At 38.1% G+C, this 1,153,433-nt stretch overlaps 11 protein-coding genes and 2 pseudogenes across 36 annotated transcripts; 6 read left to right on the top strand and 7 right to left on the bottom strand.

Moving 5' to 3' along the window:
- The first annotated feature begins 13,957 nt into the window (after window positions 1–13,957).
- Window positions 13,958–15,530, top strand: RTL3 (retrotransposon Gag like 3). Its single transcript, XM_025466272.1, is given in 5 exon segments — window positions 13,958–14,066; window positions 14,069–14,514; window positions 14,668–14,969; window positions 14,971–15,039; window positions 15,041–15,530. Coding segments are annotated over 5 exon segments (1,416 nt in total).
- Window positions 15,531–104,082: 88,552 nt separating this feature from the next.
- LOC112671891 (Y-box-binding protein 1-like) lies at window positions 104,083–105,431 on the top strand. Its single transcript, XM_035712177.2, has one exon. It carries the CDS (start codon window positions 104,098–104,100, stop codon window positions 105,016–105,018), a length of 921 nt encoding a protein of 306 aa, XP_035568070.1. The 5' UTR covers window positions 104,083–104,097; the 3' UTR covers window positions 105,019–105,431.
- A 64,905-nt stretch (window positions 105,432–170,336) lies between these two features.
- On the top strand, window positions 170,337–221,037 carry CYSLTR1 (cysteinyl leukotriene receptor 1). 2 transcript variants are annotated; one of them, XM_049107389.1, is made up of 4 exons: window positions 170,337–170,635; window positions 205,601–205,722; window positions 208,921–208,998; window positions 218,848–221,037. In XM_049107389.1, the coding sequence occupies exon 4, from the start codon at window positions 218,876–218,878 to the stop codon at window positions 219,896–219,898; it is 1,023 nt and encodes a 340-aa protein (XP_048963346.1). In that variant the 5' UTR covers window positions 170,337–170,635; window positions 205,601–205,722; window positions 208,921–208,998; window positions 218,848–218,875; the 3' UTR covers window positions 219,899–221,037. The 2 variants fall into 2 exon arrangements, with proteins under 2 accessions (XP_048963346.1, XP_048963345.1); XM_049107388.1 differs by lacking the exon at window positions 205,601–205,722.
- Window positions 221,038–273,612: 52,575 nt separating this feature from the next.
- Window positions 273,613–283,977, top strand: TAF9B (TATA-box binding protein associated factor 9b). Its single transcript, XM_025466255.3, has 8 exons — window positions 273,613–273,629; window positions 274,905–275,021; window positions 275,651–275,732; window positions 276,046–276,182; window positions 276,446–276,580; window positions 277,891–277,966; window positions 281,002–281,112; window positions 282,001–283,977. Exons 2-8 carry the CDS (start codon window positions 274,971–274,973, stop codon window positions 282,168–282,170), a joined length of 762 nt encoding a protein of 253 aa, XP_025322040.1. The 5' UTR covers window positions 273,613–273,629; window positions 274,905–274,970; the 3' UTR covers window positions 282,171–283,977.
- A 3,394-nt stretch (window positions 283,978–287,371) lies between these two features.
- PGK1 (phosphoglycerate kinase 1) lies at window positions 287,372–309,020 on the bottom strand. Its single transcript, XM_025466254.3, has 11 exons — window positions 308,717–309,020; window positions 302,113–302,163; window positions 298,833–298,988; window positions 298,577–298,721; window positions 294,640–294,743; window positions 293,847–293,966; window positions 290,573–290,687; window positions 290,144–290,323; window positions 288,782–288,959; window positions 288,230–288,328; window positions 287,372–287,855 (listed from the first exon to the last, which is right to left on the bottom strand). Exons 1-11 carry the CDS (start codon window positions 308,779–308,781, stop codon window positions 287,815–287,817), a joined length of 1,254 nt encoding a protein of 417 aa, XP_025322039.1. The 5' UTR covers window positions 308,782–309,020; the 3' UTR covers window positions 287,372–287,814.
- An 18,087-nt stretch (window positions 309,021–327,107) lies between these two features.
- On the bottom strand, window positions 327,108–481,152 carry ATP7A (ATPase copper transporting alpha). 13 transcript variants are annotated; one of them, XM_025466244.2, is made up of 26 exons: window positions 480,885–481,152; window positions 460,862–460,947; window positions 457,894–457,928; window positions 438,318–438,379; window positions 435,521–435,661; window positions 406,326–406,815; window positions 404,903–405,628; window positions 394,749–394,952; window positions 391,208–391,371; window positions 385,859–386,020; window positions 384,310–384,386; window positions 383,707–383,932; window positions 382,373–382,606; window positions 380,892–380,983; window positions 379,524–379,651; window positions 378,171–378,325; window positions 377,823–377,957; window positions 357,303–357,497; window positions 355,571–355,753; window positions 353,112–353,328; window positions 347,485–347,631; window positions 345,372–345,514; window positions 335,694–335,897; window positions 335,053–335,170; window positions 331,590–331,692; window positions 327,108–331,040 (listed from the first exon to the last, which is right to left on the bottom strand). In XM_025466244.2, exons 5-26 carry the CDS (start codon window positions 435,638–435,640, stop codon window positions 330,764–330,766), a joined length of 4,500 nt encoding a protein of 1,499 aa, XP_025322029.1. In that variant the 5' UTR covers window positions 435,641–435,661; window positions 438,318–438,379; window positions 457,894–457,928; window positions 460,862–460,947; window positions 480,885–481,152; the 3' UTR covers window positions 327,108–330,763. The 13 variants fall into 13 exon arrangements, with proteins under 13 accessions (XP_025322029.1, XP_035568067.1, XP_048963340.1 ...); XM_035712174.2 differs by having other exon boundaries at window positions 457,894–457,923; XM_049107383.1 differs by lacking the exon at window positions 438,318–438,379.
- Window positions 481,153–486,931: 5,779 nt separating this feature from the next.
- Window positions 486,932–491,781, bottom strand: LOC112671885 (cytochrome c oxidase subunit 7B, mitochondrial). Its single transcript, XM_025466242.3, has 3 exons — window positions 491,621–491,781; window positions 488,253–488,377; window positions 486,932–487,130 (listed from the first exon to the last, which is right to left on the bottom strand). The coding sequence occupies exons 1-3, from the start codon at window positions 491,658–491,660 to the stop codon at window positions 487,053–487,055; spliced, it is 243 nt and encodes an 80-aa protein (XP_025322027.1). The 5' UTR covers window positions 491,661–491,781; the 3' UTR covers window positions 486,932–487,052.
- A 6,227-nt stretch (window positions 491,782–498,008) lies between these two features.
- Window positions 498,009–562,493, top strand: MAGT1 (magnesium transporter 1). Of its 2 annotated transcripts, XM_025466240.3 has the most exons (10): window positions 498,023–498,235; window positions 512,849–513,018; window positions 516,586–516,703; window positions 536,569–536,709; window positions 537,504–537,644; window positions 539,516–539,605; window positions 540,265–540,328; window positions 549,001–549,075; window positions 553,833–553,923; window positions 555,780–557,759. In XM_025466240.3, exons 1-10 carry the CDS (start codon window positions 498,038–498,040, stop codon window positions 555,793–555,795), a joined length of 1,104 nt encoding a protein of 367 aa, XP_025322025.1. In that variant the 5' UTR covers window positions 498,023–498,037; the 3' UTR covers window positions 555,796–557,759. The 2 variants fall into 2 exon arrangements, with proteins under 2 accessions (XP_025322026.1, XP_025322025.1); XM_025466241.3 differs by lacking the exons at window positions 553,833–553,923; window positions 555,780–557,759 and adding an exon at window positions 562,144–562,493 and having other exon boundaries at window positions 498,009–498,235.
- A 15,060-nt stretch (window positions 562,494–577,553) lies between these two features.
- ATRX (ATRX chromatin remodeler) lies at window positions 577,554–911,167 on the top strand. Of its 12 annotated transcripts, none has more exons than XM_049107200.1 (36): window positions 577,576–577,836; window positions 586,739–586,800; window positions 652,452–652,564; window positions 679,514–679,569; window positions 680,683–680,735; window positions 681,735–681,859; window positions 684,509–684,622; window positions 691,986–692,092; window positions 694,134–694,201; window positions 694,510–697,595; window positions 716,403–716,475; window positions 726,594–726,727; window positions 727,028–727,204; window positions 728,644–728,737; window positions 743,074–743,176; window positions 744,546–744,764; window positions 769,752–769,893; window positions 770,958–771,067; window positions 788,420–788,566; window positions 788,726–788,903; window positions 799,672–799,809; window positions 802,104–802,279; window positions 803,780–803,897; window positions 822,709–822,848; window positions 823,372–823,460; window positions 823,589–823,761; window positions 837,956–838,109; window positions 843,002–843,108; window positions 856,544–856,652; window positions 875,909–876,086; window positions 877,708–877,902; window positions 897,665–897,814; window positions 898,665–898,790; window positions 899,540–899,635; window positions 900,136–900,264; window positions 908,224–911,167. In XM_049107200.1, the coding sequence occupies exons 2-36, from the start codon at window positions 586,745–586,747 to the stop codon at window positions 908,500–908,502; spliced, it is 7,512 nt and encodes a 2,503-aa protein (XP_048963157.1). In that variant the 5' UTR covers window positions 577,576–577,836; window positions 586,739–586,744; the 3' UTR covers window positions 908,503–911,167. The 12 variants fall into 12 exon arrangements, with proteins under 12 accessions (XP_048963163.1, XP_048963165.1, XP_048963157.1 ...); XM_035712168.2 differs by having other exon boundaries at window positions 691,983–692,092; window positions 822,709–822,839; XM_049107199.1 differs by having other exon boundaries at window positions 691,983–692,092.
- Window positions 589,104–592,153, bottom strand: LOC112671883 (small nuclear ribonucleoprotein Sm D3-like). Its single transcript, XM_049107210.1, has one exon. The coding sequence runs from the start codon at window positions 589,648–589,650 to the stop codon at window positions 589,270–589,272; it is 381 nt and encodes a 126-aa protein (XP_048963167.1). The 5' UTR covers window positions 589,651–592,153; the 3' UTR covers window positions 589,104–589,269.
- Window positions 911,168–935,833: 24,666 nt separating the features above from the next.
- Window positions 935,834–945,062, bottom strand: FGF16 (fibroblast growth factor 16). Its single transcript, XM_025466234.3, has 3 exons — window positions 944,364–945,062; window positions 938,177–938,280; window positions 935,834–936,825 (listed from the first exon to the last, which is right to left on the bottom strand). Exons 1-3 carry the CDS (start codon window positions 944,635–944,637, stop codon window positions 936,580–936,582), a joined length of 624 nt encoding a protein of 207 aa, XP_025322019.1. The 5' UTR covers window positions 944,638–945,062; the 3' UTR covers window positions 935,834–936,579.
- Window positions 945,063–960,678: 15,616 nt separating this feature from the next.
- LOC112671880 (PDZ and LIM domain protein 7-like) lies at window positions 960,679–962,081 on the bottom strand (annotated as a pseudogene).
- Window positions 962,082–1,145,790: 183,709 nt separating this feature from the next.
- On the bottom strand, window positions 1,145,791–1,147,347 carry LOC112671947 (microspherule protein 1-like; annotated as a pseudogene).
- Between the last annotated feature and the right edge of the window lie 6,086 nt (window positions 1,147,348–1,153,433).

The following is a 1,153,433-nucleotide window of genomic DNA, read 5'->3' as shown; positions in this document are numbered from 1 at the left end:
GAATATTTAAAAGGATAAAAGCAAATTTCCCACTTCTGGTTGAGACTAAAGGCCACCACATAGGGTACATTGTCCTGCTTGCCAGCATCTTTATTACTCATGTAAAGTATCCTGAGGCAAGGCCACTCACAAGTGATGATTTCTGGGGAGGAAGAAGTTTGGGCAGAGCTCATGTCTCCAGGGTGTGAAAGCTGTTTTCAACTCCTAGTTCTTTAACACTTAACTAGGGCAACAACTGCTTATCATTGACTTCATACAGGTATAAGATAGAAAGCTGGCCTCAGTAGGGACATTTGAATGAGGCTTTGGAGATTACTTTCCACAAGACTGGTCTTTGATTATGTAATATGCAAAATATGGCCATCTTTCTTCTCCTCTTCCTGCTTCCAAAGGCTTTTTACAAAACCTTTCTAGTGGCTCCTACCCCTCAACCCAGTGCTCTCCACTGAAGTATCAATGACTTTACAAAATGACTCACTCTTCCAGGACTCAGTATAAGAGGTTGTATTGGTTTCCTAGGGCTGCCATAACATAAATAGAATAAATTGAGAAACTTATTTTCTCAAAGTTCTACATGCCAGAAATCCAAACTTAAGGTGTTAAACAGGACATGTGCCCTCTGAAGTTTCTAGGGAGTAATCTTTCCTTGTGTCTTCCAGCTTCTGCTGGCTCTTGGCACTCCTTGATTTGTTGATGTATCATCCCAAACTCTGTCTCCATCATTACATAGACTTCTTTCCTGCGTGTATCTCCATATCTTCACATGGTATTCTTATAAGGACACCAGTCATTGGATTTAGGGTCCCCCTTAATCCAGTGTGACCTCATTTTAAATAATCATATCTGCAAAAATTTTATTTCCAAAGAAGTTCACATTTTGAGGTTCCAGGTACATGGGGAAAATTTATGGACACAAAACTGAAGAGTGTTTAATGCATAATAATATATTTTTCTTAGTGGATGAATGATGATAAGTAAAAAATGGCAAATTTTAAGACAGTGGAACTAGAGTAAAAGAGACAGTTTGGGAGACAGAATAGATATTCAAAGGCCTGTAGACTCCTTATTAAACAGGTAAATATACAACTTGTGTTGATTTATTTTTGGCAACACACACAGAGCAGACTGAAGCTTCAGTTACTCTGTAAATGTTAGAATTCTAGAAATATCAAAATTCCATTATACATCTTCATATCTACCTTAGTGGATACCAAGGGTTCTAGGACAACACATGGAAGTTCCTACTCACTAGCATGTTGGTATCATGTATACACAATTACATCAAAGCTTGGGCATTTGGATTCCCAAATTTGGCATTCACTAGTCATGTGTCCTGGAGCAACCATTCAGGACACAACAACTTGTTTTACAGATGAAGAAGCTGAGATCCATTCTGAATACAAGTAAGCTCAAAGTGTAAAGTCTTGACTGTTTCAACAAGGAGAATTTATTTTATGCTAAAATCTCTCTTCTGCTGGCCTACAGCTGCTATCTTGAAGCACCATCATCCAGAATTCACTTTGGGATTAAACCCTGAAAATATTCAGTGTTTCTGACTATTCATTTTAAATGTTAATTCTCCCATGAAGAGAAGCAGGAAAGGTCAGTGACCTATCCTAGTGAGGGTGAGTTTATGTTGGGGCAGAATAAGAGTTAAGGTTAATACCTAGGGAAAAATAATCTAAAAGTAGGCAAGCAGAGTAGAGACACTTAAACATTGTGCTGAGGGAAGATCCTGTCACCAATTTTCAGAACCTAGAATGAGTGAAGTATTTTGACCACACTCCCTGCTAGTCTCCAAATACTATAGCTAATTTCATGGCATTTGTCCTAACACTTTTGAACACCTTTGGAAAAGCATTAAAATTAATCTTTCTTTAAACTAGCATTATCACACCAGCCAATCTCCTACTCCTATTCCTCATACACACATATCTCCCCACCAACTACAAGCATAAACAGGCCAGAAAATAAAATCTTTTCTTAGAATAGTTTTGTTGGATTTGAGTTCCTTCTGCTCTCCTCATCCCAACTGCACACCAACAAATTAACTTATTCAGAGCTGGATTTAAAAATGACAGATGGAGAAACGGAACAAGAATTGCCATATCTGACTCCTTCCTGAAGTTCCTAGTACTTGTTAAAATATAGATTGCAAGGCTCTATTTCTAGAGATTTTGGAAAAGTAGGTCTTTGTTGGGTCCTGGAAATCTGCTTTTTTCTTTTTTAAAGATTTTATTTATTTATTCATGAGAGACACAGACTGAGAGAGAGAGCGAGAGTGAGAGCGAGAGTGAGAGAGAGAGAGAGAGAGAGGCCGAGACACAGGCAGAGGGAGAAGCAGGCTCCATGCAGGGAGCCCGACGTGGGACTGGGTCCTGGGTCTCCAGGATCAGGCCCTGGGCTGAAGGCAACGCTAAACCACTGAGCCACTGGGGCTGCCCTAGAAATCTGCTTTTAAGGAAAAAATCTCAGATTATTCTGAGGCCACCTTTTGAGGACTAGCATTTGAGAGCTACTGAACACCATTGTTTTATAAGTATCTTGTTTAAAATGCAATATACAATTCATATGACATGCAATGCATAAATCTCCAGTGACATTTTACATATGCATACACCCATGTGACCACCACTCTGTTCAATACATAGAAAGTTCCTTTGTACATCTTCCCATTGAATACCCCTTATCCCCAGTGGTAACTACTCTTCAGACTGGTACCACTACCTATTAAATTTGCCTGCTCTTGAACTTTAAAAAATAGTATCATTTACTCTTTTGTTTTTAGCTTCTTTTTCAAATATTTTGTTTATTTATTCATGAGAGACACAGAGAGAGGCAGAGACACAGGCAGAGGGAGAAGCAGGCTCCATGCAGGGAGCCCGATGTGGGATTCGATCCCAGGTCTCCAGGATCACGCCCTGGGCTGAAGGCGCGCCAAAACGTTGAGCCACCGGGGCTGCCCCTGTTTTTAGCTTCTTTCACTCAACATATCTTTGTGATCCATTCTATTCTTGTGTGCAAACAATAGCAACTTCAGTACTTTTTTTTACATCACATAGAATTATTGAATGTCAAAGCTTGAATTGACCTTAAAGATCATGCATCAGGGATTAGAGGTGTAGCTTAAATGTCTATGAGAAACCAGGCAGAAAAAGTTTAAGAGTAAAGCAGGTATGTGTCATGCAATAGGGAGTGGTAGAGACTGCAGAAAACTAAAGAGTGTGTTCTCCATTTAAAGGAAGCAGCCAGTATTTACTCAGGTCCTATTGGTGATTGCTACATGGGAATGTGGACCTAGCATAGGTTTCATAATTTCCCAGAAGTCAGAAATATGTAATTTTGTAGAATCTTCTCATTTTTAATCAACTTTCAAATAAGTACAAACTAATCAAAACAAATCTGCAGGCTATCTCTAGCCCAGAGATAGCCAGTTTGCAATCTCTGACTAATCTAGCCTTCTTAACTTTCAAATAAGGAAATAAGGCTCAGAAATGAGGAAACTTATTCATGGACATACAGAAAGTTGGGGGCAGAGATGAAGCAGCCCAGGATACTAGTTTAAATCATTTAGAGCACAGAGTATAAAGACAGATGCCTTGAAATGAAGTCCCATCTCTGCCAGTTATCAACAATATGGCCCCTTGATACATTATTTAACCATTCTGAGCCTCAGTCTTCAAATCTGTAAAATGGATAGGGGAAATGCCTTTCTTACTGGGTTGTTGTGGGAACAGAATGAGTTAATGTAAAGCTAATGTAAGCGAAGAGATAGTATAGTGCCTAATGCATTAGTATTATCTACCAGTTTTGAGAAGTTAGTTTCTCCAGGACAAACTATTAAATTATGACACCAGGACATTTATAAATTTTCAAACTTCATGAAATCAAACACCTAATGGGTTATGAATGTGAAATGGACGTTTAATCAAAATATATTCGAGTGATTTTTAGCTCAAGAATGAAAAGCATAAGGGCACCTGGGTGGACCAGTCAGTTAAGCATCCAGCTTTTGGTTTTGACTCAGGTCATAATCTCAGGGTCCTGAGATCAAGCCCTCTATTGGGCTCCATGCTCAGCCCGAAGTCTGCCTGTCTCTCTACCTCTGCTCCTCCTTCCTACCCTCTCTCTCATCAATCAATCAATCTTAAAAAATTAATGAAAGGTATAGCTGCCAATAAAAGAACAATGTTTAAATCAGTTTCCCTAATGTGAAGAATAGGCTTTCTGATATTTTTGAAAGTTGGACTTTCACTGTTACTTAACTCTTAATTCTTATTCAACTCTTAGGCCTTTGTTAACCAAAGAAGTGGAATTTTTATTAAATTTTAAGATGATTTATACAAGCAGTTTTTCAGAAATACAGCTATTTTACCTGGTAAATGTAAAAGCTGTGGGGAATTTTTAAAAAGTGTAATCCTAATACCATTCTCTATTATATAGTGCTTTAGAGTTTTTGAAAGCTTCTTTCACAAATATTAGAATCCTAGATTGTTAAAATTAGAAGGCACTTAGGAAATAATCTAATATCCTTCATTTTCTAGATGAGGAAGCAGACCCAGAGAGCTTGCTATCCACCCAAAATCATTCAGCTAGGCTGTGACAGAACAAGAATCTTGATCCTCTAATCAAAGAAAACTAAGATAAAATATAATTAGATTCCAACTGAGAACTGCAATCAGTGTTGGCTGCATTTGTAACACTGGCACAGAGCAGAGAGAGGATGTATGGGCTGGGGAAATCAGCTAAAGCATTTTGGAGGAGGCAGCTTCTGAGCTGGGCCTAGAAAAAGGCTCAGATTTCTAAATGTAGAGAGCTAGTCAGAGGTCATAGACATGTAAACAAAGATAGAGTGAGTGTGCCAGGTGAGCGACACCATGTAGAGACTAACAAGGCTAGTAGGGTATATAATAAAGGAAAAAGGAAGCACTGCTGGAGAAGTTGGGTAAAACTGCATCCTACAGGGTTTTGAATACCAAATCAATAAACTTGGACAGAAGGCCACAGATAGGCAGTAAGTCTCTTTTTTTGTCATAAAAGGATTATCTGTTCTCACATTAAGTGTTCTTGCCACACAGACACACATACACACATATGTACAAAGGGACACAAGAAACTCTGAGAGGTGTTGGATGTGTCTATTATCTTCATTGTGGTAATGGTGTCACGGGTGTTTGGATATGTCTAAACTATGGATATGGTTGGATAAGTCAAATTGTACACAAAAAAATGTGTGCAGTTTTAAAAATATGAATTATAACTCAATAAAGCTGTTTTAATAAAAATGATTCAAGAGAAATGTATACTCATATTTCAAAAATAACCCAAATGCTACAGAAAATGTAAAATGAAAACTAAAAATGCCCTCCATCTTCACTACCCAGAGTCACTTATAATTAACAGTTTCTTATGAAACTTACCAGGAATGCCCCAGTGGGGTTCTTTTTAAGTAACAGTCCTTACTTTTCAAACACTATCTACTGCAGTTATCCTGATTGAGCACAGTGATTAGAGTGCACTATATGTGGGATACACAAATGTTGAAAGCAAAAAGTGGCCCTTAGTACCACCTAGATAGCCTGAAGACAGCTGAAAAAAGAAATCTCTAAATCTTCTTTAAAAATTAAGAAAACCAAAATACCTTTTCAACCCTCTACAAATAATTCATCAGTGTAATCTTTCCCATTTGCACATGCTGGTAGACTCTGGCCTACTGGCATGTGGAGAAAATACACGTGTCCCAGGAATCTGATGTGACTCATCAGTAATATGTTCTGTTTTAGTATTTCAGCCAGGAGATAATCAGACAATAAGATGGGGCCTATTTTTATGTCAGGAATATACACAAATAATTCAATTTTAGATAACCCAGCTGTGCTAGAAAAATCAAATACTGTAGTGACAAGAACAAAAGCATGGCAGAAATGAAATGGAAGGAAATGGGGAAATGGAATTTGATTATGTAAATATGCTCCAAGAGGAAATAATTGAGATAAAATAGCTAAACCAAGAGGTCCATGCTGGGGTTAAGATGAGATAGTCCTGCTTGTTTAATATCCAGTTTAGAGGAGGAGGGGAATTTATTCTAAGCATGGAGTAAATCACAGGCAGGATTACAGAGTGTTAAGAAAACACATATTAAAAAGTTCTTGAAATGTTAAGAGAACATTAAAATATTAAAATCAGCTGATAGAGCATATTCAAGACCTATCAGATATTTTTGAAGGGGGGAGCTAATGTGAGCCTGTAGTTTAGTAAATTAAGAAAATATATAAGGCAGGGACACCTGGTTGGTTCAGTCAGTTACACATATAATTCTTGATTTCTGTTCAGATCATGATCTTGGGTCATGGGATTGAGCCCCACATCTGGATCTATGCTCAGCATGGAGTCTGCTTGTCCCTCTCCCTCTGCTCCTTCTTCTTGCTCTTCCTCTCGCTCTTTCTCTTTCTCTTTCTCTCTCTCTCAAGTAAATAAATAAAATCTTTTTTAAAAATCAGAAAATATATAGGAAAGTTACAAATTGCCAGGATCACATATTTCTTGACCATGTATATGTGATCAATACATGCTTTTTACTGTCATCTCTGTGCTAAATATCAACTTTCTCTTTGAATATCTATGTATCACATTAAGCATCTGTGAATTATACACTTCTTTATATACCCTAGGCTTCGTTCAATTTATTTATTTATAGGCTGCAATTCCTAAACTCTGTGCTTTTGTTTTTGCTGTTTACTCCACTGGGAATGTCTTTTTTTTTTTTTCATTCATTCTAATTTTGCTCTCACATTAGGATGATAAAATCGATAAAATCTTACCTTCCTTTTAAAGTCCAACCCAAAAGCTCAGCTCAAAGGTTACCACTTTTTTTTTAAACCATCTCAGATTCCACCCTTCACTCTTTCTCTTCCCGCCTCACCACATTCACAAGCTCTCTCTTTTTTCCACTTTCATAGGACTTTATCTGATTTTCTTATATGGCATTTAGCACTGGGAAATTTCTTACTTATTTATTCTAAAGTACCTATGTTGCCTGTTTTACTGGCTTGAACACTCTTCGAGAAAAATTCCATGTAGGTTACATCATACACACCCCCAAACACACACACACACACACACACACACACACACACAGCACAGTGCCTTTAACTGCCTGGATGCTCAATAAATATTAGTGGTATAATTTTATTACTAATGGTGGGTGTATATACAAAAAGCTGAGAGGAATTTTGTTTGGATGCACTAGATAAGCTGATACATGAAATTTAGTGGTAATCTCTTTTACCATCAATATAAATTTATTATCAGCTACAACTCAGCAAATGCCTATTGTTAGGTATGAACGTTATTTTTAATCCTCACAACAACTAAGTAATTACCTATTATTACCCTCTACTTTCCAGATGAGGAAAATGAGTCTCAGAGAATTTAAGTAATTTGGCCAGGATCACACAGCTAGTAAAGACCAGAGCTAAGAATTGAACTTTAGGCTTGCCCTAATTCAAAGCCCGCTTTCTGGGACACCTGGGTAGCTCAGCAGTTGAGTGTCTGCCTTTAGCTCAGACATGATCCTGGGCCCAGGGATTTAGTCCCACATCAGGCTCCCTATGAGAAACCTGCTTCTCCCTCTGTGTCTCTGCCTTTTGTGTGTCTCTCATGAATAAATAAATAAAACTTAAAAAAATCACAAAGTCTGCTTTCTTTCTTTTTTTTAAGATTTTTATTTATTTATTCATGAGAGACAGAGAGAGAGAGAGAGAGAGGCAGAGACACAGGCAGAGGGAAAACAGGCTCCATGCAGGGAGCCTGATGTGGGACTCGATCCCCGGTCTCCAGGATCAGGCCCTAGACTGAAGGCGGTGCTAAACCGCTGAGCCACCTGGGCTGCCCCTGCTTTCTTTCCACTAGCATATTTTTTTAAAAACATTTTCACAACTATTATCTCATTTGTACCACACAAAAATGTAAAGTTGGCAGGCTTGGGTATTTGCCCTCCTCAATGTCCCATTCACTGCTGCATCTCTCATCAGTACACTCTAATCTTCCTCTCTAGTCCTACTGAGGATCTATCACCATCCCTTTAGTAGTCTCTGACTCTATATAGACCATACTACTCCCATTGCCTGATTAAGACCTTTACAGGTAAGCCTAAGCACTAAAAAGTAGTCTCCTCCATGTGATATTTAGTATGCTAAACCATAAAATTGTTTTAAGTTCAACTTAATTAACATATAGTGTATCATTAGTTTCAGAGGTAGAATTTAGAGATTCATCAGTTGCATATAACACCCAGTGCTCATTCCATCAAGTGCCTTCATTAATGCTCATCACCCAGTTACCCCATCCCCCATCCACTTCCTCTCCAGCAACCCTCAGTTTGTTTCCTATATTTAAGAGTCTTTTATGGCTTGCCTCCCTCTGTTTTCATATTATTTTATTTTTCCTTCCTTTCCCTTATGTTCATCTGTTTTGTTTCCTAAATACCACATATGAGTGAAATCATGTTATTTGTATTTCTCTGACTGACTTATTTCACTTAGTATAATACCCTCTAGCTCCATCCACTTTGCTACAAATGGCAAGATTTCATTTTGTTTGATGGCTGAGTAGTATTCCATGTGAGATATATATATCTCACATCTTCTTTACCCATTCACCTGTTAATGGACATCTGGGCTCTTTCCATAGTTTGGCTATTGTGGACATTGCTTCTATAAACACATAAAATTAAATTTTATCTTTAAATTACCAAAATGTAGGGGCACCTGAATAGCTCAGTCAGATAAATGGCCAACTCTTGATTTTGGCTCAGGTCATGATCTCAGTGTCATGAGACCAAGCCCCACATCAGGCTCCATGCTCAGTGGGGAGTCTGCTTCTCTCCCTATCCCTCTGTCCCTCCTCCCACTTGTGCTTTCTCTCTATAATTAATTAATTAATTAATTAATTAATTAATTTAAAAAGACTAAATGACCAAAATGTACACATGCTCAGTTTTAAAGCTTCTTCCTAGATCTTCTGATATCTTTCCTTCTCCCTAACCCCACCTTCCTTATTCTACCCTCCTCTCCCCACTCCTCTCTCTTCTGCCTTGCTGATGCCATCAGTTCTGACTTAGTGTGCTTTATGGATGGACCAGCATTGGCAAACCTAAAATACCAGGGATCCAGGAAGTAGATGAGAGAGCCAGATAACTACAAAAAAGATATCCTCACAAGTTGTATTATAGCAAAGTCCCTTAGTCCCTTGTTATGCTGTGGTGGTGGTTCCTTCAGCCCTCAGCTAGAGTGGCCTGTTTAGCACATCAACAGGGTTCAGTGAAGCCAAAGTATTGAATCATTAGGCAAATCTGCCAACACTAGAAGGCATACAGTCTTATAAGAAAATGAAATACAGAGGCAGTGAATGGTATAATCTGAAAGATGTTAAAATGGTATCTCTGTCCCAGAGCATCTTTTCAAACAGAAAGTTTTCGAAGGGGTTGCAGCCTTTCAGAATATCCTATGAAAATGAAAATGCCCCAAGAAAATGTCTTTAGAAACCTAAGAGGTAATATCTCAGGAGGGATTCATTTCCCAAAATGACAGTACATCAAAGGGAAAAGGCCCCCTAAGTATGCATAGGAAAAGAAATAGAATGAGAAGATGGTACATGTCATAAAGGAAGATAAAAGGGTGACAAATTTTAACTCCTTCAGAGTTTTACTAAGATAGACCTTGTTCATACTACTTTACCAGGTTCTCTGGATCCCAGTCATATGAGTAAGAAGAATTCTTAGAAAGATTTGGGAAGGAGCTGGGAACTCCAGCTGTCCTAGTGTTATAAAATGTTGATGACAATGAAAAGTTTCAATCTGTACTAAGCACATTATGGATTAAAATTACGAAAGTGCTGCAAGCTCTAATGCAACCATAGAAATAACATATTGAACAAAATAGACAACATAGCAGGTCTGTCCCCAAGTGTAGCTGGGCATTGGGCCAGAGATCTGTCAAGTAACCTGTCCTATTGACTATTTCCAGGGTAGAAAGAAGGAGGGCAAAAGATTGATTGCTTGAAGATGCAGTTCAGCCAGCATTAGTAAGGAAGATTCTGACACACATGTGAAATGTTTTAGATTGTACATTTGCCTCCCCAAATTATGATCCTTAGTGCAGTGTACACAGTAGAATTTCAAATTATTCAATCTTTCTTTTATCCCTAAGCTAACAATCAGCATATGTAATTTATTAACATAACTGAGCATAACTGTGCAGCTTTTTTATATGTTTAATGAACACATTTATCTTATGCTTCCCTAAAAATTAATTTGCCCAGTTAACAAAACCTCATTTATTTAAAATGTGTTTATAAGCATTATAAAGTCTCCACAAATCTCACAATGTGAGTGTAAGAAGGATTAAAGTGTAGGTGACACATGAGAATTTCAATGTGATTACTTTCCTATTCTTACTTTTACAAATTCAGGATATTAAAATTACTTTAGTCATTCTGACAAAAGTCAGTGTAGCTCTTTTTTTTTTCTACTGAAAAGAAAATAATTCTATAAGTTTAGGCAGTTTGGAATTTGTACTTAAAGATGTTGAATTTGGTCTTTGGTCTTTAGCAGGAGGGTAGGGGTAAGGAGAAATGTCCCTATGCTTCCCATTGGGTAAATATGCCTGTAGGCAAGGCACTGTTCACTGCTTTAGTTTATGGACTTTTAAAAGTCTGTCTTGGTTACTCCACAATCCCCTTGTTAATCAACTCATCTTCCTGCCTAAGTGCCTCCAGTTCTGATTCTAAAGAATTATTTGGTAAATCAATTAATTCATTCATAACTCAGCCAGGAAGGGGGAAAAAAAGCAAGCTTCTGAGTGGTGAAAAACCAATGCCATAAAAGCCTTGCACTGTAGATTTCTTCATATGAGAGCTCCTACTCAGTCCCTACACAATTCCAGCAAGTTCACCTATCCAGTTTACAAATTCACAATTAAAAGTAATGGATTTAAATGAGGTTACTGCTGCTACAGCTTATTATTATTATTATTAACCTTTATTATATGTCACTAGCTAATATACACTGTGCTAAACCTTTTATAATCATTATTTCACTAAACCTTTGTAACTCTGTACAGTTAAATATAATCAATAGCTCCATTTTACAGTTTCATAGACTGAGTTTTAGATTAAATTTTAGAATTAATTTTTAAATTTGTCTATACTTAGTATAAACAAGCATATAGGTAACCATGTGAAGGGCTTTGAGACAGCCTGATAGCAAAAGATTAGAAAAAATACAAAGAAAAAAATTATATGTAGTTGGAAACCATAGCAATTTAGAGGTTTTTATTTGGAGACAGACCACTTTATACCTCAGCAGCTTTCAAGAGGTAATATAGTGTTACAACACAGTAAAGGAGCTTGTTTGTGTACTTATGACCCTCAAACCATTAAAAATAAATTATGTTCAGAATCGTTTACTTAAGAATGGAGAAAGAAGTGTAATGCATGCTATAATTATTTAAATTTTTTAATTAATAAGGTAAACTTCAATTGTGTGTTTTGGATTCTCAAAGGGAAAGCTTTAGTTATCTGAAAAATTCACATTAATAGAACACATCATTCCCAGATGATGGTGGTATTTTTTATGTATGGTATGTTTCTAAAGACTAAAACATTAAAAGGGAGGGAAAGAATATAACTTGATTTGCTAAAGATTTTACTTTCCTTTTTTTATAATCAATGTGAAGCTTTATTTTTATTTTTTAATATTTTATTGGACTTTGATGCCAATATATAGTATAACACCTAGTGCTCATCCCGTCAAGTGCCCCCTCAGTGCCCATCACCCAGTCACTCCAACCACCTGTCCACCTCCCCTTCCACTGCCCCTTGTTCATTTCCCAGAGTTAGGAGTCTCTCATGTTCTGTCACTCTCTCTGTTGTTTCCCACTCATTTTCTCTCCTTTCCCCTATAATCCCTTTCACTATTTTTTAAATTCCCTGTATGAGTGAAAGAATATAATGTTTGTCCTTCTCTGATTGACTTACTTCATTCAGCATAATACCTTCGAGTTCCATCCACGTTGAAGCAAATGGTGGGTATTCGTCCTTTCTAATGGCTAATATTCCATTGTGTGTATGTGTGTGTGTGTGTGTGTGTGTGTGTGTGTGTGTGTGAGATCTTTTCTTTTCAAAGCCTCTGGATTCTGATTCAGTTAGTCAATTTGCTGTAGTTTGAGCATATTCCATCACCAGGGTTTATCCATTATGCTGACTAATGTAGAGCTGAATGTTTTTAAAGGAGACTTGAGAACATCACTAACTAGATGTGTGATTTGAAGTTGCAAAAGACAATTCCCAGTCCCACTCTAGTAAAGAGACAAAAACAGCTCTCCCTTAGCCCTACCTAATTTGTGATTATAATTTGTCATGAGAAGAGAAGGTGAGATCTTGAGTGAGGTCACTTCTCAAGAGGCCAGCCCTTAAGGGGGTACCTGGAATTTGCTTATTGCACCTGAGTGGCTTAAAGAAGAATGAGAACCCTGGGCAAAGGCATTCAAACCGGGGTCCCTGCAAGACTGCTACAAGTACCCTTCAACAAAATTCGCCTCACCCACGGTCTTACCATATTATACCTTGTCTAGATGTATTCATGATAATGATCCCAAGAAAACATTACCGGGAGGGACCCTAGGTACTGAGTAGGTGGGATGGGGAAGGGCCTGAGGGACTGCAGGCTGCCCTCTCAGTGAGAATTAAACAAACACCCCAGTGTGGATGGAGTAAGGGGAGGTTACATGAGACAGACATAAAAAATAAAGTCCCAAACCACTGTGGTCGTTCAGAAATGTTTGCAACTTTTTTTTACAAGGGCAGTGGTATTATTTCTAATTTTCTAGCCAAATATTTATTAAATTAACCAAGGACTGAGTATATGAGCCTGCCTCACATCAGTGCATCATCTCACTTTCCCTGCAGTTTTAAACTGTAAGGTACTGTCAACCCCCCCAACCAAAAAAAAAAAACCCTCTTCCACACTCTAAATAGTTATGTTACAGAGGAAAGTTGGAATGTGTTCTGGGAGTGGGTGTGTTTGTTTGAGTTCAGTGTGTGCTGAAAAGGCAAGCCTCCACAGCCATTTACACATCTTCCTCCTCAACGATGGGTACACAGCTGAGCTCCTGGACTAAGTCTCTGAATGGTAATGTACATTTATAAAGATTATTTTCTTAACTATTTTGAGGCATTTTATAAATAATACACATGTGTCTGCTGAGCACACATATATACTTAGTCAACTTTTGCTTATTTTCTTCTGAGGTTGGTCTTGTGTGGTTACTTTTGTGGTATGATTTCTGAGGTGTCAGAAAGAGTTTATACCTCAGTCACCCAAAAATATCTCTTGGGTTGACCCACCACAGAGCCTAAAATCTCCATATTGCTCAAACATTTTATTTAGTCATTGAAAGCATCTGTTAAAACCCAAATGTTACATTGGGATATTAAGCAGACATAAGATATTAAAGACTATATAAACTAGAAAAGAATAGGGATAAGTTGCTTCTAATGTTAAGTTTCAACAGAAAAAAAGCAAAATGACATACACAGTCTGGATCAGATGTTGTTTTTAAAATGAAATGGGGTCAGAACCAGCATATATGACTCATCTCATGAATGAGCCTATAGTAATAGAAACCCAGCATTGTTAGGCAAGATTTGTTCTAATTTATTTTAAACGAGTGATTTTCCACAGTTTCTGATCCTCAGATCCCACTCTCCTTACAGCGTATCTCATACCTCCCTTGCTGAGCTCCAGAAGCAACCAGTGACCTGGTAATCAACCTTGGTGGGACCCAAATCCCTATCTCTTGAAAAATTCACAGAGCCTGACATCTTTTTGAAAGGTGCTTTTTCTAAATGGAACTTTTAGAAAAACCACCCAATCTCTCTATGTAGCTAACTGCCAAAGATGGTAGAGGACTTAGTAGCTTCCTATATTGTTCTGAAATTGGAGAATAAAATTTTGCAAGCCCGAGTGTAGTGGCTGATGGAAGAAACTGTTGCCCCACAGGCCCAGATATAGAGCTCCAGATGCCCCAAACAGCCAAAGAAGTTGAACCACTTCAGTAACCCTCAGAGTCCCAGGAGCCACAGAAATCCCTAGAAAACCTAGATTTCCCAAAATCCTGAAAGTGCCAAAAATTCCCAGAATTTGAGAAACTCCAAAATCTCAGAGAGCCCCAGGAGGTCCCAGCCTGGAAGCCCCCAGCAGCCCAGGAGCACCAGAAAACACCAATGGTCCAGGAAACCCAGAGGCCCTTGGAACCTCCAGCAGCCCCAGAGTCTCTGGAACTTCCAACAACCCATGAGCCCCAGGAACCTTCACTGGTCTGTAAGCTCTCAGAAGCCTGGAAATCCCCAAATCTCCCAGAAGTCAAGGAACTCCAGAGGCCCCCAGTGGCCCAGGAGGCCAACAAGCCTCCAGAAATTAAGCCCCCAAAGCCCCCAGATATCCAGGATGCCCTGGTGGCCCAGAAATCCTAGAATTTAGAGCACCAGGATCTCGCAAGCGCCCAGGAAACCCACAAGGCAGCAGATTGCCAGGACACCCCAACATACCTGGAACCCCTTAAGCTTCCAACTCTCCAGGAGTCTCTGGAACCTGCAGTACCCCACTAGGCCCTGGATCCTTTAGATACCCAGGAGTTCCTATAGCCCTCATCACCCCAGAAGTCCCTGGAAGGCCTAATAGCTTCTTTGACATCAGCAGCTTCAGAGTTCCAGTCCCCCAGTGGGTTAGAAGGGGAAGCTTTTCCCCCGGAATACTGTTTAGACTTCAGGGGAGATGCTCATAAACTTTCTGAGTTCTTGATTCAATTGAATAGTTACATAAGAGTCAGAGGGCACCTGCATCACACTGAAGCAGCTGTAGTGAGCTTTGTTGGCAACTGCTTCTCAGGTGAGGCAGGAATGTTTTTAGCCCTTACTAGATATCCAAAGTGCCCTGCTGGAGCAATTTGAAAGTTTCATACAAGTGCTCCAGGATACTTTGACAGTCTGGAAAACATGTCAGTCACTGCATCAGTCAGCTGTGCCAATGGGAGGATCCTGCCCATCAGTATATGACCCACTTCCATCTCATTGTTCAAGAGCAAAACTGTGATGAAAGCACTCTCTGCATCCAATTTCAGGAAGGGCTTTCCAGTTCTATCTCAGACTATCTGTCTCACAATAACCCATCAGCCACCAACCTATTTAATCTGATCACTCAGTGCCTAGAAGAGAAACTAAGTAGTAAGACTGATCCAAACCCACAAGGAGCAAGTCCTTCTGAGGAGGGAGGTGGGCCTGAGAATTCAATAGCTAAAAACCAGCCTGTGCAGGCTGAAAGAAATAGCCCACATCTCAGTGAAGCTGAATGGGCCCACTGTTGTGAAAGTCACTTGTGCCTCTCCTGTGGTCATCCTGGTCATTTTGCCAGAGTTTGTTCTGTCAAGCCTTATCATGCACAGCAGGAAGGAAACATCAAGACCTGGTGGTAAGGGGGAATCCAGTCAGGCCAATCTACAAATATGTGCCCCCTTCACTTCCAATATCTATGTCTCATACCCTATGGCTTACTGTTGAAATCTGACTGGGAAGACAACAGTTCTTTTAGCAAGCAATGGTGGATTTGGGCTCCTACAGAAACAGCATTGACCATTCTGTGGTTCTTCAAGAGAATCTGTGCATCTGCAATAATATCTTACTTCTGAAGCTTGAGGTGGTAGATGGACATCTATTGATTAATGGATCCATAAATCAATGAAACAACTCCTGTGGAAGTTGAAATTGGAAACCACGTTGCATAGTTCCAATTTGGGATTATTCATGTGCCACAAAGTACCCTCTGATTCTTGGAATTCACCGGTTTGAAGCACATGATCTAAACATTGAGTGGAGTACACTCACTGTGTCCTTTCCATCCCATTATTGTCACTACAATTGCTTCAAGGTACAGGTAGAATAGGAGATGTCATAATGAAATAATTGCTGAATAATGACTGTGCCTAACAACCTGTTTTCTGTTACCTCAGCTGTCATCAACATTTGCTGCTCTCTGAATCTCCCACGAATGGGGCACCTGGGTGGCACAGTCAGCTGAACTTCCAATTCTTGGTTTCAGCTCAGGTCATGATCTCAGAGTCCTGAGATAGAGCCCATGTTGGGCTCCAGGCACAGTGCAAGTCTGCTTAAGGTTGTCTCTCCTGCCTCTCTCAGCTCCCCACATGAGTACATGCACTGGCAAAGAACGACAAGTACTTGTACAATGACCCTGCCTCTCAGATCATGCAATGATCTCTGATCAGGCAACGAACCTGATGACTTTTGAGTTGCTTTTTTTCACCACCTCTGTATGCTCCCACCTTGAACCCTGCATTAATGTGGAGCTGTCTTGATTACAATTTATACTAACAAGATCTATGAGTATACATATTAGAAACTAACATTGAAAAAATGTAGTTGTTAGTTGTAGTTGACTTTTTTATCAAGATTTTCTTTATCGCAACAAGTGCAACATTTTCTCAATAAAGAAGACAATTTTGCAAGTGATATTTTTAAAAAGTCAAACACTGGCAATTTCTAAAAGTGTTTGAATTATTTCATGGCTTAGCTGAGAGAAGAGGAAAGGGACAAGTACATTGGGAGGAAGTTAATTGGGAGGAAGGGAATTGGAAAAGGCTTAAAGTTTGTGTGAGATCTTGAATATTCCGGGAGTTGTCAAGTCAGTGGGTGATGGAGGGAATGGTTGTGCTGGAGGGAAATTGGGTAAGGTATGAAGGGATGGGGGGAAGGTAGAGTGAAGATTGAAAAGAGGGTTTGGGGAAGATTGGAAGGAAAGTTTCGGAAGGGCTTAGGTGAGGGCTAGGGGGTGCTGAGGGCAGGGATGAGAGAATGATAAATTCTTACAAAAATAAAGGGAGCAGCAACACAGATATTGGGCAGCTTTAGAAGCAAACTTTTTGGACTTCATAAGTCTACCAAACAAAAGTATTGAAGAAGGTAATGAGACCCTTCAGTGACCCAACTTTCCCAGCAAAGTGACAAGGTCTTATTTCCTGCACCAAGGATACTTGTCCTAAGGCTCATGCCTATTAATCTGATTTTGCTTGTGTATAGGAATGGGGTAACAGGAATCAACTTTTAATACATGCAGATTATTAGTAGCCAATTATACCTCTCCCAAATATAGAGATTCCCATGTCCTGCTAGCCATGCTGCTTGCATGACATACAGAGTCAAGTCAATAAAAGGAACTTACAAAAAAATGAAATAAAAAAAATAAAAGGAACTTACTTACTTATGGACCTGAGAGGAGGTAGTGACCTGACTTAAATCACACACAGATACACATTCCCACTGGGGGGATGGAAGGGTAGGATCTTCAGGTAAGATATGATAACTGATCAAAATAAACTAATGCTTTTCCTCTCTTTTTTCAACACTCCTTTTGGAGTCTCCTTCTGAAGCCACTTGAAGGAGATTCTGCCTCTTAGACAAATAATCAAATATATAATCATAACCCTAGAAAAAAAGATAGGTGAGGAACCAATCATTCATTGAGCATCTAATATGTTCCAGCTCTAAAATCAGGCATGTTATATACATTAACTTATGCCTCAGAACAACCCAATGTAGTGGGTATGTTTGCTCCTATTTTATCAATGAGCAAATAGAGTCCCAGTGAGGTCAGTTCACTTGCCCAAAGTGACAGAGTTAGTGAGTAGTGAAGTGTTTGGTATTCACAGCTTGTGTCCTTTCTCCCTAAGGCAGTGGTAAGGGCCAAATGACATTGTGGTGGCAGAGAGCTAAGTGAGATAACCCTGAAAAGGGATGAGGGGACTCAAAATAAAAATTGCAGGGACCATTTGGGTGGTAGTTCTTTCTTGGGGAGTTAGTAGTTCTGTTTCTCCAGTTTCCTTGATCTCACCTCTAACCCCCTCGCCACCCCATTAACCTTCAAACTTTATTTCATCTCTTGGAAGATTTCCTTTTGTTAAACTAATGGCACAGCCCCCTTTCACATAGTTGCATAAATAATAAAATGTGTGATGGTAACAAATATACCAAACTGACACATTATATGAGATGATAAAATTAACAGTAATAACTACCATTTAATGAGCACCTGGGTTTTGCCAGACATTGGGCTAAGTGATTCAGGTATTATTAGACCCTTTGTATAAATCAAAGAAGTCAAACCCCGCTGAGGTGAAGTCAATTGTCAAAGGTCATACTGCTAGGAATTGGTAGATGCTAAAAAACAAACCCTGATCTGTCTCATTTCAGAGCTGTAATTTTAGCCAATACACCACCCTGCTTCTAAGGCTGAATAAACATTATCTTTATTAACTGCTTTAACAGAATTTATTCACTAGACATGATTTATATTACTTTAGAAAAAATATATTAATTTGTTAGTGCATTTATTTATTCTTTCATTTAAGAAGCATTTACTGAATGTCTTCAATGTGTCAGGCAAAGCATGGAGAAAGAGTAAGAGAGGTACAAAGATGTCTAATATATGCCTCGTGGTTCTTGCTCTGATCACACTGAACAGGGGAAGCTGTTGTGCAACACAGCACTCCTGGTACACAGAGGAGAGGGCTAATTTTGCTATGGACCAAAAAAGTATGTTTTGAGCTGGGTCTTGAAGGAATCTCATTGGAAACAAAAGGGAGGGTGTGGTTTTCTAGATTGAATAGAGTGCCCAGAAAAAAAAAAAAAGCAAGTTGGACGGGAAAATAATGGTGTCATTAGAAAAGATAGTTCTATTTCAATGGGGAGTAGTGATGTGTGTACACATGTGTAGGGTAAGTGGTGGGTATTGGTGGGGAGATGAAACTTAACAATTGAAAGTTTCAGGATAAAGACCTATCTACCTGAATAAAGCATTTAAAATTTATCCTATGGGCAATTTGGATTGGGATCTTTGTTTTCTCCTGTGTTAGATTTGGGTGCGGTTGTTTTTTCTCTTTTGTTGCAAAATAATGCACACTCACTGTAAAAAATTCATATATATCAGAAGTTTATAACAAAAAAAGTAATATGCCCCTTATCTCACAAAGTAGTTTTTTAAGTTGGAAGGAAAGATGATTCATTTATATTTTAGAAATTTGATAGCAATGTAGAAAATAAGAAAGTGATAAAGGAACTCCATTATTTTTTACCTTCTTAGATTTTTATGAAGATAGGCTCAAATTATCAAAAGCAAAGATTAAAAGTAAAGTAAGCCCAATTTTCCTTAAATACTGATATTAAATACTTTAATATCTTGCTCATATTAGGAACTCAAAGTATGCAAACACATACGCAGGATGTCCCAACCATCAAAAAATTAAAAACCTAATAATGGGTGAAAGCTCATGAATTATAAGAAACTGTCTTTCCATTTGGAGTTTTTTAGTTTCAAATGTTAAAGATTCTAACTGGAGGGGATTTTCTGAAATTATATATTCTGTAATACTGGCACAGGTACAAAGAAAACAGTTTCCTCTTTAGCTAACTTTTCTAAGTTTAAACTTTAATAGGAAAAGTATTCTATATATTTTGGTAGCCTCCCTTCCTGGTTTGTTTCCTTAAAAAATATTTCATATTTCGGAGGAGGGGCAAGATGGCAGAAGAGTAGGGTCCCCAAGTGACCTGTTCCCACCAAATTACCTAGATAACCTTCAAATCATCCTGAAAATCTACGAATTCAGCCTGAGATTTAAAGAGAGAACAGCTGGAATGATACAGTGAGAAGAGTTCACTCTTCTATCAAGGTAGGAAGACGGGAAAAAAAGAAATAAAGAAACAAAAGGCATCCAAGGGGGAGGGGACCCGCGAGGAGCCAGGCTAAGGCCGGGGCCAGTGACCCCAGGACAGGAAAGCTCCCTCCCGGAGAAGCAGGAGCTGCACCAATCTTCCCGAGTGGAAAGGCACCCACAGGGAGTTAGAGCAGGACCCCAGGAGGGCGGGGATGCCCTCAGGCTCCGTGGGACACTAACAGACACCTGCGCCCCGGGAGAGTGCTCTGAGCTCCATAAAGGGCTGCAGCGGGCGCACGGCTGGACCCGGAAGCAGCTCAGAGGGGCTCGGGCTACAGCTCCGAGGAGAGGCGGCTGCGCGGCGGGTAGCGCGAATCCAACAGCGCAGGCCCGGGAGCACAGGGCGCTGGGGACACAGCCCAGGAACCGGCCTCACCCCGGGACAGTCAGAGGCCGGGAGGGCCCAGGACAGCAAGGACACTCCCGCCCCAAGCTGAGCAGATCAGAAGCCCCGCCCCCGGAGCATCCAGGCCTCTGCAGGCTGAGAGCTCCACAGCTACTGCAGGAGCTGAATCCAGGGTTCCACAGCTGGCCACCGCCACTGTGGTTGGTCCTCCTGGGGCCTCACAGGGTAAACAAACACAACTGAGCCTCACAGTGACCTCACAGGATAAACAGGATAAACATTACTCACTGAGCCCTGCACCAGGCAGGGGGCTGAACAGCTCCCCCAAGTGTTAACACCTAAAAATCAGCACAACAGGCTCCTTCCCCAGAAGACCAGCTAGAAGGACAAGTTCCAGGGGAAGTCAAGGGACTTAAGGTATACAGAATCAGAAGATACTCCCAGGTGGTTTCTTTTTTTTATTTCTGTTTGCTTCCCACACCCTTTTGTTCTTTCTCTTTTTCGTCTCCTTTTTTCTTTTTTTCTTCCTTTATTCTTTTTTTTCTCTTTCCTTCTTTCTCTCCTCTCTTTTCTCCTTTTCCCAATACAACGTCTTTTTGGCCACTCTACACTGAGCAAAATGACTAGAAGGAAAACCTCACCTCAAAAGAAAGAATCAGAAACAGTCCTCTCTCCCACAGAGTTACAAAATCTGGATTACAATTCAATGTCAGAAAACCAATTCATAAGCACTACTATACAGCTACTGGTGGATCTAGAAAAAAGCATAAAGGACTCAAGAGACTTCATGACTGCAGAATTTAGATCCAATCAGGCAGAAATTAAAAATCAATTGAATGAGATGCAATACAAACTAGAAGTCCTAACGACGAGGGTTAACGAGGTGGAAGAACAAGTGAGTGACACAGAAGACAAGTTGATGGCAAAGAGGGAAACTGAGGAAAAAAGAGACAAACAATTAAAAGACCATGAAGATAGATTAAGGGAAATAAATGACAGCCTGAAAGAAAAACCTACGTTTAATTGGGGTTCCTGAGGGTGCTGAAAGGGACAGAGGGCCAGAATATATATTTGAACAAACGAAGCTGAAAACTTTCCTAATCTGGGAAGAGAAACAGGCATTCAAAGGCAGGAAATAGAGAGATCCCCCCACTAAAATCAATAAAAACCATTCAACACCTCGACATTTAATAGTTAAGCTTGCAAATTCCCAAGATAAAGAGAAGATCCTTAAAGCAGCAAGAGACAAGAAATCCCTGACTTTTGTGAGGAGGAGTATTAGGGTAACAGCAGACCTCTCCACAGAGACCTGGCAGGCCAGAAAGGGCTGGCAGGATATATTCAGGGTCCTAAATGAGAAAAACATGCAACCAAGAATACTTTATCCAGCAAGGCTCTCATTCAGATGGAAGGAGAGATAAAGAGCTCCCAAGACAGGCAGGAACTGAAAGAATATGTGACCTCCAAACCAGCTCTGCAAGAAATTTTAAGGGGGACTCTTAAAATTCCCCTTCAAGAAGTCCAGTGGAACAATCCACAAAAACAAGGACTGAATAGATATCATGATGACACTAAACTCATATCTTTCAATAGTAACTCTGACCGTGAATGGGCTTAATGACCCCATCAAAAGGCACAGGGTTTCAGACTGGATAAAAAAGCAGGACCCATCTATTTGCTGTCTACAAGAGACTCATTTTAGACAGAAGGACACCTACAGCCTGAAAATAAAATGTTGGAGAAGCATTTACCATTCAAATGGTCCTCAAAAGAGAGGAGGGGAAGACGTCCTCATATCAGATAAACTAAAATTTACCCTGAAGACTATAGTGAGAGATGAAGAGGGACACTATCTCATACTTAAAGGATTTATCCAACAAGAGGACTTAACAATCCTCAATATATATGCCCTGAATGTGGGAGCTGCCAAATATATCAATCAATTAATAACCAAAGTTAAGACATACTTAGATAATAATACACTTATACTTGGTGACTTCAATCTAGCGCTTTCTACCCTCGATAGGTCTTCTAAACACAACATCTCCAAAGAAACAAGAGCTTGAAATGATACACTGGACCAGATGGATTCCACAGATACTTACAGAACTTTATATCCAAACGCAACTGAATACACATTCTTCTCAAGTGCACATGGAACTTTCTCCTGAATAGACCACATACTGTGTCACAAATCGGGTCTGAACGAATACCAAAAGATTGGGATCATCCCCTGCATATTCTCAGACCTAATGCCTTGAAATTATAACTAAATCACAACAAGAAGTTTGGAAGGACCTCAAACACGTGGAGGTTAAGGACCATCCTGCTAAAAGACAAAAGGGTCAACCAGGAAATTAAGGAAGAATTAAAAACATTCATGGAAACTAATGAGAATGAAGATACAACCGTTCAAAATCTTTGGGATGCAGCAAAAGCAGTCCTGAGGGGGAAATACATTGCAATACAAGCATCCATACAAAAACTGGAAAGAACTCAAATACAAAAGCTAAACTTACACCTAAAGGAGCTAGAGAAGAAACAGCAAGTACATCCTACACCCAGCAGAAGAAGAGAGTTAATAAAGATTCGAGCAGAACTCAACGAAATCGAAACCAGAAGAACAGTGGAACAGATCAACAGAATCAGGAGTTGGTTCTTTGAAAGAATTAATAAGATAGATAAACCATTAGCCAGCCTTATTAAAAAGAAGAGGGAGAAGACTCAAATTAATAATATCATGAATGAGAAAAGAGAGATCACTACCCAACACCAAGGAAATACAAACGATTTTAAAAACATATTATGAACAGCTATACGCCAATAAATTAGGCAATCTAGAAGAAAGGGACGCATTCCTAGAAAGCCACAAACTACCAAAACTGGAACAGGAAGAAATAGAGAACCTGAACAGGCAAATAACCAGGAGGAAATTGAAGCAGTCATCAACAACGTCCCAAGACACAAAAGTCCAGGGCCAGATGGCTTCCCTGGGGAATTCTATCAAACGTTTAAAGAAGAAACCATACGTATTCTACTAAAGCTGTTTGGAAAGATAGAAAGAGATGGAGTTCTTCCAAATTCGTTCTTTGAGGCCAGCATCACTTTAATTCCCAAACCAGACAAAGACCCCACCAAAAAGGAGAAGTATAGACCAATATCCCTGATGAACATGGATGCAAAAATTCTCCACAAGATACTGGCCAATAGGATCCAACAGTATATTATGAAAATTATTCACCAGGACCAAGTAGGATTTATTCCCGGGACACAAAGCTGGTTCAACACTCGTAAAACAATCAGTATGATTTATCATATCAGCAAGAGAAAAACCAAGAACCATATGATCCTCTCATTAGATGCAGAGAAAGCATTTGACAAAATACAACATCCATACCTGATCAAAACTCTTCAGAGTGTAAGGATAGAGGGAACATTCCTCAACATCTTAAAAGCCATATGTGAAAAGCCCACAGCAAATAGAATTCTCAATAGGGAAGCACTGGGAGCCTTTTCCCTAAGATCAGGAACAAGACAGGGATGTCCACTCTCACCACTGCTATTCAACATAGTTCTGGAAGTCCTAGCCTCAGCAATCAGACAACAAAAAGACATTAAAGGCATTCGAATTGGCAAAGAAGAAGTCAAACTCTCCCTCTTCGCCGATGACATGATACTCTACATAGAAAACCCAAAAGCCTCCACCCCAAGATTGCTAGAACTCATATAACAATTTGGCAGTGTGGCAGGATACAAAATCAATGCCCAGAAATCAGTGGCATTTCTATACACTAACAATGAGACTGAAGAAAGAGAAATTAAGGAGTCAATCCTATTGACAATTGCACCCAAAAGCATAAGATACCTAGGAATAAACCTAACCAAAGAGGTAAAGAATCTATACCCTAAAAACTATAGAAAACTTCTGAAAGAAATTGAGGAAGACACAAAGAGATGGAAGAATATTCCATGCTCATGGATTGGCGGAATTAATTGTGAAAATGGCAATGTTACCCAAGGCAATTTACACGTTTAATGCAATCCCTATCAAAATACCATGGACATTCTTCAGAGAGCTAGAATAAATCATCTTAAGATTTGTGTGGAATTAGAAAAGACCCCGAATAGCCAGGGGAATTTTAAAAAAGAAAACCATATATATGGGGGCAACACAATGCCAGATTTCAGGTTGTACTACAAAGCTGTGGTCATCAAGACAGTGTGGTACTGGCACAAAATCAGACATATAGATCAATGGAACATCAAAATGGATGAAAGATCTAAATGTAAGACACGATTCCATCAAAATTCTAGGGGAGAACACAGGCAACACCCTTTTTAAACTTGGCCACAGTAACTTCTTGCAAGATACATCCACGAAGGCAAAAGAAACAAAAGCAAAAATGAACTATTGGGACTTCATCAAGATAAGAAGCTTTTGCGCAGCAAAGAATGCAGTCAACAAAACTAAAGGACAACCTACAGAATGGGAGAAGATATTTGCAAATTACCTATCAGATAAAGGGCTAGTTTCTAAGATCTATAAAGAACTTATTCAACTCAACAGCAAAGAAACAAACAATCGAATCATGAAATGAGCAAAAGACATGAACAGAAATCTCACAGGGGAAGACATAGACATGGCCAACATGCACATGAGAAAATGCTCTGCATCACTTGCCATCAGGGAAATACAAATCAAAACCACAATGAGATACCACCTCACACCAGTGAGAATGGGGAAAATTAACAAGACAGGAAACCACAAATGTTGGAGAGGATGCAGAGAAAAGGGAACCCTCTTACACTGTTGGTGGGAATGTGAACTGGTGCAGCCACTCTGGAAAACTGTGTGGAGGTTCCTCAAAGAGTTAAAAATAGACCTGCCCTAAGACCCAGCAATTGCACTGTTGGGGATTTACCCCAAAGATACAGATGCAATGAAACGCTGGGACACTTGCACCCCGATGTTTCTAGCAGCAATGTCCACAATAGCCAAACTGTGGACGGAGCCTCGGTGTCCATCGAAAGATGAATGGATAAAGAAGATGTGGTTTATGTATACAATGGAATATTGCTCAGCCATTAGAAATGACAAATACCCACCATTTGCTTCGACGTGGATGGAACTGGAGGGTATTACGCTGAGTGAAATGAGTCAGGGACATTAGGACAAACATTATATGTTCTCATTCATTTGGGGAATATAAATAATAGTGAAACGGAATAGAAGGGAAGGAAGAAGAAATGTGTGGGAAATATCAGAAAGGGAGACAGAACATAAAGACTCCTAACTCTGGGAAGCGAACTAGGGGTGGTGGAAGGGGAGGAGTGCAAGGGGTGGGGGTGAATGGGTGACGGGCACTGAGGGAGGCACTTGCCGGGATGAACACTGGGTGTTATTCTGTATGTTGGCAAATTTAATTCCAGTAACAGTAAATAAATAAATAAATAAATAAATAAATAAATAAATAAATAAAATAATTTCATCAATTCTTATTTATAAATGTGGATGGTTCATATGAAGCCCTAAGTAAAGAAGGAACTCAAGTCCACATTAGCACTAAAGAGCGATTTGGGTAGGTAGAATGGCCTAAGAATGATTCTTCTTGAGTTTGGAATAAAGTCTCAATATGACTATGCAGGTTCATAAAGTACTCTCTTGACAATCGATTCCTTTTATTCTAGCCAAGCAAAGGATTTCTTGGTGTCCTTCCTCAAATACTTTTCCACCAGTACTATCATGCCAAAGCAGATAATTTTGACTTTCTAGATAGCCTTTTTATCTGAGGAACTGTGAAAGGAATGGATACCACTGCTTTGATGATCTGCCTTTCTCCTTCTTACCTTGATCAACCATAATCTCAACCTGGCTGTAGCAATAAAATGGAACTAGGAAAACTTTTCTATCAGGTGTTATTGACTGAAAGGGTTGGGCAGGCAGAATTCAATTGGGAGTCAATATACAAGTCAAAATTATATTTATTAATTCAAGTTTTGTGAAGAGTAATGAACAGAGGTTCAATTCCTCTGCTTTTTAAGTTCAGAAAAAGAAACAATGTTTTCTTAAAATCAATGTAAAAATAATAATACACTGAAATAGATACTTGGAGGGAAGAATATCAGGATTAGGGAGTGGCAAAACAATAAAAAATTGGAATGATGAAACAGGACAGAGATAAGCATTTATCTCTCCTATCCTGGACAAGGTCCACGCACTCCTAAATTCTATATCTCTTCTGGAAGTCTCCCTGTTTCCACCTCTATCCCATCCTGGATTCCTGGACATTCCTACTTCAAGCTTTACAAGTTGTGTGCTTCCCTGTTCTCCAGATTTGGTCTCTATTTCCAGTCTTTAAAAGATTATTTCTCTTCCTGCAATAGCCTCTGTGATTTGGCCACAGTTATGCTGTGGCTGTTTCGTTATTTCCAAGTTTCAGCCGCATGTATCCTGAGTTTTTAGATGGTTTCCAGGCTTTCTCTGAGTTATTAACTTTTAAAATTCTGCCTCTCATTTTCTCTTCTGACCCACGTCTGTATTTTGTCAATGTTCCAGTTTCAAAATTTAAGAAAAAAAGACAACTTGATGGATTCCTTCGTTTTTCATCTCCCTAAATGATGTTGAATTTACTGGAATTTCAAAATTCAAAGAAATTGTGAAGGTCATTAAATTCAGTCCTCTTGTTGGAATTTTAATCTATTTCAATTTCCTCAACCTCCCCACCTTAATTGTGCATCCCTCTAACTCTTATAAAGTCTTTTCTTAGATTTAGCTGATATCTTTCTTTCTGTATCTTCCTTCTTGGGATTACACAGAACAAAACTGTTGCCATTGCCTTATGACAACCTTTCAGCTATCTGAATAAATTTACTTTAGCATTCATTCCACTGAAACATCAATCCCTCTCCAGATTAAACAAATCAAGTCCCTTTGACAATTAATTATATGACATATTTTCAAAACCCAACAATTAACATTCTTGTTTTCTTCAAGATATAATAATAATTTATAATTCTATTATGAATTATATAATATATTATATAAATAATCATATAATTCATAATCATATAATCCGATTATATGATTATAATAATAATTATTATTATTATATAGCTTCTGTACACAAAGAAAAGTCCTCTGTCTTGGAGTACTGTATTTACTTTATGGGCATTTATAATATGATTACTAAATATGCTTAAACTTATCTAAAATTTTAGTTTTTGGCACAAATGAGTTTAACAATGGGACAGAAAGCTGGTGACTGGCATGCTTTCCTTAAACAATTTCCTCATCTCCTCTCTCTGCCGAGTTGGTTAGATAACCTTAGATTTTTTTTTCTTTATAGCACTTTCATCACTAACTTATTTTTGTAATTATTTCTTTAATCTTCTTTTTTCAGTAGAGTAGCTCTGATAAAACAAAGAGAAGAGTATAAAATCTGTCTATATGCAGATGCTAACAGAGTGTCTGGCATAATAGGGCCTTCATATATATTTATTGATAAAATGCATAAATAAAAGAATTCTGTTATAGTCCTGAAATTTGAAGAGAACATAGACCCCTGATGTTTTGGATGGATAAACTGATGTCCAAGGAAGTCAAGGAATTTATCCAAGATTACATAGCTATTTGATGAGAGATCTGTAAGTTTATATTTTGGCATCCTTCCTACTCCACTGTTATCTTAAAATTTTAAGTCATGCTCATATTGTTAATCTAGGGGCTCTAGCTATGCTAGTGGCTAAATTGGATAAAAGAAGGCCACCAAGAATAATTTTTCTATCCATTGATTTCTTAATATCAAACCATCTACATGTGAAATGAACATTTTTTAAAAGCATGAAATTGTTGTACTATACTGTTGGTTTGAGTGGAAAGTGAACAATGTTCAAAGGACTCTGCCATCCTGTTCACCATGGGATTTTCATAAAGAATAGACAGAGAGAAACAAAATAGATCAACTTAAGTTTCATGGATAAAAAGATACTCAAGCACTTCTTCCCTAAAATACCACCACTCTAAACCTACACTGTTCAATATAGCAGCTATGAGCCACATGTGGCTGGTCCAAATCAAGATGTGCTCTACATGTAAAATATAGACCAAATTTCTAAGATCCAGTACAAAAAATGTAAAACATCTTATTAATAATTTCATACTATTTGCATAATAAAACAATACTTTGGATATAAAATGTGATATAAAGTTTATTACAATGAATATTACTTATTTAAAAACTTTTTATGTAGCTTTTTAGAAAATTTTAAATCACTCATGTAATAACCATTCGTGATAAAAGTACTCAGAAAATTAGGAAAAGAGAAACTTTCTCAACTTGAAAAAGTACATTTTTAACCCACCCACCCTACAAAAAAAAAAAAACATACTGATAATGTTATACTTAATGGTGAAAGGCTGAATGCTTTTCCTCTAAGATCAGGAAGAAGGCAAGGATATCCACTCTGATCACTTTTATTTCACATAACACTGGAAAATCAATCCACTGCAATAAGACAAGGAAAGAAATAAAAGGCATACAAATAGGAAGAGAAGAAATCAAACTCTTCTAGGATTAATAAGTGAGTTCAGCAAGATCACATGAAAATCAATCACATTCCTATATACTAAAAATGAACGTGTATAAACTGAAATTTAAAAGATAATACCATTTATAATCACTCTAAAGAAAATAAAATGCTCAGGTGTACCTCTAACAAAACATATATGGGAATTAGTATGCTAAAAATCATAAAATCCTGATGAAATAAATCAAAGAAGATCTTAATAAACAGAGCTATATACCATGGTAATGAAGAGGAACACTCAACGTAGAAAAGACCAATTCTGGGACACCTGGGTGGCTCAATGACTGACCCTCTGCCTTTGGCTCCGGGGGTGATCCCAGGATCTCGGGATTGAATCCTGCATCAGGCTCCTTGCAGGGAGCCTGCTTCTCTTTCTGCCAATGTCTGCCTCTCTCTGTGTTTCGAATGAATGAATGAATGAATGAATGAATGAATCTATCTTTTGAAAAAGAAAAGAAAGAAAAAGAGAAAGAAAGAAAGAAAGAAAGAAAGAAAGAAAGAAAGAAGAAAGAAAAAGAAGAAAGAAAAAGAAGAGAGAGAAAGAAAGAAAGAAAGAAAGAAGAAAAAAGAAAAAGAAAGAAAGAAAGAAAGAAAGAAAGAAAGAAAGAAAGAAAGAAAGAAAGAAAGAAAGAAAGGCAGCCATGTGGCGCAGCGGTTTAGCGCCGCCTACAGCCCGGGGCGTGATCCTGGAGACCTGGGATCGAGTCCCACGTTGGGCTCCCTACATGGAGCCTGCTTCTCCCTCTGCCTGTGTCTCTGCCTCTCTCTCTCTCTCTCTCTCTCTCTCTCTGTGTGTGTGTGTGTGTGTGTCTATGAATGGATAAATAAAATCTTTAAAAAGAAGGAAGGAAAGAAAGAAAGAAAGAAAGAAAGAAAGAAAGAAAGAAAGAAAGAAAGAAAGAAAGAAAGAAAGAAAGAAAGAAAGAAAGAAAGAAAGGGACGCCTGGGTCGCTCAGTGGTTGAGCGTCTCCCTTCAGCTCAGGACATGATTCCAGGATTCTGGGATCAAGTCCCACATCGGGCTCCTTGCATGGGGCCTGCTTCTCCCTCTGCCTGTATATCTGCTTCTCTCTCTCTGTCTCTCATGAATAAATAGAATCTTTTTTAAAAAGAAAGAAAATACTAATTGGCTCTCCAAAATGACTTACAAGTTTAATGCAATTTCTATAGAAGTCCCAGAAAAGATTTTTGGAGACATGAGCAAGTTTATTCTAAAACTGATGGGATGTGGATTTTAAGAAACAAATGAGCAAAGAAAAAGAGAAAGAGAGAAACTGAAAAACAGACTCCTAACTCTAAAGAACAAACTGATGGTTATCAGAGGGTAGGTTGGTGGGGGAATAGGTTAAATAGTTGATAAGGATTAAGGAGCACACTTGTGATGATAACAGGGTGATGCATGGAAGTTTTGAATCACTATATTGTACACCTGAAACTAATATAACACTGTATGTTAACTATACTGGCATTATAACAAAAAAGAAAACTGAGTATTTTTTAATATTGTAACTTTGGAAAGCAAATCGTCTCCCTTTTCTTCTTTTTTTTTGTGCTAATTGTTGTTGATTGTGTTTCTTTTTCTATTTTATTTTAGTAAACACTGTATATTTTGCCATGAATGCCCATGAAATTTTCCATTCCATTAGTTAAATGGTCAACAGAAATTTCCTTAAATGCTTTTGCCCCCAATGTACAATTACTGATGTATTTTATATAGTTGCTTTTAAAAATAAGTTAGGAAAACAAATATTCATTTATACTGCCTTATAGTTACATACTAACTGTTCATTGTGTTCTTTGTGTTTTATTAATATGCACTGATATTGTTATATGAGCTCTTTTGATTTCAGCTCAAAAACCTTTTTTACTATTGCTTGTAAGGTGGGTCTTCTAGCAAAAGATTATTCAAGTTTTTATTTAACAAGAGTGTCTTCATTTTACCCTTATTTTTGCAGTTGATGATGAAGGACTGCTCCCCCTAAGATGTGACACCTCACAAAAGTGTTCTCTTTCACCACATCCAAGGAAGGGACACTTGGGTCTTGGCCCTGAATAGTGAGAGAAGAAGGTGACAAATAAGAAAATCATTTGGAGGAATATGAACTAGGAATGATCATCTGCCAATCAGGAGGATATATTTTCCTAGGTATGATGCAGTGCGCATGCATGATGCCCTAAAAGATACAGCCAATAAGAATCCTCTTTGACATGGAGTGGGGGCGGGGGCAGTAACTTGGGTCTGTACCTAGTGGAGGAATGAGCAGAAAGGATTTGGGTGGCAGGTCCAAAGGCACCCCACACTTCTGGAGTCCCAACTCTCTGAGCAGCAGCAGGAGGCACTGTCATCCCCCTGGTAGTACTCGTTGCCTTCCTGATTCCCATATGGATCCTATCACCTGTATCTTGCAATAACCTGCTTCAGTCAAGTTACTTTTTTTTTCAGGCTCTATACGTTTCTTTTTATACTCTCTGCTGCTTTTTGGTTGAAGCATTTGTGCTTTTCTCATATTGAATCAAAGGATTTTTCTTTAGATATTCTATAAATAAATACTTTATTGGCCCATTTTTCTCATAGATGGGCCTTTCCCAAGTCTGAGCTTACTCATTTGATTTTATTTTTTAACGTGTAATAAATTTGAGTTTACATATTTAAATTCATTTATTAATTGTAATTGTTTTGTTTGGGTGTTATTTCTTTTTCATTTTGTTTTTTGTAAGATTTTATTTATTTATTCATGAGACACCGAGAGAGAGAGAGAGAGAGAGAGGCAGAGACACAGGAAGGGGAGAAGCAGGCTCCATGTAGGGAGCCTGACATGAGACTCAATCCCTGATCTCCAGGATCAGGCCCTGGGCTGTAGGCGGCACTAAACCGCTGAGCCACCTGGGCTACCCTTTCATTTTGTTTTTATTTGACTTCTTGGCTTTCTTTTTTTAAGTTTTAATCTAAATTCTAGTTAATTAACATACAGTGTAATATTAGTTTCATGAATAAATAAAGTGTAGGAAGTATTAGGAGTGTATTAGGTATACAATTTAGTGATTCAGTATTTCAATACAACAACCAGTGCTCATCACAAGTGCCCTCTTAAATCCCCATCACCTATTTAACACCACCACCCACTCACCCACCTCCCACCTGGTAACCATCAATTTGTTCTCTATAGTTAAGAATTTTTTCCATAGTTTGCCCCTCTCTTTTTTTCCCCTTTGCTCATTTGTCTTATTTCTTAAATTCCACATGAGTGAAATCACATGATATTTGTCTATGACTGATTTATTTGCTTAGCATAATACTCTGTAGCTCCCTCCATGTCATTGCAAATGGCAATATTTCATCTTTTTATGGCTGATATATATATATATATCACATCTTCTTTATCGATTCATGAGCCAATGCACACTTGAGCTGTTTCCATATCTGGCTATTATAGATAATGCTGCTATAAGCATCAGGTCCTTATCCTTTTTAATTACTATTTTTGTATTCTTTGGGTAACTACCTAGTAGTGCAATTGCTGAGTTGTGGGGTAGTTCTATTTTTGCCTTTTTGAGGAAACTCTGTACTATTTACCAGAGTGGTTGCACCAGTTCCCATTCCCACCAACAGTACAAGAGAGTTCCCCTCTCTCCACATCCTCACCAGCACCTCTTGTTTCTTGTATTGTTGATTTTAGCCATTCTTATAAGTGTGAGGTGATATCTCATTGTAGTTTTGATTGGTATTTCCCTGATGATCTGTGACATTGAGCATCTTTTCATGTACTTGTTGGTCATCTGAAAGTCTTCTTTGGAAAAATGTCTACTTATATCTTCTGCCCATTTCTTTTTTTTTTAAGATTTTTTAAAATTTTTTATTTATTCATGATAGACATAGAGAGAGAGAGGCAGAGACACAGGGAGAGGGAGAAACAGGCTCCATGCAGGGAGCCCGGCGTGGGACTCAATCCCGGGACTCCAGGATTGCGCCCTGGGCCAAAGGCAGGTGCTAAACCGCTGAGCCACCCAGGGATCCCCAGCCACCCAGAGATCCCCCTTCTGCCCATTTCTTAATTGGATTATTCATTTTTGGGTGTTGCGTTTTTAAAGTCCTTTACACATTTTTAGTAGTAACACTTTATAAAATATGTCATATTATAAATATCTCTGTAAGTTGCCTTTTAGTTTTGTTGATTGTTTCCTTCATTGTGCAGAAGCTTTATTTTGATGGTGTCCGCATTGTAACTGTTTTGGACTATGATGAATTGTCTATGTGTATGAATGTGATTTTACTGTGTAAAAGTTATTCCTTTGCTTTTCTTTCCTGCCTTTTTTTCCTTGCTTCACTTCCCTGGCCATTCTCGAATAGACATAGCAAAAGCTGGCACCTTTGCATATTTCATCTTCCAATTAATATTATTTTCAATAATTTATATTAATTATGGTATTTATTACACTTTCATTTTGATAGTCAAATAAATTATTTTTTATAAAAAACAAAATATATATAAAAGTCACAGGATCAGGAATAGTTAAAATAATATTGACAGAAAAGAACAACATAGGTGAAATCACTCTATTTGATATGTGTCTTACCTAATAGCAACAATAATAAAGATAGTGCTATATTGGTGAAGGACTAGATACAAATGTCAATGAGACAGAAGGCCCAGAAAGAGACCCACACAAACATGCCCAACTTATTTTTGACAAAGATGTATAACCCATTGAATTGGTGCTGGAGCAATTGAACCTACATGGGAGAAGGGAACAACATCTTTTGAAAAAAATTAATGTAAAGTGGATCACACACTGAGGAGGGCAGTTAATGGGATGAGCACTGTGTGTTATACTATATGTTGGCAAACTGAACTTCAATAAAATTTTTAATTTAATTTAAAAAGAAAATAAAGTGGATCACAGATTCAAATGTAACATACAAAACTATAAAACTTTTTTTTTTAAATCACAAGAGAAAAATCTCCAGGGTCTAGGGACAAGGAATTCTTAAAGTTGAGAGCAAAAGCACACTATATAAAAGGAAAATTTGATAATTTGGATCTCATCAAAATTAAAAACTTTGGTTCTGTGAAAGTCCATAGGAAGAAGATAGAAAGATAAGCTACAGATTTGGAGATAATATTTTTCCAAAGACACACATGACAAAGAACCAGTATCTAGAATGTATAAAGAACTCTGAAAACTCAATAGTAAAATAAATACAAATAGAAAACAGGCAAAGGGCACAAACAGACAAATCACTAGAGAGGATATACAGATAGCAAGTAAACACATGGAAATTTGTTCAATACCATTAGCAATGAGGGAAATGAAATTAAAACCACACCTACCAGAATGAATAAAACAAGAAATAGTGACAACATCAAATGCTGGAAAGGATACATATAAACTTTTTTTTTTATACACTGATGATGGAAATGTGAAATGATATACTCTTCTGGAAAAACTTCTCAGTTAATTACAAAACTAAATAAGGGCTTATCATACAACCCAATAATTACATTCTTGAGCATTTATTATGGAGAAATGAAAATTTATGTCCAAAACAGTTTTATGTGGTACACCTATGCCATGGAGTACTACTCAGCAATAAAAAGGAATGAACTATTGAAACATGAAACAACTTGAACAAATCTACAGGGAATTATGCTAAGGTTAAAAAAATACTGTCCTAAAAGGTCCCAAATTATATGATTCCATTCATATAGCATTCTTGAAATAACAAAACTATAGAGATGGAGAAATGATTAGTGGTCCCCAGGGGATGGGAATTGGGAGTGTGGGAGCCAAGTGTATGTGGCCATAAAAGGGCAATACAAGGAATCCTTGCAGTGATGGAACTATTTAGTTTCTCCACTGTGGTAGAGAAACATACACAAGAAATAAGACTGTATAGAGCTAAATACTAAATACACATGCACACACACACACACACACACACACACACACACGAGTGCAAGTTAAACCAGAAATCTCTGAAAAAGATTGGTGGACTGGATGTACTTTGATATGCTGGTTGTGCTATTGTACTATAGTTTTGCAAAATATTACCAATGAACATAACTGGATAAAGGGTACACTGCATCTCTCTACATGTTTTGTTAGAACTACATGTGAATCTATAATTATATCAACAAAAATTTCAATTAAAAATTGCTAATATGCTCACATCACATTTCCATTTGATTGTACTACTTTAGAACATTCCCTTTTAATTTTTAAACTAGTGAGTAGTTGCTGAAATAAATACAAATGTTAACACTTTGGAATTAGGTAAAACTCATTGTGATCATGTTTTACTTAAATGTTGTTTGTCTTAATTCATTTCAATTTGATAATACCCACAAGGTCCACCTCCCACATATACATTATCTGCTTAACACCTATAAATAGGATTGACCTTCAAAATATCCTACAACCAGTATGTCATAGACACTAACTAATAAGGTGGGACAATTGTTTCATATAACCATTACAACCATATTAGTGTTATCAGCTAAATATTATAGACATGTGCTTTTAACTTATTAAAATTATTATTTTATATTATAATTATATAATATATTATATATTATTTGCCCAATAATATAATATTTCCTACACGACATACTTTTGGGATACCAGAAAAAACCTACCTTCCTCAGGACAACCAACCAACTCTGAAATAATCAGTAAATATATATGGAGCACTGTTGTAACAGTAAAGATCTTAATGGATTGAAAGTTGCAGGCCTGGATGATTGGTGTATAACCTTGGGCAAGTCCTATCTTCCCCCTAATGATCCTACTTTCAGTGAGAAGAGATTACATGACATAATGTATAAGATTCTTACCACTACAAACATTCTCTGAATATGTTCAGGCAATTATTCCATCTATGCCAAATGAACAAAAAACAAAGAAACAAAACTATAACTGAACTTGCATGCTCAGAGTTCAATTAGTCAAAGAAAAAAAGTCAATATGATGAATGGTTAAGTTTCCACAAGCATTATTTTCCTGTAAGATGATTAGACATTACCAGCTAAGGAGTTAGAAAAGCCAATTACATTTATCTCAAGGCTGCAATGTGATAGCTGTACTACTTTAATCATTTATTTAGGTACTAAAGTAGAAGAAGCTTTTGGGGGTACAAACTTCCTCCTCTTCAATTTCCCAGGGAAGCAGAAAGCTGGGGACCAGACTCAACTCAATGGGTCACAGCCCAACTCCTAAGAGAATAAAAATATAGGGAAAGCAGCAGGGAGGCAGAGAACATAAATCGGTAGTTTCCCAGGCAAAGAATCATTTAGGGAAGGGAGAGGCTGCTCTTAGACCACCTAGATTTATAGCCCAAGGGATTCTAAGTGACCAAGCTAGAAAAATGGAGTCCGACAGACTTAGTTAGGCTCCAACCTTAGGTCCACCACTTACTAAATGGGTGGCCTTATCAAGGTGTTTTGTCTCAATCTAAAAATTGAATAATAATACTACACTTCATTGGAAGGAAAAAGTGAGATAATATGTATTAAATCATCTAGCACAGAGTTTGGTGCATAGAAAATATATAGTAAGTGATAATGCCTGTAATCAAGGTTTTCTTGGAATTCCAGTCTCCACTAACCCACAGGCCAGTTCCCAAATGTTGGCACCTGGAACACAGTGGACAATAAAATCCGGATAGGCATTGTGTGTAAGGCATACAGATCTCACCTGTTGGCTATAGACGTTGATACCTAAAGATAATTGAAAGAAACCAACATAGTTTAGTCCTCTGAGTTTAGATAGAAAAAAAAAAAAAAAACAGAGGAAGAGTAAAGCAAATCAGTGCTCTGTTCTTACCTCCTCCTGCAGCCTCCAAAAGCTAGCCAGCCTACCAAAAGAAGTCTAAGGACTGGGGCATTCAGGTAAGAAATGTGAGAGGAAAGAGAAGAAAATGTACTCAGATGACTATTAGCAATACACACATTGGTGTATAGACTGAAGCTGCTTTTCTGATACCTTACCCAGCAATGTTCTGAAAATGAGAGTTATGATAAAGAGGAGACAAGAACCCTTCAGCAGTAGGAAAGTGAGGCTTAGATGAGGTGCTTTACTTTTGCTTAGATTAGGGCACTCCAATAGGATTTCTGAACTATTTTGCTGACTCCAATTAGTGATATTTCTCTTTGTATTCAAACTTAATCCTAACTTATCTTTAACCTGAAGGGTCTAGAATGAAAACTTACATGGTAGACTGTGACTATGATGAAAGCAACAATGTTTCTGTTGGCCTACCACAATGTCCCCAACTATACCTTTTAAGCAGGTAGCTTCCTTGTGTCACACCCACAAAGTTGTGTTTTCTGTTATAGTGTATTACAACTTCCTCTCTCAGGTTTTACTTGATCAGAGTTCCAAGTGCTTCCTTTTCCAGAGATAACTAAATTTTCCAAGGGAACTCTGAGAGGTACAAAGGAAAGACCTTAATGGTAGAATGGTAAGCTTCCACTCTTTCTCCCAAGTGCTCCTTCCAACACTAAAATCAGTCATAGCTAACTTGAGTAAGTTCTGGCCACACTCCAGGTGGACCTCAATAACAAATATTTATTGAGCCCCTACCATGTTCCAGACACTTTTATCTACATTGTCTCATGCCTATTCTGAAATATAGCCAATCATGTGTTATTACCTCTATTTTATAAATAAGGACACTGAAACAGGAAAGTTAAGTACAATTCTCAGGAACACACGGCTAGCAAATAAAAGTGTTGAGAAATTAAATCAAGACTGTCCTACCATAAGGCTACTATACTTTGTACTACATATAGAATATGGCCTTTTATGAAATCAGAGTGACTTAAAAATCACATTGATTATAAATTCACTGGCCCTGAGAAAACTAGGCAGATTATGCTCCTCACAGAGCCCTTGACAAACTGGCCATTAGCTAGGGAATAAAAGGGAGTCATAATCTTCCAACTCTTTTGCCCTTGCCACTAAAAATCTGACCAAGAAACTGTGAAATAAAAGCAACTAACTCTATTGCTTTAGGAAAATCTTTGCCCTTTCTGGGCCTGTTTTATCTTTGTATGTAAGATATTTGAATTAGGTAATTCCTAATGTTCCTTATGACTCTGAAATGTTATGCTATGAAAACCATTGGTATCATAGAGATTGAGCAGTTTCACAACACAAATTCCAAGCAGCCAGTCCATTCAGTTACTAGGTCCGTAGGCTATTGCTGTATCCCCTTTGCTCCCATGTGGTCTATCTTTAACACAGAATTACTTACATAAGACACTAGACAGAGTCCAAATTGACCTTAATTGGAGTTCTTACCTAAGGATAAAGCTGGAAACTCAGTGGTTGCTCTTCTGAAAACTGAAAAGATCACATCATTAAACTATGTCTAGGGAGGAAAAAAGAAGTTATTCATGGTCTCTGAATATATGCTGTTTCAGTTCCAACTGCTTATGCATTTACATCTGTTTTCATTCATGGAAATGTGATCACCATTTTTTTTTTTAGAATTATAGCAACAGATGGATAACGTACTGTGAAAATCTTTCCATTGCTGTTCTGAATCATGTACTCTGGAAACATCCATGGGACATTTCAAATGACTGATGGCTTTGTAATTATATTTCAGAGGAATGGGCCATGAAACTGAACAGGTGTATGTGTGTGGAAAAACTAGTATATGAATCTAAAGGATTTACCTTCCCAAACTTTTTCTGTTACAGTCTGGCATGAATAAGTTATTTTACTTTCCTGAACCACCTTCTAATTTGAAAAATAAGTGAGTTACACAAACCCAGAATATATGACCTTGCCTGATAAACCAAAGTGAGTTGTATGGCACCCCAAAGAGGAGAGGAAATAAGAATAAATAATTAATATGAGAAAATGAAGAAAAGCAGCACTGACAGATGTAAAATACAAATTTGTGTCTGTACTCCTACCTCATTTCTAACTTCCCAGAAGCAATCAATGCCAACTACTCTTGTTGTAGCATCTTGGACATTTCCTATGCATACATAAAAGTATATTTAATCTCTTTTATATTTTAAATGATGAACACATAAATTCATATATAAAAACATATTAAAATTAAATAAGCAGTAATGTTTTTGTAAAGCATGGTATATTTCTATATTTGTGTTTATTCTTATAAAGGAGCAATCCCGGGATCCCTAGGTGGCGCAGCGGTTTGGCGCCTGCCTTCGGCCTAGGGCGCGATCCTGGAGACCCGGGATCAAATCCCACATCGGGCTCCCAGTGCATGGAGCCTGCTTCTCCCTCTGCCTGTGTCTCTGCCTCTCTCTCTCTCTCTCTCTCTCTGTGACTATCATAAATAAATAAAAAAAATAAAATAAAATAAAATAAAGGAGCAATCCCTAGAAGTAGAATTAAATTTAATATCTTATATTTTAAACTTTTAGTGATTATGCTTTGGTATTATTTTGTATAGGTACTAAAAAGTAACTATTCTATACAAATGTATACCTGATTTTTCATGCTGTAAGATTAGTACCCCTCCAAGATTCACACACACATGCACACATACTTATGTGTAGTTTCATTTTAATTTCAATTGTACCCACAAAAGTTCAGTCTACAATTAGATTAAATTATTTTAAAATACTTGTATATATCTGCAACTCTACTAGTTTTATTTAATTTTTCTTACTATCCTAGGCCTTTCAGTGTATGTGTGCATAATAATTTAGAAAATACAAGTCAACTTATCATGTTTCCAAGGTTTATCCACATTGCAGCATATACTTTGTTCTTTTCTATGGCTGAATAATATTCCATAGTATAGATAAGTCACATTTAATTTATCTGTTCATCAACTGATGGCATTTAGGTCGTTTCCACTTTTGTTTTGTTGTTCATTTGAGTGTAGCTGACACACAAAGTTACATTACTTTCATATATACAACATATTGATTTGACAACTCTATACCTTATGATATGCTCCCACAATTACAACTACCATCTGTCACCATACAATGTTATTACGATGATATTGACTATTCCCTATGCTGTGCCTTTTATCTCCCTGACTTATTTAATCCATAACTGAAAGCTTGTACTTTTCATTTCCCTTCACCCATTTTATCCATCCCCTTATCCCCCCCCCACAGCTATCAGTTTATTTTCTGTATTTATAAGATTGATTCTACTTTTTGTATGCTTATTCATTTGTTTTGTTTTTTAGATTACACATATAAGTGAAATCACATATTTGCCTTTCTTAGTCTGACTTATTTCACTTAGCATAATACCCTCTAGTTATATCTATATTGTTGAAAAAAAGGCAAGATCTTCGTTTTTTTATAGCTGTGTGATATTCTGGAGTATGTGTGTGTGTGTGTGTGTGTGTGTGTGTGCGCATGTGTGTGACATCTTCCTTATCCATCCATCTCCTGATGGACACTTATGCTTCCATACCTTAGCTATTGTAAAGAATGCTGCAATAAAAATAGGGGTGCATACATCTTTTTGAAATTTGAATTTTGTCTTCTTTGAGTAAATACCCAGTAGTGGAATTATTTGATTGTATATTATTTCTATTTTTAATTTTGGGCCATTATGAGTATCACTGCTAATGAACACAAGTGTGCAAGTTTTTATCAGTACACATATTTTCAACTCTCTTGGGAATATATCTAAGAAATATGTGAAAAGTAACTAATGTGAAAGACATTAGACACAAAAGGCACATATTGTATGATTATATTTATATTAAAGAGAATAAGTAAATCCATAGTGAAGATGACTGGTTTCCAAAGCCTAGGGGGAGTGAGGAATAGAAATTTACTCTTTAAATGATATTAGGTTTCTTTTGGTATGATAAAATATTTTATAATTAGTTGTGATGGCTGCACTACACTAAATGTACTAAAAGCCACTAAATTATACACTATTAAATTAGTTCAAATGTTGAATTTTATGTTATGTGAATTATACCTCAAAAACACAAATTCATATACTTTATATTACATTATACAATGTCACATAGTTTTGTTTTTAAACTTTTTATTTTGAAATAACTTGTATTTCCACAAAAGTTGCATAAATTCTTATAGTCTCCATAAACCCTTTTTCCAGCTTCCCTGATGTTAACATCCTACATAACCATTGACAATCATCAAAATAGTATATCACTATACTACTAATAGTTTACTACTATTAACTAAAGACCTCACTTAGTTTCCACAAGTTTTTCAGTAACAGCATTTTTCTGTTATAGGATGCAATACAAAATACCAAATTGCTTTTGCTCCTCACATTTAATCTGCTTTGGTCTGTAAGTGTTCCTCAATTTTTCCTTGCCTTCCATGACCTTCATACTATTGAAGTATATTGCTCATTCATTGAATAGCCTTCATTTTTGTTTTTTCTGAGGTTTTCTCTTGAATAGATTGAGTTTATGCATTTTATGGCAACAATATCACAAAAGCAGTACTGCACCATTCTAAATACATCATGTGAGGAGGTACAAGAAGTCAATGTGTCTTATTTTTGGAAATGTTAACCTTAACTACATGATTAAGGTATTGTGGTCTGGGTTTCTCCATGTAAAGTTACTATATTTTTCCTTTGTAATATGCAAATATCTGGGGGAAGATCTTCAGATTTTGCACATTAATGTTGGCATCCATTGGTGCATCTTGTCTGCAACAATAGTGAATTATTGTGGTGTGTGCCTGATGGCAATTTTCTTTTCTTTCTTTCTTTCTTTCTTTCTTTCTTTCTTTCTTTCTTTCTTTCTTTCTTCTTTCTTTCTTTCTTTCTTTCTTTCTTTCTTTCTTTCTTTCTTTGTTTTTTTAAAGATTTTATTTATTTATTCATGAGAGACACACACAGAGAGAGAGGCAGAGACATAGGCAAAGGGAGAAGCAGGCTCCATGCAGGGAGCAGGATGTGGGACTCGATCCCAGGACTCGAGGACCACGCCACTGGCCGAAGGGAGGCGCTAAATTGCTGAGGCATCCAGGTATCCCCAAGATATTGATACTTTTTTATTCACCTTGTAGGTAGTCTAGCTTAAATTGGAAGTAACCTTCAACAAAACTATTTTAATATTTACTGATTTTAGAATTCCTGTTTGTTTTTGTGACAATTAGTTGATATAAACAATTATATATTATATTTCAGTTTTACTCTTTATTCCTTTTAATTTCTGTACTCTAATTTCTTTAATACATGTCTTCTGACAAAACTACTCACATTACAGGCTTATAGTGTCTTTTCATTGTTTTAGCACAATGTATAAATTAAATAGCATATGCAAAGTTGATTTAAAATATTTGTCAGAGGAGGGGCAAGATGGCGGAAGAGTAGGGTCCCCAAGTCACCTGGCCCCACCAAATTACCTAGATAACCTTCAAATCACCCTGAAAATCAACGAATTCAGCCTGAGATTTAAAGAGAGAACAGCTGAAACGCTACAGTGAGAAGAGTTCGTGCTTCTATCAAGGTAGGAAGACGGGGGGGGAAAGGAATAAAGAAACAAAAGGCCTCCAAGGGGGAGGCACCCCACGAGGAACCGGGCTAAGGCTGGGGCGAGTGCCCCCAGGACAGGAGAGTCCCGTCCCGGAGCAGCAGGAGCTGCATAAATCTTCCCGGGTGGAAAGGCGCCCGCAGGGAGTTAGAGCAGGACCCCAGGAGGGCGGGGATGCCCTCGGGCTCCCTGGGACACTAACAGACACCTGCGGGCCCAAGAGAGTGCACCGAGCTCCCTAAGGGCTGCAGCGTGCATGGCTGGACCCGGGAGCAGCTCGAAGGGGCTCGGGCGGCGGCTCTGCATAGAGGGGGCTGCGCGGCCCGGGAGCAGCTCGGAGGAGCTCGAGCAGAGGAAGAGGCTCCGTGCGGAGGGGGCTGCACCACCGGGAGCAGCTCGGAGGGGCTCAGGGAGCGCGAATCCAAAAGCACAGGCCCGGGAGCTCAGGGTGTCAGGACACAGCCCAGGATCCGGCCTCCCCCCGGACAGGCAGAGGCCAGGAGGGCCCAGGATAGCAAGGACGCTCCTGCCCCGAGCTGAGCAGATCAGCGGCCCCGCCCTGGAGCCTCCAGTCCTTGCAGACAGAGAGCTCCGGAGTTACTGTGAGAGCTGAATCCAGGTTTCCAGAGCTGGCCCCGCCACTGGGGTTGTTCCTCCTGTGGCCTCACGCGGTAAACAAGCCCCGCTGAGCCCTGCACCAGGCAGGGGGCAGAGCAGTGCCCCCAAGTGCTAACACCTGAAAATCAACACAACAGGCCCCTCCCCCAGAAGACCAGCTAGACGGACAAGTTCCAGAGGACGTCAAGGGAATTAAAGTATATAGAAACAGAAGATACTCCCCCCTCTATTTTTTTTTTGATTTCTGATTGCTTCCCCCACCCTTTTTTCCATTTCTTTCTTTTTCTTTCTTTTTCTTCTTTTTTCCTTTTTTCTTCCATTTTTCTTTTTTCTTTTTCTCTTTTCTTTCCTTCTTTCTCCCCTCTCTTTTTCTCCTTTTCCCAATACAACTTGTTTTTGGCCACTCTGCACTGAGCAAAATGACTAGAAGGAAAACCTCACCTCAAAAGAAAGAATCAGAAACAATCCTCTCTCCCACAGAGTTACAAAATCTGGATTACAATTCAATGTCAGAAAGCCAATTCAGAAGCACTATTATACAGCTACTGGTGGCTCTAGAAAAAAGCATAAAGGACTCAAGAGACTTCATGACTGCAGAATTTAGAGCTAATCAGGCAGAAATTAAAAATCAATTGAATGAGATGCAATCCAAACTAGAAGTCCTAACGACGAGGGTTAACGAGGTGGAAGAACAAGTGAGTGCATAGAAGACAAGTTGATGGCAAAGAGGGAAACTGAGGGAAAAAAAAGATAGACAATTAAAAGACCATGAAGACAGATTAAGGGAAATAAACGACAGCCTGAGGAAGAAAAACCTACGTTTAATTGGGGTTCCCCAGGGAGCCGAAAGGGACAGAGGGCCAGAATATGTATTTGAACAAATCCTAGCTGAAAACTTTCCTAATCTAGGAAAGGAAACAAGCATTCAGATCCAGGAAATAGAGAGATCCCCCCAAAATCAATAAAAACCGCTCAACACCTCGACATTTAATAGTGAAGCTTGCAAATTCTAAAGATAAGGAGAAGATCCTTAAAGCAGCAAGAGACAAGAAATCCCTGACTTTTATGGGGAAGAGTATTAGGGTAACATCAGACCTCTCCACAGAGACCTGGCAGGCCAGAAAGGGCTGGCAGGATATATTCAGGGTCCTAAATGAGAAGAACATGCAACCAAGAATACTTTATCCAGCAAGGCTCTCATTCAAAATGGAAGGAGAGATAAAGAGCTTCCAAGACAGGCAGGAACTGAAAGAATATGTGACCTCCAAATGAGATCTGCAAGAAATTTTAAGGGGGACTCTAAAAATTCCCCTTTAAGAAGAAGTTCAGTGGAACAATCCACAAAAACAAGGACTGAATAGATACCATGATGACAATAAACTCCTATCTCTCATTGGTAACTCTGAAAGTGAACAGGCTTAATGACCCCATCAAAAGACACAGATTGTCAGACTGGATAAAAAGCAGGACCCATCTATTTGCTGTCTACAAGAGACTCATTTTAGACAGAAGGACACCTACAGCCTGAAAATAAAAGGTTGGAGAACCATTTACCATTTGAATGGTCCTCAAAAGAAAGCAGGTGTCGCCATCCTTATATCAGATAAACTAAAATTTACCACGAAGACTGTAGTGAGAGATGAAGAGGGATACTATCTCATACTTAAAGGATCTATCCAACAAGAGGACTTAACAATCCTCAATATATATGCCCCGAATGTGGGGGCCGCCAAATATTTAAACCAATTAATAACCAAAGTGAAGAAATACTTAGATAATAATACACTTATGCTTGGTGACTTCAATCTAGCGCTTTCTACGCTCGATAGTTCTTCTAAGCACAACATCTCCAAAGAAACGAGAGATTTAAATGATACACTGGACCAGATGGATTTCACAGATATCTACAGAACTTTACATCCAAACGCAACTGAATACACATTCTTCCCAAGTGCACAGGGAACTTTCTTCAGAATAGACCACATACTGGGTCAGAAATCGGGTATGAACCGATACCAAAAAATTAGGATCGTCCCCTGCATATTCTCAGACCATAATGCCTTGAAATTATAACTAAATCACAACAAGAAGTTTGGAAGGACCTCAAACACGTGGAGGTTAAGGACCATCCTGCTAAAAGATGAAAGGGTCAATCAGGAAATTAAGGAAGTATTAAAAAGATTCATGGAAACTAATGAGAATGAAGATACAACCGTTCAAAATCTTTGGGATGCAGCAAAAGAAGTCCTAAGGGGGAAATACAACGCAATACAAGCATCCATTCAAAAACTGAAAAGAACTCAAATACAAAAGCTAACCTTACACATAAAGGAGCTAGAGAAAAAACAGCAGATAGATCCCACACCCAGCAGAAGAAGAGAGTTAATAAAGATTCGAGCAGAACTCAAAGAAATCGAGACCAGAAGAAGTGTGGAACAGATCAACAGAACCAGGAGTTGGTTCTTTGAAAGAATTAATAAGATAGATAAACCATTAGCCAGCCTTATTAAAAAGAAGAGAGAGAAGACTCAAATTAATAAAATCATGAATGAGAAAGGAGAGATCACTACCAACACCAAGGAAATACAAACGATTTTAAAAACATATTATGAACAGCTATACGCCAATAAATTAGGCAATCTAGAAGAAATGGACACATTCCTGGAAGCCACAAACTACCACAACCGGAACAGGAAGAAATAGAAAACCTGAACAGGCCAATAACCAGGGAGGAAATTGAAGCAGTCATCAAAAACCTCCCAAGACACAAGAGTCCAGGGCCAGATGGCTTCCCTGGGGAATTCTATCAAACATTTAAAGAAGAAACCATACCTATTCTCCTAAAGCTGTTTGGAAAGATAGAAAGAGATGGAGTACTTCCAAATTCGTTCTATGAGTCAAGCATCACCTTAATTCCAAAACCAGACAAAGACCCCACCAAAAAGGAGAATTACAGACCAATATCCCTGTCGAACATGGATGCAAAATTCTCAACAAGATACTGGCCAATAGGATCCAACAGTACATTAAGAAAATTATTCACCATGACCAAGTAGGATTTATCCCCGTGACACAAGGCTGGTTCAACACTCGTAAAACAGTTAATGTGATTCATCATATCAGCAAGAGAAAAACCAAGAACCATATGATCCTCTCATTAGATGCAGAGAAAGCATTTGACAAAATACAGCATCCATTCCTGATCAAAACTCTTCAGAGTGTAGGGATAGAGGGTACATTCCTCGACATCTTAGAAGCCATCTACGAAAAGCCAACAGCAAATATCATTCTCACTGGGGAAGCATTGGGAGCCTTTCCCCTAAGATCAGGAACAAGACAGGGATGTCCACTCCCACCACTGCTATTTAACATAGTACTGGAAATCCTAGCCTCAGCAATCAGACAACAAAAAGACATTAAAGCATTCAAATTGGGAAAGAAGAAAAACTCTCCCTCTTCGCCGATGACATGATACTCTACATAGAAAACACAAAAGCCTCCACTCCAAGATTGCTAGAACTCATACAGCAATTTGGTAGAGTGGCAGGATACAAAGTCAATGCCCAGAAATCAGTGGCATTTCTGTACACTAACATTGAGACTGAAGAAAGAGAAATTAAGGAGTCAATCCCATTTACAATTGCACCCAAAAGCATAAGATACCTAGGAATAAACCTAACCAAAGAGGTAAAGGATCTATACACTAAAAACTATAGAACACTTCTGAAAGAAATTGAGGAAGACACAAAGAGATGGAAAAATATTTCACGCTCATGGTTGGCAGAATTAATATTGTGGAAATGTCAATGTTACCCAGGGCAATTTACACGTTTAATGCAATCCCTATCAAAATATCATGGACTTTCTTCAGAGAGTTAGAGCAAATTATTTTAAGATTTGTGTGGAATCAGAAAAGACCCCGAATACCCAGGGGAATTTTAAAAAAGAAAACCATATCTGGGGGCATCACAATGCCAGATTTCAGGTTGTACTACAAAGCTGTGGTCATCAACACAGTGTGGCACTGGCACAAAAACAGACACATAGATCAATGGAATAGAATAGAGAACCCAGAAGTGGACCCCGAACTTTATGGTCAACTAATATTTGATAAGGGAGGAAAGACTATCCATTGGAAGAAAGACAGTCTCTTCAATAAATGGTGCTGGGAAAATTGGACATCCACATGCAGAAGAATGAAACTAGACCACTCTCTTACACCATACAGAAAGATAAACTCAAAATGAATGAAAGATCTAAATGTGAGACAAGATTCCATAAAATCCAAGAGAAGAACACAGGCAACGCCCTATTTGAACTTGGCCACAGTAACTTCTTGCAAGATACATCCACAAAGGCAAAAGAAACAAAAGCAAAAATGAACTATTGGGACTTCATCAAGATAAGAAGCTTTGGCACAGCAAAGGTTACAATCAACAAAACTAAAAGACAACCTCCAGAATGGGAGAAGATATTTGCAAATGACATATCAGATAAAGGGCTAGTTTCCAAGATCTATAAATAACTTATTAAATTCAACACCAAAGAAACAAACAATCCAATCATGAAATGGGCAAAAGATATGAAGAGAAATCTCACAGAGGAAGACATAGACATGGCCAACATGCACATGAGAAAATGCTCTGCATCACTTGCCATCAAGGAAATACAAATCAAAACCACAATGAGATACCACCTCACACCAGTGAGAATGGGGAAAATCAACAAGGCAGGAAACCACAAATGTTGGAGAGGATGCGGAGAAAAGGGAACCCTCTTACACTGTTGGTGGGAATGTGAACTGGGGCAGCCACTCTGGAAAACTGTGTGGAGGTTCCTCAAAGAGTTAAAAATAGACCTGCCCTACGACCCAGCAATTGCACTGTTGGGGATTTACCCCAAAGATACAGATGCAATGAAACGCCAGGACACCTGCACCCCGATGCTTATAGTAGCAATGTCCACAATAGCCAAACTGTGGAAGGAGCCTTGGTGTCCATCGAAAGATGAATGGATAAAGAATATGTGGTTTATGTACACAATGGAATATTACTCAGCCATTAGAAATGACAAATACCCACCATTTGCTTCAACATTAATGGAACCGGAGGGTATTATGCTGAGTGAAATAAGTCAATCAGAGAAGGACAAACAGTGTATATTCTCATTCATTTGGGGAATATAAATAATAGTGAAAGGGAATATAAGGGAAGGGAGAAGAAATTTGTGGGAAATATCAGAAAGGGAGACAGAACATAAAGACTCCTAACTCTGGGAAACAAACTAGGGGTGGTGGAAGGGGAGGAGGGTGGGGGATGGGGGTGAATGGGTGACGGGCACTGAGGGGGGCACTTGATGGGATGAGCACTGGGTGTTATTCTGTATGTTGTTAAATTGTTCACCAATAAAAAATAATTTATTAAAAATAATAATTATAATATTAATAAAATATAAATAATATTAAACGGCTTAGCAACTAAAATTAATTTCATGAGCTCCCACACATACCAGTTTTACCGACTCTGAATTTTCTATATAAATTATTTTTTCCCAAAATAACTATGTGAAAAATGGTGGAAAAGTAGGATCCCCAAGTCATTTGTCCCCACCAACTTACCTAGATAATTTCAAATCATCCTGAAAATCTATGAATTCGTACTGAGTTTTAAAGAGAGAACCGCTGAAACACTATAGTGAGAAGAGTTCGTGCTTCTATCAAGGTAGGAAGACAGAAAAAATAAATAAATAAAAAAGCATCCAAGGGAAAGGGGCCTGCCACAAGGAGCCTGGCTAAGGCCTGGCGGTGAGTGCCTCGAGGACAGGAAAGCCCAGTCCCTGAGAAGCAGGAACCTTACCAATCTTCCCAGACAGAAAGGCATTTGGAGGGAACTCGGGCAGGATCTCAGGAGGGGCAGTGGAGCCCCCAGGTTCCCGGGGTCACTAATAGAGGAAGTGAGCCCCAGGGGAGAGCATGCACACACCTGGGCGAGCTCCCTAAAGGGCTGGAGCACACTCCCTTTGGGGCCTCTGGAGCAGCTCAGCTTCAGCTCAAGCTGCAGCTCCGGGCAGAGGGCGCTGTGCAGTTCCAGGAGCAGAATTCCAGCAGCGCAGGCCCCAGAGCCCAAGGCACCAGGGGAAACAGCCCAGGATCTGGTGCTCCGTTGGGATAGGCAGAGGCCAGGAATACACAGGACAGAGAGGACGTTCGTGCTTCCAGACGCCCCGAGCTGTACAAATTAGCACACCCAGCCCCAGGAGCATCCAGGCTACTGAGGACTGGGAGACTGTGGCAGTTAATGCTGGAGCTAACTCCAGGGCTGGAGAGCTGGCAGCCGCCACTGTTGTTGTTCCTTCTGGTGTCATCTTGTGCCTGGGACTGAGCGGGCCGCCAGGGAGCAGGGGCCTCACAGAATAAACAGCTTCCACTGAGCTGTTTACCTGACAGGGGGCGGGGCAACTCACCCTGGTGCACACACCTGAGAATTGTAAAAGAAAGACCCTCCCCCAGAAGACCAGCAGGAAGGTCAGGGGAAGAGCAAATTCTTAACCAAGCATGCTGGAAAACTCCAGAGGAAATCAAGGGACTTATAGTATATAGAATTAGAGGATAACCCTCATTGATTTTTGTTTGTTTGTTTGTTTGTTTGTTTACCCCCCCCCCTTTTTTATTCCCTTTTCCTTCCTTTTTCCAGGAAAACTTGTTTTTAGCCACTCTGTACTGAGCAAAATGAGTAGAAGGAAGAACTCAACACAAAAGAAAAAATCAGAAACACAACTTTCTCCCACAGAGTTACAGAATTTGGATTACTATTCAGTGTCAGAAAGCCAATTCAGACACACAATTATAAAGATACTGGTGGCTCTGGAAAAAAAAAGGAATCAAGAGACGTCATGTCTGCAGAATTTAGATCTAATCAGGCCTAAATTAAAAATCAATTAAATGAGATGCAATCCAAACTGGAGGTCCTAATGACAAGAGTTAATGAGGTAGAAGAAAGAGTGAGTGACATAGAAGACAAGTTGATGGCAAGGAAGGAAGCTGGGGAAAAAAGAGAAAAACAATTAAAGATCATGAGGAAAGGTTAAGGGAAATACATGACAGTCTCAGAAGGAAAAATCTACATTTAACTGGGGTTCCAGAGGAGCCAAAAGGAACAAAGGACCAGAAAGTGTATTTGAACAAATCATAGCTGAGAACTTCCCTAAAATGGGGACAAAAACAGGCATTCAGATCCAGAAGATAGAGAGGTCCCCCCCTAAAATCAATAAAAACGGTTCAACACCACAACATTTCATAGTGAAAATTGAAAAATCCAAAGATAAGATCCTTAAAGGAGCCAGAAGACGAGAAATGCCTAACCTTTATGGGGAGAAGTATTAGGTTAACAGCAGATCTCTCAACATAGACCTGGCAGGAAAGATAGGGCTGGCAAGATATATTCAGGGTCCTAAATGAGAAGATAATACAGTCAAGAATATTCTATCCAGCAAGGGTCTCATTAGGAAGAGAAGGAGAAATAAAGAGCTTCAAAGATAGGCAGAAACTGAAAGAATATGTGACCACAAAACCAGCTCTGCAAGAATATTAAGGAGGACTCTGTGAAAGAAAGATGAAGTCCAAAGAAACAATCCACAAAAGCAGGGACTGAAGAGATATTAAGATGACACTAAATTCATATCTTTTAATAGTAACTCTGAACATGAATGGGCTTAATGACCCCATCAAAAGGCGCAGGGTTTCAGACGGGTTAAAAAAGCAAGACCAATCTATTTGCTGTCTACAAGAAACACATTTTAGACATAAGGACACCTACAGCCTGAAAATAAAAGTTTGGAGAACTATTTCTCATTCAAATGGTCGACAAAAGAAAGCAGGGGTAGCCATCCTCATATCAGATTAATTAAAGTTTATCCCAAAGACTGTAGTAAGAGATGAAGAGGGACACTATATCATCTTTAAAGGATCTATCCAACAAGAGGACCTAGCAATCATGAAGATTTATGCCCCTAATGTGGGAGCTGCCAAGGATATCAATCAATTAATAACCAAAGTTAAGACATACTTAGAAAATAATACACTTATACTGGTAAACTTCAACACGGCTCTTTCTGCAATTGATAGATATTATAAGGACAACATCTCCAAAGAAACAAGAGCTTTAAATGATACCCTGGAATAGATGGAATTCACAGATATTCACAGAACTTTACATCCAAACGCAAGTGAATACATATTCTTCTCAAGTGCACATGGAACTTTCTCCAGAATAGACCACATAATGGGTCACAAATCAGATCTTAACCAATAACAAAAGATTGCTATCGTCCCCTGCATATTTTCAGACCATAATGCTTTGAAACTAGAACTAAATCACAAGAGAAATTCGGAAGGATTTCAAACACGTGGATGTGAAGCACCATCCTGCGAAAAGATGAAAGGGTCAACCAGGAAATTAGAGAAGAATCAAATAATTCATGGAAACTAATGAGAATAAAGATACAACTGTTCAAAATCTTTGGGATACAGCAAAAGCATGATGAGGAGGAAATACATCACAATACATACAAGCATCTATCCAAAAACTGGAAAGAACTCAAATACAAAAGCTAACCTTGCACTTAAAGGACCTGGAGAAAAAACAGCAAATAAAACCTTCACCCAGCAGAAGAAGACAGTTAATAAAGATTCAAGCAGAATTCAATGAAATAGAGACCAGAAGAACTGTAGAACAACAAAACCAGGAGTTGGTTCTTTGAAAGAAATAATAAGATAGATAAACCATTAGCAAGCCTTACTAAAAACAAAAGAGAAAAAACTCTAATTAATAAAATCATGAATTAAAAAGGAGAGATCAACACCAATACCAAGGAAAAGCACATGATTTTAAAAACTTATTATGAGCAGCTATACGACAATAAATTAGGCAATCTAGAAGAAATGCACATATTTCTGGAACACTACAAACAACCAAAACTGGAACAGGAAGAAATAGAAAACAGCCAATAACCAGGGAGGAAATTGAAGCAGTCGTCAAAAACCTCCAAAGACACATAAGTCTAGGGCCATATGGATTCACAGGAGAATTCTATCAAATGTTTAAAGAAGACCCATACCTATTCTAATAAAGCTGTTCTGAAAGATAGAAATTGATGGAATAATTCCAAACTTGTTCCATGATGCCAGCTTTGCCTTAACTCCAAAACCAGACAAAGACCCCACCAAAAAGGAGAAATATAGACCAATATCCCTAATGAACAAAGATGCAAAAAATCTCAACAAGATAATAGCCAATAGGATCCAACAGTACATTAAGAAAATTATTCACCATGATCAAGTAAGATTTATTCCCGGGATGCAAGTCTGGTTCAACACTTATAAAGCACTCAATGTTATTGAGCATATCAGCAAGAGAAAAACAAGAGCCATATGATCCTCTCAATAGATGCAGAGAAAGCATTTGACAAAATACAGCATTCATTCCTGATCAAAACTCTTCAGAATGTAGGGATAGAGGGAACATTCCTCAGCATCTTTTTTTTTTCTTTTTTAATTTATTTTTTATTGGTGTTCAATTTACTAACATACAGAATAACACCCAGTGCCCGTCACCCATTCACTCCCACCCCCCGCCCTCCTCCCCTTCTACCACCCCTAGTTCGTTTCCCAGAGTTAGCAGTCTTTACGTTCTGTCTCCCTTTCTGATATTTCCCACACATTTCTTCTCCCTTCCCTTATATTCCCTTTCACTTTTATTTATATTCCCCAAATGAATGAGAACATATAATGTTTGTCCTTCTCCGACTGACTTACTTCACTCAGCATAATACCCTCCAGTTCCATCCACGTTGAAGCAAATGGTGGGTATTTGTCATTTCTAATAGCTGAGTAATATTCCATTGTATACATAAACCACATCTTCTTTATCCATTCATCTTGCAATGGACACCGAGGCTCCTTCCACAGTTTGGCTATTGTGGACATTGCTGCTATAAACATCGGGGTGCAGGTGTCCCGGCGTTTCATTGCATTTGTATCTTTGGGGTAAATCCCCAACAGTGCAATTGCTGGGTCGTAGGGCAGGTATATTTTTAACTGTTTGAGGAACCTCCACACAGTTTTCCAGAGTGGCTGCACCAGTTCACATTCCCACCAACAGTGTAAGAGGGTTCCCTTTTCTCCGCATCCTCTCCAACATTTGTTGTTTCCTGCCTTGTTAATTTTCCCCATTCTCACTGCACATAGATCAGTGGAACAGAATAGAGAATCCAGAAGTGGACCCTGAACTTTATGGGCAACTAATATTCGATAAAGGAGGAAAGACTATCCATTGGAAGAAAGACAGTCTCTTCAATAAATGGTGCTGGGAAAATTGGACATCCACATGCAGAAGAATGAAACTAGACCACTCTCTTTCACCATACACCAAGATAAACTCAAAATGGATGAAAGATCTAAATGTGAGACAAGATTCCATCAAAATCCTAGAGAAGAACACAGGCAACACCCTTTTTGAACTCGGCCATAGTAACTTCTTGCAAGATACATCCACGAAGGCAAAAGAAACAAAAGCAAAAATGAACTATTGGGACTTCATCAACATTCCTCAGCATCTTAACAGACATTTATGAAAAGCCCACAGCAAGTATCATTCTCAATGGGGAAACACTGGGAGCCTTTCCCCTAAGAAGAGGAACACGACAGGGAAGTCCACTCTCACCACTGCTATTCAACATAGTACTGGAAGTCCTAGCCTCAGCAATCAGGCAACAAAAAAGAAATAAAAGGCATTCAAATTGGCAAAGAAGAAGTCAAACTCTCCCTCTTCCCAGATGACATGATACTATACATAGAAAACCCAAAGACTCCACCCCAAGATTGCTAGAACTCATACAGCAATGTGGCAGTGTGGCAGGATACAAAATCAATGCCCAGAAAACTAACAATGAGACTGAAGAAAGAGAAATTAAGGAGTCTATCCCATTTACAATTGCACCCAAAAGCATAAGATTCCTAGGAATAAACCTAACCAAAGAGATAAAGGATATATACCCTAAAAACTTCAGTAGACTTCTGAAAGAAATTGAGGAAGACACAAAGAGATGGGAAAATATTTCACGCTCATGGATTGGCAGAATTAATACTGTGGGAATGTCAATGTTACCCAGGGCAATTTACACGTTTAATGCAATCCCTATCAAAATACCATGGACTTTCTTCAGAGAGTTAGAACAAATTATCTTAAGATTTATGAGGAATCAGAAAAGATCCCAAATAGCCAGGGCAATATTAAACAAGAAAACCATAGCTGGGGGCATCACAATGCCAGATTTCAGGCTACACTACAAAGCTGTGGTCACCAAGACAGTGTGGTACTGGCACAAAAACAGACACAAAGATCAATGGAACAGAATAGAGAATCCAGAAGTGGACCCTCCACTTTATGGTCAACTAATATTCGATAAAGGAGGAAAGACTACCCACTGGAAAAAAGACAGTATCTGCAATCAATAGTGCTGGGAAAATTTGACATCCACATGCATAAGAATGAAACTAGACCATTCTCTTACACCATACACAAAGGTAAACTCAAAATGAATGAAAGATCTTAATGTGAGACAAGATTCTATCAAAATCCTAGAGGAGAACACAGGTAACACCCTTTTTGAACTTGGCCACAGAAACTTCTTGCAAGATACATCCATGAAGGCAAGAGAAATAAAAGGAAAAATGAACTATTGGGACTTCATCAAGATAAAAAGCTTCTGCACAGCAAAGGATACAGTCAACAAAACTAAAAGACAACCTACAGAACAGGAGAAGATATTTTCAAATGACGTATCAGATAAAGGGCTAGTTTCCAAGATGTATAAAGAACTTCTTAAACTCAACAGCAAAGAAACAAACAATCCAATCATGAAATGGGCAAAAGACATGAACAGAAATCTCACAGAGGAAGACACAGACATGGCCAACATGCACATGAAAAAATGCTCCACATCACTGCCATCAGGGAAATACAAATCAAAACCACAATTAGATACCACCAAACACCAGTGAGAATGGGGAAAATTAACAAAGCAGGAAATAACAAAGGTTGGAGGGGATGTGGAGAAAGGGGAACCCTCTTGCACTGTTGGTGGGAATGTGAAATGGTACAGCCACTCTGGAAAACTGTGTGCAGGTTGCTCAAAGAGTTAATAATAGAACTGCCCTACAACCCAGCAAGTGCACTGCTGGGGATTTTTGCAAGATACAGATGCATTGAAACCCCAGGACACCAGCACCCCAATGTTTATAGCAGCAATGTCCACAATAGCCAAACTGTGGAAGAAGATCCGTGTCCATCGAAAGATGAATGGATAAAGAAGATGTGGTATATGTATACAATGGAATATTTTTCAGCCATTAGAAGCGACAAATACTCACCATTTGCTTCGAAGTAGATTAAACCGGAGGGTATTATGCTGAGTGAAATAAGTCAATCGGAGAAGGACAAACATTATATGCTCTCACTCATTTGGGGAGTGTAAAAATTAGTGAAAGGGAATAAAGGGGAAAGGAGAGGAATGAGTAAAAATATTAGTGAGGGTGCCAAAACATGAGAGACACCTCACTCTAGGAAATGAATAAGGGGTAGTGGAAAGGGACGTTTGGTTGACTGGGTAATGGGCACTGAAGGGTCACTTGGCAGGATGAGCACTGGGTGTTATGCTATATCTTGGCAAAGTGAACTCCAATTAAAGAAATTAATAATAAAATTGAATAAAGTAAATTATTTTTCCCCTTTTATGGGAAGATCTTAAGGAAATGAGTAGGAAAAAGAAAACCCTTTCATTTGCAAACCAGTGTACTGACTCAACCTATATCTGCTGTACTTTTAAAATTACATGACTTTGTCTTTTTGCCATTTTTGTTTCCTTTTTCTCTGCTGAGTTGTTTGACAATAGTATAGTGTAAAAATAAAATACCTAGTTCCCTTCAAAAAATAATTGTCATTAATTTATATAATTTTTCTAATGTAACTTCATTAACATGTATTCTTTAGGTTAAACAAAATGTTTACTGGTATTGTAATTCCTAATTATTAATGCGAAATTATCTAAGTTTAATAGGCAAGTAATAATATATTGGGTTGTTACATTTGTTCTCCAAACCGGTGCCATCAAATTTAAATGTTCAATTTTTGTTATTCCTTTTATATCATTTAATTATGCAATTTCATTAATATTTTATTTTCTTTTTTTAATTTATTTTTTATTGGTGTTCAATTTGCCAACATACAGAATAACACCCAGTGCCAGTCACCCATTCACTCCCACCCCCCGCCCTCCTCCCCTTCCACCACCCCTAGTTTGTTTCCCAGAGTTAGGAGTCTTTATGTTCTCTCCCCTTTCTGATATTTCCCACACATTTCTTCTCCCTTCCCTTATATTCCCTTTCACTTTTATTTATATTCCCCAAATGAATGAGAACATATAATGTGTGTCTTTCTCCGATTGACTTACTTCACTCAGCATAATACCCTCCAGTTCCATCCACGTTGAAGCAAATAGTGGGTATTTGTCATTTCTAATGGCTGAGTAATATTCCATTGTATACATAAACCACATCTTCTTTATCCATTCATCTTGCAATGGACACCGAGGCTCCTTCCACAGTTTGGCTATTGTGGCCATTGCTGCTATAAACATCGGGGTGCAGGTGTCCCGGCGTTTCATTGCATCTGTATCTTTGGGGTAAATCCCCAACAGTGCAATTGCTAGGTCGTAGGGCAGGTCTATTTTTAACTCTTTGAGGAACCGCCACACAGTTTTCCAGAGTGGCTGCACCAGTTCACATTCCCACCAAGAGTGTAAGAGGGTTCCCTTTTCTCCGCATCCTCTCCAACATTTGTGGTTTCCTGCCTTGTTAATTTTACCCATTCTCTTGAGTCCTTTATGCTTTTTTCTAGAGCCACCAGTAGCTGTATAATAGTGCTTCTGAATTGGCTTTCTGACATTGAATTGTAATCCAGATTTTGTAACTCTGTGGGAGAGAGGACTGTTTCTGATTCTTTCTTTTGAGGTGAGGTTTTCCTTCTAGTCATTTTGCTCAGTGCAGAGTGGCCAAAAGTAAATTGTATTGGGAAAACGAGAAAAGAGAGGAGAGAAAGAAGGAAAGAAAATAGAAAAAGAAAAACAAGGAAGAAAAAAAGAAATAGAGAAAGAAAAAGAAAGTAAAAAAAGGGTGGGGGAAGGAAACAAATAAAAAAGCAAAAAACAAAAAACTAACAAACAAAACAAAACAAAACAAACAAACAAACAAAAAAAACCATGGGGGAGTATCTTCTGATTCTGTATACTTTAAGTCCCTTGACTTACCCTCGAACTGGTCCGTCTAGCTGGTCTTCTGGTGGAGGGGCCTGTTGTGCTGATTTTCAGGTGTTAGCACTTGGGAGAGCTGCTCAGCCCCCTGCCTGGTGCAGGGCCCAGTGGGGGTTGTTTACCCCGTGAGGCCACAGAAGGAACAACCACAGTGGCAGTAGCCATCTCTAGAGCCCTGGATTCAGCTCCCGCAGTAACTAAGGAGCTCTCCATCTGCAGGGGCCTGGATGCTTTGGGGCGGGGCCGCTGATCTGCTCAGCTCGGGGCAGGAGCGTCCTTGCTGTCCTGGGCCCTCCTGGCCTCTGCCTGTCCCGGGGGGAGGTCGGATCCTGGGCTGTTTCCCCGGCGCCCTGTGCTCCGGGCCTGAGCTCTTGTATTCGCGCTCCCGGCCACATAGCCCCCTCCGCACGGAGCCACCGGAGCCCCTCCGAGCTGCTCCCGGGTCCAGCTGTGCCCGCTGCAGCCCTTTAGGGAGCTCCCCGCTCTCCCCGAGGCGCAGGTGTTTGTTAGTGTCCCAGGGAGCCTGAGGGCATCCCCGCCCTCCTGGGGTCCTGCTCTAACTCCCTGCGAGCACCTTTCTGCCGGGGAAGATTGGTGAAGCTCCTGCTTCTCTGGGATGGAGCTTTCCTGTCCTGGGGGCACTCGCCCCTGCCTTAGCCTGGCTCCTCGTGGGGCCCCACCCCCTTGGATGCCTTTTGTTTCTTTATTTCTTTTTTCCCGTCTTCCTACCTTGATAGAAGTGTGAACTCTTCTCAATGTAGCATTCCAGCTGTTCTCTCTTTAAATCTCAGGCCGAATTCACAGGTTTTCAGGATGATTTGAAGGTTATCTAGGTAATTTGGTGGGGACAGGGGATTTGGGGACCCTTCTCTTCCGCCATCTATGAAATATATTTAATCCATTTATGAATTTAACATCAACTGTCAAGGATGGAATGTTTAACTTGCTCTCTAGTGGAAGTTTAAGGATATTATGAATTACCATTTCCCTTGGGATATTGGTTGAAGGAAGGGTTTACATGGACCCCTAGAGCCCCATCAGCCTGGCAGCTTGAAATATTCAGGTTTGCTTTTTCAAGGTCTTAAAAACATGGAGTGGGAAGAAATGAGCCATCTCTAAAATAGTTGAAAGCATATCATTATAGATATTGTCCTCGTTCTAATTTCAATAAACGTTGTATCTCAATAGGGTTAATCACATTTCATTTCCAAACATTCTTTTAGTTGCTCTCAGGATATCAAGAGGTTTGTGGGACTGAATAGGGGTTCGATCAGGCTAAAGCTAGCAAGTAGTACTAGAACAACTAGGCAAGGATCCTGATAGAATGGTTCCCTACAGGTATTAAACCTCAAAATCCTTTTTTATTACTCTGAAAACAAGGAAGAACCAGGTTTGGAGAAAGCAGATTTTAAGGTATTAATTTTTTTTTCAAAAATATTTAGTGAGTGGGGCATCTGGGCAGCTCAGTTTGTTAAGCATCTGACTCTTGATCTCAGCTCCGTTCTTGATCTCAGGGTCATGAGTTCAGGCCCCACATTGGGCTCCATGCTGGGCATGGAAACTACTTTTAAAAATTTACAGTCACAATATGCACAGCAACATACTAAGCACAATTATAGGGATTAGGTAAAGGGAATAAATGTTTATAAACAAAGTGGAGTTTATACCCTCTGGGAATTTATTTCTAAGAAAGGAAAATCTAAGACTAAAACAGCAATCACACACAAGAGGCAAGTTGTTGGAAGTGCTATGAAGGGTACGAGCAGAGCACTCCAATGATAGGAAACAGTGGAGAGACAGTTCATTTGACATAGACCATGAAGAGTAAGCAGTGTTTTATTTGAAGTTTTTAAAAATTCATAAATTTTAATTATTAAACAAAAAACTCAAATATAGATGTTATATATAAAAATTAACATTGGAGTATAAGAGCACTTTAGCTTGTGATCATTTTATTAACTTTGTAATATGAATTAATTTAAATTTTGCATTGATAGTTTAGATTCATATGAATAAGGTGTGCTCTCCTTTTAAATTCTTAGTATATATGCTGCCAAAGTGAGTATTCCTTTTGAATTCTTTATTGGAAAGCATCAATGTATAATATTTCATTATGGAATTCTTCTGATAATCATTTCCACAAACTATTAGGTATACTACTCCCACACATTTCTCTGCTTAATTATCACACATAGTTTTTCATTAGGGCTGCTATTCCTTCATCCCTCTTATAAGATCCCTTCGTCTTCTCTTAAATATACATTTTACCACTCTCCCATTTACCCTTTTATAACCAGTGTTACAGAGGTTCCATGATCCATTTCTTCAAATAAAACACTTTCCAGACCCTATAAATCATTTTTGTGAGATATAAGAATCCACCAAACAGGGATCCCTGGGTGGCGCAGCGGTTTGGCGCCTGCCTTTGGCCCAGGGCGCGATCCTGGAGACCCGGGATCGAATCCCATGTCGGGCTCCTGGTGCATGGAGCCTGCTTCTCCCTCTGCCTGTGTCTCTGCGCCTCTCTCTCTCTATCATAAATAAATAAAAAAAAAATTAAAAAAAAAAAAAAAAAAAAAGAATCCACCAAACATACCTTAAGCCACTGGCTTAACAAGTACCTTTCCCTAGTGCAACTCACCATTTTACATTAGAATCTAAAGAAAAGTCTTTAAGAATTGAATGAATGAATGTTATTTTTAACTATGAAATATATTTAATCCATTTATAGATTTAATATCATGTAATGAGTAACATGAAAAGTCTATGATGTATAGCTTTAAAAAAAAATCTTACTGAGCTGATGCATGTTTGATGAGTCACTTAATGCAGGACTGACCTTGAACCAAATTCTAGTGCCTCCTACCTGAACAGGCAGCCAATACATATTTAGTGATGAATGAACCAATAGTCCCTTCATTATTTTCTTCTGTTATGTAAACAATGCCTCTGGTAAAATGGTCTGAAAAACAAAAACAAATTTATCAATATCCTAAGGTTTTGCTTCATGTTATAAGAATAATAATGTTGTATAAGGTTTTTGTGTGTTTAGAATTTATTTTACTAATTTTCTAGATGAATGTATAGAATCTTGTAAGAAGATAAATGCCATTTTTAAATATATGTTACTACATTCTGGGGAAAATATATATGTTTTGAAGAATTGGGTTATCTGGGGGTTTATGGAAAAGGACACAAACTAGAAAATGTCCATATTGTACTCTACTGTGGTAATAAAGGATTTTAATTTAAGTATTGTGAAACTGAATATTTCCTAATTATATTTGTGTTATTTAGAATATTGGGAAATAAAGCATGAAAAAATTAAATATATATATAATTTACAATGCAACATGACTATATTTTCAGCTTATAGCAATAATAAAGATATTAAAAAGGCTATTCATTATGTTCATTTAAAATGTGATCTAGAAAATTCCAGAAAGATGACAGAGAAAGAGGATTTTAGGCTCACCTTATCCTATAGATACAACTAGATAACACATCAGTGTAAATGACCCAGAAAACAACCCAAAATCAGACAGCATAAACTCCACAACTACATGTAAATATGAGACCACAATGAAGAGAGTATGATGGGTGCTATCATGCCACCGCTATCAAGAACTAAATGGATTTGCAGCACTGTCTTCAGGAGGGAGGGACACCATGAGCATGGAGAAAGGAGAGAAACAGAACCTCAAAGCAGGGATCCTGCATAGAAAAGATTAATTCCTGTAACATTTGGCTCTGAAAACTAGAGGGGAAGAATTTCATGAGTGCTTACAATCAGCAGGACTTAAAATCTGGAATTTCTTTCTTTTTCTTTTTAAAGATTTTATTTATTTATTCATGAGAGACATACAGAGATGTGGGGGCAGAGACATAGGCAGAGGGAGAAGCAGGCTTCCTGCAAGGATCCCAGTAGGGGACTTGATCTCGGACCCGAGATCATGCCCTGAGCTGAAGGCAGACGTTAAACTGCTGAGCCACCCAGGCATCCCAAAATCTGGAATTAAAAAATATATATATATGCAGGCTTTGCACTTGGAGAGTCAGAGGTCAGCAAAAGGAAACTGAGTGCCTGTCCTTAAAGAGCCAGTATAAGAAACAGCCTATGGAGATACAGCATAGAACCAGCAGTCTGAAAGGTGCTTGGGCTTATAGAATGGAATTATTTATTGATCTCAGAGTGTGTTTGAGCAGACAGATATTGCTCAAGAACTGCTCCATGAAAAAAGTAACTGGCATATGCATTTTCCTTTACCATATCCCACTGGAAAAAACACAGCCACCTGTGGGACGTGCTACCTAACTTGCTAGCCCTGCTGCCCTCCCCACACACACAATGCTATGCTTCTACCAATGCACCTTGGAGGCAGTCCACCTCAGTCCAGTGACTCCAGGGCTTCTCCTGCAGAGGATTACCAGAATTCAAAGCTTGCTAGCTCTGCCACCCTGCTGCACCACCCCTGCACTATGCTTTGGGGATACACCTGCTCCAGTACACTCTTGGCCAAAACCCATATAGGATGGTGCCACAAGCCTAGTAGTGTACAAACAACTCCTACAGTGGTAAGCAGTACTCAAAAGTGACTCTTGAGAGGGAAACAACCACACACAGCAGTCAAATGGAGGTCCCAGCAGTGAGCTGGGGGCAGACAGCTGGTCAGATTTCAGGGCCCACCTACCAATAAAATCTTCTCATGGGACAACACAAGGAAAGTGCCCTGTAATTCAGTGTTACTGCAAATGTGGCAAATGCCTGGTATGACTCAAATTCCAAGGAGTCCCCAAACTGGGCCACTAACACCATAGGGACGAAACACTACATACAACAAGCAAAGAGAGCCATTGAAGATGACTGGGCTGAAGGATAAAGGAGCTCAGTCACAATAGCAAGGTGCATACATCACACATAGGACTCACACTTGAAGGTGCAGGATTTGGAAAACAAGGGACACTGCATGACAGGGCACCACAGAACCTCTTATTCATAAGGCAATTACTTTCAAGTGAAACAGATGTAGCCATCTTTACTTACACAGAGAAACAGACACAGAGAATTATATAAAATAAGGAGACAGAGGAATATGTCCCAAATGAAAGAAGGGGACAAAAACCACAGCCACAGATGTAAATGAAATGGATATAAGAAGTATGCCTGATAGAGAATTTAAAGTAATGATCATAAAAAAATAATAAAGTAATGATCATGAAGACATTCACTGGACTTGAGAAAAGAATGAAGGACCTCAGTGAAACCCTTAACAATGAAATTAAAAAGAAGAAATAACAGATTTAAAAAGCTCAATAAATTTAATTAAAAGTACACTAGAAGGAATAAATAGTAAGCTAAATGGAACAGAAGAACAAATCAGTGACTTGGAGGACATGAGAAGTGACATGAGAAGAAAGGAAGAGAGAAAAACAACAAGTGACTTGGAGGATGGAGAAATGGAAAGTAATCGAGCTGAATAGGAGAGAGGAAAAAATTATGCAAAATTAGAATAGATTTAAAGATCTCAGCAATACTATCCATCATAATAATATTTGCATTACAGGGATCCTAGGAGAAGAAAAGAAAGAAAAGGGAGAAGAAATGTTATTTGAAGAAATAATAGCTGAAAACTTCCATAATCTGGAGAAGAAAACAGATATCTAGATCCAGGAGTTGCAGAGATCTCCAATGAAATCAACCTAGAGAAGTCCATAACAAGACACATAGCAATTAAAATATCAAAATGTAGTGATAAGGACATTTTAAAAGCAGCAAGAAAAATGAAAGCTGTTATATATGAGGGAAACCCCATAAGAATATCAGATGATTTTCAGCAGAAACTTTATGGGTCAGAAGGCAGTGGCATGATACATTAAAGTGCTGAAAGGAAAAAAGGTACAGTCAAGAATACTCTAACCAGCAAAGTTATCATTCAGAGTAGGAGAGCTGAAGGATTTCCCAGAAAAACAAAAGTTAAAATAATTCATTATCACTAAACCAACAGTACAAGAAATCTTAAAGGGACTCTTTGATTGGAAAGGAAAAACAACAAGTATGAGTAAGGAATGTAGGAAGCACAAATTAGCAAAAATAAATATACATGTAAAAATCAGTCAAGGGACACAAAAAATAAAAGGTTTTAACAAATGACATTATAGGGCAGACCGGGTGGCTCAGCGGTTTAGCACTGCCTTCAGGCCAGGGCGTGATCCTGGAGACCCAGAATCGAGCCCCAGGTCAGGCTTCCTGCATGGAACCGGCTTCTCCCTCTGCCGGTGTCTTGGTCTCTCTATCTCTGTGTCTCTCATGAATAAATAAATAAAATCTAAAAAAAAAGAAATGACATTATATACCTAAAACATGTGAAAGGGAGAAAAAAAGGGTGAGTTCAAACATAAGTGACAAATAACTTCACATAGACTGATATGCACAGAGGCTGTTATATTCAAACCTAATGATAACTCCAAATCAGAGACCAGTAATAGGTATTCAAAAGATAAGGAAAAGGGAATCCAAGTATATCAGTGATTAAAACCAACTAATTGTGAGAGAAGAGATCATGAGAAGAAAGGAAGAGAGAAAAACTACAAACTATACCACAAAACAAGTAACAAAATGACAATACATTCATACATATCAATAACTATTTCAAATGTAAATGGACTAAGCACTGTAATAAAAAATATAGGGTCAACATCCATTAAACAAATAACCCAGTTAAGAATGGGCAAAAGACATGAATAGACACTTTTCTAAAGACATCTAGATGGAAGAGATGATCAACATTGCTCATCATCAGGGAAATACAAACCAAAACCACAATGAGATACCATATCACACCTGTAAGGTTGTTAAAATTAACAACACAAGAAAAAACAGGCATTGGTGAGGATGCAGAGAAAGGGGAACACTCCTGCACTGTTGGTGGGAATGCAAACTGCTGCAGTACTCTGGAGAACAGAATGGAGGTTCCTCAAAAAGTGAAAAATAGAATGACCCTATGATCCAGCAAATTGCACTACAAGGTTTTTACCCAAAGGATACAAAATTGTATTTTGTATTCAAAGGGATACATTATACCCTAATGTTTACAGCAGCAGCATCAACAATAGTCAAACTATGGAGAGATACCAAATGTTCATCAATTGATGAATGAATAAAGAGGTAGTATATATGTACAATGGAATGTAACTCAGTCTTCAGAAAGAATGAAATCTTGCCATTTGCAATGACATGGATGGAGCTACAATATATTACATTAAGTGAAATAAGTCAGAGAATGACAAATACCATAAGATCTCACTCATATGTGGAATTTAAGAAAGAAAACAGATGAACATATGGGAAGGTGGGAAAGGAAGAGGGAAACAAACCATAAGATACTCTTAATGATAGAGAATGAATGAGGGTTGATGGAGGGAGGTGGGTGGGATGGGCTAGATGGATGATAGGTATTAAAGAGGGCACATTTTGTGGAGAGCATTGGGTGCTATATGTAACTGATGAATCACTGAATTCTACTCCTGAAACCAACACTGAACTATATCTTAACTGCCAAAACTTAAAATTTTTAAAAATATTAATATGAAAATAAAAAATATATACCATGATGGAATGCATACAAAAAAAGACCCATCTCTCTCGTTTCTTCTTTAATTGGAATTCAATTTGCCAACATAAAACATGTCACCCAGTGCTCCTCCCGTGAAATGCCCCCCTCAGTGCTTGTCAACAAGTCACCCCAACCCCCCAGCCACCCCCCCTTCCACAACAGCCTGTTCATTTCCCTGAGTTAGGAGTCTCCGTGTTCTGTCATCCTCACTGATATTTTCACTCATTTTCTCTCCTTTCCCCTTTATTCCCCTTCACTATTTTCTACATTCCCCAAATGACTGAGACCATATGTTTGTCCTTCTCTGATTGACTTATTCCACTCAACATAACACTCTCCAGTTCCATCCACATCGAAGCAAATGGTGTGTATTTGTCGTTTCTAATGGTTGAGTAATATTCCATTGTTTTTTTTTATTGGTGTTCAATTTACCAATATACAGAATAACCCCCAGTGCCCGTCACCCAATCAATCCCACCCCCCGCCCTCCTCCCCTTCTACCACCCCTAGTTCGTTTCCCAGAGTTAGCAGTCTTTACGTTATGTCTCCCTTCCTGATATTTCCCACACATTTCTTCTCCCTTCCCTTATATTCACTTTCACTATTATTTATATTCCCCACATGAATGAGAACATATGTTTGTCCTTCTCTGACTGACTTACTTCACTGAGCATAATACCCTCCAGTTCCATCCACGTTGAAGCAAATGGTGGGTATTTGTCATTTCTAATGGCTGAGTAATATTCCATTGTATACATAAACCACATCTTCTTTATCCATTCATTTATCGATGGACAATGAGGCTCCTTCCATAGTTTGCTTATTGTGTACAGGGCTGCTATGAACTTTGGGGTGTAGGGGTCCTGGCGTTTCACAGCATCTGTATCTTTGTGGTAAATACCCAGAAGTGCAATTGCTGGGTCGTAGGCAGTTCTATTTTTAACTCTTTGAGGAATCACCACACAGTTTTCCAGAATGGCTGTACCAGTTCACATTCTGACCAACAGTGCAAGAGGGTTCCCCTTTCTCCACATCCTCTCCAACAGTTGTTGTTTTCCTCTCTTGTTAATTTTCCCCATTCTCACTGGTGTGAGGTGGTATCTCGATGTCGTTTGGATTTGTACTTCCCTGATAGCCAATGATGTGGCGCATTTTCTCATGGGCCATGAGAAATGACTATGTCCTTTTCTATGTCTTACTCTGTGAAATTTCTGTTCATGTCTTTTGCACATTTCATGATTCGATTCTTTACTTCTTTGCTGTTGACTTCCATTAGTTCTTTATAGATCTTGGATACTAGCCGTTTATCTAACATGTCATTTGCAAATATCTTCTCCCATTCTGTAGGTTACATTTTAGAAGTGTTGACAGTTTCTTCTGATGTGCAGAAGCTTTTATCATGAATAAGACCAAATAATTCATTTAGCTTTTGTTTTCCTTGCCTTCATAGATGTATCTTGCAAGAAGTTACTGTGGCCAAGTTCAAAAAAGGCATTGCCTGTGTTGTCCTCTAGGATTTTGATGGAATCTTGTCTCACATTAAGATCCTTCATCCATTTTGAGTTAATCTTTCTGTATGGTGTAAGAGAATGGTCTAGTTTCATTCTTCTGCATGTGGATTCCAATTTTCCAAGCACCATTGATTGAAGAGACTATCGTTTTTTCAGTGGATAGGCTTTCCTGCTTTGTCGAATATTCATTAACCATAAAGTGGAGGGTCCACTTCTGGATTCTCTATTCTATTCCATTGATCTATGTGTCTGTTTATGTGCCAGTCTTGATGACCACAGCTTTGTAGTGCAACCTGAAATCCGGCATTGTGATGCCCCCACCTCTGGTTTTCTTTTTTAATATTCTCCTGGCTATTCGGGGTCTTTTCTGATTCCACACAAATCTTAAGGTGATTTGTTCCAACTGTCTAAAGAAAGTCCATGGTATTTTCATAGGGATTGCATTAAATATGTACAATGCCCTGGGTAGCATTGTCATTTTCACAATTAATTCTTCCAATGCATGAGCATTGAATATTTTTCCATCTCTTTGTGTCTTCCTCAATTGCTTTCAGAACTGTTCTGCAGTTTTTAGGATATAGATCCTTTACCTCTTTGGTTAGGTTTAATCCTAGGTATCTTATGTTTTGGGGTGCAATTGTAAATGGGATTGACTCCTTAATTTCTCTTTCTTCAGTCTCATTGTTAGTGTATAGAAATGCCACTGATTTCTGGGCATTGATCTTGTATCCTGCCACACTGCCGCATTGCTGTATGAGTTCTAGCAATCCTGCGGTGTAGGCTTTTGAGTTTTCGATGTACAATATCATGTCATCTGCAAAGAGGGAGAGTTTGACTTCTTCTTTGCCAATTTAAATGCCTTTTATTTCTTTTTGTAGTCTCATTGCTAAGGCTAGGACTTCTAGTACTATATTGAATAGCAGTGGTGAGAGTGGACATCCCTGTCGTGTTCCTGAACTTAGGAGAAAGGCTCCCAGTGTTTCCCCATTGAGAATGATATTTGCTGTGGGCTTTTTGTAGATGGCGTTTAAGATTCTGAGGAATGTTCCCTCTATCCCTACACTCTGAAGAGTTTTGATCAAGAATGGATGCTGCATTTTTTCAAATGCTTTCTCTGCACCTATTGAGAGGATCATATGTTTCTTGGTTTTTCTCTTGCTGATACAATGAATCACATTGATTGTTTTACGGGTGTTGAACCAGCCTTGCATCCTGGGGATAAATCCCACTTGGTCATGGTAAGTAATCTTCTTCATGTGTTGTTGGATCCTATTGACTAGTATCTTGTTGAGAATTTTTGCATATGTGCTCATCAAGGATATTGGTCCATAATTCTCCTTTTTGGTGGGGTCTTTATCTGGTTTTGGAATTAAGGTCATGCTGGCCTCATAGAACAAGTTTGGAAGTATTCCATCTCTTTCTATCTTTTGGAACAGCTTTAGTAGAATAGGTATTGTTTCTTCTTTAAACATCTGATAGAATTCCCCTGGGAAGCGATCTGGCCCTGGACTTTTGTGTCCTGGGAGGTTTTTGATGACTGCTTCAATTTCCTCCCTGGTTATAGGCCTGTTCAGGTTTTCTATTTCTTCCTGTTCCAGTTTTAGTAGGCTGTTTTTTTTTTTCAGAAATGCATCCATTTCTTCTAGATTGCATAATTTATTGGCATATAGCTGCTCATAATATGTTTTTTTAAATTTTTTTTTATCTATTTATGATAGTCACAGAGAGAGAGAGAGAGGCAGAGACACAGGCAGAGGGAGAAGCAGGCTCCATGCACCTGGGAGCCCGACGTGGGACTCGATCCCGGGTCTCCAGGATCGGGCCCTGGGCCAAAGGCAGGCGCCAAACCGCTGCGCCACCCAGGGATCCCTCATAATATGTTTTTTAAATCATTTGTATTTCCTTGGTATTAGTCATGGTCTCTCCTTTTTCATTCGTGATTTGATTATTTGAGTCTTTTCTCTTTTGTTTTTGTTTATCTGTTCTACAGTTCCTCTGGTCTCTATTTCAGTGAATCTGCTCGAATCTTTTTCTGGTCTCTATTTCATTGATTTCTGCTTGAATCTTTATTAACACTCTTCTTCTGGTGGGTGTAAGATCTATTTGCTGTTTTTTCTCTAGATCCTGTATGTGTAAGGTTAGCTTTTGTATTTGAGTGCTTTCCAGTTTTTGGATGGGTGCTGTATTGCAATGTATTTCCCCCTCAGGACTGCTTTTGCTGTATCCAAAATATTTTGAAAGGTTGTATCTTCATTCTCATTAGTTTCCATGAATATTTTAATTCTTCCTTAATTTCCTGGTTGACCCTGTCATCTTTTAGCAGGATGGTCCTTAACCTCCACGTGTTGAGGTCCTTCCAAACTTCTTGTTGTGATTTAGTTCTAATTTCAAGGCATTATGGTCTGAGAATACGCAGGGGACGCACCCAATCTTTTGGTATCGGTTCAGACCAGATTTCTGACCCAGTATGTGGTCTATTCTGGAGAAAGTTCCATGTGCACTTGAGAAGAATGTGTATTCAGTTGCGTTTGGATGTAAAGTTCTGTAGATATCTGTGAAATCCATCTGGTCCAGTATATCCTTTAAAGCTCTTGTTTCTTTGGAGATGTGTTTAGAAGACCTATCAAGTGTAGAAAGCACTAGATTGAAGTCACCAAGCATAAGTGTATTATTATCTAAGTATGTCTTAACTTTGGTTATTAATTGATTGATATATTTGGCAGCTCCCACGTTTGGGGCATATATATTGGTGATTGTTAAGTCCTCTTGTTGGATAGATTCTTTAAGTATGATATAGTGTCCCTCTTCATGTCTCACTACAGTCTTCGGGGTAAATTTTAGTTTATCTGATATAAGGATGGCTACCCCTGCTTTCTCTTGAGGACCATTTGAATGGTAAATGGTTCTCCAACCTTTTATATTCAGGCTGTAGGTGTCCTTATGTCTAAAATGAGTCTCTTGTAGACAGCAAATAGATGGGTCTTGCTTTTTTAGCCATTCTGAAACCCTGCGCCTTTTGATTAAGCCCATTCTCATTCAGAGTGACTATTGAAAGATAGGAATTCAGTGTCATCATGATGCCTATTCTGTCCTCGTTTTTGTGGATTGTTTCCTTGGACTTCCTCTTTCTTTTATAGAGTTCCCCTTAATATTTCTTGCAGAGCCATTTTGGTGGTCTCGTATTCTTTCAGTTTCTGCCTATCTTGGAAGCTCTTTATTGCTCCTTCTATTCTGAATGAGAGCCTTGCTGGGAAGAGTGTTCTTGGCTGCAGGTTCTTCTAATTTAGGATCCTGAATATCCTGTGAGCCCTTTCTGGCCTGCCATGTCTCTGTGGAGAGGTCTGCTGTTACCCTAATACTTCTCCCTATAAAGGTTAGGGATTTCTTGTCTCTTGCTGCTTTAAGGATCTTCTCTTTATCTTTGGAATTTGCAAGTTTCATTATTAAATGTCGAGGTACTGAGCAGTTTTTACGTTTTTAGGGGGGGAAATCTCTCCTATCTCCTGGATCTGCATGGCTGTTTTCCTCTCCATGTTAGGGTTGTTTTCAGCTGTGATTTGTTCAAATATACTTTCTGGTCCTCTGTCTCTTTCAGCATCCTCGGGAACCCCAATTAAACATAGATTTGTCCTTATGAGGCTGTCATTTATTTCCCTTAACCTATCCTCATGATCTTTTAATTGTTTTGCTCTTTTTTCCTCAGTTCCCCTCCTTGCCATCAACTTGTCTTCTATGTCACTCACTCGTTCTTCTACCTCATTAACCCTCCTCGTTAGGACCTCCAGTTTGGATTGCATCTCATTTAATTGATTTTTAATTTCAGCCTGATTAGCTCTAAATTCTGCAGTCATGAAGTCTCTTGAATCCTTTATGCTTTTTTTTAGAGCCACCAGTACCTTTATAATTGTGCTTCTGAATTGGCTTTCTGACATTGAATTGTAATCCAAATTTTGTAACTCTGTGAGAGAGAGTACTGTTTCTGATTCTTTCTTCAGAGGTGAGTTTTTCCTTCTAGTCATTTTGCTCAGTGTAGAGTGGCCAAAAACAAGTTGTAATGGAGAAGGAGAAAAAAGAGTGGAAAAAAAAGAAAAAAGAAAAAAGAAAAAAAGGTTGGGGGGAAGAAACAGAAAACAAAAAACAAGGGGGAGTATCCTCTGATTCTATATACTGTAAATCCCTCGACTTCCCTGGAACTTTCCAGTGCTGCTTTGTCAGTAACTTGCTTTTTCCATGTCCTTCCAGCTGGTCTTCTGGGGGAAGGGCCTGCTGTGCTGATTCTCAGGTGTGTGCTTTGGGGAGCTGCCCAGACCCCTACCAGGTGTAGGGCTCAGTGGGAGCTGTTTATCCTGTGAGGCCCCTGCTCAGTCCCAGGTACAAGGTGACACCAGGAGGAACAACAATAGTGGCGGCAGCCAGCTCTCCAGCTCTGGAGTCAGCTCTTGCAGTAACTACCACAGCTCCCAGTCTGCAGGGGCCTCGAAGCTCTGGGGTAGGGGGCGCCGATCTGCACAGCTCCAGGCCACCTAGCAGCAGTAGCGTCTTTCCTGTCCTGTGTCCTCCCGGCCTCCGCCTGTGCCGGGGGAGTGCCAGGATTTTGGGTGTGTCCCCCAGCGCCCTGGGCTCCGGGGCCTGCACCACTGGAATCGTGCTTCCGGGGCAGACAGCCCCCTCTGTGCGGAGCAGCTGCCTGAGCTGCCGCCCAATCTGCTCCTGGAGCCCCCAGCCGGCCTGCGATCCAGGCCTTTAGGGATCTTGGCCTGTGGTGTGTGGCGTGCTCTCCCCAGGGACACAGTTCCTCTGTTAATTCCCCTGGGAGCCTGAGGGCATCCCTGCCCCTCCTGGGATCCTTCTGAGCTCCTTGGGAGCGCCTTTCTGTCTGGGAAGATTGGTAAAGCTCCTAATTCTCTGGGCCTGGGCTTTCCTGTCCTGGGGGCACTCATCGACTGGCCTTAGCCCAGGTCCTCGCTGGGCCCCCTCCCCTTTGGATGTTTTCTTATTTCTTTTTTTTATTCCATCTTCCTACCTTGATAGAAGCGCAAAGTCTTCTCACTGTAGCATTCCAGCTGTTCTTTCTTTAAATCTCAGACTGAATTTGTAGGTTTTCAGGATGATTTGAAAGTTATCTAGGTAAGTTGGTGGAGACAGGTGACTTGGGGACCCTACTCTCCCGCCCTCTTGCCTCACCTGCCCCTGACAGATTTCCTGGTGTTATTTCTTCGACATTTCTCCATTATGGTTTCTCTTTTCTCCTTTTATGTAACACTATTAGGTGAATATTTAAATTTTCCAATTTCTTCGCATATGATTTTTCACGATGTTCTCTTATTATCCTAAAATTTCTTTGTTTTTTTAAAAATTTTTTTTTTATTTATTTATGATAGTCTCACAGAGAGAGAGAGAGAGGCAGAGACACAGGCAGAGGGAGAAGCAGGCTCCATGCACCGGGAGCCCGACGTGGGATTCGATCCCGGGTCTTCCAGGATTGCGCCCTGGGCCAAAGGCAGGCGCCAAACCGCTGCGCCACCCAGGGATCCCCCTAAAATTTCTTTGTTAATGGTTATGATTTTTCCTCCTTTTCTTGTCATTTTGCGTAGTTGAGTCCTCTTTTTTGTTGTTGTTGTTGATAAGTCTAGCTAACAGTGAATCAATTTTATTGATCTTTTGAAAGAACTAGCTCCTGGTATCATTGATCTGTTCTATTGGTTTTTTATTCTCTATTTCTGCCTTCATCTCTATTATTTCCTTCCTTCTACTGGCTTTGGGCTTTTTTAAATTCTAGCTTCTTTAGGCACAAGGTTAGATTATTTATTTGAGATTTTTCTGCTTCTTGTTTTAGGACTGTATTGTTGATAACATTTCTCTTAGAACAGATTTTGCTGCATCCCAAATACCATTGCATTTTCATTTTCATTTGTGTCTATATATTTTTAAAATTTTTCTCCTTGATATCTTGGCTGACTCATTCATTGTTTAGTAACATGTTATTTAGTCTCCATGTATTTGTGGGTTTCCCAGATTTTTTCTTGTGATTAATTTCTAGTTCCATATTGTTATGGTTAGAAACGACAAATACCCACTATTTGCTTCGACGTGGAGGGACCTGGAGGGTATTATGCTGAGTGAAATAAGTCAATCAGAAAAGGACAAGCATTATATGGTCTCATTTATTTGGGGAATATAAAAATTAGTGAAAGGAAATAAAGGGAAAGGAGAGAAAATGAGTGAAAATATCAATGAGGGTGACAAAACCTGAGAGACACCTGGGAAATGAACAAGGGGTAGTGGTAAAGGAGGTGGGCGGGGGAATGGGGTGACTGGGTGTTGGGCACTGAGGGGGGCATTTGATGGGGTGAGCACTGGGTGTTATACTATATGTTGGCAAATCGAACTCCAATTAAAAAATATACAAAAGGAAAAAAAAGAAAAAATGTAGCTACATTGGGTCCTGAAACTGACCAGATTTTTTTTTAATTTTTTATTTATTTATGATAGTCACACACACACACACACACACACACACAGAGGCAGAGACACAGGCAGAGGGAGAAGCAGACTCCATGCACCGGGAGCCCGATGTGGGATTCGATCCTGGGTCTCCAGGATCCCTCCCTGGGCCAAAGGCAGGCGCTAAACCGCTGCACCACCCAGGGATCCCCAACTGACCAGATTTTTAAAATCAATTTTGATTCAAAATTTAGTTTAAAAAAAAATTAGTTACTGATACACATTATAATAGCACCACCTTGTGGAATATAGTAAAAATTCATGCATGTCCTTACATGGCTGCTCTGTCAGTGGTTCTCAAAGTGTTGTCTGTGTGTTGCTGGGCATACCTGGGCCCATTCAGGGGATCCATAGGGTCAAAGCTATTTTTGTAATAATATCTAGATGTCATTTGCCTTTTTCATTGTGTTGGCATTTGCACTTATGGTGCAAAAGCAATATGGGTAAAACTATAAATACATCAGTATGAATCATGAAAATGGTCTAAAATTATATTATTTGTCCTTGTATTCTTCATTGCCACGAATATGAAGGTTACAAAAAGCCAGTTTACTTAAGAGTATTCTTATGAAGTAGCAAAAATAAAATAACTTGGGACGAAGCAATAGGAACTCATGCAGAGGAATTCAGTTTGTTGTCAATTTTGCTTGCAAGAAATACCTCCAAGAACTAAGGAATCTCTGCCAGTAGCAGAGATTTGTGAGAAGAGAAGAAAGCTGTGTTTTAATCCTCACAGCTGCACTCACCAGCTTTAAGTTTTCTCAACTCATCTAAAAAAGAGATATTCCTAGGAATTGCTAAATTGAGAAATTGTGAATATCAAAATCTGATAATCATTGGCTCTTCTACTTGTCCTCTCTTTCTTCCACTGTCAAGAGCTAAAGCATTTAGTCCTCACAGAAACTCTATGAAGTTGATTTTTTTGTTTTTATTTAATTCTAGTACATTTTCTCCATTGGATATTCTTTCCTGCTTTGCCAAAGATTAGTTGACCATACTGTTGAGATCCGATTTCTGGGTTCTCTATTCTATTCCATTGATCTATGTGTCTGTTTCTGTGCCAGTGCAATGCTGTCTTGATGATTACAACTTTGTAATACAGGTTGAAGTCCAGAATTGTGATGCCTCTAGCTTTGGTTTTCTTTTACAACATTACCTCGCTATTCAAGGTCTTTTCTGATTCCATACAAATTTTAGGATTGTTTGTTCCAGCTCTATGAAAAATGCTGATGGTATTTTGTTGGGATTGTGTTGAATGAGTAGTTTGGGTAGCATAGACATTTTGACAATATTTGTTCTTACAACCCATGAGCATGGAATGTTTTTCCATTTTTTGTGAACCATATGATCCTCTCAATAGATGCAGGAAAAGCGTTTGAAAAAATACAGCATCCATTCTTGAAAAAAACTGTGCAATATAGGGGTAGAGGAATATATCTCAATATTATTAAAGCCATATACAAAAACCCTACAGCAAATATCATGATCAATGGGAAAAACTGAGAGCTTTCCTTCTAAAGTCAGGAACATGATAAGGATGTCCAGTGTCATCACTATTGTTCAAAATAGTACTGGAAGTCCTAGCCTCAACAATCAGACAACAAAAAGAAATAAAAGGCATCCAAGTCAGCAAAGAAGTCAAACCTCCACTCTTCACAAATGACATGATACTCTATATAGAAAACCCAAAAGACTCCACCCAAAAATTGCAAGAGCTGATACAGGAATTCAGAAAATCTGATGTTAAATCAATGCATAGAAATCATTTGAATTTACCATACACTAACAATGAGGTCCAGTGATGTTTTTAAGGGGCTTTTTGAGGTTAAAATTTTGTTTCTTATTAATTTTATTTAATAAACACATTTTTGGAATGCTTACCCTATGCAATGCTTTGGCTTAGGTTACATTTATGTGAAACATAAAATAAGAAAATACTACTTACCAACTTTTTGAGACTTACATTTAATTAGGATGAAGGGCTGTCACCTCTAAAAGTGCTCAGGACTGAAGATGAGTTCTGTGAATCCCAAATACTATAGCAGATTAAAGGAGCCTGAGAAGGGTATAAATAGGATAGTTAAGATGGGTAGGTAGAAGACATAGAACTCAGACCTACATTTTGAAATGGTAAGGTGTAGTTCAGTAGAAACAAAGTGAAGGGGGAAGTATTTCCAATTGCTTTTTTTTTTATTGGAGTTCAATTTGCCAACATATAGCATAACACCCAGTGCTCATCCCGCCAAGTGCCCCCCTCAGTGCCCATAATCCAGTCACCAAAACGCCCTGCCCAACTCCCCTTCCACTACCTCTTCTTCATTTCCCAGAGTTAGGTGTCTCTCATGTTCTGTTACCTTCACTGATATTTTGACTCATTTTCTCCCCCTTCCCTTTATTCTCTTTCACTGATTTTTAAATTCCCCAAATGAATGAGACCATATAATGTTTGTCCTTTTCCGACTGACTTCTTTCACTCAGCATAATACCCTGCAGGACCATCCACGCTGAAGCAAAAGGTGGGTATTTCTTGTTTATAATGGCTGACTAATATTCCATTGTATACATAGAACACATCTTCTTTATCCATTCATCTTTCGATGGACACCAAGGCTTCTTCCACTGTTTGGCTATTGTGGACATTGCTGCTATAAATTTCGGGGTGAAGGTATCATGGCATTTCACTGCATCTGTATCTTTGCGGTAAATCCCCAGCAGTGCAATTACCGGGTCATATGGCAGATCTATTTTTAACTCTTTGAGGAACCTCCACACAGTTCTCCACAGTTGCTGTACCAGTTCACATTTCCAACAGTGCAAGAGGATTCCCCTTTCTCCACATCCTCTCCAACATTTGTTGTTTCCTGGCTTCTTAATTTTCACCATTTTCACTGGTGTGGAGTGGTATCTCATTGTGGTTTGGATTTGTATTTCCCTGATGGCCAGTGATGCGGAGCATTTTCTCATGTGCTTGTTGGCCATGTCTGTCTTCCTTTGTGAAATTTATGTTCATGTATTTTGCCTATTTCTTGATTGGATTGTTTGTTTCTTTGCTGTTGAGTTTAATAAGTTCTTTATAGACTTTGGATACTAGCCCTTTATCTGATAGGTCATTTGCAAATATCTTCTCCCATTCTGGAGGTTGTCTTTTAGTTTTGTTCACTGTTTCTTCTGCTGTGCAGAAGCTTCTTATCTTGATGAAGTACCAATAATTCATTTTTCTTTTGTTTCTCTTGCCTTCATGGATGTATCTTGCAAGAAGTGGCTGGGGCCAAGTTCAAAAAGGTGTTGCCTGTGTTCTTCTCTAGGATTTTGATGGAATCTTGTCTCACATTGAGATCTTTCATCCATTTTGAGTTGATCTTTGTTTAGGGTGTAGGAGAATGGTCTAGTTTCATTATTCTGCATGTGGATGTCCAATTTTCCCAGCACCATTGATTGAAGAGACTGTCTTTTTTTCAGTGGATAGTCTTTCCTGCTTTGTCGAATATTAGTTGACCATAAAGTGGAGGGTCCACTTCTGGATTCTCTATTCTGTTCCATTGATGTATGTGTCTGTTTTTGTGCCAGTACCACACTGTCTTGATGACCACAGCTTTGTAGTGCAACCTGAAATCTGGTATTCTTTTGCCCCCAGCTCTGCTTTTCTTTTTTAATAATCCCCTGGCTATTTGGGGTCTTTTCTGATTCCTCACAAATCTTAAGATGATTTGTTCCAACTCTTTGAAGAAAGTCTGTGCTATTTTGACAGGGATTGCATTAAATGAGTAAATTGCCCTTGGAAACATTGACATTTTCACGATATTAATTCTTGCAATCCATGAGCATGGCATATTTTTCCATCTCTTTGTGTCTTCCTCAATTTCTTTCAAAAATGTCCTGTATTTTTTAGGGTATAGATCCGTTACCTCTTCGGTTAAGTTTATTCCTATGTATCCTATGCTTTTGGGTGCAATTGTAAATGGGATTGACTCCTTAAATTCTCTTTCTTCAGTCTCATCGTTAGTGTATAGAAATGCCACTGATTTCTGGGCATTGATTTTGTATCCTGCCACACTGCCGAATTGCTATGAGTTCCAGCAATCTTGGGATGGAGTCTTTTGGGTTTTCAATGGAAAGTATCATATCATCCGTGAAGAGGGAGAGTTTGACTTCTTTGTCCATTTGAATGCCTATTATTTCTTTTTGTTGCCTCATTGCTGAGGTTAGGATTTCTAGTACTATGAATAGCAGTAGTGAGAGTGGACATCCCTGTCATGTTCATGATTTTAGGGAAAAGGCACCCAGTGTTTCTTCATTGAGAATGAAATTTGCTGTGTCCTTTTTGTAGATGCTTTTAAGTTACTGAAGAATGTTTCCTCTATCCCTACAGTCTAAAGACTTTTAATCAGGAATGGATGCTGTATTTGGTCAAAAGCTTTCTCTGCATCTATTGAGAGGATCATATGGCTCTTGTTTTTACTCTGGTTGATATGATCTATCATGTTGATTGCTTTATGAGTGTTTAACCAACTTTGCATCCCGGGGATAAATTCCACTTGGACATGGTGAGTAATATTAATATACTGTTGGATCCTATTGGCTAGTACCTTGTTGAGAATATTTGCATCTGTGTTCATCAGGGATATTGGTCTCTAATTCTGCTTTTTGGTGGGGTCTTTGTCTGGTTTTTGGATTAAGGTGCTGCTGACCTCATAGAACGAGTTTGAAGGACTCCATCTCTTTCTTTCTGAAGAGCTTTAGGACAATAGGTATGGTTTCTTCTTTATTTTTTTATAAATTTATTTTTTATTAGTGTTCAATTAAGCAACATATAGAATAACACCCAGTGCTCATCCCATCAAGTGTGGTTTCTTCTTTAAACAACTGATAGAATTCCCCTGGGAAGCCATCTGGCCCTGGACTTTTGTGTATTGGGAGGTTTTGAATGACTGCTTCCCTTTCCTCCCTGGTTATGGCCTGTTCAGGTTTTCTATTTCTTCCTGTTCCAGTTTTGGTAGTTTGTGGCTTTCCAGAAAATTGTCCATTTCTTCTAGATTGCCTAATTTCAGAGGAGGGGCAAGATGGCGGAAGAGTAGAGTCCCCAAGTCAACAGTCCCCACCAAATTACCTAGATAACCTTCAAATCATCCTGAAAATCTACGAATTCGGCCTGAGATTTAAAGAGAGAACAGTTGGAATGCTACAGTTAGAAGAGTTCATGCTTCTATCCAGGTAGGAAGACGGGGGGGGGGGGGGGGGGAATAAAGAAACAAAAGGCATCCAAGGGGGAGGGGCCCCTGGGAGGAGCCTGGCTAAGGCCCGGGGGAGTGTCTCCAGGACAGGAAAGCCCCATCCGGGAGAAGCAGGAGCTTCACCAATCTTCCCGGTCAAAAAGGCACTCGCAGGGAGTTAGAGAAAGACACCAGGTGGAGCGGGGAAGCGGTCAGGCTCCCTGTGACACTAACAGAGCACCTGCGCCCCCGGGAGAGCATGCCACACCCCGCGGCCAAGCTGCCTATAGGGCTGCAGCTCACGCCCAGCTTGACCAAGGGGCAGCTCTGAGGCAGCTCGGCAGAGAGCCAACACTGTGGTTGTTCCTCCTGGGGCCTCACAGGGTAAACAACCCCCACTGAGCCTCACAGTGCTCTCACGGGATAAGCAGCTTAAACATCACTCACTGAGCTTTGCACCAGGCAGGGGGCTGAGCAGCTCCCCCAGTGCTAACATCTGAAAATCAGCAAAACAGGCCCCTCTCCCAGAAGAGCAGCTAGACGGACCAGTTCGAGGGTAAGTCAAGGGACTTAAAGTATACAGAATCAGAAGATACTCCCGAGTGGGTTTTTTTTTTTTTCTGTTTGCTTCCTGCACCTTTTTTTTCTTTCTCTTTTTCCTCTCTTTTTTTCTTTTTTTTCCTTTATTTTTTCTTTTTCTCTTTCCTTCTTTCTCTCCTCTGTTTTTCTCCTTTTCCCAATACAACTCGTTTTTGGCCACTCTGCCCTGAGCAAAATGGCTAGAAGGAAAACCTCACCTCAAAAGAAAGAATCAGGAGGGAGGGGCAAGATGGCGGAAGAGTAGGGTCTCCAAATCACCTGTCCCCACCAAATTACCTAGAAAACCTTCAAATTTTCCACAAAATCTATGAATTCAGCCTGAGAATTAAAGAGAGAACACCTGGAATGCTACAATGAGAAGAGTTCGCGCTTCTACCAAGGTAGGAAGACGGGGGAAAAAAGAAATAAAGAAACAAAAGGCATCCAAGGGGGAGGGGCCCCGCGAGGAGCCGGGCTAAGGCCGGGGCGAGTGTCCCCAGGACAGGAGAGCCCCGTCTGGGAGAAGCAGGAGCTGCACCAACCTTCCCCGGCGGAAAGGAGCTCACAGGGAGTTGGAGCAGGACCCCAGGAGAGCGGGATGCCCTCAGGCTCCCTGGGACAGTAACTGAGCAACTGCGCACCCAGGAGAGTGCGCCGAGCTCCCTAAGGGCTACAGCGCGCCATGGGACCCGGAGCAGCTCAGAGGGGCTCCGGAGGCGGCTCTGCGGAGGGGGCTGCGGGCGGTAGCGCGAATCCAACAGCGCAGGCCCTGGAGCACAGGGCGCAGGGACACAGCCCAGGATCCGGCCTCCCCCGGTACAGGCAGAGGCCGGGAGGGCCCAGGACAGCAAGAACGCTCCTGCCCCAAGCTGAGCAGATCAGCAGCCCCGCCCACGGAGCATCCAGGCCCTGCAGGCAGAGAGCTGCCGAGTTACTGCGGGGGCTGAAACCAGGTATCCAGAGCTGCTGCCGCCACTGTGGTTATTCCTCCTAGGGCTTCACAGGGTAAACAACCCCCACTGAGCCCTGCACCAGGCAGGGGGCAGAACAGCTCCCCCAAGAGCTAACACCTGAAAATCAGCACAACAGGCCCCTCCCCCAGAAGACCAGCTAGACAGACAAGTTCCAGGAGAAGTCAAGGGACTTAAAGTATACAGAAGCACAAGATACTCCCCCGTGGTTTTTTTTTGTTTGTTTGTTTTTTGTTTTGTTTTGTTTTGTTTTGTTTTGTTTCGGTATGTTTTGCGTTTTGATTTGTTTCCTTCCCACACCCTTTTTTTCCTTTCTTTCTTTTTCTTTCACTTTTTCTTCTTTTTTTTCTTCCTTTTTTCTTTTTTCTCCTTCTCTTTTCTTTCCTTCTTTCTCTCCTCTCTTTTTCTCCTTTTCCCAATACAACTCGCTTTTGGCCACTCTGCACTGAGTAAAATGACTAGAAGGAAAACCTCACCTCAAAAGAAAGAATCAGAAACAGTCCTCTCTCCCACAGAGTTACAAAATCTAGATTACAATTCAATCTCAGAAAGCCAATTCAGAAGCACTATTATACAGCTCCTGGTGGCTCTAGAAAAAAGCATAAAGGACTCAAGAGACTTCATGACTGCAGAATTTAGAGCTAATCAGGCAGAAATTAAAAATCAATTGAATGAGATGCAATCCAAACTAGAAGTCCTAACGATGAGGGCTAACGAGGTGGAAGAAAGAGTGAGTGACATAGAAGACAAGTTGATGGCAAAGAGGGAAACTGAGGAAAAAAGAGACAAACAATTAAAAGACCATGAAGATAGATTAAGGGAAATAAACGACAGCCTGAGGAAGAAAAACCTACGTTTAATTCGTGTTCCGGAGGGCGCCAAAAGGGCCAGAGGGCCAGAATATGTATTTGAACAAATTCTAGCTGAAAACTCTCCTAATCTGGGAAGGGAAACAGGCATTCAGATCCAGGAAATAGAGAGATCCCCCGCTAAAATCAATAAAAACCGTTCAACACCTCGACATTTAATAGTGAAGCTTGCAAATTCCAAAGATAAAGAGAAGATCCTTAAAGCAGCAAGAGACAAGAAATCCCTGACTTTTATGGGGAGGAGTATTAGGGTAACATCAGACCTCTCCACAGAGACCTGGCAGGCCAGAAAGGGCTGGCAGGATATATTCAGGGTCCTAAATGAGAAGAACATGCAACCAAGAATACTTTATCCAGCAAGGCTCTCATTCAAAATGGAAGGAGAGATAAAGAGCTTCCAAGACACGTAGGAACTGAAAGACTATGTGACCTCCAAACCAGCTCTGCAAGAAATTTTAAGGGGGACTCTTAAAATTCCCCTTTAAGAAGAAGGACAGTGGAACAATCCACAAAAACAAGGACTGAATAGATATCATGATGACAATAAACTCCTATCTCTCAATAGTAACTCTGAATGTGAACGGGCTTAATGACCCCATCAAAAGGCGCAGGGTTTGAGACTGGATAAAAAAGCAGGACCCATCTATTTGTTGTCTACAAGAAATTCATTTTAGACAGATGGACACCTGCAGCCTGAAAATGGAGAACCATTTACCACTCAAATGGTCCTCAAAAGAAAGCAGAGGTAGCCATCTTTATATCAGATAAACTAAAACTTACCCCGAAGACTGTAGTGAGAGATGAAGAGGGACACTATATCATACTTAAAGGATCTATCCAACAAGAGGACTTAACAATCATCAATATATATGCCCCGAATGTGGGAGTTGCCAAATATATAAATCAATTACTAAACAAAGTGAAGAAATGCTTAGATAATAATACACATACTTGGTGACTTCAATCTAGCTCTTTCTATACTCAATAGTCTTATAAGCACAACATCTCCAAAGAAACGAGAGCTTTAAATGATACACTGGACCAGATGGATTTCACAGATATCTACAGAACTTTACATCCAAACTCAACTGAATACACATTCTTCTCAAGCGCACATGGAACTTTCTCCAGAATAGACCATATACTGGGTCACAAATCGGGTCTGAACTGATACCAAAAGATGGGGATCTTCCCCTGCATATTCTCAGACCATAATGCCTTGAAATTAGAACTAAATAACAACAAGAAGTTTGGAAGGACCTCAAACACGTGGAGGTTAAGGACCATCCTGCTAAAAGATGAAAGGGTCAACCAGGAAATTAAGGAAGAATTAAAAAGATTCATAGAAACTAATGAGAATGAAGATACAACCATTCAAAATCATTGGGATGCAGCAAAAGCAGTCCTGACAGGGAAATACATCGCAATACAAGCATCCATTCAAAAACTGGAACGAACTCAAATACAAACGCTAACCTTACAAATACAGGATCTAGATAAAAAACAGCAAATAGATCCTACACCTAGGAGAAGAAGAGAGTTAATAAAGACTCGAGCAGAACTCCACGAATTCGAGACTAAAAGAACTGTGGAACAGATCAACAGAACCAGGAGTTGGTTCTTTGAAAGAATTAATAAGATAGATAAACCATTAGCCAGCCTTATTAAAAAGAAGAGACAGAAGACTCAAATTAATAAAATCATGAATGAGAAAGGAGAGATCACTACCAACACCAAGGTAATACAAACGATTTTAAAAACATTATGAACAGCTATACACCAATTAATTAGGCAATCTAGAAGAAATGGACAAATTTCTGGAAAGCCACAAACTAGCAAAACTGGGACATGAAGAAATAAAAAACCTGAACAGGCCAATAACCAGGGAGGAAATTGAAGCAGTCATCAAAAACCTCCCAAGACACAAGAGTCCAGGGCCAAATGGCTTCCCAGGGGAATGCTATCAAAAGTTTAAAGAAGAAATCATACCTATTCTCCTAAAGCTGTTTGGAAAGATAGAAAGAGATGGAGTACTTCCAAATTCGTTCTATGAGGCCAGCATCACCTTAATTCCAAAACAAGACAAAGACCCCACCAAAAGGAGAATTACAGACAAATATCCCTGATGAACATGGATGCAAAAATTCTCAACAAGATACTGGTCAATAGGATCCAACAGTACATTAAGAAAATTATTCACCATGATAGTAGGATTTATCCCTGGGACACAAGGCTGGTTCAACACCCATAAAACAATCAATGTGATTCAACATATCAGCAAGAGAAAAACCAAGAACCATATGATCCTCTCATTAGATGCAGAGAAATCATTTGACAAAATACAGCATCCATTTCTGATCAAAACTCTTCAGAGTGTACGGATAGAGGGAACATTCCTCAACATCTTAAAAGCCATCTACGAAAAGCCCACAGCAAATATCATTCTCAATGCGGAAGCACTGGGAACCTTTCCCCTAAGATCAGGAACAAGGCAGGGATGTCCACTCCCACCACTGCTACTCAACATACTACTAGAAGTACTAGCCTCTGCAATCAGGCAAAAAAAGAAATAAAAGACATTGAAATTGGCAAAGAAAAAGTCAAGCTCTCCCTCTTCGCTGATGACATGATACTCTACATAGAAAACCCAAAAGACTCCACTCCAATATTGCTAGAACTCATACAGCCATTTGGCAGTGTTGCAGGATACAAAATCAATGCCCAGAAGTCAGTGGCATTTCTATACACTAACAATGAGGCTGATGAAAGATAAATTAAGGAGTCAATCCCACTTACAATTGCACCCAAAAGCATAAGATTGTTAGGAATAAACCTAAACAATGAGGTAAAGGATCTATACCCTAAAAACTATAGAACACTTCTGAAAGAAATTTAGGAAGACACAAAAAGATGGAAAAATATTCCATGCTCATGGATTGGAAGAATTAATATTGTGAAAATATCAATGTTACCCAGGGCAATTTACACGTTTAATGCAATCCCTATCAAAATACAATGGACTTTCTTCAGAGAGTTAGAACAAATTATTTTAAGATTTGTGTGGAATCAGAAAAGACCCTGAATAGCCATGGGAATTTTAAAAGAGAAAACCATAGCTGAGGGCATCACAATGGCAGATTTCAGGTTGTACTATGAAGCTGTGGTCATCAAGACAGTGAGGTACTGGCACAAAAACCGACACATAGATCAATGGAACAGAATAGAGAACCCAGAAGTGCACCCTGAACTTTATGGTAACTAATAATCGATAAAGGAGGAAAGACTATCCACTGGAAGAAAGACAGTCTCTTCAATCAATGGTGCTGGGAAAATTGGACATCAATATGCAGAAGAATGAAACTAGGCCACTCTCTTTCACCATACAGAAAGATAAACTCAAAATGGATGGAAGATCTCAAAATGAGACAAGATTCCATCAAAATTCCAGAGGAGAACACAGGCAAAACCTTTTTGAACTCTGCCACAGTAACTTCGTGCAAGATACATCGACGGAGGCAAAAGAAACAAAAGCAAAAACGAACTACTGGGACTTCATCAAGATAATAAGCTTTTGCACAGCAAAGGATACAGTCAACAAAACTAAAAGACAACCTACAGAATGGGAGAAGATATTTGCAAATGACATGTCATATAAAGGGCTAGTTTCCAAGATCTGTATGAACTTATTAAACTCAACAGCAAAGAAACAAACAATCCAATCATGAAATGGGCAAAAGACATGAACAGAAATCTCACAGAGGAAGACATAGACATGGCCAACATGCACATGAGAAAATACTCTGCATCACTTGCCAACAGGGAAATACAAATCCAAACCACAATGAGATACCACCTCACACCCGTGAGAATGGGGAAAATTAACAAGGCAGGAAACCACAAATGTTGGAGAGGATGTGGAGAAAAGGGAACCCTCTTGCACTGTTGGTGAGAATGTGAACTGGTGCAGCCACTCTGGAAAACTGTGTGGAGGTTCCTCAAAGAGTTAAAAATGTCCACAATAGCCAAACTGTGGAAGAAGCCTCAGTGTCCATCGAAGGATGAATGGATAAAGAAGTTGTGGTTTATGTATACAATGGAGTATTACTCAGCCATTATAAACGACAAATACCCACCATTTGCTTCAACGTGGATGGAACTGGAGGGTATTATGCTGAGTGAAATAAGTCAATCGGAGAAGGACAAACATTATATGGTCTCATTCATTTGGGGAATATAAATAATAGCGAAAGAGAATGGAGGAGAAGGGAGAAGAAATGTGTAGGAAATATCAGAAAGGGAGACAGAACATGGAAGACTCCTAACTCTGGGAAACAATCTAGGGGTGGTTGAATAGGAGGAGGGCGGGGGGGTGTGACTGAGTGGCGGGCACTGAGGTGGGCACTTTATGAGATGAGTACTGCATGTTATTCTCTATGTTGGCAAATTGAACACCAATAAAAAATAAATTTATTATTAAAAAATAGATTTCCTAATTTCTTGGCCTATATGTGCTCATAATAAGTTTTTATATTCTTTTGTATTTCCTTCATATTGGTGGTGATATCTCCTTTCTCATTCATATTTTATTAATTTGAGTCTTTTTTCTTTTTAATAAGGCTGGCTAATGGTTTATCTATCTTATTAATTCTTTCAATGAGCCATTCTTCATTACGTTGATCTGTTCCACAGTTCTTCTGGTCTCTACTTCATTGAGTTCTGCTGGAATCTTTATTAATTCTCTTCTTCTGTTGGGTGTAGGATCTATTTCCTGTATTTTCTACAGCTCCTTTAGGTACAAGATTAGCTTTTGTATTTGAGTTCTTTCCAGTGTTTTGATAGATGCTTGTATTGCAATGTATTTCCCCCTCAGGACTGCTTTTGCTGTATTCCAAAGATTTTGAATGGTTGTATCTTCATTCTCATTAGTTTCCATGAATCTTCTTAATTCTTCCCTAATTTCCTGGATTACCCTTTCATCTTTTAGCAAAATGGTCCTTAACCTCCACGTTAAATCCTTTGGAAGGATTTCAAACTTCTTGTGATTTTGTTCTAGTTTCAAAGCATTATGGTCTGAAAATATGCAGGGGACAATCCCAGTCTTTTAGTATCAGTTAAGACCTGATTTGTGACCCAGTATGTGGTCTTTTCTGGAGAAAGTTCTATGTGCAGTTGAAAAGAATGTGTATTCAGTTGCATTTGGATGTAAAGTTCTGTAAATATCTGTGAAATCCATCTGGTCCAGTGTATCTTTTAAAGCTCTTGTTTCTTTGGAGATGTTGTGCTTAGAATACCTATCAATTGCACAAATCGCTGTGTTGAAGTCTCCCAGTATAAGTGTATTATTATCTAAGTATGTCTTAACTTTGGTTATTAATTGATTGATATACTTGGCATCTCCTACATTTGGGGCATAAATATTGATGATTGTTAGGTCCTCTTGTTGGATAGATCCTTTAAGTATGATATAGTGTACCTCTTCTTCTCTTACTGCACTCTGTGGGATAAACTTTAATTTATCTGATATAAGGATGGCTACCCCTGCTTTCTTTTGAGGAAAATTTTAATGGTAAATGGTTTTCCATGCTTTGATTTTCAGGCTGTAGGTGTCCTTATGTCTAAAATGAGTCTCTTGTAGACAGCAAATAGGTGGGACTTGCTTTTTTATCCAGTCTGAAACTCTGCGCCTTTTGATGGGATCATTAACCCCATTCACGTTCAGAGTGACTATTGAAAGATATGAATTCAGTGTCATCGTGTTACCTATTGATTCCCTGTTTTTGTGGATTGTTTCTTTGGACTTCCTCTTCCTTTCACAGAGTCCCCCTTAGTATTTCTTGCAGAGCCCGTTTGTTGGTCACATATTCTTTCAGTTTCTGCCTATCCTGGAAGCTCTTTATCTCTCCTTCTATTCTGAACGAGAGCCTTGCTGGATAAAGTATTTTTGGCTGCATGTTCTTCTCATTTTGGACCCGGAATATATCTTGCCAGCCTTTTCTAGACTTCCAGGTCTTTGTGGAGAGGTCTGCTGTTATCCTAATACTTCTCCCCATATAGGTTAGGAATCTCTTGTCTCTTGCTGCTTTAAGGATCTTCTCTTTATCTTTGGAATTTGCAAGTTTCACTATTAAATGTCGAGGTGTTCAGCGGTTTTTATGTATTTTAGGGGGAGAATCTCTGGATCTGAATGCCTGTTTCCCTTCCGAAGTTATCGAAGTTCTCAGCTATGATTTGTTGAAATACACTTTCTGGTCCTCTGTCTCTTTTGGTGCTCTCTGGAACCGCAATTAAATGTAGTTTTTTTTTTTTTTTCCTTCTGAGGCTATTTATTTCCCTTAACCTTTCCTCATGATCTTTTAATTATTTTTCTCTTTTTTCCTCAGTTTCCTTCCTGCCATCAGCTTGTCTTCTATGTCACTCACTCGTTCTTCTACCTCATTAACCCTTGTCGTTAGGACCTCTAGTTTGAATTGCATCTCATTTACTTGACTTTTAATTTCTGCCTGATTAGATCTAAATTCTGCTGTCATGAAGTCTCTTGATTCCTTTATGCTTTTGTCTAGAGCCACCAGTAGCTTTATAATTGTGCTTCTGAATTGGCTTTCTGACATTGAATTGTAATCCAAATTTTGTAACTCTTTGGGAGAGAGGAATCTTTCTGATTGTTTCATTTGTGGTGAGTTTTTCCTTCTAGTCATTTAGCTCAGTGCAGAGTGGCCAAAAACAACTTATACTGGAAAATGGGAAAAAGAGAGAAAAAAAAAAAGGTGTGTGGAAGGGGACAAACAGAAAACAAAAAACAAGGGGACGTATCCTCTGATTCTACATACTGTAAATCCCTCGACTTCCTCTGGAACTTTCCAGTGCTGCTTGGTCAGTAACTTGCTTTTTCCCTGTCCTGCCATCTTGTCTTCTCAGGGAGGAGACTGCTGTGCTGTTTCTCAGTTGTTTGCACCTGGGGGAGCTACCCATCCCCCTGTCAGGTGCAGAGCTCAGTGGGAGCTGTTTATCCTGTGAGGCCCCTGCTCAGTCCCAGGTACAAGGCAACACCAGGAGTAGGAACAACAGTGGCGGTGGCCAGCTCTCCAGGTCTGGAGTCAGCTCCTGCAGTAACTACCACAGCTACCAGTCCGCAGGGGTCTGGATGCTCCGGGGCGGGGTGAGCCGATCTGCATATCTCCGGGCGCTCAGGAGCAGTAGCGTCCTTGCTGTCCTTTGTCCTCTCGGCCTCCGCCTGTACCAAGGGGAGCGCTGGATCTTCGGCTGTGTCCCCCAGTGCCCTTGGCTCTGGGGCCTACACCGCTGGAATCGTGCAACTGGGGCTGCGCAGCCCGCTCTGCATGGAGCTGCCACCTAAACCAGTGCCGGAGCCACTTCCGAGACCTTTTAGGGAGCTCGGCCCACTGTGTGTGGCGCGCTCTCCCCCATGGCGCAGTTCCTCTGTTAGTGCCCCTGGGAGCTTGAGGGCATCCCTGCCCCTCCTGGGATCCGGCCTGAGCTCCCTGCCAGCGCCTTACTGTCCAGGGAGTTTGGTAAAGTTTCTGCTTCTCCAGGCCTGGGATTTCCTGTCCTGGGGGCTCTCCCCGGGTGGCCTTAGCCTGACTCCTCGTGGGGGCCCCTCCCCCATGGATGCTTTTTTATTTCTTTATTTTTTTTCCGTCTTCCTACCTTGATAGAAGCATGAACTCTTCTCACTGTAGCATTTCAGCTGTTCTCCTTTTAAATCTCAGACCGAATTCATAGGTTTTCAGGATGATTTTTAAGTTATCTAGGTAAGTTGGTGGGGACAGGTGACTTGGGGACCCTACTCTTCTGCCATCTTGTCCCCAAGTATTTCCATTTGGAAAGCAGAGTAGATAATGGCTTAGAAGCTAAAATAATCACGGTATGTTAGAGGAAGATAGGAACAGAGAATGGCCCAATCTGGATAGGAGGTTCCCCTGGACAAGTACCACCAACATAGCCATACCAGCTGTGTACTGAGCATCTCTAGAGGCTGTCATTCATGTAAATTCTTATGAAAATCCAATCTGAGCTGGAAAGGTTAAGAGCAAAGAAGGTAGATGTAGTATCTTTGAAATTTCCTCTGCCCTTTTACTTATAGAGATGATCGACATTTTTGTCTTACACCTTTTGTTTGGCAAAGTGCTCATTTGAACATAGGTCTTTTTTTGTCTACTTTGTACAAAGAAAAGAGGTTTGAAGATGGTAATATTTAAGAAAATAGTAATGAGAGATTGAATAGGTAAAATGGGTCTACAACATTAATTACATTGATTCCAGTCTTGGTAGTTTGGAATAAACCTTGAAGTGTAATATGGAGTCACAGAAGAACATGATTCAGGATCTTGTTCTTGCTGTCGAAATAAGAGAAGTTTGAACTAAGGATCTATGTATGTGCTGTTCCCTTGGGATTCAGGACCTCACAAAGAAAAAGATACAGCAGCTGGCAAGAAAAGAAGCAAGCAGATAAAATCCCCAGGACCTTAGGGAAGAAATAAATGAGTGCCAGAGAAAGTAGCCACTGAATAAGAACAGGAGCCATGTGCTTGATCAATAATAAGGCATGTGTTTTCCATGACATTGGGTTGGAAGAATAAGATTAGGGTGGAAAATAACTGATGAGCAAAAGGGAAAAGTTAGTAAGTTCTTTTTTTAAAAAGATTTTATTTATTTACTCATGACAGATACACACAGAGAGAAAGGCAGAGACACACAGGCAGAGGGATAAGCAGGCTCCCTGCAGGGATCTCAATGTGGGACTCGATCCTGGGTCTCCAGGATCACAGCCTGGGCCAACGGCAGTGCTAAGCCACTGAGCCACCCTGGCTGCCCGAAAAGTTAGTAACTTCTATACAAGGACATGGCAAAGAAGTCTCTAAAAAAGAGGAAAGTATGGTTTCAAAAAAATAATAAAGCTCTGCTTCCTGACCTCACTAGGTACTGGATATAAGAATCACTCCTAGCAAAGCAATGGTCAGACTGTAAAAAAAATAGTGAAACCCATATGTAATAATACAAATGATTATTTGTGTTATAACCTGTGTTATAACACAGTATATGTTATTGTGGTATTGTGGTATTGTGTGGTATTGTGTCATTGTGGTATTATTTGTGTTATAACCTGTGTTATAACACAGTATGTTATGACATACTGTGTAGCAGATGAGTACATATAGTCATGACTCAGCCTCCAAGACACATGCAAGTCATGCACAGCAGCCAAAAATGCACCACTAGAGAAACTCAGAAGTTCATCAGACAAGACCACCCAGAACAACCTGCCAAGTAGAAGACAGTAATAGATCATGGTCCAGGTTGAAAGTGACATTATGTATGTACAGAGAATGAAGAAAGAACGAAAGTCTACCATAGGCAAGGTCACAAATATTGTAACATAATCAACTTTTAAAATATACTGGGTGTCAAGACAGAGTGCTTAAAAATGCAAGAGGCTGGATACTGTTAGTGAGGATATTTCTCTGATTGCTGAAGATATGATACATTACCAGGATGGCAACCAGCGGCTTCTTGTGGAGGCAATACTGGCAATAGGATTAAAAGTATTAGATTAATTTATTTTTTTATTTATCCTTTTTTAAATTGAAGTTAGATTTGCCAACATATACTATAACACAAAGCGCTCATCTCACCAAGTACCCTTCTCAGTGCCCGTCACCCAGTTACCCATCCCCACCTGCCTCCCCTTCCCCTACCCCTTGTTTGTTTCCCAGAGTTAGGAGTCTCTCATGTTTTGTCACCTTCTGTAATTTTTCCTGCTAATTTTCTCTGCTTTTGATTGTAATCCATTTCACTATTTCTTATGTTTCCTGTATGAGTGAAACCATATGATGATTGTCCATCTTCGATTGACTTGTTTCACTGACCATAATATCCTCTAGGTCGATCCATCAAAGGTAGATATTAGTCTTTTCTAATTGATTAGTAATATTCCATTATATATATACCACAACTTCTTTATCCATTCATCTGTTGAATGACATCCTGGCTCCCTCCACATTTGGCTATTGTGGACATTTCTTGTACAGGCAATGGGGTACAGATGTCCTGGAATTTCACTGCATCTGTATCTCTGGGGTAATACCCAGTAGTGCAATTGCTGGGTCATAGGGTAGCTCTATTTTTAAATCTTTGAGGAACCTTCACACAGTTTTCCAGAGTAGCTGTACCAGTTCACATTCCCAACAAGAGTGAAAGAGAGTTCCCCTTTCTCCACATCCTCTCCAACATTTGTTATTTCCTGTCTTGTTCATTTTCACCATTCTCACTGGTGTGAGGTGGTATCTCATTGTGGTTTTGATTTGTATTTCACTGATGACAAGTGATGCAGAGCATTTTCTTATGTGCTTGTTGGCAATGTGTATGGTTTCTTTGGTGAAATTCCTATTCATGTCTTTTGCCCATTTCATGATTGGATTGTTTGTTTCTTGGGTGTTGAGTTTCATAAGTTCTGTTGAGTTTCATAAGTTCCTTATAGATCTTGATGACTAGCCCTTTATCAGATAGGTCATTTGGAAAGATCTTCTCCCATTCTGAGGCTGTCTTTTAGTTTTTTTGACTGTTTATTTTGCTGTGCAGAAACTTTTTATCTTGATTAAGTCCCTCAAATGAACTTGATTAAGTTCAGTTTTGCTTTTGCTTCCCTTGCGTTCATAGATGTATCTTGGAAGAAATTGCTGTGGCCAAGTTAAAAAAGAGTGTTGCCTGTGCTCTCCTCTAGGATTTTGATGGATGCTTGTCTCACATTTAGATCTTTCATCCATTTTGAGTTTATCTTTGTGTATGGTGAAAAAGAATGGTCTGGTTTCACTATTCTGCACGTGACTGTTCAATTTTTCCATACCATTTATTGAAGAGACTATCCTTTTTCCAGTGGATAGTCTTTCCTACTTTGTCGAGTATTAGTTGATCATAGAGTTGAGGGCCCATTTCTGGGTTCTACATTCTGTTCCATTGATCTATGTGTCTGTTTTTGTGCCAATACCACACTGTCCTGATGATCACACCTTTGTAGTACAGCTTGAAATTCGGTATTGTTATTCTCCTGGCTTTGGTTTTCTTTTTCAATACTCCCATGACTATTCAGGGACTTTTCTGATTCCAAACAATCTTAAGATTATTTGTTCCAACTCTGTGAAGAAACTCCATGGTATTTCATACGGATTGCATTGAATGTGAAAATTGCCCTGGGTAGCATAAACATTTTCACAATATTTATTCTTCCAATCCATAAGCATGGAATGTTTTTCCATCTCTGTCTTCCTCAATTGCTTTCAGAAGTGTTCTGTAGTTTTTTAGGGTGTAGATCCTTTACCTCTTTGGTAAAGTTTATTCCTAGGTATCTTAAGCTTTTGAGTATAATTTTAAATGCAATTAACTACTTAATTTCTCTTTCTTCAGTCTCATTGTTAGTGTATAGAAATGCCAATCATTTCTGGGCATTGATTTTGTATCCTGCCACACTGCCAAATTGTTGTATGAGTTCTAGCAATCTTGGGGTGGAGTCTTGTGGGTTTTTGTTGTACGGTATCATGTCATCTGCAAAGACGGAGAGTTTGACTTCTTCTTTCCTTTTGAATGCATTTTATTTCCTTTTGTTGTCTGATTGCTGAAGCTAGGACTTCTAGTACTATGTTGAATGGCAGTGGTGAGAGTGGACATCCCTGTCGTGTACCTGATCTTAGGGGAAAGGCTTTCAGTTTGTCCGCATTGAGAATGATATTTGCTGTGGGATTTTGGTAGATGGCTTTTAAGTTACCGAAGAATGTTTCCTCTATCCCTACAGTCTGAAGAGTTTTGATCAGTAATGGATGCTGTATTTGGTCAAATGCTTTCTCTGCATCTATTGAGAGGATCATATGGTTTTTGTTTTTTCTCTGGTTGATATGATCTATCATGTTGATTGCTTTATGAGTGTTGAACCAACCTTGCATCCCGGGGATAAATCCCACTTGGTCATGGTGAATAATACTCTTAATGTACTCTTTGATCCTATTGGCTAGTATCTTGTTGAGAAACTTTGCATCCGTTTTCATCAGGGATATTGGTCTAATTCTCCTTTCCGGTGAGGTCTTTGGTTTTGAAATGAAGGTGATGCTGGCCTCATACCAGGAGTTTGGAAGTATTCTGTCCCCTTTTACCCTTTGGAACAGCTTTAGTAGAAAGGTATTGTTTCTTCTTTAAACATTTGATAGAATTTCCCTGAGAAGGCATCAGGCCCTCGACTTTTGAGTCTTGGGAAGTTTTTTGGTGAGTGCTTAAATTTCCTCACTTGTTATTGCCCCGGTTAGGTTTTCTATTCCTTTCTGTTCCATTTTTGATAATTTGTGGTTTTTCAGAAATGCATGCATTTCTTCTAGATTGCCTAATTGGTTGGCGTATACCTGCTCGTAATACGTTTTTAAAATCATTTGTATTTCCTTGGTATTTGTTGTGATCTCTCGTTTTTCATTCATGATTTTTCCATCATCTTTTTCTTTTTAATAAGACTGGCTAATGGTTTACCTATATTATTAATTCTTTCAAAGAACCAACTCCTGGTTTTGTTGATCTGTTCTACAGTTCTTCTGCTCTCTATTTCATTGAGTTCTGCTCATATCTTTATTATCCCTTTCTTCTGCTAGGTGTAGGCTTTACTTGTTGTTCTTTCTACAATTCCTTTAGGTTGGAGATTAGTTTGTGTATTTGAGTTTTTTTTTTTCAATTTTTTGAGGGAGGCTTGTATTGCAATGTATTTCCCTCTTAGGACTGCTTTTGCTGTATCACTAAGATGTTGAACAGTTGCATCTTCATTTTCATTAGTTTCCATGAATCTTTTTAATTCTTCTCTAATTTCCTGGTTGACACCTTCAACTTTTAGTAGCATACTCTGTAACCTCCATGTGTTTGAGTTTCTTCCAAATTTCTTCTTGTGATTGAGTTCTGGTTTCAAAGCATTGTGGTCTGAAAATATGCAGGGGAGAATGCCAGTCGTTTCATATTGGTTGAGACCTGATTTGTGACCCAGTATGTGGTCTTTTCTAGAAAAATTTCCATGTGCACTTGAGAAGAATATGTATTCAGCTGCATTTTGATACAAAGTTCTGTATTTATCTGCGACATCCATCTGGTCCAGTGTATCATTTCAATCCTTTATTTCTTTAGTGATCTTCTGCTTCCATCTATCATTTGCAGAATTTGCTGTGTTGAAGTCTCCCAGTATTAGTGTATTATTATCTAAGTATGTCTTTACTTTGGTTATTAATTGATTGATATACTTGGCAGTTCCCACATTAGGGGCATAAATATTCATGATTGTTAGGTCTTCTGGTTGGATAAACCCTTTAAGTATGATATAGTGTCCCTCTTCATCTCTTACTACAGACTTTGGGATAAAATTTAATTTATCTGATATGAGGATGGCTACCCCTGCTTTATTTTGAGTACCATTTGAATGGTAAATGGTTCTCCAACCTTTTATTTTCAAGTTGGAGGTGTCATTAGCTCCATTTTTTTTGTCTTGTAAATTTTTTACTTTGTAAAATAATAATTTAAAACAAACGTGATGAGATGAGCACTGGGCATTTTTTTAAACAAATTTATTTTTTATTGGTGTCAATTTGCCAACATATAGACTAACACCCAGTGCTCATCCCACCAAGTGACCCCTTCAGTGCCCATCACCCAGTCACCCCCACCCCCACCCACCTCCCCTTCCTCCACCCCTAGTTGATTTCCCAGAGTTAGGAGTCTCTCATGTTCTGTCTCCCTTTCTGATATTTCCCATTCATTTTTTCTTCGTTCCCCTTTATTCCCTTTCACTATATTTTATATTCCCCAAATGAATGAGACCATATAATGTTTGTCCTTCCAGACTGACTTATTTCACTCAGCATAATACCCTCCAGTTCCATCCACGTCGAAGCAAATGGTGTGTATTTGTTGTTTCTAATGGCTGAGTAATACTCCATTGTATACATAAACCAGATCTTCTTTTTTTTAAATAATAAATTTATTTTTTATTGCTGTTCAATTTGCCAAAATACAGAATAACACCCAGTGCTCATCCCATCAAGTGCCCCCCTAAGTGCCTGCCACCCAGTCACACCCACCCCCCACCCTCCTCCCCTTCCACCACCCCTAGTTCGTTTCCCAGAGTTAGGAGTCTCTCATGTTCTGTCTCCCTTTCTGATATTTCCCATTCATTTTTTCTTCGTTCCCCTCTATTCCCTTTCACTATTATTTATATTCCCCAAATGAATGAGACCGATAATGTTTGTCATTCTTCAATTGACTTATTTCACTCAGCATAATACCCTCCAGTTCCATCCATGTCGAAGCAAATAGCGGGTATTTGTCATTTCTAATGGCTAATATTCCACCATATACATAGACCACATCTTCTTTATCCATTCATCTTTCGTTGGACACCGAGGCTCCTTCCACAGTTTGACTATTGTGGACATTGCCGCTATAAACATCGGGGTGCAGGTGTCCTGGGGTTTCACTGTATCCGTATCTTTGGGGTAAATCCCCAACAGTGCAATTGCTGGGTCATAGGGCAGGTCTATTTTTAACTCTTTGAGGAAGCTCCACAGTTTTCCAGAGTGGATGCATCAGTTCACCTTCCCACCAGCAGTGCAGAAGGGTTCCCCTTTCTCCACATCCTCTCCAACATTTGTGGTTTCCTGTCTTCTTAATTTTCCCCATTCTCACTGCTGTGAGGTGGTATCTCATTGTGGTTTGGATTTGTATTTCCGTGATGGCCAGTGATGTGGAGCATTTTCTCATGTGCTTATTGGCCATGTCTGTCTTCCTCTGTGAAATTTATGTTCATGTCTTTTGCCCATTTCATGATTGGATTGTTTGTTTCTTTGGTGTTGAATTTAATAAGTTCTTTATAGATCTTGGATACTAGCCCTTTATCTGATAGTTCTGTTGCATATATTTTCTCCCATTTGGTAGGTTGTCTTTTAGTTTTGTTGACTGTTTCTTTTGATATGCAATAGCTTCTTATCTTTATGAAGTCCAATAGTTCATTTTTGCTTTTGTTTCTCTTGCCTTCATGGATGTATCTTGCAAGTAGTTGCTATGGCCAAGTTCAAAAAGGGTGTTGCCTGTGTTCTCCTCTAGGATTTTGATGGAACCTAGTTTCACATTTATATCTTTCATCCATTTTGAGTTTATCTTTGTGTATTGTGAAAGAGAATGGTCCAGTTTCATTCTTCTGCATGTGGATGTCCAATTTTCCCAGCACCATTTATTAAAGAAACTGTCTTTGTTCCAGTGAATAGTCTTTCCTGCTCTGTCGAACATTAGTTGACCATAAAGTTCAGGGTCCACTTCTGGGTTCTCTATTCTGTTCCATTGATCTATGTGTCTGTTTTTGTGCCAGTACCACACTGTCTTGATGACCACAGCTTTGTAGTACAACCTGAAATCTGGCATTGTGATGCCCCCAGATATGGTTTTCTTTTTTAAAATTCCCCTGGCTATTCGGGGTCTTTTCTGATTCCACACAAATATCAAGATGATTTGTTCCAACTCTCTGAAGAAAGTCCATGGTATTTTGATAGGGATTGTATTAAATGTGTAAATTGCCCTGGGTAACATTGACATTTTCACAATATTATTTCTTCCAATCCATGAGCATGGAATATTTTTCCTTGTCTTTGTGTCTTCTTCAATTTCTTTCAGAAGTGTTTTGTAGTTTCTAGGGTATAGATCCTTTACCTCTTTGGTTAGGTTTATTCCTAGGAATCTTATGCTTTTGGGTGCAATTGTGAAAGGGATTGACTCCTTAATTTCTCTTCCTTTAGTCTCTTTGTTAGTGTGTAGAAATGCCACTCATCTGGGCATTGATTTTGTATCCTGACACACTGCTGAATTGCTGTATGAGTTCTAGCAATCTTTGGGTGGAGTCTTTTGGGTTTTCTATGGACAATGTCATGTCATCTGTGAAGAGGGAGAGTTTGACTTCTCTTTGCCCATTTGAATGCCTTTTATTTCTTTTTGTTGCCTTATTACTGAGGCTAGGACTTCTAGGACTATGTTGAATAGCAGTGATGATAATGGTCATCCCTGTCTTGTTCCAGATCTTAAGGGAAAGGCTCCCAGTGTTTCCCCATTGAGGATGATATTTGCTGTGGGTGTTTCATAGATGGCTTTTAAGATGCTGAAGAATGTTCCCTCTATCCCTACACTCTGAAGAGTTTTGATCAGGAATGGATGCTGTATTTTGTCAAATGCTTTCTCTGCATCTATTGAGAGGATCATATGGTCCTTGCAGAGCTGGTTTAGTGGTCATGAAATCCTTTATTTTTTGTTTGTGTAAGAAACACTTTATTTCTCCTTAGATTCTAAATGACAGTCTTTCTGGGTACCGTATTACTGGTTGCATATCTTGGCCTTGTGGCATGTTGATATATTGTGCCACCGTATTTGGCTTGCCAAATTTATGTAGAGAAATCTGCAGCTTAATCTTATTTGTCTTCCATTGTAAGTTATGGATATCTTGTCCCTTCCTGTTTAAGGATTTTTTTTTCCTTATGTCTGTATTTTGCAAATTTTACTACCTGTCTTGGTGTTGGCCTACTTTTGTTGATTTTTAATGGGAGTCTTCTATGTATGTCTGTATCAGTTCCAAGATAAGGGAAAAGGGAAATTTTCAGCTATTATTCCCTCAAATAAACTTCTGGCCCCCTTTCCCTATCTTCTTCTTCTGGGACTCTATGATATAAATGTTATTATTAGGATTCATGGAATCCCTGAATTCCCTAAGTCTATATTAATAATCCAGTATTTTTCTTTCCTTCATATTTTTAGCTTCATTATTTTCCATAATTTTATCTTCCATTTCACTTATTCATTCTTATGATTCTTCCATCCTTGTGATCATTACATCCAGGTGATTTCCTATCTCAGTTATCACACTTTTCATTTTGACCTGACTAGTTTTAGGTCTTTTATCTCTGTGGTAAGGGATTCCTTGATGTCTTCCACGCTTTTCTTGAGCCCAGCTATTATCCTTATGATTGTTGTTTTAAATTCTGGATCAGTCATATTATTTATATCTGTTTCAATTAGATGACATGACCTTTACTTGCTCTTTCTTTTGGGGTGAATTCCTCTATCTTGGCATTTTGTCTAGGTCTCTGTCTTCTTTGTGTGTTAGGAATGCCTTTATGTTTCTTGCTGCTGAAAGTAATGACTTTATTAAGAAGAGGTCTTATATTGTCCAGGGCCTTGGTGCTTCAGGAAGTTTCTCCGGTGCATACTGTGTGCACTCTGCTTCTGTGATTTGGTAGCTCTTTCCCTCAGATCAGTCCTGAGCAAAGTTTTCCTTGCCTGGAGTGGTGAGTGTTTGGACCTTGGCCAGAGTGTGGTGAGTTTTCACTAGTTGTGCTCTTGTCTGTTTGTTAAATGAGACTTGATCGTATTTCCACTAGAACTGAAGCCTGCAGCACTCTATAGTCAGGAAGTATGATGCATACAGGAGATTTGTGCTGGTCTTCTGAATGAGGAGCCTGTTGCTCTTCTTCTGAAGTACATTTGCCCTAGCAAAGAAGCACCCACCTAGTGTAGGGGTAGAGCTTAGAGTGAGCTTTTTAGGATGCTGCTCGCTGAAGTCAGCCATGTTGGTGTGGGGGATAAAAGTGGTATCAGCCTGTTCTTTCATCCCCAGAAAGGGGTGTTTGCATGACTGCTGTCTGGGAAGCCATCACAGAAGAACAAATACTCTCTCCTCATGTGTACCAAGTGTCTCTCAGATCCCTGCCTTTACCCAGTCTGTGTCTAGGCTGTCTACCTGTCCAACAGTGCAGTGCTCCTAGTTTTATCTCAGGCACACTGGCTGAGTTTCATAACTCCAAGCTTTAGGAACTCTGCAGGATGCTGATCTATTTTGGCCCTCTGGAGGATGGGCTGGTGCTGGTATGTCCCTGAAGGGTAGTCACATGAATGCGCAAGAGCTTGGAGTTTAGAGTACAGTGCAGCAAAAAGCCTGAGCCCGGATTATCTGCCCTCAGCAGGTGTCTTTGCTCCTATGCTTAAGGGGCAAGGGAGTGCCATGGTGCCCACTCTCTCTTTTGTTTCCTGAGAGGCAATGTCACCTCTCCCAAATGCACTCTAAGAAAGGGTAACTGTTTCTCTCAGTGCATCCCAGGGTATCCTCTGATTACTCCATTCACTCCCAGGCCTCTCACCTCCTTCTACAAAAGAATACAAAGCACCCACTGGGCTCAACACCTGCCATGGTGCAGACTTCTAAAACTCTAGTTTTTGAGCTCCACTGTTTATGAAAACTCACAATAATTAGCCCCTCTCATTTTCCCAGTGAATGGCTTTGGGAATGTATTTTCCTTGTGCAATCCTCCATGCTCTTCTCTCTCTCTCTCTCTCTCTCTCTTTCTCTCTCTCTCTCTCTCTTTTTCTCTTTCTCTCTCTCCTCTTTCTCTGATCAGGTCTTCCTCCCCTCCCCAGCACCCATGATCTTTTTCTTCTCCAGATCATGTCTCTGCACCTCCTACCGTCCACAAGGTGGCTTCTTTTCTACCTCTAATTGTGTAATTTGTTCCATCAGTCCTCAGATTGATTTCTTGGGTGTTCAGAATGATTTGATTTATATCTATCTGTGTTCAAGGTACAACACAAGCATAAGGTCCTCCTACTATTCTGCCATCTTAACTCCCCCCTGCCTACAATGTATGTTAACTGACTGGAATTAAAATACAAACTTAAAAAATAACATAAAAATGAAAGTAAAGATAGAATTACCATATAATGCCGTAATCTTTTGGGTATTTACCAAAAGAAAATTAAAACACTAATTTAAAAACATATATTCACCCCTATGTTATTGCAGCATTATATACAATAGCCAAAATATGGAAGTCACTCATGTGTATAACAATAGATTAATGATAAAGAAGATGTGATGTGTGTGTGTGTATAATGAATATTATTCAGCCATAAAAATGAATGTAATCTTGCCATTTGTAAGAACCTAGTTGGATGTAGAGGGTATAACTTTAAGTGGAATGTCTGTCAGAAAGTCAAATACCATACAATATCACTCATGTGGAATTTAAAAAAACAAAACAAACTACGGAAGAGAGAAACAGAAGGAGACTGTAAATGCAGAGAACAACCTGGTCATTTCCTGGGTGGAAGTGAGTGGGAATATGTGTGGAATAGATAAAGGGAATGCAGAGTGTACTTATCTTGATGAACACTGAGTGATGTATGGAATTGTTCAATCATTGTATTGTATACCCAAAACTAATATAACATTGTATTTCAATTATATTAAATTGAAATGGCAAATCCTATGCATGCTAATGTTTGAATAGCAGTGGTTTTGATATGCATTTCAAGTAAGAAATAATTTTAGTATAAAATAAAGAATGATAAATTAATAAATAATAATAGTTTTAGTATAAATATGTACCTTATATATGCTAAAGGAATCTTTATTATTTATCTTAAATTCAAATTTAATTGGAAATCTTATATTTTATCTGGCAACCCTAAATTGTTTCTCTCAATACATATCCTTTTACAAAAGATCACAATATGGCAGCCTGTATTCCTTAGTTCCCTTTTCTTCATCCCCAGACTCAGCTACCACTTAAGACAGTAGTAAGAAGCTCCATTGTCACATCCTCTGCATTTTATATAATAGAAGTAAATTACCTAATTTATCCATCACTGCCCATGAACAATACTTAACAAAAATTCAAAGGATTCTCAGATTTGTTTCACATTGTTTTTACTCTGATATTAGTTTCCTTTAAATCTGAGAGCTTTTTCACTAATGCCTCCTTTGGGAAACTTAAATTTCTGAAATGCAACCTCTTTCCTGGTAAGCAATGCCAATTGGGCCATTAATAAGGATTTCATTTTCAATTAAAGGTGCAGTGCCAAGTCTAACTTTCTGAAGGCACTTAAACATTATGCAATTTGTTCAGAAGCTATTATCTTTGGAAGTGAAACAGGAAGAAAATAATTCTCATTTGCATTTAGGTCTTCTAAAGTATCCTTGCCTAACTTTGGAAAGTTCTAGAATAACCTGTCACTTAAAGGGTGAAAAAAACTCTATTTCATAAATTTGAATTTGTGATTTTTTAAGATTTTGAATAGGTAAGAATTATTAAAAGAATGAGAAACATCAGGAGTGAGTTTCCTCCACTTTTTTTTCCTTTAGTAATCTGGGGTCCTCAGACTTAATCGCATTTTTTCCTATTGAAAAATACTCTCACAATATTCTAACTTGATTCACTTATTATGAATAAGTGTAAGTCACCGTTACCTAGGATGGTTGGAGTCTGCACTCTAAGCCTGATCCTTCATTGCGGCATCAAAGGCTGTGGTTGTTATTAAAGCACATGCCATCAATGAACATGCAGAAAGGAGATACTATTGGGGTGATGGTGTTGGAGGGTTTCCCTAAGCTTCTAAAATCATACTGGACTGGTGCTATCCAGGCTACCAAAAATACGTTGGCTCTAGGACCATTCTTATTCTTTTTTTACTCCTCCATACATCTTTTTAGTAAGATTTTATTTACTTATCCATGAGAGTCACAGAAAGAGAAGCAGAGACATAGGCAGAACCCTGGGATCAGGACCTGAGCCAAAGGCAAACACTCAACCACAGGGCCACCCAGGCACCCCTCCTCCATACAACTTTATTTTTCCTCAAATTGTATTTTGAAAACGTTTCATCAAAATGCTGCAAGAATAGCATAACAAACATGTGTGTATACATTTGATTCTTATAATTTGAAGATTCTGTATGGGTAAATCTGCCTATTATTTCTTATTCAAGTAAATTAACACAGTATTATATTAGTTTCAAGTGTACAATTTAAAGATTCAACAATTCTATACATTTCTCAGTGCTCATAAAGATGAATGTTCTCTTAATCCTCTTTATTTCACCCATCCCCCCATTCACTCCCCTTTTGGCAACCACCAGTTTGTTCTCTGTATTTAAGAGTCTGGTTGTTTTATTGTAGCTTTCCATCTCTTTTCCTTTGTTTCCTAAATTCCATAGAAATTCTCTGGCTGACTTATTCCATCTAGCATTATACCCTCTACATCTTTCCAGGTTGCTTCAACTGGCAAGATTTCAGTCATTTTATGACTAAGTAATATAAAGATATATAAAATATCTTTTTTATCCATTCATCTACTGATGGATACTTGGATTGCTTCCATAACTTGGCTATTGTTAATAATGCTGCAATAACCATAGGGATGCATGTATCTTTTCAAATTAGTGTTTTCATTTCTTTGTATAAATACCTAGCAGCAGAATTTCTGGATCATATTTTTCTTCTATTTTTAATGTTTTGATGAAGCTCCATATTGTTTTCCACAGTGGCTGCACCAGCTTACTTTCCTGCCAAAAGTGCATGAGGGTTGCTTTTTCTCCACATCTTAGCCAACATTGTTTTATTTCTTCTCTTTTTGATTCTAGTAATTTGACAGGTGGAGGTGATATCTCATTGTTGTTTTGATGTGCATTTCCTTGATGATTAGTGATGTTGAGCATTTCTTATGTGTCTATCAGCCATCTCTATGTTTTCTTTATAAAAATGTCTATTCAGTTTCCCTGCAAATTTTTTCTTTTTCAAGTTTTTATTTAAATTCAAGGTAGTTAGGACACCTGGGTACCTCAGTCAGTTAAGCATCTGACTCTACTCAGGTCATTATCTCAGGATCCTGGAATCAAGCCCCGCTTTCAGAGGGTCCCCTCTCAGTGGGGAATCTATTTGTCCCTCTCCTTCTTCCCTTTCCCCCTCTTGAACTCTCTCTTTCTCTCTCTATCAAATAAATAAAATATTTTTAAAAATAAACTCCTGTTAACATACAGTGTAATAATAGTTTCAAGTGTAGAATTTAGTGATTCATCACTTACATACAACACCAGTGCTCATCACAATGACTGTCCTTAATATCCATCGCACACTCAAGTCATTTCCTTGCCCATCTCCCCTCCAGTTACCCCCACTTTGTTCTCTACAGTTAAGAGTTTGTTTTTTGGTTTGCTCATCTCTCTTTCTTTATTCCCCTGTGTCCATCTGTTTTGTTTCTTAAATTCCACATATGAGTGAAATCACATGATGTTTGTCTTTCTCTAACTAATTTACTTCACATAGAATAATAGTTTCTAGCTCTACCCACATCAGTGCAAATGGCAAAATTTCATTCTTTTTTATGGCTGAGTGGTGCATGTGAATATATACTGAATATATAATATTCACAGCTGGGATAATATGTATATATTCTCACAACTTCTTTATCCATCCATCAGTCGATGGACGTTTGGCCTCTTCCCATAATTTGGCTATTGTTGATAGTGCTGCTATAAACATCAGGGTGCATGTGTTCCTTTAAATCAGTATTTTTCCATCTTTTGGGTAAAAACCAAGTAGTACAATTGCTGGCTCATAGGATAATTCTATTTTTCACTTTTTAAAGAACTTCCATACTGTTTTCCAGAGTACTGCACTAGTTCGCATTCCTACCAACACTGTAAGAGGATTCTCCTCTCTCCGCATCCTTGCCAACATCTATCGTTTCCTGTGCTGTAATTTTAGCCATTCTAACAGGTGTGAGGTAATATATCATTGTAGTTTTGATTTGTATTTCCCTGATTTTGCCTATTTTAGTAGCATTATATGTTTTTCAGGTGTTCAGTTGTATAAGTTCTTTCTATATTTGAATATTAGCCTCATTGGGTTTATTATTTGCAGCTATCTTCTCCCATTCATTAGGTTATCTTTTTGTTTTGTTGATTGTTTCCTTCACTGTGCAGAAGCTTTTTATTTTGGCAAAATCCCAATAGTTTAATTTTGCTCTTGTTGAACTCGCTTGAGGAGACATAGGTAGAAAAATGTATGGTCAATGTCAAAAAAATTACTAAAGTTTTTTCTAGGGATTGTATGGTTTCAAATCTTAGATTTAGATCTTTAATCTATATTGAGTTTATTTATGTGTATAGTTTTAAAAGGTAGTCCAGATTCATTTTTTTGCATCTAAACTGTCCAGTTTTCCCAACACTACTTATTGAATAGAATAGATTTTTTCCCATTGTATATTCTTGCTTCCTTTGTCATAGATCAACTGATCATACAAGCATGGGTTTCTTTATGAGTTTTCTATTCTCTTCAATTCATGTATATTTCTATTTTAGTGCCAGTATCATATTATTTTGATTAGTACAGCTTTGTATTTTATATTGAAATCTGGGATTGTAATACCTCCAGCTTTATTCTCTTTCAAGACTGCTTTGGCTATGCAGCTCCTCTTGTGGGTCCATATAAATTTTAGGATTATTTGTTCTACTTCTGGGAAAAGTATTAGTATCTTGATAGGGATTTTGCCTCCTTTCCTATAACCTTCAAATCAATAATTAGTGGAGATTTTATGGTCTTTGCTCACATGCACAGAGCTTACAAAAACTTTGAGTCGAGTTCGATCGGTAGCGGGAGCGGAGAACGGACCCCAGAGAGCCCTGAGCAGCCCCACCACCTGCCGCCGGCCTAGTTACCATCACACCCTGGGAGGAGCCACAGCTGCCGCAGCCGGCCCCAGTCACCATCACCGCAACCATGAGCAGCGAGGCCGAGACCCAGCCCGGCACCACCGGCAGCGGCGCAGGGAGCGGCGGCCCGGGCAGCCTCACATCGGCGGCGCCTGCCGGCGGAGACAAGAAGGTCATCGCAACGAAGGTTTTGGGAACAGTAAAATGGTTCAATGTAAGAAACGGATATGGTTTCATCAACAGGAATGACACCAAGGAAGATGTATTTGTACACCAGACTGCCATAAAGAAGAATCACCCCAGGAAGTACCTTCGCAGTGTAGGAGATGGAGAGACTGTGGAGTTTGATGTTGTTGAAGGAGAAAAGGGTGCGGAGGCAGCAAATGTTACAGGCCCTGGTGGAGTTCCAGTGCAAGGCAGTAAATATGCAGCAGACCGTAACCATTATAGACGCTATCCACGTCGCAGGGGTCCTCCACGCAATTACCAGCAGAATTACCAGAATAGTGAGAGTGGGGAGAAGAACGAGGGATCGGAAAGTGCTCCCGAAGGCCAGGCCCAACAGCGCCGGCCCTACCGCAGGCGACGGTTCCCACCTTACTACATGCGGAGACCCTACGGGCATCGGCCACAGTATTCCAACCCTCCTGTGCAGGGAGAAGTGATGGAAGGTACTGACAACCAGGGTTCAGGAGAACAAGGTAGACCAGTGAGACAGAATATGTATCGAGGTTATAGACCACGATTCCGTAGGGGTCCTCCTCGCCAAAGACAGCCTAGAGAGGATGGAAATGAGGAAGATAAGGAAAATCAAGGAGATGAGACCCAAGGTCAGCAGCCACCTCAACGTCGGTACCGCCGCAACTTCAATTACCGACGCAGACGCCCAGAAAACCCTAAACCACAAGATGGCAAAGAGACAAAAGCAGCCGATCCACCAGCTGAGAATTCGTCCGCTCCCGGGGCTGAGCAGGGCGGGGCTGAGTAAATGCCAGCTTACCATCTCTACCATCATCCGGTTTAGTCATCCAACATGAAGAAATGAAGATGAAATTCCAGCAATAAGAAATGAACAAAAGATTGGAGCTGAAGACCTTAAGTGCTTGCTTTTTGCCCATTGACCAGATAAATAGAACTATCTGCATTATCTATGCAGCATGGGGTTTTTATTATTTTTACCTAAAGACGTCTCTTTTTGGTAATGATAAATGTGTTTTTTTTTTTTTTTTTTAAAGCCTGGTTTTTCTCAATACACCTTTAAAGGTTTTTAAATTGTTTCATATCTGGTCAAGTTGAGATTTTTAAGAACCTCATTTTTAATTTGTAATAAAAGTTTACAACTTGATTTTTTCAAAAAAGTCAACAAACGGCAAGCACCCGTTAATAAAGGTCTTAAATAATTGTAAAAAAAAAAAAAAAAAAAAAAAAAAACCTTTGAGTCACCTGATGTGCACGTTTCTACCTGAGGTTTCAGGCTTCATAGAGATCACCGGAAATTAGAGACAATATAGAGCAGTCCAGTGTGGTGCAAGAAATGCTGGCTCTTGGGCCAGCTGACTGGGTTTGAATCACAATTTGGGCACCTGAGGATGGCATTAACACTCTAACCTTTTTTAAAAATAAAGATTATAGGATCTTCCAGGGAGTGCTGTTTTTGAGATTTAAGTTTATCATCTATGTGAGGTATGCATATATTTCCTGTAGGAGCAATGGATCAATCAATATTCATTAGTTCAGTGCTTATGGCAACCTATAGATCATAAGAAATGACTACCATGAGTAACCAGAATTATTATTTTGTTTTCTGCAACATTTCAGAGTGTTGCAGACATGATACATCATTTCTAGATACCTCAGTCTTAGTTACACTTTGATGATAAATGGGATTAAATTCATTGGACATCTAGGTCTTTTCCAAACACGAAAAAGTGCTGAAATGTTGATTTGAATCTGTTGGTGAACACGCTTTGTACTTAACTGTTTCATAAATTTGCCGTCTAAAGAGTTCTAGTGTGATAGTTCAAAATCGGTTACTCCTTAGTTTTCACTGGAGACTAAGGTTCCTAACAGTGAAAAACTCTGCTAAAATAAGACTGATGGCAGTAAAGAAATCAACTCTGTATATAGAAAGTAGATGTGTAAGAAAAATATAAGAAATGGGAATATATTTTTGTTCAAGGTAAAAGAAAGCAATTTTGTCCTAAATGAGACTGACTGGAAAGAAATGGCTTAGAACAAATTCTGAATGCAAAGGAAGGTGTAGAAGGGTTGTGAAGGGAAATCCTTGGAAAGGAATTTTAGATGTGGTCAGGACAGACTAAGATCGAAGTAAATGGATTTTAAAGTACAAGGGTATAAGACTAAAAGTCTAATTTCTGTTCAAAAGTTTCCTTGATTTGTTGGTCTGCTCTTGATGAGAGCAGCAGTTTTGTCTGAGATGGAATCAGAAATGCGGGGGCAGCCATAACCACAGAAATGGAGACCAGCTGGGCAGAGTCATTGACAGTTGGAACATCAGCTCAATGGGCAGAACTGATCGCACTAGCCAAAGCGCTGACCATAGGAGAAGGTAAACGAATAAACATTTACACCGACAGCAGGTACGCCTTCACCACTGCTCATATCCACAGAGCCCTTTTAATAGAGAGAGAGGGCTTCTGACAGCAGAAGGAAAGACTATTAAAAACAAAATGGAGATTCTTGAACTCCTGAGGGCCCTCTGGCTGCCCAAGGCCCTAGCCATCATCCACTGACACCCCAACTATACTGACACTGATTTACACTGAATCAAAAGCTTGCCTATGACCCAATGCTTGCGTGGCTGGTGGAGGGCTGTAGACTCCAGTATCATCCTGCCAGAGGAACTAGGACGACGGGTCCTATCCAAAATGCATTGGAGTTCTCATATGGGAACAAAGAAGATGGAAGACCTCATACGACTTGCAAAGATCACTATTAAAGACTCTCGAGCAAAGATTGAGCAGATTGTGGCAAGCTGCCACGCATGCCAATTAACTAATGCCACTGCCCATGAATCTAACCTGGGTACCCGGCTCCAGGGGGTACCACCCAGGAGCCTACTGGAAAATGGACTTCACTGAGGTAAAACCTGGAAAATACGGATACAGGTATTTACTAGTGTTTGTAGATACTTTCTCAGGATGGACAGAGGCATTTCCCATCAAACATAAAACAGCACAGACCGTGACCAAGAAACTGCTGGAAGACATCTTACCATGTGGAGGCCGAGAGAATTAGGGCCATTCAAGTTTAACATTGGCACAAGTACAGCCATTGTAGCTTCAGTAGCCATCTCAGGCCACTGTTCCCAGGCCACTGTGACCAGGTACCAAACTCTACCTTACTCTGGCTAGAGAAAAAAAAAACACAAAGCACGTCCTTATCAGAATAAGGAAGCAAGAGCTTGTGAGACCTCTTTACTGGAGATTCTCACACCCCCACCCTTACTTAAAAACCCCACCTTACCCCTAGACCAGCCCATAAAAACCCAGCTGTAACCCATCTCGGGGTCCAAGTCCCTGCTCCACTGTGTTGGGTATACTTGGACCCAAGTTCAAGCTTTCTAATAAACCCCCATGTGCTTGCATCGGTATCAGCTCCTCGGTGGTTTCTCGGATTTGCAATCTTGGGCACAACAACTGAGGTATGGTTTTCCTATTAAGATTGGGTCACACAACGGACCAGGATTCATCTCTAAGGTAACACAGGGAATGGTACTAGTACTTGGGGCAGATTGGAAATTACATTGTACATATAGGCCCCAAAGCTCAGGACAGGTAGAGAGGATGAACAAGGCATTAAAGGAGACCTTAACTAAATTAGCCCTGGAGACTGGCGGGGACTGGGTGACTCTCCTCCCCTTTGCCCTATATAGGGTACAAAACCCCCCATATAAGATGGGACTTACCCCCTACAAGATCATGTTCAGTCTTCCTCCACCTATTATCCCCAATTTAAAACATGAGGTGCTGCTAAATTTGATGATCACCAACTCCTTTTCTTCTTTTGAATGTTACAACAAACCCATGAACAGGTATGGCCTAAGCTGAGGGCCCTCTAAGAGACCAGACCACCCCCGGAACCCCATCGATGTCGGCTGGGTGACTGGATGTGCGTCCGGAGATACCAACACCGGACACTTCAACCACACTGGAAAGGACCCTACATCGTGATCCTGACCACTCCCACTGCTCTCAAGGTTGACGGGATTACTCCCTGGATCCACTACACCCAAGTCTGGCCAGCTGACCCACACGCCGTTCTCAAGGACTTTGTTCCAGAATAGAAAATCCAACCAGACAAAGACAATCCCCTAAAGCTAAGACTGCATCCTTCCCAATTACCTCACTAATATTATTTGCATTGTATCGCCTCACGGCTGAAACTAACCCCCACCAGCTACTTAAACTAACTTGGCAAATCTTTACCCCAAGTTCTATAGAGATAATAACCCAGCTGTCAAGGATACACCCTAGGGGGACCTGGTGGCCTAATCTGACCTTTGACTTATGCGACTCCAAACTCGTTGGGGCCTGCCAAGGCCCCTCAGCTCTCCTTGGCCGGGTACTCGGATGTGTAAGTAAATGAAGTTTAAGCTCCCTCAGTGCTACCTGCTTTTAAGCGTGCCCGGTCCCCTGTCTGTCTGACCATAATAAGGTCTCCAAATGTGATGGCTGGACGGATTACTTCTGTAAAACATGGGGTTGTGAACAAACTGGGACATGTCATTGGCTGTCACAGAATCCAGCTGGCCTTATAAAAATCCAACAAGACGCCACGGGCTCCGCATGCTCGGACACTAAGGGAATGAACTCCCATCTTCTCTGTAACCCAGTCACCATTTCCTTCACAGAGGCTGGGAAACAAAATACAAATTGGGGGATATGACTTCTGTGGTGGCTCTGACTTTACCAAAGCGGGTATGATAATGGAGTCTTATTCATGATTAGACAACTCGAGAAACCACAGGGTCAAACCCAAGGAATAGGCCACAACCCTGTGCTAGTGCCTCCCCAATCTTGGGCAATATCTACAGCACCCCCTTTAAAATCCTCCCACAACCCCTCCAGTTGGGACACCCCAGTCCTGACTCGCCTTCCCCTTGACCTTCTCAACACCCTCTTTGGGCCCTGATGTCCCAGGCTTACAAATTCCTCAACACAACTTAACCCAGTCTTACCCGATCCTGCTGGCTGTGCTATGACATCCAGCCCCCCCCCTTCTATGAAGGAATTTCAATAATGGGTCAATATAAAACAACCACGGACCCTAATACTTGCAGATGGAACCAAAAGCCTGGTAATAAAAGCCTCACCTTGCAATCCATGTCAGGCCAGGGGTTCTGCATAGGCACTCCTCCATGCCACTACCAGATTCTATGCAACGATACATGGCCTATAAACAGTACAGTATCATCTACAGCCCCAAGACAGTTGGTGGGCCTGTTCCGAGGGATTAACTCCCTGCGCTCATGGACAGGTTATAAACAGAAGTGGGGGATTCTGTATGCTGGTTCAACTACTCCCTAGAATCATCTACCATTCAGATGAGCAGGTACTTCAATGGATGGACCTGGGTACCCACAGGCGAAATAAACGGGAACCTATCTCTGCTGTCACCATTGACACTATATTAGGAATTGGTTTAGCTGGCACAGGAACAGGTATTGCCTCACTAGCCACCTAGGCTTCCCACTACAATAGCCTTAGGGCTGCCAATGATATAGACCTAGAGCACATATAGACCTCCATTTCCCACCTCCAAGAATCCCTAACATCTTAATCTGAAATGGTGCTCCAAAACAGAAGGGGGTTAGACCTAATTTTTCTACAACAAGGGGGAGTCTGTGCTGCCCTAAACGAAGAATGGTGTTTCTACACTGATCGCTCAGGGATAGTCTGAGAATCTATGGCAAAGTTCAGGGAAGGTTTGGCTACACATAAATGGGAACGAGAACAGCAACAAGGGTGGTTCGAATCCTGGTTCAATCATTCCCCCTGGCTCACTACCTTGCTGTCTGCCCTAGCAGGGCCCCTCATTATCCTCCTTCTCCTCCTTACCCTCAGGCGCTACATTATCAATAAATTAGTTACTTTTGTCAAAGACAGAGTCAATACACTTCAGATCATGGTACTCAGACAGCAATACCAACCACTGGACCTTGTTACTGAGACCAGCCTGGACCCATGATTGGGTCTTTCCTTAGGTTCTTCTGAGAGGGGAAATGTGGAGGTCGAGAAAATTAAGGCCATTCCACCTCAAGTTTAGTGTTAGCACAAGTACAGCCATCTTAGCTTCAGCAGCCATCTCAGGCCCCTGTGAATAAGAGCTGAAGTTTACTGTAAACTCTGCAGAACGCCCTTGAAAGAGCCAGAAAGTCCCGTATTGGAATGAAAACAGAACTTAAGAAACTCCCCCACCATTTCCCCCATATCGAAATGAAGAAATTCCTCCACCCCTTCTGAAAATTCCCTAGACCACCCCATTAAAAACCCAGCTATAACCCATTTCAGGGTCCAAGTCCCTGCACCGCTGTGTCAGGTATACTTGGACCCAAGCTCGAGCTTGTTAATAAAACCTCATGCACTTGCATCCGTGTCAGCTCCTTGGTGGTTTCTCAGATTCGCAATCTTGGGCACAACACAAGCGCCGTTCCCTCCGGGAAGATTGGTAGGTAAAGTTTCTGCTTCTCCAGGCATGGGCTTTCTGGTCCTGCGGGCACTCACTGCGCGACCTTAGCCTGGCTCCTCTCGGGGGCCCCTACCCCTTGGATGCTTTTTTATTTATTTTTTTCCATCTTCCTACCTTGGTAAAAGTGCAAACTCTTCTCACTGTAGCATTTCAGATGTTCTCTCTTTAAATCGCAGGCTGAATTTGTAGGTTTTCAGGATAATTTGAAAGTTATCTAGGTAAGTTGGTGGGGACAGGTGACTTGGGGACCCTACTCTTCCACCATCTTGCCTATTCCCCCTAATACAGTAGTTTAATACTTCCATACATCATCCTGTGCTCATCTCAACAAGTGCACTCCTTAATCATGGAAACCTATTTAACACATCCCCCACTCACCTCTCCACTGTTAACAATTTCTTCTCTATAGTGAAGAGTCTGTTTCTTGGTTTGCCACTCTTTCTCCCCCCTCCCAACAAATGCTCATTTGTTTTGTTTCATAAATTCCACATGAGTTAAAGCATATGGTATTTCTCCTTCACTAACTGACTTATTTTACTTGGCATAAATACCTTGTAGTTCCATCCATATCATTGCAAATGACAAGATTTCTTTTTTATTATTTTTTTTATTGGTGTTCAATTTGCCAACATATAGAATAACACCCAGTGCTCATCCTGTCAAGTGCCCCACTCAGTGCCCATCACCCAGTCACCCCACCCCCCGCCCACCTCCATTTCTACCACCCCGTGTTCGTTTCCCAGACTTAGGAGTCTCTCATGTTCTGTCTCCCTTTCTGATATTTCCCACTCACTTTTTCTCCTTTCCCCTTTATTCCTTTCACTATCTTTTATATTCCCCAAATGAATGAGACCATATAATGTTTGTCCTTCTCCGATTGACTTATTTCACTCAGCATAATACCCTCCAGTTCCATCCACGTCGAAGCGAATGGTGGGTATTTGTCATATCTAATGGCTGAGTAGTACTCCATTGTATACATATACCACATTTTCTTTATCCACTTATCTTTTGATGGACACTGAGGCTCCTTCCACACTTTGGCTATTGTGGACATTGCTACTATAAATATTGGGGTGAAGGTGTCCCGGCGTTTCACTGCATCTGTATCTTTGGGGTAAATCCTCAGCCGTGCAACTGCTGGGTCATAGGGCAGCTCTATTTTTAACTCTTTGAGGAACCTCCGCACAGTTTTCCAGAGTGGCGGTACCAGTTCACATTTCCAACAGTGAAAGAGGGTTTCCCTTTCTTTACATCCTCTCCAACATTTGTTGTTTTCTGTCTTGTTAATTTTCACCATTCTCACTGATGTGAGGTGGTATCTCATTGTGGTTTTGATTTGTATTTCCCTGACGGCAAGTGATGCGCAGCATTTTCTCATGTGCTTGTTGGCCATGTCTATGTCTTCCTCTGTGAGATTTCTGTTCATGTCTTTTGCCCATTTCATGATTGGATTGTTTGTTTCTTTGCTGTTGAGTTTAAGAAGTTCTTTATAGATCTTGGAAACTAGCCCTTTATCTGATATGTCATTTGCAAATATCTTCTCCCATTCTGTAGGTTGTCTTTGAGTTTTGTTGTCTGTTTCCTTTGCTGTGCAAAAGCTTCTTATCTTGATGAAGTCCCAATAATTCATTTTTGCTTTTGTTTCTCTTGCCTTCATGAATGTATCTTGCAAGAAGTTACTGTGGCCAAGTTCAAAAAGGGTGTTGTCTGTGTCCTCCTCTTGGATTTTGATGGAATCTTGCCTCACATTTGGATCTTTCATCCATTTTGAGTTTATCTTTGTGTCTGGTGTAAGAGAATTGTCTAGTTTCATTTTTTTGCGTGTGGATGTCCAATTTTCCCAGCACCATTTATTGAAGAGACTGTCTTTTTTCCAGTGGATAGTCTTTCCTGCTTTGTCGAATATTAGTTGACAATAGAGTTAAGAGTCCACTTCTGGATTCTCTATTCTGTTCCATTGATATATGTGTCTGTTTTTGTGCCAGTACCACACTGTCTTGATGACCACAGCTTTGTAGTACAACCTGAAATCTGGCATTGTGATGCCCCCAGATATGGTTTTCTTTTTTAAAATTCCCCTGGCTATTCGGGGTCTTTTCTGATTCCACACAAATATCAAGATGATTTGTTCCAACTCTCTGAAGGAAGTCCATGCTATTTTGATAGGGATTGCATTAAATGTGTAAATTGCCCTGGGTAGCATTGACATTTTCACAATATTAATTCTTCCAATCCATGAGCATGGAATATTTTTCCATCTCTTTGTGTCTTCCTCAATTTCTTTCAGAAGTATTCTGTAGTTTTTAGGGTAGAGATCTTTTACCTCTTTGGTTAGGTTTATTCCTAGGAATCTTATGCTTTTGGGTGCAATTGTAAATGGGATTGACTCCTTAATTTCTCTTTCTTCAGTCTCATTGTTAGTGTATAGAAATGCCACTGATTTCTGGGCATTGATTTTGTATTCTGCCACACTGCCGAATTGCTGTATGAGTTCTAGCAATCTTGGGGTGGAGGTTTTTGGTTTTTCTCTGTAGAGTATCATATCATCGGCGAAGAGGGAGAGTTTGACTTCTTCTTTGCTCATTTGAATGCCTTTTATTTCTTTTTGTTGAATGATAAGATTTCATTCATTTTTATGGCTGAATAACACTCCACTGTGTTTTTGTGTGTGTGTATGCCACAACCTTTTTATATTTTAAATTTAAATTAAGTTTTAAATTTTATTTTGTTAATTTTATTTATTTTTATTTAAATTCAATTTGCCAACATATAGTAAAATACCCAGTTCTCCTCACATCACATGCACTCCTTAATGACCATCACCTGGTTATCCCATCATACCACCCAACTCCCCTTTAGCAGCCTTCAGTTTTTTTCCCAGACTTAAGAGTCTCTCATGGTTCTTCTTCCTTTGATTTTTCCCCATTCAGATTCCCTCCTTCTCTTATGGTCTCTTGCAATATTTCTATGTTCCACATGCAAGTGAAACCATATGATAATTTTCTCTCTTCAACTGACTTACTTCACTCAGCATAATATCCCCCAATTCCACCCATGTCAATGTAAATGATAGGTATTCATTCTTTCTGATGGCTAATATTCTTGTGTGTGTGTGTGTGTGTGTGTGTGTGTGTGTTTGTATCTCACATCTTCTTTATTCATTTATCTATCAAAGGACATCTCAGCTCCTTCTACAGTTTGACTATTGTGCATGTTGCTGCTATGAAAATTGGGGTGCAGGGATCCCTGGGTGGCGCAGCGGTTTAGCGCCTGCCTTTGGCCCAGGGCGCGATCCTGGAGACTCGGGATCGAATCCCACATCGGGCTCCCGGTGCATGGAGCTTGCTTCTCCCTCTGCCTGTGTCTCTGCCTCTCTCTCTCTGTGTGTGTGTGCCTATCATAAATTAAAAAAAAAGAAAATTGGGGTGCAGAGGCCCCTTCATTTTATTATGTCTGTATCTTTGGGGTAAATACCCAGTAGTGCAATTGTTGAGTTGTAGAGTAGCTCTATTTTAACCTCTTGAGGAACCTCCATACTATTTCTACAGTGGCTCTACCAGTTTGCATTTCCACCAACAGTGTAAGAGAGTTCCCCTTTTTCTACATCTTCTCCAACATTTGTTGTTTCCTGGCTTGTTAATTTTCACTATTCTCACTGGTATGAGGTGGTATCTCATTGTGGTTTTCATTTGTACTTCCCTGATGGCAAGTGATATGGAGCATTTTCTCATGTGCTTGTTGGCCATGTTTGTCTTCTTTGGTGAAATTTCTGTTCATGTCTTCTGCCCATTTCTTGACTGGATTGTTTGTTTTTTGGGTGTTGAGTTTAATAAGTTCTTTATAGATCTTGGATAATAACTCTTTATCTGATGTCATCTGCAAATATCTTCTCCCATTCTGTAGGTTGTCATTTTGTTTTGTTGTTTCCTTTGCTTTGCAGAAGCTATTTATCTTGATGAAGTGCTGCTAATAGTTCATTTTTACTTTTATTTCCCCTGTCTTTAGAAACCTCTCTTACAAGAAGTTGCTGTGGCCAAGTTCAAAAAGTTGTTGCATGTGTTCTCCTCTAGGATTTTGATAGGTTCCTATCTCACATTTAGGTCTTTCATCCATTTTGAGTATATATTTGTGTATGATGTAAAAAAATAAAAAAATGATCTAGTTTTATTCTTCTTTATGTGGCTGTCCAATTTTCCCAACACCATTAATTGAAAATACTTTTTTCCACTGGATATTATTTTCTGTTTTGTTGAAAATTAGTTGACAATAGAGTTGACGGTTCATTTCTGGGTTCTCTATTCTGTTCCATTGATCTATGTGCCTTTTTTGTGTCAGTACCATTCTATCTTGATGATCACAGCTTTGTAATATAGCTTTAAATCAGGCATTGTGATGCCACCAATTTGGTTTTCTTTTTCAACATTCCACTGTGTATTCAGGGTACTTTCTAGTTCCATACAAGTTTTAGGATTATTTTTTCTAACTTGGAAAAATATCCATGGTATTTTGATAAGGATTGCATTGAATGTGTAAATTGTTCTCAGTAGCATAGACATTTTCAACATATGAATTCTTCCAATCCATGATCATGGAATGTTTTTCCATCTCTTTGTGCCTTCCTCAATTTATTTCAGAAGAGCACTGGGTGTTATGCTGTATGTTGGCAAATTGAACTCAAATAAATAAATATAATTTTTAAAAAAGAAAAATTGCAAATAGCAAAAAACATCTATTTTATTGATGCTTATGTATAATCAAGCCAGTAACAATATAAAAATAATACAATGATAAAAAATAAAATAATTACATTAAGGTATTATTTTTTAAAGAAGTGTTCTGTGGTTTTTAGAGTGCAAATCCTTTCCCTCTTTGGTTAGGTTTATTCCAAGGTGTATTACAGCTTTTAGTGTAATTTTAAGTAGGATCAATTCTTTAATTTCTCTTTCTTCAGTCTCATTGTTAGTGTATCAGAATGAAACTAATTTCTGTGCATTGATTTTATATCCTGCCACGTTGCTGAATTTCTCTATATGTTCTAGCAGTTTTTAGGTTGGAGTTTTCTGGGTGTCCATACACAATATCATGTAATCAATGAAGTGTGACAGTTTGACTTCTTCTTTGTCAATTTGAATGCCTTTTATTTCGTTCTGTTGTGTAATTGCTGAGGCTAGGATTTCTGGTACTATACTGACCAACAGTGGTGAGATGGAACCTCCAGTGGTGGGATGGAACCTCATCCCTGTTGTGTTCCTAAACTTAAAGGAATAGCTCTCAGTTTTTCACCATTGGGAATGATATTCGCTGTGGACTTTTCATAGATGGCTTTTATGACATTGAAGTATGTTCCCTCTATTCCTACACTTCCAAAAGTTTTAATCAAGAAACGTTGCTGTACTTTGTCAAATGCTTTATCTGCATCAATTAAGAGTGTCATATGGTTCTTGATTATTCTTATTAATGTTATTTATCATGTTGATTGGTTTGCGAATGTTGAACCAACCTTGCAGCCCAGGAATAAATCCTACTTGTTCATAGTGAATAATCCTTTTATTTTTATTTATTTATTTATTTATGATAGTCACAGAGAGAGAGAGAGAGGCAGAGACACAGGCAGAGGGAGAAGCAGGCTCCATGCACTGGGAGCCTGATGTGGGATTCGATCCCGGGTCTCCAGGATCACGCCCTGGGCCAAAGGCAGGCGCCAAACCGCTGTGCCACCCAGGGATCCCTGAATAATCCTTTTAATGTACTGTTGGATTCTATTGGATAGCATCTTGGTGAGTATTCTGAAATCTATGTTCATCAGGAATATTGGTTAGTAATTCTCCTTTTTTGATGGAGTATTAGCCTGGTTTTCAGATTAAGAAAATGGTCTCCTCATAGAATGAGATTGGAAATTTTCCTTCCATTTCTATTTGTTGAAAAAGATGAGGAGGGAGAGGCAAGATGGCAAAAGAGTAGGGTCCCCAAATCACCTGTCCCCACCAAATTACCTAGATAACGTTCAAATCATCAAGAAAATCTACGAATTCGGCCTGAGATTTAAAGAGAGAACAGCTGGAATGCTACAGTGAGAAGAGTTCCCGCTTCTATCAAGGTAGGAAGACGGGGGAAAAAGAAATAAACAAAAGGCATCCAGGGGGGAAGGGCCCCACGAGGAGCCAGGCTAATGCCTGGGCGAGTGTCCCCAGGACAGGAAAGCTCCGTCCTGGAGAAGCAGGAGCTTCACCAATCTTCCCGGGCGGAAAGACACCTGCAGGGAGTTAGAGCAGGACCCCAGGAGGGCGGGGATGCCGCGGGCTCCCTGGGACACTAAAAGACACCTGCACGCTGAGGAGAGTGCTCCGAGCTCCCTAAAGGGCTGTAGCGCACATGGCTGGACCCGGAGCAGCTCGGAGGGGCTCGGGCAGCGGCTCTGCATGGAGAGGGCTGCGTGGCCCAGGGAGCAGCTCGGAGGCGGCTCCCACAGAGGAAGAGGCTCCGTATGGAGGGGGCTCCGTGGCTCCGGGAGTACCTCTGAGGGGCTCGTGCAGCGGCTCTGCAGAGGGGGCTGCGCGGCCGGGAGCAGCTCGGAGGGGCTCGGGCAGTGACTCCGCAGAGGGGGCGCGAATCCAACAGCGCAGGCCCCTGAGCACAGGGCGCCGGGGAGACAGCCCAGGATCCGGCCTGCCCCCAGGACAGGCAGAGGCCGGGAGGTCCCAGGACAGCAAGGACGCTCCTGCTCGAGCTGAGCAGATCAGCGGCCCCGCCCCCAGAGCATCCAGGCCATGCGGACGGAGAGCTCTGTAGTTACTCCGGGGGCTGAAGCCAGGGCTCCAGAGCTGGCCGCCGCCACTGTGGTTGTTCCTCCTAGGGCCTCACGGGGTAAACAATCCCCACTGAGCCCTGCACCAGGCAGGGGGCAGAGCAGCTCCCCCAAGTGCTAATACCTGAAAATCAGCACAAAAGGCCCCTCCCCCAGAAGACCAGCTGGACGGACAAGTTCCAAAGGAAGCCAAGGGACTTAAAGTATACAGAATCAAAAGACACATCCCCGTGTTTTCTTTTTATTTGTTTGTTTGTTTTTTGCTTTTTGACTTCTGTTTGCTTCCCCCACCATTTTTTTTCCTTTCTTTCTTTTTCTTTCTCTTTTTCTTCTCTTTTTTTCTTTTTTTCTTCCTTTTTTCTTTTTTCTGTTTCTCTTTTCTTGCCTTCTTTCTCTCCTCTCTTTTTCTCCTTTTCCCAAAACACTCTGCACTGAGAAAAATGACTAGAAGGAAAACATCAGCTCAAAAGAAAGAATCAGAAACAGTCCTCTCTCCCACAGAGTTACAAAATCTGGATTACAATTCAATGTCAGAAAGCCAATTCAGAAGCACTATTATACAGCTACTGGTGGCTCTAGAAAAAAGCATAAAGGACTCAAGAGACTTCATGACTGCAGAATTTAGATTCAATCAGGCAGAAATTAAAAATCAATTGAATGAGATGCAATTGAAGTCCTAACGATGAGGGTTAACCAGGTGGAAAAACGAGTGAGTGACATAGAAGACAAGTTAATGACAAAGAGGGAAACTGAGGAAAAAAGAGACAAAGAATTAAAAGACCATGAAGATAGATTAAGGAAAATAAACAACAGCACGAGGAAGAAAAACCTACATTTAATTGGGGTTCCAAAGGGCACCGAAAGGGCCAGAGGGCCAGAATATGTATTTGAACAACTCATAGCTGAAATCTTTCCTAATCTGGGAAGGGAAACAGACATTCAGATCCAGGAAATAGAAAGAAATAGAGAGATCCCCCCTAAAAGCGCAGGACCAGGAGCACAGGGCGCCGGCGCTCCCCTGGGGACTGACAGAAGCCAGGAGGGCACAGGACAGCAAGGGCACTCCTGCCCGGAGCTGAGCAGATGAGCGGCCCCACCCTCAGAGCATCCAGGCCCCTGCAGACTGAGAGCTCCGTAGTTAGTTACTGCAGGAGCTGAATCCAAGGCTCCAGAGCCGGCTGCTGCCACTGCGGGTATTACTCCTGGGGCCAGTGACCTCACCAGATAAACAGCTTAAAAATCGTTCAATGAGACCTGCAACAGGCAGGGGGCTGAGCAGCTCCCCCAAGTGCTAACACCTGAAAATAAGCACAGCAGGCCCCTCCCCCAGAAGACCAGCTAGACCGAAGGGGAAAAACAAATTATTGACCAAGCAGCACTGGTATCCTCCATGGGAAGTCGAGGGACTTACAGTATACAGAATCAGAGGATACTCCCCCTTCTTTTTGTTTTTGATTGCTGTTTCCTCCCCCCTCCCCCGTTTTTCTCTTCTTTTCTTTTATATTCTTTTTTTTCTTTTTTTCTCTTTATTTTCATCTTTATTCTTTTTTTACTTTCCTTCATTCTCTTCTCTCTTTTCCTCCTTTTCCCAATACAACTTGTTTTTGGCCACTCTGCACTGAGCAAAATGACTACAAGGAAGACTCACCTCAAGAGAAAGAATCAGAAACAGTCCTCTCTCCCACAGAGGTACAAAATTTGAATTACAATTCAATGCCAGAAAGCCAATTCAGTAGCACTATTATAAAACTACTGGTGGCTCTAGAAAAAAAGCATAAAGGACTCAAGAGACTTCATGACTGCAGAATTTAGAGCTAATCAGGCAGAAATTAAAAATCAATGAAATGAGATGCAATCCAAACTAGAAGTCCTAACAACGAAAGTTAACGAGGTGGAAGGACAAGTGAGTGACATAGAAGACAAGTTGATGGCAAAGAGGGAAACTGAGGAAAAAGGGAAAAACAATTGAAAGATCATAAGGCTAGATTAAGGGAAATAAGTGACAGCCTGAGGAAGAAAAACCTACGTTTAATTGGGTTTCGCAAGGGCAACGAAAGGGGCAGAGGTCCAGAATATGTATTTGAACAAATCATAGCTGAAAACTTTCCTAATCTGGGAAGGGAAACAGACATTCAGATACACGAAATAGAGAGACCCCGCCTAAAATCAATAAAAACCACTCAACAACTGGACATTTAATAGTGAAACTTGCGAATTCCAAAGAAAATGAGAAGATCCTTAAAGAAGCAAGAGACAAGAAATCCCTACCTTACATGGGGAGGGTATCAGATTAACAGAAGACCTCTCCACAGAGACCTGGCAGGCCAGAAAGGGCTTGCAGGATATATTCAGGATCCTAAATGAGAAAAACATGCAGCGAAGAATACTTTATCCAGCAAGGCTCTCATTCAGAATGGAAGGAGAGATAAAGAGCTTCCAAGACAGGCAGCAACTAAAAGAATATGTGACCTCCAAACCAGCTCTGCAAGAAATTTTAAGGGGAACTATTAAAATTCCCCTTTAAGAAGAAGTCCAGTGGAACATTCCACAAAAACAAGGACTGACTAGGTATCATGATGACACCAAACTCATATCTTTCAATAGTAACTCTGAACGTGAATGGGCTTAATGACCCCACCAAAAGGAGCAAGGTTTCAGACTGGATAGAAAAGCAGGACCCATCTATTTTCTGTCTACAAGAGACTCATTTTAGACAGAAACACACCTACAGCCTAAAAATAAAAGGTTGGAGAACCATTTACCATTCGAATGGTCCTCAAAAGAAAGAAGGGGTACCATCCTTATATTAGATAAACTAAAATTTACCCCGAAGTCTGTAGTGAGAGATGAAGAGGGACACTCTACCATACTTAAAGAATCTATCCAAGAAGAGGACTTAACAATCATCAGTATATACGCCTGAATGTGGGAGCTGCCAAATATATCAATCAATTAATAATCAAAGTTAAGACATACTTAGATAATAATACACCTATACTTGGTGACTTCAATCTAGCTCTTTCTACACTTGATAGGTCTTCTAAGCACAACATCTCCAAAGAAACGAGAGCTTTAAATGATACACTGGACCAGATGGATTTCACAGATATCTACAGAACTTTATGTCCAAATGCAAATGAATACACATTCTTCTCAAGTGCCCATGGAACTTTTTCCAGAATAGACCACATACTGGGTCACAAGTCAGGTATGAACCTATACCAAAAGATTGGGATCATCCCCTGCATATTCTCAGACCATAATGCCTTGAAATTAGAACTAAATCACAACAAGAAGTTTGGAAGGACCTCAAACACGTGGAGGTTAAGGACCATCCTGCTAAAAGATGAAAGGGTCAACCAGGAAATTAAGGAAGAACTAAAAAGATTCATGGAAACTAATGAGAATGAAGACACAACCGTTCAAAATCTTTGGGATACAGAAAAAGCAGTCCTGAGGGGTAAATACATCGCAATTCAAACATCCATCCAAAAACTGGAAAGAACTCAAATACAAAAGCTAACCTTACACATAAAGGAGCTAGAGAAAAAATAGCAAATAGATCCTACACCCAGCAGAAGAAGAGAGTTAATTAAGATTCTAGCAGAACTCAACGAAATCGAGACCAGAACTGTGGAACAGAACAACAAAACCAGGAGTTGGTTCTTTGAAAGAATTAATAAGACAGATAAACCATTAGCCAGCCTTATTAAAAAGAAGAGAGAGAAGATTCAAATTAATAAATAATGAAGGAAAAGGAGAGATCACTACCAACACCAAGGAAATACAAACGATTTTAAAACATATTATGAACAGCTATACGCCAATACATTAGGCAATCTAGAAGAAATGGACACATTTCTGGAAAACCACAAACTACCAAAACTGGAACAGGAAGAAACAGAAAACCTGAACAGGCCAATAACCAGGGAGGAAATTGAAGCAGTCATCCAAAACCTCCCAAGACACAAAAGTCCAGGGCCAAATGGCTTCCCTGGGGAATTCTATCAAACGTTTAAAGAAGAAACCATACCTATTCTACTAAATTTGTTTGGAAAGATAGAAAGAGATGGAATACTTCCATATTCGTTCTATGAGGCCAGCATCACCTTAATTCCACAATCAGACAATGACCCCACTAAAAAGGAGAATTATAGACCAATATCCCTGATGAACATGGATGCAAAAATTCTCAACAACATACTAGCCAATAGGATCCAACAGTATATTCACCATAACCATGTAGGATTTATCCCCAAGATGCAAGGCTGGTTCAACACTGGTAAAACAATCAATGCAATTCACCATATCAGCAAGAGAAAAAACAATGACCATATGATCCTTTCAATAGATTCACAGAAAGCATTTGACAAAATACAGCATCGATTCCTGATCAAAACTTCAGAGTTTAGGGATAGAGGGAACATTCCTCAACATCTTAAAAGCTATCTATGAAAAGCCCACAACCAATATCATTCTCAATGGGGAAGCACTGGGAGACTTTCCCTAAGATCAGGAACAAGACAAGAATGTCCGCTCTCACCACTGTTATTCAACATAGTACTAGAAGTCCTAGCCTCAGCAATCAGGCAACAAAAATAAGTAAAAGGCATTCAAATTGGCAAAGAAGAATTCAAACTCTCCCTCTTTGCTGATGACATCATACTCTACATAGAAAACCAAAAGATGCCACCCCAAGATTGCTAGAACTCATACAGCAATTTGGAAGTGTGGCAAGATACAAAATCAATGCCCAGAAATCAGTGGCATTTCTATACACTAACAATGAGACTGAAGAAAGAGAAATTAAGGAGTCAATCCCATGTACAATTGCACCCAAAAGCATAAGATACCTAGGAATAAACCTAACCAAATAAAGGATATATACCCTAAAAACTATAGAACACTTCCGAAAGAAATTGAGGAAGACACAAAGAGATGGAAAGATATTCCATGCTCATGGATTGGAATAATTAATATTGTGACAATGTCAATGTTACCCAGGGCAATTGACACGTTTAATGCAATCCCTATCAATATACCATGGACTTTTTTCAGAGTTGGAACAAATTATTTTAATATTTATGTGGAATCAGAAAAGTACCCGAATAATCTGGGGAATATTAAAAAAGAAAACCATATCTGGGGGCATCACAATGCCAGATTATAGGTTGTACTACAAAGCTGTGGTCATCAAGACAGTGTGGTACTGGCACAAAAGCAGACACATAGACCAATGGAACAGAATAGATAATCCAGAAGTGGACCTTCCCCTCTATGGTCAACTAATATTCGATAAAGGAGGAAAGACTATCCACTGGTTGAAAGACAGTCTCTTCAATAAATGGTGCTGGGAAAATTGGACATCCACATGCAGAAGAATGAAACTAGACCACTCTCTTTCACCATACACAAAGATAAACTCAAAATGCATGAAAGATCTAAATGTGAGACAAGATTCCATCAAAATACTAGAGTAGGCCACAGGCAACACCCTTTTTGAACTCGGCCACAGTAACTTCTTGCAAGATACATCCACGAAGGCAAAAGAAACAAAAGCAAAAATGAACTATTGGGACTTCATGAAGATAAGAAACTTTTGCACTGCAAAGGATACAGTCAACAAAACTAAAAGACAACCTACAGAATGGGAGAAGATATTTGCAAATGACGTATCAGATAAAGGGCTAGTAACCAAGATCTATAAACAACTTATTAAACTCCACAGCAAAGAAACAATCCAATCATGAAATCAGCAAAAGACATGAACAGAAATCTCACAGAGGAAGACATAGACATGGCCAACATGCACATGAAAAAAATGCTCTGCATCACTTGCCATCAGGGAAATACAAATCAAAACCCCAATGAGATACCACCTCACACCAGTGATAATCGGGAAAATTAATAAGGCAGGAAACAACAAATGTTGGAGAGGATGTGGAGAAAAGGATCCTGGAGACCCGGGATCGAATCCCACATCAGGCTCCCGGTGCATGGAGCCTGCTTCTCCCTCTGCCTATGTCTCTGCCTCTCTCTCTTTCTCTCTCTGTGACTATCATAAATAAATAAAAATTTAAAAAAAAAAGAAAATGGGCAAAACATGTGAACAGACACTCCATTGAAGAGGATATACAGGTGGTAAATTAGCATATGATAAAATATTCAAACAATTAGCTATTAGGGAATGCAAATTTAAATAATGAAATGTCACTATGCACCTATTAGAATGGCTTAAAAAAGTGTGACAATACCAAATGCTGGTAAGGTCGCAGAGAAATGATCACTGCTACATTGTTTTGGGGATCATTAAATGGTGCCGCCACTCTGGAAATAATTTTGCATTTTTTTTTTTTACTAAACAAAACATGCAACTACCATACAACTCAACCATTAGACCCTTAGTCATTTATCCAAGAGAAATGAAAACTTATGTTTACCCAGAAGACTGTATACAAATGTTTATAATATCCGTGTTCATTAAAAAAACTGAAAACAATCAAAATATCCTTCAACATATGGATAATTAAAAACACAGTGGCAATTATACACCATGGAACACAACTCAGAAATAATTGAACTATTTATACATGCAACAACTTAAATGAAGTTCCAGGCAATTATACTGAATGAGAAATATACAATCCCAAAAGGATGCACACTATCTGATTCCATTTATATAAAATTATTTATATAAAAAAATTAGAGAAATGAAAAAGATTAAGTTACATGAGATTGAGGGATGAGAGTAAGAACAAAGTTGTTGTGGCTATAAAAAAGCAAAATATATCTTTGTGCTGATCGAAATGTTCTGTATCTGACTGAGTGTCAATTTCCTGGTTGTGATATAGTGCTATAATTTTTCGAGAAGTTACCATCGAGGGAAACAGGGTAAATAGTACTCAATATCACTTTGTAATAATACTTACAACCACATTTAAATCTAAACTTAGGGGTACCTGGGTGACTCAGTGGTTGAGCCTTAGACTCAGGGCATGATCCCGGAATCCTGAGATCAAGACCCACATCAGCATCCCTTCAAGGGAGCCTGTTTTTCTCTCTGCCTTTGTCTCTGCCTCTTTCTGTGTTTCTCAGAATAAATAAATGGAATCATTTAAAATAAATAAATAAATCTGCAATTATAAGAACATGTTTTTTAAAAAGAATATTAAATAAGAATATTTTAAAATATTTTAATTTCAATGTAGTTAATACACAGAGTTATACTGGTTTCAGAGGTACAAAAGAGTGACTCAACAATTCCATATTAATTCTCAGCAAGAAAATTTCACTCATCCCACCCACATTTAACCCTTCCCCCCACCCCTCGCCCTTCTTTGAAACCATCAGTTTGTTCTATATAATTAAGAGCTTGTTTCTTGGTTTGTCTCCCTCTTCTCTCACCCCTTGTAAATTTGTGTCTTTTCCTATACACTAACAATGAGTTTGAAGAAAGAGAAATTAAGGAGTCAATCCCATTTACAATTGCACCCAAAAGCATAAGATAACTCAGAATAAACCTAACCAAAGAGGGAAAGGATCTATACCCTAAAAACTACAGAGCACTTCTGAAAGGAATGAGGAAGACAGAGATAAAAAATATTCTATTCTCATGGATTGGAAGAATTAATATTGTGAAAATGTTTATGCTACCCAGGGCAATTTACACGTTCAATGCAATCCTTATCAAAATACCATGGACTTTCTTCACAGAGTTGGAACAAATGATCTTAAGATTTGTGTGGAATCAGAAAAGACCCCAAATAGCCAGGGGAATATTAAAAAAAAAAAAAACAGAGCCGGGGCATCACAATGCCAGATTTCAAGTTGTACTACATAGCTGTGATCATCATAATAGTGTGGTATTAGCACAAAAACAAATACATAGACCAATGGAACTGAATAGAGAACCCAGAAATGGGTCCTCAGCTCTATGGGCAACTAATATTTGACAAAGCAGGAAAGACTATTGCCTGGAAAAAGGACAGTCTCTTCAATAAATGGTGCTAGGAAAATTGGAAAGCCACAGGAAGAGGAATTAAACTAGACCATTCTCTTACACCATACACAAAGATAAACTCAAAACAGATGAAAGATCTAAATGTGAGACAAGGATCCATCAAAATCCTAGAAGAGAACAAAGGCAACACCTTTTTTAACTTGGCCACAGCAACTTCTTGCAAAATACATTGAATCAACGTAATGCTGGCCTCATAAAATGAGTTTGGAAATATTCCATCCCTTTCTATCCTTTGAAACAGCTTTAGTAGAATAGGTATTATTTTTTAAAACATTTGCTAGAATCCCCCTGGATAACCATCTGACCCTGGACTTTTGTTCTTGGGAGGCTTTTTATTCCTGCATTAATTTCCTCACAGCTAATGTGAGGAAAAACTCTTCAGTTTTTCTATGTATTCCTGGGCCAGTATTAGTGATTTGTGGGTTAACAGAAATGCATCCATTTCTTCTAGATTGCTTAAGTTGGCATATAGCTGCTCATAATACGTTTTTAAAATCGTTTGAATTCCCTTCATACTGGTTGTGATGTCTCCTCTTTCATTCATGGTTTTATTAATTTGAGTCTTTTCTCTCTTCTTTTAAATAAGGCTAGCTAAGAGTTTATCTATCTTATTAATTCTTTCCAAGAACCAACTCCTGGTTTTGATGATCTACAGTTCTTCTGGTCTCCATTCATTAAGTTCAACTCGAAACTTTATTATCTCTCTTCTGCTTGGTGTAGATTCTATGTGCTGTTCTTTCTCCAGTTCCTTTAGGTGTGAGGTTAGCTTGTTTACTTGAGGGTTTTTTTCAGTTTTTTGAAGGAAAGTTGTATTGGGATGTATTTCCCTCTTAGGACCGCTTTTGCTGTGTCCCAAAGACTTTGAATAGTTATATCTTCATTTTCATTAGTTTCCTTGAATCTTTTTAATTCTTCTCTAATTTCCTGATTACCTCTTTCATCTTTTAGTAGGATGGTCTTTATCATCCAACTGTTAGAGTTTATTCCAAATTTCTTCTTCTGATTGAGTTCAACTTTCATAGCATTGTGGTCTGAAAATATGCAGGGGACAATCCCAATCTTTTGGTATCGGTTGAGACCTGATTTGTGACCCAGTACATGGTCTATTCTGGAGAAAGTTCCATGTGCACTTGAGAAGAATGTGTATTCAAATGCATTTGGATGGAAACTTCTGTATATATCTGTGAAATCTGTTTGTTACATTGTATCATTTAGGCCCTTGTTTCTTAGTGATGTTCTGCTTAGGAAACCTGTCATTTGCAGAAAGTGCCATGTTGAAGTCTCCCAGTATTAGTGTATTATTATCTAACTATGTCTTTACTTTGGTTATTAATTGATTGATAGACTTGGCAACTCCTACATTAAGGGCATGAATATTCATGATTTTAGGTCTTCTTGTTGCATAGACCCTTTAAGTATGGTATAGTGTCCCCCTTGATCTCTTACCACAGGCTTTGGCATACACCTTAATTTATCTGATATGAGGATTGCTACCCCAGCTTTCATTTGAGGACCATTTGATGGTAAGTGGTTCTCCACCCCTTCATTTTGAGGCTGGAGGTGTCCTTAGATCGAAAGTGAGTATTTTGTAGACAGCATATAGATGGTTGTTGCTTTTTCATCCAGACCTTTACCCTATGTCTTTGGATGGGATCTTTTATCCCATTCACGTTCAGAGTAACTATTAAAATATATGAATTTAGAATCATCATATTATCTATTGACTCCTGTTATTATGGATAGTTTCTTTGGGCTACCTCTTTCTTTTATGGGGTCCCTCTTAATATTTCTTGCAGAGCTGGTTTGGTGGACACATATTCTTTCAGTTTCTGTCTATCCTGGAAGTTCTTTATCTCTCCTATTCTGAATGACAGGCTTGCTGGATAAAGTACTCTTGGCTTCATGTTATTCTCATTTAGTACCCTGTCTATATCATGCCAGCCATTTCTGACCTACCAGGTCTCTGTGGAGTGGTCTTCTATTCATCTGATATTTCTCCCCATATAAGTTAGGACTCTCTTGTCTCTCACTGCTTTAAGAATTTTCTCTTTTGGGCAGCCCTGGTGGCTCAACGGTTTAGCACTGCCTTCATCCCAGGGCATGATCCTGAAGTCCTGGGATCGAGTCCCATGTAGGGCTCCCTGCATGGAGCGTGCTTCTCTCTCTGCCTGTGTCTCTGCCTCTCTCCCTTTCTCTGTGTGTGTGTCTCTCTCATAAATAAATAATAAATAAATAAATAAATAAATAAATAAATAAATCTTTAAAAATACTTTCTCTTTAAATTTGGAATTTGCAAGTTTCACTATTAAATGTTGAGTTGCTAAACAGTTTTGATTAATTTTTTGGGGTGGTCCTCTTTTTCTCTTGGATCAGAATGCCTGTTTCCTTCCCCATATTTGAGAGGTTCTCAGCTATGCTATTTTCATATATACTTTGTGGTCCTCTCTCTCTCATCTCTTCTGGAATCCCAGTTAGACATATATTCTTCCTTCTTAAGCTATCATTTATTTACCTAAGCCTTTCCTCATGGGCTCTTAGTTGGTTTTCTCTTTTTTACTCAGCTTCTTTCCTTACCATCAACTTGTCTTCTGTGTCACTCACTCTCTCTTCCACTTCATTAACCCTAGCTGTTAGAATATCCAGATGGGATTGCATCTGATTTAATCCATTTTTTAATTTCAGCCTGATTAAATCTCAATTCTGCACTATTGAAGTCTCTAGAATCATTTGCACTTGTTTCCAGAGCCACTAGTAGCTTTATAATTGTACTTCTGAATTGATTTTCTGGCTTCATATTGAAATACAAATTATGTAACTCTGTAGCAGAGACTATTTTTTCTGGTTCTTTCTTTTGTGGTGAATTCTTCCTTCTAGTCATTTTCTCCAGTACAGAGTGGCTGTTTGAGTGGGCTGAGTCAACAATATCAACCACGACCTAAGTAAAATATACCCTAGATGATTCCAAAAAGGTCAGAGACCAGAAAATAAAAGAAAAGAGAAAAAAAGAACAAAATAAAACCAAAGGACCACTAAAGTGAGAAACAAATTTTAAAACAAATTAGTAGGGAGCGGGGATGATGGCGGAAGTGTAGGAATCCTCAACTCACCTGGTCCTGCCAACTTACCTACATAGCTTTCAAAACATCCTGAACACCTATGAATTTGACCTGAGAGTTAAAGAGAGAACAGCCGTAATGCTACAGAGAGATAAGTTTTCAATTCTAGCAAGGTAGGAATGTGGGGAAAAAATAAATAAATAAAAAAGAATAAAGTGTGGAGGGACTCCGCGAGGAGGCGGTCTAAAGTGGAGTGGCAAAAGTATCTGGGACAGGAAAGCGAGCCCTGGAGAAGTGGGAACTTTAGATATCTGTGCCAGAGTTTTCCTAGATGGAAAAATGCTTAGCAGGGAAATCGGGCAGAATCTCAGGAGGGGCAGCGAAGCCTCCAGATTCCTAGAGGAAGTGTGCCTGGGGAAAGTGAACCACAAACTGTGGACGAATCTTGGTAAAGAGCTAGAGCACAGAGCCCTCAGGGCATTTGGGAGAAGTCAGTGGGTTAGGTGGGCAAGTTCTGGATGGAGGTGGCTGTGATCCACTTACTTCAAGAGCTGCCACCCCCAGGAGCACAGTTCCAGCAGCACAGAGCCACGGATCCCATGGCACCCAAGGTGACGAACCCAGTGATCTTGCATTCCCCCTGGGACAGACAGAAGTGGTGAGGGCACAGGACAGGGAGAATACTCCTGCCACTGGGTGCCCCACAAGCTGTGCAGGTCAGCACACACCCCCAATAGTCCTCGGAGCAACTAGGCCACTGCGGACTGGGAGACTGCATTATTTACTAATGGAGATCTGACTACAGAGCTGGAAATCTGCCTGCCACCATTGTTGTTTTTCCTCCATGTTTCATCCTGTGTCTGGGAGGGGCGGCACTGCCAGGGAGCAAAGACCTCAGAGGATAAATAGCTCACACTAAGCCTGGCACCCACCAAGGGACAGGGCATCTTCACATAGGCACGCACACCTTAGAATCAGTACAGCAGAAAGAACAGAGGAAGAACAGAATCAGCCAGAAGAACAGAGGAAGAGCAGGTTCGGGATAAAGCAGCACTGGAAAGCTCCAGGGTCAAGGCAAAATTGACGGAATATAGTACATAGAACTAGAGGGTCCCTCTCTTTATTTTTAAATTTTTGTTTTTTTCATTTTTCCATTACAACTGATTTTTATATTAGACTAAAATTTTCCAATATTTTTTTCTCTTTTGCCACCTTAACTACAATATTTTATGAGCTCTTCATTTTTAAGTTTCTTCCTTTTTGACTGTCATATTTCTACAATTACATATCTTACATATATTTTTCACTTATGGATTCCCTTCAACGTATTCAATGTAATTTTGGTAGATATATGAGATATGGGTATTTGTTTTGTGTTTTTGTTTTCTCGGCTTCATTTGTTCTACCATATTGGAAAGTAGTACCTTCTAAAACTTGAACAGCATACACCAAGAACGAATTGGAACACCATGCTGGTTCATTCTGTGAGAATATTCTCCCCTCCTTCCCATTCTGTCCCCCTCTTGTATCTTGTTTATGTTTGGTGGTTAATGTTGGGGATTTCTACAAGTATTACTGGTTTATATAAATTTGGGATTGACCATATTCTAACATACAAAACCAAATACAAAGAACAAAGAGGATCACCCTAGAAGATCCCTCATATAGGCTACAGTCTCCCTCCACTACGACTTCTTCACCACCACCATCTCCCAGCCCTCTGCTTTTTCCTATTTTTTTCTTTTTTCTACATTTTGCTGTTTTGGGGGATTTATTCTTTTTATCTTTTTCTTTTTTTCTTCTTCATTGGAATTTTTGGCCTTTTATTTTTTATTAATTTCTTTTAAAATTTATGTTTCACCTTAGTGCTCCTTGTGTTTTCTTTTGTTCTGATCTGGCTTCATATTCTGGTCTCTGACCTCGTCAGCCTTATCTAGGGTGAAATTTCCTTAGGTCATGGTTGATATTCTTGACTCATCCTGCTCATACAGCCACACTGAACTGGACAAAATGACTAGAAAGAAGAATTCACCACAAAAGAAAAAATCAGAAACAGTAATCTCTGCCACAGAGTTACAGAATATGGATGACAATTCGATGTCAGAAAGCCAATTAAGAAGCACAATTATAGAGGAGGGGCAAGATGGCGGAAGAGTAGGGTCCCCAAATCACCTGTCTCCACCAAATTACCTAGAAAACCTTCAAATTATCCTGAAAATCTATGAATTCGGCCTGAGAATTAAAGAGAGAACACCTGGAATGCTACAGTGAGAAGAGTTTGCGCTTCTATCAAGGTAGGAAGACGGGGAAAAAAGAAATAAAGAAACAAAGGCATCCAAGGGGGAGGGGCCCCGCGAGGAGCCGGGCGGAGGCCGGGGCGAGTGTCCCCAGGACAGGAGAGCCCCGTCCCGGAGGAGCAGAAGCTGCACCAACCTTCCCGGGCGGAAAGGGGCTCGCAGGGAGTTGGAGCAGGACCCAGGAGGGCGGGGATGCCCTCGGGCTCCCGGGGACACTAACAGACACCTGCGCCCCGGGAGAGTGCGCCGAGCTCCCTAAGGGCTGCAGCGCGCACGGCGGGACCCGGAGCAGCTCAGAGGGGCTCAGGCGGCGGCTCCGAGGAGGGGGCTGCGCTGCCCCGGGAGCAGCTCGAAGGGGCTCGGGCAGAGGAAGAGGCTCCGTGCGGAGGGGGCTGCGTGGTTCCAGGAGCAGCTCGGGCGGGAGGGGCTCGGGCAGCGGCTCCGCTGAGGGGGCTGCGCGGCCTGGGAACGCGAATCCAACAGCGCAGGCCCCAGAGCACAGGGCGCCGGGACACAGCCCAGGATCCGGCCTCCCCCAGGACAGGCAGAGGCCGGGAGGGCCCAGGACAGCAAGGACTCTCCTGCCCCGAGCTGAGCAGATTCAGCGGCCCGCCCCGGAGCCTCCAGGCCCTGCAGACGGAGAGCTCTGGGGTTACTGCGGGGGCTGAATCCAGGGCTCCAGAGCTGGCCCCGCCACTAGGGCTGTTGCTCCTGGGGCCTCACGAGGTAAACAACCCCCACTGAGCCCTGCACCAAGCAGGGGCACAGCAGCTCCCCCAACTGCTAACACCTGAAAATCAGCACAACAGGCCCCTCCCCCAGAAGACCAGCTAGACGGGCAACTTCCAGGAGAAGCCAAGGGACCTAAAGTACACAGAATCAGAAGATACTCCCCCGTGGTTCTTTTTCTTTTTTTTTTTTTTGCTTTTTGATTTGTTTCCTTCTCCCACCCCCCATTATTCTCCTTTCTCTTTTTCTTCTTTTTCTTCGTTTTTTTCGTCCTTTTTTCTCTTTCTCTTTCTTTCCTTCTTTCTCTCCTCTCTTTTTCTCCTTTTCCCAATACAACTTGCTTTTGGCCACTCTGCACTGAGCAAAATGACTAGAAGGAAAACCTCACCTCAAAAGAAAGAATCATAAACAGTCCTCTCTCCCACAGAGTTACAAAATCTGGATTACAATTCAATGTCAGAAAGCCAATTCAGAAGCACTATTATACAGCTACTGGTGGCTCTAGAAAAAAGCATAAAGGACTCAAGAGACTTCATGACTGCAGAATTTAGAGCTAATCAGGCAGAAATTAAAAATCAATTGAATGAGATGCAATCCAAACTAGAAGTCCTAACGACGAGGGCTAACGAGGTGGAAGAACGAGTGAGTGACATAGAAGACAAGTTGATAGCAAAGAGGGAAACTGAAGAAAAAAGAGACAGACAATTAAAAGACCATGAAGATAGATTAAGGGAAATAAACGACAGCCTGAGGAAGAAAACTTACGTTTAATTGGTGTTCCTGAGGGCGCCGAAAGGGACAGAGGACCAGAATATGTATTTGAACAAATTCTAGCTGAAAACTTTCCTAATCTGGGAAGGGAAACAGGCATCCAGATCCAGGAAATAGAGAGATCCCCCCCTAAAATCAATAAAAACCGTTCAACACCTCGACATTTAATAGTGAAGCTTGCAAATTCCAAAGATAAAGAGAAGATCCTTAAAGCAGCAAGAGACAAGAAATCCCTGACTTTTATGGGGAGGAGTATTAGGGTAACAGCAGACCTCTCCACAGAGACCTGGCAGGCCAGAAAGGGCTGGCAGGATATATTCAGGGTCCTAAATGAGAAAAACATGCAACCAAGAATACTTTATCCAGCAAGGCTCTCATTCAAAATGGAAGGAGAGATAAAGAGATTCCAAGACAGGCAGCAACTAAAAGAATATGTGACCTCCAAACCAGCTCTGCAAGAAATTTTAAGGGGGACTCTTAAAATTCCCCTTTAAGAAGAAGTTCAGTGGAACATTCCACAAAAACAAGGACTGAATAGATATCATGATGACACTAAACTCCTATCTCTCAATAGTAACTCTGAATGTGAACGGGCTTAATGACCCCATCAAAAGGCACAGGGTTTCAGACTGGATAAAAAATCAAGACCCATCTATTTGCTGTCTACAAGAGACTCATTTTAGACAGAAGGACACCTACAGCTTGAAAATAAAGGTTGGTGAACCATTTACCATTCGAATGGTCCTCAAAAGAAAGCAGGGGTAGCCATCCTTATATTAGATAAACTAAAATTTACCCCGAAGATTGTAGTGAGAGATGAAGAGGGACACTATATCATACTTAAAGGATCTATTCAGAAAGAGGACTTAACAATCCTCAATATATATACCCCGAATGTGGGAGCTGCCAAATATATAAATCAATTATTAACCAAAGTGAAGACATACTTAGATAATAATACACTTATACTTGGTGACTTCAATCTAGCTCTTTCTATACTCAATAGGTCTTCTAAGCACAACATCTCCAAAGAAACGAGAGCTTTAAATGATACACTGGACCAGATGGATTTCACAGATATCTACAGAACTTTACATCCAAACTCAACTGAATACACATTCTTCTCAAGTGCACATGGAACTTTCTCCAGAATAGACCACATATTGGGTCACAAATCGGGTCTGAACCGATACCAAAAGATTGGGATTGTCCCCTGCATATTCTCAGACCATAATGCCTTGAAATTAGAACTAAATCACAACAAGAAGTTTGGAAGGACCTCAAACACGTGGAGGTTAGGGACCATCCTGCTAAAAGATGAAAGGGTCAACCAGGAAATTAAGGAAGAATTAAAAAGATTCTTGGAAACTAATGAGAATGAAGATACAACCGTTCAAAATCTTTGGGATGCAGCAAAAGCAGTCCTAAGGGGGAAATACATCGCAATACAAGCATCCATTCAAAAACTGGAAAGAACACAAATACAAAAGCTAACCTTACACATAAAGGAGCTAGAGAAAAAACAGCAAATAGATCCTACACCCAGGAGAATAAGGGAGTTAATAAAGATTCGAGCAGAACTCAACGAAATCGAGACCAGAAGAACTGTGAAACAGATCAACAGAACCAGGAGTTGGTTCTTTAAAAGAATTAATAAGATAGATAAACCATTAGCCAGCCTTATTAAAAAGAAGAGAGAGAAGACTCAAATTAATAAAATCATGAATGAGAAAGGAGAGATCACTACCAACACCAAGGAAATACAAACGATTTTAAAAACATACTATGAACAGCTATACGCCAATAAATTAGGCAATCTAGAAGAAATGGACGCATTCCTGGAAAGCCACAAACTACCAAAACTGGAACAGGAAGAAATAGAAAACCTAAACAGGCCAATAACCAGGGAGGAAATTGAAGCAGTCATCAAAAACCTCCCAAGACACAAGAGTCCAGGGCCAGATGGCTTCCTAGGGGAATTATATCAAACGTGTAAAGAAGAAACCATACCTATTCTCCTAAAGCTGTTTGGAAAGATAGAAAGAGATGGAGTACTTCCTAATTCGTTCTATGAGGCCAGCATCACCTTAATTCCAAAACCAAAGACCCCACCAAAAAGGAGAATTACACACCAATATCCCTGATGAACATGGATGCAAAAATTCTCAACAAGATACTGGTCAATAGGATCCAACAGTACATTAAGAAAATTATTCACCATGACCAAGTAGGATTTATCCTTGGGACACAAGGCTCGTTCAACACCTGTAAAACAATCAATGTGATTCATCATATCAGCAAGAGAAAAACCAAGAACCATATGATCCTCTCATTAGATGCAGAGAAAGCATTTGACAAAATACAGCATCCATTTCTGATCAAAACTCTTCAGAGTGTAGGGATAGAGGGAACATTCCTCAACATCTTAAAAGCCATCTATGAAAAGCCCACAGGAAATATCATTCTCAATGGGGAAGCACTGGGAGCCTTTCCCCTAAGATCAGGAACAAGACAGGGATGTCCACTCTCACCACTGCTGTTCAACATAGTACTGGAAGTCTTAGCCTCAGCAATCAGACAACAAAAAGACATTAAAGGCATTCAAATTGGCAAAGAAGAAGTCAAACTCTCCCTCTTCGCCGATGACATGATACTCTACATAGAAAACCCAATAGTCTCCACCCCAAGATTTCTAGAACTCATACAGCAATTCGGTAGCGTGGCAGGATACAAAATCAATGCCCAAAAATCAGTGGCATTTCTATACACTACCAATGAGACAGAAGAAAGAGAAATTAAGGTGTCAATCCCATTTACAATTGCACCCAAAAGCATAAGATACCTAGGAATAAACCTAACCAAAGATGTAAAGGATCTATACCCTCAAAACTGTAGAACACTTCTGAAAGAAATTGAGGAAGACACAAAGAGATGGAAAAATATTCCATGCTCATGGATTGGAAGAATTAATATTGTGAAAATGTCAATGTTACCCAGGGCAATATACACATTTAATGCAATCCCTATCAAAATACCATGGACTTTCTTCAGAGAGTTAGAACAAATTATTTTAAGATTTGTGTGGAGTCAGAAAAGACCCCAAATAGCCAGGGGAATTTTAAAAAAGAAAACCATATCTGGGGGCATCATAATGCCAGATTTCAGGTTGTACTACAAAGCTGTGGTCATCAAGACAGTGTGGTCCTGGCACAAAAACAGACACATAGATCAATGAAACATAATAGAGAACCCGGAAGTGGACCCTGAACTTTATGGTCAACTAATATTCGATAAAGGAGGAAAGACTATCCATTGGAAGAAAGACAGTCTCTTCAATAAATGGTGCTGGGAAAATTGGACATCCACATGCAGAAGAATGAAACTAGACCACTCTCTTTCACCATACACAAAGATAAACTCAAAATGCATGAAAGATCTAAATGTGAGACAAGATTCCAGCAAAATACTAGAGAAGAACACAGGCAACACCCTTTTTGAACTTGGCCACAGTAACTTCTTGCAAGATACATCCACGAAGGCAAAAGAAACAAAAGCAAAAATGAACTATTGGGACTTCATCAAGATAAGAAGCTTTTGCACAGCAAAGGATACAGTCAACAAAACTAAAAGACAACCTACAGAATGGGAGAAGATATTTGCAAATGACATATCAGATAAAGGGTTAGTTTCCAAGATCTATAAAGAACTTATTAAACTCAACACCAAAGAAACAAACAATCCAATCATGAAATGGGCAAAAGACATGAACAGAAATCTCACAGAGGAAGATATAGACATGGCCAACATGCATATGAGAAAATGCTCTGCATCACTTGCCATCAGGGAAATACAAATCAAAACCACAATGAGATACCACCTCACACCAGTGAGAATGAGGCAAATTAACAAGGCAGGAAACCACAAATGTTGGAGAGGATGCGGAGAAAAGGGAACCCTCTTACACTGTTGGTGGGAATGTGAACTGGTGCAGCCACTCTGAAAAACTGTGTGGAGGTTCCTCAAAGAGTTAAAAATATACCTGCCTTATGACCCAGCGATTGCACTGTTGGGGATTTACCCCAAAGATAGAGATGCAATGAAACGCTGGGACACCTGCACCCCGATGTTTATAGCAGCAATGGCCACGATAGCCAAACTGTGGAAGGAGCCTCGGTGTCCAATGAAAGATGAATGGTTAAAGAAGATGTGGTTTATGTATACAATGGAATATTACTCAGCTATTAGAAATGACAAATACCCACCATTTGCTTCAACGTGAATGGAACTGGAAGGTATTATGCTGAGTGAAGTAAGCCAGTCGGAGAAGGACAAACATTATATGTTCTCATTCATTTGGGGAATATAAATAATAGTGAAAGGGAATATAAGGGAAGGGGGAAGAAATGTGTGGGAAATATCAGAAAGGGAGACAGAACGTAAAGACTGCTAACTCTGGGAAACGAACTAAGGGTGGTAGAAGGGGAGGAGGTTGGGGGGTGGGAGTGAATTGGTGATGGGCACTGGGGGTTATTCTGTATGTTAGTAAATTGAACACCAATAAAAAATAAATTAAAAAAAATCAATGCCCAGAAATCAGTGGGTGCCATTTCTATACACTAACAATGAGACTGAAAAAAGAGAAATTAAAGAGTCAATCCCATTTACAATTGCACTCGAAAGTATAAAATACCTAGGAATAAACCAAACCAAAGAGGTAAAGGATCTATACACTACAAACTACAGAACACTTCTGAAAGAAATTGTGGAAGACACAAAGAGATGGAAAAGTATTCTATGATCATGGATTGGAAGAATTAAGACTGTGAAAATGTCTATGCTACCAAGGGTAATTTACACATTTAATGCAATCCCTATCAAAATACCATGGACTTTCTTCAGAGAGTTGGACCAAGTCATCCTCAGATTTGTGTGGAATTTAAAAAGACCCCGAATAGCCAGGGGAATATTAAAAAAGAAAACCAGAGCCAGGGGCATCACAATGCTGGATTTCAAGTTGTACTACAAAGCTGTGATCATCAAGACAGTATGGTACTGGAACAAAAACAGGCACATAGATCAATGGAACCCAGAAATGGGCCCTCAACTCTATGGTCAACTAAAATTTGACAAAGCAGGAAAGGCTATCCACTGGAAAAAAGACAGTCATTAAAATAAATGGTGGTGGGAAAATTGGACAGCCATGTGCAAAAGAATAAAACTAGACCATTCTCTTACACCATACACATTTTGATATATATATATATATATATATATATATATATATATCTTTTTCTCTCTCATGAATAAATAAATAAATCTTTAAAAAAGATATTCATCTATGAAGGCAAAGGAAACAAAAGCAAAAATGAACTATTTGGGACTTAATCAAGATAAAAAGCTTCTGCACAGCAAAGGAACAGTCAATAAAACTAAAAGACAACCTAGAAAATGGGAGAAGATATTTGCAAATGACATATCAGATAAAGGGCTAGTATCCAAGATCCTAAGGGAATTGATTAAACTCAACACCCGAGAAACAAACAATCTGGTCAAGAAATGGGCAGAAAACATGAACAGAAATTTCACCAAAGAAGATATGCACAAAGCCAACAAGCTCAAGAGAAAATGCTCCGCATCACTGGCCATCAGGGAAATACAAATCAAAACCACAATGAGATACCATCTCTCATCAGTGAGAATGGTAAAAATTAACAAGACAGGAAACAACAAATTTTGGAGAGGATGTGGTGAAAGGAGAACCCTCTTGCACTGTTTGTGGGAATGTGAACTGATACAGCCTCTCTGGAAAACTGTGTGGAGGTTCCTCAAAGAGTGAAAAATAGAGTTGCCCTATGACCCAGCAATTGCACTACGTGGTATTTACCCCAAAGATACAGATGCAGGGAAATGCTCGGACACCTGCACCCCAATGTTTATAGCAGCGATGTCCACAATAGCCAAACTGTGGAAGGACCCTCGATTTCTGTCAACAGAGGAATGGATAAAGATATGATATATACATATATACATACACACACACACAATGGAGTATTACTCAACCATCAGGAAGAATGAATACCCATCATTTGCTTCGACATGGATGGAACTGGAGGGTATTATGCTGACTGAAGTAAGTCAATCAGAGAAAGACAAACATTATATGGTTTCACTCATACAGGGAATATAAGAAATGGTGAAATGGATTAAAGAAAAAGGAGGGAAAATGATTGGGAAAAATTATGGTGGCAAAACATGAGAGATTCTTGACTCTGGGTTATGAACAATGTGTAGTGAAGGGAAAGCACGTGGGGGCATGGGTTGACTGGGTTTTGGGCACTGAGGAGGGCACTTGATGGGATGAGCACTGTTTGTTATCCTATATGTTGGCAAATTGAACTTCAATTTAAAAAATTAAAAATAAATAAAACAAAGTAGTAAAAATCAGAAAACAAAAACAAAGAAGAAAACATAAAAAATTTTAAAAGTATGGAAAAGAGGAAAAAGAAAAAAGGTGGGAATGGTGGTAGTAAGGAAGTTGTCATGGAGAGAGAATGTAGCCTACAGGAGGGGTCCTAGGGTGTGATCCTCTTGGTTCTGAATGTATTTAGTTCTGTATGTTAGTAGATATAAATCCCAAATTTATATAAACCAGCAATACTTATATATAGTCCCAACATTGACCACCAAAACATAAGCAAGAAAAACAGGGGGGCAGAATGTGAAGGAAGAGAGAATATAATCTCACAGAATGAACCAACATGGTGTTCCACTTGATTCTGGGTGTTTGTTGGTCGTGTTTTATAAGGCATTAATTTCCATCATTGTAAAACAAAATGAAGCAGGAAAAACAAGAAAACAGCCATATCTTGTATATCTACCACAATTAAATTGAATACGTTGAAGGGAATCCAGAAGTGAAAAATATATCTAAGACATTTTAATTGTAGAAGTATGAAAGTCAAAAAGGAAAAGACTTAGAAATGAAGAGCTGGTAAAATATTGTAGTTAAGGTTGGAAAAGAGAAAAAATATTGGAAATTTTTAGTCTGATCTAAAAACAAGTCATAATGGAAAAAGAAAAAATGGGGGAAAAGGACCCTCTAGTTCTATGTACCATTTTCCCTCAGTCCTGGAGCTTTGCAGTGCTGCTTGTTCAGTATATTTGATTTTCCCTTTTATTTCCAGCAGTTCTTCTGAGGGAGTGGTCTGCTGTGCTGATTCTCACATGGGAGAGACGCCCTCCCAGTGATGAGTTCTGGGCTCATTATGAGTTGTTTATCCTGTGAGGCATTTATTTCCTAGAAGCCCTGCGTCTCCCAGGCACAAGATGAAGCAAAGGGGAAAAACAAAATTGGCAGTGGCCAGATTTCCAGCTCCAGAGTGGAACTCCCCGATAGTAACTGAGAACAATCTCCCAGTCACAGTGGCCTAGATGCTCCTGGATGCATCACAGGTGCACTGATCTGCACAGCTTGTGGGGCACCCAGCGCAGGAGAGTTCTCACTTTCCTGTACCCTCTCCTCTTCCATCTGTCCCAGGAGGAACAGAGGATCTCCAGCTTTGTCTGCTTAGGTCCGGGGCCCTGTGCTGCTTGACCCATGCTCCCAGGGACTGCATCTCCCAAAAGGGAATGGAGTACAGCCACCTCCATCTATTGCCAGCCTCCAAGATAAAGTCAGTTCTGGAGCCGGCACAGGGCACATGTGATGCAGGTGCCTGTGCAGCTCAGTCTGTCAAGCATCTGCCTTCAGCTCAGGTCATGATCCCAGGATTCTGCTTCTTCCTCTCCTGCTCCCCTTGTTTTTGCACTTGCTCTCTCTCTCTCTCTCTCTCTCAAATAAGTAAATAAAATCTTTTTTTTTTAGTCCACTTCTTGGTTTTCCTCCTTCTATAATTTTTCCCTTTGCTTACTTTTGCTTCTTCAGTTCCACATAAAAGTGAGATCATATGCTATTTGTCTTTGTTTGATGATTTATTTTGCTTAGCATAATACAAACTACCTCCATCAACATCACCGCAAATGGCAAGATTTCATTATTTTTTAAGAATCAGTAATATTCATATATATATGAATATTTTTAAGGAGTAAGAATATATATCTTACTCCTTCCTTATCTATTCCTCAGTTGATGGAGACTTGGATTGCTTCCATAATTTAGCTATCGTAGATAATGCTTTTATAAACATTGAGGTACATGTATCCCAATGTTTATAAAACATTTATTTGAATTTCCCTGATCATGGGTGATGTTAAACATCTTTTCATGTGTCTGTTTTGCCATGTGTATGTCTTCCTTGGAGAAATGTTTGTTTATGTTTTCTGCTCATTTTTAAATTGGATTATTAAGTTTGGGGATGTTGAAATTTATGTATTATTTACGAATTTTGGATACTAATCCTTTATAGAATATGTCCTTCACAAATATTTTCCCCATTCAGTAGATTGTTTTTAAAATTTTCCTTGATTGTTGTCTTCACTGTGCAGAAACATTTTAATTTTGATATAGTCTCAATGCTTCATTTTAGCTCTTCATTTCCTTCCCTCAAGAGACATATCAAGAAAGACCTTATGGCTGGTGTCAGAGAAATTACTTCCTGTGAAATCTTCTAGGATTTTTCTGGTTTCAGGTTTCACACTTAGATCTTTAATCCATTCTGAATTTATTTTTGTGTATGGTAAAAGAAAGTGGTCAAATTTTATTCATGCATATATTGCTGTCGAGTTTCCTCAACACCATTTGTTGAAGAAACTGTTTTCCTCATTACATATTCTTTCCTTCTTTTTCAAAGATTAATTTACCATATAATCATGGGTATATTTCTAGATTTTCAATGTTCCTCCATTGATCTATGTGTCTAGCTTTGTGCCAGTACCAAATTGTTTTGATTACTAGAGCTTTGAAACATAACTTGAATTCTGGGATTGTGATACCTCCACTTTTGTTTTTCTTTTTCAAGATTGCTTTGGCTATTCAGGATCACTCACAATTTCATATAAATTTTAGGATTGTTAGTTCCAGTTCTGTGGGAAATGCCTTTAGTATATTGATAGTGATTGCATTAAATCTGTATATTGTTTTGGATACTATGGACATTTTAACAATATTTGTTCTTCCATTCCCTGAGCATGTAATGTCTTTTCATTTCTTTTTGTCATTCTCAATTTCTTTCATTAGTACTTTGTAGTTTTCAGAGTACAGGTCTTTCAACACTTTGCTAAGTTTATTCCTAGGTACTTTATTATTTTGGGTGCAATTGTAAATGACATCTTTATCTTAATTTTGCTTTCTGGTGCTTTATTATTAGTACCTAGAAATGCAACAGACTTTTCTATATTGATTCTGTATCCTGAAACTTTGCTGAATTCATTTATCAGTTCTGCTAGTTTTTGGTGGCTTTTTTAGGTTTAATTACATAGTATCATGTCATCTTCAAATAGTGAAAGTCTTCATTATTTTTTACCAATTTACATACCACTTGTCTCTTTTTCTTGTGTTATTTCTGTGGCAATGAGTTTCGGTACGATATTGAATGAAAGTGGTGAGAGCAGAGGGACAGCTAAGATGGCAACCTAGTAGGAGGATCCTAGGCATACTTCTTCCCTTGAATAGAACTAGATAACTATCAAATCATTCAGAAGACCCACTATATTGACCTGGAAATTGATAGAGCAAACTGTATAACTAGGGTAAAAGAAGAGGACACATTGAGGACGGTAAGAAGTACAGATATGTGGTTTGGGGGAGAAATGGATCATGGGTCTATGGAGGGGAGAGAGCACTGGTTATTTAGAAAGATGAGAGAGTGGAGTTCACATGGATACACACAAGGATAGCATCTTCCTAAAACCTTTGGCTGGAAAAATGAGAGGGGCTGATTTTTGTGAGTTTTTACAAGTGAGGCTCAAAGACCAGAGTTTTAGAAGTCCATGGGATTGGCTGGGATAGAGACCTGAAAGAGCTGCTCTACTCCTGGAGAGAAGGCAAGCAAACAACCCCAGGGCAGAATGCAAAATCTGAGTATCACCCAAGGTGCACAGGAAGACTGTTCATACTTCTTGGAGCACATCTTTGAGAAGTGGTATGACTCTCCTGGGACAAGAGAGCTGGTGAATGTCATTTCTCTCCCCTGTCCCTCAGCATGGTGCAAAGACACCCGGCGAGAATGGCTGACCTGACACTGGCTATTTAACCTGCTTTGCTCCAAATCCCGTGCCCTAGAGCTCTAGAATGTCCACCCTTCTGGGTCAAACCTGCACTAGTCTCACTGTGTTAAAACTTTTTCCCAAAAGAGCAGCATAGGTCCCTGCCACACCAGGTTCCTAAAGTTTGGAAATTTAAACATCAGCAGGATTATCTGGGATAGAGTCCAAAGTGCACTGCACTGCTCCAGAGAGGCAAGCAACACATAGAAAGATAGTGTGAAAATAATGATCTGAAAAATGCTTAGGATGCATGAGGAGAAATGTTCCACTCTTCTGAAAATGCATCCCGGAGAACAGCAAACGTGGACTAGCCTCTCTAGGAACAAAGGAGCTGGCTAACACCATTTCCCTCCCCAACTCCTTAGCACAAATCAACTTCAATAAACAACAGAGTGCCAACACTGGCTACCTAACATACTCACACCAAGTCTGCCACCCTGCACTCAGCTGGCACTGTTTTTCTACTGCATGATGGCAAAGGACCAGCACAGTGGACCTTTTCCCCAGAAGACAAGTACAAACACATGCATACACCAATCTACTGACCATAGAGTTCTGCAAAGCTTCAATTCTAGTGGAAATAGCATCTGGTATCCTTTAACAAGCACACTTAGTTAAAACTTATCTCACTTTGGCCAAGGTCCAAACACTGCCCAATGCAGGCAAGGAAAACTCTGCAGAGGAGTGATCTGAGGCATAGAGCACCCAAAAAGACAGGAGCAGAGTACATTCAGCATACACCAGAAACATGTCCTGAAGCCCCAGATCCTAGGCATTATATTAACTCTTCTACATAAAGCCACAAATCTCAAGAGCAGTAACATAACAGGATTTTCTATCACAAAGAAGACAGAGACCTAGACAAATGCCAATTCATCCCAAAAGAGAAACAACAAGAAAAGTTCACAGCCAGAGAACTAATTGAAGCAGGCATAAGTAATATGCTTAATGTAGAATTTAAAGCAGCAATGATAAGGATAGTCATTGGGCTAGAGAAAAGCATGGAAAACATCGGGGGGACACTTACTAAAGAGATAAAAGAGCTAACAACCAATCAGGCAGAAATAAAAAATGCAACAACTGAGATTTGAAGCCAACTGAACATAATGACCACAAGGATAGAAGAAGCAAAAGAATGAATAAGTAATAGAGAAGATGGAATTATGGAAAATAGTGAAACTAAACAAACAAGAGAAAGAAGAATGATGGATCACAAGAGTACAATTTGTGAACTCAGTGACTCCATAAAATGTAATAACTTTCATACCATAGGAATTCCAGAAGAAGAAGAGAGGGAAAAGGGAACAGAAGTTTTATTTGAGAAAATTATAGCTGGAAACCTCCCTAATTTAGGAAAGGAAACATACATCCAAATCCAGGAGGTATGCAGAACTCCCAACAAAATAAACAAAAGCAGGCCAACAACAAGACATGGAGGATTGCTAAAGGGGAAAGGGAGATGGGGTAATTGGATGATGGGCATTAGGAGGGCATATGGTGTGATACACATTGGATGTTATATGCAACTGATGAATTATTGAATTCTATGTCTGAAACTATTGATGTACTATATGTTGACTAACTGAATTTAAATTAACAGAGAAAACTTGCCAGAAACACTGTCAAATTGAGTAACAAAATGGCACTAAATTCATATCTATCAATAATTACACTGACTCTAAACTGGCTAAAGATGAAATGTTCCTATCAAAAGACATAGTGTGTCAGAATGGATTAAAAAACAGGACTCATCTATATGCTGCCTACGAGGCTCATTTTAGACCTCAAGATACCTGCATATTGAAAGTGAGGGGATGGAGAAACATTGATCATACAAATAGATGTCAAAAGAAAGCCATAATAGCAATACTTATATCAGAAAATAAGATTTTAAACCAAGACTGTAAAAAGAGATATAGAAAGAGACTATCCAACAAGAAGGGAAACTATCCAACAAGAAGGGAAATAAAGGGAATTATCCAACAAGAAGACTTACCAATTGTAAATAATTATGCCCCCAACTTAGGACCACACAAATATATAAAATAATTAATAATAAACATAAAGGAATGGATTGATAATAATACAATAATAGGGGACCTTAACACTCCACTTACATCAATGGACATATCATCTAGGCAGAAAATCAACAAGGAAACAATGGCTTTACATGACACACTAGATAAGATGGACTTAACAGATATATTCAGAACATTTCATTCTAAAGTGGCAGTATCAGGAGAGGGGCAAGATGGCGGAAGATTAGGGGTCCTCAACTCACCTGTCCCCACAAACTTACCGAGATAACTTTCAAAACATTCTGAACACCTACAAACTTGAATTGAGATATAAAGAGAGAACAGCTGGAATGCTACAGAGAGAAAAGTTTTCACTTCAAACAAGGTAGGAAGGTGACCAAAAAATAATAAAAAAGAAGTCATGGAGGGAACCACAACTAGCCCAGTTAAAGTGGAGCCACAAAAGCCTCCAGGACAGGAAAGTCCAGCCCTGGAGAATCGGGAACTTTAAAATCCATGCTGGATTTTTCCCTGATGGAAAAAGTACTAGCAGTGAAATCAGGCAGAATCTCAGGAGGGGCAGTGAAGCCTCAAGATTCCTGGAGTCGCTATAAGAGGAGGGGGGCCCAGGAGAAAGCTAACCGCAAACCATGGTCCGATATTGGCAAAGGGCTGGAGCTCTGCAGCCCTACAGGGCATTTGGGATAAGCAAGTTGATTAGGTAAGCCAGCTCCAGATGGAGGTGGCTGTATTCCATTCCCTTCAGGTGAGGCTGACCCTGGGAGCATGGGTCCAGTGGCATAGAGCCCTGGATCCCAAGGCACTCAAGCAGGCAAAGCCCTGCAAATCCTGAATCCCCCTGGGACAGATGGAAGTGGCGAGGGCACACGAAAGTGAGAACTCAGTGCACCCGTGCCTGCAGCCCAGAACATGGGCCAGTGTGGCCTGGGAGACCATAGTTAGTTACTCGCAGGGAGCTGGACTCCAGAGCCGGAAATCTGGCCACTGCCATTGCTGTTTTTTCCCCTTTATTCACCTTGTGCCTGGGAGAGGAGGAACCTCTAGGGAACAAATGCCTCACAGGATAAACAGCTCACACTGAGACACCTGGCAAGGGGCAGGGCATCTCCACCCAGGCACAGACACCTGAGAATCAGCACAGCAGACCCCTCCCCCAGAAGAACAGCTGGAAGAACAGTGGAAAAGGAAGTTTATTGACCAAGCAGCACTGGAAAGCTCCAGGAACAAGGGAATATCAAGGGAAAATAGTACATAGAACTAGAGGGTCCCTTTTCTTTTTTTTTCTTTTTTCCATTGCAAATAGTTTTTATATCAGACTAAAACTTTCCAATATATTTTCTATTTGCCCACCTTAGCCACAATATTTTACCAGATCTTCATTTTTAGCTTTTTTCCTTTTTGACTTTCATATTTCTGTAATTACATGTCTTAGATATATTTTTCACTTATGGATTCACTTCAAAGTATTCAATTTAATTTTGGTAGATATATGAGATACTGATATTTGTTTTCTGTTTTTTGTTTATTCTGCCACGTTTTATTTTCCAAAGGTGGAAGTTAATATCTTCTAAAATACAACCAACATACACCCAGCGCCAAGTGGAACACCGTGTTGGTTCATTCTATAAGATATTCTCTCTTCCATCTTCCATCCCATTCTGCCCCTCTTTTTTATCTTATGTTTTGGTGGACAATGTTGGGCCTACATATAAGTATTGCTGGTTTATATAAATTTGGAAATGAGCATCTTCTAACATACAGAACAAAATACATCAGAACCAAGAGGATCACTCCCCTAGGACCCCTTAGGTAGACTACATTCCCTCTCCATGACAACTTCCTTACAACCACAATCCCTCCTTTTTTTATTTTTCCTCTTTTCTTTATATTTTTTTCTTTTTTCTTCTTCTTTGTTTTTGGTTTCTGGCTTTTGATTTTTATTACTTTGTCTTAAAATTTATCACCTTAGTTGGTCCTTTGGTTTTATTTTTACTGTTCTTTTTTCTTTTATTTTCTGAACTCTAACCTCTTTGGAATAATCTAGAGTGTATTTACTTAGGATGTTGATATTTTTGACTCAGACCGCTCATACAGCAACTCTGCACTGGATAAAAAAACTAGAAGGAAGAATTCACCACAAAAGAAAGAACCAGAAACAATACTCTCTGCCACAGAGTTAAGGATTTGAAATTCAATATGATGTCAGAAAATCAATTCAGAAGTATAATTATAAAGCTACACTTCCGATGGCTCTGGAATAAAGAGCAAAGGACTCCAGAGACTTTGTTACTGCAGAATTAAGATCTAATCAGACCAAAATTAAAAATGCATTAAATGAGATGCAATTTCAACTGCATGGTTTAAAGGCTAGGGTTAATGAGGTGGAAGAGAGAATGAGTGACATAGAAGACAAGTTGATGGAAAGGAAGGAGGCTGAGGAAAAAAGAGAAAAACAATTAGTGCATGAGGAATGCCTTAGGGAAATAAATGATAGCTTGATAAGGAAGAATATATCCTAATTGGGATTCCAGAAGAGGCTGATAGAGAGGACAACAAAGTATATTTGAACAAATCATAGCTGAGAACCTCCCTAATTTGGGGATGGAAACAGGCATTCAGATCCAAGAGATAGAGGATCCCCCCCAAAAAAAAACATTCAACACCTCCACTTTTAATAATGAAACTTGCAAATTTCAAAGATAAAGAGAACATTCTTAACACTGAGCAAGAGAAGAGATTCTAAATTTATGAGGATAAATATCAAATAAATAGCAGACCTCTCAACAGACACCTGGCAGGCCAGAAAGAACAGGCATGATATATATAGGGTACTAAATAAGAAGAACATGCAGCCAAGAATACTTTATCCAGCAAGGCTCTCATTCACAGTAGATGGAAACATAAAGAACTTCCAGGATAGACAGAAACTGAAAGACTATGTGACCACCAAGCTGGCTGTGCAAGAAATATTAAGGGGGACCCTGTAAAAGGGAGAGGAAGCCCAAAGAAATAATCCACAAAAACATGGACTCAATAGGTAACACGATGACACAAAATTCATATTTTTCGATAGTTACTCTGAACGTGAATAGGTTAAATGATCCCAACAAAAGACACAGGGTATCTGACTGGATAAAAAAGCAAGACCTGTCTATATGCTGTCCCCATAAAAACTTCACTTTACACCTAAGGACACCTCCAGTCTTAAAATGAAGTGGTGGAAAACTATTTACCATACAAATAGTCCTCAAAAGAAAGATGGGGTAGCAATCCTCATATCAGATAAATTAAAATTTATACCAAACACTGTGGTAACAGATGAAGAGGGATGCTATACCATATTTAAAGTGTCTATCCAACAAGAAGACCTAAAATCATGAATATTTATGCTGCTAATGTGGGAGCTGCCAAGTATATCAATTAATAACAAATTAAAGAAATACTTAGGTAAGACACTAATAGTGGGAGATTTTCACATGGCACTATCTGCAAATAACAGATCTTCTCAGCACAACATCACCAAAGACACAAGGCCCTTAAATGACACACTGGACCAAATTGATTTCACAGATCTATACAGAACTTTCCATCCAAATGCACCTGAATACACACTCTTCTCAATTGCACATGGAACGTTCTCAAAAATAGACCACATACTGGGTCACAAATCAAGTCTCAACTGATACCAAAAGATTGGGATTGTCCCCTGCATATAGTCAGACCATAATGCTTTGAAACTTCAATTCAATCACAAGAAGAAAAATCAGAAAAAACTCAAACAAATGAAGGCTAAAGAGCATCCTACTAAAAGTTGAATGGGTCAAGCAGGAAATTAGAGGATAATTTAAAAGATTCATGGAAACTAATGAAAATTAAGATACAACCATTCAAAATCTTTGGGATACAAAAAAAAGTAGTCCACAGAGGGAAATATATACCAATACAAGTTTCCCTCAAAAAATTGGAAGAAACTCAAATACAAAGCTAACCTCACACCTAAAGGAACTGGACAAAGAACAGAAAGTAAAACCTACACCAAGCAGAAGAAGAGAGACAATAAATATTTGGGCAGAACTCAATGAAACAGAAACCAAAAAAACTGGAGAACAGATCATCAAAACCAGGAGGTGTTTCTTGGAAATAATTAATAAGACAGATAAACCATTAGCCCATCTTATTAAAAAATAAAAGAGAAACTGGAGGGTATTATGCTGAGTGAAATAAGTCAATCGGAGAAGGACAAATATTATATGGTCTCATTCATTTGGGGAATATAAAAAATAGTGAAAGGGAATAAAGGGGAAAGGAGAAAAAATGAGTGGGAAATATCAGAAAGGGAGACAGAAGATGAGAGACTCCTAAATCTGGGAAACGAACTAGGGGTGGTGGAAGGGGAGGTGGGCGGGAGGTGGGGGTGACTGGGTGGCAGGCACTGAGGGGGGCACTTGATGGGATGAGCACTGGGTGTTATTCTATATGTTGGCAAATTGAACACCAATAAAAAATAAATTTATTAAAAAAGGAAAAAATCTTTAAAAAACAAAAAAGACTCAAATTAATAAAATTATGAATGAAAGAAGAGAGATCACAAGCAATACTAAAGAAATTCAAATGATTTTAAAACCATATTATGTGCAGCTATATGCCAACAAATTAGACAATCTAGAAGAAATGGATGCATTTCCAGAAAACCACAAATTACCAAAACTGGAACAGGAAGAAATTGAAAACCAGAACAGGCCAAAAACCTGTGAGGAAATTGAAGAAGACATCAAAAAACTCCCAAGAAACAAATGTCCAGGCGCAGATGGCTTCCAAGAATTCTATCAAATGATTAAAGACGAAATAATACCTATTCTAAAAAAGCTGTTCCAAAGGATAGAAAGGGACAGAATATTTCCAAATTCATCTTATAAGGCCAGCATTACCTTGATTCCAAAACCAGACAAAGACCCTGCCAAAAAGTAAAATTACAAACCAATATCCAGATGAACACAGATGCAAAAATTCTCACCAAGAAATTAGCCAATGGGATCCAACAGTATATTAATAGGATTATTCACCATAACCAAGCTGGATTTATCCCTGGGATGCAAGGGTGGTTCAACGCTCATGAAACAATCAATGTCATAGATCAAATCAAAAAGAGAAAACAAGAACCATGTGAAACTCTCAATGTTAGATACAGAGAAAGCATTTGATAAAATACAGCATCCATTCCTGATCAAAACTCTTGAGAGGGTAGGGATAGAGGGAACATTCCTCAGTGTCTTAAAAGACATATATGAAAATCCCACAGCAAGTATTCTCAATGGGGAAAAACTGAGAGCCTTTCCCCTAATCAGGGATGACCTAAGTGACAGGGATGCCCACTCTCACTGATGTTATTCAGCATAGTACTAGAAGTCCTAGCCTCAGCAATCAGGCAACAAAAAGAAATAAAAAGACATTCAAATTGGCAAAGAAGAAGTCAAACTCTCCCTCTTCACAGATGACATACTGGATGTAGAAAACCCAAGAGACTCGACCCCAAGATTTCTCGAACTCATACAGCAATTTGGCAGTGTGGCAGGATACAAAATCAATGCCCAGAAATCAGAGGCATGTCTATACACTAACAATGAGACTGAAGAAGGAGAAAATAAGGAGTCAGTCCCATTTACAATTGCACCCAAAAACATAAGATACCTAGGAATAAACCTAACGAAAGAGGGAAAGGATATATACCCTAAAAACTACAGAATACCTTGGAAAGCAATTGAGGAAGATAAAAAAAAGATGGAGAAACATTCCATGCTCATGGATTGGAAGAATAAATGTTGTGAAAATGTCTATGCTACCAGGGCAATTTACACATTTAATGCAATTCCTATCAAAATACCATGGGCCTTCCTCACAGATTTGGAACAAATAATCTTAGGATTTGTATGGAATCAGAAAATACCCCATATATCCAGAGGAACATTGAAAAAAAAAAAAACATTGCTGGGGGCATCCCAACACCGGATTTCAAGCATTATTACAAAGCTGTGATCATCCATACAGAATGGTACTGACACAAAAACAGACACATAGATCAATGGAACAGAATAGAGAACCCAGTAATGGGCACTCAACCCTCTGGAAAAATATTCTTCAACAAAGCATGACAGAATATCCACTGGAAAAAGGACAGTGTCTTCAATAAATGGTGTTGGGAAAATTGGACACCCTCGTACAGAAGAATGAAACGAGACTAATCTTTTACACCATACATCACGATGAAATCAAAATGGCCACAAGATATAAATATGAGACAAGAATCCATCGTAATCCTAGAGGAGTGGGACGCCTGGGTGACTCAGCAGTTGGGCAACTGTCTTTGGCTCAGGGCATGACCTGGGGTCCAGGAGAAGGTCCCACATCGAGCTCCTTGTAGAGAGCCTGCTTCTCCCTCTGCCCATGTCTCTGCCTCTGTGTGTGTGTGTGTGTGTGTGTGTGTGTGTGTGTGCCTGTCATGAATAAATAAATAAGATCCTTATTTTTAAAAATCCTAGAAGAGAACACAGACAACAACCTTTTTAAATTTGGCCAGAGTAATTTCTTATATGATATAACTATGAAGGCAATGGAATCAAAAGCAAAAATGAGCTAACTATTGGGACTTCGGATAAAGAGCTTCTGCACAGCAACAGAAAAAGTCAACAAAACTAAAAGAAAACCTACAGAATGAGAGAACATATTTGCAAATAACATACCAGACAAAGGGCTAATATCCAAGATCTATAAAGAACTGACTAAACTCAAGAAACATCCAAGAAACAAAAAAATCCAATCATGAAATGGGCAGAAGACATGAAAAGACATTTCACAAAATATGATATACACATGGCCAACAAGGACATGGAAAAATGCTCTGCATCACTTGCCATCAGGGAAATACAAATCAAAACCACAATGAGATACCACCTCACACCCATGAGAATGGTGAAAATTAACAAGACAGGAAACCACAAATGGAGAGGATCTAGAGAAATGGGAATCCTCTTGCACTGTTGGTGGCAATGTGAACTAGTACAGCCACTCTGGAAAAAGAGCTAAAAATAGAGCTACCCTATGACCAGGCAATTGCATTGCTGGGGATTTACCCCAAAGATACAGATGCAGTGAAAAACCAAGACACCTGCGCCCTAATGTTTATAGCAGCAATGTCCACAATGGCCAAACTGTGGAAGGAGCCACAGTATCCTTCAACATATGAATGGATAAAGAAGATGTAGTCTATGTATACAATGGAATATTGCTCAGCCACCAGAAAGGATGAATACCCACCACTTGGTTAAACATGGATGAAACTGGAGGGTAATGTGCTGAGTTGAATATGTCAATAAGAGAAGGACAATGATCATATGGTTTCACTCATATGAGGAATATAGAGAAACAGAGAAAGGTATTATAAGAAAAGTGGGGGGGGGAACTGAGTGGGAAAATTAGAGAGGGAGACAAACGATAAGAGGCTCCTAACTCTGAGAAACAAAGGGTTGTGGAAGGGGAGGTTGGTCAGGGGTTGGGGTAACTGGGTGATGGGCACTGAGGAGGGCACTTGATGGGATGAGCACTGGGTGATATACTATATGTTGGCAAGTCAAACTTCACTAAAAACAAATTGAAAATAAATAAAAATAAAAATAAATAAATTGGCAGTATCCACATTCTTTTCAAGAGCACATGGGACATTCTCCAGAAAAGGGAACATACATACAAATCACAAATCAGGCCTCAAGAAGTATAAAACTACTGAGATCACACAATGCATATTTTCTAACCACAATTCTATGAAACTTCAATTCAATCACAAATACATGGAGGTTGAAGAACTACCTACTAGAAAATAAATGTGTCAACCAGGAAATAAAAACGGAAAGAAAAAAATACATGGAAACAAATTGAAACAAAAACATGATGATCCAAACCTTTAGGATGTAGCAAACGTGGTCCGAAGAAGGAAGTATAAAGCAATAGAGGCCTATCTCAAGAATGAAGAAAATCCGAAAATATACAACCTAATTTAACAGCTAAAGGAGATAGGAAAAGAACAAGAAATGAAACCTAAAGCCAACAGAAGATGGGAAATAATAAATTAGATCAGGAATAATGATATAGAAAATAAAAAAAACAATAGAACTGATCATGGAAACCAGTTTATTCTTTGAAACAATTAATAAAACTAATAAAACCCTAGCCAGATGTTTCAAAAAGAGAAGAAAATAACCACAATGAATAAAATCACAAATGAGAGAGGGGAAATAATAGCCAACAACACAGAAATATAATTGTAAGAGAAAATGGTAAAGAAATATACACATATATTCCAAATACTCAGGTAATCTGAAAAAAAAAAGATAAATTCCTAGAAACATATAAACTACCAAAACTAAATCAGAAAGAAATATAAAATTTGAAAACACTGACAATGAGCAAGGAAATTGAGTCACTAATCAAAAATCTCCCAAGAAAAAGAAGTCCAGTGCTAGATGGATTCACGGGGGAATTCTACCAAACATTTATATTTTTTTGTATATTTTTCATTGGAGTTCGATTTGCCAACATATAGTATAACACCTAGTGCTCATCCCATCAAGTGCCCCCCTTAGTGCCTGTCACCAGTCACCCCATCCCCCAGCCCACCTCCCCTTCCACTACCCCTTGTTCATTTCCCAGAGTTAGGAGTCTCTCATGTTCTGTCACCCTCACTGATATTTCCCACTTATTTTCTCTCCTTTTCCCTATAATCCCTTTCACTATTTCTTATATTCCCTGAATGAATGAAATCATATAATGTTTGTCCTTCTCCAATTGACTTACTTCACTCACCATAATACTCTCAAGTTCCATCCACATTGAAGCAAATGGTGGGTATTCGTCCTTTCTGATAGCTGAGTAATATTCCATTTTAAACACATATACTGTATCTTCTTTATCCATTCCTCTTTTGATGTGCACCGAGGCTCCTTCCACAGTTTGGATATTGTGGACATTGCTGCTATAAACATTGTGGTGCAGGTGTCCTGCCGCTTCACTGCATCTGTATCTTTGGGGTAAATCCCCAGCAGTGCAATTGCCAGATCATAGCATAGATATATCTTCAACTCTGAGAAAGCTCCACACAGTTTTCCAGAGAGGCTGCACCAGTTCATATTCCCACCAACAGTGCAAGAGGGTTCCTCCTTCTCTGCATCCTCTCCAAAATTTTTGTTTCCTATCTTGTTACTTTTCACCATTCTCATTGCTGTGAGGTGATACCTGATTGTGGTTCTGATGTTTATTTCCCTTATGGCAAGTGATGTGGAGCATTTTCTTATGTCCTTGTTGGCCATGTGTATATCTTATATGGTGAAATGCCTTTTCATGTCTTTTCCCCATTTCATGATTGGATTTTTTGTTTCTTGGATGTTAACTCTAATAAATTATTTATAGATCTTGGATATTAGCCCTTTACCTGATAGGTGATTTGCAAATATCTTCTCCTGTTCTGTGGGTTGTCTTTTAGTTTTGTTGACTGTTTCTTTTGCTGTGCAGAAACTTTTTATCTTAAGTCTCAATAATTCATTTTTGCTTTTGTTTCCTTTGCCTTCATAGATGTATATTGCAAGAAGTTGCTGTGGCCAAGTTCAAAAGGGTATTGCCTGTGTTCTCCTCTAGGATTTGATGGATTCTTGTATCACATTAGGATCTTTCATCCATTTTGAGTTTATATTTCTGTCTGGTGTAAGAGAATGGTCTAGTTTCATTCTTCTGCACGTGGCTGTCCAATTTTCCCAGCACCACTTATTGAAGAGACTGTCCTTTTTCCAGTGAATAGGCTCTCCTGCTTTGTTGAGTATTAGTTGACCATAGTTGAGGGCTCATTTCTTGGTCCTCTATCCTGTTCCATCTATGTGTCTGTTTTTGTGCCAGTACCACAGTCTTGATGATCTTGATTATCATAGCTTTGTAGTACAAGCTGAAATCCGGTATTGTGATGTCCCTGGCTCTGGTTTTCTTTTTCAGTATTCCCCTGGGTATTTGGGGTCTTTTCTGATTCCACACAAATCTTAAGATGATTTGGTCCCACTATCTGAAGAAAGTCCATGGTATTTTGATAGGGATTGCATTGAATGTATAAATTGTCCTGGGTAGCATAGATATTTTCACAATATTAATTCTTCCAATCCATGAGCATGGAATATTTTTCCATCTCTTTGCGTCTTCCTCAATTTCTTTCAGAAGTGTTCTATAGTTTTTAGGGTATAAATCTTTCCCATTTTGGTGAGGTTTATTCCTAGGTATCTCATGATTTTGGGTGCAATTGTAAATGGGACTGAGTCCTTAATTTCTCTTTCTTCAGTCTTAATGTTAGTGTATAGAAATGTCACTGATTGATTTCTGGGCATTGATTTTATATCCTACCACATTGCCAAGTTGCTGTATGAGTTCTAGCAATCTTGGGGTGGAGTCTTTGGGGTTTTCTATGTACAATATCATGTCATCTGCAAAGCAGGAGAGTTTGCCTTCTTCTTGGCCAATTTGAATGCCTTTTATTTATTTTTATTGTCTGATTGCTGAGGCTAGGACTTCTAGTACTATGTTGAATAGCAGTGGTGAGAGTGGACTTTTCTGTCGTGTTCCTGATCTTAGGGGAAAGGCTCCCAGTGTTTCCCCGTTGAGAATGATATTGGCTGTGGGCTTTTCGTAGATGGCTTTTAAGATGCTAAGGAATGCTCCCTCTATCCCTACTCTGAAGAGTTTTCATCAGGAATGGATGCTGTATTTTGTCAATGGTTTCTCTGTATCTATTGAGAGGATCATATGGTTTTTCTTTTTACTCTTGTTGATATGATCTATCACGTTCATTGTTTATGAGTGTTGAACCAAACTTGCATCCCAGGGATAAATCCCACTTGGTCATGGTGAATAATATTCTTGATGTACCATTGGATCCTATTGGCTAGTGTTTTGTTGAGAATTTTTACATTTGTGCTCATCAGGGATATTGGTCTGTAATTCTCCTTTTTGGTGGGGTCTTTGGTTTTGGAATTAAGGTGATGCTGGCCTCATAAAACAAGTTTGGAAATATTCCATCCTTTTCTCTCTTTCGGAACAGCTTTAGTAGAATAGGTATTGTTTCTTCATTAAATGTTTGATAGAATTCCCCTAGTATGCCATTTAGTCCTGGATTTTTGTGTCTTGGGAGGTTTTTGATGACTGCTTCAATTTCCTCCCTGGTTATTGACCTCTTCAGGTTTTCTGTTTCCTCCTGTTCCAGTTTTGGTGGTTTTTGGTTTTCTAGATATGCATCAATTTCTTCTAGACTGCCTAATTAATTGATGTGTAGCCACTCATTATATGTTTTTAAAATCGTTTGTATTTCCTTAGAATCAGTTGTGGTCTCTCCTCCTTCATTCGTAATTTTATTAATTTGACTCTTCTTTCTTTTCCTTTTAATAAGGCTGGCTATTGGTTTCTCTATCTTATTAATTCTTTCAAAGAACCACCTCCTTGTTTTGTTGATCTGTTCTACATTTTTTCTGGTCTCTATTTCATTGAGTTCTGCTCAAATCTTTATTAACTCTTTTCTTCTGCTTGATGTACAGTTTATTTTCTGTTCTTTCTCCAGTACCTGTAGGCCCAAGGATAGCTTGAGTATTTGAGTTTGAGTTTTTTCCAATTTTTTGAGGGATGTTTGTATTTCAATGTATTTCCCTCTTAGGACTGCTTTTGCTGTATCCCAAAGATTTTGAGTAGTTGTATCTTCATTTTCGTTTGTTTCCATGAATCTTCTTAATTCTTCTCTAATTTCCTGATCAACCCTTTCATCTTTTAGCAGGATGGTCTTTAACCTCTACGTGTTTGAGTTTCTTCCAAACTTCTGTGATTGAGTTCAAGTTTCAAAGCATTGTGGTCTGAAAATATGCAGGGGACAATCCCAGTCTTTTGGTATTGGTTAATACCTGATTTGTGACCCAGTATGTGGTCTATTCTGGAGAAAGCTCCATGTGCACTTGAAGAGAATGTGTATTTAGTTGCTTTCCAATGGAAAGTTCTGTATATATCTGTGAAATCTATCTGGTCCAATGTATCATTTCAACCTCTTGTTTGTTTGGAGATGCTATGCTTAGAAGACCTGTCATTTTCCAAAAGTGCCAAGTTGAATTTTCCTAGTATTAGTATACTATTATCTAACTATGTCTTTACTTTGGTTATTAACTGATTGACATACATGGAAGCTCCCACATTAGCGGCATAAATATTCATGATTGCTAGGTCCTCTTGTTGGATAGATCCTTTAAGTATGATATGGTGTCCCTCTTTATCTCTTACTACAGTCTCTGGTATAAACTTTAATAATTTCTGATATGCATAATGCTACCCCAGCTTTCTTTTGAGGACCATTTGAATGGTAAATGGTTCTCCAACCTTTTATTTTCAGGCTGTAGGTGTCCTTCTGTCTAAAATGAGTCTCTTGTAGACAGTAAATAGGTCTTGCTTTTTATCCAATCTGAAACCCTGTGCCTTTTGATGGGATCATTTAACCCATTCACGTTCAGAATTACTATTGAAAGGTATGAATTTAGAGTCATCGTAATGCCTATTCATTCCCTGTTTTTGTGGATAGTTTCTTTGGGCTTCCTCCTTCTTTTATAGGGTCCCCTTTAATATTTCTTGCAGAGCTGGTTTGTGGTCACATATTCTTTCAGTTTCTGCCTATCTTGCAAGCACTTTCTCTCTCCTAATCGGATGAGTGCCTTGCTGGGTAGAGTATTCTTGGCTGCATGTTCTTCTCATTTAGGAACCTGAATATATATCCTGCCAGTCCCTTCTGTCCTGCCAGATCTCTGTGGCCTGCTATTAATCTAATACTTCTCCCCATAAAGGTTAGGGATGTCTTGTCTCCTGCTCCTCTTGGAAACTAGCCCTTTATCTGATACGTCATTTGCAAATATCTTCTCCCATTCTGTAGGTTGTCTTTTAGTTTTGTTGACTGTATCCTTTGCAGTGCAAAAGCTTCTTATCTTGATGAAGTCCCAATAGTTCATTTTTGCTTTTTTTTCTCTTGCCTTCGTGGATGTATCTTGCAAGAAGTTACTGTGGCTGAGTTCAAAAAGGGAGTTGCCTGTGTTCTCCTCTAGGATTTTGATGGAATCTTGTCTCACATTTAGATCTTTCATCCATTTTGAGTTTATCTTTGTGTATGGTGTACGAGAATGGTCTAATTTCATTCTTCTGCATGTGGATGTCCAATTTTCCCAGCACCATTTATTGAAGAGACTGTCTTCCTTCCAGTGGATAGTCTTTCCTCCTTTATCGAATATTAGTTGGCCATAAAGTTCAGGGTCCACTTCTGGGTTCTCTATTCTGTTCCATTGATCTATGTGTCTGTTTCTGTGCCCGTACCACACTGTCTTGATGACCACAGCTTTGTAGTACAATATGAAATCTGGCATTGTGATGCTCCCAGATAGGGTTTTCTTTTTTAAAATTCCCCTGGCTATTTGGGGTCTTTTCTGATTCCACACAAATCTTAAAATAATTTGTTACAACTCTCTGAAGAAAGTCCATGGTATTTTGATAGGGATTGTATTAAACATGTAAATTGCCCTGGGTAACATTGACATTTTCACAATATTAATTATTCCAATCCATGAGCATGGAATATTTTTCCATCTCTTTGTGTCTTCCTCAATTTCTTTCAGAAGAGTTCTATAGTTTTTAGGGTATAGATCCTTTACCTCTTTGGTTAGGTTTATTCCTAGGTATCTTATGCTTTTGGGTGCAATTGTAAATGGGATTGACTCCTTAATTTCTCTTTCTTCAGTCTCATTGTTAGTGTATAGAAATGCCACTGACTTCTGCGTATTGATTTTGTATCCTGCCACGCTACCAAATTGCTGTATGAGTTCTAGCAATCTTGGGGTGGAGGCCTTTGGGTTTCCTATGTAGAGTGTCATGTCATCAGCGAAGAGGGAGACTTGGCCAACATGCACATGAGAAAATGCTCCGCATCACTTGCCATCAGGGAAATACAAATCAAAACCACAATGAGATACCACCTCACACCAGTGAGAATGTGGAAAATTAACAAGGCAGGAAACCAAAAATGTTGGAGAGGATGTGGAGAAAAGGGAACCCTCTTACACTGTTGGTGGGAATGTGAACTGGTGCAGCCACTCTGGAAAACTGTGTGGAGGTTCCTCAAAGAGTTAAAAATAGACCTGCCCTACGACCCAGCAATTGCACTGTTGGGGATTTATCCCAAAGATACAGATGCAATGAAACGCCGGGACACCTGCACCCCGATGTTTCTAGCAGCAATGTCCACACTAGCCAAACTGTGGAAGGAGCCTTGGTGTCCATCGAAAGATGAATGGATAAAGAATATGTGGTTTACGTATACAATGGAAAATTACTCAGCCATTAGAAATGACAAACACCCACCATTTGCTTCAACGTGGATTGAACTGGAGGGTATTATGCTGAGTGAAATAAGTCAGTTGGAGAAGGACAAACATTTTATGTTCTCGTTCATTTGGGGACTATAAATAATAGTGAAAGGGAATATAAGGGAAGGGAGAGGAAATGTGTGGGAAATGTTAGAAAGGGAGACATAACATAAAAACTCCTAACTCTGGGAAATGAACTAGGGGTGGTGGAAGGGGAGGAGGGTGGGGGATAGGGGTGAATGGGTGACGGGCACTGAGGGGGGCACTTGACGGCATGAGCACTGGGTGTTATTCTATATGTTGGCAAATTGAACACCAATAAAAAATAAATTTATTATAAAAAAATAAAAATAAATAAAATAAATAAATATGGAATTGTGATACCTCCAACATTTTTTTTTTTGCAAATTTGCTGTAGTATTTGGGATCTTCTGTGGCTCCATACAAATTTTAGGACTTTTTTGGTAGTTCTGAGAAAAATGTTGTTGGTATTTTGATAGCGATTACATTGAATCTGTAAAGTGCTTTAGGCAGTATAGGCATTTTTAACAATATTTCTTCTTCCAGTCCATGAGTTTAGACTCATTTGTTTCTAACAAATAGACTATTTGTTTCTCTCATCTTCAATTTCTTTTATCAATGTTTTAGAGTTTTCAGAGTACAGGTCTTTCTTCCTCAATATTTTATTACTTTGAGTGCTATTATAAATTGATTATTTTCTTAATTTATCTTTCTTTTTTTTTATCCTCATCATTACTGTAGAGAAATTGAACAGATGTCTGTATATTGACTTTGTATGCCGTGACCTTGCTGAATTCATTTATCACTTCTAGTAGTGTTTTTGGTGGAGTCTTTAGAGTTTTCTACATATAGTATCATGTTATCTACATATAGTGAAAATTATGCTTCTTCCTTACCAATTTGGGTGCTTTTTATTTCTTTTTTCTTTTCTGATTGCTATGGCTAGGACTTCCAGTACCATGCTGAATAAAAGTGGTGAGAGGAATTAGACCTGAGATTAAAAGAGAACAGCTGGAATGCTACAGAGAGAAAGGTTTTTGCTTCTCACAAGGTAGGAAGATGAAAAAAAGAAAAAAAGAAAAAAGCAGGGTGGGGGAACTGTGACTAGCAGGGCTAAAGTGGAGCAGTAAGAGCCTCTGGGGCAGGAGTTTTCCCTGATGGAAAAGGGCTTAGCAGGAAAATCAGCGAAAGCCTCAGGAGGGGCAGTGAAGCCTCAAGATTCCTGAAGCCACTATAAGAGGAGGGGTGTCCGGGGGTAAGGTCACTGCAAACCACAGTCTGATATTGGTAAAGGGCTGGAGTGCCACAGCCCTCCTGGGTATTTGGGAGAAGCCAGTCAGTTAGGTGAGCCAGCTCTGGAGCTCCCTTTACCCTAGAGCTCGGCAATGGAAGGAGGTGGCTTCGCCCTGTTCCATTCAGGAGAGGTGGTCCCTGGGAGTGTGGGTCCAGCAGCACAGAGCCCCGGATCCCAGGGCACCCCAGTGGACAAAGCCAGGGATCCTGCATACCCCCTGGTAGAGATAGAAGTGGGAAGGGTACAGGAAAGCAAGAACTCTCCTGCCGCTAGGTACCCCACAAGCTGTGCATGTCTGTGCACCCGCACCTGCCCCCAGAGCATCTAGGCCAGTGTAGACTGGGAGACTATGGTTACTTACAGGCAGCTAGGCTCCAGAGCTGAAAATCTGGCCACCGCCATACTTTTTTCTTTCCTCTTTGTTTCACCTTGTGCCTCAGAGACGCTGGGCCTCTAGAGAAAAAAGGCATCACAGGATAAAAAGCCCAAACTGAGCCTATCTGGCAAGGGGCAGGGCATCTCCACCCAGGCAGAGATACCTGAGAAACAGTGCAGCAGATTCCTACCCCAGAAGAACTGATGGAAGTACAGGGAAAAGCAAGTTTACTTAACAAGCAGCACTAAAAAGTTCCAGAAATGAGCAAAAATATTATATAGAATGAGGGTCCTTTTTTTTAAATATTATGACTCATTTTTACATCACGCTAAAAATTTCCAATATATCTTCTCTTTTCTCATGTTAAATACAATATTTGACCAGCTCTTCATTTTTAAGTTACTTCCTTTTTGACTTTTATAGTTCTACAATTACATGTCTTAGATATATTTTACACTTATGAATTCCCTTCGATGTATTCGATTTCATTGTGGTAGATATACAAGATATGGGTATTTGTTTTTTCTTTTTTCTTTGTTCTGCCTCATTTTGTGTTACAATGGTGGACGTTAATAGCTTTTAAAACACAACCAACATACACCCAGAACCAAGTGGAACACCGTGTTGGTTTATTCTGTGAGATTATATTCTCTCTTCCTTCCTATTCTGCCCCCCTCTTTTATCTTGTTTATGTTTTGATGGTCAATGTTGGGGATTTATATAAGTATTGCTGATTTATATAAATTTGGTATGGAGCACCTTCTAACATACAGAACAAAATACCCCCAGAAACAAGAGGATCAACCACTAGGACCCCTCAGGTAGACTACATTCTCTCCCCACAACAACTTCCTCACCAACTCTACCCCCCATCTTTTTTATTTTTCCTCTTTTCTTTACTTCTTTCTTTTTCTTTTTTCTTCTTTGTTTTTTTTTTCTTTTTAGTTTTACTACTTTGTTTTAAAATTGATTTATCAATTTAGTGGCCCTTTAGTTTTATTTTGTTCTGTTCTTTTTTTTAATATTCTACTCTCTGACTTCTTCAGAATCATATAGGGTGTATTTGCTTAGGTCATGGTTGACATCTTTGACTCAGCCCCCTCATACAGCCACTCTGCACTGGACAAAATGACAAGGAAGAATTAAAAAAAAAAAGAACTGGAAGCAATACTCTCTGCCACAGAGTTACAGAATTTGGATTTCAATATGATGTCAGAAAGTCAATTCAGAAGTACAATTATAAACCTACCGGATGGCTCTGGAAAAAAAAAATGCAAAGCACTCTAGAGACATTGTTACTGCAGAATTGAGATCTAAGTAGGCCGAAATTTAAAATGGATTAAATTAGATGCAACCCCAACTGGATGTTCTAATGGCTAAGGTTAATTAGGCAGAAGAGAGAATGAGTGACATAGAAGACAAGTTGATGGTAAGAAAGTAAGCTGAGGAAAAAGGAGAAAAATAATTAAGAACCCATGAGGAAAGACTTAGGGAAATAATTGATAGCTTGAGAAGGAAGAATATACATCTATGTGGGATTCCAGGAGAGGCTAGAAAGAGAGGACCACAAAGTATATTTGAAAATATCATAGAGAACGTACCAATTCTGAGGAAGAAAACAGGCATTCAGTTCCATCAGAGAGGAGCCCTCACAAAATCAGGAAAAAACAGCACGTCAACATTTAATAGTGAAACTTGCAAATTTCAAACAGAAAGAGAAAATCCTTAAAGGAGCAAGAGACAAGAGATTCTTAGCTTATAAGGGGAGAATTATCAGATGAATAGAAGACCTCTCCACAGAGACCTGGCAGGCCAGAAAGGGCTGGCATGATATAGACAGGGTAGTAAAAGAGAAAAATATGCAGCCACAAATACTTTATCTACCAAGGCTGTCATTCAGAATACAAGGAGAGATAAAAACACTTCCAAAATAGACAGAAACTGAAAGAATATGTGTCCACCAAACCAGCTCTGCAAGAAATATTAAGGGGACTCTGAAAAAGAAAGAGAGAGCTCAAAGAAATAATCCACAAAACAGGGACTAAACTGGTAATACGATGACACTAAATTCATATCTTTCAATAGTTATTCTGAACGTGAAAGGGCTAAACTACCCCATCAAAAGATGCAGAGTATTGAACTGGATAAAAAGCAAGACCCATCTATATGCTGTGTACAAGAGACTCATTTTAGACTTGAGGACACTTCTAGCCTCAAAATGAATGGGTGTAGAACTACTTACCATTCAAATGGTCCTCAAAAGAAAGCTGGGGTAGCCATCCTCATATCAGATATTTAAAGTTTACCCCAAAGACTGTAGTAAGAGATGAAGAGGGACACTATATCATACTTAAACGGTCTATCCCACAAGAAGATCTAACACTCATGAATATTTATGCCCTTAATGTGGGAGCTTTCAAATATGTCAATCAATTAATAACCAAAGAAAAGAGACACTTAAATAATAATACACTAAAAGTAGGAGACCTCAACACTGCACTATCATCAAATGACAGATTTTCTAAGCAGAATATTGCCAAAGAAGCAAGGGCCTTAAATGGTACACTGGACCAAACAGATTTCACAGATATATACAGAACTTTCTATCCAAACACAAGTGAATACACATTTTTCTCAAGTGCAAATGGAACTTTCTCCAGAATACACCACATACTGGGTTACAAATAAGGTCTTAACAGATACCAAAAAATTTGGATTGTCCCCTGCATATTCTCAGACCACAATGCTTTGAAGCTAGGATTCAATCACAAGAAGAAATTTGGAAGAAACCCAAACACATGGAGGTTAAATCCTACTAAAAGATGCATGGGTCAACCAGGAAATTAGAGAATAATTTTAAAAGATTCATGGAAACTAATGCAAATGAAGATACAACCATTCAAAAGCTTTGGAATATAGCAAAGGAGGTCCTAAGCGGGAAATATATTGCAATACAAGCTTCCCTCAAGACATTGGAAAAAACTCAAATACACAAGCTAACCTCACACCTAAAGGAATTGGAGAAAAAACAGCAAGTAAAGCCTACACCAAATAGAAAGGAGATAATAAAGACTTGAGCAGAATTCAATGAAAAACAGACCAGAAGAACTGTAGAACAGATCAACAAAACCAGGAAGTGGTTCTTTGAAAGAGTTAATAAGAGAGGCAAACCACTAGCCAAACAAAATGTGAAAAACTCAAATTAATAATATCACAAATGAAAGAGGAGATATCACAACCAATACCAAGGAAATGATTTTAAAAACTTTATGAGCAGCTGTATGCTAACAAATTAGGCAATCTAGAAGAAATGGATGCTTTTATGGAAAACTACAAATTACCAAAACTGGAACAGGAAGAAATAGAAAACCTGAACAGGCCGATAACCAGCAAGGAAATTGAAGCAGTCATCAAAAACCTCCCAAGACACTAAAAAGTCCAGGGCCAGATGGATTCTCAGGGGAAATCTATCAAACATTTACAGAAGAAATATTACCTATGCTATTAAAGCAGTTTTGAAAGACTGAAAGGGACACAGTACTTCCAAATTTGTTTTATGAGGCCAGCTTCACCTTGATTCCAAAACCAGACAAAGACTCCATGAAAAAGGAGAATTATAGACCAATACCCCAGATAAACAAGGATGCAAAAATTCTCAACAAGATACTAGCCAATAGGATCCAACAATACATTAAGAAGATTATTCGCCATGACCAAGTGGGATTTATCCCCAGGATGCAAAGGTAGTTCAACACTGGTAAAACAATCAAAGTGATAGATCACATTAATAATAGAAAGTACAAAAAACATAAGATCCTCCCAATTGATGCAGAAAAAGAATTTGACAAAATACAGTATTGTTTCTTGATTAAAACTCTCCACAATATAAGGATAGAGGGAACATAGCTCAATATCCTAAAAGCCATCTATGAAAAGCCCACAGTGAATATCATTCTTAATAGCGGAAAATTCAGAGTTTTCTCCCTTAAGGCCAAGGACACATCAGGGATGTCCACTTTTACCAGTGTTGTTCAACATAATATTAGAAATTCTAGCCTCAGAAATCAGACAACAAAAAGAAATAAAAGCATTCAAATTGGCAAAGAAGAAGTCGATCTCTCCCTCTTCACCAATGACATGATACTGTACATAGAAAACCCAAAAGACTCCACCCCAAGATTGCTATAACTCATACAGCAATTCAGGAATTGGCAAGATACAAAATAAATGCACAGAAATCAGTGGCATTTCTATATACTAACAATGAGACTGAACAAAGAGAAATTGAGGAGTTAGTCCCATTTACAATTGCATGCAAAACCATAAGATACTTAGGAATAAACTTAACCAAAGAGGTAAAGGATTTATACCCTAAAAACTACAGAACACCTCTGAAAGAAATTGAGGAAGACAGAGATGGAGAAACATTCCATGCTTATGTATTGGAAGAATAAATATTGTGAAAATGTCTAGGCTACCCAGGGCAATTTACACGTTTAATGCAATCCCTATCAATATACCATGGACTTTCTTCAGAGAGTTGGAACAAATAATCTTAAGATTTGTATGCAATCAAAAAGACCCCGAATAGCCAGAGGAACATTGAAAGAGAAAAACAATTCTGGGGGCATCACAGTGTCTGATTTCAAGCTGTATTACAAAGCTGTGATCCTTAAGACAGTGTAGTACAGGCACAAAAAAGACACAGATCAATGGAACAGAATAGAGAACCCAGAAATGGTTCCTCAACTCTATGGTTAACTAATATTCGACAAAGCAGGAAAGACTATCCACTGGAAGGACAATCTCTTCAATAAATGGTGCTGGGAAAATTGAATAGCCACATGCAGAGGAATTAAACTAGATCATTCTCTTATACCATATACAAAGATAAACTCAAAATTGATGAAATATCTAAATGTGAGAGAAGAATCAATCAAAATCTTACATGAGTGGGAAATATCAGACAGGGTGACAGACGTGAGAGACTCCTAACTCCAGGAAATGAACTAGGGGTAACAGAAGGAGAGGTGGGCCGGGGATGGGGTGACTGGGTGACGGGCACTGAGGGGGACACTTGATGAGATGAGCACTGGGTGTTATGCTATATGTTGGCAAATTGAACTCCTATAAAAAATATACAAAAAATAAATAAAATAAATAATAAATAAATAATAAATCCTAGAGGATTTTGAACCTTCACCACAGTAACTTCTTGCAGGATACAGCTTTAAAGGCAAAGGAAACAAAAGCGAAAATGAACAATTGGGACTTAATCAGGATAAAAAGCTTCTGCACAGCAAAAGACATAGTCAATAATATTAAAAGACAGGATGGCAGAAGATATTTGCAAATGACATATCAGATAAAAGGCTAGTATCCAAGATCTATAAAGAATTTACTAAACTCAACACCCAAGAAACAAACAATCCAGTCATGAAATTGGAAGAAGACATGAGCAGACATTTCACCAAAGAAGACCTATGCGTGGCCAACAAGCACATGAGAAAATGCTACACATCACTTGCCATCGGGGAAGTACAAATCAAAACCATAATGAGATACCACCTCACACCAGTGAGAATGATGAAAATTAACAAGACAGGAAACATCAAATGGTAGAGAGGATGTGGAGCAAGGGGAACCCTCTTGCATGTTGGTGGGAATGCAAATTGGTACAGCTACTCTGGAAAACAGTGTGGAGGTTCCTCAAAAACTTAAAAATAGAACTACCGTATGACCCAGCAATTGCACTACTGGGTATCTACCCCAAAGATACAGATGTAGTGAAATGCTGGGATACCTGCACCCCATTGTTCATAGCAGGAATGTCCACAATAGCCAAACTGTGGAAGGAACCATGATGCCCTTCGACAGATGAATGGATAAAGAACATGTGGTCTATGTATACAATGGAATATTACTCAGCCATTAGAAAGGATGAATATTCACCATTTGCTTTGATCTGGATGGAACTGAAGAGTATTATGCTGAATGAAATAAGTCAATCGGAGAAAGACCATCATCTTATGGCTTCACTCATATGGCTAATATAAGAAATAGTTAAAGGGATTATAATGGAAAGGAGGGGAACTGAGTAGGAAAAATAGACAGGGAGACAAAACATGAGAGACTCCTAACTCTGGGAAACAAAGGGTTGCAGAAGGGAAGGTAGGCAGGAGGTTGGGGTAACTGGTTGACGGGCACTGAGGAGGGCACTTGATGGGATGAGCACTGGGTGTTATACTACATGTTGGCAAATCGAAGTTAAATAAAATCGAATGAAAAAAATAAATGAAAAAAATAAAAGTGGTGAGAGTAGACATCTTTATCTTGTTCTTAACTTTATGGGAGAAGGTCCCAGTTTGTCATCATTGATTATGATTAAAATCTATTTTAAATCTTTGATGTTCAATGCACTGGATAACATGTGGCCATGAGTAACTCAAAGGTGGCTAGTGTAATTGAAGGACAGAATTATTTTATTTTATTTTATTTTATTTTATTTTATTTTATTATTTTATTTTATTTTATTTTATTTTTTTATTAATTTACAGTTTAGTTTAAATAACCACACATGGCTAGTGGCTACCATATTGAACAGCAAGAATAATGTAGGGATGTTGACTTCAATGATCTGTACAATCTGTCCTAGGTGGTCTATGCTATTCTGTTCAACAGGTTTCATTCAAACTTATCTGAAATTGTTAATGTACCCTGACCTCTCCAGAAATGATAATCCAGATTTCTTTATACTCATGGGGTAGACCTGAGGCAGGAGGAGGGAAAGTGTTCAAAGCCATATTTTCACAGCTAGATTGTTTTTTTATTTTTTATTTAATTTCAATTTAGTTAACATATAGTGTATTATTAATTTCAGAGGCAGAATTTAGTGATTCATCAATTGCATAGAACACCCAGTACTTATTACATCAAGTTCCCCCTTTTTATTTACTTTTTTATTTAAATTCAATTTGCCAACATACAGTATAACACCCAATGCTCATCCCATCAAGTGCCCTCCTCAGTGCCCATCACCCAGTTACCCCATCCTCCAACCCACCTCCCCTTGCACAACCATTTGTTTATTTCCCAGAGTTACGAGTCTCTCATGGTTTGCCTCCCTCTCTAATTTTTCCCACTCACTTCCCCTCCTTTCCCTTATAATTGCTTTCATTATTTCTTATATTTCACATATGAGTGAAATCATATGGTATTTAGACTGATATTTTATTGTATCTGAGTTTCCATAAGCTCAAATGAAAGGATGAATCAAAGGCATCCCAGTCTTTGTGAATGAACGTACATGTGTGTATATCAGTGTGCTATGAGTATAGTAACACTTTATCTTCCCTTCAAAAGTGTCATTACTATTGATTGTGAAACAATTTCAGTTCTGGAAGGAAAAAATATGATTCCTCTTGATTTAGTGGTAAAATGAATACATCTTGAGACAGTCTCTCTCTCTGGCTTCAGTTTTCTCATCTGAAATATAAGAGAGTTGGACTAGATTTATTTATTTGACATACCAAATAAGTCAGTAAGCTAACAGCTTGGGACAGAATCATTAATTAGACCTGTGATACCCTTGGGAATTCAATTGAATAAAAAGTCTGAACAAAATGATTTTAAGGTCAGTTTTCAGCTCTGTGAGCCCATGTAAGCTATGAATCTTCTGGCTCATAGTTAATGTATGAATGTCATATGAATGAAAATCCTTCTCCAAAGTCCTACTTCACTAAGAGAGAGCCCCCATCCAATTGCATGTTATTTCCCCTCTTCCTTACCATTCCCTACTTGATATTTTCCAACTCAGTAGTAAAGTAAGAACTGAAAGAGTCTGGGAAAATGGGAACGAATAGTGAGAAAGCAGCAGAGAGGCAACAGCTTGAGCATTTTACCATATCCTGAGATGACAGATACTAGATTATGTGATGAAGATAACAGAAAGGAGGATAAAAGATGGAAATGTGAAGGAAGAAGATAAGTAATATGCTCTCAATTATATCAAACATGGTATAAATTGATGCAGCTATACAGGGGAAAGATCCAAATGGGTATGGGTGGGGCACTGTCCTTCCCATCACTCAGGAAGCAGAGAAGGAGTTAAGGAAAGAGATAAGTAGGGGAGCACACAGAATCAGCACAGGGCATCCCCTCTCTGTCACAACTATTGTGGTCCTATCTTGAAGATCAAATATATAACCCCTCTCTCTTTTCTTCCTTACCTGAGTATAAACTTCTTTTCCACCATAGCTCAAGATGACTGTAAAAGTCCAGTCTAGAAGGGAAGTGACAACTCATCCTCTGCCTCCCTTATTACCTTTTCCCTTGGTCTCTAAGAATCCAAACTCAGCTGAAGAAATTCCAGTTATACTGTCACTTTAGTTAGTAAAACTCCCCAGGGGAGGATTAAAGAGTCTGGTCTTGGATCCAAATATTATCTCCCCCTTAAATTTACTTGGATGGCCTTTTCCTCCATCAACCACCAAAACTAAGAATTCTATGAAACAAAAAGAAGATTTCAAAATTCTTAGTTCCCTGGCCTCAGGTTTCCTGTAATATAATTCAGGTACCTACAGATGCAAAGTTTGGGTAAATGTCTTTGTTTCTGGAGCAAGTAGCAAGCCAGTGGGCTATATTGCTGAGCTCATGTTTTACTGAGTACCTAATTAATTATTAATTAGTAGTTATGGGACCATGTTTAAAAGGTGTTAAAGTGAACTTACTTATACCCATCCCCATATAGTCCACCTTTATTTAACTCTATATAATTGATGTAATCAACTCACACCAGGGTCTCATCCATTTTGTTCATAACATCAAGGTGCCACCCCAAGTTCCAATCAAGACCTAGCAGACTGCTATATCCTTATTCTCCAGAAGACAGACAGAGCATCTCATTATTCCAACACCCCAGAGCCTAGCCAAAATCTATGAGTATTTACCTGCCTTCCAAACTCCTAACACAGGACCACTGACAGCAAGCCCACTGATTCCAGGTCATTGCCGGTGTGACAGAAACAAAACTACCTTTAATCTAGTGGAGGCAATGTCTGTTATGGGGATTTTGTGAAATGAAACTCAAACTAAGAAAATTATTTTCCAGAACATAAGGCACCAAAAAGAAAAAGGCTCTTTAGAATGTGGATAGAGCCACAAGTGTAATAAAGGAAAGAGAGACAGAGAAAGGGGGGGGGGAGTGAAATTTCTTTTGCCTAAAATCAAGTTTCACATAATGGCAGTTAGATTAGCATATACTGGTAAGATTGTCTTTCTCCACCTACAAATACTCTAACCATAAAAATTAGAGAGAACTAAGCTGAACAGAGTATACTCATTCCTGCTTCCTATCTCAGAGCAGCTACAAGATTTCCTGAGGATTATGTTGCTGGAGCTAAGCATAAAAGCTTATTTATATACACAACAACTTGCAAGTCTCCAGTTTCTATTCTTCCTCCTTCCCTCTACCCTCCCCTCCCCCACTTTGCACCAGAAAAGTCAAACAGGCGTGCTTTACAGTTTGAGGACTAATCTGAAAAGCGGAAGAAGAATCTGTACACTGGCTAGCATATGTGCCCTTGCCTCTTTCTTCTTGAAAATTGCAGCAACTCATCTTTTCAAAGAAGCTTGCCTAAAGAACAGGCACTCTGTAAATGGAGTGTGCTTTGAGGCCCTTCAGGGTATTCAGATTCATTGTACAGCTCACCAAGAAGTTTAGCTCTACAAGGGACGGGTAGATTGGATTTAATGAAGACTTGGAGCTTGCTTCTCAGAATAAATGCAAAAGGACCCCAAACTCTCAATCTTGAAGGTAGCAGGTAAGATTTGATGTTTCAATTGCTATGACTAAAACAGTATGTAGTAAAATTCTGCTATCGGCAGATTTTAGCAAATTCCCAGTTTAGGGATAACTAATCTGCCTTGCCTGCTTTCAATTAGGCTGCTACCGTGAATTCTCTCTCCTTTATTTATTGGCCAGATATTTGATAATCTAATCAGTCTGTCAACAATTATTGCTTAGTGCTTCTGCTAGGGGCTCGATGTGGCAAAATATAGAGGGGACACTACCCAAGCCTCCAGCACCTTCACAATTAAGTTAGAGATATAAGACATACTTTAGAATCCTATTTTAAGGGCTCAGTGAGATTTCTCTAATCTGTTGTGATGGTGTCCTTCATTGTGGAAAGAAAATAGTGACTGATAAAAGTTAAACAAATAGTGAAGAATGACCTGGTATATTTACAAAGTACTTTCACATTCATTATCCTACTTGAACCTCTCAACATCCTGCATTTTATACAGAGTAAGTATGACAATCCCTGTTTTGCAAATAAGGAAATAGAGGCATTAACAAATTTTCTAACAAACACCATACAACTAGAAATCGACAAGTTGTAACTAGCTACTGCAAATAGATAGCTCTCACAACTATAAATGAATATAAGGAAATTGCATGATCTATTTAATAACTTAGACATATCTGACATAGACCAGGTCTATGCAGAGCCAACACTTCATACATTTCGATCAAAATCTTTGGCCAGGAGCATAATTCTACTTAGCAGCAAAGCAGCTCTTTTCAAGGGTAAACAAATGGATTGGTGAGTACCATCCTTAGAGAAAAGGGGGAAAATCCTTAAATTTAGTAGTTCTGCCCTTCAGTGCTCTGATTGTTTTGAAGACTAGAAAGAGGCCATGACATCATGTATTTATGTACTGAGTATTCTAAAACAAAATGTAAGTAAACCAGGACTTGAGGCTGCATAGTTTTCAAATATATTAGCGAAATTTGCTTCTAGATAATTTTGTTTATAGTATCTATTGCAATCATTCAAAAATATTTTCTATTGTTTTACTCTTACTTGCCTAATTAGAACTAAAAGTGGTCTCTGTTTATATAGAAAATAAATGACCTCAGGTACTACATTTATGTCTTTAATATACACTTAATATAAACTGCTCCCCAGATCCCCATAATATTTAAATGACTGCACTAGTTAATTAATTCCTGCAAATAGCATAAATCACCCTGGGAGTCAGTGAACCCAAACAGAATAGGTTAAAGAAAGTTTTCAGGTTGAGTCCAGTACAAACCCAGCATTTTAGTGTCTTCCTAGCCCAGAATCATCAATTTCATTTTTTCTACTTTCTCTCTCTTACCTTAATCAAACTTTTGATGTGTTTAAGAAGTATTTGTCTGGCATAAAAGCAAGATTCTACCATGGTACATAAAATTATAAATTTGCCTGTGCAGTATCACTGGCTAATAAGGTATTAAAAGGAGGGCACTGATCCTTAAAAAACATATCTAATCTTGTGGATTTGATGCCATGAAAGCTAATTATCATAATCCCTTAAATAATTTAGCTCTGCATAGACCTCTACTTTGATCCATTTTGTTATTTCTTATGTTCTTATTAAAAATCTCAAATCTGAAAAAAAATCTCAAATCTGTTGTAATCCAGTTAAGCAAGTGTCAGTTAAGCTCAACACATTATGTGGCACAAAAGTAAAATGTAGTTCCTGCCGTTGGGGAATTTACAATATTGGTGGGCATACAAGACCCACAGAACATAAAAATATGAGACAGTAAACCAGTGTTATATTTGTAATGGTTAATGAGTTTAGAGAAGAAAGAGAGAAGTGGGCTGGGTTAAGTGGAGAAGGTTTCATAGAGGAGGAAAAAATGAGATAGGCCTAAAATAATATCTAGGATATGGAGAAGTTGGTGAGTGATTAGATATAGGCAGCATAGGAAAGTCAGATCTGTCCCTGAAATTTTGAACCTGTGGTATCTGGGCAGTGTTGCTACTACTATTCATAGAATTAGGTAATTTGGGAATGGAAGTGTGGAGTGTAGGACATGATGAGTTCTGTTTTTGACCTATTGAGTTTAAGGAGATGGCAAAAATTCCAAGAAATAATGTCTTATGGATGATTGGAAACAATGGCCCTGAATATGAAAGATGGGTAAATGGTAGAGGCCAAAGTTAAATCTGAGGAGTGTAACAGCCAATGCCATAAGATTGGCTCATTCTAGAGAAAACAAATCTAACAGATGACCAAGGGCTGAAACCTATACAGTTCATACACTTTTGGTTAAGAGAAAGAAGTCCTGAGAATTAAGAGCCACAGAAATAAAATTCTTCTCTGCAAAATATACCAAGAGTTTTGGAAGAAAGTATTAGGTTATTTGTTCTTTTAAACTTCATCTCCCCAATAGTAACTAGCATAGTGCCTTAGACATACCATGAGCACCGAATAACTATTAAGTTTTTCTAATATAAATAAGCAAGGAGATATTTTGCTTCAAGTATCTTTCAAATTGGACTCTGTCATAAACTCTGCATCTTTAAACTACCTTCCTGCATAGATTTCAATGGGAAGGAAACTGGGCCTGGATAACTGGGACTTCCTCCTAGATTTGCCTTTTAATCAGCTATATGTTCTCTAGCAAGTTATTTCTTGATTTCCTCATATATCCAATGCAATAATGAGCTTATAGAGATATTTTTCAGATCTGCTAAAATGATAAATATGAAAGCAACTTGAAAATAAAAACCACCATCCAAAAAGATTTTGTTTAAATTCCACTCTAGGAGAATAAGACACATAACAAGACTGATTGCATGTAGAGGGAGTAGACCCTGTTACTTTCTGCTCCCAATATTGCACCTTTAAACAGGGACCTCACTCAAAGTAAGCATCAGCAATCTTATCCTACTTTTAAGATGTAAGTAGGAGCCAACCTTCTGATTACCACTAATTCTACCATACCTGTGCAAGCCTCAATGTGAATGCCAATTTGTTCATTTGCATTGAGGAAATACAACTGCTAAGAAGTCTGATGTACTCATAGCAGGTGGTAGTACATCCTCATCCTTACAGAAAAGGCAACAAAGTAAGCCATTAACCTGATTCAATAAATCCAGACATCTTTGTTCTGTTAATTCATGTTACAGTACTGGTGCCGATTATAATTACTTTTGCTTTCAACTGGTAATTCTTCATATTTGGTAGAAAAGACCACTGTATAAACACTACAGAATTCATCTACCCTGCTTCCTCATTTCATCCCATTCCACCCTATTCCATAATAATTCCTCTTTTTGGGGGCCACCAGTTTTTCTTCTGTATTTAGGAGAGAAAAATAGAGAGAAAAATCTTTAAATGTTTGAGAAAAGTTAGTAAGAGAGGGGTCCTGGCAGAAATAAGGGGAAAGAGACAAAACAGAAGAGTAAACATAGACCCTTGAACACTTAGAGTTGATTTTCCTTTTGATGAATAAAATATCATTACCATATTTACAGTGTTTGTGTAATCAATACATCCCAGACATTTGAGCTTCTACTTAAATGTAGCTAATGGAAAAGGAAAAGGAGCTGAAGTCTAGACTCAGAATCCCCTGGAACATTCAGGCTTTCTTTTATTTTTTATCAATCCCTCTTTAAAAAGGAAAGAAAAAATCCAATTTGGAATCACATTTTGAGAAATCTAACATGTAAGACTTACTGAGATTTCTCCTCTATCTCAGATTAACTTTGTTTTTACATACGGTTGTCCTTGTGTTGTCATGGATTTAGCATTAAGTGGAATTAAGCTAACAATGACAACACTAAAACATCTCTGACACATCTTATATACTTATTGTAAAGTCCCTAGGAAGTTCAGGCCTCAGAAAATATAAAAAGCTTCTTTTCATTCCAAATTAGTTACCTATTATGTTTAATCTGAATTTGAATTCTTACTTAAGACAAAGGCCTTCAATACAAGGCAGTCCCCTAGAGAACAATTATCCTGCTTCTAAGATCCAGGCATCTAAATTCCAAGAAGTTAGATACAGGCCTCAGAATCAACTGTGAGCAATGGCCTCAGAACTTAGGTGGATTCCAAGTTGCTGGTAATTTGGTAGAGAACAAGTATCCCTCTCAGAAAGTAGACCCTCTAGTTAATGCTTTACAAAAAGTTCAAAAGCATATAAGCTGTCTGTAACATATTTCTATCACTCAGACTAAGGGTAGAACTATCTTCTACCACAAACACTCATGCACTCCTTAATACCTCTATTGCTATTTTGTGACTGTGCAGTCCCACAAACACTCATGCACTCCTTAATACCTCTATTGCTATTTTGCGACTTGCATTTCCCTTCAAGTCTGTTTTCATGCATCACTTTATTCTGATTATACAGGATAAAACATTTGTGTCATAGTATTATGTAAAGGGACACACTGTGTCATTAGCTCTGAATGCCACAGTCCAGGTTCTTTTCAGGCTCAACTCTTTCTTTGGTTTGGAATCCAGCTGTCTGACAAGAGTGTCCCAATTTGATTGATATAATGTTCGCCCCTTATCAATAAATAAGCTATCTGAGAAAAAACATCTTTGAGTTGTCAACAATGCAGTATTGACTCCCCTGTACTTTCTAATACCAGTGCAAATGCTGTTAAGCATTTTCATGGAAATGCCAAGTTTAAAAGCTAATTATTGGATAATAAGGCTACTGTGATGACAGGTTGGTCTTTCTACTCCCTTCTCCAAAATTATTTATTGCCATGGAATAAAGCCACTGAAATTATTACTGCAAGCTTGGTTGTTTATAGATTAAAACCTGATAGAGGACATGTAGCTTTGCTCCAATTATGGCCATTCACTCAATAAACATTTATTGCACATTTTCTATGTCCAAAAGTTTGTGATAAGCGAGCTTATTGGTTCACAGAGCTTAGGAATTCACAATCTACCTAGGGAAAGAAGATTCTTACACATTACAAGCTACAAGATAGTAGAATACTGACTGACATATAATTGGTACCGGTGATAAACATAATTCAAGTTGAAAGAAGAGAGATAGGAGTATAGAATGGGGTGGTCACCAATGTTTATAGCAGCAATGTCCACAATAGCCAAACTGTGGAAGGACCCTTGGTGTCCATCGAAAGATGAATGGATAAAGAAGATGTGGTATATGTACACAATGGAATATTACTCAGCCATTAGAAACGACAAATACCCACCATTTGCTTTGACATGGATGGAACTGGAGGGTATTATGGTGAATGAAATAAGTCAACCAGAGAAGGACAAACATTATATGGTCTCATGCACTTGGGGAATATAAAAATTAATGAAAGGAAATAAAGGGAAAGGAGAGAAAATGAGTGAAAATATCAGTGAGGGTGACAAAACATGAGAGACATCTAACTCTGGAAATAAACAAGGGGTAGTGGAAAGGGACGTGGGTAAGGGGTTGGGGTGACTGGGTGATGGGCACTGAGGGGGGCACTTGGCGGGATGAGCACTGGGTGTTATACTATATGTTGGCAAATTGAACTCCAATAAAAAAATTAAAAATAAACAAATAAAAGAATGGGGTGGTCAAAGTAAGTGTCAGGAAGCGGAACCTGAGCTGAGCTTAGTATTAGTAGGAAACAGATTCATAAAAATTTACAATTGTATACTGCTTTATATTTTACAAAACAGTTATATTTGCTCATTCTCCTATTTATTATTCATCCATTCAACAAACACTTGTTGTATCAAAACATTAATAAAACATTGTCCCAGCTTATTAACTTGATTGGGGGGAAATCCCTTCGCAACGTGTGTGTGTGTGTGTACTTTGATATCAAGTTGTACACTTTAAATATCTTGCAATTTTATTTGTCAATTACACCTCAATAAAGCTGGGGAAAAATTATCTCTCACCTCCCTGAGCTTACCTTTACAGGATAAGCATCACAAATAACTTTCTCCATTTGACAATAAGGTACATGGAGGATAGCAAAAAGGGCACTGGGGAGTTGGCCAAATAAAAGTAGGGCCCCTTTGAGCTGTAATTTCATGAAAAACAAGTTTCCTGCATCTTGCCACTGCTCAGCAGAAGTATCTGCTTTAGAAGACTGAGCCCCAAGTCACAACCTCCCCCACTTCCTCTTCTGCTTTAGCCCTGCCCTCATCTCCCCATCCCTGTTGGCAATCATCCAACAGATACAGACCATCCGGTGCATGCTAGCATTTACTAGAAAGGTAAAGGAAGTCTTGGGGGAGGCATCAAATTTAGTACAATCATAAAATTCCATCCAAGTACTGATTTAATCTTTCAGTTGCTCCTGTTGAGTCAATTAAAAAACACTCATCATCAGTTTCACCCAAACCTTATAGTCAGACACATCCTTGGGTCTTTGGATTCTCATCAATCTCTGACCTACACCACTTTGAAACCAATACCACACAGTTATTCCTCCAAAGTTGCTTCAGCCCCAACAAACTACTTTTGCTTTTTTTGTTTTAAGCCCTTTGCCTTCTTTAGTTTCTTAAATGTGTGGATTCATCTGCTTCACTCCCCTTACTTTCTTTTCCAGTGATTTGTAGTGTTCATCCAGAGGTCACGGTCCTCTATACTACACCTGATTTTTCAGATTTCTTTTTAATAGACTTTACCCTGCTAGTGAAGTCTATATTTCACTCCCACTTTATGCCATTTTCTAGATGCCTGCACAATAGCACCAATGCTTCCACATCAAAAGCTTGTTTCTACCTCCACCTCCCTAGACCCACACCTTGGGAAATCAAATACTGTATTTCTCAAAAGCACCTACTACCACAATTATTCTTTCAAAGTTGCTCAATTATGAGAGGAAGAAAGCAGAACTGAATAAACTGACTCACTGTCATTAATAGGGCCACTGTCTAAATGGGTATGTCAGACATGCAATCAAAAAGAGTGATTACAGCCCTGTAATAAATAATAGAACCATGAACAAGGGAACATTTGTAAAGAATAACAACTTCAACTTGAATCTTGGAGTATATGTAGAAATTTGCCAAGTTCACCCCTTTGACCATGTAAGGGTGAAAGAGGATACATAGTTTGAGTATCCTCAAGTAGACAAGGCATGATAAGGAACCTGATCTAAGTTGGTGGGAGAAGGCCAGGAGATACTGTAAAATAATAATCAATAGAACATTGAGTTCACACATGAGGAATGAGGTCAAAGAAGATCAAATATGTCTACCCTGATCATATTTGCTGAAGTAACTGGAAGACGTTTAATGTTAATGAAAAATAAATAAAAGTCAGTTGGAACAGTTTATTTGGGAGGGAAGATAATATATATGTCTTTAAGCATGTTAAAATTGAGAAAAAAGCCTAAGATCCAAGAAGAGCAATCTTATAGGCAGTTGAAAATGAGACTAAAGTTCAGGTGAGTAGTTTGTGGGTGAGACAGACATTTGAGTCATCCACATGAAAGTGGTCTTTTTAAACCATGGGAGTTGATAGTTATTCAAGGGAAAGAGAGAAGCAAAGAGCTAAACATCAAACATTTGCATATCAGAGACCTTGGATACACTAACAACCTCAATTGTCTATCTGAAAAACCTATCACTGATGAAGGGAGACCAAAAAGAAAAGTAGCAGTGTGGTAGCAGAACTGGACTGAAGTTTGTAATGCCTGGGTTTTAGTTCCAGCCCTGCCATTAACCATATGCTCTTGAGCAAGTCATCACCACTCCACTCACATTCCCAGGTTTCATTTTTTCACATGTAGAAGTCCATTGGAACAGGATTTTAAAGATCACTTCTGCCTCGTACTACACTTCTTGGAATAACAAAAAGGCACATTCTGCTGACATGGCTGAATAATATAATTTTTTTAAAGAATGGCATAGAATCTCTCCAGACATTAATTATGTTCCTGCCATGTATGCAAAGTACTATGCTAACCACTCTAGAAGAAAACTGGGGAAGTATAAAATAGGAAGTAAAATGGGAAAAATAAAACATAAAGATATGGCCCCTGTTTTCAAGGAACTTGCAATCTAGGTGAACTTACTGGTTTCACTTTCAGTTGATTTACAGTAAGTCATAATTCTGCTGCCAGACTTGTGTATCACTTTAGTTGGAGGAGAAACAATCAGTTTAAATTTAGCTCTCATACAAAGTTGTCCTTATTAATTTTTTTGCTTTGGTAAAATATTCTGAGAAAAATTCCTGTTCCTGTTTCAAAAGTTACACCAAAGGAAAAATAAGAAGTAATATAATAAAAGAACTATACACTAAGGTGATTCAATAAAACAATTTTGAAATGAGTTTGTCTGATTCAACACATTCATTGAGCAAAAAGTGTAATGTTCCTTGCTAAGTTTTATAGAAACTATTCATATTAATTGGATCTGGTCTTTGTCCTCAAAAAAGTCTATAATTCAGTAGTAGAGATTATCACTCTACTAAGTATAGAGTATAAGTATATATAAGTATATATAAGTATATATATAAGAGTAGAGTATATTTACTTTGTAAATATACAAAGTACTATAAGAAAAAATAAAAAGGAGCAGAAATACAAAACTGAATACTCTAGTTGAACCATTGGCCACTGTGCTCAACTGCTCTCCAAGGTTCTAACATCCTGAGAATACCCTGTACTTACCCCTCTTACTTCTTCCTTCCACATCTAACCTTTCTACTAACCCTCTCTTCACTATGCCCTTGAGAGCCTCCTTTCCTTATCCCAAATCTCTTCAAATAATTCTCCCACCACCTCATTGCCTTATGTGAAACCTGATCCTCCCCATCAAAAGTAAACTGCTTATTTTTCTACATCCCATCTACTGTGAGACCTCAAGAGACTGTTGGATGTCTTCTGGCTTTCTAGTGCCAAGTTTAACCATTACTCTTCTACCATAAGGCAAATGCCATTCACCTATGCCACCCTTTAATCTTCCTTATTAATATCACCATCTATTGACCTCCTAGTTATTTTTTCTTAATTCACTGAATAATTTAGCATTTGGCTTATAGTCTCCCTCTCTACCCTAAACCCTGCTATCACCTTTGTATCTTCACCTTTCATATAAACAACCAACCTAGTAAACTGACTTCAAATTTCTTGACCTCCTTATCTAGAACATCCATTCGCATTCCACCTTACCTACTCATTCTATGGCCACACTCAGAGCCTCATTTATTATCACACGACTGAAATCTTAAACTCCAGTGTACCACACTCTGTGATCATGTCTGGTTCCACATCCTCATGAAAGCCTAAAAACTAGGACACAGCTAAGTTACTTTTTGTCCTGTCATTTCATATGGTAAAGAGTGCCCAGATATCACCGGTAGAATTCTTCAAACAATTGAATACACCTTAGAGAAGCAAAATTGATATTATGCTAACAGATTTACAGTAACAGAAGAGATTTTAAGAAGAAATTTAGTACAGAATAGTGGGAAGAAATTTATATTTGCTCCTCTAGGCAATCAGGAGACTCTGAGAATGGAGAATGCATGATCAAGATGGTGTTAGTGAGAGCCACTTCCTCACTGCTCATTTATGAACAAATTAAAGCTTGCTTTCCACACGTATACCTAGTCTGTTCTTTTTCTTTCTCTCTCTCTTCTTTCTTTCTTTTTTTTTAAATTTTTTTATGATAGTCACAGAGAGAGAGAGAGAGAGAGGCAGAGACACAGGCAGAGGGAGAAGCAGGCTCCATGCACCGGGAGCCTGACGTGGGATTCGATCCCGGGTCTCCGGGATTGCGCCCTGGGCCAAAGGCAGGCTCCAAACCGCTGCGCCACCCAGGGATCCCTCTTCTTTCTTTCGTTCATTCGTTCATCCTTCCTTCCTTCCTTTCTTTTATCCTTTCCTTCTTTCTTTTTAGTTCTAAATTCAATAAAACAGTAGATTTCTTGACTCACATGTAAGAAACTATCCAAACTTAGGAGCAGGAGCCAAGAGTAGGAGGACCCTAGGCTTGCCTCATCCCACAAACACAACTAAGTAAATATCAAATCATTCTGAATACCCATGAAATCAATCTGAGGACTGACAGAACAAACTGAAAAAATAGAGGGAAAGTAGAGGCCACACTGTGGAAGGTAGGAGGTACAGAGATGTGATTTGACAGAGAAATAGATCACAGGTGCTGTGAAAGGAAGAGAGCCCTGGTCACAGGGAGAGGGTAAATAGAAATAAAGAGAAAGAGAAAAAGAGAGAGTGAGGAGCATATAGGGGATCACACAAGGAAAACACTTCCAAAACCATTAACTGGGAAAACAAGAGGGGCTGATTTTCATGAGATTTACAACCAGTAAGGTTCAAAGACTGGAGTTTTACAGATACATGGCATGGCTTGTGTGGAACCTTGAGGGCGCTGCACTATTCCTGTGGAGTAGGAGGGCAGATAGCCCATAGCAGATGATGAAATCTGAGAATCCCCTGGAACACACTGGGAAAGACAGTTCCCCCTTCTTGCAGTGCATCTTCGAGAGATGGCATTGCCTCTCTGGAGACAAAAGAGCAAGCAGGAGGCATTACCCTCCTCTGCCCCTTAGCATAGGAGCAGAAACACCTACTGAGGGCAGTTAACCTGAACACTGGCTCTTTGCTTTGCTTTATTCCAAACTCCAGGCCTCTGCACTTTGGTATCACTGCCCTTCTGGGACAAACGTGCATCACACACAGCATGGCAACACCCTCCCCCAGAGGACCAGTATGGGTCCCCATGATACTTAGTCCCTAAAGCTTGCAGTTTTAAAACTCAGTTTGCCTGCCTAGGGTAGAACGCATATACAATGTGCTGCCAGGTAGGCAGACAACCCAGACAGAAGAGAGGGTGAAGCTGTCTGCTTCTGGAGTTTTGTTTCTTGGGAACTGATTACTGAATCAACTTCTTTGCTGATTTTCAGTCTCTAAGTTTTTCTAATTTTCGTGTTTCAGTTTTGGCATTTTTATGTTTCCAGGAATTTATATACTTCTTTCAGACTGACCCAATTGTTGGCATACACTTTTCATGATATTCTGATTACATTTCTGTGATGATGGTTGTTATTTCTCCTCTAATTCTGATACATATATTTGCATCCTTTCTCCTTTTTTTGATAAGTATGAGTAAAGGCTTATCAATTTTATTGATTATTTCAAAGAACCAGCTCCTGGTTTCATTGATCTGTTCTATCATTGCTTTAGTTTCCATATAATTTATTTCTGCTCTAGTCTTTATTATGTCCTTTCTTCCTTATGATTTTAAGCTTTGTGTGTTGTTCTTTTTCTAGAACCTTCAGGAATAAGGTTAGGTTACTTATGAGATATTATTCTACTTCTGTAGGTAGACCTATATTGTTACAAACTTTCCTCTGAGGACTGCTTTTGCTGCATTCTAAAGGTTTGTATTTTCATTTTCATATGTTTACATGACCTTTTAATTTCCTCTTTGATTTCCTTGCTGATCCATTCATTATTTAGTGGCATATTGTTTCTTTCTATATTTCTATTTTTTTTGTATTTTTTTTGAAGTTCAATTGGCCAACATATAGCACCACAATGAGTGCTCATCCCGACAAGAGACACCATCACTTCCCGTGACCCAGTCACCCCATTCCCCCGCCCACCTCCCTTACCACAACCCCTAGTTCGTTTCCCAGAGTTAGGAATCTTTATGTTCTGTCTCCCTTTCTGATATTTCCCACACATTTCTTCCCGTTCCCTTATATTCCCTTTCACTATTATTTATATTCCCCAAATGAATGAGAACATATAATGTTTGTCCTTCTCCGATTGACTTACTTCACTCAGCATAATACCCTCCACTTCCATCCACTTTGAAGCAAATGGTGGGTATTTGTTGTTTCTAATGGCTGAGTAATATTCCATTGTATACATAAACCACATCTTCTTTATCCATTCATCTTTTGATGTACACTGAGGCTTGTTCCACAGTTTGGCTATTGTGGACATTGCTGCTAGAAACATTGGGGTGCAGCTGTCCCAGCGTTTCATTGCGTCTGTATCTTTGGGGTAAATGCCCAATAGTGCAATTGCTGGGTCGTAGGGCAGGTATATTTTTAACTCTTTGAGAAACCTCCACACAGTGTTCCAGAGTGGCTACACCAGTTCACATTCCCACCAACAGTGTAAGAGGGTTCCCTTTTCTCCGCATCCTCTCCAACATTTGTGGTTTCCTGCTTTGTTAATTTTCCCCATTCTCACTGCTGTGAGGTGGTATCTCATTGTGGTTTTGATTTGTATTTCCCTGATGGCAAGTGATGCAAAGCATATTCTCATGTGCTCATTGATGGCCATGTCTATGTCTTCCTCTGTGAGATTTCTCTTCATGTCTTTTGCCCATTTCATGATTGGATTGTTTGTTTCTTTGGTGTTGAGTTTAAGAAGTTCTTTATACATCTTGGAAACTAGCCCTTTATCTGATACGTCATTTTCAAATATCTTCTCCCATTCTGTAGGTTGTCTTTTAGTTTTGTTGACTGTATCCTTTGCTGCGCAAAAGCTTCTTATCTTGATGAAGTCCCAATAGTTCATTTTTGCTTTTGTTTCTCTTGCCTTCGTGGATGTATCTTGCAAGAAGTTACTGTGGCTGAGTTCAAAAAGGGAGTTGCCTGTGTTCTCCTCTAGGATTTTGATGGAATCTTGTCTCACATTTAGATCTTTCATCCATTTTGAGTTGATCTTTCTGTATGGTGAAAGAGAGTGGTCTAGTTTCATTCTTCTGCATATGGATGTCCAATTTTCCCAGACCCATTTATTGAAGAGGCTGTCTTCCTTCCAATGGATAGTCTTTCCTCCTTTATCGAATATTAGTTGACCATAAAGTTCGGGGTCCACTTCTGGATTCTCCATTCTGTTCCATTGATCTATGTGTCTGTTTTTGTGCCAGTACTACACTGTCTTGATGACCACAGCTTTGTAGTACAACCTGAAATCTGGCATTGTGATGCCCCCAGCTGTGGTTTTCTTTTTAAAATTCCCCTGGCTATTCAGGGTCTTTTCTGATGCCACACAAATCTTAAAATAATTTGTTCTAACTCTCTGAAGAAAGTCCATGGTATTTTGATAGGGATTGCATTAAACGTGTATATTGCCCTGGGTAACATTGACATTTTCACAATATTAACTCTGCCAATCCATGAGCATGGAATATTTTTCCATCTCTTTGTGTCTTCCTCAATTTCTTTCAGAAGTGTTCTATAGTTTTGAAGGTATAGATCCTTTACCTCTTTGGTTAGGTTTATTCCGAGGTATCTTATGCTTTTGGGTGCAATTGTAAATGGGATTGACACCTTAATTTCTCATTCTTGAGTCTCATTGCTATTGTATAGAAATGCCACTGATTTCTGGGCATTGATTGTGAATCCTACCACGCTGCCAAATTGCTGTATGAGGTCTAGCAATCTTGGGGTGGAGGCTTTTGGGTTTTCTATGTAGAGTATCATGTCATTGGCGAAGAGGGAGAGTTTGACTTCTTCTTTGCCAATTTGAATGCCTTTAATGTCTTTTTGTTGTCTGATTGCTGAGGCTAGGACTTCCAGTACTATGTTGAATAGCAGTGGTGACAGTAGATATCCCTGTCTTGTTCCTGATCTTAGGGGAAAGGCTCCCAGTGCTTCCCCATTGAGAATGATATTTGCTGTGGGTTTTTCGCAGATGGCTTTTAAGATGTTGAGGAATGTTCCCTCTATCCCTACACTCTGAAGAGTTTTGATCAGGAATGGATGCTGTATTTTGTCAAATGCTTTCTCTGCATCTAATGAGAGGATCATATGGTTCTTGGTCTTTCTCTTGCTGATATGATCAATCACATTGATTGCTTTATGAGTGTTGAACCAGCCTTGTTTCCCGGGGATAAATCCTACTTGGTCATGGTGAATAATCTTCTTAATGAACTGTTGGATCCTATTGGCTAGTATCTTGTTGAGAATTTTTGCATCCATGTTCATCAGGGATAACATGGTCTGTAATCCTCCTTTATGGTGGGGTCTTTGTCTGGATTTAGAATTAAGGTGATTTTGGCCTCATAGAACGAATTTGGAAGTACTCCATCTCTTTCTATCTTTCCAAACAGCTTTAGTAGAATAGGTATGTTTTCTTCTTTAAAAGTTTGATAGAATTCCCCCTGGGAAGCCATCTGGCCCTGGACTTTTGTGTCTTGGGAGGTTTTTGAGACTGCTTCATTTTCTTCCCTGGTTATTGGCCTGTTCAGGTTTTCTATTTCTTCCTGTTCCAGTTTTGGTAGTTTGTGGCTTTCCAGAAATGCGTCCATTTCTTCCAGATTGCCTAATTTATTGGCGTATAGCTGTTCAGAATATGTTTTTAAAATCATTTGTATTTCCTTGGTGTTGGTAGTGATCTCTCCTTTCTCATTCATGATTTTATTAATTTGAGTCTTCTCTCTCTTCTTTTTAATATGGCTGGCTAATGGTTTATCTATCTTATTAATTCTTTCAAAGAACCAACTCCTGGTTTTGTTGATCTGTTCCACAGTTCTTCTGGTCTCTATTTCATTGAGTTCTGCTCGAATCTTTATTCTTCTGCTGGATGTAGGATCTATTTGCTGTCTTTTCTCTAGCTCCTTTAGGTGTAAGGTTAGGTTTTGTATTTGAGTTCTTTCCAGTTTTTGGATGGATGCTTGTATTGCGATGTATTTCCTCCTCAGGACTGCTTTTGCTGTATCCCAAAGATTTTGAATGGTTGTATCCTAAACTCTCTTGCTTTCCATGAATCTTTTTAATTTTTCCTTAATTTCCTGGTTGACCCTTTCATCTTTTAGTGGGATGGTCCTTAACCTCCATGTGTTTGAAGTCCTTCCAAACTTCTTGTTGTGATTTAGTTCTAATCTCAAGGCATTGTGGTCTGAGATTATGCAGGGGACGATCCCAGTCTTTTGGTATTGGTTAAGACCTGATTTGAGACCCAGTATGTGGTCTATTCTGGAGAACGTTCCATGGGCACTTGAGAAGAATGTGTATTCAGTTGCGTTTGGATGTAAATTCTGTAGATATCTGTGAAATCCATCTGGTCCAGTGTATCATTTATAGCTCTCATTTCTTTGGAGATGTTGTGTTTAGAAGACCAATCGAGTGTAGAAAGTGCTAGATTCAAGTCACCAAGTATAAGTGTATTATTATCTAAGTATGTCTTAACTTTGGTTATTAATTGATTGATATATTTAGCAGCTCCCACATTCGGGGCATATATATTGATGATTGTTAAGTCCTCTTGTTGGATAGATCCTTTAAGTATGATATAGTGTCCCTCTTCATCTCTCACTACAGTCTTTGAGGTAAATTTTAGTTTATCTGATATAAGGATGGCAACCTCTGCTTTCTCTTGAGGACCATTTGAATGGTAAATGGTTCTCCAACCTTTTATTTTCAGGCTGTAGGTGTCCTTCTGTCTAAAATGAGTCTCTTGTAGACAACAAATAGATGGGTCCTGCTTTTTTATCCAGTCTGACACCCTGCGCCTTTTGATGGGGTCATTAAACCCATTCACGTTCAGAGTTACTATTGAAAGATATGAGTTTAGTGTCATCATGATATCTATTCAGTCCCTGTTTTTGTGGATTGTTCCATTGGACTTCTTCTTAAAGGAGAATTTTGAGAGTCCCCCTAAAAGTTTCTTTCAGAGCTGATTTGGAGGTCACATATTCTTTCAGTTCCTGCCTGTCTTGGAAGCTCTTTATCTCTCCTTCCATTTTGAATGAGAGTCTTGATGATAAAAATAATCTTGGTTGCATGTTTTTCCCACTTAGGACCCTGAATATTACCTGCCAGCCCTTTCAGGCCTTTCAGGTCTCTGTGGAAAGGTCTGCTGTTACCCTAATACTTCTCCCCATAAAGGTCAGAGATTTCTTGTCTCTTGCTGCCTTAAGGATCTTCTCTTTATATTTGGAATTTGCAAGCTTCACTATTAAATGTCATGGTGTTGAGCGGTTTTTATTGATTTTAGGGGGGATCTCTCTATTTCCTGGATCTGAATGCCTGTTTCCCTTCCCAGATTAGGAATGTTTTCATCTATGATTTTTTTTTCAAATACATAGTCTGGACCTCTGTCCCTTTCGGTGCCCACAGGAACCCCTATTAAACGTAGGTTTTTCTTCTTCTTATTTATTTCCCTTAATCTATCCTCATGGTCTTTTAATTTTTTGTCTCTTTTTTCCTCAGTTTCCTTCTTTGCCATCAACTTGTCTTCTATGTCACTCACTCGTTCTTCCATCTCGTTAATCCTCGTCGTTAGGAATTCTAGTTTGGATTGCATCTCATTCAATTGATTTTTAATTTCTGCCTGATTAGCTCTAAATTCTGCAGTCATGAAGTCTCTTGAGTCCTATATGCTTTTCTCTAGAGCCACCAGTAGCTGTATAATAGTGCTTCTGAATTGGCTTTCTGACATTGAATTGTAATCCAGATTTTGTAACTCTGTGGGAGAGAGGACTGTTTCTGATTCTTTCTTTTGAGGTGAGGTTTTCCTTCTAGTCATTTTGCTCAGAGCAGAGTGGTGAAAAACAAGTTTTATTGGGAAAAGGAGAAAAAGAGAGGAGAGAAAGAAGGAAGGAAAAGAGAAAAAAAGAAAAAAGGAAGAAAAAAGAAGAAAACGAGAAAGAAAAAGAAAGAAAAGAAGAAAAAGGGGGTGGGGGAACCAAACAGAAATTTAAAAAAAGCAAAGAAACAAAAACAAATAAACAAAAACAAAAAAACACTGGGGAGTATCCTCTGATTCTTTATATGGTAAGTCCTTTGACTTCCCCTGGAACTTTCCAGTGCTGCTTGGTCAATAATTTGTTTTTCTCCTGTCCATCTAGGTGGTCTTCTGGGGGAGGGTCCTGTTGTGCTGATTTTCAGGAGTTAGCACTTGGGGGAGCTGCTCTGCCCCCTGCCTAGTGCAGGGCTCAGTGAGTAATGTATCCTGTTTATCCGGGGAGGCCACTGTGAGGCCCCGTGGGGGCTGTTTACCCTGTGAGGCCCCAGGAGGCACAACCACAGTGGCGGTGGCCAGCTCTAGAGCCCTGGATTCAGCTCCCGCAGTAACTACGGAGCTCTCAGTCTGCAGAGGCCTGGATGCTCTGGGGGTGGAGCCACCGATCTGCTCAGCTTGGGGCAGGAGCGTCCTTGTGGTCCTGGGCCGTCCTGGCCTCTGCCTGTCCCGGGGGGAGGCCGGATCCTGGGCTGTGTCCCAGGGTTCCTGTGCTCCCGGGCCTGTGCTGTTGGATTCATGCTCCCAGCCTCGCCGCCCCCTCTCCGCCGGAGCCGCGGCCTGAGCCCCTGCGAGCTGCTCCCAGGGCCGCGCAGCCCCCTTCGTGCAGATCCTCTTCCTCTGCCGGAGCGGCCTCCGAGCTGCTCCCGGGGCGCACAACCCCCTCCGCGCGGAGCTTCCGCCCGAGCCCCTCCGAGCTGCTCCCAGGTCCAGCCGTCTGCGCTGCAGCCCTTTAGAGAGCTCAGCGCACTCTCCCCGGTGCGCAGTTGCTCTGTTAGTGTCCCTGGGAGCCTGAGGGCATCCCCGCCCCTCCTGGCTCCTGCTCTAACTCCCTGTGAGCGCCTTTCCGCCCGGGAAGATTGGTGAAGCTCCTGCTTCTCCGGGACGGAGCTTTCCTGTCCTGGGGACACTCGTCCAGGCCTTAGTCCGGATCCTCACGGGGTCCCTCCCCCTTGGATGCCTTTAGTTTCTTTATTTCTTTTTTCCTCGTCTTACTACCTTGATAGAAGAATGAACTCTGGGCAGCCCCATTGGCGCAATGGTTTAGCGCCGCCAGCAGCCCAGGGCGTGATCCTGGAGGCCCTGGATCGAGTCCCATGTCAGGCTCTCTGCGTGGAGCCTGCTTCTCCCTCTGCCTGTATCTCTGCCTCTGTGTGTGTGTGTCTCTATGAATAAATAAATAAAATCTTTTTTTAAAAAAAAGAGAAGCATGAACGCTTCTCACGGTAGCATTCCAACTGTTCTCTCTTTAAATCTCAGGCCGAATTCCTAGGTTTTCAGGTTGATTTGAAGGTTATCTAGGTAATTTGGTGGGGACAGGTGACTTGGGGACCCTACTCTTTCGCCATCTTGCCCCTCCTCTGAAAAACAAATTTTACAACAAAGTAGTAGAAAATAAAAGGCCAGGAATCCTAAAGAATAAGGAAAAAAAGAAAGGAAAAGAATAAAGAAAAAAAGGAGAGGAAAAAAAGGGGGGAATGGGAGATGGTGGTGGTAAAGAAGTTGTACTGGAGGGAGAATGTAGTCTACCTGAGGGGTTCTTGAGGGTGATACTCTTGTTTCTGAGTATATTACGTTCTGTATATTAGAAGATGTCAGTCCCAAATTTATGTAAACCAGAAATAGTTGTAGCGGGCCCCAACATTGACCACCAAAACATAAATGAGATAAAAGAGAGAGGCATAATGGAATGAGAAATCTCACACAATGGGGATCCCTGGGTGGCTCAGCGATTTAGCGCCTGCCTTTGGCCCAGGGCGTGATCCTGGAGTCTCGGGATCGAGTCCCGCATCGGGCTCCCTGCATGGACCCTCTCTCTCTCTCTCTCTCTCTCTCTCGAATAAATAATAAATAAAATCTTAAAAAAAAGAAATCTCACACAATGAACCAGCACAGTATACCTCTTGGTTCTGGGTGCATACTGGTCATGTTTTAGAAGGTGTTAACTTCAGTCATTGTAGAACAAAATGAGGCAGAGAAAGCAAAAAAACACAAACAAAAACAGATCTTGTATATCTCCCAATTAAGAGTATGTTGAAGGGAATCTAGAAGTAGAAAATATATCTAGAACCTGTAATTGTAGAAATATTAAAGTCAAAAAGAAGAATCTTAAAAATGAAGAGGTTGTAAAATATTGTAGTTCGTGTGGGAAAAGAGAAAAAAATTGGAAATTTACAGTCTGGTATAAAAACGAGTTGTGCTGGAAAAAAAAAGGAGGGGTATCCTCTGGTTCTATATAGTGTAAATCCCTCGACTTCCCCTGGAGCTCGGTCAAGAACTTGCTCTTCCCCTGTACTTCCAGCTGATCTTCTGGGGGAGGGGCCTGCTATGCTGATTCTCAGATGTGTGCACCTGTTAGGTGCACGGCTCAATGGGAATTGTTTATCCTGTGAGGCTCCTGTTCCCTGGCAGCCCCGCTCCATCTCAGACACAGAGTCACACAAGGAGAAATAACACTGGCGGCGGCCAGCTCTCCAGCTTGGAGTCAGCTCCTACCGTAATTACCGCAATCTCCCAGTCAGCACTGTCCTGGATGCTCCAGGGTCGGGGGTGCTGATCTGCACAGCTTGGGGCCACCCAGTGGCAGGACAGTCCTTGCTATCCTGTGCCCTCCTCTCCTTTGCCTGTCCCGGAGGGAGCCCAGGATCCTGGGCTGTGTTCCCCGGCGCCCTGGGATCCGGGGCCTGTGTTGCTGGAATCGCTCTCCAGCGGCCTCGGCCTACAGTCTGTGGCACGCTTTACCCCGAGGTGCACTTCCTCTGTTAGTGACCCCGGGAAACTGGAGGTTCCACTGCCCCTCCTGCGATTCTGCCCGAGTTCCCTGCTAAGCGACTTTCTGCCCAGGAAGAATGTAGTGCGGATTCTTAAGGTTCTTGCTCATCCGAGAATGGGCTTTCCTGTCCTAGAGGCTTTTGCTGCCCGGCCTTAGACTGGCTCCTCGCGGGAGCCACTCCCCAACTTGATTTTTTTTTTTCTGCCTTCGTACCTTGTTAGAAGCAAAAACTCCTCTCTGTAGCGTTCCAGTTGTTCTCTCTTTAATTCTCAGGTTGAATTCGTAGGTTTTCAGGATGATTTGAAAGTTATCTATGTAAGTTGGTGGGGACAGGTGACTTGGGGATCCTACTCCTCCACCATCATGCCCTGCCCCTCATATTGTTCAACCTCTATGTATTTGCGGTCTGTCCACAGTGGTTTGGTTTGTTTGTTTGTTTGTTTGTTTGTTTTTGTGGTTGACTTCTATTTTCATAGCATTCTTGTCAGAAGAGATACATGGCATGAGTTCGATATTTTTCAATTGTTGAGGCTTGTGCTTTGGGCTAATACGTGATGTATTGTGGGGAATGTTCTGTGTGTACCTGAAAAGAATGTGTATTCTACACTTTTAGGATGGAATGTTCTGAATATAAGTAAATTTAGTTTAATTCAAAGCCAGAATTATTTTTTTTACACTGCCCTTCATTGTATCTTGTTACAGTCTGTGTTCTGAAGTCGATTTTGTCCAACATAAGTATTGCTACTCCTACTTTATTTTGACATTAATTTGCATGATAGTTTCTCCATTTGCTCTCTTTGGGTATTCTAAATATTTTATTTATTTACTTATTCACGAAAGACACACAGAGAGGCAAAGAAGTAGGCAGAGGGAGAAGCAGGCTTCCATTGGGGAGCCCCATGCAGGACTCAAACCCAGGATCCTGGGATCACGACGTGAACCAAAGGCAGAAGCACAACCACTGATCCACCTGGGTGCTCCATTCCCTCACGTTCAACCGGCAAGTGTCTTTAGGTCTAAAATGAGTCTTTTGTTGGCAGCATATAACTGGGTCTTCTTTTGGTTCATTCTGACAGCTTATGACTTTTTTTTTAAATTTTTACATTGGAGGTTAATTTGCCAACATATAGCATAACAACCAATGCTCACCTGGCCAAGTGCCCCCCTCATTGCCCATCAAACAGTCACAACAACCCCCACCCACTTGCCATTCCACTACCCCATGTTCATTTCCCAGAGTTAGGTGTCTCTCATGTTTTCTCACCCTCACGGATATTTTCACTCATTTTCTCTCCATTCCCTTTATTCCCTTTCACTAATTTTTATATTCCCCAAATGAATGAGACCATATAATGTTTGTCCTTTTCCAATTGACTTATTTCACTCAGCATAATACCCTCCAGGTCCATCCATGTCGAAGCAAATAATGGGTATTTGTTGTTTCTAATGGCTGAGTAATAATCCATTGTGTACATATACCACATCTTCTTTATCCATTCATCTTTCAATGGACACCAAGGCTCCTTCCACAGGTTGGCTATTGAGGAGAGGGCTGCTATAAACATTGGGGTGCAAGTGTTCTGGGGTTTCACTGCATCAGTATCTTTGGGGTAAGTCCCCAGCATTGCAATTGCTGGGTCGTAGGGCAGATCGATTTTGTTCTCTTTGAGGAACATCCACACAGTTTTCCAGAGTGCCTTCACCAGTTCAAATTCCCACCAACAGGGCAAAAGGGTTCCCCTTTCTCCACATCCTCTCCAACATTTGTGGTTTCCTGCCATGTTAATTTTCCCCATTCTCACTGGTGTGAGGTGGTATCTCACTGTGGTTTGGATTTGATTTCCCTGATAGCCAGTGATGTGGAGCATTTTCTCATGTGCTTCTTGGCCACGTCTATGTCTTCCTCTGTGAGATTTCTGTTCATGTCTTTTGCCCATCTTATGATTGGATTGTTTGTTTCTCTGCTGTTGAGTTTAATAAGTTCTTTATAGATCTTGCATACTAGCCCTTTATCTGATACGTCATTTGCAAATATCTCTTCCCATTCTGTAGGTTGTCTTTGACTTTGTTGAGTATTTCTTTTGCTGTGCAGAAGCTTCTTATCTTGAAGAGTCCCAATAATTCATTTTTGCTTTTGTTTCTCTTGCCTTCATGGATGTATTTTGCAAGAAGTTGCTGTGCCCAAGTTCGAAAAGGGTGTTGTCTGTGATCTCCTCTAGGATTTTGATGGAATCTTGTCTCACATTTAGATCTTTCATCCATTTTGAGTTTATCTTTGTGAATGGAGTAAGGGAATGGTCTAGTTTCATTCTTCTGCATGTGGATGTCCAATTTTCCCAGCACCATTTATTGAAGAGACTGTCTTTTTTTCCAGTGGATAGGCTTTCCTGCTTTGTCGAATATTAATTGACCATAAACTGGAGGGTCCACTTTTGGATTCTCTATTCTGTTCCATTGATCTACGTGTCTGTTTTTGTGCCAGTACCACACTGTCTTGATGACCACAGCTTTGTAGTACAACCTGAAATCTGGCATTGTGGTGCCCCCAGATATGGTTTTCTTTTTTAATATTTCCCTAGCTACTCAGGGTCTTTTCTGATTCCACACAAATATCAAGATGATTTGTTCCAACTCTCTGAAGAAAGTCCATGGTATTTTGATAGGGATTGCACTAAATGTGTAAATTGCCCTGGGTAAAATTGACATTTTCACAATATTAATTCTTTCAATCCGTGAGCATGGAATATTTTTCCATCTCTTTGTGTCTTCCTCAATTTCTTACAGAAGTGTTCTGTAGTTTTTGGGGTATAGATCCATTACCTCTGTGGTTAGGTTTATTCCTAGGTATCTTATGCTTTTGGGTGCAGTTGTAAATGGGATTGACTCCTTATTTCTCTTTAGTCAGTATCATTCTTAGTGTATAGAAATGCCACTCATCTGGGCATTGATTTTGTATCCTGCCACACTGCTGAATTTCTATATGAGTTCCAGCAATCTTGAGGTGGAGTCTTTTGGGTTTACTATGTAGAGTATCATGTCATCAGCGAAGAGGGAGAGTTTGACTTCTTCTTTGCCAATTTGAATGCCTTTTATTTCTTTTTGTTGTCTGATTGCTGAGCCTAGGACTTCTAGTACTATGTTGAATAGCAGTGGTGAGAGTGAACATCCCTGTCTTGTTCCTGATCTTAGGGGAAAGGTTCCCAGTGTTTCCGCATTGAGGATGATATATGCTGTAGGCTTTTCATAGATGGCCTTTAAGATGCTGAGGAATGTTCCCTCTATCCCTACAATCTAAAGAGTTTTGATCAGAAATGGATGATGTATTTTGTCAAATGATTTCTCTGCATCTATTGAGAGAATCATATGGTTCTTGTTTTTTCTCTTGCTGACATGATCAATCACATTGATTGCTTTAAGAGTGTTGAACCAGCCTTGCATCCCTGGGATAGATCTCACTTGGTCATGGTGAAATATCTTCTTAATGTACTGGTGGATCCTATTGGCTAGCATCTTGTTGAGAATTTTTCCATCTGTGTTCATCAGGGATACTGGTCTACAATTCTCCTTTTTGGTGGAGTCTTTGTCTGGTTTTGGAAGTAAGGTGATGCTGTCCTCATAGAATGAATTTGGAAGTACGCCTTCTCTTTCTATCTTTCCAAACAGCTTTAGTAGAATAGGTATGGTTTCTTCTTTAAACATTTGATAGAATTCCCCTGTGGAGCCATCTGTCCCTTGACTTTTGTGTCTTGGGAGGTTTTTGATAACTGCTTCATTTCCTCCCTGGTTATTGGCCTATTCAGGTTTTCTATTTCTTCCTTTTCCAGTTTTGGTAGTTTGTGGTTTCCAAAAATGCGTCCATTTCTTCTAGAATGCCTAATTTACTGGCATATAGCTGCTCATAATAAGTTTTTCAAATTGTTTGTATTTCCTTGGTATTGGTGGTGATCTCTCCTTTCTCATTCATGATTTTATTAATTTGAGTCTTTTCTCTCTTCTTTTTAATAAGGCTGGCTAATGGTTTATCTATCTTATTAATTCTTTCAAAGAACAAACTCCTGGTTTTGTTAATCTGTTCCACAGTTCGTGTGGTCTCTATTTTATTCAGTTCTGCTCGAATCTTTATTAACTCTCTTCTTCTGCTCGGTGTAGGATCTATTTGCTGTTTTTTCTCCAGCTCCTTTAGGCGCAAGGTTAGCTTTTGTATTTGAGTGCTTTCCAGTTTTTGGATGGATGCTTGTATTGCGATGTATTTTCCTCTCAGGACTGATTTTGCTGTATCTCAAAGATTTTGAACAGTTGTATCTTCTTTCTCATTAGTTTCCATGAGTCTTTTTATTTCTTCCCTAATTTCCTGGTTGACTCTTTCATCTTTAAGCAGAATGCTCTTTAAGTTCCACATGTTTGAAATCCTTCCAAACTTCTTCTTGTGATTTAGTTCTCATTTCAAAGCATTATGATCTGAAAATATGCACAGGAAGACCCCAATCTTTTGGTATTGGTTAAGTCCTGATTTCTGACCAAGTATGTGGTCTATTCTGGAGAAAGTTCCATGTGCACTTGAGAAGAATGTGTATTCAATTGTGTTTGGATGTAAAGTTCTGTAAATATCTGTGAATTTAATCTGGCCCAGTGTATCGTTTAAAGCTCTTGTTTCTTTGGAGATGTTGTTTTTAGATCTGTCGATTGTAGAAAGCTCTATATTCGAGTCACCCAGTATAAGTGTATTATTATCTAAGTATGTCTTAACTTTGATTATTGATTGATATACTTGGCAGCTCCCACATCAGCAGCATAAATATTCATGATTGTTATTATGTCCTCCCATTGGATAGATGCTTTATAGTGTCCCTCTTCATCTCTTACTACAGTCTTTGGGATAAACTTTAATTTATCTGAAATGAGGACGGCCACCCCTGCATTCTATTGAGAACCATTTGAATGGTAAATGGTTTTCCAACCTTTCATTTTCAGGCTGTAGGTGTCCTCATGTCTAAAATGAGTCTCTTGCAGACAGCAAAATGTGAGGTCTTGCTTTTTTATCCAGTCTGACACCCTGCATCTTTTGATGGGATCATTAAGACCATTCACGTTCAGAGTGACTATTAAAAGATATGAATTTAGTGCCATCATGATACGTATTCAGTCCCTGTTTTTGTGGATTGTTTCCTTGGACTTCCTCTTTCTTTTACAGAGTCCCCCTTACTATTTCTTGCAGAGCTGGGTGGTGTTCACAAATTTTTTCAGTTTCTGCCTACCTTGGAAGCTCTTTATCTCTCCTTCTATTCTGAATGAGAGCCTTACTGGATAAAGTATTCTTGGCTGCATGTTCTTCTCATTTAGGACCCTGAATATATCCTGCCAGCCCTTTCTGGCCTGCCAGGTCTCTGTGGAGACGTCTGCTGTTTCCTAATACTTCTCCCCATAAAGGTTATGGATTTCTTGTCTCTTGCTGCTTTAAGGATCTTCTTTTTATCTTTGGAATTTTCAAGTTTCACTATTAAATGTCAAGGTGTGGAGCGGTTTGTTGTGATTTTAGGGGGGGATCTATTTCCTGGATGTGAATGTCTGTTTCCCTTCCTATGTTAGGGAAGTTCTCAACTATGATTTGTTCAAATACATTTTCTGGACCTCTGTCCCTTTTGGCACCCTGTGGAACCCCAGTTAAAAGTAAATTTTTCCTTCTGAGACTGTCATTTATTTCCCTTAAACTATCCTCATGATCTTTTAATTGTTTTTCTCTTTTTTCCTCAACTTCCTTCCTTGCCATCAACCTGCCTTCTATGTCACTCACTCATTCTTCTACTTTGTTAACCCTTGTTGTTAGGACCTCCAGTTTGGATTGCATCTCATTTAATTGATTTTTTATTTTGGCCTGATTAGATCTAAATTCTGCAGTCATGAAGTCTCTTGAATCCTTTATGCTTTTTTCTAGAACCACCAGTAGGTTTATAATTGTGCTTCTGAATTGGCTTTCTGACATTGAATTGTAATCCAAATTTTGTAACTCTGTGGGAGAGAGGACTGTTTTTGATTCTTTCTTTTGTGGTGAGTTTTTCCTTCTAGTCATTTTGCTCAGTGCAGAGTGGTTAAAAACAAGTTGTACTGGAAAATGAGAAAAAGAGAGGGAAAAAGGGGGAAAGAGAAAAGAAAAGAGAAGAGAAGAAATAAAAGAAAAGAAAAGAAAAGAAAAGAAAAAAAAGAAAAGAAAAGAAAGAAAAAAGGGGGGTAAACAAACTGAAAACAATAAGAAGGGGGAGTATCCTCTGATTCTATATTCTGTAATCCCTCGACTTCCCCTGGAACTTTTCAGTGCTGCTTGGTCAATAACTTCCTTTTCCCCTGTCCTTCTAGCTGGTCTAGGGGAGGGGCCTGCTTTGTTGATTCTCAGATGTGTGCAGCTGGGGGAGCTGTCTAGCCCCCTGCCAGATGCAGCGCTCGGTGGGAGCTGTTTATCCTGTGAGGCCCCTGCTCAGTCCCAGGTACAAGGTGACACCAGGAGGAACAATATTGTTGACGGCCAGCTCTCCAACTCTGGAGTCAGCTTCTGCAGTAACTACCACACCTCCCAGTCCGCAGGGGCCTGGATGCTCCGGGGGCAGGGGGCGCCGAAATGCACAGCTTGGGGCAGGAGCGTCCTTGCTGTCCTGCGTCCTCCGGGCCTCTGCCTGTCCTGGAGGAGCGCAGTATCCTGGGCTATGTCTCCCAGCGCCCTTGGCTCCAGGACATGCACCGCTGGAATCACACTCCCGGGGCCACCGCAGCCCCCTTCATGCGAAGCCACTGCCTGAGCCACAGCCAGAGCTGCTCCCGGGGCCATGCAGCCCTCTCGGTGCAGAGCCGCTGCCTGAACCGCCACCTGAGTTGCTTCCAGGCCTGGTGAGCACAGCAGCCTTTTAGGGAGCTTGGCACGTGGTGTGTGGCGCGCTCTCCCCCAGGGCGCAGTTCCTCTGTTAGTGCCCCTGGGACCCTGAGGGCATCCCTGCCCCTCCTGGGATCCTGCCTGAGCTCCCTGCCAGAGCCTTTCCATCTGGGAAGATTGGTGAAGCTCCTGCTTTTCCGCGACTGGGCTTTTCTGTCCTGACGGCACTCGCTGCGCAGCCTTAGCCGGGCTCCTCGTGGGGGCCCATCCCCCTTGGATGCGTTTTTATTTCTTTTTTTTTTTTTCAGTCTTCCTACCTTGATAGAAGTGAAAACTCTTCTCACTGTAGCATTCTAGCTGTTCTCTCTAAATCTCAGACCGAATTCGTAGGTTTTCAGGATGATTTGGAAGTTATCTAGGTAAGTTGGTGGGGACAGGTGATTTGGGGACCCTATTCTTCCGCCATCTTGCCCCGCCTTCCCCAAACGTAGAGCTTATATCAATGTAATAAACATCATATAAATAGGAAGCTATTATTGTCTTTCATCTTTTTTACTTATGTGCCACATGGGTCTCATTATGTCTCACTTCCAGAGCACCAGAACATGACAGAGGAAGAAGCAATGTTCTGGTCAGAGGGAGATCCTTATTCACCTTTGGCCCAAGAGTCATTGTGGCTCTGAATATTTTCCTAACATTGGGACATCATTTGATAAACTTTTCTGTATCTAGATTTCGTGGTCTCCAGACAACACTCCCCACTGAAAGAACTGAAAAGAAATGGCTGCTTCCAGGTCTGTGGCAGGATATATACAAGATGAACCTGGGTGGCTCAGCGGTTGAGCATCTGCCTTTGGCTCAGGGCGTGATCCTGGGATCCGGGATCCAGTCCCACATTGGGCTCCTTGCAGGGAGCCTGCTTCTCCCCCCTCTGCCTGTGTCTCCACCTCTCCCTCTCTCTCTCTCCCTCTCTCTCTCTCTCTCTTTCCTCTCTCTCTCTCTCTCTCTCGAATAAATAAAATCTCTCAGCACTCAGGGAAAGGGGTAGTAATGCTGAGGCACTCCCAGAGTTCCCCGGTGGGCTGTTCATTGTGCTAAAGGACTCATGAATGCCCCTCTGACTGTCTTTCTTTCCTTGCTTCACTTCTTCACTCTCACCAGTGCTTCATGGAGTCACCTTGCATATATACCACTTGCACCTGAATCCTTATCTCCAGGTCTGCTTCTGCAGGCCAGCGATTGGAGGCAGGTGGAAGGGCTGAGGGGCCTGAATAAGACTGTGGCATGAGGCGGGAGACGAAAGAGTGAGTGGCGTGGTGGACTTTCCGGGCACGGGTACGTGCACGCGCCCCCAGTCCTCGCTCTCTCGGTAGACTCCAAGCCAAAGCCAACCATACTTCCCACCTTATGTCTTTTGATTACAGTGCTTAGTCCACTTACATCAAAGTAATTATTGATAGATAGCCATTTATTGCCATTTTATTACTTTTGGGAGGCTTATTTCTAGAGATTTTCTATAATTCTTTCTTGTCTCTATTTCATATTTTGCTGATTTTCTTTAGTGATATATTTTCTTTCTCTTTATTCTTTTCAGATTTATTAGTGGCTTTTGATATATGGTTACCATTATATGTGTAATATCCTCTTCTGCATATAGCGTCTATATTAAGTTGATGGTCATTCAGGTTTGAAACTATTCCATTTTCCTCTCCTTATCACATTTTTGGTGTATGTTATAGTATTTTACTACTTCTGTGATTCTTGCCTTTTATTTTTTTTTATTTTTTAATGGATTTCAATTTCCCAACATACAGCATAACACCCAATGCTCATCCTGCCCAGTGCCCCGCTCAGTGCCCATCACCCAGTCACCCCAAACCCCCGTCCACTTCCCTTTCCACTAACCCTTGTTCATTTCCCACAGTTAGGTGTCTCTCATGTTTTGTCACCCTCACTGATACTTTCATTTTCTCTCCTTTTCCTTTACTCCCTTTCACTAATTGTTATATTCCCCAAATGAATGGTACTCAATAGAAAGCAGGGGTAGCCATCCTCATATCAGATAAACTAAATTTTATCCCAAAGACTACACTAAGAGATGAAGAGGGACACTACATCGTACTCACAGGATCTATCCAATGGGAGGACATAACAATTATGAATATTTATGCCCCTAATGTGGGAGCTGCCAAGTATATCAATCAATTAATAACCAAAGTTAAGACATACTTAGATAATAATATACTTATTAGACTTGAACACAGTGCTTTCTGTAATTGACAGATATTCTAAGCACAACATCTCCAAAGAAACAAGAGCTTTAAATGATACACTGGACCAGATGTATTTCACAGGTATCTACAGAACTTTACATCCAAACGCAAATGAATACACATTCTTCTCAAGTGCACATGGAACTTTCTCCAGAATAGACCACATACTGGGTCACAAATCAGGTCTAAACCGATAACAAAAGATTGGGATCGTCCCTTGCATATTCTCAGACCATAATGCCTTGAAATTAGAACTAAATCACAAGAAGAAGTTTGGAAGACATTCAAACATGTGGAGGTTAAAGACCATCCTGCTAAAAGATGAAAGGGTCAACCAGGAAATTAGAGAAGAATTAAAAAGTTTCATGGAAACTAATGAGAATGAAGATACAACTGTTCAAAATCACTGGAATACACCAAAGCAGTCCTGAGAGGGAAAAATATCTCAATACAAGCATCCATCGAAAAACTGGAAAGAACTCAAATACAAAAGCTAAACTTGCACTTAAAAGAGTTGGAAAAGAACAGCAAATAGATCCTACACTCATCAGAAGAGAGTTAGTAAAGATTCTAGCAGAACTCAATGACATAGAGACCAGAAGAACTGTGGAACACATCAACAAAACCAGGAGTTGGTTCTTTGAAAGAATTAATAAGATAGATAAAGCATTAGCCAGCCTTGTTTTATATATATATATAAATTTATTTTTTATTGGTGTTCAATTTGCCAACATATAGAATAACACCCAGTGCTCATCCCATCAAGTGCCCCCCTCAGTGCCCATCACCCAGTCACCCCCACGCCCCGCCCACCACCCCTTCCACCACCCCGTACTTCATTTCTCAGAGTTAGGAGTCTCTCATGTTCTCCCTTTGTGATATTTCCAACTCATTTTTTCTCCTTTCCCCTTTATTCCCTTTCACTATTTTTAATATTCCTCAAATGAATGAGACCCTGTAATGTTTGTCCTTCTCTGATTGACTTACTTCACTCAGCGTAATAAACTCCAGGTCCATCCACGTCGAAGCAAATGGGGGGTATTTGCTGTTTCTAATATTAGCCAGACTTGTTAAAAACAAAAGAGAAAAGACTCTAATTAATAAAATCACGAATGAAAAGGTGATCACCACCAATACCAAGGAAATACAAATGATTTTAAAAACATATTATGAACAGCTATATGCCAATAAATTAGGTAATCTAGAAGAAATGAACGCATTTCTGGAAAACCACACACCACCAACTGGAACAGGAAGAAATAGAAAAACTGAACAGGCTGATAACCAGGGAGGAAATTGAAGCAGTCATCCAAAACCTCCCAAGATGCAAAACTCCAGGGCCAGATGGCTTCCCAGGGAATTCTATCAAACGTTTAAAGGAGAAACCATACCTATTCTACAAAAGCTGTTCACAAAGATAGAAAGAGATGCAATATTTCCAAACTCGTTCTATGAGGCCAGCATCACTTTAATTCCAAAACCAGACTAAGATCCCACCAAAAAGGAGAATTATAGACTAATATCCCTGATGAACACAGATGCAAAAATTCTCAACAAGATACTAGCCAATAGGATCCAACAATACATTAAAAAGATTATTCACCATGACCAAGGGGGATTTATCCCTGTGATGCAAGGCTGGTCCAACATTGGAAAGCAATCAATGTGAGAGATCATATCATCAAGAGAAAAAAACAGGAACCCTGTGATCTTCTCAATAGATGCAGAGAAAGCATTTGACAAAAATACAGCATCCATTCCTGATCAAAACTCTTCAGAGTGTAGGGATAGAGGGAACATTCCTCAGAATCTTAAAAGCCATCTATGAAAAGTCCACATCCAATATCATTCTCAGTGGGGAAACACTGGGAGCCTTTCCCCTAAGATAAGGAACAAGACAGGGATGTCCACTCCCACCACTGATATTCAACATAGTACTAGCAGTCCTAGCCACAGGAATCAGGCAACAAAAATAAATAAAAGACATTCAAATTGGCAAAGAAGACGTTAAACTATCCCTCTTTGCAGATGACATGATACTCTACGTAGAAAACCCAAAAGACTCCACCCCAAGATTGCAAGAACTCATACAGCCATTATGCAGTGTGGCAGCATACAAAATCAATGCCCAGAAGTCAGTGGCATTTCTATACACTAACAATGAGACTGAAGAAAGAGAAATTAAAAGTCCATCACATTTACACTTGCACCCAAAAGCATAAGATACCTAGGAATAAACCTAACCAAATAGATAAAGGATCTATACCCTAAAAACTATAGAACACTTCTGAAAGAAATTGAGGAAGACACAAAGAGATGGAAAAATATTCCATGCTCATGGATTGGCAGAGTTAATATTGTGAAAATGTCAATGTTACCCAGGGCAATATACAGGTTTAATGCAATCCCTATCAAAATACCATGGACTTTCTTCAGAGAGTTAGAACAAATTATTTTAAGATTTGTGTGGAATCAGAAAAGACCTCAAATAGCCAGGGGAATTTTAAAAAAGAAAACCATATCTGGGGGCATCACGATGCCAGATTTCAGGTTGTGCTACAAATCTGTGGTCATCAAGACAGTGTGGTACTGGCACAAAAACAGACACATAGATCAATGGAACAGAATAGAGAACCCAGAAGTGGACCCTGAACATTATGGTCAACTAATATTCGATAAAGGAGGAAAGACTATCCACTGGAAGGAAGACAGTCTCTTCAATAAATGGGTCTGGGAAAATTGGACAACCACATGCAGAAGAATGAAACTAGACCACTCTCTTTCACCTTACACAAAGATAAACTCAAAATGCATGAAAGATCTAAATGTGAGACAAGATTCCATCAAAATCCTAGAGGAGAACACAGGCAACTCCCTTTTTGAACTCAGCCACAGTAACTTCTTGCAAGATACATCCATGAAGGCAAAAGAAACAAAAGCAAAAATGAACTATTGGGACTTCATCAAGATAAGAAGCCTTTGCACAGCAAAGGATACAGTCAACAAAACTAAAAGACAACCTACAGAATGGGAGAAGATATTTGCAAATGACCTATCAGATAAAGGGCTAGTTTCCAAGATGTATAAAGAACTTCTTAAACTCAACACCAAAGAAACAAACAATCCAATCATGAAATGGGCAAAAGACATGAAGAGAAATCTCACAGAGGAAGACATAGACATGGCCAACATGCACATGAGAAAATGCTCTGCATCACTTGCCATCAAGGAAATACAAATCAAAACCACAATGAGATACCACCTCACACCAGTGAGAATGGGGAAAATTAACAAGGCAGGAGACAACAAATGTTGGAGAGGATGCAGAGAAAAGGGCACCCTCTTACACTGTTGGTGGGAATGTGAGCTGGTGCAACGACTCTGGAAAACTGTGTGGAGGTTCCTCAAAGAGTTAAAAATAGACCTGCCCTACGACCCAGCAATTGCACTGTTGGGGATTTACCCCAAAGATACAGATGCAATGAAACGTTGGGACACCTGCACCCTGATGTTTCAAGCAGCAATGTCCACAATAGCCAAACTGTGGAAGGAGCCTCAGTGTCCATTGAAAGAGTAGTGGATAAAGAAGATGTGGTTTATGTATACAATGGAATATTACTCAGCTATTAGAAATCAAAAATACCCACCATTTGCTTCAACATGGATGGAACTGGAGGGTATTATGCTGAGTGAAGTAAGTCAATCGGAGAAGGACAAACAATATATGTTCTCATTCATTTGGGGAATATAGATAATAGTGAAAGGGAATATAAGGCAAGGGAGAAGACATGTGTGGGAAATATCAGAAAGGGAGACAGAACGTAAAGACTGCTAACTCTGGGAAAGGAACTAGGGGTGGTAGAAGGGGAGGAGGGCGGGGGGTGGGAGTGAATGGGTGATGGGCACTGGGGGTTATTCTGTATGTTGATAAATTGAACACCAATAAAAAATAAATTAAAAAAGAAAAGAAAAGACCCTGAAGAGGCAGGGAAATATTGAAAAAGAAATCCAGAGCTGGGGCATCACAAAGGCAGATTTCAGGTTGTACTACAAAGCTGTGGTCATCAATACAGTATGATACTGGCACAAAAAGAGACACATAGATCAATGGAACAGAATATAGAATTCAGTAGGGACCCTCAACTCTATGGTCGACTAATATTCAACAAGGCAGGAAAGACTATCCATGGGAAAAAAATATAGTCTCTTCAATCAATGATGCTGGGAAAATTAGATAGCCACATGCAAACAATGAAACTAGACCATTCTCTTCCACCATACACAAAGATAAACTCAAAATGGTTGAAAGATCTAAATGTGAGACAAGATTCCATCAAAATCCTAGTGGAGAACACAGGCTACACCCTGTTTGAACTTGGCCACAGTAACTTCTTACAGGATACATCCATAAAGGCAAGGGATACAAAAGCAAAAATGAATTATTGGGGTTTCATCAGATAAAAAGCTTCTGCACAGAAAAAGAAACAGTCAATAAAACTCAAAGTTAGCCTACAGAATGGAAGAATATATTTGCAACAGACCTATCAGATAAAGGGCTAGTATCCAAGATCTATAAAGAATTTATTAAACTCAATGCAAAGAGACAAACAATCCAATTATGAAATGGGCAAAAGACACGAACAGAAATTTCACAGAGGAAGACATAAGCATGGCCAACACGCACATGAGAAAATGATCCGCATCACTGGCCATCAGGGAAATACAAATCAAAACCACAATGAGATACCACCTCACACCAGTGAGAATGGGGAAAATTAACAGGATAGGAATCCTCAAATGTTGGAGAGGATGTGGAGAAAGGGGAACCCTCTTGCACTGTTGGTGGGAATGTGAACTGGTCCCACCACTCTGCAAAACTGTGTGGAGGTTCCTCAAAGAGTTAAAAATAGATCTGCCCTAGGACCCAGCAATTGCAGTGCTGGGGAATTACCTCAAAGATACAGAGGTAGTGAAACGCCAGGACACCTGCAGCCCAATGTTTATAGTAGCAATGTCCACAATAGCCAAACTGTGGAAGGAGCCTCGGTGTCCATCGAAAGATGAATGGAGGGCAGCCCTGGTGGCTTAGTGGTTAGTGCCTACCTTCAGCCCAGGGCATGATCCTGGAGACCCAGGATCGAGTCCCATGTCGGGCTCCCTGCATGGAGCCTGCTTCTCCCTCTCCTTGTGTCTCTGCCTCTCTCTCTGTCTCCCATGAAAAAATAAGTAAAACCTTTTTATTTTATTTTTTTAATTTGGCTTTTTTTGTAAAATATTTTTAAAAATTAAAAAACAGAGTGACTAGTGTGGCTGTAGTGTGTAAGATTATTTTGAGAAAAAAAGCATAAAATTATTGGGTTATGAGAAACATGTCTCGGAATTACAAACAGTTCGGCATAGCTAAAATGCTAGGTACACGTAAGAATTAGGTAATTATGTCATCTATGTATGAGGTAATGAGAGCCAGAAGTGATGAAGTAGTATTAGCAATGAAAGGGAATGAAGAGGAATCTGATACTAAGTATCAGATTGGATAAAGACTAGCTGGAACTGGAGCCAAATTGAGATGGAGTTAGATCCCTCCTCCCTTTTCCCTGCCCCAACATCCCAGATCAGTGTTGTTTTCCCTATCTAAAATTTTAACTTCAGTGTCCTCAAGTTTCAGATTCCCAACACCTTTTTGCTATTTTCATCTTGTCCCTATCAGCTTTAGCAAAAGCTTTCCAGACTCTTTCCATTTAACTGAGATGACAGAATCTAATAAATTCGGGAATTGACTGATGTAAACATAAAGTCATTTTAACAGAATTTAAGGCTTGTTAGATACTCTGCAGGATAGATTTTAGGTATTAGCTAAGAAATGGATGGATGTATTGTTGGTCCTGGAACTCTTAACACCATATGATCAAGCATGGTGGGTATCTCATACAAAAGGAAACAACAAAGATGACTAGAGAAGTTTCTCTGTTAGAAGATCTGTAGAATGGTGATAATACTGACAGAACAAGAGATGTTTTAACTTGTTATTGTATAACAAAAGGGGTAAGTCCAGTGAGAAAGAGGCCCTAGAAAGTGGGACTTCACATCATAAGATTAGCACTTAGTTTAAAAACCACTGTCAAAGCTAGAACTTCTGTGTTGCCTTTAGAAGGCTTGACCAAATTTGTATCCTGAGAACAGCTAATATATTCAAAGAGTAAATGAGTATATCTCTCAGATGTTCACCTAAAACTCAGGGTCACCTACTAGTCTTAAATCAAGCTTGCAACAATTTTTATCCATGTCCCTCTTCACTAAATCCATAGATTTCTCATACTACATGTTTTTTTTTTCTAAGACTTAACTAAACTAAGGAAAATGATACCATGACCTTCATACATTTACAGAATGGCAAACTAAATGGAAATTCAGAGATCACATAATATAAACCTATTGAATTGGAGATAAGTGAAGAGATCACAGAAAGTAATTTACTCCAGATCGCACAATGAATCCAACGTAGCCTGAGGTATGATCCAAGTCTTGTGCCTATCATTCCTGCAATCTTTCCTCCATGTTCATTATCTTTTTCCATGCAAGGATTCCCACTAATTTTGATAAGACATTAATGAAAGCATATAATAAGTTGATCAATTCAAATCAGCCAATATTTAAAATACATTGAAGTGTGTACAGCATGAAATACAAAAAGAATAAGACTTGGTTATTCCTCTTTAAGTCTAGTGGAATTGGGGTAGGAATAATGAAGAAGTTTACATTGAAAAACCAGAGAGATGACTATGACACAAAACAATAAATGAAAACAATTATTAAGAAAAGTACAAACAAAACAGCAAGACTTCTATGAAGAACTGCACTAAATTAGATTGAGAGGAAAAGAATAGCTTTTTGTTTAACTGGAAATAAAAAAGAAGCACTATTGCTATCTTCATTTAAGAAGACACCAGGGATGCCTGAGTGGCTCAGTGGTTGAGCATTTGCCTTCAGCTCAGGGCGTGATCCTGCGGTCCTGGGATCGAGTCCCACATAGGGCTCCCTGCAGGGAGTCTGCTTCTCCCTCTGCCTAGGTATCTGTCTCTCTTTATGTTTGTTTCTCATAAATAAATAAAATAAAATCTTTTAAAAAATAGAAGGCACCACCCTGGGGATACTTGTAGATCACCAGCTTCACCAGCTGTACCCAGACCACACTTAGAAAGCACAAAGTGTCTAAGTCATTCTTGTTCATAGGTAGTTCTAATGCAGCAAAAATAAAAAGTATGTATGGTATATAAATTGGGACCTTGTATTCTCAGATTATCTCTGGATCTCATATTTGCCTCATTCACTGGGGCTTGACCAGGTTATTTATAAATTCAGTGGAGGCTAAGGGCTGAAGGAAAGAAGATAGATGATAGATAGATAGATAGATAGATAGATAGATAGATAGATAGATAAGAATGGTAGAATCCAATTACGGCAGAAGCTGCTGTCAGAGACAAAAGTCCTCTAGGAAACTGGAAAAAAAAAAGGCAAAGAGTGAAAGTATTGGGTGCCTGCTATGTGCAAAGATAATAGAAGATACCCCAGAATCCCAAACTTGAGGAAACACTACACTGCTACCCAGTGTGACATGTAATCACTTGTGAACTAAACTATCATTGTACAGCTACCAAGGATGTGTATAACTAGTAATATTACACTTATCGTAGATGGGTATTAGAAATTGATAAACTTTGTCTTTCCACACTAGGAAAAAAATATAAGCTTTGTCTAAACACAAAATTGTGACAGAGTCAAAGTTAATTTTCTTCATAGATGAGTGAAATAATGTAATTTTAGGCTCAGAGATTCTTTTTCATTTGAAATTCAGTCAGTATACCTTATTGATTAAAGAGACTTAGGACAAGCTAAATAAAAAGGGTTTACTGAGTAAAAAAAATATAAAAATCAGCTTAAACCATACTTTACCCAGACTGCTAGTAGCAGGTTACCTATGTCAATTCCTTACTGGGAGAAGGAGGGAAATTCAGAAAGGGAAAAGAAATTGGAGAAGATCTAAAAAAATGATTATCTGAATATAGAGTGGGATCACACAGCAATAATATAGCTATAGGTTCATATTTTTACTTTTAAAACTTGTCTATATTTTATATTTTTAATTTTATTTTTCTTTTGATTTCCTTTTTTTATCCTATGTACTTTTTTTTATTTTTTTAATAATAAATTTATTTTTATTGGTGTTCAATTTACCAACATACAGAATAACACCCAGTGCTCATCCCATCAAGTGTCCCCCTCAGTGCCCACCACCCAGTCACCCCCACCCCCACCCTCCTCCCCTTCCACCACCCCTAGTTCGTTTCCCAGAATTAGGAGTCTTCATGTTCTGTCTCCCTTTCTGATATTTCCTACCCATTTCTTCTCCCTTCCCCTCTATTCCCTTTCACTATTATTTATATTCCCCAAATGAATGAGACCATATAATGTTTGTCCTTCTCCGATTGACTTATTTCACTCAGCATAATACCCTCCAGTTCCATCCACGTCGAAGCAAATGGTGGGTATTTGTCATTTCTAATGGCTGAGTAATATTCCATTGTATACATAAACCACATCTTCTTTAACTTTTGATTTCCTTTTATTTTCAGCAGAGTTCCTTTAAAAAGCCCAGTGTGTTTAAACTTGCTAAGAATAAATTAGAAGGTGCTTATTTTTTTGGTACTTAGGCCACAACTAAATGTAAGTGGCCAGGCTGTGTCGCCCTGTCAAACAAGGATGAAAATTGCCATAGGGGAATACAAATTGAGGGAGGGCTCAGTGTTCAAGTTGCTACCATTTCAGAAAATCCCTTCTTTGTTCATTTCTTTAAGATTTGTTACAATTTGTTAGATTTTCTGATATAGTTTAATTGAAGCATATACTTATGAAAAGTTAACAATACAAACTACAAGACAGTTGATTTCTGAAGGTATATAATATATGTCAAATTACTGATATAAACAATAACTGTTACTATGAGATTTTAGGGAGAAGAGTCTAAAGTCTTCTAATCCATCATTTCTTTTTTTACGATTTTATTTATTTATTCATGAGAGACACAAAGAGAGAGAGAGGCAGAGACACAGGCAGAGGGAGAAGCAGGCTCCATGCAGGGAGCCTGATGTGGGACTCGATCCCAGGACTCCAGGATCATGCCCTGGGCCGAAGGCAGGTGCTAAACCGCTGAGCCACCCAGGGATCCCCTAATCTGTCATTTCTTCAAGGAAAACTGTACTTAAGCCATTCCGGACAGATATATTTGATATTTTTAATGTTCTAACTCTTCTTGCTAGCAAACTAGGTCCTTCGATATGAACTTCCAAATTATTTCCCCTTTGAACTTAATAACAAACAGTTTAGAAGAGAAAATAGGGAAAATACGGTTACATAGAGGAGTATTTTTATAATACTGGGTTCATCTTTAGATACAAAAGCTTCCTGAACAAAGCAACAAATATCTGTGATCAGCTCTGGTCAGTATTCCAAGTTCCCTTCCCTGGGAATTTAAAAATGAATGGAGGGGGAAAAAGAGGCATAGAATCTAATAGCTAGCTCTAAATCTGTCAGTAAGGCTGTGATATCCTATGACACACCCTGGATATGTACTTAAGGCCACTAAGCTCCCATGACCCTTCTGGATTGCTTCTAAGGTCATTGACTTCCTTTTTCAATCTTATGATTTCAGCTTAGGCTTCATCTGAAATTACATCATAAGAGCTGACCACCAACTAGGAAAATTCGTGAAAGGCACTGCAGTGTCAGAAAGAGGTATGGTTCAATTTTCTAAATCAATCTTGTTTCTTCAACTTGCAAATTATCCTAACAAAGTAACTTCCTTTGTCATCTGTACAAAAAGTAATCTTATGTGTGTTTATATTAACCAATTAATAGCCCATTTGCTTTGTTCTAAAATAGTTCTTACCATACTGTATTGTAAACTTTCTATACTGCTGAGTTATCACTTCTCTCCCCTCACCAGACTATGAGCTGCTGGAAGGCAGGTAGGTGATCTTAGGTATCTCTGAATCCATATGATTTGGGTCTTATCATTTGAGGATCACAAAAAAAAATCTATAAAAATGAATTAAATGCTGTTTAAGACAAGCAAAGTCATCATTCATGAAATGAGTGGCTTGGACTAAGTGATCTCTATCCCTCTAGGATTCATTACTCGTTTGAAAGTTGTACAATTTTCTTTTTACGACCTAATATAAGTTATTGATTTGACTAAGTTATAAACAATTGAACCTAAATAACAACATTACTAGCAAAGCTTATTTTGACCTTTAAGGACTGGAAAGTTATTAATGTGACTAATGACCATCCATTTTTCATTAATTTATTTATCAGTTTCATTCACATCTTTTATTCAAAGATCTGGGAAACGAACTAGGGGTGGTGGAGGGGGAGGAGGGCTGGGGGTGGGGGTGAATGGGTGGCGGGCACTGAGGGGGGCATTTGACAGGATAAGCACTGAGTGTTATTCTGTATGTTGGCAAATTGAACACCAATAAAAAATAAATTTATTATTAAAAAAACAAAAAACAAAGATCTGGGAATGTCAAATTTATAATATTTAACAGAAAAATAAATAAGTGATTATTCTATGTCAAGATACAAATGTTTTTTAATCTTATAGTTAGTATTAAGATTTAGTTCCTTTCTTAATATTTTAGGAAGCAACTTTAGGGTCTGAGGCTGAAAAGATTTTAAATTATAATGGAATGCAAAGATAATTCTAAGTGGTTTTAAATGACAAATAATACTTTAAAATGACAAACTACTTCATCATCCATTTATCCATTCACTCAGTTAACATTTATTGAGCATTTATGGTTAAAATACATATGTGTTAACCCTGTGTGACATGCCTTCTTATATGTCAACTAGATAGTCTGTAAGGGAAGATAACATATGCATACAAATCATTGATCTGAAAGAGAAATTTAGAGTTCCCTAGAAAGGAAAATGATAGAAATTACTTTGGAAAGAGGATGAGAAAAGTCTTAGTCAAGAAGGGTGTAATTTGAGCTAAAGGGTAGGTAATTTTTGCATACACATAGATGGAGGAAAGAATATTTCAGGAAAAAGAAATACCATGAAAAGGGGCAGTCAAGTGAGAAAACATGTAGCACATGTCCCTAGCATAGTAAAATATCTGTTTCATTGAACTACAGGATGTGTAAAGGAGAAAAGTGAGAGAGAAGCTAGAAAAATTTAGTTGCAACCAGACTATAGAGAGCCTTAAATATCAGGCCAGGAAGTTTGCACTTTATTCTGAAATCCCTCAGGGACCATTGAAGGCTTTAGAACAGAATATGACATAATTGGAAGCTCCAATATATGGAAAATTATTCTATAGTTTTTAGAAGTATGTAGTGAGAATTGATGGTGGTAGGAATGACAGATGGTAATTATCTCTCAAGAGTAGTTCTTTTTTTAATAATAAATTTATTTTTTATTGGTGTTCAATTTACCAACATACAGAATAACACCCAGTGCTCATCCCGTCAAGTGCCCCGCTCAGTGCCCATCACCCATTCACCCCCACTCCCCGCCCTCCTCCCCTTCTACCACCCCTAGTTCGTTTCCCAGAGTTAGGAGTCTTTATATTCCGTCTCCCTTTCTGGTATTTCCCACACATTTCTTCTCCCTTCCCTTATATTCCCTTTATAAATAATAGTCAAGAGTAGTTCTTAAAACAAAGGTTTTATCAAAAATCTCAACAGCACCATCTAGTGCCTCATCATAAAACTGCCCAATTTGTGGAAAACCTTAGCAACAAGGTTAACAGAGACTTTAATCAGTTTAGGCAGTTCTTTTCCACAATTGCATCTGTGTTCAGAGAATCAACGGTGAAAGGAAAGGAAACTGAGAAATAATGCAGAAGTTCAGAATAGTCAACTCATTTTTCTCTTTGATCTTGATATCCACCTTCAGAATGATTTCATCCTGTTTTTTTGTCATATACCAAGAGTTCTTGGTGAAAAATAATGACCTTTTTTCATTAAAGGGGAAATTGAAGCAACTAGTCAAGTTGTTAGCAGTAGTAAATGTGGAAGTTATATCCTACCTACAACCACTATGATAGTCGTCTGTCTCTGTACCTATAAATCAGAGACAAGATCAGTCCCATCCATTGTTGGGATTTCTTGCATATTCAAGTAGTCTTTACACCTTACTAACCCCAACTGTCTCTTACTAGGGAGAAAGAGCTATGTAAAAACCCAAAAAATCAGATTTTGAACAAATATTATCCACAAAAAAAGATTATCCACCATATTCTACATTGGTGAGTTGCTCCCACTTTCTTAAAGAATAAAAGAATCTTGAGGAACACTAAATATCATTATTTCTATGTTGTCTCATCCCTAGATCTATCTGATCAGAGCTTGGTTACTGCCATAATTGACAGTCTTGATAAAGCTTAACTAAGCTACACCAAGTAACAGCTTCTTGGTGTAAGAGAAATGACCATGTATTGTTGAATAGCAAGACTTTGAGAGTGAGTCTATGAAGAGAATAAGGATGAACATCTACAACAATATTTTTACCCAGAAAATATATTTCAACTATGTATGCTACATCTTTCTTCAGAAACTTAACTTATGGTGCAAATTTTATAAATGTGTTTTACTTCTTTGGAAATTTTCCCCTCATTAAAACAATCAGATAAGCATCAACCAACAGATGTTACCTAGGAAGCCCTCGTCTTGAAAGAAACAAGCATTTTCACATAGATTTTATTCCCCAAGAGAATTCAATGCTCTGCCAAATTAGATAGGTGATGATAGATAAATAGCTATAGATGGTTAGATGGCAGCTAGATGGATATTTATATTTATGGAACTACATCTTCAAAGCTTTGATCTAATAGAAAAACCCAATTCAATGGAAGATATAGGGGGCAGGGAAAGACGGTGGAAAAATAGGATCCCCAAGTCACCTATCCCCAACAACTTACCTAAATAACTTTCAAATCATCCTGAAAACCTATGAATTCATCCTGAGATTTAAAGAGAGCACGGCTGTAATGTGACAGTGAGAAGAGTTTGTGCTTCTATCAAGGTAGGAAGACAGAAATAAATAAATAAATAAAAAAGCATCCAGTGTGTGGGGGGGTGGTAACCATGAGGAGCCAGGCTAAGGCCAGGCTGCAAGAGCCTCCAGTACAGGAAAGCCCCGTCCCAGAGAGGCAGGAACTTTACCAATCTTCCCAGATGGAAAGGCACTCACAGGGAACTTGGGCAGGATCCCAGGAGTAGTGGAGCCCCCAGGTTCCCAGGGTCACTAACACAGGAAGTGCACCCTGGGGGAGAGTGTGCCACACACCATGGGCCAAGCTCCCTAAAGGGCTGGAGTGCGCACCCGGCTGGGCCTTGGGGGCAGCTCAGGCAGTGGCTCAGGCGGCGGTTCCAAGGGGACAGGGCTGCACAGCCCCAGGAGAGCAATTCCAGCTGCGCAAACCCCGAAGCCCAAAGCACTGGGGGACACAGCCCAGGGTCTGGCACTCCCCTTGGGACAGGCGGAGGTCAGGAGGACACAGGGCAGAAGGACGCTCTTGCCGCCCGGCCCAAGCTGTGCAGATCCGCGTCTGCCGCCTCGGAGCATCCAGGCAAGTGCCTACTGGGAGACTGCGGTAGTTACTGCTGGAACTGACTCCAGGGCTGGAAAGCTGGCCACCGCCACTGTTCCTTCCTCCTGGTGTCACCTTGTGCCTGGGACTGAGCGGGGCTACCAGGGAGCAAGGGCCTCACAGGACAAACAGCTCCCACTGAGTCATGCACCTGGCAGGGGACGGGGCAGCTCCCCCAGGTGCACAAACCTGAAAAACAGCACAGCAGGGCTCTCCCCCAGAACACCAGCTGGAAAGACAGGGGAAGAGCAAGTTATTAACTAAGCAGTGCTGGAAAGCTCCAGGGGTAGCCCAGGAACTTACAGTATATGGAATCAGAGGATACCCTGCCTTGTTTTTTGTTTGTTGGCTTCGCCCTTTTTTGTTTCTCTTTTTCCTTCCTTTTTCCAATACAACTTGTTTTTAGCCACTCTGAACTGAGCAAAATGACTAGAAAGAACTCACCACAAAAGAAAAAATCAGAAACAGTACTCTCTCCCACGGAGTTACAGAAATTGGATTACAATTCGATGTCAGAAAACCAATTCAGGAACATAATTATGAAGCTACTGGTGGCTCTGGAAAAAAGCATAAAGGATTCAAGAGACTTCATGATTGCAGAATTTAGATCTAATCAGGCAGACATTAAAAATCAATTAAATGAGATGCAATCCAAACTGGAGGTCCTAACAATGAGGGTTAACAAGGTAGAAGAATGAGTGAATGACATAGAAGACAAGTTGTTGGCAAGGAAGGAAGCTGAGGAAAAAATAGAAAAACAATTAAAAGATCAAGAGGAAAGGTTAAGGAAAAAAAATGACAGCCTCAGAAGGAAAAAAATATATGTATAATTGGGGTTCCACAGGGCGCCGAAAGGGACAGAGGACAAGAAAGTGTATTTGAACAAATCATAGCTGAGAACTTCCCTAACTTGGGGAGAGAAACAGGCATTCAGATCCAGGAGATAGAGAGATCCCCCTCCTAAAATAAATAAAAACCATTTAACATTCCAACCCAACATTTCATAGTGAATCTTGCAAATTTCAAAGATAAAGAGAAAATCTTTAAAGCAGCAAGAGACAAGAGATCCCTAAACTATATTGGGAGAACTGTTATATTAGCAGCAGACCTCTCCACAGAGACCTGGCAGGCCAGGAGGGGTGTCAGGATATATTCAGGGTCCTAAATGAGAAGAACATGCAGCCAAGAATACTTTATACAGCAAGGCTCTCATTCAGAATAGAAGGAGAGATAAAGAGCTTCCAAGATAGGCAGAAACTGAAAAAATATGTGATCACCAAACCAGCTCTGCAAGAACTATTAAGGCAGACTCTGTAAAAGAAAGAGGAAGTCCAAGGAAACAATCCACAAAAACAAGGACTGAATAGGTATCATGATGACACTAAATTCATATCTTTCAATATGCGCTTAATGAACGTGAATGGGCTTAATGAACCCATCAAAAGGCGCCGGGTTTCAGACTGGATAAAAAAGCAAGACCCATCTATTTGCTGTCTACAAGAGACTCATTTTAGACATGAGGACACCTACAGCCTGAAAATAAAAGGTTGGAGAACCCTTTACCATCCAAATGGTCCTCAAAAGAAAGCAGGGTTGGCCATCCATCTCATATCAGATAAATTAAAGTTTATCCCGAAGACTGTAGTAAGAGGTGAAGAAGGACACTATATCATCCTTAAAGTACCTATCCCACAAGAGGACCTAACAATCATGAAGATTTATGCCCTTAATGTGGGAGCTGCCAAGAATACCCATCAATTAATAACCAAAGTAAAGACATAATTGGATAATAATACACTAATACTGGGAGACTTCAACATGGTGCTTTCTGTAATTGACAGATCTTCTAAAACAACATCTCCAAAGAAACAAGAACTTTAAATGATAAACTGTACCAGACCAGTTTTGCAGACATTTACAGAACTTTACATCTAAATACAACTGAATACACATTCTTCTCAAATGCACGTGATACCTTCTCCAGAATAGATGACTTACTGGGTCACAAATCAGGTCTTAACCAAACCAAAAGATTGCGGTTGTCCCCTGCATATTTTCAGACCATAATGCTTTGAAACTTGAACTCAATCACGAGAAGAAATTTGTAAGAAATTCAAACACGTGGAGGTTAAAGACCATCCTGCTAAAAGATGAAAGGGTCAGTCAGCCAGGAAATTAGAGAAGAATTAAAAAGTTTCATGGAAAATAGTGAGAATGAAGATACCACCATTCAAAATCTTTGGATACAGCAAAGGGAGTTCTGACAGGGAAATACATCGCAACACAACCATCCAGCCAAAAACTGGAAAAAAAAGCTAACCTTGAACCTAAAGAAGCTGGAGAAAAAACAGCAAAAAAAGCCTACACCCAGCAGAAGAAGAGAGTTAATAAAGATTCGAGCAGAGCTCAATGAAATAGAGACCAGAAGAACTGTGGAACAGATCAACAAAGCCAGAGGTGGTTCTTTGAAAGAATTAATAAGATAAATAAACCATTAGCCAGCCTTATTAAAAAGAAGAGAGAAAAGACTCAAATTAATAAGATCATGAGTGAAAAAGGAGAGATCACCATCAATGCCAAGGAATTACAAACGATTTTAAAAACTTATTATGAGCAGCTACATGCCAATAATTTAGGCAATCTAGAAGAAATGGACACATTTCTGGAAAACCACAAATTACCAAAACTGGAACAGGAAGAAATAGAAATCCTGAACAGGCCTATCGATAACCAGGGAGGAAATTGAAGCAGTCATCAAAAACCTCCCAAGACACAAAAGTCCAGGGCCAGATGGCATCCTAGGGCAATTCTATCAAACATATATAGAAGAAGCATACCTATTCTACTAAAACTGTTCCAAAAGATAGGAAGAGATGGAATACATCCAAACTCATTCTATGAGGCCAGCATCACCTTTATTCCAAAACCAGACAAAGACTCCACTAAAAAGGAGAATTATAGACCAGTGTCCCTGATGAACACACATGCAAAAATTCTCAACAAGATACTAGCCAATAGGATCCAACAGTATATTAAGAAGATTATTCACCATGACCAATTGGGATTATCCCCGGGATACAAGGCTGGTTCAACACTCATAAAGCAATCAATGTGATTGATCAAATCCACAAGAGAAAAAACAAGAACGATGTGATCCTCTCAATAGATACAGAGAAAGCGGGATCCCTGGGTGGCACAGCGGTTTGGCGCCTGCCTTTGGCCCAGGGCACGATCTTGGAGACCCGGGATCGAATCCCACGTCGGGCTCTCGGTGCATGGAGCCTGCTTCTCCCTCTGCCTATGTCTCTGCCTCTCTCTCTCTCTCTCTGTGACTATCATAAATAAATAAAAATGTTTAAAAAAAAGATACAGAGAAAGCATTTGACAAAATACAGCATCCATTCCTGATCAAAACTCTTCAGAGTGTAGGGATAGAGGGAACATTCCTCAGCATCTTAAAACCCATCTACGAAAAACCCACAGCAAATATCATTGTCAATGGGAAAACACTGGAAGCCTTTCCCCTAAGATCAGGAACAAGACAAGGATATCCACTCTCACCATTGCTATTCAACATAGTACTAGAAGTCCTAGCCTCAGCAATCAGGAAGCAAAAAGAAATAAAAGGCATTCAAATTGGCAAAGAAGAAGTCAAACTCTCCCTCTTCGCAGCTGACATGATACTGTCCATAGAAAAGGCAAAAGACTCCACCCCATGATTGCTAGAACTCATATAGCAATTCGGCAATGTGGCAGGACACAAAATCAATGCCCAGAAATCAGTGGCATTCCTATACACTAACAATGAGACTGAAGAAAGAGAAATTAAGGAGTCCATCACATTTACAATTGCACCCAAAAGCATAAGATACCTAGGAATAAACCTAACCAAAGAGGTAAAGGATCTATACCCTCAAAACTATAGAACACTTCTGAAAGAAATTGAGGAAGACACAAAGAGATGGAAAATTATTCTATGCTCATGGATTCATAGAATTAATACTGTGAAAATGTCAATGCTACCCAGGGTAATTTACACATTTAATGCAATCCCTATCAAAATAGCACGGACTTTCTTCAGAGAGTTGGAACAAATCATCTTAGGATTTGTGTGGAATCAGAAAAGACCCCAAATAGCCAGGGGAATATTAAAAAAGAGACCTAGAGCTGGAGCATCACAATGCCAGGTTTCAGGTTGTACTATAAAGCTGTGGTCATCAAGACAGTGTAGTACTGGCACAAAAACAGACAAATAGATCAATGGAACAGAATAGAGAATCCAGAAGGGGACTCTCAACTCTATTGTCAACTAATATTCGACAAAGCAGGAAAGCCTATCTACTGGAAGAAAGACAGTCTCTTCAATCAATGGTGCTGGAAAAATTGGACATCCACATGCAGAAGAATGCAACTAGACCATTCTCGTACACCATACACAAAGATAAACTCAAAATGGATGAAAGATCTAAATGTGAGACAAGAATCCATCAGAATACTAGAGGAGAACATAGGCAACACCCTTTTTGAACTTGGCCACAGCAACTTCCTGCAAGATACATCCATGAAGGCAAAGGAAACAAAAGCAAAAATGAATTATTGCAACTTCATCAAGATAAAACGCTTCTGCACAGCAAAAGAAACAGTCAACAAAACTAAAAGACAACCTACTGAAAGGGAGAAGATATTTGCAAATGACATATCAGATAAAGGGCTAGTATCCAAGATCTATAAAGAACTTATGAAACTGAACATCAAAGAAACAATGCAATCATGAAATGGGCAAAAGACATGAACAGAAACTACACAGAGGAAAACATAGACATGGCCAACAAGCACATGAGAAAATGCTCCGCATCACTTGCCATCAGGGAAATACAAATCAAAACTACAATGAGATACCACCCCACACCAGTAAGAATGATGAAAATTAACAAGACTGGAAACAACAAATGTTGGAGAGGATGTGGAGAAAGAGGAACCCTCTTGCACTGTTGGTGGGAATGTGAACTGGTCCCGCCACTCTGGAAAACTCTGTGGAGGTTCCTCAAATAGCTAAAAATAGATCTGCCCTATGACCCAGCAATTGCACTGCTGGAGGTTTACCCCAAAGATACAGATGCAGTGAGACAGCAGGACACCTGCACCCCAATATTTATAGCTGCAATGTCTACTATAGCCAAACTGTGGAAGGAGCCTCGGTGTCCATAGAGAGATGAATGAATAAAGAAGTTGTGGTATATCTATACAATGGAATATTAGTCAGCCATTAGAAATGACAAATACCCACCATTTGCTTCAACGTGGATGGAACTGGGGGGTATTATGCTGAGTGAAATATGTTAATTGGAGAAGGACAAACATTATACAGTCTTATTCATTTCAGGAATATATAAAATAGTAAAGGGAATGATGGGGAAAGGAGAGAAAATGAGTGGAAATATCAGTGAGAGTGACAGAATATGAGACACTCCTAACTCTGGGAAATGAAGAAGGGGTAGTGGAAAGTGAGGTGGGCAGGGTGATGGGGTGACTGGGTGACGAGCACTGAGGGGGGCAGTTGATGGGATGAGCCCGGGTGTTATGCTATATGTTGGCAAATTGAACTCCATATAAAAAATATGTAAAAATAATAATAAAATAATAAATAAAATAAAAAAGGAAGATTTACAGAATAGTACTAGAGTAATATGACTTTTAAAAGGAGAGCTAATTTAAGTCTTGAAGATTAACAGGAAGTTCGTTAGGTAAACTGGGTGGAAAAAGAAGGAAAAAGACTTTTCTTAATGCCTGTAAGATTCAAACCCTTCCCCTGTAGGCAAGATGCAGCTGAATCCCTCTTTATTGCCTCATCACCTGTGCTTCCTGCCATGATCAGAAAGTATATATAATGACAATATAAAGTGAAATCTTAGTGCTTCCTGTATTTTTTTGTCTGGTAATAATTGACAAGAATTATATGTTTGTGTGTATATTGTAGGCACCAAGCAGACATTCCTAGAGAAACATGGATGGAGTCGGGAATCTGACAGTATCTTCTGCCAATAATAACAAGTGCAATGACACTATTGATGACTTCCGCAATCAAGTATATTCCACTTTGTACTCTATGATCTCCGTTGTGGGCTTCTTTGGCAATAGCTTTGTGCTCTATGTCCTCATAAAAACATATCATGAGAAGTCAGCTTTCCAAGTATACATGATTAATTTAGCAGTAGCAGATCTACTGTGTGTGTGTACATTGCCTCTCCGTGTGGTCTATTATGTTCACAAAGGCATTTGGCTTTTCGGTGACTTTTTGTGCCGCCTCAGCACCTATGCCTTGTATGTCAACCTCTATTGTAGTATCTTCTTTATGACAGCCATGAGCTTTTTCCGGTGTATTGCAATTGTTTTCCCAGTCCAGAACATTAATTTGGTTACCCAGAAGAAAGCGAGGTTTGTGTGTCTTGGCATTTGGATTTTTGTGATTTTGGCCAGTTCTCCATTTTTGCTGTCCACATCTTACAAAGATGAGAAAAACAATACCAAGTGCTTTGAGCCTCCACAGGACAATCAGGCTAAAAATCATGTTTTGGTCTTGCATTATGTGTCATTGTTTGTAGGATTTATCATTCCTTTTGTTATTATAATTGCCTGTTATACAATGATCATTTTAACCTTACTTAAAAATTCCATGAAGAAAAATCTATCAAGTCGTAAAAAAGCTATAGGAATGATAATAGTTGTGACAGCTGCCTTTTTGATCAGCTTCATGCCATATCATATTCAACGCACCATCCACCTTCATTTTTTACACAATGAAACTAAACCCTGTGATTCTGTTCTTAGAATGCAAAAGTCAGTGGTCATAACCTTGTCTCTGGCTGCATCAAATTGTTGCTTTGACCCTCTCCTATATTTCTTTTCAGGGGGGAACTTTAGGAGAAGACTGTCTACATTTAGAAAGCATTCTTTGTCCAGTGTGACTTATGTACCCAAGAAAAAGGCCTCTTTGCCAGAAAAAGGAGAAGAAATATGTAAAGAGTAATTTAAACCCATTTCCAATGAAAATCAATGAAAAAAGTTTCCCAAATAAGTATTATCTCAAATTATCTACAATAAAAATGAGAATTTACATTAATAAATTGCAAATACTTAACTGAATGTGTGCCTATAAATATATTGCATTTATGAATCCACACTGTTACAGGTTCTAAAGATATTTAAGTGTTAAAAATTCAGTCCACAACTATGAACTAAATTATAAGTGGTTTTTTGATCATTCACTGAAAGGTGAAGAATATTTTTGTCTTGGCATTGTAAAAAATGGATCTGAGACCAAAGGTTTTCCTCTCAAAAGCTTCACAAAGGATAAGAACTAGCCCTTTAAGATACAAAATTAGCAATTATTTCCCAATCATCCTAATATATTCCTTTGCATGCATGCCACCAAATGAGAACTAGAATTACCCAGTTCACGAGCTACATAAAATGTCCTGTCACCCTCTTCCTTTGTAGTATTGACTGACTATGCAAAGTAGGGCCATTTCTTCCAAAACAGAATATGCAAGTGCTAGAACAGCCTAGTATCCAGCCAAATGGCCCAAATGGTTCCATGCAATGTGTATTCTGGAAACTGAGGAATATGAACTTGGTCCAAAGCCAGTTTGTGTCTAATTTTCTTCTGCTCCTGACCCAGGTCCTCAAAAGAGAATGGTGGAGTTTTTGTTGCTTATTGAAGTTCTTACAGAGAATTCTCTCCCTACATGACATACAATTCTTCCTTAAAAACCAGACAACTGGCATTCCCATAAATGAACAGAAGTAATTTAAAATTTATCTAAAGAAGAGGGAAAGGGTTCTACTTTTCTATATGCTTATTATTGGGATCAAAACTAGCTATAGTGTTTTTTCTGAATAAAACTTTGAATGTTCATATTACAAGGTGTTTTAAGAAGTAATTATATTTATGTAAGTATGTCAGAGATTTTGCTCTATGATATGCATTTATGAGTGGAAGTTAATTATAAGTCTTATTATTTTATACTTTTTCTTCTCTATTGGCATGTTAACAGGAATATCAAGGATATGTTTACAGTGGGTTTTATATTACAGTGGAAGCTTTGTTATTAAAACACAACTTGATTATGGCTGAAATATAATATTCATGGGCAAGCTTTTGCTGAAGTGCGGTCTGTTCCTTTATTCTCTGTTTCAAAAGGCATGTTACCTCAGAGGAAATAAATGATAATGGTGAAAAAAATAAAGCTATGAAAGGAAAAGTTCTATCTGAATCTGCCATGTGTATGTTACTTCTATTTCACTACTAATGTTGCAACCCCTTAGGAAAACACTCAAAACAGAAAGAAAGAGGACCTCGAAAGCATAGTATAACTAACTGGTTCCCATCTATTTTTAACATACCTGAGATTTGGCAGTATCAACATTTTTATCCTATACCATATTTTGCTCTTTTGAGATGAGGAGCATACATAATATCTATCAAAAAAAACTCAGTCCTCATTTTTCATGTTCTAAGCTTTTTGCTATTCAGTATGATGTGGTAGAAGAGCACTAAATTGGAAGCTAGAAGACCTGGTTGTTAGGTCTCTATTACTTACTTGTGGTGTAACTTTGAGTGATATAAATTCTGATCCTCAGCTTCTTCATTTACAAAATGGGAACAATAATACTTGTCTTGCCTTTTTTTTTATAAGGCACTTTTGAATCTCAAATGGGATCATAACATATATACATATGTTAAAGTTTTACCTTTAAATAATTTTAAAGTACTTATAGATGGTTTTGTTACTTAAATGTACTGATTCATATTTACAACATGGATTCTAAATTTTGAAAGGTTTAGAACAAAGTATGGGCATAGTTAAATTCTAATTCACATTTTTAAAAAAGGTTGTGTCTTACTTATTCCCAACTCTAGGTGTTCTCCTATGTTCTTACTTCTGCTAGCAATCCCACTTTCTCCCACACAGAAACATACTATAATTCAATCCCCATAAGCTAACCACTAATTTGTTATTCTTTATGTCATTTATATTTATATCTTATACAAAACTATTTAATACTTAATTATTTTCCAATTTTTCCATAGTTGTGTTTTCTCCAGAAGTGAAATCATCACTTTATGGACTTATCAATTCCTGGAGGTTGAAAAATATGCCTATCAGTCATGCTATCTGACAATTACTGAGCTTTTATTTTAATTACCTTACCTATATCACCTCATTTAATGCTTACAATTGTCCTGTAATATATATACCATTCTTATCCCTGTTTTGCTGTTTTAAAAACTGAGGCACTTGTCCATTGTCAGACAGCTAAGGATCAGAACAGGGTTCAAATCTAGACAGTCTGACTCCAAAATTCAATTTCTTAATTTGCTGTGATACCCTGCTGGACAATTTTCTACCTTCAATATAAGGAGTAGAAGTGAAGAGTTTTTTTCAGTGATTTATTAGTTTATTTTACAAAACACACTTAAATAAACTACATGCTTAATTTTTTTAACTACATGAACACATGAATCATGAACTAAAGCCTATGATTTTATTTGGAAGAACATCTTAAGAATATTGTATTCTATCCTATAATATTGATATTAGAAGGACTTTAATGTTTATAAATTCTAATGTCTGTATAATACCCTGTGGCATCACCATACCACCGTGTTCACATGTATTCCTTTGGTTTCTAAGTCCTTTGAAAACTCAAAAGTTACTAAAGCTCATTTTCATTATACACTTGACTTTTTACTTTGTTCAGCCAATATAGATTTGATATCTCAAAAAATAATAATTTCAATTAAGGCAACGCTTTGTATTTTATTATCCAGAACAAACATAAATGGTTTTGTATACTCATCTCAGACTGTAAACTTTGGTTTTCTTTGTTGTCAAAATTTCCTGGGTTTCACTCTACTAATATGACTTTTCATTTATAATTGACTTTTAAATGGTCTTTTGAGATAATTAAATAACTACCTCAATATCAAACTTTACTAAACCTCTAATAAATCTAACAGCAAATTCAGAAACTTGAAAGGCGAAATTAGATTTCAGAGCAATGTAAATTTGTGGGCCCTTTTTAGTAAGCACCACCACACTAGAGGTAGGAAAAGAAGCTCATTTATTCTATTATTCATATGCACAGCCTGGGCTGGATAGCCTTTGTCTAATACTAAAATAGCAAAATGGAGGAAAGCCTGGGAAAATAGCAAGATAGGAGGTTCCTAAACTCACTTCTTCCCAGGGATACATGTAAATAACAGCCATGTCAGTGCAACTAACCCAGAAAATGTCCCAAAGGCTGGCAGAACAGACTCTCCACAGCTAACTGTAGAGAGGCAGCCACATAAAAAATGGTAGGAGAGGCAGAGATCCAGTTGGGAACCAAAATTCTGGTGAGACTTAACCACAAATGGGAGGGATAGGAAAGGAGAGGAACAGACCCCAAACCAGGCACCTCAGACATGAGGGATCTGCAATGGGAAGACAAGCCCACATAACATTTGGCTTTGTAAAAACAGTAGGACTTAACTTCATGAGTTGTTACAATCAGTGGGGCTTGACTTCAGGTACTTTCAAAACCAGCAGGCTGAGCTCTGGGAAAGGAAAATGATAGGAAAATGAGTCCCTACTCTTAAAGAAACAGCATAATAAACAACTCTGGCAAGATACAGCATAGAAGCAGCAGGTTGAAAAACCCTGGGTATATGAAAAAGAGAGGTCTTATTAATCTGAGAACTTGTACTGGAAGGACAAGGATCTTTAGGAGATATATCCAAGAACAAAAAAGCTGGCAGGTGCCATTTCTGTAACCCACCCTCCAACTTAGATACCCAGACACCTTCAGGAACCAGCAAAAACACTTGTCACATAGCTTGCTAAATCTGAGCTCACCACATCCATAGTCTCCTACAGACCTGCCCCATTCAACCCAATCCACTTGGCAGGATTTCCTCCAAAGTGGCTCTGGACAGTTCTCATTTTATAAGCCCCAACAGTGACTAGCACCACTCCAAAGTGATGCTTGCCCTGAAAAGAGGGGAAGATAACCCCCTACACCAGTTAAACTGCAGCCCCAGTAGCAGTCTGGGAGCAGATGTCTGAACTGACTGTCAGCCCTACCCACCAACATAAGACTCACAAAAGGAAACATAAGGAGAGAGCCCTGTCTTTCGGGGTCACTGAAAACTCAACAGATGTACCGGGGCTAACAACAGGACCTGTCCACCGATAAAGCCTCTCAGGAGACAACACAGCAATAGTACCCTGAAGTTCAATGCAACCCACGCCTCAGCAAATGGTCTGAGGGCAGACTTCTAGTCTTATGCAAATACAAGTGCAAGGTGCCACAGACTGGCCTCTTAAAAACACAGGAAACAGATAAGGAAGATGTGGTTTATGTATACAATGGAATTGTAGAAACAAATACCCACCATTTGCTTCGACATGGATGGAACTGGAGGGTATTATGCTGAGTGAAATAAGTCAATCGGAGAAGGACAAACATTATATGGTCTCATTCATTTGGGGAATATAAAAAATAGTGAAAGGGAATAAAGGGGAAAGGAGAAAAAATGAGTGGGAAATATTAGAAAGGGAGGCAGAACATGAGAGACTCGTAACTCTGGGAAACCAACTAGGGGTGGTGGAAAGGGAGGAGGGCAGGGATTGGGGGTGAATGGGTGACAGGACTGAGAGGGGCACTTGACTGGATGAGCACTGGGTGTTATTCTATATGTTGGCAAATTGAACACCAATAAAAAATAAATTTATATATATATTTAAAAAGCACAGGAAACAGACCATGCTTGCAATAGCAAAGAAGGCCACTGTATATGACTGAATGGAAAGCAAACACAACTTTGCCAAATAGAAGGGCACATGCAATACACACGGGAGACATCACTGAAGTACCTGGCTCTGATACACAGGGAACATGGCCTACAGGGCACTACAGGACATCTTCTTCCTAAGGCCAAGAGTTTCAAGATTTGGAGACATGGCTGATTTTCCAAATACATAAAAACAAACAGAAAGTTAAACAAAATGAAGAGATAGAAGAATTTTTCCTAAATGAAAGAAGAGGTAAAAACCACAGCCAAAAAGCTAAATGTAACAGATAAACAATATACCTGAGAAAGAATTCAAAATAATGGTCATAAAGATACTCAGTGGACTTGAGAAAAGAATGAGGATCTCTGTGAGACATTCAACAGAGATAGAAAATATAAAAAAGAGAGAATCAGAGATGAAGAATAACAGAAATTAACAATATATTAGAAGGGATAAATAATAGACTAGAAAATGCACAGGAATGGATCAGCAAGAAGGAAGACAGAATAACGTAAAGCAATCTAACTGAACAGCACAAAATAATAATAATAAATGAAAACAGGTTAAGGGAAGTCAGTGATATCAAGTGAAATAACATTTGCATTATAGAGATACAAGAAGAGAAAGAGAGAGAAAAGGGAGCAGATAATTTATTTGAAGAAATGATAGCTGAAAAATTCCTTAACCTGGGAAGGAAAACAGACAACCAGATTTAGGATGCACAGAGAGCCCCCAACAAAACCAACCCAAAAGAGTCCACACGAAGATACATAGTAATCAAAATGGCCAAAAGTAGTGAAAAAGAGAGAATTTTAAAAGCAGCAAGAGAAAACAGTTACATACAAAGAAAATCCCCTAATTCTATCAGGTGATTTTTTTAGCAGAAAATTTGCAGGCCAGAAGAGAGTGGCATGATATATTCAAAGCACTGAAAGGAAAAAACTGCAACCAAGAATACTCTACCAAGCAAAACTATCGTTCAGAATAGGAGAGATAGGGTTTCCCAGACAAACAAAAATTAGAGGAGTTTATCACCACTAAACCAGCCTTACAAAAAACTTTAAAGATAATTCTTTGAATGGAAAATAAAGGCCATAATCAGGAGTAAGAAAATTAGGAAAGGAAAAAATTTCACAGGTACATACAAACATAATAAAAAATAGTTGATTAATCAATTATAATGCTAGAATGGACATTAAAGCACAAAAGCAGTAAAATAAATCATACCTATAAGAATAACTCTAGGGATTCACAAAATAAAAGAATGTAATATACAACATCATATACATAAAACATTGTGGGGGACAGTAAAAAAATGTGGTGCTATAGAATGAGTTCAAACTTAACTGACCATCAAACTAATATAGACTGCTCTATGCATAGGATGTTACATATCAACCTAAAGGTAACCACAAATCAAAAACATGTAATAGAAATGCAAAAAATAAAGAAGAGTGAAAGAAATCATATCACTGAAGAAAACCATTAAACCATAAGGGAAGAGAGCAAGAGAAGAGTGGAACATAGAACTACAAACCATTCATAAAACAAGTAACAAAATGGCAATAATTACATACCTATCAAATAATTACTTTGAATGTAAATGGCTTAAATGTTCTAATCAAAAGTCATAGGGTGACTGAATGGATAAAAGAAAACATAGGCAATAATATCTTTGCCATCAGCCATAGAAATATTTTTTCTAGATATGTCTTCTCTGGCAAGGGAAACAAGTTCAAGATTAAATTATTGGAACTATACCAAAATAAAAAGCTTTCCACAACAAAGGAAACCATTAACAAAACAAAAAGGTAATATGCTAATAGAAGACGATATATATAAATAATGTATTCAATAACAGATTACTATCAAAAATATAAAAAGAACTTACAGGGGTGCCTGAGTGGCTCAGTCAGTCAAGCATCTGCCTTCAGCTCAGGTCATGATCCCAGCCTGCTTCCCCCTCTCCTCCCCGCTTGTGCTGTCTCTTGTGTCTGTTTCTTTCAAATGAAGGAAATAAAGAATTCTTAAAAATTAAAAAATTAAAAGAATTTATAGAACTCAACACCAAAAATAGAAAATAGTCCAATTAAAAAATAGGCATAAGAATTTCCAATGACATGGTTGAAGCTAGAGTATATAATGCTAAGCAAAACAAGTCAGTCAGAAAAAAGACAAATACCATAGGACTTCACTCATATGTGGAAATTAAGAAATAGAACAGGTGAGCATAGGGGAAGTGGGGGAAAAGAGAGGGAGGCAAGCCATAAGGGACTCTTAACTATAGAGAACAAACAGAGGGTTGATGGAGGGAAGGGGTGGGGAATGGGCTAATGGGTGATAGGTATTAAGGAGAGTACTTGTGATAAACACAAGGTGTTATATTTAAGTGATGAATCACTAAATTATACTCCTGAAACCAATATTACAGTATATGCTAAATAATATAATTTAAATAAAAACGTGAAACATAGAAAATAGAAGTCCCCTCCACTACTTCTCTGAATTATACTTATGCAGAATCTTGGAGAATAGATTTTTTTAAGTAATTAAATAAATAAACTTATCTTAAATAGATTAATGTTATTCATAATGGAGAGAAATTAAAAAGACTTTTTTTTTCTTTTTTAAGGATTTATTTATTCATTTTATTTTTTTTTTAATTTTTTATTTATTTATGATAGTCACAGAGAGAGAGAGAGGCAGAGACACAGGCAGAGGGAGAAGCAGGCTCCATACACCGGGAGCCCGACGTGGGATTCGATCCCAGGTCTCCAGGATCGCGCCCTGGGCCAAAGGCAGGCGCTAAACCACTGCGCCACCCAGGGATCCCTATTTATTCATTTTAGAGAGAGAGCATGTGTGCCGTGTAAGGGGAGAGAAAGAATATCAAGCAGACTTTCCACTGAGCATGGAGCTAGTACAGTACTGGATCACACAGCTCCAAGATCACAAACTGAGCTGAAATCAAGAGTCAGACGTTCAACTAACTGAGCCACCCAGGTGCCCCTAAAAACACATCTTTCTCCTTAATTCCCATCACCCACTTACCCCATTCACCCCACTCACTGCTCCTTCAGGAACCCTCAGTTGGTTTCCCATCATTGAGCATCTCTCATGGTTTGTCTCCCTCTCTGATTTTTTTCCCACTCAGTTTTCCCTCACTTCCCTTATGGTCCTCTGCACTATTTCTCATATTTGGCATTTGAGTGAAACCATAATGATAATTGTGTTTTTCTGACTGACTTATTTCACTTAGCATAATACCCTCTGGTGAAACCATAATGATAATTGTGTTTTTCTGACTGACTTATTTCACTTAGCATAATACCCTCTGGTTCCATCCATATCAGTGTAAATGATAGATATTCAACATTTCTGATGGCTAAGTAATATTCTATTGTACATCTATACCACATATTCTTTATCCACTCATCTGTTGAAGGACAGACAATTCAGCTCCTTCCACAGTTTGGCTATTGTGGACATTGCTGCTCTGAACATCGGGGTGCATGCACCCCTTCATTTCACTACATCTCTATCTTTGAGGTAAATATGCAGTAGTGCAATTGCTGGGTTGTAGGTTGGCTCTATTTTTAACTTCTTGAGGAAGCTCCATACTGTTTTCTAGAGTGGCTATACCAGCTTTCATTTCCATCAAGAATGAAAGAGGGTTCCCTTTCTCCACATCCTTGCTAACATATGTTCCTTCCTGTGTTGTTAATTTTAGCCATTCTCACTGGTGTATAGCGGTATCTCATTGTGGTTTTATCTGTATTTCCCTGATGGCAAGTGATGTGGAGCATTTTTTCATGTGTCTGTTGATCATTTGTAGCTCTTTGAAGAAATGTCCATTCATGTTTTCTGCTCATTTCTTGACTGGATTGTTTGTTTTTTGGGTGTTAAGTTTGATAAATTCTTTATAAAATCTTGGATATTAGCCCTTTATCTGATATGTCATTTGCAAATATTTTCTCCCATTCCATAGGTTGCCTTTTAGTTTTGTTGACTCTTTCCTTTACTGTGCAGAAGTTTTCTATCTTCATGAAGTCTCAATAGTTTATTTTTGCTTTTGTTTCTCTTGCCTTTAGAGATGTGTCTTGCGAGAGGTTGCTGTGGTGGAGTTCGAAGAGTGTGCTGCCTGTGTTCTCCTCTAGGATTTTGATGGATTACTGTCTCACATTTGGGTCTTTCATCCATTTTGAGTTTATCATTGTGTATGGTGTTAAGAGAATGGTCTAGTTTTGTTCTTCTACATGTATCTAATTTTCCCAGCACCATTTATTCAAGAAACTGTCTTTTTTCCATTGGATATTCTTTCCTGCTTAGTCCAAGATTAGTTGACTATAGCATTGAGGGTACATTTCTGGCTTCTCTATTCTGTTCCATTGATCTATATGTCTGCTTTTGTGCCAGTACCATGCTGCCTTAATGATCACAGCTTTGTAATAGAGCTTGGAGTAAGGCATTGTGAGGTTCTCAGCTTTGTTTTCCTTTCCAACATTCCTCCAGCTATTCAGGGTCTTTCTGATTCCAGAAAAATCTTAGAATTATTTGTTCTAGCTCTGTGAAAAATGTCCATGGTAGTTCTATAAGGATTTCACTGAACGTGTAGATTGCTTTGGATAGCATAGATATTTTAACAATGATTTTTCTTCCATTCCATCTCTTTGTGTCTTCGATGTCTTTTATAGGTGTTCTGTAGGGATTTTTAAAAGATGTTATTTATTTACTCAGGAGAGACACACAAAGAGAGGCAGAGATATCTGCAGACAAGGAACCTGATGCGGGACTTGATCCCAGATCCCAGGATCACAATCCGAGCCATAGGCAGATGTTCAACCACTGAGTCACCCAGGCGCCCCAGTGTTCTCTAGTTTTTAGAGTACAGATATTTTACCTCTTTGGTGAGGTTTATTTTTAATGGTATCTTATGGGTTCTGGTGCAGTTGTAAATGAGATCAATTCCTTAATTTATCTTTCTTCTCCAGCATTGTTAGTGTATAGAAATGCAACTGATTTCTTTGCATTGCTTTTGTATCCTTGCCATGTTGCTGAATTGCTGTGTGAATTCCAGCAATTCTGGGTTGGAGTTTTTTGGATTTTCCAAATGAAGTATCATGTCATCTGCAAAGAGTGAGAGTTTGACTTCTGTGCCAATTTGTATGCTTTTTATTTCTTTTTGTTGTCTGATTGCTGAGGTTAGGACTTCTAGTACTATTTTGAACAGCAGTAGTGAAAGTGGACATCCCTGGTGTGTTTCTGACCTTAAGGGAAAAGCTCTCAGTTTTTCCCCATTGAGAATAATACTTGCTGTGGGATTTTCATAGATGGCTTTTAGGATATAGAGGTATGTTCCCTCTATCCCTACATTGTGGAGAGTTTTAATCAAGAAAAGAAAAGATACTGTATTTTGTCAAATGCTTTTTCTGCATCAATGCAGAGGATCATATGGCTCTTGTCCTTTCTTTTATTAATGTGATCTATCACATTGATTGACTTGTGAATGTTGAACCACCCTTGCATCCCAGGAATAAATCCCACTTGCTCCTGGTGAATAATCCTTTTAATATACTGTTGGATCCTATTGGCTAGTATCTTGGTGAGTATTTTGACATCCATATTTATCAGGGATATTGGTCTGTAATTCTCCTTTTCAGTGGGGTCTTTGGTTTTTGGATCAAGGTTATTCTGGCCTCATATAACAGATTTGGAAGTTTTCCTTCCTTCTCTGTTTTTTTGAAGCAGCTTCAGTAGCATAGGTATTATTTCTTCTTTAAATATTTGGTAGAGAAGATGGCGGAAGAGTAGGGTCTCCAAATCACCTGTCTCCACCAAATTACCTAGAAAACCTTCAAATTATCCTGAAAATCTATGAATTCGGCCTGAGAATTAAAGAGAGAACACCTGGAATGCAACAGTGAGAAGAGTTTGCGCTTCTATCAAGGTAGGAAGACGGGGAAAAAGAGATAAAGAAACAAAGGCCTCCAAGGGGGAGGGGCCCCGCGAGGAGCCGGGCTGAGGCCAGGGCGAGTGTCCCCAGGACAGGAGCCCCGTCCCGGAGAAGCAGGAGCTGCACCGACCTTCCCGGGCGGAAAGGGGCTCCCAGGGAGTTGGCGCAGGACCCAGGAGGGCGAGGATGCCCTCGGGCTCCCTGGGACGGTAACAGAGCAACTGCGCGCCCAGGAGAGTGCGCCGAGCTCCCTAAGGGCTGCAGCGCGCACGGAGGGACCCGGCGGGACCCAGAGCAGCTCGGGGGGGCTGGGGCGGCGGCTCCGCAAAGGGGGCTGCGCGGCCCCGGGAGCAGCTCGGAGGGGCTCGGGCAGAGGAAGAGGCTCCGTGCGGAGGGGGCTGCACGGTTCCAGGAGCAGCTCGGTGGGCTCAGGCGGCGGCTCCGCAGAGGGGATTGCGCGGCCCGGGAGCGCGAATCCAACAGCGCAGGCTCCGGAGCACAGGGCGCCAGGACACAGCCCAGGATCCGGCCTCCCGCCGGGACAGGCAGAGGCCGGGAGGGCCCAGGACAGCAAGGACGCTCCTGCCCGGAGCTGAGCAGATCAGCAGCCCCGCCCCGGAGCCTCCAGGCCCTGCAGACAGAGAGCTACGGAGTTCCTGCAGGGGCTGAATCCAGGTTTCCAGAGCTGGCCCCGCAACTAGGGCTGTTCCTCCTGGGGCCTCACGGGGTAAACAACCCCCACTGAGTCCTGCACCAGGCAGGGGCAGAGCAGCATCCCCAAGTGCTAACACCTGAAAATCAGCACAGCAGGTCCCTCCCCCAGAAGACCAGCTAGACTGACTGACAACTTCCAGGGGAAGCCAAGGGACTTAAAGTACACAGAATCAGAAGATACTCACCCGTGGTTCTTTTTTTTTTTTTTTTTTTTTTTTGCTTTTTGATTTGTTTCCTTCCCCCACCCCCCTTTTTTTCTCCTTGCTTTCTTTTTCTTTCTCTTTTTCTTTTTTTTTCGTTTTTTTTCTTCCTTTTTTTTCTCTTTCTCTTTTCTTTCCTTCTTTCTCTCCTCTCTTTTTCTCCTTTTCCCAATACAACTTGCTTTTGGCCACTCTGCACTGAGCAAAATGACTAGAAGGAAAACCTCACCTCAAAAGAAAGAATCAGAAACAGTCCTCTCTCCCACAGAGTTACAAAATCTGGATTACAATTCAATGTCAGAAAGCCAATTCAGAAGCACTATTATACAGCTACTGGTGGCTCTAGAAAAAAGCATAAAGGACTCAAGAGACTTCATGACTGCAGAATTTAGAGCTAATCAGGCAGAAATTAAAAATCAATTGAATGAGATGCAATCCAAACTAGAAGTCCTAACGACGAGGGCTAACGAGGTGGAAGAACGAGTGAGTGACCTAGAAGACAAGTTGATGGCAAAGAGGGAAACTGAGGAAAAAAGAGACAAACAATTAAAAGACCATGAAGATAGATTAAGGGAAATAAACGACAGCCTGAGGAAGAAAAACCTACGTTTAATTGGTGTTCCCGAGGGCGACGAAAGGGCCAGAGGGCCAGAATATGTATTTGAACAAATTCTAGCTGAAAACTTTCCTAATTTGGGAAGGGAAACAGGCATTCAGATCCAGGAAATAGAGAGATCCCCCCCTAAAATCAATAAAAACCGTTCAACACCTCGACATTTAATAGTGAAGCTTGCAAATTCCAAAGATAAGGATAAGATCCTTAAAGCAGCAGGAGACAAGAAATCCCTGACTTTTATGGGGAGGAGTATTAGGGTAACAGCAGACCTCTCCACAGAGACCTGGCAGGCCAGAAAGGGCTGGCAGGATATATTCAGGGTCCTAAATGAGAAGAACATGCAACCAAGAATACTTTATCCAGCAAGGCTCTCATTCAAAATGGAAGGAGAGATAAAGAGCTACCAAGACAGGCAGCAACTAAAAGAATATGTGACCTCCAAACCACCTCTGCAGGAAATTTTAAGGGGGACTCTTAAAATTCCCCTTTAAGAAGAAGTTCAGTGGAACATTCCACAAAAACAAGGACTGAATAGTTATCATGATGACACTAAATTCATATCTCTCAATAGTAACTCTGAATGTGAAAGGGCTTAATGACCCCATCAAAAGGCGCAGGGTTTCAGACTGGATAAAAAAGCAGGACCCATCTATTTGTTGTCTACAAGAGACTCATTTTAGACAGAAGGACACCTACAGCCTGAAAATAAAAGGTTGGAGAACCATTTACCATTCGAATGGTCCTCAAAAGAAAGCAGGGGTAGCCATCCTTATATCAGATAAACTAAAATTTACCCCGAAGACTGTAGTGAGAGATGAAGAGGGACACTATATCATACTTAAAGGATCTATTCAACAAGATGACTTAACAATCCTCAATATATATGCCCCGAATGTGGGAGCTGCCAAATATATAAATCAATTATTAACCAAAGTGAAGAAATACTTAGATAATAATAAACTTATACTTGGTGACTTCAATCTAGCTCTTTCTATACTCGATAGGTCTTCTAAGCGCAACATCTCCAAAGAAACGAGAGCTTTAAATGATACACTGGACCAGATGGATTTCACAGATATCTACAGAACTTTACATCCAAACTCAACTGAATACACATTCTTCTCAAGTGCACATGGAACTTTCTCCAGAATAGACCACATATTGGGTCACAAATCGGGTCTGAACCGATACCAAAAGATTGGGATCGTCCCCTGCATATTCTCAGACCATAATGCCTTGAAATTAGAACTAAATCACAACAAGAAGTTTGGAAGGACCTCAAACACGTGGAGGTTAAGGACCATCCTGCTAAAAGATGAAAGGGTCAACCAGGAAATTAAGGAAGAATTAAAAAGATTCATGGAAACTAATGAGAATGAAGATACAACCATCCAAAATCTTTGGGATGCAGCAAAAGCAGTCCTAAGGGGGAAATACATCGCAATACAAGCATCCATTCAAAAACTGGAAAGAACTCAAATACAAAAGCTAACCTTACACATAAAGGAGCTAGAGAAAAAACAGCAAATAGATCCTACACCCAAAAAAAGAAGGGAGTTAATAAAGATTTGAGCAGAACTCAACGAAATCGAGACCAGAAGAACTGTGGAAAGATCAACAGAACCAGGAGTTGGTTCTTTGAAAGAATTAATAAGATAGATAAACCATTAGCCAGCCTTATTAAAAAGAAGAGACAGAAGACTCAAATTAATAAAATCATGAATGAGAAAGGAGAGATCACTACCAACACCAAGGAAATACAAACGATTTTAAAAACATATTATGAACAGCTATACGCCAATAAATTAGGCAATCTAGAAGAAAGGGACGCATTCCTGGAAAGCCACAAACTACCAAAACTGGAACAGGAAGAAATAGAAAACCTTAACAGTCCAATAACGAGGGAGGAAATTGAAGCAGTCATCAAAAACCTCCCAAGACACAAGAGTCCAGGGCCAGATGGCTTCCCAGGGGAATTTTATCAAACATTTAAAGAAGAAACCATACCTATTCTCCTAAAGCTGTATGGAAAGATAGAAAGAGATGGAGTACTTCCAAATTCGTTCTATGAGGCCAGCATCACCTTAATTCCAAAACAAGACAAAGACCCCACCAAAAAGGAGAATTACAGACCAATATCCTTGATGAACATGGATGCAAAAATTCTCAACAAGATACTGGCCAATAGGATCCAACAGTACATTAAGAAAATTATTCACCATGACCAAGTAGGATTTATCCCTGGGACACAAGGCTGGTTCAACACCCGTAAACAATCAATGTGATTCATCATATCAGCAAGAGAAAAACCAAGAACCATATGATCCTCTCATTAGATGCAGAGAAAGCATTTGACAAAATACAGCATCCATTTCTGATCAAAACTAGGGATCCCTTGGTGGCGCAGCGGTTTGGCGCCTGCCTTTGGCCCAGGGTGCGATCCTGGAGACCCGGGATCGAATCCCACGTCGGGCTCCCGGTGCATGGTGCCTGCTTCTCCCTCTGCCTATGTCTCTGCCTCTCTCTCTCTCTCTGTGACTATCATAAATAAAAAAAAAAAAACTCTTCAGAGTGTAGGGATAGAGGGAACATTCCTCGACATCTTAAAAGCCATCTACGAAAAGCCCACAGCAAATATCATTCTCAATGGGGAAGCACTGGGAGCCTTTCCCCTAAGATCAGGAACAAGACAGGGATGTTCACTCTCACCACTACTATTCAACATAGTACTGGAAGTCCTAGCCTCAGCAATCAGACAACAAAAAGACATTAAAGGCATTCAAATTGGCAAAGAAGAAGTCAAACTCTACCTCTTCGCCGATGACATGATACTCTACATAAAAACCCAAAAGTCTCCACCCCAAGATTGCTAGAACTCATACAGCAATTTAGTAGCGTGGCAGGATACAAAATCAATGCCCAGAAATCAGTGGCATTTCTATACACTAACAATGAGACTGAAGAAAGAGAAATTAAGGAGTCAATCCCATTGACAATTGCACCCAAAAGCATAAGATACCTAGGAATAAACCTCACCAAAGAGGTAAAGGATCTATACCCTCAAAACTATAGAACACTTCTGAAAGAATTTGAGGAAGACACAAAGAGATGGAAAAATATTTCATGGTCATGTATTGGCAGAATTAATATTGTGAAAATGTCAATGTTACCCAGGGCAATATACACGTTTAATGCAATCCCTATCAAAATACCATGGACTTTCTTCAGAGAGTTAGAACAAATTATTTTAAGATTTGTTTGGAATCAGAAAAGACCCCGAATAGCCAGGGGAATTTTAAAAAAGAAAACCATATCTGGGGGCATCACAATGCCAGATTTCAGGTTGTACTACAAAGCTGTGATCATCAAGACAGTGTGGTACGGGCACAGAAACAGACACATAGATCAATGGAACAGAATAGAGAACCCAGAAGTGGACCCTGAACTTTATGGTCAACTAATATTCGATAAAGGAGGAAAGACTATGCATTGGAAGAAAGACAGTCTCTTCAATCAATGGGTCTGGGAAAATTGGACATCCACATGCAGAAGAATGAAACTAGACCACTCTCTTTCACCATACACAAAGATAAACTCAAAATGGATGAAAGATCTAAATGTGAGACAAGATTCCATCAAAATCCTAGAGGAGAACACAGGCAACACCCTTTTTGAACTTGCCACAGTAACTTCTTGCAAGATACATCCACGAAGGCAAAAGAAACAAAAGCAAAAATGAGCTATTGGGACTTCATCAAGATAAGAAGCTTTTGCACAGCAAAGGATACAGTCAGCAAAACTAAAATACAACCTACAGAATGGGAGAAGATAATTGCAAATGACATATAAGATAAAGGGCTAGTTTCCAAGATCTATAAAGAACTTCTTAAACTCAACACCAAAGAAACAAACAATCCAATCATGAAATGGGCAAAAGACATGAAGAGAAATCTCACAGAGGAAGACATAGACATGGCCAACATGCACATGAGAAAATGCTCTGCATCACTTGCCATCAGGGAAATACAAATCAAAACCACGATGAGATACCATCTCACACCAGTGAGGATGGGGAAAATGAACAAGGCAGGAAACAACACATGTTGGAGAGGATGCGGAGAAAAGGGAAATCTCTTACACTGTTGGTGGGAATGTGAACTGGTGCAGCCACTCTGGAAAACTGTGTGGAGGTTCCTCAAAGAGTTAAAAATAGACCTGCCCTATGACCCAGCAATTGCACTGTTGGGGATTTACCCCAAAGATTCAGATGCAATGAAACACAGGGACACCTGCACCCCAATGTTTCTAGCAGCAATGGCCACAATAGCCAAGCCGTGGAAGGAGCCTCGGTGTCCATGGAAAGATGAGTGGATAAGGAAGATGTGGTTTATGTATACAATGGAATATTACTCAGCTATTAGAAATGACAAATACCCACCATTTGCTTCAAAGTGGATGAAACTGGAGGGTATTATGCTGAGTGAAGTAAGTCAATCGGAGAAGTACAAACATTCTATGTTCTCATTCATTTGGGGAATATAAATAATAGTGAGAGGGAATATAAGGGATGGGAGAAGAAATGTGTGGGAAATATCAGAAAGGGAGACAACGTAAAGACTGCTAACTCTGGGTTACGAACTAGGGGTGGTAGAAGGGAAGGAGGGCGGGGGGTGGGAGTGAATGGGTGACGGGCACTGGGGGTTATTCTGTATGTTGGTAAATTGAACACCAATAAAAAATAAATAAATAAATGGTGCTGGGATAATTGGACAGCCACATGCAGAAGAATGAAACTAGACCATTCTCTTACACCATACACAAATATAGACTCAAAATGGATGAAAGATCTAAATGTGAGACAGAATCCATCAAAATCCTAGAGGAGAACACAGGCAACACCCTTTTTGAACTTGGCCACAGCAACTTCTTGCAAGATACCACCGTGAAGGCAAAGGAAACAAAAGTAAAAATGAACTATTGGGACTTCATCAAGATAAAAAGCTTCTGCACAGCAAAAGAAACAAAACTAAAAGACAACCTACAGAATGGGAGAAGATATTTGCAAATGACCTCTCAGATAAAGGGCTAGTATCCAAGATCCATAAAGAACTTATTAAACTCAACACCTAAGAAACCAAAAATCCAATCATGAAATGGGCAAAAGACATCAACAGAAATTTCACAGAGGAAGACATAGACATGACTAGCAAGCACATGAGAAAATGCTCCACATCACTTGCCGTCAAGGAAATACAAATCCAAACCACAATGAGATACTATCTCACACCAGTGAGAATGGTGAAAATTAACAATGCAGGAAACCACAAATGTTGAAGAGGGTGTGGAGAAGGGCGAACCCTCTTGCACTGTTGGTGAGAGTGCGAGCTGGTGCAGCAATTCTGGAAAACTGTGTGGAGGTACCTCAAAGAGTTAAAAATAGAGCTACCCTATGACCAACAATTACACTACTGGGTATTTACCTGAAAAATATTGATGTAGTGAAATGCCGTAACACCTGCACCCCGATGTTTATAGCAGCAATGGTCACAATAGCCTAACTTTGGAAGGAGCCATGATGTCCTTTGACAGATGAATGGATAAAGAACACGTGATATATATATATATATATATATATATATATATATATATATATATGCAATGGAATGTTCCTTAGCCATCAGAAAGGACAAATATTCACCATTTGCTTTGACATGGGTGAAACTGGAGGGTATTATGCTGAGTGAAGTCAGTCAATTGGAGATCGACAATCTTCAAATAGTTTCACTCATACGGGGAATATAAAAAATAATGAAAGGGATTATAAGGGAAAGCAGAGGAACTGAGTGGAAAAATTAGAGATGGAGACAAACCATGAGAGAATCCTAACTCTGGGAAATGAACAAAGGGTTGCAGAAGGGTAAGTGGGCAGGGGGTTGGGGTAACTGGGTGACAGACACTGAGGAGGGCACTTGATAGGATGAGCACTGGGTGTTATACTATATGTTGGCAAATCGAACCTCCATAAAAACAAAGGAAAAAAAAAGAAGTAAAATAACCCCTATTTTCAGATGATACATTATATGTAGAACCTTCTAAAGACTCCACTAAAAAAAATTGTTAGAAATCACTGAGTTCAGTAAAGTTACAGCAAACAAAATCAATACGCAAAATTAAGTTTTGTAGGGCACCTCTCTGGCTCAATCCATTGAGCATCTAACTCTTGGTTTTGGTTCAGGTTATGATCTCAGTCATGGGATTGAGCTCTGTTTTGCACTTTGTTCATTGGGGAGTCTGCTTGGTGTTCTCTCTCTCTCTCTAACCCTTCCTCAAATAAATAAATAAATCTTAAATAAATAATTTGTGCTTCTATACACTAATAACAATCTACAAGTGGAACTAAGTAGACAATCCCATTTATGACTGCATCTCAAAACTAAAATACTTAGGATGGGACGCCTGGGTGGCTCAGTGGTTGGGCGCTTGCCTTGAGTTCAGGTCATGATCCCGGAATCCGGGATTGATTCCCACTTCGGGCTCCCTGCAAGGAGTCTGCTTCTCCCTCTGCCTATGTCTCTGCCTCTCTCTCTCAATCTGTGTCTCTCATGAATAAATAAATATTTAAAAATAAAATAATAAAATAAAATACTTAGGAATAAATTTAACCAAGGTGAAGGATCTGTTTACTGAAACTTTGAGACATTCTTGAAAGAAACTGAGGAAGACACAAATAAATGGAAAAATATTCTGTGCTCATGGATTAGAAGAATTAACATTAGAATAGCTATAACAATAATGGAATCTATACTAGTAACATTTGTCATATTAATAAAACAAACAATTCTAAAAATTTCTATGGAACCACAAAAGACTCCAAATAACCAAAGATCCTGACAAACAAAAAAGGAGAGACATCACACTTCCACCTTTCAAACTGTATTAAAAGCTATAGTAATCTAAACACTATGGTATTAGCACAGAAACCAATATATAAATCAATAGAACAGAATAAAGATCCCAGAAATAAACAGGACATATGGTCAATTAATTTATATCAAAGGAGCCAAGAATATACAAGAGGAAATAGCTTATCTCTTCTAAATGGTAAACTCGACAGCCATGTGTAAAAGAATGAAACTGAACCACTATCTTACACCATATACAAAAATCAATCAAGAATGAGTTGACTTCAACATAAAAACTGAAACCATAGGGACACCTGGGTGGCTCAGCAGTTGAGCCGTCTGCCTTTGGCTCAGGGCATGATCCCGGAGTCCTGGGATGGAGTCCCAGGATCAAGTCCCACATCGGGCTCCCTGCATGGAGCCTGCTTCTCCCTCTGCCTGTGTCTCTGCCTCTCTCTGTGTGTATCTCTCATGAATAAGTAAATAAAATCTTTTTTAAAAAAACCTGAAACCATAAAAATCCTAGGAGATAACATAGGGGGTAAGCCTCTTGACATCAGTTGTGGCAATATTTTGGATTTGACACCAACAGCAAAGGCACCTAAAGTAAAAATAATTAAGCAGGACTACATCAAACTAAAATCCTTCAGCACAGCAAAGTAAACATTAAAAAAGTTAAAAGGCAGGGCACTTAGGTGGCTCAGTCAGGCGACCAACTCTTGGTTTCAGGTCAGGTAAGGATCTTCCAGTTGTGGGATTGAGCCTTGTGTCAGGATGTGCTCAGTGTGGAGTCAGCTTCACATTATCCCTCTCCCTCATTTGCTCTCTCTGTCTTTCAAATAAATAAATAAAATCTTTTTTTAAAAGTTAAAAGGAAACCTATGGAATGGGAGAAAATATTTGCAAATCATGTATCTGATAAAGGGTTAAAATATATGAGGATCTCATTTAATTCAAGAGCAAAATACTAATAATTCAGTTTTAAAATAAGCAGAGTAATTGAATAGTCATATTTCCAAAGAAAACACAAATGTCCAACAGGTACACAAAAAGATGACCAAAAAGACTAAACATCAGAGAAATACAAACCAAAACTACATGAGATATTACTTCACACCTGTCAGAATGGCTCTCATCACACTTTTTTTGTATTTTAATTCCAATATAGCTAAAATAGTGTTACACTGGTGTCAGCTGTACAATATTCAACAATTCCATATATTACCCAGTGCTCATCATGACAAGTGCACTCCTTAAACTCAATCACCTATTTACCTCATTCCCTCACCATCTTTGCATTTGGTAACCAAAAGTTTGTTTTCTATATTTAGAGTCTGTTTCTTGGTTTCTCTCTCTTTTTTGCCTTTCCTCATTTCCTTTGTTTCTTAAATTCTACGTTTAAGTGAAATTGTATGTTATTTGTCTTTCTCTGATTTACTTCACTTAGCATTATATTCTCTAGCTCCATCAATGCTACAAATAGCAAGATTTCATTCTTTTTTATGACTGAATAATATTCTATCATATATATATACCACACCTTTATCCATTCATCCATTGATGGATACTGGGGCTGCTTCCACCATTTAGCTATTGTAAATAATACTGCAATACAAAAAGGGGTGCATTCCCCTTTGAATTAGTGTTTTTGTACTTGGGGGGAGTAAATAGTGTGATTACTAGACTATAGGGGAGTCCCATTTTTAACATTATGAGGAACCTCTATACTACTTTCCACAGTGGCTGCACCAGTTTGCATTCCCACCAACAAAGCAAGAAGTGTCCTTTTTCTCCACATCCTAGCCAATGTTTGTTATTTGCTGTGTTTTTTATTTTAGCCATTCTGACAGGTATGAGGTGATATCTTATTGTAATTTTTTGTTGTTGTTGTTGTTGTTGTTGTTGTTGTTGTTGTTTTTGGTCAGGAAGGCTTATTGTAGTTTTGATTTGCATTTCCCTGATGACTAGTGATGTTGATCATCTTTTCATGTGTCTATAATCCACTTGTATGTCTTTTCTGGAGTAATCAACATAAAGTTCACATCTTATACAAAAATTAACTCAAAATGAAGCATAGAAAACTGAAAATTAAAACACAAAAGTATAAAATTTTTAGAAAAAAAATCACAGAATTCAAGGAAGACTACCTCAGCAACCTCACCTACCAGGCTGCCTCTTACATTCTATTCTTTCCACTTGAAACATCCAGTTGTAGGGTCTCCTTTTCTGGGAAGCCTTCCCTGACCTCTCCAGGGCCAGCTGTCACCTTAATACTCTGTTTCTATATCTCTGTTAACACCTATCACATTATATGCTTACATTTGTGTTATGCACCAGACTGTAAGGAACTAGAGGTCAGAGGTGTTTTGTTTTGTTCTTCTTTGTTTTTGGTTCATCTCTGTTTCCCAATTGCTTGGCACAGTGTCTGGCACAGAAAAAGCCATATACAAGAAAGGGTCCTGATTTATTTTTTTATTTTCTTATTTTTTTAAAGATTTATCTGTTTATTCATGATAGAGAGAGAGGCAGAGACACAGACAGAGGGAGAAGCAGGCTCCACGCAGGGAGCCCGATGCGGAACTCGATCCCGGGACTCCAGGATCGCGCCGCCCGCCAAAGGCAGGCGCCAAACCGCTGAGCCACCCAGGGATCCCCAAGGGTCCTGATTTAGATGACTTCTAGTGTCCTCTAGGGATCCAGCAGTCCCAGGTTAAGTTGGAGCCTGGCAGAGCATAGGCTGTAACCCCATTGCTGTTGCCGGCTGCAGCAAATTGCTCCAAGAGGGCTGGTTGAGCAACACTGGTTAAAAATACTTCAATATGTCAACTATACATCAATAAATACATTTTTTTTAAAGTGCTTTCACTGGGTCACAATGAGCTGTAAGCTGCCTCAAGGGGTGTCTTTAGGAGTCAGCACCGCAGCAGATGTCAAGACACAAATAGAGGACTACCACACTGCCCCCTTGTGACAGCTGCTTTCCCAACCAGAACCAGACCAGGACCTGCCGGCAGGACTACCTAGACTTCCACCGTGGGTGGTGAAGGGGGACCTGGGTCCATGGTGATCCCATCTTGAGATCCTGAATCATAACTGATAAGAAATACTCATTGGAAACGTGTAAGACTTCGAATATGTAAAAGAGCTGGATGATCGGGCAAGAAGCTGGCGTGGAATTAGGACCTTGACCAGTAAGAGGGGCTTCAAGATTTTATTCATTTATTCATGAGAGACACAGAGAGAGAGGCAGCGACATAGGAAGAGGGAAAAGCAAACTCCCTGTGGGGAGCCGGATATGGGACTCCATTCCAGGACCACGGGGTCACGACCTGAGCCAAACGTAGACACTCAACTGCTGAGCCACCCAGATTTTGTGAGAGAGAGAGAGGCAGAGACGCAGACAGAGGGAGAAGCAGGCTTCAGGCAGGGAGCCCGACGTGAGACTCGATCCCGGAACTCCAGGATCATGCCCGGGGCTGAAGGCAGGTGCTAAACTGCTGAGCCACCCAGGGATTCCCCAGCAATCTTAATCCTACCTATAAATTCCACTCTTAGGCCATTATACCCTAAGAAGAACTCGCACCTATGCTCCAAAGACATGTAAATGAGTACTTATAGTAGCAAACTGCCCCAAACTGAAAATGACTCAAATGTCCATCAATAGTAGAATGGATGAATAAATTATGGCATATTCATAAAGTGGAACACTGACAGCAAAAAGAATGATCTACAAGTACACACAAAATCACATATAAATCTGAAAAACAATGTTGAATAAAGTAAATCTGAGAAAAAAATCACAGAAGATCTTCAGGATCTAATGTAGGCAATGAGTTCTTAAACTTCATATCAAAAGCACAATTCATAAAATGAAAAATTGATAATTTTGATCCCCTCAAATTTAAAAGTTTTACTCTGCATAAGACCCTGTGAGGAAGACAAAAAAGACAAGCATAGACTGGAAGAAAGTGTTTACAAAATATATATCTGACAATGTACTAATATCTAAAATATATAAAGAACTCTCAAAAGTCAACACTTAAAAATCCAAACAACCCAATTACAAAACAGGCAAAAGACATGAACAGACCATTCACAGAAGGGAATATACAAATGGCAAGTAAACACATGAAAGGATCTAGAATATTAGTCATTAGGGAAATGCACAATGAGATAACATGACACATATCAGAATGAGTAATAATAAATAGTAATAACACTAAATCTCGTGGCAAAGATGTAAAGAAATTGGACTAATCATACATTTCTGGTATGAATTACACCCACTCTATAAAATAATATGGGACTTTCTTGGGGTAGAAATCCTGGGTGACTTGTTCAGTTAAGCATCTGCCTTCTAGTCAGGTCATGGTCTGAGGTCCTGGGATGCAGCCCAGAGCTGGGCTCCCTGCTCAGCAGAGAGTCTGCTTCTCCCTCTCCCTCTGCCTCTCCTCCAACTAGTGCTCTCTCTCTCTCTCTCTCTCTCGTTCATCCTCTTTCCCTCTCTTAAATAAAATCTTTAAAAAAAAAAAAAACAGTATGAGTGGGACGTCTGGGTGGCTCAGCGGTTGAGAGTCTGCCTTTGGCTCAGGATGTGATCCCAGAGTTATAGGATCAAGTCCCACATCAGGCTCTTGCATGGAGCCTGCTTCTCCCTCTGCCTGTGTCTCTGCCTCTCTCTGTGTGTCTCTCATGAATAAATAAATAAAATAGTATGGGAGTTTCTTACAAAACTAAACACTCGCTAATATGCCCAGCACTTTGGGCACTTATCCCAGAGAAATGAAAACTTATGTCCACAATAAAAATCTGTACATGGATATGTATAACTCCTTATTTGTGAAAGCCAAAAACTAGAAATGATTCAGATGTCCTTCAACATGTAATTTTAAAAACTGTAGTATATTCATACCATGGTATACTATTTGGGGAAAAAAAGCATCAAACTATTGATTCATACAACTTTGATAGGTCTCAGGGGAATTACGCTGACTGAAAAAAAAGCCATCTGAAAAATTTACATACTGCATTATTCCATTTACGTAATGTTCTTGAAATAGCAAAAATATAGGTTAAAGAATAAATTACTAGTTATCAGGGATTAGAAAAAGAGAGAAGGAAGTTGTTGTGGGTATAAAAGTGTAGTACAAGGGATACTTGCAATGGAATATCTTAACTGTTGTTTGTCACATTAAGTTACTCGTGATAAAACACCACATAATACTATACAAATGAGTGCATGTCAAACTGGTGAAATCTGAATAATGTCAATGGATTTATCAATGTCAATTTTCTGATTGTATCTTGTACCATAGTTATGCAAAATGTTCCTTTTGTGGTAAAGTGTATAAGTTGTACATCAGAATCCACAATTATCTCAAAATTTAAAAATTTTACAAAATCAGGATGCCTGTGTGGCTCAGTGGCTGAGCATCTGCCTTCAGCTCAGGTCATGATCCTGGGGTCCTAGGATTGAGTCCCACATTGGGCTCCCTGCAGGGAGCCTATTTCTCCCTCTGCCTATGTTTCTGCCTCTCTCATGAATAAATAAATAAAATCTTTTTTAAAATGTTATAAAATCAATAAAACATAGTGAATGAACTTCAGGCTACCACCAACAGAGATAGAAACTCGAAAAGAAAGAAACTTTGGTGAGCTAAGTGATGAGTTCAGTTCAGGTATATTTTTCCTTAAGTGTTCATATTATCATTCTTCACTTATCTTCACGTATTTAGACTTTTCACCTTCCTAAATATGCAACCTAAAGATTTTGGTGTTTATGTGAGCATCTTCAAATCATTTTGCTTCATATTGTAATATATAAATGTGTCAAATCAGAGGTGCCTGGATAACTTAGTCAGTTAAGCTTCCAACTCCTGACTTCAGCTCAGGTCAGGATCTTAGAGTCATGAGATCGAGCCCCACATCAGGCTCTGCACTGGGCATGGAGCCTGCTTAAGATTCTCTCTCACTCTCTTCCTATGCCCCTCTCCACCACTTGTTTTCTCTCTCTCTCTCTCTCTCTCTCTCTCTCCCTCCCTCCCTCTCAAAAAAAAAAAAACAGAAGAGTATCAAAGCAACATGTTACACACTTTAAACTCAGACAATGTTATAGATCAATTCTATCCCAATTTTTTAAAAAAAATTTCTTAGAATTTGGGGTTTAGGGATCCCTGGGTGGCGCAGCGGTTTGGCGCCTGCCTTTGGCCCAGGGCGCGATCCTGGAGACCCGGGATCGAATCCTTTCTCTATAAAATTTTTCCTAGTTGCCACTCCCGGTGCATGGAGCCTGCTTCTCCCTCTGCCTATGTCTCTGCCTCTCTCTCTGTGTGACTATCATAAATAAATAAAAATTAAAAAAAAATTTTTTTTAAAATAAATAAATAAATAAAATAAAAATTTTGTGTCCATTTGCTTCGACATGGATGGACCTGGAGGGTATTATGCTGAGTGAAATCAGTCAATCGGAGAAGGACAAACATTACATGGTCTCATTCATTTGGGGAATATAAAAATTAGTGAAAGGGAATAAAGGGAAAGGAGAGAAAATGAGTGAAAATATCAATGAGGGTGACAAAACATGAGAGACATCTAACTCTGGGAAATGAACAAGGGGTAGTGTAAAGGTAGGTGGGCAGGGCGTTGGGGTGACTGGGTGATGGGCACCGAGGGGGGCACTTGGCGGGATGAGCACTGGGTGTTATGCTAAATGTTGGCAAATTGAACTCCAATAAAAAAATAAAAATAAAAATAAAAATAAAAATTTTGTGTCATTTTTATACAACAAAATGGTTTATGCACAAAACAAAATAATGAAGCTCTAAGAGAATGTACATTTTCAAGCTGCAAATGTAGTTGGAGTTGGACTATTTGGAGGAACTGGTACAGTAACTACACCAGCAACTGTACCAGCAGTAGTACCAATGCTACATGAAGTTGAAAACAAAGTTCCTGCCAAATTGGCATCATCTTGCATTGCTATTCAATGGGAGGAACCAGACTGTCATGGCTCTCCAATCACTGGATATAACACTGAATATGGAGACAGAAAAATTTTAACTGTTGAAAGAGTAACAGAGTGTCTTCTGAAAAATCTACAGCCTGATACCACATACAAGTAAATTGCTTATATCTTACTTTGGGTAGATGAAGTTTTTTGAGAATTTTGAACTAACCTACATATTTTCTTTTATATAGCCTATACATTTTTGAAAGAGAATTTTACTGTTTTAGAAAAATTTGGCGTTACTATGAGCCAGTTTCTCATTAAAAAATGTCAATACAGATTATGCAAATTCAAGATTTTGGCCTCAAAAATTTGTCTATAATAATTGGTATAATATTATAGTTAATATCCTTTCATAGGATAGGTAGGGACATAGTTTAAATGTAGAAATTTATTTCCCTTTGTAAATCCAAATTAATAGTTTAATTTTTTCTTACCACTAGAATCAGAATTCACGCTATCAATCATTATGGACTAAGCCCTTTTAGCCAATCAATAAGAACCAAAACCAAACCACTACCACTTGATCCTCCACATCTTGATTGTGTGGTCTATGGACACCAGAGCCTCAAACTCAAATGGGGTAGCTCTTCAAGCAAAAGATTACTTTATAACCTTATAAACTACAATCTGTTAATTGGAGATCGATCTGGAAGGTAAACTATCATACTATTTAATATGTATTCTAATAAAAATGTTTTTAAATTTCCTATCTTAAACCATAGTCTAAAGTGGTTTCAATGAACTGATAGATGTGAAAGCAGTACATTATCATGTTAGATATACTTCCTTTAATTCCTACTGATAATGTAGCTATTTTTGCTCTTCTAAAGGACTTCTTCCTTTATATAACACACATTAATACCAAGGAACAGAAGTTACCAAAGTACTATGAAAGACAGCAGCTTGCCATTATGATATTTACAACCTGGTTTTTTTTTCCTTTTGTGTTATACCCACCAGGCTTCAAGTTGATCTATTTAGGCTTTACTGAGGACCCAGTTTCAGGTCAGTTATAGAGAGTTACTTGTACCTAAATAACTGTTGATTAATAATATTGCTTCTTCAATCTTGATTCCCACTCCCAGATTTTCTATCATTTACCACGGACCTTGTCAGACTCACAAAGTGCAGAGACTGAGTGAATATACTCAATACAAATTTAAAATCCAAGTATGTAATGAAGCTGGTGAGGGACCACTGTCTAGTATCTGCACTTTCACCACAACCAAAACTGCACCAGCCATACTTAAAGGTAAGTATTATAAGCTAGATGATGAAGGTTTCATTAATATGAGCTCCAGTAAGTCATATATGAAATTCTGTAGTACAGTTCATTTGAAATGTTGAACAATATAATAGCAAGAGACTCTAGTACTTAATTATTGATTCAAGGTACAATTTAGAATTTAATAAGACTGCAAAAACTATAATGGTTTACTTTTTAATAAGTTTTTATTTAAACTCATTAGTTAATGTACAGTATACTATTAGTTTCGGGTGTATAATATAGTGATTCAACACTTCTATACAGCACCTAGTGCTCATCACAAGAGCACTCCTTAATCCCCATGACCTATTTAATCCATCACTCCACCTACCTTCCCTCTGGTAACCATCAGTTTGTTCTCTATATTTAAGAGTCTTTCTTCATTTATTTATTTTTATAAAGATTTTATTTATTCATGAAAGACACACAGAGAGAGAGAGAGAGAGGAAGAGACAGGCAGAGGGAGAAGCAGGCGTCCCTGTTTCTTCATTTAATTATTACTCTTTTGGAACATGTGGGTGGCTCAGCAGTTGAGCAACTGCCTTCGGCTCAGGGTGTGATCCCGGGGTCCTGGGATCAAATCCCACATCGGGCTCCCTGCATGGAGCCTGCTTCTCCCTCTGCTTATGTCTCTGCCTATGTGTGTGTGTGTGTGTGTATCTCATGAATAAATAAGTAAAATCTTTAAAAAATAATTCTCACTCTTTTTTGTTTTGTTTCTTAAATACCACATATGAGTAAAATATGGTATTTCACTTTCTCTGACTTATTTCACTTAGCATAATACTCTCTAGCTCCATTCATATCCTTGCAAATGGCAAGATGTCATTCTTTTTGTGGCTAAGTAATATTCAACTGAATATATACCACTTTATCCATTCATCAATTGATGGACATCTGGGTTGTTTTCATAATTAGGCTATTGTAGATAATGTTGCTATACACATCAGGATGCATGTATACTTTGAATGTGTATTTTTGTATTCCTTGCGCAAATACTGCAAATGCTGGATCATAATGCAGCTCTTTTTTTTTTCATTTTAAATTTTGTTAGTTGGTAAATGGATAAAGAAGATGTGGTATACATAATGGAATATAAAATATAATATTACCAGTCAATGGACATTTGGACCCTCTCCAAAGTTTGGCTATTGTTGATAATGCTGCTATAAACAGTGGGTTGCATGTACCCCCTTTGAATCTATATTTTTGTATCCTTCGGGTAAATATCTACTAGTACAATTACTGGTTTGTAGGGTAGTTCTATTTTAACTTGTTGAGGAACCTCCAAATTATTCTCCAGAGTGGTTACACCAGCTTTGATTCCTAGCAACAGTGTAAGAGTGTTCCCCTTTCTCCACATCTTCATCAACACCTATTGTTTTTTGTGTTAATTTTAGCCAATCTAAGTTGTTTCTTGTATTATTGATTTTACCCATTATGTCAAATGTGGTATGATACCTCATTGTAGTTTTGATTTGAATTTCCCTGATGATCAGTGATGTTAACAATTTTCATTTGCCTGCCTGTTGGCAATCTGTATGTCTTCTTTGAAAAAAAATGTCTACTCATATCTTCTGGCCATTTTTAATTAGATTGTTTTTATATGTTGAGTTTCATAATGTATTCATTTTAGATATTAACGCTTTATCAAATATGTCATTTGCAGATATCGTCTCCCATTCAGTAAGTTCCCTTTTAGTTTTGTTGATGGCTTCCTATATTCTGCAGTTTTTATCTTGGGACGCCTGGGTGGCTCAGCGGTTGAGCATCTGCCTTCAGGTCAGGATGTGATCCCGGAGTCTGGGGATCAAGTTGCACATTGGGCTCCGTGCATGGGGCCTGCTTTTCCCGCTGCCTGTGTCTAAGCTTCTCTCTCTCTGTGTCTCTCATGAATAAATAAGTAAAATCTTAAGAAAAAGAAGAAGAAGAAGGAGAAGGAGAAGGAGAAGGAGAAGAAGGAAAAGAGAAGAGAGAAGAGAGAAGAAAGAAGAAGAAAGAAGAAGCTTTTTATCTTGATGAAGTCTGAAGTTTCATTTGTCTCAGGACACATGTCTAGAATGAAGTTGCCACAGTTGATATCAAAGAGGATACTGCCTGCTTTTTCCTCGTGGATTTTTATAATCTACTCTCTCACAATTAGGTCTTTAAACCATTTTGAATTTAACATTTTGAATTTAATTTTGTGTATGGTATAAAAAAGTAGCCCAGTTTCATTCTTTTGCATGTTGCTGCCCAACACCATTTGTTGAAGAGACTTTTCCCACTGGATATTATTTCTTGCTTTGTCAAAGATTAATTGACCAAATTTCATTTTGTTATTGACCAATTATCATTTCTGAGTTTTCTCTTCTGTTCCATTGATCTATGTGTTTGTATTTGTGCTAGTACCATATTGTTTTGATCACTACAGCTTTGTGTAATTTCAAATCTGGGATTATGATACCTCTAGCATTGCTTTTCTTTTTCAAAATTGCTTTGGCAATTCAGGGTCTTTTGTGGTTCCATACAAATTTTATTTATTTATTATGGTTTTTGGTGCAATTATAAACGGAACTGATTCCTTAATTTCTCTTTCTCCTACTTCATTATTGGTGTATAGAAATGCAACAGATTTCTGTCAATTGATTTTGTATCCTACAACATTTCTGAATTTGTATATCAGTTCTAGGATAATTTTTTGGTGGATTATTTTGGATTTTCTATATGGAGTATCATGTCATCTGCAAACTGTAGGAGTCTGACTTTTTCCTTGTAGATTTGGATGCCTTTTATTTCTTTTTGTTGTCTGAGTGCTGAGGCTGGGAATTCCAGCACTATGTTAAATAACAATGGTGAGAGTGAACATCCTGTCTTGTTCCTGACCACAGAGGAAAAGCTCTCAGTTTTCCAGATTGAGGATATTAGCTGTGGGTTTTTCATATATAACCTTTATTATGTTGAGGTATGTTCCCTCTAAACCTTTTTTCAGGGCTTTTATCACAAATAGATGTATTTTGTCAAATGCTTCTTATACATCCATTGAAATAATCATAAGGTGCTTATCCTTTCTTTGATTAATGTGGTGTATATCACAATGACTGATTGGGGAATATTGAACCATACTTAGAACCTGGGAATAAATCCAACTTAATCGTACTGAATCATTTTTTTAATGTGTACTTAGACTCAGTTTCCTAATATTTTTTGAGAATTTTTGTATCCATGTTGATGAGGGATATTGGCCTGTAGTTTTTTTAGTGGAGTCCTTCTCTGGTTTTGGTATCAGGATACTGCTGGCTTCACAGAAGGACTATGGAAGTTTTCCTTCCTTCTCTTCTTCTTCTTCTTTTTTTTGGAATAGTTTAAGGAGTATTAACTCTTCTCTAAATGTTTGGTAGAATTCATCTGTGAAGCCATCTGGCCTAGAGGTTGTTTGTTGGGTGTTTTTTGATTACTGATTCAATTTTATTACTGGTTACTGGTCTGCTCAAGTTCTCTATTTCTTCTTCTTTCTCTTTCTGTTTCTAGGAATTTATCCATTTAGTTTATGTTTCTAGGAATTTATTCATTTCATCCAGGTTATCCAATGTGCTGGAATAGTTTTTCATAATATTGTCTTACAGTTTATATTTCAATATTGTTGGTTATTTCTCCTTTCTAGTTTGTGATTTTATGTATTTGGGTCTCTGTCTTTTCTCTTTGATAAGTCTGGATAGGATTTTATCAATTTTATTATTTTTTCAAAAAACCAGCTCCTGGTTTCATTGATGTATTCCATTATTTTTTAGACTCTATATCATTTATTTTTTATCTAAACTTTATTATTTCCTTCTTTTGGCTGTCTCTAGGCTTTGTGTGTTGTTCTTTTTCTAGGTTCTTTAGGTGTAAGGTTGGGTTGCTTATTTGCTTCTTGAGGTAGGCCTTATTGCTATATACTTTCTTCTCACCACCACTTTGCTGGATCCCAAAGGTTTTGGACCATTGTGTTTTCATTTTCATTTGTTTCCATGTATTCTTTTATTTCTTCTTTGATCTCCTGTTTGACCCTTTCTTTGTATGTAGTTTAACCTCTAAAAATTTGTGATCTTTCCAAATATTTTCTTCTGAATGACTTAAAAATACTTAACATTGTGGTCAGAAAATAAGCAGAGGATGATCTCAGTCTTTTTGTGCTTATTGAGACCTGATTTGTGACCTAGTGTCCAATCTTCTGGCTAATGTCCCATGTGGACTTAAAAAGAATGTGTGTTCTGCTGAATTAGGATGGAATGTTCTGAGTATGTCTGTTATGTCCATCTGGTCCAGTGTGTCATTCAAAGCCACTGTTTCCTTGTTGATTTTCTCCTTAAATGATCTGCCCCCTGACATACATGGGTGGTTAAAGTACCCTACGATGAATGTATTATTACCAATTCATTCTTTTTTTTTAACCAATTCATTCTTTATGTTTTCTATTGATTTGTATTTTTGGGTGATCCCATGTTAGGGGCATAAATACTTTCAATTGTTAGAATTCTGTTGGACTAAAATAGCCAAACTGTGGAAGGAGCCTCGGTGTCCATCAACAGATGAATGGATAAAGAAGATGTGGTCTATGTATACAATGGAATATTACTCAGCCATTAGAAAAAACAAATACCCACCATTTGCTTCGACATAGATGGACCTAGAGGGTATTATGCTGAGTAAAATAAGTCAATCAGAAAAGGATAAACATGATATGGTCTCATTTAATTGGGAGATAAAAAAATTAGTGAAAGGGAATAAAGGGAAAGGAGTGAAAATATCAGTGAAGGTGACAAAACATGAGAGACACCAACTCTGGGAAATAATCAAGGGGTAGTGGAAAGGGGTAGTGGAAAGGTAGTGGAACAAGGGGTGGGTGGGGGGTTGGGGTGACTGGGTGATGGGCACTGAGGGGGGCACTTGGTGGGATGAGCACTGGGTGTTATGGTATATGTTGGCAAATTGAACTCCAATTTAAAAAATTAAAAAATAAATAAAAATAAAAGTATATTAAAAAAGAATTCTGTTGGACTATCTCCTTTATTATGAAATACTTCTCTTCTTTCTTTGTATACTTTTTACTGGAGTTCAATTTGCCAACATATATCATCACACCCAGTGCACATCCTGCCGAGGTCCAGCCTCAGTGCACGTCACCAGTCACCCTAACACCTCCCTTTCCACCACCCCTTGTTTGTTTCCCAGAGTTAGGTGTCTCTCATGTTATGTCACCCTCACTGATATTTCAAACTCATTTCCTCTCCTTTCCCCTTTATTCCCTTTCCTTATTTTTTATATTCCTCAAATGAATTAGACCATATAATGTTTGTCTCTCTCCAACTGACTTACTTCACTCAGAATAATACCCTCCAGTTCCATCCACCTTGAAGCAAATGGTGGCTATTTGTCGTTTCTAATGGCTAAGAAATATTCCATTGTATACAGAGTCCACATCTTCTTTACCCATTCATCTTTCGATGGACACTGAGGCTCTTACCACAGTTTGGCTATTGTGGACATCGTTGCTATAAACATTGGGGTTCAGGTGTCCTGACATTTCACTGCATCTGTATCTTTGGGGTAAATCTCCAGCAGTGCAATTGCTGGGTTGTAGGGCAGTTCTATTTCTAACTCTTTGACGAACCTCCACACAGTTTTCCAGAATTGCTGTAACAGTTCACATTCCCACCAAAGTGCAAGAGGGTTCTCCTTTCTCCACATCCTCTCCAACATTTATGGTTTCCTGCCTTGTTAATTTTCCCCATTCTCACTGATGTGAGGTGGTATCACATTGTGGTTTTGATTTGTATTTCCCTGATGGCCAGTGATGTGGAGCATTTTCTTATGTGCTTTTTGGCCATGACTATGTCTTCTTCCGTGAAATTTCTGTTATGTCTTTTGCCCATTTCATGATTGGATTGTTTGTGTCTTTGGTGTTGAGTATAATAAGTTCTTTATAGATCTTGGAAACTAGCCCTTTATCTGATACGTCATTTGCAAATATCTTCTCCCATTCTGTAGGTTGTCTTTTAGTTTTGCTGGCTGTTTCTTTTGCTGTGCAGAAGCTTTTTATCCTGATGAAGTCCCAATAATTCATTTTTTATTTTGTTTCCCTTGCATTCATAGAAATATCTTGCAAGAAGTTGCTGTGGCCAAGTTCAAACAGGGTATTGCCTGTATTCTCCTCTAGGATTTTGATGGAATCTTGTCTCACATTTAGATCCTTCGTCCATTTTGAGTTTATCTTTGTGTATGGTGTAAGAGAATAGTCTAGTTTCATTCTTCTTCATGTGGATGTCCAATTTTCCCAGCACCATTATGAAGAGGCTGTCCCTTTTCCAGTGGATAGTCTTTCCTCCTTTCTCGAATATTAGTTGACCATAAAGTAGAGAGTCCACTTCTGGATTCTCTATTCTGTTCCATTTATCTAATGTGTCTGTTTTTGTGCCAGTACCACACTGTCTTGATGACTACAGCTTTGTAGTACAAACTGAAATTAGGCATTGTGGTGCCCCCAGCTATGGTTTTCTTTTTTAATATTCCCCTGGATATTCGGAGTCTTTTCTGATTCCATACAAAGGCTAAGATGATTTGTTCCAACTCTCTGAAGAAAGTCCATGGTATTTTGATAGGGATTGCATTAAATGTGTACATTGCCCTGGGTAGCATTGACATTTTCACAATATTAATTCTTCCAATCCATGAACATGGAATATTTTTCCATATTTTCCATCTCTTTGTATCTTCCTCAATGTCTTTCAGAAGTGTTCTGTAGTTTTTAGGGTATAGATCCTTTACCTCTTTGCATATGTATATTCCTAGGTATCTAATGCTTTTGGGTGCAATTGTAAATGGGATTGACACCTTCATTTCTCCTTCTTCAGTCTCCTTGTTAGTGTACAGAAATGCCACTGATATCTGGGCATTGATTTTGTATCCTGCCACGTTGCTAAACTGCTGTATGAGTTCTAGCAATCTTAGGGTGGAGTATTTGGAGTTTTCTCGGTACAGTATCATGTCATCTGCAAAGAGGGAGAGATTGACTTCTTCTTTGCCAATTTGAATGCCTTTTATTTCTTTTTATTGTCTGATTGCTGAGGCTAGGAGTTCTAGTACTATGTTGAATAGCAGTGGTGAGAGTGGACATCCCTGTCATGCTCCTGATCTTGGGGAAAGGCTCTCAGTGTTTCCACATTGAGAACTATATTTGCTGTGGGTGGGTTTTTTAGGAGGCTTTTAAAATGTTGAGGAATGTTCCCTCTAGCCCTACATTCTGAATAGTATTGATCAGGAATCGATGCTATAATTTGTCAAATGCTTTCTCTGCATCTATTAAGGGATTATATGGTTCTTTTTTCTTTTTTTTCTTTTTTGAATTTTATGTTAAAAGTGAAAGTTTATTTTTTAAATTTTTTAATGGAGTTCAATTTGCCAAAATATAGCATAACACACAGTGCTGATCCCACCAAGAGCCCCCCTCAGTGCCCATCGCCCAGTGGATCATACGGTTATTGTTTTCTCTTTTTTTTAATAAAATAATTTTTATTGGTGTTCAGTTTACCAACATACAGAATAGGACCCAGTGCTCATCCCGTCAAGTGTCCCCCTCAGTGCCCGTCACCCACTCCCCCCACCCCCTGCCCTCCTCCCCTTCTACCTCCCCTAGTTGTTTCCCAGAGTTAGGAGTCTTTATGTTCTGTCTCCCTTTCTGATATTTCCCACACATTTCTTCTCCTTTCCCTTATATTCCCTTTCACTATTATTCATATTCCCCAAATGAATGAGAACATACACTGTTTGTCCTTCTCCTATTGACTTACTTACTTCACTCAGCATAATACCTTTCTTTTTTAAAAATAATTAATTAATTAATTAATTTAATTAATTAATTTTTTTTAATTTAAATTTTAAATTTTTTTAAAATTCCCCTGGCTATTTGGGGTCTTTTCTGATTCTACACAAATCTTAAAATAATTTGTTCTAACTCTCTGAAGAAAGTCCATGGTATTTTGATAGGGATTGCATTAAACGTGTATATTGCCCTGGGTAACATTTTCACAATATTAATTCTGCCAATCCATGAGCATGGAATATTTCTCCATCTCTTTGTGTCTTCCTCAATTTCTCTCACAAGTATTCTATAGTTTTTAGGGTATAGATCCTTTACCTCTTTGGTGAGGTTTATTCCTAGGTATCTTATGCTTTTGGGCGCAATTGTAAATGGGATTGACTCCTTAATTTCTTTTCTTCAGTCTCATTGTTAGTGTATAGAAATGCCACTGATTTCTGGGCATTGATTTTGTATCCTGCCACGATACCAAATTGCTCTGAGTTCTAGCAATCTTGGGGTGGAGGCTTTTGGGTTTTCTATGTAGAGTATCATGTCATCGGCGAAGAGGGAGAGTTTGACTTCTTTGCCAATCTGAATGCCTTTTATGTCTTTTTGTTGTCTGATTGCTGAGGGTAGGACTTCCAATATTATGGTGAATAGCAGTGGTGAGAGTGGACATCCCTGTCTTGTTCCTGATCTTAGGGGAAAGGCTCCCAGTGCTTCCCCATTGAGAATGATATTTGCTGTGGGATTTTAATAGATGGCTTTTAAGATGTCGAGGAAAGTTCCCTTTATCCCTACACTCTGAAGAGTTTGATCAGGAATGGATGCTGTATTTTGTCAAATGCTTTCTCTGCATCTAATGAGAGGATCATATGGTTCTTGGTTTTTCTCTTGCTGATATGATGAATCACATTGATTGTTTTATGACTGTTGAACCAGCCTTGTGTCCCGGGGATAAATCCTACTTGGTCGTGATGAAAATTTTCTCAATGTGCTGTTGATCCTATTGGCTAGTATCTTGTGAGAATTTTTGGTCCTCTTGTTGGATAGATCCCTTAAGTATGATATAGTGTCCCTCTTCATCTCTCACTACAGTTTTTGGGGAAAATTTTAGTTTATCTGATATAAGGATGGCTACCCCTCCTTTCTTTTGAGGACCATTCGAATGGTAAATGGTTCTCCAACCTTTTATTTTCAGGTTGTAGGTGTCCTTCTGTCTAAAATGAGTCTCTTGTAGACAGCAAATAGATGGGTCCTGCTTTTTTATCCAGTCTGAAACCCTGCGCCTTTTAATGGGGTCATTAAGCCCGTTCACGTTCAGAGTTACTATTGACAGATATGAGTTTAGGGTCATCATGATATCTATTCAGTCCTTGTTTATGTGGATTGTTGCACTGAACTTCTTAAAGGTGAATTTTAAAAGTCCCCCTTAAAATTTCTTGCAGAGCTGGTTTGGAGGTCACATATTCTTTCAGTTCCTGCCTGTCTTGGAAGCTCTTTATCTCTCCTTCCATTTTGAATGAGAGCCTTGCTGAATAAAGTATTCTTGGTTGCATGTTCTTCTCATTTAGGACCCTGAATATATCCTGCCAGCCCTTTCTGGCCTGCCAGGTCTCTGTGGAGAGGTCTGCTGTTACCCTAATACTCCTCCCCATAAAAGTCAGGGATTTCTTGTCTCTTGCTGCTTTAAGGATCTTATCCTTATCTTTGGAATTTGCAAGCTTCACTATTAAATGTCGAGGTGTTGAACGGTTTTTATTGATTTTAGGGGTGGATCTCTCTATTTCCTGGATCTGAATGCCTGTTTCCCTTCCCAGATTAGGAAAGTTTTCAGCTAGAATTTGTTCAAATACATATTCTGGCCCTCTGGCCCTTTCGGCGCCCTCGGGAACACCAATTAAACGTAGGTTTTTCTTCCTCAGGCTGTTGTTTATTTCCCTTAATCTATCCTCATGGTCTTTTAATTGTTTGTCTCTTTTTTCCTCAGTTTCCCTCTTTGCCATCAACTTGTCTTCTATGTCACTCACTCGTTCTTCCACCTCATTGACCCTCATTGTTAGGACTTCTAGTTTGGATTGCATCTCATTCAATTGATTTTTAATTTCTGCCTGATTGGATCTAAATTCTGCAGTCATGAAGTCTCTTGAGTCCTTTATGCTTTTTCTAGAGCCACCAGTAGCTGTATAATAGTGCTTCTCAATTGGCTTTCTGACATTGAATTGTAATCCAGATTTTGTAACTCTGTGTGAGAGAGGACTGTTTCTGATTCTTTCTTCTGAGGTGAGGTTTTCCTTCTAGTCATTTTGCTCAGTGCAGAGTGGCCAAAAACAAGTTGTATTGGGAAAAGGAGGAAAAGAGCCAGAGAAAGAAGGAAAGAAAAGAGAAAAAGAAAAGAAAAAGAAAAACATAAAAAAGAAAAGAAAAAGAAAGAAAAATAAAGACAGGAAAAAATAGGTTGGGGGAAGCTAACAGATATCAAAAACCAAAAAAAAAAAAAAAACAAACAAACAAACAAACAAACAAAAAAACCACGGGGGAGTATCTTCTGTTTCTGTATACTTTAAGTCCCTTGACTTCCCCTGTAACTTGTCCTTCTAGGTGGTCTTCTGGGGGAGGAGCCTGTTGTGCTGATTTTCAGGCGTTACCACTTGGGAGAGCTGCTCTGCCCGCTGCCTAGTGCAGGGCTCCGTGGATGTTGTTTACCCTGTGAGGCCCCAGGAGGAACAACTCCAGTGGTGGCGGCCAGCCCTGGAGCCGTGAATTCAACTCACACATTAACTACAGAGCTCTCAGTCTGCAGGGCCTGGAGGCTCCGGGATGGGGCCCTTGATCTGCTCATTTCAGGGCAGGAATGTCCTTGCTCTCCTGGGCCCTCCTGGCCTCTGCCTGTCCCGGGGGGAGGTCGGGTCCTGGGCTGTGTCCCGGCGCCCTGTGCTCCCGGGCCTGTGCTGTTGGATTCGTGCTCCCATTGGCGCAGCCCCCTCTGCGGAGCTGCCGCCAGAGCCCCTTCAAGCTGCTCTGGGGGCGCTCAGCCCCCTCCGTGGGAAGCCTCTTCCTCTGCCTGAGCCCCTCCAAGCTGCTCCCTGGTCCCTCCATGCGGGCTGAAGCCCTTTAGGGAGCTGGGCGCACTCTCCCCGGGGGCGCAGGCATCTGTTAGTGTCCCAGGGAGCCCGAGAGCATCCCCGCCCTCCTGAGGTCCTGCTCTAACTCCCTGCGGGAGCCTTTGTGTCTGGGAAGATTGGTGAAGCTCCTGCTTCTCTGGGACGGGCCTTTCCTGTCCTGGGGACACTCGCCCCAGCCTTAGCCCGGCTCCTCGCGGGGCCCCTCTCCCTTGGATGCCTTTTGTTTCTTTATTTCTTTTTCCCCCCCCGTCTTCCTACCTTGATAGAAGCGCGAACTCTTCTCACTGTAGCATTCCAGATGTTCTCTCTTTAATTCTCAGGCCGAATTCGTAGATTTTCAGGATAATTTGAAGGTTATTTAGGCAATCTGGTGGTGACAGGTGACTTGGGGACCCTACTCTTCCGCCATCTTGCCCCTCCTCCACCTTTTGTTCTTGTATTGTTTTAGTCCCGCTTCATTATCAGATTAGTACCAGCCTCATGGAGTGATTTTGAATATGTTTCTTCTATTCCTTGTAAGATTTTGATAAAGACTGTCACTAATTACAGTTTTTTTAAATGTTTGGTGGGGTTCACCAGTGAAGCCATGTTGTCTTCGGTTTTTCTGCGCTGGGAGATTTTGTATTCCTAATTCAAATTTCATTCCTATTGTTGGTCTAAGAACATCCCCTATTTATTGGATTCAAGATTCATGATTCAATCTTGGTAACTGGTGCATTTCTAGGAATTACCTGTATTTTTTTCTAAGTTAACTGACTTGTTAGTATATAATTGTTTATAGTAATCTTATCATACTATGTATCTGTGGTTATCTGTTGTATTCTTTCCTTTTCCATTTCTCATTTTTTAAAAAATATTTTATTTATTTATTCATGAGAAACAGAGAGAGAGAGGCAGAGACACAGGCACAGAGAGAAGCAGGCTCCATGCAGGGAGCCTGACGTGGGACTCGATCCCCGGGTCTCCAGGATCATGCCCTGGGCTGAAGGCAGATGCTCAACCGCTAAGCCACCCAGGTGTCCTATCCATTTCTCATTTTTTGTTTTCAAGTCATCTCTTAATGTAGTTAAAGCATTTCTAAATTTTATTTATTTCTGGGGGGAGAAAACTGGTCATTAATTTCAGTGTTATATAATTATATATCCTGGTCTCTATTTTATTTATTCCTGATTTTTCTCTATTATTTTCTTCCTCTACTAAATTTCAGCTTTCTTCTTTTTCTAGTTCCTTGTTGTAATGTTGTTTATTTGAAGTTTTTTTCTTAATAGTAGCATTTAAGGCATAAATTTCACTCTGACATCTGCTTTGTTGCATCCCATAGGATTTGGAATATTATGTTTTCTTTTTCTCTTGTTTTGTGATAAATTTTTATTTCTTATTTGGCCCATTGCTTATGCAAGAGTCTGTTTTTAATATTTACATATTAAATATTTAATATTTTTAAAAAGAAATCTATCTTGAAAATTAAAAAGATAATGACTGATTTAAAAAAAAAGACAATTTGAGTCAGAGTATCTCTTATTTGAAGCTGAGGACAATCTAACCAATAAAATTTCCAAACATAGAGGAGGCAATCACATATTTTAATTTGATCCAAAATGTAGTCTTTATAAGCTCATCTACAAAAATCTTCATCATGCTTCTGAAAGTTAAAAAAGAAAAAGTGTATTATTACCTAGAGGTGAGTTAACAGTTTCTGGCAAACCTTGACTTTCATTTGATGTCACAGTTAACAGCTTTGAAGTGACAATGGGGTCTAATTGTATCACAAGCAAATTGAACTATGCCCTAGAGAGCAAAATGAGAGGAATTCTGAGTAAAAGAATATGATTCTATAGTTGATTGATGAGAGGCAATAGCAGGAAAAAGAATAAGAAGTTTGTGTAATCTCATTGTATACTTGCTTTGTTAGTAATATTCTTCAATGCCAAGATTCAACCTAAAAAATTGAATGATCACAAAAGATATTACAATGCTTTGGTGAAGCTCCTTTCTTCTAATGGATTCATAATTTCTTTTAGAAGTCATTAGATACTATCTCATTCATCCTTACTCCATCCCTGTGATTATTTTTGTTGTACAGATTGGTAAACTGAACTTTTTGTGGTCAATGGTAGTACCTTGTTTAAAACTATCCTTTGGCAAGGAAGAAAAATAAGCAAGCAAGGTTGTCTATTGCAGAGTGAAGGTAATGATACTAGCTGCCTGGAGTGGAACTAGAATCAACAAGGTAAAAGTAACAGGAACCACTTTTAATTCACAATAAAAAAGTTATCATAGGGACTCCTGGGTGGCTCTGCGTTTGAGTGTCCGCCTTTGGCTCAGGGCATGATCCTGGAGTCCTGGGATTGAGTCCCACATCGGGCTTCCTGCATGGAGCCTTCTACTCCCTCTGTCTGTGTCTGTGCCTCTCTCTGTGTGTCTCTCATGAATAAATAAATAAAAACTTTAAAAAAAGGTTATCCTAGCAAGTAAAGGCCCAACCATGGAGTTGGCTGCTCCAAAGATTCTTGAATGTAACTTCTCGTCATTATAAGTTTGGGAGCTACATCTATCAGGAATGCAATAGAAAGGATTCTCCCACTGTTGTCATATCCAAAATTCTATGAAAGTTAAGATTATATGATTCTACTCTCAAATACTGTAAGAGAAATGACACTCTAGTGAGTATTGGTATGCATAAAAAGGTAAAATTATTAGAATAGCTAGAAGTTCAAGAAAATAAATTATTATTTCTTTAATAATCATGACTGTAGGCCCAAGAGGGTAATCTGGACACCAGTTCTTCCACATATTATTTATCTACTATGCTACCAATCCCATGAAAGGACCAGAGATGACTCCCTTACTTTCCTGGAAAAATGAAGAGATAGGAAGGTTTAGCACACCACTTATAAGTGCTGCTGACTAATGAGATAAGTGAATGTATTTATTTTTAAGAGTCTGAAATCAGTATTGATTTATTTTACCACTGGAACCCTATTATACTTGTCTCTCTGGACTGTTCACTCACTCTCCCTCTCTGGCTTGTCTGTCAACCTTCTCCCTGTTGAGTGTGTACCCACATACTGTGTTTGGTGATTATATCACTGTTTGGCTGGACAGCAACTAAAAATCACCCTGGGTGGCCTGACTCCAAAAATAGTATCTACTCATTAGGCCAATGGTTTCTTGTCTATCTGGGAACAATCTGGGAACAACTTTTCTCATTAACGTTCTTTATCTACCCTATCCCATTTTTGTTGCCCTGTCTATGTTTGTCTACATCTCCATTCATGTACTCTTCTAAACAAAAGCTATTATAAGGCAGCAAGGGAAATCTCAACATCATGACATGCCAAAAACTCTTTGCATTATCCATTACAGCACTTATCGCATTCTATTTTTTTAGTATTCCTGTCTGGTTTTTTCCATTAAACTGTGAGCTTCAGGGAAAGAACTGTGGCTTCATCTTCATATCCTCACTGTGTAATTCAGCGTTTGGCATAGGGTAAGTTTTCAATGTGTACTTAAATGAACAAAACTACCAAAATGCTTACTATCAATATGTTCATAGTGAGTATACAATAATCTAGACAATATAGTTTTATACTTGATCAAAAGCATTCTGACCAACATAATATGCCTGGAAAAGAACACAATGCCTTTTTTTAAAAAGAAGGATGAAGCGCTTCTCAGTTCTGTTTTATAAACTCGCTTAGATACTTTGTTTTGTCACACTATAAGAGTGAGTTTGTTAAAAATTTCCTAATCACACTGAGTTACTTTACTGTGAAAATCACAAAGGCTAAGGATTACATAGTCATTTATGGTTATAAAATACATGTACTTAGGTAAGTGTGTAAAATTCAAACTTCTAAAGGACTTCAAACTTTGAAAACAAGAGTGTTTGTTGGGCACAGTCTGGAGATAAATTAGGAGTGTTAGCAGATTTAGAATGAAGGCTGGAAACAAAAAGGATTCAAAATAATAATATAGATACAATAAGCAACATGAAGTAATTTTATGTCTTTATTTTTATGATTTTTATTTTTTATTTTTATGATTTTTAAATTAATAGCATTGTGTTTTGTTTTTATATAAGGAGTGTGTGCTTATAGGAAAAATTTAAATTCACCACTATAAAAACAAAAAATCACTTGTAGAACTATCATAAAAAATAATTATAATTAGCAATTTGGTGATGACTTTCTAGTCTTCCTTTGTTGAATATTATGAATAATTATAAAAGTAATGGTATGACTGATTTAATTTAATAGCTGCATTAAGGGGAGGAGCTAAGATGATAGCATAGGTAGACCCTAGGCTCATCTCATCTCTCAAAAATCACTAGATAACTATCCATTCTAAATACCCCAGAAATCAACCTGAAGACTGACAGAATAAACTCTACAACTAGAGGGGCAACGAAGCCACAATGAAGAAGGTTAGGAAGTGTAGAGATGTGGTTTGGGGGAGAAATGGATCATGGGTGCTGTAGAAGGGAGGGAGCCATGGTCATGGAGAAAGGCAAGAAAGAAGAACAAATGGAATGCATAAGGAGAACACTTCCCCAAAGTCATTGGTTGGGAAAAGCACAGGGGCTGATTTTTGTGAGTTCTTGGCAACTACCTGGGCTTAAAGCCTGGAGTTTTATTTTTTTTATTTTTTTTTAATTTATGATAGTCACACAGAGAGAGAGAGGCAGAGACACAGGCAGAGGGAGAAGCAGGCTCCATGCACCAGGAGCCCAACTCGGGTCTCCAGGATCGCGCCCTGGGCCAAAGGCAGGCGCTAAACCGCTGCGCCACCCAGGGATCCCAAAACCTGGAGTTTTAAAAGTCAGTGGGTTTGGTTGAGGCCAAACCCTAAAGGTACTGCTAGGTCATAAATCAGGCCTCAACAATTACAAAAAAACTGAGATGAAAGCATGCATATTTTCTGACCATAACACCATGTAATCTGAAGTCAACCATAAGAAAAAATCTGGAAAGGCTACAAATACATGGAAGTAAAACAACATGCAATCGAACAATGAATGGGTCAAGTTAGGAAGTCAAAAAAGAAAAATACAGGGAAAAAATGAAAATACTATGGTCCAAAACCATCCCATGGGGATGCAGCAAAAGTGGTCCTAAGGGGAAAGTATATAGCAATACAGGCCCACCTCAAACGGCAAGAAAAAAATCTCAAATATACAACCTAACTTTACATCAAAAGGAACTAGAAAAGGAATAACAAAAGAAGCCCAGAGCCAACAGAAGAAGGAAAATAATAAAGATTAGAACAGAAATAAATGATATAAATAAGTAAAATCTTTTGGAAAAAAATAAATAAATGATATAGAAACTAAAAAAAAAAAAAAAAGAACTGGTCAATGAAGCCAAGAGTTGGTTCTTTTTCTTAAAAAAAAATTTTATATATTTATTCATGAGAGAAACAGAAAGAGAGGCAGAGACACAGGCAGAGGGAGGAGAAGCAGGCTCCATGCAAGGAGCCTGATGCAGGACCCGATCCCAGGAATCTGGGATCATACCCTGAGCCAAAGACAAATGCCCAACTGCTGAGCCACCCAGGCATCCCCAAGAGTTGGTTCTTTAAAAAATTTTTGATAAACCTCTAGCCAGACTCATCAAAAAGAAAAGAGAAAAGACAAAATAAACAAAATCACAAAGGAGACTGGGAAGTATCACCACAGAAGAAAAACAATTAAAAGAGAATTATAAGAGAATTATAAGAGAATATCATATAAAGAAAAACTATATGCCAACAAATTGGACAATCTGGAAGAAATGGATAAATTCTTAGAAACATATAAACTACCAAAACTGAAACAAGAAGAAATACAAAACCTGAACAGACTGATCATCAGCAAGAAAACTGAGTCAATAATTAAAAATTTCCCAACATACAAGTCCAGGGCCAGATGGCTTCACTGGTGAATTCTACCAAATATTTAAAGAAGAATACCTGTTCTCCTCAAACTATTCCAAAAATAGAAATGAAAGGAAAACTACCAAATTCATTCTATGAGGGCAACATTACCCTGACACCAAAGCCAGATAAAGACTCCACTACAAAAGAGTACAACAGGAAAATATTTCTAATGAACACGGATCTAAAAATTCTCAACAAAATACTAGCCAATCAAATCCAACAATTAGTAAAAGAATCATTCATCACAATCAAATGGGATTTATTCCTGGGCTGCAAGTATAGTTTAATATTCATAAATCCATCAATGTGATATACCACATTAATGAAAGAAAACATAAGAACCATATGATCCTCTCAATAGATGCAGAAAGAGCATTTCACAAAGTACAACATCCATTCATGATAAAAACCCGCAACAAAGTAGGTTTAGAGAGAACAGGCATCAATATAAGAAAGGCCATATATGAAAGGTTCACAGTCAATATCATCCTGAATAAGGAAAAACTGAGAGCTTTTCCTCTACAGTCAGAAATAAGAGAGAGATGTCCACTCTCACCACTGCTATTCAACAGAGTACTAGAAGTCCTAGCCTCAGCAATAACGCAACAAAAAGAAATAAAAGGCATTCAAACTGGCAAAGAAGAAGTCAAATTCTCCCTCTTCACAGATGACATGAAAATGTACGGAGAAAACCCCAAAGACTCCACTCCAAGATTGCTAGAACTCATACAGCAATTCGGCAGTATGGCAGGATACAAAAATCAATGCGCAGAAATCAGTGGCATTTCTATACACTAACAGTGAGACTGAAGAAACAGAAATTAAGGAGTCATTCCCATTTACAATTTCACCCAAAAACATAAGATACCTAGGAATAAACCTAACCAAAGAGGTAAAGGATCTATACCCTAAAAACTACAGAACACTTCTGAAAGGCATTGAGGAAAACATAAAGAGATGGAAAAATATTCCATGCTCATGGACTGGAAGAATTAATATGTTGAAAATGTCAATGCTACCCAGGGCAATTTACACATTTAATGCAATCCCTATCAAAATACCATAGACTTTCTTCAGAGAGTGGGACAAATCATCATAACATCTGTGTCGAATCAGAAAAGACCCCGAATAGCCAGGGGAATATTGAAAAAGAAAACCATAGCTAGGGGCACAACAATGCCAGATTTCAGGTTGTACTACAAACCTGTGGTCATCAAGACAGTGTGGTACTGGCACAAAAACAGACACATAGATCAATGGAACAGAATAGAGAACCCAGAAGTGGACCCTGACCTTTATAGTCAACTAATATTCGATAAAGGAGGAAAAACTATCCACTGGAAGAAAGACAGCCTCTTCAATAAATGGTGCTGGGAAAATTGGACATCCACATGCAGAAGAATGAAACTAGACCACTCTCTTTCACCATACACAAAGATAAACTCAAAATGGATGAAAGATCTAAATGTCAGACAAGATTCCATCAAAATCCTAGAGGAGAACACAGGCCACACCCTTTTTGAACTTGGCCACAGTAACTTCTTGCAAGATACATCCACAAAGGCAAAAGAAACAAAAGCAAAAATGAACTATTGGGACTTCATCAAGATAAGAAGCTTTTGCACAGCAAAGGATACAGTCAACAAAACTAAAAGGCAACCTACAGAATGGGAGAAGATTTTGCAAATGACCTATCAGATAAAGGGCTAGTTTCCAAGATCTATAAAGAACTTACTAAACTCAACACCAAAGAAATAAACAATCCAATCATGAAATGGGCAAAAGACATGAAGAGAAATCTCACAGAGGAAGACATAGACATGACCAACACGCACATGAGAAAATGCTCTGCATCACTTGCCATCAGGGAAATACAAATCAAAACCACAATGAGATACCACCTCACACCAGTGAGAATGGGGAACATTAACAAGGCAGGAAACCACAAATGTTGGAGAGGATGCGGAGAAAAGGGAACCCTCTTACACTGTTGGTGGGAATGTGAACTGGTGCAGCCACTCTGGAAAACTGTGTGGAGGTTCCTCAAAGAGTTAAAAATAGACCTGCCCTACGACCCAGCAATTGCACTGCTGGGGATTTACCCCAAAGATACAGATGCAATGAAACGCCGGGACACCTGCACCCTGATGTTTCTAACAGCAATGTCCACAATAGCCAAACTGTGGAAGGAGGCTCGGTGTCCATCGAAAGATGAATGGATAAAGAAGATGTGGCTCTGTATACAATGGAATATTACTCAGCCATTAGAAATGACAAATACCCACCATTTGCTTCAACGTGGATGGAACTGGAGGGTATTATGCTGAGTGAAATAAGTCAATCGAAGAAGGACAAACATTATATGTTCTCATTCATTTGGGGAATATAAATAATAATGAAAGGGAATAGAAGGGAAGGGAGAAGAAATGGGTAGGAAATATCAGAAAGGGAAACAGAGCATAAAGACTCCTAACTCTGGGAAACAAACTAGGGGTGGTGGAAGGGGAGGAGGGCGGGGGGGGGGGGGGTGAATGGGTGACGGGCACTGAGGAGGGCACGTGACAGTATGAGCACTGGGTGTTATTCTGTATGTTGGCAAATTGAACACCAATAAAAAATAAATTTATTATTTAAAAAAATAAAAAATAAAATAAATAAAAGATAAAATAAAAAATAAAAAGATATTAAAAAAAAACAAAGCTGTGGTCATTAAGACAGTGTGGTACTGGCACAAAAACAGACACATAGCTCAATGGAACAGAATAGAGAATCCAGAAGTGGACCCTCAACTTTATGGTCAACTAATATTCGACAAAGCAGGAAAGACTATCCACTGGAAAAAAGACAGTCTCTTCAATCAACAGTGCTGGGGAAATTGGACATCCACATGCAGAAGAATGAAACTAGACCATTCTCTTACACCATACACAAAGATAAATGGATAAAGAAGATGTGGTCTATGTATACAATGGAGTATTACTCAGCCATTAGAAACGACAAATACCCACCATTTGCTTTGACGTGGATGGAACTGGAGGGTATTATGCTGAGTGAAGTAAGTCAATCGGAGAAGGACAACATTATATGGTCTCATTCATTTGGGGAATATAAAAAATAGTGAAAGGGAATAAAGGGAAAACGAGAGAAAATGAGTGAAAAAAAATATCAGGGAGGATGACAGAACATGAGAGACACCTAACGCTGGGAAATGAACAAGGAGTAGTGGAAGGGGAGGTGGGCAGGGTGGCTGGGTGATGGGCACTGAGGGAGGCACTTGATAGGATGAGCCCTGGGTGATATGCTATATGTTGGCAAATTGAACTCTAATAAAAAAAAGATTGAAGCAGAAATAAATTGTACAGAAACTAAGAAAAAAATAGAACAGATCAATGAAGATTACTGAAGTAAATAAAATCAGAAATGAGACAGGAGAAATAAACAATACCACAGAAACACTAATCATAAGAGATTACTGTGAAAAGTATATGGGGCAGCCCCGGTGGCGCAACGGTTTAGTGCCGCCTGCAGCCCAGGGCATGATCCTGGAGACCCTCTCTGCATGGTGCCTGTTTCTCCCTCTGCCTGTGTCTCTGCCTCCCTCTCTCTCTCTATGTGTGTCTCAATGAATAAATAAATAAAGTCTTTAAAAAAAAGAAAAAGTATATGGCAACAAATTGGACAACTTGGAAGAAATGGATAAGCTCCTGTAAACATAAACTACCAAACTGAAACAAGAAATAGAAAATTTGAAAAGATCAGTAACCAGCAAAGAAATTGAATCAGTAATCACAAGACCCCAACAAACAAAAGTCCAGAGCCAGATGGCTTCACAGGCAAATTCTACCACACATTTAAAGAGTTAATACCTATTCTTCTCAAACTATTCCAAAAAAATGAAAAAGGAATGAAAACTGCCAAAATTATTCTATGAGTCCAGCATTGCCCTGACACCATAACCAGATAAAGACATCACTAAAAAATGTACAGGCCAATATTCCTGATGAACATGGATGCATAAATTTTCAACAAAATACTAGCAAGACAAATTCAACAGTATATTCCCTCTGATCAAGTGACTTATTCATGGATTGCAGTGAGGTTCGATATTTGCAAATCAATCAATGTGATACATCACATCACTAAAAGAAAGGATAAGGACCATATGATCATTTCAATAGGTGGAGAAAAAGCATTTAACAAGGTACAACATTGATTCGTGATAAAAAAAAAAAAGCTTCAACAAAGTAAGTTTAAAAAAAAATAAAATAAATAAAAAAAAAACAAAGTAGGTTTAGAGGGAACTTACTTCAACATAATAAAAGCCATATATGAAAAACCCACAGCTAACATCATCCTAATTGGGAAAAAACACAGCCTTTCCCTAAGGTCAGGAGTCAGACAAAGACAACTCTTTAAGGTCAGGAGCCAGACCAGACAACTCTCACCACTTTTATTTAACATAGTACTGGAAGTCCTAATTGCAATCAACAACAGTAAGAAATAAAAAGCAACAAAATCAGTAAGAAAAAAGGTAAACTTTCACTATTTGCAGATGACATACTATATACAGAATACCTGGAAGACTCTATGAAAAACCTGCTAGAAGTGATATACAAATTCAGTAAATCTTCAGGATACAAAATCAATATACAGAAATCTGTTGCATTTCTATATACCAATAGTGAAGCTGCAAAAAGAGAAATTAAGATAATCCCATGTACAATTGTACCCAAAATAATAAGGTACCTAGGAATAAACCTAACCAAAAGAGGTGAAAGATCTATATTCTGAACACTGTAAAACACTGATAAAAGAAATTGATGAAAACACAAAGAAACAGGAAGACATTCCATGTTCATGGATTGGAAGAACCAATATTGTTAAAATGTCCATACTACCAAAAGCAATCTACAGATCTAATGCAATCCCTATCAAAATAGCAAAAGAATTTTTCACAGAACTAGAGAAAATAATCCTGATATTTGTATGGATCTACAAAAGACTCCAAATAGCCAAAGAAATCATGAGAAGGGTGGGTGGGGAACAAAGCTGGATGTATCAAGCTCCCAGATTTCAACCTATACTACAAAGCTATAGTACTCAAAATAGTATGATACTGGCAGAAAAACACATGTATCAATGAAAAAGAATAGGGAACCCAGAAATAAAGTCACAATTATATGGTCAATATTCAATGACAAAGGAGGCAAGAATGCACAATGGGGAAAAGACAATCTCTTTCCAATAAATGGTATTGAAAAAACCAGACAACATGCAAAAGAATAAAAGTAGACCTCTTTCTTACACCATACACAAATATAAACCAACTAGATTAAAGACCTGAAACCAAAAACTCCTAAAAGAAAATATAGGCAGTAAACTCTTGGACATCAGTCTTGGCAATATTCTTCTGGAACTGGCTCCTCAAGCAAAGTAAATAAAAGCAAAAATAAACAATTGGTACTAGATCAAACTAAAAAGCTTTGGCATGGCAAAAGAAGACACCAACAAAACAAAGGCAATCTGCTAAATAGGAAAAGATATTTGCCAATGATATATCTGATAATGGGTTAATATGTAGAATTCATACATCTCGGGGCACCTGGGTGGCACAGTTGGTTAAGCATCTAACTCTTGGTTTCAGCTCAGGTGGTGATCTCACGGTCATGAGATTGAGTCCTGCATCAGGTTCCACACTCAGCAGGGAGTCTGCTTGAGATTCATATTCTCTCTCTTTCTCTCTTAAATAAATAAATCATTAAAAGGTAAGAATTCATACAATTCAATGTCAAAAGACAATCATATTAAAAAATATATACCATGGTGAAAACAGTTTCCAAAAACTTAAAAGATATAAATACCATATGAGCCAGAAATTCCACTTCTGGGTATTTATCCAAAGAAAACAAAAACACTAATTTGATATATGCCACTATGTGTATTGCAGCATTATTTATAGTACCCATGATATGAAAGCAATCAAATGTCCATCAATAGATAAATGGATAAAGAAGATGTAATATATATATAGGGGCAGCCGGGTGGCTCAGCGGTTTAGCGCCGCCTTCGGCCCAGGGCGTGATCCTGGAGACCCGGGGTCGAGTCCCACATCGGGCTCCCTGCATGGAGCCCGCTTCTCCCTCTCCCTGTGTCTCTGCCTCTCTCTCTCTCTCTCTCTCTCTCTCTGTGCCTCTCATGAATAAATAAATACAATCTTAAAAAAAAAATCTTATACACACACACACACACACACACACACAATAGACTATTATTCAGCCATAAACAAGAGTGAAGTCTTGCCATTTGTGAAAACATGGATGGACCTAGAGAGCACTATGCTAAATAAAATAAGACAAAGACAAATACCATATGATTTTACTTATATGTGGAATATTAAACAAAACAAACAAAATAGACTCATAAATACAGAGAACAAACTGGTGGTTTCCAGATGGAAGGGGTTGAGGGGGATGAGCAAAATAGATGTAGATTAAGAGGTACAAAATTCCAGCATAAAATAAATAACTGGGATATAAAGTACACCATAGGGAATATAGCCAACAATATTATAATAACTATGTATGATAACTAGATTTGTCATGTTGATCATTTCATAATGTATATATCTAATCACTATGCTGTATACCTGAAACTAATATAATATCATATGTCAACTATACCTTAGTTTTAAAAATACTATTAAAAAAATAGAAGAATTTTTTAGGTGCAGGGAGGAGCAGAGGGAAAGAAAATCTTAAGCAGACTCCACATCCAGTGCAGAGCCTGATGCAGGGTTTGATCTCATAGCCCTGAGATCACGGCCAAAGCTGAAATCAAGAGTTGGACACTCAACTGACTGAGCCACCCAGATGCCCTAAAACAAAAGAATATTGATATCTTGTCCAAATACATATTTTGTTCATCCATGTTCATATTCAAGCAGAGAATGTAAATATAAATTTTGACATATTCCATTCAGTCTATAAACTTTGAAACACAGAAAATGAAAAGATCTTATCTGCTTAGGGTACATACATCTTACATACAATACTGCTTTAAAAAAAAAGGAATGTGATTTCTTACCTGGGCATTTGAGGCTTTCATAATGAAGTTTTCTTCACTTTTAAGTTTTCTCAAAATGTGTACAAGGGCCTAATGAGATTTTTTTCCTAAACTGTAATGTAAGGAATAATCTCCATAAAACATGTGCCTTACATGATGGCTATTACTGTTACTGGCTGTAGAAAAGGTGTCAAAATGTTGGCCTGCAGGCGCCTGTGTGGCTCAGTGGTTGAGCATTTGCCTTTGGTTCAGGCTGTGGTCCCAGGGTCCTGGAATCAAGTCCCACATCAGGCTCCCCATGGGGAGCCTGCTTCTCCCTCTGCCTGTGTCTCTGCCTCTCTCTCTCTCTCTCTCTCTCTCTCTCTGTCTCTCATGAATAAATGGATAAAATCTTTTTAAAAAATGTTGGCCTGCTGTAAACTTGCTTTCAAAATGTAGGACAAGGAAAATGGCCTTTAATTTATAAATACATTAAGGATGAGAATGGTGAAAGGATTACAGTAAAACAAAGATGTATATGTTGTCTCTCTAAAACTGCTTGATATTTGAAGAGGCCATATGGACACTAGAAAAGAACTGACTGTACCCAAGTTGTCTAATGTTATGTGCAGACTATAACAAAAACTCATACAGAAAAAAAGACTCAGTTTTTGGAAACAAGTCTACCTCAGAACAACAAAAAACTCACCAGAAAGGCACCTAAGTTAAACAAGACTCTCTAATTTCTTTGCCAAAATTTAAACTTATTTGGAATTTAACTTCAATTTCACAAGTTGAAATTCCCTCTGCACTTTAAAATCTTTTTCCCTGAAGGAAAAAAAATTAATTTATGTTGACATCTAAATGCTTTGGAATGTTAAAAAATTATGAATGTTTTAGTCATGGACAGTTTAGTGAATGAATGTATAGCTGCAAAGGACCTAACTGGCTGGTCTACCAAGACAAGCCTCTAGTACTAAGTGAATAGACATTTCTAGAGAACTGAAAACTAACTCCTAAACATCTAAAAACCTGCAATTCCTAATAAGTAATACTTAGGAATATTATTCAAACACCTTTTTTTTGAAAGGACACTTATGTTGATGAAACCATACTGGACTGACACCAAGAATCAGTCTAATGTGGGCTTGATAAGACCAGAGATGCATATCAAGTGAATGTTATGTTAAACTACATTCAGTTTTACCACTACATAAAAGAAAAGAAGGATGTCCTAATGGCTGCAGGCAGTTCAGAAAAACATTACTGGAAAAAAAAGACGAGTAAAAGTATCCTACTGTACCACAGGGCCAAAAGAAACATTTGATTGTTATTTTTTACTAAATATAGGTGATAAATGATATGTCTAATTTGTCATATTGTATTTATATTCTCCTTTTATTATTATTATTTTTTATTTATGATAGTCACAGAGAGAGAGAGAGAGAGAGGCAGAGACACAGGTAGAGGGAGAAGCAGGCTCCATGCTCCGGGAGCCCGACATGGGATTCGATCCCGGGTCTCCAGGATCGCGCCCTGGGCCAAAGGCAGGCGCTAAACTGCTGCGCCACCCAGGGATCCCTATATTCTCCTTTTAAAAAGTCTTATATTTATGTATGTTAAGAATATATACTACAGCCTATAAAATTTAAATATTTAAGAATTAAGATAAATTGCTGTAACAGGGACAGAAATATGAAAAATACTGTCATATTTTCTCACACAAAGTATTTACTTAGTCCTACTATTAATGCTAATTGCCACTGTTAACTAGTCCTATTGTTTTGTTTAAATAATAGCGTGTAAGTACAGAAAAGTAAATAATATGGAAAAACATTATTTTGAATATCTATTTTCATATTTTTATATTAAAGTAAGAACACTTTGTGCAATTATTTATTATATATCATAGGTCTTTTCATCTAATCTAGCTGTGTCCTGTGTTGGCACTCTAGAGGTTGGTCACCCCAACAGTATAGTACCATTTGGACAGGGAATAAAATAATAAATAATAAAATATTTGTAAATTACATAGATAAGAAACTGGTAAACTGTGGTGCCTTCTGTGAAAGATAAATTAGTGTATGGAACATGCCAGAGAGAGTTTCTTTTTTTTATTTTTAAATGTATTTTTAGAACTGTGCAACCTTGTGCCTGTACTACCTAGTCCAAAGGGAGAAAATCATTATTAGCCTTAAACAGTAATTGCACACAGTGAACTGGGAAAGGTGCCGGTGGAAGCAGAGGGATCAGGGTTCCCGCTGGAAACAATGTGTTAAGAACACGTGGCTCTTGGGGGACCAGCCCCAAATTCAAGATGGCTGCCTGGTGGATGACTGATTCAGATGAGCCTGATGAGGTAAACTGGTGCTCAAAACTGAAGGGTCTTCTAACCCCCCAAAATCAGTATGAATTTGTTTTGTGAAGGAAGCCATTAGAGGGTTTTAAAGAAAGGAATATAATTACGTGATTTATGACTCAGAGATCACTTTGGTTGTGAGAAGAACGTGGGGTAGCTCAATCTTGAGGGCCTATTTCTGTATTCTTGGTGAGTACCGCTGTTGGTTTGGACTGTTAGCATGGTAGCACTGAATGAGGATGTGGAGACACAGACATGGTGTGACCTTGGGAGTTAGCCCTGGTAAGACTTTCTATATAGATTGAGTGTGGATTGTGGAGAGAGGGATGCATAAGATGGCTAGCTGCTGTTTCTGACTCGGGTAGCACAGTGTGTCTTTTTGGGATGGAGAACACTAAGGCATTGGTGGATTGTAGAAGAATAAGGAAGAGTTCTCTTTGGGGCACTTTAAGCCAAAGATGGTTAACTAATGCATGGTTTTTTTGGAAGTCACTCAGGTTATTGTGTGGAGACTGGGGAAGGGAGGGCATCTGTGAGGCAAAGTGACAGCCCTGAGTGGGCCTCAGCGGGGACAGAAAGAAAACTACTTGGGGCCAAGGGACAAGGCTAGAGGGGCTCTGGCAGGGATTCTTGCAGGCCTGCAAAGTCTTTAGCTTTTCATCAGTGTGAAATGGGTGAGAATGACAGGGCTTTGAGCTTGATGAGAGTTGACCAAAGGCCTGCTGTGTAGAGGGCAGACTATAGGATAGAGTTGCCAGATTTAGCAAATAAAAATACAGAATGCCAAGTTAAATTTAAATGTGAGATCAACCACAAATAATTTTCCAGATAAGTATAGCCCATGTAGTATTTGGGATATACTTTAGCTAAAAATGTATTCGTTGTTGATCTGAGAAATTTAACTAGGTGTTATTTTACTCAAGGAACCCTATCACAGGGGCAGGTGGAGGGAGCCTCTGCAGGCATTACAGGGAAATGAAAGGGGGCAGAGTAGCAGCAGGGAGGATGTGAGGAGGGGCCACAGAAAAGACAAAGGTGACCCATTTGGTACATTTTACCGGAGAACAACTCTAGGAAGACAAGCTTCTTGGCCCTTCCAAGTGTTGGCCAAGGGCTCCCCAGGGAAGGCTTAACTGTCTCTTCCAAACCTCCTGAGACCGCGGCTTCACAGCTACAGCTAGCCCGGCTCCCCTCAGCCTCCACACAGTTGAGTAGCAGCTGAAAAGCAGCAGGCCTCGGGGCGGGCGCTGTAACCCCGCCTTCCGCACCCCGCAGGGGTGGAGCGTGAGCGAGGAGCCTGCGAGCTGCCCTCTCTCCCCGGATGACGGGTGGCAGGATAACATGGAGTCGGGCAAGATGGCGCCTCCCAAGAACGCTCCGAGAGATGCCTTGGTAAGTGCGAAGGATGAGAGGCGGGGCATGAAGCTCCGCGCTGCTAACATCTTGGGAGGCAGGCCCTGGCGGAGGGCCTCAGGGTGGACGCGTGTGCCCGCTTCAACCCAGTCGGGGCGGCCGGAAGGAGTGGGATTCCGGGGTGCCGTGGACCCCGGGGCGCTTCTCCAGTAGCCCCGCTAGGGGGAGGCTTGCGGCCCGCCAGAGTGCGCGCAGTCCAGCCACCCGGCTTTGTCTCCTGGGCCTTGGGCTCCAGACGCTTTGTCGTCTCACCAGGTCTGTGAGCCCTGACTCTCACGTCCAGTATTCTGATGCTAGCTTCCCCCATCGCCACATCCGAAAATGACAACCAGCTGTAGCCTCCCCTACCTTTTCCGGTGGGAAAGCCAACCCAGGCCTTTTTCTTCTCCTTGCCCCCGCCCCCACCCCCGCTAAAAAAAAGTTTTCAGCAGAGATTAGGACGGGGTTTGGTGTGATCCTGACACTCACTTGAGAGGAAAAGTATATGAGTACAAGTCTGGAGCCCAGAGAACGGGGACCTTTTATCTTAAACATAAATACTACCTTCGGTCTAGTCTTAATTTCTAGTACCTAGATTATGCATCTGGCGTTTTTATTTGAATCCACAGGTGATGGCACAAATCCTGAAGGATATGGGAATTACGGAGTATGAACCAAGGGTTATAAATCAAATGTTGGAATTTGCTTTCCGTAAGTTAAAACACCAAAAATTTGCCTAACTTGTGAATTTGAAAACATTCTTTTATCGTAAGAATATTTTCAACTAAATCGTTTTAACAATCAATATCACAGAATTCAGCCTAAAGCAGTAAAAAGGAGCTCAACCTATGGAAACAGTAGTATTTGTACTGTGATATCGTTTAAAATTAGTCATATTGCTAGGACAATTAGATACTAGAACCAAAATTAATAAATGTTCTAGAAGTTAGAAGAACCTTACATTAAGAAAAGTGACCATAAATATTAAGCTGTTTTCATGTTTAATAATGTTTTGTTCTTAAAGGATATGTGACTACAATTCTGGATGATGCAAAAATTTATTCAAGTCATGCTAAGAAACCTAATGTTGATGCAGATGATGTAAGGCTGGCAATCCAGTGTCGTGCTGATCAATCTTTTACTTCTCCTCCCCCAAGAGATGTGAGCAAATTTATTTGAAGTTCATTTTACTTAAAATTTCCTAAATTGTAGTTCTTTTTTTAATAGTAAATTTTTTATTGGTGTTCAATTTGCCAACATACAGAATAACACCCAGTGCTTATCCCGTCAAGTGCCCCCCTCAGTGCCCATCACCCATTCACCCCCACCCCCCGCCCTCCTCCCCTTCCACCACCCCTAGTTCATTTCCCAGAGTTAGGAGTCTTTATGTTCTGTCTCCCTTTCTGATATTTCCTTTTTTTTAGTTTTTACTAGATATTGCAAGGCAGAAAAATCAAACCCCTTTACCACTGATTAAGCCATATGCAGGACCCAGACTGCCACCTGACAGATACTGCTTAACAGCTCCAAACTATAGACTGAAGTCCTTAATTAAAAAGGTAAGAATTTTTAGTCAACAGTTTTTTTTTTAAGGTGAGATGTGTTAGGGGAATTTGTAAAAAAGCAGAGTCCTGTAGATAGATTATAGATTAAAGACTAGGGATCCCTGGGTGGCGCAGCGGTTTGGCGCCTGCCTTTGGCCCAGGGCGCGATCCTGGAGACCCGGGATCGAATCCCATGTCGGGCTCCTGGAGCATGGAGCCTGCTTCTCCCTCTACCTGTGTCTCTGCCTCTCTCTCTCTCTCTGTGACTATCATAAATAAATAAAAAAATTTTAAAAAAAAACTAAAATAATTTGCTAAGATTTTTTAAATTTATAGCCTTGAAAATACCATGTCTGCAATTAGCTACTATGTTAAAATATAAGATCCAAGATTTTTAGAGCTAAAAGGAACTTTAGTGTTCATCTAATTCAGCAATTAGTGTTCATATCAAGGACTTGATCCTCAATTCATCTATGGAGTTAGTAGCAAAGCTCAGACTGATTCCCAGGTCTCATAACTGCCAGTATTTCCACTATATCAGTTCTTTGTGGCACCTGGTAACAGAGTAAATTATGTACCATCAGGAATTGGACTTGCTTTCTGAAATACAACCTAAGGTTCTCCCACCATTGAAAAAGTTCTCCCCATATATTCAGCTAGCTGCCTTTGTTGTCTGAAATTCTCCTACAAAAGAGTATCTTTCTTTTTAGGTTAAGATATTGACTAGTTAAGATTAAAAGTTGTTGTAAGGATGTTAACTGTTATCCCCAAATAAGACTCTACCCTAAACAAACTACATAGAATTTTATATGTGTGTGTTCATATCCATGTTCATATAGATATGTATTATGTTTATATATGTTTGTGAAGACCCTAGTTTAAAAGTTGAATTTAAAACACTGATGGGAGGGATCCCTGGGTGGCTCAGCGGTTTAGCGCCTGCCTTTGGCCCAGGGCGCAATCCTGGAGTCCCGGGATCGAGTCCCACGTCGGGCTGCCAGCATGGAGGCTGCTTCTCCCTCCTCCTGTGTCTCTGCCTCTCTCTCTCTCTGTCTATAATAAATAATAAATAAATAAACCTTTAAAAAATAAAAATAAAAAAAATAAAACACTGATGGGTTGGGCAGCCCGGGTAGCTCAGCAGTTTAGCGCCGCCTTCGGCCCAGGGCGTGATCCTGGGGACCTGGGATCGAGTCCCACGTCGGGCTCCCTGCATGGGGCCTGCTTCTCCCTCTGCCTGTGTCTCTGCCTCTCTTTCTCTGTGTCTCTCATGAATAAATAAATAAAATCTTTAATAAAAAAAACTCATTTTTTTAATCCCTTAGGGACCTAACCAAGGAAGACTAGTTCCACGGTTAAGTGTTGGTGCTATTAGTAGTAGACCTTCCACTCCTACTGTAGGTGAGTGAGAGAATGAAATGACTTTTCTATCTGGTAAAGAAGTGCCTCGGCACTTGATTTTGAACAATAATCCAAGTCAAAACCTGAGTCAGAAATTCCCAAATATGTGTTGTCATTGATACATTTACTCATCTTCTAATAAAACTATAAACATATATTTGATCAGATTTCAAAATGAGAAAGCCACAAGGAATATCTTGCCCAAATGAGTATAAAATTAGACATTACCCAACGTTGTCATTGGTATAGACTGAGTACCAAAAACAGTTTAAGCTGTGTTCTGCCTCTGTACAAATCAGGCTGCCAGACACTCAGTGCAGTAGCCTACTTGTCAGAAATTGAAGAAATTTGAGTAAACTGGCAAGAGAATGCAACCAAAAGAAAGAACTTTAAAATGTGCAAAAAGCTTAAGTATATCAAATTTTAAAATCAGTATTTTTAATACTAATCTTTTCTAAAGTAGTATTGACCATCCTATATTGCTCCTTCAAGCTGTCTCCTGTGTTCCTTGTGACAGGTCTCCCATCATTCTTAGAGCATTTCTTGCTTTCTGGCACATGTTCTAAGCTTCTTTACCCCAGTCCTGCAACCAGCCACTTTCTCCAAAGAGCCCTGGTTTCTTTTAGTAGAGAATGGTACTTAGAAACCATTGCTTCCTTTTAATGTCATTGTTTAGGTAATAAAACACAAATGGATTTGGATTTCCTGATTTCTTTGTCCTACATTCCTGCTGGATTTCTTTCAAAATTGAAGTATTTTCAGAAATTATCCTTCTCTTTGACCAGTATTGATTTCTTGGAATGCTCTTATAGTTTATAAATTTGAATCCTACAGATGTAATATAGCTCTAACATAGGTAGCATTTGATTTTTGCAATGTGTAGACAATCTCTTCATATTCTCATTTTAACATTTTAAAACCAATCTGGTATATTATACACTTCTAATTTACCTTCATGTGAACTTTGTGGACAGAAATTTACATATATAATTTGTGCAACTTTTTGGTCATATATTATTTGTGGATTCATACTACTTCATTGAATACCAGGTTTAAAAACAAAACTCTAAGCTGTGGTAATCCGTTACACATGTTGGCAAGTTAACCAATTTTATTTTTTTTAAGATTTTATTTATTTATTCATGAGAGACACAGAGAGAGAGGCAGAGACACAGGCTGAGGGAGAAGCAGGCTCCATGCAGGGAGCCCAATGCAGGATTTGATCCTGGGACTCCAGGATCACAATCTGAGCCGAAGGCGGCGCTAAACTGCTGAGCCACCCAGGCTATCCAAGTTAACCAATGTTAGTTATCTGTTGTGATTTTTATCCCACTTAGACATTATACATGTTTTAGAGATTTTTAAATCTAGAATGAGGGAGCCACTAAAACCTAGATGTAAGTTTTAAACTTTAAAAAAATTAATTTTATAAAGCATTCAAGATTTAAGCATCTACTGTGTTCAATTTTAAAGCCCAAATTCCATACTTAAATGTTAACAAATCCTTATGGTAATGGCCAAGAAAACCTCTACCTATTGTGAATTTCCTTGACAAAATAAATACATAACACTGTTTCATTAAAGCTTCACCAAATTCTTTGAACCAATCCTTCATCAGAAAACTTGACTAGGAATGAAGATATGTCAGAGTAAGGCCTCACATTCTGAGTTGGGGAGAGAAAGCACTAGAACCAGATTCCTGGGTACCTTTGAGCTTTCTTCCCCCATTTCCCCATTTAAACTTTCTTCCTCTTTGTCCCTGGGGAGGATAGTTGTAGTTTCTTCAGCAACTCTTCCCTGGGCCGACTGCTGGTTCCAGGGGAAAGGATGATGTATGGAAAGCCTGAATTCCCAAAGGAAAAACTAGGAACAGACATGTTTCTATAAATATATTTTTTAGAGAGCTATATTGTCTTTGAGTCTTGCAAAATTCATTCATTAAGAAAAAATTTGTTGAGTGCCTGTAAGGAGTAAGGCACAAAAACCATATGCTCATAAGGATAAAAAAGTGTCAGCCAAGGCTTATAATCTTGAGAACAAGATAAGATACTAATAAAGGCTCCTATAACAAAGGAATTTCAGAAGCAGGCAATGACTTCTGAGCAAATCAAGGAAATCTTATAAAATAGGGTGGTATTTGAGTTGTACCTGGAATAATGGGTAGAATTAAGATGAGGGGAGTTTGGACTAAATTATCTCCAACATCCCTTTCTGCTTAAAAAAGTACCTGGATGTAGAAAAGGAATAGGACTGGGATGCCCTGGTGGCTCAGCAGTTGAAGGTCTTCCTTTGGCTCAGGGTGTGATTGTGGGGTCCCAGGATGGAGTCCCACATCAGGCTCCCCGCAAGGAGCCTGCTTCTCCCTCCCTCTGCCTATGTCTCTGTCTTTCTCTGTGTCTCTCGCAAATAAATAAAATCTTCATAAAAAAAAAAAGGAATGACTTTCGTGCTCACCTGGGGACCCTAAGAGGTATATTTGATGGGCTTTTTGTTACTTGCATGTTGATTTAGCTTCACAAGCCTAGTAGACATCTTCTAATTCTCAGTAAGTAACAAATTAAAAATGCCACCTAAGGTAATGAATAGCAAAGTTGGGTCTTTATTCTGCTAGTTTTAGACATCCAATTTCACAACTTCATGTAGCTACAATTCAGTGTCAGATGCTGTTTGAAGAGCTTTAGGTAGATTATTTTAATTTTCACAAGAATTTTATGTAATAGGTACTGTTATCCCATTTAACAGATGAGAAAACTTAAGTACTAAGATTAAATAACTTGCCCAAAGACATTCAGCTAGTAGATGATAAAACCCGGATTCAAACTCAAGTAGGTAGGCTCCAAAGCCTACATTCTTTACCACTATACTATCCTCTGAATTTTTAGCATCTATAAACTATTGAGCTTGTACTTTGCTTATTTTGATGAATTTTCTCACCTTTATTAGTTCCCTGTGCTTTGAAGGTAGTTTCTGATATGCCAAAGAGTACAGAATAATGAAGTTATGTAACTAACATGGTATGTTAATTACAACTACAGCAACCCCACAAACAGCATCTGTCCCAAACAAAGTTGCACCTCCAGTGTCAGTGACAAGCCAAAGATTTACGGTGCAGATTCCGCCTTCTCAGTCTACACCTGTCAAATCAGGTAACATGATGGGCGGCAGGTGGGGGTAGGGGTGTTGATAGTGTTTTTCTTTTTTAAAGTTTTTCTGAATTTTAAAATTTGTGAATAATTTTTGATTATAGAACAGTTTATATTCCTATAGCAAGAGTTGTTTTAATATCATACCAGGAAGGTGGCAGTAATGCTACAAATCAGGGTTCTTCAGAAGGGCCTATATGAGCCTACTAAAATTGTATGAAATTTTACATATATGTAATGTTTTGATAGGAGAGAGTATTCAGAGCAATCATCAGATTCTCAAAGAACAATGAATTAAAATAAGCTAGGGTCCACAAATCTAAGGCATTTTCAGGGAAAAGCACTAGGGTCAAAGCTCAAGAAAATAATATAACTTAGTGTATATCAAAAATTATACCTTTACTTCACGGAAGGATACATATAAAGTTGGAATAATATATAAGTAAAATTCTGCTATAGCATGATTTATTACTGCATATATTTAAATTTTACATCTTCTGAAACCTAGCTGTACATAGTAAACTACTTATATAAAATATTGGCATATAAGGGAAATGTGATTCCTAATCTTGAACATGGGCCTTTAGTATGTTCCATGAGGAGTCCAGTGCACTGCTTCCCATGGCTAAGTACTAACTAAAATTTTAGGTAGTTAAGTTTTAAAAAAAAAAGAACTTTAATGTTGTCCTAGATACTAGTTTAAGTACTTTAAAGTATTAAAAAATTATATCCAACTCTTAATGCAACATAAATACCCATTTCTTCTATGATGTAATTGCAATTCATGTTATTAAAGTTCTAATTAGAATTATATTTTGCCTTGTTGAATACTATTTACCATGTTTCTGATTTGGGGTAATTCAGTTTGAGGGTGTTTTCTCCTGTTTACAGTTCCTGCAACAACTGCAGTTCAAAATGTTCTGATTAATCCTTCAATAATTGGGCCCAAAAATATTCTCATTACCACCAACATGGTTTCATCACAGAACATGGCCAATGAATCAAACCCATTGAAGAGAAAACACGAAGATGATGATGATGATGATAATGACACTATGTAAAGAATACAATCAAGATGCATTTCAAATGTTGGTTTGGAGCCCATTATACTAAACTAGAATATTCTATCTTCTCAAGTTTTATCTTAGAAAACTTAAAAGTAGCTGCAGTATTTTTCATATTAGCTTAAACTGTTAGATTTCTCTTTTTTAAACTGTTAGATATCATAAGTAAGCATACCAATGCTTTTTCATTAGGCTTCAAGTAAAGAAGTATTTGTTTCTTAATATTTTGATTAATGTTGAATTCTATAACAATTTTATATTTGGAAGTTTTCTGCCATGTATTATCATGGACAGTAGCACTCAAGTGTCAGCTTCTACAGCCTTATCAGTGGACATTAGTACAGCATAATTTCTAATTTACATTTAAATACTTTTGTAAGGTAAAATAGTCACAATTTTTGTTTTCACCAACTTTTTTGACCAAACCTCTAAATTTAGGAAATATTTTTTGGAAAGGATAGATTTAAAGGGATTCTAAATTCATTTTGAGTGTATTTGTTTCTTGGTATTCCCTAACTTCCCACCTCCTCAACCCAGTTTCTAGATCCCATTCATTTCTGTATCACCTCTTCCCCATAGGCCTAAGTTTCTACCAATACTCTTAGAAGGCCAAAACTTGAACTGAAAAAGTCTAATTCCTAATAGTACAGTTCAGTGTCATTTTCCTATTTTTAAAACCTGCTTTACATGCCTAAAGGTTTGCTTTGCTGTTTTTCTCTCCATATTAGAGCAGTTGAGTTTTATCCATTGCCTTTTACGCTGCTTGAGCTTTCCTCTGCTTTTAACAGGTAGTTTTGGGTCAGTTAGTTTGTCTTATATTGCAAGTGGATAACACCACATATTTCATATTTCTAATGTTAACAGAGATGCCATAGCTTAAAATCTGCCTTGAAAAGTATATTTACACTGGACCTAGGCAGAAACCACTAAAGAGCAAGTGTTTTTTTCCTACCATACATATATATGCTATGTTCACTACTGCTTGAACCCTTCTATTGGTATAATTCATTTTTCTAGCTTGTTGCTGAGGATATCATACATGAGATGGCATCAGACCTGAAAATCCTCTAGAAGGCCAACAACAAAATCAAATCAGTGTAATGTGACCTGCATTTAGGTGTACTATGCATAGGTTTCCTGGTAATGTTGCTAAACACCTTTCATTATTTTCCACTTATACACATGTAAACATCTTAGGGGAAAACATTGCAAAGCTTTCAAAAATATAAATAGGCTTGTTGTTTTTAAGTAAGTTTGACATATTCAATATAGGAATACTTTTGCAGAGTTTTCTAAAATAAATTTTCATATATCATAATTTAGAACTTACAGCCAAGGATCCTCAAACTTAAAGCACAAAGTTTCATGTTAGGATGGTGCTTGATACATTGAAGAGAAATAGTCCAGTGACAGAGAAGACCTGTCTTATCACAGTTTGAGTGTTTTTAGATACTAGGAAAAAGGTGGTATCAAACTTATAAAAACAGGTCCAATCATGATAGGAGAAAGATGTTCATTATATAGCATAGGATTATCATTACTTGAATGTTCTCAGGGAAGCAGCATGTCAAAAAGCCTAGGTTCTAGTCCTGGCTCCATCATTTACCAACTATGTGACCTTACTTCACCTCTGAACCTAGTTCTCAGTAATAGAAAAATAACACCAACCCTGCCTACCTCACAGGGATGTTGTGAGGGTTTAATTGGTATATGAGAAAATTCTTTCAAAATTGTAAAATGGTTTATAACACCAAGAAAGTGTTAATGTATTTGTTCTAAGATTATTAATAAAAAATTGAACTTACCATTTATCTTTTATTTCTGATTTAAGGGATTCAAAGATGAACAAGATCCAGTAATTCTGAGGTCCAACAGGCAATTAAGATTTAATGGGTGACTTAATCTTAAATCAGGGAATTGCTTGCTTTTATTTGTAATCAGCATGTAACTCATAGTGAAGCAAAATAAAAATGATGAGGCTTAAGTCTGTTAAAAACATAACATGCTGTCATTGGTAGGAATTTGTACATATAATTGAAGCTATAGTCTGAATGTTCATCCATTTGCTAGGTCAGCCAGTCTTCAAATGAAGACAGCTTTATCTTGCATAACTCCCTCATTAGGTCTACCTAATATAGCTTCTAGAAGGACTTAAGGCAGTTCTTGTCCTCCAGCTTCCAGGTAGATTTTTTTTAAAAGACATACTGATGATAAATGTGGTGAGGACATTGTTGTCCTTTTACAAGTTCTTCCTTTTAAAAATAGGAAACAAGTGTTTTTGATCTGAGTATGAATATAGGAATACAGCCAGTAGTGGGTAAAATAGAAAACATAATGCACACTGGTCCTAAGGAGTCCTGAGTGAAAGGAAGTACTCGAGAGTTAGGAAAGACAACACTAATCAGAACAGCAGGTACAAAGCAGTGTGTAATATATTAACTACCATGTTTTAATTCATATGTATACATATACATGGAAATATGCTTTTATATGCATTAAGCAGCTCTAGACCAAAGGAAACCATTCTGAACAGTGGCTATTTCTAAAGAGGAAAACTGGTAGCTAAGGGACTAAGGTAAGAAGGTATCTTTTCATTTTATACCCCTTTTTGACTTTTGTATCATGTGCTAGAGGGGGGTTTGGGACATAAAAAGGAAAACAAGGGAAGCAGGAAACAGTGAGCTTAAGAGCTTGAATTAGTTTCTGACACAAAGATTGTCATTTCTCTGTACAGGCATACACATCTATGCTACACTTATGCCTAAATCCTCACAATATTTTATCAAAAATTCCTAATTCTTTATCAAATCAGGAAGCATATCCTTATACTATTCTAGTTTATGTGCTCATAAGTTAATCTTCCTCAACGAGGTTGTAAATTCCTTCAGGACATAAATGCTATCTTAGATTTCCTCCATTATGTCCTAAGCATATTGCAGGTACTCAAATATTTGGCTATTTATGTTTCTCCATCCATTCTCTGGATTAATGACCCAAATAAATGGGGAATAATCCTGAAAGCAGGGTCTAGTAGAAAGCACTTAAAAGGTACAATCAGGGATTGATGGATGGATGGATGAATTGGCAGTTGTGGAATCTAAGTGCTAAGTTTATTGGTATAAAATTCTTTTAATCCCTCTGTACATATGAAATAATAAAATACTGAGGGAAAGGTGATCAGTAGGGGAGAAAAGTCATCAGTATGCTAGAGTTCTAGCCAGGCTGTGACATTAATTTGCTGGATCTATGGGTAGCACTTCTGGGCCTCCTCTACAAAAATAGATCGAATTCCTGCTTCTCATACTAGGGTATACTGTACCCTGTATGCAGAAACATGGTACATTTTAAAATTAACTACAACTGTGGGGACAATATTAAGATGCAAATGAAGTTTTAAAAATTTCAAGTCTTCAAAATGGTTTTGTGTAAAGCAACCACCAAAATTTTCTTCTGCTATTCTTTCCAGAGTTAAACAAATAATCCTAGGCTAGAAGTATCATTTCAAGGAGTGGGACACCATGAAAAAGCAGCCTTCAGAATCAGACAAACCTGGATCTGAATCCCTGCTGTTGCCTACCATCTCTGTGATCCTCCCAAGAGTTTATTTCTCTTCATAAAGGTGAAATACACATCTACTATGTAAAATACTCAGCAGAGGAATTCTGATTAAACATGGCCTTTTGAAATCCCATGTTTACCTTTGCTCACTCCCAAACCTCTATTAAAATAGCAGAAAGAGAAAGGAAGGGAAAGTTACAAGGACAAACGAATCAGAATGACATTAGAATCACTTCTCAAAGACAATTATCATATGGTGTCACTCATATGTGGAATATAAATAATAGTGAAAGGGACCAAAAGGGAAAGGAGGGAAACTGAGTAGGGAATAATATAGAGAGGAAGACTCCTAACTCTGGGAAACAAAGGGTTGCAGAGGGGAGGTGGGTGAGGGGTTGGGGTAACTGGGTGACGGGCATTAAGGAGGGTGCATGATGAGATGAGCACTGGGTGTTATACTATATGTTGACAAACTGAATTTAAAATAAAAAGAGATGATTATATTTAAAAAATAAAATAAAAAAGAAATCACTTCTCAGCCTTTTAGCTAAGATCAAGTGCAAAATGTCATTAGATTTTAAGCAATGACAATAAAGCAAAGCCTTCAAGTCTGAGAAACTGATATGTAGGTGGACATTCTACATATAGCCAAACAAGCAAGTATTAGGGGGTTGAATAAAGATATGTTCAGACATAGAAGGTCTCAAAAATCTTGCCTCCCAGGTATTCTTTCTCAGGAAGCTAGTAGTCTTGTGTGTCACAAAAAGGAAAATAAACCAAGAGGGTAGGGGAGGGATCCAGGAAAGGGGAGATCCAACACAGGAGGTAAAAGGAATCCCCAACAGGGTTACCCCAAAGTGATTTCTTCAGAAAGGAAATCCCAGAGCAACAGCTATACAGCAAACTTAGAAGGCAGCCAGGGCAAATTGCAGTGGAAGCACAAAGGACTCCAGGAGGGATTATCTCTAATAAAAATGAACAGACTTATAAATTTGAACATACTGGGAATGAAGAAGTACATAGAAAAAAAAGAAAACTTCAAAACTTACTAACACCAAAGAAAATAAAAAGGTACATAACACGATCATATCATACAACATAGCTCAGCTGTGAATACTTTTAATCACAATATACTCTATTGATCTAATCTAAGATTGTAATAAGACTATACTGGGCAAATGAAGAAGGGCAAGTATATGTGGAACAGAGGCTATAAGAGAGCTAAATCTTCCCATGTGTTAAAGTAATAAATAGCTTTTTAGAAAAATCAAGAAATTAAAAGTATGTTACTTAGGAACATGGAGGTAAAAACCCAAAAATGCTAAGAGGTAAAAAGCAGTCATCTCTGGGGAATGGGAATCACAAATGGGAGGAATGGGCTGAAGCCTATATTTTGTTGTTGTAAGCCTGAACTTTTTAAACTATGGTCATGTGTAACAGATAAAAATAAAACCTAAAATAAAGCACATGTCACATTATGTGCCATAAAGTAGGACCTCAGTAAAAGAGTAGACGTTTATCTAATCTCCCCTACCACCCCCACCAATGCTGTCCCATTTTTTGCATTCAGAAAGTAGCTGATTTGACAGATTTCTCGAGATTCTGTTCTCACCCTGACAAAGTATAACAGGAAAAAAAAATCCGTTTCAGTGGATACTTTTATTGATTTAATAGATCACCAACTTTGTCTTCCTACCTACCTACAATTGGAATTTCATCTTATTTCCATACTGAGTAGTGAAACAATGACACAGCTATAATCAGAATAAGCTACTTCAAAAAGAAAAGCCAACACAGCTCATTTTCTTCTAACAGGCAAAATATAAATATATGCACTCTAGAATGCACAATGGTTTAGTCACTAAGAAATTCAAATGGGATCCTGAAGAATGTAGGCAAATCCAGGGTGCAGTAAAGAGGAACTGAGATGCTGTGCGCCTGTTTAAGGGTTCCTGGTACTGCATCTCTTGGCCACTAGCTGAATCTTGACGTGAGGGAAGATTTTAGCTAATGCCAAGGAGAGATGCAGCAAGTGCTAGGTTGACTTAGGGACTGTGCACAGGAACCAAAAGGCAGGAAAGTACTAAACACTGCTGAGAGCATCCACCCCAGGAAGGACTTTACCTGTTTTTGAGAGAGCACACATAGACAGCATTACTGTAAGACCCACTGAGCCAGATACGCCTATCTTCCCAATAATACATCCCTATAATATGTCTGCTCTTCCTTAGAATATATGACCAAGACTTGGGTGACTTTTACATCTTGGGTCCCAGGTCTACTTGAGTATAACCTCTCTGGAATAAGTCTTCCTCTATGCCCCTCCCCACACAAAATTGATGCCAAGAAAATTATCTGAAGTTCCTCCATTTGTACTGCCCAGATAATAATGAACACTAATGATAATACAACGTACGATCTCCACTCCATTCTACCCACCTGTCACTGCATCACCCCAACCTTTCCCCCAACAAGTCAAATAACAGGAAGAATCTCACCTTCCAAGAGTTCTAAACTCGCACCACCCCCAGTGCTCACATGGCTGACTTTATCCTCTGTGTTCCATTTGGCACAGCAAGTGGCAGTGTCTCCACCACCTGTTGAATGAAAGCAAAGTTAAAAGGAGAGAAAAGAAAAAATTAAAAAGGACTGGCACCAAACTATAAGACAGTATGCTCTCTTTTTTAAAGATTGTATTTATTTATTCATGAGAGACAGAGAGGCAGAGACATAGGCAGAAGGAGAAGCAGGCTTCTCAAGGGGACCCCGATGTAGGACTTGATCCTGGGATTCCAGAACCATGCCCTGAGGCTCAACCATTGAACCACCCAAGCATCCCAAGGCAGTATGCTCTTAAGCCCAAAAGGTAGATGATGAATCCCCAACTCCATCTCATTAAGAAGGCCCTCCATGAATTGTACATCCGTTCAGCTCTTAAGATTCATCTGGCACCAAGAAACCCAATAAAAGTTGATTATCTCCCTTCAACTTTCCTCTGATCAGAATTCTGCCAGATTACACTGGCATTAACTTTGTAAAGGACCCTTTACCTATGATGGTGATGCAGCCCCTAGCAGTGGCTTTCACCACCTCATCCATGAGGGCTTTGGTTCCTTGGGCAAAAGCTTCCCATTCAAATACACCCACAGGTCCATTCCACACGATCTGCTTAGCCCGAGCAACTGCCTCAGCATATTTCTTGCTGCTCTCAGGACCACAGTCCAAGCCCTAAGGGGCAGAGTTAAAAAAGAAGATGAGCTACCAAGAAAAGCTTCTTAGAGGAGTAATCACCACGTCCACCAAGACCTGAACTCAAGGTTGAACACTAGAGTTTCTTGTAGAACCAAAAAATACCCCTCAGTCCTTAAAATTATAAACCTGCTCATGTCCGTTATGAACGATAAAATGAAAGGGAAAACCTCAGATTAAAACATTTTTAACCACACTATTTATGACTGTGAAGAACTAAGTCAGTAGTTTTAACCTAGGGTTAATTCTACCCCTCCCCAGGGGTCCCGTAGCAATGTCTGGGGATATGGTGGTTGTCACAATTTGAGGAGGGAGGTCAAGTTCTACTGACATATAGGAGACAGAGTCAGGGATGCTGCTCAACATCCTGCAATGTGGAGGACGGCTCCCCACAACTATCTGAGACATCAACAGTGCCAAGGTTGAGAAACAATTATCTAGACTCAGTGGTTCTCAAACTTTGGCATGTGTCAGAATCACCAGAAGGGCTTGTTATAGCAAAAAATTGCTGGGTCCAACACCCAGTTTCCAATTCAGTAAGACTGGGATAGGGCCCAGAAACCTATGTTTTTTAAGTTCCAAAATGCTGCTGATGCTCTTCTTGGAACCACACTTTGAGAAACACTGAACAAAATAATGCCCACATGCTTAATAAGAGGAAAATAAGCAAACTAGTATATCAACATGACAGTTTTATACAGCTATTAAAACGACAATATGTACATGACATTGCAGCCAAATATTTAGTCTTTATTATACACATACATTTTTTCCCTGTTTATAATCAGCATATTTCTGCTATCTTAAGGTTTTCATTAGAGTTCTTATACAGCTTTCTAGGTAACAACATAATCCAGAACAGCCCAAATCATGAAAGTACATAGCACCAACCCCAGCACATAGTTAAGTATTTAACAAACATTAAATAAAAGAAACAAAAAATGGTTTTGCCCCCACATTACTGATGAAGACAGAGGCAATCATGCTTTTCCCCCTCAGATTCCCTCTTGAAGAAGGCCTCAATGCTACATCTGGAGCCCTCTCTGACCGAGATCTCCCGTAGAGATTCTTTTAAAATCCTTGCTGGTTGGTAGAATGAAAGAATGAATGAAATAAAAATGTTTTTGTTCACTTGTACTACCAACCCACCCAAAGTGACTCACCATCCAGCCAGCAGGTATGCCAGAGGCCACAGTGGCTTGGCCAGTCTTGGCATGCTCATCAAACTTTTCAGCAGTGACAAAGTCAACTGGCAAGGTAATTTTCACACCATTCTTCTCAGCTTTGGACATCAGGTCTTTGACGATCTTGGCTCCCTCTTCATCAAACAGAGAAGTGCCAATCTATACAAGGGAGCCAAGATAAAGATCAGCCTCTATACTAAGAACATGATTACCTCACAAAGGAGACAGGAATAAGATACAACACAGTATAAAGAAAAAATTCCAAGACAAAAGATACCAACTTTCCAAAATAAGTAAGAATAGGAGTTTTGAGGGCTCACATCAGAAGCTGACTTTCTTTTTAAATTTACATAACCTGATATTTCTCATGGAGAGCCATTTCACATCCACTTGGCATCGGTTTCCTACCTCCATGTTGTTGAGCACCTTCAGGAAGGTAAAAGCCATTCCACCACCAATAATCATCTCATTGACTTTGTCCAGCATATTACTGATCAGCTGGATCTTGTCTGCAACTTTAGCTCTAGGAGGGAAAGCAATCAATAATCATCACCAAAAGAACAAATGATGGACTAAGGAAGTGATATTACATAGTGCCTGAGTTTTTATATCAAGGCATAGGAACAGAGAAATGTCCCACAAGTTACAAAAGTATTGGCTAACTACACAGGAAAATAGTATGGAAGTTCCTCAAAAAGTTAAAAATAGAACTACCCTATGATCCAGCAATTGTACTACTAGGTATTTACCCAAAGTACACAAAAATACTGATTCAAAGGGATACATGCACCCCAATATTTATAGCCACATTATCAACAATAGCCAAATTATGGAAAGAGCCCAATGTCCACTGACTGATGAATGGATAAAGTTGTGGAGTATGTATATGTGTGTACACACACAATGGAATATTACTTAGCCATAAAAAGTATGAAATCTTGCCATTTGCAATCATATGGATGGAGCTAGAAAGTACTATGCTAAATGAAATAAATCAGATAAAGATAAATACAATATGATTTCACGTATATGTGGAATTTAAGAAAAACAAATGAACATAGGGGAAAAAAGAGAGACAAACCATAAAACAGACTCTTAACTACAGAGAACAAATGAGGGTTGCTAGAAGGGAAGTGGGTAAGGGGATGGATTGAGTGATGGGTATGAAGGAGGGCACACATGATGAGAACTGGGTGTTGCATGTAAGTGATGAATCATTAAATCCTACACCTGAAACTAATATTACACTGTATGTTAGCTAACTGGAATTTAAATAAAAACTTAGAAGAAAATAATTTTAAATAAAAACTTGGAAGAAAAAAACATACTGGCTAACTTTGCCCCATGTTTCTTCAACCAAAAGGCCCATCTGTTTCTAAGAAAATCTCTTAGAGGTGCAATCCTAGACAAAAAGGACTTAGAAGACCTACTATTGTCTAAAGAAACCATGAGACCCAAATACATCTATTTTGCCCCTACTCTCCACACAGAAACCACAGTCAAGACAGATAATTATACCTGAGCAAGACTGCTAATCATGGGATCCCTGAGCCCACTCAAAACTGTCCCACAACTCAGGGTGCCTGGGTGGCAGTCAGTTAAGTAGTCTTGGTTTTGGCTCAGGTCACGATCTCAGGGTCATGAGATCAAGTCCAGTGTTGGGCTCCACACTCAGCACAGTCTGCTTCAGATCTCTCTCCCTCTCTTTCTGACCCTCTTGCCTGTGAACATACTCATGCTCTAATAAATAAATCTTTAAAAAAATGTGGGATAGACATTCTACAGCTCACATGCCCTGCTTCTTCAACAAATCAATGGAATGAAAATAAGAAAAGGGGGACTATTACAGAATAGAAAATGCCTACCAACCAAATACAATGCATGAACTTCATCTGGATCCTTATTCAACCAAGCCAACTATGAAAAGACATTTCTGAGATGACAAAGAACTTCTGAGTACAGGCTAAATGTTAGATGACACTAACAAAAGTGTTAAATTGTGTTAGATATAACATGATGGTTATTTAAAAAGAATCTCTTTATCAGTTATGAGATACATACAGAACTACTAAGTGAAATTATATGTCTAAGACTTGCTTACAAATACTCCTGATAGGGATCCCTGGGTGGCTCAGCGGTTTAGCGCCTGCCTTTGGCCCAGGGCGTGATCCTGGAGTCCCAGGATCAAGTCCCACACCTGGCTTCCTGCATGGAGCCTGCTTCTACCTCTGCCTATGTCTCTGCCTCTCTCTCTCTCTCTCTCTCTCTCTCTCTCTCTCTCTCTCTCTGTGTGTGTGTGTGTGTGTGTGTGTCTCATGAATAAATAAAGTACTCCTGACAAAAATGTCAGTAATTATTCAAACAGGGTTTAGGTATCTGGGGGCTTATACTGTTCTCTCAACTTCTATACATGCTTCAGTGTTTCCACAGTAATGACTTAATAAAATGTAAAATTTCCCCCAAAACTGTTAAAGGTCTAAGAAGACTACACTGGAAGAAAGAGTTGGCAAAAATAAAATAAAATAAAATAAAAAATAACCTCTACATCAACTTCTCCAAAACAGCTATTTCAGGCTGAGCCTAAAACCTAATCATAATCACTAAGTGGTACTCACTTCCATACTCCAGATCTACAAGAAAAATGGAAAACAAAAATCAGCTCAAATCCTCATCTCCATAGAAGATGAGTGTGACCTTATTACACAGTACACAAGAGGAGTAATGCTTCTAGAATACAGATAACAACCTGTACCCGCCTGAATTATTTTTAGAACCCTGAAACTGGACTCATGAAGTCTGAAGAATAACTATGCTACCTGAAATTGACACCCAACTCCAGTCAGCTATCATAGGAAAATGCTGAGTGTGTTCAATCCCATGGGAAAAAAAAAACATAATTATAGAAGGGTCAGTGGCATTCAGCCATAAAGAGGGTGCTACCTAGATAGCCAGGCCAAGTGACAAGAAGTTCTCTTATCCAAGCAGTACTAAGGTCCCTGTCCCCACTCTAAAATTTATCTTCCTAGGTTCTTAACCCGCAATTCTCAAAATTTCTACTCTAAGCCATTAGAGTACCATTATCCACATGATACACTTTCCCACAGGAAAAAATATAAAAAGATATATAATCTGGAGAAATAAGCTCTAAATGATATATTAAATACATGTGAGGAAATGTTCATAGTTACTCTTGCCAGACTTTATGTATGTGAAAGGCTCAAGTGCTTCAAAAATTTAGGTAAGCACCTATGGTGAATCTTTCCCATTATTCCTTCCAAAACCACTTACTATCCTTCTTGTCCCTGTTTTGTCCCAGGAGGCTGACCTGCATGGACTGCATCAAGGGACTCTTGTATCCCTGAACCCTACCCACACATTTATAGATAGTCCCTTTATTAAATTCTCCTCATTGGGCACCTGGGTGGCTCAATTGTTGAGCATCTGCCTTTGGCTCAAGACCTGGGATTAAGTCCCACATCAGGTTCCCTGTAGGGAACCTGCTTCTCCCTTTACCTATGTCTCTGCCTATCTGTGTCTCTCAAGAATAAATAAATAAAATCTTAAAAGAAATAAAATCTCACTTACTCAGTTTGATTATGCTTTCTGACTATAATAAACCACCCAAGTCATAGGCTACTACCATGCAAATACACTAAAGCATGATCTTAAGAGTCCTTCATACCCGCCCAGGATGGCCAGGAAGGGTCGCTCTGGGCATTCCAAGGCCTTGGCAAAGTAGTTCAGCTCCTTCTTCATCAAGAAACCTCCGGCCTTCTGTGGCAGACTGACTCCCACCATGGAGCTAGAAAAGACCAGAGACATTTAAATTTTGGTAAATCCTTACCAATTCTCCCAATTCTAGAAGCCATCTCATCACTGAAATACTTTTACTTCTGAGATTCCAGGAGACCACAGTTTTCATCCGTAAACTGCAACAAAAACAGGTATAAGATGAGGTTTTTGACTAAAAGAGTAGGGACAAAAATAATTAAATAAATAAAATAAAAGAGTAGGGACAAGGGGAACAAGTAAAAAGCAACAATCTTAAGTAGAATTTAAGATACCCAATTAATAGTCTTCAAGTCTATATTAAACAATCAGCCAATTGATGACAACAGGAGAAGATTCCTCAACTTGCTTCCTAATGACAAGATTCTGATCCTACAATGTTAACAAAGGGAGGACTCTACCTGACGTATCCTAAGAGCAATCTCTTCCTGAAGCTTGACAAAAAGCTCCACAATTCTCAACACATTTTACTTTTATTTCCTCAAAAAAATAAGGACCAAGCATACTCAAAAAGAATCACAGTCTAACTGGCAGCTCCAATTAGAGAGAGAAGCTGAAAGGATGATGTTTCATATAATTCATCATTCTATATAATACAGAATTCTCCAAAAACAACCCAGAACTTGGGCTGCTTGAGTAAATAGAGGAATTCTGCTCCTAGCTCAACATCAAAAGACTCTTGGTACCTGTGGGCTCGGTGAGCAGTGCCAAAAGCATCATTGACATAGACATCTCCTAGCTTGGAAAGTGAAGCTCGGAAGGCTTCTATTTTGGCTGACTCAGCTTTAACCTGCAGGAAAAAAAATGGGGAAAAAAAAACACAGAAAATGTTGATGGCTCCAAAGACAATTGTAAAAACATTTCATACCAAGAGTCCTCTTGAATATCTCTAAAGACCCGGAGTTGGCAGGACAGCAATTTTCACAGCTAACAACAGGATCTATTTCTTCTTCCAAATATTCCAGGTCTTGAGGCGTGTGGGTGCCTCAGTGGTTGAGCGTCTGCCTTCAGCTCAGAGCATGACCCTGGGGGTCCTGGCATAGAGTCCGGCATCAGGTTCCCTGCCTCTGCTTATGTCTCTGCCTCTCTCTCTGTGTCTCTCAGAAAAAAAAATCTTCCAATATTCCAGGTCTTTTGGTCACTTCTGCATTCTGCTCTCCTTCATCTTGCCTCAAATTGCAAATTTAAGATTCCTAAACCATGGCTTAACTGCTAATCACACGAGGCTAATCATATCCCACCCACTGGCCTCTCCCAAACTCCTAAAATAAGATTCTGATTATCTTTTCCTTTCCTTATCTTGACTCATATCCTCATTTTAACATATTCTCCTTGCAAAAGTTGGAATTATACCTGATTCAAGCTTCTAGCTACCAAGGCCTTTCTATGGGAAAGGAAAAGAGGCCCTCACACACCTTCTTCATGAAGCTGGAACAGAGAAGGCAGGAAACATGACACAGAAAAGGACCTCAGAAGCATTTTACATATATTAAAAGAGAGTATTCTATATAACCTTCCCTAGAAGTTAGGCCTCTAAGAAAACAAGAAATACCCTTCTACAAAAAAGAAACAAAAAGTAGAAGTAAAACATTATGGCTTTGACATAAGTTATCAGCTTATTATTCAGGATCCCCCCCAACAAAACATAAAGTAGGATGGCAGGATGAACAAAGAATCTCCAGAAATAAACCAAGCAGAGATGCACAAGGGGACATGGCACAGAAGAATACACAGTTCAGGACAGGTGTTCGTTCATTTTAGTCAACACCCACTCACATCCTCCTGTTTCAAGGTGAAGGAGACTGCCACAAAGAACAGGGGCTTTCCTCTAATGACCCAAAGAATGCAGGGGAACTAATACTAAAAGTAAAACAACTATAGAACCCACAAAGTCTTTCTGGAATGGAGTATCATCTGCCACTAGTGACTGGAAGATAATCTGTGTAGTAATGAAAATACTGTCCAAATGGCAGGACACCTGGATTCTAGGCCCAACTCTAACACTAATTTGCTGTGTAACGTTTGGCAAGTGATCTCTGTCCCCGAAATCTTCCCCATCTATTAAAAAGGCATGATAACCCCTAAGAATTTTCTAAGGAAAAAGGGAGCAAATTGAAGCTCTTTATGAAAAAGGCACTATAGAAAGTAATAATCTGAACCCATTTTTCATTTCATAGCGTTTTTTCATTCAGATCTGTCAATAACTAGAAGAAAATGTTCCTCAAAAACTAACGTGAGCACACTGGGAAAAGGAAAAACATTATGTCCTTTTTTTTTTTTTTAATTTTTGAACTTATTACTGGCTCTTGAAATTTCATGCATCAAAAGTCACTGGACACTAAATGTAAAGTTAATTAACTAAAAAAGTCATAAACTAGCACTGTTAGTTCATCATTTCCTGAATAAGTTTTGCCTCAGTTTGCTACCATTTCTAAGTCCTAGAATCTGTGCGAGTTTCACTCTAAAAGGGCACCAAATTTGAGATCATTACTTGACTCCTTCTACTGTACCAAGACTATGCCAAAGGCAAGATAAGGCAAAACTAGGCCCTGAGGTGCTAAGAAAAGAAACTGCTTGAAAGCAGGTACTCCAATGACCTTAAGAAACACCAGAAGTAGAAAAAAATGAGTGGGAAATATCAGGGAGGGAGACAGAACATGAGAGACTCCTAACTCTGGGAAATGAACTAGGGGAGGTGGGCGGGGGTGGGGGTGACTGGGTGACAGGCACTGAAGAGAGGCACTTGATGGGATGAGCACTGGGTGTTATTCTGTATGTTGGCAAATTGAACAGCAATAAAAAATAAATTTATTTTAAAAATTTAAAAAAAATAAAAAAAAGAAATGTAGATGAACAAATAAACGTGAGGTACTACTTCCAGACCTAGCCTCTGAACCTCACATGCTCCCTTCCGTTCTTTCCTCCCACTCCTTCACACACACACATGCACATGCACACACACACACACACACACAGATATTTCTGTCTATATTAGCAGGTGTGTAAATACTAGATGAAAGAAATGCAAATTAAAACCACAGTGACATACCATTTGGGGGAGTGCTATACATGAAAAATATTAAACACTGGCAATATGAGATATGGGGAAAAGGCCCTCTTATACTGCTAGTGGTAATATAACAGAAACACGTTTTGGGAGGCCTCATTTGTCTGTATTCATCAAAATCAAAATAAAATATACTTTCTCAAAAAAAAAAAAAAAGGAAACACCAGAAGTACAACAGGAGACTGAGATACTAGCCTTAGAGAATCTTCTTCCCCCAAGACACTAAAACCTTAAGAGTGGAAAGTTCTAAAGGATAACTTCAGCTTCACTCTACCAATAGGCTACCAATAGGCAAATTCTAAATCATCCTCAAAGAGCCAGTTTTGTCATTTAATATTTGAATTCTGGTTGTCAGGTCACAGTAATCTATTTTGTAGATTATCTATGGTTGCTCTTTTTTATTTGTTTTGAGTGGTTTTTTCCTATGTTCACTTTTGCAGGACAATAGCAAAAGTTTAGGCGTTCCAACAGAGACCATCTACAGTTTGGACTGTATGGCCTACAAAGCCTAAAATATTTATTGTCTGGCCCATTATAGATAAAATTTGATCTAATGGACTGAGCTATATATAAAGCCAAGCAACAGCACTACTGCCTCTAATTTCAGTAAAATGACTGCCTTTCTGAGACTTACATTTCTTTACGAAATGATGACAATACCTGCACTTCCTTATCTTAAAGAGAATTCAAAAAAATGCTTTACACTTCATAAAAAAATGTCTTAAATCCAAGGCAATACCATCATGACCATCATTTACCCAACTACAATCAATTTTCCCATATAGTCCCTAGTCCCCCTTTCCACTTGACTTCGGAAAGTATGTTTTCTGCTCATATAATTCTTTATTATGAAAATCCCAATTATATCACATTTCATCTACAGTTTTAAGAGTACCAAGGTCAACCATTAAGTTAATTCCCCTTCTAAATAATATTACTGTCCCTCCATAACAGACTAGGGTTTGTTGCTTAGAACAACTGTTCAGCCTTGACAAAACAATCTAACTGGCTCTGCTGGAGGAACACCTGGTATAGCATGGACACACACAACTGCCTGTGAATGTCTGCTCTCAGCACTTGGAAATCATAGCCTACCCTTCAATAGGATTATCACACACTGTCAGGAAAAGAATTCTCATGTATCATAGGCCAAGTGGGTAACAAAGAAACAATTGCAAAGGCATGTCCACTGAATACTCATATCCAAATGGTATTCACTTATTTTTCAAAGATATTACAAAACACTTAAGCATGAGAAGGGCTTCTGGGATCCTAGCCAATATTCTATTCCTTGACCTAATTCATCAAGCTATGCATATATATACAAAAGGGCACCAAATGTGAGAGCAATACTTGATTCCTACCTCTGCATCAAGACTATGCCAAAGGCAAGATAAGGCACATATGTGTGTGTGTGTGTGTGTGTGTGTGTATTTTGTTATACTTTCAGTATAAAGGTGTCTAAGGAAAAACTAAATACAAACTACCTCTATTCTTCAGCCTCTTACAGACTCTGTCCTCCTCACCTCTAATAATGTAAAAGTCACAGGTCCTACCTTATTCCCAGAAGCATCTTTTCCCTTCCCTTCTTCCTCCACATGAAAGCGAAGGTTCTCCAGCAGGATGACAGACCCAGCAGCTGGGTCAGCACAAGCTTTCTCCACTTCTTGGCCCACACAGTCCTTTAAGAATAAAACATCCCTGGGGAAAGCAGTAGATGGAGATACTTGAACAGTCTGAAAGAACCAGTAACAACATGCTTCACAACATCTCCTGTCACAGAGTCCACCAGCTTCAGAATCTGGCACTTACTTGCCCAGCAGAGACTTAAGTTCTACAGCAACTGGCCCCAAAGAATACTTGTCTGGCATGGGGACACCATCAGGCCGGCCCAGATGGCTCATAAGAACAACTGACTTGGCTCCATTGTCCAAGCAGAATTTGATACTTGGGATGGCAGCCTTGATTCTGCAACCAAAAAGAGACAGCAAGTAGATCAAGGTTAGGAATTAGTGGGAACTAATTTTACTTATGGCCTTGTAAAACATAAAGACCCTTTTGTCTCTAAACTCCTTCAAATCTATTGTGGGCAACTCAGTGATGGTCCTCAGGTTCATGTTCAGGGGAAGAAGTCCATTATGATGCCAACCTACCTAGGATTATTCAATCCGATCATGTTTTGCTCCTTATTTTTTTTTAAAGTGAAGGAAGTCCTTCTTTTTATTTTATTTATTCATGAAAGACAGAGAGAGAGAGAGAGAGAGAGAGAGAAGCAGGCTCCACGCAGGGAGCCCAACGTGGGACTCGATCCCGGGACTCCAGGATCATGCCCTGGGCTAAAGGCAGGTGCTAAACCGCTGAGCCACCCAGGGATTCCCTGTTTTGCTCCTTATAAAGAAAAGAGTTACCCTAGCAGGACTGAAGCTGCTATGTTTAGAAGGACTTGCTTGCAAGGTTGTCCCTTGGCCAGTGTCTGAGAACCTGGCTTCCAAAGTGGTCCCTCAGTTCTCTGACACAGGCCATTCTAACTGACACTGCTCCTAGACTGTACAAACTATGTGATTTACGCTGAACATCTGCTTTCCTCTAATAGTCTGGAATTTTGTTGGTTGCTAGGCAGAGGGTACTCATATGACCCAGTAAAAATCTTGGGAGCCAAATCTCTTATGGGCTTCTCTGGGCAAAAACAATGCATACAACTACTGCAGTGAGAGCACTGGAGCCCATGCATGGATTCCAGATTTTGTGTTGTCTTTTTCCCTTGCTGATCTTGTCAGGCATCCTTTTGCTATAATAATAAACTTTAGCGATGAGAACTATATGCTAAATCCCATGAGTCCTTTTAGTGAATCACCAAATATGTGGGTGTCTTGGGGAATCCCTGAAACATCCTCTTGTAAGACTGAGGAAGAAATTGAAAATTCCCAAATCTTGAGACCATTAAAGGAAATTTAGGAAAAACTTAAAAATATGTAGTAACTTTTTTGTACCTTATTGATCCTAAGGCACATTTTTTGTAGGAAAAATAAATTCATTATATAGAACATAGGTTCTTTTTTATTTTATTTATTTATTCATGAGAGACAGAGAAAGAGAAAGGCAGAGACATAGTCAGAGGGAGAAGCAGGCACCTTGCAGGGTGCCCGATGTGGGACTTGATCCCGGATCCTGGGATCACGCCCTGAGCTGAAGGCAGATGCTCAACTGCTGAGCCACCCAGGCATTCCAAGACTGTTTTATTTTTTATTTTATTTTTTTTAAGACTGTTTTATTTAGCGTTGTATTCTCAGAGTTGGGAAAGGTACCTGGCATAATAAGAAGCAGTCAATAAATATATGTTGAGTAGATGAATGATTTTCCTTATTATCAATTTTAATTTTTTAAAGACCGGCAAAAATGGAAAGTTAGTATCAAGTTCATAACAAAAATTTGACATGTTTAAAGGAAGTTTAATAATTTTTTGGTTAAACTATAATGTAGATAATATGACCTTTAAACTATGTTCTAGGGCAGCCCAGGTGGCTCAGCATGCTCAGGTTTAGTGCCGCCTTCAGCCCAGGGCCTGATCTGGAGACTTGGGATTGAGTCTTTAAAAAAAACTGTCTCTGCTCTCATGGAAGTGAAATTCTAATGGAGGGAGAAACAATAAACATATATATGTGTGTACACATATGAGTATGTGTGTGTGTTTGTGTGTATCAGGTGGTAATAAGGGTATGGAAAAAATAAAGGTAGAGAGAGAAGAATGACTGAGGAATAGTGGTAAAGGGGATTTTAGATAGGGTTGTCAGGAGTCTCTGATAAGGGGACAGATCAGCAGAGAATGGAATAATAAAAAACCAAGTTATCTTTCTAAAGTATCTTATGCTATTTGACATATACAATAACTCACTAATACCAAATAAAGAAGAAACCTTCATCAAGTCTGAAGTTTGCCCAAAGAAACCAAATTATTCTTCAGGCCTATCCCTTTTCAGGAAGTTCTATTATTTCTAATGCTTCCTTTTGTTATGTCCATGGATTTCTGAAAATGGAAAAATGTGCTCAGACCCGCTTCTCTGCTTGTATTTATTTTTTTGCTTCTCTGCTTTTAATTCATAAAACACCTTGATAGGCATATTTCCAATCTTTTCTGCTGTGTGCTGCAGAAAATAATGAAAATCAAGAAGGATCGGCACTGCCTTGTACAAAACAAAGACCTTCCAGTATGTTGCAGCAGGGATGTACTTGGTAAAAATGCCAGACTCTACCCTGGGGCCAATATCTGAAAAAGTTCTGGGCCTAGAAGATTTAATACCAAAAAAGTTAAATGCCCCTTTGATTAATTTTTTATTGATTACATATTGAAATGATTATTTTGATCTTACTGGATTAAGTAAAATATACTACTTAAAATTAAGTTCACTCAGTTCTTTTTATCTTTTTAATTTAACAACTAGAAAATTTTAAATTCTATGTGGCTCATATTATATTTCTATTAGACAACACTGCTCTAGATTATTGGAAAGCATACCTCTCCAGCTCAAACCCCTCATCTGAAATTTAAAGTTAAACCTTCTTTACTAGATTGTAAAAAAGCAAAAGCAAAAGTAGTACTATCACTTAAAATTGTGGCTTCTGGTTTTGAAGCCAAGATATTTAGAACAGCCTTAACTAACAGAAAATATTACTTCTGAAATCTTTTCCCTTACATCAAAATTCTTAAAAACTGATTTTATCTGGGCCATCTTGAATAGGGGCTTGTAAAAATACATGTACGCTTAAAAATTAATAGTATTAAAAAATCCTCTTGCACAGTTCTTCATTTTACAAGGGAAGCAAAGTAACCTTCAGCTTTGATATTCTTTAAAAATGCATGACCCTAAATTCTTCAGATTTTCAAAAAATGGGGAGAAAAAAAATCACTTTAAGATGACTTTTTAAAATTTCTACATTCTCGTAAGAAAGCAGACCAGATAGTGGGTTTGTGGAAAACCAAAAACATACGGCTTAAGTCACCACAGTTCTGCAGTAAGAAAGGAAAACCATTCATCCTATATACCCCCAGACATAGACATCTTAAACGAAACTCAAGGTTTAGCAGAGACCTTACCTCTGGTTGTTTGTTATCTGGTTGTTCTTCATAGGAACGTTGAAGTCCACTCTAAAAAAGAAACAAAGTTTCAGATTCTCTCAAAGATTAGTAGAAGCACTTTTTAAAAAAATTTATTTATTCATGAGAGACACAGAGAGAGGCAGAGACTTAGGCAGAGGGAGGAACAGGCTCCATGCAGGGAGCCCCATGTGGGACTTGATCCCAGGACCGTGGGACCATACCCTGACCCAAAGGCAGACACTCAAACGCTGAGCCACCCAGGCGTCCCAGTAGAAGTACTTTTAATGAACCAGTCAAATAAGGTGGGAGTCCAAAATCCACCTTAAAAATAATCAGTGGTAAAAAAAATAATCAGTGGTATTAGAAGTCAAGATAGTGGTTAGCCATGGGGTGGGGGACTAGTGACTGGGGATAGGACATCATAGAGTCCTTCTGGGGTTGTCGTGTATTTCTTGACCTGGGTGATTACAGAAATGTGTTTGTTTTGTGATAATTCCTTGAGCTTATGATTTGTGTCCTTTTAGGTATGTTTTTCATACTTTAGAGAAAATTTTAAAAATAAAAACAAACCTAACATCATAAGAACTAGCCCTGAAGACCTGGGAAGCTAAAACCAGTTCCATCTAAAAAGATTTTTTTTACTGGAGTTCCATTTGCCAACATACAGCATATCACCCAGTGCTCATCCCACCAAGTGCCTCCCCCTCAGTGCCTGTCACCCAGTCACCCCAACCCCCCACCCACCTCCCTTTCCACTACCCCTCGTTCGTTTCCCAGAGTTAGGAGTCTCTCATGTTCTGTCATCCTCACTGATATTTTCACTCATTTTCTCTCCTTTCCCCTTTATTTCCTTTCATTATTTTTTATATTCTCCAAATGAATGAGACCACAACCAGCAATTGCACTGCTGGGGATTTACCCCAAAATACAGATGCAGTGAAACGTCGGGACACCTGCACCCCAATGTTTATAGCAGCAATGTCCACAATAGCCAAACTGTGGAAGGAGCCTCGGTGTCCATCAAAAGATGAATGGATAAAGAAGATGTGGTTTATGTATACAATGGAATATTACTCAGCCATTAGAAATGGCAAATACCCACCATTTGCTTCGACATGGATAGAGCTGGAGGGTATTATGCTGAGTGAACTAACTCCATTGGAGAAGGACAAACATTATATGGTCTCATTCATTTGGGGAATATAAAAGGATTTTTATGTGGACCTAGCCATGATAGTAACTAATAATGGCAGCTGGATGGATAAGGGGTAATTAAGGAACAAATTTTGATTCTGATTCCTTTGATACTGTTTCTGGATCCTAGTGAAGCTCGCTGAAATCACTCAAAAGAAAAAAAATGACTGGAAAATAAAAAAAAAATCAACAGAGCATCATTCCTTCTAGAGAAAGCCTGGAGCCTCATGATCAGAAAAAACTCACCGTCCAAGACCAAGTTCACACAGTACTCTTCAAGCAAAATACAGACAATAAAAATAAGATAGCTTCTTTCATGAAAACTGAGAGGAAAGAGTAGAACACGTGATCCTGCCTACCTAACAAACAGGCAATTAGAAGAGAAGTGATCATGATGGCACAAGCAAATATTTTATTGCTGTCTCTCCTTTTTCACCTACCAGATTACTCCATCATTTTTTAAGAACCAATAATTCTTTCCCTTACTTCTGGTTGAACTTCTGAACTCATTGGAACCTCAGCCTATTTCAATCTGACTGAAAACAACAATGTGTGATAGCTAGTTGTTAGGTCTAAATGTTGCCTGCCAAGATCCTGTTTAAATGCTTTCTTTCTCATCTGCAGAATGGGGATGACATCTATCTCACAGTTATTGTGAGAATTAAATGAGTTAGTGTTGAATTGTAAAGGGCTTAGAAGAGTACCTGCTACACAGTAAGTACCATACAAATGGCAGCTATTATGATATATGTTAATGCTTCTCCAAAATCTAATTTGTGTTTTAAAAGGCAGATCAACCATTACAAAAGCAGCTAGCGTCACATGCTAAGGGACTACAGGGAAGATATGACCTAGTCGAGAAGACTGCTACCATGCTTGAGGCCTAGCAGACACTTAAAAAATCCTTAGGCCTATTAAGAAGACCACCAATGTCCTATATCCCCTAGGACTATACTCCAACCCCTACCTCATCGAAAACCTCACAGCCTTTCCAAATGTGGGTTGAGGAAATAATTCTATATTCAAACATTTTAATTTAATATTCAAAAATAAAAGCAGTATACCTCTGAAGAAATATATTCTATTCAGTTTCAGGTTACTTGATTCTGATTCTAAGCATCTTCTCTAAATATCCCGAGCAAGGCTCCTGCCAGCTTTAAAAGTACATTCTGAAGAGGACAGAGTATCCCATTACCTGTGTCATTTTCCCTCTCGCAGCTTCCCAGAAAGGCCCATGGTCAAAAGGGCTAATGGCAACAGGCTGAACACAAGCCACCCTACTCCCAAGCCAGTACAGGAAGGAAATTCTTTGGGCTGAAATATTCAAGACTCTGTGTCATCTATCCAAGCTGCTATGACATAGCTTACTGATGAGAACTGGATGTCTCTTTGCCTGTGGTTTACTCCCCTTCATCACCTCCTAGACTCTCAAGACAGCTTTGCTTTTTAGCTTCCCCTTTCTGAGGACTCTAACACATTAACTGCTCTTGCCTACACATTCCATTTCTTCCAGTCTATGTAAAATATGCACCCCTTCCTTTTCCACTTTCCAGAAACACTCATAAGCTTAGCTTCAGGCATGAACTCAGGTATCATTACACACCTATCAGAATGGCTGAAATAAAAAATAATGACAACACCAAATACTGCTGAAGATGCAGAAAAACTGATCACTCATACTGCTGGTAGGAATATAAAGTAGTGTACCTGCTTTGGAAACCAGTCTAGGAATTCAATATATGACCCAGTGATTTACTCTCGATGTCTACCTAAGAGAAATGACAGCATATGTCCATAGAAAGAATTGTGCAGGACTATTCAATGTTCACAGCAGCTTTATTTAGAATAGCCCCAAACTGGAAATAAACTAGATGTCTTTCAATGAGTGAATGGCTAAACACACTGTGCAACATCCATACCATAAAGGACTACTCAACAATATAAAGAATGAACTACTGATGCATGCAACAACTTGGATAAGCCAAAGGTATTAAGCTGAATGGAAAAAAAAGCCAATCCCAAAAGATTATATACTGTGATTCTACTTATGTAACATTTTTGGAATGACAAAATTTTAGGGGCAAGAAACAGATCAGTAGTTACCAGGGGCTGGAATGGAGGAGTGAGTTAGGGTGTCATGACTCTGAAGAGGTAGAATGAAGAAGGTCTTTGTAGTAATCAAACAGAACAGTTTTGTAACTTGTGGTGGGAGTTACACAGATCTATACCCATGATAACATAGCACAGAACTATACACATTATTCCAAAGTCAACTTCCTACTTTCAATATTGTACAGTAATTTTGTAAGATGTATCTTTTGGGGGAAATTGGGTGAACAAAGACTTCTCTGTACTAACTTTGCAACTTCCTGTGAATCTATAATTATTTTGAAATAAAATGTAAAAAAAATAGAGTTAGTCAAAATAAGAATATCAAGTCTGTCACCTGACGTCTCAGGGGTCCAGGCCCAGTCCCATTAAAAGCTCTCAAAAGGGATCCCTGGGTGGCGCAGCGGTTTGGCGCCTGCCTTTGGCCCAGGGCGCGATCCGGGAGACCCTGGATCGAATCCCACGTCGGGCTCCCGGTGCATGGAGCCTGCTTCTCCCTCTGCCTGTGTCTCTGCCTCTCTCTCTCTCTCTGTGTGACTACCATAAATAAATTTAAAAAAATTTTTAAAAAATAAAAATAAATAAAAAATAAATAAAAGCTCTCAAAAGTACCATGCCCACCCTTGTGTCGCTGCCCGACTAGAAAATTGGGGAATTATGAGTGTCTTTAAGACTTTTTCTCTGCTCAGTTTTTCCTCTCTATATTTTCCACTACATCAGAGCTGTTGTTTAACAAGTTAGAACAGGTTAGAGAAAAACAGTGAGGTTTAAAACAAAACAGGGGTGGAGGGAGCAAGCAAAAGGGAAGTGCTTCACAAGTCCCCATAAAACTGGCAATCTGTGAGGGGAAGACCGGAAATGATACTGCAAATACAAGCGGGGAGATTACTCAAAAGGCTGTAAAGTCAACTGGAATCCTAAAAAAAAAAAATGGAGGTAGAACCTGGTAATTATCCAGTCAGAGGTTTCTGGCTTTCTAAAGTTCCCTCAGCAAATCAGCCTGTTTCCCTTGGCAATTCAAAGCAGGAGCCACAGACTCAGCTAACAGGCTAACATCAGTTTTCTTTCCTAGGACAGAGAGGAGGCCAGTGAAGCAACCACTACTAGGGAGGCCCCATTTCTGAAACACTGCCAGCAACCACCATGTAAAGGCATTGAAACAAAAAGAAATTTGAGCTGAAAAGGCATAGCTGACTAGGCTCTTCCAAAAAGTCCTGCAAAATGTATTCAAAAGAGATACATTAATAATCAAGGAACAAAGTAACTTCCTGTCCACAGGCAAAATAAGCACAATTTATCCAGATTGGGGGGGGGGTCAGATATTGATCTCAACCTTCAGCAGTCTTTTTTCAGCCTGTCTTTGTTTACAATGTTGCATATTTAGAGGATCTGGTTAGCAACCAAAGAGACCCAAATTCTAGGCCTAGCTAGCCACCAATTTGCTAGTTCAGTGACGTTGGACAGGTAATTTTCTATCAGCAAAACAGGACTAGCCAATCATTTCAAGGTTCAGGGTTAATCTGTGTTAAATGAAACTTTGACCCCTTGGACAGCAAGTCGTTTCATGTCAGGTCCAGAGGGAGGAAAGATAAGCACCTCAAGTCCCACTCCTGGGCAGCCCAGTTAATTACTCAAATCAGTTTCCAGGAGAAGATAAACCCCAAGATGGCAATTGTAGGAAGGTGACCAGCATGATGCTCCACCCCTGGTCTTTTGGCTAGTGTTATGTATTTGGAAAGGTCAGTCAGCCTTGAGCCCAGTGAAGATGGGAGGAAATAAATAAAATCTAGCTGCATGCCAAAGTCCACTGCCAGGACTACTGTTTTTCGTAGAATCTATACTGTCTCTTAAGACCACCTAAAGAATAGGAAGGGCCCTTTTCTAATACTAGGATGGCTTTGAATCCTTTGTCCTAGATTGCAAATGCCTAGGTCATTTGGGAAAATGTAGACAACCAGGTGTTTCTCTTGGCTACTGAGTTCTTCTATTTCCACAAGGCAGAGAAGGCCACTTGCAAACTAATAGTGGCCATAATGAAATTAGAGAAAAGAGTAGAGCTGCATTTACTTTTATGGTACCCAGAGTACTGAAATTCAGCGTGCCCTCCTATGTTTAAGCCTTGGGTAAAGGGAGCTTACCTACTGCTTTATGTGTCTGTTAATATCTAAAAGATGCCCTCACTTGAACCAGCCCAAATTGGAAAAGGGGCTGGATCACACCATTCACATGCCTGTCCATCAATCAATCACGTCCCAAAAAGGACAGGGCTGCAAAGGGCTATCAAGGCAAGCCCTATGACGCGGAACGCACCACCCTTGGATCCTATATCAAGGTATATCAACAGTCATTCCATGAGTTACATACCTTACTGTCCTGCACTTTGCTCCTGAATTGCAAATATACCAGACATTACAAAAAGGATAAATATAAAAGCTCCATACACCATACTACTAATTTTGGCATATAAGGGAGAAGTCATGTGGGTAAGTGACCAGGGATCCACAGGTGCAAAGTAGAAGACCCCAAAGTCCATGGATAGCCATCCTCACTTCTAATATCCTGCTTCTCTAGCCATCTGAGAGGTGAGGTTGGAGAACAGCAAGAATGAGCACCCACACCCTGCTCTACCATTACCCAGCATGTGTCACAATTCTGATGAAAACCCCTGTGGCCTGTAGTCCGACGGTGTCATGCAGAGGCCTGTTACATAAGCTCTGCAGGGCCTCCTTCAGTGTGCCCCACCCTTCCTCATCCTCCCATCCCCAATGTTTTAGGAGGTTCTATTCCTGAACATCTAAGTCAACATCTTCTGGGAAAATTACCCTTTTGTGCAGGGGCCTTTGAAATGTGTGCCTTTTCTCATTTATCTGGGATGATCTAGGGCGGTGGGGGAAGGGAAACCAAATGACCTTTCAAGGTCCCTTCTTTGGGGCCTAGGGATTTGCTAGCTAAGCATTAGGTCCCACCTCGCCTGCTGGGAGCTGGAGGCGACGTAAGTGCATTCAGGAATAGGAAAGAGGGCAAAACTGGTCCCGGAATTGAACCCTTCTTTGGTGGATCCACTTCCAAAGGACAAAAACGGCTCCCTTTCTGCGCTGAGGCAAATGAGATCAGAAACCATAAAACTAGGGCAAAGCCTCAGCCACAATGGTGGGAAGCCTCATTCTGCAGGCCTAGAACCCATGGGGCCGAGCCAACGACTAAAAGCAACTTTGGGCAGGGGAGGAAGCAACTTGGCTCTGGCCGAAGAGGCTGCGGCCAAGCCCTTGAGGGAGCAAGAGCAGATGTGTATAATTACCTCATGACGACCCGCTTGCCCTTCACGTCGAGCTTGTCCAGAGTCAGCTTGTTAGAAAGCGACATCTTGGCAATAGAAGGGTTGCGAGGCTGAGAGCTTAAACAGCGGAGAAGAAAGCCGCCTGCGTGCGCTACAACCTCGTGCGGAATGTAGAGAGCGGCCCGGGCCACCCCGCCCCACCTCCCGCCCCGCCCCTTCCTCAGCGCGCAGCGCTATTGGACGCGGCCGAAAGGCGCCAGCACCCTGCCATTGCTCCGAGGCACTGTCTGTCTGCGAGGACACTGGTGAGACGTGCGGTTTTCATTTGTCACGTCTGGCACGTAGCAAGCTGCCCAAGACCTTTGTGACTTGAGGGCGGGAGCTGGAGTCGGTCCACGGAGTTGGCTGGGGGAGGAGAAGGGAACTGGGTGGTGCCTCCGGGCGGATGAGGAGGGAGTGAGACGCCCAAGGCCTCCGCCTAGGTCCCTGCCGCTGCCAAGCCCAGAGCAGCTGCAACGCCCGGCAAAATCCACAGAAGCGCCGTCTCCCACCCCAGGGAATTCTTGGCAGCCCCACCGGGATAGATGCAAATGGCACTTCCCTTTGGAAAACTAATCTGGTTTCCTGGCTCCCCAAAATTGAATTCTAAAGTAAGGCCGCCAATTGCCCTTGATAACTGAGACCGATCAGAATTCGGGAAAAGCTCAGGTCCCTCCTAGATCCCCCTTTTTTATAATAAAAGTTCAATGTAATTGTTCTGATTTTGACACAATGCTAATTGCAAACAAATAGCATTTTTCATATATTAACTAGTAATGGCCACAAAACTCGGAAGTAGATATTGCCTTCCTCATTTTACAGATGAAGTAAATGATGCAAAAAGAGGTTTAGTGACTTGCTTAAGATTTCAGATTTTTCTAAGTGGTGGACCCAAACCTAGGCAGTCCAGATGTAGAGTCCATACATGTAACTACACTGTAATACAGACACCATTGCCGGGAAATAGTTACTCCACGTCCCACATGTTTGTAGAGTTGGCTGGAATTGTAAGCATGATTTGGGGTCCCCGAGAAAAGAAAGACGAGATATAACGACGCCTACAGACCAGTCCGAGGACCCAGACAGAGTCCTGCAGGACCAACCAAGAGTGTCCTTGGCTTCACTCAGGATAGAAGTCAAATGTGAGCCAGCAGGAAGTGAGAGCAGAGTTTATTGAAGATAAAGACAAAGCAGATTCAGATGAAGCATCTGGAAGACTTGGAAAGGAAAGAAGCATGTCTTCTTTTTGTTTGGGGCCTGGGGGGGTTTACTGAGGATGACTGTCTGGTATACGTGTCCCCTCAGGCATCCAGGAACCTGTTAGAACAAAGACTAGGTGTTATTCCTTGGAGCCAGAGGGCCTTAGCATCTAGATGTCTAGCACCAGTGGTCTGGAATATGCATATGATAGCGTCCTCCTTTCACTCTCCTTTCCTCAGATGTTATCTACTCTAGAGAAATCATTAACTCCCAGTCTTTTACAAGGAGGATATCTGCTATTTGCACTACAGGCCATGTGTAAAGTAGGTGGGAGTGCAGGGCCTAACAAGAATAGAAGCAGGAAAAGGAGCAAGAGCAGATTCTTATGGAGTCCTTCAGTTTACCTGTGTCAATAGCTTTCTTGTCATATATGTAAGTGATGAATCACTGAATTCTACCCCTGAATCCAATATTACACTATATGTTAACAAATTAGAATTTTTTAAAAATCTGGAAAAAAAAATAAAATTATACTGACAAGGTAAGGTAAGCAGGGACCGGATCCTTTGGGCCTTATAACCATGAAAAAGATGCAACTTTTATCTTAAAAGCAATGAGAATCCATTTTTGAAGTCACTGTTTTGCCTACCCAACAGCCATTCCCCAGCCACCATCTTCCTTGCTAACAGAAACCTGATTTGATTATTGGGCCCAAGACAAGTACTCAGGGAAGGTAGGTTTATCTCAAAGCCTCAAGAGATGAATCACAATTTACCTAAACTAAGCTTGGCAATCCCATTCCCCTTTGTCATGAATTGGTCTGGGAATGGGCATTTACTGAATTTAGGCAAATGACATACAAAAAGTCAGGGGTGTTTGGAATGTTCAGTGGTTAGAACACATGACTCTTTTTTTTTTTTTTAATCTGAACACATGACTCTTGATCTCAGGTTGTGAATTCAAGCCCCATGTTGAGCAGTGGAGCCTACTTAAAAAAATAAGTCAGCTGACACTTTCTGGGAAGGACTTTGTTCTCTGATAAAAGAGAGAGGAGCTATAGGAGCAAGGTAGTTTTTTGCCCCTGCTCCCAACTTCTTGCTCAGAATGCTGTCCTATAAGAACATCATGTTTGCAATTCATGGTAGTCTTAAAATATGTCTACAAATTATTTGATACTCATCTTTTCAAAAGGCAGAGCCTGAGACGCTTGAATGGCTCAGCAGTTAACTGTCTACCTTTGGCTCAGGTCATGATCCCAGGGTCCTAGGATGGAGTCCCACATCGGGCTCCCTGCAGGGAACCTGCTTCTCCCTCTGCCTTTTCTCTACCTCTTTCTTTGTCTCTCATGAATAAATAAATAAAATATTTTTTAAAAAGGCAGAGCCTGATTCCTTGTCCTTGAATGTGGGCTATACTTACTGATTAACTTCTGACGACCATGAAAGAGGACTTAAAACCATCTCCCTTTTGACCTCAGTCTGTGCTTTCTAACTGATTGAGTTCTTTCCAGCTTATCTCTCTCTTTTTTTAAATATTTTTTTTATTTATTCATGAGAGACACAAATTGAGAGGCAGAGATATAGGCAGAGGGAGAAGCAGGCTCCCTGCGGGGGGCCTTATGCGGGACTCGATCCCAAGACTGATCACGACCTGAGCCAAAGGCAGATGCTCAATCACTGAGCCACCCAGGTGCCCCCTTCCAGCTTATCTCTTAACTCAGGCAAAAGACCTGTGGACAAAGTATCCCCTGATAGGAACTGAAACTACCCCTTAAGCAATAAGGACTGCCTTGAGACAGCAAGCACCCTTTTGATTGACTGGAAGGCAGTGATTTACCTGACCTTTACTGCCTACCTGCATGTACCCACTGACCTTTGTCCCACATTTCCTTATATAAACCTAAAAGTATTTTCAGCACTTGGGAGGCAGTCTTTGAGATGTTAGTCTTCCCAGCTTTGACCTCACTTAAATAAGTTCCTTTCTTGTTTCACCACCACTTATCTCTCTGCCTTTGAATTTTGTCAGTGGTGAGTGGCCGAACCTGGTCTATTTGGAACCCCCAGAGCCAGGTGCTATTGTACCCCTGCACTCCAATTACAAACAATGTGATAGAAATGACTGTGTGTGACTTCTAAGATAGGTCTTAAAAGACATTGTGGATTTTTCCTTCCTCTTTCTTAGATCGTTCACTCTGGAGAAACCAGCTGCCATGTCATGAGGATATTCAAATAGCCTGTTGGAGAGGCCCCTGTGTTACAAACTGAGGCCTCTTGTCAACAGCCAGCAAAGAACTAGGGCTTCCTTCCAGTAGCCATGCAAATAAGCCATCTTGGAAATGGATCCTGCAGGCCCACTCAAGCCTTCAGATGCCTCAAGTTCTGTCCAACATCCTTACTACCATCTCACAAGAGACCTTGAACCAAAACTGTTTCCACATCATGACACATAAAAATTGCATGACACATAAAAATTGTGAGACAATAAATATTTAGTTTTTTAATTAATTAATTATCTGTTGTTTTAAGGTACTAAGTTTTGAGGTATTTTGTTACTTAGCCTTTAAAAAGCTATTTCTTTTCCTTGCTCCTTTCCTTCCTTTTATTCTTGCTAGAACCTGAACTCCTACCTTACACATGCCTTGATATATATCCTCCTTGTAAAGGTCAAGTAGTTAATGATTTCTTTGGGGTCTTTCAGCACAATAGATAACACCTAAGGAGTGACCAGGCAAAGTCTTCATGAACTTTCTCCAAACACATTGGCACCAAGACTCCTTGCTCCAGGGCATAAGTGACTTATGGAGGACACCTAAACACTGATCTTTGTTCAACTAGTTCCTGGATGCCTGAAAGGACATGTACACAGACCATCATTCCTAGTAGAAAACCCCAGGCCCCAACAAAAACAAGACTCATGCTCTTTTCTTTTCCAAGTCTCCCAGATGTTTCATCTGTATCTGCTCTCTATCTTCAAAAAATTCTGCTCTCACTTCCTGCTGGCTCATATTCAATTTCTATCCTGAGCAAAGCCAAGGACCCTCTTGGCTGGTCCTGTGGTACCCACCCTGCATCTTTGGACCCAGCCTGCCTGCATCACTACTGCCCAATTTCTTACCATTGAGATTAACAAACCTTATAATTTTTTAAAAGATTTTACTTATTTATTCATGAGAGAGACACACAGAGAGAGAGAGAGAGAGGCAGAGACATAGGCAGAGGGAGAATCAGGCTCCATGCAGGGAGCCCGATGTGGGACTCAATCCCAGGACTCCAGGATCACGCCCTGAGCTGAAGGCAGACGGTCAACCGCTGAGCCACCCAGGCATCCCACAAACCTTATAATTTAAGCCACATTTCACTGAGTATACTGTTGCTTGTAGCTGAAAATATCTTTCTACACTATCGAAGGGATTTAAGCAAGAGTGGTATAATCAAGTATACATTTTTAAAAGTTTGTTTCTGGGAGGGTTTCACCTCTGCTACCGGGGTAATCTTGGACTCAGTAATTAGAACTAATCCTCCCACTGAGAAGTAGAAAATCTGGACAAATTTTTTTGGACGAATTTTAAAAGCATCTATTCAAGGTATTAGAGAACTACCAAGGTCAGTAAAGTGTAATAAAGAATTATGAAGCCGTGATTCAAGATTAAAATGAAACCCCGAGAAGTTAAGTCCATATCTGGGGCTCTTTTTCTTTCCCATAAGGACATGTACCAACTCCAGAAGAGGCAGAGGAGAGACCTAGCATAACTTTGGTTAGATTCAGGGAACTAAAGAGGAAAAATTATACTTCGGGGCTACCAAGGAAACGGGGCTTTCATAAACCATCAGACTTGGGGTTGTGACCTTGAAGGCAACACCTTAGGAATAAGGGAGAATAGGAATAGATCAGCTTTCATATGAAGCCCAGCTTCTTATCTCAATCCATATTGAATAAAGTGACCTGGAATTTCCTCTAGCTTAGTGGTCCACCAGAAAGAAACAAATATAAACACTTTCTGGAGGAAGACAACATTATCAAAAAGCCTCAAATTATTACTACATTTTTCATATACAAGCAAAAGTTACAAAGTATAAGGGTGTCTGGGTGGCTTAGTTGGTTAGCAGTCAACTCAGTCTCAGCTCAGGTCTCATTCTCAGGGTTGTGAATTCAAGCCCCATGTTGGACTTCACACTGGGTGTGGAGTCTACCTAAAAAAAATACGGGGATGCCTGGGTGGCTTGGTTAAGCATCTGCCTTCAGCTCAGGTCATGATCCTAGGGTCCTGGGATTAAGCCTTGCATCAGGTTCTCTGCTCAGTGGGGAGACTGCTTCTCCCTCTCCCTCTGCCTGCTTTCCCCCCTGCTTGTTCTCTCTCTCTCTCTCTCTCTCTCTCTCTCTCCCTGTTAAATAAATAAATAAATAAATAAATAAATAAATAAATAAATAAATAAAATCCTTTAAAAAAATACAGGGGCACCTGGGTGGCTCACTCCATTAAGCATCCAACTCTTGATTTCGACTCAGGTCATGATCTCATGGATCACAAGACTGAGCCAGGCCTGCATTGGGCTCCATGCTCAGGGAGGAGTTTGCTTGGATTCTCTCCCTCTGCTCCTTCTCTCACTCTCTCTGTCTCTCTCTCTAAAATACATAATAAATCTTTCTTAAAAATTATGAAGGGGGCAGCCCCGGTGGCGTAGCGGTTTAGCGCCGCCTGCAGCCTAGGGCATGATCCTGGAGACCCTGGATCGAGTCCCACATCAGGCTCTCTGCTAGGTGCCTGCTTCTCCCTCTGCCTGTGTCTCTGCCTCTCTCTCTCTCTGTGTCTCTATGAATAAATAAATAAATAATCTTTAAAAAAAAATTATGAAGTATATTACTTATCTATTTCTATTTGTCCCAAAACTCAGCACCTTAAAACAACAACAAAAAATATCTCAGTTTCCGTGGGTCATGAATTCAAGAATAGCTTAGCTGCTTGGCTCTCACTCTGGGTCATTCATGACATTGCAACTATCTGAAGGCTTGACTGGGTCTGAAGGATCTGCTTCCAAGATGGTGCACTCACCTGGTTGTTGGAAAGAAACCTCAGTTTCTCACCATATGGGCCTCTCTGTAGTGCTGTTTGAGTATCCTCATGACGAGGCAACTAGCCTCCTCCAGAATGAATGATTAAAGATAGGATGAGAAAGAATCCATCATGCCTTTTATGACCTAGTCTCAGAAGTCACACACCATCATTTCAGTCATATTCCATTCATTAGAAGTAACCACTGGGACGCCTGGGTGGCTCAGCAGTTGAGCCACCCTTTGGCTCAGGGCATGATCCCAGGATCCAGGATCGAGTCCCATATAGGGCTCCTTGCATGGAGCCTGCTTCTCCCTCTGCCTGTGTCTCTGCCTCTCTCTCTCTCTGTCTCTCATGAATAAATAAATAAAATCTTAAAAAAAGAAGTTACCACTAAATCCAGCCCCACATTTGGGGGTAGGAGTATTGGGTTTCACCTCTTGAAGGGAGAAAAATAGAGGAATTTGTGGACATATATTAAAACCACCACATACATTTTACCTGGGTCCTAATTTTGCTGAGGCCTAGACCTGAAGATATCCTACAGCATATTCTTCAACCCATGAAGAGATGAACATAACAATTCTGAGGAATATTAAAGGCATATTTCAGCCACTGTGGCCACTGCCTACACTTATATCCATGTCTTGCTTATGCTTATATTTTCATGTAATTATAAAAATTTCACAGTTGGTAGCAATTTGAAGATACCACAGGTCCAAACTCTTACCTCCTATATTATAAAAATGCCTTTTAAACTTCTAGCTTCTATTTGAATATTGAACAATGGATATTACATTAAAGGGCATTTAGTTACATTACTGGATATATATACAATTATTAGGATATCACATATACTGTAGTATTAGTTTTAGGGGTAGAATTTAGTAATTCTTCAGTTGCATATAATACCCAGTGCTCATTGCATCAAGTGCCCTCCTTAATGCCCATCATCCAATTACCCCATCTCCACACCCACCTCTCCTACAGCAACGCTGTTTGTTCCCTACTGTTAAGAATCCCTTATGATTTTCCTCTGTCTTTATCTTATTTTATTTTTCCTTCCCTTCCTCTATGTTCATCTGTTTGTTTCTTAAATCCCACATATGAGTGAAATCGTATGGCATTTGTCTTTCTCTGAATGACCTATTTCGCTTAGTGTAATATACTCTAGTTCCATCCACATCATTACAAATGACAGCCCTATTTATCATAGAGAAATAAACATTCAAGATTAGAGAGATTGAATAAATTTTGATACTGCCATGTGATGGAATCTTATACTGATTGCAGCATTTAGCTCATTCACATTCAGAATAACTATTGAAAGATATGAATTTAGTGCCATTGTATTATCTGTAAGGTCCCAGTTTCTGCAGATTGTCTCTGTTTCTTTCTGGTCTGTGTTACTCTTGGGCTCCCTCTTCACTTACAGGATCTCCCTTAATGTTTCTTTGCAGGGTTCTCTTGGTGGTCACATATTCTGTCAATCTCTGTCTGTCCTGGAAGCTCTTTATCTCTCCTTCCATTCTGATGACAGCCTTGCTGGATAAAACATTCTTGGCTGCATATTTCTCTCATTTAGTACCCTGAATATATCTTGCCAGCCCTTTCTGGTCTGCCAGGTCTCTCTGGATAGGTCTGCCATCATTTTCCCACTGTATGTTAGGAATCTCTTGTCTCACATTGCTTTCAGGGTTTTCTCTTTATTTTTGAAATTTTCAAGCTTCACTATTATATGTCGGGGTGTTGATCTATTTTTATTGATTTTGGGAGGGATCCTGTATACTTCTTGGATATGAATGCCTGTTTCCTTCCCCAGATTAGGAAGGTTCTCAGCTATGATTTGCTCAAATATACCTTCTGCCCCCAACACCCTCAGGAATTCCAATAATTCAGATTTTTTTTTCATAGCATCATTTATCTCTCAGAGCGTCTCCTCATGGGCCCTTAGTTGTTCTTCCCTCCTTTCCTCAGCTTCCTTCCTTTCCATCAACTTGTCTTTTAATCCACTTACTCTCTCTTCTGCCTCATTCATCCTAGCTGTTAGAGCATCCAGTTTAGATTGCATCTCAGAGTATTTTTAATTTTGGCCTGATTAGATCTCATTTCTGCACTAAGAAATTCTCTAGAGTCTTTTATGCTTTTTTCAAGCCCAGCTAGTAACTTTATAATTGTTATCCTGAATTCCATCTCTGATATTTTACTTAAATCCATATCCATAGATCTGTGGCAGAGAGCATTACCTCTCTTTCTTTCTCGTGTTAATTCCTCCCTCTAGTCATTTTGTCCAGTAAAGAATGGCTGAATGAGTGAACAGAATCAATATCAATCATGACCCAAGCAAAATACACACTAGACAAATATGTAGAGGTCAGAAACCAGAAAAGAAAAAAGACCAAAGAAAGAAAGAAAGAAAAGAAAAAGAAAAACAAGTGAAGAAAGAAAAAGGATTAAAAGAAGGGGAGAGAGGACATAATCTCACAGAGTGGACAAAACAGGGTGATCCACTTGGACCTGAGTGTATTTTGGTCTGTGTTAGAAGATACTAAATTCCAAAATTATAAAGAGAGCAAAATGTACATATATATGTATATATATATATAATACAAAATGTATATATATCATACAAAAATGTATACAAAATGTATATATATAATACAAAAATAAAATTGAATACAGTGATAGGAAGCCAAAAATTAAGAATATATCTCTAACATGTAATTGTAAAAAATGAAAGTTAAAAAAGACTTAAAGAGGTTTTCTTTTAATAAATTTATTTTTTATTGGTGTTCAATTTGCCAACATACAGAATAACACCCAGTGCTCATCCCGTCAAGTGTCCCCCTCAGTGCCCGTCACCCATTCACCCCCACCCCTCACCCTCCTCCCCTTCCACCATCCCTAGTTCATTTCCCAGAGTTAGGAGTCTTTATGTTCTGTCTCCCTTTCTGATATTTCCCACACATTTCTTCTTCCTTCCCTTATATTCCCTTTCACTATTATTTATATTCCCCAAATGAATGAGAACATATAATGTTTGTCCTTCTCCGATTGACTTACTTCACTCAGCAAAACAAAGAGTTGATAAAATAATAAACAAATTGAAATGGGAAAAAAGAAAAAAATTGGAAAATTTTAAACAGAAAGATAAATGAAACATAAAAAACCCCTAGGGTTCTATACACTATTTTCCCCTAGCACTGTAATTTTACAGTCCTGTTTGGTCCATAAATTTTCTGTTCACCTGTTCTTCTAGGTGATCTTCTGGGGGAGAGGCCTGCTATGCTGATTCTCAGGTGTTTGTGCCTGGTGGGGGGAGCTGCCCCGCCCCTTGCCACGGGGCCAGGCTCTATGTAACTGCTGTGTGTGGCAAGGCTTTCTGTGCCTCTCTGGAGGATGAAAATAAAAATGTCCGTGCCCTAATCTCTGGCCCTGGAGCTGAAAGATCCCAGTGTGTGCCAAGCTCTGCAGATTACTACAGGTATTTTTACATGAAGCCATTGGAACTGTAATTTTTTTTAAAAAAAACATATTTGGAAATGTATGTAGTTAATTTCTCTGTCAACAAATCTGAAATAATAAGAGGTTTTAATTGGAACAGAAAAAAAAAGGATTTAGATGAGGAAAAGAGAAATTTTCCTTTGCCAGTAAAGGTAGAAATAGATTAAGCTTATTTTATTAAAAATATCTGAAATTTTCTTCTTTACAGATACTGAAAAAAATGGATAGAAATCTCTCTGTTTAGAATTATCTATATGGGCCCACCTGGATGATATTCAAGCTCATCTTCCAAACCAGAGTTTCAGTACCAGCTCTTTATTTGTGGGAAAGGGACAATGTCTCCACCTACTTAATATATTTCCTTGTAACCACATACTTGCTCTTAATAATAATATTAGTGATTGGGTTTAAAAGGAAGAGCCAAAATTATTCCTTGTCACTCACAGTGTGGTCTATAGATAAGAAACATGCACACCACTGGGAACTGTCAGAAATGCAGACACTCAGGCCCTGCCCCAGACCTACTGAACCAAAATATGCATCTTAACAAGATCCCTCAGAGATTATTATGGACATTAAACTTTTGAGAAGCACTGGGTTCTGAGAGACAGAGAAAGATAGTGAGGCAGAGACAGAGGCAGAGGGAGAAGCAGGCTCCATGCAGGGAGCCCGAGGCCGGACTCCATCCCGGGACCCCAGGATCAGGCCCTGGACAGAAGGCGGCACTAAACTGCCGAGCCACCCAGGCTGCCCCCAAAATTTAATCATTAAACATTCTTTGGATTTCTCTTCTTGTGATATTTATTTTAAAAATAATAGCAGTAATAATATAACTTAACATGTGTGTAGTTGATTACTGTTTCCAAAGACTTTCATATCTATGATCTCATTTGATATATTTATGATGGGTAACTCACTAAACCAGTGCACCCTAATCATTCTACCAATAAATATGAAGTTAGGGCAATACTGTATTGCTTTTTCCTAAGGACCATTGAAAACTTCAAGAATACTATAGTGCTAATCATTTTGCAATGTATAAGTTTATCAAATCAACACATTGTATACCTTAAACTTTTACAACGTTGTATGTCAGTAATATTTCAGGAAACCTGGAAAAATACTAAGAATGAAATACTGGTACAGTGAGACTCAAATAAATTATGAATTCAAAGTAGACATAAGATATGAGTCATGAGATAAAAAGTAATATAGTGAGGATAAATTTCTTTTTTTTTAAAGATTCCATTCATTCATGAGACAGAGAAAGAGAGGCAGAGGCAGAGACACAGGCAGAGGGAGAAGCAGGCTCCGTGCAGGGAGCCCGATGTGGGTCTCGATCCTGGGACTCCGGAATCATGTCCTGGGCTGAAGGCAGGCGCTCAACCGCTGAGCCACCCAGGGATCCCGTGAGGATAAATTTCTAAGCATAAAATGGTTCATTGAATCCCAGAAGGGATCTGCATGATTGGATAGATTTAATTTTTATGTCTAAAATAACATTCATTCTAATTGTTGAGGTTAAAAAAAGGGGGGTTCTGGAAGCTACATATGTGTTGATTTGAATCAATTGCAACTTAACTTGAGTGAGTTAGAATTAGCCTAAGAAAAGTGAAAACAGCTTAGAGGATCTATTCACTATGAAACTATAAAAACAGGTTTGTTGTAGATGTGTCTGGACACAAATGACTGTAAAGGTTTGTTTGCAGATTAAGAAGGTGACACTGACCCAATGTCACTTACTACAATCATCTTTGATTTTACTATATAATACCTGCAGGAGGAATTTAAGCCTTTGATAAATGGCCTATTGCATCCTACAGCATTTAGGAAGAATAAGGATAAAGCTATTATGGATTATTGTAGTTCTGAATCCAGTCCTAACAATTTTTTGTTTTCAAATAAAGTTCTCAATAGAATCTTTCTAAATTGAAAATTATTAAATAGAGTAACAAGGACAGGATTCTTTTTTCAAAGATTTATTTATGTATTTATGTATTTATTTATTATTCATTCACGAAAGACAGAGAGAGAGAGGCACAGACACAGGCAGAGGGAGAAGCAGGCTTCCCATGGGGAGCTCTATCCAGGACTCCATCCCAGGACCCCGGGATCACACCTTGAGCTGAAGGCAGATGCTCAACCGCTGAGCTACCCAGGTGCCCCTGTAATAGCTTTTTTATGCTGCTTTAAGGGTTAAATATAAAAATGTATAGAAGGACTTAGCAGGATGCTTGGCCCATAGATGTTAGCTAAGAAATTTACCTTCCTTATGATTGAAAGACCTAGGGCAGAAAGAGCAATGGGTGTAAAAGAGAAAGGGCTTTTACTGAAGAGAAGCAGCTAGAAATATAGAGGCCACTAGCTTTGACCACTTCACCATTTGACAAAAGACATTCCTAAAGGGAGACCTGAATTGCTTCCCCCCAAAATTACAGCTTTGTTGATACTTCAAGCTTTGTAGAGTACTGAAAGACAGATTTTCTTTTCTTTTTTTTTTTAAAGACAGATTTTCATTTCATTGCTTACCACCACTCGATATGCCCAACCTAATATCTATAATCTAAGCTACCTGTGGATATCCAAGGCCAAAGTCTACAGCTCTTCAGATCCAGAGAGAAGATTCCAAGTTAGTGAGATGGAGTCATGAAAGGCAAGTTAATATCCAAAGGGGAGAGGAAGTGAAGTAACTGGAGTTTCCTTGCTCTACCCTGCATAGCACTGCCACCTTTTGGTTATTTAATGAATCATACTATCACACACGCACTTCCCCCCCCCCCCCATCAAGGGTCTTGTCTTAATGTGCAGCCTAGTGCTAAGTAACAAATTACTACAAAAATAGTGGCTTAAAACAACAGAAATTTATTCCCCCATAGTTCTGGAAGCCAGAATTCCAAAAATCAAGGTGTAGGCAGGGCATGATCCCTCCAGAAGCTCTGAGGGAGAATCTGTTTCTTGCCTTCTCCAGATTCCGGTGGCTGATGGCCAACATCCCTGAGCTTGTGGCCACATTGCCTCAGCCTGTGCCTTCCTCTTCACATGGCCTTCTCTTCTGTGTGTCTGATCTTCTCTCTCTCTCTTATAGGGACACTTGTAATGGCATTTAGGTCCCACAGTTTAAGATGCTTAATCCAATTAGCATCTGCAAAGACTCTTCCAATTAGGGTTACATTCATTGGTTCCAGGGATTTGATGTGTATATCTTTTGAGGACCCTTCTTTTGGCCTAACATTCATATCTGATCTTTATTATCTTTTAATTAATTGTTGGTAGTTAATATATAAGATCTATTCACTGGCCAGTGATTAAGGCATCACAGAGGACTCTGGGCAAATGGGTATAGAAGAGATATATCAAGGGCAAGAAAGGGCTGAGAGAATAGAGCCTATTTGGTTGTGGTGAATAATTAAGAATTAAGAATAATTCTTTTAATGTACTGTGGATTTGATTGGCCAATATCTAGTTGAGAATTTTTGCATCCATGTTCATCAGGGATATTGGTCTGTAATTCTCCTTTGTAGTGGGGTGTTTATCTGGTTTTGGAATCAAGGTAATGCTGGCTTCATAGAAGGAATTTGGAAGCTTTCCTTCCATTTCTATTTTTGGAACAGTTTGAGAAGAATCGGTATTAACTCTTCTGTAAATGTCTGGCAGAATTCCCCTGGGAAGCCCATTTGGCCCTGGGCTTTTTTTTTCTGGGTGATTTTTGATGACTGATTCCATTTCTTTGTTGGTTATAGGTCTGTTCAAATTTTCTATTTCTTTCTGTTCCAGTTTGGGTAGTTTGTATGTTTCTAGGAATTTATCCATTTCTTCCAGATTGCCCAGTTTGTAAACATATAATGTTTCATAATATTCTCTTATCATTGTTTATATTTCTATGGTGTTGTGATCTCTCCTCTTTCCTTCATGACTTTCTTTATTTGGGTCCTTTCTCTTTTCTTTTTCATAAGTCTGTGTAGGGGTTTATCAATTTTATTAATTCTTTCAAAGAACCAGCTCCTAGTTTCATTGATCTGTTCTACTGGGTTGTGTGTGTGTGTTAATATATCATTTATTTCTTCTCTGCTCTTTGTTTCCCTTCTCATGCTGGCTTCAGGCTTTATTTGCTCTTCCATTTCTAGCTCTTTTAGGCGTAAGGTGGTTGTGCATTTGAGACTTTTCTTATTTCTTGATACTTTCCTGTGATGCAACATACTTCCCTCTTAGGATAGCCTTTGCCACATGTCAAAGATTTTGGAATGTTGTGTTTAACGTTGTTGTGTAATTATCAGCAAATTGTCATTTGCTTCCATGTATTTTTTATGTCTTCTTTATTTTCCTGGTTAACCCATTCATTTTTCAGTAGGATGTTCTTTAATTTCCATGTATTTGTGGTCTTTCCTAATTTTTTTGTGGTTGACTTGTAGTTGCATATCATTATGGTCTGAATATATGCATGGTATGATCTCAATATTTTGTACTTGAGGCCAGAGTGTTACCCCATATGTGATCTATTCTGGAAACTGTCCTTTATGCAGTCAAAAAGAATGTGTATTCTGCTGCTTTAGGATGAAATGTTCTGAATATATCTGTTAGGCCCATCAGGTTCATGGGAGCCTGAAGTAGCTCAGTTGGTTAAGCGTCCAAATCTTGATTTGGCTCAGTCATGATCTTAGGGTTGTGAGATGGAGTCCTTCATAGGGTCCACTCTGGGCATGGAGCCTGCTTAAGATTATATCTTTCCCTCTTCCTCTGCCCCTCCCCTTTCTCTCTTTCCCTCTCCAAAACAAAACAAAGGAAACTGGATCCTATTTTCCCTAGGGCTGAAGCTTTGCAGCACTCTATGATCAGTAGACTTGTTGCTTGTGAGGGTTTCTTACCGGTTTTCTGTGGGGTGGGACTTGGTACACATTGATTCTCAGGCTGACTTGCCCTAGTGTTAATGCACCTGCAGAGCACAGGAGGGCAGGGTTTGGTGTTAGCGGCTCTGGCCTCCACTTGTGGTGCTATTTTGCTCACTTAAGTTGGTCAGTGCTGAAGGGCAGCAGCGGAGGGGGGCCGGGACTCCAGCAGCAGGAATGGCGTTGTTCCTGCTACTTCCTGGAATGCCGGATGTCTACTTCCTGCAGCCGGATGTTTGCGCCTGCCAGCTTCGGGAAACCCTAACAGAAGAGCAAACAATCACCCGTGTCGTGTCCCCGGCTTCAGCCAGATCCCTGCCTTCACTCTGCCTGTGTCTGAGCAGCACAGTACTCCTGTGTTGTTGCTCAGCCGTGTGGCCAGGTTTCAAAACCCCAAAATTTTATTGATCTGTATGTGGCACAGACCCGCACTGATCCTCTGGGAGAGGGTCTCGCTTCACTGTTGACAGGTGCTGGCACGTCCCAGAAAATGGACACGTGACAGCACAACAAAAGGCAAGCACCACGTCTCTCGCCACCTTCAGCCAGCATCCCAGTGCCTGTTAGTGATCTGAGCAGCTCAAAGGAGCCTGCTGGGTCTTTTGTCCCCAGTGAGGCTGCGCCACCTCTCCCAAACGCACACTAACAAGGGGAACGTTTCTCCCTGAGACACCCAGGGAATCCTCAGACCAGGCTGCCCACTCCTGGAGTCTGCCCTCCTTCCCCCTCAGGGAACCCCCTGAGCTTGCCAGTTGACACCCTGACCATGGCACTGACCTCTAAAACTTCAGACTTTGACTTGTCTAGCCCTATGCTCAGGCCAAGGAAACAGCAGCATTTACCACTGTGGTTTGGGTGTTTGGGAAATATTATCCCCAATACTAGCAAGTCTCACAATTGTGCAAGGTGAGTATTCGTATCCTCATTTTGCACTTGAAGAAACTGAGGTTTGGTTAGATTTAGGCAACTTGTCAGTGGTCACTGTTGTAGGCAGCATAACAGCCTCTCAAAGATGCCCAGGTCCCAACCTCCAGAACCTGTGGAAATGTTACTTTATATGGCAAGAAGAGACTTGGCAATACAATTACAGGCATTGTGATGAAGAAATTATTCTGGATCAGCAGCATAGACCCAATGTAGTGACACAGGTCTTTGTAATATGGAGGCATAAGGATCAAAGGCAATAGAAAATGTGATGATGGAAGGAAGGGGCCCTGAGCCAACAAATGTAGGCAGCCTCTAGAAGCTGAAAAAGGCAAGGAACTGGATTCCTTCTAGAGCCTATAAAAATAATACAGACTTGCTGACACTTTGATTTTAGCCTCGAGACCCATTTCAGACTCTGACCTTCAGAACTCCAGAAAATAATTTTTTTTCAGAAAATAAATTTGTATTAAGACACAAAGTTTGCTGTAATTTGTTACGGCATTAAGAGGAAACTAATAGGGGCACCTGGGTGGCTCAGTGGTTGAGCGTCTGCCTTTGGCTCAGGGTGTGATCCCAGGGCCCTGGGATCGAGTCCCACATCGGGCTCCCCATAGGGAGCCTGCTTCTCCCTCTGCCTCTCTCTTTGCCTCTCTCTCTGTGTCTCTTATGAATAAATTGAATAAATAAGTAAAATCTTTTTAAAAAAGAGGAAACTAATAGTCACCCATGTGGTTATGGCTAAGTGGCAGAACTGGGATTTTGCAAATAGCTCCTGTGGGCTCCAAAATCAGTGTTTTTCCTATCACTATGGGGATGTGATGCTTTTTAAAGAAATGGTGGATAGAAAAGTGGAAGGTAGGGGCACCTGGCTCAGTTAAGTGGCTGCCTTCAGCTCAGGTCATGATCCTGGGGTACTGTGACTGAGTCCCACATTGGGCTTCTTGTTCAACAGGGAGTCTGTCTCCCTCCTTAGTCTCCCTCATCCTCACTCACTCACTCACTCTCAAATAAATAAATATCTTTAAAAAATTGGAAAGTAAAAAGCTGCAAAAAAGAGCCGAGGAGAGTCGATCCTGGGGTCTACTTTCCCCAAAACCTCTTCCACATGGCCAGAGGTTTTTCATTTCAGTAAAGTTATTTGGATAAAAAATAATCTTTCCGAATAACTGCAAATACTTCTGGCCATATTTAAAGGTCATTGGCATTTTTGGATGTGTGAAATTAATCTCAGTTTTTGTCCTATTACCTGGTGATGAAACTGGAATGAAGAAATCAAAGTTTTGTTTGGGTGAGGTAAAGCAAGTAATGTAGACGTAATAGTAGCACTTGAGTTTATTGGCAGGCCTGTGGGCATGGAACAGGCTGCTGACAATGAAGGCCACTTCATTGGGGGCCACTCCAGGGCCATGGGTACATTATGCAAGACTACACAGCTTATTTCAAATTTTTCCGGAGAGAAGGCTGTATGGGAGTTCTCAGATTTCTTAAATTGCAGGAGATCCTATTTATAATAACATCATCACTTAAACCTTGTCCTGGAGGCCAAGGCCTCCATTCCTTTCATTCCTTTGAGGAATAGTTGAACTCTGCTCTTCATGTGTTAAAGCATAAATGTTCACTTTTCCAAAGCATCAAAGCCATTGCCATAGTAAGTGAAAACTTGGACTTCCATTGGATTTTTATTAATTTTCTACATTTTGATTGTGTGCACTACCATTGCTATATCAGTTTGATATCAGTGTTGAAAAACTACCAGTTATATTTGCTGTTTATAATCTATTTGTAGATTAGGATTAAAATGGATTTAATCCATTTTTAAAGCTGTGTGAATTTTTCTAAACAGGAACAACTATTTGCAATATGGGTTTTCATAGTGATTAAATCAGTTATAACTCTTATTAGCAACTGAGAGCACATGTTCATATAGCAATGTAAAATATATTAATGAGTATTTGGTAAATTTCAACAGGCTTTTACCATTAGCATAATTTTGTGTTGTACAATTAAGTTACAATTACATCTATAATTTTGGATAACATTCATTGGTTAACAATAAAGTGACAAAAGCTCAAAAAAATTTTTTTTAGCAGGGATGTCGATGCCTAACATAGGAAGCATTCCCCAATAGGAAGCTTTTCTGGTTTTTTGTTTTTTTGTCTGGAAGGTTTTGAAACCTTCCCAGGATATTGCTATCCTGCACATCCTTCTGAGGTTAGTCAAGACACCAATGGAAGAGAGAGTGACCAGCTCAGTGGATTGAGTTCAGTAAATCCACTGAGGGTCAGTAAACCCTGACCAGTTCAGGGATTTTACTCATGTTCAGATATAAGTAAAACCTATCTCATCAACCTGAATGGTCTCAAGACTAAGGGAGAGAAATGAAAATGAGTTTTTCCTTACAATAAGTTAAAAACCCTTTCCTTAACCCACAAAAGTGTTTGGTATAAGAATATATTTGGGGTGGGATCCGCACTGTATAGGGACCCCCAAATGCAAGAAAACCTCTTGTCTCCATTAAGCTCATTTGGGATAGACAATATCAAGAATGTATTAGAGATTACAGAATTCCTTTTGAGGACAACTATATTCCTCTCATTGTTTCTCATCCTCACTAAATGATATAGCAGGTGGAGTGGAAGTGAAGGAAAACAGTTTTCTTCCCTCCCACTCTTCGTGAATGTGTAGTGCTGCCTCCAATCCTACCCCACCATTGAGTAACAGTCAAAAAAACATAACTTAATCCAGGGTAGTTTGGGACTGCTGGAAGAAGAGTTGGATGGTTTAACAAAAGACACACTGACAAAAAACATTTCTCTGCAATACTATAATTATAAATTTGAAGGCACATCCTTGGCAGAAATATAATCAATTACATGCTTATGGAAAAACAAACTACTAAATATCTTAACTGTAGTAGATGATTATTGCACAACATTGTCCACTGCTCTGTTGGGTACCAAACAATCAATGTTTAACAATGTTTAGTTAAACATTTAACTAAAACCACAAGGTTGAGACACCTGGTTTTGGCTACTGATGGTATCCATTATCAATGCCATTATAGAAGCACTTTAAATTGAAGAACAAGATTTCATACTTTTGTGTTTATTTGGTGATTCATACTAGATAAACTTTCGGAGGGACTATAGCAACTTAGTGTAAAAATAGTAATTTGGCATGAATTTATATTTTTAATTTATATTTATTGTACATTTGTCAAAATAATATTTTTAAGTATAGAAAAGTAAGAAATAAACAAGCAAAAAATCCAAAGGGAGTGATTCCAGGAATGTTTTTATTCTTATTAAAATAACCAATAACCAGATGCCTCACCCAAAGAAAATAACAAAATAGAGTAGAATAAATATTAAGAAAAAATAATTTTAAAGCAAGATTCACCAGAAATGGGAAAAAAGTCTCAAAGAACATACATTTTTGATTTTAAGCTGTGTACATAAAAGATATGCACACTTAAATTTTCGGAAACACTTTGTCTACAGTGCTATTTTAAGCATTCTGAAGAAAGAAAACATTTGAAAAAAGAAAAAACTTGTACAAAGTTAAAGCACAACGTAAAATTTTTTGTTCACAAGGCATCAAATTTAACACCCTAAAATGCTGATACTAAGCTAGGAAAAAGAACATCTCTATTTTCACAACTGATAACATACTTCTTTAGACTACGAAACTAACTATCCTAGTTGTGTTTTAACCTTTGAAATTCAAAAGGCATCTTTGGATATTCAAGATAAAAGGTGCCCCATAGTTGAGTCAGAACCAGAACTGGATATCAAAACATCCTTTTTATCTTCAGACTGAGGGCATGGTTACTGAGTGAATACAGAAGAGTGATAAAGGAACAACAAATAAAGAACTTCAAATATTCAAAAATCAAATTCAGATATAAATCCATTTTCCTTCTATATGGTAAACATGTATGTGTACATACACACATATCTATTTATAACATTTGTTCTCACTAGTCACTAGTTATTTAAAGCTAGTTATTAACTGAAAGCAATGTTTTTGATCCAGATTCATCTTTCTCCCCTGGGAATACAGCTGCTCTATGAAGCTAATGGGAGTTCAGGATTACAAAAGAGACTTGGGGTAGAGAATTCAAACGTGGTTACAGATATTTAAAATAGGATTCTTTCTAAACAACATGTTTTCTGTTCTGATAGTAAGGGTTGAAATTAAATCCTTGATTTTTCCCAGATTATAGGGTGCTCTTCTCACTGTCCTAGGACATGTGGGTCCCTTGGCAAGTGGAGGACAAAAGGACAACTCAAAAACACACATAGAAATAAAAGTAGTAACTGGCTATGTTCAAGTGTTTCAAAGACAGAGAAAGAGTAAGGGAGAAGGAGAGGTGCTTCTTTTTTCAAGAGTCTATTGTACATTTGTCATATTAGCTCTTTCTTCTAGAAGAAATAGGTTGTGGTATGAGGAACCACTAGAGTTAAAATAAAAAACAAATATTAAAATTCAAAGTGGAAGCATGGAAGATGGCGTAAGTGTTTAAAGACCCTAGACATACAAACGCATCCATATTTCATTAAAATGGGTTTGCCTTTCTAGATTAATAGCACCTTCATCAATAGTTTCAATTCTCTAAGATAGTTGAGATAAAAATGAGATTTTTCCCCAAATCTGAAAAGCTAACATAGAATATGTTGTAAACTTTTTTTGTGAGTGTATGAAAGGATAAAAGAAAAAGGAAGTAGGAGAGGAAGAAACCCATCCCCCCACTCCCACCTGATTGTAGACTCTGTCCTAAAAAAATTGATTATTAATATTGATTACAGATCTCAAGGGGAGAAAAGAACTAACATTTACTGAGTACAAGTCCTAGGTGCTAGGCATCATGCTAACAGCTTTACGTATGGCAATGAGAACAAAATATTAGGTATTTATTTATTTTCACTTCCATATTCTATATATGAGATCTATCTGGCAATTAATGAAGAATTTCAATAGTGATACAAATACCAGATCTCTGAGCAGTGTATTAACTCCTAGGCACTCAGGGGGATTATTTCTAACTCTATATGGCACTGAGAACAGCCCCTGAATTTGTGAACTATGCTAACTAGTGAGGGCAAATGCTTTAAACTAGAGAAAAGTATAGATTTGGCTAAAAGGTATCACAACCTAGGGAGATTTTCATTTCTGTAGTACAACTTATTGTATTTTTTTGGTAAATGCGGCTTTGTGTAATAGCAGTATTTTAAAGTCATTTTGAGAAGTAATCTAAAATACTAAAATATAATTAAAATCTATTAAATTATATATACCAGCTAAAGTCTTATATTCTCTCCAAAAAAGGACACATTTAGTGAATCCAGGTAACTACATAGGACCCGTATAGGTTAAAGATGGTACTGTTAATCTTTGAAAAAGTCAACTGCAGAAGAGGCTCAAAATCTTAAGTTTTTGGACTAAGGCTGAAAAGACTAAGAACAATTTATAGTGGAACTCAGCAGGAGCGAATTGAAAGGGTTTTTTTTTAAAGATTTTATTTATTTATTCATGACAGACACAGAAAGAGAGAGGCAGAGACACAGGCAGGGAGGAGCAGGCTCCCTGCAGGGAGCCCAACATGGGACTCTGGGGTCACGACCTGAGCCATAGGCAGATGCTCAGCCACTGAGCCACCCAGGCGTCCCACAAATTGAAAGTCTGTACAGAGCTAGGGAGTCAATGAAAGAAAAATCTGATGTATTTTTTACAGGAATGGAAAGATCGGAAACAGGGAACCCTATGGACCCTCAAGGTTTTTGGGGGCTACAAGACAAAGGAAAAAGATATTGGAAAAGTTGTCAGTTATTTTTATCAATCAAAAATCGCCTACACTTAGCTCACTTGAAAGAACAACAACAACAAAAAACTACTGGTGCATCTAAGAAAGCAACCACAAAGACAAAGATGCGGGGAGAATAAGGGGGGAAAAAGCCACTAATAAATAAGGCACATCTATTTTTAAACAGTTTCTACTGTTTTCCTTCTAAAACCACATGCTTTATACAGTGTTTTAAAAGCCCTTGTTCCCCAACCTGGCAGGGATGAGAGCTCAAGAATGTCCTCAAGATCATGCTCTCAGATCTTCAAACTTTTAAGTATCCTTTTTCTTGAGCCTTTTCTTTTTGGTCAAATAAAAAAGTATCTATCACTTTAGCAGCAATTCAGCAATCTTCAATTGTAGGGCTTGTTGTAAATCTTACTGGCCTACATTCTCTGTTTCTAGTGAAAATAAAAAGAATTGGAAATTCACTTTAAATAAAGCTAGGTTAAGAGCCAATGCTCTGAAAAACAATATTTTTGCCATTAGACAAATGCAAGTCAGATAGATTCCCTAACATAAGGGCATGAGACCAATGGAAAATCCTTCCACAATATTTTGAAAAGTTAAGAAGACATCATTAATGCTGTATCAGTGCATAACATCATCAGCTGGATGGCCTGTTACAATGTGGTGTCATCATCTTCCCTGTAGTCTCCCACCAGAAGTGAATGCTTGTCAGGTTCACTGGTACCAATGCTATTTAGGGACCGTTTATCAGACAGTAGTGAATTTATGGAGGCTCTGCTGTAATTAACAATCCGGTCCAGCAAACCCAGTTTAGGAGAATTTCTTGATGTATCATCTATTCCAACATGAACGCTGATTTCCGAAGGCCTTTTCTGTCCCATCTGGCTTCGCGCATGCAGTTCATAATTCTCATAAGTTGGTTTTCTGTAACTGAACATATACAAAGGTACACTAGTTTGAAATAACCAAATGTGAACTAGAAACTTGTTATATTCAAAACTGGAAATATATTTGCCTGGTATGAAATCTACAAAGGTGGTTCCTGTTAGGAAAGTAGCTCAAAAAAATTTTATGGAGTCACACAATCAGAAATTTTACTTCTCAGAGCCAATGCATTACATTCTTACCACACTCAGAGCTAGGTAGAGACTACATAAGATGATAATTACATAGCTAACATTCATTATTTTTTTAAAGATTTTATTTATTTATTCATGAGAGACACGAGAAAGAGAGAGAGGCAGAGACACAGGCAGAGGAAGAAGCAGGCTCCATGCAGGGAGCCTGACGTGGGACTCGATCCTGGGTCTCCAGGATCACACCCTGGGCTGAAGGTGGCGCTGAGCCACCAGGGCTGCCCACTAACATTCATTATTAAGAACAGTTTGGGCCTATCACACAAGAATAAGACCTACCAAGACCGACTGTGGATGATAAAAGGAATATAAAATGCGAACATGAGCAAGCCATCATACTTACAGTTTAAGGAAGAGAGAAGAAAGTACTACTGAAACAGATGAAGCAGCCATTGCAGCAGATCCCATCCAGGGCTGCAAAACCAAACCAATAGGCATAAAAACTCCTAGGAAACAAGTTTGGATTAGTTAGAGCAGACAGTACTAAACAGATTGTTAATGTTTTTCTAATACATAGATACAAATAATTTCCTTGTTTGATAGTTATTCAGCACTTTATAAGTGAAAAATCAGCAGTCACATAAATCTCCACCAACAGGAGGATAGAGTGTTGCTGTGAACATTTCTTGTACATGTCTCCCTGTGCATGTGTTTGAGAATTTCTCCAGGGTACATACCAGAGGTGAAACTGGATTATAACATGGGCACATCTTCTACTTTAGGTGGATATCTGTCAGTTGTTCTCCAAAGTGCTTTGGACCAGATCATAATCCCACCAATAGTGTATGAATTCATGTTCTACAAACTCATCCACTATTTTTAAAAAGACTTTATTTATTTGAGAGAGCAAGAGTGAGTGCATGAGTGGGGGGAGGAACAAAGGGAGAGAAGCAGACCCCTCATTGAGCGGGGAGCCCAACACAGGGCTTGATCCCAGGACCCTTAGATCATGATCTGAGCCAAAATCATAATTTGGATGCCCAATTGACTGAGCCATCCAGGCGCCCCTCCACACTTGGTTTTGATAGATATTTGAACATTTGGCTTATATGATAGGAATAAGATAGACTTACTGTCTTCTAACTTTTTATGTGCTTATCTATATTTTTCATTTTTCTATAATGATCATATATTACTTGCATAATTTTTTTCTACTCTGCCCCTACTTACATAATTTTTTAAAAAATCATTTGCTACATGAATTAATCTTTCTGGATTTTGACTATTCTTTTATTTTTTGTTCCCTCAGCATTTGTGTCCTTGTTTATAAACAGGTTTGTAATTGTTCTAACATCATTTCACGTCCTTCTTTGGCTCTCAAACCAGAGAGAACATGAGAAAGTGATAACTATTTCTCTTCTGTTATTACTAACTCCTGGGGCGCCTGGGTAGCTCAGTTGGTTAAGCATACGATTCTTGGTTTCAGCTCAGGTCATGATCTCAGGATCTCAGGATCATGAGATCAGTCCCACATCAGGTTCTGCATTGGACATGGAGCCTGCTTAAGATTCTCTCTCTCCCTTTCCTTCTGCCCCTCCCCCTGCATTCTCTTTCTCTTTCTCTCTCTCTCTCTCTCTCTCTCTCTCTAAAAAATTACAATGGGGATCCCTGGGTGGCGCAGCGGTTTGGCGCCTGCCTTTGGCCCAGGGCGCGATCCTGGAGACCCGGGATCGAATCCCACGTCGGGCTCCCGGTGCATGGAGCCTGCTTCTCCCTCTGCCTGTGTCTCTGCCTCTCTCTCTCTCTGTGACTATCATAAATAAATAAAATTTTTAAAAAAAATTTAAATAAAAAATTACAATGTATTACTTTTCCTACCAAATCCCTAAGTACAGGACATTTTCAAGTGTTTATTTAAAAATTCTAAATTGTTTTTTCTTGGTCATATTCCTTTATTCGCTCCATCAATCTCCCTCCCTCTCTTTTTCTCCTCCTCTTTTCTCCCCCCCTCCATCTCCCTCCCTCTCTGTCTCTCTCTCTCTCCTGGAACACACATAAAAAACCCTGTTAAAAAAATCCTGTTGGCTATTAGAATATAAAGTGAAGAGCAAACAATTCCCCATATGCTATAACTATGTAAGAAAACAAAAACACTGTAGACATGGCCAACATGCACATGAGAAAATGCTCTGCATCACTTGCCATCAGGGAAATACAAATCAAAACCACAATGAGATACCACCTCACACCAGTGAGAATGGGAAAAATTAACAAGGCAGGAAACAACAAATGTTGGAGAGGATGTGGAGAAAAGGGAACCCTCTTACACTGTTGGTGGGAATGTGAACTGGTGCAGCCACTGTGGAAAACTGTGTGGAGGTTCCTCAAACAGTTAAAAATATACCTGCCCTACGACCCAGCAATTGCACTGTTGGGGATTTACCCCAAAGATACAAATGCAATGAAACGCTGGGACACCTGCACCCCGATGTTTCTAGCAGCAATGGCCACGATAGCCAAACTGTGGAAGGAGCCTCGGTGTCCAACGAAAGATGAATGGATAAAGAAGATGTGGTTTATGTATACAATGGAATATTACTCAGCTATTAGAAATGACAAATACCCACCATTTGCTTCAACGTGGATGGAACTGGAGGGTATTATGCTGAGTGAAGTAAGTCAGTCGGAGAAGGACAAACATTATATGTTCTCATTCATTTGGGGAATATAAATAATAGTGAAAGGGAAAATAAGGGAAGGGAGAAGAAATGTGTGGGAAATATCAGAAAGGGAGACAGAACATAAAGACTGCTAACTCTGGGAAACGAACTAGGGGTGGTAGAAGGGGAGGAGGGCGGGGGGTGGGAGTGAATGGGTGACGGGCACTGGGTGTTATTCTGTATGTTAGTAAATTGAACACCAATAAAAAAAAAAAAAAAAAAAAAAGGAAAAAAAAAAAAAAAAAAAAAGTTGTAGTAGCAGAAAAAAAAAAAAAAAAAAAAAAAACACTGATGCAAAGTAAAAAAAAGACTGGAAGCAAATACACTAAAATGCTTACACAGTAAGATTAAAAGTAAATTCTGTTAAGCATTTGACTCTTGATTTCAGCTCAGGTCATGATCTCATTGAGATTGAGCCTCGTTTTGGGCTCTATGCTTAGCGGGAGTCCACTATAGATTCTCTCTCCCTCTCTCTTTGCCCCTCCCCCACTCATGAGCTTTCTCTCTCTCTCTCTCTTTCTAAGTAAATCTATAAAAGTAAATTTGTTCTCTTCATCAAAAGATAAATAAATAAATTAGTGATAGCATATGGAGAAAGAGATGAAATAATGTGGCAAAGTATTAGTAATTGGTGAATCTAAATAAAGACTATACAGATTTTCATTGTACCTTTTTTCCTTGTTATACATAGCTTTGAAATTTCTCAAAATATAAAACTGGAGGGGAAAAGAAAGTAAATTAAAATAAACCTATCAGAATCCTTATACATTTTATGCCATAATGAACATTGCTCAAAATTACAATTATTGATTTTATTTTTTTAAAGACTGTATTTATTTACTTGACAGAGAGACAGCACAAGCAGGGGGAGCAGCAGGCAGAGGGATAGGGAGAAGCAGGCTCCCTGCTGAACAAGGAGTCCAACGTGGGGCTCGATCCCAGGACCCTGGGATCATGACCGGAGCCTAAGGCAGACACTTAACTGGCTGAGCCACCCAGGTACCTGTACAATTTTTGGTCTTTCACCATACCAGCAGACTACATATAAAAACTGAGCTTGAAGCAAATAATAAGATTAAAACTTCCAATATGATAGATCTCTAATGATTTCAGAGGAAAAAGTAATACTAGCCAATAGTCACATACCAGCAGCTATGGGAATTCCAACTAGATTATAAATGAGAGCGAAAACAAAATTTATCCGAATCCTCTTGACTGTCTTCCTTGATAAGTCAATACTTGCCACTACATCCAGAAGATCATTCTGAGAACAGAAAAATTTGTGATATTAGTGAGAGACTCTAACTTAATAAGTACTTTTGTATTTGATACTGTGATTTTGAAGGTGATGTGAACCTGAGGGTGGGTAATATGAATTAACTATAAATCTCAAATATTGCTAAAAATTTCAGTCAGCCTTGGAAAATGTTTTTCAGGAATTTTCTCAGAGGTCTAGAAAACATTTTTGGGGTTATATGCTGGTATGTAGATTACATCACTTAAAATCATCTCAGCAAGTGTTGTTGAAGATGATTTTTTATAAAGTATATTCCAATCTTATTCTATACTTCAGAAGCTTGGAATTCTCATTTGCTTTGCTGGATTGAAAAAGTCTGGAAGTAATTAGAATGACTTCTCATACTCCCACCTTGAATTCTCCTAATATCAAAGGCTGGGAGCATGTGAATTAGAAGGAAAGAACTGTTCTACTCAATATACTTTACAACATTATCTCTGACCATGTGGAGCAGTGTCACAGACCTCAACATTCAGGACACAGGACTTACCCTTATCAAAACCACATCAGCTGCTTCAAGGGCTACATCTGTACCTGTGCCAATGGCAATTCCTACATTAGCCATAGCCAGAGCTGGAGAGTCATTGATTCCATCTCCTACCATTGCAACCCATTTCCCTTCTTCCTGAAGTTGCTTCACCTTAGCTACCTTATGAGAAGGAAGAACTTCAGCAAACACCTTTGTGATGCCAACCTACGTGAGGAAAAATAAATTCATTTCAATAAATATTACTAGGACCTCAAATACAACACAGCAATAATAAGCATCATTTTTCCACCCATCAGATGTCCAAAATTTTAAAAATTGATAATATCCAGTGATAGTAAGGATATGGAGAAATGAGCTCTTATACACTTTCAGTGGACATGTAAACTGTTATTGTCTTTTTGGAGAGCATTTGGCAGGATCTATCAAAGTGCACACATCATTTGATTGAGCAATTCCACTTCCAGCCATATTCTGGACATAATTATACAAGTATAAAAAGATGCATGTTTGACTTCCAGGAAAGATGGCAAAGTGGGGAGATCCTGGGTTCACCTCATCCCATAGATGTAACTGGATGCACCCATGTCAGTATGAATGGCCCAGAGAATGGTCTAAGGACAGGCGGAATAGACTATCTACAGTTAGGTATACAAAAGAGGCCATGTTGAGGAAGGTGTGGAAGGGAAGACACGGTCTGGAGCCAGGTGGACTCATGGGGAAGTCTGTGGGAAGGAAGAATGTGATGGGCCTGGAGAGGGGAGAGGAACAGATCCCTACACTGGGTGCCCCAGGTACAGGGGCCTGCACAGGGAAGGCAAGTCCACATAGAATTTGGCTTTGAGAACCAGAGGGGCCTACTTTGTGAGTTCTTACAATCAATGGGGCTTAACACCTGGAACTTTAAAAATCAGCTGGTTCAGCTCTGGGAGAGCCAGAGGATAATAAGAAATTCAGTCCCTCCTCCTCTCTCCTCACTTAGCACAACAAACAGCTTCTATAGCATAGAAGCAGCAGTTTGAAAAATGCCTGGGGTATACAGGAGGGAGATTTGTTTACTAATTTCAGAGTGTGTTCAGTAGGGGCAGGGATCTTTGGGAGACTTCTCCAAGAACCAAAGAACTGGCAGGTAGCATTTTTCTCCCCTGCCCCCAGCCTACATACACCAATACCTGTGGTAACTAACATAGTTCCAACTCTCTCCACATAGATTACTAACAGTGTGCCCTGCTGCCACGCAATTCTACAGATCCACCCCTTCCAACCCAGCCAGACTCAGCGGTTTTCCCTGATGACTACAGGTCCCCTCCCATAGCAGGCCAGTACAGACCTTGCTGGAACCCCATGCCCTGACCACACTTTCTCCTGTGGACCTGCCCCCTCCCCTTGGACAGAGCCCATCCAAAACGGTGCCACAAGCCTGGCAGTGTACAAGCAGCCCTGACAGGGGTCAGAACCACTACAAAGTGGCTCTAGCCCCATGCAGAGGGAAATATAATCATACACACAAGTCCACCTGGGGCCCCAACAGTGTGGTGGAGGTAGATATTGGGTCTGATGGCACGCTCTACTCACCAAAGAAAGCTTCTCAGGGGACAACACAGGTAGAGTACTCTATAGTTTGGTGCTACTGAATCTCTTGCAAATACCTGGTCTGACTCAATTCATGCTCAAGATGGCCCCAGAATGGTCCACTAACACCACCGGGACCAAACCTTGCTGCCAACAGGCAAAGAGAGACAGTGTAGACAACTGAACTGAAGGCAAAATGTGGCTCAGCCAAAATAGTCCAGTGCATGCAACACACATAGGAGACACCAGTAAACTGCCAGGATCTAGTGAACAGAGGAGACTGTACTACAGGGTAGTAAAGGACTCTCCTTCATAAGGACACTAGTTTCAAGAGCAGGAACTGCAGCTGACTTTTCTAACACATGGAAACAGACACAGAAACTTAGAAAGAGGAGATAAAGGAATATGTCCCAAGTGAAAGAACAGGACAAAATCATAGCAAGAGAGCTGAATGAAACGAAAATAAGTAAATATGTCTGATAGATAATGGTCATAAGGTCATAGTAATGGTCATAAGGATACTCCCTCGACTTAAGAAAAACAATGGAGACTTCAATGTTACCATCAAAAAAGAGACAGAAAGCATAAAAAAGTAGAGATGAAGAACTTGATAGCTGAAATTAAAAATATATTAGAGAGAATAAACAGGAGACTAGAGGAAACAGAAGAATAGATCAACAACCTGGAGGAGAGAGTAATGGAAAGCAATCAACCTGAACCAGAGAGAGAAAAATAATAACAAAAATGAAAGTAGACTAAGGTAACATAGCAACACTATCAAGAGTAATAACATTGACATTATAGGAATCCCAGAAAGACAAGAAAGGGAAAATGGGGCAGAAAATTTATTTGAAGAAATAATAGCTGAAAACTTCTCTAATCAGTGGAAGGAAATAGAAATCCAGATCCAGAAGGCACAAAAACTCCCAACAAAATTGACCCAAAGAGGTTCACACTAAGACACACAGTATTTAAAATGGTAAAAAGAGGTGATAATGAGAAAATTTTAAAAGCAGCAAGAGAGGGGCACCTGGGTGGCTCAGTTGGTTAAGCATCTACTTTCAACTCAGGTCATGATCCCAGGATCCTGGGATCAAGCCCCACATCGGGCTTTCTGCTCAGTGGGAGCCTGCTTCTCCCTCTGCCTCTGCCTGCCACTCCCCCTGCTTGTGTGTGCTCTCTCTCTCTCTATTAAAAAATAATAATAACAAATCTTTTACAAAAAAATTAAAAATAAAAGCAGCAAGAGAGAAAGGGGAGCCTGAGTGGCTCAGTCAAGCATCTGATTCTTTATTTTGGCTCAGGTCATGATCTCAGGGTCATGAGATCAAGCCCCATATAAGGCTCTGCACTCAGCATGGAGCCTGCTTAAGATTCTCTCTCTCTCACTCCCCCTCTGCCCTCCCTCCCTCTACTCATGCTCGCTTTCTCAGAAGAAAGAAAGGAAAAAAAGAAAAGAAAGGCAAGAGAAAAGAAATCAGGTACATGCAAGAGGAACCCCATAAGACTACCCCATACCATAAATACCAGAAGATATTTCAGAAGAAACTTTGCAGGACAGAAGGGACTGGAATGACACAATCAAAGTACTAAAGGAAAAAACCTACAACCAAGAATACTTTCTTCAGCAATGCTATCATTCAGAATAAAAGGAAAAATAAAGAGTTCCCCCCAAAAGTTAAAGGAATTCATCACCACTAATCTAGCTTTACGAGAAATGTTACAGTGGACTCATTGAGTGAAAAAGAAAGACTGCTGTTTAAAAAAAAAAAGGAAAGACTGTAAGTAGAAGTAAGAAGTAGGAAGCACAAAAGCTAAAATTAAATATATCTATAAAAGTCAGCTAAGAGATTCACAAAATCAAAGGACGTAAAGTGTGACACCACATACCTAAAAAAATAGGGGAGAGGAGTAAAAAACTGGCTTCAAACTTAAGTGACCATCAACTTAATACAGATTGCTATAAGATGTTATATATAAACCTAATGGCAATCACAAATCAAAAACTGGTAATAGATACACAAGAAACAAAGGGAAAGGAATCCAAGTATATCATTAAAACAATCCAGCAAACCATAAGAGAAGAGAGCAAGACAAGAAAGAAGAAGGAGAACTACACAAACAACCATAAAACAAGTAACAAAATGGCAAAAAAAAAAAAACCCATACTATCAGTATGTACTTTGAATGTAAATGGACTAAACATTTCAATCAAAAGATACTGGGTGACTGGATAAAAAAGCAAGACTCATTTCAGACCTAAAGACATATGCAGATCGAAAGTGAAGGTATGGAAACACATTTATCATAAAAAAGGAAATGAAAATAAAGTCGGGGGATCCCTGGGTGGCGCAGTGGTTTGGCGCCTGCCTTTGGCCCAGGGCACGATCCTGGAGACCCGGGATCGAGTCCCACATCGGGCTCCCGGTGCATGGAGCCTGCTTCTCCCTCTGCCTATGTCTCTGCCTCTCTCTCTCTCTCTCTCTCTCTGTGACTATCATAAATAAATAAAAATTAACAAAAAAATTTAAAAAAAAAAAAGAAAGAAAATAAAGTCGGGATAGCAATACTTATATAGGACAAAATAGACTAAGAGACAAAGAAGGTATAATCACAAAAGGAACAATCCAGCAAGATGTAAGAATTGTAAATATTTATGCACCCAGGGTGGGAACACACAAATACATCAAGCAGCTAAGAATAAACATGAAGAAAGTAATCAATAGTAATACAATTATAGTAGGTGACTTTAACACCCCACTTGCCATCAATGGATAGATCATTCAAACAGAAACTCAACAAGGAAACAGTGGCTTTGGACACAATGGGACACAATGAAACAGATCTTTTTTTAAAATTGTATTTATTTATTCATGAGAGACAGAGAGGCGGAGACATAGGCAGAGGGATAAGCAAGCTCCCTGAAGGAAACTCCATATGGGACTCGGTCCCTGGACCCCGGGATCACGCCCTGAGCCGAAGGCAAACGCTCAACCACTGTGCCATCCAGGCATCCCCACAATGGGCCAGATTTAACAGATATACTCAGAACATTCCAACCTAAGACAGCAAAATACACATTCTTTTCATGTGCACATGGAACTTTCTCCAGAATAGATCACATATTAGGCCACAAAACAAATCTCAACAAATTCAAAAAGACTGAAGTCATACCATGCACCTGTTCTAACCACAATACTATAAAGCTAGAAATCAACCACAACAAAAAAACCTGTAAAGAAAACAAGAACATGAAGGTTAGATGCTAAACAGTGAATGGACTAATCCCAAAATTGAAGAGGAAATCAAAACATACATGGAGACAAATGAAAATGAAAACAAAATGGCTCAAAAACTTTGGGATGCAGCAAAAGCTGTTTTAAGAGGGAATGTTAGGGACGCCTGGGTGGCTCAGGGGTTGAGCATCTGCCTTTGGCTCAGGGCATGATCCTGGAGTCCTGGGATCGAGTCCCACATCAGGCTTCCTGCATGGAGCCTGCTTCTCCCTCTACCTGTGTCTCTGCCTCTCTCTCTCTCTGTGTCTTTCATGAGTAAATAAATAAAATATTTTTTAAAAAATAAGGGAAGGTTATTGCAAACAGGCCTACATCAAGAAGAAAAATCTTGGCTACAGTTAGGATGGTGGAGTAGGAGGGGGGCCCTATGCTTGTCTTGTCCCTCAAACACAGCTAAATAAATATGAAATCATTCTGAACACCCAAGAAATGAATCTGAGGACTGAAAGAATAAACTTCACGTCTAGAGGGGGAAAAGTAGCCACATTGTGGAAGGTAGGAGCTATAGAGAGTTGATTTGGGGGAGAAAAGAGCTGTGGGTACTATGGAGAGGAGGAAGCCCTGATCACACAGAGAGGAAAGAGAAAAAGAGAAAGAGAGAGAGAGAGAGCAGTGTGCAGGGGACTGCACAAGAAAAACTCTTCCCCAACACCACTGACTGAGAAAAGGAGAGAGGCTAATTATTACAAGTTTTTACAAGCATCGGAGCTCAAAGTCTAAAATTTTAGCAGTCTGTGCCTTCACTGGGGTCATGCCTAGCAGGCTTAGTGGCATTCCTATGGGGACAGAGAGCAGACGCCTGGGAGTGGACAGCATGATATTAGGATCTCCTGGATCACAACAAGATAAACAGTTCATCTCCTTGGAGTACATTTGGAAAAGGTGGCACTGCCTCACAGGGGACCAAAGAGATAGCAGACACCACTGAGAGACCCTGTTACTTAGCATAGCAGCAGAGACACCTGCTGAAGGCAACTAACCCGGAAGCCAGCTTTTGGCTCTGCTTTAACGTAAACTCCAAGCCCCTACATGGTCATGTGACTGCTTTTCTGGGACAAACTGGCACCACCTACAGCATAGTGAGACCCTCCCCCAGAATATCAGCATGGGTCCTTGCTGTATTGGATCCCTAAAATTTGGAGTTTTTGAAATCCAGCCACAAGCCTGAGATAAAAACACAGGAGTACTGGCAGGCAGACAGATCAGACACGGACAGGATGAAAACAGGGTTCTGATGGAAGCCTGGGACACAAGAAGGGAGATTGTTCGCTCTTCTGTGGGAGATTCCTGAACAGCAGCGAATGCCAACTCCCCTCTCTAGGGAGGACAGGGCAGGGTGATGCCATCCCCACCTAGCACATCAGCATGTACAGACTTCAGTGAGCAACACAGCACTCCCCAGTGTTGGGTAGAGCCGCTTACAAGTTCTGCCTTCCTGTGCCTGCAGGTACATTTTTACCAGGGCTAGTCAGCCTGATAACCAGCCCAGTAGGGCCCTATCCCTGAAGACCAGCACAAACCCACTGAACACACCAAGTATATTGATCATAGAGTGCTACAAAGCTTCAGCTCTAGTGGAAATAAGATTATGTTATTTTAACAAGCAGACCAAAGCACACCTTGTTAAAATGCCACACACTGGACAATATCCAAACACCTCACATGGCAGGCAAGGACAAATTCTGCAGAGGACTGACTTGAGAGAAAGAGCATCCAAAACACAATAGCAGAGTACACACTTGGAAAACACTTTCTGAAGCCTCAGGCCTCTTAATATAGCCATTATTCTAAGGAACAGAAAATATAACAGGCTTTCCTAACATACACCAAAAAAACAGTGCCCTAGGCAAAATGCCAAGACAGGTATTCACCACAAAAGAAAGAACATGAAGAGGTGACAGCCAGGGATGTAAACAAAACAGATATACATAATATACTTGAGCCAAAATTTAAAACAATAATCATAAGGATACTAGCCGGGCTTGAGAAAAGCATAGAAGACACTAGGGAATCCTTATTGCAGAGATAAAGGAATGAAAAACTAGTCAGGCCAAAATTTAAAAAGCTAATAACTGACATGCAAAACCAACTGGATGCAAAGACAATGAGGATGGATGAAAAAGAGGAATGAATCAGTGATACGGAAGATAAAAACTATGGAAGATAATGAAGCTGAAAAGAAGAGGGAAAGAAAAATACTGGATAAGGAATGTAAACTTAAGGAACTCAGCGACTCTATAAAGAATAATAACATTCATATCATAGCTGTCCCAGAAAAAGAAGAGAAGGAAAAAAGGGTAAAAGGTTTATTTGAGCAAATTACAGCTAAAAACATCCCTAATCTGGGGAAAGGAACAGACATTGAAATCCAAGAGGCACAGAGAACTCCCATCAAACTCAACAAACGCTGGCCAACACCAAGATATATTGTAGTCAAATTCACAAAATACACAGAGACAAGGAAAGAATCCTGAAAGTAGGAAGGGAAAAATGTCCTTAACCTACAAGGGAAGATCAGGTTTGCAGCAGATCTGTCCACAGAGAAGATATCTGCAAATGACATATCTGACAAAGGGTTAGTATCCAAAATATATAAATACATATAAAATATATAAAGAACACACAAAACTCAACATCTATTAAAAATGGGCAGAAGACATGAACAGACATTTCTCCAAAGAAGATATACAGATGGCCAGCAGACATGTGAAAAGATGCCTAACATTTCTCATCAGGGAAATGCAAATCAAAACCATAATGAGATATCACCTCACATCTGTCAGAATGGCTAAAATAAACTCGAGAAACAGGTGCAGGTGAAGATGTAGAAAAAAGGGAACGCTTGTGCACTGTTGGTGGGAATACAAACTGGTACAGCCACTGTGGAAGACAGTATGGAAGTTCCTTAAATAAATAAAAATAGAATTACTATGTGATCCAGTAATTCTACTATTGGGTATTCACACAAAGAATGTGAAAACACTAATTCAAAAAAATATATGCTGAGTGAAATGAGTCAATCGGAGAAGGACAAACATTATATGTTCTCATTCATTTGGGGAATATAAATAATAGTGAAAGGGAATAGAAGGGAAGGGAGAAGAAATGGGTAGGAAATATCAGAAAGGGAGACAGAACATAGACTCCTAACTCTGGGAAACGAACTAGGGGTGGTGGAAGGGGAGAAAGGTGGGGGGTGGGGGTGAATGGGTGACAGGCACTGAGGGGGGCACTTGATGGGATGAGCACTGGGTGTTATTCTGTATGCTGGCAAACTGAACACCAATAAAAAATAAATTTATTATTAAAAAACAAAAAGATATATGCAGTGCTATGTTTATTGTAGCATTATTTATAATAACCAAGATATGGAAGCTGCCCAGTGTCCACTGGTAGATGAATGGATAAAGGATATGTAGTATATATAAATACAATGGAACATTATGCAGCCTTAAAAAAGAATGAACTCTTGCCATTTGCAATGATGTACATGGAGTTAGAGACTATTATGTTAAGTGAAATAAGTCGGTCAGAGAAAAACAAATACCATATGATTTCACTCCTATGTGGAATTTAAGAAACAAAAGCAAATGAACAAGGAAAGACAGAGACAAGCCAAAAACCAGGCTCTTTACTATAGAGAACAAATTGATGGTTACTAGCGGGGAGTTAGGTGGGAGTACGGATAAAATTAGGTGAAGGGGATTAGGAGTATACTTACCATGATGAGTGCTGAGTAATGTATAGAACTATTGAATCACTACATTGTACATTTGAGTCTAATATAACACTGCATGTTAACTATACTGGAACTAAAATAAAATGTTAAAAAATAAAAAATGAAAGCACTGTGAAATCCTCCCCCTTAAAAAAAGATATATGTCCAAGGATGTACATCATTATCTGTTTGTAACAAAATCTTCAAAACCACCTAAATATCCATCATTAGAGGAATGTTTAAGTAAATTATTATATATCCATACTATAGAATTCCATGTAGTAATGTTGAAAGAATAAAATAACTTTGTATGTTCAGGTATGGACAAAGTTCCAAAGCATATATGTTGTTATATAAAAAAAGAAAACTGCTGAGTAAACAATCTATAGAAAAAAGATGTAATTTATGTAGAAAATATCAGAATATACATTTGTATGTGAACACACATGCATACGAAATATTGGAAATAAGACTGGACAGGGAGATTGGGAGAAAGATGACTTAAACTTTTTACTTTATATCCTTCTGCATTTTTTATATAAGAATGTATTCATATATTACTGTGTTATTTAGTTGAGGAGGAAGAAGGCATTTTGAAGTAGAAAAGACTAATATGAGAAAAGTTCTGTAGGTAAGGCAAATGTAGGGGGTCAGTAGCAGAAAAATATGTCAAAGTGGTACATTAGGTGATGGTTCCACCAGTGATGTTCAGGATGGAAAGTGCCTGGAGCTCTTGCTGTAATTTAGGCATGAGAGATTGGGTATCTGAGAGCCTGGCTTAGGCTTGCAGCACTGATAAAGAATATGAGCAACATTTCAAAGGAAGTATCAACAGACACTGGTGTATGGTGTAACTGAAGTATTTCATGAATTAAGTAAATGTTTCTTTAGTTATAATAGTAACACACAAAGTCCAAAGTCCTTCCCATACAGCATGCCTACTGTTCTTCAAAGAACCAGATATCAGTACTCAGTGATACAGGAAAATAATAGGTAACGTGAATCTTTAGCACTTGAAAGCAAGAAAAAAACTGTATATGACAGAAGTAGAAGTTACACATACCCTTCACCCCAACAACTAAGTAAACCAATTACCTGAGAAGCAATAGATCTAGCTGTTCTGCTGTTGTCTCCAGTCATCAGAACTACTTCTAAGCCCATAGATTTCAAAATATGGACAGCCAATTCTGCTTCAGGCTTCACTGTATCAGCAATAGCTATTAAACCACACAGCTCATCTAAACAGGAACACCAGAAAATAAGAGTTTGGAATATGATGGAAGTAGGAATAATATTCTAACTTAAAATTTAAGAAAGAAATTAATTTTGTTAAGCAAAGTTATTCAGGCCTTAGCTTAATTCAAAATGTTTCCAAACCCACACAGGCTGTATTCCACAAAATCTGTGACAACCTCCAAATTTAGTTATGAAACTTTCACAGAATGAGGTACCGATTACTAATGAAAGTAGTAATTAGAAAATGAAAAGAGACCTCATAGGATACTAAAAGACTCATTTTCTTTCCTTTGAGAAGTATTGGTTGATAGCACCTATCAACAGTGATAGTTCCTAGCACTGTAGTTCATTTTAAGGCAAATGACACTGAAAACTAATACTTTCTTTTTCTTTTTAAGGTGAAGGGGGTGGATTGAGACAAAACTGACATTTTATACTGGGGGAAAGAAATCACTGCAAGTAGTTATTTTAAAAACAAAACTAAATGGTAGTTTCTGCTTCTTCCTGGACCTAAAAATGTCATAGTTAAGATACTGCCTTCATACTTAGCAAGGATTTTAAATGTTGACTAATCTCATAGCTAGAAATTTACCCAAGAAATAATTTAACAAAAGAAAACACCTAAAACCTGATATATGTTTATCAGTGTTTTTTATAATAAAGAAATATTACAAATAGCTTAAATTTCCAACAAGGGAATGATTATGTTAGTTACAGTATATGATAAATTATGCAGAATTAAAATAAAATTAGAAAATATTTATGAATATAGTAAATAAATGAATAAAGCAAAATATAAGGGTATGTGTACAAGGGAGTTTATTTTTTTAAAGATTTTATTTATTTATTCAAGAGAGACACAGAGAGAGAGAGGCAGAGACATAAGCAGAGAGAAAAGCAGGCTCCATGCAAGAACCCAATGTGGGACTTGATCCTGGGACTCCAGGATCATGCCCTGGGCTGAAGGCAGGTGCCAAACCCCTGAGCCACCCAGGGATACCTGTACAAGGGATTTTACATTTAAAAATTTAAAATTTTATTCAACTGCATTGAGGTAAAATTTATATGCAAAATACACCCAATTAAAAACAATATGTTTGGGCAGCCCCTTAGCGCCGCTGTCAGCCCGGGGTGTGATCCTGGAGACCCAGGATGGAGTCCCACATCGGGCTACCTGCATGGAGCCTGCTTCTCCCTCTGCCTGTGTCTCTGCCTCTCTCTCTCTCTGTGTCTCTCATGAATAAATATATAAAATCTTTTTAAAAAACCAATATGTATACTGATATTATAATTCTATATATGTATGTATTATATATTGTATATTATACATATACAATATACATATTTGGTACATTACATTTTTGGTATCAAAAAAACTAGAAATGGAATACATGTAATTAAAACTGACATTGAATTAGGAGGATGAGATTATAGACATTATTTTATTTTGCTATTACTTTAATGTTATGTCATTTTTAGATTCTTTTTAAAGATTTTATTTATCCATTTGAGAGAAATTGAGTGAGAGAGAGCATGAGCGGGGGGTGGGGGGCAAGGAGAGGGAGAAACAGGCTCTCAGCTGAGCAGGGAGCCCAACATGGGGCTCAATCCCAGTACCCTGGGATCATGACCTGAGCTGAAGGCAGATGCTTAACTGACTGAGCCACCCAGGTGCCCATGATTTTTAGGTTTTAAAAAAACCCTTGATTAGTTTGTTTATTTGTTTGTTTGTTTGTTTGTTTAAAGAAAACCATAGGCTAGGGAGGAAAATAACAAAGCCAGGCAAAAAAAAAAAAAAAACAAAGCCAGGCAAATGTAAGAGAATTCTAAGTTAATCAGTAACAATTATGTATTGCTAACATTTTTACTTTGTATTCAGGCTGCTTTTTAAAAGCCCTTAAGTTCAGATGTCTTTCAAAAATATACATAAAATAATAACTGAGAGCACATCATTGAATCATAGCATACTTACCATCAACTGCCACCAATACAGCAGTCCGACCTTTTCTTTCATGTTCAGTCATGGAATCATCTACATCGTTGTTAATAACAAGACCATTTCTAATCATCCACTCCCGGTTACCAATGAGGACTCTGTACTGCTGAGCATTAAGAGTATCTGAAATAAAGTACAGAAACAACATTTAGTGAGATCATTTAATACTTATAAAAACCCTGCGAGGCACGTTCTTCCTGTCTAACCTTACTCAGTCAATATGTTGTATTTTTGGTAGACTGTAGTCCACAACAGTAATTTCCAAATTTTCAAGAAACACACTCTGCTCTTCTATGCCTTTGGGCCTTTGCACATTTTGCTTTGTCTCCACCTGGAATGTCCTTACCTTCCTCTCCAATTATCAAACTCCATCATATTCTTCAACAGCCAGTTCAAATGTTACTTTCTTGGTGAAGCTTTCCCTTTGATCTTCCACACAACTGAATTAAATTAAAAATATTTGCTATGCCTCAGTAGCTGAATATGGTTGGATGAAAACATACAACCATACTGATATCTAATTTTAAACATGTGACCACTAACTTTACACAAGCCCTTAGAGTTGTCTGGCAATTTTACACTTCCCTAGTCCATTCATTCTCCATTCCTTCTAAAGGGCTATTTTATATCTTCCCTTCTCTAACCCTCATATATGGCCAGATAATGAATCGGCTTCCTACTTTAAAAAGAACTAAAAAGCAATCAAGAGAACTTCTGCAAGCTCTCACTGCCACATCTTTTTTTAAAATTTAAATTCAATTTGCCAACATATACTATAACACCCAGTGTTCATCCATCAAGTGCTTGCCTCAGTGCCCGTCACCCAGTTAGGTCATCCCCCCACCCACCTCCCTTTCTGCAACCCTTTGTTTCCCAGAGTTAGGAGTCTCTCATGGTTTGTCTCCATCTCTAATTTTTCCCACTCAGTTCCCCTCCTTTCCCTTACAATCCCTTTCACTATTTCTTCTAATCAACTACCTATGCCTATGTACACACAAATGTAGCTTCCCTTCTGTTATTATAAACTGCCCTTGCTCCTACTTAAGGCCAACTTCTCCACTTATGCACTAGACCTCTTTCCTTTGCTTATTCTAGAACATTTCTCCAATAATTTTCTTTTTCTACTGCATAATCACATGTTCTATCTTTGTTGCACATAGTCCTATCTTAAAAAAAAAAAACTCTCTTGATCTTACTTACCTCTTTACTACTGCCCTAATTTTCTGCTTCTGTACTGCAGAACTTGGAAGTGTTGTCTCTATTGACTATCTCCAATTCATATCTTCCCATTCTCTTGTGAACCCACTCCAATAAAGCTTTTGTCACATAAGGGACTCCTAACTCTGGGAGGCGAACTGGGGGTGGTGGAAGGGGAGGTGTGTGGGGGGTGAGAGTGACTGGGTGACGGGCGCTGAGGTGGGCACTTGACGGGATGAGCACTGGGTGTTGTTCTATATGTTGGCAAATTGAACACCAATAAAAAATAAATTTATAAAAAAATAAATAAAATAAAATCCAAAAAGGCCACCAAAAAAAAAAAGCTTTTGACTCTACTACTCCAAAGAATTGTTCACACAGTGTACCACTGATCTTTACTTTCATAAATCTAATGGCTAATTCCTGTTCCTCATCTTACTTGCCCTATTAGCAGCATTTAACACAGTTGATCACTCCCTCCTTCCTGAAATACTTTCTTTCCTTGGCTTCCAGCACATTCTTATGAGTTACCTTCTCATTCACCACTTCTTCCATCTTCTTTGCTGATCTCCCTGACCTATTAACCTATCATATTGTAGGACTCAATCCTTTTTTTAAAAAGATTTTATTTATTTATTCATGAGAGATACAGAGAGAGAGAGAGAGAGAGAGAAGCAGAGACACAGGCAGAGGGAGAAGCAGGCTCCATGCAGGGAGCCTGATGTGGGACTCGATCCCAGGACTCTAGGATCATACCCTGGGCCAAAGGCAGGCACTAAACCGCTGTGTAGGACTCAATCCTTAAATCATTTTCCCTCCTTCTTCTATCTATCTACTCTCACTCCTTGGTGACCTTATCCAGTCTCATAGCTTTAAATATAAGCTATACCAGCTTTGTCCAACAGAAGAATTTGGAAATGCTCTTTTTCTACTGTTTAATACAGTAGCCATTAACAACATGTGGCTATTGAGCAGTGAAATGTGGCTAGTATGACTGAAGGGCTGAATTTTAAATCAAAAAAATTTTAAGTTTATTTATGTATTTATTTTATGCAATCTGTACACTCAACATGGGACCCAGACTCATGACCCCAAGATCAAGAGTCACATACTCTTCTGACTGAGCCAGCCAGACAACCCTGAATTTTAAATTAAATACAAATAATTTAAGTTTAAATAGTCATATACAATGAATGGCTATCATATTGGATGACACAGATCTATAAGTGGATGACTCCCAAATCTACATCTCCAACCTACTCTGTTTCACTGAACTCCAGACTTGTATACCCAACTGCCTAGTTGTTATTTCCATTTATATGGCACCTCCAATTGAATATCTAGTAGGCACTCAAATTTAACATGTAAAAAACTGATCTCCTGATCAGTTCTCATCAATATTGCCCTTTCTTTTAAAAAAAAGATTTTTAAAATTTATTTATTCATTAGAGACATAGAAAGAGAGAGAGAGGGGCAGAGAGACATAGGCAGAGGGAGAAGCAGGCTGCATGCAGGGAGCCCGATGTTGGACTCGATCCCAGGACTCCAGAATCATGCCCTTAGCCGAAGGCAGGCGCTCAACCACTGAGCCACCCAGAGATCCCCAATATTGCCCTTCCAATGGTCTTCCCCATTTTATTTAAATGGTAACTTCATCCTTCTAAATTGTTAGGCCACAAACCTTGACATAATTCTTTTTTTTTTCTTTTTCCTTGACATAATTCTTGACTCATGTTTCTCACACACCTCATATCCAATGTTAGAAAATCTGTCAGCTAGCTCTCCCTTCAAAACTCATTCATATTTTGATCACTTCTTATGACCTCTACTATTAACACATTGGCCCAAAACACTTATCTTTCACCTGGATTATGGCAACAGCCTACTAACTCATCTCCCTGCTTCTGCCCTTCCCCTTATTCCTCCAACCATGTATTTTTATCAGAGCATCCAGGGTAATACTTTTGAAACATTAAGTTGGATTCTGTCACTCCTATACACAAAACTCTCCAATGACTTCCCATCTCAAGGGCAAAAGCCAAAATTCTTTCAATGTCCTTACATAATCTAGCGCTGTACTGCTCTCTAACCTCATCTCTTACCCACTTCCCACTCATTGACTCTGCTCTAGGCACAGTGTTCTCCTTGTTGTTCCTCAAACTAGTCAAGCACCCTGGACTTTGGTACTTAACATCCCTCCTACCTGGAATGTTCTTGTCACAGATACTCACATAGGTTTCTCCTTCCCCCTTCTCAGGTTTTTGCTCCAGCACCAACATCTCAATGAGGCCTACCCTGATCATCCTATATAAAATGGGACACAATACTCAACAGCATTCCCTATTCCCTACTTTACCTTCCTTTATTTTCCTCTACACTACTATCTCTATCAGACATATTATATTTTCTTATCTATTTGCTCACTGTTTTGTGTTCTCCCACCAGAAATACAAGTTCCAAAAGATAGTCACTTTGTCTATTCTGCTTAGCTGATTCTTTAGTGTCTTGAACAGTGTTTAACAAAAGGTGTCAAATGAACAAAATTACTATGTGTCAGTATACTTGATGCTGGAACTTCACAGACAAATAATAAAATATAGTTGGGTAGAATCAAGCAGGTAAAGTATTATCATGCTAAAAACAGAGAGTACGTACAATTGTGATTTAAAAAGAGGAGCAAATATCTCTACCTATACATGTCAGTCAGCAAAGGCTTCACTGAAGAAAGAGGTGAGCTGAATCTTGAAGGATGAAAATAAGTTCATGAGGTAGATGCCACTGTAGGAAAGGACATTATCCAGAGAAAACAGTGAATTAAATGATCTAATAGGCGTGAAATGACACAATGTAAAAAGGAACTGTAAGTAATTCCATATAAATGGAACACAGAATGCATGGAGGTCAGTGGAAAAAGACAAAATGGTTGGTGCAGGGAGATAGGAGACATAGCATGGGGAACAGACCTAGAACAAAGTCCAGAGAGACTGGTCTTTGTCCCACAGGAGACAACCAGCAAAGCCAGAATCCCTAACAGAACTGCATTGATAGGGTTTAGGATACATACAAATCTCCAAAACAAAAATTTTCTGAGGGGTAGGCATAACTTTCATTACATTCCTCCAAAGGTTCATTATTCAAAAAATAAGTTATAAAACACTATAATAAAAGGTATTAGTCAGAAAGTTATATAATCATATTTGCAGGTTAGCAAAATCACTCAAGCATAAATGGGTAGGGAGGTGCTATAACACTCAGGTGGGTATATTATGTTTGGGGGCAGATGGACAAACCAACCAGAAATTTAGGAAAACAGGTTTTGGCTAGAGATGTGGATTTTGGAGTGGTGGTAAAAGCCTAGAGGTGGCAGAACAAGCAATAGATATGAATGAGATTGTACACAGAGTATATAAAATAAGAAAAAGACAAAGAACAAAACCCTGAGGATACCCAGTATTTGAGAGAAAGAGAAAAGAGGAATTAGAGGAGGATTGGAAGCAACAGCCAGGTAAGTGACAGGATAATTTAGAGAAAGAATGGTCATGAAATTAAGAGAAGAAAGAACTTTAGGAAGAAAGAAATGGTCAATAGTTCTCAAATGCCTTAGGCATTTGAGCTCATGCAAGATGTGGACTTGAGAAGAAACCACTGGAGTAAGTATTGAATAAGGTCATCAATGCTTAGAATGCTACTTAGAAAACGTAGTTTCAGTAGTATGGATGGGACAGAAGACAGGCTGTGCAATGAATAAGTGAATTAAGTAAACCTAGACTACTCCTTCTAATAGCTTAGATATAAAGGAAAATAAGAGACAGGATACAATCTAGACAGGATTACACTGATATTGATGGAAGAAATGTTTATATGTTTAGGAGAAGGAGCCAGCACAGAATTGGAAAACAAAGAAGCAAGGGGAGTAACAGAATAAGGTCCCTGGAGAATCAAGAGAGGGTGGGATCTAGAGCAAAGAGGAGGGATACCTCTTCCCCTGAAAAAGGAATCATTCTGAGCAAAAAGTTCAAAGAACAAATGTCTGAGAACCTTAATTTTCTATGTGAAAAATAAACTTGATAATTTGCTTAGGGAACTAAGGAGAAGGCCACAGTATCTTGTGCAAGATATAAAAGGTTTAGAGTAGCTGTGATGAGAAATAAAAGAAAGATAGCTGAACTAATATGGAAGATCAGCTAAGACTAGCATTTGTCACCCTATGGTACAATCAAGGAGCACAGTTGGGAAATATTCTCGAGTAACTCAAGTGAAGTGATCAGAAGGCCTATGGTAAAATCATTTGAGAGAATGAAACCATGATGCCAATTTTTGTTTCTTATCTAACAGTTCAGGATTATAAAGTTAGACATCTGTTAATATTTGTCCCATAATTGGTACTATGAAGAAAATTAGCTTACTTGAGAGCTGGGCATCAATAATCATGGAAGATGAAGTTGATGACTGTTCATTATTTGCACCAATTTGAACCAGGGATGCATTTTTAATATTATTTTCCTCTATCTTCCAGTTATCCTTATGTAGCAAGCCTTCAATATTGATGACTTTACAGCTAATACCACAGCCTGGCACAACCTGGAAATCTATGCAGGTACCCAAGGTTTCAGTGTCCAGCTCCTAACAAATAGAAACAGAAGGATTTCTTCTGCTGTTCTAATAATCCAAGATCATCAATAGCACACTCAAAGATTACCACTGGTTAATTCTAAATGTTTAGACACATGCCACATGCCCAGTTAATTCTAAATGTTTAGAACAAAATATCAGAATTGTTTATTTAAATCCCACTCTCTAAAATGTATACCAAGTTTAGAGAAAGAAAACAGGTAAGATTTACCAATATTCTCTGCCTTTTCCAGTAGAGAATTACAAGTTAAATTTTTAATTCTATTGTCAAGTCAGATTTTCTATTCAGTACAGGGCAAAGGGTAACAAAGAACAGGGCCTTTAGTTACCAGAATGCCTCTCTAGTATGATTCTGTGTCCTTAGTAAGCCAAAGAATTTTGGTGGCCATCATTGTTTCCTGGCTCTTTATATCTTCATCCTCTCTGTTGTTTGGTTTGGGTGTAAAGAAGCCAGGTCAGTAATAGTAAATTGGTAAAAAGGAAAGAACACCAATGATAGGAATTGCCATATCATAACTGTAAAATTATGAGATAATTTACAAAGAACTTATACAAATCAATGATAAAAAGATAAATAATCCTATGGAAAAAAACAGGCAAAGGATACAAGCAGAAAGAAATTCAAATAGCCATTGAAAAGATGCTCAGCCTATTTACATAATTATGTAAATGCAAAGCAAACCACCAATGAGTAAATATTTTTTATTTATTAAATTGGAAAAAATAAAGTAAGAATGTGGGGAAATGAGCACTAATAACTTTTGGTGAAAGTATAAAATGGTACAACCCTTCATGTGGGTATTGGTAATATTTGCTATGTAGGCATTGGTCGTATTCATCAAAATTTAACTGCATGTATCCTTTGATCTAGCAATTGCACTGATACGCATTTAACATAAAGATAAACTTGCAAAAGCTGACAAGAACATTAACTGTACATTATAAAAGACAAAAAACCAATCATATAGTAGAATACAATATAGCCATTAAACATAATGAGGCAGATCTATATGTCCTAATATGGAAAAATCATTCAATAAAATAAAACAAGGTACCAAAGATTGGTCACAGTGTGACCTTTCTACATAAAGTCTAAAAAGTAATAAATGCATATATTTTCAGATATGCATTAAAAATGGTTAACAAATGCACACTTTTGGGACTATACTAAAATTTACTGAATTATATAATTTACAATGACCTTTATAGTATGTATCTCAATAAAGCTGCATAGTTATGGTCTGGAAGCAGATTATCCTCTTTCTGACATTGTGACAGAAGGTCAATTGTAGCCTAATGCTATGTCACAATGCCTACATCATTCATCTCATTTAAACTCATCACTCAGGCATTTTACCATCTCACATCATCCTAAGAAGGATTAGTATAGTAAAAAAAGTAATTTTGAGGGAGAGAGAGAGAGACTACATTCACATAACTTTTATTACTGTATGTTGTTATAATTATTCTATTTTATTATTAGTTATTCTTATTAATCTCTTACTGTGACTAATTTATAAATTAAACTTTATCATAAGTATGTATGTATAGGAGGAAACACAGTATATTTGGGGTTCAGCACTCTGCAGTTTCAAGCATCCTATTGGGTCCTGGATTCCCTGTAGATAAGGGGAGACCACTGTATTTTATCTTATTTTATTTTTTAAAGATTTTTATTTATTTATTCATGAGAGACAATAGAGAGAGGGAGAGAAGCAGAGACAGAGGCAGAGGGAGAAGCAGGCTCCATGCAAGGAGCCCGATGTGGGACTTGATCCTGGGACTCTAGGCTCACGCCCCAGGCTGAAGGCAGGCGCTAAACTGCTGAGCCACCCAGGGATCCCAAGACCACTGTATTTTAAAAGACTGCTAATGAATTAACACTTGCTAAACTTTGGAAAGAAGAATTATGAAAGAGGGCAGGGAATGAGGCTTTCCTTTTTCATTATGCAACTCTCTGAACTCTGAATTTTCCTACCATAAATAGGCACTATATTTTAATTTTTTAGTCAACAGGGGTCATCTGTGTGATAAAATTATAATTTCCTTTTCCATCTTTATAGTCTTCTGTATGAAGAAACTAACACATATTATAAAATAAAATGAGAAAATAGAAGTCTTTCTAGCCTCCTACCAACTATATATGTAAATCATAGTCAAACACCAGTTTAGATTTGGTCTGTATAATTTTTGTAGAGGACAACTACACTAATAAATAAAGGAAAAATTGTACCTGTTTGCAGTATTTGGTTATGGCTGCTCCTAGAGGGTGTTCACTATTACTTTCAGCAGTCCCCACGATGGCCAGGATCTTATTGCGTGATATTCTGTTACTTTCCACTAGAATCTTTACTTGATTCACTACTGGGGTTCCATGGGTAATGGTTCCAGTCTTATCAAATACGACTACTTTCACCTGTAAGAAAATTAAAATACACTGTACCTATATGACTTAATATCACTTTCCCAAAAATAAGAAAAAGGTTTATTTTACCATATGAATATTTTGTTTCTTAATAAATTGACCTTTCACTTAATTGGAGTTGAACTGTCTTTGAGTGAGCAAAAGTAATGGAGAATAAGGAAAAAATACTCTTATTTATATCTAATAACCCTCCCTTGCAAATGTTTAACCATACTGTGAATATATGTTAAACAACTAGAACTAATTGTTAATTGTTGACTATTAGTAAGTAAAGAAGAGATGACTCTGCCTCCAGGGAAAGAGAAAGGCTTTCAATACTAACCAGTTCCAGAACTGGAGTGGAAATCTGGGCAGTAGGCATATGATTATAAAAGAAAGGTAATTGTGAGCACCAAATAAGACCTGCTGGTTTGCTATGACTTTATTGGGTCTGGATGAGAAGCCTGGTCTGAGAAGAGACAGCTCAGTGAACCCATGAGGGCAACTGAGCCCAGACTTCCTTAAAAGGAAGAATCTGGAATTAGAGAACACAGTCACTCCACAGTAAATTTGGAATATGAACCTTGAAAACTGAATAGCTTGAGGAAGCAGGATGAAAAGAAAAAGAAAAACTAAATACAAAGCATAAATCTGAACATAAGAAGAAATAGCTATAAAGAGTATTATGGAAACAGCTGAGGAAACTGGAATATGGACTAAAGGTTAGATAACAGTATTATAGCAATGTCAACTTCTTGCTTTTGATCTCTATATTATGATTATGTAAGAGAATGTCCTTGTTCTTAGGAAAGGAGCCTGACATCTGCAGTAAACGGAATACAAGAGTTCTTTATACTGTTCTTTCAATTCTTAAGTTTGAAATTATATCAGAGTAAATAAAAAATCACTATAAAAACTAACAGCTTGTATTCACTGGTTATATGAGGTTCCAAGTCTGTTGTAAGCTGTGTTCTGTGTTTACTACATGCATCTGTATATAGTTTATATATATCCTCATAATAAGAACATATTAGAAGGAATACGGTTTTAGTTGAAGTCAAGCAGCCTTGATTGAAATTGTTGTGGAAATCCTAATATGAGAGAGATGAGGAATAAGATTATATTTCTGAAGTCATAGCTGCAAACTGTCAGCTAGTAGCAAAGGCAAAGAAACTACAATGTTACTACTATAAGCACTATCTTACCTTGAAGAACACAAGCAAAGACTTGCATTTTTCCTGGGCAAATATGTCTTCTATCATCCTTATCTAAAGACATTTTTAATCTAAGCTGGAATAGGACTCCCAAGTTTTTCACATCAGGGTCTGCTCTAAGAAAGAAGACCTGTAGTAGTTTTAGAGATCTTACAGAACTAAGACCAATCCAGAACAGAACCAAAAAAAAAACACCTTTCCTACCTCAACCCTCAAGACAGTCCCAGAAGCAGCTCATGGGATCATGAGAAGAAGCTTCTGCACCATGTGGAAATAATTTTAGATTCTGTTTCTCAAAAGGGGTTCTACTGCCAGTTTGGATGGAACAGTTCTGGAGACTATCTTACCTTATGAGCCATCTCCAATGGCTCGCCACCTTTGATTAGTATGCCATTTTGAGCGCCTACTCCTGTACCCACCATCACAGCAGTTGGAGTGGCTAGTCCCAGTGAACAGGGGCATGCAATGCACAGAACTGTGATAGACGCTTGGAAAGCAAAGCGTATTATCGTTTCTGTTCGGGAGATACTTCTGTTATATCCCTTTAGAAGAAAGGCATGAATTTTGGTTATTGATCTAGAGCTGTATAAAACAAAAGGAACAAAGCTTAACTCTATTTAAATAAAACCACATTTTTCAAGTCACACATAACCTACTTAGCTGCCAACATATACATTTCAGTTACTAGTAAGAAAACACTTTTTTTTCTTGTAGGAATATAAGAAATTGTGACATTACTGGTAAACAAGTCATAGTCCTAAAATTAAAAATTCAATTTTGCTGATTCCTAAGTTACAAACTACACAGTTAACCTAAAGAACATGAAAACACCTGGGTGACTCAGTGGTTGAGCGTCTGCCTTCAGCTAGGGGCATGATCCCAGATTCCTGGGATCGAGTCCCGCATTGGACTCCCTGGAGGGAGCCTGCTTCTCCCTTTGTCTGTGTCTATGCCTCTCTGTGTGTGTGTCTCATTAATAAATAAAATATTTTTAAAAAATCTAAAGAACATGGGCAACCCCAGTGGCTCAGTGCCTTCAGCCCAGGGCCTGATCCTGGAGACCTGGGATCGAGTCCCACGTCGGGCTTCCTGCATGGAGCCTGCTTCTCCCTCTGCCTGTGTCTCTGCCTCTCTCTCCCTGTCTCGCTCTGTGTCTCTCATGAATAAATAAATAAAATCTTAAAAAAAAATCTAAAGAACATGAAAGTCACCTTGTTCCCTCTATATTGAGAATAATGGCTTTTATTAGAGATTTTCAAAAATAGCTGCAAACATGGGACCTAATTCTTAACAAATCTGATCCTGAACAAAAAGAATTCTGAATCTCTACATACTAAGACCATAAATCTGCCTTTCACACTATACTTTAAAGACAATGGAAAAATCACCCAGCATGCAAAGGAAGCTTAATCCTATTTCAGTAAAATTTTCTTGAACATAACAGGGTGAACTGAATATATCAGGTAGTACAGCTCTTAGTGACATTGAATATTTGCTTGTGTGAGTAAATACAATTGACAGCATTAGGGGAAATCTCCTAGACCCCCTTGAACTCATGAGAAAAATTCCTAAGGGATACACATTCCAAAATACTCAGCAATCTTCTTGTTCAATGTGTAATTAACCAATATGAATCATTTAAAAAATTATACTAATGAGCATATATCATGAAGTAGACATGTAGTTTTTATTACTCAACCTGTTCTATTTCTTTTTTACATTCAGAACCACAGTAATAGTGTAATAGGAAATCCATTTGGAAATATTCACAATCTGGTCACTGAGAAATGGGAAAAGTTCCACCCTGCATTACAGCCAACCCACTGTGTTTGAGGAGCCAGAAGCACAGGTGAGATTAGAAGTCACCTGTCCCAACAAAGCCCCATTCCATAGCTCTGTGAGTTTTTATCCCAAGCTTCAACAACCAGAGGGAACGGTGAGAACTGGTAACTAAAATACTGGCATAGGTAAGGGTTTGGCTAAAGGCCCTGAAGAGCCTAAGCACCAAGGAGAGAAAGGGAGATCAAGTAACATATGAAAAGGGGAAGAGACAGGAACTATCATGGGGCCCAATTTCCATTTTAAAAAAATAGCAGGAAACTAGATGATTTGTGGAGGTGTCTGTCATCTGTGGCAAGAGTAAATCCCTCCACCTCATCTAACTCTCTGAAATGTTCCAGAGTTAGAAGACTTCAGTTTGTTTTTTATCCCCTTAAAAGAAAGACCTCTTCTCTCCGACCACTCCCCTCCATTGCCCCCAAGAAGCCACATGTCCTGATCTCACACTCTTCTTTCCGATTTCCACTGTCTGAGTCTAGAGTGAGACAGAGTCCCTCCTCCCTGAACCCAAGATTTAAGGAGTTCTTCCCCAATGCACCAAGGAAAAGTAGCCAGATGAGACTGAACACTAAAGTTTTGGAAAAAAGCACAGATGCAATTCCACAAACTAGAGGCAGTATTATTTATACACAGAGACAGGTTTAACACATTCTATCCAAAAAGGGGCTGTAGGAAGCTGTGGTCATCAAAACAAGCTGTGGTCATCAAAACAGTGTGGTACTGGCACAAAAACAGACACATAGATCAATGAAACAGAATACAGAATCCGGAAGTGGACCCTGAACTTTATGGTCAACTAATATTTGATAAAGGAGGAAACTATCCATTGGAAGAAAGACAGTCTCTTCAATAAATGGTGCTGGGAAAATTGGACATCCACATGCAGAAGAATGAAACTGGACCACTCTCTTTCACCATACACAAAGATAAACTCAAAATGGATGAAAGATCTAAATGTGAGACAAGATTCCATCAAAAGACTAGAGGAGAACACAGGCAACACCCTTTTTGAACTTGGCCACAGTAACGTCTTGCAAGATACATCCACGAAGGCAAAAGAAACAAAAGCAAAAATGAACTATTGGGACTTCATCAAGATAAGAAGCTTTTGCACAGCAAAGGATACAGTCAACAAAACTAAAAGACAACCTACAGAATGGGAGAAGATATTTGCAAATGATGTATCAGATAAAGGGCTAGTTTCCAAGATCTATAAAGAACTTCTTAAACTCAACAGCAAAGAAACAAACAATCCAATCATAAAATGGGCAAAAGACATGAATAGAAATCTCACAGAGGAAGATATAGACATGGCCAACACGTACATGAGAAAATGCTCTGCATCACTTGCCATCAGGGAAATACAAATCAAAACCACAATGAGATACCATCTCACACCAGTGAGAATGGTGAACATTAACAAGGCAGGATACCACAAATGTTGGAGAGGATGAGGAGAAAAGGGAACCCTCTTACACTGTTGGTGGGAATGTGAACTGGTGCAGCCACTCTGGAAGACTGTGTGGAGGTTCCTCAAAGAGTTAAAAATAGACCTGCCCTACGACCCAGTAATTGCACTGCTGGGGATTTACCCTAAAGATGCAGATGCAATGAAACGCCGGGACACCTGCACCCCGATGTTTCTAGCAGCAATGTCCACAATAGCCAAACTGTGGAAGGAGCCTCGGCGTCCATCGAAAGATGAATGGATAAAGAAGATGTGGTTTATGTATACAATGGAATATTACTCAGCCATTAGAAATGACAAATACCCACCATTTGCTTCGACGTGGATGGAACTGGAGGGTATTATGTTGAGTGAAGTAAGTCAATCGGAGAAGGACAAACATTGTATGGTCCCATTCATTTGGGGAATATAAATAATAGTGAAAGGGAATAGAAGGGAAGGGAGAAGAAATGGGTAGGAAATATCAGAAAGGGAGACAGAACATGAAGACTCCTAACTCTGGGAAACGAACTAGGGGTGGTGGAAGGGGAGGAGGTTGGGTGGTGGGGGTGAATGGGTGATAGGCACTGAGGAGGGCACTTGACAGGATGAGCACTGGGTGTTATTCTGTATGTTGGCAAACTGAACACCAATAAAAAATAAATTTATTATTTAAAAAATATATTTAAAAAAGGGGCTGTAGGAACATAGAGGAAACAAGCTACTGATAAACTACTTCCTACTAGAGCAAAGTAACAGTGCATATAAATTCATACTCTCTTAAGTGCAGGCTACACTGCACATTTACTCATACTATCTCAAACATATGGACCCCTAAAAGGGTACTTGACCTAATACAGTGGAAGTGTGGTAATAAGGGTAACATGACATGGTAATGGATGAACAAGCATATGGTGATGCTAAAGCAACAACATACATCAACAAGATAATAATTGTTCAGGAAAAATCCTTTTCCATTGCTGAGGTTACAAATTCAAAGTTACCTATGAACATTCTCCTCTGAATTCTTTTTATTTTCTTTAACATTTTTTTCTTAAGATTTTTATTTATTTATTCATGAAAGACACACACACACAGAGAGGCAAGAAACACAGGCAGAGGGAGAAGCAGGCTCCTCGCAAGGAGCCTGATGTGGGACTCGATCCCTCATCTCCAGGATCACACCCTAGGCTGAAGGCGGCACTAAACTGCTGAGCCACCCGGGATGCCCCCTCTGAATTCTTTTAAAGCTATGGCTTAAAACAAAATAAAAATCCATACCAATAAGAGAAAGGATAAAAATCATGCGATCATTTCAATAGATGCAGAAAAAGCATTTGACAAAGTACAACAATCCATTCATGATAAAAACACTCAACAAAGTAGGTTTGAAGAGAATATAGCTAACATAATAAAGGCCATTTATGAAAAACCCATAGTTAACATCATCCTAGAGAAAAACAGAGAGCTTTTCCTCTAAGGTTGGGAACAGAACAAAGATGTCCACCCTAACCATTTTTATTCAACACAGTACTAGAAGTCCTAGCCACAGCAATCAGACAGCAATAATCAAAAATAAATAAAAGGCAAAATCTAAATCAGTAAGAAGTAAAACTTTCACTATTTGTGTATTACATGATATTATATACAGAAAACCTGAAAGGTTCCACCAAAAAAACTAAATTCAGTAATGTAGCAGGATACAAAAATCAATCTACAGAAATATGTTGCATTTGGATACACCAATAATGAAGCAGGAGAAAGAGAAATTAAGAAAATAATCCCATTTATAATTTCACCTTAATAATAAGATGCCTGGGGATCCCTGGGTGGCTCAGTGGTTTAGCGCCTGCCTTTGGCCCAGGGCGCAATCCTGGAGTCCTGGGATCGAGTCCCACGTCAGGCTCCCTGCATGGAGCCTGCTTCTCCCTCTGCCTGTGTCTCTGCCTCTCTCTCTCTCTCTCTCTCTCTCTGTCTATCATGAATAAATAAATAAATAAATTTTAAGAAAAGAACTGCTTTAAAAAAAAATAATAAGAGGATACCTAGGAATAAATCTAACTAAAGAAACGAAAGGCCTGTACTACGAAAACTAAAACACTGATGAAAAAAATTGAAGATGACACAAAGAAATGGAAAAATATGCCATGCTCATGGAATAGAAGAACAAATATTATTAAAATGTCTATACTGCCTTGGGCACCTGGATGGCTCAGTTGGTTGGGTGGCTAACTCTTGATTTCAGCTCAGGTCATGATCTCAGGGTCCTGGGATCAAGCCCTGTGTTGAGCTCCATGTTCAGCAGGGAATTTGCTTGAGGATTCTCTCCCTCTCCCTCTGCCCCTCCTCCAGCTCATGCTTGCTCTCTCTGTCTTGAAAATAAATCTTTTAAAAAAGTCTATACTACCCAAAGCAATATAAACATTTAATGTAATCCTTATCAAAATACCAACAGCAGGGACACCTGGGTGGCTCAGTGGTTGAGCATCTGCCTTTGGCTTAGGGCATGATCCTGAAGACCCAGGATAGAGTCCCGCGTTGGGCTCCCTGCATGAGGTCTGCTTCTCCCTCTGCCTGTGTCTCTGCCTCTCTCTCTCTCTCTCTCTCTCTCTCATGAATAAATAAATAAAATCTTTTTAAAAATACCAACAGCATTTTTCACAGAACTAGAGCAATCCTAAAATTTATATAGACCCACAAAAGCAATCTTGAAAGAACAAAGCAAAGCTGCAGGTGTCACAATTCCAGACTTCAAGTTATATTACAAAGCTGTAGGAATGAAAACAGTTATAATAATGGCATAAAAATACATAGGCCAATAGAACAGAATAGAAAACCCAGAAATAAACCCACAATTATATGGTCAATCAATCTTCAACAAAGTAGGAAAAAATATCCAATGGGAAAAAGACAGTCTCTTAAGTGGTATTGGGAAAACTGGACAACTACATGCACAATGAGGAAACTAGACCACTTTCTTACACCATACAAATAAATAAATTCAAAATGGGCAAAAGACCTAAATATGAGACAGGAAACTATCAAAATCCTAGATGACAACACCGGCAGCAACCTTTTTGATCTCGGCTGCAGCAACTTCTTGCTAGATATGTCTCCAAAGGCAACGGAAATAAAAGCAAAAATGAACTATTGGGACTCCATCAAGATACAAAGCTTCTGCACAGCACAGGAAACAGTCAACAAAACTAAAAGGCAACCTATGGAATGGAAGAAGATATTTGCAAACAACATACTGATGAAGGGTTAGTATCCAAATTATATAAAGAACTTATACTCAACACCTCAAAAAAATCCGGTCAAGAAATAAGCAGAAGACATGAACAGACATTTCTTCAAAGAAGATATCCAGATGGCCAACAGACACATGAAAAGATGCTCAACATCACTCATCAACAGGGAAATGCAAATCAAAACCACAATGATATATCACCTCATACCTGTCAGAATGGCTAAAATCAACAACACAAGATATAACAGGTATTTGTGAGTTTGTGGAAAAAAAACAACCCCTCTCATACCATTGGTGAGAACTGGTGCAGTGACTCTGGAAAACAGTATGGAAGTTCCTAAAAAGTTGAAAACAGAACTACCCTTCAATCCAGAATACTACTGAGTATTTACACAAAGAATACAAAAACACTAATTCAAAGGAATACATGCACCCCTATGTTTATGGCAGCATTATTTATAATAGCCAAGGTGGAATATTACTCAGCCATAAAAAAGAATAAAATCTTGCCATTTAATTAACAAGGCAGGAAACAACAAATGTTGGAGAGGATGCGGAGAAAAGGGAACCCTCTTACACTGTTGGTGGGAATATGAACTGGTGCAGCCACTCTGGAAAACTGTGTGGAGGTTCCTCAAACAGTTAAAAATATACCTGCCCTACGACCCAGCAATTGCACTGTTGGGGATTTACCCCAAAGATACAAATGCAATGAAACGCCGGGACACCTGCACCCCGATGTTTATAGCAGCAATGGCCACGATAGCCAAACTGTGGAAGGAGCCTCGGTGTCCAACTAAAGATGAATGGATAAAGAAGATGTGGTTTATGTATACAATGGAATATTACTCAGCCATTAGAAATGACAAATACCCACCATTTGCTTCAACGTGGATGGAACTGGAGGGTATTATGCTGAGTGAAGTAAGTCAGTCGGAGAAGGACAAACATTATATGTTCTCATTCATTTGGGGAATATAAATAATAGTGAAAGGGAATATAAGGGAAGGGAGAAGAAATGTGTGGGAAATATCAGAAAGGGAGACAGAACGTAAAGACTGCTAACTCTGGGAAACGAACTAGGGGTGGTAGAAGGGGAGGAGGGCGGGGGGTGGGAGTGAATGGGTGACGGCACTGGGGGTTATTCTGTATGTTAGTAAATTGAACACCAATAAAAAATAAATTTAAAAAAAATCTTGCCATTTGCAACCACATGGATGGAGCTAGACAGTATGATGGTAAGCAAAATAAGTCAGTCAGAAAAAGACAAATACCATATAATTTCACTCATAGGTAGAACTGAAGAACTAAAACAAAGAGTAAAAAAACTAGAGAGAGAGAGAGAGAAAGAGAGAGACAGACAGACAGACAAACCAAGAAACAGACTCTTAACTACGGAGAATAAACTGACAGTTACCAGAGGGGAGGTGATGGAGGGATGAGTTAAATAAGTGATAGGGATTAAGGAGTTAATTTGTCATGATGAGCACTGGGTGATATATGGAATTACTGAAACATTGTATTGTACACCTGAAACTAATACAACACTGTATGTTAACTAGCTGGAATTAAAATTAAAACTTTCAAAAAAATAAAAATCAACAGCTAAAATTTCCTAAAAACCAAAATTTGGTTGCTCATCGGGAAGGCTCCCTCACCAGATGGCTGGTTAGGAGTACTTTTTAAAAAAAGAAGTGAGACTGCTACATGGGGAAAAACTTGTTTGGTTCAGAAAAGGGAGAAAGGATTTCTAGAATTAATCTTCCTTTCTCTGTACTCCATCCAAAATTAGAATCCATCAACTATCATTAATTATGATGCCTATTTTTTTCTTTTGTATATTTTTATTGGAGTTTGATTTACCAACATATAGTATAACACCCAGTGCTCATCCCGTCAAGTGCCCCCTCAGTGCCCATCACCCAGTCACCCCATCCCCCCATCCACCTCCCCTTCCACTACCCCTTGTTCGTTTCCCGGAGTTAGGAGTCTCTCATGTTCTGTCACCTTCTCTGGTATTTCCTACTCATTTTCTCTCCTTTCCCCTTGATTCCCTTTCACTATTTTTTATATTCCCCATATGAATAAAACCACATAATGTTTGTTCTTCTTGGATTGACTTACTTCACTCAGCATAACACCCTGCAGTTCTATCCATGTTGAAGCAAATGGTGGGTATTTGTCATTTCTAATGGTTGAGTAATATTTCATTGTATACATAGACCATATCTTCTTTATCCATTCATCTTTTGATGGACACTGAGGCTCCTTCCACAGTTTGGCCACCGTGGACATTGCTGCTATAAACATTGGGGTGCAGGCGTCTCAGTCTTTCATTGCATCTGTATCTTTGGGGTAAATCCCCAGCAGTGCAATTGCTGGGTCGTAGGGTAGCTCTATTTTTAACTCTTTGAGGAATCTCCACACAGTTTTCCAGAGTTATTGTACCAGTTCACATTCCCACCAACAGTTAAAATGCCTATTTTAGTAATCATCCTATATTTCAAGTAATACTGCATATAATCTTCAACAAAGAAAGAAGTTCCAAAGGAAACCAGCAGCTTCTTAATATAGGCACATGACTTTCTAAGAAGTTAAACTTGAGTTTCCACCTGAAAGAAATTGTTAAGAGGCAACGTGCAAACCTTACACACCACATATGTATGCTTCAATAACATTTTACATTTCTCTTTAAAGTCTTGTCTTCTTATTGCACCTTGACTTTTCCAGTATCAAATCTTCTACCCTATAACCTCTCTTTATGCACTTCCCTCTAACCTCAATTTCCTTATGTTCTCATTATTTGGTAAAACTGCTTTATACTTAAAGAACTATAAATATATAAATATTTATGTAATAAAACCAGAAGATAAAATAAATAAAACTCAAGTTAATTTTCTCTGCAGAGCTGTATGGAAGTGAGGAAGGTGCTCTCATTTAATCCCTCTCTACCCTCCACACTCATGTAGATTTGCTTCCTGTTAAGTCTGTGGTAGGGGAAACTACACCTACTCTTATACTCCTATATGTCCTTGTGAGGTAATATTAGAACCCAAGGGAGGAAAAGCTGGCAAAGCTGTCATATGTCAAGCAATCAATTCTTCTTGAAATGAAGGAATGTTCACTTGGTCTCTCCTAAACAGAAGAGAATGTCCAAGAAATAAAATGTTTAAAAAACCATTGAAGGTCCAACTAACTCCAGTATTGGGTTCCTCTGAGTGCTCATGAAGTGTGTTGAGAGAAAGAAATCAAATAGCAGCATTCAGAAACAGTCCTGGGTAACAATCTGATGAGGTTTCTCTCTCTCTCTCTCTCTCTCTCTCTCATTCATTCAGGGAGAGGTTGCTTTTTTGTGTTGGTTAGGTAGGCAGGAAGGATGCATGGCTTAGACCTTGGTGGTAGTCTCCTTAACAGGTTGGATGCTGTTTATCTCCACAATGGGGCCTTTGTCAGCTCTACTGGCCTCTTTAACCTGCCCTTCAAAGGCTCATGTAATTTCCTCAAAAGTCCTGCTGTGGGTCTCAGGGATGGAAGACCAAGAAGATACCAAGCAAGCCAGTGAAGACAATAAAAATGAAAAATATAGGCTCCTAAACAGAATGCAGCTGAGGGGGAAGAGTTGCCCAGCCAAAAAGTTGGAGGTCCAGTTGGAACAACCAGCCTCTGTCATTGCACCTTGATGGGGTCCCTGGTTAAAGAGTTTGGCCACAATAAACCATGGAATGGAGCCTGGGTCCATTTCAAAAAAGTGCATGAAGACCAAGACAACTGCAATACAGACAAAGCTCTTTCAGTTATACTTGTCCTTTAATAACAATGAAATAGTCATGAAGATGGAATAAAAATCCATCCCTCCAAAACCAATCAGATGTAGAGTCTTCCTCCCTGTTCTTTCCACCAAAAACAAAGAAACTACAGTGAAGACACTATTAACCACACCCACACCAATGGCTTCCCAACACCTGCATCTTTGAAGATTCCTATTGAGTAACAGAACACAGCACTGATTCCAGAGAGCTGCTGGGAGAGCTGGAGCATGGTGAAAATGATGATACGCTGTCAGTAGCTGAGTACTTCTGAAGAGCTCCAGTACAGTGACCTGTTTTTCTTGTGCCATCCTAGCACTCTCATCTTTCATTTCCCCAGTGTCTTGTCTGAGTCACATCCTGGGTGCCCCATGATCACTAGAAGATCTCCTTAGCACTCACCTCTCCCTTTCTGTTAATGGCCAAGAATCTAGGACATTCAGGGCAAAATGGAAGGGCTAATTTGTAGGACAGCTAGAATGATGGTGAAGCCCAATAGCATGGGCCAAAGCTCTTTAGTCACCAAGATGACTTTCAGAACAAAAGTCTGAGCCACCAGAATCCTGGTAACAATACCCAGCTGGTTAGGAATGCCAAAGGGCCCCCACTCCATCTGCTACCATAAAGCATGTAAGAGATACCTTCCCAATGCACATGGACACAAAATCTGTACAGTTATCAGAAGAAGAGGTCAATAATCTATTGGCCCAGGGTCAGCATTTCAACAGACTCTCCTAACTTGGAGGAACCCATAAGGCAGGTACCAGCAACAGCCAATAGGTTGACAATAAGCACTGAATTTCACCTGCCAAAACTATTGACAAAAAGCCCATTGGAAAAGGAGTCAATCAATACTAATGGAGAAGATGGCCCAGACAACGACCAGAGGGCCACAGATAGAGACAAGACAAGGACCCTGAGTTGAGGGAGATTTCTAACCTCTCTTCCAAAGAATTGAGAAACTCCTTTATGACTGTCTCAGGAACACTGATGACTCCAAAGTTGCAGACAAACTAGAAAGAGTCTATTGTATCAATGGAGATAGCAAAGATCAGAAGTGCTATGACCTTCTGTGTCTCCAAGGGCCCTGATTTAATTTTTTTCCAATCTTCAATAAATACCTAGGAATGAGATCCCAGAGACACATCTTCTAGACAATAATCTCTTCAAAATAATAGTGAAAGGGAAAATAAGGGACGGGAGAAGAAATGTGTGGGAAATATCAGAAAGGGAGACAGAACATAAAGACTGCTAACTCTGGGAAACGAACTAGGGGTGGTAGAAGGGGAGGAGGGCGGGGGGGTGGGAGTGAATGGGTGACGGGCACTGGGTGTTATTCTGTATGTTAGTAAATTGAACACCAATAAAAAAATAAATTAAAAAAAAAATAAAAAAATAAAAAAAAAAAAAAAAACAAAAACAAAACAAAATGTCCTTCCTGGCAGCAAGTTTTTCTTCAGGTCCCCAGTAAGGCTCTACATCTCACTCTCACTCCCCTGATTCTAATTGTTTTATCTATCTATCTATCTATCTATCTATCTATCTATCTATATATATATATATCTGTCTATCTATCTATCTATTTATTTTTCTACTTGTTCTTTAATTAACAAATAACATGAAGCAGTGTATATCACGGCATTTTTAAAAATAAAGAAACACAACAAAGACTTTCTTAGTAGTAATGGCTTTATGATGCTAGATTCTTTTTTTAAGATTTTATTCATTTATTCATGAGACACAGAGAGAGAGAGAGAGACACAGGCAGAGGGAGAAGCAGGCTCCATGCAAGGAGCCCGATGAGGGACTCAATCCTGGGACTCCAGGATCACACTCTGAGCCAAAGGCAGATGCCCAAACACTGAGGCACCCAGGCGTCCCTATGGTGCTAGGTTCTTACAAAGTTCTCAAATACTTGAACTTAATGTTCACCTAAGAGGTATTTATCTGTATAGAAACAGCTGGAAGATACTCTCATAGACATGAAAGCTTATGCTCTTTTTTTAAAGATTCTATCCATTTATTCATGAGAGACACATACAGAGAGAGAGAGACAGAGAGACACAGAGACAGAGAGACAGGCAGAGGGAAAGCAGGCTCCCCACTAGGAGCCCGATGTGGGACTCGATCCTGGATCCCAGGCTCACGTCCTGAGCCCAAGGCAGATGCTCAACCACTGAACCACCCAGGCATCCCACTATGCTTTAATATATGTCATATGTGCATGTTTTCACCTATACTAATTCCAATCTTGCAATTTAGGTATTACAATCTCTATATTACAAGTGACAAAACTGAGGATAACAGAAGTGACTTAAAGGTTCTATCTCTAATATCAGGCACAATCCAGGTCTACTTTAACACTTTATAACACCATACTTTAGAGAGGAACAAGCACTAACATTACATTTATAAAGCATTTAACAAATTACAAAGTGTTTCCAATATATCATCTTATTTAACTTTCACAACAACTGTAAGTTATGCAGGATGGATATTATTAGAATCTCACTTTATAAATGAGGAAACTGAAGCTCAGAGAGAAATTAAGTTGACCAATTCCTTGGGCAAGATGGCGGAGGAGTAGGGTCCCCAAGTCACCTGTCCCCACCAACTTACCTACATAAATTTCAAATCATCCTGAAAACCTATTAATTCAGCCTGAGCTTTAAAGAGAGAACAGCTGGAACACTACAGAGAGAAGACTTAGTGCTTCTAACAAGGTAGGAAGACAGGAAAAAAAAATAAAAAAGAATCAATTGGGGGAGGAGCCCCGCGATGAGCCGGGCTAAGGCTGGGCAGTGAAAGCCTGGTCCCAGAGAAACAGGAACTTTAAAAATCTGCACAGATTCTTCCCAGACGGAAAGGTGCTTAGCAGGGAACTCGGGAAGAACCGCAGAGGGGCAGTGGAGCCTCCAGGTTCCCAGGGTCACTAACAGAGGAAGTGAGCCCGGGGGTACAGTACCACAGACTGTGGGCAGAGCTCAGTAAAGGGCTGGAGCGCACGCTCGGCGGGGACTCAGGAGAAGATCATGCGGCGGCTCCAGATGGAGGGGGCTGCGCCCTGCTGCCGTCAGGAGCCACAGCCACGGGAGCACAATTCCAGCAGCACAGGCCCCAGATCCCAGGACTCCAGGGGACACAGCCCAGGATCCTGCATTCCCCCAGGACAGATGGACACGGGGAGGGCCCAGGACAGCCAGGATGCTCCTGCTGCCAGGCACCCCAAGGTGTGCAGATCAACTCCCCCCACCCCAGGAGCATCTAAGCCAGGGCAGACTGAGAGACTGCGGTAGTTACCACGGAAGCTGACTCCAGAGCTGGAGGGCTGGCCGCCGCCAGTGTTGTTGTTCCTCCTTGTGTCACCCTGTGCCTGGGATGGAGCGGGGCCCACCAGGGAACAGGGGCCTCACAGGATAAACAGCTACCACTGAGCACTGAACCTGGCGGGGGCGGGGCAGGTACCCCAGGTACACACACATGAGAATCAGCACAGCAGGCCTCTTCCCCAGTAGACCAGCTGGAATGACAGGGGAGAGCTGGAAAGTTCCAGGGGAAGTCAAGGGATTTACAGTATATAGAACCAGAAGATACCCCTCCCCTTTTTTTCCTTCCTTTCTCCGGTACAATTCGCTTTTAGCCACTCTGCACTAAGCAAAATGACTAGAAATAACTCACCACAAACGAAAGAATCAGAAACAGTACTCTTTCCCACAGAGTTACAGAATTTGGATTACAACTGGATGCCAGAAAGCCAATTCAGAAGCACAATTATAAAGCTACTGGTGGCTCTGGAAAAAGGCATAAAAGATTCAAGAGACTTCATGACTGCAGAACTTAGATCTAATCAGGGTGAAATTAAAAATCAATTAAATGAGATGCAATCCAAACTGGAATTCTTAACGACAAGGATTAATGAGGTAGAAGAACGAGTGAGTGACATAGAAGAAAAGTTGATGGCAAGGAAAGAATCTGAAGAAAAAAGAGAAAAGCAAAAGACCATGAGGAAAAAGTTAAGGGAAACAAATGACAGCCTAAGATGGAAAAATCTACGTTTAAATGGGGTTCCAGAGGGCGCTGAGAGGGAGAGAGAAACAGAAAGCATATTTGAACAAATCATAGCTGAGAACTTCCCTAACGTAGGGAGGGAAACAGGCATTCAAATCCAGGAGATAGAGAGATTCCCCCCCCCCAAAATCAATAAAAACTGCTCAACACCTCGATATTTAATAGTGAAACTTGCAAATTCCAAAGATAAAGAGAAGATCCTTAAAGCAGCAAGAGACAAGAGATCCCTAACCTTTATGAGGAAAACTATTATATTAACAGCAAACCTATCCACAAAGAACTAGAAGTCCAGGAAGGGCTGGCAGGATATATTTAGGGTTCTCATTTAGGAAATGAGAAGAACATTCGGCCAAGAATACTTTATCCAGCAAGGCTCTCATTTAGATTATGAGAGATAAAGAGCTTCCAAGATACGCAGAAACTGAAAGAATACGTGACCACTAAACCAGCTCTACAAGAAATATTAACGGGGACTCTGTAAAAGAAAGAGAACACCCAAAGAAATAATCCACAAAAACAAGGACTGAATAGGTATTATGATGACACTAAATTCATATCTTTCAATAGTAACTCTGAACGTGAAAGGGCTTAATGATCCCATCAAAAGAGGCAGGGTTTCAGACAGGATAAAAAAGAAAGACCCGGGGATCCCTGGGTGGCTCAGCAGTTTAGTGTCTGCCGTTGGCCCAGGGCATGATCCTGGAGTCCCAGATCGAGTCCCATATCAGGCACCTTGCATGGAGCCTGCATCTCCCTCTGCCTGTGTCTCTGCCTATCTCTCTCTCTCTCTCTCTCTCTCTCTCTCGCTCTCTCTCTACATATCTCATGAAAAAATAAATAAAATCTTAAAGAAAAAGAAAAAGCAAGACCCATCTATTTGTTGTCTACAAGAGACTCATATTAGACCTAAGGACACCTACAGCCTGAAAATGAAAGGGTGGAGAACCATTTACCATTCAAATGGTCCTCAAAAGAAAGCAGGGGTAGCAATCTTGCTATTTATCAGATAAATTAAACTTTATCCCAAAGACGGTAGTAAGAGATGAAGAGGGACACTATATCATACTTAAAGGATCTATCCAACAAAAGGAAGTAACAACCATGAATATTTATGCCCCTAATGTGGCAGCTGCCAAGTCTATCAATCAATTAATAGCCAAAGTTAAGGGGGATCCCTGGGTGGCACAGCGGTTTGGCGCCTGCCTTTGGCCCAGGGCGCGATCCTGGAGACCCAGGATCGAATCCCACGTCGGGGTCCCTGTGCATGGAGCCTGCTTCTCCCTCTGCCTGTGTCTCTGCCTCTCTCTCTCTGTATGACTATCATAAATAAATTAAAAAATTAAAAAAAAATAACCAAAGTTAAGACATACCTATATAATAATACACTAATACTGGGAGACCAACACTGCGCTATCTGTAATTGACAGATCTTCTAAGCACAACATATCCAAAGAAACAAGAGCTTTAAATGATACACTGGACCAGATGGATTTCATAGATAATTACAGAACTTAACATCCAAACACAACTGAATACACATTCTTCTCAAGTGCACATGGAACTTTCTCCAGAATAGACCACATAGTGGGTCACAAATCAGATCTTAACCAAAACCAAAAGATTGGGATTGTCCCCTGCATATTTTCAGACCATAATGCTTTGAAACTAGAACTCAATCATGAGAAGAAATTTGGAAGAAATTCAATAACGTGGAGGTTAAAGACCATCCTGCTAAAAGATGAAAGGGTCAACCAGGAAATTAGGGTAAAAGTAAAAAGATTCATGGAAACTAATGAGAACGAACATACAACCATTCAAAATCTTTGGGATACAGGAAAAGCAGTCCTGAGAGGGAAATACATCGCAATACAACCATCCATCCAAAAACTGGAAAGAACTCAAATACAAAAGCTAACCTTGCACTTAAAGGAACTGGAGAAAGAACAGCAAATAAAACCTACACCCAGCAGAAGAGGAGAGTAAATAAAGATTCGAGCAGAAATCAATGAAATAGAGAGCAGAAGAACTGTGGAACAGATCAACAAAATGAGCAGTTTGTTCTTTGAAAGAATTAATAAGATAGATAAACGATTAGCCAGCCTTATTAAAAAGAAAAAAGACTCAAATTAATAAAATCACGAATAAAAAGGAGAGATCACAACCAATACCAAGGAAATACAAACAATTTTTAAAAACCTATTAGGAGCGGCTATACACCAATAAATTAGGCAATCTAGAAGAAATGGATGCGTTTCTGGAAAGCCAAAAAACTACCAAAAGTGGAACAGGAAGAAATAGAAAACCTGAACAGGCCAATAACCAGGGTGGAAATTTAAGCAGTCAACAAATCCTCCCAAGACAAAAAAGTCCAGGGCCAGATGGCTTCCCAGCGGAATTCTGTCAAAAGTTTGAAGAAGAAATAATACCTATTCTACTAAAGATGTTCCAAAAGATAGAAAAGGATGGAATACTTCCAAACTTGTTTTATGAAGCCAGCATAGCATAGCCTTGATTCCAAAACCAGACAAAGACCCCACCAAAAATTAAAATTATACACCAATATCCCTGATGAACACAGATGTAAAATTTTTCAACAAGATACTAGCCAAGACAAGAGAAACAAAAGCAAAAATGAATTATTGGGACTTCATCAAGATAAGAAGCTTTTGCACAACAAAACTAAAAGACAACCTACAGAATGGGAGAAGATATTTGCAAATGACGCATCAGATAAAGGGCTAGTATCCAAGATTTCTAAAGAACTTATTAAACTCAACACCAAAGAAACAATCCAATCATGAAACGGGCAAAAGATATGAACAGAAATCTCAGAGGAAGACATAGACGTGGCCAAGAAGCACATGAGGAAATGCTCCACATCACTGGTTCAGGGAAATACAAATCAAAACCACAATGAGATACCACCTCACACCAGTGAGAATGGGGAAAATTAACCAGACAGGAAATAACAAATGTTAGAGAGGATGTGGAGAAAGGGGAACCCTCTTGCACTGTTGGTGGGAATGTGAACTGGTGCAGCCACTCTGGAAAACTGTGTGGAGGTTCCTCAAACAGTTAAAAATAGATCTGCCCTACGACCCAGCAATTGCACTGCTGGGGATTTACCCCAAAATACAGATGCAGTGAATCGCCGGGACACCTGCACCTCGATGTTTATAGCAGAAATGTCCACAAAAGCCAAACTGTGGAAGGAGCTTTGGTGTCCATCGAAAGATGAATGGATAAAGAATATGTGGTCTATGTATACAATGGAATATTACTCAGCGATTAGAAACGATAAATACCCACCATTTGCTTCGATGTGGATGGAACTGGAGGGTATTATGCTGAGTGAAAAAAGTAAATCAGAGAAGGACAAACATTATATGGTCTCATTCATTTGGGGAATATAAAAAATAGTGAAAGGGAATAAAGGGGAAAGGAGAAAAAATGAGTGGGAAATATCAGAAAGGGAGACAGAGCATGAGAGACTCCTAACTCTGGGAAACGAACGAGGGGTGGTAGAAACGGAGGTGGGCGGGGGGTTGGGGTCACTGGGTGACGGTCACTGAGCGGGGCACTTGATGGTATGAGCACTGGGTGTTATTCTATATGTTGGCAAACTGAACACCAATAAAAAATGAATTTATAAAAAAAAAGATACTAGCCAATAGGATCCAACAGTACATAAAAAATATTATTCACCATGACCAAGTGGGATTTATCCCCGGGATGCAAGGCTGGTTCAACACTTGTAAAACAATCAATGTGATTGATCATATCAGCAAGAGAGAAAACAAGAACCATAGGATCCTCTCAATAGATGCAGAGAAAGCATTTGACAAAATATAGCATCCATTCCTGATCAAAACTCTTGAGAGTGTAGGGATAGAGGGAACATTCCTCAGCATCTTAAAAACCATCTACAAAAAGCCCACAGCAAATATCATTCTCAATGGGGAAACACTGGGAGCCTTTCCCCTAAGATCAGGAACACAACAGGGATGTCCACTCTCACCACTGCTATTCAACAGAGTACTAGAAGTCCTAGCCTCAGCAATCAAACAACAGAAAGAAATAAAAGGCATTCAAATTGGCAAAGAAGTCAAACTCTCCCTCTTTTCAGATGACATGATACTGTACATAGAAAACCCAAAAGACTCCACCCCAAGATTGCTAGAACTCAGACAGCATTTTGGCGTGTGGCAGGATATAAAATCAATGCCCAGAAATCAGTGGCACTTCTATACACTAACAATGAGACTGAAGAAAGAGAAATGAAGGAGTCAATCCCATTGACAATTTCACCCAAAAGCATAAGATACCTAGGAATAAGCCTAACCAAAGAGGTAAAGGATCTATACCCTAAAAACTACAGAACACCTCTAAAAGAAATTGAGGAAGACATAAAGAGATGGAAAAATATTCCATGCTCATGGAATGGAAGAATTAATATGTTGAAAATGTCAATGCTACCCAGGGAAATTTACACATTTAATGCAATCCCTATCAAGTACCATGGACTTTCTTCAGAGAGTTGGTACAAATCATCTTAAGATTTGTGTCGAATCAGAAAAGATCCCGAATAGCCAGGGGAATATTGAAAAAGAAAACCAGACCCGGGGGCATCACAATGCTGGATTTCAAGTTGTACTACAAAGCTGTGATCATCAAGACAGTATGGTATTGGCACAAAACAGACACATAGATCAATGGAACATAATACAGAACCCAGAAATGGGCCCTCAACTCTATGGTCAACTAATATTCGACAAAGCAGGAAAGACTATCCACTGGAAAAAGGACAGTCTCTTTAATGAATGGTGCTGGGAAAATTGGGACAGCCACGTGCAGAAGAATGAAACTAGACCATTCTCTTACACCTTACACAAAGACAAACTCAAAATGGATGAAAGATCTCAATGTGAGACAAGAATCCGTCAAAATCCTAGAGAAGAACACAGGCAACACCCTTTTTAAACCTGGCCTCAGCAACTTTTTGCAAGATACATCCATGAAGGCAAGAGAAACAAAAGCCAAAATGAACTATTGGGACTTACTCAGGATAAAAAGCTTCTGCACAGCAAAAGAAACAGTCAACAAAACTCAAAGACAACCTACAGAATGGGAGAAGATATTTGCAAATGACGTATCAGATAAAGGGCTAGTTTCCAAGATCTATAAAGAACTTCTTAAACTCAACACCAAAGAAACAAACAATCCAATCATAAAATGGACAGAAGACATGAACAGAAATCTCACAGAGGAAGACATAGACATGGCCAACACCACATGAGAAAATGCTCCACATCACTGGTTCAGGGAAATACAAATCAAAACCACAATGAGATACCACCTCACACCCGTGAGAATGGGGAAAATTAACCAGACAGGAAATAAAAAATGTTGAAGAGGATGTGGAGAAAGGGGAACCCTCTTGCACTATTGGTGGGAATGTGAACTGGTGCAGCCACTCTGGAAGACTGTGTGGAGGTTCCTCAAAGAGTTAAAAATAGATCTGCCCTACGACCCAGCAATTGCACTGCTGGGGATTTACCCCAAAGATACAGATGCAATGAAACACCGGGACACCTGCACCCCGATGTTTATAGCAGCAATATCCACAATAGCCAAACTGTGGTAGGAGCCTCGGTGTCCATCAAAAGATGAATGGTAAAGAAGATGTGGTTTATATATACAATGGAATATTACTCAGCCATTAGAAACGACAAATACCCATCATTTGCTTCGACGTGGATGGAACTGGAGGGTACTATGCTGAGTGAAGTAAGCCAATTGGAGAAGGACAGACATTATATGGTCTCATTCATTTGGGGAATATAAAAAACAGTGAATGGGAATCAAGGGGAAAGGAGAGAAAATGATTGGGAAATATCAGTGGGGGTGACAGAACATGAGAGACACCTATGTCTGGGAAACGAAGAAGGGGTAGTGGAAGGGAGGTGGGCTGGGCATTGGGGTGACTGGGTGATAGGCACTGAGAGGGGGCACTTGACGGGATGAGCACTGGTGTTATGCTATATATGTTGGCAAATCAAACTCCAATAAAAAAATATCCAGAAAAAAAAATTAAGTTGACCTAAGGTCACACTGATGGCATATGACAGAGCTGAGATCCCATGGTTTTTTTCAATATTATCTACAGCCCTGTTAGAAAGCAAAGTCATGTTGGGAATGAGACTAGGTATAAAATATAAAAGTTCAGTACTTGCTTTGGGAAAATCATAATGAAAATAAGTTTAAAAATTAAAGAAAAAATTCCTTTCCTGAAGGAAATTTTTATATTTATAGAAATGCAAATGTTATTCTTATTACACTTCCATTCTAGGCCCTTAAAGATAATAGTAATTACTAAAATTATTTTCCAACTAATAGTTTATACAAAAGATTCACAAACTGTTTTGCATATGGTAAAGAGTTGTTACAAGTCACTTACAGGAAAGTAGGTTTCCACAATTTCAAAATTCAGGAATCCAATTATAATCCAAACCAAAAGGGTAGCAATGGAAATAATAACAATAAAGGGAACAAAGTAGCCACTGAGTTTGTCTGCAAACTGCTGGATAGGAGCCTAGAATAATAACAACAACAATAATAATAATACATGTATAAAAGTTTCCTTTTTTGATAATGAATACAGAGTATATTTGGTATTATACACAAATATTTTAATAATCTCCATATTAATGCAACTAGAGTTAAAGGAAAATATAAAAGCTAGGTCAAGATTTATACTGAGTAGTCTTTTAAAAAATACTTTGTTTTTTCTAGGGAATTAAGTTACCTTTGATGTTTGTGCCTCTTCCACAAGTTTAACTATTTGAGATAGTGTTGTTTCAGCTCCAACATGGGTTGCACGGATAAGTAGTGACCCATTCTGGTTAATGGAACCAGCAATTACTGTGCTGCCAGATTTCTTAGCCACAGGCATTGCCTCCCCTGCATAAGGAGTAAAGATAGATTTAGGGAACATAAATAAATACTATCTTGAAACATGTTGTTATTTATTAATTGTCAAAGATATGTGGAAAGTATATTCTTACTTCATGAAATAGAATCTGGATAAATGCCTAGGTCAAAGTTTTCCTCCCTTTTTTCTTATGTCAGTTCTGGGCCAAACCCAGGTATACATACCTTAAACTAGAAAAATCTATTAATTCAGCTCTTATATGCAGACACCTTTAAAGCTGCATCCTAGTCTTAGATCATTGGTTTTAAATATGTTCCCAAGGAGCATTTAGAAATGTGGGAGTTCTTATTTATAATAACTATTGGAGCATGGGGTACTGCTACTCCAATTTAGTGGGCCAGTGTCAGGGATACTAAATGTATTACAATGTGCAAGCAGTCTCCCAGAAGAACTGTCCCACCTGAACTGGCAATAGAACCCTATTGAGAAACACAGATTCCTAAATCATTTCCTCATAATCCATAAACTGAGCCTTTTCTGGGACTATCCTGAGGGTTAAGGCAGGAAAGGTATTACGTTGGTTCTGTTCCAGATTGGCCTTAGTTATCTAAGATCTCCAAAACTACTCTAAAGCTTAATCTCTTAGAGCAGACCCTGATGTGGAAAACCTGGCGTCATATTCCAGCTCAGACCAGACCATTTTTTTTTAATTTTTTATTTATTTATGATAGTCACACACAGAGAGAGAGAGAGGCAGAGACATAGGCAGAGGGAGAAGCAGGCTCCATGCACCGGGAGCCCGATGTGGGACTCGATCCCGGGTCTCCAGGATCGCGCCCTGGGCCAAAGGCAGGCGCCAAACCGCTGCGCCACCCAGAGATCCCCCAGACCAGTCTTTAGGGCAGGAAAACAAAATAGGTATTTGCTCAGGAAAATCTGCCAAAGTCTCTTGGACAACACATTAGAATGAGACAACTTCCTTGGGTTACACATTGTAGTAATTAACAATCTTCAGTGAAAAGAGCTTTCAGTAGCATCATGGAAAACACAAAGTAAATCTACAGAAATTGAAATAATACAGTCTTAAACAGAATTCATATTCTCTTTACTCATCATTTACTCATTCCATAGTTTCTACAAAAAGCTCTCTACCTTTTGTTCCTATTTTTTTTATTAACACTGTGGATTCACTTTACTTTCATGTCATGATCCTCTGAAAGAACATACCTGTGATGAGGGACTCATCTACCATAGAATGTCCTTCAATAACACGGCCATCCACCGGAAATTTGCCTCCTGGAACCACTTTAATGATGTCTCCACGTTGTACAAGTTCTACATCCACTTGTTCTTCACTGGATAGGAATTAACATAAAAAGTATTGGGAAAATATGCTTTTCAGCCTGATCTTTCTGTGCCAACTTATTGGTTCAGGTCAAGCTTGTGGCAGCATAATTGCTATCAATGGAAACTAGAACTAACATGTAAGCTGGAGCTGCAATGTCAGTTCTGTTTACTATTGGGGAACAGCTCAGTACCCGGCACACAGTGGGTGCCCTGTATTTTTGTTGAATAGTGACTGAATGAATAAGTTAAATCTTTAGAAAATAATGTGAGAGGTTGTATTTAACTAAACTATTTATTTATTGTGTAAATTTGCCTATATAATTGTATGAGTATACAAATAAGAAATAAAAAAGAATGAAATTTTTAAAAACAGAATGAAATCTTCTCACGTCTTTAGCTCTAACTTCCAGTTTACAGGTAACACAGGAGTTATAGAACAAGTTAGGTGACACCACAAGGAAGCAGAGTTTGATTCAGACTGCGTGATATTCTACAGGACAAATGATGCATGGTTCTTTAACAAGACACCTGCAAAGGGCGGCAGTGAGAGGGTGTGAATAGGAGGGAAGAGCTGTTCTAGATTAAAAGAAACATGTCAGTCAAATGCTTGACACATGGACCTTGTTTGATTTCAATTTCAAAGAAACAAAACTTTTGGAGACAGAGGCACCTGGATAGTTCAGTCAGTTAAGCATCCGACTCTTGTTCTGCTCAGGTCATGATCTCAGGATGAGATCAAGCCCCACCTTGGGCTCTGTGCTCAGCAGAGTCTGCTTGAGATTCTTTCCCCCTCCCTTGCCCTCCTCATCTGCTCTTCCCTGTCTGCTCCTCCCCCAACTCACACATGTGCTGACTCATGCTCTCTCTTTCACCCCTCTCTAAATAAACAAATAAATAACTTTTTGGAGATAAAAGGAAAAATGAGAATATAGACTACATATTAGATGATACTAAAGTATTGTTAATCTTCTTAAATGCAATATGGTATTATAGTTACATAAGAATGTCCTATTTTAATAGAGGTACTATAGGAATATTTAGCAATAAACCAATATGACTGTAATTTAAAATACTACTGCAACAATGTAAAGATAGGATGTATAAATGAAGTTTGATGAAATGTGAATAACTGTTAAATCTGGGAGATAGATTATGTGGGTTCATTATATTCTTCTCTCTACCTCTGGGTATATTCGACATTTTTCATAAGAAGTTAAAATGAGAAGGGGGAAGAATGAAAATAAATACCTTAGGAGAATATTATCAGAGTCAAGAGTTACAATAGTTGCTTCTGTAGCTTGTAGTGAAATTAGCTTGGCAAGTGCCTCTGATGTTTTTCCCTATAAATGAAAATAAACATGCTAACAATGCTAAGGCAAAAAAAAAAAAAGCTCAGGTTTTACCTAAAATAAAGATATAATACTTAACATTTGCCAAAAAGGTAGCTTTAGGAATATTAATTAGTTCAAATTAGAATATGCTTCACTTCAAAAATATGAAGTATACAAAATATAAAATGTATTATTAGGCATAGTTTATAAGTAAGTAATGTAAATTAACAGGAAAAACTTCAAGAACTCAGGTATATGAGCAAAGGACATCATCAGGCAATTCATTTAAGAAGAAATAAAATAACTGATGTGTAGAAACAGATTTGTTCCTGCTATTAATAGAAGAAATGCAAACAAAAGCAACTCTATGATACCATTTAATGCCTACTAACTAGCAAGAATTTATACAGGAGTTAATCCTGATGAAGTTGTAAAACTACTTCACTAACATATTCTTACTGACAAAAAATTGTTACAACTCGTAGCATGAGCCAAAAAAAGATTTATGCCCTTTACTCATATACTTTGTAATTTATCCTAAGATACTAATTCAATAGAAATTACTATTAAACATGAATATGTTTAATGCAGGATTATCTAAAATTTAAAACTGGGAACAATCTAATTGAGAACAAAACTGAAATGGTTTAATGAGTCACAGCACAATGATTTGACAGAATACTTAGAAAATACCAAATAATTATCTGGAATGCAAAAATAGGGAAAAAACTTTCTAGTGTTAAGGATAAACTAGTATATATACTAGGTTTGCCACTTTCTAAAATATAAAGGTATACAGAACAGAATTAGAAAGTAATTTCCATTATAGCATGGGATTACAGGTGAATTTTTTTTAAAGATTTTATTTATTTATTTATTTATTTATTTATTTATTTATTTATTTATTTATTTATGAGAGACACAGAGAGAGAGGCAGAGACACAGGCAGAGGGAGAAGCAGGCTCCATGCAGGGAGCCCGACATGGGACTCCATCCCAGGCCTCCAGGATCACACTGTGGGCCAAAGCGGGCGCTAAACCGCTGAGCCACCCAGGCTGCCCACAGCTGAATATTTTTTTCCATCATTATTTTAAATCTTGTGGTTACATCAATTTTTCCATTAGAAACGTGATATAAATAAGTACTTAGGAAATCTCTCTCTCTTAAAATAAATATGGATATACTGTACTATTTACAGTATTAATTCCATAAATTTGGTAAATCTTCTAAAGGAATATTTAACTTAAAATATTACCCAAATGAAAAAAAAAATTACCCAAATGGAAGTACTTCTTTTGTTAACTATATAAATCAATGTATATTTCCAATAACTGGTCTAGAAAATATGATCTCTTATCCACTCAAGATGTTAACAAATGTCATCCTTTCTTACTTTACCTTTGCTATATGTTCCAGCCACCGGCCTAGTGCAATAAACACAAATAGCATAGGAGGTGTATCAAAGAAAGTAATAGGGTTTACTTTTGCTCTTTCATACATTGCAACCAGAAGAATAACCAAAGAGTAGGCAAATGCAATGGTGGTTGCCAGCACAATCAGTACATCCATATTTGCTGTTTTATGCTTCAGTGCTTTGTAGGCCTGAATGTAGAAGTACCAGCCTCCAAAAAACTGTAATATAAACACAATAATTATTGCCTTTTAAAAAATGCTGAGATTCACATGTAGCTCAACAACAAAGGTACAGTCTCAATGTTAATTTCCTTTTGCTTTGATCTAATCCATAAACACTACAGAAAGATTTTAAGCTGAAACAATAATGTTTGTATTTTAGCAGGTATGTGTGTATTGAGATTCAAATTGCTATAGAAGTCCTTGGCAGCTGTCCTCTACAACCCAATGGATATTCCAAAATACAAAGAAAGTTAAATGATTCATGGATTTTTCTTTTAGATGCTAGCAAAAACAAGAACTAAGAAAATAATTACATTCTTTTGACAAGGGTTTTTTTATATAAAACTCAGCTCCCCTGCCTGAAATTCAACCTAAGTAGTATATCACAAGCTACTGGAACTGCTGGCTGTTTTCACTGGTAAACATAACTGAAAAGCTTATTTTTTCATTAGGACAGAGAAACATACTAAGTTGTTCTTAAAATCATCATTGCCTTTTATAAGGATCAGAAAAAGGAATAAATTAATTAGATGGAAGTGTTCCACAGTAAAAGTTTATCTAAAAAGAAGAGTTGAAAAAAAATTAAAACATAAAAAATAAATAAACAAATAAAAAGAAGAGTTGAAAACATACAAAAGTAATGTACTTCAGTACCAGGGAGAAATAATAAAAATAATAACATGGTATTATAATTATCACCATAATTTTATATAATAAATTACTAATTAATTAAATATATATTTATAACATACTAATATGAATATAATTAATTTTAATATATTTAATATAGAATATAAAATACAAATGTAACTAAAATATAATCTATTTTATTATTATAACTTTAAAGATGAAGTTATATACAACAGCAGATATGAATTGAACTATTTCTCTGCTTTGTTGTTAAACAATATCCTTAGGAATTAAATGGAATTCATTATCTATTCTAACCACTCAGTTTAAGATTGTTTTTATGAGACATCCAGCATAAAATGATCAAACTTCTGGCTAATATCTGTTTTGCAATTGAAAATAGCCTTGCCTGTCACATTTTGCTATTTTTCATTATTAACATATATACTTATTAACATTTCACTTGCCTGTACAGGTACACACAATAAAAAGGATAGCAAATTCATAATGGACAATCCTGGCAGGATCTGGCGCTCCAGGAACATAGAAGAATGAATGTTGATCATTTCTTCTTGACTCATGTTCTGATTATGGTGAAGAATTGCTAGATGGTGATCCATAACCATCATATATATCATCAGCCCCATCACAGGAATACAGAAAAAGAGGCTCACAAGGAAGGATCGTCTCCACCTTACATAGAAAAGAAAACTCATTTTAGTTAAGTAGCTAATGGTTAAAGATTCTATCTACTATAGGGAAACACAAATTGTGACCACTTCAACCAATATAAGGATGACATTGTAAAAACTGACATGTCAACAGAATGTTAAATTTGTAACAAAGAGGGCACCTGGGTGGCTCAGTCCGTTAAGCCTCCAACTTTTGATTTCAGCTCAGATCATGATTTCAGGGTCATGAGATCAAGCCCCATGTCAGGCTCTGTGCTGAGTGTGGAACCTACTTAAGATTCTCTCTTCCTCTTCCTCTCCCTCATTCTTTCCCTCTTAAAACAAATTTGCAACAAAGAGTCAAAATCTGTTTTTCACTGACACACCAAAAGTACTTACTGTCTTATTTCTCGTTTATGGTCCAAGTGGCTTGCTGACCGATCCTTCTTGACCAAAGAAGCTTCAAAACCTAAGCTCTAAGGAAAGTCACAAGAAAACAATTACTTTACTGAATGTAAAAATATTATAGAGAAATTCTAAGCCACTGTATTGTCATTAAGAACAACTCAGTTATTGAGTGTAAGTCAATAATTGTGAATTAAGTCACTCCGGTGAATGCACAGATGAAGATGTGCTCCCTTTTCTTAAATAAAACAAAGTATTAAAGAAAACTACACATAAGTAAGATTCATATCCATATAGACAGTAACATATACTATATTTTCAACTGCTAGGGAAAATGCTGCCATCTTATATTTGTTGGCAGTGTAGCCCAGTGAAAAAAGAAAGGATGAGCTTTAGAGTCAGAAAGAATAGGCTCAAATCCCAGCTATGACACTTTCTAGCTATGTGATTTTGGGTAAGTAACTTAACTTCTATTAACCTGAGTTTCATCACCTCCAAAATGAAGAGGACAACACTGTTGTGAGAATAAAATTAAGAGGTGAAGCTTTGCAATCTTGGTAACTGGTTCTAATAAATACTGGATAATGCTAGCTTCACAAAGATGTTAATATTATTATCTATACCAATAGGATCTTATTTGAACTATTAATATGCTCCAATTATTATAATACCAAGGCTATACCGCATTAAATCTTTTATTTTTTTTTTATTTTTTTCGCATTAAATCTTTTAAAGCATTTTCACATGTACTACCACTTCAGATTAATTGAAGAACACAAGATAAGTTTCTGACAAAAGGGTTTGTTCCTTTAAATTTCATACTTTTTTTTATTTCATACTTAAAAACACATCTTTTTAAAGCAGCATCAGACCCATAAATACAAAGAACGATCTGATTACTGGCAGAGAGGAGGTAGATGGGAGATGGGTAAAATGGGTGAAGAGGAACAGGAGATACAGGCTTCCAGGTATGGAATGAATAAGTCATGGAAAAAAACATACAACATAGGGAATGCAGTCAATGGTACTGTAATAGTGTGTATGGTGATAGATGTGGTGTCACTACACTTGTGGTGAGCACAGCATAACTACTGAGTTGTTGAATCACTATACTGTATACCTGAAACTAATATAACATTGCTGTGTTAACTATACACAAATTTAAAAAATTACATAATTTGCTTTGACCTAACAATAAAGGATCTAACATGATGCTGCTTGCTTTCTTAATGATTAAATAATCTTATAACAAATTATACTTTATTGCCATTTTCTAAATATTTTTAAAGGATTTGTGGTTCTACCTGCAGTCTGCTCCTGATTAATAGTGCCAGTATGGCTTTGCCTAACTCTTCCTGACAAAGACCAAGAAAAAAAACCATATTATGTTGTAAACATATTTATGTTAAATTGGAGACATGTTAATTGAGAGTAATCAAAGGGACCAGATCTTTTTCATCATATCTGATACAAACCAGAAATGATTCAACGGAGTGCTGACTGAACAAGCAAGAACACAGAAATGCAAAATCTTACCACTTACTTCAACCATATGGATAATATCCCTGGGACCAATAATTTCTGGGTCATATTTAATATGTGCTTTGTTGGTTGCCAGGGCCACAGAGCAGTAGAAGATCCCTCTGTGTTTTGTGAGGATAGACTCTATTTTATGTACACAGGAGGCACACGTCATTCCTCTCACCTGTTAAAGACAAAGGTTTTGTTACTCAGAAATCTACTCTTACCTCCATTAAACATTGATTGTAACATGGGATTAACACACAAGACCTTATCTGCACTATTAATATCCTTCAGATATGTTCATTAGAATGCTGTTTTCATATAAAATTAAATGGAACAAAGATATGGTCCCAGCTGCAATAGGTTAAACAGAAGAGGATCTCACTAAGTCAGTATCCCTCTTCCTGTCATTACTCTGTGATAGAGGATTTGACATCTATTGTTTCCTGTATTTTTAAAAAGATTTTATTTATTTCTTCATGAGAGACACAGAGAGAGGCAGAGGGAGAAGCAGGCTTTATGCAGGGAGCCTGATGTGGGACTCGATTCCGGGACTCCAGGATTATGCCCTGCCAAAGGCAGATGCTCAACCGCTGAGCCACTCATGCATCCCTTGTTTCTTGTATTTAATGTCTTGTTTCTGTCCAGAATTTTTAGTCTTTTTTTATTACTTTTAATAAAAGTTAATGGGTGACAAAAGTATCATACTTTTGTCTAAAAATGCATTTTGCCTTATGTCTTGGGTGAGGTTATAGTTCAGCTTGGTATTAAATTCTAAAATAGAATAGCAGAACTTCTGGAATGACTGTGTGTGAAACTCAGCAAATCCTTTCCCCAAAAAGCAATGATAAAATTGAACAAAAGTTTTAGGGCACCTGGATGGTTCAGTCTGTTAAACATCTGCCTTTGGCTCAGGGTCATGATCCCAGGGTCCTGGGATGCAGCCCTGAGTCGGGCTCCCTGCTCAGTGGGGAGACTGTTTCTCTCCCTCCTCCCCGCTCATGCTTTCTCTCACTTTCTCTCTTTCTCTCTCTCTCAAATAAATAAAATCATTTTTAAAAATTGGACAAAAGTTTCAAAAAACAACCATTTAAAGACTCTGGGAAGTGACTAACAAGTATACAACAAATTACAAAGCTTCTATTCAAGAATATCTACTGAGATGGGATGAGCACTGGGTGTTACATGTTGGCAAATTGAACTTCAATAAAAACAAGTAAACAAAAATATCTACTGAAAGATTATCAGTAATGGTGTAGTAAAGGCCTTTGAAAATTATTTCCTCCATAAAAGCAATGAGAAAACTGGCAAAAACTGTCAGAACCAACTTTTTTTTTGAAATTTGGAAATTAAACAGAAGCTTTCAGCAATCCAGGAAGCATTTATTCAAGAAAATCAGAGGGGGCACCTAGGTGGCTCAGGTGGTTAAGGAGCCAACTCTTGATTTCAGCTCTTGTCATGACCTTGAGGTCCTGGGATTGAGCCCCATGTCTGGCTACGTGCTTAGTAGGGAGTCTACTTGAGGATTCTTTCTTCCTCTCTCTCTCTGCCCCTCCCCCCACTCACACCCTCTCTAAAATAAATGAGTCATTTTTAAAAAAGAATTAAAGGAAAATATGAGAATAATATCTCATCAAATAAATAATATTGATAAAGAGAGATCATTAAAAAGGCCCAATGGACAGTCTGGAATTGAAAAGTACAATAACTGAAATAAAAGCAGTACTTGGAAATGTGTAGCTGTAAATGTCAATATTAAAAAATAAGAAAGATCTCAAATAAATAACCTAACCTTCCATGTTGAGCTACTAGAAAAGAAAAGCAAACTAAACATAAAGTGAGCAAAAGGAAGGAAATTAGATTAGAATGGAAATTAATAAAAGAAAGAATAGAGAAAATCAATAAAACCAAAAATTATTTTTCTGAAAAAACTGACAAAATTGACAAACTTGGTAGACTGACCAAGGGAAAAAGAAAGAAGACACGAATGCTTAATATTAAGAATAAGGAGTAACTGCTAACAGGCAAGGCATTTCTTTCTTGGGTTAATGAAAATCTCCTAAAATTAGATATGGTGAAGGCACCTGGGTGGCTCAGCAGGTGAGCGTCTGCCTCTGGCTCAGGTTGTGATCCCGGGGTCCTAAAATTAAGTCCCGCATCAGGCTCCCTCCCTCTGCCTATATCTCTGCCTCCCTGTGTGTCTCTCGTGAATAAATAAACATCTTTTTAAAAAAATTAGATATTGGAGGCAGGGGAAGATGGCAGAAGAGTAGGGTCCCCAAGTCACCTGTCCCCACCAACTTACCTAGATAACTTTCAAATCATCCTGAAAACCTACTAAGTCGGTCTGAGATTTAAAGAGAGAACAGCTGGAATGCTACAGTGAGAAGAGTTCACGCTTCTATCAAGGTAGGAAGACGGAAAAAAAATAAATAAAAAAGCATCCAAGGGGGAGGGGCCCCGCGAGGAGCCGGGCTAAGGCCGGTCGGCGAGAGCCCCCAGGACAGGAGAGCCCAGTATCGGAGAAGCAGAAACTTTACCAATCTTCAGGAAGGAAAGGCGCTAGCAGGGAGCTTGGGCAGGATCCCAGGAGGGCAGGGATGCCCTCAGGCTCCCAGGGGCACTAACAGAGGAACTGCGCCCCAGGGGAGAACGCGCCCCACACCGCGGGCCGAGCTCCCTAAAGGGCTAGAGCGCGCGCCTGGCGTGCCCTGGAGCAGCCCAGGCGGCGGATGTGGATGGACCTGGAGGGTATTATGCTGAGTGAAGTAAGTCAATCGGAGAAGGACAAACATTATATGGTCTCATTCATTTGGGGAATATAAAACTTAGTGAAAGGGAATAAAGGGGAAAGGAGAGAAAATGAGTGAAAATATCAGTGAGGGTGACAAAACATGAGAGACACCTAACTCTGGGAGATGAACAAGGGATAGTGGAAGGGGAGGTGGGCGGGGGGTGGGGGGGTTGGGGTGACTGGGTGATGGGCATTGAGGGGGGCACTTGGCGGGATGAGCCCTGGGTGTTATGCTATATGTTGGCAAATTGAACTCCAATAAAAAAATTGTTTTTAAAAATTAGATATGGTGATACTTGCACAACTCTGAAGATATAAAAAAAACAAACACTGAATTGTACACTTTAAAAGGGTGAGTTTTGTGGTATGTGAATTATATTTCAATAAAGCTATTATGTTTAGAAGTCTTTAAAAATAGGGGCGCCTGGGTGGTGCAGTCAGTTTGGCATCCCACTCTTGATTTTGGCTCAGGTAGTGATCTCCAGGTAGTGAGACTGAGCCCTGCATTAGGCTTTACACTAAGCATGGCATCTGCTTAAGATTTTCTCTTCCTCTCCTGCTGCCCCTCTCCCTACTTTCCCTTTCTCTAAAATAATGTCTTTTTAAAATTTTTTAAATAAATAATAAAAAATAAACACCCATCCATTCTTTTTAATAGCTGCTTAGTATCCCACTATACGAATGTACTGTAATTTATGTAACTAGTCCCCAGTGATTCATTTAGGTTTTTTTCCTATCTTTTGCTATAATAAAAAATATTATAATGAATATATTTGCACTCATGTCATTTCATACATTTGCAACGATTTCTGTTGGATAACTTCCTGTGAGTGGAACTTCCAAAGCAAAGGGTATGTGCAATTTTATTTTTAATAGACATTGACAAATTCCCTGAGAGCCTGTATCAATTAACTCTCCACCAGCAATACATGAGAGATCACAAACATAGTGTTACCAAAATTGTGTATGATCTTTACCAACCTAATAGGTGAAAAAGCATTTCAATGCAGTTTTTATTTGCTTTATTCTTATTACAAGTGAGGGTGAACATCTTTTCATATATTTAAAATGGTAATATTTTGGATTTTCTGTGAACTGTCAGTTCATATCCTTTACTATCTCCCTTTTGGGTTGTTGGTTCTTTATTATTATTATTGATACCTCTTTATATAATTAAGAAAATTAATCTTTATCTATGATAAGAAATAAATTCAATTTACTTGTCTTGACTTTGTTTATGGTGTTTTCCTTCCAAAACGAAATTTTTATGTACATGAATTTATCAATCCTTCCTTTTATAGGTTTTGTATGATATTTAGAAAGGCCATTTCCACTCTAATATTATTTTTTAAGCGACAGATTAGATATTGTTATTGTGGCAAAGCTGGGTGGAAGCTTCATAGAAATTCTCTACTAGTTTTGCAACTTTGTGAGTCTAAAATTATTTACACAATGGATTAACAGACTTGCATATAGTAAAACAAATACACTAAAATGTTATTGGGGAATCTAGGTGGAGTGTATAAAGGTGTCTGCTGTACAATGCTTTTGACTTTTCTGATGTGTCAAGTTTTTATAATAAAATACTGGGAAGGGCAGCCCCGGTGGCGCAGCGGTTTGGCGCCGCCTGCAGCCTGGGGTGTGATCCAGGAGGCCCGGGATCAAGTCCCTCGTCGGGCTCCCTGCATGGAGCCTGCTTCTCCCTCTCCCTCTGCCTGTGTCTCTGCCTCTCTCTCTCTGTGTGTGTGTCTATGAATAAATAAATAAGATCTTTAAAAAAATAAATAAAAATAAAAAAATAAAAAAAGATTAAAAATAAAATAAAATACTGGGAAAAGAGCTCTAAATATTTCTTCTAGTAATTTCATGTTTGTTTTTTTGCATTCAAATTTCTGACTGAGCTGGAACTAATCTTGGTACAGTGTTAAGTGTTTTGTTTTAATTGTTTAAGTTATACAAATAAAATGCAACTCGTTGGATTGGAGAAAATGATCATTTTAAACCATTTTAAGCCTTAAACCTGGTTCTATGACTTCATTTATAAAATTTCAGTCTTCGGTGCATCTGAAATTTATTCTTTTCTATTCCTACTTGGTAGGAATCATACTATATTTAAAAGTTGATTTTTGGGATGCCTGGGCGGCTCAGTGGTTTAGCACCTGCCTTCCGCCCAGGGCATGATCCTGGAGTCCTGAGATCAAGTCCCACATCAGGCTCCCTGTGTGGAGCCTGCTTCTCCCTCTGCCTATGCCTCTGCCTCTCCCTCTCTCTGTGTCTCTCATGAAAAAAATAAATAAAATCTTTTAAAAAATAAAATAAAAGTTGATTTTCATTTCTTTATTCAAACCTAAATCTTCTTTTTTTGGTTCTTAATAGAGTTATGAGTATCTTTTACATTCCATGCTCAAAGGCCACCATTCCATTAAGTTATATCTTATCCTTCTATTTTCCATTTTCCTTAACTTTTCTTTTATGTCTTATTTTCCCAACCCTTAAATACCTTTGGAACTATTTTCTGAATCCTCCCTAAGTTTTCCTAGAAATTGTATTAATCACATAAAAATAATTACTTACAACAAGTTCTAAAACACCATCTACTTCATCAGCATTTTCTATCATAGTGGCTCCAAATCCAAGCTCTCGGATGAACTCAGCTATCATTGGAGGTTGTATAACAACAGGATTGTATCTTACTTCTGCCTTGCCAGCCATCAGAGCCACAAGTACAGAATATATTCCTAGAAGCATTGATAAGAAAAACAATTGAGATAATATCCTTATAAAAAGAGTAATACTATTAGTTTTTTTCACTTGTAAAAGGATTAAAGTGAACCTAGAGACATTTATTACTTAATTTTTATATAGTCTTGAACCCAAACAAAACTACTTTGAAAGGGGGCCACGACTTTTTATTATGGAAATTTTCAATTACATATACCCAAAACAGAGAATAACATAATAAACTTAATACAACCATTGCCCAGTTTCAACAATTATCAATAATACTAGGGCTAGGGACACCTGGATGGCTTAGTCAGTTTTGTAGCTAACTTGATTTCAGCTCAAGTCAGGATCTCAGAGGTCCTGGGATCAAGCCCTACATTAGGCTCTGTGCTCAGTGGGGAGTCTGCTTGAGGATTCTCTCTCTCTCTCCCTCTCTCTCTGCCTCTCCCACAATTCTCTCTCTCAAATAAATAAATATATCTTTTTAAAAATTACAATTGTGGCTAATCTTGTTTCATCTATATTCCTATCCTTTTACTTCCTGCACTCTACCTCCAATTATTTTGAAGCAAAACCCAGATAACATTTCACATGTAAAAATCTAAATACATATCTCTAAAAGACTCTTCTCTTAAAAAATACCTATAATACCATTATCACATCTAGAATAATTCCTCAATATCACAAAATATCCAGGCAGAATTTATATTTCCAGAATTGTCTTGTAATTATTAGTTTATCTAACACAGTTTGTCTTTTTAAATTGGGATCCAAATAAGATCCATGAATTGTAATAGATTGAGACTTTATCATATAAATGTAAAGCATTTGTAGAAACTAACTTAGAGACCTACAGAAAGGATCTCAGGCACTTAAGGAAATCACTGCAGTTACAGCAAAGAATCCAAGAATGTACCAACATGCACATTATAACATAAATAATAGTCATTTCTTACAATTATCAAATATGACTGACACACACTAATATAAAGTATTCTTATTTATAGGGGTAAAAAGTGCCATACTACTTGTCAATAAAACAAAGGAGTTCATTTTATCACAGTTATCCTGTTCTGTAGCACAAGCCTTTTATTAACAACCATCCTACTTCTCTAGGCCAGCTATTGCTGTCATTGCCAGGAAGAAAATTAATTCTGCATAGCAGAAATGTCATCTCTTTCCAGTAATCTATGGCACTTGGTGACTGACAGGGGATCCCCTAATGGGGATCAATAGTCCATAGGTCAACTCTGCAGTTTGATAAAAAGAAAAAATAATAACTTAATAACTTAATATTAACTTAATAGTTTTAATAAGAAAACAAAGTACCTATATAATCTAAGTTTTCTATATAAAATGCTTGCATTCTGGGCTCTGTGGATACCAAATAATTCAGAGGATCAGTTCATAGGAAACCATCAGTAATAAGAGTAGGTTATAGAGAAAGTAGGAAAAATCTTTTTTGCTCCAATTGCATGTAATCTATAGCCTAACAGAAAGAAAAGGGAAAATCTGACTCTCAAAGATAGGTTTCATAAGTACATAAATTATGGATAATTTTTAAAACTCTTACTTCAAACTATAATTAGAATTCTATTCATTTTTAGAAATATAATGCAAATTAAACTGAGACAACCAGTGTTACTTAGTTTTTAAAAAAGTAAATATAGTGACCCTAGCTAGGCCAATGGTATTCCTAACTGGGTAAAGAGGTGGTAAAGGGGATAATAAGGAGCAACTGGAAGAATCAATCAGCACAATGGATTTTTTTAAGGGATTCATGATTGGCATAGGCATTGCTTATCTCATGAAAAGGGCTATTTCTGGATTGCCAAAAAAATAGTTGGTCCTAAAATTAGACAGGAACCTTACAAACTTCCTTTGCTTTCATTTGTTTGTAACCTCCCAGCCTTCCTCTTTTAATCATTCAAAGGGCACCTGGGTGGCTCAGTGGTTGAATGTCTGCCTTTGGCTCAGGTCGTGATCCCGGGGTCCTGGGATCAAGTCCCACATCGGGCTCCCATGGGAAGCCTGCTTCTCCCTCTGCCTATGTCTCTGCCTCTCTCTCTCTCTCTCTCTCTCTCTCTCTCTCTCTCTGTCTCTCATGAATAAATAAATAAAATCTTTTTTAAAAAAGCATGATACAAGCTTCAGCCTCAAATGCATTTTAATTAGATAAAACGGAGACTGAAATGACAGGCAAAAATGACACAATGCAGATAAAGTAATAACTGTATAACATACACTTTGTTATAATTTTCTGGCCTTTATATATAAAGTAAGGTATGTGTGTATATGTGTGTATATATACACACATACATATATATATATATATATATGGAATATATAAGGCCTTTATATATAAGGCCTGTGGACCACAAGCTTGTATTACTATTACACACTTTGAGTTATCTTCCCACAATAGAAGGGATAAGCTGATATTAATCTTACTTATTTGGCCCTTGTGACTAAGGGCACGTATTAAGACACTGGGGCTAGGGCTGCCAAAGTACCAACTTCAGTCTCATTAAACATAACTGTATATCTCTATCTATAGTTAACAAATCTTTTTTTTAAAGATTTTATGTATTCATGAAAGACACACAGAGAGAGGCAGAGACATAGGCAGAGAGAGAAGCAGGCTCTATACAGGGAGCCGGGACGCGGGACGTGATCCCAAAACTCTGGGATCACACCCTGGACCAAAGGCAGAGGCTCAACCGCTGAGCCACCCAGGCATCCCTAACAAATCTATTATGTCACAGTGTGAAGCCAATTAATATGAGTGCAAACTTATAACACAAAACATTTGAGTTTGATTGAATAAAAAAAAAGGTTTGCTGTAAATTTTCTAAGATTTTGTAACCTAGAGTTAAAATTTGTAGAGAATATTAAGTAACTTTTTAAACATTTTTACTGCAAGCAATGATCAGTGATCAAACTGTTGGAAGAGAATAACATAATTCTAAACAAACTTGGTTCTGGTCTGGTTTTTGGTCCAAGTACATTAATATTGAAACTAATGGACTGTGGTTATTAGGTTTAAGTGTAGTTTTATCAGAAAATTGGTATGTTTCTTAAAATCCATTGCAACCAAGGTCCATAGAGAATAGTAACCTTATATCTTTCCTTCTGCTGTTTTCCTACAAATTTCATTGATATTAAAATGTGATCATGAGGTAAACAAGATAGGAACTTGGGAACTAAGGGAACAAAACACAAAAACTGGCTGTCAGAAAGTCAAAGTTGTCCTGCACATCACTCATATGCAGGACTTCATAAGGCCTTTTGTGGCAAGAACCACAAAAATGGTTACAAAACACCTAAGAGAACAAAAAGGACAGAGTCCTCAAATCAATACACAAAATGAGAGGCTTCAAGAGTGTCTCACCTTCTTCTCGTCTTAAATTCCGTTCAATGTTTGCTACACAGGAAGCACAAGTCATACCAGTGACCTGTATGTAACACTTAGATGAAGTCTTTGTCTCCACATCGTGAATTGGTGTCATCATCTTAGTATAAAATTCATTAGTTGAGGTCAAAAGCGGCATTTCCGATGAGGTCTGACCTATTATTACCAATGGCTCATTTATATCTGGTGGACAGGGAAAGATTCTTTTCATTTGAGGTACTCTTCAGTTGCATCCTTGTCATTCATCACAATCCACACCTCTAGACACTGTCAATCCATTCCTTTAAAACCAGCATGGACCTAGAGCTCTCAGCACTGTTAACTTTTATACTTTCCAGAAAGTGACTTTGAATTCCAGTACTGCCCATCCCAGTTCTCTAGAAAACCTGAACCAACTGAATAAACAAAACATTGGTTATACCAAGTTCTTTGGGGCACCTGGGTGGCTCAGTGGATTGAGCGTCTGCCATCAGTTTGGGTCATGATCCCAGGGTCCTGGGATCGAGCCCCACATCAGTCTTCCTGGTCAGGGGGGAGTCTGCTTCACTCCTTCTCCCTGCCCCTCCTCTCTTATGCTGGCTCTCTCTCTCTCAAATAAATAAATAAAATCTTAAAAAATGAACCCAAGTTCTTCTAGCTATTATCTCTACTGCAAACCCCAGGTAGAGAGTAGTTTGTTGATGGATAGCTCTTATTTTTATAATGAATTTTTATTATCATGTTAATGATTTGCATACTGACATTAAAGTAACTCATGATATAGTAAGTAGAACGAAAAGCAATTTATAAAACAGCACTGCAGTATGATGTAATTTTAAAACTTTTTGTGTATATGTATATATGAGACCATACATAAGAAAGTCAAAATATTAATGGTGGCTATTTCTGAGAAATGGGGTTAAGGCAGGAATAGAATGGACAGATGAGGGGCACCCGGGTGGCTCACTGGTTGGGCGTCTGCCTTTGGCTCAAGGCATGATCCCGGGGTCCTGGATCAAGTCCTGCATCGGGTTCCCCACAGGGAGCCTGCTTCTCCCTCTGCCTGTGTCTCTGCCTGTGTGTCTTTCATGAGCAAATAAATAAAATATTTTTAAAAAGAATGACAGATGAACACATTTTCTCTATAGACACTTCTGTATTGTTTGAATTTTAAACACTAATATATAGTATTTTTTTACATTAAAATGTCTTTGTGGACAATAGAAGAAAAGGCAAGGAGTAAGTCTGCAGTAATCTTTGTTCTGTGCAAAGGAATATTTGGGGGGTGCCTTTGTGACTTAGTCGGTTAAGTGTCCGACTCTTGATTTTGGCTCAGGTCATGATATCAGGGTCGTGAGACTGAGCCCCATGTCAGACTCTGTATTGGATGTGGAGCCTGCTTAAGATTCTCTTTTCCCCTCTCCCTTCACCCCCCCCCCACAGTGTGTGCAGGCACGCACACGCTCTCTCTCTCTAAAAAAAATATAAAGTATAATAAAATAAAAGTAATATTTGGAAAATCCCTCCATACAATGTTTATGCACTGTGGAACAATGGAAGCTCCTATCATCCAGAAGATACCCCGCAGTCTCAGAAAATCTACCATTCTGTTTGAATTTATCCACAGCAGTATTAATCACCTCCAAGAAGGGAGAAGTTATTCTCTCTAGCACATCCATGCACTTCCAAAGCTAAAGATTTTATACTCTCTTGCAGAGACAAAGAGTAAAAGAGATGACGTGGAAATTTTCAGGCACCTAACTTGTTCTTTCTTCCCCTTGGGCAAAAAAACTGGTTCAGGTCTATTTGGCTAGCCCATAGAGGAATCCCTGCATCAGGGCTGGTTTTCAGGACGTTAAAGAAGGCATATTTTGCAAAAACTTTAACCTAACCATTTAACTCATAAATAATGATATAGATTTCCCAAATCAGTATAGTAATAGCTCTTAAATTTTAATGCACATATAATAACCTGGGGGTTTTGTTAAAATGCAGATTCTGGTTCAGTACATTTAAGATGGAACCTCAGATCCTGCATTTCCACCACTCTTCCAGGTGATGGCACTACAGCCAGTTGGGTTACAGCAAAGGACACTAATCACAATGGACTAGATACTCACAATCCCAAAACTAGTCAGTCTCTGGTCTTAAGAAAATCAATTTAGAAAACTATACTAATTCATTCAGATTATGAGAGCATTATTTAGAAGACAGAAAAAGTTACCAAATACTATTGTTATCTTAAAGAATTCAAATTTTTAAAATTTTTAAAAATTTTTTAAAAATTTTTATTGATTTATGATAGTCACAGAGAGAGAGAGAGAGACAGAGAGAGAGACAGAGAGGCAGAGGGAGAAGCAGGCTCCATGCACCGGGCACCGGGAGCCCGATGTGGGATTCAATCCCGGGTCTCCAGGATCGCACCCTGGGCCAAAGGCAGGCGCCAAACCGCTGCGCCACCCAGGGATCCCTATCTTAATTCAAAAAGGAAGTTCATTTGCTCAAAGAAAATAGCTGTGGCTTTGAAAAAATACATGATTTTAATCCATCCAAGAGCTTACTTCATTCTCTCATAATTACTATAAAGACTTAATTTTGAACTTAGATACTGGAAAAAAAAGTTTATACTGCTAATTACTTTAGGTCCTGTTCCAGAGTAATTCAGGTATTTCAGGTACCAGAGATAACCCATAATACAATCTGCAATTTTCATACTCTGGTAGTATAGTATTAAAATAAGTCATAGAGGTAGTTCCTTTTAGCTACCTTGGCATGACCTCTCAACAAAGATCCATAAAATTGTGCCCTTTACCCCAGTGAGTGTGGCAACCAGAAATGCAAAAGTTTTCATCTTCCACAGAAGCAGTGCAGGTGTTAAAAAGCCACACTGAATTAAAGGACTACTTTTCTTCAATTAGATTTTCTATAGGCTCTAGCAACATGGCGTATGCTTAAGTGAATTCAAAAGGAAGGAAGGTTGACTTTCCTGCACTTGAGGCAACAATCAGAAAAGATTCCAAATATTTCAAGAAAGAGTTTCCAATCTCATCCTCAAAACTGGTGGGATCAGTGTCTGAAGTAATATGAAAATCAAATAATAGATTAAAAAGAATTAAGAACATCATTTCTGCAACATACTCTCAAATGATTCAGAAAAAGTGTGTGTGTCTATGTGTCTGTCAACAGATAATTATAAAACAAATGTGGTAAAATATTAAAAATGAGGGAATCTGAGAGAAATTGGTAAACAGGAATTTTTTTGTATTACTTTTGCAGCTCTTCTGTAAGTTTGAAATTAGAAATAAAAAGTCACAAAACAGGAAAAGAATTTGAGTATTTTTATGCTTTAATTGGTTAGTGAAGACTTAACTTCATATATTATATATCTTTTTAAGAGAATGATGAGATTAATGATCATGATAAAAAGAACTTCCCATGCAAGGGTGGTGCAGTATTTGCAAGTCAATCAATGTGATACATCACATCAACAAAAAAAGGAAAAAAAACCCATATGATCATTTCAACAGATGCAGAAAAAGCATGACAAATTACAATATCCATTTATTATAATATACTCTAAAAAATGTAAGTCTAGAGGGAACAAACACACTGCAATGTAATAAATGCTTTATATGAAAAACCCACAGCTAACATCATACTCTATGGTGAAAAACTGAGTTTGTCCCCCTAAGATCAGGAACAAGGATGTCTGTTCTCACTACTTTTATTCAACATAGTACTGGAAGTCCTAGCCACAGCAATCAAACAATAAAAAGAAATAAAGGCATCCAAATTGTCAAGGAAGAAATAAAACTTTCACTTTTTGCAGATGACATGATATTACATAGAAAACCTAGAGTCCACCAAAAAACTACTCATAAATGAATTCAGTAAGGTCGCAGGATACAAAATCAAGGTACAGAAATCTGTTGTATTTCTATGGAAAAAAACCCATATGATCATTTCAACAGATGCAGAAAAAGCATGACAAATTACAATATTCATTTATTATAAAATGAAGCAGCAGAAAAAGAAATTAAGAAAGCAATTCCATTTACAATTGCATCAAAAATAATAAAATACCTAGGAATACACTTAGCCAAAGAGGTAAAAGATCTGTACTCTGAAAACTATAAAACATTGATACTGATGAAAGATATTGAAGACAACACAAAAAAATGGAAAGACATTGCATGCTCATTGATTAAAAGGAAAAATAAGGGCAGCCCAGGTGGCTCAGAGGTTTAGCGCCACCTTCAGCCCAGGGTGTGATCCTGGAGACCAGGAATCGAGTCCCAAGTCAGGCTCCCTGCATGGAGCCTGCTTTTCCCTCTGCCTGTGTCTCTGCTTCTGTGTGTGTGTGTGTGTCTCTCATGAATAAACAAATAAAATATTTTTAAAAAGGAAAAATAATATTAAAATGTCTATTCTACACATCTAATCTAAGCAGTCTACACATTTAATGCAATCCCTACCAAAATGCCAATAGCATTTTTCACACTAGAACGAACAATCCTAAAGTTTGTATAGAACCACAAAAGACCCTGAATAGCCAAAGCAATCTTAAAAAAGAAAAACAAAACTGGAGGTATCACAGTACCAGACATCAAGTTATATTACAAAGTTGTAGAAATCAAAATATTATAGTACTGACACAAAAATAGACACATAGATCAATAGAACAAAATAGAAAGCCCAAAAACAAATCCAGAATTTATGGTCAATTAATCTTTGACAAAGGCAGCAAGAATATGTAATGGAAAAAGTCTCTTCAACAAATGCTGTTGGGAAAACTGGATAGCTACATGCAAAATGAGGAAACTGGACCACTTTGTTACACCATACACAAAAATAAATTCAAAATGGATTAAAGACCTAAAAAGATCTAAATGTGAGACAGGAAACCATCACAATCCTAGAAGAGAATACAGGCAGTAACTTCTTCGACACTGGCCATAGCAACTTTTTTCTAGATATGCCTCCTGAGGCAAGGGAAACAAAAGGAACAATAACTATTGGAAGGACGTCAAAAGAAAAGCTTCTGCACAGCGAAGGAAATAACCAACAAAACTAAAAGGCAAAAAAAATAAAAAATAAAAAAATAAAAAAAACAAAAACTAAAAGGCAACCTACTGAATGGGAGAAGATATTTGCAAATGGCATATCCAATAAAGGATTAGTATCCAAAATATATAAAGAACTTATCAAATTCAACACCCAAAAACAAATAAGCCAATTTAAAAATGGGCATAAGACATGAACAGATATTTCTCCAAAGAAAACATACAGATGGCCAACAGACACATGAAAAGATGCTTAATATCTGTGATTATCAGGGAAATACAAATCCAAACTACAATGAGATATAACCTCACACCTGTCAGCAAGTGTTGGCAAGGAGATAGGAGAAAAGGAACGCTCTTGCATTGCTGGTGAGAAGGCAAACTAGTGCAGCCACTGTGGAAAATATTATGGAGGTTCTTCAAAAAGTTAAATCTAGAACTACCCTATGATCCAGCAATCACACTACTGGTTATTTACCCAAAGAATATAAAAACACTAATTCAAAGGGATACATGCACCCCAATGTTTACAGCAGTATTATTTACAATAGCCAAATTATGGAAGCAGCCCAAGTGTCTATCGATTGATGGACAGAGAAAGTGTCATACACACACACACGTATATATACACATATATGTATATATACACATATACATATGCATACACACATGAACACACAGAGGAATATTATTTAGCCACAAAAAATGAAATATTGCCATTTGCAATAACACAGATGGAGCAAGAGAATATAATGATAAGGGAAATAAGTCAGAGAAAGACAAATACTGTATGATTTCACTAATATATGGAATTTAAGAAACAAATGAGCAAAGGGGCAAAAAAGAGAAATAAATTAAGAAAGATTCTTAATTATAAAGGATAAACAGATGGTTACTAGAAGGAGGGTTGGGAGGATGGGTTAAACAGGTGATGGGGATTAAGGAGTGCACTTGTGATGAGCACCCAGTGATGTATGGAATTGTTGAATCACTATGTTGTACACCTGAAACTATTGTAACATTGTATGATAACTAAACCTGAATTAAAATTTTTAAAAATAAAATTAAAAAAATAATTCACCAATGAAGAAAAAAAACACCTCATATTTCTCTATCTCCTTTAACTTTTACAGCCCACCCAGGATTAGTGTGTCATAAAGACAAATCATGCAGGCCCCTCTCTGTCTGGAAAAGGATTATGGTGATAGGTTGTGAGGCCAGGATCAGCATTGACACTGATATTCAGAAAATGGACAGCCACCATTCTGATGGCATCTTAAACTCTGAATGATCTCTAGCAGAAATACAGAATGCAATCACTTGATATCAACATTTTATCTCAATAATATGGGTCACTGTAGTCACAACTCTATCAGTTCTTTTATGATGACATTCACTGTGCCAAGTTTTTTGTTTGTTTGTTTGTTTGTTTTTACTTATTCATCATGACCATTAATGTGTTTGTTATGACCCCTAATGGATGTAGGGCACATAACAGGCTCCTGGTAATTATTTGTCAAACAATTAATTCCTGGGGCCCTTGGCAATAGTTGGTTAAGGTAAAAGCCATTGTTAATGTTACTGAACATGTTGCACTCATGGATCCTGAGGACTAAGTAGATGATAGACATGGTACAAGAGACTATCAAATACTCCTGAATTCCACTTACTAGTCTGACCAAAATTTCTCCTATTGCTAAAATATTACATATTTGAAGCCATAGGAGGTAGCTGGAAATTTACTTTTACTCAGCTCACATCTGCTATATAGAAACTCTTAAATGCCATCTTATATTATTTAATATTATGATATATATAATTATATAATATAATATAGATTTAATTCAGAGAGTTTATTTATGGAGGTCACTGTGGAAAATTATTTATGCCAGTGCTTCTCAAACTTTAATGTGCACATGAATTACCTGGAGAGCTTATTAAAAAAAATAAAATGTAGATTTTTAGTTAATGGGTATGCAGTGAGTCAGAGAGTATAGTTCTAAGAAGCTCCCAGTGATGGTGCTGCTACTGCTGATCTGTGAACAATACTTTAAGCTGCAAAAATACAGACTCAGATGAATAGGATAAATCCCTTTTTTTAAGATTTTATTTATTTATTCATGAGAGACACAGAGAGAGAGAGGCAGAGACATAGGCAGAAAGAGAAGCAGGCTCCTCCATGCAGGGAGTCCGATGTGAGACTTGATCCCAGGACTCCAGGATCACGCCCTGGGCCGAGGGCAGGCGCTCAACTGCTGATCCACCCAGGCATCCCAATAGGATAAATTCTAATTTGGGGGTCCAATCTGAAAGTCTGTAAGGTTCCTACTTACAATAATGCCAGATATTAGATTTTACTTTTAAAAAGTATATCACTTTTATACTATATGTGTTATAAGTTGATATGATTTGAGTTCCTAATTTAAGAAGCACAGGAATATCACAGTATAAGTAACTTGTCTGATTATTAAGGTAAACTAATTTATGTGGTGTCCATTATGCATCATATATGCCAAATTATTTTAATATAAACTCTGAAGAATAATTCAACATTATGAGTTAGCAAAATGTGAATCAGTTTCAAATATTGTCATTTTGAAAATTTTAAAAATTATAAGCAATGGGGGCACCTGGGTGGCTCATTTGCTTAAGCACCTGACTCTTGATTTCCACTCAGGTCATAATCTCAGGGTTGTGAGACTGAGCCCCGTGTTAAGCTCCACTCCAACTTCTCCCTCTCCTTCTGCCTCTCCTCTGTGCTCAAGCTCTCTAAATAAATAAAGTATTAAAAATTGTAAGGAATGATAGATACAACTAAATTTTGCTGAAACCAATTTTATTCATTTTTTATGGCTTCCTGATACAGTTTTACTTCAGTATTTCCAACTAAAAATTTTCTTCTGGTTTCATAATTATTTTCTTTTGCAATTATGGATCTCCCAGGTACTTTGTTCAGACTTTTAGTACCGAAGGCTCTTTAACATTTCAGTATTCTATTTGAATTTTCTAATAAGGAATTATGTGTCTCCTTTTTAGAGCACAAAAACTTTGGTCTTTTGAGATTTTTCTTTATTAAAGTCAGAATTCTAGGTGACAGTGTGAAGTGGTTCAGCCACTTTGGAAATGTATGGAAATTCCTGAAAAAGTTAAACATTCACCCTTTGACCCAGAAATTACAACCCTAGGTATACACTCAAGAGAAAAAAATATATATTCATGTAAAAACTCATACACAAATGTCCTTAGCGGCATTATTCATTAAAAAAGAAGTAGAAACAACCCAAATTTCCATGAACTGATGGGGAAACAAAACAAGGTATATAAATACACATATTTATATATTTATATATATACGTATATATTAACTGTAGTTTTATTTTTTAACTGTAGTTTTAAATTTAGACATTCATATATATATTATATATACTATTTAGCAATAAAAAGAAATGAAATATTGATATATGTTACAAACATAAGATAAACATTTGTGTACCTTGAAAACAATATACTAAATGAAAGAAGTTAGACACAAATGGACAAATATCCTATGGCTCCACTTATATGGTACCTAGAATTGTCAAATTCATAAAGATAAAAAATTGAACAGTAGGGGGATCCCTGGGTGACTCAAGTGGTTTAGCTCCCGCCTTTGGCCCAGGGCATGATCCTGGAGTCCCAGGATCGAGTCCCACATAGGGCTCCCTGCATGGAGCCTGCTCCCTCTACCTGTCTCTCTCTCTCTCTCTCTCTCTCTCTCTCTCTGTGTGTGTGTGTGTGTGTGTGTGTCTCATGAATAAATAAATAAAATCTTTAAAAAGTTGAACAGTAAATAACAAGGGCTAGGGGAGGAGTGAGGGAAATGAGGAGTGACTGCTAATGAGTATAGGTTTCTTCTGGGGTGATGAAAACGTCATAAAATTAGATAGTGGTAACGGCTGCAAAACTCTGAATATACTAAGAACTACTGGATTGTATACTTTAAAAGGGTAAATTTTATGGAATGTAAACTACATGTTTACATTAAAAAGTGAGAATTCTATGATTTCCACCATTTGTCATGAATATGAAAAGTAAGAATATTTAGTATGTTTCTGGGTCCTCTTCCAGTGACATTTATCTACCACAATAATTTGAGCATGTGTTTGATATAATTTTTTATGCTTCTCAGTTTTAGTGAGCTTGAAAAAAGAATATAGCTATTTAATATCCTTCATTCTGATCAGAATAGCAAAAGTTAATAACATTATCTGGAAATTAGTTATATTGTTTTTCTATTTTATTTACAGCAGGAAATTTCATTAGAGCATTTCCAATTTAATTCAAGCCTAGGTTCAGTTCTAGTTCAAAATAACAAGTTCACATAGGCAAATTCATTGAATATTCGTTTTTGGTTTCAGTTCAAGAGCTATCAGGAAATAGACTTTTAGGCAGTTCTAGAGTCAGTTTCATTTGAATGTCTAAATTTAAAACTAAGTTTAAATTCTATTATTTATATCTACCTTTTTTCTTTTCAAAATAGCATTTGCTTCTCTAATAATACATGTATACATATATCCTTGTCACAAAAAACAAAACACATAGGAAAGAAAGTACAATGGAAACAAATATCACCTTTATCCTACTACTCATATAATAACCACTGTTAAAATTTTAGTTCATGTCCTGCCAGGAATTTTATTCACTTATATACATAAACAATATACACATGGCATAAATCCTTATATATGTGTTTATAAAATTTCGATCATACTGAATATAAAGATTTTTAGCTTTTTTTCATTTAACAAAATATCTCAGACACTTTCCTGTGACATTAAGTATCAGTATTAAAATACTGTCATTTTTTATAGTTTTATAACATTTCATCATATGGACATATCATGATTTAATGTTTCTAGTTTTTAAATATTACAGATAATTATGCAAACATCCTTATGCATCTTTGTATACGTTGCTGACTACCTCTAGAGGACTTACTTCGAAAAACTTGAATTGCAGTGCCTATTACTCACTTATTATTGATGAAAGCCAAAGAATCCAAAATAGGAAATACAAAACATTAGAGGAATCTGAGAAAAAAGTGATAATTACCTGACAAGGCAGCATCAAATCCCATGTCTTCTATTGCTTCTCTCAAGGTTTCTGGAGAGGTTAGTAGAGGATCATACTCAACAGTCCCATTGCCATTTGCAAGAGATACTCGTATGGATTTTACACCTTCCTTTTTTGATATGACACCCTCAATAGACTGCACACAAGAATTACAAGTCATGCCATCAATGTTTATTACAGTTTCTTGAGTCAGAGGATGGCTAACTATGTTCAAAGGAATCTTTTGAAGAGGTGAGCTGGAGGGAGAGTTTGAGGTACTCTCAACTTCACTAGCAATACTAACTCTGTATTGTCCTGGTGATATGGCCTCTATTGCTTTTCTCAGGGTTTCTGGAGTGACTAAGCTTGCATTGTACTTTACTATGGCAGATCTATTCTCTAAAGAAACTACTATGCTGCTTACATATTGGAGTGTAGATAAAGCACTTTCAATATTTAACACACATGATTTACAATGCATGCCATCTATAATGAAAGTGACTGTTGAATCACTGGTATAAGATGGACTCCTTTGCTGAGATCCTTCTGAGGATTTGACTGGTGTATTCTTTAGGCGTTCTATATCAATAGCTCCCAATTTCAGGTACTTGGGCTGTTTTTTGATGAAGGCTGGAAAGCCCACAGCTTCAATCTGCTTTTTTATTTCCTCTATTGTTATAAGATGAGGTTGATAACCAATAGTAGCTTCTTGGTTGTCCAGGGAGACTAGTTAATAAAAAGAGAAATATTATATCAATATTATATCAATACCACACACAATTGTTTCTCTGTCTTTGTTATCATCATCCTTTAAGATATTTCAGTTCTTTTCAGAAAATGTTATTGACAACAGACTGGAAAAAAAGCAAAAAATATGACCACTATATCTACAGTCTCCAAGTTTCCACATGCCTGAATAGAAACGCATTAGAGGTAGAGAGGACCACATGCATGTTGCAATAAAAACCCTGAAATCCAGGGATGCCTGGGTGGCTCAGTGGTTTAGTGCCTGCCCAGGGCGTGATCCTTGGAGTCCCGGAATCAAGTCCCATGTTGGGCTCCCTACATGGAGCCTGCTTCTCCCTCTGCCTGTGTCTCTGCCTCTCTCTCTCTCTCTCTCTCTCTCTCTCTCTCTCTCATGAATAAATAAATAAAATCTTTAAAAAAAAACCTGAACTCCATGAACTGCCACTCAAGCTACCTTTTTTACTTGTTTAATACTCATGTAATTTTTCATTATAATCATTAACTTTACCCACATCAACCCTGTGAATACCCACATTGTACCCAGACTTCAATGAAACAGTAAGTATTCTAGTCCACTGGGGCCAAAATCCATGCTTAGGTAAAGTAAAAACCTCAAAGACCAAAACAGAAAACTAAGCTCACAAGACAATTAAAAAAATAACACAAGATATATTACCTTTAATTCGCTGAACACCTTGCAGCTTCCCAATTTTTCCTTCAATGGTGCTGGTGCATGAATGGCAGGTCATCCCTTCAATTTTCATCTTCAGCATGACTTCACCTGCTTGAGCCATACTGTAATCTTCACAGGTTCCTGATTTTTTCTCCAGAGTTCTAATATCTAAACTGAGATCTGGAAGCAGCTCTATTATCTGATTGGCATTCACTATAGAAGGGATTAATGTCACCACTATAGTTCTTTGCTGAGGGGAAATTTTAATGTCTGTCACACCCTTGGTCTTGAGCAATGTGTTTTGGATATGATCCCATGGCAGAGCCAGTGAACCAGCAACAGTCAGAAACACAGTATCAGTTAAAACAGGGAGAGGATTAGGATTGTGGAGAACAGCATCAAAGCCCATGTCATCAATAGCTTCCAGTAGGGTCTTTGGAGTCTGTAGTTTAGGGTCATAAATAATAGTTGCATTTTTTTCTTCCAGTGAAACCTTTTGGAAGAAAATTTCAAAAGTCCGTTTAATTACATTTCATGGCCTAGAACTTAAAAAATTGCAATCATCATATCACATTCAAGAAGAATGCAACAAATAATTCAACCTGGGAGTTTCTCTATTAGTTCTCTTCTTTATTATTCTCTTTGGAAAGAAACAGACTACCAGTCAAACAGTACAATGTCTCCTGTACTTATAGGAATGATAAAATTATATGTAGGTGTATGTGACTCAAGTACTAATTGTGCACTTGAAATATACACATCGACAAACACACCCTAGAATTTCACAACAGAGTATAAACTCCTTCTTACTATCTCCTTTCACAAATTATTCCAATACTTTACACTCTACCAATTCAAAAGATAATAAAAAAACAGGATCAGTTGCAGAAAATAAAAGGTGATATGAAGTTTAAATTTTAAGATGTTCAATTAAGATAACTTTGGAAGAAAAGATATAAACATGCTAGTTTATGATTAAAGGTAGTACTGTAAGATTTTGTAGCATATATTCCTATAACTTTCTAAGTTACTACAGCCTAATATTACTTTTATTCAAAATAAGAACGTGTTTATTGTTTTGCCTGATTCAATGATAAAAACAATGACTGGATTCCTAAAGCTGAGCTACTATATAATTTTACTACTACCATGACTGCATTGTATATATTTGGCTGACAGCTTACAAAAGTTAATGATACAGTCATACACACAAACACATATGTACAAACACACAACTACTGGGCTGGGAGTCAGAAGATTTGAGTTCCATAAAAAATTCTCCACTTCGGGCACCTGGGTGGCTCAGTTGGTAGAGCATCTGCCTTTGGCTCAGGTCATGATCACAGGGTCCTGGGATCGAGCCCCATGTCAGGCTCCCTGCTCAGTGGGGAGTCTGCTTCACCCTCTCCCTCTGCCTCTCCTCCTGCTTGTGCTCTCTCTCACTCTCTGACTCCCTCAAATAAATAAATAAAAATCTTTTTAAAAATTCTCCACTTATTAGCCAACCACACTCATTAATTCTGACATCTGAAAAATGGGGAAATATGCCCTATAGTCTTCTAGGGTTGTTATAAGGATCATATGAGTAAATAAAAAGTAGTTCTTTGCAGCAGTGAGTTAAAGGTAAACACTGAACAACTAATATTTACCGAGCACTTATTATATGTGCCAGGAATCAGGATTCTCAAGACACAAAGCTGAGCGTGACACAGTCACAGGGAACAAAACTAGAAAAGAAAATACAGAAAACAGACATGTATTCATCCCGGGAATATGGTTCAGAAAAGGCTCCTTAGGGGAGCCTTTTATTATCTCCCTTAGGGGAGATAATATCTTCATGTAAAAGGACAAACAGAAATCAGCAAGGATGCATGAGGGAGGAATTCTAGACAAATGGAAAAAGTAGATAAAGATCATAAGCAAAAGAATTAGGCAACTAATTTATTATGGGGCCCCTTTTCTGCCAATAATGGTTTGTAATAGGGAGCTATGAAAAAGTTAAACAAGGGAATGACATGATTGTTTTAGCATTTTAGAGAAGAATCATTTTGGAGACACTATAGAAGATGTGTGTGGGTGGAATGGAGTGACAGGATGGAAGATCAGTTAAGAGACTACTGCAATTGTAATACTGATACAGAGAAGATAGATATTAAGGCATGAACACTGGGGACAAAGAAAAAGGGGGCATTTCCAACATATATTTGGTGCATTTGCAAGGGCAAGAACTAGTAAGGAGATTATAGAGAATAAAGGAGATGATTACGATGACTTATATGTTTATGGTTTGGGCCAATAGATGGTGTTGTCATTAACTATTATGAGAGAGAGAGGAGGAAAACTGGAGGAAGTTAAAAGTGGAGGGAAAAGAAAGATGACAAATTTAGTTTTGGATTCATTGATTTTGAGAGGCAAGAGGGTATTAATGTTCTAAAAGCAGTCAAAATATGGGCATTATTATTATTAATACTATCATTTTGGATTCCTGGTGAAAACCTTTGTTCTATAAATAAAAGCAACCCCAAAATATAATTAAAAGTAATTAAGAGTCAGGGCGCCTGGGTGGCTCAGTCAGTTAAGTGTCCGACTCTTGATCTTGGCTTGGGTCTTCATCTCAGGATCATGAGTTGAAGCCCCGTATTAGGCTCCATGCTGGGTGTGGAGTCTACTTTTTTAAAAAAAAGTAACTGAGAGTAGGAAATCTCACTTTAAACTCAAAAATAGGGATGCCTGGGTGGCTCAGTGGTTGAGCATCTGCCTTTGGCTCAGGCTGTGATCCCAGGGTCCAGGGATCAAGTCCCGCATCAGGCTCCCTGCAGTACCACAACAGTCTGCCTATGTCTCTGCTTCTCTCTCTGTGTCTCATGAATAAATACATAAATAAAAATGTAAACATTCAGGGGCACCTGGGTAGCTCAGTTGGTTAAGCACCTGCCTTTTGCTCAGGTCATGATCTCAGGGTCCTGGGATTGAGCCCCAAGTTGGGCTTCCTGCTCAGCGGGAAGTCTGCTTTTCCCTCTCCCTTTACCCCTCCTCCCAACTCATGCCTGCTCTCTCTCTCTCTCTCAAATAAATAAAGTCTTTAAAAAAAATTTAAACATTTGGGACACCTGGGTGGCTGAGCGGTTGGGCATCTGCCTTTGGCTCGGGATGTGATCCCGGAACAAGATCAAGTCCCACATCAGGCTCCTACATGGAGCCTGCTTTTCCTCCCTCTGCCTGTGTCTCTGCCTCTCTGTGTCTCTCATGAATAAATAAATAAAATCTTTAAAAAATTTAAACTTTCAAGCTAAGGAAGAAGATGGTGAACAGATGAGGGGTAGGGAAGGAGGGGCAGCACAGGGGACTATAGTGTCATGGTTGTGGTGATAGTTAAATGAATCTATGTACATGTGTTAAAATTCACCCAACTAAAAAAAAAATAATAGAACTGTATACCAAAGAAGTCAATTTTACTGTATGAATGGTTTTAAACAAAAAAATTAAGATTAAAAAACTCATTAGTTGTATTAGCTAAATTTCAAGTGTTCAATGGCCAATGTAGCTAAGTGGCTGCCATATGGTACTGGGTCTATATAGAACGTTTCCATCATTGCAGTACATTGCATTGGACCATACTGCTTCAGGCTCTAGTGTATTTTATGATAAAGTACCAAACTTTTTTAAAAGGGTGGGAATTTTTCTCTTTATGTTTAAATACACATTATATGGTATTTTTTAAGATTTTATTTATTTATTCATGAGAGAGAGAGAGGGAGAAAGAGAAAGAGAGGCAGAGACACAAGCAGGCTCCATGGAGGGAGCCCAATGTGGGACTCAATCCCGGGACTCCAGGATAATGCCCTGGGCCAAAGGCAGGCGCTAAACCGCTGAGCCACCCAGGAAACCCTATATCATATCTTTTTAAAAAGATCTGGTTTCGAATAATTTCCACCCCCTCAAAAAATGCTAATTTACCAACATGCCCAATGAGAAACTATTCTTAAAACTGACTATATAAGCAAACCCACTTTCTCACTACATGGTTTGCTGTAATTTCTACTGCATTAGCTTATATTCTAATTATAATAGGCATAAGGAGATAAGGAAACTAAGTATATAAAATACTTTATTAAAAAGTTATATTACCTTATGTTGTTTTCATGCTGTAGACTAAAAACATTTCCTCATTTAGTAACTTCTATTTGTGTGTTTTAAAGCTGGCCAACCACCCTTAGCACAAACAAAAATGTTCCCCTTTTGAGTAACGTCACTTAACTTTTCCTCTGAATGTTAGATATCTAAAGGTATCTAAGAGTTAGATATCAAAAAGTCATATAAGAGTTAGATATCAAAAAGACTTTTCAAGCCTAAAGTCTCAAAGGAAACAAAAACAAGCAGCACCTCTGTTTCTTTTAAGAGGAAATTCATATAGTGATTATCACAATACTGTTCTAGATACCAAATCCTTAGGCAGGAAGCTTAAAATAACATTTATTTATTCAACAAATATTTACTAGGTGCTTATTATGTGCCTGGCACTGTGCTAGCTGCTAGGATACAATGGTGAGCCCGGAAACTGCTGGTAGCAATATGATTCTGGGTCAGCTTAACCCTTTCACATTAACCCTACCAACAATTATCACCTCCACCTATTCACCACGTTATTCCAAAGTTTCATCAGCCTGTCTTGTTCTCTCAATCTTTCATTAAGAGCCAATGCTGTTAATCACACTAATAGGAATTTACCCCAAATATACAAATGTAGTGATCCAAAGGGGCACCTGCACCCCAATGTTTATAGCAGCAATGTCCACAATAGCCAAACTTTGGAAAGAACGGAGATGTCCATTAACAGATGAGTGGAAAAAAAAAACAGATGAGTGGATAAAGATGTGACATATATACACACATACAATGGAGTATTACTCAACCATCAGAAAGGATAAGATCTTACCACTTACATCAACATGGATGGAACTGAGTATTATGCTGAGAAATTAAATAAGTCAATCAGAGAAAGACAATTATATAGTTTCTCTCATATGAAGAATATAAGAAACAGTGCAGAGGATGATAGGGAAAGGAAGGGAAAAACGGAATGGAAAGAAATCAGACAGGGAGACAAACCATGAGACTCTTAACTATGGGAAAGAAATTGAAGGTTGCTGGAGGGGAGGTCACTGGGGAGATGGGGTAACTGGGTGATGGGCATTAAGGAGGGCATGTGATGTGATAAGCACTGGGTGTTATATGCAACTGATGAATACTGAACTCTATATCTGAAACTAATGATGTTCTATATGTTGGCTAACTGAATTTAAATAAAACAAAAAAAGAACCAATGCTGTTTTTTCTATTTTCATAAGAACTATTCTTCCATTAAATCAACAGTTCCTCTAAAAATAAACATGTAACAGGCTACAAATTATGAATGTGACTTGTAGGAAGGACAAAAAGAGGAAGACTATTCGCTGTATTTAGATGAAGGCAGAAGTGGAAGAGAAGAAAAGAAAAGAAATCAAAAATACTCTGTGGCCTCATAGCATTAACAGTGGAGTAAAGGGGTGCTAAATGCCCACAGGAATTGTAAAGATCCATTATTTTAATGAGTATGGTATTCTTTACTGAAATGTTTAAAACATGAAATTCAAGCACAGTATACTTTATCTGCATGTGATTTCTATATAATTTGCTCTCAAGTAGGATGAAAGCTAGAACTTTGGACAAGTTACCCTAACTTAAAGGACTTCATTTTCCTAAGAGACCAGTTTAAAGTTTACTTTCTTACATTTTCATAACAACTCAACATAAAAGTAATCAGAGGTTTTTCAGACCTTGAAAGGATTCGGTCATTTTATATAGACCAAAGTCATTAAAGTGAAATGATTCATCAGTTATCTTGAATTTCTAATATATTTGATTCACCAACCACAAATAGTTTTGACTCAACTAAAAACTATTTAAAATACATAGGAGACACTGGTCATGCATGGTGTCCTCCATCATGAGTCCCCGTAGTGTGGCCTGACATATCCATAGCCCTGAGGGGAAACTTCTTCTGCCCTGCCCCAAGCCTGGCTCCCCATGGGCTCCGCGATTGCCCACCACCTCCCCACCTCACAGAAGCAGGTTATACAGACTCCTCTCCTCTCATGACCATTTGCAACTCTTCACCAGGGGTCTTCAGCTGACAGTAATGAAACCTGAAGGCCCATGCAAGAAAGGGTAACATTTTTATTTTGAAAGTGAGGTTTCCACCATTTGCTTCGACGTGGATGAAACTGGAGGGTTTTATGCTGAGTGAAGTAAGTCAATCAGAGAAGGACAAACATTATATGGTTTCACTCATATGGGAAATATAAAAAATAGTGAAAAGGATTATAGGGGAAAGGAGAGAAAATGAGTGGGAAAAATTAGAGAGGGCGACAAAACATGAAAGACTCCTAACTCTGGGAAATGAACAAGGGGTAGTGGAAGGGGAGGTGGGCGGGGGGATGGGGTGACTGGGTGACAGGGAATGGGGGGGTACTTGGCGGGATGTGCATTGGGTGTTATACTATATGTGGCAAATCGAACTCCAATAAATAAATAAATGAATAAATAAAACATAGGAGACACTGGGTGTTCTGTATGTTGGCAAATTTAATTTAAATAAAATATTTAAAAATGAATGAATGAATAAATAAACATAAAATATATAGGAGGAACCTGATATAAATTACACATTTTATAATACAAATTCTATTATTATTTGTTGAAAACAATAATATTAATCAAGCGATACTCTACTTTGATGCTTCAATACAGAGTACTGAAAACTAAAAGTCATTAATATAAACTGTTCAGTACTAGCACAAAAATAGACACAAAGATCAATGGAACAGAATAGAAAACCCATAAATAAACCTATGCTTATATGGTCACTGAGTCTATGACAAAGGAGGCAAGAATATACAATGAGAAAGAGACAGTCTCTTCAATAAATGGTGCCAGGAAAACTGGACAACAGCATATAAAAGAATGAAACTGGATCACTTTCTAACACCATACAGAAAAATAAGCTCAAAATGGATTAAAGACCTAAATGTGTGACCTGAAATCATAAAAATCTTAGAAAAGAACACAGGCAGTAATTTCTCTGACATCAGCCATTGCAACATTTTTCTAGATATGTCTCATAAGGCAAGGGAAAGAAAAGCGAAAATCAACTATTGGGATTACACCAGAATGAGAAGCTTTTACATAGCAAAGGAAATAAACCAACAAAACAGAAAGGCAACCTACCAAACGGGAGAAGATCTTTGCAGATAATATATCCAATAAAGGGTTAGGATGCAAAATATATAAAGAACTTATCAAACTCAACACCAAAAAAAAAAAAATCCAAATGAAAAATGGGCAGAAGACATGAATAGACATTTTTCCAAAGAAGACATACAAATGGCCAATAGACACATGAAACGATGCTTCAAGATCAGTGATCATCAGAAAAATGCAAATCAAAACTACAGTGAGATATCACCTTACACCTGTCAGAATGGCTAAAATCAATAATACAAGAAACAACAGCTGTTGGCGAGGATGTGGAGAAAGGGGAAATCTCCTGTATTGTTGGTGGGAATCCAAACTGGTGCAGCCACTCAGAAAAATAGTACAGAGATTCCTCAAAAAGTTAAAAATAGAATTACCCTATGACCCAGCAATTGCACTAAGTATTTACCCAAACAATACAAAAATATTAATTCAAAGGGATTCATGTACCCTGATGCTTACAGCAGCATAATCTGTACTAACTAAATTACAGAAATAGCCAAAGTGTCCACTATCTGATGAATAGATAAAAAAAATATGGAACAATGGAATTATCACTCAGCCATAAAAAATGAAATCTTGCCATTTACAACAATATGGATGGAGCTAGAGAGTATTATGCTAAGTGAAATAAGTCAGTCAGAAAATGATAAAAACCATATGATTTTACTCATATGTGGAATTTCAGAAACAAAACAAATGAGCAAAGAGGAAAAAAAGAGACAGAGACAGAGAGAGGGCAGCCCCAGTGGCTCAATGCTTTAGCGCCGCCTTCAGCCCAGGGCCTGATCCTGAAGATCCGGGATCGAGTCCCATGTCGGGCTCCCTGCATGGAGCCTGCTTCTCCCTCTGCCTGTGTCTGTGTCTCTCATGAATAAATAAATAAAGTTTAAAAAAAAAAGAGACAGAGAGAGAGGCAAACCAGGAAACAGAGTCTTAACTATGAAAAATAAACATAATGGCTACCAGAGGGAGGTGGGTGGGAGGATAGTTTACATAGTTGATGATGATTAAGGAGTGGACTTGTTGGGATTAGCACCAAATGTTGTATGGAAGTGCTGAATCACTATATTGTACACCTGAAAGTAATAATACACCGTATGTTAACTAACCAGAATTTACATAAAAAGCAGGAAAAAAAGAATATTGGACAGTACAGATTTCCCATAGAACTCTTCCTTTACAATATCCCCTATTATTGCTTAATGTATTACATTAGGTGTGATACATTTGTTAAAATTGATTAAAGTTTCTATTTTATGAAAAAAATTCAAAAACCAAATTTTATAATTTTTTAAGTTGTAGCATTGTTTTTTCATACACTAATCTGTAAACTGAGTGCATTAGCAAAATTTTCATTGCTAATATATTATCATTTTGTTCAAAAATATAACTAATGCATAGTTATTCATTATGAAATATTTAAATATAAAACCATACAAGGAAATAATGAAACTCTCCATCCATACCATTCCTCCACTGCTAGTTTTTTATATTGAATTTGACCTTTTTTTGAAATTTGGGATAAAGTTCAACTAAATCAGAAACCTAACCCTCTTCGAATAATCGAATAATTGACTCTACATCTTCATGGATGGATGATTATCACCTAGGAATTATATTAAGCAAAATGCCGGTTTTACTCTAATACAGTGTTTGAAAAACACAATGTTCAAAGCTCTATCATTTGTCATAGCAAAAGTTAGCAAATGAAGAAAGTTCCAAATTGAAATAAAGATTCAGCTCTATATGCTGATATGGCACAATCTTTAAGATGTATTTGCTAAGTGAAAAAAGCAGGGCAGCCTCTGTGGCATAGCGGTTTGGCACCTGCCTTCAGCCCAAGGCGTGATCCTGGAGTCCTGGGATCAAGTCTCGCGTTGGGCTCCCTGCATGGAGTCTGCTTCTCCCTCTGCCTGTGTCTCTGCCTCTCTCTCTCTCTCTCTCTGTGTGTGTGTGTGTGTCTCATGAATAAATAAATGAAAATCTTTTAAAAAAGAAAAAGAAAAAAGCAGGGCACAGATAATACATATGGTATATGTGAAAAGTGAAAGAAAATGGAGTCATTTATGTCAAGGGGTTTTAGAATGGAGCCAGAAGGCCATTAAGGAGATGGGCCTTATACATATCCTCACCTGGTGGAACCATGAACTTCTAAACCGGGACAAACAACAAATATTCCAAGGACTCTCCACAAACATCAACAACTTACCATATTAACAGACTTTTGCTTAGTGATAGCCTTAGCAATCAATTATGTTTAGCTAAAATAAGTTTTCTGCCACCAATACCAATCAAAATTCTTTGTAAACAATGTGTACAAGCATTCCTCTTTGCCTTTAAAAACCACTGACTTGGGCAGCCCTGGTGGCTTGGCGGTTTAGCACAGCCTTCAGTCCAGGGTCTGATCCTGGAGACCCCAGATCGAGTCCCATGTCGGGCTCCCTGCATGGAGCCTGCTTCTCCTTCTGCCTGTGTCTCTGCCTCTCTCTCTCTCTCTCTCTCTCTCTCTCTGTGTGTGTGTCTCTAATAAATAAATAAAATCTTTTAAAAAAACTAAAAATAAAAATAAAAAATAAAAAAATAAAAACTACTGACTTTTGTTCCCTAGAGGAACACAATTTGTGTTGCTATCTAAATCTGTGCTTCATGAATTGTAATCCTGAGACCCCAAATAAATGCTTTTATTTTAGTTCTTCCTCTTTTCTCAGTGGACATATGCTTTCATTTATATAAAAGGATATATGTAGATAGATATAGATAGATACACATATATACATATAAACCATTTTACATTCATAATCTATTTCCGGAAGGATACATACATTAGCAAACTAATAACTGGTTTCCATTGGGAGGGGGATTTTACTCTGTGTTACTTTTTCAATTAAAAAAAAAACTGTTGGCAAATCGAACTCCAATAAAAAATATACAAAAATTTAAAAATAATAAAAAAATTAAAAACCTGTTATATCAACTATACTTAAATTTTTAAAAACCAGTTAATTTTAAAGGGGGGCAAGGAATGTATTGGTCCACAGGATGAATTTGGTAACTGCTAGCATCTAGGTGGCCATTTTTTAAAGGATAATCTAAATTAGGTGTATGGACTGCAGCCTTTACCTCAGTAAAGGGAAAAAGCACTCAAAATGTTACCAGTATCAATTTCAAGGACAAAAGTAATTTGGTAATAAGGCATTAATCTTTGGAGTCATCCAGTACTTATATCTAATTAAATTTGTTTTTACATTTCCACTTTCAAAAATGCCAAATGATTCCAGAGAAAGACCTTCATATCATCTGCCCATTTTTACCCTGAACAGACCACTAGAGTGATTAAGTTAAACTTTGGGTTAATCTCTTTAAAGTCTCCAGTCTTCACACTGACAAGACAAACAAGAGTATTATACTCATTTATAAACTTCACAAGATAAGACCATTTCCCAAAATGTATTTAAATGCTGATGCTGCAAAGAGAAATAATCACATTACTTCTACTTATTACAAAATTAGAGACATCTTGACTATTCAGTTCTCCTTGAATTCTGTTAAAGCTCTAATCTGTTCCACTGTAGCATTTTTTCAATAAAACAACCCCACTCAATTTAAGATCACAATTACATTACCTCATATCGGGGTTTTATTCCAAACACAAGAGCTCCTTGATTTAGTTGAAAAAATGTCCTCTTTAAATCTGTTTTCTTTCTTTTTAAAAAGATTTTATTTATTTATTTTAGAGAGAACATAAGTGCATGTTCCCGTGCCCACCAGCCAGGAAAGGAGCAGAGGGGGAGGAAGGGGGGTAGAGGAGAAAAAATTTCAAGCAGACTCCCCACCGAGTGGGAGCCTGAGACAGGGCTCTATCTCATGACCCTGAGATCATGACCTGAGCCAAAATCAAGAGTTGGACGCTTAACCAACTGAGCCACCCAGGTGCCCCATCAAATCTGTCTTCTAAAGTGACTGCACATTAGTCTTAATGGTAATCTCAGCTATAACTATGATCCAGAAATTTTCAACCTTGAGTTCTTAAAAAGTAACCAATAGGGGCACCTGGGGGGGGCTCAGTGGTTAAGTGATCCTGGGGTCCTGGGATTGAGTCCCTGTGGGTAGCCTCCATGCTCAGCAGGGAATCTGCTTCTCCCTCTGCCTCTCTCTGCCACTCTGTGTTTCTCATGAATAAAAAATAAATAAAATATTTTAAAAAGTGACCAATATTTATGTATTAACATGTTGAGTTGCATTCTGACTATAAATTATGTTTGCACATGAAAATTTTCTATGTAATGCCTAGAAAGAAGTGAATCCACCTTTTTAAAAAAACTTTTATTTTTTAAAAGATTTTACTTATTTCTTCATGAGAGATACAGAGAGAGGCAGTGACATAGGAGCCTGATGGGGGACTTGATCCCAGGACCCCAGGATCAGAACCTGAGCCAAAGGCAGACACTTAACCACTGAGCCACCCAGGTGCCCCATAAATCCACCGTTTATGGCCTCTGAAATGCAAACATTTTAAGGGCTTTCCTTAAGAAAAATAACACAAAACTATAAATAACAAAATTCAGTACAAAAGTAAATATTTCAAATGAGTAACAAAATCACAAGTTACAAAGTTTAGAAAGCTGCTAAATACCATAAAATCCTGATATACCTATTTTCTTTTCCTATATTTTCATGTATATTCTCCTATTTCATTTCTTTTTTTAAAAAATTATTTATTTGAGAAAGAGAAAAAGAGAGAGCATGAGCTGGGGGAGAGGCAGATGCAGAGGGAGAAGCAGATTCCCTGCTGAGCATGGAGCCCAATGCAAGGCTGCATCCCAGGACCCTGGAATCATGACCTAAGCCAAAGGCTGGCACTTAACCAACTTAGCCACCCAGGCACCCCTCTCCTGCTTCATTTAACAATAACTTTTTAAAGGCATTTTCAAAAAGAGAAAAGAAAGATAATTTAGCTATCCCTGTATGTCAAAATATTTTTTATTAATGATAGCTTAGTAAAGTTCCTTTCAATATCACAACTAGGTATTAATAAATTTTTAGAGCTGTTGTCAAGTTTGGGAAAACTATCAAGTTTCTTTCATATGTGTACTAGAAAAGTTCAGAGAATTTCAGAGAAGTTTACTTGTGTACTGATTAGTATTAAATACTCTTTGAATTGATAACAATCATTTACCATTTTTACACTGGACCCTACATTTTTAAAAGATTTATTTATTTATTTATTTATTTATTTATTTATTTATTTATTTTTTATGAGAGAGAGAGAGAAAGAGAAAGAGAGAGGCAGAGACATAGGCAGAGGGAGAAGCAGGCTCCATGCAGGAAGCCTGATGTGGGATTCGATCCCAGGACTCCAGGATCACACCTTGGGCCAAAGGCAGACGCTAAACCGCTAAGCCACCCAGGTGTCCCGGCCCTACATTTCTGTGTCATGATACTGAGTGAGTTGGTAATATGGGTGGTAGGAGCATTATTGGAAGACATTCCTACATTAGAATTCCTAGCAAAAATTTCACGATACACAGAAGTGACTACCACATTTGGCCAAATATTCTACTAATCCCAAACCAAACATCCCCATCTCAACCTTTCCTTAGTCAGATCCCCAAAATACCCATGGCAAATCTAATATCACTCAACACAAAGGGAAAGTCTAACAGAGGACAAGTTTAAGTGGAAATAGACAATGGACTTAAATGCTTGTGCTTAAAATATTTTACTTTTGCAAAAACACATAACCATGTGAACAAACTGCTAAGACTCCCTCCAGAGTCTCAGAAGGGGTCAATACAAGTGAAAGGCTATGAAACTTAAACTTCACAATAAATCTGTCTCTTGGCCTAGAATACTAGGCATTTAGTAAAATATTTTTAAAGGAAAGAAAAAAGAAGAAAGGTTACTAATAATATATACTATATCATCTGGGCTTTTGACTGAAGGAGGAGAGGCAGAGCTAGGAAAAAAAGGTTTGTGTCTTTTTATTTTCAGCAAATTATGAATGTGCCCTGGAAAGTATAGCTTATCTATCACTGGACTCCATATAAATCACTGTTGATAACACAAAGTGCTTTCATATTATATTACTGCTACTTTTCCAAGTTAATCCAATTCAATTGTATTTTTCTGACCTTAAACAGACTTTATTAAGTACAGGGGAATTCTAGGAAGATGCAGGAAAAATAGCAGTCTTAAATATGAATGGGGTGCAACAGACTTTTTTGGAAAATCTATATAGGAATGTACTTGCAAATGTCAAGCAGAATCCCTTCCTTTAGGGATCCCTGGGTGGCGCAGCGGTTTGGCGCCTGCCTTTGGCCCAGGGCACGATCCCGGAGACCCGGGATCGAATCCCACATCGGGTTCCCAGTGCATGGAGCCTGCTTCTCCTTCTGCCTGTGTCTCTGCCTCTCTCTCTCTGTGACTATCATAAATAAATAAAAATTAAAAAAAAAGAATCCCTTCCTTTAGTTATACATGAATATGTGGGAAAAACATATTAATCTAAAATAGTTGGCCATGCAAAGAGTTGGAGATTCTAGAAAATACACTAGCTGTTAGTGGACAATAAGCACCTAAGTCATCTGAAAAAAAATTATGTGAACTAGTTTTTGGATGGTTAAAATAGCTTTACTGCAGTTAGCACAGACAATTAGTTAGATTCAGCTTCTATTTTGGCCCTCCAAGATCAGCTACCTTGGATCAAGTAGAGGAGGTTTAACTGCTTTCATTTGAAGATAAATCAAATGTAGGTGTCATACTTATTACTCAATGAAATTAAACAACTAATTTTTAAAGATATGGGACTGAAGGGTGCAGAGCTACTTTTATCATCATTTTTTCTAATCAACAAACTGGAAAATATCCATCTAATTGTTGGATAGTTACGATCAGTGAAAAAATTACAAAATGTAATTGGGTAAAATCAATGTAGATGGGTAAAACTTAATGTTTTAGATTAATTAAAAGGCAAAGCTCTCATAAGTATCTAGCTGATCTGGGGATACATCAGATATTCTAGTCCAAATTTAATGACTCATGTACTTAAAAATATAATGATCTTCTGATTATTAGAAGAATCCATTGATCTCTGAATTTAAATGTTGTGCTAAATCTGATTGTGCTAGGGCAGCTCAGGTGGCTCAGCAGTTTAGCGCCGCCTTCAGCCCACGGCCTGATCCTGGAGACCCAGGATTGATCCCATGTCAGACTCCCTGCATGGAGCCTGCTTCCCCTCTGCCTGTGTCTCTGCCTCTCTCTCTCTCTCTCTTTCTCTCTGTGTGTGTCTCTCATGAATGAATGAATAAAATCTTTTTAAAAATCTGTGCTAAATGCAGCTGGACAAAATTCCTTTTAAAATATTAATATATACTCTGGGTAGTGTGTCTAAAAATGTACCTTTTGTATGTAGATCTGAACTACTCATAGGAAAACCACTTTAAGATTGATGCAATTGATCAAATTTCAAGGTTGCATTAATTTCCACCATCACTGTAACAAATATTGTATAAAAGCAAAATTATAGAAAACCTCCAGTAAATAGAACCACCACCAATACAAAGTTGTTTAATGATGTGAAAAACTCAAATAACACATTGAAATAATCAGTACATTACACAAATGAGGAAACAACTCAGTTAAAATGACATATCTGGGGATTGACTCATTAAGCTGCGATTGTGAAATAAGTTCAAGAGGCAGTAATTCATAGTATAATATTTAAGATAAAGCAGCCATATGTTACTGTCATGATAGTAGAAATTCCTAAACTTCTGGCAAGAAAGCAATATTGTTTCATTCCTTTGGACTCTTAGATACAAACTGGAGAGAAACGGGAGAACAGGAAAGGAACCAAACTGAATGAAGCATGAAAGAGTGCTGATATTAGCTACACTCCAAACAGTGCTGAGAATCCTGAAGAGTAACAAGGAAAGAGGCAGGGGTGGGCAGCAAAAAGGTTTGGAAATGGTATTGAGATATACTAGGAAATTCCATGCACTAGTCAGGGACTTCTACCTTAACAAAGTACAACAGGCAGAAAGGCCTATATTAACTCTTAGAAGCATCAGCAAAATACATTACCAAACACAAATGATGAAAATAAACAGCAAGGATTCTCCTGGGGGTAGGTAGAGGGAGGTTCCTTGTACTAGGCTCTCCACTTTTGTGTATGTTTGAAATTTCTCATTAAAAGTTAAGTACTCAAAAAAAATAAAATAAAAAATAAAAAAATAAAAGTTAAGTACTCACACACAAAAAAATAAAGTTAAGTACTCAGGGTGTCTGGATGGCTCAGTTGGTCAAGCATCTGACTCTTGATTTCAGTTAAGGTCATGATTTCAGAGTTGTGAGATTAAGCCCTACATGTGGATCTCTGCTCAGTGGGGAGTATGCCGCCCTCCTCACTCACCCCCACCCTTCCCCTACTTATATACACTCTCTCCCTAAAATAAATAAATATACCTTTAAATAAATAAGTAAAAGTTAAGAACTCAGTTGATGGACATTTGGGTTGCTTCCACAATTTGGCTATTATAGATATTGCTACTATGAACACTGGGGTGCATGTATTCCCCTAAATTAGTATTTTTGTATTTTTTGAGTAAATAGAGATAGTAGTGTAACTGACTAATGAATGGATAAAGATGTGATATATATATACATATTTTATATATATATATATCTCACGTGTGTGTGTGTGTGTGTGTGTGTATACATAGACACACTATGGAATATTACTCGTCACCAAAAAGAATGAAATCTGGCCATTTGCAATGACATGGATGGAGCTAGAATGTATTATGCTAAGTGAAATAACTCAGAGAAAGACAAATACCATATGATTTCACTCATGTGGAATTTAAGAAACAAAACAAATGAGCAAAAGGACAAAAAAAAAAAGAGAAGTAGAGGCAAACCAAGGAACAAACTCTTAACTACAGAGAACAAACAGATGGTTACTAGAAGGGAGGTGGGTGGGGAATGGGTTAATACTAGATGGAGATTAAGGGATATGTTAGTTGTGATGAGCACCAAGTATTGTATGGAAGTGTTGTATATTGTACAACTGAAATTAATATTACATTGTATATTAACTAACTGGAATTTAAATAAAAACTTTTTTAGGGATACTTGGGGAGCTCAGTGGTTGAGTGTCTGCCTTAGGCTCAGGTCATGATAATCCTGGGGTCCTGGGATCGAGTCCTACATCAGGCTCCCCAAAGGGAGCCTGAGTCTCCTACTGCCTATGTCTCTGCCTCTCTCTCTGTCTCTCATGAATAAATCATAAAATCTTTATTTTTTTAAAGATTTATTTATTTATTTATTTATGATAGACAGAGAGAGAGAGAGAGGCAGAGACACAGGCAGAGGGAGAAGCAGGCTCCATGCCCGGAGCCTGATGTGGGACTCGATCCCGGGACTCCAGGATCGTGCCCTGGGCCAAAGGCAGGTGCCAAACCACTGAGCCACCCAGGAATCCCCCATAAATCATAAAATCTTTAAAAAAAAAACTTTTTTTAAAAAAAGTATGTACTCTGTGACCAAGTAGGCTTTACCATGTGAATGCATGGCTGGTATAACATTTGAAAATGAATCAATGTAATTCACCATATTAATACCCTAAAGAAGAAAAATAATATGGTCATCTCTACATGAAAAAAAGGAACTTGAAAAATTTCACCATCAGGGATCCCTGGGTGGCTCAGCGGTTTGGCGCCTGCCTTTGGCCCAGGACGTGATCCTGGAGTCCCGGGATCGAGTCCCACGTCAGGCTCCGGGCATTGAGCCTGCTTCTCCCTCCTCCTATGTCTCTGCCTCTCTCTCTCTATGTCTATCATAAATAAATAAATAAATCTTTAAAAAAAAAGAAAAATTTCACCATCCATCCATTCATAATTAAAAACAAAAGCTCTTGGGACACCTGGGTGGCTCAGCAGTTGAGCATCTGCCTTCTGCTAAGGTCGTGATCCCTAGATCCGGGATCGAGTCCCACATCAGGCTCCTGCGAAGAGCCTACTTCTCCCTCTGCCTGTGTCTCTGCCTCTCTCTCTTTCTCTGTGTCTCTAATGAATAAATAAATAAATCTTTATAAACAAACAAACAAAAACAAAAAGTTCTCAGAAAACTAGGAATGAAAGAAACTTCCTTAACCTGATATACGGCATCTGCAAAAAACCCTACAACTAACGTAATACTTAACGATGAATGACTGAATGCTTCTCCCCACCCCTGCCATGATCAGGAAAAAGACAAAGATGTTCATTCTTATCACTTTTTTTTTAAAGAAAGGCAGACTGCCAAATGCAGCACCCCGTTTGGATGTGTAAGGAGTCTTGGAAGCTTGACTATCCTACATTCTTCTATAAATGGACCTTGAGAGCTTGTTTGGAAGTTCAAGCTGGGGAGCACAGCTACTTGTATATCCTTGACCAAAGAACTGTCTTCCTTTATCAGGGAAGGTCATACTCTTCAACCAAGCATGCAGCTTTGGGAAGGATGCACATGGAGTAGTGAGGCAGGAAGGTGATACCCGCCTAGCCAGCCAGATCAGCTGAATCAACCTTTGCAGTCAATGGGGTGACAGATGTTGCAGCCCGATCACCCTCACATTCCATTCTTACCACTTCTATTCAAAATTGTAATGGAGGGATCCCTGGGTGGTGCAGCAGTTTGGCGCCTGCCTTTGGCCCAGGGCGTGATCCTGGAGACCCGGGATCGAATCCCACATCGGGCTCCCGGTGCATGGAGCCTGCTTCTCCCTCTGCCTGTGTCTCTGCCGCCCCCCCCCCTCTCTGTGACTATCATAAATAAATAAAAATTAAAAAAAAAAAACTCAAATGTTCCTTCACCTTAAAAAAAAAAAAAAAAATTGTAATGGAGGGCAGCCCGGTGGCTCGTCGGTTTAGTGCAGCCTTCGGCCCAGGGCGTGATCCTGGAGACCTGGGATAGAGTCCCATGTCAGGCTCCCTGTATGGAGCCGGCTTCTCCCTCTGCCTGTGTCTCTGCCTTTCTCTCTATGTGTTTCTCATGAATAAATAAATAAATAAAATCTTAACAAAATTGTAATGGAGATTCTATCCAGTTCAATAAAGCAAGAAAAAGAAGTCATACAGACTAGAAGAAAATAAAATTCTTTATGCCCTGATGACATAATTACTTATGTAGAAAAATCCCAAGGAATCTACAAAAAAGCTAATTATTATGACAATTTAGCAAAGTTCAGAATACAAAGTCACCATACAAAAATGAATTGCAGGGAACCCTGGGTGGCGCAGCAGTTTAGCGCCTGCGTTTGGCCCAGGGCGGGATCCTAGAGACCCGGGATCGAATCCCACGTCAGGCTCCCGGTGCATGGAGCCTGCTTCTCCCTCTGCCTATGTCTCTGCCTCTCTCTCTCTCTCTGACTATCATAAATAAATAAAAATTTTAAAAAATGAATTGCATTTCTATATGCTTATAATGAACAAATGAAACTAAAATTTAAGAAACAGTACCATTTAAATATCATTAAAAAACATGAATTACTTAAATATATACCTAAAAAATATATTCAAGATCTATATGCTGAAAACTATAGATCTCTGATAAAAGAAACCAAGGAATACCTAAATAAATGGAGATATATATCATATGTAGATTAGAAAATTCAATATTGTTAAGATATTAATCCCAGGGCAGCTGGGTGGCTCAGTTGGTTAAGCATCTGCCTTTGTCTCAGGTCATGATCCCAGGGTCCTGGGATGAAACCCCACATCAGTCTCCCTGCTCAGCAGGGAGTCTCTTTCTCCCTCTCCCTCTACTCCTCTTCCTTGTTTGTGCTGGCTATCTCTCAATTAAATAAATAAATAAAATCTTTATAAAATTTTTTTAAAAGATGTTAATACTATCCAAACAGATCTACCGAATCAACACAATCCCAATCAAAATCCTAGCAGATATTTTTATAGAAATGTATAAGCTGATTCAAAAACTTATATGGAAATGAAAAGGAACTTGCATAGTCAAAACAATTTTCAAAAGAAAAAAAAAGTTGAGGAAACACAATATCTGATTGTAAGATTTATTATAAAGCTACAATAACCAAAACTTTGTGGTATTTATTGGCAAAAGGAGAGAAACACAGATCAATGGAACAGAACTGAGCATACAAAAATATACCCATAAATATGTGGTCAACTGATATTCAAAAAAGGTACAAAGGCAATTCAATGCATAAAGGATAGATTTTTCAACAAATGGTGTGTGTTGGAAAAACTGGACATTTGTATTAAAAAATTAACCTCAACCCATATATCAAATGTGTACACATTAATTCAAAATGAGGGGCACCCGGGTGGCTCAGTCAGTTAAGCATCTGACTCCTGATTTCAGCGCAGGTCATGATCTCAGGGTGGTGAGGTCAAGCCCCACATCAGGCTCCACAGTGAGCATGGAGGCTGCTTAAAATTCTCTCTTCCTCTGCCTCTGAACCCCCTTGTGTGCACTCATTTTCTCTCTCAAACAAAAACGAATCATAGACCTAAAATGATAGAATTTTAGATAACATAGAAGAAAATCTTTGTGACCTTGGGTGAGACTAAGATTTCTTACACACGACACCAGAAACCTGACTCATAAAGGAAAAAAGTAGATAAATTAGAATTCATCAAAAGTAAAAACATCTGCTCTGGGAAAGATACTTTTAAGAGAATGAAGACAGGGGGAGCTAAGATGGTGGTTTAGTAGGAGGACCCTAGGCTCATCTCATTCCTCAAACACTAGATATCTATCAAATTATTCTGAATACCCAAGAAATTAACCCAAGGACTGAAAAAACAAATTCCACAAGTAGAGGGAGAGAAGAGACCACATCAAGGAAAGCGGGAAGTGTGGAGATGTGGTTTGGGGGAGAAATGGATTGCAGGTGCCACAGAGGTGCGGGAGCCCTGGTCAATGGAGAAAGGCAAAAGAGAGAGGAACACACAGGGAAATGCACAAGGAGAACACTTCCCCAAAGCCATTGGCTGGGAAAATGAGAGGGGCTTATTTTCATTAATTCTTAGAACCAGCAGGGCTTAAAAGACTGGAGTTTTAAAGGTCACTGGTTTGGCTGGGATAGAGCTCTGAGGGCATTGTGCTGCTCCTGGAGAAATGGCAAGCAAACAACCCAGGGGCAGACACCATGATCTGAGGAACACCTGGGGCACACATGGGGGGAGATTATCCACTCTTCTTGGAGCACATCTGTGAGAGGTAGTATTCATAGAGACATCTCTCCAAAAACAAAGGAGCTGGTGGGTCACTTTTCCATCCCCTGCCCCTCAGCATAAACACACAGCCACCCAAGCAGGGCTGTTTGGTCCCAACGCTGGCTGCCTAACCTGCTCGATCCCAGTCCCATGCCCCTGTGCTCTGGCACAACTGCCCCTCTCAGTCAAACCTCCTTCAGTCCCAGCACAGCAAAACCCTCTCCCAGAAGAACACTGCAGGCCCCTGCCCCCATCATATCCCTAAAGCCTGGAGTTTTAAAAGTTAGCAAGCATGGCTGACATAGTAGAGCCCAGAGGCTACTGTGCTGTTCCTGGAGAGAAGGCAGGCAAACAATCCATAGGCAGATAGCATGAAAACAGTGACTGAAAATGCCTAGGGCAACACAAGGGGGAGATTATTGGCTCTTCCCGGAGTGATTCCTTAGAGTAATAACCACAGAGACCCCTCTCCAGGGGAAAAAGGACCTGTCTGGCACGATTTCCCTACCCAACCCCAATAGCATAAACACACAGCCACCTGCAGCAAATAGCACAGTGCTGACCCTGGCTGCCTAACCTGCTTACACCAGGTCTCATACTGCTGTGCTCTGCCAGTACTGCCTTTCTCAGTCAAGTCTGCCTCAGTCCCAGCACAGCAAGCCCCTTCCCCAGAAGACCAGTGGAAGCCCCTGCCCACTGCATGTCTCCTGACCAGACAGTTCTGCAAGGCTTCTATGCTAGTGTAAGTAGTATCAAGTCTCATTTAACAGCAGACCAGAAACTAATTAAAACTCTCCACACTCTGACCAAGGACCAAACACTGCCCACTGCAGGCAAGGAGACCCTCTCCAGACAATTGGCCTGAAGGACAGAGCAGCCAAAACACAGCAGCAGAGTGTACACAGCACACACCAGAGACATTTCCTAAAGTGCCAGGCCCTGACAGTAAATGATCTCTTCCTCATAAAGCCATTATCTCAAGAGCACAAAACATAAAAGGTTTTCTAACACAAAAAAAGAAGACAGAGACTTAGACAAAATGCCAAGATAGAGGAATTCATCCTAAATGAAACAGCAAGATAAGGTCATGGCCAGAAATCTAAGCAAAACAGATATAAGTAATATGTCTGGTGGAGAATTTAAAGCAACAATCAGGGATCCCTGGGTGGCGCAGCGGTTTAGCGCCTGCCTTTGGCCCAGGGCGCGATCCTGGAGACCCAGGATCGAATCCCACGTCGGGCTCCCGGTGCATGGAGCCTGCTTCTCCCTCTGCCTGTGTCTCTGCCTCTCTCTCTCTCTGTGACTATCATAAGTAAATAAATAAAAAAAAAATAAAGAAAAAAAAAAAAAGCAACAATCATAAGGATACTTGCTGGGCTTGAGGAAAAAATGGAAGAATTCAGAAAGGTCCTTGCTACCAGATAAGAGTTAAAAAAGAATCACTCAGAAATGAAAAATGTAGGGTGCCTGGGTGGCAGCGTTGGCTGAGTGTCCAACTCTTGGTTTCAGCTCAGGTCATGATCCTAGGGTCCTGGGATCAAGCCCCATATTGGGCTCCCTGCTCAGCAGGGAGCCTGCTTCTCCCTCTCCCTCTCCCTGACACTCCCCCATTTTGTGCATGTGTGCATGTGTGCTCTCTCTCTCTCTGTCAAATAAATAAAATCTTAAAAAAGAAGAATTAATAAAATTGATAAACCTCTATCTGGACTTATCAAAAATAAAAGAGGACTCAAATAAACAAAATCACAAATAGGAGAGGAGAAATAACAACCAACACCACAGAAATACAATTAAAAGAGAGTATTACGAAAAACTAGATGCCAACAAATTGGACAACCTGGAAGAAATGGATAAATTCCTAGAAAAAATATAAACTACCAAAACTGAAACAGGAAGAAATAGAAAATTTAGTAGACTGGTAATCAGCAAAGAAATTTGAATCAGTTATCAAAAATCTCACAAAAATACAAAAGTCCAGGGCTAGATGGTTTTATGGGGAATTCTACCAAATGTTTAAAGAAGAGTTAATACCTTCTTCTCAAACTATTCCAGAAAAAATAGAAACGAAAGGAAAACTTCCCAATTCCTTTTATGAGGACCACAATACTTTGATACCAAACCCAGATAATGACACTACAATTGGGATCCCTGGGTGGCGCAGCGGTTTGGCGCCTGCCTTTGGCCCAGGGCGCGATCCTGGAGACCCAGGATCGAATCCCACGTCGGGCTCCCAGTGCATGGAGCCTGCTTCTCCCTCTGCCTGCGTCTCTGCCTTCTCTCTCTCTCTCTCTCTCTCTCTGTGACTATCATAAATAAATAAAAAAAAATTTAAAAAAAATGACACTACAATTAAAGAGAACTATAGGTCAAAATCTCTGATGAACACAGATGTAAAAGTCCTCAACAATATATTAGTAAATCAAATCCAAGAATATATTTTAAAAAATCATTTACCACAATCAAGTGGAATTTATTCCTGGGATGCAATGTGGTTCAATATTTGTAAATCAATCAATGTGATACATCACATCAACAGAAGAAAAGATAAGAACCATATGATCCTTTCAATAGATGCAGAAAAAGCATTTAACAAAGTACAACATCCATTTATGATAAGACCTCTCAACAAGTAGGGTTAAAAGGAACATACCTCAACATAATAAAGGTCATTTATGAAATACCCACAGGTAATACAATTCTCAATAGGGAAAAAACTGAGAGCGTTTTCTCTATGGTCAGGAACAAGACAGGGATGTCCACTCTTACCACTATTTAGCATAGTACTAGAAGTCCTAGCCTCAGCAATCAGACAACACAAACAAATAAAAGGTATCCAAATTGGCAAGGAAGAAGTAAAACCTTCACTATTTACAGATGACATGATACACCATATAGAAAACCTGAAAGACTAGACCAAAAAAAAATGCCATAATTGATACATGAATTCAGTGAAGTTGCAGGATACAAAATCAACATACAGAAATCTTTGCATTTATATACACCAATAATGAAGCAGCTGAAAGATAAATCAAGGAATCAATCCCATTTGCAATTGCACCAAAAACCATGAAATACCTAGGAATAAGCCTAACCAAAGAGGTAAAAGATCTGTACTCTGAAAACTATAGAACACTTAGGAAAAAAATTGAACAGGACACAAAAAAATGGAAAAATATTCCATGCTCTTGGATTGGAAGAACAAGTACTGTTAAAATGTCTATATGACTCAAGCAATCGAAACATTAAATGCAATGACTATATCAAAATACCACCAGCATTTTTCAGAGCTGGAATCAACAATCCTAAAATGTGTATGGAACCAAGAAAGACCCCAAATAGCCAAAGCAATCTTGAAAAAGAAAAGCTAAGCTGGAGGCATCACAATTCCAGATCTCTAGTTATATTACAAAGCTGTAGTGATCAAAACAGTATGGATCTGGCACAAAAATAAACACATAGATAAGTAGAATAGAATAGAAAACCCAAAAATGAAAAATATATATATAAGTAAATAAATTAAAAAATAAATTAAAAAAAAAGAAAACCCAAAAATGAACCCACAATTATATGGTCACTTAATCTTTGACAAAGCAAGAAAGAATATCCAACAGGAAAAAGTCTCTTTGACAAATGATGTTGGGAAAGCTGGACAGCAACATGTAAAAGAATGAAACTGGACCACTTTCTTACACCATATATAAAAATAAATTCAAAATGGATTAAAGACCTAAATGTGAGACAGGACCATTAAAATCCTAGAGAAGAACACAGGTATAACCTCTTTGACACCAGTCATAGCAACTTCTTACTAGATACGTCTCCTGATGCAAGGGGAAAAAAGGCAAAAATGAACTAATGGGACTTCATCAAGATAAAAAGCTTCTGAAAAGCAAAGGAAACTTTCCATCAACAAAATTAAAAGGCAATCTCTGGAATAGGAAAAGATATTTGCAAGGGACATAACTGCCAAAGGGTTAGTATCCAAAATATATAAAAAAGTTAAAAACTCAACACACACACAAAAGAAATCCAGTTAAGAAATAGGCAGAAGATATAAACAGACATTTTTCCAAAGGCTTACAGATGGCTAATAGATACATGGAAAGATGCTCAACATCAGTAATCATCAGGGAAATATAAATCACAATTACAATGAGCTATCACCTCACACCTGTCAGAATGGCTATAATGAACAACACAGGAAACGTGTGAGCAAGGATGCAAAGAAAGGGAAACCCTCTTATACTGTTGGTGGGAATGTAAGCTGGTGCAGCCACTATGGAAAAGAGTACAGAGATTCCTCAAAAATGTAAAAACAGAACTACCCTGAGGCACCAGGGTGGCTCAGGTCATGATCCTGGGGTTCTGAGACTGAGCCTCACATTGGGCTCCCTGCTTAGCGGGGAGCTTGCTTCTCCCTCCCCATCCACTTGTGGAATCTCTAAAATAAATAAATAAAATCTTTCAAAAAATAGAACTACCCTACAATCCAGCAATTGCACTATTAGGTATTTACCCAAAGAATACAAAAATACTATTTCGAAGGGATACATGCTCCCCGATGTTTACGGCAGGATTATCAACAATAGCCAAATTTTGGAAAGAGCCCAAATGTCCATCCATTGATGAATGGATAAAGCAGATATAGTATACATATATATACAATGGAATATTACTAAGCCAAAAAAGAATGAAATCTTGCCATTTGTGATAACACAGAGCTAGAAAGTATTATGCTAAACAAAATAAGTCAAAGATAAATATCATGATTTCACTCACATGCGGAATTTAAGAAACAGACAAATATGAGGAAAAAGAGAGGAAAACCAAGAAACAGATTCTTAATTATAGAGAACAAATTGATGGTTACCAGAGGGGGATGGGGTAAATATGTGACAGGGATTAAGGAGAGCACTTGTGATGAGTACCAGGTGTTTGTTGTATGTAAATGTTGAATCACTAAATTGTACCCCTGAAACTAATATTATACTGTATGTTAACTAAATGGAATTTAAATAAAAACTTAATTTAAAAAAAAACAGAAGGAGGGGTGCTTGGATGGTTCAGTCAGTTAAGCGCCAACTCCTGGTTTTTGGCTCAGCTCATGGTCTCATGTACCATGGGATCAAGCCCAGTGCTGGGCTCCATGCTCAGCAGGAAGTCTACTTGAAGATTCTGTGCCTCTGCCCCTCCCTACTGCTCATGTGCACACTGTCTCTCTAAAATAAGTAAATAAATCTGTTTTAAAAATAGAATGAAAAGACAAGCCATAGACTGAAAAGATATTTGCAAAAAAATCACATATCTAAAAGAAGATTTATTTGGAATAAATAAAGAACAATCAAAATTGAATAAGGAAACAAAAGAAAAACAGCAAAAAATTTTGAGAAAAGTTTTTACAGCCATTTGACCAAAGAAGGCATACAAATGCCTAACAAACACACGAAATGCTCAACAGCATTAGCCATTAAGGAAATGACAGTTAGTGTGATACCACTACACACCGACTAAAATGTCTATAACTAAAAAGACTGATAATACAAAGTGTTGGAGAGAATCTGAAAAAGCAGAACTCACAAACATTGCTGGTGAAGATAAAATAGTACAGCCACTGTGGTTAATCATTTGCCAGTACCTCAACAAATGAAACACACACTTACCATACAATGGAATAAATCCAATCCTAGGAATTTTCCCAAGAGAAAACATATGTCCAAACAAAGACTTGTGTGAACACTCAGAGCATTGTTTTATATAATCACAAAAAAGTTGCAACAATCCGTATGTCTTTCAATGAATGAATGGGCAAACAAATTTTGGCACATCCACAAAATGGAATACCACTCAGCAAGAAAAAGAAAAGAACCAGTGATACAAAAAATAATATAAGTAGATCTCAAATGCAAGATGTTACATGAAGGAGGCTAGATTCAAAAGGCCATATGATTCCATTTATATGACAGTTTTTAAAAAGTAAAATTTGGGGCATCTGGGTGGCTCAGTTGGTTAAGCATCTGCCATCAGCCTAGGTCAAGATCCCAGGGTCCTGGGATCAAAAGAGCCCTGCATCGAGCTCCCTGCTCAGCAGGAGCCTGCTTCTCCCTCTCCTCTCCATTTGTGTTCTCTGTCACTATCTCTGTCTGTCTGTCTCTCTCTCTAATAAATAAATAAAATCTTTTTTAAAAAGTAAAATTTATAGAGACAAAAAAACAAATCAGTGGTTATGAGGGGCTGAAAGTAAGGAGGAGGAATAACTTCAAAGTAGGGTTACCAGATTTAGCAAATAAAAATACAAGATACCCATGGACACGTAACTCTTGATCTTGGGGTCATGAGTTCAAGCCCCATGTTGAACATAGAACTTACTTTTAAAAAATTAGAATAAAATAAAACATATAAATAAAATTTTTTATTAAAAAACACAAGACACCAAGTTAAATTTAAGTTTCAAATAACAAATAATTTTTAGTGTAGGTATATCTCATGCAATATAATCATCCTAAATTGTGGTTCCAGGGCCAGCACCACTAGAATTAATTGACTATTTGTTAGAAATGCAAACTCTCAGGCCCCATCGGACCTACTAAAACAGAAACTCTGAGAGTAGGACCCAGCACTGCATGTTTTACCAAGTCTTCTAGGTGATTCTCACAACTAACCAGGTTATGGTTTGAGGACCACTACTCACTGTATCTGTCACTGGCAATAAAGAACCATAAGAAGTGATTATGAAGAGAAGGTGGCACATGAACCTATTTAATAAATCAATTCATCATCATAAAATACTAACTAAACAGCCAAAATGTGTATAGTAGGTTCTCTGAGAAGGGACCACAGCAGTGAATCCCAACTGAGGGCAACTCTGCCCACAGAGGATATTTGGCAATGCCTAGAGACACTTCTGGTTGTCATAAGTGCAAGCAGGAAAAGGCTATTGGCATCCAGCGGGTAAGGCCAGGGGTGCTGCTAAACATTCTACAACGCACAGAGCAGCCCTCAGACAATAAAGAATTATCCAACCCAAGATGTCAACAGTGCTGAGATTGAGAAAGCTGGATGATAAAGATTAATCAAAACATTTTTTACCCCAAAAGCTTTAATTTCAAAGACATTTTTATGAACATGGAAATAGAAAGTTTAAAAAAGTAATGACAAAACATAATTTGAGGTTTCTCATACTAAAAATACTAGAATTAAAAAAATAAATAAAAATAAAAATAAAAATACTAGAATTATTCTGAGAAGAATTTATAGAGACTAGCAATACATAGCTAATACATCAATTGGTGGTAAGAGGCACCTTCATGATTAACTTTTTCAGAATTTATGTGATAAAATAATTCAGAGACAACCAGTTTGAGAACATATGCAAATTAAAATGCATCTGTAGACACTGTATGACCAGAAAACACTGGCCCAGGAATCACAGAACTTGAGTTCTAGTTTTGCTTTCGTAATAGGTAACTGTAATTTAGCACAGGTCACCTCATTAATCTCAGCTTCCATTTGCTAATCTGTAAAATGAAGAGGTTACGCTCTGGTTTCTCTTCAGATCGCATGAAGAGGTTAGATTATTGAATTCATTATGTAAGAGCCTTTGTAGCTTTAACATATGTCTATGTCAAAAAAATGAACATGGGAAACATTCCAAATTTTTTTTTTAAGATATGAGGGGGGATGGCATCATTATATTCCTTGTAGGGTAGTTTTATATTGACTTTTGGACTTTGGTTCTTGTGTTTATAAGGTGTAAAACAAAGCCATTTAGCTTATCTATTTATAATGGTTACAATTCAGGTTCATTATAGACAAATTAGAATATATAGTATTAAGATGGTTTGACGAGGTCAATTTTATTTTTGCAATTAAAAATTGAAATGAAGAGGTGCCTGGGTGGTGCAGTCAGTTAAGCATCTAACTCTTGGTTTCGGCTCAGGTTATGATCTCAGGGTCACAAAATGGAGCCCTGCATGTGGCTCCACATTCAGCATGGAGTCTGCTTGGGTTTCTCTCTCACTCTCTCTCTACCCATCCTCCCAACCCCTACCCACTCTCTAAAATAAATAAATCTTTTTTAAAAAACTGAGTGAACTGGGCACCTGGCTGACTCAGTTAGTAGAGCATGTAACTATTAATCTTGGGGTTGTGAGTTCAAGTCCCATGTTGGGTGTATAGGTTACTTAAATAAATATATATACATATTTTTTAAAAACTAGAAACATTTAAAAAATTGAAGTAAAAAAGCTTAGAAAATTGCTGTTACACCTTGTATGCATGTACTTAAGGAAGACTACATTATTATTTCACATAATTGTCACACTATATAAGAGAAGAAAGCCTACAACCCTTTACCTGAAAACATATATTTTAGTTCAGTATGAAATTAAGAGTAATAAAGAGTATATTAGCATCTATACACTTAGAAAAAAAATCTATAAATATACAACCATAATAATGTCAAGATTCCATTTTCAGATGTTTTAAGTTGAAAAAAATATATAATTTTGTATTTTTTTATAAAAAAAGTTAAAGGGGCAAAGAAAATATATTAATCTTCTCAGTTTTTATTATCAAACATGTCAGTGTGTCTGCTTCAATCTCAGTGTTAGAAGCAATTTTCTAGAATTCCAGTCAACAACATTTGACTTCACTGATTTCCAAAGACAAACTTACTTTAATATGATATACACCATTCAGATTTCCAATCTGCTGCTCAATGGTCCAAACACAGGAATCACATGTTATCCCCTCCACAGAGATGGTGACCGAATCCACACTCATACTTCGATCCATCTTGATTTCTTCTTTACATTCCTATTAGAAAAAATGAACTCACTAATTTCAGCCATGGAAATAATCCTTCCTCAACTTTTCCCCCACCTTCTCAACTGAAAATATTCTACTAATAAAATGTTGTCAGCATTCTTGTCTCTCATCTCATTTTACTCTCCCCTCAAGACCACTGATTTAGCTATTCCCTTGGAATAGACTTTCTTCCAGATACCTGCTTAGTTAACTTCCTCATCTCTTTCAAGTCTTTACTCAAATCTAATCCCCTTAATGAGTTTTACACCGACGCCCTGCTTAAAATTGCAATACACATCCCTTCTACACAAATACACTCTGATTCCCCTTACATCTGCTATATTTTGTCTTTTTATAGAACTTATTATCTTCTAATACAGTCTATAATTTAGTTACCATTTGTTGCTTATTATCTGTTTTCCTGTGGCAGTTTTAAAAGATGCTCACAAAGTCTTCATTACTCCTTTCAAGAGGTGGAATTTAAATCCTTTCCCCTTGAATGTGGCCTGTGTTCAGTAACTTGTTTCCAAACAGAATATGGTGGAATAGACAAGGTATGACTTCCAAGAGTAGATTATGAAAGGCACTGGGGGAGGAGGGAGTCACTGTGGATTCCTCCTTGTCCTCTTCCCTGAATGACCCGATCTAGAGGAAGCCATCTTCTACATCATAAGGACACTCAAGTAGCCTTAGGGAGATGTTCATGTGGCAAGAAATTGAGGCCTCCTGCCAACAACCAGATGAGTGAACCATTTTAGAAGCTGATACTTCAGACTTAATTAAGCCTTTAGATGCCTGAAGCTCCAGTCCACATACTTACTACAATTTCATGAGATATCCTAAGCCAGAACCACTCAGCAAAACCACTCCCAAACTTATGACTCACAAAAACTATAAGATAATAAGTGTTTGTTCTTTCAAGCCATTACATTTTTAGGTAATTTGTTACACTGCAATAATTAACTAATATATGTCCCACTAGAATGAAAATTCCATGAATGCAGCAATCTTTTTTTTCCCACTGATGTTAGTTTGAACCATGTGAAGTTGCCATTGTTGTGTATCAAAATAGTCAAATACTGCCAATTTCATATAGATGAACCTAATATATCCCATGAAAACAGTGTTTTCCTCTGGTGAGGGGAACTAAGTGGTTAGGGGATAAGAATGGGAGAAAAAATTTCAGTATATGACCTTTTGCATCTCTTTTTAAAGTTGAGACATAATTGACAAAACATTGTGTAAGTTTAAGGTGTACAATGTGTTGGTTTGTAGGATTGTTGGTTTGTAGGATTAAAACCATTAGCTAACACCTCTATCCTATCACTTAATCATTTCATTTTTTGTGGTGAGAACAATTAAGATCTAGTTTCTTCTGTATCTTCTAAATTTTGTACCATGAAGATGTATTATCTATTCAAACACACACACACACACACACACAAAGGAACAATGTACCTGAAATAATAAAAAACAATAATAGGGATGGGCGTTTATAGCTCAGGCATTCTGAGATCCCTGGTCTTGTTTGGAATGTATAAAAAGAAATAAACCTTAGATTTTGTTAACAATACATGTTAAAAATTTAAAGGTACTTAGTAGGAGACTAGAAATAGAATATATAGCTTCCAAAATAGTAGAGGGAGAAAGAGAATAAAGAAAATTAAATTATGCCAATAGAGAGCAAGGAAGATAAATGAAAATTACAAGAAAAGAAAAAAAACTAAGAACATATTTCTTTAAAACTATTTTCTTTAATGGATTATATAAAATGATTATGATAAAAGCAGCTAGAATCAGGCTTAAGAAATTATTCAGGAATAAAACCAGAGACTTCCCAATATAGATCTAGGGGCCGGGATCCCTGGGTGGCGCAGCGGTTTGGCACCTGCCTTTGGCCCACGGCGCGATCCTGGAGACCCGGGATCGAATCCCATGTCGGGCTCCCGGTGCATGGAGCCTGCTTCTCCCTCTGCCTGTGTCTCTGCCTCTCTCTCTCTCTCTCTGTGTGTGACTATCATAAATAAATAAAAATTTAAAAAAAAAGATCTAGGGGCCTCTCTTAGAGCACTAGAAATTATTCATGTTTAGGTAAATTAGAGGGTTTAATTAGAAAATGTTTAATTACAGGACGCTTGGGTGGCTGAGCAGTTGGGTGTCTGCCTTTGGCTCAGGTCATGATCCAGGGTCCAGGGATTGAGTCCCACATCAGGCTCCCTGTGAGGAGTCTGCCTCTCCCTCTATCTATGTCTCTGCCTCTCTCTCTGTGTCTCTCATGAATAAATAAATAAAATAAAATCTTTTTTAAAAAAGAAAGTGTTTAATTATGGAAGAAAAATTTTATTTGGAAGAATATATTAGCTCAATGTACAGAACTTGCAAATTATATAGATTTGCAACAAAAAGTTTTGCAAAGATTATAAATTATGTAGAAAGGACCATTTTGTCTAAGAGGGAAAAGAGTGGCACAGCGGTTTAGCGCCGCCTGCAGCCCAGGGTGTGATCCTGGAGACCCGGGATGGAGTCCCACATAGGCTGCATGGTGCCTGCTTCTCCCTCTGCCTGTGTCTCTGCCTCTCTCTCTCTAGCTGTGTCTCTATGAATAAATAAATAAAATCTTAAAAAAAAATAAGAGGGAGAAGAGAAATACTGAAGTAAAACTTACCCAAACCAGTGATGAGGGAAAAGAAGAACAGGAAATAACCAGTTATCATGAGATGCTATCACCTGAAATTGAAGTACAAATAAAAAAAAAAGTCTTAGGTCCAATAAAATTAATCCAATATTCATTAGGGTCTCCATGACCTGGGATAAAGATCTTGTTGTGTGACCATAATAAAAAATTAGAGACAAAGTATTTCTCTTAGACTTATTTGTCAAAATTAACAATGGCCAACTACAGAACTCAAAAGGTATTATACAAATACCATGATTTACATTGACTCTATTTTGCCCCAAAAGTAGTTTCTTTAAAAACACCAAACTACAAGAGGGCAGTAATTTTAAAAATCAAAACACTATGTAAAAGGATCTTTGGAAGGACTCATAAATATTATATCAGTAACATTAGTTAACTCCAGAGAGGGAAAGAGACTGGGTGGTTGGGGAAGCTTTTGCATTTTGTATATTTATTAATGAGAGAGACAGAGAGAGAGGCAGAGACATAGGCAGAGAGAGAAGCAGGCTCCCTGTGGGGAGCCTGATGCAGGACTCGATCCCAGGTCTCCGGGATCACGACCTGAGCCAAAGGCAGACGCTCAACCACCGAGCCACCCCAGGTGCCCCTAGGAAAAACTATTTAAACTGAAACATCTCTTGGAATAAATTTATTCTGAGTGGTATAAAAACAATTACTACATCATCCTAGCTTTGCTAAGTTCAGAGAAACAAACAGAAACTGCTGCTGACCCACATCCTCTGCTCCTAACAAAGCAAGTTAAATGGACTCTTCTTATTTCTTTGATTTCGTTGGAGCTTTGAACAACTGGACCAATATAATTTCCAAATATCCAAAACCACAGAAGTCCTTTGGGGATAATTTTTTTCAAATGTTAATTCATTTTCAGCACATATTTTTCATTATACATGTTCTTTTTTTGAGATATAATTCGAACACTATAAAATTCACCCTAAGATGTACAAATCAGTGCTTTTTAGTAATTTCACAAGGATATGCAACAATAATGACTATGTAATTGCAGAACATTTTCATTACCTTCAAAAAAAACTCCATACCCATCAGCAGTCACTCCTTGGTCCCTTTACAGCTACTGGCAAAAATGAATCTACTTCCTATCTCTATGGATTTGTCCATCCTGACAATTTCATAAAAAGGGATTAATTCAATATGTGGCTTTCTGTGTCTGGAACTCTTTCCCTTAGCATAATATTTTTAAGGTTTAACAATGTGTGGAATGTATCTGTACTTCATTGTTTTCACTTGCTTGATGGCATCTTTTGAAGCAAAAAATACTTATTTTTTGTGAAGCCAAATTTATCAATTTTGTCTTTTGTTGCTTGTGCTTTTGGTGTCCTATGTAAGAAACGACTGCTACACTGAAAGCCATGAATATTTACTTCTATGTTCTAAGAGTTTGGTAGTTTCAGCTCCTATATTTAAGTCTTTAAATCAACTTTGAAAAAAAAATAAATAAATAAATCAACTTTGAGTTAATTGTTGTACATGATGTATAGTAGGGATCCAAGTTACATTCTTTTACGTGTGATGTCAAGTTCTCCCAGCACCATTTTTTTAAACAGCTTTACTGAAATAAAGTTCGCATATAATTCACACACTTAATGTGTAGAATTCAGTAGGTGTTACATTCACAGATATTTGCAACCATTACTACAATCAATTTTACAATATTTCTTTCACCTTAAAAAGCCTGATACCCTTTAATTATCACCCTCCCATTTCCTAAGCCTCTAACCCACTGCCAGGCAACAATTAATCTTTGTGTCTGTATAGATTTTTCTCTTTTGGACATTTCATATGAATGAAATCATACAATATGTGACTGGCTTCTTTCACTTAGCATAATGTTTTCAAGGTTCATTCATGTCGTAGCATGTATCAGTACTTCATTCCTTTTCATGACTGAATTATATAAGGATATATCACATTTTGTTTATCCATTCACCAACTGATGGGAATTTAAGTTGTCCCTATCTTTTGGTTACCGAGAATAAGGCTGCTATAAATATTTATGTACAAATTTTTGTGTTTTCATTTCTCTTGGGTAAGAGTGGAATTGCTGGGTCCTATAACTATGTTTCAACTGAGGAACTGCCATATTGCTCTCCAAAGCAGCTGTACCATTTTACATTCCTACTAGCAGCATATAAGGGTCCTAATTTCTCTAGCTCCTCATATAAACACTTGTTATTATCTGGTTTTTTATTTTAGCCATTCTAGTAAATGTTAAGTGATATCTCATTGTGGTTTTGATTTGCATTTCCCTGATACTTAATATCTTTTCATGTGCTTATTGGCTATTTGTATATCTTTTTTGGAGAAATCTCTACATGAGTCCTTTACCCAAATTTTTTAATTGGGCTTTTTGTTTTTTTTTTGTTGTTGAGTTGCAGGATTTCTTTATATATTCTAGATATTAATCTCTAATCACATATATGATTTCCAAATATTTTCCCCTATTCTGTGGGTTATCTTTTCACCTTCTTGATAGAGTCCTTTGGTGCCCAAAAGTTTTTAATTTTGATGAAGTCCAATGTATCTATTTTGTTGTTGTTGTTGTTGTTGCCTCTAATCATTTTTTAACTGAGATATAGCTTATATATAGCATTATATTAGTTTTAGGTGTACAACAAAATGATTTGATATATATGTATACTGTGAAATGATTACCACCGTAAGTTTATTTAGCACTTATCACCATGTGGTTAAATTTTTCTTCTTATGATAAAAACCTTTAAGATCTCTCTTAGCAACTTTCAAATACACAATGTAGTACTGTTAACTATAGTTACCATGTTGTACATCATATACCCAGAACTTATTTATCTTATAACTGAACATTTATATCTTTCGACCACCTTCACCCATTTCACCCATCTCCAACACTCACCTCTGAAAACTCAACAATCTGTTCTGTAGGAGTTTGCTTTTTTCAGATTATACATATAAATGAGTTTACATACTAATTTGCCTTTCTCTGACATACTTCATTTAGCATAATGCCCTCAATCCATATTGTTACAAGTGACAGAATTTCCTTCTTTTTAATGGCTGAATAATGTATGTACATATACACCACATTTTCTTTGACCGTTTATCCATCGAAAGACACTTAGGTTGTTTCCATGCCTTAGCTATTGTAAATAGTGCTGCAATGAATATGGGTGCAGACATCTTTCAGACAGTGATTTCATTTTTTTTATAAATACCCAGAAATGGAAATGCTGGATACAAAACTAAAAGACAACCTACAGAATGGGAGAAGATATTTGCAAATTACCTATCAGATAAAGGGCTAGTTTCCAAGATGTATAAAGAACTTCTTAAACTCAACACCAAAGAAACAAACAATCCAATCATGAAATGGGCAAAAGACATGAAGAGAAATCTCACAGAGGAAGACATAGACATGGCCAACATGCACATGAGAAAATGCTCTGCATCACTTGCCATCAGGGAAATACAAATCAAAACCACAATGAGATACCACCTCACGCCAGTGAGAATAGTGAACATTAACAAGGCAGGAAACCACAAATGATGGAGAGGATGCCGAGAAAAGGGAACCCTCTTACACTGTTGGTGGGAATGTGAACTGGTGCAGCCACTCTGGAAGACTGTGTGGAGGTTTCTCAAAGAGTTAAGAATAGACCTGCCCTACGACCCAGCAATTGCACTGCTGGGGATTTACCCCAAAGATGCAGATGCAAAGAAACGCCGGGACACCTGCACCCTGATGTTTATAGCAGCAATGTCCACAATAGCCAAACTGTGGAAGGAGCCTCAGTGTCCATCGAAAGATGAATGGATAAAGAAGATGTGGTTTATGTATACAATGGAATATTACTCAGCCATTAGAAACGACAAATACCCACCATTTGCTTCGATGTGGATGGAACTGGAGGGTATTATGCTAAGTGAAATAAGTCAATCGGAGGACAAACATTATATGGTCTCATTCATTTGGGGAATACAAATAATAGTGAAAGAGAATAGAAGGGAAGGGAGAAGAAATGGGTAGGAAATATCAGAAAGGGAGACAGAACACGAAGACTCCTAACTCTGGGAAACGAACTAGGGGTGGTGGAAGGGGAGGTGGGCGGGAGGTAGGGGTGAATGGGTGACAGGCACTGAGGGGGGCACTTGATGTGATGAGCACTGGGTGTTATTCTGTATGTTGGCAAATTGAACACCAATAAAAAATAAATTTATTATTTAAAAAAAAGGAAATGCTGGATAACATGGTAGTCCCATTTTTAATTTTTTGAGGAACCTTCATTCATACTATTTTCTATATATTCATTTTTAAAATGTAAAAACTTAGAAAAGCTGAAAGAGGGGTACCTGGGTGGCTCAGTTCGTTAAGCAACTGACTGTTGATTCAGCTCAGGTCATGATCTCAGGGTCATGAGATCAAGCCCTGCTTCGGGCTCCACACTCAGCAAGGAGTCTGCTTGAGATTCTCTTACCTTCCCTGTCCCTCTCTCCATCCCCCCACTTGTATGCTTTCCCTCTAAAGATAAATAAATAAATCTGTTTTCTAAAAAAGAAAAGCTGAAAGAAAAATTCATCACTAAGCTCACCATTCTGTCTTAATTTCATTCAACTAGCATTAATTATGGAATAATTATATGGTATGACTTATCGGAAATTGATTCATAAATTAGTCTACTTGTGTTATTTTATTCTTTATATTTATTTTTATTGAAGTATAGTTAACATACAATGTTACATTAACTTCCGGTATACAATATAGTGATTCAACAGGTCTATGTATTATGCTATGCTCACCACAAGTGCAGCTACCATCTGTCACCATACAACACTATTCAATACCATCGACTGTATTCCCTATACTATATCTTTCATCACTATCACTTACTCATTCCACAACTGGAAGCCTTGTGTTATTTACTTTTATTTTTTTAAGTTTATTTTTCTTTTTGTAATCTCTACACCCAATGTGGGGCTCAAACTCAACCCTGATCAAGAGTCACATGCTCTACTGACTAAGCCAGCCAGGCACCCCCATGTTATTCACTTTTAAAGTTATGGCTAGGGATCCCTGGGTGGCGCAGCAGTTTGGCGCCTGCCTTTGGCCCAGGGCGCAATCCTGGAGACCTGGGATCGAATCCCACATTGGGCTCCCAGTGCATGGAGCCTGCTTCTCCCTCTGCCTATGTCTCTGCCTCTCTCTCTCTCTCTCTGTGACTATCATAAAATAAATAAATAAATAAATAAATAAAGTAAGTTATGGCTAAAGCTATTACAAATGTGATAGGTAACAATTCAGTTGTGTCCACTACTACTTCTTATGAAACCAGTATTAAATTATTATCTATTTTTACATGGACTTACAATATTTATTCAATATAAAGGAATACATTTTGCCTAATTTTTAATGACCTGAAGAAGCCTGTATTCAAGGTAAAAAAAAAAATCAAAACCACAATGAGATACCACCTCACACCAGTGAGAATGAGGAAAATTAACAAGACCAAAAACAACAAATGTTGGAGAGGATGTGGAGAAAGGGGAACCCTCCTGCACTGTTGGTGTGAATGTGAACTGGTGCAGCCACTCTGGAAAACTGTGTGGAAGTTCCTCAAAGAGTTAAAAATAGATCTGCCCTACGACCCAGCAATTGCACTGTTGGGGATTTACCCCAAAGATGCAGATGCAATGAAACGCCGGGACACCTGCACCCTGATGTTTATAGCAGCAATGTCCACAATAGCCAAACTGTGGAAGGAGCCTCAGTGTCCATCAAAAGATGAATGGATAAAGAAGATGTGGTTTATGGATACAATGGAATATTACTCAGCCATTAGAAACGATAAATACCCACCATTTGCTTCGATGTGGATGGAACTGGAGGGTATTATGCTGAGTGAAATAAGTCAATAGGGGAAGGACAAACATTATATGGTCTCACTCATTTTGGGAATATAAAAAATAGTGAAAAGGAATAAAGGGGAAAGGAGAAAAAATGAGTGGGAAATATCAGAAAGGGAGACAGAACATGAGAGACTTGGGATCCCTGGGTGGCGCAGCGGTTTGGCGCCTGCCTTTGGCCCAGGGCGCCGATCCTGGAGACCCGGGATCGAATCCCACGTCGGGCTCCCGGTGCATGGAGCCTGCTTCTCCCTCTGCCTGTGTCTCTGCCTCTCTCTCTCTCTCTCACTGTATGCCTATCATAAATAAATAAATAAAACATGAGAGACTCCTAACTCTGGGAAACAAACTAGGGGTGGTGGAAGGGGAGGTGGGCGGGGGGTGGGGGTGACTGGGTGACGTGCACTGAGGGGGGCACTTGATGGGATGAGCACTGGATGTTATTCTATATGATGGCAAATTGAACACCAATAAAAAAATAAATTTATAAAAATATAAAACAACAATACACATTAAAAAAAAGAAAAAAATAAGAAAAATCATGATCTCTAATGAAGCACACTGCCAAAGATTTTCACATTCTGATATCTATGATTTACAAATCTACATGTAAATATAAGTTGTCACTGCCTTATGAAACTCTGTCTGCCTTTCTCTAGCCAGAGCAGCTGCTGCCAATAAGATAAAATCTGAACCTTTGAATAAATGATAAGTGAAATAAGGGAAGTAGGAGATCTGAATTAGTTTAGAGGAGCTATAACTAGCTACTGTAGATGAAAAAAATTTTCCACATTGCCTGAATTTACTATTATGATTATTCAAGATTTAAAAGTTATATTAATGCATATATTCCCTTTTCCCCAAACTTTTATTATAAAAAATTTCAACCATACAAAAAAGCTGTAATAGTACAATGAACATCTACCTGCATATCCTCTGCATAAATTCAACAATGGTTAACATTTTGCTATATTTGTCTTATTTTTCTAAACTATTTGAATGTAAATTTCAGAAATCATAATACTCCAGCATGCATTTCCAAAGAAAAAGAACTCTCGCATAACCACAATACTTTATCAAAGCTAAGAAAATTAATGATTGTACATCATTGAATACAAATTCTCTATTTATGTTTTCCCAAATGTCCCAAGAGCATCTTTTATAACTTTTATTTTTCCCAAATCAAGATCCAGACAAAGTTCACACACTGAATTTGGTTGTGTTTGTTTTAGTCTCATTTAATCTAAAACTGCCCCTCTCCTATCCCTAGTCCCCCATGGACTGACTTTTTAAAGAATCCAGGTCACTTATCTTAAGAGACACTCTATCCTCTTTTTAAAACACAAACTCCACGGATGCCTGGACGCTCATCGGTTGGGCATCTGCCTTCAGCCCAGGGCCTGATTCTGGAGTCCCAGGATCGAGTCCCACATTGGGCTCCATGCATGGAACCTACTTCTCTCTCTGCCTATGTCTCTCTCTCTGTGTGTGTCTCTCATGAATAAATAAATAAAATCTTAAAAAATAAAATAAAATACAAACTCCTCTTTGATAGTTTAAGAGACTCATAGCTAGAATTATATCCCCTAATAACTATGAAGCCCAGATGGGACAGGAAAAGCAGGTAATTGTGAACAAATGATACCTCAGATGAAGGGAATTCATGGGCCCAGGTGAAACGTCCAAAGGTGAGGTACTTAAGGCCAACATAAAGGCATCAGGGGCTAGGGAGAGGGTCACTCTCCCTAGCAGTAATGGGTATAAAAAGGGAAGCAGAGTAACATCTAAAACAAATGATCCTATCAAAATGTTGTCTAGTGTCAGTCCTCTGCCTTATAAAGGAGACCCTTTCTCTTTCCTCTTGTAGCACATGGATGCCTGCCTCTAGGACAGAACACTTAGACTTAGTACTATGTAACTCAGATATGTTATGGGTCAAATGGGGCTTTTGAAGGTTGATCTAGGCATACTACCAAAACTAAATTGTTTTATGGGAAAATGTCAAGTTCAAACAGAATTGGTAACAAACTTTTAGACTATAATACATTCATCAGATGAAAGCTAGTTTATCTGGTTATTTAGAAATGTAATACTGAAATACGGTTTTCTAATAGGGTATGTCCCAGACCAAAGTACTGGAGCATCTCTCAGGCTTACTGAGGAACTGAGAGAAACTTAAATAGAAAGGCACTTTTAACGTAACTGGATAGGGACACCTGGGTGGCTCAGTGGTTGGGTGTTTGCCTTTGGTTCAGGTCGTGATCCTGGGGCCCTAGGGTCCTGGAGTCAAGTCCCACCTCGGGCTCCGTGCAGGGAGCCTGCTTCTCCCTCTGCCTATGTCTCTGCCTCTCTCTCTGTGTCTCTCATGAATAAATAACTAAAATCTTAAAAAAAATAAAGTAACTGGATAATTCACCTGGAAGTATGTATTGAAGAGAGAATTTCTGAGCACAAATGAAAATTACATTAATATAGCCACATTTCTGCCTAAATCCTAATTCAAACATGTTAAATCATCTATGAAAATATGTATTTCCTCCTGCCTTCATAATTCACCTGCATTTTCTCTTCAAAATTCTACTCAAATTGTCCTTTACACACAAAAGCTCAGAAGAATTCCATCTCCCTCATACTACTCCTATATGTATAACTAATTGATTTTGTCACATATGCTACGTCCCCCTTTTGAATTTTAAATGTCTCAATGATAGGTACAAAGTCAGGAACATATTTTATAACCTCCTACTGTACTTAGCAAAATGACTCAGAAAACAGAGTAGGAACATAAACAATTTCATATGGTATGGAAAAACACGTAGGCTTCTGGGAGATCACAATATCAAAGAACAAATCTGACATGCGGCTATTAGGAATGAAGTAACTCTTAGAACAACAGCATCCAACAACACTGAGGGAAATAACTTCTGGTTATTAAAATATTTTGAGCCACTCCCTAAACACACATGGTAATCACCATTAGAAACATTTTCTAAGAGGAAGAACAGCATTATGACTAGATCATCATCTCTGGTTTTAGAAACAGAAACTGAATGAGTTGAATACAAACATGATACATATATATGGAGTCTGCTCAAAACCACTTCTTAAAGCTGATCACAGAAGCTCAAATATCATTTTTAAGCCCCCTAAAATAATTAGCCTTCATAATTTTGGAATGGTTTCTGCATTAATAAATTGTAATTAAGTAAATGCAAATTAAAACCACAATGAATATCATTTACATCCATCACGTAGATAAAAATTTCAAAATCTGGCAATACCAAGTGTCAGTGAGGATGTGAAGCAACAAGATCTTTCCTATTCAGCTGCTGGAGAATGTAAATTAGTACAACCATTAGGGAACCTGTTTGGTGATATCTGGTAGAGTTGAAGATATGCATATACTACAACTTAACATTTTCACTCCTAAGCATATCACCCCACACATGTGCAGAGGAAACATGAACAAGAATGCTCATTGCAATAGTGTTCCTAATAGTTAAAACTTTGGAAATGTCTGTCAACTAGAAAATGGAAAAATAGGTGGTGGAAAATATATATATAATGGAGAATGATACAGTAGTTAAAATAATGAACTAAAACATGGTTCTTGCTGGGAGAAGGGGAGATTTTACCACGAAAAGGACATCTGGCAAAGTCTGGAGACACTTTTGGTTATCACAACTGGGGAATAGGAGGAGATGCTACTGGCATCTAGTGGGCAGTGGCCAGGGATACCACTAAACATCCTTAAAAAACAAGAAATCCATTCACAGGGGTGTCTGGGTGGCTCAGTCAGTTGGGTATCTGACTTGATCTCTGCTCAAGTCATGATCTCCGGGTCTTGAAACAGAGCTCTGCATGGGGCTCTGTACTCAACAGGGAGTCTGCCTGAAATTATTTCTCCCTCTCCCCCTGCCCCTAACCCCGCTCACACCTGCTCGCTCTCAAAAATAAATAAATCTTTAAAAAAAAGAAATCCACTCTTGAGCTTGAGAAACTAGAAGTATAAGCAGCAGCGTGGATAAATCTAATTAACATAGTTGAGGCAATAAAAATTTTCACAAGGACACAAAAGTCTAGAAACATAAAACAATACCATATATTGTTTCTGTATGCATACATATGTAGTAATGTTAGTCAAAATATAAAAATGTGCATGGGAATAACAAATGTCAAATTCAGAAGTTTGGGGAGGGAGGAAGGGATGCAACTAGAGCACAAAGAGGAATTTCAACTATATATGTAATGTTTAACTTCTTAGGCTGTGTAGTAGACACACACTTATCTTACAGGGCTTTCTATACTCTGTTGACCTAAATTCTTTTATTGTAAGAATTTTTAAAAGGAAAATAAATGAATGAACTTGGTAGGCATTATGCTAAGTAAAATAAGCCAGACACAGAGAAAAACTGCATGATCTCACTTATATGTGGAATCTAAAAAATGTCAAACTCATAAGTAGAGACTAGAAGGGTGATGACCAGGGCCTGGAGGGGGGTGCAGTGGAGGAGATGAAGAAGTGTTGATCAACGGTACAAAGTTTCTCACTCATTATCAGGGAAATAGAAATCAAAACTACAATTTGATATCACCTCACACCAGTCAGAATGGCTAAAATTAACACAAGAAACAACAGGAGTTGGCAAGGATGTGGAGAAACTTTTGGCGGAAATGCAAACAATGCAGCCAATCTGGAAAACAGTATGGAGGTTTCTCAAAAACTTAAAAATAGGGACGCCTGGGTGGCTGAGTGGTTGAGCTTCTGCCTTCGGCTCAGGGCGTGATCCTGGAGACCTGGGTTTGAGTACCACATCAGGCTCCCTGATATTATTCAGCCATAAAAAAATGAAATCTTGCCATTTGCAATGACATGGATGGAGCTAGAGAGTATTATTCTAAGTGAAATAAGTCAGATAAAGACAAATGATTTCACTCATATGTGAATTTAAGAAACAAAAAAAGAGGGGCAGTCTGGGTGGCTCAGCGGTTTAGCGCTGCCTTCAGCCCAGGGCGTGATCCTGGAGACCCGGGATTGAGTCCAGCGTCGGGGTCTCTGCATGGAGCCTGCTTCTCCCTCTGCCTATGTCTCTGCCTCTCTCTCTGTGTGTCTCTCATGAATAAATAAATAAAATCTTTAAAAAAAGGAACAGACTTTTTTTGTATATATTTTTTATTGGAGTTCTATTTACCAACATATAGTATAACACCCAGTGCTCATCCCATCAAGTGCCCCCCCTCAGTGCCCCTCACCTAGTCACCCCAACCCCACCTCCCCTTCCACTACCCCTTGTTCGTTTCCCAGAGTTAGGAGTCTCTCATGGTCTGTCTCCCTTTCTGATATTTCCCACTCTAAATGAATAAATCTTTTTTTAAAAAGGGCACTTTACATAAAAGGGCAACATTTCTTTAAACAAAATTTAAAATAGTGGGTACTAGAGAAAAACTGATGCTTACCAGAGCGGAACTAGGTGAAGGGATGGGTTAAACAGGTGACAGGGATTAAGAAGGGCACTTTTTGTAATGAGCGCTGGGTGTTATATATAAGTGTTGAATCTATATTGTACAGCTGAAATTAATATTACACTGTATGTTAACCAACTGGAATTTGAATAAAAACTCTTTTTAAAAGGTAGAAAGTTTCAGTTATATAGGATTAATATCTGGAGATTTACAGCATGGTAACTATGACTAAAAATATTGTATACTTGAAATTTGCTAAGAGAGATCTTAATTGTTCTCAAAAAACAAAAAAGGTAACTGTGGGGTGATGATTAATTAGCTTGACTGTGGTAATCACAATGTATAGGTATATCAAAACATCATATTACACACTTTAAATATATATAATTCTTATTTGTCAATCATACCTCAATAAAGCTGAGGAAAAAACATTTCTAAAAAGCCAGCTTATTTTAGGGGGAAATAAAGAAGAAAAATAAAGGGAATGTGCAGAAATTAAGAGAAGTGTTACTAAATTTGAAATAATTCAATGTGAGACTAATGATAAACATATAAACAGCCCAAATCCCCCTATTATACCATTTTATAAAAACAATCTCGATGTTGTTAAACAAACTGATGATTTCTAGCTGTGCAAACATTAAACCAGCTGCCTTCAAGGTATCTATATAATATTTCCAAATCTATTTAATTGTTTCCTACCCATTTGCTTTTATTTAAAATCACTATCACCTCTAGGGGCACTTGGTTGCTTAGTCTACAGAGCATGCAACTGTTGATCCTGAGGTCATGAGTTCAAGCCTACAGCTTACTTACAACAAAAAAACAGCAAGATAAAATTACTACCAACTCTAAATTGCAAACAAAAAGGGAAAACATTAACTTCTCTATTGTCTTATATAATGGCACCTCTTTCTTTTTTTTCTTTTTTTTTTTTTAAATTTTTTTTTATTTATTTACGATAGTCACACACAGATTGAGAGAGAGAGAGAGAGAGAGGCAGAGACACAGGCAGAGGGAGAAGCAGGCTCCATGCACCGGGAGCCCCACGTGGGATTCGATCCCGGGTCTCCAGGATCGCGCCCTGAGCCAAAGGCAGGCGCCAAACCGCTGCGCCACCCAGGGCACCTCTTTCGTTTAAATTGTGTAAGCCTTTATGGGACACCTGGGTGGCTCAGTGGTTGAGCGTCTGCCTTTGGCTAAGGGCGTGATCCTGGAGTTCTGGGATCAAGTCCCACATCGGGTTCCCTGCAAGGAGCCTGCTTCTCCCTCCGCCTATGTCTCTGCCTCTGTGTCCCTCATGAATAAATAAATAAATCTTTAAAAAATTGTGTAAGCCTTTAAAATGAAAATTGATCTCACACTTTAACCTATTTTCAAAATACCAAGTACCTAATCTCTTCCATCAGACAATTGTCATTATATAAATAGAGGATAAATATTCTAGATGAAACTGCTGGAGTAGACAAGCACGTTTTCAAAACATAAGTTGACCATTCCCAAAAGATTAGGAGTCAATACTTAAGACATATTAATAAGGTCAAATAAAGAACAAAATAGAACATTCAAATTGAGAAAAGTTAATGTGTCTTGTTGGTCATTTTTGTGACTCCTGGGCTAATTATTGCCTTGCTACAAAAGAGCTGTCCTTATAATAACAATATAGATGTTTCAATTTCTTGTAACACTGAATAGTTGACAAAACCATCATATACATGAATTTCTCAATTCTTCCATAAAATAGAGTGATAGTCTCCTTTTAAAATTAAGGGAGCTAACACTCAGGCTTATTCACCCTTATATAGACAATTCAGGCTGAAGTCCAGACCTAACAATAGCCTCAAATGAATAAATAAGGCAGTGTTTGCAAAATGCATAAAATAAAACCAGCCAAAGGTTTGGGGGTAGGGTGGGGAAAATGCTTGAGAAGTACTGATATCTTTCAATGTACACAGGTAAGGACAGGTTCTAACCAAACTGAGAAATAGTCCTCAAGTTACTAGGTGCCTTTCCACCAGGGGCTGAGCATCTGCTGCAATGTCAATAACAGACTAGAGGGAAAAACATGTTTTTAGTACAGATAAAAATTTTCATTGCCTCAGACAACACCATTGTTATCCCAGAAAAGTAGAGGGTAGTAGGATTCAACTATCTGACAATGAAATGTGTCAGATACTTTTCAACCATATTATAGTATAATATGGTATTGCTGTAGCACTCACTCAGATTCTAAGAAGACTGTTTGGTATGATTTTCCCCCCTGTCAAAATAATGATCTAACTCAAGCTTGTCAGATACAATCTGTAGGTAAATAACAGACTGCTTGCAATGACATCACTTTCTTCATAAGGAAAAATCCACCTTACAATTTTAGTTCTAAGACAAAACAGGGACACGTGGGTGGCTCAGCGGCTTAGCGCCTGCCTTTGGTCCAGGGCGTGATCCTGGAGTCCCGGGATCGAGTCCCACATCGGGCTTCCTGCATGTAGCCTGCATCTCTATCTATGTCTCTGCCTCTCTTTCTCTCTCTCTCTCTCTCTTTCTCTCTCTTTTTCTCTCTCTCTCATGAATAAATAAATAAAACCTGCAAAAAAAAGCAAGTGTTTTTAAAAAAATAAGACAAAACAGTGCTACAAACCATGATGAAGAAACATCAAATATCTATGAAAAATAAAAGCAACTGTCGGTATTTAATCATTATAGAGAGTAAGTAGAAAAAGCATTTATTTTATATTCGCTATAACTGATTAAGAATAAGAAAACTGTAAATAATAAAAGTTTGGTGAGGCTGAAAATAACAACTCGGTTTGACCAAACTTTTCAAGTGTATTATTAATTTTATAAAAAAACATTACTAGGGGCACCTGGGTGGCTCAGTGGTTGAGCATCTGCCTTTGGCTCAGGTCGTGATCCCCAGGTTCTGCTCAGCGGGGAGCCTGCTTCTCCCTCTCCCTCTCCTCCTCCCTCCCACTCATGCACTCTCGCTCTTTCTCAAGTAAATAAATAAAATAAAATAAAAAAAGAAAGACCAATGTATCTATTCAATATGGTCAAGGGTGCAGAAAAATATTCTACCATACTGTCAGTGAAGTGCAAATCATTATGGCCTTTTTTGGAGGGCAATTTTGCAATACCTATCAAGATATGACCCAGCAATTGTACACAAAAGAATCTAAACTACAAAATATACAGATGTAGAAGGCTATAGGATAAGTAGTTAAAACGGTCAAAACTTGGAGACTCTCTAAATGTCTGTCAATACAGAAATAGATAAACTGTGATGCATTCATACTATAGAAGACTACACAGCTGTTAAAGAATGAGCTAAATCTGTCTTGATTCAACTGAAAATGATGAAAGCGTATCAATGAATAGAAAAAAGTTTAGAAAGATACAAACTATTAAAAATAATTACCCTTTGAAGGGGTGACTTTTTTTTACTTTATATACTTCCATATTATTATTATAATTTCATGAAAATAAGCATGTAATACTTTAGTATTCAGAAAAATATAATAAATAAAAGACTAAAATTTCCAAACATATTTTCTTTGCTGGAAATGGATGCATATATTTTTTTTCCTAGAGCTTAGACATTTGCAGATAGCTTTTTTTTCAAATACAAAAGAGGAAGAAAGTCACATACAGTTCTTATTTTTAAAAACAAGCAAAGGTTAAGGATGACCAAAAAAAAGAGATTGCAAAAAATAAAGGAAATGAGGAAAAGAGGAATATGAGCAGACTGATAGAAAACCTACAGAAAGGAATTCTTTTAGTGCTGGGCATGAAAACAATGAGCAGAATATGATTCTGTAATCTTAAATTGGAAAGAGAAGTGAAAAGAAAAACTGAGATATAATTTCCTTAGTCACAGAAGGGGAGTTTAAAATAAACAGCAGCAATAAAAAAAATCTCACTACAATTAGTTTTAAAAACCTAGGAAAATCCACCTGTAATCAGGAAATTATACAAAGCCTCAAGAGAAAGATGAACAAACCAGTTTCTAAACTGCCTGATTGGAATCTTTGGAATAACTAGGAAAACACACAGCATCTCCTAATAATCTGACTTTAGGAATAAATTTGGGACAAAGGAATTTGCAAAATTTCTATAACCAAATTAATTGAATCTTCTCCAAAATTAGTAATATAGAAAGTCTATCAAATTAGGAATAAGACACATAAGTTACACTAAACCCTATGAATAGGGACACCTGGGTGGCTTAGCGGTTGAGTATCTGCCTTCGGCTCAGGGCATGATCCTGGGGTCCTGGGATCCAGTCCCGCATCAGGCTCCCCACAGGGAGCCTGCTTCTCCTTCTGCCTATGTCTCTGCCTCTCTCTGTGTGTCTTTCATGAATAAATAAAATCTTTAAAAAAAAAAAAGCTCTGAATAAGCAATTATAGAGTCTTGCATGTTAAACGAAGATTTTGACATTAGGAGATAATACGGTGGTTTGGAGTTCAGAGAATCTCTTTTTCAGACTCAAGAACAAGCAACAGCAATAAATCTGCCTTGGGCAAAATAACTTTAGAGTTATGCTGCCTTGATAATCAAGATATTATGCTCATTTCAACTTCCCTAAAAACAGTAAAACTGATAAATCACTTTTCTGACCATTCTTCCTACTCAAAAGGCTGAATGAAAGACCTGGATTGCTACCTTGTCACATCATTTCCAATCCTTGGACTTATAAATTGACATTGTTCTCAGAGAAACAAATTCTCTTAATAAAATAAGCTTAATTAATAAGCAGAGAAATATAATAATTTATTCTCATAATCTTTAAGGTATCTCATATAAAGATATTTTATATTTAGTTTAAAATAGCATGTAGGGCAGCCCGGGTTGCTCAGTGGTTTAGGGCTGCCTTCAGCCCAGGGTGTAATCCTGGAGACCCGGGATTGAGTCCCACATCGGGCTCCCTGCATGGAGCCTGCTTTTCCCTCTGCCTGTGTCTCTGCCTCTCTCTGTCTCTCATGAATGAATAAATAAAATCCTTTAAAAAAATCCTATTCATATAGCACCTCAATATCTCCCTGAAAAAAAATTTAAGACTTAGTAATAAACTTAATGCGTATGAAGATATTGTGAAAACAAGTTAATTCTACCCAAATTAATCTATACATTTAAGAGAATCAGTGGGATTTTGAGGTAAGTAAAATCTGACACAATGATCCTAAGGTTGATATGAAAGAATAAAGAATAAACATCTAAGAACGCACAAATTGTGAAAGAATGGTAAGGGGAAAGTATGTATATGTATATATTTACACACTAAAATATGACTTTCCATATATCACTATATATAAAATAGAGACAGCATTTCCTTTTTTTATTAGGATTTTATTTTTTAAGTAATCTCTACACCCAATATAGGGTTCAAACTCACAACTCTGAGATCAAGAGTCCCATGCTCCATGGACTGAGTCAGCCAGGTACCCCAACACAGCATTTCAAGTAGGTGAAGAAACAGTGGCTCACTTAACAAATAGCATTGGGACAAGTGGTTAATCATTTTAGAAAAAAATAAAGTTAGTTTCCTGTTATATATCTAAACTAAATTTTAGATGCATTGCAAATTTAAATGTGAAATACAAAAGCTACTGAAAGAAATTATAAGCAAAAATTAGTATAATGTTGTGATAGAGAAAGCCTTTTTTAAGCATGATACCAAAGGCAAGGACATAAAAAATAAAACCTTCTGCATAGGGAAAAAAGCACAGATAAAAGATAAATAACAAATTATAAAAATGGACTAGCAATATATATGATAGGCAAGTGATTAATATCTTTAGTATACAAATATCTCTTACACATCTATAACAAAAAGATGAGCACCCAAAAGAAAAAATGCACAGTGGAAATAAGCAGGCAACTCATAAATGAAAAAATACAAATGGTCATAAAGTCTCACTCATGGAAGATAAAAATAAGCAGATAATCATTTTTCACATAACAGACTGACAAAGCTTAAAAAGAATTTTAATAACATCTGGTGTAAGTGTGGTTAAATGGACACACTCCTACACTGTTAGTGGGAGCATGAAATGGTAGCTTTCTATTTTTTTTTAAAGATTTTATTTATTTATTCATGAGAGACACAGAGAGAGACGCAGAAACACAGGCAGAGGGAGAAGCAGGCTCCATGCAGGGAGCCCAACGTGGGACTCGATCCTCCTGGGTCTCCAGGATAATGCCCTGGGCTGAAGGCAGCATTAAACCGCTGAGCCACCTGGGCTGCCCAAATGGTAGCTTTCTGAACAAAAGTTGGCAGTATGTTATCAAAAGTCTTAAAAACTATTAACCACTTTTATATATGTTACTGGAAGTATATATTTGTACAACTTTTCTGGGGGCCATTTTGGCACTATTTATCAAAATATTTAATGTATATGCCCTATAACCTAGCAACTCCACTTCTAGTAATTTTATATAAAAGATATGCTCATAAAGATATATATACAAGAAGGGAAACCTGGGTGGCTCAGTGGTTGACCATCGGCCTTTGGCTCAGGTTGTGATCCTGGGGTCTTGGGATCGAGTCCCGCATTAGGCTCCCTGCAGAGAGCCTGCTCTCCCTCTGCCTATGTCTCTGCCTCTCTCTGTGTCTCTCATGAATAAATAAATAAAATCTTTCTAAAAAAAGATATAGGGACGCCTGGGTGGCTCAGCAGTTGAGCATCTGCCTTTGGTTCAGATTGTGATCCCGGGATCCTGGGATCAATTCCCGCATCGGGCTCCTTGCACGGATCCTCCTTCTCTCTCTGCCTCTCTCTGTGTGTCTCTCATGAATAAATAAATCAAATATTTTTAAAAAGATATATACACGTATATGTATACATATATATATACACACAAGAATATTCATTGAAGCAGTTTATTATTATAACACAGAACCGAAAACCTAAATATTAATCAAAAAGGAATTAATTTAAATAAAATACAGCATATTCACACAATGAAATATCATACAACCATTTAAAAAATAAGGTAGGTCAATATTTCTTGATATAAGATGTACAAGATATGTTAAATGGAAGATGGAAACTGCAAAATAGTGTGTACATACATATATAGTAATATACATATTATATATGCATATATATTATATTATGATCATACAGAGTATGATCCCATGTGCAAAAGAGAAAAAAAAAGAGGCATTACATAGGCTTGAAAATGCACTGAAAATTTTTGAGGAGTATACAAGAATCTGCTAACAGTTTCTTAGAGAAGGGGGCTGGGAAGTCAGAAAATTTTACTTTTCACTTTTGTATTGTAACATTTTATCACTATGAACATACATATTACCTTTGATTTAAAAAATGAGCTTAGGGATGCCTGGGTGGCTTGCCAGTTGGGTGTCTGCCTTCGGCTCAGCGCGTGATCCTGGAGTCCCAGGATCGAGTCCCACATCGGGCTCTCTGCATGGGGCCTGCTTCTCCCTCCACCTGTGTCTGTTTCTCTCTGTGTCTCTCATGAATAAATAAATAAAATCTTTTTTTAAAAAAAATGAACTTAGAAAAAGTGCCACTCTCTGATCTGGAAGAGTTAGTTGTATGATACCTGATGTTTATGAGAAGATTTAAATTTATTTTTAAAACGATATTAAAATAGGGGCACTTGGCTGGCTCAGTAGGAAGAGAGTGCAACTCTTGTCCTTGGGGTTGTGATTTCCAGCCTCATGTTGGATGTAGAGATTACTTAAATTTTTTTTAATATTTTTTAAAAGGCACTAAAAATGAATGAGCCTTTTGAAAATTTCAATGACATGGATGGAGCCAGAGAGTATTATGCTAAGCAAAATAAGAAAAACAAATACCATAGGATTTCACTTATACGTGGAATTTAAGAAACAAAACAGATGAACATATGGGAAAGAAAGAGAGCCAAACCAGAAAACAGACTCAACTACAGAGAACAAACTGAGGGTTAGTGGAGGGGGAGGTGAGTGGGAGCATGAGTTAAATGGGTTATGGGTATTAAGGAGGGTATTTGTGATGAGCACTGGCTGTTGTATTTAAGTGATGAATAACTAAACCCCCTACACCTGAAACTAATATTACAAAGTATGTTAACTGGAATTTAAATAAACTTGAAAAAAAGAAAACATTCTCTGGAAAAATATCTTGTTCCCTCTAACATTTAAACTTTAAGATACTTACAAAAGGAAAGCATTTACCTTATTTTAGCACCTTCCATCCTGGGCTGCCTGTACTGCAAGATAAAAGCTTTTCTGTAACAATCTGAGGAGCTCAAGTAGTTTGCTTATAACATTTATCATTAACTTACCCATATGGTTTACTGAATGATCAAGCAGTAGTAAAAGTTCATCTGATATGATCAGCAAATTCCAATGAAATGAGAAGGCTTTTGGTTTTAACATAGAATTCCCCATTTTTTAAATGAAAAAGGCACTTCTATGACTTTCCATATGACATTACAGTTAATAAAGTTGCATTTACTTTCATTAGGTGAATTGCACTTTATATGCTACCAAGTTGATAATACAGATTTCGGGGGAGGGGAATAATTAGTTGCCTTTATTTCTACTTATGAGAGTTGACAGACCAGAATGTATTTAACCCTCACTACATGCCTGTTACTTTGGTGAGAGTTGGCAACAGAGGTTGGGGGTGGGAAGGATGTGAGAACCACTTCCAAAATTCCCTCATGCTATCCCTTTATAGCCAACACTTCCCTGAATCCTGGCACCCACTGATCTGTTTTCTTCTTTATACTTTGGCTTTTTCAGATTGTCATATAAGTGGAATCACATAAGGCTACATAAGCCTTTTGAATCTGGCTTCTTTCACTTAAATACATACTAAGATTCACCTGATATTGCATGAATCAACAGGCAGTTCCTCTTTTGTCATGGGGTAGTATTTCACAGTATAGGTATAGAACAACCTGTTTATCCATCAGTTGAAATAACTGGGTTGCTTCTAGATTTTAGTGATTAATACTTAATAATGCTGCTCTAAATATTCAGATATAGGTTTTTACATGAACATAGGTTTCATTTCACTTAGAAAGCTAGAAGAATTGCTGAATCATATGGCAAATATATGTTTAATTTCATTAAAAAACTAGCAAACTCTCTTCTAAAGTAGCTGTACTATTTTTCATTCCCACTAGCAATATCTGAAAGTTCCAGTTGTTCTGTCTTGCTAACACTTGGTATTGCAGCTTTGTTTTGTTTTGACATAGGTGTATAATGGTATCTCACTATAATGTTTTAAAGTATTTTTTAAAGCACTGTTAGGTTCACAGCAAAATTGAACAGAAAGTATAAGATTTCCCATATACTCTTCCCCTCCCATGTACAATCAACCTTCTCCACTATCAACATCCTGAATCAGATTGTACATGTTACAATCATCACTGTGGATTTAATTTACATTTCTCTAACGGTTTTCATTTGCATCAGCCTAATTTGCATTTACTTTATTTGCTTATTTGTATGTCTTCTAGATGAAGTGTCTATTCAGAGCTTTTGCCCATTTTATTATCGGGTTATTTTCTAATTGTTGAATTTTGAAATTTGAGGGTTTTAAATTTTAAAACCTACAATTTTTCATCAGAAATGTTATTTGCAAATATTTTCTCCCCATCTGTGACTTGTCTTTGCATTTTCTTTCATATGACAAAAAATTTTAATTTTAATAAAGTCCAAATAACCATTTTTTCATGTATGGATTGTGCTTTTAGGATAATATAGATTTCTAATCACATTTCTTTGTTCATGTCTTTTTGTATGGAGTAACAGTTCTCCTAATTAGCAGCCTCAGTCACAAAGGCTGAGAACAAATAAACAAAAACTGCCACTAATATTGTTTAATGGGTACAGAGTTTCAGTCTGGGAATACTAGAAAAGTTCAAGAGACAGATGGTGATGATGGTTGCATAACAACATGAATTTACTTAATGCCACTAACCTGACACTTAGAAAATGGTTAAAATGGTAAAATTTTGTTACCATAATAATATAACTTTACCATAATAAAAAGGAAAAACTGCAACCAAGCAACAATATGTCAGGGATGTCTATGTTCCAAAGCTCATACATATTTGTTAAAACACTTCAAGCAGTACTGAAACCAATGCAACAGAGCCAAAGGTTCACTTTGGATCCATGAAAGATGAATGAAGATTCTTTTCCAAGATGAAAAATAGACAAAATGAGCCATGTAGAAAAGTTGTCTCTTTTAGTCCTCATACTCATAAGGCAGATAGTATACTACGCTTCTTTCTTTTAAAAAAAAAAGATTTTATTTATTCATTCATGAGAGACACAGGGAGAGAGAGAGGCAGAGACACAGGCAGAGGGAGAGGCAGGCTCCTCGCAGGGAGACCAATGTGGGACTCGATCCTGGAACTCCGGGATCACGCCCTGAGCCTGAGCCTGAGCCAAAGGCAGATGCTCAACCACCCGGGCATCCCCGCTTCCTTCACAATAAAAAGAGCTGAGGCTTGGAGGGCAAAGTTGCCTGTTCAAGGTCATACTTGAGTCAGTAAATCAAGGAGTGAAGATGAGTAGAAGCTACCAGACAATCCAATCCCAGAGCTCTAACTGTAGACCATTCCCCTGTACTACCTCTAAATCTCTGAAGAATAACTCTCTCTTCAGCTTTTATGTTTAAAATTTTTTAAGTTTTAAGAATTACAAATAATTTAACAAACATTCCTTGGGGATTGTTGAATGTAATTTCACTACATTGGTTTCCCACAATACATTGAACAAAGATAAGCTACATGTAATTTTACTTTGCAATGGAGTAGATAACAGCTCTAATCTAAAATCAAATGACCTCATGTCAAATCCTGGCTCTGGCTTTGTGCTGAAGTAACTTACGCATTTTAGTTCATATGAATGAAATTTCCAACTTGGGGTGATAAAATCATAGCACTAGAAACTTGTTCACTCAAATGTGCTGCTTTTCTCATCTTGAGGTTTCATGATATAGGTAAGTTCACTGATACTGTGAAGACCTAGTAATGCTTAGAATACTTTGAATCTCTATAAAAGTTAGCTATTAATTGTAGGGTGGTTTTTTTTTTGCTATTATTGTTTATAAAAAAGAGTTACCTTGGACAAATCTATAAAATATAAGTATTTAAGAGCACGTGTTCCAGAATCAGTCTACCTTGGTTTGAATCCTGGCTCTGTCATTTGCTGAATTTAAAGCCCTGGACCTGTTAATTTGTCTCTTTAAGCTTCAGTTTTCCACAGCTGAAAAATAAAAATTATTAAAACATTGCTGTAAGAATAAAATGAAACAATCTATGCAAATTGCTTAGTACAGTCCTTCATATACAGTAAGCCATCAGTGCACATGAACTGGGTTTTGGGGTTTTTTTAAGATTTCATTTATTTATTCATGAGAGACACAGAGAGAAAGGCAGAGACATAGGCAGAGGGAGAAGCAGGCTCCCTGTGGGGAGCCAGATGTGGGACTCGATCCCAGGACCCCGGGATCACGCCCTGAGCAGAAGGCAGATGCTCAACCCCTGAGCCACCCAGGCATCCCGAACTGCTATTGTTTTTTTATTAGCAATGTCAAAATGTGCCTATAGCATTAGGAATCAAATCATAAAAAGGGCATTTTGCAAATCTGCAGAGACAGCAATACTCTAATCAATTCATAGAGAACTGTCACATCTCTTATTTGATACTCATAAACATTGACCTCTCCATTAAAAGCTACCCTCTGCCAGTCTCTTAATATCACAATCTTCTTGTTTTACACTTTACCATACTGTGTATCACTACTTGATATCTATGTACTTTAATTATCTACTATCTGTCTTCCCCTTCCAAAACGTAAGCTCCATAAAAGTAGGGAGGCATAATGTTTAAAAACAGACTTGAGAGCCAGACTGTTTGATTCCTATCTCTGCCACTTGCTATGTGTCCTTGGGCATGTTACTTAAGTTCTGTGCCTCAGTTTCCTTATCTATAAAACAGAGATAACAACATCTGTTCCCACAGGGTTGTAATGAGAATTATAAGACTTTATATATATAAAGCACTTAGCAAAACAGTAAGCACTCAATAAATGCTATTATTATTGACCTGTCATTCCAGTAGCCTGAGTAGTCCTCAGCACAGAGCAGGCACCCAATAAATATTAACCGAGTAAAATAATAATAAGAGCTTAATGATCCAATTGGAGCCAGTCTTACAGCTCAAGACATCCCTAAAAGAGTTGGAAGCAAAGGAGAGGGACTGGGAAAGGTGCTTTCTGCAGGGTCAAAACCTCTGTTCTGACCCCATCTTCCACCCTAAGTATTAAAGCCTGCTAATCACCATGGGGCATGATGTAAATTCTTTTTTTTTTTAATTTTTAATTTTTTTTTATTTATGATAGTCACAGAGAGAGAGAGAGAGAGAGGCAGAGACATAGGCAGAGGGAGAAGCAGGCTCCATACACCGGGAGCCCGACATGGGATTCGATCCCGGGTCTCCAGGATCGCGCCCTGGGCCAAAGGCAGGCGCCAAACCGCTGCGCCACCCAGGGTTCCCCATGATGTAAATTCTAGAGCTGCCTTTGGCAACTAGTAAGTCCCTGGGCACCACATCTCCTTTCTCAACATTCATCAAGAGGTTACCATGAACAGTATTTTGCACATATTACCTCATTTAATCCTTACAACAATCTTGAGGTAAATACTATAATTGCCTCCATCTTACAGATGGGAAAACTAAGGTAGAAATAGGTTAAATAACTTGTTCACAGCCACATTATTCCCCAGGGTAGGATGGGGAAACAAGCAAGAGGATCACCTTAGTGTAGCAGGAAACAGAAGAGACCTGAGGGGTCCAACCCTGTTCTATCAGTTATTTTTTTTAAAGATTTTATTTATTTATTCATGAGAGGCAGAGATACAGGCAGAGAAAGAAGCAGGCTCCCTGCAGGGAGCCCGATGTGGAACTCAATCCTGGGATCCCAGGATCTTGCCTTGAGCCAAAGGCAGGCGCTCAACCACTGAGCCACCTAGGTGTCCCTGTTCTGTCAATTTTTAAAACATTTCCTTTATTTTCAGCCATGGGTCTCCTCCTCACCTTTCAGTAATAAATACTTACCTCCAAATTCTGAACCTCTCATGGGTAATATGATAAAAGACCTCACTTTCATTGATATCTCCCTTTGCAGGCAAGATTCCCCCTCTTCTGTTCCCTATGTTCCACTTATGTGTTTAAACCTTTCGTCTGCTGATGTTACTCTTCTGTTCTCTTTGTCCTTGTGGGTTTAAGCCTTTTAAAATGTCTTTACTATCGGGATGCCTGGGTAGCTCAGTGGTTGAGCATCTGCCTTTGGCTCAAGGCATGATCCCAGAGTCCCGGGATCGAGTACATCGGGCTCTCTGCGTGGAGCCTGCTTCTCCTCCCTCTTCTTATGTCTCTGCCTCTCTCTGTGTGTCTCTCATGAATAAATAAAATATTTTTTAAAATTTGTTTACTATATCATATTAGTGGAGTTTGAGACAGACAAGAGCTAAACATGTGTGGTTGGGTGGCCATATTTAACTCCATATACTACTTTTATGATTTTTTTTCAAATAAAGATTTAAAAACTGGAAGATGATGCTGATAGTAGGTAGAAATATGGGTAAAGGGGAAGATAATAAAAGGGAAAAGTAATTAAAAGTTACTGAGTTACTATTATATGCCAAGGATTTTAAAATACTATAATCCTAACAACCATGTTAAACTGTCCTCCTTGGGCACTTGATGGGATGAGCACTGGGTATTATACTATATGTTGGCAAATCAAACTTCAATAAAAACAAATGGAAAAAAATAAACTGCTCTCCTTTTGAATATGAAATTCAAGTTCAGAATAATGAGAGCTTCTTTGCCTAATGCCAAGAAGCTAATGAATGATAGAGTCTGATTCTAAGTCACATCTCTTAGACTCCCCAAAAGTATGTTCTTTCCTCTAGAAACAACAGTTTCTTTGTCTAGAAACAACAGTTCAGGCAAAAGATGAGGGCCTGAACTAAGATAACAGTCATTAAAGTTGAAATAGGGAGTGGGTTCAAGAGATTCTTTGCATATACTATAGCAGCAGTATAGCACTGCTCTCAAGTACTCAACTATAAACAGAACACTAGTGATCAGCTTTGTACAGGTATTTGCAAATACTAATATTCACACATGGCATTTTGGTGACAAATACAATTTAACATGAATGTCCAACTTCACTCATTCTGAAAAGACACACAAACAGTATCCCCCCCTCCCCAAACAAACATTAAACTTTCCAATTCTTTCCATTTCTCCTACTTCCTTATCATTCCCTAGCTGTTTTTTCCTTCTGTTTCTTCTGAGTAGCTATTCTTTTGATTCTGGTCCCCAAAGTTCTATAGAATCCCCTCCCTCTGGTCCCCTACCTGGTGCAAACACATACATTCTAGCAACGTTTCCTCCCCAAGTTAAAACTGCAACTGGTTATACTGTCCTGAAAGTAAGTGTTGACTAGGTGCCTTAACAGTGAATCAAGAAAAAAAATATCCTTTGAGTGCCTATTTCTCTGAAACATATGACAGGTCTCAATAAGTATTTACTGAATTTAAAATGGGTTATTTATTTATTATTTTTCAATTTAAAAATGGGTTCCTTGAGTGCAACTTACAGAACATGGAAACAGTGGGTTTTCTGTGTTTGGTAGCAGCAGTCCTAGCAAGGGGCTTCGTATGGGTTTGGGACTCCAGGGAACAAATGAAAAGTCAGGAGCTGACTGGCATGCTAGGAGATGGAAGCAGGACCTTCCTGGTGATCCCGCACCTCAATGATAAAGCCATGTTCTTTGCTCCCACTGTGCTATGCCCGGCCTGCCTAAAATACTGGCTGTCCTTGCTCTGCTTCTGTGCAGGGTTCTCTGTTGTAGGGCACTAAGTGAATATACCAAAGGCCCCTTCTCTGGGTGCTTCACTGAGAATCAGTGGCCCTAGCTTGTAGACTGTAGCAGCCAGCTTCCTAGGTGGATTGGGAGATGTCACCAGCTTGCGTACTTCATTGCCAGCAGGATTGGGGAGCATAAGAGAACTACTCACATTTTGTTCCATTTAATACCTACGTTTCTGTTGGGAACTATGACTGTACTCATTCTGTGGAACTTTTTTATGTGAAAGGACCAAGAATAATGATCTTGGGACGCCTGGGTGGCTCAGCAGTTAGGCGTATCTGCTTTCGCCCCAGGATGTGATCCTGGAGTACCAGGATTGGATCCTGCATCGGGCTCCCTGCATGGAGCCTGCTTGTGTCTCCCTCTGCCTTTGCCTATGTCTCTGCCTCTCTCTTTCTGTATGTCTCATGAACAAATAAATAAAAATCCTTAAAAAAAAGACTAATGATCTTACTATGGGACACCAAACAGAATCTAGGCTGTATCATGCCTGCCTAACCCTTAAAATTTTACTACTAAAGATAGCAAAGGACCTTCCTGCTGCTTTTAAAATCCATTTTGTGGGGTGCCTGGGTGGCTCAGTTGGTTAAGCATCTGACTTCAGTTCAGGTCATGATCTCACAGTCCTGAGATGAAACTTCATATCCAGCTCCCTGCTTGTGGGGAGTTTGCTTCTCCCTCTCCCTCTGCTACTACCCTATCTCTCCTGCATGCTTACATGCATGCACATGTGCACTCTCTCAAAATCTAAAAAAAGAAAAAAAAGAAAAAGAAAAAAATCAATTAAAATAAAATCATTTTGTGCTATTAAGATGCATATGTCAAATTGAAGAGAGAGACTCAGATCATTAGATTAGAAAATAATTTTAGAATCCAACATCCACCATCTTTCAATGAAGAGGCCTTTCATTTTTTTTTTGAAAAGGCCTTTTTTTTTAAAGATTTCATTTATTTATTCATGAGAGACACACACAGAGAGAGAGAGAGAGAGGCAGAGATGCAGGCAGTGAGAGAACCAGGCTCCATGCAGGGAGCCTGATGTGGTACTCAATCCCGGGTCTCCAGGATCACACCCTGCACCGAAGGCAGGTGCTAAACCACTGAGCCACCCAGGGATCCCTGAAGAGGCCTTTCAAAGATGACTTTACCATACAGAAAAGATGGACTGAGAAAACAAAAATTGACCCTGACGCTGAATTACAATAATAATTGCACAACTGCATAAATGAACTATTAATAGACAATGGGTGAATTTTATGGTATGTAAAATTATACCTCAATAAGCTACTTTTAACCAAGAAATGGGTTCCTTGAATAGTTGTTTCTCAGTTGATTTTGAAGATGAACCATGTTTTCTCATAGAAAGAACATTATACATGATGGCTAGGTTCACATATTGATCTTCAGAAGTTTCTTGGCTAGGTTCACAGATTGATCTTCAGAAGTTTCTTGGCAATAATGAAGCTAGATTATATATTAATAGTATTTTAGCACTGACTTTTATGAAGAAATGCACAGTGAGTTCCAATTAGGAAATCAAGATGCCAACAGACACTTATCTCCTATTTACATTTTCAGCTCTAGAAAAGATGTCTTTGCCCCATGCAGGCAGTGATAGGGGTAAGTGATGCCTATCTTCAACAACAATAACAAGTGAACTCATGCCAGGTCTTTCATAGATAATTAAGTCAGGTCCTGGTATTCTGCTTAGGAAAGCAATATATTACTGAATGAAATACTTGATATATTTTACAAGGTCTTTTACACAAAATCTGCAATATAAAAATAGTTTTGGGGCACCTGGGTGGCTCAGTCAGTTAAGCATTGGACTCTTGATTTCAGCTCAGGTCCTAATCTCAGGGTCCTGGGATCGAGCCCCGTGTCAGCCTCCTCACTCAGTAGAGTCGGCTTGTCTCCCTCTCCCTCTCCTCCTGCTCATGTGCTCCCTTGAATGCTCTATCCCTTGCTCTTAAATAAAACAATCTTAAAAAAATAGTTTTGAGTGAATTAATTCTGATGCACTGCTGATGGGAACACAAACTAAAACCCTGTAGGGTTTCTAAAAGATAATTTGGCAATATTTATCAAAGCCTGAAAATATGCATGCCCTTTTAACACAGAAATGCCAATTTTTTAATTTATTTATTTTACAGAGAAGGAGAGAGAGAGAGAGAAAGAACAAGTAGGAGGAGTGGCAGGCAGAAGGAGAGGGAAAAGCAGACTCCCCACTGAGCAGGGAGCCCAATGCAGTGCTCGATCCCAGGACCCTGGGATCAAGACCTGGGCCAAAGGCAGATGCTTACCTGAGTAAGCCACCCAGGTGCCCCACTTTTGGAAGAATTTATATCATAATCTTAACAACAGCTACTACTTAGATGATAGAATTAGGGTAATAATCACTTTCTTCATTCATTCAGTCACCAAATATTTATTAAATTCCTACTATATTTCAAGTACTATTCTAGATGCTGGTGATAAAGCAAGTGAAGAACATAGACACAGTTTACACCATCATGGAGTTTACATTCTCATGTGGGAGATGGACAGTAAGCCAACAAAGTAATATATAAAATCAAGTAGTGATGTTATAAAGAAAAAAACAAAACCCTGTAAAGACAGATATCAAAATATTGCCTAGATTTTGTTTTTACATTGACCATTTACTAATTTTCTTTTTTTTAAATTTATTTATTTATGATAGTCACAGAGAGAGAGAAAGAGAGGCAGAGACACAGGCAGAGGGAGAAGCAGGCTCCATGCATCGGGAGCCCGATGTGGGATTCGATCCCGGGTCTCCAGGATCGGCACCCTGGGCCAAAGGCAGGCGCCAAACCGCCGCGCCACCCAGGGATCCCTACTAATTTTCTAATAAGAAAAAAAAGTATTTCTACTTATAAAAAAGTTAACGTATTTCAGTGATACATTTGGAGGATTCATACAATAAGGGACTGGACCAAGACACATTTAAGACCTCTGAATGACTAAAATTTAAAGGGTAGACTTCAGTTATCTGGAAAATTCACTTCTGTGAAATTCCTCATTCCTCACCAATGCTTAGTAAAAGGTACTACAGATCACAAAGACCCTGGACTGCACTGGAGGCTCAATTTCATGGGATCTTCAGAGGCTCACTTAAAACTTCTCTACAGATGAGCCTATTAAACCCCCAAAAAGCTATTTACTTTCAATTCCAAAACTGTAGATCTACAACTTCAGAGACATTTGTTGAGATCACTTTATGGAGATGAAAAAAAAAACTATTGCTTTTTACAAATGTATATAGTGAGCCAAGGCTTTCCTTGGTTCTCTGAAACCATGAAAGGTTTTGTTGTTGTTGTTGTTGTTGTTGTTGTTGTTGTTGTTGCTTTAAAAAGATTTTACTGGGATGCTTGGGTGGCTCAGCGGTTGAGCTTCTGCCTGTGGCTTGGGTTGATCCTGGGTCTGGGGATGAGTCAGGGAGCCTGCTTCTCCCTCTGCCTATGGCTCTGCCTCTCTCTGTGTGTCTCTCATGAATAAATGGATAAAATCTTTAGAAATAAAAAATAAGAAGATTTTACTTATTTGTTTGAGAGATGGAGAGCGAGAGCATATGAACGAGGGCGGGGGGCAGAGGGAGAGGGAGACTCCACACTGAGCAGGGAGCCCAAGATGTGTCTTGATCCCAGGATACCAAGATCATGACCCAAACTCTAAGGCAGACGCTCAACGACTGAGCCACCCAAGGGTTCTTTTAAGGCAAAAGAGTCTAGAATAAAGGCAAAAGGGACCTAGAGTTGAAAGCACAGAGACATGAGCAGAATATTCTGGAAGTCCAAAGGAGTAAGTTTCTAAGTGCAGCCTCCATTGATAAGTAAAAATATGTATAAAGTGTTTGAAATTACAAATACATCTAGGTATCATAGACCCTCCTATCAAGAGAAAAAAAAAAAGCATGGGAATTGATGATGACTATTTTAGTGACCTATCTCTCCTCTGGACAAGTCTGCCTCTTAACTAACAAACTACACTCAGAAAACTGTGAAGCAGAGTTAGAGGTATAGCTAATGACACCAGGAGACAAGTACACACAGGGATGAGATCTATAATTTTGGCTTCATTAATACTGTTAAATCAGCCAAACCATAAACGCATCAGGTAGATTTATATCACCAACACCATGCACACTAACATTGAACTTGTGTTGAAGGAAACTGTAATACTCAGTACATGTGGTATACCTTGGTGACTCATCTTGCTGATTATGCAAAAATATCTCCCCTATCAGGTAAGAATATAATTAATCTTTCCAGGACTTGAAAAAAAAAGTAGTTAAAATATTGGTAGAAAAACTATTTTGTCTTGGGGCACCTGGGTGGCTCAGTCAGTTAAGCATCTGCCTTCAGTTCAGGTCATGATCTCAGGGTCCTGGGATCGAGCTCCACAGGGAGCCTACTTCTCCCTCTCCCTCTGCCACTCGCCCTGCTTGTGCTCTCCCTCTCTTTTACTCTCTCCCTCAAATAAATAAAAAAAAATTTTTTAACTGTTTTGTCAGGGATCCCTGGGTGGCTCAGCAGTTTAGCGCCTGCCTTTGGCCCAGGGCGTGATCCTGGAGTCCCAGATCCTGGAGGATCTAGTCCTGCGTCAGGCTCCTGGTATGGAGCCTGCTTCTCCCTCTGCCTGTGTCTCTGCCCACCCACCCTACTCTATGTCTATCATAAATAAATGAATAAGATCTTTAAAAATAAATAAATAAAAATAAAAGGTTTTTTTAAAAAACTGTTTTGTCTTCTTAGAGATGGAATATTTGTATGCTATGACTAAAACATAAAAATATGTATCTATTTTTCAAAATAGTTTGACTACTCCTAACATGCATATTTTTCATATTTTTTTATCAAACCAAGGTTCAAAGAACAATTTTCAGTATGAAGCAAGCAGACACCCTGTAAATATAGTCCAGATCTATATCCCCACCCACACCCAACCCCTTAATTCCTTTAATGACCTGTTTAATACACTTCAGTTAACGAAGGTGAAAATCTGATAACATTCTCTCCTGTTCAAAGTTCAATCACCATCAGAACATATAAGGATGAAAAACTATGTACTAGGAATGTACGGGGAGTTCAGCTTTTAAAAAGAGACTAGAAGTTCCAAATTGTCAAAAGCAACTGTTTAGCTGGGTATTTTTTGATACACATAAATGAGAATGAATTCAGAAAAGGCCTATATCATTCCATACCCTTTAGAGTTTTTAACTGGGAAGTTTCAACTGCTTTGTTTTTTTGTTTTTTAAGTAGGCTCCACACCCAACATGGGGCTTGAACTCATGAAACCTGAGCCAGCCAGGCACCCCTCAAGTGCTTTGTTATCACAAGCAAGCAGAAGCCATAATAATACACAATAATGAGTTTGATGGAAATGCATGGATTAACCTGAAAAGCTTCACATCATTATTAGAAACCAAGTTCATAAAAAGTGGATAGAGCATGAGCAATATAAAAAGACAAAAGGAAATAAAATGCCAGTTGAACAGAGAAGAAAAATTGTGTGTGGGAACAGGAAAACAGGTTTGCCTAGTCAAAATTGAGGGTGTAGGTGAAAATAGAATATCACAAAAGAAACAACAACAACATATCCTTACATTCACACAGCACATTTCTGTTTACAAAGAAGTGCTTCATAAATTATTTCATTAGAAACAGCAAGGATATTCATTAAGCAATTCATTAATTTGATATACATTAAAAAGAAAATCTTTGGCACCAGACAGAGTTGGACTTGAATCTAAATTTTGCACCTTAGTAGCCATATGACTTTCAGCAAATTGTTTGAGCTGTTTGATACACAATTTTCTCATTTAAAAACATAGATAACAAAAAAAAAAAACATAGATAACTTACTCATGGGACTGTTGAGAGAAACATTATGAGGTAATACATGTAAAGTGCCAGGCTCATACATAATTCCATTTCTTCTTCACCTTACTGATACTGCCAAGTTCCTAGTATCTTCTAGATTCTATACTAGGCCCAGCTGGGAATAAAAAAAGTGAATGAATACAACATAGGCTCTGCCTTCAAGGAGTTTAGCAATGCATGCTACACTGGTGATCTAAAGGATGAAGGAAGGGAGTTCAGTGAAGACTTCATAGAAGAGATATTTTGTGTCTTTTTTTCCTTTAAAATATAACGAATAATCAAAAAAAATATATATAAGGAATAAACATCAACTAGAGAAAAATATAAAACATAGATAAGCAAATATAAAAATAAACAACAAATCAATCTACGACCAAGAGATAACTACATTAACATTTTGAGGTAGGGGTGTGTGTGTGTGTTGTGTTAGTTTAGGAGATAAACACACACAGTTTTAATAAAAATTATGTACTGTGTTTTATGACATGCTTCTTTTTATTCAAACTAAAATTTTTGTCAGTGAATAATAATAAATAATAGTACTTAATATTTTTGTCAGTGAATAATAATAAATAATAGTACTTAATATTTTTTACTATTTTAATCTTCACAACTTAATGGGATAGGTACTAATATTATCTCCATTTACAGATGATGAAATTGAGACAGAGAGGTTAAGGAACTTTCCCAAGGTCACACAGCTAGTAAGTGACAACCAAAATCTGAACCCAGTAAGTTTGATCCAGAGTCTGTGCTTTTATTTTTGAGAGAGAGAAGAGAGCAGGAGGAGCAGAGGGAGAGGGACAAGCAGACTCCCCCAATAAGCGTGGAGCCAAAGCAGGGTTAGATCTCACAACCCTGAGATCAGGACCTGAGCTGAAACCAAGAGTCTGACACTTAACCCACTGTGCCACCCAGGTACCCCTACCATAAACTTTTAAAAGAGTATAGCCCAGAAAGGAAATGATTAGGGACTAAATGGAGATACAGAAGAGGGAGAAATGTTGATAAATATCAAGAACTAGACAACAGGGGGGCCTGGCTAGCTCAGTTGGCTTAGCATGTGACTCTTCATCAATGGGGGTTGTAAATTCAAGCCCCATATTGAGCATAGGGCTTACTTAAAAGAAAAAAGGTAACTAGACAACAGACTTGGTAACCTGACTCAATGTCGGGGCAAGGAAAAAAATAACTCTTGGGTTTCTAGGTAGAGAGGAGTGGCATTATTAGTTTCCTTTTATAGACAGAAACAAAGGCCCAGAAACACTAATTTGTCCAAGGTACAGTTTGTTAATAGCAGAAATGGAACTTAAACTCTAGACTATCTCCAAAGTCAGTACTCTTTTTTTTAAGATTTCATTTATTTATTCATGAGAGATACAGAGAGAGAGGTAGAGACACAGGCATAGGGAGAAGTAGGCTCCATGCAGGGAGCCTGATGTCGGACTCTATCAAGATCACACCCTGAGCCGAGGGCAGACGCCCAACCACTAAGCCACTCAGGCATCCCTCAAAGTCAGTACTCTCCACTACAAGACAACACATCAAGAAAGAATATTATGCTACATTTTATATAGCACTCTATAATCTATAAAGTGATTTCAACATTATTTCACTTGATACTCTTAACAACCTATGAGTGAGGGCAGGTATCACCATTTTACTGATGAGTACACTTAAATAGAGTAAGAAACATGATGTAACCCTTAAAATCCTCAAAGATCTAAATTTCATCTGTTGGATTACAGAAGAGCCTCAAGGTGGGAAGTGAGATTCAAGTGATGAGCTTGGGACTACCTGGGCTGCTGAATGTTGTAGGTATTGAGAAGAGAAAGGGGCTAGAAATAGAAATGGTTTGGGTAGGTTTCAACACAGCCTATTGTATAAGTCCACATCATAATATTTATAGACTTACATATATTTATAATATTTATGTACTAACAATGTGATTGCTGCCCCCAGAGTTGTGTAAGACAATAGCCCTAGATGAACAAAAGAAGTCTCCAACCTGCAGATCAGGATCTACTGGTAGGTCTAGGAGTCTTGCTTCATGGAGCCCCAAGGTGGCTTCCAATAATGTTTTCTCCACTCTGCTACAACCCCTTTCTGCCACACATCCCAGCTAACATTCCCAGAGTGAAAGGGAGAACAGTACAGCCAGCAACTACTTCTCAGGAACTACAATGATTGTATCTGCCCTAATCTCAAGACTCAGATTAAAAGAAGGTCCACCAGGAGCACTGGCTGGCTCACTCAGTAGAGCACATGACTCTTGATCTCAAGGTTGTGAGTTCAAGCCTCATTTTGGGCGTGGAACCTACTTTAAAGAGAGAGAGAGAGAAATAAAAAGAAGGCCTTCCATATAATAAGGTTGGAGATCACCTTGATAAAGGATTGGGAAGAGATGAAAATGGTCTGATGTAATCAATCATTTCTACTTATCTGGCAGGAAAAAATTCTAGAAAGTGCCAGAATAACAGTATTCTGTTAAACCTCCTTAGAATATGATCACACTTACATTAAAGTCAAAGGTAACAAGAAACAAAAGGCAGATCATAACAAGCATTCATTTGGTAATCCACTCATGCCTTAAACCAACTGAGAGAACACTAACACAGATTATAGACAAAACTTACTATATCAGCTTCTGACCAAGTTATGTTTAGGTAAAATACAAAACTTGGACAGAATAATCTAGTCGGATGCTTCAAATATAGAAGATAATCTGAAACTGACCAGATGACTCAAATGTAGAATAAAACCTAAAATAACATTGGTAGTCCTCAAGTGGTCATGTCAAGTAACTGCAGTTAAGTTTCTTTTCCTCATATCTGGACAAAGAAAACACACTATTCTTAAAAGAACACAACTGAAAACAAAGGCGAAGCAAGTGTACTCTGTAGTGCTTGAAGATACAGAATGTATTTCTTTCTCTTGCCTAACCTCCTTCTTGCACTTCCACTGACACATTGCTCTCTAGTGCTACTTGGTGCTACTAGGGTTACTAATCCCAGCTGCTCTGTGTAAATATCATTTTATTGCTTACATAGTCCTGTCACTAAGAAAACTTAATACAAAATTCTAAACTCAGGGGGCACTTGAGTGACTCAGTTAAGCATCTGACTCTTGATTTTGGCTCAGGTCATGATCTCAGGGTCATGAGCTGAGGCCTGCATGGGGCTCCAAGCTGAGCATGGAGCCTGCTTAAGATTCTTTCTCTCTCCCTCTCCCTCTCCCTCTGTCCTGCCCCTCACATGCGCTTTCTCTCTCTCTCAAAAAAAAAAAAATTCTAAACCCAGGTAACAATTAGAATGAAAATGGGATCAAATTGAGGCCTATGACTCCAAAGCCCATGCATGCTAACCCTCTCCAAAACACCCTATCCAAGGAATTTACCACAGATTAAATAGCTGCTCAAAGCATTCAAAAGATGGCTGTATTAGAAAATCCTAGTCTTCCAGGCAGCCCGGGTGGCTCAGCGGTTTAGCGCCTGCCTTCAGCCCAGGGTGTGATCCTGGAATCCTGGGATCGAGTCCCATGCCAGGCTCCCTGCGTGGAGCCTGCTTTTCCCTCTGCCTGTGTCTTTGCCTCTCTCTCTCTCTCTCTGTCTCTCATGAATAAATGAATAAAATCTTTAAAAAAAAAAAAAGAAAATCCTAGTCTTACTTCTCATGTTTCTCCTAAACTCTCATACTAGTACCACATTCACAACACTTCTGACACCAGATGTTTGGCAGTTTTCCCCTACCAAGTAATTCTCTGTAACACCAGCAGGGTATCCTACAATTTAACTCAATTCTTAGGCTATCCACCTGGAGATAGAGTTAGAGATAGAGTCAGATCCCCCAGGAGATAGAGTCAGATCCCCCAGGTTAAGGGCTTAATCCCACAAGACTGCTCCCACCCCACTTTCCACAGACTTAAATAGCTATTCAAAGCATTCAAAAGATGGCTCTCACCTATCCCTTTCAAAACTCTTCCCCAACATAAAATCTCTACTACAATCAGGAAGTACCCTCACAGCCATATAGTCCATGCTTGCCATTTCTTTCTATGATTTTGTTTAGCTTGGTTCCCTCACCTGGAATGCTCTCTTCCATATATTTAAATCCTATCACCTCACTCATCTGTAAACTCCAGAAAAGCAGGACCATATCTGCTGTACTGACAAGCATATCCCCAGTACCTTGCAAATCATAGCTACCCAAGTAACTGCTGAGTTAATCAATGAACCCAAGTCCCACCTCCTCCATGAAAAACATGTCAAATACTCATACCCACTTACTTTTTAAATTCTGAAGACCCTTGGAATCAGCATCATAGTTTAGTACCTAATTACTCTGTAATTGTTTGGTATTAGATTTCTTTTTCTGGCTAGACATTGGAGCATATGCCTTATGCTTCTTTGCATATCTTACAGAACCCACATAAACACTAGATATACAACAAGCACACAATAAACACGTATTCATTGGAGTGCTGACATAGGATCAGCACTATTTTGCAGAGTAGGTTAGACATACATAAAGCCTTCTCTTCTGCCTATATTTTGTATTTAATAAATCATTCAGAAGTATGTTTCAGCATTCAGCAATTAGAGAAATAATCCAGAAAAGTTCAATGGCCCAGGGTCTGTAGCTCACTAATTATACAAGTAGATCATCATGAGTTTTCTCAGTAGAGAAGCAGGAAAAGTACATCAGGGTGATTTGACTTGATAAGTGTCATAACTAGTTTTGAGATATGATGTTAGCTTACTGTAGGTGTACGTAGACTACTGTGCCCTCCTAATCTGAGTTTTCCATATTTCTGTGGTGTCATTTGGAAACTAAATATTGCCTGCAAATACTGATTGATCAATATATTTCTCCTACAGTCCACTCAATTTGTATTACTGCAAAACTATAATTTACAATTTTATTATATAGGTAGGTTGCTAACATTACTTTAACAGTAAATAATTTTTTTAAAGATTTTATTTATTTGTTCATGAAAGACACAGGGAGAGAGAGAGAAACTGGAGGGTATTATGCTGAGTGAAGTAAGTCAACCGGAGAAGGACCAACATTATATGGTCTCATTCATTTGAGGAATATAAAAAATAGTGAAAGGGATTATAGAGGAAAGGAGAGAAAATGAGTGGGAAATATCAGTGAGGGTGACAGAACATGAGAGACTCCTAACTCTGGGAAATGAACAAGCGGTAGTGGAAAGGGAGGTGGGCGGGGGGATGGGGTGACTGGGTGACAGGCACTGAGGGGGGCACTGATGAGCACTGGATGTTATGCTATATAGTTGGCAAACTGAACACCAATAAAAAATATACAAAAAATAAATAAAAGAAAGTTTTTTAAAAAGAGCAAATCCTAAGACTGATTCTGAAATTTCTGAAATCTATTCATGACTTTCTAACATTGCTATAGAGCATTCCAATAAAAATACAAAAACAAAGAGAAAAAAACATAAAAAAAGATTTTATTTATTTATTCATGAGAAACACAGAGAGTGGCAGAGACACAGGTGGAGGGAGAGGTAGGCTCCTCGAGGGGAGCCAGATAAGGGACTCAAATCTTTAATCTCGGGACTCTAGGACCACGCCCTGAGCGGAAGGCAGACAATCAACCACTGAGCCACTCAGGCGTCCCTTTTTTTTTTTTTTTTTTTGAATAAACATTCTTTCTTTTACAAAAAAGATAAAAATAAACACACAGACCATTTCTCTTTTCTTCATGGGAGACTTAGAAAATACAAAAAAAAAAGACTAACCATTTTAAACGTTAGGTCTTTTAGCATATCTTTTTTTTTATTTTATTTATTTATTCATGAGAGACCCAGAGAGAGAGAGAGAGAGAGAGAGAGAGAGAGAGGCAGAGAGAGAACAGGCTCCATGCAGGGAGCCCGATGTGGGACCCGATCCCCAGATCCCGGGACTCCTGGACCATGCCCTGCGCCGAAGGCAGTCACTAAACCTCTGAGCCATCCAGGGATCCCCCTTTTTGGATATCTTTAAATAATGTAATTAGCTAAAAACAAAACTATGAGTCCTTACTTACGAATTTAGTTTGAATATATCAAGGAAATTCTGAGCCACCAATACTTTATTTTTTTTTATCATCAAATCTATTTGCTCATTCATACTTTCAAAGAAGATAAATGAGTTATTTCTCCCTTTAGGACAAACAAGGAACTTAATTCCAATAGAGTTAATTTTGCACAAATGTCTACTTTAAAAAAAATACAGTTCCATTATGTAAGGTAAGAACACAGGTTCTGGGCAGCCCGGGTGGCTCAGCGGTTTAGCGCCTCCTTCGGCCCAGGTCATGATCCTGGAGACCCGGGATAGAGTCCCACGTCGGGCTCCCTGAATGGAGCCTGCTTCTCCCTCTGCCCGTGTCTCTGCCTCTCTCTGTGTGTGTCTCTCATGAATAAATAAATAAAATCTTAAAAAAAAAAAAAAAAGAACACAGGTTCTAAGACCAGACTGACTGGCTTTAAATCTCAGCCTAGCCACTTGCCAGGTCTAGAAATAAAATTTGGCCCTATGAAAGAATATGTCAACTCGTACCAAAGCGCAAACTATAGACAAAATACCAGATTCATTTTATCACACCAGAGGAATGATCAGTTCTAGTCTCCTTCATTTCCGTGCACAAAAAAAAAGTTTCAAGATCCCATGACTTAATACTTCCCCCAAAGTTAAGAAACAGGCACTTGTGCGTTATTTTTGTAATAAACACAGTGGACACACTCTTATGCAATCCTAATCATACCTTAAATTCAAGGTCAAATAATATACTGCACTAAATAAATTATTATTTTTTCTGTCATCATATAGTGAATTTAACACTTTAAAACTATATGAAGGGATGCCTGGGTGGCTCAGTGGTTGAGCATCTGCCTTGAGCCCAGGGCGTGATACCAGGATCCCAAGATGGAGTTCCACATAGGGCTCCCTGCAGGGAACCTGCTTCTTCCTCTGCCTACGTCTCTGCCTCTTTCTCTCTGTGTCTCTCAATAAATAAATAAAACCTTTAAAAAAAACTATATGAAGACTACAAAGGTTTTTTATGACTAAAAGTCATCCAATTACCACCTAGCTAGAAACAGAGAAGCCAGATAAAACACTTTGCTTTTGACAAACAATACTTGAAGACATGACACCAATTTGATTGCTAATACATAAAAACCCACTTACAGCTGTGATTAGAAATTAATACCAAGATACTGCGGCTGTAAGTCTGAACTAAAAACTGATACTTAGAATTAATGGTGAAATGGCATAGTAAAAGAACAGAAAGCATTTGTTGGCCAAAATGAAATTGGTCGTATATAAATAATATTAATAGTAATGTTTTAATAATATATTTATTAATAATCAATACAATATACTTTATATTGATAGCATTATTTTTTTTCCATTTTTCTGATAGGTTGTTAGCCTTTTTTTTTTTTTTAAGTAGGCTCCATGCCCAGCATAGAGCCCAATGCAGGGCTTGAATTCACAACCTTGAGATCAAGACCTGAGTTGGGATTGTATCAGATGCTTAACCGAGTGAGCCACCCAGGCACCCCTTAATAGCATTATTACTAATTGATTTAATAATTCAATTAGGGATCCCTGCGTGGCGCAGCGGTTTGGCGCCTGCCTTTGGCCCAGGGCGTGATCCTGGAGACCCGGAATCGAATCCCACGTCGGGCTCCCGGTGCATGGAGCCTGCTTCTCCCTCTGCCTGTGTCTCTGCCTCTCTCTCTCTCTCTCTGTGTGTGACTATCATAAATATATTTTAAAAAAATAATTCAGGGATCCCTGGGTGGCGCAGCGGTTTGGCGCCTGCCTTTGGCCCGGGGCGCGATCCTGGAGACCCGGGATCGAATCCCACGTCGGGCTCCCGGTGCGTGGAGCCTGCTTCTCCCTCTGCCTGTGTCTCTGCCTCTCTCTCTCTCTTTCTCTGTGTGACTATCAGAAATAAATAAAAATTAAAAAAAAAATAATAATTCAATTAGATTTCTTAGAGCAAATAATCTTATTATCACAAAAAAAGATACCTTTTTTCCTTACCAATATAAGTGCAAAGATCAACAAAGGAGATAACACTTGGAACTACTTTACAACCAAGCTTTGTAACCTTTTGTTAGCTCAAGGATCAATTCTTAAGTATTCTCATGACACTAGAAGTCAGCTACAAATTAAATAGTCCTGAGAATTTTCTTTAAAGGGCTCTGCACTATGGAATTCTTTTTCTCTGTCCTTATATCTCTGTTGACAGTTTTTCAGGTCTTAACAGAAGCCCTCTTAATGCTCTCCTCTCCTAAATGGCAGGTAGCACACTTAAATGAACACTCAAGAGAGTGGAAACCATCTTCTTCACAACTCCAAGAATATACAATGCCCTGCAAACTCTCAGATCAGAGTAGAGGAGGGAAGTGATTCCAGTATTTTTCCCTCCCAATCTTTGGGACATCAATGCCCAAGCAGAATCATCAACAATTACAAGAGCATAAAACAAAACATTTCTTAAAAACAAAATGGCCAAGTTAAAACAATTCCCCTAAGATGTAAAATAACCCATTAAATTTCAATTAGTATATTATGAAAATGTACTCCTGAGTATAGGTCTGGAAAATTGGATTTCTGCACTAGAGAATTAGAGTAAAAATAGGTTTAAAAAACATAGCTGTACAATTCTAAATGTGGACAGAAAACATGAGACAAAGTACAATTAACTGGCTCAAAATGGGGATATTTTATCTTCATTTTCTTTAAGGAAAGAAATATTTGTGAAAACTAATGTAATCTACCAATATCCCACACATTTAATTCAACAAAGATATGGAAATCATTTCGATTTTCTAACAGTGCTGAAGAAGCTAGGAACATATTTATTAAACAAGAAACATCCTACCCTTACACTTTAATGAAACACATTCTTAAAGTATTCTGATAGTTTTCTTGCCATACTGCTTCAGCAAGTAACCAAGCAAGTTATATCACATTAAATTGACCTGAAGACTAAGATTTATAAGTAAAAAACATGATTGCTGGGATGGTAAATTGAACCAAAATAGGCTTGTTGCCTCTCTCTCCTGCCCACCACCCACCTCCACCCACACTTTGATTTATGTTTTAAGAAAGATCACAACTTAGAAACAAAACTCTGTAAAACCTTTAACAAAGATGAGTAGAGGGAATTTTAAAATTCCCAAATATTATTCTCACCTGTGCCAGTGCCTGTATCACCTCAGACAAATCTCTTTTCACAGTTTAATTTCCCAGCTGGCAAATAAACATTATTTTCAGTCATTGGAATGTATCAAAATTCTTGATTAAAGTTAGTCAATATTGGGGCACCTGGGCAGCTCAGTCAGTTGAGCATCTGCCTTGGGCTCAGGTCATGATTTCTGGGTCCCGGGACCCAAACCCTGCCTCAGGCTCCCTACTCTGAGGGGAGTGTGCCCCTCCCCTTGCTCCCACTCCACCCTACCCCCGCTCCTGCAATTTTCTCACTCTCACACTCTCTCAAATAAATAAATAAAATCTTTTTAAAAAAATAATAAATAAGGATGAGATACGCAAAGTATTCAATCAGTGGGGCTGCTAGAACCCACTGTCTTCATAACTGAACTAAACCAACTTGATTGCATACTCATTTGAGGCCAGGGACTCCATCCTATTTCTTGTGTATACCTCCTACCACCCCTACACCTTAATATCACCCAATTCAACGTTCTGCACACATTAAGACTCAATGTGTCTTAATTGAGACCATATTTCTGTAGATGAACAGACTCTAAAACAAAAATCAGATGCTGAAAATACGAACTTGTGAACAACAAAAAGAGTTGTTGGTGCTTAGAATAACCTCAACGTCTACAACAAAAAGTGTCAAAGATAAAGATGCCACAGAGATGGAGAATAACTTTACTGGGAAAGGGGCGGAATGAACAAAATGAAATGGAAATAAGAGTGTTCTCTCAGTTTAGCTTATGCTCCCAGAGCGAGACAAGAAGAAAAATAATTTTTTTACATTATTAATCGTCATCAGTCCATACGACTTCCAATACCGGCCACGGACCTTCTTGTACCTTCAACTAATTAGGTAACATAGGCCACTGGATAATCAAGACAGTTCCCCAGGAGGGTACAAGGAAAGTGACTTGGGTCTGGATTCAATCTCCCCTCGATTATCCCCTACTAGGAAGATAAAACGTGAGGGTGGTAAATACGAGAGTCGTGGAGAAGTGAGAGTTTGGAGACTGCCCCTGATTAAAATGACCCCACTACACTCCGTAGTAAAGACTGACAATACAGAACACCTCTCCAGTAGAAGGGGACTACAGGAAGACAATATAGGACTTACCTGGTTTTTCTTTACTATGGTTAAACCTCGCGAGCTATGCAGCCCGTGGCAGCCGCAAATCCACGCACAGGCTCCGATCTCACACACCGGGAGAAGAAACAGTAGTGGTGGCGTGGAAGGGGGGTTGCGGGGAGGGGGGCGGCGGCGTCTGAGCCGCGGCGGCTGCGGCAGCAGTGGCGGCACTCCCACGGTTTCTCTTCCTCCACCCACCGCCGCCAGGGCCTGTGGCCTTTACTCGTCCTTTCCTCACTCCCCCCACTTCCGGGTGACGCCCAGGCCGGAAGCAAGGCCTGAGACGCAGAGTGAGGGACGCGTCACGTGAAGAGGGACAGGAGCCCCAGAGTTGAGCTTCTCCCGCCCCCTACTGCCCCTGGGTTGACACGCAGCCTGGGGCGGAAGTCTTTTTGGCGCGGCAGAGACCTCTCCTTCCCCCATCACCAAAAACAAAACAAAACAAAATCCCACCAAAACCTGTATCGTCTGTAGTAGCCTAACCCCAAGCCAAGAAGTACCATAGACCTGTTTGCAAATCATCTTCTGCATACTTCAGCCCTTCCCAGCGTGAAATTAACGTGCTGCTGTTACTGTGTAGCCTAACTCCAGTTGCAATTCCAAAACTATGAACTTGCACTCGTCCCTCTATTCAAAAATGATCTCAAAAAAATTTATGATTTTTTATTCATGCTTTTGAATTCATAACCTTTATGTGTGTGTTGGAGTTGGGGCAGGCGTCTCACCTCATGCCTACCTTCATATCACCAATCTAAAGCTTTGAACCACTTGCCCATTTATCCATTACTTGTCTATCATTCTAAAAACCTAGAGGATTCCAAGGATGCAAAGAATGTTAGAGTATCTACCACCATGAGTTTAGAAAGAAATGAGGGATCCCTGGGTGGCGCAGCGGTTTGGCGCCTGCCTTTGGCCCAGGGCGCGATCCTGGAGACCTGGGATCAAATCCCACGTCGGGCTCCCGGTGCATGGAGCCTGCTTCTCCCTCTGCCTGTGTCTCTGCCTCTCTCTCTGTGACTATCATAAAGAAATAAAAATTTTTTAAAAAAGAGATGCATAAAATGTTGCAATATGATGCACTGTTACAGAAAGCGTTTGAGAAAAATGTACTCTTTTAATCCTGTTTTCCCATTTTCACATTTTAAGAAATGGTAAAATCCTAATTTTTTTTAAGATTTTATTTATTTGAGAGAGACCACAAGCAGGGGGGCAGACTCCCCGCTGAGCAAGGAGCCCCATGCAGAACTCAATCCCAGAACCCTGGAATCGTGACCTGAGTCAAAAGCAGACACTTACAAAGCAGACACTTGGCCACCCAGGAGCCCTAAAATCCTAAGATTTTTAAAACAGTGAATATTAACTTTAAGAGGGACAGGCTACATCTCACTAAATTCGTAGTGAGGTGTGATCTTTTCATATTTCCTTTCATTGAATATCTGTCATGAGATGTATGGGGAAATTATTTTTTTTAATTTTTATGATAGAGAGAGAGAGAGAGAGAGGCAGAGACACAGGCAGAGGGAGAAGCAGGCTCCATGCAGGGAGCCCGACGTGGGACTCGATCCCAGATCTCCAGGATCACACCCCAGGCCAAAGGCGGCACTAAACCACTAAGCCACCAGGGCTGCCCTAGCCAGTTGGTTTATAACTACAATATTATCAGTTAAGCTTACAAAGAAACTCACTAAAAATGAAAAACCATTAATAAAGCCTTATCAGAGTCTCAAATTCACCAGCTAATTTTTATATAAAGTTTATCATTATGAGCTGCAAGACTATTATGTATATAATAGTTGAACTTTTCCCTCACTATAAAACACCTCACATCTCTAAGTGCATCATCCCTAACCTCCCTTTATCAATGCATAAGCATACTAACAGTTTTATACATACTATTAACTAGTTTTCAAATAGAAGTGAATATCAAGTAATCGAGTTTTCTGGTGTTGAGCTGATAGTAGGTGCCCCCAAAATGATTATAAAGTGATATTAATATATCTCAAAAAAAGTTAATAGTCACAAGGGTGAGAACTCAATATCTGTTAGTATCTAGTTCTTAATAAGTTTAATGAATTTTTTTATTTTTTTTATTATTTTTTTTAAGATTTATTTATTTATTTATGATAGACATAGAGAGAGAGAGAGGCAGAGACAAAGGAGGAGGGAGAAGCAGGCTCCATGCCGGGAGCCCGACGTGGGACTCGATCCTGGGACTCCAGGATCGCGCCCTGGGCCAAAAGCAGGCGCCAAACCGTTGAGCCACCCAGGGATCCCTAATGAATTTTTTTAATTAAAGATTTGAGAGAGTGAGTGCATGAGCAAGCTGAGAAGGAGCAGAGGAAGAGAATCCTCATGCTGACTTCCCACTGACCACAGAGCCTGACATGGGGCTTGATCTCATAATCCTGAGATCATGACCCAAGTGGAAACCAAGAGTCCGACACCCAACTGACTGAGCCACCCAGGTGCTCCAAGTTTAATGAATCTAAAAGAAAACATATAGTAACATAATTTACAACGAAATTAAGAATGGGATTTATGACATTTACCCTAATTTAAAAGAATACTTCACAGCCCTCTAACACAAATAACATTTAAGGGATTGGCAATGCTTCTGAAGTCACTTCCCTACATTCTTCAAACGTTCAGATTTTTGATCGAAGACTAATTTGACAATCTTCCCACCCTAGATACTAAAACTCCTGGGACACCTGGGTGGCTCAGGGTGTGATCCTGGAGTCCCGGGATTGAGTCCCACATCGGGCTCCAGTCCAGTATCGGGCTCCCTGCATGGAGCCTGCTTCTCCCTCTGCCTGTGTCTCTGCCTCTCTCTGTGTGTCTCTCATTAATAAATAAATAAAATATTACCAAAAAATAAAACTCCCACTGATGCGTTTTGGGATAAACTGAGTGCATTTGTGAAAGGATAAAGCTTTGACTCTCAGTACATTAGGAAAGCTGCAAGGTCAGAACATTGTGAGGACACTAATTTAGACCTGTATTACTGCTTCATTTCTAATAGTGGCCAAGACCATTTTAGAATTACTCATCAGAACAAGATTAACTACAAAATTAAGCTTTAAGTCTGTTCAAAAATGTCACCTACCACCACCAGGTATTATCACACAAAGCAACATATATGCTGGCAGATGAACAGACATTTTTGAATGCCGTATTCTTTTGCCGGTAAGAATAGTTGACAATTATCACTTACCTGAAATTGGTACAAATCATATTGAGAATTATCTGTAGGGGTGTCTGAGTGGCTTAGTCAGTTAAGCGCCTGCCTTTGGCTGTCAGGATCCCAGAGTCCTGGATCAAGCCCCTCATCAGGCTCCTTGCTCAATGAAGAGCCTGCTTCTCCCTCTCCCAGTGCACCCCTCCTCTCCCACTCGTGCATGCAGGTGCGCTTGCGCTCTAATAAAAATCTTAAGAAAAAAAAAGTTTCAACAATGCCCCAACTTCCTCCCCAAATCTCCCAACTCCCAGCCCCCAGCAATGGTACAACTGTATTGTCCTCTTAAGCACCAAGCGATCCAGTCTACGGAGGCAGGGAAGATTCCATTCATGGGGAAAAAAAGCAAATTGGAAAAAAATAAATGTTCCTGCTCTCCAGAAGGAAAACGTAGACGGAGCCGCCAAGCTCCAAGCCTGCCTCGGGCTGCCCGGCTGGAGTTCCTGGGGGGGGCATTTAGGCCGTTGGCTACATTGATGTGACCCCCCCCTCCTCTTTTTGGAATGATCTTTTTGGCATATGTTGGATTTGTTTTCTTTTCGGTTTTATATGTACAAGGGCTGTCTTCTCAAGCAAAATTTACCGAGTTTCCGCGGAACGTGATGGCAACTGAGGGGCAGAATGTGGAGATGTCCTGCGCTTTCCAGAGTGGCTCTGCCTCGGTGAATCTGGAGACCCAGTCATGGTTCCTGTGAGGGCCCGAGGACCTAGAGTCTGGGGCCGAGGTGACTGGTGCCCAGGTAGCTGAGTCGCACCACCTGCAACACCCCATGCGTCTGACCGGATCACCCCCTTAGTGCTCTTCGTGCTCTCAGCGGTCCTGGAAGTCCCTGGGGACCAGCCTGGCTCTTAGCGTGAGCGGTGTTGGGGATGCCAGGGAGTGAGCTGAAATGTGTCCTGGCGACATTACGTTAAAACCAAGGAGGTGGGACGCCTGGGTGGCTCAGCGGTTTAGCATCTGTCTTCGGCTCAGGGCGTGAGTGATCCTGGAGACCTGGGATGGAGTCCCACGTCGAGATTTCTGCATGGAGCCTTCTTCTCCCTCTGCCTGTCTCTCTCTCTCTCGGTGTCTCTCATGAATAAATAAAATCTTTATTATTTTTTTTTAATTTTTATTTATTTATGATAGTCACACAGAGAGAGAGAGGCAGAGACAAAGGCAGAGGGAGAAGCAGGCTCCATGCACCGGGAGCCCGACGTGGGATTCAATCCCGGGTCTCCAGGATCGTGCCCTGGGCCAAAGGCAGGCGCTAAACCGCTGCGCCACTCAGGGATCCCTAAATAAAATCTTTAAAAATTAATTAATACCAAGGAGGTAGTCATGTTGTGGTCTTTCCCGATTAAAACTGAAGATAACCTCCTCCTCCTCGGAAGAAGAGGAAAGAAAGAAAAAAAGAAAATGACTACTATTACCTGTAGTCATTAGTAATCCTCAATGCCAATTCAGGAATAAAAAAGTAAATAATGGAATGTTGAAACTTCCTTAGCACTTATTTTGCTTAATCACATTTCAGGGTTACATGCAATTGAATACTTCAGTCCTATTTTAACATGCTTTCTAAATGATAGCAAGCGTTCGTTCAAGTTTTATCAAATACTGGCACTATCACGTAGTTACTAATCTTGCAAGCACTTATTTTGCAAGGACATTCAACTTTTCCTTCTCAAGGAAATTACTTACTGGATTTGATTGATGCGTTTAATGAGAAAACAGAACATATTGCCAGGAGAGCATTCTAGTATTTCATATAATTAAAAATCTTTCAAAGGTTTGGTTATGCATAAATCCTTATCTACATCAGGTAAGTTTGGGGAATCCTAAAAGTCATTCATCTGATAACTTACTGCATAGGTAAGTGAATTTAGGAATCTCTAATTTAGCTTACATAGATTACTCCACTCAAATTCCATTTTCTGCTTGCGCACTATCAACAAACATGAGGCTTTTTACACCTTCAGCCAAGGAAGTAATGAAGTACATGGTACAGATGTTTTCTTCATTTAGCATCTTACATACAAAATCTAAAGTCATACTGAATTCAGAATATATATCAAAAAGTTGGTATAATTACAGAGCCAACAGCAGGTCACCACTGATAGTAACTGGAGAAGTGAAAATAAACTTTATTTGGCAGATCCTTTAATAGCATCATAAACATCTTAAATATAATGAAAGTTTCAAAGCTCCAAGATAAATGTCAATGGAGCCAAGGAGCTACCTAATCTTCAGATGTCCTAGGAGTTCATATGATAGGACCACTCTTCCCTTGGTCTGGTGACACCCCAAGTTCTCTTGGCAGGAGTAAAAAGGACTTAACAATGCCAATTTCAAGTGTAAACAAATTAGAGGTGAAAGTAGTAAGCATATTCAGTATCTACTCAAAGATGACCTAATATAACTCTGTGATCAGTTATTCATGAACTTTAATTTCAGCCTACTGTAAAGTTGACTTCCAGGTAACAGCCAAATTTTACTTTCATACTACTACCTCAGAAAGAAAAATTATTTAAGAACTTGTAAAGCATCTGACTTTAATAGTAACACTAAAGTTAAATAAATGAAAAGTGAGGGCAGCCTGGGTGGCTCAGCGGTTTGGGGCCATCTTTGGCCCAGGGCATGACCCTGACATCCGGGATCGAGTCCCACGTCGGGCTCCCTGCATGGAGCCTGCTTCTATCTCTGCCTTTCTCTCTCTCTCTCTCTCTCTGTGTGTATCTCTCATGAATAAATAAATAAAATCTTTTAAAAAAAAGAAAAGTGATCAAGCTTGGTTTCATTACAAAAGAAACAAACCAACAATGAAGGTTTCAAATGTACTTTATTTCTTAAATCATGCCATATTTTAGTAGGTGCACAGTGCTTTCTCCTGGCATCAATTATGAGTTGGTTTTGAAACAATTCATTATTATACCAGCTGGGATTACTGATCCCTCCATTCCTTTGGGGTGACTCTGCCAACAGGGGACAGGTTCCATTCTATTCCAATTTGTGTTGCTGTCTGTAAGAATTAAAACACTATTAGTTATAAATGTTTAAACCAGAATCCACTCTTCCTTGGAGACTATTTCTTAAAAGTGACAAAGCTACTCTACAGGTTAAAAACACACAGAAACTCAGCTGGGATGTAGTGCCTTCCACGTAGGCCAAAGCTAATTGCTGTCCTAATTCGTTAGAACAGTACTGTTTGATAGGGTGTCCTGAGATGCAAGAAATGTCTAGATCTTCACTAACACAATAGCCACATAAGGCTATTGAGCAACTGAAATATGGCTTGTATAACTGAACAATTGAATTTTTAATTAATTCAAATTTTTACTTCACATTTCTCTACTACCTCAAAACATTGCTTCACTCAACCAGAACTACCCAAATACTGCCAAACATTACTTTTATAATATCCTTTCATCAAGGAACACCACCTCCAAAAGTGACCCCGATCACACATTTGTTCACCACCCATTTACTCTTCTAATTAAGTACACATATCTATTTTAACAATATATTTAAGGAAGGTTGAAAACAAGAATGAAAAGCCCCATTAATAAAAATCTTTGTTTATAAAGGCAAGGGTTGATAGGTATCTCTTAAGAACTGTATGTATGTATGTATTTATCCTACTTTTAACCAACAAGTAAAACTGGTAAGACTAAAACTAAAATGAAAGCAAGTCACTTTACATCTCATCCATAATATTTTGTACTCAGTTCTGGGGTACAACAGTTTCTCTTCTAAAATTCTTTTAGAAGAGAAACTGATTAAGCGAAGGACGGTGACCCAAAGATGGTGAAAACCCTGGAAATCATGTAACAAAAAGTGATTAACAGATCTAAGGATATTTAATCTAAAAGATAAGATCCAGGAGACATGATAACAATCTTCTAATATCTAATGGTTGATACAATACATGGAAACGGGATCAGAATTTGTTGCAAGAAAATGATGGGTAGAATATGAATGCTTAATGCTATGGAAGATATTCCTGCAGTGGGTGGGTAATTACATCAGGAAGTCTTTGAAGTCCCTCCTAACTAGAAATGTATACTGTGTGAAAACATTTTGAATACATAAATAGGAAGAGAAAAACATCTAACATAGAAAATTATCAATCGACAGTACTTACATATGCCCATACAGCAATACAGAAAGTGGCTCCACTAGCTAATACAGCATTACCATATTTATCATGGAAATCAGGTGCCCGTTTCTGGTGACTCTGCCTTGCCATTGTTTGTGGAATGCTTTGAACTTAAAAAAAAAAATACAGAAGTGTATCAGTTACAAGGAAAAGAGAACATGTAATTGATATTGCTAATCAGGAAAGCAAAGTTATCTTTATAGTATTATGTTCAATAAAATGTTAAAACGCATTGTAGCTAAAAGCAAAGTAGTGAACTTTAAAATGCATCAAAGATAATTTGACAGATGTATAGATATGTGAGAAAAATATGTCAAAATTTAATCGTACTTCTGCAGTGCATATGTATTTATCATACAATTCTTCCAACTTTTCTGTCTGAAACTTTTCATAATAAAATCTTAGGGGAGGGATTCCTGGGTGGCTCAGCGGTTGAGTGCCTGCCTTCAGCCCAGGGTGTGATCCTGGAGACCCAGGGTCGAATCCCATGTCGGGTTCACTTCATGGAGCCTGCTTCTCCCTATGCCTGTGTCTCTGCCTCTCCCTCTCTCTCTCTCTCTCTCTCTCATGAATAAATGGATAAAATCTTAAAAATCAAATCAAATCAAATCAAATCAAATCTTAGGGGATAAAACAGAACAGGTGATGCCAGTAGCATTCACTACAAACCTCTGGAACTTTCCTCCTATTCATAATATGAATATTTAGGACTTAAATTTTCACTAGTTTAACTCTGCAGTGCTCAACAACTTGACAACATAAAAAGGTAAACCCAAAATGAATTTTGAATGAAAGCACATTAAATGTTTATGACCTTACAATTACAAAAAAAAAACCTCCAAAACTAGAGTAAACTTGATTTTTTTTAAATTACTAATAAATGCAACACTTGCTGAAAGAAATGGAGTATATGAAAATATGTAAGACATAGACCCTGTCCTCAAGTAACCTGCAGTCTATAGGATACGAGATTTATATACACAAATCACTCTAAGTAGAATATTAGCTAAATACTTTGAACAGCAGGTAGGATTTGCTTATGTAGATGAAGGAAAGGGAAATCTGAAAAAAGGTGGAGGAATAAAAAGCCCAGTGTACTACAAAACCAATTATGTATGAAGAACAAGGTATATAGACAAGTAATAGGAATAAAACTAGAAAGGATAATGGAGGGCTACTCTTTTGGTAGAGGCAAAGGTTTTTGAGAATGATATTAAAACTTTGCCTTACTATTATTTTAGTAGAATGAGTTTTAAAATTGCCTCTAGAGGCTCTTAAGAGAGCTTGCTTGGCAAAGAACCAAAACTGCAAAATATGTATTTCCAGATTTTTTTCTCTTCCTAAGTATCAGATCCTTATTGTTTTACAGCCTCAAATGGTACTTACATAATGGAAAGCATATATTTTTTTAAAGATTTATTTGAGAGACCGAGAATGTGCAAGGGGAGGGGTAGAGGAAGAGAAGCAGACTCCCCGCTGAGTACGGAGCCTGACTTCTGCGGACCCCAAGACACTTGAGATCACAACCCTAGCTGAAACCACGGATTGGAGGTTTAACACGCTGAGCCACCCAGGCGCCCCTGCAATGTAAAGCATATTTAAAAAACAGCAAGGTGGGACACCTGGGTGGCTCAGCAGTTAAGTGTCTGCCTTCAGCTCAGGGCGTGATCCTGGAGTCCCGGGATGGAATCCCACATCGGGCTCCCTGCATGGAGCCTGCTTCTCCTCTGCCTATGTCTCTGTCTCTCTCCGTGTCTCTCATGAATAAATAAATAAAATCTTTAAAATAAATAAAAAACAGCAAGGGTGCCTGGCTGGCTCAGTCATTTAAGTTTCTGTCTTTGACTCAGATCATAATCCCAAGGTCCTGGGATGGAGCCCAACATTGGGCTCCCTGCTCAACAGGGAGTCTGTTTCTCCCTCTGCCCTTCCCCCTGGCTTGTGATCTCTCTCTCTCTCTTTCCAATAAATAAATAAAATCTTTTTAAAAATTTAAAAACAGCAAGAAAAAAAGAAAAAAGAAAAAGCAACGTCGCCCATTCGTTAGCATTTAAGAATATAACGGCTTCTATGTGATACAGTGGGTTATTTCAGGATAGTTACTTGGCCATTAATGATTTCTCCTCTTAACTGCCTTACAGGTTTTCTTTTCTTCTTTCATACATGGGATGAGCAAATTTAGAAACATTTCACAACATATTCTGCTCTAAAGCAGTTAAAAAGTGAATGTGTGAATTCTACATTGAAAAAAAAAAAACAAAAAACTCCTTCTGAGGTACAAGGCCCTACCTACTCAAAGGGTAAATAAATAAGTTAAAATTACGAAACAATTCTGCAACATCTCGTGACCTCAAAATTCAGGTCACCCAAGTGGATTTCTTTAGACCTCTCCACTGTAATAAGAAATGGTTACTATTATCTATTGGTAATCTCATATAATCCTCAACAATTGTATGAGGTAGAAATAATTTACTAACCCCCTATTTTACAAAGGAGGAAAATGAGGTTCAGAGAAAAATCCCTTGCCCAAAGTGAAAGAAATAATAGATGTGGCTTTTGAAATATTGAAAAACAAGCTGAGCAACTCTTTTTTTGGTGACTGTCAAAGCTGTTTGAGTGTTTAGAACTCAGTCTCGTAATACCTTTAATGACTCTAAACTGAAAATAAAAGGATAGCTAAGTGGTAATTGCTTAAGGTCACTTTCAATATTAAATAACTGCTCACGTTACTCAAGGTCACCTTCACTGCAAGTCAAGTACGGAAATGAATTGTCTCTTTCCAATATAATGCATTCTCAATACACACGTCTGGTCTCAAAATTCGCTCGTACCTGCCTGTTAGATGAGAAAAAAATTACAACTATTTTCCTATAAGCTAATACTCAATTAATAAACAACAAAAAAACATAAAAGCTGCAGTGTTGTCTCCTTGCAATGAAACCAGAGAAAGAGCTAGATTTACAGTATCCTTCCATTACAGTTACAGGATTAGAAAAGGAGGTTCTTCTCTTTGAGGGTAAATGTATCCTCAAAGCTAAAATTTACGAAATTACTGAAGGAATGAGTAGTGTCCACCAAGAATCTCCTTCCCTGAAATCGTATTAAGCGAATTTTAAAAAACAAAAAACTATGCTATGACTCTGGTAACAGAAAATGAGCTGAGAACCAAAACGGAAACACCAGGCGATAAAGTTAAAGCTAAGGACAGCTTCCCAATTACTTGGGGCGAGGTCGGAGACCTCGCATTTTTAATTAGGAAATCGGGATGTAGGTGGAAGGAAAGGGCGCGAGAGACTACCAGGACAAATGCGTAAAAGGCGGTTGGAAATTATTTGCTCATAATTTTTGCTTACCTCGGAGACGACTTAGAGCGTTTCTGGCCACGGGAAACATCCTGAAGCTGAAGGCAGAACGGTGCAAATGCGGTAACTGCTTTGCTACAACTTCGTGCTAAGTACCCTTGCAAAGAGCCCTGAAAAACAAAATGGCTTCCGGCTGGGCTCTTTAATGAGATTTAGAGAAATCTCGCGAGACCTGTAAAAGAAAACCCCAACTTTATGGAAATTTTAATCCTCTTTACAGGCAGGAAAGATAAAGGTTTTTTGGGAAATGTAGTTTCACGCTTCGTAGGTGAGAGATGATGGTATTCAGTGAAGAATGAGAGAAACTCCACCACCACCACCACCACCTTGGAGCCAGGTTTAAGGCTGTGCATAGGAAAACTGAGATGCTGATCTTAGACTGAATAATCAAAGGCCCTAACTTCAAGATGGTGTTTCAGAGGCTTGAGCTTGTATTTCGCTCCACACTAGGAATTCTTTTGAGTCCCCCAAACTTTCTTCACTTCTCTAATTTTTTTTAATCTCCTATATACTATATACTATATATATACTATATACTCCTATATATATATACACACATACTGATTTAACTTTTAATTTTGAGATGATTTCAAATTTAGAGAAAAGTTGCAAGAATAGTAAAAATAAATAAATAAGTAAATAAATAAATAAATAATAAATAGTAAAAAAAAAATATGTAGATAAATGGGTGATAAAGTAAATACAACAAATGGATTGTAGAATGGATATTCAGAGTACAATTATTTCACTTTTTCTGTTCTTTTTTTTTAAGATTTATCTAAAATCTTAACCTTTTTTTTTAAATGACTTTATTGCACTGGGTTTCCATGAATCAGAGACAACTTTTAACCATTAGGTGTCCTGACTTCCCATTTGTGAAGAGTGGCATGACTCTGACCAAGAAGTATGGTCCTTTTCATGGGTATTTTCCATTTTTTTTCTTAAGTAGAAGCCCAATTAGAAGTTATTTATTTGTTGAATTGGTTGTTTATTGATTAGCAATAGTGCAGATCTCATGCTAATTGGGAGTTCAGAGCCAAACACAAGATCTGGCATGACGGCAAACACTTTATAAATCTTTTTAATCAAGTGAATGAATTTCAGAGGTGTTTAGCAAATCTAGTTTAATAATATATTAGCTTCATTTCTGACTACAGATTGAGGCGGGTGCACACTCTTTGTACCATATGCAATTGTTATATCCCAGACATCAATGATACTCACATTAAGATCTTGAAAAATTTCCTTAAGGGCAAGATACTGGACGTAACCATGAAAGACAGATAAATTCATGAGAGACACACAGAGAGAGGCAGAGACATAGGCAGAGGAAGAAGCAGGCTCCACACAGGGAGCCCGATGTGAGACTCAACCCGAGACTCCAGGATCACGCCCTGAGCTGAAGGCAGATGCTCAACTGCTGAGCAACCCAGGTGTCCCCACTTTTTCTGTTCTGTTTCTGATATTTTCATAATAAAATATTGGTGGTGAGAGGAGAACACCTAAACACCAATTGCCAAGGTTCACCACTTGGATAATATTTTGCCGCGTGTGCGTTCTCTCTCTCTCTCTCTCTCTCTCTCATATATATATATATATAATTTAATATTGATACAATACAGCTCATATTCCAATTTCATCAACTGTTCCAGTGTCTCTACCCAGAATTCAATCCAGATCCCCATATTGAATTTAATTGTCATGTGTCTTTAGTCTCCTTTAAAATTGAATAGTTCCACAGCCTTTTCTTTTTCTCACTACAGGTAATCTTTATTCTCTCAGTTTTACATATGGAGGAAGTGAGGTGCAGAATCTTAAATGACTAGTAGAAGATAAAATTATCAGGTGTAAGTGGAAGAACTGGTAACAGACCTTCTGACTCCACAGTTCTGTGCTCTCAGGCAATCAATATTTTTGAAGAGTATAGGCCAGTTATTTTATAAAAGTTCCACATATTGTGTGTGCTTGATATTTTCTCATAATTAAATTCAATTTATGCACTTCTGGCAGGAGTACTACATAATAGATGTGTCTTCTTTTTTTTTATATATATTTTTATTTATTTATTCACGAGAGACAGAGAGAGAGAGAGAGGCAGAGACACAGGCAGAGGGAGAAGCAGGCTCCATGCACCGGGAGCCCGACGTGGGATTCGATCCCGGGTCTCCAGGATCGCGCCCTGGGCCAAAGGCAGGCGCCAAACCGCTGCGCCACCCAGGGATCCCATAGATGTGTCTTCTTAGGGCATCTTTCAGGAAGCATAAAATGTTCCATTATTGTCTCATTATTGCCAACTTTAATCATTTGGTCCAAAGAGTGGCTTCTAAGTTCCCACACTAAAGTTACTGTTTTTTTCCTTTGTAATAAAACAAGTAATGTGAAGAATACATCAAGACTATGTGAATATCCTGTTCTTCATCAAAATTTCACTCACTAGTTTTTGTATCCACGGATGAATTTGCCTAAATCAATTATTAGTATGAAAGTTTCATATGGTAATTTTTCTATCATTCCTTCTATATTTAATATTGAGTGATTTTTAAAAGATTTTATTTATTTATTCATGAGAGACAAGAGAGAGAGGCAGAGCCATAGGCAGAGGGAGAAGCAGGCTCCCCATGGGAAACCCAATGCAGGACTGGATCCCAGGACCCCGGATCCAAGGGATCTGCCCCAGGGATCACGCCCTGACCCAAAGGCAGACGCTCAACCGCTGAGCCACCCAGACATCCATATAATGAGTGTTCCACTGTAGGGAGGAATTTTATCCCTTCTCCAATTTATTTGTTCATTATCGATATGGATTTGTAGATTCAGTAGTTTTAATCGATTGCTATTATGATTTATTTTAGTTACCAATAGTCTGAGATGTGATCAGTAGAATTCCCTTCAAGCTGTCTTATATATATTTTTAATTTTTTTACATGACTTAATTTTTTTTGTTTTTGAGCACGGGTTTATTTTCTGACACAAGATGGTCCAAGTTCATTTGTAATTTTGCTACCCCAGCACTGGAACCAGCCATTTCTCTAAGAAGCCCTAATTTCTTTTAGAGATGGTATTTAGCAACATATATTTGGTATCAGGTGTGCTCATTGATATCAGAGTGTCATTGCTTCTAGTCCTTTCAGCAAATAGAGCTAGGAATATATATTATGAATGATAAATTTATACTAATAATTCCAGTTTCAGTTCAATCACAAAAGTTATTTTTTACTTTCCTTCATTTCATATTTGTTTTTTTTTAAAGATTTATTTATTCATGAGAGACAGATTGAGAGAGAGGCAGAGACATAGGCAGAGGGAGAAAGAAGCAGGCTCCTTGCAGGAGCCCGATGCGGGACCAGATCCCAGATCCCAGGATCACTACGTGAGCCAAAGGCAGCCGGCCAACCACTGAGCCACCCAGGTGTCCCCCTCATTTCATGTTTGTATCTCCCTTCTTCCATGCGAAAATCCTGGCTCTCAATATCATCAATGTTTATGCATATTATACATAATAAATTTTTCGGAATTGCTGTAGTCATATCACTATGAAAAACAAACCTACTTAGTAGAATTCAAGATTTGCTTGTAGTTTTTTTTCTTTTGTCTAATAGTATATAATCAAAGTGGTGTGTTCAAAAATTATTCAGATTAGATTTTTTTAAGACTTTATTTATTCATGAGAGACACATACAGAGAGAGAGACAGGCAGAGACACAGGCAGAGGGCAAAGCAAGCTCCATGCAGGGAGCCTGACATGGGACTCGATCCTGGGTCTCCAGGATCATGCGCTGGGCTGAAGGCAGCACTAAACCGCTAAGCCACCCGGGCTGCCCCAGATTAGTTTTTTTCTTTAGTGTGATTGTTTTTCATTTGAGATAATGTCAAGCTACCTTTTTCTGTTTGTATTCGATTTAAATTTTACCACATTCTGGGACGCCTGGGTGGCTCACTGGTTGAGCGTCTGCCTTTGGCTCAGGGTGTTGTCCCCCGGGTCCTGGAATCTAGTCCCTGCAATGAGCTCCCCTTGAGGAGACTGCTTTTCCCTCTGCCTATGTCTCCGCCTCTGTGTCTCTCATTAATAAATAAATAAATTTTAAAAAATCTTCACTTTGCATTTACAAATTTAAAAAATGAATTGTAAAATCACTGTCATATGCTTGAAACTAATGTAACATTGTATGTCAACTGTACTTTGAGAAGAAAAATAAAAATTTTAGGAGCTCCTGGGTGGTTTAGTCGGTTAAACGTCTGACTTTAGCTCAGGTCATGATCTCAGGGTCCTGGGACTGAGCCCCAAGTCAGGCTTTCCTCTCAGTGAGGAGTCTGCTTCTCCCTCTCCCCCTCCCTCTCCCTCTACCCTGCTTGTGCTCACATTCTCATGCTCACTCTCTCTAAAATAAATAAATAAAATATTTAAAAATTAAAAAAATTAAAACCTATCAACCTAGAGTGTTCTGCCATGGTCTCTCCTTGGTCACTCCTTGCTCTGCATGTACAGGGGCCAGTTTGTAAACCAACAATGTGCCATAGTATATTCAATCAGTCTCCTGTATTTGAGCATTTGGTTAGTTTTGAGAGTATTTCAACTATAAATAGGGCTAAAGTGAATAATGTTTGCACATATATTCTTACTTTTTGGAGTAGTTGCCTAGAAATGGGATTGCTGGATCAGAGGATAATTGTGTATGTAGTTTTGCTAGGTACTGTCAGCTTACCCTCCATAAATATACCATTTTGCATTCCCACCAGCATTGTATAAGGGTATGTGTTTCCCTACAGCCTTGATGATGGCATGTATTGAATTTTTGCCAACATGATAGGTGAGATTTCTGTGTTCTTTGAAAACTTACCTTAAATTTTATTCATTCAACTTACATGCAGTAAAATTCATTCCTTTTTGGTGTACCCATCTGTGATAAAGGAAATAACAGTTCTACCACCACAAAAATCTCCTTGTGTAGCTCCTTTGTAGCCAACCTCTCTTTCCACATCCAGACCCAAATAGTCACTGATCTATTCTCTGTCTCTTTAAGTTTGTCTTTTCCAGAATGTCATATAAATGGAATCACACAGCTGTCTCCACATACTTTTAATTTTTATTATTCTTGTGAGTGTCTGTTTATGTTTTAAAATGTTTTTCATATCTCCAGATCACATATATCTACTCTAGAACCAGTATTTTCCCTTCCATACGCATATCCTTGTCTCTCCAATATAAGGAAATTCTTTTTCTCTGTGCATACATGTGCATGTGTTTCCCAGTAGTTATAGGATTTTCACACCATGAAAATGAATCCAAATTATAGGCAACTGATTTTATTTTGTTGGTATTTTTCCTCCTGAGTATATTATTCTTCTCTAGTTAAATCATCCCAGTTTTACAACCCACTATGATAAACAGAACTGGACCAAATGAGTGGAAACTTCTTCAGCTATGTAGGATTTTTATTATTTTTTACATAGGGGAATTGATATTTAATGAAAATAGACTCTGACACAAAAACTAGAAAGAGACCGGCACTTGAGCGGCTCAGTGGTTGAACATCTGCCTTTGGCTTAGGGTGTGATCCCCAGGTCCTGGGATAAAGCCCCATATCAGGCTCCCCGCAGGGAGCCTGCTCCTCCCTCTGCCTCCGTCTCTGCCTCTCTCTGGGTCTCTCATGAATAAATAAATAAATAAACTCTTAAAAAATTAAAAAGACAGAAATACTTCCTTACAACCTTAGTTTCGTGCTCATCTCCCAAATAAAATAATAAAAAGATGGCATTTGCTGTCTATAACCTGAAAGTTAAGTCCTTGTCTTAAAGTAATAAAAGATTTAACTTTTAAAATGCCATGAAAAAACTTTGAAAAATAACTTTTGATGTCTGCTCTGTTCACTGCATATGGCACAGTTCCTGGGACACAGGAGGTATTCTACAATCTCTTGCCTGTTTACTTTTAAAAATATTCAGTAATATTGTGTATTTCTTTCCTGCTTTTACTTTTTTCATCTTGATTTGAAAAACTTTAGGGGCAGAATGAGGGTATAATATAGCTAACAATCATGTGGCTAGGTCCAAGTTTTCTAGAATATTACACAAACAAGGTGGGTTTCCAGGACTTCTAAATGACTGGGGGAAAAAAACCCTGTTTTAAAAACTTTAAGCCATTTTGGACCAGAGGAATAAAACCCCAACCCGCAATGGTTTACAACTGCGCATGCGCATGCGCCCTTGCAGCCGCATTAAACGTTTCATATTTACATAAATGAAAGGGGCGGTTAATCAACCTTAGCGGACCAATGGAAAACCACCAGATTATCCTTTTTCTATTGGCTAACGGAGACCAATTAGAAGTGAACCATCTTTTAGCGTGCCTCTAGCGTAGAGCGTCGTGACGTAACGTGAAGGGTCGCCCAGTAGGGCTGAGCTGGACCAATGAGGAGGGGTAGTGGGCTGGTTTGCCTGTTCTCACGCCCAATACACAGACACAGCCCGAGGAAAGTTTGGCTTCTCGGAGAGAGAGGAGCGAACATGGCAGCGCGTTGGTGGCTTTGGTGTGTCTCCGCGAACATGGCGGTGGCGCTGCTGCTCAGTTACGGGGTTCCCTCAGCCTCTGCCCAAAGAAAGAAGGAGGTGAGGACGATGTTTCCAACACGGCTTTCCCCAAAAAGTGGGGCTTGAGAGGGTCGGTACTCCTTCCCATCCCCTTTCCTCATTGATTCCGTCTTTCGGTGGCTCCGGTTTCACCGTTTTTAAGAGTTATGGGGTTTGTGAGAGAAGAAACTGTAACTCCTTGTCTTCTAGGAAGGTAGAGTCTGAGAGGGTGGGGTAGGTGACAACCTGGCTTCTATAGGCCTGTGCATGCACATAGCTGAGAGTTTTGACACTACTTTGAGCTTGGGCCCCACCAGGTGGTAGGAGAAATTTGACTCTAGGTCCGGCGGGGGTCGGGTGGGGTAGAATATCTTGAATCTTTCTGCTGTCAGTAGATGCAACTCTCTTATAGACGTCTAAGAGCTATATGTTTGTGACATTTTCGCTTCAGGAATGTGAGAATTAAACTGAAAAGCTAAACTATGCTAGATTTATGACACTGTACAAATAATTGATTCAAAGCAATTTACTGGGATGGAAGCTCTTTAGCCATTTTCAGTCATTTACCAATATCAAACATGCCAGGCACTATTGTAGGAGCTTGGTATGCATAAGTGAACAAAACTAAGATTCCCTCTGTGGAATTTACCGGCTATCCAAGTAGAGGAGATAAAATATTCTTACCGTTAAGCGATCCAAACAAAGGTATTTTAACATTGTGTTTTGAAACATGACTTAGAGCTTTAGAGATTACTAACGACTATTTATATTATTTATGCTCCCTAATTTAATGGATGAAGAAAACTGAATCCTAAGCTTACACAGTTACTTGTTGCAGAACAAGGACTACAACCCTAGGTCGGTCAGTCTTATGCTAGTTCCTGTACATTTTGTACTTCCTCTAGTACACAACACCTGTACACGCACTTTTAAAATACCATTTAGGCATCTCGGGTGCTTGTCAACTTGAGCTGAACTTAAAGGAACCTATACTTTCTGTTTCTGAATATTTGTACTATAAGATAAGAAAAAACAAAAGCCGGCAAATTAAAATGAGTTACTAAGTTGGCAGAGTAAAATAAAAACATACCGTTTGCAAAGGTATAGTGAAGTGAACAGGCTTTTTTTCAGAGGATTCCAAGACATTTTTACATGGGTAACAAGATATAGAGCAATGCTTTATATTTTAGATGCCTTTTATGTAACCCCCCCCCCACAAAACCACCTATATATAAGTTCATATGTATGTATAGAGAAACTTTTGTGAAGATACACAACAGTCTTAACAGTGGCTATCTCTGGGTAGTTGGGATTGTTCATTAGAACACTTTCACTTTTTACCTCATGTGATGGTGTTGTCTGAATTTCTACAGTAACCACTTTTTATAAATAAGAAAACTGAAGGTTTTTAAACAACTATTTCATCCAGTTTAATTATATTTATTCATTAAATCTTTCATTGGAATAGAAGCAGAAGGGCCTAGCAGGAGGTAGACTATTTTAAAAAGGAATCATCAATAAATTATATGCTTTAAAACAGTTGATTTTATGTTAGGTACACTTTATCTCAATAAAATAGTTTTAAAAAGAATCAGAGCAGCCCGGGTGGCTCAACGGTTTAGCGCCGCCTTCAGCCCAGGGTGTGATCCTGGAGACCCGGGATCCAGTCCCACATCGGGCTCCCTGCGTGGAGCTTGCTTCTCCCTCTGCCTGTCTCTGCCTCTCTCTCTGTCTCTGTGTCTCTCATGAATAAATAAATAAAATCTTTAAAAGATTTTAAAAAAGGAATCAGATTCTAACTCCTTTCCCATGATGCCCACTTTTCAGACCTTTATCACTCTTACAAATCTATTGCAATACTGCCTAACTGGTCATCCTTGAACCAATCCTTCATAGTATTGCCAGAGATGCTAACATTAAAATCTGAAAACCTTTTAACCCATTTTTCAAAGTATAAAAGGGCTTCTGTAGCCTGACCCTTGTCTGCTTCTTCCAGGCTTATCTCAAGCTCCTTCCTGTACAAGTCATTCTGAATTACCTGCCTTCCTTGATATTTCTATATTCTCTTGCAAGTGTCTGTATTTGCTGGACTTCTGCCAGAGTATTTTCCTTCTCTCTCACCCTACCCTCTCATTCACCTGAGGATTCCTACTCTTCAAGTCCTAGCTCAAATATCTTTTTCCTCAACCAAGCTTTTCCTAGTCCCCCCCCCCCCAAGTGAATGGAGATGAATTCAGTACATCGTATTGATGAAATTTTGGAATATAGATGAGGTCTGGAGCCTACAAACAAGAAAGAATTCTTGAGACGTCTTTGGTGCAAAATGGTGGTTTTATTAAAGCACGGGGACAGGACCCATGGGCAGGAAGAGCTGCTGCCCCGGGCCTGTGAGGGGTAGCTGATTATATACCTGGGAGTTTGGAGGGGTTTGATGATAGCTGTACTAAGGAATTTTGGAAGCAAGGTTACCAGGACCTTTTTTAAAAAATATATTTTATTTATTTATTCATGAGACACACACAGAGAGAGGCAGAGACACAGGCAGAGGGAGACGCAGACTCCACGCAGGGAGCCCAATGTGGGACTTGATCTCAGAACTCCAGGGTCATGCCCTGAGCTGAAGGCAGACGCTCAATTGCTGAGCCAGGCGTGCTGAGGTTTCCAGGACCTCGAGGGCCTAGCTATTGTTGGGAAAAGGTCACTTATTACAGTCTAATAAAACCTGAGTCATGAGACCCTTCAGATGTGTATCAGTGGGCCATGTGCTTGGAGGATGATTGCCAACACGTATCTTGGCAGTTTAGAGATAATGGAAATTTCTAAAGGAAATTTTATATGTTAAAGTAGACCTATAGGCACCTGGGGGTTGGGCTAAGATTACATTTTGCCCTTAGCAAAGTATTAATGTCGAGGCAGTTGAGTCTGTAGAGGAATGTCCATGTCCCTCTGCCTGTTTCAAGGACTTATCAATGTGCTGCCCTGAGCTAGTCCTCTGTTCCTCATCAATATCATCATTGTTCATAAATTAGTCTTCCTCATTAGATAGTGAGCATCTCAAATATACTTTTCTTAAAATATAGATACCTTTAAGTTAATTTTTGTTTTCCTGGCATCCAGAAGTACCAAAAAAGGTCTTTGATAAACACGAAATAATCTGTTCTTTCACTTGCAGTTTGTTTAGGTTACACAACCTAAAATTGGATTCTCATCAGTAAACAAGGAAATAATATAGATGATGTAGTTTTTATCCCTTTCCTCTGTAACCAAGGATGTTTTAGGCTATTTTTTTTATTCATTCACGAGAGACACAGAGAGAGTGGGAGAGACATAGGTAGAGGAAGAAGCAGACTCGCTGCAGGGAGCCCAATATGGGACTCAATTCAGGGATCCCAGGATCACTGCTTGAGCCAAAGGCAGATGCTCAACCACTGAACCGCCCAGGTGCTCCTGTTTTAGGCTATTTTTAAAAGATTATTGTGGGGCACCAGGGTTGATCAGTCAGTTAAACGTCCGACTCTTGGTTTAGGCTCTGGTCATGATGCCATGGTCCTGGGATGACACTGCATCAGGCTCCCTGCTCAGCGGAGAGTCTGCTTCAGGATTCTCTCTGTGTCTCCCCCCCCCTCCACTGTTTTCGCATGCATGCATGTTTTCTCTCTGTCTGTCTCAAGTAAAAATAATTTTTTTTAAAGAAAGATTACAGTGCTACTACTGAGAGACAATTTTAAAATACAGGTGTTCTGTTGTAGAACACTTACAATTTTTGAAAGCATTTTTTTTTGAAATCCCACGTCTATCCACATAGTAGACATGGCTTTATTTTTTCCAAGATTTTATTTATTTACTAATGAGAGACACAGAGAGGGGGAGAGACATAGGCAGAGAGAGAAGTAGGCTCCCTGCAGGGAACCTGATACAAGACTCATCCTAGGACCCCGGGATCACGCCCTGAGCTGAAGGCAGATGCTCAAAAACTGAGCCATCCAGGTGCCCCTCTAAATATTCCTTTCAAAAAAAGACACTTTTGGGGGCACTTGGGTGGTTCAGTCATTAAGCATTTGCCTGTGGCTCAGGTAATGAATGATCCTAGGGTCCTGAGGTCCAGCCCCATGTTGGGCTCCCTGCTCACGAGGAGACTGCTTTTCTCCCTCTCCTCCCTGCTTGTGCGCTCACTTTCTCTCAAATAAATAAATAAATAAATAAATATAAAAAACATTTTTCATAAACTAATATAATTAAAAATCACTCAAGTTCCTACTGGTTGTCTATTGTTAAATGTAATGCTATCCTACTTATCTGATTGTTTATACCTATAACAGTGTTTTCACCAGAACATTGACTTATACTCTAATATTTATTCAATATCTTCTACATTGCAGTCACAATGGTTTATGTGCATTATCTATAATCCTCACAATAACCCTGCACAGTAAGTATTAACCCCGTTAGAAAGGTGACGGAAGAGGGAACTCATGTTGAAAGAGAGAGAGAGGGATCCCTGGGTGGCGCAGCGGTTTGGCGCCTGCCTTTGGCCCAGGGCGCGATCCTGGAGACCCAGGATCGAATCCCACATCGGGCTCCCGGTGCATGGAGCCTGCTTCTCCCTCTGCCTCTCTCTCTCTCTCTCTCTCTCTGTGACTATCATAAATAAATAAAAGTTAAAAAAAAAAAAAAGAAAAAAAAAAAAAAGAAAGAGAGAGAGATTGGGGACTTGCCCAAAGAATATAGCTCTAGAGACTGAGCTGGGGTTCTGTCCATGACCTGACTCTAAACCATATGCTCTCTGATAGCCTACAAAGGCTTCTTTTGCAATGACTTTATTTTATTTTATTTTATTTTATTTTTTATTTTATTTTATTTATTTATTTTTTAATTTAATTTTATTTTTGATTTATGATAGTCACAGAGAGAGAGAGAGGCAGAGACACAGGCAGAGGGAGAAGCAGGCGCCATGCACCGGGAGCCCGATGTGGGATTCGATCCTGGGTCTCCAGGATCGCGCCCTGGGCCAAAGGCAGGCGCCAAACCGCTGCGCCACCCAGGGATCCCTTTTATTTCATTTTAAAGATTTTATTTATTCATGAGAGAGACACACACACACACACACACACACACAGAGGCAGATACACAGGCAGAGGGAGAAGCAGACTCCATGCAGGGAGCCTGACACGGGACTCGATCCCAGGTCTCCAGGATCAGGCCCTGGGCGGAAGGCGGTGCTAAACCACTGAGCCACCCAGGCTGCCCGACGTATTTTATTTTTATAATTAACTATATACCCCTGTGGTAGAAGGGAATTTGTCCTTGCATCTGGTGTCATTTTAGGAAGGCAGCATGATAAAAATGAAAAATTATGGCTTTTGATAAAATGATCCATGTATCTTGATCTACTTCTGGAATTCTGTAATAAGAAAATAAAATGAAATATGGAAAACAGTGAATGCACATATAATGAAACCTGTTAAAAATAATCATAATAATGCTAGGATGATAGATTCCCTTGCCTCTTCTGTTTTCAAAAAAAAAATTTGTAAAGTCTTAAAGAGCATATGTATATATTTTTTAAATTTTTTTTATTATTGGAGTTCAATTTGCCAACATTTAGCATCACATCCAGACTCATCCCACCAAGTGCTCCCCTCAGTACCCATCACCCAGTCACCCCAACCCCCCGCCCACCTCCCTTTCCACTACCCCTTGTTAGTTTCCCAGAGTTAGGTGTCTCTCATGTTTTGTCACCCTCATTGATATTTTCACTCATTTTCTCTCCTTTCCCTTTATTCCCTTTCATTAATTTTTATAATCCCCAAAAGAATGAGACCATATAATGTTTGTCCTTTTCCGATTGACTTACTTCACTCAGCAGAATACCATCGAGGTCCATCCACGTCAAAGCAAATGGTGGGTATTTATCATTTCTAATGGCTGAGTAATATTCCATTGAATTTGTAGAACACATCTTCTTGATCCATTCATCTTTTGAAGGACACCGAGGCTCCTTCCACAGTTTGGATATTGAGGATATTGCTGCTATAAACATCGAGGTGTAGGTGTTCCGGCTTTTCACTGCATCTGTATCTTTGGGGTAAATCCCCAGCAGTGCAATTGCTGGGTCCTAGGGCAGATCTATTTTTAACTCTTTGAGGAACCTCCACACAGTTTTCCAGAGTGGCTGCACCAGTTCACATTCCCACCAACAGTGCAAGAGGGTTCCCCTTTCTCCACAACCTCTCTAACATTTGCTGTTTCCTGTCTTGTTAATTTTCCCCATTCTCACGGGTGTGAGGTGGTATCTCATTGTGGTTTTGATTTCTATTTTCTTGATGGCCAGAGATGCGGAGCATTTTCTCATGTGTTTGTTGGCCATGTCTATGTCTTCCTCTGTGAGATTTCTGTTCAAGTCTTTTGCCCATTTCATGATTGGATTGTTAGTTTCTTTGCTGGTGAGTTTCATAAGCTCTTTATACATACTGGATACTAGCCCTTTATCTGATAGGTCATTTGAAAATATCTTCTCCCATTGTGTAGGTTGTCTTTCAGTTTTGTGGACTGTTTCTTTTGCTGTGCAGAAGCTTTTTATCTTGCTGAAGTCCCAATAATTCATTTTTGCTTTTTTTTCTTTTGCCTTCATGGATGTATCTTGCAGGAAGTTGCTGTGGCCAGGTTCAAAAAGGGTGTTAACTGTGTTCTCCTCTAGGATTTTGATGGACTCTTGTCTCACATTTAGATCTTTCATCCATTTTGAGTTTATCTTTGTGTATGGTGAAAGAGAGTGGTCTAGTTTCATTCTTCTGCATGTAGATGTCCCAATTTTCCCAGCATCATTTGTTGAAGAGACTGTCTTCTTTCCAGTGGATAGTCTTTCCTGCTTTGTCGAATATTCGTTGACCATAAAGTTGAGGGTCCACTTTGGGATTCTCTATTCTGTTCCATTGATCTATGTGTCTGCTTTTGTGCCAGTACCACACTGTCTTGATGACCACAGCTTTGTAGTACAAAAGCTGTGTTGTAGTACAACCTGAAATCTGGCATTGTGATGCCCCCAGCTATGGTTTTATTTTTTAATATTCCCTTGGCTATTTGGGGTCTTTTCTGATTCCACACAAATCTTAAGATGATTTGTTCCAACTCTGAAGAAAGTCCATGGTAATGGAATATTACTCAGCCATTAGAAACGACAAACACCCACCATTTGCTTCGACGTGGATGGACCTGCAGGGTATTTTGCTGAGTGAAATAAGTCAATTGGAAAAGGACAAACATTATATGGTCTCATTCACTTGGGGAATATAAAAATTATAGTGAAAGGGAATAAAGGGAAAGGAGAGAAAATGAGTGAAAATATCAGTGAGGGTGACAAAACATGAGAGACACCTAACTCTGGGAAATAAACAAGGGGTAGAAGAAAGGGAGGTGGGTGGGGGGTTGGGGTGACTGGGTGATGGGTACTGAGGGGGGAACTTGGTGGAATGAGCACTGGATGTTATGCTAAATGTTGGCAAATTGAACTCCAATAAAAAAAAAGAAAAGAAAAGAAAGTCCATGGTATTTTGATAGGGATTGCATTAAATGTGTAAATTACCCTGGATAGCATTGACATTTTCACAATATTAATTCTTCCAATCTATGAGCATGGAATGTTTTTCCATTTCTTTGTGTCTTCCTCACTTTCTTTCAGAAGTGTTCGGTAGTTTTTAGGGTATAGATCCTTTACCTCTTTGGTTAGGTTTATTCCTAGGTATCTTATCGTTTTGGGTGCAATTGTAAATGGGATTGACTCCTTCATTTCTCTTTCTTCAGTCTCATTGTTAGTGTATAGAAATGCCACTGACTTCTGGGCATTGATTTTGCATCCTGCCACAGTGCTGAATTGCTGTATGAGTTCTGTCAATCTTGGGGTGGAGTCTTGGGTTTTCTATATATAGTATCATGTCATCTGTGAAGAGGGAGAGTTTTTCTTCTTCTTTGTCAATTTGAATGACTTTTATTTCTTTTTGTTGCCAGATTGCTGAGGCTAGGACTTCTAATACTATGTTGAATAGCAGTGTTGAGAGTGGACATCCCTGTCTTGTTCTGATCTTAGGGGAAAGGCTTCCAGTGTTTCCCCATTGAGAATGATATTTGCTGTGGGCTTTTCATAGATGGCTTTTAAGAGGCTGAGGAATGTTCCCTCTAACCTTACATGCTGAAGAGCTTTGATCAGGAATGGATGCTGTATTTTGTCAAATGCTTTCTCTGCATCTATTGAGAGGATCATATGGTTCTTGTTTTTTCTCTTGTTGATATGATCTATCACACTGATTGCTTTACAGTGTTTTTTTTTAATTTTTATTTATTTATGATAGTCACAGAGAGAGAGAGAGAGGCAGAGACACAGGCAGAGGGAGAAGCAGGCTCCATGCACCAGGAGCCTGACGTGGGATTCGATCCTGGGTCTCCAGGATCGCGCCCTGGGCCAAAGGCAGGCGCTAAACCGCTGTGCCACCCAGGGATCCCTGCTTACAGTGTTGAACCAGCCTTGCAATTGGGGATAAATCCCACTTGGTCATGGTGAATAATCTTTTTTTTAAATTAAAAAAAAATTTTTATTTATGATAGTCACACAGAGAGAGAGAGAGAGAGGCAGAGACATAAGCAGAGGGAGAAGCAGGCTCCATGCACTGGGAGCCCGACGTGGGATTCGATTCCCGGCCTCCAAGATCGCACCCTGGGCCAAAGGCAGGCGCTAAACCGCTGCGCCACCCAGGGATCCCCATGGTGAATAATCTTAATGTACTGTTGGATCCTATTGGCTAGTATCTTGTTGAGAATTATTGCATCCATGTTCATCAGGGATATTGGTCTATAATTCTGCTTTTTGGTGGGGTCTTTGTCTGGTTTTGGAATCAAGGTGATGCTGGCCTCATAGAACGAGTTTGGAAGTACTCCATCTCTTTCTCTCTTTCTGAACAGCTTTAGTAGAATAGGTATGGTTTCTTCTTTAAACGTTTGATAGAATTCCCCTGGAAAGCCATCTGGCCCTGGACTTTTGTGTCTTGGGAGGTTTTTGAAGACTGCTTCAAAAAAAAAAAAAAATGAAGACTGCGTCAGTTTCCTCCCTGGTTATTGGCCTGTTCAGGTTTTCTGTTTCTTCCTGTTCCAGTTTTGGTAGTTTGTGGTTATCCCGAGATATGTCCATTTCTTCTAGATTGCCTAATTTATTGGCGTATAGCTGCTCATAATAAGTTTTTAAAATTGTGTTTCCTTGGTCTTGGTGGTGATCTCTCCTTTCTCATTCATGATTTTATTAACTTGAGTCTTTTCTTTTTAATAAGGCTGGCTAATGGTTTATCTCTTATTAATTCTTTCAAAGAACCAACTGCTGGTTTTGTTGATCTGTTCCAGTTCTTCTGGTCTCTATTTCATTGAGTTCTGCTCCAATCTTTATTAACTGTCATCTGCTGGGTGAAGAGTTTATTTGCTGTTCCTTCTCCAGTTCTTTTAGGTGCAAGCTTAGCTTTTTGTATTTGAGTTCTTTCCAGTTTTTGGATGGGTGCTTGTACTGCGATATATTTCCCCCTTAGGACTGCTTTTGCTGTATCCCAAAGATTTTGAATGGTTGTATCTTCATTCTCATTAGTTTCCATGAATCTTTTTAATACTTCTCTAATATCCTGGTTGACCCTTTCATCTTTTAGCAGGATGGCCTTTAACCTCCACATGTTTGAAATCCTTCCAAATTTCTTCTTATGGTTTAGTTATAGTTTCAAAGCATTATGGTCTGAAAATATGCAGGGTACAATCCCAGTCTTTTGGTATCAGTTAAGACATGATTTGTGACCCAGTATGTGATCTATTCTGGAGAAAGTTCCATGTGCACTTGAGAAGAATGTGTATTCAGGTGAGTTTGAATGTAAAGTTCTGTAAATATCTGTGAAATCCATCTGGTCCAGTGTATCATTTAATGCTCTTGTTTCTTTGAAGATGTGTTTAGAAGATCTATCAATTGTAGAAAGCGCCATATTCAAGTCTCCAAGTATAAGAGTATTATTATCTAAGTATGTCTTTTTTTTAAATTTTTATTTATTTATGGTAGTCACAGAGAGAGAGAGAGAGAGAGGCAGAGAGAGAAGCAGGCTCCATGCACCGGGAGCCCGATGTGGGATTCGATCCCGGGTCTCCAGGATCACGCCCTGGGCCAAAGGCAGGCGCCAAACCGCTGAGCCACCCAGGGATCCCTAAGTATGTCTTAACTTTGGTTATTGTTTGATATACGTGGCAGCTCCTGCATTTGGGGCATTAATATTCATGATTGTTAGGTCCTCTTGTTGGATAGATCCTTTAAATATGATATAGTGTCCCTCTTCATCTCTTACTACAGTCTTTGGGATAAACTTTAATTTATCTCATATAAAGATGGCTACCCCTGCTTTCTTTTGAGGACCATTTGAATGGTAAATTTTTCTCCAACCTTTTATTTTCAGGCTGTAGGTGTCTTCATGTCTAAAATGAGTCTCTTGTAGACAACAAACAGATGGGTCTTGCTTTTTTATCCAGTCTGAAACCCTGCGCCTTTTGATGGGGTCATGAAGCCCATTCACGTTCAGGGTTTCTATTGAAAGATATCAGTTTAGTGTCTTCATAATACCTATTCAGTCCCTGTTTTTGTGGATTGTTTCCTTGGACTTCCTCTTTCTTTTACAGAGCCCCCCTTAATATTTCTTGCAGAGCTGGTTTGGTGGTGACATATTCTTTCAGTTTCTGCCTATCGTGGAAGCTCTTTATCTCTCCTTCTATTCTGAATGAGAGCCTTGCTGGATAAAGTATTCTTGGCTGCATGCTCTTCTCATTTAGGACCCTGAATATATCGTGCCAGCCCTTTCTGTCCTGCCAGGTCTCTGTGGAGAGGTCTGCTGTTAACCTAATAGTTCTCCCCATAAAGTTTAGGGATCTCTTGTCTCTTTTTGCTTTAAGAATCTTCCCTATCTTTGGAATTTGCAAGTTTCTCTATTAAATGTCATGGTGTTGAACGGTTTTTATTGATTTTAGGGGGGGGATCTCTCTATCTCCTGGATCTGAATGCCTGTTTCCCTTCCCATGTTAGGGAAGTTCTCAACTATGATTTGTCCAAATACACTTTCTGGTCCTCTGTCTCTTTCGGCGCCCTCTGGAACCCCAAGTAAATGTAGATTTTTTTTCCTTCTGAGGCTGTCATTTATTTTAGTTGCTGAATAATTCATTTGATAAACCTCTAACTTTTCTGTACTATAATCCTTCGTTGTTCTTACTAATTAAAGTATTAAATAATAAATAAAAGGAAATGAAGGGTAATTGCAACATTTTATTCGAAATGAAGGGTAATTGCAACATTTTATTCCTTTACTTTTGAAGGTTGTATCTTTGGAAGATAAAAGGATATCTGGGGAATGCATAGTGGGACTATGCAGAGTAAATACTGTAGAAAAACAAAATTTTTATTTCTCAGCCATAGCTTTCAGTACTCAAACAATGGGCTCTTGATATGGATGAAAGCTTCTCTAAGGAAGAAGGTTCGTCAATATTAGAGATTTACTCCAATCAATAAAGCTTTCAACTGAAGAAAAGTGAAATTCCTTTATAAAACAATGTACTAGTGAAGACAGAGGACTAGTGAAAGAAGTGTCTAGGACCTGTACTCTAAAAATTATAAAACAGGGACGCCTGGGTGGCTCAGCGGTTGAGCGTCTGCCTTCAGCCCAGGGCGTGATCCTGGAGGCCCGGGATCGAGTCTCACATCAGGCTCCTTGCAGGGAGCCTGCTTCTCCCTCTGCTTGTGTCTCTGCCTCTCTGTGTGTGTCTGTCATGAATAAATACAATCTTTAAAAAAAAAAACTATAAAACATCGATGAATGAAATTGGAGACGACACAAACAGATGGAAAGATATTCCATGCTCATGGATTGAAAGAACAAATATTGTTAAGATGTCCATGCTACCCAAAGCAATCTATAGATCTAATGTAATCCCTATCAAACTACCAAGCATTTAGCACAGTGATATGTGTGTGTATATATATGTGTGTGTCTATATATATGTATATATAAAATGTTATTCAGCCATAAGAAAAGAAAAATCTTACCATTTGCAGCAACATGGATGGAGCTAAAGAGTATAATGCTATGTGAAGTAAGTCAGAGAAAGGCAAATACCATATGACTTCATTCATATGTGGAATTTAATAAACAAAACAAAGGAAAAAAAGACAAGCCAAAAAACAGACTATTGACTATAGAGAACAAAACAGATGGTTACCAAAGGGAAAGCAGAAAGTGGAAGGGGGGAATGGGTGAAATAGGTGAAGGACATTAAGAATACACTTATCTTGATGAACACTGAGTAATGTATAGAATTGTTGAATCACTATATTGTACACCTGAAGCTAATATAATACCATACTGGAATTTTTAAAAAGTTATCTCAGAATTATTAAGATGTTATATTTGAGTTAACTGAAATATATCACATTCTTCAATCATTCCAGGAAGATCAGGTCGTGGTTTATTATTAGGAATGACGTATTTTTTCTTCTTGTTCATCTTTTTTTTTTTTAAAAGATTTTATTTTTATCATTCATGAGAGACACAGAGAGAGAGAGAGAGAGGCGGGGGGGGGGGCATAGTCATAGGCAGAGGGAAAAGCAGGCTCCATGCAGGGAGCCTGATGTGGGACTTGATCCTGGGACTCCAGGATCACGCCCTAGGCTGAAGGCAGGCGCTAAACCCCTGAGCCACCCAGGCATCCCTTGTTCATCATTTGAATAGCTTAATGTTTACTTAATTTCCCTATGTTAGACATAGATATTTATTTAAAATGTAGTCCCTCCTCATAAGAATGAGAATGTAGAGCAGTAGTTCTGAAACTTCAGTGTATTCCATAGTGTAGTGGTTATCACATTCGCCTCACACATGAAAGGTCCCTGGTTTGAAACTGGGCAGAAACAGCTTTCTTGGCGGCCTGGTTTCCGTAGTGAAACTTCAGTGTATATAAAGAATCACTTGGTTTACCTGTTAAAATTTCATATTCTCGGAACCTACTCTAGACCTACTGAATCAGATTTACTGGAGGATGGAACCTGGAAGTCTTAACACGTAACAGGCTCCTTTATACCAACCACACTTGGAGAAACATGGGTCTAGAAAGTTTATTATCCTTTATGCTGGAAGCTTGCTCTGGGAAGTTTTGGTTTACTTTATTGCCATGCTTTTTTTTGTATTGTATTCTGATCAGTACTAAATTAAAAAATTGAATATATAATAAGATTATAAAAACTTAAATCATACTGTGAAAATTCTTTTAAGTGTACAACAGTGGTTCTCAATAAAGGAGGAGGGGAATTTTACTCCCTGGGCCTATCTGGCAACGTCTGGAGACATTTTTGGTTGTTGCAGCTGAAGGTAGAGGTACTACTGGTATCTGGTGGGTGGAGATCAGGGATGCTGCTCAACATCCTTCAATGTGCAGGACAACTCCCAACAACAAAGAATTATCTGGCTCAAGATGTCAGTATTGCCACTATTGTAAAACCCTGGTTTAGAGTGATCTGTTTCCTCAGTATCATTGTTCCACAAATCTTGTTAATTACTTGTTATACCAATCTTTTGAGAGTGTATATCTTTCTCTATGGGCTTAGAGTTTATATTTGGTTTTCCATTTGTGGACATATTCATTTTATGGCTCTTACCGGAATTATTTTGTATCTACTACAAAACTAATTTTGGTTCTAGGTCTAAGAATTCTTTCCCTATCCCATGATCCTTAAATGTTCTCTCCTAATTGTTTTCCTAAAAAAATTTTTTTAAGTAAGCTGTACACCCAGTGTGGGATTTGAACTCATGACTCCAAGATCAAAAGTCACATGTACTACTGACTGAGCCAGCCAGCTGCCCGTTTTTCTTCTTTCCTAAAATTTTTATAGTTTTCATTTTTATGTTTAAGTATGTGATCAGTTTGAGTTAATTTTTGAATAGAGTGTAAAGTTTAGTTCAAGATTCATATTTTTGACTACGGATGTCCAGTTGCTCCAGTACTGTTTCTTGAAAAGGCTATCCTTCCTTTAGTGAGTTTTTGCAACTTTATGAAGCATCAATTGGCTCTACTTAATGGAGGTCTGTTTCTGGGTTCTCATTTCTGTGCCATTCATTCATGGGTCTATTCTTTCATCAGTACCACTCTGCATTGCTTATTAGAGCTACATAGTATGCCTTAAGATCAGGTAGAGTAATCCTCACATTTTATTCTTTGTTTTCAAGATTGTTTTAACTATTTGTTTTTTTATACATGCGCTTTTTTGGGTTTGGTTTGGTTTTTAGAAGCAAGATCTTATACAAAACTAGCTGATTGATTTAACTCAACATTCTTTGTAATCTTTGGCAAATGAAAGGTTTTCTGATTTTATATTTTATTTATTAGTAAATAATTCATCTCAACAATATATCTGATTAAACTTAATCATGAAATGATATAATTTTAAGAATCGTTATCATTATCAGGCTCAATTATCAGATTCTATTTTTAGGTCACTCACAGTTTCTGTTACCTCTGCTTGTTAGTCTTGGTTTAAGTAAGTTTTCTCGTTAAAAGGAACTTCAAATGCCATGCTGAGAGCATTAATGCTACACTCCTCCCTTTTTTTAGATGGTGTTATCAGAAAAGGTTAGTCAACTGATGGAATGGACCAATAAAAGACCTGTAATAAGGATGAATGGAGACAAGTTCCGTCGCCTTGTTAAAGCCCCACCAAGAAACTACTCCGTTATTGTCATGTTCACTGCTCTCCAACTTCACAGACAGTGTGTCGTGTGCAAGTATGTACTTTCAACTACACTTTAAAATTAAATAACATAAACTTTTGACCGTTTCTCTATCCCAGAAGATCCGAATTAGTTCAGTGGGTGCATAAACAATTATTGTATATACCTTACTTAGGATGACTGTAGTAACATATATTGCCCTTTTACAGTCATTTCTTGGTTGCCCACAATAGTAGGGGGAAGAAAGAACAAGGATAAAGTATTGTTGTAGCCATAATAGGAATAACTTAAAAATGAATAATCATCATACAAATTGGTATCAACTTACATAAATATATGCCAATGGGATTGATGTAGTATTTTATTATTTGTAAATGCTTTCAGTTTCATATTCTTATTTTATACAATAACCCCAGAAGGTAAGTAAAACAAATATTCTCTCACGAAGAAATAGGTTCCAAAACCTTTTAACTGGTTTACACAAAGCTAGAGATAATTATTAATGCAAATGCAATAATGGTAGCTACATTCCAGATTTGGAATTACAAGAGAACAGTTTTAGAAAATAAAGATGTGTGATTTTGAAATGTTTTCTTTTTTTATATTATTTTGTAGTGATTATAAAACTTGGAAATGGAGACTAATCTCACTTAAACTTTCATCAGACCATGGTTTATTGATTTGATCTTACTGTTTCTGAATGATCTTAGGAACAGATTGATATTTCTTTTAAAAAAGGACTTTGGGGATGCCTGGGTGGCTCAGTGGTTGGGTGCCTGCCTTTGGGATCCAGGATCAAGTCCTGTATCAGGCTCCCTGCGAGCCTGCTTCTCCCTCTGCCCGTGTCTCTACCTCTCTTCCTCAGTCTGTGTCTGTCATGAATAAATGAATAAATCTTTTTTTATTATAAATTTATTTTTTATTGGTGTTCAATTTGCCAGCATATAGAATAACACCCAGTGCTCATCCTATCAAGCGCCCACCTCAGTGCCTGTCACCCAGTCACCCCCACCCCCCGCCCACACCCACCTCCCCTTCCACCACCCCTAGTTTGTTTCCCAGAGGTAGGAGTCTTTCATGTTTTGTCTCCCTTTCTGATAGTTCCCACTCTAAATGAATAAATCTTTTTTTAAAAAGGGCACTTTACATAAAAGGGCAACATTTCTTTAAACAAAATTTAAAATAGTGGGTACTAAAAAATAGAATAGCTTTTGCTTTTTGGTGTTTTTTTAACTTACATTTTTAGATCAATATGTGTGATCTGAGAATTCATTTTAAATGAAATGACAAAGCTACCCTGTGAAGAACTAATTTAATAAAATCTTGAAGGCTTTTCAAATTCTGACAGCCTGGGCTTATGTGAAGGAATAGACAATTTTTTTTTAGAATATGCATTATGATACCCCAAGACTTGCTAACTTTCCATCAAGGATTTTCCCCTCAGAGGTAGAAGATAGTTAAGGTATTTGATCCCAGAGTACTTATTTTATTTTATTTTATTTTATTTTATTTTATTTTATTTTATTTTATTTTTTCCAGAGTACTTATTTTTGGGCACCCTATGCTGGATAGCAGGTATTAATTATGCATAAACTTAAAATCTAGAATTACTCTTAATTTAGTCATTTCAGCAATCAAGAATATACAAAAATGTTAGGGAACAAACACAAACTCCTTCATAATTCTATATTAAATGCAAATACATGATATTTTTATTAACCTAAGTTTTTATTAGTATCTTTATATAAGATGAAATTTAAAATTAGCTCATATTTTCCTAAACACACTCAAAAAATAAAAAATTGGGCAGCCCGGGTGGCCTTCGGTGCAGGGCGTGATCCTGGAGACCTGGGATTGAGTCCCACATCAGGCTCCCTGCATGGAGCCTGCTTCTCTCTCTGCCTGTGTCTCTGTCTCTCTTTTTTTCTCCCTCTCTGTCTCTCATAAATAAATAAAAATCTTTAAAAAATTAACAGTAATGTGTATAATACTATGTATTTGGTGCTATCAGGATGAGAAGTATAAGATGCCCTACCCTTATTATATGGCTAGTGAAATGAGTTCCACACATGAAAATTTAGCAATATAAGGCAATTTCAATTAAGTACCAAATGGATTATGTATATAATACTACAAAATTTCAGGGAGGACATATAACAGGAAGATTAAGGTTGGCCTAATGGAAAAGAAAGGATTTGTATTAGGGCTAGACAGATGGATCAGATTTAGATAGAAGTACGATATTTTGGTTAGAAGTAAAGGTGTGTGCAAGGATACAGAGATCATGGTAAATAAAGTGCTGGAATTAAAAGATCCTGTTTTATATTGATTAGTAGTAAGGCTGCATAAAAGTTAGATGCCTTATTGGAACTAGGTGATAAAAAATACTTGAGGGACGCCTGGATGGCTCAGTGGTTGAGCGTCTGCCTTTGGCTCAGGGCATGATCCCACAGTCCCTGGATTGAGTCCCACATTGGACTTCCTACATGGAGCCTGCTTCTCCCTCTGCCTATGTTTCTGCCCCTCTCTCTATGTCTCTTATGAATAAGTAAATAAAATCTTTAAAAAAAAACTTGAATAACCAGTGAAAAAACTTGGAGACTGTTCTGAAGGTGGTAGAAAAGCAACAATAGTTTTTGAGAAGAGTAGGAGTTTCAGGAAAGTAGTAATTATGAAGATTGTTGTATATTGCAGCATAAGAAGGATTGGAAGAGGAGAAACTAGAGTCAATATTTTAATATTCTAATGTCAGATATTAAGGATCTGACTTTAGCTGATAGCAATGAAAATAAATAGGAAGAGATGGAATTAAAAGATAATCACAGGGATCCCTGGGTGGCACAGCGGTTTAGCGCCTGCCTTTGGACCAGGGCGCGATCCTGGAGACCCGGGATCGAATCCCACGTCGGGCTCCCGGCATGGAGCCTGCTTCTCCCTCTGCCTGTGTCTCTGCCTCTCTCTCTCTGTGTGTGACTGTCATAAATAAATAAAAAATTAAAAAAAAATAAAAGATAATCACAAATGAAAAATTATCAGATCTTAGAAACTGAAAACATATGGGCAATAAGGGAAAAGTCAAACATGATTCGAGGTTTCAATCTCAATTCTCTAGATTCTTTCGCACTAAGAATTCATCTGACTGTATTTTCATTTACTAAATAATAGCATGTTATATGATAGATTTATAAAATGGATTACTCTTATAGTTTACTTTCTCTGGAAATACTTCAACCTTGTCTTTTTGAACACCTAGAAGTAATTTAAGGATTAAAAAGTTGTTGTACAAACAATTAGCTGGAGTTTTCCAGTGACTACTTAAAGAGCTTTGAAATAAGAAGCACAAAGTATGAAGCTGAGTCAAGTAACTACTTTCTGTTGGAATCCCCAACACTTAGGATAAGGCTTCTTTTATGCCAAAACAATGACAGTGTTTTCCAAAGTTTGTCCTGACCCTTTCAGCAGAGCCTTACTGGTGTTTCTCTGTCTCTGTCTGTCTCTCTCTCTCAAAATATTTCTCCCGTTGGAAACACTGCTATTGCTTCTTTGGCTCTGTTTCACTGCTGATAAACTAGATTGCTGTTAAAAAATGTTTTATATGTTCATAAATCTGATTGTATCCAGGCAAGCTGATGAAGAATTCCAGATCCTGGCAAACTCGTGGCGATACTCCAGTGCATTTACCAACAGGATATTTTTTGCTATGGTGGATTTTGATGAAGGCTCTGATGTATTTCAGATGGTAAGATCTTTGGCTTATTTTACTAAGTAGGGATAAGTTAACTCTAGATAAAGTGGAATATATTTTTTTTCAGTGGTCACAAGAAGTTTTATTTATGTATTCCTTGTTATCTAAGTATACTGGGTATATAATTCATATTGCTTTCAGGTACACAGCATAATGATTTGACAGTTCCATACATTACTTAGTGCTCAACATGGTAAGAGTAGTCACTATCCATTCCCACACAATATTATTACAATATTTGACTATATATCCAATGCTATATTTTACATTTTTGTAACTTATTTATTTTATAACCGGAAGTTTGTTCCTCTTAATCCCCTTCACCTATTTTGCCCAACCCCCCATTCTTTCTGGTAACCACAGGTTTTTTCTTTGTATTTCTGAGGCTGTTTGTGTGTTGTTGTTTTTTTAGATTCCACATATAAGTGAAATCATATAGTATTTGTCCTTCTCTGTCTGATGTATTTCACTTAGCATAATACCCTCTAGGTCCACCCATGTTGTCACAAATGACAAAATTTCATTCTTTTTTTATGACTGAGTAAGAGAGAGAGAGAGAGGGGATCCCTGGGTGGCTCAGCGGTTTGGCGCCTGCCTACGCCCGGGACGTGATCCTGGGGTCCTGGGATCAGGTCCCACGTCAGGCTTCCTGCATGGAGCCTGCTTCTCCCTCTGCCTGTGTCTCTGCCTCTCTCTCTCCCTCTCTCTGTGTATCTCATGAATAAATTAATAAAATCTTTAAAAAAAAGAGAGAGAGTGTGGGCAGCTCAGGTGGCTCAGCGGTTTAGCATCGACTTCAGCCCAGGGCCTGATCCTGGGGACCTGGGATCGAGTTCCACATCGGGCTCCCTGCATGGAGCCAGCTTCTCCCTCTGCCTCTCTCTTTCTCGCTCTTTCTCTCTCTCGAATAAATAAATAAAATCTTTAAAAAAAAAAGAGAGAGAGTGTGTGTGTGTGTGCGCATGCGCACACATATATACACATATACGTGTACACCTTTTTTATCCATTCGTCTATAGATGGACATGTGGTTGCTTCTGTATTTTGTCTGTTCTCTGCCATAAATCGGAATGCATATTTTTTTCTAATTAGCATTTTCATTTTCTTTTTTTTTCATTTTCTTTTTTTTAAAAGATTTTATTTATTTATTCATGAGAGACACACAGAGAGACAGACATAGGCAGAGGAAGAAGCAGCCTCCCCACAGGGATCCCGATGTGGGACTTGATCCCTGAATCCCAGGGGTCACGTGATCCCAGAATCACGCCCTGAGCCAAAGGCAGATGCCCAACCGCTGAGTCACCCTGGTGTCCCAGCATTTTCATTTTCTTTGGGTAAATACTCAGTAGTGGGAGGCCCTGGTGGCTCAGCGGTTTAGCGCCGCCTTCCGCCCAGGGCCTCTCTCTCTCTGTGTGTGTGTGTGTGTGTGTGTGTGTGTGTGTCTCATGAATAAATAAATAAAATCTTTAAAAAAATACTCAGTAGTATAATTCCTGGGTGATGTGATATTTCCATTTTTAATGTTTTGAGGAAGTTCATACTGTTTTCCATACTGGTTGCACCAATTTATATTTCCACTAGCAGTGCACAAGGGTGCCCTTTTCACCACATCTTCACCAACATTTGTTATTTCTTTTCTTTTTGATTTGAGCCATTCTGACAGGTGTGAGGCAATATCTCATTGTGATTTTGATTTGCATTTCTTTGATGATTAGTGTTGTTGAGCATCTTTTCATGTGTCTATTGGCCATTTGTATGTCTTCTTTGGAAAAATGTCTATTCAGGTTCACTGCCAATTTTTAATTGGATTGTTTGGTTCTTTTTGGTGTGGAGTTATGTAAGTTCTTTATGTATTTTGGATATTAACCCTTATTTTGGATATGTCATTTGTAAATGTCTTCTCCTGTTCAGAAGGTTGCCTTTTCATTTTATTGGTTTCTTTCACCATGCAAAAGCTTTTTATTTTGGTATAGTTCTAATAGTTTCTTTTTTATCTAATTTCCTGAGGAGACATATGCATTATGTTGCTATGGCCAACATCCAAGAAATTACTGTATATGTTTTCCTTTAGTTTTATGGTTTCATATCTCACATTTACATCTATTTTTAAAGATTTTATTTATTTATTTATTCATGACAGACACAGGGAGAGAGAGGCAGAGACATAGGTAGAGGGAGGGGAGCCTGATGCAGGACCTGATCCCAGAACCCTAGGATCATGACCTGAGCAAAAGGCAGACACTCAAACACTGAGCCACTCAGGTGCCTGTCACATTTAGGTCTTTAATCCATTTTAGGTTTTTGTATGTGGTATAAGTAAGTGGTCTAGTGGTCTAGAATGAAACTCATTCTTTTCATGTAGCTTTCCAGTTTTCCCAGCACCATTTGTTGAAGAGAATGTCTTTTCCCCTTCGTATATTCTAGCTTCCTTTGTCATAGACTCATTGATCATATAAACGTTGGTTTATTTCTAGGCTCTCTATTCTCTTCCGTTGATCTATGTGTCTGTATTTGTGCCAGTACCACAATGTTTTGATTACTTAGCCTTGTAGTATATCTTGAAATCTGGGATTGGTATACATCTGGCTTTGTTCTTTCTCAAGATTGCTTTGGCTGTTTGGGGTCTTTTGTGGTTCCATACAAATTTTAGGAGTATTTTTTCTAGTTCTGTGATAAATGCTGTTGGTATTTTGATAGGGATTGCATTGAATCTATAGATTGCTTTGGGTAGTATGGACATTTTAACATTACTCTTCCAATCAATGAGCATGGTATATTTTTCTTTTTGTATTATCTTCAATTTCTTTTACCAATGTGTCATGGTTTTTGGAGTAAAGTTCTTCCATTTCTTTGGTTATAGTATTTCCTAGGTATTTTATTCTTTTTGGCATAATTGTAGATGGGATTGTTTTCTTAATTTTTCTTTCTGCTACTTAGCTACTGGTGTATAGAAATGCAATGGACTTCTGTATATTAATTTTGTATTCTAAAACATCACTGAATTCATTTACTAGTTCTAGTAGATTTTTGGTGGAGTCTTTTAAGTTTTTCTATAGATAGCATATTCTCTGCAAATAGTGACAATTTTACTTTTTCCTTACCAATTTGGGTATCTTTTATTTCTTTTTCATGTCTGAGTGGGACTTCTAGTACTATCTTGAATAAACATGGTGAAAGTGGATTTCCTTAACTTGTTGCTGATCTTAGAGGAAAAGCTTTCAGTTTTCTACCATGGGATATGTTAGCTGTGGGTTTCTCATATATGACCTTTATTATGTGGAGGTATGTTCGCTCTAAAGCAACTTTGTTGAGTTTCTATCATGAACAGATGTTGTATATTGTCAGATGCTTTTTCTGCATTTGTTGAGGTGATCACATAGTTTTTATCCATCTTCCTGTTATGTGAGATATTATATTGATTGATTTGTGAATGTGGGATATTCTTGCATCCCTAGAATAAATTCTCATTCATTGTGGTGAATGATCCTTTTTAAAAAATTCTTATTTATATTCAATTTGCTAGCATATAGTATAATACCCAGTGCTCATCTCATCATGTGCCCTCCTTAATGCCCTCATCCATTTATCCTGTTACCCCCCCACACACACACACACCTTCCCTTCTACAACCCTTTGTTTGTTTCCCAGAGTTAGGAGTCTCCTCATAGAGAGGAAGACATTCCTAATTTTTCACTACTCAATTTCCCCCCATTCCCTTTGGTCTCTTTCACTATTTCTTATATCCCACATATGAGTGAAACCATATGATGATTGTCTTTCTTCAATGGATTTATTTCGCTCAGCATAATACCCTCCAGTTCCATCGTCAATGATCCTTTTAATTTATTGTTGAATTCAGTTTGCTAATATTTTGTTGGAGATTTTTGCTTCTGTATTTATCAGAGATACTGGCCTGCGGTTTTCTTTTTTTGTAGTGTCTTTAATCTGGTTTTGGTTCAGAGTAATGCTGGCTTTATAGAGTAAATTTAGAAGTTTTCCTTCCTCTTCTATTTTTTGGATATTTTAAGAATAGGTACTAATGCTTCTTTAAATATTTCATATAGAATTCACCTGTTAGCCATCTGGTCCTGGATTTCTGTTTGTTGGGAGGGAATTTTTTTTTAAGATTTTATTTATTTGTGTGTGTGTGTGTGTGTGTGTGTGTGTGTGAGAGAGAGGGGGGGGGTGGGGGGAGGGTGCATGCATGCACAAGAGGGAGAGGGAGAAGCAGACTTCTAGCTGAGCAGGGAGCCCAACATGGGGCTTGATCCCAGGACCATGGTATCGTGATTTGAGTCAAAGGCAGGCATGACCATTTTAATTTCATTACTAGTAATGAGTCTGTTTAAATTTTCTACTTTTTCCTGATGCACTTTGGAAGATTGTACATTTCACGAATTTAGCAGGTTTTTCAGTTGTCCAAATTGCTGACCTACAATTTTCAATAGTATTCTTTTATAATCCTTTGTCTTTCTGTGGAGTTGGTTTTTATTTCTCCTCTTTCATTTCTGATTTTATATATTTTCATCCTCTCTTTTTGTCTTGATGAATCTGGATAAAGTTTTATAATTTTTTTTTCATCTTTTTAGAGAACCATCTCTTGGTTTCATTGATCTTTTCTATTTTCTATTTTTTTTTTAGTCTTTATATCTTTATTTCTGTTCCAATCATAATTGTTTACTTTCTTTTTTTTTAAAGATTTTATTTATTCATGAGAGACACACAGAGAGAAAGGCAGAGACACAGGCAGGGGGAGAAGCAGACTCTATGCAGGGAGCCTGATGCGGGCCTTGATCCCAGAACTCCAGGATCATGCCCTGGGCCAAAGACAGACACTAAACCACTGAGCCACCCAGAGACCCCCCTATATACTTTCTTCTACTGACTTACGGCTTTTTTTGCTCTTATTTTTCTAGTTCCTTTAAGTGAAGGTTAGATTGGGATTTTTGTTGTTGTTGTTTCTTGAGGTAGGACTGTATTGCTATAAATTTCCCTCTTAGAATTGCTTTTGCTGTGTCCCAAAGATTTTGGACTGTTATTTTTTCATTTTCATTTGTCTCCATGTATTCTTCAACTTCCTTTCTGACTTCTTTGTTGACCCATTGGTTGGTTGTTGGTGTATTTCTTTAGATTCCATGTTTTTATGTTTTTTTCTAGGTTTTTTTTTCTTGTAATTAATTTCTACTTTCATACCATTGTGATTGAAAAGATGCTTGATATGATTCCAATTCTCTTAAATTTTGAGACTGGTTTGTAGCCTAATTTATATGATCTGTCTATGAGAATATTCCAGGTGCACTTGAAAAGAATGTGTATTCTGCTGGATTTTTGGATAATGTCTGTTAATCCCAGCTGTTCTTATGTGTCATTCAGATACTTTAGAGTTACTGTATTTTAATTGATTTTCTGTCTGGGTAGTCTATCCATTGATGTTAGTGGGATGTTTAAAGTCCCCTACTATTATTGGATTACTGTCAACTTTTCCCTTTATATCTGTTAATCTTTGTTTCATTTATTTAGGTGCTCCTATGTTGGGTGCATATTTACAATTGTTATATGCTCTTGTTAGATTGATCCCTTTATCATTATGTAATGTTCTTCTTCATCTCTTGCTACAGTATTCTGTTTTAAGTCTATTTTCTCTCATATAAATATACATGGATTTTTTTTCCTGCTTCCATTTTCATGGAATATTTTTTCTGTTCCTTTACTTCCAGTCTGTGTATGTTTTGGGGTCTGAAATGAGTCTCTTGTAGGCAGCACATAGGTTGTTCTTGTTTTTTCTATCCGTTCAGTTACCATATGTTTTTTGATTAGAGCACTTAGTCTAGTTAAAGTAGTTATTGACAGGTATGTATTTATTGCCATTCATTAATTATTTTCTGGTTGTTTTTATAGTTCTCCTTTCCTTATTTTCTTCTTCACTTCCCTTGTGGTTTGATGGATTTGTCTAGTGTTATGCTTGAATTATGATGTCCTATTTTATATTTTTTTAAGTTTTTGTGTAATCCAAAACTAATTTTTGTAGATATAATTGATTTTACATCTTTTGTGTTTTAACCTCCATGCTGGCTTTATAAGTGAGTAATCTGCCTTTACTATATTTATGCTTTCACTATTGAAATTTACTCATTTCATGCTTTTCTTACTTCTAGTTAGAGCCTTTTTCCACTTAAAGAATTTACTTATCTTTGATTGTAAGTTTGATTTAGTTGTGATGAACCTCTAACTTTATCTGTACTTCAATTCTGTTGATAACCTTGCCTAGTAGAGTATTTTTGGTTGCAGGTTTTTTTCCTTTAGCACTTTGAATATATCATGCCACTCCCTTCTAGCCTGCAAAGTCTCTGCTGAAATATCAGCTGATAGCTTTATTCAGCTTCCCTAGTATGTTACTGTTTTCTTTTCTCATGCTCCTTTTAAAATTATTATTAATTCCTGGCATTTTATTTTATTTTATTTTTTAATTTTTATTTATTTATGATAGAGAGAGAGAGAGAGAGAGAGGCAGAGACATAGGCAGAGGGAGAAGCAGGCTCCATGCACCGGGAGCCCGACGTGGGATTTGGCCACGTCGGGGCCAAAGGCAGGCGCTAAACCACTGCGCCACCCAGGGATCCCTTCCTGGCATTTTAATTATTATGTGTCTTTCTGTGGGACTTACTTGCGTTCATCTTGTTTGGGGGTTTCTATATTTCCTGGACGTGGATGTTTTTATTTCCCCATAGTAGACAAGTTTTCAGCTCTTATTTCTTCAAATAATTTTTCTGTCTCCTTCTCTCTTCTTCTGGGATCCCTATAAGTGCAAATGTTATTACACTTGATAATGTTATAGTGATCCCTTAAGCTGTTCTCTTTCTTTTTTTTTTTTTTTTGCTGTACTCTTTCTTAATTACTCTTTTATCCTTCTGCTGTTCAGTTTTGTTGCTTTCTATTACCCTGTCTTCCAGATTGCTGATCCATCCTTGTGGCTGTTGATTCTCCCTACTGTATTTGTTTCACTCTTTTTCAGTGAGTTTGGCTTTTTCCTTTATTTGGGACACATTCCTCTATCTCCTCATTTTGTCTATTTCTTTGTGTTTGTTTCTGTGCATTAGGTAGGGCAACTATATCTCCTACTCTTGAAAGTAGTGGCCTTGTGTATAAGAGGCCTCATGGTGCTATGTTGCACAACCACCCCTGTTCACCAGAACCAGGTGCTCAATATGTGAGCTGTGCTGTCCAGTTGCGAATGAGCTATGATTGCTGTGGCCATGTGGGTGGGCAGCACTGGCCGTCGGCTTAATTGGCTTTAGTGACCTCCTTCACCTACTGCAGCTGCACTGGGCAGGGTTTGCTTCCAACACTGTAGAGAGGCCCTGCTGCAGCACTCATTGGCTTGTTGTTGCATAGGTCTGGCCTTAACCCTGGTTGTCTACAGCTATGTGCTGCAATAGCTGGAGATGCAGGGAAGGGCAGGGCTGGCTCTTTGTATAGTCATCTAAGAGGCTCAGCTTTAAAAATTATACGAATGCTGTTGTGTGTGGTTATCTCCTTCCCATCCCAGGGCAGGAGTCACTTTGGAGGGGTGCCAGTTCCAACTGAGGCTGCCTGCCAGGTGCAGTGTGACAGGAGCCACTTTGGGGGGGTCATCTGCCATGGCAGATGAGTTGAGTGGGGAAGGTCTACAGGGGAACACCAGGACCAGGAATGTGGCAGTAGCAAGGTAGATGGAGAATATTTGAACTGCCTCCCACAAGTGTCTGCCTATGTAGGCTAGGGGAGGGCAATATAAATAGTACTTGCCAGCCCTTTTGTTTCCAGAGAAATCTGCAGATCCCTGCCCCTCTAACATGAATCCTAAAATTAGTGAATAAAATTCCTTCACGTAATCCCCAGGTGCTTTTCAAACTGCTGATTGTATATTTCACACTGAGTGAGTGTGCTCTTTGAGGACAAGGATTCATTTTCCTTTTTCCTCTTACTCTCCTAGAATTAAACCCCACTGATTTTCAAAGCAAGATATTATGGGGACTTATCTTCCCAGCGTGGGCCCCCAGGGCCAGGGATGTGCCTTGTGGGATCTGATTGATTGCCTTGCTCCCCTGTTCTTGTGATGTCCCTTCTCTTTGTGGTTAGTTACACTGGGGGTTTGGTTTCCAATTGCATCTCCATTCCTCCTATCCTTTTGGTCTTCTATCTATGATCTGCTATGGAAGATCTGTTCTCTAGTCTTCAGATTATTTTCAGAGTTAGTTTCCAATACATGTAATTCCTTACATGGGACAAAGTGAGTTTGGGATCTTACTATTCTACCATTTTCCTCTGACCACAAGAAGTTTTCTTTGTTTGCAATTTTATTAGTTTCAGAGGTAGAGTTTAGCGATTGATCAGTAATTGCTCATTACATCAAATGCCCTCCTTAATACCCATCACCCAGTTACCCCATTCCCCCAATCTGCCTCCCCTCCAGCAACCCTCAGTTTGTTCCCTGCAGTTAAGAGTCTCTTATGGTTTGTATCCCTCTCTGATTTCTTCTTATTTTCTTTTTCTATCCATTCCCCTATGTACAAGTTTTGTTTCTTAAATTCCATATATGGGTGAAATCATATGATATTTGTCTTTCTCAAACTTATTTTGCATGGTGTAATATTCTATAGTTCCATCCATGTCACTGCAAATGCTAAGATTTTATTCTTCTTGATGACTGTGTAATATTCTATTGTATATATACCACCTTTTTTATCTATTCATCTGTAGATGGACATCTGGGCTCTTTCCATAGTTTGGCAACTGTGGACATTGCTGCTATAAATATTAGGGTGCATGTGCTCCTTTGACCACTATGTTTGTATCCTTTGAAAAAATGCCTAGTAGTGCAATAACTTGGTCATACAGTTACTCTATTTTTAAGTTTTTTTTTTTTTTAATTTTATTTATTTATGATAGTCACACAGAGAGAGAGAGAGAGGCAGAGACACAGGCAGAGGGAGAAGCAGGCTCCATGCACCGGTAGCCTGATGTGGGATTCGATCCCGGGCCTCCAAGATCGCGCCCTGGGCCAAAGGCAGGCGCCAAACCGCTGCGCCACCCAGGGATCCCTATTTTTAAGTTTTTTGAGGAACCTCCATACTGTTTCCCAGAGTGGCTGTAGCAGTTGTGCATTCCTACGAACAGTGTAAGACGGTTCCTCTTTCTCTGCATTCTCACCAACATCTGTTGTTTCCTGAGTTGTTAAATTTAGTCATTCTCACTGGTGCAAGGTGGTATCTCATTGTGGTTTTGAATTGTATTTTCCTAACGCTGAATAGTGTTGAACATTTTTTTCATGTGTCTGGTGGCCATTTGTATGTCTTCTTTAGAGAAATGTTTGTTCATGTCTTCTGACCATTTCTTTGTTCTTTGGGTGTTGAGTTTGAAAAGTTCTTTGGAGATCTTGAATACTAGCCATTTATCTGATACAACATTTGCATGTATCTTCTCCCGTTCTGTAGGGTGTCTTAGTTTTCTTGACTATTTCCTTTGCTGTGCAAAAGCTTTTTATCTTAACGAAGTCCTAATAGTTCATTTTTACTTTTGTTTCTCTTGCCTTTGAAAATGTGTCTAGCAAGAAGTTGCTGCAGCCAAAGTCAAAAAGGTTGTTGCCGAGCAGCCTTGGTGGCGCAGCGGTTTAGCGCCGCCTGCACCCCGGGGTGTGATCCTGGAGACCCGGGATCGAGTCCCACATCGGGCTTCCTGCATGGAGCCTGCTTTTTCCTCTGCCTGTGTCTCTGCCTCTCTCTCACTCTCTATGAATAAATAAATAAATCCTAAAAAACAAAAAAAGGTTGTTGCCTGTGTTCACTGCTAGGATTGTGTTGGATTCCTGTCTTACATTTAGGTCTTTCATCCATTTTTTAGTTTATTTTGGTATATGGTATAAGAAAATGATACAGTTTTATTCCTCTGCAGCTGGAGGAATTTTCCTCCTCCTCCTCCTAAAATTGGAATTATCCAATTTTCCCAGTACCATTTGTTGAAGAGAGTGTGTTTTTTCCATTGGATGTTCTTTCCTGCTTTGTTGAAAATTAGTTGACCATAGAGTTGAGGATCCGTTTTTGGGTGCTCTATTCTGTTGCTGTGATCTAGGTGTCTGTTTTTGTGCCAGTACCATACTTTCCTGATGATTAAAGATTTGTCATACAGTTTATTTTTTTATTTTTATTTTTTTGTCATACAGTTTAAAGTCCAGAATTGTGATGCTATCAGCTTTAGTTTTCTTGTTCAACACTCTGTTGGCTATTTGGTGTCTTTTCTGGTTCCATACAAATTTTAGGATTATTTGATCCAGCTCTGTGAAAAATGTTGATGGTATTTTGATGAGGATTGCACTGAATGTGTAAATTGCTTGGGGTAGCATAGACATTTTAACTATTTATTCTTCCAATCCTTGAGGATGGAATGTTTTCCATCACTTGTGTCTTCCTCAATTTCTTTCATGAGAGTTCTATACTTTTCAGAGTTCAAACACTTTAGCTTTTTGGTTAGGTTTGTTTCTAGATATCTTAAAGTTTTGGGTACAATTCTAAATGGGATCAATTCTTTGATTTCTCTTTCTTCTGACTCATTGTTAGTGAATGGAAATGCAACTGACTTCTGTTCATTGATGTTATATCCTAACACTTTACTGAATTATTGTATGAGTTTTAGCAATTTTCAGGTGGAATCTTTAGGGTTTTCAACAGAGTATCATGTAATGTGTGAAGAGTGAAAGTTTGTTACTACTTTGCCGATTTGGATGTCTTTTCTTTCTTTTTTTTGTCTGATTGCTGAGACTAGGCCTTCCAGTACTATGTTGAACAACAGTGATGAGAGTGAACATCCTTGTTGTGTTCTTGACCTTAGGAGCAAAGCTCTCAGTTTTTCCTGTTGAGGATGATATTTACTGAGGGTTTTTTGTGCATGGATTTTATGATATTAAGGTATGTCCCTCTATTCCTACACTGTGGAGAGTTTTTATAATGAAAGGATGCTGAATTTTGTCAAATGCTTTTTCTGCATCTGTTGAGAGGATCATATGGTTCTTGAACTTTTTTTAATGTGTTGGATCATATTGATTTATTTGCAGATGTTATACCACCCTTGTAGGCTAGGAATAAATCCCACTTGGTTGTGATGAATAATCCTTTTAGTGTACTGTTGGATCCTTTTAGTTAGAATCTTGGTCAGAAATTTTGCATCCATGTTCATCCAGGATATTGGTCTGTAATTCTCATTTTCAGTAGGGTCCTTGGTTTTGAGATTAAGGTAATACTGCCCTCATTGAATAAGTTTGGAAGTTTTCATTTCTATTTTTTGAAACAGCTTCAGAAGAATAGTAATTAATTCTTCTTTACTTTAAAAAAATTTTTTTTATTCATTTTTTGAGTCCTTTCTTTTTTCTTTTTGATAAGCCTGGTTCGGGTTTTATTGTTCTCATTCCTCAAAGAACCAGTCCTAGTTTCATTGATCTCTTCTACTTTTCTTTCAATTTCTGTTTCATTGCTCTAATCTTTATAATTTCTCTTCTCTTGCTGGTTTTAGGATTTATTTGCTATTCTTTTTCTAGCTCCTTTAGGTGTAAGATTAAGTTGTATATGTGAGACTTTTCTTGATTATTGAGAAAGGTGTGTACTTGCTATATACTTCCCCCTTAGGAACACCTTTGCTGTATCCTAAAGATTCTGTACTGTTGTTTTCATTTTCATTTGTTTCCATCTATTTTTTAAATTCTTCCTTAATTTCCTGGGTGACCTGTTCATTCTTTAGTAAGATGCTCTTTTTAATTTTTTAAAAAAGATTTTATTTATTTATTCATGAGAGACACAGAGATAGAGAGAGAGAGAGGCAGAGACAGAAGCAGGCTCCATGCAGGGAGCCCAATGTGGGACTCGATCCTGGGACTCCAGGATCACGCCTCAGGCTGAAGGCAGGTGCCAAACCGCTGTGCCACCCAGGGATCCCCTAGTAGGATGCTCTTAATCCTCCATGTATTTGTGTTCCTTCCAAATTATCTCTTCTGGAGAATGTTCCATGTGCACTTGCGAAGAATGTGTATTGCCTCAGGATGAAATGCTCTGAAGATACCTATGAAGTCCATCTCGTTCAATGTGTCATTCAAAGCCCTTGTTTCTTTTTTTTTCTTTTTTTTAATTTTTTATTTATTTATGATAGTCACAAAGAGAGAGAGAGAGAGGGGGCAGAGACATAGGCAGAGGGAGAAGCAGGCTCCATGCACTGGGAGCCCGACATGGGATTCGATCCCAGGTCTCCAGGATCCCGCCCTGGGCCAAAGGCAGGCGCCAAACCGCTGCACCACCCAGGGATCCCAAGCCCTTGTTTCCTTGTTGATCTTCTGCATAGGTGATCTGTCCATTGCTGTAAGTGGGGTGATAAAGTCCTTTACTCTTATTGTATTATTATCAATGTGTTTCTTAAATTTTGTTATTAATTGGTTTGTGTAATTGGCTGCTCCCAAGTTAGGAGGATAAATATTTACAATTGTTAGATCTTATTTTTGGATAGATGTTTTAATTTTGATATAGTGTCCTTCTTCATCTCTTATTACATTCTTAAGTTTAAAATTTAGTTTGTTTGATATAAGCTTTCTTTTGATATCCATTAGTATGTAAATGGTTCTCCACCCCCCTCACTTTCAAACTGGAGGTGTCTTTGCATCTAAAATGAGTTTCTTGGGATCCCTGGGTGGCGCAGCGGTTTAGCGCCTGCCTTTGGCCCAGGGCGCGATCCTGGAGACGCGGGATCGAATCCCACGTTGGGCTCCCGGTGCATGGAGCCTGCTTCTCCCTCTGCCTATGTCTCTGCCTCTCTCTCTCTCTCTCTCTGTGTGTGTGTGACTATCATAAATAAATAAAAATTAAAAATTAAAAATAAATAAAATGAGTCTCTTTTAGACAGCATTGTTTTTTAAAAATATTTTGTTTATTTTTTTATTTAATTTTTTTTAAATTTTTATTTATGATAATCACACAGAGAGAGAGAAATGAGAGAATTTCTCATAAAATTTTATCTTTTTTTAAAAGATAAAATCTTTTAAAAAAAGACGAGAGAAATGAGAAACAGAGAGAATGGCAGAGACAGAGGCAGAGGGAGAAGCAGGCTCCATGCAGGGAGCCTGATGTGGGACTCAATCCCGTGACCGCGGGATCACACCCTGAGCCAACACCAGATGCTCACTCGTTGAGCCATCCAGACATCACATTGTTTTTTCTTTCTATTTCTCTGCTTCTTTATTTGCTATAATTTTGTTTCTATATCACAGATTCTGTCTTCTGCCTTTTATCCTAGCAGAACCTCCATTTTTTACTCCATCTTAGTAAAAGCATTTTTAATTTTGGCCTGATTAGTTTTTAGTTCTTTTACTTCTCCAGTAAAGGATTCCCTAGTGTCTTCTGTGCTTTCTTCAAGCCCAACTAGTATCTTTTTAATTGTTCTGAATTCTGGTTCCGACATCTTATATCCATATTGATTAAATTCCTGGGAGTGAGTACTGCCTCCTGTTCTTTCTTTTGAGGTTAGTTTCTCCATCTCATCTTTATGTCCAGAAAAGATTAGATGAAAGAGAGAGACAAGACAAAAAGAGCAGGGCAGCCCTGGTGGCTCAGTGGTTTAGTGCCGCTTTCAGCCCATGGTGTGATCCTGGAGACCTGGGATCGAGTCCCATGTTGGTCTCCCTGGGGGCCAGCTTCTCCCTCTGCCTGTGTCTCTGCCTCTCTCTGTGTGTCTCTCATGAATAAATAGATAAAATCTTTTAAAAAAAGACAAGAGCAAAAACAGTACCAGAAAAATACAAACAAATCAGAAGTAAACAAAAACAAAATCAGAAAAAATGAAACAAGAAGCAAAATTGAACAAAACAATGAACTAAATCCTGGCTGTATTTTGGTTTGTTTGTTAAACTAGATCCCAAAATAGGAAAAGAAGAAAAACTTACATATACATACACAAAAAAATAAAATATAATGGAAGGAAACCAAAAAATAATAAATAAGTAAATATAAACAAAATTAAAGATTTAAAAAAGAATTAAATAAGAAAATAGCTGAAAAAATAATATAATTGAAAGACCAAAGAATAAAAATAAGAAGAACCACCCGTGAAAGCTATTTGCTCCACAGCTGAAGTTTTTCACTTCTCTTTGGTAAATTTGGTGGTAGCTGGTTGCTCCTGGTGATCTTCTGGGGGAGGGACCTGTTGCTCTGATTCTTAGGTGTCCCTGTTGGGTAGAATTGCCCCTTCCTTGCCAAGGGGCCAGGCTCAGTGTCAGCCCTTCCCAGATAGCACTCCGTAGCACTGTTTTGCTCCCTTAAGCTTTCAGCACCAATGGGGGGATGAAAATAGTAGCACCCCAATTTCTGAAAGTTCATTCTTCCCACTCCAGTGAGCCCTCACAGAAAAGCAGTCAATCACTCTTGTCTCCCTGGTTTCTATGTGAATTCCCTCTTCACCCAGTCTATGACCAGTTGTTTTTATCTCAGGCACCTGACCCTGTTTTGAGTCTTCAAACTTTATAGACAGACTCCTGTGACCTGGACCTCTACTGTTTCCCCCCTTCTTCCACCCCAGGTGAAAGAGGGGTGTCTTTGCCTTTATTTGCCTTTTTCTGGGCCCTTGCCCAGAGAGTTTGCCTGATCATGCACTGGTTTGAGTTTTATTCCAACACTGAGCAGAAAGCTGGCTCATAAGATCGCTGTTTGCAGCCAGCTTCCCTGCTCAGACACATGAGAATTCTACCACACTTAGGCATCTCCGTTCTTTTTGTGACCCTAGAGATGCTGAGGCCATGCTGTGCCACGTGGTTTCTGCCCTGCTTTGCCACTTGAACCCCTTTAAGGCAGGGACATTCCCCACCAGAGCAGACTTCTGAAAGTTCTGATTCTGCCTTCCACTACTCATAACACTTTCTGGTAGCTGACTTAAGGAAGGTCCCTCCACTCTGCAGTTTATCTTCTGATATATTGCCCTGAATTTACGTTTCTGCACCTCCTACCTTACAAAAAGTTATTGCTTTTCTATTTGTAGAATTACAGCAATTCTTTTCTTAGAGCTCTGGTTGATTTTGCAGGTGTTCAGAATGATCTGATAACTACTTTGCTGAATTCCAGGGACCAGAGAAAATTAGAGTCCCCTACTCCTCTGCCATCTTAACTCCCCCTGGCTATGAGAAGTTTTAAATAAGACTTGTCATATATGAGATCTAGAGTAATTAGTGAAATAAAAGCTAAACTTGAGCTAGCTTTGCAATGTCATGGTCAATGCTAACCTCTTAGAATATAGAAAATGGGTAGTAACCAAGTAGGTTTTGTATTTTTTTATTGTATTAAACTATGTATAATACAAATGTTACCATTTTAACCAGTTTTAACTCTACAATTTATCAAATAACTTTTTAAAAAAGATTTTATTTATTTATTTGAGAGAGAGAGAGAGAGAGAGAGAGAGTGCACAAACAGGGAGACCAACAGGTAGAGGGAGAGAGCTAACAGGCTCCATGAGCAGGGAGCCCAGTGTGGGGCTCAATCCCAGGACCCTGGGACCGTGACCCAAGCCGAAGGCAGACACCTGACTGACTGAGCCACTCAGGCGCCCTCAAGTAACTTTTTAAATCGCATTGTGAATCCCACCATTATGCCACATTGTGCTTCTAAGTGTAACTAGGTCTGTCTGCCCTCGTTTCCTGACTTAGTGGAAAATCTTCTTGTGCATAGCTTAACCCTTTTCCTGTATTCTGGATTCCATACCCATTGGCTCCATCAATCGTGACTTCTTGCACCTGTATTTTTAAAATTAAGGGGGTTTTATTTTAGAGCAGCTTAAGGTTCACAGAAGATTTTTTTTAAATTTTTTTTTAAATTTATTTATGATAGTCACACAGAGAGAAAGAGAGGCAGAGACACAGGCAGAGGGAGAAGCAGGCTCCACGCACCGGGAGCCCGACGTGGGATTCGATCCCGGGTCTCCAGGATTGCGCCCTGGGCCAAAGGCAGGTGCTAAACCGCTGCGCCACCCAGGGATCCCAAGAATTTTTTTTTAATAAATTAATTTTTTATTGGTGTTCAATTTACCAACATACAGAATAACACCCAGTGCTCATCCCGTCAAGTGTCCCCCTCAGTGCCCGTCACCCATTCACCCCCACCCCCCACCCTCCTCCCCTCCCACCACCCCTAGTTGGTTTCCCAGAGTTAGGAGTCTTTATGTTCTGTCTCCCTTTCTGATATTGCCCACACATTTCTTCTCCCTTCCCTTATATTCCCTTTCACTATCATTTATATTCCCCAAATGAATGAGAACATATAATGTTTGTCCTTCTCCTATTGACTTACTTCACTCAGCATAATACCCTCCAGTTCCATCCACATCGAAGCAAATGGTGGGTATTTGTCGTTTCTAATGGCTGAGTAATATTCCATTGTATACATAAACCACATCTTCTTTATCCATTCATCTTTCGATGGACACCGAGGCTCCTTCCACAGTTTGGCTATTGTGGACATTGCTGCTATAAACATCGGGGTGCAGGTGTCCCGGCGTTTCATTGCATCTGAATCTTTGGGGTAAATCCCCAACAGTGCAATTGCTGGGTCGTAGGGCAGATCTATTTTTAACTCTTTGAGGAACCTCCACACAGTTTTCCAGAGTGGCTGCACCAGTTCACATTCCTACCAACAGTGTAAGAGGGTTCCCTTTTCTCCGCATCCTCTCCAACATTTTTCACAGAAGAATTTAGGGGCAGATATGATTTCCCTCATGCCCCCTGCCCCCACACATAGTGTCTCCCATTATCAACATTCACCACCAAAGTAGTACGTTTGTTACAGTTGGTGAACCTGCATAGACACATCATAATAACTCAAAGTACATGGTTTACATCAGTATTCACTCTTGTTGTATATTCTTTAGTTTAGACAAATATATGATACACGTCCATCAGCATGGTATTATAAAGAGTATATTCACTGCCCTAAAAATCCTCCATACCCTGTCAATTCATCCCTCTCCCCAACCCTTTGTAACCACTGATGTTTTTACCATTTCCATGTTTTACCTTTTCTAGAATGTCATATGTTAGAATCATGCAGTATATAGACTTTTCAGGTTGATTTCCTTCACTTAAAAATAGTATTTAAAGGATTACCATGTCTTTTCATGACTTGATAGCTCATTTTTTTGTTTTGCTGAATCATATTCTATCGTCTGGATGTATCAGAGTTTCTTTATACATTTCATGTATTGAAAGACATCCTGATTGCCTCCAAATTTTAGCAATTATGAATAAAGCTCCTCATAAACATCCATGTGTTGTTTTTGTGCAGACATAAGTTTCTAACTCCTTTGGGTAAATATCAAGGAGTATGATTGCTGGATCATATGGTAAGAGTATGTTTCGTTTTGTAAGAAACTGCCAAACAGTATTCCAGAGTGCCTGGATCATTTCTCATTTCCAAAAGCAATGAATGAGATTCTCAGTTGCTCCAGGTACTCAGCGGTATGTGGTGTCAGTGTTCTGCGTTTTGACCATTTTAATAGTTGTATAATGGTATCTGATTACACATCATGTAGAGCATCTTTTTTTTTTAATAGGTAAAGAAGACTTTCTTCTTTTCAAATTTTTATTTAAATTCTAGTTAACATACAGTGAAATATTAGTTTCAGGAGTAGAATTCATTGATTCATCACTTATGTGCAACACCTAATGTTTCTCATATAACAAATGCCCTCCTTATACTCATCACCTATCTAACCCATCCCCCCTACCTCCTTCCATCAACCATCAGTTTATTCTCTCTCCTTTCTTAATATTTATTTGTTTATTTATGAGGGAGAGAGAGAGAAAGAGAGCGCACAAACACAGAGGGAGAGGGAGAAGCATTTAAAATTTTTTTAAAAAGAGTTAATTGCTATACATACCTTATCATGGATCTATCCCTCAAACAAGGCTTCATATAAAAAGCAAATTGTAAAATAATATAGTTAATATGAGACCATCTGTGTTAAAGCAGACAGAAGGTCGGGACACCTGGGTGGCTTAGCAGTTGAGCATCTGCCTTCGGCTCAGGGCATGATCCTGGAGTCCCAGATCAAGTCCCACATTGGGCTTCCTGCAGGGAGCCTGCTTCTCCCTCTGCCTGTGTCTCTGCCTCTCTCTCTCTGTCTCTCATGAATAAATAAATAAAATCTTTAAAAAAAAAGCCGACAGAAGGCAATATTGTGTTTTCTGTTGATGTACACACATTTAAATGAATAAATTTAAAAAGATCTAGAAATAATAATAGTGGCTGCTAGAATTGACTTCAGTTGGTCCTTATAACCCTGTAATTTTTAAAATTTCACAAGGGATATGGGTTCATATATTACCTAGATTTTTATACATTTTTTTTAAATCTAAAAGTGGTATAGTTAAATATTGAAGATTTTGGTTTAGGGGCACCTGGCTGGCTCAGTTGGAAGAACATGTGACTTTTGATCTCAGGATCATGAGTTCGAGAGCCCCTACATTGGGTGTAGAGATTACATACATATATACATAAAATTTTTTTTAAAAGATTTCATCTTAAAATTTGGGCAGCAGTTTGGTGGAGTAAACACTGTCCACCATCTGATTCTTAGCTTTTCATATTCAAAAATTGAATTTTTAACAATGTAGCCATAATTTATCTAGTTCTGGAGATCTTGTGTACACTCACCAAACTAAAAACTAAAAATCCGTGGACATTGGTAACTAAAGGACTCATTTATTAATTCATTAATTTGCCATATTATACTGCCAAGGAGACCTAAATAATCATATCCATTAATCACCATACCCTACTTCCTTATGGGAAAGTCTAAACAATTACTGTTAGAAGGTTCTATTATGAGTATAAAATCAAAGCAAGGGAGTTGGAATGTTTTATTGTTTGATGTCTTTAAATTATAATTGTCTTATACAAGCTAATCTCCTTTACAGGGTTACCTGTTGAAGGGACTTGAATATTTGCATCTGTTGGTCAGCATCTTTTCCCAGAGTTAGGCTTTCTATTTTCTGCAAGTGTTACAGTTATGTCAGGAAAGATATAATGCAGATAAATTAGTTATGGTTTCTTTTCTTTAAGATTTTATTTATTTATTCATAAGAGACACAGAAAGAGAGAGAAAGGCAGAGACACAGGCAGAGGGAGAAGTAGGCTCCTAGCAAGGAGCCCGATGCTGGACTCAATCACAGAACTCCAGGATCATGCCCTGAACCAAAGGCAGATGCTCAACTGCTGAGCGATCCAGGCACCCCAGTTATGGTTTCTTTACCTTAGTAATTCCAGCGTTGTCTTCTTTAAGCATACTATGGTCTCATTGTAGAGAATTGAAAAATGTGATACTTAACCAGTAAACACTTATTATTCTTTTAGAATTAACTGTTCCTGCATATGACTACCATTTTTATTGATTTTCACTGCAATTTTAGAGAATTATGTTGTTTACTCAAAACAGAATGTACCCTATTTGGAGCTTACTTCAGCTACAAAAGGCAATTATAGTTCTTGCAAATGTATTCTTTTTGCATAATTTCTGAACAGATTACAATGTTTTTTATATGGGAGATTATCCATTCTAAGGGAGTAAAGTGTAGGTTTCTTAGCTAGGAATAAATATTTGGTCAATAAAATGTATAAATTAAGGTCAGTGGCAGCCTTGGGTTTGAATCTTAAGTTTGCCACTTAACCGCTTTCCTTAGGCAAATCACTTAACCTGCCTAACCCTGAGCTTCCTCACCTTTCTAAAATGCCTAAAATTCAAGTTAATATTTACTGTTGAGATTATTTTCTTGATAACTTATATTTTCATGGACTTCTTTCTTTTTCCAGCTAAACATGAATTCAGCTCCAACTTTCATCAACTTCCCTGCCAAAGGGAAACCCAAGCGAGGTGATACATATGAGTTGCAGGTGCGTGGTTTTTCAGCTGAACAGATTGCTCGGTGGATTGCTGACAGAACTGATGTCAACGTAAGTTTCCCTACTTTGTAGAAAGTTACTTTTCCATTATCCACTTCCATTCTTACTAGGAGGTCCTAATTGGTCTCGTCCCCATATCACTGAGGTGGTAATAGTTTGGCAGACCCTTCATAAATAGCATTTAACAGAATCATCCTGATTATAAAACATCTTCTATTACCTTATTGAATTTAATATGGAAACCACTCCTTTGACCTTATTTATTAATAAGTCCATAGACTATCTAGGGGTACTTGGCAAATACTTATTAATCTAAAATATTTTATGTTATAAACAAAATATTATATTTATCCCATCCCATTTTAGGATACATTATAGACTATTTTGATTAGGATGAAAAGAAAAAACTAAAATTTTCCCTGAAAGTATAACCATACTAATTTTTTTGAAGTATTTATCTATTTATTTATTTTTAAAAGATTTCACTTGTTTATTCATGAGAGACACACAAGAGAGGCAGAGACACAGGCAGAGGGAGAAGCAGGCTCCTCGAGGGGAGCCTGATGTGGGACCCGATCCTGAGACTCCAGGACCACGCCCTGAGCCGAAGACAGACACTCAACCACTGAGCCACCCAGGCACCCCTGAGGTTTTTATTTAAATTTTAGTTAACATACAGTGTAATATTAGTTTCAGCTATAAAATATAATGATTTAACATTTCCCCAGTGCTCATGACAACAATAACCACATTAATTTTGATTACTTTCATTTCAAATTGGTTTGACCTATATAATTAATAAGTAAATTTTATACATAAAACATTTTTTCTTTCCTTTCCATTAGATTAGAGTAATTAGACCTCCAAATTATGCTGGTCCTCTTATGTTGGGATTGCTTTTGGCTGTTATTGGTGGACTGGTGTATCTTCGAAGAAGCAGTATGGAATTTCTCTTTAATAAAACTGGATGGGCTTTTGCAGCTTTGGTGAGTGAATTTTTTTTTCAATTTTTAAAAAGATTTTATTTATTTACTTGAGAGAGAGAGTATGTGCAGACAGAGGGAAAGGGAAGGGACATAGGGAGAGGGAGAAGCAGACTCCCCATGATCAGGGAGCCTGATGCAGGGCTTGATTCTAGGACCCGGGGATCATGACCTGAACTGAAGGCAGATGCTTAAACTACTGAGCCACTTAGGTACCCCAGCATGTGAATTTTAATAATTTTTAAGATTTTATTTATTATTTGAGAGAGAGCAAGAGTGATAGAGCATAAGCAGGGGAGTGGCAGAGGGAGAGGGAGAAGCAGGATCCCTGCTGAGCACAGAGCCTGATGTGGGGCTCTATCCTGGGACCCTGGGATCATGACCTGAGCCGAAGGCAGACATTTAACCAGCTGAGCCATCTGGATGCCCCATGAGTGAATTTTAGAACAAAAATTGTTTACATGTATATAATGTTGTATGTCAAATGTATAAAAATTAACATTTTATAAGTTTAAAATAAATAAGATGTATTTTATTTATTTATTTATTTATTTATTTTTTTTTTAAAGATTTTATTTTTTTTTATTTATTCATGATAATCACAGAGAGAGAGAGAGAGAGAGAGGCAGAGACACAGGCAGAGGGAGAAGCAGGCTCCATGCACCGGGAGCCCGACGTGGGATTCGATCCCGGGTCTCCGGGATCGGCCCTGGGCCAAAGGCAGGCGCCAAACCACTGCGCCACCCAGGGATCCCAAGATGTATTTTAAATAACAGCATCCCTATATTTGATTTTTTTTCAATAAAATTTACACATTTCTCAGGAATACTGTCTTGTGTAAAGCAAGACAAAAGTGTTTCAAATACTGATACAGAAAACTATTTAGGAGATAAATTATTTAAAGAACTATGATAATTTAAATAATTCTGTATTTAGATAAGTAGTAAAAAAAACAATGATTTTTAGATACTTTGTAATATATCTAGAAAGATAACAAGCTCAGAAAATAAACCACCAAGGGCCTGGGTGGCTCAGAGGTTTGGCGCCTGCCTTCGGCCCAGGGCGTGATCCTGGAGTCCTGGGATCGGGTTCCGCGTCAGGCTCCCTGCATAGAGCCTGCTTCTCACTCTGCCTGTGTCTCTGCCTCTCTTTTGCTCTGTGTCGAATGAATGAATGAATGAATGAATGAATGAATGAATAAATAAATAAATAAGTAATTTGCATACAATATTGTACTGTTAGGTAACATTTTGTTTTATTTCTTACCTGTAAGAAGGGATTTTATATGGTTTTATTTCTTTTTTTAAGATTTTATTTATTTATTCATGAGAGGCACACACGAGAGAGAGAGAGAGAGAGAGAGAGAGAGAGAGAGAGAGAGAGAAAGAAAGAAAGGGGACTTGATCTTGTGTCTCCAGAATCACACCCTGGCTGAAGGTGGCGCTGAGCCACTGGGGCTGCCCTATGTTTTTATTTCATGCCTTAAAATCAGTCTGTTTCCTCCATTATTTTATTAGGATGGCCAGAGTTTGGAGGAACTCGTTGTACTCCATTTTGGTTCAACCTAAATGATAGAATGTCACCCCTAAGAAAATAGGCAGTTCTTTTGAGAATAATCTTCTTAAAGGCTTTTCAGTTTTTAATTTTTAAACATCTGTCAGTTTATTTGTAATTTTAAAAAAGGGTTTTCCTTTCAGAGTAAATACTACTGATTGTTGTGAAATATAAACCTTAATAAAAAATTATTCATCTGAAAAAAAATTTTGGCTCATGTATTACTTGAACAGACGTACTTTTCATAAACTTGTTAGTCTAATCAGTATAGGAGTGGCTGAACCATGTCATATAAGTATTTCCTTACTTTTGTGTCCTAGTGCTTTGTGCTTGCTATGACATCTGGTCAAATGTGGAACCATATAAGAGGACCACCATATGCTCATAAAAATCCCCACACAGGACATGTGGTAAGGAAAGTCTAGAATTTCTTTCTATTATATTCCAAAGTTAACCTTAATAATTATTATTTTGTGACACCATTGCCAAGATATAAAGGAACTAGGTTTAGTTTTGACTTTTCAATTCTCTTGGATAATGAGCTTCACTTACTGAAATGTGCTCTTAAAAGTGGAAGGTTCCTTACCTAAAGACTCACATTTGGTGAGTCCTTTTGACTAAGCTGGCTAAGAATGAAAGTCTGCCTTGAACTAAATAGAATAATTGCTCAAGTACTTGAGCATCTACTGTTTCTAGGCACTGGGCTAAGTATTATTATGGTGATAAACAAGAAAAATCTTTGTCTTCATGGACTTTACATTATTATACTTGTACACTGAAATACTAGGTTTCTCATTATATTCTGTTGTTGAAAACATAGTATAAATACAATGAAAAGATGAATAATAAATGACACAAGTAGTGTTTATTTTGTCCATTTTATTTATTGATGAATGCCACAGACCCAATGTCTATATATTTCAGGTTAATTAATAATTTACTAGGGCTTGAAAATAGCCCATTTTAGGATTTTGAATGAAATTCAAAATTTCATTCAAATTCAAATTTTTGAATACCAAAAGTTAATATGTATTTAAAGATTCAATTTTGTCTTTTTTCTTCCCTCCAGAATTATATCCATGGAAGCAGTCAAGCCCAGTTTGTAGCTGAAACACACATTGTTCTTCTTTTTAGTATCCTCTTTTTATAATAAGTCCTTAGTGCTGCATTTTAATTTATCTGTTTTCTCACATTCTCATATTTTCTCTACAGTGATTGAGGCTGCTCTCTTATTAATGCAAGTTGTAGTATCTTTAGAATCATATTTCTATGTCATCTATCTTAGTATAATCAGCTGAACACCACCAGAGACAAACCTGCAGTCTAATAAAGCCAGGTTTATTGATCATTTCTGCAAGGAAGACTGCACACCGAAGAACCATGGGACATCTTACCTAAGGAAAGATAGAGTTATTATAAAATTTGGAGGAAGGGTGAAGCTTAGGTAAAATGTAAATGAAGCAATGTTTTAATAAACTTAAAGAAAAACAACCAGGCTAAGTGAAAAGGGATCAGCATTGGGTCTGGACTGAAGTGGACACAGGGTTCTGTTTCTTGAAAACTATACAAAATTCAAATGAATATGGGATTTTGTCTTCACAAACTTTATATGAAGCTCTGTACTTTAGTTGTAAATCAGGACTATTTAGAAATTCTACTTGCATGTTGAATGACTTAGATCCTCCAGGCAAGAATGGATTGTTTCCTTCTTAGTAATATAATTTGAATCAGTCTACAATTTTAGACATCTTACTCATTATTGAATAAGAAAACAGTAGTTACTCAAAGACAGGAGTTATTTTGACATTTTACAGCTGCAGCATGTCCTAAGTAGAAATATTATTTCCTGTAAAATTTGTAGCTGCTTTTTATGTGTTGTCCCATTCTCTTGAATGGCAGGGCTGATTGTTACTTTCTCACATTTGAAAATTGATGCCTCTGTAAGCTGCAAGGATAGTTAACAGTAACATCAGATAAGGAAGAGTCTAAATTTCATAGTATTACTGAACACAGTTTCTCTCTCCTCTCCCAAATATATAAGCAGTGATTCTCTAGAACAAACCAACAAGTTAAACAAATGTAACGATTCTAGATTTCTAGAATTGTACTTCTCGCCAAGGGGTACTAACAGTGACATATTGGAATTAGTTGTAGCCCAAGCTGTTTATTATTATCTATCTAATAATAAATATTCCCTATGATGAGAAGTTAAACTGGAAGAAAAATATTCAACCATATGTTCTTTCAAATCCTAAAATTTATTTCTTATTCAGAATAGCTTATTTAAACTAAAAAAAAGTTCATCCACTTCTCCCATCCCTTACTGCTCTGCTCTGGCAACAACCCATCTGTTATCTATATGTATGAGTGTGTGTGTGTGTGTGTGTGTGTGTGTGTGTGTGTCTGTGAAATTTGTTTTCAGATTCCACATATAAGAGAGATCATACAAATTTGTCTTTCTCCATCTTACTTATTTCAAATTATTTCAAAATTTAAGTTGAAAAAGCTTATTTATTGTTTGGTGTATTAACTGTTATAACTTGGAAATTTTTCAGTGTCTGGAAATGGTCTCAATGGTTTGAAATTGAACAATGTAGCAAAAGAGCAGATATAATTATAAAACAATAAGTTATCTGTGGTTTATTGTTCTGTAGCTTTGTCCTAATTTTTCCAAAAAAAACTTGTATTTCTCCTTCATTTTTAAGAATATTTTACCATGTATAGATTTCTAGATTTCTTTAAGCACTTTGGAATTGTTATTTCATTGTCTTTTACTTCCATAGTTTCTGGGAAAAATCAGATTTAATTCTTATTGTTCTTTGAAGGCAGTGTATCTTTTATTCTCTGATGGATTTTAAGACTTTTTTCCTAATATTTTTATTTATATTGCTTCTATTTTCTGGGTGGCAGAATTTCCTAAATCTGTGGGTCAGTACTCTTAATTCATTTTGGTAAATGTTTGGTTACTGTCTCTTCAGTATTGTTTTTCTCCTATTTTCTCCATCCTCCCCATCCATGGCTTTCAACTGAGAGCCACTGTATGAACCTTGTCATTCTTTCTGGTAGAACCTGAACCTTAATCATTGTCTCCTTAACACTGTAGGACTGCCAAAATTCTCTCCTAAGTTTTGTCCTAAATTTTTAAGTATAATTATACAAGAAGTTTAAGACATTGAAATATTCTTACTTTTTCCTTCTGTCTAAAGGTTAAACATTATTTAAGATTTCACATACATTTGGAACAGATAGCAAGCCTATTGAAATACAGCATTTCTGTCCTTTCCAAGTGTTAATTTAGATTCCAGTTAACATACAGTGTAAATTTAGTTTCATGTTTAGAATTTAGTGATTCAACACTTATATTCAACACCTGGTGCTCATCACAAGTGCTCTCCTTAATACCCATCACCTATTTCACCCATCCCCCCATCCACCTCCCTTCTGGTAACCATCGGTTTGCTCTCTATAGTTAAGAGCCTGCTTCTTGGTTTACCTCTCCCCCCCATTTTCATTTCTTTTGTTTCTTAAATTCCATATATGAGTGAAATGATATGATATTTGTCTTTCTCTGGATGATGACTTATTTTGCTTGGCATAATACTCTCTAGGTCCATCCACATCGTTGCAAATGAAAGATTTCATTTTTTTAATAACTGGATAATATTCCATTATATATATAAGCTACTTCTATATCCATTCATTAGTCAATGAACATTTAGGTTCTTTCCACAGTTTGGCTATTGTTGATAATGCTGCTATAAATATTGGGGCACATGTATTCCTTCAAATCAATATATTTTTTTTTTATCCTTTGGGTAAATACCTAGTAGTGCAATTGCTGCATCGTAGGGTAGTTATATTTATAGTTTTTTCAGGAACTCCATACTATTTTCCAGAGTGGCTGCACCAATTTGCACTCTCACCAACAGTGTAGAAGGGTTCCCTTTTCTCCATACCTCCATTCCCTTTCACCAACACCTGTTGTTTCTTGTGTTGTTAATGTTAGCCATTCTGACTAGTGTAAGGTGTTATATTCCATTGTAGGGGTTTTTTAATTAATTTATTTATTTATTCATGAGAGACACACAGAGAGGCAGAGACACAGGCAGAGGGAGAAGCAGGCTCCCGTCAGTGAGCCTGATGTGGGACTCGATCCCAGGACCCCGGGATCATGACCCGAGCCAAAGACAGACACTCAACTGCTGAGCCATCCAGGCATCCCTATTTCATTGTAGTTCTGATGTGCATTTCCCTATGAGTGATGTTTTTTTTTTTTCTTTTTTTTTTCACATTTTTTTTTATTGGTGTTCAATTTACTAACATACAGAATAATACCCAGTGCCCGTCACCCATTCACTCCCACCCCCCGCCCTCCTCCCCTTCTACCACCCCTAGTTCGTTTCCCAGAGTTAGCAGTCTTTACGTTCTGTCTCCCTTTCTGATATTTCCCACACATTTCTTCTCCCTTCCCTTATTTTCCCTTTCACTATTATTTATATTCCCCAAATGAATGAGAACATATAATGTTTGTCCTTCCCTATGAGTGATGTTGAGCATATTTTCATGTGTCTGCTGGCCATCTGTAGGTCTTCTTTGGAAAAATAGCTATTTGTGTCTTCTGCCCATTTTTTAACTGGATTGTTTGATTTTGGATGTTGTGTTTTATAAATTCTTTATATATTTTGGATACTAACCCTTTATTAGATATGTCATTTGCAAGTATCTTCTCCCACTCCATAAAGTGCCCCTTTTTGAAACATTTATTTAGTTTTTAGAGAGAGAGCATGAGTGAGGGAGGGAGAGAGAGAAAGAGAAGCAACTCACTGCTAAGTACGAAGCCTGATGTGGGACTTGATCCCACGACACAGAGATTATGACCTGAGCCAAAATCAGGAGTTGGACACTTAACAAACTGAGCCACCCAACCACTCTTGTAGATTGCCTTTTAATTTTGTTGATTGTTTCTTTTGCTGTGCAAAAGCTTTTTATCTTGATAAAGTCCCAATAGTTTATTTTTGGAAATACAACTTTTCTTGTAAGTTTGGTCAATCATATGCAAAATGGGGATTTTTTTTTTAGGGTGATATTTTCCCCCTTATTTTGTTTTTGATTTCTTCGTAGTGGTTAGGAAGGCTTGCGTAATACTTTCTGAGCAATTATTTTGCTAGATTCTGTGAATGCATGATTTGTCTAAGGAGCTTATAGTGTTGGGATAAATAGAGATTTACAAGTTATAAATACTGCCTTAAATACTGTGTACTTGGGCAGCCTGGGTGGCTCAGCAGTTTAGCACCACCTTCAGCCCAGGGCCTGATCCTGGACACCCCGGATCGAGTCCCATGTCGGGCTCCCTGCATGGAGCCTGCTTCTCCCTCTACCTGTGTCTCTGCCTCTCTCTCTCTCTCTCTCTCTCTCTGTCTCATGAATAAATAAATAAAACCTTTAAAAATAAATAAATACTGTGTACTGGGTATGATGGTGAGATGATAAATAAAGCTATTTAACTTTGTTAGAGGTAGGAAACTTTATGGAAGACTAAAAATCCCTTATTTTTTAAATGGTCACAAAGCCTAAAGACTCAAAACTCAAAAGTTACCATGTTGATAAGAACTAATAGAATGATACTGCTACTAGCTAGTAGTTATGAGTTTGGAAAATATCCACATATTTATCATTATTTTAACATTGTATAATTTACTACATGATTAATAAAGCAAATTATATGAGTTGCCTGATCCACTAAGCAACTTAAAATTATATTTTAAACATTTTTCTTTGATTACTGTATTCATGCAAAAATGTTCACAATTCATAAGTGCAGTGTATAGTTTGATAAATTTTCAGAAAGTGAACACAGGGATCCCTGGGTGGCTCAGCGGTTTAGCGTCTGCCTTCAGCCCAGGGCATGATCCTGGAGTCCCGGGATCAAGTCCCACGTCGGGCTCCCTGCATGGAGCCTGCTTCTCCCTCTGCCTGTGTCTCTGCCTCTCTCTCTCTGTGTGTGTCTCTCATGAATAAATAAATAAAATCCTTAAAAAAAAAAAGAAAGTGGGGATCCCTGGGTGGCGCAGCGGTTTGGCGCCTGCCTTTGGCCCAGGGCGCGATCCTGGAGACCCGGGATCGAGTCCCACATCGGGCTCCCGGTGCTTGGAGCCTGCTTCTCCCTCTGCCTGTGTCTCTGCCTCTCTCTCTCTCTCCGTGTGACTATCATGAATAAATAAAAAAAAAAAAAAGAAAGTGAACACAACTCTGTAACCAGCACTCAGTTGATGAATTAAAACTTTACTCATATCCCAAAGCATCTCCAATCTCATGACTCCCTCCTGATTGCTAACTTCCTACCCAAAGGTAACTACTTTCCTGATGGCTAACGATATGAATTAGTTTTACTTATTTTTTAACTTTACACAAATGGGATTATACATTAAATATATTTAAGTTAAAAAAATAAAACAGCAGATTAGAAAATTTTCACTCGTGATCTAAAACCCTAATATTAGAATCTAGGTTTATTTTTGCATATTCACTTCCATTTGCTTGGTTGTTTTGGAGGGGTGTTCCTTTGTTTGTAGTTATAGACATACTTAGTATGCAGTTTGGTTTATTAATATAGGCATTTTCTTTTTCTTTTTTAAAGATTTTATTTATTTGAGAGAGAGTGAGCACAAGCTGAGGGAGGGGCAGTGGAAGAGGAAACCTTACTCAGGGCTTGATCCCCGGACCCTGAGATTATGACCTGAGCTAACGGCAGACACTTAACTGACTGATCCGCCCAGATGCCCCCTCATAAGCATTTTCTATGTAGTTGTATGGCCTTTATAGTTACAAAAGTTGCATGAGAATTACAGGTAAATAAAATAAAGGCAAGGAAAAGGAAAAATAGTGATCATTCTTAATATTTATAGAATGGGTATATCATAATTCAATTATTATTTTATCGTTGAATGTTGCAAAGAATGTTTACTTGCATATAAAAGTAATTTGGCATATCTTCAAATTCCCAGAAGTAAGGTTTGAAGCAAGGTGTACAAATCTGTCAGTTTTTCTTGTCTGTTTTTTTGGAAAACAGTCCAAACTGTTTTCCAAAAGGTTTTGGCGTAAAAAAAAAAAAGGAAGGAGGATTGCTGTCAAAATATGCGCACTGATAGCTCCAACAAATCTATCATTATGTATTCTCATTTTTTAAAACTAATTCAGTAGGCAAAGAAATTTTAGGTCATTGTTTAAATTACTTTGGACAATAATAAAGTACATAATTGAAACATTTTCCCACAATTTTGGAATTATGCCTCATTTTATGCAATTATCTTTGCTTTCATCTTATTAAATATACTTTAATTCTACTAGCTCTTTTAATAGCATACTTCTTATATGTAATAGAATACTACTTACTCTAGTTTCTATTCAGTTCTCCCATAGTAACATTTAATCATGATTAGGTATTTATTATTTATTTCATTACTGATATCCTTAACTAGATTGTAAATTTGTCCAAGGAAGTGTCTGTCTTTTGTACAGCTTTTAAATTCCAACAGCTAATAGTGCCTGCCAGGTAATAGTGTCAGTAAAAGTTTAAAGAGTCAGTAAATGGGCGCCTGGATGGCTCAGTCAATTAAGGGTCCAACTATTGCCTTTGGCTGAGGTTGTGATCACAGGGTCCTGATATTGAGCCCTGGGTCGGGCTCCATGCTCAGCACGGAGTCTGCCTGAGGTCCTCTTCTTCTCCTTCTCCCACTGCCAGCCCCCACTCTTTCTCTTCTCTCAAATAAATAAATAAAATCTTTTAAAAATAAAATGAAACAATGCATATACTAGTAAATCACAGCTCTTGTTAACTGAGAACACACAAAGACATTGGTGGTATATTGCAGGATAGAAAGCTCATTCTAAGAAAACGTATATGGAGCACCTGGGTGGCTCAGTCGGTTAGGTGTCTGCCTTCAGCTCAGGTTGTGATCCTGGGGTCCTGGAATTGAGTCTTACATCGGGCTCCCTAATGGGAGCCTGCTTCTCCCTCTGCCTGTGTTTCTGCCTCTCTCTCTCTCTGTCTCTCATGAATAAATAAAATCTTAAAAAAAAAATACCCTGTAACAAAAGCCTATAGAAATGATCAATCTTTACATGTATCTGGATATAAAGAACCTCAGTAAGAAAAAATAATCATTGGAGAAGACAACTTGTCTAAGCAACTAAAGGCATGATGAATGGGCATCATCCCTAAAAAAACGGCTATTGACAAGAGAGTACAAGATGGTAGTGAAGGGATAACTAGACAAGCTATACAGCCAATTATAAATACAGGCCTTACCTGAATACCTATTTTTCCCTTTCTGTTTAATCATACTCACATGAAGTAGCCTACAATGTGCATGAGTGTATGCAGAATTGATTTGGGCATTTTTTTTTTAATTTATTTATGATAGTCACAGAGAGAGAGAGAGAGAGAGGCAGAGACATAGGCAGAGGGAGAAGCAGGCTCCATGCACTGGGAGCCCGATGTGGGATTCGATCCCGGGTCTCCAGGATCACGCCCTGGGCCAAAGGCAGGCGCCAAACCGCTGCGCCACCCAGGGATCCCGATTTGGGCATTTTTAACTGCTGTTTGTATTTACTAAACTGCAGTGTGAATCTCTTTTCTACTAGAACACATTATATTTACTTTAAAATTCAACTCTGCTTATTTTAGCATTCAACCATGCCATGTTTAACTTATTTGCATGAGCAGGTATGTTTTGTATTTTTTAAAAAGATTTTATTTATTTATTCATGAGAGACATAGGGAGAGAGGCAGAGACACAGGCAGAGAGAGAAGCAGGCTCCATGCAGGGAGCCCGACGTGGGACTCCATCCTGGGTCTCCAGGATCAGGCCCTGGGCTGAAGGCTGCGCTAAACCACTGAGCCCCCCGGGCTGCCCTATTTTGTATTTATGTAGTTCCCATATTAAGGTGAATAAAAGTGAGGTAATGACATAATAGGATTCTCTTTTTTATTAGAATAGGACAAACTTAAGTAGTTTAGTAGTAATTTGTGCTTTAGAGGTTGATTGTTGACATTTTGGAGAATTTTTGAAAAATTACTTTTTTTTGAAAAGTTATTTTTAAAATAAAAATTAGTTGCTGTTCTTTCCAAATGGTGCACATTTCAAGTGTATTATGGAGGGTGGTTGAATATTCAAAAAGGATGTTTTAAAATTTATTAGGGCACCTGGGTGATGGAGTTGGTTAAGTGTCCAACTCTTGATTTCCGCTCAGGTCTTGATCTCAGGGTTATGAGTTCAAGCCCCACATTGGGTTCCATGCTGGGCATGGAACCTACTTAAAACAAAACAAAATAAAATAAAGTATATACAAGGCTGGAGCAATAGTTGAAAGAATGTCCAAGAAGGTTATTTCAAAGTACATGTCAGGAGAACTCATTTCATCTGTAAATTATAGTGGGACAGACATTTGTTTAAAATACTGATTTTCATTTGTATAAATGAAGTAATTTTCCAATCTTAATATTTTTTATTATACCTTCATAGTAAATAATTGTAATGCTGTATAGATACAAGATTCCCTATTTTATTTTTTAATCACCCATTTTTTATTAAAGTAAAATTCACATAACATAAAATTGTTTTAAAGAGCAATCCAGTGACATTTAATGCATTCATAAGGATTCCTTATTTTAGTAATAGTTTTCTTATAATTGAAAGTTGAAGATTTATATATTCATTGTAATTTTCTAAATGAAAGAATAGGAATATTAAAGTGCTATGTCTTTTATGTCTGTGTGCATTTCTCCTTAAACAATTTTTCTAAGATGGTGGGGTTACTTTAGGGATGGTGCTGTTATGTGAAGCTGCTACATCTGACATGGACATTGGAAAGCGAAAAAGTAAGTTATGCCGAAATGTAACAATTCAACATTTATTTTTTATTTAATTTTAATTTTTAATTGAAGTATAGTTGACAATGTTATATAACAGTTCTGCCTTTAATACAGAAAATAAGAATGTCCTCTTTTTTTTTTTTAATTTTTATTTATTTATGATAGTCACAGAGAGCGAGAGAGAGAGAGGCAGAGACACAGGCAGAGGGAGAAGCAGGCTCCATGCACCGGGAGCCCGACATGAGATTCGATCCCGGGTCTCCAGGATCACGCCCTGGGCCAAAGGCAGGCGCCAAACCGCTGCGCCACCCAGGGATCCCTAAGAATGTCCTCTTAATCATTTCCCCACCTTAGTTATTTCATATTCTTAAAAATGTTATTTTATATTCTTTATTATTTTAAGAATAATATATACTAACTGTAAAAAATGTGAGGGGAACTAAAAAAAAAATGTGAGGGGAAGTCAACAGGAAACATTTAGGGGGAGAGTTCCCCATTATTCCATCATTGAGAAGTAAAAATTTTATTTTATTTTATTATTTTTTAATATATTTTTTAAGATTTTATTTATTTATTCATGAGAGAGAGAGAGAGAGAGAGAAAGAGAGAAAGAAAAGCATAGGCATAGGCAGAGGGAGAAGCAGGCTCCATGCAGGGAGCCCAACATGGGACTCGATCCGGGGTCTCCAGGATCATGCTCTGGACTGAAGGCGGCACTAAACCGCTGAGCCACCCGAGCTGCCGAGAAGTAAAAATTTTAATGTTTTAATAGAGTTTCTCACATTTACAAAAACAAATGTAAAGCTGCTTATAAGATTTTGAATCTGGGACATCTGGGTGGCTTGATTGTTGAGTGTCTGCCTTTGGCTAAGGGCGTGATCCTGGGGTCCTGAGATCAAGTCCCACATCCGGTTCCCCACAGGGAGCCTGCTTCTCCCTCTGCCTATGTCTCTCATGAGTAAATAAATAACATCTTTAAAAAATAAAATAAGGGGATCCCTGGGTGGCTCAGCGGTTTGGCGCCTGCCTTTGGCCCAGGGCGAGGTCCTGGAGTCGCCCGATCGAGTCCCGCATCAGGCTCACGGCATGGGGCCTGCTTCTCCCTCTGCCTGTCTCTGCCTCTCTCTCTCTCTCTCTCTCTCTCGAATAAATAAATAAAATCTTAATAAAATAAAATAAGATTTTGAATCTTGTACCCCCCCTTGTAACTGGAGTTAAGTAATTAACTGATAAATATTTCCCTACACATAATTTAAAAGTTGTACTTTGTGTTGTAATTTACTTATCCATTCTGATTCTGCTAAACATTTAGGTTTATTCCCCTAACTTCCATTATAATAAATATTTCCTTAGGGACTTCCATAGTATATTAAGCTTTATTCTCATTTCAATTAATTCCCCAAGGTAGATTTCTAGAAGTAGAATCACTGTAAAGTCCTCTATATTCGTATTTTTAATCCCCTTGATGTTTTAAACTGATGATGCCAAATTGTTTCCCCAGATGTTATGATAGTTTAGATTCCTACTAGTGATATTTAAGAATTCTTGTTTAAAAGAAAAAAAGAGGGACGTCTGGGTGGCTCAGTGGTTGAGCGTCTGCCTTTGGCGCAGGGCCTGATCCTCGAGTCCTGGGATCGAGTCCCACATTGGGCTCCCTGCATGGAGCCTTCTCTCTCTACCTGTGTCTCTGTGTCTCTCATGAATAAATAAATATTTATTTAAAAAAAGGAGGGGATTCCTGGATGGCTTAGCGGTTTAGTGCCTGTCTTCGGCCCAGGGCGTGGTCCTGGAGTCCCGGGATCAAGTCCCGCATCGGGCTCCCTGCATGGAGCCTGCTTCTCTCTCTGCCTATGTCTCTGCCTCTCTCTCTGTGTCTCTCTCATGAATGAATAAATAAAATCTTAAAAAAAGAATGCTCATTTTACAGTAATTTTGTCATGACTAGCTTAGCTCATTAAAAATGTGTGTACATATCTCCTAATCAGATAAGGGAAAATGCTCCATTTTTTTTTTTTGTACTTCTTTGGTTATTAATGAAGTTGAATGGTTTTTTTAGACATTTATCAAGCAGTTTGTGTTTTCCCTTCCATAACAAGTCTTTTTGTCTTTTGCCATTTATTATTCTTAGCACTTTTTCTGTTGGTTTGGATGGACTCTTTATATATTTATTTTAAATATTTATATATAGGGGCATCCCCGGTGGCGCAGCAGTTTAGCACCACCTGCAGCCTGGGGTGTGATCCTGGAGACCCAGGATCGTCCCGCGTCGGGCTCCCTGCGCATGGAGCCTGCTTCTCCCTCTGCCTGTGTCTCTGCCTCTCTCTCTCTGTCTATGAATAAATAAATAAAATCTTAAAAAATATATTTATATATATGTATATATTAAAATATGTTTAAATCAGAGTTTTTCTTTTATGGCTAAAAAGGTAAATGTCATCAAATTAACCCAGTTAAATATAGTATGTATACTTTTTCCTTTGAAAAAAGATGATGGCACTGGATTTCAAATTTGGGATATTCTTATTTTGCTGAACTGAAATGAATTTTTACATATTGCAAAAATAAAAGTAGTATATTAATTTTTTAATCTAGTCAACATCTTTTCATTGCCTAATTTTTAAAAACTTGCCTATTTCAGTATTCATTATTGGGAAAAGCCCCTTTGGATACTACACTGGTAGCATGAATTTAAATTAGAAGACATTTTGGTGACATATTAAAATAATCACGATTTGATCTACTCCTAAGATTCTAACCTAATAATCACAAATAATAATAATTACTTAACATTTATTATATAGAAACTGCCCTAAATACTTTTAGATATATTATGTGAAAAACATAGAATACATATATATATATATACACACACACACACACACACACACAGAGGGGTGTGTGTGTGTGCGTATTAGATAATACAGACTTCTTTTTTTAACATTGTATTTATTTATTCATGAGAGACACACACAGAGAGGCAGAGACACAGGCAGAGGGAGAAGCAGGCCCTATGCAGGGAGCCTGATATGGGTCTCAATCCCGGGACTCCAGGATCACACCCTGGGCCGAAGGCAGGTGGTCAACCGCTGAGCCACCCAGGGACCCCTGATAATAAAGACTTCTAACACAATGGTCATGTGTTAATACTCAGAAAGAATATATATTTAAAATTTACATTTTAACCCCTAATCATATTATGTGAAAATTTTAAAAGGAAAAAGAATTGTGCCTAAGTATAACAAGACTAAGAGTTGTTTTTAGTGTCAGGCAATAAGTATGTTTCCCTAGAACTTCCACTGTTGTAGCACACATGCTTTCCCACATCCCCACCTTTATGCTTCTTAGCCAGTCTTAGTCTTAAGACTCGAAGAGCCTCTAGTTATGAGAATCACACTTGAGCACTGTGGGGTCAGCATCCAGAGTTAAGTTTTTTTTTTTTTTTTTTAAGATTTCACCTATTTATTCATGAGAGACACAGAGAGAGTGAGGCAGGCCCCATGCAGGAAGCCTGACATGGGACTCGATCCCCGTCTCCAGGATCACAACCTGGACTGAAGGTGGCGCTAAACCGCTGAGCCACCCGGGATTGCCCCTAGAGTTAAGAGTATTAATTGCTATGCTAAATCACAGCACATGAGATTAATGGAAAGAGCTCTGAATTTAGGACTAGGATTCATGGTATTTTCCTCCTCATTATTCAAATGAGGAATCCATGTTGAATGAGTTCCTTATATAGGCATTGTAGTTACCTATAAATAAAGTACTTTCAACTGAGGCTGTCACAGTGATATTGTCAGATGTCTTTAAGTCAATACAATAAGGCCACTTTTAAGACTTCCGAAGAAATTTCATAAGTGAGTGATTTATTGTCAGTAGTAAAACTTTCTAACATTAAATTCTTGTTTAAAGACTTATTTATTTATTAGAGACCAGGCGAGTGCTCACATCATTTGGGGGAGAGGGAGAAAAGCAGACTGCCGAGCATGGAGGCTGACTTGAGGTTCAGTCTCACAACCCTGAGATCATGACCTGTGCTGAAATCAAGAGTTGGATGCTTAACTGAGTCACCAAGGCACATCTCTCACACTAAATTCTTCACTGTAATGGCTTTAAAGAAATTTTTTATTTCATTTATTAAAAGATTTTATTTATTTGACAGCACAAACAGGGAGAGTGACAGGCAGAGGGAGAAGCAGGCTTCCAGCTGAGCAGGGAGCCGGATGCAGGACTTGATCCCAAGACCCCAGGATCATTACCTGAGTCAAAGGCAAATGCTCATCCACTGAGCTACCCAGGCACCCCAGGAATTTATTATTTCATGCAATTAAATTGCACAAGTGTATAAATGGAACTACTCTATTATATTGTAATGGATCAAATTAAATGGAAAGACAGATTCCTGAAGATATAAGAATGGGCATGAATGGGACGCCTTGGATGGCTTAGCGATTTAGCGCCTGCCTTCCACCCAGGGTGTGATCCTGGAGTCCCGGGATCGAGTCCCACATCAGGTTCCCAGCATGGAGTCTGCTTCTCCCTCTCCCTGTTTCTCTGCCTCTCTCTCTCTCTCTCTCTCTCTGTCTTTCATGAATAAATAAAATCTTAAAAAAAAAGAATGGTCATGAAAATTTTTTGGAACATTGAGGTTTACCACTAAATTATGTCCTTTGCTTTTCATTCTTGGAAGTGTAGACTAAAATTTACGCCCTAGTTCTTTATTATACTTAACATGCTCGTTTTACACTTCTTTTGTTTTTCTACAGTAATGTGTGTGGCTGGTATTGCACTTGTTGTATTATTCTTCAGTTGGATGCTCTCTATTTTCAGATCTAAATATCATGGATATCCATATAGGTATGATTATTTTACATTTATATAGTGACAATGATTAGAGTTGATGTTGCTCTTTTTGCTTTACCTCCAAAGTATCCTAGCTTCCAAAGCAGACATAGGCTTTAACTTAGGTATGTTGCATGTAAAAATTAACTCAAGATAAATATTATATATTGGACAATAGTATGTGATTTCTCAGGAACATCTTTGAGGGTCATTCTTACATCGTCTAATTTAATCTAGAAATCTAAAAAACATTTAATGATTAGAATATTTTATACTTTGCATACTCTACTTTCTCTTGAGCAAATGATTTTGAATGTATTTTAAAATTACTCACACCTCTACTTTTCAGGGCTCTTTAGAGCATAAACAGAACATTAGATTAGAACCCAGTTTATAGAGAGTATAAGAAAGATTGTTTAAGAAGATCTAATTGGATCTTCATAGAGATCTCTAAGGCTCAGGAAAGAAATTACTCTCCTGATCATAAATTCTTGATTTTATTTTGTTAATAGTCACAAGAAAGGTACCTACATAATGGGGGATGTTGTGAGTTTTAAAATCTGAGTGCCAGGTACCATAATTCATGTTCTTTTAATGTAACAATGTTCTGTTGCGTAAAGGATTATGAACAATAAAGATAAAGTATATCAAGTGATACTTTTGAGAGAATTCATTCTTCATATTACCTTTAACATGTTTTTAATAGATAATTTTTAAAATCTACTTATTTAGAGAGAAAGCAAGCGTGTGTACAAGGAGAGGGGCAGAGGTAGAGGGAGAATCTCAAGCAGGTTCCATGTCTAGTGCAGGGCCTGACTTAGGGCTGAATCTCACAATCCTGAGATGATGACCTGAACAAAAGCAAGAGTCAGGTGTTTAACCAACTAAGCCATGCAGGCGCCCCCTTAGTGGACAATTTTGAACAATTCCCTGATTGATTCATTTTGACATTGCTGCATGTCTTAATGACATGCATGTTAATGAACAATATAAATTAATCTTCTTTAGCATTTTTCTTGCAAAATTAATTTTATTTCAATTTTTTATTTAAATTCCAGTTAGTTAACATATAGTGTAATATTAATTTCAGGTGTACAATATAGTGACTCAACACTTCCTTACAATACCTGATGCTCATCAAAAGTGTATTATTTAATCCCCATCACCTATTTAAGCTATCTCCCCTCCCTCACCTCCATTCTGGTAACCCTCAGTTTGTTCTCTATAGTTAAGAGTCTGTTTCTTGGTTTGCCTCTCTTTTTTTCCTTTTGCTTGTTTTATTCCTTAAATTCCACATATGAATGAAATCATATAGTATCTGTCTTTCTCCAACTGACTTATTTCACTTAGCATAATACTCTCTGGCTCATCCATGTCATTGCAAATGGCAAGATTTCATTCTTTTTATGGCTGAGTAATATTCTGTGTATATATGCCATATCTTCTTTACCCATTTGTCAGTTGATGGACCCTGACAAATGTAACTTAATTGTAAGAACAAAACCTATCAGAACTTTTGATTCTTGATTTATTCTTCTATGTATGTCATTTTAAAATAACTTATCCTCTATAGATATAATACAACCTGGATACAAGGGTAATCTTGCTGGATTTCTGTTGTTTATTTTATCACCATGGTTGATCCAATTATTAATCAGTATCTCTTCATGAGATATTTTAACAAGTTAATGTCTATTTCCTTCTCTCATAAGATTATCTTAATATCTTGGTGTTTCTCACTTTTTGTTATTAATACTCAGTTTATTAAATGTGCACCCAAATGCTCTTTTGTCTAAAATCAAGATATTTATTAGAAATAAAGCCTTTTGTTTGTTCAGAAACTAATAGATTCTTTAATATTTTTGTTTCAGCTTTCTGATGAGTTAAAGAGGATCCTAGAGATATGTAGACACTGGAGTAATGGAAATTGAAAAATGTATGTGTGTTTGAAAGGAAGAATGTAATTTGTGTATTTTGTATTACCTCTTTTTTTCAAGTGATTTAAATAGTTAATCATTTAACCAAAGAAGATTTGTAGTGCCTTAACAAGCAATTTCTTGTCAAAATCATGAAGTATTTGGATACAGTTCTCTTAACCTTCCCTTCCTGATGAACTTTATGTAACATTTAATTTAGTAGAATTAAGTACATTATAAAAATTTTATAACTACATTTTAATTAGAACAGGGTTCAAAACTGCTTTAGTTAACTATTTGCCACTTGATTTTATATTATCTTATCCAAAGATAGAGGAAAAAATAGTCCTGACCAGGTGTTCCTACATATGCCTCTTACAAATGAATGCATCAGGATGCATTCTTAGCTGTTCCATCTTTGCATGGATGTGTATACTTTGTACATCTTTCCTTTTGGACAGAGAAACTGTATGTGCTATGTGATCTTCTGATACTTCTAGCCTGTAGAAAAGAAGACTAGCCAGTCCTCCCCCTCCTTCATGTTTCCTACTGAAATACAGTGTTGGCTATGCTTCTTGGTAACTGTAGACATTAAAAAGTCTAAGTACAGAAAAAAAAGTCTAAGTATAGGATTATGATTTTTGCATGAGTGTGGTGTTAACTACTTTTATTTGGAAAGATTTCAGGTTCATTCTGTCTCCTTAGTTTATTTAAGGTAGGCCTCTATTAAAAACATAGCTTAGTGCTAAAATCAGTGTAACTTCAAAATGGTCTAAAGTGTTTCTACAAATTAGAGATTGTCACTTACTTCATTTGTACCTCATCAAAAAATAGGTTCATCTAGTTAAGCATATTTCATTAACCCTTGTATTTAGGAAAAGGACTAGGTTTGGAAAAGCATATCCTGATATACTGAGTTGTTGCCTATGAATAGAAAGTAAATTGTTTCCTGAAAGTTATGTTTTTGCTATTATTTTAGCCTTCATTCTTTCACTTTAAGTGGAGAAACAGTAAACATTTGAAGAGGTTTTGAGTTTTGTCTTTTTTTCTGTCAGTGGAAATAACCATAGATGCTAACAAAATATCTGTGAAGAATGAAAGTTGATGGTTATCATTAGATCTAGCCATAACCTCCCCCATAGTTATGAAAAGTATCCTGAAATTTCACTATTATAAAAGTATGATAATTACGGTTGTGAAAAATTTTTAAAGAAATCAAAGAAGTATTACATTAAAGTGATATTCTGCCTACTATTCACCATCTAACAATTCTCCTATGTGATCTAGAAGTCTTGTATAATAGAGATTTGCAGAAAAGATGAATTGCCTAAGAAGAAATGTTTTACATGGGTTTTTTGTTTTTGTTCCAATATTTGTTGGGTCAGGGCATATATTTGACCTTTTACTCTTTAGTGGATCCACTTTTGTCAAATACTTCCCTATACATTGTGTGATTCTGGATTCCTTATCTGCTGTTCTTGCAATTGTCTCAGGCCAAATAAATTTATGCTGTGATTCTTATGAGATTTGTATGAAGATGCCCTGATTTGTACAGACTGACCAGGGTAATACTACTGCCATGTAATCTGTATAGCTTTAGATATGTGCCATGAGCATTGAAAGAATGACACTTTTTTGTATTTGCTTTTTCTCCCTTAAGATCACATTTTTCTTGTGCAAGGAGAAGAATTGCATTCTGGCTAAAATCTGTAGAAAGCAGATTTACTAAACTTAGAGTTACTTTTGTGGAAATTTTGAAATTCACTTTCATCTGAAGTGCCTTAAGTAGACTCTTAATTTACTTTTCTAGTAATGTTTTAAATATTTGTTATGCATTTAAAAATACTTTTCAAAATTACACATTGTAATAGCAAAGATAATCAAGTGTCTGGCTGTTTGCTTTTTGACCATATCAATAAAATTTTACAATCTAAATTCTTAAGCTTATTTATTAACATATAAAGAGGGGTGAATTTAAAACACTAAATTAGGATTGTAATATTAGGTTATTTCATTCTTTTAAAAAACATTTATTTAAGAGAGAAAGCACATGAGCAGGGGGTGGAGCAGAGGGAGAGAGAATCTCAAGCAGATTCCCCCTAAATGCGGAGCCCAATGGTTGGTCACTTAACAGACTGAGCCACCCAGGTGCGCCTAGGTTATTTCATTTTGAGGTTATAATTAAGTTTCTTACTGTCCTGGGATGCCTGGGTAGCTCAGCGGTTGAGCATCTGCCTTCAGCTCAGGGCATGATCCGAGGTCTGGGGATCGAGTCCCACATCAAGCTTGCCGCAGGGAGCCTGCTTCTCCCTCTGCCTATGTCTCTGCTTCTCTCTGTCTCTCATGAATAAATAAAATCTTTTAAAAAAGTTTCTTACTGTCCTAAAGACAGTAAACTTGATAGGCCAATTTCCTTAAGTATTTCTAAATTGAGATACATTCTTCCAGGATTCCATGTTATCTTTCATTAATGTTGTTGCCCATTAGGTTAGTCAAAACAGCCAAGATAAGTAGATGAATAGCTGTCTTCAATGATTGGTCTAGTTCTGTACCAGTCAGTGAACATTGTGACTAGGTAATTACCTTTTTGTACTAAATAATTGATTTGAAACAGTTACTCAGATTTTCAAGTTATGTGAGACTGGACAATAGTACATTTCCAAACATAGAATGGGAACACTGGACAGGAAGTAGCGAGATCTGGCTTTTAAACAGCTTTTAGTCTTTCTGTCTAGCTATATGACCATAGGCAAGTCACTTGAAATAGGTTCTCTCAGGACCTATTTCCTTAATGTGAGTGTATTGGATTAGTTACTTCAGTGTTCTTGTAGCACCACTGTTTTAGGCACAAAATATTAAAAATATATTTAAATTTGAATTGAAATTTAAATATCATTTGTGATATTCGGGTTTGGTATTGAATTAAATCCGTTGAAGTGTAGGATGTTTTGTAATCAGACTTCTGAAGAAGCCCTGAAATGTTTGTAGAGGCCATTATAGCTGCAAGTTGTTTAATATACATTGACATTTTTTAGAAAGGATATACTTGAAACCAGTATGTTAATATCAGATCTTGATTCAAATGACCAGGTATAAGCAAGAATGAAATCAATAACTGTATGCTAATATTGACTTACAGCTGGAAAAAACTTATGATGCCAATTTATGATGCCTGGCCATGGCTCTGCAGCCAGCAGTTGCAGGTAGAGAACTTCAGGTCTGAAGTTCTTTTTGTGACCTTCAATTAAAATTAATGAAATGTTTTTCCCCCTCAAACACAGCTCAAACATAATTTCTGGGAAGTTTTCCTGATCTCCCACTTTGGGTTCTTTACCCTTCCTCTTTTACTTAGTGCATGCTGATCTCTGTTATTCTATCTTGTAATTACCAGTTTTCTCCCATAATCTGTAATTTCCTTGAGAACAAGATTATTGTCTTATTCATCTTTGTATGCTCATTTTCTAAGATGCCTGCATAGTACATGCTCAGTAAATTTTCAGATGGAATAAAGAAAAAAAGATCTTTGTTCTTGAGTTCTTTACACTTTGTGGTGGAAATAAACATATAAACAAATGCAATCCTATGTGCTGGTAGGAGAATATGTGTTATGGTTCTAGAGAAAGGTTTCATTACTTTCTTGGGGTTGGGGTGGGAGGCAAAGGGAGAGGTTTCTGTGACAGAAATCAAAATTTTATTTTTTTGAAAGATTTTATTCATGAGAGAGAGAGAGAGAGAGAGAGAGGCAGAGACACAGGCAGAGGGAGAAGCAGGCTCCATGCAGGGAGCCCGATGTGGGACTTCATCCCGGGACTCCAGGACCACACCCTGGGCCTAAGGCAGGCGCTAAAACGCTGAGCCACGCAGGGATCCCCAGAAATCGAAATTTTAAAGGATGATTAGTCCACAAGATAGATTTTTATGGTACTGAAATGCCAAAATATTCTTTCTAGTATTACTTTAGTACTTAAAATCTGAAGTCAGAGTCTTTCACATCCCGAGTCATGCCCAAGGTACATGGTACTTGAAAACTACTAAATGAACAAAATGCACACTTTAAAAATATTACCACCTTCATCCCTTTTCTTTTTTTAAAATTCTTTCAACATATCTCATTTTAATTACCTGTTCCCAAGTTATTTATAACTCTGAACATCTTATATTTATTAGTCACTTGTATTTCCCTTGCAAATAATTTGGGTCTCTATCAGATTCTCATGGAGTCTTCTTAGAACTGAGTTGGGGAAACTTTAGGGAAACAGAAAGAGAGGAGAGTAGGGAAATCTGAGGAGAAAAGGAAAAAGAGGGAGGGAGGTTTCTAGGACCAATTCCAGGACTCCTGAAAACCCAACTTATTCTCTTTCTCCATGGTTAGATTTTTCTCCTCTCTCCTCCCTGCTTTTCCCCACCAGATGTAAAATTCATTCTCACAAGGCTGACCTCTTTTCTTTTGAGATTTTCTTTCTTTTTATTTATTTATTAGAGCGGTGTGTGCAAGGGGGAAGGGGCAGAAGGAGAGGGAGAAGAGTCTTAGGCAGACTCCCTGCTGAGCACGGAACCCAGATGCAGAGCTTGATAGCATCACCCTGAGATCGCGACCTGAGCCAAAACCTAGAGGCAGAACCTTAACGACTGTACCACCCAGGTGCCCTGATACTTTCTTAATCATTCCATTTGGAAAGATTCAAGCCATAAGTACAAAGAATTCTTAATCCTTCTTTCTGGCCCTTTTTTGGGGGTAACATTGAGAATAACATGTAGATAGATGACTGTGACAATTTAATCTCAGATTTTTATAAAATACCAATGTTTTGGTAATATAAAAAATACTGAGGTAACAGTATTATCATTTTGCTATAGTATCATACATAATAGTTTCAAGTCCCAATAGCTAAGCAGAAGAAAGGAAGATAGAATTCCCTAATAGTGACTAGCTCGCTAGTTCTGTCAAATGTAAATGCACATTACGATAGTATTATGAATAAATGGCTGGAGGAGTTAAGATAGTGGATGACCCTAAGCTTGTCCCTTGAACACAGCTAGATATCAAATAATTCTAAACACCCAAGAAATCAAAGGTCTGAGAGAACAAACCTGCAAATCAACAAGTACAAAAGCGACCACCTTTTGGAAGGTAGGAAGTGCAGAGAGAATTGACTTGGGGCTGATAGAGCTGTGGGTACGAGAGCGGGGAAGGAGCCTGCTTATGGAGGCCACTGCAAAGTAGTATAAGCAGAAGAGCACACAATTTGAACTTTTAAAAGTCTGCTACAGTGGGGGACATCCCTAGCTTAAAGGTGTTCAGGTAGCAAAAGGGGGCAGAATCCCAGGAGTGACAGCAGGGTCTGAGGATTCCCTGGGTTACAAGGACAGGTGGTGCCAATGTGCTGCACTGTTTCCAGGCAGAGAAGGAGGAAAGCCAACTGAGAGCAGCGGTTCTTGGCTTTCTGCTATGTTTTGCCATAAACTGTGTACTGCTGTGTGGTTGTTCAACTGCTTCCTGGGACTGGCTGGCAAACAGCAAAAGGGTGGCAAGATCCTCCATCAGAGGAACAGTGCAGGTCCATGCCATGGGAATCCCCAAAATTTGGAATTTTGAAACTAATTTGCATGCCTGAGATAAAAATCCTTGGACACAGGCAGGGTGAATGCAGGGTTCAGACAGAAACCAGGGACACAAGAGGGGTGACTGAATGCTCTCCTGTGAGAGCTCACTGAAAAATAAGGTGGCAGGAACTGTCCGCTTGGGATAGAAAGCAGGGTGCTGGCATATTCATCCCTCCCATCAGAGTTGAAACCTCTTAGGGATCAAAAGAGTGCCACCTAGCAGAGGATGGAGCCTCTTACACAATCCACTCACCCTTGCACCCTGAAGCCACACTTCCACTTGAAAGGAGTGTCTGAGAATCAGCCCAGCAGGCTCTTCCTGGAAAAGACCAGCACAAACAGCTTACTCCCACCAAGTCACAGATTGCTACAAAGCTTCAGCTCTATAAGAAATGGGATCTAGTGTCCTTTTTACATTTATTCTTTCTTTTTTATTTTTTCATTTATTTCCTTATTTTGAAAATTCCTTTTATTTTTAATTTTGTAAAAAATATTTTGTTTAATTATTTATGAGAGACACAGAAATAGAGGCAGAGACACAGGCAGAGGGAGAAGCAGGCTCCATGCAGGAAGCCTGATGTGGGACTCATCCAGGGACTCCAGGATCATACTCTGGGCTGAAGGCAGGTGTTAAACCGCTGAGCCACCCAGGCAACCCAACTAGTTTATTTTCTGTTGTTTTTTGTTTCATTTTGTATCTTCTTTTGTTTTCTAGGCAAAATGATGAGATGAAGAAATTCACCCCAAAAGAAAGAACAGTAATTAGAACTCATCGTCAGGGCTTTAATCAATAAGGAAAATGTCTGAACTAAAATTTAAAAGAAAGATTATAAGGATACAATCTGGACTTGAAAAAGCATAAAAGACACTGGAGAATCCCTTACTGCAGAGATTCTAGTCCGACCAAAATTGAAAATTCTATAAGCAAGATGCAAACCCAAAGGGAGGACATAAAAGTGAGGATGGATGAAAGAGAGAAGTGGGGGGATCCCTGGGTGGCTATTATGAATGAATGAATGAATGAATGAATGAATAAATAAATAAATAAAGAGAGAGAGAAGTGAATCAGTGATACAGAAGATAAAATTATGTGGGGCACCTGGATGGCTCAGTCAGCTAAGCATCTGCCATTGGCTCAGGTCATGATCCCAAGGTCCAGGGATCAAACCCCATGTCAGGCTCCCTCCTGAGCAGAGAACCTGCTTTTCCCTCTTCCCTCTGCTCATGCTCTCTTTCACTATCTCTCTCTCTCAGATAAATAAATAAAATATTTTTTAAAAAGAAGATAAAATTATGGAAAATAATGAAGCTGATAAAAAGGAGGGAAGAGGTAATGGATCACAAAGGTAGACTTAGGGAACTTAGTGACCTATTACAAAAATAGCATTTGTATCATACAAGTCCCATAAGGTGAAGAGAGAGAAAAAGGAGCAGAAGGTTTATTTGAACAAATTATAGCTGAAAAATTCCCTAGTCTGGGGAAGGACACAGACATCAAAATCTAAGAAAAGGGGTAGCCCCGGTGGCTTAGTGGTTTAGCGTCGCCTTCAGCCCAGGGCGTGATCCTGGAGACCCGGGATCGAGTCCCACGTCGGGCTCCCTGAGTGGAGCCTGCTTCTCCCTCTGCCCACCCCGCACCCCGTCTCTAATAAGTAAATTTTTAAAAAATCTTTTTTTTAAATAAAATTTTTATTTATTTATGATAGTCACACACACAGAGAGAGAGAGAGAGAGGCAGAGACACAGGCAGAGGGAGAAGCAGGCTCCATGCACGGAGAGCCCGACGTGGGAGTCGATCCAGGGTCTCCAGGATCACGCCCCGGGCCAAAGGCAGGCGCCAAACCGCTGCGCCACCCGGGGATCCCAATTTTTAAAAAATCTTAAAAAAAAATCTAAGAAGAACAGAGAATTCCCATTATATTTAACAAAACCCAACTATCACTAAGGCATATATATTATAGTCAAATTCACAAAATACACAGACAAAGAAAGAATTCTGAAAGCAGCAAGGGAAAAAACGTCCTTAACCTACAAGGGAAGACAGATCAGGTTTACAGCAGATATGTCTACAAAAACATGGCAGACCAGAAGACAGTGGTAGGAAATATTCAACATGCTTAATGTGAACAATATCCAGCAAGGCTGTCATTCAGAATAGAAGGAAAGATAGAGTTCCTCAGACAAACCAAAACTAGAGTTTATGACCACTAAGCCATCCTTGGAAGAAATTTTTGGGGGGACTCTCTTTTTTTTTAGATTTTATTTATTTATTTGAGAGGGGAATGAGGGGAAAGACAGAGAGAGAATTCCAAGCAGACACAGAGCACAGAGCCCAATGCAGGGCTTGATCTTATAACCCTGATATCATGACCTGAGCTGAAAGCAGTAGTAGGACATTTATTCAACTGTGCCACCCAGGCATCCTGAAGAATCTATGAATGGAAAAAAAAAAACCCAAAAGCAATGAAGACTAGAAAGGAACAGAGACCATGACCAGAAACACCAACTCTACAGGAAACACAATGGCCCTAAATGTGTTTCTTTCAATAATCACTCTGCATGTAAATGAATTAAATTCTCCAATCAAAACATACAGGGTATCAGAATGGATTTAAAAAAAACAGGACCCATTTATATTCTGCCGACAAGAGACTCGTTTTAGACCTAAAGACACCTGCAGATAGAAAGTAAGGAGATGGAGAAACATCTATCATACTGATGGACATAAAAAGAAAGATTAGTCATACTTACATAAGACAGACTAGATTTTAAAACAAAGACTGTAATGAGATAAAGAAGGGCACTATATCATAATGAAGGGGTCTATCCATCAAGAACAATTAACAATTATGCCCCCAACTTGGGAGCATCCAAATATATAAATCAATTAATAATAAACATAAACACATTGATAATAATACAACAATAGTGGGGGATTTTTAACATCCCACTAACAGCAAATGAACAGAACATATAAATAGAAAATCAACAAGGAAACAATGGCTTTGAATGACACACTGGATCAGGTGAACATAATACATATATTCAGAACATTTCATCCAAAAGTAGCAGAATAAACATTCTTCTCGAGTGCACATGAAACATTCTCCAGAATAGATCACATACTGGGTTACAAATCAGGCCTCAACTGGTACAAAAAGATTGGGATCATACCATGCATATTTTCAGATCATAAGACTATAAAACTTGAAGTCAACCACAAGAAAAAATTTGGAAAGAACTCAAATACATGGAGGTTAAATAACATCCTACTAAAGAATGAATGGGTTAGCCAGTAAATTAAAGAAGAAGTTTTTAAGAATACGTAGAAGCAAAAAAAAAAAAAATAATAATTTGAAAGCAGGGTAGTCCAAAACGTTTGGGATGCAGCAAAGGTAGTCCTAAGAGGGAAGTATATAGCAATACAGGCCTATCTCAAGAAGCAAGGCGAATCTCAAATACACGAACTAAACTTACACCTAAAGGAGCTAGAAAAGGAATAGCAAATAAAGCCTGAATACAGCAGAAGGGAAATAATGATTAGAGCAGAAATAAATGATATAGGAACAAAGAAAAAAAAAAACAGATTACAAAACTAAGAGTTGGTTCAGGGGGCCCCTGTGTGGCTCAGTTGGTTAAGCATCAAACTGTTGACTTTGGCTCAGGTCATGATCTCAGGGTCATGAGAATGAGCCCCACATGGGGCTCCACTCAGCAGGGAGTCTGTTTTTCTTTCTCTCTCCCTCTCCCAATCACCTCTCTCTGCCCCCTACTCTCATACTCTCTCTTTCAAATAAATAAATCTTAAACATAAAATAAAATACTAGCAAATCAATCAGTACATTTAAAAAATTATTCACCATGATCAAGTGGGATTTATTCCTGGACTGTAGATGTAGTTCAAAATTTGCAAATCAAACAAGGTGATATACTACATTAAACAGATGAAAGCATAAGAACCATTTTATCCTTTCAATAAATGCAGAAATAGCATTTGACAAAATACAGCATCTTCTCTTGATAAAAATCCCTTATCAAAGTAGGGATAGATGGAACAAACCCCAATATCATAAAGGCCATATAGTGAAGACACATAACGAATATTATCCTCAATGGGAAAAAACTGAGAGCCTTTATCTTATGCTCAGGAACAGGATAAGGATATCCACACTCACTATTGCTATTTAACATAGTACTGGAAGTCTTAGCCTCAGTAATCAGACAACAAAAAGAAAGAAAAAGCATCCAGATGGGCAAGGAAGAAATCAAACTTTCACTTTTTGCAGATGACATTATATTCTATATAGAAAACTAAAAAGACTCCACCAAAAAAGTGCTAAAAGTAATACATGAATTCAGCAAAGTTGGAGACTATAAAATCAATCTGCAGAAATCTGTTGCATTTTTATACACCAAAAATGAGTAGCAGAGAAATAAATCAAGGAATCGTTAGCATTTACAATTGCACCAAAAAAAAAAACCACAGGAGATATCTAGGACAAAACCAAACTAAAGAGGTAAAAGATTTGTACTCTGAAAACTACAGAACACTTATGAAAGAAATTGAAGAGGATACAAAGAAATGGAAAAACATTCTATGCTCACAGGTTAGAAGAACAAACATTGTTAAAATGTCTATATTAATGAAAGCAATCTACACATTTAATGCAATCTCTACCAAAATACCACCAGAATTTTTCACAGAGCTAGAACAAACAATCCTCAAATTTGTATGAGACCACAGAATACCCCAAGTAGCCAAAGCATTCTGAAAAAGAAAAACAAAACATCACCATTCCATATTTCAAGCTATATTATAAAGATGTAGTCATCACAACAGTATGATACTGGCACATACACAAAAAAAGACACAGATCAATGGAATAGAATAGAGAGTCCAGAGATGGACCTATAGCTATACGGTCAACTGATCTTCAACAAAGCAAGAAAGAATACCCAATGGGGAAAAAAAAAACCAGTATCTTCAAATGGTGTTAGGAAAACTGGAGAGCAACATGCAGAAGAATGAAACTGGACCACTTTCTTCCACCATATACAAAAAAAATTCAAAATGTATGAAAGACTTAAATGCGAGACAGGAAACCATCAAAATCCTAGAGGAGAATACAGGCAGAAACCTCTTTGACCTCAGCCATAGCAACGTCTTACTAGACATGTCTCTGGAGGCAAGGGAAGTGAAAGCAAAAAGGAACTATTGGGAATTTATCAATATGAAAAGCTTCTGCAGAGTGAAGGAAACAAACAAAACTAAAAGGCATCCTGCAGAATGGGAGATGATATTTGAAAAATGACATCTATGATAAAGGGTTAGTATCCAAGATCTATAAAGAACTTGTCAAACTCAATGCCCAGAATACAAATAATCCAGTTAAGAAATGGGGAGAAGACATGAATAGACATTTTACCAAAGAAGACATCCAGATGGCTAACAGATAGATGGAAATATAATCAATATCACTCATTATCAAGGATATACAAATCAAAACCATAATGAGATACCTCACACTCATCAGAATGGCCAAAATTAACAACTCAGGAAACAACAGATGGTGAGAATGTGGACAAAGGGGACCTTTCTTCTACTATTGGTGGGAATGCAAACCGATGTAGCTGCTCTGGCAAACAGTATGGAGGTTCCCCAAAAAGTTAAAAATAGAACTACCTTATGATCAAGCATTTGCACTAATAGGTATTTACCCAAAGTACACAAATATACAATTCAAAAGGGTACATGTACCCCGATATTTATAGCAGCATTATCAACAATAGCCAAACATGGAGAGAGCGCAAATGTCCATCAACTGATGAAAGGAGAAAAAAGGTTATATAGATACACAATGGAATATTATTTACCCATCAAAAACTGAAATCTTGCCATTTGCAACAACATAGAGAGCTACAGTGTATTATCCTAAGTGACATAAGTCAATCAGAGAAAGAAAAATGCCATATGATCTCACCCGTATGTTGAATTTAAGAAATAAAACAGATGAACATATAGGAAGAGGACAAGAAAAAAATGGAGAGAGGGAAACAAGCCGTAACTCTTAACAATAGAGAACAAACTGAGGGGGATGCCTGGGTGGCTTAGCGGTTGAGCATCTGCCTTCTGCTTAGGGCATGATCCTGGAGACCTGGGATCGAGTCCCACGTCGGGCTTCCTGCATGGAGCCTGCTTCTACCTCTGCCTGTGTCTCTGCCTCTCTCTCTCTCTCTCTCTCTGTCTCTCATGAATAAATAAATAAAATCTCAAAAAAAAAGAACAAACTGAGGGTTGATGGAGGGAGGTGGGTGGGGGTTGGGATAGATGGGTGATGATTATTAAAAAGAACACTTGTGATGAGCACTGGGTGTTGTATGTTAATGAATCACTGAATTCTACTCCATAAGCCAATATTGCACTGTATGCTAACTAAAATTTGAATTAAAAAATAAAATTATGACATGAAAAAGGGAATAAACGTAATAAAAGATGTGCAAGGCATGGGCAGCCCGTTGGCTTAGCGGTCTAGCACCACCTTCGGCCCAGGGCGTGATCCTGGAGACCTGGGATGGAGTCCCACGTTCGGCTTCCTGCATGTAGCCTGCTTCTCCCTCTGCTTGTGTCTCTGCCTCTCTCTCTCATGAATAAATAAAATCTTAAAAAAAAAGATTTGCAAGACATATACTGAAAAGTACAAAACTTTGTACTTTTATTGTGTGGGTAGCTGGTGCCAAAAACAGCAGAGCAGACTTTGTTCCCAAAACAATGTGTTTATCTATTTTGACCTGTCCCTTGGTTCCTGGAAGGAATGGCACAAGGGGCTTGCTTTACTTTCACCTAATTCAGAAGTCTCTCAGAGCAGAAAACGAACAATGAACAGAGTGTTCCTTGAAAATATTTTTTTAAAAGATTTTATTTATTTATCCATGAGAGACACACACACACACACAGAGAGGCAGAGACACAGGCAGGGGGAGAAGTAGGCTCCATGCAGGGAGCCTGACGTGGGACTCCATCCCAGGTCTCCAGGATCACGCCGCAGGCTGAAGGCGGCACTAAACCACTGAGCCACCCGGGCTGCCCTGTTCCTTGAAAATATTGAAAGACAAATGAACAAGCACCTGCTGCCTGGGTCAAAACATTGCAGTTGTGACAAACAATAGATGCACCAAAAATCTGGGGAAGAAAAGCTGAGAAGCCACTTCCTTTGAGAAACAAAAGTTTTATATACCCCAAACAGGATACATACTCAGAAAAGATGTAAGAATTCTCTAAGCTTTCACCCTTGGCAGATATTTATGCTCATTGTAAGCAGGAATTAAAGACTAAGGCAGAGTTGTAAACAGACTAAGTATGCTCCAGTGGCACAACTGGTTCATACACACTACTTACACATAAATAGTTTAGAAAGCTCACTAAGCAAAAACTGCAACCTATAATGCATGACAACAAACTGGGAAAGGAGGAGAATCTGGTTTCCAAAATTGTCACATTATGATATTCAAAATATTTAGTTTTCAGTTGGAAAAAAATTATGAGACACATAAAGAAATAAGAAAGTATGGCCCATTCATAGGGAAAAAAAGAAATGAACAGAAATTATACTTCAGGAAACCTATATTGTACTTCCTGGAAAAAGACTAATTTTTAAAAGATTTTATTTATTCATTTGAGAGAGAGAGAGTGCACAAATGAGTAGTAGGGGCAGAGGGAGACAGAGAAGCAGACACCAGGCTGAGCAGGGAGCCTGATACAGGGCTCAATTCCAGGACCCTGGGACCATGACCTGAGCTGATGGCAGACACTTAAGCAACTGATCCACCCAGGTGTCCCCTACAAAAAAAGACTTTAAATCAGCTATTCAAATTATGGTCAGAGAGGAAAAGGAAACCATGTTCAAAGAACTAAAGAAAAGCAGGTGAGCAATGTCTTGCCAGACAGAGAATATCAATAAAGAGATAGGTCATAACAACAATAAAATGGTAATAATATGAGTATGGGATGATGTGTTAACTAACCTTTATTCTGGTAAACATTTCACAATGTATATCAAATCATCATGTATATCTTTTTTTAAAAGATTTTATTTATTTATTTATTTGACAGAAAGAAAGAGAGAACAAACAGGCATGGAGAGTGGTAGAGGGAGAGGGAAGAGCAGACTCCCTGCTGAGAACAGAGCCTGATGTGGGGCTCCAGCTCAGGACCCTGGGATTGTGACCTGAACTGAAGGCAGTCACTTAACCAATTGAGTCACCCCAGTGCCCCTTATGTTGCATATCTTAAAAGTATATGATGTTATATGCCAATCATGTCTCAATAAAGCTGGTAAAATAAAACACATTAGTCTCGGGGAAGAATAAAAAAATAGATATCAGAAAAAGGAACCAAATAGAAATTCTTGAGCTGAAAGATACAGTAATGGAAATGATTTAGTACCTCAAAAACACATTTGGGCAGGCAGAAGAAATAGTAATCAGGAAGATAAGTCAAATGATACTCTACATAGAAAACCTAAAAGCCTCCACCCCAAGATTGCTAGAACTCATACAGCAATTTGGTAGCGTGGCAGGATACAAAATCAATGCCCAGAAATCAATGGCATTTCTATACACTAACAATGAGACTGAAGAAAGAGAAATTAAGGAGTCAATCCCATTGACAATTGCACCCAAAAGCATAAGATACCTAGGAATAAACCTAACCAAAGAGGTAAAGGATCTATACCCTAAAAACTACAGAACACTTCTGAAAGAAATTGAGGAAGACATAAAGAGATGGAAAAATACTCCATGCTCATGGATTGGCAGAATTAATATTGTGAAAATGTCAATGTTACCCAGGGCAATTTACACGTTTAATGCAATCCCTATCGAAATACTATGGAGTTTCTTCAGAGAGTTAGAACAAATTATTTTAAGATTTGTGTGGAATCAGAAAAGACCCCGAATAGCCAGGGGAATTTTAAAAAAGAAAACCATAGCTGGGGGCATCACAATGCCAGATTTCAGGTTGTACTACAAAGCTGTGGTCATCAAGACAGTGTGGTACTGGCACAAAAACAGACACATACATCAATGGAACAGAATAGAGAACCCAGAAGTGGACCCTCAACTTTATGGTCAACTAATATTCGATAAAGGAGGAAAGACTATCCATTGGAAGAAAGACAGTCTCTTCAATAAATGGTGCTGGGAAAATTGGACATCCACATGCAGAAGAACGAAACTAGACCACTCTCTTTCACCATACACAAAGATAAACTCAAAATGGATGAAAGATCTAAATGTGAGACAAGATGCCATCAAAATCGTAGAGGAGAACACAGGCAACACCCTTTTTGAACTCAGCCACAGTAACTTCTTGTAAGATACATCCACGAAGGCAAAAGAAACAAAAGCAAAAATGAACTATTGGGACTTCATCAAAATAAGAAGCTTTTGCACAGCAAAGGATACAGTCAACAAAACTAAAAGACAACCTACAGAATGGGAGAAGATATTTGCAAATGACCTATCAGATAAAGGGCTAGTTTCCAAGATCTATAAAGAACTAATTAAACTCAACACCAAAGAAACAAACAATCCAATCATGAAATGGGCAAAAGACATGAACAGAAATCTCACAGAGGAAGACATAGACATGGCCAACACGCACATGAGAAAATGCTCTGCATCACTTGCCATCAGGGAAATACAAATCAAAACCACAATGAGATACCACCTCACACCAGTGAGAATGGGGAAAATTAACAAGGCAGGAAATCACAAATGTTGGAGAGGATGCAGAGAAAAGGGAACCCTCTTACACTGTTGGTGGGAATGTGAACTGGGGCAGCCACTCTGGAAAACTGTGTGGAGGTTCCTCAAAGAGTTAAAAATAGACCTGCCCTACGACCCAGCAATTGCACTGTTGGGGATTTACCCCCAAAGATACAGATGCAATGAAATGCCGGGACACCTGCACCCCAATGTTTATAGCAGCAATGGCCACGATAGCCAAACTGTGGAAGGAGCCTCGGTGTCCATCGAAAGATGAATGGATAAAGAAGATGTGGTTTATGTATACAATGGAATATTACTCAGCCATTAGAAACGACAAATACCCACCATTTGCTTCAACGTGGATGGAACTGGAGGGTATTATGCTGAGTGAAGTAAGTCAATCGGAGAAGGACAAACATTATATGTTCTCATTCATTTGGGGAATATAAATAATAGTGAAAGGGAATATAAGGGAAGGGAGAAGAAATGTGTGGGAAATATCAGAAAGGGAGACAAAACACGAAGACTCCTAACTCTGGGAAACGAACTAGGGGTGGTGGTAGGGGAGGAGGGCGGGGGGTGGGGGTGAATGTGTGACAGGTACTGAGAGGGCCACTTGTTGGGATGAGCACTGGGTGTTATTCTGTATGTTGGTAAATTGAACACCAATAAAAAATAAATTTATTATAAAAAAAGGAAGATAAGTCAATTACAACTATCCAGCTGGAGACACACAAAGAAAAAAAGAATAAAGAAAATTAGCAGAATCTAAGAGACGTGTGACAGAATCAAGCACAACAGTATACACATAATAAGAGTCCCAGCAAAAGAGCAGAGAGAGAATAGGCAGAAAGAATATATATATATATATATATATATATATATATATATATATAATTTGATGGGAGACATGAATCTACACATTTAAGAAGTTCACCAAACTCCAAGTAAGATAACACAAAGAAATCCATACCAAGGGATGCCTGAGTGGCTCAGTAGTTGAGTATCTCTGCCTTTGGCTCAGGGTGTGATCCTGCAGTCCTGGGGTAAGAGTCCCTCATCCGGCTCCCAGCAGGTAGCTTGCTTCTCCCTCTACCTCTGTCTTTGCCTCTCTTTGTGTCTTTCACAAATAAATAAAATCTTTATTTATTTTTTTTTTTTTTTTTTTTTTTTTTTTAATTTATTTATGATAGTCACAGAGAGAGAGAGAGAGAGGCAGAGACACAGGCAGAGGGAGAAGCAGGCTCCATGCACCGGGAGCCTGATGTGGGATTCGATCCCGGGTCTCCAGGATCGCGCCCCGGGCCAAAGGCAGGCGCCAAACCGCTGCGCCACCCAGGGATCCCTAAATAAAATCTTTAAAAGAAAGAAATCCATACCAAGATAGGCAGACATGCAGAGAATAATGAAAGTACCAAGAGAAGACTGATTTGACACTTAAAAGAGATCCTCAATAAGATTAGCAGGCAATTTTTCACTAAAAACCAAGGTCGAAAAGCCCTGGGATGATATATATATTACCGAATTAAAAAAAATATATGGGGATGCCTGGGGTGGCTCAGCGGTTGAGCGTCTGCCTTTGGCTCAGGTTGTGATCCTGGGGTCCTGGGATAAAGTCTCACATCGGGGTCCTTACAGGGAGCCTGCTTCTCCCCCTTCCTGTGTCTCTATGTCTCTTATGAATAAATAAATGAAATCTTTTTTTAAAAAGAAAGAAAATATGGGGATCCCTGGGTGGCGCAGCGGTTTAGCGCCTGCCTTTGGCCCAGGGCGCGATCCTGGAGATCCGGGATCGAGTCCCACGTCAGGCTCCCGGTGCATGGAGCCTGCTTCTCCCTCTGCCTGTGTCTCTGCCTCTCTCTCTCTCTGTGTGACTATCATAAATAAATGAAAAAAAAAGAAAGAAAGAAAATATGAACCAAGAATTTTAGATTTGATAGGTAAAACAATCCTTTGAAAATGAAGGAAAAAATAAGACTTTTGCAGATAAACAAAAGCACAGAGAATTTTCCTTTAGTAGATCTGCCCAACAAGAAATACTAAATGAAGGTGCGGGCACAGGGGGGTAGGGCTGCCTGCTCTGCAGGACGCATAGGCCCCCACCGTGAGGCCCGCCCCCCGGAGACCGCGAGGGGAGGGGTCTCTGTTCTGCACAGCTCCTGGAACAGTCGGCCTGAGTCCGCGCATGTGCGCGTTCCTGGCCCCTCCACCCGTCTGCTTGGAGGTGCACCTGTGCTGCCCCGTAGAGGGGAGACTGTCCACTTATCGGCCCCCCTGCTCCGTGCCAAATGGCTTCCCCGGGGTCGGCAGGGCCATGTTCCACACCTCATAGCTTCCACAGTAGCAGGTCAGGTACCTTTGAGCTTGAGGGAAGTTGGGCTGGGCAACCAAGCCACTGGCAGGTGCGACGTGAAACAGGGAGCCTCCGGGAGGAAACCCGCCGCTCAAAATCAGTTACCGACCCCGACAGGGAAGGATATGAGGCTTACTTGAGTAACTCAGCCCGTTAAGAAGCCGTCGTCACCCTGGACTCTGGTTCAAAAAACTTTCGACTTTCTCTCGACTTTCTCCATGAAATAAAATTTCTTACTTTGTTAGTTGGGCTTGCTTATGGTTTTGCCATTGCTTGCATGTCCTGTACTGCAATTCTGTTATTCCCAAATAAACCAGTTTTTGCCAGTGGGGGAAAAAAAAGAAAGAAAAAATTAAAAAAAAAAACATACTAAAGGAAGATCTTTAGATTGAAATTAAAGTACACTAGAGAGTATCTCAAAACCATATGAAGAATTCAAGATCACTAGTAAATGTAACTACATGGGTAAATATAAAAACCAGTATTATTGCATTTTTTAAAAGATTTTATTTATTTATTCATAGAGAGAGAGAGAGAGAAGGAGAGAGAGAGACAGGCAGAGGGAGAAGCAGGCTCCACGCAGGGAGCCTGACGTGGGACTCCTTCTCAGGGCTCCAGGATCACACCCCGGGCTGCAGACGGCGCCAAACCGCTGCACCACTGGGGCTGCCCAGTATTATTGTGTTTTTTTGTTCACAACTCCTTTTTACTTTCCCATAGATTTAAATAATAATCATAAAGCAATAATTATAAATGTATGTTAAAAGCATGCAATGCATAAATCTGTATTTGATAACTATATAGGAGAGGATTAAAAGTATTAAAAGGACAAGGATGGAGCTGTATAGAATCACTATTTACTATTGAAGTTAAGTTGGCATTAATTCACACTATAGTGTTGCAAGTTTAAGGTATTTATTGTAGTTCTCAGGATAACCATTAAGAAAATAATGTAAAAATACACAGAAAAGGAAATGAGAAGGGAATCAAAATGATATAGTCCAAAAAAATCAAACACAAAAGTGAGTAGTAATGGAGTACATGACAAAGAAAGTATATATGACACATAGAAAATAAATAGCAAAATAGCAGAAGTAAATTCTTCCTTATCACTAATTATTTAAATATAAATGTATTGATTTCTCCACTTAGAAGGCTGAAAATAGCAAAGTGGGTTTTAAAAAGCTCATAATCCAACTATAGGCTGTCTACAAGAGACACACTGTAAATTCAAAGACACAAATAAGGGGATCCCTGGGTGGCGCAGCGGTTTAGCGCCTGCCTTTGGGCCAGGGCGCGATCCTGGTAGACCCCGGATTGAATCCCACATTGGGCTCCCGGTGCATGGAGCCTGCTTCTCCCTCTGCTTCTCTCTCTCTCATGAATAAATAAGTAAACTCTTTAAAATTTTTTATTTATTTATGATAGTCACACAGAGAGAGAGAGGCAGAGACATAGACAGAGGGAGAAGCAGGCTCCATGCACCGGGAGCCTGATGTGGGATTCGATCCCGGGTCTCCAGAATCGCTCCCTGGCCCAAAGGCAGGCGCTAAACCGCTGCGCCACCCAGGGATCCCTAAATAAAATCTTTAAAAGAAAAAAATTAATAAAACAATAAGGAAGATCTCTAAGGAAATAGAGGGCTTGAACAACATTATAAACCAACTACAATGACGGACTTATACAGAACACTCCACCCAACAATATCTTCTCTGACTACAATGGGACAAAACCAGAAATCAATAAAAGAAGGAAATTTGGAAAATTCATAAGTATGTGGAAATTAAACAGCATAATCTAATTAAACAATTGATGGGTCAAAGAAGAAAACACAAGGGAAGTTAGAAAGTTATATGAGATGAATGAAAACAAGAACATAACATACAAAAACATGTGATATAGGGAAAGTATTGCTCAGAGGGAAAGTTGTATCTGTAAATGCCTAAATTAAAAAGAAGAAAGAACTCAAATCAATAACCTAATTTTATAACTTAAGTAACTAGAAAATAAGAAATTATAGGTATAAAATAACCTAAGTAATATAGAAAATATATAGAAGTAATACTAAAGATTAGATTAGAAGGAAGACACACAAAATAGAGAATAGAAAAAAAAGAATACAGAAATAGAAAAACAGACAGATGTTGTTTTTTTGAAAAGGTCAACATAAATCACAAATGTTTAGTTGCACTAAGAGAATTAAATGGCTAATATTAGAAATGAAACTGAGGATATTACTACTAACATCACAAAAATTAAAAGGATTATAATGGGATACTATGAATCATTGTATGCCAAAAATTACATAATCTAAATTAAATGGACAAATTTCTGAAAACAAACACACTACCAAGGCAGCCTTGAAAAGAAATAGAAAATCTAGGAGTATATGGGTGGTGCAGTCCTTTAAGCATCCAACTCTTGATTTCTGTTTTAGGTCACGATCTCAGTGTCCTGAGATCAAGCCTCACATCAAGCTCTATGCTCAGCATGGAGTCTGCTTAATATTATCTCTCCCTCTCCTTCTGACCCTCCCCCCCAAGTGTGTGCAAGCTCTCTCTCTCTCTCTCTCAAATAAATAAATAAATAAATAAATAAATAAATCTTATAAAAAAGAAAATCTGAACATATCTTATAAAAAGTAAGATCGACTCAGTAATCAAAAACCTCCCCGAACCCTCTAGAACCGATAGTTTCACTGAATTCTATAAACATTTAATGAAGAATTATCACCAATCCCTCTCACAACCTTCCCAAAAATAGAAGAGGAGGAAGCACTTTCTAACTTATTTTATGAGGTTACCATCACCCTGATAACACACTCAGACAAAGATAACACAAAAAAGAAAACTACAGTTAACAATACTCTTTGAGGGCACCTCGGTAGCTCAGTGGTTGAGCGCCTGCCTTTGGCCCAAGGTGTGATCCCAGGATTCAGGATCGGTCCCAGGATGGGATCCCTGCATGGAGCCTGCTTCTCCCTCTGCCTGTGTCTCTGCCTCTCTCTCTGTGTCTCTCATGAATAAATAAATAAAATCTTTTAAAAAATTTTGCCTGTGTCTATCAGATTGTCAAAATTTTCCATTGAAAAAAGGCTCACTATTTGCGATTTCAGTGGAAAGCAGTAACTCTTTCACCTAAATACAATGGGAGCATTTTCAAATTTCAAGAAAATTAAATGAACTAAACTATATATGTCAGAATAAATTTGGAAATAAAATTAGAAACTATTCAATTTTGAAAACTAATTTGTGACTTGCAGACATTAGTAGTGGACAATTAAATTAGAGAACATGAAAACTGGAAAGGCTTTTTAGAGATCATTCAGCCAAACTTCTGTAATGAGGAGAAAATAGACCTTGATTGGTTGGTTTGTAAGCTAAACTTTACATCAGATTCGGAAAATGATCGTGTGTGTTTCAGTTGGCAGTTTCGATTTTATTCAGTATTGGAAGAACTGCATGAAGATTTCAAGTTGGTTTTATATATATTTTTGTAAGCATGCTGGCTAGAAAAGTAAAGAACTTGATCATAATCTAGAACATAGAAAAGAAAATATATAGGATGGTCATACAGATTAGTGTTTAAGAATGTGGTTTCTGGTCTGAATCTTGGCTCTACTACTGTGAGACTTTGTGTTTTGGTTTCCTCATCTGGAAAATGTAGTTAACAAGGGTCTGTGTGCCTCAAAGAGAATAGGGATTACATGAGATAATCCGGATAAAGGATTAGCATAGTGTTGGGTATATACTACACTCTCAGTAAATGTAAATTGCTGTTATTGTTTCGTCATTATGTCAAAGAAAAGCGAATGGATCAAAAAGCATTTTCAGAATAAAGTCAAAATACGTCACTAGCACTTTCAGGTCATTGGGATTGAATCGGAGCCCCTATGAAAAGGTGGAGGGGATCAAATGACGTAGACCGCCTTAGCAACAGGCCCCCAAAGAAGGTGAATTTCAGTAGCCAATAAGAGTCTGAGCTGTGGAAGAGGTAGCCAATGGGTAACGGAAAGAAGAAGAGGGAGGACGCGCCAATTCTTCTGCCTGAGCCTCGGCCCAACAAAATGGCGGCGGCGGCAGCGTCGCTTTGTTTCCGCGGCTCCTGCGGCGGGGGCAGTGGTAGCGGCCTTTGAGCTGTGGGGAGGATCCAGCACCAGCTATAGTGACGACTAAGAGTCCATTGCATTTCTGTTGTAACCCAGGGCCGGAGAGCGCAAAGCGGCGCTCCTACGGTCGTTGAAGCTACAAGGCGTTGAAGTGAAAACATGACTGCTGAGCCCATGAGGTAAAATACAACCCCGTCTCACGGGTCCTAGCGGTCCGGGCCTATGCGCTTTCTGAGTAGTGTGTTTGGGAAAGCTTTGGCTTGGTGAGTTAGGCTTGTGTGTTGCTTAGCGGAAAGATATCGTTTTCTCTTTTAGGAGAGAAGGGTTTCGGAGTTTCGGCGGTAGGCTCTAACCCGGGGTGGGGGTGGGGGGGGCGCGGCCTGGGGTGTTGGGCTCTTCCTTCAACCTCCCCGAACCGATGAAGCTTAGTTGCCCTCGTGTAGTTTATTCTTTGGTGCCTGTGGAATTGAGACCCGTAAGTCGGAGGCGGATTTGGTATCCCGGTCGTTCTTCCTAATCTTTAGGCCTGGAAACTGCGTTGGGAAGGAGAGGAGGTTGGGGGGGGGGAGGGGGGGAGGGGCGGGCGGGAGGGAGGATGTGAGATTCTGGGACGACTTAGTGGCGTTTGGATAGCAGGAGAAGGGAAATACCTCAGCTTTGCGGATTTTTTTTTTTTTTTCTGCAGCCCCTGGGGACAAGCTCTTTTTTTGGGTTGAACAAGTGGGTCTCGCTAGCTTTTCACGTTCCTTCTCTACTACCGATCCTAAAGGGTATCCTTGGATTTATCTCTAGGCAAGGCGGTACTATGCAGGGTATACCCCAGTATACTTTTTGTGAAGTCCAGTGTTAATGGGTGGTAAGGCAGATCTCAAATCTTTCTCCACTTTCTGGGCAAATTTCTAGCAAAAGTAATCAGACCCTACTTTTAAAAAATTTATTCCGTTAGGAATGAGGAGCAGGTTAATGTGGGTCGATGGGAAGATTTATTGCAAGGGAAGCTGTGCCTGCCTGGCAGGCCTCTTACCAATCAAGCACGTTTATTAGGTTGAGGTTGTTTTTCTCTTGCGCTTCTGATTTGCCTCTTGATAGTGTCTAAAAATATAAGTTGTTAATATGAAATGTGTACTACTTTTACACAGGTGGCTGGCTGGCTGGCTTGCTTTTCAGGCTGTTTGACATCTGACTTTTCATCCCTTGTGAATTAAGTAATTTTTCTGCTCAGAAACGTATCCTTGGCGCGTAGTGGCAAAATAAAACTACAGGGAGCATGGATCAGAATTGCATTGGTAGTTGGCAAAATTTGCCTTTGAGTAAGTATTGTGACAGTTTAAGCTTTTTAGTGCACTTTACCTAGCATGTAGAATTTGGGTATGAGCCTGTGACACTTACGCCTATTTTTCTACATTAATAAGCAGTAGATAGAAGATGTTTTCCTTCCCCTGAAGAGAAAATATACTTTAGTTCTTAGGTTCTAGGTCCCTAGCTGTGTAAAGATTCTCGTCTTTGGTTTCTGAATTTATGTTAATTGGTCCAACTACAGTAAATCTTTATTTATAGGGTTTTGGGTACTAAGAAGTAGCCAGTACAACTTGTTGGCTGGGTGTTAGGTGCTCAAGTTTGTTTACGTGAAAGATGTACCTTACAGTTAAATTTAACCTCTAGATTTTACTGAAAGTCTCAGGAAAAGGAGACTTCATTCATTTTATGCCAGGAACAGTTTTTTTTTTTTAAATTGGTCTTGAAGAGTGCGTGCTCTTGACCTTCACCTGTATAATCCTAATTCTCAAAACAACCCTATCAGTTAGGTACTTCGTGTTTCTCATTTTACAGCTGAGGAGTAAACTGAGGCATAGAGTCAAAGAACTTGACTAAAGCTATATGGCTTGTAACTGGTGGAGCTAGAATTTAACCTAGTCTTGACTCTAGAATTTATGTTCTTTTTTTTTTAAGATTTTATTTTTTATTCATGAGAGACACAGAGTGAGAGAGAAAGGCAGAGACACAGGCAGAGGGAGAAGCAGGCCCCATGCAGGGAGCCCGATGTGGGGACTCATCCAGGGTCTCCAGGATCACACCCTAGCCTGCAGGCGGCACTAAACCGCTGCGCCACCAGGGCTGCCCTAGAATTTATGTTCTTAACCACAAGGCATTAATGCCCCCTTGAGCTTCCGTGACTAATGTGATTATGATCATTTTAATTTAGCCCAAGTATTACAATGGAAGAACTTCATGTTGGCTGCTATTGTGGTTATTTGTTGTAGGTCTTAGAGTTTGTAGCTGTTACAATATTTTGCATTGTATGTATAGATGAGATAATGAGAATAACTGAAACCTTAATTCCAGTAGAGTCATAAACTGCATGAAAAACCCCTGTAAAGGACCACATATATAAATGTGAATTTAAAAATGTATGATGCTCCCTGATTATTTACTGTGAAAGAGCTCCAAGTGGGTGTTCAGAACTGTCTCAGGCTGAGGTGTCCTTCATCCCAAGTCATAATCATAGTCAAAGGATAATATGACAGGTAGTGAGTTGAACCCACAATACTGAATCACTCTTGATTCTCTCCTAATGTGAGATAGAAATAATAAGAGCAATTATATACATTGTCATTAATTTTATTTTGCACAGTAGTTCAGATTTTTTCTGTATCAGAATTTTTGTTGAGCACTTAAAAATAGGAGCAAAGATTTGTTCTGATTTTTACTAGTGTTCCTAAAAAAAGAAATTTTCTATGATTCTGTGGTCAAAGAATAGCCAAAAGGCAAAAAGAGAAGGAAATAAACTGATGACCTGGCTAAACATACGCTGAAAAATCAGTGGCTCAGTCTTTAAAAGGTTTTATTATTATTTATTTATGTTTTTAAAGAGTTATGTATTTTATTTTTTTAAAGATTTATTTATTTATTAATGAGATAGAGGCAGAGACATAGGTAGAGGGAGAAGCAGGCTCCATGCAGGGAGCCCGATGTGGGACTCGATCCTAGGACCCCGGGATCATGCCCTGAGCCGAAGGCAGATGCTCAACTGCTGAGCCACCCAGGTGTCCCTGTGTATTTTATTTTAAATAAGATTGGCTTGAAATATTTGTCATTATGAAAGATGAGCTTATTATTGACAGATAAACTTCATTTTTGTATGAAGGTCAGAGATTTGAGGGGACTTGACATTCTTTTTTTATGATTTTATTTGAGATAGAGCACACAAGCGTGGGGGTGGCAGAGGGAGAGGGAGAAGCAGATTCCCCACTAAGCAGGGAGCCCAATGCAGACTTCATCCCAGGACCTCAGGATAGTGACCTGAGCCAAAGGCAGACACTTAACTGACTAAGCCACCCAAGCATCCCAGAACTTGTCATTCTAATCCTTATGGCAGCTGATTATTTGAAAAGCTGAAAGCAGTATAACTTGTAATTGGTCTTAAATTTTATTTATTTATTTATAAATATTTTTATTTATTCATTCATTCATTCATGAGAGAGAGAGAGAGAGGCAGAGACACAGGCAGAGAGAGAAGCAGGCTCCCTGCAGGGAGCCCAACATGGGACTCGATCCCGGGTCTCCAGGACCCTGGGCCAAAGGCGGCGCCAATCCGCTGAGCCACCCATGCTGCCCCTATTTTATTTTTTAATTAATTTATTCATTTTTAAGTAAAGTCTGTGCCCAATGTGGGGCTTGAACTCACAACCCTGAGATAAAGAGTCACATGTTCCACCAACCGAGCCAGTCAGGCACCCCAAAGGCTTAAATTTTATTTTATTTTATTTTATATTTTTTATAGGCTTAAATTTTATTTTTTTATTATTTTTTTAAATTTTTATTTATTTATGATAGTCACAGAGAGAGAGAGAGAGGGGCAGAGGGAGAAGCAGGCTCCATGCACCGGGAGCCTGACGTGGGATTTGATCCCGGGTCTCCAGGATCGCGCCCTGGGCCAAAGGCAGGCGCTAAACCGCTGTGCCACCCAGGGATCCCTAGGCTTAAATTTTAAAAGGCAGAAGTTATCTAAATGGAGAGATGCTGGGAAAATGTTTTAGAAAATATCTGTTAGGTTAGTAATTCACAATCATTGCATACTAACCTAATTGTGAAATTTTGAAAAATGTTATCTGTGAAATATTTGCATTCCTACTAAGTGGAAAGTATTAAAGCCAGGCTGTGGAGGGGGAGTACATGCAGTTTTTATAAAGGTTTTGAAAGCATTTAAATACCAGTTGTTTGGTTATGTTGCTGATTGGGTGAAAAGAAAGATGTTTGTGACTTTAATTTTGATCATGCCAATTCTCATTATTGGCAACCTTTGGTATTAGTTGACCATAAGCTTTCAGTTATATAATGTATTTCTAGAGAGATTAATGTAGTACTTACAGGAATTTCTGTGTAGAAGCAGGTGTATGAAATAATTTTTTGTGCAAGAAATAGTGTGTATTTATGTGTCTGTTTCACTTTTGGAGTCTGAATAAATTTATGGATTGTATCAGACAGTTCCTGGGTTTACATGAAGTCCTTTGCTCCAGAACTTGAATGTTCTCTTGAACATTGGCAAAAACCATTCAAATGGTTTAAGCCATTGGAAAATGATGTTTAGATCTTCTTTTAGGAATGTTGAATATATTACGACAGTAAAAGGAGCATTTAAGATTTCTCTGTACCTGTATGCTAACGTTTATCTTATGATTGGCTTGATAGTTGACATGGGAGATATTTATTCTCCATTTCTCCATGTGTAAAATGGGAGTAAGTTTGATATTGATAAAGCTTGCAGTTGTAGAGGAAGGAGGAACATGGTTATAACAGTGGTTCCTAAAAGGCAATAAACTAAAGCTCTTTGTGGTCTTTGCTAATTTTTAACTGTTTTAAGAGTGTAAAGAAGTCCTGAGATTAAAAGTTTCAGAACTACTCGTGTAGAGGAATGAACACTGAACTCTGAGCCCAACCTGGGTTTTCTAGGTATAGCTCTGTTGCTTAACTGATGGTAGAACCTTGGACAAATTTACCCTTTCCAGGCTTCAGCTTTGTCATTTACACAATGAACCTGTACTAGATGTTCTATAAGGTTACTTAAAAAAAATGGGGGCACCTGGCTGGCTCAGTCAGTAGAGCACATCAGTCTTGATCTCAGGGTTGTGTTTGAGCCCCATGTTGGGCATGGAATTAAAAAAAAATAAAAAGTAGTCTGCTTATGCGAATGTTGATCACTTTTTATTTTACTTTGGGAGGTAGGAAGAAGGGTATTGATGAAGGGAAGTTTCTTTTTTTTTAAATTTTTTTTAAATTTATTTTATGATAGTCACAGAGAGAGAGAGAGAGAGAGAGGCAGAGACACAGGCAGAGGGAGAAGCAGGCTCCATGCACCGGGAGCCCGACGTGGGATTCGATCCCGGGTCTCCAGGATCGTGCCCTGGGCCAAAGGCAGGCGCCAAACCGCTGCGCCACCCAGGGATCCCAGATGAAGGGAAGTTTCTTTAGCCACATACGCATTTTTTTTTTTTTTTGTCCTAAAATTTCCATCGTAAGGATACAGGCCTTTTGTTGCTGATATATTCTGTCATAGTATCATGTGCAAATATTTGTGCAAATACTGGAAACAAAACAGTTTTTGCTGAGAAGTTTGTTAATAATTGTGGCTCAGGTGCAGCTTGGGTGGTGCAGCGGTTTAGCGCTGCCTGCAGCCCAGGGCTTGATCTTGGAGATCCGGGATCGAGTCCCACATCGGGCTCCCTGCATGGAGCCTGCTTCTCCCTCTGCCTGTGTCTCTGCTTCTCTCTCTCCTGCTCTGTATCTCTCATGATTAAATAAAATAAAATCTTAAAAAAAAATTGTGGCTCAGAATATGTTCTATTTTGAAATATTATATCCAGTATATTATATTCCTGCCCTTTTTCTTTTCTTTTTAAGGATTTCATTTATTTATTCATGAGAGACACAGAGGGAGAGGCACGGAGGGAGAAGCAGGCTCCCCATCGGGAGCCTGATACAGAACTCCATCCAGGACCCCGGGATCATGACCTGAGCTGAAGGGAGATGCTCAACCACTGAGCCACCCAGGAGCCCCTGCCCCTTTTGTTTAAAGATTTATTTACTTATTTTAGAGAGCATGGGGGAGGAGGGACAGAGTGAGAGGGAGGGAGTCTCAGGTGGAGCTTGTGGGGCTTGATCTCACAATCCTGAGATCACAGCCTGAGCTGAAACCAAGAGTTGGATGCTCAACTGGCTGTACCGTCCAGGCACCTACTACTGAAAAGACCTTTATTCTGGCCAATTGTGCTTTTTGCCCTGGGAAAAGATTCTTTGAATTGTGCGCTATAGCCACTATTTTCAGATCCTGTGTCTTGAGACTTTGTCTTTCAGGTTTTTTTTTAAAGATTTTTATTTATTTATTCATTAGAGGCAGAGGCATAGGCAGAGGCATAGGCAGAAGGAGAAGCAGGCTCCATGCAGGGAGCCACCCAAGCATCTGTGTCTTTCAGTTTTGTCTTGGTATCTATAGTCCAGCTTTCTTGTTAACTGTTCTGTACAATATTTGCTTAAGAAATTATTGGAATGGCAGTGATGTTCATGTATTTATATCCTATACTTAATATTTTGGGAGAATGTGTTATTAGTTGATCAAATACTTGAGTATCAACTAGGGGCCAGCACTGTGCTAGGGTATGCAAAGTTTAATAGGAAAATTCCCACCTTTTTTTTTATCCTTTATTTTTATTTTTATTTTTTAATTTACGATAGTCACACACACACAGAGAGAGAGAGAGAGAGGCAGAGACACAGGCAGAGGGAGAAGCAGGCTCCATGCACTGGGAGCCCGACGTGGGATTTGATCCCGGGTCTCCAGGATCGCGCCCTGGGCCAAAGGCAGGCGCCAAACCGCTGCGCCACCCAGGGATCCCAAATTCCCACCTTCTTATGGCATTCTTAAATCTAGAGGGAGATACTAGGTAAATAAGCAGGTAAAAAAACAGTGCTAAAGTGGAAGTATATTGATTTTACTGGGTATCAGAAATGAAAGAAAGCCTAATTTTGGGGATGTCTAGGAAAGTTTTACAGAGGATTTTGGATCTTGAAGATGGAGTTAGCAGTGAAGGGTTGGCTGTTTCGAAAAAGAGCTGCCCAGGGAGAGGGATTAGTATGGCTGAAGATTAGTCTTATTTTCCATATAGCAGAGGAAATTAGACATGTACACAAATAATTTTGAAGCAGAATATAAAGTGATAAATGATATAGTAGGTAAAAACTAAATTCAGAGTAAGAGGATATTTCTGATGGGAGTCCAGGGAGGGCTTTATAGAGAAAGTATTGAATCTGGCCCTTGTAGGATGGGTTTTGACAAAGAATCCTGGGGGAGATTCTAGATGTGAGATAGAGCAGCTTGAGCAAAGGATTGTTGTATATATTAGTGTTTTCTCTTTGGAAGCAGGTCAACTTAAAATTTTTAACTCAATTCCTGGGCAAATATTGTGTAATTATTGTGCAATTAGTATATTTTCCCCCAGCTTTATTGATATATAATTGGCATACAAAATTATGTAAGCTTAAGGTATGCAACATGATGATTTGATACATGTATATATTTTGAAATGTTTATCACAATAAGGTTAGTTAACACATTCCTTACCTCATAACCATTTTTTTTTATGGTGAGAATATTTAAAATCTACTCTCACTGAGTGAAGTAAGTCAGTCCGAGAAGGACAAACATTATATGTTTTCATTCATTTGGGGAATATAAATAATAGTGAAAGGGAATATAAGGGAAGGGAGAAGAAATGTGTGGGAAATATCAGAAAGGGAGACAGAACGTAAAGACTGCTGCTAACTCTGGGAAACGAACTAGGGGTGGTAGAAGGGGAGGAGGGCGGGGGGGTGGGAGTGAATGGGTAACGGGCACTGGGGGTTATTCTGTATGTTGGTAAATTGAACACCAATAAAAAATAAATTAAAAAAATAAAATCTACTCTCTAGCAACTTTCAAGTATGTAATACAGTATAGTTAACTATAGTCATCATGCTATACATTAGATGTCCAGAACTTATACATCTTCTGGTGTTAACTTTGTGGTTTGATGATCTTATAAAAGCCACATGTGCCCTTTGTAAATGAGCCTGATAATTTCATTTTAGAAGAACTGTCAAAAGTATTTTCCACTTTTTAAAAAATTTCATTTATTTATTCATGAGAGACACACAGAGGCAGAGACATAGGCACAGGAAGAAGCAGGTTCCCAGGAGGGAGCCCGATGCGAGACTTGATCCCAGGATCCTGGGATCATGACCTGAGCCAAAGGCAGACACACAACCACTGAGCCACCCAGGTGCTCCTATTTTCCACTTTTCTTAAAGCTTGTGTAGAATTTAATGCACAGATTTTGATAGACTATGATTGTTTGAAGTCTATCCTTATTTGTCTTATTTTGGTCATTTGATGTGGTCAGTTGACTTTTGGAAAATAATTGATTTATAAGGTCCAAAATAAAAAATAATTTATTTTCATGTAATACTAGATTTGTTATTTTGCTTATTTAAATTATATTATTTTTGGTTTATATGATAGCATTCCAAACATGGTTCTACTATGATGTTTGTTTTGAAAATGCATCTTTGTTCCAACAAGATTGATACATTGGGGAACAACTTGAGCATAAGACAAATTTTGCATTTTCTTATGCAGGATTTTGCCTGCAGGGCCAGGGATCAGCCAATTATGACCATCAACCAGTGGCCTGTTTTTGTAAATAAAATTCTGTTGGAACACACCCAAGCCCATTTATTTATATTGTCTGTGGCTGCTTTTGTACTACAATCTCAGAGTTGGATAGTTGCAACAAAGACCTCTGGGCCCACAGAGCCTAAAATATTTACTATCTGGTCCTTTATAGAAAGTTTTCCCTAGGTGAATGCAGGAAACTATACCCAGCTGAACTGAACTGCATTAAATATATGCATATACATGCACACAACTCACACCTCAAACATTTGTTGGCTAGCTCAGTGCACCCCTTGTGTTATAAGCCACTCCTATCCACATCTTTTGTTACAGTTTTCCACCCGATTTCAGATAACCCTCCTTCCATCATTTCACAGTAATTCATGAGCTGCAGTCCTTATGATGTACTTCCACAAGCAAACTTCAGGTCTTTTTCAAGGTAAAGTGCTATATTTATTGTTGTTTGTGTATTTCTTAATCTCCTCATGTGTAAACTGTGTAAAATTGTGCTGTCATTTTTGTTAGGTTTCTATCTTTTTAAAAATTGTGTCACTAGGGACGCCTGGGTGGCTCAGCGGTTTAGTGTCTGCCTTTGGCTCAGGGCAGGATCTTGGGATCCGGGATTGAGTCCTGCATTGGGCTCCCTGTGAGGAGCCTGCTTCTCCCTCTGCCTATGTCTCTACCTCTTTCTCTGTTATCTCTCATGAATAAATAAATAAAATCTTAAAAAAAATTGTATTACTGATGAAGTTTTTTGAGTGTTGTGCTTCTAACCCCATTTTCCCTGTGAATCCTATGGCGTTTATTGCACAATTTTGCATAACCTGTTGATTTTTAGGAACTCGTGGTATGTGATTTCAGAACTGACTGTAACTGTCATCCTGCAAAAAGAACTGATTCATTCACCAGATATTTCTTGGGTTGTGTGAAGTTTTTTTTTTTTTTTGGCTGTGTGAAGTTTAAATGAGTCAGAGGACACAAAGCTCTTAGATTAGTGTCTGGGATATACTGATTACTCAAATATTAGTTATTACTGATTACTATTGTCATGTGCCAAGAACTGTTCTCAAAGTACTGCTTAGATGAACAAGACAAATTAAAGCCTTGTCCCCATGGAGCTTATATTATACTTCAAAAAAATTTGTATTAATATACATTTTGGTTAGTAAATTAGTCCTATTCCCATAAAAATACATTTGGTATTTTTTAAAAAAGATTTTATTTATTTATTCATGAGAGACAGAGAGAGAGAGGCAGAGACATAGGCAGAGGGAGAAGCAGGCTCCATGCAGGGAGCCTGATATGGGACTCGATCCTGGGACTCTAGGATCATGCCCTGAGCCGAAGGCAGACGCTCAACTGCTGAGCCACCCAGGTGTCCCCAAAGACATTTACTTAAAACAACTTTCTACTCAATGTCTCATTGATCTCATGCAATATTTTATTGAATGATTTTTAAAAATGTTTTTAATAACTGTAACTTCAGGAGATGAATCTGATCTACCTTCAAGGAGATAATCATCTTCTTCTTACTATATTTCAAAATAAAAAGTTAAAAAATATAAATTCAGACTTAATTTGCAAAAATGGTATGCAGATTCTTATAGGCCATTCACCCAGATTCAGCAATTAGTAATTTTTTACATTTGATTTATCATTATGTCTATATTATTATTATTATTATTATTATTACTTTTAAGATTTCATTTATTTATTCGTGAGATGCACAGAGAGAGAGGAAGAGACATATAGGCAGAGGGAGAAGCAGGCTCACCGTAGGGAGCCCAGTGTGGGACTTGATCCCAGGACTAGGATCACGCCTTGGGCCAAAGGCAGATGCTCAACCACTGAGCCACCTAGGCGTCCCTTTCTATATTATTTTGAGTCATTTGAGATTAAATTGCAGACATGCTCCTTTACCCCTGAATACATACATGCATACATACATACTTATTTATTTATTATTTTTTTGAATACTTTAATACAGTATGTATTTCCCAAAATAGAAATATTCTCTTACATAGCCTCAGTATAGTTAGCAAAATTAGAAATTAATATTGATACATTTCATTTTTTTAAAGATTTTTTTAAAAAAGATTTTATTTGAGAAAGAGAGCAAGCACATGTGCACACTAGTGGGGGAAAGGGGCAGAAGGAGAGGGAGAAGCAGCCTCCCTGCTGAGCAGGGAGACCAATGCAGGGCTTGATCCCAGGACCCCGAGATCATGATCTGAGCTGAAGGCAGCTGTTTAACTGACTAAGCTACCCAGGTTCCCTAAGATTTTATTTTTAAGCAATCTCTATATCCAACTTGGGGCTTTAACTCAGTAACCCTGAGATCAAGACTCACATACTTCACAGACTAAGCCAGGGACCTCCATACAATACTGTTTCTAATCTACAGACATTACTTCTATTTTGCCAGTTGCTTCATAATGTCCTTTCTAGTGAAAGACAAAAATTTCTTTTATTCTTACCCAGCATCTAATTCTGGAGCATGCATTGCAATTCATTGTCATGTCTCTTTAATCTTTTCTTTGGAGCACTGCGCCTTGTTTTTTTTTTTTTTTTTTACCCCTTACATATTTTTGAAGAACATAAGGTAGTTAATTTGGGTTTGTCTGATATTTCCTTGTAGTCATGTATTTTGCTAGAAATACTATGAAGTGATGTTGTGTCTTTCTCAGCACATTTTATCAGGAGGCATACAATATCTTTGCTTTTACTATATTTTAAAATGTATTTTTTTTAAAAACACCACCATATTTATTTAGTTTAACATTTCCCCTGATCTAAAGAGAAAGATGTCAAAAGAAAAGCTAGAACATATACATAAGCATACATCCCCTCTGAACCTTAGATAACCTAAAAGGAAAAATAACAGCAAAGTTCTGTTCAACAGATAAATTTATCTCCGCTTCTGGAAGATGTTTCCACGCCCCATTCCACGTCCTCTTCCTCTTGCAGCCACTTGAGCTTTCAGAATAGCAGCTTTCCCCCGGCCAGCTCCTGAGCCTTGGTTTTTGTTTTTCATGCTCTTTAACATGGGTACATTTTTCAGCATGTCAGGCAAAATGAGAAAGCGGATCTTGCTGCCACGGATGTACACCTGCTCCAGCTGTGCCACTCGGCCATCTCTGTATGTGACTGTGATGTTGGACATCTGGCAGTTCATGTTGTCTTCCGCCTCAATGAGCTTCCCACGATACACCTCGCCAGTGTTTGTCTCACATGTCACGATGTGGCCCTCGGCTTCGTGAAGGACTTTAATCGGCACACCAATAGACATCTTGGCAGGAAAAGAGTTCTCACCAGCTCCGGCCTACTCTTCCTTCCCCGGGCCGCAGCAACTCCGGCGATGGCCAAGGCGTGAGCCGAGCGAATGGCGGGTCTCGCGCTCCCCTGTATTTTCTTTTAATATGATTATCAATCAGCTCATTCTCTGTCATTTAACTTAGATATTTGAAGCTAGGTTTGGTTAATTTGTATAGAATTGGAGAGAATTTGCCCACCTCTTACTTTTTTTTTTTTTTTTGCTTTTCCCTTTTTCCACCATCTTCATGCAGCCCCAAAATTCAAAACCACAAAACACCCTATTTATGAATTTTCATTGTGTATTCTGAGTGTCTGCTAAAAATAGAGAATCAAGGGTGAATGTTTCTTTTTTTTTTTTAAGGGTGAATGTTTCATATTAAAGTGACCGTACTTGTTATTTGTTAAGTATGTGAAATAATACATTTCTTTCAAAGGCTGACTATATCAATACATCCAATACAGCTTATTGAATATCTCAACTTAGACACTGAGGAGAAGATATTGGAGGGTACTACATGACTTCAGGGTTGCTTTGTGTTTTTTTTTTTTTTCGGGGTTATATTTTTAATGCTCAGCAAATCACCACTCTTTTCTTTTAAGGAATGCCTGAGCAGACATTATCTCCATTTTAATAAACATTTATTATTTCTCTGTACAAGGCAATTTGTTATTTCCCACATGGGAAAATGATGAACCCAGACCAAATTCCTTCTTTGAAGAGCTTATACTACAGTAGAGAGTACTCTGAGTTTTATTTTTTTTAAAATATTTTATTTATTTATTCATGAGAGACACAGAGAGAGAGGCAGAGACAGGCAGAGGGAGAAGCAGGCTCCATGCAGGGAAACTGACATGGGACTGGTTCCTGGGTCTCCAAGATCACGCCCTGGGCTGAAGGCAGCGCTAAACCACTGGGCCACCCGTGCTGCCCCGTATTCTGAGTTTTAAACAAGGAACTATAAGCAGAATGTATTGATTACTATAAGAGAAGTAAAAGAAAATTCAGTAGAAGAGGGGAAAGGGAACCTTCTTTGAACTGAGTTGTGGTATGATTGGAAAGTCATGTGTGAATTATTTTGCAGAGAGCTTTGAATGCTATGCCTAGGAGTTTCATACTTTATGAACATGGGAAGCCTTTGAATATTTTGAGCATGGAGTGACATCTGAGTCTACTCAAGTATGTTAATTATTTTTTTTAAGGATGTCAATTATTGAAAATACTAAGAGCATTTATTTATTTATTAATTATTTATGTAGTCCTTTAGACAAGGAATGTATTTAGGAGAATATAGACGTACATATGTTTAACTCCCATACCCCCTTAAAGTATAGTAGCAGATGCTAAGTACCAGCAGAGTGCTATTGATATATGGTATAAGAACACAGTAGTTTAGTATTTGAATCAGGTAGAATGAACTTGGGTAAAAGAAGGAATTTCAAGGCAGGAAAGGATGACTTTTGGGAACTTCTTCCTTCTTCCCCATTCCAATAGATATTAAAAAAATTAAATGACTTGTGTTCCTAAATATTGCCACCCACTTATTAGTGTATTCCATGATGTCTCTGACATCTGAATTCTAAGCAATAACCTGATTATTCTGGATGGGAGCTAGGGTTACCTGCCTAACTTGAAGGATGAATTGTGGAAATAGGTGCTGTTTTCTGTCTCTAAAATCTAAATGTCTTAAAATTGTATTTTTTTTCTGCAGAGAAAGAGAACCACTGTTCTCACCTAAAGACCCTTTTCTTTCTCTTTTTTTTTTAAAGACCCTTTTCTTACAACTCCTTACAACAGGAATAAAATTTTGCTTTGCTTTCTTGATGTTGCCAGATTCTTTGCCTCTTGCTTTTTTTTATAAAAAAGATTTATTTATTTATTCATTCAGAGAGAACGAGAGAGAGGCAGAGACACAGGCAGAGGGAGAAGCAGGCTCCATGCAGGAATCCCGACCTGGGACTCTATCCCAGGTCCCCAGGACCACACCCCGGGCTGCAGGCAGCGCTAAACTGCTGTGCCACCGGGGCTGCCCACCTCTTGCTTTTTGAACAGTGCCTTTGGGGAAGGATGGGTTGTGGTATATGGTTGGAATGAACTGTATTTATTAAAGCAGAAATCAGTGTATGAGGTAAGATGAAACATTTCTTGAAGGGTTTATTTTTTTATTTTTTAAAATTTTTAAAAGATTTTTTATTTATTTATTCATAGACACACACAGAGAGAGAGAGAGAGGCAGAGACACAGGCAGAGGGAGAAGCAGGCTCCATGCAGGGAGCCCGATGTGGGACTCGATCCCGGGTCTCCAGGATCACACCTCAGGCTGCAGGCGGCGCCGAACCGCTGCGCCACCGGGGCTGCCCAGTTGAAGGGTTTAGTAATTAGACCTTACATGTAATTACACCTTACCTTATATATATATAATAGAAGTATACTTGCTCTAATAGAGATATATATATATATTTAGATTTTATTTCTTTATTTATGAGAGACACAGAGAAAGAGGGGGCAGAGACAGGCAGAGGGAGAAGCAGGCTCTTTCCAGGGAGCCTGATGTGGGACTTGATCCCAGGACCCTGGATCATGACCTGAGCCAAAGGCAGATGCTCAAGTACTGTGCCACCCAGGTGCCTCTTTACTTTTATGTTAAAAAAAAAAAAGGCTGGAATGTTCTTAGTCCTCCATTGTGTCTTTTTTTTCTTTTCAATTTTTTATTTAAATTCTAGTTAACATATAGTGTAATATTGCTTTCAGGAAGTATTCATTGTTTCTTTTTTTTTAAAGATTTTATTTATGTATTTGAGAAGAGACAGAGAAGGAGTAGGGGCAGGGACAGAGGAAGAGGGAGAGGCAGACTCCCTGCTGAGCAGGGGGTCTGATGTGGTGCTTGATCCCAGGACCCTGAGATCATGACTTGAACCAAAGTCAGATGCTTAACTGACTGAGCCACCCAGGTGCCCCCTTCTTTGTTTCTTAAATGTTTTGGAAGGTTGACATTTTTTTTTTAAGGTTGACATTTTTTTAAAAGATTTTATTTATTTATTCATGATAGTCACAGAGAGAGAGAGAGAGAGAGAGAGAGAGAGAGAGAGAGAGAGAGAGAGGCAGAGACACAGGCAGAGGGAGAAGCAGATTCCATGCAGGGAGCCTGACGCGGGACTTGATCCCGGGTCTCCAGGATCACACCCTAGGCCAAAGGTGGCGCTAAACCCCTGAGCCACCCGGGCTGCCCCCTTAAGTGCTTTTAGACTAAAAATAACACGAAAATAATAAATCACAGAAATATATTTTCCTGGCAACAAATATGGCAAATATGGAGTTAGCTTACACTTGCATGCCTATGAACTCTTAAAACAGATTTTAGAGATTTTTCTTATGCTCACAGGGAGAATGGTAATGGACAAATATTACTGTTTCCGTCCTTGTTATTTGTATATCTCTTTTTTTTAGTTAAGATAAAATGCAAAATCTAGTATCTTAACCACTTGAAATTGTACAATTCAGGGGCATTAAGCGCATTAAATATATTCACCATCATTGCTCTCTGATTTTGGAACATTTTTCCTTTACCCCACAAAGAATCCCTGTATCTCCCAATATTCTGCATCATCTGTCCAACTCTAGAACTTTTTCGTCATCTCAAACTGAAACTCAACTTGTTAAAGAGTAACTTTGCATTCCCCTCTCCCCTGTGTCCCTGGTAACTACCATTTCACTTTCTGTCTCTAATTTTAACTATCTTAGATATTTCTTTTTTTTTTAAAGATTTTATTTATTTATTCATGAGAGACACACAGAGAGAGAGAGAGAGAGAGAGAGAGAGGCAGAGACAGGGGCGGAGGGAGAAGCAGGCTCCATGCAGGGAGCCTGACGTGGGACTCCATCCTGGGTCTCCAGGATCACGCCCTGGGCTGAAGGCGTGGCGCTAAACCGCTGAGCCAAATCGCTGAGCCACCAGGGCTGCCCAGATATTTCTATATAAGTGGAATTCTACAATATTTGTCCTTATGTGTTTGGCTTATTTCATTTAGCATAAAGTCCTCAATGTTCATCCATTTTGGAGCATGTATCAGAATTTCATTCCTTTTTAAGGCTGAATAATATTCCATATTATGTATGTATGTACCATATCTAGTTAATCTATTCATTCATCTGATGATGGACATTTAGGTTGTTTTTATCTCTGCTATTGTGAATTGTGCAACATTGGTGAACAAACATCTGTTCAAGGCTCTATTTTCTGTTCTTTTGGGTATGTTTCTAGAAGTGGAAGTCTAGCTTTAATCTTTTGATGAACCACTAAACTGTTTTCCATGGTGGCCATACTATTTTACATTCCAAGTTGCATTGTATAAGAGCAAGAATTTTTCTACATTCTTGGTCAACAAAGCTTTTTGTTTTGTTTTGTCTTTCAGAAAAGTGAGCTCATACAGTTTATGTTAGAGTTAATTTAAAAAATGTAGTTGACTGTCAACTATACTCAAAATTTTAAAAAATGAGTTGACAAATAAGAAATAAAGAGGATTACAAGGTACAAAGTTCTGGTTATAAGATAAATAAGTCATGGAGATGCAAAGTACAGCATAGAGAATATAGTCAATAAGATTGTAATAATATTGTTTGGTATAGATGATAACTACACTTACCATGGTGAGCACTGCATAACATATAGAATTAAGTCATTATGTTGTATACCTGAAACTAAGATGACACTGTATATTATTTATACTTAAGTATTTAATTTTTTTAATAGTCATACTAACAGGTGTAAAGTGTTATTGTAGTTTTTATTTGCATTTCCCTAAAGACTAGTGATGTAAAGCCTCTTTTCATGTGTTTATTGGTATATCTTCTTTGGAAAAATGAAGTCTTTTGCCCAGTCTTAAATTGGGTTTATTTATTTTTTTGTTGTAGGCGTCATTTAATAATTCTGGATATTGGTGCGCCTGGGTGGCTCAGTCAGTTAAGCATACAACTCTTGATCTTACCTCAGGTCTTGATGTCAGGAATGTGAGTTCAAGCCCCACATTGGGCTCCATGCTGGGCTTGGAACCTACTTAAAAAATTCTGGATCGTAATCCCTTATGAAATAATATGAATTGTGAATATTTTTCCTGTTCTCTGGGTTGTTTTTTTTATTCTTTTGTGAGTGTTCTTTGATGCATGAGTTTTCAGTTTGGATGAAGTCTAAGATAATTGATTTTTTTCTTCTTTGTATGACTGTTTGGTGCCATCCAAGAAATCTAAAGTCATGAAAATTTATTCCCCTATTTTCTTCTAAGAATTTATAGTTTTAGCTCATATGTAGGTCTTTGATCCAATTTTTTTGTTTTTTTTCTTTGATCCAATTTGAATTAATTTTTAAAAAGGATTTTATGTATGTATGTATGTATGTATGTTAGAGAAGGAGTGGGGAGGGGCAGGGGGAGAGAGAGAATCTCAAGCAGGCTCCATGCCCAATGTGGAGCCCTGTGTGGTTGGGGCTTGATCTCACAACCCTGAGATCATGACCTGAGCCAAAATTAAGAAGAGTTGGATATTTAACCGACTGAGCCATCCGGGTGCCTCAAGATTTTATTTTTAAGTAATCTGTATGCCCAATGTGGGGCTTGAACTCAAAACCCCAAGATCAAGAGTCACATACTCTCCTCACTGAGCCAACTACAAGCCCCTTAAATTAATTTTTGTATATGGTATAATATAGGGGTCCAACTTCATTTTTTTGCATGTGGATATCTAGTTATCCTAGCACAATTTGTTGAGGAGACTGATCTTTCTCCACTAAGCATTCTTGGCATCCTTGTCTGATATCAGTTGACCATAGATGTATGGATTTATTTCTGGGCTTTTTGTTCTCCTCCATTGGTCTATATGTCTATCCTTATGCCAATACCATGCTGTTTTTGATTACTTGAGCTTTGTAGCAAGTTTTGAAAGTGATAGTATTCCAAGTTTGTCTTTTTTTCAAGATTGGTTTAGCTCTTTGAGGTCCCTTGAATTTGCATATGAGTTTTAGTATTGATTGTCCAATTTTAGCAGTAGTGACTATTGCAGTTTAATAGAGATAACATCAAATCTGTATCATTTTGGGGAGTATTGCTCTCAACAATATTAAATCTTTTAGAACATGAGATATTCCATTTAATTGGAATTGTTTAATTTCTTTTTTTGATTTATTTTTTGTAGTAATCTCTATACCCAATGTGGGGCTTGAACTCATGATCTTGAAATCAAGGGTTGCAAGCTCTTCTGACTGAGCCAGTCAGGAGTCCCTGGAATAGTTTAATTTCTTTTTTTTTTTAAAAGATTTTATTTATTTATTCATGAGAGAGAGGCAAAGAGAGAGGCAGGCTCCATGCAGGGTGCCCGATGTGGGACTCAATCCCAGGACTCCAGAGGCAGATGCTCAACCACTGAGCCACCCACGTGTCCCTAATTTCTTTTTTTTTTTGTTAATTAATTAAAAAATATTTGCTTATTTATTCTTGAGAGACAGAGAGAGTGAGAGAGGCAGAGACATAGGCAGAGGGAGAAGCAGGCCTCCTGCAGGGAGCCCGATGTGGGACTCAATCCGAGATCCCAGAATCATGCCCTGAGCCAAAGGCAGATGCCAAACTGCTGAGTCACCCAGGTTTCCCTGTTTAATTTATCTTAAGCAATGTTTTGTAGTGTTCATTGTACAAGTTTTGAACCTCTTTGATTAAATTCATTCCTGTATACTTCTTGATGCTGTTGTAAATGAGAAGTGTTGCATTGTTCATTGCTAGTGTTTAGGAATATAACTGCTTTTCTGTGTGTTGATCTTTTATCCTGCAAGTGTGCTGAATCCATTTATTATCTTAAATAGTTTTTTTGTGGATTTTTTTAGGATTTTATTTTTTATTTTTTTCTTTTTTCTTTTTATTTTTTTTATTTATGATAGTCACACAGAGAGAGAGAGGCAGAGACACATGCAGAGGGAGAAGCAGGCTCCATGCACCGGGAGCCCGACATGGGACTCAATCCCGGGTCTCCAGGATCGCGCCCTGGGCCAAAGGCAGACGCTAAACCGCTGCGCCACCCAGGGATCCCGGATTTTCTTTTTTAAAAGAGATTTTGTTTATCCATTTGACAGAGATAGAGCACCAGAGAGCACAAGTAGGGGGAACAGCAGAGAGAGAGAGGGAGAAGCAGGCTCCCCACCAAGCTGGGAGCCTGACATGGGGCTCAATCCCAGGACCCTGGGATCCCTACCTGAGCTGAAGGCAGATGCCTAACTGAGCCACCCTGGTGCCCTAGGTGTTGAATTTTGTAAGATGATTTTTCTGTATCAATTTAGATGATTATGTGATTTTCCCCTCTTTATTTTATTCTATTTATGTGGTAATTTATACTGATATATTTTCATGTCACACTTTGCATTCCTGGGATAAATCCCACTTGGTCATGGTCTATGATTCTTTGATGTGTTAATGAATTCTATTTACTAAGGTTCTGTTTAGGATTTTTCCACCACTAGCTGGCATTTTGTTTAGGACTTTTGTATCAATATTCATAAGGGATGTTGGCCTGTAGTGTGATGTCTTTGTCTGATTGTGGTATCAGGGTAATGCTGGTCTTGTTGAATGAGTAAAGTGTTCCTTCCTCTACTGTTTTTGGGAAGAATTTGAGAGGGGATTCATTAAATATTTGGTGGAATTTACTAGTGAAGCCACCAATCATCCTGAGTTTTTCTTTTTTGGGATGTTTTTGATTATCAACTCAAGTAAAGAGTTTGAATAGTTACAAATAAAAAAAAAGAAAAAAGTAGCATTTGTATTTACCCAATGTGATTGCTTTTACCATTATTCTTTATTTTATAATATAGCCCCACTTTACACTGTGGTGGTGTTTCATTTGAGCCTGATGGTCTCCCTTTAGCATTTCTTTTTTTTTTAAGATTTTATTTCTTTATTCATGAGAGACACAGAGAGGCAGAGACATAGGCAGAGGCAGAAGTATACTCCCTGTGGGGAGCCCAGTGTGGGACTCAGTCCCAGGACCCTGGGATTACACCCTGAAGGCAGACACTCAACCACTGAGCCACCCATGCATCTCAAGAGGGAGATAGTCTTAAGCAGACTCCATTCTCAGGACCCTGAGGTCATGACCTGCGCCGAAACCAGGCAAGTGTCAGATGCTTAACTATGCTACCCAGGTGCCCCTTTTTCCAGCATTCTAGATTTGTCATCTCACTTTTCTGGTTTCCATGGTGTTCAGCTGTTAATCTTAATTAGAATCCATTGTACTTGTCAGTTCTCACTGATTTTGAGATTTCCTTTGTCTTTGACAGTTTAATTATATTTTGTCTTACTGTGTTCTCTATTTATCATTCTTGGAATTCATTGACCTTGGATATTTAGATTCATGTATTTCATGAATTTGGGATGCTTTGACTATTAGTTAAATAGTCTTTCTGCTCCTTTATCTTCTCTTCTGTTACTCTCATTATACATGTGTTATCTCACAGGTCTCTGATGCTCTGTTCATTTTTCATCATTTTTTTTTTTACTTTCTGCTTCTCATATTGGGTAATCTCAATTGGTGTTATCTTTAAGTTTACTTATTCTTATCCTTGGTCAGATCTTCTGTTGAACCTCTGTAGTGAATTTTTCATGGCTGCTATTTTATTTTTCAGCTCTAAAATTGTATTTGGTTCCTTTTTAAACTGTATTTCTTTGTATTTCTTTTAAACTTTCTTTCTTTATTTCTTCGTATTTTCTTTGTATTTAAACTTTATTTCTTTAAACTGTATTTCTTTGTATTTCTTTGGTAAGATATGCCAGTTTCTTTAGCTCTTTGAATGTATTTAAAACAGTTGATTTAAAGTCCTTGCCTACTAATTCTAACATCTGGGTCTCCTCAGGAACAGTTGTGTTAATTTTTCTTTTTTTTCCTGGGAATAGACCATACTTATTTCTTTGCATACTTCTAATTTTTTTGTTGAAAACAGATACTTTGAATATTGTAATATGGCAGTTCTGGAAAACATTTTCCCCCCATTCCCAGGGTCTGTTGTTGCTTCTTGCTGTGGTTTTTGCTTAGTGAACTTTCTAACCTATTTTCACAAAGGCTATATTTGTTATGTGTGGATACTGAAGTGTTTGTTCTGGTAGCTTATTGGCCATTTTTTGACAGAGCTTTCCTTAAATACATACAAGTAAAAAACAGCCCCAAAACAAACAAAAACCCATACCAAAGCAAACCAGCTCTCTTTGCAGATTGTCTTAGTGTTGGGCTACTTTGCCCAACTCTCTCTCTTTGCAGATTGTCTTAGTGTTGGGCTACTTTGCAGTGCTTCGTTCATTTAAAACTTTTGTAACTCTCACTTTCTGATTAGGTAGAGTCTAAAGGTCAGCTAAAGGTGAAAGTTTATGGCCTTTTCTTGTCTTTTCTGAGCATGTGTCCAGCCTTAGGCATAGGTGTGGCCTTCCAAATTCCTAGGTATGTGTTGGAGATATATATACATATATATATATATATATATCATATATATATGAGTTCGATTTGCCAACATATAGTATAACACCTAGTGCTCATCCCGTCAAGTGCCCCCCTCAGTGAAGCTCTTTGGAGCTCTTATTCCCTTCTGTATTTGTATCTGGCTTCTTTCTTCCCATCCTTTTATATCTGTCAAGTGCCTGGCCCACTTGTTATCCCTTGCCCTGGTAGCTGTGGATATTATATTTGCCTTTACATGCTTTAGACAAATCTTGTTCGTCTTAGGAACTTGCTCCTCCTGAGAAAGTTCTGAGATGGGTGAAAGAAAGCCCCAATCCCAGTCTGCCAGATAATGACTGAACAGGTCAAAAGATACCACCACAATTCTTTAAGAATAAGATCCACATCATACCTTTGGCACCTGGTTCACTAGGAATGTGGGCCACTATCTTCATGGCTGCCATCTAGCCAGGGAATGGGACATGGTAGGTGCATACAGTTAAAACACCACAGTACTCTTGTACTGAAGTTCAGCACCTTTTTCTATTAACTATTTCCTGTTGGTTGTAGGCTTTTTTTAAAAATAGATTTTATTTATTTATTCATGAGAGACACAGGGAGAGAGAGGCAGAGACACAGGCAGAAGGAGAAGCAGGCTCCATGCAGGGAACCTGATGTGGGACTCGATCCCGGGTCTCAAGGATTAGGCCCTGGGCTGAAGGTGGTGCTAAACCGCTGAGCCACCTGGGCTACCCTGGTTGTAGGTTTTGGATGAGATTCTATAGCTCCAAAAAAGTTGACTCAGAAATTTTATGCTAGTGTAATTGTTACCTTAGTGGAGAGACAGAATTTTGGAGTTACTTGTTCGATCATTGTATATGACATCATTCCTGGTATGTTTGTTGTAATCCCTATGCCAGTGCCACATTTTCTTAATAACTAGAGCTTTTATGAAATCTGCTAGGGCATGAATGCCCACATTGCTCTTTGTACTATCTTGGTAATTCTTGAGCCTGTACTGTTCTATATTATATATCTCTTTTTATGTTTCTAAATTCTTTGATAAATTTTTTATTCTATTTTCATAAACATTTCATAGGCCTAATGTGAGCCAGGGATTGTTTTAGGTCAGGGTTTTTCAGTCTTGGGATTACAGACATTTTGGTCCAGATAATTCTTTGCTGTGGGAGGCTGTTCTATGTATGCATTGTATTCCTGGCCTCTGCCCAGTAGATACTAGTAACACCCCCCCACCAGTTTTGAAAACTGGAAATGTTTAAAGACACTGTCGGATGTTTCCCATGGGTAGTGATGATGTGGAAGTGGCACAGTCCTCCTGTTTGATAACCACAATTCTAGATGATAGGGATTCATAGATAATTAATATTAAGCTAAGGGGAGGAATAAATGACTGAAATACACTGTGATGTGGTTAAGTACACTTACAAAGATACAAACCAAGAAATGTGGAAGAATAGCAAAAAATTGCCTTGGAGTGTTAATGGCAATATTTTCCAGAGAGAGTTGGCAGTTTTGAGTTGAGACTTAAGGGAAGGTGGTAGTGTTGGCAAGGAGAGGAGATATTCTAGGTGGTGCAAAGGTCATGTCTAGGGACTTGATAGAAGGGCCCTTTTGTGCCTTGAGAACAGTGAGACTGGGATGCCTGGGTGGCTCAGCAGTTGAGTAGACCTGCCTTTGGCCCAGGGTGTGATCCTGGAGTCCCGGGACTGAGTCCCACATCTGGCTCCCTGCATGGAGCCTGCTTCTTCCTCTTCCTCTCTCTCTCTCTCTGTGTCTCTCATGAATAAATAAATAAAATCTTAAAAAAAAGAATAGTGAGACATTAAGTGTAATTGGAGAGTATGGGAGGTAGAGGTGAAAAAAAAGAAGGTTATTTGGGTTAGATTTGAAAAGAGTTTTTTTAAAGTTTTGAAGAAGGCTTTTTATGCTTTATTAATATATCACTTTATGCCTTTTTATATTGTAGGCAATAAAATATAAAAGTCTGTAGAGTAATATGATCAACTTTAAATGAACAATAATGATTTAGTGAATGATTAAAATTACATAGTAAATATCACACTCAAGAAAATAGCTGTGATCTATAAAGTAGGAAAATAGGAAGGGATGGCGATTTATAAAAACTAAAACTGGATGTTGGATATTATTCTTAAATCCAACCACCCTTTGGGTAGACTGTTTTCATCCTGTATTTGTCAAGTTCTTAAATATTGTCATCACTGATGGTGATCCTTGGTATTTAAATAGAGGAATGAAGTGGGAAAATGTACAAGGTTGTATACTTTTTTCTTTTCTTTTTTTTTTTTTTAGAGATTTTATTTATTTATTTATGAGAGAGAGAGAGAGGCAGAGTCACAGGCAGAGGGAGAAACAAGCTTCCTGCAAGGAGCCTGAAACAGAACTCGATCCCAAGACCCTGGGATCATGCCCTGAGCCAAAGGCAGAAGCTCAACCGCTGAGCCATCAGGTGTCCTAAGGTTATATATATATATTTTTAAAGATTTATTTATTTATTCATGAGAGAGACAGACTGAGAGAGAGGGGCAGAGACATAGGCAGAGGGAGAAGCAGGCTCCATGCAGGAAGCCCGATGTGGGACCCGATCCTGGATGACAGGATCACGACCTGAGCCAAAGGCAGGCGCCCAATCGATAAGCCACTCAGGCATCCCAGATTATATATTTTTCTTTTTTAAAAGATTTTATTTATTCATTCATGAAAGACACAGACAGAAAGAGAAGCAGAGACACAGGCAGAGGGAGAAGCAGGCTCCATGCAGGGAGCCCGATTCAGGACTCGATCCCGGATCTCCAGGATCATGCCCTGGGCTGAAGGCAGTGCTAAACTGCTGTGCCACCGGGGCTGCCCTACAAAGATTTTTTTTTTATTTATTACACACACACACACACACACACACACACACAATGTGCACGAGCTGGAGGGAGAGAGGAAGAGAGAATCTCAAGCAGATTGTGTGCTAATGGGACTCAATCTCATGACCTGAGATCACAACCCAAGATGAAACTAAGAGTTGAAAAAACAACAACAAAAAATGACACCAAGAATTGGATGCTTAAGTGTACCACCCAGACATCCCTCCTTAACCCATCTCCCCCTACACTTCTGATAACTGTCAGCTTGTTCTCTATAGTTAAGAATCTGTTTCTTGGGATCCCTGGGTGGCGCAGCGGTTCGGCGCCTGCCTTTGGCCCAGGGCGCGATCCTGGAGATCCGGGATCGAATCCCACATCAGGCTCCCGGTGCATGGAGCCTGCTTCCCTCTCTCTCTCTCTCTCTGTCTCTCGCTCTCTCTCTGTGACTATCATAAATGAATAAAAAATTAAAAAAAAAAGAATCTGTTTCTTGGTTTGCCTCTTTTCCCCCTAGGCTGGTTTGTTTTGTTTCTTAAATTCCACATATGAGTGAAATCATATGGTGTTTCTTTTCTGACCTTGACATTTTTCTTTGAGGGAAAGAGGGGCAGAGGGAGAGAAAGAATCCCATGGAGCCCAACGTGTGGCTTGATCTCACAACCCTGAGATGATGACCTGAGTCGAAATCAAGAGTTGGACTGACCTACCCAGGCACCCCTGTATTTTTGAAAAATACAGTCTAGGTGTTTTTTAATTTTTTATTCTATTTTTATTTTTTAAAGATTTTATTTCCTTACTCATGAGAGACAGAGAGAGAGAGAGATGCATGGGATCCCTGGGTGGAGCAGTGGTTTAGCACCTGCCTTTGGCCCAGGGCGTGATCCTGGAGATCCGGGATCGAATCCCACGTCGGGCTCCCGGTGCATGGAGCCTGCTTCTCCCTCTGCCTGTGTCTCTGCCTGTCTCTCTCTCTCTGTGTGACTATCATAAATAAAAATTAAAAAAAAGAGAGAGAGAGATGCAGAGACACAGGCAGAGGGAGAAATAGGCTCCCCATGGGGAGCCCGATGTGGGACTTGATCCCAGAACCCTGGGATCATGACCCAAGCCAAAGGCAGATGCTTAACTGACTGAGCATCCAGGCTCCCCAAATCATACTACTTTAAAGCAAGGTTTCTGAATAGGATCACTGTTGACATTTTGGGCTAGATAATTATTTATTGTGAGGAGATTCTTGTGTGTATCATAAAATGTTTAGCTTTATCCTTCATCCTTTATCCACTAGGAGCCAGTGATAATTCCATTAACAGTTGTGACAACCACAATTATTTCCAGACATTGTCATAAGTATCCAGAGGGTCAAATTGCCCCTGTTGAGAACTGGTGCCTTATAGTCAGTGCTTTGTCTTATCTCCCCCCACCAAGGTTCTTTTAATTCCTTGTATATGTGCATATATACTGTTCACTAGTTATAAATAGTTGTGATTCAATTTGGAAATCCGTTTTTTTTTTTACTTAAAATGTTTTTATACTTATTTTTTCTATTTATTATAGTTTATTGCATAAAATTTACCATTTAACCATTTTAAAATCTACAATTCATAAACTTTACCATTTAACCATTTTTTTTTTAATGATAGTCACAGAGAGAGAGAGAGAGGCAGAGACATAGGCAGAGGGAGAAGCAGGCTCCATGCACCAGGAGCCTGACGCGGGATTCGATCCCGGGTCTCCAGGATCGCGCCCTGGGCCAAAGGCAGGCGCTAAACCACTGCACCACCCAGGGATCCCCCATTTAACCATTTTTAAGTGTACAGTTCGGTGGCACTAAGTACATTAAGTGTGTCATGTAACCATCACCACAATCAATTTGCAGAACTTTTTGAGTATCCCAAAGAAAAACTGTTTACCCATTAAATGGTAAATCCTTATTCCTTCCTCCCCTAGTTCCCTGGTAATTTCTGTTCTGCCTTCTGTTTCTTTCATAGTTAATTAAAAAAATTAAGAAATATTTTATTTGAGAGAGAGAGAATGAGGGCATGAGGGAGGGGAGTGACAGAGGGAGAGAGAGAGGAACAAGCAGACTTAGCACTGACTCTGTACTAGGCCTGATCTCATGACCCTGACTGAGATCATGACCTGAGCTGGAATGAAGAGTTGAATGCTCAACCGACTGAGCCACCCAGGTGCCCCTCTTTCATAGTTATTTTTAGTCCATTTAGTTGTACGTAATTTGCTCAACTCTGCTTACTGATTAAAATTCTAATTTATTTTTTGTAATATGACAACAACTTTATACTTAAATGCTTCACTTTATTTTTTAAAAATATTTTATTTATTTATTCATTAGAGACATAGAGAGAGAGAGGCAGAGACACAGGCAAAGGGAGAAGCAGGCTCCATGCAGGGTGCCCGACCTGGGACTCGATCCCGGGCCTCCAGGACCACACCCTGGGCTGAAGGTGGTGCTAAACCGCTGAGCCACCCGGGCTGCCCAAATGCTTCACTTTAGTTTATATTCTTAAGAGAGGGATTAATGAATATAATGTTTTGAATGTTTGTTTTTTTTGTTCATTTACCAATGGCTTTCTAAAGAGTTTGAAGTTATTTACACTGTAAACAGAATGCGTGAGTACTCATTTCACTGTACATTGGATATTATTGCTATTTCAGTTATAGGATATTGGACATATTGCTACTGGACATTATTGGAAATTATTGCTATTTCAGTTGTAGGGTATTAAGAGGTACCTTGCTATAAGAGGTTAAAGATAGTCTAACACATTTTCCTAATTGCATCTTTTATAAGAAATGTTTCTATTCTCTGCCCGTATTCCTTTGATGACAAGATTTTTTAAATGTCTGATATTTTAATAGAATACAGATATTAAAAAAAAAAGAATACAGATATTATTTTTTAAGACAGTGCATGAGTGTGGAGGGGCAGAGGGAGTGGTAGAGAGAGAGTCTTAAGCAGGCTCCATACCCAGAGCCTGATGTTTTGCTCAGTCTCACAACTTGAGATCATGGCTCGAGCTGAAATCAAGAGTCAGACACTTAACTGACTGAGCCACATTGGCGCCCCCAGATGCTAATTTTTTATATTTGCTGGAAGTGTTTTTCCTATTATTTAAATTGTTATGTTCTTGAAACTTAAGCATAACTTTCTTGGCTTAGTTTTTTCAGTATAAAAGAAAGATTGTAGTGGGAAAAGAGAGATAATAGCATTCAGTGGAACCTAGAAGTAATTTTTAAAAATATTTAATTTATTGGGCAGCCCCGGTGGCTCAGTGGTTTAGCGCCTCCTTCAGTCCAGGATGTGATCCTGGAGAACCCGGGATCGAGTCCCACGTTGGGCTCCTTGCATGGAGCCTGCTTCTCCCTCTGCCTCTCTCTCTCTGTGTGTCTCTCATGAATAAATAAATAAAATCTTTATAAAAAAAGTAAAATAAAAATATTTTATTTATTTATTTTGGAAAGAGAAAGCAAGCATGAGTGGGGAGAGGGAGAAGTAGACTCCCTGCTGAGTGGAGTACTTCATGCACCTTGATCCCAGGACTCTGGGATCATGACCTGAGCTGAAGGCAGACCATTAAATGACTGAGTTACCCAGGCACCCCTAACGAGAAGTAATTTTTTATGTCACTGTAAATTTTCTTTTAAAATATTCACAGTCATGGGATCCCTGGGTGGCGCAGCGGTTTAGCGCCTGCCTTTGACCCAGGGCGCGATCCTGGAGACCCGGGATCGAATCCCACGTCGGGCTCCCGGTGCATGGAGCCTGCTTCTCTCTCTGCCTGTGTCTCTGCCTCTCTCTCTCTGTGTCTATCATGAATAAATAAATAAAAAATCTTTAAAAAAAAAAAAAAAATATTCACAGTCATAATCTAAGAATATACTGTTTATACTATTTAATAATTGAGATTATTCTAACTTGTTTTATTTCTGGTGTTATATTTGAATTTTCCATTTCTCTAAAACATAGCTCTGAAAAAGTTTTTAAAGATTTTATTTATTTTTATTATATATATATATAGAGAGAGAGAGTGGAAGCATGAGTCGGGGAAGGGGCAGAGGGAGAGGAGAGAGAGAATCTCAAGCAAACTCCCTGCTGAATGCAGAGCCCGAAGCAGGATTTGATTCCATTACCCTGAGATCATGACCTGAGCTGAAACCAAGTCAGACACTTAACCCACTGAGCCATCTAGGCTCATGTAATGATGATTTCAGAAGTGAGGTTATTATGGTGCTATTATGCTATAATATAGCTATAAATAATATCTGTTTTGAGTGCTATTGTGATAATGGCATATATAGTATTTTGCCTTCTAGGAAATTGCTAGGAGTATATCTATAGATAAACAAGAGATAGGAATTAAATGTCTCAGTTTTCCAAAAAAATTGCTGAAGAAAAATTCTTTTCTTTATGTGGATACTATTCATATTTAATGATATCCTTCAAAGGAAGCTTGGGTATGGTTCATATTGCCTTAGTTTTGAGTAGTATGGCCTAGGCATGATCAGTTTTTAAAAGTGAAGAGTTCAAAACATTTCCTTTTATTAATGTTTGTTTTATTAAGGTTATTGTTAAAACCAACATTTACTTGTGTAATGATAGATAATAACTTTTTGGTATTTGCTGTGTGTGTGTGTTTTTCTAAAAATTAGGAAACATGACAGAGGGAGGTAGTTTCGCCTTACTTTTATATGATAGATCTTTGTGAGGATTGTTCAGTTTCCTGATTTTGATGGGATGCTAAGTTAACAAAGATAAACAGCAGAATGATTGGCACAGGAGATTTATTATATGACATACCTTCCATTCGGTGATGATAGCTAGTTCAATTTCTATTTATACGTAAATTATAAGAGAATGAAATGACTTTGAACCTTTGGATAGTGTAAAGTAAATCAGAGTATTTTCAGGTCATGGAACATAGTGTAACTAATAGAATGAAATATTGAAAAAGCACTGGACCAAGACCATGCTTTCTATAACTTTTAGTTCTGGGTCTTTTGATAACTGTATGACCCTGGGCCTCAAGGTTTTCCTTTTTATCTTGTCCAGTCCCTCATTTTAAAGTGCTTTTAGCTCTAAAATTCTATCTCTATGTTGCGTTATATAACAATCCTATGAGGTAACTTAGATTAAAAGAGGAAGGCAGTAGCATTTCAGCAATATGGTTTGGGGTTGAGTCTCAAGTGAACTAGAGTTTTCCTTTAGTCTGAGGATGGTATGAATTAAAATGGAAGGATGCTGTGATCTTTACGTTGCAGAGGGAAAGGGAATTGCTGATTGATTTTTATTTCTAGGAGTGGACATGGAGCAGATTTGCTTTTTCTTCTTTATTTTTTTTAAGTAATCTCTTTGCCCAGTATGGGGCTCAAACTCATGACCTCAAGATCAAGAGTTGCATGCTCTACTGATTGAGCCAGCGAGGTACACCCCTCAGCTGATTTATTCTTTTTTTATTTTTATTTTTTTATTATTTACTATTTATTTATCTATTTTTAAAGATTTTATTTATTCTCTCATGAATAAACAAGTAAGATCTTTAATAAAAAATTTTTAAAAATAAAAATAAAAACAATTAATTTTTAAAAGATTTTATTTATTCATGAGAGACACTGAGAGAGAGAGAGAGAGGGGGAGAGAGAGAGGGAGAGGAGAGAGGGAGAGGAGAGAGAGAGAGAGAGAGAGAGGGAGAGAGAGAGGGAGAGGAGAGAGGGAGAGGAGAGAGAGAGAGGCAGAGACACAGGCAGAGGGAGAAGCAGGCTCCATGCAGGGAGCCCAATGTGGGACTCGATCCCGGGTCTCCAGGATCACACCCTGGGGCGAAGGCGGCACTAAACCACTGAGCCACCTGGGCTGCCCAAACCTTTACTTTTTAAGTAGTCTGTAATTAGGATCTGGCTAAGGTATGATTTAGGAGTTATCATCTGTATTTAGATCCTGGCTCCACAATTTATTTTTATTGTTATTTTGAGCAAGTTACCTAACCTCTATACTTCAGTTTTCTCATGTATAAAAGATAATAACAGCCACCTATTTTATAGAGTGATTATGATTAAATGAGATAGTTAAGGGCTTGGAACAGTGCTTGGCATGTGGTACTCAGTAAATATTAACTGTGGTTTTTATTTTCATCTGTGTGTATATATGTTGTTGGTGGTTGACTCTTCTGTACAAGCACCCAGTGAGGTGTAAGGGAAAGGGACACTGAAATTAGTGACTTGGATGTATGAAATGAATTCATGGACAAGCATTAATCTATGTTTAATTGAATGTAACTGAAAAAAATAAAAAAAAAAGGAATGTAACTGGATGTGTGTGAGTTTAAACTATAGATTTCCTTTGTTTTTATTTTTTAAAGATTTTATATGTTTATTCATGAGAGACACAGAGAGAGGCAGAGACACAGGCAGAGGGAGAAGCAGGATCCATGCAAAGAGCCCGATGTGGGACTTGAACCCGGGAATCCGGGATCATGCCCTGAGCCAAAGTCAGGTGCTTAACCGCTGAGTCACTCAGGCATTCCGATTTCCTTTGTTTTTAAAGATTTTATTTATTTCTTCATGAGAGACACAGAGAGGCAGAGACATAGGCAGAGGGAGAAGTAGGCTCCCCTGAATAGCCTGATGTGGGACTGGATCCCAGGACACTGGGATCACAACCTGAGCCAAAGGCCGACGCTCAACCACTGAGCCACCCAGGTGTGCCTACACTATAGATTTTCTTACTTTTGTAAAGATGTATCTATAAAACTTTGAGTGCCTGCTGTCCACTGGTTACTGTGCTAGGATGTAGGACGCTGAACTAGGTATTAAAATAGTATTCTATATATTGAACTTTTTTTTATACTGGAAAATTGCAAAATTATGAGCATATTCAAAAGGAAGAAAATACCCAAAATTAACTGTTAGAAAGCTTCAGAAATTATCATCTCATTGTTAGTTGAATTTCATATATAGCCATCCAAGTCCCTCCTCACTGATTTATTTTATCTATCTACCTATCGTTTATTACTTAAAAGATTTTATTTATTTATTCATGAGACAGAGAGAGAGAGAGAGAGGCAGAGACAAAGGCAGAGAGAGAAGCAGGCTCCATGCAGGGAGCCCGACACGGGACTTGACCCTGGGACTCCGGGATCATGCCCTGGGCAGAAGACACTCAACTGCTAAGCCAGCCAGGCGCCCCTCACAGATTTATTTTAAAACAAATTTCAGACATCATATTATTATAGGAAGACATATTTTACTTTGTTTTTATTTAAATTCTAGTTACTTAACATATTATATTAGTTGCAGGTGTACAGCTTAGTGATACAACACCTGTTGCTCATCACAGTAAGTGCACTCTTTAATCCATATTACCTGCTTCACCCATTCCCCCACTCACTTCCCCTCTGGTAACCATCAATTTGTTCTCTAGTTAACTGTTTCTTTTTTTAATGCTTGTTGATTTCTTACATTCCACATGTTAGTGAAATCATATGGTACTTGTTCTTCTCTGACATATTTTTGCTTACTGTAATACTATCTAGCTCCATCCTCCTTGTCTCAAATGGCAAAATTTCATTCTTTTTTATGGCTGAGTAATATTCCGTGTGTGTGTGTGTGAGAGAGAGAGAGAGAAAGAGTGAGAGAGTGAGAGAGAGCGAGTGCGTGAGAGAACATCTTTATCCATTCATCAGTTGATGGACATTTGGGCAACTTCCATAATTTTGCTATTACAGATAATGCTGCTATAAACATTGGGATGCATGTATCTCTCTATGAATTAGTATTTTTGTATTCTTTGTGTAAACATCTAGTAAAACAATTGCTGGATTATAGGGTAGTTCTATTTTTAATTTCTTGAGGAACCTGTATACTGTTTACCAGAGTGGCTGCACCTGTTTGCATTCCCACTAACTAAAAGTTTTCCTCTTCCTCTGCATCCTTGCCAACACCTGTTTCTTGTGTTGTTGTTTTTAGCCATTTGACATGTGTGAGGTGATATCTCATGGTAATTTTTGTTATTGTAAAACAAACCATACTGTGTGGTGTTTGCCTAAACTGAAGTATTTGTAAAAAAGTTGATTTTTTTTCTTGTTTTCAATACTAAAAGAAAGTTGCCTGCTTGATTTCTTTTTTTTTAATAGAGGGAGGGAGGGAGAGAGGGAGAGAGGGAGAGAGAGGGGGCAGGGGGGAGAGAGAGAGAGAGAGAGAGGCGGTGAAAGGGCAGAGAGAGAATCTTAAGCAGGCTCCCCACCCAGCTGGGAATCCGGTATGTGGCTGGATCTCACAACTCTGACATCATGACCTGCGCTGAAAATCAAGAGTTGGATACTTAACTGCCTGAGCCACTCAAGCACCCCTACCTTCTTGATTTCTTTTAAGTGATAGTGTTTTTGGTGTTTGGAGGTCATTAATAATTGTAGGTGAGAATGTTTATACTGTCATATTATTGAAGTGTAAATTTTTCAACTTTTTGTTATGAAAATTTTCAAACTGATGCCAAATTTGAAAGAATTTTACATATACTCAACACCTGGATCTAACCTTTAACATTTTATTGTATTTGTTTTGTTATTTATTTATTTTTATTTATTTAAATGATTTTATTTATTCATGAGAGACACTCAAGGGGGGGGGCAGAGACACAGGCAGAGGGAGAAGCAGGCTCCATGCAGGGAGCCCAACATGGGACTCGATCCTGGGTCTCCAGGATCAGGCCCTGGGCCGAAGGCAGCACTAAACTGCTGAGCCACCCAGGCTGCCCATGTTGTATGTGTTTTATTATGCATTTATCCATCTCTGTTGATGCAGCAGTCTATCCTGTTTTCTTATTTCAAAGTAAATTGCAGAGATTAGTATAACTGAAGTTTAGTTTTTTAATGTCGCCTTTTCAATCAGGGTGTTAAGAGATTTCTTGTTTTGTATAAACTTTATTGTTATGAATGACCATTTATATCCCAAGTTTCCAGTTATGACAAGGTGTAGTGTTTGGTTCCAGTGCTTCTCATTTTGAACTTTGCTTCTATACACTCTAAACCTTTATAAGAATATTTTGCTTAAGTACTAGTAATTCATACTTAGCCAAATCTTTTAATTTAATGTATAATGAGGGTTTTGAGTTTGTACTTTCACTGGTCTTTAAAAAAACTATTCTGAGATGTAATTGTATGTCCCATATTAGTAAACTAATATGCAATTTTAGGGCTCTCTTTTAAACTTTTCCATTTAAGAACTACTCTGAGGGGTGCCTGGGTGGCTTAGTTGGTTAAACGCCTGCCCTTAGGCTCAGGTCATGATCCTAGGATAGAGCCCCGATTCCTGTTCCCTGATCATTGGGTTGTCTGCCTCTCCCTCTGCCTTTGTTCATGCTCGTTCTTGTGCTCTCTCTCTCAAATAAATAAATAAATAAAATCTTTTAAAAAAGTACTCTGAGGGCCAAAGTCACCTTTTTAGTGTTTAGCTCTTTTCTTTTTTGATCTTGGTCTTTTGTATTGTGTCTAAATATACTTTGATCCCCATATGGCTGTGTAACTCATGACAAAAAAGTCATTTGCTATATTAGATTGTTTTGAATACTCATAGTAGCCATATAATAAATGCCTATTGAATAAGTGAGACAAATTCATCAGTTCTTACCCTTAATTGAATTTTTGAAGTTTTCCTTTAGTTTTTATCATCAAACTTAATATATGAAGGATAGAAAGATGCTTTTGCTCTCTGTAGAAAGAAAAAGTATGAAGTTTATATTCTCAGTACTTGATAGGTATATTTTTAGATTTAAGTTATTGAATGTAAACAAATAATGAGAGTTTGAGAACATTCATACTCTGAATATATTATTTAATTTGGAAAAACTTAAGACAATGTAACATTAATACTTCTGCACCTACTACCTAGCTTTATGAAATCTTGTATTTCACGTTTCCTTTTTTTTAAAGATTTTATTTATTCATGAGAGACACACAGAGAGAGGCAGAGAGACATAGGCAGAGAGAGAAGCAGACTCCCCACAGGTAGCTTGATGTTGGACTTGATCCCAGGACCCCAGGACCACAACCTGAGCTGAAGGCAGACGCTCAACCAATGAGCCACCAAGCTGTCCCAGATTTCTTTTAAAGAAAAAAAAAACATTAAAAGATAATAGAAGTGAGGTCTTATATTTTCTATATACATGTACATGTATGTATAAATTTTTATACATCCATAAACTTAAACATTATTTAGGATTTTTCAGTTTTATGAGTTTGACATCATTATGTCCATATTATTTCACAACTTGCTTTTTTTGTTCAGTGTTTTTTGGATTTTGAGGTAGACATAGACCTGCAGTATCTAGTACAATAGCCATAAAATATCTGTGGCTGTTGAGCACTGGAAATGTAGGTATTATGAATCGAGATGTGCTAGAATTCTATTTGCACACAGAATTTAGAAGCTTTGGAATGAAAAAATATATAAAAAATATTTAAATATATAAATATATATTTATATAAAATATATCTCATCAGTTATTTTGTATTGGTTACATAATGAAATGATAATGATTTGGGTACAGTGGATTTAAATAAGATTAAAATTAATTTTACCTGCTTGTTCTTTTCTTTAAATGTGGCTTTTATAAAAATTTTAAGTTATGTGTGTGGCTCACATTTATGGCCTGCATTATATTTCTGCTCATTTTTCATTCCTGTTTAGTATAAGTATGGCTATACTGTAAGTTACAGATCTGTCACTGATGGATATTTAGAAATTTTTCAAATTAATTTGGTGCAATTAAAAGGTGTTACCATGAATGTTTTTAAACGTGTTTCCTTTGCACATATGTTAGTTTCTTTTTTTTTTTATGTTAGAGTTTCTTTAGGAGGTCAATTTTATTTTTTATTATGAGATAATTGCCAAATTGTTTACTGTAATGGTTTTACTCATTTATAGCTCCATTGGCAGGTTGAGAATTTTCTTGTTCTACAGTTCTTTATCATGGCCAGTGTGATTTTGAAGACAAAATAAAACTTAAAACTTACATTAAACAGCACAAAAAGCATTGGTAATTCTTGAAGTGAATGTAAAATAAGTGTCAGTTTATTTTTCTTAGTGCATCTTTTGTAATAGTCAATGCACATAGCCCCCCTCTGTTTTTGTAGTACTTCTGTTCTGAACACATAAAAACTGATTTTAAAATTTAATAGCTGTGCTATATATCCCATTGATAGGCTGGTATAATAGCTGTGCTATATATCACATTGGTAGGCTGTCTTTAAGTGTAATTAGGTTGAAAAAATTTACAGCATCTTTACATGATGGAATATGTTGCTGCCATTAAAAATTATGTTTTAGAAAAATATTTATAATGCAGGAAAATATTCACAGTATATTAACAGGAAACGTGTGTTTTTTCCCCTGTGATTATCTGTGGATGGTGGGATTTTACATGACATTCTATTTTGTACTTCATGCTTTTCTTTATATTATGCTTTCTGTCCTGGATTCTTTTTTTAAGATTTTACTTACTTATTCATGAGAGACACACAGAGGCAGAGACAGAGGCAGAGGGAGAAGCAGGCTCCATGCAGGGAGCCTGATGCGGGACTCAATCCCAGGACCTGAGCTGAAGGCAGACACTCAACCGCTGAGCCACCCAGGCGTCCCTCTATCCTGGATTTATTAAGAAGGAGGATGTGGAGGAAAGTCCTTAGCAACAATAAGCTAAAACTTTCACACCTAGAATATTATAGAGAAGAGATGTGAATAAAGGAGCTGTAATTTTTTCATTTTAAAAGAGAAGTTAGTACTTTTTTTCTATTAAATATCAGGCTTTCTTTAAGGTACAAAAGGAACCAAACTATAGGCACACAATACTATAGTCTGATATTTAATAGAAATATTGTGTGCCTGTTATTTTGCCAGCAGTAGAGGAATGTTTCAAACAATTTCTCATAAATTATTTAGTGATTTTCATTTACATGAAATATATTTCATTTACATGAAATATAAAAATATAGCAAATGACTTTTTTGTGGAAAATGGATTCATTTCCAAACCTTTGGAGTAAAATTCAAGGAGTTTGAACTCAACTTGTTTTTATTTTGTTTTTAAGATTTTTTTTATTAAGTACAATCTACTGTCCAACGTTGGGCTTGAACTCATAAACCCAAAATCAAGAGTTGTATGCTCTAGGGTAGCCTGTTTCTGCCTCTCTCTCTCTCCTGTGTGTCTCTCATGAATAAATAAATAAAATCTTTTGTTTTTTAAAAAAAGGGCAGCCCAGGTGGCTCAGCGGTTTAGTGCTGCCTTCAGCCCAGTGCCTGATCCTGGAGACCTGGGATCGAGTCCCACGTCGGGCTCCTGGCATGGAGCCTGCTTCTCCCTCTGCCTGTGTCTCTGCCTTTCTCTCTCTCTTTCTCTCTCTCTCTCTATCTTTGTGTCTCTCTTTAATAAATCAATAAAATCTTAAAAAAAAAAAAGCATTGTATGCTCTGCCAACTGAGTCAGATGCCCCAAGCTCAATTTGCTTTTAGTCTCAACTTAATTTCATTTGGAATTACATGATATAGTGATAGATTTGGGTTCAAATCCAGTTCTCTTGCTTTGTAACCTTTAGAAAGTTCCCCAGTGTCCCGAGTTGTTTTTCATCTGTGCAATGGAGACAATACTTAAATGAAAATATTTATGAGATGTCTAGCATAGTGTAAGCCCTTAACAAAACTGAGTTGCTTTCTCTCCTTCCTATTTTTCAGAGTGGATGCATTTAATAGCTGGAAACAATTTCATGAAAGAGCTGTGAATAACTCTGATGTACATAACAAAAAATTATAGAAGTTATCCTATAAGTTGTTTTCTGATTTCTCATACCATCCCCCTCAGGTGTATCTATTTCCTGGAACATTCTAAGTTAAACTAAAAACTGTAGTTTCAAAGATTATCTAATTAATATGTTTATATATCTTTTGTCTCTAGCATGATGGTTTTATTGTTTGTGTGAAAAAATTAATACTATTTGAAGCCTTAATTAGCGTTTGTCAAAACTGTATAGTTAGTGCTTGCATTCAGCAAGATTTTATCTGATTCAATTTTTGATGATTGGGAAATAAACTTCATTTTTATCTGGAGAGATTTGCTTTTTAGAACTCCTTCAAAATTGAATAGTGATCCACAAATTAAATGATAACCCGAATAGCTTACAGATGGACTTAGTTAAAACATTGAACATTTAGCTATATAGGAATATATGGTTTTCTCTTATCATAGAAAACCTAGATTCTCTTTTTTCCCCCATTTCCTCTTCACCAAAAGAGAAAGGAGTGTTATTTAAACTGGTTCCAGGGATCCCTGGGTGGTGCAGCGGTTTGGCGCCTGCCTTTGGCCCAGGGCGCGATCCTGGAGACCCGGGATCGAATCCCACGTTGGGGTCCCAGTGCATGGAGCCTGCTTCTCCCTCTGCCTATGTCTCTGCCTCTCTCTCTTTCTCTCTCTCTGTGTGTGACTATACTAAATAAATAAAAAAAAATTAAAAAAAATAAACTGGTTCCAGTATTCTTTGCACTACAATACATAGGGATATAGATTCATTTCTATATCTGAATCAATTTCTAGAGGAAAATAGTTTTTTTTTCTTATAGTGGGCAAAGTAAAACTGCATTTCTGCTTCCTTCTACAATTTTTAATTTAAATTACAGTTTATTTTCTCTTTATTCTATATAAAATCATTACATTTTTCTCTCTCTTTTTAAGTAAGCCCTATGGCCAACATGGGGCTTGAACTCACTACTATCAAGAGTCACAAACATGTTCAGCTGACTTAGCCAGCCAGGGGCCCTTCTACTCTTTTAATAGAGGAAACATTCGTGGTTTAGTGTTGGTTTTTCAAGATATATTTGAGGAAATTTCTCCAGCAAACTTTGCTTCTTAAAATGGAGGTTATCAGTATTCCTCAATGCAACCTATGGATTCAGTGCAATCTTATCAAATTACTAACAGCAATTTTCACAGAACTAGAACAAATAATACTAAAAATTGTATGGAATCACGAAAGACCCTGAATAGACAAAGACAAAGCAGTCTTGAGAAGGAACAATAAAGCTGGAGGTATCCCAATTCCTGATTTCAAGATGTATTACAAAGCTGTAGTGATCAAAGAAGTATGGTACTTGCCCAAAAATAGGCACATAACATCAATGGAACAAGATAGAGAGCCCAGGAATAAACCCACAATTATTATGGTCAGTTGAATTATGACAGAGGAGGGAATAATATTCAATAGAGAAAAGACATTCTCTTTAAGAAATGGTGCTGGGACAACTGGACAGCTACATGTAAAAGAATGAAACTGGACCAGTTTCTAACACCTTACACAAAAATAAACTCAAAATAGATTAAAGACCTAAGTGTGAGACCTGAAACCGTTAAAATCCTAAAAGAACAAAGGTAGTAATTTCTCTGACATCTGCTATAGCAACATTTTTCTGGATATGTCTCCTAAGACAAGGGAAACAAAAGCAAAAATAAAATATTGAGACTATATCAAAATAAAAAAGCTTTTGTGCACCAAAGACAACTATAGACAGATAAAAGGCAACCCTACTGAATAGGAGAAGATATTTGCAAATGATATACTTAATAAGGGGTTTATATTCAGAATATGGCTAACAGACACATGAAAAGATGTTCAACATCACTAATCATCAGGGAAATGCAAAGCCAGAATCACAATGAGATATCACCTCATACCAGTTGAAATGGTTAGAATAAAAAACACAAGAAATCAGGTGTTGGTGAGGATGTGGAGAAAAAGGAGCCCTAGTGCACTGTTAGTAAGCACTGTGGAATTTGTATAACCGCTATGGAAAACAGTATGAAGGTTCCTCAAAAAATTAAAAATAGGTACCATGTGATCCAGTATTTCCACTACTAGGTCAAGGAAAATGAAAACATTCATTAGAAAATATATATGTACTCCTGTGTTTATTGCTGCATTATTTATGATACCCAAATTATCTATCAGGAGATGAATTGATAAGGAGACATACACAGAATAGTACTCATTACTCTTCAAAAAGATTGAAATTGTGACATTTGTGACAACATGGAGGGATCTAAAGGTATGCTAAGTGAACTAAATGAGATTGAGAAAGGTAAATACCATATGATTTCATTCATATGTGGAATGTAAAAACAGTACAGATGAATAAAAAAACAGAGAATCAGACCTATAGAGAACAAACATGATTTCCAGAGGGAATGGAGTTGGAGGGTTGGACAAAATGGGTGAAGGTGAGTGATAGATACAGACTGCCAATTATGGAATGAATAAGTCACAGGAATAAAAGTTACAGCATAGGGAACATGGTCAGTGGTACTGTAATAGGATTGTATAGTGACAGATGGTAGCTGCACATGTGTTGAGCATAGCATAATATATAGTGAAGTCGAATCACTGTGCTGTACACCTGAAACTAATATAACATTGTCAACTATACTCAACAAATAAGAGATAAAGAGGTTAGCAGGTATTGGAAATGAAGTAAAGAGTTTTAACCCTAAAGGAAGATAAAATTAGATGTAGTCAGAGATTTTAAAAGTGTTAGAAAATTATAGTAATGGAAATCCTCCTGTCCTAGATTAATGTTGGGCTACTTGATAGCCTTTCTTCACTATTAGATTCTGAGTTATTATAGTATTATTGACTATATTCCCTATGCTGTACATAGGGACATCTTCATGTACTTATTTTGTAACCTTGAGGAGAGTGAAATGGAAGTTTTTCAGGCGGGAGATGTTTGTGAAGATGAATTGCTTTTGCTTTGAAATTTTAATGATATACAGGTGATTTAGAGGATTTTCAAAAAAGCAGGAACAATTAGAAAATTATATCTTAAAAAAAAAAAAAGAAAATTATATCTTTTAGTCCTATTCACTTATATTATTACTCCTAGATTACAAGATTACAACTCATCTTTCCACTGAGGCACATTGAAAGAAACAGGCCTATACAACTTTTTCGGATGTTAAAGCCAGACCTGAAAATTAGAAACTCAGGATTTTGGCTATTTCTTAATGTCTTTTATTTAGTAATTATGAAATGATAACCATTTAATAGGTTTTTAAAGAACATTTTATTTACTTGAGAGAGAGAGACGGAGATAGCAAGAGAGAGCACAAGCGGGGAGGAGAGGGAGAAGCCCAACACAGGCCTCGATCCCAGGACTTGGGGTCATGACCTGAACTGAAGGCAGATGCTTAACTGATGAGCCACCCAGGCACCCCAAAACCATTTAATAGTTAAAGAACATATGACATTTACATTCTGTGAGTTGGCATTGATTTAAATTCTCCATGATTGGAGCCATCAACTGAAAATAAATGAATGAGGAAGTTTAACTAGAGAAATAAATAATTATTTATAGCTTTTGATGGTAAAACTGTCATAGAGTGAGGTTACACCTACAGGGCAAGATTCTCAACTATCTGTATGAGTACACGCAGAATAGGAACTTTAGTTGTGTTGACATAGGAGGATTAGGTTTAGTTAGGTTTGTTGTATTATTTTCCACTCACTTATCAGAATGCAGAACTTATTTTCTCTTGTTTCTTTATAATTAAGTCCTCTCAATGCTAATCTTTTTTTTTCTCAATGCTAATCTTAATGTAACTTTAATTTCTAGGCATGGATTACATAATTAGTTTCCCTCTGACCAACTCTTTTAAATTTTTCCGTTCAATTATAAAGTATTACAAAAGACTTAATAAAGTTTTAAGATGGCTTCTACAGAATTTAGAACCACTATTTTGCTTTTTAACTCAAATGAATTTGATCCAAGTTTTTAAAAATATTTTATAAATTTATTTTTTTATTGGTGTTCAGTTTGCCAACATATAGAATAACACCCATGCTCATCCCATCAAGTGCCCCCCTCAGTGCCTGTTACCCAGTCACCCCCACCCCCGCCCACCTCCCCCATCTCCCCCTGATCCAAGTTTTTGTGAAAAAAGAGATTGCCTCCTTTTTGTTTTAGGGAAATGTTCAATGATACTCCAGAGATTTTCAGTGGCTCTTTATATTCAGGATACTTATTTATTAAGGACTACCTTTTAATGTATTTTATTTTAGGACTTGAGAATGTTTAGATTTTAGTAATGCCTTGTTTTTTGTTGTAAATTTTGGATTCTGTCCTAGAAAAATAAACTTCATCTTCTAAGATGATTATTCTGTAGGCCCCATGCTGGATGTGACTTGTCATCTCATATACTTAATTTTTATGTTTTTAGATGGCTGAGAGACCTCAGTGAATATTTTTTAGATGATATAAAATAAATACCAGCATTATTTCCTGTTTCAGTATTTTTGTTCCCCTCCCTTTTTTTCTTTCTGTAAAGGAACAGATGTATGTTATATTCCCTCAAATTCTTCAAGCAAAATATGTTGATATTTCACAAGGGCCAAAAGAGGCATGTAGGCTTAAAAAAGTTTTCATCTGGGATGCCTGGATGGCTCAGCGATTGAGCATCTGCCTTTAGCCCAGGGCGTGATCCTGGAGTCAGAGGATCAAGTCCCACATCGGGCTCCCTGCATGGAGCCTGCTTCTCTCTCTGCCTGTGTCTCTGCCTCTCTCTCTGTGTCTCTCATGAATAAATAAGTAAAATCTTAAAAAAAAAGTTTTCATCTTTTAGAAGATAACTGAAGAGATCTCTGAAGAATTAAAAGGGAAGATACCTTTTAACTTCTCTTATTTATGGCACAAACTTTGTACCAGACAGGTCCATTGGTTCTTCCTCTGTCCCACTATAAAATTTATGTTAAACAATATTAAATAGAGTAATAAGGTTCAAGTTGAGTTAAAGGCCAAAAAAATCTTATCACAGAGAATAGAAATTATAAAAACCACATTGTAAAACTTTGTGCCCTGGATACACATAAATGATGGATACTGATTTTTTTTCTTAATATTGAATATGGAATTTTTCAGGAAGCAGAGCTTCATGTTAAGTTACAATATCCTAGGATGAGATCTTGAATAGAAGAAACTTGTACTTTTTCTGTCTCATTCTTAATATATTATTCAATAAAGTTTATTGCTTTTTGGTCTCATATTCCAACAAAGTAATCATCTAGCTTGACAGGTAAGTTTTAAAAAACATATAGATAACATAGATTTTTAATTTGTTTCTGTTCTGTAGTTTTATAATCTCTGTTAAACAAAAAAAAGTTCAACTAGTTGCAGATTACTTCCTAATTACTATTTTTAAAACTAAATATTGTCAAATGTCCTCAGATATCTTAAGACTTTTAGTTTGAGTTAGTTTTTTTTTCTAGTTTAAAAACATTTTAAAAATTTGATTATAGTTGACTTATTCCCATTCTTTTTTGGAGGAGAAATTGTATGAAAGATCAAAATCCCAGTGCAGTTATTGTCAAAAGATTTGCTAACAGTTCAGTTAATGACCAAGTCACTTTTGAAAAAAAAAAAAAAAAAAGTTTAACCTCTATGCCCAGTGTCGGGCTTGAAATCATAACTCTGGGGACGCCTGGGTGGCTCAGCGGTTGAGCATCTGCCTTCAGCCCAGGGCCTGATCCTGGAGACCCGGGATCGAGTCCCGTGTCGGGCTCCCTGCATGGAGCCTGCTTCTCCTTCTGCCTGTGTCTCTGCCTCTCTCATGAGTAAATAAATAAAATCTTAAAAAAAATCATAACACTGTGATCAAGAGTTTCATGCTCTTCCGACTGAACTAGCCAGGTGTCCCAAGGTTACTTTTTGAAAATGCTGACTTTATTGATATAAATCACATATCATACAGCTTATCCCTTTAAAGAGTACAGTTCAGTGTTTTTAGTATATTCATAAACCTGTGCAGCCATCACTACAATATTCATTATTTCAGTAAGAAACTCTGTACCAATTAGTGCTCATTCCTCATTTCCCCCCACATCCTCTACCCCAGTTCTTAACAACCACTATTTTACTTCCTGTTGTTAGGTATTCTGAACATTTTGTATGAAAAGGATCATACAGTATGTGGTATTTTGTGACTGGCTACATTCATTTAGGATGTTTTCACAGTACATCCATGTTGTAAAATGACTCAGAACTTCATTCCTTTTTATCACTGAATAATATTCCATTCATCATTCAATGGATATTTGGTTTGTTTCTACTATTTGGTTATTATTTATCGTGCTGCTGTGAATATTCATTAATAAATTTTTGTGTGAGCATGTATTTTTATTTACCTATTATACTGAGAAGTAGGAATGCTCTTTCATATGATAATACTGTATATAACTGGTTTTTAAGGTGGCTGTACAATTCCCTTTCATAACAGCTGTGTATAAAGGTTCCAATTTTGGAGTTCCCTGGGTGGCTCAGTCAGTTGAACATTTGACTCTTGATTTCAGCTCAGGTTATGATCTTGGTTGGAATCATGAGAGAGAGAGCTGCGCGTGGGGCTCTGTCCTGGGAATGGAACCTGCTTGGGATTCTCTCTCTCCTCCCTCTGATCTACCTCCCCTCCCCCACTTATGCTTGAACACTCTCCCTCTCTCTTAAAAAAAAAAGGTTCCAATTACCACATCCGCACCACCACATTCTATTATCATGTTTTTGATTATACACATTCTTGTGGCTGTGAAGCAGCAGTATCTTGCAATTATTTTTATATTGGCAAAATATATACAATATTTATCATCTTAACTATTTCAAAATGTGCAATTTGGTGATATTAAATACATTTACAACATGTAATAAGCACATATGCTCCCAATTCTTGTTATTCCAAACAAAAACTGTTTTTTTTTTGGTATATTTTTTAAATGGAGTTCGATTTGCCAACATATATTATAACACCCAGTGCCCCAGTGCCTGTCATCCAGTCACCTATCCCCTTACACACCTCCCCTTCCACTACCCCTTGTTTATTTCCCAGAGTCAGGAGGGTCTCATGTTATGTCACTCCCTCTGATATTTCCCACTCATTTTCTCTCCTTTCCCTTTATTCCTTTTCACTAATTTTTATATTCCCAGTTTTAATGAAACCATATATTTGTCCTTCTCTGATTGACTTACTTCACTCAGCATAATACTATCGAATTCCATGCACGTAGAAGCAAATGGTGGGTATTCGTTGTTTCTAATGGCTGAGTACTATTCCATTGTATACATAGACCACATTTTCTTCATCCATTCATCTTTCGATGGACACCAAGGCTCCTTCCACAGGTTGACTACTGGGGACATTGCTGATATAAACATCGGGGTGCAGGTGTCCTGGTGTTTCACTGCATCTGTGTCTTTGGGGTAAATCCTCAGCAGTGCAATTGCTGGGTCTTGGGTAGCTCTATTTTTAACTCTTTGAAGAACCTGCACACAGTTTTCCAGAGTGGCTGTACCAGTTCACATTCCCACCAACAGTGCAAGAGGCTTCCCCTTTCTCCATATCCTCTCCAACATTTTTTTAAATTTATTTTTTATTTTTTATTTTTTATTTTTTTTCTCTCCAACATTTTTTGTTTCCTGTCTTGTTAATGTTCACCATTCTCACTGGTGTGAGGTGGTATCTCATTGTGGTTTTGATTTGTATTTCCCTGATGACAAGTGATGCAATGCATTTTCCCATGCAATTGTTGGCCATGTGTAGGTCGTCTACTGTGAAATTTCTGTTTATGTCTTTTGCCCGTTTCATGATTGGCTTGTTTGTTTCTTAGCTGTTGAGTTCAATAAGTTTTTTATAGATCTTGGATACGAGCCCTTTATCTGATTGGTCATTTGCAAATATCTTCTTCCATTCTGTAGGTTGTCTTTTAGTTTTGTTGACTGTTTCTTTTGCTGTGCAGAAGCTTCTTATCTTGATGAAGTCCCAATAATTCATTTTTGCTTTTCTTTCCCTTGCCTTTATGGATGTATCTTGCAAGAAGTTGCTGTGGCCGAGTTCCAAAAGGGTGTTGCCTGTGTTCTCCTCTAGGATTTTGATGGAATCTTGTCTCACATTTAGATCTTTCACCCATTTTGAGTTTTATCTTTGTGTCTGGTGTAAGAGAATGGTATAGTTTCATTCTTCTGCATGTGGATGTCCAGTTTTCCCAGCACCATTGATTGAAGAGACTGTCTTTTTTTCCAGTGGATAGTCTTTCCTCCTTTGTCGAATATTAATTGACCATAACGTTGAGGGTCCACTTCTGGATTCTCTATTCCATTCCATTGATCTACATGTATGCTTTTGTTCTAGTACACACTGTCTTGATGACCACAGCTTTGTAGTACAACCTGAAATCTGGCATTGTGATGCCCCCAGCTATGATTTTCATTTTTAATATTCCCCTGGCTATTCGGGGTCTTTTCTGATTCCACACAAATCTTAAGATGATTTGTTCCAACTCTCTGAAGAAAGTCCATGGTATTTTGACAGGCATTGCATTAAATGTGTAAATTGCCCTGGGTATTGTTGACATTTTCAAAATATTTATTCTTCTAATCCATGAGCATGGAATATTTTTCCATCTCTTTGTGTCTTCCTCAATTTCTTTCAGAAGTGTTAGGTAGTTTTTAGAGTATATAGATCCTTTACCTCTTTGGTTAGGTTTATTCCTAGGTATCTTATGCTTTTGGGTGCAATTGTAAATGGGATTGACTCCTTAATTTCTCTTTCTTCAGTCCCATTGTTAGTGTATAGAAATGCCACTGATTTCTGGGCATTGATTTTGTATCCTGCCACACTGCTGAGTTGCTGTATGAGTTCTAGCAATCTTGGGGTGGAGTCTTTTGGGTTTTCTATGTACAGTATCATGTTATCTGCGAAGAGGGAGAGTTTGACTTGTTCGTTGTCAATTTGAATGCCTTTTATTTCTTTCTGTTGGTGATTGCTGAGGCTAGGACTTCCAGTACTATGTTGAATAGCAGTGGTGAGAGTGGACATCCCTGTTGTGTTCCTGATCTTAGGGGAAAGGCTCCCAGTGCTTCCCCATTGAGAATGATACTTGCTGTGGGCTTTTTGTAGATGGCTTTTAAGATGCTGAGGAATGTTCGCTCTATCCCTACACTCTGAAGAGTTTTGATCAGGAATGGATGCTGTGTTTTGTCAAATGCTTTCTCTGCATGTATTGAGAGAATCATATGGTTCTTGCTTTTTCTCTTGCTGATATGATCAATCACATTGATTGCTTTACGAGTGTTGAACCAGCCTTGCATCCCGGGGTAAATCCCACTTGGTCATGGTGAATAATATTTTTGATGTACTGTTGGATCCTATTGGCTAGTATCTTGTTCATAATTTTCCATCTGTGTTCATCAGGGATATTGGTCTATAATTCTGCTTTTTGGTGGGGTCTTTGTCTGGTTTTGGAATCAAGGTGATGCTGGCCTCATAAAATGAGTTTGAAAGTATTCCATCTCTTTATGTTTTTGAACAGCTTTAGTTGAATGTGTATTGTTTCTTCTTAGACGTTTGATAGATTTCCCCTGGGAAGCTATCTGGCCCTGGACTTTTGTGTCCTGGGAGGTTTTTGATGACTGCTTTAATTTCCTCCCTGGTTTTTGGTCTGTTCAGGTTTTCTATTTCTTCCTGTTCCAGTTTTGGTAAATTGTGGTTTCTTAGGTATGCGTCCATTTCTTTTTTTTTTATGCGTCCATTTCTTAATGATTGTTTAGTTTATTGGCGTATAGCTGTTCATAATACGTTTTTTATTCATAATACGTTTTTAAAATTGTATTTCCTTGGTATTGGTTGTGATCTCTCCTTTTTCATTCGTGATTAATTTGAATCTTTTTAAAATAAGGCTGCCTAATGGTTTATGTATCTTATTAATATTTTCAAAGAAACAGCTCCTCCTTTAGTTGATCAGTTCTACAATTCTTCTGGTCTCTATTTCATTGAGTTCTGGTCGAATCTTTATTAACTCTCTTCTTCTCCTGGGTGTAGGTTTTATTTGCTGTTCTTTCTCTAGTTCCTTTAGGTGCGAGGTTAGCTTTGTGTATTTGCGTTTTTTGTAGCTTTTTGAGGGAGGCTTGTATTGTGATGTATTTCCATTTTAGGACTGCTTTTGGCATATCCCAAAGATTTTGAACGGTGGTATCTTCATTTTCATTGGTTTCCATGGATCTTTTATGTCTTCTCAAATTTCCTGGTTGAACCATTCATCTTCTAGCAGGATGCTCTTTAAACTCCATGTGCTTGAGTTTCTTCCAAATTTTTTCTTGTGATTGAGTTCTAGTTTCAAAGCCTTGTGTTCTGAAAATATGCAGGGGAGAATTCCAGTCTTTTTGTATCAGTTGAGACCTGATTTGTGACCCAGTATGTAGTCTATTCTGGAGAAAGTCTCACGTGCACTGGAGAAGAATGTGTTATTCATTTGCTTTCGGTTGCAGAGTTCTGTATATATCTGTAAAACCATCTGGTCCAGTGTATCATTTAAGGTTTTTCTTTGGTAATTTTGTACTTAGAAGATCTGTCATTTGCAGAAAGTGCCGTGTTGAAGTCTCCCAGTATTATTGCATTATTATATAAGTATGTCTTTACTTTGGTTACTATTTGATTGTTATACCTGGCAGCTCCCACATTAGGGGTATAAATATTTATAATTGTTTGGTCTTTTGTTGGATAGACCCTTTTAGTATGATATAGTGTCACACTTCATCTCTTACTACAGTCTTTGGGATAAACATTAATTTATCTGATAGAGCATGGCTACCTCAGCCTTATTTGAGGACCATTTGAATGGTGGATGGTTCCCCCCCCCTTTAAAAAAGATTTATTTATTTATTCTTAGAGACAGAGAGAGAGGCAGAGAGACAGGCAGAGGTAGAAACAGGCATCATACAGAGAGCCTGACGTGGGACTCGATTCAGGGTCTCCAGGATCACGCCCTGGGCTGCAGGCGGCGCTAAACCGCTGCGCACCCGGGGCTGCCTATTCTCCCCCCTTTCATTTTCATGCTGTAGTTGTCCTTAGGTCTAAAATGAGTCTCTTGTATAGACATAGCCAGCAAGCACATGAGAAAATGCTCCACATCACTTGGCATCAGGGAAATACAAATCAGAACCACAATGAGATACCACCTCACAGCAGTGAGAATGGTGAACATTAACAAGACAGGAAACAGCAAATGAGGGGATTTGGAGAAAGGGGAAGCCTCTTGCACTGTTGGTGGGAATGTGAACTGGTACAACCACTCTGGAAAACTGTGTGCAGGTTCTTCAAAGAGTTAAACATAGATCTGCCCTATGACCCAGCAATTGCACTACTGGTGATTTACCCCAAAGATACAGATGCAGTGAAACGCTGGGACACCTGCACCCCGATGTTTGTATCAGCAATGTCCACAGTAGTCAACCTGTGGATAGAGCCTTGGTGTCCATCGAAAGATGAATGGATGAAGAAGATGTGGTCTATGTATACAATGGAATATTACTCAGCCATTAGAAATGGCAAACACCCACGATTTGCTTCGACATGGATGGACCTGGAGGGTATTCTGCTGAGTGAAATAAGTCATCAGAGAAGGACAAACATTATATGGTCTCATTCATTTGGGGAATATAAAAATCAGTGAAAGGGAATAAAGGGAAAGGAGAGAAAATGAGTGAGAATATCAGTGCGGGTGAGAAAACATGAGAGACATCTAACTCTGGGAAATGAACAAGGGGTAGTGGAAGGGGAGGTGGGCGTGGTGTTGGGGTGACTGGGTGATGGGCACTGAGGGGGGCACTTGGTGGGATGAGCACTGGGTGTTATGCTGTATGTTGGCAAATTGAACAACAATAAAAAATATATAAATAAAAAATAAAAATAAAATGAGTCTCTTGTATACAGCAGATAGATGGGTCTTGCTTTTTTTATCCAGTCTGAAACCCTCCGTCTTTTGATGGGATCATTTAGCTCTTTCACGTTCAGAGTTAATATTGAAAGATACGAATTTAGTGTCATTGTAATACCTATTCATACCCTGTTTTTGTGGATTATTTCTTTGTGCATCCTCTTTCTTTTACATGGTCCCCCTTAATATTTCTCGACGAGCTGGCTTGGTGGTCACATATTCTTTCAGTTTCTGTCTATCTTGGAAGCTCTTTCTCTCTCCTTCTATTCTGAATGAGAGCCTTGCTGTATATAGTATTCCTGGTCGCATTTCCTTCTCATTTAGTTCCCTGAATATATCCTGCCAGCCCTTTCTGGCCTGCGAGGTCTCTGTGGAGAGGTCTGCTGCTAATCTAATATTTGTCCCCATATAAGTTAGGAATCTCTTGTCTCTCACAGCTTTAAAGGTTTTCTCTTTCTTTTTGAAATTTGCAAGTTTCACTATTAAATGTCGGGGTTTTGAACGTTTTTTATTGATTTTGGGGGGGACCTCTCTATCTTCTGGATCTGAGTACTTGTTTCCCTCCCTAAATTAGGGAAATTCTCCTCTATGATTGGTTCAAATATGCTTTCTGGCTCTCTTTCCCTCTCGGCGCTCTCTGGAACTCCAATTCTACATAGATTTTTCCTTTTGAGCCTATCATTTATTTCCCTTAACTTTTCCTCATGGTCTTTTAATTGTTTTTCTCTTTTTTCCTTTGTGTCTTTCCTTGCCATAGACTTGTCTTCTATGATGCAAATTTTTTCTTCTACCTGATTAATCGTTTTCGTTAGGACCTCCAGTTTGGATTGCATCTCATTTAATTGGTTTTTTTTTAAAGATTTTAATTATTTATTCATGAGAGACATACAGAGAGAGAGAGGGAGGCAGAGACACAGGCCGAGGGAGAAGCAGGCTCCATGCAGGGAGCTGGACGTTGGACTCGATCCTGGGTCTGCAGGATCACACCCTGGGCTGCAGGCAGGCAGTGCTAAATCGCTGTGCCACCTGGGCTACTCTCATTTAATTGATTTTTAATTTCGGTCTGATCAGATATAAATTTTGCAGTCATGAAGTTTCTTAAGTCCTTTATGCTTTTTTCCAGAGCCACCAGTAGCTTTATAATTGTGCTTGTTAATTGGCTTTCTGACATCAAATTGTAATTCATATTCTGTAACTTTGTCGCAGAGAGAGTAGTGTTTTTTATTCTTTCTTTTGTGGTTAGTTCTTCCTTCTAGTCATTTTGCTCAGTGCAGAGTGGCTGTATGATTGGGCTCAGTCAAGAATATCAACCACAACCTTAGTAAATTTCACCCTAGATAATTCTGAGGAGGTCGGAGACCAGAAATTGAAATCAAAGATCAGAATGAAATAAAACATAAGGCCACTAAGGTGAAAAAGAAAATTTAAAACTAAGTTGTAAAAAATAAAAGGCCAAGAATCCCAAAGAAAAAGAAAACGGGATAAAAAGAAGAGAAAAAAGCAAAAGTAAAGAAAAAAAGGAAAAAAGAATAAAAGGAGGAGCACTGGGAGATGGTAGTGGTGATGAAGTTGTTGTGGAGGGAGAATGTAGTCTCCCTGACGGGTCCTAGAGGGTGATCGTCTTGGTTCTGAGTTAATAAGTTCTGTTTGTTAGAAGATGCTCAAATTTATATAAACCAGAAGTACTTAGAAAGCCCCAACATTGAAAGGAGAAAAAATGAGTGGGAAATGTCAGAGAGGGAGACAGAACATGAGAGACTCCTAACTCTGGGAAACGAACTAGGGGTGTCCGAAGGGGAGGTGGGCAGGGATGGGGGTGACTGGGTGATGGGCACTGAGGGTGACACTTGATGGGATGAGCACTGGGTGTTATTCTATATGTTGGCAAATTGAATACCAATAAAAAATAAATTTATAAATAAAAAAAAGAAAGCTCCAACATTGACTACCGAAACACAAATGACATAAAAGAGGGGTTCAGAATGGGAATGAGGAATCTGGGCATCCCTGAATGGGTCAGTGGTTTAGTACCTGCCCCTTCCTTCCAGGTAGTGATCCTGGAGTCCTGGGATAAAGTTCCACATCAGGCTTCCTGCATGGAGCCTGCATCTTCCTCTCCTTGTGTCCCTGCCTCTCTCTCTGTGTCTTTCCTGAATAAATAAATAAAATCTTTAAAAATGAAAGAAATCTTACAGAATAAACCAGCATGGTATACCACTGGGTTCTGGGTACATTCTGGTCATGTTTTAGAAGGTATTAACTTCTGCCATTGTAGACCAAAATGATGCAGAGAAAATGAAAAACACAAAACAACAAAAATTATCTTATATATCTCCCAAAATTAAGTTGAGTATGTTGAAGGGAATCTAGAAATGGAAAATATATCTAAGACCTATAATTATAGAAATATGGGAGGCAAAAAAAGAAGCCTAAAATTGCAGAGGTGGTAAAATAATGTATTTAAGGTGGGGAAAAAAGATAAAAAAAAGGAAATTTACAGCCTGATATAAAAATTAGTTGTACTGGAAAAAGGAAGAAAAAAAATAGGAGGGGTGTACCCTCTAGTTCTATATACTATAAATCCCTCTGACTTTCCTTGGAGCTTTCCAGTGCTGCTTGGTCAAGAACTTGCTTTTCTCCTGTCCTTCCAGCTGGTGTTCTGGGGGCGGGGTCTGCGTGGTGATTCTCAGGTGTCTGCACCTGGGGGAGTTGTCCTGCTCCCTGCCGGGTGGGGGTCTCCACGTTCCGGTCTGCGTGTGAGCTGTTTATCCCGTGAGGCCTTTGTTCCTTGGTGGTCCCTGGCACTCCTCCCAGGCACAGAGTGACACCAGGAGAAACAACACTAGCAGCGGCCAGGTCTCCAGCTCTGGAGTCAGATCCCCACGGTAAAGCGGCCAGGTCTCCAGCTCTGGAGTCAGATCCCCACGGTAATTAATGCAGTCTTCCAGTCCGCACTGGCCTAGATGCTCCCAGGCTGGTGCAGGTGTGGTGATCTGCACAGCTTGGGGGTGCCCAGCCAGGAGAGTCCTCGCTGTCCTGTGCCCTCCCCGCCTCCGCGTGTCCTGGGTGGAAACGCAGGATCGTGGGCTGTGTTTGCTCAGCACCCTGGGATCCGGGGCCTGTGTTGCTGGAATCGCATTCCAGGGGGCCACGGCTCCCGAGGGCAGCAGGGCGCAGACACCTCCTTCAAGATCCACTCGCCTGACCGACCGGCTTCTCCCAGATGCCTCACCGGTTGCATGCATGCTCTCACCCTTTGAGATCCGCCCAGTTTGTGGCGTGCTTTCCCCCGGTTCGCATTTCCTCCTAGAAACTGGACGCTCCACTGCCTCTCCTGTGAGTCTGCCCAGTTTCTCTGCTTTCTGTCCAGGAAGAATGCAGTGTGGATTTTTTAACGTTCCTGCTTCTCCGTGGCTGGGCTTTCCTGTCCCAGAGGCTTTAGCTGTGGGTCTTAGCCCTGCTCCTAGTGGGGCCCCTCCCTCACTTGATTCTTTTTTTTTTCCACCTTCCTCCCTTGTTAGAAGGGAAAACCCTTCTCTCTGTAGCGTTCTGGCTAGTCTCTCTTTAAATATCAGGTTGAATTCATAGGTTTTCAGGATGGTTTCATAGTTATCTAGGTAAGTTGGTGGGGCCAGTTGAGTTGAGGACAGACACTACTCCTCTGCCATCATGCCCCGCCTCTCCCAAACAAAAACTCTGTATCGACATGGACAATTTCTTTCATTCATTCATTCATTCATTCATTCATTCATTCATTTTATTTATTTATTTATTTATTTATTTATTTATTTATTTATTTATGAATGATAGTCACACACACACACAGAGAGGCAGAGACACAGGCAGAGGGAGAAGCAGGCTCCATGCACCGGGAGCCCGACGTGGGATTTGATCCCGGGTTTCCAGGATCGCGCCCTGGGCCAAAGGCAGGCGCCAAACCGCTGTGCCACCCAGGTATGCCCGACATGGATAATTTTTTAATTAAATGGTGCTGAGTTAACTGGATATCCACATGCCAAAGATTGAAGGCTGGACTCTTAATCCCATCATATATAACAACTCAAAATGAAGCAAATAGCTAAATTTGGGAGCTGAAACTATTAACACCTCTTACGGGAAAGCATAGGGGGCTAATCCTCGTGGCCTTGGACTTGTCAGTGATCTCTTAAATAAGATGTAAAAAACTCAGGCAACAAAGAATAGATCATTTGAACTTCATGAAAATGAAGAACATTGTGCATCAAAGGATGCTGTCAAGAGAGTGAAAAGACAACCATAGAATGGAAGAAAATATTTGCAGATCATATATCTGATAAGGCTTTGATATCTAGAATACATAAAATACTGTTGCAACTCAGTAACAGAAAGAAAACTAAAAAATGGACAAGGTACTTGAATAGACATTCCTTTAAAAATTGTGGTAAAATAACATAAAATTTACCATCTTTTAAAAGTTTGTTTGTTTGTTTATTTATTTATTTATTTATGACAGACACAGAGAGAGGCAGAGACATAGGTAGAAGGAGAAGCAGACTCCCTCCAGGGAGCCTGATGTGGGACTTGATCCCAGAACCCTGGGATCACACCCTCAGTCAAAGGCAGACGTTCAACCACTGAGCCACCCAGGTGTCCCAAATTTACCATCTTAACCTTTTTTCAAGTGTATATTTTGTAGTGTTAAGTACATTTCCATTGTTTTTTTTTTTTTTTTTTTTTTTAAATTTTTTCTTATTTAATTTTTTTTTAAATTTATTTATGATAGTTACACACACAGAGAGAGAGAGAGAGAGAGGCGCAGAGACACAGGCAGAGGGAGAAGCAGGCTCCATGCACCGGGAGCCCGACGTGGGATTCGATTCCGGGTCTCCAGGATCGCGCCCTGGGCCAAAGGCAGGCGCCAAACCGCTGCGCCACCCAGGGATCTCTCCATTGTTGTATAACTAAATTCGAGAACACTTTCATCTCGAAAAACTGAAACTCAGAAAAGAAAAACGAAAAACGGATGCTTTTGCCATTAAACAACAACTCTGCTTTTTCACTGCCATCCCTTTACTTGTAATCAGTATCTTTGTATTTAAGGTGTGTTTCCTGAAGACAGCATATAATTGGGTCTTGTTTTTTAATCCATGCTGACACCTGACTATATTTACACTGATAATATGACACACTCTCTTAGTTGATATATTTATTTATTCATATTTATTTATTTATTTATTAGTTGATCTATTTAGATCATGTTTAAAGTGGAATTTGATATATATTTGGATCAATATCTGTCATTCTTGTACTTGTTTCCTTTTTTATATTCCCCTTTTTCATCTTTGGTTTTAATTGAACATTTTATATTCATTTATTTTCCTCTTTTAAATTATAAATTATGCGTTTTTAAAAAGATTTTATTTTATTTTTTCATGGGAGACACACAGAGAAAGAGAGGCAGAGACACAGGCAGAGGGAGAAGCAGGCTCCATGCAGGGAGCCTGTTGAGGGACTCGATCCCAGGTCTCCAGGATCAGGCCCTGGGCTGAAGGCGGCACTAAACCACTGAGTCACCCAGGCTGCCCTAAATTATGCTTCTTATTGTTTGCCTTTAGTTGCAGTATACATTAGTATCTCGTTTAAGTCTACTTTTAAATAACAGTACAGGTTTCCCCTGCTATCTTAACATAGAGTGTTCCTATGAAACCTTCCATAATCTGAAATAGCTTACAACGAAGAAGCAATTACCATATATGGAAATGATTTTGAGCATTCCCAGATCTGAGAAATAACCTCTTTTAGACTTTTCTGATACAAAATGTAGTAATCATTTTGCTATTGAATTCACAAAATAAATTGAGATAAAGCACAAATGCTCACAGAGACAGTTAAAAGTTGAGAAGCTCCGTGTAGTTCCCTGGGGAATGAGCTTGGCAGTGCCACTATTCCTGGTTAGGTTGTGCATTGTATCTGTAATAGCCTGCTGCAAAACAAATGCTAATTGCTCTTTTCACTTTTGTCTTTTTTCATTAAAGTGAAAATCCTCTTTGAAAATTATTGAAAACAAATACTAATAATGTAGGTGTTTCATAAAAGTGGCATGGCACCTGAGTGACTTAGTTGGTTAGGCATCTGACTTGATTTTGGCTCTGGTGATGATCTCAGGATTGTAAGATAGTGCCCCCAAGTAGGCACTGGGCATGGAGCCTACTTAAGATTCTCTCTTTCTCCCTGGCTCTGTTTCCTTCCTTTGACCCTCCCTCTCACATGTGCATGCGTACTCTCGCTCTCTCTCAAAAAAAAGTGGCATACCATAAACTTTAGAAAAGCAGGGTATAGCTGTACATTACTTCACAAGCTGAATAGGTACCCGTAACAGAATATTCTCAATTCCTCTCCTTACTGATAAACTATTATAATCACCCAATACATTTTTGCTATTATTAGCTTGTACAGTTACCTATTGGGTCAGTTAAAAATAAGAAACAGAAAAGATGTTAATATCGCTTTCGTTTATTCCTTCTCTAATGCTCTTCTTTTTTAAGTGTAGGTCTGTTTTTGACCTGTATAATATTTTTTCTATCTGAATAACTTTTAACATTTCTTGCAAGGCAAGTCTGCCAGTGACAAATGACTTCAGTTTTTGTTCGTTGAGAAAGACTAGTTTGTTTTCACTTTTGAGGGAACATTTTTCTGGATACTATTCTAGCTTGGTATGTATTTTTTTTTTCTTTCAACATTTAAAATATTTTATTCCATTCTCTTCCTGCTTGTGTGGTTTCTGACAACAGATCAGATAGGATGCTTATCTTGTTCCTCTACTGATAAGATGTCTTATTCTTCTGGCTTCTTTTAATATTTTTGTCTGTCTTTGGTTTTCTGTTGTTTACATATGATATAGCTATGTGTAGATACCTGGTATTTATTCTGGTTTGATATTCTGTGTGCTTCCTGCATTTATGGTATCTGTTACTAATTTTGGAAGATTTTCCCACCATTATTATTTCAAATATTTCTTCTGCTCCTGTCTTTTTTGTATTCCCATTACATGTATGTTACAACTTCAGTAATTGTCCCACAGTTATTAGGTTTTCTGTTCCCTTTTATTTTTTTTCCTTCTTTGTACTTCAGCTGGAAAGTTTCTCTCTCTTTCTTTTTTCTTTCTTTCCTCTTTCCTTCTTTTCTTTTCCTTTCCCTTTTCCTTCCTTGGTTTTTGAAAAGTTTCTGTTGACCTATCATCAACCTTCACTGTTTCTTCCCTCTGCAGGTTCCTTGATTATTTCCTTCCCTATGTCCAGTCTCCTAAAGAGCACATCACAGGCATTCTTTATTTCTTTCACAATGTTATAGATTTGTAGCATTTCCTTTTGTTTATTTATTATAATTTTCCTCTCTCTGCTTACATTATTTGTTCTTGCATGTTGTCTATTTGTTATTTCTTTCATTGGAGTCCTTACCATATTAGTCATAGTTATTTTAGATTCCCCTATCTGATAATTCCAAAGGTCTGTGTCTTAAGTCTACTTTTGATGCTTTCTTTGTTTCTTTAGATTCTGCATTTTCTTGTGTTTTTTTTTTTTTTTTTTGTTTGTTTGTTTTGCCTTCTGGCATGACTTGTAATGTTTTGGAAAGCCAAATACGGTTTTTCTGGTAATGGGAGTTTAGGTTATTAGGCTTTTAATGTGAGCCTTTATGTTAATCTGGATAGTAACTGGGCTATGTGGTATTTGCTGTAGCTGTAGGTACCAGACGATTCATTTTTTTATAATTCCTTTGTTTTAATTATTTTTCTCCCCAATTGTCTTTTAGTTTTGCTAAGAATTCATTCCTTTTTTTTAATGTAGGCTTCATGTCCAGTGTGGATCCCAGTGTAGGGCTTAAAGCATTACCCTGAGATCAAGTCCTGAGCTGAGATCAAGAGTTGGATCCTTAACAAACTGAGCCACCAGGCACCCTGCTAAGAATTCCTTTTTATTTTTTATTTTATTTTTAAAGATTTTATTTATTTATTCATGAGGGACACACAGAGAGAGGCAGAGACACAGGCAGAGGGAGAAGCAGGCTCCACACAGGGAGCCCGATGCAAGACTCGATCCCAGGTCTCCAGGATCACACCTGGGCCAAAGACAGATGCTCAACCGCTAAGCCACCCAGGCATCCAAGAATTCCTTTTTAAACAGAGTCTATATTGTGCTTTCTCGTTTGAAATTCAGTTATTATACTGAATCTATGTTGATGTGGTGATAAGGAGTTGATGAGGGATAATATTCTATAATCTTATGAATAAATCTTCATTAATTTTAATGGTTCTGAGTCCCTAGACTAAGGCGTTCAGAAGCGTTTCTTAGCTATGCCCCACCCTTAGGTGAGACAGCCACACTAGAGGAGGCTGAGGTCGTCCAGTTGCTCTCCCTCTAGGTAGATTTTGTCCTATTAAAATTTACCCCAAAGATACAAATGCAATGAAACGCCGGGACACCTGCACCCCGATGTTTATAGCAGCAATGGCCACGATAGCCAAACTGTGGAAGGAGCCTCGGTGTCCAACGAAAGATGAATGGATAAAGAAGATGTGGTTTATGTATACAATGGAATATTACTCAGCTATTAGAAATGACAAATACCCACCATTTTCTTCAACGTGGATGGAACTGGAGGGTATTATGCTGAGTGAAGTAAGTCAGTCGGAGAAGGACAAACATTATATGTTCTCATTCATTTGGGGAATATAAATAATAGTGAAAGAGAATATAAGGGAAGGGAGAAGAAATGTGTGGGAAATATCAGAAAGGGAGACAGAACGTAAAGACTGCTAACTCTGGGAAACGAACTAGGGGTGGTAGAAGGGGAGGAGGGCGGGGGGTGGGAGTGAATGGGTGACGGGCACTGGGTGTTATTCTGTATGTTAGTAAATTGAACACCAATAAAAAATAAATTAAAAAAAAAATAAAGTAGTTTGCTTTGTGCTCGCGTCGGCAGCACATATACTAAAGTAGTTTGCCTTGAAGGCATGACTTTGGTAAGAGGCTGCTTTGGATATATTCCAGTATGGCTACTTCCCTCTCCTGCTCAGGGCACAAGAAGATTTACTGCAAATCTAAACTGTGAAAATCTGAAAATCTTCTGGGGGCTCCTGGAAGTAAAACCCAGGAAAGTTCATTCCCCCTCCCCAAATTGGGACCCCTTGATTTTTTTAACTCTCAAATTAATTAATACTTGGCCTCTAACAATTCATCAGTTACCATAAAGTGTTCCTATACAGATAAGCTGTATCAGCCTACCTGCCTGGTTTTCTTGTTGATTTGCCCTGTGATTTCAGTTCTCTAGAGGGTGTATGATAATTTATTGCTTTTCAGTTTGTTCATCTTTTTTCTTGTTAGCCTAAGAGTAAGGACTTCTAAGCTCCTTACATGTTGTAGCTGACTGGCTAATTTTTTTTTCTTTTTTTCCCCCTTAAATAAATGGACCTATATAAAATGGCATAATTGACTGCGGCTTTAATTTTGGTGCTCTCTTTTGTTTTAAATGCTTATATTATACCTTTCAGGTCTTGGCCATTATGAGGATCAGGTTCTAATTTTAGTTGAAAGTTTTAGGAATTGATTTTATAATGATTTGCTTTTCTAATCTTTGTTGTTGGTGCATCCATGTGAAGATAGTGTGGTAAGTGCAGTAAGCATGAGTAGTAAAACCAGAGAACTCAGGTAATTTTATGTGTCCATGAAGTGCTTTATTAAAAAAATTAAACCCAAACCAATAAGTATATATGAAATAAATATGAGTATATGAATTAATATGAAATAAAGATGACAATGTAGAAAGATGGAAATACTTTGGAAAAGTACGCTGTAGTAACTGAAAGTACTTTTGTGAACATCTTAATATATCCATAGTCCTTTTAAGTATTTTCAGTTTTGAGGATTATCCATTAGGATAACTTGCTTTCTGTTTACTAAATTTTATTAGTCACTGTTGCTTGAATTCCCCTAAGGGGTTCGGTGTAGGGTAGGCTTTGGAGAATAGAGTTCCTGATTTTCTATTTAGTAGTTGCAAGTGAAAATTATTTAACTCCCTCATTGCAGTCAGCAAATATGTGCCTTTCTGAGTCTCAGTTTCCTGAGTAATAAAATTCTCATGCAGTTTAAATCAGGCCAGTGTATAAAATATCAAATATTAAAATTTGGTAAGGTTATGTACGGAAACCCAAGACATATGGACCCACTAAGAAAAATTCCACCATTTACCCTAACAGCTGCTCTTCTGGTAGCTGATGTTCAGTGGCCTGGTAGAAACCTGCATGGGACTATATCACATTTGGGAATAAACTCAAGGCATAACAATTTTATAGACAATTAGACTATTTCATAGGCTTATATATTTAATATTTGATAGCTTTTTTAAAATTTATTATTTTTTAAAATTTTATTTATTTATTCATGAGAGACACACAGAGAGAGAGGCAGAGACACAGACAGAGGGAGAAGCAGGCTCCATGCAGGAAGCCCGATGCGGGCTTGATCCTGGGACCCCGGGATCATGCCCTGAGCCAAAGGCAGACACTCTCAGCTGCTGAGCCACCCGGGTGTCTGTTCATTTTCCTTTGTTTCCATGTCCCTTTTTATTTCTTCTTTGATTTCCTGGTTGACGCATTCATTGTTTACTTGCATGTTATTTAACCTCAATGTATTTGTGGTCTTTCCAGATTTTTTCTTATGTTTGACTTCTAGTTTTATAGTGTGGTTAGAAATTATGTATAGTATGACTTCAGTATTTGTGAATTTGTTGGAGTTTGTGGGCTAACATGTGAAGATAAGTTTTATTATTCAAATAATATGGCAATTAAAATTTAATGGTATTTCCTTCAGAGTTTTAAATTCTTAGAATTTTGTAGATGAAGTCCCATTTGAACTATTTTTAGTCTGTATATTGATTCATGTGGCTCAAATTCACTCATTTAGCTGCTATATATAGTATTCTGTTATGTGAACAGATAGTATATTCATTTTTTGTGTGTGTGAATAATTGAGTTATTTCCAGATTTTCTCTAGTGTAAGCAGTGCTGCAATTTGTACATTCTTTTTTCATATCTTTAGCGGCCATGTGCAACACAAACCTCTTTCTTTTCCTAAAGATTTCTGTATCTGAGTGTGAGAGAGCAGAGGTGGGGGAGAGGGGAGTATGAGGGGGGACAGAGGGAGAAGGAGAAGCAGACTCCCTGCTGTGCAGGGAGCCTGATGCAGGGCTCCATCCCATGACCCTGGGATCATGACCTGAGCTGAAGGCAGACACTTAACTGAATGAGCCACACGGGTGCCATGCCCCCCCAACACAAACTTTCTAGTAACTTTATAATATTTGCCTGATATATCAGACACTTAAAAAATATTTAGTTTTTTTTTTTAATTTTTTTAATTTTTATTTATTTATGATAGTCACAGAGAGAGAGAGGCAGAGACATAGGCAGAGGGAGAAGCAGGCTCCATGCACCGGGAGCCTGATGTGGGATTCGATCCCGGGTCTCCAGGATCGCGCCCTGGGCCAAAGGCAGGCATCAAACCGCTGCGCCACCCAGGGATCCCAATATTTACTGTTTTTAAGTGTGTGATTCAGTGCCTTTAAGTACATACATTGGCATTCTTGTGCAACTGTTCTCCATTTCCAGAACTTTTTCATCATTTGCAACACAAAACTTTACTCATTAAATAGTAATTGTGTATTTCCTCCCCTTTCCAGCCCTCTAATGTGCTGTCTCTATGAATTTGACTGTTTCAGGAACCTTAACTAAGTGGAATTATACAATATTTGTCCTTTGTTGTGTTTGACTTATTCATTTAGTATAATGTTTTCAAAGTTAATTTATATTATAGCATGTGTCAGAATTTCGCTTCTTTTTGGGGAATATTATTCCTTTTATTTCATGTATTGTATTTTGTTTTTCCATTCATCTGTCTTTGATGGATGTTGGTTATTTGTACCTTTTGGCTCTTGTAAATAATGCTGGTATGAATGTTCTTGTGTAAATATCTGAGTCCCAGCTTTCATTTCTTTTGGATATATACTTGGAGTTTTAATTGCTGGGTCATATGGTAATTCCATGTTTAACTTTTTGAAGTATTACCATACTGTTTTTCTACCAGCAAACCATTCAGTATTCCTACCAGCAGTACATTTAAGGTTCCAATTTCTCCACTTCTTCATCAACACTTGTTATTTTTCATTTTTTTTGTAATACAAATGGATGTGAAATGGTATATCATTTGGTTTTGATTTGCTTTTCTCTAATGATAATGATTGGCAATGTAGAGGCTCTTTTTGTGTGCTCATTGTATATTTGTACCTCTTTTCTTCTTGAGAAATACATATTTAAGTCATTTGCTTATTTTTAATTTTTTTTTTGTTGAGTTCTAGGATTTTCTTATATCCTGTGGATATTAATACCATTTCAGATATATGATTTGGAAATATTTTCTCATACTCTGTGGGTTGTCTTTTCACTCTGTTGATGGTATCCTTTGATGCACAAAAGGTTTTCATTTTTTTCTTTTGTTGCCTTGTAGTTTTGGTGTCCCATTCAAAAAATCATCATGAAATCCAATGTCATGAAGATTTTTCCCCATGTTTTTTTCCAGTAATTTAATACTTTCAGCTACTGTGTTTAGTTCTTTGATGCATTTTGTGTTAATTTTTATATGTGATGTCAGGCAAGGGTCCAGCTTAATTCTTTGGCATGTCTATATCCAGTTTTCCCAGCACTATTTGTTGAAAGAACTGCCCTTTCTCAGTTGAATGATCTTGACACCCTTGTTGAAAATCACTGGCCATATCTACACAAGGGTTTAGTTTTGAGATTTCTGTTCCATTGGTCTGTATGTTTGTTCTTACGTCAATACCACAGTGTTTCAGTTACTTTAGCTCTGCTGTTTTGAAATAAAGAAGTGTGAGTTCTTGAACTTTTGTTTTTCATGATTGTTTTGGTTTTCAGGATTCATTGAGCTTCTCCATGAATTTTAGGATGGGTTTTTCTGCTTTTGCAAAAAATACTGTTGGGATTTTGATAGGAGTTGAAATGAATATCTATGTCATTTGTGTAGTATTTTCATTTTAATAATATGAACTTTTTCTAATCCATCAACACAGGGTATCTTTCCATTTATTTGTGTCTTTAGTTTCTTTCAGCAGTAAAAACACTGCTGTTTTGCAATTTTTAGTGTACTAATCTTTTGCCTCCTTGGTCAAATTAATTCTAAAATATTTAATTGTTTTCAATGCTATTGTAAATGGAATTGTTTTCATAGTTTCCATTTTGGACTGTTCAATGTTAATGTATAGAAATGCAACTGGTTTTTGTGTTTTGATTTTGTATCTACTAACTGTACTGAATTTTGTTATTAAGTCTCTCAGAAATTTTTTGTGATTTATTTAAGGTTTTCTTCATATAAGATTCCATGTGTGAACAGAGATAATATAACTCTTTTCAGGCTGGATAATAATATTTTTATCTATACTATTTTAAACAGTCATGAAGTGAACAAAAATTTTTAAGTATTTACTGTTCATTTTTCTATGACAAAACCATTTTGGTCATTATGATCATACCCATGATCATTTAACCGAATTTCAGAGACTGTATGGTCCATTGTTGTGTCTTTCTTTTGCTTGTTTTTTTTAAATTTTTTATGATTGTCACACAGAGGAGAGAGAGAGAGAGAGAGAGAGAGAGAGACAGAGAGGCAGAAGCAGGCTCCATGCACCGGGAGCACGACGTGGGATTCGATCCCGGGTCTCCAGGATTGTGCCCTGGGCCAAAGGCAGGCGCTAAACCGCTGCGCCACCCAGGGATCCCCCCCATTGTTGTGTCTTAAACACAGCAGCCCATTTATGGGAACAGGTAGATGAATGAGATGAAAGTGAAAAATAGTTTTGTAAGGCATTATTATTGAATGAAAGTGGGTAATAAATACACAGACTTTTTCTTAAAACTGCATATGAATATATATTTATCTCATAATAAAAATATAAGTGACTAGTTCTTCTAAACATATATATCTCCAAAATAATAGTACAGAAGAGTACACATATAATATCTGGAATTCCACAGTTTGTCATGGAAATAAAGTAGTAAGACATTAAAGGGAAAGAACACAGCCTATAGTTAAGAATACTGACATCAGGACTCAATTTGTTTAAATCTAGTTATTCATTATATGGTTAGCTTACAGGAAGAATTAAATTTTTTTTGATCTGCTTGCAGATAGGTCAGATTTCGCAAATCATCAGTATCAGGCCAGTATTGAAATTGTGTGACTGTCAGCATGAAGGCTGAATACATTGTTCCTCAATGGAGATTTTTAACTACTCTTAAAGGATGGTTTTAAGGACTTACTTAGCATCTACAGTTAAGTAATGTACATAGTATTGATTGAGTCAGCTTCACATTTGGTAAAGGCCTGAGGAAGAGTGTGACAGACATGTCTGGATTTAATAAAAAATATCATTTTAATAAAGTTCACAATTATAAAACTGGTAAGTTAACGTTTATGGTTTTTGCCGTAGGACTATGGGCAGCCTGGGTGGCTCCGCAGTTTAGTGCTGCCTTCGGCCCAGGGCCTGATCCTGGAGACCCGGGATTGAGTCCTACGTCGGGCTCCCTGCGTGGAGCCTGCTTCTCCTTCTGCCTGTGTCTCTGCCTCTCTCTCTGCATCTCTCATGAATAAATAAAAAAATAAAAGGAATATTGTGTAGTTTACAAGAGGTTTGATAAATGTTGCTTTTTTAAACAGTTGGTTTGATGTGTTTATTTTTTTATTTTATTTTATTTATTTTATTTATTTTGTTTTTATTTTTTTAAAAGATTTTATTTATTTAAAGATTTATTTATTCTTGAGACACAGAGAGAGAGAGAGAGAGAGAGAGAGAGAGAGAGGCGGAAAAGCCGGCTCCACGCAGGGAGCCCGACGCGGGACCCGATCCTGGGTCTCCAGGATCACACCCTGGGCTGAAGGTTGCTCTAAACCGCTGGGCCACTGGGGCTGCCCCTGTTTGATGTGTTTAAAATACCATCTCCACAAATGAGACTTACACAATTACAAGGATCATCTGTCAACTGTGATTCTAGAAATGAGGCAGATTTTGAAAACTAACATCAGAGTTTTTATATGCAGATGAGTATTTTTCTTCTAAGTGTTCGCTGTAGGAGACCATGCTGATGTCAGTGATGTCATTCCTGAGGACATTTTTTGAGAACCCTCCTATTGTAACCCATTTAGATGTCGTGCAAGAAAATAAATCTTCAGATATACTTCAGATTTTGGCAAAAAGTAATTTGAACCAACTTGATAACTTGCCATATTTGACTCTAAATGACATTTGGCTATTTGTAAAAAAAAAATCAAAACCACCCTCAAAGAGGGAAAATTTTTCCAATAAATGGGCAAAATTTTTTAGGTATCAAAACTTTTTTTTTACTATTTGGCTTCTACCCGGTCTCGTAATTTATAATATTGCACAAATATGTTTTTCTAAAAGTGCTATCCTTCACAGAAGGAAAGATTTCTACTGATTGTATACAGTTTTAATTTTTTGCATTTGTTGGTTATATATCAATGGATTACACTGATTTATCCATAGTCCTGACCTTGGCCAGCTGCAGCACGAATTCTTGTGGTTGGGTTTCTGTGAATTCTAGGAATGAGTGAGACAATGATTATACTGCTAGTTTGCTGTACTCCTTTCTAAAGAATAACTTTTTGTTCTTTGTAATCTATTGATGGGACAAGATGTAGAATGACATTCATTCTTATTTTTGAATTTTCGTTACAAAGACTGTTGGGTAGGGCAGCCTGGGGTGGCTCAGCGGTTTAGTGCTGCGTTCAGCCCAGGGTGTGATCCTGGAGACCCAGGATCGAGTCCCATGTTGGGTCCCTGCATGGAGCTTGCTTCTCCCTCTGCCTGTGTCTCTCTCTCTCTCTCTCTCTCTCTCTCTCTCTCTCTCTCTCTGTGTGTCTCTCATGAATAAATAAAAATCTTAAAAAAAAAAAAAGCAAGGACACTTGGGTAGATGTAGCATCTTTTGCTCTGGTTCCATTTTCTAATTTAAGATTAAGGGCTCTGAGTAACTCAGTAACTTTTCATACATTTAAGTGTTTTCAAAAGCAAGATTATGGCAAAAAGTAGAAATTAGACCAAGTCTTGGTACCTTTATTTTAGAAGCAAGTTTGTTTCAAAGGTTTGTAAAGCAAAAAAATAAGCTCTCTTCATCAAAACAAAACAACCAAAATCCCACACAATAGCATGTCTTTTATATCTCGTTTCTTTTTCTTTCCCTTCATATCCTGGGTTCTCCCTAGCCAAACATAGGACAGTGGTGCAGAAGGGACTATTGGAGTTGGGGTGGGCCCAGTGCACTGCTTGAATGGGGATGGTTCCTGGCCCAGTAACCAATAACATAGCTCTTAGCTGATTCAGTGTTTTAATTTTCATTCTGTTGATTATTAGTGAGATTGCAGTGCTTTTTCTGCCAATTTTTTGTTACATGTGAATTTCCTTTTAAAAAATTATTTCTGTTTTTTATTCATTATCTACTGTGACTTCAATAGCTTTAAAAATATAATGAGGATGTCTTTATCTCCTTATATTCAAGTTATTTGCCTTTTACATTTTGGTTATGGATATTTTTGGAAGCGTATGCACAAGTTTTATTTTTTTATGTAAATATGTAGGTATATTCTTGAATTTCTACCCCCTGCGTTTTTATTGAACAAATTCACTATTTAAACCAATTTAGTTTATAATTCAACTTTTTTTATAATTCAACTTTATTAAAGAAAATTTATAATATTAAAAAAAGAAAATTTATAATACTGTATGTATTTGTCACACTTTGTAATTCTAGAACATTTTCATTGCTCCATAAACTAGCCTGTACCTGCCAATACTAATCCCCTGGAAATCACTGATCTTAATGTCTCTTTAGAATTGCCTAATCTGGACATTTCAAATATGTACATGGAATCATCCAATATGTGGCATTTTGCACTTGCCTTTTGTAGCAAATATTTGCAAGTGTTATCTCTGTGTTAACATGGATGGATATTTCACTGCTGTTTTCAGGACATAAAATTCCATTGCTTATTTATCAGATGGTAAACACGTGGGTACTTTTTTTACTTTTTTGCCTATTATGAATATTACTGCCATTTGTGTACAGTAGTTTTTGAGTGGACATAGGATTTAATTCTTTTGGATATATATCTAGGAATGGAATTACTGAGCCGTTTGGTAACTGTGTTTATTAACTTTTTGAAGTACTACTAAATTGTTTTTCAGAATGACTGCACCAAGTTACATCTCCATGAGGAATGTCTGTGGATTCCAGTTTCTCTACACTCATGCCAGCCCTTGTTTTTCATTTTGAAAATTATTATATCCACATTACTGAGTGTGAAATAGTGTCTTGTAGTTTTGATTTGCATTTTTCTAATGATTAATAATCTTGAACATTTTCCATGTGTTTACTAGTGCTTTGTATATCTTCTTGGAGAAGTGCTTATCTATATCCTTTGCCCATTTGTAAATTGGGTTCTTTCTATTTATTGTTCAGTTATAAAAATTATTTTTTAAAAGAAAAAGGTGCTTTTAAAGGAGATATATCATCTTATTGAAGAATATATATATTCTGTAAAAGGATGGTAATACCTTTTCAGATATATGATTTGGATTTTTTATATATATGTGTATATATTTTTTTATTGAAGTTTGATTTGCCAACATTATAGTATAACACCCAGTGTTCATCCCAAAAAGTAGCCTCCTCAGTGCCCGTCACCCAGTCACCCCATCCCACTGCCCACCTCCCCTTCCACTTCCCCTTGTTAATTTCCCAAAGTTAGGAGTCTCTCATGTATTTCATCCCCTCTAATTTTTCCCCACTCATTTTCCCTCCTTTTCCTTATAATCCCTTTCACTATTTCTTACATTCCCCATATGAATGAAACCATATGATGATTGTCCTTCTCTGATTGACTTATTTCACCCAGCATAATACCCTCCAGTTCCATCCACATCGAAGCAAGTAGCTCTACTTTTAACTCTTTGAGGAACCTCCACACAGTTTTCCAGAGTGGTTGTACCAGTTGACATTCCCACCAACAGTGCAAGAGGGTTCCCCTTTCTCTACATCTTCTCCAACATCTGTTGTTTCCTGTCTTGTTAATTGTAACCATTCTAACTGCCGTGAGGTGGTATCCTATTGTGGTTTTGATTTGTATTTCCCTGATGACAAGTGATGCAGAGCATTTTCTCATGGTCATGTGTATGTTGTCTTTGGTGAAATTCCCGGTCATGTCTTCTGCCCATTTCATAATTGGATTTTTGTTTTTTTGGGTGTTGAGTTTAATAAGTTCTTTATAGATCTTGGATACTAGCCCCTTATTTGATATGTCATTTGCAAACATATTCTCCCATTCTGTAGGTTGTCTTTTAGTTTTGTTGACTGTATCCTTTGCTGTGCAAAAGCTTCTTATCTTGATGAAGTCCCAATAGTTCATTTTTGCTTTTGTTTCTTTTGTCTTCGTGGATGTATCTTGCAAGAAGTTACTGTGGCCGAGTTCAAAAAGGGTGTTGCCTGTGTTCTCCTCTAGGATTTTGATGGCATCTTGTCTCACATTTAGATCTTTCATCCATTTTGAGTTTATCTTTGTGTAAGGTGAAAGAGAGTGGTCTAGTTTCATTCTTCTGCATGTGGATGTCCAATTTTCCCAGCACCATTTATTGAAGAGATGTCTTTCTTCCAATGGATAGTCTTTCCTCCTTTATCAAATATTAGTTGACCATAAAGTTCAGGGTCCACCTCTGGGTTCTCTATTCTGTTCCACTGATCTATGTGTCTTTTTTTGTGCCAGTATCACTGTCTTGATCACAGGTTTGTAGTACAGCTTGAAATCCAGCATTGTGATGCCCCCGGCTCTGGTTTTTTTTTCAATATTCCCCTGGCTATTCGGGATCTTTTCTGATTCCATACAAATCTTAAGATTATTTGTTCCAACTCTGTGAAGGAAGTCCATGGTAGGGATTGCATTGAATGTGTAAATTGCCCTGGATAGCGTAGACATTTTCACAATATGCATTCTTCCAATCCATGAACATGGATGTTTTTCCATCTCTTTGTGTCTTCCTCAATTTCTTTCAGAAGTGTTCTGTAGTTTTTAGGGTATAGATCCTTTACCTCTTTGGTTAGGTTTATTCCTAGGTATCTTATGCTTTTGGGTGCAATTGTCAATGGGATTGACTCCTTAATTTCTCTTTCTTCAGTCTCATTGTTAGTGTATAGAAATGCCACTGATTTTTGGGCATTGATTTTGTATCCTGCCACACTGCCGAATTGCTGTAGGAGTCCTAGCAATCTTGGGTTGGAGACTTTTGGGTTTTTTGCATATGGTATTGTGTTATCTGTGAAGAGGGAAACATCTTTGCCAGTTTGAATGCGTTTCATTTCTTTTGGTTGCCTGATTGCTGAGGCAAGTACTATGTTGAATAGCGGTGGTAAGAGTGGACCTCCCTGTCGTCTTCCTGATCTTAGGAGAAAGGCTCCCCATTGAGAATATTTGCTGTGGGCTTTTTATAGATGGCTTTTAAGATGCTGAGGAATGTTCCCTCTGTCCCTACACTGTGAAGAGTTTTGATCAGGAATGGATGCTGTATTTTGTCAAATGCTTTCTCTGCATCTTTTGAGAAGATCATATGGTTCTTGTTTTTACTTTTGTTGATAACATCTATCATGTTGATTATTTTACAAGTGTTGAATCAACTTTGCATCCCAGCGAGAAGTCCCACTTGGTCATGGTGAATAACATTTCTAATGCACTGTTGGATCCTATTGGCTAGTGTCTTGTTGAGAATTTTTGCATCTGTGTTCATCAGGGATATTGGTCTATAATTCTCATTTTTGGTGGAGTCTTTGTCTGGTTTTGGAATCAAGGTGATGCTGGCCTCATGAAGTGATTTTGGAAGTATTCTGTCCCTTTCTATCTTTCGGAACAGCTTTAGTAAAGTAGGTATTATTTCTTCTTTAAAAGTTTGATAGAATTCCCCTGGGAAGCCATCTGGCCCTGGACTTTTGTGTCTTCGGAGGTTTTTGATAACTGCTTCAATTTTCTCTCTGGTTATTGGCCTGTTCAAGTTTTCTCTTTCTTCCTGTTTCTGTTTTGGTAATTTGTGGGTTTCCAGAACTGCATGCATTCCTCTAGATTGCCTAATTTGTTGGCAGATAGCTGCTCACATATGTTTTTAAAATCCTTTGTATTTCTTTGGTATTGGTTGTGATCTCTCCTGTTTCATTCATGATTGTATTAATTTGAGTATTTTTTAATAAGGCTGGGTAATGGTTTATTTTATCTTATAATACTTTTAAAGAATCAGCTCCTGGTTTAGTTGATCAGTTCTGCAGTTCTTCTGGTCCCTATTTCATTGATTTCTGATCAAATCTTTATTATCTCTCGGCCTCTGCTTGGTGTAGGTTTTATTTGATGTTGTTTCTTCATTCCTTTGAGTTTGAGGTTAGCTTGTGTATTTGAGTTTTTTCCAATTTTTACAGAGGCTTGTATTGCGATGTATTTCCCTCTTAGGACCATTTTTGCTGTATCCCAAAGATTATGAATGGTGTATCTTCATTTTCATTAGTTTCCATGAATCTTTTTAATTCTTCTTTGATTTCCTGGTTGACCCATTCATCTTTTAGTGGGATGCTCTTTAACCTCCATGTGTTAGAGTTTCTTCCAAATTTTTTCTTGTGATTGAGTTCTAGTTTCAAAGCACTGTGGTCTGAAAATATGCAGGGGGAGCATCGCAATGTTTTGGTATCAGTTGAGACCTGATTGTGACCCAGTATGTGGTCTATTCTGGAGAAAGTTCCATGTGCACTTGAGTTGAATGTGTATTCAGTTGCGTTTGGATGTAAAGTTCTGTAGATATCTGTGAAATCGGTCTGGTCCAGTGTATCATTTAAAGCTCTTGTTTCTTTGGAGATGTGCTTAGAATATCTGTCATTTGTAGAAAGCGCCATGTTGAAGTCCCCTACTATTTGTGTATTATTATCTATGTCTTTACTTTGGTTATTAATTGATACACTTGGTAGCTCCCACATTAGAGGTATAAATCTTCATGATTGTTTAGTCTTCTTGTTGGATAGACCCTTTAAGTATGGTATAGTGTCCCTTTTCATCTCTTTCTACCGTCTTTAGGATAAACTTTAATTTATCTGGTATGAGGATTGCTACCCCAGTTTTCTTTTGAGGATCATTTCAATGGTAAATGGTTCTCCCCCCTTTCATTTTCAGGCTGGAGGTGTCCTGAGGTCTCAAATGAGTCTCTAGTAGATAGCAAATTGTTGGTCTTGCTTTTTTATCCCGTCTGAAACCTTTCATCTTTTGATGGGATTATTTAGCTCATTCATGTTCAGAGTAACTATTGAAAGATACAAATTTAGTGTCATCATAATACTCTTTAAGAATCTGTTTTTGTGGATTATTTCTTTGGGATTCCTCTTTCTTTTACAGGGTCCCCCTTAATTTTTCTTGCAGAGTTGGTTTGAGGGTCACATATTCTTTCAGTTTTTGCCTTTATCTTTATCTCTCCTTCTATTTTGAATGTCAGTCTTTCTTGATAATGTGTTCTTGCCTGCATGTTCTTCTTGTCTAATACCTTAAATATATCATACCAGCCCTTTTTGCCCCGCCAGGTCTCTGTTTAGAAGTCTTCGGTTAATCTGATATTTCTCCCCATATAAGTTAAGAATCTCTGGTGTCTTGCTGCTTTCAGGATTTTCTCTTTATCTTTGGAATTTGCAAGTTTCACTATTAAATATCGAGGTATTGAACGGTTTTTATTGATTTTGTGCTGATTTCTCGTGGATCAGAATTTTTGTTTCCCTCCCCCAATTAGGGAGTTCTCTATGATTTGTTCAAATATACATTTTGGCCCTCGTCCCTCTCGGCATTTTCTGCAACCCCACTTATACGTATATTCTTTCTTCTGAGGCTATCATTTATTTCCCTTAACCTTTCCTCATGGTTTCTTAATTGTTTTTCTCTTTTTTTCCTCACTCTCCTTCAGTACCATCAAGTTGTCTTGTATGTCACTCACTATTTCTTTCACTTCATTAACCCTAGCTGTTAGGACATCCAGTTTGGATTGCATCTCATTTAATTGGTTTTCAGTTTCAGCATGATTAGATATAAATTCTGCACTAAGAAAATCTCTAGAGTCCTTTATGCTTTTTTTCCAAAGCCACCTGTAGCTTTATAATTGTGCTCCTGAATTGGCTTTCTGACATCAAATTGTAATCCATATTGTGTAACTCCATGGCAGAGAGTACTGGTTTTGCTTCTTTCTTTTGTGGTGAATTCTTCCTTCTAGTCATTTTGTTCAGTGCAGAGTGACTGTGTATGAGTGGGCTGAGTCAAGAATATCAACCACAACCTAAGTAATTTTCACCGTAGGTTATTCTGACAAAGTCAGAGACCAGAAAATGAAAACAAAGATCATGAGCAAACAAAACAAAAGGATTGCTAAAGTGAAAAACAAATTTTAGAACCAAGTATTAAAAAATAAATGGCCAGAAATCCCATAGAAGAAGAAGAAAAAAAAAAAAAGAAGAAGAGAAAAAACCAAAAGTATAGAGGAAAATGGGAAGAGGGGGTACTGGGAGATAGTGGTGGTGAAGAATTTGTGGTGGAGGGAGAATGTCGTCCTCCTGAGGGGTCCTAGAAGGTGATCCTCTAGGTTCTTAGTGTATTAAATTCTGTATGTTAGAAGATGGTGAATCCCGAATTTATATAAATCAGCAATACTGGGCAGCCTGGGTGGCTCAGCGGGCAGCCTGCATGGCTCAGCGGTTTAAGCGCCTGTCTTCCGCCCAGGGCGTGATCCTGGAGACCCGGGATTGAGTCCCACTCGGGCTCCCTGCATGGAGCTCTGCCTGTGTCTCTGTCTCTCTCTGTGTCTATCATGAATAAATAAATAAAATCTTAAAAAAAAAATAAACCAGCAGTACTTGTAGAAAGCCCCAACAATGACCACCAAAACATAATCGAGATACAAAATGGGGGCAGAATGGGAAGGAAGAGAGAATATAATCTCACAGAATGAACCAGCATGGTATTCCACTTCATTCTGGGTTGCATGCTGGTCATATTTTAGAAGATACTATCTTCTTCCATTGTAGATCAAAAGTAGGAGAGAAAAGATAAAAACACCAAACAAAATCCCTTATTTCATATATCCTAAAATTTAGTTGAGTATGTTGACGGGAATCTAGAAGTGAAAAATATATCTAAGACATGTGATTATAGATCTGTCAAAGTCAAAATGGAAGAAACTTAAAAATGAAGATCTGGTAAAATATTGTAGTTAAGGTGGGAAAAGTAAAAAAATATTGGAAATTTTTAGTCTGATATAAAAATGAGTTGTCATGGAAAAAGGAAAAGAAAAGAGGGGGAGACCCTCTAGTTCTATATACTGTGTCCCCTCGATATTCCATTGGTCCAGAGCTTTCTAATTTTGGTTGGCCAAGAACTTGCTCTTGCCCTGTTCTTCAGCATGTCTTCTGGGGGAGGGGCCTGCTGTGCTGATTCTCATTTGTGTGTGCCTGGGTGGTGATGCTCAGGCAGGGTGCTGGCTCAGTGGGAGCTGTTTATCCTGTGAGGTCTTTGTTTTCTGGCGGCCCCACCTGTCCCAGGTACAAGGTGAAACAAGGATGAAAAACAATGGTTGTGGCCAGATTTCCAGCTGTGGAGTCAGCTCCCAGCAGTAACTACCTCATTCTCCCTGTCTGCACTGGCTTTGATGCTCCCGGGTGACGCGGGTGCACTGATCTGCACAGCTTGGGGGTGCCCAGTGACGACAGAGTTTTCGCTGTCCTGTGCCTTCCCTGCTTCAGCCTGTCCCAGAGAGAGAGCAGGATCCCAGGCTTTGTCTGCCTGGGCACAGTGGCAGCCAGGGCCCTTTGCTGGTGAGACCACACTCCTGGGGCCAGGGCTTCCGAGGGTAATCGGGCACAGTGAGCTCCCTCCTGAGCCTGGCACCTAACCGCCTGGCTTCTCCCAAATACCCCGAGGGCTGCAGCGCTCGAGTCCTTTACCGAGATTGGTCCCAGGTTTCCAGTGAGCTTTCCCCTGGTGCACTTCCTCTAATAGTGACCTCAGGAATCTGGACGCTTCACTGCCCCTCATGAGATTCTGCCCGATTTCCCTGCTAAGCACTTTTCCACCTGGGAAAACTCCAGTGCAGATTTTTAAAGTTCCCGCTTCTCCAGGGCTTGGCTTTCCTGTCCCAGATGCTTTCCCCTCTTCGCTTTAGCCCAGCTCCTCATGGGACCCCCTCCTTCACTTTATTTTTCTTTCTTTCTTTTTTTTCCGCCTTCCTACCATGCTAAAAGGGAAAACTTTTCTCTCTGTAGCATTCGATCTGTTCTCTCTTCAAATCTCAGGTCTAGGGCAGCCCCAGTGGTCCAGTGGTTTGGTGCCACCAGCAGCCCGGGGTATGGTCCTGGAGACCTGGGATCGAGTCCCACGTTGGGCTCCCTGCGTGGAGCCTGCTTCTCCCTCTGCCTGTGTCTCTGCCTCTCTCTCTCCCTGTGTCTCTCATGAATAAATGGATAAAATCTTAAAAAAAAAATCTCAGGTCTAATTCGTAGGTGTTCAGGATGTTTTGAAAGTTATCTAGGTAAGTTGGTGGGACCAGGTGAGTTGAGGACTCCTACTCCTCCGCCATCTTGCCCTCCCCTCCTATATGATTTGAAAATAGTTTTCAGTTGTATGGCTTGTCTCTTCACATGCTTTATGGTATCTTTTGATACACAAAGATTTGAATTTCAATGAAGTTAGTTTTATGTATTTTTCCTCTTTTCAATTTAGGAAATCTTGTATTAGAAATGGGATACATATTTATTTTTTGCATTCTTTTAAGCTTTTAACTTTCAATACTCTCTGGGATTACAGATGTACTTATTATGTAACTTAGCAGATATGCTGTAAGAATTTAGTTACGTAAATATTTCCCTGGGAATCTGTGTGCTCTTCTAAGTCCTATTTTAGATTTTCTTCATCTTTCTGTCATTTATACAATTATTCTGTGAAAAGCTGAAGGTGGAGTGATAAAAAAACTACAGAGGCCTTCCAGGGAATGTTTAGTAAATATACTCGATACATTACTTAATTATTATTTTATTTTATTTTATTTTATTATTTTTTTAAAAGGGCACAAACCCTTTAATTTTTTTTTTATGATAGAGAGAGAGAGAGAGACATAGGCAGAGGGAGAAGCAGGCTCCATGCACCGGGAACCCAACGTGGGATGCGATCCTGGGTCTCCAGGATCACGCCCTGGGCCAAAGGCAGGCACTAAACTGCTGCGGCACCCAGGGATCCCCTTAATTATTATTTTAAATGATATAAAGCAAAATCTCATGAATAATTTACTCATGTTTTCAGATCCTTAGTGAAATTGTGAAAATTCATTTTTTAACTTTTATTTTTAATATGCATTCTTTCAGATCACTTCCAATATAGATATGTTTGCAGTTTGTTAGAACTTTTCATTTGATTAAATACGTGACAGGCTAATTAAGGAAGTTCCTTAAATTTTTGTTTTGATAGTGAAAGCAAATTGAATACGTTGGTACAGAAGCTTCATGACTTCCTGGCACACTCATCAGAAGAATCTGAAGAAACAAATTCTCCTCCAAGACTTGTGATGAACCAAAGCACAGGTAAATTGAAGAATAATATGCAATATCTTCTAGTTTCTTTCCTATTTATTTTTGGGAGGGAACAGATATTGAAGGCTTTATTAGCCCTTCTGAATCTAGTGTTTAGCTAATATCTGGTATTGGAGATTTTAATTTAGATAAGTAAAATGTCAGGTTGTTTGGTTATAGGTGCTTAGAGAAGGATGCACTATGGTTTTATTCATAATGGAGATATAGAGTGGGTGATAAATGTTCAGTATAAAATATAGGTAGTAGAAGAGGTGGAAGCAGTATAGAAATGTGTTATTTTAGTTATTTATGTATTATGAGTTACATTTTTACATTGATAGCTTCTCTGAGTAGAATTGGTGCATATTTTTTTTAAATAAAAAGAATAATTCCTTTATGTTTCCTTTTCTCCTTTTTAAAAGTATCCTGTATCATGTGATGATCTTTTGTTTTGAGGTTTTCAAGGGTAGCTACATATACAAGTTGAATACACTCATACGTACACATATGCATCACAAATGCAGTATGTACAAGAAGTATAAGAGGGGTAGACTGCAGTGAGAAGTGGCTGCACAGTTTGTATTCCCAGGAACAGTGCACAGGGGTTCCTTTTTCTTTATATCCTTGCCAACACTTGTGGTTTGTTTGTTTGTTTCTTTCTTTCATTCAACACTTGTGGTTTCTTGTGTTTTAAATTCATCCATTCTGACAGGTGTGAGATGATATCTCAATGTGGTTTTTAAAAAATACTTTATTTATTTATTTATGAGAGACACAGAGATAGAGGCCAGAGATTTAGGCAGAGGGAGAATCAGGCTTCCTGCAGGGAGCCCAATGCAGGACCCAATCCCAAGACCCCAGGGTCACAATCTGGGCTGAAGGCAGATGCTCAATCAACTGGGCCACCCAGGCGTCCCGCATTTTGGTTTTGATTTGCATTTCCCTAATGATGAGCAATGTTGAGCATCTTTTCCTGTTGGCCATCTGTATGTATTCTTTGGAAAAATGTCTGTTCATGTCTTTTGCCCATTTTTAAATTGGATTCTCTCTGGTTTTTTTTGGTGTTGTATAAGTTCATTTAAAAAAATATTTTATTTATTTATTCATGAGAGACATAGAGAGAGAGCCAGAGACATAGGCAGATGGAGAAGCAGGTTCCCTGGGGGAGATCCTGATGTGGGACTCATTTAGTCCATTTAGCATTTAGTCCATTTGCATTCAAAGTAGTTAATAATTATCGGCATTTTAAAAATTTTTTATGGTTTTTGTAGTACTTCTGTCTTGCTCTCCTCATTTCATTCTGTTCATTAGTGATTCCTTTCTTATATGTTTTGCATATCTATTACCCGTTTTTGACTTGTAGTTATCATTATGCTTATATATATTATCTTCTGCGTATAGCAGTCTGTTTTAAGCTGGTGGTTGATTAAGTTTGATTGGTTGGTTCTGAACGCACTAATGTTTTACTCCCTCCTGCCATGTTTTTCATATATGGTATCTTATTTTTCATCCTTTTATTTTGTGAATTCTTTAAAAAAATTTTTCATATGTATTCTTTTTAAATTTAATTTAATTTAATTTTTAATTTGAATTCAATATGCCATCATAAAGTCCATCATTAGTTTTGGGTGTAGTTTTCAGTTATTGATCAGTTTCATATAACACCCGTTGCTCATCACATCATGTGGTCTTCTTAATGCCTGTCACCCAATTACCCCCATCTCCCCTTCAGCAACCTTTAGTTTGTTTCCTAGAGTTAAGAATTTCTTATGATTTGTTTTCCTTTCTAATCTTTTTCCCCATTCAGTTTCATCCCTTTCCCTTATGATCCCTTGCACTATTTCTCATATTCCACATATGTGTGAAATCATATGCTAATTCTCTTTTCTCCAATTGACTTATTTCTCTTAGCATTTTTTTTAAAGATTTTATTTATTTATTCATGAGAGACCCAGCAAGAGGCAGAGACACAGGCAGAGGGAGGAGAGGCAGGCTTCATGCAGGAGCCTGATTGGGGACTTAATCCCAGAACTCCAGGATCATACCCTGAGCCGAAGGCAGACGCTCAGCCACTGAGCCACTCAGGCATCCCATAAGGCTAGTTTTGTAGTGACAAATTCTTTGAAGTTTTGTCTGTCTGGGAGCTCTTAATCTATTGCTCTACTGTGAGTTGTAGCGTTGTTGGTAGAATACTCTTTTTTTTTTCTTCAAATTTTTATTTAACTTTTAGTTAACATATAGTGTAGTATTGGTTTAAGGTGTAGAATTTAGTGATTTTTACTTACATATAACACCTATTGCTCATAACAAGTACCCTCCTAAATACCTATGACTCATTCAGCCCATCCTGTAACCACCTCCATCCATCAACCCTCAGTTTGTTCTCTGTCATTAAGAGAGATGGTTTATTTTCCTCTCCCACTTTCCCCTTTCCCATATATTCATCTGTGTTCTTTTTAAATTCTACATATGAGTGAAATAATATAGTATTTGTCTTTCTTTGACTTATTTCACTTAGCATAATATACTTCAGCTCTAGCCATCTCAATGAAATGGAAGATTTCATTCTTTTTGAAGGCTGAGTAATAATTCCACTGTATAAATAACATATCTTCCTTATCCATTCATCAGTGGATGACATTTGGGTACCCAGTAGTGCAATTGCTAGGTCAGAGGGTAGGTGTATTTTTCTCTTTTTGAGTAACCTTAATACTGTTTTCCAAAGCAGCTGTACCAGTTTGCATTCTCTTCAACATTGTAAGAGTACCTTTTTTCTGCATCCTTGCCACCATCTATTGTTTCCTGTGTTAATTTTAGCCATTCTGACAGGTGTGAGGTGGTATCTCATCATGGTTTTGATTTGTATTTCTCTGATGAGTGATGTTGAGCATCTTTTCATGTGTCTGTTAGCCATCTAGATGTCGTCTTTGGAAAAATGTCTATTCATCCCTTCTGCCCATTTCTTAACAGGGTTGTTTGTTTTTTGGGGTGTTGAGTTTGATTATTAAGTTCTTTATGGATTTTGGCTACTAACCCTTTATCACATATGTCATTTGCAGATATCCCTCTTTTTCCATAGGCTACCTTTAAATTTTATTGTTTCCTTTGCTGTGCAGGAAGGTTTTATTTTGATGAAGTCCCATAGTTCATTTTTCCTTTTGTTTCCTTTGTCTCTAGTCAACATGTCTAGGAAGAAGTTGCTACAACTGACTTGAAAGAGATTGCTGTCTGTGTTCTCCACTAGGAATTTGTTGGTTTCCTGTCTCATCTTTAAGTCTCACACATTTTGAATTTCTTTTTTGAGTATGGTGTAAGAAAGTGGTCTAGTTTTGTTTTTCTGCATGTTACCTTCCAGTTTCCCCAACATCATTTGTTGAAGAGACTGTCTTTTTTCCATTGGATATTCTTTCCTGCTTTGTCGAGATTACACAAAGAGTTGTGCGTCCATTTCTGGGTTTTTTATTCTGTTTCATTGATATTTGTCTGTTTTTGTGCCAGTACCATACTGCCTTGATCACTACAGCTTTGTAAACATACAGCTTGATGTCTGGAATGTGATGCCTCCAGGTTTCGGTTTCTTTTTCAAGATTGCTTTGGCTATTCGGGGTCTTTTCTGGTTCCATACAAATTTTTAGGATTGTGTTTTTAGTGTTGTGAATACTGCTGCTGGTATAGTGATAAGGATTGCATTAAATGTGTAGGTTGCTGTAGGTAATAAAGATATTTTAACAATGTCCTCCAGTCCCTGAGTATGGAATGTTTTTTCATTTCTTTGTGTCCTTTTAATTTTTATTCATCAGTGTTTTATAGTTTAGAGAGTATAGATCTTTTACCTCTTTGTTTAGGTTTATTCCTAGGTATCTTATGGTTTTTGGTGCAGTGTAAACAGCAACGATTCTTTTTTTGTTCCTGCTACTTGATTATTGGTGTATAGAAATTAAACATATTTCTGTACATTGTTTTTATATTCTACTCCTTTGCTGAATTCATGTATGCTGGCATTTTTTTTGTGTGTGTGAAATCTTTCTGGTTTTCTACATAGATCATCATCTCACCTGCAAATAGTGACAGTTTGACCTCTTTGTTGCCGATTTGGATGCTTTTTCTTTCTCTATTTTGTCCCAATTGCTGAGACGAGGACTTCCAGTAGTATGTTAAATAGTAATGGGAAGAGTGGATATCCTTGTCTTGATCCTGACTGTTGGGAAAAAGCTGTCAGTTTTTCTCATTTGAGGATGATACTAGTTGTGGGTCTTTCACACATGGTCTTTATGATGTTGAGGTATGTTCTATCTATACCTTTTCTGTTGAGCAAAAATGGTTGCTGTATTTTGTCAAATGCCTTTTCTGCCATCTTTTGAGAAGGATCATGTTTCTTATCCTTTCTTTTATTAACATGGTGTATCACATTGATTTGCATATATTGTACCACTCTTGCAGCCCAGGAGTAAATCCCATGTGATCATAGTATATAGGCGTCTTAATGTATATGATTAAATTTGCTATTGTCTTGAGAATTTTTGCATCCATGTTCATCAGGGGCATTGGCTTCCTTTTTAGTGGAGGTCTTTGTATGGTTTTGAAATGAAAGTGATCCTGGTTTCAGTAGAAGGACCTTGGAAGTTTTCCTTCCGTTTCTACTTTTAGAGCAGTTTGAGAAGAATAGGCATTAACTCTTCCTTAGATATGTGTGAAAATTCTCCTGGGAAGCCATCTGGCTCTGAACTTTTGTTTTTTGGGAGATTTTTGTTAATTGATTCAGTTTCTTTGCTGGTTCTCAGTCTGTTCAAATTTTCTATTCCTCTTTAAGTAATTTGTATGTTTCCTGGAATTGACCCATTTCTACCAGTGTGCCTGGTTTGTTGGCAAGTAATTTTTCATAACATTCTGTTACAATTGTTTGTGTTTTTATGACGTTGGTGGTCATTTCTCCTCTTTCATTGGTAATTTCATTTATTTGGATCCTTTCTCTTTTTTTGAAGGGTTTTTATTTATTTATTTATTGATGAGACACACACAGAGAGAAGCAGAGACATAGGCAGAGGGAGAAGCAGGGTCCTTCTGGAGAGCCTGATGCAGTACTTGATCCCTAATCCTCAGGATCACACCCTGAGCCTGAAGGCAGAGACTCAACTGGGACACCCAGTTGACTGGGACACCCAGGCATCCCTCCTTTCTCTTTTTTAAAGTCTGGCGAGTGGTTCATCAATCTTATTAATTCTTTCAGTGAACCAGCTCTCAGTTTCCTTTTGTCTTATTCTGTTGTTTTTTGTTGTTGTTGTTGTTGTTGTTATTTGTAAATCCCTTGTTTCGACTCCAATATTTATTATTTCCCTTCATTTGCTGTCTTAGGATTTTTTGCTGTTCCTTTTCCAGCACCTTTAGGTATAAGTTTAGATTTTTTTTTAAAGATTTCTTTATTCATGAGAGACAGAGAGAGGCAGAGACACAGGCAGAGGGAGAAGCAGGCTCCAAGCAGGGAGCCCGACGTGACACCCGATACTGGGTCCCCAGGATCACACCCTGGGCTGAAGGTGCCACTAAACTGCTGAGCCACCAAGTTTGGGCTCAACAGGCTGCCCAAGTTTAGGTTTTTATTTGAGACTTTACGTCCGTCCGTCCTAACTTCCTTCCTTCCTTCATTTATTTATTTTTAAAAGATTTTTATTTGTTTATTCATGAGAGGCACACACACACAGAGAGGCAGAGACACAGGCAGAGGGAGAAGCAGGCTCCATGCAGGGTCTCCAGGATCACACCCCCAGCTGAAGGCGGCGCTAAAGCGCTGAGCCACTGGGGCTGTTCATGTGCTTCCTTTTTTAAAAAAAATTTTTTTAAATTTTTTATTGGAGTTCAGTTTGCCAACATTTAGCATGATAACCAGTGCTCATCCCGCCAAGTGCCCCCCTCAGTGCCCATCACCCAGTCACCCCAACCCCTGCCCACCTCCCCTTCCACCACCCCTTGTTCGTTTCCCAGAGTTAGGTGTCTCTCGTGTTTTGTCACCCTCACTGATATTTTCACTCATTTTCTCTCCTTTCCCTTTATTCCTTTTCACTAATTTTTATATTCCCCAAATGATGAGACCATATAATGTTTGTCCTTTTCCGATTGACTTATTTCACTCAGCATAATACCCTCCAGGTCTATCCACGTGGAAGCAAGTGGTGGGTATTTGTCGTTTCTAATGGCTGAGTAATATTCCATTGTATACATAGACCACATCTTCTTTATCCATTCACCTTTTGATGGACACCGAGGCTCCTTCCACAGTTTGGCTATTATGGACATTGCTGCTATAAACATCGGCGTGCAGGTGTTCTGGCTTTTCACTGCATCTGTATCTTTGGGGTAAATCCCCAGCAGTGCTATTGATGGGTCGTAGGGCAGATCTACAGTTTTCCAGAGTGGCTGTACCAGTTCACTTTCCCACCAACAGTGCAAGAGGCTTCCCCTTTCTCCACATCCTCTTCAACATTTGTTGTTTCCTGTCTTGTTAATTTTCCCCATTCTCACTGGTGTGAGGTGGTATCTCATTGAGGTTTTGATTTGTATTTCCCTGATGGCCAGTGATGCGGAGCATCTTCTTATGTGCTTGTTAGCCATGTCTGTGTCTTCCTCGGTGAGATCTCTGTTCATGTCTTTTGCCCATTTCATGACTGGATTGTTTCTTTGCTGTTGAGCTTAATAAGTTCTTTATAGATCTTGGATACTAGCCCTTTATCTGATAGGTCATTTGCAAATATCTTCTCCCATTCTGTAGGTTGTCTTTTAGTTTTGTTGACTGTTTCTTTTGCTGTGCAGAAGCTTTTTATCTTAAGTCCCAGTAGTTCATTTTTGCTTTTATTTCCTTTGCTTTCATAGATGTATCTTGCAAGAAGTTGCTGTGGCCAAGTTCAAAAAGGGCATCCTGTGCTCTCCTCTTGGAGTTTGATGGATTCTTGTCTCACATTTAGATCTTTCATCCATTTTGAGTTTATCTTTGTGTATGGTGTAAGAGAATGGTCTTGTTTCATTCTTCTGCGTGAGAGTGTCCAATTTTCCCAGCAGCATTTGTTGAGGGAGACTGTCCTTTTTTCCAGTGGATAGTCTTTCCTGCTTTGTCGAATATTAGTTTACCATAGAGTTGAGGGCCCATTTGTGGGTTCTCTATTCTGTTCCATTGATCTTTGTGTCTGTTTTTGTGCCAGTACAAATAAGCTTTCTGCCCTGTTTTGTCTTCTCTTTTTGAGATCCTTATTATGTAAATATTCTATCGCTTGATTGTGTTGCTGTATTCCTTAAATCTGTTCTCATTTTTTATTCTTTTCTTTCTCTTGTGTATCTTAATTACCTTCCAGTACTCTTTCTTCAAGTTCATTGATGTGTTTTTTTGCTTCGTCTAATCTACTACTTATTCCCTTTAATATATTTTTAATTTCAGTTATGGAGTTCTTCATCTTTGCCTGGTTCTTTTTTTTTAAACTTTTTTTAAAATTTTTATTTATTTATGATAGCCACACAGAGAAAGAGAGAGAGAGAGAGAGAGAGAGAGAGAGAGAGGTAGAGACATAGGCAGAGGGAGAAGTAGGCTCCATGCACCGGGAGCCCGACGTGGGATTCGATCCCGGGTCTCCAGGATCGCGCCCTGGGCCAAAGGCAGGTGCTAAACCGCTGCACCACCCAGAGATCCCTGCTTGGTTCTTTTATATATTTTATATCTCTTTTTGGGGGTTCTCAGTGAGATCCTCCACTCTTCTCAATTCTAATGAGTATCTATATCTAGGACTATTATGTTAAATTTTCTCTCAGGTATGTTGCTTATTTGTGTTTTCCTTCTCTTCCTGTCATTTTTTGATTTTTTTCATTTGGGGCATAATCTTCTGTCTCCTTGTTTTGTCTAACGCTCTGTTTCAATTTGTGTGTGTTAGGAAAGACATCTGTGTCTTCTGTACTTGTCATTAGTGGTCTTATGAATAAGACGTCCTATAGTTCCCTACAGTGCAATGTTCCCTATTCACCAGAACCTTGCACTTCAGGGCTGTCTCCTGCACGTGTTGTGTGTACCATACTGTTATGACTGAGCCACATTTTGTTTCAGTGCAGTCGGATCCAGTGTGTCTCCTTGCCTAATATGGGTAGAGTTTGGTCTCTTCATTGTTCCTAGGTCAGTGTGGGGATTGCTTGTGCTTGTGTTGGCTTATATGAGAAAATTTGCAGGACACACTCTTAACTACAGTGTTCTCCTTGTATTGTCGCCTGAGACTTGCATAAATGGGCCTGCCATCATACCATTTGTCTGCCTTCAGCCTTCTGTGGGACTGCATTTCAACTAGTCTTTGTGCTTATTTGTCTATTCTCCCAGGGCATGAGTCACTTTCGATTGGTTCTGGCCACTTTCAGGTTTGCTTACACAATTCCAGGTTTTTTTTTGGTGCCTCTTTAGGGGGACCCTTGCTGGGGTTGGTTTTCAATGTGGCAGATTGGAAGAGGTAGGTGAGTAGGCCAGGCCTGTGGTATTAACAAGGTATGCACTAATCTGCTCCGGATGGGACCTGGAGCTGCTTTGGAGAATTCTTTTGGTGGGCATGGTGTGCTGTTTGCAAGCTAGATGGAAAGTGTTCACTGGTTCCCAAAAGTGCCATGATATCTGGACTGGAGATTGGGGAGGTAAGTGGTACCTGCCCACTCTTGTTCTTTAGTCTCCTAAAGTTCTCTTCCCTTCCTGTGCAGGTTCTGAGATTAGTAAATAAACCAGTTTCCTTACTATATACCTTAGGTGCTTTTCAAACTACTGCTTATATGTGGTATCTCACCAGGGTGATGTCTCGTGCAGGCTCTTTAAGGGCAGAGACTCAGTTTATTTTTGCTCTGTGGTTTTCCCAGAGCCCTGCCTAGATGATTTTTAACATTCAAAATGTTGAACCCCACTGATTTAAAAAATTTTCAATGTTGAGTTCCTCTTATTTTCAAAGTGAAATGTTATTAAGATGCATCTTTCCAGCGCAGGGCCTGCGTGCCTGGGGAGCCTGATGTGGGGTCTGCTCCTCTTCCTTCTCTGTGCTTGCAGTTTCCCTTCCTCCTACAGCGAGTCTCTTGGGTCAGTTTTTTTCCTAATCGTGTCTATGACCTTTCTTCCATTTTCTTTGTGGCCTCTTCTCTATGAGTGCTGTGGAGAATCAGTTTTGCCAGTTTTTGGCTTGTTTTCTGTGTTATTTACACTGATATAGGTGTCATCTAGGTATTTCCATGGGTGGAGGGGAGCTTAGGACCTACCTACTCTGTCATCTTCTCCTAAAGATGATATTGATACTTTTAATTCTAATTTGTTACCACAGATTTAATGGTAATCTTCTTTTTGTATTTTAACTTCTCTCTGTAACAGAGAGAGAGAGATCTGGTCCTCTTATCCTCAATTTTTGTACTCATTTGCTCAGTCCTCATGGTATTTACCTAGTTTCAAATTTGCTAACCATACAATTACAACAGAGAAACCTAACTAGCATTAAGTATTTGTTTTAAACTTTCTTTGTCTTTAGCACGATGTTATATTGTCAGGGTTCTGTGTCAAGTAGGTTGTTAGGAGAATTCTGCCTCTGGTTGTGGCAGACTAGCTTCATTTGCTTCCACAGGCAGATTATCTCCCACAAACACCAATTACAAACTTGGGCCAAAATACTGAAAACAGTTATGTGAAGGAATTGGAAAGTGACAAAAAGCAGACACAGTTGGGAGGGGAGTTGACACATGGAAAAAGGAAATACTATTAGTGAAGTCCCAGTTGTTGTGCTTTTTTTTCTTTAAGGAAAGTGCTGGTTACTCAGTGAGTAGCTGTTAAGACTTGGATAGAAATCTCCATTCATATTGGATTAAGTATGAAGAAATTTAAGGGGACCCTAGCAGCTTTTGTAAAATGAGGGAGAAGATTCCTTTCAGAAGAGAGCTATAAGTTAGGAACTCCAAAAGCTGAAAAAACTCTGACTGTATCTGTGATTTAAATGTTCAAGTGTAGTCCAGAATCCAGGCAGCTCAGTTAGGGGTAAAAAAAAAAAAAAAAAAACAGTAGAAACCTTTTAGTTGCTTCCAATACAGGGTAAATAGTTTTTGGTTTGATTTCAGCTCAGTTAACTATCTCCTCATAACAGAAATATCAAACTCTTTGGAAGAATATAATGGGCTACAGCATCTTCACTTTATCTTTGTAAATGACCAGTACCAATCCAAAATACTAGATAGATGAAGAAAGAAGAAATGTGACCTGTGCTCAAAAGGAAAGACAGTCAATTGAGACCAATCTACAGGTGACTCAAGTGTTAAGATCAGCAGACAAGAACATTAAAGCAGCAGCTACAACTGAGCTCAAGCACAAAAAGGCAAATACATTTATGATGGACAGAGAGATAGGAAATCTTATCATAGACATAAAAAACTGTAAAATCCCATTTTTAAACTCTAGAACTAAAAAATATAATTTTTGAGTAACAAATTATTGTACTTAATTGGAGATTAAAGGCAGCAGTATAAGTGTCAGTGAATTTGATGACGGACTAATAGAATTTATCCATCTGAAAATAGAAATCATTAAAAAAGAAAGTGTACTGGGGCAGCCCAGTGGCTCATCGGTTTAGCGTTGCCTTCAGCCCAGGGTGTGATCCTCGATACCCAGAATCAAGTCCCACGTCCGGCTTCCTGCATGGAGCCTGCTTCTCCCTCTGTTTGTGTCTCTGCCTCTCTCTCTCTGTGTGTCTCTCAGGAATAAATAAAATCTTGAAAAAATAAAAAAAATGTGTACTGAGCACTTGTTCTTCATAGCCTTTCCCCAATAAAACTGTATAGTCCTCAAACACATGCAAAGAATAAGAATGTGTAACCCGTGCTCAGGGAAAAAAAATCAATAGAAATTCTCAGTGGGCCCAGTGTTTTGTTGTTACCTATATACTAATCTTGCACATATTTCGTTAGATTTTTAGCTAAATTACTTCTGGTATTTGGGGTGCTACTTTAAATTCTGTTGCTATTTGTATTTTAAATTTTATTTGCTTAATGCAGATATGTAGGAATTCTCTTTATGTTGACCTTGAATCCTGTGGACTTGCTGGAGGGAGGATTTTTGTTTGTTCTCTTTTTTTGTCTTGTAGATTCCTTGGAATTTTCTACTTAATCTTGTCTGAAAATAGGGACAGTTTTATTTTTTCCTTTCATCTGTGTGCATTTTAATTCCTTTTCTTGCCTCATTATGCTGGGCAAGAGTTTTTGTATTTTCCATTTTTATCTTGAAGAAGAATGGTGATGGTAGACCTTCTCTTGGTGTTTCTGAATTTGGTGGTAAAGTATTCACTTTTTTACCATTAAGTATGATCGTTTCTCTATAAATAGTTTTTATAAATACTCTATCAAGTTGAGAATGTTTCCTTCTTTTCCTAGTTTTCTGGCAGTTTTTTACAGCGACATATATATTTATATATATTCAGATAATTATAGATTCACATGCAGTTATAACAACTAATACAGAGGTCTTATATATACTTTGTCCATTTTCATCAAAATGATAACATTTTATAAAACTATAATATATTACTGTAATCAAGTTATTGGTATCTATCTACCAGTCAGACTCAGATTTTCTACGTTTTCCTTGTACTTGTGTGGGTTTACTAAGTTTTATACAATTTTATTACTTGAGTTGATTCACATACCCACCTTCACAGTCACATATCCACCCTCACAGATTACTCATCTTGCCCTTTCATAATCATACTCACCTCCTTAGCCTGACTCCTACCCAGGCCTAAATCCTGGCAATCACTAATCTGTCCTCCATTTCTAAAGTTTTATCATTTCAAACATGTTACATAAATGGAATAATATGAATGTACATATTAGGATTTGGTTTTTTCACTTCACGTAATTCTGTAGAGATTCATCTTGAGTTGCAGCATGTACCAGTAGTTATTTCCTTTTTATTGCAGTGTAGTAGTGTTCCACAGTATGGATATAGCACAGTTTCTTTAAAGGACGTCTGGGCTGATAACATATTTGAGCTATTACAAATACAACTGCTTGTGAACATTTGCGTGAACATTTTCATTTCTCTAGGATAAATGCCTGGAAGTGCTGTTGGTGGGTCATACGATGGTAGCTTGTTTAAGATACTTGTAAACTGTAAAGTGAGTTTTAGAGAGGACACATTACTTTTATATTCTCAAAGCAATGTATGAGAGATGCAGTTTCTCTGCATCTACACCAGCATTTGGTATTACCACTATTTCCTTTTTAATTTAATATATTCTGATAGTGCTATCTTGTGGTTTTAATTGGCATTTCCCTAATGACTAATAACACTTTTAACACTGTTATTGAGATATGATTTATATAGCATGAAATTTACCCATTCACAGTATACAATTAAGTAGTTTTTGTATTTCACAGATATGTGTAACCATCACCATAGTTAATGGTATAACATTTTTATCACCTCAAAAGAACCCCCCCCCCCCCCGGCCCAAGCACCCTTGCTAATCTACTTTCTTGACTTTATGGATTTCCCTGTTTTGGACTTTTCTTATGAGTGGAATTGTGTAATACGTGATCCTCTGTGACTGGCTTCTTTCACTTAGTGTAATGTGCTCAAAGTTTATCTATGTTGTAGCATGTTTTAATACTTCATTTCTTTTATGGCCAAATAACATTCTCTCATATGACATTTGTTTAATCTGTTCATGGATATTTGTCTTGTTTCCCCTTTTGGCTATTATGAATAATCCTACTATAAACATTTGTGAACAAGTTTGTGTATGGCAGTATATTTTCATTTTTCTTGAGTATATACTTAGGAGTAGAATTGCTGGGTTATATGGTACTTATGTTAAGTCTTGAGGAAATGCCAAAGTGTTTTCCAAAGTTGCTGCAACTTTTTATATTCCCACTAGCAATGTATGAGGGTTCTGATTTCTCTGTATCCATGCCAACAATTATTATCCGACTTTTGATTTTAGCCTTCCTAGTGCATCTGAAGTAGTGTCTCATTTTGGATTTGGTTTTGATTTACCTCATGGCTAATGATATTGAGCATCTTGTCATGTGCTTGTTGGTAATTTGGTAATCCTTTGCCCAAATTTTATGTGGGTATTTGTTTTTATTATTGATTTTTAGAATCCTTTATATACTCTAAACTTTTTATTATGATTAAATTTACCATTTTAATCAATTTTGAGTATACAGTTCTCTAGCATTAAGTACATTCTTAACATTGTGCAAACATCACCGCCTCCTATCTCTAGAAATTTTTAAAAATAATTTTAAAAGATTTTAATTGCAATATAGTTAACCTACAGCATTATGTTACTTTCAGGTATACAATATAGTGATTCAACGTTTTTGTACATTGAATAATGTGATAAGTGTACTCTTTATTTTCCCTTTTGAATTTAATTTTTTTTATTGGAGTTCAATTTGCCAACATATAGCATAACACCCAGTGCTCATCACGCCAAGTGCCCCCCTCAGTGCCCATCACCCAGTAATCCCATCCCACTGCCTACCTCCCTTTCCATTACCCCTTGTTCATTTCCCAGAGTTAGGTGTCTCTCATGTTTTATCACCCTCACTGATCTTTTCACTCATTTTCTCTCCTTTCCCTTTATTCCCTTTCACTATTTTTTATATTCCCCAAATGAATGAGACCATATAATGTTTGTCCTTCTCCAATTGACTTATTTCACTCAGCGTAATACCTTGGTGGTCCATCCACATCGAAGCAAATGGTGGGTATTTGTCGTTTCTAATGGCTGAGTAATATTCCATTGTATTCATAGAACACATCTTCTTCTTTTTTTTTTAAATTTATTTTTTATTGGTGTTCAATTTACTAACATACAGAATAACCCCCAGTGCCCGTCACCCATTCACTCCCACTCCCCGCCCTCCTCCCCTTCTACCACCCCTAGTTCGTTTCCCAGAGTTAGCTGTCTTTACGTTCTGTCTCCCTTTCTGATATTTCCCACACATTTCTTCTCCCTTCCCTTATATTCCCTTTCACTATTATTTATATTCCCCACATGAATGAGAACATATAATGTTTGTCCTTCTCCGACTGACTTATTTCACTCAGCATACTAAGCTCCAGTTCCATCCACGTCGAAGCAAATGGTGGGTATTTGTCATTTCTAATGGCTGAGTAATATTCCATTGTATACATAAACCACATCTTCTTTATCCACTCATCTTTTGATGGACCCCGGGGCTCCTTCCACAGTTTGGCTATTGTGGCCATTGCTGCTATAAACATCGGGGTGCAGGTGTCTCGGCGTTTCATTGCATCTGAATCTTTGGGGTAAATCCCCAAGAATGCAATTGCTGGGTCGTAGGGCAGGTCTATTTTTAACTCTTTGAGGAACCTCCACACAGTCTTCCAGAGTGGCTAAACCAGTTCATATTCCCACCAACAGTGCAAGAGGCTTCCCCTTTCTCCATATCCTCTCCAACATTTGTTGTTTCCTGTCTTGTTAATTTTCACCATTCTCATTCTCTGGTGTGAGGTGGTATCTCATTGGGGTCTTGATTTGTATTTCCCTGATGGCCAGTGATGTGGAACATCTTCTCCTGTGCTTGTTGGCCATGTCTATGTCTTCCTCTGTGAGATTTCTGTTCATGTCTTTTGCCCATTTCATGATTGGATTGTTTCTTTGCTGTGGAGTTTAATAAGTTTTTTATAGATCTTGGATATGAAGCTTTTATCTGATAGGTCATTTGCAAGTTTCTTCTCCCACTCTGTAGGTTGTCTTTTAGTTTTGTTGAGTGTTTCTTTTGCTGTGCAGAAGCTTCTTATCTTGATGAAGTCACAATAATTCATTTTTGCTTTTGTTTCTCTTGCCTTCATGGATGTACCTTACAAGAAGTTGCTGTGGCCAAGTTCAAAAAGGGTGTTGCCTGTGTTCTCCTCTAGGATTTTGATGGAATCTTGTCTCACAGTTAGATCTTTCATCCATTTTGAGTTTATCTTTGTGTATGGTGTAAGAGAATGGTCAAGTTTCATTCTTCTGCATGTAGATGTCCAATTATCCGAGCACCATTTATTGAAGAGACTGTCTTTCTTTCAGTGGATAGTTTTTCCTGATTTGATGAATATTAATTGACCATAAAGTTGAGGGTCCACTTCTGGGTTCTCTATTCTGTTCCATTGATCTATGTGTATGTTTTTGTGCCAGTACCACACTGTCTTGATGACCACAGCTTTGTAGTACAACCTGAATCTGGCATTGTGATGCCCCCAGATACGGTTTTCTTTTTTAAAATTCCCCTGGCTATTCGGGGTCTTTTCTGATTCCACACAAATCTTAAAATAATTTGTTCTAACTCTCTGAAGAAAGCCCATGGTATTTTGATAGGGATTGCATTAAACGTGTAAATTGCCTTGGGTAGCATTGACATTTTCACAATATTAATTCTGCCAATCCATGAGCATGGAATATTTTTCCATCTCTTTGTGTCTTCCTCAATTTCTTTCAGAGATGTTCTGTAGTTTTTAGGGTATAGATGCTTTACTTCCTTGGTTAGGTTTATTCCTAGGTATCGTATGCTTTTGGTTCAATTGTAAATGGGACTGACTCCTTCATTTCTCTTTCTTCAGTCTCATTGTTAGTGTATGGAAATGCCACTGATTTTTGGGCATTGATTTTGTATCCTGCCACACTGTTGAATTGCTGTGTGAGTTCTAGTAATCTTGGGGTTGATTCTTTGGGGTTTTCTTTTTATTTTTCTTAAAGATTGATTGATTGATTGATTGATTGATTTATTTATTTATTTATTTATTTATTTATTTATTTATGAGAGACAGAGAGAGAGAGAGAGAGAGAGAGAGGGGCAGGCAGAGACACAAGAGGAGGTAGAAGCAGGCTCCACGGGAGCCCGACGTGGGACTCGATCCCAGGACTCCAGCATCACTCCCTAGGACAAAGGCAGGCGCTAAACCGCTGAGCCACCCACAGATCCCCTCTTGGCGGTTTTCTATGTACAGTGTCATGTCATCTGGGAAGAGGGAGAGTTTGTTGTCATCTTTGCGAATTTAAATGCCTTATTTCTTTTTGTTGCCTGATTGATGATGCTAGGACTCTAGTACTATGTTGAATAGCACTGGTGAGAGAGGACATCCCTGTCGTGTTCCTGATCTTAGGGGAAGGGCTCCCAGTGTTTCCCCATTGAGATATTTGTTGTGGGCTTTTTGTGATGTCTTTTAACATGCTGAGGAATGTTCCCTCTATCCCTACACTCTGAAGAGTTTTGACCAGGAATAGACGCTGTATTTTGTCAAATGCTTTCTTCGCATGTATTGAGAGGATCATATGGTTCTTGTTTTCTCTTGCTGATACGATCAATCACATTGCTTTCTTTACGAGTGTTGAACCAGCTTTGCATACCGGGAATAAATCCCACTTGGTCATGGTGAATAATCTTGTTAATGTATTGTTGAATCCTGTTGGCTAGTATCTTGTTGAGAATTTTTGCATGTGTGTTCCTCAGGGATATTGGTCTATCATTCTCCATTTTGTTGGGGTCTTTGTCTGGTTTTCGAATTAAGGTGATGCTGGCCTCGTTGAACGAGTTGGAAGTATTCCGTCTCTTTCTTTCTTTCCAAACAGCTTTAGTAGAATAGGTATGGTTTCTTCTTTAAACGTTTGATAGAATTCCCCTGGGAAGCCATCTGGCCCTGGTCTCTTGTGTCTTGGGAGGTTTTTGATGACTGCTTCCATTTCCTCCCTGGTTATTGGCCTGTTCAGGTTTTCTATTTCTTCCTGTTCCAGTTTTGGTAGTTTGTGGTTTTTCAGAAATGCATTCATTTCTTCTAGATTGCCTAATTTATTGGCGTATAGCCACTCATAATAAGTTTTTAAAATCGTTTGTGTTTCCTTGGTATTGGTGGTGACCTCTCCTTTCTCATTCACGATTTTATTAATTTGAGTCTTTTCTCTTTTCTTTTTAATACGGCTGGCTAATGTTTGATCTCTCTTATTAATTCTTTCAAAGAACCAACTCCTGGTTTTGTTGATATGTTCCACAGTTCTTCTGGTCTCTATTTCATTGAGTTCTGCTCAAATCTTTATTAATTCTCTTCTTCTGCTAGGTGTAGGATCTTTTTTTTAAAAAATTATTTATTCATAGAGACACAGGCAGAGGGAGAAGCAGGCTGCACGCAGGGAGTGTGACGCAGGACTAGATCCTGGGTCTCCAGGATCACACCCCATGCTGCAGGTGGCGCTAAACCACTGCACCACCCAGGCTGCCCTAGGTGTAGGATCTTTTTGCTGGTTTTTCTCCAGCTCCTTTAGGTGCAAGATTAGCTTTTGTATTTTAGTTCTTTCCAGTTTTTAGATGGATGCTTTTATTGCAATGTATTTTCCCCTCCGGACTGCTTTTGCTGTATCCCAAGGATTTTGAACAGTTGTATCTTCATTCTCATTAGTTTCCATGTATCTTTTTAATTCTTCTCTAATTTCCTGGTTGACCCATCTTTTAGCAAGATGGTCCTCAACTTCCACGTGTTTGATATCCTTCCTAACTTTTTCTTGTGGTTTAGTTCTTGTTCTGCACAGAGCCTCCGCCTGAGCCTCTGCCGGAGCTGCTCCTGGGGTCCCGCCAGTCGTGTGCTCCAGCCTTTATGGAGCTCGGCTGGTGCGTGGCTCAGTCTCCCGCCAGGCGCAGTTCCTCTCTTAGTGACCCTGGGAGCCTGTGGGCATCAGTGCCCCTCCTGGGATCCTGCCCGAGTTCCCTGGGAGCGAGTTTCCATCTGGGAAGATTTGTAAAGTGTCTGCTTCTCCAGGACTGGGCTTTACTGTCCTGGGTGCATTTGCCGCCCGGCCTTAGCCGGCTCTTCGCGGGGCCCCTCCCCCTTGGATGCTATTTTATTTCTTTATTTTTTTCTGTCTTCCTACCTTCATAGAAGCCTGAACTCGTCTCACTGTAGCATTCCAGCTGTTTTTTCTTTCAGGCCGAATTTGTAGGGTTTCAGGATGATTTGAAAGTTATCTAGGTAAGTTGATGGGGACAGGTGACTTGGGGACCCTATTCTTCCACCATCTTGCCCTGCCTGATCTCTCTAGAACTTTTTATCTTCAAATGAAACTCTGTACTCATTAAGCACTAACTTCAATCCTCTTTTCCTCAGCCCCTGGCAACTGTCATTCTACATTATGTCTGTATAATCTTGACCAGTTCAGAATACTCCTATAAGTCGGAGGTGTAAAATAGTTTTGTCCTTTTGTGTCTGGCTTATTTTACCTAGCATAATGCCTTCAAGGTTCATCAGTTTTGTGGCATGTATCAAAATGTCCTTCCTTTTTAAGGCTGAATAGTGTTCCATTGTATGTATATAGCATATTTAGTTTGTTATTCATCTGTCACTGGTAACTTGGGTCAGATATATGATTTGGAAATATTTTCTTCCATTTTAGTGGTTGTCTTTCATCTTCTTCATGGTGTCCTTTGAGGCACAAAAGTTTTAATTTTGATAAAGTAATCTGATTTTATTGTTTATTTGTGGTGTCATATTTCAGAATTCATTACTAAATGTGAAGTCACAACAATTTACCCTTTATTTTCTTCTTTTTTTTTTAAAGATTTATTTATTTATTCATGAAAGACACACACACACACACACACACACAGAGAGAGAGGCAGACACACAAGCAGAGGGAGAAACAGGCTTCCTGCAGGGAGCCCGATGTGGGACTCATCCTGCATCCCAGGATTATGCCCTGAGCTGAAGACAGATGCTCAACCCCTGAGCAACCCAGGCGTCCCTCTTTATTTTCTCCTAAGAGTTTTATAGTTTTAACTCTTTAGGTCTTTTATGCATTTGGAGTTAACTTTTATATGTGGTGTGAGGCAGGGCTCCAAGTTCACTTTTTGCATATGGATACACAATTATATTAGCATCACTTGTTGAAAAGACTATTTCCCCACTGAATATTCTTGGCATGTTTATTGAAAATCAGTTGGGATGGGATCCCTGGGTGGCGCAGCGGTTTGGCGCCTGCCTTTGGCCCAGGGCGCGATCCTGGAGACCCGGGATCGAATCCCACGTCGGGCTCCCGGTGCATGGAGCCTGCTTCTCCCTCTGCCTGTGTCTCTGCGCCTCTCTCTCTCTCTCTCTCTGTGACTATCATAAATAAATAAAAATTAAAAAAAAAAAAAAAAAAAGAAAATCAGTTGGGAGAAAAAAAAAGAAAACCAGTCAGTTGTAGACAATGTGATTTTATTTCTACACTTTCAATTTTCTTGACTGATCTGTATGTCTATCCTTTGCCAGTAACACACTGTATTATTTACATTTGTAGTAATAATTACAGTTGTTTTATAGTGAGTTTTGATATCATGAAGTGTGAATCTTCCTATTTTGTTTTTTGTTTTGAAGGCTGCTCTGGCTATTCCCGTTTCATTCTTTACAAATATTATAATGAGCTTGTCAATTTCTAGAAAGAAGTTAGCTGTGATTCTCAAAGGAAATTGCATTGTATTGGTAGATGAGTTTGGGGAGTATTGCCATCTTAATGTTATGTTGGATTGTTTTCTTTATTTTCAGGTCATTCTTTACAAGTAAGTAGAAATACAATTGATTTTTTTTATATTCTTGTGTTTTTCAATCTTTCTGTACTCTTTTACTAGTTCTAATAGTTATTTAGTGGGTTCCATAGATTTTCTATATATATTAGATAATTTCATCCCTAAAGAGAGATAGTTTTACTTCATTCTTTTCATTCTTGATACCTTTGATTTCTTTCTCTTGACTACTTAGTCTGGCTAGAATTTCCATTACAATATTGAACAGAAGTGGCAAGAGTGGGAAAAAAAAAAGTGGCAAGAGTGGATTTCCTTTCTTGTTTCTGATCTTGGGGAGGAAAGCATTCACTCTTTCGCCGTTTTGTATGATGTTAACCTGTCAGTATTTTGTAGTTAGTTGAGGATGTTCCCTTTTTTCCCCAAGTTTTTTTAAAATTAAAAACAATTTTTTATTGAAGTTTGATTTGCCAACATATAGTATAACACTCAGTGCCCATCCCATCAAGTGCCCTCCTCAGTGCTTGTCACCTAGTTACCCCATCCCCATGTCTGCCTCCCCTTCCACTACCCTTTGTTCGTTTCCCAGAGTTTGGAGTCTTTCATCTTTTGTCACTCTAATTTTTCCCACTCATTTCCCCTCCTTTCCCTTATAATTCCTTTCACTATTTCTTATATTCTCTGCATGAGTTAAACCATATAATGATTGTCCTTGTCCATTTGACTGTCTTCACTCAGCATAATACCCTCCAGTTCCATCCATGTCAAAGCACATGGTGGGTATTTGTCGTTTCTAATGGCTGAGGAATATTCCATTGTGTGTGTGTGTGTATGTGTGTGTGTGTGTATGTATGTGTGTGTGTGTGTGTGTGTGTGTGTGTGTGTGTGTATATATATATATATATCACATCTTCTTTATCCATTCATCTGTCAAGGACATTGTGGCTATTTCTACAGTTTGGCTATTGTGAACATTGCTGCTATGAACATTGGGGTGCAGGTGTCACAACGTTTCACTACATCTGTCTATTTTTGGGGTAAATCCACAGTAGTGAAATTGCTGGGTTGTAGAATAGCTCTATTTTTACCTTTTTGGGGAACCTCTACACAGTTTTCCACAGTGGCTGCACCAGTCTGCGTTCCCATCAATAGTGCAATAGAGTTCCCCTTTCTCCACATCCTCTCAAACATTTGTTTTTTCCTGGTCTTGTTAATTTTCACCATTCTCACTGGTGTGAGGTGGTATCTCATTGTGGTTTTGATTAGTATTTCCCTGACGGCAAGAGATGTGGAGCATTTTCTCGTCTGCTTGTTGGCCACTTGTATGTCTTCTTTAGTGAAATTCCTGTTCATGTCTTCTGCCCATTTCATGATTGGATTTTTGGTTTCTTGGGTATTGAGTTTGATATGTTCTTTATAGATCTTGAATACTTGCCCCTTATTTGATATATCATTTGCAAATATTTTCTCCCATTCTCTAGGTTGTCTTTTAGTTTTGTTGACTGTTTCTTTTGCTGTGTAGAAGCTTTTTATTTTAAGTCCCAATAGTTCATTTCTGCTTTATTTCCTTTGCTTTCATAGATGTATCTTGCAAGAAGTTACTGTGTCCAAGTTCAAAAAGGGTGTTTTCTGTGTTCTCCTCTAGGTTTTTGAGAGATTCTTATCTCACATTTAGATCTTTCATCCATTTTTGAGTTTATATTTGTGTATGGTGTAAGAGAATGTCCAGTTTTATTCTTCTCCGTATGGCTGTCCAATATTCCCAGTACCATTTATTGAAGAGACTGTCCTTTTTTCCAGTGGATATTCTTTCCTGCATTGTCGAATATTAGTTGACAATAGAATTGAGAGCTCATTTCTGGGTTCTCTATTCTGTTCCATTGATCTATGTGTCTGTTTTTGTGCCAGTACCACACTGTATTGATGATCACAGGTTTGTAGTACAGCTTGAAATCTGGCATTGTGATGCCCCCGGCTCTGGTTTTCTTTTTCAGTATTCCCCTGGCTATTCAGGGTCTTTTCTGATTCCATACAAATCTTAAGATGATTTGTTCCAACTCTGTGAAGAAAGTCCACGATACTTTGATAGGGATTGCATGGAAAGTGTAAATTGCCCTTCGATAACGTAGATATTTTCACAGTATTAATTCTTCCAATGCATGAGCATGGAATGGTTTTCCATCTCTTTGTGTTTTTCTCAAATTCTTTCTGGAGTGTTCTGTAGTTCTTAAGGTATAGGTCCTTTACCTCTGGTTAGGTTTATTCCTAGGTACCTTATGGTTTTGGGTGCAATTGATTATTATTATTATTTAATTTCTTCTTCAGTCTCATTGTTAGGGTATAGAATCGCCACTGATTTCTGGGCATTGATTTTTGTATCCTGCCACACTGTCGAATTGCTGTTTGAATTCTAGCAATCTTGGGGTGGAGTCTTTTTGGTTTTCTATGTACGGTATCCTGTCATCTGTGAAGAAGGAGAGTTTGACTTCTTCTTTGTCCGTTTGAATGCCTCTTGTTTTTTTTGTTCTTTTGCTGAGGCTAGGACTTCCAGAACTATGTTGAGAGGGGACATCCCTTTCGTGTTCCTCATCTTAGAGGAAAGGCTCTCAGTTTTTACTTATTGAGAATGATATTTATTGTCGGCTTTTCACAGATGGCTTTTAAGATAGTGGGGGAAAGTTCCCTCTGTCCCTACACTCTGAAGAGTTTTGATCAGGAATGGATGCTGTCTTTTGTCAAATGCTTCCTCTGCATCTATTAAGAGGATCATTTGATTCTTGTTTTGTCTCCTGTTGATGTGATCTATCACGTTGATTCTTTAAACGAGTGTTGAACCATCCTTTTATCCGGAGGATAAAGCCCACTTGGTCATGATGAATAATCCTCTTTATGTAGTGTTGGATCTTATTGGCTGGTATCTTGTTGAGAATTTTTGCATCTGTGTTCATCAGGGATATTGTTCTGTAATTCTCCTTTTTGGTGGGATCTTTGTCTGGTTTTGGAATCAAGGTGATGTTGGCCTCATAAAACGATTTGGGAAGTATTCTGTCCCTTTCTGTCCTTCAGAATAGCTTTACTATAATAGCTATTATTTCTTCTTAAACGTTGGATAGAATTCCCCTGAGAAGCCATGTGACCCTGGTCTTTTGTGTCTTGGGAGGTTTTTGATGACTGCTTTAATTTCCTCGCTGGTTATTTTCTTGTTCAGGTTTTCTCTTTCTTCCTGTTCCAGTTTTGGTAATTTGTGCTTTTCCAGAAGTGCATCCATTTCTTCTAGATTGCCTAATTTGTTGGCATATAGCTGCTCATAGTACGTTTTTAAAATCGTTTGCATTTCCTTGGTATTGTTTGTCATCTCTCTTGTTTCATTTGTGATTTTATTAATCTGTGTCTTTTTTCTTTTTAATAAGGCTAAGGATTTATCTTATTAATTCTTTCAAAGAACCAACTCCTGGTTTTTTTAATCTGTTCCACAGTTCTTCTGGTCTCTATTTCATTGAGTTCTGCTAGAATCTTTATTAATTCTCTTCTTCTGCTGGGTGTAGGATCTATTTGCTGTTTTTTCTCCAGCTCCTTTAGGTGCAATGTTAGCTTTTGTATTTGAGTTCTTTCCATTTTTTGGATAGATGCTTGTATTGCGATGTATTTCCCCCTCAGGACTGCTTTTGCTGTATCCCAAGATTTTGAATGGTTGTATCTTCATTCTCATTCGTTTCCACGAAACTTTTTAATTCTTTTCTAATTTCCTGGTGACCCTTTCATCTTTTAGCAGGATGGTCCTTAACCTCCACGTGTTTGAAATCCTTCCAAACTTCTTCTTGTGATTTCGTTCTAGTTTCAAAGCATTATGATCTGAAAATATGCAGGGGACGATCCCAAACTTTTGGCATCGGTTAAGACCTGATTTGTGACCCAGTATGTGGTCTATTCTGGAGAATGTTCCATGTGCACTTGAGAAGAATGTGTATTCAGTTGAGTTTGGATGTAAAGTTCTGTAAATATCTGTGAAATCCATCTGGTCCAGTGTATCATTTAAAGCTCTTTTTTCTTTGGAGATGTTGTGCTTAGAAGTTCTGTGATTTGTAAAAAGCGCCATGTTGAAGTCTCCTACTATTTGTGTATTATTATCTAAGTATGTCTTTACTTTGTTTATTAATTGATATACTTGGCAACTCCCACATTAGGGGTATAAATCTTCATGATTGTTTGATCTTCTTGTTGGATATTCCCTTTAAGTATGATATAGTGTCTTTCTTCATCTCTTTCTACAGTCTTTCGTATAAACTTTAGTTTTTCTGATTTGAAGATTGCTACCCCAGCTCACTTTTGAGTACCAATTTGAATGGTAAATGGTTCTCTGCCCTTTTATATTCAGGCTAGGTGTCCCTGGGTCTAAAATGAGTGTCTTGTAGATAGCAAATAGATGGATTTTCCTTTTTTTATCCATTCTGATACCCTGCGTCTTTTCATGGGATCATATTTCCATTTACATTCAGATTAACTATTGAAATATATGAATTTAGTGTCATCATAATACGTATTTGGTCCCTGTTTTTTGGATTTATTTCTTTGCACTTACTCTTTCTTTTACAGGTTCCCTCTTAATCTTTATTGCAGAGCCAGTTTATTGGTCACATATTCTTTCAGTTTCTGCCTATCTTGGAATCTCTTTTTTTTCTTGGAATCTCTTTATTTCTCCTTCTATTGTGAATGACAGCCTTGCTGCCTAAAGTATTCTTGGCTTCATGTTCTTCTCATTTATTACCCTGAATACATCATGCCAGCCCTCTCTGGCCTGCCAGTCTGTGTGTAGAGGTCTTCTGTTAATCTGATATTTCTTCCCATATATGTTACGAATATCTTTTCTCTTGCTGCTTTCAGGATTGTCTGTTTATCTTTGGAATTTGCACGTTTCACTATCAAATGTCAAGTTGTCATTCTCCTTTTTTATTTATTTTATTTTATTTTATTTTATTTTAAAGATTTATTTATTCATTCAGAGAGAGCGAAGACAGAGGCAGAGACACAGGTGGAGGGAGAAGCAGGCTCCATGCAGGAAGCCTGATTCGGGACTCGATCCCGGGTCTCCAGGATTATACCCCAGGCTGCAGGCGGCGCTAAACCACTGCGCCCCCAGGGCTGCCCCATTCTCCTTTTTTAAAATATATTCGTAAATATTTTATTCTTTTTGATGCTAGTGTATATTGAATTGTTTTTTTTAATTTCATTTTTATGTGGTTATTTGTAAGTACATAAAAATAGAATAGATTTAATAAAAATCTTTAGGGTGAACGGTTTTTATTGATTTTTTTGGGGTGTCCTCTCTGTTTGATTTGAAAGATAGTCCCTTTTGTTAAGGGTCTTTTAAAATATACTTGTTTTTTAAAAACCGGTTTAGGTTCTCAGAAAAGTTGAATGAAAAATAGAAGGATTTCCTATATCTTCCTCCCCACACATGCATAGCATCTCCCACCTTCGATAGGTTGCACCACAGCTGTATATTTGTTACCAATGATGACTGTACACTGAGAAGTCATTATCACACAGAACCCACATTTTGCCTTAGATTTCACTCTTGGTGTCATACATTCTAAGGATTTTTGACACATGTATCATGATATGGATCTTCCGTTATTTTATCATAAAGTTTCACTGCAGTAAAAATTCTATGTATCCATTCTTTTTTACCCCTTAGTTCCTGGCAACCACTGATGCTTTTAGTGTTCATGTAGTTTTGCCGTTTCCAAAATAATGTTATAATAGGTTTCCTTTCTCAGATTGGGTTCTTGGTAATATGTATTCAAGGTTCCTCAATCTCTCTTTATTGCTTCATAGCTTATGTTTTTTTAGTATTGAATAATACTACATTGTCTGGATGTACCAGGGTTACTTTATCCCATTCACCTTCTGAAGAAACGGTGGTTATTTCCATATTTTGGCAGTTATGAATAAGGGTACTTACGAAAACATTTATATAAATAAAAAAGGTGTTTATGTAAAATTAAAGTGTTCAGAAGCATCTGTGTACAGGCTTTTCAATGGATTTAGTTTTCATCTTATTTGTGTAAATATCAAAGAATGTGATTGCTGGATCATATGGTAAGAGAATGGTTAATTTTGTAAGAACCTGCTGAAATGTCTTTCAAAGTGGTTGTACCATTTTCCATTTTCAAAAACAGTTGAGTGAGAGTTCTATTGGTCCACATCCTCACCAACATTTGGTATTGTCATTGTTCTGCATTTGTCCATTGATTGTGTAGTGTTACCTGATTGTTTTAACTTCCAGTTCCATCATGACATGCATCTTCTCATATGTTAACTGTGTATTTCTGGTAAGATGTTTTCAGGTATTTTGCCCATTTCTAATCATGTTGTTTATTATTATTGAGTTCTTTGTATCTTTTAGATAGTAGTCCTTTATCAGATATGTCTTTTGTATTTATTTTCTCCCAGTCGGGGATAAAGACTTGTCTTTTATTCTGTTGAAGTTTGCTAGTACTTTGTTGAGGATTTCTCTGTCCATATTTGTGATTGAGTTCTTTAGATTTCTCTGTTTGTGGTTCCTTTACTGGTTTTGGTATGATATTGGTCTCAAAAATGTTAATTGGTGAATATCTCTCCTTTTTATAATAGAAGAGTTTGTGAAGAATTCTTTCTTTTGAATTTTGGTACATTTCAGTGGTGAAGCCATCTGGTCTTTTACTTTTCTTTGTGGGTATTTTTTTGATTACCAATTCAGTCTCTTCAGTTATACGTCTATTCTCACTGTGTACTTATTCTTTAGTCAGTTTTGTTAGAGTTTATTAATTTGTCTGTATTTTGTTATCTAATATTTTAGCATATAATTTTTCATGATATTCGTTTATAATCCATTTTTTTCTTTAGCTAATAAAGTCCCCTTTTTAATTTCTGATTCTAATAATTTGAATTTCGCTCTTTATTTTCTTGTCAGTCTAGCTTAAGGTTTGTCAATTTAATTCATCTTTTTAAAGAACTTTTAGTTTCAGTGATTTTTCTGTGTTTTCTATTCTGTTTCATTAAATTTAGGTCTAATCTTAATTATTTCTTTCCCTCTGCTTCCTTTATGTTTAGTTTGCTATTACCTTTCTAGTGTCTTAGGTGAAGGGAATAAAATTTATTTAATATTATGATTGGATTGTTAGGCTAAATTTTCTTTTGAGAGAAAATACCTTAGAAAATTACAATAGGAAATATTTTGATACCAAACTACTATTTTTAGCAACTTAGTACTTTTGAAGAAGGGGGTTAGTGTGTCAAGGGAGAAAATTCTAAGAATATTTTAATGTGAGTAATGTATTATGAGTAGTTGTACTTCATAGACTGAAAAAATGGATTCATGGAGTTGTAGTTATTGGTGTTCTGTTTGATAATGTTTTGAAAAGATATATTTTTTATTTCTTCTCTTTTAAGAAAAAGTCGGTGGTTCTGGAAATAACTCAGATATGATGGAAAACAGCAAGGAAGAGGTAAGATTAATGTGAAACATTTAAAAGATTTATTAATTGCTAATAACCAACTAGAGTGTATGTTATCAGATTTTTTTTAAGATTTATTTATTGTTTTAAGAGAGCAAGTGAGTGCAGCAGGGAGGAGCAGAGAGAGAGGGAGAGAGCAGAAGCTGAGCATGGAGCCCAACTCTGGGCTGAGTCTCATGACCTTGAAATCATGACCTGAAACCAAAACCAAGACATGGACACTGAACTGACTGTACCACCCAGGCACCCCAGATTGCTTCTCTTTAATACATGCATGTGTTTAAGTTTACCGTTATGTCAAAACATTATGACACTTCATTTTGGGTGGGTGTTTTTTTTTTTTTTTTAGAAGGTGTTCATTGTTTTTATTATTGTGTGGTTCACTTTAGCAATATACCTAAAGTCAGACAATTGAAGGCTTGCTAACAGATATTTGTTTGAACATAATTATATTGCTATAGTGGTGCCTAGGGTGATTGTTATGGGCATGACTCCATGGTTCTGAGATCTCTCAAAACTGGATATTTAGAGTATGTTAAGCATCATTATAGGAATCCATTCTAGTGTCCTTCACCTATGATACCCAGGCTTATGCTGTGGTTTTGTGATTCTTTCCACCTAGTGTAGAAATTTTAATCCAAAAAATATACTGAGTATATTGGCAAAATGAAGTTAAACATAGTATTTCAAAGCAAAGTGTAGAAGGTACTTTGTACTATATGTTAGGATAGAGAAAATGACAGTTTTTAGATCCTTAAAACTCCCTACATCCATTAGGATCAGATTACTTCTATACCTTTGTTTTATATTTGTTGCCTTGGACCAGGATATTGATACAGCAGTGCATCCTATCCTATACCACAAAATTCAACGGTAACAATTTAATTAAAAAAAAAACAAACAGGAAATTAATCTTAAATCAAGGAAGCCTGAGAATAAATGAGAATTGGTTTTTTTGAAGCTTCTTTTAAAAAATATTTTAGACATAAAAGTGATATCCCATTATATTACTATATCAGAGATATTGGTATAGGGAAATAGTTAATTGTAGGGATGTTTCTTTGAGAGCTGTATTAATTTTTTAAATTTATTTTTCACATTTAGGGAGCTAGCTCTTCGGAAAAATCCAAATCATCAGGATCATCACGATCAAAAAGGTTGGTTGATGTTGAAGGGAAAACATTTTCAGGTTGTTTTTTTTCCTAAGAATAATAATCTTTTATAAAATTCAAGCACCCTTGTTCTAACTTAGTAAACTATTTTATACAAACATACACATTACAAACTGGACAGTATAGTATAATGAATCCTCTTATATTCATCAGTTAACTTCAACAATTATTTATTCATTCTGACTTTGAATTTTACTGGAATTTTCCAAGGAGGATTTATTGTGCCTTAGTGGCCCTTGCAATATGTAGATCATTTTTTTTAGATCATATATATTCTCACAAAATGGACGGAGGGGAAAATGAAATGAATGCCTCCTGAGGCAATATGGGTTTTTAAGGATTATGTCAAATTGTCCAGGATGATGAGGAGGGGTAGCCATTTTACTTATGAGGAAGTTATAAGGAGATCATAGCATGGTAAAAATACTTCTCTTTGTTAAAATGTCAAAATGAATTGTACATAAGCACTGAAATGACTTCTAATCATACTTACAAAGCATAATATACTGTGAGGTATAGATTTTATTAGAAGTTTGCAGTTTATTCTATTGGGCATTTTTAAAAATTTTTAAGTAGGCTCCACACTCAGTGTGGGGCTTTAACTCACAACCTGGAGATTTAAGAGTCGGATGTTCTATTGACTGAGCCAGCCAGGTGCCCTGGACATTTGTTGTTTCTTACCAGTGGGAATGTCTCTTAATAAACACAGCTTGCTTTATATTAACATCTCTAAAGTGGTGATTCTTAGAGAGGAGATCCCTTCATGATCCCCCACAGTAGCTTTTTCAGAGCGAACATACCCTGGTCCTACCCTAGACCTACTGAGACATAATTTTCAGTAATACGATACAGAAATATGTGTTTCTGTAGGTGAGTCTGATATGTATCTCTGGTTAAGAGCAACCATTCAATTTAAATATGTTCTTTGGTTCTTATTCCAATTGTCAGAAAGTCCGTAATTCTATGAACTTAATTCTTTCATAGGAAACCATCAGTTGTAACAAAGTATGTCGAATCTGATGATGAAAAACCTTTGGATGAAACTGTAAATGAAGATGCTTCTAATGAAAATTCAGAAAATGATATTACTATGCAAAGCTTGCCAAAAGGTAATGTGTGTTGATTTTTCATAGGAAGTTAAAGTTGAAATGTATTTTTAAATGTCATTATAAAATTGGAACTTGATTACTGTTAGCTGTGTGTAAAGGAACAAAACTAGCATTTTAATTGTAGTTGTCTGAAAATGTATTAGAATGGTAATGATAATGTGTGTTAGGAGGTTAAAAACTTAGTATATTTGCAGTCAGCTTTGATAAAGAACAAAACTTACTTTCTTTTTCCATTGGGTTTTAGAAAAGGGATTTAAGTTTCCAAATTATATTTGAATGTGGAAGTTTAGTATAAATGTTTATATTAAGTTTTGGTTCAGCAAATTTAAATATGCTTATTTTAGAGGAAAATATAATGAATATTCTGAAAACTTAAAATATTTAAATTCTGGTTTAATCTTATTCCATTCTTAAATTCTTTAAGACTAAAAGCTGAAGTTAATTATCAAAGATAGATTTAGATGTACTTCTTGTAATTATCTCTTTAAAATACCTTGTCACGTGCCCTTCAACTGTTGTAGTTCTATCCTTAACCTCGTTAATTAGATTGGGGGAAAAAAGTCAAATGAAAATCTTTGATGTTTCATAGCCCAAGTCTGTGAGCAGTCTGATTATATGATAAGAGTAGTGATAAAAGTCTTTGTAATATCATGGTGTTTCAGAGTCAAAAGTTAAATTCTTTCTTTATTAATAATATATATGGAAGTATCTTAGCAGAATTTTCAAATTTATCCTTATAGATCATTTATAGTTAGTATTTACTAAACTTGGTTCTCTGTCTACATTTATATTTTTGTGACACATTTTGGAATATGAAAGTTTAAAAAAATGGGGGGAAGGAGCTTAAGACATTGCTTGACTAGGACCAATTAGGAGTTTTAGTAGAGGAAATATGAAATGAGGAAAAGGGATGAATGAGAGAAAGCAGAAAGATAGAAGGAAAATCAATGGGCCCACCATTTACTTGGCTTTTCAAATAATCCGTGACAATTTTATGCAATGGTTGGTGGCCAGGGGCAGAATCAACTATAATAAGGGAATGTGAGTCCTGTAGGAAGTGACTCATTTTGGATTGTTACATTCTCAGTGGTTGTCACTGCAAGTCCTTATGATGGTCACTGGGTGAGGCAAGATACAGGAATTCAGATCTTTCTTTTAATGAAACTGTGGAGAAAAGTAAGGGATGTTTCTAACCTGAATTAGTCATAACTCTCCCACCAAACCAAGAATAAACCCATTTCATAAGGTAGAATTTGGGTGATTATTATTACTATAATACTATCTTGAGTATATATAGGTACCAGGCTCTTAGAGAACTAACTCATTTAATTGTCAAAGCAATACTGTAAGGTAGTTATTGTTTCTACTTGTAGAGATAAAGGAACAAATTCAGACCTCAAGGCACTTTTCCAAGCTTTAAATTGAGAAACTAGGTCTGCCTGAATCCAAAGCCAGTGAGTGCTCTTTCCACTCTACTGCTTTGCTTCCATTTGGAGAAGAATCTTCAGAAATAATTCTTTTTGTTAATTATAAATCTTGAGCTTTCTCAAATGCTATGGCTTCTTTGAGAGTATATATGTGAAATGGTTGTTGTAAATAGTTTTTTTTTGTGTGTGTGTAGGTTATCTAAATTCGCCAGTTTGTAAAAACTCAGTCCTCTATATGCCTGCTTTCCCCTCCTTTTTTTCAGAGTCTCAGAAATACTTATAATTAGATGCTATACCTTGCCAAAAATCTGCTTGCTGAATAACATAGGCCCATGTTTCAGGGAGACCACCCCTGAAAACTATCAGGTTTTACTTTCTTAAGTGTTGCCAATAATGCCCAATTACTAAGCCCAGCAATGTAGGTAAATGTGAGACCTGGGTTCTTTTTACTATGCTCCTGCTTTATTTGCTCTTGAGAGATTATAATGAAAAATTAATAACCTGTCTTCTCAGTTCACATGTTTTATAACTAAGAAAGTAAATTCTTTCTAAATTTTTCCATAGAGACCAATAATCGATCTCATTCTGCAGTTTATTGTTAGAGCAGTTGGGCTTACATAGGCAATCTTTTGTTTAAGACTCTTTAAGGACTTTTCAGGTACTAAAAATTTGACACACTAGTTGGGAAATGCCTCAGAATAGGTATAGCATTAATAGCAGAATTAACTTCTCACATTGCCTCCCACTGTCTTCCCCCAAAGCAATATAAAAAACCCTTAAAAACCTTTTTATGAGCTTTGATTTGGATTATGATAAGAATAGGATGTCTTTTAAAAATTTTCCTTCGGGTACTTCTATTTTATAAACTTCTGGAACTTAGCATGGGTGTTCATACTCAAAACAGTTTTTGTGATAGGCACTATAAAAATTCATAACTGGGCTGAGGCTTTCTACTTTATTCAGACATTTCTGCTATAATCAGTTCATAATACCCCTATCCTATTTTTATTAGTTATATTTGAACAAGTAATCTGATTGCTGACACCTGGCCCTTTTATTATTTCCCTGTTTTATTTATTCTTGAGAGGTCCTTATACAAGTAGTGAAAACTTGAAAGAAACAAAATTATGTACCAGCAATGTTGGCTTTATCTGAACTGAAGTCTTGTACTTCATTTGCACATTTAATATGTGTAATGGTTTTTTAAATGAAATCATTCTAGGTACAGTGATTGTACAACCAGAGCCAGTGCTGAATGAAGACAAAGATGATTTTAAAGGGCCTGAATTTAGAAGCAGAAGTAAAATGAAAACTGAAAATCTCAAAAAACGCGGAGGTAAATACAAGTGAAAATGAAAACATGAGTTTAAATTGCTGTTTATGACCATATTGGAAAATCTGATGTGCTTATTAAAAATACCTCCAGTTTTCTGCCCATTGTTTATTAAAAGCACTACTTAAAAATAACTTCAGTTTCTCTCTGAGCTCTGAAGCAGAAAAGGTTAAACTCTGTTTATCAAAATACCTTTGCCTTCAGTGGCTATATAGTTATCTCAAGAAGCTTAGCATTTCCTTCTTGCATATTAGTTCTGTAATGCTTATATAATGCCAAAATACCATGTGTTCCTTCTCACCCCAAAAGAATTTCAGATTTGGACAAAATCTTGCCTGTGGCTTTTGGGTAACTTTATATATATCTAGTACATTGTTTCACAGAGTTACCTGTGCATTAGTGTTATTTGGGGTGCTTGTTAAAAATGCAAGTCCCTTAACTCCACTAACAAATTAGAGTTTTTGGGGATGATGTTAAGAATGAGCCCCATTTTGTTCTTTTGTATGTTAAAGTTGGAGATCTACTGATGTAAGGATAATAACATAGAAATGAATAGGAAGGAGAAGGGAGCTAGAGCTAGTAACCTTCCTTCCACCTGTCTCAGCCATCTCTTCTTTTGTCTGTCTACCCCCACTTATACACACACTGTGTTGACTAATCATCTGTGGAAAGTTTGCATAAGGAGGATTCATTTAGAAATTTATAACAATGGAGTATATTTCCCATTTGTTTGTGTGTGATTTTTAAATAGTGCCTGTATATTTTCTGGGCAGATTTCCAGAGCCATAATCCATGACTATAAAAGGAACAGATCTCTAAAAAATAGAACATGCCACTAAATTTTAAAGTAGAAGTGTAATGGAAGCATGTCTATTTAATATTTATCATGTTACCTGTGTTTTATAGCATAGTACTTATATCAGTGAAATTTTGTGCAGATTTTTATTTCAGTGCTATATGATTATCTTTTTTTTATTTTGTTATTTATTTTTATTTATTTATTTATTTTTGCTATATGATTATCTTGATGGAAATAGAAAATATCTGTATTTGTTATATATATATATTTTTGGATTAAATAACTCATTAGGTTGTTGGAGAAAAATCAAAGAAATGTTGTTTAGTCTTTTGTCCACAAGGGGGTGTTCTCCTTTCAAGCATATGGAAGATTTATGGAAAATGTAGTTCATACTAGGGAAACTGCCATTGCAGCAACAGAGCTCACCAAAGTTAAACAGTTCTCTTAAAAACAAGAGAATTAGCAAGTAGAAAGTGATGGTAGGGATCAGTAGCAAGAGTCTGGAGAACAGATCACTAAGTGTACTACATTGTATCAATATTAATATCTAAATGGAGTCTTTTGGAGAGGGACTCTGGTGCAGTCAGTATCTAGAATGTGTGTAAGGGCCAAAAGGAGAATGAAAAAAGAACCACAGTTGTTGGGGAAGGTACTCTTAGTGCCACTTAACTATGCTACTGGTATTTGGTCTGAGCTGATATATTTGGAACATTTTATTGAGTGTTTTGTGTAAGAATGTTTATATTGTGGTTAATGAGATATGTTTGTTTATAGCCATATAGTAGCACCTAAAATCTCTCATGTTAATCTTTGTTCTAATGATTTTCTACATCTTTAAACTGTCAGAAATCACACAGGAAATTTAACTGTCTTTACTTATATATAGTATGAATAAATTAGTGATCTGAGGTACTGAATTGCTAGTTAATATTCAAACTTCCTAGGAAAGTTAGTTCTTTTTTTAAAATTTAAATTCAATTAGCCAACATATAATACCTCATTAGTTTCAGATGTAGTGTTCAATAATTTATCAGTTGGGTATAACACCCAGTGCTCACTCATCACATCACTTGCCCTCCTTAATGCCCATCACCCCAGAAAAGTTAGTTCTGTATTTGAAATTCTGTAATTTAGGAAACTACTAAGAAAGTAAACTATACATAAAATAATCTTGTATTGACTTAAAACAAAATTAAACATAAAGATACAGCTATATCCACCAATTCAGGAGCTACTTTAAAAAAAACACCACAGCCTATATGTATACAATGGAATATTACTCAGGCATTAGAAACAACAAATACCCACCATTTGCTTTGATATGGATGGAAGTGGAGGGTATTATGCTGAGTGAAATAAGTCAATCGGAGAAGGACAAACATTATACGGTCTCATTCATTTGGGGAATATAAAAAATAGTGAAAGGGAATGAAGGGGAAAGGAGAGAAAATGAGTGGGAAATATCGGAGAGGGAGACAGAACATGAGAGACTCCTAACTGGGAAATGAACAAGGAGTGGTAGAAAGGGAGGTGGGTGGGGGGTGGGGGTGACTGGGTGACGGGCACTGAGGGGTGCACTTGATGGGATGAGCACTGGGTGTTATGCTATATGTTGGTAAATTGAACTCCAATAAAAAAAAGAAACAAACAAAAAAACACCACAGCCTTTTGACAACCTTTTCCCCAGTTTGTTAGGAAGTGTATTTTACACCTAATTTTTCTATCTGGCATAATAATTTTATTTTAAATTCCAGTATAGCTAACAAACTGAGTTGTATTAGATTTAAGTGTACAGTTTAGTGTTTCAACAATTCCATACATCACACAGTGCTTATCTTGACAAGTGTGCTCCTTTATTCCCATTACTTATTTTACCCATCCCTGTACCCACCTCCCCTCTGGTAACCATCAGTTTTGTTATCTATAGCTAAGAGTCTGTTTCTTGGTTTATGTATCCCTTTTTTCTTTTGCTCATTTTTTCCCCTTAAATTCCACATATGAGTGAAATCATATGGTATTTGTTTTTCTCTGACTTATTATCCTTAGTATTATACTCTATAGCTCTAGCCATGTTGTTGCAAATGGCAAGATTTCATTATTTTTTATGGCTGATAATATTCCATTGTGTATATATACACCATATCTTCTTTATCCATTCATCTTTCAGTGAATACTTGGGATGCTTACATAATTTGGCTGTTGTTGTAAATATTGCTTCTATAAACATGTGCATGTGTCCCTTTGAATTAGTGTTTTTGTATTTTGGGGGCTAATACCCGTAGTGCAATTCCTAGATCATACCTCTGTTTTTTACTTTTTGAGTAATCCAGAGTGGCTGCATCAGTTGACATTCCCACCGATAGTGCAAGAAGGTTCCTTTTTTCTCCACGTCTTTGTCAATACTTGTTTTTAATTTTCTTGTTTTTTTAAAATATTTTGTCTGACAGAGAGGAGTGTGTACAAGCACAAGCAGGGATAGTGGCAGGAAGAGGGAGAGGGTGAAGAAGAACCCCTGCTGAGCAGGGAGCCTGCCATGTGGCTCAATCCCAGGACCCTGGGGTCATGATCTGAGCTGAAGGCAGACACTTAACCAACTAGCCACTCAGGCGCCCCATCAACACTTGTTTTTCTTACTTCAGCTGTTCTGATAGGTGTGATGTGATATCTCTTTGTGAGGTGATATCTCTTGTATTTATGATTTGCATTTCCCTGATAATGGCTGATATTGAGGATCTTTTCATGTGTCTGTTGGCCATCTGTTGTTTTCTTTGGAGGAATGTCTGTTTATGTTCTCTGCCCATTTTTAATTGGATTGTTCATTTTTTAAGTGTTGGATTCTATCAATTCTTTATATATTTTCGATACTAACCCTTTATCAGATATCATTTGCAAATATCTTCTTCCATTCTGTAGGTTGCCTTTTAGTTTTGTTGATTGTTTCTTCACTGTGCAGGGAAGCCTTTTATTTTGGTGTTATCCCAATAGTTTATTTTTGCTTTTATTGCCCTTGCCAGGCGACAAATCTAGAAAAGTGTTATGATGGCTGGTGTCAAGACATTACTGCCTGTGCTCTCTTCTAGAATTTTCTTTATTAAAGATTTTATTTTTAAGTAAGCTTTACACCCAACACAGGGCTCAAACTCACAATTCTGAGATTGAGGGTCACATGCTCCACTGGCTGAGCCAATCAGGTGTCCCTCTTCTAGGATTTTTATGGTTTTAGGTCTCACATTTAGGCATTTAATCCATTTTGAGTTTATTTTTGTGTACAGTGAAATAAAATGGTCTAGTTTCATTCTTTTGGATGTAGCTATCACGTTTTCCCAGCACCATTTGTTGAAGAGATTTCTTTATTTCTTTCTTTAGTTTGTCTTTCTTTTTTCTTTATGTATGGATTTCTTTTTTTCTTCTTTGGTTTGTGCGTGGTTTTTTGATTTTCTTTCTTTCTTTCTTTCTTTTTCTCCTTCCTTCCTCTCCTCCCTCCCTCCCTCCCTCCTCCTTCCCCTCCTCCCTCCCTCCCTCCCTTCTTCTCCTCTCTCTTCCTTCCTTCCTTCCTTCCTCCTTCCTTCCTTCCTTCCTTCTTTTCTTTTCTTTTCTTTTCTTTCTTTTCTTTTTTTCTTTTCTTTTCTTTCTTTTGTTGAGACTGTCTTTTTCCCCACTAGATAGTGTTTCTTGCTTTGTCAAAGATTGACTATATAATTATGGTCTTACTTCTGGGTTTTCTCTTTTCTTCTATTGATCTTTGTGTCTGTTTTTCTGCCAGTACCATGCTGTTTTGATTACCACAGCTTTGTAAATAATTTAAGTCTGGAATTGTGTTACCTTCAGCTTTGGTTTTCATTTTCAAGATTGGTTTGGCTATTTGGGGGTCTTTGTGATTCCATATCAACTTTAGGATTGTTCTAGCTCTGTGAAAAAATGCTGTTTGTATTTTTTAAGGATTGCATTAAATGTGTAAATTGCTTTGAGTAGTTATAGACATTTTAATAATACTTGTTCTTGCAATCCATTAGAATGGAATGTCTTCATTTCTTTGTGTCATCTTCAGTTTTTTATATTAATATTTTATAGAATTTTCTCTTTGGATCTGTTAAAATGTGTTGAACTCCTATGAAGATGCCTCTTCCATTTATACACTATATTATAATCATTAAGATATCTCACAACTAAAAATAAAAATGTAAAGTGTATATATGTAGAAACAAATACATAAAATAACATTTCACCATTATTCAATATTGGCTTCACATCCCACTTAAATATTGGTTCAGTCTTACTTCTCCATTTCCTCCTCCTCCTCTCCATTTTTTAAAAATTTATTTATTTATTCATGAGAGACACACAGAGAGAAGCAGAGACATAGACAGAGAGAGAAGCAGGCTCCATGCAGGGAGCCCGATGCGGATCTTGATCCCGGGACTCCAGGATCACGCCCTGGGCCAAAGGCAGGCACCCAATCGCTAAGCCACCTAGGCTTTCCCTCCTATCCCTCTAATAATGAATATTTTGAAGTTTCTGTGCATGTGTATGTTTTTATATTTTTCTTACACATGTTTATTCATAAAGCATTTATTGTTCACTTAAAATATACAAAGTAGTATCCTGTGTTTATTCTTTTCAACATTTCACATTCAGCATTGCTTTTGAAGTGTGTCCATCTCAGTGAAGGTACGGCTGGTTTTTTATTTTCCACTGCTATGTAGAATTTTGTTAAATGAGTAAACTGTCCATTTCCCAAATGGAAGTTATTTCCAATTTTTTGTTTTCAAAGTTTTCCGTTTTCCTACTTAGTGTGCAATGAATACCGTGTATATGATTTTTTGTGCATATGTGGGAGAAATTCTCCAAAGGATCACTTAGTTTTGTTTAGTTTTTGATATATTGCAAAAGTACATAAAATAAGCTTAATATTTATTATGTTAACATTGGATGAACATTCATAGTCTAGCTTTTGTCTTGTTAGTGTATCTTAATGCAGTCACTATTGAAATGAAGCACACTATGCATTTGTTTCTGTTAAAACAAATACAGAATATATGAGTACTCAAGATCAAACATTAATATGGGACAGTATAATAATAAAATACTAGAAACTTATATAGTGAGTCTTCAAATTCTCCATATTGTCCTGAAAAGTATGATGGTGCTGTTAAAACTCGTAAAACTTTTTTAACTTCTGCAAATAGGAATATTTGTCATAATGTTTGGGTCCGTGGTGCTTTGGACCTAAAGAATAAGAAAAAAACAAAATAGAAAATTGAAAGGGGGCAGCCCCGGTGGCTCAGCAGTTTAGCGCCGCCTACAGCTCAGGGCGTGATACTGGAGACCTGGGATCGAGTCCCACGTCAGGCTCCCTGCATGGAGCCTGCTTCTCCCTCTACCTGTGTCTCTGCCTCTCTCTCTTTCCTCTCTGTGTATTCTCATGAATAAATAAATAAAATCTTTAAAAAAAAAAAGAAAATTGAAAGGTTAGAAATGTGTGTATTGTTTTGTCTTTTATTTAGAGATAGATATAGCTTATTCTTTTAATTGTCTCTCCTTTTTATTTGTGAATGCAGGCATTTTCATTGGCCTGTTTGGAATCATAATCTACCATTTTACTTGTATCAAGATCTTGGTTGCACATCAGAATCTCTGTAAAACTAAAAAAAAATAAAGTTTAGTAGATTCTCATTCAGTAGATCAGGGGTGGGAATGGCTGTCTCTGCTTTTAAAAAGTTTCTTCAGATGATTCTGATGTTTAGGTCAGATTGTGAAGCACTGCTCTAAGCAGGACTAGGGGTGAGAGTGAGGTAGGAGAGATTTCCTCTTTGTTGCATTGGGTCATCTTCAGACTGTTTTCCGGTAGACACTGTGGAATGGGGCTCTTCCTCCCTCATCTTCCAAGTCATTTTCAGGTTTTGCTCTCAGGATGGATAGATATTTCTGCAAGTCTTATTTGTCCTTAATTGGAAATAGTAGACAGTGCTGACATTGAATGGATAGTGAAATACACATATAAGATAGGGTAGTGGGGATTATGGATAGTATTGAAGTCAATCTGAGGTAAGAAATTGGTAATTTAAAATTATCAGGTTTTCACATACTATATTGGAAGAGTCTGTGCTGACATATTCATTTTGAGGGTAAAAAATTAATGGCATACCTAACTTTTAAGTATAAGGAAAAGACTATTCCACATATGTCACTGGCTTCCCCATTCTTTAAGAACTGATAATTTATTTGCAAGGCAATAGCAAAGTGAAAAGAGCTCTTGACCCTATTTTTAGAACTTCTCTTATGGAGTCTCTTCATGTTTTATCAAGTTATTGTGAGAAATAGGATTTGCATCTGTAAAAGGAGACAGATTAGGATTTGTAGTTCTGGAATTTGCCATGATTGTCATGTTTTTAGTAAGTCTATAAAATTATTAACCTTTTGTGTCCACAATGTCAACTTTTCTAAGGATTATCAAGTATTTAATTTCCAATATGAAAATTGCAAAATGCTGACTAAAGTAAATATCTTTTTTTTTATGTGTGTGTGTGTGTGTATGTCTCAATAATGGTGACTCCTTTCTCCTAGAAGATGGGCTTCATGGGATTGTGAGCTGCACAGCTTGTGGACAACAGGTCAATCATTTTCAGAAAGATTCCATTTATAGACATCCTTCACTGCAAGTACTTATTTGTAAGGTATGTAATGATCTGTTTATAATTCATTCCACAAATATCTGAATGTTTACTGTGTGTTAGACTTTTGGTTTATGGTGTCAGACTTTTGGTGCATAGTGATGAAGGAGATGGAAATGGTCTCTGTTTTTGGAGGGCTTATATTGTAGTGGAGAGGACAGACATTACAAAAAGCCCATTAAGTGCCATGGTAGGGGAAGTATTGTGGAGTATGGGAACATTCAGGAAGCCTGTGTACTTTGGAGTTGGGTAGGGAGGTCTTTATAATGTAGATAATATAAGCTGGCATCTAAATATAAATAGGAATTAGCCTGGTGAAGTGAGATTGACTCAGCATATTGTAAACAGAGGCAACTTGGTATCCAAAGGCTAGTGAGTGAAGGAGAGCATGGTGTGTTGGCAAATCTTAAGAGTATATGTGTATGCACATGTATATTGTATAACCTTCCCTCTTTTTTATTTAAAGATTTTATTTATTTATTCATGAGATAGAGAGAGAGAGAGAGATTGAGAGGCAGAGACACAGGCAGAGGGAGTAGCAGGCTCCATGCAGGAAGCCTGATGTATGGGTCTAGATCTTGGGACTCTGAGATCACGCCCTGAGCCACAGGAAGAAGCTCAACCGCTGAGCCATCCAGGCATCCCTATAACCTTCCCTCTTATGTATTCTAATTACCCAAATCTAAACTTTCTGCATGGGGCAGGGTTTTGGCGTGAGTTCAAGATGATAGAGTTAAAAATGTCTCTTATGTGTTGAAGATAGTTTTAACAGTCTAAATAATAAATTACTCTTTTATTAGTAATATCTTGGAGTTAATTTTAAATATCTATAATATCAAGGTTACGATTTCCCTAACTCATTACTGCTAAGATTAATTCTGTGTTAGTTTGTTTCCCAACAGAATGCCTCCTTGAAATGCTGGGGCAAACCAGATTTTCCTGAGTTGCAGTTCTATCTAGGTCTTCTATTGTATGAATTTTTGATATAGACCTACTTAAGTGGACTAAATTTACTTTTCCCTCTAGCAATTTGTGTCCCTCCATTCTTTGAATTCAGCCAGAAGCCTATTTAGGGGACATGTTGTAACTTCTAGTTTTAAAATGGGATAGCTGACTTTTATATTGCTAGATTTGTAATGTGTATTTCCTTTTTCTTCAAATATATATAATTGGGTTTTTCTAAGGACCAATCTGTTGAACCTAATTTGTTTTGGTAATCAGTACTGTCATCAGTAGGCATGGAACCTTCCCTTTCTTCAGACTTAGTGAAAATGATTTTAAAGTCAGTCAGACTTGGATTTGAATACCAGCTTTGCCTGTCACCTAATTGTATGACTGGAGGAAATTTACTTATGTATTAGCCTTTTCTCTCAAGTTGGGTGTAATACTTCCCTATCTTGCCTATGTTTTGAGATTTAAAGAGAATGCATCTTTTTTTTAAAGATTTTATTTATTTATTCATAAGAGAGAGAGGGAGAGAGAGGCAGAGAGAGGCAGAGACACAGGCAGAGGGAGAAGCAGGCTCCATGCAGGGAGCCTGACGTGGGACTTGATCCCAGTCTCCAGGATCACGCCCTGGGCTGAAGGCGGTGCTAAACCGCTGAGCCACCCGGGCTGCCCAAAGAGAATGTATCTTAATGTAGGATAATGTTTCTTAGCTGTACGCATGGTAGCTGTCTATATATGAAGGCTACTAAATACGTTAAGTAGCAGCAACACCTAATACATTTTATGTAGAGGTTTAGTAGCTAGTATTATGAAATCAGAAACTTGCTTTACCAAAATCTTTTATAAACTTTATATAAGGAATAGTGATACTTGATGATATGGGAATATATTTCAAGGGATTAATTTACTGAGATATTCCTATGTCTGTAAAATACTAGTATTGGATAAGGTAGTAGTTTGCTTTGATTCTCTAAAACATATAAATACACACACATTGCCTTTACTTTTTTTAATGACTTAAAAATAAAGTTTTTGTCATTTATGAATGCTATCCATTTTGAATATAAAATGTCCCCTTCCCCTTTTCTTTTAATAGAATTGCTTTAAATATTACATGAGTGATGATATTAGCCGAGACTCTGATGGAATGGATGAACAATGTAGGTAGGTAATAAATCAAGATGAACTAAAACTCAGTATTGCCTGCTTCTTATGGGGGGAAATTCTTACATAGTATGTTATTAGATCCATTTTTTATAGTATCATCATTGATGTCTTTAATGGATGGTTATTCTTTTTCACAAAACCTTAGGTTTATGTCTGTTTTAGGTTTCCGGTAAAGAATAAGCAGGTGACCCAAAGTACTTTACTATTAAAGTTCCTGGCAGGAAAATTTAAATTTCTTTAATAATGGAAAAATTTAAAGTGAGTTTCATTTTAGAATAATATTTTCATCTTTTAAATAATTTCAGGTGGTGTGCAGAAGGTGGAAACTTGATTTGTTGTGACTTTTGCCATAATGCCTTCTGCAAGAAATGCATTCTGCGCAACCTTGGCCGAAAAGAACTCTCTACAATAATGGATGAAAACAACCAGTGGTATTGCTATATTTGTCACCCAGAACCTTTGTTGGACTTGGTCACTGCATGTAATAGTGTATTTGAAAATTTAGAACAGTTGTTGCAACAAAATAAAAAGAAGATAAAAGTTGACAATGAAAAGAGTAATAAAGTATATGACCATACACCCAGATTCTCTCCAAAGAAAAATAGTTCCAATTGTAATGGAGAAGAAAAGAAATTAGATGATTCATGTTCTGGTTCAGTAACCTACTCTTATTCAGCACTAATTGTGCCCAAAGAGATGATTAAGAAGGCAAAAAAACTGATTGAGACTACAACTAACATGAACTCCAGTTATGTGAAATTTTTGAAGCAGGCAGCAGATAATTCAGAAATCAATTCTGCTACAAAGTTACGTCAGCTTAAGGCTTTTAAATCTGTGTTGGCTGATATCAAGAAAGCTCATCTTGCATTAGAAGAAGATTTGAATTCAGAGATTCGAGCTTTGGATGCTCTAAACAAAGAGAAAAATACCAAAGAGCATAAGGTCATAGATGCTAAGTCTGAAACAAAAGTACGAAAAGGAGAAAAACCCGGTGCTTTGGAAAGGAAGGATATTTCAAAATCCGAAGCTAAACTGTCAAGAAAGCAGGTGGATAGTGAGCACATGGATCAGAGTAATACAGTACAGGAACAAAGAGCAAATAAAAGTGTCAGTGGTGAACATAAGAAATCTGATAAAAAAGAAGAACCTCAGTATGAACCTGCTAACACTTCTGAAGATTTAGACATGGATATTGTTTCTGTTCCTTCCTCAGTTCCAGAAGACATTTTTGAGAATCTTGAGACAGCTATGGAAGTTCAGAGTTCAACAGATAATCAGGGAGATGGCAATAGTGGAACTGAGCAAGAACTGGAGAATTCTTCTGTAAAATTAAATATTACTTCCAAAGACAACAGAGGAGGTATTAAATCAAAAACTACAGCTAAAGTAACTAAAGAATTATATGTTAAACTCACTCCTGTTTCCCTTTCTAATTCTCCAATTAAAGGTGCTGATTGTCAGGAAGTACCACAAGATAAAGATGGCTATAAAAGTTCTGGTCTGAACCCTAAGCCAGAGAACTGTGGACTTGGACAGGAAAAGAATGATAATGAGCATTTGTTTGAAAGTGAAGTTCCATTACTCTCAGAAGAATCTGATCTTCGAAGATCTCCACGTGTAAAGACCACACCCTTGAGGCGACAGACAGAAACCAATCCTCCAACATCTAATTCAGATGAAGAAAGTAATGAAATAGTTAAGGAGAAACAAAACCTATCAGTTCCAATGAGAAAAAAGGATAAGCGAAATTCTTCTGACAGTGCTATAAATAATCCTAAACCTAATAAATTGCCTAAATCTAAGCAGTCAGAGATTGTGGATCAGAATTCAGATTCTGATGAAATGTTAGCAATCCTCAAAGAGGTATCCAGGATGAGTCACAGTTCTTCTTCAGATACTGATATTAATGAAACTCATACAAATCACGAGAAGACTTTATATGATTTAAAGACCCAAACAGGGAAAGATGATAAAGGAAAAAGGAAACGAAAAAGTTCTACTTCTGGTTCAGATTATGACATTAAAAAAGGCAAATCAGCTAAAAGATCTATAATTTCTAAAAAGAAACGACAAAACCAGTCTGAATCGTCCAATTATGACTCAGAATTAGAAAAAGAGATAAAAAGCATGAGTAAAATTGGGGCTGCCAGAACAACCAAAAAAAGAGTTCCAAATAAAGAAGACTATGATTCTTCTGAAGATGAAAAACACAGAAAAAAAGGAATGGATAATCAAGGGCAGAAAAATTTGAAGACTGCCCATGAAGGATCATCTGATGATGCTGAAAGGAAACAAGAGAGAGAGAATTTCTCTTCAGCTGAAGGCACAATTGATAAAGACAGAACAAACATGGACTTAAGAGATCAAATCTCTAAGAATCAACAGTCAGGTGTTTCTTCTGATGGTGCTGATAAGCTGCCTTCAGGAAAGGAGGCTAGTTTTAATTCTCCAGAAGATAAAAAGGTTGCTGAAACTAAAGAAAAGAGTAAGCATTTGAAAACTAAAATGTGTAAGAAAGTACAGGCAGGCTTATCTGACATTCTTGAGAATTTCCCAAAGAAAGAACAGAGTGATGAATCCTCTGAAGATGATAAAAAGCAGAGTAAAAAGGGAACTGAAGTAAAAGAAAAGAAAACTACAGACTTGAAGAAAAGTACAATTAAGATGGAACAACAGTATGAATCATCATCTGATAGCACTGAGAAACTACCCGAGGGAGAAGTTGTTTCTCCTTTTCCTAAAGGTATAAAACAAAATAAGAATGATACAACTTATGGAGAAAAGAAAAGTAAAAAAACAAAAGATAAAACTTCTAAAAAGAAAGGTGAAGTATCTGATAATGCTGAGAAATTACAGGGAAAAAGAGATAGTTGTGATTCTTCAGAAGATAAAAAGAGTAAGAATGGGGCATCCAATAGAGTGAAGAAAAGATGTAACTTGTCTGAAAAGAGTTCAAGGAAGAGACAAGATTGTTCATCATCTGATACTGAGAAATATTCCATGAAAGAAGACGGTTGTGATTCTTCTGATAAGAGACTGAATAGAATAGAACTGAATGAAAGAAGAAATTTAAATTCAAAGAGAAATACCAAGGAAGTACATATTGGCTCATCATCTTCTGATGGTGAGGAAAGTTCTGAAGACAATAAAAAGCTAAAGAAACAGAGAACTTCAGCAAAAAAGAAGACAGTCAATGTCAAGGAGAAAATGAGAAACTCCCTAAGAACAAGCACTAAAAGGAAGCAAGCTGACATTACATCATCATCTTCTTCTGATATAGGAGATGATGATCAGAATTCTGTAGGCGAGGGAAGCAGTGATGAGCAGAAAATTAAGCCTGTGACTGAAAATTTAATGCTATCTTCACATACTGGATTTTGCCAATCTTCAGGTATGCAAAAATACATAAATTCATAATTTGTACTTTTATCCTCTTGAATACCTACATTGTTTTCCTTGAAGCCAATCAAATGCAAGGTTACTGTTTAGGCAAAGGCCATTTAAAAATTCTTTAAAGATTTGCTAGAAAGCCTGCCTTCATTTATTCTTATGCCATTATTGGAAAGTATTTCAAATATTGTTAGTATTCTGTATCTGATATACCAGGTTTGTTGGGTAGATAACAGAATTTCTTTACCAATGTTTAGTGATTTTTCTGGAGTAATAAACAGTAGTTTATGAAGGAAAATCAGACCTCTGTCAGTCGTTCAGTAAGTATATATTCATGTAATGGAGATGTGTGCTTGGTGCTGCTATAACATAGTGTGTGGAAGTTTTAACTGCCTTGCCATGCATATGACTTTTTATGTAATCTCTGCACCCAGTGTGGGGCTCAAACTCACAACCCCAAGATCAAGAGTTGCATGCTCTTCCAGCTGAGACAGCCAGGCACCCCTGCATATGACTTTTTAAATTGGACAGATTAACTTTTTGTCTAGTGAATTCTCTGAAAATTAAATTTACATCATTAAACCCATTGCTGATGCTTGTCAATTTTTTCTAATCACATGAACAGATGTTTCTGTCTATAACAATAACAAAATAAAAATCCAAAAAGTAGATGAATTACCTTACCTTGAGGAGATAGAGACTAGGACAGTTAGGGTTTGGGTCAACCAGTTAGTAATACCCCCCCAAAATTAGAATTATAAAAATAATTTTTATCACTGTTGCAGTTCCTAAAAATCAGTTGTATAATAAATGTGCATGTGTCACTTCATTTTAAGTCAGTAAACCTGTCAGTTAACCAGGGACATGTTAAGCAAACTTATTCATTCATTCATTAAAAAAATTATTTATATTCTAACTCCAGCATGCTTGCTTAATTAATTAATTTAACCAATACATGTAGCATACAGTGTTATATTGATTTCAGGTTGTACTATATATAGTGGCTCAGCAAGTCTGTATATTAGTACTCATTGCAATAAGTGTACTCTTAATCCCCTTCACCTGTTTCAACCATCTTGTCCCTTCCCTTTGGTAACCATCAGTTTGTTCTCTATAGTTAAGTGTCTGTTTTTTTGTCTTTTTTCCTTTGTTCATTTGTTTTGTTTCTTAAATTCTACGTATGAGTAAAATCATAAGGTATTTGTCTTTCTCTGACTTACTTAGCATTATGCTCTCTTGATCCATACATGTTGCAAATAGTAAGATTTCATTCATTTTTATGGCTGAGTAATACTCCACTGTGTATATACATGCCACATCTTTATCCATCTATCACTGGACACTTGAGTTGCTTCTATAATTTAGGTATTGTAAATAATGCTGCAATAAACATATGCATGCTTACATCTTCATGAATTAGTGGATTTCTATTCTTTGGTTAAATACTGGCAGAATTACTGAATCATATGTTAATTTTGTTTTTAGTTTTTGAGGAATGTTCATACTATGTTCCACAGGGGCTGCACCCGTTTGCATTTCCACCAACAGATTCCTTTTTCTCCACATCCTCACCAACACTTTTTATTTCTTGTGTCTTTGATTTCAGGCATTCTGACAGATGTGAGATGATATTTCATTGTGGTTTTGATTTACATTTCCCTGATGATGAGTGATGTTGAGCATCTTTTCATATGTCTATTGGTCATTTTTATGTTTTCTTTGGAAAGATGACTGTTTATGTCTTTTGTCCATTTTTAATTGGGTTATTTGTGGAGTTTCTTGGTGCTGAGTTGTAGAAGTTTTTTATGTATTGTGGATACTAATCCTTTATTGGATATATCGTTTGCAAGTATCTTCTCCTATTCTGTAGGTTGTCTGTTAGTTTTGTTGTTTCCTTTGCTGTGCAGAAGCATTTTATTTTAATGTAGTTCCAGTAGTTTATTTTTGCTTTTGTTTACCTTGCCTCAGAAGACATATCTAGAAAAATGTTGCTACAGTGGTTGTCAGAGAAATAACTGCCTATCCTCTCTCCTAGGATTTTTATGGTTTCAGGTCTTACATTTAGGTCTTTAATCCATTTTGATTTATTTTTGTGTATGGTTTCAGAAAGTGGTCCAGTTCCATTCCTTTGTATGTTGCTGTCCAATTTTCTCCACAGTATTTGTTGAAGAGACTTTTTCCTGTTGCATATTCTTGCCTCTGTTGAAAAAAATTAATTTTGTTGAAAATTAATTAACCATATAATGTTGAGCTTAATTCTGGTCTTTCTTTCCTGTTCTCTTGAGCTATGTGTCTGTATTGTGCCAGTACCATACTCTTCTGATTACTCCAGCTTTGTAGTATATCTTGAAATCTGGGATTGCGATACCTCAAGTTTTGGCTATTCAGAGTATTTTTTTTATTCCATGCAAATGTTAAGATTATTTGTTCTAGTTCTGTGAAAAATGCTGTTGGTATTTTGACAGGGATTGCATTAAATCTGTAGATTTTAATTTTAATAATATTTGTTCTCCCAGTCCACGAGCATGGAATATCTTTCCATTTGTTTGTGTCATCTTCCATTTCTTTCATCAGTGTTTTATGGTTTTCAAAGTATAGTTCTTTTACCTCCTTGGTTAACTTTATTCCTAGGTATTTTATTATTTTGGTGCAAATGTCAGGACAGTTTTCTTAACTTCTATTTCATTATTAGTGTATAGAAATGCAGTGATTTTCTGTACATTGATTTTGTATCATGTGACCTTACTGAATTAATCTATCAATTCTAGTAGTTTTTTGATGGAGTCTTTAGGGTTTTCTATGTATGGTATTATGTCATCTGCAAATTATGAGTTTTAGTTCTTCCTTACCAATTTGGATGCCTTTTATTTTTTTGTTGTCTGATTGCTGTGGTTAGGACTTCCAGTACCATGTTGAATAAAAGTGGTTTGAATGGATATCCTTGTCTTGTTTCTGATATTAGGGGGAAAGCTCTTAGTTTTCATCATGGAGTATGACATTAGCTTTTAGTTTTTCATATATGGCCATTATCGTGTTGTGGTATATTCCTTCTAAATCTATTTTTTGAGAGTTTTTTTTTAATTATGAATGGATTTTATACTTTGTCAAATGCTATTTTTGCATCTATTGAAACGATCATATGATTCTTTTTTTTAATATTTTATTTATTTATTCATGAGAGACACAGAGAGAGAGAGGCAGAGACACAGGCAGAGGGAGAAGCAGGCTCCCTGCAGGGAGCCTGATGTAGCATTTGATCCTGGGTCTCCAGGATCAGGCCCTGGCTTGAAGGTGGCGCTAAACCACTGAGCCACCTAGGCTGCCCTGATCATATGATTCTTATGCTTTCTCTTATTGATGTGACGTATCATATTGGTTGATTTGCAAATATGAATCTCACTTGCAGCCCAGGAATAAATCTTACCTGATTGTGTGAATGATTTTTTTAATGTATTGTTGGAGTCTGTTTGCTAGTATTTTCTGGAGGATTTTTGCATCTATGTTCTTCAGAGATACTGGCCCGTAGTCCCCCCCCCCTTTTTTTAAGATTTTATTTATTTATTCATGAGACACACACACACGCAAACACAGAGGCAGAGACACAGGCAAGGGAGAAGTAGGCTCCATGCAAGGAGCCTGATGTGGGACTTGATCCCGGGTCTCTAGGATCACACCCTGGGCTGCAGGTGGCACTAAACCGCTGCGCCACCGGGGCTACTCCCCCCGTAGTTCCCTTTTTTAATCAGGTTTTTGTATCAGAGTAATGCTGGCCTCTTAGAATGAATTTGGAACCTTTCCTTCATCTTCCATTTTTTGGAATAATTTGAGGAGAATTGGGTATTAACTTCTTAAAATATTTAGAATTCACCTGTGAAGCCATGTGGTCCTGGACTTTAGTTTGCTGGGAGTTTTTTGCTTACTTATTCAATTTCACTGTTGGCAGTCGATCTGTTCAAATGTTTAATTTCTTTGCAGTGAAGGTTTGGAAAGTTAAATGTTCCTAGAAATTACTCAATTTCTTCTATTTTGTTCAATTTGTTAGCATATAGTTTTTCATAATATCCTCTTACAATCCTTTCTATTTCTGTGTTGTCCGTTATTGTTTCTCCTCTTTCATTTTTGATTTTCATTTGAGCCCTCTCATTTTTTTAAAGATTTTATTTATTTATTCATGAGAGACACAGAGAGAGAGAGAGAGAGGCAGAGACACAGGCAGAGGGAGAAGCAGGCTCCCTGCAGGGAGCCCGACATGGGACTCGATCCGGGGTCTCCACGATCGGCCCTGGGCTGAAGGCGGCGCTAAACTGCTGAACCACCGGGCTGCCTGAGCCCTCTCATTTTTTTGATGTGTCTGGCTGAAGGTTTATCAGTTTTGTGATATTTTCAAAGAACCAGCTTCTGGTTTCATTGATCCATTGTTTTTTTTTGTTTGTTTTTTGTTTTTTGGTTTGTATTTTATTTATGCTCTAAACTTTATTGGTTCTTCCTACCACAGGTTTTTTTTTTTTTAAATTTTTATTTATTTATGATAGTTACAGAGAGAGAGAGAGGCAGAGACACAGGCAGAGGGAGAAGCAGGCTCCATGAACCGGGAGCCCGATGTGGGATTCGATCCTGGGTCTCCAGGATCGCGCCCTGGGCCAAAGGCAGGCGCCAAACCGCTGCGCCACCCAGGGATCCCCCTACCACAGGTTTTGGGTTTCATCTGTTCTTTTTTTTTTTTTTTTTTGGTAGCTTTTTTAGGTATAAGGTTATGTTGTTTATTTGAGTTTTTTCATGTTTCTTAAGATAGGCTTGTATTGTTATAAACTTTCCTCTTGCTGCACGCCAAAGTTTTTGGAGCCTTGTGGTTTCATTTTCATTTGTATCCTTGCATTTTTTGATTTCCTCTTTGATATCTTGGTTGACACATTCATTGTTTAGTAGCGTGTATTTAACCTCCATGTATTTGTGTTTATTTTAGATTTTTTCTTGTGGTTGATTTCTAGTTTCATACCATTGTGGTTGGAAAAGATGCCTGGTATGACTTCGATCTTTTTGAATTTGTTAAGATTTGTTTTGTGGCCTAACGTGATCTATTCTGGAGAATGTTCCATGTGCATGTGCAAAGAATTGTGTTCTTTTTTAGGATGGAATATTCTGAATAAATCTGTTAGATCCATCTTGTCCAATGTGTCCTTTAAAGCCACTGTTTTCATGTTGATTTCTCTTTGAATGACTATGCATTGATGTAAGTGGGGAGTTAAAGTCCTCTTCTATTATTGTGTAGCTATTGAATACTTCTGTTTGTTATTAGCTGTTTTATGTTTTTGGGTGCTCCAATGTTGGGTTCATAAACATTTATGATTATACCTTATTTTTGGGTTGTACTGTTTATGATTAAATGGTATCCTTTTTTGTCTCGTTAAAATCTTTGTTTTAAAGTCTGTTTTTTCCATTACAAGTATTGCTACTTGGTTTTCTTTTTACATCTATTTGTATGATGAATGTTTTTCCATCCCTTCCCTTTCAGTCTACATGTGTTTTTATGTCAGATGTGAGTCTTTTGGTATCATATAGATGGGTCTTCTCCATTTTAGTCGTTTTGCATCTTTTGATTGGAGCATTTAGTCCATTCACATTCAAAGTATTTATTGGTAGGCATGTATTGCAATTTTGTTGTTTTATGCTTGTTTTTGTAGTTTTTCTCTGTTCCTTTTTTCTCTTGATCTCTTCTCTAATTGTTTGCTGGCTTTCATTAGTGATGTGCTTGGATTTCTTTCTCTTTGTTTTCTTGCACATCAGTGGTTTTTTGTTTGTGGTTGTCATTAGTTTTATATATAACATCTGCATGTAGCAGTCTATATTAAGTTAATGGTTGCTTAAGTTTGAATCCATTCTAAAAGCACTAAATTGTTACTCTGTCTCCCCTCCCCCATGTTTTAGATATATGGTGTTTTTATATTTCCTTCTGTTTTGCAAATCCCTTGACTGATTTTTATTGACATACTTTTTACTGCTTTAATGTTGCCTACTTTTCTTATTATGATCTTACCTTTCCACTCAGAGAATTCCCTTTAATATTTCTTGTATGGCTGATTTAGATGAATTCATTTAATGTTATTTGTCTATGAAACTCTATCTCTCCTATTCTAAATGATTGTCTTGCTGGAGAGATTATTCTTGGTTGCAGTTTTGTTTTCCTTCAGCACTTTGAATTTGTCATGCCAGTCTCTTCTAGCCTTCAAAGTTTCTTCTGAAAACTGTTCATATCTTTATGGAATTTCCCTTGCATGTACCTGTTTTCTCCCATTCTTTTTAAAATTCTCTTTTTATCACTACATTTTGCTGTTTTAATTACTGTATGCCTTGGTGTGGACCTTCTTGGGTTGATTTTATTGGGGACTCTGTGTCTGCTGAATCTGGATGTATGTTTCTCTCCCCGGATTTGTGAAGATTTTTCAGCTATTATTACTTCAAGTAATTTTTCTGCCCCTTTTTCTTTTTCATGTCTTTCTGGGGTCCTTAGAATGTTCCTCTTACCATGCTTGTTGTGTTACTTTGTGGCCTAAATCTATTTTCATTTTTAAAAAAATTTTTTTTTATTTTTTATTTTTATTTTTATATATATATTTTTTTATTTTCATTTTTTATTATTTTTTTCTCCCTTCTGTTCAGCTTGATTGCTTTCCATTACCCTGTCCTGTAGGTCAGTGGTCTATTCTTCTACTTTCTCTGTTCTTTTTTTTTTTTTTTTTTTTAATTTATTTTTTATTGGTGTTCAATTTACTAACATACAGAATAACACCCAGTGCCCGTCACCCATTCACTCCCACCCCCCGCCCTCCTCCCCTTCTACCACCCCTAGTTCGTTTCCCAGAGTTAGCAGTCTTTACGTTCTGTCTCCCTTTCTGATATTTCCCACACATTTCTTCTCCCTTCCCTTATATTCCCTTTCACTATTATTTATATTCCCCAAATGAATGAGAACATATAATGTTTGTCCTTCTCCGACTGACTTACTTCACTCAGCATAATACCCTCCAGTTCCATCCACGTTGAAGCAAATGGTGGGTATTTGTCATTTCTAATAGCTGAGTAATATTCCATTGTATACATAAACCACATCTTCTTTATCCATTCATCTTTCGTTGGACACCGAGGCTCCTTCCACAGTTTGGCTATCGTGGCCATTGCTGCTATAAACATCGGGGTGCAGGTGTCCCGGCGTTTCATTGCATTTGTATCTTTGGGGTAAATCCCCAACAGTGCAATTGCTGGGTCATAGGGCAGGTATATTTTTAACTGTTTGAGGAACCTCCACACAGTTTTCCAGAGTGGCTGCACCAGTTCACATTCCCACCAACAGTGTAAGAGGGTTCCCTTTTCTCCGCATCCTCTCCAACATTTGTTGTTTCCTGCCTTGTTAATTTTCCCCATTCTCACTGGTGTGAGGTGGTATCTCATTGTAGTTTTGATTTGTATTTCCCTGATGGCAAGTGATGCAGAACATTTTCTCATATGCATGTTGGCCATGTCTATGTCTTCCTCTGTGAGATTTCTGTTCATGTCTTTTGCCCATTTCATGATTGGATTGTTTGTTTCTTTGGTGTTGAGTTTAATAAGTTCTTTATAGATCTTGGAAACTAGCCCTTTATCTGATATGTCATTTGCAAATATCTTCTCCCATTCTGTAGGTTGTCTTTGAGTTTTGTTGACTGTATCCTTTGCTGTGCAAAAGCTTCTTATCTTGATGAAGTCCCAATAGTTCATTTTTGCTTTTGTTTCTTTTGTCTTCGTGGATGTATCTTGCAAGAAGTTACTATGGCCGAGTTCAAAAAGGGTGTTGCCTATGTTCTTCTCTAGGATTTTGATGGAATCTTGTCTCACATTTAGATCTTTCATCCATTTTGAGTTTATCTTTGTGTATGGTGCAAGAGAGTGGTCTAGTTTCATTCTTCTGCATGTGGATGTCCAATTTTCCCAGCACCATTTATTGAAGAGACTGTCTTTCTTCCAATGGATAGTCTTTCCTCCTTTATCGAATATTAGTTGCCCATAAAGTTCAGGGTCCACTTCTGGATTCTCTATTCTGTTCCACTGATCTATGTGTCTGTTTTTGTGCCAGTACCACACTGTCTTGATGACCACAGCTTTGTAGTACAACCTGAAATCTGGCATTGTGATGCCCCCAGATATGGTTTTCTTTTTTAAAATTCCCCTGGCTATTCGGGGTCTTTTCTGATTCCACACAAATCTTAAAATAATTTGTTCTAACTCTCTGAAGAAAGTCCATGGTATTTTGATAGGGATTGCATTAAACGTGTATATTGCCCTGGGTAACATTGACATTTTCACAATATTAATTCTGCCAATCCATGAGCATGGAATATTTTTCCATCTCTTTGTGTCTTCCTCAATTTCTTTCAGAAGTGTTCTATAGTTTTGAGGGTATAGATCCTTTACATCTTTGGTGAGGTTTATTCCTAGGTATCTTATGCTTTTGGGTGCAATTGTAAATGGGATTGACTCCTTAATTTCTCTTTCTTCAGTCTCATTGTTAGTGTATAGAAATGCCATTGATTTCTGGGCATTGATTTTGTATCCTGCCACGCTACCGAATTGCTGTATGAGTTCTAGCAATCTTGGGGTGGAGACTTTTGGGTTTTCTATGTAGAGTATCATGTCATCGGCGAAGAGGGAGAGTTTGACTTCTTCTTTGCCAATTTGAATGCCTTTAATGTCTTTTTGTTGTCTGATTGCTGAGGCTAGGACTTCCAGTACTATGTTGAACAGCAGTGGTGAGAGTGGACATCCCTGTCTTGTTCCTGATCTTAGGGGAAAGGCTCCTAGTGCTTCCCCATTGAGAATGATATTTGCTGTGGGCTTTTCATAGATGGCTTTTTTTTTTTTTTTTTTTTTTTTTTTTTTTTTATTGGTGTTCAATTTACTAACATACAGAATAACACCCAGTGCCCGTCACCCATTCACTCCCACCCCCCGCCCTCCTCCCCTTCTACCACCCCTAGTTCGTTTCCCAGAGTTAGCAGTCTTTATGTTCTGTCTCCCTTTCTGATATTTCCCACACATTTCTTCTCCCTTCCCTTATTTTCCCTTTCACTATTATTTATATTCCCCAAATGAATGAGAACATATAATGTTTGTCCTTCTCTGACTGACTTACTTCACTCAGCATAATACCCTCCAGTTCCATCCACGTTGAAGCAAATGGTGGGTATTTGTCTCATAGATGGCTTTTAAGATGTCGAGGAATGTTCCCTCTATTCCTACACTCTGAAGAGTTTTGATCAGGAATGGATGCTGTATTTTGTCAAATGCTTTCTCTGCATCCAATGAGAGGATCATATGGTTCTTGGTTTTTCTCTTGCTGATATGATGAATCACATTGATTGTTTTACGGGTGTTGAACCAGCCTTGTGTCCCAGGGATAAATCCTACTTGGTCATGGTGAATAATTTTCTTAATGTACTGTTGGATCCTTTTGGCCAGTATCTTGTTGAGAATTTTTGCATCCATGTTCATCAGGGATATTGGTCTGTAATTCTCCTTTTTGGTGGGGTCTTTGTCTGGTTTTGGAATTAAGGTGATGCTGGCTTCATAGAACGAATTTGGAAGTACTCCATCTCTTTCTATCTTTCCAAACAGCTTTAGGAGAATAGGTATGATTTCTTCTTTAAACGTTTGATAAAATTCCCCTGGGAAGCCATCTGGCCCTGGACTCTTGTGTCTTGGGAGGTTTTTGATGACTGCTTCAATTTCCTCCCTGGTTATTGGCCTGTTCAGGTTTTCTATTTCTTCCTGTTCCAGTTTTGGTAGTTTGTGGCTTTCCAGGAATGCGTCCATTTCTTCTAGATTGCCTAATTTATTGGCGTATAGCTGTTCATAATATGTTTTTAAAATCGTTTGTATTTCCTTGGTGTTGGTAGTGATCTCTCCTTTCTCATTCATGATTTTATTAATTTGAGTCTTCTCTCTCTTCTTTTTAATAAGGCTGGCTAATGGTTTATCTATCTTATTAATTCTTTCAAAGAACCAACTCCTGGTTCTGTTGATCTGTTCCACAGTTCTTCTGGTCTCGATTTCGTTGAGTTCTGCTCGAATCTTTATTAACTCCCTTCTTTTCTTGGGTGTAGGATCTATTTGCTGTTTTTTCTCTAGCTCCTTTATGTGTAAGGTTAGCTTTTGTATTTGAGTTCTTTCCAGTTTTGGAATGGATGCTTGTATTGCGATGTATTTCCCCCTTAGGACTGCTTTTGCTGCATCCCAAAGATTTTGAACGGTTGTATCTTCATTCTCATTAGTTTCCATGAATCTTTTTAATTCTTCCTTAATTTCCTGGTTGACCCTTTTATCTTTTAGCAGGATGGTCCTTAACCTCCACGTGTTTGAGGTCCTTCCAAACTTCTTGTTGTGATTTAGTTCTAATTTCAAGGCATTATGGTCCGGAATATGCAGGGGACAATCCCAATCTTTTGGTATCGGTTCAGACCCGATTTGTGACCCAATATGTGGTCTATTCTGGAGAAAGTTCCATGTGCACTTGAGAAGAATGTGTATTCAGTTGAGTTTGGATGTAAAGTTCTGTAGATATCTGTGAAATCCATCTGGTCCAGTGTATCATTTAAAGCTCTCGTTTCTTTGGAGATGTTGTGCTTAGAAGACCTATCGAGTATAGAAAGAGCTAGATTGAAGTCACCAAGTATAAGTGTATTATTATCTAAGTATTTCTTCACTTTGGTTAATAATTGATTTATATATTTGGCAGCTCCCACATTCGGAGCATATATATTGAGGATTGTTAAGTCCTCTTGTTGAATAGATCCTTTAAGTATGATATAGTGTCCCTCTTCATCTCTCACTACAGTCTTTGGGGTAAATTTTAGTTTATCTGATATAAGGATGGCTACCCCTGCTTTCTTTTGAGGACCATTCGAATGGTAAATGGTTCTCCAACCTTTTATTTTCAGGCTGTAGGTGTCCTTCTGTCTAAAATGAGTCTCTTGTAGACAGCAAATAGATGGGTCCTGCTTTTTTATCCAGTCTGAAACCCTGCGCCTTTTGATGGGGTCATTAAGCCCGTTCACATTCAGAGTTACTATTGAGAGATATGAGTTTAGTGTCATCATGATATCTATTCAGTCTTTGTTTTTGTGGACTGTTCCACTGAACTTCTTCTTAAAGGGGAATTTTAAGAGTCCCCCTTAAAATTTCTTGCAGAGCTGGTTTGGAGGTCACATATTCTTTTAGTTGCTGCCTGTCTTGGAAGCTCTTTATCTCTCCTTCCATTTTGAATGAGAGCCTTGCTGGATAAAGTATTCTTGGTTGCATGTTCTTTTCATTTAGGACCCTGAATATATCCTGCCAGCCCTTTCTGGCCTGCCAGGTCTCTGTGGAGAGGTCTGCTGTTACCCTAATACTCCTCCCCATAAAAGTCAGGGATTTCTTGTCTCTTGCTGCTTTAAGGATCTTCTCCTTATCTTTGGAATTTGCAAGCTTCACAATTAAATGTCGAGGTGTTGAACGGTTTTTATTGATTTTAGGGGGGGATCTCTCTATTTCCTGGATCTGAATGCCTGTTTCCCTTCCCAGATTAGGAAAGTTTTCAGCTAGAATTTGTTCAAATACATATTCTGGCCCTCTGTCCCTTTCGGCGCCCTCGGGAACCCCAATTAAACGTAGGTTTTTCTTCCTCAGGCTGTCGTTTATTTCCCTTAATCTATCTTCATGGTCTTTTAATTGTTTGTCTCTTTTTTCCTCAGTTTCCCTCTTTGCTATCAACTTGTCTTCTAGGTCACTCACTCGTTCTTCCACCTCGTTAACCCTCGTCGTTAGGACTTCTAGTTTGGATTGCATCTCATTCAATTGATTTTTAATTTCTGCCTGATTAGCTCTAAATTCTGCAGTCATGAAGTCTCTTGAGTCCTTTATACTTTTTTCTAGAGCCACCAGTAGCTGTATAATAGTGCTTCTGAATTGGCTTTCTGACATTGAATTGTAATCCAGATTTTGTAACTCTGTGGGAGAGAGGACTGTTTCTGATTCTTTCTTTTGAGGTGAGGTTTTCCTTCTAGTCATTTTGCTCAGTGCAGAGTGGCCAAAAGCAAGTTGTATTGGGAAAAAGAGAAAAAGAGAGGAGAGAAAGAAGGAAAGAAAAGAGAAAGAGAAAAAAAAAAGGGGGAAGAGAAAAAAAACGAAAGAAAAAAAAAGAAGAAAAAGAGAAAGAAAAAGAAAGGAGAAAAAAAAAGGGGGGGTGGGGGAAGGAAACAAATCAAAAAGCAAAACAAAACAAAACAAACAAAAAAAAACCAAAACAAAACAAAACAAAACAAAAGAACCACAGGGGAGTATCTTCTGATTCTGTGTTCTTTAAGTCCCTTGGCTTCTCCTGGAAGTTGTCAGTCTAGCTGGTGTTCTGGGGGAGGGGCCTGTTGTGCTGATTTTCAGGTGTCAGCAGTTGGGGGAGCTGCTGTGCCCCTGCCTGGTGCAGGGCTCAGTGGGGGTTGTTTACCCCGTGAGGCCGCAGGAGGAACAGCCCCAGTGGCGGGGCAGCTCTGGAAACCTGGATTCAGCTCCGGCAGGAACTCCGTCTGCAGGGCCTGGAGGCTCCGGGGCGGGGCCGCTGATCTGCTCAGCTGGGGCAGGAGCGTCCTCGCTGTCCTGGGCCCTCCCGGCCTCTGCCTGTCCCGGAGGAGGCCGGATCCTGGGCTGTGTCCCGGCGCCCTGTGCTCCGGAGCCTGCGCTGGTGGATTCGCGCTCCCGGGCCGCGCAGCCCCCTCCGCGGAGCCGCCGCCCGAGCCCCCCCGAGCTGCTCCGGGTCCCGCCGTGCGCGCTGCAGCCCTTAGGGAGCTCAGCGCACTCTCCTGGGCGCGCAGTTGCTGTTACTGTCCCGGGGAGCCCGAGGGCATCCCCTCCCTCCTGGGTCCTGCTCCAACTCCCCGCGAGCCCCTTTCCGCCCGGGAAGGTCGGTGCAGCTCCTGCGTCTCCGGGACGGGGCTCTCCTGTCCTGGGGACACTCGCCCCGGCCTCAGCCCGGCTCCTCGCAGGGCCCCTCCCCCTTGGAGGCCTTTGTTTCTTTATTTCTTTTTCCCCGTCTTCCTACCTTGATAGATGCGTGAACTCTTCTCACTGTTGCATTCCAGCTGGTCTCTCTTTAAATCTCAGGCCGAATTCATAGATTTTCAGGATAATTTGAAGGTTTTCTAGGTAGTTTGGTGGAGACAGGTGATTTGGAGACCCTACTCTTCCGCCATCTTGCTCCTCCCCTCCTCTCTGTTCTTTTTTTTAAAATTTTTTTATTTATTTATGATAGTCACACACAGAGAGAGAGAGAGGCAGAGACACAGGCAGAGGGAGAAGCAGGCTCCATGCACTGGGAGCCTGACGTGGGATTCGATCCCGGGTCTCCAGGATCGTGCCCTGGGCCAAAGGCAGGTGCTAAACCGCTGCGCCACCCAGGGATCCCATACTTTCTCTGTTGTATTATTTATTCCTTCTAGTGTATATTCAGTTTCAGTTATTGAATTCTTCATTTCTGATTGGTTCTTGTTTATGTTTTTTACCTCTTTGTTGAGCATCTCTGTGAAATTCTCTACTCTTTTCTCAATTCCAGTGAGTATCTCTATGACCATTACATTAAATTTTCCCTTAGGCATATTACTTCTTGTTTTGTTTAGCTCTCTTGCTGTGATTTTGTCATTTTTTTTCATTTGGGACATATTCCTTTTTCTTATTTTGTTCAATTCTCTGTGTCTCTTTCTATATGTTAGACACATGCTCTTGTAAGTAGTGGTCTTATGAAGAGCAGGTCCTGTAGTGCAATGTCCCCTGTTCACCAGAACTTGACACTTCTGGAATGTCTCCTGTCTTTGTTGCACATACCCTAATTTTATGGCCGAGCCTCATTTGTCTTCATTCCAGTCATCTACAATGGCTCTGTTTAACTCTAGTGGGCAGGGTTTGGTCCTTGTGTTGTTATGGGCCTGTCTGGTAGTTGCCTTGGGCTTGAGTTGAGTCAAGCTCATATCTTGTGTCGATAGCTCAGAACTGAAGGGTATTCTCCCCATGTTGTCTCCTGTGAAATTTTTGTTGGTAGGCTGAGCTTGCTGTCAGACCAGATGTCTGCCCTCAGCTCCCTGCTGGGGCTGCAGTTGAACTCATATGTATGCTTATCTTTCCTTCTGCCCCAGGGTGGGAGTCATTTTGGAATGGTGCTGGCTACTCTTGGGGCTGTAAGCACACTGCCTGGTTTGTGTTACTTCTTTGGGTGATCTCCTGGCAAGGGTGTGTTGGTGGGGACTGTCTGTAGAGGAATATGGAGGCAGCGGGGTGTGTGTGGTGCCAGCAAGGTTCATACCAGTCCTCTGTGGAAGGTATCTTGCAGCCACCTGAGAAAACTGTCTAAAGGCCATGTTGGTGTGGAAGGGGTAAGTCTACAGAAGACATAGTGGGGGTGGGGCACACTTTTAGCAAGGTATATGGAGAGTGTTGGTGCTGTGTTGGTTCCTGCAGGTGTATGTATGTGTATCTAGGCTGGGGAGTGGGAAGGGAAATGATATCTGCCAGCTTTGTGGTCTTGCAGAAGTCTCCCAAAGATCCTTGTCCTTCCAGCACATGCTCTGAGGTTAATAAAGAAACCTCCTTCTTGTATACCCTAAGTGTTTTTCAAACTGCTGTTTGTATGCTATATCTCAGTGGAGTTGTTTGTTGTATTATCTCTTAAGGATGGGGACTCAATTTTCTATTGTTCCCTGGTTCTTCCAGAGTTGAGCCTGCTGAGTTTTAAAATTTCATGTGTGAAGCCCCACCAGTTTTAAGTTCATGGGAAGTTAGATCCCTCTGGTTTTCAAAGCCAGGTGTTCCTTAGATTTGTCTTCCCGGTGTGTGGGTCTTTCATGCCTGGGGTGTATAGCTTGGGGTCTGCTCTCTTTCCCTGTATATGCCTGTGGCATCCTTCCTTTCCTCTGACAGACCCACAGGTCACTTTGGCTCCCGCTGCGTCTTTGCCCTTTCTACCCTCTTCATGTGGAGTCTGTTTTGTCAGTCTTTAGAACATTTTCTTTTTTATTTATACTGATATGGCTGTTACGTAGATGTAACCATAAGATGAGGTGAGCCTGGGATCCTCCTACTCTGCCATCTTCACCAGAAGTCCACCTGAACATTACTTCAAAATTTTTATAAAGGAGATTTTAGGTTTAACTGTGTTCCAGCACAGGCAGAATGCTTAGATTTTTCCTTTCATTCCTTGAGTTAGGATTTTCCATTTATCCCAATTGTATTTTGTGCAATTAACTTGAATATTGCTTTTTAAATTTTTTATTTTAAAATACTTTAGTTACCATTGACTGGAAGCCTTACCAATAATATAAATAGTTGATTAACACATATTTTGTATGTATTATATACTGTATTCTTAAAATAAAGTAAGCTACAGAAAAGGGAATAAAATCATAAGGGAGAGAAAATATAGTGTATTACAAAAACTACATGTACAAGTGGACTTGTGTAGTTCAAAGCTGTGTTGTTCAAGTCTCAACTGTATGGTAGAATAAGAGATTGTTTGTATTCAATCTAATACTTACTTAGATATCATATCAATGTTTTGTTACCAGGTTAGTTGGGAAAACTCTTATTACAGATTAGAGTGTAAGAATAATAAATTGTGAGTAGTTACATGGAGTATTATCAGTGGCAAAGTGTAGGTGATTGAATTAATCTTAAACTTCAGAAAACTGGTTTACATGATTAAACATCTTCCCTAATGAAATCAGCATGTTTGATTTCAATTGCTAGTTTTCATTTCCCAAAATGTAACTTGATTTGACACATATGAGAGGTTTCTATGATATACCTCTCATGTTTGGAACTATTAATATCTAGTATAATAAGTAATATGTATTCATTAGATCTTAAGAGATGGCAATGTATGGCAAATATTTGTAGGGTGCATTTCCCAAGAATTCCTTCTTTGCGCATTAGTCTAGATCACTGTGTTCCATTTTGATCATTGTGTTTCATGTAACTTTGTTCTGAAGGACCATTGTGCTGATCAGGAGGTGGTCCTTTTTCACGTATGTATCCACAGAAGCCTTGAGAATTGAGCTCTTCTGCAGATGACAATCTCTCAACTATTTGGTGGAATAAGCCTTATTGGCATTTCCTTTACCCTGAGTATTTCCTAAGAACTGATTACTTTAGGGATGCCTAGGTGGCTCAGTGTTTGAGTGTCTGCCTTCAGCTTAGGGCATGATCCTGGAGTCTGGGGTCCAGAGATCGAGTCCCACATTGGGCTCCCCACGGGGACCCTGCTTCTGCCTCTGTCTATGTCTGCCTATGTCTCTGCCTCTCTCTCTCTTTGTATCTCTCATGAATAAATAAATAAATAAAATCTTTAAAAAATACATCTTTAAAAAACCTGATTACTTTAGGTAAAAAAAAAGATAATTTTGCTTGGGAATTAACACATCTAAAAATTGGCCTTTGTAAAAATGCCTAAGCAGAAAAAAATTATGAAGGGTGTTAAAATAAGCACTATAAAAAGTACTGTGTTTCAAGATAAGTTTGTATGTGAGTCAATGACAGGTGACATTCCTTGATAATTTGTATGCATTTATGAACATAGTATATTTTCCTAATATGTCCAACTTAAAGGAACAATATTTTTGAACTTCTAAAATGCCTCCCCTGCTCTCATATATTTAGATGATTCCAATTTATTCAGCCATAGTTGGATATTCTGTTACGAGGCCAGTAGTTTACTTGAAAAATTGGGACTTAAGAATGGCATGAGCAACCAAAATGAAGCACTTGGTCCTAGGAGTTTGAGGAGTTCGCAGTCCAGTGAACAAGATAGACATAGATAAGTCATTATTTAAAAAAATACCAGAAGACATATATAAAACAAAAATGGAGCTGTGTGCTAAATATAGCAAGTGAGCCATTTAATCTAAATATTAGAAGAAGACTTAGAAGAACAGGTAGCATTTGAACTCAACTTTGAAGGATGTGTCAGATTTTGAAAGGTATAATAGAGGAATAACAGTAATATTCCTAGTAATATTTCATTTGCAGATTGGTCTGCCTGAGGTATTTATTGTGAGTTTGGTAGGATATTCTAAGATTTATTTTTGCCTTTCTATATTCACCATATTTCTATCCTGAACCTATAGTTGTCATTGTTCTTTATGGATTTTTTTCTTCAACATTTTCTCCCTATTTTTAATTATAAAGCAATTTCATTTTATTTTTAAAAAGATTTATTTATTTATTTTAGAGAACAAGACCAAGAGGGAGAGAGAGAGTGATTGTGGGAGCAGGAGCTTGAGTTGGGGCGGGGAGAGGGAGAGAGAATCTCAAGAGGGTTCCACACTCAACATAGAGCTGGATGTGGGGCTCGATATCCTGGCCTTGAGATCATGACTTGAGCCAAAATCAAGAATCAGAGACTTAACCAATTCAACCACCCAGGTGCCCTGAAAGCAATTTTAAATAAACAGAGAAGTTTCTGTCATTAACATTGTACTATCTTTTGCTTTATCACATATCTATTTATATATCCTTCTTTTTATCCATCAATGTACCTATTGTTTTTGCCTTTTTAACTGTTCATTTTGAATTATAAATTCACAGGATATTGCAAAACAGAACAAAACCATACAGGGAGGTGTTGAACGTTCATTCAGTTTCTCTCAATGGTGACATCTTATATAACTGTAGTACAATGTCAAAACCAGGAAACTGAAGATTTATTGCAATTTCACCAGTTTTTCATGCACTGATTTGTTTGTACTTGTATGTATTTGTAAGTATAGTTCTATGCAATTGCATCACATGTAGCTTTTTATAACCACTACAACCAAGATACTTGAATGATTTATCACAAGATTCCCTTGTGCTAGCTTATACTTATCCCCTTGCTTGTCCCCATTCTTAACCCCTGGCAAGTGTTAATTTCATTTTCATCTCTAATTTTGTTATTTTGGGGTAGAATCACGAAGTGATTGGCTTTTTTCATCAATGGCTTTTTTCACTCAATGTAATGCTCTTGAAATCCTTGCTGCATTTCAATATAAATGGTAAACATCAGCATACCACTCCCTAGTTACTTCAGCTTTATTATTTAGTATTAATAATTTAGTATTTAGCATTAATTTAATATTCAGTATTATTTAGAGGTCACAATATAAGTTTGTTTTTGAGGTAAAATTTACATACAGTGAAATGCACAAATCTTGCCTTCTTTAGGTTTTTAATCAAAAGGATAGCAATGTAGCTTTTTTATAAGGAAATCAATTTTACTGTTCTTGAATATTTCTCTTGGTAATTCTGGTCATGAGTATGATACAGATTTAAGTATATTTTTCTTACTTGCTACTACCAAAATATTTATAGTAATTTTGCTATTCTTTAATTTAACAGGATAAATTAAAGATCTCTTTATTTTTTTAAAGTTCTCTTAACTTTAAACTTAAAATGGATCACTAAAATGCTTACTTATTATAGCAAGAAAGTTATTGTACTGTGATGACAGATGATAAAGACTTGTTACTGGGAAGGATTAGCTTTAGAACTGTTGTATTCTGGGAAGGAACTTTGAAATACATAAAACCCAACTATTGTTTTACTGCTGGTACTTAATAAATTCCCTATTGTGCTTTCCCTATAAATTTTTTTCTCATGTTTTAGATCCAGAGTACAGTTTAGAACCCACTATTTGTGTTAAAATTTTTGGCTTTCAGTTATATTTTACATGATTTTACTTATGTAGATAATTTAAAGCTAATTTTAAGTACACTTTTTTCCCCTCAAGGAGATGAAGCCTTATCTAAATCAGTTCCTGTCACAGTGGATGATGATGATGACGACAATGATCCTGAGAATAGGTATGATTCCATCTATAAGGACTTTAAAAAGATTATAACACACCCTAGGCGTGGGCAGAAACAGCAGCAACGGAACTGCAAGCCGGTTGTAAAAACCAGGAGTACCCGCCTTAGAAAGACTCGCTCACAGTCTTCCTGCAAGTTTGAAAGAAAGCCCAGAAAATGGGCTAAAGCTCAGAAACCTTAAAAGAAAGTAAATATAAATATCAACACACCTAGCATAGGGTGTGTTATAAATACAGCACTGTCAATTTTACGTTCCCATGTAAATTGTGATAATTTTTTGAGAATATTTTAATTTTGGCAGATTATTTTATTGATGAAAGTAAATCATATCTCAGTAAATTGGTGACAACAGACTTCTCTTTCCTCAATATTTGATTATTGTTTTTAATTGCCATCTAATATAGTGGTCCGATTTATTAAGACCCATTCAAAGTGAAAAAAAAGGAGATTGCTCAGATATGTAAGATTAAGAAATTCTTTTCAAAATAAGTATCAATTTACAAAGTATCCAGACTGATGTGGATTTTAAACATTTTTCAGATAAAATAGTATGATAGTATTAACTTTAATAAGATTAAAATAGTGGGTTAGAAGTAAACAGTGGAGCCTGTACAGGTAGATTCACTTAACCTAAGGGGTGGCTGGGAAAAGAAAAGAATACAAAGCACACCCATATCCTAAGGCTAAAGAATAATGAAAATAAATGTATTAAAGAATACAACCCTAATTTTTTTTTTACCTATCTTTTAAACCATTCCTGAAATACAGTGTATGCCACACTTATATTTTCAACAAGATTGTGTGATATAGTAGATGGAATTTTGGAATAGTGGGGATAAGAGTATCTGATTTCTAGTTCTAACTCCTCTGTGTAATTGTGCGCAAGTGACTTAACTACTCTGCAAAAATTTTTTGATTTCTAAAATGAAAAGGTTGGATGAAATTTTCTCTGATAAATTCTAACACCAATTATCCATGATAGACTTAATGGTTTTACTAAGGAATACTATATTAACCATTTATTCCTAATAAGTTATAATATTAAAAAAACATGAAAATATGCATGCAGTTGTGTCATAATTTTGTAGGAAATCGAGTTAGTAATGCTGTGGGTGGCTGTTATTCTAGCTCTGTTTTCTTTATCTTTTTGATGCTGATAGGGTTTTCTGTTTCTAAGATCAGCATTCTTCTAATAGTTTTTATTAAGATAAATGAACAATTTTATTTTGTACTTTAAAATAGAGATTCATGGGCACAGTGATTCAGATGCTGCTTACCTACTTTTTTAATAAAAAAATCTATGTATTCAGTTATTTTATGAGATGGGGTGGGGCCCAGAATGGAATGGTAAATAAAAGCCTACATTTTATTCATCAGCAATTTTTATAATACACGATTATAGCAAGATTATGAAAGCATTTAAAAATTCTTTTTTAAAAAAATTCTCTTTTAAAATGCTTTAATTCCTCTTTATTTAGACTAATTTGTTTTCCTGTAAACCACGAGGACTCAAATTGTTTTTTACTCAAATGTTATTAAAAAGCTAATAATGCTTAAAACATGCTATATTCTAATTTAACTATATGAGTGATGAATCTTAATCTCATATTTAGCCACCAAATGGGAGTATCATTAAGGTATGATAATTTTATATTTGTGTTAGATCTTGTCAAAATATAAATATCATTTTCATCTTTTAAGTTGCTTGATTATATCTCTCTGTAACTGGCAAGTATTTTATTGGAAGATATATTTAATTCCATCTTGTATTTGTGATTAAAAAATACAACCCTATTCAGTAGTTTGGAGAAGAACTGAATGTTATCTTGGACATATTTTTCTTTATACTTATTTTAATGTGCCTGTATAAAACATATCATTAATAACTTGTTTCATTTTCAACATACCAAAGAGGTATTTAATACCCACGATGGGAATACAGATTACCTTCTGGAACTATTTTAGCATAGATGATGTATTTGAGCATATTTGAATATGCACTAGGCAACTTTTAAAAATTTATTTTGTGGAGCATGATTAAGTCTTGGAGTTATTTTTACCAATTTCACAGTTTTTGAGTAGGATGTATTTTAGTACACAGTATATTGTAATTGTGTGTAAATTTGTACACAATTGTGGAATTGTGTATAAATTATGTATACATTTCATATGCCTTGATTATTTAGCAGTGTTAATACATTTTCAGTGTTGACATTTATGGAGAGGTAAATAGTGTATTAATGCCAGTGCTTAAGTGTTTGGATGCAATAAATTTCTATAAAACTTTTTTCTTGTTCAAGAATTTAATTTTAATTATAATGTATCTTTTCATGAAAGTTGAAAAAATTTGTTAAGATCAAGATATGGAGGGTAGTTTGTAGCCAAAGAAGTTCTGATATTTCTGAAATTGAGGCAGTGAATACTTAGACTTTTCTAAACATGTTACTTATATATGAAATATATACTTATATATATATTTATAAGAAAGTTTTATAGTGGATTTTAGTACTGTTTGTATCTTTTCTATTTTTAAAGCGATGATAGTTTTTGAGGTCATTTAAAATACTTAGCCATGTCCTGAATATTTTAGTAGGTGGGAATATATAAATTTGTTATTTTAGCATACTGTTTTGTAGCATTCATATTTGAAAGTAAATGTATGCTATTGTGAGATAAAGTAGTCTAACTTGTAAATTTTGCGTTTAATTGCGTTTATTTAATAAACAATGAAAAAATAGGTTGATAGTTTAACTTTTTCTTTTGGTTGAGCATTTTAGAAAGAAATGTAAATAGTAGACTAACTTTATAGTTTGAATTTTGTATAATTGAGAATTTACGTAGATTTTTATAGTTTAGACTTTACTTTTTGAAAGGGAGAATAATGTGAAACAGTTTGTCAGGTTTTATAAATGATACATGTAATTTTAAAGTCAGTTATTTGAATATGCCATTATATTAATGTTGCCTTTTAAATACCTATTGTGTTTTGAGTTGGTTCTTTCATTGAAAATACATTCATGTAATTTTTTTATTGTTGCATATCTACATTCAGCTGGCATTGAAAATACATTATGTTTCTTAAAAGGGATATTAAGACCAAACATTTTCTGATGTCCTATATTTGAATTACCTGCACTGTGAATTAGCCCCAGTGATAAGATGGTAGTTTATTCAACTTTGAATTAGCCTCAGTGATAAGATGGGAGTTGGTTCAAGTTTAACAGTGTTAGTGTTGAGGATCATTAAACTGGGCTTATCTTTAGAAGTTGCATACTAATAAACCAATGAAGAGTCCATTCTCTCAGAAAAAGAATTATTTTCAGTATGTTCTTTATTTATAGATTTTTTCTAAGCAAATATTTTTTATTCCAATTTTGACTAAAAGATGAGATTTTTATATAGATACCCTCCCCTGACACACACATACAAATATTTACCTTATAATTGAAGAATGTTTAATTGAGGCTAGAAGTACTCCATAGTTTTTCTCATAATTTCTTTCTTGTTGGGGCTAAATACTTACTACATAGAAGCAAAATTTGATATGAAGATTGCTTAAAGGAATTGCCCATTATTATTGTTTTTTAAAGGTTTTATTTATTTATTCATGAGAGACACAGAAAGGCAGAGACATAGGCAGAGGGAGAACAAGCTCCCCGTGGGGAGCCTGATGTAAGACTTGATCCCAGGACCCCAGGATCATGACCTGAGCTGAAGGCACACACTCAACCACTGAGCCACCCAGGTGCCCTGGAATTGCCCATTATTAATAGAAGTTCTCCTTAATTATAGTGGGACTACACTGTAGCTTTAAACATTTCCAATTATTTTGTTATTTGGTGATAATTTACTTTTCAACTGGAAAATATACAAATGATTGTTTTTTCCCTACTAGCTTGGTGGGGTATTCTGTTGGTGAAGGTTCTGTGCTATTAATTCAGCATATTTTCAGAAGTAATTAATTGTTCCTGGATGTTGTTCATGCTAATGAAGATATTTAATGACTGGTTTACCTGATTTCAGCAATGTTTAATGCTGGCTTGAATATATTCTCAAGTCCCTTCAGCAGAAGCCTTTTCATTTGGTTTCCATTTTTAATCACTTTTCAGAATATTCATCTTCTACACTTGTCTTTATCTAGTCTTTATACGAATTTGCTAAATCTGGAATAATTTTTTTCTCTGTGAAATGTTCTTTTATTCATGGTTGTCCTGTTTGGTCACCAAAATTGCTTTGGTTCCCCTTTATTGTTTTGAAAAACAAAGCTAGTATTTTAAATGAAGCATTTTACTTATTTTTATGTTTGAGTAAGGGTTTTAAATTCCAGCCATTTTAAGGTAACTCTTTTTCAGTTTACTTTGTTTTTATAGTGCAGGTAAGTATTGTAAGTCATTTAAGTATATATAGATGTTTAGTCAGTAGGTAGGATCCGTTTGTAGATAACTGGTTGCAGTTGCCATAAGATCTTTTTTTATGCTAGAATTTTTAGCAAGGAAAGAAATATGGTCAGTAGTGGTGATATTTCTGCTTAAGATTTAAACATTATATTTAGCCTTCCTTTCCTGTTCTCTGTTCTTTGGTGATATTGTAAGTTTTAGAGAGCGGAAAATAGCCCCCTCCTCCCCCAAGAGAGTTTGCATTTTCTAGTGTTAGCAAAAATGATTCCTTTTTTTGACAATTTGTGTCTCCTTTGTCTTTAGCTTTGAAGTTTTAGGTAAAAATGAGATGAATCAATTTTGTTGTTACCTTTCAAGTATAAGAAAATATTAAACTAGTTCTTTAAGATGATCAAATTTTCTAAATTTATATCAATGTTAATAAAATTTTTCTTGTTAAAATTTCCTCTGAAACTGCCTTAGATTTTTCATAAAATCAGGAAATGTACATTTTGTGATTCGAGTTTATTCAAACATAATAGCCTTTGTATAAATTGTTAATAAACTATGGGTTCTTAATTTCATACAGCTTTTATATTTCTACTTCCAAGATTTTTTAAAAAAGTTATTTGATACTAATTTTCCTGGTACCCTCACTAAAAAGAGAACAGTGCTGTTTTTTCATTAACTGCAAACATTGTAGGACATATGACTAAAATGTGTTTCAAACCATTTTTTAGCTTTTTGATTATTTAGTTACATCATTATGTCATAAACTCCACCATTTTTGAGTATAGATCGTTAATTTTATAGAAAGGTTCATATCAAGATTACTAATTTTGAACTAAGGAGTTAAAAATACTAATACAGATTTTGAAGATGAGGAATTCCATGATAATTCATGTTTTAGTTTATATTCTTAATCCTGAAGCATATAACATTTGTTACTGCCTCACACTTTATTAGAAGAAGAAGGCTCACCACCTTGTTCTCACAAAAAATTTTCAACATTCTTTGGCTGTAGTCATTTGAATTATTTTACATATCACCATTTTGAATATGGTATGGTATTTTAGCATAGCATATACTTAGGTACTTGTTTTATATCTCTAAAGGGTATGCTTTTAAACCTATAATCTTATTCAGAATTCTCAGTTTAAACTAATTTTATTGTGATCTTGTGCACAAATGTAAACAAAATTTTTTTTTCCATCTTTGTGTTTGGATGCACCGTAGTTTTTGGCCTTCTAAAAGTATATTTTTCATTTAGCCATTTTCTTCAAACCTGTTTTCAGAACTTTTTAAAGATAAAACAGTAGATTTTAGGGATGTATCTGAGATGGCCTATTAAGTGCATTTTAGAAATGGAGCATGCTGGACTAAAGATTTTGAGAACTCTTATTTTTATTTTTTTAAATTTTTTTAAATTTTATTTTTATTTTTACTTTTTATTTATTTATGATAGTCACACAGAGAGAGAGAAAGAGAGACAGAAACACAGGCAGAGGGAGAAGCAGGCTCCATGCACCGGGAGCCCGACGTGGGACTCGATCCCGGGTCTCCAGGATCGCGCCCTGGGCCAAAGGCAGGCGCTAAACCGCTGCGCCACCCAGGGATCCCTAGAACTCTTATTTTTAAAAATTGAAGCTTCAATTCTTTCATTTCTAAGTACATATTTGGAGATCAATGAAATACAGATATCTTTAGGAATATGATTATAGTAAATTCACCAAGTGCTCATAAGCATAGTAATAGTGAATGAGTAGAGAATATAGCACTGGCATAGTAAAATTAGAGAATATTGGGATTCAGGATCTTAGGTGCCACTTCTGGCTTTACCACTAACTAGCTTTGTTTCTTTGACCATGTCATTTTCCCTTTCTAAGCCTGTTTCCTCATCTGTAAAATGACAGAATTGGATTCTAAGGTCCTTTTTTCTAGCTCTAACATTTTGTGTTGCTTTTGTAATGGCTGTTTCTTTAAAACCTCCATGGTGCAACAGATTCCTCTCTTGATTGCTCCTAACTTAGAAATTTAATGTTTTGAATTACTGATTTATGTATCAGCAAGAGGTAGTTTACTTTCTTTCCCTGTTTGAGTGCTTTTGTGAAGAACATTATGTGTTTTCTTTCTTTCTAGATAGGATCAGAATAACTTAAGGCTTTCTTGGCTTCCTTCTTTCTCTCTCTTTCCTGCTTGCTTGTTCGTCTTTGCATTGTTGGGCTTATTCCTTATTTTATTATTGGTTTCTTTTAGTAGATGAAGATATAAGGGGTAATAAGACATTATTGTGGTATTATATGATTTAGAAGCCTTAGCTTGTTTGGGTTTTGGGGTTCTATTATTCTCTCATGCACCAGTTCCGATCATTGTTTTTTTTTTTTTTTTTTTTTTTTTTTGTGGGTTTTTACCCTTCCTCCCATATTGTTTTGCTTTCTCCCCTTCTCCCTTCCCTTCCTTTCAGGAAAATGGAGGAGTGGCTCCATTACTTCCAGCTCTGCCCAGGTTTTCTGCCACAGAGTGGCACAGCCTGTTCCTCTAATGCTTCTGATAGAGTCGTGACTGCTTTGGATGCTACACCTGCCCCAAGATGTAATATTGAGCATTGAGATTCCAGGGGGGCAGTACCTTGTTGCCTGGATGATTTTCTCAGAAACGTCTTGGAAAGCCTCAAGAAAGGAAACTTCAGAGCAAACAAATCAACTAGGGATCATGACTATACATCCATCACATGTATACCAGCATGGGTCCAGCCGAGGCCTCCAAAATGATGCTTTGCCAGCCTCAGCTGGTTCTCAAGTGATGATGTCCTTGAAGTCTCTGTGGCCCGTGACTCAAGAGTTAAGGTAGTGGAGTTTCCCTTAAAGCATCTCACAGCAGGCTTTGTAGATGGGACACATCTCACCTCAACATGTTTGCTGACTACTCAGGTTGAAGTTCATCCTCAGCCCTTAGGTCCTTCAAATTAAGTTCTAACTTTGAGGTGTAGGTTACGGGATAGGCTAGGTTTATGATATAGTGTGTCTTTGACATAGTGGACTTGAGCCATCAGTCATGCAAAATGATTTAATTTCATTCTTTTTTAGCTTAATATACATGGCTATACATTAGGATTTCCATTGGTCAAAAGGTGTTAGAAGGTAAATCTAAAGTATCTTAGGGAGATAAAGCTAAGGGAATCTCCATCACTCTGTATGTAACTTTTCAGTTTGGAGAAAAATGAACATTCTCTGAATTTTGTATTATTTTTCTGCTTCTAAAGTGATTGTGATTGTTCTTAAATTATATTCTTAATGAAGGTTGTTGATTGATAAATCATGTAATTTTTCATTGTATGGATCTCATTGAATTTTCCATGATTTATTATGTAATTTCACAGTTGATATAAAATTGTATTTTATTATCTCATGTGTATATTTCTCAGTTATTTCATGACAGTCTAGAACTTGAGTATAAATTAGGTAGTTTTTTATATATTTTGATTTTCCATTTAGTAGACCTATTCTTAGGAGGCTAGAGTTTGAAAGAAGAAAAATTTTATGGTTTCTTAAAATTAACCAAGTTTTACAGATCATATAGAATTTTAGACCTTTTTTTGAACTTGTAAATACAAACAAACCAGATAATAGAAGTAACCATTAGTGTAACTAGATTAGTATTTGTATTTTTATTGGTTATTATTGTACTGCCCAAATGGTGATATGAGATCTTGTAACTGCAAGTGAACTATGTTTTCCTACTTGCAATTTATTATTCAACATTTTACATTTATGTGAGTGTGTGTGTGTTTGTATACACACACATTCATTCCAAAACATTGTTTTTACCCAAAGTGGTTCAAGAAAGTTTTTCCTTGTCCATTGGAAATGACAAATGTAGTATGTATTTTTTTTAAAGATGTTATTTATTTATTTATGAGAGACACAGAGACATAGGCAGAGGGAGAAGCAGGCTCCCTGTAAGGACTCAGTCCCAGATCTTGGGATCACACCCTGAGCTGAAGGCAGATGCTCAACTGCTGAGCCACACAGGCGTCCCTGTTGTACATATTAAAGATGATTTTAGAAAGGTTTTCTAAACAGATGCTTTTATTAAGTTTAAAGAACCACCCTTTATTCTGAAACTGTTTCCTAATTTGTGGAGGGTGTGTTAAAATAGTCTTTATTTTATAAAATGATGAAAATGAACAGTATTTGGCTTTAAATTTTTAATTTTGGCAAAGTGAAAAGTTGACAGCCCTATATTATTATCCATTTAAAAAAGTTTACTGTGTACAATCCAAGTCAGCGAACCACTGATACAGAAGTGTAATAACAACACTTTATAACTCAACTCCAGTAAGATTTATATTGGAGTGATCTAATCTTCACTTTATTGAAACACAAATCAGATTAAAAAAACCCTCAAAAAAGCAAAATCATCCGTTGTTTCCTTTAGCACTTGCTAACACTCTGTGTTGTATAAATATTTCGGATCTATCTCATTAGGAAAGAAAGTATCAAAAGGCCGATAATAAGTACTTAAGAAGTGATTACCTATTTTACTTCAGTCTGTTTTGGTGCCTTTGCTATATATCTTTGAATAAAACTAGTAATAAGGAGTTTCAAATCCAAAAATAACAAGTGCAAAACTATAATTCCAGCTGCAAATTTTTGACTGAGCTAGAGAGTTAATCTTGATTGTAGAGTGGTTGTTTATCCCGTAAGAGTTATTGTTATTTCATGCAAAACTGAGAATCATGCTACCTTCCTTTTGAACCTTTCTGTAAGGTATTCTGTGACTTACGAATTTATATCACAAAGATACTGCAGGTGCAAAACACCTCATTGTATACAAAAGCCGCATGATTGCTTTTATCTTATATTTTCAGATGTTTTCCTTAGGGTAAACATGGAAATTTATTAGGAATATATTTTATTTTAACAAAATATGTCATTAAAGAAGTATTTTTTTATACTTTTAGGAGTAGATTTTTCTATTAACAAATTGGTCTTTGAGGAACATCTTGAGAAATTTTGGTATGAGTGAGGCTACTGCACTGACTACTTTTTTTGGAAAGTGAAAACTCATTTATGTTGTTTTATGTTCTTTTACCATGTATATAATTAATAGCACTCATGCCCCTTATCTGCCCTAGTTTGAATATTATTAGGGATTTCTGATTGCTTCAATACTTAGTATATGGTATTTGCTTTCATTTCATTAACAGAATTTATGAAGTAAATTGAAATTTAAGTGCCAAAAATACTATCCTCCAGTTTGAGGCACTGTTTCATAAGAAAGTGGTTTATTACACGTTGATTTTCTAAGAGTATGTTTTGCTGTCGAATAATATTCTCATGTGGAGTTTTGTCTTGGAATGCCATTTGTCTGAATAAGTTGATTAATTGTTGTGGGCTTGTCTGATATTATAGTTGTCGGATGATGGCAGCAGCATAAATATAGGATTGGAAGATTATGCAGCATCTAATTGCAATTGTTCAAAATAGTGGAAATGTCCCTCAGATTTTTAAATATATCACAGAACTATTTATAATTGGAAAAAAAATAAGTGCTAAGAGATTTTCAAAAGTTTTGTTTGGTAGCTTAGGTTAAAACATGGTTTTGGTAGTCTTTTAATGACAGTATAAAATCTTTTTACATGTTTATTTCTATTACGATACTGAGAATTTTTTTTTGAATTTGTTACACTTCACCACCAAATATATAGTTTTTTTTACTGTCTTTTTACTCAAGAATTGCCAAGAAGATGCTTTTAGAAGAAATTAAAGCCAATCTTTCCTCAGATGAGGATGGATCTTCAGATGATGAACCAGAAGAAGGGAAAAAAAGAACTGGAAAACACAGTGAAGAAAACCCAGGAGATGAAGGTCAGCTCCAAAGAGAAGTACAGAATGTCATAACTTGATTGCTTGACCAGTTCAGTCTTTGAGGACTATGAAGTTTCATAATATATGCATTTGGAGTTTAATAAAACATTTAGAACCTTACTATTACCTTACTCCTTTTGAGTGTCTGGTAATAATTGTACACGTTTTGTTAGTTATTGCCAATAAACAGATGATTTTTAAAGCAAAATAATTTTTACCTTTTAAAAAATCTACAAGTGTCTATTGGTGATATTTAATTAATAAATCTGAAGGGTTTACTGATTTATTTTCTCCATTTAGGAACAAAAAATCAAGTCAATTATGAATCAGATTCAGATTCTGAAGAATCTAAGAAGCCAAGATACAGACATAGGCTTTTGAGGCACAAACTCACTGTGAGTGATGGAGAATCTGGAGAAGAAAAAAAGATGAAGCCTAAAGAGCACAAAGAAGCCAAAGGCAGAAATAGAAGGAAAGGTAAGACATTTTAATTCTGAGTGTAAAGAACATATCATATTTTTTTAAAGGTAAGAAGGGAGAGAGAAAGAGGAGGAGGGCAAAGGGAAAAGGAGAAAGAAAACCCCAAGTAGGCTCCATGCTCAGCAATGAGCCCGACGTGGAGCTTGATCTCATGACCCTGGGATCATGACCTGAGCTGAAATCAAGAGTCAAACACTTAACTGACTGAGCTACAGGTGCCCCAGTAACACACTGGTTTTATAACTAATTATAGTAATGAAATTTAAATATATCTGGACCACCTGTATTGAGTATCAGCACACTGGTAAAAGCCATTCTCTTACATGGGAGTGAAATAAGAATTTAGAGTGAGAAGAGAACCCAGAAACTTGAGAGATGACACGAGGAATATTGATTGCCTGTAACTGCAGGAAGAAATAATGCTTTCCTAAGGAAGAATAGAAGATGTAATTAATTTGGGTAGATTTATTATATGCAAAGCTTGTACGCAGTCAGTTTGAATTTTCATTACATTAAAAGTCTGAATCCTTCTGCATTGAGTGCTTGCATATTTCTAGCATCATGGTAAATATTGAGAATATAAAAATGAATAAGGAAATCATTGTCTTCTATGATGGTTTTCAGCCTGGTTACACATCTGGACTACTTTGGGGATTTTGAAATATATATATGACAAGACTCCATCCCAAGCCAATTATAGTATAATTGGTGGTGGTGAGACCTAGGTATCTGCATATTTTATAAAGCATCTCTGATATGTAGCCAGAGTTTGGGGTCAGTAGTTTAGTAAGAATTTTTGACATTAATATTACATGAAATTATAGCACTATGAGAGATGTTTTTTATGATAGAGGTGTTGTATAGTATGGCACAAAGGAAGATTCACAACCCGAGCTGAAGGCAGATGCTCAAGAACTGAGCCATTTGGATATCCCTCAGGTTTTAATTTCAGTCCCCAATCTCCCTGCTATTGTTTCCTTTTCAGAGTGCTTAGGTCATTTCTTTATGTATTCTCTTCATAGTTTCTAGTTGTTATAAATGGTAGAAGAGTCTGTATTTGCCCTTACTCCATCTTGGCCAGCCTACTTTGCTTCTTTTGAATAACCAGAATTCTTTTTAGTTGATTCACTTTTGGTAATAATGAATTTATTTTACTGATGGTTAAGTTCTTTTGTTAATTCATATACAGTTAATACTTATATTTTAATATAGAACCATAGTTTTATAACTAGTTGGAATACATTTGAATTATTTTTATAAATATTATTTGAGTTATTAACTGGTCTAAGCTATATGATGTGCGGTATCCACAAATGTATATGCTATGGATATTCTCATAGTGATTCATGTTTTAAATATGATGGTATTGACAAAATAAATGAATTGCATTTCTCTTGGAAAATATTTAATAACTTAAATTTTTTTTTAAATTTAAGTAAGCAGTGAAGATTCTGAAGATTCTGATTTCCAAGAATCAGGAGTTAGTGAAGAAGTTAGTGAATCTGAAGATGAACAACGGCCCAGAACAAGGTAAGTATCATATCACAGTTTCAAAAATTGTAGGAATCTTTTCTTTTTAAATATTTTGTTTATTTATTCATGAGAGACACACAGAGAGAGAGGCAGAGACATAGGCAGAGGGAGAAGCAGGCTCCATGCAGGGAGCTGGATGTGCAACTTGATCCCAGGATCATGCCCTGGGCCAAAGGCAGACGCTCAACCACTGAGCCAACCAGGCATCCCAAATTGTAGGAATTAATATGAATAACCATGCTTCAAGTTATCTGTAGAAAGGTTGCTGTTACTAACAAAGTAAAATATGTAATACTTTGATTTGAAACCAATTGTGAAAATTACTAATTTAAAAAGAGTTGAACATATAAACATTTCTGGTTGATTATGTGTTATAAACCAAGTGGGCTTTCAGTGTGCAAAAACACTCTTGCCTGTAATTTTTGGTTGTTATGGGAGGATGCTATAGTGTAGTAGATTAGAGGTTCTGTAGACAAAACTACCTTCTGGCTATGCTATTTGTTATTTGTATGAATACTCTGTGCTTCAGTGTCCTCGTCCTTAAATTGGGGGATTACAATAGTACTTACCTTATTGATTATTATGGGCATTGAATGGGCTTATAATATGCCTACTTGGCAAATAATAAATATCCCCTGAATGCTAATTACTAGTCTTGGTAGCATACTAGTATTATAGTATTTAAGATTTGTTTGTTCTCTTAATACACATAGCTACTGATGTAGATTAGTAGCTATTTAAAATTCTGCTTACTTTTTAGTATAGTATTTTAGATAATACTAACCATTCTAAGAATTTTTTATTTCCTCCAGAATATTGCACCTTGGCCTTTTGGCTAAAATCAAGTGTATTTTCCCCAGAACAATATTATCCATTTATAATTTATTGAATGGGCTGTTTGAATTTATGTAAATGTGATATGTGTGTCTGCATAGGTGTCAATACTTGTAAATTTTAAAACATTTGAGATCTTTTTAGATTATTACATACGAGGTTGTGCCTGAAGTATAGCAACATATTACATTAGGGAAATAATAGGATACAAAGAGAGAGTTTTAAAACTGAGAATTCACATAACACAAAACACACCATTTTAAAGCGTAGAATTCAGTGGTTTTTAGAGTATTCACAAAGTTTTTCAGCCACCACCACTATCTAGTTTGAGAACATTTTCATCACCATAGAAAGAAACCCTGTACCCATTTCCCATTCTTCCTGCCCTCCATTCCCTGGCAAAAGCTAATCTACTTTCTTTATGGATTTACCTTCTGGACATTTTATATGATCAGTTTCATATAGTGTAAGTATCTTTTTAATGAATGGATTCTTTCAGTTTGCACAATGTTTTCAAACTTCATCCATGTTTAGCTTTAGTACTTTTATCTTTAAAATTCTTTTTAGATGACCGTAAAATACACGTGACATAAACTTCACTATCTTACCCATTAAGTGTATATTTCAGTAGTGTTAAGTATATTCACATTGTTCTGAAACTAGTCTCTTAGCTTTTTAAATCTTGATAAATAAACTCTCTTCACATAAAACAATAACTCCCCTTTCCCCCATATCCTCAAGCAACTACCATTCTACCTTCTTCTGTCTCTGTGAATTTGATTCTTGTCAAACCTTATATAAGTGGAATCATATAGTATCTGTTATATTGTTGTGGCTGGCTTATTTCACTTAGTACAATAGCCTCAAGTGTCATCTATGTTGTAACATGTATCACGGTATCCTTCCTTTTTAAGGCTAAATAATGTACCACTGTGTGCATTTACCACATTTTGTTTATCTTTTCATACATCATTCAACAATTGTCTTACTTGTACCCTTTGCTATTGTGAATAATGCTGCTGTGAACGTGAGTGTACAAATATCTCTTCAGTCCCTGCTTTCAGTTCTTTTGGTTTTATACAGCCAGGAGTAGAATTGCTGGATCATATATGATAGTTCTAAGTTTAACTTTTGAGGAACAGCCACATTGTTTTTTGTAGTAGCTGTACCATTTTACATTCTTACCAACAGCATATAAAGATTCTACTCTCTATATATCCTCACAAACACTTGTTCTTTTCTGTTATTTTGGGGGGGCTGGGAGGGGATACTAACCATCCTAATGATTGTGAGGTCATTGTGGTTTTAATATGTATTTTCCATAATGGTTAGTGATATTGAGCCTCTTTTCATGTGGTTTTGTGTGCTCTGGGTTAGATGAGACAGAATTCTGTCCCTTGGGCATCTGCCAGAAAAGCCAGAACGTTGGGAGCAAGTCTTAGTCTTTACCTTCCTTCCTGGAGAAGGAGCTGTGAATTGGGCAGGTTCCTGCTGACCTCATTGAACTGAGTAGGAAAGTGGGTACAGCAAGTATGAGTAGAGATGCTACAAAATATCCAACCATTTTAAGTGTGACTCTTGGTTAGGGTGTTCACTTGGTTGCTAAAGATTCTTAACTGATTTATAGAGTTCTCATAAAGTTAGTTTTTTAGCATATGTTGTTTATTTTGGCTTTCTGTGGGAGAAAAAGAGCCTGGAGTTTACTAGTTGCCATCTTTCCTGTGGTCACCTGGCTATTTTATTACTTTTAACGGCTGAATAATATTCCATTGTATAGATAATAACACATTTTATTTATCCATTCATCATCTGTTGATAGACATTTGGCTTGTTTCTATTTTTTGGCTATAATGAATACTGCTGTGAACATCTGTATATTATTTTTGCATAGTCATATGTTTTCATGTTAATTCATAGGAATATACCTATTAATGGAATTGCTGGGTCACATTGTGCTCAGCTTTCTTTTTTTTATTTTTTAAATTTTTATTTATTTATGATAGTTACAGAGAGAGAGAGAGAGAGAGAGGCAGAGACACAGGCAGAGGGAGAAGCAGGCTCCATGCACCGGGAGCCCGATGTGGGATTCGATCCCGGGTCTCCGGGATCGTGCCCTGGGCCAAAGGCAGGCGCCAAACCGCTGCGCCACCCAGGGATCCCATGTGCTCAGCTTTCTAAGGGAACCATCAAATTGTTTTGCATACTGGCCTGGCCCATCATTTTACATTTCCACCAGCAATGCACCAGAGTTCTAATTTCTGCACATCTTCACAAACATTTACTATTTCTGATTTTTTTGATGATAGCCAACCTAGTGGGCATGTGGTAACATCTCATTGTGATTTTGATATACTTTTCCCAAATGATTATTGATGTTGAACATTTTTGCATGTGTTAACTAGCCACCTCTATCTAAATTCTTTTACTAATTTTTAATTGTGTTGTCTTATTATTGATTCACAACAGTGCTTTATATGCTGGATATAAGACCCATATCAGAATCCATTGCTTAATCCAAAGTCATAAGGATTTATGGCTCTTCATTGATGAATTTTATAGCTTTATCTATTATATGTAGGACTTTGATCATTTTTACCCTACAATCTTTATGAAATTTTATGAAAATAAGCTTCTAGGTTTGTATGTTTAGATGGTTTTCAGTATTTTCTAGTATAAATACTTTTCATAAAAATATTTGTAGGGGCACCTGAGTGGCGCAGTCAGTTAAGTGTCCAACTCTTGGTTTCAGCTCAGGTCCTGATCTCAGGGTTGTGAGATTGAGCCCCACATTGGGCTCCATACACAGGGCAGAGTCTACTTGGGACTCTCTGTCTTCCTCTGCTCTTTTCTTCTGAAACAAATAAATCTTAAAAAATATTTCTATACTCACACATCTAGAGATATAGAAATATTTTTATTAGGCATTGTTCTTTTTTTTTTTTTTTTTTTTAGGCATTGTTCTATATATACACACATGTGGGTATATTGAGACACTTGTTAGATTACTTCACTCAGTAAATTACTGAAATAACACTGTTGAGTCCAAATTGCATAATTTTAAGACTTTTGTCATGCATATTTTCATCTTTTTTCCTAAGTTTTTAAAAAAATATTTATTCATGAGAGAAAGAGAGAGAGAGAGACAGACAGAGGCAGAGGCAGAGGGAGAAGCAAGCTCCTTGCAGGGAGCCCGATGTGAGACTTGATCCTGGATCCTGGAATCATACCTTGAGTCGAAGGCAGACAGACACTCAACCACTGAGACACCCAGGCATCACTTTCCCTAAGTTTTTATTTAAATTCCAGTTAATATGCAGTGTAACATTAGTTTCAGATGTAGAATTTAACGATTCATCACTTACATATAATAACCAGTGCTCATCATAACAAATGGTTTCCTTAATACCCATTACCCATTTAACCAATTCTCCCACCCACCTCCCCTCCAGTAACTGTCAATCTGTTATCTATAGGCCAGAGTCTGTTTTCTGGTTTGCCTCTCTTTATTCTCCCTATGTTCATCTGTTTTGTTTCTTAAATTCCACATATGTGTGAAATTATATTTGTCTTTCTCTGACTGACTTATTTCGCCGAGCATAATACTGCTCAAACCATGTCATTGCAAATGGCAAGATTTCATTCGTTTTGATGACTATTATTCCTTTGCATGTTTGTAAATGTACATACATACACCAAATCTTTATCCATTCATCAGACAAGGAACATTTGGGTTCTTTAGATAATTTGGCTATTATTGATAATGCTGCAGTAAACTACAGGGTACATGTATCCTTTCAAATCGGTATTTTTGTATCCTTTGGGTAAATACCTAGTAGTGCAAATGCTGGATCATAGGGTAGCTCTGCTTTCAACTTTTTGAGGACCCTCCATACTCTTCTCCAGAATGGCTGCACCAGTTAGCATTCCTACCAACAATGTAAGACAGTTTGCCTTTCTTCACATCCTTGCAAATACCTCTATTTTCCTGTGTTGTTAATGTTAGCCATTCTGACTAGTGTGAGGTGATATCTCATTGTAGATTTGTGTATTTTGCTGTTGATGAGTCATGTTGATTATTTTTTCATGTGTCTAAGGCCATGTGTATGTCTTCTTTGGAAAAATGTCTTTTTGTCTCTTCCCATTTTTTAACTAGGTTATTTGTTTTTTTGGTTGTTGAGTTTTTTTTTTTTTTTTTTTTTTTTTTTTTTTTTTTTTTTTTTAATATTTTTAATTTTTATTTATTTATGATAGTCAGAGAGAGAGAGAGAGAGAGAAGCAGAGACACAGGCAGAGGGAGAAGCAGGCTCCATGCACCGGGAGCCCGATGTGGGATTCGATCCCGGGTCTCCAGGATCGCGCCCTGGGCCAAAGGCAGGCGCCAAACCGCTGCGCCACCCAGGGATCCCCTGGTTGTTGAGTTTTATGCATTCTTTAATATATTTTGGATACTAACCTTTATCAGATGTCATTTACATATATCTTCTCCCATTCCTAAGGTTGCCTTTTAGTACTGTTGCTGGTTTCTTTCACTGTGCAGAAATTTTTTATCTTGATGAAATCCCAATATTTTATTTTTGTTTTTGTTTCCCTTTCCTCAGGGTACATTTCTAGTAAGAAGTTGCTATGGCCAATGGCAAGGTTACTGCCTGAGTTATCCTCTCCTGTCTGATATTTAGGTCTTTAATCCACTTTGAATTTGTTTTTGTGCATGGTATAAGAAAATGGTATAGTTTCATTCTTCTACATGTTACTGTCCAGTTTTCCCAAAATCATTTGTTGAAGAGACTTTTTTCCATTGGACATTTGTTCGTGCTTTGTTGAAGATGAGCTGACCATATACTTGTAGGCCCATTTCTGTTTTTTTTATTCTATTCCATTGATCTTTGTTTCTGTTTTTGTGCTAGTACCATACTGTCTTGATTACTACAGCTTTGTAATACAGCTTGATGTCTGGAATCATGATGCCTCCAGCTTTGCTTCTCTTTTTCAGGATTGCTTGGGCTGTTCAGGGACTTTTGTGGTTCCATACAAATTTTAGGATTGTTTTAGCTCTGTGAAAACTGGTGGTATTTTGGTAGGGATTCCATTAAATGTGTAGTTTGCTTTACGTAGTATAGACATTTAAGAATGTTTATTCTTTGCATCCATGAGCATGGAATGTTTTTCCATTTCTTTTTGACATCTTCGATTTCTTTCCTCAGTGTTATACTTATCAGAGTTCAGGTCTTTTACATCTTTGGTTACATTCATTCCTAGGTATCTACTATTTTTAGTTTGGTTGTAATGGAATTGACTCCATGATTATTCTTTCTCCTGCTTCATACTGTTTGTGTAGAAATGCGAAGAATTCTGTATGGTGATTTTGTATCCCAAGACTTTATTCAAATTGCATATCAGTTCTAGCAAGTTTTTGGTGGAGTTTTTCAGTTTTTCTCTATAGAGTATCATGTTATCTACAGACAGTGCAATTTTCACCTCTTCTTGTTGATTTGGATGTTTTTTCATTCTTTTTGTTGTCTGATTGCTGAGGCTAGGACTTCCAGTACAGTTTTAAATACCAGCAGTGAGAGTGGACGTCCATGTTTTTGTTCCTGACTATAGAGGATAAGCTCTCAGTTTTTTTCTCACTGAAGATGATATTAGATGTAATTTTTTCTTTGGTCGATTTTGGGTATTTATATAAGTATTTTTTTTCTAATTGTTTTTGTTGAAGTTCGAATTGCCACCATATAGTATAATACCCAGTGCTCCTTCTATGCCTACACTCTGAAGAGTTTTGATCAGGAATGGATGCTGTATTTTGTCAAATGCTTTTTCTTCATCTATTGAGAGGATCTTATGGTTCTTGTTTAGTCTCTTGTTGATGTGATCTATCACGTTGATTATTTAACGAGTGTTGAACCATCCTTTCATCCCGAAGATAAAGCCCACTTGGTCATGATGAATAATCCTCTTCATGTAGTGTTGGATCCTATTGGCTAGTATCTTGTTGAGAATTTATGCATCTGTGTTCATCAGGGTTATTGGTCTGTAATTCCCCTTTTAGGTGGGGTCTTTGGTTTTGGAATCAAGGTGATGCTGGCCTCATAGAACGAGTTTGGAAGTATTCTGTTCCTTTCTATCCTTCGGAACAGCTTTAGTATAATAGGTATTATTTCTTCTCTAAACGTTTGATAGAATTCCCCTGGGAAGCCATCTGACCCTGGACTCTTGTGTCTTGGGAGGTTTTTGATGACTGCTTCAATTTCCTCACTGGTTATTGGCCTGTTCAGGTTTTCTCTTTCTTCCTGTTCCAGTTTTGGTAATTTGTGGTTTTCCAGAAGTGCATCCATTTCTTTTAGATTGCCTAATTTGTTGGCATATAGCTGCTCATAATACGTTTTTAAAATCGTTTGTATTTCCATGGTATTGGTTGTGATCTCTCTTGTTTCATTCATGATTGTATTAATTTGTGTCTTTTTTCTTTTTAATAAGGCTGGCTAAGGATTTATCTTTCTTATTAATTCCTTCAAAGAGCCAACTCCTGGTTTTGTTGATCTGTTCCACAGTTCTTTCGGTCTCTATTTCCATTGAGTTCTGCTCAAATCTATTTTTTCTCTTCTGCCTGGTGTAGGTTTACTTGCTATCCTTTCTCCCAATTTGTTTAGGTGGGAGGTTAGCTTGTGTATTTGAGTTTTTTTTCAAGGTTTTGAAGGAAGCTTGTTTTGCAATCTATTACCCTCTTAGAACCACTTTTGCTGCATCCCAAAGATTATGAACAGTTGTATCTTCATTTTCATTAGTTTCCATGAATCTTTTTAATTCTTCTTTGATTTCCTGGTTGACCCATTCATCTTTTAGTGGGATGCTCTTCAAGCTCCATGTGTTTGAGTTTCTTCCAAATGTCTTCTTGTGATTGAGTTCTATTTTCAAAGCACTGTGGTCCAAAAATATGCAGGGAAGAATCCCAATGTTTTGGTATCAGTTGAGACCTGATTTGTGACCCAGTATGTGGTCTATTCTGGAGAAAGTTCCCGTCCACTTGAGAAGAAAGTGTATTCAGTTGCGTTTGGATGGAAAGTTCTGTAAGTATCTGTGAAATCCATCTGGTCCAGTGTATCATTTAAGGCCCTTGTTTCTTTGGTAGTGATGTGTTTAGAATATCTGTCATTTGCAGACAGTTCTGTGTTGAAGTCTCCTACTATTTGTGTATTATTATCTAAGTATGTCTTTACTTTGGTTATTAATTGATTGATATACTTGGCAGCTCCCACATTAGGGGCATAAATATTTATGATCTTTAAGTCTTCTTGTTTATATATCCTTTAAGTATGATATAGTGTCCCTTTTCATCTCTTATTACAGTCTTTGGGATAAACTTTATCTGATATGAGGATTGCTACCCCAACTTTCTTTTGAGGACCATTTGAATGGTAAATGGTTCCAGCCCTTCATTTTCAGGCTGGAGGTGTCCTTCGGTCTAAATTGAATTCTTGATGACAGTATATAGATGGGTCTTGCTTTTTTACTCTTGATACCCTTCATCTTTTGATTGGGTCATTTAGCCCATTAATGTTTAGAGTAACTATTGAAATATATGAATTTAGTGTCATTGTATAATGTATTCAGCCTCTTCTCTGTGGATTGTTTCTTTGGACTCCCTCTTTCTTTTACAGGGTCTCCGCTAATATTTCTTTTAAAGCTGGTTTGGTGGTCACTTATTCTTTCAGTTTCTGTGTATCCTGGAAGCTCTTTTTCTCTTCTTCTATTCTGAATGAAAGACTTGCTGGATAAAGTATTCTTGGCTGCATGTTCTTCTCATTGATTACCCTGTATATATCATGCCAGCCCCTTCTGGCCTTGCAGGTCTCTGGAGAGGTCTGCTGTTAATCTAATATTTCTTCCCATTTAATTTAAGAATCTCTTGTCTTGCATGAGTTCAAGAATTTTCTCTGTATCTTTGAAATTTGCAAGTTTCACTATTAAATGTTGAGGTGTTGTATGGTTTTTATTGATTTTTGGGGGGTCTTCTCTATCTCTTGGATCTGAATGCCTGTTTCTTTCCCATGATTTGGGAAGTTCTCAGCTATGATTTGTTTAAATGTACTTTGTGGTCCCTCCTCTCTCTCTCAGTCTCTTCTGGAATCCCATTTAGATGTATACTCTCCTTTTTCAAGCTGTCATTTATTTCCCTAAGCCTTTCCTCATGTGCTCTTATTTGTTTTTCTCTTTTTTCCTAACCTTTCTTCCTTACCATCAACTTGTCTTCTATGTGACTCATTCTCTTTTCCACTTCATTAACCGTAGTTATTAGAACATCCAGTTTGGATTGCATCTCATTTAATCTGTTTTTAATTACAGCTTGATTAGATCTCAATTCTGAAGTAAAGAAGTTTCTGGAGTCCTTTATGTTTTTTTTTCCACAGCCACCAGGAAGTTTATAATTGTACTTCTGAATTGAATTTCTGACATTGTATTTATTTATTTATTTTTTATTTATCTATTTTTCTGACATTGTATTTAAATCAAAGTTCTATTACTGTGTGATAGAGAGTACTGTTTCCGTTTCTTTCTTTTGTGGTGAATTTTTCCTTCTAGTCATTTTGTCCAATATAGAGTGCATGTATGAGTGGGCTGAGTCAAAAATATCAACTAAGACCTTAGTAAAGTACACCCTAGATGATTTCAAAGAGGTCAGATACCAGAAAATAAAAAAGGAGAACAGAAGAAAATAAAATAATAGGACCACTAAAGTGAAAAATTTTAAAGTAGTAAAAATAAAAAGCCAAGAACCAAAAACATAGGAGAAGAAAAAAGAAAAATATTAAAAAAGGAAAGAAAAGAGGAAATAGAAGAAAAAGGGGGGGGATGATGGTGGTGAGGAAGTGGTAGTGGAGAGAGAATGTAGTCTATCTGAGAGGTCTTAGAGGGTGATCCTTTCGGTTCTGATTGTATTTTGTTTTGTATGTTAGAACATGCTCAATCCCAAATTTATATAAACCAGCAATATTTATATAAAGCTCCAACATTGACCACCAAAAGATAAAAGAGGGGAGCCGAATGGGAAGGAAGAGAGATTATAAGATCACAGAATGAACCATCATGGTATTCCACTTGGTTCTGGATGTATGTTGGTCGTGTGTTAGAAGGTACTAACTTCCACCATTGCAATTGAAAATGAGGGAGAAAAAACAAAAAACACAAAAACAAATATGCATATCTTGTATATCTAATTGAATACATTGAAGGGAATCTAAAAGTGAAAAATATGTCTAAGACAGATAATTGTGGAAATATGAAAATGGAAAAAAAAACTTGAAAATGAAGAGCTGGTATAATATTGTAGTTAAGGTGAGAAAATGGGAAAAATTTCGGAAATTTTCTTCTGATACAAAAACTAGTTGTAATGGAAAAAAAACCCCACAAAACCACACAAAACAGAAAGGATCCTGTTGTTGTATATAGTATTTTCCCTGAGTCCTGGAGCTTTCCAGTGCTGCTTGGTCAATAAACCTGCTCTTCCCTTGTTATTCCAGCAGTTCTTCTGGGGGAGCGCTCTGCTGTGCTGATTCTCAGGTGTCTGTGCCTGGGTGGAGATGCCCTGCCCTTTGCCATATGCTGGGTTCAGTGTGAGCTTTCTATCCTGTGAGGCCTTTTTTCCCTAGAGGCCCCGCCTCTTGCAGGCACAAGGTGAAACAAAGAGGAAAAACAATGGCGGCAGCCAGATTTCTAGTTCTGGAGTTGAGCTCATATCAGTATGAGTTACTGATACTAACAGCAGTATCCCAGTTCTCACTGGCCTAGGTGCTCTTGGGGGCAGGTGCAAGTGCAGTTGCACTGATCTGCATAGCCTGTAAGGCGCCCAGCGGCAGGAGAGTTCTTCCTTTCCTGTGTCCTCCCACTTCTGCCTATCCCAGGTGTAAAGAAGGATCGCTGGTTTTATCCACTTGGGCAGCTTGGAATCTGGGTCTTGTGCTGCTGTATTTGCACTCCCGCGTATGTCTTTCCATAAGGGAACGGGGTACAGCCATCTCCATCTGGAGCTGGTCCGACTAAGCAACTCGCTTCTCCCAAAAGCCCCAGAGGGCTGCAGCTCTCCAGCCCTTTACCAACACTGGACCGTGGTTTGCAGTGAGCTTTTCCCCAGGTACTCCATCTCTTACAGTGACTCCGGGAATTTTGAGGCTTCACTACCCCTCCTGCTATTTTGCCCAATTTCCCCGCTAAACAATTTTCCATCAGGAAAAACTCCAGCGTGGATTTTAAAGTTCCCACATCTCCTGGGCTGGGCTTTCCTGCCCCTGAGGTTTTGATGCTCCACTTTAGCCCGGCTACTCCAGGTTCCTCTCTCCCACTTTATTCTTTTTAGATTTTTTTTTCGCCTTCCTACCTTGTTAGAAGTGAAAACTTTTCTCTGTAGCATTCCAGCTGTTGTCTCTTTAAATCTCAGGTTGAGTTCATAAGTGTACAGGATGTTTTGAAAGTTATCTAGGTAAGTTTTTGGGGCCAGGTGAGTTGAGGACCCGTACTCTTCTGCCATCTTACCCCTCCCTCTTAGATGTAGGTTTTTCATTTATGGCCTTTATGATATTCAAGTATGTTCCCTGTATCCCTACTTTGTGGAGGGTTTTTATCATGAGTGGATGCCGTAATTTGTCAAATGCTGTTTCTCCATCTATTTAGAGGATTATATAGTTCTTATCCTTTCTTTTATTAATGTGGTTTATCATGTTGATTTGTGAATATTGAATTGCCCTGGTAGACAAGGAATAATAAATTCCACTTGATCATGGTCATTGAGTCTTTTAATGTACTGTTGAATTAGATTTGCTAGTAGTTTGTTGAGAATTTTTGCATCCATGGGTCATCAGGGATAGTGGCCTACTTGTAATTCTCTCTCTCTCTTTTTTTTTTTTTTTGAAATTCTCATAATTTTAATGGTCAATAGCTTCTGGTTGGCTCTGGATGGTACAGTTAAACGATATACTTAAAGACCTACCCCCACCCCCACCCCGCAAGCGCATTCACACCCCCTCAGTAGCGTTGCCATCAACATTCCATTGCCTGGTCAGACTTCCACACCTCAGACCCCCTGTGGGTTATGGAAATCCACATCTTAGTGTAATGAGTTGAAAAACCCTTGGTACACCTGTGACCTGTGTTATTTTTTTTAAAATAACAAATATTAAACCAAACACCTTCCCAGGCTCCGCTGCCTCACAGAGCAAAAAAATGTTACTGTGGCAATCTGAATACTCTTGTCTCTCCTGGGCTGGGCTGTAATTCTCTCTTTTTTAGTGGAGCCTCTTTGGTTTTGATATCAGATTAATACTGGCCTCCTAGAATGAATTTGGTAGTTTTTCTTCCAGTTCTATATTTTGGAATGGTTTGAGAAGAATACATATTAACTCTTCCTTCACTTGATCTTAGCCAAAAGGCCGAGAAGCGATACATATTAACTCTTCCTTAAACATATGGTAAAATTCCCCTGTCAAGCCATCTGCCCCAAGATTTTGTGTTTTGGGAGATTTTTGATTACTCATTCAATTTCTTTGGTCTTATTGGTCTGTCCAAGTTTTCTCTTTCTTCCTGTTTCAGTTTTAATAGTTTATATGTTTCTAGGAATTTATCCCTTTCTTCCAGATTGCCCAGATTGTTGGCACAGAATAATTCATAACTTTATCTTACAGTTGTATTTTCTGTGGTCGTTATTTCTCCTCTCTCATTTGTGATTTTGTTTATTTGGATCCTTTCCCTTTTGTTTTCGATAAGTTTGGCTCAAGGTTTATAAATTTTGGGATGAATTTCTCTGTCTTGGCATTAGTCTAGGTCTTTTTCTTTGCGTTAGAAAAGCTTGTCACGTTTCTTGCTTCTGAGAGAAATGGCTTTATAAAAAAGAATCATATACTGTCCAGGGCCTGCTACTTCAGTAAGTACCTCTTATGTGTCTGTGCCTATGCTGAGGTGTGCAGTTTATGGGGATTGTCTTCTGCTGGTTCTTTTCTCCCCAAACATCCAATGCCACCTCTCATAAATGCACTCTCCCAAGAGGGAACAATCTCTCCTAGTGCACTTTAGGTGATCCTCAGATCATGCCATCTGCCTGTGAGTTGCTTTCCTGTCTTCTAAGAGCAGGGCAGCACTTTCAAGTCTATTTCAGCCAAGCCCAGGGACCTTTAAAACTCCAGTCTTTGAGCTCCCTGCTTCCAAAAACTCATGAAAATCAGCTCCTTTCATTTTCCCAGCCTATGGCTTTTGGGACTATCCTCTTTGCACATCCTTGTGTGCTCTACCCTCTCTCACCTTTCTCTCTGACCAGGGCTCCCTCCCTTCTGCATCACCCATGATCCATTTCTCCCCTAAACCACCTCTCTGCACTTTCTTCTTGGATGTGCCCTCTTCTCTCCCTCTAATTGTGCTGTTTGTTCTTTCAGTCTTCAGGTCTTTCCTTAGGTCTTCAGAACGATTTGATAATTATTTACCTGTGTTTGAGGGGCAATACAATCCTAGGGGTCCTTTTACTATTTTGCTATGGTAACTCCCTTTTGTCATACCTATTTTCAAACTGTCTTATAGAAGTCATTTTTTTCCTTCCTGCAGCATAATATGTAATTAACCATTTTCTCACTTTTTCAACAATGAAATAGTTTGTAGTCTGTTACGTAGAACATATATCTTAAGGAGTATTTTGGTCCATTTTTAGCTAATTTTTATATATTATGTTAGATAGATAGGGGTCCAACTTCATTCCTGTGCATGTAGATAACTAGTTGTCTCAGTACTACTTATTAAAAAGATGTTTTTTTTACCTCTTGCATTTTCTTGACATCCTTGTGGAAGATCAGTTGATCACAAATATAATGTTTTATTTCTGGACTCATATTTCTCTTTCATTGATCTGTATGTCTGTTATTTATGCCTGGAATGTGCTGTCTTGATATATGTAACTGTTTACCAGCCTCTAAGCCCAGAAGTACTTTTTTGCCAACGGCTGTTGTTACTGTTTTCTTTTTTTAATATATGTGCACTTATATGAAGAAAATAGTATCTAGCCCTTATAATCTGCCTTTTTTTTAAGTAATGGTGAATATTTTTCATTTGTATATTGGTTATTAATATTTCTAAAGACCCTCCATCCATCTTTAAAAAAATTTTAGAGAGTGAGTGGGGGGAAGGGGAGAGGGAGAGAGAAAATTTAACGTAGACTCTACATGGTTCTGGATCCCGTGACCCTGGGATCTTGACTTGAGCCTAAATCAAGAGTTGGACGCTTAACTGACTGAGCCACCTAGGTATCCTCATCCATCTTTTAACTGATGCTAAACCTCTCCTCTGAAAAACTTAAAATGTTGATCATTGGATTAAAATTAAGGGTTATCAAGTGAAGATTTTTTTGCTTTTTGTTTTCCTTGTCTTTTTAAGGAATGTACTCAAAGGTAAATTAGCTGTAGAATAGTATGTAATTAATTTAAGGAAATTTGTCATAAGGTATTTCATATTGCATTTTAAATGTTCTTTAGATCTGCAAAGAAAGCAGAATTGGAAGAGAATCAGCGGAGTTATAAACAGAAAAAGAAAAGGCGACGCATTAAGGTTCAAGAAGACTCATCCAGTGAAAACAAGGTAATGACGTTTATTATGTGCTTGAGTTACAACTACAGTAGAGTAGAAGTAAATATGTTACTACTTTTTCTGCATTCCATTCCTTAGTTTAACTTTGCTGGTTTATTTATATTTTAACACCTTTGTGGAAGGATTGACTTATTGAATGTATAAATATGCAAAAATAGTATGACACATTACTGATTTTTTTTCTGTTCCTTAACTAAATCTGATGGAAATTTTAAGTTGCTCTTATTCATTATTTTACACTCTTGGTGCTATAGAATTGATGAGAATTATTCTATTTTCTTAAGACATAAAACATTTTATTCCGAATAATGATTCATGTGTGAATAAATTTCTTTCAGAAATGATGCTAGCAAATTCATTTCATATATATAAATAAGATTATGTAAAGTAGAATTTCTCTGTAATATGTTTCATTCTGACACTGTTCTCCTTGTGGGGAGGGAAGGTTCATTTTTTTTAAACGATCCTTTTAACAATTTCTAATTGTACATTTCAGGGGTCTTAATTAAATTCAAAATTTAAAACTCTGTACCAGACCCTTGTAAGCTCATCCAGTTTCTTTATTTATGAATTTGCCTATTTTAAGTACTTCATATTAAGTGGCGTCATACGATATTTGTCCTTTTGTGTCTGGCTTATTTCACTGACAGTGTTTTCAAGGTTCATCCATGTTGTAGACTGTATCACAATTTCCTTTCTTTTCAGTGCTAAATAATATTCCATTATATGTATATATCACATTGTGTTTATTCATTCATTTTATATATTTATTTATTTATTTATTTATTCATTCATTCATTTGTTGATGGACATTTGGTTTGTTTCCATCTTAGGGTATTTTGAATAATGGTATTGTGAATGTGGGTGTAGAAATATTTTAGTCCCTGCTTTTAAGTATTTTGGTTATAACCTGACTTATGGCATTGGTAATCATTTGGTAATTCTGTGTTTAACTTTTTGAGGCACCATCACTTTGTTTTCCCAGTGTACCAGGCTTCCAGTTTTTCTACATTGTCACCAAAACTTATTATCTTTTTATTTTTCTAATAGCCATCCTAATGGGTGCATGATAGTATCTCATTTGTGGTTTTGATTTAAATTTCCCTAATGATAAGTAATGTTGAACATCTTTTCACATGATTATTGGATATTTCTGTATCTTCTTTGGAGACATATCTTCCTGTTCCTTTGCCCCCTTTTCTGGGTTGTTTTTTAATGTTCTTTTTTATTGTAGAGTATAATTCTAAAGCTTTTAATTATGTTTTCTTTTACCTTTTCTTGGTATATTAATTATTGGAATATGAAATGGGTAAATTAGACAACTTTGTGGTATTTACCTCTGGTCATGTAAATTCCATAGAGTAATTCTGAAGAAGATAAAGAAGATGATGAAGAGGAAGAGGAAGAAGAAGAAGATGAAAATGATGATTCCAAGTCTCCTGGAAAAGGCAGAAAGAAAATTAGAAAGATTCTTAAAGATGATAAACTAAGAACTGAGACACAAAATGCTCTTAAGGAAGAGGAAGAGAGGCGAAAACGTATTGCTGAGAGGGAACGTGAGCGGGAAAAATTGAGAGAGGTAAACCAGTTTTTTAGAATTTCAAAAAATGTGTCTTTCTTAGATTCACACACACACACAGATATTAGTATTTTAAGAATAGCATGTTGTAATCACATTTTTAATTACAGTTGCTTTTCCCTATTGGTATTTTATGCAGCTTTTCTTTTTAAAGATTATATTTATTTATTTAAAAATAGAGAGAGTGTGTGTGCATATGTATGCCACGAGGGAGCAAATGGAGAGGGACAAGCAGATTCTGCACTGAGCATAGAGCCCAGCTTGGGGCTTGATCCCATGAGCCTGAGATCATGACCTGAGCTAAAATAAAGAATGGTTGCTTAACTGACTGGGCCATCCAGGTACTCCTATTTTATGCAACTTAGAAATCTTCATTAGGCTATATTAATATAATTAGATACTTGAAAAGGTTTGAGATTCTTGAGTGATCACCAAAGTGTGTTTTTTCTGGGGTAGAAAATGTTTAAATATTATTGCTTAAATTCATAAAATATTTTGATTTATTTAAATAAACTTTTTTATTGTGATAGATGTCAAGCACATGTACAAGCAGAGTATTATAAATCTCCGTGTACCATATAACTCAGCTTCAACAGTTACCAATACATGGCCAGTCTTATTTTATCTATTCTCTTCAGATTATTTTAGAGAAGTCTAAGAAATCATGCATTCTGTCTATATATAGTCAGAATATATTGTCAAAAGATAAGGACCCTTTCGACATTATTATAGTACCATTTTACACTTAAAATTATTATTAATTTCATAGTATCATCAAATATCTAGTTAATATTTCAAGTTCCTTCATTTTCCTCACAAACATATTAGTGGTTTTTAAAGATTTATTATTTATTTGAGAGAGACAGGGCAGGGGTGGGGGAGGAGGGCTAGAGGGAGAGGGAGCGAGAGAATCCCAAGCAGACTCCCCGCTGAGCATAGAGCTGGTGCAGCTGCTGCAGGGCTCCATGTCATGACCCTGAGATCATGACCTGAGCCAAAACCAAGAGTTGAATGCTTAACCAACTGAGCCACCCAGGTACCCACGTATTAGTGGTTTTTAAAAATAGTTGGTATGAATTAGGATAATAAGAAAGTCTTGCTATAGGTCATGTTGCTTTTAGATGTTATACCTCATAAGTCTATTTTTATTTTGAATATAAAGATTTCCATTTTGCATTTTTTCTTTCTTATAGTACATGTGTTTAAAAAGCTGGATTATTTGTGTAGAATTTCCTGTATTTTGAGCTTTGTCGGTCACATTCCTGTGGTGTATTTTCACTGGCTCTCCAATATGTCCTATAAACTGTTGGATATAGAGTTCTGATCAGATTTAGATTTAGTTCTTTTTTGGCAACAAAACTCATGGGTGGTAATATATACCTCTTGCGTCTTACCTAGAGGTACTTCTAAAAGAGGTTGTCTCTCTGTGATGTTATTTAAATTTTATTTTTAAAATTTAAACAGTAGCATTTGATAAATAGACATTAAAGTTCTATTTATCATTTTCTTCTTCTGATCCTACCAGTATACATACATGCGTTTCATATAACTGCTGTCACTGGATGTGGTATATGCTGTATTTTCCTCTCCCTTTTATTTCACGTAATTTACATATATATTAACATGTTTCAGGTACTTTTAGTTTTTTTATAATGTTTTCTAATTAATTTTTTGGTTTACTAAATTGAGTATATGTGCTTTTTAAAAATCAAGTATTACCATAAGGCTACATTGAAAAAAAAACAATAGTCTTCTGTTTTACCCAGACTCTTCTCACAGGTCATGACTCAGTTCTAGCTATTCTTTGCATTTACTTATATATTTTTGTTTGATATGCTTATAATGCTATTTCTTTATTTCTGTTTTAGATAATACCATTATTATATGATAGTTATGGATTTAGTTTTCATATACTGCCTGCCAGACCCTTTCCTCCTCTCATTCTCTTAGTATGGTTATTCCACAGTTCTGGTGCAATCATTTGTCCCTGTTTGCATGACTGTAACTATGTAAATATTCACAGCAGGGCTACATAGTGTATATTGCATGTATATTTCATACACACACATACGTGTGTGTGTGTGTGTGTGTGTGTGTGTGTATATATATAGAGTATATAATGATTACATTCCTATGTATATTCTTTTTTTTTCTTTCCCTAGAGTTAATAATGTTTTGGATTTTTTTGTCTTATTTTCCGTATATCATTGACTACTGAATTTCCTATTTAGTAAAATCCTAAAATTCCTCAGTAACTTTAATACATCAGATGATTGATCAGTTTAGTTTTTTTCTGAAATGACACCTGGAGCCTTTTCCCCCCATTCTAATCTGGTCTGTTTTATCTACTTTTACTATTCTGGGAATTTCTTCACCCACCTCTTGTTTTGGATCTCTTATTTCCTAGATACTTACTTTCCCATGCACCTTACTTCCCAGAATTTTTCAAGTGGATTAGTCACCTCACTTTAATAACGGACTAATTTGATGATCTGGTAGGTCTGACTGTTCAACCAATTTTCCTGCTTTCACTCCACACTTCTGAACTATTTGTGTTAACTGGTGCCTCCTTTTCCTTAACCATCTGAGGAATATAAAATATGTGACTCTTGTTGGCTTTCTTCACTACAGGAATATAAGTTTCAGCCTTATTTTGTTATGTCATTTGACATTTGTCCATATGCCTTTTAGCTTTCACAGCTCTGTTGATATTTCATTTCTGCCAGGATCTTCCTTTTTTTTTTTTAACCTGTGGGATTATAACGTTTCTGTTCTATTATATCATTTCAGTAAAGAACTATTTCATTCCACCATTTTGAGCCACTTGCAATGGTTTTGCTTAAGTAAACTTTTCCAAGAAATTTAATATAGTTTTGTATAGCCACCAATTATGTATGATGTATTTCCTGTATCAAGTTCACAACCAGAGAACTTTATCAAAGGCATATTTCCAAGTAGCCATTACCACAATTAAGATGTAGAAAACTTTAATCAGTATTTCTTGGTCAGTCCTCAACCCCATATACCTAGCTGTAGGGAATCTGTGATCTACTTTTATCACTGTAGATTATATTTGCCTTTTTAAAAGTTTCATATCAATGAAATCACATAGTATATTATGTAATTTTCAGTTGAACAATTTTGAGATTTATCTATGTGTTTCAGGTACTTTATTGAGTACTATTCCAATGTATGGATAGGCTACAGGTTATTCACTAAATTGATGAACATTTGGTTATTTTTGGCTTATGGATCAATTTGTTATAAATATCTTTATACAAGTCTTTTTGTAGAAAGATGTTTTTGTTTCCCTTGGGAAAATACCTTTGAGTGGTATTACTGGGCCATAAGGTATGTGCATGTTTAATTTCAAATTCCATTTGTTTGTTGCTGGTGTATAGGAAAATAATTATCTTTTGTATATTAACCTTATATTCTGCATCCTTGCTGTAATCATTAGTTCTAGATTGTTTTTATCAGTTCTTTTGGATTTTCTCTGTATGAGATCATTTCATCTGTGAACAGAGTTTTATTTCTTCCTTCCCAATCTGTGTACTTTTTTAAATTGCTTTTCTTGTTTTGTTGCATTAGCTAAAATTTCTGGTACAGTGTTCAAAAGGAATAGTGAGAGGATATCCTTGCCTTTACTTGACCTTAGTGTGAAAGATTATAGTTCTCACCATTTAGTTTTATGTGAGCTGTTGGATTTTTGTAGGTACTCTTTATCAAGTTGTGTAAGTTCTCCTCTATTTCTCATTTACTGTGAATTTTTATCATGAATGGGTGCTGGATTTTTGCTGCATCTGTTGTTAGGATCATGTGATTTTTAAAGCCTGTTGATAATGATGCATTATGTAAATATTTGAATGTTGAACCAGTGCATATCTGGGATAAATCCTACTTGGTTATGGTGTATAATTCTTTTAATACATTTTTGGATTTTATTTGGTAACAGTTTGTTGAGGGTTTTTGCACCTATGATTATGGGAGATACCGATTTGTAGTTTCACATCATGTCTTGGTATTAGGGTAGTGATGGCCTGATATATTAAATTAGGAAGTGTTCTCTCTGATTTATCCTCTAAAAAAGATTGTAGAAAATTGGTATAATGTCTTCCTTAAATGTTTGTTGAATTTACCTGTAAACCCACCAGTGGTGCTGTTTTGGAAGGTTATTAATTATTGACTTAATTTCTATAACATATATAATCCTATTTAGATTGATGATTGGCTTTGTTTTCTGGTGTGGCTATAACAATTTGAATTATCATCAGCAATATATGGGAATTCAATTTCTCCATGTCCTACCAATATTAGTTATTGGCAGTTTTAAAAATTTCAGCCATTTTATTTTGTTTTATTTTATTTTATTTTATTTTATTTATTTTATTTTTAAATTTCAGCCATTTTAATAGATGTGTAGTGTTATTTCATTGTTACTTTAATTTGCATTTTCTCTGATGACTAATGAGGTTAAACATCTTTTCATGGGGTTAATGGCCATTTATATATCCTTGTGATGTGTTCATTCAGATATTTTGTTCTTTTTTTGTGTGTGCAAGGAGTTTTTGTCTTTTTATTTAGTCATGATCTTTATTTTGTATACAAGTCATTTTTCAGTTTATATATATTTTTCCTTTGTGGCTTCTCTCTTTATTTCTTTAGTGGTATCTTTCAAAACTTTAAAAAGCAGAAGTTTTAAACTTTGATGAAGTCTTACTTATCAGTTTGTTAATTTTTCTCTCCTTTCTGTTGCACATGTGTGTGTCCCATTTAAGAAATCTTGGTTTACCCCAAAGTTGCAAATATTTTCCTCTCAAAATCATATACTTTTCAGTTTAAGTTTGTGATTTCTTTCATGTTAATTTTAGCATGTTAATATATGTGACATATAGGTGAAGATTTGTATTTTATTCTAGTAAGTTATTCTAGCATTATTTAAGACTTATTTCTCCATGTAATTACTTTGGATCTTTGTAAAAAATCAACTTATCACATATTTGTGAATCAGTTCCTCTATATGTCTATCCTTAAACTAAAACCACACATACTTTGATAATATAACTTTATATTTTATAGTAAATCTTGATATCAGATACTGTTACTCCTACAACTTTGTTCTACTTTTTTTTTTTAAGATTTTATTTATTCATGAAAGACACAGAGAAAGGCAGAGACATAGGCAAAGGGAGAAGCAGGCTCTCCATGGGGAGCCTGATGTGAGACTTGATCCTGAGACCGCGGATCACGCCCCAAGCTAGGGGCAGGTGCTCAACTGCTGAGCTACCCAGGCGTTCCTTGTTCTACTTTTTCAGAATTGTTTTGGCTATTGACTGTTATTTCCATTTCCATATAAATTATATTTTAGTATCATGTTGCCAATTTTCATAAGAATCCTTCTGGAACTTTTATTGGGATTGTGTTGGATCTTAATATCAGTGACCTCTTAGCAGTATTTGTCTCCTGTTACATGAATATAGTATGTCTCTCCATTTATTTAGTTTTCCTTTGATTTCTCTTAGCAATGTTTGATACTTTTCATTGTACAAATCTAACATATATTTTGCTAAATTTATCCCTAAGTAGTTCATGTTTTCTGTTGTCCTGATAAATGAAATGTCAAGTGATTTAATGACTTTGTATTCTGTGATTTAGCTAAATTCTCTTAACTAGTTCTGGTAGCCCTTTTATAGATTCTTGATAATTTTCCACCTTCATAATCATGTTCATACATAAATAATCACTAGTTTACTAATTTTACTAATTTCTTTCAAGTCTATTGATAATTTCTGTTTTACTTATTTATTAAAGATTTTATTTATTTATTCACGAGAAACACAGAGAGAGAGGCAGAGACAGAGGCAGAGGGAGAAATAGGCTCCACGCAGGGAGCCCGATGTGGGACTTGATCCCTGACCCTGGGATCATGCTCTGAGCTGAAGGCAGATGCTCAACCACTGAGCCACCCAGGCGTCTCCGATAATTTCTGTTTTAAAATTATGAATGGATGTAATTTCTCTCTTGCTCCTTTTTTTTTTTTTTTTTTAAGAGAGAGAAAGAGTATGTGTGACCGGTTGGGGGGGTGTGCAAAGGGAGAAGGAGAGAGAACATCTGAAGAAGGCTCTGTGCTCAGTGCAGTGCCCAACACAGGGCTTGATCTCACAACCTTGAGCCACAGGCACCCCTAAGTTTCTCTTTTTTAATTGAAGTATAATTGACATACAATATTATGTTAGTTTAAGTGAACAACATATTTGGCATTTATATACATTATGAAATGATCAGCAGTGTAATTCTAGTTGCCATCTGTTCACCAGAGTTTTATTACAATATTTATCAATATTTATCAATGTAATATTTTATTACAATATTTATCAATTATCAATATTATTGATAATATTACCTATATTGTACAATATTTATCAATATTTATCAATGTAATATTTTATTACAATATTTATCAATTATCAATATTATTGATAATATTACCTATATTGTACTTTAATTACCTGTGACTTATTTATTTTATAACTGGAAGTTTGTACCTCTTGATTGCTTTCACTTCACTCATCCACTCTACCTCCCTCCCCTCTGGCAACCACCAGTTTGTTCTCTGTGTTTGAGTGTGTTCCTATTTTATTTTGTGTATAGATTCTACATATAAGTGAAATCATATGGTATTTGCCTTTCTCTAAATTTTTTCGCTTTGCATAATACCCTCTAAGTCCATCCATATTGTTGCAAATGGCAAGGTTTTATTCTTTTCTTATGGCTGACTAATGCACACATGCACACATAGCACATCTTTATTCATTTGTCTATCGATGGACACTTAGGTTGTTTCCATATCTTGGCTATTGTAAATAATACTGCATTGACCATAGAGGTGCATATATCTTTTTTTGGAATTAGTGTTTTCAGTTTCTTTGGATAAATACCGAGAAGTGAAATGTGGAATAGCTGGATTGTATGGTAGTTGTATTTGATTATTTTGAGGAACTTCCATACTGTTTCTCATAATAGTTGTACCAATTTTTATTTTCACATAGTAGTGCACAAGTCATCCCTTATTTCCACATCCTCACCAACACTTGTTATTTCTTGTCTTTTTGATACTAGCCATTCTGATTGGTGTAAGGTGATATCAAATTTTTGCTTTGATTTGCATTTCCCTGATGATGAGTGATGTTGAGCATTTTTTTCATGCATATATCTTCTTTGTAAAATGTCTGTTCAGGTTCAGGTTCTCTGTCCATTTTGTCAGATTGACTCTGTGTGTATGTTGTATAAGTTCTTTATATTATTTATATATATTCTTTATATATTTTAGATGTTAACCCCAGGTATATCATTTGTAAATATCTTCTCCCATTGAGTAGGTTGCCTATTCATTTTGTTGCTGTCTTCCTTCGCTGTGCATAAGCTTTTTAGTTTGATGTAATCCCAGTTCTTTCTTTTTACTTTTTGTTACCCTTTCTTGAGGAGATAGATTCAAAAAGGTATTTATAAGACTATGTCTTGCAGTTACTGCCTATGTTTTCTTTTAGGAATCTTATGGTTTGATGTTTTACATTTAGAACTTTATTTTGAGCCTGTTTTTGTGCAGGGTATAAGAAAGTAGTTTAGTTTTATTGTTTCTCATGTAGCTGTCTAGTTTTCCCAATAACATTTATTGAACAGCACATCTTTTTCCCATTGTACAGTCTTATATCCTTCATAGTAGATTAATTGTATAAGTGTGGATTTACTTCTGAGTTCTCACTTTTTTGGTTTTTTTAAAGATTTTATATATTCACGAGACACAGAGAGAGAGAGAGAGAGAGAGAGAGAGAGGCAGAGACACAGGCAGAGGGAGAAGAAGCAGGCTCCATGCAGGGAACCCAATGTGGGACTTGATCCCGGGGCTCCAGGATCACGCCCTGGGCTGAAGGCGGTGTTAAAACTGCTGAGCCACCCGGGCTGCCCTGAGTTCTCACTTCTATTCCAATGATCTATATATCTTTTTTTTTTTTTGTGCTAGTACCATACTGTTTTGAGTACTCTAGCTTAGTAGTGTAGTTTGAAATCTGGTGCTACTTGCAGGTACTTCTAGTTTTGTTGTTTTTTTCCTCAAGATTAGTTTGGCTATCTTTTGTGATTATATACAAATTTTAGTATTCCTTGTTTTAGTTCTATAGAAAATGCTGTTGGTATTTTGATAGAGATTGCATTAAGTCTTTAGATCACTTTTGGTAGCATGGACATTTTAACCATATTCTTCCAATCCATGAGCATGGTATATCTTTTTGTATATTTATATCATCTTCAATTTTTTCATCAAATATACAATAATAGTTATTGTATTATTTTGCTCTGACTGGTTTTTACAAAATATTTTCTTTCTTTTGAAGTCCTACTGTATCTATTCTTTTCCTGAGTTTGATAAGCATTTTTATGACCATTATTTTGAACTTCTTATCAGCTAGATTGCTTATCTGTTTTGTTCTTTTTTCTGAGGTTTTGTCTTTTTATTTTGTTTGGAACACATTCTTCTGTCTCCTCGTTTTCCTCTTTGGTTTTATTTTTATGTATTAGGTAAAATAGCTCCTGCTCTTGATCTTGAAGGAGTGGCTTTATGTAGAAGGCATCCTCTGGGGCCCAGAAGTGCAGTCCTCACTATTTACCTGAACTAGGCCCTCTGGGGCTGTTTCTTGAAAGGGCTGCCTTTGTATGTCTTCCTGTTGTGGCCAAGCTGAGGCTGTTGTAGATGTGCTGGTGGTTGAGGTTAGCCACCATTGTCCCCAGGAGCCATCACTCTCAGGAGCCACTTTGGAGGGGCACCAATTCCAGTTGAGGTGTCCTGTTAAGTGTGGTGTGGTAGGAACTTGGTTGCCTGTCTCCTTGGTCTCCCTCCACACTCTGTGCTCACACAACCTGTGACCTAGCATTTCTATCTCAGGTATATGTTCCCGTTTGGACTCCCCACCCTTTCAGACTCCTGTGGTGTGCTGCCACACCACTGCTCCAGGCGGAAGAAGAGGGGGTCTTCCCAGTTCTGCCACTTGCTGGGCCCCCGCTTGGCTAGTGGTTGCACCGACTAGGCCACCGTTCATGGTTTAAGGGAACTCCGCGGTGAGAATCCACTCCTGGGCTCATTGATTATAGCTGATTTTCTCACACCAATGCTTGGGAACTCTGCCACTTTCAGCACTCCCACGCCCTGGTCTTCCTGTGACCCCAAGGATCCTGAGACCGCACTGTCCTGCCTAGGATTCTGCCCCTGCTTCACCACCTGAGTGCCTTTAAGGACTTCTAAAGTTTCTGATTTTGTGGTCCACTACTATATCACTTTCTGGTAGCTGGCTGACAAGGCTCCCTGCCTGTCCAGTTTATCTAACTATATATCACATCAGATTCACTTCTCCATACCTCCTACCTTGCCAAAAGTAGTTGCTTTTCTTTTCTTTTTTTTTTTTTTTTTAAATTTTTTATTTATTTATGATAGGCACACAGTGAGAGAGAGAGAGGCAGAGACACAGGCAGAGGGAGAAGCAGGCTCCATGCACCGGGAGCCTGACGTGGGATTCGATCCCGGGTCTCCAGGATCGCGCCCTGGGCCAAAGGCAGGCGCCAAACCGCTGCGCCACCCAGGGATCCCTTGCTTTTCTATTTGTAGTGTTGCAGCTATTCTTTTCTTAGATCTCTGGTTGAGTTTGCAGGTGTTCAGAATGATTTAATAGCTATCTAGCTGAATTGCTGGGACCAGATAAAACTAAGATCTCATACACCTCTGCCATCTTGGACTCTGGGTAGTATAAACATTTTAACAATGTTTGCTCTTCCAGTCCATGAGCATGCAATGTTTTCCCATTTCTTTGTGTACTATTCAATGTCTTTCATTAGTTTTCTTAGTTTACATATTACAAATCTTTTACCTCTTTTTTTTTTTTTTTGGTTTATTCCTAGGTATCCTATTGTTTTGGATGAAGTTGTAAAAAGGCATTATTCCTTGATTTCTTTTTTTTACTGCTTCATTATTGGTATATAGAAATGCAACAGATTTTTGTACATTGACTTATGTCCTGCAACTTTGCCGAATTCATGTATTCTAGCAATTTTTTGATGGAGTCTTTTGGGTTTCCTATATAGAGTATCATGTCATCTGCAAATAGTGAAAGTTTGACTTTGATGATTTAAATGCCTTTTGATTATTCTTTGTTGTGTGATTGCTGTGGCGAAGTCTTCTAGTATTATGTTAAATAGTAATGGTGAGTGTGGACATCCCTGACTTGTTCCTGACCATAGAAAAAAGGCTCTCAGCTTTTCCTCATTGAAGATATTAGCTGTGGGTCTTTCATATATGGCCTTTTTTGATGTTGAGGTATGTTCCCTCTATCTCTGCTTTGTTGAGGATTTTTATCAAGAATGGACACTGTAATTTGTCAGATGCTTTTTCTGCATCTGTTGAGAGCATCATATGGTTCTTATCCTTTCTTTTATTAATGTAGTGTAGCACTTTGATTGGTTTATGAATATTGAACCATCCTTGTAGCTCAGGAATTAATCCCACCTGATTGTGGTGAATGATCCTTTTCATAAGCTGTTGAATTTGATTTGCTAGTATCCTATTGAACATTTTTACATCCATGTTCATTAGGGGTATTGGCTCCTGATTCTCCTTTTTAGTGGAATCTTTGATTTTTGGAATCAAGGTAATGCTGCCTTTGTAGAATGAGTTTGGTAATTTTCCTTCTGTTTCTATTTCTTGGAACAGTTTGATAAGAATATTATTAATTATATATTGTATATAATCATGTTACATTATAATAGCTTTAAGAATAAAACATCAATATTATTTACTATTAAGTGTTAATATTAACTAATAAGAATAGTTTATTTTTTATTTTTTTTAATAAGAATAGTTTATATAATATTATAGATATAGTACTAGTATAGTAGTAGTATTAATTCTTCTTTAATTATCTGTTAGAATTCCTTTGGGAAGCCATCTGGCCCTGGACTTTGGTTTACTGGGGGAGTTTCAATTACTGATTCATTTTCTTTGCTGGTTATAATTCTGTTCAAATTTTCTTTATCTTCCTGTTTCTGTTTTGATAGTTTGTATGTTTATAGGAATTTGCCCATTTCTTCCAGATTGCACAGTTTGTTGGCAAATAATTATTTATAATATTCTCTTAGAATTATTAGTATTTCTGTGGTGTTGATTGTTTTCTTTCCCCTTTCATTTGTGATTTTATGTATTTGGGTCTCTTCTCTTTTTGATAATTCTGGTTAGGGATTTATCAATTTCTTCTTTCCAAGAACCAGCTCTTAGTTTCATTTATCTGTTGTACTGGTTTTGTTTGTATCTATATCATTTATTTTTACTCTAATCTTTATTATTTCCCTTCTTTTGATGGCTTTATGCTTTATTTGCTGTTCTTTTTCCTTTAGTGTAAGGTTAGGTTGTGCATTTGAGGCTTTTCTTGCTTCTTGAGGTTGCCTTATATTGCCATGTAGTTCCCTGTTAGGAATGCCTTTGCCGCATCCCAAAGGTTTTTGGGCTGTTGTGCTTTCAATTTCATTTGCTTTCATGTAGTTTTTAATTTCTTCTTTTATTTCCTCCTTAAACCAATATTCATTCTTTAGTAGGATGTTTTAACCTCCATGTATTTGTCATCTTTCCAATTTTTTTCTTGTGGTTGACTTCAAAATTCTTAGTACTGTGGTCTGAAAATATGCATGGTATGATCTCTCCGTTTCTTTTTTTGTACTTGTTTAGGGCTGATTGTGACCCAGTATGTGATCTATTGTGGAGAATGTTCTGTGTGCTCTTAAAAAGAATGTGTGTTCTGTTGCTTTAGAATGGAATATTCTGAATAAATCTGTTAAGTCCATCTGGTCCTGTGTGTCATTGAAAGCCATGATTTCCTTGTTGATTTTCTGCTTAGATGACCTTTCTGTTGCTGTATGTGTGGTACTATAATCCCCTACTACTTTTGTATTATTATCAATGATTTTTTATGTTATTAATTGATTTATATATTTGGGTGCTCCCAAGTTGAGTATTTAAATATTTACAATTTTTTGATCTTCTTGATTGATAGAGCCCTTCACTATGATATAATGCCCTTCTTCTCTTTTTACATTCTTTAGCTTATAATCTAGTTTGTTTGATGTAAGTATGTCTTGCTTTTTTTGGTGTCCATTCAGATGATTGATGGTTGTTTATCCCCTCACTTTCAATCTGCAGATGTCTTTTTTTTAAAAAAAAGATTTTATTTATTTATTCATGAGAGACACAGAGAGAGGGAAGCAGAGACACAGGCAGAGGGAGAAGCAGGCTCCATGCAGGGAGCCCGATGTGGGACTCGATCCAAGGTCTCCAGAATCAGGCCCTGGACTGAAGGTGGCACTAAACCGCTGAGCCACCGGGGCTGCCCTGCAGATGTCTTTAAATCTAAAATGAGTATTCTGTTTACAGTATGTAGATGGGTCTTGCTTTTTTTAAAAGATTTTATTTATTTATTCATGAGAGACAGAGAGAGAGGCAGAGGCAGAGGAGGAGCAGGCTCCATGCAGGGAACCCAATGTGGGATTCAATCCTGGGACTCCCAGTATCACGCCCTGGGCTGAAGGCAGGTGCCAAACCGCTGAGCCACCCAGGGATCCCAGGGTCGTGTTTTTTTTTTTTTTTTTTTAATACATTTCCATATCCTATGTGTTTTGTTTGTCCATTTACCTTCAGAGTGATTATTGAAAGATACCAACATAGTGCTGATTTGTTACCTGTAAAGTTGATGTTTCTCAGGATACTTTCTTTTTTTTTTAAGATTTCATTTATTTATTTGACAGAGAGAATGCACACATAAGCAGGGGGAGAGGGAGGCAAAGGGAGAAGCAGATTTCCCCACTGAGCAGGGAGACTGATGCAGGCTCAGTTTTAGGACCTTGGGATCGTGGCCTGAGCCGAAAAGGCTGATGCTTAACCCACTGAGCCACCCAGGCACCCCTTTCATGATAATTTTTGTTCTTTTCTAGTCTTTGTTGCTTTTGATCCCTCCTTCCCCCCATTTAAAGAGTTCCTGTTAATGTTTGTTCCAGGGCTGGTTTAGTGTTCATGAACTCCTTTAGATTTTGTTTGGCTGGGAAACTCTCTTTGTCTCCTTGTATTCTGAATGACAGGCTTGCTGGTTAAAGAATCCTTGTCTTCATGTTTTCTCCATTCACTGCAATGAGTGTCCTACCACTCTCTTTTGGCCTGCCAAGTTTCTTTGTATGGATCTGCTCTGAACCTGGTCTGTCTTCCCATATCGGTTAAGGATTTTTTTTTCCTTGCTGCTTTCAGGATTCTTTCCTTGTCTGTGCATTTTGTTAATTTGACTATGATACATACGCCTTTGCAAAGGTTGGGTTTTGTTGAAAATAATGAGAATTCTCTGTTTTTCTTGGATATTGATGTTTGTTTCTTTCCCCAGATTGGAGAAGTTTTCAGCTATAATTTTCTCAACTAAACCTTCCTCTTTTTCTCTGTCCTTCCCAAGTTAGGGACGTTTTCAGGTATAATTTACTCAAATGAATCTTTTGCCTGTTTTTTTCTGTCTTTATCTTCTTGGACTCCTATGATAGGAATCTTACTCTGTTTTAATAAGTTGCTGAGTTCCCTATGTCTACCTTCATGATCCCTCACCTTTGTTTTCCTCTTCTTTTTATCTTTGTTGTTTTCCATGATTTCATCTTCTATATCACTGATTTATTTCTCACGTTTGTTCAACCTTATTGTTACGGTATCCATTCATATTTGCACCTCGGTTACAGCATTTTTTATTTCAGCTTGATCTTCTTTTAGCTCTTTTATCTCAGAAGTAAGATATTCTTTAGTGTCTTGTATGCTTTTTGTTTAATTCCAGCTATAATCCTTATAATTGTTATTTTAAATTCTACTCTCACTTATATATGTATTTATTAAATCCCTGCCTGCCATTTCTTTTTGCTCTTTCTTTTTGGGTGAATTCCTCTATCTTGTCATTTTGGATATAAAAAACATAAAAAGTAAAAAATAATTTTTAAAAATTAAAAAATAGATGAAGCTATGTATGTTTTGGTCTGCTTGTTAAGAGAGGCTTGGTTGGAATAAGAAAGGAAAAAAAGATAAACACTTAAGAAATTATTATTATTATTTTTAAAGATTTATTTTTATTTATTTATGATAGACATAGAGAGGCAGAGACACAGGCAGAGGGAGCCCGACGCAGGACTGGATTCCGGGACTCAGGATCGCACCCCGGGCCAAAGGCAGGCGCGAAACCGCTGAGCCACCCAGGGATCCCCAACATTTAAGAAATTAAATAAAAAATTTGTTCTTTCTATATCCAAAAAAAAAAAACCAGAAAGAAGATCAAAACAAAACCAAAAAAAAAAAAAAAAAAAAAAAGAAACCCAAAGGAAGCTAGATTTTGTTTCCCCTACATCCGAAGCCTCAAGCACTCTTTGATCAGTAGATTTGCTGAGGAGAGGTTTGTGTTAACCTGCTTGGGGAAGGGCCTGCTGCTCTGGTTTTTAGGTGGATTTACTTTAGCGGAGATCCACCTGCAGGGTGCAGTGAGTGGGCCAGGGTTCATATGGCAGCTCTCTTATGGATTTGGTGGCACTGTTTAGCTCATTGAGGTCATAATTGTGTATGGGTGTGGAGTGAAAATGGCTTCCTCCTATTTTTCTTGTTTGAGGAGTGGAAAATTTGCCCCTGCCATTCTTCAGGAAGCCTTCACATATGCTCAGTCACCCCTGTTTTGTCCCTGGCTTCTCTCAGGTCCTCCTCTTCACCCTTTCCTTGACTGAGCTGTTTGCCTGCAGGGCGGTACAGGACTCCTGTGTTTTGTTACAGGAACAGCTGTGTTTCAAAGTCCCACACTTCATAGACCCCCATGGCATGGATTCACGCTAGTCCTCTATGGGAGGGTCTCTGCACTGTGTCTAGTGCCAGCTTGTCCCAGAAAACAGTCATATGATGGCATATTTGTTCTTTTTATATTCTGGATATTAATCCCTTATCATATATGTGATTTGCAAATATTTCTCCCATTTTGTGGATTACCTTTAAATTTATTGATGTGTCCATAGCATAAAAGTTATAAAATTTGATGAAGTCCAATTTATCTATTTTTTGATTTCATTGCCTGTGGTTTTGGTGTCATACTGAAGACATCGTTTCCAAATCCTGTTATGAAGATTTTTCCTTTTTTCCATTTTTACTTTGGGCAATCATGGTAATATGCTGCTGAATTTGGTTTGCTAGAATTTTCTTGAGGATTTTTTAATCTGTATTCATACAGAATCTGTAGTATTCTTATAGTTTATCACGATTTCAAATTAGTTTATTGCTGATTTTACTTAGTGAATTCCAAAGTGTTCACTCCTTTTCCGTTTCATTGAACAGTTTGAAAAAGATTGGCATTATTTTTAAAATATTTGGTAGAATTCATCAGTGAAGCTATCTGGTCTTATTCTTTTAAAGAATAAGACCAGGTAGAATAGGGACTCCTGGATTCTTTTCTTTTCTTTGTTTCTTTATTACAGATTGAATGTTCTTACTGGTTTAGTGGTCTGTATAGATTTTGCCCTCCTTCATGAGTTTCTTCTGGTAGATTGTGTTTCTAGAAGTTTTTCTATTTCATCTAGGTTATTTTGTTGTATTTTTCATAACTCTTTTTCTATAAAATTGTGCTAGTAATGTCCCAGTTTTATTTCAGATTATAGTAATTTCCATCCTCTCTTTTTGTCTTAGTCAATCTAAGGTTTATGACTATTTTACTTTTTGAAGAACCAACTTTTGATTATATTGATTTTCTTTTTTCCCCTAGTGTCTGTTTTACTTGTCTACTCTAATCTTTTTTATTTCCTATCATTCACTAGTTTGGGTTTAGTTTGTTCTTCTTTTTCTACTTCTTTCAGTTGTGAGTAGAAAAGATACTTTTTATGATTTCAGTCCTTAGAATTTTTAAGGCTTGTTCTGCACCCCATCATGTGGTCTGTCCTTCAGAATGTTTCACATGCGCTTGGTGAAAATCTGTAACCTGTTGTGTGAGTGTTACATATATGTCTGTTTTGGTAGATTGTTTTATAGTGTTGTTCAGGTTTTCTATTTTCTTATTGATCTTTTTTCTCTTGCTTTATGCATTTTTGAAAGTAGAGTGTTGATGTCTCCAAACTATTATTATAGAACTCCTTTTAATTCTGTCAGTATTTGTTTCATATATCCTAGGGCTCTGTTGTTGGTGCCTATATGTTTATGAGTGTTATATCTTCTTGATTAATTGACTCTTTTATCAATATACAGTATCTTTTTGACAGTTATAATAGTTTCTTGACTTAAAGTCAAGATTTGTCTGATGTCTACATAGTCACCCATGCCTTCTTAGTTATGGTTTTCATGGAATATCTTTTATCATTCTTTCATTTTCAGCCTGTTTCTGTCTTTTGATCCATATTGAGTCTTTTGTGGATAACCAGTATTTACCTCATCTTTTAATTCATGCCTTTTGATTGAGAATTTAATCCATTTCTATTTTAAGTAATAGATGAGTAATAATTTACTTCCACCACTTTGATACCTTTTGTATGGCTTACTGCTTTTTTCCATCATTTTCTCCACTGATGCCTTCTGTTTTTGTTTAGTTGACTTTTTAAAACAGAGATGTTTTGATTCCCATCTCATTTTTGTACATAATCATTAGATACTTTCTTTGTGGTTACCATGGGGTTAAATACAACATCCTAAAGTCATAGTGATATAGTTTGAATTGATATGAAATTAATTAAATCATATACAAAATAATACAGCTCTATTCTCCGCTTGTATATTATTCACGTCACAAATTACATTTTTTTAAAATTTATTTATTTATGATAGTCACAGAGAGAGAGAGAGAGGCAGAGACACAGGCAGAGGGAGAAGCAGGCTCCATGCACCGGGAGCCCGACGTGGGACTCGATCCCGGGTCTCCAGGATCGCGCCCTGGGCCAAAGGCAGGCGCCAAACCGCTGCGCCACCCAGGGATCCCCCCCAACAAATTACATTTTGATATATTTTATGCCCAATAACATATTTCTAATTATCTTTTATGCTTTTGTCTTTTTAAATGCATAGAGAGCAAGCCTAGAGTTACAAGCCAAAATTGCAACAATAGTGGGTTTCATATTTGCCCTTTTCCATATTTCTTTCTTTCTTTTTTTAAAGGATTTTATTTATTTACTCATGAGAAACACACACAGAGAGAGAGAGAGGCAGAGACACAGGCAGAGGGAGTAGCAGGCCCCATGCAGGGAGCCCAATGTGGGACTTGATCCCGGGACTCCAGGATTACACCCTGGGCCAAAGGTAGTGCTAAACCGCTGAGCCACCCAGGCTGTCCTTTATTTATTTCTTTATACATCTTTGAGTTACTATATAACATCATTTCATTTTAACTGAACACTTTCCTTTAGTATTTCTTGTTTAGTTTTAATGAACTCCCTCAATTTAGGAGTATTTCCATTTTTTTCCTCTTTTTTGAAGGATATTTTGTTTGATATAAATTTTTCAGCTGACAGTTATTTTATTTGAAAACTTTAAAATATATTACTGGGTTGCCTGGATGGCAAAGTCAGTTAAATGTCTGATTATTGGTTTTGGCTCAGGTTGTGACCTCAGGGTTGTGAAATTGAGTCCTATATTGGGCTCTGTGCTCTGCAGGCAGTCTGCTTAAGACTATTCCTTCCTCTGCCCCTCCCCTCTGCACTCTTTCTCTCACTTTTGTGCTCTCCCTCCCACTCAAATAAATAAATAAATCTTTATTTTTTTTATTTTTATTTTTATTTTTTTTAATTTTTATTTATTTATGATAGTCACACAGAGAGAGAGAGAGGCAGAGACACAGGCAGAGGGAGAAGCAGGCTCCATTCACCGGGAGCCCGACGTGGGATTCGATCCCGGGTCTCCAGGATCGCGCCCTGGGCCAAAGGCAGGCGCTAAACCGCTGCGCCACCCAGGGATCCCAATAAATAAATCTTTAAAAAAATTATCACACTACCTTTTAGCCTCCAAGTGTCTTATGCAGAGTCAGCTGATAATGTTATTGATGATCCTTGTATCTGACAAGTTACTTCTCACTTGCTACTTTCAAGATTCTCCTTGCTGTGCCTTCAAAACTTTGATTATAATGTGCTCAGTCTGGGTCTCTTTTAGTTTATCTCATTTCTAGTTTGTTGCATTCCTTGGATTTGCAGATTCTAGTCTTTACTCACTTTTGTGGAGCTTTGGGCCAGTATTTCCTCAAGTAAACTTTCTGCCCCTTTCTCATTCTTTTCTTTGACTCTCATGTATATGTCAGTCCACTTGATGGTATTCCACAAGTCCCTTAGTCTTTTATTTTTCTTCATTCTTTTTTCTTTCTGCTCCATAGGTTGATAATTTCAGTTGCCACCTTCATGTTTGTTGATTATTCCATATGCTCATACTATTGTTAAATCCCTTTTGTATTTTTATTTAAGTATAGTTGATATACAGTCTTTTAATTTAGTTTCAGGTATACAGTGTAGTGATTGAATAACTTTACATGATAGTATTCTCAACATCAATGATCATCAGGAAAATGTACATTAAAAACTACAATGAGATACCACCTCACACCTGTCAGAATGGCTAAAATGAAAAACACAAGAAACAATAAGTGTTCATGAGAATGTGGAGAATAATGAACCTCCTTGTGCTGTTTGTTGGTGGGAATGCAAATTGGTGAAGCCATATTGAAAAACAGTATGGATATTCCTCAAAAAATAAAAAATAGAGCTACCCTATGATCTAGGAATCACACTACTGGATATTTACCCCTATGTTTATAGCAGCATTATTTATAGTAGCCAAACTATGGAAGCAGCTCAAGTGTCCATCGACAGATAAATGGATAAGGCAAATTGTTTTATATATACATATATAAAATTCAGCCATAAAAAGAATGAAATCTTGCCATTTGCAACAACATGGCTAGGGATAGAGAGTATAATGCTGATCGAAATAAGTCATTTAGAGGCCAGTACTATATGATCTCACGCATATGTCAAATTTAAGAAACAAAACAAATGAGCAAAGAAAAAAAGACAAATCAAGAAACAGACTCATAACTATAGAGAACAAACTGATGGTTACCATAGGGTAGGTGGGCATGGGGGTTTGGGGAAGTAAGGGATGAGGAATAAAGACTACAATTTTGATGGTGAAAAAAAATAAAATGGTAAAAAAAGATAGATTTTCTCCTCCTGCATTCAGGATGAAGATTCACTAATCCCCAATCCAAGGACAGTACTTAAAAAACAAAAATATGCAAATCATTAATGAACATAGTGATTCAAAGTCTTTTTTTTTAAAGGTCATTTGGAACTTGACTTGCCAAGGACAAATAACCCCAAGATTTTATTTATTTATGCATGAGAGAGGCAGAGACTTACGCAGAAGGAGAAGCAGGCTCCCTGCAAGGTGCCTGTGGAACGCAATCCCGGGACTCTGGGATCACAACCTGAGCCAAAGGCAGGTGCTCAACTACTGAGCCACCCCAGGTGCCTGTTTCCAAAGTCTTAATTAAAGCTTTGTGTATTAATTTTCTAGTTATATGTTAAAATATTACCACAAACTTAGCCTCTTAAGACAATATTATTATCTCATAGTCCTGTAAATCAAGAATTTCAGAGTGACTTAACTGAGTATGGCTCTACTGGGTCACCTGCTCAGTGTCTGAGTAGAAATTAAGTTTTATTTTTTTTTAATTTTTTATTTATTTATGATAGGCACACAGTGAGAGAGAGAGAGAGAGGCAGAGACACAGGCAGAGGGAGAAGCAGGCTCCATGCACCGGAAGCCCGACGTGGGATTCGATCCCGGGTCTCCAGGATCGCGCCCTGGGCCAAAGGCAGGCGCCAAACCGCTGCACCACCCAGGGATCCCAGAAATTAAGTTTTAGCCAGAGCTTAGATTTTCATATAAGACTTTGTGTACTTTTTAGGGTCTCTTCTTGTCAGAATTCAATTTTTTGTAGTTGTAGCATTGACGTCCTTAGCTCCTAGATACTTCTCTCCACAACATGGCTTCGAGACTAGTAAAAGAGTATTTCTTACGCTTCAGTCTGTTAAAGGGCTCATTTTGATTAGGTCAGGCCCTACCAGGAGAATCCTATTTTTGATTAAAACAAACCCAACTGATTACTAACTCAATTATGGGAATGGCACCCTATCATATTTACAGATCTCAACCGTACTCAAAGCGATCAGACAATACAGGATGTTTACTCCAGAGGATGGGATCTTAGAGACCATTTTAGGATTGCAGGCACTACACCTTGCAAAAAGGACAAGACATTCAGGGAATTTTCCATTTTGAATTATGGATTTGACCCAGTGATAGGAATCTTGGACACATCCACGGAAGGGTATAATAAAAACTTAGTGAATAGTTAGTCTGTGTCAGTTACTTTGCATGCATTGTCTTATTCAATCTCCACAACTTCATGAGGGCTGTTTATAATCTTTCCCAGTTAGTAGATGAAAAAAACTGAAGCTAAGAGGGTTTAAGTAACTTGTGAAAATGGAGTTTGAATCTAAATGGACTGTGGTATTTATACTTCACTATGGTGTCACCTATTATTAATCTTGATTTGTCTATTTTACAGTTTTATGTAAGTGCAGTATCTATTCAGGTAATTTATCACAGATTTGTGACTTATGTTTTATTTTTTTTGCATGCAATAATGATAATGCAGTTATGGTTTAAAAAGAGAATTTCCTTTTAAAGAGACGTTGAAAACATTTAAGATGGAACTCCATGCTTTCTCAGTTTTGCTTCAAAATCACTTGTGGGATCTGAGGAGCTGGATGATGAGTAGGAAGCTATCAGTGAAAACAAATTGACCAGAAGTTGGTAATATTTGAAACTGGATAATGGGTAGTAGGGTTTATTATGCTATTCTGTCTAATACTTTTTTACATTTGAAAATTTCCATGGTGAATATTATGTAATCCATAGTTTCAGTTTTAAATAAGAAAGAAAATACTTGGTAAATTGTATTCCTTCATTATCATAATGTCTGTAATATTAAAATCATGAATCTTATAAAAAATAAAATCATGAATCTTTATTGATTTACATGGAACCATAAAAATATTTGTTTATATAAGCATTTCCTTCATTAAAGTAGTAGTGTGTAGTGGTTAAGATCAAGGACTCCATAGTGCCTGACACTCTGGGTATCTTAGTTATTGTGATATTTAATCGTTGTATGTCCTTGTGTAAGTTATTTAACTTCTGCGTCTTTGACTTTTTATTTGTAAAATGGGAATATTTGTACCTATCTTATACAGTTCTTGGGTGTAGTATGTAATGGATAGACATAGGGATAAAACAGTAAAAATGTACAGAGATAGGGAGATAGGTATATTCATATCTTATTTATTTATTATCTTTTTAAACTTTCTTTTATTTTTTATTTTGTTTTGTTTTGTTTTTATAATAAATTTATTTTTTATTGGTGTTCAATTTACCAACATGCAGAATAACACCCAGTGCTCATCCCGTCAAGTGCCCCCCTCAGTGCCTGTCACCCATTCACCCCCACTCCCCGCTCTCTTCCCCTTCCACCACCCCTCGTTCGTTTCCCAGAGTTAGGAGTCTTTATGTTCTGTCTCCCTTTCTGATATTTCCCACACATTTCTTCTCCCTTCCCTTTTATTCCCTTTCACTATTATTTATATTCCCCAAATGAATGAGAACATACAATGTTTGTCCTTCTCCGATTGACTTACTTCACCCAGCATAATATCCTACAGTTCCATCCATGTTGAGCAAATGGTGGGTATTTGTCGTTTCTAATGGCTGAGTAATATTCCATTGTATACATAAACCACATCTTCTTTATCCATTCTTCTTTCGATGGACACCGAGGCTCCTTCCACAGTTTGGCTATTGTGGGCATTGCTGCTAGAAACATCGGGGTGCAGGTGTCCCAGCGTTTCATTGCATCTGTATCTTTGGGGTAAATTCCCAACAGTGCAATTGCTGGGTCGTAGGGCAGGTCTATTTTTAACTCTTTGAGGAACCGCAACACAGTTTTCCAAAGTGGCTGCACCAGTTCACATTCCCACCGACAGTGCAAGAGGGTTCCCTTTTCTCTGCATCCTCTCCAACATTTGTGGTTTCCTGCCTTGTTGATTTTCCCCATTCTCACTGGTGTGAGGGGGTATCTCATTGTGGTTTTGATTTGTATTTCCCTGATGGCAAGTGATGCAGAGCATTTTCTCATGTGCATGTTGGCCATGTCTATGTCTTCCTCTGTGAGATTTCTGTTCATGTCTTTTGCCCATTTCATGATTGGATTGTTTGTTTCTTTGGTGTTGATTTTAATAAGTTCTTTATAGATCTTGGAAACTAGCCCTTTATCTGATACGTCATTTGCAAAAATCTTCTCCCGTTCTGTAGGTTGTCTTTTAGTTTTGTTGACTGTATCCTTTGCTGTGCAAAAACCTCTTATCTTGATGAAGTCCCAATAGTTCATTTTTGCTTTTGTTTCTTTTGCCTTCGTGGATGTATCTTGCAAGAAGTTACTGTGGCGAAGTTCAAAAAGGGTGTTGCCTGTGTTCTCCTCTAGGATTTTGATGGAATCTTGTCTCACATTTAGATCTTTCATCCATTTTGAGTTTATCTTTGTGTATGGTGAAAGAGAGTGGTCTAGTTTCATTCTTCTGCATGTGGATGTCCAATTTTCCGAGCACCATTTATTGAAGAGACTGTCTTTCTTCCAATGGATAGTCTTTCCTTCTTTATCAAATATTAGTTGACCATAAAGTTCAGGGTCCACTTCTGGGTTCTCTATTCTGTTCCATTGATCTATGTGTCTGTTTTTGTGCCAGTACCACACTGTCTTGATGACCAGAGCTTTGTAGTACAACCTGAAATCTGGCATTGTGATGCCCCCAGATATGGTTTCTTTTTTAAAATTCCCCTGGCTATTCGGGGTCTTTTCTGATTCCAAACAAATCTTAAAATAATTTGTTCTAACTCTCTGAAGAAAGTCCATGGTATTTCGATAGGAATTGCATTAAACTTGTAAATTGCCCGGGGTAACATTGACATTTTCACAATATTAATTCTGCCAATCCATGAGCATGGAATATTTTTCCATCTCTTTGTGTCTTCCTCAATTTCTTTCAAAAGTGTTCTATAGTTTTGAGGGTATAGATCCTTTACCTCTTTGGTGAGGTTTATTCCTAGGTATCTTATGCTTTTGGGTGTAATTGTCAATGGGATTGACTCCTTAGTTTCTCTTTCTTCAGTCTTATTATTAGTGTATAGAAATGCCATTGATTTCTGGGCATTGATTTTGTATCCTGCCACGCTACCAAATTGCTGTATGAGTTCTAGCAATCTTGGGGTGGAGGCTTTTGGGTTTTCTATGTAGAGTATCATGTCATCGGCGAAGAGGGAGAGTTTGACTTCTTCTTTGCCAATTTGAATACCTTTAATGTCTTTTTGTTGTCTGATTGCTGAGGCTAGGACTTCCAGTACTAGCAGTGGTGAGAGTGGACATCCCTGTCTTGTTCCTGATCTTAGGGGAAAGGCTCCCAGTGCTTCCCCATTGAGAATGATATTTGCTGTGGGCTTTTCGTAGATGGCTTTTAAAATGTTGAGGAATGTTCCCTCTATCCCTACACTCTGAAGAGTTTTGATCAGGAATGGATGCTGTAGTTTGTCAAATGCTTTCTCTGCATCTAATGAGAGGATCCTATGGTTCTTGTTTTCTCTCTTGCTGATATGATGAATCACATTGATTGTTTTACAAGTGTTGAACCAGCCTTGTGTCCCGGGGATAAATCCTACTTGGTCATGGTGAATAATTTTCTTAATGTACTATTGGATCCTATTGGCTAGTATCTTGTTGAGAATTTTTGCATCCATGTTCATCAGGAATATTGGTCTGTAATTCTCCTTTTTGGTGGGGTCTTTGTCTGGTTTTGAAATTAAGGTGATGCTGGCCTCATGGAACGAATTTGGAAGTACTCCATTTCTTTGTGTCTTTCCGAACAGCTTTAGTAGAATAGGTATGGTTTCTTCTTAAACGTTTGATAGAATTCCCCTGGGAAGCCATATGGCCCTGGACTTTTGTGTCTTGGGAGGTTTTTGATGACTGCTTCAATCCTCCCTGGTTATTGGCCTGTTCAGGTTTTCTATTTCTTCCTGTTCCAGTTTTGGTAGTTTGTGGCTTTCCAGGAATGCGTCCATTTCTTCTAGATTGCCTAAACGTTCTTTTAAATAAGAAACTAAATTTAGATAATTGTTTCCCTTTTGCAGTTAGAAGATATTGTATGTTGTCGTGTTTTTTGAGTCTCTGTTTCTCAAACCAGTGTTTCTGAAAATTTTTCCCTTTCACAACACATATTTACACTGTTTTAGAGTGGGAGTCATTTGGCATTTTGGGTGGAACAGTTCTTGTTTGAGATTGTCTTTTATATTATTGAACATCTGTATTTACCTTCCTTTCTGCTTACATTAAATACCAGTCCTGATGATTATTTCTCAGAACCTTAAAGTGCCCTTGCACATTTTCAGATGTCTTCTAGAAAAATAGAAACATCCTTGGTTGGGATCCATTTGTTTACTCAAATTTGTAGAATGGTACTAAAGGTTATTTTAGAGCACTGTTTTTTTTCCACAGCTTTTCCTGTCATGTGTGTTAGTATATATTGGATGAGAACTAATGAACTAAATTACTGATATTTCCACAGTGGCTCAAAGTCTTGTACAAGTATTTAATTTTGAAAAACATATGTTAACCTGTGATCTATTGTGATCTTATTGAGGCAAAGTATTGGATATATGGTGTGTAAGTAGATGTGTCTCTATTTTGGAAAATTTCCCTTAGTAATAGTACTACTTCAACATTGCTTGAAAGATTTCTGTGAGTTAGCTAACTGTAATTCCCTTTATTGTAGGTGATAGAAATTGAAGATGCTTCACCCACCAAGTGTCCAATAACAACCAAGTTGGTTTTAGATGAAGATGAAGAAACCAAAGAACCTTTAGTGCAGGTTCATAGAAATATGGTCATCAAATTGAAACCACATCAAGTAGATGGTAAGAAACAATTGTATAATTAAAGCATTTTTAAAGTAGGCACCATGCCCAGTAGAGCTCAGTGGGGCTTGAACTCACAACCCTAAGAGCTGACATCAAGAGTCAGAAGCTTAACCGAGTCAGGTGCCCCATGATTAAATCATTTTTAATTAAGTTTTACCAAATTTGGTGTTTCCTGTGTGCCTCTCATCCTGCTAAGCACTAGAGGCACATTTGTGAGCAAAACAAACGTGAACCCAGCCTCCTATAGAGCTCATAAATTAATGAGGAGACACAATTCAGTGCAAAGAAAATGAGTGTTATAGAAGGGGAAATAAGTAAGTGCCCTTTACAAATGGGTATATATAGCAAGCGCATTTCACATAGTCTACAATGATTGGGTAAGGGCAGCTGCAGGGCAGGTAGAGGTACCACCATTAGCTAAAAGCCTTCTTTAGGAAATCCTCTTTCAACATTTGTGAGTATGCTTGTTAATAGTATTCTAACATTGGTATTTGGGAACAAATTATCAAATTAACATCAAATTAACAAATTATCCCTATTCTTGTTTTGTTAAAGTGGAATCAGTAAGGCAATTTTTAGTGTGCGTGTGAATGAATTCATAAGGAAAGTTCTACAGCTCTACTCCTTGGGTAATGAGCCCCTTTTCTTGTTTAGTCTTTACTGTTGAATAAAGGGAGAGATAATAAATTATCTCCTGGGTTGTTTTACTAATCAGCTCAATAAACTTGAAAGAATATTTGATAGGAATCTATAAATTAGATAAAATTATAGATCATGTTTCTATTTTAGATTATTCAGGTTTCTTTGGATTGTCCCAGGGAATGAAGGTTTGCTGTAATAGATAAGATGAATGAAAGAAAGTCACCCTGTTGTCTACTTCAGTTTACTGTCTTTTTTTTTTTTTTGCAATTAACCTTAGTAAGTAATCTCCTATATATTTATGAGATTCTTTATCTCATAGTTAAATTCTATTTCTTAAAGTTTTAGTTATGTTTTTGATATATTTATGAAGGAATATTTTTAATGTGGATCTTTAAACTTAATGAATATGTCATTTTTAGGTGTTCAGTTTATGTGGGATTGCTGCTGTGAGTCTGTAAAAAAAACAAAGAAATCTCCAGGTTCGGGATGCATTCTAGCACACTGCATGGGCCTTGGTAAGACATTACAGGTAAGAACATGAAGATATTCTCTTCTTACGCATTCATGAATTCAAGAATTTATATTGGATTGTATTCTGTGTCTGAGGCAGACTTAATGGGGTCTGGAGACCCAGCAGCAGTAAACAAGAATAACAAGATCCCTCTCTCAGGAAGCTTATATTACAGTACAGTTGAGAAATTTTAATCAAATATGAAATATGTACTTTCAGGTAGTTAATAAGAGAATAAATAGGGAGTGCAAATTTAAGAAGGTGATCTATGAGGAAGGATTCTAATTAAGTGAAGGAATGGGGTTATAAGGCAGAAGCAGTAAAAAACTGTGAAGAATTTGAGGTGGAAATGAACGTCTTTACAATTTCTAACACACTGTGATCCTATAGTAATGAGAATGTAAAGTATTTTTCACTATTAAAAACACTTTATTTATTTAAATTCAGTTTGTCAACATACAGTATAATACCCAGTGCTCATCACATCACGGGGCCCTCCTTAATGCCTATCCCCCAGTTACCCAATCCTCTCCCACCTCCCCTTTAGCAACCTTCAGTTTGTTTCCCAGAGTTAATAGTCTCTCATGGTTTGTCTCCCTCTCTGATTTTCCCCATTCAGTCTCCTCTCCTTCTCTTATGGTCTCTTGCACTATTTCTTATATTCCACATATGAGAGAAACTGTTTGATACTTGTCTTCCTCCAATTGACTTATTTCACTTAGCATAATGCCCTCCAGAACCATCCATGTCGATATAAATGGTAGGTATTCATCCTTCCTTATGGCTGAGTAATATTTGATTGTATGTGTATACCACATCTTCTTTATACATTCATCTGTCGAGGGATGTCTCGGCTCCTTCTGCAGTTTGGCTATTATGGACATTGCTGCTATGAACATTGGAGTGCGGATGCCCATTTGTTTCACTATATCTGTATCTTTGGGGTAAATCCCCAGTAGTGCAATTGGTACGTGATGGGATGGCTCTATTTTTACCTTTTTTGGAGGAACCTCCTTACTGTTTTCCAGAGTAGCTGTATAAGCTTGTATTCCCAACAGTGGAAGAGGGTTCCCTTTTCTCCACATCCTTGCCAACATTTGTTGTTTCCTGTCTTGTTAATTTTCCCCATTTTCACTGGTGTGAGGTGGTATCTCATTGTGGTTTTGATTTATATTTCCCTGATGGCAAGTGATGCAGAGCATTTTCTCATGTGCTTGTTGGCCATGTGTAGGTCTTCTTTGGAGAAATGTCTTTTCATGTCTTCTGCCCATTTCTTGACTGGACTGTGTTTTTTGCGTGTTGAGTTTGGTAAGTTCCTTATAGATTTTGGATGCTAGCCCTTTATCTGATATGTCATTTGGAAATATCTTTTCCCATTGTGTAGGTTGCCTTTTAGTTGTGTTGACAGTTTCCTTTGCTGTGCAGAAGCTTTTTATCTTGATGAAGTCCCAATAATTAATTTTTACTTTTGTTTCCCTTTCCTTTGAAGACGTGAAAACTCTGTGAAAAATGTCCATGGTATTTGACAGGGATTACATTGAATGTGTAGATTGCTCTGGGTAGCATAGACATTTTAACAGTATTTATTCTTCTAGTCCAAGAATGTGGCATGTTTTTTTCATTTCTTTGTGTCTTCTTCATTTTCTTTCATAAGTGTCCTATAGTTTTTAGAGTACAGATCCTTTACCTCTTTGGTGAGGTTTATTCCTAGATATATTATGGTTCTTGGTGCAGTTGTAATTAGGATCGATTCCTTGATTTCTCTTCTGACTCATTGTTAGTCTGTAGAAATGCAGCTGAGTTCTTGCATTGGTTTTGTATTCTGCCTTGTTGCTGAATTGCTGTATGAGTTTTAGCAATTTTGGAGTGCAGTCTTTTGGGTTTTCCACATAGAGTATCATGTTATATGCAAAGAGTGGAAGTTTGCCTTCTTCTTTTCCAGTTTGGATGCCTCTTATTCCTTTTCGTTGTGTGATTGCTGAGTCTACGACTTCTAGTACTGTGTTGAACAATAGTGGTGGGAGTGGGCATCCCTGTCATGTTCTTGACCCTAGGGAAAAAGGTCTCAGTTTTTCCCATTGATAATGATACTCGCTGTGGGCTTTTCATAGATAGCTTTTATGATATTGAGGTATGTTCCCTTTATCCCTACACTGTAGATAGTTTTAATCAAGAAAGGATACTGTATTTTATCAAATGCTTACTCTGTGCTAATTTAGAGGATCATATGGTTCTTCTGTTTTCTTTTATTAATGTAATCTATCATGCTGATTGACTTGCGAGTATTGAACTACCGTTGAATCCCAGAAATAAATCCTACTTGGTCATTGTGAGTAATCCTATTAATGTACTATTGGACCCTACTGGCTAGTATCTTGGTGAGAATTTTGACATCCATGTTCATCAGGGATATTGGTCTGTATTTCTTTTTTATGGAGTATTTGTCTGGTTTTGTGATCAAGGTAATGCAGACCTCATAGAATGAGTTTGAAAGTTTCCCTTCCATTTCTATCTTTTGAAACAGCTTCAGAAGAATAGTACTAATTCTTCAAATATTTGGAATTCCCCTGGGAAGCCATCTGGCTCTGGACCCTTGTTTCCTTGGAAGGTTTTGATGACTGCTTCCATTTCCTTGCTAGTTATTGGTCTGTTCACATTTTCTATTTTTTCCTGTTTCAGTTTTGGTAATTTATCAGTTTCCAGGAATGCATCTTATTTCTTCCAGATTGTCTAATTTGATGGCATATAGTTGCTCATAATGTGTTCTTAAAATCATCTGTTTATCCTTTGTGTTGGTCATAATTGTCCATGTTTCATTCATGATTTTGTTAATTTGAATCCTTTCTCTTTTCTTTTTGATAAGTATGGATAGAGGTTTATCTCTTATTTTTTCAAGGAACCAACTCCTAGTTTTGTTGACCTGTTCTACTGTTCTGCTTTCTGTTTCATTGATTTTTGCTCTAATCTTTATTATTTCTCTTCTCCTTGGTTTAGGCCTTGCTATTCTTCAGCTCTTTTAGGTGTAAGGTTAGATTGTATATTTGAGATTTTTCTAATTTTTTTGAGAGAGGCTAATATTGAAATGTACTTCCCTCTTAAGACTACCTTTGATGTATCCCATAGATTTTGAATAGTTGTGCTTTCATTTTCATTAGTTTGCGTGAATCTTTTTCATTCTTCTCTAGGTTGACCCATTCAATCTTTAGAAGGATGCTCTTTAACCTCCAAATGTTTTAGTTCCTTCAGAATTTCCTCTTGTGTTTGAGTTCCAATTTTGAAGCCTTGTCGTCTGATAAAATGCAGGAAATGATCCTGGTCTTTTCGTATCAGTTGAGACCTGATTTGTGACCCAGTATGTGGTCCGTTATTGAGAGAGTTACATGTGCACTGGAGAAGAATATGTATTCTGTTGCATTAGGTTCAAATGTTCTGAATATATAACCCGTGAAGTCCATCTGGTTCCATGTGTCATTCAAAGTCCTTGTTTCCTTGTTGATCTTCTGTTTAGGTGATCTGTCCATTGCTGTGAGTGATGTGTTGAAGTATTATTATCAGTGTATTTCTTTACCTTGGTTATTAATTGGTTGATATAATTGGCTGCTCCCAAATTAGCATAAATACTTATAATTGTTAGATCTTCTTGTTGGATAGCCCCTTTAAGTGTGATATAGTATCCCTCTTCATCTCTTACAACTGTCTTTGGTTTAAAATTTAATTTATCTAAAAAATTTTTAATTTATCTGATATGAGAATTGCTACCCTAGGTTTCTTTTGAAGTCCATTTGTATGGTAAGTGGTTGTCTACCCTCTCATTTTCAGTTTGAAGGTGTCTTTAGGTCTAAAATGAGTTACTTTTTTGAATATAGTGAAAGGAAGCCAGAAGTGGAGAATATATCTATAAAATATAAATGTAAAAAATAAAAGTTTACAGATACTTAAAAGAGCTGATAAGAAACCAGTTGCAACAGGAAAAAAGAAAAAATGGAAAATTTTAAACTGAAAGATAAGTCATAAGAAAAAACCCCCTCGAATTCTATATAGTATTTTCTCCTAGCACTGGAGTGTTCCAGTCCTTTTCGGTCAAATAAACTTGCTATTCACTTGTTCTTCCAGCTAATCTGTGGAGGAGGGGCCTATTGCACTGATACTAAGGTTTCCCTGCCTGGGTGGAGTTTCACTGTCCTTTGCCCAGAGGCCAGGCTCTGTGTATGCTGTTTGCTGTGTGTGGCTTTTGTTCTTTGAAGGCTTTCTGTACCTCCTTAGAAGGTAAAAATAAAAATGGCCGCACCCCGATCTCCAGCCCAGGAGCTGAAGATCATGATATGTGTCAAACTCTGCAGACTCCTTTGGTACATGCTCACTCATATCCTCCCCAGGGGAAGATAGAGGGACACTGATTTGTGCAACATGCAGGGCTCTGGCAGTGAGGGTTCTCACTCATTCATGTGTTCACCTGCTCCACCCCTCCTGGAGGAAGCTGAAAGTTGCCTCGTTTCTGTCTATTCCAAGGCTCTGGGACAGAGAGTGTTCACCTGTTTGCACACCTGCTTCTCCTCTCCCAGAGGAAAGCAGAGGATTGCTGTATTCCACTCCTTTACAGGGACACAACATGAAGAGTAGTTGCCCAGTCCGGTGGTGGTTCAGGGTTTATTACAAAACAAGCTGAGAACCCTCTCCTGGGCTCACTGACCTAAACCTGTTTCCCCTCTCAATGCTTGGAAACTGCCGGCTCAGGCACCCCTGTTCTTTCTGTGCCTCGGGATTTTGAGACCCCATAGTCCCACCTGCCATTTTGTCCTGCATCACTACTGAGCATCTTTCAGGCCAGGAAGTCTCTCACTGAAGTAGATTTCTAAAGTTCTTGATTTTGAGCCCCACGTCTCTATCATTTTCTCGTATCCAGCTTACAAAGACTCCCTCTGCCTGCTGTTTATCTTCTCATATATCCCCTCCATTTTTCTTCTCCCCACTCCTACCTTACAAAAAGTGGTCACTTTTTCATTTGTATAGTTCCAACCATTCTTTCCTTATATCACACATTGAATTCATAGGTGTTCCGGATGATTTGAGAGCTAGCTAAATTAAGGGGACCAGATAAAACAATGACTTCTATTCTTCCTCCATCTTGCCTCAAGTAGAACACTTTTTATTTTTTAACCATTTTAAACATTGTTCTTGCCTTTTAAGATTTTTTTTGTTCCAAGACTTTATTTAAATTCAAATTTCTTAATATGTAGTTTAGTATTGGTTTCAGGAGTAGAATTTATTGATTCATCACTTACATGTAACACATAGTGCTTATCACAGGTGCCCTCCTTAATGCCCATCACCCATTTAGCCCATCCTTCCACTCCACCTCCCATCACCATCCTACTACCATCTATAATTAAATCTTTTACAGTTTGCTTCCCTCTCAGTTTTTAATCCTATTTTTTCTTTCCCTTCCCCTCTGTTCATCTATTTTGTTTCTTAAATTCCACTCGAGTGAAATTACTTAGATTTACCTTTCTCTGACTGACTTATTTCACTTAGCATAAACACTCTAGTTCTATCCATGTCCTTGCTCATGCCAACAGTTCATTCTTTTTGTTGGCAGAGTAATATTCCACTGTATATATTTACCATATTTAAATTTTCCACTCATCAATTAGTGGACATTGGGCTTTTTCCATAATTTGGCTGTTGTTGATAGTGCTGCTATAAACATAGGGGTTAATTTGCCCCTTCTAATCAGTAGTTTTGTTATCCATTGTGTAAGAATAGAGTTGCTGGATCATAGGGTAGTTCTATTTTTAACTCTTTGAGGAACCTCCGTATTGTTTTCCACAGTGGCTGCAGAAGCTACATTCCCAGGAAAAATTTAAGAGCTTCCCCTTTGTCCACATCCTTGCCAACATCTCGTTTCCTAAATTGTTAATTTTAGCCATTCTGACTGGTATGAGGTGGTATCTCATTGTGGTTTTGATCTGTTTTTCCCTGAAGATGAGTGATGAACATTTTTTCATGTTTTAGTTAGCCATATGTATGTCTTCTTTGGAGAAATTTCTATTCATGTCTTCCTCCCATTTCTTGCCTGGAAATACATTTTTTGTGTATTCATTTTGATAAGTTCTTTATAGATGATGGATGCTAGACCTTTATCCAGTATGTCATTTGCAAGTATCTTCTCCTATTCCATAATTTGCCTTTTAGTTTTGTTGATTGTTTCCTTTGCTTATGCAGAAACCTTTTATCTCAAGTCACAATAGTTCATTTTTCCTTTACTTTCTCTTACCTCTGTATACGTGTCTAGTAAGAAGTTGCCATGACCAAGGTCAAAGAGTTTGCTGCTTGTGTTCTCCTCTAAGATTATGATGATTTCCTGTCTCACATTTATGTCTTTCATGCATCTGGAATTTATTTTTGTGTATAGTAGAAAAAGTGATCCATTGTCATTCTTTTACATGTTGTTTTCAAGTTTTCTTGGCACCATCTGTTGAGGAGACTGTATTTTTTCCATTGGATATTCTTTCCTGCTTTGTCAAAGATGAGTTGACCATATAATTGTGGGTCCATTTCTGGGTTCTTGATTCTATTCCATTGATCTTTGTGTCCTTTTTTTGTGCTAGTACCATGCTGTCTGGATGATTACAGTTTTGTAATATAGCTTGAAGTTTGAAATCATGATGCCTCCAGCTTTGTTTTTCTTTTTTCAAGATTGCTCTGGTTATTTGGAGTCTTTGTGTTTGCATACACATTTCAGGATTGTTCTAGCTCTATGAAAATGCTAGTGGTATTTTGATAGGGATTACATTAAATGTGTAGATTGCTTTTGGTAGTATAGACATTTTAACAATACTTGTTCTTCCTTCCTTTTTTATTTAAGATTTTTTATTTATTTATTCATGAGAGAGACACACACACAGAGAGAGAGAAAGAGAGGCAGAGAAAGAGAGAAGCAGAGACACAGGCAGAGGGAGAAGCAGGCTCCATGCTGGGAGCCCGACATGGGGCTTGATTCCAGGTCTCCAGGATCACACCCTAGGCTGAAGGTGGCGCTAAACCGCTGAGCCACCTGGGCTGCCCTGTTCTTCCTATTCTTGAGAATGGAATGTTTTTTCATTTGTTTCTCTTCAATTTCTTTCATAAGTGTTCCATATTTTTCAGAATACAAATCATTTACAAAACTCTTTCTTTAGGCTATTCGAAGGTATCTTATGTTTTTTGGTGCACTTACTGTAAATAGGAAAGATTCCTTGATTTCTTTTTGTTGCTTAATTATTCGTGTATAGACATGCAGCTGATTTTTCTAAGTTGATTTTATATCCTGTGACTTTGCTGAATTCATATATCAGCTTTATCAATATTTGATGAGTCTTTCCAGTTTTCTACAGCGTAAGTAACATGTTGTGTGTGAAGACTGAAAGTTTGAAAACTTCCTTGCCTATTTAGATGCCTTTTACTTGTTTTTGTTGTCTGATTGCTGAGGCTAGAACTTCTGGTACTGGGTTGAACAGTAGTGATTAGAGTGGACATCTCTGTTATGTCCCTCACCTTAGGGGAAAACTCAGTTTTTCCCCATTGTGAATGATATTAGCTGTCAGTCTTTTTTTAAAAAAGATTTTATTTATTTATTCATGAGAGACAGAGAGAGAGAGAGAGAGAGAGGCACAGACACAGGCAGAGGGAGAAGCAGGCTCCATGCAGGGAGCCCGATGTGGGACTCGATCCTGGGTCTCCAGGATCACACCCTGGGCTGAAGGCGGTACTAAACTGCTGAGCCACCCAGGCTGCCCTGTCAGTCTTTCATATATTGCCTTTATGATGTTTAGGTTGGTTCTGTTCTATTCCTATTTTTTAGTGGTTTTTATGAAGACAGGATGCTGTAATTTGTCACATGCTCTTACTACATCTATTGAGAGGATCATATGGTTCTTTTCTGTGCTTTTATTAATGTGGTATATCACGTTGATAGATTTGTTGTATTGAACGCCCCCAAATTGGCTTTTAAGGTTTTTTTTTTTTTTGGCTTTTAAGTTTTTAATTCCAGTTAGTTTATGTACAGTGTTATATTAGTTTCATATGTCCACTATAGTGATTCAGTAATTCCATGTATCACCTGGTACTCATCATGACAAGTGCAGTACTTAATCTGCATCATCTATTTAATTCATCCCCCTTACCACCTTCCCCTCTCATAACCATCAGTTTCTTCTTTAAATTAAGGACTTGTTTCTTGATTTGTCTCTCTGTTTTTCCTTGTGTTCATTTTAGTGTTTCTTAAATTATACATGTGAGTGAAATCCTGTGGTATTTTTCTTACTCTGACTTACTACAGTTAGTATTTTGTTCTCTAGCTTTTCCTATGTTGTAGTAAATGGGAAGATTTCATTCTTTTTTATGGCTACATAATATTCCTGTGTGTGTGTATGTGTGTGTCTCTCACATCTTTATCTGTTCATCTATGGATGGACACTTGGGCTGCTTCCATAATATGTGCTGTAAATCCTGCTTTTTTAAACATAGGGGCACATGTATGCCTCTGAATTCGTGTTTTCCTGTTTTCTGGGTAAATAACCTGTAGTGTGATTGTTGAATCATAGGGCAGTTCTATTTTTAATTTTTTCATGAATCTCCATTCTGTTTTCCACTATGGCTGTACCAGTTTGTTTTCCCACACATAGTGCAGGAGGGTTCCTTTTTTCCACATTCTAGACATTACTCATTTAACTTGTGTTTTTGATTTTAGCCATTTTGACATGGGTAAGGTGGTATGTCATTCTTGTTTTGATTTGCATTTCCTTGTTGATGATTGATGTGATCTTCTTTTTTATCTTGCTTGAAATAATATTTATTTTTAAATTTTAAGAAGTTTTTTTTATAATAAATGTATTCTTTATTGGTGTTCAATTTACCAAAATACAGAATAACACCCAGTGTTCATCCCATCAAGTGCCCCCCTCAGTGCCCATCAACCATTAACCCCCACCCCCGGCCTCCTCCCCTTCCACCACCCCTAGTTCGGTTTCCCAGAGTTAGGAGTCTTTATGTTCTGTCTCCCTTTCTGATATTTCCCACACATTTCTTCTCCCTTCCCATATATTCCCCAAATGAATGAGAACATATAATGTTTGTCCTTCTCCAATTGACTTACTTCACGCAGTATAATACCCTCCAGTTCCATCCATGTTGAAGGAAATGGTGGGTATTTGTCGTTTCTAATGGCTGAGTAATATTCCATTGTATACATAAACCACATCTTCTTTATCCATTCATCTTTCAATGGACACCGGGGCTCGTTCCACAGGTTGGCTATTGTGGACATTGCTGCTAGAAACATCGGGGTGCAGGTGTCCCGGCGTTTCATTGCATCTGTATCTTTGGGATAAATCCCCAGCAGTGCAATTGCTGGGTTGTAGGGCAGGTCTATTTTTAACTCTTTGAGGAACCTCCACACAGTTTTCCAGAGTGGCTGCCCCAGTTCACATTCCCACCAACAGTGTAAGAGGGTTCCCTTTTCTCCGCATCCTGTCCAACATTTGTGGTTTCCTGCCTTGTTAATTTTCCCCATTCTCACTGGTGTGAGGTGGTATCTCATTGTGGTTTTGATTTGTATTTCCCTGATGGCAAGTGATGCAGAGCATTTTCTCATGTGCATGTTGGCCATGACTATGTCTTCCTCTGTGAGATTTCTGTTCATGTCTTTTGCCCATTTCATGATTGGATTGTTTGTTTCTTTGGTGTTGAGTTTAATAAGTTCTTTATAGATCTTGGAAACTAGCCCTTTATCTGATATGTCATTTGCAAATATCTTCTCCCATTCTGTAGGTTGTCTTTTAGTTTTGTTGACTGTATCCTTTGCTGTGCAAAAGCTTCTTATCTTGAAAGAAATTGAGGAAGACACAAAGAGATGGAAAAATATTCCATGCTCATGGATTGGCAGAATTAATATTGTGAAAATGTCAATGTTACCCCGGGCAATTTACAAGTTTAATGCAATCCCTATAAAAATACCATGGACTTTCTTCAGAGAGTTAGAACAAATTATTTTAAGATTTGTGTGGAATCAGAAAAGACCCCGAATAGCCAGGGGAATTTTAAAAAAGAAAACCGTATCTGGGGGCATCACAATGCCAGATTTCAGGTTGTACTACAAAGCTCTGGTCATCAAGACAGTGTGGTACTGGCACAAAAACAGACACATAGATCAATGGAACAGAATAGAGAACCCAGAAGTGGACCCTGAACTTTATGGTCAACTAATATTCGATAAAGGAGGAAAGACTATCCATTGGAAGACAGACAGTCTCTTCAATAAATTGTGCTGGGAAAATTGGACACACATGCAGAAGAATGAAACTAGACCACTCTCTTTCACCATACACAAAGATAAACTCAAAATGGATGAAAGATCTAAGTGTGAGACAGGATTCCATCAAAATCCTAGAGGAGAACACAGGCAACACCCTTTTTTTGAACTCAGCCACAGTAACTTCTTGCAAGATACATCCACGAAGGCAAAAGAAACAAAAGCAAAAATGAACTATTGGGACTTCATCAAGATAAGAAGCTTTTGCACAGCAAATGATGTTGATCTTCTTTTCTGTGTTTCTTTGCTGTTTATCTTCTTTGGAAAAATTTCTATTTCTGCCTTACATACATTTTTTAAACCTGAGTATTTGGGGTTTTTTTGGTGTTGAGTTTTATTTTATTTTATAATATTTTATTCTTTTATTCCTGAGAGGCACAGGGAGAGGCAGAGACCTAGGCAGAGGGAGAAGCAGGCTCCCTGTGGGGAGCCTGATGTAGGAATCAAACCCAGGACTCCTGTATTAGGACCTGAGCCAAAGGCAGACGTTCAACCTGAGCCACCCAGGTGTTCCTGGTATTGAGTTTTAAATATTCTTTCTATATTTTGGATACTTAACCCTTTATCAGATACGTCATTTGCAAATACCTTCTCCCATTCTGAAGGTTAACTTTTAATTTGACTGATTTCTTTGCTTTTTGGAAGCTTTATATATATATATATTTTTTGGAAGCTTTATATTTTGATAAAGTCCAGTAGTTTATTGTTTTGTTTCCGTTGCCTCAGGAGCCATATATCTTAAATGTTCCCATAGCTGATGTCAGAGAACGCACTGCCTGTGCTCTCTTTAAATATTTTTATGGGTTTAGTCTCACATTCGGGTCTTTTATCCTTTTTTTTTCTTTCATTGATTTTGAACTTATCTTTTTGTGTTGTATAAGAATGTGGCCCAGTTTCATTCTTTTGCATGTCACTGTCCAGTATTCTCAACACTGTTTCTTCAAGAGACTGTTATTTTCCCATTGAGTATCCTTTCCTGATTTATCAGAGATTAATTGACCATATAATTGCAGGTTTATTTCTGGGTTTTCTATTCTGTTCCGTTGATCTGTGTGTGTATTTTCGTGTTGGTACCCTGCTATTTTGATTACTACAGCTTTGTAATATACCTTGATGTTTGGAATTGTTAATACTTTTCTTTATAAAAAAAAGTTTATTTATTTATTTTAGAAAGAATGATAGCATGCATAAGCAGGGTGGGGGGGTTGAGGGACAAGTGGAGAGAGAATTTGAAGCAGACTCTGCTGAGTGTGGAGCCTGTCACAGGGCTCAGTTCCATGACCTTGAGATCATGACCTGAGCTGAAACCAAGAGTCAGACATTCAACCAACTGAGCTACCCAGGTGCTCTTTAATGTTTTGCATTTATATTTTCACGATTGCTTTTGCTATTTAGGATCCTTGTGGTTCCATACAGGTTTTAGGATTGTTTGTTCTTGGTATGTGAAAAATGCTGGTGGTATTTTGATAGGGATTGCATTAAATGTGTAGATTGCTTTGGGTAATGCAAACATTTTAGCTGTATATGTTCTTCCAATCCATGTACATGGGATGTCTTTCATTTCTTTGTTTCATCTTCGATTTCTTTTATCAGTGTTTTTACTTTTCAGAGTACAGGTCTTTCACCTCTTTGGTTAGGTTTATTCCTAGGAATCTTACTATTTTTGGTGCAAATTTAAATGGTATTGTTTTCTCAATTTCTGTTTCTGCCTCTTCATTATTGATGTATAGAAATGCAACAGATTTCTGCTTGTTGATTATTTTGTCCTGTGACTGTCCTGAATTTGTTTATCAGTTATAGCAGTTTTTCAGTGGAGTCTTTCGAGTTTTATAAAGTATTATGTCATCTCAAATAGTATAAGTTTTACCTCTTCTTTGCTGATTTCAGTGCCTTTTGTTTTTTTGTTGTCTTATTCCTATGGCTAGTGCTTTTAGTACTATGTTGAATAAAAGTTGTGGGAATGGACATCCTTGTTTTGTTCCTGATATTATGGGAGATGTTTTTAGTTTTACTCACTTGACGATAATGGAAGCTATGGGTTTTCCATGTATGGTCTTATGTTCAGTTATGGCTTCCTCTGAACCTACTTTGTTGAAGGTTTTTATCCTGACTGGATGTTGTAGTTTGTCAAATCCTTGTTCTGCTTCTATTGAAATGATTATATGGTATTTATCTGTTCTTTTATTGTGATGTATCACATTGATCGATTTGCCAGTATTGACTGACTCTTGCAGCCCAAGAATAAATTGTACTTGATCGTGGTGTATGATTTTTGAAATTGCATTATTGGATTTGGTCTGCTAGTATTTTGTTGAGCATTTTTACATCAGTGTTTACCAGGGATATTAGCCTGTGGTTTTCCTTTTTGGTGATGTCTTTGTTTTCAGAATCAGAGTAATGCTGGCCTCATAGAATGAATTTGGACGTTGTATTCCTCTTTTGTATTTTGGAATAGTTCAAGAAGAATAGATGTCAACTCTTTTTAAAATGTTTGGTAGAATTCACCTTATAAAATCATCTTTTCCTGGTCTTGTGTTTCTTATGGCTTTTTGACTTACTGATTCAATTTCTTTGCTGGTTATGGTTCTCATCAAATTTTCTATTTCTTCCTGTTTCAGTTTTGTCAATTTATATTTTTCTAGAAATTTATCCATTTCTTCTATTTTGTCCATTTTTTAGCATATTGTTTTTCATACTATTATAATTATTTGTATTTTTGTAACATCAGTTCTTATTTCTCTCTCATTTGTAATTTTAGTTACTTAAGTACTTTCTCTTTTTTTATTTCTCTGTCTAGGTAGAGGTTATCTGTTTTATTGCTTTTTATCGCAAGGAATCTGCTCCTTGTTTTGTTGATCTTTTCTGTTTTTTTTTTTTTTTTTGTCTTTCTGAATCATTTAGTTCTACTGTAATCTTAATTATCTTCTTCCTTCTGCTTGTTTTAGGTTTTGTTTGTTCTTTTTCTAGCTTCTTTAGGCATAAAGATTGGTTACTTATTTCGGATTTTTCTTGCTTAAGATAGGTAGTATTGCTATAAACTTCCCTTTTAGAACTGTTTTTGCTCTACCCCAGAAATTTTTGATTATTGTGGTTTCATTTACATTTGTTTCCATGTAGTTTTTTATTTCTTCTATTTCCTGATTGATCCATTAATTGTTTAGTATCATGTTACGTAATTTCCATGTATTTGTTATTTTCTAATTTTTTTTCTTGTGGTTGACTTTTAGTTAAATAACATTTTGGTCAGAAAAGATTTATGCTGTGACTTCTGTCTTCTTGAGTTTGTTGAGGCTTGTTTGTGGACTAATATTTCATATTCTGTAGAATGTCTCATGTGCACTTTAAAGAATGCGTGTTCTCCTGTTTTATGATGGAATGTTTTGCATATATTTATTAAATCCATCTGTTCCCATGTGTCATTCAAAGCCAATGGTTCCTTGTTGGTTTTCTGTTTAGATGATCTGTCCATTGATGTAAGTTGGGTGTTAATATCCCCAGTATTATTGTATTATCTTCAAAGAGTCCCTTTATTTTTGTTATTGATTGTTTTATGTATTTGAGTTCTTCCCTGTTGGATGCTTTTTAAAATTTCCCTTTTATTGTATACTGTCCTACTTTGTCCCTTGTTCCATCTTTGTTTTAAAGTCTATTTTGTCTCATATAGGTCTTGCTACTCTGGCTGTTTTTTGTTCATCCTTTTGAGTGGTTGATATTTCTCTATCCCCTCATTTTTAATCTTTAGGTTTGTTTAGGTCTCAGATGAGTTTGTTGTATGTAGCTTAGGGATGGGTCTTTTTTTTATCCATTCTGTCACCCTATGTCCTTTTTCGGAGCACTTAGACCAGTTACATTTAAAGTAATTACTGATAGTTATCATTTTATGTTGTTTCTGAAGATTTTCTTTGATCTTTTCTTGTCTTTTTCATGTTTTGCTGATTCTCTTTAGTGATATATTTCAATTTAGTTCTCTTCATTCTTTGCATGTTTATTCATGGGTTTTTGATATATGGTTACCATTAGAGTTGCATATAGCAGTCCATATTAAGTTGATTTTTGTTTAAGTTTGAACCCATTCTTTACTCCTTTCTTCCACATGTTTTCAGTGTACGGTATCATAGTTTACATCCTTTTATTTGTTTCTTTACTGATTTTTCACAGAAATATTCATTTTTAATCCTTTTGTTGTTTCTTCCTTTATCCTGCTACTTTTAGTCTCTCCTTTCAACTGAAAGAGTTCCCTTTAATATCTCTTACTTCTTCAGTTTTTCTTTGTAAGGGGAACTCTTTATTTTACCTTCTATTTTGAATGATAATCTTTCTGGATAGAGTATTCTTGGACACAGATTTTTCCCATTCAGCACTGTGAATATATGGTGCCACTTTATTTTTGCCTGCAGTTTCTGCTTTAAAAGCTGCTGGTGTCTTATGGGTTTTCCCTTGTATGTTACTTCTTTTATCTTCTTTAAAAAATTTTTTCGCTATATTTTGCCAGTTTAATTATAGGATGTCTTGGTGTGTGTGTGTCTGTTTCTGTTGATTTTATTGGGAGTTCTCTGTGCTTCTTGGATCTGGTTATCTGCTTCCTTCCCCAAATTACAATAGTTTTCAGTTATTTTTTCAAATTTTCTGTCTTCTTTTCTCTCTCATCTTCCTTTGGTAGTCCTATAAGAGAAACATTATTGTTTTGTTTTGTTTTGTTTTGTTTTTAAAGATTTTATCTATTTATTCATGAGAGACACAAAGAGAGAAGCAGAGATATAGAGGGAGAAGCAGGCTCCTTGCAGGAAGGAAGCCCAATGTGGGACTCTATCCTGGGACTTTGGGATCACACCCTGAGCCAAAGGTAGACACTCGAGACCGATGAGCCATCCAGGCATCTCACATTATTATGTTTGATGGAGTCACTCAATTCCATAAGTCTTTTCTTGTTTTGCATATTATTTTTTCTCTCTTTTGTTTAGCTTGATTACTTTCCATTACTCTGTTATCCGGGTCATTAATTTGTTTCTGTGCTTCTTCTAGCCTGCTTTTCATTTCATCTAACTTGTTTTTCATTTTGTTTATTGAGCCCTTTTTTGTAAAAAAAGATTTTACTTATACTTGAGGGGAGGATAAAGGGAGAGGAGAAGAAGGCCCCACCCCCTACTGAGCAGGCAGCCCAAAACAAGGTTTAACCCCAGGTCCCTGGGATCATGACCTGAGCCCAGGGCAGATACACTTGACTGACTGATCCACCAGGGAGCCCATCATTTTGTTTATTGAGCTTTTTATCTCTGATATGTTATTTATTATCTCTCTGTTAAGGATCTCACTCTTGTATTCCTCTCTTTTCACATGTCCAGTGGGTATCCTTATGATTATTCCCTTAAATTATATATCAAGCATATTAGTTATATCTATTTCACTTAGATCTGTGGCCATGGCCTTGATGTGTTCTTTTATTTGGATAGATTTCTCTGTCTTCTCATTTTGTTTATGTCTTGATGTGTGTTTCTTTGTGTTGGAAATTTGAGCTCTGTTTCCTGTTCTTTAGGGTAATGGCCTTATGAAGTAAAGGTCTTGTAGTACTGTGTCATATAGTGTCCCCTGTTTCCTAGGGTCTGATGCTTGTGGGAGTGTCTACAGTGTTTGCTGTGTGTACCTTGTTGTTTTGTCCTGGCCACTTTATCCCTTACAGCAGCTTTCTGCAAAGGTTCTCTTTGCCTGTTGTTGGCATTTTTTGGTTCCTCACCTGAATGTGGTATATTTTAAGTAGATGTGCTCAGGTCTGCTTGTGAAATGAAAGGTGTTGCAACTGCTACTGAACTGAGATCCTGAAAACCCATTGGGGAGACATGGTGTGAGCAGGGATTTGGGTGGGCCTTCTTGGGTAGAGGGCTTTCTGTCCTGGGACTAAGGGAAGCATAACCCTCAGGAATGCTTTTGCTGGAATGCTGGCAGTTAAGGCTTAGTCTAACCAAGTTAGTTAATGAGTGTTGATGCTCTTCCACTTCCCACAGGTGGCTTTGTGCTTATGCTGAAGGGAGGAGATGGGGAAATGATGTTGACCAGTTTCTTCATTCCTGGAGGGGTCTCTTTGTGAATGCTGTTTCCCTGGGATGTGGTCTGAGATGAGCTAATATCTGCCCCTCTGTGTGCCTCAGGCACTCTTCATTTCGCTATTTTCACTGTTTCATTTGTATGTCCATGCACTGCTTGTCTTCTTTCCAAGAGCAGCACAGTGTCCTCTAGGCTATATCCCAGCCATGCCCTCTGATGTCAGGTCCCACTGTTTGCACAAACTCACCAAATTTGGCCCCCTCACTTTCTAAGCCAGTTGCTTTGGGGATTCATTTTCCCTGTATCCTCCCCTGTGTGGTAATCTGTCTCTCCTTCTCCACGACCACATCTTTCCTCCTCACCCTGGTGGCTATGATCCATTTCTGTCCCAGACCACATCTCCATACTTTCTACCTTCTTTGATGTGGCCTCTTCTCTACCTTTAGTTGTGGAGTTTGTTCTGCCAGTCTTGAGGTCAATTTCTGGGGTGTTTATATTGATTTTATAGTTATTTTACTGTATTTGTGGGATGGAGTGAGCCTACGGTCCTCGTACTTTACCTCCATTTTCCCGAGTTATCAATTCAGAATACTTTAAAATGGAAAAATACTGCATGACACCATTCTCTTCTAAATGGTCAATAGCAGTTTCTGAAAGTTTGTGGGAAGGGGCATTGTGCAAACCCGGGACTTAGTTGAAGTTTTGGTATGGTTATTTTTTTATTTCATTATTATTATTGATCATAGGATCATGGAGCTTTGGAGTTGGAAGAACCTTATACATCATGTAATCAAACTCCATCTTTTTATATATTATATTTCTTTCCTCATACTTTGCCTGGTTAGGAACTTGTGACCTTTGGTTGGTTGCTTTATTGTTTGAAGGTAAAAGAAAACAAAACTAGTAAATCGTAAGATTGTTTTATTTTAACTTTTCTCGAGATATTTTAGTTGAATGTGGTAACTTAATTTGTTTTCTTGTAGGTGGTAAGTTTTCTTCATACAGTTCTTTTGTGTGACAAATTGGATTTCAGCACAGCTTTAGTGGTTTGTCCTCTTAATACTGCTTTGAATTGGATGAATGAATTTGAGAAGTGGCAGGAAGGATTAAAAGATGATGAGAAGCTTGAGGTATTATATTTTAAATATTTTCTTTTATTAAAATAACTGCATGAAATTCATACAATAAACAAAAAGATTAATTACCAGTTATGCATATTTCCATGGTAATGTGCAGTATTCCTACATTCCTAATAGTTACCTTTAAAAATCTTTATTTTCCCACAAAAGGTCTCTGAATTAGCAACTGTGAAACGTCCTCAGGAGAGAAGCTACATGCTGCAGAGGTGGCAAGAAGATGGTGGTGTTATGATCATAGGCTATGAGATGTACAGAAACCTTGCTCAAGGAAGGAATGTGAAGAGTAGGAAACTTAAGGAAATCTTTAACAAAGCTTTGGTTGATCCAGGTAATATATTAACAGACACTGAGATAAATTAGCAAGTTGAATAGAAAATACGCTGATGTTCTGTTTAACAAGCAACATACTAAGTGTCTGGTTTTTGTTTCATTTGTCCTGGTTTTTTCCTTCTTTCTGTTTCTTCTATAATTTTATTATGGTAAAAGCTCTCTTAATGTTGCCAGTTTTTCAGAATTCAGTTGCTGAGTCTGCAAGTGTTTGAGGTTTTTAGGGGAGATCTTGTAAACAACACAAAATGCATCAGGTGCCTAAGTCACAATTGCAGTTTCTTCCAATTGTCTGAATATTAGATGGAAACAAGACATCTCTCCTACTCTTAAAACAATTAAGTTTCTTTCCCAAGTTTATGTAATTAGAATTGCTGCATGGTTTTTCCCTTTGTTTTAAAGCATCATTACTAGAGAAGGTTGATATTTGTAATACTGTCTATCCTTATGACAGTAGTCCTCATGATGCAGGATCCAAATATTTAATTTTTACTTGGCACTTCAGCAAGTTGTATTATTTGCAAAACTAATTTTAAATTATTTGTATCTTTTTTCTTTTTATTTAAACTTTATCATTTAAGTATTTTATGAAACATTTATTGAGGCTTTAGATGTGTGTTAAAGTCTGATTTTCACTGTCAAAATAACAATATTCTTTAGAATCCATCAGTTTGCCTCTTTTTTTAATTAAATTTTCTTTATTTTCAGGTTTATTCAGGTATAATGAACAAAGGTGTAAGATACTTTAAGTGTGCAATGTGATGATTTTGATATGGGCAATACATTTTGGAAGTGTTACTGAGAGTTAGATGGAAAAGGAAAGAAGTCTCAGTTACTTTCACTGCCTACATTAAAGAATTACAGGAGAGCAAAATGAAAGAAAAGCAGTTTTATTAAAGTACTCCAGGGAGAGGTGGGCTACTCAAGAGAGACAGAAGCCCAGAAACTCCTGGGTATGGGCTTATATCAGTTTTTGGGGGTTGGGTTCTAGGATCATAACATTTGAGTGACAGACCTGGATTATATAATAATTAGCCAGCTATCCATGTCTATTCCCAAGCTATATTTGAAATGCCATAATGGGGTAGAAAACCACAACATTATTTCTATTCTAGAGACATAGGTCAAATAACGGTAAGTGGCTGCTTTCTGCACAAGTGCAATAAGCACAACAAACTTAACTCTTCCTCTTTTGGGATGTTGTAACCACATACCAACTGCTAGATAGGTGGAATGAGGTAGTCCCTGGGTGGTCTGTGGTTAGGGTTCTCCATCAGGACATCTAAGATCCATTCTCTTTTTGTTTAGGCCTGGCTTCCAGTCTAAAGAAGGATTCACCCCTTTGAGTAACATCCATGACGACCTCACATATTGTCTCCTCCCATTTTTTTTTTTTTTTGATGAGAGCATTTAAGTTTTGCTTTTCTAGCAAATTTTAATTACACAGTACTGTGTTATCAGCTATACTTACCACTTTATAAATTAGATTCTCAGACTTTATTCATCTTATAACTGAATATTTATACCGTTTTGCCTCTTTTTTAAGGTAATGATGTAATTAACATGTACCAAAGTAACTTTGCCATTGTAAATCTAAGGCTCAGTAAGTTTATCTTTTTTCCGTGATTAAAGTATTTGTCTGAAAGTTCTTTGGTTATTTTATCATCAGAGAACTTTAAGCTAGTGAATATTGCAACAGATTTTTAAGAAATTGCTTTGGAGTAGTTAAAACAACAGTTTAAGATGCTTAACATTGTGATTTGTTTATGAGGAAGTAAATTTTTAATACCTTAAATCTTGTGACATGAATAAGACTTGTTATTTCCATGTAAATTAGTAACATCTTAAAAATATTTTACTTTGGAATAATTTTTTACAGAAAATTTGAAATGATAGTAAAAATGCTCCCATATTCCATGCACCCAGATTCCACACTGTTTACATGTTACATTGCCATGGTAGATTTGCCGAAACTAAGAAATTGATACATTGGTGGCATATATTAACTAAACTCCAAACTATATTTGAATTTCACCATTTTTTATGTCCACATTCTGTTTCAAGATCTGATCTAGGGTATACCACAGTGCATTTAATTGTCATGTTTCAACAGTCTTGTTTAGTCTATGGCAACTTTTCAGTCTTTAGTTTTCATTATCTTCTCAGTCCTTTAGAAAGTTCACCCTAGTGTGTGTTGTTTTCCTTATAATTAGATTCTGGGGTTATAGGTTTTTGAAAAAATTTACCAGAGGTGAAATACCTTTCTCATCACATCGTATCAAGGGTACATTAGATCTACATGACATTACTGGCTCTACTATTTTCACTTGTCTCTACTCTGTTCTTTGGAAGTCAGTCACTAAGTCTAGCTTACCCAGGGTGGGAGAAGGCAGGAATTAATTAAGCTCTGTCTCCCTTAGTGAGCATTATTTGTACATAAAATTTGGAGTTTTCTGTAAGAAAGATTTGTCCTTTCCTACTTAGTTATATAATGAGTCATTGATGTGTATCAGCATAAACTAATCATATATTATTAGTTTATATGTTAAGATTATAAACTAATGCCTTGTTATTTTGTTGTTCAAAATGTTCCAAATTGGCCATTTAGGAGCTCTTTGAGGTTTGTAGATTGGTTCCTGTATTCCTTTGATACTTCATACTTGTTGTTGTTGTTGTTTTAAGCCCTTCATTATTTTCTGGTACTTTAAGGTACTCCAGGCTTATGTTGTATTATCTCTGTCCCCTGCTCCAGAATTCACCATTTCAGTAATGTGCCATGGTTCCTTTTATTGAAAAATGGTATTTACAAACCAAGATCTGAGTATTTGGGGGTGTTTCTTGCTACTGGAGTATCATTGCTTCTAGGTTCTCTCAGCAGACAGAACTAGGTGGTATATGTACAAATCTACATCTATACACAAATCTATCCCTTTGTGTGTGTGTGTGTATAGAGATAAACTTGATAATGGTGTCTTTGACTCCAATCCATTATCACAGTGTTCATTTTCATCTCTGTTAATCTGTTACTTACCTTTTCAACTATGAGAATCCTGGCTCCAGCTATCTGCCATCCATTTATTTATTTGTTCAGAGTCATTATACATGTAAAGCAATTTCAGAATTGTTAACTTGTACCTCTATGAAAAGCAAGTTTACCAACTATAGTACAGTGTTTATGTGATTGTTTTTGTCTATAGCTTTATAATTTATGGTTAAAATATTTTCTAAGTCACTTAGATCAGTTCCTTTGTTTTCTTATTTGTATACATTAAAGTTTATTCTTTGTAATGTAGACCTTATTGGGTTTTGACAAATGAATAATCTGTTGATAGCCTCATTACTATACTTGCCCTTTTGTTTAATTCATAGCACCATTACTTTAAGCCATGCTAAGCATTTATTCATCATGAGTATTAATCTACATTAATCTACATTATCTACATTATATACATTATCCCACATTTTAATGACTAGAGTTTACTGCAGTAAAAACACACATAACATAAAATCCATTTAACCATTTTAAATTTTGCAATTCAATGACATTTAGTATATTCACAATGTTATATAACTATCACAACTATTTTCTTGAACTCATTTTCAAGAACAACTCTTTTCTTGAACAGCATTTTTCATCACTTCAAAGAGAAATTCAGTATCCATTAGCAGTTACTTCCAAATGCCCTGTCCTCCAGAAACTATCAGTGTACTTTTTGTCTCAGTGGACTTGCCTTTTCTGGACATCTCGTAAAAATATTTCCAGACATTTTGTATAAGTGAAATCATACAATATCTGACTTTTTTACTTACCATAAGGCTTTCAAGCTTTATTTGTATTGTAGCATGTTACCAGTACTTCAATCCTTTAAACACACACACAATGTTAATTCAAGATACTGTTTAATTTAAACAATAAAATAGATCTATGTAATTATGTAAAATAATGACAAATTTTCATGGTTTATTGAACTATCTTTCAGTCAGGCTTAATTTTTGAGCAGAACTTTTTTCCAAGCCTCTTGCTAAGACCCTTTTCTTTTTTTTTTTGTTTTGTTTTGTTTTGTTTTGGTTTGTTTTTTTTTGTTTTTTTTTATTTTTTTATTTTTTTTTTATTGGTGTTCAATTTACTAACATACAGAATAACACCCAGTGCCCGTCACCCATTCACTCCCACCCCCCGCCCTCCTCCCCTTCTACCACCCCTAGTTCTTTTCCCAGAGTTAGCAGTCTTTACGTTCTGTCTCCCTTTCTGATATTTCCCACACATTTCTTCTCCCTTCCCTTATTTTCCCTTTCACTATTATTTATATTCCCCAAATGAATGAGAACATATAATGTTTGTCCTTCTCCGACTGACTTACTTCACTCAGCATAATACCCTCCAGTTCCATCCACGTTGAAGCAAATGGTGGGTATTTGTCATTTCTAATAGCTGAGTAATATTCCATTGTATACATAAACCACATCTTCTTTATCCATTCATCTTTCGATGGACACCGAGGCTCCTTCCACAGTTTGGCTATCGTGGCCATTGCTGCTATAAACATCGGGGTGCAGGTGTCCCGGCGTTTCATTGCATTTGTATCTTTGGGGTAAATCCCCAACAGTGCAATTGCTGAGTCGTAGGGCAGGTATATTTTTAACTGTTTGAGGAACCTCCACACAGTTTTCCAGAGTGGCTGCACCAGTTCACATTCCCACCAACAGTGTAAGAGGGTTCCCTTTTCTCTGCATCCTCTCCAACATTTGTTGTTTCCTGCCTTGTTAATTTTCCCCATTCTCACTGGTGTGAGGTGGTATCTCATTGTAGTTTTGATTTGTATTTCCCTGATGGCAAGTGATGCAGAGCATTTTCTCATATGCATGTTGGCCATGTCTATGTCTTCCTCTGTGAGATTTCTGTTCATGTCTTTTGCCCATTTCATGATTGGATTGTTTGTTTCTTTGGTGTTGAGTTTAATAAGTTCTTTATAGATCTTGGAAACTAGCCCTTTATCTGATATGTCATTTGCAAATATCTTCTCCCATTCTGTAGGTTGTCTTTTAGTTTTGTTGACTGTATCCTTTGCTGTGCAAAAGCTTCTTATCTTGATGAAGTCCCAATAGTTCATTTTTGCTTTTGTTTCTTTTGCCTTCATGGATGTATCTTGCAAGAAGTTACTGTGGCCGAGTTCAAAAAGGGTGTTGCCTGTGTTCTTCTCTAGGATTTTGATGGAATCTTGTCTCACATTTAGATCTTTCATCCATTTTGAGTTTATCTTTGTGTATGGTGAAAGAGAGTGGTCTAGTTTCATTCTTCTGCATGTGGATATCCAATTTTCCCAGCACCATTTATTGAAGAGACTGTCTTTCTTCCAATGGATAGTCTTTCCTCCTTTATCGAATATTAGTTGCCCATAAAGTTCAGGGTCCACTTCTGGATTCTCTATTCTGTTCCACTGATCTATGTGTCTGTTTTTGTGCCAGTACCACACTGTCTTGATGACCACAGCTTTGTAGTACAACCTGAAATCTGGCATTGTGATGCCCCCAGATACAGTTTTCTTTTTTAAAATTCCCCTGGCTATTCGGGGTCTTTTCTGATTCCACACAAATCTTAAAATAATTTGTTCTAACTCTCTGAAGAAAGTCCATGGTATTTTGATAGGCATTGCATTAAACGTGTATATTGCCCTGGGTAACATTGACATTTTCACAATATTAATTCTGCCAATCCATGAGCATGGAATATTTTTCCATCTCTTTGTGTCTTCCTCAATTTCTTTCAGAAGTGTTCTATAGTTTTGAGGGTATAGATCCTTTACATCTTTGGTGAGGTTTATTCCTAGGTATCTTATGCTTTTGGGTGCAATTGTAAATGGGATTGACTCCTTAATTTCTCTTTCTTCAGTCTCATTGTTAGTGCTCTCCAGAGCCTCATGACTGCATTCTCCCTGTACTTTGTCTAGAATGATTTTTACTATGGCTATTTTCAAATCCTACCACCTCATTAGAATGAGGTTTTCCAGAAGATATATTTCTAAGCTTATTATTAAAACTTATTTCTTTTAAACATTAAAGATTTTAAAACTTTTTAATGTTATAATGTTATATACATCCCTATCTTAGTAAACAATATGAATAACATCTTTTAGCATTTTTTGTTGACTCAGGGTTATTCATGAGTATATTTACTTTTATTGTTTCTTCTTACTTTTATTCTCTCAGATATCCTTACTAAGGGTAGGGCCTCCTTTCCTTTCATTGCCACACTAATAAATAGTTCTTTTTAAGTTAAATTATAAAAGCAATACATATTCTTGAGCAAAATACAAACAGAAGGAAAAGGTGTATATTAAAAAGTAAAAGTTCCCAGCCTCCTGTCTCACTGTTGTTTCATGTATATCCTTCCAGAAATTTTTTGTGTTTATGCAAGCAAGCATGTATTTTTTTGAGATACACTTGACATATAGCATTATAGTAGTTTCAGGTATAGAACATAATGATTCAATATATGTATATATTACAGAATGTAATAAGTCTAGTTACCATCCAGTCACTGCATAATTTTAATTTTTTTCTTGTGATGAGAACTTTTAAGATTTGCTCTCTCAGGAACTTTTGAGTATATACTACAGTATTGGTTTTTTTAAAAAAAGATTATTTATTTATTTATTCATGAGAACACAGAGAGAGAGAGAGGCAGAGACACAGAGGGAGAAGCAGGCTCCATGCAGGGAGAGCCAGACGTGGGACTCGTTCCTGGGTCTCCAGGATCACACCCTGGGCTGAAGGCGGCGCTAAACCACTGAGTTACCCGGGCTGCCCTATACTACAGTATTGTTAATTATGATTATCATGCTGTATATTACATCCCCAGGACTTATTTATCTTGTAACTGGAAGTTTGTAACTTGACCATCTTTACCCATTTCACTCATCCCTATCACCTGCTTCTGGCAACCACCAATTTATTCTCTGTATCAATGAGTTTATTTTGTTTTGTTTTTAGATTCCAAAAAAGTGAGATCATACAGTTTTTGCCTTTTTTTGTCTGATTTATTTCACTTGATGTAATGCCTTAAAGATACATTCATGTTGTCACAAGTGGTAGGACTTCCTTTTTTATGGCTGAATAATATACTATTTTATACACACACACACACACACACACACACACATCTATCTATCTATCTCCCACATTTTCTTTATCCATTCATCTGTCAGTGGACACTTAGGTTGTTTCTATGTCTTGGCTATTGTAAATAATGCTGCAGTAAGTATGATAGCACAGATACTTCTTTGAGATAATGATTTTGTTTCCTTGGCTATATACCCAGAAATATAACTGCTGGTTCATATGGTAGTTCTACTTTTCAATTTTTGAGGAACCTGCATAGTGCCTGCACCAGTTTATATTCTTAGAATAATGCACTAGAGTTCCCTTCTCTCCAGATCCTCACCAACACTTGTTATTTCTTGTCCTTTGAGAATAGCCATTCTAACAGATGTGAGGCGATATCTCATTGTGGTTTTGATTTGTATTTTCCTGATGATTAGTGATGTTGAGGTCTTTTTCATGTACCTGTTGCCCTTTTATAAGTTTTCTTTTGAAGAATCTCTAATCAAATCCTCTGCCCATTTTTAAATCAGATTGTGTGGATTTTTTTTTCAAACATGTATTTTATATTGCAGTGTTTAGAGGCCCAAGACTACTTTCAGGTTCAGTAATTTACTAGGACTCATAGAACTCAGAAAAGCTGTTATACTCATGGTTATGGGTTATTATAATGAAAGAATACAAATTAAAATCAGCAACAGGAAAAGGCCTTATAAGACAGGGTCCAGGAGAGTACTAAGGCTGATCTGGCAATGGAATTCTGCAGACAGCAGTTACTTCTCCCAGCAATGATACATAACAGTGAGTACACAGTTTTGCTAACCAAGTACACTTATACAAGCCTTGTTTAGAGTTTGGGCTTGGTCATGTACACATGTTTGACCACCCATGTGAGTGATCTTGATCCCTCCAAAGGTCAGGAAGATGCCACATGGCCCAAAGACCCCCCCTCACCTCATTAGGCTATCTGGTGTGTATCCCAAGCCATCCAGGTAAACAAAGACCATTTTCTCAGACAGGACATTCCAAGTTTACAGGATACTTCCCAGGTGCTGAAGGCAAAGGCCTAACCTTTCTTTGGGCAGGATTAATCCTTTGCTACATCTATCTATACACAGATAAAATTACCGTTTGAGGTGGTTGTTTAAATACAAGTAGTATCATAATATAGATTCTGCAACTTGCTTCTTTTTATTTAATAATGTATTTGGCATATCTTTCCAGGTTAGTACATAGAAATCTATATCATTAATTTTAGTTCTGTAACATTCCATTATAGTTTTATTAATGCCTTTTGAATAGCTTTTGGGTTTTTTTTCAATTTTCCACCAAAACAAACAATGCTTCAGGGAATATTTTATGTATCTTTGGGTGTGTGTGGAAGTATACCTTTAGGATAAATTCCCAGAAATTGAACTGTGAGTCAAAGGGTACATACATTTTACATTTTAATAGATACTGTAAAGTTGTCTTCCAAAATGTCAGATAGTAATTTAGTCTCTCACAAAGATTGTATGAGAGTACTTGTTTTACCATGTCCTCATGAACACTGAATATGGTGGTGAAAATCATTTAAGTCATGTGTAAAAGGCAATTTTTTTCTTTGGAAGAATTTTAGGATTCAAAAAAACCAACATGTAGTCTTTTAATACAAAGTTAGGTATAGATTTTAGTTTTTAAGTAAAGTAAGTAATTTAAAAATGTCAATATTTGTGTAGCTCCATGTGAAAACTGATTAATAATTATATATATTTTTTGATTAACAATTATATTATTTGATCAATCATACTGAAGCATTTACTTTTGAAATGATGTAGAAGATAAATTTTCCCTAATGCCTAACAGATGGAGAGTAATTTGACAAAATAAGTATTTAAGTAGTATGTATGTTAGCCAGCAAGCAAATTGTGTATAAATGATACTTTAGAAAACAATAATACATTATTTTAATAAAGCATATGTATTTCTTTGAAAGAGTTACTCTCAGCTGTAAGATCTTTTATAGCTTAGAAAGTGTTCTTCCCACCCACTCCTCCCACCCCATAGCCATGTAACAATTAATTTAGCTATCTTTTATCAGGTAAATTTTCTGCTCTGCAAATATTGTTAGTTATTTGGAATGAATTAAATGGAAGATACTCCAGAGTCTATTGTGATTTATTTTTTAAAATATTTTATTATTTATTAGAAAGAGAGAGATTGAGAGAGAGAGAGCACGAGTTGGGGCAGAGTGGGGGACAAAGGGAGAGGAAAAAGCAGACTCCCCACTGAACAGGGAGCCCGATGTATGGCTCCTCTATCCAAGGACCCTTAGATCATGACCTGAACCAAAGGCAGACACTTAACCAACTGAGCCACCCAGGTGCCCCTCTGTTTTGATTTATGTAGTATTTCTTAAAGTGTAACTTTTGAAATTTGTCTTTTCATGTATATATAAATTGCTAGTAGTCTTAGGCATTTGTGTTCACTTGATACACTAGTGCTAAAATATATCTTTAGATACTGTTTTCCAATTAAAAAAGATTTTATTTTTTCAAATACCTTAAATCTGTTGGGAGAATCTTCTCACTTTTTTTAAATTATTTTTGTTTATTTTTGTATTCTTAAAGAATCTTAAGTACCGGGATCCCTGGGTGGCGCAGCGGTTTAGCGCCTGCCTTTGGCCCAGGGCGCGATCCTGGAGACCCGGGATTGAGTCCCACGTCAGGCTCCCGGTGCATGGAGCCTGCTTCTCCCTCTGCCTATGTCTCTGCCTCTCTCTCTCACTGTGTGCCTATCATAAATAAAAAAAAGAAAAAGAAAAAAAAAAAAGAATCTTAAGTACCATCTATACTAGTACTTTAATACTCTACTCTTGGGATGTAATTAATACTAGTTAATGCCACATTACAAAATACAACAAATACAGCAGCAGTTAAAATGTGACAATTCTTGGGACACCTGAGTGGCTCAGTTGGTTAAGCATCTGCTTTTGGCTCAGGTCATGATCTCAGGGTCCTGGGGTTGAGCCCCATTTCAGGCTCCTTACTCAGTGGGGAGTCTGCTTCCCCATCTCCTTATACACTTCAGCCTTGCTTGTGCGCTCTCTCTCTCTGGGCTCCTCTCAAATAAAATCTTTTAAAAAAAAGAATTTATTTATTTATTCATGAAGGACAGAGAGAGAGAGAGGCAGAGACACAGGCAGAGGGAGAAGCAGGCCTCATACAGGGAGCCCGACGTGGGACTCGATCCCCGACTCCAGGATCATGCCCTGGGCCGAAGGGAGGAGCTCAACCACTGAGCCACCCAGGCATCCCTCAAATAAAATCTTTTAAAAAATGACTATTCTTATGAGGATATTGTTTTATCTTCCCATAAGAGCAGCACTTTAAAGAGTTAACTTATTGGGATGCCTGGGTGGCTCAGTGGTTGAACTTCTGCCTTTGGCTCAGGACGTGATCCCAGAGTTCTGAGATCAAGTCCCACATTGGGCTCCTGTATGGAGCCTGCTTTTCCTCCCTCTGCCTATGTCTCTGCCTCTCTCGGTGTCTCTCATGAATACATAAATAAAAATCTTTAAAAAAAAGAGTTAACTTATTTGCTTAAATGAATTAATTACACATTCAATTTTAATTACATTTTAAATTTTATTATATACTAATTAAATGTTGTTTTTCTATACATTTTTATAGGCCCAGACTTTGTTGTTTGTGATGAAGGCCATATTCTGAAAAATGAAGCATCTGCAGTTTCAAAAGCTATGAATTCTATACGGTCAAGGAGGAGGATTATTTTAACAGGAACACCACTTCAAAATAACCTAATTGAGTGTGAGTTAATATCTCCAGTTATGCTGTAGAGTTGGCATGGCCTCAGACACATTTCTGCCACTTTACCATTTGCCTTTCTTCTGTCTAATATAGTCTCTGACTATGATCTGGGTAGGTCCATCTTAGTCTGCTGTGAAAGAATACCAAACATTTCAAGTGGAATGCTTTATAAATCAACAGGTGTGCCATTTTGAATGTTCAAATATAAACATAGCATTTAAAATCTATAAAAATTTTCAGAAGTCTTAATGATTGCTTTGAATGCAACCAATGAATGCATTGGTGACTATCCAGGAGATATTGTAACAAAATACATCTTTTTTTTACATTTTTAAAATTTAAATTTAGTTTGCCAACATATAGTATAACACCCATTGCTCATCCCATCAAGTGCCCTCCCTTTCACCCAGTTACCCCATCCCCCGCACCTCCCCTTCCACAATCCTTTCTTTATTTCCCAGAGTTAGAGGAGTCCCCCATGGTTTGTCTCCCCCTCTAATTTTTCCCACTCAGTTCACCTCCTTTCCCTTATAATCCCTTTCACTATTTCTTACATTCCACATATGAGTGAAACCATATGATGATTGTCCTTTTCTGACGGACTTATTTCACTCAGCATCTTATTTGAGAGGAGATACTATAGGAAAATGAAAAGAAATGCCAAGTATGAATGTTTTAGGAATGTGGAGATGGGAGAAGAACTGTGTTGAATCTGTGTCAGCATAGAATTTGTTGAGACTGAGGACAGATGATATGACACTAGATAACTTGTGAATTTCTCTTATTTTCATATGTGTGGTGATACTTAAGAGGGAACATGAATTATTCAGCAAATAACAAATTAAAATTTCCTATTATAATCCATTGTAATAGCTTTTTTATTTTTATGTTATTTCCATTCCTTTAGTGTATAGTAACTTTTTTATTATTTGTAAAACTGGTTATTATTTCACTGTAACCTAAATTTTATCTTTATCTGTTCCAGTTTCACCTTTTTCTGTTACTCCATTTGTAGAAATGCTGTTTCACATTGCAAAAAAAAAAAATATTAGTTAGAAGAGTATTAGGATACAGTGAAGAAAGCAAACCAGTGGTGTTTGCCAATGAAATTCACATCCATATAAGTATGTTCCCATGGAACTTTGCTTTAAGTGTCACTCTAAGTGAAACTGCATATAGAGTTCATTTCTAGTTCTTTTTAAATTGTTTTTAAAGATTTTTTATTTATTCATGAGAGACAGAGAGAGAGAGAGAGAGAGAGACAGAGAGGCAGAGAGGCAGTGACACAGGCAGAGGGAGAAGCAGGCAAGCAGTTCTTGCCTCCAAAGGTCTCTGGGATCATACCCTGGACACTGAAGGTGGCGCTAAACCGCTGATCCACCCGGGCTGCCCTAGTTCTTTTTTTTAATATATTTTTTATTGAGGTTTGATTTGCCAACATACAGTATAACACCCAGTGCTCATCCTGTTACATGCCCTCCTCAGTGCCCATCACCCAATCACCCCATCCCCCTGCCCACCTCCCCTTCCATTTCCCCTTGTTCGTTTCCCCATGTTAGGAGTTAGAGAGGGTAACAAAACATGAGAATTCATTTCATTCTTGATTGAACTGCCCTTAATTCTCAGTATTATTCATGACTTTTTAAGGGCTGTGCTATAATGAGAATATAGTCTAGCTTACTGTTAAAATCTAATTGTGTTCTTTAGAATTTTCTAAGACAGTCCTTTGGATCCTATAAATATCAATTTTGATGTAATAACTGCTAATAAAATTGTATTGAAACAGTGAAAAGAAATGCCATTTCACATTGGGGTCCTATATAGTATAGGGCAGCTGATAACTCTATTAAGGGTTTTTGGAACTAGATCAGTTAATATAAAGTTTGATACGGTGGCTTATTACCTGATTTTATTATTTTGATTCAGTATCTATGTATTTTCCACAAGATACCTTTGCTGACCATAAAATAATGGTTAGAATTATAGGATACTTATTATACTCTATATCTGTTATAAAGAATAGTGAATAAGAATAAAATGTTCTTAAGTGTTGTTTTTAAACATTCATGTCTAGAATTTAGGGATGGTTTTTATTTGAATATCTCATCTGGCCTAGGTAATCCAATTCTAGATTAGGTTTATAACCAATGTTTAGTCTATACTCAGTTTGCTGTTCTTTCTTTTAGCCTAATTCTAATAATTCCATGCATGTATTTTTGACATGAACATTTTATTAATTTTTTAGTTTCTTTTAGCCATTATTATTGTTAGTGAACTAATGTCTTCTCTCTTAGATCATTGCATGGTTAACTTTATCAAGGAAAATTTGCTGGGATCCATTAAGGAGTTCAGGAATCGATTTATAAATCCAATCCAAAACGGTCAATGTGCAGATTCTACCATGGTAGATGTCAGAGTAATGAAAAAGCGTGCTCACATTCTCTATGAGATGTTAGCTGGATGTGTTCAGGTACAAATACATTCCATATAAGAAAATATTGTTACTTTGTTCTATTATAATCCCACAGTGTTTTCTGAATTTAATTATTTTGTGTTTTTCTCCCTTTTTTCAGTCTATAGTTTTATAGTTAAATCTCCTTGCATTGTCTTCAAAACTGAAATTTGTACTTTCAAAAAAAGACTTCCATTTAGAGCATAATTGATTAATTCATTTGCCATGTATATAGTTTCATATTTTAATATATTAATGTTTAGATTCGTTGTCTTTAAGATAGGGAGTATGTAAAAGGAACATAGCTGTTATGATTAAAAAATTCCTACGCTTATTCTAATTTTATAGTAGAGTGGCTTGAATCTCACTTATTTGAAAGAGTGTAGGAAAGGCAATTATGAATTGTGAGGGGATCCATTTTTTTTCATTTATTTATGATAGTCACACAGAGCGAGAGAGAGAGAGAGAGAGAGAGGCAGAGACATAGGCAGAGGGAGAAGCAGGCTCCATGTACCGGGAGCCTGACGTGGGATTCGATCCCGGGTCTCCAGGATCGCGCCCTGGGCCAAAGGCAGGCGCTAAACCGCTGCGCCACCCAGGGATAGGGGATCCATTTTTAATGTAATTCTGAAGAACCAGTTTCATTACTTTGAAGTCGTACATTATCCTAAGTGAGTTAATACTGTTTACATACAGGTATTTAGTGAACCTGTTTTAATGAGTAGATAAGTATACAGAGATTGAGCCAGTAGTTAGTAGATCCCAGAGTCTGCACTTTTTCTTCAGATGCTAGGTTTAATTGTCGCTACAAAGATGTAACAAATGAGCTAGACTGTCCTTCTCCCTGGATATTCTACCATCATATAAGGCAGTCATCCTTTTTGTTCAGGTTAGCCACACTAGCAAGTCCTTTGTTTCTGTATTGCTGCTACTATCTAGGCAGTATATTCCTGGTCTGGGTAGTCATTTGTACCTAGCACATTAGTGTTCGTTCTTTCTCGTTTCTATACTTAAACGGTAATAAGAGTTATACATTGCTTGCTTTCTCAACTGGGTAAACAGTTCCCCTAAAGTTGTGTTATCCTCTGGCATACTGGCACAACTTACTCAAAGGACAAACCAGACTGCATCAGACATTGATTCATTGCTTTTAGTGTTTGATTAAAGTAGGTCATTTTCTTAACACTGCTTACTATACTCCTACCCACTTTTTTTTCTATATAGAGGAGACAATTTGAAAAAAATACTCACATGACCATTTCTGTTTAAAACCTGCCTGGTATGTTGTAGTATCTTTATCATATTGTGTAACCATATGAAATATATTAACTACAATCATATAATGAGGATTATGTGATTAAAAATGGTAAATATGTTTAAGAAAATGTTTTCTTATATGTTCAGTACCTATTTATTTATATGTATCTTTGAGTTGTAAGTAGTGATGATTCTTGGAGCAGTCAATTCCCAACATATATTTAGGTTAACTAATTTCATTCTCTTCCTTGTTAATTACAGAGGAAAGATTATACAGCATTAACAAAGTTCTTGCCTCCAAAACATGAATATGTGTTAGCTGTGAGAATGACTCCTATTCAGTGCAAGCTCTATCAGTACTATTTAGATCACTTAACAGGTAACAAATAAACTTACTGTTTTTATCTTCTAAGGACGTTCTTTTTCTGATGAATGATGTTGTCTTAGTAATTTTACCATGTAAATTGTTATTTTTCAGTTGTGCATTTAAATAAAATGGATATGTTTGTTTTGTAAGAGCATAAAATATTTCTAATTTTAAAAACACCAAATTGTAAACCAAGGAACAAACTGGTGAAAAAACATACACAGTGTATTGGCATAATGCCTTTAATTTGTAAAGAGCTTTTATTTTAGGAAAATTATTAGTATGAGTAAATCCATAAAAGAAAATATATAGAATTCCAGTGTATTATTTAAAAAATTGAACCACAATAATGAGACATATAATTCAAATCTATGATATCATTTGTCATTTATCAAATTGACAAGAGTTGAAGGAAAAGAAGCAAAATGAAAGGCAGGGCATATGTTATGCTCTTAACGTTGGAGTAAAAAAATATACAAATGCCTAAAATATCCCAAAATGTTAACAAATCTTTCGATGGATTCATTATGAGGATCTTTTAGATTGTTTCTTATTATTTTCTATGGGCTTTTAAAAAATACAGTGAATAGTTATTATTTTATCATCAGTAAATTCATGTGTCTGTATGTGTATGTCTGTGACTGTATGCCGAAGATTGTCACTGTTCACAGAGCAAAACCTAGCCTCTTTTTGGAGTGGGATTTCTTACTTGTAAGTCATCTTATTCTGGTACTTTCCCCAAGTGATATATGAAGTTTATTTAGGGGATACAGGTTATAAAGTACCCATTAGCCATTATGGATAAAATAAATTACCAAAAAAATCATAGGGGATGGAAGTGTGTACAGAGATCTTAAAATAATACCATATTTCATATCATTACTAGTTACAGTGATATACCTTGTAACAGCAGTGCATTTAATTTTAATTTCATTAATTTTTTAAACAGCAGTGCATTTTGTTTTTATTTTTATTTTTTTAAAGATTTTTTAAAAATATTTTATTTATTTATTCATGAGAAACATAAAGAGAGGCAAAGGGAGAAGCAGGCTCCCCGCAGGGAGCCCAATGTGGGACTTGATCCCAGGATCCTGAGGTCACAACATGAGCCAAAGGCAGATGCCCAACCACTGAGTCACCTGAGTTCCCCAAAGATTGTTTTATTTATTTATTCATGAGAGACAGGCAGAGACATAGGTGGAGGGAGAAACAGGCTCCCTATGGGAGCCTGATGTGGGACTTGATCCCAGGAACCCGGGATCATTCCCTGAGCAGATACTCAACCACTGAGCCACCCAGGTGTCCCAACAGCAGTGCATTTTAGATAACAGAATAATATTGATCGTCCTCAAGAATTTGCTTTGGGGAAAAAAATTTGAGGGCAGCCCGGGTGGCTCAGCGGTTTAGCGCTGCCTTCAGCCCAGGGCGTGGTCCTGGAGACGCAGGATCAAGTCCCATATCTGGCTCCCTGCATGGAGCCTGCTTCTCCCTCTGCCTGTGTCTCTGCCTCTCTCTCTCTCTCTCTCTCTCTCTCTCTGTCTCTCACGAGTAAATAAATAAAATCTTTAAGAAAAAAAAAATTGAATGTTAGTATTTTACAGAACTCCTTTTTTTTCTGTTTTATAAACACAGATTTTTAGTGACTTTTGGAAGAAAATCATTATAATTAGGCATACATTTTCATTTGTACATCAGTCAGAAGCTGTTATATTTATTGTACCATTATGTTTTGAATGACAAAAATTGGAGACATAATTAAGTAACCAAATGTAGTTATCCCAATAAGAAAGCTACTGTGTTGTTAAACAGAGAGATGTCCAGACCTATCTTTCATTAATATCTGAGTAATAAAGTATACTAGCTTTGGTCATTTAATATTTTTTCCATTTAAAATTTTGTTCTATCATAGAGAAAATACCAGCTACAGTGTTTTCAAATATTAGAGAATCACTTGTCTTTAATAACCAACAGTAAAATATTAATAGCTCATGTATAGATCTTAAAGTGTACAGTTCTGAAGCAAGTGCATTATTTAAGAATTAAGGAGGCCTCATTCTTTGTGATTTTATTTGATATCAAATGTCTAAAGTACTAATAATTAAAAGCTTCTAAACTCTGAAAAATATAATTGTTTTAAAAAGTTTTTATATAAATTCTAGTTAACATATACTAGAATATTGGTTTCAGAAGTAGAACTTAGTGTAATATCCAGTGCTCATCAAAACAAGTGCTCTCCTTAGTACTCAATCACCCATTTAGCCCTTCCCTCAATCACCTCCCCTCCAGCAACCCTCAGTTTCTTCTCTGTAGTTAAGAGTCTCTTATTATTTGCCTTCCTGTTTTTTATTCTTTCCCTGCCCCATGTTCACCTATTTTATTTTGTAAGTTCCACATGAGTAAAATCATAGTATTTATTTTTCTCTAACTTATTTCGCTTAGCACAATACACTCTAGCTGAATCCACATCCTTGAAGATGGTAAAATTTTATTCTTTATTATGGGTAAGTAATACCATTGTATATGGACACTGTCTCTTCTTTATCCATTCATCAATTGATGGATGTTTGGCTACCAATGATAATGCTGCTATAAAGATCGAGGTGCACATGCCCCCTTCAAATTAGTATTTTGTATCCTTTGGGTAAATACATAATAGTTTAATTGCTAGGTTATAGGATAGTTCTACCTTCATACTGTTTTCTAGAGTCACTGCACCAGCTGACAATCCCACCAGCAGTGTAAGAGGGGTCCCCTTTCTCTGCATCCTTGCCAACGTCTGTTGTTGCCTGAGTTGTTAATTTTAGTCATTCTGACAGGTGTAAGGTAGAATCTCATCGTGGTTTTGATTTGTATTTTTCTAATGATGTGTGATATTAAGCATCTTTTCATGTGTCTGTTAGCCATTTAGGTGTCTTCTTGGGAAAAATATTCATTCATTCATTCTGCCCATTTCTTCACAGAGTTATTTGTCTTTTGGGGTGTTGAGTTTGATTGTAAGTTCTTTATAGATTTTGGATACTACCCCTTTATCAGATATGTCATTTGCAGATATTTTCTCCCATTCCATAGGCTTCCCTTTTTTAGATTTGTTGATTGTTTCCTTCACTGTGCAGAAACTTTTAATATTTTTTTAAACAAGATTTCTTTATTTATTTTTGAGAGAACGAGAAAAAACTTGAGCGGGGGGGAGGCCAAGGGAGAGGAAGAGAGAAAATCCCAAGCAGACTCCATGCTGAGCATGGAGCCTGACACAAAGCTTCATCTCATGATCCTGAGATCATGACCTGAGCCAAAACCCAGAGTTGAACACATAGCTGACTGAGCCATCCAGATGCCCAGGAAGCCTTTTATCTTCATGAAGTCCCAATTGTTCATGTTTGCTTTTGTTTCCCTTATGTCCAGAGACGTGTCTAGTAAGAAGTTGCCACAGCCAAGGTCAAATAGGTTGCTGCCTGTGTTCTTTCCTAGTATTGTAATAGTTTCCTGTCTCACATTTAGGTCTTTCATCCTTTGTGAATTTACTTGTGTACATGGTATAGGAAAGTGGTCTAGGTTCATTCTTCTGCATGTTGCTGTCCAGTTTTCCCAACACCATTTGTGGATGAGACTGTCTTTTTTTCATTGGATGTTCTTTCTGGCTTTGTCTAAGATTACTTGAACATACAGTTTTGGGTCCATTTGTAGGTTTTCTATTCTGTTCCATTGATCTTTGTATCTTTTTTTATGCCAGTACCATGCCGTCTTGTTGACTTCAGCTTTGTCATATAGCTTGAAGTCCAGAATTGTGATACCTCTAGCCTTGCTTTTCTTTTTCAGGATTATTTTGGCTGTTCAGGGTCTTTTGTGGTTCCATACACATTTTAGGATTATTTATTCTAGTTTAGTGAAAACCGCTGGTGGTATTTCGATAGGGATTGCACTAAGTGTGTAGATCGCTTTTGGTAGTACAGAAATTTTATTTTATCATTATTAATTTTTAAGATTTTATTTATTTTTTGAGAGAGAGAGAGAGTGCACACAAGCAGAGGAGGGGCAGAGAGTGAAGCTGATTTCTGTCTGAGCAGGGAGCCAGTGTGGGGCTCCATCCAAGGACTCTGGGGTCATGACCTGAGCCTAAGGCAGACACTTAATTGACTGAGCCACCCAGATGCCCCAGTATAGACATTTTAATGATGTTTGTTCTTCTAATCCATAAGCATGGAATGTTTATCTGTTTCTTTGTGTCCTCTTCAATTTCTTTCATAAGTCCTATAGTTTTCAGAGTACAGTGTAGTGTATCTTTTACCTCTTTGCTTAGGTTTATTCCTAGGTTTTTTCTTTTGCTCATTCATCACTGGGATTGATTTCTTGATTTCTCTTTCTGCTGCGTCATTATTGTTGTATAGAAATGCAACAGATTTCTGTATGTTGATTTTGTATCCTGTGACTTTGCTGAATTCATGTATTAGTTCTAGCAATTTTTTGGTGGAGTCTTTTGGATTTTCTCTTAGAGTATCATGATATCTGTGAACAGTGAAAGTTTGACTTCTTGCCAGTTTCGATGCCTTTTATTTCTTTTTGTTGTCTCATTTGGAGGCTAGGACTTCCAGTACTATGTTAATGGTGAGAGTGCACATCCCTCTCTTATTCCCAAACTTAGAGGAAAAGCTCTCAGTATTTCCTATTTGAAGATGATATGAGCTGTAAGTCTTTCCTATATGACCTTTATGATGTTGAAGTATGTTTCCTGTATCCCTCCTTTGCTTTTTTAAAAATATTTTATTTATTTATTCATGAGACATACACTGAGAGAGGCAGAGACATAGGCAGAGGGAGAAGCAGGCTCCCTGTGGAGCAGGGATGTGGAGCCCGATGTGGGTCTTGATCCCATGACCCTGGGATCACACCCTGAGCTGAAGGCAGACTCTCAACCACTGAGCCACTCAGGCACCCCTGTATCCCTCCTTTGTTGAGGGTTTTTATCAAGAATGTATGCTGTATTGTGTCAAATGCTTCTTGTGCATCTATTGAGAGAATCACATGGTTCCTATCATTTCTTTTATTGATGTGTTGTATCACATTGATTGATTCAAATCAATCAGTGAATATTGAACCATTCTTGTAGCCCAGGAATAAATCCCACTTGATCATTGTGAATGATTCTTTGAATGTACTGTTGGATTCCATATGCTAGTATTTTGCTGAGAATTTTTATATCCGTGTTCATCAGGGATATTGGCTTGTACGTTTTTCTTTAGTGGAGTCTGTCTTGTTTTGGAAGCAGGGTAATGTGGGACTCCTAGAATGGGTTTGGAAGTTTTCCTTCCATTTCTGTTTTTTGGACTAGTTTCAGAAGAATAGGTATTGATTTTCCTTAAATGTTTAGTAGAATTCCCTTGGGAAGCCATCTAACCCTAGACTTTTTTGGAGGGTGGAGTTCTTTGATTACTGATTGAATTTTTATTTATTTATTTTTATTTTTTTTATTTTATTAATTTATTCAGGAGATACACAGAGAGGCAGAGACACAGGCAGATGGAGAAGCAGGCTCCATGCAGGGAGCCCGATGTGGGACTCGATCCCAGGTCTCCAGGATTGTGCCCTGGGCTGAAGGCAGGCGCTAAACCGCTGAGCCACCCAAGGATCCCCAACTGATTGAATTTCTTTGCTATGTTTGATCTGTTCAAATTTTCTATTTGTTCCTGTTTTGGTTTTGATAGTTTATGTTCCTAGGAATTTATTCATTTCTTCCAGATTGCCCAATTTCTGGCATATACTTTTTTCATAATATTCTCTTATAATTTTATTATTGTAGTAGTGGTTGTAATTTCTCCTCTCTCACTTATAATTTTCTTTATTTGGGTCCTTTCTCTTTTCTTTTTGAATAATTCTGGCTAGAGATTTATAAATTTTATTAATTTTTTCAAATATATCCTGGTTTAATTCATCTGTTCTGTTCTTTTTTGTTTCTATATCATTTATTTCTGCTCTAGTATTTATCATTTCCCTGCTACTGGCTTTATGTTTAATTTGCTGTTTCTTTTCTAGGTCTTTTAGGTGCAAGGTTAGGTTTTGTACTTGAGACTTTTCTTGCTTCTTCAGGTAGGCCTGTTTTGATGTATACTTCCCTTCTATGACTATTTTTACTGCATCTGAAAGATTTTGGACTGTCATGTTTTCATTTTCATTTGCTTCCGTGTATTTCTTTTTTCTTAATTTCCTGGTTTACTCAATCATTCTTTAGTAGCATGTTCTTTAATCTCCATGTATTTGTAGTCTTTCCAAATATTTTCTTGTATTTGATTTCAAGTTTCATAGCATTGTGAGCAGAAAATATGTGCGGTATGATCTTAATCTTTTGTACTTCTTGAGGCCTGATTTGTGACCTAGCATGTGTTCTATTCTGGATAATGTTCCCTGTGCACTGGAATAGAATGTATATTCCCCTGCTTTAGGATGAAATGTTCTGAATACATCTAAGTCCATCTGGTCCAGTGTGTCATTTAGAGCCATTGTTTCCTTCATTTTCTGCTCAGGTGATCTGTCCATTGCTGTCAGTGGGGTTTTATTTATTTATTTATTTATTTATTATTTTTATTAATAATAAATTTATTTTTTATTGGTGTTCAGTTTACCAACAAACAGAATAACACCCAGTGCTCATCCCATCAAGTGCCCCCCTCAGTGTCCGTCACCCATTCACCCCCACCCCCTGCCCTCCTCCCCTTCCACCACCCCTAGTTCGTTTCCCAGAGTTAGGAGTCTTCGTGTTCTGTCTCCCTTTCTGATATTTCCCACACATTTCTTCTCCCTTCCCTTATATTCCCTTTCACTATTATTTATATTCCCCAAATGAATGAGAACATACAATGTTTGTCCTTCTCTGATTGACTTACTTCACTCAGCATAATACCCTCCAGTTCCATCCATGTTGAAGCAAATGGTGGGTATTTGTCGTTTCTAATGGCTGAGTAATATTCCATTGTATACATAAACCACATCTTCTTTATCCATTCATCTTTCGATGGACACCGAGTCTCCTTTTCAGTGGGGTTTTAAAGTCCCTTACTATTATCGTATTGTTATCAATGAGTTTCTTTATGTTTGTTACTGATTTTTATATTTGGGTTCTCCCAGATTGGGGACATAAATACTTAAAATTGTTGTATCTCCTTGTTGGATACACCCCTTTATCATGATACAGTACCCCTCTTCATCTCTTGTTGCATTCTTTGGTTTAAAATCTAGTTTGTCTGATGTAAGTATTGCTACTCTGGCTTCCTTTTGACATCCATTTGCATGGTAAATATTTTTCAGTCCCCTCAGTTTCAATCTTCAGGTGTCTTTAGGTCTACAGTGAGTCTCCTGTAGGCAGCCTATAGATGGATCTTGGATTTTTTAAAATCCATTCTGACAGGGCAGCCCCCGTGGCGCAGCGGTTTAGCACCGCCTGCAGCCCAGGGCGTGATTCTGGAGACCCTGGATTGAGTCCCATGTCGGGCTCTCTGCATGGAGCCTGCTTCTCCCTCTGCCTGTGTCTCTGCCTCTCATTCTCTCTCTGTGTCTCAATGAATAAATAAATAAAATCTTTAAAAAACATCCATTCTGACATCCTGTGTCTTTGGATTGGAGCATTTCGCCTATTTACATTCACAGTGATTATTGATAGATGCTAATTTAGTGCCATTGTATTAAATGTAGTTCTGTGTCTCTGGAGATTTTCTCTGTTCCATTGTAGTCTTTGTTGCTTTTAGTTTTTCTTCCTCAAAGTATCCCTTTTAATATTTCTTGCAAGGCTGGTGTAGTAGTCTTAAACCCCCTTTAACTTTGGGAACGTTTTTATCTCTCCTTTTGTTCTGAATGAAAGCCTTGCTAAAGTATATTTGGTTGCATCTTTTTACTATTCAGCACGTTGAATGTATTATGCCAGTATCTTCTAGCCTGCCAAATTTCTCTGGATGGATGTGCTGCTCCCTTTGTCTTCCCTTTTTACATTAGGGATTTCTTTTTCTTTTTTAAAAAAGTTCTATTTATCTGAGAGAGAGAATGGAGGTAGGCGGAGAGGGAGAGAGAAAGAGAAAATATCAAGTAGATTCTCCATTGAAGTGCAGAGCTCAGTGTCTGTTGAGATCATGAACCAATCCAAAATCAAGTTTTGGATGCTCAACTAACTGAACCACTTAAGCATCCTAAAGATTTCTTTTCTGCTACTATTTTTTAGGATTTTTTCCTTACTCACTGTATTTTACTTTACAAATTTTACTATGATATGTCTTGGTGTTGCTTTGCTTTTGTTGATTTTTTATAGGAGTTCTCTGTGCCTTCTGCATATGGATGTCTCTTTCCTTCCCCAGATTAGGGAAATTTTTAGCTATAATTTGCTTAAATAAACCTACTCCTGTTTCTCTTTCTTCTTCTTATGGAACTCCTATGATACTATTGTTATTACGCTTTATGGAGTTTAACATTTCCCTATGTGTACATTCATGATTTCTTTCCCTCTTCAGCTTCATTATTTTCATAATTTTATTTTCTGTATCACTTATTTGTTCTTTTTCCATCCTTCTGGTCATTATGTCCAGTTGGTTTTGCATTTCAGTTATAGCATTTTTTATTTTGGCATGGCTAATTTTTAGGTCTTTTATCTCTGTGTTAAGGGACTCCATGGTGTCTTCTATTCTTTTCTCAAGCCCAGTTAGTATTCTTATAATTGTTGGTTTAAATTCTGGTTCAGGCATATTACTTATATCTGTTTTAATTAGATCCCTGCCTGTGACCTCTTCTTTTTCTTTGTTTTAGGATGAATTCTTCCACTTTGGCATTTTGTCTCAGTCTTTATCTTCTGTGTGTTAGGAAAGCCTATTCTGTTTCCCACTCTTGAGAGTAATTGCTTTGTTATGAAGCATTCATATACTGTCCAGGGCCTGGTGCTTCAGGAAGTGTTTCTGGTCTACACTGCTATTATGTTTTGGCTGCTCTTTCCCTCAGGTCTAAAATGAGAAACTGCAGAGTTTTGTCCTTGCCTGCAATAGGGAGTGTTTGGACCTTGTCCAGTGTGTGGTGAGTTTTAACTAGTTTTTTTTTTTTTTTTGGTCTACTTGTTCAAAAAATCTAGTTCCTATTTCCCTTAGAGCTGAAGCTTTGCAGTATTCTATGGCCAAGAGACTTGGTGCATTTGGAGGGTTTGTGCTGGGTTTCTGGTGGTGGTGGTAGAGGGGTGACGCTCCTGCTCTGAGTCTTAGGTACACTTGTCCTAGCAAAGAAAAAAAAGAAAGAAAAACCACCTGCAGAGCGCAGAAATCTGGGGTTTGGTGTAAGCAGTTTAAGCCTACACTGTTGTCACTATGTTGCTCACTGAAATTTGTTTGTGCTGGTGGTCAGGGGTAAAAGTAAAAATATTTTCAGTCATTTCTCTCATCCCCAGAGAGGGAAGTTCGTACCTCCCAATGTTCAGGAAGCCCTTGTAGTAGAGTGAACAAACTCCCCTCGTTTGTCCCATGTTTTCCTGAGTTGTATGCCTTCACCCTGTCTGTGTCTGAGCGTCTGCCCACCTGGTGGTGCCATGCTCCTGTGTTTTATCACAGGCACACAGACTGGGTTTCAATATTTCAAAATTTTAAGTACCCCAGGATGCATGGACCTGCACTGATCTTCTAGAAAAAGGTCTTACTGCACTGTGGCTGATGCTGCTTTGTCACAGAAGGGTAGTTACAGGGATATGCAAGGGCTTAGAGTTTATCTTAAAGCACAGCAAGAAGCAGGTTAGCTGCCCTCAGCAGATGTCTCTATTCCTTTTTTTTTTTTTTTAATTTTAATTTTTATTTTTATTTATTTATGATAGTCACAGAGAGAGAGAGAGAGAGGCAGAGACATAGGCAGAGGGAGAAGCAGGCTCCGTGCACCGGGAGCCTGATGTGGGATTTGATCCCGGGTCTCCAGGATCGCGCCCTGGGCCAAAGGCAGGCGCCAAACCGCTGCGCCACCCAGGGATCCCAGATGTCTCTATTCCTATGATAAATAATGTGGCAACACATTGGCACCTGGCTGCTCCTCTTTTGTCAACATAGAAGCAGTTTCATTCTCCCAAATGCTCTCCAAGAAAGAGAACTGTTTCCTACTTGCAAGCCGGGGGATCCTCAGATTACACTTCTGCTCCCTGGCTTCTGCCTTCCTTCTCCACAAGAACACCTTTTTGCTAGCCAGTTTCCACCCCAATGATGGCACAGACTTTCTAAACTAAACTTCAGACTTTGTGCTCCTCTACCACTTGTAAATACTTGTGATAATTAACCCCTCTCATTTTCTGTATCAGTGGTTTTGGGGAAGTGTTTCTCTTGTTTCTTAATGTCTGTCTCTCTCTCTTTTTCTCTTTTCCTGATCTGGGCTTCCTCCCCTCTGCAGCAGCAGCAGTTCTTTTCTCCTCTAAATCACGTCTCCTTACCTCCTAATGTCCATGATGTGGGTGGCCTCTTTTCTCTCTAGTTTTGCAGTTTATTCTCTCAGTCCTCAGATCGATTTCCTCAGTGTTCAGAATGGTTTCATATTTATCTAGGTGTTTTCATTGGAGGAGGCAAGCATAGGATCCCCCTATTACTCTGCCTCTTAACTCTTTCTAAAAAGTATATCTGTCAAATTATCATCTGGTGTCATGAATCTTTTAGTAGTGAAAATGTTTGGGGCTCCACTCAATTAAATGTGTTTTAGTTTCCTTAAAGTAGCATAACCTGATTTAATACTCCTTTTGAAAAAAACCTTCCATAAAAGGCCAGGTGGGTTATGTTAAAGGCTACAGTTTTTCTCCTGAAATGTCACCTGCATATTTCTCTTGCATTTAAAATGCTTGGTGTTTTTCTGTTACACATTGTAAAATTTCTTTTGTTTCTATATTTGTCTCTTTCTAGATTCTATTTAGTTTTAAGAAGTTCCCTTAAATTTTGCTTTTTATATTAGGAACAGTTTATGTTAATATTAGTAGTAATAATTTATAATATATTTAATATTTATAGAATTAACGTCGTAAGAAGCTGAGTTTTCATGAATTTTAAAGTCCTCTTAATTTTCTTTTGTTCCTTTTTTCAGTATAATCCTGCAGTCTTCCATTTATCATCAGTTATCAGAAGTTTATATTTACATGTAAGCCTCTGCCTTCAGTAAACACTTCATGTTTTAAAATTTGGATACTTAGTTTTTTTAAGTTTTTATTTAAATTTCAGTTAGTTATGATACAGTGTAATATTTTTAATACAGTATGGTGTAAGATATAGTGATTCAACGCTTCCATACAACACCTGGAGCTCATCACAAGTATACTCCTTAGTGCCCATAAGCTATTTTAACCTATCCCCCCAATATTCATTAGTTTGTTATTTAATTTTTTAATCAGTAAACATTAGTTTGATTTTAACATAAGTCAATATTAAAGTCCATATAGTGTTTTAAGGCATGTAAAAATGGAGTACATGAAAAGACAGAAAATATTTTAAAATCCTGTATCTGCGAATGGATTAATAACCAGAATATATAAAGAACTTCTACAACTCAGGAACAGTATAACTCAACACAATTGGAAAACAGGTGAAGGACTTAAATAGACATTTCTCCAAAGAATATGTACAAATGGCCAAAAGCACATGAAAAGATGCTCTACATCATCACTGTTTATTATGGAAATGCCAACATCAAAGCACAAGATACCATTTCACACTTAATAAGATTCCTATTGTCAAAAACAAGAGAAAAAGCAAGTATTGGCAAGGAAGTGGAGAAATTATAACCCTGGAGCATTGCTGGTGGTAGTGTAAAATGGTACAGCTGCTATGGGTAAAGCAGTGTGGCCATTCCTCAGAGTTAAACAGAACTATTTCCATAATGATCCATCAACTCCACTTCTAGATGTATACGCCAAATAATTGAAAGCAGGAACTTAAACCGATACTTGCACACTCATGTTTGCATAGCAGAATTATTCCCAATAGCTATAAAGGTAGAAGTAATCCCAATGTCCATTAATGAATTAATTAATAGATGAATACAATGTTATTATATATACACACACACATACGTACATACCATGGGATATTAGTCTTAAAAAGAAAGGAAATGCTGACAGTTTACAATATTAATGAATCCCAAAGATACCATGATAAGTGAAATAAGCCAGACACAAAATGAATACTGTTTGATTCTACTTAGAGATACCCAGCGTAGACAGATTCATAGACGCAGACAGTAGTAGTTACCAAGTTTTGGCGTAAAGGGAAATACAGAATTATTTTTAGTGTGTACAGAATTTCTTTCTAGGATCATAAAAAAGTTTTAGGAATGGAGTGTTGATGTTTGTACAACATTGTAATTATACTCAATGCCAATGAATTCTACTCATAGAGAACATTAATATGCATGGGTTTCCAAGTTTATAAGCCCTACTAGTGACTATAAATCATGAAAACCACTGGTCTAAATGATAGTCAACATCATTGGAAATGTAAATCAAAACCACAGTGGGATATTACTCACTAGGATTACTATAATCCCAGAAATAGAAAAATAGGAAGTGATGAGGATGTGGAGGAATTGGAACCCTGTTTTGCTGATATTGAATGTCAAATGGTGTAATTTATGTGAAGCAAAATTTGATAATCAAAGGTTCAGTATAGAATTACCATATAATACAGCAATTATACTTCTGGGTGTTTACTCAATAGAAAGGAAGACACACAAAGATTTGTACACCAATGTACATAGCATCATTATTCCTAATAGTTAACAGCTAGAAACAACCTATATGCCCATCAACTGGTGAAGTGTTAAACGTATTTGATATATGGATATCATAGAACATTATTCAGCAATGAAAAGGAAGCAAATGCTGAGAAACGGTACAACACAGAGCAACCTTGAAAATATATGACAAGTGAAAGAAGCCAGTCACAAATGACCAGGTGTTGTATGATTCTATTTATATGAAATGTCCAGAGTAGGCAAATCTATAGAAGCAAAGTAGATTAGTGGTTTCCTAGGGATGTAAGAAAAATGAAGTTGAGGGATAATGGCTTTAGGGGTATAGGGTTTTTGTGGAGGTGATGAAAATGTTTTAAAAACTGGATTTTGGTGATGGTTGCACAACTCTGAATACACTAGTGAATTGTAAATGGTAAATTGTGAACTATATTTGAATTAAACTTTAAAAAAGCTCAGTGGCTTTTTTATCTATAGAAGTTGTATTCAGTTAGCTTCCAGCTAATTGTTTGTTCTTTATGACTTCCTGTGTCTTGCATATACTTTCAAGATTGTCCTTAACATTTCTTTAAACAAAGTAAATAGTTAGAGTCTATGTCTGATTATTCCAGTTTCTAAAATCCTTATAGATTTCTTTCATCTCTTTAATTTCTGTCAGTTTTGGGGATCCCTGGGTGGCTCTGGTTTGGCACCTGCCTTCGGCCCAGGGCATGATCCTGGAGTCCTGGGATTGAGTCCACATCAGACTCCCTGCATGGAGCCTACTTCTTCCTCTGCCTGTGTCTCTGCCCCTCTCTCTATGTGTGTCTCTCATGAATAAATAAATAAAATCTTTTTTTTTTTTTAAAGATTCTGTCCGTTTTCAGGCATGCTGCGTTGTTTCCATGTGTGTTTAAGTACTTTTGACCACAAGGTCCTTATATCCCTTGGAGTATGTCATAGTTATTTGAGGCCTAGGATAAAGTTTGATTACTCCAGAAAGGATTTGCTGTTGTTTCTGCTAGGCATCTGGGGATATTATTAGTCTGAGATCCTTAATATTACAATTTGTGCTTGAAGCACTCTTAAGTTAGTAGGATTTTGGGCAAATGATGGGGTATTTGATGATATGAACTGGGGTCTCCCTGGTACTTAAAATATTCATTACTTTGTTTCTTCTACTTTCTGCATAAATAAAATAAGCATACTGCAAGGAATGTTAACCAGTTGTAGTGGTCTTTGCATGATAGTTCAAGGGTGGTAGTTTTTATATGAGATTCCTATACTGTGTGACTAATTAGAAGATGGTATGACTATAAGATTTAGATTTAGACTTCAGATAAAACAAATATTTAAACATCAAAACTAAGCCATTTGCTTAAAGTCAACTTATAGGACCTGCATTGATGTATTGAGGCAATGAAAGAACTGATATTAATGAGATACTGTTTTCTTCACTTATTGTTCATTATATGTAGAATTCTTGGTACCTCTTGGTAGTTATTGTTTAGGTTTTAGGCTTTTCTAAGTCCTTCTTATGTTTAATAATGGCCTTGAGTCCTACAAGTTAATTGAAGGACCACTGGAGGAAAAGAAGTCAGATTTCTGAGATAGTGTAAAGGAATTATTTGATTAGTAAGGATTTTATGGTGCAACTGTGGAATTTCAAAATGTGTTTCCAAATTCTTTAGAGGCCAAACCACTCCCAAAGTTCTTTAGATCAGCACTTTTTAATCATTTATGTGGAAAATTCTTTGAAGTAGTTTTCAGGACTTGGAGAAACTATAAAATTTATTGACATATCCATGGTATTTTATTATGATCCTCTCCAATTCCTGCTTTATTATAGATGTATTGATCATCAGAATACTGCAGTGAGACTGGCTTTTATAATAGTATAATTATAATTTGTAAAGAGTCAAGAGGGGAATCGAATATAAAAAGCTTTTTAGTCTTGTATTTTTGGAAAGTTTGCTTTAGCTCTTTTGTCTTCATCCTTCAATAGCCTTGAAGGGCACTTAAGGCAGTGTGGTAGGCTGAACGATGGCCACTTGGAGATGTCAGATCTTACGTAGGTCCTGGAAATTGTGATACCTTATAAGAAAAGGGGATTTTTTTTAGAGGTGATTAAACTAGGGATTTTAAGATGAGCAGATTGTCCTGGATTATCCAGATGGCCCCTAATTCCATTTGCAGGTAACTTTGCAGGAGAGAGGCTAAGGCGATTAGATATACACAAACAGGAGGAATTGTGACCACAGAGGCAAAGACTGATGTGGCTGCAAGTCAGGGAATGCCAGCAGCCACCGTATGCCTGAGGAGGCAAGGAACAAATTCCTGGAAGTTCCAGAGGGAATGTGGGTGGCCCTGAGAACACTTTGATTTTGGCTCAGTAGGACAGATTTTGGATTTCTGATTTTCCAAACTATGAAGGAATATATTTCTATGGTCTTAAGATTTTGGGTTTGTGGTAATTTGCTATAGCAACAAACTATTTGAAGCAGTGAGTTTTCCCCAACCATTCTTTTTATGACTTGTATTCTAGTTTGCAGCACAAGCATCTGAGAAGGTTCTTAGAAAGTTTAGATTTCTGTGTCTCATCACATATCTAGAAAATCAGAATTTCTAGGATTCGACTCCAAGGATGTGTATAACACATTGCCCAAATGATTCTGATGTGTACCAAGTTTGATAAACATTTCATTAGGATGCCAAATTGATTTCCTCTTCCTGTTGTAGAAAATTGCCATTAATTTGATGGCTTAGAACAACACAAATTTATTCTCTCACAGTTCTAGGGGTTTGAGGTCCAAGGTTAGTGTTACTGGGCTAAAGTAAACAGGGCTGGTTCCTTCTGGCTGCTCTAGGAAGGGAAAGCGTTTCCTTGTCTTTTTCAGCTTCTGGTGGCCACCTATATTCTCTGTATTCAAAGTATATCACTCTAGTCTGTATACATGTTATCACATCACTTTCTCCAACTCTCCCTTCTAGATCCCTCTTATAGGGACTATTGTTGCATTGGACCTTCCTGAATAAAATTAAGAGGGTCTTCAATTTTGGGTCCTTATCCTGACTGTATCTGCACATTTCCTTTTTCCATATACAATAACTCATGAGTGGTTTGGAATGTAGGTATATTTGGGACATCATTATTCAGTTTACCACAGATCCCATGATAAAATCTCATGTAAAAACTAGATGTAAGTAAGGTTCAATAACAGATTGTCATGATTGATTATGTATTCACCTATACTTTTTGGGTATATTTTCCAGATAAAGTGATTTGAGTCAGAGAATGATTCAATAATAATTATCAATGCTCTTTTGAGTAGAGAACATTTTTCTATGGATATTTATTTGGCTAGCTTATTAACATATCCTTTTTATGTGGTTCCCATTTCCCACAGAGAATATCAACTCTATTATAAATCAGTGGTGTAGGTAGAAGAAACTGTTTTTTCTCCCTTTTAGGTAGAAGTTTTTTTCCCTTTAAAAATGTCCTCCCTTTTCTTATCTTAGCCAGTTGGCTTAAAAGTCTTACGAAGTTTTTCTATAATAGAAGATATTTATGATATGTGCAAGAGTAACTTTTGCCCCCACAAAACAAAAATTGGCTTTTAAGTTTTTCTTGGAGTATAAAATGATAAAGTTTAGATTACCTTTAAAAAAAACTCTCTTTAATTTTTTTAAGAGAGAGAAAAAGGGGGAGGGGAGGGTGGTGGGAGAGGAAGAGAGAATCTTAAGCAGACCCCAGTGTGGAGTCTGACAGAGGCTGAATCTTATGACCCTGAGAGCATGACCTGAATCAAAATCAAGAGTCACACACTTAACCAGCTGAACCATCCAGGTGACCCTCCTTTACATCAATTTTAAAAACTCAGAAGGTGTTCAGTGATAGAACAGCTGGGTACAAGATCAACAAGAAAATAGAGGACTTGGAAAATACTATAAACCAACAGACTTAGTAGAGCACTAAAAGAATACTCCATTCAGTTACAGTAGAATACAGTTTCCTTTCAAGTGCATATGGAATATTCTTCAACATAGTCCATATCTTAGACTTAAGATAGAATTAACATAAAAGGATAAAATCACACAAAATGTTTTCTTTAACCACATGGGAATTAAATTACAAAGCAGTAACAGAAGGAAAGTTAGAATATTCACAAATGTATATAAATAACACACTTCCAAATATCCAGTAGATCAAAGAAGAAATCACAAGGGAAATTAAAATATATTTAGACATGGATGAAAAACAAAAGCACAAGGTACTAAGATATGGGATGCAGGTAAAGCATGCTTAAGGCAGGAAAATTACAACTGTAAATACCTATAATTTAAAAATAAGAAAGATTCCAAATTTATAATCTAACCATTTACCTTAAGGAACTAAAAGTAAGAGCAAACTAAACCTGAAGCAAGTAGAAGGAGGAAAAAACACAGATAATCCCTGAAACCAAAATTTGGTTCTTTGAAAAGATCAACATGATTGGTATCTTTTTGGTTGTACTTGCAAAGTAATAGAGGAGACCACTAAACTCAGGAATGTAAAAGAGCATCATTACTGATATTACAGAAATAAAAAATTATAAGGGAATGCTATGAACAGTCATGTATCAAGAAGTTAGATACCTCATTTTCACAGCAGTTATTTCTATCATACACAGTGGAAATACCTCTTAATAAGGCAAAATAATCATTATCAGATTTTCATGAATTTTTATTAGTGTTTTATATCATTAAATTTTCTCTTGCCATGAGAGGAGGCAAGACGTACCAATGATTGGTGAATTTACATCTTTTAAAACTGTGACCAGAAAAAGGTTATTGCTTAAATGCTGCCTTTTTCATTTAATCAGCTTTGTTTTGCATTTTACCCCCTTGATAAGTGTCTTATAAATGAAATTTGCATTCATTTCTTTTTTATTTTGCTTTGATAGAAAAAATTTTGTTGAAATGACTCTGGGCTGAAGAAATGTAATGTTTTCAACATGAAAAACAATTTTTAGTATTTTTTGTGTAAGAATAATTGGAGAAGAGTTCCTAAAAGATTGGATACAAACAGGCTTTATTGAAAACAAGAGCTTTTAAATTTTTATTTAAATTCCAGTAGTTAGGGGTGCCTGAGTGGTGCAGTTGGTTAAGTGTCCAAGTCAGCTCAGGTTGTAATTTCAAGCCCCACCTCAGGCTCCTCACTCAAGGCAGAGTCTGCTTCAGTTTCTCTCTGCCCCTCACTTTAATAAAATAAATTTTAAAATTCCAGTTAACATACAGTGTAAGTTTAGTTTCAGGTGTACAATATAATGATTCAACACTTCGATATATCACCCTGTGTTCATCATGACAAGTGCACTCCTTAATTCCTATCACCTCTTTAACCCATCCCCCCACTCACCTCCCCTTTGCTAACCTTCAATTTTAAAAGAGGAGTTTGTAATCTATAGTCCACAGATGGAATTATGAGGGGGGTATGTGAACCTGAATAAGAAAAAATTCACATTAGTTTTACTAAACGCTAATGAAAATTAGCATTTTTTCCAATTATAATGTGGGCAATAAACCATAGTAGTATTAGTGATAACTTTGCTGCCAATTGAAATCAACTAGTTCTGTTGTTACTGATATCTCAAAATTATTTATCTTTATCAAGACTTCAGAATTTCAGATAGTTATTAGACTTGCTGCTATATTTTGTTATTTAATGCATTAACAAAGTACACATTACTGTATCACAAATGTTTAATATTTTGATAATTTATATATAATTGGTTTCTTCTGCTCTATTTTATGTTTCAAAACATGCAAAGAAAGATGTCTATAAGCTTCTCTATACTGCCAAAGGAGTCTATGGCGCAGATACAGTTAAAATCTCTAATTTTGAAACATTTTCATATAGAGAATTCTTTTTTCTAAGTTTTTATTTAAATTTCATTTATTTAACATACAGTATAATTAGTTTTATACTAATTAGTATAATTAGTTTGGTGAATCAGTACTTCATACAACACCCGGTGCTCATCACAAGTGTACTCCTTAATCCTCATCATCTATTTAACCCATCCCTCCATCCACCTCTCCTGACATAGAGAAGTCTTATAACATTAACTACTTTTTTTTTGATTAGGTGTAGGGAATAGCAATGAAGGTGGACGAGGAAAGGCAGGTGCAAAACTTTTCCAAGATTTTCAGATGTTAAGTAGAATCTGGACTCATCCTTGGTGTTTGCAGCTGGACTACATTAGCAAAGAAAATAAGGTAAATAAGGTAACCTAAAATTGATTAAAATTTATCTGTTGGAAACATAATAACTTTAGGAAAAAAGGTTGATCTATATAGACTTACTGTATATTGGAATTTTCCTTTGCTTTGTGGTATAGTAATTCAACCTATTTTATTTCTAGTTAATTTCTATGTTAGAATGTATTACGATTATGGAAGGAGCATTAAATGTTGTTCTTAACATCTTGCATAACCATGGTAAAATGTTCAAAATTTAAAACTTAATATTAGGTCAATAGTATTAACCAAACCAGAGACTTTCATTGAATTTCATCACTTTTTATGTACCTCTGACCTTTTTCTTTTCCATGTTTCAATCCAAGACCTCACAATGCATTTAGTAATCATATTTGTGATGTCTCCTTTATTTTTTCTAATCTGTGGTAGTTCCTCAGTTCTTTCTTATCCCTTGACAATTAACTTATCCTCAGGTAAAGTAAACATCATTATAATTTCCAATATAAGTTGAAATAAACTATTAAAACATTCATCATTTTTTTTCCTCTAGGGATACTTTGATGAAGACAGTATGGATGAATTTATAGCTTCAGATTCCGATGAAACCTCCATGAGTTTAAGCTCCGATGATTATGCAAAGTAAATTGAATAATTTTTGTGTCCTGTGTTGACACATTTAAAATACCTAATTGCTAATTGTCCTCTCTTACTTGGCATTTGCATCTTTACTGTGCTTTCCTAACAGTTTGGATTTGTTCCTTTTATAGAAAGAAGAAAACAAAGGGGAAAAAAGGGAAAAAAGATAGTAGCTCAAGTGGAAGTGGCAGTGACAATGATGTTGAAGTGATTAAAGTCTGGAATTCACGATCTCGAGGAGGTGGTGAAGGAAATGTGGATGAAATAGGAAGCAATCCTTCAGTTTCATTAAAGCTGGAAGAAAGTGAGTCTAATGAATGTTGCCTTTATAATGGAACATTGATTTAGAAAATATCATGTCTATGGTTTTTTCAAGTATTAATTTAACCTTATTATTTCACTCAAGGGAGTATTTTCCTAGATGCCCTTAGTAATAAGCATCTAGGATAATCAGGTCATATAATAACAAATATCTGGTGAATGTTTAATTACAAGCAAGCCATTGTGTTCTGATATTTGAGAGAAAAGGAAGAAAGGAAAACTAATGTTTATTTACATGTATATAAACTAAATGCTGTATTTTCATTCCATGTATTAGCTAACTTAATTCCTGAGCAGACATGCAATGCTGTTGATATCTTTATTTTTATAAATGATTAGTAGAAGTGAGATTTAGACCTAGATACATCCAGTTTCAGAGTCCCAATGGTATTTTCACTTAACTACATAGAAATAACTGGAAACATTTCATTTAATTGAGTATGTGATTAACTTTATACAATGAAGCTAGTGTTGATGTTTCAGCCTTTGTAATTCTTCATAATCTATAATTGTACACTTTAAATTTTCCCCTTTTCATGTACGATTTAACACCTCTTTTAAAAATTATTTTTATTTATTTTTTAAATTTAAATTTTAGGTAGTTAACATATAGTGCAATATTTCTTTCTATAGTAGTTTCTGGAGTAGAATTCAATGATTCATCACTTAACACCCAGTACTCATCACAAAAAGTGTTCTCCTTAATACCCATAACCCATTTAGCCCATCCCACATCCACCTACCTCCATAAACCCTCAGTTTGTTCTCTATCCTTAAAAGTCTCTTCTGGCTGGAAGGGAGATGGGTGAGGGGATGGGCATTAAGGGCACTTAATGTAATGAGTACTAAGTATTATATGCAACTGATGAATCACTAAATTCTATTCCTGAAACTAAACACACTATATGTTAACTAAATTGAATTTAAATTTAAAAAACTTTTTAAAAAGAGTCATTTACGGCTTGTTTCCCTCTCCTTTTTTTCTTTTCCCCCTTCCCATATGTTCATCTGTTCTCTTTCTTAAATTCCGCATACGAGTGAGATCATATGGTATTTGTCTTTCTCTGACTGGCTTATTTCACTTAGCATAATACACTCTAGCTCCATCCGTGACATTAAGAATGACAAGATTTTATTCTATTTTATGGCTGAGGAATATTCCATTTATTTATATATATACCACACCTTCTATAGCAGTTTGTATTCCCATCAACAGTGCAAGAGGGTTCCTGTTCTCCACATCCTTACCAACACGTATTGTTTCTTTTATTGTTAATTTTAGCTGTCCTGACCAGTGTAAGATGGTATTTCATCATGGTTTTGATTTGTATTTCCCTGATGAGTGATATTGAGTATCTTTTCATGTGTCTGTTAGTCATCTGTATGTCCGTTTTGGCAAAGTATCTATTCATGTCTTCTGCCCATTTCTTACCTAGATTATTTGTTTTTTTACATGTTGATTTTGATAAGTTTTTTGTAAATTTTACGTACTAACCCTTTATCAGATTTGTTGTTTACAAATATCTTCTCTTGTTCCATAGGTTGCCTTTTAGTTTTGATTGTTTCATTTTCTGTGCAGAAGCTTTTTATCTTGATGAAGTCCCAGTAATTCATTTTTGCATTTGTTTCCCTTGCCTGTGGTGACATTTCTAGTAAGAAGTTGCTATGGCTGGGATCCCTGGGTGGCGCAGTGGTTTGGCGCCTGCCTTTGGCCCAGGGCGCGATCCTGGAGACACAGGATCGAATCCCATGTCGGGCTCCCAGTGCATGGAGCCTGCTTCTCCCTCTGCCTGTGTCTCTGCCTCTCTCCTTCTCTCTCTGTGTGACTATCATAAATAAATAAAAAAATTAAAAAAAAAAAAAAAAGAAGTTGCTATGGCTGAGGTCAAAGAGGTTTCTGCCTATATTCTCCTCTATCACTTCTTTAATTTTGCCTTTCTCTCCTTTCCTAGTTCATGAGTGTACAAACAAGTGAAAGTATGAATTTTCTAATGTTGTCTTGACCTGTATCTACACTTGAAGGATTTGTGTTGAGGCTCCATATACTCATAGTGCAGCCTAACTGGGTATCTAGGAACTCCACTCCAAAGCTGGGAACAGATACCTGAATATTTGAAATATTATATATCTAAAGACAAAGCAGTGTAAATAGCTCTAAATATTTGTAATTTGAGAGTCATATAGCAGAGCAATCACTGTGAAGAAAAGAAAGATATGGAAGCCAGCTAGGTGAGTGACCCTGAATTCAAACAAACGTGGCTGGTTGTAGGCCTACACCTGAAATAATTTGGTGATTTCTTAATAAACATCTCTTTTCAAGAGAATAGGGGGCAGAAAACGTATGTGGAAAAATAATAGCTGAAAACTTCCTTACTCTAGGGAGTGAAACATATCCAGATCCAGGACACACAGAAAACTCCCATCAAAATCAACAAAAGCAGACAAACATCAAGACATACTGTAATTAACTTTGTATAATATAGTGATAAAAATATTTTAAAAACAGCAAGAGAAAAGAAACCCTTAACTTACAAGGGAAAACCCATAAAGCCAGCTGGAGATTTCTCAAAAGAAATTTGACAAGCCAGAAGAGAGTGACATGATATATTCAATGTGCTGAATGGAAAAATATGCAACCATGAATACTTTATCCAGCAAAGCTGTCATTCAGAATAGAAGGAGAGTTTCCCAGACAAACGAAAAATAAAGGGAGTTTGTTTCCACTAAACTAGCCCTGCAAGAACTATTAAAGGGGACTCTTTGAATGGGAAAGGAAGACCAAAAGTGACAAAGTCCAGAAAGGAACAGAAAATCTCCAGAAACAATGACAAAACAACTAACACAATGGCACTAAATTCATGTCTATCAATAATCATTCTGAATGTAAATGGACTAAATGCTCCAATCAGAAGACCTAGGATGTCAGAATGAATTAACAAAAAAACAAACAAAACCATCAATATCCATCTATACGCTGCCTACAGGAGACTCACTTTAGACCTACAGACACCTGCATATTGAAAGTGAGGTGATAAAGAAATATTTATCTTGCAAACAGATGTCAAAAGAAAGTTGGGAGTAGCCATACTTATATCAGACAAATTAGATTTTAACCAAAGACTGTAACAAGAGGTGAAGAAGGGCACTATATCATAATAAAGGGGTCTATCCAACAAGGAAATATAACGATTGTAAATATTTCTGCTCCTCAACTTGGGAAAACCCAAATATATAATAGAATTAATAACAAATATACAGGAATCCATTGATAATAATACAGTAATAGTAGGTGACATTAAACCCCACTTACATCAGTGGACAGATCATCTAACAGAAAATCAAAAAGGAGACAATGGCTTTGAATGACACACTGGACCAGACGGACTTAACAGATATATTCAGAACATTTCATCCTAACGCAATAGAACACACTTTCTTTTCAAGTGCACATGGAACATTCTCCAGAAAAGATCACATACTAGGTCACAAACCAGGCCTCAGGAAGTACAGAAAGATTGAGATCATACCATGTGTATTTTCTGACAACAATGCTATGAAACTTGATGTCAGCCACAAGAAAAAATTTGGAAAGACCAAATACATGGAGGTTAAAGAAGATGCTACTGAAGAGTGAATGAATTAACCAGGAAATTAAAGAAGAAATAATGGAATACATGGAAGAAAATGAAAATGAAAATATTACAGTCCAAAACCTTTTGGATGGAGCAAAAACAGTCCTAAGATGCAAGTATATAGCAATATAGGCCTACCTCAAGTGGCAAGCAAATTTTCAAAAACACAACTTAACCTTACACCTAAAGGAACTAGAGAAAAAAGAACATGAAGCCTAAAGCCAAGAAAAGAAGGCAAATAATAAAGATTAGAGCAAATAAATGAAATAGAAACCGAAAAAATCCACTAGAAGAGATCACTGAAACTAGGAGCTGGTTCTTTGAAAAAATTAATAAAATTGATAAACCCATAGCCAGACTTAACAAAAAGCAAAAAGAAAGGACCCAAATAAATAAATTCACTAATGAGAGAGGGGAGATCACAACAAAGACCACAGAAATACAAAGAAGGTAGTATTATGAAAAATTGTATACCAACAAATTGGACAACTGTAAGAAATGGATAAATTCTTAGAAACTTATAAATTTCCAAAACTGAAACAAGAGCAAATAGAAAATTTAAACAGATTGATAACTTGCAATGAAATTGAAGTAGTGATCAAAAAATGCCCAACAAACAGAAGCCCTTGGTCAGATGGCTTCCCAAGGGAATTCTACCAAACATACAGAAGAGTTCATACCTAATCCTCTCAGACTATTCCAAATACAGAAAAGGAAGGAAAAATTCCCAATTCATTTTATGAGGCCAGCATTACCTTGACAGCAAAACCAGATAAAGAGTCCCCTAAAAAAGAGAACTGTAGGCTAATATTAAAGATGGACATAGATGCAAAATTCTCAATAAAATTCTAGCAAACTAAATTCAACAATACATTTTCAAAAATTTTTCACAGTGATCAAGTGGGACTTATTACTGGGTTGCAAGGGTGGATCAGCATTCACAGATCAATCAACACAATATACTACATTAATGAAAGAAAGGATAAGAACCATACAGTTATTTCAGTAGATGAAGAAAAAGGATTTGGCATCATACAGATCCATTCATGATAAAAAACCTCAACAGTATAAGTTTAGAGGGAACATACCTCATTATCATAAAGGCCATACATAAAAAACCCCACAGGTAATATCATGCCCTATGGGGGAAAACTGATTGCTTTTCCTCTGTGGTCAGAAGCAAGATAAGGATGTCCATTCTCACAACAGTTATTTAACATAGGACTAGAAATCCTGTCCACAGCAGTCAGACAACAAAATGAAAGAAAAGGCATCCACACTGGCAAGGAAGAAGTAAAACTTTCACTATTTGCAGATTACATGATACTCTAAATAGAAAACTCAAAGGCTCAACCAAAAAGCTGCTGGAACCGATACATGAATTCAATAACATGGCAGGATACAAAGTCAATGTAGAGGAATCTGTTGGATTTCTATACACCAATAATGAAGCAGCATAGACAGAAATTAAGAAATCAGTCTCATTTATAATTTTACCCGAAGTCAAGATAGGTAGGAATAAACTCAACCAAGAAGGTGAAATACCTGTACTCTGAAAAGTATAAAACACTGATGAAGGAAGTTGAAGAGGACACAAAGAAACAAAAAGACATTCCATGCTCATGGATTGAAAGAACAAACATTTTCACAACGTCTATACCACCTAAAGCAATCTACAAATATAATGCTATCCCTATCAAACTACCCAGAGCAGTTTTCACAGAGCTATAACAAACAATCCTAAAATTTGCTTGGAACCACCAAATACCCCACATATCCAAAGCAACCTTGAAAAGAAACAAAAGCTGGAGGCATCACAATTTCTGTCTTCAAGTTGTATCATAAAGCTGTATTAATCAAAATAGTATGGTTTAGTGCAAAAATACATAGATTAACGGAACAGAATAAAAAACCTAAAAGCGAGCCTTCAACTCTATGGACAATCTTTGACAAAGCAGGAAAGGATATCTAAAGGGAAAAACAGTGTTTCTTCAACAAATGGTGTTAATTGTGAAAACTGGACAGCAACATGCAAAAGAATGCAATTGGACCGCTTTATTACATTTTCCACAAATAGAAATACAAAATGGATTAAAGACCTAACTGTGAGATTTGAAACCATAAAAATCCTAGAAGAGAACACATTCAGTAATGTCTCAGACATTGGGTATAGCAAGCTGTTTCTAGATATATGTCTCTTGAGGCAAGGGAAATAAAAGCAAAAATAAACTATTGGAACATCATCAAAATAGCTTCTGCACAGTGAAGGAAACAGTCAACTAAAAGGCAACCTTCAGAATGAGAGAAGATATTTGCAAATTACATATCTCAGAAAGCGTTTGTTTCCAGAATATATAAAGAACCTCTAAAACTCAACACTCAAAAAGTGAACAGTCCAATTAAAAATGCGCAGCAGATGTGAATAGACATTTTTCCAAAGAAGACATATATATGGCCAACAGAGACATGAAAAGATGCTCATCATTGATCATCAGGGAAATACAAATCAAAATGACAGATATCACCACGCTTGTCAGAATGGCTATGATCAATACAAGAAACAATAGGAGCTGGTGAAGGTATAGAAAAAAGGAACACTTGGGCACCATTGGTGGGAATGCAAACTGGTACAGTCACTCTAGAAAACAATATGTAGACTGATCAGAAAGTTAAAAATAGAACTACCCTATGATCCCATAATTGCACTATTGGATATTTAACCAATAAAATACAAAAAAAAATTTAAAGGGATATATGTATCTCTATGTGTATAGGAGCAATTATCAACAATAGCCAAATTATGGAACAAGTCCTCATATCCATCTGTAGACAGATAAAGAAGAGATGATACACACACACACACACACATACTATGGAGTATTAATCACTCAACCATCAAAAAGAATGAAATTTTGACTTTTGAAACGACATGGACTAGAGAGTATTATGCTAAGCAAAGTAAGTCAGTCTAAGAATAATAAATATTATGATTTCACTTATATGGTAGAATTTAAGAAACAAATTGTACCAGTAAAGGGACAAAAAGAAAGAGAGATACAAACTAAGAAACAGACTCATAACTATAGAGAACAAAGTGATGGTTACCAGAGGGGAGATGGGTGGGGGAATAGGTTAAATAGGTGATGGAGATTGAGGAGTGCACTTGTTATTAGCATAGGATGTTGTATGAAAGTGTTGAATCACTATACTGTACACCTGAAATTGATACTACACTGTATGTTAAATAACTGGAATTAAAATAAAAACTTTAAAAAATATACAACATTTCTCTCTTCATTACCTCATTGGAATAGGTAGATAACAGCCTAACTCCAAACCTTGGCTTACTTCTCTTAGAAATCAGGGGGATAGTAAAAATCAAACTACCAAATTTTCCTCCTTGTTCTTCTCTGCTGTTGTCCCATAGAGACAGTTTATTATTAGTGTTATTTTTCCAATTGGTTTTGAAGAGTATTTTTCTAAGAATTGTAAAGGAATGGTTCTAGTTTAATAAGAAGCCCTCTGTTATCTCCTTCTCTGCTCTCCCTGTCTGACTTTTCATTTAAATTTCTCCTTAGTCATCTCAGAATTGGAAATAAATAGCTTAAGATTTATGTGTTCCTGCAGATGGTTTTCTTAAAATATTCTTGTTGAAATTTTTTTGGTAACTTAGAAAGAGAGGGAGAGTAGCCTAACCAATATATCTCACCCTGTACTATAAATGGGTTAAATAAAAGTATGCTGAGGTCTTCATCTCTTCATCACTTAGAAGTGCAAGTGGGGTCTAAGGCAGCTGGGTCATCTCCAGAAATGAGTAGCCTCTTCCATTTCCTCCTGGTATGTTATATAAGCATTACCATGTATGTCATAATGTGAAAATGTTTGGAAAGAATTGGGGTAGAGATCAGTTGGCTATGTGTTATGAACTTAAAAGCAGATAGGGAAGGCTGTGGGTTCCAAATGACAAATTTTGACTACCTGTCTGAGGTCTTTGTTTCATTTTAGGTGTGTGCAGTCAAATAGAGATCATTCATATATAGGTGTATTTTATGTTTTCTTCAGCTGTGTACATTCATAGCTTATCAGAAATATTTTCCAGAACAAATGATAAAAATCTATTTTGGGGATGCCTGGGTGGCTCAGCAGTTAAACATCTGCCTTCGGTTCAGAGCGTGATCCTGGAATCCAGGATCGAGTCCCACATCGGGCTCCCTGCATGGAGCCTGCTTCTTCCTCTGCTTATGTCTCTGCCTTCTCTCTCTCTCTCTCTCTCTCTCTCTCTCATGAGTAAATAAATAAAATCTTTTTTAAAAATTTTATTTTTGTTTTTTAGATCTAGATGAACTCCAAGTAGGGCTGAGAAGATCATAGTATATGGACATATATAGCTGGTATTCTGTAACTTTTTAAAAACATAATTACTTTCTTATAGGAACTGTAAGAAAACCCAAATAGAAAGTATTTAAGGGCCAAACTGTTTTATTTGAAATTTGAAATAGATATTAAATAAGTAGACGGCTATAATTGAGCTATAATAATATTCTCACTGCATATTTCATTTTTACTTCTAAGAGTTGCTATTTAACTCTTTTTATAGTAGCTTTCTAAATGTTTACAGAAACAACATCTTGAATAAGTCTTTTTTTAAAAAATTATTTAACTTATTTATACATGAGAGACACAGAGAGGCAGAGACCTAGGCAGAGGGAGAAGCAGGCTTCCTGCAGGTAGCCCAATGCAGGACTCCCATCCCAGGACCCTGGGATCATGACCTGAGCCAAAGGCAGACGCTCAACCACTGAGCCACCCAGTTGCCCCTTGAATAACTCTTTTAAGTTAATTTTATATTATCCTCATTTCTGTGTTTTGGTATTTTATTTAGGACAGTTTTTAAATTAAGAAATGAGTATAAAAACTACTTCAATTATTCAATTTATAGCAATCAATTGTACTACTAGGTATTTATACCCCAAAGACACAAATGTAGTGATCTGAAGGTGCACCTACACCCCAGTGTTTATAGCAGCAATGTCCACGATAGCCAAACTATGGAAAGAGACCAGGTGTCCATAGACAGATGAATGGATAAAGATGTGGGGTGTGTGTGTGTGTGTGTGTGTGTGTGTGTGTGTATAATGAAATACTAGTCAGCCATCAAAAAATGAACTCTTGCCATTTGCAATGATGCGGATGGAACTAGAGGGTATTATGCTAAGTGAAATAAGTCAATGAAAGAATTATATATTCTCACTCATATGTGTAATTTAAAAAACAAAACATCATAGGGGAAGGGGGGAGAAAAATAAAACAAGATGAAATCAGGGAGACAAACCATAAGAGGCTCTTAATCATAGGAAACAAACAGGGTTGCTGGAGGAAAGGGGAGTGGGGGATGGGGGAATTAGGTGATGGACGTTAAACGGGGCATGTGATATAATGAGCACTGGATGTTATAAAGGACTGATAAATTATAAACTCTACTTCTGAAACTAATGAAATATGCTATATATCAATTAATTGAATTTAAATTAAATAAAAACCAAAGTATTCAATTATTATTTTGCCATTTTTAGATTAAGCCTTATTGATGAGCGTTCACGCTTTAAAATGTATATAATTCATTATATGGATATAAACTTTTGTGACAGAGTCCTATATTATGTAGGACCATAGTATTGGCACTAATATACCACATTTATTCATTCAACAAATATTTATTTGAATGTTTAATATAGTCTAGGCACTGCTATAGAACCTTGAGTGATCTCTGTCAACAAACTGCACTCATGGAGCTTAACATTCTACTAGTACTATATAGATACATAATACTTTCATGATATTGCTACTTTTTTCATAAAACTGTAGTGTATCTTGTTGCAAACATGCTAGTTATATATATATATATATAATATATATTTAGAAAAATATGCTTTAAGAAATTAGGGATAAAGTTGTTGCTTTTTATTTGTATTTCTTTTGTGTCTTTTAAGAATTTTGTGATACCCACAGTGGATATTAAGGGGGGTAGTTCTGATTAATTTATGGTGTCTTATCATGTACATAAGAACAAAGTTATAACAGAAGTAATAGTTAATCCATGTGGATGTTGAAATAAGAATATTCAAGATGAAATACCTGTTTTTAAGTTTTAATTACATATTCAGGATATTTATTAACTGGAGTAGCCCTTATTTTTCTGGATCAGTTTTTATTTTTTTTTAGACATTACTGTAAAGTAATGTGATTATATCCAATAGGATCAAAATTGGAATGGAATGTTTTACACAGAAGTTATTGCCTATCCTAAGCTTTGAGATTTCTTACCAACTGCCCATTTTTACTAACTTTCTGCTAGCATGTTTTGTTTTTTTTTTTCTGCTAGCATGTTTTTATGGCTAACATTTTCACTTTAGTTAAATTACTTTAGTAAATTTGGGTAACCATTACAGAAGTTATGTGCAGTCTGTAGAACTGCAGAATTTTCTAAAGGCATTTGTTATTTGCAAGTTTTAGAAATTTAGTTAACATTTGCTTGATAAGCTGTTTGTCAGTGCTCCCCAAGACCACCGTCAGGTTCAGTGATTCCTAAGACTTAGCATATAGTTATATTCAGGTCTACAATTTATTACAATGAAAGGGTACAAAACAAAGTCAGCAGAGGGAAAAGCAGATGGGGCAGAGTCCAGAAGAAACCAGGCATAACTTTCTAAGAGTCTTCTCTCAGTGGAGTCACCCAAGATGTACTAATTTCTCCAGAAATAAGTTATGATATGACTTATGATATCTTATCATATGAATGATATCATAAGTTATGAATATGAATGTTATGATATGTACTAATTTCTCCAGAAATAAGTTATGATATGTGAAGTGTCATCTACCACAGAAGCTCATTAGGGACCAAATATGTTTCTTATGTGTTTTAAACACACTGCCTGATTTTTACCAAGTCTCAGAATTCAAGAAGAAAGAAAAAACAGGTGTTCAGAACACTTGTTTGCACGTTGTACAAACAATCTGGGCACAGCGAGCCATTCTTATCAGGGAAACTTTTAAAGTAGGAGCTATGTACCATTCAAGTGCCCAGCCCATAGCCTAGGGCCAGCCTTGCAAAGGAGGCTTTTCCAGATGAAATTTCAGTTGGTTTGTGAAGGATAGTGAAGCATAAAATGTTTGCCAGGCAAAGAAAAGAAGAAAATAATATAAGACATACAAGGAAAGGTATGGATTCTTGCAAATATGTGACATGTTTAGTGAGTAATGAACTCTTTATAAGTAATGGAAATCGCCAGGACCCAGGCACTGGTAATTTAAATAGTAATTTCAAGAAGATAGGCTATGGAAGCCTTAGGGATGTGCTAGTCTTAGAAACTAGTACCTTTAGTTTTCACCTACTCAGGGATAGGATACAAGGCCTTGAGCCCTTTATAAGGTGGAGAGTTCTTCAAACCCAGATTAAAGCTGAATCTCTTCAGTCTGAATCTAAGGCTGAACCTCTGTATACCCTTCAAAGGATAAATAGTCCATTGAAGAATAGGATAGAAAAAAATTTTCCCATCAGTTCAGGGAGATGACAAGGAAGCATATCTGTTTCACCCTAGTCTCTGGGTTGAGAAAAATAGTTTTCTTGGATTCATAATCATGGGCTTACATAGCTTATGATTTGAATTGACATTACTTAGTCTAAAAATCTCAAGCTGATGGGTTGCCTGGGTGGCTCAGTTGGTTGAATCACCAGCTCTTAATTTCAGCTCAGGTCATGATCTCAGGGGTGCAGGATTGAGCCCATGTCAGGCTCGTCCCTTAGAAGGGAGTCTGCTGAAGATTCTCTGTCTCCCTCTCCTTTTGTCCCTCTCCCCCCATACTTGCACATGTGCATGCTCATGCTCACTCTCTCTCTCTAAAACAAATAAATCTTAAAAAAAATAAAATCTCAAGCTGAAATACCTCAGAAATAATGTTGAGTTGTTGATCCCCTGGAGCACCTGGCATAAACAGATGTAGAATAAGTGTAGAGATGTATGACCTCTACCCAGGATTCTCACATATTACAGCTATACTGAAAGTGAAATGAAAAATTAAAATGAGAGAATACCTAAGAAAACAATGAACTAAGAAAAGTTAACAACAAAATATATTAGCAGTCAGCCTGTCAAAAGTTAATACATGAAATGAACAACATATTTAGATTCTAAAGGGCCTCAGGTAATAGGAATATTTGATAAAGACTACAATTAGAATTATGTTTAAAGTAATAATTTTAAGAAATAAAAAATAAAAATAAAAAATTTTATGCCAGAAAATTTAAAACTTAGATGAAGGGATCCCTGGGTGGCGCAGCGGTTTGGCGCCTGCCTTTGGCCCAGGGCGCGATCCTGGAGACCCGGGATCGAATCCCACGTCAGGCTCCCGGTGCATGGAGCCTGCTTCTCCCTCTGCCTGTGTCTCTGCCTCTCTCTCTCTCTCTCTGTGTGTGACTATCATAAATAAATTAAAAAATAAAATAAAAAATAAAACTTAGATGAAGCAGGCAATATTCTAGAAAAATATAACAAAATTGAGTATTCATTTGATAGTAGCCATAAATTAGAAATTATCTAAATATCTATGAGACTAGTGAGGAGATGTTTATAGTGCCTATGAGATGAGCTAATAAATGATGGTATATTCATGCAGTGGAATTCTACATAGCAGTTAGAATAATTGAATAAGTCTCACTTTGAGTGAAAAAATGAAAAACTACGTTTAGTGAAAAAGTAAGTCATAGAAGAATACAAACAGTTTGTACTTTTACATGTACTGTGAAAACGTGAAAGATAATGTACGGTTTAGGGATACATGTGTAGTGAAAATATAAAAACATACACAGAAATAATAAATACATAATTTGGGATTTTATTTATTTTGATATATAATACATTTTATTCTGTTCTTTTACATATTTTTAGTATATTTGACAGACCATATTATAGTAGTTCCAGGTGTACAACCACTTATTTGACAAATTTGTACATTATGCTATATTCACCACAATTGTGGTTACCATCTGTCTTGCTACATTGCTATTACAATATCATTGACTTTTATTGACACTATCATCTGCCTTTTATTTCCATGACTTAGTTTGTTCTCTGTATTTATAGGTTTGATTCTGCCTTTTGTTTGTTTATTCATTTGTGTTGCTTTGTTCTGTTTTTAGATTCCTAGGACTTATTCCATAAAGGGAGGATTATATTTCTCTCCCCTTTACCCATTTTGCCCAACCCCACTCCCTCTCCTCTGGCATCCCTCAGTTTTTTCTCTTTGTTTATAGGTCTGATCCTGCTTTTTGTTTATTCATTTTTTAAAATTACATTTGCGAGTAGAATCATGGTATTTGTCTTTCTCAGTCTCACTTATTTCACATACCTTAATACCCTCAAAATCAAGAGAGTATTAGAATTTAGGATTTTAGAGACCTCTCAGAAAGAAGGTAGGGAAAGAAGAGAATGAGATTGGGTATGGTCATATAATAGGTGCCAACTGCATCGGAAATAGATTTAGCAAGTGGTAAGATATAATGAAGATGGGATATGGGAATATGGCTGTTCATTATATTCTATATACTTTTGTGAAAATGTACGATATATATAACAAAAATATGCAAAAATTTAAAATGCTTTAAAAAGCAATTGAGGAACGGTACAAAAACACATAAACCTTGTGTTCCCAATTTTGAATTGAATTGTTTATGTTTAGATACTTAATAAATTATTTTGTTTTACTTTCTTCTTACATCTTTTATAATCAAAGTTTGTAGGGGAAAATAACAAAATGATTTAACATGATATGGTCATTCTGGGATCAATCCCTTTTTGTTTTCCAGAATTCTGTTAGGACCGTGAAATATTTCCTGCTCCTAAGATTGTTTTTCTCTTGATCTCTCTCTCAGTCTGTTTTCTTCCCTCCCTCTTCTCCTCCCTACCTCTATCTGTCTCTCTTTGGTTCTTTTTCTCTCCTAGTCCCTGTCTTTGTGGGTTTATATTGGGAGTTATACTCTCAGTGCCTGGAATGGGAGGGGGGGCTTTGTCTCTTTAGGGTCTCTGATTTTCTAGCCCCCCCCTACTCCCAGGCACTGTTTCTCATAGTTGTACTTTCTCAGAGTCTTTTGCTTACTCTCTCACTTGATTTGCCTGCCCCCCTTCAGTGTTTTTCTTCCTTTGCATTCTTTTGTGCCTGTTTGTATGTCCCACTCCCTGTCTCTTTCTCTCCCTCTCCTAGGGTGGGTTTGTCCCTTCTACTCCACTCCCCACTTTTTGTGTTTTCCTCATAGTAAAGCTCTCTCTTTCCTGGGGTGGTATTTTTTTCTCTTTTTGCAAGAAGGTGCCCTCCTTCTCCCTCATCCTCCTTTTCTGTCTTCTTCCTTCCCTCCTCCTCCCTTCTCTTTCCTCCCCACCTCTCCCCACCCCCTCCTATCTCTCTTGGTCTCTTTCTTAATCCTTCTCAGGATCTATGAGTTTCTTTCCTTATTTGTCTACTTATTTATATTTCATTTATTTTATTTAGGTAAAGCTACTTCCTCTTCTAATCCAAGCAGTCCAGCTCCAGACTGGTACAAAGATTTTGTTACAGATGCTGATGCTGAGATTTTAGAACATTCTGGAAAAATGGTACTTCTCTTTGAAATTCTTCGAATGGCAGAAGAAATTGGGGATAAAGTGTAAGTTTCTCCTATTTTTATTATATAAATGAGCCTTTTTATAAACTTTCTATTATGTAAACAGTTTATTTGAAGAAATTTGTTTTGTTTTCTCCCTTTCTAAAGATGTAATTTATTTAGTAGTGTATTAATAGACAACTACTTTCCTTCTAAGCCACTAGTTCTGAGTACATATTCTGGTTATTTCTTCAGTGCTGTTTTCCATTTCTGGCTATTGCCCCTTGAACTTATTTCTTTGAGCCAAGCCTCTAGTGAATATCTATATTTCACTATCTTTAAAATTATTTTTCAGTCCATGCAGTGTGGTTCCTACTTTATTGAGATTTTTTCCCCTAAGTCATTTAGTTACCTTTTAAACCCCAAATCTAGTGGATACCTCTCAACTTTATTTCACCTCTTTGATTATTCTCTTTCATTTCTCCTTTGTTTTTGTTCTTGTTTGTTTTACTTAAAGCATTTGAGTCCCCATTCACTTCCCTGCATTCCTGCGCTCCAATCTCATTGTTCAAATTATTATTCAAAAAACATACTTTTAAAATTTTGAACCAGACTTACTGTTTAGGTTGTTATAAGGTCTCAACGCGATCATAAAATATTTTTAAAATGTATCTGTGATTCTTTTAATAACAATTTAACATAAGGCTTAAAATAAACCTTTTATCTTAAATTTCAAACTAAAGAAACTAATCTTTAACTTTATTGGGAAGAGATAGACCCACTATTAATATTTCTATACCATCTTTTAATATACCTTTACTGTTAACACATTCTAATATACTTGTATGTCTTTTCACTGGATAGTGAATTATTTGAAGACAGACTGTTTTATTATTTTTTATTAACCACTATACCTTGCATTTAGTAAGTACTCACTAAAATTGGTTTTTGTTGTATATTGCCTCTTTATTTATACAGAAACAAGTGGTTCAATAAGGGATGATGTTGGCCTGGAATGGAGTGGTAGTATTGGAGGTAAAGGTTATATTTTGAAATAGAAGCAATAGGATTTGGTACATTAATGTAGGGCAATAAGAATGAGAGAGTAGTTAAATATGATTTCCAGACTAAGTGGCTGGTAGATTATGGTGTTGCTTACTAAAATGGAGAACAATAGTAAAGAACTAAGTTTATTAAAGTTAATAAAAAAAATTCTGCTCTGGCCATGTTTGAGAGGCGTATTAGATATCTGTGAGAGATGTAAGTAGAAAGTGGGTATTTGAATTCAGAGTTCCTAAAAGTTCAGGAGAGATTATTGCTGTGACATGCTCATGCTTTTTTCTGCTACCAACTTCTATAGTTTAAAATTAATATTTGGGGGGTACTGTACAAGAATTCTAAGAGTGTGGAAGAGATTTTAGTGGTCTTTTAATTTCCTAACCACTATAAGAATCTCCTGTACCATGTTCATCATAGCTGTTCTAACCTCTCCTGTGGTAGAACATTTGCCATTTTAGAAGGTATAGTTGAATACTTCAAATTTTTAGAAATTATATCCCTATATTTAGTTTGTACTTTATCCCTATATCTGTTTCCCTTGGTTTGGTTAAAAATTGAACATATCTGCTGCCTGTTTTTATACTCTTAGAGTGAAGTTTTAAAGTTATAAGCCCAACCAATAGACATTATCAGTGTCAAGGCTATAAAACTATGCATTTCCGTAACTGTGATTACCACTATTTTTTATTTGTCCATCATTTCCTTATGGAAATCTTCACACATAAAAATAGCAGAAAAAAATTTATAGTGAATACCCATATACCTGTCACCTAGAATCTATACTATATTCTATATTTTAGTGTACTTTCTTTATTACATAAAAGTTTATCGATGCATCTTATTTTCCTGATGCCTTTTAGTGTAGGTTGCAGACATCAGTACTACTGTTTCAATTGTCTCCTCTTCGAAAACGGTGGGCTTATCTGTCTTGTCACTTTTAGCTTCCTCTTCTGAGTTAATTGATCTTTTCTTTATATGGCATAATTTCAGGCCTGACCATATGGTCTTGAACATACTTGAATTTTTTAGCACCCATCTTAAAATACAGTCACAGTAAACAAAAATACTTCAGCTGAGTTTTGATTAACACAGAGTTATAGTGAAGCTCGTTTTTCTTTATTGTGGACTCTATACTTCCATTCATGGAATCCAATAGAGAGGTTCTCCAATACCTAAATAACACTGGTGGCTCATATTAAACTTATGGCCAACTGAGACTCATTTTTTTTAAAGAAAAACTGCTGTCAAATCAGATTCCTCTATTCTCTATTTGTGTAGTGGATCTTTTGACCCAAGTGAAAACTTGGTATTTCATAGGACAAGAGATAAGTGAATTTTTGTGATTTTTAACCAGTGGTGTGTTGATAAATGTTTGACAACTGACTCTTCAAAAAATGATAACAATAGAGAATGCAAAGAAGTAAGAAAAGCTGATATCTATGATAAAATACTCTTACCATGAACCAATTTTAAGCTACCAACAGTGGTGGGAAAAAATGCTAACAATGACTTTCTTGTTTTAAGCAAGTTACAGCTAACTCCAGTACACTACTGGTTTCAGTCCAGCTCTTCTGACTTGTTTTCCATGATTTAAACATGAAATTTTTATTGAATTTTAATTTCCAGATTTTTGATATGTATGAATTTGATTTGTAGTGCTTCTGTATTTTCATATGGGCCATTAATAAAATAGATAAAGCCAGAATAGTTTGTATAAGTATGAAAATTATTACCAATCAGGGCAGTAGTTTATGTTATCTGCAACTACAAAAGTTAAGAGATAACCATTAGTATGTTGCCACTTAGTCCTAATAACACCTATTTCATAATGAGATTTTTCTGAACTCAGTTCCAGGTTCCCAGAACCAGCCTTAATGTGGACTCAAGTCAGCCCTTTTCCAAAATAGTAGCCCAGATTCCAGATTAATTTCAGTTAAATAAATAATTAGTATTTCTCAGAAATTAAGTTTCCCAGTTATAAGAACTGCCAAAAACTTAATTTGTCGTTCATTAGGAATTGATTCAATAAAGTTTTTGATTCTAGGAAAAATAATCAGTCGACTGAGGGATCAAGACTGTTGGTCGTTTACACTGAGTACTAGGAATACATTCATTTCCTTACCAGTATTCTGGGAGTACCAACTGGGAGACAGTAGACCCCTGTTGTGCAGAGTTTAGGAAGTCATACAATAGCCAATTCACATGTTGTTAACTCCAATAGCTGTTTCATAACTGGAGTTGTTCTTTTTAGTTCTACTAAATCTGAAGACCTCTAGCAATGAGTGTTGAAGGATCTTCTGGAGTCATAAAAGCATATCTTTCCTATAGTACAGCTTTCAAAATCAAATAAAACCAAACAATATGCTCGAACAGGTGTCTAGTTCCTTGTATACTGACCTACTTTGCATATATAAGGGAGAGAACAAACCCTCCTTTATCCTTTATTCTCTTCCTAGACTTTTTCCATTTCCTGTATATAATTATGTCCACTTCTCACCAGTGGAATAGATGAGAGCAGTGGTTTTCAAACTATTTCTCAGAACCCATGAAAATTGGTGAAAAGAGGAGGCTAGAGCAGAGGCTGAGGAGCCAGTGACGCTTTTACCTTCTTCTTCCACCAAGGCCTAAAGCACCTTGCTTGCTTGCTTGCTTGCTTGCTTGCTTGCTTTAAAAAGATTTATTTATTTGAGAAAGAGCATCAGTTGGGGGTGGGTAGGAGGTGGGGTTGAGGGAGATAGAATCTCAAACAACCTCCCAGCTGAGCATGGAGCCTGCTGTGGGGCTCAATCTGTTAACCTTGAGATCATAACCTGAGCCAAAGTCAGAGTCAGACATTTAACCAACTGAACCACCCAGGCACTCCTACTTAATAATAATAAATTAAAGTCTTGATTTACATTCCAGTTAGTTAACATACAGTGTAAGGTTAGTTTCGGGTTAAACGGATGATGGAGATTAAAGGATGCACTTGTGATGAGCACCAGATGTTGTATGGAAGTGTTAAATCACCATATTGTACACCTGAAATTATTTATTATATTTTGATACCACATAAGACTTCATGTGAACAAATAATTTCATGGCTAAAAATAGGGGTTAGAAAATACTGGGATAGAGAATCAGGAATCTGCAGACATATTTGAGATGGAGCAACAAAGAGTTTTTAGACTGTGTACAAGTCTAAAATTACTTGAATACTTTTATTAGGAAGACTTTTTTCTTGTATTCTCTAAATAGTTTCTTTTGTATACTACAAATTTTTAATTTTGATGAAATCCATTTTATCAGCTTTTTTTTCCCATAGATCATACTTTTGGTGTTAGGTCTAAGAATTGTCTAATCCCAAGTTTCTAGGATTTTCTTCCTTGTGTTTTTCTAAACATTCAACGGTTTTACATTTTAACATTAGATTTATACTCCATTTTGAATTTTTTTGTATAAAGTGTGAAGTATAGGGCAAAATTCTTTTTTTTTTTTGCATATGGATGTTGAATTTTGCCAAGACCATTGTTGAAAAGATTATCCTTTTTCCACTGAATTGCCTTTACTTCTGCGAAACACTATTTAGTTAACTATATAGTGTGGCTCTATATTTGGATTCTATATTCTGTTCCATTGATTAGCGCTTGTCCCTTAATCAGCACTACACCATTCTGATTACTCTATCTTTGTAAGTGTTGAAAACATGTAGTTATTAGGCCTCCAACTTTTTCTCTTTCAAAGTTGTTTTGGCTACTCTGTGCGCTCGTCATTCTTTAGAATCAGCTTGTTAATTTCTCAAAATTCCTACTGTGGTTTTGATTAGAATTGTGTCGAATTTATAGGTTAATTTGGGAAGAAGTGATATCTTTACTTTATGAACCTTCTAATCCATGAACACTAATCCATTTTTTTAGCCTTGTTTTCAGCCAGTCTCTCATATCTCTGGACTTGATTGAAGATTTTCTTGAATTGGCCAGTAGGGAAAAGACAGAAGATAAAGATAAACCTCTTATATATAAAGGTGAGTTACATACAAGCTTTTCTTTTTTTTTTTTTTTTTTTTTTTAAACTTTTATTTATTTATGATAGGCACACAGTGAGAGAGAGAGAGAGGCAGAGACACAGGCAGAGGGAGAAGCAGGCTCCATGCACCGGGAGCCCGACGTGGGATTCGATCCCGGGTCTCCAGGACCGCGCCCTGGGCCAAAGGCAGGCGCCAAACCGCTGCGCCACCCAGGGATCCCCATACAAGCTTTTCTATATCATAATTTTGAAACCTTCATTTAAACATATTATACAATCATTTTAACAATAAAAGAAAAAATAATCTCTAGACACACAACTTTTACATACACATTTTTTCCCTGCACATTCTTCTTGTCCTTATCTATATAAATATGGTCATTATTATTGCAATTCTAACATGAAATAAGATTTTTTGTTCTTATAAAGAGTTTTATTGACATAATTCAGATATCATTCAGTTCATCCATTTTAAGTGAACAATTCAGTGGCTTTTAATCTTTTCATAGAGTTGTGCAACTTAAAAAAAAAGAGTTGTGCAACTATCACCATAATTATCAACTGTTTTAATCACCACCAAAGAAACCCTGTACTCTTTAGCTATTACCCTCCTACCCCTGCCTTCCACTTCTTTAAATCTTAAACAGTCACTAATCAATATACTTTCTGTTTCTACAGATTGACCTATTCTGGAATTTTCATAGTAATAGATTCATACAATATGTGGTCTTTGTGACTGGCTTCTTTCACGTAGTATGTTTTCAGGGTTCTTCCATGTGGTAGCATGTGTCAGTACTTCATTTATTAGGCCATAAAGATCTAATAATCCATTGTATGGATAATACCCACATTTTGATTGTACATTTATTCATTCATAGATATAGGGTTGTTTTCACCTTTTAACTATTGTGAATAGTGCTGTGATAAATATTTGTATGGAGGTTTTTATTTGAGCATCCATTTTCACTTCTTTTGGATATATTACTTAGGAATGGAATTATTGGGTCATATGGTAATTTTAACTTCTTGAGGAACCACCAAACTGTTTTCTACTGGCTGCACTATTTACATTTCCACAGGCAGTGTATAAGGGTTCCAGTTTCTCCACATCTTCACCAATACTTAGCTTCTGTTTTGTTTTATACCTCAGAGGTATTGTGGGCTTGGTAAAGGCCATGCAATAATGTGAATACTTAAATAAAGGGAGTCAAATTGCATATAAAAGTTATGTTTACGTTATGCTGTAGCCTGTTAAATGTGCAGTAGGATTATATCTTTTAAAATGTGCATACCTTAAGTAAAAAATACTTTATTGCTAAAAGTTGCCAACCATCATCTGAATTTTTCAGCAAGTTAGAATTTTTTGCTAGTGGAGAATTTTATTTATTTATTCATGAGAGATGCAGAGACATAGGTAGAGGGAGAAGCAGGCTACTATCAGGGAGCCTAATGTGGGACTCAATCCCTGAACCCCAGCATCATGCCCTGAATCAAAAGCAGGGCTCAACCACTGAGCCATCCAGGCATCCTATCTGATCAGGGTTTTGATAGGGACTACATTGAACTTGTATTTCATTTTAGGAAATATTACCATCTTAATATTAAGTCTTCTGATCCATAAACATAGGATGTTTTAGCATTTGTTTAGATCTTTAATTTTCTTTCACCAGTATTTTGTAGTTTCTAGTGTATACATATTACATGTCATGTGTTAAATTTATTCTTACTTATTTTATTCTTTTTGGTGGTATTGGTTTTTTTAAGATTTTATTTATTTATTCATGAGAGACACAGAAAGAGGCAAAGACAGGCAGAGGGAGAAGCAGGCTCCCTGCAAGGAGCCCAGTGCAGGACTATCCCAGAACCCTGGGACCATGACCTGAGCCAAAGGCAGATGCTCAACCACTGAGCCACCCAGGTGCCCCATTTTTTGTGGTATTTTAAGTGGAATTTCTGTAATTATATTTTTGGATTGTTCCTTGCAAATGTTTAGAAAAATTGAGGTTGGTATATTAACTAATTTATTAATTCTAACAGTTTTTAAGTCAATATTTAAAGGATTTTTCCATATACAGGATTGTATTATTTGCAACTAGAGATAATTTTCTTTTTCCTTTCCAATGTGGATTACTTTTATTTCTTTCTCTTACCCAATTTCCCTAGTTAGAACCTCTAGTACAGTGTTGAAGTGACAAGAGCAAACATCCTTTTCTTGTTCTTAATCTTGTGGGGAAAGTATCTGATCTTTCACCATTAGTATGATGTTAGTTGTGGTTTTTTTCGTAATGCTGTTTATCAAATTGAGGAAGTCCCCTTCTATTTCCAGCGTTTTAATTGTTTTTTTTTTTAAATCATGAATGGTGTGGGATATTGTCAAATGATTTCTCTGCATCTATTGAGATGATCATTTGGGTTTTTACAATTCTGTTTATCTGGTGCGCATTACTTTGAATTGCAGATGTTAAACCAACCTTGCATACCTGGGATAAATCCCACTTGGTCATGATGTATAATTCTCTTTATATGTTGCTGGATTCTGTTCACCAGTATTTTGTTGAGGATTTGTGTATCCTTATTCATAAGACATAACTAGTTTTCAGTTTTGTTTTCTTTTAATATCTTTGTCTGGTTTTGATATGAGGCTAATACTGGCTTTGTTTAATGAGGTGGGAAGTATTCCTTTCCCTATTTTTTGATAGAGTTTGGGAATAATTGTTATGAGTTCTTTAAATGTTTGCCAGAATTCAGCAATGAAGCCATCTGGACCTGGGTTTCTCTTAGGGGTAGTTATCATCATCATCAACAACATTATTAGAAAATATATCGAAACATAAAATTTATTAATATTTTGTCAGTGAAAAAGCAACCTATAGAATAGGAGAAAACATTTGCAAATCATGTCTTGTAAGGAGTTAATATTCAGAATATATAAAAACTACTGTAATTTAACAACAAACAGATAATCCTTTTCAAAAAAAATGGGCAAAAGATTCAAATAGACTTTTCTCTAAAGATAATATACAAATGACCTACAAGCACATGAAAATATGCCCAACATCATTAATCATGAGAGAAATGCAAATCAAAACCACAATGAAATACAACCTCATACCTATTAGAATGGCTACTGTCAAAAAAAAAAAAAAAAAAAAAAAAAACGAAAAAACCCAGTAAATAAGAGGTTGGTGATGATGTGGAGAATTTGGAATATTTGTGCACGACTGACAGGAATGTAAAATGGTAACAGCCACTGTGGAAAACAGTATGGCAGTCCTCAAAAAATTAAAACTAGAATAAATATGATCCAACAATACTACTTCTGGGGATATACCCAAAAGACTTGAAAGCGTGGTCTCAAAAGAGAGATTTGTACAGCCATATTCATAGCCACATTATTCATGATAATGAAAAGGTAGAAACAAATCAAGTGTGTATTGGATACACATTATTCACAATAATGAAAAGGTAGAAACAATCCAAGTGTGGATGACTAGATAAACAAAATGTGGCATATACACACAATGGAACATTTTTCAGCTCTTGAAGGAAATCTTGTCACATGCTACAACCCTGAAGACATTATATTAAGCGAAATAAGCCAGCACAAAAAAGATGAATACTGTATAATTCTATTTACTTCAAATATCTAGTCAGACTCAAAGAGACAGAAAGTAGTAATGGTACTTACTGTGGGGAAAGAGTGAATGGGGAGTTGTTGTTTAGTGGGTATAGAGTTTTAGTTTGCATAATGAAATAGTTCTGGAGATCCATTAACACACCTGTGAACTATACACTTAAAATGGTTAAGATGGTAATTTTATGGTATGTGTGTGGGTTTTTTTTTTTTCCACAGCATGAGATGTTATATAAGCCAAGTGCTAGCAGAGATTGGGTACTGAGTTTTGTTTGTTTTGTACCAAATCTTTCTGCTTTGTCTGTCTTTTGTTAAAAATGCTAATTTTAAAAAACTGGTAAGAAATAATGGGACAAGAAATTTAAAACTCTGTAATGATTTACTTACTAAGACAGATTTCTATCTAAAATCAATGGACATTAAATTAAAAAAATTATGAGTATCTACCAGCTATTATGCCAATGACTAGGAAACACAGTTTTAGTCCCTTTCTTGAGGAGTTAATAGTCTAATGGTGAATACAGATACTAAAGACAAAAAAAATTGAATGCCCAGGAAATTGAGGGGAAAGTATTTCTGTGATTGATTGATTTAAAAGATTTTATTTATTTATTCATGAGAGAGAGAGAGAGAGAGAGAAAGAGAGAGGCAGACACAGGCAGAGGGAGAAGCAGGCTCCATGCAGGGAGCCCAAGGTGGGACTCATCCCGGGTCTCCAGGATCACACTCAGGGCTGCAGGCGGCGCTAAACCGCTGCACCACCAGGGCTGCCCTATTTCTGTGATTTAAAAAGGGGTTGTTCTAATCCTCTGCCTCGAAATATTTCAGACAGTTCCTTAGTATGCCTTAACCATATTTTTCCAAATCAGTCTATTAATAGGAAAAAAGCCAAATTGGGAGGGGAGAGATAGGAAGAGAAAAAAGTTTTTACCATTTTGAGCACTTTTAAGTGTATAATTATATGGCATTAAGTACACCCATAGTACTGTGGAACCGTCACCACCATTTTAAAATTTTACTTTTGCCGAGGAGCAAATCCATGAAGCTCCTTATGTTGTCATAACCAGAAGTTCCTCTCCCTGCAAATTAAATTTTGATTTTTTTCACTGATCATTTCATAAACATTTTGATGTCACTACATATATGATGTTATGTATATTACTTTCAGCTCTACAACAGTCTGTCCAGTAAAATTGTAATTTACTTAACTATTTCTCCATTATATTATATCAAGATTATTATATTGAATTTTTCACTATTAATAGGTAGTCTACTGTAGGAACCTGATGATAGTAGATTTTTAAAATTTTCTTTGGGTTAAATATCCATGTAAAATTAGAGACTTTAAGGTATACTATTTTTCTATTTGAGAATAATACAGTATATGTTATGAATACTATTTATGGTACTCATATTTCTTTATCTAAATATTAAAGTTGAGGGACGCCTGGCTGGCTCAGTTGGAAGAGCATGCAACTTTTGATCTCGAGATTGTGAGTTCGATGCCCATGTTTTTTTTTTTTAATTTATTTTTTATTGGTGTTCAATTTACTAACATACAGAATAACCCCAGTGCCCGTCACCCATTCACTCCCACCCCCCGCCCTCCTCCCCTTCTACCACCCCTAGTTCGTTTCCGAGAGTTAGCAGTCTTTACGTTCTGTCTCCCTTTCTGATATTTCCCACACATTTTTTCTCCCTTCCCTTATGTTCCCTTTCACTATTATTTATATTCCCCAAATGAATGAGAACATATAATGTTTGTCCTTCTCTGACTGACTTACTTCACTCAGCATAATACCCTCCAGTTCCATCCACGTTGAAGAAAATGGTGGGTATTTGTCATTTCTAATAGCTGAGTAATATTTCATTGTATACATAAACCACATCTTCTTTATCCATTTATCTTTCGTTGGACACCGAGGCTCCTTCCACAGTTTGGCTATCATGGCCATTGCTGCTATAAACATCGGGGTGCAGGTGTCCCGGCGTTTCATTGCATTTGTATCTTTGGGGTAAAACCCCAACAGTGCAACTGCTGGGTCGTAGGGCAGGTCTATTTTTAACTCTTTGAGGAACCTCCACACAGTTTTCCAGAGTGGCTGCACCAGTTCACATTCCCACCAACAGTGTAAGAGGGTTCCCTTTTCTCGGCATCCTCTCCAACATTTGTTGTTTCCTGCCTTGTTAATTTGCCCCATTCTCACCGGTGTGAGGTGGTATCTCATTGTGGTTTTGATTTGTATTTCCCTGATGGCAAGTGATGCAGAGCATTTTCTCATATGCATGTTGGCCATGTCTATGTCTTCCTCTGTGAGATTTCTCTTCATGTCTTTTGCCCATTTTCCATCTGGTCCAGTGTATCCTTTAAAGCTCTCGTTTCTTTGGAGATGTTTGCTTAGAAGACCTATCGAGTATAGAAAGAGCTAGATTGAAGTCACCAAGTATAAGTGTATTATTATCTAAGTATTTCTTCACTTTGGTTAATAATTGATTTATATATTTGGCAGCTCCCACATTCGGGGCATATATATTGAGGATTGTTAAGTCCTCTTGTTGAATAGATCCTTTAAGTATGATATAGTGTCCCTCTTCATCTCTCACTACAGTCTTCGGGGTAAATTTTAGTTTATCTGATATAAGGATGGCTACCCCTGCTTTCTTTTGAGGACCATTTGAATGGTAAATGGTTCTCCAACCTTTTATTTTCAGGCTGTAGGTGTCCTTCTGTCTAAAATGAGTCTCTTGTAGACAGCAAATAGATGGGTCCTGCTTTTTTATCCAGTCTGAAACCCTGCGCCTTTTGATGGGGTCATTAAGCCCGTTCACATTCAGAGTTACTATTGAGAGATAGGAGTTTAGTGTCATCATGATATCTATTCAGTCTTTGTTTTTGTGGAATGTTCCACTGAACTTCTTCTTAAAGGGGAATTTTAAGAGTCCCCCTTAAAATTTCTTGCAGAGCTGGTTTGGAGGTCACATATTCTTTTAGTTGCTGCCTGTCTTGGAAGCTCTTTATCTCTCCTTCCATTTTGAATGAGAGCCTTGCTGGATAAAGTATTCTTGGTTGCATGTTCTTCTCATTTAGGACCCTGAATATATCCTGCTAGCCCTCTCTGGCCTGCCAGGTCTCTGTGGAGAGGTCTGCTGTTACCCTAATACTGCTCCCCATAAAAGTCAGGGATTTCTTGTCTCTTGCTGCTTTAAGGATCTTCTCTTTATCTTTGGAATTTGCAAGCTTCACTATTAAATGTCGAGGTGTTGAACGGTTTTTATTGATTTTAGGGGGGGATCTCTGTATTTCCTGCATCTGAATGCCTGTTTCCCTTCCCAGATTAGGAAAGTTTTCAGCTAGAATTTGTTCAAATACATATTCTGGCCCTCTGTCCCTTTCGGCGCCATCGGGAACACCAATTAAACGTAAGTTTTTCTTCCTCAGGCTGTCGTTTATTTCCCTTATTCTATCTTCATGGTCTTTTAATTGTTTGTCTCTTTTTTCTTCAGTTTCCCTCCTTGCTATCAATTTGTCTTATATGTCACTCACTCGTTCTTCCACCTCGTTAACCCTCGTCGTTAGGACTTCTAGTTTGGATTGCATCTCATTCAATTGATTTTTAATTTCTGCCTTATGAGCTCTAAATTCTGCAGTCATGAAGTCTCTTGAGTCCTTTATGCTTTTTTCTAGAGCCACCAGTAGCTGTATAATAGTGCTTCTGAATTGGCTTTCTGACATTGAATTGTAATCCAGATTTTGTAACTCTGTGGGAGAGAGGACTGTTTCTGATTCTTTCTTTTGAGGTGAGGTTTTCCTTCTAGTCATTTTGCTCAGTGCAGAGTGGCCAAAAGCAAGTTGTATTGGGAAAAGGAGAAAAAGAGAGGAGAGAAAGAAGGAAAGAAAAGAGAAAGAGAAAAAAAAGGAAGAAAAAAACGAAAAGAAAGAAGAAAAAGAAAGAAAAAGAAAGGAGAATAAAGGGGGGTGGGGGAAGGAAACAAATCAAAAAGCAAAACAAAACAAAACAACAACAAAAAAAGAACCACGGGGGAGTATCTTCTGATTCTGTGTAGTTTAAGTCCCTTGGCTTCCCCTGGAACTTTTCCGTCTAGCTGGTCTTCTGGGGGAGAGGCCTGTTGTGCTGATTTTCAGGTATTAGCAGTTGGGGGATCTGCTGTGCCCCTGCCTGGTGCAGGGCTCAGTGGGGGTTGTTTACCCCGTGAGGCCGCAGGAGGAACAGCCCCAGTGGCGGGGCCAGCTCTGGAAACCTGGATGCAGCTCCGGCAGGAACTATGGAGCTCTCCGACTGCAGTGCCTGGAGGTTCCGGGGCGGGGCCGCTGATCTGCTCAGCTGGGCAGGAGCGTCCTTGCTGTCCTGGGCCCTCCCGGCCTCTGCCTGTCCCCAGGGGAGGCTGGATCCTGGGCTGTGTCCCGGCGCCCTGTGCTCCGGGGTCTGCGCTGTTGCATTCGCACTCCCGGCCTCGCAACCCCCTCCGCCGAGCCGCCGCCCGAGCCCCCCAGAGCTGCTCCTGGAACCGCGCAGCCCCCTCCGCATGGAGCCTCTTACTCTGCCCAAGCCCCTCCGAGCTGCTCCCGCCCCGCAGCCCCCTCCGTGGAGCCGCTCCGAGCTGCTCCGGGTCCCGCCGTGCGCGCTGCAGCCCTTAGGGAGCTCGGCGCACTCTCCCGGGGCGCAGTTGCTCTGTTACTGTCCAGGGGAGCCCGAGGGCATCCCCGCCCTCCTGGGTCCTGCTCCAACTCCCTGGGAGCCCCTTTCCGCCCGGGAAGGTTGGTGCAGCTCCTGCTTCTCCGGGACGGGGCTCTCCTGTCCTGGGGACACTCGCCCTGGCCTCATCCCAGCTCCTCGCAGGGCCCCTCCCCCTTGGAGGCCTTTGTTTCTTTATTTCTTTTTTCCAGTCTTCCTACCTTGATAGAAGCGCAAACTCTTCTCACTGTAGCATTCCAGGTGTTCTCTCTTTAATTATCAGGCTGAATTCATAGATTTTCAGGATAATTTGAAGGTTTTCTAGGTTATTTGGTGGAGACAGGTGATTTGGGTGACCCTACTCTTCCGCCATCTTGCCCCTCCTCCTCGATGCCCATGTTTTATGTAGAAATTACTTAACTAATAAAACTTTAAAAATAAATACATAAATAATGACAGTTATCAACAATATAAAGAATACATTCAGGTTTCCTTTCTAATAAAAGAGAACTTTTTATTATTTAAATCTTTTCTGCAGATAATTGTATAGTATTTGAATGATCAGAATCCTGTTTTTCATTTAACAGCTATTGAGATATAAGCCTATTTTTGATGAAGAAATATTTTCAAAAAGGTTATATTGTGGCCGTTTAAAAATTTGAAGTATAACTGACACACAGTATCCTATTAGTTTCAAGTGTACATCATAGTGATTTGATATTATTATATATTATGAAACGACTTCCATGATGTCTAGTTACCATGTGTTCACTGCACAGTTATTACACTACTATTGACTATGTTCTTTATGTTGTACATTACATAACATGACTATAGCTGGAAGTTTGTACCTCTTAATTCTGTTCACTTTTTTTGCTCATCCCCTAGCCCCTTCCCACTCTGGTAACCAACAATTTGTTTCTTGTATCTATGAGTCTGTTTCTGTTTTTTGTTTGTTTGTTTGATTCCACATATGAGTAAAATCATATGATATTTGTCTTTCTCTGACTTATTTTGCTTAGCATAGTATCCTCTGGGTCCATCCATGTTGTCACCAAATGGCAAGATCTCATCCTCCTTTATGGCTGAGTAATATTCTAGTGTTTGTTTGTATGTGTGTGCGTATTTTCTTTTATCATTTTACTTTATTCTTTTAGGTGCTTCCATATCTTAGCTATTGTAAATAATGCTGCAATGAACATAGGGGTGAATATATCTCATTGAATTGGTGTTTTCATTTTCCTTGGAAAAATACCCAGAAATAGAATGATGAATCATAGTGTAGTTCTATTTTAATTTTTTGAGGAACCTCCATAGTGGCCATACCAATTTTACATTCCCACTAACAGTGTGTAAGGATTCCCTTTTCTCAACATCTTTGCCAACACTTGTTATTTCTGTCTTTTTGATAATAGCCAGTCTAACCTGTGTGAAATGATACCTTATTGTGATTTTGTTCTGCACTTTACTGATGCCTAGTAATGTGCATCTTTTCATGTGCCTGCTGGCCATCTTTATGTCATCTTTGAAAAAAATGTCTGTTCAAGTCTTCTACCCATTTTTAAATCATTTTGTTTGGGTTTTTTGATATTAAATTGTATAAGTTCTTTATATATTTTTGGAATTGAACTCCTTATTGGGTTTATGATTTGCAGATATCTTCTCCCATTCAGTAGATTGCCATTTCGTTTGTTGATGGTTTTCTTCACTGTGCAAAAACAAAAACTTTTTTTGTCTGATGGTACCCTAAGTATACTTGGAATATAGTGCTGTTGTTTTTAATTTTAATTTTCTAGTTCTGTTGATAATATTGATAATGTTTTCTATTATTGTAGTCATTTTAAATATATTTTTAGGAAATAAAACCCTAATAGCATCCTGTGCAAATTATAGGCAGATGGTATCTTTTATTTTTTTATTTTTATTTTTTTTTAATTTTTATTTATTTATGATAGTCACAGAGAGAGAGAGAGAGAGAGGCAGAGACATAGGCAGAGGGAGAAGCAGGCTCCACGCACCGGGAGCCCGACGTGGGATTTGATCCCAGGTCTCCAGGATCGCGCCCTGGGCCAAAGGCAGGCGCCAAACCGCTGCGCCACCCAGGGATCCCCTCAGATGGTATCTTTTAGACAGGTACATTGGTTGCTTAAGTCACTATAGTAAGTGAAAAGGAGCATTTGCTCTTTATTTGATACTATTCCACATACTATGTCATTGATTTACTAGGATATTTACCTAGTAAAAAAAGTAGAATTACTTTTTTTCCCCCCAAGCAAAATCTTACATGGAATTACATTGGGTCTGGGTTGTTAAAGAAGTGAAGAGTTCTCTCCTCCTTCCCTAAGTGGGATTAAGAGTCATCACTAAGCCACTGCCTCATTAGCACACCTCAAATTAGCTATTTACAAAACCCATAAAGTATTCCAGGGTTCATTTTATTTTGTGAGTATAGCGTACTTACCATGTGCAAGGCACAACCTAGGTGCTAAGAATAAAGAAGTTAAAAAAAAGAGAACATATCCCTAACCTCCTAAAGGCTACATTTTTGTTAGGGAATACCAATAAGAAACAAATACATAGTTTAAAAATGCAATGGAGAAATAATGAAATACTCTAACAGTGATAGGGAGTTTTGGGGGACAGTATATAAATTGTTCAGGCAAGGCTTTACTGATGTCCAGCACAGAACTAGACTTGTGGTAGGTCCATAGTAAATATTTACTGAAGTGGCAGGGTAATACATTGCACTTATCTGGATATTCTTTCCATATAGAATTATGCTGTGGTGATGCATTTTTATGTGCCCATTACATTTAAGTGCTTGGTATATACTGGCACTTTTTAATCTTTATCATTCCCCCCCTTCTTGGTTTCTAAGGCCTTTCCTTATTGATGTATCTTTAGCATATATGTATATGGGTAGTGTGTATTTGTATTCCTTGCTTTGACTATGGGTAAGTATAATGTTGGCTTAAATGGGTATTTCTGTTATTTGTTATTAGTTTTATTGGTTCAACTCTATGTTTTGGCGGTACTTTATTATCTGAAAGACAAAGTACCAGAAAAGTTTACCATTTTATTCTACTACCATGAATAAATAGAAAATGCCCATTTTACTATATACCTGTAATACTAGAATTACCTTTTCCCCATATTTAGTGGATAAAAACAATTGTTATTGTAATTTGTATATTTCTGAAAACTGGCAAGATTGAATATTTTCCCGCATGGTTGTTAGTTTATATTTCATTTAATAAATTATCTTCAACAAGCATTCGTTTTAACTACTAATCAGTTTATTTTTTGTATCACTACTAATACTACTACTACTGCTGCTGCTGCTGCTACTGTTACTACTGTGTACTGCACACTGAACTAGGTTCAAGAGATATTACAGGAAATCATATTAAAGAGATGATCACATATAAATGTGCCATAGTAGAGACAGACATAATTTGATAATGGGATTTATGGTGATTATATTAAGTATCCAATGAGCTTAATTACTGTGACGGATACTATTCTAAGGGTTTTTTTTTTTATCAACTCGTTTAAAAAACAGTAACCCTATGCAATAGATGCTCAGCTATCTCCATTTTAAAACATAAACACATTTTCACATTTTCTAAGTGAAAATGCTAGTAAATGGTGAGCCTGGGATTTTAAAAAAATTGATATCTCTGATGACTAACCTGTACTGACTTTATCACTTTTTAAATGTTAGATTCACAGAAGTGGTAGGGCAGATTATTCGTGTTATCAGAGAAAGGTATGTTGAAATACTTTAAAAATATTAATATCATATTTAATTTTTATGATTAGCATGTTAAATTTAATAATTACCCTGTTCAGGTGAACAATTTAGAAATTTGACTCCAGCCCCTTTTTCATCCATCTATTTCAAATTCTTTTTTTCTTTAGCTGCATATGCCTTTTTTTTCCAATTGAAAGAAATAAAACTTGTAAATAAATAGACTTTCTTACCAATTACAAAATTTTCAGCAAGGGAATTCCAGATTTTCAGTGTAAGTAAAGATATGGATAAGTAATAAACATGTTGAAAGCACCTTTTAAACTAAGTACTAAATTTAAGTAAAAAGTTTGCTGAAAGGGATGCCTTGGTGGCTCAGTGGTTGAGTGTCTGCCTTTGGCTCAGCGCATGATCCTGGAGTTCCTGGGATCTAGTCCCACACTGGGCTTCCTGCAAGGAGCCTGCTTCTTCCCTCTGCCTGTGTCTCTGCCTCTCTCTCTCTCAGTGTCTTTCATGAATAAATAAATGAAATCTTTAAAAAAAAAACCAAACAAACCTAGAATCCATTAAAAAAAAAAAATTTTAGGGGAGCCTGGGTGGCTCAGCGGTTTTGCGCCGCCTTCAACCCAGGGTGTGATCCTGGGGACCCAGGATCGAGTCCCACATCCGGCTCTCTGCATGGAGCCTGCTTCTCCCTCTGCCTGTGTCTCTACCTCATTCTCTCTCCATGTCACTCATGAATGAATGAATAAAATTTAAAAAAAAGTTTGCTGAAAGACATAAATCTCAGTTTTGTCGGTTTGTTTTTATGTTAAGATTCTAGGATGTGACTCTGAAGGGGAGATTAGTAGTATTATGTTTATAGGTAAAAGAATTGGAATGGAAATCATGTATAATAAAGTATGAAAATATTATAGTACTTTTAGTTTCAATGTAAGTCTTAGGTAAATTTTCACCTCACAGTCCAAAAGTTGATCAATATCAACTTGTTAAAAAGGAAGGAAACCTGGCCATTTACAGATTTAATCAAAAGCAAGCCTCATGAACATAATGCAGTTTAACCATTTTCTTTTGACAGTTTTAAAGGATTCTAATCAAGGAAATCTTTTAAGAAATTCACATGTAGATGAAATACTTTTTAAAAGTACCTTTGCTATTCAGTATCTTGGAAATAATCTGTAGTGAATTAATTTGTAATATAGTGAATTATACTTTGATTTAAAAAATTATATTTTGCTATGCAAATAAAATACGTATAACCAGATTTTAAATGGTGAGCAGGGAAGAAAATCTGTTATTACTAGCAGAACAATATATATCAAATCTCTCGTTCCTTTTGTTGTTAAATTTTCAGGTGAAGGGAAGTGGCTGCGAAACATTGACTATTACCGTTTAGATGGTTCTACTACTGCACAATCAAGGAAAAAATGGGCTGAAGAATTTAATGATGAAACTAATGTGAGGTAGGAAACTTTTTGTGTGTATAGATAATTTTTTAAAAATAATGGTAAATCTGAGACTCCTGGGTGGCTCAGTTGGTTAAGTGGCCAACTCTTGATTTCCGCTCACAACCGGATCTCAGAGTGGTAAGATGGATCCCCACATCGGGCTCTGTGCTCAGCTCAGAGTCTGCTTGTCCCTCTGCCCCCCGCCCCCATTTCACACTCTCTCACAGTCTCTTTCTCTCAAATAAATAAATAAAATATTTTTTAAATCCCCCCAAAATATTTAAATCTACATATAGTAAAATTCACTCATTATAGTGTGTATTTTTACAATTTTTGACATGCAAAATAGTCAAGATATAAAATGGTTTCATCACATCTCAAGAAATTCATTCATGGAATCATAGAGTTGGAGCCTTTTGAGTCTCACTTCTTTCACATTACAAAATATTTGAGATTTATTCATTTTATTGCATATGTCAGTAGTTTCTTTTTATTGTTGAGTAGTACTCTATTGTATGGGTGTATTACAGTTTGTTTAGGCATATCCACTTGAGAGATATTTGAGTTGTTTCCAGATTTTGGAATTAAAATTGAAGCTCCAAACATTCATGTGTCAATTTTTGTGTGACCTATTGATATTTCTAGGAGTGCAATTGCTGGGTTGTATGGTAAGTTTGTGTTTAGCTTTGTAAGAAACTGCCAATTAGTTTTCCAAAGAAGTACAATTTTGCATTCCCATCAGCAGTGTATGAGAGTTCCAGTTGTTCTGCATCCTTGTCAGCGCTTGATATTATTGTGGGGTTTTTTTTTCCCATTCTACTAGGTATGTAATTGTATTTCATGTGATTTTAGTTTGCATTTCACCAATAATTGATACTGAGCATTTTTTTCATGTGCTTATTGGCCATTTTTATATCCTCTTTGGTGACAAATCTGATAGAGGCTTTCAGAATTGACAAAATATTCCTGATCTCTTTATCTTCTGCAGAAATTTGAATCTTATACTTTAAACCACTGTAGGCATGGCGTGTGTTATATATGTGTTGTTGATGCTGCTTTTAACTATTAGCAATTAACAGGCTTGAACTGCATTTGGAAGAGAAAAATATATATATATATATACATTCATATAAACATATGCACACACACATACATATGAAAGCATGGTCTTTAAAAAAACATTTTCTAAAAAAAAATAAAAGATAAAAAAACATTTTCTTAGTTTAATGACAAGAAGGCCAGAGTATGCCTTAGTAAATCTTTTAAAGCCTAAAAGATACCATGCTGTGTATGTAAAACATGTTTTAATTCTAGCAGAGTCCTGAGTTACACTTAGGGTTAATGCTAGAGAAATTCCAGGTAGACCATAGGAAGAATATATTCTATTAGGTATTTAAAATCCATATAGTCTGGGAGATCTTACAAAGGAATGGTTGAGTACAGTTAAGTTATACAAGCATGATTAAATAACTGTTTAAAGAGTAAGTACATTTTTGTGTTCTGTTTGCCATGTTCCTAAAAATTATTTCTACATGAAGTAATTTTATTTTGTAATCCTCATGTAGTCTGTCAAACAAACTAAACCTTCAACTTACACGGTTTCCTGAATTTGTAAGTATCACAGAAACATGCCATTCATATTTGATGACCATTGGGGAACAACATTGAGATTTGGATGCTGTACTGTCATCTTGGTATACTTACTAGCATATTAACTGCCCTAAATATATGACTAAAAGTATCTGATTCAAATTCATCTTCTCCCTCTCCTTCCCCCCATGTATGTATATATATATATATATATATATATATGTGTGTGTGTATGTGTGTATATATACGTATATATTAGAAGAGTTACTCTTGAGTAGCTAAACCTGTCGAGATTAAGTCCACAGATGTTAGAGATTATATTTGTCTGTCTATATTCTGTTTTCTCATAACTCAGTAATTTTCAGAAAACATAATAAATATTATTACGGTAAAGTAGTTGGAAAGACACATTAAGATAAACTTTAAGATAATGACCATTTCTAATGCTGTCTTGTGAGACCAGGGAGAAGGTTTCAATCTTGGGTCCCTAGTTATCTTTAATACTGTTCTTTTTAACTTTTTATTTAGAAATAGTTACAGATTCACAGGAACTTGTAGAGATAGGCAGTGAGGTCCTGTGAACACTTCATGTAATTTTCCTTTACATACCTATAATTTCAAAAGCAAGAAATTGACACTAGTTCAAAGTATATATCTATGCCTTTTTTTTTATCACATATATAGATATTCTGTAACAACCCCTTAAATCAGGTATATAAACTATCACCACGGAGATTGCTCTCCTACTACCCTTATATAGTTTACACTTCTTTCCACTGACTTCACCACTATCCCTAACTTCTGGCAATAACTAATTTGTTTTCCATGTTTATAATTTTTCACATCAAGACTGATATAAATGACATCCTACTATGTGTGATCTTTTGAGATTTTTTTTTCATTCAGTATAATGCCCTTTAGTTCCATTCAAATTGTCCTGTATATCAATAGTTCGTTCCTTTTTATTACAGAGCAGTATTCCATGATATGGATGTATGGATTTGTTTAAGGCAACCTGTACATCTATTGCAGAGCATTTTGGTTGTTTCGAGGTTTGGCTCTTACAAATAAAGCTGCTGTAGCTGGAGAGTACCTAGATGGCTTAGTCGATTAAACATCTGGCTCTTGATTTTTGCTCAGGTCATGATCTCAGGGTCCTGGGATTAAGTCCCATGTTGGGCTCCCCACTCAGCAAGGAGTCAGTTTGTCTTCCTCTCCTTCTGTCCCTCTCTGCCTGCTCTCTTTCTCTCAAATAAATAAATCTTAAAAAAAAAAGCTACTGTGAATGTTGTGCATACAGATTTAGTGTAGACTTGGAATTTCATTTCTCTAGTATAAATGCCCAGGATATAATAGCTAGATTGCAAGGTAAGTAACTTGTTTAAGAAACTGCCAAGCTGTTTTCCAGAGTAGCTGTACCTTTCTGCATTCCCACCAATAAAGTGTGAAAGATTAAGTTTTTCTGCATCCTCACCAGCATTTGGTATTATTTCTTTTTTTTTTTTATCTTGGCTGTTCTGATGAGTGTGTGGTGGTATCTTATTCTGTCTTAAATTTACATTTCCCTGATAGCTGGTTATGTTGAACAGTGTTTTCATAAGTTTATCTGATATCTGTATATCCTCCTTAGTGAAATGTTTGTGTCTTTTGCCCATTTTGTTCAGTTTTCAAAATTCTTTTTTTTCTTCAAAGTTGGAGTTTATTTTTTTAAATTTTTTATTTAAATTCAATTTGCCAACATACAATATAACACCCAGTGCTCGTCCCATCAAGTGTCCTCCTTAGTGGCTGTCACCCAGTCATCCCATCCCCATCTCCCCCATCCTCCTCCTGTTCTGCAACCCTTTGTTTTCCCAGAGTTAGGAGTCTCTCATGGTTTGTCTTCCTCTCTAATTTTTCCCCACTGAAAATTCTTCATATGAGTTAGATATGAGTCATTTGTCTGATAAGTGGTCTGCCAGTATTTTCTGCCAGTCTACAGCATGTCTTTTCATCCCCTTCACAAGGTTGTTCACAGAGCAAAAGTTTTTAGTTTTGATCAAGTCTATTTTGTTAATTTTTTATATCCTGTTTTTGGTGTGAAGTCTGTGAATTCTTCCACAAGCCCTAGGTCATACAGATTTTCTCTTGTGTTCTGGTTTTATAGTTTTACATTTTACAATTTATATTTTATGTTTAAGTCTGAGGTACATTTTGAGGTAATCTTCTAGAAAATGTGAGATTTAGGTCAAGTTCATTTTTTCTCTTTCTCTTTTTTATGCCCATGCATATCCAGTTGCTCTTAGCATCATTTGTTAAAAAAAGCCATCCTTTCTCAACCAAATTGCTTTTGCACTTTTGTGAAAAATCAGTTGGCTATACTCGGATGGGACTATTTCTTGGTTCACTGTTCTATTCCATTGTCTGTATGTATGTCATTCTGCCATTGCCACATAGTCTTGAATATTGTAGCTGTAGATTAAGCTTTAATGACAGATTGAATGACATCTCCTACTTTATTCTACTTTTTCCAAATTGTTTTAGCTAGTCTAATATCTTTGCTTTCATATATAAATTTTAGAATATTCATTCATATATCTGCAAATGTCTTGCAAGGCTTGTAATAGGAATTGCATTAAATATCTTAGCATTGCGGGGGGATTGATATTTTTGGTATATTGAACCTTCTGTGAACATATTTTTTTCTATTTATGTGGATCTTTTATTTCTTTCCTCAGTGTTTATAGTTTTCAGCACATAAGTCCTATATTTGTTTTGTTAGGTTTACAGTTAGATTTTTTAATTTTCTGAATGACTATATATGATGTCATGTTTTTAATTTGGGGTTTTGCATGTTCATTGCTAGTATGAAGAGATGCAATTGACTTTTGTGTTGATCTTGTTACCTGAGATCGTGCTGAACTCACTTACTTGTTCTAGGAGTTTATTTTTTAGATTTTTTGAGATTTTCTACTAGACCATTATGTCATCTGCAAGTAAGGATAGTTTTACTTTTTCTACCTTTCTGATCTGTATGCTGTTTATTTCCTTTCTTGTTATACTGCACTGGCTACAACTTCAATAATATGTTAAGTAGCAATGATGAGAGTGAACATTCTTGCATTCTTCATATTAAGAGCTTTCAATGTTGATTAACTATGTTAGCTGTATAACTTTTTTAGATATTCTTTATCAAGTTGAGGAATTTCCCTTCTGTTTCTAGTTTGCTGAGAGTTTTTATTTGAATGGGTATTTAATTTTGTCAGATGCTTTTTCTTTCTCATTTGATATTGATGTTTTCTTCTATAGTCTGTTATATGGTATATTATATAAATTGATTTTCAAATATTGAACCAGCTTTGCATCCCTGGAATAAACCCCATTTGGTCATGGTATATAATTATTTTTTATACTAAAGGTTCTATTTGCTGATATTTTGTTGAGGGATGTTTATGAGATATTGGTCTGTATCCAGTTTTTTTTTTTGTACTGTATCTGATTTTGGTATCAGGATAGTATTGGCTTCATAAAAGGAGTTGAAGTGTTTTTTTCCTTGTATTTTCTAAAAGAGACATAGAATTTGTGTTGATTAATCTTAAATTTTTGGTAGAATTTATCAGTGACATTTCCTAGCTTTGAATATTTTTTGGAAAATTTTTAAATCACTAATTCAGGATCATTCAAATTATTTCATGTTTAATGAGTTGTGAAGTTTGTGCTTTTTGAGGAATTGTTTCAACTAAATTTCAAATTTATGTATAGAATTGTTCATAACATTCCCTTATTATTGTTTTTATATCTGCAGGGTCTTTTTTTCTTTCATTGTGATGGCCTTTCTTTCATTGATACCATTGGTAATTTATGTATTTGCTTGTTTGACATAAATTTGCTAGAGGTTTGTCAATTTTATTGGTCTTTTCAAAGAACCAGTGTTTTGGTTTACTGATTTTTCTGGTTTTTTTTTTTTTCCTGCTTTCAGTTTCATCTTGCTTTGACTTTATTTTGCTCATCTTTTTTTACTTTGTTAAGGTAGAACTTTGGATTACAAATTTAAGACTTATCCTTTTTTCTAATGTAAATATTAAGTACTGTAAATTTCCCTCTCACCATTGCTTTAGCTGGGCCTTATATTGACATGTTGTATTTTCATTTCCATTCAATTTATTGTTATTGTTTTCTTGGCGACTTCCTTTTTGACTCATAGCTAAAAAGTATGTTAATTTCCAGATATTTGAAGATTTGCATTATTTTGTTGTTACTCCAGTTTGATTCAGTTCTGTGCAGAGAACATGTTCTGTATGATTTTAGTTCCTTTAAATTTGTTGTTTTGTTGTATGGCTGAAGATATGGTATATCTTGGTATATTGTATATTAGCCCTTGAGAAGAATGTGTATTTTGCTGTTGTTGGGTGTTGTATTCTGTAAATATTGATCTGATCTTCTTTGATGGGGTTATGTTCTTCTTTATCCTTGCTGATTTTTGTCTAATTGGGTTATCGATTTTTGAGAGAGGGGGGTTGAAGCCTCCAACTATAAATGTGTATTTTTCTGTTTCTCCTTTCAGTTTTGCTTAAATTTTCAACTATGTTGTTTGGTGTGTACACATTTAGGGTTGCCGTGTCCCTCTCTATCCCTTGTTATTTTGTTTGCTCTGAGACCTACCTTATCTAATATTAATATAATCACTCCTACTTTATTTTGATTGCTGTTTATATGGTATATCCTTTTTAATCTTTTTACTTTCAACCCACCTATTTCATTATATTTGAAGTGAGCTTCCTGTAGACAGCATATGTTTGAGTCATGTTTGTTTGCTTGTTTGTTTTACCTATTCTTTTGGTCTCTCTCTTTTTTAAAAATTTTATTTAAATTCAATTTGCCAACATATGGTATAACACCCAGTGCTCATCTCATCATGTGCCCTCCTTAATGCCCTCACCCAGTTACCCTGTACCCCCCACCTCCCCTTCTGTAACCATTTGTTTGTTTCTCAGAGTTAGGAATCTCTCATGGCTTGTCTTCCTCTCTAATTTTTCTCCACTTAATTTACCCCCTTCCTTTATGGTCCCTTTCACTATTTCTTATATTCCACATATGAGTGAAACCATATGATAATTGTCTTTATCCAATTGACTTATTTCACTCAGCAAAATACCCTCCAGTTCCATCCATGTCAGTGTAAATGGTAGGTATTCATCTTTTCTGATGGCTGACTAATATTCCATTGTGTATATATATGTTGGTCTCAGCTAAATGGTGTATATAAATCACTTAAATCTTTAATTGAAATATTGACGAAAAACATGTTAGTTTCAGGTATACAGCTATTTACAATTAATATAAGGCTTCAGGCTGCCATTTTATTTTTTGTTCAATTTATTCTCTTTCTTTTTTCCTGATTTCTTATTCTACCCTTACTTTTACCTTTTATGAAATTGTATTTTTATTCATCTATAGTATACTTTAGTGTATCTTTGTGTAACTTTCATAGTGGTTGCTTTAAGTATTACATTATAGGGACATAATTTATCATAGTCTACTAATGTCATCAGTTTACCATTTTGATTGAAATGTAGAAATGTTATGCCCTTACATTACTTTCTCTTCCCCATTTATAATTGTCTTAAGTATTTTCTCTACATAAATAGATTACCACATCTGAGAGTGTAATAATTTTTCTTCAATTATTAAACATAATTTAGAAAAATTAGAAGGAAAATCTATTTTATTCACTCATAGTTTTTGTTCTTTTTATTGTTTCTTCCTAATATGTCAGTGTTCCTTCCTAATGTTTCAGTATTTCTTCTTTATCATTTCCATTCTCTCTAGAGAGAAATTTCTTTAGTCATTCTTTTAGGGCAGATCTGCTGGCAACAAATTTTCTGAGTACCTTCATATGAGAATTTCTTGATTTGCCCTTCATTTTTTAAGATTATTTTATTTTAGATGGATATAGAATGATGGGTTGGCAGTTCTCTTCTTTCAGCACTTGAAAAATGTTATACGACTTCCTTCAGGATTTCATAATTTCTTATGAGAAACCTGTTTTACTGAGTTGGGTTTTTGAATTTCACATATAAGTGATACCATGCAGTATTTGTCTTTCTCTGACTTATATCACTTAGTATAATGTGCTCAAGGTATATTCATGTTGCCACATGTGGCAGGGTGTCCTTTTATTCTCATGACTGAATACTGTCCCATTGTATATATACCACATCTTTTTTATCCATTCATCTGTTGATGGGCCCTTAGGTTGTTTTTATATCTTGGCTATTGTGGATAATGCTGCACTAAACAGGAGAGTGCGTATGTCTTTATGACATCTTACTTTCATTTTTTTTGTATATATACCCAGAAATGGAATTACTGGATCATATGGTAGATTTATTTTTAATATTTTGAGGAAACTCCATATGTTTTTTCATAGTGGCTAAGCCAATAAGGGAATGTAGATTACAATATTTTATTATAATCTCTAAAATTCCTAAGGGACTAGAAATTATTCCAACCAGTTAAAAGAAATGATAATTATTTAATATGATAGAGAGGTGTTAATTGTTGCTACAGTGGCAACCATATAACAATATATATGTATTGTACATATATATAATTACAATATATGAATATCAAACTAACATTGTATGCACCTTAATTTTACACACTACTTTATGTTAAATGTATTTAATTTTTTAAAAACCTTCTGTTTTTCAAATTGTTTTTCTTTCCTGTCAGTAGGTCCTGTTTCTTGCTTCTTTCAAGATTTTTTTTTATCTTAGTTTCAGAAGTTTGACTATGGTGTGTCTTGGTATGAGTCCCTGTTTGTTTTTCATTCAACTTCTTGAATCTGTAAGTTTGTGTTTCATCCTAGATTTTGGTAATTGTCAGCCATTATTTCTTTCAAATACTATTTTAACTCCCTTTTAGGACTCCAAATGAGAAAAACATTAGATCTTAGATTATAGTCCTATAGGTCCCTGAGCTGATGTTTTTTTCCCCAGCTTTTTAAAATTTGATTTCTACCTGTTGTTTATTTTTTTATTTTTATTTTTATAAATATTTATTTATTTGAGAGCTGGAGAGAGAGCACGAGCAGGAATGAATGGCAGAGGGAGAAGGAGAAGCAGAACTCCCCTCTGAGTGGGGAGTCTGACTTGAGTCTCAGGCCCGGGGCCTTAAGATCATGACCTGAGCCAAAGACAGACACTTAACTGAGCTACCCAGGTGCCCCTTTGCCTGTTGTTTAGATTGGGTCATTTCTATTGATCTGTTTTCAAAGTTCCTAAATCTCTGTTCTTTATATTCTGTTTAGTCCATCTGTTGAGTTTTTTATTGTATTTTTCAGTTCTAAAATTTCCATTTGATTGTTCTTTATGTCTTGTATTTCTCTGCTGAGGCTGTTTGTTTTTGTTTTTGTTTTTCATTTGTCTCAGGTGTGTTAATAATTGCTTAATGAAGCATTTTTTTATAAATGTAGCTACTTTTTCCATCTTTGTCAGACAATTCTAACATTTATGTCATCTCAGTGTTGGTGTCTCCTGCTTGTCTTTTCTCATTGAAGTTGAGATTTTACTGGTTCTTGTTATGACAGAGATCTATTTTATTTTTTTTATTTATTTTTCATTTATTTATTCATGAGAGACACAGAGAGAGAGGCAGAGACATAGGCAGAGGGAGAACCAGGCTTCCCTGCAGGGAGCCTGATGTGAGACTTGATCCCAGAATCCTGGGATCACAACTTGAACCAAAGGCAGACACTCAACCACTGAGCCACCCAGGCACCCGAGACAGAGATCTATTTTAACTGGACATTTTGTTTATTATGTCATGAGACTGTGGATCTTACTTCAATCTTCTGTTATAACAGACCTCTTTTGACACATGTTCTGATGGAAGATGAGGTGTCCCGCCTCATTTACTGTCAGTAGAGAGTGAGAGTTCAGTCTATCCACTAGGTTGCTGCTGATACTATCCTGGCTGGGAGGGTGTCTCTGACACCACTTTGGCAATGTTACAACTATGTGAGAGTAGCAGTCTGAACTCCCCACTTAGCCTTTAGTGACAAGGGTAGAAAGATACCATATTTTTCTGTACTGTTTGACTGGAATTGAGTGGTTTTAATGTTTATTTTAAAGTTTTCTGTCTTTCTGGGATTTCCCTTGTGTGGTCCTTTGGCTAGAGAGAGCAGGATTTTTCTTGGAGATATCTGGCAACATCTACTGGCATTTCCAGGTTGCTGGGTTCTTTAGCACTCATTCTGGGATGTATGAGACAAAAGGAAAGCCTGTGGAACTCAGTGCCATGTTGTTCCTTAGGACCCAAGGTCCCTAGCCAGTCTGTCTCTTTCTCCTCACTTTTCAGAAACTTTTTATGATTGTTTTATATATGATGTCCAGAGTCTTTAGCTTTACTTATTGTGAGGAATATATAACAGTATGTCTACTCTCATCTTTTCAGAAGAGTAAGTCCAAAGGTTCAGCTTTTTAAAGATTGTTTTATCTGTCATTTGGCAAACATATATATGTGTGTGTTTCTGTTGTATATATGCCCAGTAGTGAGATTGCAGAATAATAGATACGTGTATGTTCAGCTTTAGCTTATATTGCCAAAACAGTTTTCCAAAAATGATTGTACCAATTTGGACTCCGTCCAGTAGCATATAGGTGTTTCAGTTGTTCTTTATCCTCATGATCACTTGACAGTGTCTGTTTTTTTTTAAGCTGTTTTGATAGATATGTACTGGTAAGGCTTGATTGTCTTAATCTGTACTTCCCTGATAACTAATTCCAAGTGGCTCATAGGTTTAAATGTGGAAGGTAAAACAAAAGTTTTAGAAGGAAACAGCAAAGAATATTTTCGTGATCTGCATTAAGAAAACTTTCATAGGGGTGCCTGGATGGCTCAGTCAGCTAAGAGTCCGACTCGTGATTTCAGTCCAGGTTATGATCTCAGGGTAGAGAGATCGAGTCCTGTGTTGGTGGTTGGGGGAGAGGGGGGGTGTCCACACTCAGCACGGAGTCTGCTTGAGATTCTCCCTCTCTCTTCCTCCTTCCCTCTGCCCCTTCCCCCCTTACATGCTTGCTCTGTCTCCAACAAAAAAAAGAGAAAAGAAAAATTTCATAAACAAGACACACAAAGTACTAACCATAAAAGGAAAATTGATAAGTTGAACTTCATTAAGAATTCTAGTCATCAAAGGAATTTCATATTAAAACCTAAAAGGCAAAGAGTGCCTGGGTGGCTCAGTCAGTTAAGTATCTGACTTTTGATCTCAGCTCAGGTCATGATCTCAGGGTCATGAGATTGAGCTCTGCATCAGACTCCATGCTCAGTGTGAAGTCTGCTTGTCCTTCTCTTCCTCCCCCTGCTCACTCTCTTCTCTCTCTCTCTTTCTCTCCTCTCTCTCAAATAAATAAATAAAATATATTTTTAAGAAAATGAAAAGGCAAGCCACAAAGTAGAAGCTATTTTCTCATTTTATTTTTTTTATTTTTATTTATTTTTTATTTTTTTTATTTTCTCATTTTAAAAGATAATATGGAAAAACGCACAGACAGTAAATGTTAATATTTGTAATTCAGTAGGCCAGATATAACCATGGTTAGAGTTTCTGTGCTAATACAGACATACCTTTTGTTTGTTTTGAGGTTTGTTTTCATTTTTTTTATTGAAGTAAAATTAACATACAGTGTCACATTAGTTTCAGGTATAGAATATGATTCAACAATTCTATACATTCCTCAGTGCTCATCAAAATAAGCATAGTCTTGATCCTCTTTATCTATTACACCCCTCCACCACCCACTTCCCCTCTGGCAACCATCAGTTCTCTGTATTTGTATTTAAGAGTCTGGTGTTTTGTTTGTCTCTTTTTTGTTCATTTTTTCCCTTAATTTCCACATGAGTGAAATCATATGGTATTTGTCTTTCTCTGTCTGGCTTATTTCACTTAGCAGTAAACTCTCTAGGTCCATCCATGTTGTCTCAAGTGGCACGATCTTGTTCTTTTTTATAGCTGAGTAATATTCCATTGTGTGTGTGTGTGTGTGTGTGTGTGTGTGTGTATAGACACACACATACCACATCTTCTTTATCCATTCATTTATCAGTGGACACTTAGGTTGCTCTCATATCTTGGCTATTGTAAATAGTGCTATTATAATTAAACATAGGGGTGCATATATCTTTTTTGTAGTAGTGTTTTCATTTTCTTTGGGTAAATGCCCAGTAGTGGAATTACTGGATCATATGGTAATTCTATTTTTAATTTTTTGAGAACTTCCATACTATTTCCACAGTGACTGTACCAATTTGCATCCCCACCAACAATGCACGGGGGTTCTTTTTTTCTCTACATCCTTACTAACACTTGTTATTTCTTGTGTTTTTGGTTTAGTCATTCTGACAGGTGTGAGATAACTCATTGTGGTTTTGAATTGTAGCTCCCTGATGAATAGTGATGTTGAGCATCTTTTCATGTGTCTATTGATCATCTTTATGTCTTATTTAGAAAAATTTCTATTCAGATCCCCTGGGGAACCCCCTTGAGTTTTTTGGTGTTGAGCTGTATAAGTTCTTTATATATTTTGGATATTAACCCCTTATTGGATATGTCATTTGCAAATACCTAGGGGAAGCTACTTTCAATACATAGATCCAAAAAGGACCCTTACCCAGAATATACAAAGAATTCTTAAAAATGAGTAGGATAAACCATATATTCCCATAAAAAGATGAGAAAAGAACTTCAGAAGGGCTTTATGGTATGCCGATGGCCAATAAACATCTGCAACAAAAAGGTACTTCTCTTTTTTTATCATCAGAGAAATGCTTAAAAACATTTTTGAGGGATGCCTGGGTGGCTCAGTGGTTGAGCCATCTGCCTTTGGCTCAGTTCATGATCCTGGGGTCCTGGGATCGAGTTTCGCATCAGATTCCTGCAGGGAGCCTGCTTTGCCCTCTGCCTATGTCTCTGCCTCTCTCTCTGTGTCTCTCATGAATAAATAAATAAAATTTATTTAAAAAACTGTTTTGATAAACTGTGCGAAAGTGTTTCAGTGAAGAGAGGGTAGTCTCTTCCACAAATGGAATTGAAACAATTGGATATTCATAGACTTAAACAAACCTTGACCTAACCCTTACCCCTACTCAGAAATCAAGTCAAATGGGTCATAAATCTGAATGTGAAACATTATACTTGTTTATGAAAGCAGAGAAGAAAATCTTCAGGAACTAAATTTAGGCAAAGATTTTTTTTAGTCATGACACCAAAGTGATACAATCTATTAACGAAAAAAGTTAATAATTGGACAATCAAAATTAAAACCTTTTGTCTATGATGACCCTGTTAAGAAAAGGAAAAGACAAGCCACAGACTTAGAGAAAATATTTGCAAAATAGCATATTTAATAAAGGGATCATATTCAGAATGTATAAAAATTCTTTAAATGTAACAGTAAGAAAACCTGTAATTTTCAGTTAGAAAATTGACAAAGGACTGCAACTGACATTTCATTTAAGAGGATCTATACACAGCAAATAAACGCTTGAAAAAATGTTCATCATTAGCCAATAGGATAATGTAAACTGAAACCACAACAGGATGGCACTTCATATTTATCAGAATGGCTAAAATAAAAAATAGTAACACTACCAAATGCTGGTAAGGATGCAGAAAAAGTGGATCTCTCCTACAATGCTGATAAGAATGTAAAATGGCACAGCCACTCTTCCTGGAGAACAACTTGGTGGTTGTTTTTTTAAAAACTAAACAATTAACCATATTCTTACCATTGAACCTTGCAGTCACACTTTTGAAAATTTATGCCAGAGAAATGAAAACTTATTTTCATATAGAAACCTATACACAGGTAGGTGTCCATAGCAGCTTTATTTGCAATAGTCAAAAACTGGAAATAACCCAAGTGTCTTATGACATGTGAGTGGATAAACCAATTACGTTATATCTATATCTTGGAATAGTACTTCACAATAAAAAGGAAGGAACTATTGATACTGATCCATAGAGCTTGGATGAATCTCAAGGGCATTATGCTGAATGAAAAATGCCGCTTTCAAAAGATTACATACTATATAGTTCCTTTCATATGGCATTCTTGATGTGACAAAATTATAGTGATGGAGAACAGATTGGTGGTTGTCAGGGATTAGGGTTGGTGGGGAGAAGGTGTAAATATTAAGGGATAACACGAAAGAGGATTTTTTTGTGGTGATGGAACAGTTCTATGTCATGCTTTTGATAATGGTTGCCTGATCCTACATATATGATGAATTTCATAAAGCTATACACCAAACAAAAAAGTACTTATAAGAACTGGTGAAATCAAATAAGCTTGAGTTCACAGTATTGTACCAACATTATTTCCTGGTTTTGACAATGTACTGTAGTTATATAAGTTGTTATCATTATCCTAATGAACTGGATGAAGGGTACATGTGAACTCTCTAAACTACTGTTAGGAATTCTTGTGAACTGAAGCTATTTTTTTTTAAGTTTACAATTAAAACAGGTAATACCATGAGTTATCAAGGATCTGGAACAGTTGAAACTCTCACACACTGCTGGTGGTAATGTAAATTGGAGTAACCACTTTGGGGAACTATTTGTTCAGCTTTAACAGTGCTATATACATACCCCATGACCCAGCAATTCTACTCTTGGGTATATCAGAAATGCTTACATGTCCAAAGCATATACCCAGAAGGTTTATAGCAGCATTATTCAAATAGTTTATATTTTAATGCTGATGTATTAGTGTTAGGAAAATCTAAAAATATCCTGGTTAGTTTATCTCAGTATGGATTTACATATTCCATACTGAATAATATTAAAGGTTAAATAGATGTAAAATATTCTGAATACTTGTTCATTTACTTCACTTTATTTTTCATTGGGCATAAAATTACATAGTTTTGTTTCCCATTTACATGGTTTTATAAACCAGAATATGTCATTGATCACATCAGTACCATGTAAATAAATGCCTCCATTATTGTAAATTAGACTGCAGATTTTTTTTGTCTTGTAATTGCACTCCTTTAGTGCAGTGACTGGATATTTTTTCATCTTTTGTATTAGCAGTCTAGCTCAGGGATGCATAGCAGCTTCATAAACATGCTTTTATTAAGCCCATTCAACTCTTAATTACTGGATAGATAACAAACAATTGTGAATCTCTCTATGAGGTTTCCTGTTTTTTTTCTGTGTGTGTTTGTGTGTGTTTTTAACCTACATAGTTTATGCCATTCTATATGCTTGATCGTTTCACTGGTATGGAATAGATGTAAACAACTGGAATAATAATGGAGACCCAGTTGTTCATAATCCCTTAAATATGTCCACTAACTAAAGAAAGCACAGTTTGTTCTCTATAATGAGTATTATAGAGAAATATAAAGAAGAAAATATCATAATTCCACTGACCCAAGAGAACTGTTAACATTGTAAGCATGTATGTTTTGATTTTTAGTGCAGATGCAATTATACTTGATAATGTTCTATATCCTGCTTTTTTCACATAATATTATAGATTTTTATTCGTAATGTAACTCATTGAATAGGTAGAATGTAATCTAGTCCTCTGTGCGTACATATTCTTTATTTTCAACCTTATGATCTCATAAATAACAGTGTGAATAAATATATATTCTTATATTTCTGATCATTTCTATGGCCTATATTCTCAGATATGTGATAGCTCCAAATTAATATAAAACATGAATTGAGGGATCCCTGGGTGGCGCAGCGGTTTGGCGCCTGCCTTTGGCCCAGGGCACGATCCTGGAGACCCTGGATCGGTCCCACGTCGGGTTCCCGGTGCATGGAGCCTGCTTCTCCCTCTGCCTATGTCTCTGCCTCTCTCTCTGCCTCTCTCTCTCTCTCTCTCTGTGACTATCATTAAAAAAAACAAAACAAAACATGAATTGAGTACCTGTGTTTATTTTGTATGGGATTTTTCTTAATTGTAAGCTCTTTCCTGTTACTTAAATTTTGAGCTTCTTCACATTTTAGTTTGTTTGTTTATTTATTTATTTTTTAAGATTTATTTATTCATTCAGTCAGAGAGAGCGAGAGAGAGGCAGAGACACAGGCAGAGGGAGAAGCAGGCTTCATGCAGGAAGCCCGATATGGGACTCCATCCCGGGTCTCCAGGATCACACCCCAGGCTGCAGGCGGCGCTAAACCGCTGCGCCACCAGGGCTGCCCACATTTTAGTTTATAATGTATGTATAATCGTATGGCATTTTAGTCATTAATTTCCCTTCATGAAATTATAGAAAGTAAGGCTTGGTGTATAAAAGCATTTTATAGAGAATTTTGAGAGTTTATTATCTTCCAAGGGTTTTCTCACTCTTAAGTTGGCCAACAGTAAACAAATCATATAGTCATCCAGTAGAATATTGTTTAGCTACCAAGCTTGATGTTTACCAAGAAATTTGAGGAAATGCTCATAATATGAACTATGTACACAGATATTACCATATCTGTGTAAAACCAAAACTATATATTCTTAGAAAAAAGAAACCTGGGCAGCCCCGGTGGCACAGTGGTTTAGCACCGCCTGCAGCCCGGGGTGTGATCCTGGAGACCCAGTATCGAGTCCCACGTCGGGCTCCCTGCATGGAGCCTGCTTCTCCCTTTGCCTGTGTCTCTGCCTCTCTCTTTCTCTCTGTGTGTCTATGAATAAAAAAAGAAAAAAGAAACCTTAGGAAATACACCATAATTTGAATGGAGGTTGTTTCTGGGGATTGGAACTGAGTAGTTTTTTTCTTTAAATTTGTTTATATTTTCTTTTTTTTTATTTTCAAAAAATGTTACATAAAATCTTTCTAAATTAAAGTTTTGTTTACATCAAAGTAATATATTTACATATTCTTAAAAAACCATTCTGTAAGGGTTGAGATCAAAACCAGTCCCTTGACCATCACCTTCCTACACGTGATGCTTGACTTACTGCAGGTAAGTTTCAACTGGTTCAACTGGTTTCAACTCTTGGCAATTTTTCTGGTATTTACTTTCATATATCCTTTCTAAAATCTAAGGTGGGAATTTACCCACATGTACACACACACTTTTCCTTATTTTCTCAACATATTTTTTATAATATTGTCAAAATCAATTTCGACAATTTTGACTATGTAAATAATCACATGTAAGCCATTTACAGTACTGTGATTACTTTTCTCTTTTTATGCACATGTTTATTTTTGTTCAGGTAATGGTTTCTTTTTTTTTCAGGTAATGGTTTCTTTTTTAACATTTGCTTAGTTTTCTGTGAACCTATCAACTAATTCATTCCCAAAATCTCAGATATATAAATTCTTGTGTTCCAACACAGAAGGTAATCTATCAGTTTTTCTTTTTTTTTATATTTATTTTTTATTCTTTGAGGTTTTTATTTAAATTCTAGTTTGTTAACATATAGTGTAATATTGGTTTCAGGAGTAGAATTTAGTAATTAATCACTTATATATAATATCCAGTGCTCATCACAATTACCCTCCTTGATACCCATCTCCCATTTAACCCTTCCCCCACCCATGTCTCCTCCAGCAACCCTCACTTTGTTCTCTATAGTTAAGAGTCTCTTACAGTTTGCCTCCTTCTCTTTTTTCCCTTCCCTTTATGTTTATCTGTTTTGTTTCTTAAGTTGTACACATGAATGAAATCATTTGGTATTTGTCTTTCTCTGACTGACTTATTTCGCTTAGCATAATACACTCTAATTCCATCTATATCATTGTAAATGGCAAGATTTCTTTCTTTTTGGTGGCTGAGTAATATTCTTGTGTGTGAGTGTATGTGCCTACCACATCTTCTTTATCCATTCATCAGTCCATGGACATCTGGGCTCTTTCCTTAGTTTGGGTATTGTGGACATTCCTGCTATAAACATTGGGGGTACATGTGCCACTTTGAAACAGTATTGTTATATCCTTTGGCTAAATACCTAATAGTGTAATTGCTAGGTCATAAGGTAGTTTTATTTTTTTACTTTTTGGGGAACTTCAATACTGTTTTCCAGAGTGGCTGCATCAGTTTGCATTGTGTAAGAGGGTTCCCCTTTCTCTGCATGTTTGCCAACATCTGTCGTTTCCTTTGTTGTTAATTCTAGCTATTCTGACTGATATGAGATAGTATCTCATTGTGGTTTTGATTTATATTTCCCTGATGATGAGTATGTTGAGCATCTTTCCATGTATCTGTTAGCCATTTGTATGTCTTCTTTGGAAAAATGTGTATTCATGTCTTCTGCCTATTTCTTAACTAGATTATTTATGTTTTGGGTATTGAGTTTGTTAACTTCTTTATAGATTTTGGATACTAACCCTTTATCCTCAATTCCGTAAGCTGCCTTTTAGTTTTGTTGATTGTTTCTTTCACTGTGCAGATTTGTATCTTGATGAAATCCCAGTAGGTCATGTTTGCTTTTGTTTCCCTTGCCTCAGGAGACATGTCTAGTAAGGAGTTGCTGTGGCCGTTGTCAAGGAGGTTGCTACCTGTGTTCTCCTCTAGGATTTTGATGGATTCCTGTCTCACATTTAGGTCTTTGATCCATTTTGATTTTATTTTGTGTTTGGTGTAAGAAAGTGGTCCAGTTTGATTCTCCTACATGTGGCTGTCCAGTTTTCCCAGCACTGTTTGTTGAATAGACTTTTTTCCACTGGATATTCTTTTCCTGCTTTGTCAAAGATCAGTTGACCATAGAGTTGAGGGTCCATTTCTGGGTTTTTTATTCTGTTCCAATGATCTATGTCTGTTTTTGTGCCAGTGCCATACTATCTTCATCACTATAGCTTAGTCATATAGCTTGAAGTCTGGAATTATGATGCCTCTAGCTTTACTTTTTTTTTTTTTTTCAAGATTGCCTTGGCTATTTGGGGTCTTTTGTGGTTCCATACAAATTTTAGGATTGTTTGTTTAGCTTTGTGAAGAATTCTGGTCATATTTTGATAGGGATTTCATTAACTATGTAGATTGCTTTGCATAGTATTGACATTTTAACAATATTCTTCAAGTCCATGAGTATGAAATGTTTATCCATTTCTTTGTATCCTCTTCAGTTTCTTTCATAAGTGTTCTATAGTTTCAGAGTACAGGTCTTTTACTGCTTTGGTTGGGTTTATTCCTAGATATCTTACAGTTTTTGGTCTTTTTTTCTTTTTTGAACACATCCTTCTTGAAACCCTCTGTCTTCTTGATTTGATTTTAGCTACTTTAGTAACTTGCATCTATCTAACTTCTCTCCCTATGTTTTTTACACTATATTATAATTGCATATCATTCACCACTACTACACTTAGGCCCTTGGATATTGTCCTTCATTTTGATGTACTTAGTGCTTGCTCATAACAGTACTGTACAGAGTATGGACTTTTGAGTTATACATTGATTTTCTACATTTACTCAGAATCTATGAATACCTTGTAAACATGTGCTTTCCATATGTATGTTTATTCCTAAATCAGACTCTCATTTTCCAGCAATAAGATTCTTCCTGCGCATGTAAATCATCAACCTGACTCCTTAGACATGTCTTGTTTTCTTCAGTAAGTGAGAAAAGAATTCTTTGAATTCCTGATTGTTCAAAAAACTGCCTTTGGAATAAAAGGTCATATCATAATTAAAATATCTGTGAAGCACTTATTACTAAAGTATTTATGCATGTTTTTATTTTCAGAGGACGATTGTTTATCATTTCTACCAAAGCAGGATCTCTTGGAATTAATCTGGTAGCTGCTAATCGAGTGATTATATTTGATGCTTCTTGGAATCCATCTTATGACATCCAGAGTATATTCAGAGTTTATCGCTTTGGACAAACTAAACCTGTGTATGTATATAGGTTCTTAGCTCAGGTGGGTTTACAAATTACATTCTTTTTTTGTAGTGAAAGTTTGGGTGAAATTGATAATATTTTTGGAGTGCCAAACATACATGCATCATAGAGAAGCAAATGAAATTGAAAACAACAACCCTAACCTATACATAAATTAGTGGAAGTCAATTTTGGCTTCTCATGATTTTCTGTTTTGTAGTTCATCCATGTCTATAATGTCAACGTTCTCAGATTGGGATGGATTTGCATGGGTAAACAGTTTTGGAATTTTCTTGCTTGTTCAGGAAAGTTAAACGTTTATAGTTCTTTACTTAGCATACATAGAAAAGCAAGTAAGTTAATCTAATTTGCTTATAGATGTAAAGGTCAAATGATAATTGTTTTTAGTCCCTACTAGATACTCTCTTAATTTGAAGAATATGGGTAAATAGGAAGAAATGGTTAACTTATAATAACAAAGAATCATTACAAAGAATGTTTAATACTTTATAGAAAAGAATTAAAGTAATTTCCTTTAAATATAAACTTAGATGTTAAAAAACAAATTGAAATTTAAGAAAAATGAGAAAATCAAAGAGATGGATGCAATATAAGGTAATACAGATTTATAGAATCAAGTTGAATTTTTGCTGGTACATCTGTTTTGGGAATACATGCTATTCTTTTCACCTGCCTCCAACTCTGGGCTTTTGAACCAGAAACTGAATTTTATTGGTGGATCGATCCTTGCTCATTTGATCTTCTTTAGTACTTAATATAATTGGCAAGCTGTAGTGTAACCCCCTTCCTATCATTTAAGCTAAAAGCTCTTTATAGATAGAGCATTGTATTTGTTAATTTTCTGTCCTGGAATTCTAGAAAATAAGACTTGATAGACTATTTATAATGATTATTGAGAGTTTATTATGTTCCACTGAGAAGGAATTAAACTGCTCTCTTGAATTATTATTTTTATAACCCTCTAAAATCTTATTTCATGCACTTCTTTATTTCTGTTCACCTTGGTGACTACTCTTCTACTAAGTACAGAAATATATATATATATTTCACACCTCTGAGGTGATACTGTCCCTTGAGTCTGGGTACAATCATTGGAATTGCCTGGAGCAAGTTTAAATACTTGTCACGAAAGCTTCTGAGCTTCATCACTTTGTATCCAGCTGCATCCAGGCCTGAGGCGGTGGCCACTTGACACCAGTAGCCACTTAGTGCCCCTTTGGATCCTGAGCAGAGAAGCAAGGCTTGGGGGAGGAGGGGGTTGGGAGCTGATACTGAGTGCCTACAGCATCTACTCTGTCTTCACTATTCAGAACTTGTAACTAAAATATTTAAAGAAACTGATTTTAAATGCAAATTAAAGGGCAAATGTTCTCAAAAAAAAAAAAAAAAGGCAAGACCTGAATGCATATTGGTCAGGTAATAAAGAATGATTATCAGTAATGTAGTTTTCTTTTTTGTCAAGGTAAACTATGGTGAACAGATGAAATCTCTCATGAATTAAGCAGCATTGCTAATAAAACTTCCTTTATGGCAATGTATTACTATGAAGTTTTGCTGTTTTGTATTAACCAGTAATTTCTCCTTAAGTTTCATGTGTACAAAATTTATTTATTTGTATATTGTTCCTTCTTTTTACAAAGGGCACCATGGAAGATAAGATTTATGATCGGCAAGTAACTAAGCAGTCACTATCTTTTCGAGTTGTTGATCAGCAGCAAGTTGAGCGTCATTTTACCATGAATGAGCTTACTGAACTTTATACTTTTGAGCCAGACTTATTAGATGACCCTAATTCAGAAAAAAAGAAGAAGAGGGATACTCCCATGCTGCCAAAGGTAAACATCTTTAGATTATTAGCTCAAACAAAACCTACCATGGACCAAAGATATTTTACTATTACAGTAAAAGTTAGTCATTTGGCTAAGGCTCAAAGTCAGAATTTTCCAAAGAGAACAAAGTCATATTTAAATCAGAGAGTGCTTGGTCAGTTCTCCACATAACACCACAAAAAGATAGTGTAATCTGAAATACATGTTCTATACCAGTAAAAAGTTCAGCCTTGTAGAAAAGTTTCTGAGTAGAAACCTTAAAGGAAACAGTATGTTTCTCTTTTAATAATCTCCAGTAGAGTGCATACATAATTTTAATATTTCTATATGAAATTCCTTAACATTTTTTGCTGTCATATAGCAGTTAAGAATCAGCAAAAAAAAGTGTCTCTTACTTGATATTTTTCACTGTCATAAAGCAACTAAGACTTTCACACTTGGAAAAGGATGCTTAGAAGTAATCTTGTCAAGCCCTCATATTTTATGTAAGTGGGGAAATCTAGGGTCAGAGATATTCTGACTCGCTCATAGTTTCCAGCTAATAAGTGGCAGAGCCAGAAGTAGTATCTACATCTGTCTTCTGGCCAATTGTTCTTGGACTTTAAAAAAGACATTATTGGGCAGCCCCGGGTGGCTCAGCGGTTTAGTGCCACCTTTAGCCCAGGGCACGGTCCTGGAGACCTGGGATCGAGTCCCACGTCAGGCTCCATGCATGGAGCCTGCTCCTCCCTCTGCCTGTGTTTCCCCCACCCCACCCCACCCCCATCTCTCATGAATAAGTAAATAAAATTTTTAAAAAGACATTAGTTAGATTAGTATAGAAATTTATTATGATAGTACATATCATTTTGACCCTTTTGAACATAGAGAAAGCCATATATTCTCTGGTCTAAAATAATGATCTAAATATATTTAAACCTGTTTTACTTAATCTAAAAGGCCATTTTAGGGGGAATTGTTGGGGGGTTGCTTTCCCCGTTGTGTTGGCTGCAAATTCAAGCACTTAATATTCCTTGTAGCTGTTAAGAGAATTGGGAAAGTAGCTACCAGGTAATGGTGTTATTCTACCAAAGTCACTTTAGTCATTTGTTTAAAAACAAAACAAAACAAAACAAAAACCCAAAACCTCATATATCTTGGTTCTTCATATGATTGGATACATTTAATTAAAGCAAAAGGTAATTGTAATAAATAACTATCTAATGCTAATATAAATCAGTGATTTCTCCAGTTAACTTTTAATGTACATGTCAAAGTAATATGAACATTAAACGTTTGGAGTTTTTTTTAAATGTCTTTTTTCTATATTAAATTTTTTTTCTAATCAGTAAACTATTCTTCCATTTAAAGTTTACTGATAAAGCACCTAGGAAAGAGTTTTTTGTGACAACCTCTATCAGATCCCTTTTATAATGATCTAGGTCCACATGGGAGTTTAAATCTACTGTTTTTATGTTACATTTAAAACACTTCTTTAAAGAGTACCATTTCATTTTAACATTATGAAATACTAAATTGATGGTGATTTGGCTTTCTTAGTTATATCATTATAGAACGTGAGTGGGATCTTGAATAGTCTTTGGAAAATTTTCTGTATGTGAATTTGTTTGTATACCTTTAAAAACACAGAAACACAAATGGAATCATACAATATGTACTCTTCTGCAACTTGTTCTTTTCACCTAGGTGTTTCTTAAACATCTTTCTATATTGGTACATGTACTTCTGCTTTTTAAAAAGCAACTGCATAGTGTTCATTTGCCTTGATTTGTTTAATTCTTATACCCCAGCAGCTTTCTTATTAGTTAACTTAATTCTGGTGTAAGAAGTATTCTTTTAAGGACTTGCACATATGTTTATGTTTATAATTTTAAAGATATTGAAGTTTCCCTTTTCAATTTGAGAATGATTTTTATCTAATTAGCATATTTACTAAAATTATTCTTAATTTTAAGCTTCAACTTTTATAAGAAATACATCACAGTTAGTAATATCTCTGATAGGAAGCAAATATTCCACTTTAAAAGGGAATAATTTCTGATTTTAGGAATACTTGTTTAATTTGGTAAACATTTATTTGCTGTCTTTGAGGTGTACTGTGAAGGTATACTAAGAGCAAGACATTGTGCTTTAAAGAAGTTTTTAAAAATCCAGCAGGAAAGAAATGCTATTTAATGTTATACGATGTCTGGGAAAAAACATCTGTTTTATAACTTGGCACTCTGAGTTGTTAAAGGTGTCATGCATTTTCATTTATAGACTTTACTTACTATATTTTGCTTTTGGTGCTATAATTCTTTGCCCAAGAACAAAAAGGAAAAGGAATATTGAATGCTACATTAACACAAAGTGCTTCAACTCTCCCACAGCTCTTCCCAAAAGGAAAAGAATAGTTGACTTTTAGTGATTTATTACTGGGTTTTATACTGTGTGCTGAACAGTTTGTTGAGATTATCTTCCTTAATCTAGCAGCAACTGAAAAGCTGGTAATGTTGTTTTCATTTTTAAGTTGAGGAAATTAAGGTTTGAAGAGGTTATGTAACTTAGCCAAATTTACCCACCTACTTAGTGGTGCAGCTGGCCTTCAAACCAAGTCTGCCCAACTTGAAAGCATGTACTCTTAATCGTTATGTACTTTTTTTAAAAGATGTTATTCATTCATTCTTGAGAGAGAGAGAGAGAGATTGCAGAGACATAGGCAGAGGGAGAAGCAGGCTGCCTCTAGGGAGCCTGATGCAGGACTCAATCCCAGGACCCCTGGGATCACGACCTGAACCAATGGCAGATACACAACCAGGTGCCCCAATCATTATGTACTTTATTGCTCCCCAAATAGAGATTAGAAAGTTAAGGTCAAGTATTAGAAACAAGGCAGAGGACCTAGGATTCCTAGAATTGAATGGCTTTAGGATGCTTTATTTTATTTTAAATAAAACTGGGTTTTAAAATATAGAATGCCTTCACAGTTAATACCATTGTGTGATGTAACTGTTGAGATTGTATAATATAGCCAGTTTAGCTCATGGCTTGTGATGTGGTAAAGTCCTCAAATTTATAGAAAACTTTAAAGTTTATACAGGACTTTCTCCTTCATATTCATTTACCTTAGGAAACTGAAGTTTAGAGAGTTTGTGACTACCAAAGTGTACATGACCAATAAGGGTTAGAGCTAGAACTTGAACTTAACAGTTTTCAAATTGTATTCCAGGGAGCCTCCAGTAATTAGCAGAGGTACTCCAAGACTACCATGTGGCTAAGTGAGTAGTGGAAGGCCAGACAGGCAGCACTCCAAACACCACATCCTGTTTCAATCAGAGTCCTTCTCCTTTTATCTCTTTTATGCATTGGGCTGCAACATAAGATTTAATTTTTTTTAAAGATTTAATTTAAAGGGAGAATGTTAGTTCTTTTTTTTTCCCTTACTGTCTGCTTTTTATTCCCATAACTTATTCAGTACTGGTGCCTTTCTAACTATCACAGTAACTAAGAACTGTCAGGGATCTAAAAGGAAATACAAAGGATATTGTATGAGATTTACCTGAAAGAGGTGATACTCTATTTGGGGAGAGAAAAGTAACGTTCTTTAAGAAAAAGAAGGAATTGCTGATGTAACTGCTACTGAATGTGTTTGCCATATGCTATATGGTTAAAAAATGGAAGATGGAGCATTCAGGTACAGTTTTAGTGGAAAAAAACCACACTGGCCTATAAAATAGGTGGTTAGTATTTGGTTGGATTAGGAAAGAATGAGGTTTGAATGCAGGATGAAACAATTTGGGCAAAAAGAAAGATGATGATTTATGTACCAGACTCAAGGTATGATAAAGAAATTGACCAGATAGAGTTAAAATTGGATGTGTGAGTTGTGGGTAAGGTGAGGCCAGCTTATGGAGAGCCATAAAAAGTAAATGGAGGTATTTGGATTTAAAATAGTATTCATGGGGTGCTTGGGTAGCTCCTTTGGTTAAGCTTTGGTCTAGGATTAAGCCCAATGGCAGGCTCCCTGCTCCCTGCTCCGTGGAGAGCCTGCTTCTCCCTCTTCCCCTACTGCTCCCCCAGCTTGCGTGCTCTCTCTCTCTCTCTCTCTGTCTCTCTCTCAAATAAATAAATAAAATCCTAAAAAATAAAATAGTATCCACTATAAGTTCATAAACGGACCTGTTATATGATAAATGTGGGCTTTTAGAAAATTAGCCTGGTAGTAAAATGCAGGATGAGGACCTACATATAATATAGGTGATGATTATGGAGTTAATCAAACGCTTCAAGAAAATAAATGAGAAAAAAAAAAAAAAGAAAAAAAAAAGAAAATAAATGAGAGAACTCAATAACTGATGATAGACTGTAGATTTCAATAGATAGGCAGTGAAAAAATTTACCTAAATAATGAAGCTTATTTACCCATTCATTGATTAAAAACTTTTCAGGTACCTGCAAAGTACCAATCACTATGCTGGTTACTACAGATACATTGGTAAATAAGACTAGGTTCTTGGGATCCCTAGGTGGCTCAGTGGTTTAGCGCCCGCCTTCAGCCCAGGGCGTGATCCTGGGGTCCTGGGGTCCTGGGATCAAGTCCCACATTGGGCTCCCTGCATGGAGCCTGCTTCTCCCTCTGCCTGTGTCTCTGCCTCTCTCTCTCTCTCTCTCTCTCTCTCTCTCTCTCTCTCTCTCTCTCTCTCGGCTTCTCCCTCTGCCTGTGTCTCTGCCTCTGTGTGTGTGTGTGTGTGTGTGTGTGTGTGTGTGTGTGTGTCTCATGAATAAATAAAGACTAGGTTCCTAATCCTAAGGAGTCTAATCAGTATACTGTAAGCAAGTAAATAGAATTAAAGTTAAGGGTCCTATAATATAAATCAGTACAGACATTAAGGAAGGAATATTTAGCTCTTTTTTGGAAAAGTTGGAGATGGGGAGTTGACATTAGGAAGACTTAAACTGATGTTGAAAATGGAAGTGAGTAGCTGTTTGCATTGCGATAAGGGCCAAAGGTGAAGGCCCTTCAAGAGGAAGAGCAGGAAAAAGAAACGTGCATCAAACAGCATGGCAAGTTTTAGGAGCCTCAAGTAGTTTAAAAATAAAAGAGTAAAAGAAGATAGTGGTAGAATAAGGAAGGGTAGGCATGGAGAAGAGGTAAGAGAAAAGACTGGAGAGACAGATAGGAATCAGATCATAGAAATTAGAGTTTGGGCATTGTATTACAGGCTGTTGGATCAATTATAATGATTTTAAGAAAACCAAAATCAAATTTTTCATTTTAGAAAAATCACTTTGGGTATCAGTATTCAGGATTGATTGGAGAAAGGGAAATAGATGCAAAGATACTTTTTAGGATGCTGTTTTTAATAGCATTTTATAGTCCAGATAAGAGTGGTAGTAATGCAGGCCTGAAGTAAGGTGGTAGCAATAGGGATAGAGAAGTACCAAGGACAGTGTAAGTACTCAGTAAATGTATTTAACTTTATTCCCTAGGCTTATATTTACAATTTTACTTAACTTTGCCCACTACTGTTTGGTTTTGATTTCCTTTAATAAGTTGAAAATTGGTCCTCTCTGAAATAGGTACAAGTGGATATTTTGATATTCATAGAGATTTCTTGGTATTTGAACCTGTTCTTATTAGAGACATTTCAGAGTTGGTTCCTATTATTATAGTACAATTTCAAATACCTTCCTTTTTTATACATCATGTTTAAGATGAAAGACTGATAAAAATGATATATTTTCATTTCCCCTTCAAATTGTTTTTATCTAAATAATTAAACTGCATGCCTTTTTAAGATAATTTTCATTGTCCTTTGATAGTTCTGAGAATGTTTATTTTCAACTTGGTATGTGATGATTATATTTTTTTCTACCTTACCACTTCCTCCTTAATTATTATATGATTCCTCTTCCTGTATTTCTGTTGTTTACTTTCTTTTACTTCTCTACTTTCTTTTTAAAAATTTTTTTAAAGTTAGATTTAATATCTCAGACTTAATTTATTAACCACTTGACTATTTTTCTTGTGTTTTTATCTTTGCAGCTCTTTAAAGGCAAGAACTATATCCTTTGTTCCTTTTCTTTCATTCATAGTGAATAATATAATGCTGGCACTTTTATATGGCCTATTTTTGAAATTCAAGTAGCCTTTGTAGTGATATTTAACTAAACTTTTTATTGTTCCTTAATGATTCATATGTCATTGAAAAGCAGTGTCAGACTTACTATTGCAGGTAGTAAAATTAAAATGAAGAGTGATTTGTCTGTCACAGCAGGTATGTGACAAAAAGAGAATTGGAGCTTTAATTTGTATTTTCAGTTCTGTACTGAATTAGCTATCTTAGCTCTGTTTTCCACTCCACCTCAGAAATTATATTTTTAAATCCCCTCATTGGTTTCTTGCTGTTGTTGGTGCTGTTTTTCTTTTTTTGAAATGTAAGTCTTGTAGACCTGTGAACCCATTTTTAAATATATTGATTTTAGGGTCCCCTGAATCATGTCTACAAAGTGTTGTTACAGCTCTTTAGTTGTTCAAGGTAATAATGTTTTTCAGCCAGTTTGAAACTTCTAACATGATCTAAACTTAAAGTTTAACATAAGTTTCTAGTGATAAAGATTTATTGACTGATTATTTTTTTAACTGTTAAAGTAATAACTTGCTTCTGTTAACGTTTATGTAGAGACTGTGTTAGGGAAAGTATCTTTTCTGGTAAACTTATGAATTACACATATCAGAGATGAAAATCTTGGTCAGGGTCATGTTTCATAATATGCTTAAGTGAGTATGCAACCTAAGCTCTATACCCTTTATTAAGAAAACAAAAGTCAGTAACTTTGGTATAAAAGTTTTTTTATACTTCCTTTTCTAGCACTGTACTGCCTATGTCTTTTTAAAGGTATGCTGCATGTTGGTAATTACAGAGATAATAAAATGGGAGATTTAAACTTAAGTATCCAAAGTGAGGCTTTAGATTTGCTTCCTCTACCCTGATCTTGTATATAATTTTTCCCTTTGTCTTTATTCCTTTATTAAAGTTTTAATATCTCAGAGCATGGTTTGTTGAACAGAAATGTTATTGGGCAGTGTTAATACATGGTTTTACCTTAGTCTTTTTTAACATTAGAGAGAAATATGCTCACTAAAATAATTTGATGTGAAGTCTAAAATTGCTGATCAGCCTATTTAGGGATCTTTCATACATTTACTTTTAGGAATAAAAGTTTAAAAGGACCTATTTAATTGTAGGGCACGTGTCAGTAACCTTTAGCATATTAACCACATGGTGGCACATAAACACAATTTTTGTTGACCGAGAAGGAGCCATGCTCATAATTGAAGCCTATATGAGGTTTGTTGTTACTGTTTCCTACTTTTCTGTCTCTTTTATCACAAGTTACATGTTTATTATTTAATAAACAAGTTCTAATATTGTTTCTTTTTATCCAGTGGCATAAAAATGATTATTCATCTGAATAAGCATAGACCACCAGAAATCATAATGTATTCTAGAGAAATTGTTTTAATTTTACAATTTCTTTGTAGGTTATAAAAGTCTCCTATTTAGTGTTTTTTTCGGATGGTTGATACCAAATAAAAAGAGCAAATGGTTTAAGCCTGTTACTTTTTCCATATCACTCGTCAACTGTCCTTTTTAGGATGTAATCTTAGGCAAGCCACATAAGCTTTCCAAACCTCACTTCCCTCAAGAACATAAAAAGATAGTAGTACCTTTCTCACAGAGGACATAATCCACATAAAGTCCCATGCCTAACACATAGTAAGTGCTCAAATGTTAGGTGCTATTTTTGTTTCCATAATTGTTGCTAATACTGCATTATACTGGGTTCATTTCTCTGAAACCAGTATAGACATACATTTTTGGAATTTCAGAGGAGTCATGAAGTCCTGATCCTTAGATTAAGCTTGACATATGACAGATTAGTAAAGACTAAAAACATTTAAGAGCCAGAGACCGTAATCTCAGCTAGACTGCAGAAGAGACAGTTTATTTGAGTCTTGAATTCTTCTAGAGATCAATTATAATCAAGAGTGAATAATACTAGATTTTAATGATATTAGCATGCATTTGACCATGAACTACAACCCTTTCTAACATTCAAGAATTTTCTTTCTTTTTTATTTTTAAGAATTTTTTCTTAAATAACACAATTGTAGAAGAATTGTCTGTTATGACCAGCTGATACCTCTGTAGTAATTTTTTATTCTTTCTTAAATAACACAGTTATAGAATTGTCTATTGTTATGACCAGCTGATACCTCTGTAGTAATTTTTTAAAGTGAAGAAGTGCTTTCTAGTGTCCCTCCATATACCATTATACAGTAGACCATGTTTTATTTATTTTAAAGATTTATTTATTTGAGAGAAAGAGACTGAGAGTGCATGAGAGGGAGAGGGAGTGAGGGAGGGAGAGCATGTTTGTAAAAGTTGGGGGAAGAGCAGTGGGAGAAGCAGACTCCCTGCTGAGCAGGGAGCCCAGTTCAGGACCCCTCGATCCCAGGACCCTGAGATCATGACTAAGCTGAAGGCAAACACTTAAGCAACTGAGCCACTCAGGTGCCCCTGACCATACTTTTTTGCTGCTTGGTATCTTATTATATCCCCTTATAACACAGAAATTAAGGATCCAGGGTTACCAAGTATTTTTGGGGAAAACATTTGGGTTAAAGGGACTTTGGTGCCAATGATGCTCCTAAATAGCAGCCTCCCTAACCCTGGCAAGATGCCTTGCAAATCACTGCTAATGGAAACATCAGCATCTATGAGGCCACTTTACTGGCAGAGTTGGGGATGCAATGCGAGCTTCCATTGGGGAGGATGTAAGGTAGCCTTCAGGAAATGTCTTCTTTTGAATGACTAAAAATATCTGCTACTCAAGATTCTGGAAATTCTGAAATTTAAAATACCAGGTCTGTATTTAGTAAATGCTTACTGATTAAATAAAGTGGCAAGAACTTTTTTGGTTTTGTAGACAGATTAAAAGATATCTGTTCTTGTGAGACTCCTAACTCTAGGAAACGAACTAGGGGTGGTAGAAAGGGAGGTGGGCGGGGTGGGGGGGTGACTGGGTGATGGGCACTGAGGGGGGCACTTGATGGGATGAGCACTGGGTGTTATTCTATATGTTGGCAAATTGAACACCAATAAAAAATAAATTTATTAAAAAAAAGATATGTCTGTTCTTTCTAGATTATAAGCTTCCTACTACTGGCCTGTTAGGGTAAGGATTGTGTCAGTGAATCTACATCACTATATTCCTAGCACCTGGCATAATACTTAGCACATAGCAAGTATTCATTAAAAATGTGGCAATTAAAAAAAAAAGAAAAATACAAAAAAAATGTGGCAATTGAATAATGAATTTCTGTCCTATAATTGCACGTCAACGATTGTAAGGCAATGGTTGACATGCCTTTAAAATAGTGTTTTTTCTTGTGTGTAGTTCTTAACACTAAGAGTAATAGCATCTGAATAGCATCAGAATCACCTGGCGGCTTGATAAAAATTCAGATTCCTGGCTTTATGTAAGACCTACTGAATCAGTTTCTGGGAGTGGGCCCTGGGAATCTATATTTTTAACAAGGTCCACCCTGGTTTTATGGATACAAGGTATGTAGTGGTGTGATTTGCCTTTATTATCAGCTAAACCTTTGAATTAAGAATAACAATAAACAGTAGCTAACATTTATTGAGTGCTTTTTATGCCAGGCACTGTACAAAGGGCTTTACTAGTATTGAATTATTTAATTCTTATAGCCACCTTACAAACCCTGTACAGTTTGTTTTTATCTTACAGATGACAAAATTATAACAGAGAAATGATGGCACCTGCATTTGATCTCAGTGTCATAACCAGACCTCATACCCTTTTTTTAAAAACATTTTTAAAAATTTTATTTATTTATTCATGAGAGACACAGAGAGAATGACAGTGAGAGGTAGAGACACAGGCAGAGGGAGAAGTAGGCTCCATGCAGGGTGCCCGACATGGGACTCAATCCTGGGTCTCCAGGACCACGACCTGGACCGAAGCCAGCGCTAAACCACTGAGCCACCCAGGCTGCCCAGACCTCATACTCTTTAACCGCTATACTATGCTGACATTAATTTCTTATGTGATTAAACTTGTGGGAGAAGTAAACTGAGGCACTCTCCTTTGATATGACTTCAACTCCATTTTTTTCATTTCCAGCTTTCTTTTTCATTGAGATTTAATTGATGTGTAATAGTTTTAGGTGTACAACATAATGATTCAGTATATTTATATATTGCTAAATGATCACTACAGTAAGTCTAGTTAACATACATTACCACACAGTTACAATTTTTTTCTTGTAATAAAAACTTTTAAGATCAACTCTCTTAGCAACTTTGAAATGTAGACTACAGTATTATTAACTACAGTTGCCATGCTATACATTACATCACCAGAACTTACTCATCTTACCCTTTGACAAACATCTTCCCATTTCACACACACCCTCAGTTCCTGGTAACCACCACTCTACTCTGTGTCTATGAATTCAGCTTTTTAGATTCCACATAGGTATTTGTAAACTTTCTCAGTCTGACTTATTTCACTTAGCGTGATGCCCACAAGGTCCCTCCATGTTATTGCATTGACAGGATTTCCTTATTTTTTTATGACCAAATATTATTCTTTTGTGTATATGTACCACATTTTCTTTATCCATTCATCCATCAGGGGAAACCTAGGTTGTTTCCATGTCTTGGCTATTGTAAATGATGCTGCAATGAATGTGGAGGTTCAGGTATTTTTGAGTGTTTTTCTTTCCTTCTGATTAATACCCACAAGTGGAATTACTAGCCCATAAGCTAGTTTTATCTGCAATTTTTTTGAGGAACCTCCATGATATTTTCCATAGTGGTTTTACCAATTTGCAATCCCACCAACAGTGCACAAGTGTCCCCTTTCCTTCACATCCTTATACTTTTTTTTTAAAATTTAAATTCAGTTTGCCAACATATAGTATAATACCCAGTACTCCTGCCATCAAGTGCCCTCCTTAGTGCCTGTCACCCAGTTACCCCATCCCCCCACCCACCTCCCCTTCCACAACCCTTTGTTTGTTTCCCAAGGTTAGGAGTCTCTCATGGTTTGTCTCCCTCTCTAATTTTTCCCACTCAGTTCCCCTCCTTTCCCTTATGGTCCCTTTCACTATTTCTTATATTCCACATATGAGTGAAACATATCCTCATATATCCTGATCACTACTGTGACTTTATGAAAAAGCATTTTCAGTGCTATCAAGGTGTGTAATACTGAGGAATGTAGATTTCATCCTTTAGTTACTACAAAATCATAGAGTAGCAAAGCTGATTCTAGTCCTTTTTAAGTATCTTGGATGCTGAACTCATCTCTAGGCCTGAGTCAGGTACAGCATAGTCATTAAGAACAGGAGCCCTTGGAAAAGACCACCTGGGTTTGAATCTTGACCATCACATTATTTGACTTCTTTGTGCTTCAGTTTCTTGATCTGTAATTCTGAGAGATTTATGTTGTTACTCTTCAAAAATCTCATCCTCTTCGTTTTTATTTTCATCTCCTTCTGAGACTGTTAATAGTAAATGCCTGCCCTTCTGCTTTTATTTATTTTTAAATTTTATTTTTTCATGAGACACACAGAGAGACAGAGACATAGGCAGAGGGAGAAGCAGGCTCCATGCAGAGAGCCTGATGAGGGACTTGATCCAAGGAGTCTAGGATCATGCCTTGGGCCGAAGGCAGTGCTCAACTGCTGAGCCACCCAGGTGTCCCTGCCCTTCTGCTTTTAGCTTCCATATCTTATAGCTTTTCTTTTGCCTCATTCTGATCTCCCAACTCACTAAGTTAATTTTTAGCTATGTGTTTTCTGCTTTTTATATTATCCATTGAATTATCTATTTCAGTGATTATTTTTTATCCTGAATATTTCATTTTTGGCTCTTTTTAGATAATTTTTGTTTGAATTTCATATTCATGATACCTTTGCTTATATCCTTGAGTATACTTTCATGCTTATTTTGAATTATTAGTACATTTTGTTAATAACTCTGCTTCAAATGGTATATGGTACCAGTGTTGTCACTGCAGGGATGGGGTGTGTATATATCTGTGTGTTTGCTGTGAGTTCCTGGAATTCATGTTTCTTTTTCTTTTCTGTAGTTTCCGTGGGTTGATTGTGGTGGGAGAAAGCCAGCAGCCCATGCTGATTCATGATATTAAAAATCTCATCAATTATATGGTGATAATAATAGTATGTACTTAATAGAGTTACTATGAAAATTAGCTATTCCATGTAAATTTCGTAAAATAATGTTAGCATGCAATTATGTATTCAGTTTAGCTTTAAAGAAAATCTACAGATGTGACTTGAATTCAGATCCCAGCTTTAGAAAACTGTTTTGAAAAAAAATAGAAAACTGTTTTGATAGGCTAAAATATACAGCTAACTAGGGGTAAAAAGGAAAATGTCCCATCTTTCAGACTTTGTACTGTCCCAGAATTCTCTCATTGTCTAGTGTTGTCAATCTCTGTTATTGCAAATAAAATAAGGAAAAAAATGGTTAATTAAAACTTTTTTTCCTATTTTGAAAATTTCCAAATGAGAAAAATATAATGAATACTCATATGCCCATCACCTAGATTTAGTGATTGTTAATATTTTGCCACATTTGCCTCCCCTATTTCTTTCTTTCTTTCTTTCTTTCTTTCTTTCTTTCTTTCTTTCTTTCTTTCTTTCTTTCTTTCATGAGTGGGGTGTGGGGAGGGGCAGAGGGACAGGGAGAGAGAAAATCTTAAGCAGGCTCCTTGCTGAGTGCAGAGCCTGATGCAGGGCTCGAACTCACAACCTGAAATCATGACCTGAGTTGAAATCAGGAGTTGGATGCTTAACCAACTGAGGTCCCAAATTTTGTATAAATATATTATATTTATATATTAAATAAAAACAAATTGTACAGGGTTTTTGTAAGGTGGCTATAAGAATTAAATAATTCAATACTAGTAAAGCCCTTTGTACAGTGCCTGGCATAAAAAGCACTCAATAAATGTTAGCTACTGTTTATTGTTATTCTTAATTCAGAGGTTTAGCTGATAATAACGATAAAGGCAAATCAGACCACTACATACCTTGTATCCATAAAACCAGGGTGGACCTTGTTAAAAATATAGATTCCCAGAGGAGTCTCTCATGTTTTTTCACCCTCTCTAATTTTTCCCACTCATTTCCCCCTCCTTTCCCTTATAATCCCTTTCACTATTTCTTATATTCCCTGTATGAGTGAAACCATATGATGATGATTGTCCTTCTCCAGTTGACTTATTTCACTCAGCATAATACCCTCCAGTTCCATCCACGTCGAAGCCAATGGTGGGTATTCATTGTTTCTAATGGCTGAGTAATATTGGTGTGTGTATATATATACATACACCACATCTTCTTTATCCGTTCATCTGTCAAAGGACATTGAGGTAGAGCCTGTGGTCTTAACCACTATACATAAAGTCTCCTAGTTTACAATAAACATATTAATTTAAGTCTTACCATTAAATTTTCCTCTGAAATTAAAAAGGCTGACACAGATCTCACAGGTCTTTTTATCAAATCAGTTGATTCCAGCAAAATTATATTGGTGTTTATATTTCAGGCAATCTTGTCATGAAATTGTCTGTTGTAGAGAGATACCTGGAAAGCAAGGCTATATGTCCTTTCATTTTTTTCATTTTCATTTAGAGGAGTTCAGAAGGATATAACTAACGTGTTGGAATGATCATTGATTCTGAATTTCAACATAAGGTACTTAAGTACCACAGGATCTGTATATTAATATCCTAAAGTATGTTACTTGTTTGGTTAGGTTGGCTCATTCAAATATGTCATGTGACATTCTAGGAGTAGTGGAAAATTAAGCTGTGATACTTTTGGGGGGGATTAAGTAGGTGAATGCCTCCTTCTGTCTCTTCAGTTACTGATGTTTTCATGACCAAGATTTTTACATCATACTCATTATTTTGGACCCATAAAAGAATATAAATTGCATGAGAGATTTGGTCAATATAAGAATCACTAGGTGACCTTATTTATATATTATTATTTTACCTTTCTTCTTTTAATGTTTTCTTTCTTTAAGATGTAATTTGAACTGCTAAATATTTGTTTTCATATGTCTTCTATCTATATCCTTTTTTATATGCTATACATACCTATAGTTGAGTTAGGGGATGTTAACAGTATTTATGAAATAAAAAGGTAATATGAACTCCACATTGTATAGCATGAGAATCAAGTTCTAATTCAAGCTCTACTTGGAAAGCTACAACCTCTAGAAAATCACTGCAGTCATATACAGTCTTCATTGACACTGTTTACCTCATAGTGAATGGCATGTGGCTTATGTACAAATTATAATGGATAACCAGTTTTTAAAGGTTAAATGCTAAATATACTATCTAGTTCTTTGAGAACATTGTTACCAAAGGAGACTTTGGCTCTTAAGTTCCACCAAAGTCAGAGTGGCAGGCCTGCTTTTGCCTTCCTTGAAACTGACAAGTTCTGTGGTTGTCACTATCTTATTTATACCTATAATTTGGGAATCTGGATATATTTTGAATGCTCTTTGGCAAAAGTTAGGTGCTCTTGACCTAAAAATATGATATGAGGTTTATGTGAACTTTATTCAGTATCTCTCTGGTTACTTATCAAATATGTTGCTTTTTTTTCCAGTGTAGTTTGGGGAAAAACAGGCTTCAGATTTGAAAGTAGAAACTTTTTTTGTAAGATTTTATTTATTTATTCATGAGAGACACAGAGAAAGAGAGAGGCAGAGACACAGGCAGAGGGAGAAGCAGGTTCCATGCAGGGAGCCCAATGGGGGACTTAATCCTGGGACTCCAGAAACACGTCCTGGGCCGAAGGCAGGTGCTAAACTGCTGAGCCCCCCAGGCGTCCCAAAAGTAGAAGCTTTTTTTTTTTTTTTTTTACAAGGAATATTAAGTTTCTTTACTAAAAATCTAGACTTATTGAAGTAATAAAAGGAGTTTTTTCATAGCTTTTTGAATGAGTCCTATGGCACTTAAGTATTCCAGTGGCGTTTTATTTCCAGATATTACAGAACCCAAATTCAAAGTGATGGCAAGCAAAATATTTTGAAACATGGCAAACCCCCACCCCCACCCTCAGGCAAAGACTTGATTGTTTTTAAAAATTTTATTTTCAAGGTTGTATTTCAGGATTGATTAGATAGGAATTTCTGTCAGCTTGCCAAATACTTTAAACTTCTAAATAAATTAACTTAAACATTTAATTTATCATTAATTTTGTTTTATTAATTAAACTAGTCATTTTTAAAGCTTAAACTAACGTAGCTGTTAGCTACCATGCTTTTTCTCAGCTTGTAAGCTTTTTCACTTATTGAAGGAAAAGTAAAGTTTAGACAAAGAAAAGGTACACATTTGGATATAATTTAAACCTCATTTTCACGACTGTTGGCCTAGTGATTGTAGATTCTGTTCCAGTATTGTTTTCAATAATAGTGTTGCTATAGCAACTAATAAATGCATGCTTCAAAGAGAAGAAACAAAAAGCCTCTCCACCGATTGTGTTGTATATTGGGATGAAATTTTTCTTTATTGTATGATTTGCTGTAGACTTTGCAAAACTGTTTTTCCCAAAGAAATATTCTGAGAATCCTGATACACATTTTTTTTTTTGCTGTCTTAATCTAATCATCTGTTTTCTTGTATTAACAATGCTACAGTTAATTTACAAAGGGAAAGATGTAGAAAGAATTTATATTAGAAATTCTGTATCTTCTTTCTGTTATTTGTGTCTTACACAGCACTCTAGAGGAAAGAAAGATTTTTGATCTCCTGTTTCTGAACTATGTAAATGAATTTTGTTCCTATAAAAGTCAGTTAGCTTAACACATGTAGTGTCTTTTCTTTGTTAAAATGAAGATTGTGGTAAACATACTTATTTAAGTCCTTGAGTATTATCAGCATAGTAATATCAACTATGTGTAAATACACTAAAAATACACTGAAATACACTAAAATTTGTCCGTTAACCTATTTTGTTGTAGATTTAGTAATAATGAAGAATTGGAAGTGGCCTAAATATTAATAAACCCTTAAGTAGGAGAATAATTAAATAGATTATAAGGTATATCTATATGATTTATAAGCACCTTGCAGCCATTAAAAATGATGATTTGTATTTGATGTAAAATAATGTCAATGAGGGAATCCCTGGGTGGCTCAATGGTTTAGCACCTGCCTTCAACCCAGGGCGTGATCCTGGAGTCCTGGGATCGAGTCCCACGTCAGGCTCCCTGCATGGAGCCTGCTTCTCCCTCTGCCTGTGTCTCTGCCTCTCTTTCTCTCTCTGTCTTTCATGAATGGATAAATAAAATCTTAAAAAAAAATAATGTCAATGAAAAGATATTAATTCAGAAAAGTAGTTTCAAAACTATAGTACAGGGCAGCCCCAGTGGCGCAGTGGTTTAGTGCTGCCTGCAGCCCAGGGTGTGATCCTGGAGACCCGGGATCGAGTCCCACATCAGGCTCCTTGCATGGAGCCTGCTTCTCCCTCTGCCTGTGTCTCTGCCTCTCTCTCTCTCTCTGTGTTTCTCATGAATAAATAAATAAATAAGTCTTTTAAAAAAAAAACTATAGTACAATCCCATTTTTATGTAAAAGCATGTTTGAATGTAAGTGTAAAGTGTAAATGTGTGGAGAAATATATGACAGATAATACCATTAGTTATCTCTAGGTTTATAATAGGAAATTAGCATTGTTTCCTTAAATTTTTAAAAAAATTCTTTGAAAAGAAAGGAGCATCTGTGGCTAGTAGAAATGATCTGAATGGTTTTTTGGTTTGATGTTAGGAGGGAGCTAGTCTTTTAGGAAAAGGGTCCAAAATTCTTTAATGAATCAAAACAAAGTCACATGCACTTTTCCTCTGACTTGTTGGCATTTTAGTTGATTGTGGATCAAAATGAAAGTTATTGCATGGACAGAAGCTGAGCTTTTACCATAATTGACTTTAATAAGGCAATCATGTTTGACTGGAGAAGATAGATCTTAAAATCTGAAATTGGTGGGGAGAATACATTCAAATGTTTTGGAAGTGGAGTTTCCTAAGATGAGTATCTCCTAAAGATAAATGGTAAAATAGTTCATGTCAGGTTTATTGAAATTTTTGGATAATAAGGACTGACTTGATAAAACTCCCTGACAGTTAAGACATTTTTTAAAGAATGAGAGTGTGTGTGCACATGCCTGCACATGCACATTGCATACATGCATCTCTGGAAAGGCTTTCTTTCTAACCATAAGAAAGTAATTAATGTATGAACTGTTGTGTTTATAATTGAGAAATAAATACTACACTTAATTGACATAAGATTTATTTCCACAGAATTGGGTGTTTCATCTAATTCTGCTATTCTTATAACATCCTGTTATACATGTGAGTGGAGAGGATTTCATTTTGTTTAAATGAGAGTCATAGCTAGACTAAATTATTATTCATTATTACAGAGAGAATTAGTGGCACAGCTGAAAGTAAATTAAGTTCCTAGCACAATTTTCTTGGTCTTTCCCTTAGGAAAAGGGAAATTTTGTTTTCTTAGAGAAATTAAGTTATTTTGACTATTGCTAAGAACATCACTTATTGCTAGACAGAAGTAAAATTAGGAACTATTCGTAGAACATTTCTACCTTGTTATTTATTTGGTATTTTGTAGAATAGCTAACTTTTTTTTTTAAGATTTATTTATTTATTTATTTTTATGGTAGACACAGAGAGAGGCAGACACAGGAGGAGGGAGAAGCAGGCTCCATGTCGGGAGCCTGACGTGGGACTCGATCCTGGGACTCCAGGATCGCACCCTGGGCCAAAGGCAGGCGCCAAACTGCTGAGCCACCCAGGGATCCCCAAATAGCTAACTTTTCTAATTGTATTTGTCATGGTCACTTGCTAAAAATGAGTGTTATCTGGTTTTAATGTATACCTCTCTCTTGAGTCATAGTTGGGGGGTGATCATGGGAGACATACATCTGAAGAAGCACCATCTTTTAATAGAATTTGATTCGTATTGACCTATCTCCCTGCCTACCTGGTCAGTAACTATGAACTTCGGAGATCTGTCTAGTGATGATAAACTTGTTTTATATGGCATAGGCATGGGAAGTCAGCTTTCATGACAGATTTCTACACTGATGTAGAAGAGAAATATTTAGCATTTCAAGAAAACTAAACCTGTTAGCATCTATGTATTCCACCATTCAGCTTTCTTGAGCCCTCTCATGTATGGTCTAATGTTCTTGACTTTCAACAAAAGAAATATCATATCATGTCAAAATGATAAAATCTCAATTACGGCTGTATTCATTAGTGAAATAAATTTCTTTTGTCTCATGGAATGATGATATAATTATTTTAAGTGCTTAATTGGGGTAGCAAGATAAAGAGTTGTTTACATGAAACAAATATTCTGATTATTTGGAATTAGTGTCAGCATTTCCTATTGTACAGGAAAAAAATCTTAAGGCCTCATGATCTGAATTTTTCATCTTAAGTTATGTAACAGACATTTGAGTTCCTACCATGTGTTGCACCCTCTACTCTGGGAGTAGATGAAGATGTAAGGACAATTATTTTCAAGTGTGAGATTTGTCTATGCTGAAACTTAAGGCATTAAACATTACTAGATGTAGATTAAATTTAAATTTAACGGAATATATACCTCTGCAACCTTTCCTTTGCTCTGTAATTACATTCCTTTCACTAGATTCATACTCAATTTAGAAAGTGTGTTTTAAGAGAACTTGCTGATAGAAGCTATGAAAAATGCTTTTGTAAAGTGATTGCCTTTTATATATCTAGGTTTTCATCTGTGATTTCTTAATAAACAACTTGTGAGTATTTTAATTTTTTATTAGCGAGTAACATATCTGTGGTTCACTTTAATCCCTGCCTCCCAATCTCTTTTCATCTCTCTCTCATAATCATAATTACACAGAGCAAGAGTTTGGTGGTTCTTACTAAGTATATAAATGATTCCAATTTTTAAGCTTTAAAATTTTTAACCTTAAAAGACTGACTTAAAACACTGTGACTTTAAAAAAAAAAAAACACTGTGACAAGAAAATGATAAACAGTGTATATCAGTTTAAATTTGACCCATGGGTCTTTACAATATAATTTATATTTGACCTTTCTACAATTGAAATATAAGGACTCTATGTTCTATTGAAACTGTCTTGTAGCTATTTAGGTTAATTTATATTTGCTTTTCATTAATATAGTGGTTGGTGGCCATAGTGATTGTGAAAATAAAGTTGTTACATATGTATAAAGAGGAGTTGCCATGATTTTTTAGCAGAAGCATTTAATGTAATCTCTGGTGTAAGCAGACTTATATTAACATATATTATCAACTCAGAACAAATACAAAACAGAATACATATGAAAAAATTAGAAAAAAGTTGTAGAAAAAAAACACAGTAAAACTACATTTAAAAAATTGCGAACCCCTAAAACATGCTTATATAAACATTGTTATATAGAAGTTCTTACATAAGAGGCTGGTGTTGCATGTATTGTGACTGTTTTCTAAGTAATTTATATGATATATATCAGAAATATGTGTAGCAGCCAGCCAGTGTCTAGTTTCTAGTCTGACAGTAGACCAACGAACTGTGGAGATAGGATCCAGAGAGAAAAAAATAATTCTTTGTTATTTCAACCCCTCTAAACAGGACACCATACTTGCAGAACTTCTTCAAATACATAAAGAACACATTGTAGGATATCATGAACATGATTCTCTTTTGGACCACAAAGAAGAAGAAGAATTGACTGAAGAAGAAAGAAAAGCAGCTTGGGCTGAGTATGAAGCAGAGAAGAAGGTAGTTCATTCAAAATGCTTTTTGGTTTTGGTTTTTGTGTTAGTCATTTGGAAGAGCAGTAAGAAAAGGATCACATTTGGAACAGGTAATAATAATAGGGAGTCTTTAGGAACAGAATCCTAAATATGAGTTTGTTAATAGGCTTTGGCTACCTTTGGTAGTAGAGTGGGAGGAAAGGAAAGAAGAAAATAGTTTCCACTTAAAGAGTAGTAACCCCATTTCTGCTTAGCACTTGCTGAATTGAGAGATTACTGGGAAGCTATATATTTAGCATCACTTAACTGCTGTCAACACCCTCACTCTAGTAATAGATATACAGGAGCTTAGTGTTTGGAGGTAGGAGGAAATGTTTCTTTAGCCTATACACCATGAAATCGAAATTTTGACTGAATGTCAGAACGCAAAAATATTACATTATTGGACATTAATGTTAGTCTCCAACAGCAACATTATTTTAAATAGTTCCATGTCTGTTTTAACACCAACTCACTTGAGCAAAAATGTGCCTGAGCATGGGAAACCTTATCCTAATACCTGAATTCTTTTTAAAGTCCTAACTCATTGTACCAAACTTCTTTAACGTTAATGTGATGTTAGGAGTCTCATTAGAATTCTCTGAGTTGCCCCATTCTGTGGGAATTATCAGAAAAAAATAATACACCTTTAGGGGTTAAAGCTTTCCGTGTAATAAGATCTTGGTTTCGAGTGAAAAGGGTGTTTTGTTTGTGTGTGGAAGAGTGTTAATAATTTCTTAGATCTGAGAATGTGGATTCTTTTCTAAACCAGTAGGTGATGCAGAATTTCAAGTTTTAAATCACAGTGTGGAAAGTGCATAATTTTTTGTTTTTAGGGACTGACCATGCGTTTCAACATACCAACTGGGACCAATTTACCCCCTGTCAGTTTCAACTCTCAAACTCCTTATATTCCTTTCAATTTGGGAGCCCTGTCAGCAATGAGTAATCAACAGCTGGAGGTAAGTTGTGAAGTACAAAAGTAGTTTAACTTGAGTTAAAGGCAATTTCAAGTGCCCTGTTGTTGAGGGTTCCCTGTGCAGGAATATCACATTCTCCAAAAGATTACCTCTGAATAGACCAAGAAATTTTTCTCTTATTTGTTGACCTTTTTGAACCAGCATAGTATAGTAAAATGTGGTTTGTTCAGAGCACAAGAGAATTAGGCCTTGATTTAATGTTGTTTGAATTATTTTAATTAAGGAACAATAGGGCACCTGACTGACTAGGGAACTAGCACTTCTTCAGTTATAAAATATTTTGAATAAACAAATTAGCTTGCTTAATGTTTGAAAATAGGATAAATACATTTATATTCTGATGCAGTGTAGATACAGCATTAAATATATGATAATGTCCAGTATTATGAAATAAGCTATTTAAAACTAGAATTAATTATGAATTAAATAAGAAAGATTACGTTTTATTATACCAATAATGTAATAACTTAAGTGAATTTGTGATTTCCTTTTAAAAATGTACTTATGGAGTCCTTTAAATTGATAAACTATTGGTGCAGACCCAAACTTTTATCTTCTTAACAGGACCCTCACTGGTAAGTTTTGCCCACTTTATTGATGCTGCATTTTGCTGCTTTTTAATTATTTGAAGAGTTTTAAAACCAACTGCTATAAATTGACAGGAAGGATCCCTATACTTTACAACCATGTGTCTTTTATATGTCCTATATAACATTCTTGCATTCTTCTAGGACCTCATTAACCAAGGAAGAGAAAAAGTTGTGGAAGCAACAAACAGTGTAACAGCAGTGAGGATTCAGCCTCTTGAAGATATAATTTCAGCTGTAGTAAGTTATTTGGCAGTTATCTTACTCCAACTTGCTATTTTTGTTGTGTCATCCCCCACCCCCAGCCCTTTTGTTTTAATTTTTAATTGTGGTTTGCTTCACTCTTTCTGTAGAGAAAACAGCATAATTCTTATAACTTGATTTGGAATGGTAAAATACCAGTAAACTGGATAATAGTGTCAAGCTATACTTTAGCCTTTTTACCTAAATGTTGGCACAAAAGAGAAGTGGGTAATATCTAAGAATTGGGAAATCAACCAGAGAAATGTATGTGTTGTTTACATAAACATATTTTATCAGTTGCACAAATTAAATCCAAGTAGTTTCATTCCAGAGATAGCCAAACCTTGTACAACAGTGGATAACTTAGTACCATGTTTGTAAATCTTTATTTTCTTTAGAAAAAAAGGAAAGGGGGAAATACCTTTTAAAATCCTGAATATTTTTGAGTATCGTCAATTCTGCTGCAATAAGAAGTAAATGGAACATTTTTCTTTTAGTGGAAGGAAAACATGAATCTCTCAGAGGCCCAAGTACAGGCATTAGCATTAAGTAGACAAGCCAGCCAGGAGCTTGATGTTAAAAGAAGAGAAGCAATCTATAATGACGTACTGACAAAACAGCAGATGGTAAGAGTTTGACTATCTCTAAGTTATGTCCAATTTTTGTAATTTATAATAATGTGTTTGTGTGACATCTATGTCAATAACCATCCTCCCCTCATATAGATGTATGACCATTGGCTTTTCCTAGAAGAAATTTTGTCACAAAACTTAGTAATTCTCGAGTAAAGGTAATATCTTGGTTATAAGTTACAAAAGAGCAACAAATTCCTAAATGGGTCTCCTTGAAATTATATAGGCTCTTTTCCACATAATTTGAATTTCTGTGTATTGTGGATATCTAAAAAGGAATTTTTGCCAGGATTTAACCATATTTACCATTTTTTGTATTTTTTTTTTACTGGAGTTCAATTTGCCAACATATAAAACCCAGTGCTCACCCATCAAGTGCCCCCCTCAGTGCCTGTCACCAAGACACCCCCACCCCCCGCCCACCTCCCTTTCCACCACACCTTGTTTGTTTCCCAGAGTTAGGTGTCTCTGATGTTCTGTCACCCTCGCTGATTTTTTTCTCACTAATTTTTTCTCCTCTCCCCTTTGATGCCATTCACTATTTTTTATACCCCCAAATGAATGAGACCCTATAATGTTTGTCCTTCTCCAATTGATTTATTTCACTCAGCATAATATCCTCCAGCTCCATCCACGTTGAAGCAAACGGTGGGTATTTGTCTTTTCTAATGGCTGAGCAATATTCCATTGAATACATAGACCACATCTTCTTTATCCATTCATCTTTCGATGGATACCGAGGCTCCTTCCACAGTTTGGCTATTGTGGACATTGCTGCTATACACATCGGGATGCAGGTGTCCCGGCGTTTCACTGCATCTGTATCTTTGGGCTAAATCCCCAGCAGTGCAATTGCTGGGTCATAGGGCAGATCTATTTTTAACTGTTTGAAGAAACTCCACACAGTTTTCCAGAGTGGCTGTACCAGTTCACATTCCCACCAACAGTGCAAGAGGGTTCCCCTTTCTCCACATCCTCTCCAATATTTGTTGTTTCCTGTCTTGTTAATTTTCCCCATTCTCACTGGTGTGAGGTGGTATCTCATTTTGGTTTTGATTTGTATTTCCCTGATGGCAAGTGATGCACAGCATTTTCTCATGTGCTTCTTGGCCTTGTCTATGTCTTTCATAGAGATTGTGAGATTGTCTTTCATGTGAGATTTCTGTTCATGTCTTTTGCCCACTTCATGATTGGATTGTTTGTTTCTTTGGTGTTGAGTTTAAGAAGTTCTTTATAGATCTTGGATACTAGCCCTTTATCTGATAGGTCATTTGCAAATATTTTCTCCCATTCTGTAGGTTGTCTTTTAGTTTTGTTAACTGTTTCTTTTGCTGTGTAGAAGCTTTTTATCCTGAGTAAGTCCCAATAGTTCATTTTTGCTTTTGTTTCTCTTGCCTTCATGGATGTATCTTGCAAGAAGTTGCTGTGGTCAAGTTCAAAAGGGTGTTGCCTGTGTTCTCCTCTAGGATTTTGATGGACTCTTGTCTCACATTTAGAGCTTTCATCCATTTTGAGTTTATCTTTGTGTATGGTGAAAGAGAGTGGTCTAGTTTCATTCTTCTGCACGTGGCTGTCAAATATTCCCAACACCATTTATTGAAGAGACTGTCCTATTTCTAGTGGATAGTCTTTCCTGCTTTGTCAAATATTCGTTGACCATCGAGTTGAGGGCCCATTTCTGGCTTCTCTATTCTGTTCCATTCATCTGTGTGTCTGTTTTTTTGCTGGTACCACAATGTCTTGATGATCACAGCTTTGTAGTACAACTTCAAATCCAGTATTGTGATGCCCCTGGCTTTGGTTTACTTTTCCAGTATTCCCCTGGCTATTCAGGGTCTTTTCTGATTCCACACAAATCTTAAGATGATTTTTTCCAACTCACTGCAGAAAGTCCATGGTATTTATATAGGGATTGCATTAAATGTGTAAATTGCCCTGGGTAGCATGGACATTTTCACAATATTAATTCTTCCAATCCATGAGCATGGAATATTTTTCCATCTCTTTGTGTCTTCCTCAATTTCTTTCAGAAGTGCTCTGTAGTTTTTAGGGTATAGATCCTTTACCTCTTTGGTTAGGTTTATTCCTAGGTATCTTATGCTTTATGACATGCAATTGTCAATGTGATTGACTCCTTCATTTCTCTTTCTTCAGTCTCATTGTTAGTGTATAGAAATGCCACTGACTTCTGGGCATTGATTTTATATCCTGCCACATTGCCAAATTGCTGTATGAGTTCTAGGAATCTTGGGGTGGAGTCTTTTGGGTTTTCTATGTACAGTATCATGTCATGTACAAAGAGGGGGAGGCTGACTTCTTCTTTGCTAATTTGAATGCCTTTTATTTCTTTTTGTTGTCTGATTGCTGAGGCTAGGACTTCTAGTACTATATTGAATAGCAGTAGTGAGAGTGGACATCTCTGTCGTGTTCCTGATCTTAGGGGAAAGGCTCCCAGTGTTTCCTCGTTGAGAATGATATTTGCTGTGGCTTTTCATAGATGGCTTTTAAGATGCTAAGGAATGTTCCCTCTATCCCTACACTCTGAAGAGTATTGATCAAGAATGGATGCTGTCTTTCGTCAGATGATTTCTCTGCATCTATTGAAAGGATCATATGGTTCTTGCTTTTTCCCTAGTTGATATGATCTATCATGTTGATTGCTTTATGAGTGTTGAACCAGCCTTGCGTCCCGGGGATAAATCCCAGTTGGTCATGGTGAATATTCTTAATGTACTGTTGGATCCTATTGGCTAGTATCTTGTTGAGAATTTTTGCATCTCTGTTTTTCAGGGAGATTGGTCTATAATTCTCCTTTTTGGTGGGGTCTTTGTCTGGTTTTGGAAATAAGGTGATGCCTCATAGAATGAGTTTGGAAGTATTCCATCCCTTTCTATCTTTTGGAAGAGCTTTAATAGAATAGGTATTGTTTCTTCTTTAAACATTTGACAGATTTCCCCTGGGAAGCCATCTGGCCCTGGACTTTTGTGTCTTGGGAGGTTTTGGATGACTGCTTCAAATTCTTCCCTGGTTATCGGCCTGTTTAGGTTTTCTGTTTCTTCCTGTTCGTTTTGGTAGTTTGTGGTTTTCCAGAAATGCATCTTTTTCTTCTAGATTGCCTAAATTATTGGTGTTCAGCTGCTCATAATATATTTTTAAAATCGTGTGTATTTCCTTGGTATTGGTGGTGATCTCTCCTTTTTCATTCATGATTTTATTAATTAGAGTCTTTTCTCTTTTGTTTTTAATAAGGCTGGCTAAATGTTTATCTATCTTACTAATTCTTTCAAAGAATCAACTCCTGGTTTTGTTGATCTGTTTTACAGTTCTTCTGGTCTCTATTTCATTGAGTTCTGCTCGAATCTTTATTATTTCTCTTCTTCTTGGTGTAGGTTTTATTTGCTCTTCTTTCTCCAGTTCCTTTCGGTGCAAGGTTAAGCTTGTGTATTTGAGTTTTTTTCCAGTTTTTTGAGAGATGCTTGTATTGCGATGTTTTTCCCTCTCAGGACTGCTTTTGCTGTATCCCAAAGATTTTGAATGCTTGTATCTTCATTTTCATTAGTTTCATGAATCTTTTTAATTCTTCTCTAATTTCCTTGTTGACCCTTTCATCTTTTAGCAGGATGCTCTTTAACCTCCACGTGTTTGAATTTCTTCCAAATTTCTTCTTGTGATTGAGTTCAACTTTCAAAGCATTATGGTCTGAAAATATGCAGGGGACAATCCCAATCTTTTGGTTTCAGTTAAGACCTGATCTGTGACCCAGTATGTAGTCTATTCTGGAGAAAGTTCCATGTGCACTTGAGAAGAATGTGTATTCAGTTGTGTTTGTATGTAAAGTTCTGTGAATATCTGTGCAATACATCTGGTCGAGTGTATTATTTAAAGTTCCTATTTCTTTGAAGATGTTGTGCTTAGAAGATCTGTCATTTGCAGAAAGCGCCATGTTGAAGTCTCCCAGTGTTAGTGTATTATTATCTAAGTATGTCTTAACTTTGGTTATTAATTGGTTGATGTCTTGATTGGCAGCTCCCACATGAGGGTCATAAATATTCATAGCTGTTAGGTCCTCTTGTTGGATAGATCCTTTAATTATGATATAGCATCCCTCTTTATCTCTTACTGCAGTCTTTGGGATAAACTTTATCTGATAGGAGAATTGCTACCCCTGCTTTCTTTTGAGGACCATTTGAATGGTAAATGGTTTTCCAACCTTTCATTTTCAGGCTGTACATGTGTCCTTAGGTCTAAAATGAGTCTCTTGTAGACAGCAAATAGCTAGGTCTTTTTTATCCAGTCTGAAACCCTGTGTCTTTTGATGGGGTCATTAAGCCCATTCACGTTCAGAGTTACTATTGAAAGATATGAATTTAGTGTCATCAGAATACCTATTCATTCTCTGTTTTTGTGGTTTATTTCTTTGAGCGTCCTCTTTCTTTTAGTGTCCCCCTTAATATTTCTTGCAGAACTGATTTGGTGGTCACATATTCTTTCAGTTTCTGCCTTTCTTGGAAGCTCTTTATCTCTCCTTCTATTCTGAATGAGAGCCTTGCTAGATAAAGTATTCTTGGCTGCATGTTCTTCTCATTTAGGACCCTGAATATATCCTGCTTGCCCTTTCTGGCCTGCCAGGTCTCTGTGGAGAGGTCTGCTGTTAATCTAATCTCTCTCCCCATAAAAGTTAGAGATCTCTTGTCTCTTGCTGCTTTAAGGATCTTCTCTTTATCTTTGGAATTTGGAAGTTTCACTATTAAATGTTGAGGTGTTGAATGGTTCTTATTGATTTTATGGGGGGGATCTCTCTATTTCTTGGATCAGAATGCCTTTTTCCCTCCCCAATTTAGGGAAGTTCTCGGTTATGATTTGTTCAAGTATGCTTTCTGGTCCTGTTTCCATAAAGGCAGAACCTTTTGGTGCCCTCTGGAACCCCAATGAAACGTAGATTTTTTTTCCTTCTGAGGCTGTCATTTATTTCCCTTTACCTTTCCTCATGGTATTTTAATTGTTTTTCTCTTTTTTCCTTAGCTTCCTTCCTGGCCATCAACTTGTCTTCTATGTCACTCCCTCTTTCTTCTACCTCATTAACCCTCGTCTTTAGGACCTCCAATTTGTATTGCTTCTCATTTAATTGATTTTTAATTTCGTCCTGATTAGATCCAAATTCTGCAGTCATGAAATCTCTTGAATCCTTTTTGCTTTTTCTCAGAGCCACCAGTCGCTTTATAATTGTGCTTCTGAATTGGCTTTCTGACATCAATTTATAATCCAAATTCTGTAACTCTGTGGCAGAGAGTACTGTTCCTGATTTTTTCTTTTTTTTAAAGATTTATTTATTTATTCATAGAGATGCAGAGAGAGAGAGAGGGAGAGAGAGAGAGAGGCAGAGACACAGGCAGAGGGAGAAGCAGGCTTCATGGGACTCGATCCAGGGTCTCCAGGATCACGCCCTGGGCTGCAGCGGCGCTAAACCACTGCACCACTGGGGCTGCCCTGATTTTTTTTCTTTTGTGATGAGTTCTTCTTTATAGTCATTTTGCTCAGTGCAGAGTGGCTAAAAACGAGTTATACTTTTTAGAAGCGCAAACTCTTCTCTGTAAGTTTCTAGTTGTTCTCTCTTTAAATCTCAGGTTGAATTTCTAGGTTTTTAGGATGATTTGAAAGTGATCTAGGTAAGTTCGTGGGGACAGGTGATTTGAGTACCTTCGTCCTCCACCATCTTTCCCTGCCCACCCATGTTTATCATTTTTAAGCAACTTCCCAAAATAAGTATACTTTTTAATATATTTAACTTGAGAGTAAAAGAAAGTGGAACTATACATGATATATTTCACAAGTTCCTACTAAACTATGTAACTCTTTAAAAAAACTAGCATATTCCAAGACCTTTGATCCTTTTTCCCAGCATAGTTGTTTGCCAGCCATCTCTGCCTTTCTTTTTTCTTTTTTAAATAATAAATTTATTTTTTATTGGTGTTCAATTTACTAACATACAGAATAACACCCAGTGCTCATCCTGTCAAGCGCCCTTCTCCCCTTCCACCACCCCTAGTTCATTTCCCAGAGTTAGGAGTCTTTATGTTCTGTCTCCCTTTCTGATATTTCCTACCCATTTCTTCTCCCTTCCCTTCTATTCCCTTTCACTATTATTTATATTCCCCAAATGAATGAGAATGTATAATGTTTGTCCTTCTCCGATTGACTCATTTCACTCAGCATAATACCCTCCAGTTCCATCCACATTGAAGCAAATGGGTATTTGTCATTTCTAATGGCTGAGTGATATTCCATGTATATATAAACCACATCTTCTTTATCCATTCATCTTTCGATGGACACCGAGGCTCCTTCCACCGTTTGGCTATTGTGGACATTGCTGCTATAGACATCGGGGTGCAGGTGTCCCGGCGTTTCATTGCATCTTTGGGGTAAATTCCCAGCAGTGCAATTGCTGGGTCCTAGGGCAGGTCTATTTTTAACTCTTTGAGGAACCTCCACACAGTTTTCCAGAGTGGCTGCACCAGTTCACGTTCCCACCAACAGTGTAAGAGGGTTCCCTTTTCTCCGCATCCTCTCCAACATTTGTGGTTTCCTGCCTTGTTAATGTTCCCCATTCTCACTGGTGTGAGGTGGTATCTCATTGTGGTTTTGATTTGTATTTCCCTGAGGGCAAGTGATGCAGAGCATTTTCTCATGTGCATGTTGGCCATGTCTATGTCTTCCTCTGTGAGATTTCTCTTCATGTCTTTTGCCCATTTCATGATTGGATTGTTTGTTTCTTTGGTGTTGAGTTTAAGAAGTTCTTTGTAGATCTTGGAAACTAGGCCTTTATCTGATACGTCATTTGCACAAATCTTCTCCCATTCTGTAGGTTGTCTTTTAGTTTTGTTGACTGTATCCTTTGCTGTGCAAAAGCTTCTTATATTGATGAAGTCCCAGTAGTTAATTTTGGTTTTGTTTCTTTTGCCTTCATGGATGTATCTTGCAAGAAGTTACTGTGGCCGAGTTCAAAAAGGGTGTTGCCTGTATTCTCCTCTAGGATTTTGATGGACTCTTGTCTCACATTTAGAGCTTTCATCCATTTTGAGTTTATCTTTGTGTATGGTGCAAGGGAGTGGTCTAGTTTCATTCTTCTGCATGTGGATGTCCAATTTTCCCAGCACCATTTATTGAAGAGGCTGTGTTTCTTCCAGTGGATAGTCTTTCCTCCTTTATCGAACATTAGTTGACCATAAAGTTGAGGGTCCACTTCTGGATTCTCTATTCTGTTCCATTGATCTATGTGTCTGTTTTTGTGCCAGTACCACACTGTCTTGATGACCACTGCTTTGTGGTACAACCTGAAAGCTGGCATTGTGATGCCCCCAGCTATGGTTTTCTTTTTTAAAATTCCCCTGGCTATTCGGGGTCTTTTCTGATTCCACACCATCTCTGCCTTTCACTGTGAAATTTCAACTATTGACTCCAGGGAATCAGTTTCCGTGGCATAAATTTTTACTTCGAAACCACTATAGAATTACTAATTTTAATTATCTTCTGAAATTTGAGACACTCCAGGTAGGAATTATTCCCAGTTCAAGGGCTTTTTCCCTTTGGTATTTGTCACTAAATATGTTTGTCATTATGTTCAATATTTAAAAGAATGATGAAGAAATGAGATTTGGCAAAAAGTGCTGTAACTAATACTTGAGACTAATCATAGTGCAGGACAGGTTACTATGGCAACTAACCTAAATGCTGCTTGCAATAGAATAGTCCAGTCATTAAGAGAATTTAGCTCTAAATGATGTTACTTGATGTTTTCTACAGTAATGTTCCTATGAATGCCTCAAATTAATAATGGTGATAACAATAGTATATTTTCCTTTTGGTATGGTACACCCTTACTAAACTGATTTTAACTTAAACTTGATACCTGAATCTTTGAGAACTTGTAACAGCTCCCGTTTGTCTCTCTAGTTAATCAGCTGCGTTCAGCGAATACTTATGAACCGAAGGCTCCAGCAGCAGTACAATCAGCAGCAACAGCAACAAATGACTTATCAACAAGCAACACTGGGTCACCTCATGATGCCAAAGCCTCCAAATTTAATCATGAATCCTTCTAACTACCAGCAAATTGATATGAGAGGAATGTATCAGTCAGTAGCTGGTGGTATGCAGCCACCACCCTTGCAGCGTGCACCACCCCCAATGAGAAGCAAAAATCCAGGACCTTCCCAAGGGAAATCAATGTGATTTTGCACTAAAAGCTCAAGATTGTTAAAATCATAGAAAGATCTTTTATTTTTTTAGGAATCAATGACTTAACAGAACTCAACTGTATAAATAGTGTGGTCCCCTTAAATGCCAATCTTCCATATTAGTTTTAATTTTTTAATAGGGCATACCATTTTTTCCTGACATTTGTCAGTGATGTTGCCTAGAATCTTCTTACACACATTGAGTACAGAAGATATTTCAAATTGTTTTCAGTGAAAACAAGTCCTTCCATAACAGTAACAACTCCACAGATTTCCTCTCTAAATTTTTATGCCTGCTTTTAGCAACCATAAAATTGTCATAAAATTAATGAATTTAGGAAATAATACAGATTTATATATTCGTTCTTTACATATAAAAACACACAGCTGAGTTCTTAGAGTTGATTCCTCAAATTATGAAATACTTTTGTACTTAACCCATTTCTTTATTAAAGTGATTGAAATGGTTTTAATGTTCTTTTGACTGAAGTCTGCAACTGGGCTCCTGTTGTATCATCTCCGTGATTGAAAGTTAGAAACTAAAGGTTATCTTTGACACAGAATTGTGTGCAATATTCTCAAATACTACTGCTCTAAAACTTGGAGGAGTCTTGGCAGTTATCTTTGCATTGTATAAACAGCCTTAAGTATAGCCTAAGAAGAGAATTCCTTTTTCTTCTTTAGTCTTTCTGCCATTTTTTATTTTCAGTTATATGTGCTGAAATAATTACTGGTAAAATTTCAGGGTTGTGGTTTATCTTCCACACATGTATTTTCTCTCTTCTGGCACTCATATAAAGCACATCTCTTAACTGCTTGGTGCCAGTGCTAGTGCTTCATCCTGTTGCTGGCAGTGGGATGTGGACTAACAAAATCAAGTTACAGCATTTTAGGAGGTTAAGGATGATGGTGTGGTTGTAGGGTCACACCCTGTTTTATAAACAGTATCAAAATGGCAGAACCATTGCTGACTTTTTAAGTTCACGTAAGGAATGTGCTTTAATAATTCCCAGTACTGTCAGTATTTGAAATAATTCCTCTGAAAGATAAGGATCACTGGCTTTTATGCTCTTCCTGTTTTCTGTCATCATCATGTTCTTTTTCCCCAACTCCCCTGTGTTATTTTAAATAAATTACATTTCAAAGTTCTTTTTTTTTTTTTAGTTTAGATCTGTGAGGCAATTTTCTGATCAAATTAATTCATCTAATACCCTTTTTTGAAGTTTTACTAGAAAATCATTGCATTGTTGTTTTTCTTAATCCAGGCCTATAAAAAAGACCTGTAAGTTTATTCATGTACAATTTGGTTGCTTGAATTTCTTGAAGAAAAAGATTGTTAGACTATGGGAGTCAACTCAATATGGCAAACCATTTTTGAGATGGTGTTGTAACAGGTAGTGAAAATAGCTAAGGAATTTCATTAAAAAAAAGTTGGGTGGAGGAATTGCTCTAGGTATCACTGGATTAGAATGAGTTTAACATTAGCTAGAACAGCTTTGAGTTATTTGGGTGAATAGATTTCCATTTTTATCTTGAAAAAACTTGTGGCAAACATCTAAAAGCACTAGGTTTATGATACAGAATTTGTGAGGTTAGGTGGATCCACTTAACACACATCCTCTCCTCCCCATTCCCCCCACCCCCGTTTAACATGGTGATTTATCACTAACAAATTCCATGTATTTGGATATTATGCCAAATTGGATATTTGATTATACATCAAATTTACTTAATTGGGGTGGAGAGGAGAGGTGTATTTACTCTAGAAGCGATGAAAAAGACAAGATTTATGAGATAAATATTTGAAGGCAATACACTCTGGCCAGCTGTTTTCAGTTGGTTTTTCTACAAGTCCAGAATACCTTAAACCTGATATACTAGACCTGGGAATTTTCAACATGGTCTGATTACTTGTTCAAAGACATGGATGTAAAAATTTTAGGCAACCTTCTAAAACTTTTTCACCATGGATGAAACTATGACTTAAGGAGTAATACATAGAAAGGATTAATTGGAACTAAGAGAGTTTGAAATAAAACTTGGACCACTTTGCATACACTCTTCTCACTTGACATTTTAGCTACATAATATGTACTTTGAGTATAACATCAAGCTTTAACAAATATTTAAAGACAAAATCACATCAATAAGATACTAAAAGGCTCATTTTTATATTTGTTTTAGATGTTTTAAATAGTTGCAATGGCTTAAATGACGATTTAAAATGTTGCTTGTAATACAGTTTTGCCTGCTAAATTCTCCATATTTTGTAACCTGTTTTATTTCTTTGGGTGTAAAGCGTTTTTGCTTAGTACTGTGATATTGTATATGTTTTGTCCCAGTTGTATAGTAATGTTTCAGTCCATCATCAGCTTTGGCTGCTGAAATCATACAGCTGTGAAGACTTGCCTTTGTTTCTGTTAGACTGCTTTTCAGTTCCGTATTGAGTATCTTAAGTACTGTAGAAAAGATGTCACTTCTTCCTTTAAGGCTGTTTTGTAATATATATATGAGGACTGGAATTGTGTTTTTAAAGAAAAGCATTCAAGTATGACAATAATACTATCTGTGTTTTCACCATTCAAAGTGCTGTTTAGTAGTTGAAACTTAAACTATTTAATGTCATTTAATAAAGTGACCAAAATGTGTTGTGCTCTTTATTGCATTTTCACAGCTTTGAAAATCTGTGCACATATTGTTTCATAGAAAATGTATAGCTTTTGATGTCCTATTTAATGGTGATTCTTTTGCACATTTAGTTATTTAATATTGGGAGGTCAAAAAGTTTGGTTTTTGAATCTGTTATATACTAAATTCTGTAAAAGAAGATCTCTAACCTCAAAAATAATTTACATACCAGGAAGCCTATGTGTGTTTGTGTTAGTTTTGGTTGTCTCTTTGTAATCCAGCACCATTTCCTGCTTTCCAAAAGCTGCATCACTCATTTAAATCGAGCAGGACTACCAATCCACACTTGATAGAAAAGCTGCTTACCCTCCTGAAGCCATAGCAAGTTGATGGAAGCCTTATTACCTGGCCTCCAAAGACGCTGAATATTTTGTAGTCTTCCTTTAGCTATGCCCATTTTCCCTCTATCACAAAATCAGATACTTAATATCAGTGCCCCAAACAAAACTAAAATAATTACTTATCTCAGTACCCTTGTTTCCTTTGAGGGTGGCATGCTGTGAAGCTATACTTATTCTAACAGTAAATTAGGTAATTCTTTTACATGTTTATTTCACTAAAAATTATGTGCAGGTTATTACCCACCTTATTATACCAGATTTAGTCTCAAGTGACTTAGCTATCTCCACATCAAATCTACCCTAAAAGATGAAAATTCTTCCACCATGGATTTTTTTCAAGTCTGTAACCTGTGCCAATCCCAAAGGAGTTACCAAATTTCAGAAATGCTTTTTGTTTGTGCAACATTTTATATATGCTGTTATATGGAGGTGAATAAAAATTTAAAACCCAAAATATATATTGTTTCTAAGCTCAATATCTGCTAGGTAACCAAACTCTGCCCACACTACTCCTGTTGGATATAATGAATGGCCCCACCCACCCCCACTTAAGAGTTTTACTCCCCAGAGTATGTATTGCCATAAACTTCCTTTACACTATATACTGCCACCCTCTCTGTGGAATAATCTTCCTGTCACCATTGTGTAGGCTAACCAAGGCAGTCACCCTTCCTCTCCTCACTTGAGATCTCTGATAGTGACCACTACATATGTTCACCAGGAAAGCACATAAATTGAGGCCTTTATTAAAGATAATGAAGATAAAGCTGTAATTGAAGGAATGAAAGAGTAAGACAAATCCTAAAATACTGCAGGCCCTCTTTAATACTCAGAATGCCACATATTCCAAGCAATCTCTACCCTATAGCACTCCAAATTCATCTCACCATTTTGCCCTCACTTTCTCCCTGGTAGAAACATAGGGAGGGCAATTGGCTCCAATCTCCTTTAGCTAATCATGTCAGATGACTACCAAGAGATTTCTATCTGTTGAACAGACTCCGCGCTCTCCCTATAGTTCTTACATCAAATACATGTTAGTTTTCAAGAAAGGTGAAAAGATGGACATCAGATGCAAGGACAGGATTTGTTTTCAGGTATATGAGGATCAAGTGTAGTATTGAAAGAAAAGGAATAAAGGTAGAGAGGAATCGAGAAAGACTAGATTGGAGTGGATTAATAGAGGACCTTGAAATCCTGAATAATTCAATAGAGGATAACAAGTGTTTGAGATGGTTGATGTCTTCAAAGTAGCAGTAAAGATGGTGATTTGGACAGAGATAATTTGAATGCCTTAGAATGCAAAGTGAAGATCAGAGACAGGAAGATAATCCAGGAATTCAGTGATGAGACTATAGACAATTTTAAGGGAAAAAATCATTAGGGGTTGTGTAAGGGTGAACTTTTTAAGTTGCAAGATAAAGCTGTTATTTCCTACTCTTACCCAAGAAGCCCACTTTTCTTCAGGATTTCTGATTTTATGTGCAAAATGTCACTCTTTGATTACCCTCTCAAGCCTAATGATAAAACCCTTAGTGGCATTCCTGTTCTTGTTTTTTTATTACTCCTAACTATACCCTTAAATGTATATACAGAAAGTGAGTTTGGTCCACTTAACTAAATTGAGCGTAATTCTATTTCTTTCCTCAAGCTAGTTCTTTAAATGGACAAATCCATTCCTTGTAGTTCTTCTTGAGACCCATCCATTCCAAGTGCTAGTATCTATTATCACATTTAGAAGGTTTCTTTGGTATTTTCAAAGTGCCTTGTGGTTATTATGTTAACCTGTATATAACATATCTGTGAAGAAAGAATAGTTACATTCTTAGGACAGTTAAAAGAACAAAGTAAAATCCATTGCACATAGGCAGAAAACGTTAGTTACTTATCTGGGTCTTTATGTTTCATTTGGAAAATAAGACTATAATAATTTTACTGAAGGCAGGAGCCTGGACCAGGTGATTTCCTGAGGTCCTTTTCAGCTCCAAGACTTAACCGTGAGCAAAGCACAATTTGAAGCCAAAAGGCAATGAGTTTGTCTAAGGTTACATGGTGAGTTTGTGAACAAAATTAGAAATCCCTTGCCTTTGGTTAACGCTCTCCCAGACTAAGGTATACCTTATCCTCAGTTTAGAAAAATGAGAGGTCTGACCAGCATTTAATGACAAAGGTAAATCAAGTTGTAATGGGCTCTAATTACCACTTCCACAACTATAACCTCCTTTATCTTTTGCCCAGAGGCACTCCCAGTGCTTGTTTTTTACTGCCTCTGGAACTCCGAAAATGAAAAAACATGTTTAAGGATGATTCTTACATCTTTTTGCCCGATTGGTTTATATACATGACAAAACATCAAGGTAAATATAAGCCCACTTCTGTAAAGTCAGCTTTTAATGATAACTTCCCATTGTATTCATAGCTATAAAGCCCAAATTAGGCCAATGTTTAAATTGTCTGATCTGGATGAAGTTTATAGTAAGGCAATATTTGTTTTTATTGACTCATGTTGCAACACAAATAGCATACTTTTTGAAATGTGGATTTTATAAAGAATCAAATATTGTGACAAAAATAGAAGAGTGAAATAGTAATCATTTTTTTCTGTAGCTACTTGTCCTTAATGCCAGTAGCAAAGCAGGTAGAAGACTGTCTAGCTTCCTGAATATATTTCAGTGGAAACAAAACAAACTTAAGAAAAAAGAAACGTGGCTAATATAAATCATCTGAGGTCTGTTCATTCCCAGCTCTTGGTAGGCTTTCAACTATACAGCATGGAGGCTTTAGTGATACAGGCTTGCTTGAACACTTAGTAAACCTTTTGTTAGCAAGTTTTCCTGCCCTCTCTTTCCTTATCTTGCACACCATACTGGATATGAAGCTCAAATGAAGTGTCTGCCGGCAATTTTTTCCTTCTTCGATTTTATTTATTTATGCTTGAGAGAGAGAGAGAGAGGCAGATACACAGGCAGAGGGAGAAGCAGGCTCCGCTCCATGCAGGAGCCTGACATGGGACTCCATTCCGGGTCTCCAGGATCCCACCCTGGGCTGAAGGCGGTGCTAAACCTCTGAGCCACCAGGGCTGCCCCAGAACTCATTTTAAATACAGTGGCTTCCTCACAAGTTCAGTTAGACACCAATTGAGAATACTAAAGGTAGAAGTATTCTGAACAAAGTTTATTTTTTGTGTTTCTACCTGATAAAGTTTAAGTACCATTTGAGCAAGGTCTTAAAAGATAGCTAGAACGTGGATATGTAGAGATTAAGGAGGATAGAATCTCAAAGGAAACAGCAAACAAACATATGTAGGCAGCAAAGAATAGAATTCACAATAGTATAGTTCCAGGAAATGCCATGCTTCTGTACTTGTGCACATAAGTTTATAGCCCCATTTAAGGCAATAGCTGTAATGCACAATTTGTAGTTAGATGGTGTGGTAGGAAGAACAATGGAGCCCCAAAGATGTCCACATCTTAATCTCAAAACCTATGAACATGTTAGGTTATGGCATAGTACAATTAAGGTTGTAGGTATTAAGGTTGATAATCAGCTGACCTTAAAATGAGGAGCCACCTGTATCATCCAGGTGAGCGCAATATGATCACAAGAGCCCTTAACAGTGGAAGAGAAAGGCAGAGGGAATAATAAGTAAGTAAATAATTCTCACCTAGAACCTCCAAAAAGGAGTACAGTTCCATTGACACCTTCATTTCAGCCCAGTGAGACCCATCAGACTTCTACCTACAGAAGTAAAAGATCATAAATGGGTGTTGGTGTAGGCCACCAAGTTTGTGGTTATTTGTTATAACAGCAATAGGAAACTAATACAATGGTTATTTGTGTGAGTACTTGATCAATGTCCTGATCCCCTGCTAGATATGTGAGCTCCTTCAGTGCAGGGACCTATGTTCACTTTAATATCCTTGGCGTCTGACAGAGAAAAGGTGTGGGTAAAGTGATGAATTTATGTGTGAATGTCTTGGTAGTCATGTCGTTTTTTTTTTTTAAAAAAAAGATTTTATTTATTCATAAGAGACACAGAGAGAGATGCAGAGGCAGAGGGAGAGGCAGGCTCCTCAGGGAGCCCAATGTGGGACTCAATCCCGGGACCCCAGGATCACGCTCTGAGCCGAAGGCAGACACTCAACCACTAAGCCACCCAGGCGTCCCTTGGCAATCAAATCTTATCTGAGAACATTATGGCAATTTCAATAGCATCAAAATCTGTTTCTGTGTGCCCACATGTATGTATGTATGTATGTATGTATGTATATATACAAAGTGAACGAATATATGTATACACACACACACATACACATATGTCTGTTCTCTTTCACTTTGGGTCTCTTTGTCTTCCTCCTTTCCTTTATTCTCTCTTCTCTCTTCCCTCTTCCTTACTTCTGTCCCTATTTCTTAATTGGCCATAACAAAGGATTGAAGTACACCTTGTAATTCTCCATCATGTTTATGGAATAGAGTTTTACATTTTACGTTCATAGTTTTTAAAAAGAAGTAATATAGTGTATTGCACTGAAAAAATGCTTTATCCTCAAGAGTCCCTTTATTTATTACCTATTTAATTTGTATCAGTAGGTAAGTGATCCTTGATAGAAGTTTCTCATTTCTGATAGGATAGTGTGTAGAACCCAGGGGCAGAAACATCCCATAGAAGCTGTCCTGTTATACCTTTCTATTAGGAACTTGTTCTCTGATTGCATGGTCCACACTGTCTAAACAATATAATTTCCTCGAGAGGAAATTGTTTGACGTTTACCCAGAAAAAATCAGATGCCCCATTAGTACCAGATTATTCAGTCTTTACCTTGGTTCCATCCTCTGTCTACTGAATTTTATCATAAAGATGTTTAATGTTTGAATGGGATGCACTGGAATCCTGGGGAAGGCATAAGACCTATTGTTACTACAGAGCTCAGCCCGTTCCACAAAACAGGATGACTTAACGAAAAGTAAAACTTTTGATGGGAAAGTTCTTGAAATTTCTAGTGATTAAGAACATTTAAGGAAATCTTCATTCCTAAAATTGGAAGGACCTGAGCTAGGTCAGTGCTTCTCAAGCTTTAATATATATGTGCAAGTCACCCAGGGACCACACTTCAAGGAACAAGGAGTTAACAGATCTAAGACAGTCAGTCAGAAATAGGGTATCTGCATTCTGCATGGAGGAACCAGAAAGTGGGTGTTTCTAGAACCAGAGTCTCAGAGAAGGTGTCTGAGCTTTCCTCTCCTCTCCGGGAGATACAGGGCATCCTGGTAGGTCTCTCATGTGTTAGGGTCCCCAGAACCAGGCACTGGGGAAGTTCCCTGGATATGTATCAGGGTAATTAACCCTAGCTGCCAAAACACAATTTGACACCAAAACACAATTTGAAAACAATTTTTGGATGAATAGAAAAAAGTCTCAGATGACATACACCACAATGTTAAAGATGATAGGGAATGAAAATACGGCTACTTTTGTTTTCTTTTTTGCCGATCTGTATTTTCTGATTTTTCTGTAGCAAAAGAAAAATCTCTGGAGACAAGAAAGAGGCAGAGACATAGAGGGAGAAGCAGGTTCCCCACAGGGAACCTGATTTGGGACTTGATCCCAGGACCCCGGGATTCACGCCCTGAGCCAAAGGCAGATGCTCAACAGCTGAGCCACCCAGGCATCCCAAAAACTACTCTTTAAAAAGGAATATGTATTACTTTTATAATAATAAGGAAAAAGCTTGCCAAAATCAAAACAAATCCAATCATATCCTGCATGTAATTTTTGCTTGAATAACGATAATAGCTAACACTCATCAAGTACTTACTACACACCAGTTACTGTTTTATTTCACAAATATTATCTTATATATTACTTGCAACAATTCTGATGTAGGTACTATAATTTCCTCTAATTTGCCATTGGGAAAACAGGCAGAGAGAGGTTTAAGTGACTTATTAAATTTTAAGGTAAGTGGCAAAGCCAGAATTTGAGCCCAGGCACTGATGATTCCAGAGCACATGCTCTTAAATACTATTCTATATTACCTCCATTAGAGTACATACAAAGCATATTTTTTAGGCCTCAAGGTCAATCCTAACCTAAAAACAACCGCTGAGTCTTTCCTCTGCTTTTCCCTTAAACCATAGCCCTATCTCCCCTTTCTCTTTTCTGTTAAACCTTTTGAAAATGTGGTCTATACTTGCTTCTTCCAGTTACCCTCACCCTACTCTTTACTCCTCAGGCCCAGCCATGTGCCTTCTCCAACTCTGCCACAGATGATACTTTCTTGACAGAAACCCATGATATTCTAATCACCAAAGCCTATGACTTTTTCTCAAAGAAAATCCCACAACTCTGTGGACTAGAGTCACAACAAAATAATTATTTCTAAACCCAGCTGCCTAGAAACCCTTCTAAGCACCCTTAATAAGCTGCCTACTACCATCTTCTCCACACTCAGGAGATGGCCTTGCCTCCTAATTCACTGAGAATGACAAAAGCATCAGGTCAGAAGCTTTCATCCTCCTTTCACAACACCTCTTATGTTTCAGTGTCAGTGTCTTCCTTCTGGCAAGAAATGAATTCCTCAACCTGTGCTATGGGACCAAATTCCTCCCTTCTCCTTAGGAGATCTGACTGTATCCATCTTTCCATCTTTCCTACAATTTCAACCTCCATCTGCCCAATCCTGATCTCTTCCTGACTGGATAACTGCAGTAGCCTCTTAATTGGTCTTCCCCTCTTCATCCAACCCATCTTTCACACTGCTTCCAGAGTGATAATAAAATGCAAATCTGATCATGTTACATTTCCTTAGATTGCTTCCCCACCATATAGCAGCTCATATAATAGGGAATGTAATGATATATTCTTCACTAAATTCCAAAAAGTCATCAAAACTGCCAGGGTGCTTGGCCTCTTTAGCTTAGGATTTCTATGTCCCACTCCCCAGATGTGCCTTGATGAGTAGTGTGGGAGGAACTAGTGGTTGTTTTCTCTGGCAGTTGACTGCAGGGTTTTGAATCATTACTGTGCAACCAATTACTGTGCATGGAAGCAAAAAAACTACAGGGTAAGGGACAGCGGGCTGCAGGGCAATAGGATTTCTCTCTGCTTTTGGAACTCTTCTATTATACTGTAAGTTTCACCTGAAGTGAAGTAAATGAATATTTGTTAACACCTACTGGGTTCCCTGCAGTGTGAAGGGTAAGATAAAGAAGTTATAGACAATTGCTATGGTCTGGATTCCGGCATTAAGAAGTTTGTGTATTTTTATGTATCTCTTATTTATGAATTATCTTCTGTGTGCCAGGCATTATCCTGTTATTTACAAACTCATTGTGTCATTTAGTCTTGTATTATGCTCCATTTTATAAATGAGAAAACTGAGACTTGCCAAAGGGTCACACACAGAACATGGAACATCCAGGTTTCAACCCAAGTTGGCCACCTACAAAGCCCCTTATTCTATTTTTTTAAGTGGCACTTCTTGCAACCTGTTTGGGAATATAGGGTTGCTGTTCTTGTTTTTTTTAAATATTTTTATTTATTTATTCATGAGAGACAGACAAAGAGAGAGAGAAAGAGAGAGAGAGAGAGAGGCAGAGACACAGGCAGAGGGAGAAGCACGCTCCGTGCAGGGAGCCCGATGTGGGACTTGATCCCGGGACTCCAGGATCACACCCTGAGCGGAAGGCAGGCGCTAAACTGCTGAGCCACCCAGGGATCCCCCAGGGCTGATGTTCTTGATATGAAGACAGCACATTGGAGTAGTATATGATCAGGTGGTACTTGTGGTACTGATAAAGACAAAATGATGTGAAGAGTCTAGGATGGAAGTTTGGTAAACTCTGGAACCAATTTTGATTCTGCCACTAATTAGGTATGTACCCTTAAATATATTACCCTCTTCAGGCATCAGTCTCCCATTTTTTATTTTTATTTTTAAAATTTTAATTCCACTATAGTTAACATACAGTGCTATATTAGTTTCAAGTGTACAATATAGTGATTCAACAATTCTATATATTACTCAGTGCTCATCACAGTAAGTATACTCATAATCCCCTTCACCTATTTCACCCATCCCCTCACCCACCTCCCCTCTGGTAATCATCAGTTTGTTCTCTATAGTTAAGAATCTGTTTCTTGGTTTGTCTCTTGTTTTATTTTTCTTTTTAAAAAGATTTTATTTATTTATTTGAGAGAGAGAGAGAGAGAAATCACAAGTGGTGGGGAGGGTCAGAGAGAGAGGGAGAAGACTCCCCGCTGAGCAGGGAGCCAGATGCAGGGCAGTCCCTTTTTTCCTTTGTTCATTTGTCGTTTCTTAAATTCCACATGTGACAGAAATCATATGGTATATTCCTTTCTTTGACTGACTTACTTTACTTATCATTATACACTCTAGATCTATCCATGTTGTTGCAAATGACAAGATTTAATCTTTTCATGGATGAATAATATTCCATTGTGTATACATGTCACTTCTTTTTAAATTTTTATTTTATTAAGTTTTTATTTTAATTCCAGTATAGTTACCATACAATGATATTAGTTTCAGGCATACAATGTAGTGATTCAAAAATTCTATTCATTACTCAGGATTCATCATGATAAGTATACTTACTCTTTAATCCCCATCACCTATTTCACCCTTCCCCTCCACCTCCCCTCTGATAACCATCCATTTTTTCTATAGTTCAGTCTGTTTCTTGGTTTGCCTCTCTCTCTTTTTTTTTTTTTTTTGGCTTTTTCATTTTATTTCTATAAATCCATATATGAGAGAAATCAATTCATATTTGTTTTTCTCTGATTTATTTCACTTAGCATTATACCTAGCTTCATCCATGTTATTACAAATGGCAAGATTTCTTTTCTTATGGCTATGTAATATTCTATTGTGTGATACCATTTATCAATTCATCTATGAATAGGCAATTGTGCTATTTCCATAATTTGGCTATTATAAATAATGCTGCTATAATCATAAGGGTGCATTATGCCTTTGAATTAGTGTTTTTGTATCTGGGAGATAAATACCCAGTAGTGCAATTCCTGAATTGTAGGGTAGTTCTATTTTTAATTTTTTGAGGATCCTCAGTACTGTTTTACACAATGGTTTGCACCAGTTTGCATTCCCACCAACAGTGCACAAGGATTCCTTTTTCTCCATCCTCAGCAACAATCATTGTGTCTTATAATTTTTATTTGAGCCATTCTGACAGGTGTGAGGTGATATCGTGGTTTTGAGTTGCATTTCCATGTTGATGAGTGATGTTGAACATCTTTTTAAGTGTTGGCCATCTGTTTATTTCTTTGGAGAACTGTCTTCTGCCTATTTTTAATTGGATTATTCATTTTTTTGGTATTGAGTTTTTTCAGTTCTTAATATATATTGGATACTAACCCTTATCAGATATGTCATTTGCAAATATCCTATTCACTAGGTTGTATTTTGGTTTTGTTTATTGTTTCCTTTGCTATGCAGAAACTTTATTTTGGTGTAGTCACAATAGTTTATTTTTGCTTTTGTTTCCCTTGCCTCAGGAGACATATGTAGAAAAAAGTTGGTAGGTCCAATGTCAGAGAAATTACTGCTTGTGTGTTCTCTTGTAAGATTTTTATAGTTTCAGGTCTCATATATAGGTCCTTAATCTATTTTGAGTTTATCTTTCTGTATGGTGTAACCCAGCGGTCCAGTTTCATTCTTTTGCATGTAGCTGTCCAGTTTTCCCAACACTATTTGTTGAAGAGACTTTTTCCCATTGCATATTCTTGCCTCCTTTGTCAAAGATTAATTGACCATAAAATATAAGTTTATTTCTGAGCTTTCTTTTTAAAAATATTTTATTTATTTATTCGTGAGAAACACAAAGAGAAGGCAGAGACATAGGCAGAGGGAGAAGCAGGCTCCCCACAGGGAGCCCAATGTGAGACTTGATCCCAGAACTCCGAGATCACACCTTGAGCCAAAGGCAGATGCTCAACCGCTGAGCCACCCAGGCATTCCACGGACTTTCTATTCTATTGATCTATGTGCCGATTTTTGTGCTAGTACAATACTGTTTTGATTACTAGAACTTTGTAGTATAACTTGAAGCCTGGAATTTTGATGCCTTCAGCTTTGTTTATCTTTTTCAAGATTGTTTTGGATATTTGGGGTCTTTTGGGTTTCCATACAAATTTTGGGATTGTTTGTTCTAATCTGGTGAAAAATGTTGGTATTTTGATGTGGATTGCATTAAATTTATAGAATTCTTTGGGTAGAATAGATATTTTAACAATATTAGTTCCTCCAATCAATGATCATGGAATATCTTTTCACTTGTTTGTGTTATTTTCAATTTCTTTCATCAATGTTTTATACTTTTCAGAGTACAGGTCTTTCACCTCCTTTTTTAAAAAAAAGATTTTATTTATTTATTCATGAGAGATACAGAGAGAGGCAGAGACAAAGGTAGAGGCAGAGGGAGAAGCAGGCTCCATGCAGGGAGCCCGATGTGGGACTCGATCCCAGGAACACGGGATCATGACCTGAGCCCAAGGCAGATGCTTAACCACTGAACCACCCAGGCATCCTGGTCTTTCACCTCCTTGGTTAAGTTTATTCCTAGGTATCTTATTGTCTTTGGTGCGATTGTAAATGGGATAGAGTTCTTAATTTCTCTTTCTGTTGCTTCATCATTAGTATCTAAAAATGCCACAGATTTCTGTACATTGATTTTCATTTTGTATCCTGTGACCTTACTGAACTCATTCATCAGTTCTAGCAGTTTCTTGGTGGAGTCTTTTGGGCTTTCTATATAAAGTATCATGTCTGCAAATACTGAAAGTTTTAGTTCTTCCTTACCAATTTGGATGCTTTTTATTTCTTTTGTTGTCCGAGTACTGTCGCTAGGACTTCCAGTTATTATGTTGAATAAAGGTGGTGAGAATGAACATCTCTGTCTTGTTCCTGACCTTAGCAGAAATACTTTCAATTTTTCACCATTGAGGATGATGTTAGCTTGGAGCTTTTTATATATGGCCTTTATTATGTTGAGGTTTTTCCCTCTAATCCTACTTTGTTCACAGGTTTTATCATAAATGGATGTGTTACTTTGTCAAATGCTTTTTCTGCATATATTGAAATGATCATATAGTTTTTATCCCTTCTTTCATTGATGTGATTATCACATTGATTGACTTAAGAATATTGAACCATCCTTGCATCTTGTGAATAAATCCCACTTGATTGTGGTGAATGATTTTATAAATGTATCATTGGATTTGGTGGGTAATATTTTGTTGAGGATTTTTACATGTATATTCATCAGAGATATTGGCCTTTAGTTCTCTTTTTTTGTAATGTCTTTGTCTGGTTTTGATATCAGTGTAATGCTGGTTTCATAGAAGGAAGTAGGAAGTTTTCTGTTCTCTTCTACTTTTTGGAATAGTTTGAGAAGAATAGGTGTTAACTCTTTAAATGTTTGGTAGATTTAACCTGAGAAGCCATTTGGTCCTAGACTTTTGTTCACTGGGAATTTTTTGATTAGTGATTCAATTTCATTGCTAGTAATTGATGTATTCAAATTTTCTATTTCTTTCTGTTTCAATTTGGGGAGGTTATATGTTTCTAGGAATTTATTCAGTTCTTCTAGGTTGTCCAATTTGATGGCATATAGTTTATCTTACAATATTTTGTATTTCTGAGGTATTGATTATTATTTCTCCCCTTTCATTTTTGATTTTATTTTTATTTATTTGAGTGCTCTCTCTGTCTCTCTGTCTCTCTGATGGGTCTGGACAAAGGTTTATTGATTTTGTTTATCTTTCCAAAGTACAAGCTTCTTGTTTCACTTATCTGTTCTATTGTTTTTTTAGTTCCTATTTTGTTTATTTTTACTGTAATCTTTATTATTGCCTTTCTTCTGATGGTTTTTGGTTTTGTTTGTTATTTTTCGAGTTGCTTTAGATGTAAGGTCAGGCTGTATATTTGGGATTTTTATTTCTTCTTGAGGTAGGCCCATATTGTTATAAACTTCCCTCTTAAGAACAGCTTTTGCTGTATCCCAAAGACTATGGACCATTGTGTTTCATTTTGCTTTATCTCCATGTATTATTTGATTTCCTTTTTGATTTCTTGGTTGACCCATTCATTGTTTAGTAACATGTTATATAACTTCCATGTGTTTGTGTGCTTTCCAGGTTTTTTCTTGTGGTTGATTTCTAGTTTCATAGCATTGTGGTTGGAAGAGATGCATGGTATGACTTCAATCCTTTTTTAATTTATTGAAATTTGTTTTGTGGCCTAATATGTGATCTATTCTGGAGAATGTTCTGTGTGTACTTGAAAAGAATATGTATTCTGCTGTTTTAGGATAGAATCTTCTGAATATGTCTGTTAGATTCATCTGATACAAATGTATCATTCAAAGTCACTGTTTCCTCGTTGATTTTCCATTTGGATGATCTATCCAATGATGTATGTAAGGCGTTAAATTCCCTACTATTATTTTATTATTACTTATTACTTTCTTTATGTTTATTATTAATTGCTTTATGTATTTGGGTGCTCCCATGTTGGGTGCATAAATATTTACATAAATGTTATATCTTCTTGTTGGATTGTTCTGTTTATGTATATATAGTGTCCATCTTTGTTTCCTGTTACAACCTTTGTTTTAAAGTCTATTTTTTCCAGGGATGCCTGGGTGGCTCAGCAGTTGAGCATCTGCCTTCAGCTCAGGGCGTGATCCTGGAGTCCTGGGATTGAGTCCCACATCGGGCTCCCTGCATGGAGTCTGCTTTTCCTTCTGCCTATGTCTCTGCCTCTCTCTATGTTTCTCTCATGAATAAATAAAATATTTTTTAAATGTCTATTTTGTCCAATACAAGTAGTGTTACTCCAGCTTTCTTTTCATATTCATTTGCATGAACAGTGTTTCTCCATCCCTTCACTTTTAATCTGCATATGTCTTTAGGTCTGAAATGAGTCTCTTGTAAGCAGCATATGGTTGAGTCTTGTTTTTTATCCATTCTGTCACCCTATGTCTTTTGATTGGAGCATTTAGTCCATTTACATTCAAAGTAATTATTGATATGGGTGTATTAATTGCCTTTGTTACTTGTTTTATGGGTTTTTTAAAAAAGATTTTATTTATTTGTTTGAGAGAGTGTAAGCATAAGCAGGGGTGTGCGTGGGGAGAGATAGAGGGAAAGGAATAAGCAGACTCCCCACTGAGCAGATAGCCTGATGCTGGGCTCAGTCCCAGGACCCCAAGATGATAACCTGAGCCAAAGGCAGACGCTTAACTGACAGAACCACCTAGTTGCTCCATTTCTATGGTTGTTTTTGTAGTTCCTCTCTGTTCCTTTCTTTTCTTGCTCTCTTCGCTCATGATTAGTTGATTTTCTTTAGCAAAATACTTGGGTTTCTTACTTCTTAGTTTTTGCATATACGTTTCTAAAAGATTTTATTTATTTGTTTGAGAGAGACGGAGAGAGAGAAAACAAGGGTGGAAGGGGCAGAGGGAGAGAATAAACAAGAAGACTCCCACTGAGCACAGAACCTGGCATGGGCTCAATCTCACAACCCATGAGATTAGGACCTGAGCCAAAACCAAGAATTGGACACTTAACCAACTGAGCCACCCTTGGGCTCACCCCTTATTATGTTTTTTGACTTGTAGTTACCATTCAGTTTATATACAGCATCTTGTGCATATAATAGGCTATATTAAGCTAATGGTCGCTTAATTTTGAACTCATTCTTTACTCCTCTCCCCTCCATGTTTTAGATATTTGGTATTATATTTTACATCCTTTTATTTTGTGTTTCTTTTGATTGATTTTTACAGATACACTTAATTTTTTGCTCCTGTGCTTCCTATTTTTCTTACTCTTACTTATGGTTGTTTTTTTTTTTCCCCCGTTCACATTATGCCCTTTAACATTTCTTGTAGGGCTGGTTTTGTGGCCATTAATTCTTTTAAATTTTGTTTATCTGAGAAACTATTTATCGTTCCTTCTATTCTGAATGCTAGCCTTGCTGTACAGAATATTCTTGGCTGCAGACTTTTTCCCTTTCAGCAATCTGAATATATTGTGCTATGCTTTTCTGAACTGCAAAGTTTCTGCTGAAAAATCAGCTGACAGCCTTATGTGGTTTCCAATTGTCTTTTGTTGCAACCTTTAAAATTCTTTATCACTATTTTTTGCCATTTTAATTACTATGTGTCTTGGTATGGACCTCCTTGGGTTCAATTCATTCAGGATTTCTGTGGCTCCTGAATCTGGATCCCTGTTTCTCTCCCTAGATTTGGGATTTTTTCAGCTGTTATTTCTTTAAAAATTTTTAAAATTTTTAAAGTTTTTATTTTAATTCCAGTTAGTTAACATACAGTTATATTAGTTTCATGTGTACAATATAGTAATTCAACACTTCCATATATCACCCTGTGCTCATCACAAGTGCACTCCTTAAACCCCATCAACTATTTAATCCATCATCCCAGCTATTATTTCTTAGATACATTTTCTCCTTCTGGGATCCTTGTAATATGAATGTTGTTATATTTGATGGTGTTATTGAGTTCTCTAAGTCTATTCTCATTATGCCACATTTGTCTCTCACCTGTTCATCCTATTCCTTTCCATTATTCTATCATCCAGGTCACTGATACATTCCTCTGCTTCCTATAGCCACTTTGTATTCCATCTATTGTATTTTTAGTTTCACTTATTTAATTCTTCATCTATAATGTTATTTTTAATCTTTTTTTGTCAAGGGTCTCACTGATGTTCTCCACCCTTTCCTGAATTCCAGTGAGTATCTTTATGATCATTACTTTAAATACTCTATGAGGTATATTATTTCTGCTTTGCTTAGATGTACTGCTGTGATTTTGTCCTGTACTTTCATTTGGGACATATTTCTCTGTCTCTTTATTTTGTCTATCTCTCTGGGTCTGTTTCTGCATTAGGGAAGTCAGCTAAGTCTTCTACTTTGAAAGTAGTGGCTTTAAGCAGAAGAGTTCTGTCATCCACTATGGTGCAGTCCCCTGTTTACCAGATACTGGTATTTCAGGTTAGTCTCCTATATGTGTTTCTGTCATCTTCTGTTGTGTCTGAGTCACTTTTTCTTTCCATCCAGGTATCTGTACTGTGCTCGCTCTCTGTGGTGTTAGTGGGGCCCAGGCAGGCTAGCTGTGAGGTGGCACTGACCACAGGAGGGCTGGAGGCAGGGTGGTGTTAGCAAAATTTGTGGTTATTCCAGGGCTGGGGCCAGTAGCCATGGAGTGGGTGAGTCCTTAGGTGAATGCATGGTTGGGTGAGGGAGTCAAATGCTGCCTGCCATACCCTTTGTTCCTGGAGAAGTCCCCCATCACACTTTGAAATCCTTATAAACAGATCTTCCTCTTATTTGTCCCAGGTGTTGTGAAAACTGTCATTTCTATGTTGCCTCTCTGAGGGCAGCTGTCTCTTTAAGGGTGGGGACCCAGCTATCTCACCCTCTGGGCTTTCCCAGTGCTGAGTCAGCTGATTTTTTAAAGTTCTAGACTCCAAGTCTTGATGGTTTCACAAACACAGAATTCAGCTCCTCTGATTTTCAAAGCCAGATATTATGGAGATTCATCTTCTATGTGGGTTCCCTGGTGAGAGGAACCATTTCTTTCTCCTGTCTGCATCCACAGCTCCCTCCCTTCTGCAGGCAGCTCCCAACCACTGTTTCTGCTCTTCCTAACCTCTCAGATACAGCTTATTTACATTTGGTTGTGGAGTTCATTCTGCAAATCTTCAGCTCACTCCCAGGTTTATTACATGGATGTGAGTGATAGATAGTTGTAAATGTGGGACAAGGTGGACTTAGGGGCCTCCTACTCCACCATCTTCCCTATTCCACATCTCCCTCCCTCCCTTCCTCCATCCCTCTCTCTCCCTTTCTCTCTCTCTTCCTTTCTCTTTTATCTTTCTTTTTCTTTATTTTTTCTTTTTCTCCTTCCTTCCTTCCTTCCTTCCTTCCTTCCTTCCTTCCTTTCTTTCTTTTCTTTTCTTTTTTCTTTTCCAGTACAGTTAACATACAGTGTTAAATTAGCTTCAGTTGTACAATATAGTGATTGAAAAATTCTATATATTACTCAGTGCTCATCAAGATAAGTGTACTCTTAATCCCCTTCACCTATTTTACACCCCCCATGCATCCTCACTCTGGTAACCATCAGTTTTTTCCCTATAATTAAGTTTGTTTCTTGGTTTCTCTCTCTCTCTCTCTTTGGTTTGTTTATTTGTTTTGTTTCTTAGATTCCACAAATGTGTCAAATCATATGGTATTTGTCTTACTGTGACTTACTGATTTTGCTTAACATTATACTTTCTGGATCCATCCATGTTGTTGCAAATGGCAAGATTTCATTATTTTATGACTGAATAATATTCCATTGTGTATATACACCATATTTTTTATCCAGTCATTTATTGATGAACACTTGGACTGCTTCCACAATTTGGCTATTATAAATAATACTGTAATAAACATAGGCATGCATATATCCTTTTGAATTCGTGTTTTCATATTATTTGGATAAATACTCAGTAGTACAATTACTGGATCACATGGTAGTTCCGTTTTTAATTTTTTGAGGAACCTCCATACTGTTTTCCACAGTGGCTGCATCAGTTTGCATTCCCACCAATAGTGCATGAGGGTTCACTTTTTGTAACATTTGTAAAATGCCTAAGTTCTTGGGCCATATTCTATTGGGGCTTGGTGTTTTTATTATATATTTGTGAGGATCCTATAGTCAGTGTATTTAAAGATTTATTCATCTATTTGAGAGAAAGAGAGAGTAGGGTGGGGAGGGGCAGGAAGAGAGGAAAAGAGTCTCAAGCAGACTCTGCAGAGTGTGGAGGCCATTTCAGGACTCAATCTCATGACTCTGACATCATGACCTGAGCCAAAACCAAGAGTCAGATGCTTAACTGACTGTACCACCCAGGCACCCCTAAAGATAATAACTTTTTAATACAAAAATATTAAAGAATACCTGTGACAAATGTTTCCTTAGGATTTTTTTAACCTTTTAATTATATTATTTTTTATATTTAGGAGTTTACAAACTTGCTGATATTTTCCTTAATAGTTTCATCCTTTACGTGTATGTTTAGGAAGTTCTTCAAGAATTAGAGAAATCTGGACATGTTGCAAAGGCAAGGCTGTGTGGAGGAATTAGAACCAAATATGCAAAGAGAAAGCGGAACACTTTCTGAAAGAGGAGGAAAGGAAAAATGAATCTAAAGCTTGCTAGAAAGAAATTAGGAGACCTAAATAAATGAAAAGACATCCTATGTTCCGGGACTGGAAAACTAAAATGGTGATTCTAGGGACACCTGTGTGTCTTAGTGGTTGACTGTCTGCCTTTAGCTTGGGTTGTGATCCCAAGGTCCTGAGGTGGGAAGCCTGCTTCTCCCTCTGCCTGTGTCTTTGCCTCTCTCTGTGTGTCTCTCATGAAAAAAAAATGGATAAAGTCTTTAAAATAAAATTTTAAATGGCAATTCTCCCCAAGTTGATCTAAAAGATTCAATGCAATCTCTATCAAAACCTGGAACACTTCTTTGTATAAATTGACAAATTAATCCTAAAATCCATATGGAATTGCAAGTGATCCAAAATAACTAAAACAGTCTTGAACAAAGTTGGAGACTCCCACAGTCTGATTCAAACCTTACTCAAATCCATGATTACTTCATGACTATGTGGTACCATCATGAGGATAGACATATAGATCAACATTTAAAACTGAGAATGCAGAAGTAAACCCATACAGCTATGGTCAAATGATTATCAATAATAGTGCCAAGACTATTCAATGAGGAAAAATACAGCTTTTTAAGCAAATGGTGCTAATGCAAAAGCATCAGGGCATACAACATGCAAAAGCATGAAGTTGGAGCTCTACCTCACATCATATAGTTGTGTCTGGAATATATAAAGGAATCTTATAATTCAAGAGGTTTTGTTTGGGATGATGAAAAGTTTTGGAAGTAGATAATGGGGATGGTTGCACAACATTGTGAATATAATTAATGCTAACTGAATTGTACACTCAAAAATGGTTAAAATGTTGGGACACCTGGGTGGCACAGTCAGTTGAGTGTCTGACTCTTGGTTTCAGCTCAGGTTGTGATTTCAGGGTCATAATATTGAGCCTTGCATCATGTTCCATGCTCAGTGTGGAGTCTGCTTGAAATTCTCTCTGAATCTCCTTCTGTCTCTCCCACTCACATGCTCTCTCTCTCATAAATAAATAAATAAATAAATAAATAAATAAATAAATAAATATTTTTTAAATGCCTAAAATGGCAAATTCTGTTATATTTATTGAATCACAATAAAAGATTAAATTTTTTTAAAAGAAGAAAGCAAAACCAAACATAGCAAAAAATGATTGATAGGAAGCCACAATTAGATGGCTTGGGTCTTAGTAAAATGTTGAGAGTTTTCATCTACAGAGACCAGAGAGTGCCTGATCCAGAATAGGCTGGAGCTGAGAGCTGGAGACACATGGAAATTTATATTGTCTCACATGAATTAATGCGATGTTTACCACCTATTCTCATGACAAGAATTTCTTGGGAATTTGTTAAATATACAGATCAGTGATTCTTGAAGTTTGGTTAAGGACTCTGGGGGGTAGTTTGTGGTTCCTTCCCTTTCTAATTACAAGAGAAACCAAATTTTCTTCCTGTACTTCAGCCAAAAGAGCATATAGCAATATATTGAATGCAGAAGCATATATAAGAATATAGCTGTCTTCTATTAAGGGAGATATCAAAGATTGGAAAATAATACCACTCACTAAATTTTTTAGAATATTGCTATTTTTCATTAAAATGTGACTTATATTGATGTTAATGTATTTATTATTTTAAATGAATTATTAGATAATAAACATTTTGAAATAAAAAAATTTCAGTTTCTAATATGTTAAATATCAATAGCTATAGCTCACATAAACAAAAGCTCTTGGAGGTCCTTGATAATTTCTAAGTATGTAAGGATTCCTCAGAATAAAAAGTCTGAGAACCATTGATATAGATAAGCCTCTCATCTGGAAATTCTGATTTAGGAAGTCCCAATAGAGTCTGTATTTTTAGACAATTATAACAGTTGCTGAACAGAGTTTGGTTAGCACTGAGTCAATATAAAGGTGTTTAAGTGTTAGGGACTTTTATGATAGCTACAGTGAATGCCAGACAGAATCAAAACTAAATGAATAAAATGATTGTCAAGCAGAAAAGGGCTGATCCATTTGAGGTTGACAAGACTATATTTGCAGTGGAGCCATTTAATGACCCAATTTTCATAATTTTCTTAAGAAATGTTGGTACTTCAGGAGCAGAAGCAGAGAAAGTGGGCACTTTTTAAAAATTTTTATTTATTTATTCATGAGAGACACAGAGAGAGAGAGAGAGAGAGGCAGAGACAGAGAGAGAAGCAGGCTCCATGCAGGGAGCCCAATGTGGGACTCCAGGATCACACCCTGGGCCAAAGGCAGGCGCCAAACCACTGAGCTACCCAGGGATCCTGAAAGCGGGCACTTTAAACTGAGTTGGATGGGGCTTTGGTTTGGGGCTAAGTTACCCTGTAACTAGCTAGATATATAAATGATATTCAGATTTTATATTGAAGAGGCTATACTCTGGGTTTATATTGCAGGAGAGTTCTGGAACCTATTGGGTGTGGTATAATAGTCTAAGAGGGATGCCTGGGGAAATCTATAGTGTTAAGTGAGGTTAGGATGGTGTGATGGGTTTTAGAAACTTAGAGCATTTGCAACTGGTGAGATACAGGAAACTTAGAAACCAACAAAGCAAGCATGCATCTGCCAACAGGGGTTTAGTGTGTGGAACGTTAGTCTGTGGGCTCAGAGGACACAACTATAAGGAAGAGAAATGAGGATAAGGGGTTCTGGATATGTGGAACTTGGGTGACACTGTTCATGGTATGGTTATGGGAACCTAAAGAAGGGAAGATCTTGGCACCCTAGGATGCCCTGCTAAAATATAACTAAAGTAGACGTTGAATAAAGGCTGAGAGATTCTGTTGATTTACTTCATACCAGGTTCATTCAAAGATGGAGTTTCCAAGTAGGTGCTCTCATTATATGTTCTTAGGAAGAGGCCAGCATTTGTAGGGCATGACTATCTCATGTACCACTTTGCTTTCTGGAACCTGTCTTCCTAACTAGACTATGTCATGAGGAGAGGAATGTTTGTCTTATTCTATAGCTTTAAAGACATAGTAAGTGCTCAGTAAATATCTGTTACATGAATGAATGATGAATTTGGAGTCAAAGAGTTATAGGAAGTAAAGGAATCTGGATGTAAAACATGGTTGGTCTGATTCCAGGATCTGAAGAACATGCTATTTGTGTCTTTTGCTTCATTGCCAATGATAAAGAACAAGGCTGGTCCCACACCTTGTCTGGAAATTGGAAAGAGATGCAGAGGGGAAACAGCCTATGCTGGGATGGAGGAGTGGAGAGAGACTATTGAGGATTAAGGAGATAATTGGATATCTCTGCAATTGCCACCAGAATCCTAATGTAGAAAGACCTATTAGAAAGGTCTTCCATTTTCTCTTAAGAATAGTGTGAGCTCTAGGAATGACAAACTAAATTATGTTCTGATTCTTCTGCAGAGCAAGGGAACTAAATAAACCGGGAACATATTGTTCCAAAGGAGAGGATCTCTTTTCTCTGGTTCCTTTCTCCCTAACCTCTCACATTCCGCTTCAACAGATCCCTATTCTTGAAGTGCTGGAAAAAGGCAATGTAGCTCCAACTACTCCACTGAGAAGGAAAGCAGTCCCCAAGGGCCAGCCTCTTCAGGAGAAGGAAGGTTAGGTCTGTACTCCAGGCAACTTGGACTGAATCCATGTGACCTATGGTCCCACTAGGACCCTGAGCCTGATGGATTTCTGACTATGCAGCCAAGGATTTGGTGGCTGAGCACTGCAGTGACTTGAAGGTAGATAAATTCAAGTTCTTTTATTATTTCAAGACTTTGATTAAATTTCTTTTGGAAAGAGTCTGCTTTGATTGTTCTGATAAGCTCCTTGTGTCTGGCCTGGTGGGTTCAGTCTCTGCTTGTTTTTTGAGCATGAGCAACATTCATCTGTGGCAGTGGGAGTGAAAAGAGATGTGTAGGGAGGGGAAAGAGAGTCTGGTAGCTACTGGGAATATTGTAGGGGCTGGCCCTGGGTTGAGCTTTTTTCAGAACAATTAAAGCAGTAAAGTCATCCCCGTTCTTTCCTCTCCTCACTCCCACCTCCCTATCACCAAACTTGAAGCTATCTCTTAGAGGATAGGTGTAAAAGTCACATATAAAATCTACATCTTTGAAATACAAAACCTAAAGCCTCTGTCAAGGTTTTCATATAGGATCACAGTGGCCAATGGGCCACCAGTTCTTATACCAGATGCTTTGAGGCTGTGGAAACTCCCAGAGTAGTTGTTCCTAACATTTTGGGAGAAACTTTGAGAACCAGTGAAAGGTTAAATGTATATGCACATAAAAATTGGTATATTATTTTGAGAATTTAGTTTCAGGGAAACTTCCATGGGTCTTTAAGGACATTGTGAACCCCAACCATGGGGGTATTTTTTTTCTTTTTGCCTGGAATAGCAGTTGGGTATCACTCTTAGCTGTCTTATATATTCTTTCTTGGAGTATTATTGGTGTTCAGGAAAAATCTGGGGGTCCCACAGAATATAGAATTAGTAAAATAATTTTTACTATTTACCATTTTGCCATTTTAATCCAATATTCACCCCAACCCCTCTATATGATACCATATTCTTGTCAAGGGGTTGTCTAACTTCTGCTTAAATACTTCCAGTGACAAGGAATTCATTATCTTTCCTGAGACATACTGTAGTTTGTCATTGTGCCATTGTGTCATTGTACTTAATAAAGTATACTTGGAAATTAACATTAGTTTAGATGATTCTTTTATATAATGTATTTGCTCTCTCTAGCCCGGCATTTGTATCATACACATATTTACAAAAGGTGTCTATGTCTGTCCTTTCATTCATTCATTTGCTCATTCATTCTTTCAACCAATCATGTGTCTATTTAAACCAACATTTCCTAAGTGTTTGTTTTGTTCTGGGAATACCCTAAACACTGGGAGGGGATGCAAAGATGAAATAGAAATGGTCTCTGAGCATATTTTCATCTAAAACCAAAGTTCCAGAGTTTACTATTCTAAAATTCCTTCCAGGTTAGCACAAATTACTTTTGTCCTTTAGGGATATGGTGTCAATCAGCTGTCAACTGATCTAGTGGTACTAGGTCATCCATCTTACATTTCCATTTCCAGAATTTACCTTTTTCATCTTTTTGAAAATGGGAACAGCTGCCCATTGACATTTTCTGTCCATGTGCCCCATTCATTGTTATTCCCAAGGTTCAATACCAAGAGTGCCTCCCCTATGAACTCCTGGACCCTGGGACCCTACACCATTCTATTCTTTTGCCCTGTAATTTCACTCAGAGGAGAAAGGTAAGGCCTAACCCTAAGATTTGGGGCCTTTCCCTTTTTCATTACAGTGGCATTTTCCTTGTAAATCCTGCCCTGTAATATCATGCTGTGGCCTTGCCAGGCTCATATCAAGTGACTTACTAGAGTAACACTGGCCTTACTCACAGGTAAGTGCCACTTCCTATTGGTTAAAACAGACTTGATTTCAGTCTTCAGAAGTGCTGTGAATCAAAAGTTATAGGTAGCTGACCATAGATAATACAGGTAAAATTTTGGTTTAAGATAAAAGTATGATGTTCATTAAAAATGTGCTAAAAAATGGCACACAGCTGATGTTTACTCTTATCCTAGAGACCTCTAGAGGACACGTCTCATCCCTGTAGCTTAACACAGATATTGTCATCAGCCTCTCTGCCTCTCCAAATTCTGTTGGTTCTTTACAATTGGCATTACCCTTTTCAGGAAACTTTTCCTACTCACCCTTGCCTTGTGAGATCTTCATCTTGGTGGATCCATTGGTGAGCATTCTAATCTATGATCATAATCATGCAACTTAGCACTTTTATCATATAATCTTATTTGCTATCTCATGTATACATTCTTTTATGTGTGGTTTCTCTATTGAGTACTTAGATTTGAATGAGCTTTTAGACTTTTGGATTTTGATTTTTAAGTAAGCTGCTACCTAAGCTAGTTGTTTCATCTCTACAATCAGTTGGAAAAACAGTGGATGCCTACAAGATGTGACTGAGGAGCATCAGCAGGAACTAGCCTAAACCTAAAAATTTTCCCACCTGTCCTTCATGGTGTGTGGGTACTCAATGAGACTTTTATTCCCTTGGTTGTTTTTTCCCTGACAGCATATGCTTTGAAAATTCAATAACCCTATGCTCCTGAGTTAATATCAGTAAAGAGGCTAGGAATTTTAAACCAAGATATCTCAGGGGCTCCTCTGGAGAAGAAGGAGTTCCAGGAATGCCATCTCCACTTGAACTAGAGCAACTCTATTTTTGTTTTATGGACTAAAGTTATCCTAAAACTTTATTTATAAGCTATTCAGCTGCAAAAATAATTCTTTTTGAAAACCATTTCTTTTGGGCACTAGATTTCAACATGTATCCTGCACAGGAATCCTCTGGAAGGCTTATTAAGATGCAGATTGCTAGGCCCCACCCCACAGAGTTTCTGATTTGGCAGGTCTAGGGTAGGGTGTGACAAATTACATTTCTAACCAGCTCTCAGCTACTGCTTCTGGTCAAGAGACTATACACTCTGAGAACTACCTCTTTAGGGAAATATGTTATCAGCTTCCCAAAACTCTAGGAGAAGCACTGGCAGGGGATGGGTGTTGGGGCTGGAGAGGGAGTGAGAGGATTCTTCCAAGAAGGGAAATTGGTTCAAAAAAATAGTTGTCCCTACTGATTGTTCTTTATTTTGAGTCCCTTTATCTTCATATCTAAAGTAAGGCCTTCAGGCTTTGGTCCCTAACCAAATCCCAAAAGAGGGTCCAAGTTTTGTCCTAAGCATAAATAGGGGCTTCTGTAAGAGCTATTGGTCCAGGCTTTCCTGAAGCTTTGATTCATCACTAAGTTTAAAGTCATAGGACCAGAAAGGACTTCAGATAAGTCCCCTAAATAATGCTGATGTTGTTGGTAATAGGTCATCTAGGCTAGGTAGTTTGATGCTGACATCAGGAGATTCTAATAAGTTGGAGAAAAAGAAGCCAACCAGCCTTCTAATCCTACTAAATATACAACTCAATAGAATTAGACAATGGTTACAATATAAAATTTTATTGCCAATAAAAGCCTTTAATAACTCATTTATCCTGTTTCAGTAGGACCTTATTCTTTCTGATGAAAATCCAGTCATAGCATCTCTCATTAAAAATAAAATTATTTTGAAATAAATAAATATATAAAATAAATAGCATATTCATTTCATAAATAGTTTGTCCTTATGCACAGTATCCATGCTTACATTTTAATATCATTTTCTCACAACCTACCCCATCTCCCACTTCCAATGGCAGGAAAACTGCATGTCAGGACAGATAAGAAATCTCCAAAGCCAATGCAGGGATGGCCTGCACCAGGGTCATAGCCCCAAGGATTTTAATGAGACTTTTCTAAAGCTCTGTATGTAGCATCTATGGCAGATTCCTTGGTCTTTCATTTACCCATTGTCAAAGTATTTGGGTAGATTGTGGGGCATGATATCCCTGGCCCTTGGGAGGGGCCCCCATTCTTTCTTGTGCCACCTCAGGGGAAAGAACATGAGTAAAGAAAAAATGTATATACAAGATTCCCTCCAGCCCACCCCTTCCACCCGTATCCCTCCCTCAAATAACCCAACTTTGATATACACTTTGAACAAGGGAATAGCTGGGTTGAGTTGAACAGGAAGTGCTTCTCTGTTATCTAAATTGATAGGTAAGAGGGTTGAAAAGCTATGAGTATAGTGCTTGCAGAGACAACTGTGGACCTAGAGTATGGGGGTCACAGAGGTCATACTAGGGGTCCATTATCTATAGCGGAAGAGGTCTCTGGACATGGAGGGCAACTTAGAAGGATCTACTGGCCTGGGCAAAAAGTGAGTGAATTTCTGGTGTCGTTTAGTCCTGTATCCCTCCCGGGGTGAGCCGTCTTTATTCAAGGCCACATAATACTGTCTCTCCGAGTCCAAGTGTTTGTACAAGGTGGAAGCATAGGTGTTGTACCAGTTTTCTTCAAATTGTTCCCGGAAAACACATTCACGTGTGAGTTTCTTCTGTGAGGGTGAGAAAATAAAGCAGAGCCTATTAAATGACTATTTCTCCCATCCCAACTTGCTGAAATAGCAATAGCACATTGTTATAAGAAAAAGTCAGTCCTATCTCCCAGTATTCCTGAGCATCTTCTTTCAAAATAGCACAAAACAGTCCTGTCTGTATTGCCTTCATCCTCTTTCATGAACCACACAGAAATATTTTAGGTGACATCTTTCCTGAAGGCAGGAGACTGAAGGACATGGTCTCACCTGGTTCTTTGAACCTGAGAATTTCTGCTATGGCCTCCCAGTGCTCCTCTGGCATCCAAGTTTTCTCCCTACTTAGGGCAAATAATGTCAAATCCATTGAGATTACAGTCAACCATGTCAACTAACAGGCAAAGGCCTTGGGTCTATATAAAGCTCCATGGGAGGTGAGTTGTGATCTCTCCTAATGAAGGGTCTCAGGCTTGTCAGTTGGAAAGTTCAGAAAAGATCTCCTTGAAAAGTTCCTCCAATCCGGCTACTTCAAGCTAGCAGTTCCTGAGGCAGGTCTCTTGCCTCTGTCCCTTTTCACACTTGATTCAGCTGGCATACTACTTGCTGGGGTTGCCAAAACTGAGTGCTGGGGACAGGCCTATCTCTTAGGTGTCAGGGAAAAATTTGCTCTGATTTCATGGGGTGCAGGCAGCCAGAAAGCATGCTATAGGACTCAAAAGGCAAGCCCAGGAGTTGGGATCCCCTGAAAGGGTTAAGGTCAGCAAAGTCACTCACCATTCCCCAGCTCTGGGCTAGCTTCCAGAATAGAGAACATGTACTGCAGCCAACCCAATCCTAGCTGGGGACTTAGGGCTGTCACCAGACCCTGGAACCCTCACTCTTCATTTGTTTGTTTCATTTGGCCTCTGGGATTCAGCTGAAGCAGCCTGGAAACCAGGGACTGTGTTTTTAATCTCAGAATCTCAATCTGAAGGCCAGCTCTTCCACTGCCTATTTTTTGTGCCAGCTATCTGCTGCTCCTCTAGGTACCATTAAAATTCGGAGGTGCTCCTCAGGAGTATAAATGCCCCCAAACCGTTATAAACTGTTGACAAACCAGCACAGCTTACTATTATCATGAGACTAGCTGGCCCACTAATGGAAAAGGTGAAAGCAAATGTAGCACAGAAAAGCTTATGCTTTGATGGGAACTGAACGAGTGAAAGTGTTATATAGCAAGCTCTTAGGCAGCCAAGAAGCAACTAGATGACACTAATCCTTTGCAGTAGATAGAAGTATTTCAAGTGCTAGATAAATGTTTTTATACTTTTTCCTTACATAGTCCAAACACTGGTGGTAATAGCCTCTGATGAAAAGAAAACCTTCAACTTACCGACCCATACAGTTCTCCTCGCTCATTCATTCCTAAGTACAGGCCAGAGTCCACTCCCCGGATGCTGATCAACCCCACAGCCAGACTAATAAACTCCAGGATTCCTAGAGCAAAAGAATGAATGCCATTTCTATTATTGATGTCAAGCTAAGAGGAAGCTGTTCAGGTGACATGAGCTACTGGTCATTTATCCCCAACTGGAAGCCAGCCCTGTATGCCTTTGGTGAGTTACCTTATGAAATTATCTTTTGCAGCAAGAATGAAACCTCAGAAAAGTTGCTGAGTCTCTCTCTGGGCTTTCGTTTTTCCATATATAAGATGGGTGAAACAATTTCTTAACACTCTTAGACAAATGAGGAAGAGACCATGAGAAGGCTTTGGCTATGAAAGCTCCATAATTACAAGGTACTATTGATGTTAAATACTGCCATTTCAAGAAATGGGAGGGTAGCTTTCTACATGGAAGAATGTGGCTAGATTTCTGTATCTCCCCAAAGTCACTTCCCTCCTCCCTAGCTCACACAGCATTACCTTGTTGTTCTCTAGGCTGAATTTCTTTTGCACCTTCTTAGCTCCCATGTCCTTAAAGCCACATGAGGCTGTCAACTGCTTGTAGCTGACTCTAACAAAGGCCACACAGTCCACTCACTAAATCTGTGTCTCCTGCCTATGGCACAAGGAAAAACATGGCCTGGTGAGAGCTTTCTCCTAAAGTATGCTTTTAGCCAGTGCAGTCCCAGGCTGACAAGGCTGTCATTTTCCCCCTGTCTCTTTAGAATTTTAAGTTTATCCATGGCAAAGAGTTTGCAGGTAGTACTGGATTTGATCCTGACTTGATACTGATACAACTTTAAGGGGAAAGTTTGGAAGACATTCAGAAACATCCCTCTACCTGACAAAGTTAGAGATGAGGAATTGAAAATGTTTTAATTTACCCAGCAGCTCTAGGAGGAAAAAAAGATATCAACTTCTAAGAGGGAAAAAGGACCCAGAACTTAAATCCCAATGATGCTGAAGACTACTATTTTGTCTTAAGATGGTATATCTGTTATTCTATGGATATAAACATAATGGTCAAGTAGATTCCTCTTTGATATTCCTGTGTCTAACCATGTTTTTCAACATACAGACCAAACTTGATATGGTTGACTCACAGAGGCAACCAAAGGTATGAAATGAGCTCAGATCTGGCTGCTTTTCTTACCCCAACTACATAGGGAGTGTAATTGATTCCTTAAAGATTACTTAACAAATTAAGTGGTTAATTTTGAAATCAGATTCAAAACTCCAGTGGGAACTCTCCTTAAAAGCCCCAGTGATTTGTGCTGGTATATGGGTATGCAGGTGTGGCAGCTTTAGGGTACATGTTTCCATGGCCCAGTTGGAGCTCTTGGAAGAACGCAAAGTTCTGCTGCCATTGTATTGCCTCTAATGCTGAAATCCTTTAAGTTTTATTTTCAGGTTGTTCTTAACTCTTATACTACAAGAAAGGAGTTTTGGGAAAGGAGATTGACGAAAGATGATAGGAAGAGAAGGGCAAATAGCTAGTGTCAAGTAGGGGTTTAGGAGGAAGTGATTTAAAGGATCAGAACCTTTAGCTGCAAAACATAAGTGTCTGATTTTGGCTCTGCTTTGTTTAACATTTTAATAAATGACTTGTAAGAGGACATAGGGGAACTGCCTACCTCAGTTCTAGAAGATGTATAGCTGAGAAGGTGACACAATCAAAATCCAAAGCAATTGCAAGAGGGTGGGAAAATGAGCTGACTCCAACCAAATAAGCTTTAATTAGAGTAAATGTAAAGTCCCAAACTTTGGTCCCCAAACTGATTACTCAAGAGGTTTTGTATTTGTGTTTTGTTGGAGGATGGTGAGCCTCAAGCACGGATAGTTGAGTTAATCATACTCCTTGTTTTATGGCCTATTTTCATAATTGGTCTGTACAAGGGCTTTTTATTTATCTATTTCTTTCTATTTCCATACTCTGCTCCTATCCTCTTCCCCACTTCAAGCAACCATGTATACTTTCTTGAAAACATGTAATATTCCTATGTGTTTCCATGCATTTTCATTAAATACAAGTCAGCCCACCTTTGGAATGAGGAGATGTGGCTTAGCAGAACATACACAATGATGACTAAGAGATTTAACTGGACAGGGTAAGCTTAGGATGGGTGATTCATGATATTAAAAAGTTCATGTACAACTAGTCATGTAAAAATGAAAATTTCTCACAAAACTAATGTGAAACAAAAAAAGCTGATGTGATCTAAGGCTGCACTGACAGAGGTCTAGTAACTGGCATAAGGGAGGAGACTGGGGATACCTGGGTGGCTCAGCGGTTGAGCATCTGCCTTTGGCTCAGGGCATGATCCTAGAGTCCTGGGATTGAGTACCGCATCGGGCTCCTTGCATGGAGCCTGCTTCTCCCTCTGCCTGTGTCTCTGCCTCTCTGTCTCTCATGTATAAATAAATAAAATTTTTAAAAAAGGGAAGAGACTTCCCCACTCTGTTCTGCCGTAGACCACACTGAGAGTGCTGTTTTTAGTTCTTCTGTGTTTAAAGTGGTCTATGGAAAAACAGGAGTATGTTCAAAGGAGAGTGGCTAATATGGCGAGGAAGCAAGAAACCAGGTTATGGTTCAGTTCTGCGTGCTAAACTTTGAGGGATACCAACCTGCTGGAACCTTCAGTTTTTTCCTTTGCTTAGACAAATTGCTTCTGAGCTTCAAGTCTTAGTTCCCTCATTCTCTAAGTATCTCATGGCTCTGATAGCCCTGAGCTCATTAAGTAGCAGAGGGCAGCTTGTGATCTCACCATCCAAGACCTGGTGTGAGAACAAATCATGAAACACAAAAGGTGTGGCCATTTGAGTCACTACAGTTTTTCTCCAACTCTCTGTTAACCCTGATGCCAAAGGACAGATCATACAGGAAGTCACTTGGGTTGTGTCCAGTAACCGGGGTCTCCAACAGCTGGAATCATCCCTGTCCAGCTGTCTTTGGGCATCATTTTCCTTTGCCAACTTTCCTATTAGCTGGATTCAAACTGTGGGAACCCAGTGGCACATGATGATGGAACAGATATACCTAAACCTCCTGAATCCCAGCCAGCATGAAGGGAGAGAGAAAACAAGCCATTTTCACATTTTCCCAGTTACAGTTGGAGGGGGGTATTAACAGCAAAGTGTGGAGGTAAAATATTAAGTAGACAATGTTTGTCTCCAGTTCTCTCACCCCCTTCCAGGTCCACAACCTCCCTTCTATTCTGCCTCATCTTGACCTGTCCATCTCAGGTTCTGGCCTTTGCTCCACAATTTCCAAACTCTTCTTACATCTTTTTCCCCATGGCCTCAGTCAAAACATATCTGTCCTGAGCCCCACTGCTTCAGAACCTAGCTAGATGGTGGGCTAATGTGTCATTGAATCTGGTTCCATAACTTGCCTGAGTGCCCTTGGTCATCCTTTCAGGCCTTCTGGGCCAAGACAGTGCTGCTTTGGCATCGTGACAAATGAGAACCAGATTGCTCAAAACCCAAAGCAGCTGCATTAGCCTGCTCCATCACACCTGGTGGGAGGCCTCTCCTCCAGGCTGACTCCCAAGCTCTGCTCTGCCAGTCTACAGGTGCCCCTCAGGAATGCCAGGATCCCCATGAAACTCATGGAAATGCCACCTCCTGACTACTGATTGCAGAATGGAGTGGGAGAGGGGGGAGCATAGGCTATGGCAGAAGGTTATTATTTGGAGTTGTGGCTGCTCTTGGGCTTAGCTTAACTTGTTCTGAACACATGGATTCCAGGGTAATCCTTGGGGGCCCTGCTCTCCAATTACAACAAATAGTTATTTACTTTACATGGCCTTTGGAGACTACCTCCTCCCCCCAAGCAGAAATCTATAATATTTTATATCTTAAGTCTGGCCTACTTTACCCTGCTGGAATGTTGACTGCTAAAGCACTTATGGAATGTAAAAGTTTCGATTTATTGAATACCCTGGCTGATTAACTCAAATGTGGAGGGAGGAGAATTAGCAAACTCAAACACCACCTCTTTCTTTGCCAAAAGCTAAACTGAGAAAGAAAGAGTAAATGTGTGTTTGAAAGTTGGCATTGGAGGTTACAAAGAGACAGCTTTGACTAGTTATCATTTCCTTTACAGGAAATACATGGAACGGCCAGGAAACCAGGGAAGGAGGAAAGGGAAAAAGGTGGTGCAGAGGTGGTCTCAGGCAGTGTTATTTTAAAAGGCAAAACCAAAAATGAAGCAGTCAGTTAAGCAGCAATGAAAACATCCCTTCCTCCTGCCAGTTTTATTTCTTTTGGTTTCTCCTTAAACTTACCCTTAGCAGGCCTGAGAGATGAAAAGAAATCAAGATGTGTCCTTAGGGAGGTAATTAAAGACCACTTATCCCAAGAGCCTATTACTAATTTATGGTGACCTTGTAGGTTATTGAGCTCAGCTTAGGCAGAGTCAGACGAATACTAGCTGCTGGAAGCCAAGCTCATAGTTTCCCCACCTCTGATGCCCCCACCCTACATTTCTCCATCATTTCATGATTTTTCTTTTTATATATCAGAAATGAGCTACTTCAATATCTTTAGGCCATTTCTGGGAGACTTTGGGAGGTTCTGAGGCCAGGGTGGGAGTCCCACTCCTGAAGAGGAACAAAAGGGAACTGCAAAGTCACAAGTGATGGAAGGGAAAGGAGCCAAGTTGCGTCTCCCACTTCCCTGACCCCACCTATCACCCTTTTGAGGACCTGCTGCAAGTTTATACAGACACCTGCACCCCTCCATTACTCCCACCCACCTCACACACAACCCACTGTACGCCAGGTCGGTGAGTGCCTTTTTCCAAGATGACATAGACCTCATTAGAGTTCCTGTTTGCTCCCAGCAAGGAACACCAGCCCTGACCTTAAGTTGTTTGCTAGACTTGGCCTTGCCCAGGAACTGGCCTCTGGGAGCTGCCCCCTCCACCCCTCCCCGCCTTTCACTGTGCACTCCAGATGCAGCTCTAGCAAGGCAGGGGAATAGGAGGATGGGGCGGTTTGGGGGGGGGGAGACGGGGGAGGGTGGAATAAAGAAGGGAATGGGTATCATGCTTGAGGGGTGGCAATGCCTCTTACTGGCTTAAGGATAGAAGGTGTCCTTGGGCCATAGGGTTCTTGGGAGGAAGTAGAGGGCACTGGGGGATGGGGCTCCCAGTAAAGGTAGCTGTCACAGCACCTGAATTATGGTTTAGTAGTGATAGGAAATTGAAAATAAAAATGGCCAAGTTACTGAGGAATGAACACATTTGTTTAGAAACCTAATGATCTCCAATCCACATCAAGGTTTTACTAATTATGTTTTGTCTGTGAGACAGGCAGATGTGCCATTTAAACAATCTGCCGGGTGTTGGGCAGAGAAAATCCTGTTAGGTTGTACATTTCCTGTCCTGAGCTCAGGAGACACCTGTTTCTGGGTTTGGGAGTGGGCCCAGGACCACTTCCTCACTGTGAGGCAAGGGGTCCAGAGGTATATACAGGCAAAAGCTGACCTAGGGAGGTCCTCACACACTGGACAGCGGGAGGCTGTCCCGGTTTCTCCAATACCCAGCACGCCTTGCTGCCTGGATTGGCCTCCACCCCGGGCAGAGCAAGCCAGAGGCAGGCAGGTGCCACGGCTGCCCAGTCCCCGTCTCCGCCAAAAGCGACTCCGGCTGGGGCCGCCTGCCCACCACATCCATAGCCCACAAAGGCGTCTGCTCCAGACAATCCGCCACGGCCATGACAACCCTGCTGCCCTCGAGACCCCGCGCTGCAGCCACGGTGCCTGGCGTCCTCGGCGAGTGCTCCCCTTCTCCAACTCCACCTGCTTTCATCCTAAGCGCAGCGTCCAGTGTCAGAACGATTCCCTCGCTATGGGGGAGGGAAGAAGGGTGGAGTGGGGAAAAGAGAGGCTGCACCTCAAGGTGCCCCCGCCTCTTCCCGAGAGCGTCTGAGGGTGCCAGGCGCCCTGACTCCGCGCTACTCAGGTTTGCACCATCCGATCCCGCCTGCCCCACGTCCCTAGCGGTCTCCCGCCTAGACGCGCCCGGACGGCACCGAGCTGGGGGCAGCCCACGGCCCCCAAGCCCAAGCCCCGAGCCGTTGGCTCCCCAGAGAGCCGTCTGCTGGCTTCCCGTCCCTCCCTGCCGCGTCCTCACCGAAACGACTGTGGTCGTGGCGGGTGCCATGCACTGTGCCGTTGGGGAAGATCTCCAGGTGGAAGCCGGTGCGGCAGTAGAGCTGGCGGCGCCGCAGGATCCCCTTCAGGTGGGCGAAGTCTGTGGGCGAGCCGCGCTGCAGCTTCCCCTCAATCTGGCCCAGGCGCTCGTTCAGGAAACCCGAGGAGTCAGCTATGGGCACGTTCCCCACAGACGAGGAGAAGCCGTGCAGATCCCAGTCCAAGGAGGCGAAGACCCCCCCCACCTCCGCCATGGCGGGGTGCGCGGGGCCGAGTGGGGGCCGCGGGGCGCGAACTACCTCTCCGCTCGGCGAGTGCAGGCGACTTAGCGGCGCTTGTTCTCTCCCTCTCTCGCTCCGCGTTCTGCCTAGCTGCAGTTGACGTCTGTTCGCGTCCAAGGAACTTCTCAGCGGCGGGGCAACGAGCTCCTGACCTTGCTCTCAGTCAAAGTGGCGCTTCCCCTACGCATCCATCTCCCTAGGCCTCTCATAGCTGGCTTCCTCGAGCTATCAGATGCAAATGGCACTTTATATACATACGCACTCCCCTTACATTGACATATTGGATATTTAAATACAAGCCACACCTCACTGGCATCCCCTCGGAGATTGGAGTGTGGTTCCCCCCCCCCTTTGTATCCATTTGGCTCTTTTTGGAAGGGAGGGGGTGAGGGAGGAGAGAGCGAGCGAGCTTCACTCCCTCTTTTATTATGAAAAAAATGGCAGGAAAAAGCTACACATTGCAGTGAGGCATAACTGCTTTTGGCAGGTTTTTCTGAAACTGCTGATGAAATAACGGAGCCCAGTGCGTGGAGACTGTTGGCGCCCACGGCCACTCGGGCTTGTTGAGTGGAGGTCTGTTGGCTGCGCGGGGGCAGTTCCCACCTCCCGCGCGTCTTCGGGCTTCTCGCGTTTGGAAAGTGGCTTGAGACCAGGGCTGCTGGGAGTTCACGCGTTCTTGAGCCCTTCTTGTTCCCAGGCTGCTCGAAAACCGCAGAAAGGGCGCTTGGCCTGGGACAGGAGCTCCCTGGTTTCTTTGTTCTGTTGCCCATCCCGTCCCACTCCCCACCTGTAGGTGGGTGGGGGCTGAGGAAGTGAAAAATCCGGAAGCGAATAAAGTTGCAAAATTTGGGAATGGGGGTGGTAGCGGTCCCTGCCGGCACCGAGGCGGGGACTTTAAGGGGTCTGGGAGGAGCAGGAAACCCCACGGAGGAAAGACTTTTTTTTTTTTTTAAGGGACGTTTACAGTTTAGGAAAAGTATGGGGGAGTAAGAAATAGAAAGTGATCTTTTTGTAAAATGATCTCCACCGGCTTTCTGGGCGCGCCTTTACAAGGCTCTCGAGAGCAAACTCGGTGAGAGGCCATTGGAAGCCTAGTGGGGGCTTCCACCCACTTCTTTTCTTGTTGGAAACAGGTGTTTCCTTGCTGTGTCCTGTGCCCTGCTCCGAGATATTCTATTATGAAGAGCCGCAGTTGGAGCAAGATCTGGCGGCTTTCAAGGGCAACCCGTAACGTCATGAAGATTTGGGGAGCAGGTACCCAGACTGCCCAGCTCCCCCACACCTCTGCCCCCACCTGAACCCTGGGGCTCCTCTCAGGCCCTGGTGCTCAGCGTCCTGCTCGCCTATTAAACTGCGTTGTTGCCTGCAGTTTGCACCCGCAGCGGGCTCTGGCTGTCTTACAGTCTCCGGCAGAAGCTGATCACAGCCAGCACCTCCACCTCCACCACACTCCTGTCTTTGCAGCGCCTCCTGCTGGAGAACCCATGTCTCATGGCCAGTTCGAACTCCGGGTCTCCAGGAAAGAAAACCAATTTAACTCAATTCAATTAGTGCAATCTGATTCCCGCTCCTGGGCACCCACGTACACTGCAAGCTCACTTTCTGGAACTGCCTGCAGCAGTTCTTGGTTTGGAACATCGTGGCTTGGTTCTGGTGTGTCTCCTTAGCTCAGACAGAACCGCCTGAGCCAAGCACAATATCCAGCACATAGTAGGGGCTCAGAAATCATCTTCTGTATGCTCCCAGTAGTAGGGAACACAGATGAAAATGCTCTTCCCATTGTAGGGGACACAGAAATGCAAAAGATGGCGTCCCTATTGGAGTATTGATGGATGAAATGACAGGCTATCTGGGATTTACTTTAATCCAGAGTGAGAAGACAGAAGGAGTGGAGGTATAGATGCAATAATACTATTCATATGTTACTAATTGTTGAAGCTGGCTGATGGATCCCTGGATGTTCATTATAAATTCCTTCTGCTTTATATAAAAACATACACATGTGAAATTTTTCCTAATAAAAAGCTTTCAAAAGCAGGACTGACATAAAATGAGGAAATCCTTCCTTCCTTCTTCCTTCTTCCCTTTGAAGAGTTCACAGATCTAGTGAGAAGGTAGGGCTGAGGGGCGGAGGTTAAGATAAATATATAAAAGACTAGAGGGCCTGGGTGGCTCAGTGTTAAACGTCTGCCTTCAGCGCAGGTCATTATCTCGAGGGTAGCACCCCCCACTTACCTGGGAATCGGCTAGTCCATTTCCCCTCCCCCACCTCAGGCTCTCTCTGTCTCTCTCTCTCAAATAAGTAAAATCTTTAAGCGACTAGAATACCAGGTAGTATAAGGTACAGAGTGCTGTGTGAATTCAGAAAGTGAAAGAAGACCTATCTGGAGGGGTTTAGGGCTGGATTCTGGGCCAAAGTGTGGCCTTTGGTTTGGATGGACCGCCAAGGGAAAATGGGAAGGATTTTGCAAATTCCAGTGGGCCACTTCCAGGAAGGGGAAAAGAGTAACAAAGCAAATGGGACAATTTAAACGATAAAGACTAATTCTTGGGAGTTTCAGTGAATGTCACATGAAATGATGTGGATGAAACTGCTTTGAGAAGTATGTGATTGTAAAGGATTTAGATGTCTCTGTGATGATATAAATAACACACTGATAATGGTGAAAGGTCATTTCCTCAACAATTACTTCAGGGAATTTCTGTACTCTTTGTCACCCAACATTCCCAAAGTCACCAACCACAGTTGCAGATCTGGTGTCCTTGCTGATCTAAGGTCAGAGATATAAGCTTTCTATCTGCCTTCTGGGGCTTTTCTGAGATTAAGCTGGCCAATGATTCTATTTTAAAGATTTAATTAATTTATTTATTTGTGAAAGAGAGCAAGTGGAGGAGGGGCAGAGGAAGAGGGAGAGAGAATCCCAAGCAGACTCCGTGCTGAATGGAGAGCTGATGCGGGCTGGATCTCACAAACCAGAGATCATGACCTGTGCCCAGACTGAGAGTGGATGCTTAACCGACTGAGCCACCCAGGTACCCCCTGATGATTCTATTTTAAACAATGTTTCCATGAAGTGGCCCAATTGAGAGCACTTTTATGAAAGTTATTTAATTTTCACAACATTGTGGGTAGCAAGTGCCACATCCCTATTTTAGAGGTGAGGTTAGGTGACTAGCACAGAGTTGTATAGCTAATAAGCAGAGTCATAATTTCATCTCAGATCCACTGGGGGCAAATTACTCTCAATTTATGGGCCTTGGGATTATACAAAGATCAATGTGTTGAGGACAGTGAGATTTCAGAATATTTTGGTATTTTGGTTTCTAGAAAACCCTCAGCAGGACATAACCTCTGGCCAGGGTTGAATATATGGGATGAGAGGAAAATGTACATAAAAAAAGAAGCAACCCCACATTGGGTTCAGGACAACACTTTTGAAGTGAGGATAACGTCACAGTGGTATTGTGAGGATGAAATGAAATCACTGATGGTAAGTGTCCAGCATTCTGTCTGGTATAGAGAAGACACTCAACACATCTGAGATCCCATCCTCCTTCCCCGATATCTTGTAAGGTTGACATGAAAAATAAAGCAACCTATGTGAAAAGGACATAGAAAAAAACACCTTAAGAAAAAAGAGTAACTGGGTGATGGGCACTGAGGAGGGCACTTAATAGGATGAGCACTGGGTGTTATACTATATGTTGACAAATTGAATTTCAATTAAAAAATGTAAAGAAAAGTGCAAACCATAACTGCAATTAAAGTTTCAAAAGAAAAAAAGAAAAAAGAGAGTTCTGACTCAGGCTATAAGTGACCAGAAACTGAGGGCAGCCTGCTGAGATCTGTTCCTTGAGAAGGATATAATGAAGTTAATAATGCTCCTACTCACTCTCACCCCCCCCACACTACCCTCCTCAGGAGGTGGGAAAGGTTGTCTGAATTTGTTGCTTAGCCTAGTTCTTAATTTTCCCTACAGCATATGAATGTTTTTTCCTTTTTAACTTACTTTCCCGGAGAGGGGGCATGGGGAGCTATATTGCTAGGCAAATCCTGCAGGGAGCATAGCTGATAACACCAATTGCTTCTATTTACTAAGCACTCACTTTGGGTTAAGCATTGCCTTAGGTGCTTTACATGCATTATCTTCCTAAGCCTTATCACAATTCCAAGAAACAGTTTTATTCCCATTTTACAGCTGAGGATGCTTGAGGCCCAAAGATATTCAATAATTAGTAGCAGAGGCTAGACTTAAACTGTTGATTTTAATTTAGGACCTAACCCTGACATTACACTGCCTCAATCTATTTACTTCAAAAAGAACTTATATTGCTCCTTTGTCCTTTGTTCCTGCTTTTCCTTTCCTTCTGCTTTCTTTGTGGATGGTAGTATATAGTATAGCAGTTGCACATTTCATCTTTGCTGTCAGACTGCCTAGGTTCAAATCCCAACCTAAAGCCATTCTAGGTGTTGAAGCCTCAGCCTTGCTGGATAATGGTGATGAAGAAGAAGATGATGATAATAATCATGACTGCCTAGGGTTGCTGTGAGGTTTTATTTATTTTTAAAAATATTTTATTTATTTATTCATGAGAGACACACAGAAAGAGCAAGGCAGTGACACAGGCAGAGGGAGAAGCAGGCTCCATGCAGGGAGCCTGACGTGGGACTCAATCCAGGGTCTCCAGGATCATGCCCTGGACTGAAGGCAGTTCTAAACCACTGAGCCACCGGGGCTGCCCTGCTGTGAGGTTTTAAATGAAATCATACACAGAATGTACTTAAAACTGTGCCTGGCACATATTAAGTGGTCATTGTTCTTAGTATTATTTACATCCTTCCTGGCCCCAGTCATATTTCCTCCCCAGCTTTCCTTAAACCATGCTCATTTTTTCCTAAGGCAGAGATGAGAACACTGGCCGAGTCACCCCAAAGCAATCAGTTCCAATTCTATTATTCCTTCTCTGTGATATTGGGTCAGTCTTGTTCTCTCTGGGCTTTAGAGGCCTGTCTCAGAAATGAGGTGACCAAACTGTCACCTCTCTGTGGGTAGGCAAGTAATGGGAAAGTGGCAGTCTGAGAAAAACAGGAAATGACTCTTCTGTAAATTCCATATACTGAGCATTCAAAGTGCCTGGCATTATCTAAGTGCCTTACATTTCAATCACATCATACCACCACCAGGTAGGTGCTATTATTATTCTGATTTTCAACAGATGGCAAAACCAAGGGCTGGAAAGATTAAGTAACTTGCTCCAGGTGATGCAGATTATAGGTGCTGGGGCTGAAATTAAGACCCTGGAGAGTGGCTTCAGAGTCCATGCCATTGGTCACTACACTACTCTGAAAAGTGTCGGAACCTTTTTCAAGAGACAGTGTTATGATGTTACCCCATCTTCTTCTGGACAAAGAAAGTCCAGGGTAAAAGAGCAGTCAGTTTTTTCTCCCCCGGTGGTTTATGGTTGAGTGTGAGAAGTCTACAAAAAGTCAGATGACATTCCAATTTCCCCATTCCAACTCTAGGGCCCAAAGAGGAAATGAAGTCTCTTTAGCTGGAACAAGCCCCCATCTTACCTGTGTGGTTGGCTTCCTGCAGTGAGAGTCAAGTCTCAAGTCTCCTTTGTCTCAGCCATTATTCTCCCATGGGCCTACCTGCAATGGGGGTAGGTAATGAACCATTTATTCTGGATGTAACTTGCCATTAGTTGGCAGGTGATGACATCTTTGTGAAATGACCTCTTAGTTCTGTGAGAGGAATGGGACACTGTAGAATGTGGCTCTAACCCTGGCAAAATGGATCAGTTCTCAGCCTGGCATGTGTGACTGTGAATGTGAGTATCAATGGTAGATGTGTAGGTTCAGAGCTGGGTGTTGGGAGAGAAGTATGAGCAGACTCTGATTGTATTGGTTTTCCCAACACAAATACATGCTTATATTTGTATATGACACTAGAAAATTTGCTGTTATAGCAAGAATTGTGTGTTTAAGGTGTGAATAAGTGGATAAGAGTATATGAATCTACAGAGCTCTTGCTTATATGATATATAATATGATGGTTGATGAATATATATGATGGTTGTGAAGCTAAGTTTGAATCCAAAGTCACTTCTTTTTTTTTTTTAAACCTGAGATGATTATTTTAGTCCTACAATCTGATGACAAGTTTATTTCAGGAGATGCAGAAGCCAGTTGGAGGGGGGCTTCTCTGAGGTCCCAGTTTCCTTGGAGCCTTGCTGAGGTAGCCTTTTAGCATCTCTTTCTCACATAAATGAAGGGGAAAAGCAGGGTCTTCAGATCAGCTCTTTGCTTTCTGGCTATGGCCTACAATTAGCAAGATTGTCACTCTGCTTTGCTTCTCTGTCCCTAAAACTGGAGACTTTATCCAATTTCTGTGAGGGGTTTAAGTCTCATCAGTTACACTCTGATTTCTGGGAAATTCAGCATTTATTTGCTATGTTTGAAGCTATAGAAAGAGACTAAAGGTTCTGGTCTTCCCACAGAACTGCTGGTGCCACAGGCTTCCCTAAGGATAGGTTGAATAACCCTTTGCAAAGAAAATCACTGCAGGGTACAAGAGGGCAGAACAGAATTAGCAAGGAGTTATAAGTGTAGTTCATAGTCAATAGTTACTGGAGCAAGACACTAGGAAGAAATGTACATCTTGATTGGAGTGACTGTGGTCCTAGCTCTTGCTGCACTAATGTCTGGGACTTTGGCTAAACTATTTCTTAACTGTGGACGTCAGTTTTCCTAACTATGAAAAGAGGGGCTGGACTAGATCAGCCTACTCAAACTTTTATTTTTTAACTGAAGTAACCCTAATGACAGAGGAGTAGAAACATGAAATCCTCAGCATGAGTAGGGGAGAGGGGTGAATGGGGGTAACTCAAAGCAGCCTACTGTGAACTTGAAGTATCTTTGAGGTCTTATCCTAAAAATGTGTAAACTTTGCATTTTCCTATATGATAGAGCCATATTATTTTAATACAGAAGTATTTTGAATTTCTTATATTCTAGCAAAATTGACACTCTAAGGAAGCATTCCATGTTTATTCTGTGGCTTTGTGGATCCCCTGGCACACTGCCATGGACCTCTAGAGGTGTGCATACCCCAGTTTAAAAGTTTGGAAGTAAATGATTAAGATTCCTTCCAACTCTGACACTCTGTGTTTCAGTGACCTGGGAATACCTTTGGTGTCTTCGATAGCTGCACCCTTGGATGCTGGAGGTTTTTAATTTTTAAATTTTATTTTTTTATGGCTGTGTCTGAACACTCTGTTTTCTAGCCAGTTATGCAAAAATAATGGAAACCCCTGATTTTGTTTCTAGAACAAGCATCTCCAGTGTTTCTTTGCTGAGCCCCAAATACAGGCTCAGGCTTATGCTAAGTGTCCTAAGGGAGGTCAAGAAGGACATTTATGGTACTATTATGGAACATAAATTAGGTTACATGAAGCAACAGAGGTTAAGAGTTTGATGAATTAAATACTAAATTGTGTGGTGTAGATTTTAAGTGCTGTAGAGGTTAAGAAGCAGAACACAGATGTGGGGATCCCTGGGTGGCGCAGCGGTTTAGCGCCTGCCTTTGGCCCAGGGCGCGATCCTGGAGACCTGGGATCGAATCCCACGTCGGGCTCCCGGTGCATGGAGCCTGCTTCTCCCTCTCCCTGTGTCTCTGCCTCTCTCTCTCTCTCTCTCTCTCTGTGACTATCATAAATAAATAAAAATTAAAAAAAAAAAGAACACAGATGTGCTTCCTGGAAGAGGTAATAGAGCAAGAGAGGGGTTTTGAAGAATAAGCATGGTTCAGATAAATGGAGTGGAGGAAGACTGGCATTCCAGGTAGGAGGAGGGCATGAATAAAAGGCCTAGAGACTATCAGGATTGTGGCCTGCTTAGGTCTATCCCAGAGTCTTGCTCAGTAGCAGGAGGCATGGATGGCTGAAATAGAGTCTTTTCCCCTCTGGGCATGAGTTATTAGCTACTTATCAGTCCACTGTCTTTTTTTTTTTTTAATAGGAGGCTGTAACTAAGGTTCAATCCCTCTTCTGCAGGGAGTAGGAAATCCTTGGAAGAAAAAAAAATGACTCTCAAAAAGGGATTTGGGAGAGAGAGTGGAGCATAAAAAATATCCAAATGACCTTTTGTACACTGTCATTCAATCCAATTTATTATTAGATATAGGTTTATTCTATACGCCATTAGATTTCTGGTCTTTTGGGTGCATGTTATTTCCTCTGGATTTCTTTTTTTTTTAATTGAAGTGTAGTTGACATACAATATTATATTAGTTTTAAGTGTATAACAGTGATTCAATAATTATGTACATTATAAAATGCTCACCATGATAAGTGTAGTTACCATGTTAATGTGCAAAATTACTACAATATTATTGGCTATGTTCTCTATGCTGTGCTTTTCATCCCTGTGACTTATTTATTTTATAACTGAAAGTTTGTATCTCTTAACTCCATTCACCTATTTCACCCTCCTGCTCCTTCCCTCCAGCAGCCACCAGTATGTTCTCTGTATTTATGAGCGTGTTTCTGGTTTTTGTTTGTTTGTTCATGTGTTTTTTTTAGATTCCATATAAAAGTGAAATAATATGGTATTTGTCTTTTTCTGTCTGACTACTTTCACTTAGCATAATACCCTTGAGGTCTATCCATGTTGTCACAAAGGGCAAGATTTCATTCTTTTTAATGGCTGATTAATATTACACACACACACACACACACACTCACACCCCACATCTTCTTTATCCATTCATCTATTGATGGACATCCTCTGGTTTTCTTTATATTGATAAAAATTCATTTTGAGGGACCCTGGATAGTGCCTGCACAGTTCATGTGGTTCAAGACAGCCTAGAGCACACGGGGGTTCAAAGCCTCTGTCCATGTCACCTCAGAACATAGTGTGTGGGCTAGAGTGAAGGGACCTGTTCAGGACCTGCTGGTGACTGGAGATGGTGATACCAGAACTGCCTCAGAGCATAACTTAAGGAGAGACACACCCAATTGGAGCAGATTCAGTGTTAAGGGGAGGTTTTGACAACAAGCCCAGGGAGGACTAGATTGTAGGTTGGCAGTTAGGACCAGGTTGCCTATAGCAGGCAGACATAGGTGTCTCTGCAGGGTGCAGAGCCAGCATCCAGGTAACCTGGTAGCAGGCTTTGGATAAGAGTGTAGGTAGTGAGTTGTGTCAAGGAAGTGCAGTTGCAGGTGGCAGGGACACATTACCAATAGTTTAAAAATCCAAACAAAGTGGAAATATTAATATGACTAACAAAAATAAGGAGGTGATGGGAGAGAAAACAGATGGAGATAAATAAGTGATGATTTTTAACTACTTTATTGAAGCATAATAACATATAAAAAGCTGTACATATTCAATATATACAACTTGATGTGTTTGGGGTAAATATATACCCTTGAAACTGTCACCATAATCTATGCCATAAACATATCCATCACCTGTGAAAGTTTCCTCTTATCCTCTTTATTTTTTTGATTATTATTGCTATTATTTTTGGTGATAACACTTAACAGATGATCTTCCCTCTTAGCCAAATTTTATGTATACAATATGATATTATTAACCATAAGTACTATAGTGTACAGTAGATCTCTAGGGCTTATTCATTTAGCATAACCGACTGCTGATTTATTTATCTTTTCTACCAGGGAATCAATTGATAACATCTAAAATTGAAATATGTAAATTTTAAAGTACTCCAGGGGCACTTGGCTAGCTCAGTCAGTAGAGTATGTGACTCTTTTTTTTCTTTTATTTTTATTGGAGTTCAATTTGCCAACATTTATCATAACACCCAGTGCTCATCCCGCCAAGTGCCCCCCTCAGTGCCCATCACCCAGTCACCCCAACCCCCCGCCCACCTCCCTTTCCACTACCCCTTGTTCATTTCCCAGAGTTAGGTGTCTCTCATGTTTTGTCACCCTACTGATATTTTCACTCATTTTCTCTTCTTTCCGTTTATTCCCTTTCACTAATTTTTTATATTCCCCAAATGAATGATACCATATAATGTTTGTCCTTTTCTGACTGACTTATTTCAAATATGTGACTCTTGATCTTGGGGTCATCAGTTTGAGTCCCATGTTGAGCGTAGAGTTTACCTAAAAATTTTTAAAAGTACTCCAATTGTCAGAAAGGACCCAGGCTGGGTAAGGATTGGAGGGAGTGTCAAGGAAGCCCCTTCCCCCCTCAGTGCTAGAAGAATTTGGATACCTAGGGAATGACAGGGCCTCAGATATTGAAGGAATAAGATAGGAGCTCAATCATAGGAACTAGGTATAAGGCAGGAACCTAGAAATCAGGGAAGGGACAAGAGCCTAGTTACTAGAACTGGAATTATGAGATCACAGCAGGGCCAGACACTACTTACTTGAGCCTCAGCTGGTGAGGTATGGATGGAAATGTCTTATATTTCCTCCTGATTCAGAATATAATAAATCTTAGAGTCCAAGCTTTGTAGAAATGGAGGGGAAATAAAACCTATCAGTGGGGGTTAGGTGGCATTGGAAGGGGCATGGAGCTGGACAGGTCATCACAGTGTGATCCAGACAAGATCACATGACCATATTACCACTCAAAATGCCTGCAGCAGGGTCTAGAGATTATGTTTCCTCATTTCCTGCACCCTCGATTCTCTTCACCTCCCCAAGAAAAGAGCACAAAATTGTTCTTTCATGGCATTGCTTTCACTGTCTGGACCTTTCCAAGACCAGGCTTTTCTTGATTAGCATCTCAGGCCCATAGTGGAGGATGAGGTCACCCTGGTATGAGATGAGATGACAGTATCATGACTTGACTGGCCATAAAACAACTGGTTAAAAGCTAAATTTTGTAATCTCATAGTTTACCAAGGGGTTGTGTAGTTCAAAGCAATAACCATGACATGAAACTATTTGTAAAATTCTGACTTTCTCCTGAACTGAGTGTGGATTAGGGGTTGGTTATGGTGGTGTAAGGGAAGGGAGAACTAAGAGCTGGGGAAGGCAAGCAAGGAAGGCCCAGATGGCTCAAGGGTGAGACCAACATTCATGGTTTCTCTAAATGTGACAGGGGTCTCCTCTTCTGCAGATATAAAACGCTTTAAGATTTCCAAAGCAGAGGGTGCTTAACCTACTGACCCAACCTAGGAAAAAATAGTAATCCCAGTAGGAATTGCTTAGCTGCCTAAACCATAACTGGGTTTAGGGGCAGCTGTCTGCTTGTGTGGGGCAGGATGACTTGCCTTCCACCAACGGTTTGGAGCTGGGCCATTCTGGGGGCTGACAGCCTTGGGATTAGATACACACTGTAACTGGTGGGTCTCAGGCTTAGTCTCTGAGTCCAAGAGTGAATTTGTATAAGATATGAAATATCAGGTAAAGGACAGATATGCAGTGGAGAGTACCGGATGTGGAATCAGAACTGAGTTTGACTCCTGGCTTTATCACTGGCTGTGTGAATTTAGGCAAGGCATTTAATTCTCTCCAGTTCTGTTTCTTCCACTGTAAAACTGAAGCAATAATTGAATTTACCTTTTAGGTGATTGTGAGACTAAAATGCAATTTAATTTAATTTAATATGGGTATGTATATACATATTATAAAATTGTCCATGAAGGTCTCACTGTTACTAATGGTAACTAGTTAGTTGCACAGTGATATGTATGTCAGGGTCTCTGTGGTTCTACATTAGTGGGTCTTGTGATTATTTTTCATTTCCATGACTGCTCAATACAGTGGTTTTTGAGAGGTGGGGAGGTGGGTTAAAGTAACTTTGCAGCAATAGAGGACTGTTTTATGAATGCATACTCCTTCATTGACTTTTCCCCTTTTTTATCATTTTTTCAAAGGATGGGAGGCAGCATGGTATGGAGTCAAGTCAGACAAATGGGGTTTGAACACCAGGTGTATCACTCAATGGCCGTAGAACCCCAGATGAGTCATGTTAACTTCTCTGAGCTTTATTTTACCATTTTCAGAGTACAGGTCTTTCACCTTCTTGGCTAAGTTTATTCCTAGGTATTTTGTTGTTTTTGGTACAAATGTAAATGGCATTGTTTTCTCAATTTTTCTTTGTGCTGCTTCTACACTACTGTATAGAAATGTGACAAATTTTTGTACATCAATTCTGTATCCTGTGATCTTACTGAATGCATTTGTCAGTTTTATTGGTTTTTTTTTTTGTAGAATTTATGGTTTTCTCTATATAGTATCATGTCATCAGCAAATAGTGAAAGTTTTACTTTTTTCCTTACCAATTTGGATGACTTTTATTCCTTTTTTAAAAGATTTTATGTATTTATTCATGAGAGAGAGAGAGAGAGAGGCAGAGACACAGGCAGAGGGAGAAGCAGGCTCCACTCAGGGAGCCCAACATGGGACTTGATTTCTGGATCCTGGACTTGATTTCTTCCCCCTGAGCAGAAGGCAAATGCTCAACCGCTGAGCCACCCAGGTGTCCCTTATTCCTTTTTCTTATCTGGATTGCTGTGCTTAGGACTTCCTGTACCATGTTGAATAAAAATGGTGAGAATGGATATCCCTGTCTTGTTCCTGACCTAAGGAACATTATACACTATTGTGTATAATGTTAACTGTTGGTGTTTCATATATGGCCTTTTTTATGTTGAGGTATGTTTCCTCTAAATCTGCTTTGTTGAGAGTTTTTATCATGAATGGATGTTGTACTTTGTCAAATGCTTTTTCTGTATCTACTGAAATGGCCATGTAATTCTTATCCTTTGTTTTATTGATGTGATGTATCATGTTGATTGACTTGTGAATATTGTACCACCCTTGCATTGTGTGAATAAATCCCACTTGATTGTGGTGAATGATTTTTAAAAATGTATTATTTGATTTGCTTTACTAGTATTTTGTTGAGGAATTTTGCATGCATGTTTATAAGAGATAATTGGCCAGTATTTCCCTTATTTTGTAATGTCTTTTCCTGGTTTTGGTATTAGGATAATGCTGCCTCATAGGATGGATGTGGAAGATTTCCTTCCTCTTCTATTTTTTGAAATAGTTTGAGAAGAATAGATATTAACTGTTCCTTAAATTTTTGGTAGAATTCATTCATGAAGCCATCTAGTCCTGGACTTTTGTTTTTTGTTTTGTTTTAAATATTTATGCCTGGATTTTCCCAGGGAATTTTATTTTATTATTTTATTTTTATTTTCTATTTAAATTCAATTTAGGTAACATATAGTATATTATTAATTTCAGGGGTATAATTTAGTGATTCATCAGTTGCATATAACACCCAGTGCTCATTACATCAAATGCCCTCCTTAAAGGCCATCCCTCAATTACCCCATCCCACCACCCACTTCCCCTCCAGCAACCCTCAGTTTGTTTCCTAGAGCTAAGAGTCTCTCATGGTTTGCCTCTCTCTGTGTTTTCTTTTCTTTCTTTTTTTTTTCAGTTTGTCTTTTTTAAAAAATTTTTTATTGGAGTTCAATTTGCCAACATATAGCATAACACCCAGTACTCAATCCATCAAGTGCCCCCCTCAGTGTCCATCACCCAGTTATCCCAACCCCCTGCCCACCTCCCTTTCCACCACCCCTTGTTTGTTTCCCAGAGTTAGGTGTCTCTCATGTTCTGTCACCCTCACTGATATTTCCCACTCATTTGTGTTTTCATCTTATTTTATTTTTCCTTCTGTTCCCCTCTGTTCATCTGTTTTGTTTCTTAAATTCCACACATGAGTGAAATCATATGGTAGTTATCATTCTTTGACTGACTTATTTCACTTGGCATAACGCCATCCGGTTCCATCCATGCTGTTGCAAATGGCAAGATTTCATTCTTTTAATGGCCAAGTAATATTCCATTGCATATATATACCACATTATCTTTCCATTCATTCATCTGTCAATGGATATTTGGGCTCTTTCCATAATTTGGCTATTGTTGATAGGTGCTGCTGTAAACACTGGGTTGCATGTATCCCTTTGAATCAGCATTTTTGTATCCTTTGAACATATTTTCTTTCTTTCTTTCTTTCTCTTTCTTTCTTTCTTTCTTTCTTTCTTTCTTTCTTTCTTTCTTTCTTTCTTTCTTCTTTCTTTCTTTCTTTCTTAGACAGAAAGAGAGAGGGGAGGGGCAGAGGGAGAAGAAGAGAAATCCTCAAGCAGACTCTCCACTGAGCATGGATCCTGGTGTGGGGCTCAATCCCAGGATCCTGAGATCATGACCTGAGCCAAAATCAGGAGTCAAACCCTTAACTGACTGAGCCACTCAGGCACCCCTGTATCCTTTGGATAAATACATAGTAGTGCAATTGCTGGGTTTTAGGGTAGTTCTATTTTTAACTTTTTGAGGAACCGTCATACTATTTTCCAGAGCCCTTTTCATGTAGTGGTCATGGTTCCTTTAGTTTTCATCTGAGAAACTTTTTATCTCTCCTTCTATTTTGAATGATAGCCTTGCTGGATAGAGTATTCTTGGTTGCATATTTTTCCCTTTCAGCACTTTGAATAAACCATGCCACTTTTTTTGCCCTGCAAAGTTTCTGCTGAAAAAGCCACTGATAGCGTTATGGGGTTTCCTTTGTATGTAAGTGTCTTCTTTAGTCTTGCTGCTTTAAATTTTTTTTCTTTGTCACTACTTACTGCCATTTTAATTGTTATTTGTCTTTTTCTTAACAAAAAGATTTTATTTATTTGACACAGAGAGAGCACAATCAGGGGGAGTGGCAGGCAGAGGGAGCAAGAGAAGCAGACTCCCTGCCAAATAAGGATCCTGATACAGGGCTTGATCCCAGGACCCTGGGATCATGACCTGAACCAAAGGCAGATGCCCAACTAACTGAGCCACCCAGGCACCCCAAGCGTCTGACTCTTGATCTCAGCTCAGGTCTTGATCCTAGGCAGAGGGAGAGAGAGAAGCAGGCTCCCCACTGAGCAAGGAACCTGACATGGGGCTCAGTCTCAGGACCCTGGTATTATGACCTGAGCTGAAGGCATATGGCTAACTGAGCCACCCAGACACCCCTTAATTACTATGTGTCTTAATGTGGACCTCCTTTGGTTGATACATATATTTTTTTTCTTTGGTTGATATTGTTGGGGGATCTCTGTGTCTCCTGGAGCTGGATATCTGTTTCCTTCCTTAAATTTGGGAAGTTTTCAGTTATTATTTCTTTATTTTTTTTAAATTTTATTTATTTATGATAGTCACAGAGAGAGAGAGAGAGAGAGAGAGAGAGAGAGAGAGAGGCAGAGACACAGGCAGAGGGAGAAGCAGGCTCCGTGCACCGGGAGCCCAACGTGGGATTCGATCCCGGGTCTCCAGGATCGCGCCCTGGGCCAAAGGCAGGCGCCAAACCGCTGTGCCACCCAGGGATCCCTATTATTTCTTTAAATAAATTTTTTTTGCTCCCTTCTCTCTTTCTCCTCTTTCTGGGATCCCTATAATGCAAATGTTCTTATGTTTGATGGTGTCACTGTGTTGCCTAAATATATTCTCATTTTGCATATTTTCTTGTCTTATCTGCTCAGCTGGATTACTTCTCATTACTCTGTCCTCCAGGTCTCTAATTAATTCTTCTGCTTCCTGTAGCCTACTATTTATTCCATCTAGTGTATTTTTAATTTCATTTATTGTGTTCTTCATCTCTGATTGGCTCTTTTTTTATCTCTTTGTTAAGGGTCTCACTGATATTCACCACTCTTTTTTCAAGTTCAGTGAGTGTCTTTATAACCATTACTTTATTTTTTTTCAGGACACAGCTGGATACAGCTTTATTGTGGCAGTGGATGTGAGCAGGGGTTGGTGTGGTCAGCACCAGTGTGTGGAAGGAGTGGGAGGAAATGGAGGGAGTGTGGGGAAATGAAGGGGATGGGGCAGAGCCCAGGGAACCCCAGGCTCAGGCCAGGAGTTGTGGTTGGGGTGACCTTTGCCAGCCCTATCCAGAAATCTGGGCCGATGACTCCAGAACTGGAGCTCCCTCTGGCTGGGCTGGATGAGGCAGCAGTGGACAGGAGGGGCTCACACATGGGAGAAGGCATGGCTCTTGCAGAGGGGCTTGTCCTTCTTAGAGTAGAAAGTCTTTCCTTCCAGGTTGATCTGGCATATCGCACACGTGCCAGCTGAAGCCCAGCGCCTCCAGGAAGCGGTCCCCAGCATCCATCTTGAAGTCACAGCCCTGGCCAAACATCTTCTCATAGTCTTGCTCGCAGTAGGGTGCTCCTTCTTCCATGTAGAAGCCCCTTTTCCGAATGGGTGTCTTGCAGGCCGCACAGGTGAAACAATGCATGTGCCAGGTCATCTTTAGGGCATGCATGATCTCGCCTGTGATCTTTTTCTTGCACTTGGCACAGCTGGGTGCATAGCGCACATCATAGCAGGGTGGGCAGAAGATGGCACCCTTCTCCTCAAAGAAACCGCCCTCTTCCAGGACCTTCCCACACTGGCTGCACACAAATTCCTCGGGGTGGTATGCATGGCCCAGCGCAACCAGGTATCGGCCCCGGATGACCAGGTATCGGCAGTGGTGTTACACGAGAGTCTTGCCATTGTTGTCACCACCTGCTCCCTGTGCCCCCTCCGGCGGCTGCCTGCACGATGGAGGTGCGGTTCTGCAGAGGTGTGGGTGTGGCTGGCTGGCTGTGCCGGGTGAGCACCGTGCTGGTCTTGTCCGGAGCATAGCGCTCAGCAAATCCAGGATCCACAGCCCAGGGTGGGTGGCTGGTGGGGCTGACGGTGGTAGGGCCAGCCCAGGGTTCCTGGGGTGTAGCTGAAGCTGGGGCTGGGGCTTCTGTCCTGGGCACCTGGCTTGATTTCTTCAGGTGTTCCTCATCCGGGTCTAGCATGAACTCGGTGCTCGTGAGGTGGGCAAGGATGCGGAAGGAACGAGACTGGCTTGTCCCGGGCCGAGGCCACCAGTCCTCTGTGTCCTCCATCAGCCGCTGCTTGCTGGCATCTGGGACCAGCGGCCGGAGCGGCTGTCCATTCTGCTGCAGGGCATTGTCAGCTGGCAGGGGTACCCCAAAGGGCCGGGCCGTCTTGTTGAGGGAGGCGCTGGGTGCAAAGGTGTACCACGGGGGATCCGCGGCGGGGGCCAGGGCCTTCTGCAGTTTGTTCTGAGCTGGCTGGGCCCTGCTGAGACCCAGGCTCAGGTGCTCCCCGCAGGCACGAATCTTGTTCTGGGCTTCAATGTGCGTCAGGCCCCCCGCATTCTTGCCATCTATGCTCAGCACCCAGTCACCCACAGCCACACCGGCCTGTGCAGCTTTGCCTCCAGAAGTGAGCCTGGAGATGGAGAGGGGCACATTGAAGTCCTTGCCCCTCTGCAGCTGAAAGCCCCAAGGTGCGGGCCCCTCCAGCACCACCTTGAAGGAATCCATGGCGCCTGCCCCTACTCGGCCCCGCGGAGGCGCTGCTCGGTGGCTGGCCCCAAAGAGCCGCGTTGGGATCCACCACCGGTGTTCTCTAACCATTACTTTAAATTCTCTCTCAGGCATGTTATTTATCTCCATTTATTTTGTTACCTTGCTGTGATTTTGTCATGTTCTTTCGTTTGGGACATATTCATCTCCCTCCTCATTTTGTCTCTCTGAGGAGACAGAGTGTTAGGAAAGTAATCTACATCTCCTATACTTGAAAGTAATGGACTAATGAAGAAGATATCCTGTAGTGCTCTTCAGTGCAGTGTCCTCTGTTCCCCAGAATCTGGTTCTTCATGGGTACCTCCTATGTGTGTTATGTGCATCCTGCTGTTGTGAGCCACTTTTTCCTTCAGTCCTATCATCTGCAGTGGCTCTCTTTGCCTTTTGTGGGTAGTGTTTGGTCACTGTGATGTTAGGGGGCCTGTCTGGGGATGCCTTGGGCTTGAGTTGAGCCGAGTCAGGCACTTATCAGAGACAGAATAGCACCAAACTGCTGGGTGCTTTCCCTGTGTTGTCCTCTGAGAGGCTTTCATTAGTGGGCAGGGCCTGCAATTGAGACCAGCTGTCTGTCTCCAGCCTATTGCTGGATGGTGTGTGTGTTGTTATCTTTCCTTCTCCCCAGGGAAAGAGTAACTTTGGAGTCGTGCTGGCCCCTGTTGGGGCTGCTTACACACTGCCAGGCCTGTGGCACCACTGTGGATGGGCTCCAGCTATGAATGTATTGGATGGTGTGGATTTGCAATGTGTTGAGGGGGGCTGGGTGGGAGTGTTAGCAAGTTCGGTAATGAGTATCTATACCACACTGGTTCCCACAGGTGTCCATGTGTTTATGCTGGGGGATGGTGGAAGGAAATGGCACCTGCCAGTTCCTTTGTTCTTGGAAGAGTCTCCCAGTGATCTCTATCCTTCTGAGACAAGCTCTTAGTTGATTAAACTACTCTCCCTCTCATATGACCCAGGAGTTGTTGTTGGTTTTTCAAACTGCTGAACTGCTGCTTCTGTACTGTATTTCTATGGGGCTCTTTGTTGTGCTGTCTCTGTAAGGGTGGGGACTCGGCTTCCTCTTGCCCTTCTGGCTCTCTCAGAGTTGATCCCACTGATTTTTAAAATTCTAGGTTTTAAGTCCCACTGATTTTAAGAACTCACGAAATTCAGGCCCTCTAGTGTCCAAAGCCAAATATTATGGGGATTCATCATCTTGGCAGGGGCTCCCCAGGATGAGGGTCTGTTTTTTCCCCCTTTCTCCTGTGGCCAGGCCCAAGGGTTTGTTTAGCTCCCAGCCTCGTCTTTACCCTTCCTATTCTCTTCAATGTGGCCTCTTCTCTGCTTTTAGCTGTGGAGAGTTTGTTCTTTCAGTCTTTGGGTTGTTTTCTGGGTTATTTACACTGATGTGATTGTTATCTAGTTCTATCTGTTGGATAAGGTGAGCCTAGGTTCCTCCTACTCCACCATCTTCACCAGAAGTCCTGGGCTTCATAATTTTTGACAATGGTTTACCTTAGTTGGGCTTAAGGAGTTTGTTTGTTTGTTTATTTATTTATTTATTTATTTATTTATTTATTTATTTATTTATAAAGGAAACTTAGCTGAGCTATTGCCATCAGAACTTGTCACCCTTAAACAAATAGGCTGAAAGGATAGCCCAGAGATAATGAACAATGTCCTAATGGGGATATTCAGGCAAGACTGGCCATTAAGACTTGCCAAGTTTCTCTTTGCTTAGCAAGTTGCTCTATGTTAGACAACAGGAGTCAGTACTAGTGTATTATTAAGCGGAGAAAATCTTAAGGCTGATTACCATCTATATCTACATTCACCTGCCATTTCTGCTCTTCAGAATTTCTGTACTTTTGCCTCTTCATTATTTACTGTTTCTCATTTGTTGTGGCTATGAAAATAATAAATACACTGGCAAGGATTTAGTCTAAAGTCAAGTAAATTGGCTCCAGAAAGATTCTTTTGGGTAAAGCCTTCAAACTCTACTGTATAGATATTGACATCTATTCTGACTTCTTAAGACTTTTTTCCCCTTTTCTTTTCATTCTCTTCTTTGTTCCAGATATATAAGGTTGCTAGAGAAGTGACCTCTGGATGAATGAGGTGTTATTCATTTGGATTCTGGAAGGTGGCTCTCATCTTGATTCAACAGTTTTCCTGTTGGCTTGGGCTCCCTTCTCCTCTGGGGCCAGTGAGATCCACTGCTATAGGTCAAAGGTGGCAGTCAGATAGTAGAGGTGTATACATCATCTCAGTTCAACTGTCTAGGTAGACCTGCCCTAAGGGGGCAGTTTCTAGGGACATCAAGAAGAGGCCTTTTTCTGTGGTCATCAAGACAGTGTGGTACTGGCACAAAGACACATAGATCAATGGAACAGAATAGAGAATCCAGAAGTAGACCCTCAACTTTATGGTCAACTAATATTCGACAAAGGAGGAAAGACTATCCACTGGAAGAAAGACAGTCTCTTCAATAAATGGTGCTGGGAAAATTGGACATCCACATGCAGAAGAATGAAACTAGACCACTCTCTTTCACCATACACAAAGATAAACTCAAAATGGATGAAAGCTCTAAATGTGAGACAAGAGTCCATCAAAATCCTAGAGGAGAACACAGGCAACACCCTTTTTGAGCTCGGCCACAGTAACTTCTTGCAAGATACATCCACGAAGGCAAAAGAAACAAAAGCAAAAATGAACTATTGGGACTTCATCAAGATAAGAAGCTTTTGCACAGCAAAGGATACAGTCAACAAAACTAAAAGACAACCTACAGAAAGGGAGAAGATATTTGCAAATGACGTATCAGATAAAGGGCTAGTTTCCAAGATCTATAAAGAACTTATTAAACTCAACACCAAAGAAACAAACAATCCAATCATGAAAAGGGCAAAAGACATGAAGAGAAATCTCACAGAGGAAGACAGACATGGCCAACAAGCACATGAGAAAATGCTCCGCATCACTTGCCATCAGGGAAATACAAATCAAAACCACAATGAGATACCACCTCACACCAGTGAGAATGGGGAAAATTAACAAGGCAGGAAACAACAAATGTTGGAGAGGATGCAGAGAAAAGGGAACCCTCTTGCACTGTTGGTGGGAATGTGAACTGGTGCAGCCACTCTGGAAAACTGTGTAGAGGTTCCTCAAAGAGTTAAAAATAGACCTGCCCTACGACCCAGCAATTGCCCTGTTGGGGATTTACCCCAAAGATACAGATGCAATGAAATGCCGGGACACCTGCACCCCGATGTTTCTAGCAGCAATGTCCACAATAGCCAAACTGTGGAACGAGCCCCGGTGTCCATTGAAAGATGAATGGATAAAGAAGATGTGGTTTATGTATACAATGGAATATTACTCAGCCATTAGAAATGACAAATACCTACCATTTACTTCGACGTGGATGGAACTGGAGGGTATTATGCTGAGTGAAATAAGTCAATCGGAGAAGGACAATCATGGTCTCATTCATTTGGGGAATATAAATAATAGTGAAAAGGAATAGAGGGGAAGGGAGAAGAAATGGGTAGGAAATATCAGAAAGGGAGACAGAACATGGAAGACTCCTACTCTGGGTGGTGGAAGGGGAGGAGGGCGGGGGGTGGGGGTTACTGGGTTGCGGGCACTGAGGGGGGCACTTGACGGGATGAGCACTGGGTGTTATTTTGTATGTTGGCAAATTGAACACCAATAAAAAATAAATTCATTATTAAAAAAAAAGAAGAGGCCTTTTTGTTTTGGTGGTATATGGGGGTTAAGAAATGTGACATTTTCCCCTTTGAATATAATAAGACCATTTGGGATAGATATTTTCCTTGCTAAACTATCTTTGCTCAGGCCCCTTGGGGAATGGCAGAAGGAGCTAACATCTGTGCAATATAGGTCAAACAGCAAGTAGGCTGGGAAAGCCCAGCAATTCCTTCACAACAGTTGAATCCCAAGGCTCCTGAGCCTGAGCCAACATGTCTGGGGAAGCAAAAGGGGCTGGCCCAGGGGAGACTAATGCATGTGTATGGACATGTATCTATGTGCGTATGTGTGCCCAAGACAGTGCAGAATGGGGGTTGGGGAGAGGAATAAGACAACCAATCTGTACTATAACTTAGGGCCCCAAAGCTTCCTGGGATTGCATGTTTTTCTTTTTCATTCATGCAGCCATCTTTTTTTCTTTCAAATCTTTCTCCAGGTTCTTTCCTTTCTTTTCTCCCTCACTTTTTCTTTTCCTTCTCAATTTCTCCTTTGTTTTCTCCCCTCCTTCTCTCTTTCTAGGATGGCAAAGGACACCTGGACAGTTGGATGCTGGAGAAACATCTTTGAAAACAGGAGACTAAAAAAAAAAAAAAAAAGAAAAGAAAACAGGAGAGTGTCATCTTGCTGCCTTTCACCTCTGTAATTCAGGGATTTCCAATTCATCCATTTAGGCTCTGTGTCTCTTCTTCTTGTTCATTTTGGGAGGCTGAATGAAAGCACATGAGCTGCAACTCTCTCCTCTGATAACCCCGCTTCTCTGCATTTTTCCTTGACTCACTAGGGAGAATCACACATCTTTTTGGATGGAGCACTTGGCTGGAGGCAAAGGACCTGGCTCCTGTTCCCAAGCTCTACTCTATACTTTTGGTGTGACCCTGGGCAAGTTCCTGTACTCTTTGGGGCCTTAGCTTCCCTTTCAATAAGTATGATAAATGGAAAGGAAAATCTTTGGAGCCTGCACTCAAAAGTGATGCTAATTAGAATACTAGGGCTTCCAAAATCTTCTTAGCCCTTGCCCCACCCCCTTCATTCTTACCTCTCTTCCTCCCAGGAAACAGTTAGTTAAGTGAAAAGCCACACCCAAGGCTATGGTCTGAGTAGAACAGAGTTAAGTTTCACTTCTTAGTTTAAAATATGTGATCAGAAAGAGTCCCCAAGCAAGAGGAGTGCAGGGGAAAGGTTCTGAAAGTGTAGGAATTTTATAGGAATAAAAACAAAGTTATCTCTCTGACCTTTTGTTCAAAGGTCCAGGATGAAGTGTTTGGATTGGTGTTAAACAGGAAGTTTAACTGAGAAGCAGGCCATTTTCCAGGTAGTATTTGGGGTGAGGGAACCGTTGATCTGAACAGGACATAACTTGGCTGTACTGTGTGGGAATTTGTGAGCCCAGTTCTTCTTTCCTTATGACTGGGCACCTAGCAGCAGGGGTGTAGGTCTGCTTTGGTTTTTCTGTGAAAGAAGCAAGAACAGGAGCCTCCATGAAGGCTTACAGCTGCCTTCCAAGGAATTTCAGTGTATCTGGGAGCACAGAGGCTGAGTCATATTTTGGGAGAGGATTGTGTTTTTATACCCTCAATGCAGGGTGTTGCCATAATATTAATCATTATTATGGTTAAAAACAAATAAACTCATCCTGCAGTTATGACAAATCTGTGTTTTGGCTCTTTCTTGCCCCTGCATTGTCCTTCTGTTAGCTTCTGCCTTAGAGAACCAGAGTTTAACTCCATATTGCCAGAATAGGCAACTGCCTTTCTAACATCATTTTTTGAGATTGCACATTAAATACCTAATTTAAAAAATTCCACATCTATTAACTAATATCTATAATTCACTGTATCAAAATTATTTAAGATAAACTGTGCATATAAGTGCACAGATATTAAGTGTACAAATCAATGAGTTTTGACAAATGTTTACTTCTATGCAAGCCAAACATCTATCAAAATTCAGAAGATTACCATCACCCAAAATATTATTCCTTCTCAGTCAATCCCCAACTTACCCCATAGGCAACCATTGTAATTATTTTTTTCTACCATGGATTATTCTGCCTGCCCTTGGAGGGTATGAATTTTTTTTTTATTTCACAGAAACCCTTATTTATTCAAATATACAACCCAGTTTTCTTCTCTAACAATCCAGAAAATTTCATTCAATATATGTAGAATGGAAATACCTGTCTTCAAAGGGTATACTGTACTTTCCACATACATAATTATCACTAAAAATGAATCACATGCATTTTTAAAGAATACACCAAAGGTAGTTCTATTCAGAGACTAAGACACAACCCTACTTACCCCCCTCTTGCCCCTCCTCTGCTCTCACCTTTATGGAGCCTATGAAAACCTAGGGGCTGGGGGCTGCTAGCACACTAGTTTGCCTGGGGTCAAAGCATCTGTTTTCTCTTTCTTCTGGAAACTTTACAAGGCTCTGTATGCATAAAGTACCCATCAAGGAAACTCTGGTTGAATAGGTGACGGAATTAACACTTATCAATTACTCATGATATATCAGGCCCTGCATTAGGCATTCTCCATATGTGATATCATCTAGCCCTCGAACCTCTGAATAAATTATCATTATCTTAATTTGACATGTCAAAACCCAGAGACTTCAGGTTAAATGATTTGCTTAAGGTCACAGTGCTACTTAATAGTGGTCTAGTGGAGTCCGAGTGACTTTTCTGCACTTTCCTACACTGAATGTACAGTCACGTGGAGTTAAAGTCCCAATTTCTCAAAATAAGTGATATGAAAGGATGGTACCATTGCCTAAATGGAGCACAAGTAATAAAATTTAGTTTTGGTAAAATCTGGTATACTTGTAGGAAAATTGTATTGCTTATCTCCAACTGAAAAAAAATAATGTTTGAACTCTAATTGATGGTATGCATGCCAAAATGTTTATGGGTGAAATGTGCTGATGCCTACAATTTTTTTTTGAAATTTAAAATTATAATTTTTATTTCTTTGGTTTTTATATCTGTATCTATTTTTTCTTGGTTCCTAAGGATATTAACAAAATTAATATATTCATTTTAATCCACAAATGTTGGCAAATTGAATTTAAATAAGAAAAAGAACTGCAAATACATCTTAAGCCTTTTGCAGTAAAGGCACTGTTATAATTGTTAATATTGTAATTTATTTTTAAATGAGGAAATCAAATTAATCAAATGAATTAGGATTAAATGGGATTATGCTGATTATCTGAGATAATGTTGGTCAAACACTTAATGCAATGCCTGGCACACAGTGATTATATTTTTAGAATGGCAGCTACTATTATCTGTGTAAGTATAAAAAATTATTAGGGAAGGTATTTAGTGCTAACTGCCATGCTAGTGTCTACTGTGGATATGTCTTTTAGACGGCCTTGCTGATCAGAGTTACGAGAGCTTGTTAAGTTGAGAATAAAGGAGGAAAAGCAAAGAAAATACACATTCAGGATCTTTTGGGGGGCGGGCAGTGCTGCCTTTGAAACAGTTTTTGGTGGTTCTAGGACTAACTTGTCTTCTTTTTTTAGGTCCCTCCATTTCTGAAAGTCAGTACATAATGTGATTCCCTTGAGTTTTCTGGTTTTTATTCTCCTCTCCTTGAAATAGTTCTTTCTTTAAGATGCCTTGGTTGTATTGTATATGACCAATATCATTTGTAGTATCAGTTTCCACTTTTTTGGTTTTTACTATTTTGGCAATCACCAGTGTGATGTATTGTCCCTGATGGCCAGTCCCCAAGAGTGCTACAGCTTATCTAATCTACATTTATCTAAATATTACTTAAGACTAGGATCTTTTTGAATTACACTGTTCTTTCCCTTTTCTGGTCTTTATTGCTCTTACAGTTTGTAACACACCATTTAGCACATTATTTCCTGCTCGTACCACTCACGTTAGATGATAGTGAACAATTTGAAAGTGGGGCCATATCTTGGATAAGCTTCATAGTTCATATCAATCTAATTTATGCTATTGCTTGTCACAGATCCTCTTCTCTGAGACACATTTCCCAGGTTCCTAAACATATGTATTATTAGTTCATATAATTGTCAAAGTATAATATAGGTATTATAAAAATAAGTTCTGGAAGACTATGAATGCCTCTCTTCCCCCTTTATTAGGACTAGAAATACAATTTAAATTCTCTTAGTATTTTTCTTCACTCATTTGTTTTGTGCTAAGTGACATATATATTTTTTGGTAAATGATGAATGCAAACAAAGCAGCAGTTTATGCTACAAAATACATTTTCCTTCAAGCCAGAAGAATATGGAAACTTGCCTACATTAATGAAAAAAATCACTAGTTTTTATTTTTAATGTTTCTACTTTAAAGTTTATTGAGATTATCCCAGACAGCATTAAACTTGAGGCTTCCAGGTGAAAAAAAAAGTTCAAATACTCCTTAAGCCTCATTATTTACTTTTATCTTAATATTAATGGACTTTTACTATTATTTCCTGAGAGAGGAAGGGGTGAAAGGAGAGATCGTGAGGGTCCTGGACATTTGGCTAGGGAGAGATTGTCCTGAAGGGGAGAGAAGGGCACAGATAGGGGATATTGGGGCATTGCAGACAAATCACCAACCTGTTGGTTTTTCCATGGACTATTCGTAAACACAGGTCATGGCTATTGCTGCAGGGGTTTTGTGACTGTGGGGGAAGGCAAGGGAGGGGTAAAAGGAAGATCATTTAATTTAATGAACCGTTTTCCTAGTGTAGACCTCAAGCCCTGGCTCTAGGGCAACAGACTCAGGCCTCAAAAAAGGAGAGAGATAACTGTCTGCTTGTGTATTTGGGCCATTTTGGGCTGAGTCTATGGGCATTGGGCAATTTTTATGAGTCACATCTTGGCTTTAGGGCCCCTGGTTCTCACAGAGTTGAGAAAGCTGAACCAGTTTGGGAACTGCTGAGTATCTGAGGAGAAAGGGAGAGTGTGCGAGGACTTGGGCATAGTGAAAGACATCAATGTTAGGGTAAAGGATGCCCTTAGATGTAATCCATTCTGTCAGGCTAAGCCCCCAAATTGATTTTACCCAGTGACCCAGAAACACATTTTGCCTTTTTCTAGACACCCCTCCCCAATTTTAACTGGCTACTTGGAGTTTAGTTTCTACTTAGTGTAAGCCATATGGTTATAGGGTGTCAGGAAGGCTCACATGTGGCTTGGATAGTAAAGAGTGGGGGTTCTCTCAACTATTTTTTTGGTGTTTTGCTGTTTCGATATAAAAGAACACAATTGCTTCTGCTTTCTACAGCCTGCCTACTCTATGGGGAGAGGAGAGAGGGGTTCTGATGAGCTTAATGCCTTCTGAAACCTGGTGGCTTGTGGTAGCCACTCAGGACTGGGGCCTGGCATTGGCTTTGCCAGGCTGGCCAAAAGGTTGCTTTCTCACAGCTTTCAGAGCCAGTCACAGGTGATTGTACCTCTGGGGGTACGGGGAGGTAACTCTCAGCCTATTTTGACCAAATTAAAAAAACAGAAACAACAGGCTCAATGCTGCCTTATATACATAGGCATAATGGCAAAAATGTGGCAAAAATGGCACCTCTTCAGAAGCTGTCCCTCACTTCCCTGGTTAGATAGCTCCTTCCAACCGCAGCCATATCACTGTTAATTGTCATCACAACACCTATCACTATCTCAAATTGTCATTTGATTATTTGGTGTTTATTGCCTTCTCCATCCCCCGTCTCATGTATGTTCCATGAAAGCAGGCTGTGTTGGGTTCCCTACTGTATCTCCGGAATCTGGCAGAATTGAGCAGGCCTCTTCTCTGTCTCCTGAACACACCCTACATATCTTCACTTTGTACCTTTGCTCAAAGTATTTCCCCTCTCTGGAATGTATTTTTCCCTGTCCACTCAATCTGCAGTGTTGAACTTATTGTCCCATCTCCTCCAGAAAGGCTTCCCTGATCACTTCAGCCCACAGAAACCTTTTCTTCTCTGGCTGCTATAGTATTACTGTCTTTGCTATGTATTTGGCTAATTCTTTTTTTACTGTCATGTGTTCCTTCTCAAATGTTTCTTTTGCATTGGTCTTACTTCTCCAAGTAGATTGTATCCACAATACTTTCCAGCTTTTGATCAGGGCTAGATCTTTCTCACTTCAGGGTAAATGAATTTATGCTCATTCAGTGATACAGATAATGCATCTGGACATAGGAAACAGTTTCTTTGTGTGGTCTAAGGAGCATATGCTGCTTGTCGATTTTTTTTAAAGATTTTATTATTTATTTATTTATTTATTTATTCATGAGAGACATAGAGAGAGGCAGAGACACAGGCAGAGGGAGAAGCAAGCTCCCTGTGGGGAACTCGATGTGGGACTCGACCCCAGGATCCCAAGATCACACCCTGAGCCGAAGGCAGATGCTCAATCACTGAACCACCCGAGTGTCCCATGCAGCTTGTCTTTAAATGCAGATTCCCAGGTACTACCTACAAAGTTTCAGGATGGATAGTTTGGGATGGGGCCCTGGAATCTTTGTTTGAAAGAAGATTCTTCTGATACACAAAGTTTGAGAGCTAGTAATTTGCGGAGACCGATCCCTGGTTCTGGCTCAGCTACTAACCAGCTATGTGACTCTGGGCAACTCACTTGTCCTCTCTGGGCTTCTTTTTCCTCATCATAGGATAAAGGGGTGAAGGGGTTGGGCAATGTGGCCTTTCAGTTCTGAAAATCAGCAAGTTTATGTTCTGTGAAATCCTGGAAGGTGAATTCTTTGGCTTACGTATCTTAGAATCTCAATTACAGCATATTCAAATATAGTACATTAAAGGTAGTAAGTGCTTAATAAACACCAATGAATGAATTAATGGAGAAAGTAGCTGTGAAACAGCTATGAGGAAACTTGCAACAATCCAGGAACAATAGTGTAGTGGACTACATTACACAGGCCTGAGTTAGAATCTCCATCTCTGCCAAGTAAATTGTTTTTTCCAACACTCCATTTCCTCATCTGCAGATTGGAGGTGTTAATAGTACCTACTACATAAGGCTGTTCGAGGATGAAATGGGAAAATATCTACAAAAAGCTTAGCATAATGTCTGACATATAGTAAATATTTAATATCTTTGTTTTCAATTAGATCACCCCAAAGAGGAGCAAATGATTGCTTTTCAAGGAGGCAGAAACTGAATTTCAACCATATCCCAGACTGTTCATGTCTCTACCTTTCCCACTAGCCTGCAAGTTGAAGGGGAAGAACAATGGATGGTGTGGGAAGCCCATAGAGGCCCTGACTATGAGGGCAGGACCTGGAAGCCTGGCATATCTGACAGCCACAGCTGTAAGGACCTGATTTAGAACTTGGGAGTGATTGGCTGGGGTCTTGAAGTGTGCTATATACCTTATCTGTGGGCTGGGAAAACCAAAGTGTCAGAGCATCATGATATTTATCATCAGGGGTACAGAGACAGTATGGGGCTTTGAACGAGAGTATTTGGGTTCAACTTTTAGTTCTTGCAGGAAGCCTTCCTTGACCTTGTTGTACCCCCACATCCCTATATAGGTCAGGTGCCCCTTCTCTGTGTTTCCACAGTGCCTACTATTTCCCTTATCATACTATTTGGCTGTGTCACTACCCCTGTCAGCTATAGTACACTGAGCTCCCTGAGAATGAAGTCAATGACTTGACATCTCTGTACCCTGGACAAAGAGCATATTGTTTGAATAGAGCAGATGTGTGGAAAATGTTTTGGAGCTCAAGTCAAATGATTAGCTGATATACTGTTAACTTTGGGCAAGTCAATTAACCTCTTTAAGCCTATAAGAGGTTGGATAAGAGATGGGATAAAAATTTATTAGGGTAAGAGAGAGAGAGACAGTGAGAGGCAAACCAAGAAACAGACTTTTAACTATAGAGAACAAACTGATGGTTACTAGAGGTGAAGTGGGTGGGGGTTAAATAGGTGACGGAGATTGATGCTTGTCATAAGCATCAGGTAATATATGGAACTGTTGAATTAATATATTTTACACCTGAAACTAATATAAAACTGTATGTTAACTAACTAGAATAATAATTAAAACTTTAAAAAAGAACAACTTATCTGGAAGGAGGGGGCAAGATGGCGGAAAAGTAGGGTCCCCAAGTCACCTGCCCCCACCAAATTACCTAGATAACTATCAAATCATCCTGAAAACCTACGAATTCGGCCTGAGATTTAAAGAGAGAACAGCTAGAATGCTACAGTGAGAAGAGTTCGCACTTCTATCAAGAGTTATAAAATTTGGATTACAATTCAATGTCAGAAAGCCAATTCAGAAGCACAATTGTAAAGCTACTGGTGGCTCTAGAAAAAAGTATAAAAGATTCAAGAGACTTCATGACTGCAGAACTTAGATCTAACCAGGAAGAAAGTAAAAATCAATGAAATGAGACGCAATCCAAACTAGAGGTCCTAACCATGAGGGTTAACGAGGTAGAAGAACGATTGAGTGACATAGAACACAAGTTGATGGCAAGGAGGGAAAAGGGGAAAAAAGAGAAAAACAATTACAAGCTCATGAGGATAGGTTAAGGGAAATAAATGACAGCCGCAGAAGGAAAAATCTACGTTTAATTGGGGTTCCTGAGGGCGCCGAAAGGGACAGAGATCCAGAATATGTATTTGAACAAATCATAGTTGAGAACTTTCCTAACCTGGGAAAGGAAACAGGCATTCAGATCCAGGAAATAGAGAGATCTCTCCCCCAAAATCAATAAAAACCACTCAACACCTCGACATTTAATAGTGAAACTTGCAAATTCCAAAGATAAAGAGAAGATCCTTAAAGCAGCAAGAGACAAGAGATCTCTAACTTCTATGGGGAGAGATATTAGATTAACAGCAGACCTCTCCACAGAGACCTGACAGGCCAGAAAGGGCTGGCAGGATATATTCAGGGTCCTAAATGAGAAGAACATGCAACCAAGAATACTTTATCCAGCAAGGCTCTCATTCAGAATAGAAGGAGTATAAAGAGCTTCCAAGAGAGGCAGAAACTGAAAGAATATGGGACCACTAAACCAGCTCTGCAAGAAATATAAAGGGGGACTCTAAAAGAAAGAGAATGCTCAAAGAAATAATCCACAAAAACAGGTATGAATAGGTATCATGATGACACTAAATTCATATCTTTCAATAGTAACTCTGAACGTGAATGGGCTTAATGATCCCATCAAAAGACCAGGGTTTCAGACTGGATAAAAAAGCAAGACCCATCTATTTGCTGTCTACAAGAGACTCATTTTAGACATAAGGACACCTGCAGCCTGAAAATGAAAGGTTGGAGAACCATTTACCATTCAAATGGTCCTCAAAAGAAAGCAGGTATAGCAATTCTCCTATCAGATAAACTAAAGTTTATCCCCAAGACTGTAGTAAGAGATGAAGAGGGACACTATATCATACTTAAAGGATTTATCCAGCAAAAAGACCTGACAATCATGAATATTTATGCCCTGAATGTGGGAGCTGCCACGTATATCAATCAATTAATAACCAAAGTTAAGACATACTTAGATAATAATAAACTTATACTTGGTGACTTGAACGTAGCACTTTCTACAATCGACAGATATTCGAAGCACAACGTCTCCAAAGAAACAAGAGCTTTAAATGATACACTGGACCTTACATCCAAACGCAACTGAATACACATTCTTCTCAAGTGCACATGGAACTTTCTCCAGGATAGACCACATACTGGGTCCCCAATCAGGTTTTAACCGATGCCAAAAGATTGGGATCGTCCCCTGCATATTTTCAGACCATAATGCTTTGAAATTAGAACTAAATCACAAGAAGAAGTTTGGAAGGTTTTCAAAAACGTGGAGGTAAAGGACCATCCTGCTAAAAGATGAAAGGGTCAACCAAGAAATTAGAGAAGAATTAAAATATTCATGGAAACTAATGAGAATGAAGATACAACCATTCAAAATCTTTGGGATACAGCAAAAGCAGTCCTGAGGGGGAAATACATTGCAATACAGCACCCATCCAAAAAATGGAAAGAACTCAAACACAAAAACTAAACTTGCACCAAAAAGCAGCTGGAGAAAAAACAGCCAATAGATCCTACACCCAGCAGAAGAAGAGAGCTAATAAAGATTGGACCAGAACCCAATGAAATAGAGCAGAAGAACTGTGGAACAGATTAACAAAACCAGGAGTTGGTTCTTTGAAAGAATTAATAAGATAGATAAACCATTAGCCAGCCTTATTAAAAAGAAAAAAGACTCAAATTAATAAAATCATGAATGAGAAAAGAGAGATCACAACCAACACAAAGGAAATACAAATGATTTTAAAAATAAATTTTGAGCAGCTATATGCCAATAAATTAGACAATTTTGAAGAAATGGATGTATTTCTGGAAAACCACAAAGTACCGAAACTGGAACAGGAAGAAATAGAAAACCTGAACAGGCCAATAACCAGGGAGGAAATTGAAGCAGTTATCAAAAACCTCCCAAGACACAAAAGTCCAGGGCCAGATGGCTTCCCAGGGGAATTCTATCAACGTTTTAAGAAGAAACCATACCTATTAACTAAAGCTGTTTAGAAAGATAAAAAGAGATGGAATACTTCCAAAATCGTTCTATGAGGCCAGGATCACCTTAATTCCAAAAACCACCTAATTCCAAAAGACCCCACCAAAAAGGAGAATTACAGACCAATATCCCTGATGAACATGGATGCAAAATTCTCAACAAGATACTAGCCAATAGGATCCATTAAGAAGATTATTAATTAAGAAGATTATTCACCATGACCAAGTGGGATTTATCCCTGGGATGCAAGGCTGGTTCAACACTCGTAAAACAATCAATGTGATTCATCATATCAGCAAGAGAAAAACCAAGAACCATATGATCCTCTCAATAGATGCAGAGAAAGCATTTGACAAAATACAGCATCCATTCCTGATCAAAACTCTTCAGAGTGTAGGGATAGAGGGAACATTCCTCAACACCTTAAAAGCCATCTATGAAAAGCCCACAGCAAATATCATTCTCAATGGGGAAACAATTGGAGCCTTTCCCCTAAGATGAGGAACAAGACAGGGATGTCCACTCTCACCACTGCTATTCAACATAGGACTAGAAGTCCTAGCCTCAGATATCAGGCAACAAAAATAAATAAAAGGCATTCAAATTGGCAAAGAAGAAGTCAAACTCTCCCTCTTTGCCGATGACATGATGCTCTACATAGAAAACCGAAAAGACTCCACCCTAAGATTGCTAGAACTCATACATCAATTCAGCAGTGTGGCAGGATACGAAATCAATGTCCAGAAGTCAGTGGCATTTCTATACACTAACAATGAGACTGAAAAAACAGAAATTAAGGAGCCAATCCCATTGACAATTGCACCCAAAAGCATAAGATACCTAGGAATAAACCTAACCAAAGAGGTAAGGGTCTATACCCTAAAAACTACAGAACACTTCTGAAAGAAATGGAGGAAGACACCAAGAGATGGAAAAATATTCCATGCTCATGGATTGGAAGAATTAATATTGTGAAAATGTCCATGCTACCCAGGGCAATTTACACATTTAATGCAATCCCTATCAAAATACCATGGACTTTCTTCAGAGAGTTGGAACAAATCATCTTAAGATTTGTGTGGAACCAGAAAAGACCCCGAATAGCCAGGGGAATATTAAAAAAGAAACCATATCTGGGGGCATCACAATGCCAGATTTCAGGTTGTACTACAAAGCTGTGGTCATCAAGACAGTATGCTATTGGCACAAAAACAGACACATAGATCAGTGGAACAGAATAGAGAATCCAGAAGTAGACCCTCAACTTTATGGTCAACTAATATTCGATAAAGGAGGAAAGACTATCCATTGGAAGAAAGACAGTCTCTTCAATAAATGGTGCTGGGAAAATTGGACATCCACATGCAGAAGAATGAAACTAGACCATTCTCTTATACCATACACAAAGATAAACTCAAAATGGATGAAAGATCTAAATGTGAGACAAGATTCCATCAAAATCCTAGAGGAGAACACAGGCAACACCCTTTTTGAACTTGGCCACAGTAACTTCTTGCAAGATACATCCACGAAGGCAAAAGAAACAAAAGCAAAAATGAACTATTGGGACTTCATCAAGATAAGAAGCTTTTGCACAGCGAAAGAAACAGTCAACAAAACTAAAAGACAACCTACAGAATGGGAAATGATATTTGCAAATGACCTATCATAAAAAGGGCTAGTATCCAAGATCTATAAAGAACTTATTAAACTCAACAGCAAAGAAACAATCCAATCATGAAATGGGCAAAAGACATGAACCGAAATCTCACAGAGGAAGACATAGACATGGCCAAGAAGCACATGGGAAAATGCTCTGCATCACTTGCCATCAGGGAAATACAAATCAAAACCACAATGAGATACCCTCACACCAGTGAGAATGGGGAAAATTAACAAGGCAGGAAACAGCAAATGTTGGAGAGGATGTGGAGAAAGGGAACCCTCTTGCACTGTTGATGGGAATGTGAACTGGTGCAGCCACTCTGGAAAACTGTGTGGAGGTTCCTCAAAGAGTTAAAAATAGATCTGCCCTATGACCCAGCAATTGCACTGCTGGGGATTTACCCCAAAGATACAGATGCAATTAAACACTGGGACACCTGCATCCGGATGTTTATAGCAGCAATGTCCACAATAGCAAACTGTGGAAGAAGCCTCGGTGTCCTTCAAAAGATGAATGGATAAAGAAGATGTGGTTTATGTGTACAATGGAATATTACTCAGTCATTAGAAATGACAAATACCCACCATTTGCTTCAAGGTTTATGGAACTGGAGGGTATTATGCTGAGTGAAATAAGTCAATTGGAGAAGGACAAACAATATATGGTCTCATTCATTTGGGGAATATAAAAAGTAGTGAACGGGAATAAAGGGGAAAGGAGAAAAAATGAGGGGAAATATCAGAGAGGGAGACAGAATATGAGAGACTCCGAACTCTGGGAAACGAAGAAGGGGTGGTGGAAAGGGAGGTGGGCGGGGGGTGGGGGAGACCTGGTGATGGGTTGAGGGGGGCACTTGATGGGATGTGCATTGGGTGTTTTGCTAGATGTTGGCAAATTGAACTCCAATAAAAAAAAAGGAACCACTTATCTTCACTCAGCATAATACCCTCCAGTTCCATCCACGTCGAAGCAAATGATGGATATTTGTCGTTTCTAATGGCTGAGTAATATTCCACTGTGAAATAAGTCAATCTGAGAAGGACAAACATTATATGGTCTCATTCACTTGGGGAATATAAAAAATAGTGAAAGGGAATAAAGGGGAAAGGAGAAAAAATGAGTGGGAAATATCACAAAGGGAGACAGAACATGAGAGACTCCTAACTCTGGGAAACCAACAAGGGGTGGTGGAGGGGGAGGTGGGCAGAGGGTGGGGGTAGCTGTGTGGTGGGCACTGAGGGGGGCACTTGATGGGATGAGCACTGGGTGTTATTCTATATGTTGGCAAATTGAACACCAATAAAAAGTAAAAAGTAAAAAAAATTTAAAAAAAGTAAAAAAATAAAAAAACTTAAAAAGAATAAGAAAAAAGAACAGCTTACCTTGCAAAAGATGCCTAAGGAGTCCTTTCATCCTTGGTGGAGCTGGTTTGAACCAGTTATTGCGATGAACACTGGGTGTTGTGTGGAAGTGTTGAATCACCATATTGTACGCCTGAAACTAATATTACACTGTATGTTAACTAACTGAAATTTAAATAAAATCTTAAAAGACCCACAATTTACCAGGGTTATTGTGGGGCCCAGGCACTTTTAGACTTCTTTCTTGTCCTCCCTTTCCAACCCCCTAGCCTTTGTGACCTTTACCTAAATCTATTTACCACTCCCTTAGGACTCTAGTTTCAGTTCTCTTGGCTCTTTAATCACAGAATCTGGGAAAGAAATTGATGCTAATGTGTCAATGGGTTTTAATTGGATGATATATTTACATTTCAACAGGGAGTTTTCCTGCTTCAGGAGGAATGAGTAATGGTGGATTCCAGGTGCTTTGGGCAAGGGAAGGCTGGGTTTTGTTATCGTTAGGGGGCCTTCAAGCCATTTCTCTAATTGCCCTGGTAGGGCGCCACCCACTTTTTTTTGTCTACAAAAGGTTTGTCGCTGCAGTTTATACTATGTTCACATGCAGAAAATGCCTAAGGCATCTAGGGCCAAACTTGGGGATTCTCTGTCTTTCTTTTTAAAGATTTTATTTATTTATTTGAAAGAGACCCTCAACTTTATGGTCAACTGGAGAGAGAGAGAGAGAGAGAGAGAGAGAGAGAGAGAGAGAGAGAGAGAACAAGGGGGGAGGGTCAGAGGGAAAGGGATAAGCAAACTCCCCATTGAGCAGGGAGCCCGAGGCAGGGGTTCCATACCAGGACCCCAGGATCATGACCTGAGCCAAAGGAAGACGCTTAACCAACTGAGCCACCCAGGTGCTGTGGTTGTTGTTGGTGGGGGTGTCGTTTGTTTCTTGTGAGGCTTCCGAGAGCACACAGAACCATTCTCTAGCGATTTACCAGTGCCTTCTCTGATTTGAGTCACATTGAGAAAGCTTGATGAGTTCTGTACCAGGCTTGGAGATGGGACCTGGGCTCCAGAAAAGCCACTTGTCTGGAAAGATTATTTTCGCTAATCCCCCTAAGCAGCTCCTGAGGCTTTTCACATGCTCACAGAATAGCCTAGGTCTTCATTGGGGTCCAGTGTTAAACTCCTTTGGAAAGAGGTATAATTCTTGGGTAAAAGTTCCTCTGGTACTATTAATATTGAACAGAAATAAATTTTGTGCCTAAAATATCAATGCAAACAATTTCATGTGAATTGAGGACCAGGAAGGGAAGGTATGGGGTTTACTGGCTGAGGGTAGTTTGAGTTTGCAGGTATGGGCAGGGCTGGGGTAAGGATGCCCTGTATGAACTGTGGGCATGGGTATGTATTTTGAATGTGCATGCCTTGTATGCATATTCTATTAATTTGTCCTTTTGTTCTTTCCAGGATTCTAAAGTGCAAGATTTGGCTAAGAAAATAAATTGTTCTTCCTTCCTGCTTTATATGTGAATAAAACCACACCTAAGTTTCTTGGATCATTGTTCTTCATTGTGTTGAGATCTGAAATACTGAGGGCATGATAGGTTGCCACTCTGGGATTCTGAGTTTTCCACTCAGAATGTGGAGTGGAGGCCTTGCATAAATTTTGGGAAAGTGATCCAGGAAACGTTGGACCAGAACTTGCTAGAGGCTAGTTGTCTTGTGGCTGATAGGTTATCACAGGGTTTGCCTGCCATTTCTACTCTTCTGCCTCTTGCCCACTTCTTCAGAGGAAGAGTGAAGAGGGAAAGAGCTGAACTTCACTTCCCTTCAATTGGAAAATACCTTGTTTCCCAGCATATGTGGGGTTAGTGCCCACTAGGTTGTCCCATACCTCAGCCCCTGCCAGGAGTGCTGATAAAGCCTCCACTCATATGTGTATTGGAATTGTATCCTTTCTCTATGATAGACTCCGATGACTCTATTTCTTAATGGGGCTGGCTTAATATGTAAATGTGGATACTAAATGTATTCATGGGCCAAGAGGTGATTGACAGGTGATTTACTTTCATTGTAGTGGGATTATAAATCCTTATTGAGCCAAGGGCATCAGAAAAGGGGCTTGGAATTCTGTTGGCAGATAGGCTAGGAGCAGGCTGAGAGGGGAAGAATCTCTTTGGGGATGAGACTGGGAGTTGCCAAGTAGGAATCTGAAGGCCGAATCTAGCATTCACATTTTATGTGACTTGAACAGTGTTTTAAAACATTTTGAATTGGTTACCCACATTTAAAAATTCAGAAACCAAAATTAATAGGATCATATAACACTGGTGCAAGCTTGATAACAATTATATTGAGTAGTAGCTGCCACATTTAGGCAGGATCTGCACTTTCCAGTTTTCCACAGTCCCCCATTTTCTTACTGGATGCATTATATCTTGTGTGCTTCTCTTATTTAGACTGTCTGGCTCCTGTAGACCAATTTGTGATCCCTGGACTTTTAACACTCATCATGGTTGGATAGGTCTTATGGGGAGATTCTGCTGCAGGAGATGAGTAGTAGGGCCTGAAAAAGAAAGCCTGAGAGAGGCAGCCTGGGTTCACCATTGAGCATTCTGTCAGGCAGAGGGATCACAGTATTAGGGAACCCAGAATCCAGCATCTTGTGAAGACCTGAGCAGGAAGTATTGAGGGAAGGGATATTCTGGAAGAGGACAGAGGAAGATAGAGCCAGACTGCCTGAGGTCAAGTGACCCTGCCTATAGTTCTACCTCAATGACTTCCTATTGTTCTTAGGATAAAGACAAACAGCTTTACAATGGTCAGCAAGATGTATGGTTCAGCCTGACAATGTTTAACTTTATCTTGAGCCCTGTGCTTCTAAAAAAAAAATCCTTACCATAAGACCATCCTGGAACATTATAGACCAGACCCACCTCTACCCTTTCTGAATGACTCAGATAAGACCCACCCCAAGTTTTCTCCCTCTTCTTTCATACATTCTTTATTCACAAACACTGTCCCTATTACAATAGCCTGAATAAAATCATGTCCTTAATTGTGTGGATTTTGTCTTTCATGGTTTTGGCACTGTTGCAAGCATGCTATGAAGGCACACACACGAGTCATGTCTTTTCATAATGTCGGGTTTATTCAATCAAAAAGCAAGGTTAACATAATAAAAAAGGTTTAGGATTCCAAACTCAATGACATTTCATTATGCATTTATCTTGGTTTCATATATGGCACCTGGAGAAAAGCGCAACACAGAGTCACACAATAAACAAGATACAACAAAGGGTAAGGTGTTAACAAACCTAGTGCAAAGTCAGTCCTTGTGTGTGCAATTGAGATGAGGCCTTGGTCCTGTCCATGTCAGCTCTTGGCAGGTGCTGCTTATTATGTTTAAGCAATGGAGAATCACTGTTATGTTCAGAGATCAATTGGGCAGAACCCTTGGTGGCAGCTACCTTTTTGATGTGGTCAGATATGAAAGGGTTAGCATCTGGAGAGTCTGACAGTTTGCTGCAAAAATTCTCCCCTTTTAAAGGAGTTTAATCAGTCTTGCACCTTTGCAGACCCCCTCTGGTTCTGCTGCTTGTCAGTTCAGGGTGTCAGCCTGTGCTGGTTTTGGCAATATCTCGTCTTAGTTCCAACACCCTTGGCTGCTTACATCACTATTTGGCATGTCACTGCTTGACCTGAATGACTCCATCTTGCTCTCTACTCAAATGGGATTGGACCTTACCTTCACATCCATATTTATTCAACTGAGGTAACAAGTCCTCTCAAAACCCTTTGTGTTCCTCTTCTGACCTGTGATCTGTGGACTCAACAGTGAGTCCAGCTCCAGATTCTGTGTTCCAGACTATTGTCCACTGCTAGAAATGTAAAGATTTGATTTTGATTATTTTTAAGGACTTATTTGATTTCTGGTGCTGGCTTCTTTTGGTTTCATGACCTGACCATTCAGTGATCTCTGTAAATAGATTAATGGTTTATAGACATCTTGTTTCTGTTGTTTGAAAGAAGACAGTACCTGGTCAGTCTTTTCTATTTTGAGCTCAGATCAATTAAGAATTCCATGCTCACCAGGAAGAGAACAGCTCTTTGATATGGATCAGTGGGTTTTTAAATTCAGTGTTTACATTTGACTCATACTGAAATTTTAGAATTAAAGCTACAAGCTCTCTTTCTGTGTCTGTATGTTTATATATAATTTAGAAAGACCTCGATCTTTCAATGTGTGAATGTGTAATATTTTTCTACCTTTGGGTGGTATTATTAAATTATATTATAAAATCTCTTAAAAGGCATTCTATTCTGATTGGCTTAGAAATGAATAAGTGCTTGTATAAATTGAATGTTCTTAAAATTTCCAGAAATTAAGAAAATTGCATTGTATTGGATACTTATAATGTACTAAACAAAAGTGTTCTTATGGAAACCAATTCAAATATTTTAAGAATGCAAATTCTCATAATTTAGATAAATCTAGCAAATGACAGTAGTTTAATGTTTTCTTTTTTTAATTTAAGTTCAAGTAGCCAACATATTGTACATACTTAGTTTCAGATGTAGTGTTCAATAATTTATCAGTTATACATACCAACCCTGTGCTCATGATATCATGTGCCCTCCTTGATGCTCATCGCCAAGTTACCGCATCTTCCCACTCATATCTCCTCCAGCAGCAGGTTTGTTTCCTATAGTTAAGAGTCTCTCATGAATTGTCTTCCTCTCTGATTACTTCCCAGTTTTCCCTCCTTTCCCCTTATATTCCACATATTGGTGAAACCATGTGATAATTGTCTTTCTCTGACTTATTTTGCTCATCATAATACCCTCCAGTTCTATCCACATCAATGTAAATGATAAGTATTCATCATTTCTGATGGCTAATATTCCATGGTATATATATATAGATACATTGTATGTATATACCACATCTTCTTTAAACACTCATCTGTCAATAGACATCTCGGCTCTTTCTACAGTTTGGCTATTGTGGACATTGTTTCTATGAATATTGCAGTGCAGATACCCCTTCAGACCACTGCATTTGTACCGAGTAGTGCAGTTGTTGGGTCATAGGGTGGCTCTATTTTTAACTTCTTGAGGAACATCCACACTGTTTTCGACAGTGACTGTACCAGCTTACAGTCCCACCAACAGTGTAAGAGGGTTCCCCTTTCTCCACATCCTTGCCAACATTTGTTGTTTCCTGTCTTCTTAATTCTAGCCATTCTGACTGGTGTAAGGTGGTAGCTCATTGTGCTTTTAATTTGTATTTCCCTGACAAAAAAGGATGTGGAGCATTTTTTTTCCATGTGTCTGTTGGCCATGAATATGTCTTCTTTGAAGAAAAGTTTATTCATGTCTTATGCCCATTTTTTGACTAGATTATTTGCTTTTTTTGGGGGGGAGGGTGTTGAATTTGATAAGTTCTTTATAGATCTTGGACACTAACCCTTTATCTGATATGTCATTTGCGAATATCTTCTCCCATTCTGTAGGTTGTCTTTTAGTTTTGTTGACTGTTTCCTTTGCTGTGCAGAAGCATTTTATTTTGACAAAGTCCCAATAGTTTGTTTTGCTTTTTTCCCCCCTGCCTTTAGAGACATGTCTCATAAGAAGTTGTTGTGGCCAAGGTAAAAAAAAAATTGCTGCCTGTGTTCTACTCTAGGATTTTGATGGATTCTTGTCTTACATTTATTTATTTATTTTTAAAAAGGTTTTATTTATTTATTCATGAGAGACAGAGAGAGAGAGACAGAGAGAGAGGCAGAGACACGGACAGAGGGAGGAGAAACAGGCTCCATGCAAGGAGCCCGATGTGGGACTTGATCCCAGGAACCCAGGATCATGCCTTGAGCCAAAGGCAAACACTCAGCCGCTGAGTCACCCAGGTGTCCCCTCAGCACCATTTATTGAATAAACAGTCTTTTTCTCCATTTATATTCCTCCCTGCTTTGTTGAAGATTAGTTGACCATAGAGTTGAGGTCCATTTCTGGTTTCTCTATTCTGTTCCATTGATCTGTGTGTCTGTTTTTGTGCCAGTCCCATACTGTTTTGATGATTACAGCTTTGTAATATAGCTTGAAGTCTGGCATTGTGATGCCCCCAGCTTTGGTTTTCTTTTTCAACATTCCTCTGGCTATTCAGGGTCTTTTCTTGTTCCATACAAATTTTAGGATTATTTGTTCCTACTCTGTGGAAAATGTTGATGTTATTTGATTGAGATCGCATTGAATGTGTAGATTGCTCTGGGTAGCATACACATTTTAACAATATTTATTCTTCCAATCCATGAACATGGAATGTTTTTCCATTTCTTTGTATCTTCCTCAATTTCTTTCATAAGAGTTCTGTAGTCTTTTTTAGAGTACAGATCTTTTACTTTGGTGAGGTTTGGTGAAGTCCTAGGCATCTTATGGTTTTTGGTGCAATTATAAATGGGATCAATTTTTGATTTCTCTTTCTTCTCCCTTATTGTTAGTGTATAGAAATGCAACTGATTTCTGTGCATTGATTTTTATATCCTGCCATATTGCTGAATTGCTATATGGGTTCTAACAATTTTGGGGTAGAGGCTTTTGGATTTTCCACATAGAGTAACATGTCATCTGTGAAGAGGGAGAGTTCGACTTCTTCGTTGCCAATCTGAATGCCTTTTATTTCTTTTTGTTGTCTGATTGCTGAGGCTAGGACTTCTAGCTCTATGTTGAACAACAGTGGTGAGAGTGCACATCCCTACACTGTTCCTGACCTTAAAGGAAAAGCTCTCAGTTTTTCCCCATTGAGAACGAGATTCGCTGTGGGCCTTACATAGATGGCTTTTGTGATATTGAGGTATGATCCCTGTATCCCTACAGTGTGGAGAGTTTTAATCAAGAAAGGATGCTATGTTTAAGTCAAATGCTTTCTCTGCGTCTATTGAGAGGATCATATGGTTCTTGTCCTTTCTTTTTTTAATGGGATCTATCATGCTGATTGATTTGTGAATTTTGAACCAAGCTTGCAGCCCAGGAATAAGTCTCACTTGATTGTGGTGAATAATCCTTTTAATGTACTGTTGGATCCTATTGGCTAGTATCTTGATGAGAATTTTGGCATCCACATTCATCAGGCACATTAGATGTAATTCTCCTTTTTGGTGCAATCTTTGGTTTTGGGATTGAAAAGAATGAGTTTTGAATTTTTCTTTCCATTTTCTTTTTTTTTGAAACAGCTTCAGAAGAATAGGTATTACTTCTTTACATGTTTGGTAGAATTCCCCTGGGAAGTCATTTGTTGTTTTTTGGGAGGTTTTGATTACTGCTTCAATTTCCTTGCTGGTTGTGAGTCTATTTAGATTTTCTATTTCCTCCTGTTTCAGTTTTGGTAGCTTATGTGTTCTTAGGAATTTTTTTCATTTCTTCCAGATTGCCTAATTTGTTGGCATATGTTGTCTCAGACTTAATATATTCTTAAAATTGTATTTCCTTGGTGTTGGTCATGGACTCTCCTCTTTCATTCATGATTTTATTAATTTGGGTCCTTTCTCTTTTCTTTTTGATAAATCTGGCTAGAGGTTTATTGATCTTATTAATTCTTTCAAAGAACCAGCTTCTAGTTTTGTTGATCCATCCTATAGTTCTTATGGTTTCGATTTCATTGATTTTTGCTCTTACCTTTTTATTTCTTGTCTCCTACTGGTTTGGGCTTTATTGGATGTTCTTTCTCCAGCTCATTTTAGTATAAGGTTAGCTTGTGTATATGACATTTTTCTAATTTTTTGAGAAAGGCTTGTATTTTAATGTATTTTCCTTTTAGGACCGCCTTTGCTGTATCCAAAAAGTTTTGAACAGTTGTGTTTTCATTTTCTTTTGTTTCCATGGATTTTTAAAGTTCTGATTTAATTTCCTGGTTGACTCATTTCTTCATTAGTAGGATGCTTTTTACCCTCCAATTGTTTGTGTTCCTTCTAACTTTCCTCTTGTAATTGAGCTCAATTTTCAAAGCATTGTGGTCTGAAAATATACAGGGAATAATCCCAATATTTTTATACCAGTTCAGATCTGATGTGTGACCCACTACATGATCTATTCTGGAGAATGTTCCATGTGAGAATAATGTGTATTCTGTTGCTTTGGATGGAATGTTCTGAATACATTTGTGAAGTTCATCTGGTCCAGTGTTTCATTCAAAGCTCCTGTTTCCTTGTTGATCTTCTGCTTAGATGATCTGTCCATTGCTGTGACTGGGGCATTAAAGTATGCTACTATTATTGTATTATTTTCAATGTTTTTCTTTAATTTTGTTATTGATCGGTTGATATAATTGGCTGCTACCAAGTTAGCAGCATAAATATTTATAATTGTTAAGTCTTCTTGTTAAATTGACCCTTTAAGTATGATATAGTGTTCCTCTTCATCCCTTACTAGAGTCTTTGGTTGAAAATCTAATTTGTCTGCTATGAGGATTGCTACCTCAGCTTTCTTTTGAGGTCCATCAGCATGACAAATGGTTCTACCCCCTCATTTTCAATCTGGAGGTGTTTTTAGGTCTAAAATGAGTCTCTTGTAGACAGCGTATGAATGTGTCTTGCTTTTCTATTCAATCTGATACCCTCTGTCTTTTGATGGAAGCATTTATCCCATTTATGTTCAGAGTAATCATTGAAAGATATGAATTTAGTGCCATTGTATTACCTGTAACGTTCGTGTATAGATTGTCTCTGTTCCTTTCTGGTCTGTTACTTTTGGGCTCTCTCCTAGCTTACAGGTTTCCCCTTAATATTTCTTGCAGGGCTGGTTTAGTGATCACAAATTATTTTAGTTTCTGTTTGTCCTGGAAGCTCTTCATCTCTCCTTCCATTCTGAATGACAGCCTTGCTAGATAAAGTATTATTGACTGCATGTTTTTCCTCATTTAGAGCCCTGAATATATCATGCCAACTGTTTCTGGCCTGCTGGGTTTCTGTAGATAGGTTTACTGCCAGTCTAATGTTTCTACCCCTGTAGGTTAAGAACCTCTTGTTTCAAGCTGCTTTCATCATTTTCTCTTTGTCTATGAAATTTGCAAACTTGACTATTATATGTCAGGGTATTGATCTATTTTTATTGATTTTGGGGGAGGTCTTTCCTACCTCTTGGACTTTAATGCCTGTATCCTTCCCCAGAATAAGGGAGTTCTCAGCTATGATTTGCTCAAATATACTTTCTGTTCCTCTCTCTTTTTCCTCTGGGACTCCAATAATTCTAATATTCTTTCACTTTATGGCATCACTGATTTCTCGAACTCTCCCCTCATGGTCCATTAGTTGTTTTTCTCTTTCTTTCCTCAGCTTTATTCCTTTCCATTAACTTATCTTCCGTGTCACTTACTCTCTCTTCCACTTCATTTATCCTAGCTGTTAGAGCATCCAATTTAGGCTGTATCTCAGAGTATTTTTAATTTTGGCCTAATTAGATTTCATTTTTTGCACTAAGAGATTCTCTAGTGCCTTTTATGCTTTTATCAAGCCCAGCTAGTAATTTTATCATTGTTTTTTTAAAATTTTATCATTGTTATCCTGAATTCTAGCTTTCACATCTTACTTATATTCATATCAATTGATCTGTGGCAGAGTATTACTCCTGGTTCTTTTTTTTGTTGTTGTGAATTCCTCCTTCTAGCTATTTTCCCAGAGAAGAATGGATGAATAAGTGAAAAAAGTTAAAAGTATCAACCATGACCCAAACCAAGTATACACTAGAGAAATCCAAAGAGGTCAAAAACCAAAACAGAAAAGGAAAAAAGACAAAAAAAGGATTGGGGGAGAGTATAATCTCCCAAGGTGGACAAGACAGAGTGATTCACTTGATCCTGAATGTATTTTGGTCTTTATATTGGAAGGCACTAAATCCCAAAATTGTAAAGAAAACAAAAGTTATATCCATACAAAAATTATATTGAATACAATGAAAGGAAGCCAAAAAAGAAGAACATATCTAAAAAATTGGAAGTGTAAAAAGTGAAAGTTAAAAAAAGACTTAAAAACACAGAGTTGATAAAATAAGAAACTAGTTGAAAAGAAGGAAAAAGAAAAAAAAGGAAACTATTAAAGTGAAATATAAACAAATCATAAGAAAAAACCTTGAATTCCAGATACTATTTTCCCCTAGTGCTTGAGTTTATGGTCCTGAGTGGCCTGTAAACTTGCTGTTCACCTGTTCTTCCAGCTGGTCTTCTGCGGGCGGGGGCGGGGGGGGGGGTCCTGCTGTGCTGATTCTCAAGTGTCTTTGCCTGGGCAAGTTGTACTGCCCTTTTTCAGGGGGCTGGGATCAGTGTAAACTGGTTGCTCTTTATGGCTTTTGTTCCCTGAAGGGTTTCCATACCTCTTTAGAGGGTGAAAATAAAAATGGCTGTGCTTCGATCTCTAGACCTAGAGCTGAAAGATCACTGTGTACACCAAACTCTGCAGACTCCTGTGATGCGTGCCTACACAGATCCTCCTGGGGGAAAGGTGGAGGGTTGCAGCGTTCCTGCGGTTTGCAGGTCCCCCACTCAGTGGTCTCCTAATTGGGCTGTGATTCCTGGTTTAGGGCAAACACTAAGCTGATAGCCCCGTCCAGGGCTTGCTTACTGTAACCTGTTTCCCTGCTCCAATGCTTGGGCACTCTGCCGGCTCAAGCACCCTCATTCTTTCTGTGACTCTGGAAATCTCAAGACCCCACTGTCCTACCTAAGATTTTGCCCTGCTTCACCATTGAGCACCTTTCAGGCAGGGACATCTCTCAATGGAGCAGATTTCTAAAGGTACTGATTTTGCACTCTGGGGCTATATCAGTTTCTGTGTCCAGCTTTTGGAGGCTCCCTTCCCCCTTCCCCCATTTATCTTTCAACATATCCTCTCAGTTTCGCTTCTCTGCACTCCTATATTGCAAAAAGCAGTTGCTTTTCTATTTGTAGAATTCCAGCCATTCTTTTCTGAATTCATAGGTGTTCAGAATGATTTAATAGTTATCTAGCTAAATTCAGGGGACCAGATCAAACAAGGTCCCCTACTCTTCTGCCATCTTGCGTCCTCCTACCTGGCTTGGTTTTTATGCAGATTTCTCCTGCTCTAGCTTCTTTCTGGTCTTCCAAATGACATGATTTCCTTCTGTGATGCTGGCTAAGCTTTCTGGTGTTGTTTGGTGTCCCAAATCCTTTGGTATTTAGAGCCAGGCTTTTGGGCTGGGTAGTGTCAGAACCCAATCTAGGGTTAGGGTTAGGGTCCAGGAGATTGGAGGGTCCTCTCTGCTAGCAGTGTCAATATTTGCATTTAATAAAAACAACCATGCTTTTAAAAAATTTATCAGTGTTGGGTATAATATAAGCATACATTTTTATTCTACTTGTGTATGGTCTTCTTAAATTTATACAAGTTTACTGATCACAGGAGCTAGCAATACTTCTAGTAAAGGTTTAAAATTATGAAAAATCTAAATTTGTGTTTAACCAAATAAATCATTAATTTGACAAACTCTATTTCAAAAGTAATTATGTTTTGTAGCATGTTAGCTTGAAGATAATTTCCGAAGTCTTTAGGTAACTTACAACCTTGGACTATCACTAAATTGAGTGGATTAATGTATATTCATTATATATCTTAGAAAGCTTCTAAGATAGAATACTGAAACATTAATTATTAAGCATAATTTTAAGTTTATATACTTTGCATCTCATTTTTGTATGCTATAGAGGCTATATATAGTTAGGCTGTTAATAAATGTATTCATTTTTACCATTTTAAAAAGTTGAACTGTAAGGGTTGTATACAGATATAGAAAGTTGTACAAGGTTTGTGGAAAGAGTTTAATTTGTTCAAGCTGGCTAAAGCCTTATTTGCTTATTTATAAGATTTTTAAAAAGAGCTTTAGTATCAACTATTATAGTGATGCAAAACTAGATTTGGAGGGCTACCTGAGTGACTCAGTCAGTAAAGTGTCTGCCTTAGGCTCAGGTCATGATCCCAGGACACTGGGATCAAGCCCTGCATCAGGCTCCCTCCTCAGTGGGGAGTCTGCTTCTCCCTCTGCTTCTCTTCCTCCACCCACTTCCTGTTTGTGCTTTCTCAAATAAATAAATAAATAAATAAATAAATAAATAAATAAAATCTTAAACCTAGAATTGGATTTTTTCTCTGTTAAAATGACAAATTTTTCTTGGATTATTGGTCTACTCTTAGTAAGAGGATGTAAAATATTATTCTTTACTTTCTATTTCATTTGCCTAGAAGACAAAGTTTCTGCATCTTGCTAGAATAACCTTCTATGGTTTTTATTGACTTTATGTCCTCAATTAAGAAAAGAGTGTCTTCTTACTTAGGAAAGAGATATGGTTCTTTATAACCATGTTACCTCTTATCTGTACTTTTCAAATCTTCTGTTGTTAAATTCATCAAATAGGTAGCCAAGTATCATTTCCTAGCAACCCATTATCCTATATTAATCAAGTGTTCAAATATCCTGACAACTTTTAATATTTTGGCTTCCCCAAATCTAATATTAAATATCGTTTGCACCTACATCTGTTTTTCAGATTTCTCAGAGGGCTTGAGGAAAATTTATAACAGAAAGGAGTTGTTCTTTTACTTGTAAAAATAGAACTGTTAGAGATAATTGAGTTTATTTGATATATGACTCTTGATGAGTTTTGCAAATTGAACTCCATTAAAAATTTTAAAAAGCTAGTAAGATTAAGAGACAAAAGTAGTAAAAATAACTATGATAACAACAATTAGTTAAGAGATACACAAGATAAAAATATGTAAAATATGACATCAAAAGCATAAAACATTGTGGGAGGAGAGAGTAAAAACAATGAGCTTTAGAATGGAATCAAATAAATGTAAGGTGTTATTAATTTAAAATAGACTGTTATGGATATGTTATATATAAGCCACATGGTAACCACAAAGCAAAAACCTATAGAAGATACACAAAAGTTAAAGAAAACGGACTATAAGCATACCACTAAAGAAAGTTATTAGAACCACAAAGGAAGAGAGAAAGTAAAAAGGAACAGGGAAAAAAACTACAAAAACTGCTAGAAGCTAATTAAAATGGCAATAGGCAAATACCTATTGATAATTATTTTAATATTTAAATATAAATGGACTAACTTCTTTAGTTAAAAGAGACAGACTGGCAAAAAAAAAAAGCTCATCTATATGCTGAGACTCACTTTAGATATAAGGACACACAGAGACTGAAAGTGAAGTGATGAAAGAAAATATCCCATGCAAATGGAAACCAAAAGAAAGCTGGAATAGCTATTAGAAAAAAGAGACTTTAAAACAAAAACTAGGGATGCCTGGGTGGCTTAGCGGTTGAGCATCTACCTTTAGCTCAGGGTGTGATCCCTCAGTCCTGAGATAGAGTCCCACATCAGGCTCCCTGCATGGAGCCTGCTTCTCCCTCTCCCTCTGTCTCTGTCTGCCTCTCTCTCTGTGTCTCTCATGAATAAATAAATAAAATCTTAAATAAAATAAAATAAAACAAAAACTATAATAGGACAAAGAAAAGTATTACATAATGATAAAGGGGTCAATCCAACAAGAGGATATAACATTTGCATATTATGATACAGAGGAGCACCTGAATATATAAAACAAATATTAATAGCTATAAAGAGAAAAATAGAGAGCAATACAATAATAGTAGGACTCTTTAATATCCCACTTACATCAATGGATACATCAACCAGACAGAATATCTGTCTGGCTGTTAAGGAAACATCAGCCTTAAAGAGTATTTTAGACTAGGTGGACTTAACAGATATTTATAGAACATTCTATCCCAGAGCAACAGGATACACATTCCCCTGAAGTGCAAATGGGACATTTTCCAATATAGATCATATGTTAAACCATAAAGCAAATATTAATAAATTTGAGGATTGAAATCATATGAAGCATCTTTTCTAATCACAATGGTATAAAAGTAGAAATTAATTTCATGATAAAAACCTAGAAAATCCCCAAATATGTGGAGAATAAACATCATGCTATCCAACAACGAGCAGTCAAAGAAAAAATTTAATAAATCAAAAAATACCTTGAGACAGATGAAAATGGAAGTGTAACATATCAAAACTTATAGGATGCAGCAAAAGCAGTTCTAAGAGGGAAGTTCATGGCAATAGAAGCCTCCCTCCAGAAACATGAAAAGTCCAAAATAAGACAACCTAATTTTACACCTCAAGGAACTAAAAAAAGAAGAAATAAAAAAGTTCAGAATTAGTAGAAGGAGGGAAATAACAAAGATCAGAGTGGAAATAAATGACATACAGACTAAAAAAAATAGAAAATTCAATGAAATTAAGAGCTGATACTTTGAAAAGATTAACAAAATTGACAAACTCTTGGCTTGACTCATCAAGAAAAAAGGAGAGGACTCAGATAAATAAAATCAGAAATGGAAGAGATGTTATAACTGGTACCACAGAAATACCAAGGATCATGAGATTACTGTGAACAATTATATGGCAACAAATTGGAGAACATAGAAGAAATGTATACATTCCTGGAAACATACAACCTACAGAGACTGAATCATGATGAAATAGAAAATGTGAACAGACCACTACTCATAAATAGAATAAATAAGTAATCCAAATTCTCCCAACAAATAAAAGTTCAGGACCAGATGGCTTCATTGATAAATTCTAATAAGCATTCAAATAATTAATACCAATCTTTTTCAAAAAATAGAAAAAAATAGAAGAGGGAAGATCTCTTCCAAACACATTTTACAAGGCCAGCATTACCTTGATATCAAAACCAGACAAGGATGCCACCAAAAAACTTACAGGCCAATATTCCTGATAAACATAGATGCAAAAATCCTCAACAAAATATTAGCAAACCAAACCAAAAAAATATTAGCAAACCAAACTCAATGGTATATTAAAAAGATCATTCACCATGATCAAGTAGGATTTATTCCAGGGATGCAAGGATGGTTCAACATCCATAAAACACTCAATGTGATACAGCACATTAGCAAAATGAAGGATAAAAATAATATGATTATCTTAATCTAGGAATGTAGATTCCTATATATATAGGAATGTAGATTCATATATAAACCATAGCTAACCTCATATTCAACAGTGAAAAGCTGATAGATTTTCCTCTAAGATCAGGATCAAGACAAGACTGTCCGCTCTTACTACTTTTATTTAACATAATATCAGAGGTTCTAGTTACAGCAGTTAGGTAAGAAAAAGAAATAAAAGACATCCAAATTGGAAAGGAAGAGGTAAAACTGTCACTACTTGTAGGTGACATGATATTATATATAGAAAACCCTAGACTCAATTCAAACAACTGTTAGAACTAATAAACTAATTGAGTAAAGTTGTAAGATACAAAATCAATACACAAAAATCCGTTGTGTGTCTTTATAATGAACAAATAACAAACTATCATAAGGAGAAACTAAGAAAATGATCTCATTTATAATTGTATCAAAATATCTAAGAATAAATTTAGCAAAGGGGGTGAAAGACCTATATATTGCGAACTACAAGACATGAATGAAAGAAATTGAAGAAGATGCAAATAAATGGAAAAATATTTTATGTTTGTTCATTGGAAGAATTAATATTGTTAAATTGTACATATTGCCCAAAGCAATGAACAGATTCAGTGCAATTCCTACGGGCACTGAGGGGAGCACTTGACGGGATGAGCACTGGGTGTTATTCTGTATGTTGGTAAATTGAACACCAATAAAAAATAAATTTATTAAAAAAAATTCTAATGGTATTTTCAGAAGAAATTCTAAAAAATCCTAACATTTGCATGGAACCACAAAAGACCTCAAAAAAAAAAAAAACAAAAAACAAAAAACAAAAAAACAAAGCAATCTTGAGAAAGAAGAACAAAGCTGGAGGCACCACGCCCTCTGATTTCAAACTATATTAGTAAGCTATAGTAATTAAAACAGTATGGTATACATACTGTTTTATTTAAAAAAAGAATGCAAGGATATTTTCAAATTAGAAAATCTGTAAGTGATATTTATCACCTTAACAAATTTGAAAGGGAAAAAAATTTGATCAACTCACAAATACAGAGAATGTATTTAAAAAAAATAAAACAGTATGGTATTGTCATGGAAACATACATATAATCAATGGAACCGAATAGGGAGTGTAGAAATAAACCCACACATATATGCTCAATTAATTTACAACAAAGAAGGCAATAGTATACAATGGTGAAAAGAGGATCTTTTCAATAAATGGTTCTGGAAAAATTGGACAGCTGCATGCAAAAGAATGAAATTGGTCTGCTCTCTTACATCATATATAAAAATTAACTCAAAATTGTTTAAAGATATGCATGTAAGACATAAATCTGTAAAAATATGAGAAGAAAACAGGCAGTAAGCTCCTTGACATAGGTCTTAGTGATGATTTTTTGAATCTGATACCAAAGGCAAAAGCAATAAGAGTAAAAATAAAGAGATGGGACTACATCAAGCCTAAAAGCTTCTACACAGTGAAGGAAACCATCAACAAAATGAAAAGATAACCTACTGAATGGGAGAATGTAATCACAAATCATACATCTGAAAAAGGCTGGTATCTAAATATATAAAGAACCATACAACTCAAAAGCAAGAAAAGTCTGATTTAAAAAATGGTCAGAAGATCTGAATAGACATTTTTCCAAGGAAGACATGCAGATGGCCAATAAGCACATGAAAAGATGTCGACATCATTAATCATCAGGTAAATGCAAATCAAAATCACAGTGAAATATCACCTCACACCTGTTAGAGTGGCTATTGTCAAAACAACAAAAAATAAAAGTATTGTCAAGGATGTGGTGAAAAGGGAGCCCTTGTACACTGTTGGTGGGAATGTAGTTAGGTGCAATCACCATGGAAAACAATATGGAGGTTCCTCAAAAAAATTAAAAATATAACTAGCATATGATCCAGCAATCCCACTTCTGATGAAAATGCTAATTCAACCAGAGGGGAGGCAGGCAGGGAGATGGGTTAAATGGGTGATGAAGATTAAGGAATGCACTTGTCACAATGAGCACTGGGTGATGTTTGGAACGGTTGACTCACTATATTGTATACCTGAAACTAGTATAACATGATATGTTAACTAACTGGAATTAAAATAAAACTTAAACACTAATTCAGAAAAAGATATATGCACTCCCATGTTTGCTGCAGCATCATTTACCCTAGCTTAGATATGGAAGCCACCTAAGTGGCCATCAATAGATGAATGGATAAAGAATCTGTGGTGTATATATACAGTGGAATATTATTCAGGCACAAAGAATGAAATCTTGCTGTTTGTGACAACATGAATAGATCTTGAGGGTGTTATACAAAGTGAAATAAGTCAGAGAAAGACAAATACCTTATGATCTCTCTTTTATGTGGAATCTAAAATAGACACACACACACACACACACACACACACACACACACAAAACAAGCTCATAGATACAATGAACTGAATGGTGGTTTCATGAGGTAGGGATTGGGTTTGGAAGAAATAGGTGAACTGGATTTTTTTAGTTTAAATTAATTGAAGAAAAAGTTTAAAATTTCCTGATGGCACTTTAGCAATCAGGACAGGCACAAAACTGAATATTTTGAGTTTCTACTGAGGTTGAAGAGGGCAATACTCTGCCTTCTTCTTTCAGCTCATATACTATAAACAAGAGTCCTTTTTGGATATACTTAGTGCCACTTTTTTTTTCAATTTTTTGTTCATTTTGTTGGTACTTTGCTGCTTAAAATGGCCTCATATGTAGTACTGAAATGCTATATAGTGTTCCTAAGCACAAGACTGTGATGTCTCTTACAGAGAAAATTTATGTGTTACATAAGCTTCACTCAGGCCTGAGTTATAATGTTGCTGGCTGTGAGTTTAATATTAATGAATAAACAATATATATTAAATGAAGTGCCTTTAAACAGAGGCACACATTAAATAAGTTTATGTATTGATTGGTTGATGAGCATATTGTGACCAGAGACTCACAGGAACTTAACCCTGTATTTCCCTAGGAGTAATGATGCAAGATCATTAGTAGTTGCACTACAGCAAATAATGAGAATCAACTGTACTTTGCTTTCTTCCTTCATAGCATTGATTACAGGTTTATGTTTATTCATGTAATTTTTTTTTAATTTTTATTTATTTATGATAGTCACAGAGAGAGAGAGAGAGAGGCAGAGACACAGGCAGAGGGAGAAGCAGGCTCCATGCACCGGGAGCCTGATGTGGGATTCGATCCCGGGTCTCCAGGATCGCGCCCTGGGCCAAAGGCAGGCGCCAAACCGCTGCGCCACCCAGGGATCCCTATTCATGTAATTTTTAAATGTCTATCTCCTCCTCTAGCATTTAAACTTCAGGAGGACAGAGAATAGGATTGTTTCATGTTATTAGATTTCCAGAACCTGATACAGTGCCTAATACAGAGCTAGTATCTGGTAAAAATTGTTGAAGAATAAGTGAGTGAATGAGTAAACAAAGTGCCCACAGCTACGTGGCACAGAGGAAGGAAGGAGTCAGGGAGCCAGGCAGGTCATTATAAAGGGAGGTTGCAGGCTGGGGTAGGAGAGACCATTGGTCTCTTACCTTTATCCATAGTAAATCTTGTCCTAGAGTGTTGACTATGCTCAGTGTATAATGAAAGGATTTTCCTTTGAGACTAAGATGTTCAGAGGTCAAAGCAAAATAGCATCTTCCTTTAAGTAATTTATTTTTTTGTTTTTTTTCCTTTAAGTAATTTAATATCCTTTCATTTGGCTTACAGTGAAAACAGTCAAAAGCAGCTCCTACAACCTTGTGGCTGCAAATACTATATAAATTTAGGAGTGGGATGGGGTTTTCTTCTTTCTTTCCATTGGAGACACCAAATGGGCTCTCAGATGTGAACACAACTCATTTTGGGGTATTTTTTTTGGTGTTCAATTTGACAATATATAGCATATCATCCAGGGCTAATCTCATCAAGTGCCCCCCTCAGTGCCCATCACCCAGTCACCTCCACCCGCCGCCACCTCACTTTCCCGTGCCCCTTGTTCATTTCTCAGAATTATGAGTCTTTCCTGTTCTGTGAACCTCACTGATGTTTTCACTCATTACTCTCCTTTCCTCTTGATTCCCTTTCACTACTTTTTACATTCCCCAAATGAATGAGACCATATAATGTTTGTCCTTCTCCAATTGACTTACTTTACTCAGCATAATATCCTCCAGTTCCATCCACATTGAAGCAAATGGTGGGTATTTGTCATTTCTAATAGCTAAGTAATACTCCACTGTATACATATACCACATCTTTATCCATCTTTCGATGGACACCGAAGCTCCTTCCACAGTTTGGCTATTGTGGACACTGCTGTTATAACATTGGGGTACAGGTGTTCCAGCGTTTCACTGCATCTGTGTCTTTGGGGTAAATCCCCAACAGTGCAATTGCTGGGTCTAGGGCAGTTCTATTTTTAACACTTTGAGGAACCTCCACACGGTTTTCCAGAGTGGCTGTACCAGTTCACATTTCCACCAACAGTGCAAGAGAGTTCCCTTTCTCCACATCCTCTCCAACATTTGTGGTTTCCTGTCTTGTTAATTTTCCCCATTCTCACTGGTGTGAGGTGGTAGCTCATTGTATTTTTAATTTGTATTTCCCGGATGGCCAATGATGCAGAGCATTTTTTCCTGTACTTGTTGGCCATGTCTATGTCTTCCTCTGTGAAATCTCTGTTCATGTCCTTTGCCCGTTTCATGATTAGATTGCTTGTTTCTTTGCTGTTGGGTTTAATAAGTTCTTTATAGAACTTGGATACTAGCTTCTCCCTTCTCTTATATTCCCTTTCAGTATTATTTATACTCCCCAAATGAAGGAGAACATACAATGTTTGTCCTTCTCTAATTGACTTACTTCACTCAGCATAATACCCTCCGGTTCCATTCAAGTTGAAGCAAATGGTGGGTATTTGTCGTTTCTAATGGCTGAGTAATATTCCATTGTATACATAAACCACATCTTCTTTATCCATTCATCTTTCAATGGACACCGAGGCTCCATCCACAGTTTGGCTATTGTGGACATTGCTGCTAGAAACATCGGGGTGCAGGTGTCCCAGCGTTTCCTTGCATCTGAATCTTTTTTTTTTAATTTTTTTTAATTTTTATTTATTTATGATAGACAGAGAGAGAGAGAGAGAGAGAGAGAGAGGCAGACACAGGCAGAGGGAGAAGCACGCTCCATGCACCGGGAGCCCAACGTGGGATTCGATCCCGGGTCTCCAGGATCGCGCTCTGGGCTAAAGGCAGGTGCTAAACCGCTGCACGACCCAGGGATCCCCTGCATCTGATTCTTTGGGGGTAAATCCCCAACAGTGCAATTGCTGGGTCGTAGGGCAGGTCTATTTTTAACTCTTTGAGGAACCTCCACACAGTTTTCCAGAGTGGCTGCACCAGTTCACATTCCCACCAACAGTGGAAGAGGGTTCCCTTTTCTCCCCATCCTCTCCAACATTTGTTGTTTCCTGCCTTGTTAATGTTCCCCATTCTCACTGGTGTGAGGTGGTATCTCATTGTGGTTTTGATTTGTATTTCCCTGATGGCAAGTGATGCAGAGCATTTTCTCATATGCATGTTGGCCATGTCTATGTCTTCCTCTGTGAGATTTCTCTTCATGTCTTTTGCCCATTTCATGACTGGATTGTTTGTTTCTTTGGTGTTGAGTTTAATAAGTTCTTTATAGATCTTGGAAACTAGGCCTTTATCTGATACGTCATTTGCAAATATCTTCTCCCATTCTGTAGGTTGTCTTTTAGTTTTGTTGACTGTATCCTTTGCTGTGCAAAAGCTTCTTATCTTGATGAAGTCCCAATAGTTCATTTTTCTTTTGCCTTCGTGGGTGTATCTTGCAAGAAGTTGCTGTGGCCGAGTTCAAAAAGGGTGTTGCCTGTATTCTCCTCTGGGATTTTGATGGAATCTTGTCTCACATTTAGATCTTTCATCAGTTTTGAGTTTTTCTTTGTGTATGGTGAAAGAGAGTGGTCTAGTTTCATTCTTCTGCATGTGGATGTCCAATTTTCCCAGCACCATTTATTGAAGAGACTGTCTTTCTTCCAATGGATAGTCTTTCCTTGTTTATCGAATATTAGTTGACCGTAAAGTTGAGGGTCCACCTCTGGGTTCTCTATTCTGTTCCATTGATCTATGTGTCTGTTTTTGTGCCAGTACCACACTGTCTTGATGACCACAGCTTTGTAGTACAACCTGATATCTGGCATTGTGATGTCCCCAGATATGGTTTTCTTTTTTAAAATTCCCCTGGCTATTCGGGGTCTTTTCTGATTCCACACAAATCTTAAAATAATTTGTTCTAACTCTCTGAAGAAAGTCCATGGTATTTTGATAGGGATTGCATTAAACGTGTAAATTGCCCTGGGTAACACTGACATTTTCACAATATTAATTCTGCCAATCCATGAGCATGGAATATTTTTCCATATCTTGGTGTCTTCCTCAATTTCTTTCAGAAGTGTTCTATAGTTTTGAGGGTATAGATCCTTTACACCTTTGGTTAGGTTTATTCCTAGGTATCTTATGCTTTTGGGTGCAATTGTCAATGGGATTGACTCCTTAATTTCTCTTTCTTCAGTCTCATTGTTAGTGTATAGAAATGCCATTGATTTCTGGGCATTGATTTTGTATCCTGCCATGCTACCAAATTGCTGTATGAGTTCTAGCAATCTTGGGGTGGAGGCTTTTGGGTTATCTATATAGAGTATCATGTTATTGGTGAAGAGGGAGAGTTTGACTTCTTCTTTGCCAATTTGAATGCCTTTAATGTCTTTTTGTTGTCTGATTGCTGAGGCTACGAATTCCAATACTATGTTGAATAGCAGTGGTGAGAATGGACATCCCTGTCTTGTTCCTGATCTTAGGGGAAAGGCTCCCAGTGCTTCCCCATTGAGAATGATATTTGCTGTGGGCTTTTCGTAGGTGGCTTTTAAGACGTTGAATAAACTTCTCTCTATCCCTACACTCTGAAGAGTTTTGATCAGGAATGGATGCTGTATTTTGTCAAATGCTTTCTCTGCATCTAATGAGAGGATCATATGGTTCTTGGTTTTTCTCTTCCTGATATGATGAATGACATTGATTGTTTTACGAGTGTTGAACCAGCCTTGTGTCCCGGGGATAAATCCTACTTGGTCATGGTGAATAATTTTCTTAATATACTGTTGGATCCTATTGGCCAGTATCTTGTTGAGAATTTTTGCATCCATGTTCATCAGGGATATTGGTCTGTAATTCTCCTTTTTGGTGGGGTTTTTGTGTGGTTTTGGAATTAAGGTGATGCTGGCCTCATAGGACGAATCTGGAAGTACTCCATCTCTTTCTATCTTTCCAAACAGCTTTAGTAGAATAGGTATGATTTCTTCATTAAATGTCTGATAGAATTCCCCTGGGAAGCCATCTGGCCCTGGACTCTTGTGTCTTGGGAGGTTTTTGATGACTGCTTCAATTTCCTCCCTGGTTATTGGCCTGTTCAGGTTTTCTATTTCTTCCTGTTCCCGTTTTGGTAGTTTGTGGCTTTCCAGGAATGCGTCCATTTCTTCTAGATTGCTTAATTTATTGGCGTATAGGTGTTCATAATATGTTTTTAAAATCGTTTGTATTTCCTTGGTGTTGGTAGTTATCTGTCCTTTCTCATTCATGATTTTATTAATTTGAGTCTTCTCTCTCTTCTCTTTAATACGGTTGGCTGATGGTTTATCTATCTTATTAATTCTTTCAAAGAACCACCTCCTGGTTCTGTTGATCTGTTCCACAGTTCTTCTGGTCTCGATTTCATTGAGTTCTGCTCAAATTTTAATTAACTCTCTTCTTCTGCTGGGCGTAGGGTCCATCTGCTGTTTTTTCTCTAGCTCCTTTATGGGTAAGGTTAGCTTTTGTATTTGAGTTCTTTCCAGTTTTTGAATGGATGCCAGTATTGTGATGTATTTCCCCCTTAGGACTGCTTTTGCTGCATCCGAAAGAGTTTGAACGGTTCTATCTTCATTCTCATTAGTTTCTATGAATCTTTTTAATTCTTCCTTAATTTCCTGGTTGACCCTTTCATCTTTTAGCAGGATGGTCCTTAACCTCCACGTGTTTGAAGTCCATCAAACTTCTTGTTGTGATTTAGTTCTAATTTCAAGGCATTATGGTCTGAGAATATGCAGGGGACGATCCCAATCTTTTGGTATCGGTTCAGACCCAATTTGTGACCCAGTATGTGGTCGACTCTGGAGAAAGTTCCATGTGCACTTGAGAAGAATGTGTATTCAGTTGCGTTTGGATGTAAAGTTCTGTAGATATCTGTGAAATCCATCTGGTCCAGTGTATTATTTAAAGCTCTCATTTCTTCGGAGATGTTGTGCTTAGAAAACCTATCGAGGGTAGAAAGAGGTAGATTGAAGTCACCAAGTATAAGTGTGTTATTATCTAAGTATTTCTTCACTTTGGTTATTAATTGGTTTAAATATTTGGCAGCTCCCACATTCGGGGCATATATATTGAGGATTGTTAAGTCCTCTTGTTGGATGGATCCTTTAAGTATGATATAGTGTCCCTCTTCATCTCTCACTACAGTCTTCGGGGTAAATTTTAGTTTATCTGATATAAGGATGGCTACCCCTGCTTTCTTTTGAGGACCATTCGAATGGTAAATGGTTCTCCAACCTTTTATTTTCAGGTTGTAGGTGTCCTTCTGTCTAAAATGAGTCTCTTGTAGACAGCAAATAGATGGGTCCTGCTTTTTTATCCAGTCTGAAACCCTGCGCCTTTTGATGGGGTCATTAAGCCCGTTCACGTTCAGAGTTACTATTGAAAGATATGAATTTAGTGTCATCATGATATCTATTCAGTCCTTGTTTTTGTGGATTGTTCCACTGAACTTCTTCTTAAAGGGGAATTTTAAGAGCCCCCCTTAAAATTTCTTGCAGAGCTGGTTTGGAGGTCACATATTCTTTCAGTTGCTGCCTGTCTTGGAAGCTCTTTATCTCTCCTTCCGTTTTGAATGAGAGCCTTGCTGAATAAAGTATTCTTGGTTGCATGTTCTTCTCATTTAGGACCCTGAATATATCCTGCCAGCCCTTTCTGGCCTGCCAGGTCTCTGTGGAGAGGTCTGCTATTACCCTAATATTCCTCGCCATAAAAGTCAGGGATTTCCTGTCTCTTGCTGCTTTAAGGATCTTCTCTTTATCTTTGGAATTTGCAAGCTTCACTATTAAACGTCGAAGTGTTGAACAGTTTTTATTGATTTTAGGGGGGATCTCTCTATTTCCTGGTTCTGAATGCCTGTTTCCCTTCCCAGATTAGGAAAGTTTTCAGCTAGGATTTGTTCAAATACATATTCTGGCCCTCTGTCCCTTTCGGCGCCCTCGGGAACACCAATTAAACGTAGGTTTTTTTCCTCAGGCTGTCATTTATTTCCCTTAATCTGTCTTCATGGTCTTTTAATTGTTTGTCTCTTTTTTCCTCAGTTTCCCTCTTTGCCATCAACTTGTCTTCTATGTCACTCTCGTTCTTCCACCTCATTAACCCTCGTCGTTAAGACTTCTAGTTCTTAACATCTCATTCAATTGATTTTTAATTTCTGCCTGATTGCATCTAAATTCTGCAGTCATGAAGTCTCTTGAGTCCTTTATGCTTTTTTCTAGAGCCACCAGTAGCTGTATAATAGTACTTCTGAATTGGCTTTCTGACATTGAATTGTAATCCAGATTTTGTAACTCTGTGGGAGAGAGGACTGTTTCCTATTCTTTCTTTTGAGGTGAGGTTTTCCTTCTAGTCATTTTGCTCAGTGTAGAGTGGCCAAAAACAAGTTGTATTGGGAAAAGGAGAAAAAGAGAGGGGAGAAAGAAGGAAAGAAAAGAGAAAAAGAATAAAGGAAGAAAAAAAGGAAAAAAGAGAAGAAAAAGAGAAAGAAAAAGAAAGGGAATAAAAGGGGTAGGGGAAGTAATCAGAAATCAAAAAGAAAAAGAAACACGGGGGAGTATCTTGTCTTTCTGTATGCTTTAAGTCCCTTGACCTCCCCTGGAACTTGTCCGTCTAGCTGGTCTTCTGGGTGAGGGGCCTATTGTGCTGATTTTCAGGTTTTAACACTTGGGGGAGCTGCTCTGCCCCCTGCCTGGTGCAGGGCTTAGTAGGGGTTGTTTACTCCATAAGGCCCCAGCAGGAACAGCACAGTGGCTGCGGCCATCCCTGGAAACGTGGATTCAGCTTCCACAGTAACTAAAGAGCTCTCCGTCTGCAGGGGCCTGGATGCTCCAGGGCCGGTGATCTGCTCAGCTCGGTGCAGGAGCGTCCTTGCGGTCCTGGGCCCTCCTGGCCTCTGACTGTCCCGGGGGGAGGCCGGATCCTGGGCTGTGTCCCCGCGCCCTGTATTCCCGGGCCTGCGCTGTTGGATTTGCGCTCCCCGCCGCGCAGCCACCTCTCTGTGGAGCGGCTGCCCGAGCCCCTCCGAGCTGCTCCTGGAGCCGCGCAGCCCCCTCCGCGCAGAGCTGCCAGCCGAGCCCCTCCGAGCTGCTCCCTGGTCAATGCGTGCGCGCTGCAGCCATTAGGGAGCTCGGCGCAGTCTCCTGGGCGCGCAGGTTTCTGTTAGTGTCCCAGAGAGCCTGAGGGCATCCCCGCCCTCCTGGGGTCCTGTTCTAACTCCCTGCGGGAGCCTTTCCGCCCAGGAAGATTGGTGAAGCTCCTGCTTCTCTGGGACAGAGCTCTCCTGTCCTGGGGGCACTTGCCCCGGCCTTAGCGTGCTCCTCGCGGGGCCCCTCCCCCTTGGAGGCCTTTTGTTTCTCTATTTCTTTTTTCCCCGTCTTCCTACCTTGATAGAAGCGCGAACTCTTCTCACTGTAGCATTCCAGCTGTTCTCTCTTTAAATCTCAGGCCGAATTCGTAGATTTTCAGGATGATTTGAAGGTTATCTAGGTAATTTGGTGGGGACAAGTGATTTGGGGACCCTACTCTTCTGCCATCTTGCCCCTTCTTAATGGCTCATAATACGTTTTTTAAAAATTTTTTTTATTTATTTATGATAGTCACAGAGAGAGAGAGAGAGAGAGAGAGAGAGAGGCAGAGACATATAGAGACATAGAGAGGCAGAGGGAGAAGCAGGCTCCATGCACCAGGAGCCTGACGTGGGATTCCATCCGGCGTCTCCAGGATCACGCCCTGGGCCAAAGGCAGGCGCTAAACCGCTGCGCCACCCAGGGATCCCATCATAATATGTTTTTAGAATCATTTGTATTTCCTTGGTATTGGTGGTGATCTCTCCTTTTTCAGTCGTGATTTTATTAATTTGAGTCTTTTCTCTTTTGTTTTTAATAAGGCTGGCTAATGGATTATCTATATTACTAATTCTTTCAAAGAACCAACTCCTGGTTTTGTTGATCTGTTCTACAGTTCTTCTGGTCTCTATTTCATTGAGTTCTGCTTGAATCTTTATTAACTCTCTTCTGCTGCATGGAGGTTTTATTTGCTGTTCTTTCTCCAGTTTTTTTAGGTGCGAGGTTAGCTTGTGTATTTGAGATTTTTCCAGTTTTTTTTTTAGGAATGCCTGTATTTCGATGTATTTCCTTCTCAAGACTGCTTTTGCTGTGTCTCAAAGATTTTGAACTGTTGTATCTTCATTCTCATTAGTTTCCATGAATATTTTTAATTCTTCTCTCCTTTCCTGTTTGACCATTTCATCTTTTAGCAGGATGCTCTTTAACCTCCACATGTATGAATTTCTTCCAAATTCTTCTTGTGTTTCCATTCAAGTTTCAAAGCATTATGGTCTGAAAATATGCAGGCGACAATCCCAATCCTTTGGTGTCAGTTGAGACCGGATTTGTGACCCAGTATGTGGTCTATTTTGGAGAAAATTCCATGTGCACTTGAGAAGAATGTGTATTCAGTTGCATTTGGATGTAAGGTTCTATAATATCTGTGAAATCCATCTGGTCCAGTGTATCATTTAAAGCTCTTGTTTCTTTGGAGATGTTGTGCTTAGAAGATCTGTCGATTGTAGAAAGCGCTACGTTCATGTCACCAAGTTTAAGTTTATTATTATCTAAGTATGTCTTAACTTTGGTTATTAATTGATTAATATACTTGGCAGCTCCCACATTAGGGGCATAAATATTCATGATTGTTAGTTGCTCTTGTTGGATAGATCCTTTAAGTATGATATAGTGTCCCTCTTCATCTCTTACTACAGTCTTTGGGATAAACTTTAATTTATCTGATACAAGGATTGCTACCCCTGCTTTCTTTTGAGGACTTTTTGAATGGTAAATGGTTCTCCAACCTTTCATTTTCAGGCTGCAGGTGTCCTTATGTCTCAAATGAGTCTCTTGTAGACAGCAAATAGCTAGGTCTTGCTTTTTTATCCAGTCTGAAATGTTGCGCCTTTTGATGGGATCATTACGCCCATTCACAGAGTGACTATTGACAGATATGAATTTAGTGTCATCATGATATCTATTCAGTCCTTGTTTTTGTGAATTGTTCCACTGAACTTCTTCTTAAAGGGGAATTTTAAGAGTTCCTCCTTAAAATTTCTTGCAGAGCTGGTTTGGTGGTCAGTTATTGTTTCAGTTTCTGCCTCTCTTGGAAGCTCTTTATCTCTCCTTCTATTCTGAATGAGAGCTTTGCTGGATAAAGTATTCTTGGCTGCATGTTCTTCTCATTTAGGAACTTGAAAATATCCTGCCAGCCCTTTCTGGCCTGCTAGGTCTCTATGGAGAGGTAGGCTGTTAATCTAATACTTCTCCCTATATAAGTTAGAGATCTCTTGTCTCTTGTTGTTTTAAGGATCTTCTCTTTATCTTTGGAATTTGCATGTTTCACTATTAAATGTTGGGTGTTAAACGGCTTTTATTGATTTTAGGGAAGGATCTCTCTATCTCCTGGATCTGAATGTCTCCTTCTCTCATCAGGTTAGGGAAGGTCTCAGCTATGGTTTGTTGAAATACACTTTCTGGTCCTGTGTCTCTTTCGGCGCCCTCTAGATCCCCAATTAAATGTAAATTTTTCCTTCTGAGGCTGTCATTTATTTCCCTTAACCTTTCCTCATGTTCTTTTAATTTTTTTTCCTTTTTACTCAGCTTCCTTTCTTGCCATCACCTTGTCTTCTATGTCACTCACTCTTTCTTCTACCTCATTAACCCTCGTCCTTAGGACCTCCAGTTTGGTTTGCATCTCATTTAATTGATTTTTAATTTTGGCCTGATTATATCTTAATTCTGCAGTCATGAAGTCTCTTGAGTCCTTTATGCTTTTTTCTAGAGCCACCAGTCGCTTCATAATTGTGCTTCTGAATTGGCTTTCTCTCATCGAATTGTAATCCAAATTCTGTAACGCTGTGGGAGAGAGTACTATTTCTGTTTCTTTCTCTTGTTGTGGGTTCTTCTTTCTAGTCCTTTTGCTCAGTGCAGAGTGGCTAAAAACAAGTTGTACTGGAAAAAGGAAGGAAAATGAGAAAACAAAGGGAAAACAAATAACAAAAAACAGAAAGAAAACCAAAACGGAACAAAACAAAACAACCAAACCAAACCAAACCAAACCAAACCAGGAGGGGTATCCTGTGATTCTATATACTGTAAGTCCCTCAACTTCCCCTGGAGCTTTCCAGCACTGCTTGGTCAAGAAGTTGCTCTTCCCCTGTCATTCCAGCTGATCTTCTGGGGGAGGGCCCTGCTGTGCTGATTCTTAGGTGTGTGCACCTGGGGGAGCTGTCCTGCCCCCTGCCAGGTCCACGGCTCAGTGGGAGATGTTTATCCTATGAAGCCCCTGTTCCCTGGTGGCCCTGCTCCATCCCAGGCACAAGGTGACACAGGGAAGAACAACAAGACTGGCTGTGGCGAGCTCTCCAGCCCTGGAGTCAGCTCCATCAGTAACTACCGCAGCTCCCAGTCAGCACTGGCCTCGATGCTCCCTGGGGCGGGGCCGCTGATCTGCACAGCTTGGGGCCGCCCGGCGGCAGCAGTGTCCTTGCTGTCCTGTGTTCTCCCGGCCTCCTCCTGTCCCAAGGCGAGCGCCGGATTCTGGACTGTGTCCCCCGGCACCCTGGGATCCAGGGCCTGCGCTACTGGAATCATGCTCCTAGGGCAGTGCAGCCCCCTCTGCGTGGAGCCACCACCTGAGCTGCTCCTGATGCCCCGCTGGGCCTGTGCTTCAGTCCTTTACTGCGCTGGGCAGGAGGTGTGTGGCGTGCTCTCCCCCGGGGCGCCCTTCCTCTGCTAGTGACCCCGGGAACCTGGGGTCTTCACTGCCCCTCCTGGGATCCTGCCCAAATTCCCTGTGAGCGCCTTTCCATCTGGGAAGATTGGTAAAGTTCCTGCTTCTCCAGGACTGGGCTTTCCTGTCCTGGAGGCTCTCACCGCTGGCCTTAGCTAGGCTTCTCACGGGGCCCCTCCCCCACTGGATGCTTTTTTATTTATTTTTTTCTCTCTTCCTACCTTGATAGAAGCATGAACCTTTCTCATTGTAGCATTCCAGCTATTCTCTCTTTAAATCTCATGCCGAATTCATAGGTTTTCAGGATGATTTGAAAGTTATCTAGATAAGTTGGTGGGGACAGGTGACTTGGGGATCCTACTCTTCCGCCATGTTGCCCCGGCCCTCCCTTTTGGGGTTTAAAAATGTTAAGATACTCCAGGCAGAGGCCTGGAACACATCTCTCTATAAGATTTTTTGAAATTAAATCACTCAGGCCTTTGTAGGCATCCTGACATAACATGGCTAGACAGATACTCATTTTGTAATCCCAGATGGTAGGCAATGAAGCATAGTCCATCTATCAGAAAGCCATCTTGAGGAGCCAGCCAGCTGGGCCATTGTGGAAAAGAATTGAAAGTAGATCTAGGGCCAAGTCAGGGAAAGCCATGTCCATCTTAGTAAAGGAGTGTTTGAAAGCTGACCTTATGTGTAGGCAGAATATTAAATAACCTATGGTGTGGTCACCTGTGTAGAACGTTTTCAGGGTTATCAGGAAGGGTCCTCTCACTCTTATTCCTTAATGAGATGTTTTTTTTTTTTTTACATTCAAACTTATAGTCATGCTTGTTCTATTCCCCTGGACAGAACTTCCTTTTTTGTTAAAGCCATGCTAAATCTTACCTATCATTCAGGGCACTGCTCCCCTAAGAAGTCTTTTTGGATATTGGATCTTAGTGGTCTCTCTGAAGTCCACTGTCTGGGCACCCTAGGACTGCTTTGCATGTATACTGCCTGCCTTTATCAGTGATAAACAGTGATATAACTAACATTAATGGCTCTGTTGATGTTTTTCTGAAGGACATTATATGCTATTGGAGGACAGGGATCATGTCTAGCATTTCTTTTGTATTCTCAAGATTCCTAGGACAATCTTCTGCACAATTTTGGTTCTTAATGAAGATTTATTCAACAAATGGAGTCAGCCAGTCAATCTTTGTGAGGCCTTTTCTACCCGCCTTATTTGGATGGGACCTGTATTTCGCCAGGACATATATTGCCTTGAAAGTTGACTATATTGGAGAGACAACTCTGCAGAAAGGAAGTTTGAGTGGTAGGGGCTGATGCAAATATGATTATTATCTGGGCTGTATCTTTACCAACGAAGCAAAAGTTGTTTTTGGCATCCAAGGCCAGCAAAAACACACTTGTTCTGCAGATAGAGATTGTGATTTTGTGCCCTCCATTATCTTTTTGGTTTCTTGTTTCCCGTGATATTCAGTACCCTCTTGTTCATGATCCCCCCCACCCCTATTCCAGCTGTTCCTTTTAGCTGTGTTTATATAGCTCATATACATGCATATTGCTATTTCCCTCTTCATGTTTGCTACAGTCCAGACTTAGCTTCTTTCATCTATCTTAATCAATGATACCGGCTGATTCTCCAGTATCATATTTTAAGATCTTTTCTATAACTCTGCTGCCAGTCTGCCCAGATCAGGGTGTTTTTTCCTAATGACCAGGACCCTGGATAGGTGGCTGGATTTCCTTGTGCCTCAGTTGGCCCCTGGGACAGTCCAGGCACCCCCAAAATGACTTCTGCAACTCACCACAGGTTAAGGCCAACCCATGGCTCATTGGTTAGTAGGGCCAGGTATCTTTCAGCTTTGATGTTCTTCAGCTTCCTCCTGTCTCAGAAATATTTGCCTTTTAGATTAATTTTTACCCCAGTTACATGATTTATTTTGTGAGTATCCAAATGCATACTTGGCTATTTCCTGTGCATATTTTGAAGCTTGTTCTTTTCTGCATGCTTCCCATGTCTCTGTTTCTCTGTTTTTTTTCCTCTGTGTTCCTTTCTACTGACTCTTCTTTCCTTTATGAGGGTAAATTACTCTCACTCATAGTAAGTAGTGTGACTAGTGCTTCTAGAACTGTGATGGGAACTGTGATTGTAAAGTCCCCTTTCAAAAGTCCCAGGCAAGGGAGAATTAGAGCATTGCCTTTAATTGTTGTCTTAATCAAAAGGCCCCCATGGCATGGGTGGACATTGTGGTGTTTGGGTCCTGTCATTCCTCCATTGCCTTATTTTCTACTTTATTCTCTATGTATAGCTAAAAGAAGCATATTCCCTCATCTTCAGCCAATTTCTTACATTCTATGTCAAACTTTCTCAACCTTGTACTCTTGATATTTTGGGCCATGTAGTTCTTTGGTGTGTGCGCGTGTGTGTGTATGTGTGTGTGTGCTGTACTGTGCATTGTAGGATGTCTAGCAGCATCCCTGGCATCTGTCTACTAGATGTCACTACACCCTCTTACCCAGTTGGGACTCTCACCCAGTTGTGACAACTTAAAATGTCTCCAGACATCAAATGTCCCCAGGGGGTGGGGGTGGGGGAGGCAAAATCATTCCAGGTTGAGAAACACTTCTCTAGGTTCCCTCTGCCTAGGTCCCTAGTCCTTGACAGATATTCTCCTTTTATTCTAGCCCTTTCCCCAGCCTCACTGGGAAGTCTCTGTCACTTGGCTAATAAAGTCATCATGGAAGTAGTAAAGGGAACTCTAGACTTGTGAGACTTGATTTTCATTGCTGGGTCCACCACTTACTATGTGATCCTGAACAAGTAACTTATTTCTCAGTTTACTCATCTATAAAATGGAGACTATAAAATAATCTTGCACCAGAGTTTTTCTGAGGGTTAAATACCTTTCTTCGTACTATTGTTAACCATTGCTTTTACCATTCATCAATTCAAAAACTGAAATGATGGTGAATAGAGCCAAGGGTAGAGCTGGCAGTCTTCACCAGCGCTCTAACCCACAGTGGTATAGGAGAAGAAATCCACGTACCTGGAAAGAAGAAAAATAGAAGCATTGGTTTCCAAATGTAGTTGAGCATCAGAATCATCTGGAGATATTTTGGACAGGACAGTCCTGAGCTATACCCTAGGTGTCTTGAATGGCAATATCTGGGTGTGGGACAAAGGATCTGTAACAAATGAGCTCCTCAGTAGATTCTGATGACAAACCATGTTTAGGTACCGCAGAGTTAGATTATCTTTAAGGTTCCTTCTAGTTCCAAGAGTCAGTGATTGTATATTTCTTTTTATCCTGTTGAGTATTATACAAACTGAAATTGTACCTTCCAAGCATGATTGTAGGGAATTTTCATTAACTTTTTTGGAGACTGGAGTTGACGAATGTCACCTTGTTCTAAGAGAATAGTTTCTGGAGGCACACCTGATCTTATAAGCAGGGAAGAAGGAGGCAGCCCCATGCAGCATCAATCAGTAGGTTTTTTTCACTTAATTAAGGAGCACAAAACTACAAACTGGCTGGTGAATAAACTTCAGTTAGTGGCCCAAAGACTATAGGTCAGACTGGGCCAGGAGAGAAGTTGGCCAGAGTCCTTGAAAATCTCTCTGATTGGCTAGAGAAGTGACTGCAAGGTTGGTCCAAAAAGGTATGCAACCCCAATGGGTAAATCTCTGGGACAAAAAAGGAAAGGGCCTTTCTGTTCTAGAAGATTAGGAAGGCTTTGGAGGTAAAACAGGACATAGTCTAGAACCTAGGGTTCCATGTCTTAGTGGCTTGCTTTAGCATTGACTCTCTCATCCCAGATAGTGCTAAAGTGTTTGGAATATCCAAATATGTTTGGCAATTTGAAAAAAGTGAATTGTCCAAGAAGAAGGAATGGGGATGGGATATCCCATTAACTATGTCAGGTCAACCTGTGGAACTACTTGAGTTACTTTAGGATTAGAATTCAATATTAAGTCAAATTAGCTGGGTCTGTTTGTGTCTGTTTTCTGATTTTCTTGGTTCCCTGGTAAAAACTCTTTTTTTTTCTAACACTATATTTTTATTTTTTGTAATTTTAAAATAACTTTTATTTTAAAATATAGAATCATAATATGTTGCAAAAATAGCACAGAGAGTTCATGTTTGGCTTCCTCCAATGGTGAACTATTAATAATTATAGCACATTACTGAAGCCAAGAAATTAATTGGCACAATATTATCAACTACATCACAGATTTTGTAAGTCTTTGCGTTAAAAACTCTTTTTGACAAATACCAACTGTGTCTTCATCAACTAACAGAAAAGAGATATTTTCCACACTATTAGTTTTCTATTGCTATGTAACAAATTGCCACAAATTCAGTGACTTAAAACAACATAAACTTACTATCTCACAGTTTCTGTGGCACAGGGTCACAGTACAGATTAGCAGGTCTTCTGTTCAGAGTCTCACTAGGCTGAAATCAAGATGTCCATAAGGCTGCACTTTCTTTTTTTTTATAGTATTTTTTTTATTGGTGTTCAATTTACCAACATACAAAATAACCCCCAGTGCCCGTCACCCAATCACTTCCACTCCCCGCCTTCCTCCCCTTCTACCACCCCTACTTCGTTTCCCAGAGTTAGCAGTCTTTACATTATGTCTCCCTTTCTGATATTTCCCACACATTTCTTCTCCCTTCCCTTATATTCCCTTTCACTATTATTTATATTCCCCAAATGAATGAGAACATATAATGTTTGTCCGTCTCCAACTGACTTACTTCACTCAGCATAATACCCTCCAGTTCCATCAATTGAAGCAAATGGTGGGTATTTGTCATTTCTAATAGCTGAATAATATTCCATTGTATACATAAACCACATCTTCTTTATCCACTCATCTTTCGATGGACACCGAGCCTCCTTCCACAGTTTGGCTATTGTGGCCATTGCTGCTATAAACATCGGGGTGCAGGTGTCCCGGCGTTGCATTGCATCTGTATCTTTGGGGTAAATCCCCAACAGTGCAATTGCTGGGTCGTAGGGCAGGTCTATTTTTAACTCTTTGAGGAACCTCCACACAGTTTTCCAGAGTGGCTGCACCAGTTCACATTCCCACCAACAGTGGAAGAGGGTTCCCTTTTCTCTGCATCCTCTCCAACATTTGTTGTTTCCTGCCTTGTTAATTTGCCCCATTCTCACTGGTGTGAGGTGGTATCTCATTGTGGTTTTGATTTGTATTTCCCTGATGGCAAGTGATGCAGAGCATTTTCTCATATGCATGTTGGCCATGTCTATGTCTTCCTCTGTGAGATTTCTCTTCATGTCTTTTGCCCATTTCCTGATTGGATTGTTTGTTTGGTGTTGAGTTTAAGAAGTTCTTTATAGATCTTGGAAACTAGCCCTTTATCTGATATGGCATTTGCAAATATCTTCTCCCATTCTGTAGGTTGTCTTTTAGTTTTGTTGACTGTATCCTTTGCTGTGCAAAAGCTTCTTATCTTGATGAAGTCCCAATAGTTCATTTTTGCTTTTGTTTCTTTTGCCTTCGTGGATGTATCTTGCAAGAAGTTACTGTGGCCGAGTTCAAAAAGGGTGTTGCCTGTGTTCTTCTCTAGGATTTTGATGGAATCTTGTCTCACATTTAGATCTTTCATCCATTTTGAGTTTATCTTTGTGTATGGTGAAAGAGAGTGGTCTAGTTTCATTCTTCTGCATGTGGATGTCCAATTTTCCCAGCACCATTTATTGAAGAGACTGTCTCTCTTCCAATGGATAGTCTTTCCTCCTTTATCGAATATTAGTTGACCATAAAGTTGAGGGTCCACTTCTGGGTTCTCTATTCTGTTCCACTGATCTATGTGTCTGTTTTTGTGCCAGTACCACACTTTCTTGATGACCACAGCTTTGTAGTACAACCTGAAATCTGGCATTGTGATGCCCCCAGCTATGGTTTTCTTTTTTAAAATTCCCCTGGCTATTCGGGGTCTTTTCTTTTTCTTCTTTTTTTAAAAATTTTTTTATTGGTGTTCAATTTACTAACATACAGAATAACCCCCAGTGCCCGTCACCCATTCACTCCCACCCCCCGCCCTCCTCCCCTTCTACCAACCCTACTTCGTTTCCCAGAGTTAGCAGTCTTTACGTTCAGTCTCCCTTTCTGATATTTCCCACACATTTCTTCTCCCTTCCCTTATATTCCCTTTCACTATTATTTATATTCCCCAAATGAATGAGAACATATAATGTTTGTCCTTCTCCGACTGACTTACTTCACTCAGCATAATACCCTCCAGTTCCATCAATTGAAGCAAATGGTGGGTATTTGTCATTTCTAATAGCTGAGTAATATTCCATTGTATACATAAACCACATCTTCTTTTTTTTTTTTTTTTTTTTTTTTTTTTTTTTTTCCTTTTTTTTTTTTTTTTTTTATTATTGGTGTTCAATTTACTAACATACAGAATAACACCCAGTGCCCGTCACCCATTCACTCCCACCCCCCGCCCTCCTCCCCTTCTACCACCCCTAGTTCGTTTCCCAGAGTTAGCAGTCTTTATGTTCTGTCTCCCTTTCTGATATTTCCCACACATTTCTTCTCCCTTCCCTTATTTTCCCTTTCACTATTATTTATATTCCCCAAATGAATGAGAACATATAATGTTTGTCCTTCTCCGACTGACTTACTTCACTCAGCATAATACCCTCCAGTTCCATCAATTGAAGCAAATGGTGGGTATTTGTCATTTCTAATAGCTGAATAATATTCCATTGTATACATAAACCACATCTTCTTTATCCATTCATCTTTCGTTGGACACCGAGGCTCCTTCCACAGTTTGGCTATCGTGGCCATTGCTGCTATAAACATCGGGGTGCAGGTGTCCCGGCGTTTCACTGCATCTGTATCTTTGGGGTAAATCCCCAATAGTGCAATTGCTGGGTCGTAGGGCAGGTCTATTTTTAACTCTTTGAGGAACCTCCACACAGTTTTCCAGAGTGGCTGCACCAGTTCACATTCCCACCAACAGTGTAGGAGGGTTCCCTTTTCTCTGCATCCCCTCCAACATTTGTTGTTTCCTGCCTTGTTAATTTGCCCCATTCTCACCGGTGTGAGGTGGTATCTCATTGTGGTTTTGATTTGTATTTCCCTGATGGCAAGTGATGCAGAGCATTTTCTCATATGCATGTTGGCCATGTCTATGTCTTCCTCTGTGAGATTTCTCTTCATGTCTTTTGCCCATTTCCTGATTGGATTGTTTGTTTCTTTGGTGTTGAGTTTAAGAAGTTCTTTATAGATCTTGGAAACTAGCCCTTTATCTGATACGTCATTTGCAAATATCTTCTCCCATTCTGTAGGTTGTCTTTTAGTTTTGTTGACTGTATCCTTTGCTGTGCAAAAGCTTCTTATCTTGATGAAGTCCCAATAGTTCATTTTTGCTTTTGTTTCTTTTGCCTTCGTGGATGTATCTTGCAAGAAGTTACTGTGGCCGAGTTCAAAAAGGGTGTTGCCTGTGTTCTTCTCTAGGGTTTTGATGGAATCTTGTCTCCCATTTAGATCTTTCATCCATTTTGAGTTTATCTTTGTGTATGGTGAAAGAGAGTGGTCTAGTTTCATTCTTCTGCATGTGGATGTCCAATTTTCCCAGCACCATTTATTGAAGAGACTGTCTTTCTTCCAATGGATAGTCTTTCCTCCTTTTTCGAATATTAGTTGACCATAAAGTTCAGGGTCCACTTCTGGGTTCTCTATTCTGTTCCACTGATCTATGTGTCTATTTTTGTGCCAGTACCACACTGTCTTGATGACCACAGCTTTGTAGTACAACCTGAAATCTGGCATTGTGATGCCCCCCAGATATGGTTTTCTTTTTTAAAATTCCCCTGGCTATTCGGGGTCTTTTCTGATTCCACACAAATCTTAAAATAATTTGTTCTAACTATCTGAAGAAAGTCCATGGTATTTTGATAGGGATTGCATTAAACGTGTATATTGCCCTGGGTAACATTGACATTTTCACAATATTAATTCTGCCAATCCATGAGCATGGAATATTTTTCCATCTCTTGGTGTCTTCCTCAATTTCTTTCAGAAGAGTTCTATAGTTTTGAGGGTATATATCCTTTACATCTTTGGTTAGGTTTATTCCTAGGTATCTCATTCTTTTGGGTGCAATTGTCAATGGGATTGACTCCTTAATTTCTCTTTCTTCAGTCTCATTGTTAGTGTATAGAAATACCATTGATTTCTGGGCATTGATTTTGTATCCTGCCACGCTACCAAATTGCTGTATGAGTTCTAGCAATCTTGGGGTGGAGACTTGGGTTTTCTATGTAGAGTATCATGTCATCGGCAAAGAGGGAGAGTTTGACTTCTTCTTTGCCAATTTGAATGCCTTTTTTTTAAAATTATTTATGATAGTCACAGAGAGAGAGAGAGAGAGAGAGAGAGAGGGGCAGAGACACAGGCAGAGGGAGAAGCAGGCTCCACGCACCGGGAGCCCGATGTGGGATTCGATCCCGGGTCTCCAGGATCGCGCCCTGGGCCAAAGGCAGGCGCCAAACCGCTGTGCCACCCAAGCGGATCCCTTGAATGCCTTTAATGTCTTTTTGTTGTCTGATTGCTAAGGCTAGGGCTTCCAGTACTATGTTGAATAGCAGTGGTGAGAGTGGACATCCCTGTCTTGTTCCTGATCTTAGGGGAAAGGCTCCCAGTGCTTCCCCATTGAGAATGATATTTGCTGTGGGCTTTTCGTAGATGGCTTTTAAGATGTCGAAGAAAGTTCCCTCTATTCCTACACTCTGAAGAGTTTTGATCAGGAATGGATGCTGTATTTTGTCAAATGCTTTCTCTGCATCTAATGAGAGGATCATATGGTTCTTGGTTTTTCTCTTGCTGATATGATGAATCACATTGATTGTTTTATGAGTGTTGAACCAGCCTTGTGTCGCGGGGATAAATCCTATTTGGTCATGGTGAATAATTTTCTTAATATACTGTTGGATCCTATTGGTCAGTATCTTGTTGAGAATTTTTGCATCCATGTTCATCAGGGATATTGGTCTGTAATTCTCCTTTTTGGTAGGGTCTTTTTCTGGTTTTGGAATTAAGGTGATGCTGACCTCATAGAACGAATTTGGAAGTACTCCATCTCTTTCTATCTTTCCAAACAGCTATAGGAGAATAGGTATGATTTCTTCTTTAAACGTTTGATAGAATTCCCCTGGGAAGCCATCTGGCCCTGGACTCTTGTGTCTTGGGAGGTTTTTGATGACTGCTTCAATTTCCTCCCTGGTTATTGGCCTGTTCAGGTTTTCTATTTCTTCCTGTTCCCGTTTTGGTAGTTTGTGGCTTTCCAGGAATGCGTCCATTTCTTCTAGATTGCCTAATTTGTTGGCGTATAGCTGTTCATAATATGTTTTTAAAATCGTTTGTATTTCCTTTGTGTTGGTAGTGATCTCTCCTTTCTCACTCATGATTTTATTAATTTGAGTCTTCTCTCTCTTCTTTTTAATAAGGCTGGCTAATGGTTTATCTATCTTATTAATTCTTTCAAAGAACCAACTCCTGGTTCTGTTGATCTGTTGCACAGTTCTTCTGGTCTCGATTTCGTTGAGTTCAGCTTGAATCTTTATTAACTCTCTTCTTCTCCTGGGTGTAGGATCTATTTGCTGTTTTTTCTAGCTCCTTTATGTGTAAGGTTAGCTTTTGTATTTGAGTTCTTTCCTGTTTTTGAATGGATGCTTGTATTGCGATGTATTTCCCCCTTAGGACTGCTTTTGCTGCATCCCAAAGAGTTTGAACGGTTCTATCTTCATTCTCATTAATTTCCATGCATCTTTTAATTCTTCCTTAATTTCCTGGTTGACCCTTTCATCTTTTAGCAGGATGGTCCTTAACCTCCACGTTTTTGAAAACCTTCCGAACTTCTTCTTGTGATTTAGTTCTAATTTCAAAGCATTATGGTCTGAGAATATGCAGGGGACGATCCCAATCTTTTGGTATCGGTTCAGACCCGATTTGTGACCCAATATGTGGTCTATCCTGGAGAAAGTTCCATGTGCACTTGAGAAGAATGTGTATTCAGTTGCGTTTGGATGTAAAGTTCTGTAGATATCTGTGAAATCCATCTGGTCCAGTGTATCATTTAAAGCTCTCGTTTCTTTGGAGATGTTGTGCTTAGAAGACCTATCGAGGGTAGAAAGAGCTAGATTGAAGTCACCAAGCATAAGTGTATTATTATCTAAGTATTTCTTCACTTTGGTTAATAATTGATTTATATATTTGTCAGCTCCCACATTCGGGGCATATATATTGAGGATTGTTAAGTCCTCTTGTTGAATAGATCCTTTAAGTATGATATAGTGTCCCTCTTCATCTCTCACTACAGTCTTCGGGGTAAATTTTAGTTTATGTGATATAAGGATGGCTACCCCTGCTTTCTTTTGAGGACCATTCGAATGGTAAATGGTTCTCCAACCTTTTCTTTTCAGGTTGTAGGTGTCCTTCTGTCTAAAATTAGTCTCTTGTAGACAGCAAATAGATGGGTCCTGCTTTTTTATCCAGTCTGAAACCCTGCACCTTTTGATGGGGTCATTAAGCCCGTTCACATTCAGAGTTACTATTGAGAGATATGAGTTTAGTGTCATCATATCTATTCAGTCCTTGTTTTTGTGGATTTTTCCACTGAACTTCTTCTTAAAGAGGAATTTTAAGAGTCCCCCTTAAAATTTCTTGCAGAGCTGGTTTGGAGGTCACATATTCTTTCAGTTGCTGCCTGTCTTGGAAGCTCTTTATCTCTCCTTCCGTTTTGAATGAGAGCCTTGCTGGATAAAGTATTCTTGGTTGCATGTTCTTCTCATTTAGGACCCTGAATATATCCTGCCAGCCCTTTCTGGCCTGCCAGGTCTCTGTGGAGAGGTCTGCTGTTACCCTAATACTCCTCCCCATATAAGTCAGGGATTTCTTGTCTCTTGCTGCTTTAAGGATCTTCTCTTTATCTTTGGAATTTGCAAGCTTCACTATTAAATGTCGAGGTGTTGAACAGTTTTTATTGATTTTAGGGGGGATCTCTCTATTTCCTGGTTCTGAATGCCTGTTTCCCTTCCCAGATTAGGAAAGTTTTCAGCTAGGATTTGTTCAAATACATATTCTGGACCTCTGTCCCTTTCGGCGCCCTCGGGAACACCAATTAAACGTAGGATTTTCTTCCTCAGGCTGTCATTTATTTCCCTTAATCTATCTTCATGGTCTTTTAATTGTTTGTCTCTTTTTTCCTCAGTTTCCCTCTTTGCAATCAACTTGTCTTCTATGTCACTCACTCGTTCTTCCACCTCATTAACCCTCATTGTTAGGACTTCTAGTTTGGATTGCATCTCATTCAATTGATTTTTAATTTCTGCCTGATTGGATCTAAATTCTGCAGTCATGATGTCTCTTGAGTCCATTATGCTTTTTTCTAGAGCCACCAGTAGCTGTATAATAGTGCTTCTGAATTGGCTTTCTGACATTGAATTGTAATCCAGATTTTTGTAACTCTGTGGGAGAGAGGACTGTTTCTGATTCTTTCTTTGAGGTGAGGTTTTCCTTCTAGTCATTTTGCTCAGTGCAGAGTGGCCAAAAGCAAGTTGTATTGGGAAAAGGAGAAAAAGAGAGGAGAGAAAGAAGGAAAGAAAAGAGAAAGAGGAAAAAAAAGGAAGAAAAAAGGAAAAAAGAGAACAAAAAGAGAAAGAAAAAGAAAGAAAGGAAAAAAGGGGATGGGGGAAGGAAACAAATGAAAAAGCAAAGCAAAACAAAACAAAACAACAACAAAAAAAAAGAAAGAAAGAAAGAACCACTGGGTATATCTTCTGATTCTGTGTACTTTAAGTCCGTTGGCTTCCCTTGGAAATTGTCCATTTAGCTGGTCTTCTGGGGGAGGGGCCTGTTGTGCTGATTTTCAGGTGTTAGCAGTTGGGGGATCTGCTCTGCCCCTTGCCTGGTGCAGGGCTCAGTGGGGGTTGTTTACCCCGTGAGGCCCCAGGAGCAACAGCCCCAGTGGCGGGGCCAGCTCTGGAAACCTGGATTCAGCTCCGGCAGGAACTCCGGAGGTCTCCGTCTGCAGGGCCTGGAGGCTCCGGGGCGGGGCCGCTGATCTGCTCATCTCAGGGCAGGAGCATCCTTGCTGTCCTGGGCCCTCCCGGCCTCTGCCTGTCCCGGGGGGAGGCCGGATCCTGGGCTGTGTCCCGGCGCCCTGTGCTCCGGGGCCTTCGCTGTTGGATTCGCGCTCCCGCCCCACAGCCCCCTTCCCGGAGCCGCCGCCCGAGCCCTCAGAGCTGCTCCTGGAACCACGCAGCCCCCTCCGCGGAGCCTCTTCCTCTGCCCGAGCTCTTCCGAGCTGCTCCGGGCCCAGCCGTGCGCGCTGCAGCCTTTGGGGAGCTCGGCGCACTCTCCTGGGCGCGCAGTTGCTCTGTTACAGTCCCGGGGAACCCGAGGGCATCCTCGCCCTCCTGGGTCCTGCTCCAACTCCCTAGGAGCCCCTTTCCGCCCGGGAAGGTTGGTGCAGCTCCTGCGTCTCCCGGACGGGGCTCTCCTATCCTGGGGACACTGGCCCCGGCCTCAGCCCGGCTCCTCGCAGGGCCCCTCCCCCTTGGATGCCTTTTGTTTCTTTATTTCTTTTTCCCGTCTTCCTACCTTGATAGAAGCGCGAACTCTTCTCACTGTAGCATTCTAGGTGTTCTCTCTTTAATTCTCAGGGCGAATTCATAGATTTTCAGGATAATTTGAAGGTTTTCTAGGTAATTTGGTGGAGACAGGTGATTTGGAGACCCTACTCTTCTGCCATCTTGCCCCTCCTCCCAAGGCTACACTTTCATCTGAGGCTTCATTCCTCTTCTAAGCTTGTTGATTTTTGGTTGTAGGACTTGCTGTTTCCCTGTGGTCATAGGACTGAGGTCTCCATTTTTTTCTGGCTGTTGTCATAGGACCACTCTCAGTGCTATGGGTTAACTTCAGATCCTTGCCATGTGGCCCCCTCCACTGGCAGTGTACAACACGATTTATTTGTCTCTCTGAGACCAATAGGAGAACCTCTGCTGATTCGAGTATATCGAACTTATTTTAAGTGTACACTTGATTAGGTCAGGTCCACCTAGGATAATCTTTTTTTTTTAAGATTTTATTTATTTATTCATGATAGACACACAGAGAGAGAGACAGACACAGAGAGAGAGAGGCAGAGACACAGGCAGAGGGAGAAGCAGGCTCCATGCAGGAAGCCAATGTGGAACTCGATCCCAGGTCTCCAGGATCACACCCTGGGCTGAAGGCAGCACTAAACCGCTGAGCCACCTGGGCTGCCCCACCTAGGATAATCTTAAAGTCAACTGATTAGGAACTTTAATAGCATCTGCAAAATCCCTTCACAAGACCACCTAAATTAGTGTTTGATTGAATAAATGGGAGAAGATATATATATCAGGGACTAAAAGTCGCACATCTTAGATTCTGCTTACCATATACAACTTGGTCAAGAAGTATGGTGATGGGCCCCAGAGAGAAAATTGTCCAGGGCTATGGGCAGATTGTGTTTGGGTTAGGGCTTCCTCTACTTTGCTATGTGTAGTAACAGGGAGTGTTAGGCAAATCTTTTCAGCAACTTGGCTCCTCTTGGAGAGGGGAATGATGTCTTTGGTCGTGATCTGTGCCATCTTCTCTTTCCTACCTTAAGTTGCTTATTTGGCTTAGAGGGCAAATATTCCAGTCAGTCTTTCCCCCACCTATGATTTTCAAGGAGATTGGACTGTGATTTGAAACAGAATCAAGGGCAGTGTGGTATAGAAGAAAGGTACTTGACAGAGACTTTTCCAGCCCTTTGCAAGTGTTCTTTCTTCAGGTGAGAAAGGAGTCACATGACCATGAAGGAAGTGCTATAATTTCAGGCTAGGGTGACTGAGTGCCTAAGAATGTGAAGGCTGGAGAAAATTGTCTCTTTTGGGAGAAAGAACAGACTCCTATTGGTGTGGGGACCTCAGAAAACCTAGGAGACAATCTATGAATTTGTGTGTATGTGGAGATAAGATAGGAAAGAGGAGATGCAATATTGGCCACTAGCCTACTTCTCTTAAGAGCAATGGAATGGGTGGGATTTGCTATAGTAACAATAATAATGATGAGCTTTTGGGACTATTTTCTATATGTAGGCACAATTCTGAGTTTACTTGTATTTTTTTAAAGATTTTATTTATTTATTTGAGAGAGAGAGAGAAAGTGCACAGGCAGGGGGGAGGGCCAGAGGGAGAGGGAGAAGCAGACTCCCCACTAAGTGGGGAGCCTAATGTGGGACTTGATCCCAGGACCCTGAAATCATGACCTGAGCTGAAAGCAGCTGCTTAACCAACTGAGCCACCCAGGCACCCCTAAGTGTTTACAAGTATTAACCACCCCCCGAATCTTCTGAGGTAGGTGCTATTATTTTGCCTCTTTTATAGATGAGGAAACTGAGACACAGAGAAGTTAAATGCAAATAATTCTAAAGTACAGTTAATAAGATGCATGCTAAAGTAATGTTTATGGCAGCAATGTCCACAGTAGCCAAACTGTGGAAGGAGCCTCGGTGTCCACCGACAGATGAATGGATAAAGAAGATGTGGTATATGTATACAATGGAATATTACTCAGCCATTAGAAACGACAAATATCCACCATTTGCTTCGATGTGGATGGAACTGGAGGGTATTATGCTGAGTGAAATGAGTCAATCATCAGAGAAGGACAAACGTTATATGGTCTCATTCATTTGGGGAATATAAAAAATAGTGAAAGGGAATAAAGGGGAAAAGGAGAAAAAATTAGTGGGAAATATCAGGGAGGGAGACAGAACATGAGAGACTCCTAACTCTGGGAAACGAACTAGAGGTGGTGGAAGGGGAGGTGGGCGGGGGGTGGGGGTGACTGGGTGACGGGCACTGAGGGGGGCACTTGATGGGATGAGCACTGGGTGTTATTCTCTATGTTGGCAAATTGAACACCGATAAAAAATAAATTAAAAAAAAACTCAGGAGAATAATAGGGAGGACAGAAAACTCAGCTATCCTTCCCCTTGAAAGTTCTATGCTTGATACTGCTATTCAAGTAAGAATCTGACTGCTTCCTATATCCTGTCATTGGCCTGAAAACCCTCCAAACCTGAGTAATAGCTCTGGTAACCTGACCTTCAGGCCTTAGTTTTCTGCTATTTTTTGGCCCCATTTCTCAAAGTTATTGGGTCTGGGAGTTCATCCTTGGCTCTCTTCCAACTTCAGACAGGAGCTAAGTTGGGATCATAATGAGAAGAAGGGATCACCTCCTTGCATAAGCCCCAGCAGAAGGTAGTCTTTTTGGAGGACTGAATTAATAGCAGGTAGAAAAGAGCTAAGTGAAGATAGGCACTGATGTTCTTTGTATATGGGTGTCATTCACATACTTTGAGCACATTAGCCAGTATGCCTCTTGGCATCCCTAGTACCCCTGCTTCAGTGGTTGTTCATACACATGTAGACTCATGCCCAGATCCTTCCTGTGCCTGCTGTGGAAGTTCCCCGCCCCTCTACACACACATACATTCTTCACATGCCACTCCCATCAACCTTAATTTAGATAACCTTCAGACTCAGGGAAAAGAGTAGAGGATAGGGCCTGGAAAGGCAGTGTGTGTTTTAACTGCTCTGTTGTTCTTCTTGGAACATTCTTATCCACTAATCAAGGGCAAACTGTACCTTGGGTCTGAGGCTGAGGGATAGTGGTCTGAACACGTTTATTTTATACTTTGTCATTTATTTTTAGATAAGGCTTTTCATTTTCTGTGCAAACCCCTATGGAGTCAGGCTAGGAAGCCACTATTATCTTTGCTTTCTAGTTTAGAAAACTCTGAAGTGATTTGAGCTAGGTAGACTGAGGAGTTCTGGGATGCTCATTTTCAGTCTAGAGCACTTGCCAGTTACCCACACAACTAAACTCAATTCTTGGAGGTCCTGGTTCCTAATTCAGGTAAGCTTTTAGCACTTAAGGGAGACATTGCTAGGGCCAGGCTGAGCTTTGTTTGCTCACGATTCTGTTTGCTTTGCTTAGGAGATGGTAGGGAGATCAGAGAGCTGGGGACTGGAGCCTCTGTGAGAAGGAAAGGAGGGGCTTGGGATTTGGGCCCAGGAATTCCCATCAGGAATGAAACACTTTCCACCTGCTGCCACATAAAGCGCCTAACTCCATCATGGAATTTGCATGCAGATAGTTAGATCAGACTTTGGAAACAGAGGATGAAAAATGAGTTTCCTTCTTTCTGTTCACAGAGGCCAGCCAAGAGCCAGAGCTAGAGCCAGGCCTCTGGTCATAAACTAAGCAACAGAACCAGTTATTGGTTTCAAGTCTGACTGCCTCCTCTTATAAGGACTTTGGAACTTGGAAAGACTCCCTTACCCTTTATAAATGAGCAGAAAGAAGTATGATTAAGACCCCAGATAGAATGGCAGGTATTCAAAGGTAGAGTGGGAGGCCAAAAGTGCTACTTAGAATGTATTTAGTAATTTTACTACTTTAATTTTCTTATTATGTCTATGAAAAACTTGCTGGGAAAGACCTGATTCGGAAGGGTGGAGGTAAGGATTAGGTAGGCAATATCAGGTATTAGGTAGGTACTGGGTGCCTTGGAATTATGGGCTGAGAGCTTAAAGAGATATAACTCCCTGAGGCCCAGGGACAGCCCAAAGCTAACCATGACAAGAATGTACAGGGAGACTAACCCTCTAGTCAAGTCTTGACCAGATGGGAGTTGAATATATAACATGTGGCCTAATCAAGGTACCAGTCTTTGACTCTTGGCTCTTCTACCTACTAACTATAGGACAACAAACATGTCTGGTTACCCCTCTGGGTCTTAATTGCCTTTTATGTTAAATGGGGATAATGCTTATCTACATCACAAGATTGTTGAGAGGATTAAATAGATCTAATAAATGTGAAAAGGCCTTATAAACCATAAAGCCTGATGTAGATATGAAGGGTTTATGTCATTACTACCACATGGTCCTCTGGCTTTCCCTAATTAGTACCTCTAGGAGGGATTAAGGAAATCCTAGGATCAAGGGGTGACCTCTGAAGAGGAGAAATGCATGTTTGGGGAGGCTGAAGCTCTTCCAATGATATCTGCTTCCTGGAGTGTATGTTCACTTTGTCCTCAGGGTGAAGGTGTCAAGTTGGGCCTTTTGGGCCATAACTCCCTTTTGGATGTCATCCTCAGTTGCCTCTCTGCCTGGTTGAAATTTAAGTTGGCAAATTAAACTAACTCTGGGAGTTAGAGTCCTAGTAAAGGCTAGTCAGCTTTATATCAAAATAAGGATTGGCTTCATAAACAATGGCTGGGCTAACAATCAGCCCAGCCAGAGAGGCAATGTGGAGTCAGGGAAGAGCACTTGACTAAGGAGTCAAGTAAGAGGTTCTGCTCTGGGTTTGCTCCTGACCAGCTGTGAGACTTTGCATGAGACTGAGAATTATGTGTACATTATAAAATGAGAGAGAGAATGTAAGAACTCCTTTTAAGCTGTAAGCATATAAATGGAAGCAGTTTTTATTACCTATGTGATGTAGGGAATTATTATTTTATCCTCAGGTATGATGTATTTGGTTGCAAAGGGGACCAGACATGTTGGATTGGTTATATTCCATTTCTGTTTATTAGATAAAAAATTGAAAATGCGGGATCTATTTTTTTATCATCATTATCATATTTGAAGAACAGGTATATTCAATAGTGGAGGGGACCTTAAAGATCTCTGCCCAGATATGTGGTATATTTGGGGGATGTTGGAAATGTTCTGGAATTATAAGGGATGATGTTTGCATTACATTGTGAATATACTAAAAAACCCACCAAAATACTTTATGGCAAATTTTATTTCAATTTTTAGAATTACAAAAAAAAAAAAAATCCCTGCCCAGAAGTCATGAGGGTAATTAAGCCTAGATTTGAAGCAGTGAGAACAGGCCCAGAGCAGGTAAATTAAAAATTGCTCTTTACTGTATGAACTGTATACTTGTGAGAGATAGGGGAGTCTTTCAGGTGGTGTGTGTATAAGAGAGACTGATTACTTAGATATAAAAGCAATGCATCCCAGAAACAGTCAGGATGGAATAGCATTGATAGTGGGTGTGGAAATGATGTGCAGTTTTTGGGAATCTCAACTGAAGGATCCCTAGTGGTTCCAGGGATGAGTAGCCCACATTTACTTATCAGAGGGGTGGAGGTGTCAGTTACTGTCGTAAATGCAAATTTAGGTTGACCAACCATCTTGGTTTGCCCAGAACTAAGGGGTTTCCTGAAATCAGGGTCTTTCTTTTTTTATTTTCTACAAGACTATTTTTTCCAGCTTTAGTGAGGTATGATTGCCAAATAAAAATTGTATATATTTAGGTTGTAAATGTGTTTTTTATTTTATAACTGAAAATTTTTGTTTCTGACCAATAACCTAAGTATCCATCCCTGGATGAATAGATAAAGAAAATGTGTTATATTTATATAGTGGAATATTATTCAGCCATGAGAAGGAATTCCTTCCATTTGTGACAACATAGATGAACCTGGAGGACATTATACTGACTGAAATAAGCCAGACACAGAAAGACAAATAATGATATCTGATATCACTTGTATGTGGAATTACAAAAAGTTGAACTTATAGAACCAGAGAGTAGAACAGTGGTTTCCAGGGGCTGGGGATGAGGAAAATAAGGAGATAGGGGACTTTCAATGTTAAAAGTGGGAATGTCCTAGGCAAACCAGGTTGCCCTAAAACTGGTACCCCTTTTAGCAGAGAGAATGAAAGGGCCTGAGGAATACTTTACAACCCTCTGGTTTAGAAGAAAGTGAAATGTCATCTCTAGTTAGGGTAGGAGAAAACCACTCAGAAAAGAAACTAGAAGGAAAAAAAATTCTGAGTGATACTAGGCAATGAAAGCCATTGTCAAGATGCTGGTAAATGAGAAACTATGTCAGAGGTGACAAAGAAGGTCTTTTGGTGTACCTCTGGGCCTTAGAAGTAATAAAGGGTACCATCCACAGAGGATAAAATTTGGGGGGAAACAGCTCTTTTCCAGTTTTGCTACAAAGCATAAGGAATGTTTATGTAAACCAATAAACAGGGAAGAACTAGGTTCCTGGCTCTCTGAGTCTAGAGCTAGATTGGTGGCTTGCTCTGTTTTGAAGCTGACAGAGGTTATCTCATTTAGCTCTCAAGCAGTCAGTTGAAGTTAGATTTCCTTTGGGACCTGAAGTTAAACTAAGGCATTAGTTTAAATGTTTACTGAATGCCTATAGTGAATTAGATCATATACTACAGTGTATTAGGGATAAAATGGTAAACAAGATTGACATGATCTCTGTCTCTGTGGCAGGTAATCATTTAAGTCCTACAAGAGAAGTATGGAGCCTCAGAGGGAAAATAGGAGGGAAACCTAACATGGTCTCTGGAGTCAGGGAAAGCTATCCAGTGGAAATGAGATCTAAGCATAGGCCTAAAGGATAAATAAGGATTAGTTAGGGGGACAGGCATCCCAGCCACAGGGAACAGCATGGGCAAAGACAAGGGAGAGATCATGTGCATTTGAAGAATTATGGTGTGATCCAGTATAGCTGTAGTAGGCTGTAATTCTGCTGGTGTGGTCTACAAACCATCTGCATCAGAGTTACACAGATTGTTTTTTAAAACTCAGATTTCCAGACATACAGTAGTGGGGTCTATGAATCTGCATTTTAATTTGTTCCCTTGGTGATTCTGAGGCATTGCAGTGTTCTATATAATCTAGATGGCAAGCATATATACATTCACCTATCAAGAAAAAGAATGTGTGTGTGTGTGTGTGTGTGTGTGTTTATATGTGTGTGCATTTAGGAACCAAATAGGTGGTTAGAGAGGGAGGGAAGCACCAATGTTTTGAAAGGCCTCTTTCTAACCTTGTTTGTAAGTCAAAAGACTTTTCTTCCTAAGGTCAAAGTCTCTGGGGATCAGCTACCCCAGGCCTCTCAACAGGGCCGAGTGGATCAATATCTGGGTATACCTGTGATGCATTTAGGGTACACTGGTTGGGAAGCTCTGCTGTTGGCCATGGTAAGGAGTACAGATTTTGCCCAATAGGGAATGGGGATCCACTGAAAGGTTTTACAAAGGAAGTGACTTAAACTGACTTGTTGCTTATAAAAATCATTCAATTCAGAGAGGGAGATTGAATTAGAGTGGGACAAGATTAAAGATGGGAAGATTAGTTAGGATAATATTACAATAGTCAAGTTCTTTAACTCATTTGACCCAATATATAAAAATATATTGTTTTGCTCAAGGATTAGAGGTTAATAAAGTTCTCTTAATCTCCTTGTTTTCTTTATGCCTGATATAATCAGGCACTGTTATGAGTGTCAGGAGTTGCCAGGAAAAGATTCTGTCCCATAATTGAACTTAACTGATTATAATGGCAAAGATTCATCCTCCTACTTGAAATTTCTTAAATTGGAAATATGAGAAGCTGAAGGTGATGGAGGTCTTGCCTTATGGTTGGCTCTGGGTTTGGTTCATGGGATCTCCCGCACTGAATAGGAGGGATGAGATCAGAATCCCTGAGATGGAGTGCAAAACCAGAAGCCAGCAAGATGCCAATTGGTGCATAAACCTGAAAAAGTAGAAGTACCAGAAGGCAAAGGATAGCTGGCAGTGGAGAACAAAGTGCCCAAGGTGAATGAGGCATGTTCTGGCTGACCCATGTCCTATTCTGCCAGTTCCCTTGGGATCTGTGGACAGTGATTCATTGCATCGATGGATGGTAATCTTGAGAGCACAAAAGGATTTGGAGAGGACAATGGCATATGAGCTCAGGAATTTGAAAAGCTACTTGTATATGAAGCATTTCTCATTTGGGGAGGAGCCTGGCTCCTGGAGATGTGTATTATAGTCTGACCTCCTGGAGCCAGCATGGCCTGCTCAGGGTCAGTCTTCCCACCCTAATTAAGACTTTTGCTGCACGTAAAAGAAACAGCTGCTGCTATCCATAGTAAATTAAGCACAAATAAACCTGCTCCTCATTCTGTCTCCTGGTTTCCCATAAATGCCTGAAGCCTAGCCTTAGAGTTGGTATGTACTTTTAATTATTTCAAGAGCTGGCATCGCTTGCCTCATAGTAAAAGTGTCATGAAATTACTGTAAGGTTGTATGAGTTTGGGCCATAAATCTTATTCACTTCAGCTACATCTCATACCTTAATTCACTGGAGTATAAAATGCCATTTACACTGGTTCTTAGTTCACTTAATCATAATTAAATGACCTCAGAGGGCAGTAATTCATTGAGGCTCTGGCTTTGATGTGACACAAATAACAAACTTTGTTTGCCATGTGGACAGGTTCCTCCACACTTTTACATTGGCCACAGACCTCATGGAGCATATAATGTTGGCTTTTTGGTGTGGGCACGTGCTCTGGTTACACGGAACATCTGTGCTGCAGATGTGGTTGAAAGGACCAGCTAAATGGTCCCCTTTGGAATTTTGTTGCACCATCTTCAGGGCCTTCTAGGCCTTCCTTTGGTTCCTTTCAGTTCTCCAAAGAATGAATGTTTACCCAGGTTAAGCCTAGATAAGAGGTGATGTGGGCACTTCCTTTTTCAGCTTTTCATTCTTGTGTTATTCTCTTTCTAAAGTGACTAGAGGATCAGTGGCTCAAGGGCTTTAAGATTTTACCTCCAAGCGTAAAGCTCTCTAAGTGCTTGTCCCTATTCATGATGAGTTTCCTGGGATCTAGATCCTCAAGACCAACAGTTCTGGGGATCATTGCCATTTGGGCACTTCACTTACCTTTGTCTTCCCATTCAAATGAATTTCTCTCATTTTCTCCATCATCATCAGTGGCACTACCATCCTTTTGAGCTCCCAAGTTCTAACCTCTGAAGCTTGTGGCAGGCAAAATAGTACCCCCAAAGCCCCAAAGTTGTCCACATCCTAATCTCAGAACCAGTGAATATATTAGCTTACAGGACAAAGGAGAATTAAGGTTGCAAGGAATTAAGGAATTAGGGTTGCTCATCAACTGACCTTGAAATGGCGAGTCTACTGGATTATCCAGGTGAGCCCAATGTAATCACAAGGGTCCTTAAAAGTGGAAGAAGGAGACATAGGGAGAGTCACAGGCAGATGTGACTAGGAATGAAAGCCTCAGAGAGATGCAATGCTGTGGGCTGTGAAAGTGGGGGAAGAGAGTCACAAGGCAAAGAGTGTGAGTGGCTTCTAGAAGCTGGAAAGGGTAAGGAAAATAATTCTCTCCTTGAACCTCCAAAAAGGAGTACAGCTATGCTGACACCTTGATTTTAGCTCAGTGAGACCCATATCAGACTTCTACCTACAAAACTGAAAAATCATAAATGAATGTTGTTGTAATTTGGTATAGCAGCAATAGAAAACCAATCTAAAGCCCATTTTGACTTTTCCTTTTCACCATATCTAATTAGACCGTAAATCTTGTGGATCCGTTTTCAGCCACATCTCTAAGATTCTTATCGTTCCCCTTGATATTTTCCACCTGTCTTACAACTTGTCTTCTTTTTTTTCTGTATATTTTTTTTATTGGAGTTCAATTTGCCAACATATAGCATAACACCCAGTGCTCATCCCGTTCAGTGCCCCCCTTAGTGCCCGTCACCCAGTCACCCCCTCCCCCACCCACCTCCTTTTCCACTACAACTTGTCTTCTTTCATGGACTCCAAGTTTCTTTGCTCTAAACGATCCTACATATGGATACTAGAAGAATTATTCTCAAATATGATTTTCATCATATTATTCTTGCTTAGGAATAAGCTATGGCCTTATATTGCATCAATTCCCAAATTCTCATTCTGGCCTTGACATTTTCACCAGTAGAATATGAAGTTCATAGGAAAGCACTTTGCTATCTACAAATCATTTATATAAGTGTAAGGAATTACTATGAAAAATAAGGGACTTCTAATATCTATTGCTTGCTAACAAGGCCAATATCTTGCTTTGTTTCTTATTCAGAAAAGCTTGTTTTACACAGGAAAGAAACTAAGGTACAAATCTGTTCTCACATCCTACCATACTATTATTTTGTAAGTGCTATCAATAGCTCAGTTTTTCAAGAGTTTTTTTTTTTTTTTTTTTTTAAGAAAGCTTCCTGTTTCAGTTACCTATTGCTGTACAACAAACTACCCCCAAAATTAGTGGCTTGAAACAACAGCAATTTATTATTTCTCATGACATGGGTTTGGCGGATGGGTTCTTTTGTTTAAGGGATATTTGTTGGGATCAGTCTGTGCCTGAATTTAACTGGTGCTGAGCTGGGGTGCCTTGGTTCTCCTCCATGTGTTTTCTCTCTCTGCATGATATCTTGTCTTTCAGGGCCTAAGTAGCCTATTCCCTTTTCCAGCAGGATTTAACCCAGGCTTTGTTATAGCATGGCAGCTGGGCTCCAAGAAGGAACATTCCTAGAAAATAAGCCTCTATTTGTATCATGCTTGCTAATATTTCACTGGCCAAAGTCACAAGGTCAAGCCCTGAGTCAGTGTGGGAGGGAACTACAAAGAGCATAAACACTGGGAGGAGTTATTCATTGGGAGCTACCAATATGTTTACCACAATTCCTTCTTTTTTTACCCTTTTTTTTCTTAATCAGCAGGTTATTTTTTTAGAGCAGCTTTGGTTTACAGAAAAATTTAACAAACAGTGCAGAGTTCTCAAATCTTCTTCCACTCACAATTCCTCTTATTTTTAATTTTTATTCTTAACAAATAAAAATAGTATAAATTTAAGGTATACAATGTGATGTTTTGATATATACTGTAAAATGATCATCACAATCAGACTACTTGACATATCCATCACCTCCCCTAGTTATGATTTTTGTATAAAAAATTTACTCTCTTAGCAAATTTCAAGTATGCAATACATTATTACTACCTATAACCACCATGTTGTATATTAGGTCTCTGGAATTTACTAATCTTATATTTGAGAGTTTGTACCTTTTGATCAATATCTCCCTTTTCTTTCACCTTCAGTCTCTGGTAACCACCATTCTCTGTTACTATAATTTTGACTTTTTTTTTAGATTCTACATGTAAATGAAATCATAGGATATTTGTCTTTCTGTGTCTAGCTTATTTCACTTAGTATAATGTCTTCCAGGTTTTACAAATGGCAAGATTTTCTTCTTTTTACAGGCTGAATAATATTGCATGAATGTGGTACATTGGATGTGTTACATTGGATGAACCAATGTTGATACATTATTATTAGTTGAAATCCAGAGTTTACATTAAGTTTCACACTTTGTGTTATAGAGTTTAATGTTTTTTGACAAATGCACAGTCATATATTTAACATTATAGTATTATACAAAATAGTTTCACTGTCCTAAGACTCTTGTGATCCACTTATTCATCTTTCCCTCCGTTTCCAATCCCTGGTCACTACTGAACTTTTTATTGTCTCCATAGTTTTTCCTTTTCCAAAATGTCATATAATTGTAATCATACAGTATGTATCCTTTCCAGAGTGGCTTCTTTCACTAGTAATATGTAATTAAGATTCATTATTCCTTTTGTTGTCATTTGGTAGCACAAGCAGATCAGAGGTAGACCAGACTATAGCCTCAAGGCCTTCTCCCTCTTGGGATTTCTACCATGCATTGTTTTTGGAAGACATTTGAATAGTTTTTCATGAGGAACCCAGACAGGATGGGAAAATAGGCAGACAATTTTTCTAGCCACTGGTGTGTCTGGCTAACTTCTGAATAACAGCTGTGGTAGATTGTTAAAGTAATTGTCCCTAATGAATCATGCCTCCCAGGATCTATGCACTCTTATGGTTCTCTTCCACATTGATGCTTGGCCAAGTAACTTGCTTTGGCTTTTGGATGTAGCAAATGTGATATAAACAGAAGCTTGAAAAACCCTTGTGATTTGTAGCTGCCTTCTCCTGCTCCTGGGATTTTTTCTGCCACTAAATGAAAAATACTAGGCTGACCATCTTGAGGATAAGAAACCACATTGAGAGGCTGAGTTGACAGATAGTACCAACTGCCACATATGTGAGTGAAGTCATCTTAGACCATCCAGCCCTAGCTGAACTATCAGGTAGTTACAGCCATATGAGTGACCCAAGAGAGTCCAGTAGTGGAAGCACCCAAATTAGTCCATCCCAAACTCCTGATTCCCAATATTTGTGAGCATAAAAAATGATTGTCTTTTGCTACTAAGCTTTGAGGTGGTTTGTTACAAGCAATAAATAATTGCTTCAATAATTTGAGTTACCATTATGGATCATTAGCTAAAACTGGCTTTCCTATACATATGCTGCCAGGACCTGAACAAATACAGATAAGAGTATTTAAATCTTGAGGGAACCAAAAATTTACATTCTTTTGAAACTAGAAAATGTTGTTCTTAAAGAGGTCTCCTTTATTCCCCCATATCACTGACACTTATTAAGAAGTTAATTTTAACCAACATATAATAACTCTCTGGTGTCAGACTTAATTTTTCTCCTAAAAAACATTTATTTGAGGGGCATCTGGGTGGTGCAGTTAGTTAAGCATCCAACTCTTGGCTTCAGCTCAGATTGTGATCTCAGTGTTTTGGAATTGAGACTTGCAAGTCAGGCTCTGTGTTTAGCATGGAGTCTGCTTAAGATTTTCCTTCTCCCTCTGCCCCTACCCCTGTGCTCTCTCTCTCTAAAATAAATAAATAAATCTTAAAAAATTTATTTCCAAATTGTTGGCACACAATGTTACATTAGTTTCAGGTGTACAACTTTATGATTCCACAACTCTACAGGTTATGCTATGCTCACCACAAGTATACTCTCATCTGTCACCATACAATGCTATTATAATATCATTGACTATTATGCTTTGCCTTTCATCCCTGTGACTTTTTCATCCTATAACTGGAAGTTTGTATCTCCCATTCTCCTTCACCCATTTTGCCTATTCCTTTCATCCTGGCAACCATCAGTTTGTTCTCTGTAGTTTATTTATTTATGTATTTATTTATTTATTTATTTATTTTATTGTAGTTCGATTTGCCAACATATAGCATATCACCCAGTGCTCATTCCGTCAAGTGCCCCCCTCAGTGCCCGTCACCCAGTTGTAGATTTTTTTAAAAAGATTTTATTTATTCTTGAGACACACAGAGAGAGGCAGAGACATAGGCAGAGGGAGAGGTAGGCTCCCCATGGGGAGCCTAATGGAGAACTCGATCCCAGGCCCCCAGGGTCACGACCTGAGCCAAAGACAGATGCTCAACCGCTGAGCCACCCAGGTGCCCCGTGTTCCCTGTATAATGGATTTTTATCATAGCTCTCCTACTTACTAGCTGTGTGACCTTAGATTGGTTACTTAACTTTATTGTGCTTCAGTTTCCTCATCTGTAAAATCAGCATTATAATCTGTCTCCTAAGTCTGAGATGATTAAAATTATATGATTCAAATAAAGCACTTATAATAGTGCCTATCACATATTCTAAAACAATATTAGTTTTTGTTATTATGTAATATGGACAGTATCTCAGACCCTGAAGACAGCTTCCTGTCAGACCAGGCCTCTCTTAGGACTTTAAAAAAGTCTTAAAAATAAACTCAAAATAAATTAAAGACATAAATGTGGGGCCTGAAACTATAAAAATCCTAGAAGAGAACATGGACAGTAATTTTTATGACATCAGGTATAGCAACATTTTTCTAGATATGTCCCTTAAAACAAGGGAAACAAAAGCAAAAATAAACTATTGGTAATGCATCAAAGTAAAAGATTTTGCACGATGAAGGAAACCATCAACAAAACAAAAGCCCAACCTACTGAATGGGAGAAAATATTTTTATTTATTTATTATTTATTTTTTCATACTCCAGTTTTTTTATTGGTCACTTACATGCCTTGTGCCAGCATTCACAGAAATCCAAAGGTCATGATTTTTCACTAAAATAATCTGTTGTTTTTCAGCTTACCTCATCCAATAGCGTTTCTCTCCCAATTATGGATCCATAATCACAGACAAGGACAACTTTACTGGGAACAGATCTTGTCTAAAGGACAGCAACAGCCTGGTATCCTCAGATTCTTCAGTAGCAGATGCTGCCAGGACACTTGGGGGCAGCCAGGTCCTGAGGTGGTTGTGTTCCATCAGTCATGACGCCAGAATCCTCACCAGAAAGCTCAGCTTCAAAGTCATCCTGGAATCTTCAGCCAGCACTACTGCCCAACTGGAATTCATCTACTGAAATATACTGGAGACCAAATAAGAGATCAGATATCCTTGGGGTGCCTGGGGGAGCTCAGCTGGTTAAGGGTTTTGATCTTCCGGTCCTCAGTTCCAGCCAGACAAAGACAACAAATAGCCTTTATTTTTTAAACTGTGCTTTAGGGATTAACTCACAACCTTGAGATAAAGAGTCTCGTGCTCTGGGGCGCCTGGATGGCTCAGTTGGCTAAATGGCTGCCTTTGGCTCAGGCCATGATCCCAGAGTCCTGGGATGGAGTCTCTGGTTGGGCAACCTGTGCTCTCAAATAAAAATCTGTTCATTTGTTTTGCTTCTTAAATTCCACATATGAATAATATCATATGGTACTTGTCTTTCTTTGATTGACCTATTTTGCTTAGCATAATACTCTTTAGCTCCATCCACCTCATTGCAAATGGCAAGATTTCATTCTTTTTTATGGCTAATATGTATAGAGTTGGTATATATATATATACACACACACATATATGTATATATATCTTTATGCATTAATCAGTTGATGGACATTTGGGCTCTTTCCATAATTTGGCTATTGTTGATAACACTCCTATAAACATTGGGGTACATGTATCCTTTCCAATTATATTTTTGTATTACTACAATGTGATAACAAATGTTATGGCTAGGATGACCACATAGTTTATTTCCTAAACTGGGACACATCTGAGAGTGAGACTTCTATTAAATAATCATATTAGGACAATAAGTATAAACTGAAACTGTCGAGGAGCAAATCCTAGTCATAATGCTCTTGAAAGTGACTACCAATGAATATCCAATTAATTCTTCATGAAGTGTAAGTGCTAGCAGCTTCCAACATATCTCTTTCTAGAAGGAATTGTATTTTCACTTGGGGCTTTAGGTGACCTAAGAACTTTTGGATTTAAAATAACACAGTTGTGACAATACTAGGGTTCATTAGCAGTGGAAAAAGTTAGAGCAGGAAGTACCTTTCTTGGGCTCCTCAAATTCTACTAGGCAGGTGGTTATCTTCTCTGCCAATCTTTTGGGGGAAGTCAGTAGTTTTGGGCTCCTATGAAACCCTTTGATGGCAACTCTCTTTTTTACACATGAATCATCAAAAGTGGCCATATGACTGAAACAGGTGAGTCACCTTGACTAATTAGTGCTAGATGTTCAGCTTATAAGTAAGGTAGGTAGTTGGCATTTGGTTTCCAGAGCTATTTTAACACCAGCAGATGGTGCTAAAATGTACAATTTCTCTCTCTTAAAATAAATACCTAAATTTTCCTTAAAATCATAAGCTAAATAAATGTAGGCATATTAACTAACTGTTCTGGAAAGTTCAGATGAGGATTATGCTCGTCACTATTTAATTTCCTTAAGCTGAGCTCCACCTGAAATGTAGGGGCCCCTTATACATCCAGGTTCCTTTCAAACTAAATCACTTTTCTTTCAGTTGGAATGTCACCCACAGGGAGGCAATTAAAACACAGATTTTTATCTCATGCCCCAACTGGGAAACAAAACTTAACCAGAGATCTATCTACATAGCTCAGTGAAGATGATTGCTACTTCTTGAGGTTTTTAGTATTATTTCTTCCCAGCAGAGTAACAGTCTCCCAAGGAAAAAACATTCTTCTTAATTTAGGACTCTTTTCTCATAGACATAAAGAACATCAGAGCTTATAGGGCACTTAGCAAGCATGCAAGCTGTAGCTTTCCAACTATTAGCATTGGAACATTTTTTTTCCTACTGGAATCTTTCATGGAAGCTGATTTATAAAACAGATGAAAGGTGAACTGCTCTGTTGAAATGTGTGTTGGGGGTCTGGATTTGTGCTCTCTTGGCCTCTCCTTCACTTTCTCATCTATGAGGTAGCCATTGAGGCATGTGCTCAAGCTATGCCTTTGAGTTTAAACCCCAAGGCTCCACAGAACAGTTTGAAAACTACAATTGCATTCCAACTTCATCATTTACATAATGGGAAACTGAATCCAGTGAGGGGAATGCTCTAGGGCATAAAAGATGGATGGAAAAGCCAGTTAGTCTGTTTGTCAGGGTTAGAGTTCATGCACATGTACAGAGCTGGTATTGACCTCTTGTTTCTCTGGAGGCTCCTGGAACCTGGAACCTCCAGGTTCTCTGGAGCATCTTGTGAATGGATGTAGATGTGTACAAAGATCCTGTTCTACTTATAACCATATTTGATATTTTAATAGTGCTCCTTCAGTTCATAACCCTGGGAGAAGTGTAACCTCCCCACCTTTGCCAAAGATACTCTTGGGTTAATACCTCATGACACTCTGATACATACCCTCAGTAGGTACAGATGGTACACTCTTGTTTTAGCTCAAATAAATTTATGAAATCTTCCGCTTAACTTAAAGCATCCTAATGTTACCTTTTTGCAAATTTCTTCTCTCCTATGTACTTGGGCTTTGGTGCTAAGGAGAAAAAGACCTGCTGATATTATTCAAGACAAGATGCTTTATTCAGATGTATAATCTTCAACTACAATGAACCACTTTATTCCTTTAATATAATGCAAACTTTCCTTCCTTTGAACAGAAGTGTCATTCTCCATGGGCTGTATATTTTTGGGAAGGAGATTAAGGCAGATGTCTAGAGATATATGCCTTCTCAGTGAAGTGGGTACCTGAAGTTTTGGAGTGGGGAGCTCCGGTTCCAAGGGTTAATGAGAAAATAGGCTTTAAACCAGCAGGCATGGCCCAAGATATATATGCCATGGAAACATACTCAAAATGCCTTTTGTCAGGTTCTCTTAAACACGATGCCAGATGATCTCAGGGACTCAGGTGAGTGGTATCCACCACAATGTGACTGGTACTCCTGGAATTGTATGACTCTGAGGTAATAAAGATGGTGTTATTTTTAATTTAGTTTTTTTTTATTGGAGTTCGTTTGCCAACATATAGCATAACACCCAGTGCTCATCCAATCAAGTGCCCCTGTTAGTGCCTGTCACCCAGTCACCCCAACCCCCCACCCACCTCCCTTTCCACCATCCCTTGTTTCTTTAGCAGAGTTAGGTGTCTCTAATGTTCTGTCACCGTCACTGATATTTCCCACTCATTTTCTCTCCTTTCCCCTTTATTCCATTTCACTATTTTTTATATTCCCCAAATGAATGAGACCATATAATGTTTGTCCTTCGATTGACTTACTTCATTCAGCATAATACCCTCCAGTTCCAACCATGTTGAAGCAAATGGTGGGTATTTGTCGTTTCCAATGGCTGAGTAATATTCCATTGTGTATATATAGAGACCACATCTTCTATATCTATTCATCTTTCCATGGACACTGAGGCTCCTTCCACAGTTTGGCTATCCTGGACATTGTTGCTATAAACATCGGGGTGCAGGTGCCCCGACGTTTCATTGCATCTGCATCTTTGGGGTAAATCCCCAGCAGTGCAATTGCTGGGTCATAGGGCAGATCTATTTTTAACTCTTTGAGGAATCTCCACACAGTTTTCCAGAGTGGCTGCACCAGTTCACATTCCCACCAATAGTGCAAGAGGGTTCCCCTTTCTCCGCATCCTCTCCAACATTTGTTCTTTCCTGTCTTGTTAATTTTCCCCATTCTCACTGGTGTGAGGTGGTATCTCATTGTGGTTTGGATTTGTATTTCCCTGATGGCCAGTGATGCGGAGCATTTTCTCGTGTGCTTGTTGGCCATGTCTATGTCTTCCTCTGTGAGACTTCTGTTCATGTCTTTTGCCCATTTCATGATTGGATTGTTTGTTTCTTTGGTGTTGAGTTTAATAAGTTCTTTATAGATCTTGGATACTAGTCCTTTATCTGAGAGGTCATTTGCAAATATCTTCTCCCATTCTGTAGGTTGTCTTTGAGTTTTGTGGACTGTTTCTTTTGCTGTACAGAAGCTTTTTATCCGGAGTAAGTCCCAATAGTTCATTTTTGCTTTTGTTTCCCTTGCCTTCATAGATGTATCTTGCAAGAAGTTGCTGTGGCCAAGTTCAAAAAGGGTGTTGCCTGTATTCTCCTCTAGGATTTTGATGGACTCTTGTCTCACATTTAGATTTTTCATCCATTTTGAGTTTATCTTTGTGTCTGGTGTAAGAGAATGTTCTAGTTTCATTCTTCTGCATGTGGATGTCCAATTTTCCCAGAACCATTTATTGAAGAGACTGTTCTTTATCCAGTGGATAGTCTTTCCTGCTTTGTCGAAAATTAGTTGACCATAGAGTTGAGAGGCCATTTGAGGATACTCTATTCTGTTCCATTGATCTATGAGTCTGTTTTGTGCCAGTACCACACTGTCCTGATGATCACAGCTTTGTAGTACAACCTGAAATCTGGCACTGTGATGCCCCCGACTCTGGTTTACTTTTTCAGTATTCCCCTGGTTATTCGGGGTCTTTGCTGATTCCTCAGAAATCTTAAGATGATTTGTTCCAACACTCTGAAGAAACTCCATATTTTGATAAGGATTGCATTAAATGTGTAAATTGCCCTGGGTAGCATTGACATTTTCACGATATTAATTCAACCAATGTATGAGCATGGAAAATTTTTCCATCTCTTTGTGTCTTCCTCAATTTCTTTCACAGTGTTCTGTAGTTTTTAGAGTATAAATCCTTTACCTCTTTGGTTAGTTTTATCAGTTATGCTTTTGGGTGCAATTGTAAATGGGATTGACTACTTAATTTCTCTTTCTTCAGTCTCATTGTTAGTGTATAGAAATGCCACTGATTTCTGGGCATTGATTTTGTATCCTGCCACACTGCCGAATTGCTGTATGAATTCTAGAAATCTTGGGGTGGAGTCCTTTGGGTTTTCTATGTATAGTTTCATGTCATCTGCAAAGAGGGAGAGTTTGACTTCCTCTTTGTCATGTGAATGCATTTTATTCTTTTTGTTGCCTAATTGCTGAGGCTAGGACTTCTTTTTTTAATATAAATTTATTTTTTATTGGTGTTCAATTTGCCAGCATAGAATAACACCCAGTGCTCATCCCGTCAAGTGCCCCCCTCAGTGCGCGTCATCCAGTCACCCCTACCCGCCACCCACCTCCTCTTCCACCACCCCTAGTTCGTTTCCCAGAGTTAGGAGTCTCTCATGTTCTGTCTCCCTTTCTGATATTTCCCACTCATTTTTTCTCCTTTCCCCTTTATTTCCTTTCACTATTTTTTATATTCCCCAAATGACTGAGACCATATAATGTTTGTCCTTCTCCGACTGACTTATTTCACTCTGCATAATACCCTCCAGTTCCAACCATATTGAAGTAAATGGTGGGTATTTTTCATTTCTAATGGCTGAGTAATATTCCATTGTATACATAAACCACATCTACTTTATCTATTCATCTTTCAGTGGACACCGAGGCTCCTTCCACAGTTTGGCTATTGTGGACATTGTTGCTATAATCATCGGGGTGCAGGTGTCCCGGCGTTTCATTGCATCTGCATCTTTGGGCTAAATCCCCAGCAGTGCAATTGCTGGGTCGTAGGGCAGGTCTATTTTTAACTCTTTGAGGAACCTCCACCCAGTTTTCCAGAGTGGCTGCACCAGTTCACATTCCCACCAACAGTGGAAGAGGGTTCCCTTTTCTCCCCATCCTCTCCAACATTTGTGGTTTCCTGCCTTGTTAATTTTCCCCATTCTCATTGGTGTTAGGTGGTATCTCATTGTGGTTTTGATTTGTATTTCCCTGATGGCAAGTGATGCAGAGCATTTTCTCATGTGCGTGTTGGCCAGGTCTATGTCTTCCTCTGTGAGATTTCTGTTCATGTCTTTTGCCCCATTTCATGATTGGATTGTTTGTTTCTTTGGTGTTGAGTTTAATAAGTTCTTTATAGATCTTGGAAACTAGCCCTTTATCAGATACGTCATTTGCAAATATATTCTCCCATTCTATAGGTTGTCTTTGAGTTTTGTGGAATGTTTCTTTCGCTGTGCAAAAGCTTTGTATCTTGATGAAGTCCCAATAGTTCATTTTTGCTTTTGTTTCTCTTGCCTTCATGGATGTATCTTGCAAGAAGTTACAGTGGCCAAGTTCAAAAAGGGTGTTGCCTGTGTTCTCCTCTAGGATTTTGATGGAATCATGTCTCACATTTAGATCTTTCATCCATTTTGAGTTTATCTTTGTGTATGGTGCAAGAGAGTGGTCTAGTTTCATTCTTCTGCATGTGGATGTCCAATTTTCCCAGGACCATTTATTGAAGAGACTGTGTTTCTTCCAATGGATAGTCTTTCCTCCTTTATCGAATATTAGTTGACCATAAAATCAATGCCCAGAAGTCAGTGGCATTTCTGCCATTTATTTTTTCAACAAAAATAAATTTGTTGCCTGATTGCTGAGGCTAGGACTTCTAGTACTATGTTGAATAGCAGCGGTGAGAGTGGACATCCCTGTCTTGGGTTCCTGATCTTAGGGGAAAGGCTCCCAGTGCTTCCCCATTGAGAATATTTGCTGTGGGCTTTTCATAGATGGCTTTTAAGATGTTGAGGAATGTTCCCTCTATCCCTACACTCTGAAGAGTTTTGATCAGGAATGGATGCTGTATTTTGTCAAATGCTTTCTCTGCATCTAATGACAGGATCATATGGTTCTTGTTTTTTCTCTTGCTGATATGATGAATCACATTGATTGTTTTATGAGTGTTGAACCAGCCTTGCATCCCGGGGATAAATCCCACTTGATAATTGTGAATAATCTGTTGGCTAGCCTATTGGTTAGTATCTTGTTGAGAATTTTTGCATCTGTGTTCCTCAGGGATATTTGTCTATAATTCTCCTTTTTGGTTGGGTGTTTGGTTTTCGAATTAAGGTGATGCTGGCCTCATAGAATGAGTTTGGAAGTATTCCCACCCTTTCTATCCTTCGGAACAGGTTTAGTAGAATAGGTATGGTTTTTTCTTTAAACGTTTGATAGAATTCCCCTGGGAAGCCATCTGGCCCTGTACTTTTGCGTCTTGGGAGGTTTTTTGATGACTGCTTCAATTTCCTCCCTGGTTATTGGCCTGTTCAGGTTTTCTATTTCTTCCTGTTCCCATTTTGGTAGTTTGTGTTTTTCCAGAAATACATCTAGATTGCCTAATTTATTGGCATATAGTTGCTCATAATATGTTTTTAAAAGTGTTTGTATTTTCGTGGTATTGGTGGTAATCTCTTCTTTCTCATTCATGATTTTATTAATTTGATTCTTTTCTCTCTTCTTTTTAATAAAGCTGGCTAATGGTTTATCTATCTTATTAATTCTTTTTAAGAACCAACTCCTGGTTTTGTTGATCTGTTCTATAGTTCTTCTGGTCTCTATTTCATTGAGTTCTGCTCGAATCTTATTAATTCTCTTTCTTTGCTGGCCATAGGTTTTATTTGTCATTCTTTCTCCAGCTCTTTTAGGTGCAAGGTTAGTTGTGTATTTGAGTTTTTCCAGTTTTTTGAGGGATGCTTGTATTGTGATGTATTTCCCTCTCAGGACTGCTTTTGCTGTATCCCAAAGATTTTGAACTGTTTTATCTTCATTTTCATTAGTTTCCATGAATCTTTTTAATTCTTCTCTAATTTCCTGGTTGACCCTTTCATCTTTTAGCAGGGTGGTCTTTAACCTCCACGTGTTTGAAGTTCTTCAAAATTTCTCCTGTGATTTAGTTCTCGTTTCAAAGCATTATATTCTGAAAATATGCCAGAGAATCCCAATCTTTTGGTATTGGTTAAGACCTGATTTGTGAAGAATGTGTGTTCAGTTGCATTTAGATGTAAAGTTCTGTAAGTATTTGTGATATCCACCTGGTCCAGTGTATCATTTAAAGCTCTTGTTTCTTTGGAAATGTTGTGCTTAGAAAATCTGTCAATTACAGAAAGCGCTGTTTTAAAGTCTCCCAGTATTAGTGAATTATTATCAAAGTATGTCTTAAGTTTGGCTATTAATTGATTTATATACTTTGCAGTTCCCACATGAGGTGCATAAATATTCATGATTGTTAGGTCGTCTTGTTGGGTAGATCCTTTAAACATGATATAGTGTTCCTCTTCATCTCTTACTACAGTCTTTGGGATAAACTTTAATTTATCTGATATAAGGATGGCTACCTTTCATTTCTTTTGAGGACTTTTTGAATGGTAAATGGTTCTCCAACCTTTTATTTTCAGGCTGTAGGTGTCCTTATGTCTAAAATGAGTCTCTTGTAGAGAGCAATAGATGGGTCTTGCTCTTTTATCCAGTCTGCAACCCTGATCTGATGGAATCATTAAGCCCATTCATATTCAGAGTTACTATTGAAAGATATGAATTTAGTGTCATCCTAATACCTATTCATACCTGTTTTTGTGGATTGTTTCGTTGGACGTCCTCTTTCTTTTACGGAGTCCCCCTTAATATTTCTTGCAGAGCTGGTTTGGTGATCCCATATTCTTTCAGTTTCTGCCTATCTTGGAAGCTCTTTATCTCTCCTTCTATTCTGAATGAGAGCCTTGCTGGGTAAAGTATTCTTGGCTGCATGTTCTTCTCATTTAGGACCCTGAATATATCCTGCCAGCCCTTTATGGTCCGCCAGGTCTCTGTGGAGAGTTCTGCTGTTAATCTAATAGTTCTCCCTATATTAATTAGGGATCTGTTGTCTTTTCCTGCTTTAAGGATTTTCTCTTTATCTTTGGAGTTTGCAAGTTTCATCTATTAAATGTCAGGGTTTTGAACGGTTTTTATTGATTTTAGGGGGAGGGGATCTCTCTATTTCCTGGTTCTGAATGCCTGTTTCCTTCCCCAAATTAGGGAAGTTCTCAGCTATGATTTGTTGAAATATGCTTTCTGGTCCTGTGTCCCTTTTGGCACCCTATGGAACCCCAATTTTAGATTTTTCCTTCTGAGGCTGTCATTTATTTCTCTTATTCTTTCCTCATGTTCTTTTAATTGTTTTTCTCTTTTTTCCTCAGCTTCCTTCCTTGCCATCATTTTGTCTTCTATGTGACTCACTCTTTCTTCTACCTCATTAACCCTGGTCCTTAGGACCTCCAGTTTGCATTGCATCTCATTTAATTGATTTTTAATTTTGACCTGATTAGATGTAAATTCTGCAGTCATGAAGTCTCTTGAATCCTTTATGCTTTTTTCTAGAGCCACCAGTTGCTTTATAATTGTGCTTCTGAATTGGCTTTCTGACATCGAATTTTTATCCCAATTTTGTAACTCTGTGGGAGGGAGTACTCTGATTCTTTGTTTTGTGGTGAGTTCTTTCTAGTGATTTTGCTCAGTGCAGGGTGGCTTAAAATGAGTTTTCCTGGAAAAAGGAAGAAGAAAAGAAGAGAAAAACAAAACAACAACCAAAAAAACAAACAAACAGAAAAACAAACCAAGGAGGGGTATTCTTTGATTGTACATACTGTAAGTCCCTCGTCTTTGCCTGGAGCTTTCCAGAGCTGCCTGGTCAAGAACTTGCTCTTCCTCTGTCCTTCTAGCAGTCTTCTGGGGGAGTGGCCTGCTGTGCTGATTCTCAGGTGTGTGCACTTAGGGGAGCTGCCCCTCCCCCTGCCAGGTGGATGGCTCAGTGGGAGGTGTTTATCCTGTGAGGTCTGTTCCTTGGCAGCCCTGCTCCATCCCAGGCACAGGGTGACACCAGGAGGAACAACCTCACTGGCAGAGGCCAGCTCTCTAGCCCTGGAGTTAGCTCCTGCAGTAACTACCACAGCTCCCAGTCCTCACTGGCCTGGATGCTCCAGGGGTGGGGGGGTGCTGATCTGCACAGCTCAGGGGCACCCTGCAGTGGGAGAGTCCTTGCTGTCCTGTGCCCTCTCGGCCTCCACCTGTCCCAAAGTGAGCACTGGATACTGGGCTGTGTCCCCCGGCACCCTGGAATCCAGGGCCTGCGCCCCTGGAATCACATTCTTGGGGCCATGAAGCCCCCTCCGCCAGGAACTGCTGCCTGAGCTTCCCCCAAGGTCCCACCAGGGGTGTGCTCTAGCCCTTTACTGAGCTTGGCCCACGTTCTGTGGGGCACTCTCCCCTGGGGTGCACTTCCTCTGTTAGTGACTTTGGGAACCTGGAGGCTCCACTGCTCCTTCTGCAGTTCTGCCTAAGTTCCCTGCTAAGTGCTTTTCTGTCCGGGAAGAATCCGGTACAGATTTTTTAAAGTTGCTGCCTCTCTGGGACTGGGCTTTCCTGTCCTGGAGGCTTTCACCACCTGGCCTTAGTCCAACTCCTCGTGGGGGCCCCTCCCCAACTTGATTCTTTTTAAAATTTTATTATTTATTTATTTATTTATTTATTTGATTTATTCCATCTTCCTACCTTGTTAGAAGTGCAAACTCTTCTCTCTTTAGCATTCCAGCTGTTCTCTCTTTAAATCTTAGGCCAAATTTGTAGGTTTTCAGGATGATTTGAAAGTTATCTAGGTAAGTTGGTGGGGACAGGTGACTTGGGGACCCTACTCTTCCACCATCTTGCCCTGGCCTCTCAAGATGGTGTTCATTAAGTTTACAGCCTCAACTTCTGGGAGAGTACATTCTAACATGGATGTATTTGTGTGGACAAATCATAATTATTAGGACCAAAAGGATCCATAGAGATTATGTAGTTCAACCCTCTGATTTTACAGATGCATTTTTAAAAATAGTTTGCACACCCAGTGGGGAGCCCAACACAAGGCTTGAAGTCACGATCATGAGATCAAAACTTGAGCTGAGACCAAGAGTCAGATGCTTAACCAAGTGAACCATCCAGGTACCCCTTACAAATGAATTTTAAAAGCCCAAATAATATAAAGGGATTCCACAAGGCCACATACATGATGGAAGAATTTTGACCAGAAGTCAGGCTTCCTAAATCCCACTTGATTGATCTTACCAGTGCGTGGTCCTTCATAAGTATAAGGATCATGAATCCAGTTCTCCAGTGGGAAGTGGAGCTCCATGAATGGCAATAAAGTTTTTGTATTCTTCAGTTGTATTTTGAAGTGTGAAGAGCAAGATGCAGGTGTTGCTAGAGATGCTGGGGACCTGGAGGGTCTGAGGAACTGTATCTGGGTTCATCATAACAACCCGGGAAATCTCAGGCCCAGGTGAGTGCTAGAGCCTTTACTAATAGGCTCAAAAGCTTAATATAAAGCATGGGAACATTAAAAAAAAGATATGCCTCATTACCCAGCAAACTCTAAGACCACCCTTAGTGATAGGGGATGAACCCCAAGCACTGGCAGATTTTCTTATCACAGACTTGAGAACCTAAGATAATTTAATATACAAAATAATACAATTAAACAGACTCCTCAGGCTCAGCTTCCAGTCTTGTTCATTTTTTAAAAAATCATTTTTATTTTTTAAACTTAATTTCAATTAGACAACATATCATATATACCTAGTTTCTGACAGTCTCATTCACTTTAATAAATATAATTTAGGTAACACTAACATCATGAAAAACAACATTCTTCTCGTGAATAGACGTAGACTGCAAGAAAAATGATCACATGACTTAGCCTTGGCAAGCAGAGAGAAAGTACTAAATTTGGCCCTTATGAAAATGGGTTCTATAAATGGCTGGTCATCACACAAGTAATAGGGCTTGTTCAACACTCTGTGCCTGTGTGTGTGTGTGTGTGTGTGTGTGTGTGTGTGCATGCTTGCATGTTTAGGTTATAGATTTACAGATGTTGGCTCTCAAAATAACCTTATTTATCCCAAGCCCTTTCTTCTACAAATGGTAAACAGTGAGAATGATAAATAGGCAGTGACTTGTCCAAAGTCATGCAATGCATCAATGACAAAATTTAGGCTAGATCATAAGTCTCTTGACTGCCAGTCCTGTACTCCTCCCTTCCCACTTTTCTTTGCACTGGGCTGATAGGATTGAGGCACTCCTCCCACAAGCCATCATAGTCAACCTTAGTTATACCTCTATCAAAATAAAACTTTGCTTTAAACAGTGGCTTTTGCCTGTTATCTTTGAAAAAATATCCTTTACTATAGCAACAGGATTATCTGGAGACTGGAACTGGCCTATATTAGGCTACAAAACCCCCTACAGCTCTTCAGACAAATCCTCAGTGAAGCAAAAAGATAGGCAGGAGAGCAGTGTGCATATGGCTATAAAAGGCCATATGAAGAGTAACCCTCAGTTGGAAGCCATATGATGCTTTGAAGTAGGTGACAGTGGCATTAAGGGAGTTTGGTGTGACCATTGTGATTGATTAAACATTTATTAAAGGCCAATTTTATATCAGATAATTTGGTATGGTAGAAGAACATAGCTTTTAGCATCGGAATGCCCAAATTTTACTTAGACCACTTGCTAGAAGTGTGATCTCAGGTCATCTTATATTTCTTTCTTTTTTTAAAGATTTATTTATTTATTTATTTATTTATTTATTTATTTGAGAGAGAGAGAGAGAGAGAGAGAGAGAGAGAGAGGCAGAGACACAGGAGGAGGGAGAAGCAGGTTCCACTCCGGGAGACTGACGTGGGAATCGTTCCCGGGACTCCAGGATTGCGCCCTGGGTGGAAGGCAGGCGCCAAACCACTGAGCAACCCAGGGATCCCCTCTTTCTTTTTTTAAAAAAGGATTTTTTTTATTTGTTAGAGAGAGAGAGAGCATGAGCCAGGGGGACAGGCAGAGGGAGAGAGACAAGCAGAACTCCCCGCCCCCGCCCAAGTAGGGAGACTGATGATGCAGGGCTTGATCTCAGGACTCTGGGATCATGACCTAAACTAAAGGCAGATGCTTAACCAACTGAGTCACCCAGGCACCCTGGTCATCCCATATTTGTGAACCTTAGTTTTATCATTTATTAAATAGGAAGAGTAATAGTAGTTATCTTCCAGGGTTGTTGAGAGTTTAGATGAAATAATATATGTAAGGTGCTTATTTAGCTTCTAGTATATAGTGAGTGTGGAATAAATACTCTTTATTTGCTATGTGGAATGAAGAAGTGAATATGTAAGAGCTAGCTTACCAAAGGAAATTGATTTCTTTTTTGGATTGATTACTGGACTTCCAAAGAGAATACATTAGTAATCATGTATATTGGCTTCTGTACACTTTTTTGTGGCATCTTTGTGGATAAAATGAAGAACCATGGGCTGAGTGATGGAGTAGCATTTTAATCAATGATATGAATGTAGATATAGTGATATAAGCAGTGATATGATTAAATTGCAGTTGACAGAAAGCTGGGGGAAAGAGCTCATATGTTGGATGTCAGAATCAAGAGGTAAAAAAATTCTTGGATAAGCTAGAATAACATGTCAAAACAAACACAATTACATTAAATATGAACAAAATAGGTCCTGCTTTCACAACTACAAATGTCTAGGACAGGGAGATCTGACTGGATTACAAGTCTTATAGCTAACACTTGGGTGTTGCAATTGACAGAAAACACAGTAATGAGCTGAAATTATGACATGGCTACTAAGAAAAGCTACTAAAACCACAGGCCACTTTCTTGGTATGCAGATCAAAGGAAAGCTAGCTGCAGGGTACGGTAGACCTTAAGAGATTTTCTACCTCTTGTTTTCTTAGGGCACTGTACTCTGCTGGTTCTCATACTGATTCTTTGTTTATTCTCCAATGTCATTTGAGAACTCTTCCCCTGTCTCTATTTCTCCACACCCTTAACTTTATTGAGGTATGATTGATAAACAAAAATTATATACATTTAAGGTGTATAATTTGATATTTTGATATATGTATACATTGTGGAATGATTACCACAATCTAGCTAATTACCATAGTCTTCCATTAAGGAATAAAATCTACTTATAATTGCACCAAAAGTCATAAAATACCTAGGAATAAACTTAACCAAAGAGGTGAAAGACCTGTACTCTGAAAACTATGAAACATTAAAGAGGACACAAAGAAATGGAAAGGCATTCCATGCCCATGGATTGGAAGAAAAAATATATTTATTTATTTATTTATTTACTTATTCATTCATTTATTTTCAAGCCACATGTGTAACTTTATTTTTATTTATTTATTTATTTATTTATTTATTTATTTATTTATTTATTTATCTTTATTGATGTTCAATTTGCCAACATATAGTATGACACCCAGTGCTCATCCCGTCAAGTGCCCTCCTCAATGCCATCACCCAGTATCATTTACTTATTTTTAAAACATCTTATTTGTGGAAGAAAAAATATTGTTAAAAGATCTATACTACCCAAAGCAATCTACACATTTAATGCAATCCCTATCAAAATAACACCAGCATTTTTCACCGAACTAGGAGAAACAATCCTAAAATTTGTCTGGAACTATGATAGACCCTGAATAGTCAAAGGAATCTTGAAAATGAAAAGCAAAGCTGGAGGCATCATAATTTCACACTTCAAGTTATATTACAAAAATACAGTGATCAAGACAATATGGTACTGGCACAAAAATAAATATATAGATCATTGGAACAGAGTAGAAAGTCCAGAAATGAACTCACTACTATATGGTCAATTATTCTTCAACAAAGCAGGAAAGAACATCCAGTGGGAAAAAGTCTCTACAACAAATGGTGTCGGGAAAACTGGAAAGCTACATGCAAAAGAATGAAACAGGACTACTTTATTATACCATACACAAAAATAAATTCAAAATGGATGAAAGGCCTAAATGTGAGACAGGAAACCATTAAAATTAGAGGAAAACACAGACAGTAACCTCTTTGACATCCACTGTAGCGACCTATTACTAGATATCTCTCCTGAGGCAAGAGAAACGAAAGCACAAATAAACTATTGGGGCTTCATCAAAACAAAAAGCTTCTGAACAGTGATGGAAACAATCAACAAAGTAAAAGGCAACCTTCAGTGAGAGAAGATATTTGCAAATGACATATCTGATAAAAGGTTAGTATCCAAAAGATATAGAAATCTTACAAAACTTACCACCACAAAACCAAATGGTCCAAATAAAAAAAATGGGCAGTAGACATAAATAGACATTTTTCCAAAGAAGACATACAGATGACCAACAGACATGAAAATATGCTCAACATCACTGATCATTAGAGAAATACAAATTAAAACTACAATATCACTTCACACCTGTCAGAATGGCTAAAATCAACAACACAAGAAACAACCGTGTTGGTGAGGATGTAGAGGAAGGGGAACCCTCTTGCATTGTTGGTGGGAATGAAAACTAGTGCATCCACTGTGGAAAACAGAATAGAGGTTCTTCAAAAAAGTGAAAAATGGAACTACCCTAAGATCCAGCAATTGCCCTACTAGGTATTTACCCAAAGGATACAAAAATACTAATTCCAAGGAATACATGCACTCTGATGTTTAGAGCAGCATTATCTACATTAGCTAAATTATGGAAATAGCCCAACAGTCCACTGAAAGATGAATGGTTAAAGAAGATGTGGTATATATAGACAATGGGAATTTTATTCAGCCATCAAAAGGAATGAAATCTTGCCATTTGCAATGACATGGATGGAGCTAGAGAGTATAATGCTAAGCAAAATAGGTCAATCAGAGAAAGACAAATACCACATGGTTTCATTCATATGTGGAATTTAAGAAACAAAACAAACAAACGAAGGGAAAAGAGAGAGAGAGAGAAACCAAGAAACAGACTCTTGACAATAGAGAACAACCTGACGTTTCGCAAAGGGAAGGTGGGGGGGAATGGGTTAGATAAGTGATGAGGATTAAAAAGTACACTTACCAGGAGGAAAATAAAATAAAATAAAATCTAATAAAATAACAAACTATCTGTATTCCATTTAATTGAATGTAGAACATTTTATTTAACAAGTTTCCTATTTTTCTCTTTTAAGATTTTATTTAAATTCAAGTTACTTAACATATAGTTAGCATTTGGGGAATATAAATAATAGTGAAAGGGAATAGAAGGGAAGGGAGAAGAAGTGGGTAGGAAATATCAGAAAGGGAGACAGAACATAAAGACTCCTAACTCTGGGAAACGAACTAGGTGTGGTGGAAGGGGAGGAGGGCGGGGGGTGGGGGTGAATGGGTGACGGGCACTGAGGGGGGCACTTGACGGGTTGAGAACTGGGTGTTATTCTGTATGTTAGTATTAATTTCAGGAGTAGAATTTAGTGATTCAGTACTTGCATATAACATCCATGCTCAGAAAAACCGTGCCCTTCTTAATGCCCATCACTCATTTACCCCATCCCCCCACCTCCCCTCAAGCAACCTACAGTATGTTCCCTATAGTTAAGAGTCTCATATGCTTTTCTGCTTTCTCTGTTATTTTATTTTTCCTTTCTTCCCCTATATTCATCTGTTTTGTTTCTTAAATTCCACATATCAGTGAAATCATATGGTATTTGTCTTTTTCTACTGACTTATTTTGCTTAGCATAATACACCCTAGTTCCAACCACATCATTGCAAATGGCAAGATTTCATTCTTTTTGATGGCTGAGTAACATTCCACTATATATATATATATATATATATATATATATATATATATATATATATATCTCACATCTCACATCTTCTTTATCCATTCACCAGTTGATGGACATATGGACTCTCACTCATTATCAGGAAAATACAAATCAAAACTACCATCAGATACCATCTTGCACAAGCCAGGATGGCTAAAATTAACAACTCAGGACACAATAGATGTCAGTGAAAATGTGGAGAAAGGGAAACCCTCTTACTCTGTTGGTGGGAATGCAAACTGGTACAGCCACTCTGGAAAACAGTGTGGAGGTTCCTCAAGGTAAAAATAGAGCTACCCTAAGATCCAGCAATTGCACTACTAGGTATTTACTCAAAGGATGCAAAAATAGTGAATTGAAGGAGCACATGTACCCCAATGTTTATAGCAACATTATCCACAATAGCCAAAATATGGAAATAACCAGTTCCTATTGATGGCATTTGATTTTTTTTTAGCTTCTTGCTTTTACTAACAATTCTGAATGCAGAGTTTTATTCACTTTTCCCCCCACTTATTTATTCTTATAAACACATTTTGTTTTATTTGAGTATAGTTGACAGACAGTGCTACATTAGTTTCAGGAGTATGACAGTGATTTAACAACTCTATATATTATGCCGTGCTCACAAGTGTAGCTAGCATCTGTCACCATACAATGCTATTACAGTATCATTGACTATATTCTCTAAGTTGCATCTTTTATTCCCATGACTTATTCATTCCATAATTGGAAGCCTGAATCTCTCATTTACATTCACCCATTTTGCCCCAACCCCCACCTTTTCCCCCCTGGCAACCATTTGTTCTCTGTAGTTGTAGATCTTATTCTGGTTTTGAAAACATCTTACTTAAACACAGCTCAAATATCAATTTCTTGAAATAGCACTTGTCAAAGTAACTAAGTGCATAGTTTTTATACCTATATCTTTGCACAGTTCTCTGATGATCTTTTCCTTAGATCACATTCTCCTGATGAGAATTACTAAGTCAAAGAGTATGTATTTTTCAAATTTTAATATATTACCAAACTTTACTTCAGAAATGGTGCGAAGGGCAGCCCGGGTGGCTCAGTGGTTTGACGCCATCTTCAGCCCAGGGCCTGATCCTGGAGACCCGGGATGGAGTCCCACGTCAGGCTACCTGCATGGAGCCTGCTTCTCCCTCTGCCTGTGTCTCTGCTTCTGTGTGTGTGTCTCATGAATAAATAAATAAAATCTTAAAAAAAAAAGAAATGGTGTGAAGACCTTTTAATTGACAAGATCTTATATCCACAGCTATCAACTTGTAAGGCCAGTCCCAGAATCCTGTGTATAAAACAGCATGCAGGACCATATGTGAATAGTGACAAAGGTAGGACAAATAAAAGAAAGTGCAAGGTTAGGAAAAAAAGTCAAAGGGAACTACTGAAATGAAATCATTGGAATTTAGCCCCACCTCTTGCCATATAAAAACTAATTAAGAGAGAAAAATTAAGTAAAATAATACCATTGTTGGTTTAGCATTGCTATGGTTGTAGGAAATACGCATTCATACATTGTTCATGGAGTAAAAATTGGTACAACTTTTATACGGGACAATTTGATAATATATTTTAAAAGCTTCAAAGTTCTTGTTCTGTAAACTACCAGTTCTACTTATAAGATTTTATCCTAAGGAAAGAATCAATATGAACAAAGGTTTATGTGTATTGGTTATTTAAAAAATTGGTATGGGGGCAGCCATCTGTCAAATTTTAAGGAAATATATTCAGATATACAATTTGTACCATATGGAAAAAAATCAATAGAATTTGAGGTACAAATGTAAAAAGTAAACTATAAAGGTATTATAAGAGAAAATAGGATATTTGTATAGCTTCTCTTTGGTTTTCTAAATGTTTATTTTTTATAGCATCCTGTTTTTATTTCATGTTTATTATAACTCTGAGAATAATAAAAGTTTCTTTCTGCTCTTTTCTTTCTTTCACTGACTTATTTTATTTGCTTGTTTTGTTCTTTAATATAGGAGGCTTTCCTACAGGGGTAAGGCTTACCAACTGGTGATCTTCAGTATAAGATGACTGAGAACCTGGCTAGTTTACTAGAGACCCCCCCCCCAATGACATAATCTATATAGGTCTTTTCTCTGGGAGTAGTTCCAGTTTTTTCAGAGATGAAATCTCCAATTTCCGATCTGGAAAATACGTATCTGGTTGCTGGTGTTCTTGGAACTAAGGTATTTGGGAGTTGGGGAAATGAACTTCTTTAAAAATTGTATCTAGTGCCCTCACTTTCAATATGGTGCCCTTTTCCTACCTCTCACTCTACCTGGGACATCTGAATCTGGGGGCTTTTGTGGATCGATTTTTAAAAACAAACTTCTAGTCTCTTGCCAGAGCAGGGAAAATGTATTTTTCTGGCTGAACAGGATGAGGGAAGGAATCAGAGTGTTCTAATAGCATTTCTTACACACTTCTTACACCAAATTCTCTGTTTTCAGGCTCTTGATGCATCCTGCTTTCTTTGGTTCAGTGCTATATCTAATTTCTGAGCTTTCCAGGAATTCTGTGGTATGCATTGTCTTGCTTCTCATTTCATATCCCCACCTTCTGCCACAGGCACATGCTTTTCAGCTTTTTTCAGCTCTGCTAATGTGCATCTGCTTTCCATTTTTTAAAAATGTATTTACATAGCTCATTGGTTGCTGCTTTTATTCCTGTTCTCTTTGTCTTTGTGGATTTATATCCCTTAAAAAACTCATTTCCTTTTATTTTAGTTAAGTTTTAGAAGGGTTAATAAACTTGTATTTAATCTGTCATGTTTAATGAGAAGTCCTTAAAATGTATTTATTAAAATGAAAAATTCACATGCCCTTTGACCTGGAAATCTCACTTATGATAGTTTAAATGTCAGAAATAAAAGTGCCAGTAAGTTTACAAGGGTGTTTATTGAATTTTTTTTTTTTGTAATAGTAACTACCTGAATGTCCACTGATAGGGAACTAGTTATGTTACATTATGGTATGTCTATATTATAGATTATTGTGTAGTAGTTGAAAGGAATAAGGCAGATTGACTTGGAAGGCTGCCCATGACACATTGCTGGGTAAAAGAGAAAGCTCTAGTAACCCCATTTTTGTGAAAGAAAATAAACTCATACTGTATGTTTATATATTTGTATATGTGAAGGAAAATTATGTAAGGATTCACACTAGATTTTCACAGTGGTTACATTAAGGGGATAACTTTGGAGAGGGAGTGAAAGAATATATTAATTTAACTTTAGGGACTTTTATATTGTCTTTGAATTGCTTCAGTTAACCTGTGTTTCTTTTGTCATACAAATGACAAAACATACATGTTTTAAAAAAGGTATGGATGCAAGAATGTTCACTGCAACATTGTCTATGATAGTAAGAAATTGGAAAATGATTGTTTAACAATAAACACTGGTTGTATATGTTTGTAATATCTGTATGGCAGAATATTATATACCTATTATGATCTTTTAAAACAATGTTTAACGTTGCATTAAAATAACCACAAATAATGCAAGGTGAAAAAAGTAGGATATGAAATAATACGTACTTTGTAATTACAATGCTGTGATTTATTATTTTTAATATATATATATATATTTTTTAAAGTAATATTTACACCCAACATGGGACTTGAACTCACAGCCCCGAGATCAAAAGCCGCAGGCTTCACCCACTATTGGCCAGTCTAGTGCCCTTCCAATATTGTAATTTAAATGTATATGCATTTAAAAGGCTAGAAGGAAATTTGCTATATTGGTTATTTAACACTGTATAACAAACTTAGTAATGAAAATGACAATCATTTATTTTTATCTCTCAGGAGTCTAAGGATAGACTGGGCTCAGTTACTGGGCTCACAATCTTTCACACAGATGCAGTCAGACAACGGCTGGAACTAGAGAAATCTAAGGCTTCCTCCTTCACATGTCTGGAAGTTGATGCTGGTTGCTGGCTAGAAACTTGGCTGAGGCTTTCAGCTGGAACACTTACATATGGCTTCTCCATGTGTCCTGAGTTTCCTCATAGCATGATGGCTGAGTTCCAAGAACAAGTATCTTGAGAGAAAGAGAGCAAGTGCTCCAGCATGAGCCAGATGAAAGCTATATTGACTTTATGACCTATCGCTAGGAGTTATGCAACATCACATTCACTGCATTCTATTTATTAGAAGCAAGTCACAAGCCTATATTCTAGAGGACAGGAACTAAATTTTACTTCTCGATGGGACAAATGTCAAAGAATTTTTGAACTTTTTAAAAACCACCATATATGTTAATATGCTTATAGTCAATGTTAATATTATAAAAGATTTACATTTTATTCTTTATTCTTTTTTTGAGTTTTCCAAATTGTTTACAGAAAATATATATTATTTTTAAAATAAGAGGAGAAAAGATAATAAAGTGCCATAGAGTAAATAAGAGAATGGGACAGTTAAAAGACCTAAATTTTAGTTTTAGCACTGCCACTAACTCATTGTAAACCTTGGGCAAGTCCCTTCCCCTCTTGGGGCCTCACTTTCTTCATCTACCACAATTAAAGGTTTGGACTACACGATCCCAGAAGGCTTTCCAAATGCTAGAATTTTCAGGACTTTTTTTTGTGACACTAGTGGATTCTGGCTCTTCCTTCCTACTTACATTTGCATGATCCTCTTCTGTATATTCTTTCTATTTTGGTGTTTCCCAGGGTTCCACCTTAAGCTTGGGAGCTTGACCTCATTCGTTCTCACCATATTTCCTACTCCCTTTGCTACACTTGCCCTGTGGAGATGCAACCCAGGGTAAGTCCAAGTTCTCACCATTTCTTGGCTCAACACTCAGGCTGTTGGAAAACACACATGCACATGTACATGTATACACACATACACATACACACATCAATTTGGAGCTAACAGAAATTTATGGTTTCCCATTCTCAGCTAGGCCCAACCAGCTGCACAGCATCCCTTCTGTATGTCATTTTTGACATTCTTAGGGGCTATTCTGTGTTTTCAATTTTATTCTTAATCTCTTTTTCTATCCTTTCTCTTTTCATTTGTGGAAGTTGACTTCATTTCCCACTTGACTGTGAATGTGGAGATAGTCAGGCAAGACCTCTCTCAACTTCCTCTCTTACTACTTAAAATTTCAATTTTATCTGGACTTGTTATCTACTCCTTTCCTCTGTCTCACTGGTGGGGGTATAGCTTCTCCTGCTGTGTGTGTATCTCTCTCTCCAAGCTCTGTATCTCATTCTATCTTGCTTCCTCAGACATTTATGTGATTTATCACCTCCACCCATGTGCACATAATTCTGTATCTTCAACCATTTTACTAGCTCTCTTCAACTTATTGTTGGTTGAAATATTCTATAGATATCAATTATATCCAGTTGATTGAGTGCTATTGAATCCAATTATGTCTTTACTGATTTTCTGCCTGTTGGATCTGTCCGTTTCTGAAAGAGGAATGTTGAAGTCTCAAATTATAATAGGGGATTTATCTATTTTTCCTTGCAGTTCTATCAGTGTTTATCTCACATATTTTGGTACTTTGTTGTTAGGTGCATGCATATTAAGGATAGTTATGTCTTTTTGGATAATTGACCCCTTTATCATCATGTAATGCTCCTCTTTAGCCCTGATATTTTTCCTTGGTCTGAAGTCTGCTTTGTCTGAAATTTATAGCTTTCTTTTAATTCAGCTTTCTTCAGCTGAAGAAAACTTTTTCAGCTTTCTTCAGCTTCATCTTTCTTTTGATTAGTGTTAGTGTGGTATATCTTGTTCCATTCTGTTCCTTTCTTTTTTGGGTGTGTGTGTGTGTGCTGTAACATGTCTAAAACACAGCTTACTTCTCTGCCCTCAGAATCTCCCACATCTCCATGGAGGTACAGAAATTTTCTAAGTATCCTGATTATACGTTAGGCCTGTGATTCTAGATTGCCTTGAGACTCCTGGATTTTAATCTATAATGCCTATTTTTGGCTCTGAAATGCTGCTGTAGAAGGAGGCTGAGACAACTGCTCCACATCCTGTGTTAGATAGAGCATGAGCTTTTAAAACCCTGAGGCTGCTGCAGAGCTGATTTGAGGAGCATATGGGGTAATTGAGTATTGTTCAACAGACCTAATAAGGATAAGAGCTTCACATGGGGTGTATATTACTTACTGAGGTCTGTTCACCAGGAAGATTAATCTGTCACTATAATGCCCTGTGGAATGCTGAAATGTCTGGCTCTCAAGGAGAGTGACTCATAATTGATGATCTCTAAGCTAGAAATACCTCTTTTTTAAAACCTTTTTTTTGTAACAATTTTATTTTATTATTATTATTTTGTGTTGAATAGAGCCACATTGGTAGTTATCTATTTTTTAAAAGAAGATTTTATTTCAGAGAGAGAGAACATATAAGCAGGGGAGGGGGCAGAGGGAGAGGGATAAGCAGACTCCCTGCTGAGCAGGGAGCCTGATGTGAGGCTCAGTCCCAGGACCCTGAAATCATGACCTGAGCTGAAGGCAGATGCTTAACCAGCTGAGCCACCCAGGCACCCTGGTAGTTATCTATCTTAAACTTTTTTTTATTGAAGTGTAATCCTTTTATTTTTAATCTCTATGTATATCTTTATATTTAGAATCACTGCATATCTATGTGTCTATTTTTATGTCAGTACTACACTTAATCTCTTGGTAACCACAAAACAAAAACCTACAATAGATACACAAAAATAAAGAGAAAAGAGCCCAATCATTACACTAAATAACACCATCAAACCACAAGAGAAGAAACCAAGAGAATAAGAAAAGAATAGAGAAGAGCTACAAAACAACCAGAAAACAATTAAGAAAATGGCAAACAAGCATATACGTATCAATAATTACTTTAAATGTAAAAGGACTAAATTTTCCAATCAAAAGAAATAGGATAGAGGAATGGATAAAAAATAATAAGATCCTTCTATATGTTGCTTACAAGAGACCTACTTTAGATCTAAAAACACACACAGACTGAAAGTGAAGTGATAAAAAATATATACCATGCAAATGAAAACAAAAAGAAAGCTGGAGTAGCAATACTCATATAGAGGCAAGCTAGACTTTAAAACAAAGACTGTAACAAAAAACAAAGGTAATTATATAATGATAAAGGGGTCAATGCAAGAAGAAGATATAATATTCATAAGTATTTATGCACCAAACATAGGAACACCAAAATATATAAAGCAAATATTAACAGTCATAAGAGGAGAAGCTGACAGTAACACAATAATAGGTTACTTTAATACCCCACTTGCATTAATAGATAATTTGATCCAGGCAGAAAATCAATATGGAAACATCAACCTTACATGACGTATTAGGCCAGATAGGTTTAATAGATAAATATAGAACATTTTATTCAAACATTGCAGAATATATATTCTTTTCAAGTGCACATGGAACATTCTCCAGAATAGTCACATTTAAGATCACAAAATGAGTCTAAGTTTGAAGTCATGACAAGCATGTTTTCTGACCACAACAGTATGAAGTTAGAAATCAATTACAAGAAGAAAGTGGAAAATCATATGATATTTGTCTTTCTATGACTTCACTTAGCAAAATATCCTCTAGATCCACCCATGTTGTTACAAAAGGCAAGATCTCATCATTTTTAATAGCTATTTTTACTATTATAGCTTTGTAATATAGTTTAAAATCAGGAAGTGTGATGCCTTCAGTTTTGTTCTTTTTTCTCAAGATTGATATTGCTATTTGGAATATTTTGTGGCTCCATACAAATTCTAAATTTGTTCTATTTCAGTGAAAAAGTCATTGGACTTATAATAGGCATTGCATTGAATCTCTAGATTGCTTTGTGTAGTATGGACATTTTAGCAATATTCATTCTTCTAATCCATGGGCACAAAAGAACTTTCCATTTATTTGTACTCTTTTCAATGTTTTGCATCAATGCCTTACAATTTTAGTGTATAGATATTTGCCTCCATGGTTAAATTTATTCCTAGGAATTTACATTTAAAGTAATTATTGATGGGTATGTATTTGTTGCCATTTTATTGTTTTCTAGTTGTTTTTGTAGTTCTTCTCTGTTCTTTTAGTATTCTTTTGGTTTCTTTCCTTGTGGTTTTCTTGATGGTTTTCTTTAGTGTAATATTTGGGGTCTTTTCTCTTTATTTTTGTGTATGTATTGTAAGTTTTTATTTTGTGGTTATAAGATTCATATATATATGTCTATTTTAAGATTATAGTTGCTTAAGTTTGTATATATTATAAAAGCACTACATTTTTACTCCTACCACGTTTTAATATTTTTGGTGTCCTATTTTACATCTTTTTATCTTGTGTAACATTTAAGTTCTTGTAGTTACAGCTAATTTGACCATTTTTGTCTTTTAACCTCCATGCTAGCTTTTTCAGTGGCTGATCCAAAACCTTTCCAATATATTTGCTTTTACCAGTGAGATTTTAAGATTTCATATATTTTCTTACTTCTAGTTATGGCTTTTTCTTTCCCATTCAGAAAAGACTCTTTAACATTTCTTAAAACATTGCTTTATTGCTGATGAATTTCTTTAATTTTTGCTTGTTTGGGAAACCTCTGTCTTTCAACTGAGAGATAACCGTGCCAGATAGAGTATTCCTGGTTTTAAGTTTTTCCTTTTCAGCACTTTAAATATATTCTGCCACTCTCTTGTGGCCTGCAACATTTCTGCTGAAAAATCTTATGGCTTTTCTCTTGTATGTCACTATTTGTTTTTCTTTTGCTGCCATTGACTCTTTTTTTTTAAGCTTTAACTTTTACCATTTTAATTATAATATATCTTGGTGTGGATCTCTTTGAATTCATCTTGTTTTGGACTCTGTGCTTCTTGCATCTGGATATTTGTTTTCTTCCCTAGGTTAGGGAATCTTTTATCCATTATTCCTTCAAATAAGTTTTCTGCCCCTTTCTCTCATTTTCCTCCTTCTGGGACCTCTTTAAAGTGATTGTTAGTATGCTTGCTTTTGTCTCAGAGGTCCCTCAAACTATCCTCATATTTTTTGAGGGAGAGAGAGAGAGAAGGAGTAGGCAGGGGCAGAGGGAGAGGGAGAGAGAGAATCAAACAGGCTTCATGCTCAGTGTGGAGCCCAATGTAGGGCTTGATTTCATGACCCTGAGATCATGACCTGAGCCAAAATCAAGAGTTAGATGTTTAACCAACTGAGCCACCCAGGCACCACATCCTCATTTTTAAAAAATTCCTTTTTTTCCCTCTTCTGATTGAGTGATTTTTCACTATCCTATCTTGCAGATCACTGATCTGTTCTTCTGTATCATCTGATGAGCTATTGATTCGTTTAAGTTATTGTATTTAAGTTATTGTATTCTTCAGCTCTAATTGGTTTGTTATCATATTTTAAAAAACCTTTGTTGATATTCTTTTTTTAAAGATTTTATTTATTTATTTATTTATTTATTTATTTATTTGACAGAGAGATAGGGAGAGCCAGAGTCCACAAGAAGGGGGAATGGCAGAGGGAGAGGGAGAAGCAGGCTCCCTGCTGTTCAGGGAGCCTGATGTGGGGCTTGATCTCAGGACCCTGGGATTATGACCTGAGTTGAAGGCAGACTCTTAACTGACTGAGCCACCCAGGTGCCCTTATTTGTTGGTATTCTTACTATGTTCTTCCATCCTTATCCTGAGTTCAGTGAGCATCTTTATTACTTTACAGTGAAAACTTTATCAGTAAATTACTTATTTCTCTTTTGTTAGGTTTTCTTCCCTGGGGTTTTATCTTCTTCTTTCATTTGAAACATATTTCTCTGTTTCCTCATTTTGTTTTTCTTTGTTTTTGCTTCTATGAATTAAGCAGAACAGCTACCTTTCCTAGTCTTGAAAGAATGGTTTTCTGCAGAAACATCCGCTGTGCAGACTGCATGTGTCTGATGGCTTTGCTGGGATAGCTGGAGCTGGAGTGGCATGGACTAGGGAGTCCTAGAGCATACTACACTAGGGCTACCTTATAGGGATGGTTGGAGCTGGAGCAGGTACAGGCTGGGTAGTCTCTGATTGTGCCATTCTGGGGTTGCCTTGGTGGGATGGCTGAAGCTGGAGTGGACATGGGTGTTGGAAGGTGTTCTAGGCCATGCATGCTGAGAGTACCTTAGGGGAGTGGCCAGATCTAGTGTAGATCAGGTAGTCTTGCATGTGTTGCATCATGGCTTCTTTGTCAGGGTAGCCTGGGCTGGAGTGGGCATGGGCTGGGACAGTCCCAGGGTATGCCATGCTGAGGCCATCTTGATGGGACAGCTGGAGCTTGGATGGGCATGGATGAGTGGTGTTCTGGGTTGTGCTATATTGGGGCCACCTTACTGTGATGGATGGATGGGCATAGGCTAGGGAGGGTTCTAGTATGTGCTGCACAAGGGCTTCCTTGGAAGGATGGCTAGAGCTGGGGGTGTTGTGTATAGGATGTGCTGTGCTGTGCCAACTAGGGGGCATGGCTGGAGTTGGTGTGGTCCAGGGGCCCAGGGTGAGCTGAAGCATCCCTAGCAGACAGGTTAATGAGCCTGGACCCTGATTCCATCCATACTATCAAGATGGAGATGGGAGGATAAAAATGTCACTAACAAGTGCCTTTGATACCAGGGAGAGTTACAACAGTTCTCTGCCCATTTGGCAGATGTTCTAGAGTTAGTAAATGGATTTTATTCACTTAGAGTTTAGTTGCTTTTTTAAACTGCCTTTTTTAGGTGCACCTCAGGGTATGTGAGTCTGTGCATAGGTCCTTCAGTGATATATTTTCTATACTCAGGTTGTTGCAGTGGGAGTAAAGTTCCCTTTGTTACTGTGTCTCCATCTCTCCTACCCTTCTCTATGTGGTCCCTATATCATTTTTGTGTGTGTGCACAGAAGCTGTTCAATAAGCCCTCAGTTCTTCTTCAGGAAGAATTGCTCTATATGTAAGTATAGATTCAATGTGTCTGTGGAAGGAGGTGAGTTCAGAGTCTTCCTATGTCACCATCTTAGAACACTGTATTTTTTTTAAAAGACTTTATTTATTTATTCATGAGAGACACACAGAGAGAGAGAGAGGCAAAGACATAGGCAGAGGGAGAAGCAGGCTCCATGCAGGGAGCCCGATATGGGATTTGATCCCGGGTCCCCAGGATCACGCCCTGGGCTGAAGGCAGCACTAAGCCACTGGGCCACCGGGGCTGCCCTGACCACTGTATTTTTGCTTTCTTGATAATGTCCTTTGATGCACAAAAGTTTTTAACTTTGGTGAAATCCCCAGTTTATTTTTTCTTTTATTGCTTCCACTTTTGGTGTCATTTGTAAGAATCTGTTGCTAAATGCAAGGTCACAATAGTTGAGTTTTGCTAACACTATTTCTTTCCCCATTGAATGGACTAGCCACCCATGTATATAATCAATTAGTCATATGTGTATGGATTTATTGCTGGACTATCCTTTTCCCCCATTTATCTATATATCTATTTCTTTTAAAATATTTTATTTAAATTCAATTTGCAGATTTAGTATAACACCCAGTGCTCATTCTATATATGTTTCTATGCATTACTGCACTCTTTTGATTGCTGTAGCTTTTTAGTAAGCTTTGAAATCAGGAAGTATGAGTACTCCAAATTTGTTTCTTCTTTTTCAAGATTGAGTATTTTGGCCCCTTGTGCTTCCATATGAGTTTCAGAATCAGCTTTCCATTTCTGATAAAAAGCCTGTTGGATTGTTGATACTGATTGCATTGAATCTGTAGGTGGCTTTGGGTAGTACTGACATCTTACCAATAATGAGTCTAATAATCCATGAACATGAGATGTATTTTCATTTATTTACTTCTTTCATTGCTCTCGTCAATGTTTTGTAGTTTTCAGTGTATAAACTTTTACATCTTTCCTTAAATTTATTCCCGGGTATTTTATTCTATTTGATATTGTTGTAAATGGAATTGTTTTCTTAATTTCCTTTTGGATTGTTCATTACAAGTATATAAAGATACAACTGGTTTTTGTGGCCTAATCTTGTATTTTTGTACTTTGCAACTTTGTTGAGTCATTTATTGACTGTAGTAGACTTCTCGTGGACTTTTTGGGATTTCCTATGTATAGGAGCATGTCATCTGTAAAAAGAGATATTTTTACTTCTTCTTTCCAATTTAGATGTGCTTTATTTCTTTATCTTGTCTGTTTGAACCGACTAGAACTTCCAGTACAATGTTGAATAGTGGTAATGAAAGCAGGCATCCTTATATTTTTCTTGATCATAAGGGAAATATTTCAGTCTTTTACCACTGAGTATAATGTTAGCAGTGCATTTCTCATAAATGCTCTTTATCATGTTAAAGAAGTTCCATTCTATTCCTAGTTTATTGAATGTTTTTTATCAGACCATCTATTGAGGTGGCCACGCATTTTTTTCTTCAGTCTATTAATGTGATGAATTACATTGATTTTCATATCTTGAAGCACACTTGCATTCCTATTAGCAATAATCACACCTTGGGTAAAACTTATTGGCTACGATACTGCCACTGTGCAAAGCTCCACACTTGCATTCCTGAGATAAATCTCACTTGGTCATGGTGTATATTCCTTTTGATAAGTTGTTTTATTTGGTTAGTAGTACTTGTTGATTTTTGTGTTCTCTTCTCATAAGGGATATTGATCTATAGATTTCATGTGATGTCTTAAAAATTTTTTAAATTAAGTTTTAGATTTTATTTCTAGTATAGTTGACACTCAGTGTTATACTAATTTCAAGTGTACAATATAGCGATTCAGCAATTCTATACATTACTCAGTGGTCATCATGATAAATGTATAATTTAATCTCCATCACCTATTTAACCCACCCCCCACCTACCTCCCTCTGATAATCATTAGTTACTTCTCTGTTGTTAAGAATTTATTTCTTGGTTTGTCTCCCTCTATCTTTTTTTCCCTTTGCTCATTTGTTTTCTTTCTTAAATTCCACCTATGAGCGAAAACATGGTATTTGTCTTACTCTGATTGATTTATTTCATTTAGCATTATACTCTATAGCTCCATTCATGTTGTTGTAAATGGCAAGATTTCATTTGTTTTTATGGCTGAGTAGTATTATATATATATATATATGACATCTTCTTTATCCATTAATCATTTGATGGACATTTGGGTTTTTTCCACAATTTGGCTATTGTTGATAATGCTACTATAAACACCAGTGTGCATGTATCCTTCCCAATTAGTATTTTTGTATCCTTTGGGTAAATAATTAGTAATGCAATTGCTGGCTCATAGGCTTAGTTCTACTTTAAAATTTTTGAGGAACCTCCATACTATTTTTCAAAGAAGCTGCACCAGTTTGTATTTCCACCAACAGTGCATGAAAGTTTCCCTTTCTCTGCATCCTGTTATTTCTTGTGTTGTTGATTTTAGCCATTCTGACAAGTGTGAGATGATATCTCATTGTAGTTTTGATTTGTATTTCCCTGATGATCAGTGATGTACAACATTTTTTCATGTGTCTATTGGCCATCTGTATGTATTCTTTGGAAAACTGTCAATCCATATCTTCTGCCCACTTTTCAGTTTGATTATTTGTGTTTTGGGCATTGAGTTTTAAAAGTTCTTTATATTTTGTGGATACTAACTACTTATAAGATATGTCATTTGTGGGCTGGGAGGAGGGAGAATGGTGAAAGAGTAAGGGACCCTCATTTTATCTGGTCCCTTGAATTCAGCCACGTATCTATCAAATCATTGTAAACATTTGTGAATTCAACCTGAGATCTAAGAAAAGGATTGCTGTAATTTTACAAATAGAAAGGCAACCAGTTTTTGCAAGGCAGGAGGTGTGGAGAGTGAATCTAGGGGATATATCAGAAGATAAACCTTAGAGGAGGGAACCTCTGTATGATGGCTGCTGGAAAATGATATAGAAATGGAGTGCAAAACTGGAACTTGTAGAAGGCTGCTTCTGTGAGGGACTTCCCTGCCTGAAAGGTATTCAGGTGGCAAAGTGGGGCAGAATCCTAGGTGGGAAGGTGAGACCTCAGGATGCCCAGGGACACAAAAGGAAAGAAGATGGCTGAGTGCAGCAGAGTTCCTAGACATTGGAGTGAGGAAGCCAGCTACAATTAGTGAGCTCTGGAGTGCACTCTCAGCTAGGTCTTGCCAAACCATGAATCATGGCATGATCAGGGGACTGCTATTGAAGCAGGGCCCTGAAACGCAGTGGAGGCTTCCTCCTTCCCCCAGGAGGAGTGGCACAGGTATGCACAGGTTTGGGCAATCTCTACAGAGCAGGGCATAGTGAACAGCAAAGCCACAGTGAGAACCCCTCACCCCCCACTGAGAGGATTGGTACGGGTGTGCATTGCAGGAGTCTACAGAGTTTGGTGCACACAAAAGTGATTACTTTTCTCTGAGGGTGCACTGAAGAGTGGGAGCTGCAATTATTTAGCTTGGGGGCTGGTGATTATGGCCCTGCCATTTTAACTTTTATTTCATCCTCTAAAGCAGTGTCAAAAACCTTCAGGGAATGAAAGCCACGTAGGGCAACCCAAAGCAGCTTAAACTGACCCCAGCTTCCTGGCAAAGGGTGGTGCAACTCTGCTCAGGCAAAGACACCTGAGAATCGGCAACAGGCCCATCCCCCAAAAGACCAGCAGAAACAGGCTAATACCAAGTTTATGGATCACACAGAACTGAAAAACTCCTATGTTAGGGGAAAATAGTGTATAGAATTTGAGTTTTCTTTTCATGACTCCTTAGTCTTTCAGTTTAATTTTTTCTTCTCCTTTTTTTCCTTTTCAACTAGTTTATTTTATCAACTCTTTTTTAGCCTTTTAAAAATTTTCATTTTTACATTTACATTTTAGAGATATATTCTTCATTTTTTTGCTTCCTTTCACTGTATTTGATTTTATTATTGTATATGTATTTTTTCTTTCTTCACAATTTTGGAATCTAGTATCTGTTAGCTTATATTCTCACTTCTCCCCCCCTTTTTTTCTTTTTCAGTTTCTGATCTCTTCAGATTTGTCTAGTGTATACTTCGCTTGGATTGTGGCTGATATTTACGATATTGTTCTCTCATTCATCCATTCTTCTCTGGGAAAAATGACTAGAAGGAGAAAAATCACAACAAAAGAAAGAACCAGAGGTAATACTCTGCTATAAATTTAGTCAATATGGATATAAGTAAAATGTTGTACCTAGAATTGAGAAAAATGTATGTAAAGATACTAGCTGGCATTGAAGAAAGCGTAAAAGACACTAAAGATTATTTTAGTCAGAAATAAAATAATTAAATCTAATCAGGTCAAAATTAAAAATATTTAACTAAGATGCAATCTAAAATGCACACTCTAATGGCTACAGTAATTGAGGCAGAAGGGAGAGTCGGTGATAGAAGACAAAGTGATGGAAAGTAAGGAAGCTGAGACAAAGAGAGAAAAACAGATCATGAGAGGAGGCTTCGAGAAATCAGTGATATCATAAAGTGAAAATATTAGAATTATTGGGGTTCCAGAGGAAAAAGAGAGAGGGAGAGAAGGTATATTTGATCAAATAATAGCCGAGAACTTCCCTAATATGGGGAAGGAAACAGGCATTCATGGCCAGGAGGCACAGAGAACACTACTCAAAAATCAATAAAAATAGGTCAACAATTTAACATATAATAGTGAAGATTGCAAATTTCAGAGACAAAGAAAAGATCCTGAAAGCAGCTCAGAACAAGAGGTCCTTAACTTATAAGGGTGGAAATATTAGACTGGCAGCAGACCTATCTACAGAGACCTGGCAGGCCAGAAAGGGCTGGAATGATATTCAGGGCTCTAAATGAGAAAAACATGCAGCCAAGAATACTTTATCTAGCAAAGCTGTCATTCAGAAAGGAAGGAGAGATAAAGAGCTTCCAGGACAAGCAGAAACTAAAAGAATTTGTGATCAAATTCACAAATTTGACCAACCTTGCAAGAAATATTAAGGGGGAACATATAAGCTAAAAGAGAACACAAAGCAGGATACCAGAAAGGAAGAGAGACATTCTATACAAACAGTGATGTTACAAGTAATACAATGGCACTAAATTCATATCTTTCATGGTTACTCTGAATGTAAATGCACTAAATACCTCAATCAAAAGACACAGGGTATCAGATTGAATAGAAAAGCAAGACCCATGCATATATGCTCTCTGCAAGATACTCATTTTAGACCTAAAAACACCTCCAGACTGAAAATGAGGAGGTGGAACCATTTGTCATGCTGATGGACTTCAAAAGAAAGCTGGAGTAGCAATCCTCATAGCAGACAAATTAGATTTTTTTGGTATATTTTTTATTGGAGTTTGATTTGCCAACATATAGTATAACACCCAGTGTTCATCCTATCAAGTGCCCCCCTCAGGGCCTGTCACCCAGTCACCCCATCCTCCCACTCACCTCCCCTTCCACTATCCCCTTGTTCATTTCCCAGAGTTAGGTGTCTCTCATGTTCTGTCACCCTCTGATATTTCCCACTCATTTTCTCTTCTTTCTCCTTTAATCTCTTTCACTATTTTTTATATTCTCTGAATGAATGAAACCATATACTGTTTCTACTTCTCCGATTGACTTACTCCACTCAGCATAATACCCTGCAGTTAACAAATTAGATTTTAAACCAAAGACTGCAGTAAGGGATGAGGAGGAAGACTATATCATACTTAAAGGGTCAATCTAGCGGGAAGATCTAACAATTATAAATATTTATGCTCCTAACTTGGGAGCAGTCAATTATATCAACCAATTAATAACCAAATTAAAGAAACACATTGATAATAATACAGCAATAGTAGGAGACTTTAACACCCCACTCATAGCAATGGACAGATCATCTAAGCAGCAGAAGATCATCAAGGAAACAAGGGCTTTGAATGACACACTGGACCAGATGGACTTCACAGATATATACAGAGTATTCCATCCTAAAGCAACAGAATACACATTCTTCTCACATGCACATGGGACATTCTCCAGAATAGATCACATAGTAGGTCACAAATCAGGTCTCAAAAAGTATGAAAAGGTTGGGATTATTCTCTGCATATTTTCAGACCACAATGCCTTGAAACTTGAATTCAATCGCAAGAGAAAATTTGTAAGGAACTAAAATACTTGGAGGTTAAAGAGCATCCTACTGAAGAAGGAATGGGTCAACAAGGCAGTAAACCAGAAATTAAAAATTCATGGAAACAAATGAAAATGAAAACACAACTGTTCAAAACCTTTGAGATACAGCAAAGGTGGTCCTAAGAGGAAAGTACATAGCAATACAAGCATTTGTCAAGAATATAGAAAAGTCTCAAATACACAAGGTACCCTTACACTGAAAAGAGCTGGAGAAAGAACAGCAAATACAGTCTAAACCAAATAGGAGAAGAGAAATAATAAAGATTAGAGCAGAAATCAAGGAAACAGAAAACGAACAATAGAACATATCAACAAAACTAGAAGTTGGTACTTTGAAAGAATTGATAAAATCGATAAACCCCTAGCTAGACTTATCAAAAAGAAAAGAGAAAGGACATAAATAAGTAAAATCATGAATGAAAGAGGAGAGATCATGACCAACACCAAGGAAATATAATTTTAAGAATATATTAAGAGACACTATATGCCAACAAATTAGGCAATCTGGAAAAAATGGAAAAATTCCTGGAAACATACAAACTACCAAAGCTGAAACAGGAAGAAATAGAATACCCAAAGACACCCATAATCAGCAAGGAAATTGGAGTAATAATAAAAAGTCTCTCAAAGAACAAAAGTCCAGGCCCAGATAGCTTTCCAGGGGAATTCTACCAAACATTTAAAGAAGAACTAAAACCTATTCTTCTAAAGAAGTTTCAAAAAAAAAATAGAAAGGGAAAGAAAACTTTCAAACTCCCTTTGTGAGGCCAACAATACCTCAGTCCCAAAACCAGACAAAGATCCCACCAAAAAGGAGAATTGCATCCAATATCCCTGTTCACATGACACCAAAATTCTCACCAAGTTACTAGGCAATAAGATCCAACAGTATATTAAAAGAAATATTCACCACGACCAAGTGAGATTTATTTCTGGGCTTCAAGAGTGATTCAACACTCACAAATCAATCACTGTGATACATCACATTAATAAAAGAAAGAACAAGAATGATATGATCCTCTCAATTGATGCAGAAAAATCGTTTGACAAAATACAACATCCTTTCTTGATTAAAACTCCCCACAGTGTAGGGATACAGGGATCATACCTTAATATCATAAAAACCATCTATGAAAAGCCCACAGTGAATATCATTCTCAATGGGGAAGAAATGAGAGCTTTTCCCGTAAGGTAGGGAAGGAACACAGCAGGGATGCTTACTCTCACGATTGTTGTTCAACATAGTACTAGAAGTCCTAGCCTCAGCAATCAGACAACAAAAAGAAATAAAAGCCATTCACATGGCAAAGAAGTCTAACTCTCCCTCTATGCAGATGACATGATACTGTATATAGAAAACACAAAAGATGCCACCCTAAAATTGCTAGAACTCATACAGCAATTCAGTAATATGGCAGGATACAAAATCAATGCACAGAAAGCAGTTGTATTTCTATACAGTAGCAATGAGACTGAATAAAGAGAAATTAAGGAATCAGTCCCATTTATAATTGCTCCCCAAACCATAAAATGCCTAGGAATAAACCTAGCCAGAGAGGTAAAGGATCTATACTCTGATAACTACAGAACACTTATGAAACAAATTGAAGAGGACACAAAGAGACGTAAAAACATTCCATGCTCATGGATTGGAAGAACAAATATTGTTAAAATATTGCTCTCTGCTATCCAGGGTAATCTACATGCTTAATGCAATCCCTATCAAAATACCATCGACATTTTTTCACAGAGCTGGAAGAAGTTTCCTAAAATTTGTGTGGAACCAGAAAAGGCCCTGAATAACCACAGAAATGCTGAAAAAGAAAACCAAAGCTGGTGGCATCATAACGCCAGACTTCAAACTATTAGAAAGCTGTAATCATCAAAACAGTATGGTACTGGCACAAAAACAGACACATATGGCAGCCCCGGTGGCTCAGCGGTTTAGCGCCACCTTCAGCCCAGGGCATGATCCTGGAGAACACAGGATTGAGTCCCCTTCCTGCATGGAGCCTGCTTCTCCCTCTGCTTGTGTCTCTGCCTCTCTCTCTCTCTCTCTCTCTAATAAATAAATAAAATCTTAAAAAAAACAGACACATAGATCAGTGGAACAGATTAGAGAGCCCAGAAATGGACCCTCAACTCTATGGTTAACTAATCTTCTACAAAGAGGCAAACAATATCTAATGGAAAAAGGACAGTCTCTTAAAAAAATGGTGCTGGGAAAATTGGACAGCCACATGCAGAAGCATGAACCTGGACCATTTTCTTACATGATACATAAAGATAATCTCAAAATGGATGAAAGACCTAAATGTGAGACAGGAATCCATCAAAATCATAGAGGAGAACACAGGCGGCAACTTCTTCAACCTTGGCTGCAGCAACTTCTTGCAAGAGAGGTCTCCAAAGGCAAGGGAGACAAAAGCAAAAATGAATTATTGGGACTTCATCAAGATAAAAAGCTTCTGCACAGCAAAGAAAACAGTCAACAAACTAAAAGGCAATCTATGGAATGGGGAAGATATTTGCAAATGACAAATCAGATGAAAGGCTAGTATCCAAGATCTATAAGGGAATATAAGGGAAGGGAGAAGAAATGTGTGGGAAATATCAGGAAGGGAGACAGAACATAAAGACTCCTAACTCTGGGAAACGAACTAGGGGTGGTGGAAGGGGAGGAGGGCGGGGGGTGGGGGTGAATGGGTGACGGGCACTGAGGGGGGCACTTGACAGGATGAACACTGGGTGTTATTCTGTATGTTGGCAAATTGAACACCAATAAAAAATAAATTTATTATTAAAAAAAGAACTTATTAAGCTCAACACCCAAGAAACAAAAAATCCAGTCAAGAAATGAGCTGAAGGCATGAACAGACATTTCTCCAAAGAAGACATACAAATGGCGAACATCAAAAATTGCTCAACATCACTTCGCATCAGATAAATGAAAATCAAAACTACAATGAATTATCATTTTATACTGGTGATAATGGCTAAAATTAACAAGTCAGGAAACAAAAAATTTTGGCAAGAATGCAGAGAAAGGAGAACCCTCTTACCCTGTTGGTTGGAATTCAAACTGGTACAGTCACTCTGGAAAACAGTATGGAGGTTCCTCATGAAGTTAAAAATAGAGCTACCTACTGTATGACCCAGCAATTGCACTATTAGGTATTTACCCCAAAGATATAAATGTATTGATCTGAAGGAGCACCTGCATCCCAATGTTTATAGCAGTAATGTCCACAATAGCCAAAATATTGAGTCATGATATTCACCAACAGATGAATTGATAAAGAAGATGTGGTATATAATACAAGGAATATTACTCAGCCATCAGAAAGGATGAATACTTACCATTTATATCATCATGGATGGAACAGGCAGGTATTATGATGAGTAAAATAAGTCAATCAGTGAAAGGCACTTATCATATGGTTTCACTCACATGTGGAATATAAGAAACAGAGCATAGGATCATAGGCAAAGGGGGAGAAAACTGAATGGGAAGTAATCAGAGAGGGACAGAAACTATGAGAGACTTTTAACTATAGGAAACAAACAGGATTGCTGGAGGGGCTATGGGTGAGAGGATGGGGTTTTATGGGTGATATAATAAGCACTTGGTGTTTTATCCAACTGACTAACTATTGAATTCCTACACCTGAAACTAATAGTGTACTTTATGTTGGCTAGTTGAATTAAAAAAAAAACAACAAAAAACAGATATCTTATTTGCAAATATCTTCTCCCATTCCAAAGGTTGCCTTTTAGTTTGTTGATTGTTTCCTTCACTGTGCAAAAGCTTTCTATTTTGATGTAGTCCCAATAGTTAGTTTTAGTCTTGTTTCCTGTGCCTCAGGAGACACATCTCATAATAAGTTGTTATGGCCAATGTCAAAGAGGTTACTGCCTATGTTCCCCTCTAGGGTTTTGATTGTTTCCTGTTTCACATTTTAGGTCTTTTATCATTTTGAATTTATTTTTGTGTATGACATGAGAAAGTGGTCATGTTTCATTCTTCTGCACGTTGCTGTCCAGGTTTCCCAGCACCATGTTTTTTTTTAAAGATTATTTATTTATTTATTTATTTATTTATTTATTTATTTATGATAGACATAGAGAGAGAGAGGCAGAGACAGGAGGAGGGAGAAGCAGGCTCCATGCTGGGAGCCTGACGTGGGACTCGATCCTGGGACCCTAGGATTGCGCCCTGGGCCAAAGGCAGGCACTAAACCGCTGAGCCACCCAGGGATCCCCCCAGCACCATGTTTTGAAGAGACTGTCTTTTTCCCATTGGATATTCTCTCCTGCTTTGTTGAAATTAATTTACCATATGGTTGTGAGTTCATTTCTGATTTTCAATTATGTTCAATTTATGCATGTGTCTATTTTTGTGCCAATACCATACTGTCTTGATGACTAGCTTTGTCATATAACTTACAGTCTAGAATTATGATGCCTTCAGCTTTTCTTTTTCAGGATTGCTTTGGCAAAAAAAAATGTTTTGGCTATTCCAGGTCTTTTGTGTTTCCATACATATTTTAGGATTGTTTCAGTTATGTAAAAATTCTGTTGGTATTTTGATAGGGATTAAATTAAATGTGTAGATTGCTCTGAATAGTGTAGACATTTTAACAATGTTTTCCAATCCATATGCATTGTATATTTTTTCCTTTTTTTGTTTCCTCTTCAGTTTTTTTTTTTTTTATTTATAGTTCTGTTGTGTTGTCATCTCTCTTCCTTCAATTTTTGGTTTCATTTATTTGGGTCCTTTCTCTTTTCTTTTTGATAAGACTGGTTAGGAGTTTATAAGTTTCATTAATTCTTTCAAATAACCAGCTCTGGTTTCATTGATCTCTGCTGCTGCTATTTTTTTCTATATCATTTGTTTCTGCTCTAATTATTTCCCTTCTTCTGATTTTAGGCTTCATTTGTTGTTCTGTTTCAAGTTCATTTGGAGTAAGATTAGGTTGTGTATTTGAGATTTTTCTTGTATCTTGAGGTAGGCCTGTATTGCTATCTACCTCGCTCTTACGACCACTTTTACCACTTTTACCACATCCTTTACCACATCTCAAGGATTTTGGACCATCATGTTTTCATTATCATTTTTTCCAGGTATTTTTTCGTCTCTTCTTTAATCTTCTTGTTTACCATTCACTGTTTAGTAGGATGTTCTTTAATATCCATGTATTTGTGGTCTTTCCAAATTTTTTTTTGTGGTTGACCTCAAGTTTCATAGTGTTGTGGTCAGAAAATATGCATGGTATGACCTCAGTCTTTTTGTACTTTGAGGCCTGATTTGTGACCTAGTATGTGATATATCCTTTGAATATCTCATGCGCATTTGAAAAGAATGGGTGTTCTGCTGTTTAGGATGAAATGTTCTGAATACATCTGTTAAGTTTATCCGGTCCAGCATGTCATTCAAACCATTGTTTCCTTGTTGATTTTCTGCTTAGATGATCTGTCCATTGCTGTAAGTGGGCTGTTAACATCCTCTACTATTATTGTATTGTGATCAATGAATTCCTTTATGTTTGTTATTAATTGTTTTATATGTTTTTGTGTTCCCAAGTTGGGGGCATAAATATTTATAGTTGTTAGATATTCTTGTTGGATAGACCCCTTTGCTATATATAGACCCCTTCTTTGTCCCTTGTTGCAGCCTTTGGTTTAAAATCTAATTTGTCCAATATAAGTATGGCTACTATGGCTTTCTTTTTATTTCTTTTTTTTTCTTTCTTTTTATTTCTATTAGCATGAAAGATCGTTCTCAATCCCCTTGCTTTCAATCTTATGTGTCTGTAGGTCTAAAGTAAGTCTCATGTAGCCTGCATATAGATAAGTCTTGTTTTTTAATCCATCTCCTGCCATCAAGTCTTTTGATTGGAGCATTTAGTCCAATTACATTCAGAGTAATTATTGATAGATATGAATTAGTGTAATTATATTATTTGTTTTGTCATTGTTTTCCGAGATTTTCTCTGTTTCCTTCTAGTCTTTGTGGATTTTGGCCTTTTTTTTTTCCAGTCAAGGAGTCCCCTTTAACATTTCTTGCAGGGTTGATTTTGTGGTCATGAACTCCTTTATTTTTTTGTCTGGGAAACTCTTTAGCTAGCCTTCTTTTTTTTTTTTAATTTTTATTTATTTATGATAGTCACAGAGAGAGAGAGAGGCAGAGACACAGGCAGAAGGAGAAGCAGGCTCCATGCACCAGGAGCCTGACGTGGGATTCGATCCCGGGTCTCCAGGATCGCGCCCTGGGCCAAAGGCAGGCGCTAAACCGCTGCGCCACCCAAGGATCCCTTAGCTAGCCTTCTATTCTTAATGACAGCCTTACCGGATAGAGTATTGCTGGCTGCATATTTTTTCCCATTCAGCATGTTGAATATATCATGGCATTCTTTTCTGGCCTGACATGTTTCTGTGTAGAGATCTGCTAATAACCTTGTTTGTCTTCCCTTGTAAGTTAGAGACTTATTTTGTCTTGCTGCTTTTTGGAGTTTTTCTTTATCTCTATATTTTGCAAATTTAACTGTGATATGTCTTGTTGGCTTGATTTTGTTGTTTTTGATGGAAATTCTCTGTACCACCTGGATTTGGATGTCTGTTTCCTTCCCAAAGCAAGGGAAGTTTTTAGCTATAATTTCTTTAAATAAACCTTCTGCCCCCTTTTCCCTCTCCTCTTCTTCTGGTAATCCTATGATATGAATGTTACTACACTTTATGGAGTCACTGAGTTCCCTAACTCTACATTCATGATCTAAAATTTTTCTTTCCTTCTTCTTTTAAAATTAACTATTTTCCATAATTTTGTCTTCTACATCACTTATTCTTTTCTCTGCTTCTTTACCCCTGTGGTCATTACATCCACTTGGTTTTGAATCTTGGTTAATGCATTTTTCAATTTGGTCTGACTAGGCCTTTTATCTTTGGGGTAAGGGAATCCCTAGTGTCTTCTATGCTTTTCTCAAGCCCAGCTTATATACTTAGGGGTATTGCTTATAATTCTGGATCAGGGACACCTGGGTGGCTCAGCAGTTGAGCATCTGCCTTCAGCTCCTGGCATAATCCTGGGATCTGGGGTTGAGTCCCACATTGGGCTCCTTGCAGGGAGCCTGCTTCTCTCTCTGCCTGTGTCTCTTCCTCTCTTTCTCTCTGTGTCTCTCATGAATAAATAAATAAAACCTTAAAAAAAGAATTCTGATGAGGAATATTACTTATATTTGTTTCAATGAGATCCCTGGCCTTGACCTTTTCTTGTTCTTTCTGTTGGGATAAATTCATCTGTATGTCTCTGTTTTCTTCTCTGTGTTAGGGAAACCAGAACTTGTTATGCTTTCTGCTCCTCAGAAATAAATAAGAGGTCATATATACTCCAGGGCCTTGTGCTTCAGGAAGTGTCTCTGGTATATGCTGTGTGCACTTTGCCACTGCGTTTTGACTATTCTTTCACCCAGGTCAGTCTCTGTAGAGTTTCTCCTTGCCTGCAGTGGGAAGTGGTTGGACCTTGGCCAGAGTGTGGTGAGTTTTAACTAGGTGTGCTTTGGGTTGTTTGTTAAAGGAGACCTGATGTTATGTCAACTAGATGCTATTTGCAGAACCCTATGGTCAATAGATAAGGGGGTGGTTCGTGCTGGTTTTCTAGGGGTAGGGTTTCCTGGTTCTTAGACAAACATGTATGAGAAAAACAGCAACTGCAGAGTGCAGCAGGATGGGACTTGGTTTAAGCAGGTTAGGCTATTCGTATTGGCACTGTGCTATTTACTGAAGTTAGTTTATGCTGAGGGGTGGAAGAGGAAAATTGTGTTAGCCAGCTCTCTGTCTCTGGAGAAAGGATGCTCTATGCTAATTGAGAAGACCTCCCAGAAGAGTAAACAATCTCCCTTCATGTGTCCCAGGCATCCCTCATATCACTGCTTTCACACTGTCTGTGTCTGGCAGTGCAGTGCACCTTGGACTCTATCCCAGCCAGGCTGGTTGAGTTTTATTTTATTTTTTATTTTTTAATTAATTAATTAATTAATTTTAAAAATAAATTTATTTTTTATTGGTGTTCAATTTGTCAACATACAGAATAACATCCAGTGCTCATCCCGTTAAGTGCCCACCTCAGTGCCCGCCACCCAGTCACCCTCACCCCCCGCCCACCTCCCCTTCCACCACCGCTAGTTCGTTTCCCAGAGTTAGGAGCTGGTTGAGTTTTAAAACTTCAAGCTTTAGGGACATGGCATGGCTAGACTCCACCCTGGTCTTCTAGGGCAAGGTCTCCACTGCCCTGGGACTGATGCAGATTTGATCCAGAAGGACAGTCACACCAAAGTGCAAGAGCATGGGATTTGGAATAAAGTCAGCAAACAGCCAGTGTCCAGATAACCCTCCTTCAGCAGGTGACTTTACACCTATGCTGAGGGGAAAAGGAAGGGAAGTGGTGCCCACCTGTTCCTTTGTCCCTGGAGAGGCAATGCCATCTCTTCCATAGGGAGGCTGAGAAAATTAAGGCCATTGCACTTTAAGTTCAGCATTAGCACAAGTACAGCCATCCCAGGCCCCTGTGAATAAGAGCTGAAATTTACATTACTTCAGTTACAGGAAAAAAACCCAGTTTACAACTTAACGTCCTAGAAAGCCCCATATTAGAATAAGAACAGAGCCCAAGCCAAGGGCAGGAAGCCCCATATTAGAATGAGAACAGAGCCCAAGCCAAGGGCAGGAAACCCCATATTAGAATGAGAACAGAGCTCAATCCCCTTGAAAGCCCCATATCAGAATGTAAACAGAACTTGAGAAATTCCTCCACCCCTTCTGGCAGTCCCCTAGACCAGCCCTTAAAACTAAGCTGAAACCCACCTCGGGGTCCAAGTCCCTGCTCTGCTGTGTCTGGTATACTTGGACCCAAGCTCAAGCTTGTAAATAAACCCTTGTGTGTTTGCATCGGTGTTGGCTCCTTGGTAGTTTCTCGGATTCTCAATCTTGGGCACGACATTCCAGATGTGCTCAAAGAGGGGGGAACCATCTTTCCTAGTGTGTCCCAGGATATCCTCAGATTGCACTGTCTGCTCCTGGGTTTTGTATACTCCTTCTCCACAGGAGCACTGCAGTGCCCTTAGGGCTTCACACTGGCCATGCTGTGGACCTCTAAAGCTCTAGTCTTTGAGCCCTGCTAGTTGTAAAAACTCAGAAAAATCAGACTCTTGTTTTCCCAGTCAATGGCTTTGGGGAAATGTTTTCCTTGTGCAATACTCTGTGACCAGGGCTCCCTCTCCTCCACAGCACCTGCAATCTGTTTCTCCTCCTAATCATGTCTCTGTACCTCCTCCCTTTCATGATGTGGCCTCTTCTCTCTTCTAGTTGTGCAGTTTGTTCTGTCAGTCCTCAGACTGATTTCTTGGGTACTCAGAATGATTTGATATTTATCTAGCTGTTTTCAAAGGATGAGGCAAGCCTAGGGTCCTCCTACTGCTCTGCCATCTTTTCTCAACAATAGATAGCCTCCTCAAGGTCCTGGAAACCTTGCTTCCAAAATTCCTTAGAGATTTATGCTATCCCTAGCCCCCTCCCAACTTGAAAGTATATAATGAACCACTCTTCATGACCCCAGTACAGCTCTTTCTGCCCATGGGTCCTGTCCCTATGCTTTAATAAAATAACCTTTTTGCATCAAATATGTCTCAAGAACTCTTTCTTGGCCATCAGCTTTGAATCCTCACATCCTTCCTATATCATATACCCCACACTTTATGCCTGCAGGCCAAAGCACAGTCCCCATATCACCTGGCTCTTGTAGCCAATGGGGCTTCCATTCACAAGTTCCCCTAGGAATGTGGCAAACAAATAGTTATTTACCAACTATCCCCTCAGGGCTCAGCACAAAGAGAACGGACAAAAACACCCATTTATCACTCTTTCCTTGAAATGTATTTGTCCACATACTTTACAAGCTAATGCCTGAAGGTCAGGTTTCTATCTTAATTCATATCTAGGGACTGACTACAATCCGCCCCAGAGATGGGAAAGCCAGCAGACACCTCCCCCCACCTTCTCTCTCCAGACCACTACAACAATAAAACTAAATTTCCAGTCTCTCCCTGGAATGAGCTTATACACACATCTAGTGACTTACATTTTGCAGCTTCCACTTGAGGAATAAGTCCCTAGATCACATGGCTCTGATAGCCAACAGGGATGCATTCATGAACTGAAATGAAGGGATGCTAAGTAGTTACAGAAAACATATGGAAGTATAAAACTCACTAGGTAAAGTAAATTATAGTTAAATTCAGAATAATTTAATGTTGTAATGGTGGTGGGTAAATAATTTTTAACTGAAGTATAAAGGTTAAAAGACAAAAATATTAAAAATAAGTATAACTATAATACTTTTTAATGAATATGCAATGTAATAATATTTAAATTGTGACATCAAAAACAAAGTGGGAGAGAGGCACTTTTGTATGCATTCACAGTTAAATTCTTATAGCTTACAATAGATTGTTATAAATGTAAGATGTTTTCTATAACTCACATGGTAACCACAAAGCAAAAGCCTATCCTAGATATACAAAAAATAAAGAGAAAAAAATCAATGCATACCATTACAGAAAATCATCAAATCGAAAGGAATAGAGCAAGAGAGTAAAAAAAAATTGCAAAATAATAAAAAAACAATTTATGAAATGGCAATAGTAAGTCCGTACCTGTCAATAATGACTTTAAATGTAAAAAGACTAAATTCTCTAGTCAAAAAGCATGGAGTGATTGGATAGATAAAAACAAAGCAAAACAATACAAAAACAAGATCCATCTATATGCTGTCTACAAGAGACTCACTTCAGCTTTAGGGAAATACAGAAACTAAAAGTGAAAAGATGGAGAAAGATATTCCATGCAAATAGAAACTAAAAGAAAGTAGGAGTAGCTAAACTTATATATGACAAAATACACTTTAGGATAAAGACTGTAACAAGATACAAAGAAGGTCATTATATAATGATAAAGGTGTCATAAACCAAGATGATATAACAAGTGTAAATATTTATGCACCCATATAGGAGCACCTAAGTATATAAAGAATATATTAACAAATCTGAAGGGAGAAATAGACAGCAGTAAAATAACAACATCAGGGAACTTCAATACCTCACCTTCAACAATGGATAGATCATCCAGACTGAAAAGTAATAAGAAAATGTTGGACTTAAATTATATATTAGACCAGATGGATCTAACAAACATGTACATAACATTCCATTAAGCAGCAGCAGAATGCACATTCTTCCCAAATGTGCATGGAATATTCTCCAGGATAGATCATAAGTTAGGCCACAACAAGTCTTATAAATTTAAGAAGACTGGGACACCTGGGTGGCTCAGTGGTTGAGTGACTACCTTCAGCTCAGGGCGTGGTCCCAGGGTCCCACATCAGGCTCCCCTTGAGGAGCCTGCTTCTCCCTCTGCCTATGTCTCTGCCTCTCTTTCTCTTTATCTCTCATGAAAAAATAAATAAAATCTTTAAAAAATTTTAAGAAGACTGAAATCATATCAAGCATCTTTTCTGACCACAATGGTATGAAATGAATTCAATCACAAGAAGAAAACTAGAAAACTCACAAAAATGTGGAGATTAAACAACATGGTCCTGAACAATCAATGGGTCAAAGAAAAAATTAAAAGGGAAATAAAATATAACTTGAGGCAAAGGAAAATTAAAACACAATGAATCAAAATTTATGAGCTGCATCAAAAGCAGTTCTAAGAGGAAAATTTATAGTGATAAGTGCCTACCTTAAGAAAAAAAGAGAGGTTCTGATCTAAGATGGCAATGTAGGAAGACTCTGAACTCACCTCCTCCACAAAATACACCAAATTACACCTATTTATAAAACAATTCTCCTGAAGAACTGAGGGCTGACTGAAGAGCTTCTGCACAATAAAAGATAGAACTGCAAAAGAACAGCAAGACAGAGACATGGTAACAAAGGGAACCCCTCACTCCTGATGCTGCAAACTAGAACAGGGACAGATAGTACTGAGGGACCATGAACAAATTCCTCTGTTCTCAGGAACAGAAAAAAAGGCCACAGTTTGAAAGAGCAACTAGTATTTAAAAGAAACAGCACCAGAACTCTGCCAAATGCGAGAGAAAATCCCAGGATTCTCTCAGGGTCAGACAGACTGGGGAACAATATGGTTTACAATCCCTTCCACCTTAAAAGCACAGGCCAGACAGAACAGGGTTCAGAGACACCATACCCTCCTTGCTGCCTCAGTGAGCCTTAGGTCAGTAAACCCACATCAGCTCTGGTCACAGTGGAGCATAGAAAATAAGCTGCAATTTAATACGTCAACTAGCATATAAAAGAGCCAGGCCTACTGTTACAAGTGCTAGAAATATATCAGTAAACACAAAAAATATTCCTGCCCTCATGAAGCACCTTTTAATGGCATCCTGATATCTGTTATACCCTAAACTAACTCTTCCTGCAGTGTTCTTTCTCACAGTCAATTCTAGTACCATCCAATTAGTTCCATAGCAGGTTCAATCTGAAATCCAGGCTTCAAACAATACCTCCTCTTTAAAATTTCTCCCCTATAGGCAATTACCAAATCATACCTCTTACTCCCTACATAACTTCCAAAACTGACCTACTGCAGTATAACTTTACTTGCCACCAACCCAGTCAAAGCATACCATTATTTGTCACTCAAAGACTAATAGCTTTCTACTTCGTCTATCCATATGTACATTTGTCTTCCCTTCAAACCATTTTGCACACTGTAGGAAGAGTGAACCAAAACAAATTTGTTGGTATGTCATTCCCTTTAAATGGATCACTAAGGCCTTCAAAGTAAAGTCCTATTCCTTTATCGTGTTATATAACACCTTCTATTACCAGGTCCTGGTACCAGCCTCACTTCTTCCTTGTACTTTATTGCTTGTTATTTCCAAGACTCACTATACCCCTTCCTGATTCTAAGAAACTCATGTTCATGCCATTTGTTCCCTTAAACTGGAAGTCCTTCCTACTCTGCCTTTTATTCATATTTCAAGATTCAGTAGAGATATCATTTCATCTAAGAATTCTTACCTAAACCTAAGGAATGAGTAGCATTCTTTTGTTCTCTCATAATATTCTGTTTCTTTCTCTATCTTCTTTCTTCATACATTTTAATGAAATTATGTTTTTAGACTTTCTTCTTAGTAATGCTTAGATGCTATTCAAAAGGAAGACATATGGCTCACTAATTTTTGCATTTTAACGTCTAGCATGGTTCCTAGTACTTTGTAAAACTCTATAAATGTGGGAATTCAATTGAATTACTTTTCTTCCAACTTCATATTTCTTTTATTTTAATGGTTGTATTCTTTTTTATTGAAGTTTGCCAACAAATAGTATAACACCCAGGGCTCATCCCATTAAGTGCCCTCCTCAGTGCCCATCACCCAGTTACCCCATCCCCCTGCCGGCCTCCCCATCCACTACCCTTTGTTCATTTCCCAGAGTTAGGAGGCTCTCATGCTTTGTCACCCTCTCTAATTTTACCACTCATTTTCCCTCCTTTCCTTTATAATCCCTTTCAATATTTCTTATATTTCCCATATGAGTGAAACCATATGATGATTGTCCTTCTTCGATTGACTTCACTCAGCATAATACCCTAAAATTCCATCCACATCAAAGCAAATGGTGAGTATTTGTCCTTTCTAATGGCTGAGTAATATTCCATTATATATATATATATATATATATATATATATATATATATATATACTACTCTTCTTTATCCAGTCATCTTATGATGGACACCAAGGCTCCTACCACAGTTTGGCTATTGTGGATATTGCTGCTACAAACGTTGGGGTGTAGGTGTTCCAGCGTTTCACTGCATCTGTATCTTTGGGGTAAATACCCAGGAGTGCAATTGCTGGGTCATAGGGTAGCTCTATTTTTAATTTTTTGAGGAACCTCCACACTGTTTTCAGAGTGGTTGTACCAGATTGCATTCCCACCAACAGTGCAAGACGGTTCCCCCTTCTCCACATCCTCTCCAACACTTGCTGTTTCCTGTCTTCTTAATTTTCACCATTCTCACTGGTGTGAGGTGGTATCTCATTGTGGTTTTGATTTGTATTTCCCTGATGGCAAGTGATGCAGAGCATCTTCTCCTGTGCTTGTTGGCCATGTGTATATCTTCTTTGGTGAAATTTCTGTTTATGTCTTCTGCTGATTTCATGATTGCATTTTTGGTTTCTTCAGTGTAGGATTTAATAAGTTCTTCATAGATCTTGGATACTAGCCCTTTATCTGATAGGTCATTTGCAAATATCTTTTTCCATTCTGTAGGTTGTCTTTTAGTTTTGTTGACTGTTTCTTTTGCTGTGCAGAAGCTTTTTATCTTGATTAAGTCCCAAAAGTTCATTTTTTTGCTTTTGTTTCCCTTGCCTTCATAGATGTATCTTGCAAGAAGTTACTGTGGCAAAGTTCAAAAACAGTGTTGCTTGTGTTATCCTGTAGGATTCTTGGATTCTTTACCCACATTTAGATCTTTTAACGATTTTGAGTTGACTTTGTGTATGATGTAAGAGAATGGTCCAATTTCACTCTTCTGCATGTGGCTGTCCAATTTTCCCAACACCATTTATTGAATGAGGACTCATTTCTGGGTTCTCTATTCTGTTCCATTGATCTGTGTGTCTGTTTTTGTGCCAGTACCACACTGTCTTGATAATCATAGCTTTGTAGTACAGCTTGAAATCCAACATTGTGACTCCCCCAGCTTTGGTTTTCTTTTTCAATATTCCCCTGGCTATTCAGGGTCTTTTCTGATTCCACACAAATCTTAAGATGATTTGTTCCAACTCTTTGAAGAAAGTCCATGGTATTTTGATAGGGATTGCATTGAATATGTAAATTGCCCTGGGTGGCATTGACATTATCACAATATTAATTCTTCCAATCCATGAGCATGGAATATTTTTCCATCTCTTTGTGTCTTCCTCAATTTCTTTCAGAAGTGTTCTGTAGTTTTTAGGGTATAGATCCTTTACTTCTTTGGCTAGGTTTATTGCTAGGTATCTTATTTTTGGGTGCAATTGTAAATGGGATTGACTCCTTAATTTCTCTTTCTTCAGTCTCATTGTTAGTGTATAGAAATGCCACTGATTTCTGGGCATTGATTTTGTATCTTGCTACACTGCTGAACTGCTGTATGAGTTCTAGCAATCTTGGGGTGGAGGCTTTTGGGCTTTTATGTACAGTATCATGTCATCTGCAAAGAGGCAGAGTTTGACTTCTTTGCCATGTGAATGGCTTTTGTTTCTTTTTGTTGTCTGGTTGCTGAGGCTAGGACTTCTAGTACTATGTTGAATAACAGTGGTGAGACTGGACATCCCTGTTGTGTTCCTGATCTTAGGGGAAAGGCTCTTAGAATTTTCCCATTGAGACTGATACTTGCTGTGGGCTTTTCATAGATGACTTTTAAGATGCTGAGGAATGTTCCCTCTATCCCTACACTCTGAAGAGTTTTGATCAGGAATGGATGCTGTATTTTGTCAAATGCTTTCCCTGCATCTATTGAGAGGATCATATGGTTCTTGTTTTTCCTCTTGCTGATATGATGAATCACATTGATTGCTTTATGAGGGTTGAACCAGCCTTGCATCCTGGGGATAAATCCTACTTGGTCATGGTGAATAATTTTCTTAATGTATTGTTGGATCCTATTGGCTAGTATCTTGTTTAGAATTTTGCATCCATGTTCATCAATTATATTGGTCTATAATTCTCCTTTTTGCTGGGGTCTTTGTCTGGTTTTGGAATTAAGGTGATGCTGGCCTCATAGAACGAGTTTGGAAGTATTCCATCTCTTTCTATCTTTCCAAACAGCTTTAGTAGAATAGGTATGGTTACTTCTTTAAATGTTTGATAGAATTCCCCTGGGAAGCCATCTGGCCTTTGGTGTCTTGGGAGGTTTTTGATGACTGCTTCAATTTCCTCCCTGGTTATTGGCCTGTTTAGATTTTCTATTTCTTCTTGTTCCAGATTTGGTAGTTTGTGGTTTTCCAGAAATGCATTCATTTCTTCTAGATTGCCTAATTTATTGGTATAAAGCTGCTCATAATATGTTTTTAAGATTGTTTGTATTTCTTTGGTATTAGTGGTGATCTCTCCTTTCTCATTCATGATTTTATTAATTTGAGTCTTCTCTCTCTTCTTTTTAATAAGGCTGGCTAATGGTTTATCTATCTTATTAATTCTTTCAAAGAACCAAGCCCTGGTTTTGTTAATCTGTTCCACAGTTTTTCTGGTCTGTATTTCATAGAGTTCTGCTGGAATCTTTTTTTTTTTTTCTGCTGGAATCTTTATTAACTCTCTTCTTCTGCTGAGCATAGGTTTTATTTGCTGTTCTTTCTCCAGCTCCTTTAGGTGCAAGGTTAGTTGTGTATTTGATTTTTTTCCAATTTTTGAGGGATACTTGTATTGTGATGTATTTCCCTCTCAGGACTGCTTTTGCTGTATTTCAAAGATTTTGAACTGTTGTATCATCAATTTAATTACTTTCCATGAATCCTTTTATTCTTCTCTAATTTCCTGGTTGACCATTTCTCTTTTAGCAGGATGCTCTTTAACCTCCAAATGTATGAATTTCTTCCAAATTTCTTCTTGTCATTGAATTCAAGTTTCAAAGCATTATGGTCTCAAAATATGCAGGGGACAATCCTAATCTTTTGGTATCAGTTAAGACATGATTTGTGACCTAGTATGTGGTCTATTCTGGAGAAAGTTCCATGTGCACTTGAGAAGAATGCGTATTCAGTTGGGTTTGGATGTAAAGTTCTGTCAGTATCTGTGAAATCCATCTGGTCCAGTGTATCATTTAAAGCTCTTGTTTCTTTGGAGATGTTGTGTTTAAAGATCTGTCATTTGCAGAAAGCGCCATGTGGATGTCTTCCAGTATTTGTGTATTATTATCTAAGTATGTCTTTACTTTGGTTATTAATTGATTTACATACTTGTCAGCTCCCACATTAGGGGCATAAATATGCATGATTGTTAGGTCCTCTTGTTAGATAGATGCTTTAAATATGATATAGTGTCCCTCTTCATCTCTTACTACAGTCTTTGGGATAAACTTTAATTTATGTGATATGAAGATTACTATCCCTGGTTTCTTTTGAGGACCATTTGAATGATAAGTGGTTCTCCATCCTTTCATTTTCAGGCTGCAGGTGTCCTTAGGTCTAAAATGAGTCTCTTGTATACAGCAAATAGTGGGGGTTGCTTTTTTATACAGTTTAAACCCTGGATCTTTTGATGGGATTATTAAGCCCATTCACGTTCAGAGTTACTTTTGAAAGATATGAATTTAGTGTCTTTGTATTACCTATTCAGTCCTTGTTATGTGGATTATTTCTTTCTGTGTCCTCTTTCTTTTACAGAGTCCCCCTTAATATTTCTTGCAGAGCTGGTTTGGTGGTCACATATTCTTTCAGTTTCTGCTTATCTTGGAAGCTCTTTTTCTCCTTCTATTCTGAATGAGAGCCTTGATGGATAGAGTATTCTAGGCTGCATGTTTTTCTCATTTAGGACGCTGAATATATCCTGCCAGCCCTTTCTGGCCTGCCAGGTCTCTGTGGAGAGGTTTGCTGTTAATCTAATAGTTCTCCCTATATTAACTAGGGATCTGTTGTCTCTTGCTGCTTTAAGGATTTTCTCTTTATCTTTGGAGTTTGCAAGTTTCACTATGAAATGTCAGGGTTTTGAAAGTTTTTTTTTTAAATTTACTTATTTATTTATTTTTTGAATAAATTAAATTTTATTGGTGTTCAATTTACGAACATACAGAATAACACCCAGTTCTCATCCCGTCAATTGTCCCCCTCAGTGCCCGTCACCCACTCACCCCAACCCCCACCCTACTCCCCTTCCACCACCCATAGTTCGTTTCCCAGAGTTAGGAGTCTTTATGTTCTGTCTCCCTTTCTGATATTTCACACATTTTTTCTCCCTTCCCTTATATTCCCTTTCACTATTATTTATATTCCCCAAATGAAGGAGAACATACACTGTTTGTCCTTCTCCAATTGACTTACTTCACTCAGCATAATACCCTCCAGTTCCATCCACGTTGAAGCAAATGGTGGGCATTTGTCATTTCTAATGGCTGAGTAATATTCCATTGTATACATAAACCACATCTTCTTTATCCATTCATCTTTCGATGGACACCGAGGCTCCTTCCACAGTTTGGCTGTTGTGGTCATTGCTGCTAGAAACATTGGGGTGCAGGTGTCCTGGCGTTTCAGTGCATCTGAATCTTTGGGGTAAATCCCAAACAGTGCAATTGCTGGGTTTAGGGAAGGTCTATTTTTAACTCTTTGAGGAACCTCCACACAGTTGTCCAGAGTGGCTGCACGAGTTCACATTCCCACCAACAGTGTAAGAGGGTTCCCTTTTCTCCCCATCCTCTCCAACATTTGTTGATTCCTGCCTTGTTAATTTTCCCCATTTTCACTGGTTTGAGGTGGTATCTCATTGTGGTTTTGATTTGTATTTCCCTGATGGCAAGTGATGCAGAGCATTTTCTCATGTGCTTGTTGGCCATGTCTATGTCTTCCTCTGTGAGATTTCTCTTCATGTCTTTTGCCCATTTCATGATTGGATTGTTTGTTTCTTTGGTGTTGAGTTTAATAAGTTCTTTATAGATCTTGGAAACTAGCCCTTTATCTGATACGTCATTTGCAAATATCTTCTCCCATCCTGTAGGTTGTCTTTTAGTTTTGTTGACTGTATCCTTTGCTGTTCAAAAGCTTCTTATCTTGATGAAGTCCCAATAGTTCATTTTTGCTTTTGTTTCTTTTGCTTTCGTGGATGTATCTTGCAAGAAGTTGCTGTGGCCGAGTTCAAGAAGTGTGTTGCCTGTGTTCTCCTCTAGGATTTTGATGGAATCAGGTCTCACATTTAGATCTTTCCTCCATTTTGAGCCTATCATTGTGTATGGTGAAAGAGAATGGTCTAGTTTCATTCTTCTGCACGTGGCTGTGCAATTTTCCCAGCACCATTTATTGAAGAGGCTGTCTTTCTTTCAGTGGATAGTCTTTCCTTCTTTATCAAATATTAGTTGACCATAAAGTTCAGGGTCCACTTCTGGGTTCTCTATTCTGTTCCATTGATCTATGTGTCTGTTTTTGTGCCAGTACCACACTGTCTTGATGACCACAGCTTTGTAGTACAACCTGAAATCTGGCATTGTGATGCCACCAGATATGGTTTTCTTTTTTAAAATTCCCCTGGCTATTCGGGGTCTTTTCTGATTCCACACAAATCTTAAAATAATTTGTTCTAACTCTCTGAAGAAAGTCCATGGTATTTTGATAGGGATTGCATTAAACGTGTATATTGCCCTGGGTAACATTGACATTTTCACAATATTAATTCTGCCAATCCATGAGCATGGAATATTTTTCCATCTCTTTGTGTCTTCCTCAATTTCTTTCAGAAGTGTTCTATAGTTTTTACGGTATAGATCCTTTACATCTTTGGTTAGGTTTATTCCTAGGTATCTTATGCTTTTGGGTGCAATTGTCAATGGGATTGACTCCTTAATTTCTCTTTCTTCAGTCTCATTGTTAGTGTATAGAAATGCCATTGATTTCTGGGCATTGATTTTGTATCCTGCCACGCTACCAAATTGCTGTATGAGTTCTAGCAATCTTGGGGAGGAGGCTTTTGGGTTTTTTACGTAGAGTATCATGTCATCAGTGAAGAGGGAGAGTTTGACTTCTTCTTTGCCAATTTGAATGCCTTTAATGTCTTTTTGTTGTCTGATTGCTGAGGCTAGGATTTCCAGTACTATGTTGAATAGCAGTGGTGAGAGTTGACATCCCTGTCATGTTCCTGATCTTAGGGGAAAGGCTCCCAATGCTTCCCCATTGAGAATGATATTTGCTGTGGGCTTCTCGTAGATGGCTTTTAAGATGTCGACGAATGTTCCCTCTCTCCCTACACTCTGAAGAGTTTTGATCAGGAATGGATGCTGTATTTTGTCAAATGCTTTCTCTGTATCTAATGAGAGGATCATATGATTCTTGGTTTTTCTCTTGCTGATATGATGAATCATATTGATTGTTTTACGAGTGTTGATCCAGCCTTGTGTCCTGGGGATAAATCCTACTTGGTCATGGTGAATATTTTCTTAATGTACTGTTGGGTCCTATTGGCTAGTATCTTGTTGAGAATTTTTGCATCCATTTTCATCAGGGATATTGGTCTGTAATTCTCCTTTTTGGTAGGGTCTTTGTCTGGTTTTGGAATTAAGGTGATGCTGACCTCATAGAACAAATTTGGAAGTACTCCATCTCTTTCTATCTTTCCAAACAGCTTTAGTAGAATAGGTATGATTTCTTCTTTAAACGTTTGATAGAATTCCCCTGGGAAGCCATCTGGCCCTGGACTCTTGTGTCTTGGGAGGTTTTTGATGACTGCTTCAATTTCCTCCCTGGTTATTGGCCTGTTCAGGTTTTCTATTTCTTCCTGTTCCAGTTTTGGTAGGTTGTGGCTTTCCAGGAATGCGTCCATTTCTTCTAGATTGCCTAATTTATTGGCGTATAGCTGTTCATAATATGTGTTTAAAATCGTTTGTATTTCCTTGGTTTTGGTAGTTATCTGTCCTTTCTCATTCATGATTTTATTAATTTGTGTATTCTCTATCTTCTTTTAAATGAGGTTGGCTAATGGTTTATCTATCTTATTAATTTTTTCAAAGAACCAACTCCTGGTTCTGTTTATCTGTTCCACATTTCTTCTGGTCTCGATTTCGTTGAGTTCTGCTCGAATTTTAATTAACTTTCTTCTTCTGCTGGGCGTAGGGTCCATCTGCTGTTTTTTCTCTAGCTCCTTTATGTATAAGGTTAGCTTTTGTATTTGAGTTCTTTCCAGTTTTTGAATGGATGCTTGTATTGCGATGTATTTCCCCCTTAGGACTGCTTTTGCTGCATCCCAAAATTTTGAACGGTTGTATCTTCATTCTCATTAGTTTCCATGAATCTTTTTAATTCTTCCTTAATTTCCTGGTTGACCCTTTCATCTTTAGCAGGATGGTCCTTAACCTCCACGTGTTTGAGGTCCATCTAAACTTGTTGTTGTGATTTAGTTCTAATTTCAAGGCATTATGGTCTGAGAATATGCAGGGGACGATCCCAATCTTTTGGGATCGGTTCAGACCCGATTTGTGACCCAGTATGTGGTCTGTTCTGGAGAAAGTTCCATGTGCACTTGAGAAGAAAGTGTATTCAGTTGCGTTTGGATGTAAAGTTCTGTAGATATCTGTGAAATCCATCTGGTCCAGTGTATCATTTAAAGCTCTCGTTTCTTTGGAGATGTTGTGCTTAGAAGGCCTATCGAGGGTAGAAAGAGCTAGATTGAAGTCACCAAATATAAGTGTGTTATTATCTAAGTATTTCTTTACTTTGGTTATTAATTAGTTTAAATATTTGGCAGCTCCCACATTCGGGGCATATATATTGAGGATTGTTAAGTCCTCTTGTTGGATGGATCCTTTAAGTATGATATAGTGTCCGTCTGCATCTCTCACTACAGTCTTCGGGGTAAATTAGTTTATCTGATATAAGGATGGCTACCCCTGCTTTCTTTTGAGGACCATTCGAATGGTAAATGGTTGTCCAACCTTTTATTTTCAGGCTGTAGGGGTCCTTCTGTCTAAAATGAGTCTCTTTTAGACAGCAAATAGATGGGTCCTGCTTTTTTATCCAGTGTGAATCCCTGTGCCTTTTGATGGGGTCATTACGCCTATTCACGTTCAGAGTTACTATTGACAGATATGAGTTTAGTGTCATCATGATATCTATTCAGTCCTTGTTTTGTGGATTGTTCCACTGAACTTCTTCTTAAAGCGGAATTTTAAGAGTCCCCCTTAAAATTTCTTGCAGAGTTGGTTTGGAGGTCACATATTCTTTCAGTTCCTGCCTGTCTTGGAAGCTCTTTATCTCTCCTTCCATTTTGAATGAGAGCTTTGCTGGATAAAGTATTCTTGGTTGCATGTTCTTCTCATTTAGGACCCTGAATATATCCTGCCAGCCCTTTCTGGCCTGCCAGGTCTCTGTGGGGAGGTCTGCTGTTACCTAATACTCCTCCCCATAGAGGTCAGGGATTTCTTGTCTTTTGCTGCTTTAAGGATCTTCTCTTTATCTTTGGAATTTGCAAGCTTCACTATTAAACGTCGAGGTGTTGGACAGTTTTTATTGATTTTAGTGGGGGGTATCTCTCTATTTCCTGGATCTCAATGCCTGTTTCCCTTCCCAGATTAGGAAAGTTTTCAGGTATGATTTGTTGAAATACGTATTCTGGACCTCTGTCCCTTTCGGTGCCCTGGGGACCCCAATTAAACGTAGGTTTTTCTTCCTCAGGCTGTCGTTTATTTTGCTTAATCTGTCTTCATGGTCTTTTAATTGTCTGTCTCTTTTTTCCTCAGTTTCCCTCTTTGCCATCAACTTGTCTTCTATGTCACTCACTCGTTCTTCCACCTCGTTAACCCTCGTCGTTAGGACTTCTAGTTTGGATTGCATCTCATTCAATTCATTTTTAATTTCTGCCTGATTGGATCTAAATTCTGCAGTCATGAAGTCTCTTGAGTCCTTTATGCTTTTTTCTAGAGCCACCAGTAGCTGTATAATAGTGCTTCTGAATTGGCTTTGTGACATTGAATTGTAATCCAGATTTTGTAACTCTGTGGGAGAGAGGACTGTTTCTGATTCTTTTGAGGTGAGGTTTTTCTTCTAGTCATTTTGCTCAGTGCAGAGTGGCCAAAAACAATTTGTATTGGGAAAAGGAGAAAAAGAGAGAGAGAGAAGGAAAGAAAAGAGAAAAAGAAAAATGGAAGAAAAAAAGAAGAAAAAGAGAAAGAAAAAGAAAGAAAGGGAAAAAAGCGTGGGGGAAGCAATCAGAAATAAAAAACAAACAAACAATCAACAAGAAAAATACACAAAAAAACCCACGGGGGAGTATCTTCTGTTTCTGTATACTTTAAGTCCCTTGACTTCCCCTGAAACTTGTCCGTCTAGCTGGTCTTCTGGGGGAGGGGCCTGTTGTGGTGATTTTCAGGTGTTAGCAGTTGGGGGAGCTGCTCTGACCCCTGCCTGGTGCAGGGCTCAGTGGGGGTTGTTTACCCCGTGAGGCCCCTGGAGGAACAACCCCAGTGGGTGCAGCAGCTCTGGAAACCTGGATTCAGCTCCGGCAGTAACTCCGGAGCTCTTCGTCTGCAGGGCCTGGAGGCTCCTGGGCAGGGCCGCTGATCTGCTCAGCTTGGGGCCGGAGCGTCCTTGCTGTCCTAGGCCCCACCGGCCTCTGCCTGTCCCGGGGGAGGCCGGATCCTGGGCTGTGTCCTGCACCCTGTGCTCCGGGGCCTACGCTGTTGGATTCGCGCTCCCGGCCCGCAGCGCGGCTGCCTCTCCCCAGAGCAGCAGCCCGAGCCCCTCCGAGCTGCTCCCGGGTCAACGTGTGCACGCTGCAGCCCTTCAGGGAGCTCGGCGCACTCTCCTGGGAGCCCAGGTGTCTGTTAGTGTCCCAGGGATCCCCAGGGCATCCCTGCCCTTCCTGGGGTCCTGCTCTAACTCCCTGCGAGCCCCTTTCCGCCCGGGAAGGTTGGTGCAGCTCCTGCTTCTCCAGGATGGGGCTCTCCTGTCCTGGGGGCACTCGCCCTGGCCTTAGCCAGGCTCCTCGCGGGGCCCCTCCCCCTTGGATGCCTTTTGTTTATTTCTTTTTCCCCGTCTTCCTACCTTGATAGAAGCACGAACTCTTCTCACTGTAGCGTTTCAGCTGTTCTCTCTTTAAATCTCAGGCCGAATTCGTAGATTTTCAGGATAATTTGAAGGTTATCTAGGCAGTCTGGTGGGGACAGGTGATTTGGGGACCCTACTCTTCCACCATCTTGCCCCTCCTCCCTTGAACGGTTTTTATTGATTTTGGGGGGTGTATCTTTATCTCTTAGATCTGAATGCCTGTTTCCCTCCCCAAATTGGGGAAGTTCTTAGCTATGATTTGTTGAAATATACTTTCTGGTCCTGTGTCCCTTTTGGCGCCCTCTGGAATCCCAATTAAACCTAGATTTTTCCTCCTGAGGCCGTCATTTATTTCCCCTCACCTTTCCTCATATTCTTTTAATGTTTTTCTCTTTTTTCCTCAGCTTCCTTCCTTGCCATCAACTTGTCTTCTATGTCACTCACTCATTCTACCTCGTTAACCCTTGTTGTTAGGACCTCCAGTTTGGATTGCATCTCATTCAATTGAATTTTAATTTTGGCCTGATTAGATCTAAATCCTGCAGTCATGAATTCTCTTGAATCCTTTATGCTTTTTTCTAGAGCCACCAGTCGCTTCATAATTGTGCTTCTGATTTGGCTTACTGACATCGAATTGTTATCCCTATTCCGTAACTCTGTGGGAGAAAGTACTATTTCTGATTCTTTCTTTTGTGGCGAGTTCTTCTTTCTATTCATTTTGTCTAGTGCAGAGTGGCTTAAAACGAGTTGTACTGGATAAAGGAAGAAAAAAAGAGAAAAACAAACAAAAAGCAAACAACAAGGAGGTGTATCCTCTGGTTCTATATACTGTAAATCCCTCGACTTCCCCTGGAGCTTTCCAGCACTGCTTGGTGAAGAACTTGCTTTTCTCCTGTCTTTCCAGCTGGTCTTCTAGGGGAGGGGCCTGTTCTCTGATTCTCAGGTGTATGTATGGCTCAGTGTGAGGAGTTTATCCTGTGAGGTGCCTGTTCCCTTGCGGCCCTGCTCTTTCCCAGGCACAGGGTGACCCAAGGAGGAAAAACACCACTGTTGGTGGCCAGGTCTCCAGCCCTGGAGTTAGCTCCTGCAGTATCTACCATAGTTCTGCGTCTGCACTGGCCTAGATGCTCCTGGACCCAGGGGTGATGACCTCCACAGCTTGTGGGTGCCCGGCAGCAGGAGAGTCCTCCCTGTCTTGTGCCCTCCCCATCCACCTGTCCCAGGGGGAAGCACTATCGTGGGTTGTGTCTGCTTGGTGCCCTGGGATCTGGGGCCTGTGCTGCTGGAATCGCGCTCCCGGGCCAGGGCTCCTATCGGCAGTGGGGCACAGCCCCCTCCTCCAGAGCGGCTGCCTGAGCTTCTCCTGAGGCCCTGCCGGGCACGTCCTCCAGCCCTTTACCAAGCTCAGCCAACAGTCTGTGGTGTGCTCTCCCCCAGGGCACACTTCCTCTGTTAGTGACCCTGGGAAAATGCCCCTCCCCTGCCCCTCCTGCAGTTTTCCCTGGTTTCCCTGCTAAGCACCTTTCTGTTTGGGAAGGATTTGGTGCAGATTTTTAAAGTTCCTGGTTCTCTGGGGCTGGACTTTCCTGTCCAGGAGGCTCCTGCCACCCTGCTTCATCCCAGTTCCTCAGGGGGCCCCTCCCCCACTTGATTCTTTTTTATTTTTTTTCCACCTTCCTACCTGGTTAGAAGCACAAACTCTTCTCTCTGTAGCGTTCCAGCTGTTCTCTCTTTAAATCTTAGGCCGAATTCGTAGGTTTTCAGGATGATTTGAAAGTTATCTAGGTAAGTTGGTGGGGACAGGTGACTTGGGGACCCTACTCCTCCGCAATCTTGCCCCACCCACTGTAATAATAATATTTAACATAAGATCTGCCCTATTAGTAAATTTTCAAGTATAGAATACAGAATTGTTAACTATAGGCATTATGCTACATAGTGGATCACTAGGACTTATTCGTCTTCCATATTTGAATGTTCATACTCTTTCATTAGTACTTCCCCATTTTCTACCCTCTCCAGTTCCTGGCAACCACCATTATGCTTTCTGCTTCTATGAGTTTGCCTATTTTGGATTCCTCATATAAGCGGTGTCATATAGTGTTTGTCCTTCTGTGTCTGGTTTATTTCACTTAGGATAATGTCCTCCAGGTTCATACATGTTGTTAAAATGGTAGATTTTCTTCTTTTTAAAGGCTGAATAATATTTCATTGTATGCATATTTTCTTTATCCATTTGTCCATTTAAGGACACTTAGGTTGATTCCTTGTTTTGGCTATTGTGACTAATGCTTCAATAAATGTGGTAGTGAAGATACCTCCTTTTGATATCAACCCAGAAGTAGGATCATTGGTTCATATGGCAGTTCTTTTTTTTTTTTTTTTTTAAATTTTTTTTATTTATTTATGATAGTCACAGAGAGAGAGAGAGAGAGGCAGAGACACAGGCAGAGGGAGAAGCAGGCTCCATGCACCGGGAGCCCGATGTGGGATTCGATCCCGGGTCTCCAGAATCACGCCCCGGGCCAAAGGCGGGCGCCAAACCGCTGCGCCACACAGGGATCCCTCATATGGCAGTTCTATTTTAAATTTTATAGTACCTTCATACTGTTTCACATAGTGGTCGCACCAATTTACATTCCCACCAAGAGTGTAGATGGGTTCTTGTAGAACATTTTCAGTGAAGAATCAGAGAGGCTCAAATGATAAAATAACTCGTTCCAGATTGATTCTTTCTTTCTTCCTTCCTTCCATTTTCTTTGCTGTCTCTGTGTGTGCTAAAACTCATGATTGAATGGATTCTTTCTTAAGTAGGAAAGATTTGAGATTGATAACCTTCAAGGATGAAAATGCTACGTCCTGAATATCAGATCTAGTGCTTGAAACCTCTTAGGATTTCCTAGGTGCTTTTGTATCTGTTGCATTCCTTACAAAAGCCCATGAAGTCATTGGTGTGGGGATTATTATCCTTGTTTAACAGAGGAAGAAACTAAGGCTCGGAGATGTTAAATGATTTTCTTCTCAAGGTTACAGAACCAGTTAATAGGAATATGGGGTTCTTGACGGGATGAGCACTGGGTGTTATTCTGTATGTTGGTAAATTGAACACTAATAAAAAATAAATTTATTATTAAAAAAATAGGAATATGGGGAATTAAACTTAGGTCTCCTGACTGCCAGTCCAATGCTGTTTTTGAAGGGGCCATGAATAGTTTCATATCATTTCATGGATCTGGGTCAGAGTCATGTAGAAATTTGGAAGGCAGATTTGGGCCAGCTTACTGAGGGCCTCACATTCAACACAGAGTAGTTTGGACTTTTCCTGGTAGGTAGTGGAAAGCCATAGAAAGATTTTGAACACTGAGTAGTTTGGACTTTTCCTGGTAGGTAGTGGAAAGCCATAGAAAGATTTTGAACACTGATTTTGAGTCACTGAGAGTGACTATGCCCATTGATTGGTCTTCCTTGTCACTTCAGTACTCGCTATTTGGCATTTAAAATCAAGCTGACAAGTTAGTTCTACACCTCTATCAGCAAGTTAAGAATGTGGTAGTTTGTGGTCAAACTGTTTATGTACTTTCTTTTAACAGTTTTTCTCTCAGTTGTTTTCTGTTTTATTTAAGGGCATTCCAGTCATTTCCATCTGTCCTCCATTAGTGGCCAAACTTAAAGGAGGCCTTGTCTTCCTTCCACCCCCAACCCCATTCTACTTATGAGAAAGCTGGTTTCTTTGATTCTGAAATCAGACCTAGCCAGGGAAGTAGACACAATCACTTTGGACATGGAACACTGAAATGGTGATTAATCTTCTTCCTGAACATTCTTGTCAAATACTTACTTCACCTCACACTTTCTTCATTTCTCAAAAACATCTGGCATGCAGCTTTTTCCCCTCCTCCATTCTACATGTTGCCTAATCTCCCCCATTGTCTTCTATTTTTGCTACTTGGTAAAGAAAATGCTAAAAGCAAAATGAGGGTGTCAATGAGTCAGAAGCCTGATGCCACTATAGATCCCCACTACAGCTTTAGGGAGAGCAGGTTAGAGATCATCACCATTTTACTGAAGGAAAAGAAGACATATTTCAAAAACTACCTAGAAATTAATGTGAGAAAATAATATGGAGCAAAGATCCAGAGCTCTTAATGTCCTGGGCAGTGCTCTGCCCTGCATGCCATGCTTATTAAAGATGTAGACACTGAGGCTCAGAAAGGTGAGGTAAACTGGTGAAGGTTGCAGAGGCAATAAGTTGTGAAGCCAAGATCTAACCTGTCTTGGTTGCCCTGTAGTATGGAAAAAGTCACGACAAGAACTACTACACACTACAGGACTTCAACTTTAATGTTGCTTTAAACTTTTCGTTTTGAAGTTATTTTAGACTCATTAAACATTGCAAATATAGCACAGAGAATTCTTGTGTATTATTTACCCAGTTTCCCCCAATGATGTCATCTTACATCACCATGGTATGTTTTCAAAACCAAAATCAATATTGGTACAATACTATGAACCAAATTATATACATTTGTTATGGACTGAATTGTTTTCCCCCACCTCAATTCATATGTTAAAGCTTTAACCCCCAACATGGTTATATTTGGAGATAAGGCTTTTAGGATCCTTAATCCTTTTTAAGGGTTAAATGAGGTTATAAGGGTGAGGCCCTAATCTGATAGAACTGGTGTCCTTATAAGAAGAGGAAGAAACATCAGTGCCCTCTCTACATGTGCATGCAGAGGAGAGGCCACATGAGGACACAGAGAGAAGGTGGCCATAGTCAAGCCAGGAAGAAGACTCAGAAGAAACCAATCCTGACACCTTGATCTTAGATTTTTAGCCTCCAGAACTGTGAGAAGATAAATTTCTATTGTTTAATCTGCCCAGTCTGTGCTGTTTTGTTATGGCAGCCCAAGCAGACTAATATAACCTTATTTTGTTTCATGAGTTTTTATATGCATTAGTTTCATTTTTGGTATATGGTATATGGTTTTCTAGGGTGGCCATAATGAAAATACCATAGACTGGGTGACTTAAATAGCAATTTATTTCTCACTGTTTTGAAGGCTATCCATATAAAATCAAGGTGTTTGTAGGGTTGATTTAAATATGAGGTCTCTTTCATTGGCTTGCAGATAGCTACCCTTTTGCTGATGTTCACATGGTCATCCTTCTGTGCACATGTGCTCCTAGTGTTACTCAGTGTTTCCTAATCTCATCTTCCTATAAAAACACCAATCAGATTGGACTGGGGGTACACCTTGAAGATCTCATTTACTTTAATCACCCCTTTAAAGGTCTTATTTACAAACACAGTCACATTCTATGGTACTGAGGGTTAGAACTTCCATATGAGATTTGAGGGGACATAATTCAGTCCACAGCAAGTGTATGACATTTTATTATATGTATAAGTTTGTTAAGAAATACCACAATTAGGATAAAGAACTATTCTACCAGCACAAAGAAATTTTACAGTGTTGCCACTTTATAGTTACACAGTCCCTCATCCCTAATAATTGATACCACTGATGTCTTAATCATCACTATAATTTTGTCATTTTAAGAATACTATCTAAATACAATCATACAGTATGTGACCTTTTGAGTTTTATTCCCACTCAGCAATCCATACATATATGAATCTCCCTTGAGATCTATACAAGTTATTACATGTCTTAATAGTTTGTTCATTTTTACTGCTAAATAGTATTCCATAGTATTGGGTGTACCAAGGTTTGTTTATATATTCATCAATTTAAGAATATTTGGGTTACTCCTAGTTTTTGGCTACTACAAATAAAGCTGCTATGAACATTCAAGTACAGATTTTTGTGTAAATATAGGTTTCCTTATCTCCAGAATATATACCCAGAAGTGTGATTGCTGTATGTTAGTTGCATTTTTAGTTTTTTTTAAGAAGGTGCCAAAATATTTTCCAGAGGGGCTACACCATTTTACATGCTTAAAATGATGTATGAAATATCCAGTTTTTCCACATCTTTATCAATATTTGGTGTTATCACTGTTTTTGATTTTATGCACTCTAACAAGTATGAAGTGGTATCACATTGTGTTTTTAACTTGCATTTCTTTAGTGGCTAGTAATATTGACCAAATATCTCTTCATGTTTCTTTTTACCCATTTTCTAATTGAAATTTTTGGTGTATATTTTACTGTTGAGTTTTAGAGTACTTCATTTATTCTAAATAAAAGTCCTTTCTCAGATAACGTGGTTTTCAAATATTGTCTCCAGTGTGTGGCTTGTCTTTTCATTTTCTTAATGAGATCTTTCATAGGGTGAGAATATTTTGTTTTGTTGAAGTAGAGTTTATTAAAGTTTTCATGGTTATTGCTTTGGGTGTCATGTCTAAGAACCCTTCACCAAATCCTAGGTCCTGGATATTTTCTCTTATGTTACCTTCTAAAAGTTTTATAGTTTTGTGTTTTATATTTAAGTGTGTGCCATTTTGGGTTTTCATATAAGATATGAAGTTTAAGTTGAGGTTCATCCTATACTCAAAAACCTCTGAATGTTTCAACTTCTGGGGAATATGGCAGAGTAGGAGGACCCAAGCCTCATTTTAACTCATGTATACAACTAGATAACACTCTCATCAGAGTAAACAATCCAGAAAATGACCCAAAAGCTGGCAGAATAAACTCCATAACTAAGTGTACAGAAGAGGCCATACTGAAGAGGTAAGAAGGGTGGAGACATAGTTTGGAACTGAACAGACTTGCAGGACTGTCTGTAGGAGGGAAGGATGCCTTGGGCATGGAAAGGAGAGAGAAACAGACACCACACCAGGGAGCCCAAATGGAGAAGACAAATCCCCATTAATGTTTGGCTTTGGAAATCAGAGAGGCTGAATTTTTTTTATTTTTATTTTTTTTATATAAAGAGAGGCTGAATTTTATGGGTTCTAACAACCAGTGGGATTAAAACCTGGAATTAAAAAAAATCGGTAGGCTTGGCTCTGGGAGAGCTGTTGGGTGAGAGTAAACTGAGTCTCTGCCCTTACAGAGATAGCACAACAAACAGCCTGAGGAGATACAACATGGAAGCAGCAGTTTGAAAAGTGCATGGGGCTTATAGGAGGGAGAATTATTTACTAATTTCAGAGCACATCAAGAGATGATAGAAATCTCTGGGGAATTCCTCCAGGAACAAAGGAACTAGCAATCACAATTTCCCTCTTCTAGCCCCCCTGTGTAAACACACATGTCCACTTGTGAGACTTGCTATCTAAATTGCTAGCAATCCCACCCTGTACCCCCAGGCTGTGCTTCTACCAATTGATCACTCACGATGGCTTGGCTCAGTCCAGGTGTGGCAGGACACCTCCCACAGAGGAACTATTGTGTGAAAAGCTTTTTAGCATTGCCTCCTGGCCACTGCAGGTGCAGGTTCTTGCCTACAGAAGACCATAGGGTGCAAAGCTTGCAAGCACCACTGCCCTGATGCCCTGTTTCCCCCTGGAATGTGCTTCAGCAGATCTGTTCTCTCCAATATGCTTTTGTCCAGATCCCATACACGACAGTGCCACATGTCTGGCAGTTTGCATGCAGTTCTTACAATGGCCAACACCACTCCAAAGTGACTCCTGCCCAGAGAAAGTTAAACATAACCACACACAAGAGTCACATGGGTGCCCCAGCCAGTGGATTGGAAGAAAACTGGTCTGACTGCAGGCACCACCCAAGAACAAAAGATATTCAGGGGATAATACAGGGAAAGTGCCCTGCAGTTTGATGATATTGCATCTATGATAAACACCTGGTTTGATTCAATTCAAGCCCAATGCATCTCCAAACTGGCTCACTAAAACTTCAGGGACCAAACAATCCCCACAAAAATCAAAGAAAGCCATTGAAGATGACTAGAATGAAGGAAAAATAAGCTCAGGCACAATAGCAGGGTAGATACATCACACGTAGGAGACACTAATGACATGCAAGGTTTTGGTGAACAGGAAACACTGCATGGCAGGGCACTACAGGACCTCTTCTTCATAATGCCATTACTTTCAAATGCAGACTATGTGGCTGACTTTCCTAACACACAGAAACAGACATGGATCATTAGACAAAATGAGAAGAAAGAGGAATATGTTCCAAATGAAAGAACAGGATAAAATCACAGCAAGAGACTAAGCAAAACAGAGGCAAGTAATATACCTGATAGACAATTAAAATAATTAACATAAATATACTCATTGGATTTGAGAAGAGAGTGGAGGACATCAGTGAGAACCTTACCAATGATAAAAGCCAGTCAGAGATGAAGAACACAATGAACTAAATTAAAAGTACACTAGATGAAGCAGAAGAACAAATCAGTGACATGGAGGACAGAGTAATGGAAAGTAATCAAGTGAAGCAGATGAGAAAAAATTATGCAAAATGAGAGTAGACTTAGGGAAATCAGGAACAGCATCAAATGTAATAACGTTTGAATTATAGGGATCCCAGAACAAAAAGAGAAAGAAAAGGGGGTAGAAAATTTATTTGAAGAAATAATAGCTAAAAACCTCCCGAATCTGGGGAATGAAACAGAAATCTTGATCCAGGAGACACAGAGATCCCCCAACAAAATGAATTCAAGAAGTTCACACTAAGAGACATTGCAATTAAGATGACAAAAAGTAGTGACAAAGAGAGAATTTTAAAAGCATCAAGAGAAAAGAAAACAGTTATACACAAGGGAAACCCAATAAGGCTATGAGCTGATTTTGTAGCTTTGTAGGCCATAATGGAGTGGTATGATATATTAAAAGTGATGAAAAGGAAAAATTTGTAGCCAAGAATACTCTATACAGCAAGGCTATCATTCAGAATAGAAGGAGAGATAAAAAGTTTTCCAGAAAAACAAAAGTTAAAAAGAAAAATGAAAATAACACAACAGACCAAATCCTTGAGATGCAGCAACCAATTCCAATTCTGCAAAGGGTTACAATAGGGTTGTGCTGCACTGATGAGCTGGGAGAATGGGCTCGGTGGCACATTCAGATGGAGCTTAGTGACACGTGAGCATGGAATTTCACATGGACATTCTGGCTTTAGCATTGTCTATAATGACTAGCACATCTACAGTGGCTGCAAGGAAGAGTGTCAACTTTTAGTCTCAGGAACCACTCTGGTGAGAAATTCCCTGCACAAGGGCACAGCATCTTCTGGTTGGCAGGCTATGCCCTGGCATTGCTATAGACCTGGGTTTCCCCAAGCAGGCCAGGCCAGACTGAAGTTCAATCATGCAAATAGACATCAGAGTTTGTGCATTTAATCAACGTTATTGTGTATCACAGAACAGATTCTTACATAAGAACTAGGCCTCCCTTTCCCTGGCTGTCTTTGGTGGTGAGTGGGATCTAAGAGGTAAATTTCTCACCATGTAGGCCTTCCTCAAGAAGCAGGAAAAATCTCAAATAAACAACCTAACATTGCATATAAAGGAACTAGAAAAACAAGAACAAACAAAATCTAAAACCAGGAGAAGGAAGAAAATAATAAAGATTAGGACAGAAACAAATGAAACAAAAAATAATAGAACTACCAATGAAACCAGGAGCTGGTTATTTGAAAAGATGAACAAAAGTGATAAACTTTAGTAGGCTCACCAAAAAAAAAGAGTGGTATCGGAGGAGGGGGCAAGATGGTGGAAGAGTAGGGTCCCCAAGTTACCTGTCCCCACCAAATTACCTAGATAACTTTCAAATCATCCTGAAAACCTACAAATTCGGCCTGAGATTTAAAGAGAGAACATCTGGAATGCTACAGTGAGAAGAGTTTGCGCTTCTATCAAGGTAGGAAGATGGAAAAAAAAGAGTGGTATAAAATAAACAAAATCAGAAATGAAATAGGACAAATGATAACTAACACTAGAGAAATAAAAACAATTGTTAGAAAGTGTTTTGAAAAATTATATACCAACAAATTGGACAAGAAGAAATGGATACATTCCTAGAAATATAAGACCTCCCAAAACTGAAACAGGAAGAAATAGAAAATTTGAACAGACTTATTACCAGCAATGAAATTGAATCAGAATTAAAAAAAACTCACAACAAACAAAAGTCTAGGAACATACGGCTTCATAGTTGAATTCTCCTAAACATTTAAAGAAGAGTTAATACCTATTCTTCTCAAAAGGTAGGTTTTTTTTTTTCAAAAAAAATAGAAGAGGAGGAAAATTTCCAAATTTATTTTATGAGGTCAGGATTACCCTGATACCCAAACTAGATAAGGTTGCCACAAAACAAGAGATCTCCAGGCCTATATCTCTAATGAACATACATACAGAAATCCTCAACAAAATATTAGCAAACTAAATCCAACAAACACATTAAAAGAATCATTCACAGTAGTCAAGTGGGTTTTAATTCCTAGGATGAATGATTGGTTCAGCCAATCAATGTGATACATCACATCAATGAGAGAAAGGATAAAAACCATATGATCATTTAAATAAATGCAGAAAAAGCAATTGACAAAGTACAACATTCATTCATGGTAAAAACATTCAACAAAGTAGATTTAGAGGGAAGATACCTCAACATACTAGAGTCCGTGCATGGAAAAACCACAGCTAACATACTCAATGATGAAAAACAGAGCTTCCCCCTAAGATGAGGAATAAGACACATATGTCCACTCTCACCACTTCTTTTCACATAGTACATAAAGTCTTAGCCACAGCATTCGCTCAAGGAAAAGGAATAAAATGCAACCAAATTGGTAAGAAAGAAGCAAAACTTTCACTATTTGTAGATGACATGATTCTCTATATAGAAAAACCTAAAGACTCCACCAGAAAACTACTAGAATTGATAAATGAATCAAGTAAAATTGTAGGATAAAAAACAAATATACAGAAATCAATTGCATTTCTATACAGCAATAAGGAACTAGCAGAAAGAGAAATTAAGAAAATAATCCTATTTACAATTGTACCCAAAATAATAAAATACCTAGGAATAAACCTAGCCAAGGACGTAAAAGACCCATACTTTGAAAACTATAAAAATGTTGATGAAAGAAATTGAAGATGATGCACAGAAATGAAAAGACATTGCATGCTCATGGATTGGGTGAAAATTTTTGTTAAAATATCCATAATACCCAAAGAAATCTACAGATTTAATGCAATCCCTATAAAAATACCAACAGCATTTTTCACAGAGCTAAAACACACAATCCTAACATGTTTATGAAACCACAAAAGAAAAAAAAAAGAAACCACAAAAGACCCCAAACAACCAAAACAATCTTGAAGAAGAAAAAAAAAAGCTGGAGGTATCACAATTCTAGGTTTCAAGTTACACTAGAAACCTGTAGTAAACAAAATGGTATGGTAGTGACACAAAAATAGATGCATGAATCAGTGCTACAGGATATAAATCCCAGAAAAAAACCCATAATTGTGTGATAAGTTCATCTTTTTCAAAAGAGGTAAAACTATGCAATGGAGAAAAGACAGTCTCTTCAACAAATGGTGTTGGGAAAACTAGATAGCTACAAGCAAAATAATGAAACTAGACCACTTTTTTTATACCATACAAAAAAGTGAACTCAAAGTGGATGAAAGATCTAAATGAATGATCTGAAACCATAAAAATCCTAGAAAAGAGAACAGGCAATAGTTTCTCTGACATAGGTCATAACAACATTTTTCTAGATATATCTCCTGAGGCAAAGAAATAAAAGTGAAAATAAACTATTGGGACCAACTACATCAAAATAAAAGTCCTTTTCTACAGTAAAGGGAACAATCAACAAAACTGAAAGACAACCCACTGAATGGGAGATGATACTGTCAAATTTCATATCCATTAAAAGCTTATCCAAAGCAGATAAAGAAGTGATACAACTCAACAGCCAAAACCAAATAATCCAATTAAAACATGGGCAGAATATGTCAACATTCTACCAAAAAGATGTACAGATAGCCAACAGACACATGACAAGGTGATGAACATTAATCAGCATCAGGGAAATGCAAATAAAAACTATAATGAGATATCACATTATACCTGTCAGAATGGCCAAAATTAAAAATACAAGAATCAACAAGTGTTTGCAAGGATGTGGAGAAAAAAAGAACCCTCCTACAGTGTTCATGGGAATGCAAGCTGATGCAGCCACTGTGGCAGAAAGTATGGAGGTTCCTCAGAAAATTAAAAGTAGAATGAACCTATGATTCAGTGAGTGTGCTACTGGATATTCTACCCCTCAGATAAAAAAAATAACACTAATTCAAAGGAATACGTGCACCACTATGTTTATAACAACATTGCTTACAAAAGCCAAATTATGGAAGGGGCCCAAGTGTCCACCAATAGATGAATGGATAATGGACATATGTATGGAATATTACTTAGGCATAAAAAAGAATGAAATCTTGCCATTTGCACAACATAGATGGAGCTTGAGAGTATAATGCTAAGTGAAATAAGCCAGTCAGAGAAAGACAAATAGCATTTTATTTCACTCATATGTGCAATTTAAGAAACAAAAAAATTAACAAAGGAAAAAAAAGAGAGAAACCAAGAAACAGACTTAACTATAGAGAACAAACTGATGATTACTAGAGGGGAAATTGGTGGGTGATAGGTGAAGTAGGTGATGAGAATTAGAGTACACTTATCATGATGAACACTGAATAATGCGTAGAATTGTTGAATCACTATATTGTAAACCTGAAACTAATATAACACTGTGTTAAGTATGCTGAAATCAAAAGAAATACTTAATAAAAATGAAACACGCCCCCCCATTTCCAATGCAATACAAAAAACAACAACAAAAAAAACCCTCTGAATGTTTCCCTTGACCTTGAGGATAAGTCTAATTTCTTTACTCTGGCATTCCAGGTCCTCTAGGATCAGGACCTATCTCAAAATTCCTTCTCTTTTCCTTTGTTTTCCTACCTTAGGCACTATGGCATGTTCTCTATGGCTCAGTTTTCTCATTTGTAAAATGAGGATACTAATAGTACCTACTTTATATTGTTGTTGTGAAGATAAAAATTGAGTTACTTCATTTAAGTAGCCCAGTGACTTGCAAATAGTGCTCAACAAATGCTAATTCTTACCATTATAACACAAAATGTTTACTTCAGATAAATTTTCCATCTGTCAGCCTCATTACCTCATTTTATCATTTTAGAAATTGTTAGACTCCTCATCTTTCAAATTCCTACCTGTATTTGTGGTTGCCTCGTTGGTATAACAGTCAAGATTAACTGGAAAGGGGATAAAAGACATAAATACTAGCTAGGCTGAAATTGAAAATGCATAAAACAGAATTTGAAACCAACTGGATGTAATTATCAGAAGGATGGAAGAAGCAAAGGAATGACTAAGTAATATAGAAGACAAAATTATGGAAAGCAACAAAGCTGAAGAGAAGAGGGAAAGAAAAATATTAGAACATGAATGTAGATTTAGCGACTCCATAAAGAACAATAACATTTATATCAGAGGAGTCCCAGAAGAAAAGAGGGAAAAGGGGGCAGAAGGTTTATTTGAGGAAATTATAGCTGAAAATTTCCCTAATTGGGGAAGGAAACAGACATTTAAATCCAGGAAGCACAGAGACCTCCCATCAAAACCAACAAAAGCAGACCAACAGCAAGACATATCATAGTCAAATTTTCAAAGTATATAGATAAAGAAAAACTCCTAAAAGCAGTAAGATAAAAGAAGTCTCTAACTTACAAGGGAATACAAGCAAGGTTAGCAGCAGATCTCCACAGAAACATGGCAGGCCAGAAGGCAGTGGCATGACATATTCAATGTGCTGAATGGGAAAAAATATGCAGCAAAGTATACTCTATCCAGCAAGGTGGTCATTAAGAATAGAAGTAGACAAACAAAAACTGAAGGTGTTTGTGACCACTAAACCAGCCTTGCAAGAAATTTAAAAGGGAACTCCTTGATAGGAATAGAAAGACCAAAAGCAACAAAGACTAGAAAGGAATAGAGAAAATCTCAGGAAACCATGTCAAAACAAGTAATAAAATGACACTAAATTCATATCTATCAATAATTTCTCTGAATTTAAATAGAGTAAATGCCCCAATCAAAAGACATAGGGTGTCAAAATGGATAAAAACACAAGATACATCTATATGATGCCTATAAGAAACTCATTTTAGACTTATAGACACCTGTAGTTTGAAAGTGAGGGGATGGAGGAACATTTATCATGCTAATGGGCATCAAAAGAAAGCTGGAGAAGCCATCCTTATAACAACCAAACTAGATTTTGAACCAAAGACTGTGTAAGAGATGAAGGACACTATAACATAATAAAGGAGTCTATCCAACAAGAGGATCTAATAATTGTAAATATTTATGTCCCTATCTTGGAAGTACCCAAACATATAAACCAATTAATAGAAAACTTAAAGAAACTCACTGATAATAATACAATAATAATAGGGGACCTTGCAATGGACACCCATTGCACCACCCCCAGCAATGGACAGATCATCTAAGCATAAGATCAATAAGGAAATAAGTGCTTTGAATGACACACTGGACCAGATGGGCATCATAGATATATTCAGAGTATTTCATCCTAAAACAGCAGAATATACATTCTTTTCAACTGCATATGGAATATTCTCCAGAAAAGATCACATACTTGGTCACAAATCAGGACTCATCCAGTATAAAAATATGGAGATCATACTGTGTATATTTTCAGAACACAAAACTAGGAAACGTGAAGTCAACCACAAAAAGAAATTTGGAAAAATCACAATTGCATGGAGGTTAAAGAAGGGTCAACCAGGAAATTAAATAATAAAATATATGGAAGCAAATAAAAATGAATACATGACAGTTCAAAATCTTTGGGGTAAAGCAAAAGAAGTCCTAGGAGGGAAGTATATAGCAATGCAGGCCTTCCTCAAGAAATAAGAAATGTCTCAAATATACAACCTAACCTTACAACTAATGCAGCTGGAAAAAAAAGAGTAAATAAAGCCTAAATGTAGCAAGAGAAGAGAAATAATAAAGATTAAAACATATCAGCAATATAGAAATCAAGAAAACAGAACAGATCAATGATACTAGGAGCTGATTCTTTAAAATAATTAATAAGATTGTTAAACTCCTAGCCAGATTACTCAAAAGTAAAAGATAAAGGACCCAAATAAAATAAAATCATCAATTAAAGAGTAGAAATCACAACCAACATCAAAGAAACACAAGTAATTTTAAGAGAACATTATGAGCAACTATACACCAACAAATTAGGCAATCTGGAAGAAATGAATGCATTGCTAGAAACAAATAAGCTACCAAAACTGAAAAGGAAGAAGTAGAAAATTTGAACAGACCAATAATCAGCCTAGAGCCAGATGGCTTCCCAGGGGAATTCTACCAAACATTTAAAGAAGAATTAATAGCACTCTTCTGAATCTGTTCCAAAAAACTAGAAATAGAAAGAAAACTACCAAACTCATTCTATGAAGCCAGCATTACCTCAATCCCCAAACTAGAAAAAGACCCCACCAAAAAGGAGAATTACAGACCCATATCACTGATGAACATGGATGCAAAAATTCTCATTAAGATACTAGTTAATAGGATCCAACTATATTAAAAGGATTATTCATCATGACCAAGTGGGATTTATTTCTAGGCTGCAAGAGTGGCTCAACATCTGCAAATAAAACAATACGATACATCACGTTAATAAAAAGAAAGGACAATAATTATATGATCCTCTCAATAGAGGCAGAAAAAGCCTTTGACAAAATATAATATCCTTTCTTAATAAAAACCCTTCAAATGTAGGAATAGAGGGAACTTAACATCATGAAGGCCACATACAAAAGACCCACAGCCAATATTACTCTCAAAGGGGAAAAACTAAGAACTTTTCCCCTAAGGTCAGGAGCACGGCAGGAAAGTCCACTCTTATCACTGTTGTTTAACATAGTACTGGAAGTCCTAGCTTCAGCAATCAGACAACAAAAAGACAGAAAAGACATACAAACTGGCAAAGAAGTCAAACTTTTACTTTCACAGACTACATGATACTCATTGTAGGAAATGCAAAAGAAGTGTGCTTGGGTGGCTCAGTTGGTTAAGCATCTGCTTTCGGCTCTTGTCATGATTCCAGGGTGCTGGGATCAAGCCCTGCATCTGGCTCCCTGCTCAGCAAGGAGCATGTGTCTCCCTTCCTCTGCTGCTCCCCCTGCTTGTGCTCTCTTGCTCCTTCCCTCTCTCTCTAATAAATAAGTATGTAAGTAAATAAATAAGTAAAATCTTAAAAGAAAAGAAAACACAAAAGACTCCACCAAAGATTGCTACAACTGATACAGGAATTTAGCAAATTTGCAGAATATAAAATCAATGCACAAAAGATTGCTGCATTTCTATACACTAACAATGAAGCAGCAGCAGGAGAAATCAAGGAATTGATCCCATTTACAACTGCACCACAAGTTGTAAGATATGCAGTAATAAACCTAAGCAAAGAGGTAAAGAAGCTGTACTCTGAAAACTATAGAGCTCTTATAAAAGAAATTGAGGAAGATGCAAAGAAATGGAAAAATATTCCATGCTCATGCATTGAAGGAACAAATATTGTTAAAATGTCAATGCTGCCCAAAGCAATCTATGCATTCAATGCAATCCCTATCAAAATACCATCAACATTTTTCACAGAGGTGAAAAAAATAATCTTAAAATTTGTATCAAACCAGAAAATACCCCAAATAGCCAAAGCATCTTGAAAAAGAAATTCAACGTTGGAGGCATCACAGTTCCAGACTTAAAGCTGTAATCATCAAGACACTATGGGACTGGCACAAGAACAGACACAGATCAATAGAACAGAATAGAGAACCCAGAAATGGACCCACAACTCTATGGTCAATGGATCTTCAACAAAGCAAGAAAAAATATCCAATGGAAAAAAGACAGTCTCTTCCACAAATGGTGCTGGGAAAATTGGAGCCATGGGCAGAAGAATGAAACTGGACCCTTTCTTATACCATACAGAAAAATAAACTTAAAATGGATGAAAGACCTAAATGTGAGATAGGAATCCATAAAGATCCTAGAGGAGTACACAGGCAGCAAACTCTTTGAACTTGGCCACAGCAACTTCTTGCTAGACACATCTCCAGAGACAAGGGAAATAAAAGCAAATATGAATCATTGGATCTTCATCAACATAAAAAGCTTTTGCACAGCAAAGGAAATAAAACTAAAAGGCAACCTATGGAATGAGGGAAGATATTTTCTCAGGATAAAAAGATTTTGTATAGCAAAGGAACCAGTCAACAAAATTAAAGGCAACCTATGAAATGAGAGAAGATATTTGCAAATGTTTTAACAGATAAAGGGCTAGTGTCCAAAATCTATAAAGAACTTATCAAACTCATCACCCAAAAAAACAAAAAATCCAGTCAAGAAATGAGCAGAAGACATGCAGGCATTTCTCCAAAGAAGACATACAAATGGCTAACAGATACATGAACATCACTTGGCATCGGGGAAATACAAATCAGAACCACAACAGAATGCCACCTCACATCAGTCAGAATGGCTAAAATTAACAACTCAGGAAAGATGTTGGCAAGGATGCAGAGGAAGGGGAATGCTCTTACACTGTTGTGAGAATGCAAACTGGTGCAGCCACTCTGGAAAACAGTATGAAGTTTCCTCAAAAAAAGTAAAAATCGAACAACCCCATGACCCAGAAATTGCACTAGTAGGTATTTATCCAAACAATACAAATATAGTGATTCAGGGACTCCTGAGTGGCTCAATGGTTGAGCGTCTGCCTTTGGCTTGGGGCCTGGTCCCGGAGTCCCGGGATTAAGTCCCATATTGGGCTTCCTGCATGGAGCCTGCTTCTCCCTTGGTCTGTATCTCTGCCTCTCTCTCTCTCTGTCTCTCATGAATGAATAAATAAAATCTTAAAAACAGATTTAAAAAATAGTGATTCAAAGGAGCAAATGCACCCACAATGTTTATAGCAGCAACATCCACAATAGCCAAAATATGGAAAGAGCCCAACGTTCATCAACAGATGAATGGATAAAGAAGACATGATGTAAAAATACAATGGAATATTACTCAGCCATCCAAAAGATTGAAAACTTGTTTGCAAAGATGCAATGCCTTGGATGGAACTAGAGGGTATCTTACTAAGATAAATAAGTCAGTCAGTGAAAGACAAATACCATATGATTTCACTTATGTGTGGGGTTTAAAAAATAAAACAGGTGAACATTGGGCAAGGCAAGGAAAAATAAGATAAAAACAGAAAGGGAGGCAAACCATAAGAGACTCTTTTTTTTCCCATTTTCTGTCAGTTTTTAAAATTTGTTTTTATTTAAGTTCAATTTGCCAACATATAGTATGACACCCAGTGTTCATCTCATCAAGTGCCCTCCTCCATGCCTGTCACCCAGTTACCCCAACACCCCATGCACCTCCCCTTTGACAACCCTTTGTTTCCCAGAGTTAGGAGTCTCTAACTTTTCCCACTCAGTTCCCTTCCTTTCCCTTATGGTCTCTTTCACTATTTCTTATATTCCTCGTAGGAGTGAAACCATATGATGGTTGTCCTTCTCCAACTGACTTATTTCACTCAGCATAATATCCTTGTTGGCCATGTGTATGTCTTCCTCAGTTCCATCCACATTGAAGCAAATGGTGGGCATGCATTGTTTGTAATGGCTCAGTAATTAATATATATATATATATATATATATATATATATATATATATATATATCATGTCTTCTTTATCCAGTTATCTTTCCAAGGGCATTGTGGCTCCTTCCTTAGTTTGGCTATTGTGGACATTGCTACTATGAACATTGGGATGAAGGTGTCCCGGCATTTCACTACATGTATATCTTTGGGGTGGATACCCAGGAGTGCAATTGCTGGGTCATAGGGTAGCCCTATTTTTAACTCTTTGAGGAACCTCCACTGCACCAAAACCTCTGGTGCACCAGCATGGCTGCACCAGTTTGCATTCCAACCAACAGTGCAAGAGGGTTCCCCCTTCTCCACATCCTCTCCAACAGTTGTTGTTTCCTGTCTAGTTAATTTTTGCTATTCTCACTGGTGTGACGTGCTATCTCATTGTGGTTTTGATTTGTATTTCCTGATGGCAAGTGATGCAGAGCATTTTCTCATGTGCTTGTTGGCCATGTGTATGTCTTCCTCTGTGAAATTTCTGTTCATGTCTTCTGCCCATTTCATGATTGGAGTTTTGGTTTCTTGGGTGTTGAGTTTGATAAGTTTTTTATAGATCTCGGATACTAGCCCTTTATCTGATAGGTCATTTGCAAATATCTTCTCCCATTCTGTAGGTTGTCTTTTAGTTTTGTTGACTATTTCTTTTGCTATGCAGAAACTTTTTATCCTGATTAAGTCCCAAGAGTTCATTTTTTCTTTTGTTTCCCTTGCCTTCATAGATGTATCTTGCAAGAAGTAGCTGTGGTCAAGTTCAAAAAGGGTGTTGCCTGTGTTCTCCTCTAGGATTTTGATGGACTCTTGTCTAACATTTAGATCTTCCATCCATTTTGAGTTTATCTTTATGTATGGCATAAGAGAATGGTCTAGTTTCATTCTTCTGCACGTGGCTGTCCAATTTTCCCAACACCATTTATTGAAGAGACTGTCCTTTTTCCAATGGATATTGTTACCTGCTTTGTTGAATATTAGTTGACCATAGAGTTGAGGGCCCATTTCTAGGTTCTCTATTCTGTTCCGTTCATCTATGTGTCTGTTTTTGTGCCAGTACCATAATGTCTTGATGATCACAGCTTTGTAATACAGGTTGAAATCTGGCATTGTGATGCCCCCAGTATTGGTTTTCTTATTCAATAGTTCCCTGGATATTTGGGGTATTTTCTGATTCTAACAAATCTTAAGATTATTTGTTCCAACTCTCTGAAGAAAGTCCATGGTATTTTGATAGGGATTGCATTGAATGTGTAAATTTCCCTGGGTAGCATTGACATTTTCATAATATTAATTCTTCCAATCCATGAGCATGGAATATTTTTCCATCTCTCTGTGTCTTCCTCAATTTCTTTCAGAAATGTTCTGTTGTTTTTGGGTATAGATCCTTTACCTCTTTGGTTAGGTTTATTCCTAGGTACCTTATGCTTTGGGGTGCAATTGTAAATGGGATCGACTCCTTAATTTCTCTTTCTTCAGTCTCATTGTGAGTGTATAGAAATGCAACTGACTTCTGTGCATTGATTTTGTATCCTGCCACATTGCTGAATTGCTGTATGAGTTCTAGCAATCTTACCTATAGTGAATAAAATGAGAATTTCTGGAGGGGTGTTGGGTAGGGGGATAGGTTAATTGGGGGAATGGGCATTAAGGGGGGCACATGATGTAATGAGCACTGGGTTCTTTTTTTAAAAGATTTTATTTATTTATTCATGATAGTCACAGAGAGAGAGAGAGAGAGGCAGAGACACAGGCAGAGGGAGAAGTGGGCTCCATGCAGGGAGCCCGATGTGGGATTCGATCCCGGGTCTCCAGGATCGCGCCCTGGGCCAAAGGCAGGCGCCAAACCGCTGCGCCACCCAGGGATCCCCTGAGCACTGGGTTCTTTATGCAAGTGATGAATCACTAAATTCTACCCCTGAAACTAATAATACACTATACTTTAACTAAATTGAATTTAAATTTAAATAAACAGTATGGTACTGGCACAAAAATAGACACATAAATTAATGGAACAGGATAGAAATCCCAGAAACAAAGCCACTATTTTACGGTCAATTGGTCTTCCATAAAAGATGCAAGAATATGCCATGGGATAAAGACAGTCACCACCAATGTTGCTGGAAAAACTGGATAGCTACAAGCAAAAGAATAAAACTGGACCACTTTCTTACACCACAAACAAAAATAAATTCAAAATGGATTAAGGGCCTAACTGGGAGATCTGAAATCATAAAAATCCTAGAAGACAGCACAGACAGAAATGTGCTGTGGTTTTGGCAACATCCTTCTAGATATGTCTCTTCAGGTAAGGGAAATAAAAGCAAAAATGAACAATTGGTACTACATGAAAACAAAGATCTTCTGCATAGTGAAGGAAACAGTCAACAAAACTATAAATCAACCTGCAGAATAGAAGAAGATATTTGCAAATAACGTATATAATAAAGGGCTACCACTTGGTACTGCATCTCAGTAATAGCATTTTTAATTTCAACCTGTTTAGGTTTTAGTTCTCTTATCTCTCTGGTAAGGGATTCTCTAGTGTTTTCTATGCTTTTTTCAAGCTCGGTTACTAGGTTTATAATCATTGTTGTAAATTTTATTTCAGACATCTTATTTGTATCTAGGTTGATTCAGTCCCTTGCTATGAATATTACCTCTTGGTTCTTTCTTTTTGAGTGAATTTCTCCATCTTCTCGTATTGTCCAAGAAAAAAAAGGAAGAGCACAAAAGAAGAAAAGAACAACAACAAAAACAACAACAACAACAACAACAAAACCCCCAACCAGGAAATTAAGGAAGAATTTGTGTGTGTTTTGGTCTCCTTGTTAAAAGAAACTAGATCTCAAAATAAGAAAGAAGGAAAAATATATATGTATAAAAATAAAATAAAATGAAAGGAAGGAAAGAAAAAATAAAATATATTTACAAATTACAAAAAAATTGAATAAATAAGAAAATAACTAGGAGGAGGGGCAAGATGGTGGAAGAGTAGGGTCCCCAAGTCACCTGTCCCCACCAAATTACCTAGATAACCTTCAAATCATCCTGAAAATCTACGAATTCGGCCTGAGATTTAAAGAGAGAACAGGTGGAATGCTACAGTGAGAAGAGTTTGCGCTTCTATCAAGGTAGGAAGATGGGGAAAAAAGAAAGAAACAAAAGGCATCCAAGGGGGAGGGGCTCCACCTAGAGCTAAGGCCGGGGAGTGTGCGCCCAGGAGAGGAAAGCACCGTCCTGGAGAAGCAGGAGCTTTACCAATCTTCCCAGACAGAAAGGGGCTCGCAGGGAGTTAGAGCAGGAACCCAGGAGGGCGGGGATGCCCTCAGGATCCCTGGGACACTAACAGACACCTGCGCCCTGGGGAGAGTGCGCGGAGCAACCTAAAGGGTTGCAGCACGCGCACGGCTGGACCCAGGAGCAGCTCGGAGGGGCTCGGGCAAGGCTCTGCGGAGAAAGGGCTCTGCGGCCCGGGAGAAGCTCTGAAGGACTCAGGCGGCAGCTCCGTGGAGAGGGGGCTGCCTGGCAGGGAGCACGAATCCAACAGCGCAGGCCTGGGAGCACAGGGCACCCGGGACACAGCCCAGGATCCGACCTCCCCCCGGGACAGGCAGAGGCCGGGAGGGCCCAGGAGAGCAAGGACGCTCCTGCCCCAAGCTGAGCAGATCAGCGGCCCCGCCGCCGGAGCATCCAGCCCCCTGCAGACGGAGAGCTCCATAGTTCCTGCAGGAGCTGAATCCAGGGCTCCAGAGCTGGCCTCTGTCACTGGGGTTGTTCCTCCTGGGGCCTCACGGGGTAAACAACCCCCACTGAGCCCTGCACCAGGCAGGGGGCAGAGCACCTCCCCCAAATGCTAATACCTGAAAATCAGCACAACAGGCCCCTCTCCCAGAAGACCAACTAGACGGACAAGTTCCAGGGGAAGTCAAGGGACTTAAAGTATACAGAATCAGAAGATACTCTCCTGTGTTTCTTTTCTTTTCTTTCTTTTTTTTTTTTTTTGCTTTTTGATTTCTGTTTGCTTCCCCCACCCTTTTTCCCCTTTCTTTCTTTTTCTTCTCTTTTTCTTTCTTTTTTTCTTTTTTCTTTCCTTCTTTCTCTCCTCTCTTTTTCTCCTTTTTCCAATACAACGTGCTTTTGGCCACTCTGCACTGAGCAAAATGACTAGAAGGAAAACCTCACCTCAAAAGAAAGAATCAGAAACAACCCTCTCTCCACAGAGTTACAAAATTTTGATTACAATTCAATGTCAGAAAGCCAATTCAGAAGCACTATTATAAAGCTACTGGGGGCTCCAGAAAAAAGCATAAAGGACTCAAGAGACTTCATGACTGCAGAATTTAGATCCAATCAGGCAGAAATTAAAAATCAATTGAATGAGATGCAATCCAAACTAGAAGTCCTAACGACGAGGGTTAACGAGGTGGAAGAACAAGTGGGTTACATAGAAGATAAGTTGATGGCAAAGAGGGAAACTGAGGAAAAAAGAGACAAACAATTAAAAGACCATGAGGATAGATTAAGGGAAATAAACGACAGCCTGAGAAAGAAAAACCTACGTTTAATTGGGGTTCCCGAGGGCGCCGAAAGGGACAGAGGGCCAGAATTAGTATTTGAACAAATTCTAGCTGAAAACTTTCCTAACCTGGGAAGGGAAACAGGCATTCAGATCCAGGAAATAGAGAGATCCCCCCCTAAAATCAATAAAAACCGTTCAACACCTCGACATTTAATAGTGAAGCTTGCAAATTCCAAAGATAAAGAGAAGATCCTTAAAGCAGCAAGAGACAAGAAATCCCTGACCTTTAAGGGGAGGAGTATTAGGGTAACAGCAGACCTCTCCGCAGAGAACTGCAATCCTGAAAGGGCTGGCAGGATATATTCAGGGTCCTAAATGAGAAAAACATGCAGCCAAGAATACTTTATCCAGCAAGGCTCTCATTCAGAATTGGGGGGAGAGATAAAGAGCTTCCAAGACAGGCAGGAACTGAAAGAATATGCGACCTCCAAACCAGCTCTCCAAGAAATTTTAAGAGGGACTCTCAAAATTCCTCTTTAAGAAGATGTCCAGTGGAACAACCCACAAAAACAAGGACTGAATAGATATCATGATGACACTAAACTCATATCTTTCAATAGTAACTCTGAACGTGAATTGGCTTAATGACCCCATCAAAAGGCGCAGGGTTTCAGACTGGATAAAAAAGCAGGACCCATCTATTTGCTGTCTACAAGAGACTCATTTTAGACAGAAGGACCTGAAAATAAAAGGTTGGAGAACCTTTTTACCATTCAAATGGTCCTCAAAAGAAAGCAGGGTAGCCATCCTTATATCAGATAAACTAAAATTTACCCCGAAGACTGTAGTGAGAGATGAAGAGGGACACTATATCATACTTAAAGGATCTATCCGACAAGAGGACTTAACAATCCTCAGTATATATGCCCCGAATGTGGGACCTGCCAAATATTTAAATCAATTAATAACCAAAGTGAAGAAATACTTAGATAATAATACACTTATACTTGGTGACTTTAAACTACCGCTTTCTACACTCGACAGGTCTTCTAAAACAACATCTCCAAAGAAAGGAGAGTTTTAATGATACACTGGACCAGATGGATTTCACAGATATCTACAGAACTTTACATCCAAACTCAACTGAATACACATTCTTCTCAAGTGCACATGGAACTTTCTCCAGAAGAGACCACATACTGGGTCACAAATCAGGTCTGAACCAATACCAAAAGATTGGGATCATCCCCTGCATATTCTCAGACCATAATGCCTTGAAATTAGAAGTAAATCACAACAACAAGTTTGGAAGGACTTCAAACACATGGAGGTTAAGGACCATCCTGCTAAAAGATGAAAGGGTCAACCAGGAAATTAAGGAAGAATTAAAAAGATTCATGGAAACTAATGAGAATGAAGATACAACCGTTCAAAATCTTTGGGATGCAGCAAAAGCAGTCCTAAGGGGGAAATACATTGCAATACAAGCATCCATTCAAAAACTGGAAAGAACTCAAACACAAAAGCTAACCTTACACCTCAAGGAGCTAGAGAAAAAACAGCAAATACACCTAGCAGAAGAGAGTTAATAAAGTTTTGAGCGGAGCTCAACGAAATTGAGACCAGAAGAACCTACACCTCGCAGAAGAAGAGAGTTAATAAAGATTTGAGCAGAGCTCAATGAAATCTAGACCAGAAGAGCTGTGGAACAAATCAACAAAACCAGGAGTTGGCTCTTTGAAAGAATTAATAAGATAGATAAACCATTAGCCAGCCTTATTAAAAAGAAGAGAGAGAAGACTCAAATTAATAAAATCATGAATGAGAAAGGAGAGATCACTACCAACACCAAGGAAATACAATTGATTTTAAAAACATATTATGAACAGCTGTACGCCAAAAAATTAGGCAATCTAGAAGAAATGGATGCATTTCTGGAAAGCCGCAAACTACCAAAACTGGAACAGGAAGAAATAGAAAACCTGAACAGGCCAATAACCAGGGAGGAAATTGAAGCAGTCATCAAAAACCTCCCAAGACACAAAAGGCCAGGGCCAGATGGTTTCCCGGGGGAATTTTATCAAACGTTTTAAGAAGAAACCACACCTATTCTACTAAAGTTGTTTGGAAAGATAGAAAGAGATGGAGTACTTCCAAATTTGTCCTATGAGGCCAGCATCACCTTAATTCCAAAACCAGACAAAGACCCCACCAAAATGGAGAATTATAGACCAATATCCCTGATGAACATGGATGCAAAAATTCTCAACAAGATACTAGCCAATAGGACCCAACAGTACATTAAGAAAATTATTCACCGTGATCAAGTAGGATTTATTCCCGGGATACAAGGCTGGTTCAAGACTTGTAAAACAATCAATGTGATTCATCATATCAGGAATAGAAAAACCAAGAACCATATGATCCTCTCATTAGATGCAGAAAAAGCATTTGACAAAATACAGCATCCATTCCTGATCAAAACTCTTCAGAGTGTAGGGATAGAGGGAACATTCCTCAGCATCTTAAAAGCCATCTATGAAAAGCCCACAGCAAATATCATTCTCAATGGGGAAGCACTGGGAGCCTTTCCCCTAAGATCAGGAACAAGACAGGGATGTCCACTCTCACCACTGCTATTCAACATAGTACTGGAAGCCCTAGTCTCAGGAATCAGACAACAAAAGGACATTAAAGGCATTCAAATTGGCAAAGAAGACGGCAAACTCTCCCTCTTCGCCTCTCTTGACATGATACTCTACATTGACAACCCAAAAGCCTCCACACCAAGATTGCTAGAACTCATACAGCAATTCGGCAGTGTGGCAGGATACAAAATCAATACCCAGAAGTCAGTGGCATTTCTATACACTAACAATGAGACTGAAGAAAGAGAAATTAAGGAGTCAATCCCATTGACAATTGCGCCCAAAAGCATAAGATACCTAGGAATAAACCTCACCAAAGAGGTAAAGGATCTATACAGTAAAAACTATAGAACACTTCTGAGAGAAATTGAGGAAGATACCAAGAGATGGAGAAATATTCCATGCTCATGGATTGGCAGAATTAATATTGTGAAAATGTCAATGTTACCCAGGGCAATTTACAAGTTTAATGCAATCCCTATCAAAATACCATGGACTTTCTTCAGAGAATTAGAACAAATTATTTTAAGATTTGTGTGGAATCAGAAAAGACCCCGAATAGCCAGGGGAATATTAACAAAGAAAACCATATCTGTGGGCATCACAATGCCAGATTTCAGGTTGTACTACAAGACAGTGTGGTACTGGCAGAAAAACAGACACATAGATCAATGGAACAGAATAGAGAAACCAGAAGTGGACCCTCAACTTTATGGTCAACTAATATTCGGTAAAGGAGAAAACACTATCCACTGGAAGAAAGACAGCCTCTTCAATAAATGGTGCTGGGAAAATTGGACATCCACATGCAGAAGAATAAAACTAGACCACTCTCTTTCACCATACACAATGATAGACTCAAAATGGAGGAAAGATCTAAATGTGAGACCTGATTCCATCAAAATCCTAGAGGAGAACACTGGCAACACCCTTTTTGAGCTCGGCCACAGTAACTTCTTGCAAGATACATCCCTGAAGGCAAAAGAAACAAAAGCAAAAATGAACTATTGGGACTTCATCAAGATAAGAAGCTTTTGCACAGCAAAGGATACAGTCAACAAAACTAAAAGACAACCTACAGAATGGGAGAAGTTATTTGCAAATGACGTATCAGATAAAGGGCTAGTTTCCAAGATCTATGAAGAACTTATTAAACTCAACACTAAAGAAACAATCATGAAATGGGCAAAAGACATGAACAGAAATCTCACAGAGGAAGACATAGACCTGGCCAACATGCACATGAGAAAATGCTCTGCATCACTTGCCATCAGGGAAATACAAATCAAAACCACAAAGAGATACCACCTCACACCAGTGAGAATGGGGAAAATTAACAAGGCAGGAAACCACAAATGTTGGAGAGGATGCAGAGAAAAGGGAACCCTCTTACACTGTTGGTGGGAATGTGAACTGGTGCAGCCACTCTGGAAAACTGTGTAGAGGTTCCTCAAAGAGTTAAAAATAGATCCGCCCTACGACCCAGCAATTGCACTGTTGGGGATTTACTCCAAAGATACAGATGCAATCAAATGCCGGGATACCTGCACCCCGATGTTTCTAGCAGCAATGTCCACAATAGCCAAACTGTGGATGGAGCCTCGGTGTCCATCGAAAGATGAATGGATAAAGAAGATGTGGTTTATGTATACAATGGAATATTACTCAGCCATTAGAAATGACAAATACCCACCATTTGCTTCGACGTGGATGGAACTGGAGGGTATTATGCTGAGTGAAATGAGTCAATCGGAGAAGGACAAACAGTGTATGTTCTCATTCATTTGGGGAATATAAATAATAGTGAAAGGGAATAGAAGGGCAGGAAGAAATGGGTAGGAAATATCAGAAAGGGAGACAGAACATAAAGACTCCTAACTCTGGGAAACGAACTAGGGGTGGTGGAAGGGGAAGAGGGCGGAGGGTGGGGGTGAATGGGTGACGGGCGCTGAGGGGGGCACTTGACAGGATGAGCACTGGGTGTTATTCTGTTTGTTGGCAAATTGAACACCAATAAAAATAAATTTAATATTAATAAAAAATTTAATTAAAAAAGAAAATAACTAGAAAAATAATAAGACTAAAGAGTAAAAATAGAGCAATATATACTGTTTTCTCCTAGAGCTAAAGCTTTGCTAGCCCTCTATGATCAGTAAACTCTGTGTGAGCAAGTTGTTTGTGTTGGTCTTCTGTGTCGGGTCCCCCTGTGCTATTTCTGATGTGGACTTGCCCCATTGGAAATGTGCCTCATCTTGATGAAGTCCCAATAGTTCATTTTTGCTTTTGTTTCTTTTGCCTTCGTGGATGTATCTTGCAAGAAGTTACTATGGCCGAGTTCAAAAAGGGTGTTGCCTGTGTTCTTCTCTAGGATTTTGATGGAATCTTGTCTCACATTTAGATCTTTCATCCATTTTGAGTTTATCTTTGTGTATGGTGAAAGAGAGTGGTCTAGTTTCATTCTTCTGCATGTGGATGTCCAATTTTCCCAGCACCATTTATTGAAGAGACTGTCTTTCTTCCAATGGATAGTCTTTTGCACAGCAAAGGATACAGTCAACAAAACTCAAAGACAACCTACAGAATGGGAGAAGATATTTGCAAATGACATATCAGATAAAGGGCTAGTTTCCAAGATCTATAAAGAACTTTTTAAACTCAACACCAAAGAAACAAACAATCCAATCATGAAATGGGCAAAAGACATGAACAGAAATCTCACAGAAGAAGACATAGACATGGCCAACATGCACATGAGAAAATGCTCTGCATCACTTGCCATCAGGGAAATACAAATCAAAACCACAATGAGATACCACCTCACACCAGTGAGAATGGGAAAAATTAACAAGGCAGGAAACAACAAATGTTGGAGAGGATGTGGAGAAAAGGGAACCCTCTTACACTGTTGGTGGGAATGTGAACTGGTGCAGCCACTGTGGAAAACTGTGTGGAGGTTCCTCAAACAGTTAAAAATATACCTGCCCTACGACCCAGCAATTGCACTGTTGGGGATTTACCCCAAAGATACAAATGCAATGAAACGCTGGGACACCTGCACCCCGATGTTTCTAGCAGCAATGGCCACGATAGCCAAACTGTGGAAGGAGCCTCGGTGTCCAACGAAAGATGAATGGATAAAGAAGATGTGGTTTATGTATACAATGGAATATTACTCAGCTATTAGAAATGACAAATACCCACCATTTGCTTCAACGTGGATGGAACTGGAGGGTATTATGCTGAGTGAAGTAAGTCAGTCGGAGAAGGACAAACATTATATGTTCTCATTCATTTGGGGAATATAAATAATAGTGAAAGGGAAAATAAGGGAAGGGAGAAGAAATGTGTGGGAAATATCAGAAAGGGAGACAGAACATAAAGACTGCTAACTCTGGGAAACGAACTAGGGGTGGTAGAAGGGGAGGAGGGCGGGGGGTGGGAGTGAATGGGTGACGGGCACTGGGTGTTATTCTGTATGTTAGTAAACTGAACACCAATAAAAAAAAAATAAAAAAAAAAAAAAAAAAAAAAAAAAAAAAAAAAAAGGAAATGTGCCTCAGGTGCTCAGGGAGGTGGGGCTTGGCGTAAGGGCTATGGACTCCACTAGGTGGCGCTGTTTTGCTCCCTGAAGACTTTTAGCATTGATGGGTGGGATGAATATGGTGGTATCCCACTCCTCAGCCCCTGAGCTGAAAATTCATACCCCGCACTCTTCAGTGAGCCCTTACAGAAGAGTAATCAGTCACTCTTGAATTCTTGGTTTTCATCCGAACTCTTTCACCCTGCGTTTGTCCAAGCATTTTTATCTCAGGCCCATAACTGAGTTTCAAAACTTCAAAATTTAGGGGCTCTCACTGATAGCCTATTGGTATTTTCCTGGTGTGTTCCCCCCAGGGAGGGTCTCACCACGCTTATACCTTTTGCTGGACCTGTTCCAGGAAAATGGTCATATGACTGTTTGGGGGTTCAGAGTATATGACAACACAGAGCAGAAATGTGGCACCTAGACTCGCTGTTCACAGCTCACTCTCACAGTCCTATGCCTGGGAACCATGTCACACTTAGGCACCACCCAATTTTCTTGTGACCCGGATGGGGTCCTCAGATAACAGTGTCACACCTGTGATCTTGTCCTGGTTGCCACGGACAAGTACCTTGAAGCCAGGCACTTCCCTGAGTGTGGCAGACTTCTAAAAGTTCTACTTTTGCATTCTGCTTATAATACTTTGCAGTGACCTCTTTAAGCAGGCTTATCCCCTGCTGCCATATTGTCATCTATATCACACCTGCATCTCCTACCTTCCAAATGGTAGTAGCTTTTCTACCTGTAGACTTGCAGCATTTGTTTTCTCAGATCTCCAATTGATTTCTCGGGTTTTCCTTATTCTTTTTCTAGCTCCTTTAAGTGTAAGGTTAGGTTGTTTATTTGAAAATTTTCTTACTCCTTGAAGTAGGCCTGTATTGTTATAAACTTCCTTCAGAACTGCTTTTGGTGCATCAAAAAGGTTTTGGACTGGGTATTTTCATCTTCATTTCTCTCCATGTATTGTTTCCTCTTTGATTTCTAGTTTGAACTATTCATTGCTTGGTAGAATTTGTATTTAACCTCCATATGTTTGTGCTCTCCGTATTTTTTGTTGTTGTTGATTTCCAGTTTCATAGCATTGTGGTCAGTATGACTTCAATCTTTTTGAATTTGTTTAGACTTATTTTGTGGCCTAGTATATGATCTATTTTGAAGAATGTTCCATATGCACTTGAAAAAAATGTGCCTTCTGCTGTTTTAGGATGGCATGTTCTCAAATATATCTGTTAAATCCATCTGGTTCAATGTATCATTCAATGCCACTGTTTCCTTATTGATTTTCTGTTTGGATCATGTGTAATCCAAATTACAGTCCATGTAAATGTGGTGTTAAATTCCCTAATATTAATCTATTACTATTTATTAGTTCCTTGATTTTGTTTTTAATGGTTTTATGTATTTGTGTGCTTCCATGTTGGGTGCATAAATATTTATAATTGTATCTTCTTGTTGGATTTTCCATTTTGCTATTATGTAGTGTTATTCTTTGTTTCTTGTTATAGCTTTGTTTTAAAGTCTATTTTGTCTAATATAAATATTGCTACCCCAGCTTTTTCTTGACATCTGTTTGCATGATAAATGTTTCTACAACCCCTCACTTTCAATCTGTGTGTTTAGTTCTGAAATGAGTCTCTTGCAGGCAGCATATAAATGGGACTTTTAGAAATCCACTTTGTCACACTTTTTCTTTTGATTGGAGCATTTAGTCCATTTACATTTCAAGTAATTATTAATAGATATGTATTTATTGTCATTTTGGTACTTCTTTTGTGATTGTTTTGTGTTTTTTTCCTCTGATCCTTTCTTCTCTGGGTCTTTTTCATGGTTTGTTGGCTTTCTTTAGTGATATACTTGGATTCCTTTCTCATTTTTTGCATATGTATTACCCATTTTTGATTGTGGTTACCATTATGTTTGAATATAACATCTTCTTCATGTAGCAGTATATATTAAGCTAATTTTTGCTTAGGTTTGAACCATTTTTTTAGTCCTCTTCCCCATATTTTAGGTATATGATGTCATTTTTTACATCCTTTTATTTTTTGAATTCCTTGTCTGTTTTTTACAATATATTTAGTTTTATTGCTTTTATGTTTCAGACTTTTCTTATGCTTACTTATAGTCTTCTCTTTCCATTCAGAGTCCCCTTTAACTTTTCTTGTATGACTTTTTAATTGTCATGCATGTCTTTAGTTTGTACTTCTCTGAGAAACTCTTTATCTCTCTTTCTGTTCTGAATGATAGCCTTGTTAGATAATGGATTCTTTGCTGCAGATTTTTTCCCTTTTGGTCCTTTCAATATATCATGCCTCTTTCTTCTGGCCTGCATAATTTCTGCTGAGTGAATTACTAGAATTAGATAGCCTATTGGGGTTTTCCTTGTGTATAACTGCTTTCTTTTCTTTTTTTGCCTACAAATTCTCTCTTTATCACTACTTTTTACATTTTAATTATATATTTTTGTGTGGACCTCCTTGGGTTGATTTTTTGGGGGGATGTCTGTGCCTTCTGGGTGTAGATATCTGTTTCCTTCCTCAGATTAGGGAAGTTTTCAGCTATTTTTTTTTGAATAATTTTTCGGCCCCCCCTTTCTCTCTCTTCTTCTGGGATCCCTATAATGTGAAAATTTTCACACTTGAGTCACTGATTTCCTTGCCTATTCTTATTTTGCATATTTTTCTCTCTTCTCTGCTCTAGTTCGCTAACTGGTTCCTCTGCTTCCTCTTGCTATTTATTCCATCTTGTGTATTTTAATTGCATTTATTGTGTTCTTCATCTATAATTGTTCTTTTAAAAAAATCTCTTTGTTAATTGTCTCACTGATGTCCTCCATTCTTTTCTCAAGCTCAATGAGTATCTTTATGATTATTACTTTAAATTCTCTATCAGGTATATTAGTTATATCTGTTTTACCCAGGTCTCTTACTGCGATTTGATCTGGTTCTTTCATTTGGTACATATTCCTATGTCTCCTCATTTTGTCTAACTCTTTGTATCGGTCTCTGTGTCTTAGGAAAGTCGGCTATGTCTCCTACTCTTTATTTTTTATTTTTTTTAATTTTTATTTATTTATGATAGTCACACACACAGAGAGAGAGAGAGAGAGAGAGAGAGGCAGAGACACAGGCAGAGGGAGAAGCAGGCTCCATGCACCGGGAGCCCGACGTGGGACTTGATCCCGGGTCTCCAGGATCATGCCCCGGGCCAAAGGCAGGTGCCAAACCGCTGCACCACCCAGGGATCCCTTTCTCCTACTCTTTAAAGTAATGGCCTTATGCAGAAGTCCTATGGTGGCCTACAGTGCATTGTCCCCTATTCACAAGAATATGGTGTCTTCACCATACACCTTCACGCTTCAGGGGTTGTCTCTCCAGCACCCTGCTGTTGTGTCCTGGCCACTTTTATATTCAGTCTAGTCATCTGCAATGGCTTTCTTTTCGTGTTGTGGGTGCTGTTTGGTCCCTGGATGGGTTCGGGTGCATAGTTTTCACAAGGTGTGTGCTGGTCTGTTTGTGAAGTGAGGCCTGCCACTACCCCTGGTTCACGCTAGCCTGAGCAGATCTACAAAATGCATAAAGAAGGTGGCTTATGCAATTTCTGTAATGGGACCAAGGCTCCACAAAACACATGGGTTGGGAGTTGCAGTGTTGGCAAAGTTTGCTCTGGTTTTCTTGGGGAGGAGACCCACACACTGCCAGGACTGAGGCAAGTCCAGCTGGAGGGGGCTAGTGTGGTGTACACCAGTAGTTAGTGAATACCAGCACTGCACTATTTCTTTAGGTGTCCAAGTTTTTGTGCTGGGGTTAGAAGGGGAAATGGCGCCTGCCAGCTCCTCTGTTCCTGGAGAAGTCCTTCAATGTTCCTTGCACCTTCAGGATACACTAAAAAGTAAGTAAATTACTCTCCTTCCCATATGTCACAGTTGTTCTATTCTGACTCTCCAGGCTGTTTTTTTGTGCTGACTCTTTAAGGGTGGACACTCAGTTTCCTAATGCCCTCTGGGCTCTCTAAGAACTGAATCTGCTAATTTTTAAAATTCCAGGTTGTATGTCTTGCTGGTTGTAAGAACTCATGAAATCTGGCCCCTCTCGCTTTGAATGCAAAATATTATAGGGATTCATCTTCCCCATGTGGGCTCCCCCATTTTTCCCCCTTGTCCACACCCAAGGATCACTCCCTCTGGGGTACAGCCATGATCTGTTTCACTCCCTATTGCATTTCTGCCCTTCTTACTCTCTTTGATGTGATCTTTTCTTTGCCTTTAGTTGTAGAGTTTGTTCTGTTGTTCTTTGGGTAGTTTTCTAGGTTATTTATGCTGATGTATTATCTAGTTGTATCTGGGAAACAAGGTGAACTTAGATTTCTTTTACTCCACCATCTTCTTAGCCTTCTTATTTCATTTATGCCATTTTTCCATGTACAACACGGTGACATTTGAGGATGTGTATACACCATGTAGCCTTGTGCATGTAAGCTTGTAAGCTTGAACGAATGAGACTCAGCTTTATATATTTTTATTCTACATGATACTTTACACATAGTAAGTAAATAATAGTGGTTGTCTGGATAAATAAGTGAATAATTGAGTGGGTGAATGAGGTAAGCATTATTTGTATTTCACTTCATGGCTGCTTCAGAATCAGCCATTTCTTTACACTTTTATTATAGGAAGATTTTCTACCATGCCTATGCAATAAAAAAATTTGAATGTGATAGAAGGTGGCACTAATATTGCTTTGGGACATCAACCAACCTTTTGATACCACTGTTCTCCTCTGCCTGTAGAATGTTTCTCTTTGATTTTTCTGACATTCCAAAGCTCTTGGACCTTTATCTGCCTTGCTCACTGGACTCAGTGTTTTTTGCCCAACCCAGAGGCCCACAAAACAGTTGGGTAATAGACTGCTAAATGTGGGTTGAAGGCTCAACTCACAAAAGGCCTTAAAACTTCCCATCTGTACTAGATCCTTTTGTTTCCCACATCCGTTGGAAGGTTGGAATTGGGAGTTGGATGGGGAAGATAGCTTTGTTAAATTCAACACCTGAGTCAGTGAGCCATGAACAATTCCATACCAACAGAAGAGTAGCCTGGGCCTTTGGAGATCCTGCGATTTCCCTCTCTTTGCCACTGGCCATCAAACATTGTTGGCATTACAAACCAGTCTAGCCTCACTCTCTCCAGAGCCCACTGCCCAACCCTATTTTCCACTTTCACAAGCTCTACTCATCACTTCTCAATAAATCAGGCAGAATTTTTCCAGCTGGGCTCAGTATTTGTTTCCACAAATGACCCTTAAAAAGTTCAGATTTGAATCCATGGAATCTGCCTGAGCACAAGGCAGGCCTCCCACATCATCTGCTTACAAGGTTGGGGCCTTGGCATGGTGGGTATTGATTTCTGATTTCTTTATGGATGGAAAATGTTAATTTTGCATTCTATCAGTAACTCCCATAGAGGTGATATTAGAATTTAGAGATCTTATCATTTGGAAAATGCTTGCTTGGAGCCAGGTCTAGTTTCATATACATTTTGGAAAGAAAAGAAAATGACTAATACTACAAAAATGGCTGCCCATCCATTCCTGTCAGGTAAAGTATAGGAATGACCAAATTGGCAATGTTAGCTGAGAGGCAGTTCAATTAAAAGACCTAACAAAGGATCAGAAGCAGTAGTAGAAGAGCACTGGTTGGGAGTCAGCAGACCAGTTCTCTAGCTCTAACTCTGCTACAAATTCCAAGGTGTCACATGGATGTACACCATAGGCACCACAAACCTAACATGTCCAAGGTGAAACTCATCATATTATCCCTGAAACAAAATTGTACTCTTGAGTTTTCAGTTTCATTTGGTAGCACCATTATTTATCCAGTCACTTGACCTAGAAACTACAGAGTAATCCTTAAATCACCTCCTTCTCTTATCTGTCAGATCCATGTCCAGTGGCAAGTCTTCTTGGTTTTTATCTTCTATTATTTTAAATTCATCCACTTCTATTTTCACTGCCTTAATTCAAGCACTCATCACTTCATATCCGAACAACCGTGATAATCTCCTAAATTATGTTCCTGCTTCCAAACTGTGGCCCCTCCACTTCATCCTCTACACTGCTAAAATAATCTTAAAATATAATCCTGATTATGATATTGTGGGAACTTGAAACCCTTCAAAAGCTATCTATTGCCCTTAAGATAAAGTTAAACTCCTTTGAAGACCCACAAGGCCCTTCATGATTTTGGCCCTGCTTATTTCATAAGCCTTATTTTTTTCTACTCTTTGTCTTAATCTTTGTGCTCCAGTGACACTGAACTGCTTGAAGTCCTCTACAGACACTATTTTGTTTAAAGCATCTGCAGCTTTATTTGTGTTGTCCTCATCTTCTTGGATCAGGTATCCCTTACTCATTATTTTAACTGGATATTTATTTATTTATTTATTTATTCATTTATTTATTGTATTCTTTACCCCAAACATGGGGCTTGAACTCATGACCTGGAGATCAAGCATCATTAATTTTTCTTCTGAGCCAGCCAGGCACCCTTTGATTGGTTAACTTTCTATTACTTCATATGAAAAGAGAAATCTTTTTTTAAGATTTTATTTATTTATTCATGAGAGAGAAACAGAGACAGAGAGACAGAGAGAGAAAGAGAGAGAGGCAGAGACACAGGCAGGAGGAAGAAGCAGGTTCCATGCAGGGAGCCCAACATGGGACTCAATCCCAGGTCTCCAGGATCAGGCCCTGGGCTGAAGGCGGCACTAAACCGCTGAGCCAACCAGGGCTGCCCAAGAGAAATCTTTCTAGACTGAATGAGCTGGTACACTTGTGTAATCCCACAGAATCCTAACAGTTTCTATATCATATTTCTTAATAGCACTCTAATTTTATGTTTACTTGTCTCCCCCACTAGATTAGATGGCTTTTGAGAAGATCTAGTGGCTTACTTATCTGTGCATCCTCCGTGTCTAGCATACTGACATATAATTGTTCAACAATTACTTCCTGAACGAATGAAATGTGGTTATTTTTAATCCAGCTTGCCCTTTAAAATCAAGTGCTTTCCCACTCCTTGACTCATTCTGTTTCACTCAACAAGTCCATAAGGTTATGTGGGTATGTTTGTGTATATGCATCTTTTATAGAACTTTTTTTGTGGATGATTCTTCTGAAATGTTTTTATAAGGGCAACTAATTTTAGACTTTTTAGTTTGAAAATACAAAAACTGATACTCAAAAATACTATAAGACTTTCCCCAGCTCATGTAGCAAATTAATAGTGGAGTCAGAACACTGATATCTAGACTCTCAATCCAGAAATCTTTTCCCACCCTTCTGCTGTTTCTAAATCATGATCTTTCAACATTTGGAAATAACATCAGAGGTCTTTAGGATGACTGGGTTTCTATCAGATTTTGTTTTTCTGATGCTTTATTTTTCAAATGAAAGTAAAATTCATATAATATAAAGTTAACCATTTAAAGGGTACAATTCAGTAGTATTTAGTAAATTTGCAATGCTGTGCAAACATCACTTCTATCTAGTTCCAAAATATTTCACCCTACAAAGAAAATACATACACATTATATAGTCACTTCTTATTCTCCCTTCCCCTCAGCTCCTGGCAATAACTAATTTGCTTTGTGTTAAAGGATTTGCCTATGCCATATATTTAATATAAATGGAATAATACAGTGTATGGCTTTCTTTACATGCCTTCTTTTATTTAGCATAATTTTTAAGTCAATTTAAAAAAATGTCAGTATAGTTAGCATACAGTGGTATATTAGTTTCGGTGCACAATATAGTGATTCCAAAATTCTATACATTATTCAGTGCTCATCATGGTAAGTGTACTCTTTAATGCCTATCACCTATCTCACCCATCTTCACACCCACCTACCCTCTACTAATCATTTTGTTCTCTGTAGTTAAGAGTCTGTTCCTTGTTTTCTCTCTCTCTCTCTTTTCCTTTGCTCTTTTGTTTTGTTTCTTAAATTCCACATGTGAGTTAAATAGTGCGGTATTTGTCTTTGGTATATTTCACTTAGCATTATACCTTCTAGCTCCATCCATGTTGTTTCAAATGACTCGATTTCATTGTTTTTTATGGCTGAATAGTAACTATTGTAAATATATACTACATCTTCTCTATCCATTCATCTATTGAAAAATACTTGGGTTACTTCTATAATTTGTCTATTGTAAATAATGCTGCAAAAAACATAGGGGTGTAGGTATCACTTTCAATTAGTGTTTTTGTATTTTTAGGATAAATACCCAAGGTGTAATTACTGGATCATAGGGTAGTTCTATTTTTAAATTTTGAGGAACCTCCATACTGTTTTCCAGAGTGGTTGCACCAGTTTGCATTCCAACCAACAGTACACCAGGGTTCCTATTTCTCCACACCCTCTTCAACACATGTTGTTGATTTTAGTCATTCTTACAGGTGTGAAGTTATATTTAATTGTAGTTTTGATTTTTATTTTCCAGATAATCAGTGATGTTGACCATCTTTTCATGCGTCTGTTGGCCATTTGTAAGTCTTCTTTGGAGAAATTTCTCTTCATGCCTTCTGCCCATTTTAAATTGGATTATTCATTTTTGGAGTGTTAAATTTTTAAAATTCTTCATATGTTTTGGGTATTAACCATTTATTGGATATGTCATTTGAAAATACCTTCTCCCATTCTGTAGGTTGCCTTTTGGTTTTGTTGATTGTTTCCTTCACTCTGAAGAAGCTTTTTATTTTGATGCAGTCCCAGTACTTTATTTGTGCCTTTATTGCCTTTGCTTTAGGAAACATATCTACAAACAAAAGTCCAGGGCCAGATGGCTTCACAAGGTAACTCTACCAAACATTTAAAGAAGAGTTAATATCTATTCTTTTCAATCTATGGTAAAACATAGAAAAGGAAGGAAAACTTCCAAATCCATTCTATGAGGCCAGCATTACCCTGATACCAGATAAAGACTTCATTTAAAAAGGGAACTACAGTCCAATAACCCTGATGAACATGGATGCAAAAATTCTCAACAAAATACAAGGAAGCCAAGCTCAATAATACATTAAAAAAATCATTCACTATGATCCAATGGGATTTATTCCTGGGTTGCAAGTGTGATTCAACATTTGCAAATCAATCAACATGATATACCACATTAACAAATTAAGGTTAATTGCTCTAAGGGTGCCTGGTGGTTCAGTCAGTTAAGTGTCCAACTCTTGATTTTGGCTCAGGTCATAATATCAGGGTCACGAGATTGAGCCCAGCATTGGGCTTGCACTCAGTGGGGAGTCTGCATGAGATTCTTTCTCTCTCTACCTCTGCATCCCCTCATTCTCTTTCTCTCTAAAATAAATAAATAAAACCTTAAAAGAAACAACCCCCTCCAAAACCAATGTAGGTTTAGAGGTACCATACTTAAACATCATAAAGTCTATGTATGAAAAACCCACAGCTAATATCATCTTCAATGGATAATACAGCTTTTCCTCTAAGGTCAGGAACAAGACAAAGAAGTCTGCTCTCACCACTTTTATTCAACATAGTACTGGAAATCTTAGCCACAGCAATCATACAATAAAAAGAAATAAAATGCATACAAATTGGGGAGGAAGTAGTAAAACTTTCACTATTTACAGATGACATGATACTATATATAGGAAACCCCAAATAGTCAAGTAAAAAGCTGCTAGAATGGATAAGTGAATTAAGTAAAGTAGCAAGATACAAAATCAACATACAGAATTCTGTTGCATTTCTATATACCAATAGTGAAGCAGTAGAAAAAGAAATTAATTAATCCCATTTACAGTGGCATTAGAAGAATTAACTAGGAATAAACCTGACCAAGAGATGAAAGACCTATACTATGAAAACTCTAGGATACTGATGAAAGAAAATTGAAGAATACACAAGAAATGGAAAGACATTCCATACTCATGGATTGGAAGAAAAAATAGTGTTAAAATGTCTATACTACCCAAAGCGATCTACACATTCAATGAAATCCCTATCAAAATATCAACAACATTTTTCACAGAGCTAGGACAAAGAAATCTCATATTTATATGGGAACACAAATGACCCTGAATAGCTAATACAACCTTGTTGATTCCCTTTTGGGGATTTATATAATTCTAGGAATTTATCTAGTTCTAGGTTGTTTAATTTGTTGGCATATAATTTTTCATAATATTCCCTCAAAATTGTTTGTATTTCTGTGTTGTCACTTGTTATTTCTCCCCTTTCATTTCTGATTTTTTAATTTGAGTCCTCTCTCTATTTTTTTTGATGAGTCTGGATAAAGGCTTATCAATTTTGTTGATCTTTTCAAAGAATCAGTTCCTGGTTTCATCAATCTGTTCTCTTGTTTTTTGTTTGTTTGGTTTTTTCTTTTTAGTTTTGATAGTGTTTATTTGTGCTCTAATCTTTATTATTTCCTTCCTTCTCTTTTTTAGGTTTTGTCTGTTTTCCTAGTTCCTTTAGATGAAAGGTTAGGTTGTTTATTTGGAATTTTTATTGATTCTTGAGTTAAGCCTGCATTGTTATAAAATTCCCTCTTAGAACTGGTTTTGCTAAATCCCAAAGATTTTGGACCATTGTGTTTTTATTTTCATTTGTCTCCATTTGTCTTTTTATTTTGTCTTTCATTTCCTGGTTGCCCAATTCATTACTAAGTAGCATGTAATTTAGCCTCCATGTATGTGCATGCTCCAGTTTTTTTCTTACAGTTGAATTCTAGTTTCATAGCATTTTGGTCAGAAAAGTTGCATGGTATGATATTTTGAATTTGTTGAAATTTGTTTTGTGAGCTCATAAGTGATCTCTTATGGAGAATGTTTCATGTGCACTTGAAAAAATTGTGCATTCTGCTGTTTTAGCATGGAATGTTCTGAATAAGTATGTTAAATACATCTGGTCCAATGTGCCATTCAAAGCCACCGTTTTGTTATTGATTTTCCATTTAGATTACCTATCCAATGATGTAAGTGGGGTGTCAAAGTTCTCTTCTATTACTGTATTACTATCAATAATTTACTTTATGTTTGTTATTAACTGTTTTATGTATCTGAGTGCTCTCATGTTGGTTGCATTAACATTTATAATTGTTATATCCTCTTGTTGGATTTTCCCAGCAATGATTATGTAATGTCATAATCTTTGTCCCTTGTTTCAGCCTACATTTTAAATTTTATTTTGTCCAAAATAAGCATTGCTGGATTAGAGTTAAGATAGAAGAGTAGTAGAGTGACTCTATGCTTGCCTTGTCCCTCAAACACAGCCAGATAAATATCAAATCATCCTGAATACCCCAGAAATCAATTTGATGACTGAGAGAGCAAACTGCACATCTAGAGGGAGAAAAACGTCCATATCTTGGAGGAAAGGAGCTGCAGAGATTCGATTTGGGGGAGAAAAGAGTTGCAGGTTCTGTGGAGGGGAGGATCCTGATCATGGAGACAGGAGTGAGAGGGTAAGAGAGAAAGAGTGAAACAGTGTGCAGGGGATTGCACAAGAAAAACTCTTCCCAAAACCACTGGAGAGGAGAAGGATAGGGTATGATTTCCACAAGTCTTTACAAGCAGCAGAACTCAAAGTGTGATGGTTTTGGGGTTTATTGTGTTGCCAGGTCCATGTGAGACAGGCTTAGTGGTGCTCCTTTGGGGAAGGAAGGTGAAGACCTGGGAGCAGACAGTGTGCTCTGAGGACCCACTGAGTCACACGGGTAGAAACAGTTCCTCTTCTTGAGTGCATTTGGGAGAGGTAGGTAGCATGGCTTCTCTAGGGACAAAAGAGTTGGGGGGGGTGCCAACATGCTGCCCTGTTCATTAGCATAGGAACAGAGACACCTGCTTCTTGATAAAAATTGTCAACAATATAGGCATAGAGGGAACATACCTCAACATCATAAAGGCCATATACAAAAGACTGACAGCGTGTTATACTATATGTTGGCAAATCGAACTCCAATAAAAAAATACAAAAAAAAATACTGACGGCTAATATCATCTTCAATGGGGAAACACTGAGAGACTTTTCTCTTGATTAGGAACATAACAGGGACATCCATTCTCACCATTGTTGTTTAACATAGTGCTGGAAGTCTTATCTTTAGCAATGAGACAATAAAAAGAAATAAGGCATCCAAACTATCAAGGAAGAAGTAAAACTTTCACTCTTTCTAGATGAATTGATACTCTATGTAGAAAACCCAAGAGACTCTACCAAAAAATTGCTAGAACTGATATAAGAATTCAACAAAGTTTCAGGATATAAAATCAACATACAGAGCTCTGTTGCATTTCTTTAAACCAATAATGGAGCAGCAAAAAATGAAATCAAGGAATCAAACTAATTTACAACTGCACAAAACCATAAAATATAGAAATAAACATAACCAAAGAAGTAAAATATCTCTACTCTAAAAAGTATAGGACACTTGTAAAAGAAATTGAAGAGGACACAAAGAAATGGAGAAACATACCACGGTCATGGATTGGAAGAAAAAATATTGTTAAAATGTCTATACTACCCAGAACAATCTACATATTCAATGGAAACCCTATCAAGATAACACTAGCATTTTTCACAGAGCTACAACAAACAATCCTAACAATCCTATAGTTCCATAATCCTAATAATCCTATCATTCCATACAAAGTATGGATGACCTGGAATGGCCTGGAATAGTCAAACAATTCTGAGAAAAGCAAAGATGGAGGCATCATGATTCCATATTTCAAGATATATGACGAAGCTATATTCATCAAGACAGTATGGTACTGGCATAAAAACAGAATAGAGAACCCAGAAATGGACCCACAACTATGGTCAACTATAATCAACTAATTATAACTAATCTTTGACAAAGCAAGAAAGAATATTCAATGGAAAAAATGACAGCCTATTCAACAAATGGTGTTGGGAAAACTGGAAAGCAACATGTAGAAGAATGAAACTGGACCACTTTCTTACACCCTACCAAAAATAAAATCAAAACGGATGAAAGATCTAAATGTGAAACAGGAATCCATCAAAATCCTGGAGGAAAGCATAGACAGTAACCTCTTTGACATTGGCTGCAGCAATTTCTTACTAGAAATATCTCTTGAGGCAAGGGAAACAAAAAAAATGAACTATTGGGACTTCATCAAGTAAGAAATCTTCTGCACAATAAAAGAAACATTCAACAAACATAAAAAGCAACCTAAGGAATGGGAGAAGATATTGGCAAATGATGTATCTGATAAAGGGTTAATATCTGAAATTGGTAAGAACTTCTCAAACTCAACATCCAAAAAATAAATAATCCATTTCGACATGGGAAGAAGACATAAATAGACATTTTTCCAAAGACATCCGGATGGCTAACAGATACGTGAAAAGCTGTTCAACATCACTCATCATCAGGGAAATACAAATGAAAACCATGATAAGATACTTTCTTACACCTGTTAGAATGGCTAAAATTAACAACACATGACACAACAGATGTTGGTGAGGATGCAGAGAAAGGGGAACCTCTTGCACTGTGGGCGGGAATGCAGACTGGTGCAGCCACTATGGAAAACAATATGAAGGTTCCTCAAAAAGTTAAAAATGGAACTCCCCTATAATCAAGGACTTGCACTATTAGGTATTTCCCCAAAGGATACAAAAATACAGATTTGAAGGAGCACATGCACCCCAATGTTTTTAGTAGAATTATCAAAAACAGCCATAATATAGAAAGAGTCCAAATGTCCATTGAGTGATGAATGGATATTTAAGATATGATAAATATATACAGTGGAATATTACTCAACCATCAAAAAGTGAACTTTTATCATTTGCATTAATGTGGATGGAGCTATAGTATATTATGCTAAGCATAAAAATGCCAGTCAGAGGCCAATACCATATGATTTCATTCCTATGTGAAGTAATAAAACAAATGAACATATGGGAAAGGTAGAAAAGAGAAGGAAGCAAACAATAAGAGAGTCTTAACTATAAAAAACAAGCAGAGGATTGATTGAGTGGGGTGGGTAAAAGATTGGCTAAATGGGTACTGGGTATTAAGGAAGGCACTTGTTACGATGAACACTGGGTATTTTATGTATTTGATGAATCACTAAATTATTCTTCTGAAACTAATATTACACTATATGTTAACTAACTAGAATTTAAGTAACAATTTGAAGGAAAACAAAACAAAAATATAAGCATTGCTACTCAGGCTTTCTCATCACTTCCATTTGCACTATAAATATTTTTTCCATCCCTTTACATTCAGTTTGTGTGTGTCTTTAAGTTCCAAAATGAATGTCTTATAGGCAGCGTGTTGATAGGTCTTGTTCTTTTATCCATTCCATGACCCTATGTCATGGAATGACATATCATTCCATGACCCTTTTGCTTGGAGCATTTACTGAATTTACATTGAAAGAAATTATTGATATGTGTAAATTCAGGCCCATTTTGTTACTTTTTAATGGTTATTTTTGTAGTTCCTGTCTGTTCCTTTTTTCTCTTGCTCTCTTCTCTCTTGGTTAGTTGGCATTCTTTGGCATAATTCTTGGCTTGCTCATTCTGAATATTTTTGCATTTCTATTACATTTTTTTGGCGGGTGGCTACCATTTGGTTTATATAAAACATTTGCATATTTCAGTCTATATTAAATTGATGGTTGATTAATTTTGAACTCTTTCCTTACTCCACTCCTCATTTCAGGTATTTGGTATCATATTTTATATCCTTTTATTTCATGCTTCTCTTGTTTGACTTTTGCAGATACACTTAAATGTTTGCGTTTGTGCTTCCTATTTTTCTTATTCTTGCTTATGTTTTTGTTGTCCATTCACAGAGTCCCTCTTAACATTTCTTGTAGGACTGGTTTTGTGGTTATGAAGTCTTCTAACTTTTGTTTGTTGGGAAATTATAACTCTCCTTCTATTCTTAATGACAATCTCACTGGATAGAATATTCTTGGCATTCAGCACTTTGAGTATATCATGACACTTTCTTCTGGCCTGCTAAGTTTCTGCTGAAAACGCTGCTGATAGCCATATGAGATTTCCCTTGTATGTAACTGTGTTTGTTTGTTTGTTTGTTTTGCTTTAATTTTTTTCTTTATCACTACATTTGGCCATTTTCATTATTATGTATCTTGGTGTGGACATACTTGATTGACTCTTTTGGGGATCTCTGTGTCTCATGCATCTGGTATCTGTTTTCTTTGTCAGATTAGGAAAGTTTTCTGCTATTATTTCTTTAAATAAACTTTCTGTCTCCTCTTCTCTTCTTCTGGCATCCCTATAGTGGGAATGTCATTATGCTTAATGGAGTCACCGAGTTCCCTAAGACAATTCACAGTTTACATACTCCCCCCCCCCCCACTTTCTCAGTTTAATTTTTATTACTCTGTTTTTTAGGTCACTGATTTGTTCCTTTGCTTCATCTAGTCTGCTATTTATTCCATATAATGTATTTTTAATTACATTTATTGTGTTCTTCATCTCTGTTTTTTTTTTCCTCCACAATGTTATTTAATTCAAGTTAGTTCACATATGGTGTAGTATTAGTTTCAGGAGTAGAATCAAGTGATTCATCACTTACATGTAACACTGAGTGCTCATCACAAGTGCCCTTCTTAATGCCAATCACCCATTTAGCCCACCTTCCCACTGACTTCCCTCCAGCAACTTTGTTCCCTATATTTAAGTCTCTTATGGTTTGCCTCCCTCTCTGTTTTTGCTTCCTTTCCTCTATATTCATCTGTTTTGTTTCTTAAATTCCACATATGAGTGAAGTCATAATGGTATTTGTCTTCCTCTGACTGGCTTATTTTGCGTAACATAATACACTGTAGTTCCATCCATGTTATGGCAAGAGTTCAGTCTTTTTGATAGCTGAGAAATATTCCATTGTATATATGTTCCACATCTTCATCCATTCATCAGTCAGTGAACATTTGGGCTCTTTCCATGTATTAGCTATTGTGTATAGTACTATTATAAACATTGGGAAGCCTGTGCCCACTTTGAATCACTATTTTTGTATCCATTGGATAAATATCTAATATTTCAATAAGATTTCTTATCTTTTCTCTCTTCTTTCTGAAGCATACATAATGCTTGATGGTATCTCATAAGTCCCTTATATTTTCTTCACTTTTTTCATTATTTTTTCTTTTTCATTCATCTGACTGAATTATTTCCAATGACTTTTATTTGCATGTGCTGATCATTTCCTCTGGCTGATCTAGTCTGCTATTGAACCCCTGAAGTAAACTTTTCAGTTTGGTTATTGGGTTCTTCAGTTTCATGATTTCCCTTTGGTACTTTAAAATGTTTTCTATTTATTTATTTATTTATTTATTTATTTATTTATTTATTTATTATTTTTTAAATAATACATTTATATTTTATTGGTGTTCAATTTACCAACATACAGAATAACACCCAGTGCTCATCCTGTCAAGTGCCCCCCTCAGTGCCCATCACGCACTCACCCCCACCCCCTGCCCTCCTCCCCTTCCACCACCCCTAGTTCGTTTCCCAGAGTTAGGAGTCTTTATGTCATGTCTCCCTTTCTGATATTTCCCACACATTTCTTCTCCCTTCCCTTATATTCCCTTTCACTATTATTTATATTCCCCAAATGAATGAGAACATACACTATTTGTCCTTCTCCAATTGACTTACTTCACTCAGCATAATACTCTCCAGTTCCATCCACGCCGAAGCAAATGGTGGGTATTTGTCGTTTCTAATGGCTGAGTAATATTCCATTGTATACATAAACCACATCTTCTTTATCCATTCATCTTTCGATGGACACCGAGGCTCCTTCCACAGTTTGGCTATTGTGGACATTCCTGCTATAAACATCGGGGTGCAGGTGTCCCGGCGTTTCATTGCATCTGAATCTTTGGGGTAAATCCCCAACAGTGCAATTGCAGGGTCGTAGGGCAGGTCTATTTTTAACTCTTTGAGGAACCTCCACACAGTTTTCCAGAGTGGCTGCACCAGTTCACATTCCCACCAACAGTGTAAGAGGGTTCCCTTTTCTCCGCATCCTCTCCAACATTTGTTGTTTCCTGCCTTGTTAATTTTCCCCATTTTCACTGGTGTGAGGTGGTATCTCTTTGTGGTTTTGATTTGTATTTCCCTGATGGCAAGTGATGCAGAGCATTTTCTCATGTGCATGTTGGCCATGTCTATGTCTTCTTCTGTGAGAGTTCTCTTCATGTCTTTTGCCCATTTCATGATTGGATTGTTTCTTTGGTGTTGAGTTTAAGAAGTTCTTTATAGATCTTGGAAACTAGCCCTTTATCTGATATGCCATTTGCAAAAATCTTCTCCCATTCTGTAGGTTGTCTTTTAGTTTTGTTGACTGTATCCTATTTATTTATTGAAATTCTCTGTTTATGGATTATTCTCTTGACCTCAGTGAACATTTTTCAATTGTCATTTTGAATTATCTATCAGCTGAATCACATAATTATATTTCATTAGGGTTGGCTTGTGGGGATTTATCTTACTTCTTTTGTTGGAAGATCTTTTCCTAATTTTTCATTGTCTTTTGCTCTTTGTGTTGGTGTCTATTATTACACAAAGTAGGCACCTCTGCCAGTCTTCATAGACTTATACAAGAGAAGTGCCCCCTCCCAATAATCAGCCTTGTTGGAGAATCTGAGTGCCTCTACCAACTCTTTCCCTCCTCAATAAGAATATGGCAGCTCTGTTTTTTATTTGCTCACTGTGTGCTGAATGGGGGTAAGAGGGTGAAGCTATGTCATCTACTCATCCCTAACCATCATCCCAATTTTCCCCAGGTGGCTAGACTGCACCAGACCTAACAGAGCTTCAAGGCTAGTTAGATACATGTCAGTCCTTTGGGCAGCCCTGAAGAAGGTAAGGTACTTACCTTCCTTACAAGGGGAAGCTGAGAGCTGAGATTTTTCCTTACAAGGGGAAGCTGAGAGCTGAGATTTTATTCTACTCACTCTAGGTTGAGCAGAGGGGAGGAACTATGGTGTCTAACTATTCAACCCAATGTCTCCATTCTCTCCATGGTGGCAAGACTATTCTAAGCTTGTCAGATATCCATGATGGGCAAGGCAGAAATCAATACTCTGGGAACCCCAATGAAATATTGGATTTTGAACACAGGCTTCCAACCTTTCATTTCCCTGAGGGAACCTGGGAAGCAGCAGCTTTCTTTCTATGATAAGGTACTACAACAGGGGGAGGAACTACAGCAAGAAAATGTTCTAAATATTTCTTTAGGCTTTATTGAGACTGGTTTTACATTTGGCCAGGATGCAGGATCCTTTAAATTACATTCCAGATTTTTCACAAAGTGAATTTGTCCATGGATTGTTATTGAATCAGTGTTTGTAGTGGAATAGAGGCTCAAGGGGTTCCTGATGTACCATTTTTCTAATGTCACTCTTTTTGGTTATATTTTTAAGTCTTTTTTGGTGGTTATTCTGGGAATTATAAGGAATACCTTATTTTCTCAGGAAGATGGCAGCAGAGTAGGAGGACCCTAGGCTCACCTAATTCCATGAATACAACTGGATAACTACCTAATCAGCCTGAAGGGCAAGAGACACACTAGCACACAGGGGAGCCCACAGGGGGAAGATGATATCCCACAGAAATTGGCTTGGAAAGTGAGAGGGGTCAAATTTTGTGAGTCTTTAGAACCAGGGGGCCTTAACCCTGGAGTTTTAAAGGTCGGTGGGCTTGGCTCAGGGAGAGGCCAGAGGGCATTGCTCTGCTCTTGGAAAGAAGGTAGGGCAAATAGCCCATGGACATACAGTTAGGAAAAAAGCAATCTGAAGAGTGCCTGGGACACACAGTGGGGAGGTTATATGCTCCTATTAGAGTGTTCCAGAGAAGCAGCATTCCCTGAGAGACTTCTCCAGAAACAAAGGAACTAGCATGGGCCATTTCCCTCCCCTGTCCCTCAGCAGAAGCACAGGGTCAACTGCAAGAACCAGCACAGTGCATATACTTGCTACCTAATTTGCATGCACCAAGCCCTGCCCCCCACACTCTGATGTAAATATCCTTCCAGGTCACATTTGATTCAGTTCCAGCATGTCCAGCCCCCTCCCCGTGAAGACTGGCCCAAACATGAGCCTAAACTACATCTCCCAACTGGGGAGTTTTTTGGGCCTTAGTTTTGGTGGCTGTGGCAACATGTCTCATTTCACAAACAGATCAGAGTACACTTAGTTAAAACTCACCACATTCAGGCCAGAGTAAAAACACTATCCACAACACAGAAAGAGTCTCTGCAGATGACTGGCCTGAAAGATAAAAGGGACAGTACACAGGGACAGAGCATATATTGGAGAAGGTCCATGAAGTGCCAGACACTGGGTAGCAGGGGACACCAGCACTACAGGATCTCTTCCTCACAAGGCCATTTCGTTAGCAAAAGATGTAGTTGAGTTTTCTAATACAGAGAAGCAGGCAAAGAGACTTAGACAAATGAGAAGGCAGAGAAATTTATCCTAAATGAAAGAAGAGAATAAGGCCACAGCCAGAGACCTAAGTGAAACAGATAGAAGTAACATACTTGATGGAGAATCTAATGATCATAAAGTACTCACTGGTATTCAGAAAATAGTGGAAGGCATCAGGGAGACCATTAACAAAGAAATAAAGAATAACACATTGGGGATAAAAGGCTCAATAAATGATGTCACAGAGGGGCAAGATGGCAGAAGAGTAGGAATTCTCAACTCACCTGGTTCCACCAACTTACCTAGATAACTTTCAAAACACCCTGAACACCTATGAATTTGAACTGAGATTTGAAGGGAGAACAGCCAGAAAACTATAGAGAGAAGGGTTTTCTCTTCTACCAAGGTAGAAAGGCGGGAAAAAATAATATAAAAAAGAATCAAGTTGGGGAGGAGCACTGCGAGGAGCCAAGCTAAAGTTGGGGGGCAAAAGCTTCTGAGACACGAAAGCCCAGCCCTGGAGAGGCGGGAGCTTTAAAAATCTGCACGGGATTCTTCTTGGATGGAAAAGTGCTTAGCAGGGAAATCAGGCAGAATCGCAGGAGTGGCAGTGAAGCCTCCAGTTTCCTGGAGGCACTAATAGAGGAAGTGCGCCCGGGGTAAAGCTCACCACAAACCATGGACTGATCTTGGTAAAGGGCTGGAGCCCACAGCTGGCAGGGCTTTGGGAAAAGCCAGTCAGTGAGGCGGGCCAGCTCTTGCCAGAGGTGTCTGTGCCCTACTGCCTTTGGGAGCTGCGCCCCCCAGGAGTATGATTCCAACAGCACAGGGCCCCAGATCCCAGGGTGCTGAGCGGACAAAGCCCATGATCCTGGTTCCCCCCGGGACAGGCAAGAGTGGGGAGGGCACAGGACAGTGAGAACTCTCCTGCCACTGGGCTCCCTGCAAGCTGTACAGATCTGTGGATCCACACAGCCCCAGGAGCATCTACACCAGTGCAGACTGGGAGACTGCATTAGTTGTTAATGGGGAGCTGACTCCAGAGCTGGAAATCTGGACACCGCCATTGTTGTTTTTCATCCTTGTTTCACCTAGTGACTGGAAGGGGCAGGGCTGCCAGGGAACAAAGGCCTCACAGGATAAACAGCTCACACTGAACCCGGGACCTGGCAGGGGACGGGGCATCACCGTCCAGGCACACACACCTGAGAATCAGCATGGCAGACCCCTCCCCCAGAAGACCAGCTGGAAGAACAGGGGAAGAGCAAGTTCTTGACCAAGCAGCACTGGAAAGCTCCAGGGGAAGTTGAGGGATTTATACTATATGGAACTAGAGGGTCCCTCCTTTTAAAATTTTTTTCCCTTTTTCTATTACAACTCATTTTTATATCAGACTAAATATTTCCAATATTTTTTCTCTTTTCGCACCTTAACTACAATATTTTACCATCTCTTCATTTTTAAGTTTCTTCCTTTTTGACTTTCATATTTCTACAATTACATGTCTTAGATATATTTTCCACTTCTAAATTCCTTTCAACATACTCAATTTAATTTTGGGAGATACGTGAGATATGGTTTTTTGTTTTATCTTTTTTGTTTTGTCTGCCTCATTTTGTTCTACAATGACAGAAGTTAAGAGTTTCTAAAACAGGACCAGCATGCACCCAGAACCAAGTGGAATACCATGCTGGTTCATTCTGTGAGATTATATTCTCCCTTCATTCCCATTTTCCCCTCTCTTTTATCTTGTTTATGTTTTGGTGGTCAATGTTGGCGTTTTCTACAAGTATTGCTGGTTTATATAAATTTGGGACTGACCATCTTCTAACATACAGAACTTAATACACTCAGATCCAAGGAGGATCATCCTCTAGGACCCCTCAGGTAGACTACCTTATCCCTCCTTTACAACTTCTTCACCACCACCATCTCCCAGTTTCCTCCCCTTTCTTTTTTCTTTTCTCTCTTTACCATTTTTTTTCTCTTCTTTTTTTCTTCTTTGGGAATTTTGGCCTTTATTTTTTACTACTTTGTTTTAAAATTTGTTTTTCACTTTAGTGGCCCTTTTTGTTTTATGTTGTTCTCTTCTTTGTTTTTATTTTCTGGTCTCAGACCTCATCAGAATCATCTAGGGTGAATTTACTTAGGTTGTGGTTGATATTCTTGACTCATCCTGCTCATACAGCCACTCTGCACTGAACAAAATGACTAGACAGAAGAATTCACCACAAAAGAAAGAATCAGAAACAGTACTCTCTGCCACAGAGTTACAGAATATGGATTACAATTAGATGTCAGAAAGCCAACTGACAAGCACAATTATAAAGCTAATTGTGCCTCCGGAAAAAAGCATAAAGGATTCTAGAGACTTTGTTACTGCAGAATTCAGATCTAATCAGGCTGAAATTAAACGTCAACTAAATGATATGCAATCAAAACTGGATGTCCTAACTACTAGGGATAATGAGGAGGAAGAAACAGTGAGTGACATAGAAGATAAGTTGATGGGAAGTAAGGAAGCTGTGTAAAGAAAAGAGAGAAACAATTAAAAGACTATGAGGAAAGGTTAAGGGAAATAAATGATAGCCTCAGAAGGAAAAATCTACATATAATTGGGGTTCCAGAAAACGCCGAGAGGCCGAGTTCCAGAAAGCATATTTGAACAAATCATAGCTGAAAACTTCCCTAACTTGGGGAGGGAAACAGGCTTTCAGATCCAGGAGATAGAAAGATTCCCCCCAAAATCAATAAAACCGTTCAACACCTCGACATTTGATAGTGAAACTTGCAAATTCCAAAGACAAAGAGAAAATCTTTAAAGCAGCAAAAGACAAGAGATTCTTAACTTACATGGGGAGAAATATCAGATTAACAGCAGATCTCACCACAGAGCCTGGCAGGCCATAAATGGCTGGCAGGATATATTCAGGGTACTAAATGAGAAGAACATGCAGCAAGAATACTATATCCAGCAAGACTCTCATTCAGAATAGGTGAGATAAAGAGCTTCCAAGATAGACAGAAACTGAAAGAATATGTGAGTATCAAACCAGCACTGCAAGAAATATTAAGGAGGACTCTATAAAAGAAAGAGGAAGCCCAAAGAAATAATCCACAAAAACAGGGACTGAATGGATATTATGATAAGACTAAATTCATATCTTTTTTTTTTGGAACTTGGTGCTTTTTATTTACAAAAGAAAAATAATAAAGGAAAAGTCTGAAGCTAATCAGCTGGAGACGAAGGGGTAAAGGTGGAAACCCAAGGGGAAGAGGAGGGCGGCCTGCAAAGAGAGGAGGGGAGGGGATCTGACTCTAAGGAAGCTGGAGGGTTCCAGCCTTCAGGGGCTTCACAGGACCAGCCCTGCCCTACCAGAGGCTCAGATCAGTGGGCCCGCAGTTGGGTTTTCTCCTGCTTACTATGGCTTTTCCAGGAGCCTGAGTTCCAGCTCCAAGAGGCTGAAATGGCAGGGGAAACGGAGGCCACAGAGAGCATATGGGTCCTGCCACCACACCTCACTGTGGCGTGATCTTGGCAGCCTTGGCCTGAATAAGGGCAATGAGATCCTGGTTGATGAGGAAGATGAATCTCAGGTTGGCAATCTCTACCACAGAGGTGTTGCTGAAGTGCCACTTGGAGCCACATGGTACCCACCGTCCATCAATATAGATGGGCCGCCGACCCTCATTGGCAATGAAGAAATCACCATTATTTTTCAGCTTGATGACACCTTGTTTCTGGGAGATCTTCCAGGATGGACCCTCCAGAGACAGGTCCACATCAATCTGGTTATCCTTGGTTGCTCTGCCCAGGGTCATCTCTTGGGAGCGCATCAGGTACTGCACGATGTGGCCCTGCAGCACTGCCAGCATCTGGTTGTCAAAGTCAGGAGAGCTCATGCCTATGATGCTGTCTACCAGCACCTGCTGCTTATGCAGCTCTTGTGCCAGCTGTTGGATCTCTCGTTTCTGGCGCCAGTCGGCCACTGTCAGCTCATGTTCCAGGACCTCATCTCGCATATCCTTGAGCTTACTGTCGTCAATCAGGTCCTCTGCATCTGAAAAGTTGAGCACTTGGTCCCCCTTAGGCCGTGGCTGCACTGTCTGGTCCTCCAGCAGGTAATACTGCTTCATGAGCTGCTAGTGGGCCTGCAAGGCCTTGGCAGTACAGGCCAGGTTGAAGGCATCAGGGTGTCTGTGGAGCAGATCCTGGAACATCTCCAAGGTGGGCTGGCTGGTTGATCCCACTTTGCTCAGCAGCTGTTCTCAGCCTTGCTAAACAAGGCCTTACTCTGGATGGCAGCAATGGCTTCTGGGTGCAGCTGTCTCATGGCTTGGCAGGCCAGCTTGGAGATGACAGGATCATAGAGCAGGCCATACCAGCACTCCTGAACCTCCCAAAGGGTGAAGTGGCAGCTGAACTTCACACCCAGCTAGACAGATGTCAGGTCATTGGTCTGCAGCACAGTGTTGACAACCAGGAGGTCATCTACAGGCTTCCAGTGGCCCAAATTCTTGGTCACCTGAAGTGGCTGTTTGCTCTTCTTCACATGCTTGGTGAGTCCAGGGGTTGTGGCTGGGCTGGGTGGCACAGGAGTGCTAGGGGTCTTGGACACCTTCTTCTTCTCACTGGAGGAAGGTTCACTCCCTGAACAGCACCCTGGCTCCACCCCACTGGCCCCCTTCACCCAGGTAGAGGACTTAGCCAGGCTGCTCTCCACCAGCTCATCATCAAACTTCTTCCTCTTGATGAATCTGGAGGAGCTTCTCCATTTAGGGATGGTGCCCAAGGCCTGAGAGGAAGCTTGCTTCTGCCCTGCCAGCGACTCCTCATCCTCTGAGTGGCTGGCAGTGCTGGAGGCCATCAGAGATGAATTTAGCAGCCCCTGAGAATCTTTGTCCACCCTCTTACAGTCTCAGAGCCACTGGTTCCAAACCACAGGGCTAGGAGGAAGGATTCCACAGGCTCATCCAAGGATTCTGACCAGGTGAGCTTAGAGGCTGAGAGGAGATTCATTCCTAGGCTGCCAGCTCCAACAATTTCTCCATGGCGAAGGCAGCAGATGCAGGGCCAAACCCAACTTCTATGAGGTATATCTACTTCCAGGTCTGCAAACTAGGGGCAGCACTAATTCATATCTTTCAATAGTAACTCTGAATGTGAATGTGCTAAATGATACCACCAAAAGATGCAGGGGTTTGGACTGGATAAAAAAGCAAGAGTCATCTATTTGCTAGCTACAAGTGACTCATTTTAGACCTAAGGACACCCACAGCCTGAAAATGAAGGGGTGGAGAACCATTTACCATTCAAATGGTCCTCAAAAGAAAGCTGGGGTAGCAATCCTCATATCAGATAGATTAAAGTTTATTCCAAAGACTGTAGTGAGATGAAGAGGGACACTATATCATACTTAAAGGGTCTATCCAACAAGAAGACCTAATAATCATGAATATTTATACACCTAATGTGGGAGCAGCCAAGTATATCAATCAATTAATAACCCAATAAAGACATACTTAGATAATAATACACTAATAGTAGCAGACTTCAACATGACACTTTCTGAAAATGACAGATAATCTAAGCACAACATCACCAAAGAAACAAGGACTATAAATGACACACTAGACTGGACAATTTCACAGATATAAACAGAAATTTCCATCCAAATGCTAATCAATACATATTCTTCTCAAGTGCACATGGAACTTTCTCCAGAAGAGACAACATACTGGGTCACAAATCAGGTCTCAACCAATATCAAAAGACTGGGATTATACCCTGCATATTTTCAGACCACAATGATTTGAAACTAGAATGCAATCACAAGAAGAAATTTGGAAGAAACTCAGACACGTGGAGGATAAAGAGCATACTACTGAAAGATGAATGGGTAAAGCAGAAAATTAAAGAAGAATTAAAAAAATTCGTGGAAACTAATGAAAATGAAGATATATCCATTCAAAATCCTTGGGATACAGCAAAAGCAGTACTAAGAGGGAAATACATCACAACACAAGCATCCCTCAAAAAATTGGGAAAATCTCAAATACACGAGCTAACCTAACACCTAATGGAATAGGAGAAAGAACAGCAAATAAAACCTATACCAGGCAGAAGAAGAGAGTGAATAAAGATTCGAGCAGAACTCAATAAAATAGGGACCAGAAGAGTTGTAGAACAGATCAACAAATCCAGGAGGTGGTTCTTTGAAAGAATTAATAAGATAGATAAACCATTAGCCAGCCTTATTAAAAAGAGAAAAGATTCAAATTAATAAAATCATGAACGAAGGAGGAGAGATCACAACCAATACCAAAGAAATACAAAGGATTTTAAAAACCTATTATGAGCATCTATAAGCCAATAAGTTAGGCAATCTAGAAGAAAGGGATGCATTTCTTGAAAAACACAAATTACCAAAACCGGAACAGGAAGAAAACCTGAACAGGCCAATAAGCAGGGAGAAAATTGAAGTAGTCATCAATATTTTCTGAGGACACAAAAGTCCAGGGCCAGACAGCTTCCTAGGGGAATCCTATCAAACGTTTAAAGAAGAAATAATACCTATTCTGCTAAAGCTGTTCCGAAGGATAGAAAGGTACAGAATACTTCAAAACGTGTTTTATGAGGCCAGCATCACCTTAATTCTAAAACCAGAAAAAGACCCCACCAAAATAGAGAATTATAGACCAATATCCTTCATGAACACAGATGCAAAATTTCTAACAAGATACTAGCCAATGGGACCCAGCAGTACATTAAGAAGATTATTCACCATGACCAAGTGGGATTTATCTATTTATCTCTGTGATGCAAGGTTGGTTCAACATTAATAAAACAATCAATGTGATAGATCACATCAACAAGGGAAAAAACAAGAACCATATGATCCTCTCAACAGGTGCAGAGAAAGCATTTGACAAAATACAGCATTCATTCCTGATCAAAACTCTTCAGAGTGTAGGGATAGAGGGAACATTCCTCAGTATCTTAAAAGCCATCTATGAAAAGCCAACATAAAATATCATTCTGAATGGGAAAAAACTGAAAGCCTTTCCCCTAAGGACAAGAGCACGACAGGGGAGCAGCCCGGGTGGCTCAGCGGTTTAGAGCTGCCTTTGGCCTAGGGTGTGATCCTGGAGACCTAGGATCAAGTCCCACATTGGGCTGCCTGCATGGAGCCTGTGTCTCTGCCTCTCTCTCTCTCATGAATAAATTAATAAAATCGTTAAAAAAAAAGAACACGACAGGGATGTCCACTCTCACCACTGTTATTCAACATAGTACTAGAAGTCCTAGCCTCAGTAATCAGACAACAAAAAGATATAAAAGGCATTCAAATTGGCAAAGAAGGGCAGCTCCAGTGGCTCAGCGGTTTAGTGCCGCCTTCAGCCCAGGGTGTGATCTTGGAGACCCGGGATCGAGTCCCACGTCGGGCTCCTTGCATGGAAGCTTGCTTCTCCCTCTGCCTGTGGCTCTGCCTCTCTCTCTCTCTTTCTTTCTCTCATGAATAAATAAATAAAAATCTTTTAAAAATACTAATTAAAAAAATTGGCAAAGAAGTAGTCAAAATCTCTCACTTCACAGATGACATACTGTACATAGAAAACCCACAAGACTCCACTCCAAGATTGCTAGAACTTATTCACCAATTCAGTAATGTGGCAGGATACAAAATCAATGCCCAGAAATCGGTGGCGTTTCTACACACTAACAATGAGACTGAAGAAAGAGAAATGAAGGAGTCAATCCCATTTACAATTGCACCCAAAAGCATAATACACCTAGAAATAAACATAACCAAAAGAAGGAAAGGATCTATACACTAAAAACTACAGAACACTTCTGAAAGAAATTGAGGAAGACTCAAAGAGATGAAAATATGTTCCATACTCGTGGATTGGAAGAATTAATATTGTGAAAATGTCAATGTTGCCCAGGGCAATTTATACATTTAATGAAATCCCTATCAAAATACCGTAGACTTTCTTCAGAGAGTTGGAAAAAATCATCTTAAGATTTGTGTGGAATCAGAAAAGACCCCAAGAGACAGAACACGAGAGACTCCTAACTCTGGGAAATGAACAAGGGGTGGTGGAAACGGAGGTGGGCAGGGGGTGGGGGTGAATTGGTGATGGGCACTGAGGGGCGCACTTGATGGGATGAGCACTGGGTGTTACGCTATATGTTGGCAAATTGAACTCCAATAAAAAAAGTCCATGAATCAAACATGGCAAAATATTAAGGGTCATTAAATCTTAGTAGTGGGTACACAGAGTTCATTTTATGATTCTTTTAGCCTTCCTATATGTTTAAAATATTTTAGAATAGAGTTAAAACACAAACATGCACACACCCAAAGATCTTAAAGAAACCAGAGATTACTTTAGCCAACATTGAAATTCTACCACAGCACTAAGGTCCTCTTTTCTCTTCTCTTCATTTGCACCTTAGGCAGCATTCAGCATCACCACAACCACCAAACCCCTACGAAATTCAGGATCCAGAGCCTATTATTCATGGTTTCTCTGCTCCCACAACTATTTTCTTTTTTTTTTAATAAAATAATTTTTATTGGTGTTCAATTTACCAACATACAGAATAACAACCAGTGCTCATCCCGTCAAGTGTCCCCCTCAGTGCACGTCACCCACTCACCCCCCCGCCCTCCTCCCCTTCCACCACCCCTAGTTCGTTTCCCAGAGTTAGGAGTCTTTATGTTCTGTCTCCCTTTCTGATAATACCCACACATTTCTTCTCCCTTCCCTTATATTCCCTTTCACTATTATTTATATTCCCCAAATGAATGAGAACATACAATGTTTGTCCTTCTCCGATTGACTTCACTCAGCATAATACCTTCCAGTTCCATCCACGTTGAAGCAAATGGTGGGCATTTGTCGTTTCTAATGGCTGAGTAATATTCCATTGTATACATAAACCACATCTTCTTTATCCATTCATCTTTCGATGGACACCGAGGCTCCTTCCACAGTTTGGCTATTGTGGACATTCCTGCTATAAACATCGGGGTGCAGGTGTCCCGGCATTTCATTGCATCTGAATCATTGGGGTAAATCCCCAACAGTGCAATTGCTGGGTCGTAGGGCAGGTCTACTTTTAACTCTTTGAGGAACCTCCACACAGTTTTCCAGAGTGGCTGCACTAGTTCACATTCCCACCAACAGTGTAAGAGGGTTCCCTTTTCTCCCCATCCTCTCCAACATTTGTTGTTTCCTGCCTTGTTAATTTTCCCCATTTTCACTGGTGTGAGGTGGTATCTCTTTGTGGTTTTGATTTGTATTTCCCTGATGGCAAGTGATGCAGAGCATTTTCTCATGTGCATGTTGGCCATGTCTATGTCTTCCAATGTGAGATTTCTCTTCATGTCTTTTGCCCATTTCATGACTGGATTGTTTGTTTCTTTGGTGTTGAGTTTAAGAAGTTCTTTATAGATCTTGGAAACTAGCCCTTTATCTGATACGCCATTTACAAAAATCTTCTCCCATTCTGTAGGTTGTCTTTTAGTTTTGTTGACTGTATCCTTTGCTGTGTAAAAGCTTCTTATCTTCATGAAGTCCCAATAGTTTTTTTTTTGCTTTTGTTTCTTTTGCCTTTGTGGATGTATCTTGCAAGAAGTTACTGTGGCTGAGTTCAAAAGGGGTGTTGCCTGTGTTCTCCTCTAGGATTTTGATGGAATCTTGTCTCACATTTAGATCTTTCATCCATTTTGAGTTTATCTTTGTGTATGGTGCAAGAGAGTGGTCTAGTTTCATTCTTCTGCATGTGGATGTCCAATTTTCCCAGCACCATTTATTGAAGAGACTGTCTTTCTTCCAATGGATAGTCTTTCCTCCTTTATAGAATATTAGTTGGCCATAACGTTCAGGGTCCACTTCTGGGTTCTCTATTCTGTTCCATTGATCTATGTGTCTGTTTTTGTGCCAGTACCACACTGTCTTGATGACCACAGCTTTGTAATACAACCTGAAATCTGGCATTGTGATGCCCCCAGCTACGGTTTTCTTTTTTAAAATTCCCCTGGCTATTCGGGGTCTTTTCTGATTCCACACAAATCTTAAAATAATTTGTTCTAACTCTCTGAAGAAAGTCCATGGTATTTTGATAGGGATTGCATTAAACTTGTAAATTGCCCGGGGTAACATTGACATTTTCACAATATTAATTCTGCCAATCCATGAGCATGGAATATTTTTCCATCTCTTTGTGTCTTTCTCAATTTCTTTCAGAAGTGTACTGCAGTTTTTAGGGTATAGATCCTTTACCTCTTTGGTGAGGTTTATTCCTAGGTATCTTATGCTTTTGGGCGCAATTGTCAATGGGATTGACTCCTTAATTTCTCTTTCTTCAGTCTCATTGTTAGTGTATAGAAATGCCATTGATTTCTGGGCATTGATTTTATATCCTGCCAAACTGCCCAATTGCTGTATGAGTTCTAGCAATCTTGGGGTGGAGGCTTTCGGGTTTTCTATGTAGAGTATCATGTTATTGGCGAAGAGGGAGAGTTTGACTTCTTCTTTGCCAATTTGAATGCCTTTAATGTCTTTTTGTTGTCTGATTGCTGAGGCTAGGACTTCCAGTACTATGTTGAACAGCAGTGGTGAGAGTGGACATTCCTGTCTTGTTCCTGATCTTAGGGGAAAGGCTCCCAGTGCTTCCCCATTGAGAATGATATTTGTTGTGGACTTTTCGTACATGGCTTTTAAGATGTTGAGGAATGTTCCCTCTATACCTACACTCTGAAGAGTTTTGATCAGGAATGGATGCTGTATTTTGTCAAATGCTTTCTCTGCATCTAATGAGAGGATCATATGGTTCTTGGATTTTTTCTTGCTGATATGATGAATCACATTGATTGTTTTACAAGTGTTGAACCAGCCTTGTTACCCGGGGATAAATCCTACTTGGTCATTGTGAATAATGTTCTTAATGTGCTGTTGGATCCTATTGGCTAGTATCTTGTTGAGAATTTTTGCATCCATGTTCATCAGGGATATTGGTCTGTAATTCTCCTTTTTGGTGGGGTCTTTGTCTGGTTTTGGAATTAAGGTGATGCTGGCCTCATAGAACGAATTTGGAAGTACTCCATCTCTATCTTTCCAAACAGCTTTAGTAGAATAGATATGGTTTC

The sequence above is a fragment of the Canis lupus genome, chromosome X, assembly GCF_003254725.2.
Source record: "Canis lupus dingo isolate Sandy chromosome X, ASM325472v2, whole genome shotgun sequence".
In the NCBI taxonomy this organism is placed as follows: domain Eukaryota; kingdom Metazoa; phylum Chordata; class Mammalia; order Carnivora; family Canidae; genus Canis; species Canis lupus.
Note: the sequence above shows the minus strand (reverse complement) of the source record. Positions and strands in the feature narration are given on the sequence as shown.

Coding starts and splice junctions, on each gene's coding strand:
- LOC112671891 (XM_035712177.2), top strand. CDS start 104,098: ATGAGCAGCGAGGCCGAGACCCAGCCCGGCACCACCGGCAGCGGCGCA.
- CYSLTR1 (XM_049107388.1), top strand. CDS start 218,876: ATGGATGGAGTCGGGAATCTGACAGTATCTTCTGCCAATAATAACAAG.
- TAF9B (XM_025466255.3), top strand. CDS start 274,971: ATGGAGTCGGGCAAGATGGCGCCTCCCAAGAACGCTCCGAGAGATGCC. Junction 276,183..276,445: donor CTTCTCCTCCCCCAAGAGAT/GTGAGCAAATTT, acceptor CCTTTTTTTTAG/TTTTTACTAGATATTGCAAG. Junction 276,581..277,890: donor TGAAGTCCTTAATTAAAAAG/GTAAGAATTTTT, acceptor TTAATCCCTTAG/GGACCTAACCAAGGAAGACT.
- PGK1 (XM_025466254.3), bottom strand. CDS start 308,781: ATGTCGCTTTCTAACAAGCTGACTCTGGACAAGCTCGACGTGAAGGGC. Junction 302,164..308,716: donor GGCAAGCGGGTCGTCATGAG/GTAATTATACAC, acceptor TTTCTTTTTTAG/AGTGGACTTCAACGTTCCTA. Junction 298,722..298,832: donor CTTAAGTCTCTGCTGGGCAA/GTAAGTGCCAGA, acceptor TGCTTTCCCCAG/GGATGTTTTATTCTTAAAGG.
- ATP7A (XM_049107382.1), bottom strand. Junction 377,958..378,170: donor AAGAGGCACAAACATCAAAG/GTAACTTAATTC, acceptor TTATTATTCTAG/GCTCCTATCCAGCAGTTTGC. Junction 345,515..347,484: donor TGTATTGGTGGCAGTTGATG/GTAAGTATGCTA, acceptor GTTCCTGTTTAG/ATGAGCTGTGTGGTTTAATA.
- LOC112671885 (XM_025466242.3), bottom strand. CDS start 491,660: ATGTTTCCCGTGGCCAGAAACGCTCTAAGTCGTCTCCGAG. Junction 488,378..491,620: donor CGCTCTAAGTCGTCTCCGAG/GTAAGCAAAAAT, acceptor TTTTTTTTTAAG/TTCAAAGCATTCCACAAACA. Junction 487,131..488,252: donor GTATTGCTGTATGGGCATAT/GTAAGTACTGTC, acceptor TAATTCTTACAG/ACAGCAACACAAATTGGAAT.
- MAGT1 (XM_025466240.3), top strand. CDS start 498,038: ATGAGGAGGGGTAGTGGGCTGGTTTGCCTGTTCTCACGCCCAATACAC. Junction 539,606..540,264: donor ATCCCCACACAGGACATGTG/GTAAGGAAAGTC, acceptor TCTTCCCTCCAG/AATTATATCCATGGAAGCAG. Junction 549,076..553,832: donor GGACATTGGAAAGCGAAAAA/GTAAGTTATGCC, acceptor GTTTTTCTACAG/TAATGTGTGTGGCTGGTATT.
- ATRX (XM_049107199.1), top strand. CDS start 586,745: ATGAGCTGCAGTCCTTATGATGTACTTCCACAAGCAAACTTCAGGTCT. Junction 769,894..770,957: donor GAAACCACATCAAGTAGATG/GTAAGAAACAAT, acceptor TGTCATTTTTAG/GTGTTCAGTTTATGTGGGAT. Junction 899,636..900,135: donor AAGATATAATTTCAGCTGTA/GTAAGTTATTTG, acceptor TTTTTCTTTTAG/TGGAAGGAAAACATGAATCT.
- LOC112671883 (XM_049107210.1), bottom strand. CDS start 589,650: ATGTCTATTGGTGTGCCGATTAAAGTCCTTCACGAAGCCGAGGGCCAC.
- FGF16 (XM_025466234.3), bottom strand. CDS start 944,637: ATGGCGGAGGTGGGGGGGGTCTTCGCCTCCTTGGACTGGGATCTGCAC. Junction 938,281..944,363: donor CCACGACCACAGTCGTTTCG/GTGAGGACGCGG, acceptor CTTTTGCTCTAG/GAATCCTGGAGTTTATTAGT. Junction 936,826..938,176: donor GAGGAGAACTGTATGGGTCG/GTAAGTTGAAGG, acceptor TCACCCTCACAG/AAGAAACTCACACGTGAATG.